The 942,354-nt window shown below is 37.3% G+C and overlaps 7 protein-coding genes and 3 pseudogenes across 32 annotated transcripts; 5 read left to right on the plus strand and 5 right to left on the minus strand.

Annotated features, from left to right (window-relative positions):
- The first annotated feature begins 1,209 nt into the window (after positions 1–1,209).
- BMPR2 (bone morphogenetic protein receptor type 2) lies at positions 1,210–267,107 on the plus strand. Of its 2 annotated transcripts, XM_037848856.1 has the most exons (13): positions 1,210–1,325; positions 117,680–117,850; positions 119,019–119,189; positions 196,412–196,522; positions 197,234–197,325; positions 199,360–199,590; positions 200,285–200,399; positions 203,360–203,520; positions 205,121–205,268; positions 210,606–210,742; positions 254,832–255,004; positions 256,956–258,235; positions 259,577–267,107. In XM_037848856.1, the coding sequence occupies exons 1-13, from the start codon at positions 1,250–1,252 to the stop codon at positions 259,825–259,827; spliced, it is 3,117 nt and encodes a 1,038-aa protein (XP_037704784.1). In that variant the 5' UTR covers positions 1,210–1,249; the 3' UTR covers positions 259,828–267,107. The 2 variants fall into 2 exon arrangements, with proteins under 2 accessions (XP_037704784.1, XP_037704785.1); XM_037848857.1 differs by lacking the exons at positions 1,210–1,325; positions 117,680–117,850 and adding an exon at positions 179,513–179,602 and having other exon boundaries at positions 119,152–119,189.
- Positions 80,515–81,364, minus strand: LOC119544506 (annotated as a pseudogene).
- LOC119543942 lies at positions 119,720–132,572 on the plus strand (annotated as a pseudogene).
- A 44,400-nt stretch (positions 267,108–311,507) lies between the features above and the next one.
- On the plus strand, positions 311,508–312,276 carry LOC119543915 (GTP-binding nuclear protein Ran-like). The gene has a single exon (XM_037848802.1). It carries the CDS (start codon positions 311,508–311,510, stop codon positions 312,156–312,158), a length of 651 nt encoding a protein of 216 aa, XP_037704730.1. The 3' UTR covers positions 312,159–312,276.
- Positions 312,277–322,792: 10,516 nt separating this feature from the next.
- FAM117B (family with sequence similarity 117 member B) lies at positions 322,793–548,873 on the plus strand. 3 transcript variants are annotated; one of them, XM_037850254.1, is made up of 8 exons: positions 322,793–323,580; positions 403,321–403,472; positions 469,677–469,769; positions 470,654–470,767; positions 521,824–521,967; positions 523,305–523,530; positions 525,463–525,583; positions 545,517–548,873. In XM_037850254.1, exons 1-8 carry the CDS (start codon positions 322,806–322,808, stop codon positions 545,551–545,553), a joined length of 1,662 nt encoding a protein of 553 aa, XP_037706182.1. In that variant the 5' UTR covers positions 322,793–322,805; the 3' UTR covers positions 545,554–548,873. The 3 variants fall into 3 exon arrangements, with proteins under 3 accessions (XP_037706182.1, XP_037706183.1, XP_037706181.1); XM_037850255.1 differs by having other exon boundaries at positions 545,535–548,873; XM_037850253.1 differs by lacking the exon at positions 545,517–548,873 and adding an exon at positions 538,514–542,561.
- Positions 376,383–387,568, minus strand: LOC119544744 (annotated as a pseudogene).
- ICA1L (islet cell autoantigen 1 like) lies at positions 532,197–705,278 on the minus strand. Of its 4 annotated transcripts, XR_005218917.1 has the most exons (14): positions 705,127–705,278; positions 673,652–673,792; positions 631,223–631,391; positions 629,793–629,865; positions 626,250–626,373; positions 624,907–625,105; positions 622,461–622,586; positions 620,985–621,083; positions 615,718–615,803; positions 614,118–614,161; positions 574,080–574,337; positions 571,328–571,417; positions 548,757–549,016; positions 532,197–533,178 (listed from the first exon to the last, which is right to left on the minus strand). XR_005218917.1 is itself a non-coding variant. In XM_037850256.1 (13 exons), the coding sequence occupies exons 3-13, from the start codon at positions 631,382–631,384 to the stop codon at positions 548,901–548,903; spliced, it is 1,377 nt and encodes a 458-aa protein (XP_037706184.1). In that variant the 5' UTR covers positions 631,385–631,391; positions 673,652–673,792; positions 705,127–705,278; the 3' UTR covers positions 547,877–548,900. The 4 variants fall into 4 exon arrangements, 3 of the variants coding, with proteins under 3 accessions (XP_037706184.1, XP_037706185.1, XP_037706186.1); XM_037850256.1 differs by lacking the exon at positions 532,197–533,178 and having other exon boundaries at positions 547,877–549,016; XM_037850257.1 differs by lacking the exons at positions 532,197–533,178; positions 705,127–705,278 and adding an exon at positions 704,769–705,093 and having other exon boundaries at positions 547,877–549,016.
- Positions 567,348–569,251, minus strand: LOC119544747 (palmitoyltransferase ZDHHC21-like). Its single transcript, XM_037850259.1, has one exon. The coding sequence runs from the start codon at positions 568,880–568,882 to the stop codon at positions 568,136–568,138; it is 747 nt and encodes a 248-aa protein (XP_037706187.1). The 5' UTR covers positions 568,883–569,251; the 3' UTR covers positions 567,348–568,135.
- Positions 705,279–707,893: 2,615 nt separating the features above from the next.
- On the minus strand, positions 707,894–766,212 carry WDR12 (WD repeat domain 12). Its single transcript, XM_037849856.1, has 14 exons — positions 766,139–766,212; positions 765,419–765,595; positions 744,163–744,257; positions 741,458–741,552; positions 740,673–740,779; positions 739,666–739,781; positions 739,067–739,221; positions 737,703–737,748; positions 734,509–734,594; positions 715,067–715,207; positions 714,848–714,953; positions 714,567–714,699; positions 712,794–712,866; positions 707,894–712,008 (listed from the first exon to the last, which is right to left on the minus strand). Exons 2-14 carry the CDS (start codon positions 765,457–765,459, stop codon positions 711,931–711,933), a joined length of 1,272 nt encoding a protein of 423 aa, XP_037705784.1. The 5' UTR covers positions 765,460–765,595; positions 766,139–766,212; the 3' UTR covers positions 707,894–711,930.
- Positions 766,213–766,351: 139 nt separating this feature from the next.
- On the plus strand, positions 766,352–917,215 carry CARF (calcium responsive transcription factor). Of its 20 annotated transcripts, XM_037849081.1 has the most exons (19): positions 766,352–766,384; positions 777,869–777,927; positions 789,681–789,801; positions 790,371–790,598; positions 794,220–794,340; positions 795,378–795,510; positions 797,051–797,135; positions 800,523–800,712; positions 808,015–808,135; positions 821,158–821,301; positions 822,624–822,857; positions 824,692–824,854; positions 825,805–825,868; positions 837,650–837,780; positions 838,115–838,484; positions 841,302–841,379; positions 843,520–843,548; positions 875,050–875,206; positions 902,964–903,018. In XM_037849081.1, the coding sequence occupies exons 3-18, from the start codon at positions 789,724–789,726 to the stop codon at positions 875,176–875,178; spliced, it is 2,298 nt and encodes a 765-aa protein (XP_037705009.1). In that variant the 5' UTR covers positions 766,352–766,384; positions 777,869–777,927; positions 789,681–789,723; the 3' UTR covers positions 875,179–875,206; positions 902,964–903,018. The 20 variants fall into 20 exon arrangements, 9 of the variants coding, with proteins under 9 accessions (XP_037705009.1, XP_037705007.1, XP_037705008.1 ...); XM_037849079.1 differs by lacking the exon at positions 777,869–777,927 and having other exon boundaries at positions 766,353–767,195; XM_037849080.1 differs by lacking the exon at positions 766,352–766,384 and having other exon boundaries at positions 777,751–777,927.
- The last annotated feature ends 25,139 nt before the right edge of the window (positions 917,216–942,354 follow it).

The following is a 942,354-nucleotide window of genomic DNA, read 5'->3' on the forward strand; positions in this document are numbered from 1 at the left end:
CCGCCCGTGCTGCATCACAGGCCAGACACAGACGGGGCCGGGAAGAGCCCGAGACTGAGGAGGAGGCGGCGGAGGCGGGGCGACTCCGCTGACCGAGAGCGCCGCAGACTTGCAGCTGCAGCGACTCCCCCCTTTGTGTCTGGTCTGCTCGGAGCCACTGGAAGTGCTTTCCGGAGGAGTGCAGGGTGTCTTGCCGCCTCGCTGCCTAACCCCCTTCCCAGCCACCAACATCCGCCCTCCCGCCGCCCCCGCCCTCGGCCCGCGACGCCCGACCTCCGCCCGGAGCTCAGAGCTGCGGGAGAACGAGGAGGCGGTGGCGGCGGCGGCGGCTTCATCCTCGGGGGCTTGTGATTCTCTCACCGGAGCCACTGAGGGAAGAAGATAAGGCTTTCACGGTGGAGTTTGCCTCAGGATCGTACGACAGGAATAAAAAAGAGAGGACAAGAGAAAAGTGCACCCGGGAAGGCGAGAAAGGGCAGCCTCCCCGGCACCTCCCCTCCCTCTGCTGTCTCGGGCCGCCTACCCCGCCCATCCCCCGCTTCCCACCGCCCCTCAGCCCTCTTGAGCGGCCCTGTCGGACCCTCGCAGGATTGTTCCGCGAAGGCGTGGAGGCTGTGTGTGTGTGTCCATGGAGGCAGGCACCTTTTTCAATCAAGTCGAGAAAGAGGATTTGTTGTTGGCGAAATCGGAGTGAAGGAACCACCGAAGCGAAACTTAAAAAGGAATCCTGCCCTCCCGGAGCTTCGGGCGATGTGACTCGGGACACCCGGCGCCGCCGCTGCCCGCCGGGCTTCGCCCTTCGCGGCGGTGGGGAACTTGGCCGCATCGTCCGCTCGCAATCCCCCCCACCCCCATCCAATCCTCGACCTCCACCCCTCTGCACCCTGGATATGTTTTCTCCCAGACCTGGATATTTTTTTGATATTGTGAAACTACGAGGGAAATAACTGCAGGGATTTCTTCTTGGTTCCCTGCTGCTCACGGACATGCCTTCAGTTTGGGGGGCCGATGCACCCCGTCCTAGGCGAATGAAGCCGCGAAGGAGAGAAACGAAGGGAATTTTTACAGCGGAATGAAAGCTCAGCAGCTGGGTCCTCTCATCTGCCATTTGTCCTTGCAAACTGCATTGTAATACGGGCAGGTTAAGTCAGTCGAGAGAGAAGAAGAGCCTCCTGGCCTTAATTTCTCCGCCCGTATTTACTTCCCGTATTTCTTTTCTTTGCCCTCTTGCTTCTTGGCTGGCCCAGGGATGACTTCCTCGCTGCAGCGGCCCTGGCGGCTGCCCTCGCTGCTCTGGGCGGTCCTGCTGGTCAGCACTGCGGCCGGTGAGTAGCCCCTGATGGCGCTTCCCGGCCACTTCCTCTGCGGGTGCGAGGGAGGGAGCCCGCAGAGGCCGAGGCCTGCGCTCGCCCCTCGCGACGCGTCCCCTCGCGTCACGGTGGAGGGGTGCCGCGACCGTATACGCGCGCCTCTCCCATTCCTTCCAGGGAAAATCCTTTAATGTTTTGTGTTTTCCTATCCCCTTCCCAAATTCCCCATCCCCCTACCGAGAGAAGAAAAAAGACATATTGGGTGTGGTATCTTGACATTTTTAGCTGTGAGGTAATGCAGGGGATTAAAAATAATGTTTTAATCACCAGTGAACAGATTCTATTAAGAGATCTTTGGAAACAGAGCTGTATTTTTATTTTTTTTTTAATATAAGAAGCTAATTTGGCTTACAGTAAAAAGGACATCAACTATAGAACACATGCTTGAACCTTATTAGATTTAGATAACTCTTGGGGAATCCATGTTTCTTTCATTATTCAAAAATGTGAATAGAATAAATGTTGAGGAAGCCAGGACTGTGAGATTCTTAATACATTGTATAATACTGTTAATTATTATTAGCTTTAGTATTATTTTGCTCCAGAGTATTTTTGTAATATCTTCATCTTGTTATCCTGGACCCTTGTATTTTTATATGCTTGTGGGATTATTATTGAGCCGGAAGTATTTTCGTTAACTTTTCTATAAGCCATCTGGCATCTCTTGGCTTTCCTGTCATTGAGACAACTTTGACCTGACATCGGACTTACAGGATATTTGAGTACTGAAAGTTCTTTGACATTTCATTGAGCTTAAAGGGATATGGTAGTCATCCTTCCCTTCGGATATTTTCTTTTTAGTTCTCAAACACCTTAGAAAAAACGTTGCAATTGCAGTTATTTTTCAAGCATTCTTTTGGTGGTCTGCTTTTACAGAGCTTCTGGAGTAAATAGTACATATAATTTTTAAATCTGGTTTAGGATGGCCGAATAGATTATGCATTTTTAAATGAGTCAGGATCCACATGACAGTTTTCCAATTAATTACTTTTTTTCTTTTTATAAATGTGTAATTTTCACACTCATTAAATTTCTCACTGCTGTGCTTGACGCAGGAGTTACTTGATCATTTAAAAAATCTGCACTGGGAAAATACTGAAATTGAAGTTTCACTTTTTGCTATTGTTGATTAATGTTTTCTATCTTTATGAAAAGTGTGTATAGTGGTGTTAAAATAATTTGAATTTTTAATTGAGTGTATTTTGAAACTTATATCTTAATTGTCTTAATCTTCATAATTCCTTTTGGGTAAAGTGAGTGATTTTTTTTCAGAGTTTCGTTATATTGTGTTAGTTATTTAAATTCTCTAGCCTTAAGCCATGTGATTTGTATAAAATACGAACAGAGTAAAAGGCCTTAAGCATAAGCAGTCATTCTGTGAGCAGAAATCTCAAAGTAGAGAGACTTTGTTATTCTTCATCTTTTTTGAATGCAGACCAGCATTTATAGTGCCATGCTTATCATTTTGTGATCAGAACTGATTAAAGTAAGAGAAAAACAATGAGTTTAAAAATAAACGTAATTTCTATTGCTAAATAAAATATTCTTAGACTTGTGTCCCTTAAAAGGGTTGGATTAAAAGAAACACTGCTTAAAAGTGGTTTTAGTCCTTTTTTTTCTATAATGTTACATAGCACCATATGCCAAAATTTGTGAGGCTGAGTTTCAGAGCTATAACAATAACAAAACAGCTAATAATTATTGAGTATTTGCTACATACCAGCAACTATTCTAATAGCTTTACATGTATTTTCTTTGATTCTCATGACAGTTCTATACTCGAGATTATTATTATGCTTTTACAGAAAGGGAGAGTACCATACAGAGAATTTAAATAATTCACCATACAGTAAACTGTGGAGCCAGGTTTATAAATTTCTAGAGCCTGCACCCTTAAGTACCATATTAATGATAACAGCAACAAAAAACGAGAACCCTTCATTCTAATTGGGAACACGAGATAAAGTAGTGCCTTCACTACTCTAATCAGCCTTCAGAAAGAAGCAAGAGCCCTTGATAGGATCTTGCCAGAGGACTGATGATGTGAATGTCATGATTCTGAATGTGTAAACTTTGCTTTTTCTAATATTGGAGTGGCTAGTGTAGCATTATGAAGTGCAGAGTGACTGGATGACTGACTGACATCACATCTCTTTTTGGGAGCATGGATAAATCCTCTATTTCTTTTGAATCCTTCTTTTCCATTTATTCTATCTAGTTCGTACGTGCCTTAATTCTAAGAACAGTTGGTATGCAAAGAAAAAGAATTTATGAAAGTAAGATGTGCTCATTTGGTTTATATTTTGTATTCTTAATTTGAACAAAAGGATATAATGCAGGTATTATTTAGGGTCAGCTTCTGTAATACATATGAAATAATTCACTTGACTAGATTGCAATTTTACATATATCTCTTTAGGAACCCACACATTGTCTACAATGAGATTCATCTATTTAGTGTTCTTGGGCAGTTAGTGAACATTGTTGAGGAAATGGAAGTATAGTAACCTGTATTTTAGTTTTTCTCAAAATGCAGGCATTGCAATAGTATCACCTGGGTTCTTGATAAAATGCAGATTTCTGAGTCCTAGAGTCTTGAGGTACAGAAGGGATCTCTGTGGGGCCTTTTTTTTAAAAAAACTTACAACCCAAAAGGGTCTCACCCAGACATATTTAAGAACCACTGCTTTATATATATACAGTTTTGATTGTATGGCTTTCTTAAAGATGGTGATTCAGTCAGTTTTTGATTCATAATAATTGATAAACACAAAATCTTAGTGGCATACAACAGTAAGTATTTATTCCTTGCTCATCATTTAGGATTTGGCTGGGACAGCTCCCTGTGTTTCATTCCTGAACTGAGGCTGAAGGGAGGGGAAGCATCTGTCTGGGAGAAACTTGTGTCATGACAATGGCAGAAATACGCAGGAGGGCAAGCCCAACCCCACCAGCACATTTCAAGACTCTGCTCCTCTAACATTCCATTGGCCAAAGCAAATAATATGGTTAAGTGCAAAGAATAGGAGTAGTATAGTACATTTTGCCGATAATGAGGCCATGGCAATGTATGGATGCATATATAATTCTATTGCAGGAAATGAAGAAGTGTTCATTCAGTCTACCACATATGATATGGATTGGTACAGGAGAGGGGAATGCTTACTATTTGGTGCCAAACTCTTTTTTTTTTTTAATATAATTTTATTGAAATATATTCACATGCCGTACAACCATCCAAAGTGTACAGTTGTTCACAATTTCATCATATAGTTGTGCATTCAACACCACAATTTTTGAACATTTTCATCACTCCAAAAAATAAAAATGGAAATAAGAATAAAAATAAAAGTGAAAGAGAGCACTCAAAGCACCCCATACTCCTCCCCCCTCATTTACTTTTTTTAAATTGAAATATATTCATATACCATACAGTCTTCCAAAGTTTAAAACAGTTATTCTCAGTATCATCATATAGTTGAGCATTTATCAGGATAGTCAATTTTTGAACGTTTTCATTACTCCAAAAAATAAAAGAATAAAAATAAAACTAAAAAGAACACTCAGAATGTCTCATATCCCCCTCCTCCATATTATTCATTTACTTTTTGTCCCCATGTTTTTCTACTCATTTGTCTATACGCTGGGTAAAGGGAGTGTGAGCCACAAGGTCCCCACAATCACTCGGTCACACCGTATTAGCCACAGAGTCACACAGTCGCCCTCAAGAATCAAGGACACTGGACCACAACTCAACAATTTCAGATATTTCCTTCTAATTATTCTAATAATCTAAAAACTATAAAGGGACATCTATATAACACATAAGAGTTACCTCCAGAATGACCTCTCCACTCCATTTGAAATCTCTCACCCATTGAAACTTTATTTTGTTTCAATTCTCCCCCTATTGTTCCAAAGGTTTTCTTAATCACATGATGCAGGGCCCAGGCTCGTTCCTGGGAGTCACGTTACACATTGCCAGGGAGATTTATACACCTGAGAATCATGTCCCACATAGAGGGGAAGGGTGGTGAGTTTACCTGCCGAGTTGACTTAGAGAGAGAGGCCACATCTGAGCAACAAAAGAGGCCCTCTTAGGATGACTCCTAGAGTGCCAGACTTTTGATTAGATCATTGCATAAAAAGCATACTTGGCCTGTGGGTTGGTATGTGGTGGTAGTGGTATTGGTGTTGCTGTATTGGTGAGGGGAGAGAGCTGCCTGTACTACATAAGGACATCTTTCCTTTATTAAAGGCCAACTTTTTTTTTTTAATTTTTAGGGGACCTTGGAAATTTTCTCTGATTTAATCTTCTCTGAACAGTTTTGCATAATAGTAAGGCTTAGTTGAAAGAAACTGACAAATAAAAAAGCAATTAAAGAGACAGACATTCAAGATAAATTGCATTGGAAATACAATAACAAAGTTAAAGGCCAACTTTTTTAACAGTGAAAGAGAAGACATTGAATATTATTCTCTGATAAATTCTAACTATAAAAGCTATAGAGTAAAGTCAGTGTAAATCACTTAATTTTATAACTGGCCATGCCACTTATTTTGCTGTTGAATATCAGTTTTGAATATTTGCCTTGTCCTCTCAACTAATAATCACTTTTAAAGGACAGTATTAATTTGTTAAATTGTTTTGTAAGCTGCCATATTGCTATGTATGTAGAAGATGTTTAAGAAATACTTAGTGAATGAATAATAAAAAAGGAATTGGAGCCAGGGAATATTCTAGGATTGCTTACTGACTCAGATGACATATTAGTAACTTATAGTTTCTTTGTCCCGGTTTCTCCAATTATAAAGTAGTTTAAGTGGTGTAGTGGAAAGGCTAGTCCCAAGAGTTAATGAGAACTGGATTTTTTGTCATTCTTGGCAAATAGGTTACTTAACGTATAGTCTTGTCAGTTGTAAAATTAATGGGGTTGGACTAGATCATGTTTGAAATGCAGATTCTTGGGCCAGCTGAATCTGAATATATGGACACAGATCCTGGGAATCTACATTTTAAAATCTTTTCTACCTCAGTATTTGAGAACTACAGGATCGAAGATTCCTTCTAACTCTCGGTTTCTACTACTTTATTGTTTCTACTTTTTTGTGCTAATTATAACCAATTCTGGGTCTTTTATTAAGTCAGCATTGGGACCAAAAATTTCTTATTTTGTACTTTAAGCAATGACCCCAAACTTTTTTCTTTTAAAAAATTTTCACAATTTTTTTCTCTTGCCTATTTTTAATCTTGAAGGTGAAATGTTATTTAATAAAGAAGACTTTGTTCACCCAGCATTGTGTATGTTAATTTAGTTTGTATTTTTATTTTGGCTATTTTATTTTTCTCTTCCTTCTGCAAAAAGAAAAAGTTACTTGTTAGTAGAAAGAAGTATTTATTCTTAGTAAATTTGAATGAATTTTGTGGATGAAGTATAGGTAAATGGATTAGTGCTAAACTAAATTAGACTTGATAACATTGTATTGATTTTAGTTACAAATTAATATTGCATGGAGCCATCCAGGTAGATAAATTGCATATACTACATTCCTATCCACTAAAGAAGAATTGCATTCTGATTTGATTGATGTCTGCAGGAAAAAAATAAAGATGAGTGGTTTGATATCTAGAAATTCATGAATTTTTACTATCTTGCATAGTACTTGCATGTATTGAAGAGACTCTCATATTACCAAACTATTTTTCCTTTCTGGTTAAATGATCTATTCTTTGAATCATTTCCAGAAGCAATGAAGATGACCTAGGTAGTATTTTTAGTGCAGTAAACCTGTTTGCTTTTTTTCAATCTGAGAGATGGATATGACAGATAAAACTAAAGGATTTCAAGAATACATATAATTTATGTATAGTTACATGAGGGTAGAAACAAGCCTGTAAATAAATGACATGAACATTTAGAATGCATTGCCTAATCAGAACTATCAGTACTTAACATTTATTGCTTATCTTTAATTGCCTGTAATATAGTAAGTGTTTGAAAAGACGTGTTTTAGATCCAGTTTCTATTAGGATATGCACCCACAGGAATAGTAGGGAAGGGTAGGGGGGCATTAAGAGAATAGATAATTTAAGGGAAGAGGAATGAAATGTTTTGTTAGCAAACATTTATTAGTGACTCCTTTGTGCAAGGTTTTAAGTGTTATAGGGGCATACAAATTAAAATAAATCCGCTCCTCATGCCATAAAGCCTGTGTTACTTTCTGAAACAGAAGTTAGATCTCACACTATTTGAAACAAGTGCAAACCCTTATTATTTCTTCCCTTTGCTCATCTTTCAGGATGAGAAAATCCTTTAGCTATTCTGTAACACAGTAAAAGAGACTATGTCCCTATGTGTCTTCTAACTGATCTCCACTTTCCTTTTATATTTTTCTTCTCTGCCAGCCTTCTTGAAATAGCAGTGAACAACCCTTGACTTCCATATCCTGAACTGCTTATTTGCTTCTTTCCCCCAGTGTATTGATGGTCAGCAGTGACTTCCTAATTCAGGTTGGGAAATGGCTTGCCAAATCTAGTCACTTCAATTTTGTCATCTTTACTTTTCCTACTGAATTTGAAAGTTTTGGTCATCCCCTCCCTTGACATATTCCTCTTCTGACTTCAGTGATATTGCATTTCCCTGGTTCTATATCTTTTCCACCCGCCCTCCCCCCCACTTAGATTGTCTTGAATTTACTTTTCTCCTACTTCTACTCCTCTCCCTTGTTGATTTCAGTTTACTCTGGCTTTAATAATCCCCCAAAGTAGATGAATTCCAAGTCAACAGGCACCAGAATTGGTAGGTGAAAGATCTGAATCCCTGCCTGGTGGTAGGTACTGTTAGCACCTAAATGACGCTCAGGTCCATATTATTTCTAGTCTTTTAAAGAACTTTTTTCTCTGATTACTGAATGTTTTTGTCTGAATATGCTCATAGCATCTCAGAACATCTTTTGCATTTCTAACTTATCAGGATCTCTTAATCTTTTAAACTCTCCCAGCAATTTGTATACCTTTTATGACACTTCTTATTTTCTGCCTTGTGTAAGTAGAAAGATTAAGAGATTTAAAGTTTTGAGTTTGTATATTTTGGAAGCAAGAGAGCTTTAGGGTTTCAGTGATTTTGATGTAAGGAAAGATACTCTTTATATGTATGATGCCATAAATCTCAGCATATGTGACACAGAAATCATTTGACCTAATAAGAAAAGTTCTCTCTGTGTGTAATCTCCCTCTCTCTCTCTCCCCCCCCTCCTTCCCTGCCCGCCCCCGTGTGTGTGTATGTGTATAGCACTTTTGCTTACGATATGAGAAAAGCCAGTGGTATACTTATTAAGTGTATAGCATTCTGAATGATATACTTGGTTGTTATTAAATGTACCTAGTACTTTTGAATTTAGCCTTGGTTGGAGAAATTCTGAATTCTGAAATTGGAAAAGCACTCTTTAAAAGAAATTTAAACTTTTGCAAAATTATTTTATACTTTGATTATATTTGTTGAATTAGGATAACAAAAGAGTTGGAAAAAACATCTCTTTAGGGATATGCTTTAATGAAAATAAAAGAATAATTTATGATTGAATAGAAAAGATACTTTGAAAATAGTTGGATATTTTAGCCCCAGAGCCAGTAATGGTGAAAAATAGTTGGAATCCTAGAATTTTCAGGTTGGAAAGGACCTTAGAGTAAACTTTATTTAGTTAGAAGATTAGTTAAAAAGGTTAGACTTCCTCCATAATCTTGTATTTCATTAATTTGTTTAGAAGTTTTCTAAAAATTATTTATTGAGGTGAAATTCACATCACATAAAATTAACCATTTTAAAGTAAACAATTCACTGGCATTTAGTATATTCATAATGTTATGCAACCACCATCTTTGTCTAGTTCCAAAACATTCCTTCACTCCAAAGTAAAACTTCTTACCCATTAAGCAGTTTCTTCCCATTGTCCCCTCTCCCTAGCCCCTAGCTATCACCAATCTGTGTTCCATCTCTATGAATTTATCTGTTCTGGATATTTCATATAAATGGAATTATACAATATGTGACATTTTGTGTCTGGCTTCTGTCACTTAGTATAATATTTTGGAGATTCATTCACATTGTAGCATGTATCAGTATTTCATTCCTTTTTTCTTTTTCTTTTTTTTTGTGGTTTTATATGTAATACATATGGCATAAAATATGCTTTTTTAACCATTCTTAAGTGTATAATTCAGTGGCATTAATTACATTTACAGTGTTGCGCTACCATCACCACCATCCATTACCAAAACCCCAGACAAACTGTATACCTGTTAAGCAGTAACTCCCCATTCCCCCTTCCTCTGGCCTCTTGTTACCTCTAATCAACTTTTGTCTTTGAATTTGCTTTTTCTAGATGCTTCACATAAATGGAATCATACAGTATTTGTTCATTTGTGTCTGGCTTATTTCACTCCACTTGATGTTTTCAAGGTTTATTCATTTTATAGCATCTGTCAGCATGTCATTCATTTTATGGCTGAATATGTATATATCATATTTTGTTTATTTGTTCGTTAGTCAGTTGACACTTGGTTTGTTTCCACCTTTTAGCTATTGTGAATAATGCTGCTGTGAACATTGGTGTACAAATATCTTTCCAAGTTCCTGCTTTCAGTTCTTTTGGGTATAAACCTAGGGGTAGAATTACCGGGTCATATGGTGATTCTGTGCTTAACATTTTGAGCAACTGCCAAACTGTTTTCCACAGGGGTTACATTTATTTCGTTTTTATTTTTGAAATAGTCATCCTAGTGGCTGTGAAGTGGTATCTCATTGTGGTTTTGGTTTACATTTCTCTAAAGGCTAATGATGAGCATCTTTTCATGTACCTGTTGGCCATTTATATACCGTATTTGGAGAAATGTGTACTCAAGTCCTTTGGCCATTTTTAAATTGGGTTGTTTGTCATTTTGTTTTTGAGTTGTAGGAGTTCTTTATATATTCTGGATACTGGACCCTTTTCAAATATATGATTTGCAAATCTTTTTCCCCTTTCTGTAAGTTGTCTTTTGTTAGTGGCCTTTGCACAAAAGTTTTAAATTTTGATGAATCTAGTTATCTATTTTGTTTATAAGCCTTTTAAAAATCAATAATAAATAATTCCAAGGTCCATTTCAACTCAGCCTTTGATACATTCCAAATCATTGAAGTCTAAGTAATGCATTTTAAATTTAGGTTAGTAATGTGTTTTTAAGAATTTAGTAGACTTTATTGCTTGTGTTGATTGTTAAGAAAAAGAATGGAATAATTTACTTTTATATAGTTCAGGCATTTAAATTTGTTAATAATAATATAGTGATTTTTATTGATTTAATTATTCCCATTTTGAAAAGTGGAGAGAGTAACTGATTGCTTAAATTTTACTTTATGATATATGTGTTACTGAAGAATATTTTGATTGTTATTATACTTTAAATTATCATTAAGCCTACAAGAATAAAGGTTTTTGTTAGTAGGTGTTTTATTTTTTTCCTCAGTGAGATAAACTATAAATAACTTTTGTAATGGCATACATGAAGTAAAATAAGTTTTATCAAGTGTTAGTCCTAAATAAACTACTAGGAATATTTTGGGAATTTCTGTTATGCCCTTATAGATATAATTTAGATAGTATCTGGTATGTTGTAATCCCAATTTAGTAAATCATGAATTTGTTTTCTGTGTTTTGATTTCCTGTTTCACAACTATACTAATTGACAGGATTAGGCAATTTTGGTATTTTCCCCCCTTTAACTAAAAAAGATTTAAAGCATCAAGTAAATAATTTTATTATTAAATCCTTGGTATAGTACACTCTATTAGGAAACACTTCAAATCAGAGATCAGTTGCTAAAAATGAAGAGAAATTTACTATCCTTTAAATTTTGATGTTTACAGTAATGTTTCTTATACCATGCTTGCCTTAATAAATTCATTTTTTTTTTTGACTGGTAGGTCAGATATAAATTCTTTAAAAATTAATTTACTGATAATTCGTTTTGGGGTTGCTGTTTCCTCTCATGTTTTTATGTTTGTAATGAAAGATTTCATTGTTCTTTTTCTTCTCTATTTTTTTAGAAATAGATACCGTAAATATACACCATAAAAACATACTGCATGTTCTTTGAGCAATTTATCTAATGGAACCAGAAAGAATTTCATTAACTGTTAAAGAATCATGTGGTATTGCCAAGGAATTTTATGTTCTTTATCAGTAAAGAGTAATGTTAAGGGAGTGTGATATGATTCAGCATTACATTTATTTAGTATCCTTGTGTATCCAACACTATATCAGGCACAATAGGTTATGCTTCTGAGGGTAGCAAATGTGACCTAAGTAGAAGTAGAAAAAATAAATCTCCCATTTTCTAAAATGTTGAAATGTGAAACATATGTAATGGAGTTGTAGGGACATCTATAGAGTTACCTTAGGAAGTTTCTTCTTTTGAGGTAATTGTCAGGGTGACTGGAATCTTTGTGGATTAACATATCATTTCCGTAGGCTACTTTTTAAGTTTCCTTCCTTCCTTCCTTTCTTCCTTCCTTCCTTCCCTCCATACATCCATACATCCATCAGATAAGATGAGGAACCACTTTCAGTCTTTTGCTATCTGATTTTCTATACTTTTTATTTACATATTCAGTACTTCTCTATATTAGTAATCTTTTTCTTTAAGTAGACATGATATTAAGGGCTGTCTTTTGACATGATCTTCCATATTAGTTTTTTACCATTATACATTTTAGTTTTATGTAAGTTTATTTAGGGTGTTGAATGGCATGTTGAGGAGGGGAATATCCATAGAAAATATGAAAAGTGAATAGGATATTTCTTTTCCTTTCATTCAATATGTTGTTATATGTGAAAATATAGCAAATGAAAGATATAGGGAACCTACTTTGCATATTTATATTACTGGTCAAGTAAATAAAAGTCAAATGGCAGCATTTAAAAATGTTTGTTACAATGAGATAAATGAGAACAAAATAAGTTTTATTAATGGTAATACTTATTTAGACATGTACAACTTCTTGCACAAAATCTTTTAATTAACTTTTTCACATATGTAAAATCCTTTTAGGATTTTTTTTTTTTTTAGCCTTATGAACCTCAACTGAATCACAACTCTTGAATTTTAAGATTTCGATGAACAACTTTAATATCTTCATTGAATTTTTTAAAAACTTTTTATTTTGAAATAATTTCAAACTTGCAGGACAGTTGCAAACTCCATACAGAGAACTCCAACATACCCCCACCTCCCCCAGAGACCCAGATTCACCAATTTTAACATTTTGCCATATTCACCCTTCCCTCCCTCCATCCTTGCTTCCCTCCCTCCCTCCGTCTATCTATGCTTTATGTATCTTCTGAATATTTGAGGGCCGATTGCACACGTCATATTCCTTGAGCACTTAATAATGTCCATGTACCTTTCCTATGAACAAGGGTGGTTTTCATTGAAATTTGCAGGTATTTATGACCATACGACTCACTGAGTACTTGGTATATCCCTAGAAGTATTCTTTTTTATCTTGGTATTTTATTTCCCCAGTCATATTTATAACCCCTTTGAAGGAAGAGTAAGTTTTGTATACCCCCTTCTTAGCAGAGATCAATGTGGTATATCTTAATCCTGTGGATCTTAATTGCATCAGAATCACCTGGAATGCTTGTTGAAACAGACTGCTGTGCCTCAACCCCAGAGGTTCTGACTCCATAGGTAGGGCTTGAAAATTTGTATCCTAGCAGGTTCCCAGGAGATGCTGATAGTGCTGGTTTGAGTTCTGCACTTTGAGGACCAAGGCCATAGTAAATGCCTTTTGAATGATGTTGGTTGAAATAATACATTGGTCATGGATGCTCTTCTTGGAAATACCTTCTGTAACTCTGGGGATTTTATGAAGATCTTTGGAAAGTACTGGCTTAATTAATGTAGGCCAGTGGTTCTCACAGTGTGGTCCAGGATGGACCAACAGCATCATTTTCACCTGGGAACTTGTGGGACCCAGCAATGTGTCATTTTAACAAGCCCTCCAGATGATTTTGATCCACATTAAGGTTTGAGAAGCACTGATGTAGACAGTCAATTTAGAGCCTCCATTCTTTTTCGTTTCTGTTTTAAAGTTTATTTCTGAGTTGCAAAATTGTTTCCCCTTCCCCATGTTTTTAGGTTCCATTTTTAATCAAAGGTGTGTATCAGAATCAGCTGGGATGCTTTTACAGCATAGATGTGCCTGACCAGGCTCCCAGTCTAAAGGAATGAAATGATTTGCTAGGTCTTTGGGGTTGGGACATGTGATTATAAAAAGGCTTCTGGGTGATTCTTGTAGATAACTCTGGCTATTAACCCCTGGTTTAGTAATTGTTGAAATGTTAATAGATGCTATTTTAGGGATACTGGAGTGGCTCAATAACTAATTCGGACCCCTATTTGAATTTTTCTACCAAATTTCTTGGTGTGACTCATCTTTCTTATAAAAGACACAAGATGTGTTTGTATTTATAGGAGGGAGAGAAGAGATGAAAGTATTTTGGAAATATAAAATTTTTCTGTATAAGAAAATTACTTAAAAAATGTTACCTGAACCGGACTGAATTTTCAATGTATGTTCATCATGTTTGAACAAAGAAGTACATTTTTTTTTTTTTTAAATTAAGAAAGCTGTTAACATCAGTTCATTGGGGGATAGAACTTGGAAGCTGGGGAGAGAGGGAAACTTTTCACTACATGCTTTGGTTATCTTTTGATTTTGGATCGTATGATTGTATTACCTACTTAAAAACAAAATCAAATTAAAACTTAAGAAAAAATTTAATACATTTTTCTTATTTCAAAATCCATACCTGGGGGAAGATTAACTTTACAGACTTAAAAATATTTTTATTATGGTCACACACACACATACGTATACCATAAAATTTGCCATTTTAACCATCAGTGGTATTAATTGCATTTACAGTGTTGTGCCACCATCACCACCATCCATTACTAAAACTTAACATTATCTTGGCCAGGTATCACAGGGCCAGGTATTGTTAAATGAGATTTAACAATGTCAATGATAAGTCATGTTGATCAGATGTCTTATTGAAGATGTGAGACAATGGAACTTCACCTCTGTGGTCTTTCTTCCCAAAACCCACAACCACAGTATAAATAACTGTGAGAAACATCTGACAATCTCAGATAGAGAGAGATTCTACAAAATACTGGTATTCCTCAAAACTGTCAGGGTCATCAGAAGTCTGAGAAAACGTCAGACCAGAGGAACCTAAAAAGACATAATAACTAAATAAAATATGGTGTCCTGGATGGGATCCTGGAGCAGAATGAGGATGGTACTGGGGAAAAACTAGTGAAATCTGAATGAAGTGTGGAGTTTAGTTAAGTACCAATTTGATTTCTTAGTTGTGACAAATGTTCTATAATAAATGTAAGATGTTAACATTATGAGAAACTGTGTGAGGGGTATGTGGAAATTCTCGATACTATATTATCTTTGCAACTTTTCTGTAAAACAAAAACGATTCAAAAATTAAAAATTTACAAAAAATGTTCATGATTATTACAGAAAAATTAGAAAAATACAAATAAGGAAGAGAGAAAAACAGCATAATTCTACTAACCTGGATATAAAGACCATTACTATCCTGATTTTCTTTTAAACTCTTTTCCATGCATTTCTACTCACACATTTTAAAATGATATATACAGGTGTTTGTGTGTGTGTGTGTGTATAACTTTGAAACCTTTAAAAATGTATTTATTTTCATAGGGCAGAAAAGGATTTGAATAGATTTTAAAACTTGCTGGATATATTGCTGGATATATCCTTACTGATTCTTTTTAATATTTATCTTTATTGTGCTAACATATATATACCATAAAATTTGCCATTTTAACAATTTTTAAGTGTACAATTCAGTAGCATTAATTACATTTACAGTGTTGTGACATCATCACCATCTTCTGTTCCTAAAACTTTTCCATCACCCAAAACAGAAACTCGGTATCCATTAAGCAATAACTCCCCATTTCTCCTCCCCTTAGCTCTTGGAAACATCTAATCTACTTTTGTTTCTGAGAATTTACCTACTCTTAAGTATTTCATAAAACTGGAATCATTTGTGGTTGGCTTTTTACATTTAGCTTAAGGTTCATCCATGTTAGAGCATCTATCAGTACTTCATTCTTTTTTTTTTTAATTGAGATTGTTGATATACCATACAATTATCCAAAGATCCAAAGTGTACAATCAGTTGCCCGTGGTACCACTATACATCTGTGCATTCATCACCGCAATTAATTTTTTTTTCAATTTTTAGAACATTTTCACTACTCCAGAAAAGAAAGACAAATAAAGGAAACTCAAATCCTCTCATACCCCTAATCACCCCCCTACCATTGATTACTCATAGTATTGGTATAGTGTATTTGTTACTGTTGATGAAACAATGTTATAATACTAACTGTAGTATATAGTTTGTAATAGGTATGTTTTTTCCCTATATGACCCTCTATTATTAACTTCTAGTTATAGTGTCATAAATTTCTTGTAGTTCATGAAAGAGATTTCTGTTATTTGTACAGTTAATCATGGACATTGCCCACCACAAGGTTTATTGTTTTATACATTCCCATCTTTTAACCTCCAACTTTCCTTCTGGTGACATACATGACTCTGAGCTTCCCCTTTCCACCACCTTCACACACCATTCAGCCCTGTTAGTTATTCTCACAATGTGCTACCATCACCTTTGTCCATTTCCAAACATTTAAGTTCAACCTAGTTGAACATTCTGCTCATAATAAGCAAACGCTCCCCATTCTTTAGCCTTGTTCTGTATCCTTGTAACTTATATTTCATGTCTATGAGTTTACAGATTATAATTAGTTCATATCAGTGAGACCCTGCAATATTTGTCCTTATGTGTCTGACTTATTTCACTCAAAATAGTGCCCTCAAGGTTTCTTCATCTAATACATTTTTTTTTAAGGACAGTTTTGTTCACACACCATACATTCCATCCTAAGAAAACAATCGGTGGTTCCCTGTATAGTCATGGATTTATGTATTCACCACCATCACCACTATATGTAAGGACATCTCCATTTCTTCCACAAAGAAGGAGAAAGAGTCAAAGAAGGTAGAGAGACAAAAGAAAAAGAAAAAAGAAAGAGAAAAAAATATGACAGCTAGGAAGCAACAAAAGGAAAGATAGCATTAAACTAAAGTAGAATAAAGAGTCAGGCCACATCACCAAAGCCAAGAGTTCCATACCCCTCCCTTATGTCCCCCTCTAAGAGGCATTTAGCTTTGGTATATTGCCTTTGTTACATTAAAGGAAGCATAATACAATGTTTCTGTTAATTATAGTCTCTAGTTTGCATTGATTGTATTTCCCCCCAATCCTACCCTATTTTTAACACCTTGAAATGTTGACATTCATTTGTTCTCCCTCATGTAAAAACATATTTGTACATTTTATCACAGTTGTTGAACACCCTAGGTTTCACTGAGTTATGCAGTCCCAGTCTTTATCTTTCCTCTTTCCTTCTGGTGTCCCACATGCTCCTAACCTTCCTCTTTCAACCATACTCACAGTCATCTTTGTTCAGTGTACTTACATTGCTGTGCTACCATCACCCAAAATTGTGTTCCAAACCTCTCACTCCTGTCTTTTCCTGTCTGTCTGTAGTATTCCCTTTAGTATTACCTGTAGAGCAGGTGTCTTGTTCACAAACTCTCTCATTAACTGATTGTCAGAGAATATTTTAAACTCTCCCTTATATTTGAAGGACAATTTTGCCAGATATAGGATTCTTGGTTGGCAGTTTTTCTCTTTCATTATCTTAAATATATCACACCACTTCCTCCTTGCCTCCATGGTTTCTGCTTAGAAATCCGCACATAGTCTTATCAAGCTTCCTTTGTATGTGAAGGATCGCTTTTCTCTTGCTGCTTTCAGGATTCTGTCTTTGTCTTTGGCGTTTGATAATCTGATTATTAAGTGTCTTGGCTTAGGCCTATTCAGATCTATTCTGTTTGGGATACATTTTGCTTCTAGGATCTGTAATTTTATGTCTTTCATAAGAGATGGGAAATTTTCATTGATTATTTCCTCTATTATTGCTTCTGCCCCTTTTCCCTTCTCTTTCTGGGACACCCATGACACATGTATTCATGTGTTTCATGTTGTCATTCAATTCCTTGAAGAGTTGCTCGTATTTTTCCATTCTTTTCCCTTTCCTTTTATGTGTAGGCTTTCAGGTGTCTTGTTCTCCAGTTCCTGAGTGTTTTCTTCTGCCTCTTGAGTTCTGCTGTTATGTCTCCATTGTGTCTTTCATCTCTTGTTTCGTGCTTCTCATTTCTATAGATTCTGCCAGTTGTTTTTTTGAACTTTTGGTTTCTACGTTATGTTTGCCCAGTGTTTTCATTATACGCTTCATCTCTTTTGCCGTATCTTCTCTGGACTTTTTGAATTGATTTAGCATTTGTTGTTTCAATTCCTGTATCTCAGTTTCAGTGTAAGTTTGTTCCTTTGAGTGGGCCATAACTTTGGTTTTCTTAGTGTAGGCTGTAGTTTTCTGTTGTTTAGGATCTGGTTTCCTTGGTTACCCAAATCAGATTTTCCCAGACCAGAATGGTCTGAGGTCTCAGAAAGAGGCAATATTCAGTATCAGGTTTCCCTGAGGGTATTTCTTAGAAGATTGACACACCCTGTGAGGCCTCAAGCTGCTGTACTTTTCCTAACCTGCCCAGCAGGTGGCACCTGTCAGTGTGTCGCTCCTGACTGGTGTAAGGAGGTGTGGCCCACTTAGTTTCTGTTTTGGCTGTTTTCCCCCAGGCTCTGGGGTGTGGTTCTGAATGGAAGGTGGTTAGTAGAGCTGGGCACCACCTCTTTTCTCTTAGGGAAGATACACCCCCTAGGGAGTTATCATCTGTATTAAATAGGTTGGTTGTCTCTCTGACTCTGCTCTCTCCACCTTTGTCTTGGTCAGAGTGCTGCGAATTGAAAGTGGCTGAGGCTTTCTCCCGTGAGCCACTTGGGTTGAGAGAGAGAAAAAGGGACAGAAAGCCCCCTTTCAGATTCAGTCTATGGCCCCTCCCAGTTTCGTTCATCATCATAGATAGCATCTGGTCCTCTGGGCTCCCCTCTCAGGACAGAGAAGTCTTCTTTCTCTTTAAGGTCAGTTGTCACTAAAAGCCTCTGACTGCTTGCTGAGGATTCGTAGCTTGTATTGAGCCGTCCACATTTGTTAATTAAAACCCCAGTTGAAGCTGAACTGAGGTATATTCACTTGTTCAGAGAGTGCTGCTTTCTACTACAATGAGAGTTTGCAGTTCGGGCTGCCGTAGGGGGAGGGGGCTCCTGGCTGGGGTCCACAGTTTTTACTTACAGATTTTATGCTGCAATCTCAGGCATTCTTCCCAGTCCAGGTTGGTGTACAATGTGTGGGCCGTCATGGTTGTCCCCCAGCAGTTATTCCAGATTATTTACTAGTTGTTCATGGTTGCTTAATAGTTGTTCCAAGGGTACTAACTAACTTCCACTCCTCTCTATGCTGTCATCTTCTTCCCAGTACTTCATTCTTTTTATGGCTGAATAATATTCCATTGTTTGAATGGCCTCCATTTTGTTTATCCACTCATTCATCAGTGGACACTTGGGTTGTTTCCACCTTTTGGCTTTTATGAATAATGCTGCTCTGAACATTGGTGTACAATTATCTGTTTGAATTCCTCTTTTCAGTTCTTTTGGGTATATACCTAGGAGTGGAATTGCCAGCTCATATCATGATTCTGTATTCAATATTTTGAGGAGTTGCCAAACTGTTTCCCACAGGGGCTGTACTTGTTATTTCCCCTTTTTAAAGTAGTAGTCATCCTAGTGAGTGTGAAGTGTTATCTTATGGTTATTTTGATTTGCATTTCTCTAATGGTTAATGATGGTGAGCATTTTTTAATGTGCTTGGTGGCCATTTGTATATCATCTTTGGAGAAATGTCTACTCAAGTCCTTTGTTAATTATTTAATTGGGTTTTTTGTCTTTTTGTGTTTGAGTTGTATGAGTTCTTTATATATTCTGGACCCTTATCAGATATATGCCCTGCAAATTTTTCCCCCGTTCTGTAGGTTGTCTTTTTACTGTCTTAATGTTCTCTGATGAATCATTGACTCTTCATATATACTTATCTCAAGATTCCTTCAAAGTATAGTATTTTTTAGTATACAAAGGGCAATCCTTAATCTCCTTCCGATTATGGGCCCTTTATCCTCTTTCTTTGAAATACTTTGCCATCTACTCAATAAATTATTTTAACTTCTTAAATTTTATTTAAGGAAGTAATAGATTTAAGGTACACTTTTTCTAATATACTATTGCCTTTAGGAGAGTCTATATTGTAGGTCAAATTGCATTGCAGGAAAATCAAAGGGGAATTATTTCCAAAGAATTAATTTGGAAATTAAATATAAAAGTTTACATACATGCCTAGAGAACCAGTGTCCAATACTATTTATTAATCCTGCCTTGAGCATATTAAGTAACATTAAAAACGCATTACATAAATTATTGAGATATAATATAAAATTTTTATAATCATTCTTAAATTTTTTTTTTGACTGTCGACTTGGAAGAATTATGGGATGTGATAACGTCTTACACCAGAGGCATTGGCCATTAATACTTTTATATGGAGTTGGGTGTTTAGGAGTGTAGAAGGATCATCTACACACATTTATTTCTGTCAACTCTACATCTATATGTGGAAGGTTAGATGCAAATGACAGTTGGGAAATTTCAATTGTTTGTAAGTCAAATGTCTCACATCTTTATCTTTCTTTAGGACAGTAAGTTTTCCTTATAATCTGTGTCAAAAATCACATAATATACCTTCATTGTTTCCCAACAAGTTAAGAACAAAATAGAATGATGTAGAACAAAGTGATATAAGTGAAAGGGAATATATAAATGGTTGCTGAATAATCTAAACCCCCCAGTTCTTTATTTCATTTAAATGGTGGAATGAATAGTTAAGACTTTGTCTATCATTATTGATCTATATTCAGTCTTTGCTTTTGTAAATGAGAATAGTCCATGGATGAAGTTATATAATTGTAATAGACACTAAGCCAACCTTTTAATGAAAGTTTTGTTTTTGTATTTTGTTTTTATTTGGAAATTTGAGAAATAAAGAGAAAAATTACTAATAATCCCACAACTCTAATATTAGGTTTTATTTGGTGTTTTTCCTTCTAATCTTTTCTTTTTAAAGGTGTATGTATTTTTGTAAGGCTGTGATTAACTATTGTATCTATTATCTATTATATCTATATATTAATGTCTGTTAATTATATAAAAATGTTTACATGGAATAATATCATAAGCATGTTTATTTATCTTAACATTATTTTAATGGTTATATGCTATTACATTGAGTGCATTTGTTATTTACTTAATTCCTATTGAGACATATTTATATTTTCTCTAGTTTTCTACTCTAATAAACAATGCATATTAAATACTTTGGTGCATATGTTCTTATATTTTGGTTAATTAGTTCACTTCTTGATCCATCAGCAGCATGTATGCTTCTTGAAACATTTTCTTCATTTGGCTTCTAAAATACTACATTCCCTTGGGTTTCCTTCCACCTCTTTCCTTTGTTAGTTCCTCCTTATATCCCTGGATTCTAAATGTTTTATTGTCCCAGGATTCAGTCCTTGGAACTTTACTTTTCTCTGTCTACACTTGTTCTCTTGGTAATCTCATTCTATCATGGTTTTAAAGAGCATCTAGAGACCAAAAAGTTTCAAATTTATTTCCATCCCAAACCTCTTTCCTTGAAATCTAGTTGTGTGTAGCTAACTGTGTATTTGGCCATCTCCACTTGGATGTCTAATAGTCATCTCAAACTTAACACGTCCAAAACTGAACTCTGGAGCTGCTTCTTCAAGCCTGTTTCTCCCATCGTCTTATTCAACTCAGTAAATGGAAATTCTGTTCTCCAGTTGTTCAGGTCAAAATTTGGAGATACATTGCATCTTATGTTTCTTTAATCACATGCTATGTCCAGTCTGACAGCAAAAACTCTTGGCTCTATCTTCAAAAATATATCTCTAGTCTGACTTCTTACCACCTCTCCTGTTACCCCCTTGATCTAAGTCTCCATCTCCTCTCACTGGATTTTTCAGTAGCCTCTCTTTTCTGTTTCCATCTTTGTTTCATTACATTCTCTTTTCTGCATGGGTCATATTATGACACTTCTCTGCTTAAAACTCTCCAATGCCTCCTTAGCTTACTCAGAATAAAAGTCATAATCATTTAACGTGTACTACACTATTTGGCTCCTGCTACTTATGACCTCATCTGCTAATCTCTGTCTTGCTCAATTGTTACTGTGTTTTTAATTTTACAAAGAAATAAAAATTCAGAAAATCAAATGTTTTAGAAGAGGTTGGATTTAAGATATCTTAATGTATATAATTTAACAGTGGCTACAATTAGTGAGTGAATCTATTATTGGGGGAGGGATGGGGGAGGCATGAACTTTTCTTGCTTTTATTATATCTACTAAGTTCCTTACATATTTATTGTGTTACTTCATTATCCTCTGAACAGACTGATCATTATTATTGTTTTCCTTTATTCTGCAGAAGAGTAAACTGAGTAAGTGGGGGATCTGGGATCCAAGCTGAGGCCTTCTGACTCCAAAGCAAAACATATGTATAATATGCAGTGTTAGCCTGAAGGTATAAAATACTTGGAATATTTTAGGCATCTGATAATCATATTGGCATTTTAATAATTCAGGAATAATTGCCCAGACTGACTATGTCTTCTAGTCTCTTATTTTGCTATAAATGGCACTAGATGTTTTAGCTTTGGTTTTGTGTGTACCATTCAGTGGTGGATAATAAAAATTTTCAATAAAAATGCATAGCTTCATTTTTGGAAAAAAGGATCAGTTAGCTCAGAAGAGAGATGATGACATATTTAGTTGAGAATAAGTTTTAATGTTTGCATCTGTTGTTAGTGATGATAACCCCTAGGGGCCAGTCTGGTGTGAAGAGTAACTATATGTGTAGTTCCTACACAATGGACCATTATGTTGTGATAAGAAAAGCAAGAGTAAAAACAATCAAATGATATCAAGAGATGAATTTTTCATGCTATTTATTGAAGCAAAATTTTGCATGGGAGATAAATTTTCTGGGATATTTAATTATATTTTTCCTTTGTATAAATCAATATGTTAGCTTAATGATGTGTTATCAAGAATGCTAATTTATAAATTCAGTTAGTCTTTAACACCGACTTTTCCATTTACCCAGTGTTCTGGAATTATTGTTCTATTTACTTAGGTTTATGAGAAGTTCAGTTTTACTGGTTCCTTGCTAAGTCCCCCTTTTAAAAGCAACACAGTAGTCTTAGATTTATACTAAGTCCTGCCCTAAGCATTTAATAGCTTCTGTGTTCATATCACCTTTTAATGAAAATAGATTAAATCCAGTAACTGAAAATAGATTGCATTCTGGTTCTTTGCAATTAAAAGCAAGTGTTTTAAGGCATGGTGTATGGAAGTGTATCAGTCAGGATAGGCTGGATTATTCTAAAACAGCAATAGTTATTTCTTGGTCACACTGTATGTTCATTGAGGTTTAGCAGCTGTATTGTGCTCATCATAGTCATTCAGGGATCCAGGTTGGTGGGAGTACTGTCATCTTGACAGTTGTTGGTTGCTGTGCCGGAGGTAAAAGAGATCACAGGAGGTTCTCATGGGCAGTTACATGCGCTTCCACTTACAACTCACTGTTCACAACTAATTGAGAACTAGTTTCATGGCCCTCTCCAACCTTTGGGAAATATGATCTTTCCAAGTGTCCAGAGGAGGAATTTGGGGAAGAGGACCAATGATGGCTGTAGGAAGTAGTAAGATAAACTTGTATTGACTTTGCTTTGAATTTTAACACTTGTTTTTACTCTAAGATTTGACTTTCAAAATTTCTTTTAAAATTCTTTGTTTTTTTTAAAAATTCTAAAATTGTAATACAAGATAATTGTAAAAAGGTTTTTAAATGATAATGAAGTGTAGAAAATAAAATCCCTTTTCCTTTCTCCTTATTCTCTAATTCCATTTCCTACATGTAATTACTGTTAATAGTTAGGTATATAATCTTTCATACTCTTTGTATGCACTATAATTAAGCATCTGCATATAACTAGAGTTTATTTTTTAAACAGGGGTGGAATCATATATGTTTTACATACATGTTTTTCACATAACAAAGCATTTATTTGAGGTTTAACATGAAATTATATAAATAAAATTTCTATAAACACAAATCCACATTGAGTCATAACACAAATAGCAGAGGACAAAGTAGAAACAAAGAAAACTAATTGGCAGCTATATACGGTTGGACACAGTTGTGTCTTGTATACTAAAAAGTCTTTTACAAAATAATCATCTTAGATCAACAGAAGACCAATGTTCATTATAGTTTTCATCACCACCATAGGCACTACTGTAATTTCCATTTTCTTGATCATAATAGTTTTTAAATCCTTGGTTCCAGTTTTGCCCCTGACCTCATCCACCAGCTGCAGCCCCTCTTCCTACTTTCTGTTGTTGCTCTTGCCACCTATATACCTCTTTGGGTTGTACAACTTTGATTTCACACTTCTCAGAAGCAACTTGGTGATATCTGCTTTCTAATAATTTATTTACTGGCTCTTCATCTTTGTAGGTGATAAAACAGAATCCTCTTCTAATCCTCTTCTTTCGTATGTTTTTGTATCCATGGGAAGTTCAATGTTTTCAGTCTCTCCAAATGCTCCAGAATGCTCTTGAATTTGTTCTTCAGAGGTATCTGGGCTCAATCCACTCACAAAAACTCTTTTTGGGGTGTTATTTTCTTTTTAAACTTTGCCCCTTTTGGGGTCTATCAATTTTCCATCCAGTTTCTGGTCCAAAACCTTCTCAACACTAGCAGCATTTTTGAGAAACACAAATCCAAATCCTCTTGATCTTCCAGTGACTGGATCTGTTTTAATTGTACTGTCTACAACCTCTTCAAATCAAGACAAATATTCAGCCAGATCTTTCTTGCTTGTATCCCAGCTGAAGCTCCCAATAAATATTTTACCATCTTCCCTCTGATTCTTGCTCTTGCTGATCTTGGATCCCTTTGCAAATTCCTCCATGTCGCTATAATCTCTCATGTCCTTCATGGTGGTAGAGTTGTCAGTAGGTGAGTGTTGGCACTCGGAGTCACTAAAGAAGCAGCAGTGGAGCATTGTATGGAGCTAGATTTAAAATGGCAGTAGAAGAGCTGTACATAAATTTTTGTGATTATTCATGCAGGATAGTTTTTAGATGTGCTATCATTTGATCGAGGTTTGCACAGTTAAAATTTTGATCAGAACTGCTGGATTTTCCACAAAGAAGATTGCATCAGCTTCTGTTTTCACCAGTAGTGTATGAAAATTTCCATTTTCTAATACCTTTTCCAAATACTCTGTATATTATCAATATTTTTAATTTTTGCCAAGGCGAAATTGTTGTATTTTGTTTGGATTTGCAATACTTTTTAGTAATGCTGAGCTTTACATATGCTTATTGGACAGTATTTTTCTTAATTGCCTGTGTATGTATTCAATTAATTAATTTTTCTAGTGATTTATTTCTTTTTCTTACTGATTTGAAGGTATTATTTATATTTTATAGGCAATTTATATGCAGCTAAAACTATCTTTTCCTTTATGACATCTGGGCTTTGTGTTATCTTAGAAAAGCCTTCATCATTCTCACAATTAAAAAAATGATATCTTATAGTAAGTACATCTATAATTTTAATTTTTCATGTTTAGATAATTTAATCCACCTGGAATTATTTTTAGTGTTGTACCAGATTAATTTATGATAACACTATGAGGTAGATACTAGCATATCTCCACTTTACAGATGAAGTATTTGAGGTATGATGAGGTTAAGAAACTTGCCCAAGGCCACACAGCTAAGTAACAGGGTTGGAATATAGACTAGGCAGTCTGTGCTCTTAACTGCTGCACTGTACTGCTACTTATATATAGAGAGCCAATTTGTCATTTTGTCTCTGCATTCCAAATAGAGAGAGTGTCTTATTTGAGTAGTGAAAAGCATCATTTAGGGGCAGTTAATTCAAAATGCATAACATATACTCCTGCTAAAATGCTATAATAGATTTTATGCTTGCCGTGATAAATAGATGACTAAAATCAACAGCTTAAATGCCTGAGCATTGAAACCCAGATGTTTTTGGCTCTCACTTGGAAGCCTTACTTATTTTAATTAAAAGAAATTTAAGAACCTTGGTTGTTTGGATTTCTAGGTTATAAAAATTGAGGGAGCATCAAATAGGTAAATAGGTGATAGTTGTTTACTTCCCCTACACAAAGGTGAGGGGGGTAAATGAGGGTAGGGATGTGGGAGAAAAATTAATTTGCCTAATTTCCTCCCATACTGTCTTATCTTCCCCATCCAAACTGTCCAAGTCTTGTTTGGCCATGTTGCCCTTACCTTTGATCCAGGGACGCATACAGCTCTTTGACTTTGTAAGTTCTTGGAGGTTTGTGAATTCAGATATCTTTAAACAGGAGCTTTGATATTGGAAAGTCTTGAAGCTATGGCTTAAAGCAACAAATTCTATTTGAAAAGAGAAGGCAGAACAATTAAATCAATGACAGTATCAGAAGGAAGTTAATAGATAGCCAGGAGTACTAAAATTAGGAAGAGAATGTGCACCGTGTGCTGTATTTATCATCCTGTGACTTATGTGAGCTGATTCCTGAACTCTTTTCCGCCCTGTTGCTTATTTATGTCACTAATTATAGCATTTGTTGTTTAGAAGAAGACATCTAGTTAAGGTATTGAGAGAGATTCCTGTGAGATTCAACTGAGTCATGTCCTCAGTAATTATCTTGAGAATTGTGTTGGAGAAGCAATTTTTGCAGCTAATGAATATTTCATTATTGTTTATAGGGACCTGTTTAAAAGGTTTACCAAAAAACACCTGGCATTTATAAAGTAATATTTGTATACAGAGAACTATATCAGATGCTACTGAGTAACAAAAGAAGTAAAATAGCTACTATTTAATAACATTAGCTGCCTCCTTTATGAATGCCTATTGTGTGTCAAGCACAGTGTTTTTACTTGCATTTTCCTCTAATCCTCAGAATGACTGAAAAATAAGTATTCTTCTATTTTAGAGCTGGGGAATAGACTAACAGAAATTAAGTACTTTGTCTGATGGCATATACTTGTAAAAACAATTACTTATTGAATTATTTATTGAATACCTCCTTGTGACAGGTCTTGTGCTAAGTGCTTCACTTTATTTCATATAATCCTTATATCACCTTTGCTGAAGCAGATTTTATATATATATAGCTGAGGAAGCTGAGGCTCAGAGAGGTTAAATGAATCACCCAAAGTCACACCCCTAGAAAGTGGCAGAACTGGGATTCAAGTCAAATTCTATTTTTTGTTGTTTAATTTCAAGAAGTCTCTGCTCTGTATTTCCTCTCAAGAACTTTCTGTGTTGTAAGGGAGAATTGATTACCATTGAGGTGCCTGTCAACTTTGAAATTTTGTGGATTGTTCTTTAAAAGCAAGAAAGTTAGGTTAAATTCATCAGTATTTTCATACCAGTTATATAATAAGAATATGTGATTCATTAGCTAAAAGGCTAATGAACTGCTTGATCACTTCTGTTCCAGGTTAACATATATTCATTGAATATCTACCATTTGCTTACAACTGTGTTAGGGTATAGAAGAAGTATGAATCATGGCCTCATTATTTGAGAATATCGGAGAAGCATCTCTGTCTAGCCTTTAATACCCCAATATGTTAAAGTTCTTTTCTTAATTGTTTTCTCTATTTAATTGTCATATCCTTTTTTTTTTTTAACTTTAATTATTATCTTGAATTTAGAGAATTATTTCTGAAGTAGTACATTTTTTGGGGGCAAAGCAGCATTATTACTCATTTCTCAAACTCTTAATTTTGAAAAATAAGGGTTATTTTATATATTAAAGATTACAGTCTCAAAGGAAAACTGATCTATGAATTGGAGGTTAGCTTTTGAGAAACAAATTCTATCCATATTTGACTTTTTGGGCCAAGCGGTAAGTACATAAACCCTAAGAACATAACACAATGAATTTTCACAAAGTAATTTTCACAGAGTAAAACTACCTGCATATCCAACACTCTGTATGTTAACAGAACCCCAGAAGCCCTGCTGTGCTTTCTCACCTCAACCAAGGATAGCCACCATTTTGACTTCTAGTATTGAGTACAGGCTGAATTTTAATTCTTAAGTTTGGTATACATCATCCTGGACTGTGTAGGTTTTTATGCTAATTTATCCTAATAATTAAAATTTTATTTGAATTTGCTTTAACAGGAAAAAACAATTACTTAACTTTTTTTTCCGAATTTTATTATTGACTAGCTATCATTTCTTTTCCTGATAACCTCCTTTTCTTTTCTTTTTTTTTCTCTTATTAATCCTGCAATTACTTCAGTTATTTCTATGCCTACCTAAAGGTCAAACTTATCATTTAGCCCTCCTTTTAGAGATGAGAGACATTATTTGCAATTGTGCAAAAATTTTACCACGAAGGAGAACTAAATGGGCTGAATTGACTCTTGATATTTTTGGAGGCATGAAAGAAAAATCTGAGGGTTAGTTAATAGATAAGCTCAAATAGAATAAAGTAGATATAAGGGGGGAAAACATTTCTTAAGTTTCCCTTACCTTCAGTGTTCCTGGAGATCCATTGTCCCAGCCCAAGGGGGTTTTTGCAGCCAAAGATTTAAAGAAGGCACCGGGCAAGTTTGAGATGTGAGCTTTTATTCAGGGCTTACTTACAAGGATATGGAAGTCAGTTACACTGCTCTGAATGAAGCCAGGAGCTGCTCTGAATGGAGGTGAGTTCAGAGATCAGTATGTAGGTACTCTGCACTTTGTGTGTGGGGGAAGCTGATCAAGCCGGTTATAGGGCTTGAGACAAAGACATTCCAATGGGTATGAGAGCATAAGCATGGGAACAGGGTGTCTTGTGACATGAGAAAGGATCGATTGTTGTCAACAGGGAAGAGAGGAGGATTATAGATTATTTTGTAGATAATAGTATCTCAGGGAATTTCAGGAAGGAGATAAGTTATAGATTACATTTAGCACCAGAAGCCTGATCTTACAAGGAGAGTGGGTCAAACCTTAACTGACCTAGGTCAGGCAAGCTGCTGTGTGCACAGTCTTTAAGGCCCTTAGGGAAGGCCCTGGATCTGGGGCCCCCACAATCCACCCCCATGCAGCAATTTGTGTTGACAATTTTTAACAAGAATTAGTGGCACATGTAGGCATTAAACAAGATGGCTGGGTGGTTTAACAATATATAAGCTAAGTTTTTATTAGTAGATAGAAGAGTTCTAGGTGAGGGGGTTTTAAATACTATATTTTCTCCCCTGCAGTGGCAGGGAGTCTTTCGGAGTCAGATCTCCAGTCAGTTTGGAGAATAATGAGTGTTTAAAAATTATGCATACAGTTCCCTAGAGGATGTGGGTCCCAGATTGGTAATATAAATAACTTGTGGCATTTTATGTAATTCTAATACCCCCATGGACTTAGGATTCTCATCCAGCATGGCTGCATCGGGCAGCACCAGAGCCAATTGACCTTATGTTCCCCAATATCTAGTGCTTCTGGCACAGGCAAGAGTAAATTGTTATCATTACCTCGCTGCGGTTGTAAGGTTGCTGGTCCCTTTACCTGAATTCACAAAGGTTGCATGGGCCCAGTGGTTACCATCTTGATAGGAGTGGGGACAGTCGCCCTAGGCCTCAAGATGATACTGATGAGTGTTGAATGCAGAAGACTGTTGCAAGTGTTCTTTTAAAAAGTCATTCATTCTCTCAATCAACCCTGCCACAGTGGGGTTGTAGAGGACATTATGTTTGGCAGCCCAGGCTTGGGTTAGCTGCCTGGAATATGGGGTCCCCATGTGTGGGGACCCCATATTCCGAAGAAGGACCCCGAAGAAGGTACTTAAGTTTTGTAGGCTACTTACTGTAGCTTGTTGGTTGGCCTTGCCCACTGGGAAGGCCAGCAGCAGTCTTGTAGTCATATCTACAGCAGTGAAGGCATATTTTGCCCCTTCAGACAGAGAAAGGGGGCCAAGATAGTCTTGCCACCAGGTGACAGCCATCTGGTCTCGGCCAATGTGCCCAAGTTGGTAAGGAAGCATACAGGGCCATTTCAGCGAGCAGGAGGGGCAAGTGTTCACTACTCCTTTTAATTGGTGTTGGGTGATGGGTAGTTGAAACTGCTGTGCGAGCCTCCAAAAGGTCTGATGTCCTCAGTGCCTTATTTTTTGATGTAGCCATTCAGCAGCTTCGTGTGTTGTTGATGCTAGACTGAGGATCTTTGCCAGGGCGTCTGCTTCTATATTGCCTGGTAATGAATTGGTATTATGAGCAGAGACATGAAAAATGGTTACCTTGCGTTTGTGGACAATGACCATCCATATAGCACGCAGTTCAGCCCACTGGCTGCTTTGCAAAGTTCCAGTCTTCCACTAGATGGTGTTAGTACTGGGCTGGACAGCCATGGCTGTTCAGGTAGCAGGTTGCCTGTGTGCCGATCTGTCAGTATACCATGTAGAGTCAGGTATAATTCCTTGTCTGTCAATGGTGGGCATGGGAGGGGCCACCTTGGGAGGATCTGTAGGAAGTGGGACATGCTGCTCTTTCACATAGGAGACCAGTCCTGAGATTTCATGCATCTCTGCATTCAAAGGGCTATTGCAAAAATGCTGGATTGTAGGAGGTAGGCTTTCCATTTTGTCAGTGTCCTCAGCTGAGAACTCCCCGAATGGGACTTGTTTATAGTGTCACATATCCACCCCTGTTTGGGTGTAGCCATCTGTAAGGTCACAAGGCACTTTTGAGTTAGCCCTTTGACTTGTAACAGAGCATCATAAGCTGCGCCCAGTTGTTTTTCCAAAGAACTGTATATGAGTTCTGCGCCCTTCCATTGTTGGGACCAGAATCCAATAGGTACACATTTAGCCTGTTGCCTTTGCCACAAACCCCACCCAAAGCCAGTATCAGCGCTGGCCACATCTAGTTCACAGGGTATGTTGAAATCCACCCCCCTTAAAGCCTGTGCTTGCATGATAGTTTGCTTAATTTTTTAAAATACAGCCTGCCATGGAAAATCCCATTTCCACACTTTTCCTTTTCTAATTAGGGTGTACAAGCATTTTAGAATTTGTGCTAAATAGAATATAAGCTGTTTCCAATAACCCAATAAGCTAAGAAAAGCTATAGGAGTATGCAATGTGGGATAACTTTGTATTTTATCAATGAAAGCTGAAGGAATAGCTTTAGTTTTACCCAACCAGACAATACCCAAGAACTTGACAGACTGTCCAGGCCCTTGTAATTTACTTCAATTTATCATTGATCCTCAACTTTCAAGGTGAGTAACCAGTGTGCTAGCAGCGATTTCTATTTCTGGAAAAGAATTACTGGTTAACATGATATCAGCAATATAGTGAAGAATAGTGACATTTTTAGGGGGTGTCCCTTTCTTTAAATCTTGTGCTACCAGTCCATGGCAGATGGTGGGACTGTGGGGGTATCCTTGTGGAAGCACGGCAAATGTCCATTGTTGTTTTTCCCACATGAAGGTGGACACCAGCTGTCTGGAGGGAGCTAAAGAGATACTAAATAAAGCTTTACCAGGTTTTACACAAAGCAAAATTGGCTTAATTGAGTACTTATATCCTGCAACAAGGTAGATATATTTGGCACAGCTGCAAACAGAGGAGGAGTTACTATATAGTCATTTGCCAGGTACCATTAGATTTTTTCATTGGCCAGACAGGTCTATTAAATGGATCATAATGCCCACTCTCTCTAATTCTTTGATGGTGGCAGTAATTGCTTGATGGCTCCCTAGTAGTTTATACTGATATATTGCCACAGTGTGTCTGGGGGAAGGCACTTTTTGATCAGGAGCTGCAGCTTGGGCGGCAGCAGCTGTTGCGCCGTCTTCCCTCATTTGGGGATCAGGGCATTGAATTTGCTCTGTCTTCATTTTTTTGTTGGACTATAGGATGTGCATGATTACTTTCCTCAGTTTTAATTTCCCAGTCAGACAGGGTCTCATCTTTTGATGAGGAATCAACAGAGTCCCACACTTTAGGGTCCCAGTCAGGGGAAGCTAGGATATGCCTAACTTGCCCTTTGTGTGGCTTATGCCGTCTTACTCTAGTGTATTGACATACTAGTATTTCTAAACTTTTATCCAGAGTGTCTTTCAATTCTGCTTGGGTCAGTTGCATATCCCTTTCTAACTTCAATTCTTCTTCTAAGTGGCAGACTGCTGCATCGGCCATTAAGGCCTTTACTGTAGCTGCATGCACAGCCTCCAAGAGTGTCCAGGCTACTGCTGCAGCAACCTAGCGGCATTCCTTTTCCTCATGAAATCTTACCAGTCTTGCAGCCTGTTGCAGGAGGGCTTTTAGTCCAGCTGGAGAGTCATAAACATTTCCATACTCCCTCGGCAGATTCCATTCATCTAGGAGGGTAGCTACCCCTCGCCACATAGACTCACAGGCTGCCCTGGTATCCCACCTGGGAACATCTCCTTTCCCTTCCCCAAGATCATGTTGTCAGTACCCAGGATTTCTTTAGTCTCCTGGCTGGCTCACCAACTGTCATAGCCCAAGGGGGCTTTTGTAGCCGAAGGACTAATAAGGCAATGGGCAAGATTTGAGACATGAGCTTTTATTCAGGACTTAATTACAAGGAAATGAAAGTCAGTTATTGTGCTGGTTTGTATGTATTATCTCCCCCAGAAAAAGTGATATTCTTTAATACCATCTTGTGGGGGCAGGTGTATTAGTGTTGATTAGGTTGGAACCTTCTGATTGAGTGTTTCCATGGAGATGTGACCCACCCAACTGTGAGTGACACCTTTGATTAGGGTGTAACCTTTTGATCCAATGTTTCCCTGGAAATGTGGCCCCACTCCTTCAGGGTGGGTCTTGATTAGTTCACTGGAGTCCTATAAAAAGAGCTCACACACAGAGGGACCTGAGAGCAACTGAGAGTGACATTTTGAAGAGGAGCTGCAGCTGAGACAGACATTTTGAAGATGGCTTTTGGAAGCTGACGCAGATGTTTTGGAGAACACCATTTTTGAACTGCAACCTGGAGCAAGCGGACACCAGCCATTTGCCTTCCCAGCTAACAGAGGTTTCCCAGATGCCAATGGCCTTTCTTAAGTGAAGGTATCCTATTATTGATGCCTTACGTCCGACACTTAATGGCCTTAAGACTGTAACTTTGTAACCAAATAACCCCCCCTTTATAAAAGCCAAACCATTTCTGATGTTTTGCAAAAGGGCAGCATTAGCAAACCAGAATAGTTACATTGCTCTGAATGAAGTCAGGAGCTTCTCTGAATGGCAGTGAGTTCAGAGCTCAGTGTGTAGGCACTCTGCACTTTGGGGGTGGGAGGGCTGATCCAGCTGATTATAGGGCTTGAGACAGAGACATTTCCATAAGCGCAGAAACAGGGTGTCTTGTGGCGTTGGGAAGGATCGATTGTAGTCAATATGGAAGGGGGAGGATTATAGGTTATCTTGTAGATAATAGCATCTCAGGGAGTTTCAGGAAGGAGGTAAGTTATAGATTACGTTTAGCACTGTAGACCTGATCTTGCAAGGAGTGTGGGTCAAACCTTAACTGACCTAGGTCAGGCAAGCCGCTGTCTGCACAGTCTTCAAGGCCCTTAGGGAAGGCCCTGGGCCCAGGGCTCCCACATCCATGCTTGGGGATTTAGAGGGAAACGAAGGGAAATGAAGTAAGAGTGAGGAAGACACGTAACAAGTCAGTTGTTACTTTAAAAAATGACAGCATTTTCACATTTTCCACTAGGTGTGAAATCTGTCAATTTTGCCACTGAGTGAAACTTGTATTGTCCCTCAGCTTAAATTTTCTCTTTAAAATTTTTATTTTAATCAGGTCACTTTTCCCTAATTCTCAGTTTTAAAAAGACCTCAAACTCCAAGGTGCAGTAATTATTTCCATTCTCAAAATGATGGTTTCATAATGGTTATGTAGTTCATTAAGTCACTCCACTGCTCACCAAACAACCTTTGAATTTCAGTCAAGAAGAGTTCAACAGTGTAATTGCTGAAAAATCCACAAAGTTATTGATAGCTCTCTGGAGAAACCTTTTTTTATGTTTTATAACAAGTTATTTTATAATTTTTCAAAAGCTTGAAATATTTCATGGGGAATAGAAATGCTTGCCAAGTTGAGAGAATTTCCTGTTAATTTACCATTTTTAGCAGTCAGCAAGAGATCTGGAATTATTATCAGACCTATATCAGCCCAGACATCTGCATAACATGGGTAAAGTCTTTGGAGTGATTGGCAGATCAGACTCATTTTGTTTTTTTTTTCATTAATACTTCCTCTGATATACATTCGTTTTGACTGCTTGTTCTTCTCCCCATGATTTTGAGTAGGTATCTCTTCCTGTCTTCCATTCCCATTATCTTGCTTATCAACAGAACTATGACCAGGCCTTCCCTATCCTTAAAAACAAAACAAGTAAGAGAACAGAACAGACAAAAAAATACCAGACACACACACACACATTCTGTCTTTCTCTTTCTTACTCTTACCTTGTTGCCGTGTGTTTTGTTTTTGTTTCACTGCTAAATTTCTTAACCCTTTGCAGTCTGGCATCCATCCCTATAATTTTGCTGTGCCTTCCAGAAGTTACAAAATTCATTAGTCTTTGCCCAGTCTCTTTTCAACCTTTCTGAAGAATCTGAATACACCAAAACACTACTATTTGCATTACAATAATAGTATTTATGTAGTGTTGACAAAGGTAGATTTAATTTAAATCGCTTGCCAAAGTGTATTCTTGAACATAACCTTGGTACGTAACATTTACAACTACAGTGGGGAATATACTTGAAATGATATAAAGTAAATCTTTATCAAGGGTAATCTTGGATATTTTAAATTTATTTTTACCGGGGCATTATTAGGAGGAAATAGCCATCACTTAAAAACATGTACTTAAATTTTTTGATGAACAGTAGGCAAAAACTATTTTTTTGGCTTTGTTTTAAATTGAAATTGTTCACGTATCACAATTATCCAAAGATCCGAAGTGTACAATCAGTTGCCCACAGTACCATCATACAGCTGTGCATCCATCACCACAATTAATTTTTTTTTCAATTTTTAGAACATTTTTATTACTCCAGAAAAGGAATAAAGACACACACAAAATAGGAAACTCAAATTCTCCCATACCTCTAACCACCCCCCGCCATTATTAATTCATAGTATTGGTATAGTACATTTGTTACTGTTGATGAAAGAATGTTAAAATACTACTAACTGTAGTATATAGTTTGCAATAGGTATGTATTTTCCTATATGCCCCTCTATTAACTTCTAGTTATAGTGTCATACATTTGTTCTAGTTCATGAGAGGGATTTGTAATATTTGTATAGTTAATCACGGATATTGACCACCACAAGATTCACTGTTTTATACAATCCCATCTTTTAACCTCCAGGTTTCCTTCTGGTGACATACGTGACTCTGAGCTTCCTCTTTCCACCACATTCACACACCATTCAGTACTGTTAGTTATTCTCACAATGTGCTACCATCACCTCTGTCCATTTCCAAACATTTAAGTTCACCCTACTTGAACATTCTGCTCATAATAAGCAACTGCTCCCCATTCTTTAGCCTCGTTCTATATCCTGATAACTTACATTTCATGTCTATGAGTTTACATGTTATAATTAGTTCATATCAGTGAGGCCCTGCAGTATTTGTCCTTGTGTGTCTGTCTTATTTCACTCAACATAGTGCCCTCAAAGTTTCTTCATCAACCTGTTTTTTTTTAAGACAGTTTTGTTCACACACCATACATTCCATCCTAAGTAAATAATTAGTGGTTCCCTGTATAGTCACGTCTTTATGTGTTCACCACCATTGTCACTATCTATATAAAGACATCTCCATTTCTTCCACAAAGGAAGAGGAAGAGTCAAAGAAGGTAGAGAGACGAGAAAAAGAAAAAAGAGAGAGAAACAAAACAAAACAAAACATAACAGCTAGGAAGCAACAGAAGGAAAGATAGCATTAAACAAAATGGAATAAAGAGTCAGACAACATCACCAATGTCAAGAGTCCCATACCCTTCCCCTGTGTCCCTCCATATGCATTTAGCTTTAGTGTATTGCCTACGTTACATTGATAGTTTCTGTTAACTTTAGTCTCTAGTTTGCATTGATTGTATTTTTCCCCCGTTCCCACCCCATTTTTAAGTCCTTGCAATATTGACATTCATTTGTTCTCCTTCACATAGAAACATATTTGTACCTTTTATCACAATTGTTGAGCACCCTAGGTTTCAGTGAGTTATACAGTCCCAGTCTTTGTCTTTCCTCTTTCCTTCCGGAGTCCCACATGCTCCTAACCTTCCTCTTTCAACCATACTCACAGTCATCTTTGTTCAGTGTACTTACATTGCTTTGCTGCTGTCTCCCAAAATTGTGTTCCAAACCTCTCACTCCTGTCTTTTCCTTTCTGTCTATAGTACTCCCTTTAGTATTTCCTATAGAGGAGGTATCTTGTTCACAAACTCTGTCATTGTCTGTTTGTCAGAGAGTATTTTAAGCTCTCCCTTATATTTGAAGGACAGTTTTGCTGGATAGAGGAGTCTTGGTTGGTGGTTTTTCTCTTTCAGTATCTTAAATATATCACACCACTCCCTTTTTGCTTCCATGGTTTCTATTGAGAAATCTGCACCTAGTCTTATCCAGCTTCCTTTGTATGTGATGGATCACTTTTCTCTTGCTGCTTTCAGGATTCTCTTTTTATCTTTGATGTTTGATAATCTGATTATTAAGTGTCTTGGTGTAGGCCTATTCAGATCTATACTGTTTGGGGTATGCTGTGCTTCCTGGATCTGTAATTTTATGTCTTTCATAAGAGATGGGAAGTTTTCATTGATTATTTCCTCTTTTATTGCTTCTGCTCCTTTTCCCTTCTCTTCTCTTTCTGGGACACCAATGACACATCCATTCCTGCATTTCATTTTGTCCTTAAGTTCCCGGAGATGTTGCTCATATTTTTCCATTCTTTTCTCTTTCTCTTCCTTTGTCTTTAGGCTTTCAGGTGCCTTGTTCTCCAGTTCCTGAGTGAACTGCCTCTTGAGATCTGCTGTTGTATGTTTCCATTATGTCTTTCATCTCTTGTGTTGTGCCTTTCATTTCCATAGATTCTGTCAGTTATGTTTTCGAAGTTTCGATTTCTACCTTATGTTCCCCTAGTGTTTTCATTATATGTTTCATCTTTTTTGCTGTGTCTTCCCTAAACTTTTTGAAATGATTTAGTATTAGCTGTTTGAATTCCTGTATCTCAGTTAAGTTTGTTCCTTTGACTGGGCCATAACTTTGTTTATCTTAATGTAGGTTGTAGTTTTCTGTTGTCTAGGCATGGTTTCCTTGGTTACCCCAATCAGGTTTTCCCAGACCAGAATAGGCACAGGTGTAGAAGAAGGCAATAGTGTCACGTCTCTCTGAGTGTATCTTAGATTAATACACCCTGTGAGGCCTCAGATAACTGTGCTTTTCTGCCCAGCAGGTGGTGCCTGTCATCCTGTCACTCTCGACTGGTGTAAGGAGGTGTGGAGCATGGCTGTTTTCCCCCAGGCTCTGGGGTCTGGTTCTGAATAGAAGGCGGCTAGTAGAGCTTGGCACCACCTCTTTCCTCTTAGGGAAAGTACATCCCTTAGGGAGAGGTCATTAGCATTTGAATAGTCTCTGACTCTGCTATCTCCACCCTTGTCTTGGTCTGAGCACTAGGAATTGGAAATGGCTGGGCCCTTCTCCACTGAGCTGAAAAAGGGACAGAAAGCCCCCCTTCAGGGTCATTCTGCAGACCCCCTCACTTTCACCTGTGGGCTAGAGACAGCACCCGGTCCTCTGGGCTTCCCCTCCCCCTCAGAGAGGTCCTCCGGCTCTCCAAGGTCAATTGTCACCAAAAGCCTCTGTCTGCTTGTTGGGGATTCATAGCTTGTAGTGAGCAGTCCATGCTTGTTAATTAAAACCCCAGTTAGAGCTCAGCTGAGCTATATTCGCTTGCTCAGAGAGTGCTGCTCTCTAGCACCACGGGGCTTTGTAGTTCAGGCCATGGGGGGAGGGGGCTCCTGGCTTGGAGCCGCAGTTTTTACTTACAGATTTTATGCTGTGATCTCAGGCATTCCTCTCAATTCTCTGAATTCTGGTTGGTGTATGATTAGTGGATGGCCATGTTTGTCCCCTGCAATTATTCCAGATTATTTACTAATTGTTCCTGGTTGTTTATTAGTTGTTCTGGGAGGACTGATTAGCTTCCACTCCTCTCTATGCCGCCATCTTCTGGCAAATATCATTTAATAAAAAAAAAATGTATCTTTGAATTTTAAATTATTTTTGTTATACACAGAGGTTTTAAATTCAGAAACCAACCTTAAACCTCCTTAGCCAGATTAGGAAAAGAAACTTGAAATATCAGGCTATGCCATCAATTTACTTTTTTTTTTTTAATGTTCATTTTATTGAGAGATATTCATGTACCACGCAGTCATACAAAACAAATCTTACATTCGATTGTTCACAGTACCATTACATAGTTGTACATTCATCACCAGAATCAATCCCTGACACCTTCATTACCACACACACAAGAATAACAAGAATAATAATTAAAGTGAAAAAGAGCAATTAAAGAAAAAAGAACACTGGGTGCCTTTGTCTGTTTGTTTGTTTGTTTCCTTCCCCCATTTTTCTACTCATCCATCCATCAGCTAGACAGAGGGGAGCGTGGTCCTTATGGCTTTCCCAATCCCATTGTCATCCCTCATAAGCTACATTTTTATACAATCATCTTCAAGATTCATGGGTTCTGGGTTGTAGTTTGATAGTTTCAGGTATCTACCGCCAGCTACCCCAATTCATAAGAACCTAAAAAAGGTTGTCTGTATTGTGCGTAAGAGTCCCCACCAGAGTGACCTCTCGGCTCATTTTGGAATCTCTCTGCCACTGAAGCTTATTTCATTTCCTTTCATTTCCCCCTTTTGGTCAAGAAGATGTTCTCCATCCCACGATGCCAGGTCTAGATTCCTCCCCGGGAGTCATATTCCACGTTGCCAGGGAGATTCACTCCCCTGGGTGTCTGATCCCATGTAGTGGGGAGGGCAGTGATTTTACCTTCCAAGTTGGCTTAGCTAGAGAGAGAGGGCCACATCTGAGCAGCAAAGGCATTCAGGAGGAGGCCCTTAGGCACAGTTATAGGGAGTCCTAGCCTCTCCTTTGCAGCAACAGTCTTCCCAAGGGCAAGTCCTGTGGTAGAGGGCTCAACCCATCAAACCACCAGTCCCTTATGTCTGTGAGCACATTAGCAACCATCGAGATGGGGCAGGCCATTACCCCTGCATTCTCCACCAGCTCCTCAAGGGGGCTCTGCATATTTTTCTCCTTTTTTTTTTTTTTAAATTAACTGTATAAAAAATAAAAAAATTAAAATAATTTAAAAAAACATACAATTAAAGAACATTTCAAACAGACCATACCAAGGCAGTAAGAAAAAGACAACTAACCTAAGATAACTACTTTACTTCCAACATGTTCCTACTCTACCCCAAGAAAGTAACCTAATATAGCAATATTTCTGTGAACTTGTTCCTACTACACCCATCAGAAATTAACAGACCATAGTCATTCCTGGGCATTCCCAGAACATTAAATTTACCCACGATAGCTTATCTGTTCTTATTGGATTATCGTTCCCCCTTCCTTAATTGCTCTCTATCGCTAGTTCACCTACATTCTACATTATAAAACATTTGTTTTACATTTTTCAAAGTTCACATTAGTGGTAGCATATAATATTTCTCTTTTTGTGCCTGGCTTATTTCACTCAGCATTACGTCTTCAGGGTTCATCCATGTTGTCATATGTTTCATGACATCGTTCCTTCTTACTGCTGCATAGTATTTCATCGTGTGTATATACCACATTTTATTTATCCACTCATCTCTTGAAGGACATTTGGGTTGTTTGCATCTCTTGGCAATTGTGAATAATGCTGCTGTGAACATTGTCGCGCAGATATCTGTTCGTGTCACTGCTTTCCGATCTTCCGGGTATATACTGAGAAGTGCAATTGCTCGATTGAAGGGTAACTCTATATCTATTTTTCTAAGGAACTGCCAGACTGACTTCCAGAGTGGCTGAACCATTATACAGTCCCACCAACAATGAATAAGAGTTCCAATTTCTCCACATCCCCTCCAGCATTTGTAGTTTCCTGTTTGTTTAATGGCAGCCATTCTAATTGGTGTGAGATGGTATCTCATTGTGGTCTTGATTTGCATCTCTCTAATAGCTAGTGAAACTGAACATTTTTTCATGTGTTTCTTGGCCATTTGTATTTCCTCTTCAGAGAACTGTCTTTTCATATCTTTTGCCGATTTTATAATTGGGCTGTCTGTACTCTTGTCATTGAGTTGTAGGATTTCTTTATATATGCAAGATATCAGTCTTTTGTCAGATACATGGTTTCCAAAAATTTTTTCCCATTGAGTTGCCTGCCTCTTTACATTTTTGAAAAATTCCTTTGAGGTGCAGAAACTTCTAAGCTTGAGGAGTTCCCATTTATCTATTTTTTCTTTTGTTGCTTGTGCTTTGGGTGTCAAGTCTAGGAAGTGACTGCCTAATACAAGGTTTGAAGATGTTTGCCTATATTATCTTCTAGGAGTTTTATGGTACTTTCTTTTATATTGAGATCTTTGATTCAATGGATCTTTGATCCATTTTAAATGGATTAAACTCCCCAATTTAAAGATAAAGATTCACAGAATGGATCAAAAAAAATGAACAATCAATATGTTGCATACAAGAGAGTCATCTTAGACACAGGGACACAAAGAAATTGAAAGTGAAAGGGTGGAAAAAAATATTTCATGCAAGCTACAGCCAAAGAAAAGCAGTTATAGCAATATTAATCTCAGATAAAATAGACTTTAAATGCAAGGATGTTATGAGAGACAAAGAAGGTCACTACATACTAATAAAAGGGGCAATTCAGCAAGAAGAAATAACAATCGTAAATGTTTATGCACCCAATCAAGGTGGCACAAAATACATGAGAGAAACACTGGTAAAACTAAAGGAAGCAGTGGATGTTTCCACAATAATTATGGGAGACTTCAACACATCACTGTCTCCTATAGATAGATCAACTAGACAGAAGACCAATAAGGAAATTGAAAACCTAAACAATCTGATAAATGAATTGGATTTAACAGACATATATAGAACATTACATCCCAAATCACCAGGATACACATTCTTCTCTAGTGCTCATGGAACTTTCTCCAGAATAGATCATATGCTGGGACATAAAACAAGCCTCAATAAATTTAAAAAGATTGAAATTATTCAAAGCACATTCTCTGACCACAATGGAATACAATTAGAAGTCAATAACCATCAGCGACTTAGAAAATTCCCAAATACCTGGAGGTTAAACAACACGCTCCTAAACAATCAGTGTGTTAAAGAAGAGATAGCAAGAGAAATTGCTAAATATATAGAGACGAATGACAATGAGAATACAACATACCAAAACCTATGGGATGCAGCAAAACGGTACTGAGGGGGAAATTTATAGCACTAAACGCACATATTAAAAAGGAAGAAAGAGCCAAAATCAAAGAACTAATGAATCAAATGAAGAAGCTAGAAAATGAACAGCAAACCAATCGTAAACCAAGTAGAAGAAAAGAAATAACAAGGATTAAAGCAGAAATAAATGACATAGAGAACAAAAAAACAAAAGAGAGGATAAATAACACCAAAAGTTCGTTCTTTGAGAAGACCATCAATTTACTTTTATTTTTTCACTTTTCCTTGTTTAGATGTTTCTAGTCACTTTAATTATTCTATACAAAAGGGGGGAAAATCTCTTTCTGTACTGAAATAACTAATAAATTGGTGTTAAATGTTAGATTCTAAAAAATAACATTAGCTACTGTTTTTTGAGTACTTAATATAAATGAGGTATTGTGTCAATGCTTTATGTTCATAATCGCCTGTAATCTTTTTATAACCTTTATGAGGTGCTGTGTGGTTGGATGTTATGTAACAGCCACCCCCTCCTCTCTGGTAATATTGTACAATATTGATCAGAAAATAAACTCTAAAAATTGCTTGATTAGCAATTATAGAGATTAAGTTGTTTAGCCAAATCAGCATAAGAAACTAGATTTTGCAATAAATTTTATCTTTCCTTTCCATTCTTGTTTCATATAAGCATTTCAATCCCTTTCTACAAAACGAAAGACATATGTCAATGCTATATGATTTTAAATTATAATTTCTATTCCATGATTGCTTTTTGTTGTTGATTTGCCTTTTACCATGTCACATTTAGATATGTTTACAAAAGCATTTAAACAAAAATAGAAGCCCAATTAAATGGAAGATTGCTTCACTTAAAAAAAAAATTGCCTTGGTTTGAACTACATATATTAAGAATTATATCAGGCATAATAGTGATTTATAATACAAATAATCAAATGGAGGAGCAAATTATTCTCGTTGAGACTTGAATTATTCAAGAATTTTTACACTACCATTTTATATTCATATTTCTTGATAATTGATTTTAATTTGTTTAATGATACATTTCTCTTGGTGAGTAATGACCTGCGAACTGTCTTCTCAGAGTCATTGACAGTATATAACTTTTCATAATTCCTTAGTTGCTCCTTATCAAGCCTTTTTGAGGTTTAAGTTGAAAGGAACGAATAATTCTGTTGGCTTTGATAGCTCAAAAAATACTGTTTTATGTTCAAAACCTGGCAATACTAATTTCTTCTTTCTTTCTAGTAAAATATTTTTGAAAGAAAGGAAATTAATGAGTTAGGTCTGTTTTCTCTAAAAATATCTTTAAAAATGCCTTTGTGATGCCTGGAATAATTTAAAAATGGAAAGATAATATCCAGACTACTAAGAATGTAGCATTAGTAAGTATCTGAAATAAGTCAGTGAAACATCTCTGTTGTAATTTTCAGTGAAAGGGAATGTAATTCATTTTTTAATGAAAAATTGACTTCACAAATAAGACCCAGAATTGAATTGTAGTGATTTTAATTTTTAAAGTTTCTTTTTGTTGTTCTTAAAAGGGAGAGTGAATCCTTATTTTATGCATGATTGTTCTGTAAATGTACAACTTCTCTAATTAAAAAAAAAAAAATTACAATGGCAAAAATGGCCAGTTTTCTTGTTTACTTTTTTAGTAGTCTTGCCTGTCTCATTCATGGGTATTGAAGTAGTCTCTTTTGTGAGTGGAAAGGACAAATAACTTTCTCTGAAACTTTTGAAAATTTGAAATTGTGCACCAAGGAATATTTTCAAATATATTTCTAAAACTGTTTAAAAGTCATACATATCATTTTTTCATTGAGACTAAGCTCTGCATTAATAAGAATTTCCAAGATATATAGCAAAAGCAATGGGTAATCAAAACTAGTGATACAGGCTAAAAGCCATTATATGAGTTGTGGTATCTTTTATTGACTTGATTAGCTGGGATTAACTTCTTTCCGTATGCTCTCTTATATTTTCTACAAAATAACCATCAGGATTTCAAAAACATAACAAATTTTTGAAGTGTAATACAAACTACACCTAAGGGAATATGGCCATTTTGTATAAAAAAGTGTAATTTGAGAAGAAAGATTATAACCTGTCTCACATCAACCATAGTTCTGAGAATTAAAAAAAAAAGGGACAGGGTAAAGATTTTGTTTAATTTTCGGTATTAATATTCCTAAAGTGGTCTAAAAGAAATATTTCAATATGTTTTCTCTAATAGTGACTCTACTTCTGTATGTTTGTAATATTTTGTATTTAAAAATTCAGTAATTTAAAAAATACTGAAAATAATCGATTGGAAATGCTTTGCTATACTTCTTTTCATAATGTTTTTCTCTTTGTTGATGAAATTTCTCAGTTGTCCATTTGGTTACAAAGGAAATGTGTTCCAGAATGCCTGGCTTCTTTGTACAATGTCTTTGAAGGCCTGTTGTGATATTACTGGTTGTATATAAAAAAGAAATAGTTGGATAAAAACATGTTTATTTCAGCTTGTGAAAGTTTTAGATTTTTCTAGGCCATATTTTGTACAGAGTATTTTAGCTTTTGAGCAAATAGTCTCAGAGTTTTGGGGGTGGGATGGGGTTGTCTCTATTGGCTTTTGTAATAGCATAAATTAAAAGTCATTACTAGTTTTGATGCACTTAAAATTAGTTTATTTTAAGTGTTGATATATTGGGAAATGTTGATATTCAAAAGAAAAACACACACAAATATAATACAAATGATAGGCCTTTGGGATTTTGTGAGTTTCTTTGGAATGTCACATAATTTTTTTTCTAATTCATTTATTTCTATGGTAGTAAATCTGTAAATTAAAAGGTAGTTTAATTCAAGTATTATTTGATTCTTTATTTGCTGTAAGGTGAATCTTGTGTAAGAATTAGCTGTTTCAGAGAAAACAAATGGAAAGTAGAAAGGAAAAGAATGATTTGTTTATTCTCCTTCATTTTCTTTCTGTTTTTATGTTAGTTGGTCGATCATGGCCTACAAATTCAGTACTTAAGAAGACAAATCTTGTTTTCTTTAGTTTCGCATTGACTTTCTTTTTTTCAAATTTTTTCAAACTTGAATTTCTAAATGAAGTAATCTTTTCTGTAGCTAGACTATTAGCATTACAATAATTTTCAGAAAAATTACTTTGAAGAAAAATAACTTCTTGATTTGATTATTTCTGACAGGCATGGATACCTGAGTGAACAGTTTCTATAATTGACATTAGGTATTTTTAAGCCAGTTTGTTTACATAAGAGCTAAATGGTTTGTGAGGTCATTTGCATTTACAAAGTATTTCTACACTTTAGATTTGAAAATTTCTGTCATAGAAAGTAATATACAGACATGTTTTAAACTGGTGTCTTTAAAGGCAAAGTCAAGTTGAAAGTCAAAATTGAGATGAATTATTTATTTTATGGGGGTAGAAACAGGCAGAGGGAAATCTCACTCATCTCTTGGCCTGACATCAAACACTGGAAGAAACACTCTTAAGCCTAGGCTTAAGCAAGTTCATCTTAAGCTCCTTGAACTGTGGGTTTTTTTTTCTTCTGTGAATCCTAACAAAGATAATTTAACAGGTCATTTAGTTTAATTCCCTCATTTCAAAGATAAAGAAACAGATTGAGAGAGGTTAAGTGGCTTACCCAAGGACACACAGCTGATACTAGTATCACAGGTGGCACAGAACCCACATGGTATGTGACTCCAGTGCTTTGTCTGCTAGAATTTATTGCTTTTCTTTAAAAATTAATTATAGCTATCTGTTGGCTTTTAACCACTTAAAAGTAAGCACAGACAAGATACCTTAACATTTCAAGCATGTCCTTGGCAAATTAAATGATCTCTTTCGTTTATTGATTTTCATTTAAACAAAACAACTGTTTCCCACACCACCAGTCCTGATGTCCAGAGTGGCCACACCTAAGAGTTAACAAGGAAGGACAAGCACTGTTTAGTTGAAGGTAAAAAATACAATTAAGGTAGCAACTGTGTCAGGACCCACTTAGTAATCATTGTTTTTCTAAGTAATTTTTTTATTAAGTATACTTTATTGAAGTGTATCATGAATATTGAAAAGCGCACAAATCTTAAGTTTACAGCTCAATGAATTTTCCCAGTGTGAACACATAGGTTAATCATGGTTTTCGAATAGTTCTTAGAAGGTAATTAAGTATTTTTTTTGATCCTGAAAATAATATATGACACTTGGAGTTTTCCAGTCCATTTGCTATCTGACTGCCAAATTTTGCAAAGGGTAGCAGATATCTATAACTCCCTTCAGGAGGGCATAGAAGTTCCGTTACAAGATCCCAGACTCTTTCCAGATTCTACACAACAAATTTTTCAGCTCTATTATCATTTGCAATATCCTCGTATTTTTGAACTCTTTTTTTTTCAACTTGTTTGTTCAACTACTTTGTTCAGAAAAGGCTCTTGCATTTCCAACTACCGCTGAACCAGTCTTTTCATTTAATTTTTTTGCTCCAAGTTCCCATTATCCGTAACTGCTACAGGGTTTGAAATGTTGCTCGAAGGTATCTGTATATCCTCCACCTTCAGCAATCATACTCTTCCATGTGCTCTTATACTTCTTCAGCCTGTCATGAAATCATTTATTGGATGCTCTGCTGACATATAGTCTTTGGACTAATGAGCATCACTATATTATACTTGCAGGGGCTATACTTCTAAGCCAAAATATTAATAATGCTGTTAGTGATACATTTTTTAAAATTTATTTTGAAATTATGTTAGGATTATAAAAACCTTGTAAGACTAATACAAAGAATTCCTGTATACCCTTCACTTAAGCTTCTCAAATGTTAATATTTTATTACATTTGCTTTATCATGTTCTCTATATATACATACTTTTTTTCTGAACCATTTGAGACTAACCATTATCTGAGCCTTTAGTGAGTCATAATCTTTTTGCTGGTGGAGGGTCTTGCCTGAGTGTTGTTTGCTACTAACTGATAAGGGTGGTGTTTTTCATTTAAAATGTGAGACCTATGACTTTTCCTTGTCCTTGAACACTTAGAGGCCATTGTAGAGTTAATTGTCCTAATTTCTATATTGTTGTGCTGAAGGTTGTGGTGGCTGTGGCAGTTTCTTAAAATAGACAGTAAAGAAGTTTGCTGCATGAAGTGACTCTTCCTTTTACAAAAGATGTAGCTGTAGCATGTGGTGTTGTTGGATAGCATTTTTCCCACACTAGAACTTCTTTCAGAATTGGTGTCAGTCTTCTGAAACCCTGTTGTTGCATTATCAACTAAGTTTATGTACTATTCTAAGTTCCTTTGTTCTCATTTCAACAGAGCATCTTCTCCAGGGGTAGATTCAATCTCAAGAAACCACTTTATTTGCTCATCCATGAGAAACAATTGCTCAGTCTGTTCATGTTTTATCATAGATTGCAGCAATTCAATCACATTTTCAGGCTCTACTTTTAATTCTAGTTCTCTTGCTATTTCCACCATATCTGCAGTTTTTTCCTCCACTTTGAGGGTCTTGAACCCCTTGAAGTCATCCATGAGGGTTGGAATCAACTTCTTCCAAACTCCTGTTTGTGTTGGTATTTTGACCTTCTCCCATGAATTACGAATGTTCATAATCACGTGAAGAATGGTGAATCCTTTCCAGAAGGTTTTCAGTTTACTTTGCCCAGATCCATCAGAGAAATCACTATCAGTGGCAGCTATAGCCTTATGAAATGTATTTCTTAAACAGTAAGATTTGAAAATCAAAATGACTCCTTGATCCGTGGGCTGCAGAATGGATGTGTAAGCAGGCATGAAAACAACATTCCTCTCATTGTATATCTCCATCAGAACTCTTGGCTGACTAGGTACATTGTCAATGAACAGTAATATTTTGAAAAGAATCTTTTTTTTTTTGAGCAGTAGATCTCAACTGTGGTCTTAAAATATTTAGTAAACTAGGTTGTAAAAAGATGTGCTGTCATCCAGGCTTTTTTGTTCTATCTATAGAGCACAGGCAGAGTAGATTTAGCATGATTCTTAAGGGCCCTAGGATTTTTCAGAATGGTAAATGAGAATTGGCTTCAAATTAAAGTCACCAGCTGCATTAGGTATCCTAACAAGAGAGTTAGCCTATCCTTTGAAGCCTTTGAAGCCAGGCATTGACTTCTCTCTAGCTACAAAGGTCCTAGATGGCATCTTCTTTCAATAGAAGGCTGTTTAATCTACGTTGAAAATATGTTTTGTGAAGCCACCTTATCTTCGCTAGATCTGGATAAACTTGCTGCAGCTTCTACATCATTACTTGCTGCATCACCTTGTACTTTTTTTTTATTGAAACAGTTTCTTTCCTTAAACATCATAAATCAACCTGTTAGCTTCAACCTTTTCTTCTGCTGTTTTCTCACCTCTCTCAACCTTCATGGAAATGACGAGAGTTAGGGTCTTGCTCTGGATTAGGCTTTGGCTAAATGGAACTTTGTGGCTTGTTTGATCGTCTGTCCAGACCACTAAAATTTTCTCCATAAGACTATTTTGCTTTCTTATCATTCGTGTGTTCACTGGAGTAGAACTTTTAATTTCCTTCAAGAACATTTCCTTGCATTCACGACTTGGCTAACTGGTGCAAAAGGTCTAGCTTTTGACCCTTCTCTGCTTTTGATGTCTTCCTCATTAAGCTTAATCATTTCTAGTTTTTCATTTGAAGTGAGAGACGTGTGACTTTTCCTTGTACTTGAACACTTAGAGGCGATTGTAGAGTTAATTGTCCTAATTTCAATATTGTTGTGTCTCAGGGAATAGGAAAGCCCAAGGAGAGGGAGAGGGAGAGGGAATAGCCCGTCAGTGGAGCAGTCAGAACACGCACAACAAATTAAGATCACTGTCTTATATGGGCGTGGTTTGTGGTGCGCCAAAACAATTACAATAATAACATCAGAGATCACTGACCACAGATCACCGTAACAGATATGATGATAATGAAAAAGTTTGAAATACTGTGAGAATTACCAGAGATAGGCATAGAAACACAAAGTGAGCATATGCTGTTGGAAAAATGGCACTGATAGACTTGCTTGATGTAGGGTTGCCACAAACCTTCAATTTGTAAAAAAAAAAAATGCAGTATCCATACAGCATGGTAAAGCAAAGTACAATAAAACGAGGTATGCCTGTGCATATGTGAAAATGCTTGTGAAACGTTAGTTATCATTATAGATTTAGAATGTCTTGAGAAATTTTGAAATTTAAAACTGAGTATCAGAAGTTTTTTTTTAGCTTATGGCATACTCATTTGGTGGCAAAACCAGATCTGAACTGTTAGGAGGCTATTTATAATTTTTATCTAACTGTGAATGTAATATTCACTGCAGAAATCCTGATAGATTTGATTACTAGGCACTTCCCCAGACACAGCTGAAAATGTTAGGTGATATGTACAGGGTACTTTTCTAAAATCTGGAATTTTAAAACATGTTTGGTTTCCAGGGTTTCAGATAAAGGCTTGTGGACCTAAAATGTCATGTATTTGTAAGTATATTTTATAAAGTATCTGTTCTAGTTTGCTAATGCTGCCGGAATGCAAAACACCAGAGATGGATTGGCTTTTATAAAAGGGTTTATTTGGTTATTCAGTTACAGTCTTAAGGCCATAAAGTATCCAAGGTAAGGCATCAACAATCGGGTACCTTCACTGCAGGATGGCTGATGGCATCCGGAAAGCCTCTGTTAGCTGGGAAGGCACGTGGCCAGTGTCTGCTCCAAATTCTGGTTTCAAAATGGCTTTCTACCAGGACGTTCCTCTCTAGGCTGCAGTTCTTCAAAAATGTCACTCTTAGTTGCTCTTGGGGCGTTTTTCCGTTCTTAGCTTCTCTGGAGTAAGAGTCTGCTTTTAAAGGCTGTCTTCAAAATGTCTCTCATCTGCAGCTTCTATGCTTTCTTCCAAGTGTCCCTCTTGGCTGTAGCTCCTCTTCAAAATGTCACTCACAGCTGCACTGAGTCCTTCTGTTATGGTAGCTCATTTATATGGCTCCACTGATCAACTTAGACCCACCCCGAATGGGCAGAGCAACACCTCCATGGAAATTATCCAATCAGAGTCATCACCCACAGCTGGGTGGGGCTCATTCCAAAGAGATACTCAAAGAATTATAATCTAATCAACACTGATAACGTCTGCCCACAGAAGATTACATCAAAGATAATGGCATTTGGGGGACACAATACATTCAAACTGGCACAGTATCTATCACTGGTTGGTAAAATTGATGCTACTGTTATAACACAAGTAGTATAGTACTAGTTATAATACATGAATATCACAAAATCAAGAATAGCTTTAGCAGTTTGCTTAAAAAGCAATGAAGGAGAAACCCCAGTACTTTCTTTTGATCAGGTAGACTTTCTTGTGTTATTTTAAATATAATTAGGGAGATAAAATTCCCTTGTGTTTTTTTTTTTTTTTCCATCCATCTATTACTGCTGAGCTTGCTGCTTTTCTGCTTGGTTACCTTATGTGTTTTGTCTTTCTACTCTCTACCTAGGTAGACAGGTTCAAAGGATACTTTAATGCAGTTCTAGAATAGCCTGCCTTCAACTGTTTAGTGAATTTAGATAATGTTTAATGTAGTATTCTTTGGCTGCAAAATTAGATTTAAATAGAATGATACAGACAGATTTTAATTATGCCTTGACTGAAAAAATACGTTCTTTTTAGAGTACTGACAGAGGAAGTGGTCTTTAGCTTTTTTTTTTCTCTCCACAGTTTCAGTTATTTCCTTATTATGAAATAAAATGTATATAACAGGGTACTATCTTTCAAAGTATGATTTAACTAGTAGATATGTAGGAAATTTCCAAAGTTATTATGAGTTATAGTACCACAGTTTTAGTCATTTTCTTATTGTGAGATCTAATATATATACACAAAAAGGTATAGCTTTTAAATCACAATTTAACAAGTAGCTATATAACAAATTTCAAAGGATGTCATGGGTTACAATTCCACCATTTCAATTTTTTCCTTCTAACTATTCTAATATTCTAGCAACGAAGGAAAAGGAAATTATTTAAAGATGCAGTATTCATAATCCTTTGTTAAATTCCATCTTGTCTGTTGCTACCCTTACCTCTAGTTTAAGCACTTTCCTAATCTTCAGGAATGTTAGGCAGTGACCAGGTCTTAGGTTTTTGTAGAAGATAATAATATTCACACACATTGCTTTCTTTTAATAGTTAATGGGTGTAATGGTTATGCTGAAACTCATGAGAATTTTAACATTCATGTTTTTATTCCTACATGGTGATTTTCATAATATATTTATGCCCAGGTCTCAAAATAGTCAAGTGGTGCATAGTTTAAAAATCATTAACTTTAGCACTAGACATTCACTTAATTTTTAATTTAGCTATTAATTGTGAAATTTAGTTTTGATTAGTATTTTGTGTTCTTTTATTCAAGTATCAATTTAGGATTTTTCTTATTTACATTAATTAATAGTGCAATCTATTCTAGTTTTGAATTTCTCAAAATTATTGATTTAGATAACATAATTTTAAACTAATATCTTAAAAATGCAATTAGTTCCAAATGATACAAGTACATGGCAAAAAAAATCTTCAAATTCTATGAAAGGGCGTACAATGAAATGAACATTTTGTAACTTTCTTAATATCTAAGTCAAGCAAAGTGTGGCAGCTTTCTTTCAGTTAGATGTCACTCAACCTATTGTCTTTTGTTTGCATGCCATCCAACTCAGCAGTAGTGAGTGAGGGGGAGCTGATGAAGATTGCCAACAGAACCTCTCATCTCATCTGTCTCATTATGTAATCATAAAGTTGGTGGCATGTGGTGGCAGTACCTGAAAGGAACATGGTTCTAAGAATGAATTCAAGTCTTTTATCAATTGTAGATGGTTTTTACTCCAGTGGGTGCACATTTTTCTGGTAGCTGATACAATTACAGTATGCTAAGAACTTTGCTGAGGCATTTCAAGAGAAGAGTATTCTGAAGTGGAAATAAATACAGTGGTTTTGTTTTTAGAATGAATTTTAGAGATAACTTTCTGTAGACCAAATTTACTTCAAGTTTTGCATGCCAACAGAAATGCCTATCTTCTATATGGTTTGCTAATCAATAATATGTATATATTTGGTCATTCTTCCCTTTGGTATAAGCCAATTAGAAGATAAATCTTCATTATATAACATTTTAAGTTGATATAAGTGAGCAGTTTTTTAAATGCTTCGTTTTAAAACAAAAGGATGGACCAAAATGTTAATTTTTAGCAAATATAGTTTACAAAAATTTGTTGAAGTGCCGGATTGAGGGATCATGTAGCAGCAACCAAGGAATCTCAACATATTAATTTAGCTTTTTAACAAATATGTATTATTTAATTTTTGTTGTTGAATGATTTCCGTACAATCTACAGTTTCCTTTTGGGATTTTTCTGTGATTATGATGCAGTAAAATGTTGGAAATCACTATGGTTGCTAAAAATGAAGATGCAGCAAAAAGTGTTCAAGAGTGCTTTTATAAAAGAACTATTGTTGGCACAATTTTGTCTGTGGGTCCTCTCTTTTAGGGGAAGCTCGTAAGGCCTAAAAGTTGCAGGGACTTCATTAAGCTAATGTTGGTTGAGACCCCACCCAGCCTTCTCTGAGACCCAAGAGGAGCAGTTGGAAAGTGGGGTGAGGTTGGGCTGGGAGGTAGAATAGGCATTTTTGAACAATAATTTATGTATCTATTGATTCAATGGGTTTAGCAGATCTTTTAGAATTAATTTAAGCCTTTAAAGCCTATTTTTGTATAGTAGCATTCCTATAACTGGCCTTTCCTTTTTTCAGTCAGTGAGAAACAATGTTGGTAGCAAGACTTCTATATTTTTTTCTTGTATAATTATGAACAAAGTAATACTTATTTTTCATTTAAATTAGAAATCTGATTAGAATTGATACTTCTAGAAAGTTGGTGTTTGACTCATTTTAAGAAAGGTAGATTATAACCGGGTAATCTTACTCAGGTACTTTATAATTTATATTTTTGTTTAAAAAATTTTTTTAAGCCTATTATTTATATTACTTATATATTTATGTCTGTAAATACTCATTTGAGGGTGCGATTGTAAGAGCTTTTACTTTCTGTTCATATATGGTACTTGAATTTTTTTTGCTAAATGTAAGTTTTATAATATTGTGATTAGAAATACAATTTTTTTTTTACATTTTTTATTGTGAAATATAACATATATACAGAAAAGTGATAACTTTCCAAGCACAATTTAACAGGTAGTTAGAGAACAAATTTCAAAGAATGTTAAGGGTTACAGTTCCACAATTTATTTCCTTATTGTGAAAATATGACATATATGCAGAAAGGTCATAACTTTCAAAGTACAATTTAATAAGTAAGTATAGGGCAAATTGCAAAGAATATTATGGGTTACAGTTCCACCATGTCATTTATTTCCTTCTGGCTATTTTAATACCCTACCATCTAAAAATATATATGTATTTATATAAAAATTCAGTATTTGTAATCCTTTGTTAAATCCTATCTTGTCTGTTGCTACCTTTTCCTCTCATTTGATCTACTTGATTTTCCGGGATGTCTAGGCAGTGATCACCCTAACTTGTTCATACTGAAAAGGGGTGTCTACATTTTGGGGAAGGGGGCTGCATCTGGTTGATGTTCTTGAAGAGCCTGTTACCTCTGGGTTTTGGGACTTATCTGGCATAGGAACACTCTGGAGGATTTAAGTTTCTGAAGAATAAACTTAGTGAGTGAAACTTACAGAGTCTCAGATAGGGACCTAGGTATTTCGGGACTGCTGTTCATTAGGGCTTGGTATACCACGGTGATTTGGAATATCTAGCTGGAGCTTGCATAAGAGTAACCTCCAGGATAGCCTCTTGACTCTATTTAAAATCTCTTAGCCACTATAATCTTATTTTGTTACCTTTATTTTCTCCCTTTTGGCCAAGAAGGCATTCTTAATCCCTTGATGCCCGGCCAGGCTCATTCCTGGGAGTTGTGTCCCACGTTACCAGGGAGAGTCACTCCCTTGGGAATCATGTAGGTTTATGAATTTATTTGCCAATTTCAGCTTAGAGAGAGAAAGGCCACATCTGAGCAACAGAATAGGTTCTCTGGAGGTGCCTCTTAGGCATAATTATAGGTAGGCATAGCCTTCCTTTTACAGCCATAAGTTTCACAAGAGCAAACCTCAAGATCGAGGGCTTGATTATTAAGTAGGGGATTCCTAATTTCACATATATTCTGTCCAAGATAAATAATTAGTATTTCACATTATCTTCACTTAGTTGTACAATTATTATCACTCTCATTTTTAAATAATTATCATAGCACAAAACACCCCAAAGCTCTTATCAGCCCCTAATTATTTGTCCCTATTAGTGTGGTACTGGTAAGATCATCCTATTAAATATAGCCCATAATATGCAATAGGTAGTCTTTCCCATATACCACTCTGCTGTTAACTCTTTGTACCAGTGTCATACCTTAGAAGTAGATCATTCAAGCACTTACTTATATTTGTAGTGCTACTCTGTGGCTACATGCTTTTAAACAACCCCTTTCAATCATGTTCTTCTTCATTGTGGCACTGATACATATAATCCCATTAACGAAATTTCATCACCCCTGTTAGAAATACAATCTTAAAACCTAATAAAATGACTTACTTAAAATCATTTCAGAACTAAAATTTTGTCCTTTTCCCAGGTATCTGGATTTATAGAAGAGTGTCTAGTCGAAATAACCAGTGTTTATTTAACAGATAAATAGTTAATGAGCACAGATATTAGTGGTAAAGTGGTAAATTAGATAAATAGATTCCCTTTTGGAATTTAGAGTCAGGGACTTTAATTATTTAAAAAATGTTTGTGCATGTATGACTTTCATTTAAACGCATGGGTTAGAAAACACTTGAACTTCCTGTTTTTAACGTCTTTAAAAGCAGATAAGAATAATTTGATTAAAGTAGATCCTGCAAAAAAGAAGTCTTTCTCTCTCTATAGTGCCATTATATATACAATAAATTTATTTCACGGTTTCTTCAGTGGACCAGAAAAGATAGTGATGTTTGAGTAATACTTCAGTTCAGTAGCTCTCAAAGTGTGGTTCATGGACTTTTGGTGGTTCCCTAATATCTTTCAAGGAATCTGTGAGGTCAGAAGTATTTTCATAATAGTTCTAAGATGTTATTTGCTTTTATTCACTGTGTTGACATTTGCACTGATAGTGCAGATGGAATAATGGGTAAAACTGCTGGCTCCTAAACACAAGTTAAAGGAATAACACCAACTGTACTAGTTTTCATTGTTTTTCACTGCTAAGAACTTGCAGTTAAAAAAAAAAAAATCAGTTTCACTTAAGAATGTCATTAGTTGGAAGCAGTAAAAATTAATTTTATCAAACTTAGGCCTTTGCGTATTTGTCTTTTTTATTTTTGTGTGACAAAACGGAAAGTATAAGTATTTTGCAGCTTACCAAAGCATAATGGTTATCTTGAGCAAAAGCACTTGTGTGATTGTTGAATTGTGAGCAGAACCAGCTGCTTTTTTTTCATGAAACACCAATTTTGCTTTAAGGACAACTGACAGACAACCTGTGGTTATTCATATTTGGGCATTTGGCATCAAATGAGCAAAGTGGTCTTATCAGCTGACAAATCAACTGACAGAATTGATTGCCAATGATAAAATTTAAGCTTTCAGGTGAAAATTGGGATTTTGGAAAACTTGTTTTCTTCATAAACAAGATACTTAAGACTTTTCTGAGATGAGTGGTGATATTAATAATGTGATTTGTTATAATATTATACAACGAAATGTGTCAATCTTTGGAAGAGCTGTATAACTCAATGAACCAATATTTTCCAAATGACCAGTGCATTATGCTATAAAATTCTGCATGAGTAAAAGATCGTTTCAAAGAGCAAGATAATTCAATGGATTTTAGTGTAACAGTATGAAAAGTTTATCAGTATGGTTTCATATTCCACATTGCAACTAACTTATAAGAACCTACCACTTGTTAAGTTTTGGTGTAAAAAAGAATATCTGTGATTATCTGTACAGGCTATTAAATTACTTATTTGTATAATGCTGGATTTTCTTCATATTCTTAACCAAAATAACATATCACAGCAGATTGAATACAGAAACAGATGAGAATATAGCTTTTATTAATAAGCCAAATAGTAAAGAGATTTGTGAAAATGTAAAACAGTGCCACTCTTCTCACTAATTTTTTAATTTTGAAAAGGTAATTATTTTTCATAAAATATATTATTTGTTTTAACAGGCAATGGGTTTATTTTTAACTTTAAACAGCTCTTTGGGGTCCTCAAAGGGGTATTGCCACCCAAAAGTTTCAGAACCACAATAAAGCTTTTTGTGCTGATAGAAGATAAAGGGACTCCCTAGTCAAATGTTTTCAACTACTCGAATGTAAAATTCTGCATCGAGGCTAGCACAGTATAAAAGCAACTTGGAATAGTTACGTATTATTCCAGTGCCTGTGTGATTATAATTTGAAATGATTAGATTGAATGGCCCAGCAGATATTTTACTGGCTTGGATTGATTTCCCTCTCTTTCTGTCATATCCTTCTTGAAAAAGAAAATAATAAAACAACTTCTGGATGTTTGAAAGCTCTTAAAAATTCACAGTATTCCTAATTTTATGCCAAGACTGTTAGCTGTGGAAGGTTATATTTGTTTATAGTTTGTAGAGTTACAAGATTTTTCTTAAAATTTTGCAATTTCATTTCCCACCCTTCAAATATGAATTACTTCTAAGAAAAAGTAATAGGCTATGTAGGAAACATATAGACCATTAGAACATAATTAGTTTTTTTTGCTCTAGGTAAGTGCTATATATCATTCTTAATTTTTAGTGAATATTTCTTACAGTTACTCTTTTCATTTTTTTTTTTTTTCCAAATATCAATATATTTCATTCAGTACAATTTTCAGCTGCCTTAGGGCAGAGTAAAACATCTTTTTGGGGTGTTCATTTTGTTCTCTCTTCTGTCGTCTTATTCTGCCCCTTTTTATACTCTTTGTTATTGTGAAAGTCATAGATACTGGTTTTTTTTTTTTTTTTTTAATCATCATTGTATTGAGATATATTCACATACCACGCAGTCATACAAAACAAATTGTACTTTCGATTGTTTACAGTACCATTACATAGTTGTACATTCATCACCTAAATCAATCCCTGACACCTTCATTAGCACACACACAAAAATAACAAGAATAATAATTAGAGTGAAAAAGAGCAATTGAAGTAAAAAAGAACACTAGGTACCTTTGTCTGTTTGTTTGCTTCCCCTACTTTTCTACACATCCATCCATAAACTAGACAAAGTGGAGTTTGGTCCTTATGGCATTCCCAATCCCACTGTCACCCCTCATAAGCTACATTTTTATACAACTGTCTTCGAGATTCATGGGTTCTGGGTTGTAGTTTAATAGTTTCAGGTATCCACCACCAGCTACCCCAATTCTTTAGAACCTAAAAAAGGTTGTCTAAAGTGTGCGTAAGAGTGCCCACCAGAGTGATCTCTCGGCTCGTTTTGGAATCTCTCTGCCACTGAAGCTTATTTCATTTCCTTTCACATCCCCCTTTTGGTCAAGAAGATGTTCTCCATCCCACGATGCCGGGTCTACATTCCTCCCCGGGAGTCATATTCCATGTTGCCAGGGAGATTCACTTCCCTGGGTGTCTGATCCCACGTAGGGGGGAGGGCAGTGATTTCACCTTTCAAGTTGGCTTAGCCAGAGAGAGAGGGCCACATCTGAGCAACAAAGAGGCATTCAGGAGGAGACTCTTAGGCACAAATACAGGGAGGCCTAGCCTCTCCTTTGCAGCAACCGTCTTCCCAAGGGTAAAACTTATGGTAGAGGGCTCAACCCATCAAACCACCAGTCCCCTATGTCTGTGGTCATGTTAGCAACCATGGAGGTGGGGTAGGCGAATACCCCTGCATTCTCCACAGGCTCCTCAAGGGGGCACTACATCTTTTTTTTCCTTGTTTTTCTTTTTTTTTTTTTAATTTTCCCTTGTTTTTTAAATCAACTGTATGAAAAAAAGTTAAAAAGAAAACAAACATACAATAAAAGAACATTTCAGAGAGACCATAACAAGGGAGTAAGAAAAAGACAACTAACCTAAGATAACTGCTTAACTTCCAACATGTTCCTACTTTACCCCAAGAAAGTTACCTAGTATACCAACATTTCTGTGAACTTGTTCCTACTGTATCCATCACAAATTAACAGACCATAGTCATTCCTGGGCATCCCCAGAACATTAAATAGCTTATCTGTTCTCCTTGGATTATTGTTCCCCCTTCCTTAATTGCTCTCTATTGCTAGTTCCCCTACATTCTACATTATAAACCATTTGTTTTACATTTTTCAAAGTTCACATTAGTGGTAGCATATAAAATTTCTCTTTTTGTGCCTGGCTTATTTCGCTCAGCATTATGTCTTCAAGGTTCATCCATGTTGTCATATGTTTCACGAGATCGTTCCTTCTTACTGCCGCGTAGTATTCCATCGTGTGTATATACCACAATTTATTTATCCACTCATCTGTTGAAGGACATTTGGGTTGTTTCCATCTCTTGGCAATTGTGAATAATGCTGCTATGAACATTGGCGTGCAGATATCTGTTCGTGTCACTGCTTTCCGATCTTCCGGGTATATACCGAGAAGTGCAATCGCTGGATCGAATGGTAGCTCTATATCTAGTTTTCTAAGGAACTGCCAGACTGACTTCCAGAGTGGCTGAACCATTATACAGTCCCACCAACAATGAATGAGAGTTCCAATTTCTCCACATCCCCTCCAGCATTTGTAGTTTCCTGTTTGTTTAATGGCAGCCATTCTAACCGGTGTTAGATGGTATCTCATTGTGGTCTTAATTTGCATCTCTCTAATAGCTAGTGAAGCTGAACATTTTTTCATGTGTTTCTTGGCCATTTGTATTTCCTCTTCAGAGAACTGTCTTTTCATATCTTTTGCCCATTTTATAATTGGGCCGACTGTACTATTGTCATTGAGTTGTAGGATTTCTTTATATATGCAAGATATCAGTCTTTTGTCAGATACATGGTTTCCAAAAATTTGTTCCCATTGAGTTGGCTGCCTCTTTACCTTTTTGAGAAATTCCTTTGAGGTGCAGAAACTTCTAAGCTTGAGGAGTTCCCATTTATCTATTTTCTCTTTTGTTGCTTGTGCTTTGGGTGTAAAGTCTAGGAAGTGGCCGCCTAATACAAGGTCTTGAAGATGTTTTCCTACATTATCTTCTAGGAGTTTGATGGTACTTTCCTTTATATTGAGATCTTTCGTCCATTTTGAGTTAATTTTTGTGTAGGGTGTGAGGTAGGGGTCCTCTTTCATTCTTTTGGATGTGGATATCCAACTCTCCCAGCCCCATTTGTTGAAAAGACCATTATGACTCAGTTCAGTGACTTTGGGGGCCTTATCAAAGATCAGTCGGCCATAGATCTGAGGGTCTATCTCTGAATTCTCAATTCGATTCCATTGATCTATATGTCTATCTTTCTGCCAGTACCATGCTGTTTTGGCAACTGTGGCTTTATAATAAGCTTCAAAGTCAGGGAGTGTAAGTTCTCCCACTTCGTTTTTCTTTTTTAGAGTGTCTTTAGCAATTCGAGGCATCTTCCCTTTCCAAATAAATTTGATAAGTAGCTTTTCCAAGTCTGCAAAGTACGTTGTTGGAATTTTGATTGGGATTGCATTGAATCTGTAGAAGAGTTTGGGTAGAATTGACATCTTAATGACATTTAGTCTTCCTATCCATGAACATGGAATATTTTTCCATCTTTTAAGGTCCCCTTCTATTTCTTTTAGTAGAGTTATGTAGTTTTCTTTGTATAGGTCTTTTACATCTTTGGTTAAGTTTATTCCTAGGTACTTGATTTCTTTAGTTGCTATTGAAAATGGTATCTTTTTCTTGAGTGTCTCTTCAGTTTGTTCATTTCTAGCATATAGAAACATTACTGACTTATGTGCATTAATCTTGTATATCGCTACTTTGCTAAATTTGTTTATTAGCTCTAGTAGCTGTATCATCGATTTCTCAGGGTTTTCTAGATATAAGATCATATCATCTGCAAACAATGACAGTTTTACTTCTTCTTTTCCAATTTGGATGCCTTTTATTTCTTTGTCTTGCCGGATTGCCCTGGCTAGCACTTCCAGCACAATGTTGAATAACAGTGGTGACAGCGGGCATCCTTGTCTTGTTCCTGATCTTAGAGGGAAGGCTTTCAGTCTCTTACCGTTGAGTACTATGCTGGCTGTGGGTTTTTCATATATGCTTTTTATCATATTGATGAAGTTTCCTTCAATTCCTACCTTTTGAAGTGTTTTTATCAAAAACGGATGTTGCATTTTGTCAAATGCTTTTTGAGCATCTATTGAGATGATCAATTGATTTTTCCCTTTTGACTTGTTAATGTGTTGTAATACATTGATTGATTTTCTTATGTTGAAACATCCTTGCATGCCTGGAATGAACCCCACTTGGTCATGGTGTATGATTTTTTTAATGTGTCTTTGGATTCGATTTGCAAGTATTTTGTTGAGGATTTTTGCATCTATATTCATTAGGGAGATTGGCCGGTAGTTTTCGTTTTTTGTAGCATCTTTGTCTGGTTTTGGTATTAGATTGATGTTAGCTTCATAAAATGAGTTAGGTAGTGTTCCATTTTCTTCAATGTTTTGAAAGAGTTTGAGTAAGATTGGTGTCAGTTCTTTCTGGAAAGTTTGGTAGAATTCCCCTGTGAAGCCATCTGGCCCTGGGCATTTATTTGTGGGAAGATTTTTGATAACTGATTGGATCTCTTTGCTTGTGATGGGTTGGTTGAGGTCTTCTATTTCTTCTCTGGTCAGTCTAGGTTGTTCATATGTTTCCAGGAAATTGTCCATTTCTTCTACATTATCCAGTTTGTTGCCATACAGTTGTTCATAGTATCCTCTTATAATTTTTTTAATTTCTTCAGGATCTGCAGTTAAGTCAACTTTTTCATTCATTATTTTGTTTATATGGGTCTTCTCTCTTTTTGATTCTGTTAGTCTAGCTAGGGGCTTGTCAATCTTGTTGATCTTCTCAAAGAACCAACTTTTGGTGATATTTATCGTCTCTATTGTTTTTTTGTTCTCTATGTCATTTATTTCTGCTTTAATCCTTGTTATTTCTTTTCTTCTATTTGGTTTAGGGTTGGTTTGCTGTTCATTTTCTAGCTTCTTCAGTTGATCCATTAGTTCTTTGATTTTGGCTCTTTCTTCCTTTTTAATATATGCGTTTAGTGCTATAAATTTCCCCCTTAGCACTGCTTTTGCTGCATCCCATAGGTTTTCGTATGTTGTGTTCTCATTTTCATTCATCTCTATATATTTAGCAATTTCTCTTGCTATTTCTTCTTTAACCCACTGACTGTTTAGGAGTGTGTTGTTTAACCTCCAGGTATTTGTGAATTTTCTAAGTCTCTGATGGTTATTGACTTCTAATTGTATTCCATTGTGGTCAGAGAATGTGCTTTGAATAATTTCAACCTTTTTAAATTTATTGAGGCTTGTTTTATGTCCCAGCATATGATCTATTCTGGAGAAAGTTCATGAGCACTAGAAAAGTATGTATATCCTGGTGATTTGGGATGTAATGTCCTGTATGTCTGTTAAATCTAATTCATTTATCAGATTGTTTAGGTTTTCAGTTTCCTTATTGGTCTTCTGTCTGGTTGATCTATCTATAGGAGAGAGTGACGTGTTGAAGTCTCCCACAATTATTGTGGAAACATCAATTGCTTCCTTTAGTTTTGCCAGTGTTTCTCTCATGTATTTTGTGGCACCTTGATTGGGTGCATAGACATTTACGATTGTTATTTCTTCTTGTTGAATTGCCCCTTTTATTAGTATGTAGTGGCCTTCTTTGTCTCTCAAAACATCCCTGTATTTGAAGTCTATTTTATCTGAGATTAATATTGCTACACCTGCTTTCTTTTGGCTGTAGCTTGCATGAAATATTTTTTTCCATCCTTTCACTTTCAGTTTCTTTGTGTCCCTGTGTCTAAGATGAGTCTCTTGTATGCAACATATTGATGGTTCATTTTTTTTGATCCATTCTGCGAATCTATATCTTTTAATTGGGGAGTTTAATCCATTTACATTCAACGTTATAACCGTGAAGGCATTTCTTGAATCAGCCATCTTATCCTTTGGTTTATGTTTGTCATATTTTCCCCTCTGTCTATTAATATCCTTTATTGTACCCATACCGAATCTCTTTAGTACTGAACCTTTCTCCAAGTCTCTCTGTCCTGTCTTTGTTTCTCTGTCTGTAGGGCTCCCTTGAGTATCTCCAGTAGGGCAGGTCTCTTGTTAGCAAATTCTCTCAGCATTTGTTTGTCTGTGAAAAATTTAAGCTGTCCCTCAAATTTGAAGGAGAGCTTTGCTGGATAAAGTATTCTTGGCTGGAAATTTTTCTCACTCAGAATTTTAAATATATCGTGCCACTGCCTTCTTGCCTCCATGGTGGCTGCTGAGTAGTCACTACTTAGTCTTATGCTGTTTCCTTTGTATGTGGTGAATTGCTTTTCTCTTGCTGCTTTCAGAACTTGCTCCTTCTCTTCTGTGTTTGACAGTGTGATCAGTACATGCCTCGGAGTGGTTTTATTTGGATTTGTTCTATTTGGAGTTCGCTGAGCATTTATGATTTGTGTATTTATGTTGTTTAGAAGATTTGGGAAGTTTTCCCCAACAATTTCTTTGAATACTCTTCCTAGACCTTTACCCTTTTCTTCCCCTTCTGGAACACCAATGAGTCTTATGTTCGAACGTTTCATATAATCTGTCATATCACTGAGGTGCATTTCGATTTTTTCCATTTTTTTCCCCATTCTTTCTTTTATGCTTTCATTTTCCATTCTGTCATCTTCCAGGTCACTGATTTGTTGTTCAACTTCCTCTAGTCTTGTACTATGAGTGTCCATAATCTTTTTAATTTGGTCAACAGTTTCTTTAATTTCCATAAGATCATCCATTTTTTTATTTAGTCTTGCAATGTCTTCTTTATGCTCTTCTAGGGTCTTCTTGATCTCCTTTGTATCCTGTACTATGGTCTCATTGTTCATCTTTAGTTCTTTGAGTAGCTGCTCTAGGTGCTGTGTCTCTTCTGATCTTTTGATTTGGGTGCTTGGGCTTGGGTTATCCATATCGTCTGGTTTTTTCATATGCTTTATAATTTTCTGTTGTTTTTGGCCTCTTGGCATTTGCTGAACTTGATAGGGTTCTTTTAGATTTTGTAGACCAATTTAAGTCCTTGTCTCTAATTTATCAGATCTACAGCTTCGTGGAGTACACTTTCTCTAACTAACCAGCAGGTGGCGTCCACGAGCCACCTGTTCTCCACAAGCCAGTTCTCCCCTGCTTAGCCTTTTTGGTGAGTGGGGGAGTGAGTCTTGTGGGGTCCAATTGGTGTACCGAGCTTGCGTGTGTAGTTGGTGTTGCCTGCCCTGTATATGGGGTGTGTTTCTGGGCAGTCAGGGAGGGGGGGTGGCTCTAACAATCAAATCTCCGTGATGATCCTAGAGTTTTAAAGCTGCTGCAATAGTCTAATCCTTCAGTTCAGTCCTGCCACAGTTTGTCTCTGCCATTGACCCACAAGTCCTTGGTATTGGCGTATGGCTCCTGAGACTTGCAAGTGGGCCCCTCTTCCAGGCTGTGCACCCCAGGTCCTCTGTTGAAGGATGACTGTGCTATGTCACAGGTGAGTGCCGTCCCCCCAGGGCAGTTCTGGGCTGCTGGGCTGTGTAGGGAGGCTCCCAGTCTGCTGAAATGATGGCTGAATGGGGCTTTGTTAATGCACACTGCTCCACCTTCCCAACTCTGGGACAATCAGCTGAGGTTGCAGGGAAGGCTAATGTCCACGCCCAGTTTTGTGGTGTGTGCCTGTTATTTGAAGCGCTTCCGTCACACTGGGTTGTCTGGGGCAGCTCTGAGCTATGGGGCTGGCGATGGGCAGGAGTGTTTCCTGTCCACCAGGATGATGGCTGTGAGCAGACACCCCCCTTTTCTTGGGAAGTTGTGGTGTTTAGTGAATTTTCTCAGCCACTGGATTATTGCCTTTTGTCTCAGAGCTCTCTTAGTTCTGCTCTTGTCTTGACCTGCCCAAATTGCAAGTCTTTGAAGCTTTCTGTATTGGGCTTCTTAGAGTAATTGTTTTAGAAAAAGAAAAAAGGATTACAAAAAAAAAAAAAGGGCCCTCCTCAGAAATCTAATGGTTTATTGAAATGCTAAGAGACAAAGGAATTAGGGCCATTAAGGAAAGGTCCACAGGGCAGAGAGATCAGCTTTTCTTCGGGATTTGCATATGAGCCTCAGGGCCTGAGCTCTGCCCTTCCCCTTTCTTTGTTCACCAGAACTCCAAAAATCCTCCGCTTTTATTTTGGAGTTTTTCGTGTTGTTTTTTTCTATGCCTGTCTCCTCTGTGCTGGGCTGGCTGCTCTCAGATTCTCTGGTGTCTGGTCTCTGTCTATCTATGGTTGGAGTTTGGATCAGTAGAATGAGTTTCTGATAAGGGCTGCCACTGCAGTTCTCCCTTCTCCTTCCCGGAGCTGACAGCCCCTCCTCCCACGGGACTGAGCCTGGCAGGGAGGGGTGTGGGTCCCGTGGCCACAAAAACTTACAGATTTCGCTGATCTCAGCAGTTCCACGTTTTCATGAGTGTTGTATGAAGTATGCCCAAAGTCAAATTGCTCTGTGGCGTCCAGTCCACGCAGTTCCTGGCTTTCTACCTACTTTCCTGGAGGAGTAACTAAACCATACAGCTCACCAGTCCACCATCTTGCCCCACCTCCAGAAATGTAGTTTTAAAAATGGAAAATGCAGGGCAGAACGAAATTGTGAATTTGAGTGACAAATATGTGTAAATATTTCTTTAATAGTTGAAGTAGGAGTAAATTACTTTTCACCAAATTTGGTTTATTCTTAAATATTACTAACAAATTTTCCAATTTACATTCTGAATCCATCTTCAAATAAAGTAATGACTGATAGTAATTTTCATATGAGTATAACTTCAGTAGTGATATTGAACCACTTAGTAAAGTTTATACATAAAATATAAGTACATTCATCTGTGTCCATTTTTCTAGCTCATTGGAGTTAAAAATATACTGCATGTGTCACTGGATCACAGCTGAAATATTGTATTCTCAAAAACAATTCAATCACTGAATTCTAAATTGATTTTGGAAAAGACAACTCAGAATACAGACAATTAGTTTTTTTAAAAATCAGTGTAATATGAATGGATAAACAAATGATAGTATATTCATACAGTGCAATATTATTCAGCTTTAAAAAAGTGAAGTTCTGATGTATGCTGCAGTATGGATGAACTTTGAAAACATTATGCTAAGTGAAATAAGCCAGATGCAAACTGATAAATATTTTATAATTCCACTTATATGAAATATCTTCAAAAGGCTATTTCATAGAGACTAAAAAAAGATTATATTAGAGGTAGCCAGGGACTAGGAGAGGGAAAAATGAAAAGTTACTGCCTCATGGGCACAGACTTTCTATTTGGGGTAATAAAAAAGTTTTAGTAAAATATGGTGATGATGGTAGCACAACATTGTGAATATAATTAATACACTGTACACATAAAAATTGTTAAAATGGCATTTTATATTATATATTACCATAAAAAATCAGTGTAACTATTCAATTCAAGACATGTATTGAGCACCTGCTTCATCCCAGGTATGGTAAGGTACTTGACTATGGAAATGAATAAAACTGTCCTTGCTTTCAGGAGGTTCACTGTTATTTAGTGAAGATTGACATGTAACTTGTTGTAATAAGAGTGGTGAATGATATTGTTTTAGTTTCCTGGCTACTATACAGTGAGTTGGCTGAAACCACAGGAATTTATTGTCTCATGGTTTTGAGGCTAGGAGAAGTCCAAAATTGATAGCAAGGTGATGCCTTCTCCCTGTTCTGGGTGCTGGTCTGGCTGCTGGTAATCCATGGTGTGATGGTTAGGTTCATGTGTCAGCTTGACCAGGTGATGGTGCCTAATTGTCTGGTCAAGCAAGCACTGGCTTATCTGTTGCTGTGAGGACATATTGTGGACTTAAATCATCAGAACATTGATGGCATCTATGGCTGATTATATCTGCAGTTGGCTAAGGGGAGTGTCTTCTGCAATGAGAGGCATTTAATCTAATCAGTTGAAGGCTTTTAAGGGGGCGGTGATAGCTTCAGCAATCAGATGAGAGAACTTTCATCTCTACTTTGGCCAGCCATCCTCTCCTGGGGAATTCAATGAAGACCTTCATCAGAGTGCCAGCTTGCAGCCTGCCATATGGAAGTTGGACTCATGCATCCCATAGCTATGTGAGACACTTTTATAAAACCTCATACTATTTACAGATATCTCCTGTTGGTTCTGTTTTCCTAGAGAACCTTGACTAATACATATGGTCTTTGGCTTTTCTGTCACATGGCAATGGATATGGCAGCAACTCCTTTCTCTTTTGGGTTCTGTTGACTTCCAGCTTCCTGCTCTTCCCATGGCTTTTTCTTTCTGTGTCCAATTTCCTTTGCTTTTAAGGACTTTGCCCATATTAAATTAAGGCCCACCCTCATTCAGATTGGGCACATCTTAACTAATAACATCCTCAAAGATTCTATTTACAAATGGATTCATATCTACAGGACCAGTGGTTGGGACCTGAACATCCTTTTGTGGGAGACATTATTCAGTCCCCAACAGATATGCACTAGGCTCCAGGTCTTCTAGAAGATAGTGCTCTTTACTCATCAGTTTAAGATGATAGGAGCCCTAGAACTTTATAAACCCTAAGTCCGGTGACACTTTTTTTGTGCCTAGGTCAGCAGTTCTTAACTTTTTTTTTTTTTTTTTAATTCATTCCTATAAGAGAATTTCTGATGGAATTTAGGTACTTTCTTTCAAGGTACATGATCCATGTGTACATGCTCACACACTCTCACAGTTACATAAGCACATACCCTCTTGCTCAAAGTTGTAAACAATTTAAGATTTCATCTGGAGTATATTCGTGGATTTTTGGTTAAGACCTTGCCTGGGTTGTTTCACACTGCTGTTCAACACTGACTGGATAGTTCCACAGGGAATTGTACCTTATCTCTAGGATATCTTATATTGTACTTTCTTAATACTTTTTCAGTGACAGAAAATTCAAAAAAAAGTTAAGAATTGCACAAAACTTCTTTCTTTCTGGAAGATTAAAATTGGTGTGAAAAAAAGCAATTTAATGTGGTTTATCAAACCTGCAAACTGTTTTCAATTAATTCATTATGGTGTATTTGGCAAATAAGGACATTGGAGCCAAAAGGTCTGGATTTGCGTTCTTATTATGTAATCTTGTTAATGATTTAACTTTTCTGGATCTCTGTTTTATTGTTTGTAAAATGAGAAGTTGAATTCAAAGCCCCTTTCTAACTCTAAAAGACACTAACTTCTATCTGTCTTGATAAAATATTTGGATTATAGTTTAACTTAGGAATCTAAATGTTGTGATTAGGCATGCATTTCATATAACTGCCTGTTTGAACTTTTGGCCAAGAATTTTACTTTAATAATACCAATAAAGTAGAAAAACAGTATTAAGATTCAAGTTTGTCAAATAATGCCAACTTCCTTCCTGTGCTACCATTTACCATGCAGACTGTCTAGACATTTCTTGAATTCTATTTAGAGCAGTGGTTCCCAGCTTTTCTTATTATGACCATAAATTGGACACCAGTGAAGTTCCTTGCTCCTGTAGCCTAAAAAGAAAATTGGATGCAGTGTTTAGTGCTCTTTAACTGTTCTTTCATTTGCCCTGATGTCTTGCTTTTATTCAATCATTAGAAGTCCAGACAAGGAAATGTCAGGTATTGGCAGAACCGGCTACATAATTTGTGGGTCCCAGGGCAAAATGAAAATGCTGGGCCCCTTATTCAAAAGCAGGAAAAAAAGTGCTATTAAAGGTCATAAAATGTAAAGCTTTTTCTTTCTTTTCTGGTGTGTCTTTCAACTTGTTGTGCTGTTTTTTTTGTTTGTTTGTTGTCTTTTTAATTTACTATTTAATGGCATTCTAAGTAAAGAAAAATTAAAAATTTTAATTAGCATGAATTTTACCATTCATCTTTATATTGTGCAATGTCTGTTTTAAATGCAAATATAAGAACATTTAATTCATATTACACAATCATATTTCATGGGTCATACATGCATATGTATTTTGTTCTCAGCAGAACAGTAGAAATGCTGTACAAAATTAACTCAGCTGTTTTTACATAATTTCTTGATACATGCATATTCTACCAACACTTTCTACCTTCAGCTTACTGGTGAGTAAGAAAGGACTGAAAGGAAAGAGAATAATGGGTTGCTCTTTATTTCCCTTTCCTTCTTTTTCATAATTTTCAGTGTAAGAAGTTGACTAATACAGGCAGGTAACAAACAGACAGGGATATATGATAGAGTTCTTTGGTTGTTTGTGTTTCTTTGAGCGCTGTTGCTTCTCTTTCTGCTTTCCAAGCAAGTTGTGGTATGAACAGAAAGTGTGTTTTCTTGGGGCTTTCCAGAGAATAAATGTAATTTTCTTTGTAGTCTGTGACTGGGCAAAGATACTTATTTTTCTGAGGATCCTTGTAGTCCTTTTGTAGATCCTTGTCAGAAGTACCCCAGAATGTTACTAATGAGTTAAGAAAATTGATTATATGCTGTTAAGTATTTATACATAATAAATTGTTTCAATAGGAACTTAAGAACCAGGCAAGAACAGGAGTCCCACTGTTTTGTTTTCTGAGAAATGAACATAGTTTCATGAGTGTTGAATATTTTATACCTTAAATTGCTCAGTTATACATGACTAATTCGTTATAGTTTGCACCTGTTTAAGGGGAAATCATGCAAAATTGGGCATAAATGAATAAATAAACCATTCATTTATATGTGCCATTCCAAAGATCGGTCGACTTTCTGGGTGGTGGTGCCATTCCAGGGTTAGGGATGCATTAGAAGTTGTGATTTAGTAATTCAAATGTTTCTCTTTATCACTGTTGTGCCTTGCTGCTATTCAGGGCTACGACAACAGACTGATAAAAGCTTTGGTGACATGATACTGAATTATCAGATGTTAGTAGTGATCTGATATTAGTAGTGGTTGAGGCCTGCATTACTATACATGAACAGTCCTGTTTAGGCATAATTCTCCAGGCTTATATATGTTTTGTCCATTTTGGGATACCTGTTTGGTTATTGTAACATCTAGTTCAGATACTTCTCCTTAATAGTATTGTATTCATATTGTCTGCATAAGTGGTATATCCTGGAGTTACAGAGCTAGCAGTACTATTGAGGAGATTCTTTTAACTCAGGATTTCATAAAGAAAACAAGAAGGATTGATTTAGAAAAATCAAGCCTAATGTGTAAAAACAATGTATAGTTCTGTCTACAATTGTATCTAGGAAGTGGGGGAAAATGTATAATGGCTAAGTCTTGATAATCAAAAGTTTGTGGGTTGTCTTATATAAAATATCTTCTATGAAATGCTTTTAGCTTTGCAGTTTAGGTGGCACAATAATTTCTTATGTTCATTTCTTCACAGAAACCATATATCTATGGTTGCTTATCTCATCAAATGTCCACCTAACTGTCCCACTTGGGCAGTTTCTTCTTATAAAAGGTTGGCCTCAACAATTTTTTGCTGTTTTGACTTCATTATCACCACATGGTGATTGCAGTGGCACAATAGTGTATAAAATCTAGGGAGGAAACAAATCAACATAAACTATGACAGAGTTAATGGTTCTCCCCCAGAGTTCTTATTTAGTTAGATAAATGTATGGAAAACACTTAGTATTGTGTCTGGCACAGAAGAGGTATGCAGTGATTGTTTTTAAAATAAAGTAATAATTCAAATTATCATGAACATAAGTATTAATTATATGAGGCATTTCCAGGCACTGTAATCAGTCTTCTATCTTTGAGATTTGAAAGAAGCAGGAAATAGGGCGTAGGACCTAGGAGGAAACAGAAAGACTACAGATGTTTTTATTTCACATTCCGCTTGAACTATCTTGGAAACACAGGGTAAAATATCAAACAGTAGTTGTATAAGTATTTTAAAAAATCTGTTTCTTTATCTACTTGTTATTATGTTATCATGTTATGACACTGAGGCTAGAGGCTAGAATGCCAGGAATTGATTCATTAGTATCAGGAACAGTGTGAGTGTTTCTTTTGTCAAGGAGTTACTGAGTTTTTTTCCCATTCCCATTCATTAGTCCAAGAAATATCTCACTAGTACTGTTCTGAAATTTTCATTAAACATGTTTATAACCCCCAAGATGAATCATTCAGATCAATAAGAATGTGGGGAGAACCAAAAAAGGAATTTAAACAATAATAAATGAACCTAAGTGTATTATAAACAAAGAACAATCACTGAAAGAGTGGGGAAGAAAATAACTAGCCTAAGTAATTTTGGAAAACCATAAGGCTGAAGACAAAAGAACTATACACAAATATATACTCTACTTAGGAAATTAGTTTTTCATAGGGGAATGGGGTTAGCAATTCTGAAACTAATTTAAATATATACTTGGATTGAACAAGTAAGTCAAGATATTGTGGATAATGAGAACTAGGTTTCTACTTTTTTGCTGACAGGAACTTTTGCAAAATGTGTTGATTAAGATAGAAAGATTACAGAAGCGGGATGTTCAATTTTGTATTCCCTGAATATAATAAGATTTTCAGGAAATTTCTAGGGGAATTGTCCATGTCAAAAGTTGGTGAGAATTGAAGTTTTGACCTTTGAGCTTGACGTTGGACAGCGGCTATCTATAATGGATAAAAAGATCAGTGACTGCAGGAGGGATGGATACAAAGTTTGTTAACACTTTAAATTGGTCCATTCTGTGGATTGAAATTGCTACAGGCTCTCTTTATTAGTTCGATTCTAAATAGAGGATATATTGTGGGGGTTGCAGAAAAACTCACTGAAGTATATTAACCCTTGGACCAAAATTGGGAAGTATATAATGTGGTGAAAAGTTAATAGAATTGGAATAATCTACCTGGGAAAAAAATGGAGGCAGAGAAATGATTGAATAGAAATGCTTTAGTTAAGGTGGTTGCTATCCATCTTTGTTGGCATAGTCTCTTGATGAGAGAGAAAGAAAGTCTGGTTAATGTCTTTACAGTTTTGAATCAAACACTGCAGACTCAGTTTGCAAGTAAAGGGATTTATTTATGGATAGGAGAACCATTTTTGTAAACACCCAAGAAGATTGAGCCGATGTATTCGTTTAAATAGTGCCTATCAAACTTTAGTATGTGTCAACTAAAGGGCTTGTTATGACAGATTCCTGGCCCTTCGCTCCACAATTTCAGATTCAGTAGATCTGGGGTGATTTGTATTTCTAACAAGTTCCAGATGATGTTGACAGTACTGGTCCATCAGAACAAACCCTGAGAATAAGTGGTCTAGAGTACCTAGCACGGTGGTTCTCAACCACGGTGATTTTGCCCCCTGGGGAATATTTGGCAATGTCTGGAGAGATTTTGGTTATCAAAACTAGGTGGGGATTGCTACTGGCATCTAGGGGGTAGAGACTAGGAAAGTTCCTCAACATTCTACAGTGAAACTGGACAATCTCCCACAACAAAGAATTATCACAACCAAAATATCAATAGTGCTGAGGTTGAGAAACCCCCATGTAGCAGGTTTTCTTAACTGGGGGTTCTATATGAGAACTAAGTCTTAATCCTGTAAGGCATCTAAAGTATGTAATGAATTAACTTTTCTCCAGTGCATCTAGAATGGTACATCCTTGGGAAAATTGAAAAGTAGTCACTCAAATAGTATTTTGTGTTTGTAGTTCAGATGAGGAGCCCTGATTAAGAAAATCTGCAAAATATTTACAGACAAAAATAGACATTCTTTGGGATAGGGGACTGTCCAGCATATATATATTCAGTGTAATGGACTATATGAATCCTAAAAACTTTTTTCAGTCCTTGTTTTAGTGCTAAAACAAATACTATACAATGGGTTGGTTTAACAACAGGAATTTATTGGCTCACAGTTTTAGGGACTAGAATGCTTACTTCCTCTTGGGTCAGTATCTTCTGGCTGGCCAGCAATCTGGGGTTTCTTGGCTTTTCTGAGGGAAACTCTGGGGTCCCTTGGCTTTTCCATCACATGGCAATGCACATGGGGCATCTTCTCCTTTATCTTCTGGGTTCTGTTGACTTACAGCTTCTGACTGCTCCCTGTGGCTTTCTCTCTCTGGTGCTTTTTTCTACAAAGCTTTCAGTATTAAGATTAAGGACCATTCTGATTCAGTTGGGCCGCTCCTTAACTGAAGTAACCTCATCAAACATTCCTATTTACAATGGGTTCACTCTCACAGGAATGGGTTAAGATTAAGAACATGTTTTTCCCGGATACATAGTCCAAGCCACCACTGCCCTCAAATCTAATCTGGAAACAAAAATAATTAAATCAGTCAATTAGACATGGTAAAACTCTATCTAGGTGAATGTGTCATACTTTATACATGGCTTCCCTTTTGCTTGATAGGATTACAGGTGTTTTTGTGCTGCCTATGTATAATTTCAGAATGACTAAAATAAAAGCCTCTGAGAAACATTGTACTTTGGTATGGTATCCTCAGTTGAAAAGTAATCTTCTCAATATAGTTAAGATTTTAAAAAATTCCTTTGTGGCATTTAGTCTCATGAATTTTGGTGTGTACAAATGTTATTGATGTAACATTTTCCAACACTATTTGGTGCAAGAATCATATAGATATTTAATTCTTTGTTTACTTCATTTTATGTTTTTATCCTTGTTTATATGGATTTGTTTGCAGTGATTTGAAACTTTTGATTCAGATCCAGACTGTCGCATGTTGCAAACACAGGCTAATATATCACAGATGACAAATACTATTTATGGCCATTAATTTAGAACTTTACTCTTTACCTTAGAGTATGGATCCAAAAATAGATCATCACAGCAGAGATGTAATTCCAAAATTTATGCATTATTAATTGTTATATTGCCCTAAAATTGCCCTGTGTTGGCATTTTTCTGTCCAAAGCTTTTGGCTCCAGCCCCGAAGAGTGGCATTTTATTGAAACCTGCCTAGTTATGCAAATGATAGTTTCTGAATGTTCTATAAAGTGGGCCAACAATTTCTACTTGTTGAAATGTCATTTAAGTAGCTATGGAAAGATCTACAGTATATATAAGGCTCCTCCATTATCTACTAACCTCATTTTGAAATGCTCTAGTTTGTAACAGTGCTTACTGCCCTACTGGGTTTGGACCAAATGGGATGAATTTCCTTTCCTTTAGCCTAGAATGCAGTTCTTGAGTTCATTACTATTTTGTTTGGAGTGATAAAAGGAAAATATTTATTATATCATGAAGAACTTTGCCTAGATCGAAGATTAATATCATCTTGAATTTTAGTATTCAAAGTGTTTTCACATGTACTTTTTCATTTGCTAGACATTATATAGATATTTCTTCCTATGGTGGGAATTAAATAGCCACATCTATCATCACTTAATAAGTTATGCTCTGTCATACTTTTAAAATGCAACTATATTTGATACTTGTAATTCTCAATAAAATTTAGGCAGTAATTATCAATAAAATTTAGGGAAGAATTTTTAGTTTTGTACATTTTATTCAGGAGCTAATAAATCTTGAAGGAAAACTAGAGGGTATATAGTCATTAACCATAATATTTTAGTTTGTACAAACTTATTTTCCTTGTTTGTGCCTATGGTGGGCCCAGTGTCTACAGTAATTATTATTTCATTTGTAGTTCTAAGAATATATCATTGAAGCAGGAAGAGGATAAATATTTTTTGAATATATATGCCAAGCATATATAGATGAGCATGTATTATTAGATGAGACATCTATCTTTCTATCTAGTCTAATGTGTTACATATAATATTAAGTATGTATTATTGATTATATTACATATATACTTAGCTATATATATATGCTTTATCTCTCTCACATATCTAATCCTACAAAGTATCCATTTCCTTATGGATGAGGAAAATGAGGATAGGCATAATTAAGTGGTTTGTCCAGTATCATAGACAAAATTCAACATTTGGCTCTGAAGTCTGTATTCGTTTTAGATTACATTACCAGCTTTGACTCGGAGATGTAATTTAGGAGCACATGTAAATATTTCTTGGCATTCAAGTACATTGCAAGGATAGTAAGTTTCCCGTTATGTTTTCCTATTTGAGAATTAAATTACCTTCAAAGTCAACATTATACATTTTTAGTTTTAACAATTTAAATACTTTTTTTTCCCAGTGATTGGTTTAAAATGACATACTAATTAGGGTAACTTTTTCTAAACAGTTTTGTTTGTTCTCTTTTGGATTTTGTATTTCTTAAAGTGCAGTGTAGACTGGGAAATATGAAGCAGCAAGAAGTTTCAATTTCCTTAAGTAAGATTTTACATGCTCAGTGTCTAATAGCTCCTGAAGAAAACAGTATCCTGTTGACTCATTAGCTCTTTTTTTTTTTTTTTGCCAAAAAACAATGTGAGAAATTAGGAAAAATCTTATTAAAAAAAATAAAGGAATGGAATGATATATGTTTGCTCCAAAAGCAATCAGAAGATTTCTGTAACAATACTTATTTATTCCTGCCATTTTTCTCCTAGAGGTAGAATTTAATAATTAATTGCCTGTCAGTGCTTATTGCTAACAATTAGAGGAATTAGGATTTTCTAACAAAAAACAAATAAAAGAGACTAAGAAAAAATAAAAAAGACTGATCTTTGACAACAATCAAAAGGTAACTGATATTTATATTATTAAAATACATTTAATCCAAAGAAATACCAAGCAATTGCAAGAGAATTGCAAGAGTAAAGAGAATCTTTACTAAATAGAATAATATAATTAATGAAAATAGTTTACATAGAGAAACTCAACAAACTTAATTGCTATGTTTTACACATCCAGACTCCTTTTTAACCTTGCTTCCAGTTAAAGTTTCTGAGTTTAAGTTGAAGGATGGGGCCTGCTGGTATTCCTGAATATGTGGATGTAGTGATAAGCATCTTGCCTAGAGTATGCAAACATCTGTAGAAAGGTGAGTAGTCTTTAAGGCAATGTTTAACAATCTTTTTTTTTTTTTTTTTTTTTAAACTTGGAAGGGAAAAAAATGCTTCCAAGCTTCATTTAAAATAAAATAAAAATCGTGTTTTTCTATTAAAACAAGGAAATGGCATATTTGCCTGTATACAGTTACCCATCACTGAAGATATTTTTTCCTCCAGAATTTTAAGTCAATGTAACTAGTACTCTTAACACTCTACAGTATTTGGTAGTGAAGCTGTCTCTTTTTAAGAAGTTGTGAATGATTTAAGGCTAAGAGGTTCTTGGAGGAGAGGAATTTTAGGAATTCGGAGGTGGTGGAGGGGTGAGTGGCACCAGCGTTCAGCAAAGGACAAGAAACTTCTCCATCTCCTCCAAAAAAGACAGCTGCATTAAGAGATTTATAGATGTTGGGAAAGCCAGAGTGAGAACTGCTCATTTTTTTGGGAGGAGTGATTATGGGGCAAGGAGGAGTGCTCAATAAATTGATAGGTCAGTGTACAGAAAATAGCATGTTATGTCATTTTAATATTCATTCAGTATTATTCTTAAGCTTACTTCAGTAAGCAGAAAACACTTGCAGAGAAACATGTAACTAACAGCTGCTGTTTTTCTTACCCTGTAGCTAATTGGAGGTACTCATCACAGAGTTTAAGTTAGCTGTTTGTAGTATCTGATAATCAATGAAGTTTGTGTATAGTTATAAACTAATAAAAATAAAGAGCTAAATATTATCAAGAAAGTAGCTCCAAAGATATGAAGTGTTGATCAAGGTCTCTAAATTCATGCTTTGATATGACCTGTATTCCATAAATAGCATTGACAGGTGAAATATTAAAAGGTATGATGTCTGGTTCTCCCGAATGCCTTTTGTTGCTCAGTTGTAGCCCTCTCTCTCTAGCTAAGCCAACTTGGCAGGTGAAATCACTGCCCTTGCCCCTACATGGGATCTGACACCCAGGGGAGTGAATCTCCCTGGCAATGTGGAATATGACTTCCGGGGAGGAATCTAGACCCAGCATCATGGGATGGAGAACATCTTCTTGACCAAAACGAGGATGTGAAAGGAAATGAAATAAGTTTCAGTGGCTGAGAGATTCCAAAAGGAGCTGAGAGGTCACTCTGGTGGGCACTTTTACGCACAATATAGACAACCCTTTTAGGTTCTAATGAATTGGAATAGCTAGTAGTAAACACCTGAAACTATCAAATTACAACCCAGAACCCATGAATCTTGAAGATGATTGTATAAAAATGTAGCTTGTGAGGGGTGACAATGTGATTGGGAAAGCCATATGAACCACACTCCCCTTTGTCCAGTGTATGGATGAATGAGTAGAAAAACGGGGGCAAAAAAAAAAGGCACCCAGTGTTCTTTTTTACTTTAATTGTTCTTTTTCACTTTAATTTTTATTCTTATTATTTTTGTATGTGTGGTAATGAAAATGTTCAAAAATTAATTTTGGTGATGAACACACAACTATATAATGGTACTGTGAGCAATTGAATGTACGCTTTGTATGACTGCATGGTATGTGAATATATTTCAATTAAAATGAATTTAAAAAAAAAGAAAGAGTAGGAGCTTGTTGAATGAAGACAGGAAAGGGAGTTCTGGGCAGGGGCAATAGAATCAATAAATTTGTGGAAATATCAGAGAAGTCTATGTAATCTGGCATCTGCAGGATAGGTCAGACCAGATTAAAAAAAAAAAAGGTATGATGTCTGGGCTCAAAAACAAGTTTAACATCTCTTTGGAATAGAAGAAAAAAGTTTTGCACTTAACCAAATGTAAGGGCCATTTATACTCCAGAGGCTGACAATGGTAAGCAGGAACTAGGTTCCTTCAGAGTTAGTAGGAACCAAAAGTCCAGAGACACATGAGGAGATTAGAACCAGGCTCCCTGTTGGAAGCCACAGGCACTGTCTCCTGCAAAAGGAGACCTGGAAGAAAAAGAACAGCATCTTGCTTCCTGGGACTAAGGCTTTTTTCATAAGCTATGGGCCTAAGGAATATGAGAACAGAGACATTCAGCCTCATGACCAGGAACTTAGCCAGGTTACTCATTAGCTCCATGACTGGATCTGCATACATTCCCATTATCTTTACAGGGTTGGAGTCCAAAAATATCATCATAGACTGGGAGCCAGGAATAGGTGTCAAGAGGGAGGCACCTAGAAATATGCTGGGGAAGAGGTGGAGAGTGGGGATTGGAGGAGAGAATGAACAAACAAAACACCTGAGCCAGCAAACTAAAATTTTAAAACACCTGAAAAAAAATCTGATATTGAGGGAGGTCATTAGAGGATCAAAGGTGATACTCATAATTTATATGTGAAAAAAAAACACCTCTATTTGAAAAACTTGAACTTTTTGGAAGAAAAAATATGTATCTTTATGACCTTGGACTAGGAAAGAATTTCTTTAAAAAGGAACAACAACCAAAAAAAAAAAAAAAGAAAAATTGATAAATTAAATTTTATACAACAGGAGACACCACAAAGTGAGCAAAGAAGCTACAGATAAAGAGAAGATATTTGCAACTAAGAGTTATCCAAAATATGAAAAACATCTCTTAGGAAAATAATCCAAAGGGGAAATGGGGAAGGATTTGAATAGGCAAGTCACAAAATAGGAAACCTAGATGGTTAATAAACATCTGAAAAGATGCATCGTTAATCAAGGAAATGCCAGAAAGGGGGATAAAAAACAATTTTGGAGGGTCTCAAATTAGCAATTAAATACTATGCTGCAGTAGCACTTACTTCACTTAAACTCTGAGTTACCAGGGTGAACAGGTAGGAGGACATGGAGCAAGAACAAGAAATAAACCTTTTATTAGTGGCTCTGTTTAAAGCCACTGAGATTTTGAGATTGTTATTGTCCATAATCTAGTTTGCCTTGATTGATATGGAGGGTATCTAAATGGCTTGGGGGACAGAGATGAAAAGGAGACTTTCAACTGTGTCCTGTTGTACCTTTAAATTTTCTTGTTATTTGTGTGTATTGCTTATTTTAAAAAACAAAATTGTGCTGGTTACTATATAGAGACTGGACTGTGCGAGGATATGGGGAAACCAGTAAGGAACCTGTCAAAGGTGTTCAGGCAAGAGATGATGATAATCAAGGCTAAGATGTTGCAATGGATAGAGAGGAATATCTAGATTGAGGCTAGAGATATTTTGAAGATAGACATCCATGGATTTGATGACTGATTTGATGTGTTATATATTTCAGCAATGGAATTTTTATGTAAGCATGCGACACTTTTGTAGTACAAAAATAATCAGTAAAAAATAAAAGAAGTAGGTTTCATTATCCTCTGAGAAACAGAACTTTTTTCATTCCTATATTTCTTTGAGGTAGTTTGGTTTCTTCACTTCATTTGCACCTTTGTTTCCATTCTCAGAGCATTTCTCTAATTAAAACTTTTATTATGCCTCCACTGCACCATTATAAGAAACAACATTTTTGTTTTACCTGTCTATTCTTACTTAAGTTATTTCCTACTTTGAGCAGTCAAATCTTGTCCTGGTAAAATTGCAGTGTCATTTTTTACATGTTCAAAGAAGACCTGTCATTCTCTGCTGTCTGCAGACCAAAGTATACAGGACAGAATATAACATTCCATCTTACTACCTTACCTTTTTCTCGTTCTCCAACACTCAATCTTTCATCTCTCTCCCTCTCCCATTCTCTCTCTCACATACACATATGATACACACACACACACACACACACAATTGTCATCTACACATACATACCCACTCTCTATAGTCCATCAGAACTGCAAGATTTATTGTTCCTATTCTTGTGGTTCTGTTCGTATTGTTCTTAAATGCCTTTGTACCTCTTAACACTTGACTTTTTGGGTGTTCCAGCACAAGTTCTCCCTCTCTCCTCATGCCTCTTGCTAATGCCCATAGCATTTTATTTACTTCTCACTTGGCATGATACCTTCAAAAACTATTCTTCTTTTATTTCTTCACTGAGGTAGAGAAGTTGTAGGTTTACAGAACAATCATGCATAGAATATAGGATTCTCATACACCACCCCAACAACCAACACCTTGCATTGGTGTGGAACATTTGTTACAATTGTCCATCTATAATAAAGTTCACTGTGTTATACACAGTGTTTTATCATTTAATTTTTATTCTGGTAACATATTAATCCTGAAGTTTCCCCCTTTAACCACATTCACCTATATAATTCATTGCTGTTAATTACACTCACAATAATGTGCTACCATCACTACCATCCATTTCCAAACCTTTAAAATCAACCTAAATAGAAATACTGTATAAATTAAGCACCAACTCCCCATTCTGTTACCTCAATCAATCGCCTGGTAACCTATATTCTAGATTCTAACTTGGTGAATTTACTTATTCTAATTAGTTCATATCAGTGAGATCATACAATATTTGTCCTTTTGGGTCTGGCGTATTTCACTCAGCATAATGTCCTCAGGGTTTATCCATGTTGTCACAAGCATCAGGACGTCATTCTTTTTTATGGCTGTGTAATATTCTAATGTTCTATTCATGTCCATTATCAGGAAATAGGCCTTTTTCTTGTACAATTGTATTCTGTTTCTTATAGGAATTAAGAGTCAAGTTGTATATTGAGGATACAGTACTATTGGGTTTTGCATTTATTCTTTGAGTTACCCTTACTGATAATCTTTATTTCTTCACACTACTTCAAGCCAGTGTCTCCTGTCTTTTCCTTTCAACCTGCAGACCTCCTTTTAATAATTCTTCTAGGGCAGATATTTTGTTGACGATCTCTCTCGGTTTCTGTTTGTCTATGAATATTTTAAACTCTCCCTCATTTTTTTAATGCAATTTTATTTAGATATAATCACATAACATACAGTCATTCAAAGTAAACAATCAGTTGTTCACAGTATCGTCATATAGTTGTACTTTCATCACCACAGTCAAACTTTGAACATTTTCATTACTCCAAAAAAGAAAATTAAAATTAAAATAAAAAAAGAACATCCAAAACATCCCATTCCCCTTATGCCCCCATTGCTCATTACTTTTTTAAAATACAGTTTAATTTAGATACAGTCACACAGCCTACAGTCATCCACAGTGTACAATCATTTGTAGCACCATCATAGAGTTGTACATTCATCACCAGGATCAATTTTTTGAATCTTTTCTTTACTCCAAAATAAAAACAAAAGCAAAAAAGAATAATCTCCATCCCACCCTATTCTTCATCTAATTTTTGTCCCTGTTTTTCCACTCATTTGATTTTTGTCCCCATTTTTCCACTCATATGTTCATACACTGGATAAAGGGAGTGCAAGCCACAAGTAAACTCTCCCTCATTTTTGAAGGACAGTTTTGCTGGGTAAAGACTTTTTGACCAGCAGCTTCTCTCTTTCAGTACCTTAAATATTTCATACCATTACCTTCTCCCCTGCATGTTTTCTGATGAGAAATTGGAACTTGGTCTTATTGAGGATCCCCTGTATGTGATGAGTCACCTTTCTCTTGCTGCTTACAGAATTCTCTCTTTATCTTTGGCATTTGACATTCTGACTAGTATATGTCTTGGAGCGGGTCTATTAGAATTTATTCTGTTTGGAGTATGTTGTGTTTCTTGGATATGTATGTCTTTCATAAGAGTTGGGAAATTTTTGATCCTTATTTCCTCAGATATTCTTTCTGCTCCTTTTATCTTCTCCTTCTGAGACACCCATGATGTGTATGTTTGTGTGCTTTGTGCTGTCACTCAAGTCCCTGAGACACTGCTCATTTTTTTTTCTATTCTTTTCCCTATCTGTTCTTCTGATTGCATGATTTTAATTGTCCCAACTTCTAGTTTGCTGTTTCTTTTCTTCTGCCTGTTCAAATCTGCTGTTATATGCCTCTAGTATATTTTTAATCTCTTCTACTATGTCTTTTATTCGCATAAATTCTGTTACGTTTCTGTTAATAGTTCAAGTTCTTTATGCTCACACACTGTTCTTCTTTTTTTTTTTTTTTTAAATAGGAACTGTTGTTTATTTTCTGCAACCTTATTTCCACTTTCATTTATGAGCCTGCGAAAGAACAGCTTATGACCATTTGGTGGTTGTTTCTATCCACTAAGTTGCTGAGCAGTGGGAGCTGCAGACCAGTCTTCAGTTGCAGTCTGAGTACTCCAGTCTTCAGTAGGGAGCTGCTGAATAGGTACAGAGGGGACCTGCATGCCTGTAGACCAGTCTGCAACCTCGGGTTGAGTAGCAGTAAACTGAGGAACTGGAGCAGTTCATTTGCCCTGAAATTCCTCTTTGGTCACATCCTTTTCAATCTCTTCAGGATCTTGTAAAAGTATAGATCAGGCATGACCTCCCATGGGTGCTCACGGGAGATGGTGCCATGCATGCACAGAACTTCCCAGGCCAGCATCTGTCACATCAGATCCGCCGAGTAAGCCCCCTTGTTGTTGAATGAGATGGCAATGTCCAGATAGTGCAGAGGATAATCTGTGTTACACAGGGCAGTGTAGGCAGGTTAACACAGGATGCCTTTGTGAGAAGCTGGTGGTCAGCCCTGGGATCAGTCACCACCAGAAAATGTAGCTCCTGGAAGGCTGCCTGAATCTGGTTCATGAAAGTTTCAGGAGTGAAGCACCCAGCAATAGGAGTAGCTCCAGTGGCAGCAGCAAACTTGAGCACAGCCCGCTGACTGGTATTCCTGGAGGATATGACACTGATATCAGTGGGGTTTTCAGTGGCAACAATGGCGCAAGCTACTAGCAGAAGCTTCTCCCAGGTCCTCTTCAGATTTATGATGTAGACGCCATCACTATTCCTTTTGTAGATGTTCCATTTGGGAGTCAAGGTTGGTGCCGCCTAAGTGGGTTTCCACTGCAAAGAATTTGAGGGCATCCTTCTTCATCTGCAGGACATCAAGCGTTCTGGATATTGTTTAAGTTTCCCTTTAAGGTCCAAGGCCATATGGACTCTTCTCTGGGTAGTGCAGAAAGCACACACTGTATTCTTAATATCCTTTATTTCTTTATGCATATTTTCCATCATTGTCTTTAATTGATATAGAAGATTTGTTTGAACTTTTAAAATTAGTTCCAAATTGTGTATTTCCCCTGAAATTTTCATTGTTCCCTTGACTGAGCCATATCTTCCTGTTTCTTAGTATGGCTTGTAATTTTTTTCCTGATGTTTAGGCATCTGATTACGAATTAACTCTGAAGATCAGTTTTTCCCTCTTGTCTAGGGTTTTATCAAATAAGGCTCTTATTTGATGCTTGGTCCGACTTATTCTAGACCTTTAGAGTAGCCTGTGTTTGATCAGATTTTCTCAGCTTTTCTTCATTTGATTCTTGCCCTTGATATGTGGTACAGTTTTTAAGATTGCACTTTTTGTATAATTTTTTCACCTCCAGGAGAAAGCTTCCATTTTTCTGTTCTTTCTCCAGGAATCTTGATCTATTGTGTTTGTTTTTGTACAGAATTTTCACCCCAGCTCCTATGATTTGTTTAAATTCTTTCCCTCACTCAGTGCCCTGTTTTCCTTATACTTTTCAGTTCTGGGACCCTCCCGTCTTAACAGCAGTTCAGTTTAACTCCTTCCTCCTTTTTTTTCCCCTCTCCTTCTCTGCGAGGCTTTTCTGCCTCTGCTTTCTTTCCTGTTAGGGTATCCTGCCCTGGGAGAGCTAGATGGGGTCATTCCTGAAAGGTGGGTCACTACAGAAAAGTCTGTTTTGCATTTATGTGGTCTAGCCATCAGAAACAGGATTGAGTGAGGACACAACACTTCTTCCCAGCATTTCTGTTGTAGTCTCCTCCCCACTCCCCACCCTCACCAGGTGTGGCCTCCTTAGCCACTTGTATTCTGCTCTAGGTCTTTGTGGACTTGAGTTCCTGCGCCTGGGGAGGCACTCACATGGCTGTGAGTGCCTCTATAGTTCCTGTCCCTGGTGGGAGGTGGAGGGATCCAGGCCGCTGCCTCTGAGCAACTCCCAGGCTGCACAGGTCTAAGTGAGGGGGAGAGAAGAGGGCCAGGAATCCAGGATGGAAGTTTCCTACCTAATATTTTTCTTTTTCTTCAATTCAGCATTTGTGGAGTTCTTCTCCAGTATCTACTGTCCTCCAGAGTTTTAAGCAAGTGGGATTTGTGCTTTTGTTTGCTGAATCTCTGCAGAAGTTTTTTTTATGGTGGATGTCTTGCATCACACGTTGATGACGTCCTCTAGTGTATTTTTAATGTGCGCTGCTTCCATCCTTTCTCCAGTGCTGCCACTTCTGCCACAATGCGGCTGCTCACATACCTTCTTGATCAACACGACACCAGTTGCAAAAAAGATGACTGCGTCCTGCAACCATTTCTTATTGGAAGACATGAGACCAAAGAGGACACCACCATTTTAGAGGATCACTGAGTTATTGACAACACCATTCAGCCTATTGCTCAGGCCACAGAGGGGTGATCTTTGGCTCTGCTTGCTTTCTTAACTCCTGCGCCTGTTTTCACCAGAGCAAACAACTAGATACCAAGATAATCCTATAATTTCTAAGAGAAGGGAACTAACATTATCTAGAAACAATTATAGATTATGTAGCATACAGAAATTATCTTCTTTAACCCCCACAATAACCCTTGAGGGATTTTTCTTATTCCCATTATGCAGGTAAGGGAATTAAAGTTCAAAGAGGCTAAGTAACTTGTGCAAAGTCACGTTAATTTTTTTATGTAACTTCAAGGCCTGTGCAAGTCTCATTTGGCCCCATAAATATCTCTTTTTCATTCCCTTCTTCCTTCTCTGTTCCTGCCTTTATCATTTCTCTCCCTGGATTATTAGAGTAGCTTTCTAACTGGTACAATGACTCCCTTCTCGTCCTCTCTCCATCGTTTTTTCATACTCTGCCAGAGTATTTTTCTAAAATACAAATCTGTTCATTTTATTCCTGCTCTTAAAATTCTTCAGTGGTTCCTTGTGGCCTACAAAATGAAGTTCAAACTCCTTATCATGGTACATCCATCATCTGGTTCTTGCTTACATTTTCAGCATGATTTCCTACTATTCCCTCTTCACCATTCTGCATTCCAGCAACACTGAACTATTTATGGTTACTGGAACTTAACACATTCTCTCCAAGCTTTGGCTTATGATATTCCCACTGCTTGGAATTTCTTTCTCTCCTGGCCTGCCTTATGATTTTTTACTTATTTATCACGATTCACTCAAGGTCCATCTCTGTGATGTGGACATTTCTTAACATTCTTTGGTATTCCTTAGAGAGACAGAACAGTGTTAGGCTTGACAAAATTCTCTTTTCTTGTTTCCAGTAGAGTATTTACCTACTTTGTTTCTCTCAGTTATTAGTCAGTGGAGTCCTTGAGGGCAGAGATTTTTTTTCTTGAACTCATGATGACTATGTGTTTTTTTTTTTTTTTTTATGCTAGAAATAAAAAGTTGTTTATTATTTGCTTACAAATGATTCATTTTTTTAATCTTCATTTTATTGAGATATATTCACATACCACGCAGTCATACAAAACAAATCGTACTTTCGATTGTTCACAGTACCATTACATAGTTGTACATTCATCACCTAAATCAATCCCTGACACCATCATTAGCAACCACACAAAAATAACAAGAATAATAATTAGAGTGAAAAAGAGCAATTGAAGTAAAAAAGAACACTGGGTACCTTTGTCTGTTTGTTTCCTTCCCCTATTTTTCTACTCATCCATCCATAAACTAGACAAAGTGGAGGGTGGTCCTTATGGCTTTCCCAATCCCCTTGTCACCCCTCATAAGCTACATTTTTATACAACTGTCTTCGAGATTCATGGGTTCTGGATTGTAGTTTGATAGTTTCAGGTATCCACCACCAGCTACCCCAATTCTTTAGAACCTAAAAAGGGTTGTCTAAAGTGTGCGTAAGAGTGCCCACCAGAGTGACCTCTCGGCTCCTTTTGGAATCTCTCTGCTACTGAAGCTTATTTCATTTCCTTTCACATCCCTCTTTTGGGATGACTATGTTTTTAACTCTAGTGCCTAGGATAGTGCCTGGTACAGTATGTATGCAGCATTTGTTGAAAGAATTAAGTTCTTTTTGTTTTATGATTCAGGTATACATGATTGTTTTTCCTATTAAATCATGCATTACTTGGACTTTGAATAAATGAGTTTTCAAGAACTTTTGATTGAGCTAAGTTAATTGTATTATAAAATAGATGATGTGTATTTAACCAGATAGGTACCTAAGTAGGGCTGCCGGTCTACTAATTTTTTTTTAAATTCAGTTTTAATGAGATATATTCACATAATTTACAGTTATCCACAGTGTACTGTTTTTCACAGTACCATCATATAATTGTGCATTTATCACCAAAATCAATTTTTGAACATTTTCATTTCTCCAAAAAAAAAAAGGAATGAAAATGTAAGTAAAGAAGAATACCTAGAACATCCCACCCCCTCCATTATTCATTTAATTTTTGTTCCCATACACTAGATAAAGGGAGTGTCAGTCACAAGGTTTTCACAATCACACAGTCACACTGTGTAAGCTACATGTTATACAATCGTCTTCACAACTCAAGGCTACTGGATTGCAGTTCAACAGCTTTAGGTATTTCCTTCTAGTTATTCCAATACACTAAAAATTAAAAAGGGATATCTATATAACACATAAGAATAACCTCCAAAATGACCTCTTGGCTCCATTTGGAATCTCTCAGCCACTGAAACTTTGTTTAGTTTCATTTCTCTACCCCCTTTTGGTCAAGAAGCCTTTCTTGATCCCACAATGCCGGGTCCAGGCTCATACCGGGGAGTCATCGGACTACTAATTTTAACTGACTTTACTGATGAACAAATTTGACCCATTCTTTTTTACCCAGTTTGCCAAATTGATAAGTTCTTTGATAATATATACTTGTATTCAAAACATTTTATAAAATTGATGAATAAGTAGACAAGATTAATCCATATTTTAAGAACTCGAAATGATTCTGAAAAATTTCAGGAAGAATTGTTATTTTCATGATCAGAGAAGAGAAGACTGAGGTACATTTCCCCAGCTATTAAACAAACTTCAATATACTAAAATATGGTATTTTGTTAAGACTTTGGGAAAGAAAATTTAGGTAGCAGTTCAGTGTTTTGGTGTCCATCATTTCTCTTTTGCTGGGGAATATGACACATTTTTCATTGGCTTATTGTGTCTGCTGTGTACAAAGTAGTGTGTTTCAGCATGATATAAAGATAAATACAGTAGACTACTAGAATTATTTTCTCTGGAAGAGACTGAAAGAACGCAATTTCTTTCAGGGTATTCTGAGGAAGTCGATGAGTTGTCATACAAACATAGATATGAATTTTGTTTATATCACTTTTTTGGTGACCTTGACCAATTGACTTGAACTTCTCTGAGTCTCAGTTTCCTAATTTGTAAAATGATACATCCATATTATAGGTTGATTTATTTAAATGAGTTTTTGAAATTGAAAATGTAAAACATACATTTAAAACATTCTGAGTACAAAAGGATATACAATTAAAAAAATCTGTTTTCTATCCTAGCTAATTCTTTGTGTTCATGTTTCAAGTTGTGGTGGTTTGGAGCTGTATGTACCCCAGAAAAACATGTTCTTAAATTTAATCCATTTCTGTGGGTGTGAACCCATTGTAACTACAAACTTTTTGATGAGGTTATTTCAGTTAAGCTGTGGCCCACCTCAAGCAGGATGGATCTTAATCCTATTTCTAAAGTCCTTTACAAGTGGAATGAAATTCAGACAGTGAGAAAGCCACAGGAAGTAAGCAGCTGAAACTCTGGAACCCAGAAGAAAACTTAGCCAGGAAAGGCTACCATGTTCATTGCCATGTGACAGAGGAGCCATGCAGCCAGGAATGATGACAGACAGCTCCAGAACACCAATCTTTGGGAAGAAAGTATTGCCTTGATGATGCCTTGATTTGGAATTTCTCTTAGCCTCAAAACTATTAGTAAATAAATTCCCATTGTTTAAGCAATCCCTTTGCATGGTATTTGCTTGAGCAGCCAAGAGGACTAAAACACAAAGCAACCATTATTATCAGTTTCTTATATCCTTCCAGAAGTATTCTTTTATATATAAGTGTAGTAATATAACATATTCATATAGAGATATGTATCATTCCAGGGTTTTTGTCATTAAAACATATAAATTATATAAAATAACTAGCACAATACAATACAATACAGTAGCTTTAAATGGCAGATGTTCATTCCCCTCTCCTTTCTTTCATGAAGAGATGGCTTCTTCAGGGCTTACATGGTCAGAAAATTCCTCTAAGATTTGTATTCATTTTAAAGCTTAAAATATTGTTAAATTTCAGTCTTTAGTCATTAGGGAAATGCAAATCAAAACCACAGTGAGTTACCACATCACACCCACAAGGATGACTATTATAAAAAAAATGGCAAATAGCAGTTGTTGGCAAGCATGCAGAGAAATAGGAACCCTCATGCATTGTGGGTGGGAATGCAAAATGGTATAGCCAGTTGGAAAGTAATTTGGTTCCTTCTCAAAAAGTTAAACATAGAATTACCATATGACCCAGCAGCAATTCTCCTAGGTATACACACATAACAATTGAAAACAAGGATTCAAACAGAACTTGTATGTCAATGTTCATAGCAGCATTATCCACAAGAGTGAAAAGGTGGAAACCTCCCACGTGTCCACTGTCAGATGAATGGGTAAACAAAATGTGATACATATATATATAGATAAATATATAGATATATGTGTGTGTGTGTGTGTGTGTATGGTAGACTATTATTCAAAAATGTGATACATATATATATAGATAAATATATAGATATATATGTGTGTGTGTGTGTGTGTGTGTGTGTGTGTGTGTGTGTGTGTGTGTGTATATATGGTAGACTATTATTCAGCCATAAACAGAAATGAGTGCTGACACATGCTATAACATGGATGAGCCTTAAAAACATTATGCTAACTGAAATAACCCAGACACAGATGGACATATATTTTATGATTCCTTGTATGTGAAATGTCTAAAATGGGCAAATTCATAGAGACAAAAGTAGATTGAAGTTGCCAGGGGCTAGTGGGAGGTTGAAATGGCTACTTATTGCTTTGTGATTACAGAGTTGCTCTTTGAGGTTATGAAAAAGTTTGGAAATAGTGGTTATGGTTGTACAACCTTGTGAACATAATTAATACCACTGAATTGTACATTAAAATGATTAATATGGCAAATTTTATGTTATATATGTTACTAAATAAAATTTTTTGTAAAAGACCTCTCTATATAACATGTTCAGATTGTAAAAGAAAACAAAACAAAACAAAAAGCTTCCATGAAACATATAGGTTTAACGTACTAATTATTTGGTTTTCTCCAATATACATTAAAATAAATATGTAACTATTAAAATTAAATATATATTTAATTTCCAGAACACAAATGTTGCCATGTTCACATATAAACAGAAAATTAAAAAATTTCTAAAGCCAGGTAATAATTTATTTCTTCCTGGTCATTTGAGGTTATTCTGAATCATTTTATATATATATATATTTATTGAGACTGTGCACATACCACACAATTATCCAAAGATCCAAAGTGTACAATCAGTTTCCCATGGTACCATCATACAGCTGTGCATCCATCAACACAATTTTTTTTTTCAATTTTTAGAACATTGTCATTACTCCAGAAAAGAAATAAAGACAAAAAAAAATGAAGCTCAGATTCTCCCATACCCATAACCATGCCCCCCTCCATTATTAATTCATAGTTTTGGTGTAGTACATTTGCTACTGATGATGAAAGAATGTTAAAATATTGCTAACTGTAGTATATAGTTTGCAATAGGTATATATTTTCCCCTGTATGCCTCTCTATTATTAACTTCTAGTTATAGTGTCATACATTTGTTCTAGTTCGTGAGAGAGATTTCTAATATTTGTATAGTTCATTATGGACATTATCCACCACAAGATTCACTGTTTTATACATTCCCACCTTTTAACCTCCAGCTTTCCTTCTGGTGAAATGCGTGATTCTGAGCTTACCCTTTCCACCACCTTCATACACCTTTCAGCACTGTTAGTTATTCTCACAACATACTACCATCACCCCTGTCCATTTCCAAACATTTAAGTTCACCCTAGTTGAACATTCTGCTCATAATAAGCAACTGCTCCTCATTCTTCAGCTTCAGTCTATATCCCGGTAACTTATATTTTATGTCTATAAGTTTACATATTATAATTAGTTGATATCTGTGAGACCCTGCAATATTTGCCTTTATGTGTCTGTCTTACTTCAGTCAATATACTACCCTCAAGGTTTCTTCATCAACCCATTTCTTTTAAGAAGGTTTTGTTCACACACCATATATTCTGTCCTAAGTAAACAACTGTTGGTTCCCTGTATAGTCACATATTTATACATTCAGCACCATTGCCACTATCTATGTAAGGGCTTCTTCATTTCTTCCACCAGGATGGAGGAAGAGTCAAAGAAGGCAGAGAGGAAAAGAAAAAGAAAAGAGAGAGAAGAAACAAACAAACAAAAAACACAAAACTTGATAGCTAGAAAGTGACAAAAGGAAAGATAGCATTAACCTAAAGTAGAACAAAGAGTCAGACAACATCACCAATGCCAGGAGTCCCATACCCTTCCCCTATCCCCCCCCACCATATGCATTTAGCTTTGGTATATTGCCTTTATTATATTAAAGGAAGCATATTACAATGTTTCTGTTAATTGTAGTCTCTAGTTTGCATTGATTATATTTTCCCCCCAGTCCTACCCTAATTTTAACACCTTGCAATGTTGACATTCATTTGTTCTACCTCATGTAAAAACATGTTTGTATCTTTTATGACAATCATTGAGCTCCCTAGGTTTCCCTGAGTTACACAGTCCCATTCTTTATCGTTCATCTTTTGTTCTGGTGTCCCACATTGTCCCAGCCTTCCTTTTTTCAACCATATTCACAGTTATGTTTGTTCAGTATACTTACATTGCTGTGCTACTAACTCCCAAAATTGTTTTCCAAACCTCTCACTCCTATCTTTTCCTTTCTATCTGCAGTGCTTCCTTTAGTGTTTCCTGTAGAGCAGGTATCTTGCTCACAAAATCTGTCATTGTGTGTTTGTCAGAGAATATTTTAAGCTCTCCCTCATATTTGAGGGATAGTTTTGCTGGATATAGGATTCTTGGTTGGTGGTTTTTCTCTTTCAGTAACTTAAATATATCACCCCACTTCCTTCTCTCCTCCATGGTTTCTACTGAGAAATCCTCACAGTCTTATCAAGCTTCCTTTGTATGTGGTGGATTGCTTTTCTCTTGCTGCTTTTAGGATTCTCTCTTTATCCTTGACATTTGATAATCTGATTATTAAGTGTCTTGGTGTAGGCCTATTCAGATCTGTTCTTTTTGGGGTATGCTGTGTTTCTTGGATCTGTGATTTTGTCTTTCATGAGAGATGGGAAATTTTCATTGATTATTTCCTCTATTGTTGCTTCTGCCCCTTTTCCCTTCTCTTCTCCTTCTGGGACACCAATGACATGTACATTCTTGCTTTTCATTTTGTCTGTAAGTTCCCCGAGATATTGCTTGTATTTTTCGATTCTCTTCTCTATCTGTTCTTTTGTGTGTAGGCTTTCAGGTGCCTTGTTCTCCAGTTCCTGAGTGTTTTCTTCTGCCTCTTGAGATCTGCTGTTGTATGTTTCCACTATGTCTTTCATCTCTTGTGTTGTGCCTTTCATTTCCATAGGTTTTTCCAGTTGGTTTTTCAAACTTCCGATTTCTACCATATATGCATGCCCAGTGTTTTCATTATACAGTTCAGCTCTTTCGCTGTGCCTTCCCTAAACTTTTGAATTGACTTATTATTAGTTTCAATTCCTGTATATCAGTTGAAGTGTAAGTTTGTTCCTTTGCCTGGGCCATAACTTCAGTTTTCTTAGTGTAGGTTGTAGTTGTCTGTTGTCTAGGCATGGTTTTCTTGGTTACCCCAATCAGGTTTTCCCAGACCAGAATGGGCTAAGGTCCCAGAAGGAAGAAATATTCAGTAGCTGGTGTCCCTGAGGGTGTATCTTAGAAAATTGGTATACCCTGTGATGCTTCAGGTCACTGTGCTTTTCTGCCCAGCAGGTGGTGCCTGTCAGCCTGTAATTCCAGACTGGTATAAGGAGGTGTGGCCCATAGCTGTTTTCCCCCAGGGTCTTGGGTCTGGTTCTGAATGAAAGGCAGGTAGTAGAGCTGGGCCCCACCGCTTTCCTCTTAGAGAAGATAGACCCCCTAGGGAGAGGTCATTAGTATTTCAGTGGTCTCTCTCTGCCTGTGCTATCTCCACCCTTGTCTGGGTCAGAGCACTGGGAACTGAAAATGGTTGAGGCTTTCTCCACTGATCCGAAACAGGGACAGAAAGTCCCCTTCAGGGCTAGCCTGTAGCGACCCTCCAGTTCTCCAAAGTCAGTCGCCACCCAAAGCCTCTGTCTGCTTGTTGGGGATTCATAGCTCATAGTGAACAGTTCACCCTTGCTTATTAAAACCCCGGTTGTAACTCAGCTAAGCTATATTTGCTTGCTGGGAGAGAGCTTCTCTCTAGTACCACAAGGCTTTGCAGCTTGGGCTGTGGGGGGAGAGGGTCTCCCAGCTTGGATCTGCAGTTTTTACTTACAGATTTTATGCTGTGATCTCGGGCATTCCTCCCAATTCAGGTTGGTGTATGATGAGTGGATGGTCACATCTGTCTCCCTGCAGTTATTCTGGCTTATTTACTAGTTGTTCCTGGTTTTTTATTAGTTGTTCCACTCCTCTGTATGCCACCATCTTAGATCCTCCTCTGTTTCAGTTTGTTAGCACAGTGGTACTTAACAGGGCTAGGGATTGGGTGGATTTTGTCCATGGGGGACATTTAGCAATATCTGGAGACATTTTTGATTGCAGTAATAAGGGAATGCTATTGGCACCTACTGGATAGAAGCCAGGGATGCTGCTAAACATTCTACAATGCACAGAACAGCATCCACAACAAAGAATTAACTGGCCCCAAATCCTAAAGATGCTGATGTTGAAAAACCCTGTATTAGCATAAAACAATATTTATTGCTCTAAGTCATGGCCTCTCTCGTTCTTTCCTAAATTATAGTCTGTGTTGACTCTTCATTTTATTATCTTATAATTTAAAATCTAATGTGATCCTAGATTAGATGTTATGTAATGTTCAACAAGATGTGTACATATATTCTTTTTCTCAGATTCTAATTTTTAAATATTTAAGTATTTTATCATGTAGTCTTGGCATTTGTTTTGTAAATTTTCACCTTAGTTAAAAACATACTAAAGGCAGCAGCAGATCTGCTTTTCTTAAACTAAAATGAAAAAGTGATTCTCAAGTGTTTAATCCAGCTTGCTGCTTTGAGGTTTGACTGGGTCCTATTCTGTGACCCTCTGAGGCTGAAAATTGTATACCATCTCCAGCTGTGGTGGTAGCAGCTGTCTCAGATATTCAAGAGTGTTGCTAACTCAGGTCTGGAGGCAAGCAAGGCCAATGTCTAAATGTCATCTTTCTGGACTTCCAGGCTATTTAGGGCTATTAATGTAATTTTTCCTTGGATATTGGCAATTAGATAGTGAAGGTGGGTGCTGGAGGAAGTGAAATCATGAGGAGTGTGGGATATGTACATCCTTGGGTTGAATTTCAAGGAGAAAATGACTTACAGGAATATGAGAGATTGGATAGAGGAAGAGGCTAGTGATACCATATTGTAATATTTGACTTAAGTTTTGCTTTTAGAAACATACACTGCTAAAACTACAAAGTCACACATCAAGTAAGTGTGGAGCTGAGACTTAAATCCATACATTCTGACTCCAAAGTCCATGCTCTAACTTTCACTGTATTGCCTCTCAGGTGTACTTCTCCTGCCCCTGCCACTTACAAGAGGAGGAACAATTTGGAGTATGGAGTGGGACCTAAAATGATGAATTCGTTTTGGGAAATGCTGTGTATCACACGGTTGTGATTATTCCAAGTTAAAATGTCTAGAAGGTTATTTGATGTACTCGTCTGAAGCTCAGAGAAGAGATCTAGGTTTGAGCTTTGCAAGTCATTAGTGAATAGTTGGTGTTTGAAGCCAGTGAGTTGTTCTAGGGATGGAAGGTAGAGTGAATAAAAAGAGTTCAGAATAGACCTCTGTGGAGTAGCAATATTTAAGAAGTCTACGAGGGTATTAAGGAGTATACAGAGAGATAGAAATAGAAAATAGAAAATCAGGATTAAAATATAAGGTTAGAAGTAAAGAAGGTATGTGTGCTGGTTTAGGTGTTTTATGTCCTCCAAAATGCCATGTTCTTTGAAGCAATCTTGTGGGGGCAGACGTATTATTGTTGATTAGGTTGGAACCTTTTGATTGAGTGTTTCCATGGAGATGTGACCCACCCCACTATCAGTGACACCGTTGATTAGGGTGTGACTTCTTGATTGAATGTTTCCATGGAAATGTGGCCCTGTGCATTCAGCGTGGGTCTTTGATTTAATCACTGGAGTCCTATAGAAGAGCTCAGACAGAAGGAGCTTGCTGCTACAGCCAAGAGAGACATTTTGGAGATGTCCATTGAAAGCAGACTTTGCTGACACTTTGCCCCAGAGAAGGTAAGAGAGGACAAAACACCCCAAGAACAACATTTTGAAGAATGCACAGGAGCTGAGAGAGGAGCTGGAACACAACCCGGGATCAGCAGTCACTGGCCACGTGCCTTCCCAGCTAAGAGGTTTTCCTGATGCCATTGGCCTTCCTTCGTGAAGATTTACTTGTGTTGATGCCTTAATTTGGATATTTTCATGGCCTTCAGATAGTAAATTTGTAACCAAATAAACCCCCTTTGTAAAAGCCAATCCATTTCTAGTGTTTTGCATAATGGCAGCATTAGCAAACCGCAACAGTATGTTTGTTTATTAATGCCAGATGTCTTAGGGGCAATTAATGTATGTTAGGACTAAGAAGAGTTTATTCAATTGGACTAAAAAGTCACTGTTTTAAGTTTTGTTGCAGTACAGTTTGTTTACATTTATAGATGTATAGAAAAATTTCTGCTTGGAAATAGATTATTCACTCTTAAAGTATTCTTTAATTCAGGAAACTTTTTGAAAAAAGAATAATCTTTCCTTTTTCATTCCAATTACTTTCTTTTAAAGGTCATGGATGTGCTTAGGGTTAAAGATAGAAATCACTGCATAGAGCAGTATACAACCATATTTGGCAAATCTGGTAGGGAAATGTATGTATGAATATCTAATTACATACAGAAATAAATTTGTGGGTGACTTTTGTAGATAAATGGTCATCCACATCAGTATTTTTAATGATGATGAAGAGATTGAACAGGATTGAAGACAATTCTAACTTATTAGAAAATCTAGAATCTTTTGAACAAAGTTGCCTGAAAGTCTTGCTGAAATACAGTAACATCTCTGGGCTCGTCTGAAATCTTGACAAGAGAGAGCCTGTTCTTTTCAGTAATTGGCATTTTCAAGTAAGACAAATTGCCTGTCAACTGATGGATACAGTAGTGGTCTGGATCATGAACAATACTATTGTATTTTAGATCAATCTCTCTAGCTTGAATTTGTCCCCTTTTTTTTGTTTTTGTTTTTGTTTCATAGTGAATTTTGTTGATGTTGTATGCTGTATAGAGTAAATGTTTCCTGGGGGAAGTAGCAATTATTTAACTGGATTGAAGTTATGGTTCTTTTCCTTGAAGAAATAAGGTAGTTGCTGGACAAGAGCTAACTCTTATAGGATGATGAAAAGATACTTATCAGATTTCTTTGTTTTGGAAATCTGCCATGCCTCCAGATTTTCTCGTTTTAGACAGAAGCTGTGGGCATTTGCCACAAAAAAATGCACATATTCACCTGTTAAAATATTTTGGAGTCTTTACATTTAGAACCACTGGAATAGGGTTTAAAACTAAGGCTCAGTTCGCAAGAAGCATTTTGTTTAATTGTGGTTGTGGTAGACCAAAGGATAGTAAGCAGGTACTGGAGGGAAGAGTGAAAATGCTCTTTGTGGTATCATTCTCCTGGGTAATCAGTTTAATGGGACTATGGCTTGGACCTAAGATTTTCTTCTCTGTGACCCAGAGCATAGTCTAAATTAAGTCTTGGCATTTTCAATTGTGAATACTATTTAATATACATATTTTTTCCTGTTAGGATAATAGAATTTTTAGCTAAGGCTGGAATTTATTTTATGAGGAAAGGTAATATAGGGATGGTGATAACATGTTGCAAATAAGGAGAAAGATTATAATTTATGGGAATTATGTACAAAAGCATTTGTGTTTCCCAAACTAAACGTTGGTTGCATTTATTTTCAGGAACGTTTGTAAACCTGGTTACACAAAGTTTATAGCTATGATCATAGATAGCAGATAAGTATAAATTAATATAGAGAAGTATCAATTCTAGGAAATAAATATCCACCCATCTTTCCTCTGTGTATGTGCATGTGTAGAAGTACTGTTTGTGTGTAGGGAATGGGAAATCCCCACCCCCTCTCCATTCCCATCCCCACCCCCACCCCTAATCCCACCCCAGCCCCACCAAGTTCTTTAATTTTATACTGAGCATACAGGGACTGGAGTCAACTTCAATTTGATCAAAAGTACAGCCGCCTGAGAGAGTAGCTACAAGATGTTACAATTGACATCGTTTTGGGAGCTAAGTGTCCATGTTTACTACTGTTTTTCTGATTAAAAAAGATCTACTATTTACCAAGCTGTACTTCCACTGTGGTTTGGAGAGTTTTTTAATCTGTGGGTTCTGACCAGCATTAAAGCAAACAAACAAGAATAGAAAATATCAGAGTGTATTACACAAAATAAGCCTTATATTTTTCTAAGTTAACTATAAAATGGCACATCATTGATAATAGTGATGATAAATTAGCCATTTTCATGATATATTTTATCTTGATAAGGAGATCTCATTTGTTTTTAGGCTTTGTGATTTGCAACAATACATGATCTGATCTACCCTTGGAATTAGTGAGCTCCCCACTCCTGAAATTTTGAAGCAGATCATCTATCAGAGATGGTACCTGTAGGATGACTTCCTGATTTATAGGGAAAAGTTGACCTCACAGGTTCTTTCCAACTAATATTTTGTAATTGTCACTAATTTGTGGCCATATTCTTAGAAAATGATGTATTCTTTTTATACAGTTTCTCCAGTTGTACTGGAAATAACCTCAGTCTGAACTGGCTTTGTTGAACTTGGCAGTTTTACAAGAAATGTGACTATAGAATTCTTTACTAAGTTTTTGCAAAATACTTTGTCTTGCAGTAGGAGTTGTGCTTCACTCAGTTTGCTTCTTTCTTTTTTTCCATGATTTTCCATATTCTCCAAGTGGAAAATTCTTCCTTTCAGTCAATTAGCATCTCTTTTTGGGCTTCCCTCAAAAGCCTTAGATTTACTTTCAGGAATTTCAGCCTGAATGTTTAATATTTTCAGTTGTTGCAAATAAATGTTAACTTGATTATTAACATTATTTTATTAAAGTGTTTTTATTGATTCATATGTATATATATTTTTATAACACCTTTATTGAAATATAATATATATACCATACAGTTCACCCATGTAAAGAATACAATTCATTGTTTTCTTAGAATATTCACAGAGTTGTCCAACCATCACCACAATCAATTTCAGAATATTTTAATCACCCTCAAAATAAGCCCTGGGCCAGACATCTTTGCAAAGAATTGCCTCAGTTATCTGCTTCAGACTGCTTGAATGGAATCTGACACTTGACCCCTTTGGCTGTCTGCCTGAGCCAGCCCTCTGCCACCTTGTCATTGAGCCCTCTGATCCTCCCACGGCCTGGGTGCTGACTCCTCAGCCACCTTCCTTGATGACTACTTACCCTTCATGTGTGACAGAACTACAACTGGGACTCAAAGATCACCATCAATCGCCAGATCAACCTAGAGCTTTATGTCTTTTATGTCTACCTGTCCATGTCTCACTACTTTGACCTTTATGAAGTGGCTTTGAAGAACTTTGCCAAATATTTTCTTCACCAATCTCATGAGGAGAGAGAACATGCTGAGAAACTTAGGAAGCTGCAGAACCAAGGAGATGGTTGAATCTTCCTTCAGGATATCAAGAAACCAGAATGTGAGAACTTGGAGAGAGGGCTGAATACAATGGAGTGTGAGTTACACTTGGGGAAAAAAGGTGAATCAGCCACTACTGGAATTGCACAAACTGGCTATAGACAAAAACGACCCCACTTGTGTGACTTCAGCGAGCCTCATTTCCTGAATAAACAGGCAAAATCCATCAGAGAATTGGGTACCTACTTAAAACTTGTGCAAGATGAGAGCCCTGGAATTTGGCTTGGCAGAGTATCTCTTTGACAAGCACACCCTGGGAAACAGTGATGATGAGAGCTAAACCTTAGGCTGGCTTCCCCATAGCCACAGGGGGTGACTTTCATGGTCTTTTATAGAACTTGTGTCAAAACATTCACCAATTCTTTCATTTGTACCATTTCTTCAAATAAAGTAGTTTGGTACCCCTCACCCACCCCCAAAAAGAAGCCGTGTACTCTTTAGGAGGAATTCCACCTTCCCTCCTTCCCCATCCCCTGGCAACCACTATTCTTCTTTCTGTCTCTGAATTTTCCTATTCTGGACATTTCATATAAGAAGAGTCATACAACATGGTCTTTTGTGACTGGCTTTTTTCACTTAGTATAATGTTTTCAAGGTTCATCAGTGCTGTAGCCTGTATCAGTACTTCATTCCTTTTTATTGCCTAATTATATTCCATTATGTATATACCGCATTTTCTTTCTCCATTCATCAATTGATAGACATTTGGGTTGTTTCTGCCTTTGGCTATTATGAACAGTGGTGCTGTGAACATTCATGTACAAGTTTTTGAGTGGACATAAGTTTTCCTTTCTCTTGGGTATATACTCAGAAGTAGAATTGATGGGTCTTATGATTACTTTATGTTTAGCTTTTTGAAGAACTGCCAAACAGTTTTCCACTGGAGCTGCACCATTTTATGTCTCCACTAGAAGTGCACATGGGTTTCAATTTCATCACATTCTCACCAACACTTGTTATTGTCCACCTTTTTTATAACCAGCCTGGTCTGTTTGAAGTGCTTTCTCATTGTGATTCTGATTTGCATTTCTCTATTCACTAATGACGTTGAGCATCTTTTCATGTGCTTTTTGCGTATTTGTGTATCTTCTTTGGAGACATGTCTATTCAAGTCCTTTACCCATTTTTAAATTTTCTTTTTGTTATTGATTTGTATGAGCCCTTTATATATATTTTGTATATTAAATCTTTATCAGATATATGATTTGCAGCTATTTTCTCCTATTCTGTAGGTTGTCTTTTTATTTTCTTCATAGTGTCATTTGATGCACAGAAAGTCTTTCTGGTGCACAAAAAGTTTTATCTATTTTTACCTCTATTGATCATGCTTCTTGTGAGATACCTAAGAAATTATTGCCAACTCCAAGTTCTTGAAGATTTTCCTCTATGTTTTCTTTTAAGAACTTTGTGGTTTTAACTCGTATATTTAAGTTTTTAATCCATTTGAATTAATTTTTATATATTATGAGAGGTAAGGGTTCATCTTCATTTTTTTTGAGTGTGATTGCTCAGAAATTTTCTGTTTCATTTTTTATGAGCTTTTTGTTGCCTTTTCTGTTTAGGCATTTCTACAGAAATAAGTTAACATAGTAGGCCTCAGACCGCTATCCTTAGAAAAGCTGGCTTGCAAGTTTGGCCCTTGTTTAGCAATTGAGAACTTGGATTTCGGCAGTGTTCCTGCCATTCTCTATCTGATAAGAGTGGTTTACTCCACCTAAACTGTGCAATCAATATGGTTTATGTTGAGTACCTCCTTTCCTTCTGGATATGTGAGATTTTGGTATGTGATAGGCAGAGGGTGCCTATATGTCCAGCCCCTCCCAATAAAATGTTTGGACACTGGGTCTCTAATGAACTCCCTGGTAGACAACATTTCATGTGTTGTAACAATTCAGTGTAAGAATTAAGTGCATCCTGTGTCACTCCACAGGGGAAAAGAGTATTGGAAGCTTGTACTTGGTTAATTTCAGACTTCTCTTCATGTGGCTTTTCCCTTTTCTGATTTTGCTTTGTATTCTTTGGCTGTAATAACTCATAGCTGTGAGTATAACTACAAGTTATAGCATCAAATTCATGAACATACTGAAGAAGAATCCTATGAGGATTTCAATTTTTCCGCTCTGCCCTCTCTGAAGTTATGGAAATATTTGGCAAAATGACAGTTTAATCTGTTCATCTGGCTATAGAAATATATAAATTAAGGGATAATTATTATATTTTTGAAAGGATTTTCTGCTTTATAAAATGATTGATCATAACATCTGAAAAATAAGGAACTTCCTTACTTGATTTCTTATTGTTGAATTTAGAAATTTGAGATTATACCAAATTTTATAGGAACATTTCTGTTAGTTTAAGATACTCTCTCCTTTCTGTATTTCCTAACAGAATTCTAGAAACCCCAATTATGTTTCTAGAAACCCCAATTATGTTTGTCCCGGGAAGTTTGTGTTCTGGGAAGGGGATACGGTTGTTTCAGTTATTTGCTCCATTACTGCAAGGTTCCCATGTTGTTTATTTTAGATAGTTCATTTTGACACTTAGATAAACAGAAGCCAAACACACGCCTACTCAGGATAAGTCCCTGAACTTTTTCTGGGGTAAAGATAAGGCATTAGTCTTCTCTAGTACAGATAAATATATTATAACTACTGAAAAATGGGTGTTACATGATTCTTGGATTCTTTAGATATAGAGCAACAGTGTACGTCTTATTAAAAATTCCTGCCAATAAAACTTAAGGTAAAATTTATTCATCTCATGCTAATATAATTTACTCATCCATAAAATCTATTTTTTAAAGGATTATAGATTAGGCACAAGATTCTGTGATTTAATAAAACATCTCTTCATTTAATATGTCTACAGTTTGAAAGAAAAATATCCAGTTCTCCTGAACTATGTTGTCTTGTTCTTGTTCAGCTTTATACTATTTATAAATGAATTTGAGGTATAAACTGAATGTGTTTAAACTGTACAATTAGATGAGTTTTGATAATTGTACATACCCATAAATTCCTCATCACAATCAGCATACGGAACATTTTCCTTAACCCCAAAAGATTCCTTGTGCCGGTGTTGGAGAGGATCTGGAGAAACAGGAACACTCATTTATTGCTTGTGGGAGTGTAAAATGGTGCAGCCACAGTGGAAGACAGTATGGCAGTTCCTCAGAAAGTTAAATATAGAATTACCATATGCCCTGGCAATCCCACTTCTAGGTCTATACCTAAAAGAATTGAAGGCAGGGACTCAAACAGATATTTGCACACCAGTGTTCATAGCAGAATTATTCACAATTGCCAAAAGATGGAAGCAACCCAAGTGTCCAACCGATGAATGGATAAATAAAATGTGGTATATATGTACAGTGGAATAGTATTCAGCCATTAAAAAGAATGAAGTTCTAATGCATGCAACAACATGGATGAACCTTGAAGACATCATGTTGAGTGAAATAAGCCAGATACAAAAGGACAAATATTGTACAATCTCTCTGATATGAAATAATAAATAAGAAGACTCACAGAGTTGGAATCTGGGGTATGGTTTACTAGATGCCAGGTTAGGGATAGGGAATGGGGAGAGTTATACAGAGGTTCTGTTTGAGTTGATTATAAAGTTTAGTTGTAGATGGTGGTGACGGGAGCATAACATTGTGAAAGTACTCAACAGCTCTGAATTATGCATGTTACTGTGGTTAAAAGGGGAAATTTTAGGTTGTATATATGTTACTAGAATAAAAAGTTTTAAAAAAACATTTAAAAAATGCTTAATGAGTAAAAAAAAGTTTCTTGTGCTCCTTTGCCATTTATTCCTCTCTCTCCCCACCAGCTCTAGGTAACCGTTAATCTGCTTTAGGTTACTTTGCATTTTTTAGAATTTTATATAAATAAAATCATTATGGTATGTAGTCTTTTATGTGACATCTTTCAGAATGATTTTTTTTTAATTTTATTGTGTTAACATGTACAACATATTTCTCATTTTAACCACTTTCAAGTATTAAAATTTAGTGGTGTTATTACATTCAGTGTTTTGCCACCATCACTACTATCCATTACCAAAACTTTTCTATCGTCCTAAACAGAAACACCCTAAGCATTAGCTCCCCATTCTCTACCTCACCTATTATACCCTGTAATCTTTCTGTCTCTGAGTTTGCATATTCTAGGTATTTCATAGAAGTGGAGTCATTTAATATTTGTTCTCTTGTGTCTGGCTTATTTCGTTCAACATTATATCTTCAAGGTTCGCCTATATTGTAGCATTTGCTGGAATTTCATTCCTTTTTACAGACATTATTCCATTGTGTGTGTGTGTGTGTGTGTATACACACCACTTTTTGTTTATCCATTCATCTGTTGATGTGCACTTGGGTTGCCTCCACCTTTTGTCTATTGTGAATATTGCTCCTTTGGATATTGGTATATTAGAACAATGATTTTGAGATTGATCCATATTGTTGCATGTCTCAGTAGTTTATCCCTTTTTACCCCTGAGTGCATAAAGGTATATAAAGATTTGTATATAAAGATATACAAATTTTGTTGATGCATTCAACAATTTATGGATATCTGGATTGTTTCCAGTTTTGGGCTAATGTGAATGAAGCTGCTAGGAACATTCTGTACTAGTTTTTTGTGAGGACATATGTTTTCATTTCGCTGATGCACCATGCTTTTCTTTTTTTTCATTAAAAAAAAGGTTCTAATTATACTTCTTGTCAATGGAAAATTTGGGAGAATGAAACATTAATTTTTCATTTATTCAGTAAAGATTTATTGAATGATAGATTTATGTGCTGAAGATAGCGGTAAGTAAGAACTCAGCTCCTACTCTAACAGAGCTTACAATTTAGTGATTAAGTGATGCATAGAACAGCAAGAAAAAGTGTGGAGAATGTGAATAAGTATAGAATTCTATGATAGCATTGGTAGGGGATTCTCTCCCCTCACTGGTCTGGGGTGATTGGGGAAGGTTCTTTGAAGAACTGTTTAAGCTGAATAGGTGTTAAGTAAATGACTCATTCTGGGTTGAGGGAACAGAATGCATGAAGGCTCTCCAATTAGAAAGAGAATGGCAGTCTATGACTGGAGTCTGGATGAAGCTGGCAGATGATAAGCCAATGTTAGATCATGCAGGGTGTTGTACATCATCTTAAGGATTTTGGAAATTATCCTGAAGGTGGTGTGAAACCACTGAAAGGATTCAAGCAAGAAAGTGATATGGTAAAATTGTAGATCTCAGTTTATACTATGGTCAGATTTTTTGAGTACTTTATTTCTAAAAATTTGACTGGTCATCTTTAATTCTATTAATTACTTTTAGTCCAAATTTTAGTAAATAATAATACTATCAGGAAGGGGAACAAAATGTTTGAATCAGATTGGGACCACTACTCACTGTAATGGTTTATTTATATTTTATTTTCTTATTTATTTCTAATTAAGTTGAATTTAAATATCAAGGGACTACTGGAATAATAACATTTAAAGTTTCCATTTATATTAGAAATTCTATTTACAGGAAATAAATTGGGGCAAAGATAATAGAGCTGGCTATGCTTAGTTACAGTCTGGTGAGCTCTTAAAGCCTGGTAACTTTTTATTATTATTATTATTTATTTATTTAATTGATTGTTCACATACCATACAATTATCCAAAGATCTACAGTCAGTTGCCCACAGTACCATCATACAGCTGTGCATCCATCACCACAATTAATTTTTAGAACATTTTCATTACTCCAGGAAAGAAAGACAGATAAAGGAAACTCAAATCCTCTCATACCCGTAATCACCCCACCATTGATTACTCATAGTATTGGTATAGTATATTTGCTACTGTTGATGAAAGAATGTTAAAATACTACTAACTGTAGTATATAGTTTGCAATAGGTATATTTTTCCCTATATGCACCTCTATTATTAACTTCTAGTTTTAGTGTCATAAATTTCTTCTAGTTCAGGAAAGAGATTTCTAATATTTGTACAGTTAATCACGGACATTGCCCACCACAAGATTCACTGTTTTATACATTCCCATCTTTTAACCTCCAACTTTCCTTCTGGTGACATACGTGACTCTGAACTTCCCCTTTCCAACACATTCACACACAATTCAGCACTGTTCGTTATAATCACAATGTGCTACCATCACCTCTGTCCATTTACAAATATTTAAGTTCAACCTAGTTGAACATTCTGCTCATATTAAGCAACCTCTCCTCATTCTTTAGCCTCAATCTATATCCAGATAACTTGTATTTCATTTCTATGAGTGTACATATTATAATTAGTTCATATCAGTGAGACCCTGCAATATTTGTCCTTATGTGTCTGTCTTATTAATATCACTCGATATAGTGCCCTCAGGGTTTCTTCATCAACCCATTTTTTAAGACAGTTTTGTTCATGCACCATGCATTCTGTCCTAAGTAAACAATTGATGGTTCCCTGTATAGTCACATATTTATGTATTCACCACCATCACCACTGTCTATATAAGGACATCTCCATTTCTTCCTCAAAGAAGGAGGAAGAGCCAAAGAAGGTAGAGAGACAAAAGAAAAAGAAAAAAGAAAGAGAAAACAACAACAAGAAAAAAATAACATGATGGCTAGGAAGCAACAAAAGGAAAGATAGCATTAAACTAAAGTAGAATAAAGAGTCAGACAACATCACCAATGCCAAGAGTCCCATACCCCTCCCTTATGTCCCTCTCTTATATGCATTTAGCTTTGGTATATTGCCTTTGTTATGTTAAAGGAAGGATAATGCAGTGTTTCTGTTAATTATAGTCTCTAGTTTGCATTGATTGTATTTTTCCCCTGATACCACCATATTTTTAATGTCTTGCAAGGTTGACATTCATTTGTTCTCCATCATGTAAAAACATATTTGTACATTTTATCACTACTATTGAGCACTCTAGGTTTCACTGAGTTATACAGTCCCAGTCTTTATCTTTCCTCTTTCCTTCTGGTGTCCCACATGCTCCTAACCTTCCTCTTTCAACCATACTCACAGTCATCTTTGTTCAGTGTACTTACATTGCTGTGCTACCATCACCTAAAACTGTGTTCCCAACCTCTTAACTCCTGTTGTTTCCTCTGTGTCTGTAGTGCCCCCTTTAGTATTACCGGTAGAGCAAACTCTCTCATTGTCTGTTTGTCAGAGAATATTTTGAAATCTCCCTCCTATTTGAAGGATAGTTTTGCCAGATATAGGATTCTTGGTTGGTGGTTTTTCTCCTTCAGTATCTTAAATAAATTACATCACTTCCTTCTTACCTCCCTGGTTTCTACTGAGAAATCCGCACATAGTGTTGTCAAGCTTCCTTTGTATATGATGGGTCGCTTTTCTCTTGCTGCTTTCAGGATTCTCTCTTTATCTTTGACGTTTGATAATCTGATTATTAAGTGTCTTGGCCTAGGCCTATTCAGATTTATTCTGTTTGGAGTACGCTGTGCTTCTTGGATCCGTAATTTTATGTCTTTCATAAGAGATGGGAAAGTTTCAGGGATTATTTCCTCTGTTATTGCTTCTGCCCCTTTACCCTTCTCTTCTCTTTTTGAGATACCCATGACACATACATTCATGCATGTCATGTTGTCATTCAGTTCCGTGAGATGTTGCTCATATTTTTCCATTCTTTTCCCTGTCTGTTTTTTTGTGTGTAAGCTTTCAGGTGTCTTGTTCTCCAGTTCCTGAGTATTTTCTTCTGTGTCTTGTATGTCTCCATTGTGTCTTTCATCTCTTGTGTTGTGTCTTTCTTTTCCATAGGTTCTGCCAGTTGTTTATTCTAACTTTTAATTTCTACTTTATGTTCGCCCAATGTTTTCATTATATGCTTCATCTCTTTTGCCATATGTTCCCTAAACTTTTGAATTGATTTAGCATTAGTTGTTTCAATTCCTGTATCTCAGGTTTAGTGTAAGTTTTTCCTTTGACTGGGCCATAACTTCGTTTTTTCTGGTGTAGGTTGTAGTTCTCTGTGGTCTAGGCATCTTGTTTCCTTGGTTACCCAAATCAGGTTTTCCCACACCAGAACAGGCTCAGAGCTCAGAAAGGGGTAATATTCAGTATCAGGTTTCCTTGAGGGTGTGTCCTAGAAGATTGACACACCCTGTAAGGCCTCTAGCTGCTGTGGTTTTCCTAACCTGCCCAGCACGTGGTGCCTGTCAGTGTGTTGCTCCTGACTGGTGTAACGAGGCGTGACCCACTTAGTTTCGTTTTGGCTGTTTTCCCCCAGGCTCTGGGGTCTGATTCTGAATGGGAAGCCAGTAGTAGAGGTGGGCACCACTCCTTCCTGTTAGGGAAGACACACCCTCTAGGGAGTTGTCATCTGCATTTAAATAGGTTCTTTGTCTCTCTGACTCTGTTATCTTCACCCTTGTCTGGGTCAGAGCCCTGCAGTTGAAAATGGCTGAGGCTTTCTCTGCTGAGCTGCCCAGGTTGAGAGAGAGAAAAAGGGACAGAAAGCCCCCCTTCAGGGCCAGTCTACAGCCCCCCCCCCCCAGCTTCACCTGCCAGCCAGAAATAGCACCTGGTCCTCTAGGCTCCTCTCCCAGTACAGAGAAGTCATCCGGCTCTTTAAGGTCAGTCATCATTAAAAGCTTCTGTCTGCTTGTTGGGGATTTGTTGCTTGTATTGAGCAGTCCACGTTTGTTAATTAAAACCCAGTTGTAGCTGGACTGAGGTATATTCGCTTGTTCAGAGAGTGCTGCTTTCTACTACAGTGAGGTTTTGCAGTTTGGGCTGCCATGGTGGGAGGGGGCTCCCAGCTTGGGTCTGTAGTTTTTACTTAGATTTTATGCTGCGATCTCAGGCATTCCTCCCAATCCAGGTTGGTGTATTATGTGTGGACAATCACGGTCATCCCCCAGCAGTTATTCCAGATAATTTACTAGTTGTTCCTGATTGTTTATTAGTTATTCCAGGGGGACTGGCTAACTTCCACTCTTCTCTATGCCACCATCTTCTTTTTTCCCCCAGTAAGTTTTTAAGGTAACAAGAGCTCTTTTATAGTTCTAGGCTAAGAGTAGGAATAGGAAGTATTTTTGGAGGAGCATGGGTTATCAGAATACTTTGTAATTGTGCTTTAAAGAATAAAACAAATAATTCTCACTGCTATACTTTATAAATAGTGCCTGGTATATTTATATATATGTAGGGCTGCACTGTCCAGTTGTCATTAGCCACATAGGACTATTTACATTTACATTTACATTATTTAAAATGAAGCAAAATTAAAAATTCATTTTCTCAGTAGCATTAGCCATACTGCACTGTCTAGTTTGTCATTAACTACATGTGGCTAGTGGCTATTGTTTTAGTGCAGATTATAGAATATTTCCGTCATCACAGAAAGTTATATTGGATAGCACTGCTGTAGAGTATTTGGAGGCCTTTCAAGATAGTTATCTCTGTGAAAGAAATTACTCTTATTTTGGGTTAGAGGCAAGCCTGTGATCACTCTGAACTTGGAGTCTGCTTTCCTCAGTAAAAACTCCTGTAAGAAATAGAGAGCTTTTTTGTTTGGGGAGAGATGAATTTCATTTTGAAGTGTTAAATCATATTGTATTATTTCATGTAAGTTTTATTTTAAAATTAAAGTAGTATTGCTAATTCTTTCATATATCATCACAAATGTCACTATAATTCTTATCTTTATGTATAGCACTTATCAGAGTGCTTTCATACATATTTGCTAGCTGCTATGAACCCGAGTTTGGAGTGTGCATGTAAAATATATAGTATATGTAGCTTCTCATCTGGGTATCCTTAGAATATGAATAGTAGTGTGAACTTTTCTTTCTGATAACTATAAATATGTAAGTTTATCTGTATTCTTCCCTCCCTCCTTTCCTTTCTTTATTAAAAAAATAAAAATTTCAATTAGAGGGGGATCTGTCTTTCCTGTGTGTCTGCCAAATTGGTCCTATTTTCCAAATAGATTTATGCCATACACTCACAATACACACAGAAAGAGTGAGGGCAGGTTACATGTGCTAAGACACACAAACGCATACCTTTTATCATCTAATCCAAAATAATGAAAGAGAGTAAACCTTAGTTTAGAGGGTTTTGAGAGAGAATTATAGCCTTATATTAGTTTGGATTTTGTATGTTGTAGCTGAATCATCCTATTTCAGTTATTTATTGCTTCAGATGATGAAGGATCTTGTTCACTGCTTCATCTCCAGTATCTGGCACAAGTTTTGTCGCAAAGAAAATGCTCTGTAATTGTTTGCTGTACAAACTTTGAGCCCATGACAGCTGTCTTATACATACCTGTTCCAGTTTGCTAATGGTGCCATTTTGCAAAGCACCAGAAATGGATTGGCTTTTATAAAGGGGGTTTATTTGGTTACAAAGTTACAGTCTTAAGGCTATGAAGTGTCCAGGGTAAGGCATCAACAACAGATACCTTCACTAGAGAAAGGCCACTGGCGTCTGAAAACCTTGCTCCCAGGTTGCCTTTCAAAATGGCATTCCCCAAATGTTGCTCTTGGCGTGTTTTGTCCTCCCTTAGCTGTAGCTCTTCCAAAATGTCACTCTCAGTTGCTCTCCAAAATGTCACTCACAGCTGCTCTGAGTGAGTTCCTTATGCTTGTCAGCTCTTTATATGGCTCCAGTGATTTAATTCGGACCCACCCAAATTTAATTCGGTAACACCTCCATGGGAATTATCCAGTCACAGGTCTCTCCCACTGTTGATTGAGTCACATCTCCATGGAGGCACTCACTCAAACGATTCCAACCTAATCAGCACTAATATGTCTGCACCCCCACAAGATTGCATTAAAGAATATGGCTTTTTCTGGGGGACATAATATATACAAACCAGCACAATACTTTTAAATCTCCCATAGTATCTACCAAAGTACTGAGTACATATTAGTCACTGAGTCAGTCTGTTAATGCATGCTCCATATATGTACTATATTGAGACATCTATTTCAAGTTATGTTATTGGTGGGATCTGATTGTAGCAAAACAGAACTTTGAAATGTTTTGACCAATCATTTACTATAACCATTTTCTTATATAAAACAGTCAATATAATTAAAATTCTATAATACAATCATACATAATGGTTCTTGAAGTTGGCTCCATGATAATGAATTTGTATTAGTGTCACTTATTTATCACGGACATGAGATAATGATTTTTACTGACTATCAAATGTTTCTGGTGATATCTTGTGCAGTATATATCTATAATGATTTTTTTAAAAGGAAATATAAAATAATAATACAAATAAGAAGATATATTTATTTTTAGCAAGCTATGATTTTACATTTTTAAAAGTTTCACAGATAGGCCATTTGCATCTTTGAAAACATATTAACTTTTGCATCAAACTTTCATTTTTTTTCTAGTGTTAAACAATAGAACAAGACACTTTGTACCCAAAGGGCAAAACATCAGTCACAGGTTTCATTTGTTTTTGAAGTAAATAGACACCTTCAATTTAAATGGTATGGTAACACATGGCCAAATTGTGTAGTGATACTTTTTAACACATTAGTTTGCCAAACCTATAAAATGGATTTAAAAAAATTTGAGTGCTCAATGCTCCTGTTTTCTGTTTTTGCTAGGTTAGTGCTCTCTGTTGGAATTTGGTCTCTGCCCTATTCTGTCAAACCTTTTTTATTCTTTCTATATCTCTAAATTTAACACATATTCAAAGTTGATGATAACCAAGAAGTAATCACTTTTTTTCATTTATAAATTTTTATCTTGTTCAAAAAAATTGGCTTCCTTTTTATTTGACCTGAATTTTTTGCATTCTCAAATCCAATTTTCTTATTATTTTTTTCTGCTTGTAAGTAAATTTTGTTCTTGCAATTTTTATCTGCTTGTAAGTAAACTGCTATTTATAACTACAATTTCATGGCTACCAAATCTCCCCAGCATATTAACTGATTATCACTAGGTTCTAAAAAGCTTTTGAAAAAGTCATTCTCCATAATTGTATACAATTCCCAGCATTTTACATCTATGAGCCTTATTTGCTTGCTGTATCTTCAAGACAGAAAAAGTATAGGCTTTTCTCAAAATGTTGGACCAAGAAAGTTAAGATGTTCTGCTGACAAATACAAGGTTTTCTCATAGTGTCTCTGCTGAAATCCCTTTTTTTTTTTTCCCTTTAAGCCTTTCCCTTTAAGTGAACTCTCTTTTATTGCTTTCCTGAAGGTCCAGGTTTTGTAACCTGTTCCTCGAAGTTTTTATCACTTACCACCTGGCTGCTCGATTCCACAAGTCTCACATTCCTTCTTTTACCCACCCTTGTAGTTATTACAAGCTTACCCATATTTTTTCACAACTTTGAGGTAAATATGATTTATCAACCGAGCTCTCCTTGTTTCTGTTGAATAAAAATAACGAAAACTACCCATCACAACAAACAAAACATTAAAAATATTATAGATTGATTCTATATCCGAAAATTATTTGAAATCAAACTAGAAAAGATATTTGAATTGTTTGGCCTTTGGCATTAGAATACACCTAGGAATGCTTTTAAGCAGCGAGGAAAACACCCATGTACTAATGTCTTGAAGGATTTCGACGTAAATAAAAATTCAGTTGAAAAAATAAAATTATGTTAAAGGAATTAAAGAACAGACATGATTGACAGTTGTGATACAAAATTGAATAAGGGGCCAGGAAGAACACCTCAAGAAACTCTCACAGAAGCAGAGGAAAAGATATAAATGATGAAAGAGAATGTGCTGATTTTGGACACCATGGATCCATAATAGAATAGTCATTTCTAAAGCAGAGATAAGAAAAGGGTAATGAAAACAGTTATCTCACATAAATTAGTATTATTTTGCTTTTCTGAAAAAAAAAGACCAAACTCTTTATATTGAAAAAATTCAGATTATCAAAAAATATGTAATAAAAAGAGCACTACTTAGACACATACAGTAAGCTTTTTAAAAAAATTCAGTTTTACTGAGATGTATTCACATACCACACATTCATCCACACTGTACAATCATCTGTTCACAGTACCATCATATAGTTGTGCATTCATCACTGCAATCAATTTTTGAACATTTTCCTTACTTCAGAAAAAAATAAAAACAAGAATAAAAATAAAAGTTAAAAAGAACACCCAAAGCATTCCACCCTATTTTTCATTTATTTTTTGTCCCCAGTTTTCTACTCATCTGTCCATACAATACAGTAAGCTTTTTGAATTAAAAAGAAAAAAGAAGAAAAATAAATTTATAAGAATTGATTAGTAGTTCAACCTTTCCATGCCCAAAAATATATAGATAAAAAGGAACTAAAACAAGGTTCACCTCTGAAAATCCAAGGCTTATTATGAGTCATGCTAATAGTTTTGATGCCAAGTGATTATTCCAGGATGAAGGGAAAGCAAGAAAATACAAGAGTTTTAAAACGAGAAGCAGCAATTGTTTGAGAATAAGAATCAACTAGATTCAATTGTCTCCTTAATGAGAAAGAAAAGAAAAAACTCATATTCCTTTTACATCCTTTTAGTTATTTGGCAAATATATCCACATAATTTGAATTATTTGTTGTTTTTTTTTAAACATATCTTCTTAAAGTTCAGGAATCATACATTAAAAATTTCCTTGGTAACTTCCTAGTGTGGGGGTGGGCTATCATTTTGGAGAGGCTAGTTCTTTCACATGTGAAGCTGTTTTGAGTATTGCAGAATATTTAGCATCCCTGGCCACTGGACTAAAACCCAGTAAAAACTCCCTAGTAATTTTTTTTTATTAAGATTTATTCACACACCATACAATCTCCAAAATATACAGTCGATCACATTACCATCATATAGTTGTTCATTGATCACCCCAATCTGTTTTTTTAACATTTTTCTTGTATCAGAAGAAGTGATAATAGCATGAAAAAATAATAGTGAAAAAAGAACACCCAAATCATCTCCCCCCCGCCCTATTTTTCCTTTAGTTTTTTGCCCCCATTTTTCTACTCATCCATCCATACGCTGGATAAAAGGGGTGTGATCCACAAGGTTTTCAAAATCACCCTGTCACCCCTTGTAAGCAACATTGTCATACAATCGTCTTCAAGAATCAAGGCCCACTGGGTTGGCATTTGATAGTTTCAGGTATTTACTTGTAGCTATTCCAATACATTAAAACCTAGAAAGTGTTATCTATATAGTACATAAGAATGTCCACCAGAGTGACCCCTCAACTCCGTTTGAATTTTCTCAGCCGCTGAAGCTTTATTTTGTTTCATTTCATGTCCCCCTTTTGGTCAAGAAGATGTTCTCAATCCCACGATGCTGGGTCCAGATTCGTTGCCGGGAGTCATATCCTGCATTGCCAGGGAGATTTACACCCCTGGGGGTCAGGTCCCACGCTAGTCATTTTGACAACAAAAAGATTTTTAAAAAAGAAAACCATTTCCACAAATTTCCAAATCCCCAACCCCTCACCCGCCAGCATATATGCCTAATTTAGGAACCAGTAAGTCTGTTGATTTGACTCAAGAAATTTGTAGAGGCCAATCAGAATACAAAGTGTAGCTGTCTAAATCTTTTGTAAAATGTAATTATCTCAGTTATTTCATTTTTACCCAGTTATTTTATCATGCCACTCACCCTTCTGCCATACATTTTTTTCAAATGCTCACCTATAGACAGACCATATGATTTGTAAGTCTTAGCAATTCCATTTTCAAAACTCCTTCAAGGGATTCTCTTTTTATGCGTTGTTTTTCCTTACCTTAATCTCTTCCATTTAAAATGAAGAGATTGAACTATGGACACTAAAGTTCTCATTGCTTTAGTTCTATGAATCATGTCTAGATATTTAAGTTCTCATTGCTAAAAAGCCCACCATCTTTTTAATTTTTTAACTTGGTTATTATTGTGAAGTAGTTCAAACATACAATCACTTAGAAACAGATACTGAAGACCACAATTGCATTTTGTAATATTTGCACTAGATTTGTTTTAAAAATCATGTATATATGACAAAAAATCATGTATATATATAATCTATATACATGACAAAATCATGTATATAGATTTAAAAAAAAAAAAATACCTGTGTGTGTATGAAGATCAGTTGAAGCCCTACTCCCTCATTTCATTCCTCTCCCTCCTCTCAAGAACCAAACACACTCCTATAGTTGGTATGAGTCCTTCTTGTTCATATTCTTATTGTTTTAGCACATAATGCATGCATCCATAAACAACCTGAAGGATTATTTTGGGTTAACTTTACATAAATTACATCATACAGCATACTCTTCTAAAAACCATTTTTAAAAATAATTTCACATTTATTATACAATCTGTACAGTTATACAAAAGTTTAGTAAATTATAGATAGCTAATTAGGCCATTCTTTGCATAGATAACTCAAAAATTGGTGTTAACTCTTAAGAAAAACAAAGTCAAAGAATGTTTGTTCTTTACAGTATAAAACTTTGAAACTAGATTTCTCTGAGAGATTTATAACAAATGACAGAGTTCCTCTTAATGTAGAGGATAAATTTTTAGCATTGTAGAAAATTTGAAAATTGCAATAATTTTTCAGAGAAAATGAATTAATACAGGTTGACAAGCCATTGATACCATCAATGAGTGAAAATGCAAAAAGGAATTTAAAGACTTAAGTTCAAATAATTACATTGTATATTCTCCAAGCTATTTCTGTCACATGCATTATATTAATATTGTTATTAGAGGAATTAGGAAAGCCTATTTAAAACAGTAGAACTATCTAATAGCCAAAATATTTTTAATCTTAAGAAGCTCAATTAGTTCAAATGTATACAAATTTAGGCAATAGTATTAGTTTAGTAACTACACATTGAACAGGGTACTGATAAGGCTGCATCATAAAATTGGACAGCTACATTGTGTTTACTATAAATGTCATTGTTTATTTTTTTGATAAGCAACTTACTGCTCATACTTGTCTTACTGAATAGTTAGACAGCATTTCTACACTTTCCTTTCTTGTTTCCTCAGAGTTTTAGATAGAGTTAACTTTGGCCTATTAGTTCCATGAAACTAGTAGATGAATAATGATAAAACACTGAGAATTATAGAAGACCATGTACTATATTCTAGGCACTCTGCTAAATCTTTACCATTCACTATTTTGTTTTACCTTCACAGCAACCATTTAAAATGTAAATTATGATTGCTATTTAATAGGTAAGAAAACTGATCTTTGGCGGGGTTATATAATTTTCCCAAGTTCATACAGTCATGAACAGACTGTATTGGAATGTCGACACAATCATTTTAGATTCCAGAACCCCAGCATGCAGTCATTCTACTCTACCGTCTCCTGTAAGTAGAAGGACTGACATTTTCACAAACCATTGGCTCTCAGGAGGTGTAGGGGAATTTGACAATCTTCCAGTCAAATATTTAATTAACTCTATATAATCTCAACAAAGCTGTTACAGAATTGACTCTCAACTTTCCAGCAAGGCCCTCACTTGCTCAAAATGCAGCCAATTCTGTGGAGAAATAGTCAATTTGCTAAAAACCATTTTTTAAAGAAGAATTACATAGAGAGTAAGATTTGTTATTATTCCCATGTCTTGTGCTAATTGCTTTACATGAGTATCACCTCATTTAATCCTCAAGGCAATCCTTCAAATGAGTAGTTTTTCTTTTTCTTTTTACAAATCGAAGAAACTGAGACAAGTGGAGGAATTGGGATTCAAATCCTGGTTTACCCAACTCTGAAGCCCATGGACTTAAATATACCAGGTTGCTTACATTCCTTCTCTTTGACAGTACCAGGGTTGAGGAGCTACTTGTCAGCTTTCAATTATATATTCATTATAATTTGGGGCATTCTTCAGAGAAATGAAGAATAATAGTCTCCTTTTTAACACCAGAAAATTTTGTAATATCTGCCTTTCAGAATCTGTCAATGTAGAAAATAAGCAAAGATAAAGAAACTTTGGAAGAATGCCTAAGTAACTAAGAATAGTGGATTTCCTGGGGTGGGGAGAGGGGAACTTTGAAATAGACAAATGGGAACAAGAGTTGGAATGAAGATTTTTACTGTATATCTTTATATTCTTCATGGTTTTTTAATCATGTAAAAGGGTTACCTATTCAAAATAAATTTTTAAAATAAAAAAGATATGTAATTGCTAAATTACCAATACTTTAAATTAGCATTTTATTACTTATAATGGTATCCACTTTTATTTGCAAAACAATAGCAGCTATACTTTTGGGCATATTTTTTCAGTCTCCAGATATGCTTGATGAGCAGGTGTACCTGCTAACCCCTTGCAACACTGGGGTACCTATATGGTTGAGGCCTAGCAGGTTGGGAATAGCTGTTCTAGGTCCCTATGGGGTCAAACTCATTAATGATTCATATATTTCATTAAAGATGACTGTTCTGGTTTGTTAATGCTGCTGTTATGCAACATACCAGAAATGGATTGGCTTTTATAAAGGGGGTTTATTTGGTTACACAGTAACAGTCTTCAGGCCATTAAGTTTCCAAGATAAGGCATTAACAATAGGGTACCTTCACTGGAGAAAGGCTGTTGGCATCTGGAAAACCTCTGTTAGCTGGGAAGGCATGTGGTTGGCATCTGCTTGTTCCCAGGTTGTGTTTCAAAATGGCGTTCTCCAAAATGTTGCTCTTGGGGTGTTCTGTCCTCTCTTAGCTTCTCTGGAGCAAACTCTGGACTAGCATAAGTCTGCTGTCAATGGCCATCTCCAAAATGTCTCCCTCATTTGCTCTCCAAAATGTCACTCACAGCTACTCTGAGTTCCTTCTGTTTGTCACCTCTTTTGTATAGCTTCAGTGATTTAATTCAGACCCATCCAGAATGGGTGGGGTAACACCTCCATGGAAAGTATCCAATCAAAGATCTTGCCCACAGTTGATTGAGTCACATCTCCATGGAAACACTCAATCAATAGGTTCCAACCTAATCAACACCAATAACATCTACCCACACAAGACAGCATCAAAGAACATGGCGTTTTGGGGGACATAATACATCCAAACCAGCACAATGACCTTATATCATTTGATTAAAAGCAGTTTACTGAAAGTGAATTGTTTATGACTATAATTTTATGAAAACCACAAAATAATGTAATGGATAATTTTTCCAGTTACTATTTTAGTGTACTTGGGAGGCAGTTTTATAAATGGTTATATTTTGTTCTGGTTTGCTAATGCTGCCGTTACGCAGTATACCAGAAATAGATTGGCTTTTATAAGGGGGGTTTATTTGGTTGCAAAGTTACAGTCTTAAGGCCATTAAGTGTCCAAGGTAAGGCATCAACAATAGGGTACATTCACTGAAGGATGGCCGATGGTGTCTGAAAACCTCTGTAGCTGAGAAGGCACATGGCAGTCATCTGCTTGCTCCCGGATTGTGTTTCAAAATGGTGTTCTGTGTCAGTTTACAACAGCCTTCTTCAAAATGTGTCTCTCAGCTGCAGCTATCTCCTCCTGTCTGAGCTCTTACATAGGGCTCTAGTAGACTAATCAAGGCCCACACTGAATGGGTGGGGCTATACATCCATGGAAATTATCTAATCAGAGTTATCACCTACAGTTGGATGGGTCACATCTCCATGGAAACAACCTAATCCAAAGGCCCCAACCTAATCAACACTAATACAGGTGCCCCCACAAGATTGCATCAAAGAACATGTAAGTGAGTATATGAAAATATGCTTATTTTTTAATCAGTATCCATCAAATAGCCATCAAAACATTGCTAACAAGTAGAATATGGCAATTGAAATTTAAGAAAGAAAAGTAGCAAAGAGGCAACCCTTTTAAAATTTCAGATCCCTAAAAAGAATTTTTCATGAAATGGATTTTAAAATTCTTGTTAGAGGAGTAATGCATGCTCTTCATTATAGAAAAAGTGTCTAAAAAGGGCAGAAAAGCAAAAAAGAACATAAGGAACATTCAGGTGTGTCCACCCCAGAGATGATCGATGTTTATTCCTTTTGCTTTTTTGCTGTTGTAAACTGATTAGAGTATAAAAATTTGGTTGAAAATATTTAGAAGTTCAAAAGAATTTTAAAAAATCTAAATGTTTCTGAAAAATTGGCCAAATGACTTAGTGGCTGGAAAGTCATTCCAAGATGAAAATGACAGGTCTGGGATCAGAGAAACATGGGTTTGAATCTTTTCCTTGCCACCTAATAGCTGAATTACTTAGCGTAACTTTGTTATTCCTTTGTATAACTTAGTATCCTTCTTTGTAAAATTGAAATGATAATGCTTACCTCATAGGATTTTGGGAGGATAACCAGTATTTCAATTTAACAGTTAAACGTATGATCATTTTCCATCTCAAGATATCAATGTTTGCTGTAACGAAAGGTGGCCAGTTTGTTTTTGAGAAGGATGCAGTTTTTTTGACTGTTTTGCTAGAAGATAATTTTTAATTTTAGAAAACCATATAGAAGGTAGTATTAATTTTGACATTCTAGGAAAATCATTAGCTAGATTTTTTTTTTTTTTTTTTTTTTTTACCTTGTCATGCTCATTTCCAAGCAGGACTTTATTAGAGGTGGTGATGTTTCATTATAAACATTCCTGTTGATCCTGTCTAGAGTGGCAGATAAGGGAAATGGCAGCTCTTCTGACATTAGAAATAAAGCAGCTATGGTACATTTTAATGGGTGATGAAGATGGCATTGGTCAAGCATAAGCTAGAGACTAGCATTCATGGTGGTGTAATTCTCAACTTCTGACACATCCATAGAGGATTTTTAATTTTGGAGAAATGCTTCATGACTTTTGACTTCTTGTATGTTTATAGTCACTGTCTCAGAAACATGGCTGGCATATCTTGGAAGTATTGAATACAAGTCAGCTAGATTCAGAAGCTTCAGTTGAATTGAAGGGAGCACAAAAATATCATCTTTAATTGACATCAGTAAATGGGAAGATATAAAGTTAAGGTCCTAAGCAGAGTCACGTGTTCCTGTTGTTAGGTTTACTTTGTGGACACGACTTGCAAAAAAGTGAGCCTGGCTTATGTTAAGAAGAGAAATGTTTTATAGGTGATTTTTTCCATATATGCTTCTGTTTTTTTTTACTTTTCTGATGCCTAGGGCTTGTATAGTAGAATTAAGTATATGTAAGCCTATATCTCTTTGGGGGGAATTTGGCTTGCTGAACAATTGTTGTTATAAGAAAGAGGCTGTTATGGGGAAGAGATACAGAGATATGTGCACAACTCTAAATTTACCACAAAAAAAAAAGTCATTGAATTTTTCACTTAAAGTGAGTGAATTTTGTGGTAGGTAATTTATACCTCAATAAATGTTTTTAAAAACTAGTTTGGGTAAAAAGAAAATGACTTTCTGTTATTAAAAATATCACTATAATAGTCTGAAGAAGAAATGCTCAATAGTTGCTTGTACTGAAGGGACAACCAATGCTAGTCAGTTTTTCTCCATGTACATAATCTGATTTAACTAATATCTATATAACATTTGCCATGTAATTTATCAGCTAACAAGTGTTTACTAACTGCCTTTACAATTAACATTGCTGCTATATTTATTACAATAGAAAGTACCTTCAAAAGGTAGGACTAGGCAACTAGAATATTCACAAGTAGGTAGCAGAGTTCTGGCTGTCAAGCGTCTTTTACATAGTCTACTTGGAGACCAAAACATAAGCAGCCATTAGCGAAAAATAAATGTGACTTTATTTTCATGGTATGCAACCACTTCAGACAGTCTTTTAGAAGATATTTACTAATGTCAACTAAATGGCCAGAAAATACAATACACCCAATTTAAGAAAACCAATCCTAGGACATTAGCCTAATTATGATTTTAACACTTTAATTAATGAACAGAAGAAAGTTATTGAATAAACAAAATTACAAAATTACTTAAACCTTTTTAGAGATTGAGTAGGGAAATTTGCAATGCTTTTCAAGAAGACTAAGATGTTTTATAAAAGTAGACTAAGATTTTAATGTTTTGCAAAGAATATAAGAAAATTAATTTGTCATTCTTTTATTTCCTTTATTTTTAGCTTCCCAGAATCAAGAACGGCTTTGTGCATTTAAAGATCCCTATCAACAAGACCTTGGGATAGGTGAGAGTCGAATCTCTCATGAAAATGGGACAATATTATGCTCAAAAGGTAGCACCTGCTATGGCCTTTGGGAGAAATCAAAAGGGGACATAAATCTTGTAAAACAAGGCAAGTAATACTTTTCTTACCTGAAATGACTTTGTGTTTCATTGGATTGAAATTTATCTAAACAGGACATAGGAATAGATTAAAACCCTATCCAGGAAGACAATGAATTTAAATGTATATATTCATGCATATATTTATCTACAAGCCCAATTTTGCAAACGGTAGTTGTATCTTAGCTTATTTTAATAATAGCTCTCTTAATATGTTAATATATTCTCATTGTGTGTAGTTTGGAAAATATACAAAGCTATAAAGAGAAACAAGTCTACACTTCCATAGTTTTAAAATTTTTAAAAATACATATTAGTTTATTTCCTTCAGGTGTGTTTTCTGTATACCTTTAATGTTTATAATGTATGTGTATTTCTCTTTTCAAGATTAACTTAATACCAAATAAATTGTACCATACCTAATATTTCCTACTTTAAATTATATCATGAACATTTTCCTATGTCTTTAAATGTTCTCTGAAAACATTTTAAATCTCTTCACAGTATTTCATCGTACACATATATTGCACTTTACTTACGCATTACTCTTTTGTAAGGCATGATGTTTTCAGGTTTTCACTTAATAAATAATGCTGTAGTGAACATCTTTGAACATAAATCTTTGATTATATCTGTTTATTTCCTTGAAATAGATTCCTCAAAGTAGAATTATTAGATTATATAACATATGAATATTTAAAAAGTTCTTTCGGAATTTGCCATGTGGCTTTTTAGAAATGCTATATACATTTATGTTCTCTCAGTTCCCTACATTTATATTCCCTGCATGAGAATGTATTACTGGATCCTTGTTACTATTATGTATTATTTTTATTTCTTAAAAATAGAATAATGTAGTAGGTACAGACAAAAATGAAATCTTAGCTTAGCTTTAATTTGTATTATGTAGATAAATGATTAAATGATGAGTTAAACATTTTGTTGGTGGCTTTTCTTTGGAGGTGGAGGGTTGAAATGCCTGTTGTATACTTGGGCCATTTTTCTGTTTCTTAAAAATGGTTGTTTCTATTGATTTGTAAGACTGTTTTATAGCTTATGTATATTTACTCTGTTGCAGTTATTGCAAATATTTCTTAGTGTGTTGTTTTCCTTTTAGTTTTGTTTATCATAATGTCTATGTTATAAATTATATTGTTTATATTAATATTGATTTCCAGGATGTTGGTCCCACATTGGAGATCCCCAAGAGTGTCACTATGAAGAATGTGTAGTTACCACCACCCCTCCATCAATTCAGAATGGAACATACCGTTTCTGCTGTTGTAGCACAGACTTATGTAATGTCAACTTTACTGAGAATTTTCCACCTCCTGATACAACACCACTAAGTAAGTAGCTAAAGTAATGTACATCTCTTTGTAATTCCTTTCTCTGAAAATTTGCAAAATACAAAAACATTCAAGGTTGACAGGAGTGAGAGAGTGAGTTTCAGTATCATAATACTATTATCTTCCTAGCATCTCAAATCCAAAACAAGTTACACCAGGATTTCCAAGGTATCAGAATATTACCAGATAAGTTTGAATCAAAATCTAGTACTTTCCAACCCAATGAGGGAAAATTTGGCAATATTAAGAAAACTGCAAGTGTATTTACTCTTCCATACAGCACTCCCATTTTTAGGAATTTATCTTGAAGATATACCTCCAGCAGTATGAAAATACATATTCACAAAGTTATTCACAAAGTTATCCACTGCAGTATTATTTGTAACAACATAATATTGGAAATTATCTAAATGTCCAAGAAAGGAGTGGTTAAAATACACTATTGTACATATGCGTAATGAAGTATTAACTATAGAAGCTATAAGAAAAAAAAGAGTTGGACTATTATAAACTGAAATAGAGTGATTTCTAGATACAATGTTAGGTGAAAAAAGCAAAGTGCAAAAAAGCATATATAGTATGCTGTGTTTTGTGTAAAAAGGAAAGGGAAATACGAAAGCATACCTGTATCTGCTTATCTTTATAAAAAGAAACAGGGGAGAGCCCCGGCAGACCCGGGCATTTTGCCATCCTTTCCCTTCCATGATGTGATTTTTCAGGTCAATAAGAATAAGATGTATCTGTAATTATATTACCTCATCTTCAGTGGTTCTCAGCCAAGGGTTGTGATTTATAACTTATGCTGTCACACTGTGAATAAGATTAATCAGTAACACTGTATATGCTGGTGTTATTTATTTTGAGATTGCTCATACATTTTGTGTTCTTCATCTCCATCTTTGACATTTATTTTACTTCTCCTTTGGTTCATGGGATGACTCCTGAGTTTACACCATTTCCTCCTTCCACAAAAAGATTAGTGCTGATTGTTGCTGATGGCCTGTGAGCAGATACACTTTATGAATTAGATGAAAATGGAAATTCTAGAGTACCATTTATTAGGAATGTCATAATGGATGAAGGCAGCTGGGGAATATCTCATACACATACAACAGAGTCTAGGCCAGGTCACGTAGCCCTGATAGCCAGGTTTTATGAAGATGTCAGTGCAGTTGCCAAAGGATGGAAGGAAAATCCTGTAGAATTTGATTCTCTTTTTAATGAAAGCAAGTATACATGGAGCTGGGGAAACCCAGATATCTTACCTATGTTTTCCAAAGGTGCTAGTGGAGACCATGTTTATACATATAGTTGTGGTGCCGAAAGAGAGGATTTTGGTTCCCATGATGCAACAAAACTGGATACCTGGGTTTTTTTCTTTTTTTGAAAACCTAGTGTTTTTCATATAACAGTAATTTTATGGATTTAGACTCTAAAATAGTATAAATATTACCTCAGCTTTTTTTTTTTTTTTGTAGTTTTTCCTTTCACTTTTTTTTTAATTGAGATTGTTCACATACCATACAATTATCCAAGATCCAAAGTGTACAATCAGTTACCCATGGTACCATCATACAGCTGTGTATTCATCACCACAATTAATTTTTTTTTCAATTTTTAGAACATTTTCATTACTCCAGAAGAGAAATAAAGGCACATGAAAAAAGGAAACTCAAATCCTCCCATACCCTTAACCACCCCCCCATTATTGATTGTATTGGTAAACTACATTTGTTACTGTTGATGAAAGAATGTTAAAATACTACTAACTAGTATATAGTTTGCAATAGGTATATTTTTTCCTATATGCCCCTCTATTATTAACTTCTAGTTATAGTGTCATGCATTTGTTATAGTTCATGAGAGAGATTTCTAATATTTGTAATGTTAATCATGGACATTGTCCACCACAAGATTCACTGTTTCATACATTCCCTTCTTTTAACTTCCAAACTTCCTTCTGGTGACATACGTGACTCTGCACTTCCTCTTTCCACCATATTCACACACCATTCAGCGCTGTTAGTTATTCTCACAACATGCTACGATCACCTCTGTTCATTTACAAACATTTGAGTTCACCCTACTTGAACATTCTGCCCATAATAAGCAACTGCTCCCCATTCTTTAGCTTTGTTCTATATCCTGATAACTTACATTTCATGTCTATGAGTTTAAATATTATAATTAGTTCATATCAGTGAGGCCCTGCAATATTTGTCCTTATATGTCTGTCTTATTTCACTCAATATAGTGCCCCCAAGGTTTCTTCATCAACCCATTTTTTTTAAGGTGATTTTGTTCACACACCATACATTCCGTCCTAAGTAAACAGTCGATGGTTCCCTGTATAGTCACATATTTATGTGTTCACCACCATTGTCACTATCTATATAAGGACATCTCCATTTCTTCCACAAAGGAGGAGGAAGAGTCCAAGAAGGTAGATAGACAAGAGAAAAAGAAAAAAGAAAGAGAAAAAAAATATGACAGCTAGGAAGCAACAAAAGGAAAGGTAGCATTAAACAAAATAGAATAAAGAGTCAGACAACATCACCAATGCCAAGAGACCCATACCCTTCCCTGATGTCTCCCCGCCCCCATATGCATTTTGCTTTGGTATATTGCCTATGTTATATTAAAGGAAGCATAATATACTGTTTCTGTTAACCATAGTCTCTAGTTTTCATTGATTGTATTTTTCCCCCAATCCCACCCCATTTTTAAGACCTTGCAATGTTGACATTCGTTTGTTCTCCCTCACATAAAAACATATTTGTACCTTTTATCACAATCATTGAACACCCTAGGTTTCACTGAGTTATACAGTCCCAGTCATTATCTTTCCTCTTTCCTTCTGGGATCCCACATGCTCCTAACCTTCCTCTTTCAACCATACTCACAGTCATCTTTGTTGAGTGTACTTACATTGCTATGCTACTGTCTCCCAAAATTGTGTTACAAACCTCTCACTCCTGTCTTTTCCCCTTCTGTTTGTGGATACCTGGGTTTTTGATAATGGTAAGGACTTCTTTCATGCTGCCAGAAACAACCAGTCTTTGTTTTTTAAGGTAAATGAAGAGAAAATAGTTTTTTTTCTTGCATTTATTAGGAATAGATACAAATGGACATGCTCATCAACCATCATTAAGGGAATACAAGGACAATATTTAAAAAGTTGATGAAGGAGTGAAAGAATTGTGTCTCTATTTAAATATTTTTATGGAAATGATGGGAAAACAACATTTATCTTTACCTCTGATCATGGAACGACCAACAGGGGTTCCCATGGGGGGGCTGGTCATCCTTCAGAAACTTTAATTCTTTTGGTCACTTGGGGAGCTAGAATCAAGTATCCCCAGAAACTATCAGCTCAACAGTTTGATGATGAATTTTTTTTTAAAATTCAGTTTTATTGAGAAATATTCACATACCATACAGTCATCCATGGTGCACAATAACTGTTCACGTACCATCATCACCCCAATCTGTTTTTTTTTTTAATCTTCATTTTATTGAGATATATTCACATACCACGCAGTCATACAAAACAAATCGTACTTTCGATTGTTTACAGTACCATTACATAGTGGTACATTCATCACCCAAATCAATCCCTGACACCTTCATTAGCACACACACAAAAATAACAAGAATAATAATTAGAGTGAAAAAGAGCAATTGAAGTAAAAAAGAACACTGGGTACCTTTGTCTGTTTGTTTCCTTCCCCTATTTTTCTACTCATCCATCCATAAACTAGACAAAGTGGAGTGTGGTCCTTATGGCTTTCCCAATCCCATTGTCACCCCTCATAAGCTACATTTTTATACAACTGTCTTCGAGATTCATGGGTTCTGGGTTGTAGTTTGATAGTTTCAGGTATCCACCACCAGCTACCCCAATTCTTTAGAACCTAAAAAGGGTTGTCTAAAGTGTGCAGAAGAGTGCCCACCAGAGTGACCTCTCGGCTCCTTTTGGAATCTCTCTGCCACTGAAGCTTATTTCATTTCCTTTCACATCCCCCTTTTGGTCAAGAAGATGTTCTCCGTCCCACGATGCCAGGTCTACATTCCTCCCCGGGAGTCGTATTCCACATTGCCAGGGAGATTCACTCCCCTGGGTGTCTGATCCCACGTAGGGGGGAGGGCAGTGATTTCACCTTTCAAGTTGGCTTAGCTAGAGAACAGGGCCACATCTGAGCAACAAAGAGGCATTCGGGAGGAGGCTCTTAGGCACAACCATAGGGAGGCCTAGCCTCTCCGTTGCAGCAGCCGTCTTCCCAAGGGTAAAACCTGTGGTAGAGGGCTCAACCCATCAAACCACCAGTCCCCTATGTCTGTGGTCATGTTAGCAACCATGGAGGTGGGGTAGGCGAATACCCCTGCATTCTCCACAGGCTCCTCAAGGGGGCACTACATCTTTTTTTTTCCTTGTTTTTCTTTTTCTTTTTTTTTTTTTTTTAACTTTCCCTTCTTTCTTAAATCAACTGTATGAAAAAAAAAGTTAAAAAGAAAACAAACATACAATAAAAGAACATTTCAAAGAGACCCTAACAAGGGAGTAAGAAAAAGACAACTAACCTAAGATAACTGCTTAACTTCCAACATGTTCCTACTTTACCCCAAGAAAGTTACCTGATATAGCAACATTTCTGTGAACTTGCTCCTACTGCATCCATCAGAAATTAACAGACCATAGTCATTCCTGGACATCCCCAGAACGTTAAATAGGTTATCTGTTCTTCTTGGATTATTGTTCCCCCTTCCTTAATTGCTCTCTATTGCTAGTTCCCCTACATTCTACATTATAAACCATTTGTTTTACATTTTTCAAAGTTCACATTAGTGGTAGCATATAATATTTGTCTTTTTGTGCCTGGCTTATTTCGCTCAGCATTATGTCTTCAAGGTTGATCCATGTTGTCATATGTTTCACGAGATCGTTCCTTCTTACTGCCGCGTAGTATTCCATCGTGTGTATATACCACATTTTATTTATCCACTCATCTGTTGAAGGACATTTGGGTTGTTTCCATCTCTTGGCAATTGTGAATAATGCTGCTATGAACATTGGCGTGCGGATATCTGTTCGTGTCACTGCTTTCCGATCTTCCAGGTATATACCGAGAAGTGCAATCGCTGGATCGAATGGTAACTCTATATCTAGTTTTCTAAGGAACTGCCAGACTGACTTCCAGAGTGGCTGAACCATTATACAATCCCACCAACAATGAATAAGAGTTCCGATTTCTCCACATCCCCTCCAGCATTTGTAGTCTCCTGTCTGTTTAATGGCAGCCATTCTAACCGATGTTAGATGGTATCTCATTGTGGTCTTAATTTGCATCTCTCTAATAGCTAGTGAAGCTGAACATTTTTTCATGTGTTTCTTGGCCATTTGTATTTCCTCTTCAGAGAACTGTCTTTTCATATCTTTTGCACATTTTATAATTGGGCCGACTGTACTATTGTCATTGAGTTGTAGGATTTCTTTATATATGCAAGATATCAGTCTTTTGTCAGATACATGGTTTCCAAAAATTTGTTCCCATTGAGTTGGCTGCCTCTTTACCTTTTTGAGAAATTCCTTTGAGGTGCAGAAACTTCTAAGCTTGAGGAGTTCCCATTTATCTATTTTTTCTTTTGTTGCTTGTGCTTTGGGTGTAAAGTCTAGGAAGTGGCCACCTAATACAAGGTCTTGAAGATGTTTTCCTACATTATCTTCTAGGAGTTTTATGGTACTTTCTTTTATATTGAGATCTTTGGTCCTTTTTGAGTTAATTTTTGTGTAGGGGGTGAGGTAGGGGTCCTCTTTCATTCTTTTGGATATGGATATCCAACTCTCCCAGCCCCATTTGTTGAAAAGACCTTTATGACTCAGTTCAGTGACTTTGGGGGCCTTATCAAAGATCAGCCGGCCATAGATCTGAGGGTCTATCTCCGAATTCTCAATTCGATTCCATTGATCTGTATGTCTATCTTTGTGCCAGTACCATGCTGTTTTGGCAACTGTGGCTTTATAATAAGCTTCAAAGTCAGTGAGTGTAAGTCCTCCCACTTCGTTTTTCTTTTTTAGAGTGTCTTTAGCAATTCGAGGCATCTTCCCTTTCCAAATAAATTTGATAACTAGCTTTTCCAAGTCTGCAAAGTAGGTTGTTGGAATTTTGATTGGGATTGCATTGAATCTGTAGATGAGTTTGGGTAGAATTGACATCTTAATGACATTTAGTCTTCCTATTCATGAACATGGAATATTTTTCCATCTTTTAAGGTCCCCTTCTATTTCTTTTAGTAGAGTTATGTAGTTTTCTTTGTATAGGTCTTTTACATCTTTGGTTAAGTTTATTCCTAGGTACTTGATTTTTTTAGTTGCTATTGGAAATGGTATCTTTTTGTTGAGTGTCTCTTCAGTTTGTTCATTTCTAGCATATAGAAACATTACTGACTTATTTGCATTAACCTTGTATCCCGCTACTTTGCTAAATTTGTTTATTAGCTCTAGTAGCTGTATCGTCGATTTCTCAGGGTTTTCTAGATATAAGATCATATCATCTGCAAACAATGACAGTTTTACTTCTTCTTTTCCAATTTGGATGCCTTTTATTTCTTTGTCTTACCGGATTGCCCTGGCTAGCACTTCCAGCACAATGTTGAATAACAGTGGTGACAGCGGGCATCCTTGTCTTGTTCCTGATCTTAGAGGGAAGGCTTTCAGTCTCTCACCATTGAGTACTATGCTGGCTGTGGGTTTTTCATATATGCTCTTTATCATGTTGAGGAAGTTTCCTTCAATTCCTACCTTTTGAAGTGTTTTTATCAAAAATGGATGTTGGATTTCGTCAAATGCTTTTTCAGCATCTATTGAGATGATCAATTGATTTTTCCCTTTTGACTTGTTAATGTGTTGTAATACATTGATTGATTTTCTTATGTTGAACCATCCTTGCATGCCTGGAATGAACCCCACTTGGTCATGGTGTATGATTTTTTTAATGTGTCTTTGGATTCGATTTGCAAGTATTTTGTTGAGGATTTTTGCATCTATATTCATTAGGGAGATTGGCCGGTAGTTTTCCTTTTTTGTAGCATCTTTGCCTGGTTTTGGTATTAGATTGATGTTAGCTTCATAAAATGAGTTAGGTAGTGTTCCATTTTCTTCAATGTTTTGAAAGAGTTTGAGTAAGATTGGTGTCAGTTCTTTCTGGAAAGTTTGGTAGAATTCCCCTGTGAAGCCATCTGGCCCTGGGCATTTATTTGTGGGAAGATTTTTGATGACTGATTGGATCTCTTTGCTTGTGATGGGTTGGTTGAGGTCTTCTATTTCTTCTCTGGTCAGTCTAGGTTGTTCATATGTTTCCAGGAAATTGTCCATTTCCTCTACATTATCCAGTTTGTTGCCATACAGTTGTTCATAGTATCCTCTTATAATTTTTTTAATTTCTTCCGGACCTGCGGTTATGTCACCCTTTTCATTCATTATTTTGTTTATATGGGTCTTCTCTCTTTTTGATTTTGTCAGTCTAGCTAGGGGCTTGTCAACCTTGTTGATCTTCTCAAAGAACCAACTTTTGGTGATATTTATCCTCTCTATTGTTTTTTTGTTCTCTATGTCATTTATTTCTGCTTTAATCCTTGTTATTTCTTTTCTTGTACTTGGTTTAGGATTGGTTTGCTGTTCATTTTCTAGCTTCTTCAGTTGATCCATTAGTTCTTTGATTTTGGCTCTTTCTTCCTTTTTAATATATGCGTTTAGTGCTATAAATTTCCCCCTTAGCCCTGCTTTTGCTGCATCCCATAGATTTTGGTATGTTGTGTTCTCATTTTCATTCGTCTCTATATATTTAGCAATTTCTCTTGCTATTTCTTCTTTAACCCACTGATTGTTTAGGAGTGTGTTGTTTAACCTCCAGGTATTTGTGAATTTTCTAAGTCTGTATCTTTTAATTGGGGAGTTTAATCCATTTACATTCAACGTTATAACTGTGAAGGCATTTCTTGAATCAGCCATCTTATCCTTTGGTTTATGTTTGTCATATTTTTCCCCTCTGTCTATTAATGTCCTTTATTGTACCCATACCGAATCTCTTTAGTACTGAACCTTTCTCCAAGTCTCTCTGTCCTGTCTTTGTTTCTCTGTCTGTAGGGCTCCGTTTAGTATCTCCAGTAGGGCAGGTCTCTTGTTAGCAAATTCTCTCAGCATTTGTTTGTCTGTGAAAAATTTAATCTCTCCCTCAATTTTGAAGGAGAGCTTTGCTGGATAAAGTATTTTTGGCTGGAAATTTTTCTCACTCAGAATTTTAAATATATCGTGCCACTGCCTTCTTGCCTCCATGGTGGCTGCTGAGTAGTCACTACTTAGTCTTATGCTGTTTCCTTTGTATGTGGTGAATTGCTTTTCTCTTGCTGCTTTCAGAACTTGCTCCTTCTCTTCTGTGTTTGACAGTGTGATCAGTATATGTCTCGGAGTGGGTTTATTTGGATTTATTCTATTTGGGGTTCACTGAGCATTTATGATTTGTGTATTTATGTTGTTTAGAAGATTTGGGAAGTTTTCCCCAACAATTTCTTTGAATACTCTTCCTAGACCTTTACCCTTTTCTTCCCCTTCTGGGACACCACTGAGTCTTATATTTGGACGTTTCATATTATCTATCATATCCCTGAGGTCCATTTCCATTTTTTCAATTTTTTTCCCCATTCTTTCTTTTATGCTTTCATTTTCCATTCTGTCATCTTCCAGGTCACTGATTCGTTGTTCAACTTCCTCTAGTCTTGTACTATGAGTGTCCAGAATCTTTTTAATTTGGTCAACAGTTTCTTTAATTTCCATAAGATCATCCATTTTTTTATTTAGTCTTGCAATGTCTTCTTTATGGTCTTCTAGGGTCTTCTTGATTTCCTTTGTCTCCCGTACTATGGTCTCATTGTTCATCTTTAGTTCTTTGAGTAGCTGCTCTAGGTGCTGTGTCTCTTCTGGTCTTTTGATTTGGGTGCTTGGGCTTGGGTTATCCATATCGTCTGTTTTTTTCATATGCTTTATAATTTTCTGTTGTTTTTGTCCTCGTGGCATTTGTTGAACTTTATAGGGTTCTTTTAGGATTTGTAGACCAATTGAAGTCCTTATCTCTAATTTATCAGATCTACAGCTTCGTGGAGTACACTTTGTCTAACTAACCAGCAGGTGGCGTCCACGAGCCACCTGTTCTCCACAAGCCAGTTCTCCCCTGCTTAGCCTTTTTGGTGAGTGGGGGAGTGAGTCTTGTGGGGTCCAATTGGTGTACCAAGCTTGCGTGTGTAGTTGGTGTTGCCTGCCCTGTATATGGGGCGTGTTTCTGGGCAGTCAGGGAGTGGGGGGTGGCTCTAACAATCAAATCTCCCTGGTGATCCTAGAGTTTTAAGGCTGCTGCAATAGTCTAATCCTTCAGTTCAGTCCTGCCACAGTTTGTCTCTGCCACTGACCCACAAGTCCTTGGTATTGGCATATGGCTCCTGAGACTTGCAAGTGGGCCCCTCTTCCAGGCCGTGCACCCCCTTGTCCTCTGTTGAGGGATGACTGTGCTATGTCACAGGTGAGTGCCATCCCCCAGGGCAGTTCTGGGCTGCTGGGCTGTGTAGGGAGGCTCCCAGCCTGCTGAAATGATGGCTGAATGGGGCTTTGTTAATTCACACTGCTCTACCTTCCCAATTCTGGGACAATCAGCTGAGGTTGCAGGGAACGCTAATGTCCACACCCAGTTTTGTGGTGTGTACCTGTTATTTGAAGCACTTCTGTCACACTGGGTTGTCTGGGGCAGTTCTGGGCTATGGGGCTGGCGATGGGCAGGAGTGTTTCCTGTCCACCAGGATGATGGCTGTGAGCGGACACCCCCCTTTTCTTGGGAAGTTGTGGTGTTTAGTGAATTTTCTCAGCCACTGGATTATTGCGTTTTGTCTCAGAGCTCTCCTAGTTCTGCTCTTGACTTGAGCTGCCCAAATTGCAGGTCTTTGAAGCTTTCTGTATTGGGCTTCTTAGAGTAATTGTTTTAGGAAAAAAAAAAAAAAAAAAAAAAGGGCCCTCCTCAGAGATCTAATGGGTTATTGAAATGCTAAGAGACAAAGCAACCAGGACCATTAAGGAAAGGTCCACAGGGCAGAGAGATCAGCTTTTCTTCCGGTTTTGCATATGCGCCTCAGGGCCTGAGCTCGGGCCTGAGCTCTGCCCTTCCCCTTTCTATGTTCACCAGAACTCCAAAAATCCTCCGCTTTTAGTTTGGAGTTTTTCGTGTTGTTTTTTTTCTATGCCTGTCTCCTCTCTGCTGGGCTGGCTGCTCTCAGATTCTCTGGTGTCTGGTCTCCGTCTGTCTATGGTTGGAGTTTGGATCAGCAGAATGAGTTTCCGATAAGGGCTGCCACTGCAGTTCTCCCTTCTCCTTCCCGGAGCTGACAGCCCCTCCTCCCATGGGACTGAGCCTGGCAGGGAGGGGCACGGGCCCCTGGCCACAAAAACTTACAGATTTCGCTGATCTCAGCAGTTCCACGTTTTCATGAGTGTTGTATGAAGTATGCCCAAAGTCAGATTGCTCTGTGGTGTCCAGTCCACGCAGTTCCTGGCTTTCTACCTACTTTCCTGGAGGAGTAACTAAAACATACAGCTCACCAGTCTGCCATCTTGCCCCGCCTCCAAGGATGTCCTTTTGCTTTATCCTTTACCAGGGCAGAAACATGCCTGATCAACGAGCCTGCTGATGTCAGGCCTGAACGTGCTTCCTCATACCAAGTGCATTTGTCCCAATCTGTTTTTGAACGTTTTCCTTACACCAGAAAGAATCAGAATCAGAATAAAAAATAAAAATAAAAAAATTTTAAAAATTAACAATACCCAGATCACCCTCCCCCCATCCCACCCTATTTTTCATTTAGGTTTTGTCCTCATTTTTCTACTCATGCATCCATACACTGGATAAAGGGAGTGTGATACGCAGGGTTTTCACAATCACACTGTCACCCATTGTGAGCTACACTGTTATACAGTCGTCTTTAAGAGTCAAGGCTACTGGGTTGGAGTTTGGTAGTTTCAGTTACTTACTTCTAGCTATTCCGATATATTAAAAACTAAAAAGTGCTATCTATATAGTGTGTAAGAATGTCCACCAGAGTGACCTCTCGACTCCATATGAAATCTCTCAGCCACTGAAGCTCCATTTCATTTCATTTTGCATCCGCCTTTTGGTCAAGAAGATATTCTCATTCCACAATGCCAGGTCCAGATTCATCCCCGGGAGTCATATCCTGTGTTGCCAGGGAGATTAACACTCCTGGGAGTCAGGTCCCATGTAGGGGGGAAGGGCAGCGAGGTCACCCACCAAGGTGGCTTAGTCCGAGAGAGAGGACCACATTTGAGCAACAAAGAGGCACTCGGGGAGATTCTTAGGCACAATCATAAGCAGAGTTAGTCTCTCCTGCAGCAACAAGCTTCATAGGGGCCAGCCCCAAGACAGAGGGCTCAGCACATCAAGCTGTCAGTCGCCAGTGTTTGTGAGAACAGATGATGCATTTTTGAAAGAATGGAAATTGGAGAATTATAAGAGACAAGATGTCAGTCAGGCTGACATTGCATCATTGATGGCTTCTCTTATTGGAGTTCCCTTTCCCCTTAATTCAGTGGGAACCCTGCCTGTGGATTATCTTAACAACACTGATCTCTTCAAATCAGAGAGCATCTTTGCAAATGCAGTACAGATTTGTGAACAGTTCAAGGTGAAAATGGCTCAGAAAAAAGTTACTCTACTATTTTTGTTTACACCATTTAAGTTACTTATTGATTCTAAACAGCTCAACATTTTAAGGAAAGCAAGATCTTATATAAAACAGAGAAAGTGTGATGAAGTAGTCTCCATTTGCAAGGAGCTGATTCGCCTTGCATTGAAAGGATTGTCCTATTATCACACTTATGACAGTCTCTTTTTGGGCATCAGTGTTGTTCTTGGTTGTTGTGGGATGGCTATCTTATGCTTCTTTACTGATCATCAAGTCTCATTCTCACCTTACAAGAGGTATTAGTAAAGAACTTAAGAAACCAAGCTATCTCATGACATGTAGTTTTGTAGCTATTGGTGTTTTAGTAGCATTTTTCCTGCTGATTCAAGCCTGTCCCTGGACTTATTATATATATTGTTTGTTGCCAGTGCCAGTATGATATGCAGTTCTAAGAGAATTTCAAGTTATTAAGGACCTTGTCAACATCACTGTTGACCTTCCCTCTGAGTCATTTTGCTAGATATCTGTTGGTATTTACTCTGGGAATTGAAGTATTGGTTCTCATTTTTTTCTACCGCTATATGCATTTTTGGGTTGGCCATTTTTCACTCAGCTGTGGACTTGAGCAAAGGTCACCTCACTGAGTTGGATTTTCTTCTGTTTGCTTCTGGCAGTGTTCCCACTGATGCCTGTTGTAGGACGAAAGCCAGATATATCTCTAGTAATGGAAGCAGACTTGCTGGTTCTTCTGCTATTCCTGTTTGTCATAACATCTCTCATACAAAGAAAAGAAAGTTTTGTAAATAAAGAACTGTCGATACATCTATTTCAGGTGCTGAACTTAGTTTTCCGTGTATGTTGTATATAGCACCCATAGCAGTCTACTCAGGAAACAAGGACTGCCTCTTATAAATCAAATTGTTAGCTGGACAACACTGGTGTCTTCCTTGGTTGTGCCACTGCTGAGTCCCACGATTCTCTTTCAACAATTGTTTAGCATAATTATTTCTTTGATGCCAACCTACCTACTTCTAAGCACAGGGTATGAAGCTCTCTTTCCATTAGTACTGTCTTGCTTGATGTTTGTCTGGATATACATGGAACAAGAAATCCTACAACAATCTGATATTTCATGTAAACAGAAGCTCACCAGTATCACATTTTCCTGTAATTCTAATATAACTCAATTTCAACGGCTCTATCTGAAGGGACTTTTTCTTTGTTTTCTTCTTAGTTCCATTTTTTGGACCAGGAAATATAGCTTCAATTAACAGCTTTGAGCCTGCCTGTGTCTGTTGCTTTCTGACTGTGTTCAGTCCTTTTATGATGGAAGCTCTCATGATGTGGAAGATTCTAATCCCATTTGTTCTTGTGATGTGTGCTTTTGAAGCAGTTCAGTTAACTGCCCAGTTATCCTCAAAATGATATCTTTTTCTCATTGTTCTTGTCATTATCGGACATAATGGCTCTGCATTTTTCTTCTTGGTCAAGGATTATGGCAGCTGGCTTGATATTGGAGCAAGCATCAGCCACTACGTGATTGTCATGTCCATGACCATCTTTCTGATGTTTCTCAGTGGTCTGGCACAGCTGCTCAGGACAAAGAAGCTCAGACTCTGTGGCAAACCCAAAAGTCATCTCATATGATATTGCTGAAGCCACCATTCAGCATCTGGATTCAATTTGTTATTCTCCTTTTAAACACTGGCATGCCCTAAATCCCATCAAGAATTCAGTAGGAAGATGGATATTGATGTATAGCATATTCAACTCCTGTAAAGGAAATTATATTTGGACTTCTGGATTTACAGATTATCTGGAGTAAGAGAGTTTCCTTTTTCTTTAAAAGAAAAGAAAAGAAAAGAAAAAAGAAAAGAAACACAGGAAGGATAAATGAGAAAATAATGAAGTTTACTTACAAGGGTTGTAGGGAATGGGAAGAAGTGACAGTTCTCTGAATATACCTTTTTGGCCTATAATTTTAACTTTTGAAATCATGTTCAAATATATGTAAAAACTGAAAGTACATCAGTAAGGATGGAAAGGAGGGGGGACCTAAAGCTGAAAGCAAACTGTAACAGATGAATCTGGTTGTGTTTGAAATAAATGCCATAACCACGCTTAAAGGAAAAAGAAAGGAATCCAAGTAATTTACACAGTATTTGACCATATATACTGTTTTGGGCAGGGTGAGATGTTGGAGGGAGATTTGCAAGCAAATCCTGAATTCTTTTTAGAAGGTTTGGCTTTTAGTAGTGTGGATAAAGCAATTCTGAACAATTGTAGTTGTATTATAAAAGTAAGAAAACGAGTATTTGTGTTGATATTCTTGAGAGCCAGGGTTCTTACTGAAGAAAAAGGGACATAAGAATGGGGAAAGGCATAAGAGAACCCTATGGGAACCCTATTGTAATTTAGGGTGTGAATATGGACTTAAAGATTTTAGAAAATATGCATATGTATGTGTGCATGCATGTATATGTGGCTGTGTATTTGGTTTGTATATTTGGCTTAACATAATTGTAAATCATGTTAAGGATTAGATCAGGCAAGACGTCAAGTTAAATCTTGAAGGTGTTTCATTGAGGAGCAAGGATATTTACATGGTTTTAAAGTGTCTCCCCACATATTGCTTATTAGTTGCAAGGGGAAATTTAGTCATTATAAAGTGAATGCATAACCTGAATCTAACCATGAGGGAACATCAGACAAACCCCAGATTATATTATATTACAAAAAAGGTGCCTGTATCCTTCAAAAATGTTAGTGTCATGTAAAATAAAGACTGTGGAAAAGTTCTAGATTAAAGGAGACTAAAAAGACTTGACAACTAAGGAATACTAATTCTTCTATACTGAGAGGGAAAATGTGAAAAAGAATGTTGTTGGATTAATTGACAAAATGGATGATTAGAGAAAAGTATTGTTTCAATGTTAAAGTAACTGGTGCTGACAATAGTATTATGGATATAAGATAATATCCATATTCTTAGCAAGTCTCTCAGAAGTGTGTAGGAATAAGGGACCATGATGTATATAACCTACCCTTAAATGATTCAAAAACATTGTGTTGTGTGTATGTGTGTGTGTGTGTGTGTGTGTGTGATAAAGAGAATGATAAAGAAAATGGGGTAAAATATTAACAGTAGGTGAATCTGGGTAAAGATATGTGGGTACTCTTTGAACTATTCTTACTGCCACTTTTCTGTAAATTTTAAATTATTTCCAAATAATTAAAAGTTAAAAAAATTTTTTAATGCGATACAGAATTTCTCAAGAATTCTCAGTCAACAGATTTTACCAGTCCCTACTCTAGGAACTTCAGGTTTGGATTATTTCCTTCAATTTGTTGGTGAAACACTGAGCTGAAAGTGATAGGGAATTTTCTCTACATAGTTTCTTCCTACTCAAGGTCATTACTTTTTTTTTTAGGTGATTATACTGAATTGAACTGGACTCATGTTTTTCTCAAACAAGCAAACAAACAAGGCCTTTCTAATTTTCACTTTTACATCTACATAGATGACAGAGAAGAAATTAATTTGGACATAAATTCTTCTCAAAAATCTTTACCACTGTACTACACTTACATTGTTACCTAGATCTTGACCTACTATAATCTTTTAACCCCAAAACAGGAGTATTGCCAAGTAGGAATCAATAATGCTATCCCAATAAAAAGGGAAAATGACTAAGTAAAGTACTCTAATTTGGGTATTGATCCAATTTATGTATTTTCGTTTCCTTCAAACAAAAAATCAAGTAAAGGTGAAGTCAGCAAACAAACTGAATATTGGCTTTTTCATTAATCTCTACAAAAATAACCACTATGTTATAGAGTGTCAGACATTCAATCTGCAAATGATAGGTGTTTTACCAAAATAAAAAGTTTTAAGTGTTGAAGTTTAGAGAAATAAATTAAAATGTAAAAGTTGAAACCATACTTAAGGTTGTTACATAAGTGAATATCCTTGTACTTAGGAAAAATACACAGACGTATTAAGTGTTCAAGGAGCATGATGTATGCAACCTACTCTTAAATGTTTAATAGATAGAAAGGGTGATAGAGTGTTAAGGCAAATGAGGCAAAATGTTAAAGTTGGTGGATCTGGGTATCTGGGTGGGGAGTAATTTCAAGATCTTTGTATGTGTTTTGTATTCTTTTGGAACTGTCCTGTAGATTTAAAATTATGTTAGAATAAAAAAAATATGAAAGTTGAGAAGTAGAACATTTTATTTCATGGCCATGTAACAACATGTAAATGGAAAGTTTGATGGTAGTGATATTTTCTCCTTTTTAATTTTTCATTATAAAATATTATTAATAACTATTTATTAAATAACAACACATGTTTAAAATTGCTACAAACAGTGCAAACTGTTACCAAAGATAGAAGAGAAGGGGGATATTGTCAAATGAGTGTTGATTGGGAAGGTTATATATTAATCCTATACTTTTATATTGCTGAATCTTTGAAATAAGAAATTATTTGTGTGTTGCTTAGGTAATAAAATTTTGTACTTTTAAAAATAAAAAATTATAGCAGCTCATTGATTTGTAGAAATAGAAAAATGAGTTAAGTAGAAAGGAGAAAAATAATTTCCAATAATCTCTACACATATACAACCATTGTTAATACTTTGAATGTTTCCTTCTAGTTGTATTTCTTTGCTTACTTTTTTATAGTTGTATTAGTAATATACATATTAGATCCTGATTTTTTGTTTAACATAATATAACAAGTATTTCCCAGGTTATTACATAAGCTTCATAGCCATCAGTTAAACAATAGCTGTATAATATTTCACCAACTAGATATTTTCCTTATTCATTTTTCTCTTCTTGGACATTTAGGATGTTTGCAGTTTTTTATTCCAGTCAACATGTGTTTGTATATATAGTTTTGTATAAAATTTTAATCCCCATAATTAGAATTTCTTTATCCAATAGTAACATATTAAAGTTACTCATACATTGTTAAATTGCTTTTTAAGTATTTGAAACAGTTCATGAACCCACTAATGATGTACAAGAGAGCATATTTCATTGTATCTTTATCAGCGTTTAGTATTATTTTAAAAAAACTGAAATCATTTTGAGAAATTATTTTCATTTGTTATTAGTGAGGTTCACAAGTTAGTTTTTGGTTTTTCTCTGTACTGCATTTCCCTATATTCATAGTCTTTCTGTGGTATCCATTATTTCTCAATAATGAAGCTAACTAGCTTTGAGGAAAATGATTTAAATTTAGTCATTTCATCCGTATGTCAAGTTTCTGTTGATAACACGGGGATGACAGGAGCTACAAACAGTAATTTAGTATGCATTGTAAAAAATTCTTTTTTTGTTGTTGTTATTCTGTTACAAAATCTTTGAACTTCAGCTCTTCTAAAGGTAAACCCTTATGATTTCTCAATTAAAAGTCAATGCTTATTTTATGGTGTGTAAGTTATAACTCACTAAAGCTGTTAATAGAAAATGTTCCATTACTCACTCTTCTGATACAGTGTTCATTGAAATATTATCTCCATACCTCAAATATCATTTTCATGATGACTGACAAAGTTTTGCTTTTGCATGGTATTTTATATTTTCCAAGTGCTTTCACATCTATAGACTCCTTGAAGATGTCATCCTAATATTTAGGTAGTTCAGTCAGAGATAAGCCCTCTGTCTTAATGAGTAGCCTTGCTACTCAGAAGAAATGGTCATTGAAGTAGTTGTCTTTCTCTAGAAGATTGGACTTGTAGCTTATCTTCCTTTAACTTTTTGCCTATCATTATATTGGTGTACAATGAGTGTCAAGTGTCCATAATTTGATCCCCAAATGATTTTTTTTAACAATTTATCTTGAAATTATTTCAAATTTATAAAAATATTACAAAAATAGCACAAAGAACTCCCATATACTCTTTATGCAGTTTCACCAACTGCAAACATTTTGCTATATTTGCTTTATCATTCTCCTTTTCTTTCTATGCATGTATAGAAGATCTTAATTTTTTTCTGAACCATTTCCAAGTAAGTTGCAGGCATCATTTCTAAATTTTCATATATTTTGTTATTGTCTCCTTGTTTGTCTCTTCTTCTAGCCTGTATATCTTTGATGATAGGAACTTTTTAATACCCCTTTGTATCCACAGTGACTAATTCAGTGTTTGGGATGTAGTAGAAATGCAGTAAATGTTTGTTGAATGAATAAACAAAGGAATAACGTGCTAGTGTGTAAATTCTGAAATGTTGCCAAAGGTTTGAAAGGAATATGTTTTTTAAAAATCTAGCAAAAAAATGAATTTATTGGATTCATTCATTAATGAACAGGTGTTCATGGAAAGCAAACGTAGCAAAATAGTTCATGGGTTAGGACGTGCAGACAAAAACAAAACATTAATTATTAACTCCTTATTTTAGAATTATTGTGGTAAAAGTAAAGAAAAAGGCTTATCAGTTCTTCTTCTGCTTTCCCCCCTAACAAAAAGAGGCATCAAATTTTAATTTTCAAATAATACAGGAATATAGAAAGCCTTTCCTGAGTAGATATTATATGATATTAGTTTCAAAGAAGCTTTCTTCAAAAGTACATTTGTAGCTTCTATTAATACAGGTAAAGAAAATGGTACACGAGTAGATAGTGACTTTAAAGGCCACATGGTGAGGTTAAGCTCTAGAGAACAGCAAAGGATCCTTACTTTCTTTGTTAATTCTGCTCATTTCTCTCTAGATTGTTTTCGTCTGAACAGTTCACTTCCTAACCTTAAACCATTCATTGCTGCTGTTTGAGTTATATCTTTCTAAACAAGTATGTATTTATATAATAGTCATAAGCACATTTACCTGCCTGCTTACCTTCAAACCTTGTACGCTGAATAGGGTTAAGCCCAGTAGGAGTGAAAGAATATGAGACTATATGTGGATGGTAGAGCATGAAAAGACATAGCTCTCTTTTCTCAGAAAAATCTTGCTGTTTTTCCACCTAACTAATGTAGTGTAGTCTTGGAAGAATTAAAGGATTATGATGAAGTTGAAGAACATGAGGTATTAATGATAGAAGCTAAAGCATATGATAGCTGTGGATCTTTAGGGGTAATAAGAGAGAAGTTGTCAGGGAAAATCTAATAGACCAACCACATGACCATGAATTAATATGTGTAATTGTGCTGAGCCACAGCATGTCACATTATAATCGTTCAAGGATTCCTTTGATACAGACTTAGGAAAGAGGGAAAAGGATACTCCATTAACCAAGTTCTTGTTTTTTGCTTTTGTTTTTTTAAATTTTATTGTTGCAAAACTTATATAACAAAATTTGCCATTTTAACAATCTTTAAATATAATTTTCAGTGGCATTAATTAAATTCACAGTGTTGTGCAACCGTTATTAAAATTATTGTGTAACTGTATTTTCAGAACTTTTTCATTACCCCAAACAGAAACTTTGTAACCATTAAGAAATAGCTCCCCAACTCCTCCTCCCCCTCCCCCTAGACCCTGATAATCTCTAATCTACTTTCTGTGGGAATTTTCCAATTCTAGATATTTCATTTAAGTAGTATCATACAGTATCATCCTTTTGTGTCTAGCTTAATTCTCACTTAGTATAATGTGGAATCATATATATTCTTTTGTATCTGGCTTATTTCACTTAGCATAATGTTTTCAAGCTTCATCCATGTTGTAGCACGTGTCAGAACTTCATTCCTTTTAATGGTGGAACAATATTTCACTGTATATGCATACCACATTCTGTTTATCCATTTATCAGTTGATGGACACTTGGGTTTTTTCCACCTTTTGGCTGTTGTGAAAGTGCTGCTGTGAACATGGCTATACATGTGTCTGTTAGAGTCTCTGTTTTCAATTCTTATGGGTATGCCTAGAAGTGGAATTGCTGGGCATATTAGTCAGGGTTCTCCAGAGAAACAATACTGGCAGGATGTGTGTGTGTATGTGAGTGTGTGTGTGTGTGGTGTATATATATATATATATATTGTTTTTTTCATTTTTTTAACAATTTTTTATTATGGAATATAACATCTACGTAGAAATTATAACTTTCCAAGTGCAATTTAACAAGTAGTTAGAGAGCAAATTTCAAAGAATGTTATGTGTTACAGTTCCACAGTTCAGTTATTTCCTTATGTGAAATATAACATAGGCAAAAAGGTAGTAACTTTCAAAGTACAATATAACAAGTAGTTATATGGAAATGCCCAAATATGGTATGAGTTACAGTACCATAGTTTTAGTTGTTTCCTTATTGTGAATGCAACAAAATATACAAAAAGTTGATAACTTTCAAATTACAATTTAGCAAGTAGCTGTAGAGCAAATTTCAAAAAATGCTATGGTTTGCAGTCTCAGCATTTCTGTTCTTTCCTTCTAGCTATTCTAATACCCGAGCAACTAAGAAAAAGGAAATTAGAGATTCAGTATTCATAATCCTTTGTTAAATTCCATCTTGTCTTTTTCTACCCCTTCCTCTAGTTTAATTACTTTCCTGATCTTCAGGGATGTCTAGGCAGTGACCACCCTAACTTGTACATGTGGAAAAGGGGTGTTGACATTATGGGAAAAGGGGATTCATCTGGTTGATGATCTTGAAAAGGCTGTTGCTTCTGGATTTTGGGACTTAGCGGGCATAGGAGCTCTGTGAAGGATTTAAGTTTCTGAAGAATAAACTTAATGAGTGAAACTTTTATAGAGTCTCAGATTAGGATCTGGGTATTCTTTAGTGTTTTCGGGACTACTGTGTCTGACTTGGGCTTATCATACTGTGGCCATTTGGCATATCTAGCTGAAGCTTGCATAGGAGTTACCTCTAGGACAGCCTCTAGACTCTATTGGAAATATCTTAGCCACTGAAAGCTTATTTTCTTGCCTTTCTTTTCCCCCTTTTGGTCAAAAAAGACATTCTGAGCCCCTCAATGCCAGGGTCAGGCTTATTCCCAGAATCCGTGTCCCATGTTGCCTGGGAGACTCATTCATCTGGGGTGGGGGTGGAGGGCTGTCCCATGTCATGGATAGGGTGTGAATTTATTTGCAGAGTTGAGCTTAGAGAAAGTCCACACTGAGCAACAAAAGAGGTTCTCTGAAAGTGACTCATAGGCATGATTATAGGTGGACTTAATTTCCCCTTTACAACTATAAGTTTCACAAGAACAAGCCTCAAGATCGAAGGCTTGGTTTATAAAGCAGGGGGTTTCTAAGTTCGCATAGCATATGTTCTGTAAAGAATGATCCATCCCTAACTCACATTATAATCACTTAGTTGTACAATCCTCATCACTCTCCATTTTAAACAATTCTCATGACCCAACACACCCCATAGCTCTTTTCGGTCCTTAATTATTTGTCCTAATAATTGTTCATTGTATCCTCTTATGATTTTTTTTTTATTTCTTTGGGATCTGTAGTAATTATCCCCTTTTCATTTCTAATTCTGTTTATTTGGGTCTTCTCTCTTTTTTGCTTTGTCAGTTTAGCTAAGGGTCTGTCAATCTTGTTGATCATCTCAAAGAAACAACTTTTGGTTTTATTTATTCTCTCTATTGTTTTTTTGTTCTCCAGCTCATTTATTTCTGCTTTAATCTTTGTTACTTCTTTTTATCTACTTGCTTTAGGGTTAGTTTGCTGATCATTCTTTAGCCTCTTTAATTGTTCAGTTAAGTCTTTAGTTTTAGCTCTTTCTTGCTTTTTGATGTATGCATTTAGTGCTATAAATTTCCCTCTTTGCACTGCCTTTGCTGCATCCCACAGGTTTTGATATGTTGTGTTCTCATTTCCATTTGTCTCTAGATATTCACCAAATTCTCTTGCAATTTCTTCTTTGACCCACTGGTTGTTTTGGAGTGTGTTGTTTAACTTCCATATATTTGTGAAAGATCTGGTTCTTTGGTGGTTGTTCACTTCTACTTGCATTTGATTATGGTCAGAGAATGTGCTTTGAATAATTTAAGTCTTTTTAAATTTATTAAGACTTGTTTTGTGCCCTAGCTTATGATCTATCCTGTAGAACATTCCATGGGCACTAGAGAAGAATGTATATCCTGGTACTTTGGGATGTAACGATCTATATATGTCTATTATGTCTAATTCATTTATCATATTGTTTAGGTTCTTAATTTCTTTATTGGTCTTCTGTCTAGTTGTTTTATCTAAAGAAGAGAGTGGTATGTTGAAGTCTCCCACTATTATTGTAGACATGTCTGTTGCTCCCTTCAATTTATCCAGTGTTTGTCTCATATATTTTGTATCTCCTTGACTGGGTGTGTAAACATTTATAATTGGTATTTCTTCTTGGTGAATTATCCCTTTTATTAATATATATTGTCCTTTATCTCTTATGACATCTTTGCATTTAAAGACTATTTTGTCTGACATTGGTATTGCTGCTCCAGCTTTCTTTTGATTGCAGTTTGCGTGGAATATTTTTTTCCATCCTTTCACTTTCAGTCTTTTTGTGTCACAGAGTTTAAAATGAGTCTCTTCTAAACCACATATCCCTGGGTCATTTTTAAAATCCATTCTACCAGTCTGTATCTTTTAATTGGAGAGTTTAGTCCATTCACATTCAAACTTACTACTGTAAAGGGAGTTCTTGAACCAGCCGTCTTATCCTTTGGTTTTTAGTTGTTTGATCTATTTTTCCCCCACTCTCTCTTTTTCCTTTCACTTACCCTTACTAATAACTCTTGAGTTCTATGCTCTTCTCCAGACCTCTCTCTCCATTCTTTTATTCTCAGCTGGTAGAGCTCCCTTTAGTAATTCTTGCAGGGCAGGTCTCTTGTTGACAAATTCTCTCAGCGTTTGTCTTTCTGTGAAAATTTAAAACTCCCTCAGTTTTGAAGGAGAGCTTTGCTGGATAAAGAATTCTTGGTTGCCAATTTTTCTCTTTCAGAATCTGAAATATGTCATACCACTGCCTTCTTGCCTGCATGGTGCCTGCTGAGTGGTCAATACTTAGTCTCATGTTGTTTCCCTTGTATGTGGTGAATCACTTCTCTCTTCCCACTTTCAGAAGTCTCTCCTTTTCAGCATTTGACAGTCTAATCCATATATTTCTCAGTGTAGATTTATTTGGATTTATTCCTTTGGAGTGTGTTGGGCATCTTTAATTTACGTATTTATGTCATTTGGAAGGGTTGGAAAGTTTTTTTCTCCAACAGTTTCATCAAATACTCTTCCTGGCCATTTAGTCTTCTCTTCCCCCTCTGGAACACCAGTGATTGTTATATTTGTGCACTTCATGTGGTCCATCATTTCCCTGAGAGCCATTTCTAATTTTTTGATTTTTTTAAACATTTCATTCTTTTGTGCTTTCACTTTCCATCACCTTATCTTCAAGGTTGCTAATTCGTTCCTCTGCTTCTTCAAATCTGGTGTTATGTGTCTCAAGAATATTTTAAATTTGACCAACATTATCTTTTACTTCCATAAGACCCACTATTTTTTAATTTACTCTTGCAAATTCTTCTTTATGTTCTTCTAGGGTCTTCTTCATGTCCTTTATTTCCTGAGCCATAATTTTGATAATTTTGATTAATTGCTCCAAATTTTGCATCTCTTCTGGCTTTTTAATTTGTTCATTTGACTTGTCCATTTCTTCTATATCCTTCAAGTGCTTTGTAATTTTCTACTGGCTTTGGTGCATTTATTTGTCTTGATAGGGTTGTTTTGGGAGGTGCAGAATTAATTGAACATTTATATATAATTTGGTTTGCTGGAGTGCAGTTTCCCAATCCTACCAGCAGGTGTCACTCTTGAGGCACAGCTTGCTGGAGTGCAGTTTTCCTAACCTATCAACAGGTGGTGCTGTTGAGGTACAGCTTGCTCAAGTGCAGTTTCCCTAATCTACCTGTAGGTGGAACTGTCAAATAGGTTGTCTGGGAACATCTCCTGTGCAGTGGGTGGAGTCCAAACCAGTGGGGAATCAGTAGATGCACTGGATCTCCATGTGCTCTGGGAATCCTGGTCCTGGGGCTGTAATGTGGGCCCGCAGTAGGTAGGCAGGGAGCATGATCATGGACTCCCCACAGGTGGAACGTGGGCCCTGCCTGCTGGTTTTCTGCCTTCATTGTGGCTGTGAGTCTCTGGGGTGTGATGGGGCTCCTGGTCATCTGTATGGCTCCTCTCCTTCCCCATTTCTTATAGTTACCACCCCCCCCACTTCAGTGGGTGGAGAGCATTGGTAGGCCCCCTCCCCACCGCACCCCCTTCCCTCATGGGAGCTCCCTGCTCTCTAGCTGTGGAGGATCACCCCCTAGCAAAGTGTCAAGGTAGGTGGATGGGAGTGGAGAGCTGCTGCTCATTCCCTTGATCCATGGAGGTTTTGCTGCTGCCTGCCTGGGGGGCGGGCAGTTCAGATGGGGAACACACTCACTGTGTCCCTCCAGCCACTGTCTCTCCTCCATTTTTGTTGGGTATTCCCTCCACATACTGTGGGTGACCCTCTCTTGTTGGTCACACCCTGACACCATGGTCCTTGGTTTCTTCCAACCCCTTTGTAGTTATTCTCTGTCATAGCATTTTAATCCAGATGAAATGGGACTCAAGGAGAAGGGCCGTGAATTTCAGGGGAGAATGAGTGGAAATGGATATGATCACTTTTTACGTTAATCCATTCTACCAGTTATTGGAGAGTTTAATCTATTCACATTCCAAGTTATTACTGTGAAGCAGTTTTTGAATCAACCATCTTATCCTTTGGTTTTTTGTTGTCAGATCTGTTTTTCCCCCCCTCTCTTTTTTTCCTTTACGTTACCCTTACTAATATTCTTCTGTGCTGTGTCCTGCAGACCTCGCTCTCCTTTCTGTTTTTCTCAGTTGGTAGAGCTCCCTTTAGTATTTCTTGCAGGGCAGGTCTTATTAACAGATTCTCTAAGCATTTGTTTGTCTGTGAAAATTTTAAACTCTCCCTCAATTTTGAAGGAGAGCTTTGCTGGATAAAGAATTCTTGGCTGGCAGTTTTCCTCTTTCAGCATCTTAATATGGCATACCACTGCCTTCTTGCCTCCATGGTGACCTGTGAATAGCCAGTACTTAGTCTTATGTGGTTTCCCTTGTATGTGGTGAATTACTTCTCTCTTGTTGCTTTCAGAACTTTCTCCTTCTCTTCAGCATTTGACAATCTGATCAGTATATGTCTTGAATGTTTGGTAAAATTCATCAGTGAATTCATTTGATCCTAGCCTTTTCTTTGTTGGGGTTTTTTAAATTATTGTTATAGATTCATCTTTTAGTCATTATTGGTCTGGTGAGAATGTTCTATTTCTTCTTGAGTCAAATTACGTCATTTGTATGTTTCTAGGAATTTGTCCATTTCATCTAAGTTATTTTATTTGTTGGCATACTGTTGTGCATAGTAACCTCTTATTATCCTTTTTATTTCTGTAAAATCAGTAGTAATGTCCCTCTTTTCATTTATGATTTTATGATTTGCACACTGTTTGTTGTTTTCATTGTCAGTATAGCTAAAAGTTTGCCCATTTATTGATGTTTGTAAGCAATAGTTTTGGTTTTGTTAATTCTCCATATTTTGATATTATAATGTTTTATCTCTGGAATTTACTCACAGAGGTGTCTGTTCCTTAATTTCTATACAGCTAGCGTTAATGATAGAGATGTCCTTCAATGTCAGGAGCTATTTCGAAGTAGTTAAGTTGGATTTTAAATTTGGGTCTGGGCTAGGTCAAGTGTGACCTAATGGGAAAATGAGACATTAATGCATGAGCATATATAGTTTATTACTCACAGGTCCCAGAGACAGAAGGGTGCCATAACTGGTCACTGGAAAGTGCAGTTGGCTTGAGTGGCTCATTCAGCAGGTGGTTAGCACACAGAAGAGTAAGAGGGATTGTGAGCTTATACCTTTATTGTGGTCCACAGATGGAGGTTAGTAGATTTCCCACAGGACTTAAGGATTGTTAGTTTAAAGCAAACATGAGTGGATAGGTAAAGGGACTGGGAGGGTTGAGGATGGTGGGGATGGTTAGCTTATCATTCAGGACCAGCTGTTGGTTTTGAGTGAGGTGTATGAGTTGGGTGGGTGGTGTCTGTACATATAGATTTGAACTCTGGGGGAGTTTTTGCCCTAGGGCTGGAAAGCTAACTGATCATTAACTAGGCCACAGGTCAGTGTATAGGCAAGTGGCTTTGCTGAAGTAAGATGGATGCTGAGGGAGCACACAGAATTTTCCATAGTTAGGATAGGAGAAGACAGCAACAACAAAAGTAAACACCTTTCCCAGTCTTTGCAAATTGGCTTGTGTGAATGCTCTTTCGGATCTTAGCCCACCTAATAATTACTTTAAAGATTAGCTTGAAGTGAATGCGTGCAGTCCTCCCGTGTCTTTTCTGAGCATGCATCTTTTCCTGAGTATATATCTTTGCTCTATGAATTCCCCCTTTTACACAGATCCTAATGTTCCTTTTCCCCTAGGAGATAGGATGGCCCCCTAGTCCCAGGTGTTACACTGATTGTCCGACAGCTGACAATCCTTTGTCCCAGGCATTTGTGATATGATTGTTGTTCTGCAGTGTTCTGGCTGCCCTGTGAGCAACCTCTATGCACAGTACATGTTCTTTAATGGCAAGTCTGTAATAAGTGTCCTGGTCAGTTCTTCAGGCTGCTACCAGACAAATTGGCACAGAGACACATGCACCCCAGTATGTGCACAAGGCTTGGCCACACTAGGAGCACAGGACAGCTCCTCACTGAATTGGAGAAGGTGTAGGGGATGAACTAGCAAGGTTGGACAAGATTTTCTTACCATCTTTTTTTTTTTTTTGGACAGGGAAAAATTTTTTTAAATTATGAAATCAATCCATTTGGTATATTTCAGAAGTACAATACTTTTCTTCACTTATCAGTAAAATAAGTTAGAAATTAACTTTAAAAAATCAACATATGGCAACAAATTTTCTTAAAAGTCACAGTCACATATATAGTGCATCCCAGAAAAGAGGTGTGGCAAGACTTTCCTACCATTTTTTTTTATTATTTGATTCTATTTATATGACATTCTTGCAAAGAAAATTGTAGAGCAATGTTCTTTGTTAATGATGTGATTTTAGAACAATTTTTGAAATAATCTTGATATGGAAATAGCTGATTTTCTTTGCTTGAAATGGTTGACAAACAGCTGTACTATGAATAAGAAAAATGCCGTTTCCTCCATTTTCTTGTTGGAAATTACATGGATAAGATTTTTTTCACTATATAATTCTTTTGCAAGGTTTTATCTTTTTTTCTTTGCATTCAGTTTTATTGAGATATATTCATATACCATACTGTTATCCATGGTGTACAATCAGCTGTTCACAGTACAATCATATGGTTGCACATTCATTACCCCAATTTCTGAACCTTCTCCTCACTCCAAAAAAAATGAAAATAAAAATAAAAATAAACGTAAAAACAAACACCCAAAGCATTCCATTCCCCCCATCCCATCCCATCTTTCATTTAGTTTTTGTCCCCATTTTTCCACTCTGTGCATACACTGGACAAAGAGAGCATGAGCCACAAGGTTTTCACAATTACTTAGTCACACCATGTAAGCTACATAGTTATGCAATCGTCTTCAAGAATCAAGGCTACTACTGCGTTGTAGTTTGACAGTTTCAGGTATTTCCTTCTAGCTATTCCAATATGCTAAAAACTAAAAAGGAATATCTGTACAGCGCGTAAGAATACCCTCCAGAGTGACCTCTGGACTCCATTTGATATCTCTCAGCCCCTGAAATTTTATTTTGTTTCATTTCACTTCCCTCTTTTGATTAAGAAGATTTTCTCAATCCCACGATACTGGGTCCAGGCTCATCCCCGGGAATTATGTCCCATGTTGCCAGGAATATTTACACCCCTGGGAGTCACGTCCCACATAGTGGGGAGGGCAATGAGTTCACCTGCCGGATGGGTGAAGAGAGAGAAGGGTCCACATCTCAAAGAGGTTCTCTTGGGGGGACTCTTAGGTACAACCCCAAGTAGGCTTAACCTCTCCTTTGCAGTAACAGATTTAATAAGGGCAAGCCCCAAGATCCAGGGCTTAGCCTACTAAATTGTCAGTCCTCAATATTTGCGAGATAATCAGTAATAACCTAGGTGGGGAAGTCCAACATTTCCACATTTTTTCCCCCAGTTTCTCAAGGGTGTCCTGCAAATATTTTTTTATTCTCTGCCCAAATTACTTTGGGATGTATTGGAATTTCACACTAACCTGTACAAACCTACCAGATCTCACTTCCTAATTAAAATTCCATGTAATTATGGTGTTTGAATGAACTGACCATACAAATTAAATTATTTAGTGTGCTTTGTTTCACACAGAAGTTGAAGTTTTGAAACACAGTGAATAACATCCTTTAACCTTTGGCCTGACCAGATCTGCTTCATTCATATCTCTAATTGAAGTCTGAACTCTTTTTCAGCTTTTTGAACATTTGCTGTATGAGGTAATACTGACATTCATAGCTTCTGAGCTCTAGCTCTGAGTTTCAGGTTTTTTATATCTATATATATTTATTTATATATATATATATATATATGGTGGTAAACAGGTTCTTACATGGCTCCTGGTATTCCCACCCTTTTGTAAACCTCTCCCTCTGAGTGTGAGTTGGATATAGTGAATTGCTTCTAAGAATAGAATATGGCAAAAGTGATAGAGTATCACTTCCCTGGTTGGGTTAAAAAAGACTGTGTCTTCCATGTTGCTAGTACACTGTCTCTAGTTCCTCTTGCTTATTTGCTCAGCCAACAGCAGGGGAGGAATTGAGGCTCTCATTCTAACAACCTGCAAACAACTGAATCCTACTGTGATGGTTAGGTTCATATGTCAGCTTGGCCAGGAGATGGTGCCCAGGTGTCTAGTCAAGGAAGCACTGGCCTAACCGTTATTGCAAGGACATTTGTGGCTAGTTAATAAACCAGAAAGCTGGTTTATTAAAGCATCAGTCAGTTGACTGCATCTGTGGCTGATTACATCAATGAAGGGTATGTGTTCCGCAATGAGAGAATTCCATCAGCTGGATTTAATCTAATCAGTTGAAGACTTTTAAGGGAGAAGAGAGAGAACTTTCACTTCCACTTCAGCCAGCCAGCCTCTCCTGGGGAGTTCATCGAAGACCTTCATCAGTGTTGTGAGCTTGCTGTCTGCCTTACAGAATTTGGACTTGTGCATTCTGCCCTATAAAGTTTGGATGTGTGAATCCTGCCCTACAGAATTTTTACTTGTGCATCCCCACAGTTGTGTGAGATACTTTTATGAAATCTCATATTTACAGATATCTTCTGTTGGTTCTGTTTCCCTAGAGAACCCTAACTGATACACCTACCAATAACCACTAAGTAATCTAGGAAGCCAATACTGCCTCAGTTGAACCTTTAGATGGCTATGGTAGTGGCTTACACCTTGATTGCTGTCTTTTGAGAGATCTCAAAGCAGTGCACCCAGCTAAGCAGTGCCTGGATTCCTGACCCACATAATTGTGAAATAATAAATGTATGTTGTGTGATGCCATTAAATTTTGGAGTAATTTATAGCAATAGCTAACTAATACATATATATATGTAGTTAAATATTTATGTTTATACATAAAGACCCATAAATACAATGTTTGAGATGAGAGTGGGCAATAAAAAGCAGCACTGTTTTAACTTTTGGCAGATTTTATTCTTTCCCCACACTTTTCAATTGTTATCTTCTTTTCACTTTCATTTTTTTTTTTTTTTTACCTTTCTCTATTTGATACTAGTGACCGCAATTCCTTCATTTTTTATTCCTTCTTTTTCATTTGTAAATCTCTGAATATAGAGAAAAAGTTTTAAGAATATTACAATTAATATATTCTTATATATCCATGGGGATTCAACAATTATTAACATTTTGCAAATTTGCTTCTCTCTCTAAATATATATATATCTACACACACACATATATACATATATATATACAAATAAATCGTTCTGTTTTTATTGTTGGTATATTTAAAAGCAAGCTGCAAATATGACATGCATCTCTTAGAAATTCAAGATATATACGTTTCTAAAATCCAGAAAATTGACAATAATTCCATAAAACCGGCTAATATATGATCTAAACTCACAATTCCCCATAATGCCTTTTATTGCTGTTTTTTCAAACCAGGATCCAATCAAGGTTCACACATTGGATTTGATTATTATATCTCTCTAGTTTCTTTTAATCTAGTACAGGTTCTTCCTCCCTTATCATTTTATAATCCATGACATTGGCTTTTAGAGAGTCTAGACCTGTTTTCCTTATATTTTGGGTTTGCCAAATTGTTTTCGTATGATGTTCTTAATCCCTTGAGAGTCCTAAATTGAAAGTTAGATCTAGAGAACTGATTTTGGTTGAGTTACATTTTTGGCAAGAATATCTCTTGGGTAATGTTGCATATGTCATATTGTATCACATCAGTGAGCCACATAATATCAGTTAAAGTGGCAACTGTCAAATCTTTCCATTGGGAAGGTTTTCCTTTGCAATTGGCAAGTAATCTGTGGATAGATACTTTGGCACCCTGCACATAATATTGTTCTTCAACAACCTTTTTACCTAACAGTTTTAGCATGCATTGATAATCCTTGTTGAATCAGTAATTATATTGAGTTGTAAAATTGGTGATTTTCTAATTGTGTCATTCCTTCTCATTTATTGGCTGCCATTCTTATATTTAAAAAATAGTGGATTTTTTCTTTCTTTTTTTGTTTATTACTTTGACTTGCAGTTTTATTTTAGTGCTAAAACATCTGATGCTGTCTTTTTTTAAAAAATAAGTTTTTTTTTTTCAGTTATGGTTCACATATAGTAACATTCACCCTTTTAATGTGTACAATTCAGTATTTTAAAATATATTCATATAATTTTGCAAACACCACTGTCTAATTCCAGAACATTTTCATCACCCCAGAAAATCACCCCAAATCCATTAGTAGCCATTCTTCCTTGCCATCTGTCTCCCCAGGCCATAGCACCACCAATCTACTTTCTGTCTGTGTGAATTTGCCTAATCTGGAGTTTCATGTAAATGGAAACATACAATATGTGACATTTTGTATCTGGCTTATTTCACTTAGCATAATGTTTTCAAGTTCTTCGATGTTAACAGCATGTATCAGTACTTCATTCCTTTTTATGGCCAAATAAAATTCCATTGTATGGATATCCAAATTTTGTTTGTCCATTCTTCAGTAGGTGTACATTTGGGTTGTTTCTAATTTGTGGCTGTTACGGATAATGCTTCTATGAACATTTGTGTATAAGTTTTCACGTGGACATATGCTTTCAGTCCTCTTGGTCGTATACTTAGGAGTAGAATTGCTGGACCATATGATAACTCTGTACTTAACTTTTGGGGAATGGTTATATTATTTTCCAAAGTGACTGTTCCATATTACATTCTCACCAGCAGTGTTTAAGGATTCCAGTTTTTCACATCCTTGTCTGCACTTGTTATTGTCTTTTTGATTATAGCCATCCTAGTGGTTGTGAAGTGGTATGTCACTATGAATTTGTTTTGAATTTCTCTAATGACTAATGATTTTGAACATCTTTTCATGTACTTATTGGACAGTGTATGTCTTCTCTTGAGAGATGTTAATTCAAATCCTTTGGCCCTTTTAAAACTGGGTATTTGTCTTCTTATTGCTGAGCTATAAGAGTCCTTTATATATCCTAGATACACATCTCTTGTCAGATACATGATTGGCAACTGTTTTCTCCTATTTTATGGATTTTCACTTTACTTTCTTGATGGTGTTCTTTGAAAGATAAAGGCTTAAATTTTGAGGCGGTCCAGTTTATCTGCTTTCTCTTTTGTTGTTTGTGCTTTTGGTGTCATATCTAAGAAGCAGTGGCCTAGTCTATAGTCATGAAGATTTACTGTTATGGATTCTTCTATGAGTATTATAGTTTGAGCTCTTACATTTGAGTCTGTGATACATTTTCAGTTAATTTTTGTGTGTGATGTGAGGTAGAGGTCCAACATCATTCTTTTGTGGGTGTATATCCAGTTTCCCAACACCATTTGTTAAAAAGACTATTTTTTTCCCCATTGAATTGTGTTGGCACCCTGGTTGAAAATTACCCTCATGAACATAAGGATTTATTTCTGAACTCTCAATTCTGTTCCATTTATCAGTATGTCTGTGCTTGGGCCAGTGCCACATCATCTTGACTACTGTCATATTTTGGTAAGTTTTGAAATTGAGAAATGTGAGTTCTCCAACTTTATTCTTCTTTTTCAAGATTGTTTTGACTATTCTGGATGCCTTTCATTTCCAAATGAATTTTAGGGTCAACTTGCCGATTTCCACAAAAGAGGCAGCTGAGATTTTGGTAGGGTTGCATTGAATCTTTTGATCAATTTGGGGAGCATTGCCTTATAAACAGTATGTCTTCCAATCCATGAACATGGGATGTTTTTCCATTTATTTTTCTTCTTTAATTTCTGTCAAAAGTATGGAAGTTTTCAGGATACACGTCATACTTTTTTTGTCATACTTAACCCTAATTATTCTTTGGAGTAGGTTATTGTCTTTAGTCAAGACAAATATACATAATGTGTAGATCATTTATATGAAATAATTTTGGATTTGATATGGGAACTCCTAACTCAACAATATGATCTTTTACATTGTCCTCTATTAATCTTCCTTTGTTAATGTTCTGTTTTGATTCAATACTTCATTAATGCTCTTATTTTGGAGAATAGCAAATAGAAATATTTTATATGATAGTTTAGTTGCACAAAGAATTTTGCAATGCTGGAGATGGCAGAGTTCTAGTTCAGGGTTCTAGTTCAACTCTTTCACTTTATAGGTGAAAAAATTGAGGCATACAAAAAGGTGGTGAAATATACACACTAAAAAATAAATGTATGAAGTAAGTGTATTTTGAAGGGTTATTGGTGTAGATACATCTGCATAGAGCTTTAAGATTTTGCAAACACATTTTATTATAAGAGAGAATCACACCACATAAAATTGTCACTTGAGTGAAAGAATAGAACTCACACCTATTTTCTTAAATGTGTGTGTTCCAGTTTGCTAAAGCTGCCATTATGCAAAATACCAGGAATGGATTGGCTTTTATAAAAGGGGGTTTATTTGGTTAAAGTTACAGTCTTAAGGCCATAAGTGTCCAAGGTAGCACATCAACAATTGGGTAGCTTCATTGGAGGACGGCCAATGGCGTTTGGAAAACCTCTGTTAGCTGGGAAGGCACATGGTTGGTGTCGGCTCCGGAGTTCTAGTTTCAAAATGACTTCCTCCCAGGACGTTCCTCTCTAGGCTGCAGCTTTTTGGGGCAAACTCTGGGCAAGTATCTCCAAAGCATCAGCAAAACTCTGCTTTCAGTGGCCATCTTCAAAATGTCTCTGTAAGTTGCAGCTCCTCTCTCAGCTCCTGTGCATTCTTCAAAGTGTCCCTCTTGGCTGTAGTAAGCTCGCTCCTTCTGTCTTAGTTTATATGGTGCTCTAGTGAATTAATCAAGGCCCACGCTAAATGGACTGGGCCACACCTCCATGGAAATTATCTAGTCACAGTTATCACCTACAGTTAGGTGGGTCGCATCTCCATGGAAACACTCAAAGAATTACAACCTAATCAACACTAATACGTTTGCCCACACAAGATTGCATCAAAGATAATGGCATTTGGGGGACATAATACATTCAAACTGGCACAGTGTGGATCAGTGCATAGTGTGACGCAGTGGTCATATAAATGTTTGCTTATTAAAAAGGCAATGTGATCACAGAGGCAGAGATTCTAATGATGCAGCCAAAAGTCAAGGAATGCTGGCACTCACTAGAAACTGGAAGAGGCAAGGAATCAATTCTCCCCTAGAGCCTCTAAGGGAACACAGCCCTGCTGACACCTTGATTTTAGATCAGGGAAACTGATTTCAGTCTTCTGGCCTCCAGAACTGTGAGAGAATAAATTTCTGTTGTTTTAAGCCACCAAGTTTCTCACAGCAGCCACAGAGAACTAATACAAAGCCCCAGAAAAATTCAGTTTCCACAGCCATGTTTTTTATTAGAAATAGCAGAGGTATGGTTCCATCTCATTTCTGCCTTCCAAACCTTTTGTAACTGCTGTTCATTTGGCAAAAGCTACATCAGATCTGGAATCCTAATTGCAAGAGTCTAGGAAATGTAGTTTTTTTGCTTTTTAGTCTCTACATTTCAAGAAGGCACACTAGAACAAAGGCAGAATGGATGTTAAGGTGCAGTCTACCTTATCTATCACATTTTTTCTCAGCTGGATAATATAATTTTATGGGAGAATGGGGTTCACAGAGAGGTATTAAATGGACCAGGGAAAAGAAGGAATGGTAAAGGGTGTTTCTACTCTGATCTAAAATCTCTCTCAGTATTTATTTTCCCAAGAAACGATCACAATGCAGCTGTGCCACTGTCCTTCGTCTCCCCAATCTTCTTTTGCTACCTGCTTCCTGGTGACTTCTTTTGGGTACATTTTAGTGTCTCTAGTCCCTGGGTTCTAGTGATAGGTCTTCACAATAAACACATATACAAACATCGTAAGGATATTGTCATAGACTTCCCTTTTTCCCATTACCCCGCTTCTTTACCCTTATGCTTGTGTCCCAGCATAGACATTAACTCTTAGGGGCAACAACATGAGAGCGTCAAAAAATTCTTTGACAGCTTCAAAATACCTGAGCAACATTTCTCAAGAAATTTTGTGTATATAACATTTTCTAAGGCTAGGCCATCAACTCTCTTAAGCTATTCTACATGGTATATAATATAGTAGAGTAGAGTAGCATAGCCTGAGTTAACTCATGTGGGGAACTGAGTCTTCCATGTTGCCTGAGGCATATCTGGGGTGGTGGCTTAGAACGCTGAGCCGCAGGCCTGCATAGAATGCCATGCAGGCCCGCCCTGTAAAGATGTGTGTCTTGTGACTACCATTGTCTTAAACCTATGTATGCACCTGATGTAAACATAAGTATCTGGTGGGCTCTCCCCGACCTGAGCACCTTTAGCATCTACACCTGATCTTCTGAAATAAATAGCTGGAGCAAGGCTGCATTGTCATCCACTTAGCACGAGATGCAAGTGGGCCCCCTGCTCCCTTAATTCTTAGCTTTGTGTCCGTGTCTCATTCCTGTGTCGCCCTGTCAGCAATAAACTCACCTGCCCAATTATTTGAGAGTCTAAACACTCAAGCATTCAAACAGTCGTGTTGTTTTTAAATGGTTTTTTTAAAATGATTACCCATTTTTAAAATCATTCCATAGCAATAAATAAGAAATGATTAGGTATGTCACAGTGCATGGTGATGGTGTGGTTAACTAGAGTGTTAAAATTGTTTGGTGATGTCACAGGATCATAGTCCACATGATTACAGACTGGGTGGAATGGATATTTCAGATAACCACAGAGACATCCCAGAAGTCTGGTTGATAATGCACATGATGTTGTGATGGTTTTGGTTCACTTTTGTATTTTATGAGTAACAAATAGTTGAAAATGTTAATTATAATTTCTATTCCTTAATCCATTTAAATGAGGGGAAAATCCAGAATATGCACCCAGAAGATGTTGGAACTGTATCAATTTTTAAAAATCATTTTGGTCTTTTGGAGTTAGAATATGTAATTCCAAACCCAGTAATTCCATTTCTGAGAACTTATCGTACAGACTTATGTACATATTTATGAAATCATGTAAGCAAGATTATTCATTGCAGCATTGTTGTAGCGAAAGAGTGGAAATTACAAAATGTGTTTCAATAGAGGACAGGTTAAAAAAATGTTGTAGATCAGTACAATAGAATAGTATACAGCTTACAAAAAAGAATATAAAAATTTTCTTTGGACTATTTATAGAAAGATCTCTAAGATATATTGTTAAATACTGTTCCCATGCAAAAAGGGGGTGGGGGTATGACCATATATTAAAATATGCTTCTACATGCATAAAGAAATTCTGGAAGAATGTGCAAGAAACTACAAACAGTATTTCCTTGTATATATATGAATGTGTTTGGATGGGGGAATATGAGTTTTTGGGGTTTAGGGGTGTAAGAAGACTTTGAGATATTCATGTCAATGTATTACCTATTCAAAAAGGTAAAAATGATGTTTAAACTTCAGTTGCACATAATAGAGCTAAGACCTTGAAAGACATATTCTTATGCTTGAAAGAAAAGTGTGATCCTGTATTTCTTTTAGCAGCTATAATTACTTTATCAGTGTAATCCTCTTGGTTTATGGTATGAAACGGAACATTTTTGCAAAATTCAAAATGGTACAAAGGGCACAAGTTTTTTGTTTTTGTTTTGTTTTATATTTTTGTTCAATGGTTTGTTTCTTTGCAAATTTTATTAGTAACTGGAAATGTTTGTGGGAGGAGAAAACTGGAGGCTTTGGAGTTAATATTCACATGTAAGAAATGGGGGAGGATAAGAGTGAGAGAAATACTTTCCAGGTACTCTTTGTCAGCTTTTACTGTTTCATCTCCAGCTCCATCTGCATTCTCAGGTCTACTTTGGCATTTATTAAAGTAGCCAAGAAAAAGTGGTATTATCAGGGATGCAGTCACCCTAGTATATATATTATTGGAACATTCATTGGCTGTTGACTTTCCATTTATTACCTCAATCATTTACTAAGTCCTGTAAAGTCTTAACTAATTCTCTCTGCTTGTTCTCAGACTCTTGCCAATCAATTTGCTTACCTTTCAAACTGAGGATATATCCACAGATCCTCACCCTATTCCTTTACATATCCCTATATTTTCTACTCATTCCCCTGCATTTCCAAGATGTTCAATTGTTGTTGAATTAATTAATGATTGATAAAGAGAATGACGTGGTTAGACCAAGCTTAGTGAGAGTGGCTTCCTCAACGAGATCTATACATCTAGTATTATGAGAAGGTAACACTTGGAATGGTTATATGTTAAGAAAGAAAGTTTTATTGGCTTATTTTGAAGTATTTTAAGATGGAGAAAAGAAATGACATTCTTTAATTTCAATTTCTGTTAACGTTGGCACAGAGATTAAAAGTCTGATGTTTAATTCATTAATTCAGGCTTTCTGTGTGAGGAATTTATGGAGTATTTTTTTCTGTCTGTAAGTTTTTGCTACCATCAAATAGAGTTTTCTGTACTCATTTTTAAAGATGTCTTTGTCATTTTTTCAATAGAAATTTACTACATTTAAAACAGTAGTTTGCAATCATTTCGCTACTGAGGACCTCTATTTTTTATTTGCCCTGAATCCCTCCATTCCATATTTTGGAAGATTTTTGTCTGCTGGTATATTTTACTGATAAAAATTGACTTGTTTAACCTTTAAAAAATTAGATCTCAGGGATTTTCAGTGCCAAAGGTGCTGATAAAAGGTCAGTGTTTTGAAGTGAAAGAAAAGAAATTGATGTTTTTATTTCCATTATAATAGATAAAAAATATGATTTCTCTTAAGTTTTATAAACGATTGATTATTCTGGAACCATGAAATTTGTTTCCAAATTAGGGATATTCTGATTAACATGTGTGCATGTTTTTTGTCTTGAAGTGATCCCTCACTTTCCATTTCTACTTTTATCACTGTAATGTAAGTCACCATAATCATTTTCCTAGACTGCAAGTAGAAGATGTAATTGTTGCATGACTGTAAGAATAAATAAGTAAATGTAAGATAGCTTATTAAGCCCTAAAATAGTATTCCTGACTGGTGGGTTGTGACCATCTGGTCAGTCTTCCAGACCAGTGAGTTAACTGATACTGTCCTTCCACAATTCTAGTCTAGTGTATTTCCAGTATTGTCTTGTCATCAGTTCTTCTTACCATTCATTCATTCATGCAATAAGCAAGTATTGAATACATACTATTTATGTAAGTCACTGTGCAAATGTTGGAGGTAAAGAGATGAATGAGATTTTGTTTCCCAGTCTTTTTTTTTTTTGTTCCTTGTCCCGGCCGGCGGGACGTTCAACGGAAGGCTCCAGCTCCTGCGAGGGAGGAATGGTATGGGACAAGAGACACGAGGAATGACAGCAAGACAGGTTTCTGATCAAGCTGCAAAACTTTATTGAAGAGGCAGGGTATATATACTCTAAGGTAGAGGGAGTGGCTAGTACGAACGGGTGGCGGCCTAGGATTGGTGGCTGCAAAGGCGGGTGGCGGTCTAGGATTGGCTGCTGCTGTTGCTAGAGCAGATGGCAGATGTAAGGCTAGCACAGGATTGGTGGCTACTGTTGCTGGGGTAGAAGGCAGGTAGTAAAGCTAGCACTCTAGGCGCGAATCTTAGGCGCCAACGGCTATCACTTCCGTAGAAGGCTGAGGGCAACTTAAGCCGCTGTTGCATCAGCCCTAGCTGTCATGTTGCATATCTCCGGCATCGCTGAAGGTGGATTTTATACATGCTACCTTAATCGTCCCCAACAGTTCCTACCAGTGAACTCCTGCCTGTTGGGGGAGGTTATGTGGGGGAGGGATTCAGGTAGATTGGGCAGAAGGTATGCTAATAATTACAATACTTCAAAATAAATGCTAATAGTATCTACAAAACATTTTATAAATACTGGGAATTGTGTTACTGAGTTCTGCTCTTTATGTATGTGTATATATCCTTGATATTTTAAAAATAAAAAATCAGATTTTGAAAAAGGTGGTAACCATCGTCCTCTTAGTCCATTTTGTGTACTGTGGGGCTGTACAATAGTAATAGACTGTTGGACTCTTCTAAAGATAGGTATAGATTTTAAAATTGTGTTTTACATTTATATATATACTTCACAAAAGGTAAATAAATGTTGATCTTTGAGGAGTATTACATATCTTATGCAGGTGCTCAAGTATTATGTTTCAAATAAATACGATTAGCTGTTCCTACGTTAAATATTTTATTCTCTAGAAAGTAGGGTTGTATGCAATACTTACAAATTCCTTTGTTTGAATGTTAACCTGCCTACAGCTTTGAGGAAAACATGGGCAGAACTAAATAATCCTTAAGTACTCCTCAAGGTCTAGTTTTTAGATAACTGAAAGTTGAATATATTAGCACATATCTGTACAGGTTGTTACATGGGCAGTAGTGGATATACTCATGTATTTGTCAGCTGTTGCTAGTAACACTTTTCAGTAAGCCACCCCTAAACTCAGTGGCTTTAACAATAAGTATCATATATTCTCATCACAGATCTGTACATCAGATGGAGTTGGTTGATCTAGTCTGTGCTCTGCTCCAGGCAGGTTCAGTTTAGGTCTTCTCTGTCTGGGACCCAGGATCAAGGGGCAGCATTTTTCAGGGCAAGTTCTCATAGTGCATTACCTGGTCTTAAGGAGCAGAAGCCCAGCTACTCAAGCATATTTCAGGTATCTGCTCACTTCATATTTGCCAACTTCCCATTGGCCTGAGCAAGCCAGGTGGCCAGGTTGAAAGTTGAGGGGTTGAGAGGTATACTCCATTAACCACAAGGCAGTGGCAACCATGTAGGTATATTTCTATTACAGGGAGGTGAGCATGTTTTAGGAAGCGAAAAGAGTTACCTCCTAAACTTAAAGGCCGATGTTCTCTTTTTATATATGTTATAAATTATTCCTCACTCCTTTTAAAAGGCAAACTGTTGGATATAATGACAGACATCCAAAATATACCCACAAATTGTATAAATCAAAAATATTTCTTGTTCTGCTAACTTTTACTGTGTGTTTTAGTTATGCATTTTTCTACATTGTTTAATATAGCCTGTCAGTTATTGTAAGGATTAATAATTTTTCTTTTTGTTTTGGACAGTTTTTTTTGTTGATGATTTTTGTCCTTTTAGGTTAAAGGACTGGATCTGCTGCACTCATTTAAAAAGATTAATCTGGTTTGCAATTTCATTTAATATATAATACTAAGAGTTTTTGGTGTTGTTTTTTTTTTTTTTTTTTTTGTAACTTAAGTTGCTTTTATCCAACTTTGAATAGCCCAGAGATCATAAGATAACTAAGTTGTCTGTCATGTTTGTTTGTTTGTTTTAAAACTAATTTAGAGTTGGATTAAAAATAGAACATCCTATATTAGCCTGAATATCTCCAGTGCCGCTAAGCAGGACATGTGGGTGCCCCAGATTTGGGGACAGGGATATATACAGGGAGAAGGGAACATAAATGAGAAGGAAAGGTTAAAAAATGGAGGGGGGGTGGTGGTGTCAGAATTGTGAAAAAGAAGACCAGAGAGGATATGGGAAAAAGAAGTATCTGTGTTGGAGAAGGATAAAGTATCAGCAACAATTGTTCTAAGCCCCCATGGCCTCATTAATGCCATAAGTATCCTGAATCTTTTCCTCCCTACCCTCATTATCTAAGGAGTATTGTTTAAAAGAACTGAGCAAATATTTATGGACAGTTTCGGTGAGAATAATCAGACCAATCATGATCTAAAGAAGGCACTATTCCTTTTAATACCCTTTCTTGGTAGATCAGATATGCATTTTTAAAAGGTCCTTTTTAAAAAATTGTCAAATAAATTACAATCGATGCTTTGGGAATAGGGGATGAGGGAGCAATCTCAGAACTGTGGAAATGATGAATTATGGATTTTAATGGATTAAGGATGGTTTTCTGGGCAATGTTAATTTCATAAAACCCTGTCCAGTTTATTCTGAAGGACTATTTTCTTGCATCCTCCCAATCCCCAGAGTTTTCTGTCCGCTCTGTTCCTACTCCTGTGCATTTTTTATTAACCCAGGCCTTCTTTGTTGCTGGCCAAAACATTAGAAACAGCAAAAGGATGTGCAACCTATTCATTCATCTGCTTTGTGTAATATTTTTCTTGCCAACAAAATTAGATACATTAAAAGTACTAAATATTACTGGAAAACCAAATATATAGATTTGTGGATTGTTTCTGTGACACTTAATAGGGGTCACCTACAGTGATCTTCTAATTGTCATTGTAATAAGTCCTCCACTCATTACAAAAGAAAACCAACTGCATTTGGTATATAGAAAAGCAACCTGAGTGAATTTCAGCCACACACAACAACATGGATAAATTTTCAAAGCTTATTACTGAATAAGAGAAGCAAGCCACAAAAAATCCATTTATTTAAAATTCAAAAAAACAGGTAAAGCTAAGCATGCAGAGGTGGTAAAACTATTAAGAAAAGCAAGGAAATGATTATCACACATGTCAGGATAGTGGCTATCTCTAAGGCAGAGGGAGGCTGTTAGGACCAAAAAGGAGAAAGTAGGAGGCTTTTGGAGTATTAGAAGTGTTATTTCTTGGTCTGGATGGTGGTTACATGAGAATTTGCTTCATAATAATTTTCTAAACTGTACATTTATGTTGTAAAACGCTTTTTGTAACAAATGTAATCATTCACATAAACATGTAAATCATTTTGTAATAAAAATTGGTTTAGGAAAAGGAAAATAATCATGTAACATGGGAAAGCAAGAGCAAGGGAAAAAAGGAGAAAACAAATTTAATTTTAGAAAAGATAATTTTTCCTTCTACATCTCTCTTGCTTTCCTTATAAGAGTGAACATGAATTAGTCATAATTAGAAGAACATCAAACGGTGGTGGTGGGGGCTAGTATTGGGGGAAGTCAGTTTTCCTTCCCATATCTTTCAAAGTTACCTGCACAATGCAATTCATATTTTAGTTGTCTATCAGTAAATGGTTGGAAGGTATTTCACTTTTATAGTCAAATTATTTCATTTTCATTTTCTGAGAACAAAGATCTTTAATATGAATTCTGGATTTCAAAGTACCATTTATAGACCAGTTAGGAAAATCAGTATGAGATCTCTGAGTGACCCAGCACTATCTTTGCTTTGATTCTCTATTGGGAGGATTTTTTATTTGTTTTTGTTTTCTTTTAAATAATTAATATTGCAGTGATTAGATTTTTGTTTTCCTAATGTTAATTTAGGCTCAGATTGCCTTTTCTCACTGAACTAGGTGCTTTCTATGCTATTCAATCGATGCCTTCTAAGAAGTATTAAATAACTATTTTCAAAGGTTGTTGGATGGAGTAACAAACTTCTTTAAAAAAAAATCTACATATAAAATTAAAAGATAAAATTTGAATAGGTTAGAGGCCATTAAAACCTAGTAGAATTATACCAAAAATATTTTGAGAACATTTTAATGGTGTTTTCTTTATACTTGAATAGAATAAAAACCAAAATGTAGCTTAGTCTTCAAATTAATGTTACTGCTCTTCTGTTTACTCTAATTCTTAAGTTATTTACTTAAATACTAGTTTTACATTTCCTATTTAATGATTTTATTCCAATGAATTATAATTCACTTTGTTAGCTTTGATTTATTCTCTAATAGAACTTCAGCATTTAGTTTCTTTTATTAGAGAATAAATTAATAAATTAGTAAATGCTGAAGAGCTGTCTCTTCTAATCACAAAACAGCTGTTTTAACTACATTTTAAAGAAATTAAAATAAAAATTCTTATAAAGTTAAAAAATAGGATAGGCATTGACTGTCTTGTTTTTCGTATCTATCCTTTTTCCCCTTGTTTATTTCAAACTGTTTCTCTTTCCTTCTTCCCTCAATTTTTACTGTTTATGCCTATATTTAGTTCAGTTATTCCTTGTATAATTCAGCCATAAAATATCTTGATTCAGCAAAGTACAGATTGTTTTTGTTTTTTTTTTGTTGTTGTTCATTGGATTTGATTGTTTCTTACAAGCTACATATGTTCAGAATGATTAACAAGGCAAGTTAAATTTTAAAAGTCTTGTTCATTCACTATGAAACATCAATTTGAAGAATTATTTATAGAACATTAAATATAAATCTGGTTTATTTAATAGTTTGCTATTCCAAATATATTAATCAAAATAAATCAACATTGTTTATTCCTTGTAAAAATGTTTGTTCAATACGTTGAGACACAGTATCTTATAGTCACAGAAACAATATTTTAGCAATCTGAATTACTTCACTAACATTAACTCTGATCACATTGATTTGACTTCTAATGGTTTTCTCTGGTCTTATGAAAAGCACATTGCTTTGAAAAACACACACACACACACATACCCTAATTTGCCCTTATGAAAAGCACATTGCTTTGAAACACACACACACACACACACACACACACACACACACACACACACACACACACCCTAATTTGCCTTTCTACAGAGTTGTAAAAGATTAAGGAACCCACATAACCACTAGTATGTTATAGTTAAATTTCCCTTTGCTGCATACTGCACATGCAACAATGTTGTTCTTTCTTTGACACAGACCCAGACAAAGGCCGAGTGTAGCAAGGAAGCAGACAGCATGCCTCCAGAAGTGGCTCCGGCCTGGCTCCAGGATTTGTAAACAGAAACATCCCAGGCTCCAATGAGGCAGACAGCAGTTCCCTGTCTTCTGTATTCAGGAAGCGCTTGCTTGTATAAGCCTAGCCATTGCACCCAGGCATACATAGCAGTGTTTATGTTTGGCTGAGTATTTAACTGAGAAAACTAATAGGGAGGAAGAAGAGAATTTATTAGAGCTAGGGAACAAAACAATTTCAGGAATAGCATGTATTTATCATATATAACATAAAAAAGGAGATTTTTTTAAAAGAACCAAAACAAACAAAATTTAGGAGTTTTCTAGTTAAAGGCCTCTTTATTTAACACGTGTGAATACATGCATTGAAATATTTTTCCTGGCGGTTTTCCAGGGATCTCATACTATTAAACCATGTGACATATCTTGGAAAGGTTTTCATTTGAAATATTTAACCGTTAGTATTGTTTTTTAACATGCTTCAGAATTATTTTAACACTTTATTTTCCCTCCCTATTCTATGAAAATTATTTCATATTTTGGGTTAATGGATTTTTTTTTTTTTTTTTTTTTTGTAGCTGCCCAACACCTCTTGCTGTGTCCGTGAACAGTTAAATGTTATTTGTATACAGAGTTCTTTGGCTTCAGGAAATCTGATAATAATTCCATGGGTTTTAGAATCTGGAATCAGACCTTCCTTCCCTGAGTTTTCCAATTGCATAGAAGACTCTCGGGAAGTATAATATGGGCTTAAAGCCCTCTTGAAGCCATTTGGGTTAATGGATATTTTAATGTAAAAGTTATGTTGCATTTATTTGCTTTGGTTAATTTGAGAATAAAAGCAAAGAGAATGCCAAACCTTCAAAAAACATGAGATGACTCATACAGAATTTAAGAAAGACCTTATAAGTCCCCTACTATAACAACTTTATCTTATGGAGAAAGAAGTCAGGTCCAGAAAAAATTGTACAACCTGTTCATAGTGGCTAAAATAGGATTAAAACTTATGAGCTCTTACCACTAAAATGTTTTACTGTCATTACCTAGAGTATTTTTGAAGTGTCCTGTTACTAATTACAGAACATTTATTTTTCTAATAACTGATTGTTTATGATAATATAAACTATAGTTAGTTTGATTTTGAAATTAAAATCACTTGTCCATCATGGTTCCTAATATTTGACATCCTGCCTCAGGACAGTTTTTCCTACCTAGTTAATCTCATATTTTTAATGCTATTTTCCATTCCTCATTTTCCAGTAGCACAAAACTCTTTTTAAGTACATGTTTCTCGCCCAAACTTCCTATTTCAAATGGAAATAAATCAAAGATGACACTGATATTTCTAATATAGTTGGTGGAGGATAAATGATGGAGGGTGAGGGAGTGAGGTGGTACAATAATGGCTTATCTTTCTAGAACTCAGCTATGTATATGTCTTGTGTGTGTCTGGAACATAGCCAAGAAACAGAAAGCAGACTAAGAAGCCTATGAGCAGCCAAGATAGATGTTACAGAATCTTTTTATTAAAATTCATGATTTTTTAAAGAAAGTCTTCGGAGTCTGCTTTTTTACACTTTCCATTCATTTTTTTTTTTTTTTTTAAATTTTTTTTTTTTTAATCATCATTTTATTGAGATATATTCACATACCACGCAGTCATACAAAACAAATTGTACTTTCGATTGTTTACAGTACCATTACATAGTTGTACATTCATCACCTAAATCAATCCCTGACACCTTCATTAGCACACACACAAAAATAACAAGAATAATAATTAGAGTGAAAAAGAGCAATTGAAGTAAAAAAGAACACTGGGTACCTTTGTCTGTTTGTTTCCTTCCCCTACTTTTCTACACATCCATCCATAAACTAGACAAAGTGGTGTTTGGTCCTTATGGCTTTCCCAATCCCATTGTCACCCCTCATAAGCTACATTTTTATACAACTGTCTTCGAGATTCATGGGTTCTGGGTTGTAGTTTGATAGTTTCAGGTATCCACCACCAGCTACCCCAATTCTTTAGAACCTAAAAAGGGTTGTCTAAAGTGTGCATAAGAGTGCCCACCAGAGTGACCTCTCGGCTCCTTTTGGAATCTCTCTGCCACTGAAGCTTATTTCATTTCCTTTCACATCCCCCTTTTGGTCAAGAAGATGTTCTCCGTCCCACGGTGCCAGGTCTACATTCCTCCCTGGGAGTCATATTCCACGTTGCCAGGGAGATTCACTTCCCTGGGTGTCTGATCCCACGTAGGGGGGAGGGCAGTGATTTCACCTTTCAAGTTGGCTTAGCCAGAGAGAGAGGGCCACATCTGAGCAACAAAGAGGCATTCAGGAGGAGACTCTTAGGCACAAATACAGGGAGGCCTAGCCTCTCCCCTGCAGCAACCGTCCTCCCAAGGGCAAAACTTATGGTAGAGGGCTCAACCCATCAAACCACCAGTCCCCTATGTCTGTGGTCATGTTAGCAACCATGGAGCTGGGGTAGGCGAATACCCCTGCATTCTCCACAGGCTCCTCAAGGGGGCACTACCTCTTTTTTTTTTTTTTTTTTTTTTTCCCTTGTTTGTCTTTTTTCTTTTTTTTTTTTTTTTTTTTTTTAACTTTCCCTTCTTTTTTCAAATCACCTGTATGAAAAAAAAAGTTAAAAAGAAAACAAACATACAATAAAAGAGCATTTCAAAGAGACCATAGCAAGGGAGTAAGAAAAAGACAACTAACCTAAGATAACTGCTTAACTTCCAACATGTTCCTACTTTACCCCAAGAAAGTTACATAATATAGCAACATTTCAGTGAACTTGTTCCTACTACAACCATCAGAAATTAACAGACCATAGTCATTTCTGGGCATCCCCAGAACGTTAAATAGCTTATCTGTTCTTCCTGGATTATTGTTCCCCCTTCCTTAATTGCTCTCTACTGCTAGTTCCCCTACATTCTACATTATAAACCATTTGTTTTACATTTTTCAAAGTTCACATTAGTGGTAGCATATAATATTTCTCTTTTTGTGCCTGGCTTATTTCGCTCAGCATTATGTCCTCAAGGTTCATCCATGTTGTCATATGTTTCACCAGATCGTTCCTTCTTACTGCCGCGTAGTATTCCATCGTGTGTATATACCACATTTTATTTATCCACTCATCTGTTGAAGGACATTTGGGTTGTTTCCATCTCTTGGCAATTGTGAATAATGCTGCTATGAACATTGGCGTGCAGATATCTGTTCGTGTCACTGCTTTCCGATCTTCCGGGTATATACCGAGGAGTGCAATCGCTGGATCGAATGGTAGCTCTATATCTAGTTTTCTAAGGAACTGCCAGACTGACTTCCAGAGTGGCTGAACCATTATACAGTCCCACCAACAATGAATAAGAGTTCCAATTTCTCCACATCCCCTCCAGCATTTGTAGTTTCCTGTTTGTTTAATGGCAGCCATTCTAACCGGTGTTAGATGGTATCTCATTGTGGTCTTAATTTGCATCTCTCTAATAGCTAGTGAAGCTGAACATTTTTTCATGTGTTTTTTGGTCATTTGTATTTCCTCTTCAGAGAACTGTCTTTTCATATCTTTTGCCCATTTTATAATTGGGCTGTCTGTACTATTGTCATTGAGTTGTAGGATTTCTTTGTATATGCAAGATATCAGTCTTTTGTCAGATACATGGTTTCCAAAAATTTTTTCCCATTGAGTTGGTTGCCTCTTTACCTTTTTGAGAAATTCCTTTGAGGTGCAGAAACTTCTAAGCTTGAGGAGTTCCCATTTATCTATTTTCTCTTTTGTTGCTTGTGCTTTGGGTGTAAAGTCTAGGAAGTGGCCTCCTAATACAAGGTCTTGAAGATGTTTTCCTACATTATCTTCTAGGAGTTTTATGGTACTTTCTTTTATATTGAGTTCTTTGGTCCATTTTGAGTTAATTTTTGTGTAGGGGGTGAGGTAGGGGTCCTCTTTCATTCTTTTGGATATGGATATCCAACTCTCCCAGCCCCATTTGTTGAAAAGACCATTATGGCTCAGTTCGGTGACTTTGGGGGCCTTATCAAAGATCAGTCGGCCATAGATCTGAGGGTCTATCTCTGAATTCTCAATTCGATTCCATTGATCTATATGTCTATCTTTGTGCCAGTACCATGCTGTCTTGGCAACTGTGGCTTTATAATAAGCTTCAAAGTCAGGGAGTGTAAGTCCTCCCACTTCGTTTTTCTTTTTTAGAGTGTCTTTAGCAATTCGAGGCATCTTCCCTTTCCAAATAAATTTGATAACTAGCTTTTCCAAGTCTGCAAAGTAGGTTGTTGGAATTTTGATTGGGATTGCATTGAATCTGTAGATGAGTTTGGGTAGAATTGACATCTTAATGACATTTAGCCTTCCTATCCATGAACATGGAATATTTTTCCATCTTTTAAGGTCCCCTTCTATTTCTTTTAGTAGAGTTATGTAGTTTTCTTTGTATAGGTCTTTTACATCTTTGGTTAAGTTGATTCCTAGGTACTTGATTTTTTTAGTTGCTATTGAAAATGGTATCTTTTTCTTGAGTGTCTCTTCAGTTTGTTCATTTCTAGCATATAGAAACATTACTGACTTATGTGCATTAATCTTGTATCCCGCTACTTTGCTAAATTTGTTTATTAGCTCTAGTAGGTGTATCGTTGATTTCTCAGGGTTTTCTAGATATAAGATCATATCATCTGCAAACAATGACAGTTTTACTTCTTCTTTTCCAATTTGGATGCCTTTTATTTCTTTGTCTTGCCGGATTGCCCTGGCTAGCACTTCCAGCACAATGTTGAATAACAGTGGTGACAGCGGGCATCCTTGTCTTGTTCCTGATCTTAGAGGGAAGGCTTTCAGTCTCTCACCATTGAGTACTATGCTGGCTGTGGGTTTTTCATATATGCTCTTTATCATGTTGAGGAAGTTTCCTTCAATTCCTACCTTTTGAAGTGTTTTTATCAAAAAGGGATGTTGGATTTTGTCAAATGCTTTTTCAGCATCTATTGAGATGATCAATTGATTTTTCCCTTTCGAGTTTTTAATGTGTTGTAATACATTGATTGTTTTTCTGATGTTGAACCATCCTTGCATGCCTGGAATGAACCCCACTTGGTCATGGTGTATGATTTTTTTAATGTGTCTTTGGATTCGATTTGCAAGTATTTTGTTGAGGATTTTTGCATCTATATTCATTAGGGAGATTGGCCGGTAGTTTTCCTTTTTTGTAGCATCTTTGCCTGGTTTTGGTATTAGATTGATGTTAGCTTCATAAAATGAGTTAGGTAGTGTTCCATTTTTTTCAATGTTTTGAAAGAGTTTGAGTAAGATTGGTGTCAGTTCTTTCTGGAAAGTTTGGTAGAATTCCCCTGTGAAGCCATCTGGCCCTGGGCATTTATTTGTGGGAAGATTTTTGATGACTGATTGGATCTCTTTGCTTGTGATGGGTTGGTTGAGGTCTTCTATTTCTTCTCTGGTCAGTCTAGGTTGTTCATATGTTTCCAGGAAATTGTCCATTTCTTCTACATTATCCAGTTTGTTGCCATACAGTTGTTCATAATATCCTCTTATAATTTTTTTAATTTCTTCAGGATCTGCAGTTATGTCACCTTTTTCATTCATTATTTTGTTTATATGGGTCTTCTCTCTTTTTGATTTTGTCAGTCTAGCTAGGGGCTTGTCAATCTTGTTGATCTTCTCAAAGAACCAACTTTTGGTGATATTTATCCTTTCTATTGTTTTTTTGTTCTCTATGTCATTTATTTCTGCTTTAATCCTTGTTATTTCTTTTCTTCTACTTGGTTTAGGATTGGTTTGCTGTTCATTTTCTTGCTTCTTCAGTTGATCCATTAGTTCTTTGATTTTGGCTCTTTCTTCCTTTTTAATATATGCGTTTAGTGCTATAAATTTCCCCCTTAGCACTGCTTTTGCTGCATCCCATAGGTTTTGGTATGTTGTGTTCTCATTTTCATTCGTCTCTATATATTTAGCAATTTCTCTTGCTATTTCTTCTTTAACCCACTGATTGTTTAGGAGTGTGTTGTTTAACCTCCAGGTATTTGTGAATTTTCTAAGTCTCTGATGGTTATTGACTTCTAATTGTATTCCATTGTGGTCAGAGAATGTGCTTTGAATAATTTCAATCTTTTTAAATTTATTGAGGCTTGTTTTATGTCCCAGCATATGATCTATTCTGGAGAAAGTTCCGTGAGCACTAGAAAAGTATGTGTATCCTGGTGATTTGGGATGTAATGTCCTGTAGATGTCTGTTAAATCTAATTCATTTATCAGATTGTTTAGGTTTTCAATTTCCTTATTGGTCTTCTGTCTGGTTGATCTATCTATAGGAGAGAGTGATGTGTTGAAGTCTCCCACAATTATTGTGGAAACATCAATTGCTTCCTTTAGTTTTGCCAATGTTTCTCTCATGTATTTTGTGGCACCTTGATTGGGTGCATAGACATTTACGATTGTTATTTCTTCTTGCTGAATTGCCCCTTTTATTAGTATGTAGTGGCCTTCTTTGTCTCTCAAAACATCCCTGCATTTGAAGTCTATTTTATCTGAGATTAATATTGCTACACCTGCTTTCTTTTGGCTGTAGCTTGCATGAAATATTTTTTTCCATCCTTTCACTTTCAATTTCTTTGTGTCCCTGTGTCTAAGATGAGTCTCTTGTATGCAACATATTGATGGTTCATTTTTTTTGATCCATTCTTCGAATCTATATCTTTTAATTGGGGAGTTTAATCCATTTACATTCAACGTTAAAACCGTGAAGGCATTTCTTGAATCGGCCATCTTATCCTTTGGATTATGTTTGCCATATTTTTCCCTCTCTCTATTAATATCCTTTATTGTACCCATACCGAATGTCTTTAGTACTGAACCTTTCTCCAAGTCTCTCTGTCCTGTCTTTGTTTCTCTGTCTGTAGGGCTCCCTTTAGTATCTCCAGTAGGGCAGGTCTCTTGTTAGCAAATTCTCTCAGCATTTCTTTGTCTGTGAAAAATTTAAGCTCTCCCTCAAATTTGAAGGAGAGCTTTGCTGGATAAAGTATTCTTGGCTGGAAATTCCTCTCTCTCAGAATTTTAAATATATCGTGCCATTGCCTTCTCGCCTCCATGGTGGCTGCTGAGTAGTCACTACTTAGTCTTATGCTGTTTCCTTTGTATGTGGTGAATTGCTTTTCTCTTGCTGCTTTCAGAACTTGCTCCTTCTCTTCTATGTTTGACAGTGTGATCAGTATATGTCTCGGAGTGGGTTTTTTTGGATTTATTCTATTTGGAGTTCGCTGAGCATTTATGATTTGTGTATTTATGTTGTTTAGAAGATTTGGGAAGTTTTCCCCAACAATTTCTTTGAATACTCTTCCTAGACCTTTACCCTTTTCTTCCCCTTCTGGGACACCAATGAGTCTTATATTTGGACGTTTCATATTATCTATCATATCCCTGAGGTCCATTTCGAGTTTTTCAATTTTTTTCCCCTTTCTTTCTTTTATGCTTTCATTTTCCATTCTGTCATCTTCCAGGTCACTGATTCGTTGTTCAACTTCCTCTAGTCTTGTACTATGAGTGTCCAGAATCTTTTTAATTTGGTCAACAGTTTCTTTAATTTCCATAAGATCATCCATTTTTTTATTTAGTCTTGCAATGTCTTCTTTATGCTCTTCTAGGGTCTTCTTGATTTCCTTCATATCCCGTACTAGGGTCTCATTGTTCATCTTTAGTTCTTTGAGTAGCTGCTCTAGGTGTGTCTCTTCTGGTCTTTTGATTTGGGTGCTTGGGCTTGGGTTATCCATATCGTCTGGTTTTTTCATATGCTTTATAATTTTCTGTTGTTTTTGGCCTCGTGGCATTTGCTGTCCTTGATAGGGTTCTTTTAGGGTTTGTAGACCAGTTGAAGTCCTTATCTCTAATTTATCAGATCTACAGCTTCGTGGAGTACACTTTCTCTAATTAACCAGCAGGTGGCGTCCACGAGCCACCTGTTCTCCACAAGCCAGATCTCCCCTGCTTAGCCTTTTTGGTGAGTGGGGGAGTGAGTCTTGTGGGGCCCAATTGGTGTCCCAAGCTTGCGTGTGTAGTTGGTGTTGCCTGCCCTGTATGTGGGGCGTGTTTCTGGGCAGTCGGGGAGGGGGGGTGGCCCTAACAATCAAATCTCCCTGATGATCCTAGAGTTTTAAAGCTACTGCAATAGTCTAATCCTTCAGTTCAGTCCTGCCACAGTTTGTCTCTGCCACTGACCCACAAGTCTTTGGTATTGGCGTATGGCTCCTGAGACTTGCAAGTGGGCCCCTCTTCCAGGCTGTGCACCCCGGGTCCTCTGTTGAGGGATGACTGTGCTATGTCACAGGTGAGTGCCGTCCCCCCAGGGCAGTTCTGGGCTGCTGGGCTGTGTTGGGAGGCTCCCAGTCTGCTCAAATGATGGCTGAATGGGGCTCTGTTAATTCACACTGCTCCCCCTTCCCAGCTCTGGGACATTCAGCTGAGGTTGCAGGGAAGGCTAATGTCCACGCCCAGTTTTGTGGTGTGTGCCTGTTATTTGAAGCACTTCCGTCACACTGGGTTGTCTGGGGCAGCTCTGGGCTATGGGGCTGGCGATGGGCAGGAGTGTTTCCTGTCCACCAGGATGGTGGCTGTGAGCGGACACCCCCCTTTTCTTGGGAAGTTGTGTTGTTTAGTGAATTTTCTCAGCCACTGGATTATTGCCTTTTGTCTCAGAGCTCTCTTAGTTCTGCTCTTGACTTGACGTGCCCAAATTTCAATTCTTTGAAGCTTTCTGTATTGAGCTTCTTAGAGTAATTGTTTTAGAAAAAGCAAAAAGGATTTAAAAAAAAAAAAACAAAAAAAACAAAAACAAAAAAAAAAAAAACGGCCCTCCTCAGAGATCTAATGGGTTATTGAAATGCTAATAGACAAAGCAACCAGGGCCATTAAGGAAAGGTGCCCTGGGCAGAGAGATCAGCCTTGCTTCGGGATTTGCATATGCGCCTCAAGGCCTGATCTCCGCCCTTCCCCTTTCTGTGTTCACCAGAACTCCAAAAATCCTCTGCTTTTACTTTGGAGCTTCTCGTGTTGTTTTCCTTCTATGCCCGTCTCCTCTCTGCTGGGCTGGCTGCTCTCAGAGTCTCTGGTGTCTGGCCTCAGTCTATCTATGGTTGGAGTTTGAATCAGTAGAATGAGTTTCCGATGAGAGCAGCCACTGCAATTCTCCCTTCTCCTTCCTGGAGCTGACAGCCCCTCCTCCCCCGGGACTGAGCCTGGCAGGGAGGGGCGCGGGTCCCCTGGCCGCAAAAACTTACAGATTTCGCTGATCTCAGCAGTTCCACGTTTTCATGAGTGTTGTATGAAGTATGCCCAAAGACAGATTGCTCTGTGGTGTCCAGTCCACGCAGTTCCTGGCTTTTTACCTACTTTCCTGGAGGAGTAACTAAAACATACAGCTCACCAGTCTGCCATCTTGCCCCGCCTCTCTCTGCATTCATTTTTATAACAAGGTAGGCCGTCTGTGTTTTTTTAAAAAAATATTTTTAATTGTGGTTAAAATATACATAACATAAAAATCATTTTAACCATTTTTTTTAGTAGACAATTCTTTGGCCTTAAGTACATTGGTAATGCTGTGTAATTTTCATCACTGTTTAATTCCAGATTAGGTCGTCTATTTTTGAAGTCCAAACTAGATTATAAGAAACACTACAGTAAGCACACTAACAACATCAAAAAGAGATAGCAAAGGATGACATGAAAAAAATTGGAGTCCCAGTGGTCTTGGACTCCATAATAGACCCTGAGGGTATACCATAGACTAATTGGTAGCCAAAATGATGATCGCAGATATGTAGAAAAAAAATTTACCTCAATATATTTTGTTTAGGAAGTCAGGAAAATATACATTGTGGTTGTTTTCTTTTTAATATTCATTTTATTGAGATATATTCACATACCACGCAGTCATACAAAACAAATCGTGCATTTGATCACAGCACCATTACATAGTTGTGCATTCATCACCAAAATCAATCCCTGACACCTTCATTACCACACACACAAAAATAACAAGAATAATAATTAAAGTGAAAAAGAGCAATGAAAGTAAAAAAGAACACTGGGTGCCTTTGTCTGTTTGTTTGTTTGTTTCCTTCCCCCATTTTTCTACTCATCCATCCATCAACTAGACAAAGGGGAGTGTGGTCCTTATGGCTTTCCCAATTCCATTGTCACCCCTCATAAGCTACATTTTTATACAATCATCTTCAAGATTCATGGGTTCTGGGTTGTAGTTTGATAGTTTCAGGTATCTACCGCCAGCTACCCCTATTCATTAGAACCTAAAAAGGGTTGTCTAAATTGTGCATAAGAGTGCCTACCAGAGTGACCTCTTGGCTCCTTTTGGAATCTCTCCGCCGCTGAAGCTTATTTCATTTCCTTTCATTTCCTCCTTTTGGTCAAGAAGATGTTCTCCATCCCATGATGCCAGGTCCTAGATTTCTCCCCGGGAGTCATATTCCATGTTGCCAGGGAGATTCACTCCTCTGGGTGTCTGATCCCATGTAGTGGGGAGGGCAGTGATTTCACCTTTCAAGTTGGCTTAGCTAGAGAGAGAGGGCCACATCTGAGCAACAAAGAGGCATTCAAGGGGAGGCTCTTAGGCACAGTTATAGGGAGGCCTAGCCTCTCCTTTGCAGCAACAGTCTTCCCAAGAGCAAGTCCTGTGGTAGAGGGCTCAACCCATCAAACCACCAGTCCCTTATGTCTGTGAGCACATTAGCAACCATCAAGGTGGCGCAGGCCATTACCCCTGCATTCTCCACCAGCTCCTCAAGGGGGCTCTGCATATTTTTTTCCTTGTTTTTTTTTTTTTTAACTCAACTGTATAAAAAATAAAAAAAAATTAAAAAAAACATGCAATAAAACAACATTTCAAAGAGACCATAACGAGGGAGTAAGAAAAAGACAAACAACCTAAGATAACTACTTTACTTCCAACATGTTCCTACTCTACCCCAAGAAAGTAACCTAATATAGCAACATTTCTGTGAACTTGTTCCTACTATACCTATCAGAAATTAACAGACCCTAGTCATTCCTGGGCATTCCCAGAAAGTTAAATTTACCCACGATAGCTTATCTGTTCTTATTGGATTATTGTTCCCCCTTCCTTAATTGCTCTCTTTCGCTAGTTCTCCTACATTCCACATTATAAACCATTTGTTTTACATTTTTCAAAGTTCACATTAGTGGTAGCATATAATATTTGTCTTTTTGTGCCTGGCTTATTTCGCTCAGAATTATGTCTTCAAGGTTCATCCATGTTGTCATATGTTTCACAACATCATTCCTTCTTACTGCCGCGTAGTATTCCATCGTGTGTATATACCACATTTTATTTATCCACTCATCTCTTGAAGGACATTTGGGTTGTTTCCTTTGGCAATTGTGAATAATGCTGCTATGAACATTGGCGTGCAGATATCCTTTCGTGTCACTGCTTTCCGATCTTCGGGGTATATACCAAGAAGTGCAATCGCTGGATTGAAGGGTAACTCTATATCTAGTTTTATAAGGAACTGCCAGACTGACTTCTAGAGTGGCTGAACCATTATACAGTCCCACCAACAATGAATAAGAGTTCCAATTTCTCCACATCGCCTCCAGCATTTGTAGTTTCCAGTTTGTTTAATGGCAGCCATTCTAATCGGTGTGAGATGGTATCTCATTATGGTCTTAATTTGCATCTCTCTAATAGCTAGTGAAGCTGAACATTTTTTCATGTGTTTCTTGGCCATTTGTATTTCCTCTTCAGTGAACTGTCTTTTAGTATCTTTTGCCCATTTTATAATTGGGCTGTCTGTACGCTTGTCATTGAGTTGTAGGATTTCTTTATATATGCAAGATATCAGTCTTTTGTCAGATACATGGTTTCCAAAAATTTTTTCCCATTGAGTTGGCTGCCTCTTTACCTTTTTGAGAAATTCCTTTGAGGTGCAGAAACTTCGAAGCTTGAGGAGTTCCCATTTATCTATTTTTTCTTTTGTTGCTTGTGCTTTGGGTGTAAAGTCTAGGAAGTGGCCGCCTAATACAAGGTCTTCAAGATGTTTCCCTACATTATCTTCTAGGAGTTTTATGGTACTTTCTTTTATATTGAGCTCTTTGATCCATTTTGAGTTAATTTTTGTGTAGGATGTGAGGTAGGGGTCTTCTTTCATTCTTTTGGATATGGATATCCAACTCTCCCAGCCCCATTTGTTGAAAAGACCTTTATGACCCAGTTCAGTGACTTTGGGGGCCTTATCAAAGATCAGTCAGCCATAGATCTGAGGGTCTATCTCCGAATTCTCAGTTCAATTCCATTGATCAATATATCTATCTTTGTGCCAGTACCATGCTGTTTTGACAACTGTGGCTTTATAATAAGCTTCAAAGTCAGGGAGTGTAAGTCCTCCCACTTTGTTTTTGTTTTTTAGAGTGTCTTTAGCAATTCATGGCATCTTCCCTTTCCAAATAAATTTGATTACTAGCTTTTCCTAGTCTGCAAAGTAAGTTGTTGGAATTTTGATTCAGATTGCATTGAATCTGTAGATGAGTTTGGGTAGAACTGACATCCTAATGACATTTAGCCTTCCTATCCATGAATATAAAATGTTTTTCCATCTTTTAAGGTTCCCTTCTATTTCTTTTAGTAGAGTTATGTCGTTTTCTTTGTATAGGTCTTTTACATCTTTGGTTAAGTTTATTCCTAGGTACTTGATTTTCTTAGTTGCTATTGAAAATGGTATCTTTTTCTTGAGTGTCTCTTCAGTTTGTTCATTTCTAGCATATAGAAACATTGCTGACTTATGTGCATTAATCTTGTATCCCGCTACTTTGCCAAATTTGTTTATTAGCTCTAGTAGCTGTATCATCGATTTCTCAGGGTTTTCCAGATATAAGATCATATCCTCTGCAAACAATGACAGTTTTACTTCCTCCTTTCCAATTTGGATGCCTTTTATTTGTCTTGCCGGATTGCCCTGGCTGGCACTTCCAGCACCATGTTGAATAACAGTGGTGATAGCGGGCATCCTTGTCTTGTTCCTGATCTTGGACGGAAGGCTTTCAGTCTCTCGCCATTGAGTACAATGCTGGCTGTGGGTTTTTCATATATGCTCTTTATCATATTGATGAAGTTACCTTCAATTCCTACCTTTTGAAGTGTTTTTATCAAAAAGGGATGTTGGATTTTTTCGAATGCTTTTTCAGCATCTATTGAGATGATCATTTGATTTTTCCCTTTTGACTTGTTAATGTGTTGTAATACATTGATTGATTTTCTTATGTTGAACCATCCTTGCATGCCTGGAATGAACCCCATTTGGTCATGGTGTATGATTTTTTTAATGTGTCTTTGGATTCTATTTGCAAGTATTTTGTTGAGGATTTTTGCATCTATATTCATTATGTAGATTGGCCGGTAATTTTCCTTTTTTGTAACATCTTTGCCTGGTTTTGGTATTAGATTGATGTTAGCTTCATAAAATGAGTTAGGTAGTATTCCATTTTCTTTGATGTTTTCAAAGAGTTTAAGTAAGATTGGTGTCAGTTCTTTTTGGAAAGTTTGGTAGAATTCCCCTGTGAAGCCATCTGGCCCTGGGCATTTATTTGTGGGAAGCTTTTTGATGACTGATTGGATCTCTTTGCTTGTGATGAGTTGGTTGAGGCCTTCTATTTCTTCTCTGGTCAGTCTAGGTTGTTCATATGTTTCCAGGAAATTGTCCATTTCCTCTACATTACCCAGTTTCTTGCCATGCAGTTGTTCATAGTATCCTGTTATAATTTTTTCAATTTCTTCAGGATCCGCAGTAATGTCACCTTTCTCATTCATTATTTTGTTTATGTGGGTCCAGTCTCTTTTTTATTTTGTCAGTCTAGCTAGGGGCTTGTCAATCTTGTTGACCTTCTCAAAGAACCAACTTTTGGTGTTATTTATCCTCACTATTGTTTTATTGTTCTCCATGTCATTTATTTCTGCCTTAATCCTTGTTATTTCTTTTCTTCTACTTGGTTTAGGATTGGTTTGCTGCTCATTTTCTAGCTTCTTCAGTTGATCCATTAGTTCTTTGATTTTGTCTCTTTCTTCATTCTTAATATATGCATTTAGTGCTATAAATTTCCCCCTCAGTACCACTTTTGCTGCATCCCATAGGTTTTGGTATGTTGTGTTCTCATTTTCATTTGTCTCTATATATTTAGCATGTTCTCTTGCTATTTCTTCTTTAACCCACTGACTGTTTAGGAGTATGTTGTTTAACCTCCAGGTATTTGTGAATTTTCTAAGTCTCTGATGGTTATTGACTTCTAATTGTATTCCATTGTGGTCAGAGAATGTGCTTTGAATAATTTCAATCTTTTTAAATTTATTGAGCCTTGTTTTATGTCCCAGCATACGATCTATTCTAGAGAAAGTTCCATGAACACTAGAGAAGAATGTGTATCCTGGTGATTTGGGATGTAATGTTCTTTATGTGTCTGTTAAATCCAATTCATTTATCAGATTGTTTAGGTTTTCAATTTCCTTATTGGTCTTCTGTCTGGTTGATCTATCCATAGGAGAGAGTGATGTGTTGAAGTCTCCCACAATTATTGTGGAAACATCCACTCCTTCCTTTAGTTTTGCCAGTGTTCCTCTCATGTATTTTGTGACACCTTGATTCGGTGCATAAACATTTATGATTGTTATTTCTTCTTGTTGAATTGCCCCTTTTATTGGTATGTAGTGGCCATCTTTGTCTCCCATAACATCCTTGCATTTAAAGTCTATTTTATCTGAGATTAATATTGCTACACCTGCTTTCTTTTGGCTGTAGCTTGCATGAAATATTTTTTTCCATCCTTTCATTTTCAATTTCTTTGTGTCCCTGTGTCTAAGATGAGTCTCTTGTATGCAACATATTGATGGTTCATTTTTTTTGATCCATTCTGTGAATCTGTATCTTTTAGTTGGGGAGTTTAATCCATTTACACTCAACATTATAACTGTGAAGGCATTTCTTGAATCAGCCATCTTATCCTTTGGTTTATGTTTGTCATATATATTTTTTCCCTCTCTCTATTAATGTCCTTTAATGTACGCATACTGAATCTCTTTAGTACTAAACCTTTCTCCATGTCTCTCTCTCCATTCTTTGTTTTTCTGTCTGTAGGGCTCTCTTTAGTATCTGAAGTAGGGCAGGTCTCTTATTAGCTAATTCTCTCAGCATTTGTTTGTCTGTGAAAAATTTAAGCTCTCCCTCAAATTTGAAGGAGAGGTTTGCTGGATAAAGTATTCTTGGTTGGAAATTTTTCTCTCTCAGAATTTTAAATATGTCATGCCACTGCCTTCTCACGTCCATGGTGACCGCTTAGTAGTCACAACTTAGTCTTACGTTGTTTCCTTTGTATGTGGTGAATTGCTTTTCCCTTGCTGCTTTCAGAACTTGCTCCTTCTATTCAGTATTTGAGAGTCTGATCAGAATATGTCTCGGAGTGGGTTTATTTGGATTTATTCTATTTGGAGTTCGCTGGGCATTTGTGCTTTGTGTATTTATATTGTGTAGAACGTTGGGGAAGTTTTCCCCAACAATTTCTTTGAAATCTCTTTCTACACCTTTACCCTTCTCTTCCCCTTCTGGTACACCAGTGAGTCTTAAATTTGGACCTTTTATTTTATCTATCGTATCCCTGAGATCCTTTTCGATTTTTTTAAATTTTTTTTCACCATTCTTTCTTTAGTTCTTTCATTTTCTGTTCTGTGGACCTCTAGGACACTGAGTCGTTGTTCACCTTCCTCTAATCTTGTATTATGAGTATCCAGAGTCTTTTTAATTTGGCCATTCTTTTATTTCCATAAGATCTTCTATTTTTTTTTTCAGTTTTTCAATTTCTTCTTTATACTCTTCTAGGGTCTTCTTTATGTCCCTTTTATCCTGCTCCATGGTCTTCTTCATGCCTTTTATATCTTGTGTCATGTTTTCTTTCCTCGATTGTAATTATTTGATTAATTGTGCCAAGTATTGTGTCTCTTCTGATATTTTGATTTGGGTGTTTGGGATCGGGTTCTCTATATCATCTGGTTTTATCATATGCATTAAGATTTGCTGTTGTTTTTGGCCTGTTGGCATTGGCTTTGCTTGATAGGGTTCTTTCAAGTTGTAAAAGAAAAAATACCAATCTAATTTTTCAGAAATACAGGTTGGTGGCGTACACTTTCTCCAACTAACCAGCAGATGGCATCTGCGAGTCACCTATACCCCTCAAGTCAGTTCTCCCCAAGTCTGTCTTTGTGGTGTGTGGGGAAATGATTTTTGTGGGGTTCAGTTGGTGAACTCAGTTTGGGTTTGTTGTTGGAGCTGTCTGCCCTGAACATGGTGCGTGTGTCTGGGTGGCCAGGGAGGCAGGGCTGCTTTAATATTCAAACCTCCCAGGTGTTCCCAGAGATTCAAGACTGTTGCAAGAGTCTAAGCCTTCACTTCAGTTTTGCCCCAGATTTTCTCTGTCGCTGACCCACAAACCACCAGCATTGATGTAGCGTCCCTGGGCTTTCCGACTGGGCCCCCCTTCTCAGTTGTGGTCTTCCAGGACCTCTGCTGAGGGAAGGCTTTGCTACGTCACTAGTGCGTGTCGTCCCTCAAGGGAAGCCCTGGGCCGCCGGGCCGTGCAGGGGCGCTCTCTGCCTGATGCAAAGATTAGTTTATAATTCTTGACTGGTGTAAGTTCTGAGTGAAAGGCAGGTAGTAGAGCTGGGCCCAACCCCTTTCCTCTGAGTGAAGATAGACGCCTTAGGGGAAGGTCATTAGCATTTCAGTGCTCTCTCTCTGCCTGTGCCACACTGCTGTCTGGGTCACAGAACTGGGAACTGAAAATGGCAGAGGCTTTCTCCACTGAGTTGAAAAAGGAACAGAGCTAGTCTGAGGCGACCCTCCAGCTTTCCAACGTCAGTTGTCACCCAAAGCTTCTGTCTACTTGTTGGGGATTCGTACCTCGTAGTGAGCAGTTCATACTTGCTAATTAAAACCCCAGTTCGAGCTCAGCTGAGCTATATTCGCTTGCTGGGAGAAAGCTTCTCTCTGGCACCACGAGGCTTTGTAGCTCGGGCTGTGGGGGAGGGGTCTCCCGATTTGGATCCGCAGTTCTTACTTACAGGTTTTATGCTGTGATCTTGGGCAATCCTCCCAATTCAGGTTAGTGTATGATGAGTGGATGATCGCATTTGTCCCTCTGCAGTTATTCCAGATTATTTGCTAGTTGTTTCTGTTTTTTTTTTTCAGTTGTTCCAGGGGGACTACTTAGCTTCCACTCCTCTCTATGCTGCCATCTTACCTGGTGTTTTTAAGAGCATTTCATACAAAAAGGTTCAGGTAAAAAAACATTTAATTATTAGATACTCATTTGCCTCTTTTCCCAACATTTTTGACCATCCTGTGCTAATCACTTTTCAGTGATGCTAACAGACAAGGGAAGTTGATTGGGGATGGGTTGAGATAAGGAGTTTAGTTTTAAGTATTTTTAGAGATGATACCTTTAAAATATTCAGTGGGAAATATAAAGTATATTTGTTAGAGAAATTTAGTATTTACATTAGCTGGTTAATGCTATTATTTAATCCACATATTTCAGAAATCAGTACAGCTGCTATATCCCAAACAGCCAGATTTTCCTGATGCACAAGTTTTTCCCTACCCAACTAAAGAGTTGAGTCTGATTGAGGAAAGAGACCTCACTTCCTATGTTCAGTTTCAAAGATTATTCAAAGCTTTTAATTACCAGCTCCTCACCATTGGTTTAGACAATCAATATAAGACCCTGCAATTAGTTCCCTACTTAAGAATGTCTTTGAGTAGGCCATATTTCATATGTAATATGTCGAGTCATATGTAGAATGTAGTCCTTCACATTTCTAACCCAGTAATTTTTCTCTTGGTTTTGCTGCATTTGATATAAACTGGAGAAGATATCACCCAAAGCTATCTTTCCTCTTATGCCAGATAAAACCAATACTTATGTACCTATGATTTTATGAAGCATGTTTAAATCACATCCCCTACATTTGTCTGTGGTTCAGCTACCAATCTGAAGACTGGTTATACCTATTCTCATCTTCTCAACTGTTTCAGCATGTTCTTCCTTAGTAGTAGAAAAGCATGTAATGACTGCAAAGTCTATTGAATTCCACCACAGAATAGGATGACTTTTTATTAAGATTGTTGGTCTCTGTTTTTTTTTAAAACCATTTTTTCTTAATAGAGAAGTTGTAGCTTTACAGAAAAATCATGCATAAAATACCGAGTTCCCATATACTACTGTATTAACACCTTGCATTAATTTATGTTTGTTATAGTTCATGAAACAACATTTTAGTTGTACTATTAACTTTAGTCCATTTTTACATTAGGGTTTACTGTGTTGTACAGTATATGTTTTTTGGGTTTTGTTTTTTAATTTTTATTCTAGTGTTCCAGTTTGCTAATGCTGCTGTTTACAAAACACCAGAAATGGATTGGCTTTTATAAAGGGGGTTAATTTGGTTACAGAGTTACAGTCGTAAGGCCATAAAGTGTCCAAGATAAGGCATCAACAATAGGGTACCTTCATTGAAGAAAGGCCATTGGTGTCCAGAAAACCTCTGTTAGCTGGGAAGGCATGTGGCTGGTGTCTGCTTGCTCCCAGGTTGCTTTTCAAAATGGTGTTCTCCAAAATGTCTGCTTCAGCTTTCAACAGCCATCTTCAAAATGTCTCTCTAAGCTGCAACACTGAGCTCCTTCTGACTGAGCACTTGTAGGGCTTTGGTGATTTAATTAAGACCCACGCTGAATGGGTGGGGCCACACCTCCATGGAAATAATCTAATCAAAGGTATTACCCACAGTTGGGTGGGTCACATCTCCATGGAAACAACCTAATCCAAAGATTCAGACCTACAAGATTGCATTAAAGAATATGGCATTTTGGGGGACATAATAATCCAAACCAGCATAGTGACATATCTACAACCTAAAATTTTCCCTTTTAACCACATTCAAATATAATTCAGTGCTGTTAATTGCATTCACAGTGTTGTGTGCTACTATCACCACTATCCATTACCAGAACTTTTCCATCAATCTGAATTGAAACTCTGGCCCCTGTTTTTTATGGATGCCATCCATAAAGAGTTTGAGCCCATTATTTATTTTAAAGATGGTGACATGTTTATTAATTTTTGCTGTGTAAAATATGAATCTTTTGTAGAAGAAAGCATACCTCACTGTATATTTCTGATGCTACTTGGTGCATTTGGAAGTGTCATTTAGAAAGTCTTCTACATACGTAGAACAAGCTGCTGTTTGAACAGGCATACACATGAGGAGCATTCTTTGATTTACAATTACATGTATTTCTTTACAGAATCTGTTGTTTCCAGTTTTCTTGCTTTCATGAATGATTTATAACTGCGTTTATTCCACAGAATCTGTTGTTTGCACTTTTCTTGTTGGTTTCATGATCAGCTCCAAGCTTCTGTTTATAAAGAGCATCCCAGATCTGAAGTTCAGTATCAGGCTTATCTGTCTGCCTCTGCCATTTTCCAACAGCCCACATCTATGCAAAACAACTTAACTGTACTTAAGAACATCTTTAAGTGGTTCTGCCCCCCTCCCCTTGTTTACATCTTTAGTTCATTCTAAGGAAATAATTTGATTATCCTGTCATCGATTAACCTTTTAATATTTGGCAGTAGGGAAAGAGCAATGAGAAAGGATAGAGGATAATAGTTCATCTGTTAGAGCAAATGTCTCTTACGTATTATACTAGGACTCAAAGGTGACAATGTGGAATTGCTTATAAAGTAAATTACTGTTGTATGTTTAGATTTTCAAAGACAAAGGAAAATAGGTTGAAAGCTATCATCATTTTATTATGTCTTTTAATTGGTAGAGAGTTTAAGTAGAATTTTTTTCCCTACAGTTAATTTTCTGTGTCCAATGCCAGTATTTCTAAACTCTCAGAGCTCAGAACAGGTGGGAGCCTAAAAGTAAGATCTTGGAAGATAATTCCTCATTGATAGCAAAGCATTAACATTTTGTACCCGGTTAATAAAGGGCATAGCTCATACGTGTAAATTGGTACTACATTGTGAACGCTAGAGAGCAAAAAGTGAGTTCTTTTAAAATAATGGTTGTTGAGGTTTGGTTTGTTTTTGTTTTTGTTTTTGTTTTGCTTAAAATAAAGGTAACACATGTTTATTATAGAAAATTTGGAAAATACATACATAAAAACAAATTGTTTTTTTAACACTTTAGTGCATTTCTTTCTAGTCTTTTCTCTGTGCATAAGCATTTTCTAGTAAATTATAGCATATAAAACATACACAGTTCAACATAAAGGGTCATCAAACAAGTCAAGAAATAGACCATCCCAGAAGATCCCTGTCTTTCTCTTCCTAATCACCACTCATACTTCCCCCCTAAACGATAACCATTATTTTGACACTCCTGGTAATACCTTGCTTCTCTTTGTAGTTTCTCTATCTTGTTATATATGTCCAAAGAGTTTACTATCATTTAGTTTTACTGTTTTTGAACTATATGTAAATTAAATCCTATAGTATTCTTTTGTGTAATATGTTTTCTAATTTTGAATTTTCTAAATTCTAATTTTAAAACCATGAAAAGGATAGATTAAAACTTGCTACAAGTGAGAAAAAAAGGGAAATGGTTTTAAAAAGTAATCATTCCAAAGGACTTGAAAGGAGAGAAAAATAAGCAGGTGGGGCAAGGGAAAATAGGCTAAAATAAGAAAGATATAAACACAAAGATGTCATTATTTATGCTAAATTGTAAATGGATTAAATTTTCCAGTTAAAAAGACAAAGATTGGACTGAATTAAACACACACTAAAAATTCAACTACAGTTTAGTTTCTTTACAAAAGATACATCTAAAACATAAGACAACAGAAAGGTTTTTAATAAATTGATGGGGAAAATACACAAATATTAGGTTTATTAATAGCAAATTGAATGGTCTTTTAGGCATAAAACATTATCAGAGGAAAAAGAGGGTTACTTCATAATGACAAATAGTCAATTTAACAGGAAGATAGAACAATTTAGAACTTTAAAATATAAAAACCCAAAATTGATGAAAGTGAAAGAATAGCCAAAATCCTTAGTATGATGGAACATTTTAACACATCTCTCTAGGAATTGATAGAAAACACAGTCAAAAAATCAATACACAGATAGAATATTTGATCTACTCAATAAGTATAAAGATGTTCATAACTACATGTAAAGGCAAAATAAAAAAAATTTAAATTGGATTTTCAAAGGGTTCTTCATGCCATGGGACATTTCTACATGAAAAAAGCCAGAATGCAAAATTGGAGAATTCCAATTTTGTTTAAATGCTATATTTGAGTTGAAAAAAATACTTTAGCTTTGTATTATCATCAGCTTGTCTCTGATATACATAGATAAGATCTTCATTGCAGTTGTTCTGCTTGGAATTTTCTGATCTTGGATCTGTGGGTTATTTTTCATCAGTTTTGGAAAAATCTTGTACAATATCTCTTTCAGTATTCACTCTGTACCATTTCCTCTCTAGAATTTTCTTCCACTAGAATGGGGGTCTGAATAAATGTATGTAGTTGAACCGTACCTGGGCTTTGTTGCTGCCTTAGTTTGGTTCTGTTCACCATAGATTTCAAATGATTTCCAGGCAAGATGAACCCTCCCCTTAGCAGAGCTTGGGATCTGAGTACCTGGAGGGTTTTTCAGTTCTCCTGCCCTTCCCTCAACCTTCAGTAAGCCCTATACCCTGGCATTTTGGGGAAGGTATCTCTCAACTTTTCTACCCCTTGCCTAGCCACATGTGACCACTGGCTTGTAATCAGTGATAGCCTGTATTGGCCAGAGGGTTTGTCTTAAGTTCTGCCCTGTCCTCAGACTTTAGCAGGTCATAGAAAGCAAAATCTTAATATAAAATCTTTAATAATTTTGTTTTGTGTTAAACATTCTCTACTTTTTGATATATAGTGATTAGTTTTTCAGGATAGAGAATTTGTCTTCTGTAGTTGATAATCTGTTTTTATATGCCCTCAGAATTCAGAATTAAGAACTAGATTTTTCTCAATGAAACTAGATGTCTTGTGCCTTCTAATTCCTGGTTGAATTTAAAACCACTTTTCAAATAGGTAGTGTAATCCAGTTCTTTTAGGAATTATAACATTGGCTTCTCAACTTGTTTGCAAAGGCAATTTTATCCATAATGACACATTAATATTTAATTTTAATTTTTTAAACAGAAGACCTAGAGGATCTTTTTTATTAACCTGTATTTATTTGAATTACACAAGAAAATAAAAACTCATTTAAATAACCATCCTTTTTAACTTGGAAATAGTAAAGCTTTGTTTAATATTAGCTTTATAATTTGTATTAGTTCAGTGAAAGAGCAGCCACATTATCTGAAAAGTATATTTGATCTGTTAACAGTAGCAGTAAACTTTTCAACATATTTTTTCAATGCTAACTAGTTGAAATTAGGTTTAATTATATATATATTTATATACATACTTTTAACACCATTACCTTTTTTTTAAAATGCAATTTTATTGGGAAATATTCACATACCATGCAGTTGTCCAAAGTATACAATTAGTTGTTCACAATATCATCATATAGTTGTACACTCATCACCACAATTTTTTTAACATTTTCATTACTTCAAGAAATAAAAATGAAAATAAAAATTAAAGTATGCAAGAACACCCAAAACATCTCATATTTCTCCCCCCATCCTGACCCATTATTCATTTACTTTTTATCCCCTGTTTTTCTACTCATCTGTCCATACGCTGGATAAGGGAGTGTGAGCTACAGTGTTTTCACAATCACACAGTCACGCTGTATAAGCTATATAGTTATACAGTTGTCTTCAAGAATCAAAGACACTGGATTATAGTTCAACAGTTTCAGGTATTTCCTTCTAGCTATTCTAATACACTAAAAACTAAAAAGGGATATCTATAAAATGCATAAGAATAACCTCCAGAATGACCTCTTGACTCCTTTTGAAATCTTTCAGTTATTGAAACTTTATTTTGTATCATTTCTCTAACTCCCTTTTGGCCAAGAAGGCTTTCTCAACCCCATGATGCCGGGCCCAGGCTCATCCCCTGGAGTCACATCCCACGTTGCCAGGGAGATTTATACCCCTGGGAGTCATGTCCCATGTAGTGGGGAGGTCAGTGAGTTTACCTTGCAGTGTTGGCTTAGAGAGAGAGGCCACATTTGAGCAATGAAAAAGGTTCTCTGGGGGTGACTCTTAGGCTCAACTACAAGTAGGCCTAGCCTCTCCTTTGCGTTAACAAGCTTTTTAAGGGCAAGCCCCAAGATTGAGGGCTTGGCCTCTACAATGGTAGTTCCCAATGCTTGTGAGAATATCAGGAATTCCCCACTTGGGAAAGTTTAATATTTCTAGTTTTTCCTCAGTCCCTTAAGGTGGCTTTGCAAGTTCATTTTTATTCTCTGCCCAAATTAATCTGGGATGTATCAGGGCTTCATGCTAACCTGTACAAACCAATCAGATCTTACTCCCTATTCAAAGTTCCATGTAATTATGGTGTTTGAATAAGCTCACCATACATATTAAAATATATAGTGTGCTACAGAAAATACAGATTTTGCACCAAATAGACATCTCTTCCTTTGGTCTCACATAGGAGTTTTAAGATAAGTTTTAAGACATAGAAGTTTTAAGACAAGTCAATATCATCCTTTTCCCTTTAGTCTGTTTTACCTTACTCCTAACCAAGTCTGTTTTATTCATCTCTCTAATTGATGTGTGATCTCTTTTTCAGCTTTTTTAACATTTGCTGTATGGGGTAATGCTGACATTCCTAGCTGCCATAGCTGACTTTGGCTATGAGTCGCAGGTGTCACACAGATACCTGAAGTTCTAGGTACTGACCAAGTTATACACAACCATCTCACATCTCAGAATTTAGAAATAACCATTACAACTCATGAATAGAGGTGCCTGCTGTAAGAGCTTACAATCTAGGAACCTTAACCATAACCCTTCCCCTGATAACCTGTGCTCTCAAATTCAGTTCTCAAACTTTGCCCATTATCGTTAGTATGTATTAATGAGGCGTTAAAATGTTTATCTTTTCGATTCTGGCTTCTGTCACTCAACATATTGTCCTCAAGGTCCATTCACCTATTTGCATACCCCACAACTTCATTTCTGATTGCTGCGGCTCAGTATTCTATTGAATGTATACAACATAGTTCACCATTCCGTTTATCAGTCGATGTACCCTTAGATTACCTCCATCCCTTGCTAATCGTGAATACTGCCGCCATAAACAGCAGTGTGCAGTGTCCATTCATGTCCTTGCTCTCAGTTCTTCTAAGTATATACTCAATAATGGGGTTGCAGGACCATGTAGCAATCTGATAGCTAGCTTCCTGTGGAACCATCACACTGCCCTCCAGATGGGCAGCCCCATTTTCTTCCCTATCAACAGTGAATAGGTGCATCCCTCTCCCCACATTTTCTCCAGCATTTCTGTCCCTCTGTCCGTTTTTTAAACAGTTTTATTCACAAACCATACAATCCATTCTAAGTAAGCAATCAGTGATTCCCAGTATAGTCACATAGTTATGCATTCACCTCCACAACCTATATGAGAACATTTCCATTTCTTCCACAAGGAAGAGGAAAAGGAGAAAAAAATGAAAAATAAAAATATAAAAGATAGAAGAAAAATGAAAATAAAGTAAAATAAAATGAAAAGGTCAGACAATACCACTACCATCAAGAATCCCATATCACTCCCTTATAACCCCCTCTTAAAGACATTTAGCTTTGGTATATTGGCTTTGTTACAATTAATGAAAGTATCTTACAAATGTTACCATTAACTATAGACTCTTGTTTGCATTGATTGTATTTTTCTCCCTAGTACAATCCAATTTTCAGTATCTTGCCATGTTGACATTCATTTTTCTCACTTTTTTAAAAACATTTTTATATTTGTACATTTTATCACCATCATTTACCACTCTAGTTTCAATAAGTTATACAATCCCAGTCTTTATCTTCTGTCTTTTCTTCTGGTTTCATACATGCCCCTAGCCTTCCTCTTTCAACTGTACTCACATTCATGTTTGTTCAGAGTACTTAAAATATTGTGCTATCATCACACAGTATTAGGCTATCAGTTTCTGGATCTATACAATCAACCCTGTTTACCCTTATGTACTCCTTCAGCATCAAATGCCCATTTCTAACCTTTTTCTATCTCTTGATAACCTCTGTTCTCAACTTTAACTCTCAAGTTTTGCTCATCAATATTAGTTCCTATTAGTGAGTACATAGAGTACCCATCCTTTTGTTTCTGGCTAATTTCACTCAGTGTAATGTCTACTGTCTACCATTTTGACTTTTGGAATTTATATATCTTACCTTATTTTATTTTCCCTTTCTCTTTTTCCTGCCACTGATATTCTTCATTTCTACTCTCTTCTCCAAATCTCTTTTTCCTGTCTTTTCCTGTCTGCCTGAAGTGCCCCCTTTGTTAATTCTGGTAGAGCAGATCTCTTGTTCACAAACTGTCTCAGTGTCTGTTTGTCTGAAAATATTTTAAACTCTCTCTCATTTTTGAAGGGTAATTTTGCCAGATACAGAATTCTTAGTTGACAGTTTTTCTCTTTCAGTATCTTAAATATATCATTCCACTGCCTTCTCACCTCCATGGTTTCTACTGAGAAATCTGCGTATAGTCTCTTCGAGCTTCCTTTGTATGTGATGGATCACTTTTCTCTTGCTGCTTTCAGAATTCTCTCTTTGTCTTTGACATCTGATAATCTGCTTATTAAGTGTCTTGGATTAGGTCTATTTGGATCTATTCTGTTTGGGGTATGCTGCACTTCTTGAATTTGCAATTTTATGTCTTTTATAAGAGATGGGAAATTTTCAGTGATTATTTCCTCCATTATTGTTTCTGCCCCTTTTCCCTTCTCTTCTCCTTTTAAGACAGCCATGACACATATATTCATGTGCTTCATATTGTCATTCAGTTCCCATAACCTGCTTATATTTTTCCATTCTTTTCCCTATCTGTTCTTTTTTGTGTAGGATTTCAGATGTTCTGTCCTCTAGTTTCTGAATCCTTTCTTTTGCCTCTTCAAATTTGCTGTTGTATGTCTCCATTGTGTTTTTTAACTTTTCTATTGTGCCTTTCGTTTCCTTAAGTTCTGCCAGTTGTTTTTTCAAACCTGCAAGTTCTTCCGTATGTCTGCCCAATGTCTTCTGTATATCATTCAGCTCTTTTTTGCATGTCTTCCCTCAACTCATTGAATTGATTTTTGAATTGATTTAGCATATTAGTTTGAAGATCTTTAATTCACTGTTTCAACTCCAGTATCTCATTTGAAGTGTAAGTTTGTTCCATTGACTGGGCCATATCTTCATTTTTTTCTAGTGTGATTTGTAATTTTTTGTTGTTTTTTGACTTCTGGTTTCCATGATTACCCCAATCAGATTTTCCCAGACCAGCTGGGCCTAGATGTCAGGAAGAGGGTGTAATCAGTATCAAGTTTCCCTGAGGATGAGACCTAGAAAGTTGTCAGACTTTCCTGTGAAGCCTCTAGATGCTGTGTTTTTCCTATCCTGCCCAGCAGGTGGTGCTTGTCGGCTTACAGCTCCCTGCCAGCATAAAGAGGTGTTTTGCCTTTAATTGTCAGTAGACCCTCTCCCTGCCAGAGGCTGAGAGTGTCAGAAGCCAAGCTTAAGTTGTTTCTGTTTTGTTTTTTTTCCCCCAGAACCTAGGGTCTGAGTTCTCTGAAGGAGGTCAGGCACTTGAGCTGGGCCATGCCTCCCCCTTTTCTTAGGGAAGATAATAAGCCCTTTAGGGTATGTCTCCTACATTTGTCTTCTTCCTCTGTCTCTCTATTTATCCTAACCCCACCCTTACCTGGGTCAGAGCTGACAAATTTAAAATGTCTGAGGCTTTCTCTAATGAGCTACTTAGAATGAGAGGAAAACAAAGGGGGGGGGGGAGAAATCCCCTTTTCAGAGCCAGTCCCCAGCCCCCCCAGTTACCAGTCAAGAACCAGAATTTGTGCCCAGTACTGTGTGCCCCTTTTCTTGTCCCACAGCCCTTTCTCAGTATTCTGAGCTCAGCTGACTCCATAAGCTTCTGTTTTTAATTATTTATGTATTTTTTTTATCAGCTCTGCCTCATCTCTGCCGAGAGGAACCTCTGGGTCCCTTTCCTACTTGCTCAGGGTTTATCTGTGCTTGTAGCTTGTATTCAGTAGTCCAAATTCATTAACTAAAACCACAGTTGGAGCTTGATTGAGCTACCTTCCCTTCCTCCTATTAGACTGCTTCTTTTTCCTACAGGGAAGTGTGTCTAGTCATCCTGCCATGCTGTTGGGGGAAGGGTGCCAGCTCCGCAGTTTGGGGAGCTTCACTTACAGTCTTTATGCTGTGATATCAGTCATTCCACCTATTCCAGACTGGTTTATGATGTGCATCTGTTCACATCAGTTGTTCCAGACTATTTATTAGTTGTTCCTGGCTATATGCTTGTTGTTCTAGAGGACTAACTAAATTCCACACCTTTCTATGCCGCCATCTTGCCCTGCCCTCTCTAGTATTGTTTTTTTAAACACCATTACCTTTTAATTAATTTAGCATTCTGTTCTGGAATTTTTAATAATATATTTCATTCAATCTGACTGAAGGACAGCTTCCATAATAATGATTCTGGAAAACGTAACTGAAAGTCGTTAGTGATTTGGAAAGATCAAGAAACATATAATAGAGAAACTGTAGATTATTATTTAGTTTCATATTTGTGTATTTTTAAAGTGCCCTTAAAGTGGTGTTTCTCTTTTGGGTTGGGCAAATTCTAAAATGAGGTTTTTTTAAATTGAGGTAAAATTCACGTAGCATAGAATTAAAATTTAAAAATGTACAATTCATTGACTTTTATTGCATTCACAATGTTGTGCAACCATCACCTCTATCTAGTTCTAAGACATTTTCATCTTCCCAAATGGAAACCTTGTATTGATTTAAGCACTCTTCATTCTCCCCTCCCCTGAGCCTCTGGCAACCTCTAATCTGCTTTCTATCTCTATCAGTTTGCCTATTCTGGATATTTACTCTAAATAGAATCATATAATATATGGTCTTTTTTCCTGGCTTCTTTCACTTAGCATAATGTTTCCAAGGGTTCATCCATGTTGTAGCATGTATCATTCCTTTTTATGGCTGAATAGCATTCCATTGTATGGATATTCAACATTTTGTTTATCCATTGATCAGCTGATAAACTCAGATTGTTTCTACTTTTGGCTCTTGTGAATAGTGCTGCTATGAGCATTTATTTACAAGTTTTTGTTTGAACACTTGCTTTTGTGTGTTTGCGTGTGTGTGCTATTTATCTAGGAGTGGAATTGATGTGTAATATGGTAAATCTGAGTTTGTTGAGGAGCTGCCAAACTGTTTTTCACTATGGCTGTACCATTTTATATTCCTACCAGCAATGTACAAGGGTTCTAACTTCTCCTCATCCTTGCCAACATTTGTTATTTTCTGTTTTTTTATTACAGCCATCCTATTTTGCATAAAGTGGTAGCTCATTGTAGTAAAATGAGTTTTTATATGCAGTTTTTCTTCCTATAATTTACCATTAAAATTAAAAGAGACTACTATTACCAGTGTATTAAATCTATTAATATTCAACAAATGTCCTGTCAATTAAAAGGTATTACCATGTAATAAACTTTTAAACTAATCTCAAAGCAAGGAGAAGGAAAGAAATGACAAAGATTAGAGCAGAAATTAATGAGATGAAGAATAAAAACTATGAAGAGAATCAGTAAAACCAAAAGTTTGTTCTTTGAGAAGATCAATAAATCAACAAACCCTTAGCTAGACTGACAAAGACAAAAACAGAGCATCTGCAAATAAATAAAATCAGAAATGGGGGGGTCATTAAAACAGATCCTGAAGAAATAAAAAAGATCATAGAGGTTATTATTAACAACTGTATACCAACAAACTAGACAACTTAGATGAAGTGGACAACTTCTGAGAAACACACAAATAACTTCCACTGACTCAAAAAGAAATAGAAGACTTCAACAAACCAATCACAAGTAAAGAGATTGAATCAGTCATCAAAAAACCTACAAACGAAAAAATCACAGGACCTAATGGCTTCACAAGTGAATTTTACCAAGTATTCCAAGAAGAATTAACACCATTCCTGCTCACACTCTTCCAAAAAATTGAAGAAGGAGCACTACCTAATTCATTCTGTGAAGACAGAATTAACCTTTGACCAAAACCAGATGAAGATGCTGCAAGAAAAGGAAACTTCAGACCAATCTCTCTAATGAATATAGACACAAAAATCCTTGACAAAATGCTAGCAAATTGCATTCAACAGCAGATTAAAACAATTATATGTCATGACCAAGTGGGTTTGCAAGGGTATGCAAGGGTAGTTCAATAAGGAAATCAATTAGGGTAATATGCCACATTAACAAATCAAAAGGAAAAACCGCATGATCGTCTCAATTGACACAGAAAAGGCATTTGACAAAATTCAGCATCCTTTCATGATAAAAACACTTTAAAAAGTAAGAATCAAAGGAAACTTCCTTAACATGATGAAGGGCATATATGAAAAACCCACAGCTAACATTATACTCAATGGTGACAGACTGCAGGCTTTCCCTTTAAGATCAGGAACAAAACAAGGATGCCCACTGTCACCACTGCTATTCAGCATTGTGTTAGAAGTTCTACCTAGAGCAACTAGGCAAGAAAAAGAAATAAATGGCATTCAGATAGGAAAGGAAGAAGTAAAACTGTCACTATTTGTAGATTACATGATCCTATATTTAAAAAATCCTGAAAAAATAATGACAAAGCTACTAGAGCTAATAAATGAGTTTAGCAAAGTGGCAGGATACAAGATCAACATGCAAAAATCAGTGATGTTTCTATACATTAGTAATGAGCTATCCGAGGAGATAATCAAGAAAAAAAACTCCATTTATGATAGCAAATAAAAGAATCAGATATCTAGGAATAAATTTAACCAAGGATGTAAAGGACTTGTACACAGAAAACTGCAAAATATTGCTAAAAGAAATCAAAGAAGACCTGAATAAATGAAAAGACATCCCATGTTCATGGATTGGAAGTCTAAATGTTGTTAAGATGTCTATTCCACCCAAAGTGATCTACAGATTCAATGCAATCCCAATCAAAAATCCAACAGACTATTTTGCAGAAATGGAAAAGCTAATTATCAATTTTATTTGGAAGGGTAAGAGGCCTCAAATAGCTAAAAACATCTTGAAAAAGAAGAGTGAAGTGGGAGGTATCACACTTCCTGACTTTAAAGCATATTATATAGCCACAGTGGTCAAAACAGCATGGTCCTGACATAAAGATAGACATAGTGATCAAGGGAATCAAATCAGGAGTTCAGAGATAGATTCTCAGATCTATGATCAGTTGGTTTTTAAAAGGCTACCAAGCCCACACAACTGGGACAGAACAGTCTCTTCAGTAAATGGTGTTGGGAGAACTGGACATCCATAACCAAAAGAATGAAAGAGAACCCCTATCTCACACCGTATACAAAAATTAACTCAAAATGGATCAAAGACCTAAATATAAGAACCAATAACATAAAACTCCTAGAAGAAAATGTCAGGAAATATCTCCAAGATCTAGTGATAGGTGGTAGTTTCTTAGACTTTACACCCAAAGCACAGCAACAAAAGAAAATAGATAAATGGGAACTCCTCAAAATCGAATACTTCAGTACTTCAAGGACTTTGTCAAAAGGGTGAAAAGGCAGCCAACTCAATGGGAGAAAATATTTCAAAACTACTTATCTGATAAGGGTTTGATACCCAGAATATGTAAAGAAATACTACAACTCAACAATAAAAAGGCAAACAACCTAATTTTAAAATGGGCAAAAGATATGAATAGACATTTTTCTGAAGAGGAAATAAAGATGCCTAAAAAGTACATAAAAAGATGCTCAGCTTCATAGCTATTAGGGAAATGCAAATCTAAACCACAAATGAGGTGTCATCTCATACCTATTAAAATGGCCGCTGTTAAACAAATAGGAAGCTACAAGTGTTGGAGAGGATGTGGAGAAATTGGAACACTTATTCACTGCTGGTGGGAATGTAAAATGGTATAGCCGCTGTGGGAAACAGTCTGGCAATTCCTTAGAAAGCTAAATATAGAGTTGCATTACCATTACGCAATTCTGCTAGTTGGTATATACCCAGAAGATGTGAAAGGAGGGACACGAACAGAGATTTGCACACCGATGTTCCTAGTGGTATTATTCACAATTGCCAAAAGAAGGAAACTACCCAAGTGTCCGTCAAAAGATGAATGGATATACAAAATGTGGTATATACATACAATCGAATATTATTCAGTGGTAAGAAGGAATGAAGTCTTGAAGCATGCGACAACGTAGATCAACCTTGAGGACATTATGTTAAGTGAAATAGGTCAGACACAAAAGGACAGATACTGTCTGATCTCACTGATATGAACTAATTATAATATGTAAACTCACAGAGATAAAATGTAGAATATAGGTTACCAGGATATAGAATGAAGCTAAAAACTGGGGAGCAGTTGCTTAATAAATGCAGACTGTTTAACTAGGTTGAACTTAAATGTTTATAAATGTACTTAGGTGACAGTAGCACATTATTGTGAGAATAATTAGCAGTGCTGAATGGTTTGTGAATATGGGAGAAAGGGGAAGTTTAGAGTCGTGTATTTCACCAGAAGGAAAGTTGGAGGTTAAAACATGGGAATGTATAACACAGTGAATCTTGTGGTGGACAATGCCCATGATTAACTGTTCAAATATTAAAAAGTTCTTTCTTGAACTAGAACAGATGTTTGACACTGTCTTAGTTTGCTAATGCTGCAGAGTGCAAAACACCAGAGATGGACTGGCTTTTATAAAAAGGGGGTTTATTTGGCTATACAGTTACAGTCTTAAGGCCATAAAGCGTCCAAGGTAACACATCAGTAATCAGGTACCTTCACCGGAGGATGGCCAATGGCCTCCGGAAAACCTCTGTTAGCTGGGAAGGCAGCTGGCGTCTGCTCCAAAGCTCCGGCCTCAAAACGGCTTTCTCCCAAGCTTGCTCCTCTTCAAAACATCACTCCCAGCTGCACTCTCTTTCCTCTTTAAGTCAGCTCATTTATATAGCTCCACCGATCAAGGCCCACCCTGAATGGGTGGAGCCACGCCTCCATGGGAACATCTCATCAAAATTATCACCAACAGCTGGGTGGGGCACACTCCAAGCAAATCTAACCAACACCAAAACTTCTGCCCCACACAAGACTACAAAGATAATGGCATTTGGGGGACACAATACATTCAAACCGGCACAGACACTATTAGAAAGAGTTAATGATAGAGAGATTTGTGGGGGGAAATTTACCTATTACAAACTATGGAGTATAGTTAACTGTAGTATTTTAATACTCTTTCATCAACACTAACAAATGCTCTATACCAATGCTGTGGATCAATAATAGGGGGGAATCAGGGGTATGGGAGGATCTGGGTTTTCTTTTTTATTTTTATTTCTTTTCTGTAGTAATGAAAATGTTCTAAAATTGATCATGCGGTTGCATGCAGAATTATGTGATGATACTGTGAGCCAGTGATTGTATTCTTTGGAGGGTCTGCATGGTGTGTGAATATAGAGCAATAAAATGGCAAAAAAAAAGTGTATTACGATCTTTCAACAGATCGTTATATAGAGGTATTGTTTTGACTTTTTAATATGCAAATTGTGCTTAATTTGAGACAAATCCACTTATTTAGAACAGAAATGTCCTTCAGAGGAACTCTTTGCTTTAGAGATTTCTGGTTTAAATCAACACATAATTACAGTGTCCAAAGTCTAAATGTTTTAAAATATGGTATGCTTGATTTTGAGTGAATGTAAAGAATTATTGTGTAAGGATTAGCAGTTGTGCAGCTCAGCATTTGGTTGGTATTACCTTACACTGCCCGAATGCTTGCCATAAAAAAATAAAAATAAACAACTATTTTATAGGGTAACTCATTCCATTTTAGACATCTCTCTTTACAAGCAGTTAGTTCTTCTGTATGCTGAGCTGAAGACTGCTGTCCTTGAACATTGGTTCTGGTTATTGTCTCCGGCTATTCAGAAAAAGTCAATTATTCCACACGAAGACTGCTGTCTTATCCTCCCAAGTTTTCTCTTCAATACTTTCTACTCATTACATTTCAGTTTTCTTATGCTGTCACTATTCTGGGTGTGCTGTAGTTTGTGGGCATCCTTCTAATGGGTGATGCTCTAGACATGATCTGGCTCACAGAATGAAATTAATACATAAAATATTTTACATGCTTATGATAGCCTTATGATTTAGATGTATGTGTTCCCATTTTGCAAGTGAGGAAGATTTTGCTTAGAGAGGTGAGGAAATTTTCCCAAGGTTATACAGTCAAATTCATATTTAACTGCCTGCAAAGCCATGTCTTTTCATTAATAATAATATCCATATTGATAAACATAATTATCGTGTATTGCATAAGTACCATATAAGAGACACTGTACCAAGCACTTCTCAGGCATTTTCTCATTTAAGTCTATTAGCACACTTGTGAGATAGGAAGTCCTATTTTTACAGACAAATAAATGAGGCTCAGAAGAGTCAAGTAATTTGCACAAGGCCACTGAGCAAGTGGTGTAGAGCCAAAATTTAAACCCAGATAGGATTTGGAAGACTGTCCTCTTAAGCATTATACTTTTTGCTCTATGCTATTTCTTGATATACTTGATATTTCAAGAATTGGTGCCCCAAACACTAATTACTGAAATAGGTGTTTCAAAAGATGTTTCAGTATCCCAAATCTGTAATAGATAATTTGTATGATTAAAAAATATGTACTATTTGCAATTATCACAAATTAATTATTAACTTTTCTTTCATTTCTTTTATTGCAGAAACATTGTTGATTTGACTATATATTGATAGAATTTTTCTAAAGGGCAGTCTCTCAGCATTTAACAAAATATATAAAAAAAGTAGACTATATTGTAATTTCTTTTTTCAGGTCCACCTCATTCATTTAACCGAGATGAGACAATAATCATTGCTTTGGCATCAGTCTCTGTATTAGCGGTTTTGATAGTTGCCTTATGCTTTGGATACAGGATGCTGACAGGTAAAAATATAACTTTTTGTCTTATTGTTTATTTAGCATGCAATAAATTTATTTTTTCCTTTTTAAAATTTCTGTGTTATAGTAGCTCCTGTCCTCTCAAAAAAAAAAAAATTTTTTTTTTGGTTTTTACAAAAAAATTTCAAACATATACAAAATATGTGTTACTCAGCTTCAACAGCTATCACATTTGTAATTCACTCATTGTCCCTTTCCATGCTGCTGGAGTATTTTGAAGCAAATCACAGATACTATATATGTATAAATACTTTATCTCTGAAATATAAAGACGTAAAAATATATAACCACAATATCATTTTCACATCTTTCAAAAAAACAGTAATTCCTCCATATCATCAAATGTCCAGTCGGTTGTAATAACCTTTAGATTTGATAGGCTTTTTATGAAATCAGAACCTATTCATTCATTTGTATTTCTTTAAAAATCATCTTGAAGCCTCCCAAGGCCTTAGGGTTTTAAACTTTTAAACTAGGTCTGTTGCTGGAACCATTTCACAGAATTCAGCTTTCAAACTATTTATCATTTATCTTCATTTGTAGATGGTTCCTAATTTATTAAATAGTTTTACTCCCATTAACATTAGGGATAGGTCTTGCTGCCAACCCTTCTATAGCTCTTCTTTTAAATTGTAATATAATAAATGAGTAATAAAGATCTTAATTTTAAGAAACTTCTGTTTCCTCTTCCTACAGGAGACCATAAACAAGGTCTTCACAGTATGAACATGATGGAGGCAGCAGCGTCAGAGCCCTCTCTTGATCTAGATAATCTGAAACTCTTGGAAGTAAGGCTACTATTGGATTATGAACTGTTTTTTTCTTTTCTCATAGTACACCTGAAACAGTGACGTCATTCACTCACTAATTCACTCATTCGTTTCTTAAACCGGTGCCTATTGAATATCGATTTTGTGTCAAGTCCCTTTCTAGGCCCTGGGAACATAGACGAACAATACAGATATCCCTTTTGGGGCTTACATTCTAGTGGAGAGGAGTCTGTAAACAGATAAATGAATGTATAATATCAATTCAAATAGTAGTAAGTACTATGAAGAAAAATAAAATGGATAAGGAGATTAGAAAGCGATGCGAAGGGGATAGTTATAGAAAGAATTGTTAGGAAAGGGCTCTCTGAGGAAGCTACTTAAACAGTATGGAAAGAAAGATGTAAAATTTTGAGATGAATGTACTAGGCAAGGAATCATAGCAGATGCTAAATATTCCTTGGCTATGTATATATTACATATTTGTATAAGTACATATGAATATTGCATGTTCTATAGAAGTTACTTTTAATTTGGTAGTATCTCAGAAGTGATATTAAAAGTCTTTACCATAATGAGTATTTTTATGGTCTTTATTAGGAAGGACTTGATAACTGTGATCCCAAAACCAGACCACAGACAGACTGTAGTTAAAATAACTGAACTGAATTTGTGCTTCCACCCAAGAGACAAGTTTGCAGTTTGTGTTCAGACAAGTGAATTGCCTACTAACGCAAACAAAAATCAACACACTTTAAAACCTTCTGTGTAGGGAAAAATACAATAAAGTTAAAAGCCAAATTTGAAAAAAAAATTTAATACATAAGCAAATTAATAAATAGCTGATATAAAACAATATAAAAGAAACAACCCTTTAAAAATGGACAAAAAAAAATGAGCTGCCAAGTCACCAAAGAAGTGTTTGACTAATACAATAAGATTTCCAATTTAGTAGATTGAAAGGAATACTAACTAATTAAAATAACAGGATTTTATGACGATTGAATGAAAGAAACACTCTCAAACATTGCTGATCTAATTATGTATCAATACAACCTTTCTAAAGAACATATCAGTATGTTAAATTTTTATTTTGTTTTTTTTCTTTTCTCTTTTTTTTTAATTTCTCTTTAGTATGTTAAATTTTAACTAACCTGGAAATAGTGAATGAAATATAGCAAACATCCTAAAATGAATCTGGTAAATTCCTAACCAGTTTCAATAAAAGGTGAAGGAAATCCCCAGAAGCCAGATATAAAGAGAATGGGTTGCATCTTGCTTGTTCTTTGTGTTTTGAGTTGTGTTTGATTGTATCATTGACATTGTGAATATTATATCGTGGATACCCTGAATTCTGTTATGTTTCTGAGTGCGTTGATTTTTGTTTGCGTTAGTAGGCAATTAACTTGTTTGAACACAAACCGCAAACTTGTCTCTTGGGTGGAAGCCCAAATTCAGTTCAGTTATTTTAACTAGAGTCTGTCTTATGCATTCATTGGATTTCCCGCTGTTGGACTCCTTCCTTTCTGGGATTCTCCCCTTATTTCCTAGCAGCCATGGTTGCCCCAAGTTCTGTCCTCTGGTTCCTTGGACCAGGAAGAATATGAATTTTTCTATTACAGTTCTAGCTCTCTGCACAGTGCTGATTGAAGCCTGCCCTCAAGCTAAAAATCATAAAAAGGGGTAACTCACCCCATGCTATTTCCTTCTTTTATAGGTCACCTCCTCTCAAAGTCAGCCATTTTGTTCATTCTCCAGTACCTTTGGATTTGTGTGTGTGTGTGTGTGTGTGTGTGTGTGTGTGTGTGTGTGTATGTGTGAGTGTATGTATTTTATCCAGAGTTTATAGTTATTATCTATAGGAGGACTGGGACTACTGGAGCTTCCTCAGTCATACCAGAAATGAACTTTATTGGCTTCTTGATAATGGAGAAATTTAAACTGTAAGCAATAGAAAGCTATGGCATACTATATAGGTTCATAACATTATTATTTATTAAGCTCGATTGTTGTAATTTTGATATGAATTAATACCTTGCTTAAAAAAATTTACAGTTGATTGGCCGGGGTCGATATGGAGCAGTATATAAAGGTTCCTTGGATGAGCGTCCAGTTGCTGTAAAAGTCTTTTCCTTTGCAAACCGTCAGAATTTTATCAATGAGAAGAACATTTACAGAGTGCCTTTGATGGAACATGACAACATTGCTCGCTTTATAGTTGGGGATGAGAGAGTCACTGCAGATGGACGTATGGAATATTTGCTTGTCATGGAGTATTATCCCAATGTAAGTTCTTAAAAAGTAAATTGACATTATATAACAGTCAATCAGCCAATGTACAGTAGAGGACCACTGTAAAATAGAGCAGTATCGGTTTGCAAACTGGTTATTAATGGTCTGCAATGAGATAGGGATCTCATGCAAGAATGTACATCAACTACATCACTAGTTATTTAGATCAGCTTGCTCTCTTGCTCTCCCTCTTTTTTTTTGGTTGCAAGACTTTCTCAATTAAGGAAGCAGTGTGCTTTGATTGATATTCATTCTGCTTCTGCATTCTGGTGTAACTCCTTATCTTCCTTATCACAGACTGGTAATAAACAGTTGTGGATGAAAGCTTTGCGTAGCACTGGTATCTATATTAACAAAAGCCTTCTGTTTTTTACTTGTAAAACATAATTTGGATTTGTACTGGTAAAAGATGCTGTATGTAATTAAACAAGAATCTAAAATAGTTATTTTTCTATCTTATTTTGATAGATTAAAGAAGGCTTTAAAAGAAAATAGCCATCCATTATTTCTAATATTGAGACTTAAAAATTAATAATGGTTAAATTCTCCTGTCCTTTCCATCCTTTTCCTCATCTCTTTACTCACAAAAATGTCTTACTTTTTCAGCATTCTGAAAGGTAATAATTCATTAGATCATGTTAAAATAAATTAATTCTACTTTCTTTTTGGTGCTGTTTTCTCTACATAGGGATCTCTGTGCAAGTATTTGAGTCTCCATACAAGTGACTGGGTAAGCTCTTGTCGTCTGGCTCATTCTGTGACCAGAGGACTAGCTTATCTTCACACAGAATTACCACGAGGAGGTAAGACAATGAATGGAAGAGGAATGACATACACAAGGGTTCAAAATTCACAAAGGGAAATTTTAATCGTATCTTCAAAATAAATGGATATTTTATATTGTAGCAGATATATTATTAGCCAGTTTTTTTTAAAGATCTGGCATGAAGAAATGTATTTGAAATGTAACAGAAAGAAAAAGAACTTCAAGATTTACAGGGTCACGAATCCCTTTGAGAGTTTGATTAAAGCTCTGAACTCTCTTCCTGCAAAGATATACATATACTTAGAATTCATAGAAAATGATGCTTTTTATGATTCCAGGGGGGTCATCTCTGGATCTTCGGTTAAGAACTTCTGTGTTAGGCTTTATCTTACCTTCCTTGTATTTATTGTGTTTATTTAAATAAACTATAATGCATTATCAATTCTTTAGTTTTAATATTGCATGGATCCTTATTCTATGGGTTTGTCTTGTTGGCTAGAATTAGGTTTGGCCAAATCTATGGGGGGGTGGGAGGGATAATGGTGACTTCAATAAGAAAGAAACTATTTTCTTTCTTATGTACGAAACTAGAGTTACACAGTCTAGGGTTGGTTTGGCAGCCACTCTAGTATTATCAGAGTCTCAGGCCCCTATATTTCTTCTCTACTACTCTTTATAAATGGCTTTCATTTTCAAGATCACCTTGTTGTCCACCATGCTGTTTTCTAGTCAGCAGAAAGAAGGAAAGGGAAGGAGAAGGTATTGCTCCCTTCTACCTCCAGAAGTCCCACTTTTATGCTTATGTTTTGTTGTCCAGAACTTAGTCACACTGCTATACTTAGCTACAATTGAGAATGGGAATATAGTATTTTAGTTGGTGTATTGCTGCCTCAAATAAAATTGGGTTCTGTTACAAAGTAGGAAGGGGAGAACAGATGGTAGGGAATCTGTCTTTGCCAATTTCAGAACTCTATGGTTGTGTTCTTTGCTTTAAGTCCTATGTTTCTAAGCTTTAATACACATTTTTTTTCTAGTTGTTCAGGGATCTCTTTAATATATTTGTTTTCTCACTTTGTTTCAAAATATGCCTCAGATCACTGGCACCTCTAAATTAGCTTTGCTGTAAAAATTTTGTCTCTCTTCTTTCTTAAGCTTTCAACCCTTACAGCATTTTCATCATGTTATAGCCCAGAACAGCTTCTAAAGTCTCTCTGACCTCTATAGTGAAGAGAATCCTTAATGTATCAATTTCGTAGATCTTCGTTCCATTTTGTTTTGCCACGGATCTTTTTTAGCTGGTGCTTTATATATACTTCCTCCTGAATAATTTATTCGTTCATTTATGTTGACGTCTTGCTTTTCCTGAATACAGAATTGACCACTGTTACTGTCTATGTTGGCAACTCTGTTGCAGGAAGGGTAGTAGTGTCTTAAGTCTTATCTTGTCTTTTCTTGTCTCTTCTCTTCTTCTCTCTTCCCTCCCTCTCCTCTTCTCTTTTCTTCTTTTCTTTCCTTTACTTTTTAAAACAATAGAGGAAGTACTCCCCAATTTCCTTCTCTGACTGCTTCACCAACACATTGCTCCTTCTCCCCATAATTAGCCTGGTTCCCCTAAAGTGTGAGATCTTTTAATTTAAATATTGATTTTTGTATTAGTATAAAGGTGTTTTCTAATGTCTCCATAAATTCTATTTAAATATCAGCTACAGATTATACCCCATATACTTATGTTGTGGTTTTATCCAGATTAAGGAATGCAATTCTTACAGGAATTATGTAGGAGCCAAGTTAGTAAAAGCTTTGGAAAGCTATAACAGGAAGTAGGAAGAAGAGAAAATGAGAAAGAAATTAACTCTTAGATACAGAAATATGGTAACTTCTATATCTTCTTCCAAATGTGCTGTTACTTTTTTCTGTATCAAAGGAATCATTATCCTTCTATCTTTAGTTTCCTTGTTGAAATTACAGTCTAATTATCATTAATGAGAGTAGCAAATCTGTTTACTGAGTCTGTATTTGTACCTAAGTACAACCACTTAATAAACTTACTTTGTTCTGATTCTCTATTTCTTTATATACATAGGAAAATATTTTAAATTTCAGAAATTGTGCTATAAAATTTTTTTCATTTCAAAGCTATGGTTTTGTTTAGGGTAAGGTTTATATAAGTTTTCCTTATAGATATAGGAAAAAATAATGTAATGTTTTTAATGAGGGGCTTAGATTAGATTCACTCTTTTAGTCAATAAGCATTTATTTTTGTCTACTCTGTGCCAAGCTTTTAAAATTCATGTAAAACAAATTCTCTGTCTGTCAAATTCAGATATTGTGTAGTCTAGTGATAAGGTTAAACAAGTAATGCATTGAATGTAATGCTGCTTTGTTTCTCTGTAAAATCAGAAAAGTTTTCATAGCTTGCTTGAGGGCACCAGCTCCTCCAATTGTACCCTCAATCCACTATAAAACTATTTCTAGTTAGCTTTGGAGAATTGAAGGTGGGCTTAGAGACATGGCTAAACCTTAGGGCTGAACTTGGATGTGCTGTCACAGGTTTGATCTGTTAAGCCTTTACAGAACATACAGAAGTTTTGGAGCCGCATCCGTTTTTCGTTAATACTTGTTTTACAAGCTGCCTTTTTTTTATACCAGATATTCCTTCCTCTCTTGCCTCTTTTTGTTACCCTAGAAATGAAAATAAAAGAAAAGTATGTGTTAAAATTAGAAGTAGCAGCATGTTTGCTCTTAGTTGTAGCTGAATGTTTAATGCTTACTTAGCCATATATTCAACAGGAGTTATGTAGTGAGATATATTATAAAATAGTGATGATTTTGAGTTGAAATTTTAATTTCTTGTGTCCTTTTCTGATATGAGAAAATTAATGGGCATAAAATAACACCCATTTTCTATATTATAGGTAGTTCCTATTATCTGCATGCTCATCTCATGTCTAATAGTGCTATTTAAGCATTAATAAATATTTGAAATTATCCAAACAGATCATTACAAACCTGCCATATCCCATCGAGATTTAAACAGCAGAAATGTTCTGGTGAAAAATGATGGAACCTGTGTTATTAGTGACTTTGGGTTGTCTATGAGGCTGACTGGAAATAGACTTGTGAGGCCAGGGGAAGAAGATAATGCAGCTATAAGTGAGGTAAGAGTATACAAAAGGTATCACACTGAAAGACTTTTAATTGCATTAAAAAACCCCACTAACCACTCAGAATATTATCTTTATATGCTGTCAATTACAGCATATTAGGAATTACAAAATTAAAAAATATAAAACAGCATTGCATAAAGTCATTTGTAAAGTTCATCAGTTCATTTTGGAAATCCCTGCCATTCCAACTCATTTTGAAAAGTGTTCAGAAGAAGTTTGTAAGAACTGATTTTTGAGGCAAGAATAAAGTTAACAAGTTTAGGGTAGGAGAGTCTACTCATGACATAGTTCCCTTTTTCAAAGTCTGAAAACATCGGTGAGTATAATAATGTGTGATATAGTCTGTGTTATGGTAGTATAACTTCCCAGATGGTGGCTGAGAATGTACATGAGCCACAGTCATAACCATATGACTTTGTGTGAGCCATTATGAAACATTCTTTATAGCCTCCGCTCCCGCTTATAGCAGTCTGGAGGTGGACTTTAGACAAGACCTCTGAGTATGTAGACCATAGACTATAAAGAAATATGTTGGAATCATCTTGCAGTATCCCTAAGCCTGAAGTTCAGGAACTTTAGGTCATTCTCCCAATAAAATCTCCTACCCAAAAACCACAGCACCAGATATCTTGGCTTTTCCAGTGCCAAATAAGATCAGTGGGCACCGTTTTAAATATCATGATAAATAAGCAAAATCTTTATTAGAAACTTATGCCTGTAGACTGACATGACAGAAGGATAATTGTGCTACTTTTAGATTTAAATCAGTCGTTTTCAACAAGGGGTGATTTTTGCCCCTCAGGACATTTGGCAACGTCTGGAGATATTTGGATGTCACAACTGGGGAGGGAAGAGGAGTGGTTGCTCCTAAACATCCTACAATGCACTGAGTGGCCCCCCAAAACAAAGAATTATCTGGCCCCAGATGTTAATAATGTTGTTGTTAAGAAACCCTGGTTTAAATGAAAAAGAGTCAATGATAATGTCTAGAGATTATAGTCATTTTTATTTTTATGATTTCTAAGGCCTCTAGTACATACTATGATTTATTTAATTCTAAGCTATTAAAGAAGCACATTTAAATTTTTATTTTCTTAAATTCTAAAGGGGCAAGTGATAAAGGAATAAATTCTCATTGTGAAAATAATAGATAAAGCAAATATCCTTTCTTAACTCACAAATTCAAATGCCCTCTCTGGAAATAGTCACCATTACAGTGTGGAACATATCCTTCCCATCCTTTTTTTCTGCATTCACATATATATGTATATATATGAATAAATGGTGTACATATTGCTTTGCAATTTTTTCACTTACTGTGTCTTTAATTTTTTTAATGTTGATGCACAGAGAAAAATGTAGTTTATTCTTTTTGACTGTTGAATAGTATTCAGTGGAATGGATTTACCAATGTTTATTTAGGAAAAAGCATTTTATAGTTGAAAAATAAGGTATACAAAGGTTTGGTGACATGCTTAGAGTCAAGCAACATGCCATTGACATGACTGAAATTTACTTATAACTTGTAGCCTAATGTCTGTCCTTCAGAATATTCTACTGTTTCTGAAAAAAATATCCTCTAATTTTTCAGGTTGGCACAATCAGATATATGGCACCAGAAGTGCTAGAAGGAGCTGTGAACCTGAGGGACTGTGAATCAGCTTTGAAACAAGTAGACATGTACGCACTTGGACTTATCTATTGGGAGATATTTATGAGATGTACCGACCTCTTCCCAGGTAAGAAAATTGCTGTTAAGACTGATAAATGCTTTGAAGTGAAGCAGTTATGTTTTCTTTCTCTACCTACATTAAATAACTCAACTTTTATAAGAATCTTTTTATTTTCATTTAAACCTTTAGTTTGTTGCCATCTAGTGTTCACATATGTTATTAGCAGAAGGATATGAATCAGAAAAATTTTTTACAAAAGGACTTCAAGTTTACTTCTGAGTGGAGTTTAATTAATTGCCCATAGCTTAACTGTGTTTAGTTTTGTCTCTGATTGCTTTGGCAGTCATCATTTTTCCTTAGGCACTGCCTGAGCATTTGAGACAAGCTACACTTGTAGTGTTCCCTGAGTTGACCCATTAGGGAATTAGAAGCAATGAATTATCCATTGTGAATATTGTGAGCAGCGTTCTTTTTCTTTTCTTTTTTCTTTTCTTTCCTTTTCTGTCTTTCTTCCCTGTTGTGTCTTTCCTTTTCTGTCTTGTCTTTACTTTTTTTTCTTTCCTTTTCTGCCCCCCCCCCCTTTTTCTTTCTGTCATGTTATTTTTTTCTTAATCTGGAAGTTTATTTCAGTGTCATATCTGACAAATGATTCTTTCATTGGTAACATTTTTTGAACAGCTACTTTATTCAAAGAATAACTGCTGCTTTTGATCTAATAAATAATAAAGAGCAAAATCAGGTATTTGAGTAGGGGAAAGGCAATTAATTCTTGTTTGCAGAACACCATTTTAGCAGTTATGTACAATGAATTGAAATAAAAAGAACTAGAGGGGTTTAAAAAAGGAAGAAGAAAAGAGTTGCATTATGATACATTAGAAACTTGTGAAATAAAATAAAGTTTCAGTGGCTAAGAGATTTCAAATGGAGTTGAGAGGTCACTCTGGAGGGCATTCTTATGTGCTATATAGATATCCCTTTTTAGTTTTTACTGTACTGGAATAGCTAGAAGGAAATGCCTGAAATTGTTGGACTGCAATCCAGTAGCCTTGATTCTTGAAGACTATTGCATAACTATGTAGCTTACATGGTGTGACCGTGTGATTGTGAAAACCTTGTGGCTCCCGCTTCCTTTATCCAGTGTATGCACAGATGAGTAGAAAAATGGGGACAAAAAGTAAATGAAAAATAGGATTGTTCAGGGGGTGTGGAATGCTTTGGGTGTTCTTTTTTAGTTTTATTTTTATTGTTGTTTTTTATGGAGTAAGGAAAATGTTCAAAACTTGTGGCCATGAATACACAACTACACAATGGTACTATGAACAGTTGATTGTACATTGTGGATGATTGTATGGTATGTAAATATATCTCAGTAAAACTGAGTTTAAATTTAAAAAAGGATACATTAGAATCTTAGATATGGAAATGGTAAAGAAGGGGCGCATTTGTGAGAAAATGCAGAGAAGGAATCTATGGTTCTGGTTAGCTGTTGGGAGAAAGGGGGTATAAGGAATTGAAAAAGATTCAGAACTCTGAGAAATAGTGAGGGTGGCAGCCAGAAACTTAGGAAAGATGTGTTAATTTCAGAGACTTTTGGATGGGGTATTAATAGAATACTAGAGAAATTTTTTTAAAAGAAATTAAAGAGGATGTTGAAAGAACTAAGGTTAAAGTGATTATTTGGAGTTGTCATCACATAGATGGTAATTAACAACATGTGAGTGGATTCACTCCCCTAAGGGAACAAATGAAGAGAGAGAAAAATGAAAGACTAAATATGGGGGGCACCCCAAAAAGGTTAGTGAAGTAAAAAAGTGGTCTGAAAAATAGTGGGAAACAGAAATCATAACTTGGAAACTGGTGTTAGAAAGCTTTAAGAACCAAGATTGATGGCAATAGCTGAAACAGAAATGTTAAAAAGAAATAGAACTGAGGGGTGATTTTTGAATTTGAGTAGTAGGATGAGATCACTGGTATTCTTACAGGAGTTTCTGTGGAGTAGAGAAGACAGAAATCATATTATATCGAGTATAAGAGAGAAAATTATTAAGAAAGCAGAGGCAGGGGAGGACATAGGACACGCTTGAAAATTTTTGCAATGAAATGGGGTGGAAGTTGAAGAGAGAGAAAAAAAGTATCGCATATAGGTAATATTAAACCTAGAGAATAGCATATAATAATTATAAAATTCTTGTAAGAAATTTCTTAAAACCTTTATGATTTATCTCCTAATACAGTACATGCTTTGATCTTAAATGGAACCAATATGTAGTAAATGCTTCCTCTTTCTGTAGAATATTAGTAAAATAAATGAATTAGGTATCTGTATTACTAGGGAAGAGTGAAATGCTGCAAAGTTTAAAAAGGGGGACAGAGGAAAGGAAGGGAGGGAGAGAGAGTAGGAGGGTAACTTAAGAAAGGGATTCAGTATATCTCTAACTGCTAGAGACCTAATTAACAAGTGTCAGCTAGGTGAGAGGCAGGGAATGGTAACTGATATTCTTACATATAGTTTATTTTGGACAGTTTGAAAGAAAATAAGACTGTAAAACTTCACTTGAGCAATTCAGTGCTTGTAAAGTTTTAAATAAATCCAGTAAGACTGATATCTTCCATGATGATGTCATTAATAGTCATCTTTGTGTCCCCAGTTCCTAACACTGTTAGTGTTGAAAAGTAGTTATTGAACAATTAGTTTTAGAACCACAAAGATTTAGTGGACATGCATTTAGTAATTCTTAATGTCATTCATTCACAAAACAAGATTGTATATCAATTGCATTTAGCAAGTTTTCTAGCTATAATCACCTAATTAAAGCAAATAAGTAAAATTGTAAATTTTGAATTATTCTACTAAACCAGCATCTAGCTAATGAATGACGCTTGTATGGTGTGTGTGTATGTGAGAGAGAGTGTGTGTATTGTGTGTATGTCTCAGAAAGACATATCAGACAAATTAGTAAATAGGGAAGTTTTATCATACAGGGTTTCAAGGTAGAAAATTATGTACTAACTAGCATGATTAAATCCTTTTTAATCTTTGGTCTTTTAAGTTCATTTTTAATGATTATTGATCAAAATTAGGTATCTGCTTTGATGTTTAGAGTATGTGGAATTACCACTTATATTTATAGATAGCCCAATATTCTAGTAAACCAGGGCTATGCTTTATAGATTATAGAATTAATCCTTGTAAATCTTTTTTTATATTGGTGGAGCACAGGTATTTATGGATTGTTTTGAATATACAAATGGGAAGAAAATGGAAATTGCATAAATTGTAACATACTTTCCTTCATTTTAACTTTGTATTATCTCCATTGTGAATGAGATAAGGAAGGTCCAGGTTGCCATTCTGCTGACAAGAAAACTGAAACAGAATAGTTAAATGACTTTTCCAAGGTGGAGATGAAGTCAAGATTAGAACTTAAGTGCCTTTTATCCTCCATCCTGGTTTTCTTTCTTCTAATTTATCCTAACATATTAATGGAGTGGGGGAAGGAGAAAGTAGACAAGAAGAGTCCCTAGTTTTCCCATGTTCTTTGCCAAGATTTTGACTAGATCACTGTTTTTTCTAAGTTTTGGTTCCAGTGGTTGTCTGCATGGCTCAATATGTTTACTCATAAGTTTAATTTTGTGATATTTTTAAAAATAATCAGAAGCCTTTCATTACAAGCAGTTGACTATGCTTATTTAGTGGTGAATAAGGTTATTAAACAGTGGTGGACTAATGATATTTTAAAATCTTTGCTCTAGAGACTGATTCTTGGTTAAGAGGAATTTTTAAGATCAATATATTGATTTTTCTGTGAAACACCATTACCTTAAAAATTTTTGTCACATTTGATACCATCTGTGCCAGTTTGGATGCATTATGTCCCCCAAAACACCATGTTCTTTGATGCAATCTTGTGGGGCCAGACATATTAGTGTTGACTAGGTTGGAATCCTTTGATTGAGTCTTTCCATGGAGATGTGATGCAATCAACTGTGAGTGAAACATTTGATTGGATAATTTCCATGGAGATATGGACCCCACCCATTCAGGGTGGCTCTTAATTAAATAACTGGAGTCCTATTTAAGAAGCTCAGAGAGAAGGAGCCCACTGCTGCTGCCTAGAGAGGAACATGTTGGGAGAAAACCATTTTGAAACCAGAACAGAGCAGATGCCAGCCACATGCCTTCCCAGCTAACAGAGGTTTTCCAGACACCATTGGCCATCCTCCAGTGAAGGTACCCAATTGTTGATGCCTTATCTTGGACACTTTATGACCTTAAGACTATAACTGTGTAACCAAATAAACCCCCTTTTATAAAAGCCAGTCCATTTCTGGTATTCTGCATTCTGGCAGCGGTAGCAAACTGGAATACCATCTGTTTCAGTTTGCTAAAGCTGCCAGAATAAAATATACCAGAAATGGTTAGCTTATACAATGGGAATTTATTAATTTACAAATTTACAGTTCTAAGGCCATGGAAATGTCCCAATTAAGGCATCAACAGGATGATACCTGGACTTTGAAGACAGTCTGCTAGCATTGGGGGTTCCTCTGTCACATGGGAAGGCACATGGCTGGCGTCTGCTGGCCCTTTGCTGCTGGATCTCATTGCTTTCAGTTCTGGTTCCAGCAGCCTCCTCTCTGAGCTTCTCTGTGGGTCCTCACTTAGTATCTCTGGGATTTTTCTCTCCAAGCTTTCTGGGTGTTTCTCTCTCTGAGCTCTCTGAGTTTTTTGTTTGTTTGTTTGTTGTTTTTATCTTTTATCCTCATAAAGGACCTTGAATTGGTTGGGTGAGTCACATCTCAGTTGAAACAACCTAATCAAAAGGTCCCACCTACAATAGGTCTGCACCCACGGGAATGGATTAAAAGAACATGGCCTTTTCTGGGGTACATAACAGCTTCAAACCAGCACACCATTTGCTGGACTATTCATAGAGCCAATGACATAAGACATGGTTACTGTAAAACTTATCCACTTGTAGTTGGTTTTATAGACATGCTTGTTGTATTAGATCCTTGATATTTTTTCTCATCTTCACAGCTTTCCGTCCTTCTATGAGATCAGAAATACTTTCAAGTATTAAATATATCTTATATATATATAGTAATCTTTTCCCCCTAAATTTAGTAATACCAGAAACAATTTACAAATATCTATCTAACATTGAAATTACCATTTGAATTATCAACAAACATTTTGAAACTAAATAAATGCATTTATTAATAATACATTAAACCCACTATAAGGTCTCTTTAGAATTTCTGTATATGCCTAAGAGAGATTTAAGAAAAGGATTGTGACATAATTTCTTTGCTTGCATGGTATTAGAGATAGGCTGATTATTCTATCATTTTATCATTTTTAGAAATTTTATTCGGTCCTTCTTTTTTAAAAATACACAGGTGAATCTGTACCAGAATACCAAATGGCTTTTCAGACGGAAGTTGGAAACCATCCCACCTTTGAAGATATGCAGGTTCTGGTATCCAGGGAAAAACAGAGGCCCAAGTTCCCAGAAGCCTGGAAAGAAAACAGCCTGGTAAGAAACATCTAAATTATTAAAAAGTAGATTTATGACTGAATATGTTTTAATGCTATTTGAAGCAAAAATTGACTGCTAATAATGTTATTAGCCTTTAGAGTTGCCTAATGCCAAAAATCCAACTTATTTGATCTTTATGATGTTACAGGTTTTCAAATTTTTCAGTATTAATAAAAGTCCCATTTTTCAGTTCAGTTTTTTCCAAGTATAAAATACTATTTAGAGAGACTAACTGATGTGTCTGAGTTTTTCCAGATTAGACAGCAGCTGGAATAATTATAAATATTTTAAACATTATTGGAACTCCATCTTATTCTCTTAAGAGCAATACTAACAATTGTAATTAGCCCAGACTTACAGATTCAATGCTAATAGAAATTTAGACCTAAAAGAAACCAAGGAACAGCCTGTAAATTCTGCTTATTAAAAATGCAGTTCATAACACTGAAATATCTTCAGAGGCTCCTGCCATTTGAGGATATTGTTGCTTTAATACCAAGTATCTTACAAACATTTACATGAAACATTTATATAATTTTTTTTATTTAATCTTTTTTTTAATTGTAGAATATAACATATATACATAGAAGTGGTAACTTTCCAAGTGTAATTTAACAAGTAGCTAGCAAACTTCAAAGAATGTTTTAGGTTACAGTTCCACAGTTTCAGTTATTTCCTTATTGTGAAATATAACATATATGCAAAAAGGTAATAACTTTCAAAGTACAATTTAACAAGTAGTTATATAGGAAATTTCCAAAAATGTAGTGAGTTACAGTAACATAGTTTCAGTTATTTCCTTATTGTGAGATATGACATATATACAAAAAGGTGATAACTTTCAAATTACAATTTAACAAGCAGCTATAGAGCAAATTTCCAAGAATGCTATGGGTTACAGTTCTACCATTTCAGTTCTTTACTTCTAGCTGTTCCAATACCCCAGCAAATAAGAAAAAAATTATATAGAGATTAAGTCTTCATAATCCTTTGTTAAATTCCATCTTGTCTGTTGCTACCCCATTTTCTAGTTTAATCACTTTCCCAGTCTTCAGGGATGTCTAGGCAGTGACAACCCTAACTTGTTCATGTTGAAAAGGGTTTCGACATTATAGGAAAAGGGGACACATCTGGTTTATGTTCTTGAAGAGGCTATTGCCTCTGGGTTTGGGGACTTAGCTGGCATAGGAGTTTTTTGGCGGATTAAGTTTCTGAAGAATAAACTTAGTGATACTTTATTATAGAGTCTCAGATAGGGATCCAGGTATTCTTTAGGATTTTTAGGACTACTGTTGACTTGGGCTTATCATCCTGTTGCACTTTGGCATTTCTAGCTGAAGCTCGCAGAGCAGTATCCTCCAGGACAGCCTCTCAACTCTATTTGAACTCTTTTAGCCACTGAAAGCTTATTTTGTTGCCTTTCTTTTCCCTCTTTTGGTCAGTAAAAGGCATTCTCAACCTCTCAGTACCAGAGTCAGGCTTGTTCCCGGAATCCGTGGAATCCGTGACCCATGTTGTCTGGGAGACTCATTCACCTGGGGGGTTCCTGTCCCACATCAGTAGGAGGGTGATGAATTTATTTGCAGAATTGGGCTTAGAGAGAAAAAATCCACATTTGAGCAACAAAAAGGGTTCTCTGAAGGTGACTCCTAGGCATAATTATAGGTGGGATTAGCCTCCCCTTTAAAACCATGTTTCACCAGCACAAGTCTCAAGATCAAGGGCTTGACTAATAAATAGGGGGTTCCTAAGTTCACATAGCATATGTTCTGTCCACAGTAATCCATCCCTATCTCACATTATCATCACTTAGTTGTACAGTCCTCATCACTCTCCAGTTTAAACAATTCTTATGAAGCAAAATACCCCATAGCTCTCTTCAGCCCTTAATTATTTGTCCCTCGTATTTGTGGGGTACTGGTAAGGTATTCCTATCAATTATAGTCCCTAGTATGCAGGAGGTAGATTTTTCCCAAAGACCATTCTGTTGTCAACTCTCTGTAGCACTGTCATACCTTAGAAGTATATCATGTCACATATCTATATTTGTAGTGCTGATGTGTGGGATATATGCCTTTAAACAACCCCTTTCAATCCTATTTGCCTTCAATGCAGCTAGATACTTATAATCCCATTAACAAACAATCATCAACCCTATCCATTCCCATACCTTTGAATTCACCCTCCTTAACATATCTGAACATATTAGATTATCATTCCCCCTTCTAGCCTCTATCTATCACTAGGTCCCCAATATTCGACATTATAAGACATTGATTTTTCATTGCTCAGGGAGTTCATAGTATGTAGTAACATATAATATCTCTCCTTATGTGTCAGGCTTACTTCACTCAGCCTTATGTCTTCAAGGTTCATCCATGTTGTAATATGTTTCAAGACCTCGTTCCTTCTTACTGCCGCATAGTATTCCATCGTGTGTATATACCACATTTTATTAATCCACTAATCTGTTAAAGGACACTTGGATTGTTTCCATCTCTTGGCATTTGTGAACAACGCCACAATGAACATCAGTCTACAGATCTTCTGGGTATATATCAGGAAGTGGAATTGCCAGATTGTAGGGTAATTCGGTATCTAGTTTTCTGAGAAACTGCCAAACTGTCTTCCACAGAGGCTGTACCATTATGCAGTCCCACCAGCAATGAATAAGAGTTCCAATTTCTCCACATCTTCTCCAGCATTTGTTGTTTCCAGTTTGTTTAATGGAAGCCATTCTTACTGGTGTGAGATGGTATCTCATTGTGATTTTGATTTGCATTTCCCTAATAGCTAGTGAAGAGTGTGCCAGTTTGAATGTATTGTGTCCCCCAAACGCCATTATCTTTGATGATGTCTTGTGGGGCAAATGTTTTGGTGCTGATTAGATTTGCTTGGAATGTGTGCCACCCAGCTGTGGGTGATGACTCTGATGAGATATTCCCATGGAGGCATGGCCCCACCCATTCAGGGTGGGACTTGATCAGTGGAGCCATATAAATTAGCTGACTCAAAGAGAAGGAACTCAGTGCAGCTGTGAGTGACGTTTTGAAGAGGAGCAAGCTTGCTAGAGAGGAACGTCCTGGGAGAAAGCCATTTTGAAACCAGAACTTTGGAGCAGACGCCAGCCACATGCCTTCCCAGCTAACAGAGGTTTTCCGGACACCATTGGCCATCCTCCAGTGAAGGTACCCGATTACTGATGTGTTACCTTGGACACTTTATGGCCTTAAGACTGTAACTGTGTAGCCAAATAAATCCCCTTTTTATAAAAGCCAGTCCATCTCTGGTGTTTTGCATTCTGCAGCATTAGCAAACTAGAACAAAGAGGAACATTTTTTCATGTGTTTTTTATCCATTTGTATTTCTTCTTTGGAAAAATGCCTTTTCATATCTTTTGCCTATTTTATAATTGGGCTGCTTGTATGATTGTTGTTGAATTTTAGGATTTCTTTATATATGCAGGATATCAGTCTTTTATCAGATACATGGTTTCCAAATATTTTCTCCCATTGAGTTGGTTGCCTCTTTACCTTTTTTTTTTTTAATTAAATTCAGTTTTATTGAAATATATTCGCATACCATACAGTCATCCATGGTGTACAATTAATTGTTCGCAGTATCATCATATATTCATGCATTCATCACCCCAATCTATTTTTGAGCATTTTCCTTACATCAGAAAGAATCAGAATAAGAATAAAAAATAAAAGTAAAAAAAGAACACCCAAATCATCTCCCCCCATACCACCCTATTTTTCATTCAGTTTTTGTCCCCATTTTTCTGCTCATCCATCCATACACTAGCTAAAGGAAGTGCAATCCACAAGGTTTTCACAATCACACTGTCACCCCTTGTAATCTACATTGTTATACAATCGTCTTCAAGAGTCCAGACTACTGGGTTGGAGTTTGATAGTTTCCGGTATTTACTTATAGCTATTCCAATACATTAAAACCTAAGAGGTGTTATCTATATAGTGCTTAAGAATGTCCATCAGATTGACCTCTTGACTCCATTTGAAATCTCTCAGCCACTGAAACTATTTCGTCTCGTTTTGCATCCCCCTTTTGGTCAAGAAAATATTCTCAATCCCACAATGCCGGGTCCAGATTCATCCCCAGGAGTCATATCCCACGTTGCCAGGGAGATTTACACCCCTGGGGGTCAGGTCCCACATGGCAGGAGGGGCATTGAGTTCACCTGCCAAGGTGGCTTAGTTAGAGAGAGAGTGAGGGCCACATCTGAGCAGCAAAGAGGTACTCAGGGGGAGACTCTTAGGCACAATTATATGCAAGTCTAGCCTCTTCCTTGCAATAACAAGCTTCATAAGGGCAAGTCCCGTGATAGAGGGCTCGGCACATCAAACCACCCTCAATGTCTGTGACGACTTCAGCATCAGTCCAGTTCACCTTTTTTACAAAGTCTTTTGAGGCCCAGAACCTTTTGATTTTGCGGAGTTTCCATTTATCAATTTTTGTTGTTTGCGCTTTGGGGGTAAAGTCTAAGAAGCTACCTCCTATTACTAGATCTTGAAGATATTTCCTTGTATTATCTTCTAAGAGTTTTATCTTGCTATCTTTTATACTGAGTTCTTTAATTCACTTTGAGTTAATTTTTTATAGCATGTGAGGTAGGTGTCCTCTTTCATTCTTTTGGATGTGGATATCCAGTTCTTCCAGCCCCAGTTGTTGAAGACACTGTTCTATCCCAGTTCATTGGATTTGGGGGCCCTATCAAAAATCAGTCGACCACAGATCTGGGGGTCTATATCCAAACTCTAAATTCTATTCCCTTGTTCAATAGGTCTGTTTTTGTGCCAATACCATGCTGTTTTGACCACTGTGGCTTTATAGTAGGCTTCAAAGTCTAGACGTATATAAATCCTCCCATTTTGTTCTTCTTTTTAAGGATGTTTTTGACAATTTGAGGTCCTTTTCCCTTCCAAATAAATTTGATAACCAGCTTTTCCAAGTCTGCCAAGTAGGTTGTTGGAATTTTGATTGGAATTGCATTGAATCTGTCAATCAGTTTGGGTAGAATTGACACCTTAACAATGTTTAACCTTCCTATCCATGAGCATGGAATATCTTTCCACCTCTTTGGATCCTTTTTTATTTCTATTAGTAAGGTTTTGTAATTTTTGTTCTGATTGCCTCTTCAGTTAGGTAATTACTAGTATATAAGAACATTACTGACTTTATGTGCACTAATCTTGTAGTCCGCCACTCTGCTGAATTTATTAGCTCAATTTATTAGCTCTGTCATAGATTTCTCAGGATTTTCCAAATATATCATATCATGTGCAAATAATGACAGTTTTACTTCTTCCTTTTATTTCTTTGTCTTGCCGGCTTGCTCTGGGCTAGTACAATGTTGAATAATAGAGGTGACAGTGGGCATCCTTGTCTTGTTCCCAATCTCAGGGGGAAGACTTTTAGTCTCTCACCATTGAGTACTTTGCTGGCTGGGGGTTTTCATATATGCCCGTTATCATATTGGGGAAGTTTCCTGCAATTCCTACTTTTTGAAGTGTTGTTATCAAAAAGGGATGTTGAATTTTGTCATACGCTTTTTTAGTGTCTATCTAGATATTCATTTGATTTTTCCCTTTCTGTTTGTTAATGTGTTGTATTACACTGATTGATTTTCTTATGCTGAACCACCCTTGCATTCCAGGAATGAACTTCACTTGGTTGTGGTGTATAATTCTTTTAATGTGCCTTTGGATTCGATTTACAAGTATTTTGTTGAGAATTTTTGCATCTGTATTCATTAGGAAGATTGGCCTATAGTTTTCCTCTTTTGTAGTATCTTTATTTGGTTTTGGTATCAGAGTGATATTAGCTTCATAAAATGAGTTAGGTAGTACTTTCATCATTGCATTGCAATTAAAAAACACTTTTTAGTAACAGCATTCAAACTCTTCCATATATTAATGAATTCAAAAAAATGGTTTAATTTTTAAAATGCTGGGGACCCAAACATAGACCAATTGATAAAGGGGGGAAAAATAGGTTCCTAATAAAAATGAAAATAGATTGAGGGAAATACATGAAAATATTAACCATAGGGCAAATGAATGACTTTTTAAAATATTGGGCTCATGAATCTCTTTTTTCCCTGTATTTTCCAAAGTTTTCAATAAAAATGAACTGCTTTATCACACACATAGTTTATGGCTGTTGTTTTATGTTAAAATATTCTAAGTTGGTAAAGCAAAAAAATTATAGGTCAAATTTATTTTTAAAATAGTTTTTTTCTCATTCATTAAAATGTTCCCATATAATATGTTCAACTATTCACCATTATCCATATTTTTCAGTCTTACAATTTCTTATCCATCTATTTCTTAGTCCATGGAATGTTGTCTTGTTCACTTTTTCCCCCTTAAAATCACTTGTCTGGTTTGCCTTTATTCCTTATTGTTATTTTTGCATGACGTCTTTTGCTCAGCTGTTTTATTTGAACATAGCATCACATCAAACTTTGGAACTTTCCCTCAGTTCCTTTTTCCTCTAGTCATTTCTTTCTCTACTCATTAAATCAAGTCTTCTAAAATGCACTGCATATTCCAAAAACAACCATTTATTCTTTTCATATGTTCTTAGTTTTTCATTTTCTCTTTGTGACAAAATCTACAGACTTTTGATGTGTTCTGGAATTGTTTTCCATGCTTTTACTTTCTCACATAACGCACATTAAGAAATATAATGTCAGTAAATACCATAGTACTTAACCTTACTACCCTCTCTACATACTGACATTTTCTGGTCTCGTCTAGAGTATTTCAGTTTGTAGGAATTAGTGGAGTTGTTTGTTTTAAATGCTGGTTCCAACCCACTAAGCTAATTGCATGACCTTCCCTTGAGCCCCAGCTTGGATCTTCCTGCCACTAGGTAGGAAGGATAAAAAAGAAAAGTCAAAGTTTCTTGTCTTACTTCCTATACTTTTTTTTCTCTGCTTCTTTCCTTTAACTCATATACTCAAATGTTAGATATCATTATCATTCTTCCAATATATGTTGGCATCATTTCATTCTTCTTTGCTGTTATCACCAGTTAGAGTCCCCTATCAAAGCACTCATCTGATTTTGCCTGAATATTTATATTGTTCTCCATTCTTATTTCCCCTTCTGAAAAATTTTTAACATTTAAGAAGGTATAATTGATATATAATAAACTGCACATATTAAAGTGTACGATTTGAAATGTTTCAATATACATATATACCCATAAAACCAGAACCACATTCAAGATTGTGAACATTAGTTACTCCCCAAAGTTTTTATTCCCCTTTGTAATCCAAACCACCCATCTCTCTCAGTTTCCTCCTGCTCCCAATCCATAAGCAACCTCTGATGTGCTTTCTGAAACTAGGGATTGGTTTAGAAATTCATTTACATTTTCTAGAATTTTATATACATGGGATTATGTAATATGTACTATTTTGTAATTTTGTTTTTTGAGATTAACATAATTATATTTGAGATTAACCCATATTGTTTTGAGTATCCGTGGTTTATTCTTTTTTACTGCTGAGTATTAGTCCTTTGTATGGATATACTGCGATTTGTTTTATTTATTTACCTATTGATGGTTATTTGAGGTTTTTCTGGTTTGGGGCTATTACAAATAGAGCTTCTGTGAACATTGATGTATAATCTGTGTATGGATATATGCTTTCATCCTCTCAGTTAAACACCTAAGTGTAGAATAGCTGAATCATGTGGTAGGTATATGTTTAATTTTTAAGAAACTGCCAAACAGTTTTACAAAGTAGTTGTACCATTATATATTCCCACTAGTAGTTTATGAGAGTTATATCCTAGATACAGCCAGTCTTTTTAATTTTAGACATTCTGATAGATGTCTAGTGATATTTTGGTGTGATTTTAATTTGCATTTCCCTAATGACTAAGCATTTTTTCTTATGCTTTTTGCCATTCTTCTCCCTTCTTTAGTGATGTGTATATTCAATTCTTTTGCCCATTTTAAAATTGAATTATTTATTTTATTATATCAAGTTCCATTTGTTATGTATTCTGGATGCAAGTCCTTTATCACATAAATGATTTGCAAGTATTTCTTCCCAGACTGTGGCTTTTCTTTTAATTACTTTAACAGTGTCTTTGCAAAAACAGATAGCTTTAATTTGTTCAAGTCTAATTCATTAACTTTTTTTTTTATGGATCATGCTTTTGGTGACATATTAAATAAATAATTTGCCTAAACCAAGGTCACAAAAATTTTCTTCTAGAAATTGTGTAAGTCTGTGATCAACCTTGAGTTGATTTTTTGCTTTAATGCAAGGCATGGATGAATATTGGTGTTTTTTTTGGTATATGGATGTCCAATTATTCCAGTGCTGTTTATTTTAAATACTATTCTTTCTCCATTGGATTGTCTTTGCACCTTTGTCAAAATCAGCCCATTTGTATGTGGATCTGTTTCTGGACTCTATATTTTGTTCCATTGACCCATTTGCTATCTTGATGCCAATACCACAGTCTTAAGTACTTGTTAAGGTTTGCTAAGGCTGCTGGAAATGCAATGTACCAGAAATGGATTGCCTTTTACAATGGGGGTTTATTAGTTCACAGATTTGCGGTTCCAAGGCCATGAAAATGTCCAGATTAAGGCATCAAGAGGTAGATATCTTTTCTGAAGAAAAGGACATTGGCATCTGGAGCACCCCTGTCAGCTGGGAAAGCACGTGGCTGGCATCTGATGGTCCTTTGCTCCCGGCTTGCATTGCTTTCAGCTTCTGATTTCAGTAGCTTTCTCCTTAAGTGTCTGTGGGTTCTTGCTTAGCTTCTCCAGGGCAAACTCTGGGCTTCATCTCTTAGCTTAGCATCTCCAGAGATCGTTCTGTCTGCATCTCCAAATGTCTGGACAAACTGTGGATTTCATTTCTCAGCTTCTCTCCTGGTTCTGGTTTTAACAGCTGTCTCCAAAATGTCTCTGGGTGTTTTCTCTCCAAAGTGTGTCTCTGAGCTCTCTTCAGAATGTCTCTGCCTTTTATCCTCTCATAGAGGACACCAGTGAATTAATTAAGACACTTCTTGAATGGGCTGGGTCACACCTGCATGGAAATAACTAATCAAATAAGACTTGGGTGGATCACATATCCATGGAAACAATCCAATCAGAAGATCCCACCCACAGTAAGTCTGCATCCACCAAAGTGGATCAAAAGAACATAGTCTTTCCTGGGGTACACAACTGTGCTGGTTTGTATCTATTGTGTCCCCCAGAAAAAACCATGTTCTTTGGTGCAGTCTTGAGGGGGCAGATGTATTGGTGTTTATTAGGTTGGAACGTTTTGATTGGGCTGTTTCCATGGAGATGCGCCCCACCCAACTGTGGGTGATAACTCTTTGGATGGTTTCCATGGAGATGTGGCCCTGCCCATTCAGCGTGGGCTTTGATTGGTTTACTAGAGCACTACATAAGATCAGACAGAAGGAGCAAGCGTGCTACAGTCAAGGGGACACTTTGAAGAATGCACAGTTGCTGAGAGAGGAGCTGCAGCTTACAGAGATGTTTTGGAGACAGCCTTTGAAAGCACACTTTTGCTCTGGAGAAACTAAGAGAGAACAAATGCCCCAAGAGCAACATTTTGGAGAACGCCATTGTGAATGTAATCTGGGAGCAAGCAGACACCAGCCACAAATCTTCCAAGCTAACAAAGGTTTTCTGGACACCAGTGGCCATCCTTCAATGAAGATACCCTCTTACCTTAGACATGTTATGACTTTAAGACTGTAACTTTGTAACCAAATAACTCTGCTTTTATAAAAGCCAATCCATTTCTGATATTTTGCATCCTGGCAGCTTTAGCAAACTGGAACAACAACAGTCTCAAACTAGCACAGTACTTTAGCATCATACTATCTCTTAAAATCAGGTACTGTTAGTCTCCCACCTTTGTTCTTCATTTCATATGTGATTTGGCTACCCTGGGTTCTTTGCATTTCCATATAGATTTTAGAATCATCTTGTCAATTTCCACAGAAAAAGTCTGCTGGAATTTTTACTGGGATTGCATTGAATCTGTAAATCAATTTGAAAAGAATTAATGTCTTAATTATATTGAGTCTTCTGATTCAGGAAACAGGATGTCTCCATTTATTTTACTCTGATTTCTCTCATTTTGTAGTTTTCAGTGGACAGATCTTACACGTTTGTTCAGATTTATCCCTAAGTATGTCATTTTTTATATTATTGTAAATGATATTTTTTCTTTCAATATCTGATTGTTTATTGCTAGTAAATAGAATTACTATTGATTGTATGTAAATGATCATATTCTCTGCTAGTAAAGATACTTCTTCATGTCTGATCTGGATCTCTTGTATTTCTTTTTCTTATCTTATTGCACTGGCTAGAACCCGTAAGAAAATGTTGAACAGAAATGGTGATAGTGAACACGTCTGTCTCATTTCTGGTCTTAAGGGAAAGCATTCAGTTTCTCTCCGTTAAGTATGACATTAGCTATAGGTTTTTTTAAAGTTCCTCTTTACCAGGTTCTAGAAGTTCTCCTGTATTCCTAGTTTGCTGAGAGTTTTTATCAGGAATGGATGTTCAATTTTATTAAATTCTTTTTCTGTACGTATTGAGATGATCCTGTGGTTTTTCTTTTAAGTTAGTTAATATGGTGAATTACCTTGATTGATTTTCAAATGATAAACCAACCTTGCTTGCATTCCTGGGATGAACCCCTCCTGGTTATGATATTGCTGTATTATCCCTTTGTCCTGTTTTTCTATTGGCATAATGCTGGCCTCATTGATTGAGTCGATGTGTTACATTGATTGTTTTCATATGTTGAACTACCCTTGAATTCCTGTAATAAATCCTACTTAGTTATTGTTTTAGTTTCTTAGCTGCTAAAACAAATACCATGCAATGGGTTGGCTCAACAACAAGAATTTATTGGCTCATGGTTTCAGAGGCTACAAGGCTTGTTTCCTCCTAGTATTGTTAACTTCTGGCTGGTCAGCAACCTTTGGGGTTCCTTGGCTTTTCTGTTGCATAGCAGTGGACATTGTGGTATCTTCTTTTTCTTCTGGGTTCTATTGATTTCCAGCTTTTGGCTGCACCCTGTGGTTTCTCTCTCTGTCTGACTTTCATTCTGCTTGTAAAGGACTCTGGTAATCTAGATTAAAGCCCAACCTGATTTAGTTGGGCCACATTTTAGCAGAAGTAACATCTTGAAGAGATATTATTTGTAGTGAGTCCACACCCATAAGACCAGGGGTTGGAACCTAGACATGACTTTTGTGGGAAACATGATTCAGTCTCCAAAAGTTATTGTGTATAATTGTTTCATGTGGCTGCTGGATTTTCTTTGCTATTATTTTGTTTAGGAGTTTTACATCTATAATTATGAGGTATATTGGTCTAATGATTTCTTTTCTTGTGATGTGTTTGTCTGGCTTTCATATCACAGTAATATTGGCCTCATGGAGTGAGTTGGGAGTATTTCTTCCTCTTCTATTTTTTAGAAGAGTTTAGGAAGGATTGGTGTTAATTCTTCTTTAAATGTTTGGTAGAATTCACCAATGAAGCCATTTGATCCTGGGCTTTTCTTCTGGGGAGTTTTGATTACTGCTAGTTCATACTCTTTACTTGTTGTAAGTCTATTCGGACTTTCTATTTCTTCTTGAGTCAGTTTTCAGGTTTGTGTGTTTTTAGGAACTTGTCCATTTCATAAAGATGATCTTATTTGTTAGTGTACAATTGTTCGTACTATTCTTTTATAATTCTTTTCACTTGGTAACATAAGTAATAATGTCCCCACTTTCATTTCTGATTTTAGTCAACTTGAGTCTTCTTTCTTTTTTTCTTTGTCAGTTTAACTAAAGGTTTGTCAATTTATTAGTCTTCTCAAAGAACCAAATTTTGATCTTATTGATTTTCTCTGTTGTTTTTTGTTCTCTATTTCATTTCTTTCTGCTGTAACCTTTTTTTTTCCTTCCTTCTGCTAACTCAGGATTTAATTTTCCCCTCTTTTTTCTAGTTCCTTAAGATGTACAACTAGGTTATAGATTTTAGTTCTTTGTTGTTTTTTGATGTAGCCATTTACAGGTACAAATTTCTCTCTGACACCACTTTTGTTTCATCTCATAAGTTTTGGCATGTTGCGGTTTTATTTTCACACATCTCTAAGTATTTTCTAACTGTGATTTTTTCTTTGACCCATTGGTTAAGAGTGTGTCATTTAATTTCCACATATTTTTGAATTTTCCAGTTTTCCTTCTATTGATTTCTAGTTTCATTCATTCCATTGTAGTTGGAGAAGATACTTTGTATGATTTCAGTCTTTTTGAATTTATAGAAACTTTTTTTTTTTTTTTTTTTTTTTTTGGTAGCCTAACATATGTTCTATCCTGGAGAATGTCCCATACGTACTTGAGACAAATCTGTATTCTGCTGTTGGTGGATGGAGTTTGGTCTAATTGGTTTATATTGTTGTTCAAGTTCTTTATTTCCTTATTGGATCTTATGTCTGGTTGTTCTACCATATTAAAAGTGGTATACTCCTTTCTGTATATATATTATATATCAAAATAAGGAAATAACTGAAATTGTGGAACTGTAACCCATAACGTTGTTTGAAATTTGTTCTCTAACTACTTGTTATATCGTACTTTGAAAGTTATCACTGTTCTGTATGTATGTTAAATTTCACAATAAAAAATGTATTTAAAAAGTGATGTATTGAAGTCTCCAACTATTATTGTAGAGCTATCTGTTTCTCCCATCAATTTTAGCTGCATATATTTTGGGGCTATGTTGTTAGGTGTGTATATGTTTATAATTATTTTATTTTGATGTATTGACCCTTTTATCGATATAAAATGAGACTTTTTTCCCTTGTAATAATTTTTGACTTGAAATCTGTATTATATGATACCAGTGTAGCCTGTCCAGCTCTGTTTTGGCTACTTTTAACATAGAACATCTTTTTCCATCCTTTTATTTTCAACCTCTTTGTGTCTTTGCATCTAGTGAGTCTCTTGTAGATACCATATAGATAGATCATGTTTTTTTGTTTTGTTTTGTTTTGTTTTATCATTCTGCCAATCTCTGTCTTTTAATTGAAGTGTTAATCTTTTTACATTGAAAGTAATTACTGATAAGAATGACTTAAGTTTCAGTTTGCTAAAGCTGCTAGAATGCAAAATACCAGAAATGAATTGGCTTTTATCAATGGGGATTGATTAAGTTACAAGTTACAATTCAAAGGCCATGAAAAATGTCCAAATGAAGGCATCAACAAGAGTATACATTCTCGGAAGAAAGGCTGCTGGCACCCAGGATTCCCCTGTCAGATAGCAAGGCACATGGCCAGTGTCTTCTGGTCCTTTGCTCCCAGGTTTCATTCCTTTCGGCTTCTGATTCTGGTAGCTTTCTCTCTTAGAGTCTGTAGGTTCTCTCTTAGCACCTCTGGGGCATTTCTCTCTTTTCTTTCCAGTTATCTCTTTCATCCTCTCATAAAGGGCCCCAGTAATAGATTAAGACACACCTTGAATGGGTAGGGTCACAACTCAATTGAAGCAACCTAATCAAAAGGTCCCACCCACAATAGGTCCTTCCTACAGGGATAGATTAAAAGAACATTGCCTTTTCTGGGGTACATACCAGCACAACTTATTTCTGCAATTTTGCTATTTGTTTTCTAGATGTCATGTATTGTTTGTTCCTCTATTCCTCCATTACTGCCTTCTTTTGTGTTTAATTGGCTTTTTCTACTGTACTGTTTGATTCCCTTCTCATTTTCTTTTCTGTGTATACTTTTTAATATATTTTTTATTGTGAAATTTACCATATATACATAACAGTAATAATTTTCGAAGTACAACTTAACAGGTAGTTAGAGAGGAAAATGCAAAGAATGTTATGGGTTACAGTTCCACAATTTCAGTTATTTCCTTGTGGTATATAACATATATACAGAAAGGTGATAACTTTCAAAGTACAATTTAACAAGTAGTTATACAGGTAATTTCAAAGAATGTTATGGTTTACAATTCCACAGTTTCAGTTATTTCCTTATTGTAAAATATAAGATGTATACAGAAAGGTGATAACTTTCAAAGTACAATAACAATAGGTTACAGTTGTTTCCTTCTAGATATTCTAAGACCCTTGCATATAAAAAAATATTTATATAAAAATTCAGTATTCGTAATCCTTTGTTAAATTCTATCTGGTCTGTGGCTACCCCTTCCTCTGGTTTAATCACTTTCTTGATCTTCAGTGGTGTCTAGGCAGTGACCACCCTACCTTGTTCATATTGAAAAGGGGTGTTGACATTATGGGGAAGGGGGCTGCCTCTGGGTTTTAGGACTTGTCTTGCATAGGACACTCTGGTGAATTAAAGTTTCTAAGGGATAAACAAACGTAGTGAGTGAAACTTCTGTAGAATCTCACAGACGTAGGTATATCGGGACTACTGTTGGTTAGGACTTAGCATACTATGGCCATTTGGGATATCTAGCTGGAGCTTGCATAAGAGTAACCTTCAGGATAGCCTCTCAACTCTTTTTGAAATCTCTTAGCCACTGTGCCAGTTTGTATATATTATGTCCCCTAGAAAAAGCCATATTCTTTAATGCATTCTTGTGGGGGCAGACATATTAGTGTGAATTGGGTTGGAACCTATTGGTTCAGTGTCCATGGAGATGTGACCCACCCAACTGTAGGTGATAACTCTGATTGGATAATTTCCATGGAGGCATGGCCCCACCATTCAGTGTGGGCCTTGATTAGTTTACTAGAGCACTGTATAAGCTCAAACAGAACGAGCGAGCTTGCTACAGCCAAGAGGGCCACTTTGAAGAACGCACAGAAGCTAAGAGAGGAGCTGCAGCTGAGAGACACATTTTGAAGATGTTGGAAGCTGACACTGATATTTTGGAGAACGCCATTTTGAAACACAACCTGGGAGAAAGCAGATGCCAGCCACGTGCCTTCCCAGCTAACAGAGGTTTCCCGGATGTCAGTGGTCTTTCTCCAGTGAAGGTACCATTTGTTGATACCTTACCTTAGACATTTTATGGCCTTAAGACTGTAAGTTTATAACCAAATAAACCCCCTTTATAAAAGCCAATCCATTTCCGATATCTTACATAAGGCAGCATTAGCAAACTGGAACAGCTACTGTAACCCTTTTTTTTTTTTCTTTCACCTTTCTTTTCCCCCTTTTGGTCAAGAAAACATTTTTGGTCACTTGATGCCAGGGTTAGGCTCATTCCTGAGAGTTGTGTCCCATGTCACCAAGGAGATTCACTCCCCTGGGATTCATGACCCATGAGGGGGCAGGTTAATGAATGTATTTGCTGAGTTGGGCTTAGAGAGAGAAAGGCCACATCTGAGCAACAGAAGAGGTTCTCTGGAGATGCCTCTTAGGTATAATTATAGGAAGGCTTAGCCTCCCTTTTCCAGCCCTGAGTTAGACAAGAGCAAGCCTCAAGATAGAGGGCTTGACTTATTAAGTAGGGGGTTCCTAATTTCACATAGCATATATTCTGTCTAAGATAAACCATCATTGTCTCACATTATCTTCACTTAGTTGTACTATCATCATCACTCTCAATTTTGAACAATTACCGTAACACAAAACATCCCAGAGCTCTTATCAGCTTCTAATTATTCATCCCTAGTTTTAGTGTAGTTCTAGTAAGGTATTCCTATTAAATGTAGCATATAATATGCAATGGGTAGTTTTTCCATATACCACTCTGTTGTCAACTCTTTGCACCAGTGTCATACCTTAGAAGTATATCATACAACCACTTACTTATATTTTAAGTGCAACTCTGTGGCTTTCTTGCCTTTAAACAAACACTTTCGATCATGTTTGCCTTCAGTGTGGCACTCATACTTATAATCTCATTAACGAACAATCATCGCCCCTATCCATTCCCATACCTTTAAGTTCACCATCATTATCATGTCTGTACATATTAGGTTATCATTCCCTCTTCACTAGCTTCTGTCTATCTCTAGGTCCCGTATATTCTACATTTTAATACACTGATTTTACATTGTTCAGGGAGTTCACATTAGTGATAACATACAATATCTCTCCTTTTGTGTCTGGCTTATTTCAGTCAGCATTATGTCTTCAGGGTTCATCCATGTCTTCATATGTTTCAGGACCTCTTTCCTTCTTACTGCTGCATTGTATTCCATCACATGTATATACCACATTTTGTTTATCCACTCGTCTGTTGAAGGACACTTGCATTGTTTCCATCTCTTGGCAATTGTTAAGAATGCCGCTATGAAAATCATTGTGAAAATGTCTGTTCATGTCACTGCTTTCCGATCTTCTGGGTATATATTGAGAAATAAAATTGTCGGGTCATAGTGTAACTGAATATCTAGTTTTCTGAGGAACCGCCAAACTGTCTTACACAGTGGCTGTACCATTATATATTCCCACTAGCAATGAATAAGAGTTCCAGTTTCTCTACATCCTCTCCAGCATTTGTAGTATCCTGTTTTCTTTTAATGTCAGCCATTCTTATTGGTGTGAGATGATATCTCATTGTGGTTTTGATTTGCATTTCTCTAATAGCTAGTGAAGATGAACTCATTTTTTTCATGTTTTTAGCCATTTGAATTTCCTGTTCAGAAAAATGCCTTTTCTTATCTTTTGCCTATTTTATAATTGGGTTCTCTGTACTATTGTTGTTGAGTTGAAGAATTCCTTTATATGTTCAAGGTATCAGTTTCTTAAAAGATACATGGTTTCCAGATATTTTCTCCTGTTGTGTTGTCTGCCTCTTCGCCTTTTTGACTAATTCCTTTGAGGTACAGAAGCTTTTGATTTTGAGGAGTTCCCATGATTCTATTTTTCTTTTGTTGCTTGTGCTTTGGGTGTAAGGTCTGAGAGGCTACCTCCTAATACTAGGTCTTGAAGATGTTTCCCTACATTATCTTCTAGGAGTTTTGTGGTGCTGTCTCTTATATTGAGGTCTTTGATCCACTTTGCATTAATTTTTGTATGGGGTGTGAGGTAGGGGACCTCTTTCTTTCTTTTGGGTATGGATATCCAATTTTCCCAGCCCCATTTGTTAAAGAGTGTTCTGTCTCTGCTCGGTGGATTTGGTCACCTTATCAAAAATCAGTCGACCAAAGATCTGGGGGTCTATTTCCAAACTCTAGATTTGATTCCATTGTTCAATATGTCTGTGCCAGTACCGTGCTGTTTTGACTGCTGTGGCTTTATAGTAGGCTTCAGTTTCAGGAAGTGTAAGTTCTCCCACTTTGTTCTTCTTTTTTATAAAGTTTTTAGAAATTAGAGGTTCCTTTCCCTCCCAAATAAATTTGATAACTAGTTTTTCCAAGTCTGCAAAGTACGTTGTTGGATTTGATTGGAATTGCATTGAATCTGTAGATCAGTTTGGGTGGAATTGACATCTTCATGATGGTTAACCTTCCCATCCATGAGCACAGAATATCTTTCCACCTATTTAGGTCCCCTTCTGTTTGTTTTAGTAAAGTTATGTAATTTTCTGTGTAGAGGTCTTTCACATCTTTGGTTAAGTTTATTCCTAGGGAGTTGATGTTTTTAGTTGCTATTGTAAATGGAATTTTTTTTTTATTGCCTCTTCAGTTAGGTCATTTCTAGTATATAGGAACGTTACTGACTTTTGTGCATTAATCTTGTATCCCACCACTTTGCTGAATTTGTTTATCAGCTCAAGTAGCTGTGTGTGCAAGTTTGGATATATTATGACCCCCAAAGCCATATTCTTTAATACAATCTTGAGGGGGAAGACATATTTGTGTTGATTATGTTGGAATCTTTTGATTGTTTCCATGGAGATGTGATTTCATGGAGATGTGACTGTGGGCAAAACATTGGATTAAATTATTTCCATGGAGATATGGGCCCTGCCCATTCACTGTGGGTCTTGGTTTAATCACTGGAGTCCTATAAAATTTCTCACAAACAGAAGGAGCTCAGAGCAGCTGAGAGGGACATTTTGGAGAAAAGCAAAGAGTTGACACTGACACTTGGAGATGCTTGGAGATGTTTGGAGATGCTAGCCCAGAGTTTGCTCCAGAGATGCTAAGAGATAAGTCTGATGCTTATATGCACAGTTGCTGAAGAAGCTAAGACAGACTCAGAGACATTTTGGGGAAAGCCATTTTGAAACGTAACCTTGGACCAAAGGAACAGCAGATGCCAGCCACATGCCTTCCCAGCTGAGAGGGTGTTCTGGTTGCCATTGGCCATTCTTCAGTGGAGGTATCATCTTGTTGATGCCTTAGTTTGAACACTTTTATGGCCTCAGAACTGTAAATTTGTAGCCAAATAAACCTCCTTTGTAAAAGCCAATCATTTGTGATATTTTGCATAATGGCAGCATTGGCAAACCAGATCATTGTGTCATAGATTTCTCAGGATTTTCCAAGTATACAATCATAGCATCTGCAAATAATAACAGTTTTACTTCTTCCTTTCCAATTTCGATGCCTTTTATTTCTTTGTCTTGCCCAATTGCTCCGGCTAGAATTTCTAGCCCAATGTTGAATAATAGTGGTGAGAGCGAGCATCTATCTCTTGTTCCTGATCTTAGGGGGAAGGCTTTCAGTCTCTCATTGTTGAGTACTATGCTGGCTGTGGGTTTTTCATATATGCCCTTTATCATACTGAGGGAATTTCCTTCAGCTTCTACCTATTGAAGTGATTTTATCAAAAAGGATGCTGAATTTTGTCATACGCTTTTTCTGCATCTATCAAGATGATCATTTGGTTTTTCCCTTTTGATTTGTTAATGTATTTTATTACATTGATTGATTTTCTTATGTTGAACACCCTTTCGTGTCTGGAATGAACTCCACTTGGTTGTGGTGTGTGATATTTTTAATGTGTCTTTGGATTCGATTTGCAAGTACTTTGTTGAAAATTTTTGGATCTATATTTATTAAGGAGATTGGTCTATAGTTTTCCTTTCTTGTAGCATCTTTATCTTAGATAAAGATGGTATTTGAGTGATTGGAGTGGTATTAGAGTGATGTTAGCTTCATAAAATGAGTTAGTGTTCCATCTTCTTCAGTTTTTTAAAAGAGTTTGAGGAGGAATGGTGCCATTTCTTTTTGGAAAGTTTGGTAAAATTCCCCTATGACTCCATCTGGCCCTAGGCTTTTATTTGTAGGAAGATTTTTGATGACTGATTGGACATCTTTACTTGGGATTGGTTTGTTGAGGTCTTCTGTTTCTTCTTGGGTCTGTCTAGGCTGTTCATGTGTTTCCAGGAAATTATCCATTTCCTCTAAATCGTCTAGTTTGTTGGCGTACATTTGTTCATAGTATCCTTTTATGATTTTTAAAATTTCTTAGGGATCCACAGTAGTGTCTCCCCTCTTATTTATGATTTTGTTTGTTGGGATCTTCCTCATTTTTGACTTTGTCAGTATAGCTAAGGTTTTGTCAATCTTGTTGATCTCAAAGAACCAACTTTTGGTTTTATTTATTCTATTTTTTTTTTTTTTTGTTCTCCAGCTCATTTATTTCTGCTTTAATCCTTGTTATGTCTTTTCTTCTACTTGCTTTAGGGTCAGTTTGCTGATCATTCTCTAGCCTCTTCAGTTGTTCAGTTAGGTCTTTGGTTTTAGCTCTTTCTTCTTACTTAATGTAAGCATTTAGAGCTATAAATTTCCCCCTCGGCATGGCCTTCACACTTCTGTAGGTTTTGATATGTTGTGTTCTTGTTTTCATTTTTCTCTAGATATTTACCTATTTTTCTTGCAGTTTCTTCTTTGACCCACTGATTGTTTAGGAGTGTGTTTTTTAACCTCCACATATTTGTAAATGTTCTTGTTCTTTGATGATTATTGACTTCTGGTTGCATTCCATTATGGTCAGAGAATGTGCTTTGAATAATTTCTATCTTTTTAAATTTATTGAGGCTTGTTTTATGCCCTAGCATATATCTATCCTGGAGAACGTTCCATGAACGTTAGAGAAGAATATATATCCTGGTAATTTGGGATGTAACCCTTTCTGTTTGTCTGCTAAGTGTAACTCACTTACCACATTGTTTAGATTCTCAGTTTTCCTAGGTATGTTTTTTAATTATTTTCATAGTGGTTCCCTTGAGGATTATAATTAATATCTTAAACTTATAACTGCCTAGTTTTAATTAATACCAGCTTAACTTCATTAGTATGAAACTGCACCTATACATCTTTGTTTGTCCCTTTTATATTGTTATCATGACATGACATCTTAATGCATTGTGTACCCATTAACTAACATAGATTTATGATTATTATTTTCTACTTTGCCTTTAAGTCATATAGAAAAATGAGGTGTTACAAACTAAAAATGCAATAATACATACTTTTAATTTACTTATGTTGTTACTTTCACCAGTGTTGTTTATTTTCTCATATGACTTTGAGTTATTGTCTCTTGCCGTTTTATTTTAAACTCCCTTTAGCTTTTCTTGTAGGGTAGTCTACAGTGAACAAATTTCCTCAGCTTTTGTTTATCTGGAAATGTCTTAATTTCTCCTTCATTCTTCTTTCCTTTTGGTTTGCCTTTTTTTTTTTTTTCTTTTCTTTTCTTTTCTTTTTCTCATTCATTCTTGAAGGATACTTTTCCATCTATGGAATAGTTGGTTGAGGCTTGTTTTGTTGTTTTTTTTTTTCTTTCAGCACTACAAATAAGTCATTCCACTGCCTTTTGGCTTCATGGTTTCGGATGAGAAATTGGCTGTTAATCTTACTCAGGATCTCTTGTACATGACTAGTCACTTCTCACTGTTTTCAAGATTCTCCCTTTATCTTTGGCCTTCAACAATTTGATTAAAATGTATCTTGTGTGGAACTCTGAGTTTATCATACTTGGAGATCGTTGAACTTCTCAGATGTGTAGATTCATACCTTTTATAAAATCTATGAAGTTTTCAACACTTGTTTCTTCAAATATTCTTTCTGCTCTTGTTTCTGTCTTCTCCTTCTAGGACCCTCATTATGCATATGGTGGTATCATTGGTGGTGTCCCACAAGTCTCTTAGGTTCTATTAATTTTTCTTAATTCTTTTTTCTTTCTGCTTCTCAGACTGTGTAATCTCAATTGATTTGTCTTCAGTTCACAGATTCTTTCTTCTGTCTGCTCATATCTGCTGTTGAACCCCTGTGGTAAATTTTTTTCATTTCATTTATTGTACTTTTCACATCCAAAATTTTCTATTTGGTTCTTTTTTATAACTTCCATCTCTTTGTTTGATATTATCTATTTGTTGAGATATTGTTCTCCTTGTTTTATTTTGTTCTTTATCCATGATTTCCTTAGCTCTTTGAGCATATTTAAGACAGTTGATTTAAATATTTTAATTATTAAAATTTTAAATAAAAATATATTTGTCCACTAAGTCCAATGCCCATGTTTCCTCAGGGATAGTTTCTATTAATTTCTTTTTTTCCTATGCATGGAAAAAAAGCATTTCTAAGTATGCTTCATTACTTTACTTTTTTTGAAAACTGGGCACTTTGAATTTATGAGGTGCAAATATTTAAAAAAAAAAAAAAGATTAAAATACTACCTAGATCTTTGCAAAATGGCTCTGTGTTGGTACACTCACTGTTTCAGTGCTTATCTGGGCATTTTACAACTATGCCTTAGCCTTCACTTCTTTCTTGTACTGAGTCTAAAGACCAGCCAGCAAGTAAAGCTTATGTTCTTCCTAGATCTTTTCTGAACAGGTGTATTGTCCTGGACATGTGTGTGGCTTTCTAAGTTCCCAGTATACTTAGGAGCTCTTCAATGCTCTATTTCCCCAAAGATTGCTTCCGTCCAGTGTTTTCAACCTGGCTTTCAGCATGTTTTTTGTTTGTCTCAACTCATTTTTTGTCCAGGTAGCCACAGTTAGTTCATGTGGCCTTTGGTATTTTCAAGGAATATCCTCTTTGTAGCCATAGCAGCTTCACCCTGTGAGAGTTCTGAGTTAGGTGAAGAAAAGTAGGCCCCTTGGGTCAGTCCTTCAGTGAACCCACAACAGATCAAAATAAGACAACGTAATTCCTTGGTAACAAAATCTGCTCTGCTGTCTCCAGGACCAGGTACCCACACAAGAAACACAGGGTCCCATCTTCACAATGGCCACCATGCTGAGGAGGGGGTGGGGCAAGATGAACTTAAACTGCCACAAAGTATTCCTACCCTGTTTCAGTGGCCTTCTGCCTCATTAAACATTCACTTGGTTGCTGTTGATCTCTGACTAGCTTCCAAAGTCCCAATAACGTTTATTCTTGTAATGTTTTCCAGGTTTTGTGTTTCTTGAGAGGGCTGTCCCCCAGAGGTGTCTACACTACCATTTTCATTGACATCCTCATAGAATGGGTTGGGATTTACTCTCACATCTTTGATTTTCTGTAAGAGTTGTATAGAATTATTATTTCTTCCTTAAGTGTTTGGTGGAATTCATTTGTGAAACTATCTGGGCCTAGAGCTTTCTTTGTGAAAATGTTTTTAACTACAAATTCAATTTCCTTAATAGATATGGTAACTATTCAGATTATCTATTTCATCTTGAGTGAGCTTTGGTTGTTTAAGTCTTTCAAGAAATTTGTCTAATTCATCTAAATTGTCAAACCCCACCTCAAAATTTGTTTCAAGACCTTAAACTGACTCTGCCTCAGTAACTTAATCTTCCAGTTCCAATTAAGTTCATTTCCCTAATCTTCTCTATCTACTTTCTTCCTTTTGGGATATTCAGCATTGTATACTGTATGTCTGAAACAAATTTCTGCTTTCTCTGACCAAAAAGCCTGGGTCAAAAACACTGGGGTATCCTCAGTGTTCTATTTTAAGGTCGACCTTTTTGACTTCTCAATTTTATTTTTTAATTTTTCCTTTTCCCAATTGCATATTTATGATACATTTCTAAATATTTATTTATGTAAATGACTTGCTGATCATTATTTTAAGACTGTTCAAAACTTGGAATAGATTTTCATATAAAAACAATCAGATTGCAACTTTCATAAAAGAAACTGTTTATCCACTAGGCATTGTCCGTTCTGTCAGCATAAATTAGAGGCATAGGATAATGTATATGCTGTGGAGCCACACTGCCTGAGCTTCAGTCTTTGTCTTGCCACTAATTAACCAAGTAGTCTAATTTTATTTCTGGGCCTCCTTTTCTGCATCTGAAAAATGAAATGATAGTATTTATTTCATAAGAGAATTAAACGAGTCCATTATAACTCAGCAAGTGTTAGCTACGATTATTATTCATTAGCAACACTTCTCTTATGAAAATGAAACCTTGGAGGCAGGGATCAGGGCTGCTGTTTACCAGATTTTATTCATCTAATGCAATGTCTTGAAGAATGTCTTATTTTTTATTTCATGTTTAAAAAGAATTTTAACAAATATCTCCCAACTCTATAATGAAAAGTAACAGATTTATCCTCATCGGTGTCTCTCTTTCCCCAGGGTGCAATAAACAGCCAATATGCAATTTTTAACTACTTTAGATATTGGGGTTTCTGAGCTTGTCATGGCCAGAAGTTGGTGAATGGAGCTCTGTACAAAAGATAGTGCTTTGTTTTAGAAAAGGGAAGGATCCCTTTCAGTTTTTGTGGAAAGGTGGTCAAACTTTTGCTTCAGAAATCCTTATTCCAATTTGTCCACTTTAGTCTATTACACTTGCTATTTAGTAACTAGAACTCAAATAAAACCATAAATTTGTGTGTGTGTTTGAATTTAGTAGACTTTCTGTATAAAAATACCCAAGTAATTGATAATATTGCTTGCTTCCGCAGAAAGAAAGTGAGTAGTTGGGGGACAAGGATGGGAGGGAGACTGTATTCTCTCTACAGGTTCCATTGACTTTCTGATTCTTGCTTCCTATGACTTTCTCTCCCTCACTGTCTGAATTTCATTCTGCTTACAAAGGACTTCAGTAATATGATTAAGACCCATTCTGATTGGGTTTGGCCACATCTTACCTGAAATGACTTCATCAAAAGGTCCTACTTTCAATGGGTTCACACCAACACCAATGGATTAAGTTTAAGAACCTGTTTTTCTGGGGTACATTCAACTCCAAACCAGCACAACAATGAAATACAATATATGACTCTGGACTAGATCTAATAATAATCTGACAATCAAAGGACATTATTTGGATATATGTACAAACCGGAGTATAGGCTGTAAGCTTTATATCAATGTTAAATTTCCTGAACTTGATAATTGTACTTAAGATGGTTACATAAGTGAATATCCTTGTTCTTTGGAAATATACTTGAAAGTATTAAGTGTTGATGGAGCATGATGTATATAGCTCTCAAATGTTTAGAAGATAAAGAAAGAGAGAGAAATGGCAAACATAGCAAAATGTTTAAATTAGTGGATCTGGGGATCTGGAGGTGGGGCATGTTGGAATTCTCTGGGTTTTGTATTATTTTTGCTACTGTCCTGTAAGTTTGAAATTATTTCAAAATAAAATGTTAAAAAAAAAAAATCAAGGCATGCTGAAACTAGTGGGTCAAAGGTGAATGCAAAACAGGATATTTGCAGAGGCTCTAACTACTTCCCCCAAGTGCCAGTTTGGATATATTATGTCCCCCACAAAAGCCATATTTTTAATGCAATCTTGTGGGGGCAGATTTGTTAGTATTGATTAGGTTGGAAACTTTTGATTGAATGTTTCCATGGAGATGTGACTCAATCAACTGTGCACAAAATGTTTGATTAAATTATTTCCATGAAGATATGGACCCTGCCCATTCAGGGTGGGTCTTGAGTTAATCACTGGAGTCCTTTAAAAGATCTCACAATTTCTGATGGATATAGTAGGAGCAAGTTCACAGAAATGTTGCTATATTAGGTAACTTTCTTGGGGTAAAGTAGGAACATGTTGGAAGTTAAGCAGTTATCTTAGGTTAGTTGTCTTTTTCTTACTCCCTTGTTATGGTCTCTTTGAAATGTTCTTTTATTGTATGTTTGTTTTCTTTTTAACTTTTTTTTTCATACAGTCGATTTAAAAAAGAAGGGAAAGTTAAAAAAAAAAAAAAAAAAAAGAAGATGTAGTGCCCCCTTGAGGAGCCTGTGGAGAATGCAGGGGTATTCGCCTACCCCACCTCCATGGTTGCTAACATGACCACAGACATAGGGGACTGGTGGTTTGATGGGTTCAGCCCTCTACCACAGATTTTACCATTGGGAAGACGGTTGCTGCAAAGGAGAGGCTAGGCCTCCCTATGGTTGTGCCTAAGAGCCTCCTCCCGAATGCCTCTTTGTTGCTCAGATGTGGCCCTGTCTCTCTAGCTAAGCCAACTTGAAAGGTGAAATCACTGCCCTCCCCCCTACGTGGGATCAGACACCCAGGGGAGTGAATCTCCCTGGCAACGTGGAATATGACTCCCGGGGAGGAATGTAGACCCGGCATCGTGGGACGGAGAACATCTTCTTGACCAAAAGGGGGATGTGAAAGGAAATGAAATAAGCTTCAGTGGCAGAGAGAATCCAAAAGGAGCCGAGAGGTCACTCTGGTGGGCACTCTTACGCACACTTTAGACAACCCTTTTTTGGTTCTAAAGAATTGGGGTAGCTGGTGGTGGATGCCTGAAACTATCAAACTGCAACCCAGAACCCATGAATCTCGAAGACAGTTGTATAAAAATGTAGCCTATGAGGGGTGACAAGGGGATTGGGAAAGCCATAAGGACCACACTCTACTTTGTCTAGTTTATGGATGGATGAGTAGAAAAATAGGGAAGGAAACAAACAGACAAAGGTACCCAGTGTTCTTTTTTACTTCAATTGCTCTTTTTCACTCTAATTATTATTCTTGTTATTCTTGTGTGTGTGCTAATGAAGGTGTCAGGGATTGATTTGGGTGATGAATGTACAACTGTGTAATGGTACTGTGAACAATCGAAAGTACGATTTGTTTTGTATGACTGCGTGGTGTATGAATATATCTCAATAAAATGAAGATTAAAAAAAAAAAAAAAAAAAAGACATAATGCTGAGCAAAATAAGCCAGGCACAAAAAGAGAGATATTGTATGTTACCACTAATGTGAATTCTGTGAAAAATGTACAATGTTTTATACTGTAGAATGTAGGGGACCTAGAGATACCAATTAGTGGAGGGGGAATGATAATCTAATAAGAACAGATAAACTATGGAGGGCAATCTCAATATTATGGGAATGCTCAGGAATGATTATGGTTTGTAAACTTTCTTGGATATAGTAAGATCATGTTGGAAGCAATAGAGTTATTTTAGGTTTTTTTTTTTCTCTTATTCCTTTGTTTTCTTAGGGGTTGTTAATTTTCTTGGGGTATGGAAGGAACATGTTGGAAGCAATGTAGTTATTTTAGATTATTTGTTTTTCTTACTCCTCTGTTTGGACATGGTTTATTAATTTTCTTGGGGTATGGTAGGAACATACTGGAAGCAAAGTAGTTATTTTAGGTTATTTGTTTTCCTTAATCCATTGCTTTGTTTGAAATGTTGTGGGGTTTTTTTGGTTGTTGTTTGCCTGTTTGTTTTTAATTTTTTGATAAACAAAGTTAAAAAATTGAAAAAAAATCAGTAGAAAAATGGGAGTAAAATCTAAATGACAAATAGGGTGGGATGGGGGGATGGTTTGGGTATTCTCTTTTCACTTTTATTTTTTATTCTTATTCTGATTCTTTCTGATGTAAGGAAAATGTTCAGAAATAGATTGTGGTGATGAACGCATAACTATATGATCATACTGTGAACAGTTGATTGTATACCATGGATGACTGTATGGTCTGTGAATATATTTCAATAAAACTGAATTAAAAAAAAAAAAAAAAAAAAGATCTCACAAACAGAAAAAGCTCAGAGCAGCTGAGAGGGATATTTTGGAGAAAAGCTAAGAGCTGATTCTGACATCGACATTTGGAGATGCTAGCCCAGAGTTTGCTCCAGAGAAGCTAAGAGAGGACCCTGATGCTTAGATGCACCGGAGCTGAAGAAGCTAGGAGACCTAGAGACATTCTGGAGAAAGCCGTTTTGAAACATTTTGGGAGAAAGAACCAAGAATGCACAGGAACTGAGAGAGGAGCTGGTTCATAACCCAAGATCAACAGATGCCAGCCATGTGCCTTCCCAGCTAACAGAGGTTTTCCAAATGCCATCGGCCATCCTTCAGTGAAGGTATCATTTGTTGGTGCCTTAGTTTGGACACTTTTATGGCCTTAGAAATGTAAATTTGTAACTTAATAAATCCCCTTCTGTTCTGGTTTGCTAATGCTGCTGGAATGCAAAACACAGAAATGGATTGGCTTTTATAAAAGGGGGTTATTTGGTTACACAGTTGCAATCTTAAGGCCATAAAGTGTCCAAGGTAACACATCAACAATCAGGTACCTTCACTGAAAGATGGCCAGTGGTGTCCGGAAAACCTCTGTTAGCTGGGAAGGCATGTGGCTGGCATCTGTTCTAGAGTTCTGGTTTCATAATGGCTTTCTCCCAGGACATTCCTCTCTTAGCTCCTGTGCATTCTTCAAAGTGTCCCTCTGGGCTGTAGCAAGCTCGCTCCTTCTGTCTGAGCTTTTATAGAGCCCCAGTGAACTAATCAAGGCCCATGCTGAATGGGCAGGGTCACATCTCCATGGGTCGCATCTCCATGGAAACACTCAAAGAATTACAATCTAATCAACCCTGATACGTCTGCCCACACAAGATTGCATCAAAGATAATGGTGCTTTGGGGGACATACTAAATTCAAACTGGAACACCTGTCTAAAAGCCAATCCATTTCTGGTATTTTGCAAAACAGCAGCATTAGCAAATTGGAACACCCCACAAAACACTTAATGGAATTTTTTTAAAACATTGATAATAAAAGTGAAAAGAGTAACTTTATAGTAGAGAAATCTGGCAGCCACCACTTCAATTATGTGATCAGTGTAAATGTCATCATTTATATACAAATGAAAACTGTGTACCACATATTAAGATGTAATGAGAAGAACATAGCACCACTTCTGTGGTTTTCTGCTAAAGATGAATTTAATCATGAGGAACCATCAGGCAAGCCCAAACTGAGGAACATTCTAAACAATAACTGGGATATAGGTGACTTTAGGGAAGGGATTTCTGAGAAGATGGTGGAGTAGGGAGTTGCAAAGCTCACTTCTCTTCCAAAAACAGCTAGTTGACAGGCAGTAACCCCAAACCAACTGTTCTGGGACTCTAGAGACAAGGGCAGTACTGTGCAGCATCCAAGGAAGAGTGGGATGAAGAGACTGAAAAACTGCAGAGAAGAACTGTGAATAGCTCTCTCAACCTTGGCTCCTGGTGCCCATTCCCCACTCTTGAGGCAAGCTACTTGGGTTGGATGGGTATCTGCCTTGTAGGCTGCTGCAGACTGGGAGGGCCATGGAAGTCTCTCAGTCTCTCATTCTCTCTTTCTCTCTCTCTCTCTTCTCCTCCCTCTCTCTCTTTCTCTCTCTCTCTCATACACACACACATCACACAAGAACAATGGGAGACATGTCCCAATACTGATCCAGCCATTGGATGGTAAATTCAGCCTGCTGAGTCCCACTGCTTTAGCCGTCCCTACACAGGTGCTGCTGCACCACTGTTTCCACCCACATCAGAAGTGGAGCCAGCAGAGGGCTAAAAAAAACTCAGCCTTATTAGGGCTGCAGGGAATAGGTTGTCGAAGGGTATCATCTGCTGGGCAGGCCAGGAAAGTGCAGCCAGGGGGAGCTGGAAAAAAAAGGCTTTTTGGTGTCTTCCCTGACCCTTTCCCCAAGGCCCTTTGGAACTGGTCTGTGCCCCTTGCCTGGGTCCCTAGCCCTGTTTTGGCTGGGAAATACTAACCAAGTGTCAAAGAAGAGCCTTAACACAAAACCAATCAACAACAAAATCCTAGAAAAGAGAGAAAAACTGACCTTCAGAGTAGTTTCATCAAAATAATCAGATGTCTAGATAACAGAAAAAATTATAAGCCATGCAAGAAACAGGAAGATATGACCTAGTCAAAGTAACAAATAAAAAGTACAGAATTTAGAAAAACTAAGATGTTCAAACAAATCTCCTAAGTCAATTCAAAGAGTTGAAGGAAAATATGGTGAAAGAGATAAAGGATATCAAGAAGACACTGGGTGGGTGTTCTAGTTTGCTAATGCTGCCGGAATGTAAAACACCAGAAATGGATCAGCTTTTATAAAGGGGATTTATTTGGTTACAAAGTTACAGTCTTAAGGCCATAAAGTGTCGAAGGTAAGTCATTAACAATCAGGTAACTTCACTAGAGGATGGCCAATGGTGTCTAGAAAACATCTGTTAGCTGGGAAGGCACATGGCTGGCGTCTGCTCCAGAGTTCTGGTTTCAAAATTGCTTTCTCCCAGGATGTTCCTCTCTAGGCTGCAGTTCCTCAAAAAATGTCACTCTTAGTTGCTCTTGGGACATTTTTCCTCTCTTAGCTTCTCCGGAACAAAAGTCTGCTTTCAATGGCTGTCTTCAAACTGTCTCTCATCTGCAGCTCCTCTCTCAGGTCCTGTGCATTCTTCAAAGCATCCCTCTTGGCTGTAGCAAGCACACTTCTTCTGTCTGAGCTTATATACAGCTCAAACTAATCAAGACCCTTGCTGAATGGGCGGGGCCACACCTCCATGGAAATTATCCAGTGAAAGATCTCGCCCGCAGTTGAGTGATCATGTCTCCATGGAAACATCCAATCAGAAGTCTCCAGTCCAATCAACACCAATACGTTTCCTGCCCACGCAAGACTGCATCAAAGATAATGGTGTTTTGGGGAACATAATACATCCACACCAGCACAGTGAGCATAAAGAAGAATTTGAAAGCATGCAAAGAAAATCAATAACCCTTATGGAAATGAAAGAAAATAGATGAGATTAAAAATACACTAGAGATATACAACAGCAGATTTGAACAGGCAGAAAAGATCAGTGAGCTAGAAGACAAGACAGCTGAAATCTTACAAACGGAAGAACAGATAGAGAAAAGAATTGAAAAATTCATTTAGGGTCTCAGGGAATTGAATGACAGCACAAAGTGCACAAACATATGCATCATTGATGTCACAGAAAGAGAAGAGAAGGGAAAAGAGACAGAAAGAATATTTGAGGGAATAATGGTCAATAATTTCCCAACTCTTATGAAAGGCATAAATATACATGTCCAAGAAGCGTAACATACTCCAAACAGAATAAATCTGAATAGGCCCATTGCAAGACACATACTAATCTGACTGTCATCTGCCAAAGATAGAGAATTCTGAAAGCAGCAAGAGAAAAGTGATCCATCACATACAAGGGAACTGCAATAAGATTAAGTTCCGATTTCTCATCAGAAACCATGGAGGTGAGAAAGCAGTGGTATGATGTATTTAAGATCTGAAAGAGAAAAATTGCCAGCCAAGAATTATTTACCTGGCAAAGCTGTCCTTCAAAAATGAGGAAGCATTTAAAATATTCACATGTAAACAAAAACAGAGTTCATTAATAAGAGACCTGACTTACAATAAATACTAAAGGGAATTCTGCAGGCTGAAAAGAAAAAGACAGGAGAGACTGGAGGAGAGTATAGAAATGAAGATTATCCGAAAGAGTGACTAAAAGGATAAAAAAAGAGACAAAAAATAAGATATGACATATAAAAGTCAAAGGACAAGGAGAACCTAAGATGGCAGCTAAGTGAGACAGGGCAAAAAACACCTCCGTGAAAAACACTAGATAAAAACCAGAAAGTGACCCAGAATACCAGTTACAGTGATGCGCCAGTTGGATGAGGTCTGCTAGTACCACAGGGGCCATGTACTTGGTGAAACTGGTAGTCTGCATTCTGAAACAAGTGAGTAAGCTGGCTGGAAGACCTGCAGCCGTGCAGCGGTGTGGGGAAGCCAGGGGTTGGCGTTTGGAGACTGACTGGTTCTTTTAAAAAAAAAGGGAAAAACCCAGGAGCGGCTGCAGTTGTGACAGTGGGAACCACACAGTAAAACACAGCAGGAGATGGCTGAGCCGGCCTCTCGGTGTCTGGCCTGGAGGATAGCCCACTGCAGATACCCTTAGGGCCAGGGGAGCGGAGGGGAGAGGCGGAAGCAGAAAGAAACCCTGCGGCTCGCAGCTGGCTCCCCAGAGGGCTGGATAAACTCCTGCCCGGGGCCGTGCCCACACCCCAGAGCCCCCCCAGTTGTCCCAGAGTTGGGAAGGAGGAACTGTGTGAGGAGGGGGTGGTTGAGATGCCCCATTTGGCAATCTTTGCATCAGGCTGAGAGCGCCCCTGCATGGCCCGGCAGCCTGGGGCTTCCCTTGAGGGACGGCACACACTGGTGATGTAGCACAGCATTCCCTCAGCAGAGGTCCTGGAAGATCACAGCTGAGAAAGGGGGCCCGCTCAGAAAACCGAGGGACGCTATGCCAAGTCCGGTGGCTTGTGGGTCAGCCAGAGAGAGGGTCTGGGGCTGAACTGAAATGAAGGCTTAGACTCTTACAGCGGCCTTGAATCTCCAGGAACCTGGGGGGTTTGAATATTAAAGCTGCCCTTCCTCCCTGGCCACCTGGACACATGCCCCACATGCAGGGCGGACGGCTCCAGCAACACACCCAAACTGAGTTCACGAACTGAACCCCACAAGAATCATTTCCCCACACACCACGGGGACAAGGTTGAGAACTGACTTGAGGGGTATAGGTGACTCGCAGACGCCATCTGCTGGTTAGTTAGAGAAAGTGTATGCCACCAACTTGTGTTTCTGAAAAATTAGATTGGTATCTTTTTTTACAACTTGAAAGAACCCTATCAAGCAAAGCAAATGCCAAGAGGCCAAAAACAACAGAAAATCTTAATGCATATGATAAAACCAGATGATATGGAGAACCCAATTCCTAACACCCAAATCAAAACATCAGAAGAGACACAGTACTTGGCACAATTAATCAAAGAACTACAATCAAGGAACAAAAACATGGCAAAGGATTTAAAGGACATCAAGAAGACCATGGCCCAGGATATAAGCAACATAAAGAAGACCCTAGAAGAGCATAAAGAAGACATTGCAAGAGTAAGTAAAAAAATAGAAGATCTTATGGAAATAAAAGAAACTGTTGGCCAAATTAAAAAGACTCTGGATACTCACAATACAAGGTTAGAGGAAGTTGAATAATGTTTCAGTGTCCTAGAAGTCCACAGAACAGAAAATGAAAGAACGAAAGAATGGAGAAAAAAATCAAAAAAATCAAAATGGATCTCAGGGATACGATAGATAAAATAAAACATCCAAACTTAAGACTCATTGGTGTCCCAGAAGGGGAATAGAAGGGTAAGGGTCTAGAAAGAGTATTCAAAGAAATTGTTGGGGAAAACTTCCCCAATGTTCTACACAATATAAATACACAAAGCATAAATGCCCAGCGAACCAAATAGAATAAATCCAAATAGACCCACTCCAAGACATATTCTGATCAGACTGTCAAATACTGAAGAGCACGAGCAAGTTCTGAAAGCAGCAAGAGAAAAGCAGTTCACCACATACAAAGAAAACAATATAAGACTAAGTTGTGACTACTCAGTAGCCACCATGGAGGCTAGAAGGCAGTGGCATGACATATTTAAAATTCTGAGAGAGAAAAATTTCCAACCAAGAATACTTTATCCAGCAAAACTCTCCTTCAGATTTGAAGGAGAGCTTAAATTTTTCACAGACAAACAAATGCTAAGAGAGTTTGCCAATAAAAGACCTGCCCTACATCAGATACTAAACGGAGCCCTACCAACAGAGAAGCAAAGAAAGGAGAAAGAGATATAGAGAATTTTAATAGACATATATAGAACTTTACATCCCAAATCACCGGGACACTCATTTTTCTCTAGTGATCACGAATCTTTCTCCAGAAGGGACCATAAGCTGGAACATAAAATAAGCCTTAATAAATTAAAAAAAAAAAAAAATTGAATATACTCAAAGCACATTCTCCAACCACAATGGAATACAAATAGAAGTCAATAATTTTTGAATCGTAACTCCACTATTTACTTCCTACATGATATAAAATACACAAACTCTAATGACAAATCAGTGGTTTTGAACTCAACGTAAAATATGTAATTTTAGACAACTATATAAAGGTGGGGGAATGGAAGAGTATAGGTACATAGTTTATGTGTCCTATTGAAATTAAGTTGGTATCAAAGAAAAACAAGATTGTTACAGATTTAAGAGTTTAATTTTAAGCCCCACAGTAAACATAAAGGAATTATCAGAGATTATGACCATAGAGATGAAAAGTAGAGTATGGGTTAAGAGAAATGGGGGAAGGGGCAATGGGGAGTTAAGAAATGAGTGTAGGGTTGCTGTTTGAGGTGAAGGGAAATTTCTAGTAATGGTTGGTGGGAAAAAAGAGCATTACAACTTTCTAGAGGTGATTAACCCCACTAATGGAATGCTAGGGAGGGGGTGGAATGGGAAGATTTAGGCTATATATATGTTTCTACAATTGAAAGAAAAAAAAAATGACAGTCTAAATAGATGACAATTGAATGCCAAGGACAAACCTGGATGGGATTGGAGGATGGAGGACAGGAGGCTCAAAGGGACACAGTTGAGACATAAGGAAAAGGAAATATAGAATGTAAGCTTTGTATCATTGTTGAATCTCTTGTACTTCTTAGCTGCGCTTAATGGGATTGCATAAAAGAATGTTGTTTTTCATGGGAAGTGTATATGTGAATTATAGTGTTTGTTCAAGGAGTGTGCAGCTACCTCTCATATGTTCAGAAGACAGAGCAATAGATGATGGATGACAGGGAGGGAGGGAGGGAGGGAGGGAAAGAAATAGCGATGTGACAGCATGTTAAAGTTGGTGGATTGGGCTATCGGGGGAGGGGGGTCAGGGTATGATGGAGTTCTGTGTATGGGGTTAGTATTGTTTTTGCAGCTGTTCCTATAACTTTGAATTTATTTCAAAAACAAAGTCAAAGGACAAATCATTGAAGTAAGTACTGCCTTAACAATAATAACATTGAATGTTAATGGATTAAACTCCCCAGTCAAAAGACACAGATTGGTAAAGTGGATGAAAAAATATCCATCTGTATGCTCTCTACAAGATACTCAGTTTAGACCCAAGGATACAAATAGATTGAAAGTGAAAGTCTCAAAAAAGATATTCCTTGCAAACACTAACCAAAAAAGGGCCAGAGTAGCTATACAAATATAGGAAAAGAATAGACATTAAATGCAAAGCAGTTAGAAGAGACAAAGAAGGACATTATATATTAACAAAAAGGGCAAATCCATCAAGAGGAAATAACAAACTTAAATACTTACGCACCTAGCCACAGTGCCCCAAAATACATGAGGCAAACACTGGCAAAACTGAAGGGAGTAATAGTTGTCTCTACAATAATAGTTCAATACACCACTGTCATCAAGAACATCTAGACAGAGGATCAATAAAGAAACAGAAAACTTGAATAATATGATAAATGAACTAGACATGTACAGAATTTTGCACCTCAGAACAACAGGATATGCATTCTTCTCAAGTGCTCATAAATCATTCTCCAGGATAGAATACAAGTTGGGTCACAAAACAGATCTCAATAAGTTTTAAAAGATTGAAATTATACAAAGCACTTTCTCTGATCATAATGAAATGAAAGTGGAAATCAATAACAGGCATAGAATGGGAAAATTCTCACATTTATGGAGGTTATACAGTCAGTGAGTCCAAGAAGAAATTACAAGAAATCAGTAAATATCTCAAGATGAATGAAAATGAGAACATAACAAGTCAAAACTTAAGGGATGCTGCAGTGAAGGCAATGCTAACAGGGAAATTTATTTCCCTAAACACTTACATTAAAAAGAAGGGCTAGACTAAGCCAACTTGAAAGGTGAAATCACTGCCCTCCCCCCTACGTGGGATCAGACACCCAGGGGAGTGAATCTCTCTGGCAACATGGAATATGACTCCCGGGGAGGAATGTAGACCTGGCATCGTGGGACGGAGAACATCTTCTTGACCAAAAGGGGGATGTGAAAGGAAATGAAATAAGCTTCAGTAGCAGAGAGATTCCAAAAGGAGCCGAGAGGTCACTCTGGTGGGCACTCTTACGCACAATTTAGACAACCCTTTTTAGGTTCTAAAGAATTGGGGTAGCTGGTGGATACCTGAAACTATCAAACTACAACCCAGAACCCATGAATCTCGAAGACAATTGTATAAAAATGTAGCTTATGAGGGGTGACAGTGGGATTGGGAAAACCATAAGGACCACACTCCACTTTGTCTAGTTTATGGATGGATGAGTAGAAAAATAGGGGAAGGAAACAAACAAACAAACAGACAAAGGTACCCAGTGTTCTTTTTTACTTCAATTGCTCTTTTTCACTTTAATTATTATTCTTATTATTTGTGTGTGTGTGCTAATGAAGGTGTCAGGGATTGATTTAGGTGATGAATGTACAACTATGTAATGGTACTGTGAACAATCAAATGTACAATTTGTTTTGTATGACTGCGTGGTATGTGAATATATCTCAATAAAATGAAGTTAAAAAAAAAAAAGAAGGGCTAGAGAGGAGCTAAGATGGCGGCATAGAGCGGAGTGATAGACTGTTAGTCCCCCCCAGAACAATTCATGAATGACCAAAAAAAACTAGTAAATAACCTGGAATAATTGCAGGGAGCAAACGTGACTGTCCACTCATTATCCACCAACCTGAATTGGGAGGAATGCCTGAGATCGCAGCATAAAATCTGTAAGTAAACACTGCGGACCCACGCTGAGAGCTGAGAGCCCCTCCCTAATGGAAGCCTTGTGGTTCTAGGGAGCAGCACTCTCCAAACAAGCGAGTGGACCTCAGCCCAGCCCCAACTGGGGTTTTAATATTAACCGCTCAATACAGACAGCGAATCCCCAATAAGCAGACAGAGGCTTTTGGTGACAACTGACCTTGGGAGAGTCAGGGGACATATCTGTCTCAGGACGGGGAGCCCAGAGGATCGGGTGCTATCTCTGGCTGACGAGTGAATCTGGGATCTTTTCTGTCCCTTTCTCTCTCTCTGGAGAAAACCTCAGCCATTTTCAGCCCGCAACGCATTGCAATAAAGAAAGCCTCAGCCATTTTAACATCAAAACACTTTGATCAGCAGAGTCAGAGAAATAAAAAACTTATTGATACGCAGATGAACTCTCTGGAGGGGGCATAGCTTCCCAAGAGGAAAGGGAGGGGTCCAGCTCTACTACCTGCCTTTCCGGAACCAGACCCCAAAGCCTGGGGGAGGAGAGCCACAGGCCACACCCTCTTACACCAGCTGGTACAGGCTGACAGGTGCACCTGCCAGACAGAAAAGCACAGGTGTGTCAGCCCTCTAAGAAAAACCATCAGGGAAACTGGGTACTGAATATTTCCTCCTTCTGTGACTTGAGCCTGTTCTCGTCTGGGAAAACCTGATAGGGGAGGCCTGGGAGGTCAGATGCCTAGAGAACAGAAAACTGCAACCTACACTAAGAAAAACGAAGTTATGGCCCAGTCCAAGGGACAAACATACACTTCAACTGAGATACAGGAATTTAAACAACTAATGCTAAATCAGTTCAAAAGGTTTAGAGAAGATTTTGCAAAAGAAACAGAGGCTGTAAAGAAAACACTGGGCATACATAAGGCAGAAATTGAAAGTTCAAAAAAACAACTAGTAGAATCTATGGAAGTGAAAGACACAACACAAGAGATGAAAGACACAATGGAAACATACAACAGCAGATCTCAAGAGGCAGAAGAAAACACTCAGGAACTGGAGAACAAAACACCTGAAAGCCTACATGCAAAGGAGCAGATGGAGAAAAGAATGAAAAAATATGAGCAACGTCTTCAGGAACTTAAGGATGAAACAAAGTACAAGAATGTACATATCATTGGTGTCCCAGAAGGAGAAGAGAAGGGAAAAGGGGCAGAAGCAATAACAGAGGAAATAATCAATGGAAATTTCCCATGTCTTATGAAAGACATAAAATTACAGATCCCAGAAGCACGGCATTCTCCAAACAGAATAGATCTGAATAGGCCTAGGCCAAGACACTTAATACTCAGATTAACAAATGTCAAAGACAAAGAGAGAATCCTGAAAGCAGCAAGAGAAAAGCAATCCATCACATACAAAGGAAGCTTAATAAGACTGTGTGTGGATCTCTCAGCAGAAACCATGGAGGCAGAAGAAAGTGGTGTGATATATTTAACATACTGAAAGAGAAAAACTGCCAACCAAGAATCCTATATCCAGCAAAGCTGTCCTTCAAATACGAGCGAGAGTTCAAAATATTTTCCAACAAACAGACAATGAGAGACTTTGTGAACAAGACACCTGCCCTGCAGGAAATACTAAAGGGAGCACTACAGCATGATAGGAGAAGACAGGAGTGTGTGGTTTGGAACACAATTTTGGGAGATGGTAACACAGCAGTGTAAGAACACTGAACAAAGATAACTGTGAATACGATTGAGAGAGGAAGGTTGGGAGCATGTGAGATACCAGAAGAAAGGAGGAAAGATAAAAGGCTGGGACTGTGTAACTTGGTGAAATCCAGAGTGTTCAACAATTGTGATAAAATGTACAAATATGTTCTTTTACAAGGGAGAACAAGCAAATGTCAGTCTTGCGAGGTGTTAAAAATGGGGAGGCATTGGGGGAGGGATGCAATCAACGTAAACTGGAGACTGTAACTAACAGAATCATTATATTGTGCTTCCTTTAATGTAACAAAGGCGATATACCAAGGTAAATGCAGATAAGAGGTGGGGATAGGGGAGGCATTTTAGACACTTGACATTGGTAGTGTTGTCTGACTCTTTACTCTACTTTGATTTAAGGTTATTTTTCCTTTTGCTGTTTCCTAGCTGTCGTTTTTTTTCCTCTTTCTTTTGCATCTCTACCTTCTTTGACTCTCCCTCCTGCCTTGTGGAAGAAATGTAGATGCCCTTATGTAGATAGTGGTGAAAGTGGTGAACACATAAATATGTGACCATACAGAGAACCATCACTTGTTTACGTAGGATGGAATGTATGGTGTGTGAACAAAACCATCTTTAAAAAAAAAAAAATGGGTTGATGACAAAACCTCAAGGGCAATATACTGAGTGAAATGAGCCAGACACACAAGGACAAATATTGCAGGGTCTCACTGATAGGAACTAATTATAATATGTAAACTCATAGACATGAAATATAAGGTACCAAGATATAGAACAAGGCTTAAGAATGGGGAGCAGTTGCTTACTATGAGCAGAATGTTCAACTAGGATGAACTTAAATGTTTGGAAATGAACAGAGGTGTCGGTAGCAAGATGTGAGAATAACTAACAGTGCCAAATGGTGCATGAATGAGGTGGAAAGGGGAACCTCAGAGTCATATATGTCACCAGAAGGAAAGTTGGAGGTCAAAAGATGGGAATGTATAAAACTGAATCCTGTGGTGGGCAATGTCCATGATTAATTTACAAATATTAGAAATCTCTTCCATGAACCAGAACAAATGTATGACAATACAATTAGAAGTTAATAATAGAGGGGCATATAGGGAAGAAATATATACCTATTGCAAACTGTATACTATAGTTAGTAGTATATCAGCGTTCTTTCATAAACAGTAACCAATGTACTATACCAAAACTACGAGTCAACAATTGAGGGGGGTTGGTTAGGGATATGGGAGGATTTGAGTTTCCTTTTCTTTTTTTTTTTTTCTTTTTTTCTTTTTTTCTTTTCTTTTCATCTTTCACTTTATTTCTTGTCTGGAGTAATACAAAGGTTCTAAAAATTGAACAAAAATTAAGTGTGGTGATGGATGCACAGCTGTATGAGAGTACCAGGGGCAACTGATTGTACACTTTGGATCTTTGGATAATTGTAGGGTATCTGAACAATCCCAATAAAAATTAAAAAGGAAAAAAAAAAAAAGAAGGGCTAAATCGAAGACCTAACTACACACCTGGAGGAACTAGAAAACAAACAGCAAACTAACCCCAAAGCTAACAGAAGGAAAGAAAGAACAAAGACTACAACAGAAGTACATGAAATTGAGAACAGCAACAAACAATAGAATCAAGAAAACAGAAAGTTGTTTCTTTGAGAAGATCAATAAAATTGACAAACTCTTAGATTGACAAAGAAAAAAAGAGAGAAGATACAAATAAATGAAATGATAAATGAGGGGGGAGGACATTACTACCAACCCCACAGAAATAAAAAAGATCATTAAGAGGATACTATGAACAACTAAATGCCAACAAATTAGACAGTTGGATGCTGTTCTGATTTGCTAATGCTGCCAGAATGCAAAACACCAGAAATGGATCAGCTTTTATAAAGGGGGTTTATTTGGTTACAAAGTTACAGTCTTAAGGCCATAAATTGTTCAAGGTAACACATCAACAATTGGGTACCTTCACTGGAGGATGGCCAGTGGTGTCCAGAAAACCTCTGTTAGCTGGGAAGGCACGTGGCTGGCATCCGCTTGAGTTCTGTTTTCAAAATGACTTTCTCCCAGGACATTCCTCTCTAGGTTGAAGTTCCTCAAAAATGTCACCCTTATTTGCTCTTGGGGCATTTTTCCTCTCTCAGCTTCTCCAGAGCAAAAGTCTGCTTTCAACAGCCAGCTTCAAACTGTCTCTCATGTGCAGCATCTCTCTCAGGTCCTGTTCCTCTTGCCTGTGGCAAGCTCAGTCCTTCTGTCTCAGCTTATGTAGTGCTCCAGTAAACTAATAAAGGCCATGCTGAATGGGTGGGGCCACACCTCCATGGAAATTATCCAGTGAAAGATCTCGCCCACAGTTGAGTGATCACATCTCCACGGAAACATCCAATCAAAAGTCTCAAACCCAATCAATGCCAATATGTTTCCTGCCCACACAAGACTGCATCAAAGATAATGTCATTTTGGGGAACATAATACATCCAAGCCAACAAATTAGACAATTGGATGAAACACACACAACCTACACTGGCTCTAGAAAAAATAGAAGACCTCAACAAACCAATCATAAGTAAAGAGATTGAATTAGTCATTAAAACCTTTGCAACAAATAAAAGCCAAGAACCAGATGACTTCACAGGTGAATTCTACCAATCATTCCAAGAAGAATTAGTACCAGTCTTGCTTAAACTTTTCAAAAACTGAAGAGGAAGGAACACTACCTAATTCATTCTGTGAAGCCAACATCACCCTACTACCAAAAGCAGATAAAGATACAAGAAAATTACAGACCAATCTCTCTAATGAATATAGATGCAAAAATCCTCAGCAAAATACTAGCAAATCAAATCCAAAGCACATTAAAAGAACTGTACACCATGATCAAGTGAGTTTTATTTCAGATATGCAATGGTGTTTCAACACAAGAAAATTAATATAATACACCACATTAACAAATCGAAGAGGCAAAACCACTTGATCATATAGATTGATGCAGAAAAGGCATTTCACAAATTCCAGCATCCTTTCTTAATAAAAACTCTTTGAAAGATATGAATAGAAGGAAACCTCTTTAACGTGTTAAAAAGCATATTTGAAAAACCCACAGCTAACATCATACTCAGTGGTGAAAGACTGAAAGCTTTCCCTCTAAGACTGGGAACAAGACAAGGATGCCCACTGTCAATATTGTTATTCACCATTGTGCTAGAAGTTCTACCTAGATCAGTTAGGCAATCAAAAGAAATAGAAGGCATCCAAAGAAATAAAACATTCACTAGTTGCAGATGACATGATCCTATATTTAGAAGTCTCAAAAAATATATGAAGAGCTACTAGAGCTAATAAAAGAGTTCAGCAAAGTGGTGGGGTAGAAGATTAACAGACAAAAATCACTGAAGTTTCTATACACTAGTAAGGAGCAAAATGAGGAGGAAATCAAGCTAAAAAATCCATTTACAATAGCAACTGACAGAATCAAATATCTAGGAATGAAGTTAACCAATGATGTAAAGAACTTGTATTCAAAAAACTAAAAAAATAAATTGCTAAAATAAATCGAAGAAGACCTAAATAAATGGAAGGACATTTTGTGTTCATGGATTGGAAGACTAAATATAGTTAAGCTGTCCGTTCTACCCAAATTGATTTACAGATTCAACACAATCCCAATCAAATTCCAATGGCCTCCTTTGATGTAATGGAAAAGCCAATTATCAAATTTATGTGGAAGGGTAAGGGGCCCTGAATAGCCAAAAACATTTGAAAAAGAACAAAATTGGAGGAGTCACACTTCCTGATTTTAAAGCATATTTTAAAGCTATAGTGGTCAAAACAGCATGGTAGTGGCATAAAAATAGATCTATTGATCAGTAAAATCTAATTCAGAGTTCAGAAATAGACCCACACATTTCTCGTCAGGTGATTTTTGACAAGGCTGCCAAGTCCACTGAACTGAGGCAGAAGAGTGTCCAACAGATGGTGCTAAGAGAACTGGATTGCCATATCCAAAAGAATGGAAGAGGACACCTATCTCACACCTTATACAAATATTAACTCAAAATGGATCAACAACCTAAATAAAAGAGGCAAGACCATAAAATTCCTAAAAGAAAATGTAGGGAAGTGTCTTCAAGATATTGTGGTTGGCAGTGGTTTCTTTGACTTTGCACCCAAATCATAAGCAACAAAAGAAAAAATAGATGAATGGGACCTCTTCAAAACTAAAGACTTTTGTGCTTCAAAGGGCTTTGTCCAAATGGTGAAAAAGCAATGTTTTGGTTTGCTGGAATGCAGTTTACCAGAAATAAGTTGGCTTTTACAATGGGGATTTATTAGCTTACACTTCACAGTTCTTAGGCTTTGAAAATGTCCAACTCAAGACATCAACAGTATGATACTTGGACTTTAAAGGCAGGCTGCCAGCATCCAGGACACTTCTCTCACATGGGAAGGTACATGTCCGGTGTTTGCTGGTCCTTCTTTCCTGGGATTCGTTGCTTTCAGCTTCTGACTTCATTGGCTTCCTCTCTGTTTTTTGTGGGTCCTCTCTTCTCTGGGGCTTTTCTCTCAGCTTCTCTTAATTTCATCTCTTACAAAGGGCTCCGGTGAGGGAATTAAGACTCACCCTTGTGCAGGCTTCAACTGAAATAATCAGAGTCTAAAGGTCCCACATACAGCAGGTCTGCAGCCACAGGAGTGGATTAGAAGAACATGATCCTTTCTGGGGTACATACAGCCTCCAAACTACCACAGCAACCTACTCAGTGGGAGAAAATATTTGGAAACCACATATCCAATAATGGTTTAATATCCAGCATATTTAAAGAAATCCTACATTCCAAGAATAAAAAGATGAACAGCCCAATTTTAAAATGGCCAAAAGACATGAATAGACATTTTTCCAAAGAGAATACAGATGGCTGAAAAGCACATGAAAAGATGTCCTACTTCCCTAGCTATTAGGGAAATGCAAATCAAAACCACACTGAGATACCATTTCACACCTACTAGAATGGCCGCTATTAAACAAATAGGAAACCTCGCATTAGAGAGGATGTGGAGAAATAGGAACACTTATTCACTGCTAGTGGGAATGTAAAATGGTACAGCTGCTGTGGGAAACAGTCTGACAGTTCCTCAGAAAGCTAAGTATAGAGTTGCCTTACCATCCTGCAATTCCACTACTTGGTTTATACCCAGAAGATCTGAAAGCAGGGACGCGAACAGACACACACACCAAAGTTCATAGCGGCATTATTCCAATTGCCAAAAGATGGAAAGAACCCAAATGTCCATCAACTGATGAATCAATAAATGAAATGTGGTATAGACATATGATGGAATGCTATTCAGCAGTAAGAAGGAATGTAGTTCTGAAGCACACAGCATGGATGAACCTTGAGGGCATTGTGTTGAGTGAAAATAAGCCAGAAAAAAAAGGGTAAATATTGTATGATGTCACTAATATGAACTAAATATAATAAGCAAACTCATGGAGTAAATATCTAGAATATAGGTTATCAGAAGATAGAATGAGGGTAGGGAATGGAGAGTTGATGCTTAATATGTGCAGAATTTCTAGTAAGGTTGATGGTAAATATTTGGAAATGGATAAAAGTGATGGTAGCACATTATAGTGAGTATAATTAACAGCAGTAAATAATGTGTGTGATTCTGGGTGAAAGGGGAAGTTTAGAGTCATGTATGTCACTAGAAGATGAAACATGGGACTATATAACATACTGAACTCTGTTGTGGATGATAAAGGTGGTTAATAGTACAAATATAAGAATGTTCTTCCATGAACTAGAACAAATGTATGCCACTATTACAAGTTGTTAATAATAGGGTGGTATGTGGGAAAACATACCTCGAATGAAAACTATGAACTATAGTTAACAGTAATATTTTAAATTCAGTTGTAACAAAAATACTGCACCAATGCTAAGTATCAGTAATAGGGGGATATAAGGTGTATGGGTTTTTCTTTCTGGAGCAATGAAAATGTTCTAAAATTGATTGTAGTGATGAAAGCACAACTCTGTGATTATACCAGCAGCCATTGATTGTACACATTGGATGAATTGTTTGGTGTGTGAATAAAACTGCTTAAAAAAAAAAAGTACTTGGCCTGTAATTTTCAAAAATGTCAAGGCCAGGAGAGGCAGAAAGGATGTTTAAAATTATTTCAAAATGGAAAGAATCCTTGTTTCATAAATTGGAGATTGAAGATAGCCTGGTGCCAAAATTCCATCAAAGTTAAAACTGGTTTTTGAAGTTGAATTAACATTGATTGAAATAACAGTGCTGTCAATCAGCATTGACTTAAACCATGGTCTTGGGTAAACATCTGTAACTTATTAGAGCTGTTTACTCTTGTGGCTAATCTTTAAGGAATTAAGTTAAAGCTTGCCTGCTTACTTGTTCCTCACCTTTTGGAAATGTGATCCATTACAAATTGCTGAAGTCTAAAATATTTTATTATAGTTATGTAAAATATTGGTTATAGAAAATTGATTTTTCTTTAACCTCATATTGTAAATTTAAAGATTGATATAATTTTTTTTTTTACTTTTAAATATATGATGTTTTACTTTATATTTCAGGCAGTGAGGTCACTCAAGGAGACAATCGAAGACTGTTGGGACCAAGATGCAGAAGCTCGCCTTACTGCTCAGTGTGCTGAGGAAAGGATGGCTGAACTTATGATGATATGGGAAAGAAACAAATCTGTGAGCCCAACAGTCAATCCAATGTCTACTGCTATGCAGAATGAGCGGTAAGACCCTGAAGGGTTTAACAGTATTGCAAACTGAGACCAAACAAAGAACAGGAAATAAATACTGTTTAACTAGCCTGAGAGTGTGATGATTAACTCATATATTTAAAGTTATAGCTTTTCTTTCAATATTTCTATTCTTCTCCTGAAGATATTTGTCTGGTGTGAGTACAAGGTGGAATTCTCTGTTTTTTATATCTCAAGGTACAGTAAAAGAGATTAGTCTTCTCTATCAGTGCTCCAATTTCCTTACAATAATAAAGATAAAACATTTTCATATTTCCAAAAGCTGATAAACACTTGTATTTATATAGTCTCATTTATCCTTTGTTGCTATAGAAGGAAGTCATTCCTACAACTTGGAACTGTCAGACTGTTATCTGTGTTTCTTTGTTCCATGTTTGGGAAAAAATCTTCCTATGAATTTGTAATTTTATCTAAAAATGTTAAAAATTTTCTCAAAGTCATCGAGGAAAGGGTTATCAGATTAACACTGGGGTAAAAATACACTTGATTTTTGAATCATTTGCTTTGCCATTTTCTATAGTTCTGTTTTCTGAGAGCAATTTGTATTATGAACTATGGGCCAAAAATTGGGTTTATACTACTTATGTTTAAGTAGAATTAGTTTCAGCATATAAATTCTTATATCTTGCACATCAACCAGTCAAGGAAGGTAGATACTAACAATTCTAAATATAAATTTTCTTGCTTTACACATACCAGGACAGTTTTCAGTTTCCCTCCCCTCTTATCTCCACATTTTCCATATGCTATTTGTATTTCTCTCAAAAGTCAACTACTTTTACCTTAAATGCTTTTGCACTTTTCTTGGATAGTAAGAGGAAAGCTTTGATTTTCCACCTCTTGCTTTGTCCATCCTTTTCCTTCTCTGACATTCAGCTTTATCCCCTGCATGCTTCTTCTCATCCCCAGTCACTACTAAATTGTTTCCCCTAAATCATAACTCATCCTATAGTCATTCTCACTATAGATTTCATTTTACTGAGTCTTATAATCCATACCTTCTTTTCTTGTGCAGTACAACAGCTTTTTTCTTCTTGCCCTTCCTGTTGTTCCCCTCCTAACTGCATCAGTCTTCTTTCATAGCACTTCTCCTTTGACTGGTGGTTATCTCCTATAACACTTGTATCTATTCATGTTCCCAATATTTATACCTTGATTGTTTTAATTAAAGCTACCCTCTTTTTTATTTTAAACATTTTTTAAATAATAGAAATATATTACAATGTTATACTCAAGAACCATCACTCCCAAGGAGTGACCATGACTGTGAAGAACCCTGATAACTAGAAAACATTCCTGAGTTATTGATACTTTATCTGAGTGTTCTATTCTGCCTTATATCCTAGGCTCTAGGACTTTCACTTACATGGTTCATTCTATCCAGGAAGATATGTTACATTGTTAAACTGTTCCTCTTAATAGAGGCACTTTCAAACAACCTAAAGCTTATGTTCTTAGCATTTGGCCATTGGATCTTAATTGATAATGTATTTGTCAAGTAGATTATCTAGAATTATGGAGGTGAAAGAGAAAAATGCCATGGTTCTTGCTTTCATGGAATTTAATGTCTGGTTGTGCAAACATCTTTAGTATAGAATTTATAAAGATGTACTTGGAGATGTTATAAAACTGTAGGGAAGAGTTTTAAATTAACTTCTGTAAACCAAAATAATGAATATGTATAAAAGTCACATCTATATACACATAGTTTTTCAGTAGGTTTGATTTCTGCAAAAGTAGCATGATCGGAAATAATTAACTGGCACTTGATTATTTGACTAGAATTTTTAAATAATTTCTAAAATAGTGTGGTTACAAAAAAAATAAAAAGCAGCTCAGACTTTAAAATTGGTGGTGTTAAACTTGAAGAAGCAGTTTGTCATAAATATACTTTCTCACTGTGCCCTTTTATTCTTTCTTTAAGCAACCTCTCACATAATAGACGTGTGCCAAAGATTGGCCCTTATCCAGATTATTCTTCTTCCTCATATATCGAAGACTCTATCCATCACACTGATAGCATTGTGAAGAATATTTCCTCTGAGCATTCAATGTCCAGCACACCTCTGACTATAGGGGAAAAGAACCGAAACTCAATTAATTATGAACGCCAGCAAGCACAAGCTCGAATCCCCAGCCCTGAAACAAGCGTCACCAGCCTGTCTACCAATACAACAACCACAAACACCACTGGCCTCACTCCAAGCACTGGCATGACCACTATATCTGAGATGCCATACTCAGATGAAACAAGTCTGCATGCCACAAATGTTGCACAGTCAGTTGGGCCAACCCCTGTCTGTTTACAGCTGACAGAAGAAGACTTGGAGACAAACAAGCTAGACCCAAAAGAAGTTGATAAGAACCTCAAGGAAAGCTCTGATGAGAATCTCATGGAGCATTCCCTTAAACAGTTCAGTGGGCCAGACCCACTGAGCAGTACCAGTTCTAGCTTGCTTTACCCACTCATAAAGCTTGCAGTAGAAGTGACAGGACAGCAAGACTTCACACAGGCTGCAAATGGCCAAGCATGTTTAATTCCTGATGTCCCACCTACTCAGATCTATCCTCTCCCCAAACAACAGAACCTTCCTAAAAGACCTACTAGTTTGCCTTTGAACACCAAAAATTCAACAAAGGAGCCCCGGCTGAAATTTGGCAGTAAGCACAAATCAAACTTGAAACAAGTAGAAACTGGAGTTGCCAAGATGAATACAATCAATGCTGCAGAACCTCATGTGGTGACAGTCACAATGAATGGAGTAGCAGGCAGAAACCACAATGTTAACTCACATGCTGCCACAACCCAGTATGCCAATGGGGCAGTACCATCTAGCCAGACAGCCAACACAGTGGCACACAGAGCCCAAGAAATGCTGCAGAATCATTTTGTTGGTGAGGACACCCGGCTGAATATTAATTCCAGTCCTGATGAACATGAACCTTTACTGAGACGAGAACAACAGGCTATCCATGATGAAGGTGTTCTAGATCGTCTCGTTGACAGGAGGGAAAGGCCACTGGAAGGTGGCCGAACTAATTCCAATAACAACAACAGTAATCCATGTCCAGAGCAAGATGTTCTTACACAGGATGTTCTGAGCACAGTAGCAGATCCTGCACCATCAAAGCCCAGAAGAACACCAAGGCCTAATTCTCTGGATCTTTCAGCCACAAATGTCCTGGATGGTAGCAGTATGCAGTGTAAGTGGAAGTACTTTGTAATTTTTCCTACATGTCTTTTGGGTCCATTTAAGTAACTGCTGATAGATGGAATCAGATTGCATTTCAGCTAGTGGTTATTTTACCTTTCCCACTTTTGGAAATAAAATAAACCATTTGGTTGGCCCTCAAAATTAATTAGGTTATTGTAGAGGGAAAAAAGATTTTTTTGGCATTGATAATTAAAAAGCCAATTTACAATACTCAGAATAATTACCAATTTTACATGTGCATTATGTAGCTGTTGCTTTGTAAAACAACTCACATACTTGCTAAGGATGGTGGAGATCTAAATAAATACAGTTTGAAAGCACCAAGTAAAGTGATGCCAGTATAACTTTTGAAATAGTTTCTTGAGCATATTAATAGTTGCATTAAAATCTATTATAGCTACATTTAGATTTTATCAGACTAATGTTGATAAATCTTAAAAAGTCCAGAGAAAATTCAGAAAAGTCAGCAGAAACTATAAAGTTGGTCTCAGTTTTGTAGTGTCATCTTTTGCAAGAGTTATGTGTTGAGACTCTCACATGCTTATAGCATTGTGCTGTGGGCTCCATGGCATCTTAAACAAATTAATACTTGGATTCTGGCCCTTTTGATTACAACACAAGACAGTAGAGTTCACCAAAATCTGTTAACAGTCATCATTATACAAAATGGTTTCTCCTTTAGACTGAAAGGGCTCGTGGGAAAAAAAAGTCATGTTTTATGGTTCTTAAAGGGCTACAGAATGGATCGGAGGCAGGCTGCAATTCTCAAAAAATATCGGTAGAATCTAGCTCCTTGCTTGAATGGCTTGTTTTATAGACCAGTTGACACATTTAATGCAGGGCTCTGTATCAGTAAAACACCTTATCAGATATGGGGAGAAGGAATTATTAGAAAATTTATACTCTAATATTTCTTCCTTTCCTCTGAAAAATACTCTTTGCCTGTGCCTTTAAAGGTTGATCCTTTTTGAGCATGAAGTGGAATGACTAAATGCTTTTTGCCAAGTTAGGGCCTCTATCAATAACAAAAGGAGTTAAGAATATAGATGAGAACTTTTCCTCTGTTTTTGCTTTTTGTGTTTTTTCTATATTGTTTTCTTCTCTGCCCTATGGAATAATTCAATCAGTTACAAAAGCATTTAGCTTAAAGAGTCTCAAAAAATAAGTTGGTTAGGCTTTGCCTAAAATATATTGCCTGGCATCAAGAATTTCAAGAAATGTCCTTCAGTATCTCCTGGAGACATTATTTTTTTAAACTCTTCTTGAGTTATAACCCTAACCCTTTACTTCTTTATATATATGGTTCATTTTTCTGTACTTTTATTTTCAGTAGGTGAGGTAACACAAGATGGAAAATCAGGATCAGGTGAAAAGATCAAGAAACGTGTGAAAACTCCTTATTCTCTTAAGCGATGGCGCCCCTCCACCTGGGTCATCTCTACTGAACCACTGGACTGTGAGGTCAACAACAATGGCAGTGACAAGGCAGTTCATTCCAAATCCAGCACCGCTGTTTACCTTGCAGAAGGAGGCACTGCCACAACCATGGTGTCTAAAGATATAGGAATGAACTGTCTGTGAAATGTTTTCAAGCTTAAGGAGTGAGATTATTTTTTGCATCATTTAACACACAGAAGACACTTAAAAAAAAACTGCTTTATCCTCCTGTTAGCACCCACTCCTACCCCTGCAACAAGGACTTGCTTTAAATAGATTTCAGCTATGCAGAAAATTTTAGCTTATGCTTCCATCTTTTTAAATTTTGTTTTTAAGTTTTGCACTTTTGTTTAGTCTCACTAAAGTTATATTTCTCTGTTATGACCACAGAATTATATGTGTGTTTATCAAAAGTGGTCTCAAAATATTTTCTTAAGTAAAAAAGCAAACAGTGTATTGCTGATAATCAATTTGGACCAGTTTCTAAATGTCATTAAAACAGAAGGAAATTAAGTCAGGTTTGTCTGCAGTGGTGTCTGGTATCCATATTTTATTTCTGGGCACAAGCTAGTCTATATGTTGATACGTTCCTTAACATAGTATCTGTTGGACATTCTTCTCTCTCTCGTGTTTGTTTTAATGTGCAATAGTCTATAGGCTACAAATAAGCGTTCTTATAAGCTCTCTTCCTAATAGGGCACAGATTCTTCCATAATATGAACATTATTCTTCCTGCCCACCCTCCATACTTTTGGTAGCTCAGTTCTGTGACAGTGAATTTTGCACAGGCAAAAACTGCTACCTGATTTATTTTCTTTCTCCTTATCATGAAGAATGCAGAAACATTGTCTCAAAGGGCTCTAAAGAAGGAACCACCAAAACCTAATTTAAAATGCTATTTCTTTCAACCTTCAAGTCCTAAATGTTTCCTTCCTAGTATTTTAATAAACATCTTTGGTTCTGGTTTTGGAAGTTCATATGAGAGCATAGAACAAAATAAAGGAAATCAAATATTAGCCTTTTTAAATTTTATTTTAATTTTATATGTATGTTCCATATTCATCTAGTTAAGTACACTTTTATCAGAAACCTTGAAGAGCTATCCTTATGGAATTTTTAAGTGGGTAGATGGGTAAGAAATATAGTGTTTATAGCCTTCATTCTCTGTATGGACCATCTTTGACTCAAATAAAATTACATTTCCTGTTTAAAATAACTTCAAAAGTAATTCATAGTTTTGAACCTATAGTACCTTTTCTTTCTTATTCCCAAATAAAACCTGGTGACTTTACATGAAGATGATTATTCTTCCCATGACCTAAAACACTGTGTGGAAAAATCATTCAAATGGCATGCCAAATCCCTATGGAAGGAAGGATTTCTGCCAAACCTACCTGTTTAGAGCAAACTAAGACTTACCGCTCTTCAAAATTATGTGTTTCTTTGCTAGTGCTATTTTCATAATTTCTCCTTTTGCTAGCTTTCACAGAAGCTTCAAGACATGATCAGCACTAATTATATACATTAAATTAGATAATGCCTTTTATTGATATGTGTCCTTCAAATCATACTGTTTTTAAAATCTTCCCTGCTTCTTTCACTACTACTAATCTTCTCTAAAACAACTTCTACATGTTTTCTACAATGAAGCACTTTCTTTGAAATAAGGGATGCTTTTCTTATAAGCACAAATTATTTTTATCAGTTTGCAACCAGTGATATTGTCACTTTTTTTTTCAGCTTCTCAGAGTATTTTAAATAAATGTTATTTAATTAACTTTCGACTGGGAGATTTCTCTGAGAGGAAACACAAATTCCTAAATTCTAGGTTTAGGTTTTTATCTCCTGAACCATATTTTCTCATTCATATTCCCCTCTCTTCATCATAGCTGAAGATATCCTAAAATTTCCAATTTGGTGTCCAAATACATATGACTTACTTGCATATAAGTCTTCTCTTGTTTGCTCTTTGCTGTGATCTTAAGAGTTAGATGTGACAACACTTACCATTTATTCAGCTAAATTGCTGAACGCAGTTTTGAATTAGAATCAAGATTATCTTACTGGTGCCCAGGATTTCCATCTTTTATGTTTTATTGGTCCTTCTCTTGATTCAGACCCTTAACACATTTTTATCCTGCATATAACTTTTTTCATATAGTTGTTATTGTTTTATCTATATGGCAGATTATTTATATCTTTCCCTATAAATTTTCACTTAGTACTCTTGTCTTTAAATATGTCTTTCAGCTGCAGTTCAGGATATTCTATTTGAAACACATGTAGGACATCTTTGAGTCAAAATAAATTATATTTCTTCTCCAATTTGAAGCATTGAGGGAAAATGACCATATGAAATCCAAATGATCTTTTCATGCCAGAAGAAAAGTTATCTTATGTTCTGCTATGCTGTATATTTTGCCAATTGCTTGTAAGTGTTCCAGCATTCTTTAATGCTTAATAATAAAATGCTTTCAAAAATTAATATGCTAGAGTAAAAAAAAACTCCTTATAGTTTCCCATTTCATACAAGCATGCTTAAAACAATTAATTTCCTTTCTTCAGTTTCTTTTTTAGTATGCTTTTGAAAAACTAGGAAAGTAAAAAAAAATACAGATAATTTTAATAAATTTTAAATTAAATTGTACATAAAGCTGATGTACTTTTAGACTCTAATATACAAGCAAGCAAAAGTCACTTTGACTCTTAAATCATTTACTTGCTAACTTTTTCGTCTAATTAATGTTTCTTAAAGCTGATATTTAAATACTATCACAAAATTTTGCAGAAGGAAAGTGTTTGGATCCTTTTAAACAAAAGGCCAATCAACTAAAAAATATTAAACTTAATTTCTCTGGATATTAATAGGTCACAAAAATCTAATATTAGTTCCCTTAACTAAAACTTAATTGTATACAAGAATTAAGTCATTGAAAGAACTTGATTTGAATTGTGTTTAGCTGAAAATGATTTAATTATAATTCCTAAAACTTTTTTCCCTGTTTAAAATACAGTGGAAAAAGACACTGTTATCATTGTAGAAAATTATGGGAAGGCACAGAAGAGAAATAATACTTAGTAACCATTTTATTCACAGCAACAACATTAGGATTATAGTTAATATTCTCACTTTGCAGATGAGGAATCTGTAGTTAATAGCAGCTAAGTAATTTGCCCAAGGTCCTTATCTAGTAATAGACAAAGCTAGTATTTTAACGTGGGTCTGCCTCTCCACACCTCTTTCATGCACACCCTACATGCCTACACACTTTATGACAGGATATACAGTGTGCTGACATTTTGTAAGAAATTCAGTCGTTAATGCCAGCACAATTGTGGTTTGTATATAAGCCAAATCAGATTCCTTAATGATTTTAGAAGTTAGGCAAACGTAAGAAGTATAGGCGTGTCTGTGCTGATTATTGCTGGAGAAACAATTACTAATTAAAGATAAAATTCAATCCCAGATCTGCCATCATGAGTCTTAAAATCATTTCACTTCTCTTTGCTCCTAACATTGTTATATTGCAGAACTAAAAGTAAAGTAATTTTTAAGGGAAATGTAAAGGTAGGTTATGGGAATTAAGACTTTTCCCTAAATTTATTCTATGCTAGATTTGGAGGAATAGGCTTAACACGAACTTTCAGTCTCATATATGATTTGACTCCATCTGGAAAATTATTTGCTTTTAGTGACTTCAGAAAACTTTCTGACTCAAAGAACTAATTGAGTAGGACTTATGAAGGATACAAGGATAATGTCCTTTTTAAAAGCATTTTAGTATACCTCCTTACCTGTATACACTTGTTCCAAAAATTGTACGTTAGTTTTGAATGTGAAAATAATTGAGAGGTGAGAGGAAGGAACACTTAAGTCAATATCGTAAAATTTGGCAAGTATTTTCATTTAAAATGTTTTCACATTTTGTTTTTAGAGCCAAATGGAATACCAGTAGGTTGCAGCTATTTACTGAAGTTTCCAGTCTCTAAACCTCTCTCGAGAGTCATTTAAAATAGAAAAAAAATTTTCAATAAACTTTTTGTTCTATTTTTCTTATTTATGGACACAAATACTCATTGGTGGTAGTTTGCTCATAGAATTTGAGATTGTGTTATATTTCTTTATAGTCTTTTATAAATGTATGTTGAACTTGCTATCAGTTATATGCAGTTTATTAAATAATTATTCACATATTGCTTTATATATTACTTTTATCTTCCCAACTAACAAAGTTAGAATCTGTATACATGTTAGTTGATAATCTAGACATCAGTCATTGAAATTGTATAGCACCCCACATATACTCCAGTAGTCTTTTACAGGCTGCGTTGTTTCTGAATATTCATGCCCTCTACTGGCAGTTCACTCTTCATGTAAAATTGCATTTTACCTTTAGATTGTGAACTATGCAAACTACCAAAACTACCTTGCAAGATCGCCTCCTAAATAGACTCCTTATTTAAATAAATCTGACAAATCACTGTTTGAGCTAGTTACACAAAAGCTGTTATCAAAAGGCTTTTCTGCAGTTTCTAAATTAACATAAAAGAAAAGAGGAAATTGCAGGGCTCTCTGGTGCACCTAGCCATTGCTTTCCTTAAATCACCTTTTGGTTAAGCCTTACTTATTCTATCCCTTGGTTATCTGACTTGCAATCTGTGTCCTCAGATCTGTCCTGCCTCCCTCCTGCTTCATTTTTAATCCATTTCTCATATCCAGTAGGAAAAGAAGAGAGCAGCTGGTCATCCTTCTTAACATTGCTATTCTTCAGTATGCTTTTGGCTTCTCAATATCTAAGTCTTCAGACAAAATTGCTTTAGTTCCTTTAGCTTTTTCTCCCCAATCGTATTTGAATAACTTTTATTTATATTTAAGAACACGTAAAGTTATATTTTATGTTATATTCAAATACATTGCTCTAGTTAAGTAATAATTTAATTGTTCAATAGAATTGAGAATTAAGATGCTACCATTTGGCAGTGGATACAACCATCAGACTATCAGCAAAATCAGCACTTAATTTAAGTTTTGTTTGTGTTATCCAACATTTTCTATTGTGGAGTTTTATGATTTTATATTCTCATTCGTTATAACTAAAAAGCCTTGCATATGGAATTGTAAATCATTATTTTGCCATTAAACATTTGTTATTGAACTATATTGCAGCAAGCTTAACATGATTGAGCCACAACAGTGTTTTACATATGTCTTTGCATCAAATATTTTTATCAAACACTAAATGCAAGATTACCTTTCAAAAGCAAACCATACAGTAATCAGGTATTATCTATGAACATTTTTGTAGACCACTTTTGAAATACTTATAATTGTATTTGCAACATAGACTGGACTATAAAAACTTTCTCACATTTTAGGTGACTGGTTAAAATTGTCTGTGCATATAAAGGAGAAACTAGAAATTTGTCTCATGGCAGGTACATTAGAAAGTAAATACTTCAGAAAAAAAGTGTGCTGTATATTTAAAAAAATAGGAATTTATCTCATGGCAGATACATTTGTAAGTAAATACTTCAGAAAAAAAAGTATGCTATATATTAAAATTATGCCCAAAATAAGTCAATTGTATCTTGAAAATTCCAATCCCATTATTACTGTAATGTTCGTGGTGTTACTGTTAAATGTTGTGAACATTAGCATTCATTTTTAAAACTTAATTTGAAACCCAGGTTTTAAAATCTGGGTATAAGAGAAGGTATCTTTGCAACTAAATCACATCATTAGTGAGTCCAGTATATGAGTGAGATTTCAAACAAATTACTGTATTTTAAATTACAACTTGATTTTTTTCCCCAACATTTTAAAAGGCAGCATGTGGGGGGTTTTCCCACTTTATTTGTACTTTTAGATTTCAGAAACAATTTCTGATTTAGACTCACTATATAGACATAATATTACTTAAAAACTCAGGGCCGTTTTCATCCCTTTGCACACTGAAAAAGTTCAATTGGTAGCAAACAAGCAATTGGATCCAGTTGAATATTGAAAGTATTTCTTGCACAGTTCATTTAATGTTTCATCTTATGATTAATACAATTTACATAGATATAACAGCAGATTTCATTAATTATAAAAACTTGCCCAGTTCTATGAATAGTGACTAGAGAGAATGACTCAACTAATTGGCTACATGTTGTAGCAGATTTAGGCATTATAGTTGAAGCACTTTCTTCAAACCATTTCTGTCCTTTGAAAGTTAAATGATGGGGCAAATTGTTTCATTTTATTTCATTTTTTTAAATGAGAAAACTGAATAAAGTTGTTTCTCTGAGATGGGATTTTGTCATGAGGTAATTTAAGATTATAATATTTTCTCCTAAAAGTGAACTAATAAGATTAAAGCCTTAGTCATAATTTGGATGATTTTGAGAAGGTAATGTATGGTAACCCAGGTTTTTATCACAATGTCAGTTCCAAACAGAATTTTTCTTTTAATCCAACAAATTCAAGCTTCAAACTGGTATACTGTGTACTTTAAATCCTAGCCCTAAAGTTGTTTGTAACAAGTTTTTTTTGTCTCAGGCTCTCCACCTTATTACCAATCCTCTAAAGTATGTAAGGAAAACATATTTTTAGAGAAGTTTTAACACTAAGAAAACTAAATTGTTAAAAGATGCGTTTGAAAGGTCCCTGTTTGACATTGAATTGCTTGGCTTTGGTGGCTTTCTTTTTTGGCACACATTTATTTATTTAAACAGTTTTTGTATACCTTGTCATTTTGTTTCCATAGAGATTATATTGTGTAAGTGTTTATATACGCTGGAATCGTCCTTATTTTTCTGTTGATCATTTTTCAAAGAAGCTACATGGATAATTGTAAAATACACTAACTCTTAGGGTATTGTGGTAGCTGAAACATGGAGGTGTGTAGCTGCCATGCTTTTCGGAATGGACAGGAGAAACATAAGCTACAAAGCATTCATTTCTGAGGATACTTTTCTGGAAAATGAAAGGCTAAAAAATTGGCAGTTCTTCAGAACCCTCTTCCTTGTTAACGGGTATCTTTTGTTAGTGTGTTTTGTTCTTACAGTACAGATAGAATATCATATAAATTTATGAATAATGACTTTCAGTTGTTTTGCTTTTGTATAAGCTGTTTAAGACCTTGCTATGCTGTACAAGTTGTGTTTGATGGATCAGTGTGAGTATGAAATAAAGCAAATCACTTTTTTTGTATTATCTATGGATGCCACTATAAAAGGTGACATTAAGCCACTAAAGAATTTTCTATGAATAATTGTAATTAAGTAAATGCTTTGATATATATAAAAACCTAAATAAAAAGATTGTATTGATACAGAGACATTGGAGAAGGAGATTTTAAGACAGTCCTTTAGGTTTAAAAAAAGGCTTGCTGTAAAATGGTGCATTATTCCATTTATTAAAGATCATATTAATGACAATAGTAATTGTATTTTTTTATTTTATGAGGCCACCACAAATTATGATTGCTAGTATGACATTTTAGGTATTTTGCACTAGAATAATAAATGTTCTACCTAAAATGATTTTCATAACTCTGTATGGCACATTTTTAAAAAATCAACTCGAGTTAGAATAATACTTGATACTTCCCGACCACCTACTGTATGCCAGGCACTGTGTTGTTACCTACATACATTGTCGATGATTCTCACAACAGTCCTACAAAGTACATATAATGCCCCCATTTTATAAGTAGAGAAGTTAAATACTTTGCCCAAAGTCACAGAACTGGCAAGTGATGAGATTCTAACCTGAGTTTAATACCCTTGCTTTTTCTACTAAGTCATCTTTCTCTTTATACAGAATAAATCTTTGTTTCATTTTGCTGTGAACTACAGTTTTGAGGTTCTAGTTGTGCAAGAGAAACTCAAAACTATTTTTTATGGATTAGGTAGAGTAGCAAGGAATAGACATGAAACAATAAGGCTCCTATGCCACTCTTACCTAGATGCCAAGGGAATTTTTGCTGGGGAGAAATATGTGGCCTATTCTCATAGGCTCTCTTGGCACTTTTAGTAATATTTATTTTAGGGATACTAGATCTGGGGTGCCTTTTTCCTTTCTCACATGACCAATCTTACAATCTAACATAATGTTACAGGGTGCAATTACAACTCTCTACAGAACCTACTATGCAGTATTCAAAATTATAACTAAATTTCCTTAAAGGAAATGTGATGACCTGGGGAAATTTTATAATAATGACCTTCTGAACCTTTTAATAACAACTTACTGTGGTACCACCAGTAAAATTATTTTCATTTACATCTTCACCTGTCCAATCCATCTTCCCAGTTTACAACCTTCTCTGCAAAAAACTAATTTATGCTGGTAATTAATCTTCCTCTTTATTCTCTAGTGTTTTTCAAATTAAAAACCAAAGTCTGTGTTTTGGCAACTTTTCATATTGTTGGCATTAATGTAATATTATTCACTTTTTAAAAATTGAATCCTTATTGCTGTACTGAGAGATGTCCAAAAGTATCATATGGTTCCTGTCCTATAGGAGCTAAAGCCACTGTGTAGAGGAGACAAGGCCTCCCCAGTAAATGGTTACAGCCAAACAAGAAGACACATAAGTACCCAAGTGAGAGGTAATCTATATACACATATGAGTTTGAATAGCCAAGAAACACTGCAGCTGAGGAAAAGAGAATTGAGTAGGATCTTGAAAGGATGGTTGAGATTTCAATAGGGAAAGTGAAAGGAGAACATTTGAAGTGACTAGAAAACATGGACTGATAATAAGGCAGAACAAGGAGATCAGAGGTGATTGTAAAACTTTCAAAAGTCAAACCCAGGTGTTTGGATTCGCTATCATGAACAGTAGGGAGACCAAAGTTTCTGAGGAAGGGAGGACCTTGATAGTAGCAATTTGAAGAAGCTTGGACTATCAATCAAGATTTACTAGAAAGGGGAGTGATTGGACTGGGGGTATGAAGGAAATTGTAAATAAAATGCAGTTTCACTGTGGCCAGTAAATCCCTTTTTCAGAGGGCATCAAATTAGTTTTTTTAGCACCTAATATATGGAAAACACTGAACTAGGAGATGAAGTACACAGCTCTGCCTTGAAGTTTCTCACAGTAGATTCGGAGAAATTCCAGTACAGATTATAAGTGTTGTGAAAGAGTGGAATCTCAGGGCATTATGGGAGTAAATGTCAAGTCTACTTAATCCAGTTTTATTGTCAGAGGCAATTTCACTTTTTGAGGTAACTTCTGATTGTCTTAAAAACACAAATAGGAATTAGTTAAGTGGTGCACAGTGGCCCTCTAAAAATTGCAGCACCCACAAAGCTCTGGAGGCCTACGAGGATGGAGATTTTTCAGGGGCATGACAGGATGTTGGTAAGAGTAGCGTTTCTGATGCTACATGGAAGGATGCAGAGAGATGACCAAAAGAAACCCAGATGTGACCATATCACAGAAGGGCTAGCATGCTGTGCTAAGAGTTTGAATTCATTCTGGAATTCAGTGGAAGAATTTAAGCAAGGGGGTTTCAAAGCCAGGTGACTTGGTACTATAAAGAAAGGATTGGGAAGAAGGGATTTAAGTATAGACACATGGGGACCAGTTAGGAGACTGGTATGGCAGTAGCGAGACCTAAGGAAAGCCTAGACTAAGGTTGAGTCAGTGAAGGTGGGGAAGAGGAAGCAGATTGGGTCAGGATTAAAGAGAAAATCAGTGGAATGTAGTAAACCATTAACTACATGAGCATAGGAGAGGTAAAGATTAACTTCAAGGTTCTGGGTTGGCAAGGTCGTGATCATCCCTCAAAGTAGTGAAAAATCTCAGGAAATGTTCAGCTGATGGAGAAGACTGCCTTTACAGTTTTTAAAAATAGAACGGTTTTGATATATCCTGTCTTACTACGTTGTATGTTAAAATTTTTTTCCCAAAACACCTGTTTATCTCAGTAGAAATGCTTCAAGAATAGAGTCTTCTCTGGGTAAGTCAGACAGAATGTCAATTTGATCTTTTTAAATGAGTGCCTTATAAGACTAACTTATTGCATATAGTATTGTAGTAGGACATTTTGGGTTGCCCTGTCCCTGCCCTATAAAAATGAGAATCAAGAGCAGCTTTAAAAAGAACAGTGACAACAAAAAGATGCCCCTAAATGGTGGATGGTGAAAATATAGTGAGGAGATTGTTCATTAAATATATATGTGATCTGAAAAGAACTATCCTTCTCTTGCCCAGTACTTCCCTATCCCCACCAAGTCCCTAACCAGTTAAACTTCCCAATCCTAGAGATCTTCCCTCTCTACTTAATTAGAAAGGAAGATGGCAAAACCCAGAACTATTTCCTATTCAAGGAAACAAACATTCCTTATTTGTTTGTTTTGTTTTGAAATTGCAATAGATTGATACATAAAAGGGACATTTTCCTTTGCTTAGCAACCTTTCCATTCACTGGACCTATCAATCATTTATGTAAGATATCATGGAAAAATACGGTTAAATTCTTAAGAAAAAAAATATTTAAGGAAATAAATTATTCTCTTTAGACATCATATAGAACTTCAGAAATTCCTGGGGGTTTTTTAAGTAAAAAAAAAAAAAAGTAAAATTAAAAGTAAAAACTCTTACATCTATCTCCTCTTATCTCCACTTGCTCCTGTTTAGCTAAGTTTCAAAACCCCCTGTGAACTATTGTGATAGGTGGCCGGTCTTTATTTAGTTTCTCCCTGCTCCCAAGCAGTTTAGAACTCTGCTGCTCCTCATCTGTGTCAGTGATAGCTCTTACCAAGTAACTGGCCTGCTCAGAAACTTGCTGTGGTTCAAGTTCCTCAACCTGACATTCCAAATTGTCTACCACGCAGCAACATTTCCAGCCTTATCTCCCACCATCTCTGCCCTAAAGTTTATAGCTACTTGTTTATCTCCTTACTAAGAAGGGAGTCTTATCAGTTTTTTTTGTCTGGGAAGTACCAATGTTAATTGATTGATATGCTGATAGTAGTCTTTTTTTAATTTTTAAAGTAGATTCTCATCTAAGTTCTATTAATCAGGCTTCTTAGTTCATCTGAGTTACTCTATGTGCTTGAAAGTTACTTAACTGTAGCTCATTCACTAAGTTGTTCTGTGAGATTTGTAGCATATATTTGGGGTTAAGATTGATCAAAATAGTAAGTACTGAGGGAATATGTATATATATATCCCCATATAAACACAGAGAGTTTTAATGAGTACCAGTTTTACCTCAAACTACATTCAGTAGGCATGGTTTTCCAAAAAGTAAGAGGATACAGATTTGGGAAATGGGTCTTTCAGTTGAATGCTTTTATCTTTTTTATTTTTACTATAGTGTTTCTACTCCTTACTTTTTCAGTAATGCTAATAAAACATTAAAATCACATCTCAAGTGCCCAGCAGCAAGTTTGTGCCCCATTTTGAGCAGTAGGCAGCTCTCTTGTTTCACATTCTAAAAACTAGGAGTCCTCTCCATTCTTTTCAAGGACTTTACGTCTCTGTTGTGGAAATAGGATTCATAATGTTTTCTTATTGGTTATGAATAATAAGCAGGATAAGCTCTGTGAAGGCTATATTTAAAGAGTCCAGTGATTTCCATTGGCCAAGAAGGTTTGGGCTAACAGAAAGCCTACAGGTTACCCCTCTCCAAGACAACACAAGTAGCAGAGCCAGCTCTTAACAAATATAACCTCATTACCCTATGAATTCACTTTAGTCCTGCAAGGAAACATAAATTATAATTTCCAAGACATAGGAGGAGATATCTACTTAATAGCTATTCAAACATTTTCATGAAACCCTTGTATTTTCCAGAGTTCCATCAGAGTTTAGGAGCATTCCATGCAGGCATTTTATAAACAAAGTTAGGTTTTAGCATTTTTTAAGCCACTATTGACTTTGGCTTTCTTGATATCTTGATTACCTTCTCTTCTCTGATTACTTTCTGCCTTAAAATTGCATTCTTATCAACATTGAGGATCATTTTTTACCATAATAAAGACAAAAGGGTTTCATTTTTTTCTGTTACTATATTTGTGTCTTCAGAAATTTGAAAATTCTTGCTTTAAACTTTCATTAAGATGCCTCTAGCTATGTAAACTGACAGGAAGTTCCCCAATTGTAAGAACTTATTTGGAAGTTCTAGATGGTAAATACAGCTACTGATATCCCCTTTACAAAAGATGAAAATGAAATAGTGAAGGAAGAATGAGGCATCACTACATCAATCTTGATAAACCAAAATATCCCAAATGGTCAATTGAGGGTTGAACTATCATAAATCATATCTGACTCATATCTGACTTCGTAGCATTCTTCAACTTACCTTTTTCAAAATTGTTGGGTGACTTGCAATATTTTTTTTGTATTTTACTTAAAATCTGACCCACTATCTTATTGTGCTCACAAAAAAGAAATTATTTTTCACCATCTTCCAAACAACAATCCTTGTGGATCTGAAGGCTGTTTCTATTGTAGCACATTAATTCAAGACTTCCATGTATTTTCAAACAGGACCTCTTTCAGCACAAAGATTCTTAGCAACATCAAGATTGATATCAGAACACCCTAGATAATGTAAAATCAGAGACTTAAAATGTAGAATATGGGGAATATGGAGATAAACAGACGGTAGAGAAGGGGAAGCATTTACCTAATATGTACAGACTTGTTAATGAGGTTGAACTTAAAGGTATGGGAGTGGACAGTGGTGATGATAGTTTGTTAATGGGATTATAAGTCAGAGTGCTGTATTGAAGGAAAACATGATTGAAAGGGGTTGTTTAAAGTCATGTATCTCACAGATTAGCACTACAAATGTAAATAAGTTCTTGCATGATCTACTTCAAAGGTATGACACTGTACAAAGAGTTAATATTAGAGTGGTATATGGGAAAAACCACCTATTGCATGCTATGGACTATACTTAATAGGAATACCTTACTTGTACCACACCAATACTAGGGGTAAATGATTGGGGGGCAGTAAGAGTTATGGGATGTTTGAGGTTATGATAATTGTCTAAAATTGAGAGTGATGATGACTGTGCAACTAAGTGAGGATAATGTGAGGCATTGTTTATTTTTGATAGAATATATGCTATGTGAAATTAGGGACTCCCTACTTAGTAAGTCAAGCCCTCAATCTTGAGGCTTGCTCTCATGAAATTTGCTTCTGTAAAGGGGAAGCTAAGCCTACTTATAATTATGCCAAAGAATCATTCCTGAGAACCTCTTTTGTTGCTCAGATATGTCCTCTCTCTCTTTCTAAGCCCAACTCTGCAAATAAATTCATTACCCTCCCCCCTACATGGGACAGGCTCCCAGGGATGTGAATCTCCCTGGCGACATGAGACATGACTTCCAGAGTTGAGCCCGGCCCTGGCATTGTGGGATTGAGAACGGCTTCTTGACCAAAAAGGGGAAAAGAAATGTAACAAACTAAGATTTCAGTGGCTAGGTGATTTCAAATAGAGTTGAGAAGCTATTCTGGAGGTTACTGTTATACAATTTTCAGCTAGATATTGCCAATTGCCACAATATGCCAAGCCCAAACCAATTATATTCCCCAAAATCCTAAAGAATACCCAGGTCTATATCTGAGACTCTATAAAAGTTTCACTCAAAAAGTTTATTCTTCAGAAACTTAAAACCTCCAGATAATTCCTGTGCCAGTTTGGATATATTATGTCCCCCAGAAAAAGCCATGTTCTTTAATGCAGTCTTGTGGGGGCATATGTATTAGTGTTGATTGGGTTGGAACCTTTTGATTTAGTGTTTCTATGGAGATGTGACTCACCCAACTGTAGGTGATAACTCTGATTGCATTATTTCCATGAGGTGCGGCCCCACCCATTCAGCATGGGTCTTGTTTAGTTTACTAGAGTCCTTTAAAAAGAGCCACACAGGCCCAGATGCTTGCTGATGCTGACACTTAAAGATGCTTGGAGATGCAGCCAGAAGGACATTTAGCTAAGAGATGGAGCCCAGAGTTTGCCCCAGGATATACTAAGACAGGACCCCAGAGCTTAGAAAGAAGTGCCCTGGGAGAAAGAATGAAGAACCCAGAGTAGCCACAACCCAGGATCAGCAGATGCCAGCCTTCCCAGCTAACAGGGGTTTTCTGGATGCCATCAGCCATCCTTCAGTGAAGGTATCATCTTGTTTATGCCTTAGTTTGGACACTTTTATGGCCTTAGAACTGTAAATTTGTAACTTAATAAATCCCCTTTATAAAAGCCAATCCATTTCTGTTATTTCCTTCTGGCTATTCCAAAACACTAGACACTAAAAAGAAGCATCTATGTAAAGAGTCAGTATTCATAGTCATTTGTTAAATCCAAATTTCTCTCTTATTTGATCTTTCTCTCAATCTTCAGGGATATCTGGGAAATGACCATTTTAACTTCTGCGTGCTGGAAAGGGATGTTGACCTTATGGGGTAGAGGCATGAAATTGGTTGATATTCTTGGAGAGATTAGCACCTCTGGGTTTTAGGGCTTATCTGGCATAGTATCAATCTGGAAGTAATTAACTTTTGACCTACAGGAAAATTCTCCATCCTTTCAAAGGGATTTACACAAAAATATTTTATATTCTCTAGCCCAAAGCCAATTTGAAGAATTAAAACAAGAAACCAAGAACTAGGATTGCTTATATTCACAGTTTGACTTAAATTCTGGAAATAACCTTTCCTAAGGTATGCAGAATCTCAGTAAATTATGTCTGTCAAGACCACCTTCTCAATTACTTTTTATTTCCTTGTATCATTTATATATCTGACATACAAGAGGAGAATACTTGAGTCCCTCTTTTCCAGTAAAGAAGCAAGAACATGATGAACCTAGGGCTGTACTCAGCCTCCCAAGACCCTGCAACTCCCAATTGTCTTATATTCAGCAAGATTTACCCATTTATATTGCTTCCCTATTCTTTGTAAGCTTTTGGGTTTGTGCCTCTTGCTCCAGGAACTTCCATCCCAGGCAAAACATGAAGGCCTTGAGGTAATGCATGGCATACTGGAATAAACTTGAGAGGAAAGCCAGCCCTGGCTAAAACTTGAAAGTAGGGGAGAATTTGTTTACTCTCTCTGGTGGTGACCAGTTTTCTTCTTTCATAGGAAGTCCACTGTTACTGTATTTCTCCACTCTTCCCCCAACCCTCATTGAAACCTGTACATGAATAAAGGTCCAAAACTCATTCTTGGGCAAATGACTACTAAAAATGTGATTTAAAAAAACAAACAAACAACAACAACAAAAAAAACACTGGGTTATCCTATCCCAGTATAAATTGCTTTAAGCCAAAAACAAACATTCATTACATACATATCACCAAGCAGATGGGGTACCAAAAAATCACCCCATATTCAAACCCGCTGAATTTTATGGAGGCTTCTCTTTCTCTCTGTTAATTGTTAACATTTTATTATATTACTTTTAGTCTTCTCTTCCTACACAGAGTTTCATTAAATCTAAGACACCAACATTTGAGAGTACACCATTACTTCATGTGCCACTAAGAATGTGAAATTACACTAAACAACATGCTAAGTATCAGAAAGAGTGAGATACATTCCATTTCAGATGTGAAAAAAAATCTGTCTTGGAATCTTGTAATAAGGCTATGTATTTTTTTCAAACAAGTTCTTATTATATTTCCAACTTGATTTCTTGCTTCTTAACTCAGAATTATACCAAAATAATTTACCAGGTTTTAAAAGTATTTGTAAAGATAGTTTTTAATGGCTGCATAATATTCCATATCATAGATATTCTACAAATTACTTAACCATTTCCTATCAATAGATGTTATATGCAGTCTTTTTGGTTTCTTTTACTACTGTATACAGTACTTCAGTGGTAAATAGTGTGCATAGTGTTTTACCTAAATTTTGGAAGATCTCTCTAAAATAGATTTCTAGTAATGGATCAAAAGGATGAAAAAAAATTTAGGCTGTTTAATACATATTGCCAAATTGCTTTCCAAAAATTTCGTACAAGTTTATACTCCCACTATCAGTATATAAGCATGAGTGTCAGAGGCTTCTTTTTAATCCACTTATTTTTTTTTTAAACTAACCTTTTTATTTTAGAACAGTTTAAGATTTACAAAAAAAATTGCAAAGATAGTACAGAGGTCCCAAATGCACTGCACCCAGTTTTCCCTATTACTAACATCTTACATTAGAAATATATTATAATTAAATCAATATTGATACATTATTATTAACTAAAGCCTATATTTTGTTTGGATTTCCTTGGTTGTTACTTAATGTCCTTTTTCTGTTCCAGTATCTCATCCAGGATGACACTTTACATTTAGTTGTGGTGTCTCCTTCAGCTTCTCTTGGCTGTGACAGTTTCTCACACTTTACCTGTTCTTGATGACCTTGACGGTTTCAAGGAATATTGGTTAAGCATATGGCAGGATGCCCCTTACTGGAATTTGTCTGAAGTTTTTCTCACAATTTGACTGGAGTTTGGGGGAGTAAGACCACTGAGGTAAAGTGTAATCCACTTATTTTTAAGTGGTAGAAGCGATGGCTAGGAAAAGTAGAAAAGGAAGACTGATTTTTTTTTAATTAAATTCAGTTTTATTGAAATATATTCACATACCATACAGTCATCCATGATGTACAATAAACTGTTCACAGTACGATCATATAGTTATACATTCATCACCACAATCTATTGCTGAACATTTTCCTTATATCAGAAAGAATCAGAATAAGAATAAAAAATAAAGGTAAAAAAGAACATCCAAATCATCCCTCCCATCCCACCCTATTTTTTCATTTAGTTTTTGTCCCCATTTTTCTACTCATCCATCCATACACTAGATAAAGGGAGTGTGATCCATAAGATTTTCACAATCACACTGTCACCCCTTGTAATCTACATTGTTATACAATCATCTTCAGGAGTCCAGACTACTGGGTTGGAGTTTGATAGTTTCAGGTATTTACTTCTAGCTATTCCAATACATTAAAATCTAAGAGGTGTTATCTATATACTTCATAAGAATGTCCATCAGATTGACCTCTTGACTCCATTTGAAATCTCTCAGCCACTGAAACTATTTCGTCTCATTTTGCATCCCCCTTTTGGTCAAGAAGATATTCTCAATCCCACGATGCCAGGACCAGATTCATCCCCAGGAGTCATATCCTGTGTTGCCAGGGAGATTTACACGCCTGGGAGTCGGATCCCACGTAGTGGGGAGGGCAGTGAGATCACCCGCCAAGGTGGCTCAGTTAGAGGGAGAGGGCCACATCTGAGCACTCAGGGGGAGACTTAGGCACAATTATATGCAAGTTTAGCCTCTCCTTTGCAGTAATTAGCTTCTTAAGGGCAAGTCCCGTGATAGAGGGCTCAGCACATCAAACCACCAGTCCTAATGTTTGTGACAACATCAACATCAGTCCATGTGAGGAAGTCCAATACTTCTGCACTTTCCCCCAGCTCCTCAGGGGGGCCCTGTAAATATGTTTTTATTCTCTGCCCAAATTACTTTGGGATGGGGGAAGACTGCTTTTTTTTTTTTTTTTTTTTTTTGTAATTTTTAAAATTGGCTTTACTGAGTTATAATTTCGATATAATACAACTCACAAAATTGAAGTGTAAAGTTTGATGAGTTTTGACAAATGTATACAGTCATTACCATTACAATTAGGACATAGAATTTTTCTACCACCCAAAAAAGTTCCCTCTTAAACTCTTGCAGTCAATTTCCTTCCCCTGTGTCTGGCATCGGGGAACCACTCATGTGCATTTTTTTTTTTTTTTAATCATCATTTTATTGAGATATATTCACATACCACGCAGTCATACAAAACAAATTGTACTTTCGATTGTTTACAGTACCATTACATAGTTGTACATTCATCACCTAAATCAATCCCTGACACCTTCATTAGCACACACACAAAAATAACAAGAATAATAATTAGAGTGAAAAAGAGCAATTGAAGTAAAAAAGAACACTGGGTACCTTTGTCTGTTTGTTTCCTTCCCCTACTTTTCTACACATCCATCCATAAACTAGACAAAGTGGAGTTTGGTCCTTTTGGCTTTCCCAATCCCATTGTCACCCCTCATAAGCTACATTTTTATACAACTGTCTTTGAGATTCATGGGTTCTGGGTTGTAGTTTGATAGTTTCAGGTATCCACCACCAGCCACCCCAATTCCTTAGAACCTAAAAAGGGTTGTCTAAAGTGTGCGTAAGAGTGCCCACCAGAGTGATCTCTCGGCTCGTTTTGGAATCTCTCTGCCACTGAAGCTTATTTCATTTCCTTTCACATCCCCCTTTTGGTCAAGAAGATGTTCTCCGTCCCACGATGCCGGGTCTACATTCCTCCCCGGGAGTCATATTCTACGTTGCCAGGGAGATTCACTCCCCTGGGTGTCTGATCCCACGTAGGGGGGAGGGCAGTGATGTCACCTTTCAAGTTGGCTTAGCCAGAGAGAGAGGGCCACATCTGAGCAACAAAGAGGCATTCAGGAGGAGACTCTTAGGCACAAATATAGGGAGGCCTAGCCTCTCCTTTGCAGCAACCGTCTTCCCAAGGGTAAAACTTATGGTAGAGGGCTCAACCCATCAAACCACCAGTCCCCTATGTCTGTGGTCATGTTAGCAACCATGGAGGTGGAGTAGGCGAATACCCCTGCATTCTCCACAGGCTCCTCAAGGGGGCACTACATCTTTTTTTTTTTTCCTTGTCTTTCTTTTTTTCTTTTTTTTTTTTTAACTTTCCCTTCTTTTTTTAAATCAACTGTATGAAAAAAAAAGTTAAAAAGAAAACAAACATACAATAAAAGAACATTTCAAGGAGACCATAACAAGGGAGTAAGAAAAAGACAACTAACCTAAGATAACTGCTTAACTTCCAACATGTTCCTACTTTACCCCAAGAAAGTTACATAATATAGCAACATTTCTGTGAACTTGTTCCTACTATATCCATCAGAAATTAACAGACCATAGTCATTTCTGGGCATCCCGAGAATGTTAAATAGCTTATCTGCTCTTCTTGGATTACTGTTCCCCCTTCCTTAATTGCTCTCTACTGCTAGTTCCCCTACATTCTACATTATAATCCATTTGTTTTACATTTTTCAAAGTTCACATTAGTGGTAGCATATAATATTTCTCTTTTTGTGCCTGGCTTATTTCACTCAGCATTATATTATGTCTTCAAGGTTCATCCATGTTGTCATATGTTTCACCAGATCGTTCCTTCTTACTGCCGCGTAGTATTCCATCGTGTGTATATACCACATTTTATTTATCCACTCATCTGTTGAAGGACATTTGGGTTGTTTCCATCTCTTGGCAATTGTGAATAATGCTGCTATGAACATTGGCGTGCAGATATCTGTTCGTGTCACTGCTTTCCGATCTTCCGGGTATATACCGAGAAGTGCAATCGCTGGATCGAATGGTAGCTCTATATGTAGTTTTCTAAGGAACTGCCAGACTGACTTCCAGAGTGGCTGAACCATTATACAGTCTCACCAACAATGAATAAGAGTTCCAATTTCTCCACATCCCCTCCAGCATTTGTAGTTTCCTGTTTGTTTAATGGCAGCCATTCTAACCGGTGTTAGATGGTATCTCATTGTGGTCTTGATTTGCATCTCTCTAATAGCTAGTGAAGCTGAACATTTTTTCATGTGTTTCTTGGCCATTTGTATTTCCTCTTCAGAGAACTGTCTTTTCATATCTTTTGCCCATTTTATAATTGGGCCGACTGTACTATTGTCATTGAGTTGTAGGATTTCTTTATATATGCAAGATATAAGTCTTTTGTCAGATACATGGTTTCCAAAAATTTTTTCCCATTGAGTTGGCTGCCTCTTTACCTTTTTGAGAAATTCCTTTGAGGTGCAGAAACTTCTAAGCTTGAGGAGTTCCCATTTATCTATTTTCTCTTTTGTTGCTTGTGCTTTGGGTGTAAAGTCTAGGAAGTGGCCGCCTAATACAAGGTCTTGAAGATGTTTTCCTACATTATCTTCTAGGAGTTTTATGGTACTTTCTTTTATATTGAGATCTTTGGTCCATTTTGAGTTAATTTTTGTGTAGGGGGTGAGGTAGGGGTCCTCTTTCATTCTTTTGGATATGGATATCCAACTCTCCCAGCCCCATTTGTTGAAAAGACCATTATGGCTCAGTTCAGTGACTTTGGGGGCCTTATCAAAGATCAGTCGGACATAGATCTGAGGGTCTATCTCTGAATTCTCAATTCGATTCCATTGATCTATATGTCTGTCTTTGTGCCAGTACCATGCTGTTTTGGCAACTGTGGCTTTATAATAAGCTTCAAAGTCAGGGAGTGTAAGTCCTCCCACTTCGTTTTTCTTTTTTAGGGTGTCTTTAGCAATTCGAGGCATCTTCCCTTTCCAAATAAATTTGATAACTAGCTTTTCCAAGTCTGCAAAGTAGGTTGTTGGAATTTTGATTGGGATTGCATTGAATCTGTAGATGAGTTTGGGTAGAATTGACATCTTAATGACATTTAGCCTTCCTATCCATGAACATGGAATATTTTTCCATCTTTTAAGGTCCCCTTCTATTTCTTTTAGTAGAGTTATGTAGTTTTCTTTGTATAGGTCTTTTACATCTTTGGTTAAGTTTATTCCTAGGTACTTGATTTTTTTAGTTGCTATTGAAAATGGTATCTTTTTCTTGAGTGTCTCTTCAGTTTGTTCATTTCTAGCATATAGAAACATTACTGACTTATGTGCATTAATCTTGTATCCCGCTACTTTGCTAAATTTGTTTATTAGCTCTAGTAGCTGTACCGTTGATTTCTTAGGGTTTTCTAGATATAAGATCATATCATCTGCAAACAATGACAGTTTTACTTCTTCTTTTCCAATTTGGATGCCTTTTATTTCTTTGTCTTGCCGGATTGCCCTGGCTAGCACTTCCAGCACAATGTTGAATAACAGTGGTGACAGCGGGCATCCTTGTCTTGTTCCTGATCTTAGAGGGAAGGCTTTCAGTCTCTCACCATTGAGTACTATGCTGGCTGTGGGTTTTTCATATATGCTCTTTATCATGTTGAGGAAGTTTCCTTCAATTCCTACCTTTTGAAGTGTTTTTATCAAAAAGGGATGTTGGATTTTGTCAAATGCTTTTTCAGCATCTATTGAGATGATCAATTGATTTTTCCCTTTCGAGTTTTTAATGTGTTGTAATACATTGATTGTTTTTCTTATGTTGAACCATCCTTGCATGCCTGGAATGAACCCCACTTGGTCATGGTGTATGATTTTTTTAATGTGTCTTTGGATTCGATTTGCAAGTATTTTGTTGAGGATTTTTGCATCTATATTCATTAGGGAGATTGGCCGGTAGTTTTCGTTTTTTGTAGCATCTTTGCCTGGTTTTGGTATTAGATTGATGTTAGCTTCATAAAATGAGTTAGGTAGTGTTCCATTTTTTTCAATGTTTTGAAAGAGTTTGAGTAAGATTGGTGTCAGTTCTTTCTGGAAAGTTTGGTAGAATTCCCCTGTGAAGCCATCTGGCCCTGGGCATTTATTTGTGGGAAGATTTTTGATGACTGATTGGATCTCTTTGCTTGTGATGGGTTGGTTGAGGTCTTCTATTTCTTCTCTGGTCAGTCTAGGTTGTTCATATGTTTCCAGGAAATTGTCCATTTCCTCTACATTATCCAGTTTGTTGCCATACAGTTGTTCATAGTATCTTCTTATAATTTTTTTAATTTCTTCAGGATCTGCAGTTATGTCACCTTTTTCATTCATTATTTTGTTTATATGGGTCTTCTCTCTTTTTGATTTTGTCAGTCTAGCTAGGGGCTTGTCAACCTTGTTGATCTTCTCAAAGAACCAACTTTTGGTGATATTTATCCTCTCTATTGTTTTTTTGTTCTCTATGTCATTTATTTCTGCTTTAATCCTTGTTATTTCTTTTCTTGTACTTGGTTTAGGATTGGTTTGCTGTTCATTTTCTAGCTTCTTCAGTTGATCCATTAGTTCTTTGATTTTGGCTCTTTCTTCCTTTTTAATATATGCGTTTAGTGCTATAAATTTCCCCCTTAGCACTGCTTTTGCTGCATCCCATAGGTTTTGGTATGTTGTGTTCTCATTTTCATTCGTCTCTATATATTTAGCAATTTCTCTTGCTATTTCTTCGTTAACCCACTGATTGTTTCGGAGTGTGTTGTTTAACCTCCAGGTATTTGTGAATTTTCTAAGTCTCTGATGGTTATTGACTTCTAATTGTATTCCATTGTGGTCAGAGAATGTGCTTTGAATAATTTCAATCTTTTTAAATTTATTGAGGCTTGTTTTATGTCCCAGCATATGATCTATTCTGGAGAAAGTTCCATGAGCACTAGAAAAGTATGTGTATCCTGGTGATTTGGGATGTAATGTCCTGTATATGTCTGTTAAATCTAATTCATTTATCAGATTGTTTAGGTTTTCAATTTCCTTATTGGTCTTCTGTCTGGTTGATCTATCTATAGGAGAGAGTGATGTGTTGAAGTCTCCCACAATTATTGTGGAAACATCAATTGCTTCCTTTAGTTTTGCCAGTGTTTCTCTCATGTATTTTGTGGCACCTTGATTGGGTGCATAGACATTTACGATTGTTATTTCTTCTTGCTGAATTGCCCCTTTTATTAGTATGTAGTGGCCTTCTTTGTCTCTCAAAACATCCCTGCATTTGAAGTCTATTTTATCTGAGATTAATATTGCTACACCTGCTTTCTTTTGGCTGTAGCTTGCATGAAATATTTTTTTCCATCCTTTCACTTTCAGTTTCTTTGTGTCCCTGTGTCTAAGATGAGTCTCTTGTATGCAACATATTGATGGTTCATTTTTTTTGATCCATTCTGCGAATCTATATCTTTTAATTGGGGAGTTTAATCCATTTACATTCAACGTTAAAACCGTGAAGGCATTTCTTGAATCGGCCATCTTATCCTTTGGTTTATGTTTGCCATATTTTTCCCTCTCTCTATTAATATCCTTTATTGTACCCATACCGAATCTCTTTAGTACTGAACCTTTCTCCAAGTCTCTCTGTCCTGTCTTTGTTTCTCTGTCTGTAGGGCTCCCTTGAGTATCTCCAGTAGGGCAGGTCTCTTGTTAGCAAATTCTCTCAGCATTTGTTTGTCTGTGAAAAATTTAAGCTGTCCTTCAAATTTGAAGGAGAGCTTTGCTGGATAAAGTATTCTTGGCTGGAAATTTTTCTCACTCAGAATTTTAAATATATCGTGCCACTGCCTTCTTGCCTCCATGGTGGCTGCTGAGTAGTCACTACTTAGTCTTATGCTGTTTCCTTTGTATGTGGTGAATTGCTTTTCTCTTGCTGCTTTCAGAACTTGCTCCTTCTCTTCTGTGTTTGACAGTGTGATCAGTATATGTCTCGGAGTGGGTTTATTTGGATTTATTCTATTTGGAGTTCGCTGAGCATTTATGATTTGTGTATTTATGTTGTTTAGAAGATTTGGGAAGTTTTCCCCAACAATTTCTTTGAATACTCTTCCTAGACCTTTACCCTTTTCTTCCCCTTCTGGGACACCAATGAGTCTTATATTTGGACGTTTCATATTATCTATCATATCCCTGAGGTCCATTTCGATTTTTTCAATTTTTTTCCCCATTCTTTCTTTTATGCTTTCATTTTCCATTCTGTCATCTTCCAGGTCACTGATACGTTGTTCAACTTCCTCTAGTCTTGTACTATGAGTGTCCAGGATCTTTTTAATTTGGTCAACAGTTTCTTTAATTTCCATAAGATCATCCATTTTTTTATTTAGTCTTGCAATGTCTTCTTTATGCTCTTCTAGAGTCTTCTTGATTTCCTTTGTCTCCCGTACTATGGTCTCATTGTTCATCTTTAGTTCTTTGAGTAGCTGCTCTATGTGCTGTGTCTCTTCTGGTCTTTTGATTTGGGTGCTTGGGCTTGGGTTATCCATATCGTCTGGTTTTTTCATATGCTTTATAATTTTCTGTTGTTTTTGGCCTCGTGGCATTTGCTGAACTTGATAGGGTTCTTTTAGGGTTTGTAGACCTATTGAAGTACTTATCTCTAATTTATCAGATCTACAGCTTCGTGGAGTACACTTTCTCTAACTAACCAGCAGGTGGTGTCCACGAGCCACCTGTTCTCCACAAGCCAGTTCTCCCCTGCTTAGCCTTTTTGGTGAGTGGGGGAGTGAGTCTTGTGGGGCCCAATTGGTGTACCAAGCTTGCGTGTGTAGTTGGTGTTGCCTGCCCTGTATGTGGGGCGTGTTTCTGGGCAGTCGGGGAGGGGGGTAGCCCTAACAATCAAATCTCCCTGATGATCCTAGAGTTTTAACGCTGCTGCAATAGTCTAATCCTTCAATTCAGTCCTGCCACAGTTTGTCTCTGCTACTGACCCACAAGTCTTTGGTATTGGCGAATGGCTCCTGAGACTTGCAAGTGGGCCCCTCTTCCAGGCTGTGCACCCCGGGTCCTCTGTTGAGGGATGACTGTGCTATGTCACAGGTGAGTGCCGTCCCCCCAGGGCAGTTCTGGGCTGCTGGTCTGTGTAGGGAGGCTCCCAGTCTGCTCAAATGATGGCTGAATGGGGCTTTGTTAATTCATACTGCTCCACCTTCCCAGCTCTGGGACAATCAGCTGAGGTTGCAGGGAAGGCTAATGTCCACGCCCAGTATTGTGGTGTGTGCCTGTTATTTGAAGCACTTCCGTCACACTGGGTTGTCTGGGGCAGCTCTGGGCTATGGGGCTGGAGATGGGCAGGAGTGTTTCCTGTCCACCAGGATGGTGGCTGTGAGCGGACACCCCCCTTTTCTTGGGAAGTTGTGGTGTTTAGTGAATTTTCCCAGCCACTGGATTATTGCCTTTTGTCTCAGAGCTCTCTTAGTTCTGCTCTTGACTTGACGTGCCCAAATTGCAATTCTTTGAATCTTTCTGTATTGGGCTTCTTAGAGTAATTGTTTTAGAAAAAGTAAAAAGAATTAAAAAAAAAAAAAAAAAAAGGGCCCTCCTCAGAGATCTAATGGGTTATTGAAATGCTAATAGACACAGCAACCAGGGCCATTAAGGAAAGGTCCACAGGGCAGAGAGATCAGCTTTTCTTCGGGATTTGCATATGCGCCTCAAGGCCTGAGCTCCGCCCTTCCCCTTTCTGTGTTCACCAGAACTCCAAAAATCCTCTGCTTTTATTTTGGAGTTTTTCGTGTTATTTTTATTTTTTTTTTTTTCTATGCCTGTCTCCTCTCTGCTGGGCTGGCAGCTCTCAGATTCTCTGGTGTCTGGTCTCAGTCTATCTATGGTTGGAATCTGGATCAGTAGAATGAGTTTCCGATAAGAGCAGCCACTGCAGTTCTCCCTTCTCCTTCCCGGAGCTGACAGCCCCTCCTCCCACAGGACTGAGCCTGGCAGGGAGGGGCGCGGGTCCCCTGGCCGCAAAAACTTACAGATTTCGCTGATCTCAAAAGTTCGACATTTTCATGAGTGTTGTATGAAGTATGCCCAAAGACAGATTGCTCTGTGGTGTCCAGTCCACGCAGTTCCTGGCTTTTTACCTACTTTCCTGGAGGAGTAACTAAAACTTACAGCTCACCAGTCTGCCATCTTGCCCCACCTCCCGGAAGACTGCTTTTGAGAAAGGAGAGACAGAGTTTCAACTCAGCCTTTTAGAATGGCAGGACTAGAGAGAGGAGGCATTCAGAAATCATTTGCTCTAAGTCAATCCCCTCATTTTAAGGAAAACTGGGCCAGAGAAGTGTGGATCTGCATGCTACTAACTTTCTTAGAAACTGATCCCTGTGCCCTTAAAGGCTTATTTATACTTTTTCTCACCTAAATTTTTTCTTGTTGTAACGCGGGATATGTATTCTTTTGGTTGCTCGTGTCAAAGAAGGCAGCAGTAATATGCTTTCATCTATTTAAAAATTAACATAAAATCTCCCTTACAGTTTTTTCTTCTCCAAGCTATAAAACCCCCTTCCCTTTAGTCTCTTTCTCATATGTCTTACTTGGAAATGCTCTCCTCATTATTGCTAACCTTTCTTGAGTTTGTTCTCACCTAAATTACGGGGGCCCAAACTCCTTTAGTACTGTCAGCTTTAATATAAACTGAACAACTTACACATTTTTGGGAAGGTTAATGATTCTAACTTTTCTACACCAAAACTAGGGTGAAATTCTGTTTTTCAAAAGGCAGAGGTTTCACTATACATCATACAGGTGTGCCTGTTTTTAAACAAATATGCTACCTGAAAACCTGGTTTTATAGAACAGGAAGTGATTCTTCAATTAAAAAGATTCACAAATAGTATTTTAAAAATACCCTTTCCTCTGATACAAACAGTCTTTCCAGTAACACATTTATCATACAAATCAACATGCACTTGTAAAATTTGAAAGGGTGAAAAGAAAACTGCAAATTGAAGCAATACAAGATCTGCCAGTTTTATAGAAAGTAAAAATATGTCCTTGTGTCATAATTCTACACTACTCTTTCCTACACCTTTCTTAATAAGCTCCACTTAAAAGCAAAATTTAAAGGGCTTCATTTCTACTCTCCTCTAGCCTAAGTAAATAATATACTCCTCTCCAAACAGACAGTGGGTAAATAGGAAGGAAATTAACTCAAAAAAGTAAAAGCAAACCTACTTCTTAATATCTCTCCTTTTATACGTTTCAAAATAGTTATATTGATTTGGACTTTGAGCTCTCTATTTTTAAGATTACATTTTAACTAAAACCAGGCAAAGCAATAACCTCCCTTATAATTCAAACATTTCCTTGAATTTTTCAGATAAGCTCCACCCTTAGTAGTGCTGATATGTCAAAGGTGTGAGCCAGCTTCCAAGACCCTTTGTAACTGGGATTAGTAAACAATATTTCCTTGCCTCTATGTATATGTGGAATGTGTGTGTGTGCATGTGTGTGTGTGTGTGTGTGTGTGTGTGTGTGTAAAAGAGAGAGAGAGGCAGAGACAGACTAAAACCAAGAAAGCAGGAACCGTGACTAAAATTCATAAAGCTCAGAAACCCTTTGATCCCTAGGGCAATGGAAAATCTATTTCACTTACATTGTTACCCAGAAGTTGGAAGTGGCAAACATAGGGTTAAGGGAATGGTGGTTCAAATTAGCACTCTTTTTTTTGCTAGGGGGAAAAAACCTGCCCAGGAAAGTTTTCCCAGGAAACTCATGGCTGAAGACTCAGTGGTCCCCTCTCCACTAGCCAGTTCTATACTTTATCTGGTAAACTCAGGATTCTGCAGTTCTAGAATAGGTGACTTACTTTACCACATTTATGGATCATTTTTAAATTGTTGCTTTGTGACCACGTTCTACGTCAAATCTTGACTTCATTACATTCTGGGTAGGTATGTTCTACCTCTTGAAAACAAAAATTGATTTGTCTGGCCTTCTCGAAATAGATAGGTTTTACCAGGTGGAAATAAAATTATCAGTATCTTCATTTAGTATGTCAGCTGATTATTTTGGAAAGAAATTAAATCCTTACATATTTTAGTGACTTTTTGAACTAATTCATACATTCAACAAATATTTGTTTGAGCACCTATTTTCATTGTCATAGCTAACATATATGAAACCTGGAGCAGATCATTTTTAGATGAATAATAATAATGGCCAGAAAAGAACGTGAGAGTGAATGAAAATTTTCTTTTATTGAACTTTGTATGTAATCATGACAGTAATAAATAAATAATAAAATAATTATCAGCACAAAAAAGGATAAGAGTAATTGATGATACTTTTTAACTGTATTAATAAATTTTTTGAAAAAATAGGAAAAAACATACTGACATATTGGGTCTGTTGCAGTGATGAATAATGATGTTTTAGCCTGTTAACTGAGAAGAACAACAATTTTAAAAGAATACATTTCAATTTTAAAGATATTATTCAAATCCCATAAATTATTTCACATGTGTCCTAATATTTGAACTTACTAGACAAAAATGTTACATCTTGAATTTTGCACTCCATTTCACAGTTTTAAATTTGAAACACAAATGATACTGTAAATGGTCACATAGAGTGACAGAATAAATATCACTGATACTTAATCTTTACAATCATGTACTATTATGTGTTTATTTTGAATCTGTTGTTTAAATTCAAGAGTATGTAGTACCACAGTAGTATAGGAGATGAACTGCTCCTAAAGTGAGTTAAAACAATTCTAAACTTATGAATAACTCTTGAAATGAATGTGTGTAGCTGAGTCTGCATGTATCAGGAGGCTATTGTTAACTGGGAATTCTCTAAATTAATGTTTATGTAAAATAAAATACTTATGGAAGTATAAGTAATATTAATATGCTATATTGAAGCTTACAATGGTGAAACTTAACAGTAATGGCAACAATTGTTACAGAATGTAGGTCAACAAAAGATTTTCCAGGGAAGAAATATTTTACCATTGACATTGTTTAGAATTAGCAACTCATGTTGATACTAAAAAAGCAGACCAGCTTCTAGTTGGTTTTTATTATTCTTTTTCAGTGTATCCCGATTGCCTGCACCAGGGGCAGACTGATTCCACTGCCCCCCCCATGTACTTACACGTCTGCATACCACGTGCCAGGTTTGACTCAGCTGGCCATGTTAAGCGAGTGGAATCCTGCCCTTATGGAGTTTTCAGGTTAGTGGGGGAGAGCAACAAAGGATAAGTAAACCAATAAGAATTTACAAAATTCAGAGTGCTATTAAGGAAATAAACTAGATCCAGGGATAGAAAGTAACAGAAAGAAGTCTATGAGGGACATTGGTCAAGGAAGGCTCTTGTTCTTGGTATGTGATGAGCAATGGGGAGAGTGGTGTGAGTTGAGGTTGTAAGGTAGGCAAACCCCTGACTAGCCTTGAAGAGTTTAGCTTTTATTCAAAATGCAGGAAAAGTTCATTCCAAGTTTTAAACAGTGGAATGACATAAATTTATATTTCAAAAAGATTACTCCGGCTGCTAGGGAGAATGGATTAAAATCTTCCAAAAATAGAAGCTAGGAAATCTGTTAGATTATTACCAGTCCCAGAGAAGGATAGTGGTTGCTTGGCTCAAGAGGTGACAGCAGTGACAGAAAAAAAATTAAAATATGTTTTGGAATAGGAATGATTGAAAGTGGGGGTAAGGTAAGGTAGGGCATCAAGAACAACACCGAGGTTTCTGGCTCTGTAATTGGGAGAATTGGGAGAATAGTGGGAGAATAGTAAATAGTAAAAAGTGTGCCATTTACTTAATTTGGAAATCTTGGCGGGGGTGGGGAGTGGGGTGCAGGTTTCCTGATAATGATTTGATCCAATACACATCTTTCCCTTTGCCTGTTAAAATCACTGTTTCACGTAAGACAGTTTCCCTTTAACTCCATCAAAGGTGGAACCCTTTTATATTGCATAAGTCTCTTTTTCTTCCTTTTAAAAATGAATATGATTTATTTTTGCAAAAACAAAATAGTATTCCCAATGGAAAATCTGAAAAACACAAAAAGGGAAAAAAGAGGAAAACTCTTCAAGGAAACTCTGGCACCTGGAAGACTGGTGGACTTGAGAGTATCTGGAAACCACATCCTTGACCTGGAAAATTTGACAATATATGCCTACAAAAGATACTCACCCTCTGACCCAACAATCCTTGTTTAGAAATGCATTCCAAGGAAATAGTTGGACATGTGCCCAGAGGATTAAATACAAGGATGTTTATCATTGGAAAAACTTGGAAAAAACTTAATCCGGTAATTGGGAATTAGTTAAGCAAATTATGATGTAGTCACACAATGGTTCATCCATATATTTTAGGTCATGCATGAATTTTTAATAACTGCCATTAAAATGGCTCTATAGTCTTTCTGTTACTACTACTGGAGCCCACCAATGGAGAATACATTCTAGTAACAAAATAAAACAGTTGGATATACTGAGATTGAGTTTTCTCATTTGTGGCCTAAATAGGGATCTCCCTGATCCTCCACTCCCTCAGAGCTCAGTATTTCCCAACATACATTCCAGTGCCTTGTTTTCCATACACTGCAGTGTTCAGTGCCCAAATACCTTTAGGTGGAGTCAACACCCCAGTAAATTGTTCTTTCTGATGGCCTTTTTATAGATGTCGTTTGAGTTGTCCATTCCAGCATCCTTTCACCCAATCACTGTAGGGTGGAAGTGTGCTTATTGTTGGATCACTTGTGCTTTAAATGAGGCAGCTAGATTTGATTGGAGTCTAATCAGATATCTGAACACTTTGCAGAGGCATTCCTCCACAGCTACGACATTGGTTCTCACTGCCACATTATGCCTGAAAATTGCTGCCCCCTTTCCATAGTATGTGTCTACAAAGTTTTTTGTCTATGATCAAACTCTTCTCCATTGAGTTTTTTTTTTCTTTTCATTTTTATTGAGATTGTTCAGATACCATACAATTATCCAAAGATCCAAAGTGTACAATCACTTGTCCCTGGGTACCCTCATACAGCTGTGCATCCATCACACTTAATTTTTGTTCAATTTTTAGAAACTTTTCATTACTCCAGACAAGAAATAAAGTGAAAGATGAAAAAAAAAAAAAAAAAAGAAAAGAAAAGAAAAGAAAACTCTAATCCTCCCCTATCCCTAACCAACCCCCCTCAATTGTTGATTCGTAGTATTGATATAGTACATTTGTTACCATTTATGAAAAAATGTTGAACTACTACTAACTGTAGTATATAGTTTGTAATAGGTATATAGTTCTTCCCTATATGCCTCTCTATTATTAACTTCGAATTGTATTGTCATACATTTGTTCTGGTTCATGGAAGTGATTTGTAGTATTTGTACAGTTGATCATGGACATTGCCCACCATAGGATTCAGTTTTATACATTCCCATCTTTTGACCTCCAACTTTCCTTCTGGTAACATATATGACTCTGAGCTTCCCCTTTCCACCTCATTCACACACCATTCGGTGCTGTTAGTTATTCTCACATCTTGCTACCAACACCCCTGTTCATTTCCAAACATTTAAGTTCATCCTAATTGAACATTCTGCTCATACTAAGCAACCACTCCCCATTCTTAAGCCTCGTCCTATATCTTGGTAGCTTATATTTCATGTCTATGAGTTTACATATTATAATTAGTTCCTATCAGTGAGACCCTGCAATAATTGTCCTAATGTGTCTGGCTTATTTCACTCAGTATATTGCCCTCGAGGTTTTGTCATCAACCCATTTTTTTTTAATATGGTTTTGTTCACTCACCATACATTCCATCCCAAGTAAATAATCGATGGTTTTCTGCATGGTCATACATTTATGTGTTCACCACCTTCACCATTATCTATATAAGAGCATCTACATTTCTTCCACAAGGCAGGAGGGAGAGTCAAAGAAGGTAGAGAGGCAAAAGAAAGAGGAAAAAAAAAGACAGCTAGGAAGCAGCAAAAGGAAAAATAACCTTAAATCAAAGTAGAATAAAGAATCAGACAATACCACCAATGTCAAGTGTCTAACATGCCTCCCCTATCCCCCCTCTTATCCGCATTCACCTTGGTATATCTCCTTTGTTACATTAAAGGAAGCATAACACGATTCTATTAGTTACAGTCTCTAGTTTATGCTGATTGCATCCTCCCCCAGTGCCTCCCCATTTTTAACACCTTGCAAAGTAGACATTTGCTTGTTCTCCCTCGTAAAAGAACATATTTGTACATTTTATCACAATTGTTGAATACTCTAGATTTCACCAAGTTACACAGTCCCAGTCTTTATCTTTCCTTCTTTCTTGTGGTGTCTCACATGCTCCCCACCTTCCTCTCTCAACCGTATTCATAGTTACCTTTGTTCAGTGTACTTACATTGTTGTGCTACCATCTCCCAAAATTGTGTTCCAAACCACGCACTCCTGTCTTCTATCACCCTGTAGTGCTCCCTTTAGTATTTCCTGCAGGACAGTTGTCTTGTTCACAAAGTCTCTCATTGTCTGTTTGTCAGAAAATATTTTGAGCTCTCCCTCATATTCGAAGGACAGCTTTGCTGGATCCAGGATTCTTGGTTGGTGGTTTTTCTCTTTCAGTATCTTAAATATATCACACCACTTCCTTCTTGCCTCCATGGTTTCTGCTGAGACATCCGCACATAGTCTTATGAAGCTTCCTTTGTATGTAATGGATTGCTTTTCTCTTGCTGCTTTCAGGATTCTCTCTTTGTCTTCGACATTTGATAATCTGATTATTAAGTGTCTTGGCGTAGGCCTATTCATATCTCTTCTGTTTGGAGTACGCTGCGCTTCTTGGATCTGTAATTTTATGTCTTTCATAAGAGATGGGAAATTTTCATTAATTATTTCCTCTATTATCGCTTCTGCCCCCTTTCCCTTCTCTTCTCCTTCTGGGACACCAATGATATGTACATTATTGTACTTTGTTTCATCCTTGAGTTTCCGGAGATGTTGCTCATATTTTTTCATTCTTTTCTCCATCTGCTCCTTTGCGTGTAGGCTTTCAGGTGTTTTGTTCTCCAGTTCCTGAGTGTCTTCTGCCTCTTGAGATCTGCTGTTGTATGTTTCCATTGTGTCTTTCATCTCTTGTGTTGTGCCTTTCATTTCTATAGATTCTACTAGTTGTTTTTTTGAACTTTTGATTTCTGCCGTATACATGTCCAGTGCTTCCTTTACAGCCTCTATCTCTTTTCCAATATCTTCTCTAAACTTTTTGATTTGATTTAGCATTAGTTGTTTAAATTCCTGTATCTCAGTTGAAGGGTACGTTTGTTCCTTTGACTGGGCCATAACTTTGTTTTTCTTAGTGTAGGTTGTAATTTTCTGTTGTCTAGGCATGGTGTCCTTGGTTATCCAAATCAGGTTTTCCCAGACCAGAACAGGCTCAGGTCCCAGAGGGAAGAAATATTCAGTATCTGGTTTCCCTGAGGGTGTGTCTTAGAAAATTGCTCCACCCTTTGATGGTCACTGTGCTTTTCTGCCCAGCAGGTGATGCCTGTTAGCCTATAATTCTTGACTGGTGTGAGGAGGTATGGCTGTGTTCCCCCAGGCTCTGGGATCTGGTTCTGAATGGAAAGGGCCCCACCCCTTTCCTCCTAGAGAAGACAGACCCCTCAGGTGGAGGTCATTAGCATTTCAATGGTCTCGCTCTCTGCTTGTGCTGTCTCCACCCTTCCCAGAGTCACAGCCCTGGAAACTGAAAATGACTGGGGCTTTCTCCACTGAGCCAAAAAAGAAACAGATAGTCCCCTTTAGACCCAGTCCAAGGCAACCCTCCAGCTCTCCAAGGTCAGTCGTCACCCAAAGCCTCTGTCTGTTTTTTGGGGACGCATACATGTAGTGAGCAGTTCACACTCACTACTTAAAACCCCAGTTGGAGCTCAGCTGAGCTATATTCGCTTGCTGGGAGAGAGCTTCTCTCTGGCACCACGAGGCTTTGCAGCTCGGGCTATGGGGGAGGGGGTCCCACGACTTGGTTCCGCAGGTTTTACTTACAGATTTTATGCTGTGTTCTCGGGCATTCCTCCCAACTCAGGTTGGTGTATGATGAGTGGATGGTCTCGTTTGTCCCCCTGCAGTTATTCTGGATTATTTACTAGTTGTTTCTGTTTTTTTGTAGTTGTTCCAGGGGGACTACTTAGCTTCCACTCTTCTCTATGCCGCCATCTTGCCCCTCCCTCTCTCCATTGAGTTTTGAAGGTTCCTTCATGAACTAAGCCATACCATCAGGAAGAATATATTTTATTATCCATTGTATTGATTTCTCTGCAGAGGCTTGGGATTTATGCCATTTGAGCAACTGTATCTAAGAAACCTGTGAAGGTTTGTATCTCCCCTTACCCCATCCACCTTAATGGGGATATAGGATGTAAAATAGAACTTAAAATAAAAATATATTTGTAGGGTCCCCCTGAGGAACTGGGGGAAAATGTGGAAATGTTAGACTTCCCCACCTGGGTTATTACTGATATTCTCACAAATATTGAGGACAATTTAGTAGGATGACCCTTGATCTTGGGGCTTGCCCTTATGAAGCTTCTTAGCAAAGGAGAGGCTGAGCCTACTTATAATTGTGTCTGAGTGTCTCCCCAAAGAACCTCTTTGTTGCTCAGATGTGGCCCTCTCTCTCTCTCTAAGTCAAGGCGGCATGTGAACTCACTGCCCTCCCCACTACATGGGACATGACTCCCAGGGGTGCAAATTTCCCTGGCAACATGGGTCATGACTCCCAGGGATGAGCCTGGACCCAGCATCATGGGATTGAGAAAAATCTTCTTGACCAAAAGGGGGAAGAGAAATGAAATAAAATCAAGTTTCAGTGGGTGAGAGATTTCAAATGGAGTTGAGAGGTCTCATGCACTATATAGGTATACCTTTTCAGTTTTTAGCGTGTTGGAATGGCTAGAGGGAAATACCTGAAGCTGTCAAACTGCAACCCAGTAGTCTTGATTCTTGAAGACAATAGTATAATTAAGTAGCTTACACAGTGTGACTCTGTGATTGTGAAAACCTTGTGGCTCACACTCCCTTTATCCAGTATATGGACAGATGAGTAGAAAAATGGGGGCAAAAATTAAATGAAAAATAGGGTGGGATGGGGGGATGGAATGTTTTGGGTATTCTTTTTTACTTTTACTTTTATTTATTTATTTAGGAGTAAGGAAAGTTTCAACAATTGATTCTGATGATGAATGTACAGCTGTGAATAATTGTGAATAATTGATTATACACTGTGGATGATTGTAGGGTATGTGAATATATCTCAATAAAACTGTATTAAAAAACAGCATGGTATTGCCACAAAGATAGACATATTGATCAATGGAATCGAATTGAAAATTCAGAAATAGACTCCCAGATCTACAGATGACTGATTTTTGATAAGGCCCCCAAATACACTGAACTGGGTCAGAATAGTCTCTTTAACAAAAGGGGCTGGAAAAACCGGATATCCACATCTGAAAGATTGAAAGAGGACCCCTACCTCACACCCCATACAAAAATTAACACAAAGGGGATCAAAGACCTCAATATAAATGACAGTACCATAAAATTCCTAATAGATAATGTAGGGAAATATCTTGAAGACCTAGTATTAGGAGGCAGCTTCTTAGACCTTACACCCAAAGCATAAACAATGAAAGAAAAACTAGATAAACGGGAACTCCTCAAAATCAAAAGCTTCTATACCTCAAAGGAATTTGTCAAAAAGGTGAAGAGGTAGCCAACACAATGGAAGAAAATATTTGGGAATCATGTATCTGATAAGAGACCGATATCTTGCATATATAAAGATATCATACAACTCATTGACAATAGTACAAACAGCCCAATTATAAAATGGGCAAAAGATATGAAAAGACATTTCTCCAAGGAGGAAATACAAATGGCCAGAAAAACATGAAAAAATGCTCCTCATCACTAGCTATTAGGGAAATGCAAATTAAAACCACAATGAGATATCATCTCACACCAATAAGAATGGCTGCCATTAAACAAACAGGAAACTACAAATGCTGGAGAGGATGTGGAGAAATTGGAACTCTCATTCATTTCTGGTGGGACTGTATAATGGTACAGCCCCTGTAGAAGACAGTTTGGTATTTCCTCAGAAAACTAGATATCAAGTTACCCTATGATCTGGTAATTTCACTTCTTGGTATATACCCAGAAGATCTGAAAGCAGTGACATGAACAGATATTTGCACACCGATGTTCGTAGCAGCATTGTTCACAATTGCCAAGAGATGGAAACAATCCAAGTGTCCTTCAACAGATGAGTGGATAAACAAAATGTGGTATATACAGACAGTGGAATGCTATGTGGCAGTAAGAAGGAACAAGGTCTTGAAACATCTGACAACATGGATGAAACCTGAAGACATAATGCTGAGTGAAACAAGCCAGACACAAAAGAGAGGTATTGTATGTTACCACTAATGTGAACTCCATGAACCATGTAAAATAAGTGTTTTATAATATAGAATACAGGGGATCTAGAGATAGACAGAAGCTAGTGAAGGGGAAATGATAATCTTACATGTATAGATATGATAATGAGGGTGAACTTAATGGTATGGGAATGGACAGGTGTGATTATCATTTGTGAATGGGATTATCAGTAACTGTGCCTCGTTGAAAGCAAACATGTTCAAAAGTGGTTATTTAAAGGCATATAACCCACAGAGTAGCATTACAAATATGAATGTGTTAGCATGATATATTTATAAATTATGACACTGGTACAAAGAGTTAACAACAGGGTGGTATATGGAAAAACTAGCCATTACATATTATAGACTATAATTAATAGGAATATCTTACCAGCATTACACTAATACTATGGATGAATAATTAGCAGTTGATAAGAGCTCTGAGATGTTTTACGTTATGATAAGTGTTTTTTCATTCATTTTTATTGAGTTATGTTCACATACCATGCAGCCATACAAAACAAAGTGTACAGTCAGTTATTTACAGTACCATTATATAGTTGTGCATTCATCACCAAAATTAATTTTTGACATTTTCATTACCACACACACACAAATAATAAGAATAAAAATTAAAGTGAAAAAGAACAATTTAAGTAAAAAAGAACACTGGGTGCCTTTTTCTTTTCTTTTTTTTTTTTTCTTCCCCCATTTTTCTACTCATCCATCCATAAACTAGACAAAGGGGAGCGTGGCCCATATGGCTTTCCAAATCACATTGTCACCCATCATAAGCTACATTTTTATACAATTGTCTTCAAGATTCAAGGGTTCTAGGTTGTACGTTGATAGTTTCAGGTATTTACTGGTAGCTATTCCAATTAATTAAAACCTAAAAGGTTGTGTGTAAGAGTGCCCACCTGAGTGACCTCTCAGCTCCTTTTGGAATCTCTCTGCCACTGAAGCTTATTTCATTTCCTTTCACATCCCCCTTTTGGTCAAGAAGATGTTCTCCATCCCATGATGCCATGTCTAGATTCCTCCCTGGGAGTCATATTGCACATTGCCAGGGAGAATCACTTCCCTGGGTGTCAGATCCCACATAGTGGGGAGGACAGTGATTGCATATGTGAAGTTGGCTTAGCTAGAGAGAGAGGGCCACATCTGAGCAACAAAGAGGCATTCAGGAGGAGGCTCTTAGGCACAATTATAGGGAGGCCTAGCCTCTCCTTTGCAGCAACAGTCTTCCCAAGGGCAAGTCCTGTGGTAGAGGGCTCAGCCCATCAAACTACCAGTCCCCTATGTCTGTGAGCACATCAGCAACCCTCAAGGTGGGGAAGCCCAACACCCCTGCATTCTCCACCAGCTCCTCAAGGGGGCTCTGCATATTTTTTCATCTTTTTTTTAATTAACTTTTTTAATCAACTATATCACAAAAAAATAAAAAAAAAACCTACAATTAAAAAAAACATTTCAAACTAACCATAACAAGGGAGTAAGAAAAAGACAACTAGCCTAAGATAAGTACTTTACTTCCAACATGGTCCTACTCTACCCCAAGAAAATAACCTAATATAGCAACATTTCTGTGAACTTGTTCTTACCATACCCATCAGAAATTAACAGACCATAGTCATTCCTGGGCATTCCCAGAACGTTAAATTTACCCACAATAGCTTATCTGTTCTTATTGGGTTATCATTCCCCCTTCCTTAATTGCTCTCTATTGCTACTTCCCCTACATTTTACATATTGATGGTTCATATTTTTTGATACATTCTGCCAATCTATATCTTTTAATTGGGGAGTTTAATCCATTTACATTCAACATTATTACTGTGAAGGCATTTCTTGAATCAGCCATCCTATCCTTTTGGTTATGTTTGTCAGGTATATTTCTTCCCCTCTCTCTTTTATTGTCCTTTAATGAACCAATATTGAATCTCTTTAGTACTGAACCTTTCTCTATATCTCTCTCTCCCTTCTTTTTTTCTCTGTTGGTAGGGCCCCCTTTAGTATCTGAAGTAGGGAAGGTCTTTTATTAGCAAAATCTCTCAGCATTTGTTTGTGAAAAATTTAAGTTCTCCATCAAATTTGAAGGAGAGCTTTGCTGGATAAAGTATTCTTGGTTGGAAATTTTTCTCTCTTAGAATTTTAAATATGTCCTGCCACTGCCTTCTAGCCTCCATGGTGGCCGCTGAGTAGTCACAACTTAGTCTTATGTTGTTCCCTTTGTATGTGATGAATTGCTTTTCTCTTGCTGCTTTCAGAACTTGCTCCTTCTCTTAAGTATTTGACAGCCTGATTAGAATATGTCTTGGCGTGGGTTTATTTGGATTTATTCTATTTGGAGTTTGCTGGGCATTTATGCTTTGTGTATTTATATCATGTAGAAGGTTTGGGAAGTTTTCCCCAGCAATTTCTTTGAAGACTGTTCCTAGACCTTTACCCTTCTCTTCCCCTTCTGGGACACCAGTGTGTCTTATATTTGGATGTTTTATTTTATCTATCATATCCCTGAGGTCCATTTCTATTTTTTTGATTTTTTCCCCATTCTTTCTTTTGTTCTTTCATTTTCTGTTCTGTGGTCCTCGAGGTCACTGATTTGTTGTTCAGCTTCCTCTAGTCTTGTACTATGAGTATCCAGAATCTTTTAAATTTGGTCAACAGTTTCTTTTATTTCCATTAGATCATCTATTTTTTATTTACTCTTGCAATTTCTTCTTTATGCTCTTCTAGGGTCGTCTTCATTTCCTTTATATCTTATGCCATGCTCCTCTTCATGTCCTTTATATCCTGTGCCATGGTCTTGTTGTTTGTCTTTAGTTCTTTGATTAATTCCTCCAAGTACTGTGTCTCCTCTGATTTTTTGATTTGGATGTTTGGGTTTGGGTTATCCATATCGTCTGTTTTTTTCATATGCTTTGTAATTTTCTGTTGTTTTTGACCTCTTGGATTTGATTTATTTGATAGGGTTCTTTTAGGATATGTAGGATTATTCAAAGACTAATCTCTAATTTGTCAGATCTTCAGCTTGGTGGCATACACTTTCTCTAACTAACCAGCAGATGGTGTCTGTGAGTCACCTATTCCCCTCAAGTCACTTCTCTCCAACTTTGTCTTTGTGGTGTGTAGGGGTCTGATTCTTGTGGGGTCCAATTGGTGCACCAAGTTTCGGTGTGTTGTTGGTGCTGTCCGCCCTGAATGTGGGGCATGTGTCTGAGCAGCTAGGGAGGGAGGGCAGCTTTAGTAATCAAACCTCCCTGGTGTTCCTGGAGATTTAAGGCTGTTGCAAGAATCTAAACCTTCATTTCAGTCTCACCACAGATTGTCTCTGCCACTTACCCACAAGTCCTTGTGATTTCCTAGTGGGTCCTTCTTCCAAGCTGTGCCCTTCTAGGGCCTCTGCTGAGGGAAGGTTGTGTTACATCACAAGTGCATGCTGTCCCTCAAGGGAAGTTCTGGGCTGCCAGGCTGTGTAGGTGCATCCCAGACTGCTGTAAGGATGGCTGTATGGGGTGTGTTAATTTCCCCCTTTTCGCACAGCTCCGCCTTCCCAGCTCCAGGACAATTAGCTGTAGGTTCATGAAAGGCTATTGTCCATGCCTGATATTGTGGCATGTGTGTGTGTTGTTGGAAACACTTCCTGTCACATGGGGTTTCTCACGCAGCTCTGGGCTGTGGCGCCGGTGCCGGGCAAGAGCGTTCCCAGCCTGCAGGGAAGATGACTGCAAGGGGCGTGGTTATTTTCCCCTTTTGGCTCACCTCTGCCTTCCTCGCTCCAAGACAATTAGCAGCGGGTGTGTGAAAGGCTATCTTCCACATCAGATATTGAGGCATTCACACAGCCCATTCCTGCCATGCTTACTGTATGGTTCTAGCTGCCATATCTGCAGCCACTTTTGGTTTTTTTAAAAAAGAACTAGTCCACCTCCAAACACAACCCATGGTTTTCCCATACCAAAGTGTGGCTGCCAGATATTCAGCAGGCTTACTCACTCATTTCAGAATGCAGACTCCCGGTTTCACCAAGTGTATGGTCCCTGTGGATTTAGCAGAACTTGTCTAGCTGGTGCATCACTGGAACTAGTGTTCTGGGTCACTTTCTAGGTTTTATCTAGTATTTTTCACAGAGGTGTTTTTTTGCTTTGTCTCTCCTAGCCACCATCTTAGGTTCTCCATATGATAGATGTTTAAAAGAGCTCTGGGATGTTTAATGTTATGATAAATGTTTAAAATTGAGAGTGATGATGATTGTACAACTAACTGAACATAATGTAGAAACTGACCATTTATCTTGGAACAGAATATATGTTATGAGAAATTAGGAACCCAGTACTTATCTTGAGGCTTGTTCTTGTTAAACTTAGTGCTGTGAAGGGGAGGCTAAACCTTCCTATAATTATGCCTAACAGGCAACTTCAGAGAACTTCTTTTGTTGCTCGGATGTGGCCTTTCTCTCTCTGAGCCCAACTTAGCAAATAAAGTCATTAACTTCCCCACTACATGGGACATGACTCCCAGGGGAGTGAATCTCCCTGGCGATGTGGGAAATGACTCCCAGGAATGAGCCCGGCCCTGGCATTGAGGGATTGAAAATGCCTTCTTGACCAAGAGGGGGAAAAGAAAGGTAACAAAATAAGGCTACAGTGGCTAAGAGATTGCAAATAGAGTTAAGAGGTTATCCTGGAGGTTACTCTTATGTAAGCCCCAGCTAGATATCCCATGTGGCCACAGTATGCCAAGCCCTAATCAAGAGTAGTCCCAAAATACCTAGGTCCGTATCTGAGATTCTATAAAAGTTTCACTCACTAAGTTTATCTCTCAGAAACATAAATCCACCAGAATATTCCTATGACAGACAAGTCCTAAAACCCAGAGGCAACAGCCTCTTTAAGAACAACAACCAGATGTAGCCCCCTTCCTCATAATGTTGACGCCCCTTTTCAACATGGACAAGATAGGGTGGTCACTGCCTAGACAGCCATGAAGATGGAGAAAGTGATTAAATGAAAGGAAGGGTAGCAACCACAGACAAGATAGTATTTAACAAAGGTTTATGAATACTAAAACTTTATTCAAATATATATATATATATATATATATATATATATATATATATATATATATATATTAGATGCTAGGGTATTAGAATAAGTAGAAGGAAATAACTGAAATGGTGGAACTGTAACCTGTAACATTATTTGAAGTTTGCTCTATAGCTATTCATTTAATTGTGCTTTGAAAGTTTTCACCTTTCTATATACATCCTACATTTCACAATAAGGAAATACTGGAAACTGTGGAACTGTAACCCATAACATTTTTAAAAAGTACCTATCTAACTGCTTGTTGATCTGTACTTTTGAAGTTTACACATTTCTGTATATATGTTATATTTTGCAATAATGGAAATAACTGAAATTGTGGAACTGTAACCCATAACATTCTTTGTCATTTGCTAACTACTTGTTAAATAGTACTTATGTATATATGTTATAGTTCACTATTAAAAAATGTATAAAAATTTTTATTTGGAAGGGCAAGTTGCCCCAAATAGCAAAAGACATCTTGAGAAAGAAGAATGAAGTGGGAGGACTCATACTTCCTGTCTTTAAAGCACATTACAAAGCTATAGTGGTCAAAACAGCATGGTACTGGCATAAAGATAGACATATTGATCAACAGAATTGAATTTGAAGTTCAGAAATAGACCCACACATTTCTGGTCAGGTGCTTTCTTACAAGGCTGCCAAGTCCACTGAGTTGAGACAGAACAGTGTCTTCAAAAAATGGGGCTGGGAGAATGGACTAGCTGTATCCAAAAGAACGAAAGAGGACCCCTATCTCACACGTTACACAAAAATTAACTCAAAATGGATCAAAGACCTAAATATGAGACCTAGGACCATAAAACTCCTAGAAGAAATTGTATGTAAGCATCTTAAAGGTCCTGTGATAGGAGGTGGTTTCTTAGACCTTACACCCAAAGCACAGGCCATGTAATAAGTAATAGATAAGTGGGACCTCCACAAAATGGAATATTTTTGTGTTTCAAAGGATTTAGTCAAGAAAATGAAGAGGCAGCCAAGTCAATGGGAGAAAATTTTAGAAACCACATATCTGATAACTGTTTAATATCCAGAATATATAAAGATATCCTCCAACTCAACAATAAAAAAGACAAACAACCCAATTAAAAAATGGGTAAAAGACCCGAATAGACACTTTTCCAAAGAGGAAATACAAAAGGCTAAAAAGCACATGAAAAGATGCTCAAAATCACTAGCTATTAGGTAAATACAAATCAAAACCACAAGTGGATATCATTTCACACCTACTAGAATGGCCATTATCAGAAAAACAGAAAACTATAGGTGTTGGAGAGGATGTGGAGAAATAGGAACACTTACTGCTGCTAGGAAGGTAGAATGGTACAGCCGCTGTGGATGACAGTGTAACGGTTCCTCAGGATGCTAAGTATAGAACTGCCATATGATCCAGCAATCCTGCTACTAGAACCAAAAATGAGGATACAAGCAGTCATTTGCAAACTGATGTTCATAGCAGCATTATTCACAATTGCCAAAAGATGGAAACAACCCATATGTTCATCAACAGATGAATGCATAAACAAAATGTGATATATATATATGATGGAAAATTATTCAGCAATAAGAAAGAATGAAGTCCTGAAGCACTTGACAACATGGGTCAACCTTGAAAATATTATGTTGAGTGAAATAAGTCAGACACAAAAGGACAAATATTGTATGATCTCTCTAACATGAACTAATAAATAGTATGTAAACTCATAGACATAAAATCTAGAGTATAGGTTACCAGGGGATAGAATGAGGCTAGAGAATGGGGAGTGGTCACTTAATATGTACAGAATGTTTAATAAGTTGATTGTAAATGTTTGTAAACAGAGGTGATGGTGGCACATTATTGTAAGAGTAACTAATAGCACTAAATTTTGAGTGTGACTATGGTTGAAAGGGGAAGTTTAGGGTCCTGTATGTCACTAGAAGGAAAGCTAGAGGATAAAACATGGGACTGTATAACATAGTGAACCCTGTTGCGGATGATGACTGTGGTTAATTGTACAAATATAAGAATGTTCTTACATGAACTGGAACAAATGTAGGTCACTATTACAAGGTGTTAACAATAGGGTGGTATGTGGGGAAAAGTACAATTATGCAAACTATGGACTATAGTTAGCAGTATCATTGTAATATTCTTGCATCAATTGTAACAAAGGTAGCAATGCTATGTGTCAATCATAGGGGACAAAAGCGGCATGGGATTTTTTTTTTTTGAACAATGAGAATGCTCTCAAATTGATTGTGGTGATGAATGTACAACTTGGTGATTGTATCAAGCACCATGATTTTACACTTTGGAAACATTGTATTGTGTGTGAATAAAACTTTTTAAAATGATTCTAGAGATATTATGACATGGAGTTTCATTGTTGATGTTGGTAAGTAAAAACAGGCTACATAAAACCCAGAGGCAACAGCCTCTTTAAGAACAACAGTCAGATGCAGCCTTCTTCCTCATACTGTCAACAGCCCCTTTTCAATACGAATAAGTCACTGTCTAGACACCCCTGAAGATGGAGAAAGAGATTAAACAAGAGGAAGGTGTAGCAACATACAAGATAGGATTTAACAAAGGATTACAAATACTGAAACTAGATAGATAGATAGATAGATAGATAGATAGATAGATAGATAGACAGACATATATATATATATATATATATATATATATATAGATGCTAGGGTATTAGAATAGCTAGAAGGAAATAACTGAAATGGTGGAACTGTAACCTACAACAGTCTGAAATTTGCTCTATAGCTATTCATTGAATTGTGCTGTGACAGTTTTCACCTTTCTGTATATACCCTATATTTTACAATAAGGAAAGAACTGAAACTGTAGAACTTGTAACCCATGACAATTTTTGAAATTACCTATATAACTGCCTATTGAGCTGTACATCGAAAGTTCACATCTTTCTGTATATCTGTTATATTTTACAATAATAGAAATAACTGAAATTGTGGAACTGTAACCCATAACATTCTTTAAAATTTGCTAACTACTTGTTAAATCATACTTTGAAAGTTATCACTGTTATGCATATATGTTAAAGTTCACGATAAAAAATGCATTAAAAAAACAGGCTACAAAACAATAGGTGTACTCTGATTCTTCTGATTTCTGCATTTGAAATACATATAGAAACGCACAGAAAAATGTCTGGTAAAGGTAATGACAATTATATTTGGGGGATGATAATGGATGATTTTCTATTTATTTATTGCTTAATTGTGTTATAATTTTTTCCGCAAGTCTGTATATTTTGAATTTCCCTTCCTCCCTCCCCCAAAACACACATACATCAAAAAAAGAAGAGGGAAAATATTTTACCCCATGCCTACAGTGTATTTTAGAGAACAGTTCTCTAGTCATGTACTTTTCCCCTAGCCATTTTTGCTTTCTGGCCATTAAGGTGAGTCTTACTAGGATATGAAAGTTTACTCAATGTTCTTTACGGTTTCTGTTTGACTCTATATAGTAATGGTCTGCTCATTTAATGTGCAATGAAGTGCTCAGTGTACTTTAACTCCTTTTTGGAAGCCGTTTGGAAAGGTTTTTGCTTAATCATAAGACATTGCTGAAGCCAGTGGCATTATGACGGAATGATTCATCTCAGTTTAGGGCTTATGATCAGAAAGGCTCTGAACTCTTATTTTCAAACTTGGAGAGAAACTTTAAAATAGAGTGGTTCACAAAAAGAGAGGAGTCCTGATCTCTGTGGTGGTAGGGGTTGCCTGTTCATGTCTAATTCCTGGGAATACTGTTAACAGGCATTTTTCTTCCAAAAATGGGAAGAGGATGATGGGCCTACCACCCCAGTTATTTTCTTCTGGGCGTACTCCTCCTCCCCTTTACCCTGCTTCTGTAGCTTCAGTGATTTATGCACAAAATAGTTGAGATGTAATAAAGTAACCTGTGGTTACCTGTATACATGACTCCACATGTAAGCTTTTACTTTGCATAATATATCCACATGGCCATTGAAATGGTTGTCTGATGAACAGCTACTCTCCTAGTGGTAATATAGAGTGGTAAGAGATTTAGTGTCATGATACCTGTAGAAGTGCAACAACAGCAGAACTTGAAAATCTAGTCTTTCAATAGCGTGGGTATCTTATGTTAAGCACCTTACTTATACTCTAACAAGTCTTGAGAATACCTGTAGAATTGAGACTCCTCAACAGAGGTGAAAGCATTTAAACTCTTTGAATGAAATGAGATTCCCAGGAGAGGGTACTGTATATAGTGAGGGTTGAGAAAATGTTCAAGGACAGGATCTATGGTTAGGGATGAAAGTCAGCAAAAAGGACAGAGGAAGAATGGGAAGAAAGTCGGGAGGAGAACCACGATAGTGCTGGAAATGACCAGCAAGTGATAAAGACAATATTTTAAGAAAGAATTGATGGACTGCAGCATTAGATGTCTCAAAAAAGATAGAAAGAACAGGGCATTGGGCTGTAGGCAATCTTTGAAAAACGTGGTTGCTTGGGATGTGAGAAGAAAAACCAAAATACAAGGTTACTTGGCAAGTTAGAGTGTTCTAGTTTGCTAATGCTGCTGGAATGCAAAACACCAGAAATTGATTGGCTTTTATAAAGGGGGTTTATTTGGTTACAAAGTTATAGTTTTAAGGGCATAAAGTGTCCAAGGTAAGTCATTAACAATTGGGTACCTTCACTGGAGGATGGCCAATGGTGTCCGGAAAACCTCCATTAGCTGGGAAGGCACATGGCTGGCATCTGCTCCAAAATTCTGGGTTCAAAATGGCTTTCTCCCAGGACATTCCTCTCTAGGATGCAGTTCCTCAAAAATGTCACTCTTAGTTGCTCTGGCGGTGTTTGTCCTCTCTTAGCTTCTTCAGAGAAAAGTCTGCTTTCAACGGCCATCTTCAAACTATCTCTCATTTGCAGCTACTCTCTCAGCTTCTGTGCAATCTTCAAAGTGTCCCTCTTGGCTGTAGCTCTTCTTCAAAATGTCACTTTCAGCTGTATTGAGTTCCTTCTGTTTGTCAGCTCATTTATATGGCTCCAGTGATTTTATTTAGACCCACCCTGAATGGGCGGGGCCACACCTCCATGGAAATTATCCAATCAGAGTAATCACCCACAGCTGGGTGGGGCGCATCTCCACAGAAACACTCAAAGAATTACAATCTAATAAACACTGATAACATCTGCCCACACAAGATTACATCAAAGATAATGGCATTTTGGGGGACATAATACATTCAAACTGGCAGATAGAGAATGAAGAAAACTTTCAAGAAGTTTGTTAGGGACCTGAAGGGGAAGGGTAAAAGTGGGATACAGTAGAAAAAAATTAACTTTCAGTATTTGGGTTCAGATTAAATTCTTTCCAATTGATTCTCTTCAAACTATACTAGAATTCCACCCTTTCATTTTCCTTTTATTTTTTTCATATTTTTAGTGGAATATGAAAATTCCACTTCATAGACCACTTCTTGCCCTCAGGTTCCTGAGTGAACACAGAGATGCTCATACTGATTCGTCCATTTTCAGAGCAAAGCAATGGACATGTACTTGGGACTCCCAGCATTTTGTTTTGATCCAGAAGTTAATGACTACTTACATCTTTTATTTTCAATATTCTCAGTGAACAGCTTTGATATCCTAGTGTCTGACCTGCCACACTTCTGGCCAGTAAGCATGAATTGGGAATTCTTTTCAGGTGGGTTCTTATGTTGACCAACCAGCCCTTACTACCTATAATACTTAGATGTTGGTGGAGAGGAAAGGAAAAGAAATCAGGACGTTGCTACCAAGGTGCCACTGGCAAATCCCTCCTGAACAGATCTTTAGTCAGACCTAGATAATACTTAATAAGAGATTATCTGTGAATACAGAGTCTAAAATGTCTTTCTTCTGGGTTGATAGGCAGTTGACATCATGGACCACATCTTCTTTGTCTCAAGAGCCCTGTCCTGGCATAAAGCAGACACACAATAAATATTTGCTCAATGTAATTAAAAAATCAAGTACCTACTTGCTCACCATTCTTACTTTCATATTTGTATGTGTCTTTCTATTACTAATCTGGGATATGGTAAAATTCTGTTAGTGTCATAAGGCCTGAATACTGCTCTAATATTCTTCCAAAATATTAGAGATGAAAGAAACCTTCGAGATAATTTAATAAAGACTTCCCTCATTTTATAGATGGAAAAACTGAGACACAGAAAGGTTAAATGACTTTTCAAAGTTAGATAGTGGCAGAGCCAGAGCCTGGAGAATCCAGACCCTCCTAACTCCCAGCTTTCTATTAAACACCTATAAGCCACTAAAAAGTGTCTTCTGCTTTCAGTTATCCTCTTTTCCCTCTTTCTTGCTATCAAGTGTTTTATATTTTTTCACTTGGATATGACATCAACATGCAAATCAGAGTTACCATTCGACCCAGCGATTGCACTTCTCAGTATATACCCGGAAGATCTGAAAGCAGTGACACGAACAGATATCTGTGCGACAATGTTCATAGCAGCATTATTCACAATTGCCAAGAGACAGAAACAACCCAAATGTCCTTCAACAGATGAGTGGATAAATAAAATGTGGTATATACACACGATGGAATACTACGCGGCAGTAAGAAGGAACGATCTCGTGAAACATATGACAACATGGATGAACCTTGAAGACATAATGCTGAGCGAAATAAGCCAGGCACAAAAAGAGAAATACTATATGCTACCACTAATGTGAACTTTGAAAAATGTAAAACAAATGGTTTATAATGTGGAATGTAGGGGAACTAGCAATAGAGAGCAATTAAGGAAGGGGGAACAATAATCCAAGAAAAACAGATAAGCTATCATGGGTAAATTTAACATTCTGGGAATGCCCAGGAATGACTATGGTCTGTTAATTTCTGATGGGTATAGTAGGAACAAGTTCACAGAAATGTTGCTATATTAGGTAACTTTCTTCAGGTAGAGTAGGAACATGTTGGAAGTAAAGTAGTTATCTTAGGTTAGTTGTCTTTTTCTTACTCCCTTGTTATGGTCTCTTTGAAATGTTCTTTTATTGAATTTTTTTAAATTATTTTTTTCTTATTTTTTAATTTTATACAGTTGATTTAAAAAAAAAAAAGTTAAAAAAAAAAAAGGGAACAAAATATGTAGAGGCCCCTTGAGGAGCCTGTGGAGAATGCAGGGGTATTGGCCTACCCCACCACGATGGTTGCTAACATGACCACAGACATAGGGGACTGGTGGTTTGATGGGTTGAGCCCTCTACCACAGGATTTACCCTTGGGAAGACTGTTGCTGCAAAGGAGAGGCTAGGCCTCCCTATAATTGTGCATAAGAGCCTCCTCCCGAATGCCTCTTTGTTGCTCAGATGTGGCCCTCTCTCTCTAGCTAAGCCAACTTGAAAGGTGAAATCACTGCCCTCCCCCCTACGTGGGATCAGACACCAAAGGGAGTGAATCTCCCTGGCAATGTGGAATATGACTCCCAGGGAGGAACGTAGACCCGGCATCTTGGGATGGAGAACATCTTCTTGACCAAAAGGGGGATGTGAAAGGAAATGAAATAAGCTTCAGTAGCAGAGAGATTCCAAAAGGAGCCGAGAGGTCACTCTGGTGGGCACTCTTATGCACAATTTAGACAATCCTTTTTAGGTTCTAAAGAATTGGGGTAGCTGGTGGTAGATACCTGAAACTATCAAACTACAACCCAGAACCCATGAATCCTGAAGACAATTGCATAAAAATGTAGCTTATGAGGGGTGACAACGGGATTGGGAAAGCCATAAGGACCACACTCCACTTTGTCTAGTTTATGGATGGATGAGTAGAAAAATAGGGGAAGGAAACAAACAAACAAACAGACAAAGGCACCCAGTGTTCTTTTTTATTTTAATTGCTCTTTTTCACTTTAATTATTATTCTTGCTATTTTTGTGTGTGTGCTAATGAAGGTGTCAGGGACTGATTTAGGTGATGAATATACAACTATGTAATGGTACTGTGAACAATTGAATGTAAGATTTGTTTTGTATGACTGCGTGGTATGTGAATATATCTCAATAAAATGAAGATTTAAAAAAAAAAAACCCTATGATTCTACCTTCCTGCACTTTTCAATTATGAAGGATTTAATTTTTTTCTACTTTTAAAGTAAAAGAATAGCCACATCTAAGCCCTGTAGAATATGATCAACGTTACTTTTTTGTGTGAATGCTGACAGGCCTTCTCTGCTCTATTTGGTATGCCTGGAATGATTTCATTTTCATTTCAGTGGTCTCAATTATATTTTTCCAATTGTCGTTCTACCAATGAAGTGATTGGTAAGTGGTTAAAGGTGATCTATGACTCAGTTCCTTTGGTTCCCTTTTAAAGCATTAGTTGGAAAATCTCCAGACCTCCTCCTTTCTATCACTCATCCAGAGTGATCCTATCTTTCTTTTGAATCCTATCTTTTTTTGTTTCTTGGAATTGAGAGGGAGGTTGCAGTGTCTTCTCAGGATCAGGAATCAGGGAGATCCCTGGAAAGGAGAATATTTTCTCTAAGAAGTGGGAGGAAAAGCTGCCAGTTTGCTGACTCTAATGTAGCATATGACAAGGAGTTACTTCCAGCCTGACTCCTCTCCCCACTGTGGGGTTACTGGCTTTATATTGTCTCAGCAAAATCCACTAGACATGCCATGGCAGCCTATCCCTTGCCTTTTTCTGCCTGCATACCTATACACCCAGGAACAGAGAACCAAGAGATCAGCTTTCATGGCTATTGTAGAAAGGATGCCCTGTGTGTCGGCTGCAGACTTGCCTTATTCTGAAAATTGCCCTAATATGCAAAGCTGCACAATGCGTAATTATTTATTACATGGACTTAAGGGACCAAAGGACCCAATGTCACATTATTTTGTTTGCCTCTAATAGACCTCTCTCTTGCATCAACTGTTTCACACCTCAGTCACTCGATAGCATTTTTGAATCACTGGCCTTAAGCATGAAGGAAAGTTTGAAAAGGAAGAGAAACCATGATCATTGGCCTTGAGGTACTAAACAACAGCTGAGAGAAGACTTGCAAAATGCATAGAAATACTATGCACTATGCAAACAAATACAAATTAACATAATGCAGAGTATTTCCAGACATGTTTAGGAGTTAATTGGCATGATCAAACTTGGGTGGAGTTAATCAGAGAAGGTTTCTTAGAATAGTAGTCATTGCAAATTTAATTCAATACATTAATATTCTTATCTAGAGAGACAAGGGACAATTTTACAAGAATTTAAATGATTAAAGAAAGCCTCAACAAGTCATATTCTAGAAAACACAAAAGATGTAAACTAAAAGATCACATGGTAAACTGTGTAAAAGGGGTTTGGGGGAAAATCAATAAAAAAGAGTTTGAGTAAGGAGGGAATGAGGAAGCTCAACAAGTGATTTTGTAAAAAATACATGTGAAGGCCAAGCTGAGGAATTTGGATCTGAAAACATCTGCTACTGGAGCCACTGAAGGCTCTTGAGCATAGAACTGGCACGTGAGACGCTGAGGAGGATTAAACTTCCTGTTACATGTAAATTAATATGGAGAAGTAAGTGGCAGGGCCTAGGTTAGAGATACAGCTGTGGAAATAAATTGGAGGTGAGTGAAATGGAACCAATTAGCAGGGCCTGATCAAGTCTTGGACGATAGTAACAGCCAACGTTCATTGAATGCTTACCGTGATCCAGTCACTGGCCCAAGAGGTTGCTATTTGAATGAATGAGTTCAAATCTCCCCTGAACCATATGAGGGGAAGTTAAATAATTTGTTCCAGATCGTGCAGCTGTTAAGTGAGGAACCAGAATTTGAACCAAGGCACTTTGATCCAAAATATACTATACTGTCTCTCCAAAGTAATGGAAGAAAATTATCCTAGTGCAGTGGTTGAGGATATGGCCTCCAGATTCAGACTCCTTGGGATTTTATCCAATCTCTGGCACTTACTAGCTATATGCTCCTGTACAATCCATTAAAAATTCTAACCCTCTGTGCCAGTTTGAATGTATTATGTCCCCCAGAATTCCATTATCTTTGATGCAATCTTGTGGGGGCAGACATAGTAGTGTTGATTAGATTGTAATTCTTTGATTTAGTGTTTCCTTGGAGATGCGACTCACTCAACTGTAGGTGATAACTCTGATTGCATAATTTCCATGGAGGTGTGGCCCTGCCCATTCAGCATAGGCCTTGATTAATTTATTGGAGCACTATATAAGGTCAGACAGAAGAAGCAAGCTTGCTACCGCCAAGAGGGACACTTTGAAGAACGCAAAGGAGCTGAGAGAGGAGCTGCAACTTACAGAGATGTTTTGAAGATGGCTGTTGAAAGCAGACTTTTGCTGATGTTTTGGAGGTACTAGCCTAGAGTTTGCCCTGAGAAGATGAGATAGACATTCTGGAGAATACCATTTTGAAACGCAACCTGGGAGCAAGCAGATGCCAGACACATGCCTTCCCAGCTAACAGAGGTTTTCCGGATGCCCTAGTGGCCTTTCGGTGAAGGTGCCCTATTGTTGATGGACACTTTATGGCCTTAAGACTGTAACTTTGTAACCAAATAAACCCCCTTTATAAAAGCCAATCCATTTCTGGTGTTTTGCAAAATGACAGCATTAGCAAACTGGAACACCCTCCTTTTCCTCATCCATAAAAATGGTAATAATAATAGTACCTGTGTATAGGGTTGCTGTAAGGTATAAGTGTGGTTAGCATGTAGTAGTGCTCAGCCCAGTGCCTGACACATAGTGTTCAGTAAATGTTAACTAACAGAATCAGACGGGGGACGGAGACACTTCTGGAATAACCATCACGATGGCTGCCCAAGGAGAACCCCAAGTTCAGTTTAAACTTGTACTGGTTGGCGATGGTGGTACTGGAAAAACTACATTTGTGAAACATCATTTGACTGGTGAATTTAAGAAGAAGTATGTAGCCACCTTGGGCGTGGATGTCCATCCCCTTGTGTTTCATACCAACAAAGGGCCTATTAAATTCAACGTGTGGGACACGGCTGGTCAGGAGAAATTCGGTGGCCTGAGAGATGGCTATTACATCCAAGCCCAGAGTGCCATTATAATGTTTGATGTAGCATCAAGAGTTACTTACAAGAATGTGCCTAACTGGCATAGAGCCCTGGTACGAGTGTGTGAAAACATCCCCATTGTGTTGTGTGGCAACAAAGTGGATATTAAGGACAGGAAAGTCAAGCCAAAATCCATCATCTTCCACCGAAAGAAGAATCGTCAGTACTATGACATTTCTGCCAAAAGTAACTACAACTTTGAAAAGCCTTTCCTTTGGCTTGCTAGAAAACTGATTGGAGACCCTAACTTGGAGTTTGTGGCCAGGCCTGCTCTTGCCCCACCAGAGGTTGTCATGGACCCAGCTTTGGCAGCACAGTATGAACATGACTCAGAGGTTGCTCAGACAACTGCTCTGCTGGATGAGGATGATGACCTGTGAGAAAGTGAAGCTGGAGCCCAGTGTCAGAAGTCTAGTTTTATAGGCAACTGTCCTGTGATGTCAGTGGTGCAGCGTGTTTGCCACTTTATTATATAGCTAAGCAGAACACGTGCTTAATCTTTGGGATGCTGAAAGAGATGAATGGGCTTCGGAGTGAATGTGGCAGTTAAAATAAAAAGTTCATTTTTTGGACCTGCATAGTTAGCTGTTTTGGAATGCAGTTGTTTCCTTTTTAAGTTTCAAATATAAGACTGCTATGGTCACATCACACACACACACAAAAATGTTAACTAACAATAAAATTGTCTTATCCCTATGTTAGGACCTAGAGTCCTAGCAGGATAGTACTATAATTGCTAGAATAAGAAAAAGGAGAAGTTTGGGTTCAGTCAGGTTGTTTACTGCTTGAAAGTCCTCTGCTCTTGAGTTAAAGAAGATTAAAGGATCAGTAGAATCACACTGAGCGAAGTGATGAGAAATTGGGGGAAGTTCTTAAGTGATGAATTAACTGAAAATGCCAGTCCTACAGATCCTTACAGAAAAATCATGCCACAAGTGCGGAAAAGAGAGGGAAGCTAAGACTTTGGGTAGTGTAGACCTTCCTGGGTTGTGAGCAGGGAAGAGTGGGATTGCCATTTTATTAACTAACATATTAAGCATGAGTTTAACTTCCCTTTTGGTTTCCTCTTTTTCATCTTCACTATTAATAGACTATGCACATACTGAGAAGTAATCTATTGCTGCAACTCTCCCTCAGAACTGTAAGTGTTTAAAATGCAGTTAGCAGAGAAGAGTTTAAAAGGCCATTTACTTAACAATTGTCATCTTCTGGTCTTCTCCATAACCTGATTCACCCACTGTATCTTTGTTGTGCTCTTCTCTATGTCATATTTATCCCATCTTTTAGTCAAAAAATAAAAGAAAAAGAAAAAATCTATTTACACACACACACAGGACATTGTTTCAAGAAGAATACAAAAAACAACATGATAGATGATTGTCATGTTTCATAGATCAGAAAGCTAGCTGCTAGTTCTCTGAAGTTCTTTTCTCTCTAGAGAGATCTTCAAGAGAGTCAACTGTGCTTTTTTCATCACATTGGAGGAGTAAGCAGTTAAGTTTATTCTCATGTTAGCTGCCTAAGTTATCCCACTGGGTACCATGGATCAGTTAATTCTCCCAATTGACCAGGGAATGCATATACAGGAGCTAAGCTACTTCCCACTGTTTATAACAGGAAATAGTGATTAGGCACTCTGACCTTTGGATTCATTTTCTATTCTGGAATGGTTAAGTGATATTGAGAAAACATAGCATCATTGGTGACATCAGTGCCGTTAAAATCATTCATTCACAAATACGTATTGACCTTAGTGGAATATCTGTGTATAACACACCATATCGGTATATAGTAGAAGCTCAATTTTTGTTGACTATGAACAAGTACTAGAACTGTACATTTGTGGATAATAAACATTTAACTGCACTTCTTTAAGCAAAATTCAATTAAATCTACAGGGTAAAAGAGAGTCAAGAAGGAATGAGTTAAGCACAATGTAGACTGGATGTATTTTCTCTCTTTTGCTTCCCACTGATGAGAAATCCCAGCTCCAGTTCAGCAATGGCAAGTGATTGCTATTACACAGTAATGATTGGTGTCTGTGAAATCATACCGAGTGGTTGTTTCAGAATTTGAAAGGACATGGCATATTTCAACTACCTCCATCAAGCTGTTGCCATAGAGATAGAAAACGTAGACTTCTTTACAATCATTTTGGAAGGGAAATGTCTATTTCTGTCAGGGTCTTGGACTCTCTGGAGTAGAGTTTTTAAAGAGTTTCTGATTGTTTGCTATGTAATGAGCAATTTAGGACAAAATATGGAGCAATCTTATGGGGTAATATTGAACAGCAATTTTAAAAAAAGAAAAATCCACCTAGATTAGCATAGGGGTAGATCCTACAGGTCTTTACAACCTGGATATAGTTTAGATACTGGTAGAGTTACTTGTCTTCTTGTGGCCCTGCCTCTCTCTGGATTGTGATTGAATAGTTTTCTTGCCCAACCATTCTCATAATCTACAGGGAAACTATCACCCTGAGAACAGATCTCCCACAAATAGTTAAGTCATGAATTTCAAACATCAGTTACCAAAGATCATCTGTTTTAAGCAACTTTTAGCTGCTACTTCCTTAGGTTCTTACAGGTAAGTTAGACCAAGCACCTCTTATAGAGTTCCATTTTTCCTACTACATTACCAATCAAATGGCTTCTTGGAGAACCTAGTTTTTGTATTCTAGAAAGATAAGAAATTTAGTTTTTCAAATAGTCTATGTTAGCATTAATTCTGAAGCCAAGTAGAACCCATGGAAAAGCAGAAATTATTTTATTCTACTTTACCTCTTGGAAAATTATTCCATAAGGAACGCACTTCATTAAATTCTGCTGACATTTAAAGCTTGTAAAACGCTTTTGCTCGGTTTCTTTAGCCACATTAAACTTTTTCTTTGGATGCCTCCCAAACTGCATTGGGGATGTATCAAATTTTAAAATGTATAACCTTGGATACCATAAGCTTCACTTTGAGGAATTTATTCCAGGAAAATAGTCCCATTAAGTGAAAGTTCATTCTGAATTATGAGGATGCTCAGCCTAATTCCTACATGTGGTTCCAGGAATGCCAGGCAAGATTGGTGGATTCTCTTGTGGAGACTAGCCCAAGAAAAAAGACATTTAGGAATACTGCAATGAAGCAGATGGGTCCCTGCTTGATGATCCCAAGTGAAGCCCACTGGGGATGAAATGCTATTTGATTATACAGAGATAACAATCAGCTTTATGAGAAAGTCACCTGCCGTTTGAGGAAAGCTTCCATCATGAAAGGTAGACACCAAAAACAAGGGAAGTTTGGGAAAACAGAGACAATACAGTAAGAGACATCCATTATATAATAATAATCAATAATGTGATGCTATAATAAAAAGGAATAATAAGAGAACAAATAAAGCTCTTGGAAATTAAAAATCTGATTGCTGAAATAAAAAATTCATAGAAGGGTTGGCAGCTGAAGACAAAAAAAATCTCTTAGATCCAAGAGATGACACGAGATGGAGGGAAAAAAAAAAATAAGATGGGACTTTTAATGGACAAGATGGGCAACATAAGTTCCATTGCCTGACAGATCTTTGAACAACTAGCAAAAACCTCCAAATCCATCTTCCTCAGGAGCTCTAGAAAATAAAGGTTCAGTGAATGCTGAATCATAAAAGGCAACTTAAAAATGAACAGGAAAAGCTCATGGCACCCTTGCTGGTCGATGTCCCCCACATTCCCTCCCCAACTTGGTGTGGAATCAGCCTACAATTTCAGTGTAGGTCTCTGTTCTTGTTCTAGAAGGAGGAGAGAACCCCTATGTGCATGTATATATGTTCTATGCCAATATATCTGGTGAAACCTTAAGAACCGAAGTAGGACATTCATTTCTGGCTTGCCATCCCAGAACTTTCCCCCCTACATGTAGAAGCAGTGTGCAGACAACTAAGTCAGTGTAAGAAACAATCAAATCACAGTGGCCTGGGACAAAGGCATGCTGTCTTTAAGACATACAATAGAGCACCCTGTACTTGGGGAAGACACTTTCATAGGGAGAAGACAGTGCATTCAGATTCCTGAAAACAGGAGAATTCCTAAGGCCATGAGCATATGTCCAGGACAAGAGACTATGCACAGAAAAAAACTAGAGAGGACCTGGCTCTTTAGTCTCAGGCTGTTCTTCAGTTTCATTGGTATGAGGGCTAAGCACTGAAGGAAAGCAGCAGCCAACATAGAGACAGTTTGCAAAGACTGTAAGAGGTGGTTTTTGCAATTGGGTTTGTTTGTATTTGTTAGCTACTGAAATTCAGGAAATCTTCTGTCATATTACTAGCTGGATATAAACTTAAGGAATAGACAGTCAGAGATTAAATTCCAGAGATAACTCAGTAAAATATTAAATGCACAGTGTGCAATAAAAGATTACAAGACAAACAAAGAAATAAAGAAATGATGTCCCCATTCCAAGGAACAAGTTAAATATCAGAAGTCATCAAGGAAGAAGACCTGACTTTGGATAAACCAGATCACAGTCTTTAAAAAATGGTCTTAAATATGCTCAAAGAGCCAAAGAAAAACACAGGAAAACAACTAGTGGATATCATGAAAAGTCATATGAACAAAATGAGAATCTCCATAAAGAGATATAAATTATAAAAAGGGAATGAAAAAGAAATGTCCACAATAATTGAAACAAAAAATTGAAAGAAAAAGAATCACTAAACTCAAAGGAATTGGAATTTTAGACTGCAAGAGCAAAACGAAAAAGGATGAAGAAAAGTGAACAGAGCCTAAGAGACCTGTGGGACACCATCAAGAGTACCCATATACGTATTACGGAACTACCAGAAGAAGAAAGAGAGAAAGGGGCAGAAGTAATATTCAAAGAAATGACGGCAGAAAATATCCCAAATTTAATGAAAATCATGAATATACACATCCAAGAAGCCCAGCAAACCCCAAACAAGATAAACTCAAAGAGATCCATGCTCAGACACAGTATAATCTAACTATTGAATACCAAGACAAAGAGAGAGTATGGAAAAGCTACACGAGAGCAGCCACATGTCCTATACAAGGAGCATCAATAATAGAAAGTGCTGATTTCTTATTAGAAAACCATGGAGGCAGTGGAACGATCTATTTAAAGTTAGTGGAAGAAAATAATTGCCAGCCATCAATGATATATCTAGCAAAAACTGTCTTCCAAAAGTGAGGGAGATATTAAGACATTCCTGGATAAAGAAAGGATTTTGTCATCACCAAACGTGCCCTACAAACAATGCTAACAGTCCTTCTTCAGATGGAAAGGAAAGGATACTAAACAGTAGACTGAAGTGGCACAAAGAAATAAAGGTCTTTGTTGAGAGTAACTACGTGGGTAATTATAAATGTCAGTACTATTGTATTGTGTTTTTGGTATTTAATTCCACTTTTACTTCTTATAGGATCTAACATGCAAATGCATAAAATGATAAATCTATGGCTTTGGACACACACTGTATAAAGATAATTTGTGACGAGAACAATATAAAGGTGGGGAGACAGAGGAGTAGAGGATCATACTTGTGGTATACTATTTAAGTTGATATCAAATCAAATGAGATTGTTTAAATTCAGAATGTTCAATTTAAGCTCCCTGAGTAACCACAAAGAAAATATCTGAAAAATATACATAGAAGGAAATGAGACATGACTCCAAAATGCTTCCCTGCAAAAGATCAAATAAATATAAAAGTAATGGAAGAACTGAGGAGGGCAAAAAAGGTATAAGAGTACCAGAATCAAATAGCATAATGAAGAAGAAAGTCTTGCATTATCAGTAGTTACTATAAATGTAAATGCATTAAACTCCCCAGTCAAAAGGGATAGATTGACAGAATGTTTTAAAAAAAGCACAACTCAACTATATGCTGTTTACAAGTGAGTCACTTTAAATTCAAAGACACATGTAGGTTGAAAGTGAAGGGATGGAAAAAAATATTCCATGCAAATAGCAAACAAAAGAGAGCTGGGGTAGCTATTCTACTGTCAGATAAAATAGACTTTAAGTCAAAAAAGTGTTATAAGGGGACAAAGAAGGATACTGTTTTGGTTTGCTAAAGCTGCCAGAATGTAATATACAGAAATGGGTTGGTTTTTTCAATGGGGATATATTAGGTTACAAATTTGCAATTCTTCAGAAAGGCCTTCTCACCATCTGTTCCAGTTTGCTAATACTGCTGGCTGGAATGCAAAATACCAGAAATGGATTGGGTTTTATAAAGCGGGTTTATTTAGTTACAAAGTTACAGTCTCAAGGCCATAAAGTGTCCAAGATAATGCATTGACAATTGGGTACCTTCACTGAAGGATAGACATTGGTGTCTGGAAAAACCTCTGTTAGCTCGATAGGCATGTGGCCGGCATCTGCGTGCTCCCAGGGTTGTGTTCAAAATGGTGTTGTCCAAATGTTGCTATTGGGGTTTTTTGTTCTCTCTTAGCTGCAAGCTTCTCTCAAATTGTATTCTCATTGCTCTCAGTCCCTCTGTCTGTGAATTCCTTTATATAATTCTAGTGATCCAATTAACACCCACCCTGATGAGCGGGGTAACACCTCCTGGAAATTATCCAATCAAACGTTTCACTCAGACGTTGATTGAGTCCTCCTCCATGGAAACAATCAAATAATTCCAATATAATCAACACTAATATGTCTGTCCCACAAGATTGCATCAAGAATATGGCTTTTCTGGGGGACATAATATATGCAAACTGGCACAACAATCTAACTTAGGCTAGATCCTCCATTGCTGTTCTCTTTCATGATACTTTGCAGGTGGTGATTTATTATGTGTGTGTATACAAATGTTTGTTTCTTTCTCACTGTGTCTTTTGTGTCTTGAGCAGATGTAAGTCCACGAGGACAAGGAACTTTGAGTTTGTCCATCACTGTAAAGTCAGTGCCTCTCGCAATGCTCAGCACATAGAAGGCTGTCACTGAATATATGTTGAGTGAACAAATAAGCTCTTGTAGAGCTTAAAGTTGAGCAGAAAAGACAGATACTTGAACAAGTAATCATATTATGATGGCTACAACAGGGAAGTGTAGTGTTACTGTAAACCTGGGGGAAGTTAACTTAAGTGGGGATGAGGCTATCAGGCCTCCCTGAGACGGAAAAACTGATCAGGATTTGGCCAAGTAATGAGTGAGGAGTGGTTCCAGGCAGAATAAAGAGCACGTGTGAAGGCCTCAGCATGAGAGTGTGGGGTATTTGGGGAAAAGACCAGTATGGCTGGAACACTAGAGAAGAAGAGGGTGAGTGGGATGGGTCCATGGAAGATGTGATAAAGCAAATGATTTGGGGCTTTATGCTAAGAGAAACGGAAAATTTTAAGCAGTTGAGTGACCAAGTTTGTGCTTTTAAAAGATCACTAGAGATGTTTGGGGAATGGATTACAGGTGTGGAGTGGGGAGCTTGGAGAGGTGGGGTGGGGCAGAGATGATCTTGGGAGACCAGCTAGGTGAGTGTTAGTGCAGGCCAGAGATGATAGCAGCTTGGCTAGAGGAAATAGTAAGTCTGCAGAGTAATGGTGGAGTCACAAGAAATTTAGGAACTAGATTAGATAAACTGTGGAAATTCACTGGACTTGTTGGGAGGAGGAAGGGAGAGCCAGACTTCCAGGGGTTTTGATTAGATCATTGAGTAGATGGTGGTGTCATTTACTGAGATAAAGAAAAACTGAAAAAGGAGCCAGATGGTGGTGGTGGGTAGGTAGTAAGAAGACAATGAATTTAATTGTGGACAAGGTTTGAGGTACCTGCAAGATATACAAGAGAAGGCAAACAGGCAGTTGTATAGAAGTCAGTGTGATCATCAGCTGAATTCGGCACTCATAAATGAAGCTATCAGTCTAGGGAGTGAGTGGAGTGACACAGGCTTGGGATAGAGTCTTGAGGTACTATCACCACTTATAGGTCAGACTGAGAAAGAGCCAGCAAAAGTGACTGAGAAGTAGTCAGAGAGGGAAGAGGAACATCCGGGAATATGTGGTGCTACGAAAAGTCTTAAAGAAATGGTCTAACATGAAAGTCTCAGTGAAGTAGCAGTCAAATTTACATTGAGAACAATTTAAATTCTGATAGTTCTCCTCTGTTATTAGGAAATCATATATCAATATTTCTTGGAAAAGAAACTCCCAAAATTCCACTTAAAAATGAATATTTTATTTTCATTTCAGTATTTTAATTTCCAATATTTGTTTATAGTGTATAAATATTTTTGCATGGTCAACTTACAATAGTTGCATAATTTTGATTTTTCTTATTTAAAAGTTAATGTAATCTATGATTTCATAATTATCATTTTAGCAGTGATACAATGTTCCATTCCATAATATTTTAGAGATTTATAAAATGACATGCTGATTCTATTAAAACTACAGGAAGAGATTAAAAACTACAAGAAGATAAACTTTTTCACAGAACTCATCCTCCTTTAATATAACAAGATCATTTGAAAGAGTTTAAAAAAAGCCCAGGAGCAAATGTGCCTACCAACAATTTTGTCTATGGGAGTTTAAATATAGACAAAACAATTCCAATACATTGCTTTTGGTCTACACCTTCAAAGGTCACATTTCAACCCTGAAAAGAAAATGGAAATTTTGCATTAAAATTAAAAGCAGAATTAAATTAGAGAGAGACAATACATAAGTTGAAAACAGAGAGGGAGACGTTTATTCTGCTGATCTTTGAATTACAAGGGCTCTCTTCAAAGATAACCTACCAATATGTCACTTTATTGTACATTGGTTGCTTTGAATCTTTAACAACAGAAGTCAAAGACAAATAGTAAATGATGCTTTTATACACAGCCACTGGATTTTCAAAGGAGACTGAGTTCTAAGGTATCCAAAAAAGAAATTTTTTTTTTTTTAGTGTTCTTTGATGAGTTCATACTTCCAAAGCTTTTATTTGCAAGCCCTCACAAATATCCTTTAGTAAAAAAGGGGGCTGAAATGGTTAATATGTGCTTCAGTTGCAGCGCTCTCATTTGTTTAAAGTTAAGCCCTACTTGACTAGGGAGGTAAGCTGTCAAGATGAAAAAGAGGCATTTTCTGGAGATGTACTGTTTGAGTTTCTGCAGGAAACTAGAAGCAAAAGTGAAGAGGCTCCACAAGAACTCGTGATTGAGCTAAGGATATTTAACTCTCGAATTTAATGAACTTTTTCTGCTGAATTTAGTTTTTTAGGTCAGAAGAGCTAAAAGTCTCTTTCTATCAACAAATAGGTCTGTAGTTTGGCAGCATCATAAGGACCTAGTTAGGGGGGGCTAGGTCACTGGGACTATGAGAATTCCTTCAGTTTAATCAGTAAATTTGTAGCAAGATACTACTTTGTGCAGAGCAAAGCATGAGATACAATTTCCATGACACCCTTATTTAAAGGCATATTTTTTCTCTTACCCATTGTTTTAAAACCAGATTGAGCTCTCTGCATGGATGTTATCGCAGTATCCTGTGTGTTTCTTGTCTAGTGAGAAGCTGTTTTTCACTTCCTTCTAGGTTGCGGGGAACAGGTAGCAATGTCAGGATCTATCCAGTGCACTAGGCACTAAAGGCAGGTTCCTAGTCTAAGGCGTGGGGTCTCTCCCTGTGGCGAGGGAGAAGGGAGGAGAAAGGGGAACGGGTGGTAAGGAGAGATGTGGGCCTCTGAATCATATGAGACTCTGGAAGTTTTCAGCACCATCTACACGCCCCATTTTCATTTAACTTTCGGTTAATAATCACAACTGAAAGAAGGAGATGATATTGTTTAACTGCATTTTATAGATAAGGAAACCGGCTATGACCTATTCAAGGTTAAAGAGTAAATGGTGGATCTGGCATTTGCACTGCCTTTCTAGGGCTTCAAAGCCTTTTCACTACAGTGCACAGGGATCCAGGACTTCAGGTCCAGAGTAAATCATATTGTGCCCTCCACTCCCACATTTTTACTAGGTAAATCTGTCTAGAATGGTCATCTAATAAAATAGTAAAGGGAAAAGAGGCCCTGGAAAGGCAATTTATAGTCGGAGAAGTGAGCGCATGTGCAGTCTCACCACTCTTTTTTTGTCTTGATGAGAAGCCCTTTAGGTCATTTTAGATCTAGCGTCACGGCCTGCCGTTGTGACTGCTTGCCCACACAACAAAGACCTCTTTTCTCCACTAAACAAAAATATGGGTGGATGGTCCAGTTTTATCTCAAATAATCATTGCGAAGATCAAACAAGACCCTTTATAGACTATAGCACTTTACAAAGGTAGCAGACATCTTTCCAAGGTAGCACGGAACTGTGAGACAGTTAATTAAAATAAATTCTTGATTACTTGCGATACAAGAGTGTAGAAACAGCATTTGGCAACTGGACTCCATAGACACAGTCTCAAATTGCACTCTAACCAGTAATTTTAACCTGAGATTTAGCTCTTTGTAGAAAATAAATAAATAAAGGTGTTTGTGTGTAAATGGCCAGTAAGATAAATTAAATTTCGTCACCTTTTCAGCCCTGCCTATACGTTGATGGAATTAGGACAGAACAAAAAGAGCAACAAAAAAAGGCAGAGACGCGCGTGTACAGCCCCTGCCAATCATACTGTGGTAAAGAAATGAGTTATGGGGGAAAGACTTGAGATTATCTCTACCTGGGAACTGCTCAGGTTCTAGACATTCCCTTTGGCAACATTCCAGAGTCTGATTCCCCAGGGCTCCCCCCAGTGGGAAGTGAAAGACGTGCGTGGCAAGGCGCGCGCGTACGTGTACACTCACGTGTACACACCCACGCGCGCGCGTACACTACAAATACATACACACGGCTTGTGTTCTCCACTCCCCCCCCCCCCCACGGTGGGCGGGTCTCTTTTTCTTTAAAGAGCAGACGGCCTTCGCGCAAACCCGAACTCTCTAAGGCCCCGGGGACCCGGGACCCGAGTTGCTCGCAGCCAATAGGCGCGAGAAAGCGGCTCGAGCGCGGATGACGCCGCGCCAATTGGAGGCCGCGGGGGGCGGGGGCAACGGAGGAGACACTATTGTTGATGAGGAGCGGCAGCGGCGGCGACTGCTGCACCACCTCGTTGCTGCCCCAGCGCCCCCAGCACCCCGAATTCCGGCTTCGTCACCCCGTCGTGGGGGCCTTCCCTCCGGCCTCGTCCTCGAGAATTCTCCCCCTGCAATACCACCACAACAAAACTCCCGTCTCGCCCAGTCACCAGGGAGGGGGGACTATGTCCCAGCGGATGAGGCGCAATGGGTCCCCCACGCCAACCGGTTCCCTCGGGAGCGGCGCGAGCGCCACCGCCGGGGGAGCCGGGAGCCGCCTGCAGCCCATGAGGGCGACGGTTCCGTTCCAGTTGAAGCAGCAGCAGCAACATGGCAGCCCCACGCGGAGCAACGGCGGCGGCGGCGGCAACAACAACGGCGGCTGCTGTGGTGGCGCCTCAGGCCCTTCAAGCGGCGGTGGGGGCCCGCGCACAGCCTCGCGCAGCACAAGCCCCACGCGCGGCGGCGGGAGCGCAGCGGCGCGCACCAGCCCCACGGTGGCCACGCAGACGGGCGCGTCCGCGACGTCCACACGGGGTACCAGCCCCACGCGCAGCGCCGCAACCGGGGCTCGCGGGAGTCCCCCCCGGCCGCACCCGCCGCCGCTGCTGGGCACCGTGTCGTCGCCTTCCTCGTCGCCCACCCACCTGTGGACCGGCGAGGTGAGCGTGGCCCCACCCCCAGCCCGTGTCCGCCACCGGAGGAGGTCCCCGGAACAGAGCCGAAGCTCTCCCGAGAGTAGGAGCCCTAGCGCTCCGGTTTGCAAAGCAGGTACGTGCCGGGGACCGCGCGGAGAAGGGTAACGGTCGGCGGGAAGGGGTCCCGGATGCTCTGGGCTTCCGCGCGGGGATTGCGGCGCTGCCGCGGAGCCGGGACAGCGGGGGCGGGGCGGGGCGGGGAGGTGGGCGGGATTTGCGGTCGAGTGGTGCGGCCCCGCCTCCCTCGGGCTCCGCCCCTCCGCTCGCAGGGGTGCGCCGCCGGCCTCTCGTCGCCGTTGGCTCCGGCGGATCGCTAGCAGTGTAGGTGCAGCCGCTTACCTTGTGCTTGGCTGGATGTATGTTAATTATAAACCTGGAGTTCTGTCAGTCTTGTCCGCCCTCTTGTTACTGCTTAGTCTCCCTTTCCTTTTCTTTCCCGCACACTGAGGGTGGGTTACTAGTGGCGTATCATTTTGTTTTACTGACATGGTTAACGTTAGCGTAGCAGATGTTTGCTGCTTCGTATTTCTTTTTGATAAAACGGTTTCAGGTCTGGAGGACTGAATTCATTAGCGTGGCAGATTTGCAGCAAAGAACTGAGGTGAGAGTGGGAACATTTTAGCATTTCCTAAGACTCGATAAAAATGGGTAGCAAGAAGTGAGAAGGAAGTTAAGCAACATTCCTTTGGAAGGTTTGTGGGCTTCGTTTGAGAGCCTGGTAATATTTTCGAGATACTTATGTTGTTGTGTTCAGGATTTAAAACGATTTATCCGAATTTATTTTTAAAAAAGCAAATTCCAGGGTTTGTCTCCTCGTGTTATTATTTTGGGGAAAAATGTTTTTTGTTTTTATTTGTTTCTTTATGTGCCTTGAAGCTTTCTTGGGAAAAGTTCAGAATGGAACTGTTGGGTTCCAGTAGAGTTATTCATAAAGATTATCTCAGAAGAGAAATTCAAACTAGGAAGTTGAAAGGGATAAAAGTTATCATCTAGTTGCCTTGTTATCAGAATCTGGTTAAAAAGAGAAATTGGTCGTTTTTAGTTTATGTTTAGTTAATGTTAGTTTATTGTAGAACATAACATATATACATAAAAGTGATAAATTTCCAAGTGCAATTTAACACGTGCTTAGAGAGCAAATTTCAAAGAATATTGTAGGTTACAATTCCACAGTTTTAGTTATTTTCTTATTATAAGATACATATTTAGTTGTGTTTTAATATTGTCAACACACATCTTGTGTATTTCTGTCTTGGAAATTCCTGTTAGAATCTTCCAGGTAGAATGGTTGGGAATTTCTAGAAACTTAGTACAGTACATCCTAACCAAATAAGTTGGACAAAGTTGTTTCAGGAGTTTTAGAAATGGAGGGAATAATCTGAGTCTTACTATTTAAGAAAGATTTTAGACAACAGATCCTTTTTTTGCAGAGAATTGTCCCGGAAAATGATCACTAGTGTTTTCTCATTAGAACAAGAGATTCTGTTTTAAATTTTTTCAGAATGCAAAATAGGTTTTTTAATTTGTTAAAAGCCCTAGAACTGCTCCCCATAATGCTAGCTAGCTTTTGCTTATTGACCTCCTACTACATGGCAGGTGATTTTCAAAATGATCTCATTTTATCTTACAATAGCCTTTAGAGGTGAAGTAACAAGTGGCAGAGTTGGAATTTGAATTCTATTCTGTGGTACTCTAAAGACCAACTCTTTTACATTATATTAAGGGGGTAGTTTCATGCTGTATAGGATAGACTCTGGGAATGTATTGTATGTGAAAATTATATATGCTTAGTTTTTTGTTTTTAATTTTTATGTGGTAACATGTACAACACAAAATTTCCCATTCCACCCTTTTCAAGTGCACAATTAACTAGTATTACTTGCATTCACAGTGTATGCTCCCATCACCATCATCCACACCAAAACTTTTCCATCACCCCAGATTCTGTACTCGTTAATCATTGAACCCATTCCCTTCCTCCCCCCACCCGATAACCTGAATCTACTTTCTATGATTTTGCATATTTTAGCTAGTTCATATAAGTGAAATCATATCTGTCCTTTTGTGTCTGGCCTATTTTACTCCACAGAAAGTCTTCAGGGTTCATCCATATTGTCACAGGTATCAGAACTTCATTCCATTTTATGGCTGAATAACATTCTGTTGTATGTATACCACATTTTGTTAATCCATCATTTGTTGATGGATACCTAGTTTAATTCTATCTTTTGGCTATTGTGAATAGTGGTGCTATGAACATTGATGAACAAATATCTGCCTGAGTCCCTACTTTCAGTTCTTTTGGGTATATACCTAGATGTGGGATTGTGGGGTTAAATGGTAATTCTGAGTTTAACTTCCTGAGGAACTGCCCGAGTGTTTTTCACAGCAGCTGCTTTGTTTTAAATTCCCAACAACAGCAAACAGGGTTCCTGTTTCTCTGCACACATGTCAACACTTGTTACTTTCTGTTTTTTTTTTTTTTTTTTTAAATAGCCACCCTAGTGGATATGAGGTTGTATCTCATTGTGGTTTTGATTTGCATTTCTCTAATGGCTAATGATGTTGAGCATCTTTTCATGTGCTTATTGACCACTTGTATATCTTCTTTAGAGACATGTCTCCTAAGTCTTTGCCTATTTTTTTAATTGGGTTGTTTTTATCTTTTTGTTGTTGAATGTATGAGTTCTTTATTCTGGGTAATAAACCCTTGTCAGATATAAAATTTCCAAATATTTTCTTTCATTCTGTAGGTTTCTGTCACTTTGTTGAAGACATTTTTTTCTACTTCTAAAATGTGTTTATTTAAATCTGTTTGTTTTCATCTTTGCCATGCACATATATTATACTACTAAGGTAATAGCTAAGAATCGTAATCTTGTATACTAAATCATAAATTTGTGTACTAAATGTTTCAGTTAACATTCAAAGTTATTTCAGAACTTGGGGTTTAGAGTTGTATAAAATGAAAACTTGAATGTGGCCAACATTTTAGATTTTCAGCAATATTTGTTGCTTACGTATATGCAAGTACTGATGTACTGCATTAATCTCACTTAATATTACTTCTTACAAAATTCATTATTTAGTATATCAATGTCACTTCAAAATCCTATGTTGTTGTCCTACATAATTTCAGTAGTAATGCTTATGCAAAATTCTTGACTTTTTGATGGCATTGCATACTAAAGGGTCCATATAAAGTATTTTATTTCCACTGCGAATGTTCTGATGTGAAATCCAGCTAAAGATTTTCGTAAAATTGCCCTTAGGATAATTTCCTAAGTGAAAGAATATTAATGATAAGCAGTGAGTGATCACTGAAGACATACCTTCATTCATGACACCAGTAAGAGTTTCATACAGTGTGTATTCTCACTTGCTCTACAAATGTTGGTGTATCAATAAATGATCTTATATAATTTATCATGAGTAACATCTCCAGCATGAATTATCTGGCACTACATTAGGGGAGTAATGACTTTTGATCCCAAAAGTTGCTGGTTATGTTGAAGAACATTTTATCTATTTTTTTCTTTTCTTGCTCATGCTTTTGCTATAAAGTCTAGGATTCCAATGCCTAATAAAAGATCCTGAAGATATTTCCCTATGTTTTCTTCTAGGAGTATTACAGTTTTAGTTCTTATGTTTAGGTCTTTGATCTATTTGAGTTAATTTTTGTATCTGGTATGAGGTAGAGGTCCACTTTTATTCTTTTGCATGTGGATATTCAGTTTTCCCAGTACCATTTGAAGAGATTATTTTCCCATTAAGTGGACTTGGCACCCTTGTCAAAATGCAGTTGGCCATAGATGCAAGGTTTTGGTATGTTGTGTTTTCATTTTCCTCAAGATATTTCCTAATTTCTGTTGTGATTTCTTCTTTGACCCCTTGCTTGTTTAAGAGTGTATTGTTTAATTCTTACATATTTATGAATTTCCCAGTTCTCATTCTATTATTGGTTTCTGTCATTATTTTATTGTGGTCAGAGGAGATACACTGTATGATTTCAATATTTTTGAATTTATTGAGACTTGTTTTGTGACCTAACGTATGGTCTATCCTGTAGAATGATCCATGTGCACTAGTGAAGAATGTGTATTCTGCTGCTGTTGGGTGAGGTGTTCTATATATGTTTGTTAATTCTAGTTGCTTTAGAGTATTGTTCAAGTCTTGTATTCCTTACTGGTCTTCTGTCTATATGTTCTATCAATTATTGAAGTGGTATATTGATGTCTCCTACTATTAATGTAGACCATTTCTCCCTTAAAATCTGTAATTTTTGCTTCAGGTATTTTGGTGTTTGATAATCTGATTATTAAGTGTCTTGGCATAGGCTTATTCAGATCTACTCTGTTTGGGGTATGCTGTGCTTCTTGGATCTGTAATTTTATGTCTTTCATAAAAGATGGGAAATTTTCATTGATTATTTCCCCTATTATTGCTTCTGCCCCCTTTCCCTTTTCTTCTCCTTCTGGGACTCCAGTGACACGTAAATTCTTGCTTTTCGTTTTGTCTTCAAGTTCCTGGAGACGTTGCTCATATTTTTCCATTCTTTTCGCTATCTGTTCTTATGTGTGTAGGTTTTCAGGTGTCTTGTTCTCCAGTTCCTGAGTGTTTTCTTCTGCCTCTTGAGATCTGCTGTTGTATGTTTCCATTGTGTCTTTCATCTCTTGTGTTGTGCCTTTCATTTCCATAGATTCCGCCAGTTGGTTTTTTGAACTTTCAATTTCTACCTTATATACGTCCTGTCTTTTCATTATACGGTTCAGCTCTTTTGCCATATCTTCCCTAAACTTTCTGAATTGACTTATTATTAGTTGTTTCAATTCCTGCACCACAGCTGAAGTGCAAGTTTGTTCCCCTGACTGGACCATAACCTCATTTTTCTTGGTGTAGGTCGTAGTTTTCTGTTGTCTAGGCATGATTTCCTTGGTTACCCAGTGAGGCCTCCCCAGACCAGAATGGGCTCAGGTCTCAGAAGGAAGAAATATTCAGTATCTGGTTTCCCTGAGGGTGTGTCTTAGAAAATTGGTACACCCTGTGATGCCTCTGGTCACTGTGCTTTTCTGCCCAGCAGGTGGCTCTTGTTAGCCTATAATTCTTGACTGGTGTAAGGAGGTGTGATTCTTTTCCCCAAGTTCTTAATGGAAGGCAGGTAGTAGAGCTGGGCCCCACCCCTTTCCTCTTGGAGAAGATACACCCCCTAGGGAGAGGTCATTAGCATTTCAGTGGTCTCTCTCTGCCTGTGCTGTCTCCACTGTGGTCTGGATCACAGAACTGGGAACTGAAAATGGCTGAGGCTTTCTCTACTGAGCTGAAAAAGGAACAGAGAGTCCCTTTTAGAGTAGTCCGAGGCGACCCTCCGACTCTCCAAGGTCAGTCGTCACCCAAAGCCTCTGTCTGCTTGTTGGGGATTCGTACCTGTAGTGAGCAGTTTACACTTGCTAATTAAAACCCCAGTTGGAGCGCAGCTGAGGTGTATTCACTTGCTGGGAGAAAGCTTCTCTCTGTCACCACAAGGCTTTGTAGCTTGGGCTGTGGGGGAGGGGTCTCCCGATTTGGATCCGCAGTTTTTACTTACAGATTATATGCTGTGATCTCAGGCATTCTTCCCAATTTAGGTTAGTGTATGATGAGTGGACGGTCACGTTTGTTCCCCCACAGTTATTCTGGATTATTTACTAGTTGTTTCTGGTTTTTTTTTTTTTTTTAGTTGTTCCAGGGGGACTACTTAGCTTCCACTCCTCTCTATGCCACCATCTTAGATCCTTCTCACTTCAGGTATTTTGGGACTCTGCCATTAGGTGCATATATATTTAGAATTGTTATGACTTCTTGTTGAATTGACCCCTTTTATCAGTATATAGTGACCTTCTTTTTCCCTTGTAACAGTTTTTTTTACTTAAAGTCTGTTTTATCTGATATTGGTATAACCATCCCAGCTGCCTTTGATTACTGTATATGTGGTATGTGTTTTTTCATCCTTTCACTTTCAACCTAATTGTGTCTTTGAATTTAAGGTGGGTCTCTTACTAACAGCATATAGTTTGGTCATACTTTTTTATTCATTTTGCCAGTCTTTGCCTTTTGACTGGAAAGTTTAGCTATTTACATTTAAAGTAACTAGTGATAATGCAGGACTTTATTCTCCCATTTTGCTATTTTGTCTTTGTCTTATATCTTTTTTGACCCCTAGTTCTTCCGTTAATGCCAGCTTTCATATTTATTTGATTTTTGTTTGCATTGTACCATTTTGAGTCCCTTTTCATTTCTTTCTGAATTTATTTTTCATATATTTTCTTTGTGGTTACCATGGGGCTAAAATTTGACATTCCTAAATTTGTAACAGTCATATTTGATTTGATACCAACTTAAAATATCATACACACACACTGTTCCTCTATCTCTCTGTCTCCCCTCCTTTTTATTGCCCTTGTTATAAAATATATCTTTATACATTGTATGTGCAAAACCATAGATGTATCATTTCATTTGCATTTTAGAAACTATAAGAAGTAAAAAGTCGAGTTACGTACCCCAAATACAATAAAATAGTCCTGGCATTTGTGATTACCCATATAGTTACCTCTACTGGTCGTTATTTCTTATGCCACTTCAATCTGCTGTCTGCTGTCCTTTCCTTTATAGTTTGAATAGCTCTCTTTAGCATTGCTTGTAGGGCATGTTCAGTGGTGACAGACTCTTTCAGCTTTGTTTATCTGGGAATATCTTAATCTTCCCCTCATTTTTCAAAGAACATCTTGCCAGATATAAAATTATTCATAGGCAGTTTTCTTTCAGCACTCTAAATATTTCATCCCACTGCCTTCTTGCTTCCATGGTTTCTGATGAGAAATCTGAGTATAATCTTATTAGTCTTCCTTGTATATAACTCATTGCTTTTCTCTTGCACTTTTCAGAACTCTCTCTTTGTCCCTGGCATTGAACAGTTTTTTATTACTGTTTGTCTTGATATGGTTCTCTTTGAATTTATCCTGTGTGGGGTTCATTGGACTTCTAAATGTGCATATTCATATCCTCCATTAAATTTGGGAAGTTTTCTCCCATTATTTCTTTGAATATGCTTTCTATCCCTTTCTCTTCTTTGTAGCAGACTAAAATAATGCGTATTTTGTTACGCTTGATGGTGACTTACAGGTCTCTTAGGCTCTGTTCTTTCTTTTAAAATTGTTTTTTATTCCTACTCTTCAGTCTGAGACATTTCAGTTGTCTTCTCTGTAAGATCACTGATACTTTGTTCTGCCAGCTCCAATCTGTTGTTGAAACCTGCTAGGGAATTTTTCATTTCAGGTGTTATGGTCTTTACCTCCAGTATTTCTGTTTGGTTCTTCAGTTGTTTTCCTCATATCCTTTAGTTCTTTCTCCATGTTTTCTTTTATCTCCTTGAGCATACTGAGGATCAGTATTATAAAGTCTCTGGTATGTCCAAAGCCTGGTCCTCTTTGTTGGTGGTTTATGGATTTTTATCTTATTCCTTTGGATGGGCCGTTTCCTGTTTCATTGTTTGTCTTGTAATCTTTTGTTGCACACTGTATATTTTAATATTTTTGAATGTTAACTCCAGGATTTGTTCCCTGAGCTGTCTGTCCCTTAAATTTGTATCCAGCTAGTGATATGCCAGAGATTTCCTTGAGTGCCAGGAGCTAACAAAGACAAACAAACCAAAGCCTTGGCTGGTGGTTTCCTTCAGAGCTTAGGTCTTTTAGCAAGATGATCAATCCAAGGCCAGTGTGAGGTGCAGGTCCTCTCCATCTTGTCTGAGCCTATGTGGAGCTGTGAAGCCTGCTTCTTTTCCTGGGCTTGTGCTTGCTAGTGGTCTTGGGAATTACCCCATTTACAGTTTACAGGAGTTTGAATGCCCCCTCTACTCCCTTTGAGATAGATTTTCATCCCCTTCTGAGTGTTCTGTAGTATGACTTAATTCAGGTAGTCCTTTTCCCGAGGCTGCTTTGTTTTAATTTTCTTGCACTGTTTTAGCTATCTGCAGGCTGCTTCTCTGCCTTCAGAGCAAATGCTAGGAGAGCAGGTCACAGAGAGGTTTCCTAGTTCAGTCTTTCAGGCTTCCACAGAATAGATTGGAGCTGACATACAGGCACCCCAGTATATACATAGGGGTTACTCTGCTGCCTCTGGGACAGGGCTAGGGGACAACATTGGGAATGATAGGCTGGCTCCACACTTGACCGGAGAGAAGTGGGAGTGGGGCCACCAAGGGTACCACGAGCTTCACCTAACATTTTTAAGGCTGCTTTTTCTTGATTTGGCACTTGCCCATTTACTGCAACCCTTTAACTGTTTTCTGGAGTTTTGAGGAAGATGACTCTGTCAATTTTTGCTAGTTGTTCAAAGATTGTGTGGTGGGGGCCATACCCTGGAGTGTCTTATGCTACCATCTTGGTCTGCTGGAAGTTCCCAGAATGTGTTCTGTTTTCATCCTAGTGAAATTTCAGGCAGAGTGGGATAAGATGCTTTTGGATTGCAAATCTTCATGGTGCACAGTAGATTATTTGCTGTTTTTGTAAGACAATCTGAAGGACAGTCATGGAAAAAGATTGTCTTGTAATTACCAGACTCTGTTTTATTTTAAAGGGAGGTTTACTGCCAGTTTGCAGCCTTGATATAATATAGTAATTTTTACTGTAGGTGGGAAGGATTTATCCCACATTCTGTAAACCTCATGCGACTCAAACTTCAGAGTCCATCTAGATCTGGTTGACAGCTTCTAGATGTGCATATCACATGAGCTGGATGAAGTAATCTTTGTTAGTGGTCAGGCATTTGGAGGTCATGAGTTGAAGGTCTTAGGATCTTTAGAGGGGCTTCCCTATTTTACTTTATCCCTACCCAGTTTTTTGTTCTTTTTGGGATTGGAGCTAATTTTTAGTTGATCTAGAACTTCCTTCTCTTGACTACTCCATGGTAATCTATGCATACTGTCCTGATGAAGATATTTTAAACTTCCCACTTTCAGTGCCTGCCATCTCCATAGCAAATGGTTTGTCATTTGGAACTGAGGTATGCTTAGAGAAGGTAACAAGGCAATAAGGTTAACCCTAAATAAGATTTTGAAGAAAGGTCAATTTTTAATGCACCTTCCTCCATTTTACCCGATTTTGTCTTGTGTGATAATATCTCAAATAAATGTTATGAAACGAAAGGTAGCATAACAGATTTTATCAGCATAGGTTTTGGGTAGACATGGTTTAACACCCATGTTGTGCCACGGAGAAGCCATGTGATATTGGGGAAGTGAATAACTTTATTTATTTGAAAATTTTTTATTGTAGTAATTGATACAGAGTGCAAAATTTACCATTTTAATTACACGCAAGTGTACTATTCGGTAGTATTAATTATATTCACAATATTGTGTTACCCTCACTGACACATTATTTCTCCTTTTTCATCACCTCAAACAGAAACCACTCACTCATGCTTTTATTCCCTCTTCTAACCTGCTCTTTGGCTCTTGGTAATCTATAAACCACCATCTGTCTCTGATGTTTGCTTCAAGTATTTAATATTTGTGAGATCATGTAATATTTGTCTGCTTATTTCACTCAGCATGAGGTCTTCAGGGTTCATCCTTGTTGCAGCATGCATCAGAACTCTGTTCTTTTTTGTGGTGAATACTATTCCATTGTATGTATATATAACATTTTGTTTATCCACTTGCCAGTTGATGTACACTTGGGTTGCTTCCACCTTGCCATGGTAGATAATGCTCATCTTTGAACACTGGTGTGCAAATATCTGTCCAAGTCCTTCTTTCAGTAAATTTAGGTATATACTAAGAAGGGGATTGCTGGGTCATATGATAATTCTACTTTCAATTTTTTAAGGAACCACAACACTGATTTCCATGATGGTTGCACCAATTTACAGTGCCACTAGCAATGTAATTGCTATTTCTTCTCTTTCTTGGCAACACTTATTATTTTCTGTTTTTCAAATTATAGTGGGTGTGAGGTGACATCGCATGGGTTTTTCATTTGTGTTTCCCTGGTGACCAGTGCTGTTGAGCAGCTTTTCTTGTGCTTATTGGCCATTTGTGTACCTTCTATAGTGAAATGTCTATTCAAGTCTTTTGCCCATTCTTTAATTGGATTTTTGTCTTTTTGTTGTTGAGTTGTAGGAGTTCTTTATATATTCCAGGTATTAAATGCTTATCAGATATATGGCTCATATTGTTTTCTCCCATTCTGTAGGTTGTCTTTTTCACTTTCTTGATATTGTCTTTATTGTACAATAGTTTTAAATTTTGACAAAGTCCATCTTATCTTTTTTTTTCTTTTGTAATTCATGCTTTTGGTGTCATGTCTAAGAAATCCTAACCAAATCTAAGGTTATGAAGGTTATCCTCTGTGTTTTCTACTAGTTTTATGATTTTAGCTCTTATGTTTAGATTCTTGGCCCATTTAGAGTGAGTTTTTGTATAAGGCATAAGGTAGGGGCCAAACCTTATTCTTTTGAATTTGGAAATCCAGTTTTCCCAGCACCATTTGTTGAAGAGACCTCTTTTTCCAAAACTAATATGCTTGGCACCCTTGTCAAAAATTAGTTGGGCATAGATGTGGGTTTATTTCTGAACTTCCAATTCTTTTCATTTGTCTGTGTGTTTCTCTTTATACCAGTACTACACAGAGTGTTGTTCATCTGTATCAGAATCACTTAGGGTATTTGTTAAAAATGCAGGTTCTCAAGCCTTCCTCTAAACCTTGAAGGTTACTCTCTGCAAGGTGACCTGCACTCTAAATTTGTAAACAGTCATAGAAGCCTCCAAGGAAAATAGTTTGAAAACTCTTGCACTAGAGAAATGGGCATTAGTATAGTATTTATAAAAGTTATTTCTGCATTGTGGCAGATATGTAGATACCAAACTGCGTTCTTGCTAATTTTTCTCTTTGGATGAATTATGTTGTGTATGACTTCCTTGTTTATGGAGGTGGGAGAGTGGCAGGAGGAACAACAGGAAATGGATAGGTAGAACCAGGAAGTACTAGGGTATCAGAATTTGATATTTGTGGCATATTTGACTTCTGCTTTCTAGTACCTTGTGAAGTGCACAGCTCTGTGAATTCAGTGTTTCAGACATTTGAAGGATTGCTGTTAACTTCACACCTTCAAGGGAATTCTTTTGGTTTGTGAGATGTGTATTTTTTTTGTTTTTAATTCAGTTTTATTGAGATATATTCACATCCATTCAGTCATCTACGGTGTACAATCAACTGTTCACAGTACCATCATATAGTTATGCATTCATCATCCCAATCTATTTTTGAACATTTTTCTTACACCAGAAAGAATCAGTATAAAAAATAAAAGTAAAAAGATATTGCCCTATATTTTCTTCTAAGAGTCTTATCGTCTTAGTGCTTATGTTTAGGTCTTTGATCCATTTTGAGTTAATTTTTATATAAGGTGTGAGATAGGAGTCCTCTTTCATTCTTTTGGAAATGGATATCCAGTTCTCCAAACACCATTTATTGAAGAGGCTGCTCTGGATTGTTGCTTTGGATTGACTGCCTTATCAAAGATAAATTGTCAGCAGATGCGAGAGTCTATTTCTGAACACTCAATTCCATGCCATTGGTCGGTATCTCTGTCCTTATGCCAATACTGTGCTGCTTTGAGCACTGTAGCTTTGTAATATGCTTCAAAGTCAGGTAGTGTGAGACATCCCACTTCGTTCCTCTTTCTCAAGATATTTTTGGCTATTTGGAGCACCTTCCCCTTCCAAATAAATTTGGTTATTGGTTTTTCTATTTATGCAAAGTAAATTATTGGGATTTTAATTGGTATTGCATTGAATGTATAAATCCATTTAGGTAGAGTTGACATTTTATATTTAGTTTTCCAATCCATGAACATGGTATGTTCTTCCATTTTTTTTTTTTAGCTCCTGTTCTATTTCTTTTAGCAGTTTCTTGTAGTTTTCTTTGTATAGGTCTTTTGTGGCCTTCGTTAAGTTTATTCGTAAATACTTGATTCTTTTAGTTGCTATTGTAAATGTAATTTTTTTCTTGATTTCCTCCTCTTGTTGCACATTGCTTGTGTATAAGAACACTACAAATTTTTGTGTGTTGATCTTGTAGCCTGCCACTTTGCTGTATTTATTGATTAGCTGTTATAGCTTTGCTGTAGATTTTTGTGGATTTTCTACATATAGAATTATGTGATCTGCAAACAGTGAAAGTTTTACTTCTTCCTCTCTAATTTGAATGCTATTTATTTCTTATTCTTGCCTAATTGCTCTAGCTAGAACTTCCAGCACAATGTTGAATAACAATGGTGACAGTGTTCCTGTCTTGTTCTTGATCTTAGAGGGAAAGCTTTCAATCTCCCCTCATTGAGTACAATGTTAGCTGTGGGTTTTCATATATTGCCTTTATCATATTGAGGAAGTTCCCTTCTATTCCTATCCTTTGAAGTGTTTTCATCAAGAAAGGATGTTGAATTTTGTCAAATTCCTTTTCTCCATCAATTGAGATGATCATGTAATTTTTTTGCTTTGATTGATTGATGTGATGTATTTCATTAATGGATTTTCTTGTGTTGAAACAACCTTGCATGCCTGGAATAAACCCCACTTGGTCATGGTGTAGAATTCTTTTAATATGCTGCTGGATTCCATTTGTGAGTATTTTGTTGAGGATTTTTGCATCTATATTCATTAAAGAGATGGGTCTGGAATTTTCGTTTTTTGTAGTATCTTTGTCTGATTTTGGTATTAGGGTGATGTTGGCTTCATAGAATGAGTTGGGTAGCTTTCCCTCCTCTTCAGTTTTTTTGAAGAGTTTGACAGGATTGATATTCTTTCTTGAATGTTTGGTAGAATTCACACGTGAACCATCTGGTCCTGGGCTTTTCTTTTTTTGGGAGCTTTTTGATGACTGACTCAGTCTCTTTGTTTGTGTTTGGTTTGTTGAGGTCATCTATTTCTTCTCCGGTCATTGTTGGTTGGTTATGCTTTTCTAGGAAGTTGTCCATTTCATGTAAATTGTCCAATTTATTAGCATATAGTTGCTCATAGTATCTTCTCATTACCTCCTTTATTTCTGCAGGGTCAGTAGTTATGTTTCCTTTCCTGTTTCTGATTGAATTTATTTGCATCTGCTCTCTTTTTTTGTTAGCCTAGCTAGGGATCCATCAGTTTTGTTGATTTTTCTCAAATAACCAGCTTCTGGTTTTATTGATTCTCAGTTTCATTTATTTTCCTGTTGTCAGTTTCATTTATTTCTGCTCTAATCTTTCTTTCTTTCTTTCTGTTTGCTTTGGAGTTAGTTTGCTGTTCTTTTTCTAGTTCCTCCAAATGGACAGTTAATTCCTCAGTTTCTCTTCTCTCTTGTCTTTTAATATAGGCATTTAGGGCAATAAATTTCCCTCCCAGCACTGCCTTTGCTGTATGCCATAAGTTTTGATATGTTATGTTTTCATTGTCATTTGCCTCGAGGTATTTACTAATTTCTCTCGTAATTTCTTTCTTTACCCACTGGCTTTTTAAGAGTGTGTTGTTATTAGTCTCCATAAATTTGTGAATTTTACAATCTTCTGCCTGTGATTTATTTCCAACTTCATTCCATTGTGATCCGAGAAAGTGTTTTTTATAATATCAATATTTTTAAATTTGTTGAGACTTGCTTTGTGACCCAGCATGTGGTCTATCCTAGAGAATGTTCCATGAGCACTGGAGAAGAATGTGTATCCTGCTGTTGTGGGGTGTACTGTTCTATAAATGTCTGTCAAGTCTAGTTCATTTATCATATAATTCAACATCTCCATTTCCTCATTGATCCTTTGCTAGATGTTCTGTCCATTGATGACAGCAGTGTATTGAAGTCTCCAACTATTATTGTGGAGTTATCTACTTCTCCTTTCAATGTTCTCAATGTTTGCCTCATGAATTTTGGGGCTCTCAGGCTTGGTGCATAAATATTTATGATTGTTATATTTTCTTAATGAATTGACCCTCTTATTAATATATAGTGTCCTACTTTGACTCTTTAAATTGTTTTACTTTTGAAGTCTCATTTGTCTGATATTAATATAGCTACTCCTGCTTTTTTCTGGTTGCTGTTTGCATGAAATATCTTTTTCCAGCCTTTCACTTTCAGCCGATTTTTGTCCTTGTGTCTAAAGTGAGTTTCTGGTAGACAACATATAGATGGGTCCTGTTTTTTAATCCATTCTGCCAGTCTGTGTCTTTGTATTGGGGAATTTAATCCATTAACATTTAACGTTATTACTGTAAGGGCAGTGCTTTCTTCTACCATTTTGTCTTTTGGATTTTATGTTATGTCTTATTTTTTCCTCTCTTTCTTTTTACCCTTCCTGATAATCTTCATTTCTACACTCTTCTCTAAACCTCTTTCTCCTGTCTTTTCCTTCAGCTTGTAGCACTCCCTTTAGTATTTCTTGTAGCACCGGTCTCTCATTCACAAAGTCTCTCGGTGTCTGTTTGTCTGAAAATATTTTAATCTTACCCTCATTTTTGAAGGACAGTTTTGCCCGATAAAGAATTCTTGGTTGGCAGTTCTTCTCTTTCAGTATCTTAAATATATCATACCATTGTCTTCTTGGCTCCATGGTTTCTGCAGAGACATCTCTACATAGTCTTATCGAGCTTCCCTTGTATGTTATGGATTGCTTCTCTCTTGTTGCTTTCAGAATTCTCTTTGTCTTTGACATTGGACAATCTGATCAGTAAGTGTCTTGGAGTAGGTCTGTTGGGGTCTGTTCTGTTTGGGGTGTGCTGTACTTCTTGAATCTGTAATATTCTGTCTTTCCTAAGAGTTGGGAAATTTTCAGTAGTTATTTCTTCTATTATTCTTTCTGCCCCCTTTCCCTTCTCTTCTCCCTCTGGGACACCCATAACATGTATATTCGTGTGCTTCATGTTGTCACTCAGCTCCCTAAGACCGTGCTCGTATTTTTCCCTTCTTTTCACCATCTTTTCTTTTGTGTGTATGAATTCAAATGTCTGGTTTTTCAATTCACTGATCCTTTCTTCTGCCTGTTCAAATCTACTGTTGTATCCCTCCATTGCCTTTTTCGTCTCCTCCATTATGCCCTTCATTCCTATAAGTTCTGTCTTTTTGTTTTTTCAAGTTTATGAATTATTCTTTATGGTCATCCAGTGTGTTCATCTCTTTTGCTATATCTTCCCTCTGTTTGTTGACTTAGATTTTGAATTGATTTAGGAGATTTGTTTGAACATCTTTAATTAGTTCTTCCTTCTGTTCATTGAATTGATTTCACATTAGTTGTCTCAACTCCTGTATCTCAGTTGAACTATTAGTTTGTTCCTTTGACTGGTCCATATTTCCGTGTTTCCTATTATAGCTCATTATCTTGAGCTGTGTAGGCATTTGACTTTCTTGATTAGCTTATTTTGGAGCTTGTTTTCTCTCTTTTACCTAGGGTTTTCTTATTGGTTGGCTTTGTTTTCTAACCTCTGGTGTTTAGTTCAGCTTATTCTAAGCCTCTAACTTAGGTTCTATTTTGTTGATTGGAGTTTTTCACCTCTTGTTTTTCTGTTTCTTCCCCTGCCTCTGTGTAGCCTTTTTGTGTCAGGGTCTCCTCAGATATGGTCAACCCCAGTCAGGTTTTCCCAGTCCAGAGGGTCCAAGTCTCAGGAGTGTATGGCATTTCCTCAAGAATGAGACCCTCCTGCAAGGTCTCTAGACTCGGTGTTTTTCCTGTGCAGTCCAGCAGTTGGCACTTGCCAGCATGCAGTTCTTCTACCAGTGTAAGGAGGTACGTGCCTTTAGTTGTCCTAGTGACCCTGACCCTGTTGGGGGCATGGCTGCCTGAAGCTGGTTTCTGAATTCCAACCCCTGGGTCCGAGTTCCCCAGAGGAGGGCTGCCACTGGAGCTGGGCCACATCCCCCTTTTCTTAGGAAGTTATAGTCTTTAGCAAATTTTCTCTGCTACTAGACTTATTGCTTTGTCTGTCAGGACTATCTTAGCTCTGCTCTTGCCTGGGCCAAAATTGCAAGTCTTTGAGGCTTTCTGTATTGGGCTTTTTAGAATAGCTATTTAATAAAAAAAAGAAAAAGAAGGGCCCAGTATGGGCTATTTATGCTCCTTGCAGTTTTGATGGGCTATTGAAATGCTAAAAGACAAGGAGTTGAGGGCAATTAAGGAACAATCAAGAAAGCAGAGAAACCAGCTTTTCAGAGAAGGGATTTTGATTTGCATATGTGCCTGATTCTGTTTGAGCCCAGCCCTTCTCCCCTATCAATGTTCACCCCAGCTCCAGAAGTCTCTGTTTTTATTTTTTATTTTTTTTTTATTGCTTTTTTTGCTAGCCCTCTCTCTTCTCTGCCAGGCTGACTGCTCCCAGATTATCTGGTGTCGGGTCTCAGTTTGTCTATGGTTGGAGTTTTTATTCAGCAGTCTGAGTTTGTTAATCAGTGCTGCAACTGCAGTTCTCCCTCCTGGTTTCCAGCACCGACGGCCCCTCCTCCCTCAGGATTGTGCCTGGCAGGGAGGGGCACAGGCCCCCCTGGCCACAAGAGCTTTCAGATTTCGCTGATCTCAGGGGTTCCACGCATTTGTGAATGTTGTATGAAGTATATGCAAACTCAGATTCCTCTGCAGTGTCTCGTCCATGCAGTTCCTGGCTTTCTACCAACTGCCCCAGAGGAGTAACTAAAACCCACACCTCACCACTCTGCCATCTTGCCTCAGCTCTCCTGATATCTGTATTTTACAGTTGAAGATGAGACAAAGTAGAACTTTACTCATAGTTCTACATCTTGGCTACTCTATTTGTTAATAACTCTGTAATCAGAGGGAAAAGACAAAGAGAGATCAGGACTTACCAGCCAGTCATGTAACAGTTACATAGACATATGTTATACTGACTGAATGCTCTGGAATCAAAGGAGTGAATAATTCTATAGGGGATAGGTATAGGAGTTCTCTCAAAGGAGATGGCTTTCGCTTTGGGTTTGAAAGGGAGGAACAGAACTTTTCAATTGGATCATAGAAGTACAAAAATATACATATATTCAGTTCTATGTGACTTAAAATATAGGGTATAGAATATTGGGGAAGGGAGAGAGAGAGCAGTAGAAAAAGAGGATAGAAAATGAAGTTCTCAGAATGGCCTTTGATAGTCTTAGGAGTTAAGAATGTATTCCGTGGTTAGTAGTATGTACTTTAGAGCCAGACTGTCGGGGTTCAAATCCTAGTATTGTCATATACTGGCTGTTTTAACTTTAGGCAAGTTAACTTCAATTCACTTGTATAAGAGGATATTAATAGTGCATATAATAGAGGTTTGCTGCAAGGATAAAAGTTCTTATAATCTGTGTGCGTGATATAGTAATCTCTCAATATTAGCTGTTTTCATAACATCTGTAATATTCTTGTCATCCAAGCTTTACAGTTAATTTGTGGCATTAAAATTTAATTGTCTGGATCATAGAAAGAGTTATCTAAGTGTTAGCTACCATTATTATTATTAGCAGTAATTTATACTTTTAATATGGCTAGAGTTTGAGGTACGAGAGACTGTAGGATAGTCAGTGATAAAGGCATTGAGCACCTGAATTGAGGTACAGTGGCAGTGGGAATGGCAAGGATGAAAGAAATTCAAGAGACTTTTGACTTGGTATCCTGTTGGATATAGGGTTTGAGAAAAGGGGAGTTGAGGATGATAGTTCAGATGTTGATATTAAGTGATATAAGCAACACAGTAGGAAGAGCAGGTTTGGTAAGGGAAAATGAGCTCAGTTATGGACATGTTTATTTTCAGAAAATCCAGATAATTTTCTAGATTGTGACAAATCCCATTTTGGAACTAAGGGATGCAGTTCGAACTGGGGTAAAAAAAAAATTAAGAGTCATTAATTTCAGTTCAGTAAACATTCATTTAATACTCTGTGCTAGGCATTTGTATGTGGGCAGTACTTGAAATTACTAATCACTAGATTGAGTAAGATGATGGGAAAAATGCTGAGGATAGAACTCCGGGAGAAAACAAGTATTTTAGAGTAGAAGGAAAAGCCAGAGAAGAAGCCTGAGAATGTCTTAGGAGGAGAACTGGTAGAATAGTGTTGACAGAGCTAAAAGCAAGATTTGATTTCAAGGAGAAGATGGTAAAGATTTTCAAATGCTATGAAGACAACAAGTAATTTGAGCCAGGAAAACAGGCATTTAGGTCATTTAATGATCTCTAAGAAGGGTGGTTTAAATAGCATGTTGGGGCACAGATCATATTGAAGTAGAGGGTTGGGAAGTGGGAGTAATGAGTATAAATTACTCTTATATCATTGAAAAGAAAGTGACAGAACAGGATTAAGGTTGAGCTAGGGTTCATTTGTTTATTTACAGGATGGGAGAAACTTAAGCCTGTTTATAGGTTTAGGGAAAGGCTTTATAGGAGTTTGAAACACTGAAATTCAAGGGAAGAAGGGAATAATAGATGGAGCAAGGTGGAACATGTGGGAGGCAGTGGAATATTTAGTGCATGGTAGAGTCTGGAAATCTTGGAAATAACTGAGGACACTTCTTTGAGGAGGGGAAGGGTTAAGAGTGACTTAATGATGATAACTACTCAGCAGTAGAGGGAAGGAAGTTGAGAATATCAGGCCCTTCCATCTCCAAACTACTTGTGGAAAAAAATATAGCATGTTTGTCTTAATACTATATTTTTAAGTTTTATTTTACCAAAGTACATGTACATAACTTAAAATTGTCAAATAGCACTAAGTTTATAATGAAATAAAATGTTGCCCTGCCAAACTACTCACTACTATTTCCTGCCATCTAGGGGCAGCAACTTTAGATTCTTGCAGTTTCTTTTGGTGTCTACCTACATTTCTAAATATAATGGTTATATTGCTGTTTTGGGATTTTATTTTTCAGATTTATGTATTATATAGTGACTCCAACTATGGAAAATATAGGCTTGTTCTCTGATTGCCCTCCTCTCCGGTCCTTTTAATTTAGTTATAGCACTCTTTTGGTTAAATCAGTATTAATGCTTAAATTATTATGACTTTTAAAATACTGTTTACAGCAGAATCTTGTGGTTTTCTACAATTACATTTTCTTTATATAAGTTTTTATGCTCCTTGAGTTAAAATTGCCTTGTTTTTTAGCTTTTGTTTTTTCCTGTGTGTACCTATCATGTATTCATCCTCCAGCATTCTGATGAGGGAAATATTCCTTTAAATATTTTAAAACACATCAGACATTTTGTCAGTTTCACTTTTTTCCCTTGGAGACATCCTTCTGGAGTTTCCTCCCATTCTAAACTGACCCACTGGACTCGAGAGTCTTGAAACTTCCTTGGAAATTCCCTGTATCTTTCTCCTGTTTTGGATACCCTAGATCTTGTTTTGCTGGAGCATATTCTCAAATAATTTTTTGAAAATGGGAGCACAGGAGGTATATATTTAAGATCTTGAATGTCTGAAAATATCTGTCTTTCCACTTGATGATTTGACTGGGTAATAGAATTCTAGGTTGGAAATACTTTTTCTGCTGAATTTTGAAAACACTTCTCCATCTTCTAGCTTACCTACTATTCCAGTAAGAACAAGTCACTACCCCTTCCATGATGGAAGTAGTCCAATGTGATCAACCTGCCACCAGATAGCAGGATGATCACCTCAGGGAATGGTGCCATATCAGGAACTGAGTTAGGTCTCTGCTGCTGGCAGATTGGGCACTTAGCAGTGGCTGTGGCCAGGTCATCCATGGTGAGTGGAAGTCCATGTTGCTGAGCCCATGCATAACCTCCATCCCTACCACCATGACTACTTTGTTCATGAGCCCATTGGGCAGTGACAGGAGTGGCTGGGGAAAGAGGCTGACTGGTATCCACAGAATGAGTCATCTTACCCACTTGTTTATTAAAATCTTCGTCTGCTGAAGTCACCCTCTGGTGAGCATTCACATGGGACACAAATGTCTTCCTGTTTTTTTCCCACTCAGAAAGGTGTATCCACATACCTTTTTCCCAGACTTCAGTGTCACCCAGTTTTCCAGTCATGTTCCTTCCAAGTCCCTGACCATCCAGCCAACCCGTTAGCAACAGCCCATCAATCAGGATACAGATGCACCCTCTGGCCATTTCTCCTTCCAAGTAAAATGAACATCCATGTACATTGCTCGAAGTTTCACCCACTGGGAGGATTTCCCCTCACCACTGTCCTTCAGGGACATCCCGGAAAGGGGCTGCATTGCTGCAGCTGTCTGCTTTCAGGTGATGCCTGCATATCGTGCAGAACCATCTGTGAACGAGGCCCGAGTTTTCTTTTCCTCAGTCAACTGATTGTAAGGAACTCCCCAAGATACCATAGCTGTGGGCTAGGAAAGAGAAGGTAAGGTGGAAGGAGTGGGGGCCATGGGCATTTGGGCCTCTTTCTCATGTAACTTACTTGTGCCTTCAGGACCTGCTCAAGCCATATCTCATATATACCTGTTCTAGTTTGCTAATGCTGCCGGAATGCAAAACACCAGAGAGTGGCTTTTATAAAAGGGGGTTTATTTGGTTACACAGTTACAGTCTTAAGGCCATAAAGTGTCCAAGGTAACACATCAGCAATCTGGTACCTTCACTGGAGGATGGCCAATGGTGTCTGGAAAACCTCTGTTAGCTGGAAAGGCACGTGGCTGGTGTCTGCTCCAAAGTTCTGGTTTCAAAATGGCTTGCTTTCTCCCAGGACGTTCCTCTTTAGGCTGCAGATCCTCAAAAATGTCACTCTTAGTTGCACTTGGGATATTTGTCCTCTCTAAGCTTCTCTGGAGCAAGAGTTTGCTTTCAACGGCAATCTTCAAAATGTCATCTGTGGCTCCTGTGCTTTCTTCAAAGTGTCCTTCTTGGCTGTAGCAGCTTGCTCCTTCTGTCTGATCTTATATAGTGCTCCAGTAATTTAATTCAGACCCACCCAGTGGGAGGGCCAACACCTCCATGGAAATTATCCAGTCAGAGTCATCACCCACAGTTGGGTGCGGTGCATCTCCATGGAAACACTCAAAGAATTACAATCTAATTAACACTGATAGGTCCACCCACACAAGAGTACATCAAAGATAATGGCATTTGTGGGGGGACATAATACATTCAAACTGGCACAATACTATTTCCATGTTTTGATGGAGTCCTGCTGTGCACTCCCAACTTTATGGCTTGGTGAGTTGGACAACACCCATCTCATGATAGGTAACTCAGGTCTCATGGTAACTTGGTGGCCCATGGTTAAGCTTTCTGTCTCTACTAAAGCCCAGTAGTAGGCCAAAAGCTATTTCTCAAATGGAGAGTAGTAACCTTCAGAGGATGGTAAGGCTTTATTCCAAAATCCTAAGGGCCTGCGTTGTGATTCTCCTATAGGAGCCTGCCAAAGGCTCCAGATAGCAACTCTATTTGCCACTGACACTTCCAACCATTAGATCAGCTGGATCATATGGTCCAAGTGGCAGAGCAACTTGTGCAGCAGCCTGGACCTGTCATAGAGCCTCATCTTGTTTTGGTCCCCACTCAAAACTAGAAGCTTTTCTGGTCACTCGGAGTAGTACACCCAAATGAAAAATATGTTGTCTCCCAAATCCAAAGAGGCCATCTAGGCGTTGTGCCTCTTTTTTGGTCGTAGGAGGGGCCATATGCAGCAGCTCATCTTTCACCTTAGAAGGGATATCTCGACATGCTCCACACCACTGGACACTTAGGAATTTTACTGAGGTGGAAAGCCCCTGTATTTTTGTTGGATTTATCTCCTATCCTCTGACATACAAATACCTTACCAACAAATCTAGAGTAGTTGCTACTTCTTGCTTACCAGGTCCAATCAACATGTCAGTATAATAGACCAGTGTGATGTCTTGTGGGAGGGAGAAACGATCAAGATCCCTGCGGACAGTATGATGACATAGGGCTGGAGAGTTGATACACCCCTGAGGTAGCACAGTGAATGTATACTGCTGGCCTTGCCAGCTGAATGCAAACTGTTTCTGGTGGTCCTTACTAATAGCTATTTGAGAAAAAAGCATTTGCCAGATCAATAGGTGCATGCCAGGTACCGGAGATGTATTGATTTGTTCAAGCAATGATACCACATCTGGAACAGCATCTGCAATTGGAGTCATCACCTGGTTAAGTTTACGATAATCCACTGTCATCCCCTAAGACCCATCTGTTTTCTGCTCAGGCCAAATAGGAGAATTGAATTGGCGATGTGGGAATCACCACCTCTGCATCCTTCAAGTCTTTAAGAGTGGCATTAATTTCTGCAGTCCCTCCAGGAATCGGGTATTGCTTCTGAGTTACTATTTTGCTAGGAAGGGGCAGTTCTAGTGGCTTCCACTTGGCCTTTCTTACCATAATAGTCCTCACTCCATGAGTCAGGGAACCAGTGTGAGGATTCTGCCAGTTGCTGAGTCTGTCTGTTCCAATTATGCATCCTGAAACTGGGGAAATAACCAGAGAATGGGTCCAGGGATCCACTGGACCCCACTGTGAGATGGACTGAGCTAAAACTCCATCAATCACCTGACTTCCTTAAGTCCCAACTCTGACTGGTGGACCAGAATATTGTTTTGCGTCTCCTGGAATTAATGTCACTACTGAACCACTGTCTAATAATCCCCCAAATATCTCATCATTTCTTTTTCCCCAGTGCACAGTTACCCTGGTAAAAGACCATAGGTTCCCCTGGGGAAGGCTGGGAGGAAGATTAACAGCATAAATTTTTGGCTGTGTTAACAGGGTCCTTCCCTAAGGGTACCTGACCTTCCCTTCATTCAAGGGGCTCTGGGTCTGTAAACGGGCTCAAGTCTGGAAATTGATTAAGGGGCCATGACTGTTTTTGTAATTCAAGGTAGACTTTTGTTCACTTGACCTCGAGTTCTTCTGCTTATACCGATCAAACAAGAATTTAGTAGACTGCCCATCTATTTTACATCTAGGTACTCCATGATCTACTAGCCAACACCTTAAGTCTCTATGAGTCATATTATTTTTACTGATGCTTTGAGCCTGTTCCGTTATGGTAGCCATGCCCACCTTGTCTTTGGCGATTAACTGCTACCATGTGACTTCTGCCAACTCAGGGTCTGATTATCCCCATTGTGTTTAAGTATTCCAGCTCAGTGACAGCACTTCCCCCAGTAATATCTGATCTACAGAGAATGGTGACTACAGAGCTCTTCAGGGATGATGGAGCTAGACTCACAAATTTATTCCTCAAAATCCTTGTAAAAGTTGTCTCCTCTTGACATTCCAGGACTGTGTGAGCAGGTCTTCCATGATAAATCCACTCTAACATTCCAGTCTCTCTAAGCCTTTGAATCCCTTCTTCTACATTATACTAGGGCAGTTCTGGCATTTCGACCACCTTTTGATCCACGTTTCAGCCAACCACCCAAACTGTTAATGCCCTTTCTGGCACCTTGAGCTACAACATTGAATGCAGAATCTGTGCTTAGTGGGCCCATATCAATAAATTCAGCCTGATCCAACTTTATATTCCTTCCACCATTATCCCATACCCTTCATATCCATTCCCACACATATTCCCCTGATTTCTGTCTATATAAATTGGAAAACTCATGCATTTCTTTTGGAATATAGTGTACTTCCTCATCGGTCATACTTTGTACCTCACCCTTTGGGGCCTCTTGGTACTTCAGTCTTTTTATAGTTCTTGAAGCAAAGACTGGTGTTGGTGGTGGGTCATGACAAGAATTAGAAGTATCCCTCAAGCCATTTACTTCAGGACATTCTGTTGCAGTTCCATCTCTCCAGACAGAGGAGTGAGGGCTGCTTCCTCAGGGGAGGTGATTATAGGTTTAGCAGGCACTGAAGGATTAATCTCTTTTGGTGGAGGTTGGATGACAGGCTCCTCAGGGAAACTGTTTCTTCAAAGCAGGCTGGAGATTGCGTTGCTGTCTCATCAGGGCAGATTGGAGGTGGGGGTGCTGTTTCCTCAGGGCAGACCATTACAGGTATATCTAGCAAAGACTCAGCAGAATCCAGGGCTCCAGTGTCCTCACTGCCATTATTATCAATCCGTATGTCCCCATCCCAAGTTTTAGGATCCCATTCTTTTCCAGTCAGCGTGTTTACTTTAACAGCAGACACACACTGCGAGGCTGAGATTTTAGTTTACGTTGTAAATCTGCTACTCGCACACTGAGACTCGGTCTGGTTTTCAGAAATTTCAAGTCTGCGGCCACAGGAAATAAGATTTTCTTTCAGGACACACATAGAAACCTTTACATCTGTCATAGGGTGCTTAAGTTTTAAGTTTGAATCCTTCAGTTTGTCCCTTTCTCTTATAACTTTATCCAGCATATCTAAGCAGCCAGCCAACATCATTTATACCTCTTAACTCTGCAAAACTGTTAATGTGTCAAAAAACATTGTCACCCAGAACCTTGCTTCATACAGGAGTATGGTTAGGAGTATCAAATGGTGACGTTCTGTGTATCTCCATTGCCAGCTCACGCCATGGACTGTCAGTGCCATCTTGATTATTGGAAATGGAGTCTTTAGTGCCTTTGAATCTAATCAAAGTAGAAAACCAATTGTAAAAGCCCATTTTAAGATTCTATTTCTCAAGAACCACTCCCAGTAGCAAGCTATATTACTTAGGGTTCTCTAGGGAAACAGAACCAAAAGAGATACCTGTAAATATAAGATTTTATAAAAGTGTCTCACCCAACTGTGGGAATGCACGAGTCCAAATTCCATGGGGCAGGCAGCAAACTGGCAATTCTGATGAAAGTGTTCGATTAACTCCTCAGTAAACGGTACGCTGGCCAGCTGAAGATGTGAAGGTCCTCTCTCTTCCTCCCTTTAAAGTCTTCAACTGACTGCGGAAGACACGACCTTCATTTATTAACCAGCATAAATGTCCTTGCAGTTAGGTTAGGCCAGTGCTTGCTTGACAAGACACCTGGACACTATCACCTGGTCAAGTTGACACATGAACCTAACCGTCACTCCTATTTACTAGGACATAGTATTTGAAGTAATATTTTTAAGCATCTCCTATAGTAGCCAGTAATACCACTTTATAAATAGTGATAGCTATTATTACTAACAAGGTTGAATATTGTTTTTAAATACTTGTTCATTGTTTTTGAATTGTGTTAACTCTTTTTGCATCGTTTGATCACATACATTTATGTATTGAGGATATAATATTTACTGTAACTTTTTTGGCTTTCTTTTTTTTTAGGTTTGTCTCATTTGGGTGGGTGTGAGGGGTGTTGGTTTTATTGAGGTATAATTTATATTCAGTAAAACCCATTCTTTTTGGTATACTGTTGTATGAATTTTGGTGAAATAATAAAGTTGTGTAACCACAAAGTACAATCAAGACATAGAACATTTCTGTCACTTTTCCTGTTTCCTCATACCCTTTGGAATCCATCCCATGGCAGCCACTGATTTGTTTTGGTTGGTATAGTTATGCTTTCCCCAGAATGTCATATAAATGAATGTACATTATATAGCTTTCTGAGTTTGTCTTCATTTTCTTATCATAGTGCACTGAGATTCATTTGTGTTCTTGCATATATTGGTCGCTCCTTGTTTGGGGAGGGGGGTAGATGAGTAGTATTACATTATATGGGATGTACCACAGTTTATTTCACCATTTGAAGGCTATTTGGGGGTTTGCGGTTTTTGATGATTATGAATAAACATTTGCAAACAGATTTTTTTTGTTTCGTTTCCATTTCCCTTGGGTAAATGCCTGTGGGGTTGCTGTGTCATATAGTAAGTGTGTATTTAAATTGATAAGAAATTACTTGTTTTCTAAAGTGCTGCTTTACCCCCCAGCACTGTAAAAGAGTTTTGTTCCATATTCTGCCAGCAATTGGTGTGGTCTTAAAATTTTTTTTTTAATTTTAGCCATTCCTAATAGGTATGTAGTGATTCCTCATATTTTTGTGTTTCCTTAATTACTAATGATACTAAGCATCTTAAAAAAATTTTTTTTTAATTTATTTTCTTTTTTTAATTAGAGAAACAAGAAAAAAATACAGGATTCCCATATAACACCCTACCACCAACACTTTGCACTGATGTGGAACATTTGTTACAGTTTATGATAGTACTTTCTTATAATTGTAATTAACTAAAGTCCATGGTTTGACTTAGGGTTCACTGTGTGTGTAGAGTAGTTCATGGGTTTCTTTAAAAATTTTTATGTGAACATTTTCTCTTTTAATCATACTCAGATATATATTGCAGTGCTGTTCATTGTGTTCACAATATTGTGCTACCTTACCACCATCCATTAACAAAACAGGAATGTAAATAAAATAGGAACCTTGCACATTTTAAGCCTTGGCTTCCCATTCCCTATCCTCACCCCATTCGCTAATAGCCTTTATTCTAGGTTCTGACTCTATGAGTTTGCTTATTCTAATAGTTTCAAATCAGTGAGATGATACAATATTTGTCCTTTTGTATCTGACTTATTTCAGTCAACATGGTGCCTTCAAAGTTCATCCATGTTGTCACATGTATCAGGACTTCAGTCCTTTTTACAGATGAATAATATTTCATGTACACACCACATTTTGTTTATCCATTCATCCAATAATGGACACTTGGGTTGCTTCCATCTTTTGGCAGTTGTAGATAATGACATTGTGAACATCAGTGTACAAATATCTGTTCAAACCTCTGCTTTCAATTCTTTTGGATATATACCTAGTGGCAGGATTACCAGGTGTGTCAGTTTGGATATATTATTTCCCACAGAAAAAGCCATATTCTTTAAAGCAATCTTGTGAGGGCAGATTGATTAATCTTTTTGATTAGAGTGTGACCTTTTGATCTAGTGTTTCCATGGAGATATGACTCACCCAACTGTGGGTAATACCTTTGATTAGATTATTTCCATGGAGGTGTTACCCCACTCATTCAGTGTGGGTCTTAATTAATCATTGGAGTCCCATAAGAGCTCACAGACAGAAGGCGCTCAGTGCTTCAGCTGAGAGAGACATTTTGGAGACAGCCACTGAAAGCAGACTTTGGTGATATTCTGGAGATGCTAGCCCAGAGTTTCATCTGAAGAAGCTAAGAGAGGACAAAATGCCCCAAGAGCAACATTTTGGAGAACACCATTTTGAAATACAACCTGGGGAACAAAGGAACAGCAGACACCAGCCACATGCCTTCCCAACCGATGGAGGTGTTCCAGAAGCCATTGGCCATACTTCAGTGAAGATACCCTATTGTTGATGCTGTAGTTTGGACACTTTTATGGCCTTAGGACTGCAACTTTATAACCAAATAAAACGTCCTTTATAAAAGTCAGTCCATTTCTGGTATTTTGTGTAAGGGCAGCATTAGTAAACTGGAACACCGGGTCATATGGTGTTTCTATACTTAGCTTTCTGAGGAACTGCCAAACTGTCTTCAACAGTGGCTGCACCATTTTACATTCCCACTGGCAATGAATGAGTGTTCCTGTTTCTCCACATCCTTTCCAACAAATGTGATTTTATTATTATTATTTTTTTTTAGTAGCAGCCATTCTAATGGATTGAAATGAAATCTCATTGTGGTTTTGATTTGCATTTCTCTGATGGCTAATGATGTTGAACATCTTTTCATACACTTTCTGCCATTTGTATGTCTTCTTTGGAGAAATGTCTGTTCAAGTCTTTTGCCCATATTTAAATTGGGCTGTCTTTTTGTTAAGTTGAAGAATTTTCTTTATATATTCTGGATATTAATCTTTTATCAAATATGTGGTATTCCGGTTTGCTAATGCCATTATGCAAAATAAAAGAAATGATTTGGCTTTCATAAAGGGGCTTTATTTGGTTACATATTTACTGCCCTAAGGTCATAAAAGTGTCCAAACTAAAGCATCAACAGGAAGATGCCTTCACTGAAGAATGGCTGATGGCCTCCGGAACACCTCTGTCAGCTGGGGAGGCATGTGGCTGGTGTCTGCTATTCCTTTGCTCTCAGGTTGTTTTTCAAAATGGAATTCTCCAAATGTCTCTGGGGTTGTCTCTCTTAGCTTCTCCAGAGCAAACTCTGGGCTAGCATCTCCAGACGTCTCCAAGCATCTCTAAGCGTCAGCTCCCATGCCTCTTTCCAAATGTCTGTCTCAGCTGCTCTTGGGGCATTTTGTCCTCTCTTAGTTTCTCTGGAGCAAACTTTGGGCTAGCATCTCAAAATGTCAGCAAGTGTCTCGGTCTGTGTGGCTGTTTTTAAAGGACTGCAGTAAACTAATCAAGACCCATGCTGTATGGGTGGGGTCATACCTCCATGGAAATAATCGAATCAAAAGTATCACCTGCAGTTGGGTGAGTCACATCTCCATGTAAACAACATACTCCAAATATCCCACACGATTGGATTAAAAGATGGCTTTTAGGGGGAAATAATATATACAGACTGGTACTTGGGGCTTCCAAATGTTTTCTCCCATTGTGTAGGTTGTTATCTTGCTTTCACAATAACGTCCTTTGAGGACCCCAAATTTTAAATTTTGATGAGGTCTGATTTAGCTATTTTTTCTTTTGTTGCTTGTGCTTTGGGTGTGAAGTTTAAGAAACCGTTGCCTCACACATTTTGAAGATGCTTTCCAATGTTTTCTTCTTGGAGTTTGATGATTCTTCTTGGTCTTTGATGCATTTTGTGGGGAGTTTTGTATAACGTGTGATGTAGGGGTTCCTTCTTTTTTTTTTTTTGTTTTTTAATCTTTTTCAAATGGACATCCAGTGTTTCCAGACCTATTTATTGGAGAGACTGTTCTTTCCCTTTGAGTGGTCTTTGCCACCTTGTCAAAAATCTGTTGGCCGTAAATGTGAGGGTTGATTTCTAAGCTCACAATTCTATTCCGTTGGTTTACAAGTCCGTCCCTGTGCCAGTACTATGCTACTTTTTTAAGAAATTTTTTTTAATTGTAAAATATAACATTTATACAGAAAAGTGATAACTTCCAAAGTATAATTTAACAAGTAGTTAAAGAGCAAATTTCGAAGAATGTTATGGGTTACGCTTCTACAGTTTCAGTTATTTCTTCATTATGAAATATAGCATATATACAGAAATGTGATAATTTTCAAAGAATAATTTAACAAGTAGCTATGTAGAGCAAATTTTGAAGCATGTTGTATGTTAGTTCCACATGTCAGTTATTTCTTTTTAGCTATTCTAGTACCCTACAAACTAAAAAAAAAAAAATTACCTAAAGATTCAGTATTCATAATCCTTTGTTAAATTCTGTCTTGTCAGTTGCTACCCCTCTCTCTCATTTGATAGTTGTCTCAGTCTTCAGGGATTTCTCAGCAATGACCACCCTGCTCATATTGGAAAAGGGTGTCATCATTAGGGGAAAGGGGGATGCATCTGGTTGATGTTCTTGGAGACTCTGTTGCCTCTGGGTTTTGGGACTTATCTGGCCTAGGAACTCTGGAGGATTTAAGTTTCTGAAAACTTAGTGAGTGAAACTTTTATAGTCTCAGATAGGCACCAGGGATTTCTTGAGGGTTTTTGGACTGCTTTTGATTTGGGCTTGTCATACTGTGGCCATTTGTCATATCTACCTGAGTCTTGCATAAGAGTAACATCCAGCTCTTAGAAACCTTATTTTGTTACCTTTCTTTTCCCCTTTTTGGTCAAGAAGACATTCTCAGTCCCTTGATACCAGGGCCAGGATCATTCGTAGGATCTGTGTCCCACATTGCCAGGGAAACTCATTCACCTGGGAGTCATGTCCCACATAGGGGGGAGGTGATGAATTTATTTGCAGAGTTGGGCAAAGAGGGAGAAAGGCCACATCTGAGCAACAAAAGAGGTTCTCTGGAGGTGACTCCGAGGCATAAGTATAGGTGGGCTTAGCCTCCCCTTTACAACCATAAGTTTCACTAGAGCAAATGTCAAGATCAAGGGCTTGACTTATTTAAATAGGGGGTTCCTAATTTCACATAGCATGTATTCTGTCCAAGACAAATAATCAGTGTCTCACATTGTCTTCACTTATTTGTACAATCGTCATCATGCTCAATTTTAAACAATTATCATGACTCCAAACACCCCAAAGCTTTTTTCAGTCCCTAAATATTTATCCCTAGTATTTGTGTGTTACTAGGAAAGTATTCCTATTAGATACAGTCCCTAGTATGCAATAGGTAGTTTTTCCCATATACCGCTCTGTTGTTAACTCTTTGTACCAGTGTCATACCTTAGAAGTAGTTCAGGCATGCACTTATTTATATTTGTAGTGCTAATCTGTGAGATACATGCCTTTAAACAACTTTTGATCATGTTCACTTCAGTGTGGCACTGATACTTATAATCCCATTAACAGTCACCAACTCTGTCCATTCCTGTACCTTTAAGTTCACCCTCATTAGCAAGTCTGTACATATTAGGTTATCATTCCCCCTTCACTAGCTTCTATCTCTCTCTAGGTCCCCTATATTCTATATTATAAGACACTGATTTTACATTGTTCATGGAGTTCACGTTAGTGGTAGTACACAGTCTCTCCTTTTGTGTCTGACTTATTTCATTCAGCTTTAGGTCTTCGAGGTTCATCCATATTTTCATATGTTCAGGACCTCGTTCCTTCTTACTGCTGTGTAGTATTCCATCGTATGTATATACCACATTTTGTTATCCACTCGTCTGTTGAAGGACACTTGCATTGTTTCCATCTCTTGGCAATTGTTAAGAATGCTGCTATGAACATTGGTGTGAAAATATCTGTTCGTGTCACTGCTTTCAGGTTTTCTGGGCTTTTAGGTTTACTGAGAAATGGAATTGCCAGATCATAGGGTAACTCGATATCTAAATTTCTGAGAAGCTGCCAAACTGTCCTCCACAGGGGTCGTACCATTATATATTCCCACTTGCAGTGAACTAGAGTTCCAATTTCTCCACATCCTCTCCAGCATTTGTAGTTTCCTGTTTGTTTAATGGCAGCCATTCTTATTGATGTGAGATGATATCTCATTGTGGTTTTAATTTGCATTTCCCTAATAGCTAGTGAAAATGAACATTTTTGCATGTATTTTTTAGCTATTTGTGTTTCCTCTTCTGAAAAATGTCTTTTCATATCTTCTGCCCATTTTATAATTAGGCTGTTGCTACTATTGTTGAGTTTTAGGATTTCTTTTTTATATGCAGGATATCAGTCTCTTATCAGATATATGGTTTCCAGATATTTTCTCCCATTGAGTTGGCTGCCGCTTCACCTTTTTACAAAGTCCTTTGAGGCACAGAAGCTTTTGATTTTGAGGAGTTCCCATTTATGTAATTTTTGTTTCATTGCTTGTGCTTTCGGTGTAAGGTCTAAGGAGCTACTTCTATTACTAGATCTTGAAGATATTTCCCTGTATTATCTTCTGGGAGTGTATGGTACTGTTACTTATATTGAGGTCTTTGATCCACTTTGAGTTAATTTTTGTAAAGGGTGTATGAGGTAGGGGTCCTGTTTCATTCTTTTGGATATGGATATCAAGTTTTCCCAGCCTCATTTGTTGAAGAGACTGCTGTGTCCCAGTTCAGTGGATTTGGGGGTTCTGTAAAAAATTATTTGACCATAGATCTAGGGGTCAATTTCTGAACTCTTCGAGTCAATTCCATTGATAAACATGTCTATTTCTGTGCCAGTACCATGCTGTTCTGACCACTGTGGCTTTATGGTATGCCTCCAAGTCATAAAGTCTAAGTCCTCTGTGCCAGTTTGGATGTATTATGGCCTCTGAACCACCATGTTCTTTGATGCAGTCTTGTGGGGGCAGACGTATTAGGGTTGATTAGGTTGGAACCTTTGGATTAGGTTGTTTCCATGGAGTGACCCACCCAGTGTAGGTGATAACTCTGATTCGATAAATTCCATGGAGATGTAGTACCGCCCATTCAGCGTGGACCTTGATTAGTTTACTAGAGCCCTATATATAAGCACAAACGGAAGAAACTCAGTGCTGCAGCTTAGAGACATTTCAAAGATGGCTGTTGAAGGCTGAAACTGACACTTTGGAGAATGCTTTTTTGTTTGTTTGTTTGTTTAGAAAAGAAGCATTTATTGGCTCATGGTTTCAGAGACTAGAAGTTGACAGGCAATGCTTTCTCCCCAGAGTCTGTAGCATTCTGGTCCTGGGTTGCTGCAATCCTTGGGGTTCCTTATCTTGCATCTCTGCCTCCTGTCACATGGTGATCTCTCTTTGTGTCTGCTCTTCTGATTTCCAGTGACTTCTGGTTTCTGGCCATGTGGCCTTCTCTGACTGTGTATGAATGCCTTCTGCTTATAAAGGGCTTCAGTAATAGGGATTAAAGCTAGTCCTGATTCTGTTAGGCCACATAGTAACTAAAAATAACACCTTTGAAAACTCCTATTTACAATGGGTTCACACCCACAGGAATGCAGATTAGGATTAAAAACATGTTTTTTGAGGGCGTACATAAGTCAATCTACCATGACATCAGTCTCCTTTTCCCTATTCCCTTGGCCTGTTCAGATACCTTGTGTCTGGATCTATATATAGTCAGGAAGCCTTCCCTTAATGTGTCTGGCACTCTTAGCATGTATACATTTTCCCTTTTCCCAATATACAGTAATTGTCTGTTCACATGTTTGTATCAACCACTATACCTGAAGCTCTGTCTGGGGAAAGACAAATAATTGTCTTGTAGAGGGTATAATCTGTAGGTTAACATTCTGTAGATGGCACTAAATATTTAGGAGAATGCCATTTTGAAACGCAACCTGGGAGCAAGCAGACGCCAGCCACGTGCTTTCCCAGCTAACAGAGGTTTCCCGGATGCCAATGGCCTTTCTTCAGTGAAGGTACCCTATTGCTGATGTCTTACCTTGGACACTTTATGGCCTTAAGACTGTAACTTTGTAACCAAATAAACCCCCTTTATAAAAGCCAATCCGTTTCTGATATTTTGCATTCTGGCAACATTAATAAACTGGAACATCCTCCCACTTCATTCTTTTTTGGAAATTTTTGGCAATTCGAGGCCCCTTTCCCTTCCAAATAAATTTGATAATTAGCTTTTCTAAGTGCAAAGTATGTTGAAATTTTGATTGGAATTGCATTGAATCTTTAGATCTGTTTGGGTAGACTTGACATCTTAACGATGTTTAGCTTTCGTATCCATGAACACATGATGTCTTTCCACCTAATTAGGTCCTCTTTGATTTCTTTAGTAACGTTTTGTAAATTTCTGCATAAAGGTCTTTTACATCCTTGGTTAAGTTTACTTCTAGGTACTTGATTTTTTAAATTGCTATTGTGAATGTAATTTTTTTCTTGATTGCCTCTTCAGTTAGGTTGTTACTAGTGTACAGGAACATTACTGACTTATGTACATTGATTGTGTATCCCTCCACTCTGCTGAATTTGTTTATTAGCTCAAGTACCTTTGTTGTTAGTTTCTCAGGATTTTCCACATATAAGATCATATCATTTGCAAATAATGTCAGTTTTACTTCTTTTATTTATTTTACTTGGTGAGTTGCTCTGGCTAGAACTTCAGCACAAGCTGAATAATAGCGGTGACAGTGGGCATCCTTGTATTGTTTCTGATCTTAGGGGGAAGGCTTTCATTGTCTCACAGTTGAGTACTATGCTAGCTGTGGATTTTTCATACATGTCCTTTATTATATTGAGGAAGTTTCCTTCAATTCCTACCTTTTGAGATGTTTTTATAAAAAAGTTATGCTGTTTTGAGAGGATAATTCTGTTAGCAGCACAGAAAATGAATCTGAGGGGCAGGGCCTCCATCTCTCCCTATTATTAATTTACTTTTTGTCCTCATTTTTCTATTAATCTGTCAATACACTGTATAAAGAGTGGGAGCTACAGAGTTTTCACAATCACATGGTCACACAGTATAAGCTATAGTTATAAAATTGTCAACAATAAAGTCTACTGGGTTGCAGTTCAACAGTTTCAGGTATTTCCTTCTAGCTATTCCAATACACTAAAATCTAAGAAGGGATATCTAGATAATGCATAAGAATAACCTCCAGAATGACCTCTCTATTCTATTTGAGTTTGCTCAGCCACTGAAACTTTATTTTGTTTCCTTTCTCTTCCCCTTTTGCTCCATGAAGACTTTTTCAATGCCATGATGCCAGGGCCAAGCTCATCCCTGGGAGTCATATCCCATGTTGCCAAAGGAGAGTTACATCTCTGTACATCATGTCCCCCATAGGGCAGAAGGCAGTGAGTTTACCTACAGAGTTGGCTTAGAGAGAGAGGCCACATCTAAACAATAAAAGAAGTTCTCTGGGGGTGGCACTTAGGCACAATTTTAAGTAGGCTTGGCTTCTCCTTTGCAGTAACAAGCTTCATAAGGGCAGTCCCCATGATCAAGGGCTTGGCTTTCTAAATTGGTAGTCCCCAGTGCTTTTGAGAGTATCATTAATTCTCCAGGTGGGGAAATTTAATATTCCCACATTTTCCCCCAGTCCCTCCGGGGAGCTTTGCAAATACATCTTTGGTCTCTGCCCAAATTACTCTGGGATGTATTGAGGCTTGACACTAACCTATACAAACCAACCAGATTTCACTTCCTATTCGACATTCCATGTAATTATGTTGTTTGAATAAACTGACCATACAAGTTAAATTATATAGTGTGTAAAAAAAAAAGAAATTTTTTTTCACCTAATAAACATTTCTTCCTTTGGTCTCACACAGAAGTTGAAGTTTTAAGAACACTGTCAATATTGTCCTTTATCCTTTAGTCTAATTTACCTTAATCCTAACCAAGTCCATTTCATTCATCTCTCTAATTGAAATGTGATTTCTCTTTTCAGACTCTTTAACATTTGTTATTTAGGGTAATGCTGACATTCATAGCTGCCAGACGCTGGCTCTGAATCTCAGGTGTCACACAGATACCCAAAGTTTCAGGGACTGGCCAGATTATACACAAAGAGCTCGGCATCTCAGAATTTAGAAATAACCATGACAACTCAGAAATGATGTAACTGCTATAAGAGCTTAAGATTTAGGAACCTTTGCAATAAGCCTTCCTCTGATAACCTGTGATCTCAGACTCAATTCTTGGAGCTTGCACATTATAATTAGTCCATATTAGTGAGATGTTATAATGTTTTTCTTTCATTTCTGGTTTATTTCACTCAACATACTGTCCTCAATGTCTATTCATCTCACAACTTCACTTCTTGTAGGAGTTCGATATTCCATTGTATGTATACACCACAGTTCGCCATTCTGTTCATCAGTCGGTATACCTGTGCCACCTCCATCCACTGCAAATTGTGAGTACTGCCACCATAAATCCTGTGCAGATGTCCATTTTTGTTCCTCTTTTCATTTCTTCCAAGTATATACCCAATAAAAGAGTTGCAGGATCATATGGCACACCCATGCTTAACTTCCTGTGGAAACACCACACTGCCCTCCAAATGGGCTGTACCATTCTACATCCCGACCAAGAGTGATTAGGTACATCCTTTCTCCACATGTTCTCCAGCACTTATTATATACCTGTTTATTTTTCAGATGGTTTTATTTGCACACCATATATTCCATTGTAAGTAAACAAACAGTGGTTTCCCTTATAATCACATAGTTATGCATTCACCAACGCTCTCTATATAAGGGCATTTCCGTTTCTTCCAGAAAGAAAGAGGAAGAGGTGGAAAAAAGTAAAAAGAAAAAAGAAAAGGAAAGAAAAAAATGACTAAAAGGCAACAAAAGAAAAAGAAATTAAAATACAACAGAAAAGTCAGAGAAGAACACCAATGCCAAGAATCCCATATCCCTCCCTTATATCTTCCTTTCATAGACATTTAGCTTTGGTATGTTGCCTTTGTTACAATTAATGGAAGCATAGTACATTATACAGAGACTCTAGTTTGCATTGATTGCATTTTTTCCCTAATACCACCATTTTTAACACCTTGCAAAGTTGTCATTCATTTGTTCTCCCTCTTGTAAACACATATTTGTACATTTAATCACAATCAGTGAACATTCTAGGTTTTACTAAGCTATACAGTCCCTGTCTTTATCTTGTGTCTTTCCTTCTGATGTCCTACATGCCCTTAACCTTCCTCTTTCAGTCATAATCATAGTCATCTTTATTCAGTGTACTCACATTATTGTGCTACCATCACCCAATATTGTGCTCTAAACCTCTCTGTCTTTTCCTATCTGTCTGTAGTGCTCCCTTTAGTATTTCCTGTAGAGCAGGTATCTTGTTCACAAACTCTTTTGGTGTCTTTCTGTCTGGGAATATTTTTTAGTTCAATTTTATTGAGATATATTCACATGCCATACAGTCATCCAATGTGAGCAATTGATTGTTCACAGCACCATCACACAGCTGTGCATTCATCACCCCAATCCATTCCACGAACACTTTGCCTGTACCAGAAAAAGTGAAAATAAGAATAAATAATAAAAGCAAAGAACAACACCCAAAACAGCCCCCTCTCCCACCCCACTTCTCATTCAGTTCTTTGTCTCCATTTTTCCACTCATCCATCCATACTGGATAAAGGGAATGCGATCCACGAGGCTTCCGCAATCATACTGTTACCTCTTGTAAGCTGTGTTGCCATACAATTGTTTCCAAAATTCAAGGCTACTGGGCTGCAGCTCGACAGATCCAGGTATTTACCTCTAGCCATTCCAATGCATTACAACCTAAAAAGGGTTATCTATGTAGTGCATAAGAATCCCACCAGAGTGACCCCTTGACTCCACTTGGAATCTCTCAGCCATTGAAACTTTACTTTGTTTCATTTTCCATCCCCCTTTTGGTCAAGAATATGCTCCCCAATCCCATGATGTCGGGTCCAGATTCGTCCTTGGGAGTCATATCCCACGCTGCCAGGGTGACTCACACCCCCAGGAGTCAGATCCCACATATTGGGGAGGGCGGCGACCTACTCTCATAGTTGGCCTAGACAGAGAGAGGGCCGCATCAGAGCAACAAAGAGGCACTCAGGGGAAGACTCTTAAGCACAACCACAAGCAGGATCAGCCTCTCCCTTGCAGTGTCTGTCTGGGAATGTTTTAAACTTTCTCTCATTTTTGAAGGACAGTTTTGCTGGATATAACATTCTTGGTTGTCAGTTTTTCTCCTTCAGTATCTTAAATATATCATATCACTGCCTTCTTGCCTCCATGGTTTCTACTGAGAAGTCCACACATAGTCTTATTGAGGTTCCCTTGTATGTGATGGATTGCTTTTCTCTTGCTGCTTTCAGAATTCTCTCTTTGTCTTTGACATTTGATAATCTGATTATTAAGTGTCTTGGTGTAGGTCTATTTGGGTCCATTCTGTTCGGGGTATGCTGCACTTCTTGGATCTGTAGTTTTATGTCTTTCATAAGAGATGGGAAATTTTCAGTGATTGTTTCCTTCATTACTGTTTCTGACCTTTTTCCCTTCTCCTTCTGGGACACCTGTGACATGTACATTCATGTGCTTCATGTTCTCATTCAGTTCCCTGAGACACTGCTCATATTTTTCCATATCTGTTCTTTTGTGGGTAGGATTTCAGATGTCCTATCCTCCAGCTCTTGAATCTTTTCTTCTGCCTCTTCAAATCTGCTGTTGTATGTCTCCATTTTATTTTTCATCTCTTGTATTGTGCCTTTCATTCGCGTATGTTATGCCAATTGTTTTTTCAGTCTTTCGAGTTCTTCCTTATGCTTCCAATGTCTTCTTTATATCCTTCATCTCTTTTGCCATATCTCCCCTCAACTCGTTGATTTGATTTTTGGATTGATTTCGAAGATTTGATTAATAATTAGTTGTTTCAATTCCTGTATCTCATATGAAGTGTAAATTTTTTCCTTTGTGCCATATCTTCGGTTTTCCTAATGTGACTCATAATTTTTTGTTGTTTAGGCTTCTGGTTTCCTATGTGCCCCAATCAGATTTTCCCGGACCGTACATGCCCACATCTCAGGAGGAAGGTGTAATCAGTATTACATTTCCCTTAGGAGTAGGTTGTCATACTAAGGCCTCTAGACTCAGTGCTTTTCATATCCTGACCAGCAGGTGGCACTTCTCAGTCTGCTGTTCCCCACTGGTATAAAGAGGTGTGTTCCCTTTAATTCTCAGTGGACCATGTCCTGGCTAGGGGCCGAAGGTGTCAGAAGGCAAACTTATGTATTTTCTGTTTTTTTTTTGTTGTTGTTTGTTTGTTTTTGTGTTTTTTTCTTTTCCCCAGGCCCTGGGGTCTGAATTGTCTGAGGAAGGGCAGCCACTTAAGCTGAGCCCCATCCCCCTTTTCTTAGGGAAGATAACATCCTTTAAGGAGTTATTTTCGATACTTGAATTCTTCCTTTGTCTCTCTGTTAACTCCACCCTTGCCTGGGTTAGTGCTGATAATTGAAAATGCCCGAGACTTTCTCTAATGAGTCGATTAGAATGAGTGAAAAAAAAACCCACAAAAAACCAAAAGAGCAAAAACCCCTTTTCAGAGCCATTCCATAGCCCTAGTTTTGTCAGTTGGCTGTTGTTGGTACCTGGTTCTCTCTGCCCCTTTTCTTGGGACACAGCTGTTTTCCAGTATTCTGAGCTCAGCTGTCTCCAAAAGCCTCTGTTTTTATTTATTTATTGTTTCCATCAGCCCTGCCTCCTCTTGGGAGGAACCTCAGATTCCTTTCCTATTTGCTCTGGGTTTATCTGTGCTTGTAGCATGTATTGTTCTTGTGCTTGGTTCAGCTACATTCCCTTGCTCTGGGTAGGGACTGTTTGTTTCTCCTACAGTGAAGTTTTCAACTTAGCCGCCCATGACGGTGGGGGAGGGGCACCAGCTCCACAGTTCTGGGTGCTTTAGTTACAGTTCTGTGCTGCAATCTCAGCCATTCCACCCATTTCAGGCTGGTGTACTATGTGTGACCAGTCATGGGTGTCCCCCAAAGTTGTTCTATACTGTTTTCCAGTTGTTTCTTGTTATTTACTAGTTGCTCTAGAGGACTAAATAAATTCCACACCTCTCTTGCCCCACTTCAAGGAACTTAACTTTTAATGCAGCAGGTTTCTTTACGTAACAGGGAACAAAGCCACAGACCATTCTAGACTCATGTTTTCATCTGTAAGACCCACGAGCAAGAGTGTTCCTTCCCCCAACTTTAGCCAGAAAAATTCTAGGGAAAGATTATGTTCATTGTGTGCCCATTCCAGAATCAGTAACTTTATCCCAAAGGGTTAATTTTCCATTATTAACCACGACTGGGTCATTTATGTACCCTATTCAGGGACAGAAGGCAAGTGAGGGAGGTGTATATATGGGGCAGGCCAAGACATTTGTTTTTCCGTGGTGTTTGTGTTTTGAAGTTTGATTCCTTGTATTCAAAACCTCAAATAAATCTGCCAAATATACCAGGCTTCACAAATTTTAAAAGCTTGAAAGTGCTGTTCTTTCTCCGGAGTTCTATATCCAGGATATAGTTGTGGTCTCCAATTTGATATCCAAAGAGCCAAACAAACAACTAACTTATTTAATATACTGCTGCCCACATAATTCACCATATTGACAGGAAAATTATATTCTTGTAGATTATAAAGACAGTTTCATAAGTTAATGTTTCATGGTGTTTTAGTTTGGGTTCCTCCAAAAGAAGATTCTGAGACAATGATTTGTTTGGTTTCATTTCATTGGTTCATTTAGAAGATAATCCTAGGAATAAGAAGCAGATTGAAGGGGTAGTAAAAAGGTAAGAAAGAGAAGAAAGCCAGTAAGTGTGCATTAATGAGTAGTTGACCACAGTGGGCAGCTGAGCTCAATCCTACTGATCACTCTCTGATAGATCATGTAGAACAGACCTCGGAATTTTCCCATCAAAGATGAGGAAGTTACAGTGTTTATACACCATCTTCTGGTCCCTCATTGGTTGAAGGTTGTTTCCAAGTGTGTTTCCTCCCTGATGCTTCTTTATTGTCATGATTCCAAGCTGAGTGTGTTACTTCACCTAGAGAAAGTTCTTATGCAGAGAGGCATGGGTGTTTGAAAAATTGTCCAGGGTACTGTCCATGGAAACTGCCGGTGAATATCATTGGCTGTGAATGGCTATGAGTGGGAGCATGAGTAGATTCAACTTTAAGGGTAAAAGATATTGTGTATCTTCAAAATAGGTGTTTTCCCCTTTGATTTTCACCAAAACCCCATGTACTACTACAGCATCATAATAACTAACAACCCTCCTTACTACCCCAGTTCAGCTTATTTGTTCTACAGTAGGGTAGTTAACAGTCTATTGTGACAAACCCCAGAAATTTCAGCGACTTAAAACAGCAAAGTTTTATTTATAGTGGTAAGTGTAGATTGGGTGCATCTCTGGCAGAGCTCTTCTCCAAACTATGACTGAGAGACCTAAGCTGTTTTCATCTTGAAACGCCACTATTTCAGCGTCCTTCTTCTCCTTCCATGTGGCATGTGGACAGGAGTGATCGTGAAGAAGGTATACCTGTTCTTTTTTTTTTCTTCTTGCATTAAAATCAATTTTATTGAAGTAAAATTTGTATACAACAAAATGTTCTGCATCCTCAGCAACACTTGATATTGGCATTCTTTTTTGTTTTTACTTTTTTTTATTGTGGAATATATATACAGCTAAGTGATAACATTCAAAGTATGATTTAACAAGTAGCTATACACAATAGATGATGGGTGTTAGGGAGGGAGGGAGAGAGGGAAGGAAAGATAGAGACAGTGGTGTGACAGGATCTTAAAGGTGATGGATTGGGGTATAGGGGGAGGGGGGTCGGGGTATGATGGAGTTCTATGTGTGGGGTTTGTACTGTTTTTGCAACTGTTCCTGTAAGATTGAACTTATTTCAAAATAAAATTTATTATAAAAAAATAAAAAAAAAAACCAAATAGCTATACAGCAAATTTCGAAGCATGTTATAGGTTACAGTTACACCATGTCAGTTATCTCCTTCTGGCTGTTCTAGTACCCTTGAAACTAAGAAATAAATTATTTATATAAAGATTCAGTATTTGTAATCCTTTGTTAAATCCTTTCTTCTCAGTTTCTACCCCTGTCTCTCATTCGATCAGTGTCTCAGTCTTCAGGAATATCTGGGCAGTGACCACTCTCACTTGTTCATATTGAAAAGGGTATCGACATTATGGGGAGGATTGATGAATCTTGGTTCATGGTTTTGGAGAAGCTGTTGCCTCTGGGTTTTGGGACTTGTCCTGGCATAAGAACACTCTGGGGGATTTAAGTTTCTGAAAAGTAAACTTAGTGAGTGAAACTTTTATAATAAGAGTCTCAGGGAACTAGGTATTTAGCATTTTCAGGACTTCTGTTAGTTAGGGCTTGGCATACTGTGGGCATTTGGAATATCTAGCTGGAGCTTGCGTAAGAGTAACCTCCAGGATAGCCTCTCAATTCTGTTTGAAATCTCTTACTCATTGAAACCTTATTTTTTACCTTTCTTTCCTCCCTTTTGGTCAAATAAGTGTTCTCAATCCCTCGATGCCAGGGCCAGGCTCATTCCTGGGAGTTGTGTTCCATTTCGCCGGGGAAATTCAATCCCCTATGAGTCATATCCTACACAGAGGGTACGGTGATGAATTTATTTGTGGAGTCAGGTTTAGAGAGGGAAAGGCCACATCTGAGCAACAAAATAGGTTCTCTGGAGGTGACTCCTAGGCATAATTGCAGGTGGGCCTAGCCTCCACTTTATAGCCAAAAGTTTCACTAGACCAAGTCAAGATCGAGAACTTGACTTATTAAGTAGGGGGTTCCTAATTACACATAAAATAGTTTCCGTCCAAGATGAACAATCAGTGTCTCACATTATCTTCACTTAGTTGTACAATTATCATCACTCTCGGTTTTAAACAATTATCATATCCAAACACCCTAAAGCTCTTATCAGCCCCTAATTATTTATCCCTAGTATTATTGTGGTACTGGTAAGGTATTTCTATTAAACATAGTCTGTAATATGCAATATGTAGTTTTTCCCATTATTCATTCTGTTTATAACTTTTTGTACCAGCATCACACCTTAGAAGGAGATCATGCAAGCACTTGTGGGATACATACCTTTAAACAAGTCCTTTCGATCAATGCACTGATACTTACAATCCCATTGGCAAACTATCATCACCTTTGTCCATTCCTGTAGAGTGGGTATCTTGTTCACAAGACTCTCTCAGTGCCTGAGAATATTTTAAACTCTCCCTCATTTTTGAAGGACAGTTTTGCTGGATATAGAATTCTTGGTTGGCAGTTTTTCTCCTTCAGTATCTTAAATATATCATACCATTGCCTTCTCGCCTCCATGGTTTCTACTGAGAAATCCTCACACAGTCTTATTGAACTTCCCTTGTACATGATGGATTGCTTTTCTCTTGCAGCTTTCAGAATTCTTTGTGACATTTGGTAATCTGATTATTAAGTGTCTTGGTGTGGGTCTATTTGGATCCATTCTGTTTGGGGTATGCTGCACTTCTTGGATCTCTAATTTTAGTCTTTCATAGGAGATGGGAAATTTTCAGTGATTATTTCTTCTGTTGTTTCCGCCCCTTTGCCCTTCTCTTTTCCTTCTGGGACACCTGTGACATGTACATTCATGTGCTTCATGTCGTTATTCAGTTCCCTGAGGCACTGCTCGTATTTTTCCATTCTTTTCTCTATCTGTTCTTTTGTGGGTAGGATTTCACATGTCCTGTCCTCCAGCTCATGTATCTTTTCTTCTGCCTCTTCAAACCTGCTGTTGTATATCTCCATTGTGTTTTTTCATTTCTTGTATTGTGTATTACATTTCTAGTTGTTCCTGACTATTTACTAGTTACTCTAGAGGACTAACTGAATTCTACACCTCTCTATGCTGCTATCTTTTCCCGCCCTCCCTCCTTTTCTTTTTGATAACTATGTGTAGAAAATTGATTTGGTTAAATTAATCATTTAGTCCTTACTGGGATTAATTATTAATCCAGTATTGTTTTTCACCGGTATCAAATTTTAGTTATTTATTAGTAGAGTTCTGTTATTGTTTCATTGATGAATGAGTGGAGAAATTAATTGAAGAAGAAAATGGAAATAACCAAAGAAGAAATGTAAAATTAGAAATGAATTATGGAAAACATTTGGGCTCTCTAAGCTTTTAATGCCCACTCCTTTCAAAATAAGATTGTCTTTTTCAAAATCCTACCGCCCACAATACAACTCAGTTAACATTTTGGTATGTTTCCCTTATGACTTCTTTCTTTGTGTTTCTGTATTTTTGTGTGTATATATTTCATAGTTGTGATGTTTTACTATTTGTCAAATTTCTTATTCTAAAAATTTCCTCTACGAGATTATAAACAAATTCTTACATATGTTTATGCTTTCAAAAACATCATTTTAAATATCTTTAACATTGTATCATCTTTCCCATCAGTTTTCTTGTTCTCCAATTTTTGGACATATTATTTATGACTTTGACTTGTAAATATTACATATATCTTTATATATAAAGTCTTTTTTACATTTGATTAATCTTCTGTATACTTGCCTAGGTCAATCATTGAATCAAAGAATATGAACTTGAAGATTCTATGTGATAAATTCACATGTCAAATTCAAAAGGTACAATTGGGAATGTAATGAGTTGTCTCTGTTGTACCACTGTCTGCCAGTTACTGGAGGCAGCCAGTGTAGCCAGTTTTTTGTGTTAATTTCCAGGGATATTGTCAGTGTGTGTGTGTGTAGGCAGATTTCTGGAAGGATACTCATTAAAATGGTTATCTTTGATGGTGGCCTATCTGGATTTTTTTTTTTTTTTTTTTTTTGTACTTCGAGGTTTCTAAATAATGAACATTTATTAGTTTTATACCTGAAAAAAGGAAAGCCCCCCCTTCCTAAACAAATTAATATGTCTAAGTTATCTCTTCTGTTTGTTGAATGTTTTTTTGTGGATAACAGGAATTATAGCCTTTAGGCCAGTACCTGATGAAGTTCTACAAATACTTAAACCTAACTCTTGTATAGCAAAGCCTGTAGATCTTTTGTAATGTAATACCTAGGGACCATGTTTTGGGATGTTCTGCTAGTGCCATTGAAACTGCCCAGGAAGCAGTTGAATTGCTATTGTTAGTTGGTGAACTTTGAACTTCAAAGCCCAAGGCATTGACTTAAGTTTACAATACTACACTCTGCTGTAGCTAATCTTTTTAAAGATTTGATTTTTAAAGAACAAAGTCAAGATTTGAACCTTTGTTTTCATATTTTGATTTGCTTTGCATTAATAAAAGGTCATCTGAATTTATTGCATGCTCCTGTCCTTGTTGACATCAGATAGTAACATTAGAAGTCATTCTCTTCTCTGCATATTTTCTCAAGTTCTCAGAGTATATGATTTTATTTTTAGTTAACTGTTTTTTCCATATAGTCATTGGCCATTTAGGGGGAATCTTCTATATGTTAGTTACTGTCTTAATCACTGGGATGTGGAGGGAATACAATTACTGCCTTCCAAAAGCTTACTGTCTAGAGGGGCACAGGAACACATCAATGTCCATTTCAGTGAACCATGCCACAGCAGCATACAAGGAAGACTTTTGACCTACATGTTGTATGTCTTGGGGCTGGGTTCAAGGAAGATTTTCCTGAAGTGACATCTGAGCTGAATTTTGAAAGATTAAGCAAGGATTAGCCAAATCAAAGAAAGGGATCTGAGAGTGTTCTAGGTAGAGAGAGACAAAAGACTGGAGTCATGGAAGGGCATGATATGTATTGGGAACTGCAAATCTGTTCAGCATGGCGGTACCGTAGGAATCGAGGCATTGCAAGCAAGAAATGAGGCTGGAGAGGCCAGAGCATGAAGTGTCTTTTCAGCTGTCAGAGTATCTTCTTTTCTGTACTTACAGTCTTTGTTCATTTAGCCTGAGAATCTTGTGTCATTTTTGACTGTTTATGCTCCCTTCCCTCCCTTAACTTCCATTAAGATTTTGTCAGTTTTAGTGCTTGCTGTGACTTTCTCTTTCTCATTTCTAGGGCCTAGTGCTGGCTCAGAGGTCCTTAGTAAATATTTAAATGAATGGATTATTGGAAGGGAGTTCAAAAGAGAAAATGTTTAGTATTTTTACGTGTAATTGTGTGTATAACTCTTCTGTTCTTCATTTCATTATAGAAATCTAATAGTTTTGGAAGTTTTTGTTTTCCTTGGCTGGTCAAGCAAATATCATGAAACAGGTTGGCTTAAACAGTGGGAATTTATTAGCTTGTGGTTTTGAGGCTAATAGAAGTTCATATCAAGGAATCAATACAATGCTTTTCCCAGAAGACTGTGGTGTTCTGTGGCTGACTGCTGGTGATCCTTTGTCGTTAACTTCTCTGTCATATGGCAGTGTGCATGGTGGCCTCTCCCTTCTCTTCCAAGTTCTTCTGATGTTCAGCTTCTGGCTCCTCCCTTGTGACTTTTCTCTCTCTGAATTTCATTCTGCTTCTAAAGGATTCCAGTGATAAAATGAAGACCCTCCTGATTGAGTTGGGTCATACCTTAACTGAAGTAACTCATCAGAAGGTCATACTTACAGTGGGTTCACACCCACAGGAATGGATTAAGTTTAAGAACATGTTTTTTCTGGGGTACATAGTTCCAACCCATCACAGGACACAAAATTGAAAAGTCAAACTCGTGGATAATTAAAAATCTTTAAAATGAAATTGCAGTTATCTCTCCTCAATTATGACTTTCTCCATCATAGTTTGAATATATTGTGGTTTGGCACAAGAAATTAGATGCACATTTTTGGGGTGTTCTGTGGAAGCCGCAGACAACATGCAAAGGCCAGCAGATGACAGTATTTTTACTTAACATTGACTTACATATAGCGTATGACCAAATACTTAACGCAAAATTTACAATAATGTATCGTTAAAACCCCATAAAAGAAAAAGAAAAAATTCAGACTTTTTTTCTGGTATGAAGGAAAGTCCAAAAAATTTTACGCATATTTTCCAGATTGTGTGGGTGCCACATCCCTAACCCTGGTGATGTGGAACGGATAACTGTAGACTTGTTAGGAAGATCTGTTTGGTTTGTGTACTTTTGGGCAACTGAAACAAGGGTCATAGGGTGGAAAAGAGCCAGATAGTTTTTAGCAATTTGATATTGATATACACCATTTTACATAGTGCATACTTATTTTTTCTTTCTTTCTGAGACCAATCCTCTTGTGAGTATCCCAATAGAAATTTATATTTTAGTTAATGGAACATTCGTGAGCATGTATATTTATTGCTTTTCAATAGTCACAGTTAATGTGGGTACGTGTTTTCTTGAACTTAGGGATATTACTGCATTTATTTTTCTTCTGTTTAATCAAAATACACTATAACAGGGAGACTGTACATGAAGAGATGGTTAACGTTTGCAAGAATTAGGCATTATTTTAAGGAAATGATTGTGTCATTTCAAAAGCAAATTATGTATCTGAGGCATATCTGTGAAGCAGTTTTATGATTATCAGCAACGCAGCTGCTGTAAATGTTATTATAGTGGAGTTAAGTTTTTGTTATGTGGGTCACATATCCAGTACCTGAACTTTTATACTTTTAACTATGCGAGAGCCTTATTAAGACATAATGTAAAATAAATAGAGTATACGTGTAAAACATGTTTTCATATGTGGCTTTAAGACGAACAAGTCATTTACCATCATACAGAACTAGAATGATCAGTACTAGAAGGATAGCATTGTAATATAATCCTACTTATGCATATAGTTATGTTTAATATTTTAAAAGTTCCTATGAAAGTTAAGCATAAGTTAGCCAAGCCTGTCTCTCCTTCCCACTGAAAAATTAGATATGAAGGTGTTCTGGCAGCGGCCAGGACGTTGAGGCACACCATATAAACCAGGGGTTAGCAGACTTTTCTTGTAATGGGCTAGTGAGTAAATATTTTAACCTTTGTAGAGAGGCAAAATCAGAGATATTATGTATGTACTCACCTAACAAGAGAGAAAACAACTTTCTACAAATTTTTAATTGATGAAGTTTCAAATTATAGTAATAATTATGTATATTTTCTTATAATATAGTTCCATTGAGAAGTGGAAATTCTTTTTTGGGGGAAATGTTTTGCTTAATTATGGTTAAAAATTAGTGTTCTTTATTATCAGATCAGTTGCAAATGTTCATTTGTTCATGCTGATCTGTAATAAGATTTTATGTATAATTTTTAAAAATATCTTTTCACACAGATAGGTAATATGGCATTATTGTCTTACTGTGATTTGCAGTATGCTAAGTAGCAGCGCAAAGCAATGAGAGGGCCACATAAGGTCTCTGTAGCAACTGCTCAAATGTGCCTTTGTAGCACAAGATCATGTAACTGAATAAGCATGCCTGTGTTCCAATAAGATTTTATGCACCACTGAAATCTGAATTTGATATAATGTTTATATGTCACAAAATATTATTCTTTTGATTTTTTCCCCCAACTATTAACAAAAGTAAAAAACATTCTTAGCTTGCTGGCCACACAAAAATACGTGTGGACCAGTTTTGGCTGTTGGGCTGTAGTTTGCCCCAACCCCAGATATAAACCATGATAAGTCCCTGTGCCAGTTTGAATGTATTATGTCCCCCAAACGCCATTATCTTTGATGTAATCTTGTGTGGGCAGACCTATCAGGGTTAATTAGATTGTAATTCTTTGAGTGTTTCCATGGAATGTGCCCCACCCAACTGTGGGTGATAACTCTGATGAGATAATTTCCATGGAGGTGTGGCCCCACCCATTCAGGGTGGGCCTTGATCAGTGGAGCCATATAAATGGGCTGACAAACAGAAGGAACTCAGTGCAGCTGAGAGTGAACTTTTGAAGAGGAGCTACAGCCAAGAGGGACATTTTGAAGAAAGCACAGGAGCTGCAGATGAGAGACATTTTGAAGATGGCCACTGAAAGCAGACTCTTGCTCTGGAGAAGCTAAGAGAGGACAAATACCCCAAGTGCAACTAAGAGTGACATTTTTGAGGAACTGCAGCCTAGAGAGGAATGTCCTGGGAGAAAGCCGTTTTGAAACCAGAACTTTGGAGTAGATGCCAGCCATGTGCCTTCCCAGCTAACAGGTTTTCCGGACACCGTTGGCCATCCTCCAATGAAGGTACTTGATTGCTGATGTGTTACCTTGGACACTTTATGGCCTTAAGACTGCAACTGTGAACCAAATAAACCCCCTTTTATAAAAGCCAGTCCATCTCTGGTGTTTGCATTCCGGCAGCATTAGCAAACTAGAACAGTCCCCAAATCTAATGCAGTCATTTTTGTGTTTTCCAGCATTTTATGATTTCAAAAAACATCATAACTTAAGTTTGTTATTATTTCTAATGTTTTATCTGAGTGCATACACCCTGTAAAAATAAAATAGTACAGAAATGCCTAAATGAGAATTTAAAGCTCATTATTCTGTCCCCAAAAGGTTGTTAGCTTATTTTTTCATAAATGTACTAACACTTATATACATCTTGTTTATTTTAAAAATAACATTTAAAACATGAGAATATACCTTTTTTAATGTGGGAGGATGTGCTTTTTTATCTACCCAGTTTATCATGGATAACCCTCTAGACCAGAACATGTAGATCTATATGTTTATTCTTTTGAATGGCCATATAATATTGTATGACTCTGCCATAATATATTTAATCGGTTTCTCATTTTGGACATTATGTGGTTTCTTGTTTTCTGTAATGTTTTAAGATTATATATTTGTTAGAGAATATAATTTCCTTTTTCACTGGTGATTATAGGAATGAAGCCAGTTAGAATTATTTCTAACAGACAGCTATGCATAGACTTGTTTCCCCTTGTTTGATCACACATGTAGTATTGACTGGTGCTTAAAGTTTGTTTTTTTAACTTATAAAAACTTGGCCTGCATTGGTGCTAAAATTAAGTTTTCATAAATGAAAAATGTTAATCAAATTGGTTATTTCATTAGTAAATAGGAATCTTACATTTACAATGTTTTAGTTTCTTATTAGTAAAAGTTACATTATTACAATGTACACTTTTTTATATGCATCTCTCTTCACATTACTTGTTACATTTGCTTTACTGCCATTGTACTATTTTACTATTGTTGTTTGCATTGAATTGTACTATAATTAATGTTCACCTTTTGGCAAACACCCCTTTTATTTGCTCAAAAATTAAACCTGTCTCTACTACAAAGCTGGTGGTTGGTACTTGGAGTTGGTTTGGTTGTTTTGTGGATCTTCTAGATAATCTCAAAGGCATGGGGTCAAGGAACAAGGTGTTAATAAACTTTAATTTTTAGAGCTACCTTTGGGATGTTATCAAGTTATCATTAGGAAGTTGTGTTTCTTATTACTCTGTCACCTGTGAAGGTTTCTGTTGGTGCCTGGAATAGGATGATCACTAAGTGCTCAAATAACGTATTTTTAAATATTGACTTTTTTTTTTTTTCCTTTTCAATTTTTTATTTTTATACATTTTTTTTGTATTAAAAAGAAAAGCATAATAATTGCTACAAACTACAAAGGACTAAAGCGGGACTAGAATAATGAATGGATCACTTCAGCCTGGAAAGCAGATACTCTCAATAATATTAATGTTATAATACAAGCTCATTCAAGTATTTTACATTTCTATTTTTTTTTTTTGCCCTTTTAATTGTGATATCCTAGCACATGGAAAAGATAAGGTACTATGAGCATAAGGTGGAACCTTCTCTGCAAAGCCAGATGATAAGTTTTCCTCTCCAGTGAGAAATGGGCTGTTAAGTTCTTAACTTCTCTGCCTCTGCCATCAATGTGGCTGAAGGAGAGGGTGGGGCTGGGTCAAATCCAGGGACCCTGTACACAGGAGATGCTTTGGGGTCCCCTTCAGGACGGTGCCAACGATCAAGACCACTCTACCCAAGGCTTTTGGTAAACACACCCCTGCCTTCCCTAACTAAGTGGTCTTCCTTGCCCCTCCTCCCCACTTCCAGGGACTTCCGAGCAGCTTAATTTCTGTTATAAAATCAGTCATCAGGGAAGGGGAAAAAGGAGCTATGATGGAACAAAACCAAAACAAAACAACTTTGACAGTGAGCCCCCGGGGTCCAGGCTGGGGCAGGACTGGTGGCCTTTTTGTACTGGTAGTGCATCTGCACCCAGGTTCAGGGGAAGGTGAAAGAAGCCAGTCCCTCAACAGGACTGAGGCACGCAGACCTCCTGATATCTGATTTCCCAAGGTTGTGTTGGCATGGAGCAGCCTTTGAAGGGTACAGGATGAACAGAGAGATTTGGGGCAGGGTGTTGCTTTGTGTCTCAGGTGTTGGATCCCCTTGGGAGAATGGTGGGTATGAAGTGGCTAGCCCCGATGGTCCTGCCACTCTGACATGCTTGTCACAGATACATTGGTCCTAAATTCAAGTGTCTTCAGAAAATGAAGATGTAAACTACTCTTTGCAACATCAGCTTCTAACCATGTTTCCCCCAAAAAAGTTCCCTTCTTCCCCATCCTTAGCCTACGTTGAGATGAATCCTCACCTACACCCCCAAGGGGCTTCCTCTTTCTGGGGTGTCTGTAGGGGAGGATCAGGGAGAGGAGGGTAACCCTTTCCTCACACCTCCAAGGCTTCCTTGTGCCCCCAAACCCAGCAGAGGACAAGCACTGAGGTTTCTTTGGTGCTGGATACAGTATAGGGCTGAGTGATCTGAAGGAGAGAAAGAGGAATAAAGGGAAGGAGGAAGTGTTCCAGGGGTCCAGTGTCTGGTACAATGTGGGGCAGATACCAGACTGGGTAGGGAAAGGCCTCAGATCCCATTGTCCTAGCAGAGACCAGGCACTCACTGAACATCCTTGGCTTTTAAGAGGACTGGGTCAGAGGAACTGAGACAGGCTTCTCACATACTAACCACTAGAAGAGCAAAGATGGGGGGAGGGTGCAGGCTAAAAGCAATGAGGTACCCAAAACAGAAGGCAGGCCCTTGCCAGCTTGGGATACTGTCTTCTACTCCCAACCTTTGGGCCTAAAAGAGGAACCAATCAAGAAAGAGATCCAATGAAGTTCTAGCAATTGAGCAGTAAGACTACAGATTTCTTCCCGTTGCCCAGTTCTCACTGAGGGACACACGTCATCATGCCCATACCCAACACACATCTCAAAGTCTGTGTGGGACAGTCCTTCATCACCCTCGCTAGGTTCTGAGATAGTAGACTCTAGCCACTCCATTGTCATTCACAGCCCAACCCAGTTAATGGCTGGAGAAGATAACTCAGGTATACTCTATGTCCACATACACCTTCCTGCCACAGGGCTTCAGCCACTGGCAGGATTCCCCCCAACCCCCAACTCCTCTTCATCCCTCGTTCCCAGGTGGGGTCAAGTGGAGGGTTGGCAGAGGTGGGGTGAAGTGGAGGGTTGGCAGAGATGGGATACAAGATGGGGACACCCCACCAGACCATAGGGAGAAGTGGCATTTTTCTCCACCTTTTGCGAAAGTCAAAGCCTCCTCAAGGTCTCAGATCTTTCAGGCCAACACAAGAAATATATCCAAGCCTCAGCTGCCAGGTGTTCAGCTTTCCCCTCTGGAGTGGGGGAAGATATTCATGCTGAGAACAAGTGTGTTCCAGATCCAGGCCAGCCTATTCTCCAACAGTTTGAAGAAAACTTGGTCTTGAAGTTCCAAGGGTGGGGTGAAAGGTGTCACGGCAGGATGGGGCCTGGCATGAGACAACAGCAAGCAGAGTGAGGAAACAACAGTGGCAGCAGTTTTAAAGACACAGGACATCAGCTTCAAATGATGCAACAGCAGGGATATTGTGGGTGCAGCTCTGGTAGGAGCTGCTCCCAACTCTCATGCCTCCAGTCAGGAGGCAATGTATTTGCAACTCAATCCAGAGAAAGATTCTAGCCAATCCAAGCCCAGCACATCCAGAGAAGGTGGGAGCTCTTCAGGTTGACTCCATCAAGGAAAACAGGCATTTGGGTATTTCAGATTCCTGCTCCACAATAAGGCAACTTTTTAAAAAAATATTATTTCCAAGAACAAAAACAAACAAAAAAAAAGAGATAATCCAAGGGTAGGGGAAAGACATTACTTTCTGTGGATTAGGTGGGGGTTTTCTGGGTTTTTGTTTTTTTGTTTTTTTTTGGTCAATTTTGTCTTCTTTTTTCCCTCCCCCATTTTTCCAAGGATGGAAAGGTCAGAGAAAAATAAAATAATCCTTCTTTCCAATAGTCTTTTCTGGTATGAGCAGTGTCTCTCTCTGGGCTGGGATATAAGGGTTGTGGGGAGAAGGAGTGGGGAGAAGCTGAAACCTTCACCCATCCCCCACTTTTAGATCCTTTGGTTTCCTTCTCCCAGAAGATGACAGAAGGGTCTGGTGGGGACAACAGGGAGAGAACACAGTGATGGCAAGCCCCAGATGACCAAGGGGTTAGTATGTTCCTGGGGCCCAGGGGCGCTGTCACAGCCTTCCATGGACAGTGCTGGGCAATGGGCCCCGCAGTGTCTTTTTATGGGCTGCATAGTTTGCTTGAGGGGAGCAGGAAGAGGCTGTGGGTGGGGACCAGGGTTGCGGCCTACCAGCCGTGGGCAGGGCTGCAGAGTGATTTTGGTAATCTAGACGAACTATCAATAATTTAAAACTTGATGTATATATATCTCCCCTCTTCCTCCCCTCCCCCCCCCTTTGAAGAAGCTAGGGTATGAAGAATCATGGAGAGAGGAGGAGGAAGGGGGTATGTGGAGGCTTCTGCCCAGGGCTACCTCTGATAGCCCAAATGTTGTACATGTTGCTACTCAGCATGAGGGCCTATCCTAATAGCTCCAGGCCGGTCTCTTTTCTGTCTCCTCTCCTGGACTGGGCACCCCCATAGCCTCTCACCCAACCCACCACCTTCCCCATCCCCAAACCCCAGGGCTAAAGGGCCTTTCACTTTCCCAAAGTCTGTGTGTCCGAGTGCTGGCTTGTCCATTTGGTATCTTCCTGGATGGGCTGGCCGGTGAGTGATGTTGGGGCTTGGCTGACCATGGTGGTGGGTCTGCTGGAAGACTGGGAGGGGCACCACTTCCTGCCCTCACCGCTGCCGCCTCCTACTGCCACTGGGTGTCGTTTATAGTTGCCCTCCTCACCCATGGGGGGATCCACTCGGAAGTCTTTGAGACGTCGGAATTTGCCGAGGTATTCTTGCAGTTTGCGGTCAATGTCCAAATTTTTGGCTTTGAAATATTTTAAGAAGGCCCAGAACTTCTCCACTCCATAGAGTTGGCCAGCTTCATAGTCCTATATGGTTTCCTCCTGAAAATCCTTGAATATGTTCAGCCAGAACTTCTTTTCCAGTCCATAAGTGTAGTATCGAAAAAGGCACTCCAAACCATATCTGTAGCCTTCTTTGGCATCCTCCAGAGCCAGCTGGAGGAAGGAGGACCAGAAGCGGAAGAGTGTGTTCATTTCCTGAGACTGGCCAGTGCCCAAGCATTTCTGATCATTAAGGCAGTGCCTGCGATACTTGTGGTAGACGTGTTGTGTGAAGCTATTTTCCTTGAGCAGCTCACAAGAAGGATGCTGGAATTTGAGCAGTGACTGAGGAGTACAGCCATAGCTGCCAACCATAGGTGTCCCTTCTGAGAGACTGGAGCTGATGGAAGCAGTCCGAGGCCCGTGCTTATGAGAATCCATCACTCAGCCCACATGACTCCCCAAAGGTGGATTTGAGCTGTGACTTGTCTTCCTTTTCCGAGGCATCTTGGCATCTATTGTTCGTCCTTCCTTCATCACTGGGTAAAACCGTGACATCTGGCTAGTCTTTGAGCTGTGGTGTCCGGGGGGTCCTGGCATTGCGGTAGTTTGGCGACTCTGGGACAGTGGTTGCTAGAGACTGGGCGATGGAGGGCTCTGGAGCACCAAACAACTTGTTGGCTAGGGCATCTGTTGGGACTTGCTGGAACCGGGGCGGCCCAGGGAGGATCCATGGGAGGGAGGTTCTGGAGTCAAGAGTGTCAGATTGCTCCCGGCTGATCATGTTGACTTTCTTGAAGTTCTTGACTTCTTGCTTGATCTGGGAATACCTCAGGTTCAAACTTCTCAGTCCACAGGTCTTGCTCATAGTTGAAGAGCCCGTCATTAATGACCTTGGCCAGCTCGGTACTCATCTTGGCACGTGAGGTGTGGTTGCCTGTGCAGTCCCTGGGTGCCAGCGCATGTAAGGTGGCGTCTGGGTGATAAGGAGGATCTTGTTAACATCCCTGTCATCAGTCTCATAGTCAGAGTCCTTATCGGACCAGGCGGTGAAGGTGTTCTTAGGCCCATCCATCTGTTCCGTCTCCTCGTCAAACAGGAAATCCAGTTCATCTTGCTCATCCTGATCCTTGGACATCAGCTGCTGGGAGGCAGCTGCTGAGGCAGAGAAGGTGGGTGGATGAATCTGGGCTCCTCTGACTTCTTGGACCGTGCTGGGGAGGGCTGAGGCCTCTTCTTCACTTTAATCCAGTTCTCGGAATCCAGGTCAGGCAGGCTTCCAGACAGGCCCTTGGGCAGTGTCTTTAGGTTGCTGACCTCTTCTGTTTTAGTTGGCACTGGGGTGACTGCACAGGGAGACCCAGGTGCTGACTCTGTCTCCTTCTGGTAGTGCTGGTGGGGTACAAACTCAAGGCAGTTGAGAAGCTGGGAGAAATCAGTCTTGGAATAATCCACTATTGAGGGACTAGGAAGAGGCCATTTCTCAGGCTCCTCCCTACTGCGAACTTTCTCATCAACGATCTCCACCACCTTGCTGTCCTTTAGGGCCGCAAAGATGAGTGAAATGTTGGTGGTTAGGGCCTAGACTCAGTGGAAGGAAGCAATAAGGGTGATGGGAAGGAAACCATCAGCATCCATTTCTTGTCGCAGGAAGAAATCTCATTCTAAATTGTCCACACCGAAGTAGTATTCAATCAAAGACTTGATGTAGTCTTTGAGCAGCTTCTGGTCCACACCATAAAGCTCAGTGCTACTGACATTGTCCAAGTAGTAGGTGTTGTTATTCATGTATTTGGGGGTGTGAGACCCCTCTGCAGCATCATACTTTCAGTAGCCAAACTAGTAGTGGTAGTCAAAATGAGCAGCCCATCACTCTTTTTTTTTTTTTTTTTCAGAACATAATTTTATTATATCTTAATGTAAAAAAAAAACCCACCTAAGGTAAATTTCCTATTTTATAACTATATCATTTTTATAATACCATAATATTATAATAACAATTTCACTGCAAGCGATGAACATGTAATTGCATTTCTTATATAGTAGCATATTATAATTTACCACCATGAACTTCATGCTTTTTTCCCTTAATTTGTTTTTAATCTTCATTTTATTGAGATATATTCACATACCACGCAGTCATACAAAACAAATCGTACTTTCGATTGTTTACAGTACCATTACATAGTTGTACATTCATCACCTAAATCAATCCCTGACACCTTCATTAGCACACACACAAAAATAACAAGAATAATAATTAGAGTGAAAAAGAGCAATTGAAGTAAAAAAGAACACTGGGTACCTTTGTCTGTTTGTTTCCTTCCCCTATTTTTCTACTCATCCATCCATAAACTAGATAAAGTGGAGTGTGGTCCTTATGGCTTTCCCAATCCCATTGTCACCCCTCATAAGCTACATTTTTATACAACTGTCTTCGAGATTCATGGGTTCTGGGTTGTAGTTTGATAGTTTCAGGTATCCACCACCAGCTACTCCAGTTCTTTAGAACCTAAAAAGGGTTGTCTAAAGTGTGCGTAAGAGTGCCCACCAGAGTGACCTCTCGGCTCCTTTTGGAATCTCTCTGCCACTGAAGCTTATTTCATTTCCTTTCACATCCCCCTTTTGGTCAAGAAGATGTTCTCCGTCCCACGATGCCAGGTCCACATTCCTCCCCGGGAGTCATATTCCACGTTTCCAGGGAGATTCACTCCCCTGGGTGTCTGATCCCATGTAGAGGGGAGGGCAGTGATTTCACCTTTCAAGTTGGCTTAGCCAGAGAGAGAGGGCTACATCTGAGCAACAAAGAGGCGTTCGGGAGGAGGCTCTTAGGCACAACCATAGGGAGGCCTAGCCTCTCCTTTGCAGCAACCGTCTTCCCAAGGGTAAAACCTATGGTAGAGGGCTGAACCCATCAAACCACCAGTCCCCTATGTCTGTGGTCATGTTAGCAACCATGGAGGTGGGGTAGGCCAATACCCCTGCATTCCCCACAGGTTCCTCAAGGGGGCACTACATCTTTTTTTTTTTCTTGTTTTTCTTTTTTTTTTTTTTTAACTTTCCCTTCTTTTTTAAATCAACTGTATGAAAAAAAAAGTTAAAAAGAAAACAAACATACAATAAAAGAACATTTCAAAGAGACCATAACAAGGGAGTAAGAAAAAGACAACTAGCCTAAGATAACTGCTTAACTTCCAACATGTTCCTACTTTACCCCAAGAAAGTTACATAATATAGCAACATTTCTGTGAACTTGTTCCTACTATATCCATCAGAAATTAACAGACCATAGTCATTCCTGGGCATCCCCAGAACGTTAAATAGCTTATCTGTTTTTCTTGGATTATTGTTCCCCCTTCCTTAATTGCTCTCTATTGCTAGTTCCCCTACATTCTACATTATAAACCATTTGTTCTACATTTTTCAAAGTTCACATTAGTGGTAGCATATAATATTTCTCTTTTTGTGCCTGGCTTATTTCGCTCAGCATTATGTCTTCAAGGTTCATCCATGTTGTCATATGTTTCACGAGATTGTTCCTTCTTATTGCCGCGTAGTATTCCATCGTGTGTATATACCACATTTTATTTATCCACTCATCTGTTGAAGGACATTTGGGTTGTTTCTGTCTCTTGGCAATTGTGAATAATGCTGCTATGAACATTGGCGTGCAGATATCTGTTCGTGTCACTGCTTTCCGACCTTCCGGGAATATACCGAGAAGTGGAATCGCTGGATCGAATGGTAACTCTATATCTAGTTTTCTAAGGAACTGCCAGACTGACTTCCAGAGTGGCTGAACCATTATACAATCACACCAACAATGAATAAGAGTTCCAGTTTCTCCACATCCCCTCCAGCATTTGTAGTTTCCTGTTTGTTTAATGGCAGCCATTCTAACCGGTGTTAGATGGTATCTCATTGTGGTCTTAATTTGCATCTCTCTAATAGCTAGTGAAGCTGAACATTTTTTCATGTGTTTCTTGGCCATTTGTTTTTCCTCTTCAGAGAACTGTCTTTTCATATCTTTTGCCCATTTTATAATTGGGTTGTCTGTACTATTGTCATTGAGTTGTAGGATTTCTTTATATATGCAAGATATCAGTCTTTTGTCAGATACATGGTTTCCAAAAATTTGTTCCCATTGAGTTGGCTGCCTCTTTACCTTTTTGAGAAATTCCTTTGAGGTGCAGAAACTTTTAAGCTTGAGGAGTTCCCATTTCTCTATTTTCTCTTTTGTTGCTTGTGCTTTGGGTGTAAAGTCTAGGAAGTGGCCGCCTAATACAAGGTCTTGAAGATGTTTTCCTACATTATCTTCTAGGAGTTTTATGGTACTTTCTTTTATATTGAGATCTTTGGTCCATTTTGAGTTAATTTTTGTGTAGGGGGTGAGGTAGGGGTCCTCTTTCGTTCTTTTGGATATGGATATCCAACTCTCCCAGCCCCATTTGTTGAAAAGACCATTATGACTCAGTTCAGTGACTTTGGGGGCCTTATCAAAGATCAGTCGGCCATAGATCTGAGGGTCTATCTCCGAATTCTCAATTCGATTCCATTGATCTATATGTCTATCTTTGTGCCAATACCATGCTGTTTTGGCAACTGTGGCTTTATAATAAGCTTCAAAGTCAGGGAGTGTAAGTCCTCCCACTTCGTTTTTCTTTTTTAGAGTGTCTTTAGCAATTCGAGGCATCTTCCCTTTCCAAATAAATTTGATTACTAGGTTTTCCAAGTCTGCAAAGTAGGTTGTTGGAATTTTGATTGGGATTGCATTGAATCTGTAGATGAGTTTGGGTAGAATTGACATCTTAATGACATTTAGTCTTCCTATCCATGAACATGGAATATTTTTCCATCTTTTAAGGTCCCCTTCTATTTCTTTTAGTAGAGTTATGTAGTTTTCTTTGTATAGGTCTTTTGCATCTTTGGTTAAGTTGATTCCTAGGTACTTGATTTTTTTAGTTGCTGTTGAAAATGGTATCTTTTTCTTGAGTGTCTCTTCAGTTTGTTCATTTCTAGCATATAGAAACATTACTGACTTATGTGCATTAATCTTGTATCCCGCTACTTTGCTAAATCTGTTTATTAGCTCTAGTAGCTGTATCGTCGATTTCTCAGGGTTTTCTAGATATAAGATCATATCATCTGCAAACAATGACAGTTTTACTTCTTCTTTTCCAATTTCGATGCCTTTTATTTCTTTGTCTTTCCAGATTGCTCTGGCTAGCACTTCCAGCACAATGTTGAATAACAGTGGTGACAGCGGGCATCCTTGTCTTGTTCCTGATCTTAGAGGGAAGGCTTTCAGTCTCTCACCATTGAGTACTATGCTGGCTGTGGGTTTTTCATATATGCTCTTTATCATGTTGAGGAAGTTTCCTTCCATTCCTACCTTTTGAAGTGTTTTTATCAAAAAGGGATGTTGGATTTTGTCAAATGCTTTTTCAGCATCTATTGAGATGATCAATTGATTTTTCCCTTTTGACATGTTAATGTGTTGTAATACATTGATTGATTTTTTTATGTTGAACCATCCTTGCATGCCTGGAATGAACCCCACTTGGTCATGGTGTATGATATTTTTAATGTGTCTTTGGATTCGATTTGCAAGTATTTTGTTGAGGATTTTTGCATCTATATTCATTAGGGAGATTGGCCGGTAGTTTTCCTTTTTTGTAGCATCTTTGCCTGGTTTTGGTATTAGATTGATGTTAGCTTCATAAAATGAGTTAGGTAGTGTTCCATTTTCTTCAGTGTTTTGAAAGAGTTTGAGTAAGATTGGTGTCAGTTCTTTCTGGAAAGTTTGGTAGAATTCCCCTGTGAAGCCATCTGGCCCTGGGCATTTATTTGTGGGAAGATTTTTGATGACTGATTGGATCTCTTTGCTTGTGATGGGTTGGTTGAGGTCTTCTATTTCTTCTCTGGTCAGTCTAGGTTGTTCATATGTTTCCAGGAAATTGTCCATTTCTTCTACATTATCCAGTTTGTTGCCATGCAGTTGTTCATAATATCCTCTTATAATTTTTTTTAAATTTCTTCAGGATCTGCAGTTATGTCACCTTTTTCATTCATTATTTTGTTTATATGGGTCTTCTCTCTTTTTGATTTTGTCAGTCTAGCTAGGGGCTTGTCAATCTTGTTGATCTTCTCAAAGAACCAACTTTTGGTGATATTTATCCTCTCTATTGTTTTTTTGTTCTCTATGTCATTTATTTCTGCTTTAATCCTTGTTATTTCTTTTCTTGTACTTGGTTTAGGATTGGTTTGCTGTTCATTTTCTAGCTTCTTCAGTTGATCCATTAGTTCTTTGATTTTGGCTCTTTCTTCCTTTTTAATATATGCGTTTAGTGCTATAAATTTCCCCCTCAGCACTGCTTTTGCTACATCCCATAGGTTTTGGTATGTTGTGTTCTCATTTTCATTCGTCTCTATATATTTAGCAATTTCTCTTGGTATTTCTTCTTTAACCCACTGATTGTTTAGGAGTGTGTTGTTTAACCTCCAGGTATTTGTGAATTTTCTAAGTCTCTGATGGTTATTGACTTCTAATTGTATTCCATTGTGGTCAGAGAATGTGCTTTGAATAATTTCAATCTTTTTAAATTTATTGAGGCTTGTTTTATGTCCCAGCATATGATCTATTCTGGAGAAAGTTCCGTGAGCACTAGAAAAGTATGTGTGTCCTGGTGATTTGGGATGTAATGTCCTGTATATGTCTGTTAAATCTAATTCATTTATCAGATTGTTTAGGTTTTCAATTTCCTTATTGGTCTTCTGTCTGGTTGATCTATCTCTAGGAGAGAGTGATGTGTTGAAGTCTCCCACAATTATTGTGGAAACATCAATTGCTTCCTTTAGTTTTGCCAGTGTTTTTCTCATGTATTTTGTGGCACCTTGATTGGGTGCATAGACATTTACGATTGTTATTTCTTCTTGTTGAATTGCCCCTTTTATTAGTATGTAGTGGCCTTCTTTGTCTCTCAAAACATCCCTGTATTTGAAGTCTATTTTATCTGAGATTAATATTACTATACCTGCTTTCTTTTGACTGTAGCTTGCATGAAATATTTTTTTCCATCCTTTCACTTTCGGTTTCTTCGTGTCCCTGTGTCTAAGATGAGTCTCTTGTATGCAACATATTGATGGTTCATTTTTTTGATCCATTCTGCGAATCTATATCTTTTAATTGGGGAGTTTAATCCATTTACATTCAACGTCATAACCGTGAAGGCATTTCTTGAATCAGCCATCTTATCCTTTGGTTTATGTTTGTCATATTTTTCCCCTCTCTCTATTAATATCCTTTATTGTACCCATACCGAATCTCTTTAGTACTGAACCTTTCTCCTAGTCTCTCTGTCCTGTCTTTGTTTCTCTGTCTGTAGGGCTCCCTTGAGTATCTCCAGTAGGGCAGGTCTCTTGTCAGCAAATTCTCTCAGCATTTGCTTGTCTGTGAAAAATTTAAGCTCTCCCTCAAATTTGAAGGAGAGCTTTGCTGGATAAAGTATTCTTGGCTGGAAATTTTTCTCACTCAGAATTTTAAATATATCGTGCCACTGCCTTCTTGCCTCCATGGTGGCTGCTGAGTAGTCACTGCTTAGTCTTATGCTGTTTCCTTTGTATGTGGTGAATTGCTTTTCTCTTGCTGCTTTCAGAACTTGCTCCTTCTCTTCTGTGTTTGACAGTGTGATCAGTATATGTCTCGGAGTGGGTTTATTTGGATTTATTTTATTTGGAGTTCGCTGAGCATTTGTGATTTGTGTATTTATGTTGTTTAGAAGGTTTGGGAAGTTTTCCCCAACAATTTCTTTGAATACTCTTCCTAGACCTTTACCCTTTTCTTCCCCTTCTGGGGCACCAATGAGTCTTCTATTCGGACGTTTCATATTATCTATCATATCCCTGAGGTCCATTTCGATTTTTTCAATTTTTTTCCCCATTCTTTCTTTTATGCTTTCATTTTCCATTCTGTCATCTTCCAGGTCACTGATTCGTTGTTCAACTTCCTTTAGTCTTGTACTATGAGTGTCCAGAATCTTTTTAATTTGGTCAACAGTTTCTTTAATTTCCATAAGATCATCCATTTTTTTATTTAGTCTTGCAATGTCTTCTTTATGGTCTTCTAGGGTCTTCTTGATTTCCTTTGTCTCCCGTACTATGGTCTCATTGTTCATCTTTAGTTCTTTGAGTAGCTGCTCTAGGTGCTGTGTCTCTTCTGATCTTTTGATTTGGGTGCTTGGGCTTGGGTTATCCATATCGTCTGTTTTTTTCATATGCTTTATAATTTTCTGTTGTTTTTGGCCTCGTGGCATTTGCTGAACTTGATAGGGTTCTTTTAGGATTTGTAGACCAATTGAAGTCCTTATCTCTAATTTATCAGATCTACAGCTTCGTGGAGTACACTTTAACTAACTAACCAGCAGGTGGCGTCCACGAGCCACCTGTTCTCCACAAGCCAGTTCTCCCCTGCTTAGCCTTTTTGGTGAGTGGGGGAGTGAGTCTTGTGGGGTCCAATTGGTGTACCAAGCTTGCGTGTGTAGTTGGTGTTGCCTGCCCTGTATATGGGGCGTGTTTCTCGGCAGTCAGGGAGGGGGGGTGGCCCTAAGAATCAAATCTCCGTGGTGATCCTAGAGTTTTAAAGCTGCTGCAGTAGTCTAATCCTTCAGTTCAGTCCTGCCACAGTTTGTCTCTGCCACTGACCCACAAGTCCTTGGTATTGGCGTATGGCTCCTGAGACTTGCAAGTGGGCCCATCTTCCAGGCTGTGCACCCCGGGTCCTCTGTTGAGGGATGACTGTGCTATGTCACAGGTGAGTGCCATCCCCCCAGGGCAGTTCTGGGCTGCTGGGCTGTGTAGGGAGGCTCCCAGTCTGCTCAAATGATGGCTGAATGGGGCTTTGTTAATTCACACTGCTCCACCTTCCCAACTCTGGGACAATCAGCTGAGGTTGCAGGGAAGGCTAATGTCCACGCCCAGTTTTGTGGTGTGTGCCTGTTATTTGAAGCGCTTCCGTCACACTGGGTTGTCTGGGGCAGCTCTGGGCTATGGGGCTGGCGATGGGCAGGAGTGTTTCCTGTCCACCAGGTTGATGGCTGTGAGCGGACACCCCCCTTTTCTTGGGAAGTTGTGGTGTTTAGTGAATTTTCTCAGCCACTGGATTATTGCCTTTTGTCTCAGTGCTCTCTTAGTTCTGCTCTTGACTTGACCTGCCCAAATTGCAAGTCTTTGAAGCTTTCTGTATTGGGCTTCTTAGAGTAATTGTTTTAGAAAAAGAAAAAAGGATTAAAAAAAAAAAGGCCCTCCTCAGAGATCTAATGGGTTATTGAAATGCTAAGAGAAAAAGCAACCAGGGCCATTAAGGAAAGGTCCACAGGGCAGAGAGATCAGCTTTTCTTCGGGATTTGCATATGCGCCTCAGGGCCTGCGCTCTGCCCTTCCCCTTTCTATGTTCACCAGAACTCCAAAAATCCTCCGCTTTTATTTTGGAGTTTTTCGTGTTGTTTTTTTTCTATGCCTGTCTCCTCTCTGCTGGGCTGGCTGTTCTCAGATTCTCTGGTGTCTGGTCTCAGTCTGTCTATGGTTGGAGTTTGGATCAGTAGAATGAGTTTCCGATAAGGGCTGCCACTGCAGTTCTCCCTTCTCCTTCCCGGAGCTGACAGCCCCTCCTCCCACAGGACTGAGCCTGGCAGGGAGGGGCGCGGGTCCCCTGGCCGCAAAAACTTACAGATTTCGCTGATCTCAGCAGTTGCACATTTTCATGAGTGTTGTATGAGGTATGCCCAAAGTCAGATTGCTCTGTGGTGTCCAGTCCACGCAGTTCCTGGCTTTTTACCTACTTTCCTGGAGGAGTAACTAAAACATACAGCTCACCAGTCCGCCATCTTGCCCCGCCTCTCCCCATCACTCTTTACACTCAATGTTTCATCCTGGTTGTGCCAGGCAGGCTCTGGTTTGGTCTCTGGTTGCCAGGCTGGGGTGGGGGGTGGGGTGGCCACTGGCACGGGCGCATAGGTGGCAGGGTCAGACCCTTTAATCTCCACACGGTTGGCAGGTATGTGTTGAGGCTCCGGGGGTCAAGCAGGGCATGGGATCACCTTCTCCTCAGGCTTCATGTCTATTTGCAATGTAACCCACTTGTGTTTGTTGTCTTTTTTCTTTTGCCTGCCGTCGCTGGCGGTCCTCATCCCCATTCTTCTCTTCCCCTGATTCGTCTGACTTGGTTTTCGGGCTCTCCTTACTATCACTCCCCTCTCCTTTCTCCTGTTCCTTCATGTCCTTGGGTGGCAGCTTACCGGCAGGCTGAGACTTCTGGGACTGTGGCTGCACACTCCTGTGAGCTCTCTCCCCAGGCTTGGGCCAGTTGATTGCATCTCCAGTCACCAACCTTACTGCCTTTACTCTGTTTAGGAATTGCTGCTCTCACCACCTTGGCTGGGGCAGTGTTCTGGTGGGGACCATCTGTTCATGGTGGCCAGGGCCGGCGGCAACGCGTTGTTAGTCCACCAGTTCACCTTGGGCAGGGGGCGGGGAGGGCTCCATGAAGTCTCGGCGCCCGCTGCAGCTCGCTCCTCCGCTAGCGCCCGGCTCGCCTCTGCCCTCCTCCCCGTCACTGAGAGCTGGACCCTCGGCGCTGGGCAGCTGAGGCGGTCGCGGGCTCTCGCACTCCTGTTGCCTGGTGCCCTTCTTGTGCGGCTTGGCGCGGGGCGGCCGTGGTCTCCGGGTTGGGCTCCCCGCCTCCGACGTCGTTCACTCCCGGCTCGCCCTTGCCCTTGGGCGGCGGCGGAGGCTTCTTCCTCACCAGCCCCCCCCGCCCCCCCGTGCTCTTCGGCCTACAAGAGCGGAGCTGCCCCCAGTAGCAGCAGCCCCACCTGAGTGGCCATCTGCGCCCCTCCCCCCCCCTCCGGGAGTCAGGCGTGCCCGAGGCCGCCTCCCCCTCCTCGAGCTTGGCTCGCAGAGCACCCGCGACGCCTTCCTCCGGGGCGCTGGGCCCCAGTCCCTGCAGAGAAGAGTCAGGGTTCACGCTAGGTGCGGGCCCCCTCCGGGTTGAATGCAGCCGCCGTAGGTCCAAGGCCTGCTGGCGGGGCGGGGTGGGGGGAGGAGGGCCCCCCACTCTGCGGTCCAGGCCTCCTCGGCGCGCGTCCCCCGCCCGTTCCTCGCAAGACGCCCCCACCCCAAATATTGATATTAAATAATATGAAATGTCACTAACATTTTATTATCCCATGATTTTTCACCTTCTTGTCTTATTGCATATATGCTTTCACAGTTCCCTGGAAAATACGATAAGAATTTGACTTATAAATGAAAAGGAGACTTGGATAACAATTTGTTGCATACCAAGGGTACATCAATTCCGTAGAAAATTCCTGGGTCCCACCCTAGAGATAACTGATTTATTAGGTCAAAAGTGGGGTCCAAGAATGTGCGTTTTAAACAAGCATCTTAAAGTGATTCTGTTGCTCTGACCCAGACTTTAAGAAACCAGTTATGTGAGCCTGCTCTAATTGAGATACTGTGTTATACCATAACATTCAATTTCCTGTGGAAATGAAGAGTAGGAATTGTTTTGATTATTCTTTGGGTAAAATTAAAAAAAAAAAAAATTATTGTGGTTACATATACAATGTAAAATTTCCCATTTTAACCACTTTCTTGAGTACAATTCAGTGATACTAATTTGATCCACAATACTGTGCTATCAGCATCATCCTTTGCTATATTTGTCAGGGTTCTCCAGAGAAACATAAGCAATAGGATGTCTGTGTGTGTGTGGGGTGGGGTGTATAAAGAGATTTATTATAAAGAATTGGCTCATGTGACTGTGGGGACTGACAAGTCCTGACTCTGTACAGGCCGTGAGCAGGAAACTCCAGTAAAGGTGATGTTGAAGGCCTCAGTCTGAATTCCCTATGTGAAGTGGGCTGGCTGGAAATTCCAGCATGAGGCAGTGCTGAACTAGAGGTAGAAATTCTTTTTGACTGCTGGTACCCTCAGTTCTGGCTTTTAAGACCTCCTCCAACTGATTGAGGAGAGGGCAATCTACTTTGTCGATCATAGATGCAAATCCCATCTATGAAATACCCTCATACTAAAAAGCAGGCCACTGGGTGGCCAAACTGGATCCCATAACCTGGCTGTGTTGACATATAAAATTAACCATCACAATTAGGAAAACCTTTTCATCATTCCAAACTGAAACTTTGTACACATTAAGAAATAACTCCCCATTCCACCTCACTGCCCAACCCCTTTATAATCTGTAACAGTGGTTAGAAGTTTAATAGATGCAGAAACTGGACAAGGCTTCAATATCCCCCCACCTCCACACAATGTTCCAAAGGGGAGGTAACATGAATGTGGTAGAAAGAACACTAAGAAACCTGGATTTATATCTTAGTATTACCATAACTAGCTGTTCAACAGTAGGCAAGTTGCTTAACTTCTCCATTTGTCACCCTCCTGCCCCACCACATTTTACAAAATAAAGATATAACCTGGTTCATAAGATATGTATGTACTAAACAATTGGTACATGAAGAAGTATTAACAATTTTAAATTAGGGACTGATCTCTAAAGTCCCATTCAATTTTGACAGTCTGGTTAGTATGTATTTATGTGAAACAAGTGTTATTTCATTCTCTCTTTTTTTTTTCTTCTATTTTTCTGGTAAATATTCCCCTTTTTCAATAACACTCCTTTCCTGTACCTCTCCTGCCTCCTCAAATGTGTTCTTCGGTAAGATTATTCCCATTGCTTCTCAGTGCTCTTCTCTTCCTTGCTCTGGTCTAGTTCTCACAACCATCAGGTCTCTTTGCTTGAGGAGGGTATTAATGGTAGCTTTGAAGACACAACTCCACTCAATTTAGGATTACTATGGTCAAGGCATTTCAGAAGATCAAAAAGCAGCTGAGAGTTGTCTTGCACTGGAGGACATTAGGCAAAGTTACCATCAGATAGCTGATTATTGGGATATGTTCATAGTATTTTCAGAGTTAATGCCGAAGTTTTAAATATTATGCCCTATGCTAAAATAGAGTTCTGTCTTTTCAGTCTTTATTCCAGTCATCCACATCCCTTCTCTTATCTTGTTATCTAGTATTTTAGGTTTATGCTTTCTTTAAAATTCCCTAAATTAGTTGTTACCACTGTCATTGTATGGTAACTGCTTAGTTGTAATCATAAGTTTTATCCCTACTTTTAACATTTCTTCTTACGTGCTGCTTTTTTTCTCCTAGGTTTCAATTTCCCTCTTTCTATTGTACTTTTCCTTTAGGTATTTATTAATGCATTTTTTTTTTAATTTTGAGCTTTAACATATATACATAACAGTGATAACTTTCAAAGTACAATTTAACAAGTAGTTAGCAAATTTCAAAGAATGTCATGGGTCAGAGTTCCACAACTTCAGCTATTTCCATTATTGTAAAATATATCATACGTAGAGAAAGGTGTTAACGTTCGATGTACAGCTCAAAAAGCAGCTATATAGGTAATTTCAAAATTTTTGTGGGTTACAGTTCCACAGTTTGAGTTCATATTATGAAACGTAAGGTATATACTGAAAGGTGAAGACTTTCAAAGCACAATTCAACGAGTAGCTGTAGAGCAAATTTCAAATAATGTTATAGGTTACTGTTCCACCATGTCATTTACCTCTGTGCCAGTTTGAATGTATTGTGTCCCCCAAATGCCATTATCTTTGTGGTCTTGTGGGACAGACGTTTTGGTGCTGGTTAGATTTGCTTGGAATGTGCCCCATCCAGCTGTGGGTGGTGACTTTGGTGGGATACTTCCATGGAGGTGTGACCCCACCCATTCAGGGTGGGCCTTGATCAGTGGAATCATATAAAACATGCTGACTCAAAGAGACTGGACGGAGTGCAGCTGTGAGTGATGTTCTGAAGAGAAGCAAGCTTGCTAGAGAGGAACATCCTGGGAGAAAGCCATTTTGGAACCAGAACTTTGGAGCAGACGCCAGCCACGTGCCTTCCCAGCTAACAGAGGTTTTCCAGATGCCTTTGGCCATCCTCCAGTGAAGGTACCTGATTACTGATGTGTTACCTTGGACACTTTATGGCCTTAAGACTGTAACTGTGTAGCCGAATAAACTCCCTTTTTATAAAAGCCAGTCCTTCTCTGGTGTTTTGCATTCTGCAGCATTAGCAAACTAGGACAACCTCCTTCCAGCTATTCCAATACCCCAGCATCTAAAAATAAATACATGTATTTATATAAAGTTTTCAGTATTCATAGACCTTTGTTAAATCTTACCTTGTTTGTTGCTACCCCTTCTCACTTAATCTCTTTCTCCTTCTTCAAGGGTATCTAGGCAGTGAACACCCTAACTTGTTCATATTGCAAGGAAGTGTCAGAAGTATGGGGAAGAGGGGGATGCATCTCATTGTTCTTAAAGAGGCTGTTGCCTCTGGGTCTTAGGACTTGTCTGGCATAGAAACACTTTGGTGGATTAAAGTTTCTGAGAGATAAAACTTAGTGAATGAATATTGTATAGAATCTCAGGTAGGGACCTGGGTATTTGGGGACTACTTTTGGTAACGGCATGGCATACTGTGGCCATTTGGGATGTCTTAGCTGGAGCTTGCATAAGAGAAACCTCCTAGATAGCCTTTCGACTCTATTTGGGATCTCTCAGTCACTGTAACCTTAGCTGTTACCTTGCTTTTTCCCCCTTTTGGTAAAGTAGGCATTTTCAGTCCCCTTTAGGTAATTTTTACAGTGCGTCTTTGCATTAGTAATTCTTCTCAGTCTTTGCTTGAGAATGAATTTGTTTCAGCCTTACACACTTGGAAGATGTATAACTGGGTATAGAATTCTAGATTGGTAATTATTTTCTTACCACTTGAAGTTATTCCAGTAACTTCTACCTTCTTTTATTGTAGATGAGGATTAGTTATTGATCCTTTTTTTCTTGTGGTGCTTTTAGGGTTTTTCACATTATCTTTATGGTTCTGCAGTTGTCTGGATCTGTTTCAGACTTTTTTTCTGAAGATTCATGTATTTCATCAATTCTCGAAAATTATAAATCATTATTTCTTTGAATATTGCCTTTTTCTTTTTTCTCCTTCTGGAATTTAGATTGCAAATATAATGCAACAAATATCTCATTAGTTCTCTCTTCCGTGTCTTAATTTCTTTTTCTTTTCTCATATTTTATTTCTTTTTGCTGCTGTTTGGGAGAATTTCTTTTTCTTTTTCTTTCTTTTTTTTTTTTTTTATCTCCCAGGTTAGTGATTATCTTTAAGTCCCATCTAATCATCTATTCAATTTTAATTTTAGTGAATATATTTTTCTTTTTTTTTTTTTTTTTTTTTTTTTTTTTAATCAGATATTTTTCAACGCAGGGCCTTTATACATGTACCTTCTTAGGTCTTTATTCAGATGTTGCCTTCTTAGTGAGAGTGTCTCTGAAAAGTCCTTAAGAGTTGGACTTATGGTATTGCACAGCTACTTGCTAAAGGTACTTAAGTATTAGGATAAAAAGTAAAGGATCTGTACTTATTTATAAGAGTCAGTAATGATCGGTTGTTAATTCTTAGATGGGTGTTAGATGATGAGAAAAGACCTGTGTTTTAGGTGAGTGGTATGGGGGAGGTTTTTTTAAAAAAATTATCTGACTTTATTTAGCATACCAATAATTTATCCTGGTAATAAATTAATATAAACAGTTATCAAAAAATGTTGGGTGTTTTCTAAGGAAAATGTTTCTTTCTGCAGTTGTGCACTAAAGTATATGGAGAACCATTTAAACAGCTGTTCTTTATAATTTTCAAATGCAAAAATGTGGTAACATTGAGTTTTTGAAGAGGAGTCTCTTTCTTTGTAATTCATGATTTAGATAGTTTGAGTTCTAAGGGTTTCAGATGCTATTTCAGTTCCCGCAAGCTACCACACTTGACTATAGAACTGACAGTTCAGAAATCATCTGATCCAGTCACCTAATTTTACAGATAAGGAATCCACTGGCATTGTCAAAGATTACAAAAACCAGTGAAAGGCAGAGCTTAGACTATAAATTAGAGGCAGTTCTTAGAAAGGCTCCAGAAACGTCTTTTGGGCTAAATAAGTAACATATATCACAAGAACTCTAGTCATATCTAAAATGACTCTGGTTTTACTTTATTTAACATTGGTTGAATTCTGATGGTTCTTTTGTAGTTCACAAACATATTTAGTCATCCCGACTATTGCTGTGTGTCACTGATCACTGATTGCCAGGCTGTTTATGCTTCTTTTCTCCTGGGATGTTTCGACTTTGGTAACTTTTCTTCCCATTCATTCTTCTGTGCTCATAACAGACTTATGTCCAGGGTGTCTGTTCTTGTTTGAAATTCAACATCAGCAGAAGGAGCTAACATGGTATTGATATCTATAAAACCATCAACATTTGAGTTTGGGGAAGCTCATTTCATTCAGAGTTATCATGTATCCTGCTCTGTTCATTTGAACAGTCACTGGTTCTGAGACCAGCTTTTGCAGAGAGGTTGTGGATTACTTCCTGGATGTCAGTATCCCACATAGCAATGAGCTTTCTCAGCACATCGAGAATATGCCATATAATGCTTCACATGATGTACCTTGGTGACTTATGTCTCAGCCTAATGGCTGCACATAGTCATGCTGCAAGCAGGCAAAAGGCTATACACTTATTTTAATTTAAACCACCAGTGATATGTGTGTGGCACATTTCATCGATCAGTAATAGAATATGCAAATTCTAGCAAGTCAGTTTTCTCTCAGGAGCCATTTTTGGGGGGAGTTTTTTTTTAAGCATACGTAATGTTAAATCCTATGATAAAATTTGTAGAGAGTAGATTAAATTATTATACATCTCAATTGAATAAATTTTAAGATGATAGGATAATAGATACAACTTTCTGAAGAAGTGGTTAATTCTTTAATTGTTGACAAGCAGACTTTTTTCTATTCATTGAGAATACTGAATGTAGTTGTACTTTTAAAATTGTTTTATAAAATTCCATGTCTTTGCAAAGTCAAGTTAGAAATAGTGCTTAACCAAGTTTGCTTGTTTAAAATTCTTTATAATAGAACACTTTCAATAAGTATTATAATTTGTCAGTTGCTAAGTTCCTGTATCCAGTAATGGCCTTTATCACATTTTTCTTAACTTTTTTTTTGAGTAGCTGTAAGTTTACAGAAAAATCATGCAGAAAGTGCTTGTACAGTATATAATAAGTTCCCATATGCTTCCCCCTCACATGCAGTTTTCCCTGTTATTAACATTTTGCATTAGTGTGGTACCTTTGTTATAACTGATGAAACAATATTATTATAATTATTTTATTAATTATATTCATAGATTACATTAGGGTTCACTTTTTGTATTGTAGAGTTTTATGGTTGTTTAAAAATGTTTATTCTGGTAACTTACATAAAACTTAAATTTCCCATTTTAACTACTTTCATGTATACAATTCAGTGGGTTAATTACATTAATAATGTTATGCTACCATCACCGTCCTCCATTACCTAAATTTTCCATCACCCCAAACAGAGCCTCTGTACCAATTATGCATTAACTCCCCATTCCACTTAGTAACCTTTATTCTAATTTCTGATTGTGAATTTGCATATATGAGTTATTTTGTATAAGTGAAATCAAATAATATTTGTCCTTTTCGTCTGGCTTATTTCACTCAACATGATGTCTTCAAGGTTGTTGTAGCATGTATCAGAATTTCCTTTCTTTTTACAACTGAATAATATTCCATTGTAAGTAAGCACCACATTTTATTTATCTGTTCTTCCATTCATAGACACTTGAGGTGCTTCCACTTTTTGGCATTTATGAATAATGCTGCTGTGAACATTGGTGTGCAAATATCTGTTTGAGTTCCTGCTTTCAGTTCTTTTGGGTGTGTATCTAGAATGGGATTGTTGGGTCATATGGTAATTCTAATTTTAACTTACTGAGGAACTGCCAAACTGTTTCCCAGAGGGAGGCATAATTTTACGTTTGCATCAACAACGTTACAAGGTCCTTATTTCTCCACACCCTCAACAATACTTGTTATTTTCCGGGGGTTTTTTAATAGTAGCCATTCTGGTGGTGTTTTGATTTGTCTTTCTCTCATGTCTAATGATGTTGAACATCTGTTCATATGCTTACTGGCCATTTGTGTGTCATCTTTGGAGAAATATCTGTTTTTTAATCCATTTTTTAATTGGGTTGTTAGTTTTTGTGTTGCTGAGTTGTAGGATTTCTTTTATATATCCTGGATAGTAATCCCTCATGAGATAAGTGGTTTCTAAGTATTTTCTCCCATCTGTAGGTTTCACTTTCTTAATAATAAGAGTTTTTTTTCTTCTTTCAATTTTTTCTGTTCAAGTAATTTCAAATTTACGGCATGTTGCAAAAATAATATGTACTCTATTCAGAAAACTCCAACATTCCCAGCCCACCAGATATCCAGTTCCACCAATTTTAATATTTTGCGCCATTTGCCATATGAATCTATTCATCTTTTTATCAATATATCATCTATCTTATCTTTCCTTATCTGTGTATTTATTTTCTGGTATTTGAGACCAGGTTACACACAGCATACTCCTTGAACACATAATACTTCAATGAGCATTTCCTAAGAACAAGGATATTCACTTATATATCACCTTAAGTGCAATTATCAAGTTCAAGAAATTTAACATTGATATAAATCTTACATTCTATATTTTGTTTTTTTTTCTCAGGTCCCAGTAATGTCCTTTTGAGCCTTTTCTCCTCCATTCTTAGGTCCTATCCAGGAGGATGCATTGCATTTAATTATTGTTTCTTTGGTTTCTCTCCCTTTTTTTTAAATTTTGGAAACATATACAACATAAATCTTCCCATCCCAAACCCTTCCAAGCATATCATTCAGTGGGATTAATCACGTTCACAATGTTGTGATAGGCTCACCGCCATTCATTACTACAACTTTTCCTTTACTCCAAACAGAACTACTTCACTCATTCTGCCTTAGCTCTCTCCCCATTGACCCTCCCCGAACTCTAGTAACTTGCTCTCCATCTTCTGTCTCTATGACTTTGCTTATTCTCTGATCTTTTCTTTGTACCAAGGGGCTTTTTAACATCCTTAATCTATAACAGTCTCATTTTGTTTGTTATCAACTTAACTTCAATAGCATACACTGTATCTACTGCTCTGACCCCTTAACTTTATGGGGTTCTTGTCATAAATTACATGTTTAAACATCGAGTCCAAAACTATTGATTTATCATTACATTTTATGCATTTGCCTTTTAGATCCTGTAGGAAGTAGGAAGTAGAGTTACAAACCAAAATTACAATAGTATTGGCATTTACATTTACCCGTATTATCTCTACCAGAGATCTTTATTTCTTCATGTGGCTTCAGTTAGTTCAGTCAATAGTCTAGTGTCCTTTCCTTTCAACCTGCAGAACTCCCTTTAGCATTTCTTTTAGGGTCAGTCTAGTGGTGACGAACTCCCTCAGCTTTTGTTTACTTGGGAATGCCTTAATCTGTACCTCATTTCTGAATGAGAGTTTGCTGATACAGAATTCCTGTTTGGCATTTTTTTTCCTTTTAGCACGTCAATATGTTGCCCCAGTGCCGCCTTGCCTCTGTGGTTTTTGATGAGAGATTGGCATTTAATCTTATTGAGGCTGCCTTTTATGGGACATGTTGCTTTTCTCATGCAGATATCAGAATTCTGTCTTTCCCTTTGGCATTTGACAGTTTATCACATTGCTTGGTGTGGGTCTGTTTGGCTTCATCCTGTTTGAAGTTTGTTGAGTATCTTGGATATGTATATTTGTGTCTTTTGGGAAGTTTTCAGCAATTATTTCTTTGACTATTCTCTTTGCCCTCTTTTCTCTTTTTTCTCCTTTTTGACTCCCACAATGTGAATATTGTTACACTTGATAGTATCCCACAGGTTCCTCAGGCTCTGTTCTTTTCTTCATTCTTTTTTCTTTCTATTCCTCAGACTGAATGATTCCATTGTCTTACCTTCAAGTTCACTGGTTCTTTCTTCTGTCAACTCCAATCTGCTGTTGAATCCCTCTAGGGAATTTTTTTTATTTCTGTTACCATAGTCTTTAGTTCTGTTCGGTTTCTTTTTGTAATTTCTCTCTCTCTGTTGCTATTCTCTTTGTGTTCCTCTATGTTTTTTTTTTTCGCTAATGTCATTTAGTTCCTTGTCCATGTTTTCCTTTAGCTCTTTGATCATATTTAGGACTGTTGTTTAAAAGTCTTTGGAATGTTCCAGTTCTGGTCCTCCTCACGGATGGTTTCTCTTGCTTTAAATTTAATCTTTGCATGTTTTGTAATCTTTTGTTGCAGCCCAGACATTCTGATATTAATGTGCTATTGCTGGAACTTAGAGTTTGTGGCATCTGTGCCTTAAGCTTGTATCCAGCTAGTGATTCTGACAGAGATTTCCTTAAGTCAGGAGCAAATAAAACAAAGCAACAACAACAACAACAACAAAAAATAATAAAGGAAGGGAAAAAAGAAAACACCTTTCCAGTCTTTTCAGATTGGCCTGTGTGAGTGCTCTTTTTCAGAGCTTAGCTATAGAAAGAATTTGGATAATAGCTCTTGGCAAAAGCGTAGGGTCTTCTCTGCTCCTTTCAGCACATGTTTCTTTTCTTGGGCCCTAGGAATTCCCTTGTTCATACAAATACAAATGTCCTCTTTTCCTTATGAAACACTTCCTCACAGTCCCAAGTACTGCAGTGTACTTCCCACAGCCATCAATCCCTTTCAGCAAGTGGGCTTCTACACAGAGGGCAAATTCTGGGATGCAAGACTGCAAGGAATTCCTGGTCCAGTACTTCAGGCTGCCATTAGACAGATTGGGGCACACATACTTCCTCTAAGTATGTGCATGTGGATTACTCTGTTCTCTCTGGAACCAGGACCAGGGACCTGCTCTGGGAACATGAGGGCCTTCATGCTGAGTTGGTTAATAGTGAAAGGGTGGCCAGTAAGGGCTCTAGGAGATCCTACCTTTTTTTTTTAAGATTTTGAGATAAATTAAAACTTACAGGAACAGTTGCAAAAACAATATAGACCCCATATATAGAACTCCAGCATACCCTGACCCCCTCCCCCAATACCCCGATCCACCAACTTTAACATCCTGTCACACCACCATTTCTTTCTTTCCCTCCTTCTCTCCCTCCTTCCCTCCCTCCCTATCTATCATCCGTCATCTATTGCTCTGTCCTCTGAACATAAGAGAGCAAGCTGCACACATCTTTGAACAAAGAATGTAATTCACATATACCTTTCCCATGAACAAGAACATACTTTTATGCAATCCCGTTAAGTGCAGCTAAGAAGTTCAAGAAATTCAACATTGATACAAAGCTTACACTCTATATTTCCTTTTTTTTTTTCTTGTGTCCCATCTGTGTCCCTTTGAGCCTCCTCTCCTCTATCCTCAGATCCCATCCAGGATCACCCTTGGCATTTAATTGTCATCTATTTAGACTTTTTTTTTTCAATTGTGGAAACAAATATACAGCCTAAATCTTCCCATTCCAATCCCTCCCAAGCATTCCATTAGTGGCATTAATCACATTTAGAATGTTGCAATGCTATCACCTTCCCACCATCCGTTACTAGAAATTTCCCTTCGCCCCTAACAGAAGCCCTACACTAATTTCTTAACTCCCCATTGCCCCTTCCCCACTTCTCGGAACCCCTACTCTACTATTCATCTCTATGGTCATATTCTCTGATACTTTCTTTGTGTTTACCGTCGGGCTTAAATTTAAACTTAAATCTATAACAATTTTGTTCTTCTTTGATAACAACTTAACTTCAATAGGACACATAAACTATGTTCCTGTATTCCATCATTCCCCCACCTTTATGTAGTTCTTGTTAAAAATTACATATTTTACATAGAGTCCAAAACCACTGATTTATCATTACAGTTTATGTATTTTAGATCCTGTAGGAAGCAAATAGTGGAGTTACAAATCAAAAATACAGTAGTATTGGTATTTATATTTACCATGTGATCTTTACTGGAAATCTTTTTTCTTCATGTAGTTTCAGTCAATTGTTCAGTGTCCCTTCCTTTCAGCCTGCTCATCTCCTTTTAGCGTTTCTTATAGGACTGATCTACTGGTGATGAAGTCCCTCAGCTTTTGATTATCTGGGAATGTTTTCATCTCTCCCTCATTTTATCCTCCAGGTGTTTAATTCTCCAAGACTCTGATGATTATTGACTTCTGTTTGTATTCCATTGTGGTCAGGGAATGTGCTTTGAACAAATTCTTTTTTTTAAATTTATTGAGGCTTGTTTTATGTCCCAGCATATGGTCCATTCTGGAGAAAGATCCGTGATTACTAGAGAAGAATGTGTGTCCCAGTGACCTGGGATGTAATGTTCTATATATGTCTGTTGAAATTCCCTATATCTCTCTCTCCTTTCTTTGTTTCTCTGTTGGTAGGGCTCTCTTTAATATCTGAAGTAGGGCAGGTCTTTTATTAGCAGGATTTGTTTGTGAAAAATTTAAGCTCTCCCTCAAATTTGAAGGAGAGTTTTGCTGGATAAAGTATTCTTGGTTGGCAATTTTTCTCTCTCAGAATTTTAAATATGTCATGCCACTGCTTTCTCATCTCCATGGTGGCCGCTGAGTACTCACTACTTAGTCTTATATTGTTTTCTTTGTATGTGGTGAATTGCTTTTCTCTTGCTGCTTTTAGAACTTGCTCCTTCTCTTCAGTGTTTGACAGTCTGATCAGAATATGTCTTGGAGTGGGTTTATTTGGATTTATTCTATTTGGAGTTCGCTGGGCATTTATGCTTTGTGTATTTATATTGTGTAGAAGGTTTGGGAAGTTTTCCCCAACAATTTCTTTGAATACTCTTTCTAGACGTTTACCCTTCTCTTCCCCTTCTGGGACACCAGTGATTCTTAAATTCGGATGTTTTATTTTATCTATCATATCCCTGAGATCCATTTCGATTTTTTTCCCCATTCTGTCTTTTATTATTTCATTTTCCGTCTGTGGTCCTTGAGGAGGCTGAGTTGTTGTTCAACTTCCTCTTATCTTGTATTATGAGTATCCAGAGTCTTTTTAACTTGGCCAGTGGTTTCTTTTATGTCCATAAGATCTTCTGTTTTTTTATTTACTCTTGCAATTTCTTCTTTATGCTCTTCTAGGGTCTTCTTTGTGTCCTTTATATCCTGTGCCATGCTCTCGTCATTTGATTTTAGTTCTTTGATTAATTGCTCCAAGTACTGTGTCTCTTCTGATCTTTGATTTGGGTTTGGGTTCTCCATATCATCTGGTTTTATCATATGCTTTAAGATTTTCTGTTGTTTTTGGCCTCTTGGCATTTGCTTTACTTGATCTCTAATTTGTCAGAACTGCAGCTTGGTGGCATACACTTTCTCTAACTAACCAGCAAATGGCGTCCATTAGTCACCTGTTCCCCTCAAGTCAGTTCTCCTCAACTTTGTCTTTGTGGTGTGTGGGGATCTGATTCTTGTGGGGTTCAATTGGTGCACTAAATTTGGGTGTGTTGTTGGTGCTGTCTGCCCTGAATGTGGGGCATGTGTCTGGGTGGTTAAGGAGGCAGGGCAGCTTTAATAGTCAAACCTCCCAGGTGTTCCCGGAGATTTAATGCTGTTGCAAGAGCCTAAGCCTTCATTTCAGTCTTGCCATAGATTGTCTCTGCTGCTGACCCACAAGTCCTTGGTATTGGTGTAGGGTCCCTGGGATTTCCAAGTGGGCCCCCCTTCCCAGACATGCTCTTCCAGGACCTCTGCTGAGGGAAGGCCGCTTCATGTCACAAGTGCGCGCAGGCCCACCAGGGAAGACCTGGGTTGCCGGGCCGTGCAGGGGTGCTCCCAGCCTGCTTCAAAGATGGTTGAATGGGACGCGTTAACTTTCCCCTTTTCATACAGCTCTGCCCTCCCAGCTTCAGGACAGTCAGCCGTGGGTGCGCTAAAGGCCACTGTCCACGGCCGATACTGTGGCGTGTGCGCAGTGCTGCGGGAAAGACTCCCCATCACACTGGGTTTCTTGCCGTGGCTCTGGGCTGTGGGTCCGGCCCTCTGGGGAGATGGCTGCAAGGGGTGTGGTTTTTTTCTCCTTTTGGCTCCCCTCGTCCAGAAACAATCAACAGCGGGTGTAGGAAGGGGTATCCTCCACGCCAGACACCAAGGTGTTGGCCCAGCCCGCTCCTGCGTGTGCTTCACTGCACGGTGCTCACTGCCGTATCTGCAGCTGCTCCCTTTTTGTTTTTTTTAAATACAAGAACTAGTCCTTCTCCAAACGCCAGCCCACAGTTTCCCCACACTGCAGCGCAGCCACTGGACTTTCAGCCGGCTCACTCACTCGTTTCAGAATGCAGAGTCCCGGTTTCACCAACTGCACAGTCCCTGTGGATTTAGCAGACCTTGTCTGGCTGGTTCATTCTTGGAACGGATGTTCTGGGTCACTTTCTGGTTTTTATCTAGTATTTTTCACGGAGGTGTCATTTTGCCTTGTCTCACCTAGCTGCCATCTTAGGTTCTTCCGATCCTACCATTTTTAAGATGTCTTTTTCTTGATTTGGTGCTCGCCCTGTTAGTACAATCTTTTAACTGTTTTCTGGAGCTTTGAGAAAATGTTTCTGTTAGTTCCTGTTGATTGTTTGAAGATTCTTTAATGTGACAGGGCCCTGGAGTGTCTCTGCTACCTTCATTGTGGTGGTGCCTCTGGTGCACAGAGTTTTTTATTTTGATGAAGTCTGATTTATCTATTTCTGCATTTGTTGCTCATGCTTTTGGTATAAAATTCTAAGAAACTGTTGGCTAATATAAGGTCCTGAAGATGTTCCCTACATTTTCTTCTGGAGTTTTTATAGTTTTAGTTCTTTTATTTAGGTCTTTGATCCATTTTGAGTTGATTTTTGTATATGGTGTGAAATAGCAGTCTACTTTCATTCTTTTGCATGTAGATAGCCACTTTTCCCAGCACTGTTTGTTGAAACTATTCTTTCCCCTTTGAGTGGACTTGGCACCTCTATCAAAAATCAGTTGGCCATAGATGTGAGGTTTATTTCTGAATTTTCAACTCTGTTCCATTGGTTATATGCCTGTCCTTATGCCAGTACCACACTGTGTGACTGTTGTACCTTTGTAATAAGTTTTGAAATCAGGAAGTGTGAGTTCTCTAACTTTGTTTTTTTTTTTTTCTTTCAAGATGGCTTTGGTTATTTGGGGTCTCCAGAACAGTGTGGGGAACACAGGCTTTTCCTAACATTTAAAATGTTGTTTTTGCTGATTCACTGCTCATCCAGTTACTGAATCCCTTTATCTGTTTTCTGGAGCTCTGAGGAAGATGGCCGGAAGTCACTGGGCATCATATTCTGCTTTGAATCAGAACTGTGTTACTGCCTTATCCCCCCCAATTACTTATTGATTGTTTGAGGGTGGCATCTTTTTTTTTTTTGGTGATCCCTATGGAGATTTACATGCAGTTTTTAATAAATGTGTATAAATGGAATTGAAATAATTATATATTAATCAATAGATAATAAGAGATAATGAATAGTTGGAAAAGGGGAAATCAGAACTGAAATGTGCCTTTTCTCCCATTTTTCTAACAACAGGCTGTATTTACTATATAATGCTCATTGTTTCTTCTACATCATCTCTTACTTTCAATTACCTCCGCTGTTCTTGTTTTTTATTTTTGTCTTTCATCTAAGTTCATATCCTGTAGCTAAACTGGAAGAGAGGTTTGCATATGTGACTTCCTATAGCCTGGTCAATATGTTTTTTAAACATCTATTTATTGCAACAAAATCTCACTTAAATACTTGTCTTATGGAGCCGATTAAAATGGAATTTTACCTGTAACTTTATTTTAGCTGCTTTATATCCTTTTGTAAATAGGTTTGAATATGTAGTAATGATGAATGAGTATTTTGCATATTGTGCCTATTTAATCTTCAAACCAAGATGAACATTTTTCAAATGGACAGATGCATTTGTCTTATTTTCTGTTTGTATAGAGATCATTGTAGATTCATATGCAGCTGTGACAGATAATACAGACAGATTTTTCATATATTTTGCTCAGTTCCCCATAATGGTAACATTTTGCAAAAGTGTAATTCACTGATCTTACTCAGTTTTCTTAGCTGTACTTGTTTGTGTGTGGATGTGTGTTAAATGCTATACAATTTAATCTCCTGTTTCTGTTTGTAAATCCACCATATCATAGTCAAGATACTGAATAGTTGGAATACCACAAGGCTCTTTTGTGTTGCCAACTTGTAACAACACCTGCTTCCCTTCCCCCCACCCCCTTAGCTTCTGTCTCCATTCCTAACATCTGACAACTACTAATCTTTCCTTCATTTCTGAAATGTTTTCATCCCAAAAACATTATATAAATAAAATTATATGGTATGTAACCTTTTGGGATTCACTGTTTTCATTCAGCTAATTCCCTGGAGATTCATCCAATTTTGTGTATCAGTAGGCTGTTCCTTTTTCTTGCTTATTTTCTGCTTTTCAGATAGAGAACTTTCACATGGTTTAAAACCTAGTTTCTGCTTTGTATGCCTAGTAATCTATTTTTTTAATAAATATTTTTGTCTTAAATCTAGGTGACAAAACACGACCACCTTCCTCAAGTCCGTCCAGTATTATCCGCCGCACTTCCTCCCTGGATACACTTGCTGCTCCATACCTTGCAGGACATTGGCCTCGTGATAATCATGGGCAAGCTGCACCTAGCATGAGGGACAAAGCTACACAGGTAGGTTTGTTAACAGTTCTTATCCTGAAGTGGTGTACCCTGATGCTGTTTCTCATAATATAATATGTTCTGTTCTGTGTTCAGATTCTGAAAACATTATCGTGTATTAGAATTACCTGAGGAGCTTATTAAAAGTGCAGAATCTCAGGCCTAACCTCTAGTAGATCTGGGAATGTGCATTTTAAAAACAGGCCCCAAAGTAATTCTGTTAGAGTTAATTTATGGATGCACCATCTCCTATTATTATTTAGAGTTAGTTAAGAACTAACTAATACTAGGTGAAGGAACCTTGAGTGAAATAAACCAGAAATGAAAGGGCAAATATTGTAAGGCCTCACTAATATAAACTAACTATAATGAGCAAATGCTGAGAGTTGAATTTGAGATCATAGGTTATCATAGGATAGAATGTGGGCAGAAATAGGGCAATAGACGATGCAGGAGTACAGAATTTTCATAAAGCTTATTGTAAAGACTCCTAGATGTTACAGCAGTCACATCTATTCCTGAGTTTTAGCTGTTATTTAAGAGATGTTTATTTGGTAAAAATTTATATACTTTGTAGCACATTATCTAATTTAACCTGTATGGTCAGTTCAGTTTATTTGAACAACATAATTACATGGAACCTAGAACAGGGAATGAGATCTTGTTATTGTTTACAGGTTAATGTAATACCCGGATACATCCCAGAATATCTGTGCAGAAAATAAAAGAGTATTTGCAAAGTCCCCTTGAGGGACTGGGGTAAAATGTGGAAATATAAAACTTGGGAATTCCTGATAATCTCACAAGTATTAGGGACTCCCAATTTAATAAGTCAAGCCCTTGATCTTGGGGCTTGCCCCTATGAAACTTATTCCTGCAAAGGAAAAGCTAAGCCTTCTTATAATTATGCCTAAGAGTCACTCCTAGAGAATCTCTTTAGTTGCTCATATGTGGCTTCTCTGTCTCAGTCAACCTGCAAATAAACTCACTCACCTTCCCTCTACATGGGACATGACTTCCAGGGATAAGCCTGGCCCTGGTATTGTGGGATTGAGAATGCCTTCTTGATCAAAAGGGGGAAAAGAAATGAAACAAAATAAAGTTTCAGTGGCTAAGAAATTTCATATACAGTTGAGAGGTCATTCTGGAGGTTATTCTTATGCATTATATAGATATTCCTTTTTAGTTTCTAGTGTATTAGAATAGCTAGAAGGAAATACCGGAATCTATTGAACTGTAACCCAGTAGACTTGATTCTTGATGATTGTGTAACTATGTAGCTTTTATTATGTGATTGTGTGATTGTGGGAACCTTGTGACTGACACTCCCTTCACCCAGTGTATAGGCAGGTGAGTAATAAACTAAAGAAAAAAAACATATAAATAATGGGAGGGGTGGCGATAAGGGGTATGGGATATTTTGGGTGTTCTTTTTTCTTTTTTTTTTCTTTATTTTGGAGTAATAAAAATGTTCTAAAATTGTGCCAATGAATGCACAACTGTATGATGATACTGTGAGCCATTGATTGTATACTTTGGATGGATTATATGTTGTGTGAATATATCTCAGTAAAATTGCATCATTTAAAAAAAGGACTAATATTTTTAATATATGGAATTTGGATTTAAAGGTTTATAACAGTAAGGATTACTTAAGTTCCATATAACCTTAAATTTTGTGTCAAATCTTCATGTGTTGGGAGCTGGTACCTGTAAAAGTGTGAATCATATTACATTCTGATTCTATAAACATAAATATTCTGACAAAGGTACTCTGGAAGCAAAGTTTTATACTTTCAGATGTATAAATTTTTTTCAAATAAAGGTGTTGAAGGGATCATTTAGATCTACCCCCTCATTTTACAGATGAGGAACTGAGGTCCAAGATCATATAGCCAGTTGGTGATTGCATCTTAGTTTGTTATACTTTCCTTCATATTACTTACCATAATTATAATTGATTAAATATTTCTGTCATCATTTGTTTAATGTTTCTCATACTCACTAGCTTGTGAGCTCCAGGAAGGCAAGGACTGTGTCTAAGTTGTCCATTGCTGTTTTTCTGTCCCCAGGATTTAGTCCTGTGATTGACATACAATAAGTAGTCAAGGAATGTTTGCTTAAAAATGAATGAGCAGAGAGGGAGGGGCAAGATGGTGGCATAGAAAGGTGTTGAATTTAGTTAGTCCCCTGGAGCAACTAATAAACAACCAGGAACAACTAGTAAATAATCTGGAACAACCTCTGGGGGACAACTGTGACTGTCCACACATCGTACACCAACCTTGATTGGGTGGAATGGCTGAGATCACAGCATAAAGTCTGTAAATAAAAACTGTGCAACCGTGCCAGGAGCCCCCTCCCCCCACAGCAGGCTGAGCTGCACCACCTCGCTGTGGGAGAAAGCAGCATTCCCAGAGTGAGCGAATATAGTGCAACCTAGCCCCAACTGGGGTTTTAATTAACAAATGTGGACTGCTGAATACAAAGCTACAAACATAGACAAACCCCTAAGAAGCAGCGAAGTACCCTGAGGTTGCTCCCAGTGGAGACGAGGTTAGGCTGACAGGAAAAAAAATTTAATTAAAAAAAGGAAGGAAAAATACAGAGGCGTTTAGAGACAACTGACCTTAGAGAGCCAGAAAACTCCTGCATCCTGGGAAAGGGAGCCCAGAAGACCAGGTGCTGTCTCTGACCAACAGGCAAAACTGGGGTGCTGTGAACTGGCTCTGAAAGGGGGCTTTCTTTTCCTTTTTCTGTCTCTCGTCCTGAGTGGTTCAGTGGAGAGAGCCTAAGCCATTTTCAGTTCGCAGTGCTCTGACCCAGACAGGTGGAGTTAACAGAGTCAGAGAAACAAAGGACTGGAGAAATCTGATGGGTGAAAAATTACCTAATTTTTATGTGCTCTATTTGTGTTTTGGAGAGAGGTTGAAGATATTCATATGTTGATAGCTGTTTTATTTTATTTTTTTTTTTAAAGGTTGTGCTGTATGTGTTTAAGACCTCAAACTTCCTTTTAAAACAAATTCCTTCTCCTTTGGGAAGTGGCTTTTGACTTTATATTACTGAGATACTGAGTCTCTTTTACAGTAGAGTTCAGTCTTAAATCCGAGAAAGTTTATTATGTGGTTTATTTCATTATGAATCTTGTTGTCGGGTACTGTCTAAATTAGGTACCATTTCAGTGCTAATGACTGGCAGCATGCCTAAACTTGAGTATCGATGCTGTCTTATGTTAGCTGTTATATGTGTTTTAAAGTGACAGTGATTAAATAGTTGAAATAGCGCTTGTGATGATTGTAGTTCAGGTTACAATGCCTTATTATATCGAATCTCAATTATTTGTCTGTGGGTGTTTGTTTCACGTGATTTCTGTTTCGGAGAGGCAACTATATAGAGGCTAAATGCCTTTTTTCCTCCCCATGCTTCCTTTTGTCCTTCCCTCTACTTATGCTTATTACTATTTAGTTACATGCTTAAGAGCTCAGGTTCTGGAGCAAAACTGCTTGGGTTTCAATCCTTGCTTTGTCACCCAGTAGACTACAAGTGTTTCTTCAGGTAGTTTCTTAGCATCTCTGTGCTTCTGTTTTCTCTTTGTAAAATGGGTTAAATAATAGTATATTATGGGCAGTAAACAAGGAAACACTTGCAAAACACTTAGAACAGTGTCTTGTCACATAATAAGCATTCAATAAATGTTTGTTATTTAAGTTGCCTCTGATTATTTTTTTTAATCATCATTTTATTGAGATATATTCACATACCACGCAGTCATACAAAACAAATCGTACTTTCGATTGTTTACAGTACCATTACATAGTTGTACATTCATCACCTAAATCAATCCCTGACACCTTCATTAGCACACACACAAAAATAACAAGAATAATAATTAGAGTGAAAAAGAGCAATTGAAGTAAAAAAGAACACTGGGTACCTTTGTCTGTTTGTTTCCTTCCCCTATTTTTCTACTCATCCATCCATAAACTAGACAAAGTGGAGTGTGGTCCTTATGGCTTTCCCAATCCCATTGACACCCCTCATAAGCTACATTTTTATACAACTGTCTTCGAGATTCATGGGTTCTGGGTTGTAGTTTGATAGTTTCAGGTATCCACCACCAGCTACCCCAATTCTTTAGAACCTAAAAAGGGTTGTCTAAAGTGTGCGTAAGAGTGCCCACCAGAGTGACCTCTCGGCTCGTTTTGGAATCTCTGCCACTGAAGCTTATTTCATTTCCTTTCACATCCCCCTTTTGGTCAAGAAGATGATCTCTTCTTCTTTTTTAGTTGCTATTGAAATGGTATCTTTTTCTTGAGTGTCTCTTCAGTTTGTTCATTTCTAGCATAAAGAAACATTACTGACTTATGTGCATTAACCTTGTATCCCGCTACTTTGCAAAATTTGTTTATTAGCTCTAGTAGCTGTATCGTCGATTTCTCAGGGTTTTCTAGATATAAGATCGTATCGTCTGCAAACAATGACAGTTTTACTTCTTCTTTTCCAGTTTGGATGCCTTTTATTTCTTTGTCTTGCCGGATTGCCCTGGCTAGCACTTCCAGCACAATGTTGAATAACAGTGGTGACAGCGGGCATCCTTGTCTTGTTCCTGATCTTAGAGGGAAGGCTTTCAGTCTCTCACCATTGAGTACTATGCTGGCTGTGGGTTTTTCATATATGCTCTTTATCATGTTGAGGAAGTTTCCTTCAATTCCTACCTTTTGAAGTGTTTTTATCAAAAAGGGATGTTGGATTTTGTCAAATGCTTTTTCAGCATCTATTGAGATGATCAATTGATTTTTCCCTTTCGAGTTTTTAATGTGTTGTAATACATTGATTGTTTTTCTTATGTTGAACCATCCTTGCATGCCTGGAGTGAACCCCACTTGGTCATGGTGTATGATATTTTTAATGTGTCTTTGGATTCGATTTGCAAGTATTTTGTTGAGGATTTTTGCATCTATATTCATTAGGGAGATTGGCCGGTAGTTTTCCTTTTTTGTAGCATCTTTGCCTGGTTTTGGTATTAGATTGATGTTAGCTTCATAAAATGAGTTAGGTAGTGTTCCATTTTTTTCAATGTTTTGAAAGAGTTTGAGTAAGATTGGTGTCAGTTCTTTCTGGAAAGTTTGGTAGAATTCCCCTGTGAAGCCATCTGGCCCTGGGCATTTATTTGTGGGAAGATTTTTGATGACTGATTGGATCTCTTTGCTTGTGATGGGTTGGTTGGGGTCTTCTATTTCTTCTCTGGTCAGTCTAGGTTGTTCATATGTTTCCAGGAAATTGTCCATTTCTTCTACATTGTCCAGTTTGTTACCAGACAGTTGTTCATAATATCCTCTTATAATTTTTTTAATTTCTTCAGGATCTGCAGTTATGTCACCTTTTTCATTCATTATTTTGTTTATATGGGTCTTCTCTCTTTTTGATTTTGTCAGTCTAGCTAGGGGCTTGTCAATCTTGTTGATCTTCTCAAAGAACCAACTTTTGGTGATATTTATCCTCTCTATTGTTTTTTTGTTCTCTATGTCATTTATTTCTGCTTTAATCCTTGTTATTTCTTTTCTTGTACTTGGTTTAGGATTGGTTTGCTGTTCATTTTCTAGCTTCTTCAGTTGATCCATTAGTTCTTTGATTTTGGCTCTTTCTTCCTTTTTAATATATGCGTTTAGTGCTATAAATTTCTTCCTTAGCACTGCTTTTGCTGCATCCCATAGGTTTTGGTATGTTGTGTTCTCATTTTCATTCGTCTCTATGTATTTAGCAATTTCTCTTGCTATTTCTTCTTTAACCCACTGATTGTTTAGGAGTGTGTTGTTTAACCTCCAGGTATTTGTGAATTTTCTAAGTCTCTGATGGTTATTGACTTCTAATTGTATTCCATTGTGGTCAGAGAATGTGCTTTGAATAATTTCAATCTTTTTAAATTTATTGAGGCTTGTTTTATGTCCCAGCATATGATCTATTCTGGAGAAAGTTCCGTGAGCACTAGAAAAGTATGTGTATCCTGGTGATTTGGGATGTAATGTCCTGTAGATGTCTGTTAAATCTAATTCATTTATCAGATTGTTTAGGTTTTCAATTTCCTTATTGGTCTTCTGTCTGGTTGATCTATCTATAGGAGAGAGTGATGTGTTGAAGTCTCCCACAATTATTGTGGAAACATCAATTGCTTCCTTTAGTTTTGCCAGTGTTTCTCTCATGTATTTTGTGGCACCTTGATTGGGTGCATAGACATTTACGATTGTTATTTCTTCTTGCTGAATTGCCCCTTTTATTAGTATGTAGTGGCCTTCTTTGTCTCTCAAAACATCCCTGCATTTGAAGTCTATTTTATCTGAGATTAATATTGCTACACCTGCTTTCTTTTGGCTGTAGCTTGCATGAAATATTTTTTTCCATCCTTTCACTTTCAATTTCTTTGTGTCCCTGTGTCTAAGATGAGTCTCTTGTATGCAACATATTGATGGTTCATTTTTTTTGATCCATTCTGCGAATCTATATCTTTTAATTGGGGAGTTTAATCCATTTACATTCAACGTTATAACCGTGAAGGCATTTCTTGAATCAGCCATCTTATCCTTTGGTTTTTGTTTGCCATATTTTTCCCCTTTCTCTATTAATATCCTTTATTGTACCCATGCCGAACCTCTTTAGTACTGAACCTTTCTCCTAGTCTCTCTGTCCTGTCTTTGTTTCTCTGTCTGTAGGGCTCCCTTTAGTATCTCCAGTAGGGCAGGTCTCTTGTTAGCAAATTCTCTCAGCATTTGTTTGTCTGTGAAAAATTTAAGCTCTCCCTCAAATTTGAAGGAGAGCTTTGCTGGATAAAGTATTCTTGGCTGGAAATTTTTCTCACTCAGAATTTTAAATATATCGTGCCACTGCCTTCTTGCCTCCGTGGTGGCTGCTGAGTAGTCACTACTTAGTCTTATGCTGTTTCCTTTGTATGTGGTGAATTGCTTTTCTCTTGCTGCTTTGAGAACTTGCTCCTTCTCTTCTGTGTTTGACAGTGTGATCAGTATATGTCTCGGAGTGGGTTTATTTGGATTTATTCTGTTTGGGGTTCGCTGAGCATTTATGATTTGTGTATTTATGTTGTTTAGAAGGTTTGGGAAGTTTTCCCCAACAATTTCTTTGAATACTCTTCCTAGACCTTTACCCTTTTCTTCCCCTTCTGGGACACCAATGAGTCTTATATTTGGACGTTTCATATTATCTATCATATGCCTGAGGTCCATTTCTATTTTTTCAATTTTTTTCCCCATTCTTTCTTTTATGCTTTCATTTTCCATTCTGTCATCTTCCAGGTCACTGATTCGTTGTTCAACTTCCTCTAGGCTTGTACTATGAGTGTCCAGAATCTTTTTAATTTGGTCAACAGTTTCTTTAATTTCCATAAGATCATCCATTTTTTTATTTAGTCTTGCAATGTCTTCTTTATGCTCTTCTAGAGTCTTCTTGATTTCCTTTATATCCCGTACTGTGGTCTCATTGCTCATCTTTAGTTCTTTGAGTAGCTGCTCTAGGTGCTGTGTCTCTTCTGGTTTTTTGATTTGGGTGCTTGGGCTTGGGTTATCCATATCGTCTGGTTTTTTCATATGCTTTATAATTTTCTGTTGTTTTTGGCCTCGTGGCATTTGCTGAACTTGATAGGGTTCTTTTAGGGTTTGTAGACCTATTGAAGTCCTTATCTCTAATTTATCAGATCTACAGCTTCGTGGAGTACACTTTCTCTAAATAACCAGTGGGTGGCATCCACGAGCCACCTGTTCTCCACAAGCCAGTTCTCCCCTGCTTAGCCTTTTTGATGAGTGGGGGAGTGAGTCTTGTGGGGCCCAATTGGTGTACCAAGCTTGCGTGTGTAGTTGGTGTTGCCTGCCCTGTATGTGGGGCGTGTTTCTGGGCAGTCGGGGAGGGGGGATGGCCCTAACAATCAAATCTCCGTGGTGATCCTAGAGTTTTAAAGCTGCTGCAATAGTCTAATCCTTCAGTTCAGTCCTGCCACAGTTTGTCTCTGCCACTGACCCACAAGTCCTTGGTATTGGCGTATGGCTCCTGAGATTTGCAAGCGGGCCCCTCTTCCAGGCCGTGCACCCCGGGTCCTCTGTTGAGGGATGACTGTGCTATGTCACAGGTGAGTGCCGTCCCCCCAGGGCAGTTCTGGGCTGCTGGGCTGTGTAGGGAGGCTCCCAGTCTGCTCAAATGATGGCTGAATGGGGCTTTGTTAATTCACACTGCTCCACCTTCCCAACTCTGGGACAATCAGCTGAGATTGCAGGGAAGGCTAATGTCCACGCCCAGTTTTGTGGTGTGTGCCTGTTATTTGAAGCACTTCCGTCACACTGGGTTGTCTGGGGCAGCTCTGGGCTATGGGGTTGGCGATGGGCAGGAGTGTTTCCTGTCCACCAGGATGGTGGCTGTGAGCGGACACCCCCCTTTTCTTGGGAAGTTGTGGTGTTTAGTGAATTTTCTCAGCCACTGAATTATTGTCTTTTGTCTCAGAGCTCTCCTAGTTCTGCTCTTGACTTGACGTGCTCAAATTCAAAGCCTTTGAAGCTTTCTGTATTGGGCTTCTTAGAGTAATTGTTTTAGAAAAAGAAAAAAGGATTAAAAAAAAAAAAAAAAGAAAAAAACGGGCCCTCCTCAGCGATCTAATGGGTTATTGAAATGCTAAGAGACAAAGCAACCAGGGCCATTAGGGAAAGGTCCACAGGGCAGAGAGATCAGCTTTTCTTCGGGATTTGCATATACGCCTTAGGGCCTGAGCTCCGCCCTTCCCCTTTCTATGTTCACCAGAACTCCAAAAATCCTTTGCTTTTATTTTGGAGTTTTTCGTGTTGTTTTTTTTTTTCTATGACTGTCTCCTCTCTGCTGGGCTGGCTGCTCTCAGATTCTCTGGTGTCTGGTCTCAGTCTATCTATGGTTGGAGTCTGGATCAGTAGAATGAATTTCCGATAAGAGCAGCCACTGCAGTTCTCCCTTCTCCTTCCCGGAGCTGACAGCCCCTCCTCCCACAGGACTGAGCCTGGCAGGGAGGGGCGCTGGTCCCCTGGTCGCAAAAACTCACAGATTTCGCTGATCTCAGCAGTTCCACGTTTTCATGAGTGTTGTATGAAGTATCCCCGAAGACAGATTGCTCTGTGGTGTCCAGTCCACGCAGTTCCTGGCTTTCTACCTACTTTCCTGGAGGAGTAACTAAAACATACAGCTCACCAGTCTGCCATCTTCTGCCTCTGATTATTGTCAGATTAGAACAAGGATGGCATATAGGTTTCATCTTCTATACTGCATTGATCAATTGCTGTTAGCTTTCTGGAGCATTATGTTGGAAAGATTCAGGCTACAGATTGCTGCGACTAATTAGCAATTTCTGCCCCTGGTGAGGGTCTGGGAGTACTTGTAATGTATTAGGTATATACCATCACTGATCCAGAATCTCATATTGCCTGGTGTTATAGAAGACAGTAGGATTAGAAATAATTTATATTACATTGTAGATAGGTTCTTTCAGAAAATAATTGTAGACTTTGACAAGTCATTGTCATGTTCTCTGAGGTCTGGTTTCTTTATTTGTGAAATAATTATGTGAGACTCTAAGGTCCTTTCCAGCTTCTAAGTCCATGTAATAAATAATCTTCCTCTCTACCTCCCCATTTCCTCTCTCCCCCTCCACTGACATTTGCTTTTATCATGAGAGTGAATAAGATTTTACTGTACCTTGATGATTACTTGACACAAAGGTAACAAAAATGTGGCATCATTCTTTTTTAACTGTATCTTTGGCAGACATTACTCATTCCCTGTGAGCTCGTATAGCCTGAAACAACTTCTCACCCAGTGCTCCAGCATACCATTGCCGTTGATCAGGGCTGGCCTGCAAGACTGCTTACAAGACTAATTTCCCATTTCTCTTTAGAGTTTGGTACAGAGCTTAATGCCACAATGCCACCAACCTTTGTCTTCAGCTACCTCTCCCACCCCCTCAATGTTATCTTAAAGATTCTAGTTTGACAGTTTGCCACGTTGCCTTCCTAAAAGGTTATATGAATTTATATTCCCAGCATTATTTACTTATTCTATTAGCTTAATTTAAACTACCTAATTTCCAGAGGCTGCCTTTTGTATTGTTTGACTATTCCAATTTAGGGGGAGAAAAAGTGATTTGGGGGTTCTTCTTATACAAAAGTATTCTTTTCAGAACTTCCTTAACTTCCTAGGCCTCTTTACTTTAAAGGTGGCTTTTTCCGCAGGGATTTTTTTTTAAAAAACAGTTTTATTCACACACCATACAGTCCATCCTAAGTGTATCATCAGTGGCTCCTGATATAATCACACACATTCACCACCACAATCAATATGAGAACATTCCCATTTCTTCTGGGAAAAAAAAAAAAAGAATCCTATGCCCCTCCCTTATATCCCCCTATTAGTTTTAGCACTAGTTACAGCTAGAGCTATTAGGCAAGAAAAAGAAAAAAGGCATAAAAATTGGAGAGGAAAAAGTAAAACTTTCGTTGTCCTCAGACGACATGATCCTATATGTAGAAAGTCCTGAAAAATCTACCACAAAGCTACTAGAGCTCATAAACAAGTTCAGTAAAGTGGCAGAATAGAAGTCAATGTGCAAAAATCAGTAGCATTTCTCTACAATAGTAATAAGCAATCTGAGGAGGAAATCAAGAAAAAAATTCCGTTTACAGTAGCAACCGAAAGAATCAAATATGTAGGAGTAAATTTAACGAAGGACGTAAAGGAGCTATGTATGGAAAACTACAAAACATTTCTAAAAGAAATCAAGAAAGATATAAATAGATGGAAGGACATACTGTGCTCATGGATTGGAGACTAAATATAGTTAAGATGGCAGTTCCATCCAAAATGATTTACAGATTCAATGCAGTATCAATCAAAATCCCAACAGCTTACTTTGCAGAAATAGAAAAACCAGTAATCAAATTTATTTGGAAGTGCAGAGTACCCTGAATAGCCAAAAACATCTTGAGAGAAAAATGGAGTTGGAGGTCTCACATTTCCTGATGTTAAAGCATATTACAAAGCTGCAGTGGTCAAAACAGCATGGTAACCGGCATAAGGATAGATATACTGACCAATGAATTGAATTGAAAATTGGGGATAGACCCTCTCATCTATGGACAATTGATTTTTAAAAAAATTTATTTATCAAAAAATTAAAAAAATTTCAAACAAAACAAAGGAATAAGAAAAACAACCTAAAATAAGTACATTGCTTCCAACATGTTCCTACCATACCTGAGAAAATTTACAAACCATAATCGTTTCTGAGCATTCCCATAATATTAGGGTTACCCTCAATAGCTTATCTGTTCTTATTAGATTATCATTCCCCCTTCACTAGTTGCTGTCTATCTCTAGGTCCCCTACATTCTACAATATTAAACATTTATTTTACATTTTTCACAGAGGTCACATTAATGGTAACATACACTATCTCTTTGTGTCTGGCTTATTTCACTCAGCATTATGTCTTCAAGGTTCGCCCATGTTGTCATATGTTCACGACCTCATTCCTTCTTACTGCTGTGTAGTATTCCATCATGTGTATATACCACATTTTGTTTATCCACTCATCTGTTGAAGGACATTTGGATTGTTTCCATCTCTTGGCAATTGTGAATAATGCCACTATGAACATCGGTATGCAAATATCTGTTCGTGTCACTGCTTTCAGATCTTCTGGGTATATACTGAGAAGTGAAATTGCTGAATCAAAGGGTAACTCAATATCTAGGTTTCTAAGGAACCACCAGACTGTCCTCCAGAGCAGCTGTACCATTATACAGTCCCACCAGCAATGACTAAGAGTTCCAATTTGTCCACATCCTCTCCAGCATTTGTAGTTTTCCTGTTTGTTTAATGGCAGCCATTCTAATTGGCACGAGATGCTATCTCATTGTGGTCTTAATTTGCATCTCCCTAATAGCGAGTGTGTGTTTTTTAGCCATTTACATTTCTTCTTCAAAGAAATGTCTTTTCAAATCTTTTGCCCATTTTATTATTGGGTTGTTTGTATTGTCGTTGAGTTGTAGGATTTCTTTATATATGCAAGATACCAGTCTTGTATCAGATACATGGTTTCCAAATATTTTTTCCCATTGATTTGGCTGCCTCTTCACCTTTTTGTCAAAATCCTTTGAGGTACAGAAGCTTTTAATTTTGAGGAGTTCCCATTTATTTATTTTTTCTTTCATTGCTTGTGCTTTGGGTGTAAAGTCTAAGAAGCATCCTCCTAATACAAGGTCTTGAAGATGTTTCTCTACATTATCTTCTAGGAGTTTTATGTTACTGTCTTATATTGAGGTCTTTGATCCACTTTGATTTAATTTTTGTGTAGGATGTGAGGTAGGGGTCCTCTTTCATTCTTTTGGATATGGATATCCAGTTCTCTCAGCCCCACCTATTAAAGAGACTGTTATGTTACAGTTCAGTGGGTTTGGGGGCCTCATCAAAGATCAGACTAGAGCTTCCAGTGCAGTGTTGGATAACAGTGGTGTCAGTGGGCATCCTTGTCTTGTTCTTGATCTTACAGGGAAAGCTTTCAGTGTTTCAACATAAAGCATGCTGTTAGCACTGGGTTTTTTTATACATATCCTTTATCATACTGAGGGAGTTTCTATTCCTAGTTTTCTATATGTTTTTATCAAGAAGGGGTGCAGGATTTTGTCAAATGCATATTCTGCATCAATGGAGATATTCATTTTTTTTTCCTTAATTCTGTTAGTGGGGTGTATTACATTAATCAGTTTTCTTATGTTGAGCCACCCTTGCATACCTGGGTAAATCCTGTATCAGAGTGTATAATTCTTTTGGTGTACTGTTGGATTTGTTTGCTAGTATTTAAGATTTTTGCATCTATGCTCATAAGAGATATTGGTCTGTAATTTTCTGTGGTTTGTTTATCTGGCTTTGGTGGGAGGGTGATTTTGTCCATATAGAATACGTTAGGGAGTGTTCCCTCATCTTCACTTCTTTGAAAGAATTTGAACAGCATTGGTGTTAATTCTTCTTGGATGGTTGGGTAAAATTCACCTGTGAAGCCATCTGGTTCTGGGCTTTCCTTTTTGGGAGATTTTTGGTAATTGATTCAATCTCTTTACTGGTTATTGATTTGTTGAGATCTTCTATTTTTTTTTTTTTTATTCAGTGTCATTAGTTTGCGTGTTTTTAGGAATTTGTCCATTTCATCTGGGTGTTCTAATTTGTTGCCAAACAGTTGTTCATAGCATCCTCTTATAATCCTTTTATTTATGTGGTGTTGGTTGTAATGTCCGTTTTTGTTTCTGATTTTTATTATTTGTATCCTTTTCTCTTCTCTCTCTTTTTTTGGTCACTAGCTAAAAAAGGTTTGTTGATTTTATTGATCTTTTTAAACAGCCCCCTTTTGGTTTTGTTGATTCATGGTATTTCTTTTTTCATTCAGTTTTGTTGAGATATATTCACATACCATCCATTCATCCATGGTGTACAATCAACTGTTCACAGTACCATCTTATAGTTGTGCATTCATCACCCCAATCTATTTTTTTTTAATCTTCATTTTATTGAGATATATTCACATACCCTGCAGTCATACAAAACAAATCTTACATTCGATTGTTCACAGCACCATTACATAGTTGTACATTCATCACCTAAATCAATCCGTGACACCTTCATTAGCACACACACAAAAATAACAAGAATAATAATTAAAGTGAAAAAGAGCAATTGAAGTAAAAAAGAACACTGGGTACCTTTGTCTGTTTGTCTGTTTGTTTCCTTCCCCTATTTTTCTACTCATCCATCCATAAACTAGACAAAGTGGAGTGTGGTCCTTATGGCTTTCCCAAACCCATTGTCACCCCTCATAAGCTACATTTTTATACAATTGTCTTCGAGATTCATGGGTTCTGGGTTGTAGTTTGATAGTTTCAGGTATCCACCACCAGCTACCCCAATTCTTTAGAACCTGAAAAGGGTTGTCTAAATTGTGCGTAAGAGTGCCCACCAGAGTGACCTCTCGGCTCCTTTTGGAATCTCTCTGCTACTGAAGCTTATTTCATTTCCTTTCACATCCCCCTTTTGGTCAAGAAGATGTTCTCCGTCCCACGATGCCAGGTCTACATTCCTCCCCGGGAGTCATATTCCACGTTGCCAGGGAGATTCACTCCCCTGGGTGTCTGATCCCACGTAGTGGGAAGGGCAGTGATTTCACCTTTCAAGTTGGCTTAGGTAGAGAGAGAGGGCCACATCTGAGCAACAAACAGGTCAGCCCACTTTTGCAGCTTCTGTCTCTTTTAAATATTCTAGCTTGAACCCCTTCTCCTCCATTCCCTTTTTTTTTTTTTTAATTCAGTTTTATTGAAATATATTCACAAACCATACAGTCATCCATGGTATACAATCAGCTGTTCACAGTATGATCATATAGTTATGCGTTCATCACCACAATCTATTTCTGAACATTTTCCTTACATCAGAAAGAATCAGAATAAGAATAAAAAATAAAAGTGAAAAGAGAATACCCAAACCATCCCCCCATCCCACCCTATTTGTCATTTAGTTTTTACTCCCATTTTTCTACTGATTTTTTTTCAATTTTTTAACTTTGTTTATCAAAAAATTAAAAACAAACAGGCAAACAACAACCAAAAAAACCCCACAACATTTCAAACAAAGCAATGGGTTAAGGAAAACAAATAACCTAAAATAACTACTTTGCTTCCAATATGTTCCTACCATACCCCAAGAAAATTAATAAACCATGTCCAAACAGAGGAGTAAGAAAAACAAATAATCTAAAATAACTACATTGCTTCCAACATGTTCCTACCATACCCCAAGAAAATTAGCAACCCCTAAGAAAACAAAGGAATAAGAGAAAAAAAAAAACCTAAAATAACTCTGTTGCTTCCAACATGATCTTACTATATCCAAGAAAGTTTACAAACCATAATCATTCCTGAGCATTCCCATAACATTGAGATTACCCTCCATAGTTTATCTGTTCTTGTTAGATTATCATTCCCCCTCCACTAATTGGTATCTGTAGGTCCCCTACATTCTACAGTATAAAACATTGTACATTTTTCACAGAATTCACATTAGTGGTAACATACAATATCTCTCTTTTTGTGCCTGGCTTATTTTGCTCAGCATTATGTCTTTTTTTTCTTTTTTTTTTAAATCTTCATTTTATTGAGATATATTCATATACCACGCAGTCATACAAAACAAATCGTACTTTCGATTGTTCACAGTACCATTACATAGTTGTACATTCATCACCCAAATCAATCCCTGACACCTTCATTAGCACACACACAAGAATAACAAGAATAATAATTAGAGTGAAAAAGAGCAATTGAAGTAAAAAAGAACACTGGGTACCTTTGTCTGTTTGTTTCCTTCCCCTATTTTTCTACTCATCCATCCATAAACTAGACAAAGTGGAGTGTGGTCCTTATGGCTTTCCCAATCCCATTGACACCCCTCATAAGCTACATTTTTATACAACTGTCTTCGAGATTCATGGGTTCTGGGTTGTAGTTTGATAGTTTCAGGTATCCACCACCAGCTACCCCAATTCTTTAGAACCTAAAAAGGGTTGACTAAAGTGTGCGTAAGAGTGCCCACCAGAGTGACCTCTCGGCTCCTTTTGGATTCTCTCTGCCACTGAAGCTTATTTCATTTCCTTTCACATCCCCCTTTGGGTCAAGAAGATGTTCTCCGTCCCACGATGCCAGGTCTACATTCCTCCCCGGGAGTCATATTCCACGTTGCCAGGGAGATTCACTCCCCTGGGTGTCTGATCCCACGTCGGGGGGAGGGCAGTGATTTCACCTTTCAAGTTGGCTTAGCTAGAGAGACAGGGCCACATCTGAGCAACAAAGAGGCATTCGGGAGGAGGCTCTTAGGCACAACCATAGGGAGGCCTAGCCTCTCCTTTGCAGCAACCGTCTTCCCAAGGGTAAAACCTGTGGTAGAGGGCCCAACCCATCAAACCACCAGTCCCCTATGTCTGTGGTCATGTTAGCAACCATGGAGGTGGGGTAGGCGAATACCCCTGCATTCTCCACAGGCTCCTCAACGGGGCACTGCATCTTTTTTTTTTCCTTTTTTTATTTTTTTTTTAACTTTCCCTTCTTTTTTAAATCAACTGTATGAAAAAAAGTTAAAAAGAAAACAAACATACAATAAAAGAACATTTTAAAGAGACCATAACAAGGGAGTAAGAAAAAGACAACTAACCTAAGATAACTGCTTAACTTCCAACATGTTCCTACTTTACCCCAAGAAAGTTACCTAATATAGCAACATTTCTGTGAACTTGCTCCTACTATATCCATCAGAAATTAACAGACCATAGTCATTCCTAGGCATGCCCAGAACGTTAAATAGCTTATCTGTTCTTCTTGGATTATTGTTCCCCCTTCCTTAATTGCTCTCTATTGCTAGTTCCCCTACATTCTACATTATAAGCCATTTGTTTTATATTTTTCAAAGTTCACATTAGTGGTAGCATATAATATTTCTCTTTTTGTGCCTGGCTTATTTCGCTCAGCATTGTGTCTTCAAGGTTCATCCATGTTGTCATATGTTTCACGAGATCGTTCCTTCTTACTGCCGCGTAGTATTCCATCGTGTGTATATACCACATTTTATTTATCCACTCATCTGTTGAAGGACATTTGGGTTGTTTCCATCTCTTGGCAATTGTGAATAATGCTGCTATGAACATTGGCGTGCAGATATCTGTTCGTATCACTGCTTTCCGATCTTCCGGGTATATACCGAGAAGTGGAATCGCTGGATCGAATGGTAACTCTATATCTAGTTTTCTAAGGAACTGCCAGACTGACTTCCAGAGTCGCTGAACCATTATACAGTCCCACCAACAGTGAATAAGAGTTCCAATTTCTCCACATCCCCTCCAGCATTTGTAGTTTCCTGTTTGTTTAATGGCAGCCATTCTAACCGGTGTTAGATGGTATCTCATTGTGGTCTTAATTTGCATCTCTCTAATAGCTAGTGAAGCTGAACATTTTTTTCATGTGTTTCTTGGCCATTTGTTTTTCCTCTTCAGAGAACTGTCTTTTCATATCTTTTGCCCATTTTATAATTGGGCTGTCTGTACTATTGTCATTGAGTTGTAGGATTTCTTTATATATGCAAGATATCAGTCTTTTGTCAGATACATGGTTTCCAAAAATTTTTTCCCATTGAGTTGGCTGCCTCTTTACCTTTTTGAGAAATTCCTTTGAGGTGCAGAAACTTCTAAGCTTGAGGAGTTCCCATTTATCCATTTTCTCTTTTGTTGCTTGTGCTTTGGGTGTAAAGTCTAGGAAGTGGCCGCCTAATACAAGGTCTTGAAGATGTTTTCCTACATTATCTTCTAGGAGTTTTTATGGTACTTTCTTTTATATTGAGATCTTTGGTCCATTTTGAGTTAATTTTTGTGTAAGGGGTGAGGTAGGGGTCCTCTTTCATTCTTTTGGATATGGATATCCAACTCTCCCAGCCCCCATTTGTTGAAAAGACCATTATGACTCAGTTCAGTGACTTTGGGGGCCTTATCAAAGATCAGTCGGCCATAGATCTGAGGGTCTATCTCCGAATTCTCAATTCGATTCCATTGATCTATATGTCTGTCTTTGTGCCAGTACCATGCTGTTTTGGCAACTGTGGCTTTATAATAAGCTTCAAAGTCAGGGAGTGTAAGTCCTCCCACTTCGTTTTTCTTTTTTAGAGTGTGTTTAGCAATTTGAGGCATCTTCCCTTTCCAAATAAATTTGATAACTAGCTTTTCCAAGTCTGCAAAGTAGGTTGTTGGAATTTTGATTGGGATTGCATTGAATCTGTAGATGAGTTTGGGTAGAATTGACATCTTAATGACATTTAGTCTTCCTATCCATGAACATGGAATATTTTTCCATCTTTTAAGGTCCCCTTCTATTTCTTTTAGTAGAGTTATGTAGTTTTCTTTGTATAGGTCTTTTACATCTTTGGTTAAGTTTATTCCTAGGTACTTGATTTTTTTAGTTGCTATTGAAAATGGTATCTTTTTCTTGAGTGTCTCTTCAGTTTGTTCATTTCTAGCATAAAGAAACATTACTGACTTATGTGCATTAACCTTGTATCCCGCTACTTTGCAAAATTTGTTTATTAGCTCTAGTAGCTGTATCGTCGATTTCTCAGGGTTTTCTAGATATAAGATCATATCATCTGCAAACAATGACAGTTTTACTTCTTCTTTTCCAATTTGGATGCCTTTTATTTCTTTGTCTTGCCGGATTGCCCTGGCTAGCACTTCCAGCACAATGTTGAATAACAGTGGTGATAGCGGGCATCCTTGTCTTGTTCCTGATCTTAGAGGGTAGGCTTTCAGTCTCTCTCCATTGAGTACTGTGCTGGCTGTGGGTTTTTCATATATGCTCTTTATCATGTTGAAGTTTCCTTCAATTCCTACCTTTTGAAGTGTTTTTATCAAAAAGGGATGTTGGATTTTGTCAAATGCTTTTTCAGCATCTATTGAGATGATCAATTGATTTTTCCCTTTTGACTTGTTAATGTGTTGTAATACATTGATTGATTTTCTTATGTTGAACCATCCTTGCATGCCTGGAATAAACCCCACTTGGTCATGGTGTATGATTTTTTTTAATGTGTCTTTGGATTCGATTTGCAAGTATTTTGTTGAGGATTTTTGCATCTATATTCATTAGGGAGATTGGCCGGTAGTTTTCCTTTTTTGTAACATCTTTGCCTGGTTTTGCTATTAGATTGATGTTAGCTTCATAAAATGAGTTAGGTAGTGTTCCATTTTCTTCAGTGTTTTGAAAGAGTTTGAGTAAGATTGGTGTTAGTTCTTTCTGGAAAGTTTAGTAGAATTCCCCTGTGAAGCCATCTGGCCCTGGGCATTTATTTGTGGGAAGATTTTTGATGACTGATTGGATCTCTTTGCTTGTGATGGGTTGGTTGAGGTCTTCTATTTCTTCTCTGGTCAGTCTAGGTTGTTCATATGTTTCCCGGAAATTGTCCATTTCCTCTACATTATCCAGTTTGTTGCCATACAGTTGTTCATAGTATCCTCTTATAATTTTTTTTAAATTTCTTCAGGATCTGCAGTTATGTCACCTTTTTCATTCATTATTTTGTTTATATGGGTCTTCTCTCTTTTTGATTTTGTCAGTCTAGCTAGGGGCTTGTCAATCTTGTTGATCTTCTCAAAGAACCAACTTTTGGTGATATTTATCCTCTCTATTGTTTTTTTGTTCTCTATGTCATTTATTTCTGCTTTAATCCTTGTTATTTCTTTTCTTGTACTTGGTTTAGGATTGGTTTGCTGTTTATTTTCTAGCTTCTGCAGTTGATCCATTAGTTCTTTGATTTTGGCTCTTTCTTCCTTTTTAATATATGCGTTTAGTGCTATAAATTTCCCCCTTAGCACTGCTTTTGCTGGATCCCATAGGTTTTGGTATGTTGTGTTCTCATTTTCATTCGTCTCTATATTTAGCAATTTCTCTTGCTATTTCTTCTTTAACCCACTGATTGTTTAGGAGTGTGTTGTTTAACCTCCAGGTATTTGTGAATTTTCTAAGTCTCTGATGGTTATTGACTTCTAATTGTATTCCATTGTGGTCAGAGAATGTGCTTTGAATAATTTCAATCTTTTTAAATTTATTGAGCCTTGTTTTATGTCCCAGCATATGATCTATTCTGGAGAAAGTTCCATGAGCACTAGAAAAGTATGTGTATCCTGGTGATTTGGGATGTAATGTCCTGTATATGTCTGTTAAATCTAATTCATTTATCAGATTGTTTAGGTTTTCAGTTTCCTTATTGGTCTTCTGTCTGGTTGATCTATCTGTAGGAGAGAGTGATGTGTTGAAGTCTCCCACAATTATTGTGGAAACATCAATTGCTTCCTTTAGTTTTGCCAGTGTTTCTCTCATGTATTTTGTGGCACCTTGGTTGGGTGCATAGACATTTACGATTGTTGTTTCTTCTTGCTGAATTGCCCCTTTTATTAGTATGTAGTGGTCTTCTTTGTCTCTCAAAACATCCCTGCATTTGAAGTCTATTTTATCTGAGATTAATATTGCCACACCTGCTTTCTTTTGGCTGTAGCTTGCATGAAATATTTTTTTCCATCCTTTCACTTTCAGTTTCTTTGTGTCCCTGTGTCTAAGATGAGTCTCTTGTATGCAACATATTGATGGTTCATTTTTTTTGATCCATTCTGCGAATCTATATGTTTTAATTGGGGAGTTTAATCCATTTACATTCAACGTTATAACCGTGAAGGCATTTCTTGAATCAGCCATCTTATCCTTTGGTTTATGTTTGTCATATTTTTCCCCTCTGTCTATTAATATCCTTTATTGTACCCATACCGAACCTCTTTAGTACTGAACCTTTCTCCAAGTCTCTCTGTCCTGTCTTTGTTTCTCTGTCTTTAGGGCTCCCTTTAGTATCTCCAGTAGGGCAGGTCTCTTGTTAGCAAATTCTCTCAGCATTTGTTTGTCTGTGAAAAATTTAAGCTCTCCCTCATATTTGAAGGAGAGCTTTGCTGGATAAAGTATTCTTGGCTGGAAATGTTTCTCACTCAGAATTTTAAATATATCGTGCCACTGCCTTCTCGCCTCCATGGTGGCTGCTGAGTAGTCACTGCTTAGTCTTATGCTGTTTCCTTTGTATGTGGTGAATTGCTTTTCTCTTGCTGCTTTCAGAACTTGCTCCTTCTCTTCTGTGTTTGATAGTGTGATCATTATGTGTCTCAGAGTGGGTTTATTTGGATTTATTCTATTTGGAGTTCGCTGAGCATTTATGATTTGTGTATTTATGTTGTTTAGAAGATTTGGGAAGTTTTCCCCAACAATTTCTTTGAATACTCTTCCTAGACCTTTACCCTTTTCTTCCCCTTCTGGGACACCAATGAGTCTTATATTTGCACGTTTCATATTATCTATCATATCCCTGAGGTCCATTTCTAGTTTTTCAATTTTTTTCCCCATTCTTTCTTTTATGCTTTCATTTTCCATTCTGTCATCTTCGAGGTCACTGATTCGTTGTTTAACTTCCTCTAGTCTTGTACTATAAGTGTCCAGAATCTTTTTAATTTGGTCAACAGTTTCTTTAATTTCCATAAGATCATCCATTTTTTTATTTAGTCTTGCAATGTCTTCTTTATGCTCTTCTAGGGTCTTCTTGATTTCCTTTATCTCCCGTACTATGGTCTCATTGTTCATCTTTAGTTCTTTGAGTAGCTGCTCTAGGTGCTGTGTCTCTTCTGGTTTTTTGATTTGGGTGCTTGGGCTTGGGTTATCCATATCGTCTGGTTTTTTCATATGCTTTATAATTTTCTGTTGTTTTTGGCCTCGTGGAATTTGCTGAACTTGATAGGGTTCTTTTAGGATTTGTAGACCAATTGAAGTCCTTATCTCTAATTTATCAGATCTACAGCTTCATGGAGTACACTTTAACTAACCAGCAGGTGGCGTCCACGAGCCACCTGTTCTCCACAAGCCAGTTCTCCCCTGCTTAGCCTTTTTGGTGAGTGGGGGAGTGAGTCTTGTGGGGTCCAATTGGTGTACCTAGCTTGCGTGTGTAGTGGGTGTTGCCTGCCCTGTATATGGGGCGTGTTTCTCGGCAGTCAGGGAGGGGGGGGTGGCTCTAACAATCAAATCTCCCTGGTGATCCTAGAGTTTTAAAGCTGCTGCAATAGTCTAATCCTTCAGTTCAGTCCTGCCACAGTTTGTCTCTGCCACTGACCCACAAGTCCTTGGTATTGGTGTATGGCTCCTGAGACTTGCAAGTGGGCCCCTTTTCCAGGCCGTGCACCCCGGGTCCTCTGTTGAGGGATGAGTGTGCTATGTCACAGGTGAGTGCCGTCCCCGCAGGGCAATTCTGGGCTGCTGGGCTGTGTAGGGAGGCTCCCAGTCTGCTGAAATGGTGGCTGAATGGGGCTTTGTTAATTCACACTGCTCTACCTTCCCAACTCTGGGACAGTCAGCTGAGGTTGCAGGGAAGGGTAATGTCCACGCCCAGTTTTGTGGTGTGTGCCTGTTATTTGAAGCACTTCCGTCACACTGGGTTGTCTGGGGCAGTTCTGGGCTATGGGGCTGGCGATGGGCAGGAGTGTTTCCTGTCCACCAGGATGATGGCTGTGAGCGGACACCCCCCTTTTCTTGGGAAGTTGTGGTGTTTAGTGAATTTTCTCAGCCACTGGATTATTGCGTTTTGTCTCAGAGCTCTCCTAGTTCTGCTCTTTACTTGACCTGCCCAGATAGGAAGTCTTTGAAGCTTTCTGTATTGGGCTTCTTAGAGTAATTGTTTTAGAAAAAGAAAAAAGGATTAAAAAAACAAAACAAAACAAACAAACAAAAAAAAACGGGCCCTCCTCCGAGATCTAATGGGTTATTGAAATGCTAAGAGACAAAGCAACCAGGGCCATTAAGGAAAGGTCCACAGGGCCGAGAGATCAGCTTTTCTTCGGGATTTGCATATGTGCCTCAAGGCCCTTCCCCTTTCTATGTTCACCAGAACTCCAAAAATCCTCCGCTTTTATTTTGGAGTTTTTCGTGTTGTTTTTTTTCTATTCCTGTCTCCTCTCTGCTGGGCTGGCTGCTCTCAGATTCTCTGGTGTCTGGTCTCAGTCTGTCTATGGTTGGAGTTTGAATCAGTAGAATGAGTTTCCGGTAAGGGCTGCCACTGTAGTTCTCCCTTCTCCTTCCCGGAGCTGACAGCCCCTCCTCCCCCAGGACTGAGCCTGGCAGGGAGGGGCGCGGGTCCCCTGGCCACAAAAACTTACAGATTTCGCTAATCTCAGCAGTTCCACGTTTTCATGAGTGTTGTATGAGGTATGCCCAAAGTCAGATTGCTCTGTGGTGTCCAGTCCACGCAGTTCCTGGCTTTCTACCTACTTTCCTGGAGGAGTAAGTAAAACATACAGCTCACCAGTCTGCCATCTTGCCCCGCCCTCCCCAATCTATTTTTGAACGTTTTCCTTACACCAGAAAGAATCAGAATCACAATAAAAAATAAACATAAAAACAGAACACCCAAATCACCCCCCCCCACCCTATTTTTCATTTAGGTTTTGTCCCCATTTTTCTATTCAACCATCCATACACTGGATAAAGGGAGTGTGATCCACAGGGTTTTCACAATCACACTGTCACCCCTTGTAAGCTACATTGTTACACAGTCATCTGCAAGAGTCAAGGCTACTGGGTTGTAGTTTGGTAGTTTCAGGTATTTACTTCTAGCTATTCCAATATATTAAAACCTAAAAAGTGTTATCTATATGAAAAGTGTTATCTATATAGTGTCCACCAGAGTGACCTCTTCACTCCATTTGAAATCTCTCAGCCACTGAAGCTTTATTTGTTTTTCATTTTGCATCCACCTTTTGGTCAAGAAGATATTCTCAATCCCATGATGCCGGGTTGAGATTCATCCATGGGAGTCATATCCTGTGTTGCCAGGGAGATTTACACCCCTGGGAGTCAGGTCCCACTTAGGGGGGAGGGCAGTGAGATCACCCGCCAAGGTGGCTTAGTTCGAGAGAGAGGGCCACATCTGAGCAACAAAGAGGCACTCAGGGGGAGACTCTTAGGCACAATAATAAGCAGGTTTAGCCTCTCCTTGCAGCAACAAGCTTCATAGTGGCAGCCCAAAGACAGAGGGCACAGCACATCAAGCCGTCAGTCCCCAATGTTTGTGAGAACATCACATGCTATTCTTTTTAAATGATCTATTTCATTTATGCCTACTCTAATCTTTGTTATTTTCTTCCTTCTACTTGCTTTGGGTTTAGTTTGTTCTTCTTTTTCTAGAGCCTCCAGTTTTGAGGTTAGGTCTCTGATTTGAGATCTTTCTTCTTTTTTTTTTTTTTTTTTTGTATATTTTTTATTGAGATTGTTCACATACCATACAACTATCCAAAGTGTACAATCAGTTGCCCATGGTACCATCATACAGCTGTGCATCCATCAACACAATTTTTTTTTCAATTTTTAGAACACTTTCATTACTCCAGAAAAGAAATAAAGACAAAAAAAGGAAATTCAGATCCTCCCTTACCCCTAACCATGCCCATCTCCATTATTGATTCATAGTTTTGGTATAGTACATTTGTTACTGTTGATGAAAGAATGTTGAAATACTACTAACTGTAGTATGTAGTTTGCAATAGGTATATGTTTTTTCCGCTATATGCTCCTCTATTATTAACTTCTAATTATAGTGTCATACATTTGTTCTAGTTTGTGAGAGAGATTTCTAATATTTGTATAGTTAATCATGGACGTTGCCTACCACAGTGTTCACTGCTTTATACATTTCCATCTTTTAACCTCCAACTTTCCTTCTGGTGACATATGTGACTCTGAGCTTCCCCTTCCACCACATTCATGCGCCGTTCTGCACTGATAGTTATTCTCACAACATGCTACCATCACCTCTGTTCATTTCCAAACACTTAAGTTCAACCTAGTTTAACATTCTGCTCATAATAAGCAACTGCTCCCTATTCTTTAGCCTCTTTCTATATCCTGGTATCTTATGTGTCATGTCTATGAGTTTACACATTATAATTAGTTCGTATCGGTGAGACCCTGCAATATTTATCCTTACGTGTCTGGCTTATTTCACTCAGTATATTGTCGTCAAGGTTTCTTCATCAACCCATTTTTTTTTTAAGATGGTTTTGTTCATACCCCATACATTCCATCCTAAGTAGACAATCGATAGTTCTCTGTATAGTCACATATTTATGCGTTCACCCCCCTCACCACTATCTACTTAAGGACATCTCCATTTCTTCCACAGAGTAGGAGGAGGGTCAGAGAAGGCAGAGAGAGCAAAAGAAAAAGAGGGGGAAAAAAGCCATTGCAGCTAGGAAGCAGCAAAAGGAAAGATAATCTTGAACTAAAGTAGAATAAAGGGTTAGACAACATTACCAATGGCAAGAATCCCATATCCCTCCCTTACGCCCCCCGTCTAGTATGCATTTAGTTTTGGTATATTGCCTTTGTTACATTAAAGGAAGGATAATACAATGTTTCTGTTAATTATAGTCTCTAGTTTACATTGATTGTATTTTCCCCCCAATACCTCCCTATTTTTAACACCTTGCAAGGTTGACATTCATTTGTTCTCCCTCATGTAAAAACATATTTGTACATTTTATCACAATTGTTGAGCACTCTAGGTTTCACTGAGTTATATAGTCCCAGTCTTTATCTTTCCTGTTTTCTTCTGGTATACCACATGCTCCTAACCTTCCTTTCAACCACATTCATAGTTACCTTTGTTCAGTGTACTTACATTCCTGTGCTACCATCACCCAAAATTGTGTTCCAAACCTCTCACTCTTGTCTTTTCCTATCTGTCTGTAGTGCTCTCTTTAGTTTTTCCTGTGGAGCAGGTATCTTGTTCACAAACTCTGTCATTGTCTGTTTGTCAGAGAATATTTTAAACTCTCCCTCATATTTGAAGGACAGTTTTGCCGGATATAGAATTCTTGGTTGGCAGTTTTTCTCTTTCAGTGTCTTAAGTATATCACCCCACTTTCTTCTTGCCTTCATGGTTTCTGCTGAGAAATCTGCACATAGTCTTATCAAGCTTCCTTTGTATGTGATGGATTGCTTTTCTCTTGCTGCTTTCGGGATTCTCTCTTTGTCTTTGATGTTTGATAATCTGATTATTAAGTGTCTTGGTCTAGGGTTATTCATATTTATTCTGTTTGGGGTACGCTGTGCTTCTTGGATCTGTAGTTTTATGTCTTTCATAAGAGATGGGAAATTTTTATTATTTTCTCTATTATTGCTTCTGCCCCTTTTCCCTTCTCTTCTCTTCTGGGACCCCTATGAAATTTACATTCTTGCTTTTTGTTTTGTCCTTAAGTTCCCGGGACATTGCTCATATTGTTTCATTCTTTTCTCTGTCTGTTCTTTTGTGTGTAGGCTTGGGTGTCTTGTTCTGCAGTTCCTGAGTGTTTTCTTCTGCCTCTTGAGATCTGCTGTTGTATGTTTCCATTGTGTCTTTCATCTCTTGTGTTGTGCCTTTCATTTCCATAGATTCTGTCAGTTGCTTTCTTGAACTTTCGATTTCTGCCTTATGTATGCCCAGTGTTTCCTTTATAACCTTTATCTCTTTTGCCACATCTTCCTTAAACTTTTTGAATTGATTTAGCATTAGTTGTTTAAATTCCTGTATCTCAGTTGAAGTGTAAGTTTGGTGCTTTGACTGGGCCATAACTTCATTTTTCTTGGTGTGGGTTGTAGTTTTCTGATATCTGGGCATCTGGTTTCCTTGGTTACCCCAATCAGATTTTCTCAGACCAGAACTGGCTCATGTCCCAGAAGGAAGAAATATTCAGTATCCGTTTTTCCTGATGGTGTGTCTTAGAGGATTGACACACCCTGTGCTTTTCTGCCCAGCAGGTGTTGCCCGTCAGCCTGTCACTCCAGACTGGTGTAAGGAGTTGTGGCCTGTGGCTGTTTTCCCACAGGCCATGGGTCTGGTTCTGAATGGAAGGCGGGTAGTAGAGCTTGTTACCGCCTTCTTCCTCTTAGGGAAGATATGCCCCCTCAGAGAGAGGTCATTTGCATGTAAATGGATTCTTTGTTTCGCTGACTCTGCTTTCTCCACCCTTGTCTGGGTCAGAGTGTTGTGAGTTTAAAATGGCTGAGGCTTTCTCTACTGCAGAGGATTGCAAGCTGAAAATGGCTGAGGCTTTCTCCACTGAGCCACCCAGTTGAGAGAGAGAGAAAGGGACAGAAAACCCCTTTCATGGTGAGTCTGTGTCCCCCAGATTCTCCCATCAGCCGAGATAGCATCTGATCCTTTGGGCTCCCTGTCCCAAGACAGTGACGTCCCCTGGCTCCCCAAGGTCAGTCGTCATGAAAAGCCTCTGTTTGCTTGTTGGGGAGTCATAATTTGTATTGTGCAGTTAACATTAAAACCCAGTTGGAGTTGGGTTGAGGTATATTCGCTTGTTCAGAGAGTGCTGCTCTCTATCACAGCAAGGCTTTGTAGTTCAGGCTGCCCTGAGGGAGGGGCTCTCGGCTCGGGTCCGCAGTTTTTATTTACAGATTTTATGCTGCGATCTTGGGCATTTTTCCCAATCCAGATTGTGCCGGTTTGAATGTATTATGGCCCCCAGAAAAAGCCATATTCTTTGATGCAGTCTTGTGGGGCAGACATAATGGTGGGGATTAAGTTGGAACGTTTGGATTAGGTTGTTTGCATGGAGATGTGCCCCACCCAACTGTAGATGATAACTGATGGGATATTTCCGTGGAGGCGTGGCCCCACCCATTCAGGGTGGGCCTTGATCAGTGGAGCCATATAAATGAGCTGACTCAGGGAGAGGGAACTCGGTGCAGCTGTGAGTGACGTTTTGAAGAGGAGCAAGCTTGCTAGAGAGGAACGTCCTGGGAGAAAGCCATTTTGAAACCAGAACTTTGGAGCAGACACCAGCCACGTGCCTTCCCAGCTAACAGAGGTTTTCCAGATGCCTTTGGCCATCCTCCAGTGAAGGTACCTGATTACTGATGTGTTACCTTGGACACTTTATGGCCTTAAGACTGTAACTGTGTAGCCGAATAAACTCCCTTTTTATAAAAGCCAATCCATCTCTGGTGTTTTGCATTCTGCAGCATTAGCAAACTAGAACACAGATTGTTGGACAGTCACTGTCATCTCCCAGAAGTTATTCCAGATCTTTTACTAGTTGTTCCTGGTTGTTTATAGTTGCTCTGGGGGGACTAACTAACTTCCACTCCTCTCTGTGCCGCCATCTTCTCTCTCTCCTCACCCTCATTTTTGAAATAAGATCTCGCTGGATATAAAATTCTTGCTTGTCAATTGTTTTCCTTTAACACTTGAAATATTTCATGCCACTGCTTTCTTGCCTCCCTGTTTCTGATGAGGAATTTGCACTGAATCTTACTGAGATTCCTTTGTACATAATTCCTTGTTTTTCTCTTGCAGTTTTCAGAGTTCTCTTCTGTTTTTGGCTTTGATCAGTTTGATTAGTATGTGTCTTGGCATGGTTCTCTTTGAGTTTATCTTGTGAGAGGTTCATTGGTTTCTTCTGTGTGTATTTTCATGTTATTCATTAAACTTGAGAAGTTTTCTTCCATTATTTCTTTGTATATTCCTTCTGCCCCTTTCTCATGTTTCTGTGGCTCCCATGTGTATATTGATGCACTTTTCATTCTTTTTTTGAAAAATTCTCCTTAGCCCAAAGCATTTTAATTGTCTTCTCTTCAAGATCACTGATTCATTCTTCTGCCACCTCCGTTCTGCTATTGCAGCTATCTAGGGAATTTTTCATTTCAGTTATCCTGTTCTCCATCCCAGTATTTCTCAGTTATTGAGAATCTCAAATTGATTTCCATATTGTTCATTCATTGTTTTCTTCATATCCTTGTGTTCTTTCTCTGTGTTCTTCTTTATCTCCTTGAGAATATTGAGGATCATTTTTTAAAAGCCTGTCTGGTAAGTCCAAAATTTGGTCCTCTTCATTGGTGTTCCCTGGATTTGTATGTTGTTCCTTTGGTTGGGCCATAATTTCCTGTTTGTTTGTCTTGTAATCTTTTGTTGCACACTGTACTTTTTAATGTTTTTAAATGTCAACTCTGGGATTTAGTCCCTGTGTTATCTGTCCCTTTAGTTTGTATTCAGCTGGTGATATGACAAAGATTGTGTTGAATGCTAGGAGCTAATCAAAACAAGAAAACCGAAGGAAAAAAATATCTTTCACAGCCTTTGCAAATTGGCTTCTCTTTGGCTGGTGGTTTCCTTCAGAGCTTAATCTTCCTATCAAGAAGATCAGCCTGAGTTAAATGGGAAGGGCAGAGTCCTCTCTGATTTATGTGAGCCTGGGTGGTGGTGAAGCTGTCCAGACTGCCTTTTTCTCTGCCCTCAGGAAAACCTATTGGAGGGCAAGCCTCAGCCAAGTTCCCTGACTCAGTCTCAGACTTGCACAGCATAGATTGGCGCTGACATACATGCATCCCAGTATGTACACAGGGGCCACTCTGTTCCTTGTGGAACAGAGCCAGAGACCCACAGTGGGCTTTAGCTGGCTCCATCCTGCACTGTGGAAGGGATGGGGGAAGGTCCAGCAAGAGTGCCAAGAGCTTCTTCCGTGGGTTTTAAACTTTTGATTTCTGCCTTATGTATGCCCAGTGTTTTCTTTACAGCCTCTATCTCTTTTGCGAAATATTCTCTAAACTTTTTGAATTGATTTAGCATTAGTTGTTTAAATTCCTGTGTCTCAGTTGAAGTGTACGTTTGTTCCTTTGACTGGGCCATAGCTTCGTTTTTCTTAGTGTAGGTTGTAGTTTTCTGTTGTCTAGGCATCTGATCTCCTAGGCCACCCCAATCAGGTTTTCCCAGACGAGAACAGGCTCAGGTCACAGAAGGAGGAAATATTCAGTATCTGGTTTCCCTGATGGTTTTTCTTAGAGGATTGATACACCTGTGCTTTTCTGCCCGGCAGGTGTACCTGTCAGCCTGTTACCGCCTGTGTAAGAGGGTGTGGCCTGTGGCTCTCCTCCTCCAGGCTTTGGGGTCTGGTTCCAGAAAGGGTGGCAGTAGAGCTGGGCCCCTCCCTTTCCTCTTGGGAAGCTGTGCCCCCTCCATAGAGGTCATCTGCATATCAATAAGTTCTTTGTTTCTCTGACTGCTGATCAAAGTGTTTTTATTTTAAAATGGCTGAGGCTGTCTTTACTGCAAAGTGCTGCAGGCTGAAAATGGCTGATGTTTTCTCCAGAGAGAGAGAAAGGGACAGAAAAGCTCCCGGTTCACCCATCAGCCAGAGATAGCACCCGATCCTGTGGTCTCCCCGTCCTGAGACAGATATGTCCCCGGACTCTCCCAAAGTCAGTTGTCACCAAAAGCCTCTGTGTGCTTGTTGAGGATTCGCTGTCTGTATTGAGCAGTTAACATGAAAGCCCCAGTTGGAGCTGGGCTCAGAGTGCTGCTTTCTAGCACTGCAAGGCTTCCGTGAGGGAGGGGCTCTCGGCTCTTGGCTCTCAGTGCGGGTCTGCAGTTTTACTTACAGATTTTATGCTGCAATCTCGGGCTCTCCTCCCAATTCAGGTTGGTGGATGATGAGTGGACAGTCATGTTTGTTTCCCCGCAGTTATTCCAGGTTATTTACTAGTTTTTTGGTCATTTATGAATTGTTCCGGGGGGGACTAACAGTCTTCCACTCCTCTCTGTGCCTCCATTTTAGCTTTTCCCCTTCCATGGATTTTCAAGTTGCATTTTCTTTATTCAGCATTTGCGTGGTTAATGCAGGCCTTCAGTTGTTTTTCATATTGTTGAGGAAGGTTACTGTCTTTAGAATCTCTGCAGCCTTTGCCTGAGGGGACTTGAGAACAGTGACTGCCCTCAAGCTCACCCGCAAGGATCTTAAGTAGCTGATCAAAAGTAGAGGTCTGTAATCAGACCACATACCCCTGAGTTTGGAGGAGTGGATCTTTATGTCTCTCATTGGCCTCAGCAAGCTGTATAAGAGCCTAATCTCCAGTCCTCAGTGCTGTCTGACATTTGGCTTGGGAGAGGGGGGTGGTAGCTATTTCAGGAATGGTACAACTCACTGATTTTTACTTCAGTTTACCAGCCTCTTCCTTCTGCTCCTCTCTGGATGCTGCGTAGTGTTCTCCTAGACTTTGGAGTTTAAAAATAGTTTATTCAAACAGTTCCTGCCAGTTTAATAGTTGTTTAGATGGAGGGACTGGTTCCTGTAGCTTTCTGCTCCATGTCTTCCCACAATCTTACTGAAAGTGTTCTTGAATGAAGATATCATAAGATTATGAAGCCCAATACCACAGAAATTCTTAAAATGCAGCTAAGAAAATTATCAGTGAAAGAAAGTTCTTATGTTGCATAGAAATCTGCCTTCCCATAACTTTTGTACTTTGCATCTGATGTTCTCCTCTCAGTATGCATAGTACAGATCTAGTTGCAGATGAGCTAATTTCTAAATGCAATACTGTATTGGGCACCTCTTTGCTAGATACGCATTAAGGTTATTGATGGATTTCCAAATGTGGTCTCTGGAATGTAAAACTGTTTTAATATGAAGTTCAACTAGTAAAGAGCACAGTTAGAGTATTAGATTATTCCTTGTTCCAGACTTTGTATTCTCATTTTTTTCAGCCTAAGATTATGTCACACCATTGGTAAATATCAAACCCAAATAAAACCTCTGAATCTTTTACCTGGATTATTATCATTTACATCTTTTAGTTTCAATATAGTTAATTCCACTTCATATATATTCATATTAAATTGAAACTTGTAAGTTTTGATTCATTTTTCCTGTTTGGTTCTGTGAGCCAATCTTTTTGTCTTCTAGCTTGTATCATATTTGTTTATCTCTTTCATCTTTATCCGAGTCTGGTTAAACCATTGAACAGAATAGTAGAGCAAAGTAGGGAGTTTGATGCCTGCTACTGGGGACTTCTTTCTAGCCCACATCAACCTTTAATTAATTCTTCATGATATGAGCTAGCAATACCACTTCTATGAATCTGTCCTACAAAAATGCAAATAAAGATGTGTAAATAAATTTATACAAGGAATTTTACTTCAACCTCAAATGGCAGATAACCTCTGAATACTAACAGTAGCGAAATGGATAATTCCATTATGATAGACCCATGCAGGGAAATACAAGTAAAAGTAATCAGTTAACTAAATGTAAGCTAGGAGGGACCTAAGGTAGGTTAAGTGAAAGAAATTACATACTGTATGAATGGTATGTTCTCAATTTTTATTTTAAACAAGTTATGTCTATAACATATGCTTGTGGGAAATCACAAAGTACTCTGGAAGGGTACACAGAATAATGTTAAGAAGTGGTTCTCCCTGTTTGGATGGTCAAGGAGAGTAATTCAGAAGTTTTTGTTTTTGTTTGATGAACATGTATGTGTTACTATTGTAGGGAATTTTAAATGGTCAAAAAGTTTTGCTCATGGATGGTTTTCAATCAATTATAGTTCTACCCGACAGCCCAAATTCCTCTACCTTTTGTTCAGCAGTATCAAGAGAGACTTTTAATTCCCTGAGATGAGTGGGGCAAAAACATAGACTTTCAAGTAAAAAATATATAACTGTAAATTTGGCTGTACTGTTTTCTCAGCTGGCCAGGTTTCCTTAGTCATCTCAGAATTACAGTTTTCCTATCTTTAAAACATCTTTGAATGTTCAGTTTTAGAATTAAAAGAGATAGACAATAGAGAGTATGTGTAGGATGTATCCATAAATGTTAGGTATTATTATCAGCTCAGGTGTCAGAAACTAAATCAGAAACAGAGTTTCAGCTGATTAAAACAGAAAAGAAATGTGTTGAAATGATACTGGATAGCTCACAGATCATTGTGTGGACTAGAGTACCTGTTCAGAATCCCTGGCAAGTATATATGATTAGCCAAGTGTGATGGTTAATTACATGTGTCAAGTTGGCTAGATTGTTTTGTGCAATTGTCTGGTTAAGCAAGCTCTGGTCTGACTGTTACTCTGAGGGTATTTCATAGGTGGATTTGCATTTGCATGTACAATCAACAAAGGAGATTGCCCTCAGCAATGAGGGGAGTCTCTTGTCCAGTTGGTTGGAGGTTTTAAAGCCCAAGCTAAGGATTTTAAAAGTCAAAAAGAATTTCTGTCTCTACTTCAGCCAGCCAGCTTCTCCTTGGGGAATTCAACTTCACTCTTATTGGAGCTTCCAACTTGTGACCTTTTCTATGAATTTGGACTTGTCTGCATCAATTCTTATAATAAATTTCTTAATATTGCATACACACTGTGGTTGTTTGAAGCTGTTATGTACCCCAGAAAAGGCCATTTTTTTTTAATCCATTTCTGTGGGTGCAAGCCTGTTGTAGGTGGGACCTTTTGGTTAGGTTATTTCAATTGAAATGTGACCCACCCCATTTAAGGTGGGTCTTGATCCTTTTACTAGAGTCCTTTGTGATAGGATAAAAGACAGAAAAGCCCTGAGAACCTAGAGAAAAAGCCCCCGGAGGAGCTGAGAGGAAGCCACTGAAACTAGAAGCTGAATGAAATGAAACTTGGGAGAGAAGGACCAGCACATGCTGGCCATGGGCCTTCCCATGTGACAGATAGTGGCGACCTTCAGAGACGTTATCGTCCTGTTGGTGCCTTAATCTGGACATTTTCATGGCCAAGAACTGTAAATTTGTAAGCTAATAAATTCCCATTATAAAAATCAACCCTTTTCTGGCATATTGCATTCTAGTAGCTTTAGCCAACTGAAAACACACGTATATGCATACACATATGCACACGCACATGTATATACTCACTGTTGATTCTGTTTCTCTGGAGAACCCTGGCTAATATACCAAATATTATTCAGCCTAAAGGAATGAAATACTGTTACATACTAGAACATGGATGAAACATGAAAACATGCTAAGTAAAGAAGCCAGTCACAAAAGGACACATATTATATGATTCTGTTGAGATAAAATGCTCAAAATGGGCAAATCTAGAAAGACAGAAAGTGGTTACAAGGGGATGGATGGGGGGGTAATGTGCAATGACTGATAATGGATATGGGGCTTCTTTTTGTAAAAGTGTTGAAAATGTTTTAGAATTAGATAGTGGTGATGGTTGTGCAATCTTGTGAATATACTAAAAATAAACGATTACACACCATAAAGTGGTGAGTTTTATGTTATGTGAATTATATCTCAGTTTTGTTAAAAGTTAAGAGAAATGCCATTATTTTTAAACAATTAGTATTTTTTTTTTGTATTTCACAATTTTACAAGCTCTTGACCTCTATAAAATTCTATATCTCTTCTTCCTGACATTTCTTACCTCAGCATTTAATTTCAGGTTTGATGCTATTCCACATAGGTTCATACAATTTTGTTGAGCCCCATTATAAAATGTATGCAGCATGGTGTATCAGCTTGAAAGAGTTCTGTTTTGCAAATATTTCCAAAAGATAGAAATCCTTTATCTTTCTCTTTTTGGATGCAAAAATAGTTGAACTATTTACTATTTTAGTCAAAGGTCTATTAACTGTCTTTTTTCTTTTTTTTAAATGAGCCTTGCCCTTATTTTTCAAATTTTTTCCTCATTACTGCAGAGGGATATAATCAGGTATTTTTCTGGCACCTCTCTTTTTTCATTTCCTTTTCTTTTTCCCTTCAGCTTATTTATTTACTATCCGGTGTTAATGTTTAGGAGAGGAGCCAGAGAACATACAATCATTCATCCATATTGAGTGTTTTAGTTTCCTAGGCAGCTTACTTAAATACCGTGAAATACTGTGGCTTAAACAATGGGAATTTATTTGCTCATGGTTTTGATGCCAGGAAAATGTCCAAATTAAGACATCATCAAGGCAAGGCTTTCTTCCTGAAGACTGGCTGCCAGTGATCCTTGACTCCTCTGTCACATGGCAAGGCATATGGTGGTGTCTCCTGTTCTCTCCTCTCTCCCTTCTCTTCTGGGTTTTGTTGATTTCATTTTCTTGCTTCTGTGGCTTTCTCTCTTTGTCTGAATTTCATTCTCTTATAAAGGACCTTCAGAAAGAGGATTTAAGACCCTTCTGATTAAGGTGGGTCCCACCTTGTTTGAAGTTGCCTCAAGAGATCCTACTTACAATAGGTTTACACCCACAGGAATGGATTAGATTGAAGAACGTGTTTTTCTGGGGTACAGTTCCAAATCATCACATTGAATTACTGTAAAAATCTTGGGAAGACATTTTTTTGCTGAACTTTTAATCAGAGGTGATCACTGCAAGAGTCAAATTCTTTGGGGCTTATAATGTGATCTTAAAGGAGCCAACATTGGTACATATTTTTGTTTGTTTATTACAAAAGGATGAGGGAAAGAGGAAAAGCATTTACTCTTTCTGCCCTCTGCCCTGTGTTGAAGAATTTAACATAGTTTTTCAATTACTTCTTTTTGCCTGTTCTATAAAAATGTCATTCCTCAGTGTATGACCTGTCAATGCAGAATTAAGTACATCCTTCACCCCCATACAGACTCTTATTTCTCAGAATAGTTCAGGGAAGAATGTTGTTAACAATGAGAGGCGCCTGCCCTCACCCCCCAAAAAAAGAAAAAGCTACGTGTAATCTGATATAAAGTTAAATTTTGGTGGTTGAATCATTTTAACTTACAAAGAATAAACTGCTAAATTTCTCTTTGTGAATCATCGAGTAGAATTAGAGGTATCTCATTATAAGATAGCTCAGAAGGAATTTCTTGGCACTTTATGTTCCTGTTACGAATGTTTCTAGAGCAATACCAACAGATGTGAGCAAGGAAGAGTAGCAGTCAATGACTTTATGGATCAGATTAGATAGATTATCTAGATGGAGGCTTACTTTATCATAAAACCATAAAAGTAGAATAATATAATGTGATTTGTCATCTAAACCAGGAAATTTTTCAGAGTGGAAGGGATTGGAATAAATGTTAAACTAGATAGGATGCCTGATCGACAGTATTAACCAGGACTCTTCCCAGGCATACTGGGCCCTCTACTTAAAGGCAAATTATGTGTGTGTATTTTTTTTTATTTTTCTTTGCATATGAGTAAATATGCAGATGTATCTAAAAAAACAGATGAACTTGGACACACTTGGTAGGGAAAGTTTCCTTTCCTTTCCTATTCTTATATAACTTAAGCCATCAAGCATTATACAAAATAAATAGTGTTAATTTAGCCTAGTTATTTTCCTTATCTATTAAAGCACTACCGTAATGATGACCACCATTTTTCTGATACTTATATTTGAGTCTTGGTTTTAGTGTTTTATGACAGAAAATATTCAGTTTTTCTTTAAATGTTATATGAAATTTGTGTATTATTAAATATATATGTATATGATAGAATACAACATTTTCTAAATTGTCTAATTGTCTAAAATATGCTTTAATTTAAAAAATAATTTTTACTTTGCTCTTTTCCCATTAATATAGAGTAAATAAGAACAAAGACTTTCATATGTATCCCGTTAGATTGAGGAATAATCAAGATTTTGCATATTTGTTTCATTTTTACCTTTTTTCTTTGCAGAAGTATTTTATAGTAGATTTCAGAAATTATGTCACTTTAATTCCTACATATCTTAAGTATCGAAGGGCGTGTTTTTGAGGTTGCCTTAATTCTCTCATTTTTCTTGTTTTTTCAAGACCATTGCCGAACTTGATAAATGGGACATAAGGAATTAAGGTATAAGAACATTAGTCACTTTTCTTTTGCCATTTTCCCTATAGTTATTTAAAACCTGGAAAAAAAATTACAGTGAAAAAGGGAGATTTCTTAAATAAAATTCTTGTTTAAGAAAATGGTATGGTAAGAACTGAAGGACTGTTCCGGTTTGCTAAAGCTGCCAAAATGCAAAATAACAGAAAAGGATTGGCTTCAATAAAGGGGGTTTATTTACGAATTTACAGTTCTGAGACCATAAAAGTGTCCAAACTAAGGCATCTTCACTGAAAAATGGTCGTTGGTGTCTGGAATACCTCTGTTAGCTGGGAAGGCAACTAGCTGGTGTCTGCTGTTCCTTTGCCTCCCAGGTTACATTGCTTTCTCTTTAAGCATCTGTGGGTCCTGCTTAGCTTCTCCAGGGCAAACTCTAGGCTTCATCTCTTAGTGTAACATGTTCAAATGTCTGGTTTCATCAGCCATCTCCAAAATGTCTCTGGGTGTTTTCTCTCTAAGCATCTCTCTGAATCTGTCTTCAAAATGTCTGTGCCTTTTATCTTCTCATAGAGGGAGCCAGTAAACTAATAAGTCCCACTTTGAATGGGCGGGGTCACATCTCCATGGAAATAACTAATTAAAAGTCTCACCCACAATTGGGTGAGTCACATCTCCATGGGAATAACCTAATTAAAAGATCCCACCCACAATAGGTCTGCCCCCACAAGATTGCATTAAAGAACATGGCTTTTTATAGGGTACAATAACAGATTCAAACCAGCACAAGGACCAAATCTGCTTTCCAGATTTCCAGAAATGTGGCTCTTTTTGTAGTTACCTAACACATATTTGAAATCTTTGTATTCGAAATTTTAAAATATTAAAATATGGTACTCTTCTGATTTGTTACGGAAAGTTTAGTTTGGGATTTGTATTCCAAAGCAGACCATTTCAAAATTGCTGGGATACTTACAGAAAATTGGTGATTTAATTTGTTTCTTAAATCTTGTATCTGAGAAAATAAAGGAAGAATTGTAGTTAACTCTGTTTTGCATTACATTTGAGCATTATGAAATGATAACACGTATTTTTAGGATTAAAGGAAGGAAACCTAGTTATAGTTCAAGTTATTTTCAGATTTTGGACTCAGCTGATTACTCAATCACCTTTGGCTCCTTGGCTATTTGTAATGCTCTTTGAAGAAGAAGGGCAGAAGTGAGGCCATTGATACTTTTGATGATTTTGGAATTCTTCGTAAAATGATTCAAAGAAAGAAAATACGATTTTTCTTTCTGTTGTCACCTTTTCTTCTGTTTACTGTGTTAACTCTTTGAGAAGCAGCTGGGAGGAAGGCAGCTACATGGAAATGCCCTTTGTTTTTATGTTTTACTTTTTTTAACTTTTCATTTTGAAATAATTGCAAACTTACACAGGATAATTGTAAAAATAATACAAACAGAAGTTTCTAGGGGACTTCTGGGGAAGATGGCAGAGTAGGGAGCTCCAGCACTCAGTCCATCCACCAAAACAATGATTAAACAGGCACGAACTATCTGAGACAACTATTTTGAACTGTGAATTGCTCTCCCATGTGGTGGCTGTGGCACCTACCTCTCTCAGCAGGTCGCCATGGGATTTAGTCGCTGGCTAGTTCACTGGTGACAGAAAGGGACATAAAAGTCTTTTTCCCCAAGACCATCTGTGGGCATGGCTAATCACTGATCATGGCTTTTGATTAGCAAATTTGGATTGCTGGGTCCTGACTCTGAGGGTAGCTGCTGTTTCAACCTTTTCTGGTCAAAAATGGCCCTCAGACAGGTAGAGGTCGTGGAGATTTTAAAAATGCAGCATTTCCTTAGATCTGCAGGGGACAGTTAGCTGAAGAGCTGCATTTGCTAGACAGGAAAGCTCAGCTTTGGGGAGCCGTTGGAGAAGCTCTTAGTGTCCTTGCTGACCCCCTTCCCAGGGCTTTTTGGAACCAGTCTGTGCCCTCTTTGTGGGTCCCAACCCTGTTTTGACTGGGAAAGATTGTCTTGGGAAATATCTCTCTGGGGTGATCCTCCTCCCGGCATTTGTTCTCCAGGCAAAAACAGCTTGAGATTATAAAAGGAGTATAAAAAAACCGTAGAGGCAGACTGTCTGGGACAAAGGCCTAACAGCTTCAAACACCTGGGAGAGGGAGGTGTGTGTCCTGGAAAACAGAGAGACAACCAAACTCCTTTAAATAGGGGATCTCCAACATAACTAACAAGCAAAAGCCCAGGACAAGACAGAAGCTTGGAAAGATGGGGAAAACCCTGCACACTGCATTTGCAGACCTTCCAGATAGGAGAGCTCAAGGTCAAGAAAATCTTTTGTCTAATCACCAGCTGGTTAAAAAACCAAGAACCAGACATCCCAGGAGTAAATCCCAGAGTTGACACTTTAAAATACTAAATGTATAGTTAACCTAAAAAGAGTACAAGATAGACAAAGAAACAGGAAATGATAGCCCATCCAAAGGAAGAGGATCGAAATGCAGAAAACACCAACAAAGAAGATGAGAATGTGGACATAACAAAAAAAACCTTTTAAATAATCTTAAAAATGCTAAATAAGATGAAGGAAAGTACAGAGCAAGAACAGCAGGATATCAGGAAAACAATGAATGAATAACATAAGACTCAAAGAAGGGAGATAGAAATTTCATAAAGGAACCAAACAGAACTCCTGGAGCTAAAAACCACAATAACTGAAATGAAAAATGCCCAGGAGAGATTCAAGAACAAATTGGAGCTGGCAGAAGAATGAATCAATGAACTTGAAGATAAACTTAAAATGAGAGTGAGGCACAGAAACAAAGAAGAAATATTGGAAGCAAAAATAGCCTAAGACACTATGTAATACCAACAAGCACACTAATATACATATTATGAGAGCCCCAGAAGGAGAAGAGAGAGAGAGAGAGACAGCAGGAATAGTTAAAGAAATAATGACAGAGAACTTCCCAAACTTCCAAAAGACATGAATATGCACATCCAAAAAGCTCAGAGAACACCAAACAGGATAAACATGAAGAAAAATACACTCCATCATATATTTGTTACACTATTGAATGCAAAGGACAAGAGAATTCTGAAAGCTGCAAAAGAAATGCAATGTGCTGCATACACAGGAGTCCCAATTATATTGAGTGCTGATTTCTCATCAGAAACCATGGAGGCAAGAAGGCAGTGGGCTGAAATTGTTAGTGTTGAAGGAAAACAACTGTCAGCTAAGAATTTTATGTCCAGCAAGACTCTTTTTCAAAAATGAGAGAGAGATTAAGACATTCTCAGATAAACAGAGCTGAGGGAGTTCATAACCACTAGACCTGCTCTACAAGCTCTTAAAAGGAGTGCTTCAGACTGAAAGGAAAGAACATTAGACAGCAGTTCAAAACAGCATAAAGAAATAAAGACCCTGTGGTAAAGTTAACCATTTGGGTAATTATAAATGCCAGTATTATTGTATTGTTTGTTATGTAACTCCACATCTTACTTCCTACAGTTGCTAGAATGCAAATACATAAAAAGCAAGGATAAATCTATGGTTTTGGACATACAGTGTGCAAAGGTATAAGTGTTATCAACTACAAAAAATGGTGGGCAGACAGAGGATTATAGATAGGAAAGTATGTTTGCACGCTATTGAAGTTGTTAACAAGCCAAATATGATTGTATGTATATTTAGGATGTAAATTTTACCCCCATGGTAATTACGAAGACAATGGAAGAAAACTTATCTAGATAGAAGTGAAAAGGCACTCAGTGTGGTATAATACAAAAAGGCACATAAATATAAAAGTATGAATTATCAGAGACTTGGGACAGGAAAGGTGTAACACTTACAGAAACTATATAGCAAAGTGGCATAAGAAAGTCCTGCATTATCAATAGTGACTTTAAATGTAAATGGATTAAACTCTCCAGTTAAAAGGCAGAGATTGGTAGAATGGATAAAAAAGCATAGTCCAACTGTAGGCTGTCTACAAGAGACTCACCTTGAAGTCCAAGATACAAGTAGGTTGAGAATGAAAGGATGGAAAAAAGAAATGCTATGCAAGTGGTAACCAAAAGAGAGCTAGGGTCACTATACGAATATTGGATAAAATAAGTTTGAGTCAAAAACAATCGTTAGGAACAAGGATGTCATTATATACTGATAACGGGGACAATTCAGCAGGAAGATGTAACAGTTATAAATATACATGCACCAAACAGTAGAGCCACAAAAGTATATGAAGGAAATACTGACAGACTTGAAGGGAGAAATTGACAGTTCTACATTAATAGTAGGAGATGTTAATATACCACTCTCAATAATGGATAGAATATCTAGTCAGAGGAGCAGTAAGGAAGTACAGGACTTGAGTGATACACTAAACCAATGAGACCTAACAGACATCTGTAGAACACTGCTCCCAATGAAAAGAGAATACACTTTCTTCTCAAGCGCACCTGGAATATTCTCCAGCATAGATCACATGTTGGGTCACAAAACAAGTCTCAATAAATTAAAAACTATTGAATCACAAGGGAATGAAGCTAGAAATCAATAACAGAGGAAGAAAGGAAAAATTCACAGGTATTTGGAATTTAAACAACATACTCTTAACCAATGAGTTAATGAGAAAATCAGAAGTGAATTACAAAATATCTTGAGGTGAATGAAAATGAAAATACAACATACAGAAACTTTTGAGATGCAGTGAAGGCAATGCTGAGGGGGAAATTTATATCTCTAAATGCTTACATTAAAAAAGAAGAAAGACTTCAAATTGGAGACATAACTTCAAAACTGTAAGAAAAGCAAACTAAACCAAAGCGAACCGAAGGAAGGAAATAACAAAGATTAGAGCAGATATAAATGAAATGGAAAACAAAAAACAATAGAATCAACAAAACCAAAAGTTGGTTCTTTGAAAAGATTAAAAAAAAAAAAAAAAAAAAAGACAAACCTTTAGCTAGACTGAAAGAGAAAAAAGAAAAAGGATATGTGTAATGAAAATCAGAAATGAGAAGGGGAACATAACTACTGACCCTGCTAAAATAAGAAGGACTATATGCAGATGCTATGAACAACTGTATGCCAATAAATTAGATAACCTATATGAAATGGACAAGTTCTTAGACACACACAAACTACTTACATTAACTCAAAAAGAAGTAGAGAATCTCAGCAAACCAATTACTAGTAAAGATATTGAATCAGTCATCAAAAACCTCCCAACCAAATATTCAGCTTCCTCACCTGAGAAATTCCTGATATTCCCACAAGCATTAGGGGCTCCCAATTTATTAAGCCAAGCCTTCGACCTTGGGGCTTGTCCTTATGAAACTTATTCCTGTGAAGGAGAAGCTAAGCCTACTAATAATTATGCTTAAGTGTCACCCCCAGGGAACCTCTTTTGTTGTTCAGATGTGGCCTCTATCTTTCACAGAAGTCTGCAGATAAACTCACTACCCCCTCTCCCCCATGTGGGGCATGACTCCCAGGGCTGTAAGTCTTCCTGGCAATGAGGGACAGGACTTGCAGGGATGAGCTTGGCCTTGGCATTGTGGACTTGAGAATGCTGTCTTGATGAAAAGGAAGAAAAGAAATGAAACAAAGGTTCAGTGGCTGAGAGATCTCAGTCAAGGGTCAATCTGGAGGTTATTCTTAAGCATTATATAGGTATTCTTTTTTAGTTTCTAGTGTATTAGAATAGCTAGAAGGAAATACCTGACTGTTGAATGGTAATCCAGTAGACTTGATTATTGATGATAATTGTTTAACTATATAGCTTTTATTGTGTGACTGTGTGGTAGTGAAAACTTAGTGACTGACTCCCTTTAACCAGTGTATGGGCAGATGAGTAATAAAATACTGTCAAAATATAATGAGGGGGGGATAAGGGGTATGGGATGTTTTGGGTGTTCTTTTTAATTTTTATTTTTTTGTTATTTTTTATTTATTTTGAGTAAGTAATGAAAATGTTTGAAAATTGATTGTGGTGATGAATGCACAACTATATGATGATACTGTGAGCCACTGATTGTATACTTTGGATGGATTATATCTGTATGAATGTATATCAATTAAATTGCATTTAAAAAAAACCTCCCAACCAACAAAAGTCCATGACCAGGTGGATTCACAGTGGAATTCTACCAGACATTCCAAAAAGACTTAACTCCAATTCTGCTCAAACTTTTTCCAAAAATTGAAGAGGAGGTAACACTTCCTCAATCTGTGAGGTCAACATCATCCTCATACCAAAGACTGATAAAGATACCACAAGAAAAGAAAATGACAGACCTATCTCTCATGAATATAGATGCAAAAATCCTCACCAGAATATTGGCAAACTACATCCAATAGCGTATTAAAAGAATTTTAAACCATGATCAAGTGGGATTTATCCCTGGTATGCAACATTGGTTTAACATAAGAAAATCAATTAAGACACTACCTTAACACACAGAAGGGAAAAAACCACATGATCATCTCAATTGATGCAGAAAAGACATTTGACAAAATACAGCACCCTTTCTTGATAGAAAGACTTAGAACAACTCAGCATAGAATGAAATTTCCTCAATATGATAAAGGACATTATGAAAACCCCACAGCTAACATTTACTTAATGGTGAAGGAATGAAAGCTTTCTTTCTGAGATAAGAAACCAGACAAGATGCCCACAGTTACCACTATTATTCAATATACTGGAAGTTCTTGCATTCCACTTAATGGTGAAGGACTGAAAGCTTTTCCTCTAAGATAAGGAACAAGACAAGGATGCCTATTGTTACCATTGTTATTCAACATTGTACTGGAAGTTGTTGAAATAAAAGGCATCCAAATTGGAAGGGAAGAAGTAAAACTTTCCCTATTTGCAGATATGTTCCTGCAAATCCTAAATATCCTAAAAATCCACAGTAAAGCTCCAAGCACTAGTAAATGAATTCCACATGCTGGTGGGTTAGAAGACCAGTATCCAAAATCAGTAGTGTTTCTATACACAAGCAATAAACAATTGGAAGAAGAAATGAAGAAAAAAATTCTGTTCACAGTAGCAACTAAAAATATCAAATATTTAGGAAAAAATCTAGCCAAGGATGTAATGGACTGGTACACAGAAAACTACACAACATGGCTTAAAGAAATTAAAGAAGACCTAAATAAATGGAAGGACATTCTGTGTTCATGGAATGGAAGACTAAAAATCCTTAAGGTGTTAATACTACCCAAAACAATTTGTAGATTCAAAGCAATCCCAATCAAAATTGCAACAACCTTCTTTGCAGAAATTGAAAAGCCAATCATGAAATTTACATGGAAGGGGAATGGGCTGCAAATGGCTAAAGCCATCTTGAAAAAGAAGAATGAAGTTGGAGGACTCACACTTCCCAATCTTAAAAATTGTTAATAAAGCCTCAGAAATCAAAACAGCATGGTACTGGCACAGGGACAGACATGTAGGCCAATGGAATAGAATTGAGATCTCAGAAATCAGCCCTCACATTTGTGGCTAACTTATTTTTAACAAGGTTGGCAAAGACCACTCAAATGGGAAAGAACAGTCTCTTCAATAAATGGTGCTGGAAAAAACTGGATCTCCGTTTGCAAAAAAACCAAGGATGATCTCTACCTCACACCATATACAAAATACAACTCATAGTGGACCAAAGACCTTAATTTCAGAGCTAGGACTATCAAACTCCTTGAAAAAAAACTTAAGGAACTATCTACAGATAGATAACAGGACCTCATCAAAATTAAAAACTTTTGTTCCTCAGAGGAACAAAATAAAATGACAGCCTACACAATGGGAGAAAATATTTGGAAACCACATATCTGATAAAGGGTTAAAACCCAGAAGATATAAAGAAATCCTTCAACTTAACAACAAAAAGGCAAACAAACTAGTTAAAAAATGGGCAAAAGGCACGAACAGACATTTTTCCAAAGAAGATATGCAGATGGCCAGAAAGTACATGAAAAGATGTTCAACATCATTAGCTTTCAGAGAAATACAAATCGAAATCACAGTGAGATTCCATTCTATTCTGTTTTAAAAAATGAAAAATGACAAGTGTTGGAGGGGATGTGGAGAAATAGAAACTTGTTCATTGGGGTGGCAGTGTAAAATGCTACAGCCACTGTGGAAGACAGTTTGGTGGTTCCTCAGAAAGCTAAGTATAGAGTTACCATATGAAATGGCAATCCTACTACCAGGTATCTATTCAAAAAGAATTGGAAGGAGGGGCTCGAACAGATATTAGCACACCAATATTTATAATGGCATTATTCACAATGGTCAAAAGTTGAAAGTAACCCAAGTGTCCATCATCCGATGAGGATAGGTAAAATGTGGTATGTAGATATAGTAGAATATTACTTAGCCATACAAAGGTAGGAATTCCTGCTACATGTGACATGGTTGAACCTTAAGGACATTATGTTGAGTTAAATGTGCCAGAGACAAAAGTAGAAATATTGTATGATCTCACTGATCTGAAACAATTAGTATAAACAGACACATAGAGTCAGAATCTAGAAAATTGGTTACCCGGGACTGGGTGGGGATAGGAAATGGGAAGCTAATGCTTAAAATCTGTGGGGTTCCTATTTGGAATGATGGAAATGCTTTGGTAGTAGAGAGTGGTGATGGTAGCACAACATGTGAACACAATTAACAGTACTGCAGTATATATATGAATATGATTACAAGGGGAATCTTATATTGTATATATGGTAACAATAAAGTTTTTAAAAAAATCCATGGAACTACATTACACAAATCTGTGAACTCTGTGTTAAACCATGAACTTTAATTAATGGTACTCTTATAAAAATGTGCTGTCATCAATTGTAACATGTTCTGTACCAGTGCAAGGTGGTGATGAAGTGGTATCTGGGAATTCTGTATTTTATGTATGCTTGTTCTGTAAATCCACAACTTCTCTAATAATGAAAAAAAAATCCCATACAGGAATGCCAACATATCCCCACCCCCTCACATAGTCAGATCCACCAATTTTTAATATTTTCCCACCTTTTCCTTGCCTCCTTCTCTCTCTCTCTCTCTCCCTCTCTCCCTCTCTCTCTCTCTCTCTCTCTCTCTCATGCATCTGCCTACTAAATATTTGTAAGCAGATCACGTATATCATAATATTTGAATACAGGTTACTTTAATGTACATTTCCTGTAAACAAGGATATCATCATGTTAACAAGTTCAAGAAATTTAACATTGATATAAAGCTTACATTCCATATTTCAGTTTTTTTTTATCCTAATATGTCCTCTCTTCCATTCTTATATCCCATCAGTATCATATATTGAATTTAATTGTCATTATCTCTTTGCTTTTTCTGTCTCATTTTTTTTTTTTTAATTGCAGGAACATACATGCATCAACTTTACCATCCCAACCACTCCCAAGCATACCATTTATTGGGATTAACCACATTTATAATGTTGCAGTGCCCTCACCACCATCCATTACTAGACCTTTCCCTTCACCCCAAGGCAAAAACCTACACCCATTATACATTAACTCCCCATTGTCCCTGACTCCCATGCCAGGTAAACTCTGCTTTCTGTCTATGAGTTTGCACATTCTCTGATATTTTCTTTGTGGTTAACATAAGGCTTAAGTTTAACATCCTTAATCTATAACTATCATTTGGTTTGATACTAACTTAAGTTCAACAGCATAGACAAACTATGTTCTTATACCCATCTCTTCCCCTACCTTTATAGAGTTCTTGTCACAAATTACATATTTATATATTTTGAATTCAAACTGTTGATTTACATTACATTTTTTACATTTGCCATTTAGATCCTTTAGGAAGAAGAAAGTGGAATTGCCAATCAAAATTTCAATAGTACTTGTATTTATGTTTACCTATCTTGTTATCTCTACCAGAGATCTTTATTTCTTCATGTTACTTCAGTCAGCTGTCTGTATCCTTTTGTTTCAAACTGTAGATCTCCGTTTAGCGTTTCTTGTAGAGCTGGTCTAGTGATGATAAATTCCCCCGGCTCATGTTTCTTTGGGAATGTCTTAATCTCTCCCTCATTTTTGAAAGACAATTTTGTGGGATATAGAAATCTTGTTTGGGAGTTTTTTTCTTTTAGCATTTTAATATGTTGTCCCACTGCCTTCTTGCCTCCATAGTTTCTGATAAGAGGTTGACATTTAATCTTACTGAGGCTCCCTTTTATGGGACATGTTTCTTTTCTCTTGCAGATTTCAGAATTCTCTGTTTACCTTTGGCATTTAACAGTTTATTATCACTTGGCATGGTGTGGGCCTATTTGGGTTTATCCTACTTGGAGTTCATTGAGCATTTTAGATGTGTATTTTCATGTCTTTCATTAAATTTGGGAAGTTTTTAAGCCATTATTTCTTTGAATATTCTCTCTGCCCTCTTTTTTTTCTTTTTTCTCCTCTTGGGCTGAAACACCAGAAATGGATCAGCATTTATAAAGGGGGTGTGGTGGTTTGAATGTGTTATGTCCCCCAAAATGCCAGTATCTTTGATGTAATCTTGTGTGAGTAGATGATTCAGTGTTGATTAGATAGTAATTCTTTGAGTGTTTCTGTGGAGATGCTCCCCACCCAACTGTGGGTGATGACTTTGGTTGGATAATTTCCATGGAGGTGTTGCACCGCCCATTCAGGGCGGTGTGAACTAAATTACTGGAGCACTATATAAGCTCAGACTGAAGGATTGAGCTTGCTACAGTCAAGAGCAACACTTTGAAGAGGACACAGGAGCTGAGAGAAGAGCTGCAGATGAGAGACAGTTTGAAGATGGCTGTTGAAAGCAGACTTCTGCTCTGGAGAAGTTAAGAGAGGACAGACTCCCCAAGAGCAACTGAGAGTGACATTTTGGAGAGAAGCTGAAGCCTAGAGAGGAACATCCTGGGAAAAAGCCATTTTGAAACCAGAACTACAGAGCAGATGCCAGCTATGTGCCTTCCCAGCTAAACAGAGGTTTTCCGGATGCCATTGGCCATCCTCCAGTGAAAGTACTCACTTGTTGATGCATTACCTAGGTACCTGATTGTTGATGCATTACCTTGGACACTTTATGGCCTTAAGACCGGAACTTTGTAACCAAATAAACCCCTTTTATAAAAGCCAATCCATTTCGGGTGTTTTGCATCCTGGCAGCATTAGCAAACTAGACCAGGGGGTTTATTTGGTTATGAAGTTACAGTCTGAAGGCCATGAAAATGTCCAAATGAAGGCATCAGCAGAAGTATGCATTCATCAAGGTAGGCCAATGGCATCTGGAAAACCTCTGTAAGCTGGGAAGGCATGTGGGTGGCATCTGCTTATCCCAGGTTGTGTTCCAGCTCCCTCTCAGCTCATGTACATTCCTCAAAGTGTCTCTCTTGGCTCAGCACCTCCTCTGTCTGTGAACTTTTTAATAGTACTCCAGTGATTCAATTAAGACCCATCCTGAATGGGCAGGGTAACACCTCCATGGAAATTATGCAATCAGAGGTCTTGCCCACAGTTGATTGAATCACATCTCCATGGAAACACTCAATCAAAGAATTCCAACCTAATCAACACTAATAGGTCTGTCCCCACAAGATTGCATCAAATAACATGGTGTTTTGGGGGACATATTACATCCAAACTGGCACAAGTGTCCCCCAGGCTCCTCAGGCTCTGTTCTTTTCTTCATTCCTTTTTCTTTCTGCTCCTCAGACTGATTGCTTTCTATGGACTTAATCTTCTAGTTCACTAATTGTTTCTTTTGCCAACTCTAATGTGATGTTGAAGCCTCCCCCTGCCCCAGAATTTTTAATTTCTGTTAATTTTTATTACAGTGGTTATCAGGTTCAGTTTGATTTCTTTTCCTTATTTCCGTCTCTGAATTGAAATTCTCTTTGTGTTTCTCTTTTTATTTTCCTAATGTTCTTTAATTCTTTGTTCATGTTTTCTATGAACTCTTTGAGCGTATTTAGGATCATTTTTTAAAAGTCTGTGTCTGGAATGTCCAGGTCTGATCTTTCTCATTGATAGTTTCTAATGATTTAATCTTCTCTGTTGCATGGGCCATCACTCTTTGTTTTTTGTATGCTTTATAATCTTTTGTTGAAACCTGCATTTTTGCATTTTAATATGCTATTGTTGTGATGTAGTCTGTTCCTTAAGTTTGTATCCAGCTGATACTATGATAGAGATTTCCTTAAATCAGGAGCTAACCACCCCCCCCCCCCCAAAAAAAAAAGGAAAAAAATGCCCTTCTAGTTTTGCAGATTGGCCTATGTGAGTGCATGCCTTCAGGGCTTAACCGTACAGTGAATTTGAAGAATAGTTCTAGGTAAAACTGGAGCTCTTTTTTGGTTCTTTCTGTGTATGTGTCCTTTTTTTTTTTTTTAATATGGAATTCACTCATTTTATTTAAAGCATATTTACAAATTAAGGCGCATATTGAGTATATAGGATTTTTGGAATGTATTTCCCTGCTTTGATTATCTGGGTGGTAGATGAGGACACTCCACTTCCATTAGATTTATATTGTGCACTCTCTCATATGGCATATCATCAGACCATCTAGTAAGGACTTCGATACATAGATGACATTCCTATGGATTCTCTCCTGTATTAATTTTCTTAGACTAGCTAAAATAGTATAGATGACTAAAGGCACTACCATATTTATTAAAACCATGGTGTTTCTTCTGTATGTGAGTTATATCTGGTGTGTGAAAAGGTTAAGTCTATGGCTGAACTCTTATTCCAAACATTTATAGTGTGAATACTCTCAATTCCATCTCAGGTCAGAATATTGACTGAAGGCTTTTCCAAATTCATGACATTCATAGGGTTTCTCTTGAGTTTGAACAATTTGATATTGTCTAAAGTTAGAAAAATTGAAGTTTTTCCATATAGATGTTCATTCTTATGGCCTCTGTCCATAATGCATTCTCTCATTTTTCCTGTGGATAGAACTATAAGCGAAAGGTTTCCCACACAGACAGCATGCATAAATTTTCTCTCCAATATGCATTCTCTCATGTTGTCTCAGATAAGAATATTGACTGAAGGTTTTACCATATTGATGAATTCAGGAGGTTTCTCTTCAATGTGCTTTCTCTCATATCGCCTGAAGGCAAAGCAGAGAATGAAGGCTTTTCCACATACATGGCATTCATAGGATTTCTCTCTAGTGTGAGTCTTCTCATGTTTCCTGAGGATAGAAGATTGATTGAAGGCTTTCTCACATAGATTGCATTTATAAGGTTTCTCTCCAGTGTGAGTTCTATATGTCATCTAAGATGAGAAACTTGACTGAAGACTTTCCCACATAGATGGAACTTATGTGGTTTCTTTCCAGGGTGAGATCTCTCATGTTGCCTAAGCTGCGAGTGTTGACTGAAGGATTTTTCACATACATGACATTTGTAGGGTTTCTTTCCAACGTGAGATCTCTCATGTCATCTAAGCTCAGAATATTGGCTGAAGGCTTTCACACATAGAGGACATACATAGGGTTTTTTTCCTGTGTGAGTTATCACATGTTGTCTGAAGAAAAAATATCGATGGAAGGCTTTCCCACATAGATGACATTCAAAGGGTTTCTCTCCAGTGTGAATTCTCTCATGTTGTCAAAGATTAGAAGATTGACTGAAGGCTTTCCTACATAAGTGACATTCATAGAGTTTCTCTCCAGTGTGAGTTCTCTCATGTGTTATAAGATTAGAAGATAGACTAGAGGTTTTTCCACATAGATGACATTCATAGAGCTTTTCTCCAGTGCAAGTTCTCTCATGTTGTCTAAGCTGAAAACTGCTAGGGAAAGCTTTCCCACATAGAAGGCATGCACATGATTTATCTCCAATGTGAGTTCCATTGTATTCTCCATGGCCAGAGCTTTTATTAGAGGCTTTATCATCTCGCTCACATTGATATGATTTACTTCTATTATGAATCTGCTTATGTTGATTAAAAGATGACTGATCACTGAGTACATTTCCAAGTGTTTTCCAGAAATGTGGTTTCTTTCTTATGTGAATTAATGCACGTTGAGTCACTGTGCATCTGGTAGTGGAATCTTCTTGTAAATAATTGCATTTATTAGAATTCTTTTTGAGTGTGAGATGCCAATGACCTGATGTTAGATGTGTCTTTCCTGCAGATAGGTTGCATGAATGTAATTTCCTGTTTTTTAATGGCACTTTTCCTGCCTGCATTCTGGTTTTGGAGAAGTCCTGTTCCTTCTCTCCACACTTCCTCTCCTTGTGCCAACTTGGAAAGCACATCTGATTTGCAGACCTAATATCCCGCTGAGACCAGAAGTTTGATATCCTCCACCATCACTTCTCTGAACAGCTTTCTCTGAGATCTGTTTATCAGGGCCCACTCTTCCTGGGTGAAATCTACAGCTATATCTTTGAAGGTCATTAATTCCTGTGGTTGCATTGTCAATAGCTCAGCTGACATCTCTCTTCCTCTGAATTTTCATTCATGACCAGACGAGCTGTAGGTGAAGAAACAGTACTCACTATAGTCTCCCTGGTGTACTCTTTTCTCTCAAGAGTATTAAATGGGGGTACACAGCTCTTTGTGAACTAGGAAGTTTTCTTTATGCCTCTCCGGGTTCGCCTTCAATGAATCCAATGTGCACACACTGTGAAATGCGTTCCACTGAGGCAGAGGACTAGCAGCGGGACTGGTGGAAGAAAACCACTGGGCCGGAGAGGGAGGGGTGAATACTGCAAAGGCTGCGGGACCCATGCGCAGACCCCTGGAGGGGAGGCCACCAGGGCAGAGGGAGAGGATCCAGAGTCAGGATGGAATGGTGTGACCTGCAGCCTCATGGAGAGACAGCGAGTCACCCACCAGGCCAGCCCATCTCTGGTCCTGCCCAATCCCCCTCCCACCGCCTCTCTTAACTCTCATCACCAGCCCAGGCCCTGGCAGGTGGAAGCACCACCACGGTTACCCCTGTGTATGCATCTTACCTTGGATTTATATACGTGGCCCTAGGAATTCCTCTGTTTGCCTGGTTACAAATGTCCTTTCACCCCTATTAAACAATCTTCCCTTACAGTCTCAGTCTCTGGACTGTATCTCCCACAGCCAGTAGTCCCTTGCCCCAGGCAGCCATGACTTGTTTGTTCTCTCCCAGTGTTCTTTAGTTGAATTCTATGTGTTCTCTTCCACACGTAGGGGAAGTTCTGGGATTGTGGGCCTGCAAGGTTCGGTTCTCCAGGCTGCTACCAGACAGATTTGCAGATATACATCTTCCCAGTATGTGCTTAAGAGTTTCTGGATGCCAAAGCCACAGTAACAGGTTCTTGGGCTTAGACTCCATCTGAGTAGGTTGTACCTCTGTAAGTTGTCTTTAATTGTCCCCTTGTTTTCTCATCAGCTTTGTATTGAGAGATGGGGAAGGGAAGGGACTTATCATTAGGTTGATGTCACATGAACTGACTGAAATCGTTTTGGTCGTTGTTAGAGATTTAACTACTTCACCATAATGTGACAGTTTATTTTGGAAAAATCCAAATACTTAGCTATTTCACAGTTGCTCCTGAGGAGTACGAACCAGTTCTATGATTCTGTTGCTCAATATTGTCTCCACAAATTCAAGTCTTTGCCCCCTTTGAGGGGATTATGGGGAGGTTTGCTCCTTATGCTAAAGTGATCAGGTGATGTCTGGCATTTTCATCAATGAACCCCCAAAATGTCAGTATTTTCTCCAGGGAAGAATTCTTCAGTCATCTGTTGGAGTGTGGTCCCAATCTTTTGGGAGTAAAAATATAAGAAATGGGCTGGTGCAATATTGAAGACTTTTACTTATTTTCTAACCTCAGCTGTGACTAGTGTTCCCTTTCTTTATTCACATTAGATTGGATTTCTCCAGCCCAGTGACTGTATATTGTTTTTTTTTCTTAATTTTTAAATTTTTTATTGAGATTGTTCACATACCATAGAACTATCCAGAGATCCAAAGTGTACAATCATTTGCCCATGGTACCATCATACACCTGTGCATCCATCACCACAATTAATTTCCTTTCTGAATCCCTAGAACATTTTCATTACTCCAGAAAAGAAATAAAGGCAAAAATGGAAACTCCGATCCTCCCATACCCCTAACTACTCCCCCTCCGTCATTGACTCACAGCTTTGGTATAGTACATTTGTTACTGTTGATGAAAGAATGCCAAAATACTACTAACTGTAGTATATAGTTTGCAATAGGTGTATATTTTTTTCCTATATGTCCTTCTATTATTACCTTCTAGTTCATACATTTGTTCTAGTTCATGAGAGGGATTTCTAATATTTGTCCGCCACAGGATTCACTGCACTATATATTTCCATCCTTCAACCTCCAACCCTCTTCCTGCTGATATATGTGACTCTGAGCTTACCCTTTCCACCACATTCACACACCATTCAGCACTGTTAGTTATTTACACAATGTGCTACTGTCACCTCTGTTCATTTCCAAACATTTAAGTTCACCCTAGTTGAATACTCTGCTCATAATAAGCAACCACTCCCCATTCTTTAGCCTCATTCTATATCCTTGTAATTTACATTTCATGTTTATGAGTTTACATACTATAATTAATTCATATCAGTGAGACCCTGCAATATTTGTCCTTATGTGTCTGTCTTATTTCACTCAATGTAGTGCCCTCAAAGTTTCTTCATCATCCCATTTTTTTAAGACAGTTTTGTTCACACATCATACATTCCATCCCAAGTAAACAATCATTGGTTCCCTGTATAGTCACTATCTATACAAGGACATCTCCATTTCTTCCTCAAAGAAGGTAGAGAGACAAAAGAAAAAAGAGAAAGAGAAAAAAACATGACAGCTAGAAAGCAACAAAAGGGAAGATAGCATTGAACTAAAGTAGAATAAAGAGTCAGACAACATCACCAATGCTAGGAGTCCCATACCCTTCCCTTGTGTCCCCCCCCCTCCCAGATGCATTTAGCTTTGGTATATTGCCTTTGTTATATTAAAGGAAGCATAATACAATGTTTCTGTTCATTATAGTCTCTAGTTTGCATTGACTGTATTTTTCCCCCAATCCCACCCTATTTTTGACACCTTGCAATGTTGACATTCCTTTGTTCTACCTCATGTGAAAACATATTTGTACCTTTTATTACAATCATTGAGCACCCTAGGTTTCACTGAGTTATACAGTGCCAGTCTTTATCTTTCCTCTTTCATTCTGGTGTCCCACATGCTCTTAACCTTTCTTTTTCAACCGTACTCAGTCATCTTTGTTCAGTGTACTTACATTTCTGTGCTACTATCTCCCAAAATTGTTTCCAAATGTCTCACTCCTGTCTTTTCCTTTCTGTCTGTAGTGCTTCCTTTAGAGTTTCCTGTAGAGCAGGTATCTTGTTCACAAACTTTGTCATTGTCTGTTTGTTAGAGAATGTTTTAAGCTCTCCCTCATATTTGAAAGACAGTTTTGCCAGATACAGGATTCTTGGTTGGTGGTTTTTCTCTTTCAGTATCTTAAATAGATCACCTCAATTCCTTCTTGCCTCCATGGTTTCTATTGAGAAATCTGCACATAGTCTTATCAAGCTTCCTTTGTATGTGATGGATCACTTTTCTCTTGCTGCTTTCAGGATTCTCTCTTTGTCTTTGACAATTGATGGTCTAATTATTAAGTGTCTTGGTGTAAGCCTATTTATCTCCCTACTGTTTGGGGTACGCTGCGCTTCTTGGATCTGTAATTTTATGTCTTTCATAAGAGATGGGAAATTTTTGTTGATTATTTCCTCTATTATTGCTTCTGCCCCCTTTCCTTTCTCTTCTCCTTCTGGGACACCAATGACGTGTACGTTCCTGCATTTCGTTTTGTCCTTAAGTTCCTGGAGATGTTGCTCATATTGTTTTGTTCTTTTCTCTATCTGTTCTTTTGTGTGTCGACTTCCAGGTGTCTTGTTCTCTAGTTCCTGAGTGTTTTCTTCTGCCTTTTGAGATCTGCTGTTGTGTGTTTCCATTATGTCTTTCATCTCTTATGATGTGCCTTTCATTTCCATAGATTCTGCCAGTTGTTTTTTGGAACTTTCGATTTCTGACTTGTGTACACCCAGTGTTTTCATTATACACTTCATCTCTTTTGTCATATCTTGCCTAAACTTTTTGAATTGATTAAGTATTAGTTGTTTCAATTCCTGTATGTCAGTTGAAGTGTAAGTTTGTTTCTTTGATTGGGCCATAACTTCGTTTTTCTTAGTGTAGGTTGTAGTTTGCTGTTGCCTAGGAATCTGGTTTCCTTGCTTACCCCAGTCAGGTTTTCCCAGACCAGAATGGGCTCAGGTCTCAGAAGGAGGCAATAGTATCACGTCTCCCTGTATCTTAGAAGATTGGTACATCCTATGAAACCTCAAGTCACAGTGCTTTCCTGCCCAGCAGGTGGCGTCTGTCAGCCTGTAGCCTCTCCGGGCTTGCCTTCAGTGAATCCAATGTGCACACACCATGAAATGTGTTGTGTGTAAGGAGGTATGATCCGTGGCTGTTTTCCCCCCAGGCTCTGGGGTCTGGTTCTGAATGGAAGGCAGGTAATAGAGCTTGGCACCACCTTATTCCTCTTAGGGAAAGTACACCCGCTAGGGAGAGGTCATTTACATTTGAATAGTCTCTGCCTGTGCTATATCCACCCTTGTCTGGGTCAGAGCACTGGGAACTGAAAATGGCTGAGGCTTTCTCCACTGAGCCGAAAAAGGGACAGAAAGCCCCCTTCAGGGTCAGTCCCCGGTCATCCTCTGGCTCTCCAAGGGTAGTTGTCACCAAAAGCCTCTGTCTGCTTGTTGGGGATTTATAGCTTGTACTGAACAGTCCATGTTTGTTAATTAAAACTGCATTTGGAGCTCAGCTGAGCTATATTTGCTTGCTGGGAGAGTGCTGCTTGTTAGCACCATGAGGCTTTCCAGTTTGGGCAGTGGCGGGAAGGGGGCTGCCGGCTTGTATCCGCAGTTTTTACTTACAGATTTTATGCTGCAATCTCAGGCATTCCTCCCAATTCAGGGTGGTGTATGATGAGTGGACAGTCAGGGTTGTCTCCCTGCAGTTATTCCAGATTATTTACTAGCTGTTCCTGGTTGTTTAGTAGTTGTTCCAGTGGGACAAACTAGCTTCCATTCCTCTCTATGCCACCGTCTTCTTCCATCTCCGTTGTTTTTTTTTTTTTAAATTCATTTGTATTGAGATATATTCACATACCCTACAATGTACATTGTTTTTTGAACATGTGCATTGTAGTGTAGCAAATGAAGGATAACATCCTGGAATCCTTTGAAGGAAATACTATTTCTTAATTGTATAACTGTGATATTTCTTTTTTTCTCAATAAAGATAATTTTGAATATATACCCCAACTATCAGTAATGAACTACTTGCTGCTCCTTGAGTAGAATACTCACTCATTCTTTCCAGCTTCTCTATTGTTTTTGGAATGCTTTTCCAACCATTTTGCCTGGATAACTCATACTCTAATATTCATAATGTCCTCCCCATCATTCCAGAAAACCTTCCCTTCTTACTTCCCCTATCCTTCCATTTTGTGTGTTAGGTGTCTTTCTTAAGACCTCCATTTCCCATGATGTCATAATTGGCTATTTCTCTCTCTTAGAAAAAGCTGTTTGAGAATAAGAACTGTGTTTCTTCTGTAATATTCTTGTTGGATATTCTTGGATCCTAGTAGATGCTTAATAGCTTTCCTGTATACAATATAAGAATGAACAAAAATGAAACATACTAATTAAAATTGTTTACTCCTTATTATTGCCAAGGTGTGTCCTATAACCAAGGCACTGCCTCTTAGTTAAATGGGGAAGAAATAAACTTTTGAATTAGGACTACAAGTAGAGTTAATGATTTTGCTAAGTACTTTTTCCTGAAATTAGCAAAGCTGCATATTGCTGTTTATGCTTACTTTTATTTGACTTATAGAAGTATTAGCTAATAAATATTCTTGTTTTCATCTTTAATTTGTTCTTAATAAATTTACAGTAATAGTTTATACTCCTGTGCTGGTTTGAATTTATTATGTCCCCCAAAACGCCATTATTTTTTATGTATTCTTGTGTGGGCAGATGTTATCAGTGTTGATTAGATTGTAATTCTTTAAGTGTTTGCATGGAGATGCAACCCACCCTACTGTGGGTGATGACTGTAATTGGATAATTTCCATGGAGGTGTTGCCCCACCCCTTCAGGGTGGGTCTGAATTAAATTACTGGATCACTATATAAGCTCAGACCGAAGGAGCCAGCTTACTACAGCCAAGAGGGGCACTCTGAAGAATGCCGAGGAGCTGCAGATGAGAGATAGTTTGAAGATGGCCGTTGAAAGCAGACTCTTTCTCCAGAGACGCTAAGAGAGGACAAACTCCCCAAGAGTGACTGAGAGTGACATTTTGAAGAGGAGCTGTGGCCTAGAGAGGAATGTTGTGGGAGAAAGCCATTTTGAAACCAGAACTTGGAGCAGACACCAGCCACATGCCTTCCCAGCTAACAGAGGTTTTCCGGATGCCACTGGCCATCCTTCAGTGAAGGTATCTGATTGTTGATGTGTTACCTTGGACACTTTATGGCCTTAAGACTGTAACTGTGTGGCCAAATAAACCCTCTTTATAAAGGCCAATCGATTTCTGGTATTTTGCATTCTGGCAGCATTAGCAAACCAGTACAACTCCTTTGCTTTTCCTTCAGTTAATTTTTATGCTTAAAATTATTAATATCTTTTACTGTAATATTTTCCATTTTTCTTTTTTTTAAAACTTTATTTTGAAAAAATACCGAGCTCACATAGAGTTGCAAAAATAATAGATTGAGCACCCATATACTCTTCACCTCTGTACACCAGTTAACATTTGGCTACATTTTGCTTCATTTCTATGTCTGTGTGTATATATATATATTAATTATGCTATTATTACTAGTTGTTGTTATTTGCTAATTATTAGAGAGTAAGTAGCAGGCATCTGGACTCTTCTCCCCTGAATACTTCAGCATGTACCTAAGCAAGAACTTTAGAAAATATTACCAATGTAATTACCAAATTCTGGAGATTTTTTCATATATGGTTATTTTAGTTTCCTAGCTGCCAAAACAAATACCATACAATGGGTTGGCTTATCAGAAATTTATTGGCTCACAGATTTGATGCTAGAAGTCCAAACTTGAAGTGTTGGCAAGACAGTGCTTTCTTCCTGAAGGCACTCTGGAGCTGGGTGTTGGGAATCCTTGGTCCTTCAGCTTTTTTGTCACACGGCAGTGCACATCGTGCTGCCTTCTCCTTTACCTTCAGCATTCTATTGACTTACGGTTTGACTGCTCACCTTGGATTTTTTTCCTGCATCCAGTTTTCTTTGCCTATAAGGATTTCATCCATGTTTGATTAATGCCTACCCTCATTCAGTTTACAATATTAACTAATGATTTTTTCAAAGGTCCTATTTACAGATGAGTTCACACCCACAGGACCAGAGGTTGAGACTTGAACATGGCTTTTGTAGGGGGCATGAGTCAGTCTCCAACACTGGTACATATTCAGATTTTTTTTTCACTTGTTCCAGTAATGTGCTGTCTGCAGTTTTCCCTGTAATCCATGTCTAGTCATGAAGCAACATGGCATTTATATGTCAGTCATGTCTCTTTGGCATCCTTTCACCTGGAACAATTTCTCAACATTTCTTTGTTTTTCATGATACTAATACTTTAGAAGATTACACATGCTGTTCTATTTTAATAATGTTGCCAGAATGCAAAACACCAGAGATGGATTGACTTTTATAAAGGGGGTTTATTTGGTTTCAAAGTTACAGTCTTAAGGTCATGAAGTGTCCAAGATAAAGGGGTACCTTCACTGAAGGATGGCCAGTGGTGTCCGGAAAACCTCTGTTAGCTGGGAAAGCACGTGACTGGTGTCTGCTTCAGAGTTTTGGTTTCAAAATGGCTTTCTCCCAGGATATTCCTCTCTAGGCCACAGTTCCTCTTCAAAGTGTCACTTTCAGTTGCTCTTGGGGTGTTTCTCCTCTCTTAGCGTCTCTGGAGCGAAAGTCTGCTTTCAAAGGCTGTCTCCAAAATGTCTCTGTAAGCTGCAACTCCTCTCTAAGCTTCCATGCATTCTTCAAAGTGTCCCTCTTGGCTATAGCAAGCTGGCTCCTTTGGTCTGAGGTTATGTAGTGCTCCAGTAAACTAATCAAGGCCCATGCTGAATGGGCGGGGCCACACCTCCATGGAAATTATCTAATCAGAGTTATCACCTACAGTTGGGTGGGTCACATCACTTTAGAAACGTTCAATGAAAGAATTACAATCTAATCAACACTAATTCATCTGCCCACACAAGATTGCATCAAAGAACATGGTGTTTTTGGATGCATAATACATCCATCTTGGCACATTCTACCCCCTGGACTCCAAAATGATATGATCTTTCCATATACAAAATAGGTTCATCCCATCACAATATCACAAAAACTTAAATCATTTCAATAACAATAGTTAAGCACAAGATCCCATTAAATCAGTTACTGGCATGGTTTGTCCTGAGGCATAATTCCCCTCTAGCTGTGGACCTGTGAAACTTAGAAGAAGTTATGTACTTCCAGTATACAAAGGAGGGACAGTCATAGGGTAAACATTCCCATTGCCATAAGGAGAAACGGAAAGGAAACAGGGTTTAAGGGACCAAAACAATTCCTAAAACTCGTAGGGCAAACTCCGTTAGATTTCAAAGTCTGAGAGTCATTAACAGAATGACGTTGTGTCCTTGGGGCTTGAGAGAGCAGGAGTCCAACCCTTTCTAAAGGCTTTCGTGGCAGCCCTTTTCCCTCCAAATGCTGGGGTAAGTGCTCCAACATATCCACATGTTGGGGAGACCACCTTAACATGTCTGCTTTCCTTCCTCAAACATCGGGGCAGCACCAGGATTCTCTTCCATCTCTGGGGTACATGCTCAACCCCTTCAGAACAGTAGGGTTGCAGCTGGGCTTCTCCCAATTCCCTGGGAATGTGCTCCACCCTCTTCGGGGCCTGGGGTGGCAAAACTCTACTTAAGAATCGAGGCGGAAGGCCCACCTTCAACCTCCCGGGCAAACTCACCCTTTCCATGCTGTGGGCCCCTCCACTCTCCCAGCCCGAGACCTCTTGACTCCAGAACTCAACCTCTTGGCTCTGTCTTTGAAGAGATTTTTCCTTCAGTTTGTTCCTGTCTGTCTCCTCCAGTCCAGACCGGTAGCATCTCTGTGTATAAAGATCTCGCAAAAATTCTGTTGGCTTCAGACAATAGGACTTTCCACAAATCCTTTCTGGATAACTCCATTTCCAATCTTGGCTTGTGCTGAAATGGCGGACAGTTTCCGTGTTTGGTTAAATCTTTACGTGGGGCTGTAACTTCTAGGGTTCTACCTTCTGGAAGCTCAGGGTTTTCCAGGCCATCAATTTCTGGTTTCTTTGAAACCAAGAGTTCAGTTCTCAGCTTATCTCTGTCTTCTCGCATTTTACTATAAGCTGCAAGGAGAAGCCATGCTATTATCTACAATGCTTAGCTTTGAAATCTCATCAGCCAAGTATCCCAGCTCGTTGCCTTCAAATTCTTCCTTCTATCTGACACCAGGACTCAATTTTGCCAAATTCTCTGCCACTGTAAAACAAGGATCACCTTTCTTCCAGTTTGCAGCAACACGTTCATCATATCTGCTCAAGGCCTCATCAAAAGTATCTTTAGATTCTTTATTTCCACAGTCTCTTCAAAGCAGTCTAGGCCTTTTCTATCAAGCTCCTCACAATTCCTCCAGGAATTTCCCCTTATCCGTTTAAAAAGCCGTTCCAACATGATTAGTATTTGCAAACTCAGCAGCAGTAGCATCCCCCTTCTGGTACCAAAATCTGTTCTCATTTGCTAATGCTGCCGGAATGCAAAACACCAGAGATGAATTGGCACATACTACCCCCTGGACCCCAGAATGACATGATCTTTCCATATACAAAATACATTATAGAGGGGGTTTATTTGGTTACAAAGTTACAATCTTAAGGTTATAAAGTGTCCAAAGTAAGGGGGTACCTTCACTGAAGGATGGCCAATGGCGTCCAGAAAACCTCGGTTAGCTGGGAAGGCACGTGGCTGGTGTCTGCTTCAGAGTTCTGGTTTCAAAATGGCTTTCTCCCAGGCTGTTCCTCTCTAGGCCACAGCTCCTCGTCAAAATGTTACTTTCAGTTGCTCTTGGGGAGTTTGTCCTCTCTTAGCATCTCTGGAGCAAAAGTCTGCTTTCAAAAGCCGTCTCCAAAATGTCTCTGTAAGCTACAGCTTCTCTCTAAGCTTCCATGCATTCTTCAAAGTGTCCCTCTTGGCTGTAGCAAGCTGGCTCCTTTGGTCTGAGCTTATATAGTGCTCCAGTAAACTAATCAAGGCCCATGCTGAATGGGCGGGGCCACACCTCCATGGAAATTATCTAATCAGAGTTATCACCTACAGTTGGGTGGGTCACATTAACATGGAAACACTCAAATCAAAGAATTACAATCTAATCAACATTAATACATCTGCCCACATAAGATTGCATCAAAGAATATGGTGTTTTGGGAGACATAATACATCCAAACTGGCACACATGCCAGTATTTTTATTGAATGTACTCAATTTGGGATTATCTGTTTCTTCACGATTAGATTTAGATTATTACATTTTGGCAGGAATATGTTTGTGTGATAACTGTGTTCTTCTCTTATTTCACATGAGGAGATGTATGAGATGAGCTTGGTGATGTTAAGTTTGCTTGGATGAGGTTGTGTCTGCCATTTTCCTTTATAACTAATAAGTAATCTATAGGGAAGTATTTGATACTGTAAATATCCTGTTCCTGAAGAAACTTCCACCCATGGATTTTAACATACATTGATGATCTTTGCCGAAATCAGTTATTTCCCTGGAGTTGCCAAATGGTGATTTTTTAAAAAAATTAAACATAAGATAGTATATTCTATTCATTCTTTTACAACTTTGTTTTTCACTTAATATATTAAGATGCTCGCTTTATCCATCTAGAGAGATCTCCAGGTTTTTCCCCTTTAAATATAGGTAAACTTTTTTTCCAAACCATATTCTAGAACTTCAGCAAGTAGAATTTGAGTTGAATACCTGACTAAAGTACAAAATGTAAGTATAAAATTTTAAAAAGAAAATTGTTGAATTTCGAGTTGTATTTACAAAATAGCTCTTCATCACAATTTTAGCCCAAGTTTTTTCTCTGAACTGTATTGTGTGATAGTGTTAAAGATTTATTTTGTTTTTGGCTTTAAAGTGTAAAATAATGGCATCCCTAGACATTTACATATGTGGAATATGTTCTTTCTCTTACCCTCCTTCTCAGAGACCTAGTGGCCTTGTTGGGTGAGTTGCTACATGGTGCAGAGTGGGGACACAGGTTCAGGGCACAACAGAAACTTTCAGCAAATGACCCTTTATTACTTTCACAGTAGAAAGGATCCAAAAGAACAGTGAAAGAAATCCTGTCATGGTTGGTTTCGTGGGATGGCCAAAATTGCTACAGTTGGGGTCAGTAGATGGTAGCTCTTTATGCTCTGCTTTGCATCCGAGAAGAGAGATAAATGTATACTGTTTGGATGTGGTGGTTATCAACCCCACAGGGAGAGACCCTGCGACTGAAAATCCCTGACCTGATGAACATCTGGGGCTGCTTGTTCCTGGTTTCCAGACTTACAGTCTGGTTGGGCTTTTTTATCAGATTTATCATCTCCCCCAGATTGTGGAATGGAAACGACATAATAAAAGAGGAGGTGGGGGTTGGCAAGGGCTGGAAGATGGCTGCTTAGCGTGTGTCCATGATTTCCCCAGCAGGCCTATAGATTATTACACAAAAATTGGACTTTTTTTCCCCCTCCCCCCTTATGGTATAATACAATGTTTTACAAAATCCTTTTTCATTTACATTTGATTATTGCCATGCGAAGACCACATTATTTGTTATAGCACTTGGTAAAAATATTTTTATAAAACAAAACACATCCTGTTTCTATCCTAACTCTATTTTTATGTGAAATTACCCACTGGTTGTCTAAGAGTGTGTTATGTAACCTCCATATATTTGTGAATTTTTTGACCTGACCTTTTGCCCGTTACTGATTTCCAACTCATTCCATTATGATCCGAGAACGTGCTTTGTATAATATCAGTTTTTTTTTTAAATTTGTTGAGACTTTCTTTGTGACCCAACATGTGGTCTAGCCTAAAGAATGATCCATGAGCACTTGAGAGAAATGTGTATCCTGCTGTTGTGGGGTGTAGTGTTCTATAAATGTCTGTCAAGTCTAGTACATTTATCATCAGTTCAACATCTCTGTTTCTTATTGATCCTGAGTCTAGATGTTCTGTCCATTGATGAGAGCAGTGTAGTGAAGTCTCCAACTATTATTATAGAGGTATCTTCTTCTCCCTTCAGTGTTGTCAGTGTTTGCCTCATGTATTTTGGGGCACTCTGGCTTGGTGTATATTTATAATTGTTGTCAGACCCTTCTGTGAAGCCTCTGAACTCTTTGATTTTCCTATCCTGTCCAGCAGGTGGTGCTTGTCATCCCGCAGCTCCCTACCAGTGTAAAGAGGTGCTTCAGGTGCCTTTAATTCTCCAAAACCCTGTCCCTGCCAGGAGCATGGCTGACTCAAGCTGGTTTCTGTTTTCCAGCCCCTGGAGTCTGAGTTCTCTGACGGAGGTCCGCCATTTGAGCTGGGCGCTACAGCCCCTTGTCTTGGGGAAGTTATGCCCTTTATGGAATTGCCTCCCCCACTAGACTCATTACTTTGTCTCTCAGACCTATTTTAGCTCTGCCCTTGCCTGGGTCCAGCAGTCAATTGCAGATATCTGAGGCTTTCTGTAATGAGCTACTTAGAATAGTTATTTCAAAAAAAAAAAAAAAAATCCTTTTTCAAGGCTGTTCCTCAACCCCTAAGTTTTGTCGGTAACAGTATGGACTATTTAAAGATAAGCCCTTTAGGCTATTATCTCTTTCACCTGAATAGTTACTCTCAGACAACTTTAATTCTTGATTCTGCCCTTGCCCTGTGTAGTGCTGAAGCAGGAGCTCTGATGGGCTATTGAAAAGTAAAAAGATAGAGTTGGAAAGCAAGAAAGGAAAAGAATTAAAAAAAAAAAAAAAAAAAAAAAGAAAACCTTTTCAGAGCCCGACCCCAGCTCCTCGGGCCTGGAAGCCAGAGCCCGAGGTGGTACCCATCTCGGTGGTACCCATCTCCATGTGCCCCTTTTTCTTGGAGCCCAGCCCCTTTTCCAATATTCTGAATACCTCCAACTCCAAAAGTCTCTGTTTTTTTGTTGTAGTTGTCAGGCCCACCTCCATTCTGCCAGTCTGAATCCTCCGGGTTCCTTCTGTGCCTGCTCCTGGTTTATCTGTGCTTGGAGCTTTTATTCAGCAGTCTGAATTTGTTAATTCTGCAGTTGGGGCTGAGTTGAGCCCCTCTCCTTGCTCCCAGCACAGATTGTTTCTTTTTCCTTCGAGAACCAGCTCTAAGACAGTCTGCCTTGCCTGGGGTGGGGGGTGGGGGTGTTGGTGCTAGACCCCTGGCTGGGGAAACTTAACAGGTTTTTGCTGCAATCTCAGCCGTTCCACCTGTTCCACGTTGCTGTACGATGTGTGACCGGTCATGGAAGTCCCTGAAATGGCTTTTCCAGACAGTTCCTGACTGTTTACCAGCTGCCCTAGAGGAGAAACTAGATTCCATGCTTCATCAGTCTGTCATCTTTCCCCACCTCCACCTTATAATTTTAATAGGCAGTTTACATCATTCCTGTCTTACAGATGAAGGAATTAAATTCATACAGGCTAAGTCACTTGTCTTAGGAGACAAGATGTTATGCAACTGAATAGGAACTTAAACATGTCTTTGTTTAACTCCAAAATCTGATCTGAACCATGTATACCGTGCTGCATAGTAACAAGAAAGTGTTTGGCAATATTTTAAATTTGTTAGTATTAGGGTCATTACTTTTATTTCTGTACTTTATACCTCTGGTCCTTTTTATAGATTGGTTTTTGTGACCAGTGTTTGACAACTGAGGTATGTTGTCTGTGGGCAATTAATAAAGTATAAACTTAATAGGGTTTACCTTAGGACTTAATGTATTAACTTGGTAGCCCTAAAGTAAAAGTGGAGTTTAGGGAGGAATGGGATATGGAGTGGTGGGAGTTGACCTAGTTGCAGCTGTACTGATTTAGTGTTTAAGGATCATTGTCAGAATAGGGTCCTCTTGGTGATAAGGAGACAGTCCAAGCCTGGAGCAATGACTAATTAGAATAACATTTTTTTTTTTTTTTTATTTTGAAAAACCTTTCCTCTTCTTCCCCTTTTGAAGAAACTATTTTGTAATTAGTAATTGGTAGGTTAAGAGCACAAAAGATACTCAAAAAGTGTACAATACTTTTTGTAATTTTAATTGTTTTTAAATAGGCTATATAATCATTCATATAGTACAAAATTCAAGAGGTACAGAATTGTGTTCAGTGAAGGATCTTCCTCTCATGCATCAACAAATTATACCAGTTTCTTTTGTTATGTATATTCTTTCAGAGGTATTTTATATATGTATATATTCTTTTGGGCAGTTCAAAACAAAGGTAGCTGCTATGCACACTGTAATGAGCCTTCTATTTCTCTTTTAATAATCATGAAGATTATTTTATATCCATACTTTATGAATTCCCTTATTTATTTTTTTATAGCTGCATAGTATTCTGTTATAAAGATATAACATCATTTATTTAGCCAATCCTCTCATGATATTGTCCTAATCTTTAACTTGTAAAAACAGTGCTATGGAAGATTAGTAGGGGCGGCCTGATAATTCTGCCTACACACTGCTGCTCGAATGTTTCCACAGAATATAAACAGATAAGTCATCATGGATAGGGTCAAGGAGGAAAGGGGGAGAGGGGAGGGGTCCAGGGAGAAAGAGTACTCCAAGGGGGAAGATAAAATGTCTCTGACACCTAATGCTTTTCCTTAAAAGTATATTTTTGCATTCTATTCCCCTGCCAAAAGAAAAGAAAAAAAGAAAAAAACCCAGTCCTACAGGAAATAATATAAATATGTCATTTTGTATGCATCTTCAGGATAAGTTACTAGAAGAGGGGTTGTCAACCGTTTGTGCTTTTGTAATATTGACAGTGATCGCTGAATTTCCCTCCATTGTATTAATTTACACTCTCACCAGCAATGTAATAGAATGTATGTTATCAAGTCTCCCAGTCTCAGTGAAGTTTTAAACTTGGATTTCTTTTACTATGGATGAGGGTGAAACATATTTTCATAGGCCAAGAACTATATATATTTTCTTTCCTGATACAGTATTTTTAAGTTCTGGGCTTGGAATAACCACTGAAGATGTATCGTTTTTGAGACTTTTCTGCAGATACTTTTAGAGAAGACAAGGCATGGTATAGTAAGATTATGAGCTCTGGCGTCTGGTTTATAACTTGACATTGCCATGTTTTAGCTTTGAGACCTTAGGCAACTTATCTAACCTCTCATTATCATGGTTTCCTTATCTAAGCAAAACTTGTAGAACTTTTGAATGTTTTAAGTTAGTGTATAAGAAATTACAGAGCCTAGCATATAACAGCACGGAATGTTAGCTATTAATATGTATCTCTATACTTACATTCAATAAATGCTAAACTTACTGTATGGTTTCTATTATGTAAGAATACTACTTACTAATTTTTTATTAGTAATAAAAATGAAGGAAATCTGCTGAAATGCTAATTGTAATTACATAACTGGCGCTTGGAGAAATATGGGTAATTTGTGTGATTTTAAATACTTTCTAATATCTAAATTTTCATATTGGGAATATATTTTATAGTAGTAAAATATGGTATTCATAATTGTTAAATAAATACATTTTTCTATTATAGACAGAGAGTGCATGGGCCGAAGAATACTCTGAGAAAAAGAAAGGGTCTCACAAACGTTCAGCATCCTGGGGCAGTACAGATCAACTTAAAGAGGTCAGAAAAATGGTTTCAAGGAAGTGGGTGTGGAAATTTGATCTGTTGGTTGGAAAGTTGTGGGCAGTGAAGATCTGTACGGTTTTCATTGGTGTTTTGTTTTTGTTTTTGTTTTTGTTTTGTTTTTTTTGACTTGAGAAATAACAGTTTTGTGTTGAGTTGAGAAAAGCAGTTAATGTGTTGATTTGATAAGAATATATTACTTACCTGATTGTATGTTTTTCTTGGTCTTTTTTTAAGGAGAGTTCATACCTGTTGATACAATATAAATATCAGATGTATAAGACTGTAGTGATTCAACAAATTTGCATTTATTATCTCCATATATGGTAGTGTTTCTGAAATTCAGTAATCCTATATATAGGGGGTGGATTATGGCTCTGTGCTTTTAGTGATTATTGTTTTACATGCCTATTATTATGGCATTTGCATTTTGCATGTAATGAAGAAATAAAACAGAAAAAAATCAGTCATGGAATAATTGCAATTGTTAGTTGAAGGTTATATCTGTAAATGTGTATTATGGCTTGAATTTAATTTTTTGGAGTTTTGAAGGTTAGGTGTTTCATTAAAAAATCTAAAAGTTGATTCATCATAAATACAATAAGAGAATATCATCATTTTGAATTCTTTGTGAAAGCTGTAATGTAGTTTATTCTAACTATGGAAGACTTCATTTGTTTAGTGTTTGGGAAGGCTCAGGACAATGTTGAAACAAAACTCTATCTCTCTCTATATAATTTTTTTTTACATTAAATCAGATTTTCTGTTATTTAAAAACTTAGTTATTAAGGCTGAATTTTACTGATTTTTATTAAGTTAGGATATGTTTTTATTTATAGTGGAAAATACACTGGTGCACTTGTTATTTTTCCCCTTTTCAGATTGCAAAATTACGTCAGCAGTTGCAGAGAAGTAAACACAGCAGTCGCCATCATCGAGATAAAGAAAGACAGTCTCCGTTCCACGGCAACCATGCAGCTATTAACCAGTGTCAGGTAGGAGCATGGATACAATGAAATCCAGACAAGGAGTAATGGCATGGTGATGTGTTATTTCATAGTAACTGTTTAGGACAAAAATGTCCAAAAATATACTTGAAACTGGTTAAATATTGAATCATAGTCATCATATAAAAACAGAATATTAGGTTGCAAAAATGATATTTTCTTTTGGTGGTCTGAGATATGACTTTTGAAGACATAACTAATTACATATTTTGAATGACACTCTTTGTCTTATCAGTTCTTTATATTGGAGGCAGAATAATATAGAGATACAACTGTTGGTCACAGACTCAGACTCCGGGCACATAACTCACCCTTTCTAAGAATCTGTTTCCTCATATGAAGATTGGGGATAATATATCTGTGTCATTAGGTCTTTTGGTAGGGAAAAGTCTTAGCTGCTTTGGTTCCTTAATAGAGCCATATGAGCTGCTCTCTATGGTTCATTCTGGGAGCATTTCTCTTTATCGGAACTGAAAGAGACTGGGTCTCTTGGCAAGGAGAGAGCATGTTCATTTTAAATCCCATGATTGAATCTTTCATGTCCTTTGAATGTAGCATTGGGAATCAGGGGGAGCCTAGATTTAATTTTCTGTCTTAACAGTAAGGCAGTAGGACCTGGAAGGTAGATGGAAACTAGTAAGTGTAGTTCTCTGACTTGGAGGTTATTTTATAGGACTGGAGTTGGCAAACTGTCTCCTATAGGCTTATTGTGACCCTCCACCTGTTTTTGTAGAGTTGAGTAGATGTGACAGAGACTATCTAGTCTGCAAAGCCTTAATTATTCACTGTTTGGCCTAGGAAAAGTTTGCCAACGTGTTTTATAGGATATCTTCTGATGATTGGCAAGTATACATGAGTTTTTTTTAAAGAAAATGTGTGGGTATAAATATATATTTTTTAAAACTGATTTTATTCTAAATTATTAATACATTAGTAAATTTGATTTCATAAATATGTAGTTTGGTTGTAGTTTTCAATAGTTCTTTTCCATATACAGAATATTTTAAGAAAAATATGAACATACAGTAATAAAGTTAAAACCTAAGCATAGTGGATTTATTTTTGGGGAAATAGAAACGTAAAATTGAAAAGTGAGAAAAGAAGAAAAATGTGAATAGACTAATAACTATCAAAATTGGAGATTTATTAAAAACCAAACTTTTCTCCCTCAAGGGGCTGCAGACCCAGATGATTTTCACAGGTGAATTTGTCAACCTTCCACCTCTTCCTATTCCTTCATAAATAATATATTATATATCCCTAAGAGATTATCTCTCTCCTTGCCCCCATCTGTATTTTTTCTCCAAGTAGAATTAGTGGTTAATATGGAATTTATGAGTTTATAAGTTTCTGAAGTGATTATTTTAAGTTATGTAAAAATCAGCAATTGAAAAGTAGTTAAATTTTCTATTTTTTCCCTTAGAAGTTGAATTTGCTTAATAAAGATTATTGGTGCTTGCATGAAGTTCATGTTGGTTTAATTCTAGCAAATCGCTTTGCAGAGAAGGTAAAGGCTAGTAAATATGGTAGCTTGAAAGATAAATTCATGTAGCTTGGGTTTTTTCCACTTGACATGCCAGACATCTTGACTACTTGACTTATTTTATTGAGTATAATATCCAACCAGAGATCAGGCACATGTGCCATCATGATATTATAACAATGGCAATCATGACCAATTGAAATTATTAAACTGTGAACATGGAAATATTATCTACTATGAGTGTGTGAGTTTATTTTACTGGAGTCACTCTCTAGTGGAGAAAAGTACCACTTTTCTGTACTTTTGAGGCTGTTTGTCCATCCATGTAATGCTTATTAGAAATCTACCACTTGCCTGTTATTGTAGTATTCATTAGGGGATGCAGTGGTAGATGAAATACTGGGGCTTGCCCTCACCAACTCTAATATTGGCTAGATATAAGTATACAGTTAATTATAATACAGTGTAATGAGTGTGTTGATAGAGAAAGTCCTGAGTGCTATAGAAGGGGTGTTTTTGTTTGGTCTGGAAATGGGAGCATCTGGAAAGACTTCTCAGAGAAAGTGATGCCTGAGCATATCCCTGAAAGATAAGTAGGAGTTAGCCTGTCTTATAGGTGGAAGGGAGACTATAAGGGAAGTACTATAGGTGGAAGCCATTATAGCCCAAGGTAGAAGTAGTAAATAGTAACCAGATCTGAAGGTCTCCTTGTCACCATTGTTAAGAAGCTTGGACTTTGTCCTAGGGGTATCAGAGAACTTTTTTAAATGCAAGGGATTGATGTATGATCAGATGTGCATGTAGTATGAGGTTGAGTTCCTTAATCAGAAGCAATTCTATGTGGAATACCATGATGATTAGTAAGGCATTCTGTAAGTCCATGGCTAGTAATTTTGGCAGAAGCATTGCAAGCAGGGAAGGCAAATACATATCCAGAGTAAGTGTCTATTCCAGTAGGAACAGAGCACTGCTCCTTCCATGATTGAAGCAATCTTATATAATCAATTTGCCACCAGGTAGCTGACCAATAACCCAGGGAAAGGTACCATATTGGGGGCTCAGTTTTAGTCTTTTTTTGCAGATTAGATACTCAGCAGTGGTAGCCAGGCATCCCTTTCCGTATCCTGAGAAGCTGCCGAGGGTGGGATAGGGGCTGCAGAGGGAGAAGTAAGCAACTGTGGTTCCAACAAAATCCAAGACCCTTTGGAGTAAGAAAATGTACCATGTACTCCTCCACCCACCTTGCTTCTTGTGCAGCTGGAGGGGCTGGGGAGGTGTGCCCCAGGCTTGGCAAGAACGGTATTTGAAGTTCCCAGGAGCCAGTAAAGTGCATTTGACATTCGAAAACAACAGCAAGGACAACAACAAAAAACCCAGCTAGGTCAGTCTTGGTTAATGGAAATCCATGTTGCTGAGTCTATGCATAACTTCTGTTTCTGCTGCCATCTTGTTGATGATCCCATGGGGCAGTGACAGGAATGGCTGGGGAAAGAGATGGACTGAATGGTCCACAGAGTGGGTTATTCTATCCACTAATTGAAATTCTCCTCTACTGAGGTCACCATTTGGTGAACGTTCATATGGAACACAAATATCTTCTTGATTTTTTTTCTCATATTTTTTTAATTGTAGAATATAACATATATATACATGTGATAATTTTCCAAATGCAATTTAACAAGTAGTTAGCAAATTTCAAAGAATATTGTAGGTTACAGTTCTGCGATCTTTGTGATTTTGTCCTTTCAGAGAGATTTATCCACGTACCTTGTCCCCAGACCTTATTGTCACCAGTTTTCCAGTCATGTTCCTTTCGAATCCCTGACCATCTAGCCAAACCATTGGCCACAGCCCATGAATCAGTAGAGACTCATACCTCTGGCCATTTCTCCATCTAAAGAAAATGAACAACCAGGCACACTGCTCAGAGTACTGCTCACTGGGAGGATTTCCCTTCATCACTGTCTTTCAGGGATATCCGACAAAGGGTCTGTAGTCCTACAGCTGTCTACTTTTGGGTAGTGCTTGTGCATTACACAGAATGATCTGTAAATCTGGCCCGGGTTTTCTCTTCATCAGTCAGCTGATCATAGGGAACTGTTACACGGCCAGAGATGTGAACTGGGAAAGAGATGGTAATTGACAGGAGTGGGGGCCATGAGCATTTGGGTCACTTCATATATAACTTAGTTTTGCCTTCAAGTCCTACTCAAGCCTGATCTCATTTATACCACTTCCATTTGATGATGGAATGCTGCTGTGCTTGCCCCCCCTTATGGCTTGTTAGGTCAGACTACGCTCCATTCATGACGGCAGCTGGGGTTGCACAGTAACTTGGTAACGCATGGCAAAGCATTCAGTCTACTAAGGCCCAGAGGCAAACCAGAAGTAGTTCTCAAAACCAGAGTAGTTATCTATCCATTTCTGCTAGTTGCTGAGTATGTCTGTTCCAATTTTGCATTCTGGAACTGGGACGATAACCATAGGATGGGTTTAGGGACAGATTAAAAGCACTGTGAGATGGACCTGAGTTAAATTCCATAAGCCCTTATACTGATGTTTTGAATCTCCTGGAAGTACTGTTAGTTCAGAGCCAAAGTTCAGTAATCCCTAAAAAGTTTGATTATTTCCTTTTCTCCAATGCATAGTCACCATGGTAAAAGGCTGTGGGTCCCTTTGAGAAAGACTGAGAGGATGATTAATCATTTAAATTTTTGGCAGTGTACCAGAGTCCTTCCTCAAGGGGACCTGGGCTCCCCTTCATTTAAGGGGACTGGTTTAAGTCAGAATTGATTGAGGGACTGTGTGTGTCTGTTTTGGTGATTCAAGTTAGACTTCTGTTCGCTCAACGTGGACCTTTTTTGCTTATGCAGATTAAGTACAAATTTAGTAGACTGCCCATCTGTTTCTCTTCTAGTGATGCCATGATAAACTAGCCAATACTATAGGACAGATTACTCCGATTACTGCTTTGACTTTGTTGTCCATTATAGTAACCTCGTCTAACTTGTCTTTGACAGTTAAGTGCTACCATTAGGCTCCTACCACCCCAGGCCCCAATTATCCCCATAACATTTAAAGATCTTAGGTAAGTGGCAGCAGTCCCACTGTAATTTCTGACCCACAGAGAGGATCAACCACAGAGCTCTTCAAGAATGTGTGAGCCCCCCCCCTCACAAATTTGTTTCTCATTGTCATGGTGAAAGTATGTTTTCTAGACAGAGGGTTTATGAGCAGGTCTAACATGATAATTCTAATATTCCAATCTCCTTTGAACTTTGGATACCTTCCTCTACAGTATACCAAGGCAGTTATGACATTTCAGCTTCATTTAGTGTGGGGCAACCTTTTGGTCTTTGTTTCATCCAACCCAGTAACTAATTGTTAAAAGTCTTTTCTGTTTGGTACCTAAGATGGTGGCTAGGTGAGACAGGACAAAAAAACACCTCCATGAAAAATACTAGATAAAAGCCAGAAAGTGTCCTAGAACACCAGTTTCCAGCAATGCATCAGCCGGACAAGGTCTGATAAATCGACAGGGAGCATGCACTTGGAACCAGGAGTCTGCATTCGGAAATGAGTGAGTGAGCTGGCTGAAAGTCCAGCGGCCATGCTGCGGTGTGGGGAAACTGTGGGTTGGTGTTTGGAGACGGACTAGTTCCTTTAAAAAAAACAAAACAAAACCCGGGAGCGGCTGCGGTTAAGACGGTGAGAACCACGCAGTGAAGCACGACAGGAACAGAATGTGCCAACATCTCGGTGTCTGGCGTGGAGGATAGCCTGCTGCGATTTTCTCAGGGCCAGGGAGCCAAAAGGAGAAAGAAACTGCGCCCCTTGCAGCCATCTCCCCGTGGGCGGGGGACACTGCTGCCTGGGCCTGACCCACAGCCCGGAGCCGTGCCAAGAAACCCAGTGTGATGGGGAGTTTTTCCCGCAGCCCCGCGCACGCACCACAGTATTGGCCATGGACAGTGGCCTTTGGTGCGCCTGCAGCTGGTTGTCCCGGAGCTGGGAAGGCGGAGCTGTGTGAGAGGGGGAGATTAACACGTCCCATTCAGCCATCTTTGCAGTGGGCTGGGAGTGCCGCTGCACGGCCTGGCGGCCCAGGGCTTACCTGGCGGGCCTGCACACACTTGTGATTGTGGCACTGCCTTCCCTCAGCAGAGGTCCTGGAAGAGCACAGCTGAGAGGGGGGACCCGCTTGGAAATCCCAGGGACCCTACACAAATGATGGAGACTTGTGGGTCAGCGGCAGAGACAATCTGAGGCAAGACTGAAATGAAGGCTTAGATTCTTGTAACAGCTTTAAACCTCCGGGAACACCTGGGAGGTTTGATTATTAAAGCTGCCCTGCCTCCCTAACCACCCAGACACACGCCCTACATTCAGGGTGGACAGAATCACAACACACTCAAACTTAGTGCACCAGTTGAACCCCGCAAGAATCAGATCCCCACACAACACAAAGACAAAGTTGGTGAGAACTGACCTGAGGGGAATAAGAGACTCGCGGATGCCATCTGCTGGTTAGTTAGAGAACGTGTACGCCACCAAGCTGTAGCTCTGATAAATTAGAGATCGGTATTTTTTATATCCGGAAAGAATCCTATCAAGTAAAGCAAATGCCAAGAGGCCAAAACCAACAGAAAATCTTAAAGCATATGATAAAACCAGACGATATGGAGAACCCAAACCCAAACACCCAAATCAGAAGATCAGAAGAGACATAGTACTTGGTGCAATTAATCTAAGAATTAAAGACAAACAATGAGAGCATGGCACAGGATATAAAGGACATAGAGAAGACCCTAGAAGACCATAAAGAAGAAATTGCTAGAGTAAATAAAAAAATAGAACATCTTATGGAAATAAAAGAAACTGTTGGTCAAATTAAAAAGACTCTGGATACTCATAATACAAGAATAGAGGAAGTTGAACAACGACGCAGTGTCCTCAAGGACCACAAAATGGAAAATGAAAAAAACAAAAGAAAGAATGGGGGAAAAGAATTGAAAAAATCAAAATGGATTTCAGGGATACGATAGATAAAATAAAACGTCCAAACTTAAGACTCATTGGTGTCCCAGAAAAGGAAGAGAAGGGTAAAGGTCTAGAAAGAGTATTCAAAGAAATTGTTGGGGAAAACTTCCCAAACCTTCTACACAGTATAAATACACAAAGCATAAATGCCCAGCGAACTCCAAATAGAATAAATCCAAATAAACCCACTCCAAGACATATTCTGATCAGACTGTCAAATACTGAAGAGAAGGAGCAAGTTGTGAAAGCAGCAAGAGAAAAGCAATTCACCACATACAAAGGAAACAACCTAAGACTAAGTAGTGACTACTCAGCGGCCACCATGGAGGCTAGAAAGCAGTGGCATGACATATTTAAAATTCTGAGAGAGAAAAATTTCCAGCCAAGAATACTTTATCCAGCACAATTCTCCTTCAAATTTGAGGGAGAGCTTAAATTTTTCACAGACAAACAAATGCTGAGAGATTTTGCTAATAAAAGAGCTGACCTACTTCATATACTAAAGGGAGCCCTACTGACAGAGAAAGAAAGGAGAGAGAGATATAGAGAAATTTAACAGACATATATAGAACATTACATCCCAAATCACCAGGACACACATTCTTCTCTAGTAATCATGGATCTTTCTCCAGAATAGACCATATGCTGGGACATAAAACAAGCCTCAATAAATTTTTTAAAAAATTGAATTTATTCAAAGCACATTCTCTGACCACAATGGAATACAAATAGAAGTCAATAGCCGTCAGAGACTTAGAAAATTCACAAACAACTGAAGGGAAAAAATGAGGGAGAGACGGAAACATTCCCGGATAATCAAAAGCTGAGGGACTTCCTCACCAGTAGATCAGTCCTATAAGAAATGCTAAAGGGAATTGAGCAGGTGGAAAGGAAGGGACACTAAACAATTGACTGAAACTACATGAAGAAATAAAGATTTCCAGTAAAGATCACATGGTAAATATAAATACCAATACTACTGTATTTTTGAGTTGTAGCTCCACTATTTACTTCCTACAGGATCTAAAATACATAAATGGTAATGATGAATCAGTGGTTTTGGACTTAATGTAAAATATGTAATTTTTGACAAGAACTACATAAATGTGGGGGAATGGGGGAGTATAGGATCATAGTTTATGTGTCCTATTGAAGTTAAGTTTGTATCAAAGAAAAACAAGATTGTTATAGATTTAAGAGGTTTAATTTAAGCCCCATGGTAAATACAAAGAAAGTATCAGAATATGACCATAGAGATGAAAAGTAGAGTATGGGTTACGAGCAGTGGGGGAAGGGACAACAGGGAGTTAAGAAATTAATATAGGTGTTCTAGTTTGCTAATGCTGCTGGAATGCAAAACACCAGAGATGGATTGGCTTTTATAAAAGGGGGCTTATTTGGTTACACAGTTGCAATCTTAAGGCCATAAAGTGTCCAAGATAACAACACGTCAGCAATTGGGTACCTTCAGTGGAGGATGGCCAATGGTGTCCAGAAAACCTCTGTTAGCTGGGAAGGCACTGGCTGGTGTCTGCTCCAAAGTTCTGGTTTCAAAATGGCTTTCTCCCAGGATGTTCCTCTCTAGGCTGCAGTTTCTCAAAAATGTCACTCTTAGTTGTACTTGGGATATTTGTCTTCTCTCAGCTTCTCCAGAGCAAGAGTCCGCTTTCAATGGCCATCTTCAAACTGTCTCTCATCTGCAGCTCCTGTGCTTTCTTCAAAGTGTCCCTCTTGGCTGTAGCTCCTCTTCAAAAGTTCACTCTCAGCTGCACTGAGTTCCTTCTGTTTGTCAGCCCATTTATATGGCTCCACTGATCAATGCCCACCCTGAATGGGTGGGGCCACACCTCCATAGAAATTATCTCATCAGAGTTATCACCCACAGTAGGGTGGGGCACATTCCATGGAAACAATCAAAAGAAACACTCAGAGAATTACAATCTAATCAACACCGATAGGTCCGATCACACAAGATTACATCAAAGATAATGGCATTTGGGGGACATAATACATTCAAACTGGCACAGTAGGGTTTCTGTTTGGGGTGAAGGGAAATTTCTGGTAATGGATGGTGGGAAGGTGATGGCATTGCAACATTCTAAATGTGATTAGTCCCGCTAATGGAATGCTAGGGAGGGGTTGGAATGGGAAGATTCAGGTTGTATATATGTTTCCACAATTGAAAAAAAAAAAAAAGTCTAAATAGATATTGACAGTTAAAAGCCAAGGATGATCCTGGATGGGATCTGAGGATGGAGGAGAGGAGGCTCAAAGGGACACAGATGGGACATAAGAAAGGAAAAAAAGGAAATACAGGATGTAAGCTTTGTATCAATGTTGAATTTCTTGAACTTCTTAGCTGTGCTTAATGGGATTGCATAAAAGAATGTTCTTGTTCATGGGAAATGTATATGTGAATTATATTGTTTGTTCAAGGATGTGTGCAGCTTGCTCTCATATGTTCAGAAGACAGAGCAATAGATGATGGATGATAGGGAGGGAGGGAGGGAAAGAAAGAAATGGTGTGACAGGATGTTAAAGTTGGTGGATCGGGGTTTCAGGGGAGGGGGGTTGGTGTATGCTGGAGTTCTGTTTATGGGGTTTGTATTGTTTTCACAACTGTTTCTGTAAGTTTGAATTTATTTCAAAATAAAATTAAAAAAAAAAGTCTTTTCTGACCACCGAAGCTACAACATTGAAACCAGAATCTCTGCTTAGTGTCCATAACAATAAATTTGGCCTGATCCAGCCGCTATCTCACATCCTTAATATGCAAATCCACTGATAGTTCCCAGATTTCTGTCTGTATATTTTGGTAAAATCATGCAGTTTTTGGTGTGTAGTATGTCTTGTGGGTCACACTTTGTACCTTATCCTTCCAGCTCTACTGGTACTTGAGTGTAATTTTAGGTCTAGAAGCAAAGAGGGAGGTGGGGTTAGGTCCTAAGGAGAATCAGCAGTGTCATGTAAGGCAGTTACCTCAGGAGAGTCCATTACAGGTTCTTTTGGTAAAGCAGGGTGAACCTCAGACAGGGATAGAAGAGCTGCTTCGGCTGGCATAGACAACAAAATTTAGGGGGTTGGAGTCTGTCATTTGTCCACGTTCCAATTTTCGGGATCCCATTCCTTCCCAGTCAGTGCTTTTACTTCAACAGAACTCTGTAGGTTGGGAATTCAATTTGTGTTGTAATTCATCCACTGGTAAGATGCGACTCTGGGTTTGGTTTTCAGGAATCTCAGCTCTTCAGCTAAAGGAGGTAAGAGTTTCTTTCAGGACAGAAATAGAAGCTTTCAGGTCATTTCATGTGTAACTTGAGCTGGGAATTTGAAGGTCTGAGTTCATCCTTTGCTTTCACCACTTTCTTCAGCACAGTTAGGGGCAACTAGCCAATCTCATATTTGTTAGTTTGATTCAAATGTTGTGAGGTTTTGGATACATGGTTACCTAGAACCTTGACTTTTTAAATTATTTGATTAAGAGTATTCAGTGGTTATATTTTGCATATGTCTATTGCCACATCACATAAGGACTATCACTGCCAGCTTTACCACTGAAAATAGTCATTAGTGCCTTTAAATCTAATCAGATTGGAAAATCAATTCCAGAAAACCGAGAACCAATTGAAAAAACTCATCCTTAAATTTCTGTTCCTCTAGAACCATTTTCTCAAAACATATATCAGTTAGGGCTCTGCAGAGAAACAGAAAAAGTAGGCTATGTATACACATATATGTATGTATGTGTATGAGTATATTAAGAACTTTCTTTTAAGAAATTGGCTTACATGATTGCCAGGGCTGGCTAGTTTGAAACTACTGACAAGCAGGCAGGCTGGAAACAGAAGTTAATGCTGAATCTTGAGGGAGAATTTCTTCTTCCTTAGGGAAACCTCAGTTTTTTTCTTAAGCCTTTCAATTGATTGTATGAAGCTTGCTCACATTATTAGAATAATCTCCTTTACTTAAAGTGAACTCATTTTAGATGTTAAGTACATCCACAAAATACCTTCACAGCAACACCTAGATTGGTGTTTGCTTGAATAACTGAGTACTGTAGCCTAGCCAAGGCTAACTATCATACCTTTAAAACATTATTTGAAAAATATTTCTACCATTTCAGGTAATGGGGGAAAGGGGGTAGTTATTGCTTAATGGGTGTCAAGTTTCTGTTTGAGGTGATGAAAAAGTTGGGGTAATGGATGTTGGTGATGGTAGCACAATATTGTGAATGTAATTAATACCACTGAATTGTACACTTGAAAGTGGCTAAAATGGGAAATTTTGAGTTGTATGTATGTTACTCCAATAAAAAGTTAAAAAAAATACCTCACACCATATATAGAAGTAATTCACAATGATCAAAGTCCTAATTGTAAGAACTAAATTAAAAATTCTTTGAAGAAAACATAGTTGTAACTCTTCATGACTTGGGATTAGGCAGTGGTTTCTTAGATATGATACCAAAAGCACAGGCAAACTAAGAAAAAGTAGATAAATTGGACTTCATCAAAAGTGAAAAATTTTGCTACGAAAGACACAAAGTGAAAAGACAACTCACAGAGGAGAAAAAATATTTTGCAGATCATATATCTGATAAGGGACTTGTATCTAGAATATAAAGAACTCTTACAACTCAATAATAAAAGGAATAAATAATGCAGTTAAAAATGGGTGAAGGATCTGAATACAGTTCTCCAAAGAAGATATGCCCATGAAAAAATGCTCAACAGCATTAGTGAATAGGGAAATGCAAATCAAAACCCTACTATGATGGTTATTATTAAAAAGCCAGATGATAACAAGTGTTGGCAAGGATGCAGAGAAATTGGAACCCTCATACACAGCTGACAGAAATGTATATGGCACAGCTACTTTGGAAAACAATTTAGCAGTTCCTCAAAAGATTAATCATTGAGTTGCCATATGATCCAGCAGTTTCTCCCCTAGGTATGTACCCAAGAGAATTGAAAACATGTACAAGAATGTTTATAGCAGTCTTATTTATAACAGCCCAAAATGGAACAAGCTCAATGTCCATTAACTGATTAATGGATAAATAAATGTAGTACAGCGGACTATTATTCCATCATAAAAAGGAATGAAGTACCAACACACATGGATGAACTTTGAAAGCATTAGGCTAAGTGAAAAAAGCCATTCACAAAGGTCCACGTATTACAGGATTCTGTTTATATGAAATGTCCAGAAAAGGTAAATCCATAGAGACAGAAAGTAGATATTGTGGTTGCTTGGGACTGGGCAGGTCAGGAGGAAATGGAGAGTGACTGCTAGTGGCTATGGGGTTTCTTTCTGGTGTAATGTGTCATGGTGGTAGCATAACTGTTTGAAATTATTGAAAAAACAAATAGTTGTACACTTTAAATGAATGAATTGTATGGTATTATAACATATTTCAGTAAAACTTTTATTTAAAAAATCTATCAACATAAAATACAAATAAAATTATCTCAAAATAGTAAATTAGATTACATGGTAAAAGAACGAAATAGTAAAGTTGAGAGGTCATGTAACAGTGGAGAGATTGAGTGCAGGAGCTCTGAAATGAGACTCGAGCTTAAAATCTGGGTCCTGCCACTTGCTAGTTGTATGAAGTTCCTCAACTTCTCTGGATAGCAATATTACCCATATATTGTGTTTTCCTGGGGATTAAATGAGATAAAATGTTATAAAACACTTAATGCAATTCTTGGTATATGATAATTGCTCAGTAAATTTTAGGTTAGTTGAGGTGTGTATAGTACCTTAAGATAAAAGAAGTGAACAAATCAATTGGTTTTTCCATCAAGCTTCTCTGCCAGCTTCTTGTTAAACTTCTTTTTAAAGCTTTTATTATTATAAATGTATTTAGATGCTGCTCACTATAGAGATTTCAGAAACTAAAGAGAAATGAAATAGGAAAATTATATCTCAAAGGTATTATTTTAAAAAAATAAAAAAAATCGTTTCACTCTCAAAGATTTTAAGAGTATTTTTTGTTTGCATTCCTTATTGAGATCATATCATATATTAGATTTTATATTGTACCTATTTGTATTTAACATTGAAAAATGTTTATGTTGTCATTACAGATGCTTTTGGAACATTTTTATTGATTTCATATTCTGTAGAGCATTTCTCTAGCTTTGGCCATTTAGTTGGTTCAGTTTCTTTGTACTTAAAGCTTTTTCTATATTTATAATTTTCTAGGGGTAGAGTTATCCATTATTTTCTTAAGAAGTTCAAATATTTTGCGGGTTCTTTAAATTTTTTTTTTAGTAGCCTTTAAGAGTCACTGAGGAGTTTTTTGTTTGGATTTTCTTATATGTGGAACATGATTTTCATTACAAATCCATCAGTATCCTTTAGCAGTTGAGGGGACGGTATTGCTCTTCTGATACGTGCTATGGTCTACAACCACTAATTGATAAAAGATCTTTTTCTTGGGCTTACAATGGATTTATCATGTACTTTTTTGAATGATTCTCTGGAAATTCAGGGGAGCCATTCGTTAGGAAGAATATACTGCTAATTCTTACAGGAGAGAATCTTTTATATGTTAATGCTTTTCAAAAATGATGTTACCCTCAGATGCTTATAGTGTCCTGCTCTTTAGGAGTATTTCAAGAAATAGTCTCATTACAAAATAAAGCCAACACAGTTCAGAATTGTTTGATTGAGGATTAGAGTCAGAACAGTTGGAGATGGTAGCATCTCCACTGTCACATGAACTAATTTTGAGATAAGAATTAGAAAATTGTGCTGGTGTTTTCTGGCTATTTTTTATAGCCTCCAGCAAGAAAGCCTTCCTATCTGATTTCCTAAATTTTTCATGTGTGCTGGGACCTCTATAGTTGTTACCTAAGAGGGTTTGAGAATAAAGAACAGTGAGGTACAGAAGAAGAAAACTGTTTTCATCTGAGGAATGAGAGGAGCATTGCACTTTTAAAAACAAAAATTACTCTTTTACACAGGAATCTGTTTGTCACTTTTGGACATGATTGCTATTCTTGAATTTTTGGAAATTTTTCCATTTAGAAATTTTTTTAGAAGAAAGCTACTTCTGCTGGGACCTGCAGCTTAGAACAGCCAAGGAGGTGGATACCATTGAGAGGACAGCGATCTCCAGAGGACAGAAATAAAGTAATGATGATAGTTTAGGAAGAAGTACTGCCATGTGGAGGCCCAAATCAAAAGCCCTTAAGATAGGAAAGCCTTTATTTCAGGTGCTTTCTCATTTTTTTCCCACTCTAAACATTAGTTTTTCACCCCCTTTTGTTATATTAGGGGTTTCTGACTCATATTTCTCTCGTGAATCTCTGTGGAATTGCTGAACAGACTTATTTTTTTCATCCTATCATCCTACCTTTAGGACAACTTTTTTCTTCTTTGAAAATTTAACTGTATATTTCTCTCCCCTATACAGCTATGTCAGTAGGTAGTCTCATCTTTCCTGACTTTGTATGCCAGACCACAGTCTTATCCCCACACTTGAAGCTGACATTTAAGTTATAAAGTAGGCTGATCTTAGAGGATTCAGTGTTAGCCATACATTCTCTTGGTATCCTTACTTTGTTGACTGATTCCCAGTTTTTGTACAGAATTTGATGTTTAAGCTGTAATGTATGTAGATATATAGAGAAAGTAAATATGAAACAAAACTAGAAAATGACCTACCTGATTAAAAAGTTTAATTAACTGGGATTTATTGAAACATTCTGCTTTAAGCAAAATGAATGAAAAGCTGAGAAAACAAGAGGTATTTTTTTTCTTTATGTTTCCAAAGGGCAGATCTTATGAGGGATAGATTTTACCTTTGTACAAGGAAGAATTTGATCTTCAAGAGCTGCCTAGAGATGATCCCTCAGTTAATCTGAAACTCACTTATATTTGTATATACCTAGTTATATTTAGAAATACAAATTTTATTTCAGGAAAGGGGTTCTGGGTCTGTGTATCAGATATAGGAAAAGTAAATTTCATATACATAAGTATATACAGTTATCTCTTTCACATGACTGGGGTTAGGGGTGTGGCGCCTCCACGATCTGGAAAATCTGCTCAAAAAAAATTTTTTTTCAGAGTTTCAGGGAACTCCCTAGCTGCCTTTCCCATTACTTTTACATTGCATAGGCTGAACATTTTTAAAAATTTTTCAAACCAGCCTTTGCTGTCTGAAAATCCCTTGGGGTAGACCCTTCATCTTCCTTTTCCTTTAGGGAAACATAAGGACTTACCCTTTTCTCTGACGATGCCAGAGTCTACTAGAATACCTGTTTTATAACAGTCCCAAATGCTGCACTTTCTACATGAGAAAAATGTGGACCTCGTGGTTTGCAAATGCTTTGCAGTTATTGGTGTAGCTACAGTAACGGCAGATTTCCTTCTCTTTTTTCTTGAAAGGCCTTATGGTCTACTCAATGCTGTAATGGCGGCTTCTGCAAAACTGCCCCAAAATTCCCATTTAATTTCTTATTTGGACCCATGATATACCAAAACCATGATGGGGAAGGTCATGATGTAGAAGCGATACCTGTATATACATTTTCTTCATTATCTCTCTATTAAATTCCTTAAGAGCCTTTGAAATGGAGGGTAAAAGTTTAAATACAACCATTTTTGTTATTTTTTAAGTACTTGGGAAGATATTTTAGAATACAGCTTATGTAAGGAGTGAAATCAAAAGGCCTATTACCTTCTATTTCTGGAACTATAACAGTATATTTAATAAAGAAAATCTTTCCCAGGCAGCCTGGGCAGATTATTCTTTTTTCATCATGTAATTATTTGCTAGTTAAGTAATGACAGTTGAACTTTTCCTTCTGGCCTTAAAGAAATGGCTATTTTCTTTCTTTTTTTCCCCTTTGTTTCTTTGTTTTATACAGACTAAACAGTTGATAAATACTTGTTGCTATGTAGATTGTATTTGAGAAAAACTTCTTACCGGTTATGTAGGGTGTGACTTCTTCAGCTACCTTGAAGTGCTGTAGAAAGCAGAAGTAAACCAGAGGTACATTTAATTTCCACACTGGCAAGTTCCTCTGTATGTGCATTTCTCATCTTGACTGTCAGAAAACTTGTGCTGTGTCTGCACTTAAGCAAGCTTACTAAAGATCTTTATGGTTCTAAAACCCAAGTGTCAACATTTTGCGAAAACATTGACAAATGGTCTTCCCCTTAAGGTTTCCTCCTCCTTCATTCCTGTTACTTACCAGTTGTAAAACAATTGTATAGCTGAAAGCAGCTTGAAAGTGGCATTAAATACCAAGCTATTAATTACCTTGTTTTATGACAATTATAAGAAATTGTTTAGAACTAGATAGCTTTTCACTCATTTTTAAAAACTTTTCTTTGTAATACATGTACTAATAACTCCTGAGATCTTTCTCAGTCTGTACCAGTTCCGTCATTTTACTATTTCCTTACACAGGAAAAGTCCTAGCACAGGGTGGTTGACTGCATGGCAGAAATGTTCTAATATGCTCTCCAGCCTCCAGACTAGTGAGCGATAAGTTTCTTTTAACCCCCAGCTTCTTTTGCTTGGATCTGTTTCCTGGCACTTCATTATTTCTTTCTCCATTTTCTGTTACTACTGTCTTGAGAAAGGTTTCCTTTCTTGACCCATCAGGGACCAAAATAGTCTTAGCTTCATTGTCCCAATGTCCTTCTTTCTTGCTTCCCTTGAGGCAAATGCATACCTAATCTGAGAGTTTAGAAAGCCTTTGTGAGATTAGACGTTGGAACTCTACTTCTGTTGCAAAGGAAATAAGATGGTGGGAGTAGGTGAAAAAGTCTTTCTTCTAGGTGTTAGCTACGGGTCTTAGGGATATAAAATACTGAGGAGAAATAACCAGTTTCAGTGATTTTCTTGGACATTACTTCACTGAAGTTAAAAGTGGGAAAAGAAAGGAGAAGTAAGGGTGGGGGTGGGAGGTGGAGAATACAAGTTACAAAGATATGAATGGTATGGTTCCTTTGGGGTTTTCCTCTTTTCTTGTCTCATCTTGTTATCACCAGTTCTGCCATAGGATGAACCAGTGCTGTGCTGCTCAGTGGTTTGTGGGAAGTGAGGGAAGTTATTGATTTAGTAGCAGTAAAGTGAAAGGATTGACAAGAAGGAAATCTAAAGGACAGACAGTTGTCGGGGCTAGTTGATCCTCAGTTGAACTTGTCTGTAATGGATATAAGAAACTTTTAAGGGGAAACTAAGTCATTTGTGGGCTGCTTTAAAAAATTTTTTCTTCCCATTTTTAACCACTTGGGCTAATTTACCTGAGGTTATAGCTGTCTCTAGACAAAGCCCTAAAGAGATGATAGTAGGCAAGTAGGGTATCTAATATGATCCTTTGGGCTAGTGATTTTTTCTTTTTTCCTTTTCAGTTGTACAGTCAAACTGACTGTTTTTTTGGTTGGTGTCCAGTATATGAATTTTAATAGATGTATAGACTTGTGTAACCACCACCATGGTCAGGATACAGAACATTCCATCATCCTCCAAAACACTCTTATGCTATCCCTTTATAATCTTATCCTCCCCCTCTCCCCACCCTTAACCCCTAGCCACCGCTGATCTACTCTCCATTACTCTGGTCTTCATATGTATGTGTTTATTTTGAGACTGTCTTTTAAATAGAATTATATAGTATGTAGCCTTTTGAGACTTGCCTTCTTTTACTCATTGTAATGCCTTTGCTATTCATCCAAGTCCTGTGTTTCAATAGTTTGTTCCTTGTATTGCTGACATGCAATATGCATGGACATACCAGAGTTTATTCACTTGTTGAAAGACATTTGGATTTTTTTTTTTTCCTGGGAGATTATGAATAGAACTGCTATAAACATTCCTTTATAGGTTTTTGTGTGAATGTAAGTGTGCCGGTTTGAATGTATTGTGTCCCCCCCAATGCCATTGTCTTTGTAGTTTTGTGGGGCAAGCGTTTTGGTGATGGTTGGATTTGCTTAGAATGTGCCCCACCCAGCTGTGGGTAATAATTTTGATGAGATGTTCCCATGGAGGCATGGCCCCGCCCATTCAGGGTGGGCCTTGATCCGTGGAGCTATATAAATGAGCTGACTCGGGGGGAGGAAAGTGAGTGCAGCTGTTTTGAGGAGGAGCAAGCTTGCTAGAGAGGAACGTCCTGGGAGAAAGCCGTTTTGAGGCCGGAGCTTTGGAGCAGACGCCAGCTGCCTTCCTGGCTAACAGAGGTTTTCCGGACGTCATTGGCCATCCTCCGGTGAAGGTACCCGATTGCTGAGGTGTTACCTTGGATGCTTTGTGGCCTTAAGACTGTAACTGTGTAGTGAAATAAACCCCCGTTTTATAAAAGCCTATCCATCTCTGGTGTTTTGCATTCTGCAGCATTAGCAAACTAGGACAGTAAATTTTCATTTTTCTAGGGTAAAGTGATATTGCTGGCTTATGATAGTTGCATGTTTAACTTATAAGAAACTTCCAAACTGTTTTCTAGAGTGGCTATACTATTCCCACCAGCAAAAAAATGAGCTCTTCATCTGCACCAGGACTCATTGCTGTCAGTATTTTTAATTTCAGCCATTCTAATAAATGTGTAGTAGTATCTCATCTTGATTTTATTTGCATTATCTTAAGTGAGCATCTTTTCGTGTGTTTATTTGCTCTCTGCGTACCTACTTTGGTGAGTGGTCTGTCTTTTGCCTATTTTTTTTAAGAAAAGAAATCAAAGATGATTTGGTTTTTATTGTTTGTGACTATATTTTCTGAAAATGGTCACCTTATCTTAGGAAAAAACATTCCAAAATTGTTGTGATTAAAATCTAGCCAAAGATTTAGGAAAGGAAGCTACAGAATCTAAAAACTTTGCTCTCCTTGTAACTAACTTATCTGAAGATTTCCTGTTTCTGTCCTTTTGCTTTGCCTTTTTACCTTTGTTAAAAAGCAATCAAGTGAAAAGCAGTGAAAATTGCCTGCTTTTAATCCCTCTTTGAAGGAATAAACTAGGTTGTTGATGCTTTAAAAAACCTTATAATCTCTCTTTTCCACATATACTGAGAGAATGAAAACAATTCTCAGCAACCAGACTGTGAACATTCCAGCAAATGGTGACATCACGCTGAAGGGGTACACAGTTCTTGTGAAGGGCCCCAGAGGAAACCTCTGGAGGTACTTCAATCAACATCAGTGGAGAACTCAGTCTCCTTGGAAAGAAAAAGAAGACGCTTTGGACTGACAGATGGTAGGGAAATAGAAAGGAACTTGGTACAGCTGCCACTATCTGTAGTCAGTTATAGAACGTGATCAGGGATGTTTGTTACACTGAGCTTCCCATTATAAGATTGAGACTGTGTATGCTCACTTCCCCATCAATGTCGTTATTCAGGAGAGTGGGTCTCCTGTTGAAATATGAAATTTCTTGGGTGAAAAATATATCCACAGGATTCAGAAGAGGCCAGGCATTGCTTGTGCATTATCTCAGACCCAGAAAGATGAGTTAATTCCCGAGGAAAGTGACATTGAACTTGTATCAAATTCAGCTGCTTTGATTCAGAAAGGCACAAGAGTTAAAAACAAGGATGTCAGAAAATTTGGGGATGGTATCTGTGTTTCTGAAAAAGTAACAGTTCAGCAGTCTGATGAATATGATCTAAGAGTTGTCGAGCTATGGAAACAACAAGAATCAGGACCTATTTGTGATATTTTAAAGATGCAGATAAAATCCGTCTGTTGATTTGAGACTTTTAATTTTAAAAACAGTCTCCCAAAGATGACTAAAGATTTGTAGCCTTCAATAATTCTCAAAATATAACACATAAAATGCTTCTGAAACTGATTATCCTTTACAACTTTTTGAAGAGCAAACAATTCCTAAGTAAACTCTCCTGTGCTAAGAATACACATACACACAACTTTATAAACTAGTTGCAAATGTAAGGTACAGTTTAAATGAAAGTAGTCTGGGGTTATTAACTTTGTTATAAGTTACTTCCAAATAAAAATCGTGCCATATGCTTTTTTAAAAAATTTAATTCAGTTTTATTGAGATTGTTCACATACTATACAATCATCCAATGTGAACAATCAGTTGCCTACAGTACAGTCATACAGCTGTGCATCCATTATTCCAGAAAGGAAATAAAAACAAAAAAGAAAACTCAAATCCTCCCATACCCCTAACCCCCCCCACCTCCATTATCGACTCATGGTTTAGTATAGTACATTTGTTACTGTTAATGAAAGAAAGTTTAAATACTACTAACTGTAGTACATAGTTTGCAATAAGTATATATTTTTCCCTATATACTCCTCTATTATTAACTTCTAGTTATAGTGTCATACATTTATTCTAGTTCATGAGAGAGATTTCTAATATTTGTACAGTTAATCACGGACATTGTCCACCGCAAGATTCACTTTTTTATAAATTCCCATATTTTAACCTCCAACTTTCTTTCTGGTGACATACATGACTCTAAGCTTTCCCTTTCCACCACATTCACACACTGTTCAGCACTGTTAGTTATTCTCACAATAACGTGCTACCGTCACCTCTGTCCATTACCAAACACTTAAGTTAATTTGGTTAAACATTCTGTTGATAATATGCAACCACTCCCCATTCTTAACCCTTGTTCTGTATCCTGATAACTTATATTTCATGTCTATGAGTTTACATATTATAATTAATTTGTATCAGTGAGACCATACAATATTTGTCCTTTTGTGTTTGACTTATTTCACTCAATATAGTGCCCTCAGGGTTTCCTTATCATCCTGTTTTTTATTTTGTTATTATTTTTTTAAGATGGTTTTGTTCACCCACCATTCATTCTGTCCCTAGAAAACAATTGATGGTTCCCTGTATGATCACGTATTTATGCATTCACCACCATCACCACTATCTATATAAGAACATTTCCATTTCTTCCACAAAGGAGGAGGAAGAATCAAAGAAGGTAGAGAAACAAAAGAAAAAGAAAGAAAAAAAAGACAGCTAAAAAAGCAACGAAAGGAAAGATAGAATTAAACTGAAGTACAATAAAAGAGTCAGATAACATCACCAATGCAAAGAGTGCCTTACCCCTCCCATATATCCCCCTCTTATGTGTATTTAGCTTTGGTATATTGCCTTTGTTACATTAAAAGAAGCATAATACAATGTTTCTGTTAACTATAGTCTCTAGTTTGATTGTATTTTTTTCCCCAATACCACCCCATTTTTAATACCTTGCAAGGTTGACATTCATTTGTTCTCCCTCATGTGAAAACATATTTGTACATCTCATCACAGTTGTTGAACACTCTAGGTTTCACTGAGTTATACAAGCCCAGTCTTTATCTTTCCTCTTTCCTTCTGGAGTCCCACATGCTCCTAACCTTCCTCTTTCAACCATATTCACAGTCATCTTTGTTCAGTGTACTTACATTGTTGTGCTACCATCAACCAAAATTGTGTTCCAAACTTCTTACTCCTGTCTTTTCCTATCTATCTGTAGTGCTCCCTTTAGTTATTTCCTGTAGAGCAAGTATCTTGTTCACAAACTCTGTCATTGTCTGTCAGAGAATTTTAAACTCTCCCTCATTTTTGAAGGACAGTTTTGCTGAATATAGGATTCTTGGTTGGTGGTTTTTCTCTTTCAGTATCTTAATTATATCACACCATTTCCTTTCCTCCATGGTTTCTACTGAGAAATCTGCACATAATCTTATCAAGCTTCCTTTGTATGTGGTGGATCACTTTTCTCTTGCTGCTTTCAAGATTTTCTCTTTGTCTTTGATGTTTGATAATCTGATTAATAAGTGTCTTGGCATAAGTCTATTCAGATCTGTTTTGTTTGGGGTACTGAGCCAGTTTGAATGTATTATGTCCCCCAAAATGCTCTTATCTTTGATGTAATCTTGCATGGGCAGATGTATCAGTGTTGATTAGATTGTAATTCTTTGAGTGTTTCTCTGGAGATGTGCCCTGCCCAACTCTGGGCGATGACTCTGATTGGATAATTTCCATGGAGGTGTTACCCCACCCATTTAGGGTGGGTCTAAATTAAATCACTGGAGCCATGTAAATGAGCTAACAAACAGAAGGAACTCAGTGCAGCTGAGAGTGACATTTTGAAGAGGAGCTACAGCCAAGAGGGATCCTTAGAAGAATGCACAGGAGATGAGAGAGTAGCTGCAGATGAGAGACAGTTTGAAGATGGACATTGAAAGCAGACTTTTGCTTCGGAGAAGCTAAGACAGTACAAATGCCCCAAGAGCAACTGAGAGTGACATTTTTGAGGAGCTGAAGCCTAGAGAGGAATGTCCAGGGAGAAAGACATTTTGAAACCAGAACTTGGAGCAGATGCTGGCCACGTGCCTTCCCAGCTAACAGAGGTTTTCCAGATGCCGTTGGCCATCTTCCAGTGAAGGTACCTGATTGTTGATGCATTACCTTAGATGCTTTACGGCCTTAATACTGTAACTGTGTAACCAAATAAACCCCCTTTTATAAAAGCCAATCCATTTCTGGTGTTTTGCATTCCAGCAGCATTAGCAAACTAGAACAGGTATGCTGCACTTCTTGGATCTGTAATTTTATGTCTTTTCATGAGAAATGGGAAATTTTCTTGATTATTTCCTCTATTATTGCTTCTACCCCTTTTCCCTTCTTCTTCTGGGACACTCATGACACATACATTCATGCGCTTCATGTTGTCATTCAGTTCCCTGAGACATTGCTTGTATTTTTCTGTTCTTTTTCCTGTCTGTTCTTTTGTGTGTAGGCTTTCAGGTGTCTTGTTCTCCAGTTCCTGAGTTTTTTCTTCTGCCTCTTGAACTCTGCTGTTGTATGTCTCCATTGTGTTTTTCATCTCTTGTGTTGTGCCTTTCATTCTGCCAGTAGTTTTTTCAAACTTTAGATTTCTGCCTTTTGTTCACCCAGTGTTTTCTCTGTGTCCTTCATATCTTTTGCCATATCTTCCCTGAACTCATTGATTTGGTTTTTTATTTGATTTAGCATATTTCTTTGAAAATCTTTGACTGTTTCATTAAAGTGAAACAGTATTTCAACTGTTTCTTGATTGAGGTGTAAGTTTGTTCCTTTGACTGGGCCACATCTCTGCCCTTCCCAGTGTAATTTGTAGTCCTCTGTTGTCTAGGCATCTGGTTTCCCCAGTTACCCCAATCAGATTTTCCCAGACCAGAATGGGTTCAGATCTCAGAATAGGGTTATATTCAGTTTCAGGTCTCCCTGAGGGTGTGTCTTAGAGTTGGACAGACTTTCCTGTGAGGTGTTTAGTCGCTGTGCTTTTCCTAACCTGCCCAGCAGGTGGTGCCTGTTGTCCCAACTGATGTTGAGAGGTGTGGCCCCTTTAATTCTTAGGTTGTTTCTTTTTTGGCTGCAGGCCCTGGGGTCTGAGTTCTGAGGGAGGGGCAGGCCCTTGAGCTGGACCCCACCTCCTTCCTCTTAGGGAAGATAGACCTCCTAAGGAGCTATCTTCTACATTTCAGTAGTTTCTTTGTCTCTCTGGCTCTGTCAACTCCACCCCTATTTGGGTTGGAGTGCTGCAAACTGAAAATGGCTGAGACTGTCTCCACTGAGCCACTGAGGTTGAGAGAAAAAGGAGAATAAAGCCCCCCTTCAGAGCCCGTCCACTGCCCCTCAGTTTTGCCTGTTGGTCAGATACAGCACCTGGTCTTCTGGGCTCCTCCTCCTGGGGCACAGGTGTTTTCCGGCTCTCTAAGATCAGTCTTTGAAAGTCTGTATTTTTTTTTTTTTTTTAATTAATTGTTTTTTCCTCTCCATCAGCCCCATCTCCTGTCTACTGAGAGTGACCTCAGGGTACTTTGCTGCATGTCTATGCTTGTAGCTTATATTCACAAATCCACTTTTTTTTTTTTTTTAAGTTCAGTTTTATTGAAATATATTCACATACCATACAGTCATCCATGGTATGCAATCAGCTGTTCACAGTATGATCATATAGTTATGCATTCATCACCACAATCTATTTCTGAACATTTTCCTTACATTAGAAAGAATCAGAATAAGAATAAAAAATAAAAGTGAAAAAAGAACACCCAAACCATCCCTCCCCATCCCACCCTATTGGTCATTTAGTTTTTATCCCCATTTTTCTACTCATCCATCCATACACTGGATAAAGGGGTGTGATCCACAAGGTTTTCACAATCACACTGTCACCACTTGCAATCTACATTATTATATAATGTCTTCAGGAGTCCAGACTGCTAAGTTGGAGTTTTGTAGTTTCAGATATTTACTTCTAGCTACTCCAATACATTAAAACCTAAGAGATGTTATCTATATAGTGCATAAGAATGTCCACCAGAGCAGTCTCTCGACTCCATTTGAAATCTCTCAGCCACTGAAACTATTTCATCTCATTTTGCATCCCCCTTTTGGTCAAGAAGATACTCTCAGTCCCACGATGCCGGGCCCAGATTCATCCCCGGGAGTCATAGCCTGCATTTCAGCAATCCACTTTTGTTAATTAAAACCCCAGTTGGAGCTGGGCTGAGCTATATTGCCTTGCTCTGAGAATGCTGTTTTCTCTCACAGCAAGGTCTTGCAGCTCAGCCTGCCGTGGTGGAGAGGGGGCTCCCAGCATGGGTCTGCAGTTTTTACTTACAGATTTTATGCTGCGATCTCTGCCTTTTCACTGAATCCACATTGGTGTATGATGTGTGGACAGTCATGTTTGTCCCCCAGCAGTTCCAGATTATTTACTAGTTGTTCCTGGTTGTTCGTTAGTTGTTCCAGGGGACTCACTAAATTCCACACCTCTGTATGCCGCCACCTTAGCTCCTCCTCATGCCATATGATTTTGCCCATTTTTTTAGCAGGCTGTTTTTTTTTTTCTTAAATTACCGAGTTTTGAGAGATCTTTACATACGTTAAATACAAATCCTTTATTAGATTTGTGATTTCCGAATATTTTCTCCCATTCTGTAGCTTGTCATTTTTCATTCTCTCATCCATGTCTTTTGCAGAGCAAAAGTTTTTTTGTTTGTTTGTTTTTAATTCTAATGAAGTCCAATATATTATTTTTTTCTTAACGGACATTGCTTTTGGTGTCATGTTTAAGATAGTGTTTAAAAAGACACAACTTTCAGACCTGAATGGGAACAGCCTTACTTATAATTATCCCCAAACAGATTTCTTGATATTTTCTCAAAACTCAAGTCTGTGAAAGTGAGACTCACTTTAAGGCAAATGGGGAATTTATCATATACACAAAAAGAAGAAATCAATTCAGCTTCATTGAGATGAACAGTGAGTAGCTTGTCATTCCCAAATGGCTCCTCAAATTAAAAGATAAACAAATTTAAAGTATTTAAATACTTTAGAAGTCAGATGTGATATGACAATTGTATTTTTTATATGCCATTTAAGAATTCTAGTGTATAATGCTTCCCTTGCATTATATTTGCATACAGTGTATTTGTGTTTGTTTTATAGCTTGTGGAAAAAAAATTTAAGATTTCATTTTTGCATCTTAACTAGTTGATGCCTAATTAATGCAGGAAAGAAACATGGATGATAAAGTAGTATAAATTTGAAATGATACGCTTCAGTGGCAGAGAGATTCCAAAAGGTGCCGAGAGGTCACTCTGGTGGGCACTCTTAACGCACAATTTAGACAACCCTTTTTTAGGTTCTAAAGAATTGGGGTAGCTGGTGGTAGATATCTGAAACTATCAAACTATAACCCAGAACCCGTGAATCTCGAAGACAATTGTATAAAAATGTAGCTTATGAGGGGTGACAATGGGATTGGGAAAGCCATATGGACCACACTCCCCTTTGTCTAGTTTATGGATGGATGAGTAGAAAAATAGGGGAAGGAAACAAACAAACAAACAAAGGTACCCAGTGTTCTTTTTTACTTTAATTGTTCTTTTTCACTTTAATTATTATTCTTGTTATTTTTGTGTGTATGCTGATGAAGGTGTCAGGGATTGATTTAGGTGATGAATGTACAACTATGTAATGGTACTGTGAACAATCGAATGTACGATTTGTTTTGTATGACTGCGTGGTATGTGAATATATCTCAATAAAATGAAGATTTAAAAAAAAATTTGAAGTGATTGTTTTTGATACCTGTTCTCTAACCTTTAATGGGTTGGTAGCTATTGAGACATAAAATGACATTCTGTTATCTTGCCAGTGGATTTTGTAGCTTGTTCCTCATGGGGCAGTTGCACATGGAAATCATGTTCCTCAAAGCTAGGTATTTTAATAGTTGAGGAAGTCACTTAGGTATACTTCTAGAATTTTTCCCATTAAAAACAATTGATTATCTACACTGATGTTAAAAATGCCTTGAACAAAATGTAACACCCATTCATGTTAAAAACACTGAAGAATATATGAACTAAGGAATAGTGTTTAATTATAAATGCACAGCCATAAACACATGTTAGTTCTAAAGCAAGTATTATTTAATGGGGAATATTAGAGACATTTCCACTGAGATCAGTAACAAGGCCAGAATGCCCACTGTCTCCATACTGTTCATATTGTACTAGAGGTATTGGCCAATGCAATTTGAAAAGGGAAATCAGTTAGTGCCAATAGAATTGATAATGAAGAAATAAAACTTTTTCACATAACATGATAGCATGCCTATAAATCCCTGAAGACTCAATAAAATAAATCAAACCATAAAAAAAATTTAGCAAGGTCACAGGATATAACATTTGCAAGCAAAAGTCAATACCCTTCATACATACACAAACAGTAACCAGTTAGAAGACATAGTGGTAGGGGAAACCCCATTTATAATAGCTGCCACAAAGGTTAAATAGTCAGAAATGAAATTGATAAGAACCGGGCAAAACCTTTGTGGGGGAAATTTTTAAATGGCTTTGAAAGCCAAAAAAGTAGACCTGAACAAATGTAAAGAAATTCCCTGTTCTTAGATCGGGTGAGTCAACATACTACTCTCTAATTTAATTTACGAACTTAACACTCCCCAATGAAAATATCAACAAGGTTTTTTTTTTTTTTTTTTATGGTGTTATACAAGATGGTACTAAAGTTTGTATGAAGAAAAGGAGAAACAAATATGGAAGTATAACGAAAACACTAGAAAAGGAAAATATACTAAAAAGCCTCTACAATTGGAACAGTGTGATACTGGTATACTGGTGTATGAATAGAAAATTAACGAGAGGAATAGAATAGAAAGCTCAAAAATGGACTCAGGTACATATGGGAATTCACCTTATGGTAAAGGTGGCTTCTCACATCACTGGTCAAAGGTGGACTTTTTAATACCTAGTGCTAGGACAGCTGGTAGCCATTTGGAAAAAGGTAAAATTAGATCCACTCCATACACAAGAAGAAGTCTGAATGGATCAGGGATCTAAATGTAAACAATGAAACCGTGTATGCATTAGAAAGGAACAGTGAATTCCTCTCTAATTTCAGAGTAGGGAAAGGATTTTAATGACTCAGAATTCAGAACCAATAGAAAATATCAATAATTTGATGGTATAAAGTAAAAACATTTCGCATAGCAGAAGACACCATAAACCAAGTAAAAATGTTGACAAACTGACAGAAAATATTCACAACATATATCATAGACAAAAGACTTATAACCCTAATACAAAGAACTCTGAAAACATTGAGGGACAAAGGACAAAAACCTAAGAAAAGCACAAGCAGACACCTCACCAAAAAAGGACAAGAAATGACCTTTTAGATATATGAAAAAATATTGAAATTACTCCTCATCAGAAAAATGCAAATTAGAACAACACTGAGATATTTCTCATCTGTTGGACTGGTGAAAATTTAAAAGTCCAACCACACATTCTATTGTGAAGGTTGTAGGTAAACAGACCCTCTTATTCATTGCTGGTGGGAAAGCAAACTGTTATCAGTCTTCTGGAAGGGAATTTGACAACACCTAACAAAAGTATACGTGTGCTTACTTTTCAACCCAACAATCCTATGTCTAGGAATCAACCTGGTAGTTACACTTGTAAAAATACAAAAAAAAAAAAAAAAATACACACACACACACACACACACATATACACACACATATATATATACACACACAGGGTTATTTATTGCAGCGTTGTTTACAACTGTAAAATATTAGAAACAACCTAAATATCCATACATAGGAGAATAGTTAATTAAGACTGGATACTATACAGCTGTAAAAAAGAATGAGGATGGTTTCTGTGAACTAATGTGGAATAATTTTCAGGAAACATTTCTAAATGGAAAAATCCAAGTGCAAAATAGTATCCATGTTATACTACTGTTAATGCAAGAAAGAAGAGGATGAAAGAAAATATACAGATCTGTTAATTTGTGCAAAAGAGATATAGGAAAGATAAATCAGAAATTAATGAGATCTTTACTTACAGAGGGTGGGTAGGAACTAGATGGACACAATGGGAAAAAGGAATGAGGGTAGTAGGGATGAAGGGAGAGTAACACTTTGCTGATGAGTATGCCTTTTTGTATCACTTTTATTCTTAGAATCATAGTAATGTTTTACATACCCCCCAAAAATAAATTAAGTAATTAAAATCAACCAGGATGGTTGTGCATTTGGAGGTAGGACCCAAAATGGAATCAAACAGTAACAAATGAACCTCACTGTATTACAAAGGAATAACAACTATACTGAAGGAGATGGGGGTAAAGAACTATCCTATGTAACTTTGAAAAACAGTAACTTTCTATACCTTAAGGCTAAAGACAAAAAGAATTGTATATAAGCATTGCATTTTAGTTAGTAAATTTCTGAAACTACTTTATGTGTATGCTAAGACTTAACAATGAAGTAAATATATTACACCTAACAAGACCCAGAGTTTTCAGTTAGAGAAGTTATAAATAAGGAAAGGTGGAAGGCTAGAATAAAATAATTGTGGTGTTGAACTAGAATCAGAAGTAGCTGTGTAACTTGTGGTTTTTGACGTAAGTGAAGATGGGCAATATAGAAATAAATAGAAATATGTGTATATTAATAAACACATTTATATCCTAGCTGTATCTCCTGAAAGGGCTTAAAAACAGTAACCCATCCTAGTAGCAGTGGGCACATCTAGTGTCCAAATCTTGGTTTTTAAATACCATTCTCCATTAAAGGAACCAGGTAACCTTGGGCTAGGTAATGGTTTCTTAGCTCTGATACCAAAAGCACAAGCAACAAAAGAAAAAGTAGATAATTTGGACTTCATCAAAATTAAAAACTTTTGTGCTGCAAAGGACATCATGATAGCAAAAAGACAACCTACAGAATGAGAAAAAATATTTGCAAATCGTATATCTGATAAGGAACTTGTATAGAGAGCATGTAAACTCTTGCAACCAATAATAAAAAGACAACTCAATTTAAAAATGAGCAAAGGATCTGAATAGAGAGTTCTCTAAAAAAGTTATTCATGTAGTCAATACTATGCTCATGAAAAGATGCTCAAGACCATTAGTGATTTAGGAAATGCAAATCAAAACCCCAATGAGATACCAATTCACACTCACCAGGATGGTCATAATTAGAGCGTTATTGAGAACATGAAGAAATTGGACTTCTCATATATATCGCTAGTGAAATGTAAAATGGTGTTGGCTCTTTGGAAAACAATCTGGCAGTTCCTCAAAAGGTTAAATATTGAGCTATCTTATGACCCAGCAGTTTCTCTCCTAGGTATGTACCTAAAAGAAATGAAAATATATATCTAACAAAAATTTGTATGCTAATATTCACAGGATCATTATTCATAATAGCCAAAAGCGGGAATAATCAAAATACTAACTGTTGTAATGATATATAAATGTGGTATATCAATACATTCAGTCATAAAAATGAATGAAGTACTGATACATGCTAAAACATGGATGAACCTTCAGATATTATACTTAAGTGAAAGAAGCCAGTCATAAGTGACTACATACTGTTTAATTCCATTTATATGAAATGTTCAGAATAGGTAAATCCATGGAGTGAAAATTTTAGATTACTGGTTGCCTGAGACTGTGGGATTGGAAGTGGGGAGAGGAGTGGCTGCTGATTGGTACAGTTTTTTGGGGGAGGAGATGTTTTTGTTTCCTGACTGCTAAAACAAATACCAGGCAATGGGTTGGCTTAACAATGGAAATTTATTGGCTCAAGAGTTTGAACCTGGGAGAAGTCCAAAATCAAGTCATCATCAAAGGTGATTATTCCAGAATGCTGTGGCATTTGGGGGCTGGCTGCTGGTGTTTCTTGGTCTTCAGCTTTCTGTCTCATGACAATGCACAGGTGGCCTCTCCTGGCTTCTCTGGGTTCCATTGACTTCTAGCTTCTTCCTGTGGCTTTCTCTGTCTGAATTTCAGTAATAGGATTAAGACCCTTCCTGATTGAGTTGGGCCACACCTTAACTGAAGCAATCTTATCTAAAGGTCCTATTTACACTGGGTTCACACACACAGGAATAGAATAAGATTAAGAACATGTTTTTCTGGGGTATATACCTCCAAGCCCCACCACAGGAGGTGATGAAAATGTTCTATACTGGATTGTGGTGATGTTTCCTGTGTATGTACTAAAAATCATTTAATTGTACAGTTTAAATAGGTGAATTCTGTGATATGTGGATTATATCTTAATAGAGCTATTATTAAAAAAAAAAAAAAAAAGGGAACCTAGATTCCTTGGAGAAATTGTTATTTATAAAGCTGGGGCAAGGAATATTGTGGTACCAGCAGTGCGAATGTGTTCAGAAATGATGAGGAAATGTTGAAAGGACACAGGAGCCAACTTGAAGGACTCCCAAAGGACAAAGCTGGGACATTTGGGAAACAAAATAAATAATGATTGTTTTGGATTGTAAACCATAATGTAAAATAAACATCCATGAGTCCCTACTGATATAAATAATTAATTGAGTAAATTTTTAAATGGGGGAGAAGATACAGCTCTTCCTTAGTGTAGAATTCTAATTAATAATAAATGTAGAAGGAGTGGTGGAAACGCAAAAACCACGAAGGAAAACTAGATTGATCTCTGTGACTTCAGGTAGATTTTAAAATTTTGATACATCAAAATGTCATAGACACAGTTAAAAGACAAACCAGGAAAAACTATTTCAGTATATAGGATAAAGAGTTTATATGTAAATGCAACAAAAAGCTCTTTAAAGTTAATTAAGAAAAAACAGATATACCTCCCAAAATGGACAGAGGGTATATACTGGTAATTAATAAAAGAAAACCAATGACTCAACTGGTAATCATTTTAAAAATTCAATTTCATTTGTGCTTAACAAAGCATAAATTGAAGGAACGAGATTATTTTTAGTCTGTGAAACAAAGGCTAAAACATAAGTCCAGTGTTGAGAGTTTGGCAAAACATACATTTTCTCATACAGTGCTGATCCAAATGTAAGGATTAAAAGTATTTTGGTGCTCAGTTTGGTAGTATGAATCACAGTCCTTAAGATTTTTAATACCCTTTGTGCAGTGGTCCCCTCACTGCAGGAATTTATCCTAAAGAAATATTTACATATGAATGCAAATATTTTTCTATGAGGATGCTCATTGCAGCATTTTTTTTTGAATAATGAAAAACTGGAACCGTTTATTTGTCTTATAACTGAGGATTGATTCCTTAATTTGATGCTCTCATATAATGAAATATGCAGCTGTAAAAATGAAGTGGTAAATAAAAAATTTTAAAGCTTATATTTTAAGTGAAAATATAAATTACAGAACTCTAGGCACAGTCTTTTTGATGAAAAAATATAGATGGATAGAGGAAAAGGACTAGAAGGATATTTATCAAATTATTGACAATTTTTATCTCTGGTGATTGAATTTAATTTTTTTTTTCTTCAGTGAACATTTGTTACTTTTGCAGTAAAGAAAACAATGGCAGTTGTGAAAAAATAGTTTTTAGGGAAAATTTTTATGACCATATTTAGGTGCTCTGAATCACTTTATCTCTGGCTTATATTTAAGTAGGCTTTTTGGACTATTGAAAACTGTAAAAATGAAAAACAAAACTGAGCGTGAGTGAGTAAATTTAATACAGCAAGAAATAAAATTTTTAAATAGTTTATTTGAAGCATTATCTATTGAAATATTTAGATTCTAAGTATGAATAGCCAATTACATATTCACATTTGATCTTTTCTTTCACACAGGAAATATAGTTTAATATTCCTTATAACCCATAAGCTTTGGGTAATTGTATATGACCTACCCTCCAAGGTCATACACAGAATTACCAGCCTTGTCAAGCTAGCATCATGTGTTATATTTCTTATAATCCATAAATTTTGTAGGTCAGGGGAAAATGACATTAGTTGAATTATTATTTGATCTGGAAATGGTAATTGTTTTTTTTTATACAAGGTTTATTATTTATTTTTTTTTAGATTTTTATTTGGAAATAATTGCAAACTTACAGCAAAGTAGCAAGAATAAAAATGGTATGAAGAACACCCTTTTAACATTTCATCTGATTTGCCTTCTCATTCTCATCTTCCCTCCCTCCCCTGTCCCTCTCTTTCTACTTCCCTTGCCTTTTCCTCTTTTCTGACCTCTTCCTTTGTGAATTTACATACATACATACACATACAATTGTTTTCTGAACCATTTAAAGGTAAGCTACAAACATCATAGCCCTTTACTCCTGAATAAATACCTTTGTGTTTATTACAAAGACTAGAGATTTTCTCTTACTTAGCCGCAGTATGTTTTCATCTTCAGGAAATGTAGCATAATATTGTATTTGACTTGGTTTGTTCCTATCCCATAAGGAATTAGCTTTTATTAAACACTTATTCTGTGCTCGGTACTTGTTCAGGAACTTTATAATTATTATTTCATTTAATCCTCAACAACTTTTTGCAGAATTTGCCTTATTTTATAGATAAGGAAACTGAGGCTCATGGTTAAGTAATTTGCCCATATTCACTAAGATATTAAGGGGTAGAGCTGCCCACCAGGGTCATACACAGAATTGCCAGCCTTGTAAAGCAAGCATCATGTGTGTTACAGGCACTGTGCTAGGCAGTGGCAAAGGAGATGAATAACACATGGTTCTTCTTTCCTCTAAGTTGACTGTAGAAATTAATAATCGAAAAGAAAAAAATATCAACTGTAATTCTGGGGCTCCTGATATTTTGGGGGAAATAATCTTTCTATGTGAAATATAAATATATCTGTGGTGTGTGTGTGTGTGTGTTGACTTTGGGCAAATAAACTGTAGGAGATAAAAGAAGCATTTGTGCTTTTGTGGAAAATCTAGTGCAGGTAAGGCTTTGTTCCAACAGGTAGAACAGAAAATGCTGAAAAAATAGGTGGTTTTTGTTTTCTTTTGCTGGACATAGTATTTATATTCTAATTGGGGGAAAACGTGGCCAAAAGAAATATGAGAGCCAAACGTTTGAAGACATTTGGTCAAGTTTTAGTCCCTTAATTTTCTATTTGTAAAACTGCAAAATAATTCTGTTCAGCTTATAATGATCCATTATTCTTAACCTTACAGTCCACTGTACTACTTGGATTTATAGGTTAGCTGATACCAGCTCATACCAGAAATTTAAATTTTGGTAAATATGGAGTGTTAGTTAATTTTCTCACTGGTAGTTGAACTATGACACCAATTATGCTTTGACTACCAGCCAGGTTGAATATAGAGTTGCTTCTACTTACGAAAGCTGAAAGGCCCTAACGAGGACAAGTAATAGAATGAGCTGGACTGAGATCTAAGGATGTGGCCAAGATTTTTTTCACAAAACAATTTTGGAAATCGATATCATCACTGAGTGTGGTTCAAGGATTTGCAAGTAGAAATTTTTAAAATTATATACATTTTCTTTGTAAAGTATCTTTAGAGCATCTAAACTTAGTCATATTCCTTTCTTTGATAGGGAATGCCAAGAATGGATGAGGAAACAGAAAGAAGAGATGGAAGTGTAAGGAGAATAAATAATGAAAAGCTTGAGAGCAGGGGGAGAAGGTTGGGAAACTAAAGGATTAAAAAAGGGAGAAATTAGGAGAGACCATATGCAGAAGAGAATAAATATGAGGATTAAAAAGAAAAAGAAATTGTGAAAAGACAAGAAAGACCTTTTAAAGAAAAAAATACATAGTAGGGAATATAAAATAATAAAAATTGTAGCTACTGTTTACTAACTGTCCATCCATTATGTGCCAGGCACTGTGCCACATATCCTCTCATTTCATTCTCAGAACCACTCTGTGAGTTAGTGTTCTGTATCGACGGTGCATATGAGAACACCCAAGACTCAGAGGCCCACCTGTTAACTAAGCAGTGAAAGGTGTTAACTTAGCACTCTAGATCAGAAGTTCCCCTTGGTTGTTTTTGTATAAATTTCTCACCTTTTCCAAGAATTGTTTTTGTATTCTGCTATTATATTATTATCATTATTATTATCATTTATTATTATTATTATAAAGGTGTGCAACAGTAAAACAGGAGACATACGGTGTTAACACTAAGTTCTGTATTCAAGGACAAGGTTATCTATTCAATGTAGCTAGTATTAGAGACATTATTATCTTGCCCGCTTCCCCCGAAAGAGAGGTTATCAGAGAGGAATGGGTTAATCAGAGATTTCTACCAGACAGCAGGAAGATGCACAAAATGATCTTCTGGCACACTGTTGCTATTAACTTGGGTGGATTCCTTTGTGATGCTGTTTTGTATTTTATAGCATGCAACTTCTGAGGAAGCCAAGTAATAGACTGTGATTACATAAGTTATTTTTCTTCAAAAGTAATTCTGTTCCAGAATTAAAAAAAAATTTTTTTTTGAAGATAAGTATACCAGTTTGAAACTGTTATGGATTCCAGAAGAGCCATAATCTTTTTTTAAAAAAACTAAATTCAGTTTTATTGAGATATAGTCACATGCCATACAATAATCCATGGTGTACAATCAACTGCTCATAGTACCATCATATAGTCATGCATTCATCACCCCAATCTATTTTTGAACATTTCCTTACACCAGAAAGAATAAGAATAAAAAATAAAATTAAAAAAGAACACCCAAACCACCCCCCCATCCCACCCTGTTTTTCATTTAGTTTTTGTCCCCATTTTTCTACTCATCCATCCATACACTGGATAAAAGGAGTGTGATCCACAAGGGTTTCACAATCATGCTGTCCCCCATTGTAAGCTACATTGTTATACAATTGTCTTGAAGAGTCAAGGCTACTGGGTTGGAGTTTGATAGTTTCAGGTATTTACTTCTAGCTATTCCAGTACATTAAAATGTAAAAAGTTTTATCTATATAGTGCATAAGAATGTCCACCAGAGTGACCTCTCAACTCCATTTGAAATCTCTCAGCCAGTGAAACTTATTTTGTTTCACTTCACATCCCCTTTTTGGTCAAGAAGATGTTCTCAATCCCATGATGCTGGGTCCAGATTCATCTGGGAGTCATATCCTGCGTTGTCAGGGAGATTTACACCCCTGGGAATCAGGTTCCACAGAGGGGGGAAGGCAGTGAGTTCACCTGCTGAGTTGGCTTAGCTAGAGAGAGAGGGCCATGTCTGAGCAACAAAGAGGTACTCAGGGGGAGACTCTTAGGCATAATTACAAGCAGGTTTAGTCTCTCCTTTGCAGTAATGAGCTTCATAAGGACAAGCCCCAAGATAGGGGGCTTGGCATACCAAGCTGTCAGTCCTCAGTGTTTGTGAGACCATCAGCAACAATCCAAGTGAGGAAGTCCAACACTTCTACATTTTCCCCAAGCTCCTCAGGGAGACCCTGGATATACATTTTTATTCTCTGCCCAAATTACTTTGCAATGAGTCACTATTTCGCTCTAACCTATACAAACCTACCATATCTAATTTCCTATTCAGAGTTCCATGTAATTATGTGTTTGAACAAAAGAGCCATGATCTTTTAATCCAGTCTTGTTGGATGGAACCTTTTGATTGAATGTTTATTATTATTTATTTATTTTAAATTTTCTATTAGGTTATTTATTTATTTTGGATTGAATGTTTCCATGGACATGTGACCCACCCATCTCTGGGTGAGACCTCTTGATTAGATCATTCCATGGAGGTGTGACCCCGCCCATCCAGGGATTAGTTCACTGGAGTACTTTAAGACTTAGAGCTCACAGAGAGGAGAAGCTCAGAGAAGCTGTGAGAGACATTAGGAGAGAAGCTAAGATACGTAATCCAGAGTTTGCCATGGGAGAAGCTAAGAACTGACACAGACCCAGATTCTTGGAAATGCAGACAGAAGGACATTTGGAGATGCTAAACTAAGAGATGAAACCCAGAATTTGCCCCAGAGAAGCTAAGAGAAGACCCACAGATACTTAGAGAGAAACGCCCTGGGAGAACAAGCAAGGATGCACAGAAGCTGAAAGAGAGAAGCTAAGAGAGACAGAATCCCAGAATCATTTTGGAGAAAGGCGTTTTGAAACCAGAATCTGAGAGCAAAGTCCTCTAGTGTCACAATTATATATTCCAGCCACGTGCCTTCTCAGCTGATAGAGGTGTTCTGGACACCATCAGCCTTTCTTCAGTGAAGATAACCTTGTGGTGATGCCCTAGTTTGGACACTTTTATAACCTTAGAACTGGAAATTTGTGATCTAATAAATCCCCTTTGTAAAAGCCAGTCTGTTTCTGGTATTTTGTATAGCTGCAGCTTTAGCAAACCAGAACAGTAGGCTTTGGAAAGAGATGGAAAATTAATTGTATCATCCCCAGTTTTAAATGTAAGCATATTAAAACTGTAACAACTAAAGAATGATAAATTTCATAGGGAATTATTTTTATATCTACAGTCAAAATGATATATATGGATTTTGGAAGAGATTTTGTTTTTCCAACCAAAATATTTTTCTTTTCTTTTTTGATAAATGACTTTTTTGTTGCCGTCCTGGAATAGATAATTGTGACACCAGGGGACTTTAAAATTATGTTCTGAAATCTGAACTCTGTTATAGTGATAAAAGAATGTCTGATATTGGCATTCTTTTGGTATTTTCCCTTTGTACAAATTCCCCTTCCAGTCCTTCACAGTTGTGAATAACCTTTTGAAATGCTATCCTGACTAGGGTTTTGGCTTTAAATTATATTTCATATATACTAAGGAGCAAAATTTGTTACTCATTTTTTGTGAGGCATATAAACTTTATTTTGATTTATTTAGGAGTTTCCCATGTCAACTGGAAGCATGCTTCAATCTTTTGATTGAATGCTTTTATCTAGAGATTAAAAGGGTAATGGTTAGGGCTCTGTACCCCCCAACCCCTGGAAGTTTTGAGCAACCAGCAAGAACTGACAGAGATATTCTCAGAGCTCCAGGTAACAGTTAAAGGACTGCAGTAACAGGTCAATCACTGAATCAAGAGAAAGGATACTTAGAGGCGGTAGAATCTTGGCTTCCAGCCAACCAAGACAGCGGTGTAAACATTTCAGGATTCCAAGAAGAGTTAACACCAGTCCTGCCCAAACTCTTCCAAAAAAATTGAAGAAGAGGGAACACTCCCTTATGCATTCTCTGGGGCCAACATCACCCTCATGCCAAAGCCGAGTAAAGATTCTACAAGAAAAGAAAATTAAAGACCAATAGCTCTTAAGAATATAGATGCAAAAATCCTCAACAAAACACTAGCAAACCAAATCCAACAGCACATTGAAAGAATTATACACTATGACCAAGTAGGATTAATCCAAGGTATGCAGGGGTGGTTCAACATAAGAAAATCAATTAACATAATACACTATATTAATGGAATGAAGGGGAAAAACATATGATCATCTATTTGATAAAATGTAGCACTCCTTCTTGATTAAAACACTTAGAAAACTAGGAATAGCAGGAAACTTCCTCAACATGATAAAGGACATACATGAAAACCCCACAGCTAACATAATGATGAAAGACTGAAAGCTTTCCCTCTCAGCTCAGGAATAAGACAAGGATGCTCTGTTTCCAGCATGGTACTAGAGGTTCTAGACAGAGCAATTAGGCAAGAAAAATAAATAAACCATCTAAGTTGGAAAGGAAGAAGTAAAACTTTCCCTATTTGCAGATGACACAATCACATATATAGAAAATCCTGAAAAATCCACAACAAATATACTAGAGCTAATAAATTAATTTAGGAAAGTGTTGGGGTACATGATCAGCATGCAAAAATCAATATTGTTTTTATATACCAGTAGTGGACATTCTAAGGGAATCAAGAAAATTCCATTTACAAACTAAAAGAAACAAATATTTAAGAATAAATTTTATCAAGGATACGAAGGACTTAGAAAACTACAAAACATTGCAAAAAAGAAATCAAAGAAGTCCTAGATAAATGAGAGGACATTTTGTGTTCATAGACTGGAAGACTAAATATTCTAAAGATGCAAATTCAACCCAAAGGTATTTAGGATTCAACACAGTCCCGAAACAAAATTCCAACAGCCTTTTTTGCAAAAATGGAAAAGCCAATCATGAAATTCATATGAAAAGGAAGGGGCTCTGAATAGCCAAACGTATCTTTGTAATTAAATCTAATTTCAAAGCTATCATAATCCAAACAGTTTGGTAAGTAGAGGGACATACATATAGACCAATGGAATTGAATTGAGAGTTCAGAAATAAACCCTCATAGCTAGGTACAATTTTTTGACACTAGTTCCAAGTCCAATCAATGGGGAAAGAATAGTTTTTTTAACAAATGGTGCTGAGAAAACTCTAAATCCATATGCAAAACAATGAAGGTCAACCCGTCTCACACCATATATAAAAAGTAACTCAAAATGGAATAAAGACCTAAATGTAAGAATCAAAACTATAAACCTCTTTGAAGAAAACTTAGGGAAGCAATGGTTTCTTTGTGTTTACACCAGAATAGCATGCAACAAAAGAAAATAGGTAAATGGGACATCCTCAAAATTTAAAATTTGGGGACATCAAAGGACTTCATCATGATAGTAAAAAGAAAACCTACAGAATGGGAGGAAATATTTGGACACCACATATCTGATAAACATTTAATCCAACATATGTAAAGGAATCCTACAACTCAAAAACAAAAAGACTAACAACTGCAGTTAAAAATGGGCAAAAGTGATGCATAGGCATTTATCCAAGGAAGATACACAAATGCACAAAAAGCACATGAAAAGGTGGTCAACGTCTTTAGGAAAATGCAAATCAAAACTGTAATGAGATAACCATTTCACACCCACTAGAATGGCTGCTATAAAAAAAAAATAGCAAGTGTTGGAGATGGTGTAGAGACATGGGAACATTTGGTCATTGTTGGTGATAATATAAAAGGGTCCAGCTGCTATGGAAAACAGTTTGCTGGTTCCTCAGAAAAGTGTATAGAATTACCATATGACCCAGCAATCCCACTTCCAAGTATATAACCCAAAAGTACTGAAAGCTGGGACTTGAACAGATATTTGCACACAGCTGTTCATTGTGACATTATTCACAGTTGCCGAATGATGAAAGCACCTGAAATGTCAACCAACAAAAGAGTGGATAAACAAAATGATGTATATACATACAGTGGAGTATTATTTAGCTGTAAAAAAAATGAAGTACTGATACATATGACAACATGGATGAACCTTGAAGACATCATGCTAGTACAATATGCCAGATACAAAAGGACAAATATTATTTGGTCTCACTGATGTGATACAATTAGAATAAGCAAATTCAAAGAAGCAGGAACTAGAATATAGGTTACCAGGAGCTGGGGTGGGGGTGGGATATGGGGAGTTGATACTCTGTTGCTACAAAATTCTGTTTGAGGTGATGGAAAAGTTTTGATGCTGGATTCTGGTGATGGTAGCTCAGCATTGTGAATGTAACTAATTCCACTGAATTAAATATATGATTGTGGTTACAAGGGGAAATTTTAGGTTGGATATATATTATTTGGATAAAATTTTTTTTTTAAAATCCATATGATTGTGCAACACAACCAGTGAACCCTATGTAAACTATGGGTTATAATTAATATGATTATAATATTCTTTCATCAGTTGTAACAAAGGTACCACACTAATGCAAGTTGTTACTGATGGGACTCGGGTTATATGAGAACTCGGTATTTTCTGCACTATGTTTTCTTAAACTTACCACTTCTCTGATCAAAAATACTTTAAAAAAATGCAATAGAATCTTGTGATGACCTTGCTGGCCCCTCTCCCAACTCTCACCCTTGGCGCTCTAGTGCAGATCCCTGGTCCCAGTATTAGAGGGAACAGAGTAACCATCGTGTACATGTTGGTAGCATGTATGCCTGGCTCAAACTGGTGGTGGCCTCAGGGATTCTCTGCCTCAGAACTTGCCCTGCATGTATAAGGCAGCTACTGCGCCGTACTACAGTGTACTGTGGGAGAGCAATCAAGTCGTGCTGTCTAGTACAGTGGATCGCAGGCTGTGGGATATATAGTGCAGTGCCCACAACTGTGAGAAAACCTTTTCTTAGGTAGAAAGAGACATTTGTATCCATGGAATTAGGAGTCTTAGGTCCACACATGCATGCTCTGGGCAAGACATGTGCAGAAAGGATCAGGAAGGGCCCCCCCTTTGGTTTGGAGCTATTCTCTAAACTTATTTTATGGAGAAGCACTGAAGGAGTGCTGGTACAGGTCAATCTGCAAAGACTAGGAGAGGTGTTTTCTCTTTTTCCTTTTTTTTTTTTTCCCTTGTTCCTGGCATTCAAGGAAAGCTCTGTCATAGCTGAATACAAGCTTAAGAAACAGATACCTCGCAGACTGAATTCCAGCAATAACACACTGAAATATAAAAATGTCCTTGTTTCAACAAAAGGTTACAAAATATACAAAGAAACAGGAAGCATTGGCCAAGGCATTGGAGAAGATTAAAGCACCAGAAACTGTCAATGCAGAGGACTGGACCTGGAACATACCATACGATCGCTTTTTAAAAATGTTCCTAAATATGCTCAAAAGGTTAAAGGAAAATATGGACAAAGAACTAAAAGAAATCAGGAAAATGATGGATGAACACAAAGAGACTATCAACAGAGAAATGGAAATTATGAAAAGGAACCAAACAAAGATGAAGGTCATAGTTAACTAACACTAAAAATTCCCCAGAGGGTTTCAGTAGCAGATTAAAGCCAGCAGAAGAAAGAATCCAGGAACTTGAAGAGAAGACAGTTGAAATTCTTTCTGAGAAGCAGGAAGAATAAAGAATGAAGAAAAGTGAACAGAGCCTGAGGAACCTGTGAGATACCATGTCACGTGTATCAGTGTATGCATATGAGAATACCAGAATGAGAAAAGAAAGAAAGGGGCAGAGAGATATTCAAAGAAATAGTGACTGAAAACTTGCCTGATTTAATGAAAGATTTGAATATGTACCTCCAAGATGCTTAGTGATGAGGGAGTTTATCACTGCGGGATTGGCTGTAGTGAAGATGCTGCAGGTTGAAAGGAAAGGACAATAGATTGAATAGAAGCCACATGAAAAAATAAAGATCTCCAGTGAGGATAACAACATGGGAAAATCTTAATGCCAGTACTGTTGTATTTTTGGCTTGTAACTCCACTTTTTATCTCCTACATGATCTAAAGGCAGATGCATAAATTATAATGATAAATCAGTAGTTTGCAACTCATAATGTATAAGCATGTAATTTGTGACAAGAACAACATAATGGTGAGGGATGTGGAGGGGTTTAGGAACATTGTTTGTATATTTTATTGAAGTTTGTACCAAATGAGATTGTTAAAGAGTTAGGCTGTTAAATTTAAGCACCATGGTAACTATAAAGAAAATATGAGAGAACATGTAAGCTCATAACGACAGAAATTAGAATATAAGCTGGCAAGAGTGGTGGATAGGGACAATGGGGCACTAATGCATAATGAATGTAGGGTGTATGTATGGGGAGATTGAAAAGTTTTGTAATGGAAGGTGGTGAGGATACTCCAACATTGTGAATGTGATTAATCCCATTGAATGGTAAGCTTGGCACTGGTTGAGATGGGAAAGTTTATATTGTTTATATGTTCTGACAATTAAAATATGAGAAAAGAAAGAGCAAAGTGACAGTCACACTTAAATGCAATATATGATCCCAGATGGAATGAAACAAGAGTGAAGAAAAAGGCTCAGAGGCACATTACTGGGATATATGAAAAAATTGTAACAGAGACAGAAAGCTTTATGTGAATGTTAAATTGTTGAACTTGATAACTTCACTTAAAGTGGTAACATAAGTGAATATCCTTTCTCTCTGGAAATGTACGTGGCAGAAATAAGTGTTCAAGGATCATGATGTATACAATCTACACTCGAGTTCATGAAGTGATTGATGGATAGATGCATAGAAAGAGGCAGTGATAGATAAAATGATACGGCAAAGTTGGTAAAATGTCAAAATTGGTGGATCTAGGCGTCTGGGTGGAGGGGTGAAGTGCATTGTTGGAGTTCTCTGTATTTTTTTGTATTTCTTTGTATAGCTTTTTTTTAAAAAAATTCAGTGTTATTGAGATACATTCATATACCCTACAGTCACCCAGTGTACAATCAGTTGTTCACAGTGTGATCTTCCAGCACAATGTTGTACCATCATATAGTTGTGCATTTATCAACTTCCAGCACAATGTTTGAATAACTGGTGACAATGGACATCTCTGCCTTGTTCCTGTTCTTAGAAGGAAAACTTTCAGTCTTTCCCCACTGAGTATGATGTTAGCTGTGGGTTTTTTTATATATATATTGCCTTTATTGTATTGAGAAATTTCCCTTCTATCCCAATCCTGTGAAGTGTTTTCATCAAGAAAGGGTGTTAAATTTTGTCAAATGCCTTTTCTGCATTGATCAAGATGATCATGAGGTTCTTCCATTTCAATTTATTGATGTGGTGTATTATATTAATTGATTTTCTTGTGTTGAAGCAGCCTTGCATACCTGGAATAAATCCCACCTGGCTATGGGGTATAATTCTTTTAGTGTGCTGCTGGATTCGATTTGTGAGTATTTTGTTGAGGATTTTTGCATCTATATTCTTTAAAGCAATGTCTGACTTTGGTATTAGGGTGATGTTGGCTTCACAGAATGAGTTAGGTAGGCGAGGACCCTTGTCTGAAGAGCCAGTTTCTCTGCTTTCTTGATTGTTCCTTAATGGCCCTCAATGTCTTGTCTCTTAGCCTATTAGATCTGCAAGGACTCTAAATAGTTCATACTGGGCCCTTCTTTTTCTTTTTCTTTTTTTTTTTTTTAATCTTTTTCTCTTTTTCTAAAACAATTATTCTAAGAAGCCCATTACAGAAACCCTCATAGACTTGCAGTTTGGGCCCAGGCAAGAACAGAGATAAGATAGCTCTGAGAGACAAAGCAATAAGTTTAGTGGTGGAGAAAATTCACTAAACACCGTAACTTCCCAAGAAAAGGGGGGCAGGGCCAAGCTCCATTGGCAGCCCTCCTTCTGGGATCTCAGACCCCAGGGGCTGGAATTCAGAAACCAGCTTCAGTCAGCCACACCCCCTGACAGGGTCAAGGTCACCAGGAGAACTAAAGGCTCCACACCTCCTTACATTGGTGGATTAACTGCGGGCTGGCAACCACCACCTGCTGGACAGCATGGGAGAAGCATAGACTCTAAAGGCCTCACAGGAGGGTCTCATTCTGAAGGAAACTCCATACATTCCTCCTGAGACCTGGGCCTCTCTGGACTAGGAAAACCTGACTGGGGTTGACCATATCTGAGGAGACCATCACACAAGAAGGCTACATAGAGGCAGGACAAGAAACAGAAAAACAAGTGGTAAAAGACTCTGATCAACTAAACAGTCTTAAGTTAAAGGTCTAGAATAGGCTGAACTGAACACCAAGAGTTAGAGAACAAAGCTAACCAACATGAAAACCCTAGGTAAAAGAGTGAAAACAAGCTCCAGAATAAACTAATCAAGAAGGATGCCTAGACTGCTAAAAATAATGAGCCATACTAGGAAACACGAAAATATGGACCAGCCAAAGGAACAAACTAATAGTTCAACTGAGGCACAGGAGTTGAAGCAGTTATTGCTAAATCAATTCAATGAACTGAAGGAAGAACTAATTGGAGATGCTCAGACAAAGCTAAATCAATTCAGAAGTCAAGTCGGTGAACTGAGGGAAGACATAGAAAAAGAGATGAAGGATATAAGGCAGACACTGGATGACTGTAAGAAATAATTCATAAACTTGAAAAAGCAAATGGCAGAACTTATGGGAATGAAGGGCATAATGGAGGAGATGAAAAAGACAATGGAGGAATACAACAGTAGATTTGAACAGGCCGAAGAAAGGATCAGTGAATTGGAAGACCAGACATCTGAATTCTCACAAACGAAAGAACAGATGGTGAGAAGAATGGAAAAATGTGAGCAGGGTCCTAGGGAGCTGAGTGACAACATGAAATGCACAAATATACATGTTATGGGTGTCCCAGAGGAAGAAGAGAGGGGGAAAAGAGCAGAAAGAGTAATAGAAGAAATAATCACTGAAAATTTCCCAACTCTTATGAAAGACAGAAAATTAGAGATTCAAGAAGTACAGTGCACCCCAAACAGAATAGACCCCAATAGACCTACTCTAAGACACTTACTGATCAGATTGTCCAATGTCAAAGACAAAGAGAGAATTCTGAAAGCAGCAAGAGAAAAGCAATCCATCACATACAAGGGAAACTCAAAAAGACTATATTTCTCCACAGAAACCATGGAAACAAGAAGACAGTGGTATGATATATTTAAGATACTGAAAGAGAAGAACTGCCAACCAAGAATTCTATATCTGTCAAAACTGTGCTTCAAAAATGAGGGAGAGATTAAAAATATTTCTGGACAAACAGACACTGAGAGAATTTGTAAATAAGAGACTAGTGCTACAAGAAATACTAAAGGGACTGCTACAGACTGATAGGAAAAGACAGGAGAAAGAGGTTTGGAAAAGAGTGTAGAAATGAAGATTATCAGGAAGGGTAAAAAGAGAGAGAGGAAAAAGTAAGACAGTACATACAAAATCCAAAAGACAAAATGATAGAAGGAAGTACTGCCCTACAGTAATAACATTAAATGTTAATGGATTAAATTCCCCAATAAAAAGACACAGACGGGCAGAATGGATTAAAAAACAGGACCCATCTATATGTGTCTACAAGAAACTCTCCTTAGACACAAGGACAAAAATAGGCTGAAAGTGAAAGGTTGGAAAAAGATATTTCATGCAAACAGCAACCAGAAAAAAGCAGGAGTAGCTATATTAATATCAGACAAATGAGACTTCAAAAGTAAAACAATTAAAAGAGATGAAGATGGACAGTATATATTAATAAAAGGTTCAATTCATCAAGAAAACATAACAATCATAAATATTTATAAACCAAGCCAGAGAGCTCCAAAATTCATGAGGCAAACATTGAGAACATTGAAAGGAGAAGTAGATAACTCCACAATAATAGTTGGATACTTCAATAAACTGCTCTCATCAATGGATAGAACATCTTGACAGAGGATCAACAAGGAAACGGAGATGTTGAATTATATGATAAATGAACTAGACTTGACAGACATTTATAGAACACTACACCCCACAACAGCAGGATGCAAGTTTTTCTCAAGTGCTCATGGAACATTCTCTAGGATAGACCACATGTTGGGTCACAAAGCAAGTCTCAGCAAATTTAAAAATATTGATATTATAAAAAACACTGTCTCAGATCATGATGGAGTGAAATTGGAAATAAATAACAGGCCAAAGATTGTAAAATTCACAAATATATGGAGATTAAACAACACACTCTTAGAAAACCAGTGGGTAAAGGGAGAAATTAGTAAATACCTTGAGGCAAATGACAATGAAAACACAACACATCAAAACTTATGGGATGCAGCAAAGGCAGTGCTGAGAAGGAAATTTATTGCCCTAGATGCCTATATTAAAAGAGAAGAGAGAGCAAAAATTGAGGAATTAACTGTCCACCTGGAGGAACTAGAGAAAGAACAGCAAATAAACCCCAAAGAAAACAGAAGGAAAGAAATAACAAAGATTAGAGCAGAAATAAATGAAACTGACAACTGGAAAACAATAGAGAGAATCAGCAAAACCAGAAGCTGGTTCTTCGAGAAAATCAACAAAATTAATGGACCCTTAGCTAGGCTAGTTAAAGAAAAGAGAGCAGATGCAAATAAATGCAATCATAACTACTGACCCTGCAGAAATAAAGGAGATAATGAGAAGATACTGTGAGTAACTGTATGCTAATAAACTGGACAACTTCCACGAAATGGCAACTTCCTAGAAAAGCATAAACAACTAAAATTGACCCGAGAAGAAATAGACGACCTCAACAAATCAATCACAAAGAGATAGAGTTAGTCATCAGAAAGCTCCCAAAAAAGTAAAGCACAGGACCAGATGGCTTCACGTGTGAATTCTACCAAGCATTGAAGAAGAATTAATACCAATCCTGCCCAAACTCTTCAAAAAAATTGAAGAGGAGGGAAAGCTACCCAACTCATTCTATGAAGCCAACATCACCCTAATACCAAAATCAGACAAAGATACTATGAAAAAAGAAAATTATAGACCAATCTCTTTAATGAATATAGATGCTGAAATCCTCAACAAAATACTTGCAAACAGAGTCCAGCAGCATATTAAAAGAATTATACACCATGACCAAGTGGGGTTTATTCCATGTATGCAAGGCTGGTTCAACACAAGAAAATCAGTTAATGTAATACACCACATCAGTAAATTGAAATGGAAGAACCTCATGATCATCTCAATCAATGCAGAAAAGGCATTTGACAAAATTCAGCATCCTTTCTTGATGAAAATACTTCAAAGGATAGGAGTAGAAGGGAACTTTCTTAATATGATAAAGACAGTATGTGAAAAACCCACAGCTAATATCGTACTCAATGGGGAGAGATTGAAAGCTTTCCGTTTAAGGTCAGGAACAAGACAGGGATGCCCACTGTCACCATTGTTATTCAGCATTGTGCTGGAAGTTCTAGCTAGAGCAGTCAAGCAAGAAAAAGAAATAAAGGGCATTCAAATTGGAGAGGAAGAAGTAAAACTTTCACTGTTTGCCGATGACATGATTCTATATGTAGAAAATCCAGAAAAATCTGCAAAGCTATTGCAGCTAATCAATAAATACAGCGAAGTGGCAGGCTACAAGATAAACACACAAAAATCTGTACAAGTAATGTGCAACAAGAGGAGAAAATCAAGAAAAAAACTCCATTTGCAATAGCAACCAAAAGAATCAAGTATTTGGGAATAAACTTAATGAAGGCCACAAAAGACCTATACAAAGAAAAGTATAAGAAACTGCTAAAAGAAATCAAACAGGACCTAAAAAAATGGAAGAATGTTCCGTGTTCATGGATTGGAAGACTAATTATAATTAAGATGTCAACTCTACCTAAACTGATTTATAGATTCAATACAATACCAGTTAAAATCCCAACAACTTTCTTTGTAGAAATAGAAAAACCAATAACCAAATTTATTTGGAAGGGCAAGGTACCCCGAATAGCCAAAAATATCTTGAGAAAGAGGAACGAAGTGGGAGTTCTCACACTACCTGACTTTGAAGCATATTACAAAGCTACAGTTCTGAAAACAGCATGGTACTGGCATAAGGAGAGAGATACCAATCAGTGGAACAGAATTGAGTGTTCAGAAATAGACTCTGGCATGTACGGGCAATTGATTTTTGATAAGGCTGTCAAGCCAAAGCAACTGGGACAGAGCAGCCTCTTCAACAGGTGGTGTTTGGAGAACTGGATGTCCATTTCCAAAAGAATGAAAGAGGACTCCTATCTCACACCTTATACAAAAATTAACTCCAAGTGGATCAAAGACCTAAACATAAGCATGAAGACCATAAGACTCTTAGAAGAAACTGTAGGACAGTATCTTAAAGATCTTGTGATAGGAGGTGGTTTCCTAGACTTTACACCCAAAGTGGGAGCAACCAAAGAACAAATAGACAAGTGGGATCTCCTCAAAATCAGTCTTTTGTACATCAAAGGACTTTGTTACAAAAGTAAAAAGGCAGCCTACACAATGGGAGACAATATTTGGAAACCACGTATCAGATAAAGGTTTAATATCCCGAATATATAAAGCAGTCCTACAACTCAACAACAGAAAGACCACAACCCAATTAAAAAATGGGCAAAAGACATGGACAGACTTTTCTGAAGAGGAAATACAAATGGCTCAAACACATATGAAAAAATGCTCAACTTCACTGGCTGTTAGGGAAATGCAAATCAAAACCACAGTGAGATGGTATCTCACACCTACCAGAATGGCCATTACCCAAAAAAAACATAAGATTACATGTGGGGAAAGAGGCACACTTATTCATTGCTGTTGGGAATGTAGAATGGTGCAACCACTCTGGAAGACAGTGTGGAGGTTCCTCAGGAAGCTAAATATAGATTTGCCATATGACCCAGCTATTCCATTGCTGGGTATATACTCAGAGGAACTGAAACTTAAGACACAAACAGACATTTGTAAACCAATGTTTATTGTGGCACTACTGATGATTGCCAAGAGATGGAAGCAGCGCAAATGTGCATCAGTGGACGAGTGGATAAACAAACTGTGGAATATACACATGATGGAGTATTATGCAGCTGTAAGACAGAACAAAGACATGGAACGTATAATAATGTGGATGAACCTCGAGGACATTAGCCAGAAGTTAGCCAGAAACAAAAGGACAAATACTGTATGGTCTCTCTAATATGAACTAACATTAGTGAGCAAACTTTGAGAGTTAAAAGCTGGTAACACAGGCTACCAGGAGGTAGAAAGAGGGTAGAGATCAGGAATTTGATGCTGAAGGACTATAGAATGTTCAGCAGGCTTGATTTTATAGATCCAGAAATATATAGCGTAATACTGTGTGATGGTAGCACACAGTACACTGAACAAAGATGCCTGTGAGTAAGGCTGAAAGAGGTGGGATAGGGGAATGTATGACACCAGAGGTAAAGATAGATGATGAAGACTGAGACTGTATAACTTGGCAAAAACTGAAGTGGCCAATGACTGTTACCAAATGTACAAGTATAAAAATGTTCTCACATGTGGGAGAACAAATTAGTGTTGAAAAAGGATGGTATTGGGGGAAAAAACATAACTAAAGCAAACTGGAGTCTATGGTCAACAGTAACATTGTAATATGCTTCCATTAAATGTAACAAAGGCAATATACCAAAGTTAAATGTGTATAAGAGGGGGATATGAGGGAGGGATATGGGATTCTTGGTAGTGGTATTGTTTTCTTTCCTTACTAATGTATTTTATGACACTTTATTTTTCTTTTTAATATTATCTTTTTTACTATTCACCAAAAAAAAAAGTTTTTATAATAATTAATATGTTCCAAGTGCTGACTGTGATGATAAATGTACAACTATATGATGATACTGTGAACAACTGATTGTACACTGTGGATAATTGTATGTTATGTGAATATATCTCTATAAAATGGTTGGAAAAAATATGAATGGGGTAAAAGTGCTGGAGGAAACATGGAGAGAGGAATGTACCTATTTACTGTTGATGAAGCAGAATGGTGTAGCTGTTTTGGAGGTCACTGTGGTGGTTCCACAAGAAGCTGAGTATGTGGGGGCCATAAGGTCCTGCAGCCTCATTATTGGGTATGTACTTGGAAGATCTGAGAGCAGAGATATGAATGAACATTTGCACATTGGTGTTTATGGAGGCAGTATTCATGATTTGCAGTGGGTGGAGGTGGCCTAGGGGTATACTGACTGAGGAACAGAATGGTGGACTGTGGTGTATGCATGCAATGGAATACTGAGCAACTACATGAAGTAGTGAAGTTGTGAGTCACACAAGGAGGTGAATGGATCCGGTAGACAGCATTTTGAGTGAAGTACGCCAGAAACAAAGGCAAACACTATAATGCCTCAACGATATGGACTGACTACAATGTGTGAACTCAGAATTGAATCTCAGAGCACAGCCTAACAGGGAAATGATTATTTTAATGGTCCCTAGATTGTAAGCTCTTATAGCAGTCAAATCTATTCCTGAATTGTAATAGCTGTCTCCAGACTCTGAGATGGTGATCTCTTGGTGTATAACCTTATTGGTCTCTGGAACATTGATCTGTGTGACACCTGAAACTCAGAGCTAGAGCTTGGCAGATATGAATGTCAGTATTAACACATACAGCAACTGTTAAAAAAAGCTGAAAAAGAGTCCAGACTTCAATTAGAGATATGAATGAAGCAGATCTGGTTAAGACTAGGGCAAATCGGGCCAAAGGGTAAAGGAAGGTTGAAACTGACTGTGTGTTAAAACTTCAACTTCCATGTGAGACTAAGGGAAGAAATGTTTATTTGGTGTAGGATCTGTATTTTCTAAACAATATAACGTCTACGGTCATTTTGTTGAAACGCTACAATTCCGTGGAACTTTGACTAGGAAGTGAGATATGGCAGGTCTGTATAGGTTAGAGTGAAATAGCAACACATCGCAAAGTGATTTGGGTGGAGAATAAAAATACATATTCGGGGCCCCCCTGAGGAGCTGGGGAAGGATGCTGAAGTGTTAGACTTCCTCACCTGGATTGTTGCTGATGTTCTCATGAACACTGAGGACTGATGGCTTGACATGCTGAGCCCTCTGTCTGCCCCTGTGAAGCTTGTTACTGCAAAGGAGAGGCTAAACCTGCTTATAATTGTGCCTGAGTGTCCCCTTGAGTGCCTCTTTGTTGCCCAGATGTGGCCCTCTCTCTCTAACTAAGCCACCCTGGTGGGTGATATCACTGCCCTCCCCCCTACATGGAACCTGATTCCCAGGGGTGTAAATCTCCCTGGCAACGCAGGATATGACTCCCACAGATGAATCTGGACCCGGCCTTGTGGGATTGAGAACATTTTCTTGACCAAAAGAGGGATGCGAAATGAAACGAAATAAAGCTTCAGTGGCTGAGAGATTTCAACTGGAGTCAAGAGGACATTCTGGTGGACATTATTACACACTATATAGATAACACTTTTTAGGTTTTATTGTATTAGAATAGCTAGAAGTAAATACCTGAAACTACCAAACTACAACCCAGTAGCCTTGACTCTTGAAGTCAACTGTATAACAATGTAGATTACAAGGGGTGACAGTGTGATTGTGAAAACCTTGTGGATCACACTCCCTTTATCCAGTGTATGGATGGATGAGTAGATAAATGGGGACAAAAATTAAATGAAAAATAGAGTGGGATGGGGGGGATGATTTGGGTGTTCTTTTTTATTTTTATTTTTTTATTGTTATTCTGATTCTTTCTGGTATAAGGAAAATGTTCAAAAATAGATTGGGGTGATGAATGCACAACTCTATGATGGTATTGTAAACAGTTGATTGTACACCATGGATGATTGTATGGTATGTGAATATATCTCAATAAAACTGAATTTAAAATAAAAAAAATAATTTTTTAAAAAAAGGTAATGTGTAAAACCTCTCTCCTCTGCTCTCTTTTCTTAAGACTCCTGTTCCAAAGAGTGCCCTTATTCCAGTAATTCCTATTACCAAGTCAACAGGCTCCCGATTCCGGAATAGTGTGGAAGGATTGAATCAGGAAATTGAAATAATAATTAAAGAGACTGGGGAAAAAGAAGAGCAACTTATAGTAAGTAATCTTGTATGTTAAAATAATGTTTATATGTGTAGTCTTTTAACTGTTAAAAAACACAAAATTTTTATTTCCATATTTATTTCCTTCTCATTGAGAGACAATGATAATTTATCTCCTTTGGAAAACTTGGACCTAAGCAAGTGAATGAAAAGTTTCATTACTTTACATCTCCTAGAGGCAACTGATGTGACCTAGATTTGGATCCTTGAAAAGAAATTATTTTTCATTTATCTGTGTTTAACATACAGTAGACAGGTGATTTACTTATTATTTGCTGTTTTTGCAGTACACAAAAGCTACTAATTTGGGGGAGTCTGTGTGTTACATGAAATCAAAATCTTTCTTAGCATGAATCTACTTGTTGCTTTATTGTTTGGTTTTTGGTTACTATTTGGTTGATATACTGGGCTGTATTATTATGAAATGCCATTTGAAACTATCTTCTATGTACCCTTTTGCCAACTGGAATACTTAAGAATGCTTCATATGTTAGCCACAGTGAAAAAGATTCCTATTGAGATTTCAAAACCTTGTTACAAGTGTTTTTATCTAAACTTCCATTCTTCAGTGGAAGAGGAGTTGAGAGTTTGAGTAGTGTTTTATTGATGGTTAAGATCCTTTCCTCTTAAGATAAAAGATTTGTTTAGCTTAGAGAAAACAACTCTCCACACCCTTTCCTTTCTCCATGATGGAGAAAATGTTCCCTGCAATAATAAAAATATATGAATCAAGGGTCAACAGGGACCTGGTTCCCCTGCTAAAAGAGCCATACAAGCTCTCCTCAAAGTGTCTCCTTCATTTCCGTTTGTAATCACCACTGTTAGGATTAACCTTTCCCTTATTTAGGAAGGTTTCTTTGAAAAAGTCTTTCAGGGGAGTAGACAGGCAAAAAAAATTTAGCTAAGGCATGTTATCAATTATCACTAGGTTACACCATGGATAACCTTTTCCTCTAATATGGAACCTAGTGTTAAACCCTTTGTTTCCTCAGACTCTTGCTATAGCCCCTCCTTATAATTTAAAAAATAACATTTAGCACATGATAAGTAATTCAGTGCAACTCAAGCAACGTGGACTTTGTGCTGTGTGCTAGGCCCTGAGAATAGTCTTTTACCAGACTGCTCAGTGTCCGTTTGTGAAGTTAGATTCAACCAGGATGTCACTTACAGAGTGGTACAAAGGCTTCTCTCTTGTTAGGTCTCTTAAGTAGGAGGGGATTTCTTAGTTGTGAGTCTCTGGGATTATAGGGGAAGATTGACATTGGGTACATTTCTGGATACATTTCAAAATCAATAATAAAATACACCTGTATTTTTAAAAATTTGTAACAGCCACAGGATATTCCAGATGGCCACCGTGCACCTCCCCCCCTTGTACAGAGAAGTAGCAGCACACGCAGCATTGACACACAGACACCTGCTGGGGCAGACAGGGGAAGCAACAACAGCAGCCGCTCCCAGTCTGTCTCTCCCACGTCGTTCCTCACCATCTCCAATGAAGGCAGTGAGGAGAGCCCTTGTTCAGCTGATGACCTGCTTGTTGATCCCAGGGATAAAGGTACAACACTGGAGGAATTTGCCACTAGATGATAAGCAAAAACCACCTGTTTTATCATTTATTCTATTCATTTTCTAGCAGAATGCACACACGTAAAGCTATTAAGGCAGTTTCTTTGAGATATGTACAAAACACAAATTTTAAAAATTGGGGTAAAAACAAAGTTTTACTGTGGTGCTCAGGCAATGGTCTAGTTGGGTGGGTTTTTAAACTTTTGTTTGTATTTTCTTTTTTTAGCATTGTTAAAACAAGTTCCTTATTAGTGAAAAACAAATTCTTTTTGGTATAAGTGAGGTGAACATTTGTCCCAAAAGCACTTCATCACGTACTAGTCATTAGTTGTTAGTATCTAAATACTTTTTAATTGAATGTGAATCCTGCAAGTTAGTGGTTTTTCAGCTCTATATTTCCACCAAGGATTAAGCTGATGTATCCCAAAAGCACTTCATCACTTACTAGTCATTAGTTGTAAATATCTAAATACTTTTTAATTGAATGTGAATCCTACAAGTTAGTGGTTTTTCAGATCTATATTTCCAACAAAGATTAAGCTGATGTATCTTGGTGCAAAATGAATGTTTGAGGCAAATCTAGAGTAAAAGGTTGGAAACGGCTATTTATACTCTTAAACTACTTATGCAACTTAAAAAAAAACAGAGACATAGTTTGTATATTAATTTCAATTTTTCTTACCTTTTAAAACAAATAGGAACTTTTGGGTTTGCCTATATCAAGGCAGTATTTTTGTTAGCCTAGTCCTAGTTGCCACATCTACTTGAAAACAGTAATATGAAATTTATTTGTAAATTCTGCAGCTCAGTTCAGTGGTCATAATTATTTACAGTCTGTTAAATGCAATGTGTTGAATGCCCTGAAATGTTCCAGTGTTAATGACTGGCCATTACTACTAATCACCTAAATCACTGAGATCATGGTAAGTGCAGAGAACTTAAGATGTGCTGAAGAAGTCACTTCAAATTATGGACAGTTGTTATTTGGGCCCTTTTTTGCTAACTTCTAGGTAAGATAAAATATGGCTATTAAAATTTGCTCCTTTATTTCCCATAATTTCTACTTTTAAATCAATAATTTGTAAGAACTCCATAAATTTTGTTTTGTGCTGTATTGGATTTTAGACTAGTGATTGGTTGACTTCTTTGAAGAAACAGTGTCCTAGTACTACTATCAGAAAGGAATTTGTAGCTTAGCTGATACAGTCATACTGAAAAATTTAGAACAGCTGTGTAACATATCAAGAAGTTTAATATAGTATAGACTGAGGACATCACATTGATCAGGAATATAGGAGTAAAGAACTTTTCCCTTTGGTAGGGTTAATTTGGAAAGATTTCAGAAATTCTAAACAGACTTTGAAGGTTTTGGAAAATGATCTGAGAAGGACCTTATAGAGAAGAGGAATGTCATTAGCAAAAGGAAGTCTTCAGTGTACAGTGTACATATGGCTATGGCTACCTGGAGCAAAGATTGTAATAAAAAAAGCTGAGAAATCAAATTGAGAAATTTTGAAGGGCAGCCCAAGAGGTCATGATAAGCTACCAATGAAGAACCATTTCAGAAATTTTTACTCAGGAAAATGGAAGCGGTGTTTGGGTATATTTGCTGAGTACAGAATAGATAAAAAGTAGCCTTCTAGATCATTGTTCAGTACTAAGGGTTACATAATACACTCCTAGGTGCTTATAAATGAAAGAGATATCTTTTATTATATAAGCATTTATTTGACAAACATTAATTATCTCCTCTTTACTAGTAATGGTGTTAGATATTGTGATGGAGATGAATAAAACTACCCCTCAAGTAGTTTATTGTGTGTGTACCGGGGTAGGGGGGTCCAAGAGGAATTACAACACAGAATGAGCATGCATTTATGCACTAGTATTTTTTAATAATCTGTTGTATCATTTCTTTCAGAGAATGGGAACAACTCTCCTTTGCCCAAATATGCAACCTCACCAAAACCTAACAACAGTTATATGTTCAAAAGGGAACCTCCTGAGGGCTGTGAAAGAGTCAAAGTCTTTGAGGAATGCTCGTAAGTATCTACCCCTCTCCCCAAACTTTCATTATCAGAATTTTCAAGTAAGTTGAAAGAATAGTACAGTGGTCACCCCTGTATCTTACCACATAGATTCTACAGTTGTTAACATTTTGCCATATTTGCTTTGTCTCTGAGAGGTGGTGTTTGTTTAGCTGAACCATTTGAAAGTAAGTTGCAAGACATCAGGACACATATGCCATAACTACATTTTAATGTGCATTTCATAAAAGTCCTCCTATTTAAACCACAATACCATTATCACACCTAAGAAAATAACAGTAGTGCCTAATATCAACTAATATCCAGTTAATATTCAGATTTCCTCAGTTGTCTCCAAAGTATCTTCTATGGCTGTTTGTTTTGATTTTGTTTTTTAAAATCTTTATCCAGTCAAATTCACACGAATTCATTAATATATTTAGTCAAGGTAGACCATGAATCTCACCCAGTTTGTTTCTCTTCTTTCAAGGATCAAATCCCCTTCAGTTTTTGTTTTTATTTGGTGTCTCTCCAGTTCTTTTAAACAGTTTCTAAAAATATTTTGTCTGGAACTGGGATTCTGTTACTATGTAGAATCATATTACTGTGATGAAGATAATGTAAGAAGCAAAATTTTAAACTAACAGTATCTGGTGCCCTTGGTATTACATATCCTGTTCTGATGTATTTTTGTTCGCTGGTATTCTTGTCAGCTACTCCCATTTTGGCTTATAATTAACCCAGAAAGTGTACAGCCTTGTGTTTTTGTATTTTTAGTAGCCGTGGCTCCTTTCTTTACAAGTGTTGGCTTATTGTGTTTCTGGTAGGTGTATGACTGAGACAGTTGGGTGATGAACATTATTTGGGGTTATGATGATAGTACTTAGCCCTCACCCTGCAGTCTCACTGGGGCTGCAAGTGCAGGAACCATCCTTCTGGCCTTTTCTCACTGTAAGACCCAGAGGACGACCACATGGAAATTGTTCATCCTCTTCCAATTCATACAACTTGTGTCTTTCTCTGTCAGGAACATCTGTGAAAGGTTTGAAATACGGCATCCTTTTGTTCTTCTTATGTGGTCCCTTTTGTCAGAGCTTTCTTTAACCTGAATTCAATAATCTTGCCACGCAAAGAACATTTTTTTAAAATTCCTTTACTAGGAAATACTAGCTATCAGTCTCCTATCTATTTCTGTGACAGTAATTTAAAACTGTTTCAGCAACTGCCAATTTTAGTTTTTTCACTGTGTCAGTCTCTTAATTTTTGACTGGAGCTAGCTGAGTGTTTAAGCCAGTATTTCTCCAGAATTGCATCATGGACATCTTGCGTCATGATCCAGGGATACTAGTTAAAACTGCAGATTTCCAGGCCCCATCCCAAACCTAATGAATCAATAAATTTAGTGGTAGAACCTGAATTCTGCATTTTAACCTATACTTCATGTGATTTTTATGCTCAATTTGAAAATGTTGGCTTAGACTTTTTCATGAACAGTTCTTAAGAAATGGGGTCATATTAAGTAAAAATCAGTTGGCCTGATTGAACCTTTTTGGAGTTGACTTATTGATTTACTTACTCATTAGTGACTAAAATTTGTTTACGTGCAGATAAATGGCTAATTGGCTCCAAAGCAAATTGAATTTTTTAAAAATGACTTTGAATGAATATTTATTATACAGGTTGGTGTCCCTTGGTATCTGCCTTAGATGATTACATTTCTCAGGACTCAATATAGAAGAAAGGACGTGTGTCTGGGTAGCTAGATCGATTGACAGCTGTCTAGATAAGAAACAAGGTAAACCCTACATTACATGTTTTATGGCACATCTATTACTAGAAGGCAAAACCTATTTTTTATATGTTATAAAGACTTTTCTCTTGTTTCTTCTTTTCTAATTACCACTAACTTGAAACTACCATTTTCTTTTCTAATAACGTATTTCTGAATTGAAAAAGAAAATAATTAAACAGGTTTTTAAAAATAACAAGGAATCCTTAAATCAAGATGAAACCACCTTTAATTACCCAGGCTGCCCATTCTTCAGCTAGTCAGCTAGCAAAGAGTTACATCTACTTTGAGACACAATCCTTTAAGATAACTGCTTAGGGAAAAATAAAATGTTAAAAACAGTTCTAAGTTTTTTTTGTTATTGTAGTTTTGTTTTGTTTTTGTATGTATGTTTTAAACTGAAGAATGCTTTAAAGTAATGTTAGTACACACAGCTTCTATTAGCTTAAGTGTAGGTCACAAACCCTGTTCTAGTTTGCTAATGCTGCCAGAATGCAAAACACCAGAAATGGATTGGCTTTTATAAAAGGGGGTTTATTTGGTTCCACAGTTACAGTCTTAAGGCCATAAAGTGTCCATCAACAAAGGGTACCTTCACTGGAGGATGGCCAGTGGTGTCTGGAAAACCTCTGTTAGTTGGGAAGGCATGTGGCTGGCATCTGCTCCAAAGTTCTGGTTTCAAAATGGCTTTCTCCCAGGACATTCCTCTCTAGGCTGCAGTTCCTCAAAAATGTCACTCTTAGTTGCACTTGGGATATTTGTTCTCTCTCAGCTTCTCCGGAGCAAGAGTCCACTTTCAACGGCCGTCTTCAAACTGTCTCTCATCTGCAGCTCCTGTGCTTTCTTCAAAGTGTCCCTCTTGGCTGTAGCAGCTTGCTCCTTCTGTCTGATCTGATATAGTGCTCCAGTAATTTAATTCAGACCTACCCTGAATGGGCGGGCCAACACCTCCATGGAAATTATCCAGAGTCATCACCCACAGTTGGGTGGGGCGCAAAGAATTACAATCTAATTCACACTGATAGGTCTGCCCACACAAGATTACATCAAAGATAATGGCATTTGGGGGGACATAATACATTCAAACTGGCACATTCTACCCCCTGGACCCCAAAATGACATTATCTTTTCATATACAAAATACATTCATCCCACAACAATATCACAGAAACTTAAATCATTTCAGTAACAAAAGTACAAGATCCCATCAAAATCAATTATAGGCGTGGTCAGTTCTAGGGCGTAATTTTCCTTTAGCTGTGGATCTGTGAACTTAGAACAAGTTATGTGCTTCCAATATACAAAGGAGGGACATTCATAGGATAAACATTCCCATTGCCTTAAGGAGAAACAGTAAGGAAAACAGGGTTAACTGGACCAAAACAGTTCCTAAAACCCGCAGGACAAACTCCATTAAATTTCAAAGTCTGAGAGTCATTAACAGAACAATGTTGCATCCTTGGGGCTTGAGAGAGCGGGAGTCTAACCCTTCCTAAGGGCCTTTGCAGCAGCCCTTTCCTCTCCAAACTCTGGGGTGAGTTCTCCAACATATCCACACGTTGGGGAGGCCATCTTTTCAGCCCCACCCTCCTCAAACATCGGGGCAGCACCCAGATTCTCTTCCATCTCTGGGGCACACACTCAACCCCTTCAGAAAAGTGAGGTGGCAGCCAGGCTCTCCCCATACCCCTGGGAATGTGCTCCACCCTCTTTGGGTCCTGTGATGGCAAAACTCTTCCAGAGCATCAAGGCGGAAGGTCCACCCTTTCCATGTGTGTGGACCACTCCGCTCTCCCAGCCCTGAGACCTCTTGGCTCCAGACCTCAACCTCCATGGCTCTGTCTTTGAAGGAATTTTTCCTTCATTATGTTCCTTGTCTGTCTCCTCCAGTCCAGACCTGCAGCAGCTCTGTCTATAAAGATCTGGCAAAAATTCTGTTGGCTTCACATGAAGCACACAGGGGTCAAAGCTGTCAGACTACAGGACTTTCCACAGATCCTTTCTGCTTAACTCCATCTCCAATCTTGGCTTGTACTGAAATGGCTGCTGGGTTTCAGTTTGGTTAAATCCTCATGTTGGGCTGTAGCTTCTGGGGATCCACCCCCTGGAAGCCTGGAATTTTCCAAACCATCAGTTTCTAGTTTCTTTGAATCCAAGAGTTCACTTCTAAGTTAATCTCTCTCTCCTCGCATTTTACTATAAGCTGCAAGGAGAAGCCAGGGTACATCCTCCACACGTAGTCTGGGAGATCTCCTCAGCTAAGTATTCCAGGTTGTCGCTTTCAAATTCTTCCTTCCATTTGACACCAGGACTCAATTTTGCCAAATTCTCTGCCACTTTAAAACAAGGATTGCCTTTCTTCTAGTTTGCAACAACACATTCATCATTTCTGTTGAAGGCCTCATCAGAAGTATCTTTAGAGTCCATATTTCCACAAACAGTCTCTTCAAAGCAGTTTACACCTTTTCTATCAAGCTCCTCACAATTCTTCCAGAATCTTCCCCTTATCCATTTAAAAAGCCGTTCCAACATGTTTGGTATTTGCAAACATAGCAGCAGAAGCACCCCACTCCTGGTACTAAAATCTGTTCTAATTTGCTAATGCTGCTGGAAAGCAGAACACCAGAGATGGATTGGCTTTTATAAAAGGGGGTTTATTTGGTTACACAGTTACAGTCTTAAGGCCATAAAGTGTCCATCAACAAAGGGAACCTTCGCTGGAGGATGGCCAGTGGTGTCTAGAAAACCTCTGTTAGCTGGGAAGGCACATGGCTGGCGTCTGCTCCAAAGTTCTGGTTTCAAAATGGCTTTCTCCCAGGACGTTCCTCTCTAGGCTGCAGTTCCTCGAAAGTGTCACTCTTAGTTGCACTTGGGATATTTGTCCTCTCTCAGCTTCTCTGAAGCAAGAGTCTGCTTTCAACGGCCATCTTCAAACTATCTCTCATCTGCAGCTCCTGTGCTTTCTTCAAAGTGTCCCTCTTGGCTGTAGCAGCTTGCTCCTTCTGTCTGATCTTATACAGTGCTCCTAAATGGGCGGGCCAACACCTCTATGGAAATTAGGCATCACCCACAGTTGGGTGGGGCGCAAAGAATTACAATCTAATTCACACTGATAGGTCTGCCCACACAAGATTACATCAAAGATAAAATGGCGTTTGGGGGGACATAATACATTCAGACTGGCACAAACCCCATGGTGGAAAATGCTGGACTTGGATAATATTGTGCTGCTAGATGTTAAAATGTTGTTGGTCAGGAGAAGTTCATTCTTGGTGGGTTGTAGTAGTGACTGGAAGTGGACACAAAGGGAGCTTCTTGGGGCTCCTTTCTGTTCTATTTCCTGATCTGGTTGCTAGTTAGGTTATTAGTGTTTGCATTATTTTCTGGGAGATGTATTATAAATCTGTTTCATGAAAGTGGTGAAGTTAAGCTGTTTTCATATTCCTCTCTTTAAAAAAAATAAAAAAGTTTTCCAGGCTAAGAACTTCATCAATGTCAGGTAATTTCTTTGTATTTCAGAAATGAGAAGGTTCAGCCCCAAGTTCCATTATCAGCCACGTCTTAAGTCAGTTTTAACATGATAACCTCAACCAAATTAATTAATTATTTTAAAATATAGGCCTCATTTGGGGAGGGGGTGTGTATGTAAAAATTGACTAACCTTTTTTTCCTAATATAAGGATGAAAATTATCTTCAAATAATTCTGTCTTCAAGGGAAAATTCAAACATTATTTAATTACAGAAACATAACCTCAACTTCCTATCTTCTTTAAAGAATTGAGAAGCATATCTCTCAGGTGGTAAAAACAGAGTGGTGTGCACTATTCTTATTAGTAATAGGTCCAAATGTACTTTGTGGCGTAAAAGTATTCAATATAATAGGAAATGAGTTTCCACTGTATTCAAGAAAGAAGTGTTTGTAAAAAATTTTTAAAAAAATAAACAAAAACCCATAAGAATGAATCATGAAATATTTGCAACACACCCTTCTGACCTTGTGGGATGAAATTCTTCACCCACTGTAGCTTCTTCAAAGGGAGGATTCTTTCCTTGGGAACCATGGCTTTTGTTGTCATGAGCAACCTAGTTTTCCCAAAACTTTCTTTGTGGGCACTGTTACCCTCCCTTGCAGGGGGGACTGTGAAAGGAAAAAAGCAGGTTTCTTACCCCATAGATACTGTTCAGTTTTTTCTTTTAAACACAATCTTAAGTTAAATTGAAGAAAGAGTTTGTTAGAGAAATTAGCAATGCCTGCCATTCTTTAAACACCATATACATTATTAATATATACTGTATATTTCTAATCAACTCCATTCTTAAACTCAATTTAAGAAACACAATTTAACAGTTTTATACAAAAAATATTTCACTAAGAAGCTAGACAGACTGCACAAAAACAGTACAGGTATAATGTGCATAGCAAGATAGCTTGAAGCATCTACATATGGCTGTTTTGAAAATAAAACTATTGGGGGAATGGGCTCATTTGGGACTTACTGTTACAGTTGACATTTGTAAACTGTTTCACATGTTTTAGACACTTGCTAACAATAGTGTTCAATCCCTGAAAAATGAATTAACAAAAAAATTCTATTCTGAAATAAAAACAAGAAAATAACATGGGTAAAGTGTTATATATTCCTTTTAAATTAAACAATCAGTTTTATTAGTGCATGCAAAGAACTGAAAGAAAATAAACTTTTTATGTCAAAAACCTTCTGTGCAAAATGTATGTATTGAACTGAAAGGTACAAAAATATGTACAGGTTTAAATTCTTTATTATATACAGAAAAGAAACCCTGAAGTTTTAATTCAGTCAACGAAAATATCAAAACACTTGTAGAAAGAATGTGACAAGAATCATATAGAATGTAATTCTACCATATAAGAACTCCATTATCTAATTATCCAACAAAATTTGATAGAAACTTACAAAGTAGAAAGTTTAAACCCATGATTCTTTTATTGTCATAAAAACATCCATTTCAAAAGTTTCCCTGTTGTTTATGTCCCTAAAGAATCTTGAATTTTTTTGCCCTGCCACTGTATACTCGTTAATGCTCCATTTTTTACTGTCAGCAATCAGTAAATAATCTACTTTGGGTTGTTAGTCACACTGAACAGTTGCTAATAAAAATGATTTGTTCCAATCTGGACATGTTGAGATGCTAATAGTAATTAGACAAAAACCTGATTTGCTTTGCTAATTTTGCTTCAAAATATTGTTTCTGTAGATTAATTTTTAATTTTCAAGGAGAGCTGTTACTTTGAAGTGCTTCAATGTCAACTTTTTTAAAGGAAGAAAAAAATGGCCATTTGGTTTATGAGGGAGGAACAACTTAAATCAGATGAGCCACAGCTATTTGCAAGGGGATCCCTGTGGAGTATAGTCAAATTCAGAAATATGTTCAGGGTCTTCAACTGGGCATTACACTAGACCAAGAAAATATAATTGTTTCTAGGATGCCCATCTACTGCAATGCTTGACATAACCATTTAGAAAGAGTAAGAGAATCATTTTGGGAGAGTGTTCCAATCTCTGACATGGGACTCACCTTAATAAGAAAAAAGATTCACTCAACAAAAATTTGCTTTAGATTGACTTGCCAAAACTCTTCAGCATTAGATGAGATGTAACTGCAGTGGGTTAAATGTACTTTCAAAGGAGTCTATACCCTTCAAAAGAACTATATTTACCAGATGTAGAGTACGTTCTTTATTCAGACTCTCAGTGTATCTGCATAAATGATGAAAAACTCCATTTCTATGATGTGAGCTCTCCATCTTCAGAGGAGCTATACTTAATCAGGTTAATAAGGCTGATAGAAGAGAGGGAATGAGGCTGTCAGTGATTACCCTCTACTAAAGAATCACAAACAATTTTAACATAAATTGGGAAAACAAAGCTATTTTCTTAAAATTTTATTTAACCCTAACTTCCCAAGAATACATTTAAAAAAAAATTAAGTACATCTGTGCTGTGACTAGTTTCTTTCAAAACTTACCCATGCAGTGGTTGCATTTTCAAATGTCACCCATAAAACTTTTGCATTGCCTCTAAAATGTAACTTACTTTAAAAATGATTAATTTCAGGTGTTATATTCAAGTGGAAGATGTCTGAATTATGGTTATTCGATCCACTGTTTTCTCCTAAGATAATTTTACTTCTCTTTTTGTTAGTAATTATGGTAAGCTATTCTAATATATTCCAATTCTGAGTAGCTTCCATTAAATGTTTCTGCCCATGACCAGCCCAGACATCCTGATTATCAGATACTCTACCACAAAACCAATAGTTAAATTTATTAAACCGTAGAACAATTCAGAGGTAGTTCTCACAGTCTGGTAATTGTTTTTGCTTGTCTTATTGAGTGTTAATTCACTGTTCAGTTTTGAGGTTGATACAGGTTAAGAGTAATCCTGAAATTTGGAAGTGTTCCTCCAATTCAAATATAGATCTCACATGTCCCATATGAAAAAACTCCAGGAGATCATTATGAGAGCATTGATATTGGGAGACTGATGGAAGCTGTCAGACTTGCTCTTGTCCTGGACAGGATCATCTACCTAGACTCTTAACATCTAGAAATAGTTTTAGGCCAAAAACGGCAGGCAGAATTTTTCCAATCCTGATGGTACTTAATAAGGTCACTTATGAATGGAAGTGTATGTTTCAGGAAATAATTGTTCCAAAATATTTTCCCTTCAGTGTTATGTTGCAAATCATAACATTTCCAACAAGGCAATAGGCAGGAGAGGAAATGAACATAAGAGAAAGACAGACAGACTAGTGCACAAGTAAAATTTAATATTAAATATTTTAAATGATGTGCTTTCTTTATTTTTAAATAGTTTTTGGTGTTGTATTTGCCAAAGCTGGTATATCCATGGTAGTACTGAGTATTTTTCTTCCCAGATACCCAGATCCACCAATTTTAACATTTACCACATTTGCTGTCTCGTTCTTTCTATCCGTTTATTCATCTGTTTTCCTGTTTTGCATATTTATCAATCTATTTTCTGAACACTTGATTGTAGGTTGTATATATCATGCTCCTTGAGCACTTAATACTGCCATGTATATTTTCTGAGAAAAAGGACATTCATTTATGTAACCACCTTAAGTACAGTTACTGAGTTCAAGAAATTTAACATTCATATAAAACTTAACAGTCTGTATTCCAGTTTTTTTTTCATATATCCCAATGTTTCTCTGAGCCTTTTCTTTACTCTTGCTAGATCATCTAGTTTCATGTATTTCATGTTGTCTGGAGCTTTAAGAAGGATGTTTCTGCCAGTTCTTGCTGGTTATTCAAAATTTCTTTTGGGGACTGGGCCCTGAAACATCTCACTCTACCATCTTGATCGAGACCAGTCTCCAGTATTTACTATTAATAAGTCTGTCCTCCGCAAACACTGTCTATTTGGAAAACACTTTTCTACCCAACTCCCCAGGTCTGTTGTTCACTCATTCTTCAAAACCTAGCTCAGATGTTGCTTCCTTTGAGAAGCCATTTTTCCGACCAAATTCTACGGGTTATCTACTCCCTTGTGCTACCTCTAACCCTTTTACAAACCATCTTTATCACATGCATCAGATCCTCTTGTAGGAGTTTTTAAGCACCTTTGTGCTATGGATGCATTTCCCTTTGTCAGTCTGGTGAAACCTTATGGGTCCCTTCTCAGAATAATGTTTGGAAATGCAGAAAGTAAAATTCATAGAATTATAAAGACTAATTATTTTGAAATACAGTCCTGTCCCCAACATCCCCCACTGCCAAGAACTACAAATTTAATCCTTCTTCCCTTTGTAGATTGTGAGCTTGAGGGCAGGACTTGCGTTTCATCTATGTGTGTTGAGTGTCTAGTGCAGACTTGGCACAGTCCAATTTTTATTGAACTGAATTGTTATACAGGGAGATGAGAACCCTATTTCATCATATAATCTGACTTTTTCCACCTAAGTCTTGATTTGTTTAGGTTTTTCCATTGTTTTAGTTTTCTGACTGCCAAAACAAATATCATGCTTAAACAATGGGAATTTGTTGGCTCATGGTTTTGAGGCTAGGAGAAGTCCAAATCAAGGCATCATGATACTTTCTTTCTGAAGACTGGCATTCTAGGGCTGGCTGTCACTGTCAGTGGTTGCTGTCATATGGCAGTGCACATGGCAGCCTCTCTGGATCGTTGACTTTTCAGCTTCTGGTTGTTCCCTATGTTGCTTTCTCTCTCTGTGTCTGAATTTTGTTCTGCTTATAACGGACCCCAGTAATAGGATTAAGACCCATCCTGATTGAGTTATGCCACACCTTAACTGAAGTAACCTCATCAAAAGGTCCTTCATACAATGACTTCACAGCCACAGAAATGGGTTCCTGCGCTACATACCTTCAGATCACCACAGTCCATCCTCTGGACCCCAGAAAGACATGTTCTTTTTACATGTAAAATATATTCATTCCATTACAACATTCCCAAAGCCTTAAGTCATTTCAGCAACAATGCTAAGTACAAAGCCTCATCAAACTTGGTTATGGGTATGGTCTATCCTAGGGTACAATTCCCCTTTGTCTTTACCTGTGAAATCTAAAAAACAAGTTACCTACTTCAAATATACAAGGCAGGGGTCAGCATATGATAGACTTTCCCATCTTAGAAAGGAGAAATTGGAAGGAAAACGGGGGTCATGGGTCCCAAGCAATTCAGAAACCAGCAGGGCAAACTCTGTTAGATTTCAAAGTCTGAGAGTCATCTATGGATCAAGGCTTTGTCCTTTGGGCCTTGTGCAGTGGCCTTGCTCTGGCCAAACACTGGGGTGAAGGATCAAACCCTCTCTGAGCATCAGGATGGCTGCCAGGCTCTCTGCAAAGGCTGGGGCACAAGCTCCACCCTTTCTGGCATTGGGATGGCAGCTAGGCTCTCTGCAAATCCTGGGGCACAGGCCCCACCCTCTGAGCATTGAGGTAACAGCCAGTCTCTCCTCAAACCCCAGGACACAGGTCCCACCTTCTCCTATCTTCAGGGTGGCAGCACTGTCTCTGCACAACAGGGCACAAGGTTTGTCCTCTCCAAGTGCAAGGGAAGACCTGCCCTTTCTCCATACATGGTGGGCCCACTCTTTTGGCCCTAGGAGATCTCTTTGGTCCAGACCTTGGCTTCCATGGTTCTGTCCTTGATGTCACTCTTCCTTCAGTTTGACCCCTCTTTGTCCCTTTCAGTCCAGGCTGGCAGTGGATCTGCTCATAAAAATTTTGTAAAAACCTTGTTGGTTTTGCATGCAATTCACAGGTATCCAAATGATTAGAATAAAGGACTTTTCACAGATCCTTCCTGGATTACCATGTTCAGTCTTGACTTCCACTAAGATGGCTGACTGGATCTATGTTCAGTTAAACCTTTATGTGGAGCACTGTTCTCTGGTGACTCACTTTCTGGAAGCTCAGGGAGGTCCCTGATAAAGGCGCTTCTGGCCCTACTCTCAGAGCACACTATCTGGATAGGCTCTGAATTTTCCACATCATCAATTTCTGGTTTCTTTGGCTTAAGAGTTCATTTCTCAGCTTATCCCTTATCCCTTTCCTCTCACATTTCAGTATAAGCTGCAAGGGGAAACCATGCTGTACCTTCCACACTTAGCTTGGAAATCTCCTTGGCTAAATATCCAAGTTCACTGCTTTCAAGTTCTGCCTTCCATCCGACATCAGAACTCAATTTCACCAAGTGCTCTGCCACTTGCAAACAAGGATCACCTTTTTTTCTCCAGTTTCTAATAATACATTGATCATTTCCTTCTTAAAGTCTCATCAAAACTAACTTTAGCATCCATATTTCTACCAATGTTCTCTTCAAAGAAATACAGGCTTTTTCTATCAGCACCTCACAGTTGTACCAGCCTCTGTACCCATTACAAATTCCAAAGCCATTTCTACATTTTTTGGTATTTAAATAGCACCCTGTTCTCCTAGTACCAAAGTCTGTTTTCATTTTCTTGCTGCCAAAGCAAATACCATATGATGGGTTGGCTGAAACAATGGTAAGTTATTTGGCTGACAGTTTTGAGGTGAGTAGAAGTCCAAATCAAGGCATCATCAAGGTGATGCTTTCTTCCCATAGATTGGTGTTTTTGGACTGGCTGCCATTTATCCTTTGTCCTGGGCTCCATTGTCATATAGTAGTACAAATGGTACCCTCTCCAGGTTCCGCTGAATTTCAGTTTCTGGCTGCTCCCTCTATGGCTTTCTCTCTGTGTGTCTGAATTTCATTCTGCTTATAAAGGATTACAGTAGTAGGATTAAGACTCCTATTAATTGAATTGTGCCATACCTTAACTGAAGTAACCTCTAAAGGTCCTACTTACAATGGGCTCACAGCCACAGAAATGGATTAAGTTCGAGAGCCTGTTTTTTCTAGGGTGCATAGCTCTAAACCACCACAGCCACCTTAATTTCTTTTTACTTTTGGGGTTCTAATGAGTTATTTTAACAACTTAATTTTTTCATACATTTATTTTCATGGAATACTATTAATACCAGTATGCTTTTCAACTATTTGGGTAAATTTTCCAGGAGCACATGGGGACAGGGAAGAATTTGGCTTCAATAAAAACTTCCAAAGCAAAGGACTACCACTGGTTTTATTTTGTATTCAAAAACATTTACATTATATTGTTCAGAAAACCTAGCAGAGTTAACTCAAAGAGTTGGTTCAGAGAGATTTTTAAGAGAACTTGATTGACTTTGTAGTTCACTAATTTCCATGCCTTCTCCCTTCAGAATAGTGCAAAACTTGGATAAACCATGATAATGGAATGTATTTTTGTCCTTAAACATCTAGATTTTCTTTTGCTTCAGGGAATTCATTATTCATATTACCTGTTTTAGATCTGGGCTGAAATGCAATAGTCACCATCCTGAGCCACAGGCTTACCAGGGAACTGAAAGCAGGAATGATGAATGTTGTCCTTTGACATTCTAAGATGCATATTTTGAATCATGTGTCTAATACCACTTTGGTTCTTGGCATTTGAAGCTTTTGACAAATAGTTCCCACTTTGCATTCCTTTTATATATCTGTTACCTGGTTTTTAAAATGTAAAAGAGTTATTTCTAGCATGTAGTGACTTAAAAGTATTGGGTTGTCTGTTTTATGTGTAGGCCAAAACAACTTCATGAAATCCCAGCCTTTTACTGTCCTGACAAGAACAAGGTGAATTTTATTCCTAAAAGCGGCTCTGCTTTCTGCCTTGTCAGCATTCTCAAGCCACTCCTTCCCACACCAGATCTTACCCTCAAGAGCTCTGGCCACAGCCTGACAGTCACTACAGGCATGACAACCACTCTGCTGCAACCAATTGCTGTAGCCTCCCTGTCTACAAACACAGAGCAAGAACGAATCTCTCGAGGAACAAGTACAGTCATACCATCGGCCTCTCTGCTCCCACCACCAGAAGCAATTGAGGAAGCGGAAGGATAGGTCTCAGTGCTGCACATCTGTTATTCTGGGAAACTGATATCTTCCTCAGATCACTTGACTTGGATGGCATCATGTGCTTGTGATTGGCTGTGATGTGGTCCAGCTTCCTGCCGTGACATGTGGCAGTGAAGCTTCTGGAAGAAAGCAGCCCCTCTGATGGCTCTGCCCCATTATGAAGGCCAACCCTCAGTTCTTAACCTACTTTTTAAAAAGCATTAATTGAAATAAGAAAAGTCATCTTCTTTACTTTTGGAGAGCCAACAGCACATTGCTTTTTGTTTTTTTTAAAAAAAAAAAAAAAAGATCCCTGCAAACACGATTCCTGAGGGAGACGCGAATGATGCTGCAAGAACCATCTTTTATATGGAAATGACTATTTTATAATACCAATGTTACATTTTCTGAAACGTAGCAAACAGGATGTTCAAAAGATTCTTTGGTGGCCTCTGTTTCTTGTTTCCCTTTCTAGATGTGTGCTTTTCTCAGCTGTTTTCGGCTTTGGGACCAAAGGGATTGTTGACATTTTTCCAGCAGTCTTAATCTCATGACTGTGTTCTTCTCCCAAACAAGAATTGATGGGTAAATGCATTGAACCAAGTATATATAAAAAGAGATAAAAAGCAATATCAGTATATTATGTGATTTATGTTTTTTTGATGTCAGAAGTTTGTGCTTTGGGTGACATATTTGTAAAACTGCTGTTTTCTTCACTATTCCTGTACACATTTCACCATGTGGTCAGAAAAGTTACAGTCTGGAGACAAGTGCTTTAATATGGTTTCACTCATCATTGGAACTTGGTTTAAAGGTCCGTGAGCCAAAAAGAAACTACCCAGTGTTGATTGCTAGCTAGGAATAATGATCCCCTTTGGTTTTCTGCAAAATATACATTACATGATCTCCTCCTTTACCACAGGTGACATTCTGTTTAATGATCACTGTATCATAGCCCCCGAAAGATCCTAAAATGGCTGTGCATGGATTCCCTCCTTTGCTTTTGTGATGTTGTCTTGTGAATTTGGTCAGGTTTAGTAGTTGGCCATGGCTGTAATCCGTTGAATGGTAACCCACAGCCACAGAGTCTTGCGACTGACATCATCTTTATGCCGGTTGGCACTGAGATTTGTTGCTTGCAGATTTTGCTAGTTTTCCCTCCAACATTCCACAAAATGGGGAAAACAGACAAGGAGAGCTTCAGAGCATACACAACAAGCGTCTTTGAAATATCCTTATAATTTTGGATTTGGGCTCATCCTAATACAAATCACTGCCCAATATTACATGACAGTAGGTATTTTAGTTCTGGGTATGTGGTAGTGATGTTAAGGAGCAGAACAGTGTTGATAAAAGGCATCCTTCTAACATCTTTATATGCTACCCTATGATGCAATAATTTAATGTTCCTATACATATTATAGGCAGAATAAAATTTTAAGTACTTGTAAAAGAGGTACTGTTTTCACGATCAATATGTCGGTTTGTACAGACATATCCCTCAAGGAAAACTGGTGGTAGCAATAAATCTTCTACATGGACTACTTATACTACGCACCTTTAAAACATCTAAGTGATTAAAAATATACATTGTGAGTTGAAAATGAAGATATTATTAGGTAAATCAGATAAATTCAAACATTTGAATAAATCTGTCAGATTTCTTAGTTTGTAGGACTATTGGACTTTGGTACTTTCCTTTGCAAAACCAGTTTACTTGGGACTAGTGCATTATGCCTTCTAAAGCAGTAACAGCTCAGTTATTGAGAATCTAAATTTTCTGTTTGATTGTTTTTTTTCAGAACCTCATTCTCTCTGCTTTCTCTCTTATGCCTTTTGACTTTACCATTCCACCATTGAGTATCCACTCTATCAGAAGTGCAGAAGAAGCAGTGCAACTGCAGTCTGTTGAGTCAGTATGAATGGTGGAGAAGGAAGTTTAAAAAAAAAAAAAAAGGTTTTAAAAAAACCTGTTTTTGGATTACCTGAATTCTATTAAATCTATGCTCTTCTCCTTGCTTTAGTCTTACTTTCCTCTTCTCTCTTCATCCCTACCAGTTAACGGGATGTTTTACAATATGCTACTTTGCAAACGTTTTCCCCCTGTTGTGCATGTTTGTCTAATTCACACCCTTATGTAGAGTTCCATATATCCTTAATCTAAAGTAATTTAAAATTTGAAGGGAAGAACAAGTGTAAGATTTATTATCTACAGAGTCTTGTAAGCAGAACTTCTCATCTAATGTTAGGTAAGGAGAATGTGAATTTGCAGGTAAATGAATTATATGGCAACTAAACAAATCCCTTGGGTTTGGGAGAAAGAGCCTGAGATTTGACAGGAAAGGTATAAAGTACAAACAACCCAAATGCCACTGCCAAAGGGCTAATTTTTAAGCATGTATGCTTTATTGCTGTCTTGAAAAATTATTAACTATATGTCCATTCAGCTATTTTATTTAACCCTTAGTTCATGGTCTAGTTGTAAAAGGATCTGTTCACAGTAGAAAGCATAATACTGTTTTCTACACTTCCATTCCATAATTATCGTGATATCTTGTAGAAAAACTGTACAAAACATAAATAAATTAGAATAGCCTCAGTGGAAAAATAACTTAAAATTTCTAAATTTTACTTCCATTGCAATGAAAGAAAGATGTAGGAGGCATGTAACTTTTCACAAAAGGGTCTATTCTATGGTTATTCATGTTGTCAATCTTAGTTATTTTTAAACTTAAGCAAATTTTCCTTGTGGTAAAACTTATAGAAATTTACTGTTTCTAATCATGACTCAGACTATTTCTACTGTCATGGCTCTTTTATGAACAATTATGTTTTTAAAAATACCTGTTTTATTTCTTAGTTGTTATGCATGGAAACCAAAATTATTTTTGAACTAGTCTTCATTTTGTTTTAAAATTTTCTTGTATTTATGACCACAAGCCAAATCAGCCTTTTAGAAGGTGCTATTGCTAACTGTGGGCAACATGAAAGACATTTTCTTCTTTTTTTTTTTGTAGTTGGCTTTTACTGGAAGAAGTTATTAAAAAATGACACAATGCATAAATTTCTGTATGTTAAACATTAGGATTGCATTGTCAAGACTTTCTTTTGTTCAAGGAAATTTTAAAAATTGCCACTACTGAATTTACTGTTCTAAATTAAAAATTTTTTTCTCAATACTTGGAATTTTGATGTCTAAAAACCAGACCAGTGGAAGTGCTGAATTTATAAAGCTGAGAATACTTAACTTTGCACTTTAAGGTTTATGTTTTACTCTGTGTAAATTAAAGATCAGCAGAGCATCCCTGAACAATATTTTGTTTATACAATCCTGTTAAAGAATATAATTTGTTTTTTTAAACTCTGCATCTTTCATCTGTTGAAGCTGTGTAAATCTTTTTAAAAAGCAGTTTTTTAAAAATGTTTTTCTAAAAAATTCTCTGCCAAATCAGCATTTCCAATGGTGATAAATATTGTTACTATGTACTTATGTATTCCTTGTACCTGATCACTTATTGCTGCCTCACAAGAAAATAGAACTTTTATCTTCAATAGTGTCTGTTCTTCTTGAGTTTTCTCTGTGTACTTCTATGAATATTGCCTTCAAAATTCAAATACACCTTCTTTCCAGACGTTTGTAGCCTAAATAACTTATAAATACGGGTTCTCTTTCACAAATTGATATAAAAATGGGTTTGTGTTAAGTAGCAGAATAAATAATACTGTCAGTTGTTACTCCTTTGCTTAACTCCTTAATTGCTCGGATCTTTGTGTTAAGTGCTAAGCAAATATTACAATATAAGCAAGCACGCAGAAAGATACATGTGTTTATATGTAATTTTAGTACCTCACAATTTATTAGATATTTTAGCTGGGGTGGTCCCTTAATTTCATTGTAAAGTATGTAACAAGGTTTAATTGTTTTGCTTTGTTGATTCATTCTTGCTAAACTAACTATATTCTTTTATGATGATGGTTTTGTGTGTGTGTGTGTATATATATATATATATATATATATATGTAAGACAGTTTAGGCTAACTGGTTTAGTCTGCATCCACACAACAGAGCTAGGAGTAAATATCAGGGTTTGGGAATAACTACTGTAAATATATTACTATATTATAATTTAACTTAGTGTCAGATGCAAAGAGCATCTCTGGCACATAAATTTTTCTCCTTTTTTTCTCAGTCTTTTTCCTCCCCCTTTAAAGAAATTGAGAAGCGCATATTCAGTGCAACAGGATTAGCTGAGGTGTAATCTCTTAGTTTTTACCTCTCAAGTTGGGTAGGCTTTTATCCGCCCATTTGTTTAATTGTTTCATCAACTGATTGAATTTTTTGCTTTGGTTCAATAGTATTAAATTTACTAAAAAACAACAAAAAAAATAAATTTTAGGCCTATAACGACCCTTTCCATTTGTTTACTTTTTAGTGACTGTGTCTGAAATATCCTCTTAAGAGCAATTCCCTGCCAGGTTCTATCAAATAGCAGTTTTTTTTTCTTTGCTAAGATTAGACATGCTTTTTAATTCTTTTTTTTTTTTTTTTTTAAGCCTCTACTAGAACATGGGTAAGACAATACAAATAGCTTTCATATTTCTGGTTCATTGTTATTTAAGAGAAACAGAATGAAAAATATCATAGTATCATGATGAGAATCATTTTTGCAATATAAAACTTTTGTTAGATATACGCATGCAGACATTACATACTAGGTTGTGATGTAAAACGTATTTCTTACTATGGGTTGCAATTAAAGCAATTTGAAAACGTTGCTCTAGATAAGTATGTATGTATGTGACTTTGGGTTGGCCTGGTATCTTAATGCACAGATAAGACTGGAGCCTTTAAGACATTGTTTCTACTTCCCTTTTTTTCACTTTTTATTTTGAAATGCTTTCAACCTTAAAAGATCCACAAAAATCTACTTCCCTTTTAATAACTATCTACATTCACTGCTAATTTTAAAAGCAAAATAAAATATTTCTTTTCTGCAAAGCTTGCATCCTCCTCATACTGCAAATTTATCTCCATATATTGTCACTTGGCTTGATTTTATATACTAGCATGGATTAGTCCTGCTGAATCTTTGTATTTTATAGAAGACTGTCATGGAAGCTCTGATGGTTAAAAACCACAAGTATTACTATTTGTCTCAGTCCCTTATCTTATGTAGTTATGTGTGAGATCATTAGGATGACTCAGAGGAAAATCAGAGAAAGCCCTGGATTTATGGGCACAATTTTGGTATTACTTCTGGCTCTGCTGCTTAATGGTCATGGATCATGGGCAAAGAAGTCACCTTTTTGAACCTCATTTTCCTTACGAGGTAAAGGAAATGCTAACAATGGTGCTGTCAGTTAAATGGGCTAGTGAACATGAAAATATTTTAACTTCTAAAACTGTGAACAAATATTTGTTACCATCTCCTTTATATTTTGTTAGGTAAGTTCACTCATTCCAAGGGTTTTTGGTCATGGAAAAATGGTCCCATAAAATTCAGTGTAGCTTAGGATGTCGAGGTGAAATCACAATAAAAATAGGTTATTCTTACTGATAGCATACCAAATGCCAGGCTCTTGACATATTACTGTCTACAGTAATCTTTACAATAACCTGATGGAGGCAGATACTGCTATTTTTACTGTCTGATAGCTGACAAAATTGGAATTAGGTTAAGTAACTTATCCATGGTCATATAGCTGGGAAATGGCCAAGTCTGGCTTTGAAACAAGTCTGACTCTAGAACTCAACCATAAAGCCTTATTGCTGTTTCCTGTACCAGTGACAGATAAAACTTGGATGTTTAGTATCATCACAGATTATTTGCCATGAGGCCACGGCCTAGTTCTTTTTTGTGGGCTTCTTCATCACATCCAACTGCCAGCAGTTTGGTTGAGAGGAGCAAAAGAAAGGCTGGTTAGACACCAGCTCCTGACTCAAGGTAGTTAGTGACACAGATCCTCAAACTTCAGCTTTTAATGTTGCTATAGCTGCAGAAATTCAAGACAAATATTTTCTTTAATTTGGGAAACAAACATATCTTTTAGAGAGGTAGGAACTGACTTCAGTCACATTTTTGGTGGATTTTCCTTTTTTTAAACCTGACTTTGAGGAAAAGGTGTATCAAGTTCATTTATTCACCTGGATCACAATTTAATTCATATGTGTGCCAAGAGGCACTACAAAAAGTATAACCAAATATACAGTGTTAACAGTGGTTATCACTGCATGGTAGGGCTCAGGATGATTTTGTTTTCTTCTAGTTTTTGCTGCTTTCCAGACTTTAAAGTGAGAGGGCATTACTTTGAAATGTATGTTCTATCTTACCTATTAACATCAACCAGATCTTTATCTCCTTTTTGTATTTACTCTTTAGTCAGTCATCAAATGGTTTATTTGCACCACTGAATGAAGAACCATGCCTTCACTTTCAGTGCCAAGGACGGTTTTTATTGAACCGTTTTATTTTTATTGAATCCTCTTAAAGACAGAGGATAATATTAAATAAATAAAGACAGAAGATGATATTATATATTGGGCTTCTGGATGTGACCTGTTCTGACCAACCAACCATTTGTTCTTCCCATCCTGTTCCTCAGGTTTTCTTTACCATATTTAAATACCTTACTGTTGTATGTTTTAAACACATTATTTTTAGTACTGCTGAATTAGTTAATATTTTAAAGTCTGTGCTTGCTTCCTAGTGTAATTTCTACATCCTGAGATTCTGGGGATGCTTCATTGCTCGAGGTAAAAGAAATGCTGGGACCTGCCAACTCTATGGAAGACAGAAATAACTCGAATCAACTCAGGCTTTTTTATTCCTGCCTTCAATATATCAGGTTGAATACTATGACTTACGTTTCATTAGTTAGTGATTCTAGACTGAACTCAAAATTTGGGTATTTGATAGTCTGTGTTTTGTTACTGAGATTATTTACACACACACAAAAAACACATTCTTTTAGTTCCCATGTCTCACATAGTCCCCTGCATGATTTAAATTAGAAACACTCAGCATCACAAAGACATAAATTGCTCCTGTTTTATTTTCATTCTGAGGTATCTATATCAATTTAATCTACTTTCCTACTATGGTCTAAAAGTAAAACCCAAGTTTGTGAATGGGGGAAACAAACAATAACTGGATTTGTATTGAACACCTTGGGACACGAACTTTTGTTTTATGTCGTCTTGCAACCTTTATTAAAGGAGGATCAGAAAAATAGAGCACACTCAAACTACTTGTGTTCTAATGCTGTAAGACCTCTACAGTTCTAGATGGTCTATAATTATAGGAAATAGCCATAGCTGAAATACAAACACTTTTCAATGTACAAATACTCAAACCTATTTTGTGAAATATAGTTTGTTTCTAATATCAGAGATCTAGTCTACAATTAATGAAAGCGTTAAAAAAAATACTAATTAAACACTGATCTTGTCTTAATAGGCCTGGCATTCCTGGCTGTCCTGTAAAGTGGTTGTGTAGAAAGAGTAAGCAAATTTTAGTTTTTCTGGGGCTTTTCTAAGGTTAAATGCATTCTAATGTTATTTGGAAAAAAAAAAAAAAAAAAGACAGGCTTGCTCCCCCCATTTAATATAAAAAGTATCAACTTTTTGTTAGGGTTAAGGTTAATTAAGGTTAATTTATGTCTTATTAAATGGACGGTCTGGATTGAGACAAATACCAACTGGTCACCTTTCTGTTACATGCTTATCTTTCCCATCACCCCTTACTGAATGTGATTGGTTTCTTATATTAGCAATCTAGTTTTAAGACAGCAGAATCATCTTTCTTATCCCAAAATTAGTGGCTGAATTTCAAATAAGTAATCTTGAGAAAATATGAAGTTACCTCCATTTTAAGAAAGTTTTCAATGTGTGCTTCAAAAATGGAGTAGTCAGACCTTGTTGAATTTATAAGTGGACTTGCTAAGGCAGTAATGTTGCTTCTGTGTTAAATGGGTACCTGCCTACATATTCTGTGTTGAAAGAGAAGTTAGAGAAACTAAAAACTGAGTAATAAAAAGCTTTTGTATCTACTTTTTAAGAACCTTTGCTCTTAGAAAACTTAGGGCACTATCTCTTCACATAGCCTAGGATTCAGGCTTCTGGCTTGGAAAGACTTCTGCTTTTCCTATTCATTGAGATGTCTTCATTTATACCAGATAGCAGAGACTGCTCTGCATCCATGAGAGGGAGATATAGAGAGATCTTTGAACTAATACATAAGTGAAACTACCATTGAAAAGAAAAATGGCACAAACTCATTACTATTCATTTGAGGCACTCAATCAAAGCTGAGGGCACCAGAGTCTCCATAGTTATAGAATTTAGACTGTCTTTGTAATCATAATCCTTGGTGATAGCACCTTGGCAAACAGTACTGCCTTTTGGGAAATTTCACTTTTTTTTAAAGTTAAAAAATACTTCTGAAGGGATAAATAACAGCTTGTTAATATCAAATAAAGAAATAGAAATAAGAAATGTGAAAAGATCTTAAAGAAAGACTTAATGATCTTTTCTCGAGTGCTTGTTTCTGACCCTCAGGTGTTGTCTCTCCAGCCTACGCAGTATTTGGCCACAGGAGTGGTCTTCTAGAGAGCTTGTAGGCTGTTAAGAGCATAGTTAGGCCAGACTGCTGTGGATGGGAGAGGGCTACATTTTACTTACAATGAACAGCCCATTCCTAAAAAATTGTTTTTCTCTATACAATGGCTCAAACATTAGAAGCAATTCTTTTCTAAATATGCTTGTTTAGAACCAGGAGCACATGGAAACTACTATAAACAACTTAGTTGAAATGTTCTCTTATGGAGATACAGAGATGCACTGGATTGGATGATCAAAATAAGGCACCTGGCAAACTAGTGAACAGAAAATTGAGTGATGGATATATGTGTGCAGTAGTTATGTTTTCATCAGCTTACACTAACTTCCATTACTCTGTCCCCCAGTGCTTGTATTCTAAACCTTCCAAAGATAAATGTTTTTGCTTAGTAATCACAGAGTCACAGATGATTGTTATCCACAGAAAGAATTTGAAAAATAATAAACTCCTTTATTCATCATGTAGAACTTTCTGTATTTCTGCCAGCAGGTATTCCAGGATAAATCATGTCAAGAAATATGGGATAAGTATGCCAATATTTTTAAGGATAAGGTGTTTAAAATTTTCTCTCTCATTCAGGTAGAAGTTTATGGGCACTTTCAGGAATACTACTGACAGTTGCTTAGGGAGTATCCTCCCCTTGTTTTGTTTTTTGGAAGAACATGAATATTGTATACTACTGTACCAGTGTGTGCAAAACCAGGCCTGGCATCTGTACAATGTCTTAACTATTACTGGACATTCTTGTGGTTTATGAGCTGGGAAGCAAGAGTTTCCATTTCTGTTAGAATGGGTTTAGTAAATTAATCATCCTGCTGCACTCCCCATGATTTTGTATGAATTAAAAAAACAAAACAAAACAAAACTAGGTAACATTAAATTTTAGCCTCTAAATGGAGAAAAGCAAGCACCAAAATTCTCTGTGATTTCATTAACACAAATTGAGTTCTCATGTTATTTGATTTTTCTAACTAGAGACAAAGCTGATCTGGTTCTAGTGCTATTTTCCACAACAGATATTCCCCCTGCCACTGTTTTATTTAAAAACCAACCCCAAACCACAAACCCAAACTACATGTGTCTTTTATCCACATGTAGAATTCTGACAGCCAGCAAGGCAATGTACACATTAAAGTCTTTCCAAATAAATAAGCCCAATTCTGCACTGACAGAATTACTTCTAGCTGTTTTTAAAGAATAAATTTTGGTATCTATTTTGGACTCAATAATTTCTCATGTTTTCCACATATTATCAAAGTCACAAATTCAGGATATTAAAGGTGTACTTAATATATTAAAATGTGGTTCTTACCATCTGTCTAAAGTTGACTGACACAAATTAGTGTTCGCAAACACCATGGTTTGTGTGTGGATTACAGTATAAACTTCTTTCCACAAAGGAAATGTGTTTCAAAATTGACATCTCAAAGCCACTGAAGTGACATTATAACTTCAGTCAAGCATTCAGAAGTTCATCATCTGAGTGTCCAATAGCATCTGGATTTGATAGTGGATCCAAGTCTGCAAATAGACTGAACCAGGCTGACATGTCTTGGTTACCACTGTTGGGGGCTATAAAAAAGAAAAAAAAAAACACATTAAAGACTTGTAGCTTTTTGAAATCATATTTTTGTACTTTTATGATTTTGAAGTAGATGATTCATTTGAATCTAGGAAATTTAAGACAAACTGATAAGAATAAACTATTATATCTTCTTGAAGATAATTTTGAAAAGCTAATGCAGGGAGGCGGGGCAAGATGGCAGACTGGTGAGCTGTATGTTTTAGTTACTCCTCCAGGAAAGTAGGTAAAAAGCCAGGAACTGCGTGGACTGGACACCACAGAGCAATCTGTCTTTGGGCATACTTCATACAACACTCATGAAAACGTGGAACTGCTGAGATCACCGAAATCTGTAAGTTTTTGCGGCCAGGGGACCCGCGCCCCTCCCTGCCAGGCTCAGTCCCGGGGGAGGAGGGGCTGTCAGCTCCAGGAAGGAGAAGGGAGAATTGCAGTGGCTGCTCTCATCGGAAACTCATTCTACTGATTCAAACTCCAACCATAGATAGACTGAGGCCAGACACCAGAGACTCTGAGAGCAGCCAGCCCAGCAGAGAGGAGAGGGGCATAGAAGGAAAACAACACGAGAAGCTCCAAAGTAAAAGCAGAGGATTTTTGGAGTTCTGGTGAACACAGAAAGGGGAAGGGCGGAGATCAGGCCTTGAGGCGCATATGCAAATCCCGAAGCAAGGCTGATCTCTCTGCCCAGGGCACCTTTCCTTAATGGCCCTGGTTGCTTTGTCTATTAGCATTTCAATAACCCATTAGATCTCTGAGGAGGGCCGTTTTTTTTTTTTTTTTTTTTTTTTTAAATCCTTTTTGCTTTTTCTAAAACAATTACTCTAAGAAGCTCAATACAGAAAGCTTCAAAGAATTGAAATTTGGGCACGTCAAGTCAAGAGCAGAAATAAGAGAGCTCTGAGACAAAAGGCAATAATCCAGTGGCTGAGAAAATTCACTAAACAACACAACTTCCCAAGAAAAGGGGGGTGTCCGCTCACAGCCACCATCCTGGTAGACAGGAAACACTCCTGCCCATCGCCAGCCCCATAGCCCAGAGCTGCCCCAGACAACCCAGTGTGACGGAAGTGCTTCAAATAACAGGCACACACCACAAAACTGGGCGTGGACATTAGCCTTCCCTGCAACCTCAGCTGAATGTCCCAGAGCTGGGAAGGGGGAGCAGTGTGAATTAACAGAGCCCCATTCAGCCATCATTTGAGCAGACTGGGAGCCTCCCAACACAGCCCAGCAGCCCAGAACTGCCCTGGGGGGACGGCACTCACCTGTGACATAGCACAGTCATCCCTCAACAGAGGACCCGGGGTGCACAGCCTGGAAGAGGGGCCCACTTGCAAGTCTCAGGAGCCATACGCCAATACCAAAGACTTGTGGGTCAGTGGCAGAGACAAACTGTGGCAGGACTGAACTGAAGGATTAGACTATTGCAGTAGCTTTAAAACTCTAGGATCATCAGGGAGATTTGATTGTTAGGGCCACCCCCCCTCCCCGACTGCCCAGAAACACGCCCCACATACAGGGCAGGCAACACCAACTACACACGCAAGCTTGGGACACCAATTGGGCCCCACAAGACTCACTCCCCCACTCACCAAAAAGGCTAAGCAGGGGAGATCTGGCTTGTGGAGAACAGGTGGCTCGTGGACGCCACCTGCTGGTTAGTTAGAGAAAGTGTACTCCACGAAGCCGTAGATCTGATAAATTAGAGATAAGGACTTCAACTGGTCTACAAACCCTAAAAGAACCCTATCAAGGACAGCAAATGCCACGAGGCCAAAAACAACAGAAAATTATAAAGCATATGAAAAAACCAGACGATATGGATAACCCAAGCCCAAGCACCCAAATCAAAAGACCAGAAGAGACACAGCACCTAGAGCAGCTACTCAAAGAACTAAAGATGAACAATTAGACCATAGTACGGGATATGAAGGAAATCAAGAAGACCCTAGAAGAGCATAAAGAAGACATTGCAAGACTAAATAAAAAAATGGATGATCTTATGGAAATTAAAGAAACTGTTGACCAAATTAAAAAGATTCTGGACACTCACAGTACAAGACTAGAGGAAGTTGAACAACGAATCAGTGACCTGGAAGATGACAGAATGGAAAATGAAAGCATAAAAGAAAGAATGGGGAAAAAATTGAAAAACTCGAAATGGACCTCAGGGATATGATAGATAATATGAAACGTCCGAATATAAGACTCATTGGTGTCCCAGAAGGGGAAGAAAAGGGTAAAGGTCTAGGAAGAGTATTCAAAGAAATTGTTGGGGAAAACTTCCCAAATCTTCTAAACAACATAAATACACAAATCATAAATGCTCAGCGAACTCCAAATAGAATAAATCCAAAAAAACCCACTCCGAGACATATACTGATCACACTGTCAAACATAGAAGAGAAGGAGCAAGTTCTGAAAGCAGCAAGAGAAAAGCAATTCACCACATACAAAGGAAACAGCATAAGACTAAGTAGTGACTACTCAGCAGCCACCATGGAGGCGAGAAGGCAGTGGCACGATATATTTAAAATTCTGAGTGAGAGGAATTTCCAGCCAAGAATACTTTATCCAGCAAAGCTCTCCTTCAAATTTGAGGGAGAGCTTAAATTTTTCACAGACAAAGAAATGCTGAGAGAATTTGCTAACAAGAGACCTGCCCTACTGGAGATACTAAAGGGAGCCCTACAGACAGAGAAACAAAGACAGGACAGAGAGACTTGGAGAAAGGTTCAGTACTAAAGAGATTCGGTATGGGTACAATAAAGGATATTAATAGAGAGAGGGAAAAATATTGCAAACATAATCCAAAGGATAAGATGGCCGATTCAAGAAATGCCTTCACGGTTTTAACGTTGAATGTAAATGCATTAAACTCCCCAATTAAAAGATATAGATTCGCAGAATGGATCAAAAAAAATGAACCATCAATATGTTGCATACAGGAGACTCATCTTAGACACAGGGACACAAAGAAACTGAAAGTGAAAGGATGGAAAAAAATATTTCATGCAAGCTACAGCCAAAAGAAAGCAGGTGTAGCAATATTAATCTCAGATAAAATAGACTTCAAATGCAGGGATGTTTTGAGAGACAAAGAAGGCCACTACATACTAATAAAAGGGGCAATTCAGCAAGAAGAAATAACAATCGTAAATGTCTATGCACCCAATCAAGGTGCCACAAAATACATGAGAGAAACACTGGCAAAACTAAAGGAAGCAATTGATGTTTCCACAATAATTGTGGGAGACTTCAACACATCACTCTCTCCTATAGATAGATCAACCAGACAGAAGACCAATAAGGAAATTGAAAACCTAAACAATCTGATAAATGAATTAGATTTAACAGACATCTACAGGACATTACATCCCAAATCACCAGGATACACATACTTTTCTAGTGCTCACGGAACTTTCTCCAGAATAGATCATATGCTGGGACATAAAACAAGCCTCAAGAAATTTAAAAAGATTGAAATTATTCAAAGCACATTCTCTGACCACAATGGAATACAATTAGAAGTCAATAACCATCAGAGACTTAGAAAATTCACAAATACCTGGAGGTTAAACAACACACTCCTAAACAATCAGTGGGTTAAAGAAGAAATAGCAAGAGAAATTGCTAAATATATAGAGACGAATGAAAATGAGAACACAACATACCAAAACCTATGGGATGCAGCAAAAGCAGTGCTAAGGGGGAAATTTATAGCACTAAACGCATATATTAAAAAGGAAGAAAGAGCCAAAATCAAAGAACTAATGGATCAACTGAAGAAGCTAGAAAATGAACAGCAAACCAATCCTAAACCAAGTAGAAGAAAAGAAATAACAAGGATTAAAGCAGAAATAAATGACATAGAGAACAAAAAAACAATAGAAAGGATAAATATCACCAAAAGTTGGTTCTTTGAGAAGATCAACAAGATTGACAAGCCCCTAGCTAGACTGACAAAATCAAAAAGAGAGAAGACCCATATAAACAAAATAATGAATGAAAAAGGTGACATAACTGCAGATCCTGAAGAAATTAAAAAAATTATAAGAGGATATTATGAACAACTGTATGGCAACAAACTGGATAATGTAGAAGAAATGGACAATTTCCTGGAAACATATGAACAACCTAGACTGACCAGAGAAGAAATAGAAGACCTCAACCAACCCATCACAAGCAAAGAGATCCAATCAGTCATCAAAAATCTTCCCACAAATAAATGCCCAGGGCCAGATGGCTTCACAGGGGAATTCTACCAAACTTTCCAGAAAGAACTGACACCAATCTTACTCAAACTCTTTCAAAACATTGAAAAAAATGGAACACTACCTAACTCATTTTATGAAGCTAACATCAATCTAATACCAAAACCAGGCAAAGATGCTACAAAAAAGGAAAACTACCGGCCAATCTCCCTAATGAATATAGATGCAAAAATCCTCAACAAAATACTTGCAAATCGAATCCAAAGACACATTAAAAAAATCATACACCATGACCAAGTGGGGTTCATTCCAGGCATGCAAGGATGGTTCAACATCAGAAAAACAATCAATGTATTACAACACATTAAAAACTCGAAAGGGAAAAATCAATTGATCATCTCAATAGATGCTGAAAAAGCATTTGACAAAATCCAACATCCCTTTTTGATAAAAACACTTCAAAAGGTAGGAATTGAAGGAAACTTCCTCAACATGATAAAGAGCATATATGAAAAACCCACAGCCAGCATAGTACTCAATGGTGAGAGACTGAAAGCCTTCCCTCTAAGATCAGGAACAAGACAAGGATGCCCGCTGTCACCACTGTTATTCAACATTGTACTGGAAGTGCTAGCCAGGGCAATCCGGCAAGACAAAGAAATAAAAGGCATCCAAATTGGAAAAGAAGAAGTAAAACTGTCATTGTTTGCAGATGATATGATCTTATATCTAGAAAACCCTGAGAAATCAACGATACACCTACTAGAGCTAATAAACAAATTTAGCAAAGTAGCGGGATACAAGATTAATGCACATAAGTCAGTAATGTTTCTATATGCTAGAAATGAACAAACTGAAGAGACACTCAAGAAAAAGATACCATTTTCAATAGCAACTAAAAAAATCAAGTACCTAGGAATCAACTTAACCAAAGATGTAAAAGACCTATACAAAGAAAACTACATAACTCTACTAAAAGAAATAGAAGGGGACCTTAAAAGATGGAAAAATATTCCATGTTCATGGATAGGAAGGCTAAATGTCATTAAGATGTCAATTCTACCCAAACTCATCTACAGATTCAATGCAATCCCAATCAAAATTCCAACAACCTACTTTGCAGACTTGGAAAAGCTAGTTATCAAATTCGTTTGGAAAGGGAAGATGCCTCGAATTGCTAAAGACACTCTAAAAAAGAAAAACGAAGTGGGAGGACTTACACTCCCTGACTTTGAAGCTTATTATAAAGCCACAGTTGCCAAGACAGCATGGTACTGGCACAAAGATAGACATATAGATCAATGGAATCGAATTGAGAATTCAGAGATAGACCCTCAGATCTATGGCCGACTGATCTTTGATAAGGCCCCCAAAGTCACCGAACTGAGCCATAATGGTCTTTTCAACAAATGGGGCTGGGAGAGTTGGATATCCATATCCAAAAGAATGAAAGAGGACCCCTACCTCACCCCCTACACAAAAATTAACTCAAAATGGACCAAAGATCTCAATATAAAAGAAAGTACCATAAAACTCCTAGAAGATAATGTAGGAAAACATCTTCAAGACCTTGTATTAGGAGGCCACTTCCTAGACTTTACACCCAAAGCACAAGCAACAAAAGAGAAAATAGATAAATGGGAACTCCTCAAGCTTAGAAGTTTCTGCACCTCAAAGGAATTTCTCAAAAAGGTAAAGAGGCAGCCAACTCAATGGGAAAAAATTTTTGGAAACCATGTATCTGACAAAAGACTGATATCTTGCATATACAAAGAAATCCTACAACTCAATGACAATAGTACAGACAGCCCAATTATAAAATGGGCAAAAGATATGAAAAGACAGTTCTCTGAAGAGGAAATACAAATGACCAAGAAACACATGAAAAAATGTTCAGCTTCACTAGCTATTAGAGAGATGCAAATTAAGACCACAATGAGATACCATCTAACACCGGTTAGAATGGCTGCCATTAAACAAACAGGAAACTACAAATGCTGGAGGGGATGTGGAGAAATTGGAACTCTTATTCATTGTTGGTGGGACTGTATAATGGTTCAGCCACTCTGGAAGTCAGTCTGGCAGTTCCTTAGAAAACTAGATATAGAGCTACCATTCGACCCAGCGATTGCACTCCTCGGTATATACCCGGAAGATCGGAAAGCAGTGACACGAACAGATATCTGCACGCCAATGTTCATAGCAGCATTATTCACAATTGCCAAGAGATGGAAACAACCCAAATGTCCTTCAACAGATGAGTGGATAAATAAAATGTGGTATATACACAAGGTAGTAATATTTTTAAAAGCAATAGCAGAGTTGGGTGAAAATCCAATACTTCTATTAGTATACTACTTAATGTAAGCGTAAACTCTACCAAATAAATTCTATATTCTATAATCTATATATATTTTCACATATATAGTAGAGATGTCAAAAACGTATTTAATGAATAGCTATAGTTTAGTAAATTTGACCTAGGTAATCTATTCATACACGAAGTGCAAGGAAAAGTAGTCTTAGAGAAAAATCTAGGTAGATACTAGCAGCTTTGTTAATGAATATTAACACCATTGGAAACCAGGGCTGGACACAATGTAATATAAAGCAATATATGTGCAAACATTTGAACTGACTCATGATCTACTACTACAAACAAAAATGTGTGGCCATAATCTAAATTAGGTCAGACCTCCTGGTTAGAATGATTTGTTCTAACTTGTCTTCAAGATTAGCATTCAGAATTAATATACCCTTTTGGGTGAAATATCTCTTCAACAAGTAGTTACTTGTATGAAAGTGACTTGAAAAAGTCTGATCCTTGGAAAACAATGCATCATATTAAACTTTACAGCTTATGCTCTCTACTTCTATTACTACTAGAAGTAAACTATACTTTCCTCTGTTAAAAAAAAGGCAGTATAATAACTACAATTCTATATAACTATCTGTTATGTTAACTACAAATATTTTTAATACAACTCTCTAGCAAAATAGTATATTTATTATAATGGAACATCAGCTCACTTGATATTTTTAAACAAAGCCTAGGTTACAAAAGTAGCAAGAACTCTTTGAATGCCTACTGTTTGGGGGATTCTGAACTCAGTCAATTTTGCCTAAAATCTTGTGTCCATAAACATTTTTGTTTGCAGAAAAAAAGAACAAAGATGATGGTTCAGGAGGTGTGTCTTTCAGTAAATGGTAAAAACCTTTCTTGTCCAGAAACTCAATAAATAACTTCATTGATGTAAAACATCTTTTAATGTACATTTTGCTTAAAATTAAATGGAATGCTTATAAAGAAATACTTCAGTTCAACATATAGATTACATCAGTAACCTCACTGCTCATATTTATTTTCTAATGAGCAACAGCTCTAGTTATTTTCATGGTTATCCAGAAGACAGAATAAATTGGCTACAAAAGCTACAGACATAATTCTAGCTGGAAAAGTTAAAAAACAAAGAGAAGAAAAGGAAAAGTAAAGATAAAATTATCAATCTCTTATTATTATTTTATAGCAATAGAGCCAGTAAAAAAAATCATTCCAAAACTGGGATTAAAGAAACAAAACATATTTTTTAGACAGTCAATAAAATACAGATTTTTGTTGCCTTGGTAACTACAACAAATTTCTGTTTTGTAATAAATTAGGATTTAAAGCAAAGGCTTTTCCAATTCTAAGAAATTAATTTCAAAAAATAAAATTTTAAATAAAATTATTGAAATAGTTTCCATTAGCTTATCCTGATCTGATATAAATTTGTGATTGAAAGTAAAATATCCTTAAGAATATGCATAAATGAAGCAAAATAGTCATCACATGCTTACAAACTAGAAACTGACATCATACTCAGGAACACATTTATGTTAATAAAACTTTAGATTTTTTGACATATATTTTTCATAAGTTTGTACCTATGACAGTTTCATAATTAGGCTATCCAGTTTGCTTAGGTGGCATTAAATCTCTTTAGAGCCAGTATAATTACAACCATTAGCCAAAAGAGGGCGCAGAGAGAACACCAGAGTTTATGCGCTCCCTAAGGAAACTGCCAGTTGGTTTCTCATTAGTAGTCTTAACAACAGGAACTAGAAAACCCACAGTAGGGTTAGGTGTATTAACTTGGGAATACTGAAAGTTATAGTATAAGTACATATAGGTACAATTTAATATAGAGTATCATATAAATATATTGATATGTATAGCATTTCTGCCATTCAAACAAAATAAACATAGCTCTACCTAGTCTGTTAGTTTGTATTCCAGTAATTTAGAGGAATCAGGCAGAGAGGGATCAGTACCACAGAGGGTAAAGAGTAAAGAGGGGAGTGAATGTGCCCTAGAGTTGGTAAATCTAAGGAATAAAGCCATCAGAATGGAAAAGGGATCATCTCTGGTTTTCATTACTGAGGCAGAGTTGGCCCTGAGTACCTCCGTTACCCTTCATGGTAGCTACTGATACTACATGAAGAATAAACAAGTCCACAAAGCTCTTTAGCAGATCTTCACTTGGACTTGCTGTTTTCTCAAAGTCCTCATTTGAAAGGAATGTACACAGCATAAGGCATTCAACTGATATCTACATTACCTATACATTACTTCCTCATAACTCTTAGTCCTGTCACCAGGTCAAATTTGGTCAGTATGTTAGCCTGCACAAAACCCAACCCCATTTGCCTGATAAAAACATAGTAATTTATGTTTCATTAAGTTATTCATAAATATATCTCATATAAAATTTACTGTGAATCTTATCAGTACCAATAAATACTTTCATCTGTCCTTCTGTTTTTAAAAGCATTACAGTCAGAACATGAAAAACTTGGTACTCCTGTTTCTGGCAAGAGCTTATTGTATTATTTCAGGATACTTCAGAAGGCATTTACAATTTCTGAAAGAACTAAACACAATATTGTTAACTGGATGAACTGGTACCTTCTGGTTTGTGATTTTCCAGGTGTGGTTCCTTATAATCAAAACTAACTAAAAGGAAAATATTAATATGCTCGAAAACAGTAGCCTCTTTCAATCTTCTCAAGTGAAATAATGTGAAAAAAGATGGATTTTGCAGTATTCCAATGGAAAAAATATAAAAAGCTGAATTTTTTTCAAAGCATGCTAATGTCTTCTCACACAGATGTTCTATGCTTCCCAAAAGACTACCACGGTTATCAATTTAAATTTGTATTAGGTTAATGTTAAATATAGATCATTATATTTTATTTTAAATTCATTTCTTAACATTAACTACTAACAATATATCTCTCAACCCAAATTATAACTGGCCAATTAAAATTGAATTTCAATCTTGGTGACTATAGATATATAAAAGTTGTTTACCTACTTTAAACAGTAATTTCCTTTAAATAAAATTTCAATATGACTTGGACAATATCTATTACATATAAACCTTCAATGTGCAATTTAGATCTACTAATAGGTAAATAAAAGTAAAAAGTATATATACTTTTGTAAAAGCACAATATTCCTCTTTACACTGTACATTATTTATTATCTGGCTATACTAGGATTTTTTAAACATATGCATTCTCATATAACTGCACTAGAAAAGGTATATGAAGAATTATTGCAAATTCTCTACCCTTTCTGTCCATCAAAATCTTAGGGTAGGAGGCGGGGCAAGATGGCAGACTGGTGAGCTGTAAGTTTTAGTTACTCCTCCAGGAAAGTAGGTAAAAAGCCAGGAACTGCGTGGACTGGACACCACAGAGCAATCTGTCTTTGGGCATACTTCATACAACACTCATGAAAACGTGGAACTGCTGAGATCAGCGAAATCTGTAAGTTTTTGCGGCCAGGGGACCCGCGCCCCTCCCTGCCAGGCTCAGTCCCGGGGGAGGAGGGGCTGTCAGCTCCGGGAAGGAGAAGGGAGAACTGCAGTGGCTGCTCTTATCGAAAACTCATTCTACTGATTCAAACTCCAACCATAGATAGACTGAGACCAGACACCAGAGACTCTGAGAGCAGCCAGCCCAGCAGAGAGGAGACAGGCATAGAAAAAAAAACAACACGAAAAACTCCAAAATAAAAGCAGAGGATTTTTGGAGTTCTGGTGAACACAGAAAGGGGAAGGGCGGAGCTCAGGCCTTGAGGCGCATATGCAAATCCCGAAGCAAAGCTGATCTCTCTGCCCTGTGCACCTTTCCTTAATGGCCCTGGTTGCTTTGTCTATTAGCATTTCAATAACCCATTAGATCTCTGAGGAGGGCCGTTTTTTTTTTGTTTTTTTTTTTTTTTTAAATCCTTTTTGCTTTTTCTAAAACAATTACTCTAAGAAGCTCAATACAAAAAGCTTCAAAGAATTGCAATTTGGGCACGTCAAGTCAAGAGCAGAACTAAGAGAGCTCTGAGACAAAAGGCAATAATCCCAATAATCCAGTGGCTGAGAAAATTCACTAAACAACACAACTTCCCAAGAAAAGGGGGGTGTCCGCTCACAGCCACCATCCTGGTGGACAGGAAACACTCCTGCCCATCGCCAGCCCCATAGCCCAGAGCTGCCCCAGACAACCCAGTGTGACGGAAGTGCTTCAAATAACAGGCACACACCACAAAACTGGGCGTGGACATTAGCCTTTCCTGCAACCTCAGCTGAATGTCCCAAAGCTGGGAAGGTGGAGCAGTGTGAATTAACAAAGCCCCATTCAGCCATCATTTGAGCAGACTGGGAGCCTCTCTACACAGCCCAGCAGCCCAGAACATAGCACAGTCATCCCTCAACACAGGACCCGGGGTGCACAGCCTGGAAGAGGGGCCCACTTGCAAGTCTCAGGAGCCATACGCCAATACCAAAGACTTGTGGGTCAGTGGCAGAGACAAACTGTGGCAGGACTGAACTGAAGGATTAGACTATTGCAGCAGCTTTAAAACTCTAGGATCATCAGGGAGATTTGATTGTTAGGGCCACCCCCGCTCCCCGACTGCCCAGAAACACGCCCCACATACAGGGCAGGCAACACCAACTACACACGCAAGCTTGGTACACCAATTGGGCCCCACAAGACTCACTCCCCCACTCACCAAAAAGGCTAAGCAGGGGAGATCTGGCTTGTGGAGAACAGGTGGCTCGTGGACGCCACCTGCTGGTTAGTTAGAGAAAGTGTACTCCACGAAGCTGTAGATCTGATAAATTAGAGATAAGGACTTCAATAGGTCTACAAACCCTAAAAGAACCCTATCAAGTTCAGCAAATGCCACGAGGCCAAAAACAACAGAAAATTATAAAGCATATGAAAAAACCAGACGATATGGATAACCCAAGCCCAAGCACCCAAATCAAAAGACCAGAAGAGACACAGCACCTAGAGCAGCTACTCAAAGAACTAAAGATGAACAATTAGACCATAGTACGGGATATGAAGGAAATCAAGAAGACCCTAGAAGAGCATAAAGAAGACATTGCAAGACTAAATAAAAAAATGGATGATCTTATGGAAATTAAAGAAACTGTTGACCAAATTAAAAAGATTCTGGACACTCACAGTACAAGACTAGAGGAAGTTGAACAACGAATCAGTGACCTGGAAGATGACAGAATGGAAAATGAAAGCATAAAAGAAAGAATGGGGAAAAAAATTGAAAAACTCGAAATGGACCTCAGGGATATGATAGATAATATGAAACGTCCGAATATAAGACTCATTGGTGTCCCAGAAGGGGAAGAAAAGGGTAAAGGTCTAGGAAGAGTATTCAAAGAAATTGTTGGGGAAAACTTCCCAAATCTTCTAAACAACATAAATACACAAATCATAAATGCTCAGCGAACTCCAAATAGAATAAATCCAAAAAAACCCACTCCGAGACATATACTGATCACACTGTCAAACATAGAAGAGAAGGAGCAAGTTCTGAAAGCAGCAAGAGAAAAGCAATTCACCACATACAAAGGAAACAGCATAAGACTAAGTAGTGACTACTCAGCAGCCACCATGGAGGCGAGAAGGCAGTGGCACGATATATTTAAAATTCTGAGTGAGAGGAATTTCCAGCCAAGAATACTTTATCCAGCAAAGCTCTCCTTCAAATTTGAGGGAGAGCTTAAATTTTTCACAGACAAAGAAATGCTGAGAGAATTTGCTAACAAGAGACCTGCCCTACTGGAGATACTAAAGGGAGCCCTACAGACAGAGAAACAAAGACAGGACAGAGAGACTTGGAGAAAGGTTCAGTACTAAAGAGATTCGGTATGGGTACAATAAAGGATATTAATAGAGAGAGGGAAAAATATTGCAAACATAATCCAAAGGATAAGATGGCCGATTCAAGAAATGCCTTCACGGTTTTAACGTTGAATGTAAATGCATTAAACTCCCCAATTAAAAGATATAGATTCGCAGAATGGATCAAAAAAAATGAACCATCAATATGTTGCATACAGGAGACTCATCTTAGACACAGGGACACAAAGAAACTGAAAGTGAAAGGATGGAAAAAAATATTTCATGCAAGCTACAGCCAAAAGAAAGCAGGTGTAGCAATATTAATCTCAGATAAAATAGACTTCAAATGCAGGGATGTTTTGAGAGACAAAGAAGGCCACTACATACTAATAAAAGGGGCAATTCAGCAAGAAGAAATAACAATCGTAAATGTCTATGCACCCAATCAAGGTGCCACAAAATACATGAGAGAAACACTGGCAAAACTAAAGGAAGCAATTGATGTTTCCACAATAATTGTGGGAGACTTCAACACATCACTCTCTCCTATAGATAGATCAACCAGACAGAAGACCAATAAGGAAATTGAAAACCTAAACAATCTGATAAATGAATTAGATTTAACAGACATCTACAGGACATTACATCCCAAATCACCAGGATACACATACTTTTCTAGTGCTCACGGAACTTTCTCCAGAATAGATCATATGCTGGGACATAAAACAAGCCTCAAGAAATTTAAAAAGATTGAAATTATTCAAAGCACATTCTCTGACCACAATGGAATACAATTAGAAGTCAATAACCATCAGAGACTTAGAAAATTCACAAATACCTGGAGGTTAAACAACACACTCCTAAACAATCAGTGGGTTAAAGAAGAAATAGCAAGAGAAATTGCTAAATATATAGAGACGAATGAAAATGAGAACACAACATACCAAAACCTATGGGATGCAGCAAAAGCAGTGCTAAGGGGGAAATTTATAGCACTAAACGCATATATTAAAAAGGAAGAAAGAGCCAAAATCAAAGAACCAATGGATCAACTGAAGAAGCTAGAAAATGAACAGCAAACCAATCCTAAACCAAGTACAAGAAAAGAAATAACAAGGATTAAAGCAGAAATAAATGACATAGAGAACAAAAAAACAATAGAGAGGATAAATATCACCAAAAGTTGGTTCTTTGAGAAGATCAACAAGATTGACAAGCCCCTAGCTAGACTGACAAAATCAAAAAGAGAGAAGACCCATATAAACAAAATAATGAATGAAAAAGGTGACATAACTGCAGATCCTGAAGAAATTAAAAAAATTATAAGAGGATATTATGAACAACTGTATGGCAACAAACTGGATAATGTAGAAGAAATGGACAATTTCCTGGAAACATATGAACAACCTAGACTGACCAGAGAAGAAATAGAAGACCTCAACCAACCCATCACAAGCAAAGAGATCCAATCAGTCATCAAAAATCTTCCCACAAATAAATGCCCAGGGCCAGATGGCTTCACAGGGGAATTCTACCAAACTTTCCAGAAAGAACTGACATCAATCTTACTCAAACTCTTTCAAAACATTGAAAAAAATGGAACACTACCTAACTCATTTTATGAAGCTAACATCAATCTAATACCAAAACCAGGCAAAGATGCTACAAAAAAGGAAAACTACCGGCCAATCTCCCTAATGAATATAGATGCAAAAATCCTCAACAAAATACTTGCAAATCGAATCCAAAGACACATTAAAAAAATCATACACCATGACCAAGTGGGGTTCATTCCAGGCATGCAAGGATGGTTCAACATAAGAAAAACAATCAATGTATTACAACACATTAAAAACTCGAAAGGGAAAAATCAATTGATCATCTCAATAGATGCTGAAAAAGCATTTGACAAAATCCAACATCCGTTTTTGATAAAAACACTTCAAAAGGTAGGAATTGAAGGAAACTTCCTCAACATGATAAAGAGCATATATGAAAAACCCACAGCCAGCATAGTACTCAATGGTGAGAGACTGAAAGCCTTCCCTCTAAGATCAGGAACAAGACAAGGATGCCCGCTGTCACCACTGTTATTCAACATTGTGCTGGAAGTGCTAGCCAGGGCAATCCGGCAAGACAAAGAAATAAAAGGCATCCAAATTGGAAAAGAAGAAGTAAAACTGTCATTGTTTGCAGATGATATGATCTTATATCTAGAAAACCCTGAGAAATCAACAATACACCTACTAGAGCTAATAAACAAATTTAGCAAAGTAGCGGGATACAAGATTAATGCACATAAGTCAGTAATGTTTCTATATGCTAGAAATGAACAAACTGAAGAGACACTCAAGAAAAAGATACCATTTTCAATAGCAACTAAAAAAATCAAGTACCTAGGAATAAACTTAACCAAAGATGTAAAAGACCTATACAAAGAAAACTACATAACTCTACTAAAAGAAATAGAAGGGGACCTTAAAAGATGGAAAAATATTCCATGTTCATGGATAGGAAGGCTAAATGTCATTAAGATGTCAATTCTACCAAACTCATCTACAGATTCAATGCAATCCCAATCAAAATTCCAACAACCTACTTTTCAGACTTGGAAAAGCTAGTTATCAAATTTATTTGGAAAGGGAAGATGCCTTGAATTGCTAAAGACACTCTAAAAAAGAAAAACGAAGTGGGAGGACTTACACTCCCTGACTTTGAAGCTTATTATAAAGCCACAGTTGCCAAAACAGCATGGTACTGGCACAAAGATAGACATATAGATCAATGGAATCAAATTGAGAATTCAGAGATAGACCCTCAGATCTATGGCCGACTGATCTTTGATAAGGCCCCCAAAGTCACCGAACTGAGCCATAATGGTCTTTTCAACAAATGGGGCTGGGAGAGTTGGATATCCATATCCAAAAGAATGAAAGAGGACCCCTACCTCACCCCCTACACAAAAATTAACTCAAAATGGACCAAAGATCTCAATATAAAAGAAAGTACCATTAAACTCCTAGAAGATAATGTAGGAAAACATCTTCAAGACCTTGTATTAGGCGGCCACTTCCTAGACTACACCCAAAGCACAAGCAACAAAAGAGAAAATAGATAAATGGGAACTCCTCAAGCTTAGAAGTTTCTGCACCTCAAAGGAATTTCTCAAAAAGTTAAAGAGGCAGCCAACTCAATGGGAAAAAATTTTTGGAAACCATGTATCTGACAAAAGACTGATATCTTGCATATACAAAGAAATCCTACAACTCAATGACAATAGTACAGACAGCCCAATTATAAAATGGGCAAAAGATATGAAAAGAGTTCTCTGAAGAGGAAATACAAATGGCCAAGAAACACATGAAAAAATGTTCAGCTTCACTAGCTATTACAGAGATGCAAATTAAGACCACAATGAGATACCATCTAACACAGATTAGAATGGCTGCCATTAAACAAACAGGAAACTACAAATGCTGGAGGGGTTGTGGAGAAACTGGAACTCTTATTCATTGTTGGTGGGACTGTATAATGGTTCAGCCACTCTGGAAGTCAGTCTGGCAGTTCCTTAGAAAACTAGATATAGAGCTACCATTCGATCCAGCGATTGCACTTCTCGGTATATACCCGGAAGATCGGAAAGCAGTGACACGAACAGATATCTGCACGCCAATGTTCATAGCAGCATTATTCACAGTTGCCAAGAGATGGAAACAACCCAAATGTCCTTCAACAGATGAGTGGATAAATAAAATGTGGTATATACACACAATGGAATACTACGCGGCAGTAAGAAGGAACGATCTGGTGAAACATATGACAACATGGATGAACCTTGAAGACATAATGCTGAGCGAAATAAGCCAGGCACAAAAAGAGAAATATTATATGCTACCACTAATGTGAACTTTGAAAAATGTAAAACAAATGGTTTATAATGTAGAATGTAGGGGAACTAGCAGTAGAGAGCAATTAAGGAAGGGGGAACAATAATCCAAGAAGAACAGATAAGCTATTTAACGTTCTGGGGATGCCCAGAAATGACTATGGTCTGTTAATTTCTGATGGATGTAGTAGGAACAAGTTCACTGAAATGTTGTTATATTATGTAACTTTCTTGGGGTAAAGTAGGAACATGTTGGAAGTTAAGCAGTTATCTTAGGTTAGTTGTCTTTTTCTTACTCCCTTGTTATGGTCTCTTTGAAATGTTCTTTTATTGTATGTTTGTTTTCTTTTTAACTTTTTTTTTTCATACAGTTGATTTAAAAAAGAAGGGAAAGTTAAAAAAAAAAAAAAGAGAAAAAAGACAAACAAGGAAAAAAAAAAAAAAAAGATGTAGTGCCCCCTTGAGGAGCCTGTGGAGAATGCAGGGGTACTCGCCTACCCCACCTCCATGGTTGCTAACATGACCACAGACATAGGGGACTGGTGGTTTGATGGGTTGAGCCCTCTACCATAAGTTTTACCCTTGGGAAGACGGTTGCTGCAAAGGAGAGGCTAGGCCTCCCTGTATTTGTGCCTAAGAGTCTCCTCCTGAATGCCTCTTTGTTGCTCAGATGTGGCCCTCTCTCTCTGGCTAAGCCAACTTGAAAGGTGAAATCACTGCCCTCCCCCCTACATGGGATCAGACACCCAGGGAAGTGAATCTCCCTGGCAACGTGGAATATGACTCCCGGGGAGGAATGTAGACCCGGCATCGTGGGATGGAGAACATCTTCTTGACCAAAAGGGGGATGTGAAAGGAAATGAAATAAGCTTCAGTGGCAGAGAGATTCCAAAACGAGCCGAGAGATCACTCTGGTGGGCACTCTTACGCACACTTTAGACAACCTTTTTTAGGTTCTAAAGAACTGGGGTAGCAGGTGGTGGATACCTGAAACTATTAAACTACAACCCAGAACCCATGAATCTCGAAGACAGTTGTATAAAAATGTAGCTTATGAGGGTTGACAGTGGGATTGGGAATGCCATAAGGACCAAACTCCACTTTGTCTAGTTTATGGATGGATGTGTAGAAAAGTAGGGGAAGGAAACAAACAGACAAAGGTACCCAGTGTTCTTTTTTACTTCAATTGCTCTTTTTCACTCTAATTATTATTCTTGTTATTTTTGTGTGTGTGCTAATGAATGTGTCAGGGATTGATTTAGGTGATGAATGTACAACTATGTAATGGTACTGTAAACAATCGAAAGTACAATTTGTTTTGTATGACTGCGTGGTATGTGAATATATCTCAATAAAATGATGATTAAAAAAAAAAAAAAAAAAAAAGCATAGTCTTACCCAGGGTAGTGAATCTCCCTGGCAACGTGGAATATGACTCCCGGGGAGGAATGTAGACCCAGCATCGCGGGATGGAGAACATCTTCTTGACCAAAAGGGGGATGTGGAAGGAAATGAAATAAGCTTCAGTAGCAGAGAGATTCCAAAAGGAGCCGAGAGGTCACTCTGGTGGGCACTCTTACGCACACTTTAGACAACCCTTTTTAGGTTCTAAAGAATTGGGGTAGCTGGTGGTGGATACCTGAAACTATCAAACTACAATCCAGAACCCAAGATTCTTAAAGACAATTGTATAAAAATGTGGCTTAGGAGGGGGACAGTGGGATTGGGGGGGCCTTGGGGATCACACTCCCATTTGTCTAGTTTGTGGATGGAGGAGTGGAAAGGTGGGGGAAGGAAACAAACAAACAAACAGACAAGGGCGCCCAGTGTTCTTTTTCACTTTAGTTGCTGTTTTTCACTTTAATCATTATTCTGGTTATTTTTGTGTGTGTGGTAATAAGGGTGTCGGGGATTGATTTTGGTGATAAATGCACAACTATGTAACAATCGAATGTACGATTTGTTTTGTATGACTGCGTGGTATGTGAATATATCTCAATAAAATGAAGATTAAAAAAAAAAAAAAAATCTTAGGGTAAAACAGGAAAACAAGTCCACGGGTCACAAACTTCTCCTTGGAGCAAATATTTTAACAACAACCAATAATGATAATAAAAAGGAAAAATAATGGGAAAGTTAATGCTAAAATTTTTTTAAATCTTTCCTTTAAAATAAGGTAGGTAGGTGGTGTTTTATTTTAGTGTTATTTTAATTTTATTTTCCACAAAGAGAGAAAGGAGAAAATATTAGCCACTTCAAAGAAAACACTGCCCGTTTTTGGTTGTTAACTCATATGCTGCATTTTAAAAATCTTGCAGCACGTATAAAAGGAAGTATTAAGTACTTAAATTGTATTAGAAGAGGAAAATTTACATATAATATAAGAAGGTGCATCAACTTTTGTAAAACCTGAAGAATAAATCCAGATTTGGTGAGGGCTGATTAAAAGTGAAAAATTTAAATAAACACCTGAAATTTCCCATAAATTAAAATCTGTAACATTAATAGTACTAAAAGAAATTATGTACAATCATTTCATTCCAATCACTGCCTTTTGAGTTGAGTAACAAAAGCATTTAAAGAAATCCCTGTGGAAAGCTAATTTGAAAGTAAACATGCTTTAAAACTTAAATATAGATCTTGTATTAGTCCCACAACAGGATCAAGATCACTATTAAAATAAAGCCAGGGGCACATTATGATGCCTAAGATTGGTGGGTCGATTTTAATTGACTTGAAGACTGTCATAGTTCTATTATCATAAAACCTGTAACGCATTTCCAGCATGGAGGACCCATCTGTGCCCACCATCCATCTGTTTAGACGTGCTTGGCAAAGTGGTAGGGAACTCGCAGTGGTTGCCTGTGCCTGAAAGGAATGAACCACAGGATCTTCCAACGAGTGCCAAAAACTTCTGAGAAGGTCTGCTGCCATGGCTTTCGGGGTCTGGATATTTCTTCACAGCAGTTTGACATCTTTTCAACAGATGTTGTATCTGTGATGATGCCAATTAGTTGAGTATAAAAGAATCCAGTTATTCCAACTAACATAGTAATACCCATAAAAGCAGCTAGTCTCATAATGGCCAACTCATGTCTAATGACAAAGAGGTCCAAGTTACGTTTTAGCAGAAGAAAGTAATAATAGTGGCAGAAAGAAAACATCAGTGCGTAGGAAGTAAGAAGTTCAGTGTAGAAACACAACTGCAGAAAAAGCCAATGATTATCTTCACCAACACAACTGTTAATCCATGGACAGTGATGATCCATTCTCCTAACACAATGGCCGCAACGGCTACAGTGATGGGAACCCTTTGGTCGCATCAAATTACACTTGTTACATAATTCCCAGAACTCCCTTTCTCCATGTGGGATCTTAGGGTTCTCAGGGAGTCTTCCTGGATCAGTTATTGAGGACCTCACTAAGGCAATCAGACAAAATATGGCAATGCCATAGAATATTATTATTAATATGCCTGGAATATGTCCTTCTTCATAGTGAGGAAAGAGGACAATTTTTGGAATTAAAACAATATTGTATAACCAGACAAAGACAATCAAACCCATGCAGCACCAACCATGTGGGTCAACAACAAAGTGAATCCGGAGACCCGTTTTGCAGTCCTATAACTGCCTGCCAACCCACAAGGGAAGATGATCCACTTGTAAAATCACTGAGATGTGTTGTAATTTTTCTGGTACTTGCATTTAGAGGTTTTATCTTGATTCATTTTTTTTTTAATTACATCCCATCAAATGGATCTGTCCTCAATAACAATTCTCCATGATGTCAGTGAATGGTGACAAGTGCAAACTCCTGCCAGCCACAGCCAGTTTCTCGAAACCACACTTGGATTGGGGAAGAGGGGGCACTGCAGTAAAGGAGCAAAGTATTTCTCCCCCAGCTAGTCCTCTCTCTGCAGCCTCACACCGACGTTCGGCGCCGGCTGACTAGCCTCTCGCTGCCGCTGCTCTGGCGGCGGCCAGCGGCCCAGCGGCTCTTCCCCCTCCCCCTCCTCCTCCTCCTCCTCCTCCTCCAGCGCCGCAGCCGCCGCCGCCCTGGCCGGGCCGCACTCCCCTTCCGCTTCCGGGAGCCCGAACCACCACCTTAGTTTTATTGTTCCTTTTTGTTGAGAGCTTTTCTTTTCTTCCCTATTTTTTCCCCAAAATAAGCATCAAGGATTATAAGCAAATAGCACCTTCATCCAGTACTTCTGTTTCTCATGTTCATTTATAAAATTTACTTTATATTCTTCTATTTTAAATGATAAAGCACAAACTCAGTTTTATAACTGGCTTAAATATAACTATAAATAATCTGAATCCCTGAGGTATGGCTGTGGATCTGTGATTTGCTTGGGATTGCAAGATACCCCAGTGATTTACTCCAAAGTATTGGGAAGCATAAATAGGATTCCAGGAGTCCATACTGATAAATATTTAAATGACTAAGCAAATAAGAGGAACAAGGGAAAGATTTCCACGAAAAAAAAAAAAAAAAAAGCCTGTCAATTAGTAAATGAGGGAATAAAGAAATAAAAAATCATTTGGCAATATTCATAATAATAAATGTTGCAGACAAGAATTATCAATGAATGCCAAATCAGGAGGTGAAACTTAGATAGAAATAAGCTGTTATGGGAAACATAGTCTCAAAATATTTTCCCACAAGATACTTACTAATTACAAAGGGAAAAATGCTGGTTATTTTGTATTGGAAACCTGGCAGACACCATCTTAACTACATGATCAATGTTAACATCATCAACAATGAGACAAAACAGGTATCATGTACCTCCTGATTATGATTCACTGATAAGGCACAACATCACTCAAGCTGCTAGTCCTACCAAAATGCATAACCTGAATATGATTATCCAGAAACATCAGATAAGCCTGAATCAAAGGATATTCTACATAATAAATTAACTACATTTCAAAAATGTCTAGATCATGAAAGACAAAGATTGAGGAACTGTTCCAGATTAAAAACTAGAGATTTGACAACTAAATATAATGTGTGACCCTGAATTGGATCCTGAACCCAAAACAAACAAAACCCACACTTTTCTTTATTATTGTTATAGAAGACATTAGTGGGACAATTGGCAAAATTTGAAAAAGGTCTGTTTCAATATTAATTTCAATATTAATTTAAATAAAAATTAATTTTTTATCATTATACGGTGCTTATGTAAAAGGATGTCCTTGTTTTTAGGAAACAGACACTTAAGTATGTAGGGGTATTGGGGTATTATGTTTGCTACTTAGTCTCAAGAGGTTCAAAGAATATACATAAATGAAGAGAGAGTAAGGCAAACATGGTAAAGGGTTAACATGTCAGAGAATCCGGGTGAAGAATATATGGGAATACTTTTGCAACTTTTCTCTAAGTATGAATTTATTCAAAATTAAAAATTTAAAAATATTGATATCACATGGTCAAGTCCTGAAAGGGCTCCCACTGGCCAACTTCAATTTGAGCACCAAAATGATTATATACAGTAATGATTATAAACTATAAAAAAAAAAAGTTTTCTTCCAGAGATATTTTAGAAAATATTTTGTGTATATGTGTATAAGAGAGAGAGAGAGTAGCCCGCTTAAAGCAACTGGGACAAAATATTAACAACAGGTGAATCTGGGTAAAGGGAAAGTACTCAGTATATGTTAGCAATTACTAGGTGCCTAAATTGAATTCTTTGTCAGTAGAATCCTGTAATCAAAAAGCATCTTCTTTCTGTAATGCTATACCTTATCAACAAACCTTACCACAAAATGTAAAAGACTACAGAACAGAATTTAGTATACTATGACAAGCTCATAATTTCTATTCAATGCTTTCTACAGTGAGGGGTAGCCAGAAATAGGTTTCATTTTAATAGCTCATTATTAATAAGATATTTTTCAGGATAATGTGAAGCAAAGACTATAAAGTGATCCTTTTCTAAATTTATCTGAATTCAACTAATTCCTAATGTGGTGGCAAAAAATATTTTAAAAATAACTTACATCTTGTTAATTTCTTTGGACTTGGTGAAGGCACTGGCTGATTATCAATGTGTGAAGGAGGAAGTTCAGCTCCCCTGTGGGAGGCCCAGCCTAGGGGGAGGAAAGTAATGAATTATCTGTTGTTAATGAAGTAGGCAGTAATATCTGATAGACAAGAAAAGGTAAAAATATCTAATAGGTCCTCCAGGCTTTGGCTACCAGGTAAGAATCCATAATAGAAGAGGTATAAAACACTTAAAATTCATCTACATAAAATTATGTATTTCATTCAAACAAATATGGTTTTGTCCTAGCTGGGGTTAGACTTCCTTATATTTTTCAAAGTGGGTTTGAAATAAGTATACAGGTTTTTTTGTTTTTTTGTTTTTTTAAACAATTGTAAAATGCAGAAGGTATAGAAAGAGAAGGTCTAAGGAGTCAGGAAAAGAAGAAATAGCCTGAGAAGTAGAATCTTGAAACCTATAAATATGTTTATACCTTTAGACTCAGTAATACCATTCCTAGAAATTTATCCTAAGGAAATAATTTAACCAAAGAAAAAAGTGCATAAATGATTTATGTTTATTGAAGAATTATCTGTAATAATGAAAAAGTAGAAACAAAATATGGTATATAAAAGTGACAAAAAACCATGTAGCCTTTAAAAAGTGTTATGAACATTCAGTGGGAACACAGGGAAATGCTTGCTGCAACATGGAAAATCATTTATGCTATAATTCAAACACAGTATTAGAAAGGAATTTAGATCCTGCTTAATCCCTTCCTTGTATAGAAGAGACATTTTGAGGCCCAAGTAAAATGGGAGTTCCAAGAACACAGATGTTTTAATTCTCAGGGCAGCTTACTTTCCTGGTTTTTATCAAAGGAGAAAAATAAGTGGAAATAAAGGAAAAACTGATGAAGTAAAAAGAGTCCTACAGTAGGAGGTAAGAATTCAGATTGTGGACCCCACTTGAGTGTTTTGAACTACCTATGGCCTTGAGCCAGTCACTCAAACACTGGATTTCAACTGCCTCAGCAATGAAATGGAATGTCTTAGCCTGCAGGGAGGGACCAGACCAGGAGATGTTTTGAGTAGTAAAAAATATTTTTGATACTGTTTGTATTGCCTAGAAATAACAGAAGAATCCAGTGTTGCTCGAGATGTGGTAAGTTAAGGAGAAAGAGCAGTAAGAGTTCATGTAGAGAATAAATCAGTTTATAAATCTTTATAACTACTGGGTCATTGATATGCTGTGCAAGACTGTTTCCAGAAATTTTACTGTAGCAAAACCACCTGAATCATCCTAAATAGAGTGGCTTTTTATCAAATAATACTGTCCATTCTTATTTTTAGGCTATTAATTTAACAAATTCTTAGTGAATATTTAACTGATGTATTTTATTTATTAAGCTAACTTCATGCTGCTCTCATAGAAAGCACAAAGAAAAAATAAAAATCACTCCATAGATCATGCTCTTGAGGTATTTGCAGATTGGATAAAGTATGATGGTCTTTCAGATAGTGTATTTTAATTCAAAGTACAATGTATTAAGACACCGTTAGGCAACATGAAGTTTTTCTCAGGGATTAAAATGTACTAGAGGATGAAAGACAGGGATATAAGGTAAATCTATTAGATAAACTGTTTTTACAGCCATGAAAACAAATGAAACAAAGACCTATGGGAGGCCAGAGGAGGGAGAAATCACTTCCATTTGGCAGTACTGAAGACTGGTAATCAAATACTCAGGCTCAAGTCCAAGCACCATCATTGACCATCATCTCAGGTCAAAGAATGACACAAAGATGCCTTGGAGGAATGTGGAATTGTTGTTTGGTTATGTAAGTGGTAAGTAATATGAAGTAAGGTAGGAAATAAGGGTGGAAATGCAGGCCCAGGCAGGTTTCATTCTGGAGCCTGTGGTGCTTCATTTTAATGAAATGTTAAGAGGGTTCTGACATCAGAATTTGCTTCTTGGAGGGAACTCTGGATGCTGACTGGTTTGGAGGTCTCTTACAGCAACTCGGGAAACCGAATGGTCTACCTGGCCTCTGACAGTGGGGGCAGGAGGAGGGAAATTTGAGACATGTTTTAGAAATACAGTCGATAGGCCTTGGTAACAAATATGGATGTGGGGAGCAGGCAGAACAGAATGACTCCTAAGGGTCAGGGATGGACACATAATGGTGGACCAACAGATGAGTAGAGGGACCCCTTACCATATAAACAAAGCAGCAGACCCTTTCCTCAGGAAAGTACCCTGCCTCAAGCTTCCACCACATCCTCGACTCCCCAGGCTTTGCCCAGAAGGCTGCAATGGAAGCAGTCTCCAGAGCTATTCCTTTTTCTCTTGTCAACTCTGGATCCACAGGAACCAGAACACACTAAGTTTTGCTTTTACTTTGTTTTCCATAGTGCCTCCCATAAGTGGAGAAAACATTATCACCTGATGTAGACAGGGGTCACTTAGTAGGTCACTTGTTTTAAACAAGGTGCTAATTTTCTATACAGAGAAGATACCAGCAAAAGTCAATGAAGAAAATGTGGAGTTTGGCAGTGGCAGGAAAGCAGCCCTTCTTTCACTCTCGTTGAGATTCCAGTAGCAATTATATTTATTAGTTTCCCAGATGATTGGTGTGACTACAGATTTTATCTAGGTATACTGAAGTTAAAAATGATCTCATTTATTGTATCATCAGTCAGCAAATACTTTTGCCTCACAAAGATAAAATAAGGCACACATGTCCAAATATTTAGTGAATACTTACTGTTCAAAGCCCCAGCAGCATGAAAGCCAAGGTCAAAGAGTTGTGAAGGAAGGAATCCAGAGGAATGACCAAGAGGCTTTGACCCCACAAAAAGCTCCTCGGATGTGAGACTGGCACTGGGGCTCCCAAATGCAGTCTGGCATTCTTGGGTAAATTCACTAGTACTTGAAGAACCAGGACTTAGGAGGTTGTTGAGAAATGAGAATTCCTTCTCAAAATCCTCTCCTTCCAATGAGTCTACAAGTAGATCTTTTGCAACTGTTGAGTGAAAATAAAACAAAAACATTTTTTTCCTTTTTGTAGGAAATGCATGGAGAATAAAACAAATTTGTTTCCTTGTTCTCATACTTTAGTAACAATTTTTAATAAACAACTAAATGGGGATTTTATGTGAAAATTATTTCTAAATTGGTAGGATAAATATTTAAATGACCACATTTCACAATGAAGATATAACAGTATGAATATCTGTGAAATAAGCAACCACCTATATAAAACAATTACAGGAGATGCAGAGAGAAATAGAAACAAACTAATAAAAGCAGACTTTAATACACTGTTCAGAAAAAGCATGCCAAGAGGACAAAAGTTAAGGATATGAAAGACTCCAATAGCATAATCAATAATATGGTTATTTTGAATATCAAACCATAATAGAAAATATACCTTCTTCTCAGGCACACATAGAAAAGTCACAAAAGTTGATTATAATAAGACAAAATATCAGTGTTTCTTAAAGTAGAAATATTACAAACAATATTCTCTGGTTGCAATGTAATAAACTGTAATATAAAAGTGCAACTAAAAAGGCTCTTCCACCTAGAAATTTTGTAACCTTCTATTAAACAACTCTTGGGTAAAAAGAGAATAAACTGAAAAATAAGGTTTAAATCCATGGGATACTTAAATAGCAATGAACAGAGGAGAAATATTAGCCCTAAACACCCTTATCAACGAACTTAAAGAGGACTTCAAACACTACACTGTAAAGAGCTCTATGGACCTGCACCCCAGTGACACTTGTAAAAATTATTTTAAAGCAACGATTTAGAGTATTTAGAGATGGTCATAAGGACAAAGAGCAAATGAAGAAACATTTATTCAAGAAAATCTACTAAAATTCAGTAAGAACAGCAAAATCTGTGGTATTTGAAACGAGACCCACTCCCCTCCCTTCCCTCTCCCACCTTAGTTAGAAGAAACTCTACCAGATACTGTGCAGCCAAGAGCCCTGAACCGCACACCCCCCGCCCCCACCCTGGCTTCAAACTGGAGGGCCATCTACCCAGGAGCGGAGGATGTCAGCATTTTACAACCTGCCCCCAGCTACCTGTTGCTGAAACTAAGTTCTTGGCAAATTGCAGGACATTCATAGAATATTACTACCTAATAATAAAAAGGAATCCATGACTGGATACACACAACCACATGGATGAATCTCAAAAACATGTTGAGCAAAAATGGCCAGACACAACAGAATACAGGCTTTGAGAGTCCAGTTACAAAAGACCACATATTACATGATTCTATTTATACGAAAGGTCTAGAATAGGCACATCTAAACAGACAGAAGGTAGCGTAGGGTTGCATAGGCCTGGGGCGGGGGTGGGAGTAGTTAATAAGAAGATGGTAGTTAAAAGGCATAGGATTTCTTTTTGAGGTGATGAAAATATTCTAAAATTGACTGTGATGATGGTTGCACATATCTGTGACTATACTAAAAAAAACCCTACTGAATTGTACTTCAATGGGTGAATTGTATGGTATGTTTATTATATCTCAATAAAGCTGTTAAGAAAAACCAGAAAACAAAAATAAATAAAACCTCAACCCCAAAAGCCAGAGAACTGTATAACTGAAAGTGGTTAAAATGGGAAATGTTATGTTGTATATATGTTACCATGATAAATTAAAAAAAAACACACACATCAAAAAAAAAAAAAAGACAGAGAAAGTACAACAAATAAAACAAGCACAGGAGGATCGACAGCAAACAGGCTACAGGGACTGACTTGGGGGTGGGGAATGAATGTTGGAAATGTTCTAAAATTGGATCATAGTGATGGTTGCACAATTCTGAATTTATTAAAATCATGAATTGTACATCTACGGGTGGGTTTTATGATATGTACATTACACCTTACTAAAGCTGTAAAGTAAAAGGAATAAGATAAAGTTAAAAAGGAAAATTATTGAGGCAGAGAACCGAAAAATTAATCCAAACTAATAATAAATTTAAATGACCAGTTATTAGCTAATTTAATCAAGGAAAAAAGGGGAGACTGCACAAATATATCAAATAAATGACCAGCTATTGATATAGTACAGAGTTCAGCAAACTTTCTGTAATGGACCAGATTTTAGGCTTTGAGTGCCATACCATCTCTGTCACAACTACTCAACTCAGCCATCAGAGCATGATAGCAGCCATAGGCAATACATAAATAAATAGGTATGGAAGTGTTCCACTAAGCTTTATTTACAAAAGTAGTTTGCCAGCCTCTCATATAGAGGAAAGATTTAAAAATCATAGGAGAGGCATAAAAATCATAGCCATTTTGGCTATGGCTGAGTAAGGCAAGGTCACTAAATTCCCCACCCCCCCAAAAAAAGCAACCAGAGAAAGTTAAACAAAATTGACAATTTGTATAGTGCAAAGACATGCAACGATCTTAAAAGGGTTTTTGCTTAGAAAAACTGCTGAACTGCTGGTAAGAACAGTGAGAGTTTTTGTGTTTTGCCTACAACTCTCCTATCCGTCACCAATAGCTCAATGTGGAAGTTTTGCCAGGGTTGGGTAGGCTGTGAGGGTCAGCATCTGCACTGGCATGGCCAAAGAAGATTCACCAGATTGGAAGTATGGGAGGCCCCCTCACCCGGAATCCTGGTTAGTAGAAGTGATGATCTTGGTGGTAGGCAACTGCACAGGGCCAACAGCCCTACTGCCAGCTGTGGTTGGGGCAGATGTAATTCTAGCTGAGGCTGTGTGCATGGACAGCAGAGACTAGATAGGGCCCACTTTGGGCCAGCCCTCAGACTGTGTTCATGTACACAGAAGACTGAAAAGTAGAAATAAAGGCTGGAGCCAACTCGTAAATGGCTTAAAAGTTTAATGTGCTCCCAATCAACATGATAGGAGACATAGAGCTCACCAGTTTAGCTCAGGCAAGTTACTAAAGCAAAGTAAAACAAAACAAACACAAAGAAACAGCAGCAGCAACCACCACCACCAACTCTGATTGGAGGAGTGGGGGTAAAAACTCAGAACTGCTAATATATTATCTAAAATGCCCAGTTTCCAACAAAAAATTTTGAGGCATTCAAAGAGAAAAACTACAGAAGAAACAGGAAAAAATCTTTGTGACATTGGGTTAGGCAGACTTCCTAGATATGACATCAAAAGAATGACCCACAAAAGAAAAAAAAATCACAAATTGGTCCTCATAAAATTATAAAATTTTGTCTTTCAAAAGGCAATTAAGAAATAAAAAGACTGGGATAAAATATTTACATGTCATATATCTGACACAAGACTTTTATCAATATAAAAAATCTTGCAGGAATAAGACAACAAAGAAGTTGGTTAAAATGGGTAAAATATTTGAATAGATTTGTCAATAAAGAAGATATACACATGGCCAATAACCACATGAAAAGATGCTCAATATGATCAGTCATTAAAAAGACAGACAATACCAAATGCTGATGACAATTTAGAGACACTGGAAGCCTCATACTTTGCATATAAGAATGAAATGGTACAGCCATTTTGAAAACCGATTTGGCAGTTTCTTAAAAAGTTAGACACAAATTTAGCGTACAACTTAGAAATTCCACTCTTAGGAACCTAACCAAGAAAAATGGAAGCATATGTCCACACAAGAAGTATGTGAAAGTTCACAGTAGCATTACTCATAATAGCCAACATCTGTAAACAGTCCAAATGTCCACTAACTGGTGAGTGAATAGACAGAATGTGGTATAGCTATACTATATAATGGAATACTATTTATCAATAAAGAATAATGAATTACTAATATATGTAACAACATGGATCAATCTATAAAACAAAGTAAGTAGAAGAAGCCAGAAACAAAAGACTGAATACTTTTTGTACGGTTTAAAATTTATATGAAATATCCAGAAAAATATAGAGACAGAAAGCAGATTAGTGGTTACCTAAGGGCTGGGAGTGGGACCAGGCATTATATGCAAACAAGCAGGAGAAAATGTGTTAGGGTAATGGAAATATTCTAATAATTGTTGTGATGGTTGTACACTGTATAAATTTACTAAAAACCACTAAATTTTATACTTAGGGTGGATTTTATATTTAAATTATACTTCAATAAAGTTAAATCAAGAGATTTTTCATAATTCTATCCAAGTTTAAGAATCTATATAAAATGAATTGTTTTTTAGAAAAATAGAGTTTACTAAAATTGATCCCAATACAAACAGAAAGCTTAAAAAGACCAATTTCTGTAAAGAATAAAACACAAAGAAAGCACCAAGCCTAGATATGTTCATGGGGAAATGAATAGGAATGCAAAAATAGTAAATAAAATATTAGCAAACAGAGTGATATAAAATGACAAAGCCAGGTTTTTAACAGGAATGCAAGAATAGTTCAAAATAAGAAAACTTGTTAATATAAATCATCATATAAATAGATCTAAGGAGAAAAATCAAATAATTACTGGTATTGGTACCAAAAAGTCACTGGCAAAATTCAACCACCATTCCTAATAAAAATCTTGAGAAAACAGGAATGTGTTTATCTTTAACATGATAAACTATATATCTCAATCTAAAAGCCATCATCCTAACTAGTGGGGAAATATCACTGGCCTTTCCACTTAAGTATTGAACAAGGCAAGCAAACCTGCTATGCCCTGTATTATTTATCATAGTTGGAGGTAGCAGTCAATGTAATTAAACAAGAGAAATTGATTATAGGCAGAAGAATTGGTAAAGAAAACAGGACTATCTCTGTTTACAGATGGCATGATAATATACCTGGAAAACCCTAGCAAATCAATGATAAAACTAACTCAAATAGAAAGAATTCAGCAAGGTGGCAGGATATAAAAGTAATATGCAAAAATCAATAGCAGAGGATCTAAGAAGGCAGCATAGAGAGGAATTGAAACTGGTTAGTCCCCCTGGCACAAATGAAAAAAAAACAGGAACAATAGTAAATAATCCAGAATAACTGCAGTGGGACAAATGTGACCATCCACTCATCATACACCAAACTGAATTGGGATGAATGCCTGAGGTCACAGCATAAAATCTGTAAGTAAAAACTGCGGATCCAAGCCAGGACACGCCTCCCTCCACAGCCTGAGCTGCAAAGCCTCGTGGTGCTACAGAGAAGCTTTCTCTCAGCAAGCGAATATAGCACAGCTGAGCTCCAAATGGGGTTTTAATTAGCGAGTGTGAACTACTCACTACAAGCTACAAATCCCCAACAGCAGACAGAAGCTTTGGGTGATGACTGACCTTGGAGAGCTGGAGGGTTGCTGCGGACTGGCCCTGAAGGGAACTTTCTGTTCCTTTTTTGGCTCAATGAAGAAAGCCTCAACCATTTTCAGTTCCCAGTACTCTGACCCAGACAAGTGTGGAGATAGTGCAGGCAGAGGGAGACCATTGAAATGTCAATGACCTCTCCTTAGGGGAGTCTATCTTCTTTAAGAGGAAAGGGGTGGGGCCCAGCTCTACTACCTGCCTTCCATTCTGAACCAGACCCCAGAGTCTCGGGGAAAACAGCTATGGGCCTCCTTAAACTAGTCTGGAATTACAGGCTGACAGGCACCACCTGCTGGGCAGAAAAGCACAGTGACCGGAGGCTTCATAGGGTGTACCAATTTTCTAAAACACACCCTCAGGGAAACTGGCTACTGAATATTTCTTCCTTCTGGGACCTGAGACCGTTCTGGGAAAACCTGACTGGGGTAACCAAGGAAACCAGATGCCTAGACAACAGACAACTACAACCTACACTAAGAAAAATGAAGTTATGGCCCAGTCAAGGACCAAACTTACACTTCAACTGAGATACAGGAATTTAAACAACTAATAATTCAATTCAAAAAGTTTAGGGAAGATATGGCAAAAGAGATGATCCATACAATGAAGACACTGGGTGTACATAAGGTAGAAACTGAAAGTTCAAGAGACCAACTGGAAGAACACAAGAGATGAAAAACACAATGTAAACATACAACAAGAGGCAGAACAAAACACTCAGGAACTGCAGAACAAGGCACCTGAAAGCCTACACACAAAAGAACAGATAAAGGAATGGAAAAATACAAGCAATGTCTCTGGGAACTTAAGGACAAAACGAAATGCAAGAATGTATGTGTCATGGCTATCCCAGAAGGAGAAGAGAAGGGAAAAGGGGCAGAAGCAATAATAGAGGAAATAATCTATGAAAATTTTACATCTCATGAAAGACATAAAATTACAGATCCAAGAATCCCAGTGTACCCCAAACAGAATAGATCCAAATAGGCCTACGCCAAGACACTTAATAATCAGATTATCAAATGTCAAAGATAAAGAGAGAATCCTGAAAGCAGCAAGAGAAAAGCGATCCATCACATACAAAGGAAGCTTGATAAGACTATGTGCGGATTTCCCAATAGAAACCATGGAGGCAAGAAGGAAGTGGGGTGATATATTTAAGGTACTGAAAGAGGAAAACCACCAACCAAGAATCCTATATCCGGCAAAACTATCCTTCAAATATGAGGGACAGCTTAAAATATTCTCTGACAAACAGACAATGACAGAGTTTGTGAACAAGATACCTGCTCTACAGCAAACACTAAAGGAAGCACTGCAGATAGAAAGGAAAAGACAGGAGTGAGAGATTTGGAAAACAATTTTGAGAAATAGTAGCACAGCAATGTAAGTACACTGAACAGATGACTGTGAATATGGTTGAAAGAGGAAGGCTGGGACCATGTGGGACACCAGAACAAAAGACGAATGATAACAACTGTGACTGTGTAACTCAGGGAACCCTAAGGTGTTCAACGATTGTAACAAAAGGTACAAATATGTTTTTATGTGAGGTAGAACAAATGACTGTCAACATCGCAAGGTGTTAAAAATAGGGTGGGATTGGGGAGAAAATACAATCAATGCAAACTAGAGACTATAATTAATAGACACATTGTATTATGCTTCCTTTATTATTTTTATCTTCATTTTATTGAGATATATTCACATACCACGCAGTCATACAAAACAAATCGTACTTTCGATTGTTTACAGTACCATTACATAGTGGTACATTCATCACCTAAATCAATCCCTGACATCTTCATTAGCACACACACAAAAATAACAAGAATAATAATTAGAGTGAAAAAGAGCAATTGAAGTAAAAAAGAACACTGGGTACCTTTGTCTGTTTGTTTCCTTCCCCTATTTTTCTACTCATCCATCCATAAACTAGACAAAGTGGAGTGTGGTCCTTATGGCTTTCCCAATCCCATTGTCACCCCTCATAAGCTACATTTATATACAACTGTCTTCAAGATTCATGGGTTCTGGGTTGTAGTTTGATAGTTTCAGGTATCCACCACCAGCTACCGCAATTCTTTGGAACCTAAAAAGGGTTGTCTAAAGTGTGCGTAAGAGTGCCCACCAGAGTGACCTCTCGGCTCCTTTTGGAATCTCTCTGCCACTGAAGCTTATTTCATTTCCTTTCACATCATAAATGGAAGATAAAAAAGCTAAAGGATGAATTAAGTTCTAGTGGAAATACAGAGTTAGGACAAACATGCTGAAAAAGTATAGAAGATAAACAAGAAAAAAACAGATTAAGATTTTAGTTTAACATAGGAAAATCTTTATAATAAGGAAATAAGATGTGGAATATTCTCATCTTCGAGTACTGCATAAAGAGAATAGAACCCCTACCTCCACTGTTCTAACCTCAGGGTTTTTTTTTTTTTTCTAAAGCATTATCTGATGGGAAGGGCTAGTAGGTGGAAATGAGGGAAAAGAAAAGTAAAAAAGGAACAAGACTGCTTTAAGCAGGAAAAAAAAAAAGATGGAAAGAGACCTGGAGGGAAAAAAATCTGGAATGGGAAAAACATTTCAGAGATGACCAGTGTGGGGACCCAAGGCCTGCCCTCCCCTACTTAGTGAAAGTGAGTTATTGCACATAGCCACCTACTTGACCCGGAAAGACGTTAAAGGTCATAAGACCTCCCCCCACCCCCCGGGGGTTGGGGGGGGGTGGTGGAGAGAAATGGTATCATAAACAAAGCATAAAAACTCCCCTCCCCTGATCACTGTTGATAAGAAATGTTCATATCCCTCTGTCACAAGACCCTGCCAAAACTGTTCTCACACCCTATGGAATGTCTTTGCCCTGATCCTTATAAACACCACCACCCCTGCACCCCCGACTCTTTGCGGAGTGCTAACTTCCATGTTTCCTGGCTGGCCATCACCGTGGAACATCTCTCCTGTCTGTAAGTCCCATTAAACTCAGGAATAATGGGATGTCTAATCCATGACTGGCATGTTCTTTGGTCTTGGGGCTGGGCTGGGTTGGGACAACCAGAGAAGGAAGTAAGGAGTAGAGTCAGGGTTGAGGGGAGGGGGAACAGGAATGGACAATAGAGAGAGGGACAGAGTCATACCAGGGAGAGTTTGGGTAAGTTACAGAAATGGAGCATGCAAGGATGAAGAGTTGTGTTCAAGAAAGCTTTGCTGTGTAAGATGCAGGTTAACCTCCTTCCTCTCTCTTACCCAGAAATCTTCACTAATCATCCACTTTATTCCATAGTGCATTTGTTAAGATTTATGTGTGTGTGTGTGTGCTGAAGCTTTATAATGCAGTAACATATATACAACTCAAAATTTCCCATTTTAACCACTTTAAAGTGTACAATTCAGTGGTATTGATTACATCCACAATATTGTGCTATCATTACCAACATTCATTACCACAACTTTTCATCACCTCAGACTGAAACTCTGCAACCACTAAGCAGTAACTGCCCCTTCTCCTCATCCCCTGACCCCTGGTAATCTGTGATTTACAATGTGTCTCTAAGAATTTGTTTATTCTAGGCATTTCATATAAGTGAGATCAATATCTCTCTTCATTTCTGGCTTATTTCACTTAACATGATGTCTTCAAGGTTCATCCATCTTGCATGAATCAGAGCAGAATTTATTTTATTTTAAATCTACAGATATGAGATTGGGATCGAGACAGGCATATGTAAGAAACAAGGCAAGCTCAAAAAGCCTAGTTTTATTCCATTACATGAAACATCACAAGAGTTAATATCTCAGACCATAAATGCTTGACAGCATTTCAAATCACTTCCCAAAGATAGAAGTAAAATGACTCACCTAAAGACTGGAATGTTTACGTTTTTCAGAAAGGCTGTCCAAGTTTACACTCCTATAAGTAGTGCTAGTGTTATGCTGGTCCTGGAAATACTGAATATTTTCCAAAAGTCCTTATTAATATGACCAAAGGAAAATGCTACCTTGTAACTCTGCTCTGGAAATACAGTAGACTAGATACTCAGAGGTTCCCCTTCCCCTATGGCAAAAAACAATAGGCCTAAAACTTTAAAATAAACTTTTAATGCATTGCTAGACTTAGAAATAAAAATTGTAAGCTGAAAACAGAATTGGGAGAGATGAGTAGCAAGCAAAGACGAAAGGCAGATACCCTGGGGCAAATGCTCAAATCGACACTGCTCTCTGGAGACTAACTCTTCAGCAAATACAAGGAAACTGAGGTAAGCCCAGTATCTTCCATTACATTAAGGACCTTGAGAAGGGGCTAAGTAATCCCTAAGCTAGTAGTGTTTCCTGACTCTGGAAAGAAGCAATAAAAATTTTCTATGGAGAAAAATGCTTAAGGCCTCTAGAATTCACACAGATTAAGAGCAACCAAACATAATCTCATAGTCAGAAATCACTAAACAAACAAGAAAAGAACACTGACAAGAAAGTCAGGAGAAACCAAAAATAATAGATTTAGACAACCCACTATCCCCCCCAAACTTGAGATATTTGTATTTTTAGACACAATATGAATCAGAAAGTGAGAAAGAACAAGATAGTGTCAAAATTGACTCAGCAGATTTGAAAAGAACCAAATAGAACTTTTAGAAATAAAAGGAATAGCTGTTGAAAAGTTAAAAAATTCATTGTATAGATTAAATAGTGGATTAGATGCAAGAAGAGAAAATCAGTGAAAAACAGATCTGAAGAGCTTACCTAGAATGCAGCACAGAGGGAAAAGGAGAAAAAAATATATGAAGGAGAGGTTAAAAGACATGAGGGAAGAATGAAATTTCTAACATATGCTTGTTGGAATAGGGAAAATGAAGGAGAGGCAATATTTTAAAAGATAATGATTGAGCATTTTCCAGAACTGGTAAAAGACATCAACTCACAGACACAGGAAACACAACGTATACCAGGAAAGATCAGAACAACAAAATCTACATCTAGACACACTGTCTACCAAAACAGCAGAACAGTAAAAACTAAGGTAACAGCTAAAAGCAGCTGGATAGAAAATGCAAATTTACTATAGAGTAACAGTAACTAGACAACCAGAAGACTTTTCAACAGCAACCACAGAAGGCAAAAAACAGCAAAACAACATATTGAAAGTGCAGTAAGAAGATATAGTATGCCTCCTCAGAGCTGGGGAGAAACGCTGAAAGGCTACATTTACCAGCACCCTTCCTGCCCCTACCTCATTCCCTCTCCAGGGCTGTCTGGAGGTGGCTCGTGCTCCCGTCGGGGTCCCTGGCCTTTTTATAGTTGGGAAAGAATGACTTGGAAAACTCATATCTGGTGTGTTCCCCATCCCAGAATGTGCCCTCCAGACAAAAGCAGCTTAAGACAATAAAATCATTGTAGGAAACAATTGAGGCAGAGGGCCTGGGGCAAAGGCTTACCTGCCTTAACTCTGGCACTGGAACACCTGGGAGAGAGAGAAGCCCTGTCTCCTGGGAAGTAGAGGAGGCATTCACACTCTTGTAAACAGGGGAACTCTGAGGGCCACTGGCAAGCACAAGCCCAGGACAAGGAAAAGATAGAGAGGACCCTGCACTTTGCATTCACCTTGGGTGGACCTTCCTGAAAAGTGGACTGAAATTCAAGGAAATCTCTATTATATCACCAGCTGCTTACAAACTCAAGAAACAGACATTGCAGGGATAAATCCCAGCATTAACATTTTTACATATTAAAATGTACAGTTTGCAACAAGACTAGAAGACGGGGTGATGTCAGCAACACGTCAATGTAAACAGCTACTGGAAACTTCTCCCCAGATATTCAGCAAAAAAAGGGAGGATAACCCTGACCTGTTTCAACTCTGGAGGAAGGAATAGATAGGAGAAGGATTCCACAGATGCTGAATTGAAGAAGAAAGATATCCAGTATGAGAACACAGTTCCGGGCTGGCTAGTCTTCTCCCCTCCCCCTCACTTGGTCTCGCGCAGCACGGAAGGAACACTGAATCGGCAGATGGGATTTCTCTCACCTCCAACCTGGGACACAGACTATAAGATCTCTCACACCAGTGAGACAAATTCCCAATGTCTGGAGATCAAGAAGATGGGGCGGGGCAAGATGGCGGGGTGGTGAGGTGTGAGTTTTAGTTACTCCTTCAGGGCAGTAGGTAGAAAGCCAGGAAGCGCGTGGACTGAATACCACAGAGCAACTTGACTTCTGGAATACTTCATACAACACTCATGAATATGTGGAACAGCTGAGATCAGAGAAATCTATAAGTTTTCATGGCCAGGGGACCCATGCCTTCACTGCCATGCAGTGTTTTGTGGGAGGTGGGGCTGTCGCTGCTGGGAACCAGGAGGGAGAACTGCAGTTGCAGCTCTGATTCAAAACTCACACTGCTGATCAAAAACTCCAAACATAGATAGACTGAGACCAGACACCAGAGAATCTGGAAGCAGTCAGCCCGGCGGAGAGGAGATAGGGCTAGCAAAAACAGGAAAAAAAAAAAAAACCCAAAATAGACTGACAGCTTGATGTGCTGAGTTCTCTCTCTTGGGTCTGGCCCCTATGAAGCTTCTTGCTGCAAGGAGAGGCTAAACCTACCTATAATTGTGCCTAAGAGTCTCTCCCTGAGTGCCTCTTTGTTGCTCACATGTGGCCCTCTCTCTCTAATAAACCACCTTGGCGGGTGATCTCACTGCCCTCCCTCCTACGTGCAACCTGAGCCCCACAGGTGTAAATCTCCCTGGAAACGCAGGATATGACTCCCAGGGATGAATCTAGACCCAGCATCGTGGGATTGAGAACATCTTGACCAAAAGGGGGATGTGAAATGAAATGAAATAAAGTTCAGTGGCTGAGAGCTTTCAAATAGAGTCAAGAGGTCACTCTGGTGGACATTCTTACGCACTATATAGATAACACTTTTTAGGTTTTAATATATTGGAATAGCTAGAAGTAAATACCTGAAACTACCAAACTCCAACCTAGCAGCCTTGACTCTTGAAGACATAACAATGTAGCTTACAATGTAGCTTACAAGGAGTGACAGTGTGATTGTGAAAACTTTGTGGATCCCACTCCCTTTATCCAGTGTATGGATGATGAGTAGAAAAATGGGGACAAATCCTAAGTGAAAAATAGGATGGAATTGGGGTGTGTGTGATGTGGGTGTTTTTTTTTTCATTTTTATTTTTTATTCTTATTCTGATTCTTTCTGGTGTAAGGAAAATGGTGAAAAATAGATTGGGGCAACAAATGCACAACTATAAGATGGTACTGTGAACAGCTGATTGTACACCATGCAAGACTGTATGGTATGTGAATATATCTTAATAAAACTGAATTTAAAAAAAAAAAACCCAAAATAAAAACAGAGACTTTTTAGAGTTTGGGTGAACATAATATGGGGAAGAGCAGGGCTCAAACAAAATCAGGTGCATATGCAAATCCAGAGGGTGAGGCCCGTTGTCTGAAGAGTCGGTTTCTCTGCTTTCTTGATTGTTCCTTAATGGCCCTAAACTCCTTGTCTCTTAGCAATTCAGTAGCCCATTAGATCTGCAAGGAGGGCTCTTCTTTTTCTTTTTTATCTTTTTATCTTTTTCTAAAACAATTACTCTAAGAAGCCCATTACAGAAAGCCTCAAAAACTTGCAATTTGGGCCCAGGCAAGAGTAGAGATAAGATAGCTCTGAGAGACAAAGCAATAAGCCTAGTGCCTGAGAAAATTTGCTAAAAACCATAACTTCCTAAGAAAAGGGGGCATCCCCTTACAGCCATCTTCCCGGCTGGCTGGGAATGCTCCTGCCTGGCGCCAGTACCACAGCCCAGAGCTGCGCCAAACAACCCAGTGTGATGGGATGTATTTCCAGCAACATGCACACACATCACAATATCTGGTGTGGACAATAGCCTTTTGTGAACCCACAGCTAACTGTCCCTGAGCTGGGAAGGTGGAGCTGTCTGAAAAGGGGAATATTAACATGCCCCATTCAGCCATCCTTTCAGCAGGCTGGGAACACCCCTACACAGCCCTGCAGCCCAGAACTTCCCTTGGGGGATGGTGCTCACCTGTGATGTAGCACAGTCTTCCTTCAGCAGAGGACTTAGGAGGGCACGGCTTGGAACAGGGACCCATTCACAAGTCCCAGGGACCCATACGCCAATACTAAGGACTTGTGGGTCAGTGGCAGAGAAAAACTGGCGGGACTGAACTGAAGGATTAGACTATTGAAACAGATTTAAATCTCCAGGAACACCTGGGAGGTTTGATAATTAAAGCTGCCCTCCCTAGCTAACTGCTCAGACACATGCCCAACATTCAGGGCAGGCAGCACCAACTACACATGCAAACTTGGTGCACCAATTGGACCCCCATAACACTCAGAACCACACTCACCACAAAGACAAAGCTGGGGAGAACTGGATTCAGGGGAATAGGTGGCTTGCGGATGCCACCTGCTGTTTAGTTAGAGAAAGTGTACTCCACCAAGCTGTAGATCTGACAAATTAGAGATAAGTGTTTCAATCAGCCTACATATCCTAAAAGAACCCTTTCAAGTTAAACAAATGCCAAGAGGCCAAAAACAACAGAAAATTTTAAATCATATGAAAAAAGCAGATGATATGAATAGCCCAAACCCAAACACCCAAATCAAAAGATCAGAGGAGACAGTACTTGGAGCAATTAATCAAAGAACCAAAGACAAACAATGAGAGCACGGCACAGGATATAAAGGACATGAAGAAGAGCATGGCACAGGATATAAAGGACATGAAGAAGACCACAGAAGAGCATAAAGAAGAAATTGCGGAGGCGGGGCAAGATGGCAGACTGGTGAGCTGTATGTTTTAGTTACTCCTCCAGGAAAGTAGGTAGAAAGCCAGGAACTGCATGGACTGGACACCACAGAGCAATCTGACTTTGGGCATACTTCATACAACACTCATGAAAACGTGGAACTGCTGAGATCAGCGAAATCTATAGACTGAGACCAGACACCAGAGAATCTGAGAGCAGCCAGCCCAGCAGAGAGGAGACAGGCATAGAAAAAAAACAACACGAAAAACTCCAAAATAAAAGTGGAGGATTTTTGGAGTTCTGGTGAACATAGAAAGGGGAAGGGCCCTGAGGCGCATATGCAAATCCTGAAGAAAAGCTGATCTCTCTGCCCTGTGGACCTTTCCTTAATGGCCCTGGTTGCTTTGTCTCTTAGCATTTCAATAACCCATTAGATCTCTGAGGAGGGCCCATTTTTTTTTTTTGTTTTTTTTTTTTTTAATTCTTTTTTCTTTTTCTAAAATAATTACTCTAAGAAGCCCAATACAGAAAGCTTCAAAGACTTGCTATTTCGGCAGGTCAAGTCAAGAGCAGAACTAGGAGAGCTCTGAAACAAAACACAATAATCCAGTGGCTGAGAAAATTCACTAAACACCACAACTTCCCAAGAAAAGGGGGGTGTCCGCTCACAGCCATCATCCTGGTGGACAGGAAACACTCCTGCCCATCACCAGCCCCATAGCCCAGAACTGCCCCAGACAACCCAGAGTGACGGAAGTGCTTCAAATAACAGGCACACACCACAAAACTGGGCGTGGACATTAGCCTTCCCTGCAACCTCAGCTGATTGTCCCAGAGTTGGGAAGGTAGAGCAGTGTGAATTAACAAAGCCCCATTCAGCCATCATTTCAGCAGACTGGGAGCCTCCCTACACAGCCCAGCAGCCCAGAACTGCCCTGGGGGGACGGCACTCACCTGTGACATAGCACAGTCATCCCTCAACAGAGGACCCAGGGTGCACGACCTGGAAGAGGGGCCCACTTGCAAGTCTCAGGAGCCATACGCCAATACCAAGGACTTGCGGGTCAGTGGCAGAGACAAACTGTGGCAGGACTGAACTGAAGGATTAGACTATTGCAGCAGCTTTAAAACTCTAGGATCACCAGGGAGATTTGATTGTTAGAGCCACCCCCCCTCCCTGACTGCCCAGAAACACGCCCCATATACAGGGCAGGCAACACCAACTACACACGCAAGCTTGGTACACCAATTGGACCCCACAAGACTCACTCCCCCACTCACCAAAAAGGCTAAGCAGGGGAGAACTGGCTTGTGGAGAACAGGTGGCTCGTGGACGCCACCTGCTGGTTAGTTAGAGAAAGTGTACTCCACGAAGCTGTAGATCTGATAAATTAGAAATAAGGACTTCAATTGGTCTACAAATCCTAAAAGAACCCTATCAAGTTCAGCAAATGCCACGAGGCCAAAAACAACAGAAAATTATAAAGCATATGAAAAAAACAGACGATATGGATAACCCAAGCCCAAGCACCCAAATCAAAAGACCAGAAGAGACACAATACCTAGAGCAACTACTCAAAGAACTAAAGATGAACAATGAGACCATAGTATGGGAGATAAAGGAAATCAAGAAGACCCTAGAAGAGCATAAAGAAGACATTGCAAGACTAAATAAAAAAATGGATGATCTTATGGAAATTAAAGAAACTGTTGACCAAATTAAAAAGATTCTAGACACTCATAGTACAAGACTAGAGGAAGTTGAACAACGAATCAGTGACCTGGAAGATGACAGAATGGAAAATGAAAGCATAAAAGAAAGAATGGGGAAAAAAATTGAAAAAATCGAAATGGACCTCAGGGATATGATAGATAATATGAAACGTCCAAATATAAGACTCATTGGTGTCCCAGAAGGGGAAGAAAAGGGTAAAGGTCTAGGAAGAGTATTCAAAGAAATTGTTGGGGAAAACTTCCCAAATCTTCTAAACAACATAAATACACAAATCATAAATGCTCAGTGAACTCCAAATAGAATAAATCCAAATAAACCCACTCCGAGACATATACTGATCACACTGTCAAACACAGAAGAGAAGGAGCAAGTTCTGAAAGCAGCAAGAGAAAAGCAATTCACCACATACAAAGGAAACAGCATAAGACTAAGTAGTGACTACTCAGCAGCCACCATGGAGGCGAGAAGGCAGTGGCATGATATATTTAAAATTCTGAGTGAGAAAAATTTCCAGCCAAGAATACTTTATCCAGCAAAGCTCTCCTTCAAATTTGAGGGACAGCTTAAATTTTTCACAGACAAACAAATGCTGAGAGAATTTGCTAACAAGAGACCTGCCCTACTGGAGATACTAAAGGGAGCCCTACAGACAGAGAAACAAAGACAGGACAGAGAGACTTGGAGAAAGGTTCAGTACTAAAGAGATTCGGTATGGGTACAATAAAGGATATTAATAGACAGAGGGGAAAAATATGACAAACATAAACCAAAGGATAAGATGGCTGATTCAAGAAATGCCTTCACGGTTATAACGCTGAATGTAAATGGATTAAACTCCCCAATTAAAAGATATAGATTCGCAGAATGGATCAAAAAAATGAACCATCAATATGTTGCATACAGGAGACTCATCTTAGACACAGGGACACAAAGAAACTGAAAGTGAAAGGATGGAAAAAAATATTTCATGCAAGCTACAGCCAAAAAAAAGCAGGTGTAGCAATATTAATCTCAGATAAAATAGACTTCAAATGCAGGGATGTTTTGAGAGACAAAGAAGGCCACTACGTACCAATAAAAAGGGCAATTCAGCAAGAAGAAATAACAATCGTAAATGTCTATGCACCCAACCAAGGTGCCACAAAATACATGAGAGAAACACTGGCAAAACTAAAGGAAGCAATTGATGTTTCCACAATAATTGTGGGAGACTTCAACACATCACTCTCTCCTATAGATAGATCAACCAGACAGAAGACCAATAAGGAAATTGAAAACCTAAACAATCTGATAAATGAATTAGATTTAACAGACATATACAGGACATTACATCCCAAATCACCAGGACACACATACTTTTCTAGTGCTCATGGAACTTTCTCCAGAATAGATCATATGCTGGGACATAAACAAGCCTCAATAAATTTAAAAAGATTGAAATTATTCAAAGCACATTCTCTGACCACAATGGAATACAATTAGAAGTCAATAACCATCAGAGACTTAGAAAATTCACAAATACCTGGAGGTTAAACAACACACTCCTAAACAATCAGTGGGTTAAAGAAGAAATAGCAAGAGAAATTGCTAAATATATAGAGACGAATGAAAATGAGAACACAACATACCAAAACCTATGGGATGCAGCAAAAGCAGTGCTAAGGGGGAAATTTACAGCACTAAATGCATATATTAAAAAGGAAGAAAGAGCCAAAATCAAAGAACTAATGGATCAACTGAAGAAGCTAGAAAATGAACAGCAAACCAATCCTAAACCAAGTACAAGAAAAGAAATAACAAGGATTAAAGCAGAAATAAATGACATAGAGAACAAAAAAAACAATAGAGAGGATAAATATCACCAAAAGTTGGTTCTTTGAGAAGATCAACAAGATTGACAAGCCCCTAGCTAGAATGACAAAATCAAAAAGAGAGAAGACCCATATAAACAAAATAATGAATGAAAAAGGTGACATAACTGCAGATCCTGAAGTAATTAAAAAAATTATAAGAGGATACTATGAACAACTGTATGGCAACAAACTGGATAACGTAGAGGAAATGGACAATTTCCTGGAAACATATGAACAACCTAGACTGACCAGAGAAGAAATAGAAGACCTCAACCAACCCATCACAAGCAAAGAGATCCAATCAGTCATCAGAAATCTTCCCACAAATAAATGCCCAGGGCCAGATGGCTTCACAGGGGAATTCTACCAAACTTTCCAGAAAGAACTGACACCAATCTTACTCAAACTCTTTCAAAACATTGAAGAAAATGGAACACTACCTAACTCATTTTATGAAGCTAACATCAATCTAATACCAAAACCAGGCAAAGATGTTACAAAAAAGGAAAACTACCGGCCAATCTCCCTAATGAATATAGATGCAAAAATCCTCAACAAAATACTTGCAAATCGAATCCAAAGACACATTAAAAAAATCATACACCATGACCAAGTGGGGTTTATTCCAGGCATGCAAGGATGGTTCAACATAAGAAAATCAATCAATGTATTACAACACATTAACAAGTCAAAAGGGAAAATCAATTGATCATCTCAATAGATGCTGAAAAAGCATTTGACAAAATCCAACATCCGTTTTTGATAAAAACACTTCAAAAGGTAGGAATTGAAGGAAACTTCCTCAACATGATAAAGAGCATATATGAAAAACCCACAGCCAGCATAGTACTCAATGGTGAGAGACTGAAAGCCTTCCCTCTAAGATCAGGAACAAGACAAGGATGCCCGCTATCAACACTGTTATTCAACATTGTGCTGGAAGTGCTAGCCAGGGCAATCCGGCAAGACAAAGAAATAAAAGGCATCCAAATTGGAAAAGAAGAAGTAAAACTGTCATTGTTTGCAGATGATATGATCTTATATCTAGAAAACCCTGAGAAATCGACGATACAGCTACTAGAGCTAATAAACAAATTTAGCAAAGTAGCGGGATACAAGGTTAATGCACATAAGTCAGTAATGTTTCCATATGCTAGAAATGAACAAACTGAAGAGACACTCATGAAAAAGATACCATTTTCAATAGCAACTAAAAAAATCAAGTACCTAGGAATAAACTTAACCAAAGATGTAAAAGACCTATACAAAGAAAACTACGTAACTCTAGTAAAAGAAATAGAAGGGGACCTTAAAAGACGGAAAAATATTCCATGTTCATGGATAGGAAGACTAATATCATTAAGATGTCAATTCTACCCAAACTCATCTACAGATTCAATGCAATCCCAATCAAAATTCCAACAACCTACTTTGCAGACTTGGAAAAGCTAGTTATCAAATTTATTTGGAAAGGGAAGATGCCTCGAATTGCTAAAGACACTCTAAAAAAGAAAAACGAAGTGGGAGGACTTACACTCCCTGACTTTGAAGCTTATTATAAAGCCACAGTTGCCAAAACAGCATGGTACTGGCACAAAGATAGACATATAGATCAATGGAATCGAATTGAGAATTCGGAGACAGACCCTCAGATCTATGGCCGACTGATCTTTGATAAGGCCCCCAAAGTCACTGAACTGAGTCATAATGGTCTTTTCAACAAATGGGGCTGGGAGAGTTGGATATCCATATCCAAAAGAATGAAAGAGGACCCCTACCTCACCCCCTACACAAAAATTAACTCAAAATGGACCAAAGATCTCAATAGAAAAGAAAGTACCATAAAACTCCTAGAAGATAATGTAGGAAAACATCTTCAAGACCTTGTATTAGGCGGCCACTTCCTAGACTTTACACCCAAAGCACAAGCAACAAAAGAGAAAATAGATAAATGGGAACTCCTCAAGCTTAGAAGTTTCTGTACCTCAAAGGAATTTCTCAAAAAGGTAAAGAGGCAGCCAACTCAATGGGAACAAATTTTTGGAAACCATGTATCTGACAAAAGACTGATATCTTGCATATATAAAGAAATCCTACAACTCAATGACAATAGTACAGTCGGCCCAATTATAAAATGTGAAAAAGATATGAAAAGACAGTTCTCTGAAGAGGAAATACAAATGGCCAAGAAACACATGAAAAAATGTTCAGCTTCACTAGCTATTAGAGAGATGCAAATTAAGACCACAATGAGATACCATCTAACACCGGTTAGAATGGCTGCCATCAAACAAACAGGAAACTACAAATGCTGGAGGGGATGTGGAAAAATTGGAACTCTTATTCACTGTTGGTGGGACTGTATAATGGTTCAGCCACTCTGGAAGTCAGTCTGGCAGTTCCTTAGAAAACTAGATACAGAGTTACCCTTCGATCCAGCGATTGCACTTCTCGCTATATACCCGGAAGATCGGAAAGCAGTGACACGAACAGATATCTGCACGCCAATGTTCATAGCAGCATTATTCACAATTGCCAAAAGATGGAAACAACCCAAATGTCCTTCAACAGATGAGTGGATAAATAAAATGTGGTATATACACACGATGGAATACTACGCGGCAGTAAGAAGGAACGATCTCGTGAAACATATGACAACATGGATGAACCTTGAGGACATAATGCTAAGCGAAATAAGCCAGGCACAAAAAGAGAAATATTATATGCTACCACTAATGTGAACTTTGAAAAATGTAAAACAAATGGCTTATAATGTAGAATGTAGGGGAACTAGCAATAGAGAGCAATTAAGGAAGGGGGAACAATAATCCAAGAAGAACAGATAAGCTATTTAACATTCTGGGGATGCCCAGGAATAACTATGGTCTGTTAATTTCTGATGGATATAGTAGGAGCAAGTTCACAGAAATGTTGCTATATTAGGTAACTTTCTTGGGGTAAAGTAGGAACATGTTGGAAGTTAAGCAGATATCTTAGGTTAGTTGTCTTTTTCTTACTCCCTTGTTATGGTCTCTTTGAAATGTTCTTTTATTGTATGTTTGTTTTCTTTTTAACTTTTTTTTCATACAGTTGATTTTAAAAAGAAGGGAAAGTTAAAAAAAAAACAAGGAAAAAAAAAAGATGTAGTGCCCCCTTGAGGAGCCTGTGGAGAATGCAGGGGTACTCGCCTACCCCACCTCCATGGTTGCTAACATGACCACAGACATAGGGGACTGGTGGTTTGATGGGTTGGGCCCTCTACCACAGGTTTTACCCTTGGGAAGATGGTTGCTGCAAAGGAGAGGCTAGGCCTCCCTATGGTTGTGCCTAAGAGCCTCCTCCCGAATGCCTCTTTGTTGCTCAGATGTGGCCCTCTCTCTCTGGCTAAGCCAACTTGAAAGGTGAAATCACTGCCCTCCCCCCTACGTGGGATCAGACACCCAGGGGAGTGAATCTCCCTGGCAACGTGGAATATGACTCCCGGGGAGGAATGTAGACCTGGCATCGTGGGACGGAGAACATCTTCTTGACCAAAAGAGGGATGTGAAAGAAATGAAATAAGCTTCAGTGGCAGAGAGAATCCAAAAGGAGCCGAGAGGTCACTCTGGTGGGCACTCTTACGCACACTTTAGACAACCCTTTTTAGGTTCTAAAGAATTGGGGTAGCTGGTGGTGGATACCTGAAACTATCAAACTACAACCTAGAACCCATGAATCTCGAAGACAGTTGTATAAAAATGTAGCTTATGAGGGGTGACAAGGGGATTGGGAAAGCCATAAGGACCACACTCCACTTCATCTAGTTTATGGATGGATGAGTAGAAAAATAGGGGAAGGAAACAAACAGACAAAGGTACCCAGTGTTCTTTTTTACTTCAATTGCTCTTTTTCACTCTAATTATTATTCTTGTTATTCTTGTGTGTGTGCTAATGAAGGTGTCAGGGATTGATTTGGGTGATGAATGTACAACTATGTAATGGTACTGTGAACAAGTACGATTTGTTTTGTATGACTGCGCGGTATATGAATATATCTCAATAAAATGAAGATTAAAAAAAAAAAAAAAAAAAAAAAAGACATAATGCTGAGCAAAATAAGCCAGGCACAAAAAGAGAGATATTGTATGTTACCACTAATGTGAATTCTGTGAAAAATGTACAATGTTTTATACTGTAGAATGTAGGGGACCTAGAGATACCAATTAGTGGAGGGGGAATGATAATCTAATAAGAACAGATAAACTATGGAGGGTAATCTCAATGTTATGGGAATGCTCAGGAATGATTATGGTTTGTAAACTTTCTTGGATATAGTAAGATCATGTTGGAAGCAATAGAGTTATTTTAGGTTTTTTTTTTCTCTTATTCCTTTGTTTTCTTAGGGGTTGTTAATTTTCTTGGGGTATGGTAGGAACATGTTGGAAGCAATGTAGTTATTTTAGATTATTTGTTTTTCTTACTCCTCTGTTTGGACATGGTTTATTAATTTTCTTGGGGTATGGTAGGAACATATTGGAAGCAAAGTAGTTATTTTAGGTTATTTGTTTTCCTTAATCCATTGCTTTGTTTGAAATGTTGTGGGGTTTTTTTGGTTGTTGTTTGCCTGTTTGTTTTTAATTTTTTGATAAACAAAGTTAAAAAATTGAAAAAAAATCAGTAGAAAAATGGGAGTAAAAACTAAATGACAAATAGGGTGGGATAGGGGGATGGTTTGGGTATTCTCTTTTCACTTTTATTTTTTATTCTTATTCTGATTCTTTCTGATGTAAGGAAAATGTTCAGAAATAGATTGTGGTGATGAACGCATAACTATATGATCATACTGTGAACAGTTGATTGTATACCATGGATGACTGTATGGTTTATGAATATATTTCAATAAAACTGAATTTAAAAAAAAAAAAAAAAGAAGAAATTGCAAGAGTAAATAAAAAAATAGACAATCTTATGGAAATAAAGGAAACTGGTGACCAAATTAAAAAGATTCTGGATACTCACAGTACAAGACTAGAGGAAGCTGAAAAGTGAGTCAGTGACCTTGAGGACGACAAAATGGAAAATGAAAGAACAAAAAGAAAAAATGGGGAAAAAAATCTAAAAAGATCAAAATGGATCTCAGGGATATGATAGATAGTATAAAGCATCCAAATATAAGAGTCATTGGTGTTTCAGAAGGAGAAGAGAAAGGTAAAGGTCTCGGAATAGTATTCAAAGAAATTGCTGGGGAAAACTTCCTAAACCTTCCAATACACAAATCATAAATGCCCAGCAAACTCCAAATAGAATAAATCCAAATAAACCCAATCTGAGACAGATTCTGACCAAATTAAAAAGATTCTGGATACTCACAGTACAAGACTAGAGGAAGCTGAAAAGTGAGTCAGTGACCCTGAGGACGACAGAACAGAAAATGAAAGAACAAAAGAAAAAATGGGAAAAAAAATCTAAAAAGATCAAAATGGATCTCAGGGATATGACAGATAATATAAAGCATCCAAATATAAGAGTCATTGGTGTTCCAGAAGGGGAAGAGAAGGGTAAAGGTCTAGCAACAGTATTCAAAGAAATTGTTGGGGAAAACTTCCTAAACCTTCCAATACACAAATCATAAATGCCCAGCAAACTCCAAATAGAATAAATCCAAATAAACCCAATCTGAGACAGATTCTGACCAAATTAAAAAGATTCTGCATCCTCACAGTACAAGACTAGAGGAAGCTGAAAAGCGAGTCAGCGACCTTGAGGACGACAGAACAGAAAATGAAAGAACAAAAGAAAAAATGGGGAGTAGCAATATTAATCTTACATAAAATAGACTTTAAATGCAAGGATGTTATGAGAGAAAAAGAAAGCCACTACATACTAATAAAAGGGGCAATTCAACAAGAAGAAATAACAATCATAAATGTTGATGCACCGAATCAAGGTGCCACAAAATACATGAGACAAACACTGGCAAAACTAAAGGAAGCAATTGATGTTTCCACAATAATTGTGGGAGATTTCAACACATCACTCTCTCCTATAGATAGATCAACCAGACAGAACACCAGCAAGGAAATTGAAAACCTAAACAATCTGATAAATGAATTTGATTTAACAGACATATAGAGAACATTACATCCCAAATCACCAGGATAGAGATCTTTCTCTAGTGCTCACAGAACTTTCTCCATATGCTGGGATATAAAACACGCGTCAATAAATTTTAAAAAGTTGAAATTATTCAAAGCACATTCTGTGACCACAATGGAATACAATTAGAAGTCAATAACCATCAGAGACTTAGAAAAGTCACAAATACCTGGAGGTTAAACAACACACTCCTAAACAATCAGCAGATTAAAGAAGAAACAGCAAGACAAATTGCTAAATATATAGAGATGAATGAAAATGAGAACACAACATATCAAAACCTATGGGATGCAGCAAAAGTGGTACAGAGGGGGGAATTTATATCCCTGTGGAAAACTGAGTCTTCCATGTTGCCTGAGGCATATCTAGGGTGGTGGCTTAGAACGCTAAGCCTCAGGCCTGCATGGAACGCTGTGCGGGCCCGCCCTGTAAAGATATGTGTCTTGTGACTATGACGACAACGTTTACTATTGTCCTAAACCTAGATTGTTCCTTCTGATATGCAACAGGATGTAAACATAGGTATCTGGTGGGCTCTCCTGAGCCTGAGGACATTTAGCATATACTCCTTGATCTTCTAAAATAAATAACTGGAGCAAAGGTGCATTATTGTCCACTTAGCACGAGATGCCGTGGGCCCCCGCTCCCTTAATTCTTAACTTTGTGTCTGTGTCTCATTCCTGCGCCGCCCTGTCAGCAACATAGCCCTAAACACATACATCAAAAAGGAAGAAAGCTAAAATCAAAGAACTAATGGAGCAAATGAAGAAGTTAGAAAATGAACAGCAGACTAATCCTAAACCAAGTAGAAGAAAATAACAAGGATTAAAGCAGAAATAAATGACAGAGAGAACAAAAAAACAAGAGAATAAACAACACCAAAAGTTGGTACTTTGAAAAGATCAACAAGATTGACAAGCCCCTAGCTAGACTGACAAAATCAAAAAGAGACAAGACCCATATAAACAAAATAATGAATGAGAAAGGTGACATTACTGGGATCCCAAAGAAATTAAAAAAATTGTAAGAGGATACTATGAACAACTGTATGGCAACAAACTGGATAATGTAGAGGAAATGGACAATTTCTTGGAAATGTGAACAACCTAGACTGCCCAGAGTAGAAACAGAAGACTTCAACCAACAATCACAAGCAAAGAGATCCAATCAGTTATCAAAAAGCTTCCCACAAATAAATGCCCAGGGTCAGATGGCTTCACAGGGGAATTCTACCAAACTTCCAGAAAGAACTGACATCAATCTTAAAGTCTTTCAAAACATTGAAAAAAATGGAACACTACCTAACACATTTTATGAAACTAACATCAATCTAATCCCACAACCAGCCAAAGATGCCACAAAAAAGGAAAACTACAGGCCAAACTCCCTAATGAATATAAATGCAAAAATTCTCAACAAAATACTTGCAAATCAAATCCAAAGACACATTAAAAAAATCATACACCATGACCAAGTGGGGTTCATTCCAGGCATGCAAGGCTGGTTCAACATAAGAAAATCAATGTAATACAACACATTACCAAATCAAAAGAGAAAAATTAAATGATCATCTCAATAGATGCTGAAAAAGCATTCAACAAAATCCAACATCCCTTTTTGATAAGAATACTTGAACAGGTAGGAATTGAAGGAAGCTTCTTCAATATGATAAAGAACATATATGAAAAACTCACAGCCAGCATAGTACTCAATGGTGAGAGGCTGAAAGCCTTCCCTCTAAGATTAGGAATGAGACAAGGATGCCCGCTGTCACCACTGTTATTCAACATTGTGCTGGAAGTACTAGCCAGGGCAATACCGCAAGACAAAGAAATAAAAGGCATCCAAATTGAAAAGGAAGGAGTAAAACTGTCATTATTGGCAGATGATATGATCTTATATCTGGAAAACCCTGAGAAATCGACGATACAGCTACTAGAGCTAACAAATTTAGCAAAGTAGCAGGATACAAGGTTAATGCACAAGAGTAATGTTTCTATATGCTAGAAATGAACAAACTGAAGAGACACTCAAGAAAAAGATACCATTTTCAATAGCAACTAAAAAAATCAAGTACCTAGGAATAAACTTAACCAAAGATGTAAAATATTTACACAAAGAAAACTACATAACTCGACTAAAAGAAACAGAAGGGGACCTTAAAAGATGGAAAAATATTCCATGTTCATGGATGGGAAGCTAAACGTCATTAAGATGTCAATTCTACCCAAACTCATCTACAGATTCAATGTAATCCCAATCAAAATTCCAACAACCTACTTTGCAGACTTGGAAAAGCTAGTTATCACATTTATTTGGAAAGGGAAGACTGAAAATTTGGAGATAGACCCCCCAGATCTATGGCCGACTGATCTTTGATAAGGCTCCCAAAGCCACAGAACTGGAGATAACAATATTTTCAACAAATGGGGCTGGGATAGTTGGATATCCATATCCAAAAGAATGAAAGAGGACCCCTACCTCACATCCTACACAAAAATTAACTCAAAGTGGATCAAAAACCTCAATATAAAAGAAAGTACCATAAAACTCCTAGAAGAAAATGTGGGGAAACATCTTCAAGACCCTGTATTAGGTGGCCACTTCTCTAGACCTTACATCCAAAGCACAAGCAACAAAAGAAAAAAACAGATAAACGGGAACCCCTCAAGCTTAGAAGTTTCTGTACCTGAAAGGAGTTTGTCAAAATGGGAACTCCTCAAGCTTAGAAGGTTCTGTACCTCAAAGGAATTTGTCAAAAAGGTGAAGAGGCATCCAACTCAATGGGAAAAAAAAAATTGGAAACCATGTATCTGACAAAAGACTGATTATCTTGAATATCATAAAGAAATCCTACAACTCAATGACAATAGTACAGACAGCCCAATTATAAAATGGTCAAAAGATATGAGAAGACAATTCTCTGAAGAGGAAATACAAATGGCCAAGAAACACATGAAAAAATGTTGAGCTTCACTACATAGTAGAGAGATGCAAATTAAGACCACAAAGAGATACCATCTCACACCAATTAGAATGGCTGCCATTAAACAGGAAACTACAAATACTGGAGAGGATGTGGAGAAATTGGAACTCTCATTCATTGTTGGTGGGACTGTATAATGGTTCAGCCACTCTGGAAGTTAGTCTGGCAGTTCCTTAGGAAACTAGAAAGTTACCCTTCAATCCAGTGATTGCACTTCTCGGTATATATCCGGAAGATCTGAAAGCAGTGACGTGAACAGATATCTGCATGCCAATGTTCACAGCAGCATTATTCACAATTGCCAAGAGACAGAAACAACCCAAATGTCCTTCAGCAGATGAGTGGATAAATAAAATGTAGTACATACACATGATGGAATACTACACGGCAATAAGAAGGAACGATGTCGTGAAACATATGACAACATGGATGAACCTTGAAGACACAATGCTGAGTGTGAAATAAGCCAGGCACAAAAAGACAAATATTATATGCTACCACTAATGTGAACATTGAAAAATATAAAATAAGTGGTTTATAATGTAGAATGTATGGGAACTAGTGATAGAGAGCAATTAATGAAGGGGGAATGATAACCCAATATGAACAGATAAGCTATTGTGAGTAAATTTAACATTCTGGGAATGCCCAGGAATGACTGGTTTGTTAATTTCTGATGGGTATGGCAGGAACAAGTTCACAGAAATGTTGCTGTATTAGGTTATTTTCTTGGGGTAGAATAGGAACATGTTGGAAGTAAAGTAGTTATTTTAGGTTAGTTGTCTTTTTCTTACTCCCTTGTTATGGTTTGTTTGAAATATTTTTTTATTGTATGTTTTTTTAAAAATTTTTTTATATAGTTAATAGTTAATTTTTTAAAAAAAGAGTTAATTAAAAAAAAAAAAAAAACAATGAAAAAAGTATGCAGAGCCCCCCTGAGGAGCTGGGAGAGAATGCAGGGGGTGTTGGGCTTCCCCACCTCGATGGTTGCTGATGTGTTCACAGACATAGGGGACTGGTGGTTTGTTGGGCTGAGCCCCCTACCACGGGACATGCTCTTGGGAAGACTGTTGCTGCAAAGGAGAGGGTAAGCGTGCCTATAATTGTGACTAAGAGTGTCCTCCTGAATGCCTCTTTGTTGCTCAGATGTGGTCTTCTCTCTCTAGCTAAGCCAACTTGGCAGGTGAAATCATTGCCTTCCCCACTACATGGGATCTGACACCCACGGGGTGTAAATCTCCCTGGCAACGTGGAATATGACTCCCAGGGAGGAACCTAGAGCCAGCATCATGGGATGGAGAACATCTTCTTGATCAAAAGGAGGATGTGAAATGAAATGAAATAAGCTTCAGTGGCAGAGATATTCCAAAAGGAGCTGAGAGGTCACTCTGGTGGGCATTCTTACGCACAATAAAGATAACCCTTTTTAGGTTCTAATGAATTGGAATAGCTAGCAGTAAATACCTGAAACTATCAAACTACAACCCAGAACCCCTGAATCTTGAAGACGGTTGTATAAAAATGTAGCTTATGAGGGGTGACCATGTGATTGGGAAAGCCATATGGACGACACTCCCCTTTGTCCAGTGTATGGATGGATGAGTAGAAAAATGGGGGCAAAAAAAAAAAAAAAAAAGGCACCGTGTTCTTTTTTACTTTAATTGTTCTTTTTCACTTCAATTTTTATTCTTATGATTTTTGTGTGTGTGGTAATGAAAATGTTCAAAAATTAATTTTGGTGATGAATGCACAGCTATATAATGGTACTGTGAACAACTGATTGTATACTTTGTATGACTGCATGGTATGTATAGCATGTGAATGTACCTCAATAAAATTGAATTAAAAAAAATAAATGCATGCCAAAAGCTTAAAAAAAAAGAGGATGGGGAGGACATTTCAAGGCTAGATCAGTGAGAGTCGAAGAGTCTTAGAAAACGTGGGCAGAGACTGTTATGAGCCCTGGGTCTGAAAGCCCACTGAGGAACATAGTAGCCAGTGGGTTGCTACTTGCCTGGTGGATGGCTGAAATCCATGGCAGCTGAGGGAGTCCTCTGCCGCAGGGAGAGTGCAGGACACAACCCCACATTAAGTCAGATTTTTCCCAGCAAAGTGAGAGTGCTGGAACCCCTCAGCTTCAGCCCCGCTCAGTCAGATGGGGACTCCAGGAGGTAATTCAGCCCCACCGAGCCAGACTCAGCTGGGCTCCAAGAGGTAATTCAGCCTCGCCCATTGAGACACAGCCTCAGATACAGAAGGTAAACACCTCCTGAAGATGATTAAGTCACCAAACAGCACCATCTGCTGGGCAGACCAGAAAGTGCAGGGGAATTTTAGGACTTCTCAGAACCCCTTCAGACCTTACTTATCTCAGGCTCATTGGAGCTGGTCTACATTCCCTACATGGGAACATGGCCCTGTTTAAGTTGAGAAATATGGATGACCCAATGGTTAAAGCAGTGCTCTAAAACAAATCCATGGCTTGATGGCCAGCAAAACATGGAGCACTAATGGGAGCCAGCAGACTTGTTTAACCCCCTACACAGAGAACTTGCTGTGGCGACCAGTGAATATACCCAAGAGGCAGGCTGATGTGTTCACCTGGTTTTTGGGGGAGTCTAGAGGGCAGAGTTAATCTGACAACTGGCCAGCAGCAGAGACATATAGACAGGGAAAGAACCAAAATAACAAGAGCTAAAAAATTCTGATCAGTTAAACAGAAGCAATGTTAAAGGTCTATTATAAGTTGAAAAGAATGCCAAAGAACAGATAGAGAAAAAAGCCAGCCAACAAGAAAATTGAAGGTAAAACAGTGAAAATGACCTCTAGAATAATCAAGAAAACTGGATGTCTAAACAATAACAAAAAATTATGAGTCACATTAGGAAAAACAAAGATATGGCTCAATCAAAGGACCAAACTAACACTTCAACAAGACATAGGAGTTGAACCAACCAATTAAAAATGTTCAAACAAACAGGCTAAATCAATTCAAAAATCAAATCAATGAATTGAGGGAAGATACAGCAAAAGAGATGAAGGACATAAAGAAGACATGGGGCAAACATAAGGAAGAACTTGAAAGTTTGAATAAACAAATGACAGAACTTATGGGAATGAAAGACACAATACAAGAGATGAAAAACACAATGGAGGACATATAAGATGGTGGCATAGAAAAGAGGGGAAGCTAGTTAATTCCCTGGAACAACTAATAGAACGGGAACAACTAATAAATAATCCAGAATAACTGCAGGGTAACAAACGTGACCATCCACTCATCATATACCAACCTGAATTGGGAGGAATGCCCAAGATCGCAGCATAAAATCTGTAAGTAAAAACTGCAGATCCAAGCTGGGAGCCTCCTCCCCACACAGTCCAAGCTGCAAAGCCTTGGGTGCTAGAGAGCAGCTCTCTCTGAGCAAGTGAATACAGCTGAGCTGATCTCCATCTGGGGTTTTAATTAACAAATGTGGACTGCTCTATACAAGCTACGAATCCCCAGCAAGCAGACAGAGCCTCTGGGTGATGACTAACCTTGGAGAGCCAGAGTGGCCCTGAAGGGGGCTTTCTATCCCTATTTTGGCTCAGTGGAGAAAGCCTCAGCCATTTTCAGTTCCCAGCACTCTGACCAGACAAGGGTGGAGATAGCACAGGCAGAGAGAGACCATTTCAAATGCTAATGACCTCTTCCTAGGGGGTCTATCTTCCCTAAGGGGAAAGAGGTTGGGCCCAGCTCTACTACTTGCCTTCCATTCAGAACCAGACCCCAGAGCCTGGGGGGGAAAAGCCACAGGCCACACCTCCTTACACTAGTCTGGAGTTACAGGCTGACAGGCACCACTTGCTGGGCAGAAAAGCACAGTGACCTGAGGCTTCACAGGGTGTACCAATTTTCTAAGACACACACTCCTCAGGGAAAGCAGATATTGAATAGTTCTTCCTTCTGGGACCAGAGCCTGTTTTCGTCTGGGAAAATCTGATTGGAGTAACGAAGGAAACTATGCCTAGGCAACAGAAAACTACAACCTACACTAAGAAAAACAAAGTTATGACCCAGTCAAAGGAACAAACACACTTCAACTGAGATACAGGAATTTAAACAACTAATACTAAATCAATTCAAAAAGTTTAGGGAAGATATGGCAAAAGAGATGAACTGCATAATCAAAACAAGGGCATACATAAGGTAGAAATTGAAAGTTCAAAAAACCAACTGGCAGAATCTATGGAAATGAAAGGCATAACACAAGAGATAAAAGACACAATGTAAACATACAACAGCAGATCTCAAGAGACAGAACAAAACACTCAGGGACTAGAGAACAAGGCACCTGAAACCCTACACACAAAAGAATAGACAGAGAAAAGAATGGACAAATACAAGCAACATCTCTGGGAACTTAAGGACAAAATGAAAAGCAGGAATGTATGTGTCATTGGTGTCCCAGAAGGAGAAGAGAAGGGAAAAGGGGCAGAAGCAAAAATAGAGGAAAAAATCAATGAAAATCTCCCATCTCTTATGAAAGACATAAAATTACGGATCCAAGAAGTGCAGTATACCCCAAACAGAATAGATATAAATAGGCCTATGCCAAGACACTTGATAATCAGATTATCAAACATCAAAGATAAAGAGAGAATCCTGAAAGCAGCAAGAGAAAAGCAATCCATTACATACAAAGGAAGCTTGATACGACTATGTATGGATTTCCCAATAGAAGCCATAGAGGCAAGAAGGAAGTGGGGTGATATATTTAAGATACTGAAAAAGAAAAACCACCAACCAAGATTCCTAAATCTGGCAAAAGTGTCCTTCAAATATGAGGGAGAGCTTAAAATATTCTCTGACAGACAATGACAGAGTTTGTGAACAAGATACCTGCTCTACAGCACACACTAAAGGAAGCACTGCAGACAGAAAGGAAAAGACAGGAGTGAGAGGTTTGGAAAACAATTTTGGGAGATTGTAGCACGGCAATGTAAGTACACTGAACAAAGATAACTGTGAGTATGGTTGGAAGAGGAAGGTTGGGACCATGTGGGACACCAGAACGAAAGACGAAGGATAAAGACTGGGACTGTGTAACTCAGTGAAACCTAGGGTGCTCAACGATTGTAATAAAAGGTACAAATATGTTTTTACATGAGGTAGAACAAATGAATGTCACCACTGCAAGGTGTTAAAAATAGGGTGGGATTGGGGAGAAAATACAATCAATGCAAACTAGAGACTATAATTAACAGAAACATTGTATTATGCTTCCTTTAATATAACAAAGGCAATATACCAAAGCTAAATGCATATGGGGGTGGAGGGATAGGGGAAGGGTATGGGACTCCTGGCATTGGTGATATTGTCTGACTCTTTATTCTACTTTGGATTAATGCTGTCTTTCCCTTTCTTGCTTTATAGCTGTCATGTTTTGTTTTCTTTTTCTCTCTTTTCTTTTTCTTTTGTCTCTCTGCCTTCTTTTACTCTTCCTCCTTCTTTGTGGAAGAAATGGAGATGTCCTTATATAGATAGTGGCGATGGTGCTGAATACATAAATATGTGACTATATAGGGAACCAACGGTTGTTTACTTAGGACGGAATGTATGGTGTGTGAACAAAACCGTCTTAAAATGAACGGGTTGATGAAGAAATCTTGAGGTCACTATATTGAATGAAATAAGACAGACACATAAAGGCAAATATTGCAGGGTCTCACTGATGTGAACTAATTATAATATGTAAACTCATAGACATGAAATATAAGTTACCAGGATACAGAATGAGGCTAAAGAATGGGGAGCAGTTGCTTACTACGAGCAGAATGTACAACTAGGGTGAACTTAAACATTTGGAAATGGATAGGGGTGATGCTAGCACATTGTGAGAATAACTAACAGTGCTGAAAGGTGTGTGAAGGTGGTGGAAAGGGTAAGCTCAGAGTCACGCATGTCACCAGAAGGAAAGTTGGAGGTTAAAAGGTGGGAATGTATAAAACAGTGCATCTTGTGGTGGACAATGTCCATGATTCACTGTACAAATATTAGAAATCTCTCTCACGAACTAGAACAAATACATGACACTATAACTACAAGTTAATAATAGAGAGGCATATAGGAAAAAAATATATACCTATTGCAAACTACACAGTACAGTTAGTATTTTAACATTCTGTACTGTATCAAAACTATGAATCAATAATGGAGGGGGCATGGTTAGGGGTATGCAAGGATTTGAATTTCCTTTTTTGTCTTTATCTCTTTTCTGGAGTAATGGAAAAGTTCCAAAAATTGAAAAAAATTAATTGTGTTGATGGATGCACAGCTGTATGATGGTACTATGGGCAACTGATTGTACACTTTGGATCTTTGGATAGTTGTATGGTATGTGAACAATCTCAATAAAATATATATATATATATATATATATATATATATATATATATATATATAAACACAATGGAGACTTAAAAAGCAAATTTGAAGAGAATCAGTAGTGATTCTATCACTAGTAATGAGTAATATGAGGAGGAATCAAGAAAAAAATTCCATTTACAATAGCAATGAAAAGAATCAATATTCAGGATAAATTTAACCAAGGCCACAAAAGATCTATACACAGAAAACTACAGGAAAATTGCTAAAAGAAATCACCAAGGACCTAAATAAGTGGTATGACATACCGTGTTCACAGATGGGCAGACTAAATACAGTTGAGATATCAATTCTACCTAAATTGATTTATAGATTCAATGCAATACCAATTAAAATCACAACAACTTACTTTGGAGACACAGAAAAGCCAATAACCAAATTTATTTGGAAGGGCAGGGTGCCCCAAATAGCCAAAATTATCTTGATAAAGAAGAATGAAGTGGGAGAGCTCATACTACTTGATTTTAAAGGATATTACAGAGCTACAGTGGTCAAAACAGCATGATACTGGCATAAAGACAGACATACTAACTGAATTGAATCAAGTGTTCAGAAATAGATCCTTTCATCTACAGACAATTGATCTTTGATATGGCAGTCAAGCCAATGCAACTGGAACAGAGCAGCCTCTTCAATAAATGGTGTTTGGAGAACTGGGTATCCATATCCAAAAGAATGAAAGAGGATACCTGTATCACACCTTATACAAAAATTAACTCAAAATGGAACAGAGACCTAAAAATCAGAGCTAATACCATAGAACTTTTAGAAGAAAATGTAGGGAAATATCTTAAAGATCTAGTGATAGGAGGTGGTTTCCTAGACCTCACACCCAAAGCACAAACAAGAAAGAAGAAATAGATAAATGGGCTCTCCTCAAAATTGAACACTTTTGTGGTTTAAGGGGCTTTGTCAGAAAAGTAAAAAGCCAGCCTACACAATGGGAGACAGTATTTGAAAACCATGTATCAGCTAAGGGTTTAATATCCAGAATATATATAGAGATCTTACAACTCAACAACAAAAAGATATGAACAACACAACTAAAAACTGAGCAAAAGACATGGACAGACACTTTTTCAAAGAGGAATCACAAATGGCTTGAAAACATATGAAAAGACACTCAATTTCACTGGCTATTAGGGAAATGAAAATCAAAACCACAATGAGATATCATCTCACACCTACTACAATGGCCAATATAAAAAAAAAAACACTGAAAATTACAAGTGCTAGAGAGGATGTAGAGAAAGAGGCATACATTCACTGTTGGTGGTAATGAAGTATGATGCAACCACTCTGGAAGGCAGTGTGGCAGTTCCTCAGGAAGCTAAGTACAGAATTGCCTTATGATCCAGCAATCCTATTACTAGGTATATATTCAGAGGAATTGAAGGCAGGGACACAAAGTGATATTTGCACACCAATGTTTATAGCTGCATTATTCATGACTGCCAACAGATGGGAACAGCCCAAATCCTTCAATGGATGAGTGGATAAACAAACTGTGGTATATACATATGATGGAATATTACACAGCTGTAAGACAGAATAAAGTCATGGAGCATATATAACAATGTGGATGAACCCTGAGGACATTATATTGAGTGAAATTAGCCAGAAACAAAAGGACAAATACTGTATGGTCTCATTAATATGAACTAAAATTAATGAGCAAACTTTGAGAGTTAAAGTGAAGAAAACAGGTTATCAGACGTTTGATGCTGATAAGAGTATAGAATGTTCAACAGGATTGACAGTACAGAACCAGAAATGGACAACACAACAGTGTGTGATGGTAGCACGGTATTGTAAGTACACTGAACAAAGATGGCTATGAGTACGGTTGAAAGAGCAAGGCTGGGGCATGTATGACACAAGAAGAAAGACAGAAGATAAATACTAGGACTGTATAACTTAGTAAAACCTAGAATGGTCAATGATGTTGATTAAATGTACAAATATAAGAATGTTTTTTACATGAGGGAGAACAAATTAACATCAACTTTCCAAGGTGTTAAGAATGGGATGATATTAGGGAAGAAATATAACTGATGCAAACTAGAGTCTATAGTTAACAGTAACATTGCAATACACCTCCACTAACTGTAACAAAGGCAATATACCAAAGCAAAATGTCTATTAAGAGGGAGATACAAGGAAGGGGTATAGGATTCTTGGTGGTGGTGTTATCTGAACATTTTATTGTATTTTATTTTTATTTTTTCTATTTTTTTTATCTGTCATTTTTTTTCTTTTTTCTTCTCTTTCTCTTTCTCTGTGGAAGAAATGGAAATGTCCTCATATAGACTGCGGTGGTGAATGCATAATTATCTGATTATACCAGACCCACTGATTGTTTACTTAGGATGGAAAGTTTAAAAAATAAACAGAGGGATACAAGTGCTGGAGAAAATACAGAGAGAGGAATGTACCTAAACACTGTTCATAGGGAAGTAGAATGGTGCAGCCCATCTGGAAGGCAGTATGGTGGTTCCCCAGGAAGCTAAGTATAGGATTGTCATATGGTCCTGCAACTCCATTATTGGGTATATAGTTGGAAGAACCCAGGGCAGGGACATGAAAGGACATTTTCACACTGGGGTTTATGGCAGCAGAATTCACAATTTGCAATGGATGGAGGTGGCCTAAGGCTACATTGACTGATGAATGGAATGGTGAACTGTGGTGTATACAGACAATGGAATACTGAGCAGCTGCAAGAAGGAATGAAGTTGTGAGGTATACAACTAGGTAAATGGACCTTGAGGACAGTCTGTTCAGTGAAATAAGCCAGAAATGAAAAGACGGCCATTATAAGGCATCAGTAATATGGACTAACTATACTGCACAAACTCTGAGAACTGCATCTGAGAGCATAGGTTACAGGGGAAGACTCAGTGTAACGGTTCCTAGACTGTAAGTTCTTAAAGCAGTTACACCTATTCATGAGTTGTAATGGTTATTTCTAAATTCTGAGATGCTGAGCTGTTTGTGTATAACCTGGTCAGTCCCTGGAACTTTGGGTATCTGTGTGACACCTGAGACCCAGACCCAGAGTTTGGCAGCTATGAATGTCAGCATTACCCCATACAGCAAATGTTAAAGAAGCAGAAAAAGAGATCAGACTTCAATTAGAGACATGAAAGAAATGGACTTGGTTAGGACTAAGGTAAATCAGACTAAACAGTAAAAGATGATATTGGCTGTGTTTTAAAACTTCAACTTCTTTGTGAGACCAAAGCAAGAGATGTTTATTTGATGAAAAATCTATATGTTCTGTAGCATGCTATATAATTTAACATGTATGGTCAGTTTATTCAAACACCATAATTATATGGAACCTTGAATAGGGAGTGAGATCTAGTTTGTTTGTACAGGTTAGTGTGAAGCCCTGATACATCACAGAGTAATCTGGTCAGAGAATAAAAAAGGATTTGAAAAACTTCCTTGAAGAATTGGGGGAAAATGCGGAAATATTAAACTTACCCACTTGGGGAATTCCTTATATTTTCACAAGCATTGAGGTCTACCAATTTAGTAGGCCAAGCCCTCAATCCTGGGGCTTGCCCTTATGAAGCTTGTTACTGCAAAGGAGAGGCTAAGCCTACTTATAATTGTGCCTAAGAGTCACCCCCAGAGAACCTCTTTTGTTCCTCAGATGTGGCCTGTCTCTCAAGCCAACTAGGCAGGTAAACTCACTACCCTCCCCTCTACGTGGGACATGACTCCCAGGAGTGTAAATCTCCTTGCAATGTGGGACACGACTCCTGGGGATGAGTCTGGACCCAGCATCATGGGATTGAGAAAGCCTTCTTAACCAAAAGGGGAAAGAGAAATGAAACAAAATAGTTTCAGTGGCTGAGAGATTTCAAATGGAGTTGAGAGGTCATTCTGGACGTTATTCTTATGCATTATATAGATATTCCTTTTTAGTTTTTAGTGTATTATAATAGCTAGAAGGAAATACCTAAAACTGTTGAATTGCAATACAGCTTGATTCTTGAAGACAACTGTATAACTAGGTAGCTTACATAATGTGACTTTGTGATTGCAAAAACCTTGTGGCTCACACTCCCTTTATCCAGTGTATGGACAGATGAGTAGAAAAATTGGGACAAAAAAGTAAATGAATAATGGGGGGGATGGGGAGGATGAGATATTTTAGGTGTTCTTTTTTACTTTTATATTTATTTTTTTTATTTTTGTTTTTTTGGAGTAATGAAAATGTTCAAAAATTGACTTTGGTGACGAATGCAGAACTATCTGATGATACTGTGAACAACTGACTGTATACTTCGGATGACTTCTTGTGACCGGATCTCAACAAAATTGCAGGGAAAAAAAAAAGAGTACCATACAAACAAAGAAACAGGAAATGATGGACCATTCAAAAGGTACAGGATAAAAATCTAGAATATCCATGAAGGAGACCAGACTGTGGACATACTAAAGACTCTAAAAAAAAGATCTTTAATATGCTCAAAGATTTGAAGGAAAATACAGAGAAAGAACTAAAAGATATCAGGAAAACAATGAATGAACAATATAAGAACGTTGATAAAGTGATAGAAATTTCAAAAAGGAACCAAACAGAACTACTGTAATTGAAGACCACACTAATTGGAAATGAAAAATTCCCAGGACGATTTCAAAAGCAGGTTGGACCTGGCAGAAGAAAGAATCAGCAAACTTGAAGTCAAGACAATTGAAATGATTCAGGCTGAGGACCAGAAAGAAAAATGAATTCTAGAAAAACACAAATAGTCTAACAGACCTCTTGGTACCATGAATTGCACACTTGAAATAAGTGAATTATAATATTAAAAATATAACTCAATATAGCTGTTAAAAAAAACCTACTGTGTGACACAGGAAAAGTGAAATTTTAAGGGAAATTATAACCTCAAATACAGAAAAAACCCAATGTAGAAGGAAGAAGATGAAGATAAGAACTGAAATGAATAAAACAGAAAACAAGACACAATAAAATTAATAAGGCCAAAAGTTGATTTTTTTAAACAATAATAAAATAAATATGTAATTAACCACAAAATGGGGAGAAGGCACAAATATCCAGAATTAAAAAAGGGACATAACTACTACCACAGGAAGATTTAAGGGATAAAATAATACTATGAGTGGATAGTGAAACTTACAACAGTATCTGTTGTATTTCCTTTGTGACTAAAAAATAGTCTCTGTGGGGTGCAGCATTATACAAACACAGGTAACCCATCTTTTGCACACATATTCTGAATCTATGTTAGATATACAAGTTAATTATTATTATGGCTTCTTAACATGTTTCTTTTATCAGTATGTCTTTATGTGTATACTTCAAACTAACTCTCATATTCATTGGGCACCTATTAAGTGCTATGTATTTATAAATATCATCTCTACCCCTCATGTCCCTGAAAGGTAGGCATATATAACTCGTATTTCAGATGAGAAAACAGAGAGGTATAAATGACTTCAAACCCAGTTAGGCTTCAAACCCAGGTTTTTCCGGCTCCAAAGTCTGCACTCATTTTTACCCCAGTGATTCAAATATATGTTGACTGTATATACAATAAAAAATAAGAACACCAATTAAAGTATGAGGAAAAACTCAAAATTTAACCATTCAACCCCAGTACCTGTGAAACGGATTTCTGCATTTAGAAGCACCTATCTGTGAGAAGACTAGAATTCCCTAAAGAAACCCATTAGAACCTTAATTAGGCACTTTTAGAAGGATAACTCAAAAGTGTTGTACAGAAGGGACCCATAAAGTTACTTAAAATGTCTTTTATAATTGAATAGTGTGCCAGTTTGAATGTATTATGTCCCCCAAAATGCCATTATCTTCGATGTAATCTTGCGTGGGCAGACATATCAGTGTTGATTAGATTGTAATTCTTTGAGTGTTTCCATGGAGATGCCACCCACCCAACTGTGGGTGATGACTTTGATTGGATGATTTCCATGGAGGCGTGGCCCCGCCCATTCAGCATGCGCCTTGATTAGTTTAGTAGAGTACTATATAAGCTCAGACAGAAGGAGCAAGCTTGCTACAGCCAAGAGGGACACTTTGAAGAATGCACATGAGCTGAGAGAGCAGCTGCAGATGAGAGACAGTTGAATACGGCCATTGAAAGCACACTCTTGCTCCAGAGAAGCTAAGAGAGGAAAAACATCCCAAGAGCAACTGAGAGTGACATTTTGAAGAGGAGCTGCGGCCTTGAGAGGAATGTCCCGGGAGAAAGCCATTTTGAAACCAGAACTTGGAGCAGACGCCAGCCACGTGCCTTCCCAGCTAACAGAGGTTTTCCAGATGCCATTGACCATCCTTCAGTGAAGGTACTCTATTGATGCATTACCTTGGACACTTTATGGCCTTAAGATTGTAACTGTGTAACCAAATAAACCTTTATAAAAGCCAATCCATTTCTGGTATTTTGCATAACCGGCAGCATTAGCAAACCAGAACAAATAGATTTTAACACAATTTCTTTTAAAAGATTGTGAGAAACTATTTTGATATTTAAAATGTGATCCTTTCAAAATAATGAATTCATCATCTTACCTGGTTCACTTCCCAAGTTCACTTCCTCATCTACCAGAACTAACCTGAAGTAAAAAACAAAAAATGCAAAGATTATGGTTAAAATATATTTGGGATTCATGTTCCACAAATGGTTACATATGGTTTTTTAAAAAAAATTTGAAAAATAACAGCTGAAATATTTGTCCAGATTTCCTAACATCTCAGAGAATTTCCTAGATTTTTTGTAGATCTATATAGACTATGAAATTAATGTTTCCTCCCCCCCTCATTCTTTCAATAAACATATATTGAGTACCAACGAGGTGCGAGGCATCATGTTCAGCATTGTAGCCACTGTGCTAAGTACTATATCACAGAGGATATTTATCAGTTTGACAGGCTTAACAGGAAGCACCAAAGTCATAGAGTTTGAAATTTAGTTTTCAAGCATTGAAGGGTTTTGCTCGAGAACACTCAGAAAGTAAACAGAGGGAATAAACAGCTTTGGGAAAAAATGTGGTAGTCCATTTTAAACAACAAAGTAATGTTTGCAAAAGAAGACACATTAGCCTAAAAAAATTCTCAACCAATTTATAAGCATCCATTTGATGGAAAAATCAGGAAGTAAGACAAATTTAATATATTAAGCCATAATCCCTGGGATATGACTTCACAATTGCTAATATTAGAGGTTGTTTTTAATAAGCCTTTAAAGATACTCAAAAAACAATGCAGTATTTATTTGGCAAGTGTCACAAAACTATATCTACAGAGCAAATAGGCACTGTGACTTGGAATGGAATTTCCAATGATGATATAGTTTTAAATAAATTGGATGGAAAAGAAGGTGAAGTGCTTAGGAATTTGTTAGTTAACTCAAAAACTAGCTCTCAAAGCTGAAGATGTATGAGAAGATTTTGAATAAAACTTTTGGGAATGTGAGGGTGGAAACATTTTACTGATTTAGTATATATTTCATTAACATGATTTTTAATAACAATGCTTAACTAAGTTAAAAAGTTTGATTTATAACTAGACACTTGATTATTTAATCTACATCCTAAAAAGTTTATATATTCAAGTTAGCCAAAAAATTGTTTTACATTTTCTTATAGAGAAAATAGAGAAATGCTTTATATTTAAGATCACCTTTTACTCAAGGAAAACAAAGGGAGGATGTAACTAAAAGCAAAGAGGCAACATGAAAGATGTGTGTGGAAAGTGCCCGTTTTCAGGTAAACAGTCTCAGTCCCATCTGCTTTATTTTGGAGACAGATTTTTAAAAGGAGTCTTCTGGGCTACTGTCACACAACTGCTGGCACCTGTCCTTTTTCCTCTCCAGTGCCCCTTTAGGGAGTCACGAGGTAGAGGTACTTGTGGCTCTTATCGTGAAGCTCAGTCTCCCAAACCAGAGTCTAGAATTATTGCCCCAATCTGTTCTGTACCCGTCATCTCCTTTGCCTGCTGTGTTAAAAATGGAAAAAAACAAAAGGCTTCAAAATAAATGCATAGCGTTGATTAGGAAAATAACATAGAAATGAGTATTCAGTAAATCAGAGAAGAAACAACTCTTTCCAAATATATCGTACAATGGTATTCAAGACTTTCATGACACTATATATAACTTTTGCCTGCTTACTTATTGAGATTTTCAGTAATGCAAATGTTTTCTGTTTGTTCTTCTTTATGACCTTCAGTAAGCCTGCTTGTAGTGTCTTGCAGTTGCTAAGGACAAGAAGTTCAATGTTAAATACATGGAAAGAATCTGGTTCTCTACAAACAAAATGAGAATAAAAATTCTAAAGAAAACTAAGAAACAGGAATAATTATGGAACCAAAGAGCGACAGACATTGGAAATGTATGCTAATATAATTTGAACTGAGCCCTGTGTACTTGTTTATCCTGGCAGTCTGTGGCAACCACACACACACTTGATGTGGGCTAGCTGCAGGGTGAAGAACTTTATTGAATACCAACAGAAGATGCATACTGTGTTGCCAGCCTCTATTGCAATGCTCTAAATACAGCTAAAGATTTTCAACTTCAATTCTAAGCAGAAATTGGGTATCAAATTTGCCTAGATACACAGTATGCTATCCAGTAAAGCATTTTATAGAAGTTAAAAAAAAAGCTAATTCAGAAATGAATTTTGGACTGAAAATGACTAAAAAATCCAGACCAAATGAACTCATCACAGGTTCCACACCCAGCTTGAGTAAACCCACCAGCAATATTTTCAAGGTTTAGTGAAAAATAAGGCAAAATGATAAGTTAAAAGGTACCAAAACCTAGTCTATTAGAATTGAAGAAATGCTTCTCTGCTGGATATATCATATGCAAAGAAGGCTGACAGGAAGATACGCAAATGTTAAAAAGTATTATAATCATAGTCAGTGAACACCTTTCGCAAGTTGTTATAGAAAGAACTACTAATATGTTAATTTCTTGAGCTTCAATTACACATAAATAAGACTATAACTGGAAAATTTTTGTATTATGAAACACATTCTGTGATATCAGTATGAAGATAAAATAAATTTTATTTATAACTTAAAAAATCGTCGAGATTTTTTTGAGAACACGTGACCACTTTTCATCACTTGTTCCTCCCTAGTTTCCTTTCCATAACCTTTTACTATCACTTTTTTTTTTTGAAATAGATTCAAAGTTATAGGAACAGTTGCAAAAACAATACTAACCCCATACACAGAATTTCATCATAACCTGACCCCCCTCCCCCGATAGCTCAATCCACCAACTTTAACATGCTGTCACATCGCTATTTCTTTCCCTTCTTCCCTCCCTCCCTCCCTATCTATCATCCATCATCTATTGCTCTGTATTCTGAACATATGAGAGTTAGCTGCACACATCCTTGAACATACATTATAATTCACGTGTACACTTCCCATGAACAAGAACATTCTTTTATGCAATCCCATTAAGCGCAGCTAAGAGGTACAAGAGATTCAACAATGATACGAAGCTTACATTCTATATTTCCTTTTCTTTATGTCTCATCTGTGTCCCTTTGAGCCACCTGTCCTCTATCCTCCAATCCCATCCAAGCTCATCCTTGGCATTCAATTGTCATCTATTTAGACTGTCTTTTTTTTTTTTCAGTTGTGGAAACATATATACAGCCTAAATCTTCCCATTCCACCCCCTCCCTAGCCTTCCATTAGTGGGATTAATCACATTTAGAATGTTGTAATGCTCTTTCCCACCATCCATTACTAGAAATTTCCCTTCACCTCAAACAGCAACCCTACACTCATTTCTTAACTCCCCATTGCCCCTTCCCCCATTTCTCTTAACCCAAACTCTACTTTTCATCTCTATGGTTATATTCCCTGGTAATTTCTTTGTGTTTACTGTGGGGCTTAAAATTAACCTCTTAAATCCATATCAATCTTGTTTTTCTTTGATACCACCTTCACTTCAATAGGACACATAAACTATGTTCCTATACTCCTCCATTCCCCCACCTGTATATAGTTGTCTAAAATTACATATTTTACATTGAGTTCAAAACCACTGATTTGTCATTAGAGTTTGTGTATTTTATATCATGTAGGAAGTAAATAGTGGACTTATAGTTCAAAAATTATTGACTTCTACTTGTATTCCATTGTGGTTGGAGAATGTGCTTTGAGTATATTCAAATTTTTTTTTTTTTTTAATTTCTTGAGGCTTGTTTTATGTCCCAGCTTATGGTCTCTTCTGGAGAAAGATCCGTGATCACTGGAGAAAAATGAGTGTCCTGGTGATTTGGGATGTAAGGTACTATATATGTCTGTTAAAATTCTCTATTATCTCTTTCTCCTTTCTTTGTTTCTCTGTTGGTAGGGCTCCCTTTAGAACCTGAAGTAGGGCAGGTCTTTTATTGGCAAACTCTCTCAGCATTTGTTTGTGAAAAATTTAAGCTCCCCCTCAAATCTGAAGGACAGTTTTGCTGGATAAAGTACTCTTGGTTGGAAATTTTTCTCTCTCAGAATTTTAAATATGTCATGCCACTGCCTTCTCGCCTCCATGGTGGCCGCTGAGTAGTCACAGCTTAGTCTTATGTTGTTTCCTTTGTATGCGGTGAATTGCTTTTCTCTTGCTGCTTTCAGAACTTGCTCCTTCTCTTCAGTATTTGAGAGTCTAATCAGAATATGTCTTGGAGTGGGTTTATTTGGATTTATTCCATTTGGAGTTCACTGGGCATTTATGCTTTGTGTATTTATATTGTGTAGAAGGTTTGGGAAGTTTTCCCCAACAATTTCTTTGAATACTCTTTCTAGACTTTTACCCTTCTCTTCCCCTTCTAGGACACCAATGAGTCTTAAGTTTGGACGTTTTATTTTATCTATCGTATCCCTGAGATCCATTTCGATTTTTTCGATTTTTTTCTCCATTCTTTCTTTTATTGTTTCATTTTCTGTTCTGTGGACTTCTAGGACACTGAGACATTGTTCAGCTTCCTCTAGTCTTGTGAATATCCAGAGTCTTTTTAATTTGGCCTACAGTTTCTTTTATTTCCATAGGGTCTTCTATTTTTTTATTTACTCTTGCAATGTCTTCTTTATGCTCTTCTAGGGTTTTCTTCATGTAGCTTCTATCTTGGGCCATGGTCTTCTTGATGTCTTTTAAATCCTTTGCCATGTTTTCGTTCCTCGATTGTAATTCTTTGATTAATTGTGCGAGGTACTCTGTCTCTTCAGATATCTTGATTTGTGTGTTTCGAGCTGGATTCTCCATATCGTCTGGTTTTATCATATGCATTAAGATTTTCTGTTGTTTTTGGCCTCTTGGCATTTGCTTTGTTTGATAGGGTTCTTTCAAGTTGTAAAAAAAAAAAAAATACCTATCTAATTTTTCAGAAACACAGTTTGGTGGCGTACACTTTAACTAACTAACCAGCAGATGGCGTCTCTAAGTCACCTATATCCCTCAAGTCAGTTCTCCACCTTGTCCCCACAGTGTGTGGGGAAATGATTCTTGTGGGGTTCAGTTGGAGAACTCAGTTTGGGTATGTTGCTGGAGCCGTCCGCTCTGAATGTGGGGCATGTGTCCTGGTGGCTAGGGAGGCAGGGCAGCTTTAATATTCAAATCCCCCAGGTTCCCAGAGATTCAAGGCCACCACAAGAGTCTAAGCCTTCATTTCATTTCAGCCCCAGACCCTCTCTCTCGCTGTCCCACAAACCACTGGACTTGGCGTAGTGTTCCTGGGTTCTCCGAGCGGGTCCCCCCACCCAGCTGCAATCCTCCAGGACCTCTGCTGAGGGAATGCCGTGCTACGTCACCAGTGCGCGCCATCCCTCAAGGGAAGCCCCAGGCCACCGGGCCATGGAGGGGCGCCTCCACCTGAGGCAAAGATGGCTGAACGGGGCATCTCAACACCCCTCTCCTCGCACAGTTCCTCCTTCCCAGCTCCGGGACAACTGGCGGGGCTCTGGCCTGTGGGCACGGCCCCGGGCAGGAGTTTATCCAGCCCTCCGGGGAGCCAGCTGCTAGCCGCAGGGTTTCTTTCTACTTCCGGCTCTCCCCTCTGTACCCTGGCCCCAAGGGTATCTGCAGCAGGCTATCTTCCAGGCCAGACACCGAGAGGCTGGCCCAGCCTCCTCTTGCTGTGTTTTACTGTGTGGTTCCCACTATCGCAGCTGCAGCCGCTCCTGGGTTTTTCCTTTTTTTTTTTTTTTTAAAAGGAGCCCATCAGTTTCCAAACGCCAAACCCTGGCTTCCCCAGACCGCCGCGCGGCTGCGGGTCTTCCAGCCAGCTTACTCACTCGTTTCAGAATGCAGACTCCCGGTTTCACCAAGTATACGGCCCCTGTGGAACTAACAGACCTCGTCCAGCTGGTGCATCGCTGTAACCGGTATTTTGGGTCACTTTCTGCTTTTTACCTAGTGTTTTTCATGGAGGTGTTTTTTTGCCCTGTCTCACCTAGCCGCCATCTTAGTTTCTCCTTTACTATTTCTTTTGCATTTTAATCATTTTTCACCTTTATCCTCTTTTTTCTCTCACCTTACTAATATCTTGAGCCTGTCAGCAGTATTCACATATATTTACTTAGTGTTGCTCGTAGCATTTGGAATCAGGCAAGTGCTGATCCTTGGCTTGAAAGGGTGCAGAAAAATGCTTCCCAATGTTTTGTAAATTTAAAATTAGGCATAACAGAAAAATAGTGGGGTTTTTGGTACTTTTTTTTTTAATTAGAGAAGGTGTAGGTTGACAGAAAAAATCATGCTGAAAGTACAGAGTTCCCATATACACCCCTCCCACACACACATACACACAATATTTCCTATTATTAAACTTTGTATTAGTATGGTATTTTTATTGCAACTGATGAAACAATATTATTATACTATTAACTACAGTCCATAGTTTACATTGGTGTTCACTAATTGTGTTGTACATTTCTATCAGCTTTTAAAATTTTTATTCTGGTAACATCTATGCAACCTAAAATTTCCCATTCTAATCACTTCTAATTATACAATTCATTGGTGTTAATTACATTCACAGTGTTGTGCTACCATCGCCACCAGCATCGATTACCAAAACTTTTCCAACACCCCAGACAGAAACTATGAACTGATTAAGAAGCATTAAGTTCCCATTCCCTACCCCACCCTGGCCCCCAGTGAACTATATTCGTTTCTGACTCTATGAATTTTCACATTCTAATACTTCATATAAGTGAGGTCATACAATATTTGACTTAAAAATCCAGACCAAAGTCCAGGAATATATGGTTATAAGATATGAAAGATATTTGTTCTTTTGTGTCTAGATTGTTGTGGCATTGGTGTAAATAAGAAAATAGTTTAGTAAAAAAGAAAATAAGCATGTAATAGAAATAGTTTTAATGTTATCACCCAAATCATTCAACAAAAGAAAATAAAAAGAAATGTACCTTGAGAGATACAAAATCATATGGACGGAAGCCAGTACATTCCCCATGGATACGAGACATCTTTCGAGCTGTTTTTTCCCAGAACTCAAGTAGCGTTCTCTGTGGAAAAGAAAAGGTAATTACAGTTCTGCTTCCCCTCCATGATGCTTTCAAGTGCTATTTTTACTTACGGTGTAGTAGATGAATAGTTGCCAAGCACTAAGAAGCAGGAACTAAATTCAATTCCAAGTCTGGGGAAGCAGACAGTGCTGTAAAATGGCAGTTTGCATGTGAGTCAGCATCTGTGTCTGCATGTAAGTGTGTCTATTTGTATATAGCACTGGAATGCACTTGAGCCACCTAGAGAGTAACCATGGCCAAGAGAATGAAAGCTGATGGATTAAAACACCAAGAAATCCAAAAGAATTGTCAAACGTATGGAAAATAGCCATTTCTATAAAAGGAGGTTCAAATGTGTAACCTTAATGTTGGTAAATATATATAAACACTAATTTGACAAAAATCACCAAAAAACATGTTCTCAAGCTAACTCAAGTAATTACACCTTTTCCTTGTTGTTTCAAGTTTCCAGTTCTAAGCGAGGGGGTGAGTGGAGAACACAAAGAATGGAATTAACAGCTATTGTGTTTCAAGCATTATGCTACACAGATTATTGTATCCGCTTTTTAAAGTGCATCCTTTCTTGATTCCTAAATTCCACAGTAATGAACTGAATTAGACAGATTCCTTAAAAGCAGCAGTGAAAGTCCTTTTCCTTTAAGTTTATTATTCTTTTATTATATAAATACAATTTGTTCTCTTACTTTGCGGTTCACAAACATATTAAAATTGGAATTGCTACTTATGAATATCTAACTTATGTGTTGTATGCTATTTATGTATAATCTGGGTAGTGTAAGTACAAGTGAGACTTTTGAGGTTAAAGTGGTTTAGGAATGGCACCTCGGCAGAATGAAAAGAACACATAACCTAGAGTTAGAAAACTGGTTTTTAAGTTCAATATTGTCATTTACATTAATTATCTTAGGTTTCACTTTCCTTGTCCATGAAATGTCAGTGGAAGAAGGCAGAAATGTTTTCAAACTTTTTGGGCTACAGCATCTTTGCTTCAAAGTAAATTGTATGTATAAATTGAAAAACAGAAGTGAAGCAGCTCTGAGTAAACAAGGGCTAATGGGCCTGAATCCTACCTCTTCGACATTCCATTCCTCAACCCAGATGGTCCCTAAGTCTCCTTCAGTGAAATCCTGGGACACCAAGGAGCACAACATGAGGCTACAGGAGGAGACTATCTCTAAGGTCTTTTTCAGTGTACACCTGTATGAATCTGACTGTTACAAGCTAAACAAGTCAATTACAGCAGTCAAAGGAATCTGATGAATTGTATCTTTTTTTTTTTCCTTTAGGCAACTTTTAAAAAGGAATCTCACCACTCATCTTTTACTGCAAGGGCATGCTGACCATGGAGTTGGGTACCTGGTAGGTAGTCAGTGAATGAGATAACATATTGCAGCGACTAGCTCCAAGTAAATCCACTTTCTGACAAACATCCATCTTTAACTTGTCAAAAGAAGCTTTGCTATTTTTCACTTGGATCTGTACCTGCAAATACAAAAATGTTAATTATTATTATCAAGATACAGATATAACTATAGCATACAACTTCATATAATATTTTCAGACACATAATGCTGTAATGAAGAAGAGAGATTCATTTTCCATGTATTAATAATATTTCACAATTAATGGCAATGATTTTGGTTATTTTTAGTAATTGTAGGAGATTCTTTCTGACAGACATCTTTAGGCTACCAAAGTATGAAATGATAAATGGATTAAATGATAAATGGTAGATTAAGAATAGATAGAATGATAAATGATATGATTAAGAAGAAAAACATTTATTCCAAATGTGCCAGTTTGGATGTATTATATCCCCCAAAATGCCATGTTCTTTGATGCAATCTTGTGGTGGCAGAGATATTAGTGTTGATTAGGTTGGACTCTTTGGATTAGTTTGTTTCCATGCAGATGTGACCCACCTAACTGTGTGTAATTACTTTGAATAGATTATGTCCATGGAGATGTGACCCTGCCCATTCAGCACGGGTCTTAATTAAATCACTGGAGCCCTCTAAGTGCTCAGACACAAGGAGCTCATTGCTTCAGCTGAGAGAGACATTTTGAAGATGGCCATTGAAAGTAGACTTCTGCTATTCCAGTGTTTGCCTGGAAGAAACTGAGAGAATACCCCCAGACACCTAGAGAGAAACATCCTGGGAGAAAGCCATTTTGAAACACAACCTGGGAACAAAGGAAGAAGACACCAGCCACATGCCTTCCCAGACAACGTAAGTGTTTCTGATGCCACTGGCCGTTCTTCCATGAAGGTAACCTATTGTTGATGCCTTAGCTTGGACACTTTTATGGCCTTAAGACTGTAACTTTGTAACCAAATAAACCACCTCTATAAAAGCCAATCCATTTCTGGTATTTTGCATAACAGCTGCATTAGCAAACCAGAAAACCAAATAAAAAGAAACAGCCAAAGTTACTCATGGATAGTATAATACTTAGCTAACAACAGAAGAATAAATGGAAAGGGGACACAGTTAGAATGTTGAGAAACATTAATAATAGTTCTGAATCACAAGGATATATTTATAAATTTAAACAAAGGCCTATTATATTTCTTAGAAATATGGTAAATCACATGTCACCAGGTAGCGGGAATCCTCAACTTCTAAATAGACTCCTTCCTTCATTCAACAAACATTTATAATGTATCTATTATGTGCCAGGCACCATTCTAGGCACTGGGGATACTGTGGTGAATGAGACAATGTTCTCCTCCCCTATCCCCAAGTGGGGAGGTACAAGAAAAAATAAGTAAATATATAAGATAATTTCAGGTGGCAAAGATAGAAAATAAGTGGAGAGAAACAGGCAACTACTTTTGATAAGTTGATTGAGGAAGCCTTCGGTGAGATGGTGCATGATACCTGAAAAAAGACGGAAAGGTGATGACAGGACAATACTAACACCCAGGGAGAGCATTCTAGGCCGAGGGAAGAGCAAGGACAAAGGCCCTGACAGGGAACGAGCTTATTGTGCTTGCATAGGAAGTAAGTGCAAGATGAGACTGCAGGGACCAGAGATCAGACTATGCAGGGCTTTTTGGGTGGAGAGATGGGGTTTGGATTGTATGCTGATGGTCAAGGATTATAAAGTAGATGGAATAACCAGAGGTTGCTGTGGCCTGAGGTCACCTGTCTACCTATTTCACAGGTTTGTTGGGAGTAATCAATGAGGCAAACCATAGAGTAAAAGGCTCAATCAATATTAAATATTATTTTTATTATAGGTTCTCTAAATAGTCATGAAATGAAGCACTGAATGAACTTATTATACATGTATGGTAAACTTAGGGAATATAATCTATAATAAGGAGTTTATTTAGCAAAAATTTATGCCCATACATAAATAGCTGCTTTAAAAGTATGTGGTCTAACTGTATTGTGGCAGAATGAAAAACTGGATAACCTCCACTTTTTCTTATAATTGATAATCATTTTACATGGATTTTCATTGAAATTAATTTTTTTCCTTGGTAATAAACTATTTTCTTCCTGCAAACAAATCCCAAAAGTGCAGGTAAGCAACATTTAAAGAGGAGTTCATTCTGTTATGAGGGAGACTAAAAAGAGATGAATAAAAAAGATTGATGGGGGAGGGGTTGCAACTCAAAGAGTAAAAAAAAGTTTGACAACATTTTATCCCTCAATGTCTCAAAGCAGCAAAGCATCTTAATGTAATACATATTTTCTAAAAATAGTCTGCATTTTATGATCTCCATTAAATTATCCTGTAGCAGTTCCAGTCACTTATGTATAAAGTAAAGGAAAAGGGCATATTTTCATACTTTTCTGAACTTTTCCATTTGTTTTAAGGTGTCTGGGTCCAGTTCTTGGGAAACATCTTTCATCCACAGCAGAGCTCCTCTGTATTCTGTGCGTGCCTGTTCCATCCGATTAATTGTCATCAAGGTGTCAGATACTGCCCTGTGACTGAATGTTGCTACTTCTTGCTTAAGACGAGACAGAGGAGTATACAAGGCTAATCTAATGGCAGAGAGGTAAAAATCAAAGAGCTATACATCCCATAAGCAAAACAAAACAAAAACAAAGGCATAAACCAACTATAAAGCATATCTACCATCAAGATGAGTCTACAAATAGGAAATTACTAAGGTACCTAAGGAGCTTTAATCAGCAAATAAGGATCATATGGCCTTTGGATTGCCAACATAAGATTCATTCCTTTCTCTTATTTTAAGAAATACATTATTGTAAAACTTTGGATGTCAATCCATGTGTAAATAACCTGCCAAGTAAATCTGCCATTTAGAATAGAGTTCCATGGGTATGAATGCAGAGAGCCTGCATTCATAAAGCATAATCCTATAAAGAGAAAGTCTTTCATCTGACAAATTTAGGAAAAATGTGGGTACAGAAGAGCAGATAAAATGCTAGAACTAATGAGAATCGAGATAAGGACAAGAAATCAGGGATTTAAGAAACATGAACAAATCCAACTCCTCTGTTCTGCTTTTAACTCAGTGGCACTGGAGGGCCCTGCACTGAGTATTTGTCACTGCCTTCAAGTTAGACTTTTGCAATGATGTGGCATTTCAGAATAAAGTCACCTAAGTTGGACATCATCATTACAGGTCTGATATGGCCTATTTTTATTTTTCTTCTGAAAATGCAAATATTTTGGCTATATTTAGTAACTGTCGGAGATTCTCTGCAGCAGGTATCTTTATTCTAAAAAACTGTGAAATGATAAATAGAAAATATGTAACTAAAAAGAAATTTTATTCCATGCAAAAAGAAAAGTCCTGTACTTCCCATGGATAGTATAGTATCAAGTAAAAAAGAAAGAAGAAGAATGAAAATATGCATATTTAAAACATTAGCAGTTCTGTGATTCAGTTATATAAAACGACTAAAGAAATTTAAATACAGGCCTAAAGGCTACTTCTAGACATTAAACAAATAAGAACTTCAATTTTTTAAACAAGTGTTTCAAATACAAAATTAATAATTAATAGTTAGGCATCAAACTATTATATATAAAACAATTATATACTGCAATGTATTTTTTTCTTCATTTATCCTCTATGGAATGATCAGTGACCTTTAAAAATACGCAAAACTGTCCTATTGACTACAGCTTTAAGGATGATGCAAAACCATGGTGAACCTTTGCTTGGCTGAAGAACAGAGTGCCTTGCCAGTGGCATCCATTATTTTGCCAGCTTGAGTTACGTCACGTTCGGCTTGAAACTTTAAGAAGAGTCCTAGCTCATTTTCTTCCTCTGATATCACTAGCAAAAAAAATTACAGTATAGTTAATTTTATAATTTTGTCATTTGTTTAAAAAACATACATACACATGCAACTAAAATTCTGACAGCAATAATTTTCTAAACATAGGAATACCTGAGAAAAGAAAAGGAGAGGCTTATATTAAAAATGCAAATTCCTGGATTCCATCTACAAAGATTCTGATTTCCAGAGATTCCCGAGATTGTGGTCTGGGATGGGACCAGGAGATCCACTTTAAAAAAAAATTTTTACAAGCACTCCACATAATGATTTTGGACCTCACTTCGGAAAAGAGTGATCTTTAGTGGCAACAAACAAAAACAAAAACAAAAGAAAATCCTCAAAAATGGCAAAACAAAACCATAAATGATATTTTTTCAAATGTACAGAGATGCATTTTATGCCTCCTACAAAGTATTCATTTCTTATTTAAACTTTGTAACTTACTCTTGCCTCCCACCTTGGCCTCAGTTTCCTATGCTCAATATCCCAGACCCACAGATGTCCACAATTCTGCTGCTGAGACCCTAAAATGTTTCATCCAGTACACTACTTCTCAGAGTGGTCCACAGACCAGTGCCAGTCCAGAGCTGTCTGCTAACAGCCTGTGACAAGATAGTACAGAAAAAGAGAATAATTGTTTTTTTAACCAATTTGACCATTTTATATATGTTGAATCTAATAATTAAAAAGTGAGCTTCTTTTGCATGATTTTATTTCATTTTTTTAGTAATTCATTTTAAGAGTCAAAATTGAAAGTAAAAAACAAAACAAAAAAACAGTCATTCTCCACAGATAGTTTTAGAAGCACTGATCTAGACAACTTCTAATCACAAAAAAGTAATAAAGGGAGGAGGCACATTAGTGTTCAAACTTAAACACTTTAAGCTTAAAGTAAAAAAAAAATGACCACAAATAGCCTAATTTTGCTCTTATTTACTGGTAGAAAAATTGAAGTTAAAAACCGAAAGGAAAGGAAAATTCTTAGGGATCTCTGAAGCAGCCATAGAACTCAGGCCTCCTCACTTGCTGTTTTCTCCACTCCTGCTGCTTTCCCCGTCCTGGCTATAAGGCTGGCCCTAGGAGAGCAGGGCGGCATTATGGGGGAGGATGTCTATACATTCTGCAGTACCATCTTTAATAAAGCCATGTGGATCCAGAGTGTATGGAATTGGTGAGTCTCACTAATTTAATATTCTGATTATTGGAGAGATGCACAGATTACACATTTCCTTTTAATCAGAGCTTCAGAAAACGCACCTCAATGAAAACTAGAAAATATTTAATTTGTATACGGTAATTCAGAAAGCTCTCTAAGAACCTGGAATACTTCATTATGACAAAGTTTCAACTGAACAGGAATCCTCACTGAACTGTATCCCTATCAATGCAGAAAGGGTAGGAGATGAGGCTGAATCTGTGCTGATGTTGTTAGGATCTGCCTGTCAAAAACTATAGAGATCCCATCTCCACAGGTTTTTCACCTCACCAGGTGATTCCCATAAGGGTTTATAATGCTGAATCAACTAATGAATTTGTCTAAGTTTACTCCCAACAGAAGAGGTATAAACAAAATAAGCTTCAAGGAATCATATATTTATACAGAATTTCAAAGAGAAAACTGCACAATGAAATCTATATATGTGTATCACACCCTTGTTCTGAAATGTTCTACCAGAGTGCTAAAAGATCTAGTGATTTCAGGGAAAAATGAAAGACACGCAAACTTACCAATGTTTCTTCACATTTCCATTTCTAATATAGGACTCCCTTGGCCCAATGGTTGTGATGGCTTTTTACTGCTTGGTAACATTTGGGGTCCATAATAATCTAACCTCAACCTTTATTTCCTTCTTTATTCCTTTACTATTCCCAAATACAAACTCTTCTATCCACACAGGCTGCTCTCATTCTTTAAGCTTATTCCCCTGACTCCAAATCTCTTTTTTCAACACATATTCAACTTCTACAAACCCTTTAAGTTTTTTTTTTTTTTTTAACCTCAATTCTCATCTTTGGAGTTGCATTTACCAATTACTACTCTTATCCATAGTTATATTTCACTCCTAGGAACTCAAGAGTTATGTATCGCTATTCTGAACTCAATTATGCTATTTTCTGTCATCTCTTATACTGTTACAAAAAAGTTGTTTCTCCAACTATTTCCTTGGGAAAAGTAGGGCCTTGCACATGGCAGGTACTCAAAAATTACTTGAATAATCATGCTTTACTGGATGTCTTGCTTTAATAATGGGACAACATATAAGCTTTGATTATGAAGTGATGAGCTTAATTATATAGCCACACAAGACATTTATTCAATTAATTGAACAAATATTTATTGAGTACCAACTATTTGCTAGACATTGTTTCTAGGTTTTAGGGACAAAAAATTAAAGAAGCAAAAATCCTTGTCCTTAAAGAGAGCATATTCTAGTGGAGAGAAGAAAATAGATAAAAATATATAAAATGTTAAATATTGTTAAATGCTATTACTACTTAGGCAAGGCTTTACAAGGGAAAGAGTATTCCATTTTAGATATGAAGGTCAGGGAAGGTCTCAATACAAAGATGACATTTGACCAAAAATACAAGAAGTTAGGGAGCTCACTGTGCAGATATGTGGAGGTAGAGGCATGCCTGTGTGATGAAGGCCAAAGTGGCTGAAGTGGAGAAAGTTTTAGGAGATGAATGAGAACAGAGAGGTAACCAGGATCAGAGAGGTGGCCTGCTCCTGTAGGGCCAGGCAGCCACTGTAATTAAAATGGGAGAAGAGATCCAAAACTTTAGTTCCATACTTGAGGTCCAGGAGAGAGCAGGATTCAGCAAAAGCAGAATACTGAGAAGGAATGACCAGTAAGAAGAAAACCAGGGAAGCCAAGTGAAGAAAGTGTATCAAGGAGGAGGAAATAATCAATTGTGTTAAATAATATGATAAGTCAAATGAAACAAGCAATTAGCTCTTCATGACTCTTTCTGGAGTACCAGCGGTGAAAACCTGACTGGAATGAGTATAAGAGAAAGGGGAAGGAGAGGAATGGAGACTGTGCATACAGACAATTATTTCAAAATTATCTGTCAAGAGGAGAAGAATAGATGGTAATTGTAAGGGCAAGTGGGGATCAAGAGAGAGATTTTTTAAATGATGGAAGCAAGTCCCACTTGAGACTCTGGGCAGGAATACCGAACATTAACAAAATGAAATAGGGATCAGCAGATTGGATGAACTAAGGAGGGAAGAGACGGATGCTGGGGGCTTTGAGAACAGGTCACTCTAAATATTCACATTTTGCCATAAGAAACTACTTATAAAATAATTCAATAAACCACTACTTTTACATTAAATATAATTTTCAAAAAATACAACCTAACATTTATTTCAAAGGGCATCATCATATAGATATCTGTGATTCCATACCATCGAGTCTTTGCTGATATTTCTCAATTATCTTCAGAAGGTCAGTGCATGTTTCTTGAATGGTGTGAAAAACCTTAAAATACAAATTTTATTAGGACATTTAAAGGACCACAAACAAATATAAAATATCCAATAGACTCTCCTTTCAAATTAAGCACTTGAAAGTTTGGGATTAGGACACAATTATACACATGAGATAACTGTCCACATGGATCTATAAAGACAGGTATTTCTGGCTAAAGAAGCCAGTATAGGTTTTTAGAGTACAACCACCTTCTCACAAAATCTTATGCTGAAGAATTTTTATGAGACTTAGTTCAAAAAGACCTTGACACTATGGTATAACATTAGGTCCTAATCCTTCAATCATTAAATAAGTTCCTAATATCATTATAAAGCCCGAATCTTCTATCTCTCGAGCAATTTTGCTGTTATTTTGGTGTGTGATCAGACCTCAGGAGGATTGATAATAGACACTAACTATTTATAATAAAGTCCCTTCATTTTTCCACATTTGTCACTGAGTCCTAAGAGGAATACTTTTAAACACAAATAGTAAAGCTTGTTAATTCGTCCTCTATTTCCATATCTATTATGGCAATAGAATTTACTTTTTGCCGAATAAAGAAAAATCAAAGTAGATCAATACCTAATTAATTAGACCTATATTTTTAAGATCCCAATATAATGATTATATTTCAAACATAACAGAACCCTTGCTTGGAAATATTTCTGAGCATTAACTTAAATTAATGTATGTACATGAAATTAGTAAAATTGCGTTTAAAAATCTAGATTTTCATCAATTCATATGAGAAGTCCATCTAATTAGTTTCATTACTTAAAAATATGAAACATTTGTAGGTTTAAAGTTGTTTCATAGCCAGTATTGCTTGTATTCAAAACGAAAAACAGAGCCACAACAAGGCATTTAAAATACTTCAATAACTCTTTTAGTAACAGAAACAAGCAAAATCCTCATTATCTATTTGATAACAATTCATTGATTTCAATGAACTATAAGACATCACATTAAAGCAAGCAATTGTCATGAGAATGATATATAAAGAATATATGGTCCCATAAAATTTTACATAAAAGCAATACAAAATATTATGTCATGAAATATGATGAATGAATGGTTTCAATTGGGAATATAATGAATTCATTGATATTTAGCTTAAAACTATAACACATATGGCAAACAGATGATTTATCTAATTTAGTGAATACCAGGTCTGCCAGTTCTCAATTTGTGGGAACCACCTATCCAGAAAATGTGATTAACAATGGGATACAACTAAACATTCTATTAACAAACTTGCACTTATTCTCATAAATTCTTCAGCATGAGAGCCTGTCATAGTCCCCCTTGTAGTCCCAATTAATAACAAAAATTAATATGCAATGTTCAGAATTCTCAAAGTTACCTCAAGTTTAGTATCAAGTTCAGCATCAGATGCCACCACATGCTCATCCTCTTTTTTTCCTGTTGCTTTGATAAAGACCTGTTTAGTTTTCCAGTATTTCTTTTGCATTCTGCTGACTACTGACTGGTTATCTTCAGGTCTGTGTTGCACAAAGGAATCCATGGATTGACTACAAGGAACAGACTAAAATTAAATTTCTTAAAAAACATGTTCTATAATAAATACCTATTTAGCCAATATTTAATCTAACTGAAAAACTGAAAAAGATACTAAATAGAATTTTAATTTCAATAGCCACAAAAGTTGATATTGGCTTTCTGTGGTTTAAGTTTATGTTATAATTACAACTTGCACAAGAAACAGGCAAAAAGATAAATATTTACATTAATTTCAGTTAGGAAGTAACAAAGTTGATAAAAACTGTTATGCTTTTTTACTGGATCAAGGCATGGATTCTTTGCCCCCTGTGCTCAAATGACCAATTCCTGAGACACCTGGGTTTCAAGAGAGAAAGAGTTTTATTGCTAGATGCAAAGCAGGAGAGCAAGATGTCCTATCAGCCCAAATTCTGTCTCTACAAACTTCTGTAATTTGGATAGTTTTATAGTATCAAAAGATGGGCAGACTTTAGGATAATGAGCACAATGGCCCCAGATGATGTAATTAGAGCTGATTTAATTATTGAGCATGAACAGATTGATTACATGCTTAGTCACAGAATGTATGTAAGAAAATAGCAGACTTAATATGATGATGGGTGTGATTTTTAGTATTTTAATGAGGTATAGGTGACTTATAGGTTAAAGTCTAAGCTACTGCAAATGTCAAGTGGGCCCATTTTGGTTAGATACAGTTTCAGTTATCAAGATAACTTTGGACTTGGGGCAGGTTAGTTCTGGGCTGACCCAAAACCCCTCATTAATAAACATTAGGGGTTGTCTTTAGTGATCATAAGACTTTAAAGTCAAAATATTAGATAAATGGGTACAAGTGAGGTTAGTCACTAGGTTTTTACAATCACAAGTACACAACATAAAAGCTATACAATCATTATCAGAGATCAAGGCAGCTGGATTACAGTTCAGATTTCAGGTATTTCCCTCTGTCTATTCTAACATACCCAAAAGTAAAAAGGAATATCTATATAATAATTCGGTAATCATAATCAGCCCTCAAGTCATAATTTCTCAGTTATGCTTTGCAAATAGTGGCTGGAATAATTCTATTTTATTTGATCACTCTCTATTTGTAGACATTTATCAGTTTATACTTTTTGCCTTTGTAATAAAAGCACATATATCTTTGCATACTACTACCATTTCTTTAGGAATTTTTCCTTTAGTTATAATTGTTATGTCAGAATAACACACATTTAATAAATACTCTTAGATATGCAAAGATTCAGATACATACCTGCCATAGGTTCAACTGTGACCCCCCAAAAGATACACTGAAGTCCTAACCCCCAGTACCTCCGAATGTGACCTTATTTGGAAATAGGGCTCTTGCAGATGTAATTAGTTAAGAAGACGTCATACTAGAGTAGGGTGGGTCCTTAATCCAATATGACTGCTGTCATAATAAGAAAAGACGCCAACACCGACACACATACAGGGGAGAAGGCCATGTGAAGACAGAGGTGGAGATTGGAGTGACGTATCTACAAGCCAAAGGGGATCAAGGATTACCAGCAACCACCAGGAGCTAGAAGAGAAAAGGAAAGCTCCTCCTCCTCAGGTTTCAGAGGCCCTGGCAACACCTTTCTTTTGGATTTCTAGCTTTCAAAAATAAGAGAGAATAAAGCTTTGTTGTTTAAAGCTACCCAATTTGTAGTAAGTTGTTATGGCAGCACTAAAAAATTGATATAATACCCTTCTTTAAAAATTACTTTAATATCCAGTAAATGAATAAAAATAAAGATCTTAGTAATAGGGCACATGTTACAAAAGAAATAGGATGAACACTGTAATCGGTTAAATTTTTAAATTAATGTGTAAATAATTGTTGTCAAGATGCTTAATAGTTATAAAAGGAAATGCAAATGTGAAAAGCATTTCTTAAGAAGATGTAAAAAAGAAAAAAAGAAGATATAGTAATAGTTTGACTCATAAAGATCAAATTATCCCCAAAACTGTGGGAGGTAGGAACAAAAGGGAAGTACTAAAGATGTGACTCACTCATCATTTCCAGATGAATCAATAGATGCTATTGTATTCTTAATGGTGGTAAAGAAATAGAGGTTCAGTTCTTTTTAATCAAAATTAATTACTTAATTAAATAAAGATAGGATATCTAATTTCCAAATTACTAGGGGCAAAACAAGAAAGCAAGAAAAATTTTAAAATAGCAAAAGACAGTGTGGGAAAAACATGAGTAAAGTAGGATATAACGATATAAAGTAGGATGGCAAAATAGGAATATACTATTAAATATGATAAAAGATACTCCCTCTTAAATGCAAAGAATCTCAAATTATAAAAAAACAATTAACTAAATCCAACCATATGCTATTTGAAATTCACCTAAAGCAAAATGAGACAGAAAGAATAAAAATAAAAAGATGAGTTAAGATACATCATGTCAATACAAATGAAATGAAAACAGAGATAGCTGTATTAATATCAAAGTAGGTTTAAACAAAAAGCATAAAATATAACAAAGATAAAATATAAAGTCCACAAAGTACCACTCCTCCAGGTATTCTCTGGATATTCTCCTTTGGATATCTTCCTGATTCCTGGGCAGTATACATTAAGCCACCAAATAATTGCAGAACCTCTCATATGCTAGTTTGATAACAAGACTGGATATAATTTGATATAGAAAATAGAAAAGAATTTAATTTTAGGTATGAAAGGGCTTGGATTTTGATTTAAGTATTATACCATTCTGACTCATAAAGATCTTTGAGGGAAAACCTGTATTTTGTCTATCCCCCCCATTCTAGTTTGCTAATGCTGTTGGAATGCAAAACACCAGAGATGGATTGGCTTTTATAAAAGGGGTTTATTTGGTTACACAGTTACAGTCTTAAGGCCATAAAGTGTCCAAGGTAACATATCAACAATCGGGTACCTTCACTGTAGGATGGCCAATGGCTTCCAGAAAACCTCTGTTAGCTGGGAAGGCACATGGCTGGTGTCTGCTTCAAAGTTCTAGTTTCAAAATGGCTTTCTCCCAGGATGTTCCTCTCTAGGCTTCAGCTCCTCAAAAATGTCACTCTTAGTTGCTCTTGGATTGTTTGTCCTCTCTTAGCTTCTCTGGAGCAAGAGCCTGCTTTCAATGGCCATCTTCAAACTGTCTCTCATCTGCAGCTCCTGTGCTTTCTTCAAAGTGTCCCTCTTGGCTGCAGCTCCTCTTCAAAATGTCGCTCTCAGCTGCACTGAGTTTCTTCTGTTTGTCAGCCCATTTATATGGCTCCACTGATCAAGGCCCACTCTGAATGGGTGGGGCCACACCTCCATGGAAATTATCTCATCAGAGTTATCACCCACAGTTGCGTGGGGCACATTCCATGGAAACACTCAAAGAATTACAATCTAATTAACCCTGATAGGTCTGCCCACACAAGATTACATCAAAGATAATGGCATTTGGGGGACATAATACATTCAAACCGGCACACCCCCAGTTTCTGTCTGCTTTGGGTTTCTCTCCACTGCTTTCAATAAGTAACCCCCCACCCCAGACTTTATCATTGTTTATTGGCATGTGGGTCACTTCAATTGTATAATAAACCATGATCTCTTCCACTAAAGTTGACCTCAGGCTTAGATCCAATTTATCAGTTAAGAGAATAAAACGCTTAAGAGTACAAGGAGGGAACATCTTTTTCCCACATCAGCTTCCAAGTTGATATAATTCAAACAGTATAATCTGGCCCCTCTCTCCTCCCTCATTCTCTCATCTCCTTCATGGAGGGAGAGAGTAAGTTACCTGACTGAAAATTTGAGAGCAAAACATTTGGCATTCTTAGCTCAGCTTCTCCTTTCCTCCCTGGAAGCCACCCTGCCTACAGTAAGCACACATTCCTTCCCAAAGGAATGGGAGAAGATGGGTGGGTAAATCTGCAAAAGGTGAGATGTGCAAGTTTGTAGTTTTTTGTGTGAAGACACTTACTGTTAAATCTGCCTGCCTGGGGTGGGGAACAGAAAGTCAAGTCTTACTGGCTTGAGGTTGTCAGATGATGGTGGTCATGGCTGGCAGAACTAACAGGAATCTAGGAGAGATATCCTAGAAGGAGAGAGCCACAGAGAGGGTGATCCCCAAAATCAGTACACAAGTTTGGGACTTCCAGTTTCTGCTCTGACATGTGAAGAGCTTAGAAGCTGTCTTTCCCAATCTCACAAGACGAAAACAGCTGAACAAATTGAAAAGCAACAACTCTGCCCAAATCCATCAGAGAACTGAGAGCACAGGCTAAATCATCATCAGGAAAACTAGAGAGAGAAGCAATCAGCTTACCTGAAGCAGAAGCCCCAGAATCCAGAAACTGGTAGGAACACTTAAAATGGCTAACGGCTGGAGACTGAGAATGGACTGAGAGAGAAAAACCACGGGGAACCAGTCTAAGGAGGGTCCCCACACTTCTGCTGAGTTTTACTCTAGGAGCCTCAACAGTTTTTCATGGTGAGGAGCAGAGAAAGATCCCCTCATGTTTGACTTGGAGAATGGGGGAAGTAACCAACTTGAAATATTCCTAGGGGAAAAGCAAGCATTTTGAAATAAGTCCAAACAGTTCTCCACAACAAAGGCCAACCCAGCTAGCACAAAGACCACCACTACCAGAGCCTTATCCCATTTGGGGGAAGGGAAATTACCCAACTGCAGTCCCTTAAAGTCTTCCTATCTCACATCTGAGATAAAAAAGGCTGAGAAGCACTTGTGAAGGTCACAGCCCATGGACACTAGCCCACCAAAGACAGAGACCTAATCATAGGATTACAGAATGCTTCCCACCCTCTCATCTAACTATTAAAACAACAGCAGGTTACAAATGAAAGAGCTGCAAGACTCAGACTCGGTTTAAGAAGGAGTTTGCTAGGGAAACCCAAAGACAACAGGGGGATAAAAATACAGATACTAGAGGAAATTTTAGCCTCTGACATCAACAGCTACGGCAACAGTAAACACAGCCTACCTTCTAGCCAGAGAAATATAAAATCTCACAATAAAGGTCTATCTACCTCAGTTCCCACTACCTAATATATCAGGTCTGGCTTTCAACAAAAACTTATAAGCCATGTTAAAGGCAAAATAAACAAACAAAAACAAAAAACAACCACAAGCATCAGAACCAGACTCAGATATGGCAGAGATTTTGGAATTATCAGATGAGGAACTTTAATTACCTATGATTCACATGCTAAGGACTCTAATATGCTAATGGAAAAGTGGACTAGCAAGAACGGATGGGTAATGTAAACAAGGAGATGGAAACTATAAGAAAGAAAGAAAGGGAAATGTTAGAAATTTAAAAAAAACACTGTAACAGAAATGAAAAATGCCTTTGATGGGCTCCTCAGTAGACTGGACACAGCAGACAAAAGAATCAGTAAGCTTGACAATATGTTACTAGAAACTTCCCAAACTAAAGGCAAAGAGGAAAAAAAGAATGAAAGGAAGCAGACTATCCAAGAAGTGTGGGACAATTACAAAAGGTGGAAAATGCATAATGGGAATACCAGAAGAAGAGAGAAAGAAGCAGTAGAAATATTTGAAGTAGTAATGGCTGAAAAATTTCCAAAATTAATGACAGACACTAAATCACAAATACAGGAATCTCAGGGAGCACCAAGCAGGATAATTACCAAAAAACCCATACCTAGACTTATCATATCCAAACTGCAGAAAACCAAAGACAGTGATGGGGGCCACATGGAAGCAACAGGAGGCCTCCCCCAACCCCAGGGACTCATGGATGCACAGTAGACAGCGACTGTGGGGCATTTGAGCTGGAAGGTGAAACACGCAGCTCTGTGGCCCTGGAGTACTCCACCCGTAGCCCCAGGAACAGCCAGGACCAGTGTGCCCTGAAGCGGACTCCCTGCCAAATTGTGCAGGACAGGGCTGCCAGTCCCCAGAGTACATGAAAATTGGTGCACTGATTGGACTTCCATGTGGCATGGACCCCAACTCAGACCATAGATGAAGTTGAGGGAGAAATGGTTTGAAGGTAAGAGGTGAATCAAGAATGCCATCTGCTGGCACCAAGCTGTGGCTCTACCAAATTAGACAAATTACATAAGTCTTAAATAATCCTACATATTCTAAAAGAACCCTATCAAGAAAAGCAAATCTTGAGGCCAAAACAACAAAAAATTATAAAGCATACTATATAGATACATAGATATAGATAACCCAAATGTCCAAATTAAAAAGCCAGAGGAGACACAGAACTTGGAGCAATTAATCAAATAAATACACACAAGATGAGCTCCCAAGATGGTGGATTAGGAAAGACAGAGCAGGATTCTCCTCCATGAAAAACTCTAAATAAAGGACAGAATATTCCAAAACAGCAGGACTTCTACACCCATTTGTGAATGCCTACTTGGAGAAACCAAGAGGCTGCATTCAAGACTGGTGAGTGTCTGGCCCAGAACGCCACTGAGGTGGCTGATGGTGCAGAGGGATGTAGCCTTCCACTCCCTGGGCACCCTGAAATTACTAGGCTCAGGGGATTACCCTTCACATATCTGTGGCTGAGAGCTACCGTGACAGGGACTGGAGGTTCAAGCGGCCAGACGACCATGGAAGAGGGTGGTTTTCCATGCCTAGTGTAGTCATCTTTGCAGTTGCTTGGGAAACAGCCTTTAACGGCACCAGGGCTAAGACTGTGGTTGCCTGGGAGACAGACTTTTGTGACCCAGGGGCAGGACTTTGCAGTTGGCTGGGAGATAACATTACAGCCCAGCAGCTGAGAGTTTCCTTGAGGGATTTCAGGATTTGGCAAGCTTGTGGACCCCAAAGTATTCTACCCATAGATCGAGGAATGGCTGGGACCACTGGGTCCTAGAGTGGATCCCCTGCCAAACTGCACAGGACATGCCCCCCACCAATAGGACAGTCCCCAGTGCACACAGAAAACTCGTACACTGATTAGACATCATATGGTTTCAACTCCCACTCAGTACATAAACGAAGTTGAGGAGAACTGGCTTAAGGGTAAAAGATGGCTTAGGAGAGTCAGCTGATGGTAAGTCAGGAAAATGCACTCCACCAATTGTAGCTCTGTCAAATTACAGATAAATGTTCAAATAATCCTACATACTCTAACAGAGCCCTATCAAGATAAGCAAATGTAAAGAGGCCAAAAACAACAGAAAATTACAAAACATATTAAGAAAACTAGAAGATATGGATAACCCAAATGTCCAAATGAAAAACCCATAAGAGACACAGAACCTGGAGCAATAAATCAAAGAAGTACTCACAAACATTAATATTATGGCTCAGAAGACCAATAAGGAAACTGAAAACTTAAACAATGTGATAAATGAATTAAGCTTCATGGATATATATATATAGAACATTATATTCCAGATTACAAGAATATTCATTCTTCTCTCATGCTCATGGAACATTCTCCAAAACTGAGGACAGATCACATGCTGGGGCATAAAACAAGCCTCAATAAATTTAAAAAGATTAAAATTATACAAAACACATTCTCTGACCATAATGCAATACAACTAGAAGTTAATAACTATCACAGAACCAGAACACTCACAAGAATCTGGAGGTAAACAACACACTCCTAAACAATCAGTGGGCCAAAGAAGAAACTGCAAGAGAAATTGCTGAATATCTAGAGATAAATGAAAATGAGAACACAACATATCAAAATTTATGGGATGCAGCAAAAGTGGTACTGAAAAGGAAATTTATAGCTCTAAATGCACACATTAAAAAGGAAGAAAGAGCTAAAATCAAAGAACTAATGGGACAACTGAAAAAGCTAGAAAATCAGCAAACTAATCCTAAAGCAAGTAGAAGAAAAGAAATAACAAGGATTAGGCAGAAATAAATGATATGGAAAACTAACAAACAAACAAAAAACAGAGAATAAAACCAAAAGTTGGCTCTTTGAGAAGATCAACAAGATTGACAAACCCTCAGCTAGAATGAAAAAGTCAAAAAGAGAGAAGACCCACATAAACAAAATAATAAACAAGAGGGGGGATAGTACTAGGGATCCTGAAGAAATAAAAAATATCATAAGAGGATACTATGAACAACTCTATGCCAACAAACTAGATAATTTAGAGAAAACGGATAATTTTCTGGAAACACACAAAAAACCTAGACTGAATAAAGAAGAAATAGAACTCAACAAACCAATCACAAGTAAAGAGATTCAATCAGTTATCAAAAAGCTTCCTACAAATAAAAACCCAAGGCCCTGATGGCTTCACAGGGGAATTCTACCAAACTTTCCAAAAAGAACTGAAACCATTCCTACTTAAACTTTTTCAAAAAATTGAAGAAAATGGAACACTACCTAATTTTAAGAAACCAAAACTGCTCTGTTACCAAAACCAAATAAAGATGCTATAAGAAAGGAAAACTACAGGCCAATTTCCCTAATGAATATATATGCAAAAATTCTCAAAAAAATACTTGCAAATTGAATTCAAAGACACATTAAAAAAATTAAACACCCTGACCAAGTGGTGTTCATCCCAGGTATGCAAGGGTGGTTCAACACAAGAAAATAAATCAACGTAATACAACACATTAACAAATCAGAAGGGAAAAATCAAGTGATCATCTCAATAGATGCTGAAAAAGCTTTCAACAAAATCCAGCATCCTTTTATGATGAAAACACATCAAAAGGTAGAAATTGAAGGAAACTTCCCCAATATGATAAAGGGCATATATAAAAAACCAACAGCCAGCATAGTACTCAATGGTGAGAGACTGAAAACTTTCCCTCTAAGATCAGGAACGACACAAGGATGCCTGTTGTCACCACTATTATTCAACATTGTGCTAGAAGTTCTAGCCAGAGCAATTAGGCAAGAAAAAGAAGTAATGGTATCCAAATTGGAAAGGAAGAAGCAAAGCTCTCATTATCTGCAGATGATATGATCTTATACTTGGAAAACCCTGAGAAATTGAAGACACACCTACTTGAGCTAATAAACAAATTCAACAAAGTGGTGGGATATAATATTAATGCACATAAGTCACTAATGTTTCTATATAGAGAAATGACCGAACTGAAGAGACACTCAGGAAAACTATTCCATTCTCAATAGCAACTAAAAAAATTAAGTACCTAGGAATAAACTCAACCAAGGATGTAAAAGACATCTACACAGAAAATTACATAACTCTACTGAAAGAAATGTAAGGGATCTAAACAGATGGAGAGATATTCTGTGTTCATGGATAGGAAGGCTAAACATCGTTCAGATGTCAATCCTACCCAAACTGATCTACAGATTCAATGCAATTCCCATCAAAGTTCCAACAACCTATTTGCAGACTTGGAAAAGCTAGTCATCAAATTTATTTGGAAGGGAAAGATGCCTCGAATTGCTAGAAACATTCTAAAAAAGAAAAATGAAGTGGGAGGACTTATACTGCATGACTTTGAAGCCTACTATAAAGCCACAGTAGTAAAACAGCATGGTACTGGCACAAAGATAGACATACTGATCAACGGAATCAAACTGAGACTTCAGAAATAGACCCTCCATATCTATGGTTGACTGATTTTTGATAAGGTCCCCAAATCCACTGAACTAGGACACAACAGCCTTTTCAACAAATGGGGCTGGAAAACTGAGTATCTATATTAAAAAAAAAAAAAAGAAAGAAAGAAAGAAAAAAAGAAAGTGGACCCTTACCTTTAACCCTATACAAAAATTAACTCAACATGGATTAAAGATCTCAATATAAGAGACAGCACCACAAAACTCCTAGAAGATAATATAGGGAAACATTTTCAAGACCAAGTATTAGGAGGTTTCTTCTTAGACCCTTCACCTAAAGCACAAGCAACAAAAGAAAAAATAGATAAATTGGAACTCCTCAGAATTAAAAGCTTCTGTAACTCAAAGGAATTTGTCAAAAAGGTAGAGACAGCCAACTCAATGGGAGAAAATATTTGGCAACCATCTGTCTGATAAGAGACTGATATCTTGTACATACAAAGAAATCTTACAACTCAATGACATTAGTACAAATAACCCAACTATAAAATGGACAAAAGATATGAAGACATTTCTCCAAAGAGGAAATAAAAATGGATAAAAAACATGAAAAAAATGTTCATCTTTACTAATTATTATGGAGATGCAAATCAAGACCACAATGAGGTATCATCTCACACCAATAAGAATGGCTGCCAAAAAACCAAAAGGAAACTACAAATGCTGGAGAGGATGCGGAGAAACTGGAACTCTTATTCATTGCTGGTAGGAATGTATAATGGTTCAGCCACTCTGGAAGACAGTTTGGCAATTCCTTAGAAAACTAGGCATTGAGTTACCCTAAGATCAAGCAATTTCACTTCTCTGTATTTACCCAGAGGACCTGAAAGCAGTGACTCAAACAAACATTTGCACACCAATGTTCTTAGCCACATTGTTCACCATTGCCAAGAGATGAAAACAACCTAAATGTCCTACATTAGATGAGTGAAAAAACAAAATGTGGTACTTACATATGATGGAATACTATGCAGCCGTGAGAAGGAATGAGGTCATGAAGCATATAACAACATGCATGAAACTTGAGGACATAATGTTGAGTGAAATAAGTCAGTTACAAAAGGAGAGATATTGTATGTTAACACTAATGTGAACTCTGTGAAAAATGTAAAACAAGTGTCTTCATTGTAGAACACAGAGGACCTAGAGATAGAAGCTAGGGAAGGGGGAATGGTAACCTAATACGTACAGACATGTTAATGAGGGTGAACAAAAAGGTATAGGAATGGATGGGGTGATGACTGTTCATTAATGGAATTATAAGTATCAGTGACTCGTTGAAGGTGAACATGTTTGTAAATGGTTGTTAAAGGCATGTAACCTACAGATTAGCACTACAAACCTAAATGAGTGTTAGCATGATATACTTATGAGGTGTGACACTGGTGGAGAGGGTTCATAGCAGAGTGGTATATGGAAAACTACCCATGACATATTAAACACTGTTTAATAGAAATATCTTACCAACACTACACTAATATTAGGGATGAATAATTAGCAGCCAATAAGAGCTCTGGGATGTATTATGTTATGATAATTGTTTAAAGATAAGAGTGATGAGGATTGTACAACTAAGTGAAGATAATGTAAGAAATTGACCATTTAGCTTGGGATAGAATATATATTAAATGAAGTTAGAAACACACTACTTAATAAATCAAGCCCTTGACTTGAGGCTTGCTGTTGTGAAACTTAGGGTTGTAAATAGGAGACTGAGCCCTCTTACAATTATACCTAAGAGGCACCTTCAGGGAACCTCTTTTGTTGCTCAGATGTGGCCTTTCTCTCTCTAAGCCCAACATAGCAAATAAATTCATTAACACCTCCCTCAAGAGAGACATGACTCCCAGGGGAATGAATCTCCCTGGTGATGTGGGACATGATGCCCAGGAATAAGCTGGGCCCTGGCAGCAAGGGATTGAAAATACTACTTTACCAAAAGGGGGAAGTAAAAAGAAAGGTAACAAGCTGAGATCACAGTGCTGAGAGATCCCAAATTGAGTCGAGAGGCTATCCTGGAGGTTTCTCTTATGCAAGCTCCAGCTAGACATCCAAATGGCCACAGAATGCCATGCCCTTACCAAAAGTAGCCCCCAAATACCTAGGTCCCTACCTGAGATTCTATATTCACTCACTAGATTTTATCTCTCAGAAACTTAAATCCATGAGTGTTCCTATGCCAGACAAGTCCTAAAACCCAGAGGGAACAGCCTCTTTTAGAACAACAGTCAGATGTAGCCCCCTTCCCCATAATGTTGAAACCTCCTTTCAATATGAACAAGTTAGCATGCTCACTGTCTAGATACCCCTGAAGATGGAGAAAGAGATTAAGTGAGAGGAAGGGATGGCAACAAACAAGTTAAGATTTAACAAAGGTTTAACAAAGGTCTATGAATACTGAAATTTATTTATACACATATAAAAATAAAATTTTTATATATGAATTTTAGATGCCAGTGTGTTACAATAGCTGGAAGGAGGTAAATGATGTGGTGGAACCATAACCTATAACATTCTTTGAAATTTCCTCTATAGGTATTCATTGAATTGTGCTTTGAACATCTTCACCTTTCTGTATATACCCTATATTGGATAATAAGGAAAGAACTGAAAATGTGGAACTGTAACCCATAACAACTTTTGAAATTATCTATATAACTTCTTGTTGAGCTGTACATTGAAAGCTAACACCTTTCTGTATGCATGTTATATTTTAAATAATGGGAATAGCTGAAGTTGTGGAACTATGACCCATGATATTCTTTGAAATTTGCTCTCTACCTACTTGTTAAATCATACTTTGAAAGTTATCAATGTTGTGTATACAAGTTAAAGTTCAAAATAAAAAAAATACATTAAAAAAAAAACACACACACACACAAACAGAAAAGATCAAGATTCCCAGAGAAGGAACAAGGAAAGGGAAGCTCTCTCTCCTGGAGGTGAAACAATTGCACAAAAAGTACATTCTCAAAAACAGCACTGCATATCCAACACAAGAATCAGATGAAGAAGAGCTGAGAAAACTGAACAGTTAAGCATGAGTTATTATAAAGGTCTACAATAAGTTGGACCAAGCATCAAAGAAGAGCTTTAACACAAAGCCAATGAACAATAAAACCCGAGATAAGAGGGAGAAACAGACCTTCAGAGTTAATTAACCAAGATAATTAGATGCCTACACATCAGGAAAACTTTACAAGCCATACTAAGAAACAGGAAGATATGGCTCAGCCGAAGGGACAAACTAAAACTTCAGAGGAGACTCAGAATTTGAAACAACTAACCAAAGATGTTCAAACAAATCTTCCAAATCAATTTAAGGAGAGGAGGGAAAATATATACAGATGGATCAAGGATATTAAGAAAACAATGTGTGCACATAAAGAAGAATTCGAAGGTATAAAAAGAAACAGAAATTATGAGGATGAAAGACACAATAGAAGAGATTAAAAATACACTAGAGGCATACAACAGCAGACTTGAACAGGCAGAAGAAAGAATTAGTGAACTAAAAGACAGGGCAATCAAAATCATACAGTCAGAAGAACAGATAGAGAAAAGAACAGAAAAATTAAGCAGTGGCTCAGGAATCTGAGTGATAGCATGAAATGCACAAACATGTGTTATGGTTGTCCCAGTAGAATAAGATAAAGGAAAAAGGGCAGAAAGAATATTTGAGGAAATAATGGCTGAAAACCTTCCAAGTCTTATGAAAAACACAAATATATATGTTCAAGAAGCTCAACATACTCCAAATAGAATAAATCCCAATAGACCCAGTCCTAGACAAATACTATTAACACTGTCAAGTGCCAAAGATAAAGAGATAATTTTGAAAGCAGAAAAGCAATTTGTCACATACAAGGGATCTTCAATAAGATTAAGTGCCGATTTCTCATCAGAAACCACAGACGCAAGGCGGCCATTGTATGATATATTTCAGATACTGAAGAGAAAAAATTTCCAGCCAAAAGTTCTTTATCCAGCAAAACTGTCCTTCAAAAATGAGGGAGAGTTTAAAATATTCATAGATAAACAGAAACTGAGAGAGTTTGTCAACCAGAGATCTATCCTACAAGAATTATTAAAGGGGGTTCTGCAGTTTGATAGGAAAAGATAGGAGCAAGTGGTTTGGAGTGGTGTGATGAAATGAAGATCATCAGTAAGGGAAACTAAAAGGGTAAATGCAAAATCCAATGTATTGCAGCCTCTTTAATTCATATAAGATTCAGAATACAATTTAACAGGAAAAAGGCTTATTTCCTGAAAATGGATGTGTAAAATATAAAATAGTAAAGTGGGACAAAAACAATATAAAGAGAGAAAACAAAGGGATATGGGAGCAGAGAATATGTTATTGAAGCTAAGTTGGTATCTTTTTAAATTAGTAGGTTATAGAGTAGGTTGTGTAAAAATAGACCCCAAAGATTTCCCAGATATGACAATTATCAGATAAGTATTTTAAGGCAGCTATTATTAATCAAAACATACAAAGACTTAAAGTAGGCTATGTGTGTAAGTGTACAGATATTTAAACATTAAAAGAAAAAAAAGGGAGTCTCCAGTTACAGAATTCAATAACTGCAATTAAAAATTGACTGGATAGGCTTAAGAAGGCAGAAGTAAAAAGTAAAGTTAAAGAGAAATCCATAAAAATTACCCAATCTGAAGCACAGAGAGACAAAAGACATCCAGAAGGAGTGGAGAGGTAAAATGAGGCAGAGGAAATATTTGAAAAAATAAAACACCCCTAATTTTGTGAATGGCATTAATTTACAGATTCTTTTAAGGTCAACAAGCCCCAAGCAGGTTAAATACAAAGAAAACCACAGACAGGCATATCATAGACAAACTGCTTACTCTTTCTTACTTTAAAGAGAATGTCTTAAAAGCAGACAAATAAATATGACACAGGATCCACAAAGGAACAAAACATAAATGGCAGATAAGTTCTCAACAAAAACAACGAAAGCTAGACTACAACAGAAGGACATATTTAAGGTGTTGGGGAAAAGTCTGTCAACCTATAATTCTATACATATTGAAAATGTCCTTTAAAAATGAAAGCAAAATAAAAATTGTGGTAGTTTGAAGCTGTATGTACCACAGAAAAGATCATGTTTTCTTAATCCATTTCTGTGGATATAAACCTATTGCATGTAGGACCTTTCGAGGAGGTTATTTCAATTGAGAAGTGACCAACCTCATTCAAGGTGGGTCTTAATCATCTAACTGGAGTCCTTTATAAGACGATAAAGGACACACAGAAAACCCAGAGAAGTTCACAGGGAAAGCCCAAGAAGAGTTGAGAGAGGAAGCCACTGAAGCCAGAAGCTGGAAGCAACAAAACCCAGGACAGAAAGACCAGAAGACCTAGCCATGTGCCTTCTCATGTGACAAAGGAGCCCAAGCTCACCAGTAGCTGTCTTCAGAGTCCAAGTATCATCCTGTTGATGCCTCAATTTGGATATTTTTCATGGCTTCAGAACTGTAAACTTGGAAATTAATAAATCCCCACTGTAAAAGCCAACCCATTTCTGGTATACTGCATTTTGTAAGCTTTAGCAAACCAAAACAAAGACATTTCCAGATAAAGAACTGAGAGAATTCATGGTTAAGAGACTTTCAAAATGCTAGCAGAAATTCTTCAGGCTGAAAGGAAACGACACTAGATAGTAATTTGAATCTACAGAAAGGCATGAAGATCACTGGAAATGTTAAATGTCTGGGTAAATATAAAAGACTACTGTTTCTCCCCTTAATTTTTTAAAAAGTTAAATGACTGATTAGCATATGTAGATATATATGACAAAAATAAAACAAAATCACAATTATCAATATTCTGCCATTTTTGTATCACTTACATAATGAAAGTTCCTTCTGGCATTTTGTTGGTAATCTAATTACTTTTATTTTTTTTTGTTACAGTAATCTAAATACCTCTGACTCCATCCAACAGCTAAAGCTCTTCCTATGCAGGTATTGCAGCCACTGAGAAAACATTATGTAGAAAGGATTTAGAAGTGAAGCCTAGGAAGGAGTCCTAAAAAATGCAAATAGTTTAGGGGAAAGAATTCAAAAAACTTATTCCCAGTTATCTAATAGGTACCCTGACCCCACTGCAAGTTATCCCTACCAGCCTAAATATTTTTTCCCACTTTATTCACTTTACCTATCTGAAATTTCATCAATGAAATTTTCATTGGCGTTAAGAAGCATTATCTCTTAATGAAAAAAAATTCTTGTGGTAGTATCATTCATTTGTGTAAATTTATATAAGGATAGCTTTCTTCCTTTAGGATTAATCAAGACAGTACTCTGAGGGAGTAAAAAGTTTAATCTGGAGGTGAGAAAGCAAGTACACTTAGGTTCAGAGCACTTAGAGGGATTCAGCAGGCCTGTGCTAGATGCTGCAGTGCAGAGTTAAGACAGCATGAAGGCCCTAGGGAGAAAAAGTACATGTTCATTCTGCCATCTTTAAACCAAGGATTATTTTTCTTTGGTGACTGCTTCTCTTTTCTCCACTCCTCCTGGAATCTATGCTACTCACAGATTAAAAATCCTTCATCTATCCTCTAGCCTCCTCTCTTTTCACTCATGTGGTTGGTGTAAGGCTTTAGTTATTTGTCATGTGGTCTCCATAGAATTGCTACAATCTGGCACTTGGCTTCCCTCAAAATGAATGATCCAAGAGGGATGCCACCCTGCCCAATTTCTGAGCTATATACCATCAATTCCACCTTACTCTATTCACTAGAAGTCACTAAGTCTAACCCACATTCAAGGAAAAGGGATTACACAAGGGTGTAAATACAAGGAGGAGGGATCACTGGGTTCATCTGGAGGCTGGTTACCATATGCTCTATCCCTCCTCTTAACTCCAACCCTGGGGAAAGCACAGGAAAGAGAAAGGAGGGCCTATGTAAAGAATAGACAGTATCCCCTCCCCTCCTCCCTTTCAAGCCACTAGAGTCACAGGAAGGACAGATTATACTGAAAAGCTAGGAGAAATCTGGCCTTGCAAATTATTAAATAATCTAATTACATAATAAGAATTATTTAAATAAATGAATTAGTTTTTGAATGAACAGGACTCAATCATAAATACTAAATTGAGATTGTTTTAATAAGCTAGACATTGAAGAGTTATTAAATCATGTTAAGATGTCATTAAGGAAGTTGAGACCAATGCTCTTTCCTTGTGGTTTCAACATGGCGGCTGCTACTCCAGGAATCACATATACATGGTCATAACTAACCAAATAATAGACTGGTTTCCTCCCTTCTGTCCCTTCCTAATGTGGAGGAAAACTTTTCCTAGAAGCCCCTCTGGTTCTTATGATTTAAAGTGGGTCATGTGATCATATTCTGGATACAAGTAAGACTAGAAAAGTTACTATCTTGGGACACAATCTCTGCCAGCAAGAAAGAAATGGGAGGCTAAAGGGAGGTTAGCAATTCAACAGTGTCTGCTGCATGTGTTCCTAGATGAAACATTTAAAACTCTTGCTACACACACTATATAATTTAACTTGTATGGTCAGCTCACTCAAATACCACAGTTACCTGGAACGCTGAATAGAGTGAGATCTTGTTGGTTTTCACAGGTTAGAATGAAGCCCCAATACAAACTAGAGTAATTTGGGCAAAGAAGAAAAGTATTTGCAAAGCCCCCTTGAAGGACTGCAGAAAATGTGGGAATATTAAACTTCCTCAGCTGGGGAATTCCTGATATTCTCACAAGCATTGGGGACTATCAGTACACTAGTAGGCCAAGCCCTCGATCTTGGGGCTTGCCCTTACGAAGCTTGTTACTGCAAAGGAGAGGATAAGCCTACTCATAATTGTGCCTGAGTCATCACCCCCACTGAACCTCTTTTGTTGCTCAGATGTGGTCTCTCTAAGCCAACATGACAGGTAAACTCACTGCCCCCCTACCTACACAGGACACGACTCCCTGGGGTGTATATCTCCCTGACAACATGGAACGTGACTCATGGGGATGAACCTGAACCCAGTGTCATGGGATTGAGAAAGACTTCTTGAACAAAAGGGGGAAGAGAAATGAAACAAAATAAAGTTTCAGTGGCTGAGAGATTTCAAATGGAGTCTAGAGGTCATTTTGGAGGTAACTCTCATGCATTATATAGATATCCCTTTTTAGTTTTTAGTGAATTGGAATAGCTAGAAGGAAATATCTGAAACTGCTGAACTTTAGTCCAGTATTCTTGATTCTTGAAGGCAATCATAAAACTATATAGCTGACATTGTTTGTGTGATTATGAAAACCTTGTGGCTCATGCTCCCTTTATCCAGTGTTTGGACAAATGAGTAGAAAAATGGGGACAAAAAGTAAATGAATAATAGGGAGGAGGTGGGGTATGGGATATTTTGGGTGTTCTTTTTTATTTTTATTTTGTTCTTATTTTTATTTTTTGGAGTAATGAAAATGTTCAAAAGTTGATCATGGTGGTGAATGCACAACTATATGATGACACTGTGAAGTGTTGGACACTTTGGATGATTGTATGCTATGTGAATATATTTTAATAAAATAAAAAATTTTTAACAAATTTTATAAACTCTTGCTACAATTGTGAAACTTCACATTTCTTCATATAATACTTATATATATAAATAGTTATAGATGTTATATTATAGGCATACATGTTTATGGTTATTATCTCCTGAAAGATTGCTCCATTTATTATTATGAATGTCCCTCCTTAGCCATATTAATGCATTTAGCTTTATTTTCTATTTTGTCCAATATAAATATCAATATATCATCTTTCCTCTGATTAATGTTTGCAAGGTATTTATTTTTCCAATGCCTTCATTTCCAGCTGTTATTTTAGGTTTAATCTGTTTATCTGTTTTATCAGACAAATCAAATCAATTTACATTTAATGGAACAACTATAGAATTAGACTTATATCATCAACTTATTTTGTTTTTATTATATTTTTTCCGTTTCCTTATTTCCTTTTCTACCATGCACACTGTATAAATTTTCCTGATGAAGACTAGCATATTTACCACACAGTAACAACTCAATATAACCTCAATCTTATTTTGTTGTCTATAATATTGTTTTATCATTAACACCGCTCATAATTATGGGCTTACCAATATTCCTTGTATCCTATACTTTTTCTTTGTGCTTGTTACAGTCCATTATTTAATAGTTCTTTTGACGAAGACCTGCACCTCCTAAATTCTCTTAGTCTTTGTATATACTAAGCTTTCCTTATCTTGCTCTGTTTCATAAAGATAGTCTAATTAAATATAAAATTCTATATTGGCAATGATTTTTCTTTAATTTTCCTTTTTTTTAACCATGCTTATCAGCTCATGCTTCTTTGTTTATTCACTTGTTCATTCATTCTCTTTTAACTCCTTTTCCCATTCTCATCATTCCCCACAGGAAATCATTCTAATCTGTTTGATGTATATCTTTTTATTTGCATTTGTTCTTGTAAAATGTATATCATTATATACATATTTCAATCTACATAAATGACATTGTGCTGTAGATCTCATTCTGATACTTGCGTTGTTCATGCAGCCCTTTGTTTTTAAGTTCTATACATGTTTCTGTGTTTTGTTTTTGCTACATTGCATTCCATAGTGTTCTGTAACTCTATTTTTGCCAGTGAGAAGCCTGGGATTATTAAATTGTCACTCTTTTATAAGTAAATTTTATTTTTCTTTTCTGAAATCTTTTTAAGATTTTTTCTCTTTATCCTTGATGTCCTAAAGTTCTCTAAGATGTGTTTAGGTGAAATATATTTTCTTTCTGGAAATTCATGTCTTCCTTCAGTTCTAGAAAATTCTAAGCCATTATCCCTTCAAATATTTCTTTTCACTCAGAATTTCTTCTTTTTACCCGAATCTCTTATTAGGCATTTTTCTTAGTATGCCCTAATAGCTCACTTTTATCTTTGTGTGCTGAGTTCTGGATCAATTCCTCAATACAATCTTACAATGTATGAATTCTCTTTCAACTGTGACCTGTTTAGAGTTCATCTCAGTTACTGAGGGTTTGTTGTTTTTTTTTTTTTTATTCCAAGGACTTCTAAATTTCCAAGATTTCTAATTGGTTCTTCTTCATATCCTCCTATTTTTCTTTAATAATTTCTTGTCTTTTTTAATGGATGACATCCCATAATTTTTCTTCTTGGCATCCTTAACATATATAATCTTTTGTTAAACTTTTCCAAAAAACTATTTTCATGTGGAGTAAATTCATCTTGCATATGTTGAATTTCTTGAATTTTGCAGGCTCATTGTGAATGGGAGAATCTTTAGTTTCTTTCCTTCTTTCCTTCTGTGGTTATTTCTCCCTATCTATTCAACATGCCAGTTGTCTCCACTTCACTTTCAGGGTTGACAGTTTGACAGTGTATCTGATAATAATATTTCAAGCCTCTGATTTAGTGAGACCTGAAATATTACTGGTATGATCAATGAGTTGAAGGAATGATGCATGGGAGACACTTAATTTCTATTAAACCAAAGAAACAGAACTCCCTGAGGCCAGGGCCTATTTTTATATTGAGAGCTCAGCACATTCATATGACAACACACAACTCTGTGTTTCTATATTGTTTCCTGTTAATGGTTATCCTAGTATCTAGCCCAGCTAGATCTTTTAGGTTTTTTTATTTTTTATGATCACTATGAGTATGGAGCAAAGCTTACCATGCTTATTTATTTATTTATTTATTTATTTATTTATTTATTTATGTATAGTATAGTATAGTATACAAAAATATTTTTCTGGAGAACAATCATCACAAACTTATACTAAATAGAACACTTTATTCTTTTTGTACCTATTCTACAATATTTAAATTTTTATAACTATCTCAAGGATTTGGAGTTTAGATCTTAAAGTAAAACAAAACACTATTTTCTTTAGAGATAGTTTTGTACTCACTTTACTTAAACATCTCATTAACAGGACATTACTGAAAAGCAAAACAGACTAATTTTAATCTGCAAACTGAAGCGCTGAAATTCCCTTGAGAAAAATAATCTGTGAAGACACTGACTAAATATAACATTACTGTTTCAGAAATACATTAGAGGGGGGGTGATGTCATCAATGTGGCAATGTAAACAGCTAGTGAAAACTCCTCTCCAGAGATTCAATGAAAAAAAGGATAATTCTGAACTGTTTGCAACTCTGGAGGGTATAGACTGGAGAAGGATACTGCTGATGCCGAATCAGAGAAAGAGAAGAAATATCAGGCAGGAATCTTCTGACCCAGACCAGCCAGTCCTCTCCATTCCCCCTCACTCAGTCTCCATGTGAGAAAAGAACAGAATCAGCAGACGGGACCCCTCCCACCAGGAACACAGATTTTAAAATCTCTCACAGCAGTGAGATATACCCCCACTTTTTGAAGACCCAGGGGACAGTGGAGGACATTTCACGGTCCAGATCAGTGAGGGACAAGGAGATTGAGAAAACATGGAGAGAGACTGCATTTCCAGCCCTGGCTCTGAAAACCCTTCCCCCACCATTGAGGGGAGCAGCAGCTGGCACCCATTTCTTTGCCTGGGGAATGGGTGGGGTACTGGATCAGCTGAAGGAGTACTCTGCCACAAGTGGAGCCCCATATTGAGCCAGATTTGAGGCAGCAAAGTGAGGGCATAGGAATCCCGCAGTTTCACCTCACCTGTTAGACCCAGCCTGTGCTGAAAGGCAAAGCAGAGAACAATTAAGTTACCAAACAGCGCCATCTGCTAGACAGTCTGGAACGTGCAAGGGAAAACAGAGCACCACTGGAAATCAGCAGATCTATATTACCATACACAGTGAACCTGCTGGGGTGCCCAGTGCTTACCTCCCATCCCTGTGGCAGGCCACAGTGGGTGCCTGATTTGGGGGGAAAAGTGGGGGACAGAGCTAATCTGACAACTGACCAGTGAGAGAAAGAAAGAAATACAAAGATTAAAGAAAACAAACGAGAAAACCAAATGCAAAAGAGAGAAAACAACCTCCAGAATAAACTAATCAAGAAAATCAGATGCCTAGACAGCAAAAAATCATGATCCATACTAGGAAACATGAGGAACAAACTAACACCTCAGCTGAGATTCAAGAGTTGAAACAACTCATTAAAGATGTTCAAACAAATCTTCTAAATCAAATCAACAAGGTGAAAGAAAATGTGACAAGCGAGATGAAGGATATAAAGAAGACACTGGGTGACCATTAGGAAGAATTTGTAAGCTTGAAAAAACAAATGGCAGAACTTATGCGAATGAAAGGCCCAATAGAAGAGATGAAAAACACAATGGAGACATACAACAGCACACTTTGAGAGGCAGAAGAAAGGATTACTGAACTAGAGGACAGAACGTCTGAAATCCTACACACAAAAGAACAGATAGGGAAAAGAATGGAAAAATATGAGCAGGGTCTCAGGGAACTCAATGACAACATGAAGGGCATGAATATATTACAGGTGTCCCAGAAGGAGAAGAGAAGGGAAAAGGGGCAGAAAGAGTAATAGAGGAAAAAATCAATGAAAATTTCCCAACTCTGAGGAAAGACATAAAATACAGGTCCAAGAAGCACAGCATACCCCAAACAGAACTGATCCAAATAGACCTACTGCAAGACACTAATCAGATTGTCAAATGTCAAAGACAAGGAGAGAATTCTGAAAGCAGCAAGAGAAAAGCAATCCATCACATACAAGGGAAGCTCATTAAGATTACGTGTGGATTTCTCAGTAGAAACCATGGAGGTGAGAGGCAGTGGTATGGTATATTCATGATACTGAAATAGAAAAACTGCCAAACAGGAATCCTATATCTAGCAAAACTGCCTTCAAAAATGAGGAAGAGAGAGGAGAGGCAAGATGACAGCATACAGAGGTGTGGAATTTAGTTAGTCCTCTGGAGCAACTAATAAACAACCAGGAACAACTAGTAAATAATCTGGAACTGGGGGGGGGGGACAACTGTGACTGTCCACACATCATACACTACCCTGGATTGGGTGGAATGGCTGAGATTGCAGCATAAAGCCTGTAAGTGAAAACTGCGGACCCATACCAGGAACTCCCTTCCCCCCATGGCAGGGTGAGCTGCAGGACTTCACTGTGGTAGAAAGCAGGATTCTTGGAGCAAGCAAATATAGCTCAGCCTAGTTCCAACTGGGGTTTTAATTAACAAATCTGGACTGCTGAATACAAGCTACAAACATAACAAAGTATGCTGAGGTCACTCCCAATGGAGAGGAGGTGAGGCTGACAAAAAAAAATAATTAAAAAAAAGAAGGAAAAATACATAGGTTTTTAGAGACTGAGCTTAGAGAGCCAGAAAACACCTGTACTCCAGGAAAGGGAGCACAGAAGACCAGGTGCTCTCTCTGACCAATGGGTGAAACTGGGGGGTCATGGACTGGCTCTGAAAGAGGAGGGCTTTCTTTCCCATTTTCTCTCTCTCAACCTGACTGGCTCATTGGAGAGAGACTCAACCATTTTCAGTTCAGTCATCGCAGAGCTCTGACCCAGACAGGGGTAGATGAGCAGAGTCAGAGACACAAAGGAGCAATTCAAATGCAGAAAATAACTCTCTAGGGGGTGTAACTTCCCTAAGATTAGGAAAAGCACAAAAACTAGAGGCCTCACAGGAAAGTCTGTCAATCTTCTAAGACACACCCTCAGGGAAACTTGACTCCGAATATAGCCCCACTATGAGACCTAAACCTGGTCAGGACTGGGAAAATCTGATTGGAGTACCTAAGGAAACCAGATGCCAAGACAACAGAGAATTTCAAATTACATTGGGAAAAACAAAGATATGGCCCAAAGGAAAAAACTAATACCTCAATTAAGATAGAGTTGAGATACTGCTTCACTTTAATGAAACAATCAATTAAAGAGTTTCAAAGCAATATGCTAAGTCATATGAAAAACCAAGTCAACGAGTTCAGGGAAGATATGGCAAAAGAGATGAAGGATATAAAGAAAACACTGGGCAAACATAAGGTAGAATTAAAAAAACTACTGGCAGAATATATGGAAATGAAAGGCACAACACAAGAGATGAAAAACACAACAGAGATGTACAACAGCAGATCTCAAGAGGCAGAAGAAAACACTAAGGAACTGGATAACAACACACAACAAAACTGAAATCCTACACGCAAAAGAACAGAAAAGGAAAAGAATGGAAAAATATGAGCAATGTCTCAGGGAACTGAATGACAACATGAAGCACACAAATGTACGTGTCATGGGTGTCCCAGAAGAAGAGAAGGGAAAAGGGGCAGAAGCTATAATAGAGGAAATAATCAATGAAAATTTCCCATCTCTATGAAAGACAGAAAATTACGGATCCAAGAAGCATAGCATACCCCAACCAGAATAGATCTGAATAGACCTATGCCAAGACACTTAATAATCAGATTATCAATCATCAAAGACAAAGAGAGAATCTTGCAAGCAGCAAGAGAAAGCAATCCATTGCATACATAGGAAGCTTGATATGACTATGTGTGGATTTCTCAGTAGAGACCATGGAGGCAAGAAGGAAGTGGGGTGATATATTTAAGATACTGAAAGAGAAAAACTGCCAACCAAGAATCCTATATCCGGCAAAAGTATCCTTCAAATATGAGGGAGAGTTCAAAATATTCTCTGACAAACAGACAATGACAGAGTTTGTGAACAAGATACCTGCTCTACAGGAAATATAAAGGGAGCACTGCGGACAGAAAGGAAAAGACAGGAGTGAGAGGTTTGGAACACAATTTTGGGTGATGGCAGCACAAAAATGTAAGTACACTGAACAAAGATGACTGTGAGTATGGTTGAAAGAGGAAGGTTAGGGGCATGTGCGACACCAGAAGGAAAGAGGAAAGATAAGGACTGCAATTGTGTAACTCAGTGAAACCTGGAGTGCTCAACAATTGTGATAAAATGTACAAATATATTTTTACATGAGGGAGAACAAATGAATGTCAACCTTGCAAGGTTTTAAAAATGGGGTAGCACTGGGAAAAAATACAGTCCATGCTAACTAGAGACTATAGTTAACAGAAACATTGTATTATGCTCCCTTCAATGTAACAAAGGCAATATACCAAAGCTAAATGCCTATAAGAGGGGAATATAAGTGAAGGGTATGGGACTCTTGGCATTGGTGATGTTCTCTTTTATTGTACTTTAGTTTAATTCTATCCTTCCTTTCATTGCTTTTTAGCTGTCATTTTTTTCCTTTCTTTTTCTTTTTCTTTTGTCTCTCTACCTTCTTTGACTTCCTCCTTCTTTGTAGAAGAAATGGAGATGTCCTTATATAGATAGTGGTGATGGTGGTAAATGCATAAATATGTGATTATACAGTTTGTCCACTGCACCACGCAACAGCACAACCAGTCAGATGCCCAGTCAATCCACCCCCACCCTAGGAACAACTGCAGCCCCACACACCAACACCTACACAGCATCACCAACTACCACGGCCCCTGGGCCCACCCTTGCACCGCAGCCATCATCAGCGAAGACTGGAATTTACCAGGTTCTAAATGGAAGCAAGCTCTGTATAAAAGCAGAGATGGGAAGAGAGCTGATTCTTCAAGAGAAGGTGTGCTGGTTTGAAAGTATTATGTCCCCCAGAAAAAGCCATATTCTTTGATGCAATCTTGTGGTGCAGACATAATAGTGGGGATTAAGTTGGAAAGTTTGGATTAGGTTGTTTGCATGGAGATGCGCCCCACCCAACTGTAGAGGATAACTGATGGGATATTTCCATGGAGGCGTGGCACCACCCATTCAGGGTGGGCCTTGATCAGTGGAGCGATATAAACGTGCTGACTCAGGGAGATGGAACTCAGTGCAGCTGTGAGTGACGTTTTGAAGAGGAGCAAGCTTGCTAGAGAGGAATGTCCTGGGAGAAAGCCACTTTGAAACCAGAACTTTGGAGCAGACGCCAGCCACATGCCTTCCTAGCTAGCAGAAGTTTTCCGGACGCCATTGGCCATCCTCTGGTGAAGGTACCCGATTGCTGATGTGTTACCTTGGACGTTTTGTGGCCTTAAGACTGTAACTGTGTAGTGAAATAAATCCCCATTTTATAAAAGCCTATCCATCTCTGGTGTTTTGCATTCTGCAGCATTAGCAAACTAGAACAGAAGGAGTTGGTTTTTTCACCTCTGAAATACTTCAATATTGACCCCAATGTGGCCCAAACCTCTGGGAACTGTGGCTTCCGAAAATCCAACCTTCTCTTGAATTTCCAAGGTGGCTTTGTGAATTTCACATTTACCAAGACTCCTCTGTACATCCCAAGAAGGGCTTTGATGCCTCTTAGGGGAGACTTAAGACTCTGAAGAACCGAGCTGCAGTGCCCTTTGCAAACCACCTAAAGGAGGAAGTGGTACAGATGAACAGACCCATAGAAATTCCCAGTGGAAACCAGAAAAATGGGGTTATTCCAAGACCAAAATCAAATGTCAGCATGGGTTCTTTCCAACCAACCATGCCATGCAAAATTCAAGGGCTTATCCATTACAGGGTTTTCCAGAACAGATCCTGGAACGGGGTAGACAATGAAGTAGAATGGAAAGAGAGAGCATGGACGTTGGCTCAGAGAGGCTCGGCCGCAAATTTGACCCTGTTGTTCTCCTTGTGACATTGCACAGGCAATCTAACTTGTCTGGGCTTTATTTTATCATATGTAAAATGAGGGAAAGGAATTAGATATCATCACTGTAAAGAGCATGCCCAATGCCAGGAATGTGGTGGATATTCAATAACCAGCAGCTATGATTGCAGTAAATGTCTTGGGGAGATGATGTTGGTCATCCTACTCTCAAGGGAAAGACAGGGTTCCCCTGCTTTAACCTAAAGTATCTTTCAAACATGTGGAGTAAGACCTGGGCAGAGTCAGTAAGAGGATGCCTGCAGTTAGACTTAGTGGGGGTCCCCTTCTTACCTATCTAATATGACCCCTGAAGTTGCAGGGGCAGCATTTTTAAAAGAACAAGCATAGAATTTGGGCTTAGACACCAAGATTGACTCTCAGGGGTAATACACTAGCTGTATGATCTCAGACTAGTTTGGGCCTCAGTTTCCTTATCTGTAAAATGGAAACAATTATACCGACCTAGTATGACACTTGGGAGAATTAGAAATGGTGTGTGTAAATTGTCCAACACAGTGTTTGGTACATAGCAATGTTCAATAAAGGATGGTTGTCATTATCGTTATCAAAATCATTATCAATAATTGGTTTCAAAGGCAAAAAAAAATAAGTGATTATACAGGGAACTATCGACTGTTTACTTAGGACGGAATGTATGGTGGGTGAACAAAACCATCTTAAAAGAAGAAAAGAAATGGGTTGATGAAGAAACCTTGAGGGCACTATATTGAGTGAAATAAGTCAGACACAAAAAGACAAATATTGTATGGTTTCACTGATATCAACTAATTATAATATGTAAACTCATAGACATGAAATATAAGTTACCAGGATATAGAATGAGGCTAAAGAATGGGAGCGGTTGCTTATTATGAACAGAATGTTTAGGTTGAACTTAAGTGTTTGGAAATGGACAGAGGTGATGGTAGCACCTAACAGTGCTGAATGGTGTGTGAATGTGGTCCAAATGGGAAGCTTAGAGTCACATATGTCACCAGAAGGAGAGTTGGAAGTTAAAATATGGGAATGTATAAAACAGTGACTCTCGTGGTGGGCAATGGCCATGATTAACTGTACAAATATTAGAAATTTCTTTCATGAACTAGAACAAATGTATGACACTATAACTAGAAGTTAATAATAGAGGAGTATATAGGGAAAAATATACCTGTTGCAAACTATGTACTGCAATCAGTAATATTTTAACATTCCCTCATCAACAGTAACAAATTTACTATACCAATACTATGAATCAATAATGGAGGACAGTGTGGTTAGGGTAAGGGGGGATTTGAGTTTTCTTTTTTGTTTTTATTTTCTGGAATAATGGATGCACAACTGTAAGATGTTACCATGGGAAATTGATTGTGCACTTTGGATGACTGTATTGTATGTGAACAATCTCAATAAAATTGAACTAAAAAAATTAAAATGAAAAATTTTAAAAATTAAATTAAAAATAAAAAATGAGGGAGAGTTTAAAATATTTACAGATAAACAGACACTGAGAGAGTTCATGAACAGGAGACCTCCACTACAAGAAATACTAAAGGAGGTGCTACAGACAGGAAAATACAGGGTAGAGAGGTTTGGAGAAGAGTGTAGAAATGAAAATACCAGGAGATAGAAAGAGGGTAGATAGGGCATTTGACACTGAAAGGGTACAGAATGTTCAACAGGATTGATTGTACAGATCCAGAAATGGATAGTATAGCACAATACTGCTGATGGTAGCACAATATCATAAGTACACTGAACAAAGATAAGTGTGAGTATGATTTGAAAGAGGAAGGTTAGGGACATGCAGGACAGCAGAAGGAAAGATAGAAGATAAAGGCTGGGATGGTATAACTTATTCAAACCTAGTGTGGTCAACAATTGTGATTAAATGTAAAAATAGAATGTTTTTACATGAGGGAGAACAAATCAACATCAAATTGCAAGGTGTTAAAAATGGGATGGTATTGGGGAAAAAATACAATCAATGCAAACTAGCACCTACAGTTAACAGTAACACTGTAAATATGCTTCCATTAATTGTAACAAAGGCAATATACCAAAGCTAAATGTCTATAAGAGGGGAATATAATGGATGGGTATGGTATTCTTGGCATTGGCGGTGTGTCTGACTTTTTTGTTGTATTTTATATTTTTTCTTTTGTTGCTTTTTAGTTGTCATTTTTTTCCCTTTTTCTTTCTTTTTTTTTTTGCCACTTCCTCATTCTTTGTGGAAGAAATGGAAATGTTCTCATATATGGTGAATGCATAACTATGTGATTATACAGGGAACACTGATTGTTTACTTAGGATGGAATTTATGGTATGCGAACAAAAGCATCTAAAAAATAAACAGAGGGATACAAGTGCTGGAGAAAATGTGGAGAAAGGAATGTACCTAATCACCATTGGGGAGAAATAGAATGGTGCAGCCCATCTTGAGGGCAGTGAGGTGGTTCCACAGGAAGCTAAGCATGGGTTTTCCATATGGTCCTGCAACTCTGTTATTGGGTCTACACTCGGAAGAACTGAAAAGAGGGAATAAAATGGACAGTTGTACAGTGAGGTTTATGGTGACAGTATTTATGATTCACAGTGGATTGAGGTGGCCCAAAGGTATATCAACTGATGAATGGAATAACAAACTGTAGTATATACATACAATGGAATACTGAGCTGCTACAAGAAGGAATGAAGTTGGGAAGTGAATGGACACTGAAGATAGTATGTTGAGTGAAACCAGAAATGAAAAGAAAAACATTATAATGCCTCACTAATATGGACTAACTATAATGTGCAAACTCTGAGAACTGAATCTGAGAACACAATTTATCAGTGGAAGGTTTATTGTAAAGGTTCTTAGACTGTAAGCTCTTACAGCAGTTACATCTGTTCTTGAGTTGTAATGGCTATTTCTAAATTCTGAGATGCTGAGCTCTTTGTGTATAACCTGGTCAGTCTCTGAAACTTCAGGGATCTAGGTGACACCTGAGACTCAGAGCCAGAATCTGGCAGCTCTGAATGTCAGCACTACCCCATACAGCAAATGTTAAAGAGTCTGAAAAAAAAGAGACCAGACTTCAATTAAAGATATGAATGAAACAGACTTGGTTAGGACTAAGGCAACTCAGACAACAGGGTAAAGGATGATATTGATGGTATTTTAAAACATCAACTTCTGTGTGAGATCAAAGGAAGAGATGTTTGTTAGGTGAAAAATCTATATTTTTGTAACACTATATAATTTAACTTGTACAGTCAGTTTATTCAAACACAATTACATGGAACTTTGAATAGGGAGTGAAATCTGGTTGGTTTGTACAGGTGAATGCGAGGACCTGCTATATCCCAGAGTAATTGTGGCAGAGAATAAAAATGTATTTGCAAAGCTCCCTTGAGAGACTGGGGGGAAATGTGGAAATATTAAACTTCCCCAGCTGGTGAATTAAAGATATTCTCACAAGCATTGGGGGCTACCAATCTGGAAGGTCAAGCCCTTGATCTCGGAGCATGCCCTTATGAAGTTTGTTACTACAAAGGAGAGGCTAAGCATACTTAAAATTGTGCCTGAGTCTCCCCCAAGAGAACCTTTCTTGTTCCTCAGATGTGGACTCTCTCTCTAAGCCAACTTAGCAGGTGTGCCGGTTTGTATATATATGTCCCCCAGAAAAAGCCATATTCTTTAACGCGTTCTTGTGGGAGCAGACGTATTAGTGTGGATTCGGTTGGAACCTATTGGTTCAGTGTCGATGTGACCCACCCAACTGTAGGTGATAACTCTGACTGGATAATGTCCATGGAGGTGTGGCCCCGCCCATTCAGCATGGGCCTCGGTTAGTTTACTAGAGCACTATATAAGCTCAGACAGAAGGAGCGAGTTTGCTACAGCCAAGAAAGACACTTTGAAGAATGCACAGGAGCTAAGCGAGGAACTGCAATTTACAGAGACATTCTGGAGACAGCTTTTGAAAGCAGACTTTTGCTCTGGAGAAGCTAAGAGAGGACAAATGCCCCAAGAGCAACTGAGAGTGACATTTTGGGGAGAAGCTGAAGCCTAGAGGGGAACGTCCTGGGAGAAAGCCATTTTGAAACCAGAACTCTGGAGCAGATGCCAAGCCACATGCCTTCCCAACTAGCAGAGGTTTTCCGGATGCCAATGGCCTTTCTCAAGTGAAGGTACCCTTTGAAGATGGACACTTTATGACCTTAAGACTGTAACTATGTAACCAAATAAACCCCCTTTTATAAAAGCCAGTCCATTTCTGGTGTTTTGCATTCCAGCAGCATTAGCAAACTAGAACAGCAGGTAAACTCACTGCCCTCCCCCCTATATGGGACATGACTCCCAGGGGTGTAACTCTTCACAGCAACATGAGACATGACTTGTGGGGACAAGCTTGGCCTTGGCATCATGGGATTGAGAAAGCCTTTTTATACCAAAAGGGGGAAGAGAAATGAAACAAAATAAAGTTTCAGTTGCTGAGAGATGTCAAATAGAGTCAAGAGATCATTCTGGAGGTTTTTCTTATGCAGTATATAGATATCCCTTTTTAGTCCTTAGTGTATTGGAATGGCTAGAAGGAAATAGCTTCAACTGTTGAACTGCAACCTAGTAGCCTTAATTCTTGAAGACAACTGCAGAACTATATAGCTTACACTGTGTGATCATGTGATTACGAAAACCTTGTGGCTCACATTCCCTTTATCCAGTGTACGGACAGATGAGTAGAAAAATGATGACAAGAAGTAAATGATAATAGACAGGGATGGGGTATATGAGATGTTTTGGGTGTTCTTTCTTACTTTAATTTTTATTCTTTTCTTTTTTGTGTGTGGTAATGAAAATGTTCAAAATTTGTGGTGATGAATGCACAATTATATAATGGTACTGTGAACAACTGACTGTACACTGTGGATGACTGTATGGTTTTTGAATATAACTCAATAAAATTGAATTAAAAAATGAAAGTTAAAAAAATACATTAGCAAGTTTGTTCTTTATTATCAATATAATATTCCTGATTACTCTGGCTCCCAAATATTCTGTATTTCTTACAAATACAGTCAGCATCTTCTCAGAATTATAGTGTACAAATGATTTAGTTTGGGTGGAAAATTTGGTAGGAAACTCCAAAATGTCAACATCAGTTTTCTTTGCAGTGGGACTGTATTAATATAAATATCCTCACAGTGACAATCTGGCCAGTGCTTACTTGACCAAACAACTGGACAAAATAACCTTGCCAAGGTGATACATGAAATTAGCCAACACAGGGACCACGGTGACTGTTTTCTGTGGTTTCCAAATTTACTACAACTAACATGCATAACTAGTTTCTGTATAACTTTCATTATTGTGGAAAAGGTTCATCTGATTATCAAGTCCAGCTATGCAGTATATTTTATTTACTATTACTATACAACTCTAGCAGGCCCTTATCCAAAGGTGAGAGTCATTCATTCAGTCACTGTTAAGTGTATACAGTAAATGCCTATACTTTTATGGAGTAATTTTACCTATCTAAAATATGACTAAGAATCAGGAAGTACATAAAAAAAATATGAGAAGTTAAAACAGTTACTGCAAAGACTATGTATTAAATCACGTTAGTTATTTATAAGGGAACTCCTATCCCCCCATGCCCCACTCCCACCAACAATCTCAAATATAATTAACAGAATTAGAATTCAGGTGTGCTGGATACTATAAGTGAAATTTTCTTTAAACTGTGTAATGAAGAAAAACAGATTTTAACAGCATGAAGCAAGGAAATGTCACTCGAAATATAGGCTGAAAAAGAGAAAAGTAGGGTATTGATACAGATTGTCAAGACCTCTACACTTTATTTAACATGCAATGATAAGCCAGTGAAGGGTTTCGAGCAGCAGAGTCAAAACAGAAAGAGTTCATGCTTCCATATTCCAGACATAATCTAATAAAAGTATGGATCAAAGGCATTAGCATAAGGAAAGTATACAGTAGAACTCTACAAAATTTGATAATGACTCTGTTAATTTACCTTTGAAAAGTGGGAAAATTATGCATTTGATTTGTGACATTTTGAGTTTGAGATGGAAAGGAACATCTAAGATAAAAGACTATCTAGCAGGCAGCTAAAATAATACTTAGGATTTTTTCAAGCTTGGACTCTGCAGTCAGACTGCCTAGGTTTGAAATTCAACTCTACCACTTACTAGCTTTGGGACCTTGAGTAAGTTATATAATCTCTCTGACCTTTAGTTTCCTCATCAGTAAAACAGGAATAATAAAGCAAACAGTTTGATATAAGAATTAAGTAAGAGACTCGGGCAAGATGGCAGCATAGAGAGGAGTGGAAGCTAAGTAGTCCCTCTGGAACAACTACAAAAAACCAGAAACAACTAGTAAATAATCCAGAATAACGGCGGGGGGACAAACGAGACCATCCACTCATCATACACCAACCTGAATTGGGAGGAATGCCCAAGAACACAGCATAAAATCTGTAAGTAAAACCTGCGGAACCAGGTCGGGAGACCCCCTCCCCCATAGCCCAAGCTGCGGAGCCGCGTGGTGCCACAGAGAAGCTCTCTCCCAGCAAGGGAATACAGCTCAGCTGAGCTCCAACTGGGGTTTTAAGTAGCGAGTGTGAACTGCTCACTACAGGTACGCAGCCCCAAAAAACAGACAGAGGCTTTGGGTGACGACTGACCTGGGAGAGCCGGAGGGTCGCCTTGGACTTGGTCTGAAGGGGACTATCTGTTTCTTTTTCGAAAGCCCCAGTCATTTTCAGTTTCCAGGGCTGTGACTCTGGCAAGGGTGGAGACACCACAAGCAGAGAGCGAGACCATTTAAATGCTAATGACCTCCACCTGAGGGGTCTGTCTTCTCTAGGAGGAAAGGGGTGGGGCCCTTTCCATTCAGAACCAGATCCCAGAGCCTGGGGGAACACAGCCATACCTCCTCACACCAGTCAAGAATTATAGGCTAACAGGCATCACCTGCTGGGCAGAAAAGCACAGTGAATTGAGGCATCAAAGGGTGGAGCAATTTTCTAAGACACACCCGCAGGGAAACCAGATACTGAATATTTCTTTCCTCTGGGACCTGAGCCTGTTCTGGTCTGGGAAAACCTGATTTGGATAACCAAGGAAACCATGCCTAGACAACAGAAAATTACAACCTACACTAAGAAAAACAAAGTTATGGCCCAGTCAAAGGAACAAAGAATTAAGTAAGAAAATACAGATAAAGCATTTAGAACAGAAATTGGTGGCTCTTTTAGTTTCCTAGGTTGCTGAAAGCAGATACCATGAAATGGGTTGACTTAATAATGGTGTGCTGGTTTGTATATATTATGTCCCCCAGAAAATGCCATATTCTTTAATGCAATCTTGTGGGGGCAGACATGTAAGTGTTGATTAGATTGGAATCCTCTGAGTGTTTCCATGGAGATGTGACTCAATCAACTGTGTGCAAGACTTTTGATTGGATAATTTCCATGGAGGTGTTACCACATCCATTCAGGGTGGGTCTGAATTAAATCACTAAGAGCCATATAAAACAGCTGACAAACAGAAGGAACTCAGTGCAGCTGTGAGTGACATTTTGAAGAGGAGCTATAGCTAAGAGAGGACAAAACTCCCCAAGAGCAACACTTCGGAGAACACCATTTTGAAACACAACCTGGCAACAAGCAGATGCCAGTCACGTGCCTTCCCAGCTAACAGAGGTTTACTGGATGCCAATGGCCTTTCTGCGGTGAAGGTAACCTTTGCTGATGTCTTACCTTGGATACTTTATGGTCGTAAGACTGTAAGTTTGTAACCAAACTCCCTTTATAAAAGCCAATCCATTTCTGGTATTTTGCATAAAAGCATAATTGGCTTTTATAAAGGGTTTTTTTTTTTTGGATAAAAACCAGAACAAATGGGAATTTATTAGCTTACAATTTTGAGGCTGAGAAAAATGTCCAAATCAAGGCATCATTCAAGGCGATGCTTTCTTCCTGAAGACCAGCTACTGGCGATCCTTGATTCCTATGCCATGGCAAGGCACACAGCAGCATCTGCTGGTCTCTCCCTTCTCTTCTGGGTTTACTTGCTGTGCCAGTTTGAATGTATTATGTCCCCCAGAAAAAGCCATATTCTTTGATGTGGTCTTGTGGGGCAGACGTTTTGGTGCTGATTAGATTTGCATGGAAATGTGCCCCAGCCAACTGTAGGTGATAACTCTGATGAGATATTTCCATGGAGGCATGGCCCCACCCATTCAGGGTGGGCCTTGATCAGTGGAGCCATATAAATGAGCTGATGGGCAGAGGGAATTCAGTGCAGCTGTGAGTGATGTTTTGAAGAGGAGCTACAGCCAAGAGGGACACTTTGAAGAAAGCACAGGAGCTGCAGATGAGAGACAGTTTGAAGATGGCCATTGAAAGCAGACTTGTGCTCTGGAGAAGCTGAGAGAGGACAGATATCCCAAGTGCAACTAAGAGTGACATTTTTGAGGAACTGCAGCCTAGAGAGTAACGTCCTGGGAGAAAGCCATTTTGAAACCAGAACTTTGGAGCAGACGCCAGCCACGTGCCTTCCCAGCTAACAGAGGTTTTCTGGACACCATTGGCCATCCTCCAGTGAAGGTACCCGATTGCTGATGTGTTACCTTGGACACTTTATGGCCTTAAGACTGTAACTGTGTAACCAAATAAAACCCCTTTTATAAAAGCCAATCCATCTCTGGTGTTTTGCATTCTGGCAGCATTAGCAAACTAGAACACTTGAGTTCACCTTCTTGCTTCTGTGGTTCACGCATGTGCGCTCACACTCTCTCTCTCTCGCCTCTCTGTATTCATCCTGCTTATAAAGGAATCCAGAAAGATGACTGAGAACTACCCTGGGTGTGCCAGTTTGAATGTATTATGTCCCCCAAAAAAGGCCATATTCTTTGATGCAATCTTGTGTGGGCAGAGGTATCAGTGTTGATTAGATTGTAATTCTTTGAGTGTTTCCATGGAGATGCGCCCCACCCAACTGTGGGTGATGACTCTGATTGGATAATTTCCATGGAGGTGTTGGCCCACCCATTCAGGGTGGGTCTGAATTAAATCACTGGAGCTGTATAAATGAGCTGACAAACACAAGGAACTCAGTGCAGCTGAGAGCGACACTTTGAAGGGGAGCTACAGCCAAGAGGGATACTTTGAAGAAGCTGAGAGAGAGCAGATGCAGCTGAGAGGCAGTTTGAAGATGGCCGTTGAAAGCAGACTCTTGCTCCAGAGAAGTTAAAAGAGGACAAATGCCCCAAGAGTAACCGAGAGTGACATTTTGAAGAAGAGGTGTGGCCTAGAGAGGAATGTCCTGGCAGAAAGTCATTTTGGAAACAGAACTTGGAGCAGACACCAGCCATGTGCCTTCCTTCCCAGCTAAGAGGTTTTCCAGACGTCACTGGCCATCCTCTGGTGAAGGTACACTTTGTTGATGGACACTTTATGGCCTTAAGACTGTAACGGTGTAACCAAATAAATCCCCTTTATAAAAGCCAATCCATTTCTGGCGTTTTGCATTCCAACAGCATTAGCAAACCAGAACAGATTCTGGTACCAAGAGTGAGGTGCTGCTGAGTTTGCAAAAGCCAAACACGTTGGAACAGCTTTTTAAATGGATAAGGGGAAGACTCTGGAAGAATTGTGAGGAGCTTGATAGAAAAGGCCTGAACTGCTTTGAAGAGACTATTTGTGGAAATATGGACTCTAAAGATACTTCTGATGAGGCCTTGAGTAGAAATGATGAATGTGTTGTTGCAAATTGGAAGGAAGGCGATCCTTGTTTTAAAGTGGCAGAGAATTTGGCAAAATGGAGTCCTGGTGTTGGATGGAAGGCAGAATTTGAAAGCGATGACCTGGAATATTTAACTGATAAGATCACCAAGCAAAACATAGTAGTAGTAGCCTGGCTTTTACTCGCAGCTTACAGTAAAATGTGAGAGGACAGAGATAAGCTGAGAAATGAACTCTTGGGTTCAAAGAAACCAGAAACTGATGGTTTCGAAAATTCCAGGCTTCCAGGGGGTGGAACCACAGAAGTTACAGCCCCACATGAAGATTTAAGCAAACATGGAACCCGACTGCCATTTCAGTACAAGCCAAGATTGGAAATGGAGTTATCCAGAAAGAATTTGTGGAAAGTTCTATTGTCTGATGGCTTTGATCCGTGTGCTTCATGCAAAGCCAACAGAATTTTTGCGAGATCTTTATAGACAGAGCCACTGCCGGTCTGGACTGGAGAGGACAGACAAGGGACAAACTGAAGGAAAAATTTCTTCAAAAACAGAACCATGGAGGTTGAGGTCTGGTGTCAAGAGATCTTGGGCTGGGAGAGCAGAGTGGCCCACATGCATGGAAAGGGTGAATTTGCCCCGGAGGTCGAGGGTGGGCCTTCCACCCAGATGCTCCAGAAGAGTTTTGCCACCTCAGGCCCCAAAGAGGGTGGAGCACATTTCCAGGGAATTGGGAAGGGCCTGGCTGCCAGCCCACTGTTCTGAAGGGGTTGAGCGTGTGCCCTGGAGATAGAAGGGAATCCAGGTGCTGCCCCAATACTTGAGGAGGGTAGAGCCGAGAAGGTGGTCTCCCCAAAGTGTGGATATGCTGGAGAACTCACCCCAGTGTTTGGAGAGGAAAGAGCTGCCGAAAAGGCCCTTAGGAAGGGTTAGACTCCCACTCTCTCATGCCCCAAGGATGAAACATAGTTCTGTAAATGACTCTCAGACTTTGAAATCTAATGGAGTTTGTCCTGCAGGTTTTAGGAACTGCTGTGGTCCTGTGAACCCTGTTTTCCTTCCAGTTTCTCCTTATGGAAACGGGAATGTTTATCCTATGAATGTCCCTCCTTTGTATATTGGAAGCACATAACTTGTTCTAAGTTTACAGGTCCACAATCAGAGGGGAATTTTGCTTTGGGACAGACCAGGCTTGTAACTGATTTTGATGGGATCTTTTACTTACCTATTATTACTGAAATGATTTAAGTTTTTGTAATATTGTGATGGGATGAATATATTTTGTATTTGGAAAGAATATGTTTTTCCGGAGTCCAGGGGATGGAATGTGCCAGTTTGAATGTATTATGTCCCCCCAGGAAAGGCCATATTCTTTGATGCAATCTTGTGTGGGCAGACATATCAGTGTTGATTAGATTGTAATTGTTTTAGTGTTTCCATGGAGATGTGCCCTACCCAACTGTGGGTGATGACTCTGATTGGATAATTTCCATGGAGGTGTTACCCTACCTGTTCTAGTTTGCTAATGCTGCCAGAATGCAAAACACCAGAAATGGATTGGCTTTTATAAAAGGGGGTTTATTTGGTTCCACAGTTACAGTCTTAAGGCCATAAAGTGTCCAAGGTAACACATCAGAAATTGGATACCTTCACTGGAGGATGGCCAATGGTGTCCAGAAAACCTCTGTTAGCTGGGAAGGCACGTGGCTGGCATCTGCTCCAAGTTCTGGTTTCAAAATGGCTTTCTCCCAGGATGTTCCTCTCTAGGCTGCAGTTCCTCAAAAATGTCACTCTTAGTTGCTCTTGGGGTGTTTATCCTCTCTTAGCTTCTCCAGAGCAAGAATCTGCTTTCAATGGCCATCTTCAAAATGTCTCTGTAAGCTAAAGCTCCTCTCTCAGTTCCAGTGCGTTCTTCAAAGTGTCGCTCTTGGCTGTAGCTCCTCTTCAAAATGTCACTCTCAGCTGCACTGAGTTCCTTCTGTTTGTCAGCTCATTTATATGGCTCCAGTGATTTAATTCACACCCACCCTGAATGGGCGGGCCAACACTTCCATGGAAATTATCCAATCAGAGTCATCACCTACAGTTGGGTGGGGCACATCTCCATTGAAACACTCAGAGAATTACAATCTAATTAACACTGATAGGTCTGCCCACACAAGATTATATCAAAGATAATGGCGTTTGGGGGGACATAATACATTCAAATTGGCACACCACCCATTCGGGTCTAAATTAAATCACTGGAGCCATATAAATGAGCTGACAAACAGAAAGAACTCAGCGCAGCTGAGAGTGACATTTTGAAGAGGAGCTACAGCCAAGGGGGACACTTTGAAGAAGCTGAGAGAGAGTAGCTGCAGATGAGAGAGAGTTTGAAGACGGACGTTGAAAGCAAACTCCTGCTCCGGAGAAGCTAAGAGAGGACAAATGCCCCAAGAATAACCAAGAGTGACATTTTGAAGAGGAGCTGTGGCCTAGAGAGGAATGTCCTGGGAGAAAGTCATTCTGGAACCAGAACTTGGAGCAGATGCCAGCCACATGCCTTCCCAGCTAACAGAGGTTTTCCGGATGCCACTGGCCACCCTCTGGTGAAAATATACTTTGTTGATGGACACTTTATGGCCTTAAGACTATAACTGTGTAACCAAATAAATCCCCTTTAAAAAAGCCAATCCATTTCTGGTGTTTTGCATTCTAACAGCATTAGCAAACTAGAAAGCTTTAAGTGAAATAACCTCATTGAAAGGTCCTACTTACAACAGGTTCATACCACCAGAATGGATTAGATTACAGTTTCAAACCACCATAGTGGCATATTATTTTTTTATATCTTTTCATTTTAATTTTTGCCAGAGCTCACTGAAAATGGTGATTTGAGAGTATACTACATAAAGACAGTTAAAACAGTGAGAACAGATATGACCTCTGAAGAAGAAAACAGAAAGGGTGGTAAAATTTGGAGGAGGTTTGAGGAAGGTGAACCAAATTTGACTAGGCTCTTGGTATTATTGTGCTATGGAATGAAATAATGATAGGTTAATGGTAAATATGTTCTCTACTATATAACAATTACCTAATTGAAAGAAATGAAAATGAACTTTAGAGGTTATCTCGTTCTTCTATTTGGGTCCAAAGGGATGGAGACTTCCATAAAATGACAGGCTGGTCAAAGAGTTTTAGAATCTTAAATCTTGAAAGAGCATGACTGACAGGATATGAAACAACTACAAAGAGAAATGGACAGTTGGCCTGGAAAGGTTATATTAATCTCACCACCTGACAATGCTACAAAGGGTTTAAAGTATAATTTGTCACAAATTCATTAGAGTATAAATTTGTCACAAAATCACTCACCATTCAGGGACATTAGCAATACAGAATATGTGTGCAAAAACAGTTTTCATAATTCAAATAGCTTTTTGACATTTTTTGATTGAACCATATGAAATTGCCCATATTAGACCATTCTGACCAACAAAAACAGCAATTTCATATAGTTCAACTAATAAAAGGAACTTAAACAAGTTTACTAATGTGCTTTAACTGACTCAAAATAAAGTGATTCATGGGCAAATGATTCACCTAACAAAGAACACCTATCAAGTCAGCTGATCATCAGTTCAGGGATCTAGGCCCATTCATTTACATAGTCTATGCCTGCTTTCCCACTTCAATAGCAGGGTTGAATAGCTCTAAGAGAGATTGTATGACCAGAAAAGTAAAAAATATTTACTATCTGTTATTTTTTTTAGGGGTTGAGTGTGTTTATTTTTTCCCTAAAGGGCAGGTGAAGGTTTACAGAAAAATCACACAGAAAGTACAGAGTTCCTACATATCCCACCCCACTTCCACTCCAATTTGGCGTTTTACAGAAAAAGTATGCAGACCCTAGATCTAGGCCATGGCTCTCAAAGTATAGACTGAAAAGTCATAAATCTTCCTAAACTTTAGTGCTTGTAATAAGACAATTTCTCCTCTTTGTTTATACACATATGCATATATTTGTACACCCACACACATATACACACATTTTAAAGACACTGCCTAATCTTTCATCAATTGTCCATTGATTCAGTAATCGTTTTTGGTACGGGCAAATCAATGAAGAGATTAGGTTATAGGGTCTTTTGTCCTTCCTCTTCATGGGTTTAGACAAACTGAAGACTACTGCAATTATTAGGGGCTACCAATACATGAAAGACAAACCATCAAGTCACAGACTGAGAACTGCACTAAAGGACATATTTTATAAACTACCAACTTGAACGTTACATTGCAATTCCATACAGGTTATACACATGAATCCTTTTGGATAGGTGACCTTAATTATGGTCCAGCCAAACACAGGCTGGTTACTGAGATACTGGAACTGCTACAGGACTAGAGCGGTTGAAATTTCTGATTACTCTGGGATAGCAGAACTAGTGTAGAACTAAAGTAGCTGAAATTACCAATAGCCCCTATGAGGAAGTCAGTTTCATGCACATATTACATGCCAGATCTGTTCTGGGTGCTGCACTTGGTACTGCAATCATAACACCAATAAGACACTGATATTGAAAAAATCCAATTAAATTGAGACCTGTGTTTATCCAGGGTAGAAAGAATATTGCAAATGCCATCATTCAATCATACTCCCCCAGTCCCACAGAGAGGTTACCATCTTAAGCAAATATGCCTATAATTCCTAGAAAAGGATTAGACCTTAATCTCTTTTCAAAATCAATTAAAAATTATAGAAAGGGTACTTTTTGTGGAGGGGTCATAAGATATTTAAAAGGTCTCGATAATCTTAGTACTATCATCTATTCAAATAATCATCATAATACTTATAGAACCTTGATGATTTTTTAAAAATTTGCACATATTTTTTCCCCTTTGATCCTCATAACATCCCCTTGAAAACTAGAAATGGCAGATTTTATTATTCCAGTTTTATAAAGGAAGTAGTTGAAGCTCTGTGAAATTAAGGGAACTTTCTCAAGTATATACATGCATTAAAAACACCTTGGTTTCTGACACCCATCCAGGTATTTTGACTCCAAAAGTAGTGTTATTTTCCATTTTGAAGGTGGCAAAGTGTGATTTAAGTTTTTTGTTTCTAATATTACAGTGAATTAACTGCAATGAATTAACTGCAATATCCAATATTAGTTTCTTAATTTTCAGGTAATCCACCTTCAACAATCTATAGGTTTCCAAAAGATTAGTTGGGTACAGAAAAAGGAGCATTGCTTATAAGGATGAAAAAAGAGAGACAAGACAGGTCATTAACAAAATCCAGTCTATATCACACAATACATTTGAATTTCTGGTTACAATAAAACTTACTTTTATAGAAGTAATCTTCCTTCAGCATAATTTTAGTATATAAGAAAGAGACAACATAAAGAAACCAATTAGGTATTATTTTATTCCAAAAATGATATGGTTCAGGATTATTATCTATTTTTCATACTCTCTGACAGATCAAGAATTTACTAGAGATATAATTGATACTTATAGCACTTTTGTCATATCATTTCAGAAAGAACATGAGTAGCATACGAAATAGATTACAAAATATTTGAAAAACATTGATAAAATAATAAAACCAATGAAAATATAAACAATATATTAGAATGGAAGAGAAAGTGAACAAGAGAAGAACACAGTATTTTATCTTCTTGAAGGAATGGCTGAAAAGATCGTATTTCAAATATTCTTGATAGTTTAATGTATCAAACACTAAATTCTTATGTCAAAAACAGTATAAAAGCTAATCCCCTATAAGCTTTAGAGTTATATTTCCAACTTTACCACAGATTTCAGTCCATCACCTTTCCCCAGCCCTCTGTCAAACCTGGTGCAAAGCTACTCATGTTATAAGGATCAAATGGGATAATGCATGCAAAATTGTTTTGAAATATGTAAAGTTGTATACAAGTATAAGGCATTAAAATTATTACATACTACCTACAAATAAACAAATTTAACTGACAAAATGATTTTGAAGCACAACACTGAGAATAACCCAGAAGAGGGTTTGCTCAGATGAAGGTTTGCCTTCACAAGGACATCCAGTTAAAAACACTTACCTGTTTTCCCTTCCCAAACCCCACTAAAATGACAGTAAAGGAAACAAAAAGTAATCTATTAACAGAAAGAATATGAAAGGGGATGAAAACAGATGAGAGATTTCAGTGAATTTCTGTAAGACAACAGAGAAGTAACCTAAGTAATGAACAAAAGAATGCTAATACATTAGTCAATTAACTAGCAGAATATCTAAGAGACTCACCATTTGGAGCTGGAAGGAAGTTTTATTGAAAGTGGTTGGACCCTGAAACCCCTCCCTAATCTGTGTCACTCAAGGGAAGTTGAAGAAATCCAACCCGGAAAACTCAGGATTTGGGCAGGCAGACACAGCAGAGGACTGGCCCTAAAAAAAACAGAAAAATTTAAGTGGAAGTCTACACATTGAATAACTGAATATCGAGCTCTTTTTCCATTCCTTGTTCACCACAATCCATTCACACCCATACCCCCTGCCTCCCAACCCTTTTCCACTACTCAGAGAAGACTGGAAGACTATTTTCTCTGGAAAAAATTAAAAGATCCAGAGAAAAGGAGGAAGTCATTGGGGCAGTCCAAAAGGGTGGATTCCAGCCTATTCACCCTAGAGCAAAATACACTTTCAACAAGCTCACCCATGCAACCAAAGTCTCAATTAGCTTTGTTAGAATCTCTTAAATGTAAACGGAAAGCCAAAAATCACCAGATATCTGAAAAAGCTTCCACCAAGAAAGGCCTCTAACAAAAACCAACAAATATCAGAAATCTGTTGATAGGAAACAAGGAACATAGAGAAAACAAAACAAAACATTAGGAAAAAAAACAACCCTCTAATATTCTCAGAGACATGAGGAACTTCTATGAAAAAAAGAACAGAATATCACTAAGAAAAGAGCAACAAAATAATAAGAAAGAACTTTTGGAAAATATAGGATAGCTGAAATTAAAAAAAAATAATTGAAGGGTTGAAAAATGAAAGAAATAGTTTTAGAAAGAACATAAAAAAGGTAAGAAAATTAGAGACTCAGTTGAGGAAGGTCAATAAATAACTAAAAAACTCTAAAGATTGCTAAGGGAGGAAATAATTTAAGAAAGTTTCCTATAATGGAAGGACACAAATCTCCATATTATAAGAGATTTAGTCTAAAATGCATTATTATGAACCAGGGATAAAAAGATCCTAAAAAATTTAAGACAGAAAAAGTAGATCTCATGCAAAGCACTGGGTATCAGAATAAAGGAAATTTCCCCAAAAAACAACAATGCAAATTAAACCCAGAAGAGCAATGAAGGGATGGCCCAGGACAATAGCCACACAGAAGCCTACAGAGAAACTAGTTCAAATGGGAACCTGAAGATGAAGGTCTCTAGAAAGGAAGTCTCCAGAAAAGAAAAAAAAACTATGTATCTGAGCATATGAAAAAAACATAGTGATAGTCAGGTAGCCAAGATGTTAAACTAATTGGAAAAAGAATCAATGCTAGGTATTTAAAAAATGGGGTAAATGAAAAAAAAAACAAAACATTATTGACTCCAGTAAAAATGAAAGGATATTCAGGAGAGAAGGCATTTATTTATATTGCACTATTTGACTCAGTTGTTTCAATATTTCACAGTTCAGATAAATACTTGGTTGATTTAACAAAAATTCTAATATAATTATTTTGGGAGAAAGGAGGAGGAGAAGTGAGTATACTTGTCCTTATCTACCAAAGATAAGTCCTCATCTACCAGAGTGGAAAATCAGTAGATAATACCTAAAATTAATAAACTAAGAGATAACAGTATAAACATATGATTTAGAAATATGGAAGGAAATATCAGGAGAAACAGAAGTATTAAAAGCATGTACTGCTGGAAACTGAATGAGAGCAAGAGCAGAAGGAACGTATATACAAATTTGAATCCTTTATACTTTCAGCACCATTTCTTGATAAAAAACAGTCAGAAAATGGAATGGAATGGAAGGGAACTTCCTCAACATAAAAAAGGGCATTTATGAAAAACCCACATTAATATTGGTTATGGATGATAGTGATGGTAGCACAATAGTGTAAATGAAATTAATACCACTGAGTTGTATATTTGAAAGTGGTTAAAATGGAAAATTTTATATTGTATATACATTAAAAAAGGAAAAAAAGAAATTTAAAAATATTTAGACCTCAAAAATAATGAAAACAGAATATATCCAAATTTGTGGCTGCAAAAAAAAAGGATGCTGAGAAATTTATAACTTTAAATGTTTATATTAGAAAAGGAAAAAAAGTGTAAAATCAATTATCTATGTTTTCATCTTTAGAATTTAGAAAAAGAAGAGCAAATTAAACCCAAATTAAGTAAGAAGAAAAAAAATAAAAATTAGGGTGACAAACCATATTTAAAAATTGACTAAAAAATGCATCAAAGTTCTAAGTACAAGAAGTGAAACTATAAAAGTCTTAGAAGAAAATGAAGAGAAATATCTTGAGGTCCTTGTATTAGGAATAGATTCTTAAACTTTACACCAAAAGCACAAGCAACAAAAGAAATAATAGGTAAACAGAACTTCATCAAAATTAGAAACTTCTGAGTTTCAAAGAACATTATTAAGAAAGTGAAAAGACAATCTGTAGATAGGAGAAAATAACTGGAAACCATATATCTGATAAGGGTTTAGTGTCAGGAATACATAAAGTACTCTGAAAAATCGACAAAAATGAGCCAAGGACTTCAGTAAACTAAAAAATGAGCTAAGGACTTCAGTAGACGCTTCTCCAAAGAAGATATACAAATTGCCAGTAAGTACATGAAAAGATGCTCAACATCATTAGCCATTAGAGAAATACAAATCAAAACCACAATTAGGACTTCAGAGGAGGACTGTGAGAAGATGGTGGATTAGGAAGCCCTAGGAATCAATCCTTCTACCCAAACAATTATTGAAGTGGCAAGAACTGTCTATAACAATTATCTTAGAACTCTGAGTCTAATGGAACACTGAAGCATCAAGAAATGAGCAGGAGGAAGAGAATGGTAAATTGAGGTAAATACCAGTGAATTTCACCCTCTGTGCAGTGGCTACTATCCCCCACACTCCAGCAGCATGGCAGGCAGCAGGCGGGAATGCAGTCCGGGATCCTAGTGCAGAATGCAGGTGACAGGATGAGCTACTAGGACCTAATCCTCCCTAATGTGGGGGAGTGTGGACTGACTGCTGCGGTGCTTTAGTTCAGCTACTTCAGACTGCTAGGGGACCAGCTCCAAAGGTGGCCACTGTTCTAACCACTGCTAAAGGAAAAGGGGCATAGGATTCTTAAAGAGGCAGTACCCATTTCCCCCCTCTTTTCTCTTTCTATTCCCCATTTGGGGGCAAAAGTACTTTGGAAATGTCACAAATTCACAATTCCAGTCCTTAATTACAACCACAACAAAATCTTTGTAACCCCAGAAAAGTAGGAGAACTAGATATCCAGAGTTATAACACTATACTCAGGAAGTCGAGTTACCAACAACAAAAAATTACAAAACATGTAAAGAAATAGGAAATCATGTTCAATTCACAGGGAAAAAAAAATTTTCCAAAAACCATCCCTGAGGAAGCTCATATAATGGAACTATTAGTCAAAGACTTTAAATCAACCACCTTAAATATGTTCAATGAGCTAAAAGAATCCATATACAACAAACTAAAGGAAATCAGGAAAATGCCTCAGCAAAATAAAGAGATGGAAATTGTAAAACTAAATCTAAGAGAAATTTTGGAGTTTCAAAGTACAGTAACTGAAATGAAAAACTCAGAGGTTTCAACAGCAGATATGATGGAGAAAAAACAATTGGCAAAGACGGAGGTAAGAAAATAGAAATTATCCAGTGTGAGGAGTAGGAAGAAAAATAATGAAGAAAAATGAACAGAGACTGAGGATCCTGTGGGACACCACCAAGTCTAAAACATATGCATCATTGGAATCCCAGAAGGACAAGAAAAAGAGAGAGAGAAATGGGCAGAAAAAGTAATTGAAGAAATAATGGTCAAGAATTTCACAAATCTGATGAAAGACATGAAAATACACATTCAGGAATCTCAACAAAATCTAAGCAGGATAGACTCTAAGAAATTTATTCCAAGACACATTACAGTTAAACTGTCAAAATCCAAAGATAAAAGAAGATTTTGAAAGCAGCAAGAGAGAAGCGACCTACAAGGGATCCCCAATAAGATTAACAGATTTCTCATTAGAAAGCACGGTGTTCAGAAGACAGTGGGATGTCATACTTAAAGTCCTTAGAGGAAAAAAAAAAAAAAAAAAAAAAAAAAAAACACTAACAGCCAAGAATTCTATATCTGGCAAAATTATCTTTCAAAAATGAAAGATAAATTAAGACATTTACCAATAAACAAAAGTGGAAGGAGTTCATTACCAGAATACCTGCCCTACAAGATGCTAAAGAGAGTCCTTTGGGCTGAAATAAAAGGACACTATATAGTAACTCAAAGCCAGAAGAAGAAATGAAGAACACTGATAAAGGTAACTACACAGGTACTTATAAAATCCTGTATTACTGTACTTTGGGTTTATAAGTGCTCCACTCCATATAACTTAATAAACAAATGTGTAAAATAAAGTTATAATTTTATGTTAAGTTGCAGATAATGTATAAAGATGTAATCTGAGACAATAACAAAATAAAGGGGAAGTGACAGAGATACTTAAGAGTACAGAGTATGTATACCTTGAAACTAGTTGGTACTAATCAACTAGATTGACTAGGCTGTTATTAGTTTAAGATGTTCACTGTATTTACAAAGGGAACCACTAATAAAATAACTAAAATATAGAGAAAGGGAATAAAGAAGGGAACCAAAATTATACACTATAAAAAGGTAACTAAATACAAAAAAGGCAGCAGTAGAGTATCTGAGGAACAAAACCATACAAGACATGCAGAAAACAAATAGCTAAATAGCAGAAGTAAATTCTTTCTTCACAATTATAACCTAAAATATCAATGAATTAAACTCTCCTACTAAAAAGGCAGAGATAAGCAGATAGGATGAAGAAGCACGATCCAGTTATAAGATGTCTACAAGGACTCACTTTAGATACAAAGACACATAGAGGTTGACAGTAAAAGGGTGGAAAAAGATATTCCATACAAATGGAATTCAAAAGAATAGGAGTGGCTATATTAGACTCAGACAAAATAGACTAAGTCAAAAAAGCTTACAAGAGAAAAAGGATATTATATATTGATAAGAAGTTCAATCCAGCAAGAAGATATAACAATTATAAATATATATGCATCTCACTACAGAGCCCCACAATACATGAAGCAAAAACTGACAGAAATGAAAGGCAAAATATAGTTCTACATAAAGAGAGGATTTAAATAATACTATTAACCAATGAGATCTAATGGATATATATATAGACACTCCACCCAACAACAGCAGAATATACATTCTTCTCAAGTGCACATGGAACATGTACCAGGAGAGATGATAAGTTAGGCCACAAATCAAATAATAAATTTTAAAATACTAAGATCACACAAAGTATCTCTTAAACCACAATGGGCTAAAGCTAGAAATCAATAACAAGGAAAACTGGAAGTTTTACAAAAATGTAGAAATTAAGATGGAAGCAAAGTGTCCATCAACATATCAATGGATAAACAAAATGTTACATATATACAATGGAATATTATTTAGCTGCAAAAAGAAGTGAAGTGATACATGCTACAACATGGATAAAATTTGAATAAATCTTGTTGAGTGAAATAAGCCAGACAGAAAAGAACAAATACTGTATGATTTCTCTCATTTTTCTTTTTTAAAAGCAGTTTTGTTGAGATGTATTTACATACCATGCAATCCATCCAAAGTGCACATACAATCCATCAACAGTGTATATAATTTGTAGCTTTTAGTGTATTCACAGAGTTGTGCATTCATGCACAATAAATTTTAGGACATTTTCATTACCCCAGAAAGGAAAACCCCAACCCCTGGCAGTCACTTTTCAATTCCTCTATCTTTCTCCAGCCCTTCATGATCACTAATCTACTTGTTTCTATAGATATATTTATATTTACATTTTCTATAAATGGAACCATACAATATATAGTGCTTTGTGTCTAGTGTTTTTCATGTAGCATGTTTTCAAGGTTCATCTATGTTATACCATGCACCAGTACTTCACTCCTTTTTGTTATTAGAAAAGTAGGTTTATATAAAAATTATGTATAAAATACATTTCTATCTACTCCCTATTATTAACACCTTACATGACAACAATGAAAGAACATTTTTATAATTGTACTATTAACTATAGTCCATGGTGTTTTTTCTTAAATCCATTTTGAGTTAACTATTCTATACAGTGTGAGGTAGGAATCCAACTTCATTCCTTTGCATGTGGAAAGACGTTGTTTAAAAATACATATTACTCACTCACTGGGATATCTATAACAAAATGACAGACAATAACAAGTGTTAGGATGTGGAGAAATTAAAACCTTCAGACATTGCTGGAGGGAATGTAAAATGGTGAAGCCGCTTTGGAAAACAGATGGCTATTCCTCAATATGTTGAACACCGTGTTCCCATATGACCCAGCTATACCATATCTATGTATATATCCAAAAGAACTGAAAACCTTGTATGCAAAGAACTGAAAACCTTGTATGCAAATGTTCATAGCATCATTATTCATCACCTGATGAATGGATAAGTACACAAATGTTCAACACCTGATAAATGTATAAACAAATGGTGGTATATTTATACAAAGGAGTATTTAGCAATAAAAAGGAATAAAATATGGTTACATGCTACAACATAGATCAACCTCAAAAACATGCCAAATGAAAAAACTCAGGCAAAAGGTAATGCTCTATATGATTCCATTTATATGAAATGTTGAGAATAGGCAAATGTATGCTTTTTCTTATATGCAATACTTAGAATAAGCAAATTCTTAGATAAGAAAGCAGAATAGTGGTTACCAGGCGTGGCAGAAGGGGGACAATGAAGAGTTATTGCTAAATGAGAATGAGTCTTCCTTTAGGATGATGAATATAGTCTGGTAATAGTGGTGAAAGCTAAACAGTATTGTCAATGTCCTTATTGTCAAGGAACTGTCCACATAAAATGGACAAAATGATTTTTATATTACGTATATTTTAGTGCAATTGAAAACAAAATTTTTAAAGCTACAATGATGTACATACCACATCACAACCACTGGACTTGGTTTTATTCAAAAAACAGAATGTAGTAAGTGCTGACAAGGATGTGGAAAATAGGAATCTTAGTACATTTCTGGTTGGAATGTAAAATGGTACAGCCACTATGGAAAACAGTTTGGCAGTTTGTTGGAAAGTTAAGAATAGAACTATCATATGAACTGGCAATCCCCCTTCTAGGTATATCCCCAAAAGGAATGGAAGCAGTGACTCATACCAATATCTGTACACCAATGTGCATAGCAGCATTATTCACAATAGCCAAAGGGTGGAAGCAATCCATGTCTATCAACAGATGACTGGATAAATTAAATGTGGCCTATACATAAAGGAATATTACTCAGCAGCAAAAAGGAATAAAGTTCTGATACATACTACAACATGGATAAACCTTGAAGATATTTAGATAAAAAAAAGTCAGACACAAAAAGTGAAACATTGTATGATCTCATTAAATATGAAATAACTATAATATACAAATTCATAGAGATAGGAAGTCAAGTACAGATTACTAGGGTTGGGAGAATAGGAGGGGAATTCAGGAGTTCATATATATGGGTGTAGGGTATCTGGTGTGATGGGAATGTTCTGGTAATGGACAGTGGTGAGGGTGTTGGAACATTATGAATGTGATTAATTACACTGAATGATATGCTTGGGGTTGGAAATTTTATTATTTATGTTTTGATACTAAAAAAAAAAAGGAGTGACCAAAGAGACAATGACAGCTGAATGCAAACCATGGTCCTGTACTGGAATGAAAAACGGAGAAAAGGCCCAAAAGGACATTACTGGGACAACTGAAAAAATAGACTGTAAGCTGTATATCAATGTTAAATTTCTCAAACTTGATAATTATACTAAAGGTGGTTACATAAGTGAGTATCTGTGTTTTCAGGAACGTATTTGGAAGTATAAATTGCTCAAGGAACATGATATATAAAAACTACTCTCAAATACTTATAAAATAGACAATTAGCCAGACAGATAGACAGAGATGTATGGGTAGGCTGATGGATAGACTGATATGGAAAATGTGGCAAAATATTAAAACTGTGGACCTGGGTATCTGAGTGGGGGCTTTGCTGGAGTTCTCTGTGGATTTTGTATTCTTTTACAGCTGCCTGTAAGTGTGAAATTATTTCAAAATACCAAGTTTTTTAAAAATTAGAGTAGAAATCAGTAAAATAAATAATAAAAAAGACAAATCAGAGAGAAAACCAATAAAACCAAAAGTTGGTTCCTTTAAAAAATTATTAAAATTGATATGCTATTAAACTTTCCCACCTGGGGAATCAGAGACATTCTCATAAGCACTACAGACTACCAATTTAGAAGGCCAAGCCCTCGATCCTGGGGCTCGCCCTTATTAAGCTTGTAACTGCAAAGGGGAGGCTAAGCCTACTTATAATTGTGCCTAAGAGTCACCCCCAGAGAACCTCTTTTGTTGCTCAGATGTGGCCTGTCTCTCTAAGCCAACTCAGCAGGTAAACTCACTGCCCTCCCTCTTCACGGGACATGACTCCCATGGGTATAAATCTCCCTGGCAACGTGGGGCATAACTCCCAAGGATAAGCCTGGACTCAGCATTGTGGGACTGAGAAAGACTTCTTGATCAAAAAGGGAAAGAGAAATGAAACAAAATTAAGTTTCAGTGGCTAAGAGATTTCAGATGGAGTCAAGAGGTCATTCTGGAGGTTATTCTTACACTTTATATAGATATCCCTTTTTAGTTTTTAGTCTACTGGAATAGCTAGAAGGGAATAGATGCAACTGTTGAACTGCAACCCAGTAGCCTTGATTTTTGAAGACGACTGTATAACTATAAAGCTTACATGATATGACTATGTGATTGTGAAAACCTTGGGGCTCACACTCTCGTAGTCCAGTGTATGGACAGATGAATAGAAAAATGGGGACAAAACTTATATGAATAATGGGGGTGGGGAAGAGATGTTTCAGGTATTCTTTAATTTCTATTCTTATTTTTCTTTAGAGTAATGAAAATGTTTAAAAATTGATTGTGGTGATGAATGCACAACTATAGTATGGTACTGTGAAAAACTGTATACTCTGGATGACTGTATGGTATGTAAATATATCTCAATAAAATTGAATTTAAAAATTGATATACTTCAGTACTAATCAAGAAAGAAAGAAAAAAAATAGAAACATCAGGAACAAAAGAAGGAACATCACTGCAGATCATACAGACATTAAAAGAATAAGTGTGGGTTGAACAAGATTGAGGCATGAGATGCTCCAAAATTATTTTCTCACTGAATGTTTGAACAATTAGCAAAAACTGGCAAAGGCATCTTCCTCAGAGCTCTGGAAAACACTTAAAGGGTTGCAGTAACTGGGCAAGTCCCGATCAAGAAAAAAGGAACTTTAAAAAGGTGAGAAGACCTTGTGGCACCCTTGTGAGCCACTCCCCCACCATTTCTGGCTCTGTATGGAGTCTGCCTGTGCTCTCTGTGTCGATCCCTGGCCCCATACCAGAGAGAGCAGTGTAAGCCCTATAAGCATACTGGAGTATAAAGAACTATGCCAATCTATCAAGTGGCAGCATATAAGACTGAGCCAGGACACATACTGGGGTTCACCATCAAAGAATTTGTCCTGCATGTAAAAATGTAAAAGCAGCTTGCAAACAGCTAAATTGATATAAAACAACAACAATAACAACAACAATTAAACTGCAGCAGCCTGAGAGTGAAGGAATATCAGGTTTCAGACATACAATAGAGCATACAGGATGGGGGGAAAGTCTATTTCAAAGGTAAAAAGGGGGCATTTGGATCCTATTATATGGGGGAGTTCCCAAGGCCAAGAACAAATGCCCAGGAAAATATGCATACTCAGAAAAGACCAAAGAGGACCCTGTGCTTTTGCATTGGGCTGTTTGTCAGTTTCACAGGCAGGGGGACTAAGCTCTGAAGGAGAGTACTAGCCAACAGAGAGGCAATTTGTAAAGAATGTGCAAGGTGTCTTTTTTCATGGTTTGTTTTTCATAGTTTATGGCACTCACGGAAATCTCTGCCATATCACTAGCTAGATGCAAACTTAAGGAACAGACAGCTCAGGGACTAAATTCCAGAGATAATGCATTGAAATATTAAAGTGAACAGGTACAACAAAAGTATACAGGACAAACTAAGAAAGAGGAAATGATGGCCCATCCCAGGGAACAAGATAAAAGATCTGAAACCAACAACGAAGAGTACAAGACTTTGGAGATACCAAAGTCTTTTTTTAAAAAGGATCTTAACCATCCCCAAAGCAAAGAGTATCTTCAACAGCAAGCAAATAATTCCGTTCCTCTGCCCCATAATATATGCATCCCTCCTCAGCTTGAAGCAGCCAGAATTGTTATCATAACAAATTCCTCAATATTAAGGAACAAACAAAAGTAAGGGTGACTGTAACCACTGACTAGAGCATATTTATTGTTATTGTAGTTATTATCATGTGTTAACTGAGCAATTTGTAACATTACTATAAAAAAAAATACATGCTATCATCAATTGTAACAAATGTTCCACACCAATTTAAGTTGTAGTTGGGGGGTGGTGTATGGGAATCCTGTATTTTATAAATGATTGTTCTATAAACCCACAACTTCTCTAATAAAGAAAAAAATCTTAAATATGCTCAAAGAGCTAAGAGAAAACACAAAAGAGGAACTAAAGGATAGCTGGGAAGCAATCTATCAAGAAAATGGGAACTTCAATCAGGAGATAGAAATTTTTTTAAAAAAAGGAACCAAACAGAAATACTGGAGTTGAAAAGCATGTAATACCTGAAATAAAAAATTCCCTGGAGAGGTTCAACAGCAGATTGGAGCTGGCAGAAGAAGGAACAGTGAACTTGAAGAAAAAATAATTAAAATTATTCAGACTGAAGAAGAGAAAGCAAAAATAATTTTAAAAAGTGAACAGAGCCTAAGAGACCTATGGGACACCATGAAGCACCCCAATATATGCATTATGGGAGTCACCAAAGGTGAAGAAAGAAAGGGGCAGAAGGAATTTTCAAGGAAACAATGGCAGAAAAGTTCCCAAATTTAATGAAAGACATAAATAAGTGAACCCAAGAAGCTGAACAAACAGGATAAACTCAAAGAGATCTCTGCCCAGACATATTATAATCAAATAGCCAAATGCCAAAGACAAAGAAAAGCTTTAAAAGGGAAGCAATGTGTCATGTACAAGGGAATCCCAATAAGATTAAGTGCCAATTTCTATCGGAAACCATGAAGGCAAGCAGGCAATGGCTTGATATACTTAAAGTGCTGAAAGAAAATAATCGTCAACTAAGAATTTTATGTTTGGCAAAAAAGTCTTTCAAAAATGAGGGAAATGTGAAGACATTCTAGATAAATGAAAGCTGAAGGTCACCACTATTAAACCTGTCATACAAGCATTGCTAAAGGGAGTTATTTAGACTGAAAAGAAAGGACAATAGATAGTAGATTGAAAAGGCATAAAGAAATAAAGATCTCCAGTAAAGGCAAACACATGGGTAATTACAAAAGCCAGTACTATTGTACTGTATTTTGGTATGTAACTCCACTTTTTACTTCTTACAGGTTATAAAAAACACAAATACATAAGAAGTAATAATAAATCTGTGGTTTTAGATATGCAATGTCTAGAGATAATTTTTAAAAAGTACATAAAGAGTGGGAGGTCTGATATAGGAACAGTTTGTTTATGATACTGAAATTAAACTGCTATTAAATCAAACTTGACTGTTATAGATTTAGTATGTTAAATTTTAACTCCATGGTAACTACAAAGAAAATATCTGAAAAAATATATATACAGAAGGAAATGAGAAAGGACTTAAAATGGTACAATACAAAAAGTCAAAATATATGAACATAACTGTTATCAGAATATTTGAGGGATTAAAAAAAGGTATAATATTTACAAAGACCAAACAGTAAAAAGGCAGAAGAAAGTCTTGCAAATTAAGTAGTTACTTTACATTGGAGATTAAACTCCTCAGTCAAAAGGCAGAGATTCACAGACAGGATAAAAAGCATGACCTAACTATAGTCTGTTTGCAACAGACTCACTTTAAATTCAAAGACACAAGTTAAGGTGAATGTAAAAGGATGGAAAAAAATATATACCATGCAAATACTAACAAAAGAGAGGTAGGGGTAGCTATACTAACATATAAAACAGACATTAAGTCAAAAACTGATATGAGGGACAAAGAAGTTAACTATATACTGATAACAGGGTCAATTCAAGAAGAAAACATAACAATTGCAAATAAATATGCACCTAAAGGCAGAGCCCAAAATATATGAAGCAAATATTGATATATATTGATATATTTCAAAGTAGAAATAGAAGTTGTTCATTAATAGTAGGAGACTTCAATATACCACATTCAATAACAGAATATCTAGACAGAGATCAATAAAGAAATAAAAGACTTAAATGATAACATAGAGCAACTAGACCTGACAAACATTTATGGAACAGCAGCAGAATATACACTCTTCTCTACAGCACATGGCTCATTCTCCAGAACCAACTATATGTTAGGTCACAAAACAAGCCTCAATGAATTAAAAAAATATTAAAACCACACAATGTCTTCTCTGACCACAATGGAATAAAGCTAGAAATCAAAGTGGTGGTTTGAAGCTGTGATATACCCCAGAAAAGGTCATGTTCTTTTAATCCATTCCTGTGGGTACAAACTTGTTGTAGGTGGGACCTTTTCATTAGGTTATTTCAATTGAGATGTGACCCACCCCATTCAAGGCAGATCTTAATCCTTTTACTGAAGTGCTTTATGAGAAGATAAAGGACAGAAAAAGCAGAGATCTTAGAGAGAAAAAGGCCCCGGAGAAGCTAAGAGAGGACTCACAGAAGCTCAGAGAGGAAGCTACTGGAACCAGAAGCTCAAAGCAACAAAAGCTGGGAGCGAAGGACCAGCAGACACTGACCATGTGCCTTACTATCTGACAGAGGAACCACAGATACCAGCAGCCTGTCTTCTGAGAAGGTATCATCCTGTTGATGGCATTAATTAGGACATTTTCATGGCCTTAGAATTGTAAATTTTTAAGTTAATAAATCCCCATTGTAAAAGCCAACCCTTTTCTGGTATACTGCCTTCCAGCAGCTTTAGCAAACCAAAACAATCATTAACAGAAGGAGAACAGGAAAATTCACAAACAAAAACCAACCAAAAACTGAGTCTATGGGAAAAGTAATAAAACTGACACACTTTTAGCTAGACTGACAAAGAAAGAAAGAGAGAGAACACAAATAACTAAACTCAGAAGTGAATGGAGGCCGTAACTACTGATCCCACAGAAATAAGAATGATTATAAGAGGATACTATGTCCAACTGTACACCAACAAATTAGATAACCTAGATAAAAATGGACAAATTCCTAGAAACACACAAACTTCCCACATTGAGCTAAGAAACAGAAGATCTCAAAAGATCAATAAGAAGTAAAGGGATTGAATCAGTCATCAAAAACCTCCCAAAAAAGAAAAGATCAAGAGCAGGTGATTTCACAGGAAAATTTTATCAAACATTCCAAGAAGAATTACCACCACTCTTGCTCAAACTCTTCCAACAACAACAAAAAAATGAACAAGAGTAGCACTTCCTGACTCATTGGATTAGACCAACATCACCCTAATACAAAAATCAGATGAACATACCACAAGAAAATTACAGACTAGTATCCTTTATGAATATAGATGCAAAAATTCTCAACAAAATACTAGCAAAGTAAATTCAATAGCACATTAAAAGAATTATATACCATGAACAAATGGGATTTATCTCAGGTATGCAAGGGTATTTTAAAATAAGAAAATCAATTAATATACCATATTAATAAAACAAAGAGAAATAAACCACATGATCATCTCGACTGACGCAGAAAAGGCATTTGACAAAATCTATCATCCCTTCTTGATAGAAGCACTTAGAAAACTAGGAATAGAAAAAACTTTATTGACATGATAAAGGATGTACACAAAAAACCCACAGCTAATTTCATACTCAATGTTGAAAGAAAGCTTTTCCTATAAGATCAGGAAAAAGATGATGCACACTATCACCACTGTTATTCAACATTGTATTGGAAGACCCATGCAGAGCAATTAGGCAAGAATAAATAAATAAATAAATAAAAGGCACCCAAATTGGAAAGGAAGAAGTAAAACTTTCCCTATATGCAGACAACATGATCTTATACACAGAAAATCCTGGAAAATCCACAAAAAATGTGCTAGAGCTAATAAATGTATTCCGCAAAGTGGTGTAGTACAACATAATGCAAAAATCTATAGTGTTTCTACACACCAGAGGAAATCAAGAAAAAATTTCCATTTACAATAGCAACCTAAACAATCAAACATCTAGGAATAAATTTAACCAAGGATGTAAAGGACTTGTATGCAAAATTCTATAAAACATTACATAAAGAAATCAAAGACCTAAATAATTGGAATGAGATTCCATGCTCATGGGTGGAAGACTAAACAGTGGTAATACGTCATTTTTCCCAAAGCTATTCATAGTCAATGCAGCTGAGTCAAAACTGTGGGAGCCCTGGGCCCAGGGTCTTCCCGAAGTTCATGAAGACTGAACACAGCAGTTTGCCTGACCTAGGACAGTTAATGTTTGACCTACTCTCCTTGTAAAATCAGGCCTCTGGTGCTAAATGTAATCTTAACTGCTTCCTCCCTGAAACTCCCTGAGATACTGTTATCTACAAGATAATCTATAATCCTTCCCTCCTCCCTGTTGATTACAAACAATCCCTCCCTTCATTGTAAGACCCCCTCCCCACCTTATGCTCTCATACCCAATGGAATGTCAAGCCCTTATAATAAGCTTATTCAGCCACACCCCCCACCACCACCACCAAAGTGCAGAGTATCTTCACATTGAGCTCTGAACCCACTGCCATTCAGAGCAGCTCCTGAATCCATTCAGAACATCTCCTGAATCCAGGCAACGTGACCGACTTCCATTTTTCCTTGTAAGTAAGCCCTGAATAAAAAATTCATGCCTCTGAACATGCCTGCGTCTTCTTTGCTTTCTCGGCAGCAAAGGCTGACCTGGACCGTGACAAAATTACAACAGCCTTCTTTGCAGAAATGGAAACTCCAATCATCCAACTGATACAAAAATTTAAGGGACTCTCAACAGCAAAAAAAAAAGGGGGGGGGGGAGGTTGGAAGACTCACACTTCCCAATTTTAAAACTCATTAAAAACCTAAAATAATTAAAACCACATGATGGCCCTGGAGGATTGTGGGAAGATGGTGGAGTAAGAACCTCCAGGAGTCAATCCTACCACCAGAACAACTACTAAACAGGCAAGAACTACAATAGAACAACTATTAAACAGGTAAGAACTATCTGAATCAACAATTTTGAAACTCCAGAGTCCAACAGAACACTGTACAGCACCCAGGGAAGAGCGGGAGAAAGAGGCTGGTAAATTGCAGCAAATACCAGAGATATGCACTTTGCACAGTTCCTACCATTGCCTATCCCCCAGTCTTGCAGCTGGCAGCAGTGAGGAACTCAAACCTGGAATCTAGTGCAGCATGCTGGTACCAGGAATAAACACAAGACCTAGTTCCCCAAGATCCAGGGTATACGGTCTGATCACTGATCACTACTTATGATTACCTACTTCAGATCATTGGAGGCCCACCTCTGAGGGTAGCCATTGTTCCAACCTGCCCCACACAAAGGCAGTGGAGGTGACTTAAGAGACGGCACACTCCTCAGACCTAAAGAGAGTAGCTGAAGGGCTGCATTTGCTGGGCAGGTGCTGATCAAGAAAGAGCAGTTTTGGGAGCCATGGGAGAAGATCCTGGTGCCCTTCCAGTTCCATCCCTCATCTCCTCCCCAGGGCAGTTGGGAGCCAACCTAAGGGCTTCCTTTGTGGGTCCCTGGCCTTGTTCCAACTGGGAAAGACTAACTTGGGAAACTCCTCTCTAGCAGGCCTCCATTCCTAGAATTTACCCTCCAGATAAAAGCGGCATGAGTCAGTGAAAGCAGCGTAAGAAACAACTGAGTCAGGCAGCCTGGAACAAAAGCTTACCTTCTTTAAGTTCTTCAGGGGGACACCCAGGAGAGGGAGGAAGTCTATTTCCTGGAAAGGGGAAGGGACTTTCAAATTCCTTTCAATGGGGCAACTCCTAAGGTCACTAACAAAACACAAGTCCAGGACAAGGCACAGTCCCACAAAAGACAGGGAGGGCCTTCATTTTGCATTCACCTTGGGCTGATCGTCTTGATAGAGGGGTTGAACTTTGAAGGTGAGCACCAACCAATGCAAAGTCAAATTAGAAAAACTGTAAAGGGTGTTTTTTTCCTTAGGTTTACTTGGTTTTCTTAGCTCCTGAACTCAACAAAATTTATCACTAGCTGGATACAAATTCAAGAAACAGACATTTCAGGGAATAAATCCCAGAATTAATATTTAAAAATACTAAGATGTACAGTGTTCAAGAAAATATTGCAATACAAATAAAGCAACAGGAAAAAATGGTCCATCCAAAGGAAGAGGATAAAAATCCACAAAACATCACTGAAGAAAACCAACTGTGGAAATTCTGGACAAAAACTTAAAAAACAATCTTTGATGTTCAACCAAATGTAGGAAAACACACAGAAAGACCAGAAGGGCATCAAGAAAATGATGAATGAACAATATGAGAATCTCAATAAAGAGAAATTCTAAAAAGGAACCAGACAAAACTACTGGAGTTGAAACCACACCGAAATGAAGAATACTGAAGATGTTTTCACCAGCAGATTGGAGCTGCCAGAAGAAAGAATCAGTGAACTTGAAGGCAAGACAATTGAAATGAGTCAGGCTGAGGACCAGAAAGAAAAAAGAATGAGAAAAATCTAAAATAGACAAAGAGACCTGTGGGACACCATCAAGTGTACCAATATACATCTTATGGGAGTCCCAGAAGGAGAAGAAAGAGAAAAGAGGCAGAAGGAATAGTCAAAGAAATAATGACAGAAAACCTCCCAAACTTAGCAAAAGACATGAATGTACACATCCAAGAAGCCTAAAGTACACCAAAGAAGATAAATTCAAAGAGAAACGTGCCCAGACACATACTAGTCAAACCTGAATGCACAGGACAAAGGGAGTTCTGAAAGCTGCAAGAGAATAACAACATTTTAAGTATAAGGAGTACCAATTAAATTAAATGCTGATTTCTCATCAGAAACTATCAAGGCAAGAAGCAGTGGGTTGAAATACTTAAAGTGCTGAGAGAAAACAATTTCCAACCAAGACTTTTACATCTGATGAGACCTTTTTTGAAAACTGAAGAGGACTTTACGACATTCCCAGATTTACAAAATCTGAGGGAGATCATTACCACTGGACCAGCTCTATGAGCAATGCTAAAGGGAGTTCTTCAGACTAAAAAGAAATGACACTAGACAGCGGATAAAAGCAGCACTGGAAATGAATGAGAGTTCAAAACCAAACTCATATTTATAGCCAAATGATTTTTGACAAGATGGTAAATATCACTCAATTGTGAAAAAATAGTCCCTTCAACAAATGGTGCTGGGAAAACTGGATTTCCATATACAAAAGAATGAAGGTGGACCGCTACCTTCATACAATGTACAAAAATCAATTTCAAGAGGATCAGAGATCCAAATATAAGAACCAGAACTATAAAACTCCTAGAAGGAAACATAGAGATGTATCTTGTGTGAAGCAATGGTTTCTTCGACTTTACACCCAACACACAAGCAAGAAAAGAAAAAACATAAATGGGACTTTACCAAAATTAATGTTTTGTGCCTCAAAGGACTTTATGATGAAAGTAAAACAATAACTTACATAATAGGAGAAAATAAGTGGAAACCACATATCTGATAAGAGTTTAATACCTAGAACATATATAGAAATGCTACAACTCAACAACAAAAAGACAAACAACCCAATTTAAAAATGGGTAAAAACACTTGAACAGACATGTTTTCAAAGAAGATAGATAAATGGCCAAAAAGTACATGAAAAGATGCTCAATATCACCATCCATTAGGGAAATGCAAATCAAAACCACAATGAGATACTAGTCACACCCATTTGTCTGGCTACAATTAAAAAAATAGTAAGTTTTGGAGAGGATGTGGAGAAATACATCATTGTTAGTGGAAAACGTAAAATGGAGCAGCCATTGTCTAAAACACTTTGGTGGTTGCTTAGAAAATTAAGTATAGAATTACCACATGACTTGGCAATCCTATTTCTAGGTATATACCCAAAAGAACTGAAAGCAGGAACTCAAACAGATATTTGCACACAGGTGTTTATAGCAGCATTTTTCACAATTGCTAAAAGATGGATGCAACCCAAGTTCTCCTCAACTGATGAACAGATAAACAAAATGTGGTATATACACACAATAGGATACTATTCAGCCATAAAAAGGAATGAAGTTCTGATATACATAACAAGAAGGATGAACCATGTTGATGAAATAAGCCAGATGTAAAAGGACAAATATTGTATGATCTCACTTATATGAGATAATTAGAATAAACAAACTCAGAATCAGACTCTAGAATACAGCTTACTAGGGGAAGGGTAGGAGTACAGAATGGTGAGTTAGTGCTTAAATTGTACAGACAGAAATTTAGGTAATAGATGGTGGTGATGGTAGCACAACATTGTGAATGTAATTAAGAGCACTGAATCATGTACTTGAATGTGATTAAAAGGGGAAATTTCGGGTTGTATATGATACTAGAATAAAAAATAAAGAAAAATAAATCCATGGTACTGTACAACACAGTGAACCATAAAGTAAAACATGGACTACAGTGAATAGTACAATTATAAAAATGTGCTTTCATCACTTGTAACAAATGTACCACACTAATTCAAGGTGTTAATGTAGTATATGGGAAACCTTTATTTTATGCACTACTTCTCTATAAAACCACAATTTCTCTAATACAAAACACAGACAAGGACACACATGGTACTGGCACAAGAACAGACATGTTAGTCCAGTGGAATTGAATTGAGATTTCAGAAATAAACCTCACATCTGTGGCCAACTGCCTTTTGACAAGAGTGCCAAGTCCACTCAGTGTAGAAAGAATAGTATGGGAAAACTGGAGAGTCATGTGTGAAAGAATGAAAGTGGACCACAACCTCAGATCATACACCAAAATTAACTCAAAGGGGATCAAAGATCTAAATATAGGAACCAGGATTATAAAACACATAGAAGAAAACATAGGGAAGCATCTTCAGGACCTTGTGTTAGGAAACGGTTTCAGACTTTACACCAAAAGCATGAACAATAAAGAAAAAATGTTAAAATGGGACTTAATCAAAATTAAAAATACATACTACCAGAGAAATGGAGAAATAGGGAAGGAGCTGCTGAACCTATTTCTGTCTCAAAAGCAGCAAGGAGACAAACAGAAACTGTCTGAATCAATTGTTCTGGGACTCCAGAGACCAGGGGAGTTCTATACAACATTGAGGGGAGTGATGGATGAAGAGACTAAGAAACTGTGGTCTTAGAGACTATGAATAATTCCATCCACAGCTCCTGGTGCCCAACCCGACCATCAAGGGGAGCAGCGGCAAGCAGTCTGATCCTTGCCTGGGATCTGCGGCGGTCTGGGACAGGTACCAGAAACCTCCACCCCAAGACTGGAGGGGGAACACAGCCCAGTACTGAGCCAGATACTGGCCAGCAAATTTTCCTGCTGTTCCAACTCATCTAAGTCAGACTGCGCCAAGTGCTGTTGTTTTGACCCCTTCAGAGGAAGAACTGGCAAAGGGCCATAACAGCCTGGCTCTGTAGGGCTGAGGGGAATAGGCTGCTAAAGAGCACCACCTGCCGGGCAGGCCAGAAAGTGCAGCCCTGTGAAATGGAGGGGAAAAAAAGGCTTTCTGGAGTCTTTCCAGACCCTGTCCCAGGGCCGTTTGGATCTGGTCTGCACCCCCTGCACGTAGGGTACCTGGGCTTGTTTTGGCTAGGAAATACTGATGAAAAAATTGTCAAAGAAGAGTCCAAACACAAAACCAATCAATAACAAAATCCTAGAAAAGAGAGAGAAACTGACCTTCAGAATAAATTCATCAAGATAATCAGATGCCCAGACATCAGCAAAAAAAATCACAAGCCTTTCTAAGATACAGGAAGATACGGTCCAGTCAAAGGAACAAATCAAAATGTCAGAGGAGATACAGAATTTGGAACAACTAATCAAATATTTTCCAACCAATATCCTAAACCAATTCAAAGAGATGGCTAATGAGATAAAGGATAAGATGACAACACAGGGTAAACATAAAGAATTTGAAAGCATACAAAGAAAAATAGCAGATCTTATGGGAATGAAGACACAATAAATGAAATTAAAAAGACACTAGAGAAACACAACAGGAGATTTGAAGAGGCAGAAGAAAGGATCACTGAGCTAGAAGACAGAGCATCCAGATTCTAAAAGACAAAAGAACAGATAGAGAAAAGAAAGGAAAATTTGAGCAGAGTCTCAGGGAAATGATTAACATGAACTGCACAAACATAAGTGCTATGGTTGTCCCAGAAGGAGAAGAGAAAGGAAAAGGAACAGAAAGAATATTTGGGGACACAAAGGGCTGAAAATTTCCCAACTCTTATAAAAGACATAAATATACACATCCAAGAAGTGCAATGTACTCCAAACAGAACAAATCTAAACAGACCCACTCCAAGACAAATACTAATCAGACTGTCAAAGACCAACAATAGAGAATTCTGAAAGCAGCAAGAGGAAAACCATTCCCCACATACAAAGGAAGCCAAATAAGACTAATTCCTGATTTTTCATCAGAAATGACATAGGCGAGAAGTCAGTGATACCATGTATTTAAGATACTGAAAGAGAAAAACTGCCAGCTAAGAATTCTTTATCCTGCTCTCTCCTTCAAAATTGAGGGAGAGCTTAAAATATTCACAGATAAACAGAAGCTGAGAAAATTCATTAACAAGAAACCTACCCTACAAGAAATACTAACGGGGAGTTCTGCAGGCTGAAAAGGAAAGACAGAAGAAAGAGGTTTGGGGGGGGGGGGTGTAGAAATCAAGATTATCAGTAAGGGCAACTAAAAGAATAAATAAAAAGAGAAAAAATATCTGACAAAAGCCAAAGGATAAAATGGTTGAAGTAAGTACTGCCTTTACAGTAGTAACACTGAATATTAATGGAATAAACTCCCTAATCAAAAGACACAGATTAGCAGAATGGACAAAAAATCCCATCTATATACTGTTTACAACAGACTCATTTTAGGTGCAAAGATACAAACTGGTTGAAAGTGAAAGTATGTAAAAAGATATTCCTCAAAAGCAGTAAGCAAAAAAGAAAAAAAAGAAAAAAAGACCTGGGGTAGCTATACTAATACCAGACAAAATAGACTTTACATGATATTAATAAAAGGGGCATTATAACAGTCATAAATATCTATGCACCTAATCAAGGTGCTCCAAAGGACATGAAATAAACACTGACAAAACTGAAGGGAGTAACATAACATCTCTATGATAATAGCGGGAAACTTCAAGACACCACTCTCATCAATGGAAAGAATATCTAAACAGAGGATCAATAAGGAAACAGAGAACCTAAATAATAGGATAAATGAACTAGACCTAACAGACACTGTGCTAGTTTGAATGTATTATGTCCCCCCAAACGCCATTATCTTTGATGCAGTCTTGTGGGGCAGATGTTTTGGTGCTGATCAGATTTGCATGGAAATGCACCCCACCCAACTGTAGGTGATAACTCTGATGAGATATTTCCATGGAGGCATGGCCCCACCCATTCAGGGTGGGCCTTGATTGGTGGAGCCATATAAATGAGCTGATGGGCAGAGGGAACTCAGTGCAGCTGCAGCTGTGAGTGACGTTTTGAAAAGGAGCTACAGCCAAGAGGGACACTTTGAAGAAAGCACAGGAGCTGCAGATGAGAGACAGTTTGAAGATGGCCGTTGGAAGCAGACTTGTGCTCTGGAGAAGCTAAGAGAGGACAAATATCCCAAGTGCAACTAAGAGTGACATTTTTGAGGAACTGCAGCCTAGAGAGGAACAGCCTGGGAGAAAGCCATTTTGAAACCAGAACTTTGGAGCAGACGTCACCCATGTGCCTTCCCAGCTAACAGAGGTTTTCCAGACACCACTGGCCATCCTCTAGTGAAGGTACCTGATTGTTGATGTGTTACCTTGGACACTTTATGGTCTTAAGACTGTAACTGTGCAACCAAATAAACCTCCTTTTATAAAAGCCAATCCATCTTTGGTGTTTTGCATCCCGGCAGCATTAGCAAACTAGAACAGACATATTATAACATTGCACCTCAATAAAGTAGGATATACAATCTTCTCAACTATGGATCATTCTCCAGGAAAGACCACATGTTGCTACACAAAACAAGTCTTAATAAATTTTACAAGACTGAAATTATACAAAGCATTTTTTCTGGTCATAATGGAATGCAGCTGGAAATCAACAGCAGCCAGAGAACTTGAAAATTCACAAATATATGGAGGTTAAACATTATGCTCTTAAACAATCAGTGAGTGTGCCAGTTTGAAACTGTTACAGACCGCAGAAGAGCCATGATCTTGTAATTCAACATTGTTGGGAGAAACCTTTTGATTGAGTGTTTCCATGGAGATGTGATGCACCCAACTGTAGGTGACACCTCTTATTAAATTATTTCCATGGAGATGGAGACCCTAGCCATTCAGGGTGGGTCTTGATTAGTTCACTGGAGTACTTAAGAGAGCTCAAGAGCTGATACAGACACTGATGCTTGGAGATGCTTGGAGATGCAGATAGAAGGAGGTTTGGAGATGCTAAGCTAAGAGATGAAGCCCAGAGTTTGCCCTGGGGAAGCTAAGAGAGGACCCCCAGATGCTTAGAGAGAAATTCCCTGGGAAAAAGAAGCAAGGACACACAGGAGCTGAGAGAAAGGAGCTAAGACAGACGCCCAGAGACATTTTGGAGAAAGTCATTTTGAAACACAATCTGGGAGCAAAGGATGAGCAGATGCCAGTCATGTGCCTTCCCAGCTGACAAAGGTGTTCCAGGTGCCATCACCTTCCTTCAGTGAAGGTATCCTCTTGTTGATGCCTTAATTTGGACACTTTCATGGCCTTAGAACTTTAAATTTTGTACCTGAATAAATGCCCTTTATAAAAGCCAGTTCATTATTTGTATTTTGCATAATGGCAGCATTAGCAAACCGGAACAGTGGGGCAAAGAAGAAATTCCAAGAGAAATAAGTAAGTATCTTGAGACAAATGAAAATGAGAATCCAACATACCAAAACATATGAGAAGCCGCAAAGGCAATGCTGAGAGGGAATTTATAGCCCTAAACAGCTAACTTAAAAAGAAAGAAAGGGCTAAAAGCAAATACCCAACTGAACACCTAGAGAAACTAGATAATGAACAGCAAATTAATCCCAAAGCAAGCAGAAAGAAATAACAAAGATTAGAGTGGAAATAAATAAAATTCAGAACAAAAAAAGAATCAATAAAACTGAAAGTTGGTTCTTTGAGAAGATAAACAAAATTGACAAACTCTTAGCTAGACTAACAAAGATGAAAAGAGAGAAGCTGCCAAAAAAAAAAAAAATCAGAAGTCAGATGGGGGTCATAACCAGTGGCCCCATAGAAAGAAAAAAGATCATAAAAAGATACTATCAACAACTCTATGCCAACAAACTAGACAAATTGGATGAAACAGACAATTTCCTAGAAACACACGAACTATCTATATTGACACAAGAAAAACAGAAGACCTCAACAAACCAATCACAAGCAGAGATTGAATCAGTCATCAAAAACCTCTCAACAAAGAAATACCCAGGTCTAGAAGGCTTCACAGGTGAATTCTACTAATCATTCCAGGAAGAACTGACACCACTCCTGATCAAACTCTCGAAAACACTGAAAGAGTAGGGAGCACTACCTAAGTCATTCTATGAAGCCAGCATCACTCTAATACCAAAGCAAAGCCTGATTAAGACACTACAAGAAAAGAAAATAACAGACCAATTTCTCCAATGAATATAGATGCAAAAATCCTCAACAAAATACTTGCAAATTGAATCCAACAGTACATTAAAAGAATTATACACCATGATCAAGGTTTTATACCATGTATGACAAGGGTGGTTCAACCCAAGAAAATCAATTAATGTAATACACCACATTAACAAACTGAATACCACATGGTCACTTCAACCAATGCAGAAAAGGAATTTGACAAAGTCCAGCATCTTTTCTTGATATAGACACTGTGAAAGACAGAAACAGAAGGAAACTTCCTCAACATGATAAAGGGCAAACATGAAAAACCCACAGCTAACATCGCACTAATGGCTAGAGACTAAAAGCTTTCACTCTAATATCTGGAACAAGACAAGGATGCCCACTGTCATCACTGTTACTCAGCATAGTGCTAGAAGTTCTAGCTAAAGCAATCAGGCAAGAAAAAGTCATCCAAATTTGAATGGAAGAAGTAGAACTTTCATTATTTGCAGACAACACGATCCGGAAAAATCTACAACAATGCTACCAGAGCTAATAAATGAGTTCAGCAATGTGGTGGGATATAAGATCAACACACAAAAATCAGTAGTGCTTCTATTCACTAATAATGAGCTATCCGAGGAGGAAATCAAGAAAAAAATCCCATTTACAATAGGAACTGAAATAATCAAATATCTAAGAATAAATTTAACCAAGGATATAAAAGATTTATATTCAGAAAACTACAAAACACTGCTAAAAGAAATCAAAGAAACCTAAATAACTGGAAGGACATTCTGTGTTCATGGAATGGAAGGCTCAATGTCGTTAAGATGTCAGTTTTACCCAGATTGATCTACAGATTCAATGCAATCCCAATCAAAATTCCAACAGCCTACTTTGCAGAAATGGAAAAGCCAATTACCAAATTTATTTGGAAGGGTAAGGGGCCTCTAATAGCCAGAAATATCTTGAAAAAGAAGAATGAAGTTGGAGAACTCACACTTCCTGACTTTAAAGCCTATTACAAAGCTACAGTGGTCAAAGTGTCATAGTACTGGCACAAAGACAGACTATTAATCAATGGAATCATATTGAGAGTTCAGAAATAGACCTGCACATTTATGGTCAATTGACTTTCAAAAAGGCTGCCAAATCCATTCAACTGAGACAGAAGAGTCTTGTCAATAAATGGTACTGGAGAACAGGATATCCATATCCAAAAGAATGAAAGTAGACACTTATATCACATCCTATAGAAAAATTAACTCAGAATGGATCAAAGGCCTAAATATAAGAACCAGTATCAAAAAAAACTTCTAGAAGAAAATGTAGAGAAGTATCTCAAGATCTTGTGGTAGACGATGGTTTCTCCAACTTTACACCCAACATATAACCAATGGAAAAAAAAAATAAATGGGACCTCCTCAAATGGAATACTTTTTTGTGCTTTAAAGGACTTTGTCAAAAGGTGAAAAGGTAGCCTACTCGATGGGAGAAAATATTTGGAAACCACATAACTGATAAGGGTTTGAAACCCAGAATCTAAAAAGAAACAACACAATTTAAAAATGGGCAAAACACATGAATAGATCTTTCTCCAAAGAATATAGAAAAACCGTCAAAAAGGCACAAGAAAAGATGCTCAACATCACTAGCCATTAGGAAAACGCAAATTAAAACCACAATGAGATACCACTTCACACCCATCAGACCAGTTTTACTAAAATAATAATAAGTATTGGGGAGGATGTGGAGAAACCGGAACACTCACTTGGTGGTGGTAGCAATTTAAAATGCTGCTGCTACTGTGGAAAAGTTTGGTGGTTCCCCAGGAAGTTAAATATAGACTTACCATATGACCCAGCAAACCCAATTCTAGGTATATACACAAAATAATCGAAAGCCTGGATTTGAACAGATATTTGCACACCAATATTCAAAGTGGAATTATTCACAATTGCCAAAAGATGGAAGCAACCTAAGTGTCCATCAACTGATGAACAGATAAAACAAAATGTGGGTATAAATACACAATGGAATATTATTCAGCAGTAAAAAGTACAATGTTTGGATACATGTGACAACATGGATGAACTTTGAACACATCATGTTGAGTAAATATAAGCAGATACAAAAGAACAATATTGTATGATCTCACTGATATGAAATAAGACTATGAAAATTCATAGAGCTTTAAATTAGAAAACAGTTACCAGCAATAGGGGTGGAGATGGGGAATGGGGTATTAAGGCTTAATTAGCATAGAGTTTCTGTTTGGGGTGATGGAAAAGTTTTAGATGGAGATGCTGATAGTACAAAATTGTGAGTATAATGAACACCAGTGAATTGTATAGTTGAAAGTTATTCAGGGTAACAATTTTTAAAAATGCCATAGAACTGTGTAACAAGTAGAATTAATAATATAACTATAATAATATTGTTTCGTTAACTGTAACAAAGATCCCACACTAATGCAAAATGTTAATAATAGGGAAAACTGTATATGAGGGGGTTATACGGGAACTCTGTATTTTCTGCATTTTTTCCTGTAAACCTAGAACTGCTCTAATAAAAAAAATTTTTTTTTCAAAAAAAGCATAAGGGCGTATTTTAAACAATGTTATGCTAACATATTTTACACAAAGAGGAAACGGACAAATTCCTTGAAAAATACAAGTTACTGAAACTACAAGAGATCATCTCTATCACCTTATATCTGATAAAGAAAACTGAATTCATAATTTTAAAAATCCTACAAAGAAAACACCAGGTTCAGATGGTTTAGCTGGTGAATTCCGTCAAACATTTAAGAAGAAATAAAACCAAACTTTCACAAAGTAGAGAAGGAACAATTCCTGACTCACTACAAGCCAGCATAAAACCAGTATCAAAACCAGAAAAAGATATTGCAAGAAAACAAAGTCATAGACTAATATTCTTCATAAACATAGATGTAAAAATCCTCCACAAAATTCTAGCAAATCTAATAGGGCAATATATTAAGGATTATATATAATTATCAAGTGGAATTTATTCTAGGGATGCAAGATTCGTTTATTATTTGAAAATCGGTCAATATAATTCATGAAATTAAGGAACAAATGGGGAAATATTATATGTTCATTTCAATAGATGCAGAAAAGAAATATTTGACTAAATTTAGCACTTATTCATGATTAAAAAAGCCAAAAACTCTCAGCAAAATAGGTATTACAAAGGACCTCTAGAGATAAAATCATAGTTAACTGTGAAATGCTGAATATTTTCTTATAATCCTGGAACAAGGCAAGGATTACCACTCTCACGACATCTATTACATATTTTCCTGCAGGTTCTTGTCATGCAAAAGGGAAGAAAAAAGGCATAAAGAATGATAAGGAAAAAGGATAACTGTCTTTATTCACATATGACTGGACAATGTACATAAACAATCCTAAAGAATATTTTAAAATCTACCAGATCTAATGAATGAATTTGTAATATTTCTGGATATTAAGCCAATCTGAAAAAAATCTTTATTTTTACATACTATGCAACGATTAGAATATGAAATTTTAAAACCAATATCATATTCAGTAGCATCCAAAAACAGAAAATACTTAGCAATGAATTTAATGACAGTTGTCACCAGTTTTTTTAAACTATGGAATATTGCTGAGAAAAATTAAGTAAGAGAATGAATAGTAGACCCACAAATATACAGTCAAATGAATTTTGACAAGCGTACCAAAGTAATTCAATGGCAGAAAGGATAGTCTTTTTTAACACACAGTGCTAGAAATGGATACTCGTGTCAAAAAAATGCTCTTCAAATCTTACTTTACATTATACTCAAAATTTAAGTTGAAATGTATAATAGACCTAATGATAAAAATGTCAAACTCCTAAAAGAAATATTTCTAGATTTCCTTCACTACAAAAACATGAACCATAAAATAAAATATTGACAAATTGGATTTCTTAAAAATTCAAAACTTTTCTTTGGAAGACACCATTAAGATAATGAAAAGGCTAGGAGAAAACAAATGCCATACGCATATAGCAAAGGACTTGTTTAAAATATATAAAGAATGGTTACAACTCAGTAGTAGGATGATGTAGTTAAATGGGCAAATGTTTTGAGGAAATTTCAAAAGAACAAATATAGAAATGGCAAATAAGCATATAAAAAGACGCTCAGCAGGGAAATACAAATGAAAACCACAAAGAGATACTATTACACACCTATTTAATTTTGCTAAATACATTTTAAAAAAACCACCAAAAAAACCCAAAAACTGTCAGTCCAAGCACTGGCAAGGATGGGGAACATCTGGAACTTTCAGACATTGCTGATAGGAATATTAAATGGTATAATCACTTTGAAAGAGTCTGACAGTTTCTTATAAAGTTAAACATAAACTTGCTACACAACCCAGCAATTGCACTCTAAGGTACTTAACCAAGAAAAAAGAAAACACATATCCACATGAAGACCTGTTCACAAATGTGCATACTTGCTTTATTCGTAAGAGCCAAAAACTAGAATGTCCATCAACCCAAATATCCATCAACAAGTGAACAGATAAATAAATGATGGTATATCCATGCAGTGGAATATTTCTCAGCCAAAACAATAAGAACAAACTTCTGATAAAAGCAAGATCATGCACAAATTCTCAATTCACAATAATATACCACTACACACATCTACCAGAATGGCTTAAAGGAAAAAAACTGACAACACCAAAACTGGTGAGGATGTAAGCAACTGGGACTCTCACACATTGCTGATGAAAATATAATATTGTGTAACAGTTTGGAAAAATGTTTGGCAGTTTAACACAACACTTAACCTGCTTCTACTTCATAACCTAGGAATTTCACTTTTAGGTATTTAAAGCTCTACATGGAGAGATATTTTCATTGGTCTTTGAGCAAATAGTGTGGGCACATAGTAGATATTTATTAAATGAGTGAATGAATAAAAGTGTACGTTAATTTCAGCACTGTAATAGTTAAAAATGAAACAATGTAAGCATATTAATAGCTATATGGATAAAAAACGTGGTATATTCATGACAGAACATTATATAAAACAATTAAAACAAGTATACTAATGACTAGATCTACCAAAATCAACCTGAAGGATTTTAAAAACAATACTGAATTAAAAACATAAGTGGCAGACCTCAATATATAATTCATTTAAAATTTAAAAACATATGCTATGCTAATGTATACATAAAAATATATGTATGCATTAAAGGAATACAAAACATGGACATTAATTCATGATGTGATTATCTGATCAGAAATGGAGGTGGGCAGCATGGAATGGGTATGGTGGAATAGGAACATAAGCTTTATTGGAAATGTTTTATTTCTTTATTGAAAAAGGAATGGAAAGAAAGACGACAAAATATTAACAACTGTTAATGTTGGCTGTTGTAAATATAGGTATTGTGTTAAGTCATTTTTTTCTTTACTTTTTATCTGTATTAACTAAATTAACAACAAAAAAGAAATTTAAACAACCCAAAGTATTATCTGCAAATGAGTCAACAATGGCAAAATAATAATAATTAGATACATAAAGGGTGATGAACTTGTAAGGGTGAATACTGGATACAAGCAGAAGTTTGAAAAGTGTGACTTCAGGAAAAAGGCCAAATTTAAGAGATAAATGAAAAACAGACAAAATGGAAAAAAGAGAATAAGGATATTATTAAATAACAAAAGTCAGTTAACATGAGGAAACCTTTTCAGTTACAGACATTAAAAAGTCTTCCCCACACTCCATCTGTTCTGTTAAAAAATATAAGAAGAATAAACTCTTAAAGGAGGCAGTGACTACTGAAAAAGATAAAAGTATAAAAGGAAAAAAATTTAAATATAAGATGTACCACAATGAAATCAGTTTGGCAATATAATACAACAAACAATGTATTATCCGTTTTATATCTGACATGTTAATATTTTGATATTTGCTCCAGGTTCAGTGCTGTATTAACTGGTTTATTTATTGTTTTATAGATAAAATAAAAACTTGGCTTCCTGCTTTTCCCACCAGTCACATGTTTGCAGATTTTGCAGCTGGAACTGGCTGATCTCTGAGTACCTTTCTAACACTAAAATTATATTGATTTGTCTGGCATTTATAGTTATGGTAATCAGAATGATTCCTTGAACAACGTTGGTGTTTCAATGTTAGATGTACAATCATTGTGCACTATTAAAAAATACAGAAATTTCAAAACAACTAGTTGTGTTAGGCACACATAATAAAAATAAAGCAATAAAAAATTGTCATATAAAATATGAACATACTATTAGATGTTTATTTGGCTAATAAATGTATATTGAACTCCTAAAAGATGAGGCACCTGTGACTACTCCAGAAACACTGATGTGAAGATGATTAAAGTAACATTACCTTACAGTTGTTGCCAGAGTCAGAACCACATGTATCAATACATAAATACTTAGAGAAAACCCAAAATAATGGAAAAACGTTAGCTTCCCAATAAGCTTTCACAGAGATCCACAGCTTACAACAGTTCTTACGCTCTGAGCATTATGACCTATTACATGAAAAATAATCCTTCCCCCTCGACTGGCAAGCCCACAGCTTTGCAGGCTGGGCTAATTGCCAGGATGGCTTTTATTCTGCTTTCCCTTTCTCAGAGCATCAGGTATCTGACCACAGACATCTTGTGGGCACCTAACTAGATGAACCGCTTTTCCCGGCCGGCACAAGGCCAGATCCATCCGGCGGGGCCGCTGGGCTCCGAGCCTAGGGCAGCAGGGTTTATGCGCGGAACCCCTCCGGAGCTCCTTCATCCCAAACAGCGCATTTACTTCTGTTTTCTTTTTACCAATCGTTTGCCACATGGTTTCTAAATGACACCTTCCCATAATAAAAGAATAATGAAATCAAAATAAGCACAACGTGAAAAACAGGTAGGAGGAAAGCACCTCAAGATTGAGCATTTGCCTCTAATGGAAGCGGTCTCCACCTTCGAGAGACTCACCCAAACAAGCTTCATCCGCCGCACATTCGCGACAAGGGCGAGCGTGGATGGAAGCTCCTTTCGGCCCAAGAGAACCTAGTCACACCCAAAGCCACTCCCTGCCCCTTTTGTCCGGAGTGAGCCCAGAGAAGATCGGACCAGGGCCTCGTCTGGGAGGGGGTCGAAGGGGCCGGGGGCCGAGAGGGAACTGGAGAGGTTGGAGACGCCGGCGAAGCCCGTAGAGTACGCGCGCGCTTGGCCGCCTCCCCCCGAACCCCACCGGTGGCGCTATGGGAACCCAGGTTTGGTCTCAGGGCCGGACCCGGTCGAGCCGCCGCCCGGGAAAAGGGAGGACAGGCTAGAGGCCCCAGACGCTCACCGCGACGTCGACGCCCCAAGCACTGGGTTTGCACGGCGGTGGGTCCCGCTCGGCCCGGTGGAGATCTATCCGGGCGCCGGTTCCCGCCGACGCCGCTCCACGACGCCACCTGGCTGCTTCCGCAGCCTGTGCCCCTCCGCACAAGTGCGTGGAGGTGTCGGACTCCGGCTGCGAAAACCGGGTGACTTAAACCCAGCGGTCGCCGCACGAGGGCGCCGTAAATCGGGGAACCCGGCAGCCCTCCACATCTCGGCCCTGACGTCTCGGTTCTTTCTCCGGCTTTAGCCTAACCCCACCGGGGTTCCGGTTGTGGACCAGTGTCTCTCTCGGTCCGCTCTTGAACGAAGCCAGTGACCCTCTTTATTTCTCCTTCCTCGAACTCCTCTCTACTTAATGAAGTGAAATGACAAACACTAAGCCTGTCAGAACATCAGTGTAAAGAACTGAGTATGAGACTGAGGCGTGGTAAGTAGAATTCTTGGCTTCCTTCTCTGAGCCCCGCACCCTTAGCCCGGTCCCCTCCCTCCCTTCTCGGAGCCCCCACTGCACCTGCCAGATCCTCTGGGACCGCCCCTGCGAGGCCATAAGCTTCTGAAGCTTGGTCATTCCTGAATTCTCCGGCGCTTTTCGGTATGTGCGTGGCACGTGGTAGGGTGTTCACGCGCAATATTTAACTCTCATTTTAATAGTTTAAAGAGGAATAAGTTAATAACTGTTAATAACTCATCTGATGGCTAAGCCAACCTGAAAGGTGAAATCACTGCCCTCCCCCCTACGTGGGATCAGACACCCAGGGAAGTGAATCTCCCTGGCAACGTGGAATATGACTCCCGGGGAGGAATGTAGACCCGGCATCGTGGGATGGAGAACATCTTCTTGACCAAAAGGGGGATGTGAAAGGAAATGAAATAAGCTTCAGTGGCAGAGAGATTCCAAAACGAGCCGAGAGATCACTCTGGTGGGCACTCTTACGCACACTTTAGACAACCTTTTTTAGGTTCTAAAGAATTGGGGTAGCTGGTGGTGGATACCTGAAACTATTAAACTACAACCCAGAACCCATGAATCTCGAAGACAGTTGTATAAAAATGTAGCTTATGAGGGGTGACAGTGGGATTGGGAATGCCATAAGGACCAAACTCCACTTTGTCTAGTTTATGGATGGATGTGTAGAAAAGTAGGGGAAGGAAACAAACAGACAAAGGTACCCAGTGTTCTTTTTTACTTCAATTGCTCTTTTTCACTCTAATTATTATTCTTGTTATTTTTGTGTGTGTGCTAATGAAGGTGTCAGGGATTGATTTAGGTGATGAATGTACAACTATGTAATGGTACCGTAAACAATCAAAAGTACAATTTGTTTTGTATGACTGCGTGGTATGTGAATATATCTCAATAAAATGATGATTAAAAAAAATAAAAAATAAAATAAAATACAGGAAGAAAAAAAAAAAAACTCATCTGAAATGCACACACACATAACCATAATTTTGGCATAAATGAGTCCTCAAGAGTAAATGGTAAAATCTCAGTTTAAAAACCTCAGGTAAAACTTAGGAATAAGGCAAAAGGAAAACGGATATTACCAGTGGAAGTTAATTTAATAAATTTCAAAGTGCTCGTTTTCTTTTTCAAGGTTACTCAAAAAATATCAACTTTGCAAACTATGAATTAACTACAACTGTAACAAATTAGCAAGGAAAAAACCTTACACTTGAATTGGTAACTAAAATCTGTAAAAGCAAGATGGGCAGAGATGAGGTGAGATTTTGGAATACTAATATTACAATGTACTCCACCTTAAAAATCTGAACAGATGTGTAGAAACATGGGGACAAAAATTAAATGAAAAAATGGGGGGATGGGATGTTTTAGATGTTTTTATTTTTTGGAGTAATGAAAATGTTCAAAAATTGCAATGATGAATGCACAACTACATGATGGTACTGTGAACTGATTGTACACTGTGGATGACTGGATGGTATGTGAACATATCTCAATAAAACTGAAAAGAATCTGAACAAAGTAGTTTTAAAATAGCGAAAAGGGTGGGCCATTTATAGGAAAGAGGGTAAATGTGGACTGAAATTTTTAAGATGTCTTTTGACCACCGATTCTTACTCTGAGATTGAATACCTTCAAGTTACACGCAAAATTTTGGAATGTCATTTTCCTGAGGAAAAGAGTCCACAGCTTTCCTCAGATTCTCAAAGTCCAGGACATCTTTAAAAGAGTAAGAATTAATGTTTGGCAAACATGAATGATTGCTGTACTTCCTGCGGATGCCCTTCCCCAGCCACTCAGGCTGTTTGGCATCCCTTTCTAAGGGGCATACCATACCTGTACTCTCAACAACTGTATGGTATTTTAATTAGTTACCTGCCTTTCTCTCCCATTAGATGCTGAGCTCTCCAATGTGAAAACATTATGCATTTCCATAGCCAGCCCCTGGCACATTACATTATACTAGGCCCTGAATGTTTATTCAAAAAATAATTTATTCAAAATGCTTATTTTTATCAATGAATAAAGAGAAACAAAGATGGCTGTCAACTGAAGAATACAGTATAAAATGTCTAAAAATAATACCCTACCACCACATCCCAGGAGGAACAGATGACTAATACAGTAAGCAAAATGAGCTTCAAAATGCCATGTGCACCATGTACCATGTTAAGTTTCTTGGGACATTTTAGGAAATGTTTGTTTCAACAGGATGAAGTTTAACTGAAGCAGGGAAAGGTCATCCAAGGAACACGCCAGGAAATCAAAATAGTAACTATGAGCCAGACCTGTTGGTTTTGTTTACTTAATTGCAGACAATTACAGAAAGATACATGATGTCTCCAAGCCATCATAAAATAGAGCATTTACACATAAAATCGTGTTTCCTCCACAAGTCACTAAGAAAATTGCGCAGGTATAGGAATGGTTTCAGCAAGTAAGGTAGAGAGAGCTACTGATGCTCTTCCAGGGCAGGAATCAGATCTAACTCATGGTATTCCATAATTGTTTATTGAATGAATTAAAAATCTCTTTTTAGCTGTTGGATTGGTAAGATATTTAAATGGCTTATATTAGTCCCTCAACAAATAAATGATGCAGTGAAGCAATTACAATTTAGTATTGCTGTTTTTAGAGAATTAAAGGATTTAACACCATTAAAATACTTTTATATGGGGAGGATTTAATTTCATTTAGAAGTACAAACATTTATAGAGCTATCATTTAATTTTCCATCAACATATAACAGAATTATCCTAGTATAAAAAGTATTTTCCTCCTCTGTGGACTCCATTCTACAAACTAACAATAAAAGAAGACCATTAGATAACTTAGAATGCAGAGTCCACAAATCTGGGTTCTAAACCTGGAGTCCTAGTTTCCTTAGAGAGAAATGATCTTTACTTTTATATTTGCATTTATCAGGCTAACCTCCCAAATAAAATCTCAAGTGATATTATAAAACAAATTAAGAATTCTACCTTTTGTATTATTTTACTCTTAAAGGCTAGGGACCTATTGAACTTGAGATCATGGAAACAGCTTCATTTCTTCAGGCTGTTCCACCTTTCTTTGTAATCTGATTTTTACCAAAGAAGTCAGGTGAAACATTACAGGTAGTGTACTAATGGCTGTTAGTAAGGAGATGGAGATCTACCCAGGTGACCCCACCAATTCTTAAATATTGCAAGCTAAATTATTCTCTTTCCCCTACTACATTTTCATTTAGTTAAGCAGCGCCAGAATTACAGACATTATCATAAAGATGATTTGTTATTTTAAAAATATTAAACATTGTAGACATTTTTTAAAAAGTATTTCCTTCTGGAAAAAAAAATACAGAACTTGTTATTAATATAAAGCCCAGGCATGCAATTTATATTTTTACTAACTATAGATAGGTTTGACATGTTTCTAAAATTTATATCAGATTGTATCTAACAAGATGATTTTGCTGTAGTCTTTATTATGCAGAGGCATGTCTCCTAGCTCCATCATTAATTAGCTGTATTCCTTCACACTATATACTTAACTGTCTGGGTTGTGGCTTCTTTAAATGACAAGATAACTCAATGTTTTGAATCAATAACAGGATAATTTCTAAAGTTCCTTCTTGCTCATATCTAATTTATATGTGAAAGTACAGAAAAAGATTTTTAAAATATACATTTGGATATTATTACACTGATCTATTTCATGATATAATAAGATTTAAGTGAATTTTAAAGGCAACACATGCAAAGCTGAACATGACATTATTGTAATTTAGTACCAATAAATGCCAATCAAAAACTTAAATATAGTCTTTCTTTTATGTAGGTAAAGATATTTTCATACTCATTCATTATATTTACAAAAAAATCATTCCTATACATTAAAAAAGAATTGACAGAATATGTACTAGTTAAGAGCCCGAGCTCTAGACAGATAAACCCGAATTCAAATCCTGATTCTGCCATTTACTAGTTATATGATCCTAGTTAAATAATTTACCTGCTTTAACATCTATCTTCATTTTTATAGTACAGATAATTATAGTACCTATGTCAGAGGACTATTATAGTGGGACATAATTTTATTTCCCTTTTACAAACACCACCAGAAAAGAATTTACTTCCTTAATTAAACATGCAAATCATTGGAAGTGGTATCAGAGTAAATATAGCCTGATTCTATTAAACAAACAAACAAGCATAAAAAGTTACGCTGAAGATATACTTTGTTCATATAACAAAATGTCAATTAACATTATTACGATATTTAACTTGAAGTCTATGATGGTAAAAATTACCAGTATTAAAGTGGCCAAAAGTTCCTGTTGTTTTAATACCTTGCAGTTTTTGATTAGAAAACCTGATTCCAATTAGTGGCTTTTATAAAAAACAGTATTAATTTGCTATCCATTGCATATGGATAGCCTTAAAATGTCAGTTTTTTTCCCTTTAAGAATAGGAACTATGGTAATAACTATCAAAAATTAATATTTTTCCTTACATTTGCTTTATATAACATAAGCAGTTGTGACTTTTCAAAACTAGAATACATCAAGGGAATTTTAGTCTGTATGAACAGATTTCAGTGTTATTGTCAGAAATTCCCAGATGGTTCTTGTTTTGTTACGTAGGGTTGTTTGTTCAATTATGTGACTATTTTATATCAATATCAATATTAAATTGTCATTTGTTCTGTTTCCATGGTAATTCTAGGAAACATCTGATATATTATTATGCATTGTTGACAACAGCTCAAAAATGTTAATTCTAAATTCAAAGGAAAAAGATATAGCATAATACTGGTCAGCTACTCATAGAAAAGTTGTAATTTTTTTTTTTACATTCTACATAGAATACAAATTTTTAAAAATTCAAATGTCTATACTACAATCTTTGGGTAACCTCACAGCAAGTTTTTCTTTTTGTGTTTTCCAGTATAAGAAGATTCATCATGTCTAAGATAAGACCTGGAAGAAGTTATTTCAGAGGTATCATTTCTGGCATTTTCATGCTGCTCCCTCTACCAAGAATAATCTGCTCAACACCCTCTAATTATCTGTCCAAACCTGGCTCAAATGTCACTATTCCATGATGCCTTTCTTGGCAACCAACTGCCTCTCCAAAGGTTAATTGCTCTCTTCTCTATGCTACCTTTCTACCTTATATTTACATCTTTCTTTGCATTTTGGACATTGTCATAACTGTTTAAAGGGTATGTCTTAGGGGTAGAGGAGAGTCTGGATTTTTAGAAGGAATGTGGAACAAAACACTATACCAGCCTTGGACTGCCTCTTAACTTCTAAGAGAACTAAATGCCTAACTGGTTTAATCCACTATTAATTTGGCTCTCCACTGCAACAAAGTATAGATGTTGTTTCCCAGACTTCCATAATGGGAATATTTTTTGAGATATGCTGCACTTGGGTCTAGTTAGTCAGGAGACAAAACTGACTTCCTATATAATTACTAAGAAATTAAGTGCTCTGCTTAAGGAATAGCAATCCATTAAAGATGGAAGTCACTTAAGAAAACAATTACTTAAATGCTAATAATTTATAAAATCTGTAGAATGTTTATTATCTAATTGAAAGGTTTTGTCTAAAGAATCTATTCCTGTCTACATATAATGATAGGTTGAGGAGATTGCTGGTTACCAGGAAATCTGTATGCACTTTCTAAAGGACTCTGACATATCTTTTTACCAAAGTACTTCACAAATATTTCAACAAATTCTTAATAAAACCAGCAACATCTACATTTTTTAAATGTTCTGAATCCCTGCAAAGTCTTACTTTCTTATAAATATCACTTATTTTACCAAAGGTAAATTTTATTTCTAATTTTTTCCCCTATTTAAAAATATCCATTACACTTTTTAATTTATGCTTTTTTAAAAACGGTTAATTTAAAACCTAAATTTCTCCATCAGAAATAAAAAAAGTGGAAATTAATTACTGTATTTCTAATATATATTTTGTATAACATTTCAAAAGCAAATCTTAATTCAAACCAACACCTTTACAAAGAAAAAAGAAAAAAAAACCTTAGTTTAATTTCAAGTTTAGCATAAAGTAGAGAATGCAGGTTACATTTTATAGTTTATAAACACAAAATGTTGTATTATAAATACAAAATAAAGAAGAGAAACAGTGATATGTTATCTATTATCAAGGGTGAAAACACTATGTAAACTTTTAATCTAAAAGGCTGCTTTCTGAAGAGTTGACCTGCAGGTTTATGTCATCTGAGAATTCTCTATTGATTTCATTTATAGAAAGAATCTCTAGAGTCAAATTATCATTCACTGTCATGCCCCCACATGGGAAGTAGTAGGTGAATATCTATAGGAGTACAATTTATTGTCTGCTCCTCCACTCAGAAGTAACTGCATAAAGGGGAAGAAAAAGACACAAAAACATAAGTAAATACAATTATTTCATGTAATGCTAAAACTAACAAAATACTAATGATTTTGATTACAAGAAGAACTACAGATGACTTGCAGTGAGTCCTACTATTTAAATGGACCACCTGTATCAGTTTTCCCACTATATTATAATATAGTCTATTAAAACTTTAAAAGTGATCATTTGAATTCAGTTAAGACATGACTTCTACTTTCTATGAAGCATTTGCTAAGAAACGTAATAAACAAGTTTGAGGGGTGGTACAGTTATCTATTTGAGAAAATTAAAAGTTAAAGGATAACACCTTAACAGTTTGCAGGTAAACAGATAATATAAATTATTCAAGTAGCCATAGAATTTGTATTTGGAAAGAATTCTAAGGCAATAAGAGCTTATGAATACATACACACACAAAAAAACTATAAATTGTACACCTTTAAACACATTTTATAATCCAGACATATAAGATTTTTCTAACTTGGAAATACTTTGATCCAATTAGTCTGAGGTAGCGAGTTCAGGGACTTAAATGTTTTGGTAAGGAGAAAAACACTGCTTCAAAATTTCAAATTTTACTATTCCTATTATTAAAGAACAAATTTGTTTCTTTCCATGAGATGTAAGATTTTATGAATAATTTTAATGGAAAACAAAGAGTATAAAAATTATAATTGATAAGATATACTGAAACTAATAACTATAAACACAAATGCCAGATTTAATCTAATAGATTTTCCTCTTCACCAAATAACTAAATTCTTACCCCTGTGTCTGTCCAGTCTACACTCAGAACTTTGTCTTCATGAGCAGCCAGATCATAGAGAGGAGCCTTACAACTGAAAGATGACAAATTGACAAGTTATATGTGTTTCATAGTATTAAAGTAAACAAACATATAAATAGATAAATATACTTTCCTGAAAACTTCACAGGGGTTTATCATTCTTGTCCCAATAACCACAGAATCTTAAAATTCTGAGTATTTACTTGAACACCTGTCCTGTTTCTCCCATATCATTAGCAGACTAAAAAAGTTTACTGTAACAAATATATTCAGGAAAGATGTTATTTATAAAAATTTATAAAATTTATTTATTTACAATTTCACACTTCCATGACTACCTTTCTTTTACCCTGAAATCATGGCTTTATATGTCCTTTTGTCTATATGCCAATAACTCCCAAATTTATAACTTCTCCCTTAAGCTTGGCATGTGTAATGAATTACAGGACAGTTAGATATCTTATAAACCCTACAAATTTAAAACAACCAAAACAAAAGTCTTGATTTTCTCTCCCAATCCTGTTATTCCACTCCTTCCCATCACAGTAAATGACACCACCAATCACCCCATTGCTCAGGCAGAAATTAAGGGCATAATCTTTTATTTCTGTCTCCATATTTAATCCATAAACCAGATCTGCCGAAGAGCTATCTTCAGAATATATGTAAAATCCAACCATTTACCATCTCTAGTACTACTACCATAATCCAAGGCACCATGATCTTTCTCCTGAATTAAAACAATAGCCTCTCTGCTTCCATTCTTGCTCCCCTGCTCAAAACTCTCCAAAACCTTGCCATATGGCCTGAACAGTCCTGCTCAATATAAGCACTACCTGCCTCATGTCCTGCCATTCTTCCTCTTGCTTCCTCCCATTCCACTGACACTGGCCTTCTTGCTCCTTCTCCAATAAATCAAGATTCTTCCCACCTTATTTGCTGTTCACTCTGTCATGATCTTTGGCTCATACCTTCACATTACTCAGTTCACTGCAAAAATATCACTTTCTTCCTTTATAGCACTTATAGCATATCAGAAACTGTATAAGAGTTTCTATCTAAAATGTCCAATTAAAATGTATATACCTTCTAGATCTTAAGTCATGTATCATAAGGTAGTATAATGATGTTAGAAGGCAGACTTAAGGTAAAACAACAACAAACAGGTATTTGGTTAATGCCTCTCCATTCTACTTGTAAAAATATGTAAATCGTGCATCTACTTTATTGGGACACTATATACTAGTATTATACCACAAGCCCATAAGTAAGACAGAAACCTTTAATATCTGGTTATCTTAAAAAAAATCTGTATTTTTTATTTAATTTCCTATTGCCATATAATTTATAATCAAATCATAAAACCATTTATTCGGTGACCACTAGCCTTCTTCTTTACTGCTAGAATATTTATCAAAGATTCTCTAAACTCTGTTTTTCTCTGTCTTTTAACAATAATAATTTCAAGGTCAGAAAGATGGATTTTATAATCTCATGGAACTTTTTCTTTTTTGGCAAAAAAAAATGAACTAACAGAATTAGATTCTTTCAGAATGCAAAAACTAGCATAATAACATGAAGACAATTCCTTTGATCCTGGTTTTTCTTTTTGATATCAGTATTTATCAAATACTGATTGAGAACTTTTTTACCCTTTTGCTTTTTGGATAATCATTTTAGTATTCACTTCATTTTCTTGGTATAAAACCCATAATTAGTATATTTATTTTGTATATCATTAATAGGATTTACCTTCTTATATCCCACAGCTTGACAATGTTATCTAAAGAACCTGAGATCAGCTGCTGTTCATGGGTAGGACACCACTTAACTGATGTGACCCAGCCTGTATGTGAGGTTAGGGACAGTGACACCAAAGAACCATCTGAACAAAGCAAAAAGATAAAAATTGTTGGATTTTAGAAAAGGTAAGTAGGCAGAACAAACCCAAAATACTTCCAGATAATTACACACATCTCTAGCAAGAAAAGAAATTGGTGTTATTCACATCTAACATAGTTTTTGCAACTCACCTTTAGTTCGTGGATCCCACAGTCTGATGTGCCTATCTGTACTCCCAGATGCTAAACGTTTACAAAGTGGAGAATAGGAGATACAATTAAACACTTTATTTCCTGTCTGAAAAATAGAAGGAAAAAACAATTATCGTGGGCTAAAAGTAAGCATTGCTAGAAATTTATCACTGAAACTATCAAAGTCAATCAGAGAAACACTGAATTTGTAAGTCTTACCAAAGTTGACTTAAGACTGCCAGTCTCAACATCCCACACTTTAATTGTGTGGTCCCAAGATGCAGTGCAGATTTCTTCAGCATCTGACCAGAGGACTGAGGAAATTGCTTCCTTGTGGCCAGAGAGGGTCACCATGGGAGTCTAAAAATGAAAGTAGAAAAGCATTTTCATTACACAGTAATAGAAACAATTATTACTTCCACAGCCCATATTCCAGATATGTTGCTAAGTACCTTAGCTTTCATACACTGCCTTATTTGTACTTCACAACAATCCACCAGAAAGGTGGATTTCTGTTTTTTATTTTATAAATGAATAAACTGAAGCTGAGAAAGATAACTTACCCAAGGTCATAGAGCTTATAAGTGGCAAATTTGAGTTTGAATCAATATTACTCAAAATTTTGTAGTTTTTCAACTATATTCTGTTGCTTCCCAATCTGTTGGCTAAGGACTGTGTCTACTTTTCATTTTGAAAACTATTAACATTAACAATAATTTAATTCTCCCAGCTAACAAACATATATATGTAAAAGTTAGTAGAAAAGGCTTTGGGGTCACACAAACCTAGATTCAAGTTAGGATGCTGCCAATTTCTAAATTAATCTCAATAGTTTATGCACATCACCCCATTTCCTCAGTGTCTAAGTCCTTTTAAAAAAAATTCCTTTTTGGTTTTTAATGTATTTTCTTTCCTGTTTTTATTAAATGCAGTTTTACTGATATAGTCACATACCATACAGACTCTCTCAAGTATACAATCACTGGGCTCACAGTTTCATCACATAGTTGTGCATACAAACCCATGATCAATTTTACAATATTTTCATTACTCCAGAAAAGAAATAAAAATTAAAAAGAAAACCCAGATCCTCCCATACTCTTTATTCCCCCATTATTCACCCAAAAAGTCTTGGTGTGGTACATATGATACTGTTGATGAAAGAGTGTTAAAATATTACTGTTACTATAGTCTGTAGTTTGCAATAGGTACATTTTCCCCATAAACTCCTCTATAATTAACGCCTTCTAAGAGTGTCATATGTTTGCTCTAGTTCATGAAATAATTTTTTAATATTTGTACAGTTAATCATGGACATTGTCCACCACAAGATTCACTGTTACACATTTCCATGGTTTAACCTCCAACTTTCCTTCTGGTGACATATATGACTCCAAATTTCTCCTTTCCTGCACATTCACATGCCATTCAGCACTGCTAATTATTCTCACAATAATGTGTTACTGTCACCTCTGTCCATTTCCAAGCATTTAAGTTCAACCTAGTTAAACATTCTGTACGTATAAAGCAAATGCTCCCCATTCTTTAGCCTCATTTTAATCCTAATAATCTATATTCTTTATTTTATGTCTATGAGTTTACATATAACAATTAGTTCATATCACTCAGATCACACAATATCTGTCCTTTTGTGTCTGATTTATTTCACTTAACGTCCTCAAGGTTCACCCATGTTGTCATGTGCTTCAGGACATCATTCCTTCTTACCACTGAATAATATTCCATTGTATGTATACACCACATTTTGTTTATCCATTCATCTTTTGATGGACACTTGGGTTGTTTCTATCTTTTCTCATTTGTGAATAATGCCACTATGAACATCGGTGTGCAGATGTCTGTTCCTGTCCCTGCTTTCAGATCTTCTGGGTATATCCCAAGTGACAGGATTGCTGGGTTGTAAGGTGTGCTGGTTTGGATATATTATGTACCCCAAAATGCCATATTCTTTGATGCAATCTTGTGGGGGCAGACATATTAGTGTTGGTTAGGCTGGAACCTATTGAGATTGAGTATTTCCATGGAGATGTGACTCAATCAACTGGGTGAGACCTTTGATTGGATAATTTCCATGGTTTGATGTTACCCCACCCATTCAGGGTGGGTCTTTACTTAATCACTGGATTCCTATTAAAGAACTCACAAACCGGACATCAGAGCAACTGAGATTGACATTTTGGAGAGCAGCAAAGAGAGACACTTTGAAGAATGCACAGGAGCTGAAAGTGGAGCTGGAACACAACCTGCAACCAGCAGATGCCAGCCAACTGCCTTCCCAGCTAACAGAGGCTTTCTGGATGCCATTGGCCTTCCTTTGGTGAAGGTATACTTGTGTTGATATCTTCATTTGGATATTTTCATGGCCTTTAGACTGTAATTTTATAACCAAATAAACCCCCTTTATAAAAGCCAGTCCATTTCTGGTGTTTTGCATAATGGCAGCATTAGCAAACCAGAACATAAGTCAACTCTTTACTTAGCTTCCTAAAGAATTATCAAACCATCTTCCACAGAGGCTGTACCATTTTACACTCCTACCAGCAGTGAACAAGTGTTCCAGTTTCTCCACAATCTCTCCAACACTTGTAGTTTCCTGTCTGTTTAATGGCAGCCTTTCTAATAGGTATGAGATGATACCTCATTCTGGTTTTGATTTGCATTTCCTAATAGCTTGTGAAACTGAGCATCTTTTCATGTGTTTTGTAGCCATCTGCATTTCCTCTTCAGAAGGTATGTCTATTCATACCTTTTGCCCATTTTTTATATTGCCCATTTTTATATTGGGTTGTTTGTCTTTTTATTGTTGAGTTGTAAGATTTCTTTATATATTCTGAATATCAAACCCTTGTCAGATATGTGGTTTCCAAATATGTTCTCCCATTGAGTTGGATGCCTTTTACCCTTTTGACAAAGTCCTTTGAAGCACTGAAGAATCTTATTTTGAGGTGCTCCTATTTATCTATCTTTTCTTTTGTTGCTTGTACTTTGGGTATGAAGTCTAAGAAACTATCACTAATCACTAAATCTTGGAGATGTTTCCCTACATTTTCTTCTAGGAGTTTTATGGTATTGGTTCTTATATTTAGGTCTTTGATCCATTTTGAGTTAATTTTTGCATAGGGTGTGAGATAAGGGTCCTCCTTTCATTCTTTTGCTTATGGATATCCAGTTCTCTCAATACCATCTATTGAAAAGAATGTTCTGTCCCAGTTGAGTAGGCTTGGGACCTTGTGAAAAATTAATTGACCACATCTTAGGGAGCTGAGTGACAACATGAAATGCACAAATATACGTGTTATGGGTATCCCAGAAGGAGAAGAGAGGGGAAAAGGGGCAGAAAGAGTAATAGAAGACATATTCACTGAAAAGTTCCCAACTCTTATAAAAGACAGAAAATTAGAGATTCAAGAAGTACAACATACCCCAAATAGAATAGATCCCAATAGACTTACTCCAAGACACTTACTGGTCAGATTGTCCAATGTCAAAGACAAAGAGAGGATTCTGAAAGCAGCAAAAGAAAAGCAATCCATCAAATACAAGGGAAGGTCGATAAGACTATGTACAGATTTCTCTGCAGAAACCATGGAGGCAAGAAGACAGTGGCATGATATATTTAAGATACTGAAAGAGAAAAACTGCCAACCAAGAATTCTATATCCAGCAAAACTTTCCTTCAAAAATGAGGGAGAGATTAAAACATTTTGAGACAAACAGACACTGAGAGAGTTTGTGAATAAGAGACCGGCACTACAAGAAATACTAAAGGGAGTGCTACAGGCTGATAGGAAAAGACAGGAGAGAGAGAGTTGGAGAAGAGTGCAGAAATTAAGATTATCAGGAAAGGTAAAAGGAGAGGAAAAAATAAGATATGACATATAAATTCCAAAAAACAAAATGGTAGTAGAAAGTACTGCCCTTACAGTAATAACACTAAACGTAAATGGATTAAACTCCCCAAAAAAAGACACAGACTGGCAGAATGGATTAAAAAAACAGGACCCATCTATATGCTGTCTACAGGAAACTCACTTTAGACACAAGAACAAACATAGACTTAAAGTGAAAGGTTGGAAAAAGATATTTCATGCAAACAACAACCAGAAAAAAGCGGGAGTAGCTATATTAATATCAGACAAGTTAGACTTCAAAAGCGAAACAATTAAAAGAGACAAAGAAGGACACTATATATTAATAAAAGGGTCAATTCATCAAGAAAACATAACAATCATAAATATTTATGCACCAGGCCAGAATGCCCCAAAATTCATGAGGCAAACACTGCGATCACTGAAAGGAGAAATAATAGTTGGAGACTTCAATACACCACTCTCATCAATGGATAGAACATCTAGACAGAGGATCACTAAAGAAACAGGGATGTTGAATTGTATGATAAATGAACTAGACTTGACAGACATTTATAGAACACTACATCCAACAACAGCAGGATACACTTTTTTCTCAAGTGCACATGGACCATTCTCTAGGATAGACCACATGTTGGGTCACAAAGCAAGTCTCAACAAATTTAAAAATATTGATATTATACAAAACACTTTCTCAGACCACAATGGAATGAAGTTGGAAATAAATAAAAGGCAGAAGGTCATAAAATTCACAAACATATGGAGGCTAAACAACACCCTCTTAGAAAACCAGTGGGTAAAGGAAGAAATTACAAGAGAAATTAGTAAATACTTCGAGGCAAATACAATGAAAACACAACTTATCAAAACTTATGGGATGCAGCAAAGGCGGTGCTGAGAGGGAAATTTATTGCCCTAAATGCCTATATTAAAAGAGAAGAGAGAGCAGAAATTGAAGAGTTAACTGCTCACCTGGAGGAATTAGAGAAAGAACAGCAAACTAACCCCAAAGCAAGCAGAAGGGAAGAAATAACAAAGATTAGAGCAGAAATAAATGCAATTGAGAACAGGAAAACAATAGAGAGAATCAACAAAACCAGAAGTTGGTTCTTTGAGAAAATCAATAAAATCGATGGACCACTGGCTAGGCTAACAAAAAAAAAGAGAGAGCAGATGCAAATACATGCAATCAGAAATGGGAAAGGAAATATAACTACCGACCCTGCAGAAATTAAGGAGCTAATGAAAAGATACTATGAGCAACTATATGCTAATAAACTAGACAACTTAGATGAAATGGACAACTTCCTAGAAAAGCATAAACAACCAATATTAACTCAAGAAGAAACAGATGACCTCAACAAACCAATCACAAGTAAAGAGATTGAGTCAGTCTTCAAAAAGCTCTCAAAAAGGAAAAGCCCAGGACCAGATGGTTTCACATATGAATTCTACCAAGCATTCAAGAACAAATTAGTACCAATCCTGCTCAATCTCCTCAAAAAAATTGAAGAAGAGGGAAAGCTATCTAACTCTTTCTATGAAGCCATCATCACCCTAATACCAAAACCAGGCAAAGATACTACAAAAAAAGAAAATTATAGACCAATTTCTTTAATGAATATAGCCGCAAAAACCCTCAACAAAATACTCGCAAATCAAATCCAGCAGCACATTAAAAGAATTATACACCACGACCAGGTGGGATTTATTCCAGGTATGCAAGGCTGGTTCAACACAAGAAAATCAATTAATGTAATACACCACATCAATAAATCAAAGCAGAAGAACCACATGATCATCTCGATTGATGCAGAAAAGGCATTTGACAAAATTCAACATCCTTTCCTGATGAAAACACTTCAAAGGATAGGAATAGAAGGGAACTTTTTCAATACGATAAAGGCAATATATGAAAAACCCACAGCTAACATCACACTCAATGGGGAGAGACTAAAAGCTTTTCCTCTAAGATCAGGAACAAGACAGGGATCCCCACTATCACCATTGTTATTCAACATTGGGCTGGAAGTTCTAGCTAGAGCAATTAGGCAAGAAAAAGAAATAAAAGGCACCCAAATTGGAGAGGAAGAAGTAAAACTTTCACTATTTGCAGAGGACATGATTCTATATGTAGGAAATCCAGAAAAATCTACAGCAAAGCTACTAGAACTAGTCAATGAATACAGCAAAGTAGCAGGCTACAAGATCAACATGCAAAAATCTGTAGTGTTCCTATACACAAGTAATGTGCAACAAGAGGAGGAAATCAAGAAAAAAAATCCCATTTACAATAGCAACCAAAAGAATCAAGTATTTAGGAATAAACTTAACCAAGGACACAAAAGACTGTTACATAGAAAACTATAAGAAACTGCTAAAAGAAATTGAACAAGACCTGAAAAAATGGAAGAACATACCATGTTTATGGATTGGAAGACTAAATATAGTTAAGATGGCAATTTTACCTAAACTGATTTACAGTTTCAATGCAATACCAATTCAAATCCCAACAACTTACTTTACAGAAATAGAAAAACCAATAACTAAATTTGTTTGGAAGGGTAAGGTGCCCCGAATAGCCAAAAATGTCTTGAGAAAGAGGAATGAAGTGGGAGGTCTCACACTGCCTGACTTTGAAGCATATTACAAAGCTACAGTGCTCAAAACAGCATGGTACTGGCATAAGGACAGATATACTGATCAATGGAATCGAATTGAGTGTTCAGAAGTAGACCCTTACATCTATGGACAACTGATCCTTGATAAGGCAGTGAAGCAGAAGCAACTGGGAAAGAGCAGCCTGTTCAATAAATGGTGTTTGGAGAACTGGATATCCATTTCCAAAAGAATGAAAGAGGATGTCCATCTCACACCTTATACCAAAATTAACTCAAAGTGGATCAAAGACCTAAACATTAGCACCAAGACCATAAAACTCTTAGAAGAAAATGTAGGGCAATATCTTAAAGATCTTGTGAAAGGAGGTGGTTTCTTAGACCTCACACCCAAGGCACGAGCAACCAAAGAACAAATAGACAAATGGGATCTCCTCAAAATTAAACACTTTTGTACATCAAAGGACTTTGTCAGAAAAGTAAAAAGGCAACCTACACAATGGGAGATGATATTTGGAAACCACATATCAGATAAGGGTTTAATATCCCGAATATATAAAGGAATCCTGCATCTCAATAATAGAAAGACAAACAATCCAATTAAGAAATGGGCAAAAGACATGAACAGACATTTTTCTGAAGAGGAAATACAAATGGCTCAAAAGCATATGAAAAAATGCTCAACTTCACTGGCTATTAAGGAAATGCAAATCAAAACCACAATGAGATATCATCTCACACCGACCAGAATGGCCATTATCCAAAAAACAGAAAATGACAAGTGCTGGAGAGGATGTGGAGAAAGAGGCACACTTATTCATTGTTGGTGGGAATGTAGAATGGTGCAACCACTCTGGAAGACAGTATGGAGATTCCTCAGGAAGCTAAATATAGATCTGCCATATAACCCAGCTATTCCATTGCTGGGTATATACTCAGAGGAACTGAAACTTAAGACACAAACAGACATTTGTAAACCAATGTTTATTGCAGCATTATTCACAATTGCCAAGAGATGGAAACAGCCCAAATGTCCATCAAAGGACGAGTGGATAAACAAACTGTGGTATATACACATGATGGAATATTATGCAGCTGTAAGACAGAACAAAGACATGGATCATGTAATAATGTGGATGAACCTTGAGGACATTATGTTGAGTGAAGTTAGCCAGAAACAAAAGGACAGATTCTATATGGTCTCACTAATATGAACACACATTAATGAACAAACTTTGGGAGTTAAAAGCTGACAACACAGGAGACCAGGAGATAGAAAGAGGGCAGAGATCAGCCATTTGATGCTGAAGGACTACAGAATGTTTAGGATTGATTGCATAGATCCAGAAATAGATAGCATAATACTGTGTGATGGTAGCATGGTATTGTAAGTACACTGAACAAAGATGTCTGTGAGTAAAGCTAAAAGAGGTGGGGTAGGAGAATGTATGACACCAGAGGTAAAGATAGATGATAAAGACTGGGACTGTATAACATGGCAAAAACTGGAGTGGCCAATGACTGTTACTAAATATACAAATATAAAAATGTTTTTGCATGTGGGAAAGCAAATGGATGTCAACCATGTAGAAATTTGAAAAAGGGATGGTATTCAGGAAAAAACATAATCAAAGCAAACTGGAGTCTATGGTCAACAGTAACATTGTAATATACCTCCATTAAATGTAACAAAGGCAATATGCCAATGCTAAATGTATATGAGAGGGGGATATAGGGGAGTAATATGGGATTCTTGGTAGTGGTGTTATTTGCTGTCCTTACTAGTATATTGTATTGTATGACATGTTATTTTTCTTTTTATCATTTTTTCTTATTGCCAAAAAAAAAAAAAAAAATTTTTCTTGTAGTAATCAGTATGTTCAAGTGCTGATTGTGGTGATAAATGTACAACTGTATGATGATACCATGAACAACTGATTGTACACTGTGGATAAATGTATGGTATGTGAACATAACTCTAAAATTGTAGAAAAAAATATATATAGGAGTAAAAGTGTTGGAGAAAACATGGTGAGAGGGATGATGCCTCACCAATATGGACTAACTACAATGTGTAAACTCAGAATTGAATCTTAGAACATAGCCTAACGTGGACACAATAATTGTAATAGTCCCTAGATTGTAAGCTCTTACAGCAGTTAACTCTATCCCTGAATTGTAAGGTCTATCTCTAAACTTTGAGATGCTGATCCCCTAGCGTATAACCTGATTGGTCACTGGAACAATGCATATCTCTGAGATACCTGAAACTCAGAGCTAGAGCTCGGCAGATATGAATGTCAGTATTAGTGCATACAGCCACTGTCAAAAAAAAAAAAGCTGAAAAAGAGCCCAGACTTCAATTAGTGATATGAATGAAGCAGATCTGGTTAAGACCAGGGTAAGCCAGGCCAAAGGGTAAAGGTTGAAACTGATTGTGTTTTAAAACTTCAACTTCCATATGAGACCAAGGGAATAGATATCTATTTGGTACAGGATCTAAATTTTCTAAACAGTACAACTCTACAGTCGATTTGTTCAAACACAACTGCATGGAACTTTGAATAGGAAGTGAGATACGGTAGGTTAGTAAAGGCTGGAGTGCAATAGTGACAAATCCCAGAGTAATTTGGGCAGATAATAAAAAATACATTTACAGCCTCCCCCTCCCCAGCCCCGAGGATCTGGGGGAAGGTGCGGATGTGTTGGACATCCTCACCTGGACTGGTGTTGATGTTGTCACAAACATCGGGACTGGCAGTTTGATGTGCTGAGCCCTCAAGCCTGGGACTTGCCCTTATAAAGCTCATTACCACAAAGAAGAGTCTAAACTTGCATGTAATGTTGCCTAAGAGTCTCCCCCTGAGTACCTCTTTGTTGCTCAGATGTGGCCCTCTCTCTCTCTAACTGAGCCATCTCGACAGGTGAACTCGCTGCCCTCCCCCCTACGTGGGACCTGACTCCCAGGGGTGTAAATCTCCCTGGCAATGCAGAATATGACTCCCGGGGATGAATCTGGACCCGGCATCGTGGGACTGAGAGTATCTTCTTGACCAAAAGGGGGATGCAAAATGAGACGAAATAGTTTCAGTGGCTGAGAGATTTCAAATGGAGTCGAGAGGTCACTCTGGTGGACATTCTTATGCACTATATAGATAACACCTCTTAGGTTTTAATGTATTGGAATAGCTAGAAGTAAATATCTGAAACTACCAAACTCCAGCCCAGCAGTCTGGACTCCTGAAGACAATTATATAATAATGTAGATTACAAGGGGTGACAGTGTGATTGTGAAGACCTTGTGGATCACACCCCCTTTATCTACTGTATGGATGAGTAGAAAAATGGGGATAAAAACTAAAGGACAAATGGGGTGGGATGGGGGGATGATTTGGGTGTTCTCTTTTCACTTTTATTTTTTATTCTTGTTCTGGTTCTTTCTGATGTAAGGAAAATGTTCAGAGATAGATTGTGGTGATGAATGCATAACTATGTTATCATACTGTGGACAGTGGATTGTATACCGTGGATAATTGTATGGTGTGTGAATGTTTCAATAAAACTGAATTTAATAAAAAAAAAAATTAATTGACCACAAATCTGAGAATCTATTTCTGGGCTCTCAATTCAATTCCATTGATCAATGTCTATCTTTATGCCAGTACCATGCTGTTTTGATCCCTGTGGGTTTGTAAGGCTTTAAAGTCAGGAAGTGTGATACCTCCCACTTCACTGTTCTTTATCAAGATGTTTTTAGCTATTCGAGGCCCCTTACCCTTCTAAATAAAACTGAAAATTAGCTTTTCCATTTCTGCAAAATAGTCAGTTGAGATTTTGATTGGTATTGCCTTGAATCTGTACATCAATTTGGGTAGAATTGACATCTTAATGACATTTAGCCTTCCAATCCATGAACAGGGAATGTCTTTCCATTTATTCAGGTCTTTGAGTTTTAGTTTTCTGTGTACCAGACCTTTATATCCTTGGTTAAGTTTATTCCTCAATATTTGATTCTTTTAGTTGCTATTGTAAATTATTTTCCTGATTACCTCCTTGGATAGCTTATTACTAGTGTATAGAAACACCACTGATTTTTTGTGTTGATCTTATATCCTGCCACTTTGCTGAACTTGTTTTACTTCTTCCTTTCTGATTTGGATGACTTTTCTTTTTCTTGCCTAATTGTTTAGATAGATGTCTAGTACAATGTTGAATAGCAGTGGGCATCCTTGTGTTGTTCCTGATCTGACCGGGAAAGATTTTGGTCTCTCACCATTGAGTGTGATGTTAGCTGCTGTTTTTTCATATATGCCCTTTATCATGTTGAGGAAGTTTCCTTTGATTACTACCTTTTGAAGTGCTTTTATCAAGAAGGGATGCTGAATTTTGTCAAATGCCTTTTCTGCGTCAATCAAAATGACCATGTGGTTTTTCCTTTTTGATTTGTTAATATGGTATGTTACATTAATTGATTTTCAAGTGCTGAACAACCCTTGCATACCTGGGATAAAACCTACTTGGTCATGGTGTGTAAGTCTTTTAATATGCTGTTGAATTCAATTTGCAAGTATTTTGTTGAGATTTTTGCATCTATATTCATTAGAGAAATTGGTCTGAAGTTTTCTTTTTTTGTAGTTATCTTTATTTGGTTTTGGTAAAAGGGTAATGCTGGCTTCATAGAAATTTAGGTAGTGTTCCCTCTTCTTCAAATTTTTGGAAGAGTTTGAGCAGGAATTGTGTTAATGCTTCTTGGAATGCTTGGTAAAATTTGCCTGTGAAGCCATCGGTTCCTGGGCTTTTCTTTGTAGGTTTTTGATGACTGATTCCATCTCTTTACTTCTGATTGGTTTGCTGAAGTCTTCTATTTCTTCTTGAGTTAGCATAGGTAGTTCATGTGTTTCCAGGAAATTGTCTATTTCATCCAAGTTGTCTGCTTTGTTGGCATACAGTTTGTTCCGGTTTGCTAATGCAGCCAGAGTGCAAAATACCAGAAATGGATTGGCTTTTATAAAGGGGGTTTATTTGATTACAAAGTTACAGTCTTAAGGACATACAATGTTCAAGGTAAGGCATCACCAAAGGGTACCTTCACTGGAGAAAGGCCATTGGCATCCAGAAAACCTCTGTTAGCTGGGAAGGCACATGGCTGGCGTCTGCTTGCTCCCAGGTTGTGTTTCAGATTGGTGTTCTCCAAAGTGTTACTCTTGGGGCATTTTGTCCTCTCTTAGCTGCAGCTCCTCTTGAAAATGTCAGTGTCAGCTTCCAACAGCTGTCTTCAAAATGTGTCTCTCAGTTGCTCTGACATCTGAGCTGTGTGGCTCTTTTTAAAGTGTTCCAGTGATCCAATTAAGACCCACCTGCAGAGCCATTTTTCCTTTCTTTTCTGATAGCTCCCACCTTTCTTCGTTTAATAAACCTTAAACTCTCTACTTAAACCATGACTCGCTGCATTGTGTGGATTCCTGAACGACCTAACATTTGGTGCCATGACTTGGATACGGAGGTTCGACTGAAGCTTGAGTCTCCAGCCCCTTAAGGGGCAACGGGACAGCCTCTCGATCAACCCCGTTTGGAGGACCAACTGAGGTTTAAGTTTCCCGACCCCTTGGGGCAACGGGGCAGCCTTCCAGTCGACTCCGTTCCCCAAACTGCAGCCGTTCAGGTTTCCATGCATTCAGCGGCTTGAGTCGATCAACTCAGACCACCTTAACGCGACGCCAGCTTACCCTCACGGCTCTCAAATATCTACAACTAATTCGGCCCTAGCTAGGTAAGTGACATCTTTCTATCCAGATCCTCCCCTTGAGAGTTTTGTTCGATGTCCTCTGGACATCCCGGCCAAGCTGAGTGTGGCGCCTAGGCCCGCTCTAATGCGGCGCCCCGGCTTCGTAAGCCTAGCAAAATCTGAGCGCTCAGTCAAAACTCTCTGACGCTCCAGGAGCGTCTTTCCCCATTGCAGCAAAGTAACCCGGGGGATACCTTGGGCGAAAGACTACAGGCATTTCCTGATCCCCAACGGCAAACCGGAGATGCATGCTTTGTTGTTGCGACAGGGTTGTATGGATCTGGGTTGTTAGTCTCACTTGAGCAACGTTTTGGGTGGTCTCTGTAAGCCTCCAATGGAGCGGGTGGAAGGGGGGACTGTGAATTTCTCACAGGCGATCTCTGTAAGCCTCCCATGAGCACAGCCCCAATTCGTGTCAGCCTCATTCAGGGAGAATGTAAGCCTCTGAAGGAGCAGGAAACTCTGAATCTCTCACAGGTGATCTCCATAAGCCTCCAGCAAGCAAAGTTCCCTAACAAACCACAAACCTCTCAGATTTCTTAAATAGCCATGGGTAATTTACAGTCACTTTTAAGTAACTCCAAAACTGCATTTCCTCCTAAATCTACCCCCTCAAATGTTTAAACTTCAATTGAAAGGGGAAGTAGAACCAATACAATTTGGCCGCAGTATCCTTTAGAACAAGAAAAACATTGGCCAGAAAATGGCACTTTTGATTGGCAAATTCTCGCTGAACTTGATAATTTTATTCGGCGTAATGGTAAATGGTCTGAAGCCCCTTATTTTCAAGGTTTTTGGACTCTTTGATCCTGACCATCCTTGTGCCACTCTGTTGCCTCCCACCAAATCCTCCTCCTTCACAAAAAATCCTTCTAAGTCTTCCACTTTCCTCTCTACAAAAGTTAACCCTGAAAAGCCTTTAAGCAGCCTCTGCTTCTTTAACCCTGCAAACCACTCTCCTCGTAACTCCTCCCCACCCCTTCTGCTCCCTTCCCATCGCCGTTAACCCCTTCCCCCTTTCTCATCCTGTCACCACCGCCCCCTCCTCACCTCACCCCGCCCGCGCACAGCCCACTCACCCCTACCCCCGTCTCCCACTCCAGCCCGCCTCTCTTGGGCAGGAAAGTGCAGCACAAGCCCCGAGGGTGGGCTAGCGTAACCGAAAAATAAATAAATCCAAAGATAAAAAACAATTTTCTAAGCCACAAGTCACTTACTTAAAAATTTCCCTCTCCTGTAACAAAAAGAAAACTTATTTCTCTATTTAATGCGAGATCAGGTGACCCTATTTAAAACCATGTTTTCAAATGCCCTAATCCATGTCTCGTGGGCTGTGGAGCTCCCCCCAGCTGTCCAGAAATTTTTCCTCGAGTACCGGGACACGGAAGTCCAGGTGGAAGCTCCTGCCGCAGACAAACACCAAACGCATCTAAGTTAAGGTAGCTTTGCAATTAAGACTTTCCCTGTGCTTGGTAAGTGTGTAATTTTTTGTTTATTGTGTTCACTTTGCTTTCTTTTGTTTCAATTAGTCTATTGTTTAGTAAGGCTAATTAAGTTAATCCAAGGGTCATGCATGCAAACTCAGTGGGCTTAAGCCCCACTAACCGTAACCCCAGCTTTGTAGTTCTCCTTTTAAATTTTGTGCAGTTTGCACAATTTGCATTTGTGTGAAAAAACAGTTACATTTAAACAGCTCCTACTCCTATGTTTTGTCTTTATAATTTCTTTTGCTATTGTTCAGCCATGGGAAACTCTCAAAATATGCCAGCTACGTCTCCCTTAAAAACTAATTCTTAATAATTAGTCTGAATTTAAAAAGTATCATTAAAGTTATTAATAAGCTATAGCTGCAGTCAGCTGGCCTTTATGTGTGGTATGGCTAGCTATAGCAAACTGTCTCAAGAAAGACAAAGAAATCCATAAGTTAAAATAAAAGTTACAGTTTAAAAAAATATGTGGACTTCCACGTCTGCTTTAATATCAAGACTTCCAAAGCAATTAAATAAAAGAAATAATAATGTAAATGTGCTAGCCTATCAGTTTTTAAAATTAAGAAGTCAAAAAGACTAGTCAAAAGGGTCCTTGCAAAAACCTAAAATTGCTGAAAGGACATCAAAAGTAATTAATACAATTTAAAAATCAGCAAAAGTGCAAACTGTCAAACCAGTGTCGTAAAATAATATTTCTACTAAGGAATATAATAATGAGAACTTTGACTCCCTCTCTCTATAAAGAATGTTTTAAACATTTAGCATCATTCTAACAAGTTTGATTTTGGTGGTAAGACCCACCTGAATGGGTGGGGCAACACCTCCATGGAATTTATCCAGTCAAACGTTTCACTCAGCATTTGACAGTCTGATTAGTATGTGTCTTGAAGTGGGTCTCTTCAGATCTATTCTGTTTGGAGTCCTATGGACCTCCTAGGTTTGCATATTTATATCATTTATAAGGGTTGGGAAATTTTTAGCCATTGTTTCTTCAAATATTTTTACTGGCCCTTTTCCCTTCTCCTTTTGGGACATCCATGATGCCTATGTTTGTGTACTTTGTGTTGTCAATCAATTCTCTGAGATCCTGCTCAAACTTTTTCATTTGTTTCTTCATTCGTTCTTTTGTCTGATCAAATTCAGTTGATCTGTCTTCTTGCTGGCTGATTCTTTCTTCTGCTTCTTCAAATCTGCTGTTGTGTGTCTTCAGGATATTTTTAATTTTGTCTGTCTTTTCTTTCCATAGTGTCTGTTATTTCTCTATGTATTCTTTCAAATTCTTCTTTGTGCTCTTCTATTGTCTTCTTAATATCCTTTATCGTTTATCCACATTTTCCTTTATTTCTTTGAATTGATTTAGGAGATTTGTTTGCATGTCTTCGATTAGTTGCTCCAGATTCTGTGGCTCTTCCAACTTCTTTATTTGTTCCTTTGACTGGGCCATTTCTTCTTGAGTTTTAAAATGCCCTGTGATTTTTTGCTGATATCTGGTCATCTGATTACCTTGATGGGTCTATTTTAAAGGTTGGTTTCACTCTCTTGTCTAGGATTTATTTGTTGCCTGGGTTTGTATTAAGACACTGCTTTGCCTGTTGGGTTGTCAGTATTCCTCAGCCAAAATGGTCAGGTACCCACACAAGGGCTGTAAACCAGCTCTGATGTGCCTGGGACAGGGTCTGGAGAGGCTCTGAAAAGCCCTGCAGTTTTCATCTGCACTTTCCAGCCTCCTCAGCAGATAGCACTATTTGGTGCCATTCTCAGAAGCTGTTTACCTCCTGAAGCCCTGCACAGTCTGACTGGGAGGGGCTGAAACTGCAGGGTTCCCATGTCCTCACTTTGCCAGCCAAAGTCTGGCTCAATGTGGGGCTGTGCCCCCCACTTTACTTGATGTGGAGGATTCCTCCAGTTGCCTAAGTCTGCAGCCATCCCCCAGGCAAGTATCTGGCTGCTCGATGCTATTTCCCTTAAAGGTAGGGGATGAGTACCAGGACCCACAGCTGGAAATAGAGTCTCTGTCCTTGTTTGCTCAGACTCTTCATCTGTCACTGTCCTGGGCCTTGAAATTTCCTTCCCTGTCTGCTGGGTCCCCAAACAGTTGATTCAGACAACTTCTGCCTGGCTACTTGCTGCTTTGGGGAAAAATGCTGTAGTTCCCTCCCTAAGCTTCCATTATGGAAACTCCTTCTTGTTGCCCTTTTTATAGTCCACCCTCCCGAGCAGCTTAAGTCCTGCTGTGGGTCCCTGTGGGCTTGGTTCTCTGTGTCCAGATATAGATATGAATCTGTCTCACTGCTGTGAAAGATTTTATAGTCTATGTCCCTGGTGGGAGGTAGAAGGGATCTGGTTCTGCCTCTGGAACTGAGCTGAGTGGGACCAAGCAAGGGGGAGGGGAGAGGACTGGCCAGTCTGGAAGTTTCCTACCTGATATTTTTCTTTCTTCAGTTTAGCATTTTGTGGGATTCTTTTTCAGTCCATGTCTTTTTCCAGAGTTCTGAACAAATAAGGATTGTCCTTTATTTCACTGACTCTCTGGGGAGAGGATTTCAATAGCTACTTAAGTTGCCATGTTGATGACATCACCCTTCCTTATTATTTAATTTTTAAATAATGTCCATAGCTTATTTATTTTTATTCCAAAATCTCTAATGTCTTTCTCAAATTAAAAACCCCAAATTAGGTATAATGTTTCTCTTAACTACAAGGAACATGTGAGAGAGGGAAAGAATTCTGGAATGGAAGACAGCCAATCCACCTTTGTATCTTTGTTACATTTAGTCTCCTTAAATATAATTTCCTCATCTGTAATATCTAAAATGCAAACTTCTCTGTAAAGAGCCAGGAAATAAATATTTTAAGCTTTGCTGGGCACACACAGTTTCTGTTTTATATTCTTCTTTGTTTTTATAACCCTTAAAAATGTAAAAACCATTCTTCGATCTCTGCAGTACAAAAACAGGCCAAGGCCAAACTGGCCATTGGGATGTAGGCTGCCAACTTCTGGGCCAGATCCAGGTCTACAAATTTCCTAAAAGAAGTAAAGAAATCTGATAGAGGAGTAAGGAGTAGAAATGCCTTTATTGGGAGGCAAAACAAAATGAAAAGGTAGTATGAATGTAATCAGAAGGCTCTATGATAGAAAACAGCATGGTAAAAACAATAAACTTATCATATAAACTAGCAGTCCCATTCCTATTATTTACTAAGGATAAATGACAACTTAGATTCACAGAAAAATCTGTAAACAAATATCTTAATAGCTTTATAAACTGGTGAATGGTTAAACTACCTGTGGTACATTCATACAATAAAGGAACAATCCACTGACACTCCCAACAACATGGATGAATCTAAGTGGAAAACCCGGGGCAAATGGCTACATACTGGATTATTATATTATATGATAGTCTGGAAAAAGAAGAACTGTAGGAACAAAGAACAGATCAGTGGTTGCCAGGGGATAGGTTGGGGGGAGGAGCTTACTACAAAGGGGCAGCATGAGGGGGATGGTTGGGGGAGGATGGACTGTTACATATCTTGACTTTGGTAGTAGTTACCAAAGTTGGAGTAGTACTGGAGAGAAAAAAGCAATTTTAAGTAATATAGAGGCAAAACCTTACTATATGTTAATATATAAAGTAAATGAGAAGAAAATTAACTGATTGGCAACATAACTAAAATTAATACAAGTCAGTTACTGGAAAGAATGCAGAGAGAAGATAAACAACTGTTTTGGATAGCTGTCCTATCCCTTTGGTCTTAAAGTTACAAATTTTTCTATTATTTTCTAATTGCAGCAAAGTTTTCACTATAATTTGCACTTCAAGGGTTTCCAGCATAACTTCAGTTAATAATTTATTTCTCTCAAATAAAATGAACAATGGAAACAAACTTATAAAAGTACACAGCAAGTTATCAGAAAGTCACTGAGTGGGAAAATATACTAGCAATTCATACATTCAGCAAAGAACCTGCATCCAGAAAATATAAAGAACTCTTACAAAACATTAAGAAAAAGACAGGCAACATACTTATCTAATGTAGGCTAAAAATATGAAGAAACACTTCAAAATTGGATATCCAAAGATATGAGACTTAATATCATTAATTATTAGGAAAAAACAGATTAAGACCAAAGTTAAGATTCCACAATACACCATGAGAAATTGACAAAATAATATTACTTTTTAAAAGTAATTAAATGTAAGCATATATTACTTGATAAAATAAAATCAGTTGTGGCTTAAAAAAACTGACAATACCAAGTGCTGGTAAGGATGTGGAGAAATTTTAATTCTCATACACTGCAAATGGGAGTGTAAACTGATCTAATTGTTTTGGAAAACTTTTGGCAGTATCTTTTAGAAAGCTAAACATACGCATACTCTATGACCCAGCAATTCCACTTCAAATACAACTAATAGAAATGACTGCATATACGCACCAAAAGATAAGCATAAGAACTTTCTTAGCAGCTTTTATTCATGTTCACTCAAAAATGGAAGCAACCTAAATGTCTATCAAAAGGAGAATGGAAAATGTGGTATGTTCGTGCAATGTAATCCTATATATCAGTAAGAACAAACTATTACACCCAGCAGCATGAATGAATCTTACAGATATGTTATCAAATTTAAAAATAGGTAAAACTAATCTAATGTGTTTCAAGTCAGAATGGTGATTACCTTGAGGGGACTACTTATTGTGAGAGAGGTTAAAAGGAGACTAATAGTGCTGGCAATTTTCTGTATCTTGACTTGGGTAGTGATTATTTGGGTGTACAGATTTATAAAAATTCATTAAGCTGTACACTTAAGATATGTGAACTTTACTGTGAAAAACTACCCTCTTGGTAAAGAATTTTTATAATTTGGGAACTCTTTTTCTAATCAGATACATCCTTTTGGAGATTTGTTCAGGGATATTCATTAATATAAATTACCACTTGCACAATATCCAATTGGTATGCATTTCTAACTTTAATTTGTCCTAACAGAATAGGTGATGGGATGCTGGATGGCTGCCAGATCTTTCTTCTTGCAATTTGGTAGTCCATGTTTAAATGTACTAAGAAGTTATAAATTACTTCTTTCAGTTGGATCTAGCTAGCGCTATTGTTTATTGCATTCTACTTTTGAGATGAATCTTTTGTGATCACACTTGACTCATTTTCAATAATTTTTATACGATAACTTGATTCTGAGGACTATAAAATAGTGTAAAAATGTGTGCTTGATATACTACACATTCATTACAGCTGATAGAAAACTAATGAAAAATATGTTTTCGTAAACCCACTCAGGATTGTCCTTCTCATTTAACTATAAATACAGGTCAAATCATGTTATGACAATCTTCATAACAAAACAGAACAAATAAGAATCTGGATGAACTTTGTGAGTATGATCTAATGAGACGTAATAGGTAAATGATGAGAATAAAATCCAAAACTAAACTCTTGGTTTCTAGTGATTTAAGAGCTATAACTAGCATCTCTACTAAGAAATACATCCGTAGTATATGAAATGCAGAAATAAAAACAGCCAAGTAATTAAATATTTCACTTAACTTTAGTAAAAAATACAACAATTAAAAGATCCTACTTCAGGAATGCATCATAGATCAAATATAACAGCTAAATAATCAAACTATCAATCTGTAAGACTGGCTGGATATATTTGAAGACTCAAATAAATATAGCATAGAACAATGTTTGTAAAAAAAAAAAAAAAATTCTACAAACCTACCAAAAGAAAACATAATTATGATTGAAGCAGCAAATAAGACAAAAGTGAACATAAATGGGAAAGAATATATTAAATTTCCGTGTATTGTCAATACTGACCTAAGCCAAGTATAGTCAGTTCTTACAAACACTTACCCTGGTTAGTCCCAATTGCTCTGTTTTCTGTTTCTTTCTTGGTCGATTAGTAGGTTCCTCCATTTCATCTTCTTCATTTGTAGGGACTGTATTATAGAGAATTAGATTTGATATTTTCTTAATTTATAATTAATATTCATTGCAAACATTCTGAAAGAATTAGTTCTGGGTATATAGCTCCTCCACATTATGTCAACTGGTTAGGAAATGGTTATACCTCATTATTTTGGCTAATAGAAAATAATACGTAAAAACAATACCTAGATTACCAATCTTCCAAAACTTAGAAAGTAAAAAAAAAAAAACACTAAACTGCAACCAATTTGAAATTTTCCTATGTCTTTAAGCATTTTGAATATTCATCACTTTACCCATAGCTACGCAAAATTGCTTATTAGTTCTAGGAGGGTTCTGACCAGATTACATTTAAATTATAAAGGAGGAATTGACAAGGTACATAAATGCATGTTACAAGCAGATACATTTCAACCATGTCTTATTCTCCTTAACTATTAAATAATATGTTCTACCACGTTTCTAATAAAGAATTAAAAAGAGTTTTCACGGATAGTTGTTTTGTTTGATTTCTTTTTAATTTTTATTATAGGTCTTTTGACTAGGTAGCAGATCCAGATTTAAAACCAGATTTTAATGTTTTATAACTGTTTTATGAGTATTTATCTGCTTGATAAGCCCCTTACAGGTAACAACTAATCATATATGATATCAGATCTAGCACTATCAAAAAACAAAATATTCCACAAAAGGAAACTTTTCTAAACTAAACCACTTCCTGCTTCAAAACTGTTTGCTTTAATCATTTTTAGAAAATCTACTAAAATGGATTATATAGTTCCTGCCATCTTACATCTATTTATTTAAAACAGTTTGAACTTTTCTTGATTCCTTTAACTCAACTTTGTGAACTTTATTTACCATATAATACTGTAACAAAGCAACGTCCTCAGAAGTAATGGAGGTATTCTGGTCTGTTAAGTACCTAGATTACTAGGATCTTTAAATTTAAATATGTTTCATGGTTTGTTTGTTTTTTCTCTTTTCTTCCCATCAGTGTCCTCACTACTATCAAGGCATCTTCCTCTAAGAGTCTTTCCTCCACCTCCATGTTTCTTCAATTGTTTCTTATAATCTATACTTTTGAAAAGAAAATTAAGCTTGATAAAAGTGCACTTACAAAAAAAAAAGTAAACCAGCTTGTTCTAGTTTGCTAATGCTGCAGAATGCAAAACACCAGAGATGGATTGGCTTTTATAAAAAGGGGGTTTATCTGCTACACAGTTACAGTCTTAAGGCCATAAAGAGTCCAAGGTAACACATCAGTAATTGGGTACCTTCACTGGAGGATGGCCAATGGCATCCGGAAAACCTCTGTTAGCTGGGAAGGCACATGGCTGGCATCTGCTCCAAAGTTCTGATTTCAAAATGGCTTTCCCCCAGGATGTTCCTCTCTAGCAAGCTTGCTCCTCTTCAAAACGTCACTCACAGCTGCACTGAGTTCCTTCTCTTTGAGTCAGCTCATTTATATAGCTCCACCGATCAAGTCCCACCGTGAATGGGTGGGGCCATGCCTCCATGGGAATATCTCATCAGAGTCATCACCTGCAGCTGGGTGGGGCACATTCCAAGCAAATCTAATCAGCACCAAAATGTCTGCCTCACAAGACTACATCAAAGATAATGGCGTTTGGGGGACACAATACAGTCAAACTGGCACGCAGCTTAACTGAGAGTCAACATAAAGTGCACCAAAATGGTTCAGAAGATATTTTTGTTTTGTTTCCAGGTTCTGAATAAGAGAACTCTGAGAACTAAGGAAGTTACATACCATCATACTAATAAACATATTGTTGATACTTGCAGCAATTCAGTGATATTATCAAATAAATAAAGGGATGTTTGGATAGAAAAATATTTGAAACACTGTACCAGTTTGTACATATTATGTCCCCCAGAAAAAGCCATGTTCTTTGATGCAGTCTTGTGGGGGCAGACATATTAGTGGGGATTAAGTTGAAACATTCAGATTAGGTTGTTTGCATGGAAATACGTCCCACCCAACTGTGGGTGATAACTCTGATTGGATAATTTCCATGGAGTGGAAGTCCCCGCCCATTCAGCATGGGCCTTGATTAGTTTACTGGAGCAGGCTTGCTACAGTCAAGGGGGACACTTTGAAGAACGCACAGGAGCTGAAAAGAGAGGAGCTGCAGATGAGAGACAGTTTGAAGACAGCTGTTGAAAGCAGACTTTTGCTCCAGAGAAACTAAAAGAGGAAAAAGGCCCTAAGAGCAACGAAGAGTGATATTTTTGAGGAACTGCAGCCTACAGAAGAAGCCACTTTGAAACCAGAACTTGGAGCAGACACCAGCCACGTGCCTTCCCAGCTAACAGAGGTTTTCTGGACGCCACTGGCCGTCCTCCAGTGAAGGTACCCAACTGTTGATGCGTTACCTTGGACACTTTATGGCCTTAAGACTGTAACTGTGTAACCAAATAAACCCCCTTTTATAAAAGCCAATCCATTTCTGGTGTTTTGCATTCTGGCAGCATTAGCTGAAGTGGGTCCCTTCCCCCTTGGCCTGTAACATTTGCAGAGTAAGAATGTTGTGTAAGTGGCATTAAGCCATGAGAAGAAGGAAGTGAAACTGCAGTTATACGCATCTGACAAGCATAACTGTTGTAACAATCAACAATTGCACCATTTCCAAGTGAAACTTTTTGTAACCAAGTGAAACTTTTTGTAAGATTTCTAAATGCCAACTTTGCTAAATTGTCTTTTGTAACCAATAGCTAACTGCCAACTCTGCTTCTGTTAAAATAGCTTGCTTGCGTTTCCAGGATGTGGTTTCTGTCTATATAAGGTACCAGCACACACAGGTCGGGGCTGCTCACTGATTTCCCTGTGTGGAGTGACTGTGAGCAGTCGCCGGCCAGCTAATAAAGGCTCTTTAAATTCTGTTTGGCTGTCTCATACTTTAACTCGCGGGCACCGTAACATTAGCAAACTAGAACAACCACAAAGAAGTACAGTAACTTTTGTCCATACCATGACAGTGTAAAGCTCTTTTACGTGTACTGTAAAAAACTTTGGTAAATTTTCATGGCTTAATGTGGGTAACAGAGATTCCTAAAACATTTTTAATTAAACAGAATAAAAGAAATAATTAATTTACCTGTAGACCAGATCTTTAGCATCTTATCCCAGGAGCCACTGCAAAACTAGATATATAAAAAAGGAAAAACAGTATGTAATATAATTCATCAAATTACTTGCCTCATTGTTTCTATTTAACTTAAACCTTTACTTTGTCTAATCTCTGTGGGGTATGGGCTCTGAAATTCTTCACTACTATGGTATCATCTGCCTAGCTTCCTAGTCTCCTGGAAGATGTACCTTCAATCCACATGGCAACTAAGGGAGCCACTATTCTTATATGACCATGAGCCCTGGCCATGTTTGCATGCAGGCGGACAACTGACCTACAATGTGCCAACAGTTCCCATCCTCATTCAGAACGTTTTTTAAAAACGTAACCCAGAGAGTCTTTTTTTCAGTGACAGAAAGTGCAGGATGTAATCCCTGGGAAATATTAAAAGGCCAGGTTTATTGCCATGTGGAAAAAGCCAGTCTGTAGTGAGAGAAGAAAACCAACTTAGAAGGATGAGAAAGGGAGATCATGTGCTGACCACATTTTGAGCCTCCATTCCATTGGTTCTTGAGGCCCAACTATATTATAACCACTCTTGTTATGGGGTGGTTCAATCTTTCCTTGGATTTCACAAACCAGCAAGTTTCTTTTAAGCCTAAACAAGTTCAAGATGAGTTTCTGTCTCTTGTAATCAAAAAACAGGGTGCCATTAATTCATTTAAGTTTTGACTCAACAACATGTAAACTTTCTTTTTGGCTCAATATGACAAAAAATGATAAATCTTTACCTTTGAATGCATCCAATGTCCTCTGTTACCCTAACTAGCAAAGAAATACTGAAGAAGCACACTTAAATCTAGAATAATATAGTTTAAGGAACTTTCAAATTTTAAAAGGGTTTCAAAGCCCCTTCTAAGTTAGTAGTGTTGCCCTGAGGTTTGTTTCCCTTCAACTAAAATCACTTCTGTCACAACAAAGAGTAGGTAAACACTGATAGTAAAACAAACTCTGTTAACACTAACCCAGTATGTGCTAAGGCTTAGCTGATCAACTAGGCATTTTCAGTAGATTACAGCATGGTGAATAACTGATGGATTGAAAATATGTCAATTATTATGATTAAGAAAATTATGTACATTGCTTGATAACTTGATTTCTTCACATTTCTGTGGTTTATATAAGCCTCTAAACCAGACATACCCAGTCTGAGAATGTGAATCTATAGCTCTTATTGCATGATTTTTAACTTTTGGTTTGAAATCACATTCTTTTAGTCATGAATTATCCTTAAACTAGGCCAATCACAATGAGTATTTGTAGAAAAAAACATTTTTAATAAAGCTCAAATTTTTATTTAACACATTGCTAACAACATACCAGCAACTTACTTTAGTTCCTGTGTTATCAACAGCTATAGATTCCACACTTCCAGCATGACCTCTGCAGCAGTGTAGGGCTTTCACTTTGTTTCTCTCTATATTCCACTCCCAAAAGAGAATAGTCTGATCCATAGAGGCACTCAGTAGTAAGCAAGACAAACTGTCTGAAGAAAGGAGAACATAAATATAAGAAACAAATTAATGCAAAAGTTTTAAATACATTGTGTTCTAAAATCAAAGAATTGAATTTTTTTTTAAGATGTTAGAAGATAAAAGCTCTCATATAGCCAGCTTTTAAAAACAAAACTAACTAAAGGTGTAAAGGGAAGATTCTTAAAAAATACAATAGAAGACACTGTTTAACATAAGTCAATATTAATTTGAATGTGTATATTATCTGATGTCATTTTATTAAGCATTCATTTCTACTAATTTTATGGATATTTGATATAATCCTTTTCCTCTATACACTATACTTTTAAAACACCTCATAGTACCTAGGACATGAACTAGTTCCTGCCCACTCCTCACTCTGCCCCAACACTGAAAATGGCTTGTTTCCAAATCCCTGTCCAGGACTCTTATCAGTTAAAGCAAAGACCCCTAACCTTTTTTCACCCAGGCCACATCTTTTACAACATCCGTATGTCCCACAATTGTCATTATTGACTTTCCTTCCAAGGACCAGATTCGAGAAGTCTTATCGTAAGAACCAGTCAAGATCCTATGAGGAGAAAAAAGTTCTATGAAATACAAAAAAGAAGCATTTTCAAACCCTAAAAGTCAACTGTTTCTAAGGCAAGGACAAAGTAAACCTTGAGGATTTTATTTTTAAGCTCTTCTTTAATTACGAAGATTAAGATTTCAAAATATACTAGATCAAAAGATAATACTCTTGAATTTCCCAACATTATAAATAAAAAATATAACTAATAAACCCTGAATTTCATTGCTTATTATTGATGTAAATACTACAACTCTCAGGGTAGCCACACAAATTACTTATACAGCCTTATTGTCCTTTGTACTTAACCCATGACAAAAAGTTAAAGCATTTAAAGTTAAACCAGTAAAAACATGACAATATATAATAGCTCCAGGAAGACATTAATTGAAAGAAGTAAACTTCTACTATGATCCACTTTTGAAGTATTTTTTCTACAAGTAAGGCCAGTGGAGATTTGCTCTGAGCCATCCACACCTGCTTACTTGATTCTAGTATGCTCTTTAATATGCTCTAAAATAGCATGATCCTCATCCTCCTAGTAGCAGTCAAGGAGATCTGTGGATTTAAAAGGTTTTTTTGGTGTTGTTTTTTACCTCTGTGAAAGCCTCATACTCAAGTAAATCAAATGTCCAAGTCACTTGATCAATTCAGAAGACAAATGTCATTAGAACATCTTAAGACAAAAAAGAAAACCTATTAATATATACCCGTTTCTTCTTCAATACGCTGAATGCAAAGATCTTTGTTTGGTATGGTCATCTACACCTAAATTCCAAAATTATTTTTACAAAGAACTACAAATCTGAGAAAAATGTTTACATGGTGGACTTAAAAAACCAAAGGAGATGGCATAAGAAAAAGGATAAAAAAACATTATTCTGACAATACCATTCCTCTGCTCCTTTGACAGAACTGATCCAGTCATCATGGAACATGCATTGCTCTGGCTGAGGTGCACTGTACTTCTCCACGTATTCTAGTTCCACAACCTCTTCCTAGTCATAGAGAGAAACCAGAAGCCAATCAGGTAGTATACGGTTTTAAGATATTACATTATAAAGACAAAGAATCCCCCAGTTTAATATATCCCCTTCATATTAGAACTCTTTATAATCCAGAAAATTTGGAACCATACAAAACTCAAGAACTTTAGTTGACCTAACAATATGCTAAAACTATTACTAAGAATAATGGTCTCACTGATGCTAAAAGTGGGGAGAAAAAGAATATTAAAAAAAGCTCTAAATTATAAAATGATAAAAACAATTATAAATAATAGTTTAAATTATAAAAGCAATATTACAGGACATTTGAAAATTAGAGAAAGAAGAGAATCGCCTATAAATCGTAATAAACTATCCCGTAAGTTTTGCTTTATGGGCACAATCCTTTTGTACACCTTATAGCTGTTTACATATATTTGCTATATCTGCTTTCTTGCTAATTCTTCCACAAATAAGAAGGTATCTTTCTATATTCATTCACCTGCATTCTCAGAAGGGGGAGAAGTTCAAAATTGAATATATAAAAACTGAAGTTCAAATTTCTAGGAAAAAAACAGTAAATGAAAAAATCTTGGGTGCTAAAGACAGATTCACACTGATTCTAAAAAGGATTTCGCCAACATTATCAGAAAACACTTAAAGTAAATTACAGAAGGTATTTGAACTTACTGATGAGATGTTCTCCAGTTCCATGTGTTTGACCAATGGCATTCGCAGAAACTGGCCCTTGATAAGGAAATCAAATTCCACATATTTGTGGAACTCTAAAGAAAATACATAATAAAATTATCATCACTCTTAAGATTTGGTTTAAGTGGTGTTGGCAGAGGTATATGAGAAACCTCAAAACAAACAGGTACCTATTATCTGAGGGTGGCCTCTGAGTTTCTCCAGAATTTCTCCATGGCACAATCAGAACATGTATTTTTGTATACTATATGATTTTTAAGAACAGAAATACTGGTATTTTTGTGGGGGTAAATATTTTGATTTTTAAAAACTTTTCATTCTATGACAAATTTCAAACATATACAAAAGTAGAAATAATATAATGAATCTCATTGTATCCATTACCATCACCACTCTGACAATAACAAGTCATCGACAATCATCTATACTTCTTCCTCCAATCTCCAGCTGGTTTATTTTAAAGCAAACTTCAGAAATGATATCATTTCATCTGTAAATACATGTATGTATAGATGTTTGTATCTTTAAAACATAAGGACTAAAAAAAAAAGAGCCACAATGTTAAAAGTTTTAATAATTATTCCTTTAATATCATATAGACAATGTTCATATTTCCCTCTCATAAGTGTCTTTTTTCAGTGAGTTTTTAGAATCAGCGCACAAAGTCCACCCACTACATTTGATTAATTTGTTTCTTTTAATTTTTAACAGTTCCCCCTTATTTTTTTCCTTGCCATTTATTTGTTGAAGAAACTGGGACATACATCTTGTAATATTTTTTACATTCTGCATTTGGTTGATTTTATCTCCAAGGTGTCCTTTAACATGTTCCTCTATCACCTATAGATCCTGTAAACTGTTGGTAGGACCTAGAGGTTTGATTAGATTTCAGCATTGATCTTTTTTGGCAAGAATACATAGTTCACAGGCAGTATTTTCTGTTTCCCATTATATCACATCAGGAAGCAAATAATATCTGGTTATTTCTCTTTATATGTTAAGATACACCTTTGGGCTCAGATGGCAGTTTTATTCCATCCACCATAATGTTTCTATCAGCCTTTTACCTAATTAATGGTTTTAGAAGTTACTGATAATTACTGCCTACATATGGTATTTCATTTGGAGTTCCTAAACAATAATAGTCTAATTCTATCATTCTTTCTGCGTTTATTAGCTGTAAGCCTTCTACAGAAGAGTGTTCCCTCATCAACTATTTGATTTGTTATTTTTTAAAAATCTGAAATCTGAATCATTTGCATCTTAGTGCAAGATCAATAACTGAGTTATTCAATTTATACAACAGACAAACCAATAATGAATCTACAAATTTACAAAAATCTTCAACTATTTGAGTAACAATAAACAAGTATATACTGATATTACAAAGCTTTGACTGCAAGATTAATTATTACAGTTCAAGAACTGTTTCAACAATATGACAGTTTTGAAATTTGTAAAAGTAATTATGCGTAAGAATTGCTACACATTCTGATGAAACTGAAGAAAGAATGACAGGAAATCTATCTGAATATCTGTGAATTAAGAACTATACCTTGCTAGCAATAAAGAGATTGCTTTAAAATGTTTTTCATGAACATCATCTCATTAACAAATAAATTATGGAATTATTTGAATATGAAGAGGGAGAAAATATTAGGCCATCAGTCTATAACTCTCACTTCCCATTCCTCCAACTACCAGAGTCAAAAGAAGTTTTTCAGCATTTGGAAACATCTGCATAAAAATATGCTTCCCTCTAAATGACGGCTCCATTAACATACTTTGTTTTTAAAATAACACTTTACAATATTTCATTTTCAACTTTCCATGATTAAATTTTCTTTTATATAATATTTCATTAGTTTTAAAAACATTTTATTACAGAAAATTTCAAATATATTAAAAAAAAAAGTGGGCAATAAAATAATAACCCCCTTTATACTAACTTCAACAATTATCAACTCAAGGGCCGATCTTGTTTCATGTATAGTTTTACATACATTGTTCATATTATTTTTTTGTTTTAATTTATTATGTAATATATTCACATGGTTCAAAATGTAAAAGTCTCTCCCCCACACAACCCCCCAGCATCTGAGCTGCCTGTTCATCACATTCACATTAATTTTATGGGCTAACAATTATATTAGTACAATAGCACATATTTAATGTATCTTTATAAATATTTTACTTGGTATTTTTACATGTTTATAAATTTTTATATTTAGTCATTAATTTTCTTATGAATTCTAAACAATTAAAAACTGACATTTTTGGTATTAGAGAAAATAAATGTTCATATGTTCATATATTAAGATTGGCATTTTTTTCTGTGTTGTCATCACTACTCAGTGGGTCCTAGGCCCCAAAACCCTTGTACCAGCCATCCCTGGTACAATCATAACTATTACACCAAAATCTTTATTCCAAAATTATATCTATTGTCTCAAAAGCAAAATAAATAGAAAGAAATTTTTTTCTGAAAACTCTTCTCTGAAAACATTTTTAAATTTTAAAGTATAGTTCAGCAGGAAAACCTGTATGTTATATTTATAAATTTTACAGTTACAAAATGTGTATAGTATTCTAAAATAAGCCAAAAGAAAAACAAAACTTTAATTTTTTTAGAGTAGTTAGTGGTATTATGCCCTCTCCTAACTTCTCATAGCCTATATACTCACCATTTTTAGCCTCCAGCAACTTATTGATGATGTTACTAAGGTCTGCAATTTCAGAGGTGGCAGGAATTGAGAAGGGAACATCATCTACTGCATATCTAGAAAAAGGAAATGATATGACAAGTTCCTACAGATATTTCAACAAAATGCGAATTTTTTCATTCAGCAAACATTTATTAGGTACCTACTCTATGCCAGACATTTTGCTATGTGGGGTGAACAAAAATTAAGGCGTGGTTACTGTCCTCAGAAGGAGACAGTCTGGTAATTACAGAAATTACAATAAAGCTATATAAGAACAATGTCATAAATTCTATACATAAAATGGGGTACAAAGAAGAAATAGGTCATTTCAACTAAAGAAAAGAAGGATGGGTAAAGCAGGGTCTGAAAAGAGGGTGCACAAAGAGGGTAACTCTAAAGTGCATCTAGTAGTTAGTTTTTGCCAGGTGGGACTAGTAGTTTTTGCCAGGTGGGAGCAGGAGTAGACAGGAAAAGGGAATGTGTTCAAGCAGGAAAAACAGTAAAGCAACAACTAGGAGGAGTTTGCCCATGTAACCTATTCCAGAAAGTTTGATTTTGCTATAAATAGTCAGTGACCAAAGATAAGTCAAATATAAGGCTAGAAACGAGATATTACTTTTTTCCTTAGTCAATGAGGAACCATTCTAGCAATCCAACTTAAGGAATAATATCCTCCAAATTTTGTTAAAATTTTTCTGACAGCACCATGGAGACTGAATTAGAGAAACACATGACAGGAGGCAAGTTAGGAGACTCTTATGAGAGAATGGGAGTTTGGGGGACTTCTGTGACCAGACCAACAAGGTACACCAATCTGGAACAAGTGGAGTGGCTGAGATTGCAGTGAAGAACTGTAAGTTTCCCATGCTATGAAGCTGCACCCCCCACCCCCCCCCCCTGGCAGGGCAGGCTAATTGGAACTTGTTCCTTGAGGGAAAAAGAAGCAGTCTCTACTGGGAGCAAGAAGGTTGGGTCAACCAGGCTCCAACTGGAGAATTAATTAACAAATTTGGACTGCTGAGTAAAAGCTCCAAGCACAGAAAAATCAAGAGTAAGCACAAAACAAAACTGGGAGGTTTTGCCTCAGCAGAAAGGAGGTGGAGCTAACAACAACAACAAAAAACAGACTTTTGGAGTGGGAGGAACTCAGAATACTGGAAATGGGCTGGGCCCCAAGAAATAGGGGCAGATAGAAATGGGTACCAACTCTGGCTCTTGATGTGCAAACCTGGGGAACTGGGGCCCAGCTCTGGAAAGGATTTTTTTCTTTTCTTTCTTTCTTTATTTACTTTTTAACTTTTCAGTGCCTATTACAGCTGTGGAAACTCTCAGGTTTCAGCACTGCCACAAGCAAAGACAGAATTAAGATATGTCTCAGAGTAACTAGTCAGGTGAAGGAGATAATTCCCTAAAGGGCTGTGATGGTTAAGTTCATATGTTAACTTGGCCAGGTGATGGTGCCCAGGTATCTGGACAAGCAAGCACTGTTATTGCAAGGACATTTGTGGCTGGTTAATAAACCAGAAGGCTGTTTTATCAAATCTTCAGTTAACTGACTGCATCTGTGGCTGATCAGTCAATAAAGGGCATGTCTTCTGCAATGAGAATTAGATCAACTGGATTTAATCTAATCAAAGACTTTTAAGGGAGAGGAGAGAACTTTCTTCTTCATCTCCAGGGAATTTCATTTAAGACCTTCAATGTGGTTGCCAGCTTGCTGCCTGCCCTATGGAATTTGGACTTGTGCACCCAGCCTTACGGAATTTGGACTCATGCAGCTTCAGAGTTGCGTGAGACACTTTTATAAAATATCATATTTAGATATCTCCTGCTTGGTTCTATTTCCCTACAGAACCTTAACTAATACAAGGGGGTATCTTTAAGTAGTCTCTACTGGGAGCAAGGGAAAGTAGTTCAGGCAAGCTCCAACTGCAGCTTTAAACCCCAGGAGAGAAGAGGTGGGGCTGACAGAAAAAATAACACGAAATAAAATAAAAAAGAATAAAAATGGAGGCTTTTGGAGTCAGCCAAGCTCAGAGTACTGGAAAGGGGCTGTGCTGCAAGAAAAGGGGTGCAAAGAGCTAGATACCAACTCCAGCTCTTGACTGGCGAACCCTGTGGGATGGGGAAAAGCTCTGAAAAGGGATTTCTTTTTTTCCTTTTGTTCTTTCCCTTTCTTTTCTTTTTTAAAAAGATTTTCTTCTTTCTTAAAACTATTCTAAGTAGCTCACTGGAGGAAGCCTCAGATATTTTCAATTGGCAGCTGGGCCCTTGCAAGGGTGGAGTTAAGATAGGTCTAAGAGACAAAGCAACGAGTCAAGTAGGGGAGATAATTCCTAAAGGGCAAATTTTCCCCAAGGAAAGGGAGGCAAGACCCAGCTCAAGTGGTGGCCTTCCTTCAGAGGACTCAGACCCTAGGGGCTGGAAAACAGAAACATCTTGACTCAACAACACCCCTGGCACTGACAGGGGTTGCTGAGAATGAGAGGCACCACATCTCTTTGCACAGGTGGGGAGGTGCGGGCTGACAAGCACCACCTACTGTACAGGATTGGAAAAGCACAGAGTCTACAGGCTTCACAGGAGGGTCTGAAAACCTGCTTGATCTCATTCTCAGGGAAAGCTGATACAGATTACAATATACACCCAAGACATGGGCCTGTCTGGACTGGGGAAATCTGATTGGGGTCAATCATATCTGGGGAGACACCCCTGAAAAAAAAACAGGTCCCACACAGGCAGGGCAAAATCTAGAAAAACAAGAGCTGCAAAATTCTGATCAATTAAACAGAAGCTATGCTAGAGGCCTAGAATAATTTGAACTGAAAGACAAGGAACAGATAGAGAACAAAGCCAACGAACAAGAAAACCCTAGGTAAAAGAGTGAAAACGATCTCCAGAATAAACTTAAGAAAATCAGAGGCCAAGACAGCAAAATATCATGAATCATAGTAGAAAGCACGAAGATATGGACCAGCAAAAAGAACGAACTAACTCATCAACTGAGATATAGGAGTTGAAACAACGAATTAAAGATGTTCAAACAAACCTCCTAAATCAAATCAATGAGAAAATGCGGTAAAAGAAATGAAGGATATAAAGAAGACACCGGGTGACCATAAAGAACAATTCGTAAGCTTGAAAATACAAATGGCAGAACTTATGGGAATGAAAGGCACAAAAGAAGAGATGAAAAAGACAGTGGAGACATACAACAAATCTGAAGAGACAGAAAAAAGAATTAGTGAACAAGAATGCAGGATATCTGAAATCATATGCACAAAAGAACAGACAGTGAGAAGAATGGGAAAATATGAGCAGAGTCTCAGGGAACTGAATGACAACACGAAACACATGAATATACATGTTATGGGTGTCCCAGAAGGAGAAGAGAAGTGAAAAGGGACAGAAAGAATAATGGAGGAAATAATCATTGAAAATTTCCCAAGTCTCATGAAAGACATAAAATTAGAGATTCAAGAAGCACAGCATACCCCAAACAGAACAGATCTGAATAGACCTACTACAAGACACTTACTGATCAGATTGTCCAATGTCAAAGACAAAAAGAAAGCAGCCAAAGAAAAGCAATCCATCACATACAAGGGAAGTTCGGTAAGACTATCTACAGATTTCTCCACAGAAACCATGGAGGCAAAAAGGCTGTAGTATAATATATTTAAGATGCTGAAATAGGAAAACTACCAGTCAAGAATTCTGTATCCGAAAAAGCTGTCCTTCAAAATGAGAGTTTAAAATACTTTTAGAGAAACAGACACTGAGAGAGTTTGTAAACAAGAGCTCTGCCCTACAAGAAATACTAAAGGGAGTGCTACAGGCTGATAGGAAAAGACAGAGAGAGAGGTTTGGAGAAGAGTGTAGAAATGAAGACTATCATGAAGGGTAAAAGGAGAGAAAAGAATAAGATATGACATATAAAATCCAAAAGAAAAATTAGTACAAGAAAGTACTGCCCTTACAGTAATAACATTAAATGTTAATGGATTAAACACCCCAATGAAAAGACATAAACTAGTAAAATGGATTAAAAAACAGGACCCATTTATATGCTGTTTCCAAGAGGCTCATTTTAGACACAAGGGTAAAAATAGGTTGAAAGTGAAAGGTTGGAAAAACATACTTCATGCAAACAACAAACAGAAAAGAGCAGGGATACCTATATTAATATTAGACAAATTAGACTTTAAATGTAAAACAATTAAAAGAGACAAAGAAGGGGACTATATATTAATAAAAAGGAACAATGCATCAAGAAGACAAAACAATCATAAATATATATGTAGTGAGCCAGAGTGCCCCCAAAATACATGAGGCAAACAATGACAAGACTGAAGGGAAAAGGAGACACCTCTACAATAATAGTTGGAGACTTCAATATACCACTCTCATCAATGGATTGAACATGTAGATGGAGGATCAATAAGGAAACAGAGATGTTAAATAGTATGATAAATGAACTAAACTTAACAGACATAATAGAACACTACACCCCACTACAGCAAGAAACAATTTCCTCAAGTGCCCAAGGATCATTCTTCAGGAAAGACCTCATGTTCAGTCACAAAGCAAGTCTCAATAAATGTAAAAATACTGACATTATACAAAACACTTTCTCAGATCATAATGGGATGAAGTCGGAAGGTCAGAAAATTCAAAAATATATGGAGGCTAAAGAACACACTCAAACAGAGAGTGGATCAAGGAAGGAATCACAAGAGAAACTAGTAAATACCTTGAGGCAAATTAAAATGAAAACACAACGTATCAAAACTTATGGGATGCAGTAAAGGTAGTGGTGAGAGGGAAATTTATTGCCCTAAATGCCTACATTAAAAAAGAACAAAAGTCAATGAATTAACTGTTCACCTAAAGAAACTAGAAAAAGAACAGCAATCTAACCCCAAAGCAAATAAAAGGAAAGACATAACAAAGATGAAAGTAGAAATAAATGAAATTAAGGACACGATAACAATAGAGAGAATCAACAAAACCAGAAGTTGGCTCTTTGAGAAAAATCAGTAAAAATTGATGAACCTTTAGCTAGGCTAACAACAACAAAAAAGACAGGATGCAAATAAATAAAATAAGAAATGGGAAAGGGGACATAACTACTGACCCTGTAGAAATAAATAGAGAGGATACTATGAGCAATGATATGCCAATAAACTAGACAACTTAGATGAAATGGACAACTTCCTAGAAAAGCATGAACAACCAACACTGACCCATGAAGAAACAAACTAATCACAAGTAAAGAGATTGAATCAATCATCAAAAAGCTCCCAAAAAAGAAAAGTTCAGGACCAGATGGCTCCACATTTTAAATCTACCAAGCATTCAAGAAAGAATTCGTACCAATCCTGCTCAAACTCTTCAAAAAAAATTGAAGAGGGAAAGCTACCTAACACAATCTACAAAGCGAAGATCACCCTAATACCAAAAGCCAGACAAAAATACTACAAGAAAATTATAAACCAATCTCCTTAATGAATATAGATGCAAAAATCCTCAGTAAAATACTCACAAATTGAATCCAGCAGCACGTTAAAAGAATTATACACCATAGGCAAATGGTATTTATTCCAGGTATGCAAGGCTGGTTCAACACAAGAAAATCAATTAATGTAATATAATATACCACGTTAATAAATCAAAGCAGAAAACCCACATGATCATTTCAACTGATGCAGAAAAGGCATTTGACAAAATTCAACATCTTTTCTTGATGAAAACACTCAAAAGGATAAGAATAGACAGGACCTTCCTCAATATGATAAAGGCAATATATGAAAAACCCACAGCTCATTCCAAACTCAATGGGGAAAGAATGAAAGTTTTCTAAGATCAGGAACAAAACAGGGATGACCACTGTCACCACTGTTATTCAGCATTGTGTTGGAAGTTCTTGCCAGAGCAATTGGGCAAGAAAAAGAAATAAAAAGCATCCAAATTGGAGAGGAAGAAGTAAAACTTTCACTGTTTACAGATGACATGATCCAATATGTAGAAAATCCTGAAATTTCTACAGCAAAGATACTGAGATAATAAATGAATACAGCAAAGCGGCAAGTTATAAGATCAACTCGCAAAAATAAGTAGGGTTTCTATGCACTAGTAGTGAGCAACATGAGGAGGAAATCAAGAAAAAAATTCCATTTACAATGGCAACCAAAAGAATCAAATATTTAGGAATAAACCTAACCACAGCCACAAAACACCTATACACAGAAAACTACCAGAAATTGCTAAAAGAAATAAAGCAGGACCTAAATAAAAGGAAGGACATACCATGTTAATGGATTGGAAAACTAAATATAGTTATCAATTCTACCTAAATTGATTTATAGATTCAATGCCATACCAATTAAAATCCCAACAACTTACTTTGCAGAAACAGAAAAGCCAATAACCAAGTTTATTTGGAGGGGCAGGGTGCCCCAAATACCACAAATATCTTGAGAAAGTGGAATGAAGAGGGAAGTCTCACATTACTTGACTTTAAAGCGAATTAAAAAGCTACAGTGGTCAAAACAGCACGGTAGTAGCATAAACACAGATTTACTGACTAATGGAATCGAATTGAGTGTTCAGAAATAGACCCTCTCATGTACAGATAATTGATCTTTGATAAGGTCATCAAGCCAATGCAACTGGGACAGAGCAGCCTCTGAAATAAATGGTGTTTGGAGAACTCAATATCCATATCCAAAAGAATGAAAGAGAACTCCTATCTCACACCATGTACAAAAATTAACTCAAAATGGATCAAAGACCTAAACATTAGAGCTAAGACCATAAAACTTTTAAAAGAAAATGTAGGGAAATATCTTAAAGATCTTGTGATAGGAGGTGGCTTCCTAGACCTAGCACCCAAAGAACAAGTGGATAAATTGGATCTCCTCAAAATTGAACACTTTCAGAAAAGTGTTTCATGAACATTTTTATGCATGAAAGGATTTTGTCAGAAAAGTAAACAGGCAGTCTATGCAATGGGAGACAATATTTGGAAACCAAATTATCAGATAAGAATTTAAAATCCAGAGTATATAAAGAAATCCTACAACTCAACAACAAAAAGACAACCCAAATTAAAAATGGGCAAAAGACATGGATAGACACTTTTCTGAAGAGGAAATACAAATGGCTCAAAAATATACAAAAAGATGCTTAACTTCACCAGCTATTAGGGAAATGCAAATCAAAACCACAATGACTTATCATCTCACACCTATTAGAATGGCCGTTTGAAAAAAAAAAAAAAACACAAAAAAACAGAAAATTACAAGCACTGGAGAGGATGTGGAGAAAGACGCACACATTCACCAATGGTGGGAATGTAGAATGGTGCAACCACTCTGGAAGGCAGTGTGGCGGTTCCTCAGGAAGTTAAGTATAGAACTGTCACATGATCCAGTAAACCCATTACTAGATATATATTTGGAGAAATTGAAAGCTAGGACATGAATGGACACTTGTAAACTGATATTTATAGTGGCATTATTCATGATTGCCAAGAGATGGAAACAGCCAAAATGTCCATCAATGGAAAAGTGGATAAAATAACTGTGGAATATACATACAATGGACTATTATGCAACTGTTGAGACAGAATAAAGTCATGGAGCATATAACAATGTAGATAAACCTTGAGGATGTTATGTTGAGTGAAATTAGCCAGAAACAAAAGAACAAACACTGAATGGTCTCACTATTATGAACATTAACGAGCAAACTTTGAGAGTTAAAGCTGAGAACATAGATTATCAGGAGGTAAAAAGAGGTTAGAGATTGAGCAGTTGATGTTGAAGGAGTAAAGAATGTTCAACAGGATTGATTGTATATATCCACAAATGAATAGCACAATACTATGTGATGGTAACACAATATTGTAAACACACTAAACAAGGTTAGTAGGTTTTTTATTCCTTTGTTTTGGTTTTGTTTGAAATGTAGTTTTTTCTATTGTTTTTTTTTTTAATTTTTTGATAAAGTTTAAAAAATATATATATTGTAGGCACATTGAACAAAGAAGACTGCAAGTATGGTTGAAAGAGGAAGGCTAGGGGCATGTATGACACCAGAAGGAAAGATAGAAGATAAAGGCTAGGACAATATAACTTAGTGAAACCTAGAGTGGTCAATACGGTGATTAAATGTATGAACATAAGAATGTTTTTACATGAGGGAGAACAAATGAATGTCAACTTTGCAAGATGTTAAGAATGGGATGGTATTAGGGAAAAAATACAATCAATGCAAATTAGAATCTATAGTTAACAGCAACATTGTAATATGCATCCATTATTTGTAACAAAGGCAATATACTAAAGCTAAATGTCTGTAAGAGGGGGATATAAGGGAGAGGTATGGGATTCCTAGTGGTGGTGGTGTTGTCCAAACTTTTTATTTTATATTGTATGTTTTTATTCGTTTTTTCTTTTTTTTTTTTCCTCCTCTTCCTCTTTATTCATGGAAGAAATGGAAATGTCCTCATATAGACTGTGGTGGTGAACGCATAACTATGTGATTATACCGGGAACCACTGATTGTTTACTTAGAATGGAATGTATGGTGTATGAATAAAACTGTTTAAAAAATAAACAGAGGGATACAAGTGCTGGAGAAAATGTGGATAGAGGGATGTACCTAATCACTGTTGGTGAGGAAGTAGTATGGTGCAGCACATCTGGAGGGCAATGTGGTATTCCACAGGAAGCTAAGTATGGGGTTGCCAAATGGTCCTGCAACCCCATTACTGCATATATTCTTGGAAGAACTGAGAGCAAGGACATGAATGGACATTTGCACACTGGTGTTTATGGCAGCAGTATTCACAATTTACAATGGATGGAAGTGGTCTAAGGTACATCGACTGAAAAACCAAATAGCGAACTGTGGTGTATACATACAATGGAATATTGAATGGCTACAAGAAGGAATGAGGTTGTGAGGTATGCAACTGGGTGAATGGATGGTGAGGACAGTATGTTGAGTGAAATAAACCAGAAATGAAAAGACAAACATTCTAACGCCTCACTAATATGGACTAATTATAATGTGCAAACTCTGAGAATTGAATCTTAGGGTATAGGTCATTAGGGGAAGGTAAAGGTTCTCAGATTGTAAGCTCTTATAGCAGTTACATCTTTTCCTGAGTAGTAATGATTATTTCTAAATTCTAAGATACTAAGCCCTCTGTGTTTAACCTGGTCAGTCCCTGGAACTTTGGGTATCTGTATGACACCTAAGACTCAGAGCCAGAGTTCGGCAGCTAGGATGTCAGCATTACCCCATACAGCAAATGTTAAAGAAGCTGGAAAAGAAATGAGACTTCAATTAGAGATATGAACGAAATGGACTTGATAAGGACTAAGGTAAGTCAAACTAAAGGGAAGATATTGATTGTGTTTTAAAACTTCAATTTCTGTGTAATACCAAAGGAAGAGATGTTTATTTGGTGGAAAATCTATATTTTCTGTAGCACGTTATATAATTTAACTTGTATGGTCAGTTTATTCAACCACCATAACTACAAGGAACCTTGAACAGGGAGTGAGATTTGGTTAGTTTGTACAGGTTAGTGTGAAGCCCCGAGACATCCCAGAGTAATTTTGGCAGATAATAAAAAAGTATTTGCAAAGCCCCTTGAGAGACTGGGGACAAATGTGGAAATATTAAACTTACCCACCTGGGGAATTCCTTTTATTCTCGCAAGCATTGGGGACTACCAATTTAGTAGGCCGAGCCCTCGATCTTCTGGCCTGACCTTATGCAGCTTGTTGCTGCAAAGTAGAGGCTAAGCCTACTTGTGATTGTGCCTAAGAGTCACCACCAGAAAACCTCTTCTGTTGCTCAGATGTGGCCTCTCTCTAAGCCTCTCTCTAAGCTACCTTGGCAGGTGGACTCACTGCTGTCCACCCTACATGGGATATGACTCCTAGGGGTGTAAATCTCCCTGGCCATGCGGGACATGACTCTCAGGGATAAGCCTGGACCTGGCTTCATGGATTCTTGACCAAAAGGGGGTAGAGAAATGAAACAAAATAAAGTTTCAGTGGCTGAGACATTTCAAATGGAGTTGAGAGGTCATTCTGGAAATTATTCTTATGCAGTATATAGATATCCCTTTTTAGTCTTTAATGTATTAGAATATCTAGAAGGAAACACCTGAAATTGCTGAACTGCAATCCAGTATCCTTGATTCTAGAAGACAACTGTATAACTATATAGCTTATACGGCTGACCATGTGATAGTAAAAACCTTGTGGCTCACACTCCCTTTATCTAGTTTATGGACAGATGAGTAAAAAAAATGGAGACCAAAAGTAAATGAATAATAGGAGGACATGGGGGTATGGATGCTTTGAGTGTTCTTTCTTTCTTTATTTTTATTTTATTTTATTTTGAGTAATGAATGTGTTCAAGGGCTGATTGGGGTGATGAATGCACAACTATATGATGACACTGTGAACACCTGACTGTACACTGTCGATGATTGTACGGTACGTGAATATATCTCAATAAAATTGCAGGAGAAAATATACCATAAAAAACAATCAAAACAAAACAAAACAAACCAGAGAGAGAGAGTGAGAGAGAGTGAGAGAGAATATTTGTGTATCATATATCTAAAAAGCAAGCTGTATCTAAAATATAAAGAATACTTAGAAGTCAATAAAAATTTTTTTTAAATAAAGATCTGAAAAGACATTTCTCCAAAGCAGATATGAAAATAAGTGACCAATAAGCACATGAAAAGATGCTCAACATCAAAAAACCATAATGAGATATCATTTCACACCAGTGTGATACTGTAACAAAGGCAGATAATGACAAGTGTGGGGAGGACATGGAGAAATCTGAAACTTATACACTGTTAGTGGGAATATAAAATTGTGTGGTTGATTTGTAAAATAGTCTGGAAGTTCCTTAAAAAGTTAAACATAGAATTACCATTTGATCCAGCAATTCTATTCCTAGAAGAACAGATGTCTATACAAAAAATTGTATGTAAATTTTTACAGCAGCACTATTCATAACAGCCAAAAGGCGGAAACAATTCAAATGTCCACCAACTGAAAAACAGATAAACAAAATATTATATATCTATTGCAATGAAACATTAGTCATAGAAAAAGAATGAAATACTGATACATACTACATCATGGATGAACCTTGAACGCATTATGCTAAGTGAGATAAAGTCACACACAAAAAAACCCCCACATATTATATGATCCCACTTATACACAATGTCCAAATCCATAAAGACAGAAAGTAGATTAGTAGTTGCCTGGGGCTGGGGGAGTTGGGAGCATTAGGGGGTGGTAACTAGAGGGTACAAGATTTCTTTTCATGGTAATGAAAATGTTCCACAATTAACTCTGGTGATGGTTGCACAGCTGTGTGAATATACTAAAAAATACTGAATGCTATACTTTAAATGGTTGAATTATATGGTATGTGAATTTTCTCAAAAAACCTGTTACCAAAAAAAAAAAAAAGGAAAAGAAAAAAGATCTCTGTAAGTCCTGAATTAAGGCTGTAGTTGGGAATGGAAAAGATTCAAAAGATGTAAAGGTAGGATCTACACGGTTTATCAAGATACGCCATAATAAATCTCTTTTTGTCACAATCTGTAGAATTGCTTCTCAAACTTTAAAGTGCACCTGAATCATTGAGGGATCTTGTTAAAATGTAGAGTCTAATTCAGTAGTTCTGGGGTAGAATCTGAAATTCTGCTTTTCTAACAAGCTCCCAAGTGATGTTGATGTTGCTGGGTAAGTAAGGCTAGTCATATATTTTCATTCTGAAAAATTAAGCAGTTAAATACCTTCTTCAAAAGTTGATAAACCTAGAAATTAAAGTTCTTGCTTCTTCCTTTCAATTAGTATGTTTTGGTCAGTTTGGGGTTGGGTGGGTAGAGTAATTCATATATATATATGAATTTATCTCAGGAGGCTAAAATACAGTAGTTCGTAATTTTAGTATCGTACAAACTTCATGTGAATCAACAATTATCTCAATAAAAATTTAAATTAAGTAATGGGAAATTAAGGCTTAAAATGTACAGAGCTCCTATTTGGAACAATGGATATGTTTTGGTAATGGATGGTGGGGATGGTAGCACAACATCGTGAATGTAATTAACAGCACTGAAATATATATGATTGTGGTTAAAGGGGGAAATCTTACGTTGTATATATGTTACTAGAATAAAATTTTTTTTAAAAATCCATGGAACTGCACTTCACAAATAGTGAACCCTAAGTTAAACCATGGACTATAGTTAATGGTACAATTATAAAACTTTTGTGCTTTCATCAATTGTAACAAATGTACCACATCAATGGAAGATGTTAATAATAGGGTGGTGTATGATTCAGTATTTTATGCATGGCTATTCTGTAAACCCACAACTTCTCTAGTAAAAAAATTTTTTCATTAATTTTTCAAATGGAGACAGAAAAAAAGAAAAGCACATGAGTAAATCTAGAATAATATTAATTATACAAAACAATAATCTCTTGAGAGATTTTGAAATGAATATAAGATTAAAGTAGAGAACAACAGTAGCATATAAAATAGAAGATAAGCACAATTTAAGGGTTGTCAGGTCTTCTGATAGTCAAAATGATTAAAAGTAGCAATTAACTTAAGACCATGAGGTGATTAGTGGAAATATGATGAAATTATCATGATAAGAGAACAGTCAAAAAAATATTTAACTGACAAACTAAGAAGGAAGAAAAATGTAATTAAAAACATTACTTAAGAAACCCAAGAAGGTGACATCATCAACATGGTGATGCAAACAGCTACTGAAAACTTCTCTCCAGAGATTCAATGAAAAAAAGGACAACTCTGAATGGTTTGAAACTCTAGAGGAGGATACAGACTGGAGAAAGACCCTGCAAAGGCAGATAAGTGAGTGAGTATCTGGCCTGGAAAGCCACAGGGGAGTGGGGAGCCAAGCTGCAGGGGAGCAGGGAACCAAGCTGTGGACGAGCAGATGAGGGTCCAGCCCAGAAAGCTGCTGGGGGAAAGGGCAGCTGAGCCACAGATGAATGGACCTGCGACCAAGAACTCCCATGCCAGGGACAGGCCGCTGTAGCAGGCAGAGAACAAAAGGGGGTAGCGCTCCACGCCCCATGCAGACATCTTTGTAGCTGGCTGTGACATCCCTGCACAGTGCCACAGCCAAAAGCCTCCTTAAGGGAATTCAGGATTCAGTGGGCTTGTGACAGTGTCTACCCTACCTCCACAGGAGCTCGTGGTGTGCACAGCCAGGGTTACCACACAGAAGTGCCAGGAACCCTCCCCCATCCCAGGGACCCATGGGCGCCCCGCAGAGAGGGACTGTGGGACATCTGAACTAGCGGGGGAGACATGCAGGTCTGCAGCCACAGGGTATACCACCTGCAGCTCCGGGAAAGGCTAGGATCACTGTGTCCTGAAGTGGTTTCCCTGCCAAATTGCATAGGGCACGCCCTCTCTGACAAGGCTGGCAGTCCCCCACTGAACACGGAAAATTGGTGCACTGATAGGCATTCCACATGATTTGGACCCCCACTTAGTGCACAGACTAAGTTTGGGAGAACTGGCTTGAGGGTAAGAAGTGGCTCAGGAGCACCATCTGCTGATAGCTCAGGGAAAGTGCACGCTACCAAGTTGTAGCTCTGTGAAATTATAGGTAAGTGTTCAAATAAGTCTACATACCCTAAAAGAACCCTATCATGATAAGCCAATGCCAAGAGGCCAAAAACAACAGAAAATTATAATGCATATGAAGAAACCAGAAAATGTGGATAATCCAAATATCCAAGTTAAAAAGCCAGAGGAGACACGGAATTTGGAGCAAGTAGTTAAAGAAGTACTCAGCAACATCAATATCATGGCTCAGGATATCAAGGATATAAAGAAGACCCTAGAAGAGCATAAAGAAGAATTAGCAAGAGTAAATTAAAAAAATAGAAGATCTTATGGAAATAAAAGATTCTATTGATCAAATTTAAGACTCTTGAGTCACAAAAGACCAGATTTGAAAAGGTAGAGGAAAGAATCTGCGAACTCAAAGACAGTATGACATAGTGAAAACACAAAGAACAAATAGTGAAAAAAATTGAAAAATCTGAAGTAGATCTCAGGAAAACGGTGGACAATGAAGCACACAAATATAAGAATCATCAGTGTTCCAGAAGGGGAAGAGAAGAGTAAGAAGCTAGGAAGAGTATTCAAGGATGTTGTTGGGGAGAACTTCCCAACCCATCTAAACAACATAAATATGCAAATCATAGATGCCCAACGAACTCCAAATAGAATAAATCCAAATAAACCCACTCAGAGACATATTCTGATCAGATTAATAAATGCTGAAGAGGAGAAAGTTCTGAAAGCAGCAAGAGAGAAGTGATTCACCACACACACTGAAAACAACATAAGAATAAGTAGTAACTACTCAGCAGCCACCATGGAGGCAAGAAGGCAGTGGTATGACATATTTAAAATTCTGAAAAAGAAAAAATGCCAACCAAGAATTCTTTATCCAGCAAAGCTCCCCTTCAAATTTGAGAGAGAGCTTAAAATTTTCACAAACAAATGCTGAGAGAATTTGCCAGCAAGAGACCTGCTCTACTAAAAACACTAAAGGGAGCTCTACTGGCTGAGAAAAAAAGAAAAGAGAAAGAGGTCTAGAGAAGGACACAGAGCTGAAGACTTTAGTATGGATACCATATAAAGGAAATAAAGAGAGGAAAAATACATCTGACAAAAAAAAAAAAAACACAGGATATGATGGCTGATTCAAGAACTGCCTTCACAGTAATAACATTGAATGTAAATGGATTAAACTCCCCAATCAGAAGATATACAGTGGCAGTATGGATTAAAAAAATATGAACCATCAATATGTTGCTTACAAGAGACTCATCTTAGACCCAGAAACACAGAGAAATTGAAAGTGAAAGGATGGAAAAAATATTCCATGCAAGCTATAGCCAAAAGAAAGCAGGAGTAGCCATATTAATCTCAGATAAAATAGACTTTAAATGTAAGGATGCCATGAAAGACAAAGAAGGACACTATATACTAATAAAAGGGACAATTCAACAGGAAGAAATAACAATCATAAATGTCTATGCACACAATCAAGGTGCCCCAAAGTACATGTGACATACATTGGCAAAACTGAAGGAAGCAACAGATGTTTCCACAACATTCATGGGAGACTTCAATATATCACTCTCTCATATAGATAGATCAATCAGACAGAAGACCAATATGGAAACTGAAAAAATGAACAATGTGATAAAGGATTTTGACTTAACAGACATATATAGGGCATTACATCCCAAATCACCAGGATGCACATTCTTTTCTAGTACTCATGGAACTTTCTCCAGGATAGATCATATGAGGGGGCATGAAACAAGACTCAATAAATTTAAAAAGATTGAGATTGTTCAAAGCACATTATCCGATCACAACGGAATACTACTAGAACTTAATAACCATCAAAGATCTAGAACAGTCACAAATATCTGGAGGTTAAACAACACACTTCTAAACAATCAGTGGGTTAAAGATGAAAGAGCAAGATAAATTGCTAAATAACTAGAGACAAATGAAAACAAGAGCATAATGTATCAAAACTTATGGGACGCAACGAAGGCAGTTTTGAAGGGGAAATTTATAGCTCTATACACGTACATTAAAAAAGGGAGAAAGAGATAAAACCAAAGAACTAATGGAACTACTGAATAAGCAAGAAAATGAACAGCAAACTACTCCTGAACCAAGTAGGAGAAAAAAAAAGGATTAAAGCAGAAATAAATAACATAGAGAACAAAAAAAAATCGAGAAAATAAATAAAACCAAAAGTTGGTTCTTGAGAAGATCAACAAGATTGACAAGCCCTTAGCTAGACTGACAAAAACAAAAAGAGAGAAGAACTAAATAAAGAAAATAATAAATGAGATAGGGAACATTACTGCAGATCCTGAAGAAATTTTAAAAATCTTAAGAGGATACTATGAACACTTGTATGCCAATAAACTAGATAATTTAGAGGAAACAGACAATTTCCTGGAAACACATGAACAACCCAGACTGACCAGACAATAAATAGAAGACCTCAATAAACCAATCATAAGCAAAGAGATCCAATCAGTCATCAAAAAGCTTCCCACAAATAAAAGCCCAGGGCCAGATGGCTTCACAGGTGAATTCTACCAAACTTTCCAAAAAGAACTGATACCAACCTTACTTAAACTCTTTCAAAAAGTTGAAGAAAATGGAATACTATCTAACTCATTTTATGAAACCAACATCACTCTAATACCAAAACCAGGTAAAGATGCTACAAGAACGGAAAACTATAGGCCAATCTCTCTCATGAATATAGATGCAAAAATTCTCAACAAAGTACTTGCAAATCTAATCCAAAGACACATTAAAAAAATCATACACCATGACCAAGTTGGGTTCATTCCAGGCATGCTAGGATGGTTCAACATAAGAAAATCAATGTAATACAACACATTAACAAATCAGAAGGGAAAAATCAAATGATCATTTCAATAGATGCTGAAAAAGCATTCGACAAAATCAAGCATCCTTTTTTGATAAAAACACTTCAAAAGGTAAGAATTGAAGGAAACTTCCTCAAAATGATAAAGGACAGATATGAAAAACCCACAGCCAGCACAGCACTCAGTGGTGAGAGACTGAAAGCCTTCCTTCTAAGATCAGGAAAGAGACAAGGATGCCCACTGTCATCACTATCATTCAACACTGTGCTAGAAGTGCCAGCCAGAGCAATCCAGCAAGACAAAGAAATAAAAGGCATCCAAATTGGAAAGGAAGAGGTAAAACTGTCATTATTTGCAGATAATATGATCTTATATCCGGAAAACTCTGAGAAATCAACAACACGGCTACTTGAGTTAATAAACAAATTTAGCAAAGTAGCGGGATACAAGATTCATGCACGTAAGTCAGTAACGTTCCCATAAACTAGAAATGCTAACTGAAGAGACACTCAAAAAAAAAGATTCCATTCTCAATAGCAACTAAAAAAATCAAGTACCTAGGAATAAATTTAAGCAAAGATATAAAAGACTTATACATAGAAAATTACACAACTTTACTAAAAGAAATAGAAGGGGACTAAAAAGATAGAAAAATATTCCTTGTTCATGGATAGGAAGGCTAAATGTCATTAAGGTATCAATTCTACCCAAACCATCTACAGATTCAATGCAATTCCAATCAAAATTCTAACAACCTACTTTGCAGATTTAGAAAAGCTAGTTATCAAACTGATTTGGAAGGGAAAGATGCCTCAAATTGCTAAAAGCATTCTAAAAAAGAAATATGAAGTTGGAGGACATACACTTCCCGACTTTGAAGCTTACTATAAAGCCAAGGTAGTCAAAACAGCATGGTATTGGCAAAAAGGTAGACTTATTGATCAATGGAATCGAATTGAGAATTCAAAATAGACCCCCAGATCTATGGTCAACTGATGTTTGATGAGGCCCCCAAACCCACTGAACTGGGACATAATAGTCTCTTCAACAAATGGGGCTGGGAGAGCTGGACATCCATATTCAAAAGAATGAAAGAGGACCCCTACCTCACACCCTACACAAAGTTAACTCAAAGTGGATCAAAGACCTCAATGTAAGAGACGGTACCATAAAACTTCCAGAAGATAATGTGGGGAAACATGTTCAAGAGCCTGTATTAGGAGGTTGTTTCTTAGACCTTACACCCAAAGCACAAGCACCAAAAGAAAAAACAGATAAATGGGAACTCTTCAAATTTAAAAGCTTCTGTACCGCAAAGGAATTCGTCAAAAAGTGAAGAGGCAGCCAACTCAATGGGAAAAAAATATTTGGAAACCATGTGTGCCAGTTTGGATGTATTATGTCCCCCAAAACGCCATGTTCTTTGATGCAATCTTGTGTGGGCAGATGTATTAGTGTTGATTAGGTTGGAATCTTTGGATTAAGTTGTTTCCATGGAGACGTGAGCCACCCAACTGTAGGTGATAACTCTGAATTATTTCCATGGAGGTGTGACCGTGCCCATTCAGTGTGAGTCTTGATTTAATCACTGGAGTCTTTAAAAAAGCTGGCACAGACCAGATGCTAGCTGGCTTAGATCAGAGATGCTTGGAATTGTGGACCTCTGATGTTGGTTGCAGCTTAGAGAGACATTTTGGAGATGGCCATTGAAAGCAGACTTTTGCTGATGCTTTGGAGATACTAGCTCAGAGTTTACCCTGAGAAGCTAAGCCTAGAGACATTTTGGAGAACGTAATTTTGAAACACAACCTGGGAGAAAGCAGACGCCAGCCACCTGCCTTTCGAGCTAACAGAGGTTTTCTGGAAGCCAATGGCCTTTATCCAGTGAAGGTATACTCATGTTTATGCCTTAATTTGGATATTTTCATGGCCTTCAAACTGTAAATTTGTAACCAAATAAACCCCCTTTATAAAAGCCAATCTATTTCTGGTGTTTTGCATATCAGCAGCATTAACAAACTGGATCACCATGTATCTGATAAAAGACTGATATCTTGTATATATATATATAAAGAAATCCTACAATTCAATGACAATAGTACAAACAACCCAATTATAAAATGGGAAAAAGATATGAAAAGACATTTCTCTGAAGAAATAGAAATGGCTAAAATACACATGAAAAATGTTCATCTTCACTAGCTATTAGGGAGATGCAATGAAATATCATCTCACACCAATTAGAATGGCTGCCATTAAACAAATAGGAAGCTACAAATGCTGGAGAGGATGTGGAGAAATTCAAAAGCTCATTCATTGCTGGTGGGACTATATAATGGTACAGCCACTCTGATGACAGAGTGGTGGTTCCTTAGAAAACTAGATATCGAGTTAGCCTACAATCCAACAATTTCAACTTCTGGGTATATACCCAGAAGATCTGAAAGTAGTGACACAAACAACTATTTGCATACTGATGTTCATAGTGGCATAGCTCACAATTGCCAAGAGATGGAAACAATCCAAATGTCCTTCAACAGATGAGTGCATAAACAAAATGTGGTATATACACATGATGGAATAGTACATGGTAGTAAGAAGAAATGAGGTTGTCAAACATATGACAACATGGATGAATCTTGAAGACATAATGCTGAATGAAATAAGCCAGACACAAAAAGACAGATGTATGTTACCACTAATGTGAACTCTGCGAAAAATGTAAAATAAATATTTTACATTATAGAATGTAGGGGACCTGGAGATGTACAGCAACTAGTGAAGGGGAAATGATAATCTAATAAGAACAGACAAGACATAGAGAGTAATCTTAATGATATGAGAATGCTCAGGAATGACTATGGTTTGTTAATGTTCTTGGGGTATGGTAGGAACATACTGGAAGCAATGTAATTATTTTAAGTTATTTGTTTTTCTTATTCCTTTGTGTTGTTTTGTCTGAATTGGTTTTTTTTTTTTTTAATTTTTTGTTGTAAAAAACAACAAAAAAGAAACCCAAGAAAAATTTAGAAATGAGAGAAAAAGGAACTATTATGCAAACGGAAAATATCAAAGTGGTATAATTAATCCAATCTTAGCCATTATTACTTTAAATGTAAAAGGATTCAATGATACAAGAGGTAAATTTTTTGTTATGTATACACACACACATAAATATATGCTGTTTACAAGAAACACATTTAAAACAAAGTGACAGAGTAAAAATGCAAATAAAAAGCAAGAAAAAGATATATCAGGAAAGCAGTAACTAAAAAACAAAACAAAATAAAATGAAAAAAAAAAAGAATGATGATGAAGCTTAATAAACAAACCAAAGTGACTTTAAGACAAACACCACCCCCCCAAAAAAATTAAATTAAATACAGCGGTCATGATATAGCATCACATTTTTTGAGAAGCAGACTAAGCATGTGAATTGATAAAACAATTTATGTACACAGTACATACAAGTGGAATGAATATGATTTACCAGATCAATTCATAAAGCTTCAAACACAAAATCAAAGGTATAATCTTCTTTCAGGTGGGAGTTTTCCAGTTAATGCCTGACTTGTTTATGCAACAAATATTCACTGATTATTAATCATTAGTACCAGATGCACCTGACAAACATTTGTTGAATGAATGACCCAGTCAATCCAAGAAGCTTCATACATAATCCTTGCTCTCAAGGGATTTACAATATACTTGAAGAGATCAGACAAGCACAAAGAAAAGTTAATTAATACATCACAAGGCAGCACATAATAGGTTTTATATCAGTGCTACAGACCTGGGCAACTTTCAGCTATTCAATCTAAGATTCATATTTGAAATTGCCACTAATTAAAAGAACTTTACTCGGTACTCATTGTAGAACTCTGCTTATTACTACATTAATAAATAGTGCTATTATTAGCTGAAAAATTAGCTGAAGAAATAACTATGCTTGCAATGAAAAGAATCCCATGCACAGTGAGAGCTGCAGGCGCTTGGATCACTCAGACATGAGGTGGTACAGGACTTCGAATCTGAGAAACTGGCTCCAAACGGTGGAGAAAGACTGTAAAAAGAGAATTTAAGGTTTTCGTGGGAGTGGGCATTCCAGGAAAGGCAAATAATTTGGCTAAAATGTTTGCACTACATATAAATATAAAAAAGTGTATCCGAATTGGTTCCACACCCTTATCAAAAGCCAGCTCTACCAAGACTTTATTCAGTGCTCCACTCTCTAGCCTGGTTCTTTAAAATAAAATGACGTTGTGTTTTTAGAAGCGGTGTAATACCCCTTTAAGCCGGTAACGACCTGGCCCATCAGTCTCTTTTTAAGCTTCCAGGCAATTTTTCATTGTTAAGTTACCTACATAGAGAGTTCTTTACTGAGGAAGCAAACCTGAAACCCTTCAGGCCCCTCCATACCCACAATTCAAATTATATAAGTCCGCGGTGCTGGGCAGGAAGGAGGTAATCTCGGAGGACGGCCGGCCAGTCCCACAGAAATCCTCACAAGACACCGCTTCCACTTGAGAGGAAAATGGGCTCGAGCGAAGAGTCCAGCAAAAAAAAAAGGGGAAAAAACGTGAAGTGATAACAAAGACAACCGGGGAGCCACAAAGTCAGGACGAGAGGGTACTCTGAAAGGATCCCAGGGAAAGGAGGGGAGAGAAGTGAGGACGCTTACTTACTTCTTATTGTCGGTGTAGAAGCGTGTTTGGAGCTGAGCCATGGCGGGGATGAATACGCACGAGACTTGCCCTCAGAAACGTACTGGGTAATAGTCAAAGAATTGGAAAGTCCACAAAGCGCCGGAGCAGAGGGGAAAAAATTCAAAACGAGTCTACTCAACCTCTAGTCTCTTGGAACTATAAAAAGAAGAGGCCCAAAATTAGACTGTACGTGTAAGAGATAAACTGCTATCCAAGTCTGGCTTCCGCTTTCCTTCCTTGGGTCTCCACAGCAGAGAGCACCATGAGGCCGCTCTTCCTCAGAGGCCCAGCCCACAAACATCAACTACCTATTGCTAGATTTAGAAATAATTGATTAGTAAAGCCTAGCCTTAAAGGAGGCCTGTCCATTTCATCACTTTGGAATTATTTTCAATATAATTGGGTCTTAATCTATAAGGAAGATATCGAAAGCCTCGACCCAAACCTGTTTTTGTTTTTTTAACATTTTCAACAGGCTGTCCTCTGACAATACTTCAAACACGGCTCCTAGATACTACAACTCCCAGAAAGCAGCGCTTCTCAGACGCTTTGATCTCTGGAAATTGTAGTCTTTTTTTTTTTTTTTTTTTTGTGCTACACAGCAGAAGACTTATCTAATTTGCATTGACTCCTTCCGACTGCCAGCGAGATATTTACTAAAATCTATCAGCCTTCAGATTTGATTGGCTAAAGCCTTACCTGGTTTCCTTTCTTATGCATATTCCCAACCTGAACCTTCACTCATCGGAGATTTTTCCGGGGCTATAGCCCCAGTTTTATATCCAGGTGAGGGGCGGGAATTCGGAAAAAAGAACGAATCGGAAGAGAAACAGACAACGGTGGCCGATTAAGGTCTTATCTCTTGGGACTGCGCTGCGCGTTCCCGTAGGTGTGCGCCTGCGCATTGTTCTGGTCTCCATGGCGGGGCCTCGGAGCCAAGACGAGGTTGAGTAGACTCGTTTTGAACTTTTTCTCCTCTGCTCCGGGGCTTTGTGGACGTCCCTCTTCGCCCGGTAGCCCTCTCCGTGGCGGCGGGGCTGGGGGAGTCGGAGGTTTGGTAGAGCTGTCTGCGCCGATGGACCAGACGCCACCTCCCAAACCCCCTTTCTTCCTCCTGCCTCCTCCCTCCGTCACCTCCTGACCCGTCCGAGCTTTTACAACCGCCGGCCCCCGCCCCTCCGCGCACCGGGCGCTGGCTGCATCTTTCGCGGTCTTCCTCAGGGTCTTTTCGGGGCCCAACATGGCGGGCTTTACTGTCCCCGGCCCCGGAGGAGGCTCGGTGACCCCTCTGGAGACCGGCTGGAGGAGGAGGATGTTAGGTGTTTTGAAGAGGGTTGCTAAGCCTGAAACCGCGTCACTGCCGCTGAGAAGGACCCAGATCCCTTGGTCGGGAGCATCTGTGGTGATCCCTCACTCCGTTCCCCGCCCCCCTTTTTCGGGTTCTTTTTTTCTGTTTCTGAGCCCTTGTATATCTTATGTTTAGAAGGGGAAAGGCGTCCTCCCACGCCCTCTCCCCGGCTTTTTAATTTTTTTATTTGGAGTTACCCAGAGGCCTATGCCTTGTTCTCAGTGGTCCTGAGAATTACTCTGATTGAAGTTAGTTGTCTTCTGAGGAAGGTAGGATGGATGGAGAGATGCTATCCAGATCCCAAAGTCACTTTGTAAGGCGTTCGCCAGAAAAGTTCCAACGGGGAACTTCAAGAGACAGCGGTTTAGAATAAGGCAGCAGCTGGATTGCGAAATTTGTGGCCAGAGGGTATGTGTGCAGGTGAAAGCAACTAAAGCTTTCCTTTTTTTTTTTTTTTACGTTGCTTAACGATGTGCTACAATTAAGTAATGCCTAATATTTAAATCAATTACATAAATGAGAAGTGATTTAAACAATTTAAGAGAAAAATAATGTTTTATCAGAGAGCAGTTACAATGCAACTGGAGCTGTCTTCAGTTTACTCACATTTTTACAATGTGGGCCCTGGAACCAGGATGTCTGGATTAAAACCTGCTTCAGCTACTTATTTATCCTCTCTGTGCCACACTTTGGTCAACTGTGATAATTAAATACCATGTAGGAAACACTCAGTAAATGTTAACTATTATTACCATCATTATAGTTTAGATGTCAGTTTATAAGATTTGCCAACGTGAACTTAAATAAGGGAGAATAATTACATGGTTGAAGGAATAAAATGAGAAAAACCTCTGTGCTGAAGTCCTAGGAAATCACTTGAACTGAGCTTGCTGATAGAAACAGTGGTCATTTAAGGCTATTAAACAAATCGGGGCACCAGAAGCTTGAAGCACTTTCTTAGAAGAAATCTTGCCACTGATTCCATATTTTTTTCAATTTGGTAGAAGTGGAAAGATTTGCCAGTTTTACACATCATTTTCCTTTAATCATAAATCATAAATGAATTACAGCAGAATCAACTGAATTAAAATTAATAGAACCTGAAATAATCTTCAATTAGGTTCTGTTTCAGATAATTTTTATTATTAATTATAATAATTGGCTAAAATATTTTGAAAAAATGTAGTTAATCAGATCAATATGTTTTTCACTATCAATTTGAAATTTATCAAAATAAGAAACATGATATATTTAAAGGTAGTACAGTTTGATCTTAATTTGAACTGAAAAAAATATCAGTATGATGCAGAACCCAAATATATGCTTACTAATATAAAACTTCAATTTGCAAGCAGAAATGTTGAGTTTACCAAAATAGTTTCATTTGACTGAAAGTGTTAGTTACGGAAAAGTTATATCAATAAGGGTTCCAAAATAACTGAACACCCAGTGTGAGGTTTTTGGTGTTTTTTTTTTTTTTTTTTTTTTTTAGCAATGTTAATTTGTGTGCCCTGTTTTGGGGTTGCCTTCAAGCAATACCTAAGATACTTAGTGCTTTTACTTTGAGTTTTTTTCTTAAGCTGAGTTATAGTAATAACTGCAAGCTTTTGGTTCTTAATAATTTCCTTCAGAATTCATTTACTGTGGTCCTCACGAACACATATTGTCATCTGGGGAACTACAGATGTCTAGCTTGCAAATATATTTCTCTTTATTCTTTTTTTTTTTTAATCTGTAATGATAGCTTAGTGTGGTATGGTGTAAGGACGATGCATGGTCTTTAGAGTCCTAATTTTTTTTTTCCTACCTGGTTTGAAATCTGATCTGTAATGCTCTCTGATCTGAAACAAGTTACTTGCTTGACAGCTTTGGTTTTTTTCTTTAAATGAAATGATAATATCTTCCTTAGAGCCATTGTGAGGATTAAATGAAAAAATTTGTAAAATTCTCAAATAGAGGGAAAGAGGTAAAAAAGAGGTATGTATGTACAGGGTAAGAAATGGGTAAAAACCTAGATTACAGGGAGGTTTACAGGAAGGGCAACCCCTAGACAAGAGAACAGAGACATTGTGAACACCAGTCTTGAATTTTTTCATGCTGTCTGAAAAGTTAAATAGGTTATTGTCTACATACATTTCAAATTTTGATATTGGTTTAACACACTACAACTTTTCAAAACCCATCTTTAAAAAATAAATTACTTTATTAAAATATTTGTGAATTAGGAGTCTTGATTTAATTTTTGTACTACTGATTCACAGTAATTTTGTACAAATCGTAACAGGAACATTATGTCATACACCTTCCTCTAAAAGATGAGGGAATTTTTATTTTCTAAAGTACTTGTGAGCAATATCTTTGAGTTGATAAGCTGACACTGATATTGAATAGATTCAGAAAAACTTTATGTTTTGAGACACTAACCAAGGTGCCTGGAATTAAGAGAAACTCTAAAACTAAACTTCAAGTAGCTTCATCCTAATGTTATCCTATTTGGGGCTTTATTCTCAGATTATTTTAGCAGATAAATTTAAATCAGTAAAAAAGTCAGCGAGGAACAGCAGCATACCATAACAGATGTTAAGGTAGGCTTTTTAGAAATTGCAACTGAGAAATTACTTCTAAAGCTTGGAACAAATAGAATTGCTGTGGAACAAAATCAAAACAGAACAGCAGTCCAAGTATGGTCCTTTACACAGATATGAGTGGCTTCAGCCTGAAGAGTCTCTTCCCCTCTGCATCGTCACTATGTATAAACAATAAAAAGCGCTTTCTCCCTATAAATAAGACTGAATTTCTAATTTTACCATTTTTTCCCTAACCTTTGCTTTTGGTAAAAGATAAAATCCACTTTCATAAGATATGAAACATTCTAGAAAGCAATTTGCCCACAAAATTTAATGCCTTACCATGTTTTCTTATGTCAAATCATTAACTGTGTAACTCCATATTTAATACCTTCTTCCTCTATACTCTATTTTTCCAATCCCACTATTTCTTGCTTAAGAAATAAGATTGTCAAGTCAATTCCATTATTTTCTTTTGTTGGGGGATGAGGTAGGGAGACATCGAGGTCTTTATTTTCAAGCTTCTTATGACTCCAAAAGATGCTCTAGTGGTAAATATGGTGAGAGAAATGATTTGCTGTGGAGATCTTTGTGTCACTGGTAGTTAAAGAATGTGAGCTCTGAAACAAAACTCTAGTCCAAATTCCTAATTTTAGATAAGGAAACAGGCACAAAGACTTGGATTAATCACTTACCCCAGGATGCCGAGTTTTCTGTAAAATCAGTACTCCGTCTTTAGAGCCGAGTTATCTGTAAAATCAGTACTCCGTTACTCCGTCTTTAGATTTCTTCAACTGAGTCTAGTGATGGTTCTCCTATTCCAAGCTAGTAATGACTATTTTATAATAAAACCTACATAGTGAAATCTGGTGATTTTCTTTATTGTAGGAAAATAAAATGTACATTGAATACCTTCTCATTCAGAGAAATGGCTACTGAGAAGGCATAATTATAGCTTTGACGTAAATGAAGCTACAACAATCACGACTTAGTGCTCCAGAAAGGAAGAACTTCAGTGGAAAAAAAGGGGCATTTTGGGGGGTAGTAGAATGCTTGAGGCCTGGAATTTAGACTTGATCCCCTGCTTGAAGGTAATAATTTTATTTTAAACTAGTGAAAGTAATAGCTCCATAAATGTTAACTATTGTCCTTTCTATTTTATGTTAATGAAAAAGTCAGATTACACTTTGTTCTGTTTATGGTTACCAGTTAGAACATTTTATACCTGGTTATTTAATATTACTATCTTCATTCTTAAAATGTACACTTTGAAATAGGGTACTTGAGAGTTAAGGATAATTATAGCACATATGAAACAGATACTTGCCATTGAGGATACATGGGAAATTGGGTATTTTATTCCTGCATTTGAGAGGATTGAAGAGGGTAATCCAAACTGATGGAAGAAATGGGGGAAGAAGGAGTAATACTTTTTACTGCATTCAAATTATTTTAAAGAAGGGTACAATTTAAAAATGTACTTTTAATCCCCAGTTCAAAAGTGGATTTGGTCAATAGTGCAATATTGAAACCCACTTTTCCGTATAGAAACAACTTTAAATAGTATTTTCGCAGTGTAACCAGCAAAAGCTTATTTAACCCACAATATAGATACTCTGTAGTATATCATCTTTCTTCTTTTGGCAAAATCTCAATCTAGACAAAATTCTGAAACAATTTGGCCGTCTTTCTGAACATCGCAATCTCGGTGCTGACTTCCCACATGACTGCACCTTTAGTAATGAATCTCCCTAGGGCCTTCATGCTGCCTTAACTCTGCACTGCAGCATCTAGCACAGGCCTGCTGAATCCCTCTAAATGCTCTGAGCCTAAGTGTACTTGCTTTCTCACCTAAATTAAACTTTTTACTCCCTCAGGATACTGTTTTGACTCACAGGAAGAAAGCTATCCTTGTATAGATTTATACAAATTAATAACACTATCACAAGAATTTTTTTTCAATAAGCAATAATGCTTATTAACTCCAATAAAAATTTCATTGATAAAATTTCAGATAGGATAAGTACATAAAGTGGGAAAAAAATATTGAGGCCAGTAGGGGTAACTTGGAGCGGGGTTGGGGCACCTGTTAGAAAACTGGGAAGAGTATTTTGAATTCTTTCCCATGAACTTGCATTTTAGGCTTCACTTCTAAATCCTTTCTACAGAATGTTTTCTCAGTGGCTGCAATGCCTGTGTAGAGAGAGAGCACCAGTATTTGTTGTAAATTTCAACCAGAGAAAGTTAAGATTAAAAATGAACAGAAAGCTTCTTTCAGCATCTATAATTTATTTGTTGATCTATCCAAACAAACATTTATTTTAAGCTATGAGTTTTCTGACTAATGAAAGAAGGAAGCTTTGTAATCTTGAAGGAGTTACTGTTAGTAACGTGGCTTTGGTATCAACATGTTAGTCCTGGCTCAGCCACTGAGTATATTTGTAATCTTGGGAAAGTTACTTAACTTGGCTGAGTTTCTTTCTTTATATGTATATTGGAGTAAGTAAATTACAAAGGATTAAATAAAATGACTATGCTATGTAAAACACTTTTTGCACAGAGCCTTATACGTGGTAAGTGCTCAATAAATGATAACCTTATAATCTTGTCAATGAACCTCTGTTTCCTTTTCTGTAAAATGGCTAATAGCCTTGACATTTGGTCAAAAAGTAGTTGACCTTATATATATTTGTGAATCTGTTTCTGGACTCTATTCTGTTCCATTGATCTTTTTGTCTATTTTTATGCCAGAACTGCACTATCTTGATTACTATAGCTTAATAATAAGTCTTGAAATCAGATAGTTAAGTTCTCCAACTTTATTGTTCTCTTTCCAAATTGTTTTGGGTGTTCTAAGACATTTGTATTTACATTTGAATTTTAGAATCAGCTTGTCAATTTCAAAACCTACTGGTATTTTGATTGAGATTATGTAGAATATACAGATCAATTTGGAGACACTTGATACCTTAACAATATTGAGTCTTACATTCCATAAACAGTACATATTTCCATTTTTAAGGTACTCTTTAATTTCTTCTAGCACTGTTTTATACTTTTTAATGCACAGGTATTGCATATCTTTCATCAGATTTTTTTCTAAAAATTTCATATTTTTAGCTATTGTGCTTTTTAAGGCAGTTTATATCATACTTAGTTAACCAAAGTGATAGTCTTAACTTCTTCTCCACACTGGCCTTTATTCTCTGACTAAAATAATTTTTTACTTGTCAGAAAGAACTTCTGTTAGGACAATACCAAAAAAAAAAAAAAATTCTTTTTATTTTTCATATCTTCTGACTCCTTTGGTCAGAGCAGCTTGGCTATATTTCTTCTGTTGGTCTAGATGTTTAGAAATTTTGAAAAAAAAAAGTCTTTCTATAAAAGGTCTTGTATTTATTTTTTAACTTTTTATTTTGACGTAATTTCAAACTTACAGGACAGTTCCAAAACTAACACAAAATCCATACAGAGAAGTTCAACACCCCCATACTCCAGTATGCCAGTTTTACGCTTTTGCCATATTTGCTGTCATTCTATCCAGCCATCTATTTTAGTCTCTATCTGTCCGTCAGTCTGTCTGTGTATCTAGTTATTTAACAATCAATTTTCTAAGTATTTGAGAGTAGATTGTGTATATCATGCTGCTTGCATACATAGTACTACCATGTATATTTCCTCAGAACAAGAATATTCACTTATGTAATCACCTGAAGCACAATTATCAAGTTTGAGAACCTTAACATTGATAAAAACTTTCAGTCTTTTTTCCACTGTTTTCATGTCCCAAATAATGTCCTTATGGACATTTTCTCCTATATTGTTAGATCCAGTCCAGAAATATGTATTGCATTTAACTGTCATTGTTCATAGTTGCTCTTTTTTTAAATATTAAATTTTAAAAATATATATCATAAACTTTCCCATCTTAACCACTCCCAAGCATATCATTCAGTGGGATTAAGCACATTCACAATGTTGTGCTACCCTCACCTGCATCTGTTACCAGAACTTTCCCATTACCCCAAACAGAAACCTTATACCCATTATGCATTAACTTCTCATTCCCCCCTCTCCCTGTCACTGATAACCTGTACTCTATTTTTTGTCTCTGTGTGTTGCATATTCTAGCTATTTTATATAAATGGAATCATACAAAATCTGTCCCTTTGTTTCTGACTAATTTCACTCAACTTGATGTCCTCAAGGTTCATCCATGTAGTGGCATGTATCAGAAGCTCTTTTTTTTTTTTTAAGGCTGAATAACATTCCATTGTGTGTATATACCACATTTTGTTTATCCATTCATCTATTGATGGACACTTGGGTTGCTTCCACCTTTGGGCTATTGTGAATAGCACTGCTATGATCTTGGTGCACAAATATCTGTTCAAGTCCTTGCTCTTTCAATTCTTTTGGGTATACTCCTAGAATTGGGATTGCCAAGTCATATGCTAATTCTGTGTTAAACTTTTCTAGGAAGTGCCAAATTATTTTCCACAGCGGCTGTACCATTTTGCACTCCCACCAGCAATGTACAAGAGTTCCTGTTTCTCTGCATTAGCACCAGCATTTATTTAACATTTTTAAAATAATAGCCATTCAGTGGGAGTGAAATGGTATTTCATTGTAATTGTTTTTTGCTTTTTGTGGTTTTTTTTTTTTTAACTTTTTAAAAAAAATACTTTCAAACTTAAGGATAGTTAGAAAAATAATACAAATCCCATACGGAGAACTGCAATGTACTTCTTTCCCCTAGATAACCAAAATTTTAACATTTTCTTTACCCCAGATACCCAAAATTTTAACATTTTGTCACTTTTTCCCTATCATTAAGTTCGAGAATTTTAATGTTGATATAAAGTTTAAAGTCTATAAACCAATTTTTCATATGTCTCATTAATGTCCTTTTGCGACTGCTCCTTATTCGATCCCATTTAGGATTATGTATTGCCTTTAATTGTCTCTCTGTTCTTTATTATTATTATGATTGCGGGAATATATATAAAACATAAACTTTCCCGTCTCAGCCACTCCCAAGCATACCATTCAGTAAGATTAATCACATTCACAATGTTGAGATACCCTCACCACCTTTCGTTACAAAAACTTTCCCTTCTCCCCAAACAGAAACCCTATACCTGTTATACATCACCTCTATCCCGCAACCCCTGGCAATCTGTACTCTACTTTCTGCCCCTATGAGCTTGCATATTCTCTGATATTTTCTTTGTAGTTATCATAGGGCATCAATTTAATATCCTAAATCTATAAAAATCTCATTTGCTTTGATACCAATTTAACTTCGGTAGAATATGTAAACTATGTTCCTATATCCCTTAATCCCTCCATCTCTATGTGGTTCTTGTCACAAATGTTTTTTCCTTATGAGTCTGAAATCACTGATTTTCATTACATTTTATGCATTTATCTTTTAGATTCTGTAGGAAGTAAAAAGTGGAATTACAAAACCAAAAATACAATAGTACTGGTGTTTATATTTACCCATATTATTACCCTTACCAAAAATCTTTATTTCTTCATTTGATTTCATCTGTCCTTTCCTTTCAACCTGCAGAACTTTTCTTTAGCATGTCAATGGGGCCCATCTAGTAGTGATGAACTCCCTCAGTTTTTGTTTTTCTGGGAATATCTTAATCTCTCCCTCATTTTTGAAAGACAGTTTTGTTAGATACAGAATTTTCAGTTGGCAGTTTTTTATTTTCAGCACTTTAAATGTCTATTTAAATGCCTTCTTGTTTCCATGGTTTCTGATGAGAAATCAGCACTTAACTCTTACTGAGGCTCCCTTGTACATGACATGTGCTTTTCTCTTGCAGCTTTCAGAACTCTCTTTGTTTGGGATTCAACAGTTTGATTATACATGTTGCATTGTAGATCTATGGAGTTTATCCTGTTTAGAGTTCATTGAGCATCTTGGATGTGTTCATTGTGGTTTTGATTTGCATTTCCCTAGTGGATAATGATGTTGAGCATTTTTAATGTGCTTATCGGCCATTTGTATATCTTCTTTGGAGAAATATCTAAGTCTTCTGTAGAACTTTGCGTTGTTTGTGATTTGTTGTTGAGTTGTAGAATTTCTTTATACATTCTGGATATTAAGCCCTTATCCAATATATGGTTTATAAGTATTTTCTCTTATTCTGCAGATTGTCTTTTCACTTTCTTGATAATATCCTTTAATGCACAGAAGTTTTTAATTTTGATGAGGTTGAATTTACCTATTGTTTTTATCTATTGTTTTCTTGAATTTATTCATTATTAAATCCCAGATCATTAAAATTTGCCCTTAAACTGTTATTTTCTACAAGTTTTATAGTTTTGGCTCTTATATTTTTGTCCTTGATCCATTTTGTTACTTTTTGTTCATGTTGTGGTGTAAGGCTCTAACTTCATTCTTTTGCATGTGAATACACGGTTTTCCCAATGCCATCTGTTGAAGCAACTGTTCTTTCTCTATTCATTGCGTATACTTAGCCTCATTGTTGAAAATCACCTTGACCATAGACGTGTGAGTCTATGTCTGGACTTTGAATTCTGTTCCATTTGTTTATATGTCTATCCTTATGCCAGTGCTGCAGTCTTTGGTTATTGTAACTTTGTGGTCAATTTGGAATTGGACGATGTGAGTGCTCCAACTTTGTTCTTTTGCAAAATTTTTTTTGGCTGTTTGGGGCCCCTTGTGAATTTGAGGATTGGCTTTTCCATTTCTGCAAACAAGGCTGCTAGAATTCTGGTAAGGATTTGATTGAATTATAGATCACTTTGGGTAATATTGACATCTTAACCATAGATTTTTCAATCCATGAACATGAGATGTCTTGCCATTTATTTAGTTTTTCTTTAATTTCTTTCATCAGTGTTTTGTAGTTTTCAATGTACATGTCTTTTATATTCTTGGTTACATTTATTCCTAGATATTTTATTTTTTAGATACTATTGTAAATGGAATTGTTCATTGCTAGTTTTAGAAACCTGGGTGGTTTTTGCATGTTGATCTTGTACCCGGCACTTTGCTGAATTCCTTTGTTAGCTCTAGTATTTTGCTTGTTGATTACTTTGGATTTTCTGTACATAAGATCATATCTTGAAAGATATTCTCTTTTTGTATGTATATTTCACAATAAGGAAATAACTGAAACTGTGGAACTGTAACCCATAACATTCTTTAAAATTTGCTCTCTACTTGTTAAATTGCATTTGGGAAGTTATCACTTCTATGTATGTATGTTATATTCTACAATAAAAATATGATTAAAAAAAGATCATGTCATCTTCAATAAAGCTAGTTGTACTTCTGCCTTTCCAAATTGGGTAGCTTTTGTCTTTTTTCTAATGGAATTGTTCTGGCTGGAACTTTTAGTACAGTATTGAATAGCAGTGGTGAAAGTGGGCATTCTTGTCTTGTTCCTAATCTCAGTGGCAGCAATGAATATATGATGTTAGCTGTGGGTTTTTCATAAATGGCCTTTATTAGCTTGAGAAAGGTCCCTTTCCTTCTTAGTTTTCTGCTTTTTGTTTTTTAAATCAAGAAAGGGTGCTGAAATTTATCGAATGCCTTTTCTATGTCAATAATATTAAGATAACCATGTGTTTTTTTCCCTTCATTTTATTTCTGCAGTGTGTTCATGGATTGATTTGCATATGTTGAAGCACTCTTGCATTCTTGGGATAAATCCCACTTGGTCACAGTGAATAATATTTTCTAGTATATTTTTATTAGAGAAGTTGTGAGTCTACAGAGAACTCTGTCATGAAAAAAATAACAGTTTCATATACTTACCTAATCTTTTTAATATGTTCTTGGATTTGGTATTCTAGTAGTTAAGGATTTTTGCATTTATATTCATAGGGAAAATTGGTCTATAATTTCCTTTTATATCTGTATCAGGCTTTGGTATTAAGGTAATTCTGGCCTCATTGAATTCTTTGGAAGACTTTGAGAAGATTAGAGTTAATTCTATAAATGTTTGGTAGAATTCACCAGTGAAGCCATGTGGTCCTGGAGTTTTCGTTGTTGGAAGATTTTTGATTATTGATTCAATCTTTTTATTTGTTATAGTTTTGTTGAGGTTTTCTGTTTCTTCTTAAGTCAGGTTAGGTAATTTGTCTATTTCTAGGAATTTGTCCATTTAGTCTAGGTTATCTAATTTGTTGGCATACAACTGTTCATAGTATTCTCTTATAATCCTTTTTATTTCTGTAAAGTCAGTGGTATAACACCATTTCTGTTTCTGGTTTTAGTTGTTTGACTTCTTTTCTCTTTTTTTCTTGTCAGCCTGGCTAGAAGTTTGTCAATTTATTGATTTTTTTTGAAAGAACCAGCTTTTTCTTTTGTTGATTCTCTCTTTTTTTTTTCTATTCTCTATTTCATTTATCTCCATTCTGTTTCCTTCCTGTGCTAATTCTGGGTTTCCTTTGCTCCTCTTTTTCTAGCTCCTCAAGATGTGAAGTCAGTTTATTAATTTGAGGTCTTTCTTCTTTTTATTATAGGCATTCATAGCTCTACATTTCCCTCTGAACAATGCCACTGCTGCATCGCATAAGTTTTGGTATGTTGTGTCTTGATTTTCATTTATCTCTATGTATTTTCTAATTCCCCTTGCAATTTCTTCTTTTACCCATTGGTTGATTAAGAGTGAGATACTGTTTAATTTCCAGATAATCATAATTTTTCCTATTTTCCTTCTGTTATTGATATCTAGCTTTATTCCATTGTGTTCAAATAAGATACATTGTATGATTTCAGTATTTTTAAATCTATTGAGCCCTGTTTTGTGACCTAACATGTGGTCTATCCTAGAGAATGAACCATGTGCACTAGAGAAGAATGTTGTTGGTTGAAGTGTTCCATATGTATCTGTTAGACTAGTTAGTTTATAGTGTTGGTCAGGTCCTTTTTTCCTTGTTGATCTTCTGTGAAGATGTTCTATCCAACTATTACTGTAGAACTGTCTATTTCTCCCTTCAGTTCTGTCAGTTTGCTTCAGATATTTTGGGCCCTGTTTTTAGGTGCATACATGTTTATAAATGTTGTATCTTCTTGTCAAATTGACCCTTTTATCTAATATAATGTCATTTTAAATCTCCTTTAACAGTTTTTGACTTAAAGTATATTTTGTCTATTAATGTAGCTACCCCAGATCTCTTTTTTTTTTTCTGTGTTTTCTTTTTTTTTAATCTTCATTTTATTGAGATATATTCACATACCACGCAGTCATACAAAACAAATCGCACTTTCGATTGTTCACAGTACCATTACATAGTTGTACATTCATCACCTAAATCAATCCCTGACACCTTCATTAGCACACACACAAAAATAACAAGAATAATAATTAGAGTGAAAAAGAGCAATTGAAGTAAAAAAGAATACTGGGTACCTTTGTCTGTTTGTTTCCTTCCCCTATTTTTCTACTCATCCATCCATAAACTAGACAAAGTGGAGTGTGGTCCTTGTGGCTTTCCCAATCCCATTGTCACCCCTGATAAGCTACATTTTTATACAACTGTCTTCAAGATTCATGGGTTCTGGGTTGTAGTTTGATAGTTTCAGGTATCCACCACCAGCTACCCCAATTCTTTAGAACCTAAAAAGGGTTGTCTAAAGTGTGCGTAAGTGTGCCGGTTTGAATGTATTGTGTCCCCCAAATGCCATTATCTTTGTGGTCTTGTGGGGCAGAAATTTGCTTGGAATGTGCCCCACCCAGCTGTGGGTAATGATAATTTTGATGAGATGTTCCCATGGAGGTCTGGCCCCGCCCATTCGGGGGTGGGCCTTGATCAGTGGAGCCATATAAAACATGTGACTCAAAGAGACTAAATGGAGTGCAGCTGTGAGTGACTGTTTTGAAGAGGAGCAAGCTTGCTAGAGAGGAATGTCCTGGGAGAAAGCCATTTTGAAACCAGAACTTTGGAGCAGATGCCAGCCACGTGCCTTCCCAGCTAACAGTGGTTTTCCAGACGCCATTTGCCATCCTTCAGTGAAGGTACCTGTGATGGTTGGGTTCATGTGTCAACTTGGCTAGGTGGCCTAGCTGTCTGGTCAAGCGGGCACTGGCCTGACGATTCCTGTGAGGCTATTTGAGGCTGGTTGGTTTGTCGGATCATCAGTCAATTGACTGCAGCTGACTGATGACTCATCAAGGGGCGTGCTTCCACAGTGAGAGAATGCAATTGGCTGGATTTGGTCCGGGTGATCAGTTGGAGGCTTATAAGCCGGACGGTTAGAGAACCTTCACTTCTTCTTCAGCTGCTCAGTGAAGCTTTTCCTGGGGAGCTCGTCGAAGTTGCCAGTTCGTTTCCTGAGGAGTTCGTCAAAGTTGTCGGTTCGTTTCCTGAGCAGTTCTTCAAAGTTGCCAGTTCGTTTCCTGAGGAGTTCGTCAGAGTTGTCGGTTCGTTTCCCAAGGAGTTCGTCGGACGTCTTCCTTGGAGTTGACAGCTTGTTGACGGCTCTGCAGAATTTGGACTCGTGCGCTCTCGCAGTTGCGTGAGTCACTTTTACAATTCGATAATAAGAGACATCTCTCATTGATTCTGTTTCCAAGGAGAACCCTAACTAATACAGTACCTGATTACTGATGTGTTACCTTGAACACTTTATGGCCTTAAGACTGTAACTGTATAGCCAAATAAACCCCCCTTTTTATAAAAGCCAATCCATCTCTGGTGTTTTGCATTCCGCAGCATTAGCAAACTAGAACAGTAAGAGTGCCCACCAGACTGACCTCTCGGCTCCTTTTGGAATCTCTCTGCTACTGAAGCTTATTTCATTTCCTTTCACATCCCCCTTTTGGTAAAGAAGATGTTCTCCGTCCCACGATGCCGAGTCTACATTCCTCCCTGGGAGTCATATTCCACGTTGCCAGGGAGATTCACTCCCCTGGGTGTCTGATCCCACATAGTGGGGAGGGCAGTGATTTCACCTTTCAAGTTGGCTTAGCTAGAGAGAGAGGGCCACATCTGAACAACAAACAGGCATTTGGGAGGAGGCTCTTAGGCACAATTATAGGGAGGCCAAGCCTCTCCTTTGCAGCAACCGTCTTCCCAAGGGTAAAACCTATGGTAGAGGGCTCAACCCATCAAACCACCAGTCCCCTATATCTGTGGTCATGTTAGCAACCATCGAGGTGGGGTAGGCAAATACCCCTGCATTCTCCACAGGCTCCTCAAGGGGGCACTACATCTTTTTTTTCCTTGTTTTTCTTTTTTTTTTTTTTAACTTTCCCTTCTTTTTTAAATCAACTGTATGAAAAAAAAGTTAAAAACAAACATACAATAAAAGAACATTTCAAAGAGACCATAACAAGGGAGTAAGAAAGAGACAACTAACCTAAGATAACTGCTTAGCTTCCAACATGTTCCTACTTTACCCCAAGAAAGTTACCTAATACAGCAACATTTCTGTGAATTTGTTCCTACTTTATCCATCAGAAATTAACAGACCATAGTCATTCCTGGGCATCCCCAGAACGTTAAATAGCTTATCTGTTCTTGGATTATTGTTCTCCCTTCCTTAATTGGTGTCTATTGCTAGTTCCCCTACATTCTACATTATAAACCATTTGTTTTACATTTTTCAAAGTTCACATTAGTGGTAGCATATAATATTTCTCTTTTTGTGCCTGGCTTATTTCGCTCAGCATTATGTCTTCAAGGTTCATCCATGTTGTCATATGTTTCACGAGATCGTTCCTTCTTACTGCCGCGTAGTATTCCATCATGTGTATATACCACATTTTATTTATCCACTCATCTGTTGAAGGACATTTGGGTTGTTTCCATCTCTTGGCAATTGTGAATAATGCTGCTATGAACATTGGCGTGCAGATATCTGTTCGTGTCACTGCTTTCCGACCTTCCGGGTATATACCGAGAAGTGCAATCGCTGGATCGAATGGTAACTCTATATCTAGTTTTCTAAGGAACTGCCAGACTGAATTCCAGAGTGGCTGAACCATTATACAGTCCCACCAACAATGAATAAGAGTTCCAATTTCTCCAGATCCCCTCCAGCATTTGTAGTTTCCTGTTTGTTTAATGACAGCCATTCTAATCAGTGTTAGATGGTATCTCATTGTGCTCTTAATTTGCATCTCTCTAATAGCTAGTGAAGCTGAACATTTTTTCATGTGTTTCTTGGCCATTTGTATTTCCTCTTCAGAGAACTGTCTTTTCATATCTTTTGCCCATTTTATAATTGGGCTGTCTGTACCACTGTCATTGAGTTGTAGGATTTCTTTATATATGCAAGATATCAGTCTTTTGTCAGATACATGGTTTCCAAAAATTTGTTCCCATTGAGTTGGCTGCCTCTTTACCTTTTTGAGAAATTCCTTTGAGGTGCAGAAACGTCTAAGCTTGAGGAGTTCCCATTTATCTATTTTTTCTTTTGTTGCTTGTGCTTTGGGTGTAAAGTCTACGAAGTGGCTGCCTAATACAAGGTCTTGAAGATGTTTTCCTACATTATCTTCTAGGAGTTCTATGTTACTTTCTTTTCTATTGAGATCTTTGGTCCATTTTGAGTTAATTTTTGTGTAGGGGGTGAGGTAGGGGTCCTCTTTCATTCTTTTGGATATGGATATCCAACTCTCCCAGCCCCATTTGTTGAAAAGACCATTATGGCTCAGTTCGGTGACTTTGGGGGCCTTATCAAAGATCAGTCGGCCATAGATCTGAGGGTCTATCTCTGAATTCTCAATTCGATTCCATTGATCTATATGTCTATCTTTGTGCCAGTACCATGCTGTTTTGGCAACTGTGGCTTTATAATAAGCTTCAAAGTCAGGGAGTGTAAGTCCTCCCACTTCGTTTTTCTTTTTTAGAGTGTCTTTAGCAATTCGAGGCATCTTCCCTTTCCAAATAAATTTGATAACTAGCTTTTCCAAGTCTGCAAAGTAGGTTGTTGGAATTTTGATTGGGATTGCATTGAATCTGTAGATGAGTTTGGGTAGAATTGACATCTTAATGACATTTAGCCTTCCTATCCATGAACATGGAATATTTTTCCATCTTTTAAGGTCCCCTTCTATTTCTTTTAGTAGAGTTATGTAGTTTTCTTTGTATAGGTCTTTTACATCTTTGGTTAAGTTTATTCCTAGGTACTTGATTTTTTAGTTGCTATTGAAAATGGTATCTTTTTCTTGAGTGTCTCTTCAGTTTGTTCATTTCTAGCATATAGAAACATTACTGACTTATGTGCATTAATCTTGTATCCTGCTACTTTGCTAAATTTGTTTATTAGCTCTAGTAGCTGTATCGTCGATTTCTCAGGGTTTTCTAGATATAAGATCATATCATCTGCAAACAATGACAGTTTTACTTCTTCTTTTCCAATTTGGATGCCTTTTATTTCTTTGTCTTGCCGGATTGCCCTGGCTAGCACTTCCAGCACAACGTTGAATAACAGTGGTGACAGCGGGCATCCTTGTCTTGTTCCTGATCTTAGAGGGAAGGCTTTCAGTCTCTCACCATTGAGTACTATGCTGGCTGTGGGTTTTTCATATATGCTCTTTATCATGTTGAGGAAGTTTCCTTCAATTCCTACCTTTTGAAGTGTTTTTATCAAAAAGGGATGTTGGATTTTGTCAAATGCTTTTTCAGCATCTATTGAGATGATCAATTGATTTTTCCCTTTTGACTTGTTAATGTGTTGTAATACATTGGTTGATTTTCTTATGCTGAACCATCCTTGCATGCCTGGAATGAACCCCACTTGGTTATGGTGTTTGATTTTTTTAATGTGTCTTTGGATTCGATTTGCAAGTATTTTTTTGAGGATTTTTGCATCTATATTCATTAGGAGATTGGCCGGTAGTTTTCCTTTTTTGTAGCATCTTTGCCTGGTTTTGGTATTAGATTGATGTTAGCTTCATAAAATGAGTTAGGTAGTGTTCCATTTTCTTCAGTGTTTTGAAAGAGTTTGAGTAAGATTGGTGTCAGTTCTTTCTGGAAAGTTTGGTAGAATTCCCCTGTGAAGCCATCTGGCCCTGGGCATTTATTTGTGGGAAGATTTTTGATGACTGATTGGATCTCTTTGCTTGTGATGGGTTGGTTGAGGTCTTCTGTTTCTTCTCTGGTCAGTCTAGGTTGTTCACATGTTTCCAGGAAATTGTCCATTTCCTCTATATTACCCAGTTTGTTGGCATACAGTTGTTCATAGCATCCTCTGATAATTTTTTTAATTTCTTCGGAATCTGCAGTTAGGTCACCTTTGTCATTCATTATTTTGTTTATATGGGTCTTGTCTCTTTTTGATTTTGTCAGTCTAGCTAGGGGCTTGTCAATCTTGATCTTCTCAAAGAACCAACTTTTGGTGTTGTTTATCCTCTATTCTTTTTTTGTTCTCTATGTCATTTATTTCTGCTTTAATCCTTGTTATTTCTTTTCTTGTACTTGGTTTAGGATTGGTTTGCTGTTCATTTTCTAGCTTCTTCAGTTGATCCATTAGTTCTTTGATTTTGGCTCTTTCTTCCTTTTTAATATATGCGTTTAGTGCTATAAATTTCCCCCTTAGCACTGCTTTTGCTGCATCCCATAGGTTTTGGTATGTTGTGTTCTCATTTTCATTCGTCTCTATATATTTAGCAATTTCTCTTGCTATTTCTTCGTTAACCCACTGATTGTTTAGGAGTGTGTTGTTTAACCTCCAGGTATTTGTGAATTTTCTAAGTCTCTGATGGTTATTGACTTCTAATTGTATTCCATTGTGGTCAGAGAATGTGCTTTGAATAATTTCAATCTTTTTAAATTTCTTGAGGCTTGTTTTATGTCCCAGCATATGATCTATTCTGGAGAAAGTTCCATGAGCACTAGAAAAGTATGTGTATTCTGGTGATTTGGGATGTAATGTCCTGTATATGTCTGTTAAATCTAATTCATTTATCAGATTGTTTAGGTTTTCAATTTCCTTATTGGTCTTCTGTCTGGTTGATCTATCTATAGGAGAGAGTGATGTGTTGAAGTCTCCCACAATTATTGTGGAAACATCAATTGCTTCCTTTAGTTTTGCCAGTGTTTCTCTCATGTATTTTGTGGCACCTTGATTGGGTGCATAGACATTTACGACTGTTATTTCTTCTTGTTGAATTGCCCCTTTTATTAGTATGTAGTGGCCTTCTTTGTCTCTCAAAACATCCCTGCATTTAAAGTCTATTTTATCTGAGATTAATATTGCTACCCCTGCTTTCTTTTGGCTGTAGCTTGCATGAAATATTTTTTTCCATCCTTTCACTTTCAGTTTCTTTGTGTCCCTGTGTCTAAGATGAGTCTCTTGTATGCAACATATTGATGGTTCATTTTTTTTGATCCATTCTGCGAATCTATATCTTTTAATTGGGGAGTTTAATCCATTTACATTCAACGTTATAACCGTGAAGGCATTTCTTGAATCAGCCATCTTATGCTTTGGTTTATGTTTGTCATATTTTTCCCCTCTCTCTATTAATATCCCTTTTTATACCCATACCGAATCTCTTTAGTACTGAACCTTTCTCCAAGTCTCTCTGTCCTGTCTTTGTTTCTCTGTCTGTAGGGCTCCCTTGAGTATCTCCAGTAGGGCAGGTCTCTTGTTAGCAAATTCTCTCAGCATTTGTTTGTCTGTGAAAAATTTAAGCTCTCCCTCAAATTTGAAGGAGAGCTTTGCTGGATAAAGTATTCTTGGTTGGAAATTTTTCTCACTCAGAGTTTTAAATATATCGTGCCACTGCCTTCTCGCCTCCATGGTGGCTGCTGAGTAGTCAGTACTTAGTCTTATGCTGTTTCCTTTGTATGTGGTGAATTGCTTTTCTCTTGCTGCTTTCAGAACTTGCTCCTTCTCTTCCGTGTTTGACAGTGTGATCAGAATATGTCTCGGAGTGGGTTTATTTGGATTTATTCTATTTGGAGTTCGCTGAGCATTTATGATTTGTGTATTTATGTTGTATAGAAGATTTGGGAAGTTTTCGCCAACAATTTCTTTGAATACTCTTCCTAGACCTTTACCCTTTTCTTCCCCTTTTGGAACACCAATGAGTCTTCTATTCAGACGTTTCATGTTATCTATCATATCCCTGAGGTCCATTTTGATTTTTTCAATTTTTTTCACCATTCTTTCTTTTATGCTTTCATTTTCCATTCTGTCATCTTCCAGGTCACTGATTCGTTGTTCAACTTCCTCTAGTGTTGTACTATGAGTGTCCAGAATCTTTTTAATTTGGTCAGCAGTTTCTTTAATTTCCATAAGATCATCCATTTTTTTATTTAGTCTTGCAATGTCTTCTTTATGCTCTTCTAGGGTCTTCTTGATTTCCTTTATCTCCCGTACTATGGTCTCATTGTTTATCTTTAGTTCTTTGAGTAGCTGCTCTAGGTGCTGTGTCTCTTCTGGTCTTTTGATTTGGGTGCTTGGGCTTGGGTTATCCATATCGTCTGGTTTTTTCATATGCTTTATAATTTTCTGTTGTTTTTGGCCTCGTGGCATTTGCTGAACTTGATAGGGTTCTTTTAGGATTTGTAGACCAATTGAAGTCCTTATCTCTAATTTATCAGATCTACAGCTTCGTGGAGTACACTTTCTCTAACTAACCAGCAGGTGGCGTCCACGAGCCACCTGTTCTCCACAAGCCAGTTCTCCCCTGCTTTGCTTTTTGGTGAGTGGGGGAGTGAGTCTTGTGGGGTCCAATTGGTGTACCAAGCTTGCGTGTGTAGTTGGTGTTTCCCGCCCTGTATATGGGGCGTGTTTCTGGGCAGTCAGGGAGGAGGGGTGGTTCTAACAATCAAATCTCCCTGGTGATCCTGGAGTTTTAAAGCTGCTGCAATAGTCTAATCCTTCAGTTCAGTCCTGCCACAGTTTGTCTCTGCCACTGACCCACAAGTCTTTGGTATTGGCGTATGGCTCCTGAGACTTGCGAGTGGGTCCCTCTTCCAGGCCGTGCACCCCCTGGTCCTCTGTTGAGGGATGACTGTGCTATGTCACAGGTGACTGCTGTCCCCCCAGGGCGGTTCTGGGCTGCTGGGCTGTGTAGGGAGGCTCCCAGTCTGCTGAAATGATGGCTGAATGGGGCTTTGTTAATTCACACTGCTCCACCTTCTCAACTCTGGGACAATCAACTGAGGTTGCAGGGAAGGCTAATGTCCATGCCCAGTTTTGTGGTGTGTGCCTGTTATTTGAAGCACTTCTGTCACACTGGGTTGTCTGGGGCAGCTCTGGGCTATGGGGATGGCGATGGGCAGGAGTGTTTCCTGTCCACCAGGATGATGGCTGTGAGCGGACACCCCCCTTTTCTTGGGAAGTTGTGGTGTTTAGTGAATTTTCTCAGCCACTGGATTATTGCCTTTTGTCTCAGAGCTCTCTTAGTTCTGCTCTTGTCTTGACCTGCCCAAATTGCAAGTCTTTGAAGCTTTCTGTATTGGGCTTCTTAGAGTAATTGTTTTAGAAAAAGAAAAAAGGATTAAAAAAAAGGGCCCTCCTCAGAGATCTAATGGGTTATTGAAATGCTAAGAGACAAAGCAATTAGGGCCATTAAGGAAAGGTCCACAGGGCAGAGAGATCAGCTTTTCTTCAGGATTTGCATATGAGCCTGCCAGCCTGAGTTCTGCCCTTCCCCTTTCTATGTTCACCAGAACTCCAAAAATCCTCCACTTTTATTTTGGAGTTTTTCGTGTTGTTTTTTTCTATGCCTGTCTCCTCTCTGCTGGGCTGGCTGCTCTCAGATTCTCTGGTGTCTGGTCTCAGTCTATCTATGGTTGGAGTTTGGATCAGTAGAATGAGTTTCCGATAAGGGCTGCCACTGCAGTTCTCCCTTCTCCTTCCCGGAGCTGACCGCCCCTCCTCCCATGGGACTGAGCCTGGCAGGGAGGGTTGCGGGTCGCCTGGCCACAAAAACTTACAGATTTCACTGATCTCAGCAGTTCCACATTTTCATGAGTGTTGTATGAAGTATGCCCAAAGTCAGATTGCTCTGTGGTGTCCAGTTCACGCAGTTCCTGGCTTTCTACCTACTTTCCTGGAGGAGTAACTAAAACATACAGCTCACCAGTCCGCCATCTTGCCCCGCCTCCTCTCCCCAGATATCTTTTGATTACTATTTGTATGGAATGTTTTTAAGTCATTTCATTTCCAACCTATTTGTGTCTGTGATGTAGCATGAGTCTCTTGTAAACAGGATATAGTTGGATCATGCTTCTTTATTCATTCTGCCAGTCTCTTCCTTTTGATTGGAGAGTTTAATCCATTTACATTTATGGTAATAACTGATAAGGCAAGACTTACCTCTGACATTTTGCGAATTGTTTTTTGTAGGTGTGTATTTTTTTGTCCCACCTTTCTCCATTACTGTTTTCCTTTTGTTTAGATGTTTGAGATATTGGGATTTGAGGTAATGGCATTTATGTGTATCCTCATTGTGACGATAGTTACATGTGTTACAATCCATAGAACTATACCAAAAATTCTACGTTAATGTATATTAATTTAAAAAATATTTTAGAAATTTTTTTAAAAGAGCACATACTTTGAAAAGTAAAATTGTATGTGTGCATTGTTAAAATATTCTATAAGTTTACTTTATATTTTAAATTTTTAAATGGTGTAATTATTTACTAGTTTAATCTTGATGGCAAATTTCAGTCCATTTGGTGATTCAGACTCTAGTAGGCACTATAATATACTTGGCCTGGGTTGTTCAATCCTGGGCACCACTGACATTTTTAGGCTGGATAATTCTTTGATGTGGAGGGTTGTCCTTTGTACTGTAAGATGTTGAGTAGCATCCTTGACCTCTACCCATTAGAGACCAATAGCACCTCCCCCACAGTTGTGACAATCAAAAATTTCTCTAGACATAATCAAATATCTTTGGGGACAAAATCATCTGCAGTTGATAACTGAGGACTAAATCGCTAAAATTTTTGGTATAAATATTTTTCCATTTTCAGAGCTTGTGAAAGTAATATTGAGTGGTATGACTCAATAAGAGTATTTCATGGTAAGAGTTGTGTAAAAATAATCCCCATATACACTGAGATCTTTTCTAAAATTATATATTACTAAAATAGGGCACACCCAACTCATAAAGTTAAAAGCCTTTATTGTAACATTGGGACTGGCGGTTTGATGTGCTGAGCCCTCGATCATGGGACTTGCCCTTATGAAGCTCATTACTGCAAAGGAGAGTCTAAACTTGCATGTAATTGTGCCTAAGAGTCTCCCCGTGAGTACCTCTCTGTTGCTCAGATGTGGCCCTCTCTCTCTAACTGAGCCATCTCGACAGGTGAACTCGCTGCCCTCCCCCCTACGTGGGACCCAACTCCCAGGGTTGTAAATCTCCCTGGCAATGCAGAATATGACTTCCAGGGATGAATGTGGACCCGGCATCTTGGGACTGAGAGTATCTTCTTGACCAAAAGGGGGATGCAGAATGAGACGAAATAGTTTCAGTGGCTGAGAGATTGCAAATGGAGTCGAGAGGTCACTCTGGTGGACATTCTTATGCACTATATAGAGAACATGTCTTAGGTTTTAATGTGTTGGAATAGCTAGAAGTAAATACCTGAAACTACCAGACTCCAGCCCAGCAGTCTGGACTCCTGAAGACAGTTATATAATAATGTAGATTACAAGGGGTGACTGTGTGATTGTGAAGACCTTGTGGATCACACCCCCTTTATCTACTGTATGGATGAGTAGAAAAATGGGGATAAAAACTAAAGACAAATGGGGTGGGATGGGGGGATGATTTGGGTGTTCTTTTTTCACTTTTATTTTTTATTCTTGTTCTGGTTCTTTCTGATATAAGGAAAATGTTCAGAGATAGATTGTGGTGATGAACGCATAACTGTTATCATACTGTGAACAGTGGATTGTATGCCATGGATGATTGTATGGTGTGTAAATGTATTTCAATAAAACTGAATTTAATAAAAAAAAAAAAAAAGGGGAGAGAAGACCTGTTCTATCAGCCATTGAAACATATTATAAAACTAAAAAAAAAAAAAAAGCCTTTATTGTATTAAATCTGTGTAAAATGAAAATTTTAGAGGTATTACTGTACTTTGTCACATTTTAAAAAGCAATCTTAATAAGCCAGTACACTAGTGTAATTAAGGCTAGGATAAGGGAACTACATAATACTATCTTTGCTTCTCCTTGAATGTATTTTGGTGCTTTGGCAAGTCATTTAACAAAATTCTTAATTTTTTTTAATCATAGGATAGAAGTGATTTAACCTAAACTGTAAAGGGTAGGGGAAATGAGAGATTTGTTTAAGATAAAACATTCAATAAAAATATTAAGTGCTTTAGTGACCAAATGTTTAAACTCTTTCAGCTGTTAAATAATAGGATAAAATGAAATTGAATATGCTATCAACATGGAAAAGCCTAATGATTCATTGAGAGTCAACCATAATGATGCTGAAAAGTCAAAAACAGATGCCCAGGTATTTGAGGTAGGGAATTTTTTTTCCATTTCAGGAAAATAGCATGCCATTTAGCAACTTGTTATGCTTAAGGAATAGCTGTTATATTTAATGTATTTAAGAATTTTAACATTAAATTATCTATACTTTCTTTCATATATTTAATTGTATAATAATGTAGAGCTTTAAAGTAACACTTGGATATACTCATAAATATTTATATATTATATAAAGAAAAATCTGTATATTGAATTATATTTCACCATTTCAGTTTGCATTTCAATGGACAATTTTATCTCAATAAAATTGAGATAATACAATGTAATAATAATTTTACTTAAGAACTGTTTTCTGTCTATATCAGTCGGTATGAATTGACAGCGTTTTTTATTATGTTAACTTATATATCATAAAATTTCTCATTTTATCCATTTTTTCAATGTACAATTCAGTAGTATTAATTTGATTTGACAGCTCTTGCAAAAAAGTAAAATGGGAATTAACTGAAAAATGATCTTTTCATTTTTATTTTTAAATTCTATTTTTAAAAAATCGTAGCAGTGTATTTTACAAAGGACTTTTTTTTTCCTTTGCAAAAGCATCTAACTTGTTTGGACTCCAGGGATCCTTCCTTTGGAGAAAATGGTTCTCCTACGGTTGGGCCCGTCACTATTCATGAAGCAGATAATTCACTCCCATCACAAAATATACCAGGGTCCGTAAACCAGACACAGCCTCCTTCTGCAAAGCATTTCCATGTAGTGGACCAAAATGGGCAACCTGTTCAATATGAACTTCAGTCATTGGGGGATTCTAATGCACAAATGGTGAGTATTTTTTATAAATAATCAATTTTATGCTGTTTAGCAATATATATTAGTCTCACTAGATAACCTTGCTTTCTTGACACTACTAACTTATATTACATTGGAAATACTGTTGCCATGACCTTCATTTTTAAGTTATTTAAGGATTTTAAAAGGTTTCCTTTCAGCACTGCAAATACAACTTTAAGTAGTACAACTTAGCTGCTACATCAAGGCACACTGGTGCTTTGAGATTAATTGGAAATACCATGTATAACTAGTGTCAAGTGCCAGGGTTTACATATAATTTACATTTCTTTTTTACATTGCATTATGTTTTTATATGTATATTAGACTGAACTCAAGGTTATTGCTTTATCACCTTCACACTGACTGACTTGTCTGCCACACGCTGGTATGCTTTCTTCAAGAAAAAGAAAGCAGTAGAGGTACTGCTGGTATATTGGGGATTAGACATAACATTTGCTGATCTTTGTAGGTAGATATGTATGTCATGTGAATAACTTAATAAAAATGGAAAAGATGAAAAAATGAAAATGCTGTTTTAAAACAGCATTTTTGACCTAGTTTGTAGTTTCAGTAGAAAAGATAAAAGATTAAGGAAAATTACTAAGAAAAATTTGTAATTTCCTACCAATTGTTAGGGGAAGATTTTTAAGAGTAAATTAATCTATTTTCTATGTGGGGCAGTATAAGTATAGTTTATTTGAGAGACAGATGAACCTTTGTAAAATTTCCTTAAGGTACCTGATTTAATAAGAATGGATGTAGTAATAATAGGAAGAATACCATATCTCTTTTGCTAAACAGTATTTTCCAAATTTTCTACATTAATTACTGATGACTTTTATTACTAAAATTTAATATTTTAAAAAGCATAATTTTAAATTTAATGAAAAATGAATAGTAAATTATACCATAACCAAACATACATTTTACCTAATATGAATCCTTGTTTCTATTTCTAGTCTCGAGTGTTTGAGAGTTAGCCTATGCCCTTTTACCCCCATATAACCTAGTTTCTGAGATTGAGAGTAATTGGTTGAGAGATGGCTAATTGTGGAGTAGGTCTTTTTGTACATATTCTGGCTCATCATTATTTCTAGACCTAATCCAGTACTGCAAAGCCAAGTGAGAGTTCCCTTCTGTAACCATACTACATCACCATCAGAGGTTATTTTGCAACAAATAATCTAGATGTGAGTCAACTACTTTTTAATTTTTCATTTTCAGAATTAAACACTTGTCATTTCCCCTATTATTTGACATTTATTCTAGTTTCAATTAGAATATTTAAAAGGTCTGTGTGTTCTAATAGAAGATCAAGGAGCCTGAACTTATGAAGGGTTATAATTTTACAAATGGTAACTATTCCTAAAAAGCATGTTAAAGTTATTTGTTGGAGTCTGAAAAATTAGAGTTACCTTTCTTTTTGTAATGTATTAGACTTCCTAAGCAAAGTAATTATAAAGGTAATTTTACATTTTTGAGATAGCAGATGAATCAGGGGGTTATTTGATGTCATGAAATGGGAAATGTGGCATGAAGCATGGAAATAACTGTAAGAAACAGGGACTGTTAAAGTATCTTCTTCAAAAAACTGAAGATCAGAAAATGATGAAATTCTATGAAACTTAATAGCGTTCTTTGAAAGAAATACGACTTTTTATTTGGAAGCCCATGAGAACTAGTCAAGATTCTGCCTTGGGTAAATCTGCAATGAATGAGGAGGTTTTAGAGTTAAGCAGAGATGGTAGTTTGAGTTTGAATTACAAGACTACGTATCTGCCAAGATTTTGTGGTAATTTTAATGTCTGCTTCAAATAAAGTGTATGCAACAGATGACTCCTCAAAACTGTTTGCTTTCATAGCAAAGGTTAACAATAATTAGCTGTTTTTTATAGGAAAGATAATATTATCATCACCATTGCCAGATAACATGAATTAGGTACCAGATGGAATAAACTAAGGAGGGAGAAAATGGAGGATACTCTTCTCCACTAAATTTGGGAAACATAGTTTCAAAATTAAGATGACATTCCACAGATCAGTCTTAATTATGAAATATTCATATTATTGAATAAATTATTAAAATATTATACATGTTTAATTCAGGTTTGAAAATAATCAGGACATTCTTTTTTTCTAAGAATGAAACAGATTTTACTTTCCACAGTAGAATTTCATAATAAGAGATAAAGAAGTTAAAACAGTATTACGACTTGCCTTTGAACCTTCAGCAGTTTTTTGTTTTGTTTTGTTTTTGTCTTTTGCTTGTTTGTTTGTTTTAGCTTAAGTAACATCATCAAACAGTGGGAGACAGTACAGAATAGTAGTTAGAAGGAGTCATACTACTTGGGTTTCAATTTTATCACGTCACTAAATGGCTCTGTGTAATCTTGCATGGGTTTTTTAACCTCAGTATGACCGTTTCCTTGTCTATAAAATGAATATACTTCATCAGATTGTGATGAGGATTAAATTAGGTATACATGTAAAGTTCTGCCACTTGGTGTGCACTCAACAAATATAAGCAGCTGTTATCATTTGCTTATATTTACAGTCACATCATGCTGAAATGAAAAAAAGTATGGCAAGATGTTTTTATCTCAAGAAACTTGATAAATATTGGGAGAGGGAGAGAATTCCCACTCTTAATTTCTGGGAAATGCTTATGACTATTTTTAAAGCATTCTACATTGTTGAGTTTAGGGTTGTTGTGGTTTTTTTTCAAATTTAAATTTTAAATGACCCTCTTAAAAGTAGGAATGCAGTCTGTATCAAGCATCAGTAATGTTCCCATGTTCTACGTAGCAAAATGGAAGTCTGGGAAAGTGGGTTGGAATGATTAAGAACTGATGACAGCAGACTTTGGGTAAAACTATGCCCATAGGAGAGTAGTGTGTTAAGTAATAAAGTTTGCAGGGTGTCCAAAAATTCTGGGAACATATAATGAAACTTACTTTCAAGGAATATGTTATATTTTCAAGTGATAGGCTCACATTTTTCTTCAACTTATGATACCTTTTTAGTTGACACTCCTCTAAATTTAAGGCAGTGGGTTAAGTTCTTAAATTGAAAAAAAGTACAATAAATACACTATTTTCCCTTTGTTTTTATCCTTTTTGGACACTCTGTGGTATTTCTTATGGACCAAGATAGGGTATATATAAATGCACAGATATGAAAATAAATTCTGTTTAATTAGACATCTAACAAGGCTTTTAAAATAATAAAAATGACTTAAAATATGGGACAAATGATTGCCACACAGGTAGGTGAAACATGTATGAGTAACTAAATAAATAGCCAAAGGAAAATCTATTAAGTCCAATTTGAGGCTTTGTTCAAATTACTAAGTAATTAGATACATGCATGATTAATTTGGTGGTCAAAGCCATAGGCTATAGGGTCAAACTGCCTGGTTTGAATCCTGGCTTCAAGACTTACAAGCTGTGAGACTTCAGAAAAAATTTATGTGCCTCAATGTTTTCATCTATAAAATGAGGAAAACAATAATATCCACTGTAGTGGTAGGTATGTGATTAATAATTTATTTAATAATTCTGTTGTCAGTGTAGACATATAGCATTTAATTTTTTTGTTTTTAATGCTTCCAAGATGATTATTACCAGCCCATCAGAAAATGGACAGGTACTACATGTAATTCCGACTACCCAGACAGGAATGACACAAGTAATTATACCTCAGGGGCACCCTGTGGATGTGAATAGTTCTCAAGGTGAGTAACAATGGGATATAGGGGATTTGAGAATATTTTAAAGTACAAATAAATATTTCAGAAAATCACCTCATTAAAGTCAGTGCTAAAATTGATCTCTTTAGGTAAGATTGTGAACTTACTAGAAATAGTTTCTTGGCCCAAGTAAATTTCAAGTTCATTTTTCAACTCCTGTCCTAGGTAGCTATTTCATTTTGCAATTCAAAGAAGCTGGTTGACTCTTGCTTCCTCCCAAAGGACCAGTGAGCATACAATAAATTCTTCTTAATTATAACAACAGTAATCATAACAATAACAATAACAAGAATATAGTGCTGATAGCTCCTGGAGAAGTTTTTATGTTTGTATTTTTATCAATATTTTTGTTAACCATGTGACTCATTACATTTTTTTAACTATCCTTTTCTTCCTCTTTGCTCTTTTCCTCTTTCCTTTGCTCTTTTTGATTCAGCAAGGGGAATCATGCTCCTCTTTTCTTTTTATTATATTCTTTCTTTCTTTAATAACATACCTATTAGTTCTCTTCCTTTAACCTTCCTTCGTTTCCCATCTATTTGAGCTTCCTTTCTAACTGTTTTCTATAATGTTTTGTTGCTCTCTGACTTCTGACGGTTTAGGTAGATATTTTTACCTTAATGCTATGATTCTTGGTCTATGTTAACAGTCATTAAAACTTAAGAAAAAACGTAGTTTGCAGAAAACATTGTAAACACACTATATAAACCAAGGAAGTTAGTGTTACATTTTTGTATTATATTCTGACCCTCTTCATATAGTAATTATTTCTATCACTTTTACATCCAGGCTGTTCAATTTAAGTTTCAAAAACTTAATTATAAAATTGCAGTAGTCCATATTATAATCTAAAAGTAAGGAAGTTTATCAAAGAAATTCTCAGCAAGCATTATAAATTTTGTTATTTTTAGCTTCAGAGCAATTCTTCCTTTTCCTATTAAAAAATATGTAAATTCTGGTTAGGCACATTCTCATGTTATTCAAGATATTGGTGTTGTTTTGTTCCTGTTATTGTTGTTAAGTTGTCTCTGAAGAGAAACCCAGTGACGGAAGCTTACCAACTGTAAGTGTGGATGGTCTAGCAGACAATACCAGTAGTTGTTGCATTCTTCATCCACAAGCATCCCTCACATTTCCCAAAAAGACAGTGACCAGGTGAGTTATTGGGAAAAAGGGGTTCATCTTATGATGTCACCATGGAAATTTTTTTAATTATCACATCTATAGCTGGCTGAGTATAGAAAAGATAAAAAATTCAGGGAATAGAATAAACAAATATATCTTTGATTATTTTAATGTCATCTTGGCAACAAAGAGACTGCTCTAAAAGCTACATGTCCAAAATATTACTTTTCTCAGTGCCACTTGCCTGTTATCTTTTGAAGGAATCTAAAAAACATCTGACATTGAGTTTTTAGAATAAAGAAATATCCATTCTAGTTCCTAAAATTTTTAATGGTTTCATCTCATTTTTATGCATTTAATTCTTCTGTGGTAAAGTGTTTAAAATGCTTTTTACTACGTTTTATTTCAGTTTTTATTTTTGCCTTAAAATAATACTGTCCACCTTGTGGATCGCACTCCCTTTATCCAGTGTACGGATGGATGAGCAGATAAATGGGGACAAAAACTAAATGAAAAATAGAGTGGGATGGGGGGGTGATTTGGGTGTTCTTCTTTATTTTTATTTTTTATTGTTATTCTGATTCTTTCTGGTATAAGGAAAATGTTCAAAAATAGATTGGGGTGATGAAAGCACAGCTATATGATGTTACTGTGAACATCATGGTGATTGTACACCATGGATGATTATATGGTATGTGAATATATCTCAGTAAAACTGAATTAAAAAAAATAAATAGCACTGTCCAGTGTGTGGATGAATGAGTGGAAGAGTGGAGACAAAAACCGAATGGAGGGTGGGAGGTGATGAGGGGATGATTTGGGTCTTCTTTTTTACTTTTGCTTTTTGTTCTTATTCTGGTTCTTTATGGTATGGGGAGAGTGTTCAGGGATGGGTTGGGATGGTGAATGTATGGCTGTATTGTGGTGCTGGGGACAGTTGATTGTGCACCATGGATGATTGTGTGTTGTGTAAGTGTATCTCAGTAAAACTGAATTTAAAAAAAATAACACTGTCCAGATAAAATTTAAATAAATAACTAAATAAATTGCCCTCCCAAAATAATCATAACACTTTCCATCATAATTTAAGGAAATATATTCATGCTTTATATATTATTTCTATTATTTTAATTATTCTGTGAAGGTATTTTAAGATAACATTTATGAAATTTAATCTCAGAACTTGAACATTATATTGTGTTACTTTTAACACGTCACCAGAAGATATTTTATTAACTCATCGTTGATAAATTGAAAATAATTATATTATGAAAAGAATACAGAATAAGCTTTGAGAGGGAGGAGAAAATACGTGAATTTATTGGAACTGCACGTACTTGGAGGAACAAACTCAGGCCTTTGATTTAGCAGCTAATAAGTTAGTAATGATTAAAGAAAATGATAATTAACATAAACTTCAGATAAATATGTAGTTATTTTATTGTTAAAATATCTTATTACCACTATATATTATCTTAGACATTGGCTAAAGGGATAAAGCAATTGAATGCTTTATTAAGTGTGTATAGTTTTTGTATATATACATACATATATTCCTCCCTTATCCCAGAATACTTGAAGAACCTTTTATGGCTCCTCTCCAGCCACTTTCTTCTAACACACCTATATGGGCCTGCCGTCTTAGAAGCTGTGAGGTAAGTTAAAAGTAATCCTTACTATGGATGAGTAGAAAAATAGGGAAAGGAAACAAATAAACAGACAAACGCACCCAGTGTTCTTTTTTACTTTAATTGCTCTTTTTCACTTTAATTATTATTCTTGTTATTTTTGTGTGTGTGGTAACGAAGGTGTCAGGGATTGATTTGGGGGATGAATGTACAACTATGTAATGGTACTGTGAACAATCGAATGTACAATTTGTTTTGTATGACTGTGTGGTATGTGAATATATCTCAATAAAATGAATATTTAAAAAAAGTAAAAAAAAAAAAAAAAAAAGTAATCCTTACTTAGAATCACTTAACTGGTTATGACCATACTGCATCCCAAAATGTCTACTTCTGAGTACAACCAGCATGGGCTGTATCTCTAATATTTTTTTTCATTTATGCTAAATCTGATCTCTTCTGTTTTTTAAATTCCTTATAGGTTGTAAGCTTTGTTAAAGCAGAGGTTGTATAAATCCCTAACAAACACATTTCAGTATCATTTCTTCTCTTGCAACTCTGAAACTTCACTACCATTTTTCTCTACTTTTTTTATTTCATGACCATTCCTTCTCTTTTTTTGCTTGCACTTATTTCTTATTTTCTCAGAAGAAATTATTCTAGGTTCACGTTTTTACCTTGTCTTATTTCTCTACATTTTATCCCTTGGAGCACTTATCTACTTTGTTTATTTTCAACTCTAACTTTTATAAAAATGATTCCCAAATCTGTTTTACCAGCTAAATCTGTCCTTGGTTTTTTCCCAGATGCCTACTTACTTACTTGAAGTTTTACTTGGATTTCACCTCAGTTTCACCCTATCCCAAACAGAAATCAACTACCTCTGCTTCCTGAATTCCTTCTCTCTGTGTTGGCAAATACCATTTCCTTAGATACCCATGCACAAAATTTAGATAATTTCTTCCTTTTTCATGTTCAAGTAGTCGCATGATTCCTTTAGATTTTTCCTTTAACATATCTCTTCTTGCTCCTTCTTCCCTATACCTTTGTTATCTTGATCTTAATTACAATCATAGCCTTCCCCTTATCTCGTTGACTCATTTCTGGTCCCTACTGTGTAGTTTTCTATAACTGCTTGCCCTTAAACATTGTTTTCATTTTTTTTCCTCACTCAGTGTTTTTTTTTTTAACACATCATTTAGCCCTGCTAGCTGGATTTTGATGTCTTCCATAATCTGGTCTTGCATCATCTTGTCCTATTTTATTTCCTATTTTTTTTTTCAACTCATATTTCATACTTATTAGCCTAATCTTCCTATTTTCTACAAATCACACTAGAATTTTCCTTCAGTTCTGCCTTCATCCATTTTTATTTCCATTTCCTAATATGTTGTTTTTCTTCTGTTTCCAACCATTCTTCAAATTCCAGTGCAAATTCTGGGTCTTTTCGTTAAATAATCTAATGATTATTTTAATCTTTACCTTTTTCTCTTTAAAGTTCCTTTGATACTGATTGTCTTACCATTCTTAATTATTTACTAGCTTGAGTTGTTTATTATTACATAACAATTAGAATATACACCTTTTTATGGAAAGGACCATGCATACCTCTGTATATAAACCAGATAGTAATGAGTAGTTATTAAAGTGCTTCATTGTTTTAAACAAATCTTAAAATGTGGGAAGGAAAACATTCCTTCAGTTTTAGTATTTTGAGAAAATTTCTAACAAAGAGTCTTATTGTGTGATGCATTTGTTAGGACACTATCGCTGTTGATACTTTTCTAGGTGATGTGTATCTATTTGTTTTAAGATATTTCCCCCAACAGTCATGGTTTTTCAGTGGCTTCATAAAATTACTATTATGATTATTTTATGAGGGTTTTAAATATCGTTATTGAAAATTTCGTAGAATTCTATGGACATTAAAGCATTAGTAGTCATGTGGCCAATTTACCTTTTTTGACAGATAATGGTGCATTGTGTGACTCACCTCAAGTCACACATCTTATAACAAACTAGTTAAAACTGTCCGATGGACTGAGTAACCTCCCAGTGAATGATTCTTTCTCTTCCATCAAGCTGTATCAATGGTGAAAAAACATCTTTGGTTAATGACTGAAGAAAATTTTTAAAATACTGTTTTAAGATATTTAAAAATATTCTTTAAAATATTGTTTAGTAAACCTTTTTACTTTTTGAAGTTGCATCTAATGATATTTTTCTATAGGCGTTACCCACATTTGACCAAAGTATATTAATTAGACAAATTTCAATACTGTATATTAAACTTTATCTCCTGATATAGGCCTGATGATAATATACCTCTGCCTGAATTTTTCCTTTTTACTACAGAATCATATATTATTTTCTTTATATAATAGTAGTTACTACTTGTTAAATTGTACTTTATTGTGGAAAATTATATTTCACAATAAAAAATGTAAAAAAAGTAGAACTTATATTTCTGCTTTTATTTAATGGCTATATTGATAAAGATATATATAGGCTAGAAGAAAATTTATTAATGTAAGCATTTTCATTATTTTTTATCATCATTATTAGGGAAAATTATAGATAATGTATTGCTTGACATCTGGTTATCTCTTTTTGTTATGGCCAAAATTACAGCCACATGGTATTTTTATATCTTCCTTTTTATTTCACAGTAAAATATTTAGTCTAATGAACAAGTCTATTCCCACATCTCTGTTCTTCTTTTTGGGAGGGGAAAATATACCAAGTAAATTCCAGGTCTTTATGCATTTCACTGTAAGAGATGACAGGTAAGGAATTTTTTCTTTTGGTATAGCAAAAGCTTCTCCTCTAGTACAGGAATGCTCAAATGGTTGTGTGTAGATAATATCAATTTATTTATACTTTGCCTTGTTTCAGAAAGAATTCAAGACATCTTACACAGATACATAAAATACATTAGCAAGGTGGAAATTAAAAGTGGGAGCTAAAGCATAGAGATAACCAGAATAGGAGCAAAAATGGAAGTAAGAATATGCATATTTTAATGAACTAGATGTATGCCATCATATCAAAATCAATTCCAGTAAAAGAAGTGTCATAGGGAACCAGTGCTTTGTGGCTAGTTTTATGCTGATCTGGTTTGATCCAAGGATAGAATTTTAAATATAAGGAAGAATGGATATGCTATATATTCTTCAAGCTATCTTCCCAGTCAGTATGGCATTATATTCTCTACCAAGTACCTGGAAAAGAGCTTTTCAATGATGCTGGTTGAATTTAGATCAGACACACTGGTTGTAATAGAACTTGATGCATTCTCTTATGAAAACTGGTAAGTCTTTCCTCTTGGACAAGTATCCCATTAAATTTATTGTGCAATGCAATGGCAGTCACATTTGCTAATAATTTTGTTAACTTAACTTATATCAAATGCAGAGAATTGGAGATTCATACCGTGGCTACTGTGTAAGTGAAACTGAATTAGAAAGTGTCCTAACATTTCACAAGCAGCAAACTCAGAGTGTTTGGGGGACACGCCAATCTCCAAGCCCATCCAAGCCTGCTACACGCTTGATGTGGAAATCCCAATATGTCCCATATGATGGAATCCCATTTGTCAATGCAGGTACTTTTAAAATAATTCTTTTCAATGGTTCAGCTGCAGCCATAGTTGATTGTGAAAATGTGGATTTCTTAGGGTTATACTTTTTCATTTTGATAGTAACATTCCTTTGGTGAATGTCAATTGATGAAAATATATATTAAACTAAAAGAAATTTTTATAGTAAAAATAATCAGTTATTTTATGTTGTAAAATTATATTTTAATGTATTAGAGTGAATATATAATGCTTCCTTTAGATTATTATTATTATTATGCTGATAAATTGAAAATAAGATATTGAAATTCCAGGAAGACCTATTTAATAAAATTTAAATATGGAACAATTTTATTTTTTTAAATAGATATGTTTGCTCTTTCTTTTTTTCTCTAATCCAGATATTGTCTCCTCCTCTCTTAATTTGCCTTGTAAGACAAATTTGTGTCCCTTTTATATAGTTTATAACTGTATGGTTAATATATAGAATTTGGAGTTATGTATAGTGTCCCAATATTTCACATAGAGTTCTCCAGCATCAGGTATGTTATGTACATACAGTATTACAGTATTCTCAAATGCTAGGCTGGTGCTTACTAAGGCAGTACAGTTTCAAGAAATTTCCAGAGATCCACCCCAAGACTAGCCAGATACCAAAGAACCTAAAGATAAGTGATTTAATTCAGGGCTGCAGTATCCTTATTCAGCTGGAAGAGTTTCAGCCTCATCCTAGACCTCTGAGGGTAATGAGAAACATTTAGAGGAAGATAAGATAAATACAACCCCTTCTGTCCAGGTTTCATTAGTTTAGATCCCTAACTAATCACCTAGAGAGCTGAGGCTATAATTAAAGGTCATGATTTACAAGAGCTATTGAAATTAATGATTTAGGCCAGGTATGGCATTATGATCAAACTACTGAGTCATTTATCATTTCCAAATTATTATTTTATTGATATACCAGCCTGAGAAATTCCAATGTCTATTGTAATATAAATTGATAAACTTTGATTTGTCATTATGACTAAGTAGTGTGAATTAGTGAATGCAAAATGTTAGGTGTACCTAGCTTCAAATACCTGGCTCTGCTACTTAATAGTTTTGAGGTCTTGTAAATGTTATTTTAATCTTGCCAAGCCTGGGGTTCTTAGATTATAAAAGTGAGAATAGTATCACCTGTTGAGTTGTAAGAATAAATGGGATAAGTGAAGAAACTTAGTGTAGCTGTTGGTGCTTTATAGTTTCAATAAATTCTTGTTGCCAGTCTTAACCATGTATTTCAAAGGGCTCCCTTCATTCCTAAGCTGACTTCCTTTGTACTGAACTACTGTATCACATTGCCCTTTTGCTTACATCAAAAGACTACAGACTTTTATTTCATACACTTGCAGGATCAATTGTGAACTCTTAGCTGTTTTAACAAATGGCAGGAAAATTGGGTAGTAAATGCTACTTAAATGGGGTTCATTTAGGAATGGTAGTTTTTGCTTCCAAAAAGTATTAGGATACTTGGCTTTGAGGGAGAGGGAGTACTTCCAGTTTTTAATGAGCTGCTTCTTCAAGCAGTTAAGGGCCCACTAAAATATATTTCAACTCCCAGAAGGCTAAGGTTTTATTGTTAAAATGTGCAGTTATTTCTTAAAATGAATGAATTTTTTTCTATCCCCTCCATGTTCCCTCAAATATTTTACATTTTGGGGAGAAGGGAAAGCTCTTTCTTATAGTAGAATTCCAACTAATAAATGCTAAAATTATTGAGCAAAAGTCTCAAAGTATCTCTTCGCAAAGTATTTGTAAATTACGGAGGGAAAAATAATAACTTTACCCTGGAGAAACCTGATAGATAGATACCACCTTAACCAACGGATCAGAATTAATAGAATCAGTAAGGAGAGATATCTACCTCCAAATGCGGACACAACATCCATTTCTGTGGTATTCTTACCACAGTCGCAGGACTTGAATTTAATTATGAGGAAACATCAGACAGATATAGAATAGCAGGCCTGTACTCTTCAAAAGTGTCAAGGTAATGAAAGATAAAGGAAGACTGAAGAACTGTTTCAGATTAAAGGACACTGAAGAGATAGGGCAGTTAAATGCAACATGTTATCCTAGATTGGATCCTGAACTAGGAAAGAACATTATAAGGGCATTTGGTGGCTTTTGAATAAAGTGTATAGATTAGGTAATAGTATTGTATCAATGTTAATTTCTTGATTTTTGAGAATAGTGCTAAGGTTTTGTAAGATGTTAACATTTGAGAATCTGGTAGAGGATTATACAAATAGAATTCTTTAAACTACTTTTGCAAATGTTTGCTAGGTCTTGAATTAAATAAATATTAAAAAGCTAAAAAAAATTTGAGATTCCATTTTACTCTCATACACCATTGATTCAAGTGTAAATTGATATAACCGTTTTGCAGAAGTATTTGCATTATCTACTAAACCCGAGCATAGGCCTTCTCTTGATCCATTAATTCCACTCCTACATATATATGCAATAGAAATATGTGCACATGTGCATAAAAATACATGTTAATTTGTTCATGGCAGCATTATTCATGATGGAAAATACTGGAAACAACCCAAATTTCCATCAACTTATTCATGGGTAAGTGAATGTTGGTGTTAATTATGATATGCTACAGCAATGGAAATTAATTAACCATTACTACACTCAGCAATCTTGTAGAATCTCACAATGTTGAGTGAAGCCAGAAACAAAAGAATTCACAGTACATCATTTAAAGTTCAGAAACAGTCAAAATTAATCCATGGTGTTAGAAATCAGGAAGTCTCTTATGAGCCAGAGGTAGGGGAGGTGATTAGCAGGTGATGTTATAAGGAAGATTCTGGGATCCTGGTAATAGTCTTTTGTTTTGTTTTAATCTGAGTTGTAGTTACTTTATGACTTATGTACTTTTCAGCATGAATGTTGCATTTGAGTAAAAGTTTATTTTTTAAAAGTATCCATTTTAAAAAAAGTAATTGTAAAAAACATTTGGCCAAACTTGAAACAAATAGCTTGTTCTTATGGGAACAATCATTTTTTATAACCTCTATCTCCTACAATCAGTCACATGTCTCTCTGTGTGTGTATGTGTGTGTGTTAGATTTTTTTCCTAAAGAACATATGAGAACTAAATTTTAAAGCTGGAAAGAATTTGGATATCATGTAGCCCACTGGTTCTCAAACTACGACTTACCACTAAAAACACAGTGTTGACTATGAACATGAGGCTGCAAGAGGAGTGAGAGACAAAGACAGAGGGCAGGGAGGAAAAAAAGAAAAAAAAAGCAAAACACCTATTAGGAAAGTTCTTGGATTTCTCTTCTTTCAAAATAAAAACAATGCTAACTTTGCATTTTATTCCCTAAGACCATATGCCTATGTTTGTTTTAATCGTTTTAAATATTTAAAAGATAATTCTTTATCTCTTTTCCCAAATTGTCTCCTAAACATAATACCCCAGGAAGATGAACCATAGTTTCATTTGCTTGTTTTGAGAAGTTTAAGAAATCCTAAAAAGTATAGAGTACAGTACTGTATAATGAAAACACCTAGAATTAACAAATGACCACATTTTATCATTTTTGCTTCAGATAATTTGTATTCCATTAAAAAAACAGAACATTAAAAATAAACTTGAACTCCTGAAGTCCTCCTTTTTCCTTCTCCTGTTCCAATCTCCTTCTTAGCTCTCCAGTAATCACTACATGAATTTGGTATGTATCTTTCCAGTCTTTGTTTTCATACTTTACTGTAGTTGTTTGTATTCACAACAGTATATTTTATTTGTTCTGCAATTTTTATCATCACTATTATATTTTCAGATTTTTCCATATTGATACTTTTAGATCTACTTAATTTGGTTTATCTACTATGCAATATTCCAGCATATGAATAAGTCACAGTTATTTTCCTATTGATGATGATTTAGGTTGTTTCCAACTTTTCACTATTACAAAGAGTGCTATACTTAAACCTCCAAAGATCACTTCTTCTGATTAAAAGATGTAATGAGGTTATGCCTTAAAATGTAATTGCAAGCATGTGAAGTATGCCCCTTTCAACTTTATAAGATAATCTGAAATTTCTCTCTAAAGTGATTACACAGGTCCAGAATCCCTTCTCTGAAATTTTTGAGCCAGTTGTATTTCAGGATTCAGAATTTTTTTGGAAGTTTTCAAAAATAATATGTTAATATCATAGAATACTCCTAGCCAGTATTCTATAGATAATATCACATAATCACAGTAATATTTTGTAAGAGGAATAAATGAAGAATATAAATAATGTCACAGTTCAGATCAGATTTTGCAGCCACTTGAGTTAGAAGAAACTTTGTTTTCAGAACTTCTTAGGTTTCAGAATTATAGATGAGGGGTTGAGGACCTGCACTGCTTTTCACTCAGCAATATATGAAAATTCCCTTTCCCTACATCCACTCTGTGATGTAGCATTATAAGACTTTTAAGAATCTTTGTTATAGAAATTTTCAAATGTATGTCAAAATAAAGATAATAATGTATGAAACTCCATGACCCCATGTATCCATCATTCAACTTCAACAATTACCAGCATATGGTGACTCTTATCTCATATGTATCCCTACCCAGTTCCTCTTTCTGCACCCCCAGATTATCTTAAAGCAAATCCCAGATATATCTTTTCATCTGTAATTATTAAAGTATGTATCTCTAAAAGATAAGGACTCTCTACACATGTATGCACATACATATACACAATGATAGATGTATACAATGAGAAATAAATAGATAATGAGAATCCCATTGTCACACTTTAAAAGAATTAGCAGCAGTTACTCAGTGTTATGAAATGTCCAGCAATGTTCACCTTTCTCCACTAATCTCATAGTTTTTTTTCCCCCCATAGGTTGTTCAAATTAGGATCCAAACAGGGTCCACACTTTGCATTTGGTTGACATGTCTTTAAAATTATTTTCATCTAAAGATTTCTCCTTTCTTTCCCCACATTTTTTTTGTTAAAGAAACCAAGTAGTTTGACCTTAAGAGTTTGCCATGTTCTGGATTTGATTCAGTAGCATAATTTAACATTTTTCTTCCCTCTAGAGGCTTGATGAGATGCAGATTTGATTTTCTCTCTTTAAAGTTTTTATGTCAAAATAATTTCAAACATAAAGAGCAGTTATATAAATAATACTAATACAAAACCAATACAGAGAACGCCAACAACCCCACCACCACCAGATACTCAGATCCATCAACTTCGACATTTTGCTCTATTCACTGCATCACTCCATCTATCCATCAGTCTTTCAGTACATGTCTTTCTAGCTATGTATCTATGCCAGTTTGAAACTGTTATGAACCCCAGAAGAGCCATGATCTTTTAATCCAATCTTTTTGATTAGAACCTTTTGATTGAATGTTTCCATGGATATGAGACCCACCCAACTGTGAGTGAGACCTTTTGATTAGATTATTTCCATGGAGGTGTTACCCCACCCATTCAGGGTGAGTCTTGATTAGTTTCCTGGAGTCCTTTAAGAGAGCTCACAGAGAGAGGGAACTCAGAGAAGCTGAGAGAGACATTTTGGAGAGAAGCTAAGATATATAATCCAGAGTTTGCCCCCGGGAGAAGCTAAGAGCCAACACAGACCCAGATGCTTGGAGATGCAGACAAAAAGACATTTGGAGATGCTTAGCTAAGAGATGAAGTCCAGAGTCTGCTCCGGAGAAGCTGAGAAAGGACCCCCAAATGCATAGAGAGAAACACCTTAGGAGAACAAGCAAGGATGCACAGGAACTGAGAGAGAGAGAAGCTAAGGGAGACAGAAGCCCAGAGACATTTTGGAGAAAGCCATTTTGAGACCAGAACCTGGGAGCAAAGAACCAACAGACACCAGCCACGTGTCTTCCCAGCTGACAGAGGTGTTCTGGACACCATCAGCCTTTCTTCAGTGAAGGTATCCTATTGTTGATGCCTTAGTTTGGACACTTTTGTGGCCTTAGAACAGTAAATTTGTAACCTAATAACTCCTCTTTATAAAAGCCAGTCCATTTCTGGTGTTTTGCGTAGTGGCAGCTTTAGCAAACCAGGACAGTATTTATTTGTCAATTTTCTAAACAACTGAGAGTAAGTTGTATACATCATGATCCTTGAACACATAGTACTTCCGTTTACACTTCCTAAAAACAAGGGTATTCACTTTGTAACCACCTTAAGTACGATTACCAAGTTCAAGAGCTTACCATTGCTGTAAAGTTTACAGCTTATATTTCAATTTTTTCATATATTCCAATAATGTTATTTTGGGCCTTTTCTCCTCCATTATTACATCCAGTCCACAATCATGTGTTACATTTAATTGTCATTATCTTTTTATTTGCTCTTTTTTTCCTTTTATATTCTACAAACATATGCAACACAAACCTTACCATAACAACCACTCCCAAGCTTACCATTCATTGGGATCAGTTACCCTCAGAATGTTGTGCTCTCTTTACCACCATCCATCACCAGAATTTTTCCATAACCCCAAACAGAAACCCTGCCCCCCATCATGCATTGACTCCCCATTCCCTTTCCCCGCTGCCCCTAGTAACCTGCTTTCTACTTTCTGCCTCTATGCATCTACATATTCTAGCTGTTTCGTTTAAGTGGAATCATTCAATATCTTTCCCCTTGTATCTGGCTTATTTTACTCAACCTGATGTCTTCAAGGTTCATTGATATAGTGGAATATATCAGAAGTTCATTCCTTTTTATGACTGAGTCTATTGTATGTCTATACCACATTTTGTTTATCCATTTATCTACTAATGGACATTTGGGTTGCTTCTACATTTTAGCAATAATAAATAATGCTGCTGTGAACACTGGTGTACAGATATCTGTTTTGAGTCCCTCCCTTCAATTCTTTTGGATGTATACCTAAAGGTGGGATTGCCAGGTTATATGTTAGTTCTATGTTTAACTTTTTGAGGAACTACCAAACTATTTTCCACAATGGCTGCACCCTGTTTACATCCCTACCAACAATGTATGAGTGTTCCTATTTCTCCACATTCTTGCCAGACTTGTTATTTTCCTTTTTTTTTTTTTATAATAGCCATTCTAGTGGTGTCAGGTGGTATCTGTTGTGCTTTTGATTTGCATTTCTGTTATGATAAACATTTCAATTTGTACATCTCAGTAAGGCTTACTGATGTTTTCTTTCCTTAAAGTGATGTAATTGAAAGTGTAGATTTTGGCATTGCCACCACCAAATTAGTTTAATCTAGTATCCAGAATAGATGGACACTTGAATTAATATGAATAGTTGGTCTTGGCCCACAGGGAGCAGAGCCGTGGTAATGGAGTGTCAGTATGGGCCAAGGAGAAAAGGTTTCCAGTTAAAAAAAATAAGTGAACAGGAAAGCAGGTCTTGTCAGCTCTACAAAGCCACTTGTCCAGCCCGGTAAGCTTTATTTTCTTCTATTATTATTACTTAAAACATTTCATTTTCATATACAGTACAAAAATAATGCAAAACCAAAGCGGAGAACTACAATATAGCCCATACCTAGATACCCAGATTTACCAGCTTTTAACATTTTGCCACATTTGGTCCTTCATTCTGTGCATGTATGTATGTGTGTCTGTGTTTTGCTAGCTAGCCAGCTATTGTCTAAACACGTGAGAGTAAGTTGTATGCATCATGCTCTATGAGCAATTAATACTTAATATGTGTATGTCTAAGAACAAGTTTATTCACTCATGTAACCTCAAGTTCAGTTATCAAGGTCAAGAAATTTAAGTCATAGTCTGTGTTCTGTTGTTTTTAATTGTTCCAATAATGTCCTTTTGGGCATTTTCTCCTCCGTTATTAGCTTTAGTCCTGGATGATGTATTGCATTTAATTATCATTGTCTCTTTAGTCTCTGTTTCTCTCTTTTTATAAATTGCATAAATATATATGCAACATAAAATATCCCATTTTAACCAATCCCAAGCATACCAATTAGAGGGAATCATCACATTCACAATGTTGTGCTATCCTTACCACCATCTGTTACCAGAACCTTTCCATCACCCCAAACAGAAACCCTGCACCCGTTATGCATAAACCCCCCAATTACCTCTCCCTCACCCCAGGTAACTTAGTTAATTCATGTAAGTGGAATCATGCAATATCTGTCCTTGATTTCTGATTTATTTCACTAAATGTGATGTCTTCAAAGTTCATCCATGTTGAAGCATGCATCAGAACTTCATTCCTTTTTATGGGTGAATATTCCATTGCATGTTTATACCACATTTTGTTTATCCATTCATCTGTTTTGGACACTTAAGTTGCTTCTACATTTTTGCAATTGTGAATAATGCTGCTATGAACATTGGTGTATAGATGTGTGCCTGAGTTCCTGCTTTCAATTCTTTTGTGTATTTGTCTAGAAGTGAAAGGTATTTCTATGTTTAACTTTTTGAGGAACTGCCAAACTGTTTTTCTTGGTAGCTGTACCATATTAGATTCCCACCAACAGTGTATTAGGGTTCTTATTTCTCCACATCCTTCCCAGCAATAGTTATTTTCCATTTTTCTTAATAATGCCATTAGAGTGAGTGTGAGGTAGTATTTCATTGTGGTTTTGATCTGCAGTTCCCTAATGGCAAGGGATGTTGAGCATCTTTTCATGTGCATATTGGTTATTTCTGTATCATCTTTGGAAAATACCTCTTCAATTTCTTTGCTCATTTTTTAATTGGGTTGTTTGTTTTTATGGTTGTTGTAGGAGTTCTTTATTTATTTTGGATATTAAGCCATTATCAGATAAATGATTTCCAAATTTTCTTCCTTCTGTTAGTTTCCTTTTCACTTCCTTAATGTACTTTGATGCAAAAATTTTTTAATTTTCATGAAGTCCTATTTATTTTTCCTTTTGTTGCTTGTGCTTTTTTAAAATGAAATTTTATTGAGATATATTCACATACCAGATAATCATTCAAAGTGTACAATCCATGTTTCACAGTATCATCATATAGTTCTGCGTTCATCACCACAATCAATTTTTGAACATTCTTATTACTCCAAAAAAAAACAAGAATAAAAATAAAAATAACATACCCGTTATCCCCCCTATTATTTATTTTTTTGTCTGTTTTCTTATTCATCTATTCATACACTGGATAAAGGGACTATCAATCGCAAGGCTTTCATAATTACAGAGTAATACCTTAAGAGCTACATAGTTATCATGGGTAAATTGAATGTTCTGGCTTGTTAATTTCTGATGGGTATGGTAGGAACAAGTTCACAGAAATGTTGCTATATTAGGTTGTTTTCTTGGGGTAGAGTAGAGACATGTTGGAAGTAAAGTAGTTATTATAGGTTAGTTGTCTTTTTCTTACTCCCTTGTTATGTTATGGTTTGTTTGAAATTTTTTTACTGTATTTTTTTTTTTATTAAATTCAGTTTTATTGAAATACATTCACATACCATACAATCATCCATGGTATACAAAATCCACAGTATGATAACATAGTTGTGCATTCATCACCACAATCTATCTCTGAACGTTTTCCTTACATCAGAAAGAACCAGAACAAGAATAAAAAATAAAAGTGAAAAAAGAACACCCAAATCATCCCCCCATCCCACCCCATTTGTCTTTAGTTTTTATCCCCATTTTTCTACTCATCCATACAGTAGATAAAGGGGGTGTGATCCACAAGGTCTTCACAATCACACTGTTACCCTTTGTAATCTACATTATTATATAATTGTCTTCAGGAGTCCAGACTGCTGGGTTGGAGTTTGGTAGTTTCAGGTACTTACTTCTAGCTATTCCAATACATTAAAACCTAAGATGTGTTATCTATATAGTGCATAAGAATGTCCACCAGAGTGACCTCTCGACTCCATTTGAAATCTCTCAGCCACTGAAACTATTTCGTCTCATTTTGCATCCCCCTTTTGGTCAAGAAGATACTCTCAGTCCCACGATGCCGGGTCCAGATTCATCCCCGGGAGTCATATTCTGCATTGCCAGGGAGATTTACACCCCTGGGAGTCGGGTCCCACATAGGGGGGAGGGCAGCGAGTTCACCTGTCGAGATGGCTCAGTTAGAGAGAGAGAGGGCCACATCTAAGCAACAAAGAGGTACTCAGGGGGAGACTCTTAGGCACAATTGTATGCAAGTTTAGACTCTCCTTTGCAGTAATGAGCTTCATAAGGGCAAGTCCCATGATCAGGGCTCAGCACATCAAACCGCCAGTCCCAATGTTTGTGACATCAACACCAGTCCAGGTGAGGATGTCCAACACATCCACACCTTCCCCCAGATCCTCCGGGCTGGGGAGGGGGAGGCTGTAAATATATTTTTTATTATCTGCCCAAATTACTCTCGTATGTGTCACTATTTCACTCCAGCCTTTACTAACCTACCGTATCTCACTTCCTATTCAAAGTTCCATGCAATTGTGGTGTTTGAACAAATCGACTGTAGAGTTGTACCATTTAGAAAATTTAGATCCTGTACCAAATAGGTATCTCTTCCCTTGGTCTCATATGGAAGTTGAAGTTTTAAAACACAGTCAGTTTCAACCTTTACCCTTTGGCCTGGCTTGCCCAGGTCTTAACCAAACCTGCTTTATTCGTATCACTAATTGAAGTCTGGGCTCTTTTTCAGCTTTTATTTTTTTTTAACAGTGGCTGTATGCACTAATACTGACATTCATATCTGCCAAGCTCTAGCTCTGAGTTTCAGGTGTCTCAGAGATATGCATTGTTCCAGAGACCAATCAGGTTATACGCTAGGGAATCAGCATATCAAAGTTTAGAGATAGGCATTACAATTCAGGGATAGAGTTAACTGCTGTAAGAGCTTACAACCTAGGGACTATTACAATAATTATGTCCACGTTAGGCTATGTTCTAAGATTCAATTCTGAGTTTACACATTGTAGTTAATCCATATTGGTGAGGCATTAAAGTGTTTGCCTTTATTTCTGGTGTACTTCACTCAAATACTGTGTACAGGGTCCATTCACCTCGTTGTGTTTCTCACAGCTTCACTCCTTGTAGTTGCTCAATGTTCCACTGTATGTGTACACCACAGTACACCATTCCATTCTTCAGTCAATGTACCCTTAGGTCATCTGTACCCTTTGCAAATCATGATTACTACCTCCATGAACACCAGTTTGCAAATGTTCATTCATGTCTCTGCTCTCAGATCTTCAAATGACATACCCCATAATGAGGTTGCAGGACCTTTTGGTCCCCACATACTTAACTGTTTGTGGAACAACCACACTGACCTTCAGAAAGGCTACACCATTCTACCTGCTCATCAACAGGTAGATAGGTACATCCCTCTCATCATGTTTTCTCCAACACTTTTACTCCTATATATTTTCCTACAATTTTATAGAATTATATTCACATATCATACATTTATTCACATACCCTACAGTAAAAAAAATTTTTTTACTGTATTTTTAAAAAAACTTTTTATATAGTTAATTTTTTAAAAAAGAATTAATTAAAAAAAAAAAAAAAAAAACAATGAAAAGAATATGCAGAGCCCCCTTGAGGAGCTGGTGGAGAATTCAGGGGTGTTGGGCTTCCCCACCTCAATGATTGCTGATGTGCTCACAGACATAGGGCACTGGTGGTTTGATGGACTGAGCCCTCTACCACAGGACTTGCCCTTGGGAAGACTGTTGCTGCAAAGGAGAGGCTAGGCCTGCCTGTAATTGTGCCTAAGAGCCTCTTCCTGAATGCCTCTTTGTGCTCAGATGTGGCCCTCTCTCTCTCTAGCTAAACCAACTTGGCAGGTGAAATCACTGCCCTCCTCCCTATGTGGGATCTGACACCCAGGGGAGTGAATCTCCCTGGCAACGTGGAATATAACTCCCGGGGAGGAATCTAGACTTGACATCGTGGGATGGAGAACATCGTCTTGACCAAAAGAGGGATGTGAAAGGAAATGAAATAAGTTCCAGTGGCAGAGAGATTCCAAAAGGAGCCAAGAGGTCACTCTGGTGGGCACTCTTCTGCTCAATATAGACAACCCTTTCTAGATTCTAATGAATTGGGATAGCTAGCGGTAAATACTTGAAACTGTCAAACTACAACCAGAACCCATGAATCTTGAAGATGATTGTATAAAAATGTAGCTTATGAGGAGTGACAATGTGATTGGGAAAGCCATATGGACCACACTCCCCCTTGTCCAGTGTATGGATGGATGAGTAGAAAAATGGGGGCAAAAAAAAGGCACCCAGTGTTCTTTTTTACTTTAATTGTTCTTTTTCACTTTAATTTTTATTCTTATTATTTTTGTGTGTGTGGTAATGAAAATGTTCAAAAATTAGTTTTGGTGATAAATGCACAACTATATAATGGTACTCTGAACAATTGAATGTGTGCTTTGTATGACTGCATGGTATGTAACTATATAATAAAAATGAATTTAAAAAAAAGCTATATAGTTAAACAATCATTTTCAAGAATCAAGGCTACTGGTTTACAGTTAACAGTTTCAGGTATTTCCTTCTAGCTATTCCAATATACTAAAAACTACAAAGGGATAGCTATATAATGCAAAAGAATAACCTCCAGAATGACTTCTCGACTCTATCTGAAATCTTTCAGCCACTAAAACTCTTCATTTTGTTTCATTTCTCTTCCCTCTTTTGGTCCAAGAAGGCTTTCTCAATCCCACAATGCCAGGTCCAGGCTCATCACCAGGGGTCATGACCCATGTTGCCAGGGAGACTTACACCCCTGGGAGTCACATCCCACTCAGGGGTAAGGGCAACGAGTCCACCTGCAGAGTAGGCGGAGAGAGACCATGTCTGAGTTGCTTGTGCTTTTAATGAAGTCTCAGAATCCATTGCCTCATTATAGGGTCTTGAAGATATTTCCCTATGTTTTCTTCTAAGAATTAATAGTTTTAGCTCTTATATTTGTGACATTGATGCATTATGAATTAATTTTCATATGTGGTATGAGGTGAGGGTCCACTTTCATTCTTTTGCCTGTGACTATCCAGTTGTCCCAGAACCATTTATTGAAAAGACTGTTCTTTCATCATTGAATGGACTTGACACCCTTGTCAAAGATCAGTTGGCTATACAACACATCCCAAAGTAATTTGGGCAGAGAATAAAAATATATATTTAGGGCCCCCCTGAGGAGCTGGGGGAGGATGTGTAGGTGTGGGACTTCCTCACCTGGAGTGTTGCTGATGTTCTCACAAACACTGGGGACTGACGGCTTGACATGCTGAGCCCTCTGTCTTGGGGCTTGCCCCTATGAAGCTTGTTACTGCAAAGGAGAGGCTAAACCTGTGTATAGTTGTGCCTAAGAGTCTCCCCTTGAGTGCCTCTTTGTTGCTCAGATGTGGCCCTCCCTCTCTCTAACTAAGCCACCTTAGCAGGTGATCTCACTGCCCTCCCCCCTATGTGGGACCTGACTCCCAGGGGTGTAAATCTCCCTGGCAATGCAGGATATGACTCTCGTGGGTGAATCTGGACCTGGCATCGTGGGATTAAGAACATCTTTTTGACCAAAAGGGAGATGTGAAATGAAATGAAATAAAGCTTCAGTGGCTGAGAGATTGCATTTTAAGTTTTAATGTATTGGAATAGCTAGAAGTAAATACCTGAAACTACCAAACTCCAACCCAGTAGCCTTGACTCTTGAAGATGATTGTATAACAATGTAGATTACAAGGGGTGACAGTGTGATTGTGAAAGCCTTGTGGATCGCACTCCCTTTATCCAGTGTATGGATGGATGAGACAAAAAATAGAGACAAAAATTAAATGCAAAATAGGGTGGGATGGGGGGATGGTTTGGGTGTTCTTTTTTATTTTTATTTTTTATTGTTATTCTGATTCTTTCTGGTATAAGGAAAATGTTCAAAGTAGATTGGGGTGATGAATGCACAACTCTATGATGGTAGTGTGAACAGTTGATTGTTCACCATGTTTGATATTATGGTATGTGAATATATCTCAATAAAACTGAATTTAAAAAAATCAGTTGGCTGTAGACGTGTGTCTTTATCCCATGTGTGTGATGTCCTATCCTATCTATTCCATTGATCTGTATGTCTGTCCTTTTGCCAGTACCACAATGTTTTGATTACTTTACCTTTGTAATAAGTTTTGAAATCAAGAATTATACTCCTACAACTTTGTTCTTTTCCAAGATGGTTTTGTCAATTTAGGGTCCCTTTCCCTTCCATGTGAATTTGATGATTAGCTTTTCCATTTCTGCAAAGAAAGCTATTGTAATTTTAATTGGGTTTGCATTGCATCTGTAAATAGATATGAGCAGTAGTGATATCTTAATGATATTAAATCTTCCAACTCATGAGCATAGAATATCTTTATATTTATTTAGGTCTCCTTTAATTTTTCTGAGTAATGATTTGTAATTTTACATGTACAAGTCCTGTATGTCCTTGGTTAAGTTTATCCCTAGATATTTAATTCTTTTAGTTGCTATTATAAATGGAATTGTTTTCTTTATTTCCTTTACAGGTTGTTCATTACTGGTGTATAGAAACAACACTGATTTTTGTGTATTGATCTTGTACCCCACCACATAACTGAATTCATATATTAGCTCTAGGAGATTTCTTCTACGCACTCCTAGATTTTGTATATATAGGATCATATATCTGTGAACAGGGATAGTTTTACTTCTTACATTACAATTTGGATGCCTTTTATTTCTTTTGCTAATTTCTAATTTCTCTGGCTAGCACTTCCAGTGCAATATTGAATAGCAGTAATGAAAGCAGGCAACTTGTGTTGTACCTCATCTTAGGGGTACACTTTCAGTCTCTCATTGTTGAGTATGATATTAGCTGTGGTTTTATATGCCGTTTATCATATTGAGGAACTTTTCTTCTATTCCTAGTATTCTAGTGTTTTTATCAAGAAAAGGTGCTAGGCCCTACCCCAATCAAGATGGCAGAGTGAGAAGCTTAAGGCTCCATTCCCCATAGAAGCTTTGAGTAACCAGCAGGAAGTGGCAGCAGCATCTTTCTCAAAGTTCCAGAAAACTGTAAAAGGACTGCAGTAACAGGGCAAGTGCCAAATCAAGACAATGACTATGTAAAAGCAGTAGGATCTTGTGGCACCCTGGCTTGCCTCTCCCTCATTCCTCATTGGCTTGGCACAGAGCTGGCCATGCATCCAGTTCATATCCTTTGTCCCAATACCAGAGGAAGCACAGTAACTCGTATACCTACAGGTAGCATATATGTCTCACCCAGTCTGTCTCATGATTACCTGAGAGACTCACCTTCCCAAAAGTTGTCCTGTGTGTAGAAGGTGGCTCACTGAACTCTGCTACGTAGTGCTGTGGGAAAGCAGTTAAGTGGCTGCCTGGCACAAGGGATTTCTGGCTGTAGGACATACAGTGTACTGCCCTCAACTGGGAGGTTCTGTTCCCTAAGGAAGAGACCATTCAGAACTGTGTTAATGGGGAATTCCCCGGGCCATGTGCACACACCTAAGACAAGATGCATGTGTAGAAAAGACCAGGGAATCTCCTACACTTTGTACTGGAGCTATTCTCTAAATTCATTGTATGGATAAGCTCTGAAGGAGAGCACTCCCACAGGTCAATCTGCAGACTGGAGAAGGTGTTTTCTCTTTTTCTTTTGTCTTTTATTTTGTTAACTCCTGCCCTTTAAGGAAAGCTCTTTTGTACAAGCAACAAACACTCAGAGTTAAATTCCAGCAATAATGCATTAAAATACTAAAATGTCCTGGTTTCAACAAAAAATTACAAAACATACAAGAAACAGGACGCAATAGCCAAGGCAAAAGAGAAGCATAAAGCATTAGAAACCATCATTGAAGAGGATCAGACCTGGGACATTCCAGGCAAACATTTTTAAAATGTTCCTAAATATGCTCCAAGAGCTTAAGGAAAACATGAACAAAGAAGCAAATGCAATAGAAAAACAAGAGATGAACACAAAGGAAATATCAGTGATGAGATGGAAATTATGAAAAGAAACCGAACAGAGCTGAAGTCCACAGTAATGGAAATATGAAATTCCCTATTGGGAGTTGGCAGAAGAAAGAAGTTGTGAACTTTAAGATAAAGACAATTGAAATCATCCATTCTAGGGAGCAGAAGGAAGAAAGAATGAAGAAAAGTGAAGAGAACATGAGGTACCTATGGGCCATCATCAAGCATACTATATAGGCATTGTGGGAGTCCCAGAAGAGAAGAAAGAGATAAGAGAGCAGAGAGAATAGCCAAAGAAATAAAGACAGAAAACTTTCATTTAGCGTCACATTATCTTTAGTATTTCTTTCCTTCTGCTTACTTTGGGTTTAGTTTGCTCTTTTTTCTAGTTCATCCAGGTGTGAGGTAAGTTTACTCTTTTGAGATCTTTCTTCTTTTTTAAGGTAAGCATTTACAGCTAAAATTTCCCTGTGAACACTGCCTTTGCTGTATCCCTTAAGTTTTGGTACATTGCATTTTCATTTTAATTTATCTCAAGATATTTCCTACTTTCTTGTGATTTTTTTCTTTGACCCATTGGTTGTTTAATAGTATATTCTTTAATTTTCACATATTTGTGAATTTTCCAGATCTTCCTCTGTTACTGATTTCTAGCTTTATTCCACTGTGGTTGGAGAATATGCTTGGGATGATTTCAATCTTCTCAATTAAATTGAGGCTTTTTTGTGACTTAATGTATGATCTGTCCTAGAGAGTGATCCTTGTACACCTGAGAAGAACGTGCTCTCTTGCAGATGAAGTGTTCTATATATATCTATCTATATCTATCATTCTATCTATCTATCTATCTATCTATATCTGTTTATAGTATTGTTCAAGTCCTCTATTTTCCTGTTGCTCTTCTGCCTAGATTTCTGTCCATTGTGAAAGTTTTGTATGGAAGTCACTTTTTATTAATAAAGACCCATCTATTTCTCCCTTCAGTTTTGTCAATGATGCTTTCATTTATGTTGGTGCTCTGTTGTTAGGTGTATATATGTTTATAATTGCAATATCGTCTTGATGAATTTACCCGTGTATTAACACATAGGGTCCTTCTTTGTCCCTTTTTACAGTTTTTGTCTTAAAGTTTGTCTAGTATCAGTATAGCCATCCTTGTTCTCTATGGTTACTGTTTACATGGACAATTTTTTCATCCTTTAGCTTACAACCTACTTGTTTCTTTGAATAAAAGGTGAGTCTCACAAACACCTTATAGTTATATCTTGCCTCTTCATTCATTTTGTTAGTCTGGGCCTTTTGACTGGAGAGTTTAACCCATTTATGTTAATTTCCGCTTTGGTTTTGTAATCTTATGCATTTGTTTTGTTCGATTCTTCCATTACTGCCTATTTTTGTATTCAGTTACTCTTTTTTTATTGAATCCTCTAGAATTCCTTTTCATTTCCTTTTATGTATATTTTTCCAGTATATTCTGTGTGATTACCATAGAGTTGAAACTTAGCATACTAAATCTGTAACAATATGGTTTGATACCAACTTTACTTAAAAATCTCATACACAAACTCTGTTCCAATACTCCTCTGTCCCTCACCTTTATTTGTTCTGTTAACAAATTACACAAAATATATTGTGAGTCCAAATCTAATTACATCTTTAGACACTGTGTGCCCAAATTTATAAGACTTTCCTAGTCTCTCCAGACTGACCTGTGCACGTGCTTTCTTTCAGAGCTTATCCATACTATTTTAGAGAATTGTTCCAGGCAGGAGTGTAGGGGCCTTCCTGATCCTTTCTGCACATGCCTCTTATGTAGGGCATGCTGTATGGCCTTAAGAATTCCCCCCGTTTGCAAGGTTCCAATGTCCCTCTTCCCTAAAAACAGTTTCCTCACAATTGAGGGCTCTGTACTGTATGCCCTACAGCTAGCAACCTTTGCCCCAAGATGCCACCAATTTGACTGCTTTCCCACAGCATTCTATAGGAGAATTCTGTTTGCTGCCTTCTACACATTAGACAAGTTCTGGGATGGTGAGGTTTGCAAACAGGTGTCCTGGTTCAGGCCCCTCGGAGATATTGGGACCAGACATACATGCTCCTATGTGCACAAGCCTTTCTCTGCTCCCTCCAGAACCAAGTTCAGGAAACCCACACCAGGAGCCTGGACTGGCTCTGTGCCCAGCTGAAGAGAAGGTGGGGAGGGGACAGCCATGGCACCACAAGATCCTACCACTTTTAAGTTGCGTTCTTCTCGCTTCAGTGCTCACACTGTCTTGCAGAACTTTAACTGTTTTCTTTGAGCTTTGTAAAAGCTGTTTTCTGGCCAGTTCTTGCTGGTTGTTCAAAGCTTCTGTCTCACTGAGTCTTTCTTTTGCCAGCTCCAATCTGTTGTGAGCCCCTCTAGGGAATTGTTCATTCTATTACCATGGTCTTCCTCTCTTTTTAGTTCCTTTTTATGATTTCTTTCCCTTTGTTGATTCTCTCCTTTTGTTCATTTATCAATTTCCTTTAGTTCTTTTCTGTGTTGTCCTTAACTCTTTGAGCATATTTAGGGCAATTTTTTTAGAAGTTATTTTCTGGTATGCCTAAGGTATTATCCTCCTTGTTCGTGGTTTCTAAGGCTTTATCCTGCTATTTTGCGTGGATCATCATTTCCTGCTTTTTTCCATGCCTGGTATTTTTTTGATTTTTTTTTTTTCTTTTGCACACAGGCTTTTGGTATTTTATGTGTTATCTCTGGAACTTAGTTACAGAGGTGTGTGTTCTTTAAGCTTGTGTACAACTAGTGATACAACAGATTTCCTTGGATGCCAGGAGTTATCAAAAAAAAAAAATAGTGAAGAAAATACTTTTCCTATTATTTGCAGATTGGTCTATGTCAAGTGCCTAGCAATGAGTTTAAAGAACATCTTGGAGTTAAAGTAATGGTGTCCTCTCCAGTCTTTTGTCAGCATGATACAAATGTCCCCTTTATCCCTAGGAAATAGGGTTTCCTCCTCCATCTTAGGGCTACACTGTTTGTCCCACAGCCAGCAAACCTTCGCCCCTGGCAGTTGCAATTTGACCATTCCTCTATAGCATTATAGCTGTCCAGTGTTCTAGCCATTTATATTCATGGAATGTTCTGGGACAGCAAGCTTATGAGTTTCCTGATTCTGTTCTTCATGTTTCTACCAGACAGATTGCCAAGACCTGTATGCCCCATAGTATGTGCACAAGGGTTACTCTACTCCCTCCAGAACTGGGGCCAGGGACAGCATTTCTGAATAAAACAAGTTTGTTTTGCATATGAATGTGATTTCAACTCTGGACCTGTTTAAATGTTCATTTTTTTTCTATTTTCAAACATTTAGCTCTACAGATTCTGACTTTTTCTAACCTATTCTAGACATGCCAAATCCTAGCAAAATTAATTGCTTTTTTAATGTTCAAGCACTGTAAAAATAAAGCTGCAAGCAAAATCTTTCTAAACACAGATATCCTGACTTCATGTCATCAATGGACTCAAGCAATTCTGTAGCAAATAAATCCTTTGAAAGATCTCCAAAAAAATAAAAATACAAAACATTAGGTATTACTTGGGAAGAAAACTTTATATGTGGAGAAATAACTTCTTGTCCATCAGCCCACAAGTACTTTTTGTTTTTACCTGTTCTGTGCCCAGCATCTACATTAGGTGCCATGGAAAGGAGGGAGACCAAAAAAGGTATAAGATTTTACTTATCATAGGGAGCTTAATTACTGTTGAGATGGATCAGGAAACAGAACATGATATATGCATATAGCATGATATTTGTGTATTAGTTAACTATTCTAGGCATTAAGAGAAGGCGTATATCCATGCAAACTCATAGCAACTTTATTTGGATGCTGAGTTTAGATTGAGTTCGGGTAGGTAGAAAATTAGAGGAAAGATGCTGTAGGTTAGGAGGACAACATGAAGATATGTTCCTTAGAGGAGGAAGGGACATTGAGAAGGTAAACTTCATAGGACAATAAATTTTGCATTTGAAGTAATAGAAAGTAAGACTAGGAAAATAAGTTAGAATCATATGGAATGCCTTGAATGCTGCCAAGATATTTGTACTTGGTTAAAGAGTAGGCAGATTCTTCAACAGAGGAGTACAAATATAAATAATTAATGTGGCATTGATGTACCAAGTGGATTTAAGTAATCAAGACAGGAGGTATTATCTAATTCAGACATGAGGTGATTACAGCCCCCAGGAAAATGGAGAATATGAGGCAAATCCAGAAAAATGAAAGTTTAAATCTGTAATATTCAGATATTTTTATTGATCACAATTATTGTTAATTTGTTAAGTATTATGGAAACTAAGAATATGGCATATCTTTAACATAATCCTCTGAATATTTTCTAGATTATGGATTGAATTTTTTCTAAATTTAAATGCTTATAGTAATACAATAATTTTGGTTGATAAATTTGATTTTGTTGAGATTATATAATAAATTCTTCTTTATCTTATAAAAAGGATTTACATTAAAAAGGTACAGAAGTTTCCTGAATATAGAGTTCCTACAGATCCCAAAATTGACAAGAAAATAATCAGAATGGAGCAGGAGAAAGCCTTTAACACGCTAAAGAAGAACTTGGTAGATGCTGGTGGTGTTCTTAGGTATGATATTTATGTAGTTTTTTCATTGTACAAATTAATTAGCTCCATTTGCAAGAATTTTCTTTGTAAATGAGAGAAATTACAATTATGTTTTCCAAATATTTCACTAAGAAATGGTATTGTAAGCTAGCTGTCTCACATTATTAGTCCCCTAGATATTAAAATGATTTGCTACTATATAAGCCATTGAATTTATCAGCCAAATATGTTGTATTCTGACCAAAGAATTCTATATTTCTTATGGAAGATATTTCCTCAAAATGGCATATGTACTTCACAACATATTTTATACATATTTAGTACTTCGTGTTTGATACTTATTAGGAGCAGAATTTACAGCCACCTGGATATTTTTTATACCACCTTTGATTACTTATGGCAGCCAGAAATTAATTCTGAATCCTAAAAATAAAATTCTGTTTTATACCTTTTGTGCTTCAGGTTTTAAATTTGAAGGAATATTACCTTTTTTTCTTACTTTCCTTTATGTGTCAGTTCAGGGAAAGAATTTGCTATTGTATTATGGGATTAAGTGTTTGGAATATAGCTTTTGTGTGAACTTTGAGAATACTTATTGGTATCTGAAAAATGGAGTCAATTATTGGATCCTTCAGTTTGGAGAACATTGCGATAATTTTTAAGTAGGCTCCATATCATGCAGTATCAGTCATTGCAAACATTTTGTACAAAAATATCAATTAAACAGTATCTTACCAGATCAGTTCATTTTTCTAGGATCTCTTTTTTGCACTACTGCACTAGAGACCTGCATTCACCTTTTAGTTAACTTCTCTTATATACTGGGCCAAGGATCTGGGAGTGCTGTGAAGACTTTATTGAGCTCCTGTGAGAGAAGAATCTCCCACATAGCTCACTCTTGACAGGCTCTGAATTATATCTACTCTTTGGTTGGAAGGATGATAGCTGCAACACAGAAATGTAATTTGGGACAAAATGGTAGATAAATGGGAAATTACACAGTTCAAAAGATGATTTGCAATATTGTCTCTTTATCTTGTAAAATTTACTTATTAAGAAGTTTAAAATACCATTTTCATATATATGTAAATCCCTAAATGCCCCCTCCCCCCCCAATTTTAGGGCCATTTTGAAAGTCTGTAAAGGTTTACAAAGATATTTATTTAATTAGGTATAAAGCTGATCTCAGAAGAGTTAGAAAGAGAACTTAAAAACTTTCAGTATGGTATAATCATGTATAATTTTTTCTTAAAATATTATGCATTCTGTCAATGAATATTAACATAACTAATTATGATTCTTGCCTTTGTCTAATAATAAATCTTTAATTATTTTCTTATCAGGTGGTATGTACAGTTACCTACACAGCAGGCTCATCAGTATCACGAATTAGAGACTACCTGCCTCACTTCTTCATCTTCCCCTTTTCCTATGTCTTCTCTTGAAGAAGAGGAAAATGCAGTTAGAGATGAGAACTGTGCATTACCCTCACGTCTGCATCCTCAAGTAGCACATAAGATTCGAGAATTAGTGTCACAGGGAATAGAACAAGTGTATGCAGTAAGGAAACAGCTAAGGTATAGTAGAAACAAATTGTTCTTTTATATTTTTGTTTGTTGGTTAAATAATACACTTAACATAATAACATTTTCAGGATATATGCTATGAAAATAGATAGGAATATGGTTTATTAATTTGTTAAAATAATCCTATTTATGAACTGACCATTTTCTAGTAGATCTTGGCAAGACATAGTATAATATGGCTTATGATGAGCCTAATTACTCATTTAAGATATTTCATATTTAAGTTTAGTAAATTAGACTAAATCTAAATGACATATACAGTGAACTATATAATGAACACATTTACAGAAAAAAAACCTTTGTAAAACCAAAGATTTTAAAAACCTAGGCCAGTATTATTTATTTCAAGCTATTTGAAAATGCAATTAAACTTTATTACAACAAAAGAATTTGGATAGTGCTTTGTTTAATGAAGTCTGATTTATAGCACTCTGGTCTAATTTACTGAAACTCAGTATGTAATAAATTATTATTACTATTGTTATATGTGTGCCAGGTATTGTAAGTGCTTTATATTGCATGATCTCATTTAATCTTACAAGAGCTCTATGAAGTTAGTATCTTTATCCCCATTCTACAGATGAGAAAATGGAGACTCAGAGTGGTTAAATAACTGACTTAAGAGGCAGAGGCAGAACTGAACTCTAGGTCTAACTCTACAGCCTGTGTTCTTCGCCATGATTGCTGGTACTTAACTGACCTTGTTCCTACTGGTTATTATGTTGTCTGATCTGAACAACAAAATGAGTACTTCCTAGAATTATTTCTTAAGTAATACATGACTTTTCTATTTACCAACTTTCTTAAACCATTTTTATTTATTTTGTTGGTAAATTGTTAGAACAGAGCCAAAATTTGGTAAAACCATCTACTGTTTCCTAAACTTGGACCTTAAGAACGGTTTTAATAAAGCTCTTTCATTTTATTTAGAAAGCCTGTATATGTTGAACTTTATAATTTCCTTTATGTATTTATTTTTTCAGCAATTATGTAGCAATGTTGCCTGCTATTCCTATCTTTTCTTTTCTCTACTTGTAAAATTTAAGTATATCTGTCACATAATATTAATTGGTGCTTTTTGTAAGTAGTATAACGTGATGTTTACGCATATAACCTGTTTATAGGTCTAAACTCTCTTACTTACTAGGTAGGTATATGACTTTGGGCAAATTATTTAACTTCTGTAGTCAGCAGACCCCCCTCATCTGTAAAATGGGAATGATAATTGTACCTGCCTCACAGGATTATAGTAAGGATTAAAGGAGATAATTGGTATGAAGTGCTCAGTACAGTGCCTGACACAGTAAGCATTCAAGAAAATTATTATACTTAAACTGAAAATAATAGTTCTTTTCAATTAAATTCATAAAAATGTCAAAGCTTACTCAAAGATATACAGATTTTTAATCAATAAAAATATTCTATTTCTTTAATCTGCATGATTTCTACTATTTAGTATATGGAAAAATTTAATTGCTTATTGAATTATAAACCATACTTTACAGAAGTTTATGCTAAAAGAGAATCTCTCTTTTCTAAAAGTGTACTGCTAAATTCATAGAGACAGAAACTAGATTACATGTTACAAGGGACTGGGGGCAGGTCAGGGGGTAACGGGGAGTTATTGCTTAATGGGTACAGAATTTCTGTTTTCAGTGTTCAGTGAGTTTTGGTAATGTAAAGTGGTGAGGTACAGTGTACCACTGAATTGTACACTTAAAAATAGTTAAAATGGTAAATTTTCTATTATATATGTCTTAACACAATAAAAATTTTAATAAAGGATATTGTTAGATGGTTTGTGTTTTTATTCTATTTTCTACAGAAAATTTGTAGAAAGAGAACTGTTCAAACCTGAAGAAGTACCTGAAAGACATGATTTATCTTTTTTCCCAACTGTAAATGATATAAAAAATCACATCCATGAGGTACAGAAATCCATGAGAAATGGAGATATGGTATATAACTCAGAGATTATTCCAGCAACGGTATGTTTACAGCTGTAGTTCCTTGTTTTATTATAGAATCTTTCTCAACTTCTGTTAATATTTGGCCTAATAGTGATGGCTTATGTTATTCCATATAATAACTGATATGAGAAAAATAGTGATATCTGTTTCTTGAAATATAAAATCTATGACCTCTCAGATAGTGATTTGACTAAATTATTTTATTACTCTCACAAGAAAAGTCAGTTAATTTCCCTCTATAATTTTAATAACAATACTTATCTTCATTTTAAAATGAACATATTTTATCTCTATAGAAAGTGTTATTTATTTATTTAACAGACATTTATGGAGTATATACTATGTGTGTCTCCTTTTTTTAACATAGACGGTCAAGTGTAAATAGAATAGTTGAGACTTGAATACATAAAGTAATGACTTTGGTTTCATGTTCTTCCTATGGATATCAATTTTACATCATACTATGATACTGTAGTTTCCTCCTGAATATTAGTTATTTTGATGAAAATTTCACCTACTCTGAAGACTACTATAATTACCCCAAAACTACTAATTAAAATTCTGCCAGTGATATAACATTAAAATCTAAGTTCTCTAAAGTTTTGCTATCTAAACTCAGTAACTGATCAGATTTTTTTTTTTTTTTGCTAGAGCAACTATTCTTTGCTATCCAAAAACTATTTAATAACTCACAATCCTAAATTCTGAACTAAAATAGTTTTGATTAGCAATGGTCCTTGCCATTTAAACTGCTATCCAAATTGCTATTTGAACTCAGGAACCAAATGTATTCATTTAGTGAGATATACCTGTGCTTTGAGAATGTGAACAAGTGAAGACAGTAATTACAGAATAAAGCACAATTATACTATGACTGAATAAAATGATAGTTGTACTGATATGTTTTAATGTTTTTTTCCTATATAAACATTTCATTATTTTTATTGAAATAAAGATTCCTATTTCAGCTTCAGTGGACTACAGATAATGGGAATATTCTCAGGGAGACTGTGACAGTTACATTTGCAGAAGGTAGGCTGTCTTGAATACCTTTAAAATACAATCAAAGAATGTTAAGACTGCAAGGAGCTTAAGTTATTACGTCATCTAATCATATTTTTTAGATGAGGAAACCATGGCCCAAAGAGGCAAAATGTTATCAAATATCAAACTATTTCCAGTTATTTAAATATCCTCCTGTAATCAGCTTTTATCCTTCTTTTTGACTGAAGTTTTAAGACTGATAATTACCAAAGTCAACTAGAAGGTAGGCTGATTCCAGTAGAAACAGCCTTAAGAAACCTTTATCTGGAAATTGTTGTGTATGGTTTGCTTTTTCTCATGTGTTCTTACTCCTGTGTTCTCTTCAGTATTCCAGGCTTATTTCAACCGTTTTGCACGTGTTTTTCTCTCTTCAAGAAATGTCTTTTCTCCTCCTTTGCTTGACAGACTCCTCTGAATACTCAAAGAGTAATCTATTTGACTTGAAGCGCTCTCTTAATTTCACCCATGTAAATTTAGATATGCACTCTTTTGTATTTACCTCTGCATTTAACATGGTAATCATTTGTTTGCACATCTGTATCTTTCATTATGATTTGAGTTCATCAGGAACGGGGATTGTATTTTATTCAAATTAGCGTACTAAGAGCCTAGTATAATGCCTACTAAAAAGTTAACACCTATATAAATGTTTTACAATGAATTAAGGAATAACTATATATTGAATATACCATACAATTATTTCTTTATTCTTCTCCTTATTCACCTACAAGAGTCACTTTGCCTACAGAATAACTTTCCAACTCTTTAGCATTATTCATTCATTTATTCCACACATATTTCACTTACTGTGCTAAATACAGAGTATAGAAAAGAGCAGGTAAGTTTCCTGCTTCATGGAACTTAAAGTCTAGCAAGAGAAAAAGACATTGAACAAATACTTTTAATTAATTGCTATTATGAAAAATACCATGAGAGAGATGTGCAAAATTGTATGGGAATAGTGTTGGAGACTTTTAATTTAGTCAAGGGAATAGGAAAGTGAACTTTAGAAAGTAACTTTTAAGCTGAGGTCTGAAGAACGCATAGAAGTTTGCTGATCAAAGAAGAAATAGCAAGTGCACAGGCTCTGAAGCAAGAGTTTGCCATGTTCAAGAAACTTAGGAAGGCTAGGGTGGGTGTAGTAAAGATGATGCTAGGAAATAAAACTGGATAAGCAAAACAAGTTTAGGAGGCCATTTCACCTGTCCAGATGAAATGTGGTAGTGGTTTAGATTATACTTAGTGACAGTTATACTCGAGTTAGACTTAAGAGTTATTGAAAGAACAGAGTCGAAAAACTGTGGTTATTGATTGAATAGGTGTAAGAATGACCAAGAATGATTCCTGAGTTTCTACAATAAGCAACTGACTGATAGTAGCATTTACTGAACTCAGAAACAGTGGCAAAAGAACTATTCCTTCTAGGGTCAGGGCAGAGAAAAAAGATCATGAGATCAGGTTTAGAAAATTTGAGTGTCAGAGTGTTTTCAATAGAATGGATTGGGAGGAAGCCATATTGGGGTGGTTAACGAATGAATGGGAGATGAATAAAGAAGTAAAGAATGTGGACCACTTTTTTTTTTCATTATTTGACCTATGGTAGGTTTACAGAAAAATCATGCAGAAAGTACAAAGTTCCTATATACCCCTTCTCACACACAGCTTTCCTTATTATTAACATTTTGCAGTAGTGTGGTACCTTTGTTACAATTGATGAAATGATATTATTATAATTATACTATTAACTCTAGCCCATAGTTTACATTAGGATTCACTCTTTGTGTTATACAGTTGTATGGATTTTTAAAATTATTTTTATTCTGGTAACACATATAAAACCTATACTTTTCCACTTTGTCCAATTTCATCTATACAATTCAGTGATGTTAATTACATTCATAATGTTGTGCCACCATCACCACCACCATTACCAAAACTTTTCCATCACCTCAAATGGAAACTCCATACCAATTGAGTACTAACTCCCCATTCCTCACTCTCACCCAGCTTTTGGTAACCTGTAGTCTAGTTCTGACTTTATGAATTTGCATATACTGCTTATTTCATAAAATGTGGTTATATCATACTTGTCCTTTGCTGTCTGGTTTATTTCACTCAATGAAATGCCTTAAAGGTTCATCCATGTTGTAGCATGCATCAGAATTTCATTCCTTTTTGTGGATAATATAGTATTGTATGTATATATCACATTTTGTTTATCTGTTCATCTGCTGATGGAAACTTGGGTTGCTTCCACCTTTTGGCACTTGTGAATAATACCACTATGAACATCAGTGTGCAGAAATCTGTTTAACTCCCTGCTTTCAGTTCCTTTGGGTATATACCTAGAAATGGGACTGCTGGGTCATATGATAATTCCATACTTAACTTTCTGAGAAACCACCAATCCACAGTGGCTACACCATTTTACATTTTACATTTCCACCCACAGTGTATGAGGATTCTCACTTCTCCACATCTTCTCCAACACTTTTTACTTAATGCAGACCACTTTTTCAAGAAGTTTGCTATGAGAAAGCATGGGATTGAGACAAAGTATTTTAAAATGGAAGAGATCTGAAGAGATAGAGGTAATGGGAAATCAATAAAATTTCCATCTGATGGCTTCTTTTTTCTCTTTAACTAAAGAGTATAAAGAATGAGAAAAGGTCTCGAAAAGAATGCCAAGGTTTGAGGAAAATTAAGATTAGAAATAATCCCTAATAATAAACATTGTAAGGTTGACAGATACAGGTGGAGGTCCCTTTGAGGTTAATGATTATGAATTAATGTTAATAGTAACAGTGAATTTCTTCTTCAGTGGCATGAAACTTCCCACATATGGGCACAGGAAGGCATTTTCATCTAGAATTAGTATTTTACTGGGAAGATATGTCCAAAGGAGAGAGGCAAGGGAGTTTAGGGTATTTGCAGGACAGTGATTGAAATCATAGACCTAGGACTGTAAGCTGAATGGGGAGAGAGTTTTATAAAGGAAGAGGTTGATGGATGTTTTAGTTTCTTTGGCTGCTGAAGCAAACACCAGTCAGTGGTTCAGCTTAAACAATGGGGATTTTTTTGTTCACGGTTTTAAGGCTAAAAGAAAGTTCAATTCAAGACATCATCAAGGCAGTCCTTTCTCCCTGAAAACGAGGTGTTCTGTGGTTGGCTGTAAGGCCCATGGTGGCCTCTCTTGGCCTCTCCCTTCTCCTCAGGATTCCGTTGATACTCAACTTCTGGCTGCTTCCTCTGTGACTTTCTCTCTTTGTCTAAATTTCATTCCACTTATTAAGATCTCCAGTCATAGGATTAAGGCTCAATCAGGAAATTGACATGGGTCACACCTTAATTGAAATAACCTCATCAAAAGATCCTACTTCCAGGAGAAAGCCATGGGAGTGAGAAGCTGAAATCAACAGAACCAGGAAGAAAAGGGAGAGACCAACAGATGCCACCATGTTCCTTCCCATGTGGCAAAGGAGCCACGGATCACTGGCAGCTGCTCTTTGGGGAGAAATATCACGTTGATGATGCCTTGATTTGGACATTCTTACAGCCTCAAACTGTCTGGCAGGATTTGGGGTGGATCTTGACCTCCAGGGCATGAAGTCTTTGGAAGAATTCATTTGCAAGACTGTGCTCATTACAATGTTTCTCTCATTCTTTATTAGGGATTATTTCTAACCTTAATTTTTCTCAAACCTTGGCATTCTTTTCGAGACCTTTCCTCATTCTTTATACTCGTTAGTTAAAGAGAAAAAAGAAGGCATCAGATGGAAATTTTCTTTATTTCCCTTTACCAAGACTGTCGCTGCAGACCAGAACAACATCTTCAGAGTTTGCTGCCAAAATAAGACACTCTAAACAAATGGTTGAAGACTTTAACAAGGGTTGACTCTTCACTGCAGTTTTTGCATGAATTGGCAAAACAAGATTGCTCATCTGAAGGGAGATTTTTCTCCCTGTGGAGCAGAAACTAGCCAGCAATGACGTTAAGCTGAAATACAATTTTGTGGATGCTGGCAAGTTAGCAATTACACTCTAAAGCTACACAGAAGCCTGGGTCTTTTAAATATAAACTAAATGAAGTTTCCAGACTTAAGGGCATAATTTCCAGAAGCCACTGCAACAAAAGCACCCATAAGGAGAGAGTATCTCCCTGTTGCCCAGGAGAAAATCCTCAGGACTTTCATTTTAAAATAAAATCACTCTTTCCTTAAACAGCAACAAAACAGGGTACTGCTTACAGTGGGTTCACATCCCTACAGTAATGGATTAAGTTTAAGAATGTTTTTCTGGGGTACCTACACCTCCAAACTACCACAATGGATGTGAAGAAAATTGAGGGATCATGGATTGCAGGTTCATGTGAGGTTGAAGAACAATTGTAGTAGAGTACCTGAGCAAAATTCCTGGAAAAATAAGAGTTTCTGATGTCAGAATGGGACGTTTGAATTAGAAATTTTAAAGGTATCATAGTCTAGTGTATGACCAGAGGTGTTGGTGGCTGCAGCAGAGGGAAGTAGAAGGACATCAGAAATGAAGAAGCCAAGAAATGTAAGTCCTGTTTAATCCACTTATTATTTTTTAACAGTTTTATTCACACACCATACAGTCCATCCTAAGTGTTCAATCACATAGTTATGTATTCACCACCACAATCAATATGAAAACATTCCCATTTCTTCCGAAAAAAAGAAAAATAAAAAAAATCTCATATTTAGCTTTGGCATAGTGCCTTTGTTAAAATTAATGAAAGTATATTACAATGTTACTGTTAACTATAGACCTTAGTTTGCATTAATTGTATTTTTTCCCATAAACCATTCTTATTAACACCTTGTAATAGTGACATACACTTGTTCTAATTCGTGTAAAAACTTACTTATATTTGTTCAATTAACCACCATCATTGTCCACTCTAGATTTCACTAAGTTTTATGGTCCCAATTTTTATCCTCTAACATTCCTTCTGGTTGACATACATGACCCTAATCTTCCTCTCTTAGTGATACTCACTCAGCTTTGAAGCACAGAAATATTCAGTTTTGAGGAGGTCCCATTTATTTTTTTCTTTCATTGCTTGTGCCTTGGGTGTAACATCTGAGAAGCTACCTTCTATCACTAGGTCATGAAGATGTTTCCCTATATTTTCTTCTGGGAATTTTATGGTGCTGGCTCTTATATCTAGGTCTTTGATCCATTTTGATTAATTTTTATATAGGGTGTGCAGTAGGCATCCTCTTTCTTTTTTTTTTTTTTTTGGATATGGATATCCAGTTCTCCCAACATCATTTATTGAAACCATTATACCCCAGTTGAGAGGATTTTGAGCCTTGTCAAAAAATTTATTAACCATGGATTTGGGGGCCAATTTCTAACCTCTCAACTCATTTCCATTGATCAATATGTCTTTCTTTATGCCAGTACTATGCTGTTCTGTCCATTGTGGCTTTATAATATGCTTTAAAGTCAGGAAGCATGGGTCCTCTCACTTCATTCTTCTTTTTCAAGATATTTTTGGCTATTTAAGGCCCCTTTCCCTTCCAAATAAATTTAATAACTAGCTTTTCCATTTCTACAAAGTAGGTTGTTGGATTTTGATTGATATTGCATCAAATCTGTAGATCAATTTGGGTAGAATTGACATCTTAATGACATTTAGCCTTCCAATACATGAACATGGAATGTCTTTTCATTTATTTAGGTCTTCTATGATTTCTTTTAACAATACTTTGTACTTTTCTATGTACAGGTTCTTTACATATTTGGTTAAGTTTATTCCTAGATATCTGATTCTTTTAATTGCTCTTGTGAATGGAAATTTTTTCTTGATTACCTCCTTGGATAGCTCATTACTACTGTATAGAAACATTACTGATTTTTGTGTGTTGATCTTATATCCCACCACTTTGCTGAACTTGTTTATTAGCTTAAGTAGCTTTATCATATTTTGGGGGGGATTTTCTAAACATAAGATCATGTCATCTGCAAATAGTGAGAGTTTTACTTCTTCCTTTCCAATTTGGTTGCCTTTTATTTCTTTCTCTTGCCTAATTGCTCTAGCTAGAACTTCTAACACAAAGTTGAATAACAGTAGTGACCGTGGACATCCTTGTCTTGTTCCAGATCTTAAGTGGAAAGCTTTCAGTCTCTTACCATTGACTATGATGTTAGTTGTGGGTTTTTCATATATGTCCTTTATCATGTTTAGGAAATTTCCTTTAATTCCTACCTTTTGAAGTGTTTTTATCAAGAAGGGTTGCTGAATTTTGTCAAATGCCTTTTCTTTGTCAATTAAGATGATCATGTGCTTTTTCCATTTTGATTTGTTAATGTGGTGCATTACATTAATTGATTTTCTTGTGTTGGACCACCTTTGCATAACTGGGATAAAATCCACTTGGTCGTGGTGTATAATTCTTTTAATGTGCTGTTGGATTTGATTTGCAAGTATTTTGTTGAGGATTTTTGCATCTATATTCATTAGGGAGATTGGTCTGTTGTTTTTTCTTGTAGTATCTTTATTAAGCTTCATAAAATGAGTTAAGTAGTGTTGCTGCTTCTTCAACTTTTTGGAAAAGTTTGAGCAGGAATCGTGTTAATTCTTCAACTGTTTGGTAAAATTCTCCTGTGAAGCCATCTAGTCCTGGGCTGTTCTTTGTTTGGAGATTTTTATTGACTGATTTAATCTCTTTACTTCTGATTGGTTTGCTGAAATCTTCTGTTTCTTCTGGAGTCAGTGTAGGTTGTTTGTGTGTTTCTAAGAAGTTGTCCATGTCATCTAAGCTGTCTGGTTTGTTGGCATATAGTCTTTCATAGTATCTTTTATGATCTTTTTTTAATCTTGGGGTCTGTGGTAATGACTCCCCTCTCATTTCTGATTTTATTTATTTGCGTCTTTTCTCTTTTTACTTTGTCAGTCTAGTTAAGGTTTAGTCTATTTTATTGATCTTCTCAGAGAACCAACTTTTGGTTTTATTGATTCTCTCTTGTTTTTTTTTTCTCCATTTCATTTATTCCCACTCTAATCTTTGTTATTTCTTCCCTTCTGCTTGCTTTTGGAGTAGTTTGCTGTTCTTTCTCTAGTTTCTCCAGTTGTTCAGTTAGGTCTTTGGTTTTAGCTCTTTCTTCTTTTTTAATGTAGGCATTTGGGGCTATAAATTTCCCTCTCGGCTTCAGCTTGCTGAATCCCATGTTTTGATATGTGTTCTCGTTTTAATTTGTCTCAAGATATTTACTAATTTCTCTTACAATTTCTTCTTTAACCCACTGACTGTTTAAGAGCATATTGTTTAACCTCCATATATTTGTGAAATTTCCAATTCTCCAGTTATTGATTTCCACCTTCATTCCATTATGATCAGAGAAAGTGCTTTGTATAATTTCAGTCTTTTTAAATTTATTAAGACCTGTTTTGTGCCCCAGCAAATAGTCTGTCCTGGAAAATGTTCTATAAGCACTTCAGAAGTATGCATATCCTGCTGTTTTGGAGTGCAACAATCTATATATGTCTGATAGACCTAGTGCATTTATCATATTATTTAGATTTTCTGTGTCCCCATTGATCCTCTGTCCAGATATTCTGTTTGTTGAAGAGCATGGGGTGTTGAAGTCTCCCACTATTATTGTAGAGGCAGCTGTTATTCCCTTCGGTTTTGCCTCATGTACTTTGTGGAACTTTGATTAGATGGGTAAATATTTATGATTGTTATTTCTTCTTGGTGAATTGCCTCTTTTATTAATATAGTGTTCTACTTTGTCTCTTATAACACTTTTGCATTTGAAGTCTGTTTTGTCTGATGTTCATATAGCTACCCTAGCTCTGTTTTGTTGTTGTTTTGTTTTGTTTTGTTTTGTTTTGTTTTGTTTGCTACTGCTTGGAAAGAATAGCATTTTCTTCCATTCACTTTCAACCTATTTGTATATTTGTGTCTAAAATGAGTCTCTTATAAATAGCATATAGATGGATCATGTATTTTTTTATCCATTCTGCCAATCTGCATCTTTTGATTGGGGAGTTTAATTCGTTAACATTCAATGTTACTGCTATAAAAGCTGTCTTTTTTGACCATTTGTTCCTCAGGCTTTTATTTGTCAGATCTATTATTTTTCTTTCTTTTTATCCTTTTAGTTACCCTTACTGATAATCATTATTTCTATACTCTCTACCAAGCCTCTGTCTCCTTTTTTTTTTTTTTTTTTCCCAGCCAGCATACCTCTCTTTAGTATTTTTTGCAGGGCAGATCTCTTGTTAACAAATCTCTTCTGTTTATCTATGAATATTTTCTTTTTTAATTTTTTTATTATTTAACTGTGAATATTTTAAATTCTTCCTCACTTTTGCAGGACAGTTTTGCTGAATAAAGAATTCTTGACTGACCATTTTTCACTTTCAAAGGTTTCATAAATATATTGTACCACTGCCTTCTTACATCTATGGTGTCTGATGAGTAGTAAGCACTTAAGCCTTATTTGGCTTTCCTTGTATGTGGTGAATTGCTTTTCTCTTGCTGCTTTTAGAATTATCTCTTTCTCTTTTGCTTTTGACAGTCTGATTAGTATCTGTCTTGGAATGGGACTGTTTGAATTTATTCTATTGGGAGTACATTGGGCTTCTTTGATTTGCATATTTATGTGTTTTATAGGGGTTGGGAAATTTTCTGTTATTATTTCCTCAAATATTCTTCCTGGCCTTTTTCCCTTCTCTTCTTCTGGGACACATATGATTCATATAGTTTTGTACTTTGTATTGTCAATCATTTCCTTGAGATCCAATTCACGTTTTTCCATTTGTTTTCTCCATTTGTTCTTTTGTACATTGGAATTCAGTTGGTCTGTCCTCTAGTTCGCTGATCCTTTCTTCTGCCTCTTCAAATCTGCTATTGTGTGTTTCTAGTATATTTTTAATTTCATCTGCAGGAGCTTTCATTTCCACAAGAGCTGCTGTTTTTCTATGAATTCTTGAAAATTCTTTATGCTCTCTTAATGTCTTCTTAATATCCTTTATCTCTTTAACCATCTTGTTGAAATTTATTTGGGAAATTTGTTTGAACATCTTTGATTAGTTGTTCCAGATTCTTTGTGCCCTCCAATTTTTTAATTGGATCATTTGGCTTGGCCATATCTTCTTGTTTCTTGTTGTACCTTTTAATTTTTTTGCTGATTTGTGGGCATCTTGATTATCTTGATAAGATTATTTTGAAAGTTGGTTTCCCTCTCCTGTCTGAAATTTTGCTTCTGCTTAGGTTTACATTGAAAGTCTCCTTTGGCACTTAGTTTGTCAGTATCTCTCAGCCAAACCAGAGCCAGGGTCTCATGCTGGGAGTGCAGATCCATTCCAAAGGGGTCTTGGAGGGTATGCACTAGAGCAGCTTCCCAGACTGCACTTTCCAAGCTTTCCCACAAGATGGTGCTGTTAGGCAGCCTATTCCACACAACCCTGCCTTTCCCAGACTGCAGAAGCCCACTTGGCCTGGTCTGGAACTACTGGAAGCTACCGACTTTGGGGGTGGGTGATGGGCACCAGGAGTTGTATTGGAGTTCCTTCCCTTGCCCCTGCTTCTCTCTTTGTGGAAATATTAGAGCCATGAGCACCCTGGGTCTCCTGTGTAGAAAGGTGCAAGGCTGCAGAACTCAGAGAGTCACCCTTGCTGGCCAGCTGTTATATCAGGACTGTTCTGTGTCTCTGTCTTTTCCCAAGGGGAGGGCCTCTCTCTTCCAGATCCAGGTGCCCCTGAAGTTGTCAGTCTCAGAGGTGGGAGGTAGGCTACAGGAACTGCAGTGGAGTCTCTGTGGATATAATGGAGCTGCTAGCTCTGTGATTCCTCTGTGGAAGACTCTAGGCTGTGAGACTGAGAGGTTAACTTTGCCAGCCAGCAGTTGCACCAGGACTATGCCTTGTCTCAACAGCCAGCAAGAACCAAGCTGACACATAGCTGCCTACATCGGTGGTGAAGGATGGGTGCTTTTGAGTTCATTCAACCCTATTTCTCAGTCATAGTTACTCCATTTTTTCATCCAGCTCTTCCTTATATGTTTTAGTTGTTCTTCCCTGATCACCTGAGCCCCCAAACTGCTGCTTTGGACTGTTCTGCCTGTTCTCTAGGTGTGCTGAGTAATGGAGTTAGTTCTGCTTGTCCTTATTCTACTATCTTCTTGGAAGTCTCCTGATAGTTGGTTTTTTATTGAATTAAATAGATGAATATATTTGGGTAAGATGTAAAAATTATATGAGAATGTTTCAAATTCCCCTAAGGACAATTATTTTAAGAATTGAGATGTTAAAAAGGGGAAGTTTTTACTTTTATTCATTTATTCCAAAATGAGTTATTGAAAGAAATTTAATGCTATTATTATTGAGGACTTACTTTATGCACTAGGACTAGCAAAGATGAATTGTTTGGTCTTTGTAATTGAGACACTCAATAGGTTTCACACATCTGGAGAACTATAGTAGAGCATCAGAGCATAGAGAGTGGTCTAGTTCAGAGTTACAGATATAGAAGCTTTCAAGGAACAAAGTGTAGTTTCCTAGATCTCATTCTTGATCAACTGAATTAAAATCAATGCAGATTAAACCTAGGAATCTATTTTTAAAATTCCCTGAGTGACTCTGATGATCTGCCATATTCTAGAAATAGTGAATGAAATGACTTCTTAAAATCCTTTCCAAGACCACCCTGATTTAATTTGGCCTCATCTAACTAGGATGTTCAAAGATCTTACTCACAAATGAGACCATATTTTAACTGATGATAACATCTCCAAAGGTCCTATTTACAAATGGGTTCATACCCACAGGACCAGTGATCAGGGCTTGAACACGTCTTTATGGGGGACGTGATTTAATCCCCAACAGCACCTTGTATTGGCTATATATATACAGCACCCTGTATTCCTGCATCATTTCCTTGCTCCTCCACCAGTGAACTCTTTACCTCCCAAATAAATGGCTTGAACTCAAATCCTTGTCTCAGGAGCTGCCTCTGGGAGAGCCCAAACCAAGACAGAAAGACAGATGATAAGCCAGAGTGAAGACACTGCTTCAAGGAAGCCAGAGCTCAGCTGTGACAAATGCTGCTGAGATGTTAAGATGAGAATAGAAAAGTGTGCATCATATTTAACAACACAAAAGTGACCTTGGAAAAGGCAGTTTCAAGGGCTATGGCACACATGGAACCTAGACAGCAGTGGCTAGAAGAATAAATAGATGTGGTCTCTGCCCCAGAGAGAAGGAGGGATGATGATGACCTTGGGGGCAGGAGCCATGGAAAACAGAGAGACCAGGAGATGAAATGGACGGACACCCCACTGCATGGAGCACCTGATGTGTCTAGACATATTGAGAGGCAGTTCAGACAACTGGAAGAGAGTTTTGCAACTGAATTAGTGATAGTTACTTAGATAACTAAATAAACAAAATAAAACAATTATTAACTATAGAAAAACAAAAATGTACATAGGAAAGGAAAAGGAATCAAAATGTATTATATGGTTTGGCTGTGAATAGCATTACATAGTCATAGTCCTGTAAAACCAGAACAATAATTTAATAAAAAATAAAGATGTAACCATATTGGAAGAATGGAGGAAAGGGAGAGGAAATGGTGAAACAAGAGAAACACTCCCCCCCCCAAAAAAAAATCCTTTGCAAACTTTTGACCTTAATTCATATTCTAATTCTAATAAGGGTTGGAATAATGTGCAGTTTCCCAGAAGCCAATAAAAATTATTCTGTTTTAATAGTTTATTTTTTATATGACTTAGGAAATTCACGGAGAGAATCAATGACCACCAAAGTGGAAGCAAATCAAATAGGAGGTTCTTTGTCTCCAGAGCCAACCCACTTGCTCTCCTCACTTTCCGCATTTCAGCCCAAAATATTTGCACAATTGCAGGTAGGTATCCAATGCTATCACCAAATTTGAGTGATAGAGAATTGTTATAGAATTATAATAATGCTCCAATATATTTTCATTATTAATTTCCTGTGTCTTGATTTCAAATGATAATTCAAACAATATGTTTTGAAAAACTTTGAGGTTGACTATGAATGCAATAAAATTTAATTGTACCATTTTTTCCTTGCTTCTTATTTATGCCCTAACTTAATATTTGATAGTCAGCTATACTCCTATTTTATTTGTTCCAATTTTATATAAAAAGAATATCATGAGAATATCATACATAATAAATTCAAACATTTCGGTATAACTCTTTTTTGTTTAAAAGGGTTTGCATTTACAACCAAGGTTCACCTCTCCTGATGGATCACCGGCTTTGATGTCAGTAGATAATTACCCCTCCTCCAGTCCTTCAAGACTTCCGGATTCAATAGGAAATGCTGTGGTGAATAATAGTTCTCTACTGCTTGGTCAAAGTCATAGCCTTCAAACAGATACATGCCTAACCCAAAACAATAGTACTGCCTCTGCCATGGATAACCTTCCAGGACCAGATCAAAATCTAGTTGCAATGGATCAGCTGGTGGAAGTTGGAGATGTTGAGGGTACAGGAAATCTGGAAGGAAGTGTTCATCAGATTCTGTTGGGAGATGTGCAGACCATTCCCATACGAATTATAGACCACCATTCAGCTCTTAGTAAGTTAAAAATCAACTTATGATTTTTTTTTTACCATTTACAGACTTTCATTGCTATATAACACCACAGAAAGACCTATTATTTACACCCAGTGGCTTTATAATATTATGTAAATCAAGTAAAACTATAAGAGAAAGGGGAAATTTTTCATAGCATGAATTTAATAATGTTTAGACTTTATTATTTTTTCTTCTCCTTATTTCTAATTAAAATAAAAAATACTCATCCTCAAATTACCTGGTTTTCCATGGAGAATCTGTGGTGATGTTAAATCAGGAAGGTCATTTTAGAATGTATACACACATACAAAACTGATAAGAACAATTTAAAAAAAGGAAAACTTTTATTACAAAGGTTATGGAAAAATTGATGTATGTATGTATGTATGCGTATATATACATATACATACAAACACACAACGAAAAATGGAATGAAGTGGACAAATATAAAGGTTATAAGGAAGATTTTGAGTTATAGACTTCAGTGTTGAGTTCTATGGAAGTTGAAACAAAACATAAGGCTTGGAGTCTTGGGTTTAATCCAAGACCTCCTTACCTTCCCTTTGTAACCAACTCAGTCAATATAGTTGTAAACTCTGTTAACTCTTACTCGACCTAACAATGTCATTTCATTTCACACAAACTTTTCTGGATTAGACACTTACATGGGAAAAGATTTACGGTCTGCCTTTGAAGAACAAAAATATTTACAGAAATTATTCTTTAAACTTATGATGTATTTTCCTTCCATTCTTAGTCATGATACTTTTGTCTAAAGAAAACCGTGGGATAGCTCCTTCCAGAAGAGCCATTGTCTTTTAAATTTATTGGAAGCATTACTTTTAAGAAAATATATCCAGAGGGCTATGAAAGTTGTAATTATCAGTTGGGCCTCTAAGGAAATTTACTCAGAGAGGGAAAAGGAACATACATGAATTAAGCCTTAGGACAACTCCATGAGATAGTTGGCAGTTTCCCCCTTCTATAGTTGAGGAAACCAGGGCTCAGAGAAGTTGAGTAATTGCTTAGAGCTCATATCTAATAAGTGACACTGGGGATTTAAAGCCAGATCTGTCCGTCTCCAAAGCTTCTCTCCATTCTAACAAGTTTCCTCCCTCTATGTTGTACCAAGATATTTCTGGGAGCTGGAAACCAGATTGCTTTAAAAGTTAGCCTCTTTGGATCCAAACTTCCATAATTTGTCAAGTTGGATTATAATCTGAGGGGCTAGTTCAATTGATTATGCATTCTCAGGGTCACTCAAATCTAGCCTCTATTCTCTATGGTTGGGGCTAAATGCCAAATACCCCTCTATGTGACAGACATTAAGTGTATTCAACACACTTTTCTGAGCAAATATGATCCCCTTAACCTCTGTTCCCTATAGCAACTGAAAAACTGATACTCCTGAGAAAGAGAGATGAATATTGGATCTTAGACAAATATTAGATCTTAGTAGTGCTGCTGGTATGCTAACATTTAGATTAATTTGGTTATAAGTACTTTAAAATCAGAATGGTAAGTGCATTCTGAAATGTTTCAGATAAACAAACATAGCTCAGACAGCTAAGTCAAAGCCATCACTTAAGATGTGGTCTTTTCTTCTAAAGTACTTATGTGGTCATGTTCCTTAACATGGGAGAATTTTCTTTGATAAATGACCACATATGGGTACCATGTGGTTATGGTAACACGTCCATGAATTTGTAATAAATGTGCCTGCTATTTGCAAAACAAATCATTTTGAAATAATGGGAGGCTTCTTGACTTTGTTACACCTATTTTTTTTTTTTTTTTTTGCACAGAATGGAAGATAGATTTTATTTTGAATGTTTTGAGAGACCTCCATGGTTGTTTTTCAGTCCTCCTCCATAAACATTATTAAGGGATTTTTTATCAAATGGTTTTGAAAACACAAAAGCATTAATGTTTATTCTACAAGTAGAAGAAAATGAAAATGACTGTTTTGGTTGCCTTATTTATGCCCAAGGAGGTACCTATAAAGAGGAATTTTCAGTGCTGCAGTTTCTGAGCCTTTGAGGAATACCAACATAGGTACCAGCAGGAGCTGTCTGACTCCCACCAGGTGTAGAAGGTGTTGTGTGGTCAGGCAGTGATGCTCTGACCTGGGTATTCCCTTCTCACTTGGTGGCTTAGCTGCAGAAGGTCCCCCTACCTCCATACCTGATTTTTGATTCTAAGGTTGGCAATGCTTGTGTTGCTGGGGAAGACTAGATTAAGAACCACTGTTTTTTTGGAGGGTTGGTTTTTTTTCCAGATTTTATTGAGATATGTTCATATATAATATATTCTATCCAAAGTGTACAATCATTGTCTTACAGTATCAACACCTAATTGTGCAATCATCATTACCCTCAATTTTAGGCCATTTTCATTGCTCCAAAAAGAAAATTATCAGATAAACAAAAAAAAAAAAAGAAAAGAAAACTCATAACACCCCATATCCCTTATCTCCCCCTTATTTTTAAACGTGATTAAATTTAAATATGAGATGATCCTCATAATTATATCAAAATATGGGCTGCCTTTTGTCCTGGGATTTTTAGAAGAGAATAACTTAATAGCTTTCTCAGCCTCATCTTTTCATTCCTGGAATCATACTGAAATTAGTTAATATGAATGTTTGTTAAGACGTCAGAAACACTGAGTTCTCAAATACACCAACTTCTTTTCTAAATTACTTGGTTCTTTTTCCAATTACTGTTGTTTGTGCTTTGCAAATTCATATATTTCTAAACATTCCAGTGTTATAAAGTATATTAATCTTTAGGTTTTTTTTTACATTTGGTTTTAAAGGTACCATTTCCATGAGCAAAGTTAAGCAGGAACCCAAAGAACCGGCATTGTCTATGGAAGCAAAAAAAATTTTGGACTGTAAGAAATTACCTTCTACATAAATTATTGAAGTTTTCTAGAATTTATAATTCTGGTCACGTCTGATGTCTTAGAAAAGAAGGTGAATATTGTCAAAGTATTGCCATTCTTCAGCACAACGTTGTGTTAAGTGGACTGAACAGCTCTGGTTTTGTGAACAGCTTTGATTTAAAACTGATGTTTGTTGCCAGTTCCATATTTTTGCCTTCTTAAGAGACATTTTACTCTTCTTATTTTTATAATTCTTATGCTTTGATTGACTGATAAGGCCAGTATTTCAGAAAATAACCTGAACTTATCCACAGTTATGTAGTCTGAATGCACATGGTTATCTAACTCATCCCTTGAAAATACCCAATTTTGGTGCAAAAACAAACAATAACAACAGACTGTATTCGTGTGTATTCGTGTGTGTGTCTGTCTGTCTGTCATGAATTTTTTTAAGTTCGGAAAGAACTTATTCCCTCTTTAAAGTTGTGAGCAAGTTTTTATTTGGCAGACAGCTGAGAGAAAATTTTTAGTCTGTCTCATTTGGAAAGATAAACTGATAGATTTTATACCATAACATATCTGTGGACACTACACTTGCATTTCAACTTCTTCCATTATAATTTTTATTCTTATCACTGCAAATTAATAACATGCTAATGGTCATCTAATAGAAATTTACAGTTTCTTAATAAGTATGGAGATTTTTAACTTTTAAGCAGATAAGCAACATAAATAAATACACGTAGTATGGATTTACACTTTTTGTAGGTAAAACACTACATATGGGTAGAAAAACAGAAATTAAAAGAATTCCCAATAATTTGGGAACTTTCTGATGATACCAGAGAATTTTTTTTTTACCTATTTTATATTGACAATTCAGCTGTGGTTAGTAAACGATTTGAATTATATTTACATTTTCCTGTTCCAGAGTTCTTACTGAATTGATGATATTTGGGTTTATGTATTTCAAGACAAATATTTACAGTTTAAATTTTAGTTCATATGTAAAACTTTTAAACAACTGATTTGTTTGATTTGCTTGTTAAGTGAGTATATTTACTTCAAATACAGAATAACTACTTATCAGTATATTAATGATAAGTTTCTGTTTTCCGAAAGGTTGATAAACTAGAAATGTCAACTATAACTGTCAAGAAATCAACCTACAGGCTTTTATTCCCCCCAGACATCATTTGTGGGTATATTTAAAATTCTATTTTTAAACAAAGGGATTTTAAATGAATAATGTGTTTAATATTCAATGCATGCACAATATAATATGACTTTTAACCTTAATACTTTGCATAAATATAAGTCACTTCTGGCTTTTCTAAGTCCAGTCTACCATTTTTAATTCACTTTGTTTCAGGTATATGAAATACATCTAAGTATAAAGCATTCTTAATTAGAAGTGGGTAGAATTCTAAAATTCCTTGCTCTTTAGATTTATATACTATTTAATATAAAGTTTATTATTTATGCCCTATTTAATACAAAGTTAATATTCAGTTACATAAATGATTTTTGTAAGAATGGATTTTCTTTTTCTAAGGATTGAAAATATATGATGTAAACATTTAAAGAGGTAGGCCACCAAATCTGATTATGTAATATTAAATTAAACCTTAGTTACCTCAAACCCAGATTTCTCTTAGTCTGTGTGGGCCTAAAACGAATTAGTCCAAATTACTTTATAGTTCAGTGATGCACTGTCGGTAATATTCTTTACATTTATTATTTTTAGTTTTTATGGAAAGACTTTATATAATAAGATCTTCACCTTTTAATAATGGTAATGGCTTATAGTAAATATTTCATCAATTGAGCTGTATTCTTTTAGAGACATTACTTTCATTTTGATGTCGAGTTGCTAAGGAGAAATGCTTGTTAAGATACAAACCCTCGTCAGTTAATTATGCCAATGAGAGATATCAAAGGATTCAGACTTTGGCACTTGATCAAGAACAAATATAGTTAAAACATATTTCTATCACTTTGTCTATGTGAATGTCTCTTCTGATACAGTTTTTTTTATTGTGAGGACAGAAAGTGACAGTGCATCCTCCCCACAAACAAACAAAAAAGAATAAAACAAGAGCATGAAGGAAGGTTTAAATCCCTAATTGTATACTCTTTTGGTTTTTAGGTAGAAACTGGAACTATCAATATTTTCATGTAAGTATTTCATTAAGTAGCTCTTTAAACATGGTTTTTAAATGAGTTTTTAGAAATTCATTTATCCTCTAAATGCATGTTCAGTCAGAATGTAGCAGTATTGTGCTTAAAGGTGCTTAGCATTGCTTTATAAAAACTGTGTTTACGTATTTTTAATGTTTAATTATTTTTTTGAATACACAGGGAATCAAGTACAAGTGCATAAAATTCACAGTGTCTATATTTGGCATTCTCCTAACAGCTCTATAGCAAAATTTAACCTATATTCTTTTATGTCATACATGACAAGCTGTAATGTCTACCTCAGTGAGTTGGGCATTCAGAATAAGTAGTTAGAAATTCACATTTACAGCTGATCTTGTTTCTTCATTACAGTTTTCATATGCTAAGCCTCCAGGTAAACTTCTTATATATTACAGTGAATTAGATAAAAACAGCCATGGTGGGCCTTTCCCTCAAAGGCAATTTTCTGTGTAAACAGTTAATATACTTAAAAGCAAAGACTTTTATATCTTATGCAAGGTAAATTTCCTAAAAGACACAAAAGTGATGGAAAACATAAGTTTGGGGGTCGGTTCCTGCATTAGAGTTTCTAATTTTGAGGTCCACCAGCTTGTGTATTATATTTCTTTATATGCTGTCAAAATTCATAATTAATCATATGGGTGTGGGAAAAAATGTTTAATTTGTACCAGGTTTAAAAAGAGATTTTAAAATGTATGTGTGTGTTTGTGTAGTAACTTAATATATAGTGTCCCTGTTATAATGTAATTGTTTTCATTTTAAGATACTGTGATATTTCTTTCTTAAACTTGTTAGTTTCCTTTTTTTACTTTTCATGGAGTTAGTGGTAGTTTTTTTTATCTTGAAGATGCTGAATGAACATTTTAATACCTGAGAACTTTTACTAGAGATTTATGTTTATTTTGGAACCTGAAAGTTTTTAAGCACAACTACCAGTAACTCCTGTTTAGCATTAGATTTTGGGATATATATACATTTAGTATTCTTCAACTCAGCCACTTATCCAAATTTTAAAACAATGCATATAATAAGATTTAAGTAATCCTTTTTATCCTGCATTTTGGCAGTGTGACATTTTCAGTTACAGCTTTATAATTTAGAAGTGATAACAGAAGTATGTGATTGAAAAAGGAGGGGTCATTAATTTTTTCCCTCTTTGTTTTTTTTCTTTATTTCTACTGTGTGACTGTTTTTCAGGGCCATAAAAAATCTTAGTCTCTCCTGAAGGGAGAATGAATTCACCCTTCTTTGTCCACTGTTTTGGGCTTCAAACATCTCATATAGTGTACTGTTTTGATATCTGAACATCTGTAATTCTATTTAATTAACTTAGTTGTAATGACAAAGCCTTAGTATACTTTTGCCACATACATGTTGGGTATGACTCTTTAAATAATGCAAGTATTCATTGCCTACTGAATTCTTAAAACTTCAGGAAGGAAATCAGTATTTTTAAAAAAGCCTCATTTTTTAATGGATGCTGAAATGATTCATGTGAAAAATGAATAAATTTTATGGTTAAAAAAATACCTTTGGGAATGTGATATGGATATAAGAATGCTAAAAGTGGAGTATATGATGGGAATATGATACCATGAAGGTTTTTATTTTTAAACATCTTTATTGAGGAATAATTGACATACAGTAAATTGCACGTATTTAAAGTGCACAACTTGATAAGTTTTGACATTCATATAGAACTATGAAAATGCCACAATCAAGATAATAAACATACTAAGAACAAAGTTTCCTAGTACCCCTTTTTAATTCCTCCCTCCTAGACAACCACTAATTTGCTTTTTATCATTAAGAGATCAGTTTGCTTTTTTTCAATTTTATATAAATAAAATCATATAGTATGAGTATTTTGATGGCTTGTGGTATTTGGCATATAGTTATTTTGAGATTCATCTATGTTATAGTCTGTATGAATAGTTCATTCCTTTTTAAGGTGGACCATTATATTCCATTGTATGAATATACCGCAATTTATCAGTTCACCTGTTGATGGACATATGGGTTGTTTCCAGTCTTCGATTATTACAAATAAAGCTGCTGTGAACATTCGTGTACAAGACATATGCATTCATTTCTTTGGGTAGATACCTAGGAGTGGAATGGCTGGGTCATATGGTAGGTGTATGTTTAACTTATTAAGAAACTGCCAAAATATTTTTTAAAATGATTGTACCATTTTGCATTCCAACCAGCAGCCCATGAAAGTTCTAGGTACTCCACATCTTAGCCAGTACTTGGTATGGGCAGTCTTAAATTTTAGACATTCTAATATTGTGGTTTTAATTTCCATTTCTCTAATTACTAGCACTGTTGAACATCTTTCCATGTGTTTATTTGCCACCTATGTCTTCTTTGATGAAGTGTCTATTTGAATTTTTCACCTATTTTTTTTGTTAGGTTTACAGTAAGATCATGCAGAAAATACTCAGTTCCCATGTACCTGTCCCCATTTTTAACTTTTGCATTAGTATGGTACTTTTGTTGCTGTTGATGAGAGAATATTATTATAATTGTATTATTAACTATAGTCCATAGGTTTTATTAGGGTTTGCTGTTTGTATTGTACACTCCTATTATTTTTTTAATTTTTGTTCTAGAAATGTATATACCACTGTCCTACTTTGCTAATGCTGCAGAATGCAAAACACCAGAGATGGACTGGCTTTTATAAAAAGGGGGTTTATTTGGCTATACAGTTACAGTCTTAAGGCCATAAAGTGTCCAAGGTAACACATCAGTAATCAGGTACCTTCACTGGAGGATGGCAGATGGCGTCTGGAAAACCTCTGTTAACTGGGAAGGCACATGGCTGGCGTCTGCTCCAAAGTTCTGGTTTCAAAATGGCTTCTCCCAGGACATTCCTCTCTAGCAAGCTTGCTCCTCTTCAAATAACATCACTCACAGCTGCACTCTGTTTCCTCTCCTTGAGCCAGCTCATTTATATGGCTCCACTGATCAAGGCCCACCCCGAATGGGTGGGGCCACACCTTCATGGGAGTATCCCACCAGAGTCACCTCCCACAGCTGGGTGGGGCACATCTCCATGCAAACAACCTAATCCAAACATTCCAACTTAATCCCCACTATTCTGTCTGCCCCACAAGATTGCACCAAAGAATATGGCTTTTTCTGGGGGACATAATACATTCAAACCGGCACAACCACCTAAAATTTCACATTTTAACCACATTCAGATATATAATTCAGTGGTGTTCATTACATTCACAATGTTGTGTTACTATCACCACTATATATTACTAAAACTTTCCCATCAACCCAAATAGAAACTCTGTACCAATTAAGCATTAACTCCCCATTCCCTACTCCCACCCCGGCCCCTGGTAACCTGTATTCTAGTTTCTGACTCTGAATTTGCTTATTCTAATTATTTCAATTCAGTGATATCATAAAATATTTGTCCTTTTGTGTCTGGCTTATTTCACTCAATATGATGTCTTGTAAGTTCATTCATGTTGTTGCATATATCAGGACTTCATTACTTTCCACAGCTGAATAATACTCAATTGTATGTATATACCACATTTTTTTTACCCATTCATCAGTTGATGGGCATTTGGATTACTTCCACCTTTTGGCACTTGTGAATAATGCTGCTATAAATATTGGTGTGCAAATATCTGTTCAAATCCCTGCTTTCAGTTCTTTTGGGTTTGTACCTAGAAGTGAGATTGCTGGGTCACATAGTAATTCTATACTTACCTTTCTAAGGAGTTGCCAAACTGTTTTCCATAGTGCTGCACCATTTGACATTCCTGACAACAATGTACAAGCATTCCTGTTTCTCCATATCCTCTCCAACACTTGTCATTTTATATTTTTTTAATAATAGCCATTCTAATGAGTGTGAAATGGTATCTCGATGACTTGTATTTCTCTGCTGGCTAATAATTTGAGCATCTTAACATGTATGGCCATTTGTATATCTTCTGTAGAGAAATGTCTAAGCAAGTCTTTTTCCTATTTTTTAATTGGGTTATTTTTCTTTTTGTTGTTGAGTTGTCAAAGTTCTTTGTATATTCTCAACATTAAGCCTTTATCAGGTATATGGTTTCCAAATAGTTTCTCCCATTCTGTAGGTCATCTTTTTTACTTTCTTGTTACAATCCTTTGATACATAAAAGTTGTTAATTTTGATAAAGTCCCATTTATCTATTGTTGTGCTGCTGCTCATGATTTTAGTATAAAGTGTTGCCTGTCACAAGACCCTGAAAATATTTACCTGTGTATTCTTCTAGGAGTTCCTAGTTTTGGTTCTTATGTTTAGGTCTTTGATACATTTTGAGTTAATTTTTGTATCTGGTGTGATGTAGAGATTAACCTTCATTCTTTTACATATGGATATCCAGTTTTCCCAGCACCATTCGTTGAAGAGACTATTCTTTATCCACTGAGTAGACTTGGCACCCTTGTCAAACCTAGTTGTATATAGGCATGAGGGTTTATTTTCTAAACTCTCAATTTTATTCCATTGGTCTATACGTCTGTCCTTGGGCCAGTACCACATTGTTTCGATTACTGTAGCTTTGTAATAAGTTTTAAAATCAAGAGTTTTGAGTCCTCCACCTTGTTCTTCTTTTGCAAGATGCTTTTAGCTATTCAGGGCCCCTTACCCTGATATAAATTTGATGATTGGCTTTTCCATTTTTGTGAAAAAGGTTGTTGGACTTCTGATTGGGGATGCATTGAATCTACTTTTTTTAAACTTTATTTATTGAAAAATTTAAAAACATACAAACAACAAAAAAAACACATTTCAAGCGAAACAAAGCAAAAGATTAAGGAAAACAAATAACCTTAAATAACTACTTTGCTTGCAACATGTTCTTACCATACCCCAAGAAAACTAACAAACCATAACCAAACAAAAGAATAAGAAAAACAAAATAATCTAAAATAACTACATTGAAGCTAATTTTTTAATGCAATAGCTTTTTTTTACTTTATCAAAAAATTTAAAAAATAAACAATTCAAACAAAACAAAAGAGTAACAAAAACAAATAACTAAAATAAATGAATTGTTTCCAACATGTTCCTACCATACCCCAAGAAAATTAGCAAACCATAATCAAAGGCATAAGAAAAACCAAATATCCTAAAATAACTACATTGAAGCTAACTTATAAAAATGCAATAGCTTTTTTACTTTATCAAAAATTTAAAAGTTTAAACAAAACAAAGGAATAAGAGAAACAAATAACCTAAAATAACTGTATTGCTTCCAACATGTCCCTACCATACCCCAAGAAAATTAACAAACCCTAACAAAACAAAGGAATAAGAAAAACAAATAACCTGAAATAACTACATTGCTTCCAACATGTTCCTACCATACCCAAGAAAATATGCAAACCATAATCATTCCTGAGCATTCCCATAACATTGAGATTACCCTCAAATGCTTATTTGTTATTAGATTATCTATCCCCCTTCACTAGTTGCTGTCTATCTCAAGGTCTCATACATTCTACAATATAAAATATTTCTTTTACATTTTTCACAGAGTTCACATTAGTGATAACAAAATATCTCATTTTGTGTTGGCTTATTTCACTTGGCATTATGTCTTCAAGGTTCATCCATGTTGTCATATGTTTCACGACCTCATTCCTTCTTATTGCCATGTAGTATTCCATCATGTCTATATACCACGTTTTGTTTATTCACTTATCTGTTGAAGAACATTTGGATTGTTTCCATTTCTTGGCAATTGTGAATAATGCTGCTGTGAACATTGGTGTGCAAATATCTGTTCGTGTCACTGCTTTCAAATCTTCTGGGTGTATATCAAGAAGTGAAATTGCTGGACCAAAGGGTAACTCGATATCTGGTTTTCTAACGAACCGCCAGACTGTCCTCCAGAGCGGCTGTAACCATTACACAGTCCCACCAGCAATGAATAAGAGTTTGAATTTCTCCACATCCTCTCCAGCATTTGTAGTTTCCTATTTATTTAATGGCAGCTATTCTAATTGGTGTGAAATGATATCTCATTGTGGTCTTTTTCTTTTTAATTTTTTATTTTGAAATAAATTCAAACTTACATTGACAGTTGCAAAAATAATACAAACCCCATACACAGAACTCCAGCATACCCCGACCCCCCCTCCACCGATACCTCGATCTACCAACTTTAATATTTTGTCACTTTACCATTTCTTTCTTTCCCTCCTTGTCTATCCTCCATCATCTATTGCTCTGTCTTCTGAACATATGAGAGCAAGTTGCACACATCCTTGAACAAATAATGTAATTCACATATACATTTCCTATGAACAAGACTATTAACATTTATGTAATCACATTAAGTGTAGTTAAGAAGTTCAGGAAATTTAACATTGATATAAAGCTTACATTCTGTATTTCATTTTTTTCTTATGTCCCACTTGTGTCCTTTTGAGCTTTTTCTCCTCTATTCTTAGATCTCATCCAGGATCATCTATGGCATTTCATTGTCCTTACCTATTTAGACTGTCTTTTTTTTTTCATTTGTGGAGACATATGTACAGCATAAATCTTCCCATTCCAGCCTCTGCCAGGCATTCCATTTAGTGGGATTAATCACATTCACAATGTTGCAATGCCATCACCTTCCCACCAAGCATTACTAGAAATTTCCCTTCACCCCAAACAGAAACCCTACACTCATTTCTTATTAGCTCCCCACTGCTGCTTCCCCCACTTCTCGTAACCCATACTCTACTCTTCATCTCTATGATCATATTCTCTGATACTTTATTTCTGTTTACCATGGGGCTTAAATTTAACATCTTAAGTCTATAACAATTTTGTTTTCTTTGATACCAACTTAACTTCAATAGGACAGATAAACTATGTTCCTGTACTCCTCCATTCCCCCACCTTTATGTAGCTCTTGTCAAAAATTACATATTTCACATTGAGTCCAAAACCACTGATTTCTCACTACATTTTATGTATTTTAGATACTGTAGGAAGTAAATAGTGCAGTTACAAATCAAAAATACAGTAGTATTGGTATTTATATTTACCATGTGATCTTTACTGGAAATCTTTATTTCTTCATGTGGTTTCAGTCAAATGTTTAGTGTCTCTTACTTTCAGCCTGCATGATTCCCTTTAGCATTTCTTATAGGACTGATCTACTGGTGATGAAGTCCCTCAGCTTTTTTTTTTTTTTTTTTTTTTTAATCTTCATTTTATTGAGATATATTCACATACCACGCAGTCATACAAAACAAATCATACATTTGATTGTTCACAGTACCATTACATAGTTGTACATTCATCACCTAAATCAATCCCTGACACCTTCATTAGCACACACACAAAAATAATAATAATAATAATTAAAGTGAAAAAGAGCAATTGAAGTAAAAAAGAACACTGGGTACCTTTTTATGTTTGTTTGTTTCCTTCCCCTATTTTTCTACTCATCCATCCATAAACTAGACAAAGTGGAATGTGGTCCTTATGGCTTTCCCAATCCCATTGTCACCCCTCATAAGCTACATTTTTATACAACTGTCTTCGAGATTCATGGGTTCTGGGTTGTAGTTTGATAGTTTCAGGTATCCACCAGCTACCCCAATTCTTTAGAACCTAAAGAGGGTTGTCTAAATTGTGCGTAAGAGTGCCCACCAGAGTGACCTCTCGGCTCCTTTTGGAATCTCTCTGCTACTGAAGCTTATTTCATTTCCTTTCACATCCCCCTTTTGGTCAAGAAGATGTTCTCTGTCCCACGATGCCAGGTCTACATTCCTCCCCGGGAGTCATATTCCACGTTGCCAGGGAGATTCACTCCCCTGGGTGTCTGATCCCACGTAGAGGGGAGGGCAGTGATTTCACCTTTCAAGTTGGCTTAGCTAGAGAGACAGGGCCACATCTGAGCAACAAAGAGGCATTCGGGAGGAGGCTCTTATGCACAATTATAGGGAGGCCTAGCCTCTCCTTTGCACCTCAGCTTTTGATTATCCAGAAATGTTTTCATCTCCCCCTCATTTTTAACCTCCAAGTATTTGTGAATTTTCTAAGTCTCTGATGGTTATTGACTTCTATTTGTATTGCATTGTGGTCAGAGAATGTGCTTTAGGTAATTACAATTTTTTTTTAAATTTATTGAGGCTTGTTTTATGTCCCAGCCTATAGTCTATTCTCAAGAAAGTTCCGCCATCAGTAGAGAAAAATGTGTATCCTGGTGATTTGGGATGTAGTATTCTATATATGTCTGTTAAATTTCTCTATTTCTCTCTCCCCTTTCTTTGTTTCTCTGTTGGTAGGGCTCCCTTCAGTATCTGAAGTAGGGCAGGTCTTTTATTAGCAAATTCTCTCAGCATTTGTTTGTGAAAAATTTAAGCTCTCCCTCAAATTTGAAGGAGAATTTTGCTGGATAAAGTATTCTTGGCTGGAAATTTTTGTCTCTTAGAATTTTAAATATGTCATGCCACTGCCTTCTCGCCTCCATGGTGGCCGCTGAGTAGTCACCACTTAGTCTTATGTTGTTCCTTTGTATGTGGTGAATTGCTTTTCTCTTGCTGCTTTTTGAACTTGCTCCTTCTCTTCAGTATTTGACAGTCTGATCAGAATATGTTCTTGGAGTTGGTTTATTTGGATTTATTCTATTTGGAGTTCGCTGGGCATTTATGCTTTGTGTATTTATATTGTGTAGAAGGTTTGGGAAGTTTTCCCCACCAATTTCTTTGAATACTCTTTCTAGACCTTTACCCTTCACTTTCCCTTCTGGGACACCAATGAGTCTTATATTTGGTCATTTTATTTTATCTATCATATCCCTGAGATCCATTTTGATTTTTTTTATTTTTTCCCCATTCTTTCTTTTGTTCTTTCATTTTCCATTCTGTGGTCCTCGAGGTCACTGATTCGTTATTTAGCTTCCTCTAGTCTTGTACTGTGAGTATCCAGAATCTTTTTAATTTGGCCAACAGTTTCTTTTATTTCCATAAGATCATCTGTTTTTTTATTTACTCCTGCAATTTCTTCTTTATGCTTTTCTAAGGTCTTCTTCATGTCCTTTATATTCTGTGCCATGCTCTCATTGTTTGTCCTTACAATTAATTGCTCCAAGTACTGTGTCTCCTCTGATCTTTTGATTTGGGGGTTTGGGTTTGGGTTATCCATGTCGTCTGGTTTTTTCATATGCTTTAAAATTTTCTGTTGTTTTTTGGGCTCTTCGTATTTGCTTTACTTGATAGGGTTCTTTTAGGAAATGAAGGATTATTCAGACACCAATCTCTAATTTGTCAAATCTGCAGCTTGGTGGCATACACTTTCTCTAACTAACCGGCAGATGGCATCCATGAGTCACCTATTCCCCTCAAGTCAGTTCTCCCCAACTTGGTCTTTGTGGTGTGTGAGGGTCTGGTTCTTGTGGGGTCCAATTGGTGCACCAAGTTTGGGTGTGTTGTTGGTGCTGTCTGCCCTGAATGTGGGGTGTGCATCTGAGCGGTTAGGGAGGCAGGGCAGCTTTAATAATCAAACCTTCCAGGTGTTCCTGGAAATTTAAGGCAGTTGCAGAAGTCTGAACCTTCATTTCATTCTTGCCACAGATTGTCTCTGCTGCTGACCCACAAGTCTTTGGTATTGACTTAGGGTCCCTGGGATTTCTGGGTGAGTTCCTCTTTCCAGCCATGCCCTTCTAGGTCCCCTGCTGAAGGAAGACTGTGCTACGTCACAAGTACGCGCCGTCTCTTAAGGGAAGCCCTGGGCTGCCGGGCCATGCAAGGGCATTCCCAGCCTGCTGTAAAGATGGCTGAATGGGGTGTGTTAATTTCCCCTTTTTGCACAGCTCCACCTTCCCAGCTGTGGGGCAATTAGCTGTGGGTACATGAAAGGCTATTGTCCATGCCTGACACTGTGGCGTGTGCACGTGCTGCTGGAAATACCCCTGTCACACTGGGTTTCTTCGTGCAGCTCTGGGCTGTGGCCCCAGCGCTGTGCAGGAGCATTCCCAGCCTGCTGGGAAGATGGCTGCAAGGGGCATGGTTTTTTTCCCTTGTGCTGGTTTGAATGTATTATGTCCCCCAGAAAAAGCCATATTCTTTGATGCAATCTTGTGGGGCAGACATATTAGTGGGGATTAAGTTGGAACGTTTGGATTAGGTTGTTTGCATGGGAATGTGCCCCACCCAACTGTAGGTGATAACTCTGATGAGATAATTTCCATGGAGGCATGGCCCCACCCATTTAGGGTGGGCCTTGATCAGTGGAGCCATATGAATGAGGTGACAAACAGAAGGAACTCAGTGCAGCTGTGAGTGATGTTTTGAAGAGGAGCTACAGCCAAGAGGGACACTTTGAAGAAAGCACAGGAGCTGCAGATGAGAGACAGTTTGAAGATGGCTGTTGAAAGCAGACTCGTGCTCCGGAGAAGCTGAGAGAGGTCAAATATCCCAAGTGCAATTAAGAGTGACATTTTTGAGGAACTGCAGCCTAGAGAGGAACATCCTGGGAGAAAGCCATTTTGAAACCAGAACTTTGGACAGACAGCAGCCACGTGCCTTCCCAGCTAACAGAAGTTTTCTGGACACCATTGGCCATCCTCCAGTGAAGGTACCCGATTGCTAATGTGTTACCTTGGACACTTTATGGCCTTAAGACTGTAACTGTGTAACCAAATAAATCCCCTTTTATAAAAGCCAATCCGTCTCTGGTGTTTTGCATTCCAGCAGCATTAGCAAACTAGAACATCCCCTTTTGGCTAACCTCTGCCTGCCTCGCTCTGAGACAATTAGCAGCAGGTGCACAAAAGGCTATCTTCCACGCCAGATACTGAGGCATTCGCCCAGCCTGTTCCGGCCACGCTTCGCTGTGCGGTTCTCGCTGCCGTATCTGCAGCTGCTTTTGGATTCTTTTAAAAAAGAACTAGTCCACCTCCAAACACTAACCCTCAGTTTATCCACACTACAGCGTGCCTGCTGGATATTCAGTGGCTTACTCACTCTTTTCAGAATGCAGACTCCCGGTTTCACCAAGTTCACGGTCCTTGTGGATTTAGCAGAACTTGTCCAGCTGGTGCATCGCTGGAACTGGTGTTCTGGGTCACTTTCTGGCTTTTATCTAGTATTTTTCATGGAGGTGTTCTTTTGCCCTGTCTCTCCTAGCCGCCATGTTAGTTTCTCCCATCTCATTGTGGTCTTAATTTGCATCTCCCTAAGCGCTAATAAAGATGAACATTTTTTCATCTATTTTTAGCCATTCAGATTTCCTCTTCAGTGAAATGTCTTTTCATATCTTTTTGCCATTTTATAATTGGGCTGTTTGTACTGTTGTCGTTGAGTTGTAGGACTTCTTTATATATGCAAGGTATCAGTCGTTTGTCAGATGCATGGTTTCCAATTTTTTTCCCCTTGAATTGTCTACCTCTTCACTTTTTTGACAGATTCCTTTGAGGTAGAGAAGCTTTTAATTTTGTTCCCATATATCTATTTTTTCTTTCATTGCTTATACTTTGGGTGTAAGGTCTAAGAAGCAACTTCCTAATACAAGGTCTTGAAGATGATTCCCTACATTATTTTCTAGGAGTTATATTGTGCTGTTATCTTATATTGGGGTCTTTAATCTATTTTGAGTTAATTTTTGTGTAGGGTGTGAGATGGGGGTCCTCTTTCCATTCTTTTGGATATGGATATCCAACTCTCCCAGCCCAATTTGTTGAAAAGACTGTTATGTCCCAGTTCAGTGGTTTTGGGGGCCTTATCAAAGATCAGTTGACTGTAGATCTCAGGTCTATCTCCAAATTCTCAATTTGATTCCATTGAGCAACACGTCTATCTTTGTAGCAATACCATGCTGTTTTCACTACTGTGGCTTTGTAGTAAGCTTCAAAGTCAGGAAGTGTGAATCCTCCCACTTTGTATTTCTTTTTTAGAATGTTTTTAGCAATTTGAGGCATCTTGTCCTTCCAATTAAATTTGATAACTAGTTTTTCCAAGTCTGCAAAGTAGGTTGTTGGAATTTTGATTGGAATTGCATTGAATCTGTAGATGAGTTTGGGTAGAATTGACATCTTAATGACATTTAACCTTCCTATCCATGAACATGGAATATTTTCCCATCTTCTTAGGTCCCCTTCTGTTTCTTTTAGTAAAGTTATGTAACTTTCTATGTATAGGTCTTTTACATCCTTGGTTAAGTTTATTCCTAGATACTTGATTTTTTAAGTTGCTATTGAGAATGGGATCTTTTCTTGAGTGTCTCTTGAGTTAGGTCATTTCAAGTGTATAGGAACATTGCTGACTGATGTGCGTGAATCTTGTATCGTGCTGCTTTGCTAAGTTTATTAGCTCAAGTAGCTGTGTCGCTGATTTAGCAGGGTTTTCCAAATATAAGATCATGTCATCTGAAAATAATGACAGTTTTACTTCTTCCTTTCCAATTTGGATGCCTTTTATTTCTTTGTATTCTGAATTGCTCTGGCTGGCACTTCTAACACAATGTTGAATAACTGTGGTGATAGCGGCATCCTTGTCTCGTTCCTCATCTTAGAGAAAAGGCTTTCAGTCTCATTGAGTACTATGCTGGCTATGGATTTTCATGCATGCCCTTTATCATTCTGAGGAAGTTTCCTTCAATTTCTATGTTTTGAAGTGTTTTTATCAAAAAAGGATGCTGGAGTTTGTCAAATGCTTCTTCAGCATCGATTGAGATGATCATTTGATTTTTCCCTTTTGATTTGTTAATGTGTTGTATTACATTGATGGATTTTCTTATGTTGAATGAGCCTTGCATGCCTGGAATGAACCCAACTTGGTCATGGTGTATGATTTTTTTAATGTGTCTTTGGATTAGATTTGCAAGTATTTTGTTGAGAATTTTTGCATCTATATTCATTAGGGAGATTGACCTGTAGTTTTCCTTTCTTGTAGCATTTTTACCTGGTTTTGGTATTAGAGTGATGTTAGCTTCATAAAATGAGTTAGGTAATGTTCCATTATCTTCAACTTTTTGAAAGAGTTTAAGTAAGATTGGTGTCAGTTCTTTTTGGAAAGTTTGGTAGAATTCCCCTGTGAAGCCATCTGCCCCTGGGCATTTATTTGTGGGAAGCTTTTTGATGACTGACTGGATCTCTTTGCTTGTGATTTGATTGCTGAGGTCTTTCATTTCTTCTCTGGACAGTCTAGATTATTCATGTGTTTCCAGGAAATTCTCCATTTCCTCTAAATTATCTAGTTTGTTGGTGTACAATTGTTCATAGTATCCTCTTATGATTTTTTTTATTTCTTTGGGATCTGCAGTAATGTCCACTCTCTCACTTACTATTTTGTTATTTGGTTCTTCTCTCCTTTTGATTTTGTCAGTCTAGCTAAGGGCTTGTCAGTCTTGTTGATCTCCTCAAAGAATCAACTTTTGGTTTTATTTATTCTCTCTGTTGTTTTTTGTTCTCTCTCTCATTTATTTCTGCTTTAATCCTTATTTCTTTTCTTCTGCTTGGTTTAGGATTAGTTTGCTGTTCATTTTCTAGCATCTTCAGTTGTTCCATTAGTTCTTTGGTTTTAGCTCTTTATTCCTTTTAATGTATACATTTAGTGCTATAAATTTCCCCTCAATACTGCCTTCACTGCATCCCGTAAGTTTTGATATTTTGTGCTCTTGTTTTCATTCTTCTCTATATATTTAGCAATTTCTCTTGCTATTTCTTCTTTAACCCACTGATTGTTTAGGAGTGTGTTGTTTAACCTCCAGATATTTGTCAATGTTCTAGATCTTTGATGGTTATTAACTTCTAGTTGTAGTCCATTGGGATCAGATAATGTACTTTGAATAATTTCAATATTTGCAAATTTATTGAGGCTTGTTTTATGTCCCAGCATATGATCTATTCTGGAGAAAGTTCTATGGCACTAGGGAAGAATGTATATGCTGGTGATTTGGGATGTAATGTTCTATATATGTCTGTTAAGTCAAATTCATTTGTCACATTGCTTAGATTTTCAGTTTCTTTATTAGTCCTTTGGTCAATCTATCTATAGTATAGAGTGATGCGTTGAAATCTCCCACAATTATTGTGGAAACACCTGTTGCTTCCTTCAGTTTTGCCAGTGTTTGTCATACATACTTTGGGGCACCTTGATTGGGTGCCTAGACACGATTGTTATTTCTTCTTGTTGAATTGCCCCTTTTATTAGTATATAATGTCCTTGTTTGGCTCTTATGACATCCTTGCATTTAAAGTCTATTTTATCTGAGATTAATATTGGTACTCCTGCTTTCTTTTGACTGTAGCTTGCATTGAATATTTTTCTCCATCCTTTCACGTTTGATTTCTTTGTGTCTGTGTGTCTAAGATGAGTCTCTTGTAAGCAACATATTGATGGGTCGTGTTTTTTAATCCATTCTGCCAATCTATATCTTTTAATCGGGGAATTTAATCCATTGACATTCAATGTGAGTACTATGAAGGCATGTCTTGAATCAGCCATCATATTCTTCGGCTTTTATTTGCAGAAATATTTTTTCCCTCTCTCTATTTCCTTTAACATATCCTTACTAAAACTCTTTATTTCAGGACAGTTTTGACCAATTGTCATATTTGTGTGTCTGTAGGAGGAAATAAGTTAAGAGATAAAGTGGGAGATGGTAAGAACAGTACAGGGCTCAATTATGAGATGTAATATGGTACAACTCATCTTAGTGAGACAAGTGTATATATTAGCATGGGAGTTAGGATATATGATTGGTCCAAAGTAATTCCTGATAACTGCTTGATTTTATAAGGAATACATTTTATGCTGTTGTGTCCAACTCCCCTTGTTATGAATCCACCGGTCATAATGGCTTAGTCCTCTGTGTTCAGCCTCTGACAGAGTTACACGTCGTGCGGGATGCCAAAATATATATGACATAGAAATTTGCCTTAAAGAAACTTATGTTTATTACATGAAATACATAAGTATATACAAAATAGAAAATGGTAAGTATGATAGGAATGTAGATAAAATTATGTAAGAATTCAGAAGAAGAAGACATTTCTCCTAAGAAACAGAGCTGACATTTTAATGAGAACCTACTAGTGCCAGACATTGTACTAGGTCCTTTATATTGTTGGTTAAAGCACTTCATATTTTGCCTGGCATAAAAATGGTTCTTTATTTTTATGGACTGGTCTTATGGTTAAAAGCTTGCACTTTAAAGTCACATAGCTTGGATTTGAATCCCAACTTCTTCCATATTAGCCATGTAACTTTGGATAAGTTACTTAGACTTTCAGTTCTTCATATTCTTAATCTGGGGGAGCAGTAGTCACATTTACCTCATTAGATTGTTATGAGAATTTAAGATTCCTAGACAGAATCCAATACACAGTATGCAATAGATGTTAAAGTTTATAATTAATATTTTATTATTAATGAACTTTAAAACCCTGAAAGGTAAATATTACCTCATTTTCAAGATGGTGTATCAGTTAGGGCATGCCTTTGTCTGCCTGTGACAGAGACATGATTATCATGGCTTAACCAAATAAAGATGTTCTATTTTTTTAAGAAACAAAGTCTAAGGGCAGTCTGACCAGGACTGGTGTGGTGGCTTCAGGTAGCTGTCAGGAACCCAGGCTCCTTTAGTGCTTTCATCTAGCTATCTTTAACATGTGGCTTTCATCCACATACTTGTTGCCTTTTTGTTTGTGATGGCTGCTCCACCTCTACCACAGCAGGAAGAATGGAATGGGCAGGAGGCCTGTGCCAGGTGAATGGCTCCTTTTTAAAGCTCTTTACAAGAAAACTTACTAGCAACTTCCACTTATATCTCATTGGTTATAATTGTTGTATGATCACCCTAGATATGAGGAATACTAGGAAATTTAGTTCTTTTAAAAATCTGTGCAGGGGCGGAGCAAGATGGCAGAGTGGTTAGGTTTTAGTTACTCTTCCAGGGCAGTAGTTAGAAAGCCAGGAACTGCATGGACTGGACACCGCAGAGCAATTTGACTTTGGGCATACTTCGTACAACACTCATGAACGTGTGCAACACATAAGTTCTCATTGCCAGGGGACCCATGCCCCTCCATGCCAGGCTCAGTCCCGTGGGAGGAGGGGCCATCGGGGCTGGGAACCAGGAGGAAGAACTACAGTTTCAGCTCTGATTGAAAACTCAGACTGCTGATCAGAAACTCCAAACATAGATAGATGAAGACCAGACACCGGAGAATCTGGGAGCAGTCAGCCCAGCAGAGAGGAGATAGGGCTAGCAAAGAGAGCAAAACAAAACAAACAAACAAAAAAAAAAAAAACAAAAATAAAAACAGAGACTTTTTGGACTGGTGAACATAATACGGAAAAAGGCAGGGCTCAAACAGAATCAGGCGAATATGCAAATCCAGAGGGAAAGGACTCTTGTCTGAAGAGCCAGTTTCTCTGCTTTCTTGATTGTTCCTTAAAGGCCCTAAACTCCTTGTCTCTTAGTGTTTCAATAGCCCATTAGATCTGCAAGGAGGTCCCTTCTTTTTCATTTTCTTTTTTTTTTAATATTTTTCTTTTTTTTCTAAGAACAGTTACTCTAAGAAGCCCATTACAGAAAGCCTCAAAGACTTCCATTTTGGGCCCAGGCAAGAGCAGAGCTTAAGATAGCACTCAGGGACAAAGCAGTAAGTCTAGTGGCTGAGAAAATTCACTAAACACCATAACTTCCCAAGAAAAGTGGGGTGTCCCCTTACAGCCATCTTCTCAGGAGGCTGGGAATGCTCCTACCTGGCTCCAGCGCTACAGCCCAGAGCTGCACCAAACAACCCAGTGTGATGGGAAGTGTTTCCAGCAACATGCGCACATGCCACAACATCTTGCATGGACAATAGCCTTTTGTGCACCCACAGCTAATTGTCTCTGAGCTGGGAAGGTGGAACTGTGTGAAAAGAGGGAAATTAACATGCCCCATTCAGTCATCCTTTCAGCAGGCTGGGAAAGCCCCTACAGGGCCCTGTGGCCCAGAACTTCCCTTGGGGAATGGCACTCACCTGTGATGTGGCACAGTCTTCCCTCAGCAGAGGCCTTTAGGAGGGAACAGCTTGGAAGAGGGACCCACTTGCAAGTCCCAGGGACCATACTCCGATACCAAGGACTTGTGGGTCAGTGGCAGAGACAAACTGTGGTAAGACTGAACTGAAGGATTAGACCATTGCAACAGCTTTAAATCTCCAGGAACACCTGGGAGATTTGATTATTAAAGCCGCCCTCCATCCCTAACTGCTCAGACACATGCCCCACATCCAGGGTGGGCAGCATCAACTACACACACAAACTTGGTGCACCAATTGGACCCCCACAGTACTCAGACCCCCACTCACCACAAAGACAAAGTTGGGGAGAAATGGCTTGAGGGGAATAGGTGGCTCATGGACGCCACCTGCTGCTTAGTTAAAGTGTACTCCACCAAGCTGTAGACCTGACAATTAGAGGTAAGTGTTTGAATCGGCCTACATATCCTAAAAGAACTCTATCAAGTTAAGGAAATGCCAAGAGGCCAAAAACAACGGAAAATTTTAAAGCATATGAAAAAACCAGAGGATATGGATAACCCAGACCCAAACACCCAAATCAGAAGATCAGAGGAGACACAGTACTTGGAGCAATCAAAGAAATAAAGAAAAACAATGAGAGCATGGCACAGGATATAAAGGACATGAAGAAGAGCTGGCACAGGATATAAAGGAAATGAAGAAGACCCTAGAAGAGCATAAAGAAGTAATTGCAAGCATAAATAAAAAAAATAGATGATCTTATGGAAATAAAAAAAACTGGACCAAATTAAAAAGATTCTGGATACTCATAGTACAAGACTAGAAGTTCAACAACGAATCAGTGACATCGAGGACCACAGAACAGAAAATGAAAGAACAAAAGAAAGAATGGGGGAAAAATTGAAATGGATCTCAGGGATATGATAGATAAAATAAAACATCCAAATATAAGACTCATTGGTGTCCCAGAAGGGGAAGAGAAGGGTAAAGGTCTAGGAAGAGTATTCAAAGAAATTGTTGGGGAAAACTTCCCAAACCTTGTACACAACATAAATACACAAATCATAAATGCCCAGCAAACTCCGAATATAATAAATTCAAATAAACCCACTCCAGGACATATTCTGATCAGATTGCCAAATACTGAAGAGCAAGTTCTGAAAGCAGCAAGTGAAAAGCAATTCACCACTTACACAGGAAACAGCATAAGACTAAGTAGTGACTACTCAGCAGCCACCATGGAGGCGAGAAGGCAGCGGCATGACATTTAAAATTCTGAGAGAGAAAAATTGCCAACTAGGAATTCTTTATCCAGAAAAACTCTCCTTCAAATTTGAGGGAGAGGACCCACACGGAAATCCCAGGGACCCTATGCCAGTACCAAGGACTTGTGGGTCAGCGGCAGAGACAATCTGTGGCAAGACTGAAATGAAGGCTTAGACTCTTGCAACGGCCTTAATCTCTGGGAACACCTGGGAGGTTTGACTATTATAGCTGTCCTGCCTCCCTAACCATTCAGATGCACACCCCACATTCACGGCAGACAGCACCAACAACATACCCAAACTTAGTGCACCAACTGAACCCCACAAGAATCAGTTCCCCACACACCACAAAGACATAGTTGGGGAGAACTGACTTGAGGGGAATAGGTGACTCGCAGATACCATCTGCTAGTTAGTTAAAGTGTACGGCACCAAGCTGTAGATCGGACAAATTAGAGACTGGTATTTTTCATGTCCTGAAAGAACTCTGTCAAGTAAAGCAAATGCCAAGAGGCCAAAAACAACAGAAAATTTTAAAGCATGTGATAAAACCAGATGATATGGATAACCCAAACCCAAACACCCAAATCAAAAGATCAGAAGAGACACAGTACTTGGCACAGTTAATCAAAGAATTAAAGACAAACAATGAGAGCATGGCACAGGATATAAAGAACATGAAGAAGAGCATGACACATGATATAAAGGACATGAAGAAGACCCTAGAAGAGCATAAAGAAGAAATTGCAACTGTAAATAAAAAAATGGATGATCTTATGGAAATAAAAGAAACTGCTGACCACATTAAAAAGGTTCTGGATACTCATAGTACAAGATTAGAGGAAGCTGAAAAACGAATCAGTGACCTTGAGGACCATAGAATGGAAAATGAAAGAACAAAAGAAAGACTGGGGAAAAAATTGAAAAAATCAAAATGGATCTCAGGGATACGATAAATAAAGTAAAACATCCAAATCTAAGACTCACTGCTGTCGCAGAAGGGAAGAGAAGGGTAAAGATCTAGAAAGAGTATTCAAAGAAATTGTTGGGAAAAACTTCCCAAACCTTCTACACAATATAAATACACAAAGCATAAATGCCCAGTGAACTCCAAATAGAATAAATCCAAATAAACCACTCCAAGACATATTCTGATCAGACTGTCAAATACTGAAGATAGGGAGCAAGTTGTGAAAGCAGCAAGAGAACAGCAATTCACCACATACAAAGGAAACAACCAAAGACTAAATAGTGACTACTCAGCAGCCACCATGGAGGCGAGAAGGCAGTGGCATGACATATTTAAAATTCTGAGAGAGAAAAATTTCCAACCAAGAATACTTTATCCAGCAAAACTCTCCTTCACATTTGAAATAGAGCTTAAATTTTTCACAAACAAATGCTGAGAGCATTTGCTAATAAAAGCCTGCCCTATTTCAGATACTAAAGGGAGCCCTACCGACAGAGAAACAAAGAAAGGAGAGAGAGAAATAGAGAAATTTAACAGACATTTATAGAACATTACATCCCAAATCACCAGGACACACATTCTTCTCTAGTGATCATGGATCTTTCTCCAGAATAGACCATATGCTGGGACATAAAACAAGCCTCAGTAAATTTTTTAAAAATTGAATTTAGTCAAAGCACATTATCTGACCACAATGGAATACAAATAGAAATCATTAACCATCAGAGACTTAGAAAATTCACAAACACCTGGAAGGTAAAAATGAGGGGGAGATGAAAACATTCCCAGATAATCAAAAGCTGAGGGACTTTGTCACCAGTAGATCAGTCCTATAAGAAATGCTAAAGGGAATTGTGCAGGCTGAAATGAAGGGACACTAAACAATTGCCTGAAACCACATGAAGAAATAAAGATTTCCAAACTGGAGGGAGAGCTAAAATTTTTCACAGACAAAAAAATGCTGAGAGAATTTGCTAACAAGAGACCTGCCCTACTTGAGAGACTAAAGGGAGCCCTACCGACAGAGAAACAAAGAAAGGAGAGAGAGAGGTGGAGAAAGATTCAGTACTAAACAGATTCAGTATGGGTACATTAAAGGATATTAAGAGAGAGAGGGGAAAAATATATATGACAAACATAAACCAAAGGATAGGGTGACTGATTCAAGAAATGTCTTCACAGTAATAATGTTGAATATAAATGGATTGAACTCCCCAATTAAAAGATATAGATTGGCAGAATGGATCAAGAAATATGAACCATCAATATGTTGCATATAAGAGACTCATCTTAGACACAGGGACACAGAGAAGTTGAAAGTGAAAGGATGGAAAAAAATATTTCATGCCAGCTACAGCCAAAAGAAAGCAGGAGTAGCAATATTAATGTCAGATAAAATAGACTTTAAATGCAAGGATGTTATGAGAGACAAAGAAGGCCACTATATACTAACAAAAGGGGCAATTCAACAAGAAGAAATAACAATCATAAATGTTTATGCACCCAGTGAAGGTGCCACAAAATACCTGAGACAAACACTGGCAAAACTAAAGGAAGCAATTGATGTTTCCACAATAATTGTGGGAGATTTCAACACATCACTCTATCCTATAGACAGATCAACCAGACAGAAGCCCAGTAAGGAAATTGAAAACCTAAACAATCTGATAAATGAATTGTATTTAACAGACATATATAGAACATTACATCCCAAATCACCAGGATACACATTCTTCTCTAGTGCTTATGGAACTTTCTCTGGAATAGATCATATGCTGGGACATAAAACAATCCTCAATAAATTTTTAAAAAATTGAAATTATTCAAAGCACACAATGGAATACAATTAGAAATCATTAACCATCAGAGAATTAGAAGATTCACAAATACCTGGAAGTTAAACAACACACTCCTAAACAATCAATGGGTTAAAGAAGAAATAGCAAGAGAAATTGCTAAATATATAGAGACAAATGAAAATGAAAACACAGTATATCAAAACCTATGGGATGCAGCAAAAGCAGTATTGAGGGGGAAATTTATAGCACTAAACACATACACCAAAAAGGATGAATGAGCTAAAATCCCACAGCTAATGGATCAACTGAAGAAGCTAGAAAATGAACAGCAAACCAATCCTAAACCAAGTAGAAGAAAAGAAATAACAGGGATTAAAGCGGAAATAAATGACATAGAGAACAAAAAACAATAGAGATAATAAATAACACCAGAATTTGGTTCTTTGAGAAGATCAACAAGATTGGCAAGCCCCTAGCTAGACTGACAAAATCAAAAAGAGAGAAGACCCATATAAACAAAATAATTAATGAGAAAGGTGAATTACTGAGGATCCCGAAGAAATTAAAAAATTAATAAGAGGATACTAGGAACAACTGTATGGCAACAAACTGGATAATGTAGAGGAAATGGACAATATCCTGGAAACATATGAACAACAAAGACTGACCAGAGAAGAAATAGAAGACCTCAACCAACCAGTCACAAGCAAAGAGATCCAATCAGTCATCAAAAAGCTTCCCACAAATGCCCAGGGCAGGACGGCTTCACAGGGGAATTCTACCAAACTTTCCAAAAAGAACTGACACCAATCTTACTTAAACTCTCAAAACATTGAAGAAAATGGAATACTACCTGACACATTTTATAAAGCTAACATCAATCTAATACAAAAACCAGGCAAAGATGCTACAAAAAAGGAAAACTACAGGCCACTTTCCCTCTGAATATAGATGCAGAAATTCTCAACAAAATACTTGCAAATCGAATCCAAGGACACATTAAAAAAATCATACACCATGACCAAGTGGGGTTCATTCCAGGCATGCAAGGCTGGTTCAACATAAGAAAATCACTTAATATATTACAACACATTAACAAATCAAAAGGGAAAAATCAAATGATCATCTCAATAGATGCTGAAAAAGCATTTGACAAAATCCAACATCCCTTTTTGATAAAAAAAAGTACTTCAAAAGGTAGGAATTGAAGGAAACTTCTTCAATATGATAAAGAGCATATATAAAAAAACCATAGCCAGCATAATACTCAATGGTGAGAGACTGAAAGCCTTCCCCATAAGATCAGGAACAACACAAGGATGCCCGCTGCCACCACTGTTATTCAACATTGTGCTAGAAGTGCTAGCCAGGGAAATCCAGCACCACAAAGAAATAAAAGGCATCCAAATTGGAAAGGAAGAAGTAAAACTGTCATTATTGGCAGATGATATGATTTTATATCTGGAAAACCCTGAGAAATCAACGATATAGCTACTAGAGCTAATAAAGAAATTTACCAAAGTAGCAGGATACAAGATTAATGCACCTAAGTTAATAATGTTTCTATATGCTAGGAATGAACAAAGGGAAGAGACACTCAAGAAAAAGATACCATTTTCAGTAGCAACTAAAAAAATCAAGTACCTAGGAATAAACTTAACCGAAGATGTAAAAGACCTCTACAAAGAAAACTACATAACTCTACTAAAAGAAATAGAAGGGGACCTTAAAAGATGGAAAAATATTCCGTATTCATGGATAGGAAAGTTAAATGTCATTAAGATGTCAGTTCTACCCAAAGTCATCTACAGATTCAGTGCAATCCCAATCAAAATTCCAACAACCTACTTTGCAGACTTGGAAAAGCTAGTTATCAGATTTATTTGGAAAGGGAAGATGCCTTGAATTGCTAACAACACTCTAAAAAAGAAAAACGAAGTGGGAGGACTTAACACTTCCTGACTTTGAAGCTTATTATAAAGTCACAGTAGTCAAAACAGCATGGTACTGGCACAAAGCTAGACATACTGATCAATGGAATCGAATTGAGAATTTGGAAATAGACCCCTAGATCTACAGCTGATGGATCTTTGATAAGGCCCCCAAAGCCACTGAACTGGGACATAGTCTTTTCAAGAAATGGGGCTGTGAGAGTTGGATATCCATATCCAAAAGAATGAAAGAGGACCCCCGCCCCACACCCTACACAGAAATTAACTCAAAGTGGATCAACGACCTCAATGTAAAAGACAGTACCATAAAACTCCTGGAAGATAATGTGGGGAATCATTTTCAAGACCTTGTATTAAGCGGCCACTTCCTAGACCTTACACCCAAAGCACAAGCAACAAAAGAAAAAATAGATAAATGGAACTCCTCAAGTGTAGAAGTTTCTGCACCTCAAAGGAATTTGTCAAAAAGGTGAAGAGGCAGCGAACTCAATGGGAAAAAACTTTTGGAAACCATGTATCTGCCAAAAGACTGATATCTTGCATATATAAAGAAATCCTACAACTCAATGACAAGAGTATGGACAGCCCAATTATAAAATGGGCAAAAGATATGAAAAGGCTGTTCTCTGATGAGGAAATGCAAATGGCCAAGAAACACATGACAAAATGTTCAGCTTCACTAGCTATTAGAGAGATGCAAATTAAGACCACAGTGAGATACCATCTCACACCAATTAGAATGGCTGCCATTAACAAACAGGAAACTACAAATACTGGAGAGGAAGTGGAGAAATTCGAACTCTTATTCATTGCTGGTGGGACTGTATAATGGTTCAGCCACTCTGGAAGTCAGTCTGGCAGTTCCTTAGAAAACTAGATATAGAGTTACTCTTTGATCCAGCAATTGCACTTCTCGGTATATATCCGGAAGATCTGAAAGCAGTGACATGAACAGATATCTGCATTCCAATGTTTATAGCAGCATTATTCACAGTTGCCAAGAGATGGAAACAACCCAAATGTCCTTCAATAGATGAGTGATAAATAAAATGTGGTATATACACACGATGGAATACTATGCGGCAGTAAGAAGGAATGATGCCGTGAAACATATGAAAACATGGATGAACCTTGAAGACATAATGCTGAGTGAAATAAGCCAGGCACAAAAAGAGAAATATTATATGCTACCACTAATGTGAACATTGAAAAAATGTAAATAAATGGTTTAGAATGTAGAAGGTAGGGGAACTAGCAATAGAGAACAATTAATGAAGGGGGGACGATAACCCAATAAGAACAGATAAGCTATCATGGGTAAATTTAACGTTCTGGGAATGCCCACGAATGGCTATATTTTGTTAATTTCTGGTGGGTATGGTAAGAACAAGTTCACAGAAATGCTGCTATATTAGGTTATTTTCTTGAGTAGAGTAGGAACATGTTGGAAGTAAAATAGTTATTTTAGGTTAGTTGTCTTTTTCTTACTCCCTTGTTACGGTTTTTTGAAATGTTTTTTTTCTGTATTTTTTTTTAAATTTTTTTTTGATATAGTTAATAGTTAATTTAAAAAAAAAGTTAATTAAAAAAAAACAATGAAAAAAATATGCAGAGCCCCCCTGAGGAGCTGGTGGAGAATGCAGGGGTGTTGGGCTTCCCCACCTCAATTGTTGCTGATGTGCTCACAGACATAGGGGACTGGTGGTTTGATGGGCTGAGCCCTCTACCACGGGAACTGCCCTTGGCAAGACTTGCTGCAAAGGAGAAGCTAGGCCCACCTGTAATTGTGCCTAAGAGTCTCCTCCTGAATGCCTCTTTGTTGCTCAAATGTGGCCCTCTGTCTCTAGCTAAGCCAACTTGAAAGGTGAAATCACTGCCCTTCCCCCTACATGGGATCTGACACCCAGGGGTGTAAATCTCCCTTGGCAACGTGGAATTTGACTCCTGGGGAGGAATCTAGGAGGGATTGAAAATGAAATGAAATAAGCTTCAGTGGCAGAGAGTTGCCAAAAGGAGCTGAGAGGTCTCTCTGGTGGACACTGTTACGCACAATGTACATAACCCTTTTTATGTTCTAATGAATTGGAATAGCTAGAAGTAAATACCTGAAGCTATCAAACTACAACCCAGAAACCTTGATTCTTGAAGATGATTGTATAAAAATGTGGCTTATAAGGGGTGACAATGTGATTGGGAAAGCTGTATGGACCACACTCCCGTTTGTCCAGTGTATGGATGGATGAGTAGAAAAATGGGGGCAAAAAAAAAAGCACCCAGTGTTCTTTTTTATTTTAATTGTTCTTCTTCACTTTAATTTTTACTTTTATTATTTTTGTGTGTGTGGTAATGAAAATGTTCAAAAATTAATTTTGGTGATAAACACGCAACTAAATAATGGTACTGTAAACAGTTGAATGTACGCTTTGTATGACTGCATGGTATGTGAATATATCTCAATAAAACTGAATTGAAAAAAATCTAGGCACTTTGCCACCCAAGCAAAACTGGGCTTCAGTAAGAAAGAAGGATGGAATTCATTAAATATTATGCAGGCCACTAAAGATGTTTCCTACAAATGGGAAAACGGAAATTCAGAAATTGAATAACTTTTCTAGGGTTACACAACCAGTAAGTGAAAAAATCTCTTATTGGTATGGTTTGTCCAATGCCAGTTCACATTCCTTTTGCTGTATAGTCCAAGAAAACAAGTGACATTTGAGTCGCATCTTTCATGATAGGACATAGACATGAGATGAAAATACAGGTGTATGACATTCAAAGATCAAGTGGTGGAATTATAGGGCACATTTGGAGTACTAATAAGTTCATTATGATGGGAATTTCAGATTTAATAAAAGAAAGAAGCTGGGACAAAGATTGGAAAGATAAAACAAGTTAAATGGTAGAAATTCTAGAAGGCCAGACTAAAAATTTTATATTTTTCTTGGCATGTGTTTGGTTAAAAACTTTATTTAAATGATCTGTCAAAGGAACGCATTGAATCAAAAAAACTTTCCTGAAATCTGGGTGAAAAATTATGCTTCACAGATTTTGGAAATAGGATTGATGACCAAATGGAGGTGATAGAGTAGTATGATTGACCACTGTATTAAATTGTGTAACAATTTTTTTCCCATGACTGTTGCATCTGTAATTGCTTTTAGAAACCCTTGGGGTTTTTTTCCATTTATGTTCTATAAGACACTTTAAAATTTTAAATGTAAACAGTCATTCATTCACTCATTCAACAGAACAAGCATGTTTCCTGCCCTTTTGAAGTTTATATTACCATAGAAGAAGACAGGCAATAAACAATAAACATAAATAGTATATAATGTGGTATGCTAGGTTGATTAGTGATGTGGAGCAAAAAAAAATATGAAATACAGGGGGGTGGATTGCAGTTTTAAATAGGGCAAAGTGGGCCTCACTGAGAAGCTACAAGTAAGGAAATTCTTGAAGGAAATAAGAGAGTTAGATATGCAGATATCTGGGGAAGAGCAGTACAGTCAGAGGGAACCGCAAGATTAGGACATGCCTGGTATGCCTGAGGGTCAGCAAGAAGGCCAATGTGGCTGGACTGGAGTGAGCAAGTGAGAGAGTACTGGGAGAAGAGGTCAGAGAGGTTACAGGGAGTCCTATAGTGTAGGGTCTTAGACTATTGTAGACTTTGGCCTTTGCTCTTAGTGAAATGGGAACCTATTCCTGGGTTTTGAGCAGAAGAAGAACAATGTGATCTGATTTACCTTTTAAAAGGATCATTTTAGCCATTGTGTTGAGAATAGACTTTATAGTTTGTCCATTTCCCCCTACTAGATAATAAACTCCACAAGGAAGGAAGGGTTTTTTTTGTTCATTGATGTGTTATAGTGGTAGATGCCTAAAAATATTTTTTAATACATTAATGAACACCCACATTTAGGATTTTAGGGGTCTTTGTAGAAAAATAAGTAGAAAACAATCTTAAGAGAGTTGAAGATTGTTGAGGAGAGAGCAGAAGAAATGTCTTTGAGTAGGAAAATGGGGATGGGATCTAATGCCCAAGTAAAAGGTTTGGGTTTAGATAGAAGCGTGGAAAAAATATCTGTGGCAGTAGATGACAAGGCAGATTATGTGGATAAAGGTGCTGGTAGGTTGGATAAAAGTGAGAGTGTGTGGAAATTCTCTTATGATTGCTTTAGTTTTCTCAGTGAAATAAGATGCAAGGTCCTTAGGTAAGATTGAAAAGAGTAGGCAGGGGAATAAGGCTGTTGGGGGTTTGAGGAGAAAAGAGAAGATGTGAAATAGTTGTCCAGGAGAGTAATAGACTGACTAAACTAGAGAAGTATAATATTGTTGCTAGGCATACTTGATTAAGACTCATTTGAGGTTCATGTTAATAAATCGAAGATGAGACTACTCATCATAGTTATGTGTTTTTTCCAATCAGGATCAACAGTGACTGAGTATTTATGGAGAGCCAGGTGTTATGCTACCTGCTGGATGTAGCAAGAGTCATAAAATCTAATCCTATCCTTGTGGAGACTCACGGTGTATTTGGCAGTCAGCCAGCCAAATGTAATATGATGCAATAAGTACTATCAGTCCAACCAAAGAAAAAATATTTTAAGTCAAAGAGGAAGTTCCAGGCTGATGAATAGTTCAGGTTGGTGTAAGTGTGTAATATTGTGGAGGGAATGGCATAAAATTGGTCTAAGAAGGCAGAAGATTATGAAAGACCTTTCATTTCCTATTGAGTCCTTACTGTATCGTATAGGTAGTGAGGAGTAACATGATCAACTTTACTTTTTAGGATGAATACATCATTGCAAGTATGGAGGATGAATTGAGGAAATGAGTTAAAGAAAAGAGAATAATAAGGAAAATATGAGAGCTCAGTTCTGAGCTAAAATCATGCCACAGGGAGGATAGGGAGGAAGAAACACATTTTAGAATTTACAGGATCTATTGTGGAAGAAAAAGCAAAAGCAGGTGATAACATATCACTAAAAAAAAAAAAAAAAATAGAGAGGACTAATCACTCCTCAGTGGAAATGAGCACAGGGTGATCCAGGTGGACCAAACTGGCCATAGCAATAAAGCAAGTACAGTTTCTCAGTTATCAATTGCTGTGGAACAAATCACCCCAAAAACATGGTGATTTGAAATGACAGCAATCATTTAGCCTCATCCATGGTTTCTAAAGGTCAGGAATTCAGAAATGACTTGGCAGGCTGGTTCTCTGGCTCAGAGTTTCTCATGCAGCTGTAGTATGATGATGGGTAGAGCTTGAATAGAAGGGGTCTAGAGCAGTTTAAGTTAGTCAGGCACCTGTTTTCATCTCATGTTGTATTATTAATCAGGGTTCTCCAGGGAAAAAGAACTGACGGGAGATATATATATGGTATGAGATTATTACAGGAATTGACTCACATGACTTTGGGGATTGGCAAGTCCAGATTCTGTAGGCAGGCCACAAGTTGTGAACTCTGATAAAGGTTTCAATGAATTCCCTAAGAGAAGCTGGCTAGTTGAAGTAGAGATCCAAATTCTTCTTTCTCACTGCTGAATTCATCAGTTTTCCCTTTAAGGCCTTCAGGTGATTGAGTGGGGCTTCTCTCATTGCTGATCTCTTTCATTGACTGTGGATGTAATAGAAGCAATCAACTAACTAATGATTTAAATTCACAAAATCTTCACAGTAACAATCAATCCATGCTTTCTTGGCCAATCAGTTGGATACCATAACCTAGCCAAGTTGACACATGAACACAAGGTAGCTTCTCCATTTAGGGCTTGCCTTCCTCACAGCATGTCAGCCTCTGATGTCTCACAAGGTGGCTTAAAGCTCCACAAGTGCATGTCCTGAGTGAGAGAGAGAGAGCAGGTGTCAGACAGAGGATGTATTTGCCTTTTCTAACTTAGCTTCAGAAAGTCAGTATCGTTTTTACCAAATTGTATCCATCAAGGTAGACATAAAGTCTGGCCCAGATTCAAGGGAAGGAGACGCAGATTCTACTTCTTGATGGGAAAAGTGTCAGAGAATTTTCAGATATGTTTAAAACCATCACAGACAGAAAACAATGTGTGAACACCAAATGGGGTGAAGGATATGACCCCTTAACTATCAGTGAGTAAAGTCCAAATGTACCTTCATGAATGACAAGAGGTTAAAAAAGATTTTTCCCTATACCCAGATGCCATCTTGGGAAGGAGAATGGAGAGAACACCCTATATCAACCATATTTTAAATCAGAAGAGACTATGATACCCTTTAACTAATAAGAGCAATAATTTTTCCTCAGTGAGTAGAAAAGGGAGTTTGAGAATAAGGCAAAATCAATAATAACACACACACAAAACTTACAGCTTTTCACAAATCTGATACATGTCTATTCAGTTTAAGCCTGGAACAATTATTTATGTCCCGCCCTTGATTTATCAACTGTTTGAGGCAATATATTATAAGACCTTGAAACAATAAAATGGCTAAAAATAGTATATTTGATATAGATACTCTAAAAACATTTCTCTTTCCTTTTTTGATTCAGCAAACCTTTGCTTGCAAATTTAATGTGTATTGGGGATGGAAGAGAATAAATCGGGACAAATATTATTGATAGAAATTTGACATAAAGTATCAAAAGAACTTGAAAAAAAATTTTTTTTAATTCTTTCATTCTAGTTCTAGCTAACTTTCCTAAGAAAATAGAGATGTGGCCAAAAATTTATGTACCAAGTTGTTTGCTTCAATTGTATTTATAACAACCAAAGAGAGAGAGAAAGAGAAAATTAATGACAGTAGAAAACTAGTCAAACATTATACTGCAACCATATGATGGAATATAATGGAGACTTCAAAAATTATATACTCATGATTTTTTAAGATGTGGGAAAATTCAATATAATATGTGAAAAAAAAGCAAAGATTATCCTCATCTTCAGTGACAAAATGCACATTAGCATTGAAAAAGCCTTGAATGGTTTAAATATTTTTCTTTATGTTCTGTATTTTCCAAATCTTATGAGCTCAAGATATGTTACTTTTATAATCAGAAGAAACAAAATTGTTGCATAATAAAATCAAACCATAAAAAACAAGCCCAGCATGGTCTCTAGAGATTTTTTTGCGTTTGTTAACAGATATTTCCTTTGGCTGGTATATACAAGGTATTGTTCTAAATACTAGAGATACACAGTATCCATACCCTAATGGAACTATATGCTGAAGGCGGAGATAATAACAAATGAATAAATTAACAAATAAACCATAATTATAGGTAGTGGTTGGTACATTATAAAGGAAACAGAATAATTTGGAGGAGGAACATGGAAAGGGGATACCTACTTTAGATAGGAAGATCTATTATGAAGAGGCAATGTTTGATCTAAGACCTGGTTTGGATGATGTGCCAGTTTGAATATATTGTGTCCTCCAAATGCCATTATCTTTGCTGTAATCTTGTGTGGGCAGATGTTATCAGTGTTGATTAGATTGTAATTCTTTGAGTGTTTCTTTGGAGATGCACCCCACCCAGCTGTGGGTGATGACTCTGATTGAATAATTTCCATGGAGGTGTTGCCCCGCCCATTCAGGGTGGGTCTAAGTTGAGTCACTAGAGCCATATAAATGAGCTGACAGACAGAGGGAACTCAGTGCAGCTGAGAGTGAACTTTTGAAGAGGAGCTACAGCCAAGAGGGACACTTTGAAGAATGCTCTAGAACTGAGAGAGGAGCTTCAGCTTACAGAGACATTTTGGAGACAGCCTTGGAAAGACTTTTGCTCTGGAGAGGCTAAGAGAGGACAAACGCCCCAAGAGCAACTAAGAGTGACATTTTTGAGTAGCTGAAGCCTAGAGCGGAACGTCCCGGGAGAAAGCCATTTGAAACCAGAACTTGGAGCAGACGCCGGCCACATGCCTTCCCAGCTAACAGAGGTTTTCCGGACGCCATTGGCCATCCTCCAGTGAAGGTACCCAATTGTTGATGCATTACCTTGGACACTTTATGGCCTTAAGACTGTAACTGTGTAACCAAATAAATCCCCTTTTATTAAAGCCAATCCATCTCTGGTGTTTTGCATTCTGGCAGCATTAGCAAACTAGAACAGGTGAGAATCCGTTTCCTGTTACAGGAAACTCTTGCCCAGGAAGGTGAAATTTCTAGCAATTTGTTTTTTTCCTGAAACTCCCCCAAAATTCATTTATCAGAACAATAGATTACTCAACTAACCCCTATACCCCTTCTCAGGACAAAAAATAGTACAAGGAGGCCCATGAAACAACTATTTACTGTTGGCTCTTCAAAACTCTTGCCTCCCTGTGTCTAATCCTAAACTATTATGTCCCAAACTTTGCCCAGTACCAATCAGATCCCCCGCTTTGAAACTCACTTTAAACCAGATCCCCCAAACCTCATAAATATTGCACCTTTGTTTTTTCCTCTTTGAGACACTGCTAAGACTGTCAAAGTAGTATTCTCCCTTACTGCAGTAAACAAAAAATCTCAGTTTTGCTTTGTCAACAGGTTATTTTGGAGGTATTTTTAAGGAGTCAGCATTTGACAAACTTGGAGTTCCCATCAAAATCTGATCAAGAACTCAAGACCCTCAACTTAGAAACAGCATGCTTTTCTGAGGCCCTTTGCGCTTCCTGAATAGGGTCTCTACAGTGAAGGTGGTAAGGTAAGTTCATATTGGGTTTGTGCTGATTTCTTTTCTTTTTTCTTCATCAAACACCCCCCAAGTGCTGAATTTAGTTGGTTCAATTTGAGAGCACTACCTAGGAATAAGAAATTATTTTTTTTAAAATCCATTGATTAATTTATCAGGTTTCAAAAGCTTTTATTTTTAGTGGAAATCTGCATTATTACTGACAGCACTACTATTTCTCTCTGTCATTTTTTCATTGTGCATCTAAAACAGTTAACAGGGATAAGAATGAGTGTGAGCTGTGATATTCTGAAGTTTCCTCTTCAGACTGGCATCCTTTTGTGAAATTTTGTTTCAGTTATTAATCAAAATCTCATGAGATTGATAGACTACATGGAGAGGCACGTATCTCACACCAAGAAGGTCTTCAAGGACCAGAGCAAGGCCTGCCAGATGATCATGATCATCATCTACTATATAGTCCTGGGCATTGTCATCCCCTCTACCTTGAGAGGCATCTTTACATAGAAACTGCCCCATGCATACCTCCATCCTGGATGGTTGGCCCCAGGAGATTCCCTGGCTGCTATTGCCTGGCTAGGTAGCCCTTCCCAGCCACACCTCTGGCTCAGAGCACCCTCCTTCCCCCTGATGCTGCTCTTTCCTCAGCTGTGGGGTCCTCCATCCCTACCCAGCCCTGAGCTGTGCTTTGTGCATGATCTTTATAATAATGTATGTCTGTACAGAAGGGGCAAAGGGGAGCCAGGCTGGGAAAGAGCCCTTGGAGTGGGGATGAGGTCAACAAGGAACAGAACCAGGCCCTGATCCGGGCTGCTTCGGCCTTACCAGGCAGGTCTGCCCTGGAGAGCACATGCTACCCTTCCCTTGCCTTCAGTAATTCCACTCAGGCCTGGAGACTGTCCTTTCCTGGGATCAAAGCGCTTTCTGGACCCCAGCCTTGTTTCCACCTTACCCACTGCCCTGTCCTCTGGCCTCTCCAGCTGTACTTCCCAGCTGGGCCCCCTGAGGGATGGAGTCCTGCTGGCCACATGGTATAGCCTTTCAGGTTAGGAGAGGGGTGACCCTGAAGGACAGCTGTTACTGCCAAGGAGGCTCAGGGCCCCTCTTCCCCTACCAGGCTCCTCCCCTGCCCAGGGGCACAGCCCAATAGATCTTTGGCTCCTTTGGTCTAGGTCCTGGCCTCAACCTCCCTTCCCACATTCCCAGCCCAAGGAGCAACTTTTGGGCTAGGTCTGACCCCAGGTGACCCTCTGGGTGAGGCTGGCTGGTGTATCTCCAGTCCCACCCTTCTGAGCCAGGGAGGCAGAATAGGACCCAGTCAGGCTTCTACCCTGCCTACAGCCTGCAGCCAGGCCATTCTTTGGTAGGGCTCAGTCAGGTCCTCAAGCCATTGTATGTTGCAAGTTTGGAACAGTGGTCCCTACTATCTTGTGCTCTGAGAAGTCAGATGTCACTTTAGACCTGCAGTCACATCCTGCCCTTGCTGTCCCATTGATGTGCCACATTGGTGTCAGGTGTCTTGGATGCAATATTGAGCAGCCAGCCAGGGAAAGGTTCCACCATCCTCCCCGCTATTGTGGGGCTGCTTTCTCAAGTCAGAAGTGTGCCCCACCCCAAGACCCTTCTTCCTCCTTGACAGACAGCAAGTGTACATGCAAGTGCATGCAGTAGGGAATAGGGCCATGTCTGTGTCCACCATCCCTCAGCTTTGCTCCTGCCCAGTGACCATGACCATCATCCAAGTTGCCTTTAACAGCACCCCTTCACCAAAAGCCTTGGTACAGCCAGCTGCCCATTTTGTGGAATTTTTATGTAATATAACCATTCGTATATGTAAAAAAAAAAATCTTATTAGAACTTTCCTCATTCTTTTTTATTATGTTCATGAAAGTCTGGTTCTGGTTGGTGGTAGAGAGTTCCAAGACACAGGTACACAAGATTTGACAGACTGTTGCCAGACTCATGGATTTATCTTAGTCTAGGTCTGTGCCAACTTGGGCATTTTATATATATTTATACTAGAACCAAAATGTATGTTCTTAACTTTTTAAATGATATAAGAATAATTTAGAATTATAGTGGTTACTTTGAGGAACAAAACTGTTTCCTTCGGGAGGCACCTGGGAGCAAAAAAGAAGCAAAATCCCAAACATTCAATCATCTACATTTTTGGCAAGAGGAAACATCCTAAATATATTGATGTTATGAAATTGCTTCCTTAAAAGATTCCTTATCCAAGGCAGATTAAAATGTGGAAAACTTAAAATGATCTTTTAGAGCCCTCCAAATTACTACTTGAATATAATAATGTCCTTAATCTTTCTAAATCCTCTTCCCCATCCTATTTTCTTCCATTTCCCTCTGTTCCATCTCTCCTGACTTTTTTTCCTTCCTTCTGGCTTGCCAGAAACACCTCATGAGGAGATTGTCTTATTTGTGTAAAAGAGAAAGATTACCTTGCTTAATTAAGGAGACACCCACCTCCCTCACTAACATACTTCAAATATTAATAAGTACCAGCTTTTAATTATACACATCAATTAAATTGTCAAATGCCCAAATTAATGTTTAAACCACCTGTAATGACTCTGTCTCTCCCTCCTGTGTGTGTGTGTCAAAATAGGTTTTCCTGTATTTAAACTTTCTCATCTCCCTAATTAAAGATAGATCATCATTATTTTACAGTGATAATTTTATAGTTGACCAAAGTTGGCCCCCTCTCATTTTTTCTTTCTGTTCTCCTTCCTCTATTTTTCTCTCCCTTGGGAAACTTTCTGTCATTATGTGTTCACTCTAAGAATGTCTACTGAGAAATTTCTAAAAAGGAAAGAAAAACTGTTAAACAAGTTTGTGTTTTTTAAAAATTTCTTTTAAAAAATATTTCTGGTTTTAAAACTTTAAAAAAAAGAAGAAAGGCCTTGGTTCCCAGATAAAAGGCTTTTAAACAGGATTTAAAGGATTTTTTATAATATGGTTTCTGAGTAAAATGTTTACATATAATATAGAAACTGCTCATAAAATGTTCTGAATAGATGTGAATAGATGAATCTTTTGACAAATCAGTAGTTCATAGTATTGCCTTAAAGGGTTTAAAACAATTCTCTATCTTCTTCCTGGCTTTAATATATAAAATTAATACAAATACAATGTTCTAATTTATACAGAAAGGTTGAATGTGTCATAATATAAGCTTTATTTCCTGCATTGACTTTATGGTATAAACAAGTATAATTATTTGTAAGAATTGTTTAAGATTACCAAAGTTTCTATTCCTGTTTAACTAAATAAAATAGTAATGATGATTGCCTCAAAAGGGTTTGTAATTCTATGTTATTTCTATAATACTAAAATTCTTGAAAACTTTATATTTTAACCAAAATTGTAATTTCCAGATCTGAACTAACTTATAGGTCTTAGACAAAAGTTAAACTGAATTCACTGATATACAATCTTTAATACTTGGAAAAAGTCTAAAGAAGAAAATGAGACAAAATGTTGGTCATTAAATGGTTTTATTTTACTGTCATTCTTATATACCATTTCAAGATAGACGTAGATTTATAGGATGTGAACATGGCTTTAGATTATGTTATATATATAACCTCTTTAAAATTTATAAAGATAATATGAAAGACATGCTCATGGAGAAAAATAACTAAACAGTTCCTGGTTTTCTATCTTCTAATTTTTCTCTGGGGGAGAAAGAAGTTGGTCACCTTGATTAAAGGACGCAATTATGACTATATTCAGTATAATTACAAGGAGAAATGAATATGCAGGCAAGATAATTGATTTGATTTGTTTCTTAATGAAATTGTTCCACTTTATTAAGATAATAAATTAGTAGAATACTGGAATGTCCTTCTAAAGGTAGAGCTGAAGCATTAACTCAGAGGCAGTACTCCAAACGATGGGTGCCATCCTTCCAGATGAGATATGAATTAAATGAAAGATCTGTCTGTTGTGCTGTGTTCCCAATAGGAAGGATTCATGAGTCCAGGAACCAAGGGGTGGAAGCAGGGATGGTCTCATTGACCATCATTTCCATTGACACTGGGAGATTTTGTGTTTCCCATCCCTTCAACTCTGGGCCCTGCATGGTTGGTGGTTCTATTAATCAGGGTTCTCTAAGGAAACAGAACCAAGAGGAGATATCTGTAAATATGAGATTTTATAAAAAGTGTCTCACACAACTGTGGGGATGCTCAAGTCCAAATTCCATAGGGCAGGTTGCACAAGTCCAAATTCCATAGGGCAGGCTGCGAACTAGCAACTCCGAGGAAGGTCTTCGATGTAATCCCCAGGAGAGGCTAGCTGGCTGAAGAAGAAAAGAAAGTTCTCTCTACTCCCTTAAAAGTCTTTAACTGATTGGATTAAATCCAGCTGATTAGATTCTCTCATTGCAGAAGACCCTCCCTTAGTAGATCGTAGATGTAATCAGCCACAGAAGCAGTCAATTGACTGATGATTTAATAAACCAGCCTTCTGGTTTACTACCCAGCTGTGAAATATCCTTGCAGTAATGTTTAGACCAGTGCTTTCTTGACCAGACAACTAGGTGCCATCACCTGGCCACTATCACCTCGCCAAATTGACACATGAAACCAACCATCACAGTCCACCTCTTGTCAACTTGGCAGCTATACACATCACCTTAATATGAACAAAGAACTAAAGGAACCTGATATAAAATAATTAGAATAAGCGAATTCAGAGAATCAGAAACTAGAATTTAGGGTATCAGGAGTGAGGTGGGGATAAGGAATAGGGAATTACTTCTTAAAAGTGTACAGTATCTACCTGGGCTTATAAAGTTTTGGTAATAGATGGTGGTGATGGCAGCACAACATTGTGAATGTAATTAATAGCACTGAGTCTATATTTGAATGTGGTTAAAGGGGGAAATTTTGGTTATATATATATATGTTACTTGCATAATTAAAAAAAAACACATAGAACTAGCATGGTGAACTGTGGTGTATGCATACAATGAAATATTGAGCAACTGCAAAAAGGAATGAAGCTATGAGACACACAACGGGTAAATGGATCCTGTAGACAGCATTTTGAGTGAAGTACGCCAGAAACAAAGGCAAACACTATAATGCCTCACCGATGTGGACTAACTACAATGTGTAAACTCAGAATTGAATCTTAGAGCGCAGCTTATCAGGGGAACGCTAATTGTAACGGTCCCTAGACTGTAAGCTCTTGCAACAGTCACATATACGCCTGAATTGTAATGGCTATCTCCAAGTTCTGACACACTGATCCCTTTGTGGATGACCTGATCAGTCTCTGGAACTTTGAGTATCTGTGTGACACCTGAGGCTCAGAGCTAGAGCTTGGCAGATATTAACATCAGTATTAGTGCATACAGCAACTGTCTAAAAAGCTGAAAAAGAGTCTAGACTTCATTTAGAGAGATGAATGAAGCAGATCTGGTTAAGACTAGGGCAAATCGGGCCAAAGGGTAAAGGACGATACTGACTGTATTTTAAAACTTCAACTTCCATGCGAGACCAAGGGAAGAGATGGTTATCTGGAGCAGGATCTATATTTACACTAAATTTAACTTGTACAGTCAGCTTGTTCAAACACCATGATTACATGGAACTTTGAACAGGAAGTGAGATCTTGTACGTTTGCACAGATTAGTGGGTAATAGTGACACATCCCAGAGTAATTTGGGCAGAGAATAAAAATATATATGGAGGACCCCCCTGTGGAGCTGGGGGAAAATGCGGAAATCTTGAACTTCCTCACTTGGGTTGTTGCTGATGTTCTCATATATATTGAAGACTGATGGTTTGATATGCTGAGCCCCCTATCTTGGGGCTTGCCCTCGTGAGGCTCTTTGCTGCATAGATGAGGCTAAACTGGCGTATAATTGTGCCAAAGAGTCTCCCCGAGTGCCTCTTTGTTGCTCAGATGTGGCCCTCTCTCTCTAGCTAGGCCAACTCGGTAGGTGAACTCACTGCCCTTCCCACTACATGGGACCTGACTCCCAGGGGTGTAAATCTCTCTGGCAACGCAGGATATGACTCCCAGGGATGAACCTGGACCTGGAATCGTGGAATTGAGAACTTCTTGACCAAAAGGGGGAAGCAGAATGAAACAATGGCTGAGAGATTTCAAATGGAGTCCAGGGGTCACTCTGGTGGACATTCTTATGCACTATATAGATATCCCTCTCTAAGTTTTAATGAATTGGAATAACTAGAAGTAAATCCCTGAAACTATCAAACTCCAACCCAGTGGCCTTGACTCTTGAAGATGATTGTATAACTATGTAGCTTACAAGGGGTGACAGTGTGATGGTGAAAACCTTGTGGATCACACTCCCTTTTCCCCATGTAAGGATGAGTAGAAAAATGGGGACATGGACTAAATGAAGATTGGGGTGGGATGGGGGGATGATTTGGGTGTTCTTTTTTACTTTTGTTTTTTATTCTTATTTTTATTCTTTCTGGTTTAAAGAAAATGTCCAAAAATGGATTGGGGTGGTGAAGGCACAATTACATGATGGTACTGTGAATAGTTGATTGTACACCATGGATGACTGTATGGTATGTGAATATACATCACTAAAACTGAATTTAAAAAAAACAAACAAACATAGAACTGCACAACACAGTTAACCCTATTGCAAAGGATGGAGACTAGTTAGTAGTTCATGAAATTTTCTTTCATGAATTGTAATAAATATAACACACCAATAATAAATGTAACACACAATGCAAGGTGTTAATAATAGGGTGATTTATGGGAACTCTGTATTTTCTGCATGATTTTTCTGTAAACCCACAACTCTAATTTTGAAAGGATGGTTTAAAATGATTATTAATTTCATTTAATTGTTATCTTTAGCTGTGTCTTGATTATGATAATTTCTCCTAAATCTGCGCTGCAGTTTTGTATCAAATTAATTCCTGTCCTCTTGTCTTTGTCCTTTGGCTAGAAGCATTTCCGCAGGAAGTAAACTGCAATAGAAAATGCAGCAATGGATTCTGCTAGGATAAGTAGTTTGTGAGATATGGTAAATTGCTGTGAAGTAGTAGAAAGAACAGAGAGTTAGTTCCACCACTTAGTTGAGTAAACTTGGATGAATCACTTCTTTTCTCTGGCCCTTGATTTCTTCATCTGGAATGGGAGGAAAGGGAGGTGAATAAATTGAGATCCCTTCTAGCTGTAGAATTCAATGGTTCTGTGAAATTCTTGGCTCTGTGGAGCCCATAACTTGTGGAAACTATCTACATGGGCCCCAGTGTTGATAATACTTCTCATGACATGAACGTCTGTCAATGGGGACTGGATAAGGACCAGGAATACAAAGCCATTAAATGGAACAGATTGTTTACTAAGTGGTTCTGATGCAGATTTAATAGTTAGGAAATCTTTTATTTCTTTTCTCTGTATCATTTAATTTCCTGATATATGTGTTTTACAAGTTTGTTTCTATTTGATTATAGTAATTTTCAGAAGGTGAGGGGCAAAGGCAAGGGAACTGACAATTATTGAATATCTACTACACATTATGCATAATGTTCCAGTTTGCTAAAGCTGCCATTTATGCAAAATTCCAGAAATGGATTGCTGTTATAAAGGGGATTTATTAGGTTACAAATTTACCATTCTAAGGCAATAAAAGTATGCAAACTAAGACATCAACAAGAAGGTACCTTCACTGAAGGAAGGCGATGGAGTCCCAAACACCTCTGTCAGCTGGGAAAGCACATGGCTGGTGTCTGCTGGTCCTTGGCTCCCAGATTCTGGTTTCAAAATGGCTTTGTCCAAAATGCCCGTGGGCTTCTGTCTCTCTTAGCTTCTCTCTCTCAGCTCCTGTGCATCCTTGCTTGTTCTCCCAGGGGTTTCTCTTTAAGTATCTGGGAGTCCTTTCTTAGCTTCTCCAGGGCAAACTCTGGGCTTCATCTCTTAGCATCTCCAAACTTCTTTTTGTCTGCATCTACAAGCGTCTGTGTCTGTGTCAGGCAATGAGCTCTCGTAAGGACTCCAGTAAACTGATCAAGACCCACCTTGAATGGGTGGGATCACACCTCCATGGAAACAATCTAATCAAAAGGTCTCACCCACATTTGGGTGGGTCATATCTCCATGGAAACATCCTAATCAAAAGATACCACCCATCATAAGTATGCCCCCACAAGATTACAGTAAAGAACATGGTTTTTAGTGGAGTACATAACAGTTTCAAACTGGAACACATAATTATCTCTTTTCTTACATTTTTTGTTATGCAATATACATAAAGAAAAGTGATAACTTTTAAAGTACGATTTAACAAGTAGCTATAGAGCAAATTTCAAAGAGTGTTATAGATTACAGTTCCACCATTTCAGTTATTTCCTTCTAGCTAGTCTAATACCCTAGCAACTAAAGCAAACTTTGAAAATTTAGAAAAATTACATAAAGATTCAGTATTTGTAATCCTTTGCTAAATCCTATATTGTCTGTTGCTACCCCTTCCTCTTGTTGAATCACTTTTTCAATCTTCAGAAATGTCTAGGCAGTGACAGCCCTAACTTGTTCTTATTGAAAAGGGGTGTCAACATTATGGGAAAGGGGGATGCGTCTGGTTGATGTTCTTGAAGAGGCTGTTGCCTCTGGGTTTTGAGACTCTTATCTGGCATAGGAACACTCTGGGGGATTTAAGTTTCTGAAAAATACATTTAGTGAGTGAAACTTTTATAGGGTCTCAGTTAGGGTCCAGGGTATTCTTTAGGGTTTTCGGGACTACTGTTGATTTGGGCTTGTCCTACCATGTCCATTTGGCATACATAGCTGAAGTTTGCATAAGAGTAACCTCCAGGATAGCCTCTCATCTCCATTTCAAATCTCTTAGCCACTGAAACCTTATTTTTTTAAAATTAAATTCAGTTTTATTGAAGTACATTCACACATCACACCATCATCCATGATGCATAACCAACCGCACACAGCACCACCACACAGCCATGCATCCATCACCCCAATCCATCCCCAAACACCATCCCTACACCAGAAAGAACCAGAACAAGAACAAAAAACAAAAGTAAAAACGAACACCCAAATCGTCCCCTCCCCATCCCACCCCACTCCCCATTCAGTTTTCTGTCCCCCCCTTCCACCCATCCACCCACACACTGGACAAAGGTAGCGTGATCCACAGGGTCCCCACAATCACACCGCCACCCCCTGCAAGCCACACTGCCATACTCTCCAAGAGTCCAGGCCACTGGGCTGGAGCCTGACAGCCTCGGGCACTTACCTCTAGCCACCCCAGCACACCAAAACCTAAAAATTGTTATCTATAGAGTGCATAAGAATGTCCACCAGAGTGACCTCTCAACTCCACCTAAAATCCCCCAGCCGCTGAAACTTTATTTCATCTCATTTCGCATCCTTATTTTAGTCAAGAAGATGTTCTCAGTCCCACGATGCTAGGCCCAGACCCATCACTGGGAGTCACATCCTGCACCACCAGGGAGACCTACACCCCTGGGAGTCAGGTCCCATGCAGGGGGAAGGGCAGTGAGTCCACCTGCCGAGGTGGCCCAGCTAGAGAGAGAGGGCCACACCTGAACGACAAAGAGGCACTCAGGGGGAGACTCCCAGGCACAATTATATGCAGGTTTAGCCTCTCCTTTGCAGCAATGAGCTTCACAAGGGCAAGTCCCGTGACAGAGGGCTCGGCACATCAAACTGCCAGTCTTCAATGAAACTATATATATATATTTGTGTGTGTGTGTGTGTGTGTGTGTGTGTGTGTGTGTGTATACACACATACATTTATTTATTTATTTACCTTTCTTTTCCCCCTTTTGTTCAAGAAGATATTCTCAGTCACTCAATGCCATGGCCAGGCTCATTCCTGGGATCCATGTCTCACATTAGTAGGGAGACTCACTCGCCTAGGAGTCATGTCCCACATAGCGGGAGGTTGATGAATTTATTTGCAGAGTTGGCTTACAGGGAGAAAGGCGACATTTGAGTGGCAAACGAGGTTCTCTGGAGGTGACTCCTAGGCACAGGCACTTATAGGTGGGCTTAGGCTACACTTTACAGCCATAAGTTTCACAAGAGCAAGCTCAAGATAGTGGGCTTCTTATTTATAGAGACTAGCTATAATGTGTAAACACTGAGAATTGAATCTTAGAGCACAGCTTATCAGGGGAATGTTTATTGTAATGGTCCCTAGATTGTAAGCTCTCACAGAAGTCCCATCTGTTCCTGAGTTGTAATGGTTATCTCCAAATTCTGAGATGCTGAGCTCTTTGTGTATAACCTGGTCGGCCCCTGCAAATTTGGGTATCTGTGTGACCCCTGAAACTCAACGCTAGAGCTCAGCAGCTATGAATGTCAGTATTACCTCATACAGCAACTGTTAAAAAAAGCTGAAAAAGAGTTCAGACTTCAATTAGAGGTATGAATGAAGCAGATCTGGTTAGGATGAAGGCAAATCAGGCCAAAGGGTAAAGGATGATATTGGCTGTGTTTTAAAACTTCAACTTCTGCATGAGACCAAGGGAAGAGATGTTTATTTGGTGCAGGATCTCTATTTTCTGCAGCACACTGAATAATTTAGCTTGTATGGTCAGTTTATTCAACCATGATTACATGGAACTTTGAGTAGGAAGTGAGATGTGGTAGGTTTGTGCAGGTTAGTGTGAAATCCCGATATATCCCAAAGTAATTTGGGCATAGAATAAAATTATATTTTCAGGGCCCCCCTGAGGAACTGGAGAAAAAAGGGGAAACGTTGGACTTCCCCACCTGGGTTATTACTGATACTCTCACAAACATTGAGGACTAACGATTTTGTAGGATGAACCCTTGATCTTGGGGCTTGTCCTTATGGAGCTTGTTACTGCAAAGGAGAGGCTAAACCTACTCAATTGTGCCTACGAGTCTCCCCCAGAGAACATCTTTGTTGTGTAGTTGTGGCCCTCTCTCTTTCTAAGCCCACTAGGCAAATGAACTCACTGCCCGCCCCCCCCCCACCCCGCCATGTGGATCATGACTTCCAAGGATGAGCCTGGACCTGGCTTTATGGGATTGAAAAAATCTTCTTGACCAAAAAAGGGAAGCGAAATGAAACAAAACAAAGTTTCAGTGGCTGAAAGATTTCAAATGGAGTCAAGAAGTCATTCTGGAGGGGATTCTTACATACTATATAGATATCCCTTTTTAGTTTTCAGTGTACTGGAATAGCTAGAAGTAAGTATCTGAAACTATCAAACTCCATCCCAGTAGCCTTGACTCTTGAAGACAATTGTATAACAATGTAGATTACAAGCGGTGACAGTGTGATTGTGAAAACCTTGTGGCTCACTCTCCCTTTGTCCAGTTTATGGACAGATGAGTAGAAAAATGGGGACAAAAATTAAATGAAAAATAGGGTGGGATGGGGGTGAAATGCTTTGGATCTTCTTTTTTACTTCTATTTTTATAATTTTCATTTATTTATGTTTTTTGGAGTAAGGAAAATGCTCAGAATTTGATTGTTGTGATGAATGCACAATTATATTATGGTACTTGAACAGTTGGTTGTACACTGTGGATGATTATATGGTATGTGACTATATCTCAATAAAACTGAATTTAAATAAAAGATCAAGGGCTTGACTTATTAAGTGTGGGGTTCCTAATTTCACTTAGCATATATTCTGTCCAAGACAAATAATAAGTGTCTCACATTATCTTCACTTAGTTGTACAATCACCACTCAATTTTAAACAATTATGACCCAAAACACCTCAAGCTCTTATCAGCCCCTAATTATATACCCCTAGAATTTGTGTGGTATTAGTAAGGTATTCCTGTTAAATATGCTCCCTAGTGTGCAATAGGTAGGTTTTCCCATATACCACACTGTTGTAAACTATGTACCAGTGTCATACCTTAGAAATATATCATGCAAGAATTTATATTTGTAGTGCTAATCTGTTGGATACATGCCCTTAAACAACCACTTTCAATCATGTTTGCCTTCAGTACAGCACTGGTACTTATCCCATTAACAAACAATCACCCCAGTAAATTCCCATACCTTTAAGTTCACACTATTTGACATGTCTACACATATTACATTATCTTTCTCCCTGCACTAGCTTCTGTCTATCTCTGGGTCTCCTATGTTCTAAATTATAAGACACTATTTTACATTGTTCAAGGAGTTCACATTAGTGGTAACATATATGTTGTTACCTTTGAGTCCGAGTTATTTCACTCAGCATTATGTCTTCAAGTTCATCTATGTTGTCATATGTTTTAATTTCTTAGGGATCCATAATGATGACCTTCCTGTCATTTCTGATTTTGTTTATTTGGGTCTTCTCTCTTTTTGAGTTTGTCAGTCTATCTAAGGGTTTGTCAATCTTGTTGATCTTCTCAAAGAACCAATTTTTGGTTTTATTTATTCTCTTCATTGTTTTATTGTTCTCCAGATCTTTAATTTCTGCTTTAATCTTTGTTATTTCTTTTTTTCTACTTGTTTTAGGGTTAGTTTGCTGATCATCCTCTAGCCTCTTCAGTTGTTCAGTTAGGTCTTTGGTTTTAGCTCTTTCTTCCTTTTTGAGGTATGCTTTTAGAGCTATAAATTTCCCTCTCAGCACCATTTTTACTGCTTCCCATAAGTTTTGATATGTTGTGTTCTCATTTTCATTCATCTCTAGATATTTACCAATTTCTTTTGTGATTTCTTATTTGACCCGCTGGTTGTTTAGGAGTGTGTTGTTTAACCTCCATATATTTGTGAAAGATCTGGTTCTTTGGTGGTTATTGATTTCCAGTTGCATTTCATTATGGTCAGAAAAAGTGCTTTGAATAATTCAATCTTTTTGAAATTTATTAAGACTTGTTTTTCCCCAGCATATCCTGGAAAACATTCCATGAGTGTTAAAGAAGAATGCATATCCTGTTAATTTGGAATGTAATGATCTATATATGTCTGTTAGGTCCAATTCATTTATCACATTGTTTAGGTTTGCAATTTCCCTATTGGTCCTCTGTCTACTTGTTCTATCTATAGAAGAGGGTGGTTGCATTGAAGTTTCCCACTCTTATTGTAGAAATGTCTGTTGCTCGCTTCAGTTTAACCAGTGTTTGTCTCATGTACTTCAGAGCTCCTTCATTGGGTGCATAAACATTTGTGATTGTTATTTCTTCTTGGTGAACTGTCCCTTTTATTAATACATAGTATCCTTTATCTCTTATGACATCTTTGCATTTAAAGCCTATTTTGTCTGTTACTAGTATAACTACCCCTGCTTTCTTTTGGTTGCAGCTTGTGTGGACTATTTTTTTTTTCCATCCTTTCACTGTCAATCTGTTTGTGTCACTGAGTCTAGGATGAGTCTCTTGTAAACAGCATATCAGTGGGTCATACTCTTTAATCCATTCTGCCAGTCTAAATCTTTTAATTGGGGGTCTAATGCATTCATGTTTAAAGTTATTACTGTGAAAGGAGTTCTTGAACTAGCCATCTTATCCTTTGGTTTTTGGTTGTGAGAGCTATTTTTTCTACTCTCTTTTTTTTTCCTTTAAGTTACCCTTACTATTACTCTTCAGTTCTGTGCCCTTCTCCAGACCTCCCTCTCCTTTCTTTTTTTCTCATCCAGTAGAGCTCCCTTTAATATTTCTTGCAGAGCAGATCTCTTGTTAACAAATTATCTCAGCATTTGTTTGTGAAAATTTTAATCTCTTCCTCAGTTTTAAAGGAGAGCTTTGTGGGATAAAGAATTCTTGGCTGGCAATTTTTCTGTTTCAGAATCTTAAATATGTTGCACCACTGCTCTCTCACCTCAATGGTGCCTGTTTGTATCAGTACTTAGTCTTACGTTGTTTCCATTGTATGTGGTGAATCACTTCTCTCTTGCTGCTTTCTCTTCTTCTCGTCAGCATTTGACAATCTCATTAGTATATGTCTCACAGTGGGTGTGTTTAGATTTATTCTTTTTGTTGTTTGTTGGGCACCTTTGATTTGCATATTTATGTTGTTTAGAAGAGTTGGGAAGTTTTTCCCAACTGTGTCCTCAAATACTCTTCCTAGGTCTTTTCTCTTCTCCTTCTGAGACACCAGTGTTTCTTATATTTGTGTGCTTCATGTTGTACTTCATTTCCCTGAGATCCGTTACAAATTTTTTTTATTGTTTTCACCATTTGTTCTTTTGTGCATTTCCATTTAATTGTGATGTCCTCTTAATTCACTTAGTCTTTCTTCTGCCTCTGCACATCTACTGTGTGTCTTTAGTATATTTTAAGTTTGAGCCACAGTACCTTTTATTTCCATAAGATCTGCTGTTTTTTTATTTACTCTTTCAAATTCTTTATGTTATTCTAAAGTCTTCTTGATGTCCTTTATGTCTTTAGCCAACCCATTGAAGTTGTTTTGGAGATTTGTATAAACTTCTTTGATTAATTGCTCCAGATTCTGTGTATCCTTTGGCGTCTTAATTTGGTCATTTGGCTTGTCCATATATTTTTGGGTCTTCATAGGCTTTGGGATTTTCTGTTGGCTTCAAGGCATTTGTTCATCTGGATAAGGTTATTTTGGGATATGCAGGATTATTTGAACATTTATCTATAATTTGTCAGCTATAGCTTGCTGGAGTGCACTTTCCCTGTCTTCCCAGCAGATGGTGCCCTTGAGCCACCTCTTACCCTCAAGCCAGCTTTCCCCCAACTTTGCCTTTGTGCTGCATGAGGTCCAAAACCTGGTGGAAATCCAATCAGTGCACCACTTCTCTGTGTGCACTGGGAACTGACAGCCCTGTGGGTAAGGGGTGGGCCCTTTGCAGTTTGGTGGGAAGTCTGCTCAAGGGCATGGTTCGTTTGGCAGTTCCCAGGCCTCCCAGTGGACCACTCTTGGGCTGTGGGGCTGTGCCTCTCACTCTCCAGCTCAGATGCATCACAGTGCCTGCCTGCTGTGCACCCGCAAGCCTCTCAGTTTGGGGAGGGGCTCCTGGCACTTCCATGCACTGCCTTTGCCTCTCCCCACCTCTCGCCTGTACACAACACAAACTTCCTTGGAGGAATGGTAAATGCGGTCACCACAAGTCCACTGAATCTCAAAATCCCTCATGGGAGCTCCTGGCCATGGGCTGTGAAGCGTTATCTCTCCAGCCAACTGCTCAGATGGGTGCATGGGGAGTGGATAGCCAGTTCCTCACCTGCTTGGTGACTGGCTCCAGTCACCAGCCCCTGGTGGCATCCCAATTGAATAAACTCACCTCATCCTTTCAGATGCAATTTCTCTATGTTTTCATCCACTATGTGTTGTAGAGGTCCTTCTCCAGATGGTTGTACCCTGGAGCAACTGTTCTGGGCACTTTCTGCTCTTTCCCTAGTTTTTGTTTTGTTTTTTGTTTTTTTGTTTTCCTGTAGGAGAAGTTTTTGCTCCCTTAACTATCCTTTGTTCTTTCCAGCAATGCTTTGTGCAGCAATTATTGTACCCCACTTTTTTTTTGTAACATAATATGGGGCTTTTGTGTAGCACTTTTTTTTAATAGTAATTTTTTTACTTATGGTTTCAAAATCTAGAAAACTTCCTCCTAGGGTTTGTATCTTCTGGCTGGCTGGAAATTCTTGGTGCTTTGCTTTTCTGTCATAAGGCAATGCACATAGTGGCACCTTTTCCTTTCCCTTCCAGGTTCCACTGATTTCTGGCTTCTGGATGCTCCCCATGACTTTTCTGTCTTTTTATTTTCCTGGTCTATTAGTCAGTGTTCTCTAGGGAAACAGAACCAACAGGAGATATCTGTAAATAGTATGAGATTTGTAAAAGTGTTTCATGCAATTGTGGGATGCATGAGTCCAAATTCTGTAGGGCAGGCTGCAAGCTTGCAACTCCAATGAAGGTTTTTCATGAATTCTCCAGAAGAAGCTAGTGGCTGAAGTAGAGATGAAAGTTCTCTCTTCTGATTGTTGAAGTCATCACTTCTACTTTTTTTTTTTATTAAGATTGTTCACATACCATACAACTATCCAAAGATCCAAAGTGTACAATCAGTTGCCCATGTTACCATCATACAGCTGTGCATCCATCACAATTATTTTTTTTTCAAATTTTAGAACATTTTCATTACTCCAGAAAAGAAATAAAGACAAAAAAGGAAACTCAAATCCTCTCACACCCCTAACCATCCCCCTCCGTTATTGATTCATAGTTTTGATACAGTACATTTGTTACTGTTGATGAAAGAATGTTAAAATACTACTAACTGTAGTATATAGTTTGCAATAGGTATATATTTTTTCCTATATGCCCCTTTATTATTAACTTCTAGTTATGGTGTCATACATTTGTTCTAGTTCATGATAGAGATTTTTAATATTTGTACAGTGAATCACAGACACTGTCTACCACAAGATTCACTGTTTTATACATTCCCTTCTTTTAGTTGTTTTTTTGAACTTTTGATTTCTGCCCTATACATGCCCAGTGCTCCCTTTACAGCCTCTATCTCTTTTGCAATACCTTCTCTAAACTTTTTGAATTGATTTAGCATTAGTTGTTTTAAATTCCTGTATCTCAGTTGAAGTGTACGTTTGTTCCTTTGACTGGGCCATAACTTTGTTTTTTTTAGTGTAGGTTGTAATTTTCTGTTGTCTAGGCATGGTGTTCTTGGTTATCCAAATCAGGTTTTCCCAGACCAGAACAGGCTCAGGTCCCAGAGGGAAGAAATATTCAGTATCTGGTTTCCCTGAGGGTGTCTTAGAAAATTGCTCCACCCTTTGATGCCTCAGGTCACTGTGCTTTTCTGCCCAGCAGGTGATGCCTGTTAGCCTGTAATTCTTGACTGGTGTGAGGCGGTATGGCCATGTTCCCCCAGGCTCTGGGGTCTGGTTCTGAATGGAAAGGGCCCCACCCCTTTCCTCCTAGAGAAGACAGACCCCCCAGGTGGAGGTCATTAGCATTTCAGTGGTCTCACTCTCTGCTTGTGGTGTCTCCACCCTTCCCCGAGTCACAGCCCTGGAAACTGAAAATGACTGGGGCTTTCTCCACTGAGCCGAAAAAGAAACAGATAGTCCCCTTCAGACCCAGTCCAAGGCGACCCTCTGGCTCTCCCAGGTCAGTCGTCACCCACAGCCTGTGTCTATTTTTTGGGGATGCATACCTGTAGTGAGCAGTTCACGCTCGCTACTTAAAACCCCAGTTGGAGCTCAGCTGAGCTGTATTCGCTTGCTGGGAGAGAGCTTCTCTGTGGCACCACGAGGCTTTGCAGCTCGGGCTATGGGGGAGGGGGTCTCACGACTTGGTTCCGCAGGTTTTACTTACAGATTTTATGCTGTGTTCTCGGGCATTCCTCCCAATTCAGGTTGGTGTATGATGAGTGGATGGTCTCGTTTGTCCCCCCGCAGTTATTCTGGATTATTTACTAGTTGTTTCTGGTTTTTTGTAGTTGTTCCAGGGGGACTACTTAGCTTCCACTCTTCTCTATGCTGCCATCTTGCCCGAGTCTCATTCCCTTCTTTTAACCTCCAACTTTCCTTCTGGTGACATACATAACTCTGAGCTTACCCTTTCCACCACCTTCACACACCATTCAGCACTGTTAGTTATTCTCACAATGTGCTACCATCACCTCTGTCCATTTCCAAACATTTAAGTTCACCCTAGTTGAACATTCTGCTCATAATAAGCAACTGCTCCCCAATCTTTAGCCCCATTCTGTATCCTGGTAACTTATATTTCATGTCTATGAGTTTGCATATTATAATTAGTTCATATCAGTGACTAATATATTTGTCTTTATGTGCCTACCTTATTTCACTCAATATAGTGCCATCAAGATTTCTTCATCAACCCATTTTTTGAAAGATGGTTTTGTTCATACACCATACATTCTGTCCTAAGTAAACAATCATTGGTTCCCTGTATAGTCACGTATTTATGTATTCAGCACCATTCTTACCTATATAAGGACATCTCCATTTTTTCCACAAAGAAGGAGGAAAAGTCAAAGAAGGTAGAGGGACAAAAGAAAAAGAAAAAAGAGAGAGAGAAAAAAACATGACAGATAGCAACAAAAGGAAAGATAGCATTAACCTAAAGTAGAATAAAAAGTCAGACAATGTCACCAATGCCAGGAGTCCCATACCCTTCCCTTAGGTTCCCCCACATATGCATTTAGCTTTGGTATATTGCCTTTGTTATATTAAAGGAAGCATAATACAATGTTTCTGTTAATTATAGTCTCTAGTTTGCATTGACTGTATTTTCCCCCCAATCCCACCATATTTTTAACACCTTGCAATGTTGACATTCATTTGTTCTACCTCATGTAAAAACATATTTGTACCTTTTATCACAATTGCTGAGCATCCTAGGTTTCACTGAGTTATACAGTCCCAGTCTTTATCTTTCTTCTTTCCTTCTGATGTCCCACATGCTCCTAACCTTCCTCTTTCAACCGTGCTCACAGTCATCTTTGTTCAGTGTACTTACATTGCTGTGCTACTATCTCCCAGAATTGTTTTCCAAACCTCTCACTCCTGTCTTTTCCTTTCTGTTTGCAGTGCTTCCTTTAGTGTTTCCTGTAGAGCAGGTATCTTGTTCACAAACTCGGTCATTGTCTGTTCTTCAGAGAATATTTTAAGCTCTCCTTCATATTTGAAGGACTGTTTTGCTGGATATAGGATTCTTGGTTGGTGGTTTTTCTCTTTCAGTATCTTAAATATATCACCCACTTCCTTCTTGCCTTCATGGTTTCTATTGAGAAATCCACACATAGTCTTATCAAGCTTCCTTTGTATGTGATGGGTTGCTTTTCTCTTGCTGCTTTCAGGATTCTCTCTTTGTCTTTGATGGTTGACAATCTGATTATTAAGTGTCTTGGCGTAGGCCTATTCAGAGCTATTCTGTTTGGAGTATGCTATGCTTCTTGGATCCATAATTTCATGTCTTCCGTAAGAGATGGGAAATTTTAATTGATTATTTCCTCTATTATTGCTTTTGCCCCTTTTTCCTTCTCTTCTCCTTCTGGGACACTTATGACCCATATGTTCCTGCCTTTCATTTTGTCCTTAAGTTCCTGGAGACGTTGCTCATATTTTTCCATTCTTTTCTCTTTCTGTTCTTTTGTGTGTAGGCTTTCAGGTGTCTTGTTCTCCAGTTCCTGAGTGTTTTCTTCTGCCTCTTGGGATCTGCTGTTGTATGTTTCCCTTGTGTCTTTCATCTCTTGTGTTGTGCCTTTCATTTCCATAGATTCTGCCAGTTGTTTTTTTGAACTTTCAATTTCTACCTTATGTACCCCCAGTGTTTTCATTATACAGTTCATCTCTTTTGTCATATCTTCCCTAAACTTTTTGAATTGATTTAGTATGAGTTGTTTAAATTTCTGTGTCTCAGTTGAAGTGTAAGTTTGTTCCTTTGACTGGGCCATAACTTCATTTTTCTTAGTGTAGGCTGTAGTTTTCTGTTGTCTAGGCATCTGGTTTCCTTGGTTACCCCAATCAGGTTTTCCCAGACCACAGTGGGCTCAGGTCTTGGAAGGAGAGAATAGTATCTGGTTTCCCTGAGTGTGTCTTAGAAGATTGGTACACCCTGTGAGGCCTCAGGTCACTGTGCTTTTCTGCCCAGCAGGTGGCTCCTGTCAGCCTGTAGCTCCAAGTTGGTATAAGGAGGTGTGGCTTATGGCTGTTTTCTCCCAGGCTCTGGGGTCTGGTTCTGAATATAAGGTGGGTAGTAGAGCTTGGCACCACCTTCTTCCTCTTAGGGAAGACACACCTCCTAGGGAGAGGTCATTTACAGTTGAACAGTCTCTCTGCCTGTGCTGTCTCTACCCTTGTCTTGGTCAGAGCACTGGGAATTGAAAATTGCTGAGGCTTTCTCCACTGAGCCAAAAAAGGAACAGAAAGCCCCCTTCAGGGCCAGTCTGCAGCCACCCTCCAGCTCTACAAGGTCAGTCATCACCAAAAGCCTCTTGTTGTTTGCTTGTTGGGGATTCGTATCTTGTATTGAGTAGTCCATGTTTGCTAATTAAAACACCAGTTGGAGTTCAGCTGAGCTATATTCACTTGCTCAGAGAGTGCTGCTCTCTAGCACTGCAAGGCTTTGCAGTTCAGGCCATGGGGGGAGGGGTCTCCTGGCTTGGATCCACAGTTGTTGCTTACAGATTTTATGCTGCAATCTCGGGCATTCCTCCCAAGAGAAATGATGAGTGGACAGTCACATTTGTCCCCCTTCAGTTATTCCAGATTATTTACTAGTTGTTCCTGGTTGTTTATTATTTGTTCCAGGAGGACAGATGCTTCCTTTCCTTTCTATGCTGCCATCTTCTTCCATCTCCATCATTTCTCCTTTTAAAGCCTTCAGCTGGTTAGATTAAGCACACTCACTGTGGAAGACACTCCCCTTAGTTGATTATAGATGTAATCAGCCATAAATGCAATCAACTTGTTGATGATTTAAGTCCACAAAATATCCCTGTAGTAGCAGTTAGACCAGTGCTTGCTTGATGATACAACTGGGCAACATTACCTGGCCAAGTTGACACAAGAACCTAACCATCACCCCTGGTAATGTTTTCAAAACAGTTTTATTCACACACCATACTGTCCATCCAAAGTGTATAATCAGTGGCTCTTGATAAAATTATAGAGTTGTGCATTCATCACAACAATCAATTTGAGAATGTTCTCATTGCTCCAAAAAGAAAAATCCTATACCCTTCTGTGCTGGTTTGGATATATTATGTCCCCTCAGAAAAGCCATATTTTTAATGCAATCTTGGGGTGGACTGATTAGTCTGTTGATTGGGACAGAACCTCTGATTAAATTATTTCCTTGGCTGTGTGGACCCTGCCCCTTCAGGGTGGGTTTTGTTTAGTTCACTGGAGTATTTATGAGAAAAACTAAGAGCCTACACAGACCCAGATGCTTGCTGATGCTCGGAGACACTTGGAGATGCAGACAGAAGGACATTTGGAAATGCTAAATCTAAAAGATGAAGCCTATAGTTTGCCCCAGAGAAGCTATAAGAGGACTCCCAGACGCTTAGAGAAAAATTTCCTGGGAGAAAGAAGCAAGGATGCAAAGGAGCTGAGAGGAGCTAAGACTGATGCCCAGAAACATTTTGGAGAAAGCCATTTTAAAACACAACCCAGGAGCAAAGGATTAGCAGACACCAGCCATGTGCCTTCCTAGCTGACAGACGTGTTCCAGACACCATTGACTTTTCTTCAGTGAAGGTGTCCTCTTGTTGATGCCTTAGCTTGGACACTTTTATGGCCATAGGACTGTAAATTTTTAACCAAATAAACCCCCTTAATAGAAGCTGACCCATTTCTGGTATTTTGCATAATGGCAGCATTAGCAAACCAGAACACCTTCATACCCCCTATTATTGACACTTAGCATTGGTATAGTACCTTTGTTACAATTGATGACAGAATATTACAATATTACTGTGAACTATGATCCATAATTTACATTAGTTGTGTTTTTTCCCATACACCACCCTATTAATGTCACCTTGTAATCATGACGTATATTTGTTCCAGTTCATGGAAGAACATTCTTATATTTGTACTATTAACCATGGTCATCAGCCACAACAGGGTTCACTATGTTATACAATCCTCTGTTCTATCCTCTAGCTTTCCTTCTAGTGACATACTAAATTTCCTCATCACACCCATAATTCATTGCTGTTAATTACACTCATAATAATATGCTACCATCAACTCTCTTCATTTCCAAACATTTACAATCAACCTTATTAAAAATTCTGCCCAAATTAAGCATCAGCTCCCCATTTCTCCACCCTCATTCTATCTCTGGTAACCTATACTCTGTGAGTTTGCTTGTTATAAATACTTCATATTTATCCTCCTTGTTTTGACTTATTTCACTCAACATAATGTCCTCAAGGTTCATCCATGTTGTCACATGCGTCAGAACTTCATTCCTTCTGACAGATGAATACTGTTCTATCATATGTATACACCACATTTTTTATCCATTCATGGGTTGATGAATCCTTAGGTTATTTCCTCTTTTGGCAATTGTGAATAATGCCACTATGAACATCATTGTGCAACTGTCTGTTTGCATCGCTGTTTTCTGTTCTTTTGAGTTTATACCTAGTAGCAGGATTGCCGGATCATATGGCAATTCTATATTTAGCTTCCAGAGGAACTGCCAAACTGTCTTCCACAGTAGCTGCACCATTCTATATTCCCACCAGCAGTGAATAGGTTTTCCTGTTTCTCCATGTCCTCTCCAACACTTGTAATTTTCTGTTCATTTAATAGTGGCCATTCTAGCCATTGTAGTTTTGCTTTGCACCTTTTCATGTGCCTTTTAGCCATTTATATTCCTCTTTAAAAAGTTGTTCAAGTCTTTTGCCCATTTTTTAAAATTCATTTTATTGAGGTATGTTCACATACCATGCAGTCATACAAAACAAAGAGTACATTCAATTGTTTACAGTGCCATTATATAGTTGTACATTCATCACCAAAATTAATTTTTGACATTTTCCTTAATAAGAATAAAAATTAAAGTGAAAAAAGAACAAATAAAGTAAAAAAGAACACTGGGTGCCTTTTTTTTTCTTCCCCCATTTTTCTACTCTTCCATCCATAAACTAACAAAGGGGAGTGTGGTCCATATGGGTTTCCCAATCACATTGTCACCCCTCATAAGCTACATTTTTATACAATCATCTTCAAGATTCCTGGGTTCTTGGTTGTAGTTTGATAGTTTCAGGTATTTACTGCTAGCTATTCCAATTCATTAGAACCTAAAAATGGTTGTCTATATTGTGCGTAAGAGTGCCCACCAGAGTGACCTCTCAGCTCCTTTTGGAATCTCTCTGCCACTGAAGCTTATTTCATTTCCTTTCACATCCCCCTTTTGCCCATTTTTAAAATTGGATTTTTTGTCTTTTAATTGTTGAGTTGTAGGATTTTTAAAATATATTCTGGATATTAAACCCTAATTGGATATGTGGTGTTCTAGTTTGTTATGCTGCCAGAATGCAAAACACCAGAGATGGATTGGCTTTTATAAAAGGGGGTTTATTTGGTTACACAGTTACAGTCTTAAGGCCATAAAGTGTCCAAGGTAACGCATCAACAATTGGGTACCTTCACTGGAGGATGGCCAATGGCATCTGGAAAACCTCTGTTAGCTGGGAAGGCACGTGGCTGGCATCTGCTCCAAGTTCTGGTTTCAAATGACTTTCTCCCAGGATGTTCCTCTCTAGGCTTCAGCTCCTCACAAATGTCACTCCTAGTTGCTCTTGGGACGTTTGTCCTCTCTTAGCCTCTCCAGAGCAAAAGTCTGCTTTCCAAGGCCATCTCCAAAGTGTCTCTGTAAGCTGAAGCTCCTCTCTCAGTTCTAATGTGTTCTTCAAAGTATCCCTCTTGGCTGTAGCTCCTCTTCAAAAGTTCACTCTCAGCTTCTCTGAGTTCCCTCTGTCTGTCAGCTCATTTATGTGGCTCTAGTGACTCAACTTAGACCCACCCTGAATGGGTGGAGCAACACCTCCATGGAAATTATCCAATCAGAGTCATCATCCACAGCTGGGTGGGGTGTATCTCCAAAGAAACACTCGAAGAATTACAATCTAATCAACACTGATAACGTCTGCCCACACAAGATTACAGCAAAGATAATGGTGTTTGGGGGACACAATATATTCAGACTGGCACATGTGGTTTCCAAACATTTTCTCCCTTTTAGTTGGCTGCCTTTTTACTTTCTTGACAAAGTCCTTTGAAGCACATAGTATTTAATTCTGAGGCAGTCCCATTTATCTATCTTTTTCTTTCATTGCTTGTACTTTGGGTGTAAAGTCTAAGAAACCACCTCCTAACACAAGATCTTGAATATGCTTCCTTACATATTATTTCAGAGTTTTATGGTCCTAGCTCTTACATCTTGGTCTTTGATCCATTTTGAGTTCATTTTTGTATAAGGTATAAGATAAGTGTTCTCTTTCATTCTTTTGGATATGGCTATCCATTTCTCCCAGCTGTTGAAGACACTATTCTGTCCCAGTGGGGTAGCTTTAACAGCCTTGTCAAAAATAAATTGACCATAGATGTGATGGTCTATTTCTGAACTTTCAGTTTAATTCTATTAATCAGTTTATCTGTCTTTATGCCAGTACCATACTGTTTTTATTACTGTGGCTTTGAAATATGCTTAAAGTTAGGAAGTGCGAGACCTCCAACTTTGTTCTTTCTCAAGACTTTTTGGCTATTCAGGGCCCCCTGCCTTTCCAAATAAATTTGGTAATTGACTTTTCCATTTCTGCAGAGTAGGCTTTTGGAATTTTTATTGGGATTGACATCTTAACTATATTTAGTATTCCAATCCATGAACATGGAGTGTCCTTCCATTTATTTGGGACTTCTTTGATTTCTTTTAGCACTACTTTGTAGTTTTCTGAATACAGGCACTTTACATTCTTGGTTAAATTCTTTCTTAGGTATTTGATTCTCAAGTTACTGTTGTTATTGTTCCCTTTTTATAAATGAGAAATCGAGACTCAAAGAAGATAATTCTGTCAAGTGCCAGTCAACATTTGAAGATATAATTTAAAGAATTGCTTTGAAATTTCACTGTAAGTTGAGAATTAACTTCTTTCCCATTTATATTTGCTTAGTTATCTAAATCAGCAGTTCCTAACCTGTTGACTGAGACCCCTAAGGGGTGTATAAAGTAATTTTAGTGGAATCTGATATCTAACTTTCTATCTAGACTGAATAGATAATATGACCTGCATACACACACACACACACACACACACACACACACAACTATTTGTTCAAATGATTTAAAAAATACATTAATTTTGAACTATTACTAATTTATGGTATTTTTTTTTTTTTGTTCAGAAGTGCCACAATCAAAGAAATGATGAGTGGAAGGGACAGTTTGGGAAAACATTGATCAGTGGGCTCTGGAAGATTTTTTACTTTGGCACTTGTTTTTCAGTTTTTCTATTTTATCACCATGGGTTAGTCAGCTAATATTACTGGTCTCAGTTTGTACACTTGTAAAGTAGCAGATAGTTAATAAAATTCATTCTAATCCTGAAATCCTACTCTAGCCTTCCTCAAATTTACTGATACTCTTCAACTAATATATCATATTTGCATAATCTGTCAAACTAGGGTGGAAGAGAGAGATTTATACTTTATCAGAGGTATCAGTAAATAGTAGTAGATAATAACTTTTTAGACCTAGAACAGACCTTGGTGATAATCTAGTCCAATGCTTTCTTTTCCTTGTGTATTTTTTGTTTTGTTTTTTACTAAGTAAAAAACTACTTAGGGGCTAAGTAATTTCCCCAAAATCATAGTTTCAGAGTCAGGGCTGTAACTTAAATGTACTTTTAAAGCATTAATGCTCTATCCAATAAATTAAAATATTTATATTGTATCAGAGTTTCTATCAAGAAGCCAAAGATTAAACAGACGATTTGTCTGATACATTATTTGAAACTTGCCACTGAGTAAATTTAATTAAAGAATTAAAATTATGAAAGTAATAAACTTTCATTGAAGGCCCTTGAAAATGATAGAAAAATAATTGTATTTAAAGCCTCGCAGCTTTTTGTCTTCTTTAAGTATCATTTGGATCATATTCAATTATAAATTCTGCTTTTTTTATTGAACATTATATTGCATTTCCCATTGCCTCAAAGATTCTTCAAAATTGTTTTTAATGAATATGTTATTTCATAATATAGGTACATCACATCTATTTATCTATTCTCCATATTGTTTGACATTTAGATTTTTTCCAGTTTTTATGCCAAATATTTTTTGTTTAGAAATATTTTTTTTACATTTCTGACTACTGTGTTTCTTGTTTATATTCCTAGATGTGGAGTTGCTATTTGAAGAGCATAAACATTTTTCACACTCTTGATAATATTAACAAATTTCTTTCTATAAATTTATGATTTTACTCTCTCAAGGTAGTTTTTGATTGTGCAACATAGTAGATTTTTATCTCATCCTCCTTTGAATTAAAGATGGTCATTTAATACTTTTCTAAGTTGAAATATCTCAGTTTTGTTGAAATTAACTTTTTTATCAGATTGATGTTTTTCATATACTGTTTTCATTTTTTTCTTATATGAAGTATTGATTTATTGATTTAGCCAATTTTTAGATTGCAGTCTACTTTTTAAAAAATCTACTTCTGTGGACTCTGTGGTTTTTTAAACATTTCTGTGGGTTCTTTTCTTCTTTTTTATTTATATGAATAACATAAATATTCTAGTTGTAAAAGATTCAAACAATATAGAAATATATATAGCAAATGACATCCTCCTCCAACAACTTTCTTTTTAGGTAATAACTATCAATAACATTTTAGAATACACTATTCCTGTCCTTGTTCTATTAATATGTTTTATTAATATGTACATATCTTCATATTATTCACATATATATGTGTGTATATATATGTATCTATATATATTTATCTCATATAAAATCTGTCAGCAACTAAGCATCTTCACTAAATACTGTGTCTTAGAGAGTTTTCTTTTTTCCCCCACAATGTAAAAAGCTTTTTCCCCCTTAATTACATGCATGATACATGATCATTATTTTAAAAATTGAACAAGATGTAAAAGATGTTTTTAAAACCAAAATCATCTCATTCTTTTCTCAAGGCTGTTGTATGGAACACAACATGTTTTTTTATATTAAGTGTATTAATTCTCTGTCTACAATAGTTACATTTTCCTGTTTGTGGTTTCTCTTTTAATTTTGATAACTTCTATGCTTAGATAATCCTTTTCCTTTCCTTCAACTAGACAGCAGATAAACATTTATCTAAAATTTCTTATAGCTTTCTTATGTCTTTTTTTCATATTTGGACTTGTTTTGGTGTAGAGAATAAGTAAAGTTTATATGAGTATTTTTCAGGTAATCAATTCTCCTAACACTATGAAATTAATTTTTTGATTTTTAGATTCACCTTTGCAAGGAGTTGGTGGGTTGTAAGGAGTGGATGGTTTAGGGCTGTGAGCAAAGCATTGCTATCCCTTTTTTTTTTTTTTTTTTTTTCAGTGAGAAAATTGAGGTTCAAGGAGGTTAAATAAGATTCCCCTGGGTTATCTAGTGAGGACAGAACTGTCTACCTGACTCCAAAACCAGTTTAGTCTTCCACCACATTGCCTTATGTATTTTGAATTATTTTCTATGACAGTGAAAGAATGATCCAAAACTTTTGGGCAGATTATATTTAAAAAAAAAAAAAGACTTCAATAAACAGCCAGTATGGGAATCATGTGTAAGTACCAAATGACTTTGAGAGTGCCTCAAAAGTTATAAAATAATTTGTTCTGTTGTGAAAATTGAAAATTAAATGGAACATAGAAAAAAATTTAGTCATGACATTGAATAATGGCATTAACCTTAAAAGTGGATCCAGAAACACAAGATAATGTTGTATTGATCAACTGAGATTAAATTAAGTCTCTATTTGTTACCATAATGGCATTAACCTTAAATCTGGATCCAGAAACACAAGATAGTGTTGTATTGATCAATTTAGATTAAATTAAGTCTCTATTTATTACCTAATCATTTAGAAATGACCAAAATTTTCAACAGATGTAGGCCCAACTTAAAATGTAGATTATGTGGTACACAGAAAATTCAGTTTAGAAAGTGTGATGATTATTAGATTCATGTGTCAGTTTGGCCAGGTGATGGTTTTCCAGTTGTCTGTTAAAGCAAGCACTGGCCTAACCATTATTGTAAGGTCATTTATGGCTATATTCTTTTCCAGAAAGCTGGTTTATTAAATTGCATCTGTGACTGATTACATCAATGGAATATCTTCCACAATAAGAGAATTGAATCAGCTGGATTTAATCCAATCAGTAGAAGAGTTTTAAGGGAGAAGAGAGAGAACTTTCACTTCTTCAGCCAGCCAGCCTCTCCTGGTCGGAGTGCCAGCTCACAGCCTACCCTATGGAATTTCTCTTCTTCAGCCAGCCTTTCTTGGGGAGTTCATCAAAAACTTTCATTGGAGTTGCCAGCTTGCTGCCCGCCCTATGGAATTTGGACTTGTGCATCCTACCCTACAGAATTTGTACTCGTACATCCCCACAGTTGCGTAAGACACTTCTATAAAATCTCAAATTTACAGATATCTCCTATTGATTTTGTTTCCCTAGAGAACCCTGACTAATAAAGTGCTAAAGACCTTCTCAACCAGTTTTTATCTCTTGCAGAGCAGCTAAAATTCAGACACCCGTTTAGAGACACATGCCATGTATAAATACAAAGAGGACTGAAAGAAGTGGTTTCAAATAGGAGCCTCAAACTGAAGGTTATATGAGAAGATGTTGATTTGTGATTGAGTAGCTCCACGAAGGCAACTCCTTGTATTGCACTTTAGAGTGAGCAGCATTTGTTTAATGATGTAACGAAGGTTAGTGAATTTTAGAGAAACTCCCGGGAAGCCAGCTAGTTGCTAATATAAGCATCTATGGAATTGTATCTCTTCCTTTTTCCTCTTCTCAACTCTCAATGCCAGGGCACTCAGAGAAACACTGATACTTAAAACACTGTATTTTTTACATAATTTTTCTTTAAACCTACAATTTGTCTAATTAAATTTAAAAAAACCACTAGAATATTAAACTGAAAAGAAGGAGCAGAATAATTCAGATCACAACAGATGCAGCAGCTAGTTAAAATTTTGTAGCTATAAAGCAAATGAATAAGATAATTTTGTGAAATATTACATTACCAATATTAGGAGCTAAAATAATTCAGAACCTTAAGGAAAGATGAACTTAGAAAGCAAGATTTCTGAGAATGAATCAAATTCTGAGTGGCATGCAGGGGAAACCCTGTGTTAATACTCAACTAGTTTTTTTTTTTTTCCACATTTGTGCTAATAGTGAAAACAGTAGGTATTGTTGTATTCTCAAGGCTGATGTGGTCTCCTCAACCCTAGAAAACTAGCAAAACAATTTATCAGCCTACCCTGAAGGTGTGGCACTTCAGAGCAGCCTGAGCTCTGCATCTCCCAGAGAGCTGCATGAACACTACGATCCACTTTTACTTTTCCTCATCCTCTTCTTCCCCAACGTCAGAAGAATTAACCTTACTTTCTCAAATGCCCTTTGTGAATAACTGTTTGGGTTTTTAATCAGTTATGGCACTATTAAAAACATACGCAGTTTAAGGTCATAAATTTTCAATATTCTCTGTGATTATGTTAGTTTCTTTGTTATAATAATTAATGAAACTGGCTGTCTTTAGTCCATAAAGTTACTCTACTTTGTTTATCTAGTTGCCAGGTGCATAAAAAGAGAACAGAGGGTGGTTTCTTTTCAAGGAAAGCAAGACATAATAAAACAATTTAAAAGTACGTGATAAGTTGAATGAAAATATATTCTTGATTCCTTTCTTATGAATATAATTTAGTTTTATATTTCCTCCATTGGTTGTAGTACACTAAAACATTATCCATTTACTTTTCTAGATGAATACTAGTATGTGTATCTTTACAAAATAAAACTGGATATATCAGGATTCACTATATTTACATAGTAATGCATTTGTGTGACTACTGCATGCATTGTAAAAATTGATTCAACTCTACTTTTCTACATTTACTTTTCCTTTAGATGCTCTTATAATTTGATAATGCCTTAGGTGTAATAATAATACCTTGCAAAGTGTTGTACAGTCTGCAGATATGGAAGCATTATATATAGTGTCTCTCATTTGAGCTTTATATCTCCCTCATGAGATAGGTAGGATTTGTTGTTCACTTTTTTCCAAAGTATTTTCACATGTTGCTTAAATTTTCTTTACAAAATTTCTGTTTAAGCCAAGTATAAGTATTAATTTCCTATTTTGTAGCTGAGGGCACTGAATTATAGGGAATAAGTGGCATGTTAATTTATATTGCATGTGTAATCATTTGGTGCTAAAATTCTATAGACAATCATTTGGAATTAGTCTTCTGATACTTAGCTGAGTAATTTTTATATTTAAGATTAGCTAAGCCGCAACTTTAAATCTTAGGATTCTTAAAATTCCTTACTTGCCACATCTTTGGAATAATTCTGCTCACAGTGCAGTACTGAAACATTTATTTTAAAGATTACTTTGTATGAAAGAAGAATTATATTCAACTTAAGAAGAATTGTATGGACTTTGTACATAGAAACAAAATTAAACATATAGTAAATAACAAAGTTTAACCATTTATTTTTTCATTAATATACATGGAATCTTAGTACTTCAAAGGCTCTTGTTAAAAGGGGAGTTACATAATAACTTGCTACATAGTAGCAGGCACTTTCTTTTTTTGCTTTCTTGCCTGCCCTTCCCCAAGCTATGCAGCATTTGGACTATTAATAATGCTGAAATAGGTATTCTTAATTTAACATGTACTTAATTAACGAAATTCCAAAACTAATGATAAAAGATAACATTTATTGAGTTTCAGATGCTTTATATTTATTATCTTAATCCTCATAACTAACCTAGATACTGTCTTCCTGATTTTACGGAAGAAAAACAAACTCACAGAGGTTAAATACCTTGCCTATGATCACACAGCTAGGAAACCAAGAAGTAAGATCTGAATCTAAGACTTTTACTCCAAAATCCATGTTACAACAAGATTTAACTCTAAAGTAAACAATTTATGTGAATCAAAATTCACCATAATGATGAATATGCTTCCTGCCATCCTACAGAATTCATGTTTGTAGATTAAAAGATAATCCCTTCAGATAAGGGATTGTGGGGTATGCGTTAAAATATTAAATTGGGAATTATATTTTTTCCATAGTAGTATTAATATTGTAATTTTATTTTCAACCCCCCTTTGGTCTCTGTAATCCCTCGCAAATAAAAAAAAACAAAAAGCAATTTAATTTAAAAGATGTTACAAAGAGGTAATAGAGGGACAATCTTTAAAGAAGATTAGCCCTGACTTCCTACTGTCTTAGAATTGGCATACCACTAGCTCAGATATTAGAGTTGGAAAGCCAACATTTCATTCTGTGGTTACTAAACATTTGGAGCTCTTTAAATTTCAAACCTAATCTAGTTTTCCAAGAGTTTTTATTTTGAAGGGTTGTTAAGTTTTGTTACATACTTTTACTGGATCTCTTGAAATAAGTAAATGGTTTTTCTCTTTTTGTCTGTTAAATTGGTAAAATACATAGATTGGTATTTGAATAGTACCGGTGGTAAATGTCTTCTGGTACACATGTTCACAGTTTCTCCAGAGAATACCCAAAGGAGTACAATTGTTGGGTCTTGGGATATGCGTATCTTCAGCTTTACTAGATAGGTAGTGTCAAACGATTTCCAAACTGATTGTACTAATTTACACATACACTAATTTACACACTCATTAAGAGTGTATGATAATTCCAATTGTTCCATATCTTAACTAATACTTTCTACTGTCAGACTTTTTAATTTTTGCAAATCTGATAGCATATAGCGGTTTTTAATTGTGGTTTTAAGTTGCATTTCCCTAATGGCAACTGAGTTTGAGCACCTTTTCAATGTTTGTTGAACATTTGTATTTCCTTTCCTGTGAATGGACAGTTCAAGTATTTTGCCCCTTTTATTCTTTTGGATGTCTGTATTTCTTACTAATTTCACAGAATTCTTAATATATTGTAGATAAGAATCTTTTATCAAGTTTATGTGCTAAGATATATTTTCCCATTTCAGAGTGTCTTTTCGCTCTATGGTGATCCTCAGGAACAAGTTTTCTTAATCATAAGGTAGTTCTACTTATCAAATTTTTCTTTTATGGTTAGTGTTTTTTGTTTCTTATTTAAGAAATCATTCTACTTAGAGATCATGAAGATATTACCTATTAAAAAGCTTTATAGTTTTGCCTTTCTTATTAGTTCTTTTTTATCTAGTAAAGCCTGGAGTGAATTTTGCATACAGTGTGAGATGGGGTAAAAAAAAAATTTTTTTTTCATTGGTGGTCAGTTATCTCAGCCCCTTTTATTGACCTTTCATTCCCCACTTCTTTGCAATGTCACCTGCCGTGTTATTTGACCATGTATGTGTATGTCTGTTTATAGACTTCCTATTCTGTTCCATGTATCTGTCGAGACTGTCACCAATGCTACACCTTACTAATTACTAAAATTATGTAACAAATCTTGATATATTCTAAAGCAAGTTTCCCACATTACTATTCTTATTTATTTATTTAGTTGAGAACTTGTGGGTTTACAGGACAACCATGAATAAAATACAGGAGTCCCATATACCATCCTGTTATTAACACCCTGTGTTGGTATTCTACATTTGTTACAACTGATAAAAGTACGTTTTGGTAATTATGCTATTATTTTCGACCATGGTTTAACTAAGGGATTGCTATTTGTGTTGTGCAGTTCCATGGAGTTTTGAAATTTTTTTATTCTGGAAACAAATATACAACCTAACATTTCCCTTTTTAACCACTTTCAAATATGTAATTCAGTCCTATAATTATATTCAAAATGTTGTGCCACCATCACCACCAACCATTACCCATCGCCTCAAAAGGAACTCTCTAATCATTTTTTTATATTTTTTTATTGAGATTGTTCACATACCATACAACTATCCAAAGATCGAAAGTGTACAATCAATTGCCCATGGTACCATCATACAGCTGTGCATCCATCACCACAATTAATTTTTTTTCAATCTTTAGAACATTTTCATTACTCCAGAAAAGAAATAAAGACAAAAATAGGAAACTCAAATCCTCCCATACCCCTAACCACCACCTTCCATTATTGATTCATAGTTTTGGTATAGTACATTTGTTACTGTTGATGTAAGAATGTTAAAATACTACTAACTGTAGTGTATAGTTTGCAATAGGTATATATATTTTCCCTATATGCCTCTCTATTATTAACTTCTAGTAATAGTGTCATACATTTCTTCTGGTTCATGACAGAGATTTCTAATATTTGTATAGTTAATCACAGACATTGTCTACCACAAGATTCACTGTGCTGGCACTCACAGGTGCTGAACTCTGGCTCTGAGTCCCAGGTGCCACACAGACACCCAAAGCTCCAGGGACTGACCACATCACAGACAAACAACTCAGAATCTGAATATTTAGAAATAACTGTTATAACTCATGAATAAATGTGACTGCTGTAAGAGCTTACAATCTAGGAACCTTTATATAAGCCTTACCATTATAGCCCATGTTTCCAGATTCAATTCTCAGTGTTTACACATTAATAGTCTATATTAGTGAGGCATTATAATGTTTGTCTTTTCATTTCTGGTTTATTTCACTCAACCTACTGTCCTCATCATTCATTCACCTAGTTGCATACCTCATAACTTCATTCTTTCTTGCTGCTCCCTCATGCAAAAACATTCTTATATTTGTACACTTAATCACACACATTGACCACTCTAAGTTTTTCACTAAGTTATACAGTCCCAGTCTTTATCTTCTATCTTTCCTTCATCATACAGACCCATAACTTTCCTCTTTCAATCATATTTACGGTCATCTTTTTTCAATGTACTTACAATATTGTACTACCATCACACAGTATTGTGCTATCTATTTCTAGATCTACACAATCCTCTGGAACATTGTATTCTCCTTCAACATCAAATGTCCAATCTCTACCCTCTTTCTATCTCCTGATACCTTCATTTCTACACTCTTCTCCAAACCTCTCTCTCCTGTCTTTTCCCATTTGTCTTTAGCACTCACGTTAGTATTTCCTGTAGAGGAGATCTCCTGTTCACAAACTCTCTCAGTGTCTGTTTATCTGTAAATATTTTAAACTCTCCCTCATTTTTGAAGGACAATTTTGCCAGATATAGGATTCTTCTTTGGCAGTTTTTCTCTCTCAGTATCTTGAATATGTTATACCACTGCTTTCTCGCCTCCATGGTTTCTGCTGAAAGATCCACACTTAGTCTTATTGAGCTTCCCTGGTATGTGATAGATTGCTTTTCTCTTGCTGCTTTCTGAATTCTCTCTTTGTCTTTGACATTTGAAAATATGATTGGTAAATGTCTTGGAGTAGATCTATTTGCATCAGTTCTGTTTTGGGTACACTGTGTTTCTTGGACCTGTAATGTTATGTCTTTCATAAGAGTTGGGAGATATTCCTTGATTATTTCCTCTATTATTCCTTCTGCCACTTTTCCCTTCTCTTCTCCATCTGGGACACTATAACACATATATTCATGTGCTTCATGTTGTCCTTCAGTTCCCTGAGACCCTGCTCATATTTTTCCATTCTTTTCCCTATTTGTTCCTTTGTTTGCAGGATTTCAGATGTCCTGTCCTCCATCTCACTGATCCTTTCTTCTGCCTCTCCAAGTCTTCTGTTATATGTCACCAGTGTGTTTTTCATCTCTTCGTGCCTTTCATTCCCATAAGTTCTGCCAGTTGTTTTTTCAAGCTTACGAATTCTTCCTTGTGACCACCTAGTGTCTTCTTTATATCCTTTATCTCTTCTGTCACATTCTCTCTCACCTCGTTGATTTGATTTAAAAGATCTGTTTGAATATGTATAATTAGTTGTTTCAACTCCTGAATCTCAGTTGAAATGTTAGTTTCCTTCTTTGACTGGGCCATATCTTCCCATTTCCTGATGTGGCTTGTGATTTTCTGCTGTCTTGGCATGTGGTTTTCTTGACTGCTTTATATTGGAGGTTGTTTTCTCTCTTTTGCCTAAGGTTTTCTTGTTGGTTGACTTTGATCCAAAACAAGGCTGGGTTTCCATACAGGGTGTATAAACCAGCTCCTATGTTCCCAAGAAAGGGTCCTTGCACTTTCTGGACTGTACAGCAGATGGCACTGTTCAGTAACTTAATTGTCCTCAGAGGCTGCTCTGCCTAGGAGTTGGCTGCAGGCTGCTGCTACCCTCAAGGACTGGGGAAGGACTTTCAGACCTAGGGCTGGAAAATGCATCTCTGCCCACGTTTTCTCAGTCTCTTTGTCCCTCACTGACCTGGGCCTTGAAATGTCCTCTCTGACCACTGAGTCTTCAAACAGTGAGGGTATTTTTCACTGCTGTGATATTTTAAAATCTGTACCCAGTGAGAAGGATCCCATCTGCCTTTTCTTTGCCTTTCCCACATGTAGACTGAGTGAGGGGGAAGAGGACCAGCTGGTCTGGGATGGAAAATTCCTACCTGATAATACTTCTCTTTCTTCAGTTCAGCATTTGCAGGGTCTTACTCCAGTCTATATCCTCCTCGAGAGTTCCAAACAATTCAGAATTGCCCCTTTTTTGTTGAATCTCTGGAGAGAAGTTTTCATTAGCTGTTTATGTCACCATGTGATGACATCACCCCTCTAGTGTTTTCTTGATGTCCTTTATGTCTTTAGGAGATTTGTATGTACTTTTGTGATTAGTTGTTCAAAATTCTGTGTCTCCTCTGGATTTTTAATTTGGTCATTTGGCTCATCCATATCTTCTTGGATCTTCATATGCTTTGTAATTTTCTGTTGATTTATTTGCAAGTCTGTTTGGACATCTGCATAAAATTTGGCCAAACCTCAGTTTGCCAGAGTGTACTTTCCCTGTCTTCCCTGCAGATGGCACTCTTGTCCACCACTTCCCCTCAAGCTGTCTGCAGCTTCATTTTGAGAGGGATCCAAACCAGGTGGAAATCCAATCAGCACAGCAGTTCTCTGTGCACACTGGCAACTGCCAGCCCCAGAAGTATAGTTTAAGCACTGTGCAGTTCAGTGGGGAATCTGCTTGAGGCCATGGTTGGTCTGGTGATTCCCTGTCTTCCCACTGAATTAATCTTGGGTGGTGGGGCTGCAAGTTTCACCTTCCCCAGTCCTTAGCCAGCTCAGAAGTTCCCTGCTTTCGTAGGCCCGCAAAATCCCTGCTTGCCATGCACCCACAGGCCTCTGGAGTGGGTGAGGGGCTCTTGGTGCTTCTGTATAGCAATCTCCCTTGTCCCTGCCTCTCTGCCCATGCATCCTGCAGGCCTCTGTGGAGAAGGAATATAGGCAGCAGAACATAGAATGTCTCTCACCTGCTGTGGCCTGCCTCAGCTTTGAGGGGTGGGCAAGGGGCACTGCAGCAAGGACTGTGTGTATGGCTAACACAAGTCTATTGGTTCGCAAGACTCCTCACAGGAGCTCTTTGCTGCAGAACTGAGAAGGGTTATCTCCCCAGTTGCTTGAGGAGATGGGAGTGTGGGAATGCAGAGCACCTCCCTCTCTCATTCCAGCCAACATGTAGCTGCCAGCCATGGAGGCAGTCCTAGTTGAATAAACTCACCCCATCCTTTCAGTCATAATTTCTCTGCTTTTTCATCCAGGTCCCCCCTATATATTGTAGAGGTCCTTCTGCAGCTGCTCATACCATGGAGCCACTGTTCAGTCGTTTTCTGCCTTTCTCTAGCTTTTCCTGGGGGGATATTCCATCATCGTCTGAGAAGTCTATAATATCCTTTTAAAGCATTGTGCCAGTTCGATGTATTATGTCCCCCAAAATGACATTAATATGATGTAATCTTGTGTGGGCAGATGTATCAGTGTTGATTAGATTGTAATTCTTTGAGTGTTTCCATGGAGATGCACCCCACCCAACTGTGGGTAATGACTCTGATTGGATAATTTCCATGGAGGTGTTACCCCACCAATTCAGGGTGGGTCTAAATTAAATCACTGGAGCCACATAAATGAGCAGACAAACAGAAGGAACTCAGTGCAGCTGAGAGTGACATTTTGAAGAGGAGCTACAGCCAAGAGGGCCACTTTGAAGAATGCACAGAAGCTGAGAGAGTAGCTGCAGATGAGAGACAGTTTGAAGATGGCTGTTCAAAGCAGACTTTTGCTCCGGAGAAGCTAAGAGAGGACAAATGCCACAAAAGCAACTGAGAGTGATATTTTTGAGGAGCTGTGGCCTAGAGAGAAATGTCCTGGGAGAAAGCAATTTTGAACCCAGAACTTTGGAGCAGATGCCAGCCATGTGCCTTCCCAGCTAACAGAGTTTTTCCAGACACCATTGGCCATCCTCCAGTGAAGGTACTGATTGCTGATGTGTTACCTTGGACATTTTATGGTCTTAAGACTGTAACTTTGTAACCAAATAAACCCTCTTTTATAAAAGCCAATCTATCTTATGTGTTTTGCATTCCAGCAGCATTAGCAAACTAGAACAAGCGTGTATTCTTTTTAATAAATTTTCTTTTAATGCCAGCAAAGTTCACTATGAACCAAGTACTGCATTAGCTATAGGAAACTTTCAGGATTTATCACAGAAGTCAGAAGTGGCAGGCAACAGCCCTGAGAGTCCAAAAGAGCAGAGTAGGAGATCCCATCCAGGCCAGTCCCCCAACTGTTGAAGCCAACTGTTTAGGTCAGGGTGGGTGGATGGCAGCTCTCCTGCCCCAGGAACTCTGTAGATTTTAAGCCTTTACCCCCTATTCCATACCCCTTCCCCATTATCTGCTAATCTATACTCTAGATTCTGACTGTGTAAGTTTGCCTGTTCTAATTATTTCATATCAAGTGAGATGATACAATGTTTATTGTTTGGTGTCTGGCTTATTTCATTCCACATGATATCCTCACAGTTCATGCATGTTGTCACATATATCAGAACTTCATTCCTTATTACACTGATGAATAATACTTTATTGTATGTATATATCATATTTTGTTTATTCATTCATCAGTTGATGAACACTTGGGTTGCTTGTATATTTTGGCAATTGTGAATAACAGTGCTGCTATGATCATCAGTGTGCAAATATCTGTTGATTCCCTCCTTTCAATTATTTTGGGATTATACCAAGAAGTGGAATTGTCAGGTTATATGGTAATTCTATATTTAACTTTCTGAGGAAATTCCAAACTGTCTTCCACAATGGCTGCACCATTTTATATTCCCATCAGCAATGAATGAGTGTTCCTCTTTCTCTACATCCTCTCCAACACTTGTAATTTTTCTTTTTTTAAATAGTAGTCTCTCTACTGAGTGTGAAATGCTATCTCATGGTGGTTTTGATTTGCATTTCCCTAATACCTCATGAGGCAGAGCATCTTTTCATGTACATTTTGGTCATTTGTGTGTCTTCTTTGGAAAAATGTCTATTCAAGTCCTTTGCCCATCTTTAGTTGGGTTTTTGTCTTTTTATTGTTGAGTCACAAAATTTCTTTATATATTCTAGATATTAAACCCTTATCGGATATGTGGTTTCCAAATATTTTCTCCCATCATTTAGGTTGTCGTTTTACATTCATGATAAAGTCATGTGAGGCACAAAGTTTTAAATTTTAATGAAGACCCATTTATCTATTTTTTTCTCTTGCTGTGCTTTGGTTGTAAAGTCTAAGAAACCATTGCTGCTTATAATTGTGACTAAGAGTCTCCCTCTGAGTGCCTCTTTGTTGCTCAGATGTGGCCCTCTCTCTCTACCTAAGCCACCTTGGCAGGTGATCTCACTGCCCCACCCCCACCCCCAATGTGGGACCTGACTCCCAGGGGTGTAAATCTCCCTGGCAATGCAGGATATGACTACCAGGGATGAATCTGGCCCTGGCATCATGGGATTGAGGGCATCTTCCTGACCAAAATGGGGATGCAAAATGAAACAAAATAAAGCTTCAGTGGCTGAGAGATTTCAAATAGAGTTGAGAGGTCACTCTGGTGGACATTCTTATGCACTATATAGATAACACTTTTTAGGATTTAATGTATTGGAATAGCTAGAAGTAAATACCTGAAAATACCAAATTCCAACCCAGTAGCCTTGACTCTTGAACATGACTGTATAACAATGTAGATTACAAGGGGATGACAGTGTGATTGTGAAAACCTTGTGGACTGCACTCCCTTTATCCAGTGTATGGATGGATGAGTAGATAAATGGGGACAAAAACTAAATGAAAAATAGGGTGGGATGGGGGGATGATTTGGGTATTCTTTTTTATTTTTATTTTTTATTGTTATTCTGATTCTTTCTGGTATAAGGAAAATGTTCAAAAATAGATTGGGGTGAGGAATGCACAACTCTATGATGGTACTGTGAACAGTTGATTGTATACCATGGATGACTGTATGGTGTGTGAATATATCTTAATAAAACTGAATTTAAAAAATTGGTAGCCATAAATGTGAGGTTTGATTTCTGAGCTCTCAATTCAGTTCCATTGGTCTTTCTGTCCTTTTGCCAGCACTGTGCTGTTTTGATTATTGTGGCTTTGTAATAAGTTTTAAGATCAGGAAGTATGATTATTTGATTTGTATATTGAGTACCTTCTCATTTATAGCTGGATATATTTTTCATATATTTTTGCTGTGGTTCCCAGGGGGTTAAAGTTTAACATCCCAAATATATAACAATCATGTTTTATTTGATACTAATTTTACTTCAATAGCATACTCATACAGTATTTATATATGCCTCCATCCTTCCAGCTTTTTTGTATTTATTACCAATTATATCTCTGTACAGTATATGTCCAGAACCATAGATTTATCATCACCTTTTATGCATTTGTATTTTAGCACCTGTAGGAAGTACGAAGTAAATTTACATACCAAAAAGTACAATACAATGTTACTAGCATTTACAATTACCCAAGTGTATATGTATTCCATTATATCATCTTAAATAGTGGTAGTTTTATTTCTTCTTTTTCAGTCCTTATGTCTATAAATTATTTATTTTTCTTTCTCTTGAACTCGTTCAAATAATGAGTCAAATGGAAGTGGTGATAATTTGCATTCTTGTCTTGATTTTATAAGTAATCCTTCTAAATGTTTCCCACTTAGAATCATGTTTGTTCTAGGTTTTTGTAGATAATCTTTATCAAGGCAAGGAAATTCTCTTCCATTCATAATGTGCTAAGAGTTTTTAAAATTATATATAAATATTAAATTTCATTGTATGCTTGTTTGAATTTGTTGTGGTGGTTGTAGTTTTTCCATTTGATCTTTTAATATGGAGAATTACATTTAGTTTTCTAATATTAAACCATTCTGTGGTAAACCCAACTCTGTTGAGGTTACATTTCTTATACATTGATTTTTTTAAATTTCTTATAATATTTTGTTTGTTTTTGTTATCAGGGTTATTCTGGTCCCAAATAATGTGTTGAGAAATATTCCTTTTTAACTGTTGTATGGAATCTAATTCATTTTTTTTTTTTTGCTGCTATTGTAAATAATATATATTTTTTTAATTTTTGATTTTTCTGCTTGTTGTAAGTAGAAATACAATTGAAGGCAGAGATTTTTATTTGTTTTATATATTAGTTTATCCCTAGTGCCTACAATGATGCCTACTAATAGAAATGACTGTACAGTTTTTGAATGAATAAATATTTTGTTCACTAAATTGTGAATAATGTTTTGTAACCTGCTTTAAAAACCTTCCATAGTAGAGACTGCTAATTGCTTACCCAATATCCATTTTCTGCTCTTTCCTTAGTAAAATATCCTAGTTTGTCTTTCATGGTAATGTGCTTAACCCAAACCCTACATTTCTCAGTCATCCTTGCAGATAAATGTGGCCAATGAAATGTAAAATGGAGTCATTAAGTTTCCACAAAATGTTTGTAGAAGGCTCCTCCTTAGGAAGCAAGTTCCTTTTTCCTTTCTTTCTTCCTTCTTTCTGCCTGGGACTCAGATGTTATCACTGGAGCCCTAGCAGACATCTAGTGACTATGAGGGCAAGCCCATGAGGAATGTATCCTTGATATCCATAAACAGTGAACAAATACCAAAACCCACTTATCTTAGTTTTACCAAGTGGCTGTGAGAAATACCACAGTATGGTTGGCTTAAACAATGGGAATTTATTGACTTGTGATTTCAGAGGATGAAAGTCTAAATTAAGGTACTTGCTAGAAGGTTTGCCTTCTCCCAGGGTTGGCAGCATTCTGGCTGGCCAGCAATCCTTGGGTTTCTTGTCTTTCTCATCACATGGCGATGTCCTCTCCTTTCTCTTTCAGGTTATCACTGACTTCTGGCTTCTGGCTCTCCACGTGCCTTTCTTTGACGAGGGCTGAATTTTTTCTGCTTATAAAGGACTCCAGTAATCTGGATTAAGGACTTCCCTCATTCAGTTGTTCCACACCTTAACTAAAATGACATCTTCAAGAGATCCTATTGACAGGAAGTTCACTCCTATGGGGATGCAGATTAAGATGAAGAACATTTCTGTATTGGGTTACATAATTCAATCTACCACATCACCTATCTCTGGACTTCAAGCTACCTGAGATAAAATAAACCTCTATTTTTTTAAGGGACTATATTTAAGCCTGCTGTTACTAGCATGCAAATATAAATACTGATACACCTATCAATATATTCTAAATATTAAAGAATATTTTAATTTGTGATCTTTATGACTTGTACTAGCTATATAGTTTGCTTCTATTTGCATGTCCCGTAATTAATTTACCCATTTCCATATGGCTTATTTGTATTTAAAATGCTGTAAGAGAAGTATGGCAGATTGCGTTTTCCAATGATGACCTCAACAATATTTCCCATCCCATATGCTCTTCTTATGATATGACCTTGACACTTCTCCCCTCAAGTGATGAGGTCTGTGTCCCTTTATAGGACAGACCTTTGTGACTGCCTTGATAAATAGAATATGGTTGCAACTATGCTATATGGCCTCTAAGGCTAGATTGTAAAAATGCCATGTACTTTCACCTTGCTCTCTTGGGATGTTTGCTGTTGGAACTCAGCCACCATGCTGTGAGGAAGCCTAAGGTGGCCCATTTAGAGACCACATGTAAAAGCTACAGGTAGGTGTTACATTAACAGTCCAGCTGAAGGCCCAGACAACAGCTAGCATCAACCACCAGACATGTAGGTAAAGATGTCTCCAGATGATTTCAGTCCTCAGCCATTGAGTCATCCTCAGTCTTTGAGTCTTCCCAGCTGAGGCCCTAGACATTCTGGAGCAGAGTCAAGCCATCCCTTCTTTTCCCTGTCCAAATTCCCAGTCCACAGAATCTGTGAGCACAATAAAATGGTTATTTTACACCACTATGTTTTGAGATGATCTGTTATACAGGAATAATACCTGGAATAAAAAGACTGAAAATCTTTAAAAGGACATTGATTGATGTAATTTCATAGTTTTGAGTCTCTGCATGGACATATTGATATAGTAAAAAGAATCAAATAAACTGGATGTTCAGCCATTATGGTGATGGTAGGTGTAGGGTTGTGTGACACTGCAAATTGTTTCCTCAAACCCATTTTCCATAATGAGTTTTTTGGTGGACACATGGCATTCCTAGTGAGAATAATAGTTTGCAGTATTCCTTCCAGCTAGTTGTAGCCATTTGACTAAGTTCCTGCCCATGGAATGTGAGGAGAAATGACATATACTTTCCACATCCCTTGCTTAAAAGGAAATTGCCGGCAGCTAAGATGGCAGCATAGAGAGAAGTGGAAAGCTAGTTAGTCCCCTTGGAACAACTAATAAACAACCAAGAACAGCTAGTAAATAATCCAGAATAACTGTGGGGGGACAAACGTGACCATCTACTCATCATACACCAACCTGAATTGGGAGGAATGCCCGAGATTGCAGCATAAAATCTGTAAGTAAAAACTGCAGATCCAAGCCGGGAACCCCCTTTCTCCACAGCCCGAGCTGCAAAGTCTCATGGAGCCAGAGAGCAGCTTTCTCTGAGCAAATGAACATAGCACAGCTGAACTCCAACTGGGGTTTTAATTAACATCTGTGTTCTGCTCAATAAGAATCCCCAACAAGCAGACAGAGGCTTTGGGTGAAGACTGACCTTGGAGAGCTGGAGGGTGGCTATGTACTAGCTGTGAAGGGGGCTTTCTGTCCCAGTTTCAGCTCAGTGGAGAAAGCTTCAGCCATTTTCAGTTCCCAGTGCTCTGATCCAGACAAGGATAGAGATAGCACAGGCAGAGAGAGACCACTGAAATGCTAATGACCTCTCCCTAAGGGGTCTATCTTCCCTAAGAGGAAAGAGGTGTGGCCCAGCTCTACTACACACCTTCCATTCAAAACCAGACCCCAGAGCCTGGGGGAAAACAGCCATGGGCCACACCTCCTTATACTAGCTTGGAGTTACAGGCTGACAGGTGTCACCTGCTGGGCAGAAAAGCACAGTGATCCGAGGTCTCACAGAGTATACCAATTTTCTAAGACACCCTCAGGGAAACTGGGTACTGAATAGTTCTTCCTTCTGGGACCAGAGCCTGTTTTGGCTGGGAAAACCTGATTGGGGTAACCAAGGAAACCATGCCTAGACAACAGAAAACTACAACCTACACTAAGAGAAATGAAGTTATGGCCCAGTCGAAGGAACAAACTTAATTCAACTGAGATACAGGAACTTAAACAACTAATACTAATACTAAGTCAATTCAAAATGTTTAGGGAGGATATGGCAAAAGAGATGGACTGTATAATGAAAACACTAGGCATACATAAGGTAGAAATTGAAAGTTCAAGAAACCAACTGGCAGAATCTATGGAAATGAAAGACACAATGGAAACATATAACAGCAGATCTCAAGAGGCAGAAGAAAACACTGAGGAACCAGAAAACAAGGCACCTGAAAGCCTACACACAAAAGAACAGGTAGAAAAAAGAATGGAAAAATATGAGCAATGTCTCTGGGAACTTAAGGACAAAATGAAAATTAGAAATGTATGTGTCATTGGTGTCCCTGAAGGAGAAGAGAAGGGAGAAGGGGCAGAAGCAATAATAGAGGAAATAATAAAGGAAAATTTCCCATCTCTTACGAAAGACATAAAATTATGGATCCAAGAAGTGCAATATACCCCAAACAGAATAAATTTGAATAGGCCTACACCAAGACACTTAATAATCAGATTATCAAATGTCAAAGATAAAGAGAGAATCCTGAAAGCAGCAAGAGGAAAGTGATCCATCACATACAAAGGAAGCTTGATAAGACTATGTGTGGATTTCTCAAAAGAAACCATGGAAGCAAGAAGGAAGTGGGGTGATGTATTTAAGGTAGTGAAAGAGAAAAACCACCAACCAAGAATCCTATATCTGGCATAACTGTCCTTCAAATATGAGGGAGAGCTTAAATTATTCTCTGACAAACAGACAATGACAGAGTTTGTGAACAAGATATCTGCTCTACAGGAAACACCTAAGGAAGCACTGCAGACAGAAAGAAAAAGACAGGATTGAGAGTTTTGGAACACAAGTTTGGGAGATAATAGCACAGCAATGTAAGTACACTGAACAAAGATGACTGTGTGTATGGTTGAAAGAGGAAGGCTGGGACCATGTGGGACACCAAAACAAAAGATGAAGGATAAAGGCTGGGACTGTGTAACTCGTGAAACCTAGGGTGCTCAACGATTGTAATAAAAGGTAGAAATATGTTCTTGCATGAGGTAGAACAAAGGAATGTCAACATTGCAAGGTGTTAAAAATAGGGTAGGATTGGGAAGAAAATACAATCAATGCAAACTAGAGACTATAATGAACAGAAACATTGTATTATGCTTCCTTTAATATAGCAAAGGCAAAACATCAAAGCTAAATGCACATGGTGGGGAGGGGGGGTGGAATAGGGAAAGGATTTGTGACTCCTGGCATTGGTGATGTTGTCTGACTCTTTATTCTACATTAGGTTAATGCTATCTTTCCTTTTGTTGCTTTCTAGCAGTCCTGTTTTTTTGTTGTTGTTTTATTTCTCTCTTTTTTCTTTTTCTTTTGTCTCTCTGCCTTCTTTGACTCTTCCTCCTCTTTGGGGAAGCAATGGAAATGTCCTTAGGTAGATAGTGGCAATGGTGCTGAATATATCAATAATGACTATACAGGGACCCAACGATTGTTTACTTAGGAAGGTGTGTGAACAAAACCATCTTAAAAAAAAGGGGTTCATGAAGAAATCTTGAGGGCACTGTATTGAGTGAAATAAGACAGACATATAAAGGCAAATATTGCAGGATCTCACTGATATGAACTAATTATAATATGTAAACTCGTAGACATGAAATATAAGTTACCAGGATATAGAATGAGGCTAAAGAAAGGAGAGTATTTGCTTATTAAGAGCAGAATGTTCAACTAGGGTGAACGTAAATGTTTGGAAATGGACAGGGGTCATGGTAGCATGTTGTGAGAATAACTAACAGTGCTGAAAGGTATGTGAAGGTAATGGAAAAGGTAAGCTCAGAGTCATGTATGCCACCGAAGGAAAGTTGGAGGTTAAAAGATGGGAATGTATAAAACAGTGAATCTTATGGTGGACAATGTCTGTGATTAACTGCACAAATATTAGAAATCTCTTTCATGAACTAGGACAAATGTATGACACTATAACTAGAAATTAATAATAGAGAGGCATATAGGAAAAAATTATACCTATTGCAAACTATATACTACAGTTAGTAGTACTTTAACATTCTTTCATCAACGGTAACAAATATACTATACCAAAACTATGAATCAATAATGAAGGGGGGATGGTTAGGGGTATGGGAGGATTTTAGTCTCCTTTTTTTCTTTTTATTTCTTTTCTGGAGTAATGAAAATGTTCTAAAAATTGAAAAAAAATTAATTGTGGTGATGGATGCACAGCTGTAGGATGGTATCATGGGCAATTGTACACTTTGGATCTTTGGATAGTTGTATAGTATGTGAACAATCTAAATAAGAATATATATATTTAAAAAAAAAAGGAAATTGCTTTCATTTCCATTCTTTCTCCCTTAGGGGATAGAACAGCCAACAAGAAGGGAGGAACCAGGGTTGTGAGATCTCACTGTGGAATGGAGCTGCCTTAAAGGTAGGACAGCTTACTGAACTTTAGATTGTTATAAGAGAAAGAAAAAAATTCTGTCTCATTTAATCCACATTATTTTTTAAATATCTTTGTAGGCTTACCGTCCCCTCCCCCCCTTTAACAGAAAGATAATTAGACTCCTAAGAGCACAGCCTAGGAAGTTGGTAAGGCTGTTAATTACCAAGACATCAGTTTCAAGAAAAGCTGCAAAGGGGGTATCTGGAATCTAAATGGAAAATTTAGTTGCACTTTTCATTGTCCATATACTGACTCTACTGATCAGTTACTGGGCCCTCAGATAGCTGGAATTTGCAATTTGTTTCATAACCTCCATTATTTTCTTAGCTATTACTACTGACTGATGGGAAATAAAATTTAAAATTTATAAATTATTATAAGAAACATCTATTAGAGATTCTTGCCTTTTTTTCCAATATGTACTCAAGAGAAACAAGAAGTTCTCTTTTTTGTAATGAAATGATCTTTAGATATCCATTAAAATATCAGAAAAATTTAATGGGATAGAATGGGTAATTGCAAACATTAAGAAGACATCAGTATGAAACTAGGCTTTTGTGATGCCATTTTTATTTCTATACATTATTCCACTAGGGAAATATCCTTTACAGAGGCTGCTTAATTTGTTATTTGGAAACCTAAAAACTGAACTGAAGAAAATGAACAGTTTCTTTCTTTAATTTTCTATCCTTCTTCTTAGCAATCTGTATTGAAACAAACTTTTGTTTCATTCACACTTCCTTCTTTAGGGCACTATTTTCTATCTGCTTATTCAAAGCTAGAAACCATAATCTCTTGACCTGCTAATTTGTTTCACAGTGACAAATCATGTTATAAACAAAAAACTAATGATCCTTTTGGCAAGAAATAAATATGAGAATGGAATGCTCAGTAAACAAAGCTCTTTTTCCCTATATTAAATAAATTATAATAAAATAAACAATTATAATAAAAGAAAAAAATATATATAACCTGTTTTAGAAATGTCTTCAAAAATTTGTGAGGTATTTGCTATTGTGATAATTGTTGAGTTGACTGCTTTTAATATGTGTCAAGCTGTCAATTTAAGTAGGAGCTACTGATAATATAGTGTTATCCTTTTTTATTACCATTAAAATCTCAGTGTATTACAAAAAAGTAAAGTCCTATGAGTCATGAGTCCAGGTTATGTACCCCTAAAATTCTAGATCTCACAGTCTGAATTCCAAGCTGTTAATTATTACCCATTTTATTACCCAAACCAAGAAAGTTAAAAAGCTAATAAATCAAATTAATACACAAGTCACAACAATTATCTAAATTTCTCAGAATGCTAACAGATTAATGTCAAGAAATATTCTACACTCTTTGATGCTTACTATGGAAAATGTAGGCTTTTTATTCATAGATTGAACTAATCATATCTCAGTGTCTTCACATAAGTAAACTAGGGAAAAACTAATTGAGATGTGAGGTGGTACAGCAGATACAGAGACAGAGACTGGATAAAGCTTTTTCCTTTTTCCTTTTTCCTTTTTAATTTGGGTAGTATTGTACTTCTGTGAGAAAGAAATACTCCTTGATATAAGAGATCTCATATATTGATGAAATTGAATCTGAATTAGTGTAATTGCACTTCAATAAAGCTGCTTTCTTCAAAAAAGAAATGTCTCCCATTCTCAAAATTTTCTTCACATTTAAGTGAAAGGAAATAAGATTTGAAAAAGAGAACATGCTCCTTTTTAAATAGAATTCTTCTGTAATTTCCTTTTTCTTTTTGATTAAAGGTTTTTTTTTTTCCTGCTGTAGACTATGGACGTCTTAACTTTCAATTATCTTCTAGCCACCATGGAAACTTCATTATAGATGAAAGAGAAGGAGATTTGTTTCCTCTTTCAATATAATTGTAATTATTGTATTCTGTGGGTATAAGATTACATATTGCCTTGGTCAAAATATCACAAGATCTAGAACAACAAATATAGCTTTACTCTTGCCATATCCCTGCTTTAAAACCTCTAATTTTACAGAGTGAAATCTAAATCATTGAGCTGGGATTCAGGACCCATTGTGAACTGGTTGCAGTCGCTAACATCCCAACCTCATTTCCTTGTTTCTTCCTTCCCAGATAGACTCGTCAATGTTATGGTCTCCTCAAAATGCTGAGGAGAATTTCCTCAAGAGCCAAACCTTTACCCAAAACATTCTCCTTTGAGAATTATCTTCTTTCTTTCTGGACAACCAAATCCTACCAATCCTTCAAGGTCCTGCTTAGGTTCTACTCTCTACCAAAAGCTTTCCCTAATCATAGGGATTCCTTAGTGTTAGCTCTCTGCAACTCTCTCCATTGAATGCATGTTTTCCTCTTTTAAAAATTCCCTTCTGTATTCTATTTCTTTTCCTTTCTTTATCCTATGCTTCTGATCTGTCTTTTTAGGCCTTAGGGTTAAAGAGGTTTTAGAGAGTTGGTATCTGAGTGGAAAGAACATGGGTGCTGAAGTCAGACCTGGATAACTGATATGAATTTTGCCTCTCCCTTTTGCTAACTAGCTGTGTGATCATGCCAGTTACTTAACTTTCTGAACCACAATTTTCTAATCTGTAGAATGAGAATAACTTCTGCCTTGCATTATTATTTTGAGTTTAGAGATCAAAGATGTAAAGCACATAATACTAAATACATAGTAGGTATAGTGGCAATCATCAACAGGCAGCCCTGTCTTCATTTAATTTGCACTTTTAGTACTGTATCACATTCTTGAAGTTCTCTTTGCAGCACCAAGTTAGCTGGATCTACCTTGACTGTAATCAGTGTCCTGAATAACATCTTATATGACATCCTGGGAACCATGCTGTAAACCAAAGTTCCTCAATTGGGGATGCTTTTGCCTCTTAGGGGCATTTGGCAATGCCTTCAGATGGTTTTCTTTGCAGCAACTGGTGGATACTACTGCCAACTGTTGGGTAGAGGCCAGAGATGCTGCTATACATGTTACAATGCACAGGACAGCTCCCCACTACAAAGAATTGTCTAGTCCAAAGTTTCAGTAATGCTGGAGATAAGAAACCCTGCTCTAAACTCATCATTCTTTTGGACTCTGAAAAGGCAGCACAATATAGTTTAAAAAGCCTAGGTGTAAGAGTTCTGGGTTCTAGTTCTAGCTCTGTCAACCACAAGCAGGGTGCTACAGGCCAAGTCAATCCCTCAGGCCCTCAATTTATTTTTAATTTCTTCATATATAGAGAATAGTATAATGAATATATATAGTATATGCATATATATATATATGTTTCCCAGGTTAAAAATATACAGAATCTGAGTTCTGAGAAGATGGCACATTAGGAGAGGCAGAGCAAACTTCTCCTCCATGAAAAAGACTAAATAAAGGGCAGAAAGCACTCCAGAACAGCAGGTTCACTATGTCACTGGCTGAACAGGAACTTCTACACCAAGCACTGGGGTCTTAGATGGAGAGTCAAGAGACTGTGCTTGAAAGGATGGGGTGAGTGTTTGGCCAGGACAGCCACTGGGGACTGGTGGCTGGAGCCAGCCACCAAGCATGGGAGGGAACAGCTTTCCACGCCCCATGCACACATCTCAGTTAATTTGAGGAGTTAATGGCTGAGGGCTCCTGTGAGAGAACTCAGAATACGGTGGTCTTGTGGTGACTACATTTACTCTTCCTGCACAGAAGCCTATGGTGTGCACAGCTGAGAGGCAAAGGCACCACACTGAAGCAGCAACAGACTCTCCCCAACCCGAGGCACATGGGTGCACAGTGGGCAGGGACTGTGGTGCATTTGAGTTGGGGGTGAGACATGCAGCCCCACAGCCCCAGAGTGGACCACTCACAGCCCTAACTGCCAGACCCACTGTGCCTTGGGGTGGATATTCTACCGAACTGTGCAGACCCCGCACCCCACCCACAGGCTGGCAGTCCCCGATGAACACAGAGAACTGGTGCACTGACTGGATTTCCACCCAGTTTTGACCCCACCCAGTATACAGGCGAAGTGGGGGGAGATCTGACTTGAGAGTCAGAGGTGGCTCAAGAGCACCATCTGCTGGAAAGAGAGGGAAAGAAAGTGCACTCTACCAAGCTGTAGCTCTGCCAAATATTGGATAAATGTTCAAATAATCCTTCATATCCCAAAATAACCTTACCAAGATAAGCAAATGCCCTGAGGCCAACAACAGAAATTCATAAAGCACATGAAGAAATGAAAAGATATGGATAGGATGAATGACCAAATTAAAAAGCTGGAGGAGACACAGAATTTGGAGCAATTAATCAAATAAGTACACACAAACCTCCAAAACAATTTCAATGAGTTGGCTAAAGACATAAAGAACATCAGGAAGACTCTAGAAGAGCATAAAGAAGAATTTGAAAGAGTAAATTAAAAAATAGCAGAACTTTTGGAAATAAAATATACTGTAGATCAAATTAAAAATATACTAGAGACACACAACAGCAGATTTGAAGAGGCAGAAAAAAGAATAAGTGAACTAAAGGACAGACCAATTGAATGTGAAGGCACAAAAGAACAAATGGTGAAAAAATCTAAAAATTTGAAATGGATTTCAGGGAAGTGATTGACAGCATGACACACACAAATATAGGAATCATGGGTGTCCCAGAAGGTGAAGACAAAAGTAAAGGGCTAGGAAGAGTATTTGAAGTCATGATCGGGGAAAATTTCCCAACGCTTCTAAATGACATAAATATGCAAATCAAAGATGCCCAAAAAACTCCAAATAGAAACAATCCAAATAAATGCATTCTAAAACATGTGCTAATCAGATTGTCAAATGCTGAAGAGAAGGACAAACTCCTGAAAGGAGCAAGAGAGAAGCAATTCAGATGTCATGAACATGGTGATATAAACAGCTAATGAAAACTTTTCTCCAGAGATTCAACAACAAAAAAAGACAATTCTGAATTGTTTGAAGCTCTTGAGGAGGATATAGAGTGGAGAAGGACACTGAAAATGCCAAATTGAAGAAAGAGAAGAAATAACAGGTAGCCATCTTCCATACCGGACCAGCCAGTCTGTCCCGCTTCCCTCACTCAGTCTCAGTGTGGGAAAGTCAGACTCAGCAGATGGGACCCCTCCCACCAAAGACACAGATTATAAAACCTTTCACAGCAGTGAGACCTACCCCCACCCTTTGAAGACCTGGGGGAGAGAGGAGGATGTTTCAAGGCCCAGGTCAGTGAGGGACTGTACCATTTTGTATGTATTATGTCCCCCAGAAAAAGTCATATTCTTTGATGCAATCTTGTGGGAATATTAAGTGGGAATTAAGACATATTAGTGGGAATTAAGTTGGAACATTTGGATTAGGTTGTTTCCATGGAAATGTGCCCCACCCAACTGTGGGTGATAACTCTGATTGGATAATTTCCATGGAGATGTAGCCCCACCCACTCAGCATGGGCCTTGATTAGTTTACTGGAGAACAATATAAGCTCAGACAGAGGGAGCAAGCTTGCTGCAGCCAAGAGGGACACTTTCAATAATGCACAGGAGCTGAAAGAGTAGCTGCAGATGAGAGAAGTTTGATGATAGCCATTGAAAGCAGACTTTTGCTCCAGAGAATATAAGAGAGGACAAGCACCTCAAGAGCAACTGAGAGTGACATTTTTGAGGAACTGCAGCCTAGAGAGAAATGTCCTGGGAGAAAGCCATTTTGAAACCAGAACTCTGGAGGAGACACCAGCCACGTGCCTTCCCATCTAACAGAGGTTTTCTGGACACCACTGGCCATCCTCCAGTGAAGGTAACCAGATTGTTGATGACTTACCTTCGACACTTTATGGCCTTAAGACTGTGACTTTGTAGCCAAATAAACCCCCTTTATAAAAGCCAATCCATTTCTGGTGTTTTGCCTCCCGGCAGCATTAGCAAACTAGAACAGAGAAAAAGAGACAGAAAATGTAGACAGAGACTGCTTCTAGCCCTGGGTCTGCAAGCCCTTCCCCCACCCTTGAGGGAAGCAGCAGCCAGTATTTTCTTGCCTTGGAGACAGTTGGAGTACTGGGTCAGCTGAGGAATTTTGTTGCCACTGGTGGAGCCCCACATCGAGCCAGATTTTCACTGGTAAAGTAAGGACATAGGAATCCCACAGTTTCAGCTCACCAGTGTAGATGTAGCCTATGCTTGGAGGCAAAGCAGCTTCTGAGGATGATTAAGTTACCAAACAATGCCATCTGCTGGACAATCTGGAAGATGCAAGGGAATTAAAACACTTCAAGAGGTGCTCCAGACCCTTTCTTAGGACCGCAGGAGCTGGTCTACATGCCCTGTACAGAAAACTGGCCCTGTTTTTTGCTGAGAAATCTGGAAGACCCAACTGTTAAAGCAGTGCTCTAAAACAACCCCAGGTCTTTCTGGCTGGCAGGAAACAGAGCACAACCGGAAGCCAGCATATTTCTATTACCACTCACAGTTAACTTGCGGGAGTGCCTAGGGACTACCTCCTATCCCTGTGGCAGGCCACAATGGGTGCCTAATTTTGGGGGAAGAGTGGAGGGCAGAGCCAATCTGACAACTGGCCAGTGAGAGAAATGAAGAAGAGCTAGTGATCAAAGACAACCAACAAGAAAACCTTAGGCAAAAAAAGAGAAGACAACATCCAGAATAAACTAATCAAGAAAATCAGATGCCTAGACAGCAAAAATTCATGAGACACACCAGGAAAGAGGAAGATATGGCCCAATCAAAGGAACAAATTAACACCTCAACTGCGATTCATGAGTTGAAACAACTAATTAATGATGTTCAAACAAATCTTTTAAATCAAGTCAATGAATTGGAAGACAACGTGACAAAAGAGATGAAGGTTATAAAGAAGACACTGGGTGACCATAAGGAAAAAAATTGTCAGCTTAGAAAAACAATGGCAGAACATATGGGAATGAAAGTCACAATAGAAGAGATGAAAAACAATGGTGACATATGACAGCAGACCTGGAGAGGCAGAAGAAAGGATCTGTGAACTAGAGGACAGGATATCTGAAATCCTACACACAAAAGAACAGATAGAGAAAAGAATGGAAAAATATGAACAGGGTTTCAAAGACTGAATGCCACCGTGAAGCACATGAATGGACATGATATAGGTGTCCCCAAAGAAGAGAAGAGTAAGGGGGCAGAAAGAATAATGGAGGAAATAATCAAGAAAATTTCCCGACTCTTATGAAAGACATAAAATTACAGGTCCAAAATGCACAGTGTACCCTAAACAGAATTGATCCAAATAGACCTACTCCAAGACACTTATTATTCTGATTTTCAAATGTCAAAGACAAAGAGAATTCAGAAAGCAGCAAGAGAAAAGCAATCCATTACATAAAATGGAAGCTCAAGAAGACCAAACACAGATTTCTCAGCAGAAACCATGGAGGCAGGAAGGCAGTGGTGTGATACATTCAAGACACTGAAAGAGAAAAACTGCCAAACAAGAATCCTAGATCTGGCAAAACTGTCCTTCAAAAATGAGGAAGAGTTTGAAATATTTACAGATAAACAGACACTGAGAGAGTTCATGAACAGGAGACCTCCTCTATAGGAAATACTAAAGTGAGTGCTACAGGAAGACAGGAAAAGACAGGAGAGAAAGGAGAAGAGTTTAGAAATGAAGATATCAGGAGATAGAAAGAAGGTAGAGAGCAGGCATTTGATGCTGAAGGAGTATAGAATGTTCCAGAGGATTGGTTGTATAGATCCAGAAATGGATAGCACAGTACTGTGTGGTGATAGCACAATATTGTAAGTACACTGAACAAAGATGACTGTGAGTATAGTTGAAAGATCAAGGTTAGGGGGATGTGTGACACCAGAAGGAAAAATAGAAGATAAAGCGTGGGACTGTATAACTTAGCAAAACCTAGAGTGGTCAATGGTTGTGATTAAATGTACAAATATAAGAATGTTTTTAAATGAGGGAAAACGAATGTCAATTTGCAAGGTGTTGAAAATGAGATGGTAATGGGGAAAAATACAATAAATGCAAACTAAAGTCTATAGTTAACAGTAACATTGTAAGACATTTCCATTAATTGAAATAAATGCAATATACAAAAGCTAAATGTCTAAGAGGAGTATGTAAGGTAGGGATATGGGACTCTTTTTGTTGTCTGAACTTTTATTGTATTGCATTGTATTTTTCTTTTATTTTTTTAGTTGTCTTTTTTTTCATTTTCCTTTTTTCTTTTTCTAATTTTCTTTTCTCTCCTCTTCTTCTTTCTTTGCAGAAGAAATGGAAATGCCTACATATATACTGTGGTGGTGACTGCATAACTATGTGATTATGCCAGGAACCTTTGATTATTTACTTAGGAGGGAATGTTTGGTATATGAATAAAACTGTCTAAAATTTTAAAAAAGGGAGAAGTGATTCACCACATGAAAGAGAAACCACAGCAGGCACTGTGGAGGTGAGAAGGCACTGGTAGGACATATTTAAGATTCTGAAAGAGAAAAATTGCCAGCCAAGAATTCTTTATCTAGCAAAGCTCTCCTTAAAAATTGAGGGAGAGTTTAAAATTTTCACAAGCAAATGCTGAGAGAATTTGTGAACAAGGGGCTTGCCCTGTAAGAAATGCTAAAAAGGAGTTCTACCAGCTGAGAAATAAAAGAAAGGAGAGATAAGTCTGGAGAAGGGCAGTGAACTGAAGAATATTAGTAAAGGTAACTTAAAGGAAAAAAAAAAAGAAAAGAAAAAGAGAGAGTGGGGGGGGGACAGATCTGAAAAATAGAAACCAAAGGATATGATGGTTGATTCAAGAACTGCCTTCACAGTAATAACAGTGAATGTGAATGGATTAAACTCTCCAATTAAAAGATACAGATTGGCAGAATGGACAAAAAGTATCAACTGTCTATATGCTGTTTTCAAGAGACTCATTTTAGACCAGTGACACAAAGAGATTGAAAGTGAAAGAATGGGAAAAAATGTTCCACACATGCTACAGTCAAAAAAAAAAAAAAAAAAAAAAAAAAAGCAGGGTTGCTAATACTAATATTAAACAAAATAGACTTTAAATGCAAAGATGTCATAAGAGACAAAGGACAGTATATACTAATAAAAGGGACAATTCACCAAGAAGAAATAACAATCATAAGTGTTTATGCCCCTGTTCTAGTTTGCTAATGCTGCCAGGATCCAAAACACCAGAAATGGATTGGCTTTTATAAAGGGGGTTTATTTGGTTACAAAGTTACAGTTTTAAGTCTGTAAAGTGTCCAAGGTAAGTCATCAACAATTGGGTACCTTCACTGGAGGATGGCCAATGGTGTCCAGAAAACCTGTTAGCTGGGAAGGCATGTGGCTGGTGTTTGCTCCAAAGTTCTGGTTTCAAAATGGCTTTCTCCCAGGACATTCCTCTCTAGGCTGCAGTTACTCAAAAATGTCACTCTCAGTTGCTCTTGGGGTGTTTGTCCTCTCTTAGCTTCTCTGGAGCAAGAGTCTGCTTTCAATGGCCATCTTCAAACTATCTCTCATCTGCAGCTACTCTCTCAGCTTCTGTGCATTCTTTAGTGTCCCTTTTGGCTGTAGCAAGCTTGCTTCTTCTGTCTGAGCTTATATAGTGCTCCAGTAATTTAATTCAGACCCACCCTGAATGGGTGGGGCAACACCTCCATGGGAATTATCCAATTAGAGTCATCACCCACAGTTGGGTAGGGCACATCTCCATGGAAATGAGAGGGGGAACATGACTGTGGACCCCCCCAAAAATTAAAAATCTTAAGAAGATACTATTTAACAACTGTATGTCAACAAACTAGGTAATTTAAAGGAAATGGATAATTTCCTGGAAACACATGAACAGCATAGACCAACCCGAGAAGAAATAGAAGACCTCAACAAACCAACCATAAATAAAGAGATCCTACCAGTCATCAAAAAGCTTCCTATAAATAAAAGTCCAGGGCCAGATGGCTTCACAGGGGAATTTTACCAAACTTTCCAAAAAGAACTGACACCATTCCTGGTCAAATTCATTCAAAAAATTGAAGAAAAAGGAACTCTACCTAGCTCATTTTGTGATGCTACCATCACTCTAATACTAAATCCAGATAAAGATCCTACAAGAAAGGAAAACTACAGGCCAATCTCCCTAATGAATATAGATGCAAAAATTCTCAACAAAATACTTGCAAATAAAATCCAAAGACACTTAAAAAAATCATACACCACAAGCAAGTGGTGTTCATTCCAGGTATGCAAGGGCAGTTCAACATAAGCAAACCAATCAATGTACTACAACACATTAACAAATCAAATGGGAAAGATCAAATGATAATCTAAATAGATGCTGAAAGAGCATGTGACAAAATTTAGCATCCTTTTTTGATAAAACCACTTCAAAAGGTAGGAATTGAGGAAACTTCTCAATATGATAAAGGGCCTGTATGAAAAACCCACAGCCAGCATAGTACTTAACTGTGAGAGACTGAAAGCCTTCCCACTACTAAGATCAGGAATGGGACAAGGATGCCTGCTGTCACCACTATTATTCAACATTGTGCTAGAAGTTCTAGCCAAAGTAATCAGACAAGAAAAAGAAATAAAAGGCATCCAAGTTGAAAAGAAAGAAATTACACTGTCATTATTTGCAGATGATATGATCATATATTTGGAAAATCCTGAGAAATCAATGACACAGCTACTTGAGCTAATGAACAAATTCAGCAAAGTGGCAGGATACCAGATAAATGTGCAAAAATCAGTAATGTTCACGTATACTAGAAATTACCTAACTGAAGAGACACACAACAAAAAATTCCATTCACAATAGCAACTAAAAGAATCAAGTACCTAGGAATAAACTTAACCAAGGATGTAAAGTACCTCTAAACAGAAAATTACATAACTTTACAAATAGAAATCAAAGGGGACCTAAGGAGGTGGAAAGGTATTCTGTGATCATGGAAAGGGAGGCTAAACCTTTTTAAGGTGTAAATTCTACCCAAACTGATCTACAGATTCAATGCAATTTCAATCAAAATTCCAACAACATACTTTGCAGACTTGGAAAAGCAGGTTATGAAATTTATTTGGAAGGGGAAAGGGCCTTAAATTACCAAAAAAAATTTCTAAGAAAGAAGAATAAAGTGGGAGGAATTACACTTCCTGACTTTAAAGTCTACTATAAAAAAATAATAAAGTCTATTTTAAATCCTCAGTAGTCAAAACAGCATGATACTGGCACAAAGATAGGCATATTGATCAATGGAATTGAATCGAGGGTTTGGAAATACACCCCCAGATCTGTGGTCTACTGATTTAGATAAGGCCCTGTGATGGTTAGATTCATGTGTCAACTTGGCCAGGTGATGGTGTTCACGTCTGGTCAAGTAAGCACTGACCTAACCATTATTGCAAGGACATTTGTGGTTGGTTAATAAACCAGAAGCTTGGTTTATTAAATCATCAGTAATTTGACTGCACCTGTGACTGATTACATCAACAAAGGGCATGTTCTACAATGAGAGGATTCAATCAGCTGGATTTAATCCAATCAGTTGAAAATTTTTGAGGGAGAGAAATAGAGGACCTACATGCCTTCTTTGGCTAGCCAGCAAAGCATTTCCTGAGGAGTTTATCAAACCCCTTCATCAGAGTTTGCAGTTCACTACTTGACTTATGGAATTTGGACTCATGCATCCCCACAGTTGCATGAGACACCTTTATAAAATCTTGTATTTATAGATATCTCTTGTTGGTTCTGTTTCCCTAGAGAACCCTAACTAATATAGCTTGGTACCATGAGTGGATCTTGAGAAATCGAATCTTAAAATGGGCTTTTACAATTGGTTTTCTACTTTGATTATATTCAAAGGCACTAATGACTCCATTTCCAATAATCAAGATGGCACTGACAGTCCATGGCTTGAGTTGGCAATGGAGATATGCAAAATATCACCATTTGATTCTCCTAATCATACCCTTGTATGAAGCAAGGCTCTGAGTGACAGTGTTTTTGACACCCTAACAGAGTTTTGTAGAGTTAAGACATATAATGATGTTGGCTGGTTGCTCTTAGATATGCTGGATAAAGTTATAAGAGAAAGGGATGAGCTAAAGGCTTCAAATTTGAAATTTAAGTGCCATATGACAGATGTAAAGATTTCTATGTGTGCCCTGAAAGAAAATTTTATTTCCTGTGGCCACAGACTTGAAATTTCTGAAAACCAGACCCAGAGTCTCATTGTATTTACAAAGTAAACTAAAATCTCAATCTTGCAGTTAAAGTAAAGGCATTGATTGGAAAAGAAGAGGATCCTGAAACTTGGGATGGGGACATATGGATTGATAATAATGGCAACAAGGACATTGGAACCCTGGATTCTGCTGAGTCTTTGCTAGTCATACCTGTAATGGTCTGCCCTGAGGAGTCAGCCCCCCATCTCTAGTCTGCCCTGAAGAGACAGCTACCCAATCTCCAGCCTGCTTTCAGGAAACAGCTTTCTGACTGCCAGTCTGCCCTGAGGAGCCTGCCATCCAACCTCCACCTAAACAGATTAACCCTTCAGTGCCTACTAAACCTACAGTCACCTCCCCTGAGGAAGCAGCCCTCACTCCTCTGTCTAGAGAGGCTTATCCTGCTTCACAAGATGAAATTGCAATGGAATGTCCTGAGGTAAATGGCTTGAGGGACACATTTAATTCTTTTCATGACCGACCCCTACCACCAGTCTTTGCTTCAAGACCTATAACTAAAGTCTCCAAAGACTCCAAAGGGTGAGGTACAAAGTGTGACCCATGAGGAATTATGCTATACGCCAAAAGAACTGCATGAGTTTTCCAATTTATATAGATAAAAAATCAGGGGAATATGTGTAGGAATGGATAATAAGAGTGTGGGATAATGGTGGAAGGAATATAAAGTTGGATCAGGCTGAATTTATTGATATGGACCCACTAAGCAGAGAGTCTGCATTCAGTGTTGTAGCTCAAGTGGTTAGAAAGGGTGTTAACTGTTTGGTTGGTTGGATGAACCATGGATCAAAAGGTGGCTGACATTACTAGAGGTTGAAATGCCAGAACTGCCCTGGTATAATATAGAGGAGGGGATTCAAAGGCTTAGAGATTGGAATGTTAGAGTGGATTTATCATGGAAGACCTGCTCACACACCCCTGGAATGTCCAAAGGGCACACCTTTTACCAGGACTGTGAGGAATAAATTTGTGAGACTAGCTCCATCATCCCTGAAGAGCTCTGTAGTCATCCTTCTCTGTAGGTCATATATTACTGTGGGAACTGCTGTCACAGAGCTGGAATCCTTACACACAATGGGAATAATCAGATCCCAAGTTGGCAGAAGCCACATGGCAGCAGTTAATTATTAAAGACAAGCTGGGCATGGCTACCATAGTGGAAAACAGGCTCAAAGCAGCAGTCAAAATAATCTGAGTTGCAGAGACTTATGGCACTGGCTAGATCTTGGAGTACCTGTAAGTAAAATAGATGGACAATCAACTAAGTTCTTGTTTTATCTTTATAAGCAGGTCAAGTGAACAAAAGTCTACCTTGAATTATAAAAACAGAGAGTCATGGCCCATTAATCAGTTCCCAGACTTGAGACAGTTTACAGACCTAGAGCCTCTTGAATGAGGGGAAGGCTGGATACCCTTGGGGAAGGACCCTGTTACACTGCCAAAAATTTATACTGTTCATCTTCCTCCCAGCCTTCCCCCAGGGGGACCTACAGCCTTTTACCAGGGTAACTGCATTGGGGGAAAAGGAAATGATCAGTATTTCAAGGATTATTAGACACTGGTTCAGAAATGACATTAATTCCAGGAGACCCAAAACGTCACTCGGGTCCACCAGTCAGAGTTGGGGCTGTGGAGGTCAAGTGATATGGAGTTTTAGCTCAGGTCCATCTCACAGTGGGTCCAGTGGGTCCCCAGACCCATTCTGTGGTTATTTTCCCAGTTCCGTAATGTGTAATTGGAATAGAATCCTCACATTGGTTCCCTGACTCATGGAGTGAGGGCTATTATGGTAGGAAAGGCCAAGTGGAAGCCACTAGAACTGCCCCTGCCTAGCAAAATAGTAAACCAGAAGCAATATTGGATATACGAGATAGGGCATGAGCGGGTCTTGAAGGCACAAGTAAGTTACATGAGGAAGTGACCCAAATGCCCATGGCCCCCACTCTTTCCCAGCCCACAGCTATGGCATCTTGGGGAGTTCCTTAAAATCAGTTGACTTAGGAAGAGAATACTTGGGCCTGGTTTACACATGGTTCTGCATGATATACAGGTACCACCTGAAAAGTGGACAGCTGCAGCACTGCGGCCCCTTTCTGGGATGTCCCTGAAGGACATCGGTGAGGAGAAATCCTCCCAGTGCATGGGACTTCAAGCAGTGCACTTGGTGGTTCATTTTGCTTGGAAGAACTGGCCAGAGGCACATTTGTATACTGATTCGTGGGCTGTTGCTAATGGTTTGGCTGGATGGTCAGGGACTTGGAAGGAATATGACTGGAAAATTAGTGAGAAAGAAGTCTGGGAAAGAGGTATATGGATAGACATTTCTGAGTCGGCAAAAAATATGAAGATATTTGTATTCTGTGTGAATGCTCACCAGAGGGTGACTTCAGCAGAGGAAGATTTTAACAAGTGGATAAGATGACCCATTCAGTGGATACCAGTCAGCCTCTTTCCCCAGCCACTCCTGTCACTGCCCAATGGTCTATGAACAAAATGGTCATGGTGGTAGGAATGGAGGTTACACATGGGCTCAGCAACATGGACTTCCACTCACCAAGGCTGACCTGGCCACAGCCCCTTCTGAGTGCCCAATCTGCCAGCAGCAGAGACTTACACTTAGTCCCAGATATTGCACCATTCCCCAAGGTGATCAGCCTGCTACCTGGTGTCAGGTTGATTGCATTGGACCATTTCCATCATGAAAGGGGCAGTGATTTGTTCTCACTGGAATGGACAAATATACCGGATATGGGTTTGCCTTCCCTGCATGCAATGCTTCTGCCAAAACTACCATTGGTAGACTTATGGAATGCTTTATCCACTGTCATGATATTCCAAACAGCATTGCTTCTGACCAAGGAACCCACTTCACAGTAAATGAAGTGAGGGAATGGGCACATGCTCATGGAATTCTCTGGTCTTACCATATTCCCCATCATCCAGAGGCAGCTGTGTTGATAGAATGGTGGAATGGCCTGTTGAAGACTCAGTTATGGTGCCAACTAGGTGGCAATACCTTGCAGAGCTAGGGCAGAGTTCTCCAAGTGGCTGTGTATGCTCTGAATCAGCGTCCATTCTATGGGGCTGTTTCTCCCATAGCCAAGATTCATGGGTCCAGGAATTAAGGGGCAGAAATTGGAGTGGCACCACTCACTATTACCCCTAGTGATCCACTAGGAAAATTTTGCTTCCTTTCCCTGCAACCTTAAGATCTGCTAGTCTACAAGCCTTAGTTCCAAAAGGAGGAGTGCTTCCACCAGGAGACACAAGAATTCCATTGAACTGGAAGTTAAGACTGCCACCTGGCCACTTTGGGCTTCTCATGCCTCTGAATCTACAGGCAAGGAAGGGGATTATTGTTCTGGCTGGGGTGATTGATCATGACTATCAAGGGGGAATAGCACTGCAACTAAACAATGGAGGTAAAGAAGAGTTTTCCTGGAATACAAGAGATCCCCTAGGGTGTCTGTTAGTATAACCATGCCCTGTGATTAAAGTCAATGGAAAACTACAACAACACAATCCAGAGAGGACTACCAATGGTCAAGAAACTTCAGGCAAAGAACCATGGCCAGTTGAAGTGCTTGTTGAGGGTAAAGGGAACATGGAATGGGTAGAGGAAGAAGGTAGTGAAAAATATGAACTATGTCCACATGACCAGTTACAGAAATGAGGTCTATGATGGCATGAATATTTCCTTTTGCTTTGTTATGAGTATGTTTGTATTCATCTGTAAAGCAAATATCTTTGTTTTCCTCTCTATCTTTTCCCCTTATCATGTGACATAAGCTGTATTGTTTATTTCACAGTATTTAAGTTAAAGGAAATCAAGTTTAAGAGTCAATGTCACCAAAGGACTTGTACCTATTCTGGAGAGATTTAGTGCATTTCTGGCTGTACACAGGACAGCTGAGTATTGTTAGGCAAAATATATGTCTGTTATTGTTCTCTACTTAGAGATAAAGTATGGTTTAAGGTGATGTGTATAACTGCCAGGTTGACAAGGGGTGGACAGTTATGTTTAGATTCATGCATCAAGTTGGCCAGGTGTCTTGTCAAGCAAGCACTGGCCTACCCATTACTGCAAGGACATTTGTGGCTGGTTAGTAAACCAGAAGGCTGGTTTATTAAATCGTCAGTCAACTGACTGCAACTGTGATTGATTACATCAACAAAGGGTGTGTCTTCCACAATGAGAGAATTCAATCAGCTGGATTTAATCCAATCAATTGGAGACTTTTAAGGGATAGAGAGAGAGGACCTACACTTCCTGTTCAGCTAGCCAGCAAAGTGTCTCTGGAGGAATTCATCGAACACCTTCATTGGAGTTGCCAGTTCGCTGCCTGCCCTATGGAATTTGGACTCATGCATCCCCACAATTGTGTGAGACACCTTTATAATATCTTATATTTATAGATATCTCTTGTTGGTTCTGTTTCCCTAGAGAACCCTAAATCATACAGGCCCCGCAAATCCACTGAACTGGGACAGAATAGTCTGTTTAACAAATGCGGTTTGGAGAACTGGATAGCCATATCCAAAAGAATGAAAGAGGACCCCTACCTCACATCCTATACAAAAGTTAACTCAAAGTAGATCAAAGACCTCAATATAAGAGACAGTACCATGAAACTCCTAGAAGATAATGTAGGGAAACATCTTCAAGACTGAAGTATTTGGAGGTTGCTTCTTAGACTTTACACCCAAAGCACAAACAATGAAAGAAAAATAGATAAACGGGAACTCCTCAAAATCAATAGCTTCTGTACCTAAAAGGAATTTGTCAAAAAGGTGAAGAGGCAGCCAACACAATGGGAGAAAATATTTGGAAACCATATATCTGGTAACAGTCTGATATCCTTCATATATAAAGAAATCCTACAACTCAGTGACAATAGTACAAACAACCCAATCACAAAATGGGTCAAAGGTATGAAAAGACATTTTTTTAAAAGAGAAAATACAAATGGCTGAAAAACAGATGAAAAATATTCATCAGCACTAGCTACTAGGGAAATGCAAATCAAAACCATAATGTGATATCATCTCATACCAGTAAGAATGGTTGCCATTAAACAAACAGGAAACTACAAATGCTAGAGAGGATGTGGACAAATTGGAACACTTATTCATTGCTGGTGGGAATGTATAATGCTACAGCTGTTGTGGAAGACAATTTGGCAATTCATCAGAAAACTAGACATCGAGTTACCCTACAATTCGGCAATTTCAGTTCTCTGTATATATCCAGAAGATCTGAAAGTAGTCACATGAACAGACATTTGCACACCAATGTTCACAGTGGCATTATTTACATTTGCCAAGAGACGGCAACAATCCAAATTTCCTTCAACAGATGAGTGGATAAAGAAAATGTGGTGTATACATCTGATGGAATACAATGCAGCACTAAGAAGGACAGGGTCTTGAAATAAATGATAACATGGGTGTTCTGGTTTGCTAATGCTTCCAGGGTGCAAAATACCAGAAATGGATTGGCTTTTATAAAGGGGGTTTATTTGGTTACAAAGTTACAGTCTTAAGGCCATAAAGTGTCCAAGGTAAGGCATCAACAATAGGGTACCTTCACTGGAGAGCAGTCATTGGGATCCGGAAAACCTGTTTGCTAGGGAGGCACATGGCTGGCATCTGCTTGCTCCCAGGTTACATTTCAAAATGGTGTTCTTCAAAATGTCAGTGTCAGCTTTCAATGGCCATCTTCAAAATGTCTCTACAAGCTGCAACTTCACTAGTTCCTTCTGTTTGAGCTTTTATAGGGCTCAGGTAAACTAAAAAAGACCCACACTGAATGGGTGGGGCCACACCTCCATGGAAATAATCTAATCAAGGGTATTACCCACAGCTGGGTGGGTCATATGTCCATGGAAACAGCCTAATCCAAAGATTCCAACCTAATCAACACTAATATGTCTGCCCACACAGATTGCATTTTGGGGAACATAATACATCCAACCAGCATAATGGGTGAACTTTGAAGACATAATGCTAAGTGAAATAAGCCAGACACAAAAGGAGAGATATTGTATGTTACCACTAATGTGAACTCCGTGAACAATGTAAAATGTGTCTTATAATGTAGCCTATAGCAGACGTAGAGATAAACAGAAGCTAGTGATGGGGAAAGGATAATCTAATATGTACAGGCATGATAACGAGTGTGAACTTAATGGTATGGGAATGGACATGTGTGCTTATGGTTTGTTAATGGGATTATTAGTATCAGTGCCCCATTGAAAGTGAACATGTTCAAAAGCAGTTGTTTAGAGGCATGTAACCCACAGGGTAGCACAACAAATATAAATAAGTGTTTACATGATCTACTTCTATGTTATGACATTGATACGAAGAGTTAACAGAGTGGTATATGGAAAAATTACCCATTACACATTTTAGACTATACTGAAGAGGAATGCCTTACCAGTATTACAGTAAAACTGGGGATGAATAATTAGGGGCTGATAAGAGTTTTGGGATGTTTGTGTTATGATAATTGTTTAAAATTGAGAGTGATGATGATTGTACAACTAAGTGACGATTATGTGATGTACTGATGGTTATTTTGGACAGAATATATGCTATGTGAAATTAGTAACTTAATAAGTTAAGCCCTTGATTGTGAAGCTTGCTGTTGTGAAACCTATGGCTAAGGGGAGGCTCAGCCTTCCTGTAATTATGCCCAAAGGCACCTCCAGAGAACCTCTTTTGTTGCTCAGATGTGACCTTTCTCTCTCTAAGATCAACCTGGCAAATATATTCATTAACCTTCTCCCTACATGGGACATGACTCACAGGGTAGAGAATCTCCCTGGCTACATTGACATGACTCCCAGGAATGAGCCTGGTCCTGGCATCAAGGGATTGAAAATTCCTTCTTGACCAAAATGGGGAAAAGAAGTTGATGAAAAAAGGTTATACTGGCTAAAAGATTTCAAATGGAGTTGAAAGACTATCCTGGATTTTACTCTTATGCAAGCTTCAGCTTCTCTTTCCAAATGGCCATAGTATGCCAAGCCCTAACCAACAGTAGTCCCAAAATACTAGGTCCCTATCTGAGACTTTATGAAAGTTTCACTTAGTATATTTTTCAGAAACTTAAATCCACCAGTGTTCCTATGCCAGATAAGTCCTAAAACCCAGAGGCAATAGCCTCTTTAAGAACAGCAACATGATGCAGCCCCTTTCCCCATAATGTCAATATGAGCAAGTTAGGGTGGTCACTACCTAGACATTCCTGAAGATCAATAAAGTGATTGAAAGAGAGGAAGAGGTAGCAACAGACAAGGTAGGATTTAACAAAGGATTACAAATACTGAATCTCTATATAAATCTATATATTTAGAGAGCTTTTTTAGATACTAAGGTGTTAGAATATCTAGAAGGAAATAACTGAAATAGTGGATCTGTAACCCATAACGTTCTTTGAAATTTTCTCTATAGCTACTCATAAAACTGTACTTTGAAAGTTATCACCTTTCTGTATATATCTTATATCTCACAGAAAAGGAAATAACTGAAACTGTAGAAATGTAACCCACAACATTCTTGAAATTACCTATATAACAACTTGTTAAATCATTCTTCGAAAGTTATTACTTTTCTGTATATATGTTATATATTACAATAAAGAAATAACTGAAATTGTGGAAGTAACCCGTAACATGCTTTGAAATTTTCTAACTACTTGTTAAATCATACTTTGAAAGTTATCACTATTCTGTATATTTGTTAAACTTCACAATAAAAATGTATTCAAATATACAAATAGAGAGAGAGAGAATCTGCTTTATCCTTTTAACATTCTTCTTTCTCTTTTTTCTCTCCAGGAATATATTTTAGCAAATCTTAGACAAGATGTCATTTCAACCTTAAATATTTCAGTATCCATTTTTAAAATTTTCATTTACTTCAACAGGATTACAATGCTGTAATCACACCTAACAAAAGTAATAATAATATCTAGTCCATAATCAAATCCCCTGCTTTTCTTCAAAATGTCTCCTTCTTGTTGATTTGTTCAAATTGCTATCAAGAGAAGGCCCACACATTATATTTGACTGCTGTGTCTCTTTAGTCTATTTTAGACTAGATGAATCCCCCTTGTTACCTTCATCTTTTCTTCCTGTCTTTGACCATTTACACAAATGAGGTCAGTTGTTCTACAGAATATCCCACATTCTGCATTTGTCTATTTGCTTCCTCCCAGTGCCATTTAACTATCCCCTGTTTTTCTTACAAACACAAATTAGCTCTAGAACTGCACTGTCCAGTACAGTAGTCATAAGTCACATGTGGCTGTTTAAATTAAAATTAAAAAGTCATTTCTCAGTTGCATAAGCACATTTCAAGGTTCAGTAGCTACAAGTGGTCAGTGGCTACCATACAGAAGAGCACAGATGTGGAACATTTCCATTATTATAGAAAGTTCTGTTGGATAGTTCTGGCATAGAAGCTTAGTTAGATTTAGATTGAGGCCTTGGACAGAAGGGAGATGACCAGGAAAAAGTTTAGAAAAAGGGATCCTGAAGAGCAAGAACTTGTCTGTATGTCTCCAACTCTCCAAGAAAAACTGTGCTCTGTCTAGCAGAATTGGGTTTCTGATTAAGTTGGCAAGTTGCCCACAGTGGAAATGGTTGCATGCAGGCTAATATACAAGTAGACGCTACCCATCACTTTAATTTAATTAATTTTACTTGCTCTGAATCACAATGAAAAAACAACCCTGAGATAATTTACCTCCTTATGTAGTTCTTTTCTATGGGGAAATAATGCCCTAACCAAGGGACATGAATAGTCCATTTGCCTTGGCAGATGTATTTCTCATTGTTAATTTAGTGCATTCTAGGGTTACATCAAGTAAGGTGAATTGAAACTCCTAATCCTGCAAACAGCTGAGACACTATTTATGCAATCAGCTAAGAAACTGTTTATGCACGGGACTATTCCAGATGGCTCAGGAAGACCCATTTCAGTTAATATGGAGGTCTTTTGTCAGAAGACCTAAATCAGGCCAGAAATGTGCTTTTAATGTAATAAGGCCAGGCTGTTATTTTAGAAGGTGCTGAGTTCCAGTCTTGTTAAGAAAATATGTCCTCTGCGTGGCAAATGTGTTTGTCTTGAGGTACTTCAGGAGA

Source organism: Choloepus didactylus, chromosome 9 (assembly GCF_015220235.1).
Source record: "Choloepus didactylus isolate mChoDid1 chromosome 9, mChoDid1.pri, whole genome shotgun sequence".
NCBI lineage: Eukaryota > Metazoa > Chordata > Mammalia > Pilosa > Megalonychidae > Choloepus > Choloepus didactylus.

Bases quoted from the DNA above. Each gene is read 5' to 3' on its own strand.
- LOC119544747 (XM_037850259.1), bottom strand. From the start codon at position 568,882: ATGGGTTTGATTGTCTTTGTCTGGTTATACAATATTGTTTTAATTCCA.
- WDR12 (XM_037849856.1), bottom strand. From the start codon at position 765,459: ATGGCTCAGCTCCAAACACGCTTCTACACCGACAATAAGAA. The intron at 737,749-739,066 runs GTAAGTTGCTGG...TTATATATCTAG, and splicing joins TTGATAACACAGGAACTAAA to TTTTGCAGTGGCTCCTGGGA. The intron at 714,700-714,847 runs GTGAGTTGCAAA...TGCTTTGTTCAG, and splicing joins GTGGGATCCACGAACTAAAG to ATGGTTCTTTGGTGTCACTG.
- FAM117B (XM_037850253.1), top strand. From the start codon at position 322,806: ATGAGGAGCGGCAGCGGCGGCGACTGCTGCACCACCTCGTTGCTGCCC. The intron at 323,581-403,320 runs GTACGTGCCGGG...TCTTAAATCTAG, and splicing joins CGCTCCGGTTTGCAAAGCAG to GTGACAAAACACGACCACCT. The intron at 521,968-523,304 runs GTAAGTAATCTT...AATTTGTAACAG, and splicing joins AAAAAGAAGAGCAACTTATA to CCACAGGATATTCCAGATGG.
- CARF (XM_037849081.1), top strand. From the start codon at position 789,724: ATGGAAAAGCCTAATGATTCATTGAGAGTCAACCATAATGATGCTGAA. The intron at 794,341-795,377 runs GTGAGTAACAAT...ATTGTTGTTAAG, and splicing joins GGATGTGAATAGTTCTCAAG to TTGTCTCTGAAGAGAAACCC. The intron at 825,869-837,649 runs GTAGGCTGTCTT...TATATGACTTAG, and splicing joins GACAGTTACATTTGCAGAAG to GAAATTCACGGAGAGAATCA.
- BMPR2 (XM_037848856.1), top strand. From the start codon at position 1,250: ATGACTTCCTCGCTGCAGCGGCCCTGGCGGCTGCCCTCGCTGCTCTGG. The intron at 205,269-210,605 runs GTAAGAAAATTG...AAAAATACACAG, and splicing joins ATGTACCGACCTCTTCCCAG to GTGAATCTGTACCAGAATAC. The intron at 210,743-254,831 runs GTAAGAAACATC...TTTATATTTCAG, and splicing joins CCTGGAAAGAAAACAGCCTG to GCAGTGAGGTCACTCAAGGA.
- LOC119543915 (XM_037848802.1), top strand. From the start codon at position 311,508: ATGGCTGCCCAAGGAGAACCCCAAGTTCAGTTTAAACTTGTACTGGTT.
- ICA1L (XM_037850256.1), bottom strand. From the start codon at position 631,384: ATGGATTCCTTTGTGCAACACAGACCTGAAGATAACCAGTCAGTAGTC. The intron at 626,374-629,792 runs GTATGGAATCAC...TTTTTTTGCTAG, and splicing joins ATATCAGCAAAGACTCGATG to TGATATCAGAGGAAGAAAAT. The intron at 625,106-626,249 runs GTTCACCATGGT...CTCTGCCATTAG, and splicing joins TGTTCTTCAGCCAAGCAAAG to ATTAGCCTTGTATACTCCTC.